The 1,127,475-nt window shown below is 37.6% G+C and overlaps 9 protein-coding genes, 6 non-coding genes and 1 pseudogene across 17 annotated transcripts; 12 read left to right on the forward strand and 4 right to left on the reverse strand.

Moving 5' to 3' along the window:
• The first annotated feature begins 10,895 nt into the window (after positions 1-10,895).
• On the forward strand, positions 10,896-63,209 carry LOC124161268. 2 transcript variants are annotated; one of them, XM_046537557.1, is made up of 6 exons: positions 10,896-11,171; positions 11,286-11,407; positions 46,305-46,545; positions 53,243-53,376; positions 54,328-54,477; positions 61,771-63,209. In XM_046537557.1, the coding sequence occupies exons 2-6, from the start codon at positions 11,329-11,331 to the stop codon at positions 61,926-61,928; spliced, it is 762 nt and encodes a 253-aa protein (XP_046393513.1). In that variant the 5' UTR covers positions 10,896-11,171; positions 11,286-11,328; the 3' UTR covers positions 61,929-63,209. The 2 variants fall into 2 exon arrangements, with proteins under 2 accessions (XP_046393513.1, XP_046393512.1); XM_046537556.1 differs by having other exon boundaries at positions 10,896-11,407.
• A 23,810-nt stretch (positions 63,210-87,019) lies between these two features.
• On the forward strand, positions 87,020-104,365 carry LOC124161270. Its single transcript, XM_046537558.1, has 6 exons — positions 87,020-87,251; positions 95,748-95,840; positions 97,611-97,758; positions 100,079-100,212; positions 102,122-102,274; positions 103,878-104,365. The coding sequence occupies exons 1-6, from the start codon at positions 87,170-87,172 to the stop codon at positions 104,027-104,029; spliced, it is 762 nt and encodes a 253-aa protein (XP_046393514.1). The 5' UTR covers positions 87,020-87,169; the 3' UTR covers positions 104,030-104,365.
• Positions 104,366-145,231: 40,866 nt separating this feature from the next.
• Positions 145,232-167,076, forward strand: LOC124161271 (circadian clock-controlled protein daywake-like). Its single transcript, XM_046537559.1, has 7 exons — positions 145,232-145,442; positions 152,567-152,715; positions 162,724-162,816; positions 163,420-163,558; positions 165,281-165,414; positions 165,558-165,707; positions 166,895-167,076. Exons 2-7 carry the CDS (start codon positions 152,622-152,624, stop codon positions 167,044-167,046), a joined length of 762 nt encoding a protein of 253 aa, XP_046393515.1. The 5' UTR covers positions 145,232-145,442; positions 152,567-152,621; the 3' UTR covers positions 167,047-167,076.
• A 4,031-nt stretch (positions 167,077-171,107) lies between these two features.
• LOC124161272 (protein qui-1) lies at positions 171,108-907,339 on the reverse strand. The gene is made up of 28 exons (XM_046537561.1): positions 906,863-907,339; positions 720,003-720,087; positions 459,488-459,774; positions 457,821-457,900; positions 237,149-237,271; positions 198,881-199,095; positions 197,754-197,917; positions 196,970-197,147; positions 196,403-196,559; positions 194,290-195,023; positions 193,227-193,504; positions 191,925-192,121; positions 190,091-190,244; positions 189,299-189,532; positions 188,236-188,361; positions 186,816-187,161; positions 185,658-185,845; positions 184,338-184,540; positions 183,993-184,170; positions 182,568-182,798; positions 180,706-180,899; positions 179,228-179,481; positions 178,985-179,129; positions 177,131-177,476; positions 176,252-176,476; positions 173,084-173,292; positions 172,237-172,338; positions 171,108-171,832 (listed from the first exon to the last, which is right to left on the reverse strand). The coding sequence occupies exons 3-28, from the start codon at positions 459,591-459,593 to the stop codon at positions 171,665-171,667; spliced, it is 5,535 nt and encodes a 1,844-aa protein (XP_046393517.1). The 5' UTR covers positions 459,594-459,774; positions 720,003-720,087; positions 906,863-907,339; the 3' UTR covers positions 171,108-171,664.
• Positions 283,718-283,789, forward strand: Trnam-cau. The gene has a single exon. It is a non-coding gene; the product is annotated as a tRNA-Met (tRNA).
• Trnam-cau lies at positions 284,292-284,363 on the forward strand. The gene has a single exon. It is a non-coding gene; the product is annotated as a tRNA-Met (tRNA).
• On the reverse strand, positions 715,388-758,708 carry LOC124161430 (annotated as a pseudogene).
• On the reverse strand, positions 758,969-759,892 carry LOC124161431. The gene has a single exon (XM_046537748.1). It carries the CDS (start codon positions 759,890-759,892, stop codon positions 758,969-758,971), a length of 924 nt encoding a protein of 307 aa, XP_046393704.1.
• An 8,194-nt stretch (positions 907,340-915,533) lies between the features above and the next one.
• Positions 915,534-915,605, forward strand: Trnae-uuc. Its single transcript has one exon. It is a non-coding gene; the product is annotated as a tRNA-Glu (tRNA).
• Positions 915,606-942,230: 26,625 nt separating this feature from the next.
• On the reverse strand, positions 942,231-1,067,912 carry LOC124161274 (E3 ubiquitin-protein ligase MARCHF8-like). 2 transcript variants are annotated; one of them, XM_046537563.1, is made up of 7 exons: positions 1,067,891-1,067,912; positions 983,706-983,966; positions 962,793-963,806; positions 962,418-962,512; positions 950,735-950,915; positions 949,169-949,294; positions 942,231-944,424 (listed from the first exon to the last, which is right to left on the reverse strand). In XM_046537563.1, the coding sequence occupies exons 3-7, from the start codon at positions 962,880-962,882 to the stop codon at positions 943,771-943,773; spliced, it is 1,146 nt and encodes a 381-aa protein (XP_046393519.1). In that variant the 5' UTR covers positions 962,883-963,806; positions 983,706-983,966; positions 1,067,891-1,067,912; the 3' UTR covers positions 942,231-943,770. The 2 variants fall into 2 exon arrangements, with proteins under 2 accessions (XP_046393519.1, XP_046393520.1); XM_046537564.1 differs by lacking the exon at positions 1,067,891-1,067,912 and having other exon boundaries at positions 942,231-944,421.
• On the forward strand, positions 963,877-975,977 carry LOC124161273 (phosphatidate cytidylyltransferase, photoreceptor-specific). Its single transcript, XM_046537562.1, has 10 exons — positions 963,877-964,227; positions 964,394-964,524; positions 964,944-965,040; positions 967,123-967,299; positions 967,464-967,666; positions 968,065-968,221; positions 968,596-968,748; positions 970,016-970,147; positions 970,679-970,813; positions 972,270-975,977. The coding sequence occupies exons 1-10, from the start codon at positions 964,156-964,158 to the stop codon at positions 972,360-972,362; spliced, it is 1,350 nt and encodes a 449-aa protein (XP_046393518.1). The 5' UTR covers positions 963,877-964,155; the 3' UTR covers positions 972,363-975,977.
• On the forward strand, positions 1,000,698-1,000,769 carry Trnae-cuc. Its single transcript has one exon. It is a non-coding gene; the product is annotated as a tRNA-Glu (tRNA).
• Trnat-agu lies at positions 1,008,541-1,008,614 on the forward strand. Its single transcript has one exon. It is a non-coding gene; the product is annotated as a tRNA-Thr (tRNA).
• Positions 1,028,964-1,029,037, forward strand: Trnat-agu. Its single transcript has one exon. It is a non-coding gene; the product is annotated as a tRNA-Thr (tRNA).
• Positions 1,035,820-1,078,780, forward strand: LOC124161432. The gene is made up of 6 exons (XM_046537750.1): positions 1,035,820-1,036,076; positions 1,040,361-1,040,439; positions 1,045,400-1,045,549; positions 1,062,313-1,062,585; positions 1,067,829-1,068,029; positions 1,076,304-1,078,780. The coding sequence occupies exons 2-6, from the start codon at positions 1,040,391-1,040,393 to the stop codon at positions 1,076,633-1,076,635; spliced, it is 1,005 nt and encodes a 334-aa protein (XP_046393706.1). The 5' UTR covers positions 1,035,820-1,036,076; positions 1,040,361-1,040,390; the 3' UTR covers positions 1,076,636-1,078,780.
• A 30,668-nt stretch (positions 1,078,781-1,109,448) lies between these two features.
• Positions 1,109,449-1,121,547, forward strand: LOC124161275 (aldehyde dehydrogenase X, mitochondrial-like). Its single transcript, XM_046537565.1, has 11 exons — positions 1,109,449-1,109,611; positions 1,113,307-1,113,411; positions 1,113,578-1,113,679; positions 1,114,386-1,114,551; positions 1,115,115-1,115,305; positions 1,116,435-1,116,651; positions 1,117,049-1,117,233; positions 1,117,888-1,118,052; positions 1,119,264-1,119,421; positions 1,119,604-1,119,678; positions 1,120,961-1,121,547. The coding sequence occupies exons 1-11, from the start codon at positions 1,109,576-1,109,578 to the stop codon at positions 1,121,031-1,121,033; spliced, it is 1,473 nt and encodes a 490-aa protein (XP_046393521.1). The 5' UTR covers positions 1,109,449-1,109,575; the 3' UTR covers positions 1,121,034-1,121,547.
• The last annotated feature ends 5,928 nt before the right edge of the window (positions 1,121,548-1,127,475 follow it).

A 1,127,475-nucleotide genomic window follows, 5' to 3' on the forward strand; every position in this document is an offset into this window, starting at 1 on the left:
TGGTGGACTAGGTTAAATTAAACTTAAAAACTTACCTCAAAAGTTTTACGAGTGAAGAGAAACTTGGAACAAGTATTTCACAGACAATAAACCATGAGTTGACCGTCACCGCTCTTACATGCTTACTTAAGAAGTAGGCCAAGAAGTTGATGCGGTCGCCGCTAGACTACAGTACCTCCCAAGCCCTAAAGGATTATGCTTCCACATTACCATCATGCTTCCACATTTGCACCAGTCCCTCTACCTATCATGTAAACCGATTTTCTGTTTAGCTATGTTCAAAAGATGCATCAGGCCTTGAACCAAAGACACTAGTGTTATCTGTTTCACCAGCGTCATCTGCTGTCAATTAGGCCACCAAACTCCCATTAACCCATTAGAACGAATTAAGCGAGAGAAAGATTTAGAATTCTAAATGGAGTCAGTTATTAAGTCGATAGGTAAATAGATTTCATTTCTCTTTAATCCCAGAGCTATGCCAGAAAAAAGAGTTTCATCTTTTAAGAATAAATCCAAATAATTATAATACAAAAACATTTATTACAATTTCCATAATATTAATGCTGATTGCAATAAAAATGCAGTTACCCTAATGTGGGTACCCGGGAACTCCTGTAATGAATGGGAAATATAGGCTAAAAATAATTTAATTAACAAGAGAGTTGGAAATATTTCATCCATGTTTAAAGTTGAAGTGAAATGTTTAATTTAATCGAGCACCGGAGGGATTGTTTTGTAATTTTCAAAAATCGTAAAAAAATGACACATTGGCATATAAATTTTATGAACAATATCAATGAAACATCGTTTTACTTGCCATCCCTGCTTCTCCCTTTCATTATATCTAAATATCCTATTCTTTTCCTTCCTCTCCCTCGTTTACCTAACATTCTACCCTTTAGCACCATTTTCAACATCACTTCCCCGCTTAGTACCTACTTTCTTCATCCATACCTTCGGTGTCCTTCGTATCAAGAGCCTGCCTCTCCTCACCCACCATGTCCATCACTTCGTCTTCCTTCAGCCTCTCCGTCAGATTCACCTTCTCCATTATTCTCCACGACCACCGATAGAATATATAAAAGAATAGATATAGGCCCAATCATGGTGACTACCTAAAATTTACAGTTGTAACAACGGTTTTGAGCCACAGAGAAATTATTTATGCATCGGTTATATTTATACGCGGAAAGGAAAACATGGACTTAAATATAAGCTTTATAAATTATTATTGACATAAGAGAAGGCCCTCACTCAAAAACCTACAATTCCTTAGTACGAATGCATGATTTCCTTTTAAAAAGTGAATCAGCCAGCCAAAGTAAAACATAAGCTAATAATATTAAAGGAATGATTAATGGGCAATTTCGAACAGCATTTAATTTGAATTTCCATCTCATCAATTGTTAACCAGAGTGGAGTCGGAATTTCACTGTGAAAATGTACCTATGCTCCTTAATATCGGTATGTAAGTGGAAATTTGGATAAGATATCTGTAATTATTGAAGGCATAATATGATACTTTTCGTTCAATATATTTTGACGAGCGTGCTGCACCACCGGGCTTCCCCCGCTCTTTTCAATGCGGGCCCAGAGAGGGATAGGCGCGTTTCTAATTTTAAAATGTAGAAAAAAAAGCAGGGTCTTATGTACAAATTTCATTGGAATGTTCATGTACAAATTGAGATCAGAGGACCTCTTTAAACACAACATTGGAAGTAATTACACTATCCTCTGTTAAACGCACATGATGACTCATACTTATGTATCAACAGGAGACTTGAATGTGGAATCAGCCGCATTTTGATAAAAGTTATTTAAAGAATGCGAGATATTGTTGCAAATGAACAAATGTATCAGTTTGTGCGCCGTTAACGTCGGGAATATTTACCGGTTTTTGTTTTTTTTTATTATTTAAAAACCAATTTTAGGAAACAATAGCAATATTTAGGAAGTAAGATATGCCGTCGCATGCTCTCTGATAAATTCTGTGCATTTTGGTACCTCATTTGTAGAGTTTGGTTGCGCATAAGTTGAGAAAAAAGTATCTATACAGTAGAAATAATATAGGAAATTGATTATGCGTCTCTCGAGAAAAAAGCCCTCTATTTCTGCATACAGCGCCAATTAAAAAGGGATATCGAAAACCGTCCGCTGAATGTTGTTTCAAAACAACCGGACGTCCTTGTCACAAAACCTTATTGGAACTTTTCAGAATGGAAGAGTATCTGGCCCATTTTATATCCCACCTCCTCTCGTTTCTTTCAAATTTTTAATGGCTGGCTGTGTCATGCAATTTGGGGGAGAGAGGGAAATATTTTGTGGATTTGTCATCCCACATTTATAAGGATGTAGTGCACGAAGACGAAAATGCTTATACAGACATGGAGTTTTGCTTGAAAAAAAGCTTCAGTAAATAGAGTGACCGACCTCATGTAGAATGCCGCGTTGTGACCTCTTGGAAACCAAACGCAAGGCTAACCAACTAGAAGTATTCGCGTGATGATGCAAATCTTCCAGCGGCAAAAAACATATTTCTTCAACTCTTATGAGAAATGTGCAAAATTTCACAGATGAAATATCATTCGCCTACACTGGGATTCAAACCCAAATCCCTCGATTTCCGGCCGAGTGCTCTAGCAACTTACCGAAGTATCAATCCACTCCGAGGACATTTGTGGACTATAGCGTTCATGATGGTCTTAACTGCTGAGTATACCATATGACTAGCAGACCAAGTAGAGCGACGCTGATCCAATGCCGGAGAGCGAAGTCCATTCTCTGAACACTAGGGGTGTTCGCTCTGGACTAATTCTAGTATACTGGAAATGGCCACCTTAGTAGTATCAACTTCAGTAGTCAACGTTACAGATCAAAGAGGAAAAATTATAATAAAATATATTTAAAATACTAAGCTATATCGTAAGCTTAATTCCTTCTTATATGTTTGTATTTCGTCTTTTTTCGCAAAAACTAATTTGTACAACAATAGCGTACCTATTTAAGCGTTATTATAGCGGCTAATGTAGTTCATGGAAATTATGCGCTTCCCCCTGCCCTGTCTCTCTTTAGATAAACAAAAAAAATAGACTTGCCTCTTCAATTCACTTTAAGGCCTTCTTCCTTTCATTCGAATGATAAATCTTATTCTTTTCCTTCCCTTCCTTGTTTATCCAATATTCTTTCCTCTAACACTGTTTTCAACATCCCCTCCCCGCTCAGTACTCGCTCTATCCATATCAACTATCATTTTTATATCTCACCCACCATATCCAGCACTTCATCCTTCCTTCTCCTCTACTTCCTCATTAACTTCTCCATTCTCCTTCTTAATCACATTTCGAACACCTCCCATATTATTTCGTACTCTAGTCTATGTGTTCATTCTTCCGCACTGTGAAGCACAAAACATTCAGATCAGACTCTTATCTAGCCATTTTTAAACTTTTGCTTAACGATATTGAAATCTGTTTTTCGTGTTGATGAACGTCTCCGTTGCTCACCCAATTCATTTTCCAGTGTTTTTAATTCTGTATTTCATTTATTCTAATATGCTGCATGTTTCTCTATGGGAGATAGGGCTTGGACGTTGGCATAATATATCAAGATGATAGCGTGAATTTTAAAGGAGTAAGTAAGACATCACCAAATAAGATAAAATACGACCGGTGGAGAGGGAAGGATGTGTTCTAATACATTGTACTTAGCAATATTCCCCTGGCGGTCCTGGATGATTTGGGCCCCTCTGCTGAGGCTCATGATGGGCCCTCCCTATCAGGAGGTGCGGGGATCCACTCCCGGAAATTTTTAGGAAATTGCATGCCCAGAAATGGATTTTGACGCCATGCTAGCTCTTCAAAACTAGTTATAAGTAATTAAAGAATAGCAATTCCGTAAGAAAAATACTACAAAAAGTGTCAATTTCATAGCTTGTAAAATGTAATATTGTATAATGGTTCTATCATCTAAATAGTGAATTTGTTATCTGAAACTACACTGGAATCTAAAAAAAAACCTCCAAGATAATCTTCTTGAATAACCCTTTCAAAAACCATCGGGTTCTCTTTTGTCTTCTAGCAACTTTATTTTATTAATTTTCTAATAATATTTTTACATTGAGTATGTTGTAAATAAATCAACCAATGAAAACGTAGAATTTTGTAATTGCAAAAAAATTGGTTCAAGTAATCAGAGTCTTGTTTTTGATGCACCTTAAATATACGCTTCAGGATGGGCGCGAGCTATGTGTGGGGGAGGGGGGGCGCCTAAGATGGGGGCCCTCGGCGATCGCCGACTGGCCGACCTGGCCAGACCGCCCCTGAATATCCCCATTGCTTTTGAAACCGGCGAAAGCAAATGCCTTGATCAACTGATTAATGGGGGTTAACTCGCGGTCAGTGAGAGCTGCAAATGCCTGCTGACGTCTGCTCGACCCGACCGCAAGAAGATGGAGAGATTGACGCTAGAGAGAGGAGGAAGCGGAAAAAAATCTCAGCTTTCCTTTCCACCCAACTGCTCGATTCCCTGAGCCAACCTGCCCGGATTTTCGGAAAAACAATAACTTCCAGGTGTGGAGAAAATTTCGACGGAGCCACGCATAGCCGCATTATTGTCAAATAAGGAAACGCTGCTATACTCTTGTGGATACATTACGCGTATGAGAGGTGTCAAAACGTGCATGGCATTCTTAATAGGTGGTATCCCTCCCTCTCTCATGTAGGTCTCCTTGATTTTCAATAATAAGGATGCCAGCGGGTCTGTATTTGTTTGCATTTCTTCACACAATTAGTGGTTTTTCTACAAAATTCTACAGAGAAAAGGTCATTCGTTTTCATGATAAAAACACATATTGCACTGGGAACAATGTCAGAAGCAGTATAAAAGGTTTTTAAGCATAAATAGTTTCTGTAATACCTGTAAAATATTTATTACCTCACATGGATTAGATTTGTCACTCTTTTAAGGCCCATGAGATAGCTAACATGTTCAAATAGTTAATTTATTCGTCAGTCTTATGTGAAATATTTATGCGTATTTAATAATGTTTGTTTACGAAAAATGACTATCTCAATATAAATCGTTAGGCATTGAAATAATGAAAGGAATAATTAAAGTCAGTGCTTCAGGCGTGATGGGGAGAAACTTCTAAGTGGAAACAGAGACAATGATACGGAGGTAAGTTTAAAGTAGATAGTAATATACGGCACAAAAACTGAAAATCTTGAATGAATATTGCCTAATTTTAATATTTTATTGAAATTAATGGTAATCGGGATTAAATTTTGCAATAAAATTCAAAGGAAATATAAGTTTTATGGGATAACAGATACACTGCTACTCTCACGTTTCGATGCTAAAATATGATGAGCAATTGAGTTTTGCGCAGGTAATCGAGGTAATAAGAGGATGTACAACAGTGCTCCATTGTAAATGTGGTCACTAAAGATTTAATATGATTATCTATGCCATGGTATCGACCCGCGCAGTCTTTCTTGTATAAAGATTTAAAGGCTCACTTAAGGAAAGAACCGAACCACTATGTAATATTTGGAGACTAGCATTTCACAGCATATGCCCTTTTCTGAGGAACACATCATTTTCATGGCAAGGAAGTTGCATAAGGCTAAGGTGATCCTTATGTAACTGATTATAGACATTGGGGTTTAGCTGAAGAAACCGGAAACCTGAAATAAATGTTTCCGATGCCTACGATTTTCACGTTCGCCAAGGACAACTTAAGAAACGCCGGCCCAAATTGGAATTTAAACACCACATCTAGCTCATATATGTCCAGAAAACACTATCACATATATCTCAAATTTATGACTCACATATATGCAACTTTCTATTTCTAGATTCTGCCAGTGTTGGACGGTGGATTCGCGTACAATTAATTGCGAATATACATGGAATTTCATCATCGTGCGTCTTGTGTGACACAGTAAATTTCGAGCCATTCAACGAGGGTATAAAGCCAATTTTTTCAAATAAGACTGGATTTAAAAGTAACTTTTCAGAGATAAGCATCTTTTCCTTTCAAAGAGAACCCAAAAATCGTACAAGGGCAGGGCACCATTAGGTTGTATTAATAATCGCGAAGCGGGTGGAAAGCGTTTTAAATACGGAATGTTCACTTTCCTCCTCATGACGGCCAATTACTCTTTAAGCTGGCTTCAAAGAAAAAATAACATTTTCTTTGTCATGGGACAAGAGACATATCTTTATTTTTTTTAGTTCAGCTTCGTTGCATCTCATTGTGGCCTTACTTAAGGAAAAAGGTTGTTTTTATCAAAGGACAATAGAGTTACAAATATTCTTTTGAAAAAAAAACAATATTTTCCCAAAAAATACTAGGGTTGTCTTTTAATTGAGGGAATTGGTTTTTTCTTTTAGGCAAGATATTTTCATTTCACATCGCACATCTAATTTATTTCCTAGTTAGCCTGTCTCTAAGATGAATTATCAAATGTAAATAATAGTACTTGCGGTTGTTTTCCTCACTGACATAGCTTTATTAAAAGCTAATTACATGAATCACTTTGAACTGTTCTTTTGCTGCAGGGAATACCACTATCTGACATCATTAAAAAAAATACACGAGAATTCTATTTTTTAAGACCAATTAATTGATTTTGTTTCGATTTATCAACACAATTATGAATATTAAAAAAACATTTTCTATTTAATTTTATTTGCCAGGAAATGCGGAGGGAAACTCATTGATTCCTATCGAATTTTACCTCCACACTAGTGCTAAATTCGAGTGAAACCTACGAATATTTTTGAACGAACACCCTCAAAGTACGAGGCAAGGGAAAGGAAATAGCAACCTGAACGTGCGTATTTTAATGACAGCGCCATAGTCTTCAATGTGCTTTCCCTCACTCTATCCGAAACAAACCTGGAGTTGAATCACTGAAACAGTGAGTTCCATTAAAAAATATTAATCCGCTTTAAACTCCATCATTATAAATACAGCGACACATAAGGTCCTGTAATTTATCGGATTTGAATGCCATGATTATGAGAATATTTTTAAAATTTCTATTTTTCAACTAGGTCAACTTCTTCAATGAAATACATCTTATTTATATTTAAGGAGGATGATTTTGATCCTCCATTGTATTCGCATGGAGCTTAAAGTGCCATTTCACGTTCATTCCAGCGTTACGAAAGTCATCCGGCTGGCCAAAACGTTTTATTTTTTTATACTACCTGCGCCGTCGCTTGACTGAAGTTCACGGCAATCCGAAGGTCTTGACCAACTGACCTAATAGCGTGGAAAGTTTGACTCCCAAAAAAAAAAAAATCGATTTTAATCTTATATAATTTTCGGCAATATTTATTGTGCCGTACGGTTTCGGTTTTTTTCGAATGCATTCCGCGTATAATCATACAATGTTCAGTAACTGGAAATTTATAAACCACCCCGAATATTTCTGCAAGACGGAATTCTAATGGTCAATCGATTAATTCCACTAATTGGCAGAATTATTTCGCATTGAAGTAACGTTAAATGGCTAAAAAGCGTTTTTAGATATTCCCTGATTACCTTTCAGCCAGTGGGCAGAGAACACACTAAGCCAGTAGCAAAGACAATATTAATAGCTTTTAGCTTCTTGCGGGATAAGAAGTATATATTTAACCCTTTCTCGTTTTTCATACTGGCCTTATCCGAGAAAACACTTTTTTTAATAAAGGCACATTAGGACTACAAATACTTTCAAAAGAACTATAGTTGTTTTCCCAAAATTGCAAGTTTCTTGTACCAAATTAAGAAAATGGTTTTGTCTCCAACACATGAAATTTAAATTAATCTCGGTGCTTTTTTGAACTTGCTCGAAGCCTTCATTTTCTACCTTTACTTCGAATTATCATGCTGCATCCTTAATTTACCTAAATCCTAAATTCGACTTTTACATAGTGTGGCAACTAGATAAGCGCCATACCTAAGATAAAATACTGGAAAATATATATATTTTTGCTCATATTGGGTGTTCTACAGATATGTTGGTACACAAGTTTCAAAATTCTTGTCATGAATAAATCAAAAGCTGAAAAACTATATAAATCGTATAGGGAGTTAGTAATTCCGTATTATCGGTACATAATGCTTAGTAAGTGGCTTCATAGGAAAAAATTATACTCTTGGTCGTAATAATTTATGGTATTATTTGTTTTTCGACCAGAATACTTCACCAAGGTACATGCCTACTTACGTGTGTGGACTTAACAAAAAAAACGAATGCAAAATCAGTTTCGGTAATACAAAATCATTAGCTCTATTTAAGTACAAATTTTTCAGCGGAATAAAAATTATATTATAAATTTTGTCAATTATTTTCCATCGTATTTTCGACTTTTTATTGATTTTTGACCCTAAAATTGTACCTACGATTCATTAATTAAGAAGAAAAAGATTGAGTCCTCATTTTATTAACTATGTGCTTGCCAGACACCCTTACTTACGATGCGAAGAGATTTTTTCCGGAACATTAATTCGAAATTGCTACGTTATGAAAGATTCCCCAACACCTGGAAACTTTTCCGGTTCTCTAATCCTCAAGTTGAGTAGATATCTACATAAGAATTAATAATTTCTAAATATCTTTCATCGACTAATTTCGTACAGTTCCGGGAAGAATCCACGTAAATGCATTTTTTCCATTGTTTCGCAAAGGCAATCCAACACGGAACCAAAATATTTTCCGGATTCGTCTCTAGCTTAAGAACACGGCTGCGATGCATTTGGGGCATATACAATTGCGTAACCCACACTCACCAGATCTGAATGGAACACTTCCTGCGGAACGAGGGAGGATTACGGAAATAATCCGCAGAATTACACAACAAGGCGCGCTAATCTGGAAAACTCTATCAGTTATGATCGTTCTTTCAGAAAATACACTCTCAAATCTCGCAGGTAGCCAAAGCCAAAGAATTTGTTCGGATTCAGGAGATTCCAGTGCATTTCACAAGAAAGCCATGGTAGTCACCAATCTTGTACAGGTACGCTAACAATTAATAAGAGATGAGAGTGTAAAAATTGCCATCTCCTTGGTTTACAATAGCAGTCCCAGGTGCAAGGCAAAGGTAAATTTTCATTAAGTTGATAATTTAATTAATTGATAAATAATTAAATAATTTAATTAAGTAATTTAATTAAGTATTTTTATAGCTGGAATGAAAAGGATTCGACTTCTGCTGTGCTTTGAAAAGGTGGTGGAACTTGAGAGGGGACCAAACGCTCCATTTATACCTACTATAATCAGTAGAAGACATAAACAATAATGTAAAAAAATAATGTTGTAATATAACAACCATATAAAATAGACAAAAACAACGTCACTTTATCATCATAGATATGATCAAGCCATTAAATCATAATGTCCACATGCCACCAAAAAAAACGTAGAAATTGCAACTGAATATGAAAAGAAAAGTGGATAATGCTGTCTGTGGATGTGTCCTGTGATAAAGTGAAAGTTAGTAGGCTTAATTGTGTATTGAGGAGGATAGTCCAAGTTGGGAATGGATACGCGCTGGGATGATTGGCGAAATACAGAAAGACGAAGTGGTGGACATGGTGGGTGAGGAGAGGCAGCTTGTTCACGCGATGTGGAGGAGACGGAAGGTATGGATGGAGCAAGTTTTGAGCGGGGATACGACATCAAAACTGAACGACCAAGTGCTGTACATGGTGGGTAAGGAGAGGCATCTTCTAGATGAGATACGAAGGAGACGGAATGTTTGGATGTAGGTAGTTTGGAGAGGGGGTCTTATGTATAAAACATGGTTAGAAAGAAGAATGTACTTAGCAAAGGCGGAGAAGGAAGAGAAAAGAATTTGTAGATGGAATGTAAGTGAGTAAGTCTTGCGCAGCTAGGTTCTGGGTTGTTCTACGTGTCGCTACATCTTTGTGACGACAGTTTTACCAGCGTTGCCGCAGATGTCTTCAAGTTCGTGATTTCAAATACTTTTGTATTTTGAAGTTTCAAATCTGAGGTCTCTTGCTGTAACGCCGGCGAAACTGTCGTCACGAAAATTAATCAACGCGAAGGATAACCCGGAAACCTAGCTGCCCGTTCTGCACCACTCCGCGGAGAACACCATCAACCAATTATTAAGTGTTATTGTGAATGAAAAGGGAAGTCCAAATAGATAGGAGAGACGGAAAGGGGTTATTTTCATGAAGATGCATGTCAACCTACCCTAACCAGTAGGATGCATTTTCGCATTTGAAAACAAATGCGAAAATTAGTAGCTTTGAATCGCGCAGTAGCGAACCCGCCTTCCTAATTAGGGGGCATCTATAAATTACGTGAAGCGTTAAGAGGGTTGAGGGGGACAAGCCGATTCTCACCTAATCTCGCGTTTGGAGGAGGGGGCAATTATTATGTATTTTTTTCCGCAAGCAACAATATATAATTCCGATCTTATTGAGTCAAAAAATATTGATTAATTTAAGTTAAATAAAACAATTAAATAAATTGTTTGCTGTTCATATATCCAGCACAATGAAGCGTAGGTTAAAGTATTTACAATGAAAATACGTATTTTTAACAATCTCACATGAGATTAGAGGGAGGGGCAAAATCAAAAAGGGGTTGAGAAAAATCTCACGATATCTCACTAAGGTGTTCGAACGTCGCCAAAATAACCTCACGTAATTAACAGACGCCCCTTTAAGTGATTTGATTCGTTCAGTTACCAAGTAACCTCCCAGAGGTGTTACAACGAAAGGGAGAGTGATGAGAGGTCCAGGTGAAGGAGGGGAGGAGGGTGGGGAAGAGACTCCCCACTAGCGAATACGGGGGTCTCCCTCCCCTCCATCCCCCCGCTAAACCCTTTGAGCTTCCTCTGGCCCTCTCACTCTCCTTATCTCTCACTTAGCTCCGCTCGTCACTTCTTTGCACGGAGGGAGGACCGGAGTGAAAGTTTATAAATGCTTTGAGCGTCTCGAAGGCCCCTACACTTCAGCAAGCAAGACGGCGTCATCAATTCAAAGCCACCAGAGGCACAGAAAACACTGGGTCTCCGACTAGCCTAACCAGGAGGAAGGAGTAGGGTTTATTCCATCGCGAAATTTAATCTAGTCTGTGCTCTAGGCGCCATTGTTGGAGAAGTACAACCGAACATTTAAAAAAAGAGAATTAATTTCATCTAAAAAAGTGATTTTTTCGCTAAAAATTTTTTGAATTGGTTTTCTACGTTAATTTTACGTCTTTCTACTCGTTTTTCCCGAATTTTCGTGGAAGAATTAGCGCATGCTTGAATTATTATAGGCGTCACTCCATTTGCCTGATCAGAAGAAGGATTTTTTTCACCATGGAGACGAGGCAGAGGATCGCAAGTGTGTTGCTGGTGCTGGCACTATGGAACGCCTTCGCCGTTGGAGACGAAATCCGTGAGTCGTTCGTGATTTCCTTTGCCCCCTAACCTTTGACCCTGAAATGTGTCGCTTGCCGAGTCTTTCGCATTCGGAGGTAAAAAATTCATTGCCATTTTGAATGAATGACTTTTGTGTACATACACTTTGTGTACATAGACTTTTGTGCTACGAGAAGACGCATTATACCTTCCACGAATAACGTATTGCCTTCTAGCTCCGTTCGATGAAAAAATGTCAGTGTTTGAATAAGAATGTAAAAAGGTGATAGTACGCAGCATTTTCAAAGTTTTTGTTTTCATTAGCGTGTGACTTCAGAAACACCTCTCCATACTCCATTCATTTATAATACAAATACACAGTTTTTGAAAATTACTTATTATAATATATCTATTTATCAAATATTTTCTTAATATCAACGGAAAATATAGCGACGATGCAATATGAATATTGACAACTGTCCAACCTTATCCTCTATTAATACAGATCCACTGAGTCAACCTCTGTGTAAAATTGGTAGAATGTTTTGAAGGCATTAATGGTTTAAATAGATGAGTTACGTGACCTCTCCGTATGCCTTGTGCCACTGATAACATAATTCATACGATGATCAAAGGTTAAACCCTTCTACTAAATCCACATTGAAAATTTTAATGGGATGGGATCAATTTTTAAGACGAATAGTTCGTTATTATAATGAATCAGCACTTATTTCTTTAAAAAACTGATGGAAAAAGTGCAAGCCTTGAGGGGGAAATAATTAGTCCATAAGGATATTGCAATATTTATTGAAATATTCGAAGAAGGTTTTAACACACCGAAATTTAAGTGAATTACAATTACATAAGTGCTTCTTTACATTTTATTGCTACACTCAATGTAAAAATCTTTGCAATATTGATAAACAAAGTGAAAATTAAGGGTTATCAAAAAATGGTGCGCTTTCGGTAATTCATACGAAGATAGTAGAGATAGGGTGATAGAGATTTTTCAGAGGCTACCTGATCCGTGGCCGAGGTCCCCTAGGCGCCTTTCTTTTGGACTAGGCTAATGTCGATGACGAGTTTCATTGTTGAGGGACTAAGGGCACATAAATTGAAATTGGTCATGCAAAAAAAACTGTTTGGGACGAAAATTTCGAAAATCAAGAAAACATAAACTATGGGTGACTCTCTTTTTATTTTAACCACGTTCAAAACCGCACTCTCAATTCATGATTACCCTGTATTATTATTGTATTTTGATTTTTAAACAAACTCATAAATTTTCTACTTTAAAAAATGTCAAGTATCCTTATACATCATCATAACCTTATTCTTATTCATCAATATGATCCAATAAACATTGTGCAGGTCACTGATGCATTGAGTGCATGTGGTTCAAGTATAACGAGCAGCAATTGGGTCATTACCATGGCGCGCATGATTTTCGTGCAGGAACAAATTATCCTTTCACAGAAGCAGCCTTCGGACTTGAGCACTCGTGAGGATTTAATATCGGGATGAGGATTTTTCCCAACCAGGAGGCGTAACCTTGAGACTTTATGAGAACATTTTTTTTATAGCGATAAAAGTGGGACTGGCCTGCAAACGGTTGGCGTTGGAGCGTGCAAGCTGTGATAAACAAAGGTTTAAAAATTTTCATGACAAGAATTTCATTCTTTTCAGTAAATATTTAACTTAAATCCCTAGACCGAGGTACTGGCATTAGTTTGTATACATTTTGAAGCCCAAAAGTAATCGTAAATTTTAGACATGAACCTCAAAAATTTAGCGAGAAATAAAAATGTTAAATGTGTTGCTATGCATAAAAAATACAATAGCAATATTTGAAAAAAATAGACCTTGACCCACTCCATCCGCATTGATGACGAAAAATATAATCTTGATAAATGCTGACATCTGCCGCAGCACTCTTGACGATGAACGGAGGCGATATAACTCTATCCTTTCCAACATATCAAGGCCTTGTTTTTCTTTCCACTCCTCTGGCAATTTGAGAAAGGCTTTCTTCGAACGAAACTTGATATTGAACTTAATTTAAAGCATTAATATTCTAGCTAAACATGTCTGTAAAGGTTATGAAAAACGTAATAATTATCACGTAGGGAAAATGTATTTCAGAGAACTGAAATGTTAAGAAGACCAAAGCCATGCCCATCATGGCCAACGAAGATTCAGTTTAAAATTGTTTTTGAATATAATAATTGTTTGGCATGTAAACTTATATTAATTAATTTTTTGAGGCATAAATAAGGTATATATCATTGTACAAAGGATTTTTAGGCTACAAATCTAGAATTTATTTGAACTTTTACCACTTTGGCTGGAAGATAAAGCTAAAATATTTACTGAGAGTTTCGGAAATATTTGTTCCATTTTAAAAGGATCAGTTTTTCAAAAGACTTTTATTTCTGCCAAACCACAGTTTTATCCATTGATGAATTCAAGAAACCACTTGATAGTATTTAATACTTTAAAAGGGGTTACTTAGAGCTGAGATTTAAATAATAAAAATAATTGACCCAAAGAGAAACGCAGAATATTACAATACGATACATTAATTTTTCAAGTTCTTACTCTTCATGTACAAAGAAATAGGTTTCTAGCCATATTCAAGGATACACTTTTAGCCTTGGAACTTTTAGAATATTGGTGGTTTTTATTTTCTTGATCCAAGTTTTTACTCAATTTAGTTTATCTCAATCACTATTCATGGTGAAATATTACTTTAAGCCAGGGATTAAAACTCCATGCTAAAACTTTTAAAGAAAAGGTTACTTTGCGAACTAAACTGCTTTTGGCTGCTACTTCATTCCATGCCACGCAAAATTTTTTTACATTAAAATGAACACTTGGCAGGCGGAAAGCCAAAATAGTCATAAAGTTAAACTCTATTCAATTTATACTCACAGCCTATGGGGCTGTGAAATTGCTTGGAATCTTATTCAACGTTTCACAATAGTACTTGCTCAATACCTGAAAAATATAAACATGAAATTATTGATAGAGTTTTACAGTACAAAGGGAATAATCAATGAAAATACATGTGGGGGAAAAGTTGATATGCACACAGAAAATATTGCTTAAATCACTTCATGCTATTCATCATCATCATCATCACTGGTCAACAATCCTAGGATTGGTTTGACGCAGCTCTCCGCTCAGTTCTCCTATCAGCTAATCTTTTCACACCCACGTATGTCTTCTCTTTCACATCTCTCTTTACTTGTTCCATGATAAAAATAATGAACGGATGTATTTTTATTAAAATTTCTTTCAATGGAGATTATAACTTTTGCTGTGTCTTTGTTTAACATTTATTAAAGAAAATGAAATGTAATTGAGTAATTTATTAAAGAATGTTAAAGTTTTATCATGATTCGCGATACACAACCTTTTATTGACCTGCTATAATTTGTAAAATATGCCACTATTAAACCGATGAAAAAGAAAAATATTGATTTTTCCGGTCGTTATAGAGGTTAAACGACTTCATGCGTTACGCAAAAGCGGTAATGACATCAGTATCGGCGCATTGACCCTGTCGCAAGGCGTTTATCTAGCACTCTTGGTGAAATGAGTCCCATACTTTTCAGCCTCCGTCCTGTGCAAGGGTGTCACACGGCCGTCATTGCCTCATAATGGCGCAAACGTGGCGAGCGAAAAGCTGATTCAAGACTTCGGCAAACGAGACCGGAATGTCAAATGCCGCACCACGCATGTCCCAAAGACCCAATCTCACACTCTCCGAGTCTTTCGGAGTTTTCGCGTGTCACTAGCTCACCCATTCGACGGCCGATGTACCAAATGGGACCCATATGAACGACGTCTCGTTGCCCTGCTGAGGATCAAATCTGGAGCACCAGAATTGCGAAGTCAGTACTCCCTTCACCACAGTTGAAAAAGCCGGCCAAACTGAGAAAGGCAAGCGCGAAAGGGGGAGCCAAGATGCTTGCGGGATTAGCCTGGTTGTAATAACTTAACTCAATCAGTGGTATATTTCAGACCTTCCGTAAGAACAGCAATGAAATTCATATTAACTCTCATGGGAAAATATTCTCTTGGGTCGGGACTCGAATAACGTACCATTGACTTTCCGTACCAATAGCAGGCGTCTATGCTATCCAGATTTCTTAATTCTCGGCCTTAACGGTGATATATAGTTGGCAATGCAAGGGAATATTAGCCTCTAATAAACCTCTCAAAGATGCACCCCATTTTAGCCATAACGACACACTTGACGGTACACTTATGTCGTATATTTACTATGGAAATTAATATGAATTTTCGCAATCAGAGATTCACCTCATACGTTAGTTTGGATTGATAAGTATACAATTCAACCCGCACTAGTCCAAAATCGGGAGAAATTCACACATTCATAGTTCCTGCCGCTCAGCTAACCCGCAACTTAATGTATTTTGGAGTTATAATGTCCGAAGGCCAAATTCATAGTGGGCACAAATTCTCGATGTGCTTTTTAAAGACGAATCCCCATAAATAAGGAAAAAAAACTATAGAAAAGGTTAGCACATGAGGTCAATTTAGGTAAACAACGTTCGACCAAAAACGTTTTGAGGGGTAGAAACGTATTTAAAATAGTAAAATTTATTCACCCAAAATCAAAAATAACTATATATGCACTGAACAATTGTCAGAAATTTAAGGTAGAAATAATACGTTATTTCTGGAATTTATAGTAATTTTTCAAAATTAAAGAATATGAAAAAGTAATTTTCTAATCAATTGAAGACGACATATAGGACAAGAATTAGAGAGAGACAATTATCAGTGTCAGCTAGTGTTTTTACGATGGCCGTATGTGTATAAATTTAATGAAAATGACGTATTATTTTCCGTGCAATATTGTATCTTCGAAGTGTTTTTTCATCATCTTTTAAGAATATTATTCTCGTCAACGTAAATTTATGGACGTGATTAAGCCACGCATAACGAACGATTAGTAATTCGCTCACTTAGGCCTAATTCATAACAACTTCGATCTGATTACTTGGAATTTCATTCAGAAATTTTTTTATGAAGACTTTATTCCTCTATTATTATTTTATGAAGCCTCTATTTCTGCCCTTAAATTTTATTAAGTAGGAATTAAATTTATTCGAAAACATGGTAACTAATTCAAAATTACTTGACGGATCCGCTGTGTAAGATTTTACGTTCAAAAAGCTCCAGCTGTTGACGCTTTTATAGAGACTGCCATTAAAAAATAAAGACTGATCTTGGAAAAAAATGTAAGGACATATATGAATCTTCTCCAGTCCTTAGGTGTCAACCGAGTTGGTTGTTAGGCGGGAGTGATTTTAACTAAAATAAAGCGATTGTCTCCATGAAGCTTTGACCTTATAGACGATCCGTGAAAGCAAAGAAAACCGCTGCCCAATAGCATCATACACAAAGGTAACCCAAAAATTGTGCTGTCTTCCTTCGAGTACATGGTAGCCAATGGCATTGCAAAGTTTCAACTTGCAATAAAAATCTTTGCCTTGCAAACGACAATTTTAGTTGATATCGACACGGAGAAGTCTAATGCACACATATTTAAAATTAAATGCTGAAAAAAAAGTATCGAAAATAAACATTTATTTTCAATCCTTTTTCCAGCATCATTATGTTCGGAGTTTTAATCGACAATTAAATGTTTACCAGAGCATAATTTCACTTATATTTGAGAAATTTTCTAGAGTTACCGAAATCACGATAGGAAAATAAAGAACTCTTATTCGAAATAAAAATGCATAATCATGCACGGCAATTCCTGAAATTTAACTGTATAAACACTGGACATCCACTTTACTCTCAGACCCAGTACGGATCATTGTCTCAGACGACAACCGAGTATTTAAAACCCTCGCATAGATTTTTTCGAAAAATTATAACGCTTTCACTCATCTCTGGAATCCGCTCGACTATCAGAGCGACTTTCCCAGAGGGTAGAAAATCAGCTGGACGTTTTATGCGCTCTTTTTTTTCATTTAGTGTCGATCCGTCGTCGGTCGTTAGTTTCTCGAGTGTGCAGTAGTACACAAGGAAGCTATTACGGTCTCGAGAAGAGAAACCTAGCTGCAATTGGCGCACGTCTCCCCTGCAATAGGAAAGTGAAAAGAGGTGAAATGAAGCAACGGGCGGGCCCCGCTGTCTATCCGTAGGTAGCTGTTGCACCACGATTTAGTGTCGGCACCATTAGACGCCGCCGTAACAGGAAAAGACACACGGTAGGCAGACTCAAAGAACATGCAAAAAAGCCTTGCCGTATATTAACCGTAGGATTTTTTCGCTAATGTTTTCTTAATGACAATTGTGTTAGAATTAGAAAAATAAAGATACCCGTGTATTTATACGTTTTTCGATCCGTCACCTAGTTCTCGAGCCATTCAAAGCGATAAATCGTTGACCTTAACCCTTTCGTAGAGAAGTTGATGACGTCACCAACTCCTGCCGAGAGGGACTCCATGTTTCAGATACTCCAGGTCCTCGCGGATCAGGCTCGTGCGGCTCACTGTTGTTTAAACTCTCGTTTGGGATTCGTTCCTTTAATGAGCGCTTCTCTCTGAAGCCGAAACTAATGAGAAATGAAGTCACTAACTCTTAAAAATTTGGCGGCACAGTTAGATATTTTTTATGTAAGAGAATGCATGAATCAGGTAGACTTTATTTTTGCCGAACCTTAAATTTTCATTCCATCTTCTTTCCGTGAATCGTGACTTCGGTATGAGTGAAAGAGCGCTTCGTTTCACGTCTATTCACGGATCGCAAGTCAAGCACAGAGAGTTTTAATGGGTCAATTATCAAGAGAAAAAGGGAAGCTGCTCGCGCGATACTTACATAACTGCAACGAGCGAGCAAAAAGCATAGAAATGTTTTAACAATGCAAAGAGTCGCTGCAGACCCTTTGGCTACGTGCTGAGGTTAGATTGCTTGACCTGTTAAGGCTATATCGTTTAGAGCGAAACGGAGAACATTATGTTAGAACCGCACCAGATTTCTATGACCAACAGAAACAATAAAATAAGTTAGATATACTGCCGAAAGTATTGGTGTAGGAATTCGTTTTTCCCCAGAGCAACTAAGGACTCAAACAGATGATAGATCGAACTCAGACAGTCAATATATCCTACTGCGTACTTTAATCACTTTTTAATCTCGTAAAGAAAAACGTCTGGTGGCCAAAATGCTCCATTCGCACGCCCGTTAATGCGGCTTGCTGAATAATGTGTAGATATAAATATAGATCAACATCATCACAAGAGTGGCATCTTGATGCAGCTGAAAGTTTCCCAAACTTTTCTTTGTGGATTTAGTTTGGATTTTTAAGCAACACAGGAGATGTCTCGAAGAACTTAAATGCTATTCTTTATATCTACTATAGATTTTTCCGTACTAATTCCGCGTGCCATTAGTTTCTGGCTCTAACTGACATTTTTGAGTGAGGTGCTACAAACCTTATGAGATCTATAATCTACATGATAATCCGACTTTTTGGAGCCAGGGTCCTCCCTGGGGTCATTCCAGTGATGCAAAAAATTGGCTCCATTGGGCACTAATAAGCTGCAAGTTATCTAAATTAATCGTCATAAGAAATGTTGACTTCATACATTAAGGGTAAATCGAAGAGTAAAAAATTGATAGCTAAATCAAAGGCAACTTTTTCTTTAGCATGAAATTGGAACTCAAAAGACAAAGGAAATTATTATTAACTTCGCTGTGTTAACCACATAACCCTTGTTATACCGCTCACTATGGGTGAAGTTTTAGGAAGGCCTCGCTACCCCTGACTTCCCAAACCTGAGTAGTAATTTTTCTGAAAAATGTGCGAAACCTGTACATTCAAGTACAATGAAAAAAAGGAATCAAAAGTTTAAGTAATTTAAAAATATCTCTTTATTGTTTCTTATTGGATGATACTCAAAATTCTGTTTACAAAGGCTATTTAAACTAGTTTTACAGGCGGGAACCCCCCGTTACTCTGGGGGGTATTTATTTCCCCTAAACCCTCGGCAGAATTGCTGGTCCCCCCAACATAAGACTCTAAACTCCGTCCTAGCCTCTCACCATTGCGTATCTATATACCAGCTATTTTAAGAGGTGAGTAACTAATTCGATGAAATATAGAAGATGACCAACGCATTTTAATCCCAAGGAGATTTTTACATTCTTCACGTGGCTCTCAAAGTCAATAAAAAACAACAAAAACTTCACTTCGTACGTTCCGCGGTTTGAGTTCAAAGAAAATGGTTGCGAAAGGTTTTATCATAATCAAGGCGAAAAAATCGAAATAATTCCTTGTTGGGTAGGGGGAGAAGAATGGAGGAGCAAAGAGGGGTGAGGTTTAGAAACTAAAGCGTCGGGCAGGGAAAATTTTTAAGGCGAATGGGCGGAGTGGGAAATTTGAGAATTGAAAAAGCCAAGGTCAGCAGTGACGTCAATACCAAGACACCCATGAAAATCCAAGCATTGAATCCGCAGGGAACGAACCTGAGTTGGGAATGACAGGTAAAAGCAATTTCGGTTAGTGGACCACATCTGTGTCTGCATTTTTAATTTTATTATCCTCAAAAATATGTTGCCCGTTACCGTTTTTTTCATTGCACAAAATCTTTGGAACAAGTAAACTACAATTTTTAAAGCTGTAAAAACTACCTACAACGTTTTATGAAGCCTAGCTTAAACCTTGAACTACCAATGGGAAATATCCTCTCCACGCTAGGGAGCGTTCAGCCATCGGTTTTTATGTAGACAAAGGCTTGTATTAATGAATATCCTTTATATTTTCCCTTTGTCTCCACAGAGTAAGCCTACCTAAGTCCGTGGGAGTTAGCTAAGACTCCTGACAACTTTCGCGAAATGCTACAGACTTTTTCTTAAATAATAATAATTTTATTACTCCACATACAAATTACATGACAATAGCAAAATTGAGTCATTTTAGATATCCTCGAAGGATAACCTGTTTTAGGCTATCATCCAAAATAATGATGTATTATGCTTTACATATAGTGTAGATCATTTTTTGTTACCTTGTTAATCTATGTTCACAAAACGTAAGTGCGTACATGAAAAATAACAACGAAAATAGTATTTATAATTCATTTAAATTAATGTTTTATAACAAATATATTCTAATTATTATTACATTCAAATTGTTGCTTTGAAAGTGGTATTTGTCTGTGGGAGAACAGGATCATTTTATGCACAACGCTCATTCTTGTAACTTTTTAGCATTAGTACGATAATTTTATCAAATTCTGGATGCTTGCACTGATCTATACATTACAATAGTGTTTGTTAGGACAGCTTTAATTCGTAGGAAAAATATGGGAATGTCAAGAGGAATGTTAGTTATAAATTCATGAATGTGAGTGTAGAGAATATGTTTTAATATAAATGAGTGGAAAGGGAGAGGGGAAATTAAAAAGTCTAAGTTGTCAATACCGTCTAGAAAAAAAACCCGCATTTTTATCAATAAGTGCGTTATCTATGAGATGTCTTGGCTAATATGTAGGATTCCACTGAAATGTAGTTAGGAGGTACAAAATAAAAACAATAAAAAGTATTCCTAAAATAAACCTGAACCCGACGGCGGCACATTAAGTCATCTTTGCCAACAGAGAACGAAATAAACATAAGAAAAAAATCTCGATTACTGGCAGACATTTGAAAACAATAGTTTTAAACTTTTTTAAAGAATAATAGAGAATGAAACGAACTAAAGTTCTAACATACCATATTTTAAGGTACGAAATTGGATGTTGACTGGATCGTTAATATAACCTCCCACATTAGCACTTCAGCTAACCATATTTGAAAACATACAATGAAACGGGAAAAGACAAATTATCTGCAAATATTAAAGCTGCATCTTCGTTTCTCGTATTGAAAACGCTTGATTCGTTGTGGCTTACACTCTTTTGAGCTATTCCTTCCATCAATGGCAGAATATCTCTGAGCGAGGGAATGAAACAGAACGACGTCACTTATGAATGAAAAGTGGGAAGAAAAGGGAAATTCCTATTTTAAACTTTGGTCGTCGTCACTTCCTTCTTTTCCATATACTTAATTATCCTAAAGCAACGTGATTTCAGGTGTGAGTGAAAACCCCATAGCTTCATCGCATGAAACTAACAAATGGGCAAATTCTTGGCTTCCCAATAAAAAACTTCACAGCTAATTCCATGAAACCTTCATGAACAGCACTACCGTTTACCGACGTGCACACTTGGGTGGCCCGATATATGAAGCTTTTTTTACTTAGTTACATCTGACAAGTAGGAAAGAGATGCCATTCCTTTCATGGAATGAAATTTGCTTTTTTGAAAAGATAATTTAGGTCTTAAAAAGTCTAATTATTTATCTTCAACTCCCCCAAAATAGCACATTTAAGGCATTATATCAGGGGTTTCTAATGATCACCCACGATGGAGAGTCATAAACACTGTTTTTTTTAATTTTAAGGGTATAGCAGTTTATGTTATCCGATTTCAAATATATTTTAGATTAAATAGATGAAATGTATATGAAAACTGTAAAAATGCATTTCATTCCCACCAGTAGTATTTCACCAAGCAAATCAGAGCCTATATTCTCAAAATTTCACTAGATAGTGCTTCTTAAGAGAGCGGTTCACCGTCTCCGCATTGGCTCGGATTTTCAGGAGGTGGTACCTCATGTATATAGCTTATGTTGTAAAATGAGCAAAAACTCGAGTGCACTCGGCATTTTGATAATGGTAGCCCATATTGTTCTTGCACAGATAATAGAAACCGTTATCTTTGAAGCCATGTTGTCCATAAATCTTTCTCCTTGATGTCTGTCGAAAAATTCGCATCCGCAAAGATGTAAATTATTTTTCTCATACATTTGTGCAAAAAACCATTTTCGCGAAACGAGAAAATGGGGGGGTGGAAGATTCATCATGAGACTCTAACCCGCAGACATCATGCGCACGAATAACCGCGCGGGGAAAGCTAGTTGGCCTCAATTGACTGTAAGGTGACGCTATAACGGCAAAGGGGACGAATTACCATTCATATTTGCAAACTCATGACTTCAAAAGTAATTAAAATGAAAAGTAATGATACGGGTGGGTTGAAATATCTGATATATAACAACGTTTCCTGTTTGACTAATTCAGTCAGTAACTCAACAAGGCTAAAGACACTAAAGATACAGAAATGAACTTTTCAAATTATATTCCTTGTGTAATACTCATCGTAAAACAAAACAAACACAAAGTACCGTTACGCACACTTTTATAATAGGTACTGCTGATTATTTTCAACGGCATTATCGAGACAAACAGAAAAGCAGTCGACGGCATTATAAGAGTTTTCGCATAGAAAGTTGCGTTTGTTTTTGTTTTACAAAGAGTATTACTTCATTCCACCAAGTAACTCCGAAATGAGAAATTTTAATTCTGTGGGTCATATTTCGGTGCACTTAAAATTTTTTTTTCAAGAATAATTGTCGGGGTTTTTGTATTCAGTTCATATAAACTTTTTGAATCCATAAGAATAGCATTGAAATCGGAGCAGACCATTCTGTTAATACTTTTGTTTAATTCCATTTGAAATATTGGGTAAAAATATAGTAGCCATAATTTAGTGCACAACGCCCATTGGGCGTCGCCCATTAACATTATGCTTGATAACAGCGACATCATGGCAAAATTAGAAGTACCAAAACGCACTTCCCTGAACTTTTTTTAGAAGTGAAATATATGTGTGTGTAATATATGTAAATAATATACAATGTGTTCTTTTATTACAACTAATTATTTACATGGCTACATCCTTCCATTCTGAGTATGTGAGGCTCTTTATGAAAAACTATGCTCTATTTTGTTTTTAAATTGCTACAAATGTGCTGCTAAATGCTTTGTTGACCTAATCCATATATTAGTTTATTTTTGAAGCTGTTACAAATAATCGCACTTGCTTGAAAATATGGGTGCAAATAGGAATTTCAAACATAATTTTGGGCGAAAATGGGTTTACAAATAATGTTTAAACATTATTGATGAATACCTAAAAAAAAACCCTCGGCCATGCGCATCAGATCTCAGACTCATTATCACGAAGAGGTGTTGCCGCGGAGAGTAATGAACTTTTAGTGCAATTAGAAAACTAATTTAATGAAAGAATTTTTGTTTTTTTTTTGTATTCCATGAATGTTAAATTTTTGTCTTAAGAAGAAAAGCATCGAAATCGGAAAGAACCCCCCTAAAAACAGCGGCCTTAACACCCCCCTGCTTTTTAACTATATTTAAAAAATCAATTGAATCAATTACGAACGTTTTAAAGGGACATTTTATTCCTTGTGCAATGTAAATTTCATGATCTTTGTATAACTACTCTGGAAACTAGGTGATAAGAAAACAAACTACAAAGCCATGGAGACAAATGCCAATAACATTTCATTTTGTCAGGAGCCCACATTCCTTCCGGTGTGTACGCTTGTCATCGAAGAAATGAGTCATGAATTACGACACTAAAATATTGGTGACACTTTATCATGTGTATTCAATAAAATACAGTTTTATCGTGAAAGCACCATTAGCTATGATTCATGCGCACAAAAAGAAATCGTACCTAAACGGTTCGATAAGCCAATGGACAACGAACACCTTTATAACTTGAAGACTTGCATTCACGAGTTATGACATTTTAATATGGTATCTGAACTGAATTTTAATAAAGTAGTTTGGCAATAATTTTACAGGTTTCAGCTATTATTTATAAGGCAAATAAGTAAGCATTGTTAGAGTAAGTTAAATAACAAACCCCTCTCCGTTAATCAGTACATCAATTGCGTCTTCCTACAATCAAATTGTAATGCCTCATGGATTCACTATTTTATAGCTTAAAAATAATATTATGAGAATTTTTTATGCCTAATTAAATTAGCACTTATTTCAATACGTATTCGTGCCAAATTGACCACGAAAAAATTCATGGTTACGTGAGAGTCTTGAAAAATGGTAATGGCACAGGAAAATAATTCTATAATGATAGCGTACTTGACAAATATGATTTAAGTGTAATTTACAAAGCATTCTGCAACAAAATATCTCAAAATTCCTATATAATTCCGTAACAACTGAGATGTTTGTTGTAAAATAGTCGTAATTCTACAATCATCAGAGAATACCATTAATATCTCATAAAGTTTGAACAACAATTGAAGAATTGTAATATTTTCATTATTTATAGAAATAAATAGTGAAAATATTACAATTATAGGGTGAGAAGCCAAATGATACCAGTGATTATTTTCGAAACAGAGTTAAGTACGGAAATTGATGGAATAAATACACAAAAACTTGTTGCCCAAGGGGTACAAGTCAGTCTCTGTCTGCACTGCCATAGAGTGGAAAATTAAATGCACTAGCAAAAATCTAATTTATCTCGTTTTTTTCCTTTACCTAACTTATATACCTAGCTCTGTTTGGAAAAAATTGTCTTGCATGTCTTGGCCTCTCATCCTCTCAATTGATTTCAACTCGGAAAACGTGAAAATAAAAAGATTGAAAAATTAAAATAAAAAGAAGATAATAATGGAAAATTCATTGTTGAAGAGAAAACCTTCCCGTGCATGCGTTGGGTACGTGGAGAGAAAATATCTGACTGCAAACAAAACGCTCACTTGCAATTACACACGCATGCTTTCCATCACTCATTTCCATAAGAAACGGTATCGCGTGAAATCCTGAAAAGCGTGAGAAATAAAAAAAAACACACTTTTTATCCTTTCTACCAATAAGAATAGGGATAGTTCATTATGTAACTCTGCACTATGATCAGCATTCCTCGCCAATTCAATATTGCATCCGCATAGACCTTTCTCATATCCAGGAAAAAAGACCAACTCAAATATCACTGAAAGGGTGGTTTTCGCTCCACGTACTACCGTGTGCCGCATTGCGTAACAGCATCGAGAAAACTAATCCTAATGCATTCATTATCTAAGTCCTGTGCACCTTTCTCCGACGGCGAAAAAAATGACGTTTCAAAACCGCACTGCAGAAGACTAATGGGGTTAAATAAAAAGGATGCAACTCAACCGCCTGTTTGTGCCTTATCTTTCACAGAGGTGATTAAATCACGCGGACTCCGCTTGAAGAATTACCCCGTCAGCTGAGTAAAAGGACCTCTAAATAAATGGTATTGCACGTGACGTAATAATGTTGAATGGTGGAAGCGGGTAAGCGAGGGATACGGCTTACGGACGAAGAAAAAAAATGACTGACGTTTCTCTATTCCGCGAAGGAGGTGAAATGCGCGACTAGGACACCGCAGGCAGTGCGTGTCTCTCTCTCTCTCTCTCTCGCATTCGTAAACACTTGAATAGCGAGCGGCGCGGTTCAGTTTGTCGCGTGGTCGGGGTACGTGAACCTCGCTTTCAAAACGCGTCGTCGCCTGCCGTGTGGAAAACGAATTCTCATTTCCTTCTCGTCGGGTAAAAAGCCTCTAGGCGGGAGAATGGTAACGCTGTTCATACATTGGTGGGCGGCTGCCACACTGCAAACTTCACGGTGAAGGGTTTAACTGCAAAAAATTCACGAAGACACTATTCTCTCTCGAACGGGACTAATTCAGACGAAAAATACATTTACGGGAATAAAGAACTTGAATTTTTCGTTTTAACGTATGACGTATTTTTGGTTTAAAACTTATAAGTTTTCACCCTCCAATTCCAGGACATATAGTCATGTAACACGTGACCCAATATGCCTGAATACTGGAAGTGCGTAATCGACGTATATGGCCTTTTCCATGTCCACAGACTTCAAATATGAAATTTATACCCCCTAGAAAGTGCTGAGACAGTATTTTCATTTACAAGATACAGGTAACTGTTAAGTTGACAAGGGTTATATCTGCACGCCCTAAAAATGTTATGATGCAGGTTAAGTTTTTAATTAGCAATAAGTCACGAAAGAAGACTAGCAAACCGGAGTGATGCGTCCTCTTAAAGGTAGAGGGAATTGGAGTGTGCTTAAGAAGCAGTATTACTTGACTGAGCAGATCGTATCATGTCTTCATCTCTTAACTTATATCTAGTTTAAAAATTACTCTATCGTCTTAAAATTTTTATTGTTTGCACAGTAGATCATTATGAAATAATACACGTAACGAAGACATGAATAGTTTACTTCGCCGTATTTTCGGAGGCATCATTTCAATACTTTCGATACAAATAAACATACGAAAGGGACCATTCTGTGTGATATAAAAATTTCGAGATGATAATTCAAGTGTTGAATAAGTAAATGTGTCAGGAAATCAACATAAAAACGAACGGTTCGCTCCGAGAGATGTATCCTCTTCAGGGAGTCCACATGGGACTGGAAATATTACCTTGGTAAAAGCGACGCCGTAGACCATCAGGGAGGAAATGAGATATTTATCATTAACTAAATAAATCCCCATGGACAGGGAATTGATAAGCTAACCGTTGGCTTTTCGGTCAACTGCCCAGAAAACTTGGTTACTCACGGAATCTGCAAATTTCTTCACTCATATGCCAGTTTTCTCTAACAATTTCTAGAATACGAGGTATTGATGATATAATATCTTTATTAGTGGGCACTTTCAGTAATCTTTCGTTCATTTTTTGACCCAACGTAGCAAAATATCTCGAGATAACAGCAAAGATAGGTCCATTATCTTCGCATTAAAAATCGCAATATATGATGAACGAATTAATGTTTCCAGTCGTTTCAATCACAGTTTACTTACAATCTTGCAAGGTAATTAAACTAAAACGCCTTAAGAGAGTTAGAAATTAAAAAAATAAAGTAACCTTATCCTTCAAACCAGTTTTTAAATAAAGTAAATAATGAAATAGTATCATAATCAACAATAATAATATTTTTATTTTAATCTATTTTCAAGTAATTTTAAAAATAGATGATGGAGTGAAAATATTTACCTGAAATATATTACTATAATTCTCATTAATATATTTATCTAATCAGTCGGATGGGAAAATATTTTCTAGGACTGTTCAGCGTATCAATCACGCCACAGAAATTATCGTTGGATATTCACGGGAACAATGGTGAGACTGAGGGATATATTCCGCCAGAGAAAAAGAATTTTTAAATATATACTCATTGTAGCTCTCATTTCTTGCATAACTTTAGCGGTGACAGATATACCAGTATATTCCCCTCTTTCATAAATCACGAATCCGTATTTATTAAAAGTATCCCGAGAATTACATAATCACCTCGAGTGCTCTATTTTCCTTTGGAAGTGATAAATAGAGTCATCAACAAATTTGTGGCAACGAGCCATTGGTCTCTCATTTTTACGCCTGGAGATAGTGCAGTACGACAGCTCGGAAAATTATCAAGCTAAATGCAAATTACTCTTTTGAACTTACTGATAATTTAAAATAATGTACGTATCATATAACGAACGCTTACAGAGGGACTTTAGCTTCTACATATCTTAAAAACATTTGATCTATGTTTAGTAATTGTCAGGTTATCGCCAATAATATTCTCCTTGTTGCCATTCCATCTATCCCATGTTTTGTAATTGAAGAAGAATTCAAATGCACTTTGTCGTATTTCCGTCAATTCTCATACAAGATCATTTGAAAAACAGAGTACATATTCAACGCGAAATCCAAGTGAAGTATTATGTGACGATTAAGAAGGCTATTTTTGCTATATAATGCAAGTGTGACGTCATATGATGACTAGCATAAAGGTAAGATAACCAATATCTATTATCATAAAATGCTAAAACTTCACAAAGATGCAGATAAGTTTTCAAGTTTTTCACATCAGAGAAAAACGGGTACAGTTTGCAGTAAATCAATCCTAGAAAAAATTCAAAACCAACATTCATCCAAACAGAATAACTAGCTTTTAATAAAAAAACAAAATGTGTGACTCCTTCCGCCAGTCTATGAGCTGGTTATTAACGCTACCACTATGTTTTTATTCGCCATTTGCCACTAGCTCGGCCACTTTTCCGATTCCCAAGCCCTACAAATGTACCCATTAATAAAGAACAAAACAACCCTTCTCGCGCAAGCAAAATATTTGTGATGCGTATCCAATGACAACAAAAGTAGTAAGGGAAACTAAATTTCCTTGAGAAGCAGAAGTTTTGCCACAAACTTTGTCCTAAAATTTTTGAAAGTGACTGTACGTGCGAACTCAACACTAATGCATTTGAAAATATTTTTTACTATAAATTTATTAGCCTTTTCAGTTAAAGCTGCTTCTCTTTTTAAGGGGAACCCCAAAAGTCAGCTACAATATTGATCGATTTAAAGTTTATTTCCCGATAGAAACCGTCACGTCAAATATTTGGAGCGTGTCAAGGAAAGCCCATAAACGAAGACGATTTACCAAGTCATATAGAATAGGATGGAACATAATAACTCTTTCACTCTGATGTAAATTCAAATCAGTGGTACTTGACTGTCATCAAAATATTAGATGACAGCCAAGTACCACTGATTTGAATTTACTATTTGTCCTCACATGGCCTATTAATTTTGGTTTAGTTATGGGTGAAATCCTATGCCCAATTTAAAATGCTTTTTATTGTTTTCCGATTCACTTTAAATTGGAATGCATGAAATAGTTTTCAATTAGGGTAAGAGCCGACGGCTCATTAGCTGCTAAATTATCTCGGGATAGCAGGATTTTTTCTCGGGGGGCACAAGGGTCTGATAGGCAATCGGTCTCCTTATATTTGAGATTTAAAACAACACACAAAAATTACTGTACGAAATATGCTCTTTTGATACAAAAGTTATTAAAATGAAAATACTAATAATTTACGCATGTATTAACATCAGCTTTCGAGCCCCTTTCCAACTTGAGTGATGTTTTTTTTCAAGCATCTACTAGCGACTGACCGGCAAATCCGTATTCTTGACTTGGGCCCAAGACTTGATAAAATGATTGAGGCTCCGCAATACACAAAAAAAAACGAACGTAATGGTAAAGGGACCGAATTAAAAATATTTTGTATTATGTAATCTTCTATAGGTGGGGGGATAGCTGGAATTCTAATGAGGAGGTTATTACTGGCGATAACCTGGAAATGACCAAACAGAGGTTAAAGATTTTTAAAAAGATATATAGAAGCTAAAGTCCCTCTATATGTGTTCCAAATATGGTACGTTTATTTAAAAAAAGTATCAGTAAGTTCAAAAGAGTAATTCGCATCTAGTTTGATAATTTTCCGAGCTGTCGTACTGCCTCTCTTTCCTTCGTGCCCCCCTCTCTAAATCTATCTATTCTCAGGAGGAAATATAGCTACTCACTGGCCATAAATCCCCAGCAATACTTGATTAAGCTCTTAGTCATTGACGACCAGACAGTTCCTCGACACCTCCCCTCCCCTTCCTTCACCACACAAGACACTCGACGCATAAGTGGTCTCCGCAGCCACTGACCCTTCACTCACTACCCATTTGTGCTTCCCTCCTTTCCGCGTCGACTGTCGTCGCGGCCGCGCGTTGCGTAACTTACGTAAACACAGCCAACAAATGGCCGGAGCCACGCTTGTATTCACGAATTCATAACCACGTTTAGGTATTCATTACGTAGTCGATGCTTTATCCGGAATCGATACTTGGTCTCCATACTGATACTAAGTATCGATACCTGGGACGAGGGGTGGTCTGGAGTGATCGGGGGCCTTCGGCTGGGGCCCGAAATTGATTCACTGACTATTTTATCCGGAAATGGATTTTGAAGCTATTGTGGCTCTTAAAAAAATAGATAAAAGATCATTAAAAAAATAGAAATTTCGTTGGAAAAAAAGGCTATGAAAAATGAGAAATTGACACCTTATAAAATTTAATGATGGACTATGGATGCATTATAGATTGAACGAATGTTATCCTTGAAACTGCTCTGAAAACAAAAAAAAAAAATTAAAATAACCTAATAACCTTTTCCTAATAATCCAGCAACTTTTTAGAATAACCCTTTCAAGAAAGCATAAGGTTCTAGTCAGTGGGGTAGCTAGGAATTTCGTTCGGTAGGGGTCCAAAATTTGGGGGGAAAGTCTTTGAAAAACAGGGTACTAAATAATGGGTTTTAAAACAATTTTAACCCTTTTTATAATCGAAAAACTTCATTTGTTAAAGAAATATTTTTTAAATTCACGATTTCTCAATATTTTGTTTTCTTTTATGAAGGAAAATAATTTTTTTATATTTCGGGGGGGATCTGGACCCCCAGGCTCCCCCTGGCTACGCTACTGATTGTTATTTATCTTCTGGCATCTTTATTTTATTTTTTTGTATCATATTTTTACACTGAGTATGTTGCAAAGTTGCAAATAAATCCACTAATGAAAACTTAGGATTTTATAATTGCAAATAAACTTTGGTACCAGCAATCTGAGCCTTTTTTTATTACATCTTTTGTATACGCTTCACAGCATTGTGGGGGCCCCCAAACCTCGGGGCCCTCGGCAACTTCCGACCAGCCGACCTGGCCAGACCGCGCGCCGTTGCCTGGATCTCTACCTTCTTTTATCATCTCCTTTACCGCTGCGGAAGTCTTCAATTCCATTATTATTTTTAATGCACTCAGATAATTTTAGAGGAAAATTTCAAAATACAAATATGTGTTAGTGGTTGTTCGATCCCTCCTGCTTGGGTGTTGCATCACATAAACACTTGACACTTCTTTCCTTTCGATGAGAGCACAACTATGCATTTTGATAATTGCTTAGTCTATTTCGTTGCATTTCAACGTCCATTTAGACATATTTATGGAATGGTTCGGATAAAAAGTTAGTTATAGCAAACTTTACCGGTCCCAATGTTTAGTAATTAAATGGTATGCATGGTATAAACATAAAATAATCCAAATTTCCCTCATCTAATTCAAGGTAATTTAGTGCAATGGCTTCGAATATCTATTTGCCGCGTCGGGGAACGCTATGCAACACTAATGGTAAGCTACGCAGCTGACAACAGTAAATACGCCATTATCACTCAAAGAGGCACTTTACGATTGATAAGGCACCTTAACGCTTGCAGATGAGTCGTTCGTCTCTTGAAAACAGTTTTTGTCTCTTCATTAAAAAGCATATCTTCATCAAATTGAAATAGTGGTCAAGTGAGATGGAATAGAACCACGAATACTTTAAGCCATCTCCAAACGCTCGTTTCTTCTGACACAATTTCATTCTTCATTTCTGAACACATGTGGCCTCTCTTGATAATATAACTCTCCTATTCTCACATAGATATTTCTCAATAAGCGTTAGCATCGCTCATCCCTTCCCCTGTTACCGATTGCAACAGACATGATGGCTTACACTGTACTGTCTTTATCTTTACTCACAGTTTCCTTCCCGTGCCATTCATTTATCAAGTTTTAAACCCACAGTCCATCTCACCTTTACACATCCCTTAAAACTTTGATCCTTTGTTTAGCAAGTAGAGAATGTAATTTAACTGGATCACATTAAAACTGTAAGTATTGAAGGATGAGTATTAGCTAAGGTTTTTTTCCTGATAACACTGATAAATATTGTCCTTCAAAAACCTCATTTATTTACCAATGGAAAAAAGTGTGTTACGGGTCCGAAAGATGAGAGATAAGGAGATGACGTTCAGTCTTGGAAAAGGCAAATTATTCCCAACTTTCTTCTCTTATAATGGCGTGATGGAAATAGCGATCAAATTTTACTTTAGCCCAATGGTTGAACTCGAAGCTGGTTATTCCTCAAAGTAAAAAAGCTTATTCGTGCGACTTCACTAAAAATCCTGAGAAATGACTCTATTTAGATAATTACCAGAAACAAATGTTTCCAAAGAATATCAGTGAATAGGTTCAGGGGCGCCGACTTACAAAAAATATTGGGGGGGCCCAAACCGGGCACCTTGCCCCGGTAAATTTTATAAGCAGTGAACTTTAAGTTTTTTAAGCATTTTAGAAGAGTCATATGATCAACATTAGAACCCTGATCACCCGAATCTCAATATCTGGACACTCAGGGGAAAATAGACAAGCCGGACACATTTTTTCCTCACACCTGTAACGAATTTTTGGGGGGGCTCAGGCCCCCTCAGGCCCCATGGAGTCGGCGCCAATGAATTTATAGGTTTAGAAGAGCCTGAGAAAAGTCATACAGAAAATTCCTTCCTTTAAATTCACAGCCAAATGTATAAACAGTAAGTGTTCAATCCTATGATCAATCAACCTGATAAGGTTCCATTGACCATATAACTAATCACTCAAATGTTTCCCTCTTCTCAATGAAATGATCTATAAAATTAGTCAAAAGTTAGGCGACCTTCAATGTTAACCTTTTCTCTTATATTTAGAAATGTTACAGAAACAGCAGACTTACAGAACATTTATCATTGTCTCGGGGAGAAATGGAAACTTTTCGGCTAAAGAAGGAGTTCGATAGTAGTGTCTTTAAACTGTTTTGCTCTCTGATGTAAAACAATTTCCTCACACGAAATATTCAGTGAGTTAAAATACTTTTAGAATGAACATTTTTATAGCTGATTGGTCTTTTTTCGCTATAAATCTTTCTTTTAACACTTGTGTAGTCACCTCTTTCCCACAGGGGTTCCAATATTATAATAAATTCTCCACCATTTTCCACTTGGTTTACACAGTGCATCTTACACGGCTTTCCCTCCTGAATTAGACTTCTCTTGTCAGTTCAAAATACGGCCTGCTACCTTTCAATTTATCTATAAATCCTATCCTCTTCCTCCCCCGACTCTGCTTTCCCAACTATCTTCCCTCTAACACAGTTTTAAACATTCCCTCCCCCCTCAGTACTCGCTCCGTTCACACCTTGTCTATTCCTGTATTTCCTCCGTTCATCACCTGAAAGTTATTTATCCTCAACCTTTATCTTAATAATAGGGAAAGTAAAAGGAAAAATTATCATACCTTTGTTATTAAAACTACTCGAAGGCTACCCTCGTCAGCAGCCTTTGAATGTTTCTTTCTTTGAATGTTTTTCAGGGTAACTTTCATAATGTCTGACTCTTCGTCGTTCTTTTCCCTCTTCGTCCACTTCATTTCCTGCACTTCCTTCACTTCGTATAATCTCCTTCACGCCCAAATCTCGAACGCCTCCAACCTAACCTCGCCCTCTTCTCGCAATAACTGTCTAGTAACGCGTCATTAACTAACTTTCCACTTAAGTTAACGATTTGAAAAGAAATGTCTCCTCATTGCTCTTTCATATTCACAAACACCTCCTGGTATCCTCTCCTAATATCGTCAACGCCGCGTCCGTTTCCCTCTAATGTGCTGCCTTTACTTTCGTTCGACAGGTCTTTTTTGTTAGGAATAAAACACTCGCTTAAAAATTCTCGCAATCATCTTGAATTTACCAAGGTACTTGGAAGTCCTTGTCATTATTTGCCCCTATCTGACATTTGAAAATGACTCATGATATGTAAAATTTTTATATTTATGATACGGAAGAATGTTAGTAAATTTACAATATTTACCAAGAAAATTAAAATATGATCTACTTCAGTTATAAAGGATTAATTAGTTACGAAATAAGACAAAAACTCGTATGAACGGTCGAGTCCGAGGAATTTCCTTTTAGCAGTGGATAAATTGGATACCTGACTAGGGTACGTTCAGCCGATAATATTAAGGAAAAGAATCAAGCACTTTGCACACATATAATTGTGCGTTCGAGCCTCGATCGAGCCCGGACGACTCTCGAAGAGAAAGACTTGAAGTGGAGATAAGAGAATAGCTCGGAGCGCAGATGAAAGTGGGCCGGGAGTGAAAGGGGAAGAGTCAATCCGCGCTTTTCATTTGTTTACTCCGCGAGGCAATCATCTCCTCGGTTCGCCACAGACAATGTTTGGCGTCACGGCGTTTTTCTCCGAAATGCCCAAATTGCCCGAAAGAGCTCTCAGAATGTGCTTTTTGCTTTGCCGGGCCCACCACACCGAACTTTGCTCTAGCAATTCATCCCTGCCAATATTTCATATTTACATTCTCATTTGCACACTATGATGGCCATTATCAGAGACGAAAAATGTGTGAATACTTACGTAATAGTATTTCGTCATGTCGTAGTTCGGATTTCAGTTAGATACCAGGGTAAGAGTCGCTAAAACAACGGGTAAAATTCCCGTGGCTCTAATTCCTTTTCTAGGAGTTGAGAAAATAATTATAAAAACTCCCAGTTTGTAATGAAACAATATTTACATTTCCTTAATAATTTGGGCAATTCGCAAGTTTAGCTAACATAATTTAGAGGAAGGGATGAGAAACTGTAGAATATTCATAACGGGTATGAAGCTACATAACATGTGGCTGGATGAAATGATGATGGATGAAATTCGCCTCGATAACCTCGTTTGGCCATGCCGGGATTCGAATCAAGATATACCGCTTGCCGATCAAAGTATTCTAATGGTTCACCGAGAAATTTAATAATCCACACAAGAATGATAACATATTAAGGTGTGTGTGTGCGCGAGTGGTGGTTTGTTGATGATCGGCACATTAAAGATGACGATAATAATCGATTAAAACCCGGATCGGTGCCTGTTTATTTCTCGTGTGGAAAATAAATAAAGAATTTATATTGCACATAGGGTGTTTCGGGTTCGGTGACATTGCGCAATCGTATTGGTGATACTCGCTCAAAGCTCTCGGTTAGTTGAGCTTAAAGATGAATTGTTTCAGACAATTATAAACTCACATTTTCGTCCATCCTCAATAATTTTGTGTCCTGAAAAATTAAAAAAAGTTATTAAAAAAATTAAAAAGTATTGATTAATATGTCGAAAATACTGTATAGTGGTATGCTTTCATGGTAACTGCAAAGCACATCCAAAAAAATGTTCGCGTTGCCATAGCCCAGTAACAAAGGAGATGCGTCCTCATATTTTTTTACTTTAATTCAAATGCTGAGTCTAAAATGTTTCTATGTTAGCATGACCTTTTATAAATGATGGTAGCCATAAAACAGGCTCTCCTTATTGGCTGTCTAAAGTTACTCCTTTGTATGCAAACAATTCTATTCTGTACTTTTTTCTTTTTGGAGTAATAAACAATTTATTTATTATAAAATTATTAATTATTACAAAAAAATCTTGCAATGGTCTCCCCTACCACCTCCTGAAGCATTTCAGATCCCTCCTGATACACCCTGTGTATATTACGCTTGTTACCTTGAATATGATGATGACCCATTGAAACCCGATCCCGAGTCTGCGCTAGTTTAATTCAAGACTAGAATTTGCTAAAGGAGAGATTTTCTTTCGACAAAATGTTAGGAGAAATGGCTGAACGATGCTGTCGGGATGCTTTTCTTCATACATATTAAAGCCGCCAGAACAGGGTTCGCGGTTATTTCCTTGAAAAACGACGGGGGAGGGGAGAGAACGAGTCTTTTTTTTTATGTCTTCCCACTCCTACTGCGTCCCAGTTCGCTCCTCTTCACGCGTCAGCGGGGCGGCGGGCGACCTTGAGCCAACCTCACCAAAACACCCGACTCCCCAGTGGGAGATTTTCGCGCCCGTCATGATTGCCGCCTCGGCGTCTATCCGAGCGATTCGGGGAAATCCGAGAAGACGGGCGGAATCATGCCAGGGACACGTGCTCCGCCTGATCCAACGCACGCGACGGTCGCGAACGCACGAAGAACACTGGATGGGTCTTTTCATACGAGAACAATGTGCGATAACTAAGGCGCATCAGTGGCGCAGCGAGGAGAGGGGTTGAATATTTGAATATTTTATTATGCTCTAGGTAAAACCTATGAGAGCAAAAAATAGAGAATGCAGGAAATGTTCTACTCTTAATAAAAGGCATTTTGACAAAAATAAGGCATTATGGAGATTATTGCTCGGCTAACAAGTACATAGTAGATATTTATACAAAAAATGTTAAATATTCAATACTAAGAACAAAAAAATATAAGTTTTAACTTAAACAGTAATGAACACAATAATACATATACACATTTATGTAGAGAGTTTTGATAGCATCACAGCCTTAAGATGATAACTCTAATAAGTTGAGGAGACTGAGTTAAGCCCCAGACTTCAAATAGGAGTACAGCCTTCTTTTAAACGACTGAAGTGATTGTGACGTCTTTATATTTGGAGGAAGAGAGTTCCAGAATCTTGACGCAGTTGGATGAAAAGACTTGAAATATATATTGGTGCAGGCTTGAGGAATTTGAAGGTCAGAAACACGGCGGGTGGAAATTCCAGTAACTTTTTTGCAGGGGATGAATAATTCGTACAGGTATGCAGGAGTCTGTTTTTGGAATAAGGAGAACAGAAAAGATTGGGGGATAAAACCCCCCTCCCCCAGAACTTAAAGAATATTTTAAGTTTAATCAATTTCACTTAATTTGATTAATATCACTCAGTGGCGTAACTAGGAATATGCTTTGGAGGGGGCTTTGGGGAGGGATGAGGGGGGGGGGGTTAGTGGGGGCAACCTCCCTTGGAAACGGGGATTTAGGAAAAATTTTGAAAAAAGAACATGCCTGAAAATACATTTTAGATCATTTTGGCACTTAAAATTTAACTTATGCAGACGCAGTTGGTATGTATCAAATCCAGACAAGAAATTTAAATTATTTTTTCATTTCTCTGAGGGTTTTGGGGGAGATACATCCCCTCGTTCCTCCCCTCCCATAGTTACGCCACTGATATTACTTATAAAATAGTGTAAGGATCAATAAAATATCCCTCAGAAAACCGTAAAACTCACAATTTTGTGCCATTTATCTGAAGATTTTTCTAGGTGAGGGCCCTCGCACCTTCTGCTTACCCTGGCGGGTATTCCATCAGACCCCCCACTGTTAGTGCGCCCAAACCCCCCCCTAGCCTTGATTCCTGCCTGTGCTCCTGAGGCTCATAGCTTTCTCAAACATTTCTGAGTCGAAGGATCCGGAGAGAATTTTGTCCCAATAATATGAAGAATAGTGCTGGATACGTAGGGGTGATTTTCGGAGAGATTGTGTGCCGCGCTATCAATCGGAGATGCCGATTACTCATGATTGACGTGGAATTTTCGAAGCGTTTTCTTTTCTTAAGATTTATGAAATGAGTCCTATAATCAATTTGAAGCATCATTCACTATTGAGCTCTAAATTCCAGGCTGAAACTTAAGCAATGAAGAAAGGGAATTGTTAGAAGTCGTAAAAAGTTTTAAAAAATCGTAAATTTTCACAGTGATTTTGTTGCGTTATTTATTTTTGTTCGGTATGGTTACGGTTGTTGTCCAATGCGGGTGTAGATTCAGACAGAAACAGTCCAAAAATATTTTTTTAAATTATTACTTAATTTGAGGAAAGTTTGGAAAATAAAACCATGAGAGTCAAATTTTGCTGTGATAATTTGATACGTTAATGGTAATATTTGAAAATATATATTTTTATGAATTTATTCTCGCATGTAAAAATTTATTTTAACTTAATTTTCTGAGCACGATCTGATGACTGCGCAGGCAGTCATAGAATCGATTTTCTCAGCTTAATTTTACTTCCTCATTACAGTATACGGGATAATATCTGCCGAAACGTGCCAAATTCATGATTTAAATGTGGTACCTTGCTTACAGCAAAAGCGCATCAGGTAAATTACATAGAAACAATGTCGCAAAATTAAATTTCCTGAAAAAATTATAGATGCATAGGAATGAAGGGTCGTTAGAAAATTGATAAATAAATTAAGGTTCCTGCTCTTTTGCTGTCTCTTTTAAGGTTTTACAGTTGGGCGGATCGGAAAAATCGTTTTTTTTTTAAACCCATCTGGCCCAACGAAAAAATTTGCAAGACTGACAAGAAATAAGGCGTAAAGAATTTGAGAATTCTAGGTAAACCCCTGACCCTCGCTCAGCTTCATTTTATGTTGGGAGGCTCAAAAATCGAATAATTTAATATTTTATGGTCATTCTCTGTAGCTTTTGTCGAGTTACTGATCATGAGGACAAACATTTCGTGCATTTTGACGTATGCGCCACCGTTAGGCCACAAAATGTCAAATTTGAGTCCGCGAAGAAAATATTCCAACGCCCACGCAGCGTCACGGATACCAGAGCGGCAGGCCACTCGCGTACCCTCCCCGCACGCCTCTCCCCCTTCCACGCCCCGAATATAGCAAAATTCATCCAGCGTGTGCTGCTAGGAGGGCACTTATATTTGATAATATAAATCGGAAGGTGGTAGAAGGTAAAAAAGAATGCGTGGTGAGGCGACTTGTTCCTTTTTTGGCTCCTCGTCGGCGTTAAACAAATCGATGTATTCAACTTTTAGAGAAGCTGAAGAGTGTTATGATTTTTGACCCTCCCCCCATAAATGGCATTTGAGCGAGGGTCAGGGGTTCACCTAGAGGTCTCAAATTTTTAGGCCTAATTTTTGATCGGTCCTATGACTTTTTTTCATTGCGCCGGATGGCTTTGAAAAAAAATCAATTTTTCTGATCCGCCCTATTATACAGGCCTCTCAACTTCTAGATGGGATTAAGAGAAGAAAGTTTAGATCGAGCAAGTACTAAGCGGAGTTATAATACTAAGCGCCGTGTTTGAGGTAAGAATATTAGGCAAAAGGGGAAGAGGGAGGAAGAGAGTAGTATCAATAGATACAATGACAGGGAATAGATCTTACTGGAATTGAAAAGGGAGTTTATATTTTAGAACAGTCAGGGTTATTCAAAAAGGCCCTGTGTAAGCTTTCACGACACAACAAGTCATAAAATATATACTTCTCAATCGCTAAAATTTCACCTCTCTCTTGAGTCTGTGGATCGCAGCAACTTAAGAATTATTTGCGTTTGAAAATTTCTGGGTGATTCTCGTTTTCCCGGCAGAGGAAAAAATATTTCATAAGCGATGCATGTTTATCTTGGAATTTATTAACCGGTTGATCGTCTGCTGGGACAAGGTGATCAGACAACTTATTCTGGACGTCGGAGAAAATTGGTCATACCTATACAGTGGTGGATCTACTGGGGGCTATAGCCCCTCCTTGTGTTTTCAATTTACACTAGATAGAATACTGCTGGGAGATTACTCCCAATTAGCCCCCCCTTGTCCTTTTTCTGGATCATCCACTGGTCGAATGTAAATATAAGGGGCAAGTGACATCTTAAGTATTTATGCCGTTAAGGATCGCAAGATATAACGATGGGGAAAATGCTATATGTAAAAAGTATTACAATGCAGAATCTTGGAAATTTTTGCCCAATCAAATTATAAAAAAACAGATAAAATAGGAAAAAAATTTGGGATTATTCAGAGGTTCATTTCGTGTTATTGACTGTTAATCCACCAAATGTTCCCAGATAGAAACACAAAAATACTATTAACTTGATACAAAGCCACCACTAAAATGTGTAAGGTGGCTCTAAATGCACCTAAAAAAGTGTTTGAATTTGATAATACACGTTTCCTTTAAAATATGATAAACTCATGCTAATTTTTTATTGCATTTTTAATATTGACATTTTACACCTAAGAAACTTATGAGGCAATATTTCGAGAGATATAGAGAAATACTGACAGGGTCTAACACTCTCATCGCCAATAAATGTTATTCTTGATTGGTTGAAGTATAAAAAATTCACTTTTTACCAAGAAATACCGGAAAAGAAGGCTGAAGACGCTGGCAGGATAGCCAGCGAAACTGTTGTCCACAAACAAGCTGACGCGGAAGAAAACCCTGAAGAAATGCAGAGATTAATACAGTTGGTAACAAATCTGCTCTTATCGAGTTTAGCATCTGAATCATATGTATTATTTTATCTTGTGCACAGAATTAACCCACTAATTTCATCTCAAAGGATGGCCCCTGAAAAATCTTAGCGTGATCGTGAAAAGATCATAAGGAATAATTTAGGCAAAGTATAGAATCCCCTCTAACGTTAACTTAGGTACTAAATTGTTTATTGTGATCTAATTGGAGGAGAGGACCCACAGTTCCGGTCATTTTCAATATAAGGGAGGGAAGGGTGGAGAGAGACCCAGCGTTGGTGTTAGCCTGAACTTTACAAAAGGTGTCAAGCGGACAAAAGGATCCTATCACCTCATCAATTAATACTTTGCGTGCCATGGACGTAACATTACGTCCTAATAAAATGTCTGAAGATGACGTAGTTTGTAATATTGCACGTGGAACAACATTTTTTATTATTTCCTGGAATAAAATAGTTCATATTGAACATATTAAAAAAATTATAATGCATTTAATGGCTGTAAATCAATTGTTCCAACTTCATTTATTTTCAAAAGCAGAATGTTTTCATAGTTACATGATGTATTTAAAAATCAGCAAATAATTTTATCCATAACTCATTCATAAATTAAAACCAAAGCTCATATTTATTGAAGTACACTTCGTAATAAATATAAATTTTCTACTGATGTCTGAGAAAATCAAATGTATTTAGCCTAATGACCGGTTTTTTCATAAAGGCTTTTAAATCAGCGGCTGGCACTCAAGTGTTAAGATATCGGCTAAGGATTGCCGTTATTGAATGCAAAGTATGTTGGCACTATAAAATTGGCTCTTTATGCTCTTCGGACGAGGATTTTTTTTCGCAAAATATACCATTGCCAACTAATTGTACATCTATCTTGTCCCTTCAGTCCGAATCATATAAATGTTCGTATTTATATTATTATACCTTTTATAATAATTCTTGGAGTTTAGTTCATTGTAAAACAAGTTATAGCCAACGTTTCGATTTATTTAAAATCATCCTCAGGGCTCTTAACTTTGTACATATTTAACATCAATAAATACGTACAAAGTTAAGAGCCCTGAGGATGATTTTAAATAGATCGAAACGTTGGCCATAACTTGTTTTTTATTGACCTAAACTCCAAGAAATATTATAAAATGTATTAAACAAGGTCAAGAATAGAAGAGGAAAAAAAATAATTATTATTATTATACCCTGTTCGCTGCATTATCCTACCTATCTCCAACGTCTGTCAAGGATACGACAATATTTAGGATCATCACTTAATCTCATCAGGATATCTTATGATAAAACCATGGTTCATTAAAAAATAAACGAAATTAAATTCAATGTTCTTTAAAGGGAACACAGTCATGTGTAGTACTGTGTTCGAAATTATTATAAACCACAATCTATACTAGAATCAAAGCGAATAAAATTACATCGTAATGTACTTGAGAGATATTCTTGACTATCGATTAATGGCAACACAAATAAGAACTTCCATATTTTCCGATGACGATTGCAAAATTAAAAATACACTCTGAAGAATTGGCGTAACTAATTGGGGATTTAGGGGATAGAACCCCCCCCCCCACCCCAAAGCCTCAGAGAAATAAAATAATATTAAAACTTTAAATATTATTAAAATAAAATTAAAAACTGGTTTTGACTTATAATAACTGCATCTGCTTTAAGTGTCAAAGTAATGTAAAATCTATTTCCAGGTATCTTTTTTTTCAAAAAATTTCCCGAAATTTTGCGTGAGGGGTGGCCCCTACGTCAGGCCCCTTCATCCCCCCCAAAGAATATTCTTAGTTACGCCACTGCTCAGGAGTATAAACTTTGCCAAATTTCAGACTTTAGGCACAGCAGAGACATACAAATTAGTTGGCATCTGTTTCCTTAACTAAATTGACTCGTCAGAAGAGAGTAGCTAAAGGCGCCAATTACATGTTTAGACTCACTTTGCTTTCAATGAAGGCGATCCTTAGCCGATGCTTTAATTGAAAAGAGTAGAGGGTTTTATCATGAACGATCAGCCTTAATTATTACCCTCTGATTCACTGGAATTAGAAAAACATTAACCACAGGTAGGTTTCCGGTTGAAATGTTGTGAAAGAGGCGCTATTCACCTCCTTAAGGCAGCACCTTGGGTACGCGGAAAGCATATGGGATGCAGAGCAGAGAGATTTAATCAGCGAATTGAATAAAATTCAAAGGAAAGCTGCGCTATGCGTCAAAAACTGCTGCAAACGCACAAAGAACGTTAGCATTATTTAGGCTGGGAGCTGGGAGACACAGTCAGCGTGCTAGACATAGACTGCTTGATCAATTACGCATTTCTTTGCGATCCATCACAGCAACACCGAGAAAATCAACTTAAAATCTCACTATATATTTTGATCTTATAGATAAAATAAATATTTTTTCGAACAGAGAAGTGTAGGAATACGTTCTCCCCCAGCAACAAAGGCCTTTAAAAAATACTAGAAGGGACTCAGCCATCAACTCACTCCAAAGCCTAATTTTTTTGTAAGCAGCTGGTATCCTTACACCCCCAGCCACACGAATATTTAGGCGGGTAATAGGAAAATATGCAGATGTAAATGAAGATTTTTCGCGAAACACTGTTTTATGATAGAAATATACTTTTTCCGCAATACCATTTCATTTCTTCCATGGGGAGCATCCGATTAGGAATTTTAAAATTTTAAGGAGCCGCGGCGTAGATACAATTCAGCTCCATACCATAAAAAGGTAATGTAATCGCAGTGAGACATACTTTCTAAAACCTTTATGGAGTAATTTTCCGTAGATACTGAGAATTTAATATGCGATATGTGAGCTGAAGTATGCCGAAGTAACTGAATAGACGTCGTCTCTTGTGATAGGTCGTCTAGGTAATCTGCGAGAAGCAAAGACCTTAATAAAGGAATTAAACGTTGTCATATTTTTTAACTGAATAAATTGGGGAATTCTTCGGAACGAATTATTAACATCAGGCCAGAATTACGATAGCTGGGGAGTATGAAGAAAACACGTGGTGCGTGTAAATTTCAACATTTTTAATAAAATATTTTCTCTGAAAATCTCAAATTTATGATGAAAAATTTTGATCACTACGGTGACAAATGTAAAGTGAATGCGAACCACGCTTTTGTATTATAAAATTTGCAGCCGGTTTTATTATGTCTGATCATTGTTATTGATAATATGATAAAGCCTTCAGCTTTACCCGGCGGTGGCTGAATTCTGGTTTGCTTGAAGTCTTCTTATACCGAAGCTAATCCGAACGTTCAACTACCTCAAAGTAGAGTGGAAGGCTGTATCATCATATGGTATCTAACGATTTGATCGTTGGATTATTCTTCCTCGTAGAATAATCCCCCAAGGTCGTTAGAATATTAATTGCATATTGCTTGGTTTCGCTTATAGTAGGACCTGCCCGCCTTGTGACGGTGCAGGACTCCTCGTCCCGTCCTTCCTTCCCCGTCCTTTCCCTGAGGCGTCGTCGGGCTCTAATCGCGGCGATGCCTCTATCCTTTGTTCCTATCTGTCCTCCCCCTCTCGAGAGGCCCGGGCGTATAAGTCTCAGACTTGGTTCCCGGTCCTCGAGAGCGTATCCTTGCGGGGATCCGCCCTGGACCCCCGAACACATTGTATCATCATATGGTCTAGCGATTTGATCGATGGATTTTTCTTCCTCATAGAAAAATGCACAAAAATCGCTGGCATATTCATTGCTTATACTTGGTTTCGCTAATGGTAGGACCCACTCGCCTTTGTGACGGTGCGGGATTCCTCGTCCCTTACCTTCCTTCCTTATCCCTCCCAGGAGGAGTCGTCGGGCTCCTATCGCGGCGGCGCCTCCTTCCTTGTTCCTTCCCGTCCTTCCCCTTCTGGACGCAGAGGAGAAAAGCTAGCGCTTACAGTCCCTGCCCAAGGAGTGTAACCTTGCGAGCCCGCCCTGGAGTCTCATTACCACTGTATCATCATATGGCAATCGTTTACCAGATATTATAAAATTAAAAAAATCAGATATCTTTCGTGATACGTACTCCAAGGTACCTTTGGAATGAAGATTATCCGTTGATTAGTATGCTGGTTTTGGTTTGATTGAAGTGTGGAAATTTGAAAAAAATGTCATCATAATTGAAAATTTCCACCCAACGAAACCTGAGTGAATGTAGTCTTTCACCTGTAAAATTAAACGCGGGACCTAGGGCTAATGCACTATGGTTTATTTTCTTCTTTTTCGATTGAATAATTACGTGTGATTTTTTAATAAAATTTTCAAATTCATATTAATGTTTTTCATCTATTTTTGTCGGATAAAAAGCCTTACAAAAGATAGTGACTACGCAAAATAAAATCACTCAGAAATTCTCTCGACTCCGACCTTGCAATCAAGCTTGAGAAGCCGGTTACTGCACTGCAATTTTCCTGCAAAGACTTTTCAAGGTGCATCGAGTTTCGGATGAGGCCCAAGTTGTGCAATCGAATGCCTGAAGTACAAGTTTCCTTTACCCACGAACGAGATCTAAAATTGGACGTTACTTCAACTGGTTTTCATGACCTTGGGAAAAAATTGGTTGGCACCATCAGTGGGGTATGTGGTGCTAAGGGCGTGAAATATATTAAAAAATCTTGAAAATGAGGCCATCATTGGAATGCCAAATAAATGGATTAAATCAGCAATACTCAGCGTTTTAATTTTAAATTTAAATATAAACTTCGATGAAACATTTTCCCCGCATATGTAATTGTAAGAAATTAAATTAAATTAAATTTCCCCGCATAAGGAATTAAAGTAGCACTTAACCATGATTACAGAAAAATAAATTATTGCAGCATGAAAAATATCAGTTTTAACTGCAGCACTGCTGCGTCGTAATGCATTTATTGAGGCTCGACTCTAATTATAAAGTATTAGTTTGAGAAATTATAAGGTATTGCTCAAAATTAAGTATCTGTTTTCTACCAAGTGACTTTTAATTCCTTCTTTACTCACAAATTAAATTATCTCAACTGATTCTGTTTTTGCTGCGGAGTTAGTTGTGCAAAGTAATACTGTTTTCTGTACCTCCACATATGCAAATTTCGGTCGTAGTAATTTATGCAGGTTACACCTTAAATTTATCGATATGCAACTGTAATACTTAAGAAAAGATTTTTGCCATTGATTCAATATATTCGGTGATTAGTAGAGAAATTTCATAAATTAATGCTACCAAATATAAAAATTTAGAAGTATCAATTTATGCAATTTCACAATTAGGATTATTGCCTATGAATGATATTATCCTACTGAGATTATCTTCCACATTACTTTTACATAGACAACCAGATCTTAATATTCTGTGATTTTTTCTTCATGGATATTTTCTAGACAATCACTGCTCGGGATTGAATGAATTTGGGCTTGTATATTGAATACATTTTTCCTGTTTTCCGTCTAGTTAACAAAAGTTATACCTAGATTGATCATTTAATTTCTTTATTTTTATTAAAGTAATAAGGCCAGTGTAAATCCCGAGAAGATTAAGTACACGCAATTAAATCTGGTCCGTTGATTGGAATATTTTTTTGTGTTATATATTATAATTCTGTATGAATTATCTTCTATATTATTTCTATATTCTCAACTTATACGCAACCAAACTCTACGAATGAGGTACTAAAATGCGACGGCATATCTTACTTCCTAAATATTACTATTGTTTCCTAAAATTGGTTTTTAAATAATTAAAAAAAAAAACAAAAACACAAAACCGGTAAATATTCCCGACGTTAACGGCGCACAAACTGATACATTTGTTCATTTGCAACAATATCTCGCATGCTTTAAATAACTTTTATCAAAATGCGGCTGATTCCACATTCAAGTCTCCTGTTTATACGTAAGTATGAGTCATCATGTGCGTTTAACAGAGAATAGTGTAATTACTTCCAATGTTGTGTTTAAAGAGGTCCTCTGACCTCAATTTGTACATGAACATTCCAATTAAATTTGTACATATAACCCTGCCTTTTTTTCTACATTTTAAAATTAGAAACGCGCCTATCCCTCTGTGGACCCGCATTGAAAAGAGCGGGGGAAGCCCGCTGGGAGCGGGCGCATCGCGCTCGTTAATAATATTGTCATTATTTATGCTCAATTATCTTAAGAATTTCCTTATTTTTTTATTTCCCATCAGCCCCGTACGTGAAGCAGTGTCGCATGAAGGACCCGCACCTGATCGATTGCCTGACGTCGGCACTGCACCACCTGAGGCCTTATCTGGCCAAGGGAATCCCGGAGATCGAAATGCCGTCTGTGGAGCCATTCCGAATGGACGAGCTCTCGCTGTCGCTCACCTCTGGCCCCAACGGATATCGCATCGTCCTCAAGGATCTCGACATCTACGGCGCCAGCAACTTCACCGTCAGCAACCTCAGGTGGGTGAAGTCATGAGACCATCTCAGGCACTCCTCAGTAGTAACTACTATTGGCGCAATAAAGATATAACGCTGAACTTTAAGCATTTGTACGAAATTTTACCGGAGCTCCATAGGATCGTGTCATATATTGTTTTACTCATTGTTTATTCTCCGTACGTATCTTCAATATTCATATACTATATACTAAACCTCGGAAATCGAAATCTACCTTTTGCCCATTTTTAAAATCAAGGAATTGGTAAAATTTAATTTTAAAAAGCTCTTTGTAATGCGAAGATGTTGTTGTTTCCATATAAAATACAATGAAATGCACCAATAAGATACCATTGTAATGCTATAGAAAATATTTTTGTCATTGATTCAATCTATCCGGTGGTAAGTAGGGAAAAGTTCATAAATTAATGCTACCAAATCTAAAAATGTTGGAAGTATTAATTTATGTGGGTTCACACTTAGGATTATTACCTATGAATTATATTATTTTTGGTAATATGTTGACAAGTTTTTTTTAGGTAGTAGGTTGCCAGTGACGAGATGAAGAAGAAGACCGTTTCGCCGTTTTCATAGTTTTTCGCGTGTTCTTCTCCACTCTTTTGGCAGTAGAAGCTAAACGTTTACGTTTAAACAATGTTTGATGATTCATTTTTGTATTCGAATAAACAATGAGTAAAACAATACATGACATGGCCCTATGGAGCTTCGGCAGAATTTCTTACAAATGCTAAAAGTTCAACGTTCTACCTTTTTTTGCGCCGATAGTAGTAGTTATTAGGTTATCGACTGTAGTCATTAAGTGAGGTTTTTTCGGCTACTAAAGACAATTAGCACCACTTCCTGGTCAGAAAAGAAATTACTAATAACAATATTAACAACAATATTAATGGAGCTTATAAAAAAATAAGTCTGGTCCTGAAATCATGCTAAAAAATAAAAACGATTGCAAATATTTTTCAGTAAATAGCGCGAAAATCTTATGACTTGGGTGACAAGTTCGTGATTGTCACGAGCACTTAAGCTAGGTTTTCCTGAGATTATGACTCTCTAGGCACTCCCTCAATGATTCAACCCGAAGGTTGGTTTAGGTAGAAGAGGGTAGTGCTCACCCAAACCAAGTCATAGGTGTATAAATATAACCCATTTAGAGCAGGCGGGCTAGTTCGTATCCCTAGGCCACCTCGCACTTGGAGGTCTTTGTTTGGAGGTGTCCAAGGGCTTCAACCAGTAATCGAACACAGGACCCCTCGATCAGCAGCCAACGGTTCAAGCCAATCCACATTCTACCCACCAAGCAACCACGCTCCCCCTTATCCTGTCCTGAACTTCTTCCTTTTCTGAATTTCCGAGTACTTTCCCGCCCTACGCGCACCCACTTCATAATACTCCACATAGAATAGTTCTCAAAATATCGCTCTTTCAATGCTCACGTTTTTCCGCCACCCTTCTTCCTAATATTTCCTTCCTCAGAACTTTAATCCTTTATCCCAAAACGCATTGGAAAACTTTAATTGACATCAATGATGACAAACTAACATTAATGAAAATATTTTGTGTTATAATTGCTATTGCCTGCTATATCTCATAAATTAGTAGCATCACTTCTCAATTCAGTTTCTTACCTTTTACTACCATTCTTTTTGTAATATTATAAGTGCTCATTCCTTGCAATTGTTTGCTATTGGGCCTCTGTAATTTGGCAATATTGTTTATGTGAATATTTTTATTAAGATAAAGAAAGAACTTAAAATCTCAGAAAAAATAAGCGCAAGCAAGTTAAATACCTACTTATAATTACTGAGTTGAAATGCGTTTAACATTACACGTCCTATAATTATAATATTAAACATTTTACTTCAAGAAATCTAATATACGATCAGCTAAAATATGGCAATAATCGTAAAATAGTTTTATTATGAATTTAACGTTATCGCCATATTTTTTCCCTCGTAACCGATTACCTTTACACTTATTGGAAGGCTTTCAGAGCTTGAAGGATCGAAGGTTTTCCCGGCGAATAGACTGGAGGAAGAGTTCTCGGGTTTCCAGCCGGGTCCAAGGGTTTTTCTGCACCGACGCACAGTGGGCTAGAATCGAAAAAAGCTGGCCAAAACCTCAAAATCGATTTTTTTGAGCTAGGAAGTTGAAACTTCGCATACACATTCTCAAATAAATTGTGCATAACTACCCAGATTATTTTGGTCCTGTGTTTTCACTTTAACAATATATGTGAGGTCAAAGTTGAGCAAATTTAGCGAAAAACGACCACCCTCGATTTTTTCTGAAAATTGCCGACTTTATCCTCGTGCAGTGGTTTTATAAATAGTTTTATCGACAAAACTGTTATACCATCTTAATTGACACTTCTTTTTCTTTCATTTGAAGGGTTTTTAAAGATTTTGTTTCATCAATAACCATAGATACATAGCAAAATGGCGGAGCCTGTTTTCAACCCATTTTTTTACATAAACGTAGAAAAAAAGTAGACATTGTCACCGGCTTACACTAAGTAACTTATATCATGTCGTTCTTTGAAGCTTCTATATTGTGAATCTAAAGTCAAACCTTGCACCAATTTGCAACCCCGAATTTTAAATCGTTTTTTCGAACGCACGGACGACTCCGGTTCTGGTCGGAGGCGGCGGAGAATACGGCGACGCGGCAAGCGGGAGGATGCAATACGGTCTCGTTTACTTTTACGTGTGGATAATAGATATATTAGTCGCAGAAAATTATCTCCAGAAAGTAAAATTAATAAATATTGCTGCGAATGACTCTCATTATGCGATCGCTGGGCACTGCAAGAGGTGCACTGAAAGGTTTCTTTCTTTGAGTGCATTCCGTGGAGAATGGACTTAAATCGCGTGCTTAAAGTGGGGAAACGGACTCTTTTACTAACTAATAAAATTTTTAACAATAACAATTAATATATTCCTTAAACGTGATGGAAAATGGCTCAATACAGTACTTGATTTTGCCGAATTTTCCCAAATCAAGTACTGTCTTGGTGCTTGAAGAGTTCATTATTTTTATCCAGTAAGGTTATTTAGTTTATATTCTTGATTTAAAGCAATTAATAATTATTCCTTATGCAGCACAATTTACATGTTGCTCTAGTTTAGCCAGTGCAGATGGACGTCAATTCATGTTTTCAGGGCTGTATCGAGAGAACGAATAGGATAAAAACGAATGCAAAAGGAAGATTCAGTGACCATCCTCGGAGGCAAGAAGAACTCTTGCCAAGTGGATAAAATGCAACCCCGAGTATTATGTTATGTCAGATTAAGAGGCTCTCTCACTGAGTAATTGTGTCCAGGAAACATAATGAAATACACTTTTGTATGTTCCACAAGAGTTTTTAATCCCGACCTAGGTTTCGGCAGTACACACTGTCATTATCAAGCCATTACCACCTCCTCCCTGCCTTAGCCCCCTCTCCCTAAGCTATATAAGCTCGCAAAATGTTTGTATATTCACCTTGATAATGACAGTGTGTACTGCCGAAACCTAGGTCGGGATTAAAAACTCTTGTGGAACATACAAAAGTGTATTTCATTATGTTTCCTGCGAACAAGTTCCACCAAATATCGCCATCCAACCTTAAGCTGATAATTTTGTCCATGCAGCTCACAAAATTTCGGTGCAAGGGTGTTCGAAAATCTGAAATGCCAGGGATATAATATTAACCCCAGCGATGAGAGAGTGACGCGAGCATATGATTTCATTTACCCGAATGAAATTATTGCAGCAGAGGTTATATAAGAAGTTTCCAAAAATGGTTCTACATCTTACTGCGACTCGAATCTTAACGTGCATTTCCACAGATCCAAGTTTCGCGTCGCATATAAAGTGCACTTTAATTTGCAAACACGGCTTTGACAGCAGTTAGGACATGCGCAATATAATCTCACGTGGGAACGAGGGCCTATGTCTCATGAATTATTGCTCGTGAGCACCTTTGTGCCTTCTTGTTTAGGTAAAAAATGCTGTTCGTTAGGCGAAGCATGAAACAGGCACGAGTATTCAAAAGTCATCACAATTATTCTAGATTTCCTCTCCAAATAATTTAATTTTCTCTCTCTCTCACTGACGCTTTAAATACAATTATGGTATATCACCAACCGTACATAAGGTCTTCATTGACGGAGCTGACTTTGCAAAAGAGTCCATTCTTAATTGCGACAACTGTCAGGGGAAGCAATATAGGCACGGTATAAGGACGTGAGAAAGTTCCGTGAACGGTTGACTAGAAAAATGGCACGAGTGGCCACAAATAGGGATTTATTCCGAAGACAACTCCTGATGTAATAACTGATAATGACAAAAATTACGCCAATTAAACTGGAGGAAACACATACCTTGCCGAAAAATGTAATGGATCTGTTTTTGAAAAAGGAAAACAATGCTTTAGCTCAGACAGTGAAAGTGATAAAAACTCGTCAGATAGTGAATGAAAAACAGTAACCTTTTATTGCTGAGAGTGCTAATTGCAGTATGTTAGTTGGGAAAAGTGTAAATTGTGTTGCTTTTGTTTATGTTATGTCTGTATGGTAAAGTATTTCTGAAAAATAACCATTTTGTCAGCAGCGCAGTTTATTAAGAATAATGACGTTGATATATAGGTAAGAGATTTAAATCAATAATTTAAATTGAGCATAAGGCATAGTTCAAAATGAACTGTATTTCTTAGAACGAATACATTATTCGATGTGAGTAATATGCCTTCCGAAACTTTTAAAGCTAGCAGGAGTTCAAACCAAAAACAAGTTCGAAGGGATCGGTACACTACAACAATACTATAAAACGACTGTTGTCAGAAGGCCTTTAAATATGTATGGCAGGTTAGAAAGAGGAGGACATGGATCATCGAGGGCTCTTGCCTAGAAATTGAGCTTGTTTGTTAATAAAAGAGTCCGTTTCCCCACTTTAAGCACGCGATTTAAGTCCATTCTCCACGGAATGCACTCAAAGAAAGAAACCTTTCAGTGCACCTCTTGCAGTGCCCAGCGATCGCATAATGAGAGTCATTCGCAGCAATATTTATTAATTTTACTTTCTGGAGATAATTTTCTGCGACTAATATATCTATTATCCACACGTAAAAGTAAACGAGACCGTATTGCATCCTCCCGCTTGCCGCGTCGCCGTATTCTCCGCCGCCTCCGACCAGAACCGGAGTCGTCCGTGCGTTCGAAAAAACGATTTAAAATTCGGGGTTGCAAATTGGTGCAAGGTTTGACTTTAGATTCACAATATAGAAGCTTCAAAGAACGACATGATATAAGTTACTTAGTGTAAGCCGGTGACAATGTCTACTTTTTTTCTACGTTTATGTAAAAAAATGGGTTGAAAACAGGCTCCGCCATTTTGCTATGTATCTATGGTTATTGATGAAACAAAATCTTTAAAAACCCTTCAAATGAAAGAAAAAGAAGTGTCAATTAAGATGGTATAACAGTTTTGTCGATAAAACTATTTATAAAACCACTGCACGAGGATAAAGTCGGCAATTTTCAGAAAAAATCGAGGGTGGTCGTTTTTCGCTAAATTTGCTCAACTTTGACCTCACATATATTGTTAAAGTGAAAACACAGGACCAAAATAATCTGGGTAGTTATGCACAATTTATTTGAGAATGTGTATGCGAAGTTTCAACTTCCTAGCTCAAAAAAATCGATTTTGAGGTTTTGGCCAGCTTTTTTCGATTCTAGCCCACTGTGCGTCGGTGCAGAAAAACCCTTGGACCCGGTTGGAAACCCGAGAACTCTTCCTCCAGCTTGCAGAGCTTCATGGTATCCCCCTCGGTAAAAATGGCCAAATCATATACTTAATCCTATACTTTTATGGTAATTTGGTTGTCGATACCTCCTTAGTTAATGAAAATGTTTTCTTATGGTAAATATTATTTTACAAGGGGCATAATTCAAATCCATTGAACGACTAGGCGATAAAAACTCTTTGTAAGGGTCAAAGACTCGAATACTGTGATTCAAAAGTTATTAACGTGAGAACTAATTGGTGCAATGAAAATATTTTGTGCTATAATTGCTATTGCCTGCTATATCTCAAATTATTTGTTGTCGATACTGAATAAAACATCACCCATCGTTTTACGCAACACATTTATTGACATAAACGATCGAGATTTCAGCGCGAAACGTAATTACCGGGTGGCATTATCAGGGACAATGAACCGAGTAAGAAAATAACAGAATGAATTACATTCTTTCATCATAATAATCTTCCACCTATTGTCACCCTGAAATATTATACTGAAACTGCCCGACAGCTATTTTTCATATTCATTACCACAGCCAGAGAGATTTAATCAATTAGCCCTGAGGATGGAACCCGACTCATGTTTCGAAACGTCGGCAGAATGGAGACAGACCACCCGGCTGGAAGCCAGAATAGCCTTTTTCGAATATATACGCCGGGAAATCATCAGATCTTACTTAACCAGAGGGATGTTTAACAATCTTTTTAGAGGGTAGACTTTTTGTGCGTGAGAAATTGAACTGATGGATACAACTTTTGTATCACTTCATGGTGGAAGCTCACTGAATTAGTTTTAAGTTAAAGTTCTCTTAAATCTTTGCATATATTATCATCTTTTGTTATATTTCTAAGACATTTGTTTCTCATTTTACACCCGAATGGCACAAATCGATCGGAACACCACCAATATCTCAACCCAAAGGCTTGGCTCCAAGGAACGACCCTTCCAGGCAACGGTGAGCTTCCCAACGCTTCGCATCCACGCCAAGTACACTAGCTCTGGAGTCCTCATCATCCTCCCTGCCAGTGGAAACGGATCATTCCACGCCGATTTCGGTAAGCGAAATGTGTCACGCAAAAGTGTGAGCATAACCAAGGTAACGGCTTTTTTCTTAATACCAGCCGCCTCACGTCCATTGAGATGGTTTGCAGGGTATTTGCGTAGATATATCTATACTTCGGAGGTAAAGGATACTAAGCCTGTTTTCCTAATTTTTCAGGAGAACAGTTTTAAGGTTTTTTTAATTGACGAGTAATTACTAGAAGGTTAAGTTACTATACAATTAACATTGTAATGTAAAAATGTTTTAAACTTGATACTAACCATCTAGTACTTACTGGTTAATTTTTTTTTAAATCTTAAAACTGCTCCCCTGAAATATTAGGAAAACGAAGTTTCCTTTACTCCGGGGTACATATATAATCTACATGTTACCCCACATACTACGCTACCCTGTTGATGTATCCGGAACAAAGTTGCTATTTATTGCTGCTAATTACCTTATCTTTCATCTCTTATCATATTTTTATTGTCCTCATGATTTAACCGATGTGCTGGAAAACCATGGGTGAGTCGAAGGGAAATATTTTTTTCATTTGCTAGTCATTTTTTTCTTACATTTTAGGAATCTTTTGGCTCGATTGTGACGAAGAAAATGCTCCGAAATTATGTCAAGTATGTTTAATATATTGAATTAATTTTTACTTTAGCATTATTTTCTCATTAATATAAATGGAAAATTTAACTCAAACACAATATCAAACTTGATATACGTTAATTTTTGTAGTCTTCTATCTGTAATGAAAAAGAGGTGAGGTGTGCAACATTTCCTCATCAATCACTCATGCCGCAAACACTCATTCGTGCAATATCCTTTAGGGTTCTTGTCACGTTTTCTTCACAATGAATATATTGAGTAACCTCAGAGTTACCGCACGTGTGATTAATGTCTAGATACCCATCCGGTCATGCACAAGCATTCATGTCGCTGTCTTTGTGTCTCCTAGGTGATGTGGACGCCCTGGTGAGGGGGAAGGTGTTGTCTGAGACACGTGGTGGCAAGGAGTACCTCAGGGTTGATGCACTGGACCTGGACATTAACATAAAGAGGGTGCGCATGCAAGTCAAGAAGATCTTCAACAACAATAGAATCCTCAGTGAGTCATAAAGAATTAGCCTCAATAATCTACGACTAATGGTTTCACTTTTAACAAATTACAATTTATTTCGCCGAGGCCCGCACAATTAAGCTAATTTGTTTGATTTATAGCATATCAACCATCCACTTGGTTATCTCAACATACTGTATATCTCAATGGTTATCTTTATACTAAATCTAGAATAATTCCCCAAAAATTATTGAAGGGGACTATTTGATGAGTATGCCAGACGGTGAGGTGGGCTAAAATCCTCTGCTGCTAATATGACGGTGGCTGGTTGGAGCGCAACAATGATAGGATTTTTATACCCCCTCGGGCATGGTTTAATGTATACGTTCATACATTAAATACTAGGCATTTATCTAAGGAGTTTTAGCATTAAGAAATTACAATTATTTAAATGAATACGTAATCAGTGTGGTCCTACGGTAAACACTACTGTTGAGAAAAATTTATATTCCTTGAGTAATCATAGGGAGAATCTTTTTAAAAAAATCGTGTTATTGAATTACTTTGCTGATAAATTGCAAGAGAATTTTGGAATGATTAATAAGTTTCATTTCTAGTTCCCGAAGGACAATGTTTGGATAAGGAGATCACCGTTCATTCCATAGAAAAGTTACATGAGCACTAGGATCGATCGAAAAAATCAATGCTTGAAACACAGTGATTTAATAGCACGCAAAATTTGGGTCATATTATACTGATCGGCAATAAAATAATGAAAAAGTTATCATTAAATCTTCAGTCCGCCTAAAGAGCCCAAAAAAAAAACAAAAAAGCCTGATATGTTCGGTAATTTCACATTTACGCTCAACGGTTACTGATACGAATTTTTTTTCCTTTTCTCAGCGAATGCCTAGTAACTTTATTCAAAATACCTGGTGAAAGAAAAATTATAAACGAAAACATCATAAGTTAGAGTTAGAGCTACGCTATCGGGTCAATTTTTCGTTACATTTATGGAAACATGCTATTAAAATGTTTCATAAACATAGGAAATTAAGCCTAACGAGTTTTCTTGAATATAAAAGTTAAAATTGCAACGCTTAAACGCTGAAAGGTAATCCTGATCATTTTAACCTACTTAATAGATTGTCAGCTCAGCTCAAATAAAGTTTCCATTCATAATTCTAAGCCCAGCATTTTTATGTGGCATTCTTCCTCCCAAAAAATGACGAAATACATTTTTTTAATGCTAAAATGGTATTTTTTTCTCAAACTTGCCGACTCTTCAACCAGCTTACACAGCAATAATAATTTGGTATATATTCCTTTTTGACCAAGTATCAAAAATAAAGTTATTGGAAGCAGTTAAATCAATAAATTGCCATCAGAGTAATTTGATGCATTAATCTAAGATTAAAGGTTTTGCTAATTATTTTTTTTTAAACTTAATGCACTTTTAAGTAATATTTTAGCCCTTTTTGAGCCGTAAGTTGACCTTGCAAAAACTCTTAACTTTTGTTGGATAATTGTAGCTATTACTTTATTCAGTTAGGTCGCCATAAATATTTAAATTGTAAATGTATGATAATTTTAACAAGGATAAATTGCTTTCGTGTTTAAAGGGATATAAAGGTTTTGGAACAATAATCACATAAAAATTGTATATCTCAGAGGTTATGGAGACTGGATTGCGTTTTCTTAAAGACGTCACTGCAGTTGAGAAAAAAAGGAAATGAGTAGGGAAAGTTAATTTTTCGAGTTTGAAATGCCAAGGAAAACCAGACAAATACTCAATACGCAGATTTAAAAAAAAATTGGTAGCAAAGGACGGCTGCAAATCGATGAATATTTTCATGAATGCAAATGGACCCTTACGTATCAATTTATACCGAATTAAGAATTACAGTCCCCTTGAGTTAACTTATCAAGAAACTTAGAGTATACGTGTAAATACAAGTATACCTCGCCTTTCATAAATAAAACATACAAAATAAAACCTTCCAAAGTCCCCTTTGTTTAAAGAATCGTTAAAATGTCCATAGTTTATATTCTCTAGATCCAAAGCGATAGTAGCATCACATTTTATTTAATTTGCAGCGTAACATCTCCTCTTGATTACAAATGGTACAGCATTATATCTTAATTAACGTAAACTGGTATTATGCTTTCAATCCAAAACGTCCTCTATTTATCACAGTTCCAGAAGTATCATTTGGCAGTTCTGTTGTTCTTTGCATTCTCCTACTGTTACAGTTCCTATGTGAAATTATCGATCAGGGAATCGTCGCTGGATATCGGCATCGTATATTGATGAATTCATTCTTGGAGCAATTTATTTTGAAATAAATTTTGCTTGGCAGGGATGACAAGTGAAACGAAACGAAAATGTTTCGTTTCGTCCCGGAGGGAAACAAATGTACGAGGCCTCGGTTTAGTTTCGTTCCCGCACGAAATTAAAATCACCAAGGAGTTAAGCTTCGTCCCGGAGAGAAACTTTACTACCGGGAACGAAACTAAATTAATCGAAACTCTGCTCCTCATAGTTAAGTTTTGATCCCAGAAGTTGAGTGGAGGGAATAAGAGGGAATAGTTTCGACTCATTACGTTTGATACCTATACGTGTAAAGAGGTTAAAACCATAGAGTTTGTAATACCATGGGAGGCTCCACTAGGGAGAAATTCCCGCGATACTGTGAAATTGGTCTCCGTGCATTAATTCGCACTCAAACTTTAGTCGCTAGTGGCGCAAGGATCGGTTTGACAGCATCGGTACCTGTCAATGTATTTGGCTTTACATTCCCTTGAGAACTCCGTACAATAAAAACACTGTCGTGGCCCAATGGCTAAGGTTTGACTTCTATGTTAACATATTAAGGTCGAACCTCTTCTGCGATACTAATTTAAGTAATAAATTCTACTTTTTCTTTAAAAAAAAGCCTATTTTTCACTATTATTTTCTTAATTTTCGCTAAAATTTTTAATTTTTCTGTGCCAGAATTTTTTGTGCTCATGCGGCATATCTTGTTTTCCCAATTTTTTTCTTTGAATAATTTTATTTCCTTGTCGTAATACGACGCATTTTTAAGATACACTCGAGCTTGCATTCCTTTTATATTGCAATACAGGTTTGTGGACTCTTACAATTCACCCAAGTTTTCGTATCGTTGGAAAAGAACGTTAGAAAACCAGAAAGAGCGAGACAGGCAGGGAATGGGTTCTTCCTCCGGAGTTGTGGATGGTCAACCATCTTCTCACTCAGTGGGCTCTCACTTATCTAACAAGAGGCTTTATTGAAGCGTCTTGTTGGTAATTTTTGCTTTTTCCACCACGGGAATTATCAGTTTCAATCATCAAAATGTACAGCTCTTCCGGTTATATTTTTTCCTACTCCGCAGGGTCTTAAAAGTTCAACTTATAACGAAATCCGATTCTAAAACTAGGCATGAATGGTAAAAATGAGTCCACAATATCATCACATTGAAACATAATTGGGAACCAAATACATGAGTTTCTTAATAATGCGTCGTGTTGCGACACGAAAATGAAATACTTCAAGGAAGATTCCATGTGAAAAATGGGAAAACATCAGACGTCGGAAGTGTAAAAAAAACATGTTCTCACACGGAATGAAAATTTTCAGAGAAAATCGTGAATATAATTTTGAATTGCAGATTTCTGTAAAAGAAAAAGTAGAAGGAAATTATGAAGAAAATTGCCACCGATGGGAATTGAACATGCACATTTAGAATCTTATTCCATCTCCGTAACCCCTAGACCACATTTAAAAAAATATTGGTTGTCTTTTTGAAGGGAGTACATTTCACTTGTAAATGTTTAACTGCGTTTTTTTTACGATCAGATATGAAATTGAGCTTAATATTAATTAATTGAGCTTGAGTTTAAGCAATAAACGATTACATTCAACGCGTAGCGTATCTCTTGCGGGCTAATACGTATGTTGACTTGTATCCTGGCGACTATTTATTGCGACCGGTGGGAATTAATGGAACCATGGGAGCGGAGAATACTGTATAGAGTATTTATGGTTAAAACATTGAGCTTAAAAATCGAATGACCGGGGTGCGTTCACCGTTCTCCTGTGAGTGCTGAAAATATTAGTGCCCCACGCATCTAATGGCGGTGGTCCGAACCTTTACTTCATTCAACCATATTTCGTACTCGGTGTGTGGGTCGAAACTAAACTGCTCGAAGGTGATGCACGTGGTCCCCCGGTGCGAAGTATATTCTCTGTTTTGTTTCGTCCCAGAGTTTTAGTTTTGTTTCGACTCGAAGCAGTTTTGACTCCGATTTCGTTTCGACCCTGAGGTTAGCTCCCTGGGTTTAAATCCATTTCGTTCAGTTTCTACATTTCGCTCTCTGGAACGAAACTATTAAAATTTTACAGGTTTTGACTTTCCTTTAGCTTCGATTGCCGTTCCTTCTGCTAAGTCATTATTAACCAACCGTCCCAGAAGATGGTAAACGAGGATACTTACAACATAATATTTAGAAGATATAGGTAGTGGATATTCAACTCCAACCCACGATTGTCAAGGATATGCAAGGGATCGGGTTGATGTGGTAGCTATAGTGTTGGTTTCCCACTCCGTGGGCTCGGGTTCAAATCCCGGCGGTGGCAGAGGATTTTCAGAGACTGCCCGATCCCTGCTTGAATACTGTGTGGAGGACATTTCAAGGACAACACTCCATCCGTCGGATGGGACGTTAAGCCGTGGTTCCCTAGGCACATTTTGTAAAGAGCAGACTAATGCCGACGCCGGGTTTCTCTCCACCCTTCCTTACCTACCCTTTCTTCATGGCGCAAATGACCCAAGCTGTCGGTCACCTCCTTCAAATATCATACCACCAGGATATGCCCCGCATAGAGACAAAGAGGAAAATGCTAGATCCCCTTTAAATGGCTTGCTCTAAGTAGATGAAAAGCAACAATTTATGCGAAAGGTATTTAACTCCACCGACCGACCGCAAAAGAACCGACTCTTCATAAAATGAGCTAGAAGGTAACAATCACAGCACCCAGCAATGTTTATTATTTTTTTGCTTTTTTCTCACGTGCGGAAGTGGATGTCGAGCCGGGTAAAGCTATGGACGTTTCGCAACTCCTCGCCAATTCATCATCATTGAATGCACGCAAACCCATTCACGCTCTCCTTTACGGCCTAATGCAAGCGCTGCACATCGTGATTTGAGGTGTGTCTCTCTCAATTGTATTCTTTCGTCTCTCGTGCGAAGGATTATTCGTCCGTCCTTGAAGCAGAGACTCCAGCTGCTTGGAAACCAGACGATATTCATTTCACACGCCAAGAGAATTACGTCTACGTAATTGAGGCATTTATCAAATCAAGCGCATCAGCCTTGAAAACCATAGTTATAACGTTATTATTAAACACCTCAATTTTACGCAGGTTTTGTTTCTGCAGCTCTCGGCGGAGTTTATTATTCTAAAATGTAAAAAGATAAGAAATTGATGAATGCATTGTGCAGAGGCGATTTATTCTCGGATTCTCAACCGGCCGAGTTATTCCATATACTCCATGGTAACCAACATTTCTTTGTCCAAACTGTTCGTCATAATCAGGTTTAATATAGTGACCGAGAGCACTAAAACTTCGAAACCGCGGTTACCATGGAGCATCTAGTCTGGTCGAAAACCCGAAGAAAATTAATCCAAGTAGACAGCTCCAGCTTTTTCACCGCAGAAATGATATAGCCTCACTGAGCGCTAAATAAATTAATGTTTTCAGTGATTCAGATAAAAAATAAGTCATAAGCATACTAATAATGAAACCATACTATCCAAAACCACCCCGTAATTTCTTATCGGGGAACTTTGAAAATTTAATTAACTTCATCTCAATATCATCTCTCCCGGTATTGATAAAATCTCTCTCCCGGTGCGACATATCTAAGGGAAAATAGATGGATATCCTACCCTGAAAGAATGAAATCAGACTAAGTCTAGAATGAGCTCTTCCATAAATTTTTCGATCCAGCCCTCGGGTTGAAACAGCGAGTGGTATTAAGCACGCATGGCTATGAAAGAAAGTCCATTATTTCCCAGAATTGCACCGGAAACAAAGTAAACTACCCATTTATGGTGAAAAAATATAGCTATGGACGCTAATCTCTCAACGGAAGCAACCTTCCGGTAATAACTTTGCCATAGCCGTAATAATGCCTTCGTCATTTTTCCCCCTTTCTTTTCGTCCAGTATCATCTACTCCAACTTAATTTCGCAGTGATTCCAGGATATTTTTCTTCCTCAAAACAGGGCTATAATATTCATCATCTGCTAAGCATGATTACATTCAATATGCTTTTCATCAACTTTAAACATTTAAATACCATGTAATCTGTATTAAGTTATGGAAACAAATGAGTTTGTATCAATAAATAGGAATCAAATTCACCATCACTTAGTTCGCCATAAGCAAGTATACAAACATCAATACAGACATAAAGTGAAACGAAGGGATAGAAATAAAAACAAATGATGATTACATAGCGGTGGCGCGGATATGGAACGATGACCGAAAACACATGTAAAAAAATTCACCTGGAATCCAACTAAGGACCTTCTGCTTTCCGAGAAGATGCTCATACCACCAACATGTATATGTAACCGTCGTAAGTACATTTGTACTCGCATAAATTTTAAAAAAAAAGTTCATTCTAACGAGTACACCAGGTTTCATCGTAAACTTATTTAATTTTAGCGAATGGTCATATGTTTTCTCTCATTACCTATTCTGATATTAGAAAACGTAAATTATACCTTATGGTTAAATGAGTTAGGCCAAAGGGCATATGAAACCATCTTAACAGGTTGTATTTTATCTTTATTGGTGAAGCATAAGAGGTGAAAAATGTTATTACGTATAAAATTTCAAGGTGGCTACATTAGAACTTTGTCAACAATAGCCGTTATCCTATATTCAAATAGGTAATCTTAGAAATAATTGAGGAGCAATTTTCAAATTCAGCCACAGTGAAATGCTGACAGGGATCTATTCGATGTACCTGAAAATTTCAAGATGGTGTTATAAGTTTAAAATAGCATTGTGTAACCAAAAAAAAAGTTGAGTTTAAGTGATGAGTCCTCTAAAAATAAGGCAATCAAATCAGTTTAGCTATAATTCCTGGGGTTAGAGCAGCAAAAAAATGTAATTTTAGGTATAAATCCAAGTTTTGATATTCTGGCATAGAATTTATTTTACATAGGTATCCACTGGAGGATGTGTCTTTGCAACTAGCCTCTCGACCCACCTTAAAAAGATCTCATTGCTTTTCTTCTAAATGTTTTTTTTTGTCTGCTTACAGCTGAAGCCACAAACCTGTTCCTGAGGGAGAACGGGCATGAGGTGATCAAGGCCATGACACCACAGCTCAAGAAGAAGTTCACTGTGCTCTTCAAGTCCATCGCGAACCAGCTCCTGACGCACGTTCCCCTGGATGTGTTCTTAATCAAGGAAGAATGAAGAGAGTCTCTTTTGCGTCCAAATCTTACAGTAAATACTTATGTTACAAGAGTGCTTTAAGTGGCTGCGCAGTGAAGAAAAGCTGAGGCCAACAGTTAAATTATTAATCCGATATTTAATGTGGTAAATGGAAAAAAGTTGACAAAAGATAAATTTGTTTACAGATTTTCTTAAATCGTTACTTTTACAAAGTACCGATTTAAGGAAATGATTATAACAAATAACTTTTACAAAGTACTGATTCTTGTCCTTTTTTCGTGGGCATAAATTTTAATAATTTGGATTTAGTTATGGAGTATTGGTAACGTAAAATTCTCAGTTTTTAAATTTAGGTCTTTTTCCTCAGTACGGGATTTTCCACCATATGGGATTTTCGGTTGGTTTTCGATGCTTAATAACCAGTCATACTTACTAACCCGGCATTCATTAACTTCGCGAAGGCGTTCAAGTTTTGGTATGGTGGAAAAGCTGGGACATTTCTTTCTTTTCTATGCTGGATAAAACGCAGTTATTTCAAAGCTCTTCAAAGCAAATAAAGTGAAAAGATGAAAACATTTACACTCCAATTGACCAATTAAATAATATTGAAAAAGAAAACTACGATAATGCGCATATTGATGAGGAAAATATTGACCCAAAGTTAACAAGATTTTTTTGACCAATATTTTATAATTCAATCGAATTATTAAAGGAAGCGGTAAAAGACAGTTTAAAATCATGAAGGTTAACAAGGATAATATTTCCAATCGAAATTAACAAAATGTAGACAAGCGCTATCGTCTTAGTGAACCATTAAAACATATCACTTGACCACGGATTTGGCCATTACAACCTTGGTTCCATGCGCAGTGACTGAAAATCGCTCTAGTAAATTTGTTTACTCTGACATGGATACAACGCGAGGTAAATAAAGTTGTATAGTGGTTAGGCACGGACTTGCGTGAAGAAATCGAGTCTGATAGCCTGTGGACATTTTGTTTTTAGAGTTAAGATTTATTTGTGATCTTTTAAGGTGAGTGTGTGACTAGAATCTTTCCGTTCCTACGTTTTGGTAGTGCTTAAAACTTCAATTACGGTGGATGGAGTACCTTACATTTACATCCAGATGCATGGGCGAGAGGATAATATTCCAGACGTGTTAACAAGCTGTATAAGAACAGCGCAGGTTACATTTATATTCTCATCGAAATGTGGACAAATTCTGTTATTTGGGTAGTGTTTTTTAAAAGGTCAGAAACGAGGAAAATGATTATTATAAAATATCCCAGGTTCCTGACGAAACTAATGTTGTGTTGAAAAGAGTAACTCAATATTAGCAATAGTTTGCGATGGTCAAACATCTGTGTGTTAAATTTATGTTGAATTGTACGAGCAACGTAGATTTACCAACGATCTTCGTTCAAATTATGTTAGTCTACATATGGGGTACCTGCAGCTTAATATGATTCTTGAATATGAAATAATAATATCGCTTTTAGTGAAAACTATGTACCTGGCGGATGTAAATGATATATAAGTTAAAAAGATAGCTGCAACCACATATCTATTACCTGGAGTGTTTGAAATGAGTGAATGATTTTTAACTATGATTATTTGTTGCTCCTTTGGTATGTTAGATTAGTTCCTGTATATGTTGTTCTCATTTTTGTATGAAATCTGAAATAAAGTGAAAAGATAAAAAACTTCAGCATCAGTAAAAATACAAAAATTAATACTAGTGTCATCATATTTCCTTATCGTAATGTATAATATCAAGCAGTTTTATTCTATGGACTCGCTTTGCTCGCTGGGGGGGCTCTGCCCCCCCTAGTAGTAAAGTAAAATAAGAAAAACTAAGTAAAATAAATTTCTACGAGTTTCTCTAACTTATTCAATTCAAATACAAAAAGCGTTGAGACCACGTTCCACTGTAACACCCAATGCATACGTAATATCATGACATAACGACTTTACGTATTGCAATGAAAAACACGTTTATTAATTATTTTCCACAAAACTCAACCAAATTCTTGATATACGAATAAAATGTAACAGCTGTTCCACTTTGTAAGCGAATGACGTAGGGACTGAATATCAATACCTAGAACAAATGCGCCTTAGCATGAACTGGGGCTAGTATGACGAATTTTATCGAAATATAATTTATCCTGATCGCGAATGATTTCACTTCAGAAATACCTCTATTTAAAGTTTTAATGAATATCTCAGCTTTAATATCCAACGCAATGCGCAATAAATCTGGTGAGTAACAGATCACAGCCTTTGGTGTACAAGACATTGTGAATGTCAAGATTTCGATAATTTTCACAGTTGAATAACTTAGTCACTCAAGGAAACATGCTTTTCGCAAGACAAATAATTGAATAAGAAATACCTTTATTTGCACTTATCTTCCATATTATATTATTCACTGCCTATTCACTCCTGCAGCTCACGGATAACATTGTACATTAAAAAGGACATTAACGGAAAAAAGAACGTAAACAAAAATAAAAAGGTATCACCATCACAAAAAATGAAAATATAATCATTTGTACCTATCTATATTATGTAAGGCTTGTTTTAAAGTCTTTCTACTACAATCGTGTATCGCCAAAAAGATACGAACTATAGTCAACAGCACGAATCATATTTCTAAAATGGCATTTAGTGCATTTGTTAGCTTTGAAATTAATAACCACCACACTTTCGATGTAATATACCAAAAACAACAACTAATTTCCTACCTTATATTTCTCCGCTTGTCATTTGAATGCGCTTTGATTTAAACAGATGTTTGTTCTTGCGGAAAGAAGACGCAAAGAAATAGACACTTCAAATATTATTTTCCTTATTTCCTTCCTTATATCTATCAGTTTTTCGTTTTAATTCCTTTATTTTCTTTCCCAATTTAGCTCCTCTTGTTTGCATAAACAGATATGTTGCTATGATTGTTCGTTTGTATGACTGCCGCGCTGCCATTGGAATTTGGTGGCCATTTTTTGAACTAATCCCCAGACTCAATTTTATATGAATAGACAGATAAATAATTGGAAATTTATTGTTTTCATAATTTTTCCTGGGGTTTCAGACAATTTTAGAGGGGGTCTTCATAAGACTTTTTGTCGTATCTCGTCTCGTTCACTCCAAACATTTGTATGAGTGAGTGAATGAATGAGTGGTCGTAACTGGGCTTCATAGTATATAGATAAAGCCATAAATGAGCGTCTTCATTTACTTATAATATAATGCTCAGATAACGATTCAGATGCAATAGCATACATTTCATTAATTACTTTTAAGTGGGAGAAATTTTGGTCTAAATGTTGCTTCCTATCTCCACAATCATAAGGGATATCCCTTTGCTGACTAATTAAAATTGGGGATATTTAGAGATATATTTTTAAAATTTGTATGCATATTTCACGTGGAAATTATTTTTCATTACTACGGTTTCCAAACACGAGCGCTCTCTTAAAACCCATGATCATGAGAGATGAATGATCAAGGAAAATCTCTTTAAACTCGCCTTGGATGTGTTAATAGATAAAAATGGATCAAAATGGGTTTTTTTATGTTTTTTTTCTTACTCAACCAGCAAAGACGATGATATCAAGACGAATAAAAGTTACTACAACTGAAATTTACAGCTGTGCCTAAATGGACAAAGTTACTACGGCCAAATAGAGAAAGGTGATAAAATCGAGAAAAATGTGCTGAGAATGCGCCAGATTAAAAAGAGAATAATTCCATCCGTTCGTGATGAACATGTTCGGCATTCACTAACCTCTGGCTAGGTCTAGGGTGAGCTCCACCCTCAACTAATCCTGCCAACATTTGGGTTGAATAACTGATTGAGTGAGCGAATCCATTAATGATTCATTAATCTCTTTTTTCCAAACCAGGTTCGTTATATGTTTCTGACCATATTGTGTACTATTTTTATCTCCTCGTGATCCCTCTACTATTTCAGCTTGTTATTCCATTCACCAAGATATGGCCCATCATTGAAATCATAATATGAAATATATGCCCATCATTGGTCTGGCCGGGTCGGCTGGTCGGCAATTGCCGTGGGCCCCAATGCTCGCGACTTTCTACATCTACATAACACCCCGCAAGCCGCCTAAAATACGTGTGGCAGGGGGTGTTAGGACACCAGCCATTTGCACATTAAAAGGAAATTCTCTAACGAAATTACGAGTGGCATTTATTAAAGTCATTTATGCTTCGGAGGAAAAAGGAATTCGCATATCTATCCCTTCGGCTAAATATCTCTCTTAATTTATCGCTTCTGTCAAACCTGGAAATATAATGGGGCTCTAATATTATGTTCCCCGTGTCGCCCTTAAAGATATCCATACTCAATTGTTCTAGCAATCTAAGCCTAGCGCGTATCCTCCGAGTCTCCAATGGCTCCCAGCTGAATAGGGTAGTCCTTCATCAAAGAAAACGAAAGGCATTGATTGCGATTCGTTACCCAACATTAGTGTATTCATAATGTACAAATTATTTGGTTTTAGAAATCCCAGTTCAGACGAATGGCAATAGTCAATTTTAACCGCATTGAAAAAGGCCAGATTGGCGCCCATGCGATTCCACTCCACGTGACGTCACAGGGACCTAGTTTCTATACGAGGAGATGGGAGTTTTACATCGTCTGAGATTACCAATGCATGCATGAGGCACAGAGCTCAGGGAAACATGTCTTAATAATCACCTATTAAAACTGGCTAAGGTCGGAAACTTTCCTTCGTTTGATAGGGTATTAATAATCCTTATTTAAGCCAAGCGCTACCTGCTAGCAGGGTACTCTGCTACCTGCTAGTAGCCTGCATCGTATCAGCGCTCAAAGCCTCGCCCCAAGGTCACCTCACACGGCGACAGCGGGAACCAGAATGACGTCACACGGCATTTTCCCAGCATTTATACTTAGCCGTCGCGTTTCCGCGTGCTTGAAAATTTCACTTTTCATTTAATAGCGAAAAATAGATATCGTCAATTAAAAATCTAGCAGCGTGAAATACCTATTCCAGGAGTTATAATCTTTAGATTTGGACAGTAAAAAAATAATATGAAACCACCCTATTCGCTGAACATCTCTGTAACGCTGTCTGTACGCCCGTAGCAGTTTTTGACGAACCGGGCAGCCTTCCTCTGTATTTTATTCAGTTCGCGGATAAAGTCTTTCTGCACCAGATCCCATACGCTCGCTGCATATCTAGGTGCGTGAAGCTATCGTGAAGCTTATATGGAAGCTGAAGTGAAAAAAAGACTCGGATCACTTCAACAAAAGTTTTTTTTTTCAAAAATAAAATTCTACGTTCTCATAAGTTGCTTCATTTACAGCATACTTAGTAAAAATAACGAAAATAAATAAAATAAAGATAAAAGAGAAACTGATGCCCTTTGAAAGAGTTATTGGGAAAGGTTATTTAAGACGTTCTTTTTAGATTTCAGTGCAGTTTATTGGAACGAAATTAAATGAAAGATAATAGAACCGTAGTACGTGACAAAAATTCACAAGCTGTGAAATTCTCTCTTTTCTTTCAAAACTGCCATTTTTCTGCTACTGCGTAACATTACCAAGGTGAGGAGTTACAGGTAAATTGATGAGTATATATAGCAATAAAATATATTTGCTAATTATTTTTTACTTTTTTAATATATTTTTTTTTACTTTTTAAAAAATATATTTGTCTATTTGCTATTTTATTTTTTGCTATATGTACTGGTAAATTTACCTTTAACTCCTCACGTTGATAATGTTACGAAGCAACGAAAACATGGTCGGTCTCGATAAATGACTACGCGGAAATAGCCAAGTTTATATTTCTTCTATTCTTACAATAAAGGATTTCCACAAAGGAACTCCCGCTACATTTAGTTAATTAACTTTTATCTAGTTTTTAAGGGCTTGAAAAGCGCCATAATCCAATTCCGAAAGTGAAATTTGCTAGAATTTTCTGAGGGAGGAAATATTCTGTGATGACCAGCTTAAACCAATATAATACTTAAGCAGTAAATAACAATAGATATTTGGAGATGGCGGATGACAGCTGTCATTTACATCATGATGGAAGGGTGAGATAGGCAAGTCGTAGACATCAGCTGTCGCAAATGGCCTGCTATTAGCAAGCAGCGCCCAGGAATACACTGATTTTCGTCCCATCCGACGGACGGAGTGCTGTTCTTGAAGTGTCCTTCACAATGAACTCAAGCAGGGGAGAGAGTGACCTTTGTAAAATCGCCCTTGTCGACAGGATTTGAACCAGGACCCGCAGAGTGAAATGACTGAGCTTATGAGAGCCTTTGCGGGGCTCAAAGTAGTGTGGCTAGGCTGAAATGAGCAATATTTAAGATACATCATGTAAACGCTTCGTGGGGGAAACATCGTATCACAAGGAAAAGACTCGACCTCACAAATTGGATCGTGAGAGTTTCCCACGCCACCGTGAGTTGATCACTGACCCCAGCGATTAAAGGAAACCTTGGGTCTAATCTCCGGGAAAGTAAGTTCCCACAGTATTAAAGTTCCTCACATTCCAGATTTCAGTTGGGCTATTCCGCTCATAGATCAGTCAGATCTTTACAGCTCAGTTATTAGCACACGCAAAAGCATTTAACTTAACTTACGAATGCATGGATAGTGCGATGATAAAATCCCTGCCATAAACAAAAGTAAGGGTCTAGCAGGTTAAGATGGTGAAAAGTGCCCCCCGATGTTTTGAAAAATAAAAAATATACGCTTTAAGTGCATACAAAACTATGTGTTTCCCCAAAGTTTCAGGCCTTAAAAATGGATAATAACCGCAAAAAAATTGAAACAATTTAAAAATCTGAAAAAAATTAGAATCATACTTTGAGGTAGGGGTAACAACATATATTTTTTTCGGCGTGTCTATTGTTTCCTAATTTTTTAAAATTAATTTTAAAATTTTCAAACTTATGCAAAAGTTTAGTTTTCGGTCAAAAAATTTTGAAAAAAATCAGGATGGTAGAAAATAATTGTATTTACATTTTAAAATCAAGAAAACAATTTTACAAAAATAAATACTTGAGTTATGGTTAAAAAGCTAAAAATCGTGTTTCAATTTTTTCTGGGGTTATTTTCCATTGGTGAGGTCTGAAAATTTGGGTAAACACATAATTTTGGATTCACTTTAAGTGCATATTTTTTATTTCTCAAAATATCGGGGGGCACTTTTCACCATCTTGACCTGCTAGACCCTTTGTACAGACGTAATGGGCCATTAATTCAAACGGAAGATGCAGGATTGATACATACCAGATGATACCAAATACTTTGGATAAAGAAATGAAAAGGTTTTAAGTAAGTAAAGGAGGTGATATTGACAATTTAAATATGAAAATGCGATGGTGGTTGGCGTGACATGGTGAAACTCCTTCATGATGCACAAAGGTTAAGAAAAGACTTAGCTGTTTCACAAAATAAAATATACTTGCGACCGGTTTCGATACAGCGTGTCATCATCAGGCCAGATGATGATACGCTGTATCGAAACCGGTCGCAAGTATATTTTATTTTGTGAAACAGCTGAGTCTTTTCTTAACCTTTGTGCATCAATTTAAATATGTCTTCAGTCTGTATCAATGTATTTATTTACCCTCTGCAAATTCGATAGGATAATATGACAGTAAAAATAGTGTTAAAAACATCTTTTTCATGGTACATGCTATTCCTAATTACCAAATCATATTTTCCCCGTTAATTTAGTATCGTGTAAAAGTGAGACAATTCTCTAATTCCCGAGGGATTGTGAACTGGCAGGATGGGTTAATTAGCATAAGAGAACATAGAGATCGAAAAATATAGATGCGATGAAAACTGTGGCAATTGGCTCTCATTGACCTTACAGGGAAGAGATCGTGTGCATCTATAAATCATATCATATTTATGGGGGCATGAAAAGCACGTGATATCAATATTTCAGCACAAAGTGATAAAATGGATTACGTTTAAACACAATAGCATCAACATGCATGAAAGGTCGATATACGCATTATCATAAGCTTCACGAGGCACCGAACTTGACGCTGAACTTAACGCTGTACAAAAATGATTTCGGTTCCTAGAGAAAATTATATTATTTATATGAATAACTAAGTCTTCAATAGATATCCCAAAACAACGTATACATACAATATCTTCTACCGCAATTAAACACGGGAAACTTAAACTTTTTCATTGATGAGTTTCTTTAGAAATCGATATTCGAGTTTTGATGCAAAGTTATTAAAATGGGCGAAATTAGACTCTTTGAAAAATGATCAAAAGCTTACCTTAGCAAAAAGAATCCTTAGCAAAGCATTCAGTGGGTATTCATTGGGAATACTTTAATTTTTCATATGACCAATATCTTCCTAACGCAAACAAATGATATCTAAGTTATAAAGAGCGTGGTTATTTTAAAATTACTTAATGTGGGTATCAGCTATCACACAGCACCTATCATAAAAATAGCTCTAAACTGAATTCTCGACTAAATCTTACCGAATATTTATTATAAATGTTCTTGTACCGAGAGGAACTCGAGAAAAAACGCCGCTTCCCTCGCATTCCATCCACAACAGAAAATACTGACCGAAATTTCTCGAATGAAATGATAAAGTCTGTATAGTAAAAGACATCCATTTTGCCGTTTTTATTATTTGTTGCCTATTTTTCCGATTCTTATAAATGTATTCTACCGATTAAGGTAGGTTCTAAAATGCCTTTTAAACGGGTAATTCGTCATAAAATAAGGTATATAATATTAGACAGATTGGGAGAGTGATGCGTCCTCTACAAACTCAAATATCGACCTCAGCAGTCAAGGATACTATGAGGAAGACCAAGTACAGATTAGGTAATACATGCGGGGAAAATCCGTAACAGCAACCGACATGCCTTTGAGCATCATTATTTTCCGTAGAGGAGACGAACATTTATTTCATCAGAAGTAGCCTGACACACCATTTCTCAACGTAATCGGAGAACATTTTTAGGTGTCATGGGAAAAGATATAGATGGAAGACCATAGCAACTCCACTCACCTTAACCTGTTGCCCCATTCCACAATGTCACGTTTTATTTACTTTCCTGAAGTGCCTCTCATTTGCCTACGCATTTATGTCTTCAAATCTTAAGCAGGACGTGAATCTTACAATGAGTTCCGCCTTGCCATCGTCGTGATTAACGGCTTCAGGAAAAAAGGGTGCTGAATGGATCCCACATCATCAATTACTTTCGCTAATCCATAAATTGGAAGCATTTAAACATGATTCAAATAAAATATTACGGCATCATAAATGTGCTTGTGCCGATAGGAAGTCGAGCGATAAACATTGCATTATTTACTTGCCAGTAACTCCAGAAAATATCGACCGAAATTCATCGAATGATATCATACAATCTCTACAATAAAAGAAAGATACAGTTTTCCGTTTTTATTTGTTGTCTACCAATATCGAGTTATTATAAAAGTAAATTAAGGCAGGTTTTAACGTGAGTTCTAAACGGGTAATTCGCAATGAATGCTTCCAATTTTGTGCTCGAATCATATCCATTCCTGGGAACGAACGTTTAAGTTTTTGTGTATTTTTCAATAATCATCATAAGTCAACAATTCTAAGAATGGTTTGACGCAGTTCCCTATCTCGCTCTCCTATCTGCTAGCCTTACCATAGTGACGTATTTCTTCTCTTTTATCTAGATAACTTGTCCTATGTGACTAATTCGGGGACGTCCCTAGAACTTCTTCCAGTTCACCTACGTACACCTACATACGTCAGACAAAACAGATATCCGATTGCTCTAAAGATTCCTAGGTAAATAGAGTATGGTAGGAACAAGCTCACGGGTTTCATCGAGATTATCATATCCCATCCGAAATCACCAATGCATTTGAGGTCTATTTATACCTAATTTCCTCGTAGTCGCCCATTTCGTTCGCGATGAAAATACATGCGAGAACGAGTAAGATACAAAAATAGGTTAAGGACTCAACGTCATCGTAAAGTATTAATTACTGCTATGATCAAATCTATTGATTTGATTTTTAACATGCAAGACATTATTCTTTCACGGAGGACATCGTCAGATTTCAACCACCCGTAGATAATATTGCCGAATAAGAAAAATATATACGTTTTCCTACTTTGAGGCAATCGCGTTTTTTTTATTTTATAAATCATCCGAAATTACTGGTTACGAAAATGCATAATCTGATTGTGCTTAAACGAAATGCAGGGAGCCATGATAATCAAGCGTGCATAAATGATAGAGATCAGAATTCAAGATCGAAACATTTTAACTACCACAGCCAATGTTCATAACAGTATATTTCACAACTTTAAGGCAAAATAAGACAGCAGGAAATACCTCAGGGAATGGAGGTGGCTCCTTAAATTTTAATTGGAGAAAATACACCATAAGGACCAAGTATATATTATAAGCCTTGTCTCATCTCTCACATTATCATTCTGTTTTCAAGCAGTAAGTGTGACTCATCGGTAAAAGAATCTTGGCCTTAAAATTAGATTTTTTTTCAAAACTCAATGATTTTAGCAATTGATTTTACAATCCTGTTTTCAAATATTTCAACACGGTGTTGGTAAGTCCAAGATAACACTCTGTAATTATTGAAGTTTTATGATTGTGGAAGTAATTGACGCTCGAAAACAAAGCATTAGCAAAGATTCCAGGAAAACAGCAGTAATCAGGCTTCTCGAGTTAGTTGTCGGATTTTTGAGTCTTCATCAACATACGTAGTCAGCAAACTCAACTTTCCGTTGCCTACAGTGGAACGATAGACATAAGACGAGGTAATTGCTTAAAAAATTAACCAAATTTTACCCAATTTAAGGCATCCACGGTTCTGACATCAAATATTTTAATTACATATAGGTATAATGAAATATGAATTAGCAAAAGCGATATATTTAATTTTTATGATAAAATTGACAATGTTTGTAAAGGCAAATCTAAATTCGTATAATATGACGGAGTAATTTGGTCGGCCTCTGGAGTATTCTTGCCATAGTTAGAATATTAACCTAGGTACCCAAGACAGATAGACAAGAATTTAGCCATCTCACCAAACGGATCTCTGATTACTCCAAGGATTCAAATGCGACAAGATTACATAAAAAGTAACATTTATATCTTGAAGTACTGCTTCATGGAGGGATTGCAATAAGATTGTAAAGGTATGTAGATAAAGTGGAGAAGTTTGGCATATAATTAGGGTTTAGAATTGATAAATTATTTTAAGCAATTATTTTAGGAATATGTAATGGATAAACATTATGAATGAAAATGGCCGATAAAACAATATCAGTAGGAATACGATTACAATAAGTAAATATAATAACTTCTCTTATTCTTCTGGCTCTAAAACTACTACAAAACATACAATACTGGATAAATGCCGGCCAAGCATTAACTGGCCGGGTGGAGACTCCATTAGATTCTCCATGGAGATTTATCTATTAAAAGTTGTAATTGAAAAGTTTTTGCTTTCCATTACACAAGCGAGAAGTTTGTCGTAACGCACTTTCGTTCCTGCCAATTCTTTAATCAATTGCTACTCGGACAAAAAGGAAATTGGAACTTTAGAAAATCTTACGGATTTGGCTGATTTAATATATGTATTAAGTAAATTTAAAATATTTTACTGGATTACTCAAGGGATTTTTAATAACTTCATGAAGGCTGCAGCAGAGTATGCTACCGAAACACGTCAGACTGACTTCTAAGTTGATCAAAAAACTAAGAAGTTCATCCAAACGGCATAGAAAACGGTAGCTGCAAACATTTTATTGCTAATCAACACATTTACCAGCGTTTCCTATTTTTGGAATTCAATCTTTCATGGATTATCATAATCTGTCCTCCAGACTGTGAATCCCATTTTCATTGGTGTCATCTGTTTCAGATAAGCCTTTGCTCGATCAAGTCTCATATTGCTCGCTGCTCAGAATATTAATAGTAAGATTCACAATTTCATAAACAGATTTCACTGCAAGCCAATCCACAGCATCACTTAATCGGCTATAATGAAAGTAAAGGCCACCTTGACCATATTTTAAAGAGAGCCAAAAATGCAGTGAATTGAATATTGTGTCAGCGAAAGGAGTGTGAGACACGCAATGTCATTATGCTCTAAAAACTCATTCAAACCAAAAGGATAGCAGATGAATTTTCTAAAATATTTTTTGAACAAGTTTCAGTCAACAGCAATAATTATCATTTGTCTTTTGCCTTCGTAGTAGAGATATTTGAAATGAGGCGTAGGCGAGCCTAAAACAGGTTTTTCCTCTTAACCTAGGAAAAATCATAAAAAAATGAACTAGAAACATATTGATGAGAAGGATAAAAAAGCGTAGCTAAGTAATTATTATTTTTAAAGTATTCTCCATAAATTTGGTTCTAATTCGAGTCCAAACTTAAATATACCTATAAATGCGGAAAGCAACTAAGTCAAATATTTTTTTACAATTAGCAGATCGCTTTCGTCTTTTTCTTCCATTATTTAGTGATTTGACGCTGAAGGTAAGGAATACGTTCCTCAGTGATCTAACTCAGAGTAATACTTTATCCAAACAAATATTGATATTCTACCTACTATTGTTATCGTAATTATTTTTATAAACTGATTTATTTTTCTGATAAATATGATTTGCCTGAAAATAAGCTGATTGTCACTACGCACAGTCGGCTGATATCGAGAAAAGTTGGCCAAAACCTAGCGATTTATGACGATTAAGTCCAAAAGAATTACGTTCACATAAAATGATAATTCTTCATCTCCTCTCGGATTTGTTGGATAGGTGGTGCGAGTAATCTGGCCTGACCAAAGTTAGGCGGCTTCCTAATGCATCGCAAATGAGGAATATGAGGATCTTCATTGTAGTTTATGGGAACACGCTGGGACATATGGAGCTGTTCAACTATTTTAGCAGCACATTATAGGAAAACAGAAAAAGAAACAGTTAAGATACCCTGGCGAGAACAGTGCCAAAAGAAGATACAAATGAATAAGGAAGATTGAATAATTGTACCAGGAATAGGTGAAGGTAGGGTCTGAATTGGATATAAGGAGTGCTTTTCGGGACAGAAACGTGGACGCAGAGAAAGGAGGACGAGAAAAGACTGAAAGCTTACGAGATGCTGGTGACTTGGAGGAGAAGGGAGATGGTTAAATGGACGTATAGGAAAAGGTAAGAGTAAGTGCTTCAAATGTTGGGTGAGGAGAGAAAAAGTTTAGAGGACGTATGCCGTAAACAGCAGGTTTTGATGGAACAAATGCTAATGGAGCCGTAAATTAAAAAACCGTGCTAGAAGGAAAAATGTTAGGTATGTAGGGAAGAGAAAGGAAGAGAAAAGGTAATAGGCCTTACATAGGATTGAAGAGGGTAATTAAATTTGGGGATGGGAGGGATTTTAACCCTGAATACCTGATGCCAGGATGAATCAAAATTACTAATGATATTTAGGTCAGAAAATCACCATTTTTAAACTTCAGAAACTTTGAGCCAAGTGCTGCGATTGGCCGCGAATTTGCTTTGTTGCCGGATGCTCTTGAAAACTCATAACTTCTAATGCTTTGCCTGCCAGAGGTCGGGATATATGCAAGGCATCTGGCAACAGGGCAAAATCGCGGTAAATGAGAACGCTTGGCTCAAAGTTTCCGTAGTTTAAAAATGGTGCGTTTTCGACCTAAACATCGGCAGTAATATTGATTATTTCTAGCATCAGGTTTTCAGGGTTAAAATTACCTCTCATCCCCAAATTGAACTGCCCTCTTCAATCCCCTGTAAGGCCCATTACCTTTTCTCTTCCTCCTTCCTAGAGTGCTTAAGGGATCTTAATATTTGGTAATTATTCTGATAGGAGGAAGATTGATGTTTTATTTGGTCAACTGATATTTCCCTTACTCCCCCTAATAAATTTACAATTAAAGTTTATTCTGATATTGCTTTGTATAACTTGGCACCCTCTAATGTACAAAGTATAGGTATGATCGGGCATTGATCATTCCAATGCGTTATTATGTCTTAAGGAAACCTAATTTCTTCACTGACCATGCTGGCATCATTGCATTATCTATCTTAGGCAGGTATCTATAGGTAGTTTTAAAATTGTTCGTTTTCGACTTAAGCATCAGTTGCATTTCTGGTTCATACTGGCATCAGCTACCTACCCAGGTTTGAAATGTCGTGACACAATTTTTCCCCACCCTGTATATGACCCGAAACTTGGGTTAAATAGTGTAAAAAACACCCCAATCAAGATACATAAGGTTCTGAAGCACCCAATAGTGAATGGTCGAGCGATTCACGGGAGGAGAAGGGATAAGTGAAAGCGGTTTCACTTGTATAGCACGCCTCGGGGAATGTTAAGAAACCGAGGAACCGTCAAATGTTTCGACCTTGAAAGTGCTTCGGGCTGGCGCGCCGGGATGAGCTCCTTGGAGCGAGTCATGCCGCCGAGGGACAGCTGAGCGGAGGTCAAGGAACTCCGCGGGGGTTCCCAGTCACCGTTGCCACTCGTAGATATTAATAATTTCAGACGGCATCGGTACATATTTCACACCCCTCAAGGTTTCCCAGAGCAGGTACCCATCAGTATCTGTAAAATAATCTCCGAAGACCTTTCCTTAAGTGTCAACTGTGTGAAACCTTGCTCTTTCGACTGAGGCTGGAATTTTGGACACAAATTATTTAATAAGATCTTTCAAGGGCCTCTACTTTACGATCGTCAAAAACATCTTATCACACCACTGATTCACACTTAAATATTTCAAGGTCAATTTTTCAGATGCGTAATAATCGAAGTTTACCGAAACTAACCGTATGTTTGAAGTAATATAATTCATTTATCATTGGTGTTTTTGCAAAGGATGAAGCTCAAATGCTTATTTGATGCATGAAACACCAATTAAAACGTACTTAATTCATATTACTTCCATTTCTCTGTTGGTATCTCTTTTCTTTTTATTTAAAGTTTTATTTTTTAATATTTTATAAATTAACTTTTCATCTTAATGCCTCTTAGGAGTATTAAGAAGATGCAACAATTCCGCCTCAATAGTCATCTTTAAATTTTCTTGTTGCACCCAATATACAATTTTGCACATTTGCTTTAATAATAGTTAATAAAAATTAACTGGCAATTTTCCCAAAATACTTCAATTATGCTCCATAATTGTTTCAATACCTCTTTGTATTATATTCAGGAGCATGGATTAATGGGTAACTGCATTGAAACGGTTCGTGCAATGAATTGAAGGTATTTGCTGAAAAATTCCAGCAACTTATTAATCAGTGATTTGCTTGAATTTCTGGAGTTAAACCTCAAACAACTCTCGGTTTGCTGGCATCTCGTGTTTGAAAACATTTGCATCTGTGTATATTCCAAAAGGGAATTTTTACATTTGATAAAAAGAGATACGTTGATAATGGTGCGCTCTATACACCCTGAAATTTTCAAGTGATTATGGAAGTTTGGAGCAAGTAAATCATACCAAAATGAGAAAAAATACGTTTGTTTGGGAGGGTGATATAAGTCCTGTCCATGAACAACACCCTTGAAGTTTCGAAATAGTTTAATATAATCTTAACATATTGAATAATATGAATAATTAAGAACTTAATTGGGACAAAAAATTTATACAATGTGCATATACAATCAATCTAGCCGATAAATAAAGAATTTTGGGGTATATTATCATGTTCCAAAATAAACAGCGTTCAAAACCTTGAACCCAAATTTAACCTGCCGTCTATTGGGTGCCTATTCAGGTAATGAACATCCTGAATCGCTGTAAGGTCAAATAAAAAGTCATCAAATTCATTGTTTATCTCTAATTGTGTTTATAATGGTTTGAGCAGTTTGCAATGGTTTAAAACCACTTTGCCCGAATATATGGAAAAATAAACTGGCAATAAAATGATAATCGGAATTCATATTTAATTTAATTGAATTATGTAAAGCAGCCGTAAAAAGTTGTGCTTACATGTGTTTCTCTACCATCACTGAAGTATTTTATTATTAAAGAAACATTTCTTTGAGCATCCAGCCATATTAATTATGATATAACTTGTAATCAAGTACTCATTGAGAATATTAACAGATTATCAGAAATAATCTATAATAGGTAGAACTGAATACCGAAAAACCAATAGGCAAATATCTGCCCTGATATGAAAATTAATTGAAGATATATATATATATTTTGGAAGAAATACAATTATCGATGGGAAAACCTATTTTTTTTAAAGTATTACAAGACGAGAAAATTTCTTTAAGAAAATTGGAACTGAATAAACAGAAAAAAACTAATGCGTCATTATTTGCCCTATTGAGGAACATTATTTGAAGATAAAAATATGCTTAGGAAAAATACAATTCAAGGCATGAATTTTTTTACAACAAGTAGAACATATCCTGAATTGTTGTCCTTTTTCTCTGTTGCCCTACGACTCAGACCTACAAAACATACTGAAAGGTTCAAGAAAATTGATTGCAGGAAAGCAGATATTGACAGATATAGTCCAAATAGAATATATATAAAGACGAACACGATGCTTTTTTTAGTGATCTTTTGAAGAATATAAACGAATGGTCGCATTTAAGCTTCATCGCAGCTAAATATAATATTACTGCTAGGGAACAATCCATTTCACCATACAATAATCGCGAATGAACCATGTGGTGTGCATGAGGGAATCCTATTGCATGCTTCATGCTGATGATTGATCACCCCCTACCAAACACCCTAGAGGTGACTCGTAGGGTATTATGCACATGTAGATTTGAAAGAATACCAATTGCCAAACAAAATAACTGTCATCTTCGGAGTTGAAAACAAAAATTTTATTACCTGTAAAAGAAATTAGGGAGTCTAGAAAAAGCATCAAAAATACACGACGAGAATCATAAATCACGATGAATTTCAAGTAAATGAATTATTTGAGAGAGGTGACTTGGTGACCTAATGCTTGATCCAGGGGCGCCGACTTATAAAAAAATATTGGTGGGGCCCATATCGGAGGTCTTGCCCCGGGAAGAGGTTATATTCAAAGTGTGTCGCAGCACCGAAACACCAGCATTATTCACACCACTTGATTCAGTTAACCTACTTTACCTTATAATTATTTGTTTCAACACACATTGTTGAATTTATTTTAAAAGGTAACTATCGTCAAACATGGGAAATAAAAATTACCAATATATTTTTGTGATTTCACAAAGCATAATGTAACTTAATTATTTTCTTGAATTATTGAGGGGGCTCCGCCCCCCCAAACGAATCTTTGAGGGGGCTCGGGCCCCCTCAGGCCCCATGGAGTCGGCGCCACTGGCTTGATCCAACTCTTGAAGAAATGTTAAATTGTACTCTGAATTTTTATCGAGATATTTTAGGGACATACAGGTAGTGGGTCGGAGATTTTTAACTAATTCGTTAATCGTCCGGAGTGTTCAAGTCATAAGTTAATTTTCCATGGAGGGGACAGACATGGCTCCCTCATTTCTTCCACCAATCCCTTTACTCGATCGTAATGACAAATGTGAAATCATTACCGGTTATTCCAATGCATGGCCGACCAAGCAAAGCTGTGCTTCAAAATAATTTTTTACTGGAGATTCTGATTTCTTGAATCGAGGGCCAATATCGGCCAAGGTTCTTCGAGTTCATTTGTTTTCATCCATTTTAGCAGTGAAATTCGGTACATGTATATACCGATTTCTATATTTATCTTGATTTTATGCCTGGTTGTGTGGGGGAGAAAACTTTCTACAAGCGTTTATTTCTAGCTATCGAAAGTGCGAGTCTTCAGGAGAGCCGAAGAAAATATAACCTCTTAGGCATCTCTACCACTTTCTTTATGGTTTATTGTGTTATGTTCATGGAATCAGGATAGAAGGAGGTGAAAGTGATGCAATGTGGAACAATAGTTCTTATTTTTAATACCTGTATATTATTTCATTTTACCTAGAATCGGTTGAGAATTTTTCTGGCTATTTTATCATTTTAATCAGTTTTTTCAGTTTCATTTTCATTCATTACTTATTTAAGGAAAATTGGGTAAGAATAATGCATCAAAAATTGAAATACTATCAGGATAATGTTCCTACTTGCGATTTCATGCATGAACTCAATGCGTGTTGGCAATTGAAAAAATTATCACTTTTCATTATGAACCAAAGTATTTCTGTAGCACATAAAATTTTTATATTCTCTCTAATATGTTCTATCCTCTCATAAAACCGCAATGATTGTTTCTTACACATAATTTTAACACACTTTATAGCCACTTCTATCCCTTTCTACGGATGATTAATAAAAGATTAATACTTATGATTGACAATAGCAGAGGCTTCTGGTTAGAAATAAATAAGAAAGCAGTCACTTCTTAAGGTTACTATTAATCTAAAAATTTTTTTCCTTAGTCTGCAAAGAGATATTTCATCGTGAATCATAAAACCTTACCTATTTCTCAAGCAAATATTATCGACAAAATGATGAATTATAGGAATGCGCAATGTATTGAATAAAACACATTTTTTTCGTGGACATCTATATCCCTTCTTGAATTCACATCTATCAGCGTTTTTCGAAACATGTGTAACGACTAACAGGGGACTTGAACTCTGTTTAACTTTCGATAAACACAGCTTTGCTTATTCGCCCTTCTCCTACAGCGTATTAGAAATAATTCCCGCTTCTCGTCATTTTATTTCTCGTTTAGACGTTTCAAAAGTCACGTACTCACCCTTTTAATGTGCCCAACTCCATTTTTTCCGTAAGTACCGCTATTTTCTGAATCCGTGCATCCAAGAACGTCTGACAATCATTCCGTCTTCCATGAATTGGAGCACGATGTGTGTTTTTTAACGATAAATCAATAGAAGCACATAAAGGTCTTATTATGAGGCAGTTTTCCATCAAGGAATAGATAGGACTCGGGAACTTTGAACCGTTTGTGAATGTGCGGGAATAACTTCCTATATAACCTTGGGCATAACTTTCTGTTGAGAATGCTACAAATGGGTGTTTTGGCGTAGCATAACGCAAAGGGCGTTTGACCACTCCAAACGAAATCTTCACTAACTGGATTCACGTACTGGATTTAATTTAGTGTGCTATATTGTGCATCCCACTGCGAATTACTATAAACAAAAATGGCAAGAAGCTTTATACAGTCCACATTATTCAAACTAAAATTAAAATGAAATTTCTTTTTTATGTCACGCTAATTAGGTAATAGGCATAATAAATACGTAGCTTTGTACTGGTTGACGCTAACATATTCATCAATCTTCTTCGAAAAAACTATGGTGATTCGTAAACTACACAGATCTGTTGCTATACTCTCATACTCTACCGATATTATTGTTGCAAATACAAGACATACCATGGCCAGATATATTAATGCAACGATACTGGATGCAGGTAGCAGAGGGACGGATATTTATTTCATAATAACATACATATACTAATTTAATTTGAGAATCTAAGTAAAATGTATTTCTATTTGATTAAATTGATGGAAATTGATAGTAACTAAGTTAGATAATAACTTAGTTACTATAAATAAACAATCCTGTGAAAATAAGGTATACCAAAATTCTTGTGTCTTCCGCCTTTTTTTGATTATATTATTGTAAAAATATATTGCTTGCAACCTTTTATTTATGTATCAATATTGTACAATCATTTTTTAATTTAAAACCCTGAGGATGGTTTACAAATAAACCGAAACGTAGGCAAAATATTTTCGCATCATTTGGCCTAAACTCCAGGAACATTTGATCATTTCTTATAATAATACTCTTTACACGCTACCGAAGGTAAATATTTAATGTTAAATAAAAACTTTTGGGCTGTGTCGCCGCGTCAATTTTTTTCTAAATTGACGCGGCGACACAGCCCAAAAGTTTTTATTAAACATGATGAGTATTCGCGAAATTTTTAACGTAGAAATAAATATTTGATATTAGAGGAGAGAAATTTCCCCATAATATTCGTAATTATTTTAATAGTCGAGTAAGAGAGGAAGGAGCTGGTTGCCCAGGTATCCACGATTGGTCTTAAAAATATTGCTGCCGACCGTTGCAGGAGAAAGCCAATGAAAAGAGGTGGATTTGAGTCGTTCACTAAGGCTATAAATCGCAATTTATTAAAAGAATTCAGTAAATGGAACGAAAGGAAAAATCACGTGATCAATTTTCACGTACAAGTTCAGGGATGGTGGCAGTAACAGATCAAATGATGACTCTCAGACGTCATCATTCTCAGGGATGGAAGCATTAATTTTGACATAATTTGTTGCCTACGCGCTTCCGTTCATTGAAAGCAAAGGTTAAAAATAGAAGTAGCAAATTAAATCACGAGACCAAATGTAATTATGAGCTTTATGATGAGAAACATAGTAGATGCGACAGTCGAGGAACGCTAAAATCAAGCAAAACTAAGCACACCTTGATAGACCGAAATTGTGGGAAGATTTTCGGATGAGAAAGTAAAATAAAGGTGCTATTTCGCACTCGTCCGACCGCACATTGAATATGCAGCGAGCATATAGGATCCGGTGCAGAAACACTTAATCCGTGAACTGAATAAAATGCAAAGGGAGGCTGCACGGCTCGTAATAAAATGCTACGGGCGTAGATACAGCGTTTCCCAGATTTTGAGCAAATTAGGCTGGGAGCCGTAGGAGACTGCGCGCTAGGCTTGAACAATTGAGAATAGATATCTTTAAGAGCGACACGGAGAACACAATATTAGAGCCCCACTATATTTCCAGGTCCAACAAAAGCGATAAATTAAGAGAAATGTATTGCCCTGCGGATTGATATGGGAATTCGTTCTTCCCCCGAACCATATAGGACTTCAACAAATGCTAATCGTGATTTCGCATTTCATTTTTATGCGTAAACGGTTGGTGTCCTAACACCCCCTACCACACTCACCTTTCAGGTGGCTTGCGGGGTATTATGTAGATGTAATGTAAAAAATGTTGGCCTTAATTTTCCCTCTTGTTGAAAAGCAGAGTTAAAAATTATCAATGGACTGGTGCGTAAAAAATGGACGTGAAGTTTACACTGAAGTTAGGACCAACAACAAATCTTCCCCATTCAGCCATTCCCTTGCTAACTAAAAATAAGAAAACGTTAAAGCGGCCGCTCACTTTTCATGAGTTGGTGACGTCATTAATGATACGGCTCATTTATTCGTTCTGAGGGAATCGCTCGCAAGAATGTAAACAGCAGCGAACCACGCGAAGCCCATGCTGCAGGCCGAGGAGTAGCTGACAAACAGATATTCTTGCTCGACATGGGCTCTTGACGTCATTGCCATATCTGTGAAAGGTTTTAGGCTGGTTATTTTTTGTCACGATTATTTCTGGAAATAGACAACGGACCGAAAAATGAATCTATTTATTTTTCAAGTATAATCACAACATTAATTTGGCGAAATAGCCCATTTTCATTGCTTATATGGGAATTACGTTTATTTCCAGGGCATAAGTGGCTGCTTATGGAGCTAACAACTACATATACCGTTTTGGCAGGTTTCACTAGATAAGCATGATGAAAATAATGAAAAAGAGAATAATAACAACAACTATTATTATCATTGCTCCATAAAAATTTGTACAAAGGCCTAGATACAAGAACTGCTGAGGGATTTATGTGACACCAGAGGATTTTGCCTGTTGGTGGGATGCACTATTGTGTATATTTGAAAAACAAAAAAGTCTCCTAGATGAACTAACTAGTGATGCATAATGAAAAAAGGCGATATATAAGTAATGATACAGTAAATAAAAATTAATGGAATTGTAATTATTAAACAAAATCAAAAGAAGGAATATGGTTTGTTAAAATTTCTATACGACATCCTCCATAATAATATTGTTTGTAAAGAGTCGAAGTTTCACATGCTTTACATGTGAAAATTTAGCTATTTTTCACATGCCTTACATGTGCTTTACTATCTTTGATTGTATTAGGCAGAAAGTGGTAAATAAATATCCGACGGATCTATTGATATATATTTTTGTTTAGCGGATTGAGGTTTCGGTGGGATCTTGATCCAATTCTCACCTCCCCCGAAGTCGTCAACTGTAAAAGCGCACCCTCGTTTCTTCGACCAACCTTGGGAAGTGGACGGCCGTGTCCCGAAATCTGCGAGAGGGAGGATTTCAGGACAAAAGAACGCCGAAATTCCACCTCGCCTATAAAGAATTACTATCTCATCTTCTCTCTGAAACTCATTCAGCAAAATGATAATCTTCCCATTGTTTCACGCGTTGCATAAGACGAGGGAATGACTTAAAAGCTAACAAAATGCAAGGAATTTTCCCGTCACCCTGATAAATTATTTTTTTTCATGCGGAAGGTAGGAAAGAAATGCTTATAATATTATGACACACTTTGAAAAATTTCATGAGTTGACCTTGTAGAGGTCTTAACATTTAAAAGCATTGATGATTTTTTTAATTTTTGGAATGGTTGAATTTCCTTTGCCTATCCCATTTTCCAGTAGTATTCCATCAATCAATATCATATTCGAGCACTTCATCATTTTTGCCAGATACAGGTCCTTACCAGTGTTCAAGTTACCAGAATATTCTTCTCCTGTAGTCGTTTCATTTTATGACATTTATGATGGTATGTGTAGGCAGCTTAATTATGACGATGATGATGAATAATACGTTGTTTAAGAGATATGCGGGAAGATATATCTGTCCTTGTAGTAAAGAAGAAAGTGATCGAAAGGTAGAACAGTGAACTGCAGGAAATACTTGGCAAGTTTTGTTTTCTTAAATTCATGAATGGTAGAAAACTCTATTATCTATAAAGATTCATGAGTTTATACATAACTCCCACTAGGTCTTAATCGTGATTCGTGATCTCGACAAATCCATTCGGCAGTAACTTTTGTACTAATTGGTACCAGCTGAAAAGGTAAACATATTTTAGACACCGATACAGCGTGGAAAGATGTTCCCTTTCATGTGCTAATATACTGCTTCCTCTGATTGCGTGACAGAATTCGTGATTTTAATCGCGATAGAGCCTCTGAAGTTTCGGCGTTTTAGAGAACTTTAGTTTCAGAGCAAAATACTTAAAGTTCCATACAGCAGAAGAGGAATCATTTCTGGAGATGGTTGTAAGTGTTAGCCACATGAATGTTAAAATGGAAGGTTGAATGATTATAAATAACTATATGGTGCGGAAACGTAACTCTACATAAGCAACAATAAGGAACCATCATTGGGACAAAGCATTGAACAAATTATTTTGTAAAAGTAGAACTGAAAATATTTACGGACCAATTGGAACTTTAGGATACATAGGAAGGATAGGTTAACCAATGCACTGTTGAGCCAAGTCATGTGCGTTTCTCATAAAACAATTCTTCTAAATACCATTAATATTCCTATGAATCACCCTATTTTAGGATAGTCAAGCACCGCATAAACAGTTTTTATTGATAAGTCACGTATAATTCTTCACATATGAAGCTGGCATTATTGTATGAGCAGCGATCATATTTAAAATACTCATTAAAACCCACGGTAGAATTAACATTGATTAAACATATTAATTTTCTTGTTATTCTAATAATTTACAAGCGAGTGGTTGTTTCATCTAGTAAACAAGGGAATACATACTCAATTTATTTTATTTTTTACTCATGTATAAATTATATGAGCTAAACTTCCCGTGTTTTCATTTCGATTTTAATGTCACAGTAATTAAGTTTAGGTCAAAAAATAAAAAAAGTACGCAGATGAAACGCAGTTAATCTCGCTGAAATTCATAATGCATGTAGGTAGGTAAGCAATATTGCGAATAAAGCTTTAAAAAAATCCTTCTGAATAGATGCTTTTGCCTTCAACTCTGCTAAACGACTCCTTATCAAACAAACCTTGAAAATTAGCCATAAGCTAACCTCAAAGGCCTGTCATGTATGTCAAGCCGCTTCATGAGTTCGCGAAAAAACCATAATGGGCGAGGGAATTAGCGAAGATTCCCATCTGCCCCACAGGCGAGGAGACTCACGCGGCAGAAGACTCCCCAAGGTCACCCATCAGAGCACTTCCTCATCCGAAGAGGAGGCGAAAAGGAGGGAATCCTCGGAGAGGAAATTCTCAGGCCAGGATTAAAAAGGATAGAAAACAAAGGGGCTGTTTACACCACGAATATTACAAAAGACAATTCTCAAGTCGGCCTCTGGATGTGTTGTCACCCACCCCGCATTTATGCGAATCTACAGAAGCCACCACTTGCGTCGCTTACGGACAAATTGATACGAGTTTCACGGGGAAATAAGGTGTTAATAGGGGTAAACTGTTCTCGGGATTCCCACCGGGTTAATTTTTTCATAAAGGCCAACGTTTCAAGCTCCGTCTCGGCGCTCATAATCGTTCAGCCCTGATGATGAGCGCCGAGACAGAGCTTGAAACGTTGGCCGTTATGAAAGCATTAACCCGGTGGAAATCCCGAGAACAGTTTACCCACATAATTCGCCGGGAAAGCATCAAATCATATTAACGGGGGTGTTAACCAACATTTATGTACATGGTGATGTGATCTATCAAATTCATAACTCTTCAGTGCTATTCCTCGCAATAACACACATTATAATGCAAAATATAGGAAAAAAAGTGGATCGCATTGCACTCATCACTGCGCCGCGGACATTTTTGAAAGCCGATTAAGATGCGACCGAAGTGGCAACAGAAACCAGCCTTCTTTTGGATGAAATTGTGCCTCCTCTTTGCATTACCCTTGGTTCATACGTTGTATCCCATCTTCCATCATCGTCACGTTACGCTTCCATGGAAACTCCCATGTGGAGGGTAGGGGGATCTAAACATGGACGAGTCCAGCCCAACGGGGGAAAAAGGGGGGGAATGAAAATGGGCACTGTGCTGTGGGATGGGGAGGAGTTAAATGTCGTGGGATGGGGAAAATTGAAACGGGATGTTAAAGTGGAATGGGCTGATAGGAAGTAGGGGAGGGAGACTGAGAAGGGGTGGGGGAGGGGGGAGAGGGCTCAACAAAGGTATGTCCACAGGCTGCACTGGCTCGTAGACCGACTTGAAGGCGGACTGCCAGCAGAGGAAGACGCAAAGACGAGAAGCAAAACAGGGAAGAAAAACTCTCACCGCAGTCGATCCAGTAGCTACGTGAGAAGTAGTCCCGTCCCGAGGAAGAGCTTAGAGAAGCCGAGAAGATGAGCGCGTGCAGCCGGTTGACCGTCTTAGCCCTCCTGGTCACAGTCTTTGCGGCGTGTCTGGTGCAGAGTGAGGAGCCACGTAAGTTCACCCTAGCTCTGGCTAGAACTTCTTTTGCATCCCAGTGGGCTGAACTGCGATGAGAGAGTAGGAGACTGTTTTCAGGGAAGAAAATTTGCAGGGTCGCGTGCTCAAACTTCGAATTAAAGGAGTGAATTCTTCACACATAATAATATACTAGGTAGTAGGAGTTGAAGGAATAAAAGGGTAGGTTTATTGTTATGATTTTACTCAAATTATTTACTCAAAATGAATATCTCTTCATTGAAGATAAAACATGTTTACCGTCATCATATGAGGGTACTATGCATTAGAGGGACAACCGATATATTAATCTTAAAATTAAAGAATTGCGAATTCTGAAAAATAATTGAGTTTATCGACCATCGAGCATGGTTTTATTACAGCTCTACATTTCCAACATTTTCACCTTGAAAATGTTACGCTGTAGCGAGACCATGGTCGGAAAAATAAATCACCGTGTTGATTAAGCTAAGTTTTTATTTCTTTCAACTCCTATGATGAAGGATTTCCACCAAGTCTCGCCCGCTCTTGTTAATTATACTGGGTAGGAATTTCATTCAAAACGTCGGCGCAGAGTCTTACTTGGTCGATTACTCGAGAAGAATTGATCAATTTATAATTTTAATCTACTTAAGTGGAGAAAGATTTGAAAATTTCCAACGATGTACACTTTAAACTCGACTCAACCTTCCGTATACCAAATCATCATAAGAATAATTCTTGATGATAGAAAGCAAGCAACGACAATATTTTATTTTAGAATATATCGGTGATAAATTTTATTGCGTTAAAATATCACCATATTAAGCATGAAATAATCCTTTTCGTTAGCTTCTAGGGGACTCTACCCTTAATTGCAATTCAAGAACATAATTTGCGAACACCGTTTCAGTTTGACCAGATTACATTCCGCTTAAAATAATGTAAGCACCAAAATTACTGGATGATAAGTAAATCATCTGATATTACGTGGTAACAATAATGGCTAAAATATATTTTTGCGGGAATGGTAATGACTTTATGAAATCTTGTATAATCAATAAATTATCTGATAAGAGAAGATCCTTAAAAATTAACATTTCAAGGTCACCTAATTTTAGACGTTTTCCTCAAAATAACTCGCCAAGGTTGAAAATTGGCCTCCCCTAAGATGACTGAAACGTTAAAAGGAGCAATTAGTGAGCGCAGCACTAACTATTTCCGTTTGAGAAGTTAGGCACTTAAGTTAGCAATTTTTTACCAAAAGTAGATATTGTAATGGGTGACCGATAGCCTAGTCGAGGATACTAGTGACTGAAAGAAAGTGAGACTTGGGAGAACGTCAGATTGCATAACTGTCTCAAGGGTACACCTAGCACCAATTGGCCTTGAACTCTTGGTTATTTTATGATAATGCATGCGTCTCGCAGCTGAAAATAAATTTGTCTTAAAATATTTAGGAGGAAATTATGGATAGATACGAACATTTTTATCATTGATAGGAGATATGTCGGTTGATTCAGGAGAGAACATTTAGAAAAAAAATAAACGGTATATAATAAAGCTTCCTGAAGCCTTCGAAAAAAGTCAGAAAGCATTATTTTTATTCTGGGGATCACTTTCCCGCTCATGAATATTCCTCAAACCCAGCTTCCAAGCTTGTTTTTCATTTTCATCGGGTAATGAGAGGAAAAATGAATAGATTAGGTTATTTGTTTCAACAGGAAGGATTGAAAATTCTACTGGCCATTTGGAAATGTGGGTACTGGAACGCAGTTTTCTTCCTTATGGGAATTTCTCAGAAAATATTCAGAGGTTAAATATTACATCTCATTCCCTTCTCATTGACCAATCTTCATGGTCACGAGTAGTAAATTGAAGAGTGAGCGAAAAGCCTCAATGTGGGCATAAAAAGCAGTTAATTGTGAAATCTACGCTTCATGAAACGTGCAAGATGTGCCGCATGGACGCGGTGTTTGACGGAAGAGACTTCAACGCCTGTGCTCCCTACCCTCCTCAAAACTGATCATAGCACAAAAGCGCTAGTTAATAAATGATACCATTATTTTCGGATACATATCCTCAGTCTTACATATCCTGCGTTCGTGAACTTTTTGGTTCATTCACGTAGCTTTTATTTTGAATGAGTCAATAATTTTTAGAACATAGTAAATTACTGAAAATCTTTTTTATTTCAACGACAAATTAAAATAATATGGTCGCTCACCGCAGCGAGCTATCAAAATTTTTACTTGATTACCTAAACGGTGTCTAGATGTGATTTACAGCAAAAATGACTAATCAATCAGAAGTAACTATAGAATAATAGCCGATTATTATCGCAAGTAGTGGTTATGTATTGGTACAATGCATAACCTATATAATTTATTACCACTAATACACATTCCGATGACCCAAAAATGTCATTATTTATGATTCTATTGTCTGGTAGCTGATCCCAGTTGCAATGTCAATTTTTCCAGTTTTTCCGAATGATGATTGACAACTTTTTATATTGTATGCAAGAATAATAATCTCGTCGGTTCTCAGCGCATGCTGTTTTTTTAAAAAATCGTTGTTCCAATAATTGGCGTGCGAATGAATGAATTAATCTCATTAGTAGACAACTAAATTCGAATGTACACAAATGAAACTATAAAATCTCAAGGATTTCGTAGAGTTTTCTCATTGCACGTACATATGGCATATTACCCAGGAAACTTTAGCTTCTAGCCGTAAAAAGTTATCCACTAAGGCGTAGCCAATTAATATCTGATATCATGAAACAATGTTAGTATAGAAAATGTTAATCACTGATGCATACCTGATAAACATTTTACTCTAGGTGATTATATGGAACTTAAAATGCTTTGAATGTCGATGCGTAAAAAGCTACACAATGTATTGTAATACCAAACACAAAATTTTCATAAAATTACAAGTGAAATATTTATATTAAATGAATAGCTTGCCGTCAACATGGCAAATTAAATGGATCATATTAGTATTACTGGTAAATTCTAACAAAAATTTGAGCGTAGGTGGATATTAATTATTACATATACATTGTACCTTAGAACCAACGCAACGTGTTATCAATTTGTAAACAAAACCAGTTCAGTTTTGGCAATTCTAACATATAGTTACTCAAAAAAGACAAAGCGATTCCAGTTAGTATTTGAAAAAAAATATCATATGTATTTATGCGTTATATAATCAAGCATAAAGTTAAAAAAATAAATTGGATGAGTACTGAGGTTGACGTCATAAAACACGAAAGAGGTCATCCTTGCTCTAAATTTTTCAATGAGCGTGTCGCCCCATGCAAATCTAGTACTCGATCTTTCGTATTGCACTTCAATACCTCCTTGTTAGCCCTGAAAACTCAAGGTTAAATAATGCCGCCATACGATAATAATCTAAATTTAAGCCTTGAAATAAATCTTGTACACATTTATCCTAAATAACCGTCTTGGAGACCCGTGAATGCAACCAACACGTGTAGATTCAAGTCTTCCTCTCAGACTAATATGAAAAAGTCACTTTCACTTCGAAGGTTAGGCTAGCAGGTATCTTCTTGTTGATTTTCCGGCGACCACTATTGACCTTGAATAAAGGGCGGAGATGCTGAGGTGCTAAGATGCTTGGATACAGTTAAGTACGTCGTTTGCGGCATGCCACTACCCAGACATTTGGAGCGAAGTATCTTTTTTATCGGATGTCACATAAACAGAAGCCATTCCTCTTACCTTAAAAGTAAGAAATAAGGGAGTTGAAAATACTAAATTTACTTCCCCCAGAGATTCAATTAAAAGTAGCGATTTTTCCAAAATTTGGGTTAACATATACTAAGAAACCGTAAGCAAACAAGGTAAGCTTATTTTTTTGAAATAATATGTATTTTGTAAACAACATACTTATTGATAATAATATCAGTGTTCATTAATATTCAGGTAGGTATTCCAAAACATCGAATAAGGTACAAATACTCAGGCGAAAACGAAGGAGGCATAAATTTGACTAATGACTCAGTAACCAATTCCTATATATAATTAGATTGTTCACGAAATTACTTGTGGTATTGTGTAATTTACTAATTCAATGAGGTGAATGTCACAATTTCATTTATTTTCCAGTATTATTTTCGCTATACTTCGCATAATTTTGGACATGTAAAAAAAATTATTGATCAATAAAATATACTGAGGCCAGAAGTGGTATCATTTGTGAAATCCTATATTATTGATCATAGTTCTTGCAGAATAAATATTGCCTTAGCATTAAGCAATTAACAGCGCATTGCGTTTGGTCTAAGCCTTCAGCGATCTTGATCGCGTGAAAACAGGAAAGCATTTCTCCGCAACCAGAGATTAGCCGGTCAAAATATCAGGTAACTAGGTTGACTTTCCTTCGAGTTCTAGGAAAAGTATTGGGAGCAAGTGTCATGCGCGAGCAACGGAGCATTGGGGGACTTCCCCTGCGGCCGCGGCGATGCGGCGAACCTACGGCTATGCTAACTGTACTTCCACACAATGGCTTCGATCCATCGGTAGCCTCTTAAGGTTTTCGACCCCAAGTGGCGATCAGCTGACGCAGGAATGATGCCCCAATGAATGACACATGATCAAATGGGAACGCGCGGGAATTCCACGCGGCTGTCCGGTCCGAAAAATCCATCTCGGGCGTACTGCTTCAACATTCAGTACATAAAATATCAATCATGAGAGATACCGTTGTTGGTAAAAGTAAATATAAGGAGACGCACGAATTTCTTTTAAATATGATAATATCTTACTCAAGTAGGGAATAATGCTACAGAATGTTAATTTGTGATCGGGCGTGGAACAATCTATGCTTAAAAAATAGCATAGCATAACCAATGTGTGTTTTATTGGTGAGACCAACCAAAAAACACTAATTTGGTGAGAATTACAGCAAAAAATGAGACTTATCAAAGCTAAAAATATCAAAACTAGAGATTTCTGAATCTCAACTAAATTATGGTCAGGATGGGATGAGCAAGAAGATGGCCATTATGGTCGTCACTTAAAATGCAGGATATTTGTGCTACGGATGAAATTGGGAATGAACATTTTTGGGATGGGTATGGAAGAACAATGTTTTTAAAAAATAGCAACAAAAAAAAACAGCATTGGTACCTATACTTAGCTTGTGATTGGAAAGGAAAGGTTGTCCAGCCGATTAAAAACATCAACGCGAGTGTTTTTACCTCTCATTTACATTGTGGTCAGAACTTGCGTCAAACCAATCCTCAGAAAGCTGACTGTTAATTTTCTGTGTCGCACAACTTTCATATTGGATGCATGGGTGATTCTATACAATGGATCTGCTCTATAAACTTCGTAGACTTGAAGACAATATGGCAATTTTCTTAGGTAGTAACACCGCTGTTAATCATATCGATCAAGCGGGAGCGATGCGTTCTCTTATCCCTTTAAGAATTTAAGGTTGCAGCCTTAGATCTCATAAAAAATACGTTTTTATGCTGATATTAATGCGTCAAATACACAAAAATTCATATGAAAGCGATATCTCTAATAGTTTCTGAGATATAGTCTGGAACGTGAAATAATACAAATTCTCGCTCCCTTATGGTCTATAGGGACATATGTGTCTCATGACATAAAAACACTAATTTGGTGAGAATTACTGCAAAAATGCGCATTTTTGTACTACCTCCATAGGTATAAAAGAATAACCGAAAGTCCTATTACAATTGGCCCTCTCATTGATTTGTTATAAACTACCAAATTTCCACTTCGTAAACAGCATTTCAAGTGAAAGTTCTTAATAATACGGAAATTACAATATCTAAATATATCACAAAAAGAATTTAAAACAAGAAGCCATTAGCCTATTCTTAAGTAGAACCAATTCTTACAATCATACACCTTTCCATTTAATTTTAAGAGAATTTAAATAAAAATGGGACATATGCGTCCCTCGGACCTTAAAGAGTTAATTATCCTGTAAATGATCATCTGTAGGTTTTCATCGTCCCACACTGTCTCGCTCTCATGCGTACTGTCGACAAATAACGAATTTCAGCTGACAATTGGAACGTGTTTCTTCCACGTTCCAAAAATGTTGACCCAAATGGTTTTTCTAGCCCCATAAGCTGGCCTTCACCGAAATTTCGACTTTCAAACTAATTTGACGTCACATTCACCCATGGTCCTTGGTCGAGTCGCCTCCTTTTTGATTGCCGGCACGGGCTGTAATCAACCCTTCAAATGTCTCGAAGGCATTGACCTACCGCATTTAAAAGACAGTTTGATGACTGTAGTGATACATTTCGCTGGTCCAGCGAGCGACCTCATGTATAGAATACTTTATTTCACGCGAACACTGGCGCCATTTAGCGTCTAAAACGCATTTACTGTTCAGAGATCGAAATCCTTTAATTTCAAGAGCAATTTATCTGTTACCCCTGTCATGAATAGTCCCCTCGAATGATAATGGTAATTATGTTTTATGATTAATACAGCGATGTTCATAAAATTTAATTGAATAAAATATCAGCAAAGTTCTCGCTTAAGTTTTAAGGATATAATTCTTTACATCCTCTGGGATAATATAGGGTGTTTCAGGAGGAATCTTATATACTTAAGGAGGAGGTAGCGGATACAAATTGAAGCATTTTTTGTCCTATAAACATGGGATTGCAACTCCTTAGTTACTGAGCCATGGCAACGCAAACATTTTTTTTGGATGCACTTTTGCAATTACCATGGAAGCGGTTTTTCTTGGGTATCCATCCAGTAACAAACGTCATCATTATTCCTACTTACTATCATTTTAAACATTAAATCACCGGCTTCTGGCGAAAAATACACGTTTTCACAATCACAAATTTCACAATTTACCCACTAATTTGACTTAAAAATTTCGATTTTTCCATGTCACTTTCTCGCTTAAGGTATATCGACGCCACTCACTTTTTTGCTCTAAACTTAAAAAAAAGGTCTAAAAAGTCGTAAACTCAACCAAAGAAGCGTAACAAAAGCGGGAGAAAATATTAATTGAAAATATTAATAATTAATTGAATATCATTCATAGTATTACGATAAATTTCTTCATCGACACCACATGGTGCATGATACAAACCCTTATTCTCGGATTTGACATCAATATTGCTTTACTTTAACAATCAGCTTTACTAAAGAAGAACTAGGCAACCCGTGCGAAAACTTCGTACTTTCACGCTATGAGGTAATAAGCATGTTAAGGAAACGGTTTAATTAGGTTTAAAATAGAGAAGAAGGTGTATCATAAAGTGCATTCCTTGCACTTGTTTTCCTGCATAAATATTCAAAACATATGAATAAAATGCAGGCAAGAGAGTTTGGTACCAATAGGAACATTCATGACGTCTGTTACTGAATAATGGCACGCAATTCACAAAACTTCTTTAAAGACAATATTAGAAGTAAAAATGTTGTTTAACATTCTTCACACTTATTAGATTTTCTTTTTAATACTTTTTCCTGCTTATGTTACATTTCTTTGGTTAAGATATGGATTTTTTTTTTAAGTTTAGAACAAAAAATTTAGTGAAGTCGATATACCTCAATCGAGTAATCGACATGGAAAAATCGCACCTTTAAGCCAAATTAATGGGTAAATAGTGAAATTTGATATTGAGATTGTATTTTTTGTCAGATGCCGGTGATTTAACGTTTAAAATGATACGACATTTATCACTTTAGGTGCAGTATTAATTGATCTCATATGGAATGGCAGAAAAAGACCTTTCTGTAATAATATTCATAATAGGCCTAATCCTGGTCTCATCCAGCGACAAAAAAAGGATCACCGATCGTGTTTGGAATTTCGACGTCGGTAGGCGATAAGCGTGGATTTTTCCTCATAATGAGAACGTATGTAATGTGATTGAGGCCACTCATGCACTCAGCACTTGCGGTTCCGTCCGTTGGTCAAGTTTTTCGAAATAAATAGCCTTGCGGATCACTTGAAACACTGACTGCAAACTTTTACTGTCCAGGAGCATGTAAAAGAAGCGTAATAGAAATGGTGTAATGTTTTAATCTCCATCTATCTCATCATGTATCAGCGCAATACAGAAATAAAGGACCATAAATAATTAGATGCTACTAAAACCTAAGGGGGAAAAAATAAAACAGTTCAAAATGCCAACAAATATCTTCCCATATTCATTGGACTTTTAAGGTTGTAATCCAATATATAGATGTGTAGAAAACAAAAATTTGTCGTAAATATGAATTAAACTAGATAAATCAAATCTGTCAGCACTATTTTCTATTCGTTTTGACGCCCGCTAATGCTCGATACAAATTTGCATTCAGGTATTCATTTCTAATGTGAAGATATATGATGGAAATATCAAAGAATCATTTCTTTGTTGACCAGTATCTGAAAAATAATGCAAGATTTATACTTAAATATCAGCGGCAAATCAGGCGCTGGAAGTGCATTTCTTAATACCACTAATGAGTATGCATTTTTTTCTAGCCTACTACGTCCTCCAATGCAGCAAGAGTGACCCGAAATTCAATGAATGCCTCACAAGATCCGGAAACCACCTGGCAGAACATTTCAGGAGCGGTAAGATTTTAATCATAGGCTACTTATTCAGATTCAACTGTGATAGTTTTTCTTGGTGGGTCACTTTCATATAAACTTTTATTATAAAAGGTTATTGAGTTAAGATGATATGGTTTTAAAATTTTCAACTCTATAACAACAATCCAAATAATCAAACAATAAACCTCAAATTCATTTTTTCCATTATCACACAAGGATTTTTCATTGCATTCGTCACTATAAGTATTTTGATAAATGAAGGGAAGTAATTGTCAATCCAGCTCAAAAATTTTATTGAAAATTAAAAAAATATCATCATGCATAATAATTTTGATTTCATTTAATGTTAAAAGATATAAGCGACAAAAATGCATCAACAATAAACCATATTACAAAAATGTCATTAATCAGGGTCCAAAATTTTAATCATGAAAAATTGTCGTGGCAAGCATAATATAATTTTGCAAAAATTTATCTGTGATCTCAAATATGAAAATGTCACCTCAGCAATTCCCCTGAGGTAATATTTTATTATGCTGGTTAAAATTTTTACAATACAAGTATATTTTTACATAAGTCCACTACATATCCTGAAAATTTCAAAATGATGGCTACAATTTTAAGTGACTTATAAGTCAGAATATCAAGACAAAATACGGCCAGACGTTCTGCACGCTCTTCCATTGGAAGACGCACAATTCCCTCTCGCTCGGTGGTTTTTCGTGATGTATAATAAAAATTTTATCTTATGCGATTACTTTGAAATTTTCAGCTCAACTAGTCGAGATCCTTTCCAACAGTTTTCTCTGTCTAAAATTGATAAAGTTTTCCTCATAAATTTTTGAGATATAAATAGCTACATTTGAGATGTAAGTAATTATTTGCATCGGTCTACTCAATCTAAAATTTGAACTTTTAACACAAGATCATACATTTTCATCAAATTCAAATCCCGCAAAATACCCAGAGCTCAGGTATGTAGCCAAAAATAAATTTCATATAGGAGCGGATAGTAAACCTAATCCAATTTGGTCCGTTCGAATGCCAAAAATGAATGACTTCCAATGGCCTATTCCTGTGGACCACTCCATTTTGAAAACGACAAATGGTATATTCTATAAGCAGAAACAAACAAAAAAGTTATTGTACAAATTAATCATATAAATGGCTAAGTTATAACAACACGCATCTCAAATTCGGCCGGTTTGAGACAGGTATCTTAAACAAAGTGTAATAACATTAAAAAATAAAATACAAGCAAAGAACAACTCTTAATTTGCAAATGAATGCTTCTTTTTCAGTTGTATGAACTTTTCGTGTTTAATTTCAGTGTGCAAGTGAAAGAAATTAATCTTTTTTTTTCTCTGCTGAAAATTTGCTATTTTTGAGATACGTGTTGTTAGAACTTAGCCATCAATATGTTAGATAACTTAGTGCATCGTGTGCTGTATGAAATACTATTTTTGGGGTTGCTATAAAAATTTCAGGATGTTCTTAAGATATAAGACATGGTCTCCGGCATTACTTTGTGGAACTGCTTCATCATAAAATAAAAATACTTTGTTCTATTACACACTTTCCTTTGAATAGTACGATCCGGGTTTCTGCATATCATGCTATCATCAGGTCGATAGTCTGGTATGCAGAAACCCGGGTCGTTCTATTTAAAAGAAAGTGTGAAATAGAACAAAGTATTTTTATTTTGTGATGTTCTTAAGACTCTATACTCCCTGGCTAAGTGCCTTATTGTGAGGACTATCTAAAGTTGAGAATTCACATTTTCTTCCCCAGGGATCCCCGAGCTGGGTATCACCGAAGTGGAGCCGGTCCTTGTCGACGAAGTGTCAATTGCTCTGGGAAGCGGACCCGATGGCTACAAGGCATCCTTCAGGGACATCGAAGCTCGAGGAGTTAGCAACCTGACCCTGGTCAAAATGATGTGAGCAAGTACTCTTGAAAGTCCGAAGGAGGTTACTAGGCAGCTATTGTGCACCGGCGCCGGGTTTGATTCCTTCCCAATGGTTTTCAACACGGTGTATACCTGATTTACTCTTCATACCTTACATGCAAGCAGGAAAAATGTATGTAGAGAAACGTGGGTATAAACTGCATTGATTATTGTTGGAATCAACAGCTGCCAAAAGGATCTTACGTCCTCAATAAACCATATCTTAGGAAAATTTCATTTCACGAGTCCTACAAGTCACAAGAACTATGGAATGGTAGTAATTGTCATGAATGCGAATTATATCAAAGAAACATTGACATTGGGTAGACATGAATACCCACTGTACTTCATATTTGCGACATAAGACATGCATAAAATAAAGTCTAACCTCGTAATAATATGTGTAAAAGAGAAGCACACGCTGAATTTAAATCAGCTGAAAATTTTCATCAGTGCAACATGCTGTATACAGGCTTTATTCGAGAGGAACTCATTTTTTCAAGCATTTGAACTCAATTCTAATGCACCCAAGGAGAATTTAAAACCAAGAGTTGAATCAAATTCAAATTATAAAAACTAAACTATTTTGGACAAACCAGATAAGAGTTGCTTTAGGAAATTAGGATTCATACTATTTCATGAAAGCTTGCGCTCATTAATTCTTCCAGAGAACTAGAAAAATACATTAAAGCCTAAAAGATCCTGTATTCTTTAATCTGAAAGAGGACAAGTCAAAATCATTGAAATTTCTTAAAATATTTATTTTGATATTGCAATGAAACCTGCGGCACATTAAGCGCTTATATCTATACCATCATTGAAGTCTCTAATTTTATTTGAAAAAACTACAATGATTTTTATCATATCTTGCCATATGAATTTTGTACAACAGGTATCTTGTTGAAAATGACCATGCCACTATTCAGGTAAGTGAACTTTGGTGAACGAAATTTATTTATTCTCCATATCACCCATATGCAGTTGTAACTTTCAGTTCAAATAGTTTCTTTTGGATTTCAATACTCAAGCTGAGGTTTGGCAGTCGTAAAAAGTAAGGTGCACAATATTTGTCAAAAACTTCTATTCAAACTCTTTACAAATTGACATGATTTGAATTAATTCCTTTTAAATCCCGCCGATAACAAATAATTCACCAATTGGATACCTTAATCTATACGGTTGAAAGGACTTAAATCAATTCTTTCTTGCTTAATTATATTTCTGCGATGCATGCTACTTAAGTTACAAATTAAAAGCACGAAGAAAAGCTTGTGAGGATCAATGGAGTATATCATACTCTGATTGTTTTTCTTTCCTAAAAAAAATGTTTTATTTCATTAAAGGTATGGAATAGTTGCATGCCCAACGAAATATATAAAACTTAAATTAAATTTGAGGGAAATTGAAAGTGAATTTAAAATTTTTAGCCATTTCAGTTTATTTGGATTTTATTTTAAGAAAGATATTACCAATAGAAATATTTCAAGGCCATAATTCATCACTTTAAACAAAAACTAATTGACAAAAACGAGAGTGAGTTTCTTTCCTTCAGAAATAAGCTTGGAATTTTTTTAATTTAAAGCACTCGAAAGAAAAAACAAAATTATCCATTTTCTTTATTTCTAATCAATTATATTTCATTTTATAGTTTAATGTCTGATGTATAGATTAACTTCGTAAAACCAAAATTTATCACTTAATATTTACTTATCACAATTTTTTACTAAAAGTGACTAATACTACAAATGACTAAAAATTGAAGGCCCTAATTATTTCACCTATTCTATTTGTAATTACGTCAATGCGTTCACCACAACATGTGCGTCTTGGTTTTATTTACAAACGATACTAGAACTTAAAATTGAAATAATGGCATTCTATGTCTTTAGCATAAATGAGAATTTTGGGAAGCCCATGATTATGAATTTATGATACACTCTAAAGTCTAAAATAAAGTATATTTTAGACTGGATAGTTCATGATAAGATACTAAGGTTGATACACAGGAGATTCTTCATCGTGTATTGGCAAATAAAATGCAATTTCCATTCTTTTTTGTAGAAAATAGGGTACTTATTTCCTTCACCATTGGTGATATTTCAGAGACTCATTTTAGCCGCAAGAGGGAGTTGAGTTATATATTAGCCTGGAATAATTCTAAGGTTGATATTAAATGAGAAAACTGGTATTGTGGTACTCGTTTCACGCATCTTGAGATTCCTCATTCAGCTTTTCAAAATAGCAAACCTAGCGTTGGAAAATTTCTGTTGTCTCAATGCACCATCTAATGTGACTTTTCCGTACATTTTAGAGCTGATTTCGATAAGATGGAGATCCAAATGGCATTCAAGATCCCCAGGATTCGAGCCAAGGCCAACTATCGCAGCTCCGGTGTCCTTCTGGTCGTGAAAGCTTCTGGTGGAGGAGACTACTGGGGAGTATACGGTGAGTTAACTATTTTGGTGCATTGCTTCAACGATTCAAGAGAAAATACTGGCTGGGGAAATTTCACAAAGCCTTTCACCTGTACTACGAATTCTCTCCTTCCTGAACGGAGAGGAAAGTTTTGAATTTGAACAGAAGAAAATGGCTTTCATAAGTTATCTATTTGTATAAAACGTTTCACTCCAACACTTTTACGAAATATGAAGGTTACATAAGCGTGAAAAGCGAACATTAAACATATCCTGGACCTGTAAAAAGTAATTTGGTAAACTATGTACAACGCCGTCGTGGTCTCCAAATATCCTCCTATATACTCACATTCTGACGCGGTTCATAGATTTTCGAAGAGAATTATAAATTTTACTTTTGATTTTTTTTTTGCTTTTTTCCAAGCTTAATTAGATACTTACCCATAGAACTTAATTTTATTATGTTGTTAATTTTCTGCAACAAAAATCTAATTCAATGATAAAATTATCATATTTAGACCATATTCTCACAATAACTTTGATGCGAAATATTTATTCCTAAAAGTTGAATCTCTTAATTCATTCGTCGTTACTGTTATTAAATCATTATTAAATCTACGCTTTGCACATACAATATCTGACACTTTATGGATGGGTTTCATTGGATGTTAAAATTTGTCGTGATCGGCTATAAAAACGTAAAATTTAACGTGCATTATGTTGTATCTAATTCATCGTTAACTCATTCCACTTGCATTTATTTTCACCCAAAATTCCACACATTCTGTTATCAATTGGAATCAGCTCTAACTATAGTTACCGCCGTAGCATTGTCACTCACTTCACTTACTTGCCTTATAATAAGATATTCTCGATGGATGATTTATCATGAAAAACTGATTTTGCTTAATTTTGTCAATAAATTCTTGCTTGATTAATTCAATCAATGGTAAAATATATCATTTTATAATTCAAATCACAACACCGAATAATATTACCAAAAGCCATCGCATTAATCGCTAGAGGAGCATTGCAAAGGTACATTCTGGCACTTGTCGTTTAGCATTTAAGGAATCTGTGTATCATGGAAGTTTGGTAACGTGGTAGTCAAATAGTTGTTGACCGCCTAAATTGCTGTCTATGCATCACATTATAGAAGATCAAAAAATTGAAGCTGGGAAAGTAGGATGCAGTTACTTCAATCTGAATTTCCTGTAGCATTTGGGTCACTGGGGAACGAGGAAGAAAAGACTGAGGTTCAAGTGCAGAATGATGATAAATATCTAAGACTTATTTCCCAGAGTTATATCGATGAGAGTAAGGAAATTCAATGTAGGAAGACGAAAACATTTTCACAGTAAAACTGCATTTACCAAAAGATAACCATATAATCTGATTAGAAAGATCAATTTTCGTATATTTCTTCTCTCTCAGTATCACAGTAAGGGAGTGTTTGGGGGATAAAATCCCCCCCACCCCCCGAGAGATCAAAGTAATTTTGAAGTTAAATCCATTTTACTTAATTGGATTAATATTACTTATTGAATAGCGTAAGGATTAATAAAATCTCAGAAATCCGTAAAACTCACCACTTCGAATCATTGATCTTATAATTTATCTGGAGGAAGGCCCCCATACCTCTCGTTTACCCTGGAGGGTATTCCATACCTCTCTGTCTCCAGTATTAATTGCGTCTAAAACCCCCCAGCCTTAATTCCTAGCTGCGTCCGTATTCTCTCTATCTGTATATCTAATATTTATGATATTAGATATATCTCTTGCTAGCCCCATTTTAACCCGAACAGTAGTTACCATTCAAATGTCTGTTTTATGCTAGCATACCTAATTTTCCTAAAGAAAGTGTAATAACCAGTAAGATGAGGTGAGACGCAAAGCGCGCCTGAACGCTAAGGATGAATAAACGTCTTTTTACTCAACAGATGGCGTTCGAGTGGTGGTCGACTTCCTTGGAACCAAATACACGGGTGAGGATGGAAAGACATACGTCAAGGTGAAATCTGTGAAGCTGGACTTCACTGTGGACAAAATTCGAATGGGAATAGAGAAGCTTCACAATGGAAACCAAGTCATAGGTGAGTAACATAGGGACCAGTATTGATTATTCTCCACTTAGCACAACCTACTTACTCACCAATCAGTACATTCATTAAATTCATGCAATAATTATAGAATTCAAATTCTCAATAATGCTCCGCGTTTTTCCTGTGCTTCATGTCGTCTGTAAGGGATAATAAAACAACGTTAAAATTACAAGAATGCACGCCTTAAACAAATAAGGAGCCTTATGCGAGAATGCAATGCTATAATTTAATAATTGGTATGCATCTCTTATCAACGCCTTTTGAATCGGTTCCAAAACCATAAAATGAGCCCGGTGAATTGGATATTTTTTTAAAATTTTATTGGATCTGCAATTAAATCGGCGTTAAAAACCTTTGAGATTAAGAACTCTTTTACTAGGTAATGGTTTTCCGGGTTTACACCGCGTTGATTCATGTTTTGCGGACGACAGTTTCGGGCGCGTTTCAGCTCCCGTCTTCGGGTCCAAAGACGGGAGCTGGAACGCGCCCGAAACTGTCGTCCGCAAAACATGAATCAACGCGGTGTAAACCCGGAAAACCATCACCAATTAACTCACCGCGGAAGCCTCCGTAATAACTCTTTTACTAAATTGAAGCCAAGTAAAACAAAATTGATATATTTATATAATTCACAAACTTTATTGGATGGAAGTGGCATGAACCAGTTTATTCACCTGGGCAGTACACTAGAGGGAAATGGGCTCAATATAGATATTAGAAATATAATCGAGTAAGGAGGCGTCAATGAATAGCCAAGGCGTGATGATAGAAGGAAAGCGTGTAATTAAAAGGCTAATAAGGAGCCTGGATTGGATGCTGAAACTTTGCAGAAACGCAGAGGAAGTAGAACGAGAAAAGAAAAGGTGTTCGAGAAATGGGATTGGATGAAAACGGCATAGATTAAATGGCATAGGGAGAAAAAGAGGCGAAGAAGTGCTCATGATGGTGGGAGAGGAGAGAAAAACTCATCACGCTGAGGGGAGCGAGGTTGCTGAAAACTGTGAGAGAGATAAGAATGTTAGTTAACCAGAGAAGAATGATAAGAAAGAATTTATAGATAGAATTGAATGCAATAAGCCCATTGCCCACATTATCTAATAAAGAGGAGATTTCAACGCCTGATCTATGTCAGGCCGAAATGATTCGTGAAATGTTGTGCAACTCCACCGTCACCGGAAAAATACCTTTACTAATTAAATTACAAAATAAATTCCTGCGAAATGGATAGCAAAATAATTCCTAATCCAATTCGTACTATAAATTTAATTAATTTCATATTTTGAAAGCATGGGTACAAGTCAGACAGACATGAATAACATAATAAACGTTGGAACTGTGGATTTCACTAATCCCGAGACTCAGCTAAATTTATCCTTTACAAAAAGAAGTTACACCAGTTAATTTTTGATGAATATTACCTATATTCATTCAATTCATTCATTTTAAAACTTAATATCAAGTAGTTTTTAAGTTTCACTACCCTTTTGGTTCACAAGTACCTACGTACTTAGAACACAATCGATTTATTTGCTACCTGAATGACGTTAAGGAAAATTAAGTTGATCTCACTTTTCATTGACAATTTCTTTTACAGAGGCCGCCATGAACTTATTCATTAACACGAATGCTCAGGAGTTGATGACTGAAATGAAGCCGACATTGAAGAGGAAATTTGAGGGTGTACTGAGCAACTTCCTGGAGCGTGTCCTTTCCAAAATACCCCTTGAAGCCTTCGTGACGGATTAGTTTCCTGTGGAAGCATCCGAGGATCTCAAAGAGCCAAGCTCCTAACATGCAGCAACTGTCCATTGAATGACAAAGAATACATCAAGGCATAAACGGTTTCAATAGCGGTACAAATATAGAAGAGCTATAATTCATTAAACATATCCATGACAACGGGACAGTAACTTAAAAACAAACTGAACGGGAAAATGAAAGAAAATAAAACCGTCGTGCCCCAGATATTGATGCGCTTTCACGAGCGTAATTTTACATTAAAAAAACTGTTGCGATGATTGACGTAATATTTAAGTACTTGTGATTGAATGTTGAGAAAATGAAATTTGTGCTGTTTAAAAACATGCTGAAAAAAGACATTGAATGAGTGCAAAATATGATGTGCATGCTCCACAAAGCATCGTATCCTGAAGTAGGGTAGCAAGGTGTTTTCGTGATGGATGGATGAATTCAAAATGTTTCAAAAGAAAAAGCGTCTTTGAAAGACACTAATGTTGTGATTATTGTAAAACCAAATATGTGTCAAGCTGAGTGAATGAGTTACATCAATTAACTGATTATTGTCTTGATCCCGAAGTGACTATTGGGCATCGAGGAATGTTTTGTCGAATTTCATTTTACAAAATAAAAATATCAAAAAAATTGAATGAATTATGTGATTTATATTTAAGTTATGTAATGAGAGTGAGTGTGGAGTTAAAAATATATTTTTAATGGATAGATTCATATTAATATTTGCATCACTATCGACTATACAACGCCTAAAAAATAAATCAAGGAATAATTTTTTCATGTTTTCATAAAAATTATAACATTCAGCTCCAGACACGACAAAGGTGATGATACTTTATTGATGATAAAGTGATATATAGGTTAATTGTAGTGTGTATTTGAACGGAATTTGTTTCCTTATAAACAAACCAAGGTCATCAGTACTAGGAGCAACAGAGCCGTTTAGCCAAATGAATACACTTTAAGGACCACTATTTCTTGCAGTGCAAACCTTGTGTGAATAAAGAAAATATACTAATCAGCATATAAAAATAAGAGTTTTTCTGAAGCTTTGGGAAGTTTTTTTACAAAATTACCTCTATGCATACACAAAATTTTGTGTAACATTCACAAAAAAGCATGTATGCTCATGTACACAGAATAAATGTGAAGTAGGAAAAGTTAAGATAGAATAATTAAAAATGTCAACCAACAATGAACTACTGCATCCCCATTAAAATTACTCCGCAAAAACCAAGGCAATAACATGGGCTGTGGCATGAAGGATCAAATGACTTCATATCAGTATATATTTTTTCCTCACCAATTTGAAGGAAAATTCTTTCATAATATCATCGAGCAAATTATGGAACTCGATGAAAAGCAGTATAAAAAATACTCTCGAAATGTCAACAAAGGTATCTAATGAAAATATCTAATACTATTTTGTCCAATTTTTTAAGTGATTTAATATATATATTTTATCATTATACATCTGTATTGCTATTCCCATGACTTGTGGTAAAAATGTATTTTATCCATATTTTTTGAGATGGAAACAACTCATCTTCCTTTCCCACAGTAGCAGACAGCATTAGAAAGACCAACTGAAGACATTTATGCATATTTCAGCATATTCTCAAAACGACAAAATCGTCGCAAAGTAGATATAGATGATAATTGTTATCTGTCAGCATCTGCGATCTCTCAAGACAGAAATGATACGTGAACTCCGCCGCCAAATCCTCTCCCAAAGTCGCAAATGAAGATACGGCGTTCGTAAATCAATCAAAATGTAATTAGCATCGCAAGTACAGAGACTCTGCCAAGGTACATGGTAACGTCCTTGGGAGGAGGAGCCGTGTCGACCACTTGGATGCTCAGCTTGAAAACGATTGCATCACCACCGTCTACAAACTTGATTTGTTTGCGATGTCACCTCGACCAATTCTCATTATAACGTGCCAGACCCGCACTAAGATCCATACATAGAATTTCCGCCCCTTTTATTGTGATAATGCGAATCGAAACCCATTGGTATAATTTATCAAAAGGTCTTTCAAGGGACAGCGCACAAGCTCTCAGATGTATCTATAAATTCCGCTTTTTTCTACGAAGTAACTGAGCTGGTATATGAAATATTTGGTGGTCTGGTAAGCCTAAAATATTCCAAATGTCTCTTTGGGGAATATCGGTTAACTTGTTAAGCTGTATCTTCGTTTTTACTCCTTTGTTTCAGTAATTAAGTGAATTAATGGTACTTGATTCAGTATTGGGAATGTAACTGCTAACCCGATATGATGACTGCGGGACTGGAAGAATTGTAAAAGCTTATTTTAAAAGATTATTTGATTTTTTCTAATTATATATATGACAATAATTATGAACTCATAAATTAATAAACAAAAATATTAATAAAACATCATAATGGCAGACCTACGGTGTGTAATGTCAACTACCACATCTAAAAAAATAGCTGACGGGTGAAGTATTATATTTTAGTGGTGAAGGAGGGATAGGGAGGGAGGATGGGGGATAAGGGAAGGGATAGCGGCAATCTGATCTTTGCCACCCATGAAAAAACTACTTGTTCCTCCCCCGAATATTGGACAAAGCGAGATTATTCAAATAATTCATTCTCATTTAAATACATCAATCTCCATGTTTTTGAACAAAAAATACCATTTTCATGCCACGATGTATAATAAGACCATACCGGGGCTAAGGCAACACGCTTTTATATAGCTCTCTCTTAGTGCAATTATAAATGACATCCAAAAAACTGTTTCTTTCTTCATTCTGTGTTCTAAATCTCCTCTTAAATTGTGTGTGTTATTTTTTATTTGAAAGAACTTGGACCATAGGATATTGTGTTTGAAAGATATCTTGTTTCTAAGTTTATTTTTTAGTCTACAGTTTTAATCAAAAGTATGTGTAATATCTTGGTTAACAAATTCATATTTTTCTAGAATAACTCAGAATAATATTGAAATAATATAATGCATAAAAGTTGTAACATTAATTACATCTCCCTCCATCGCAGCACTGAAGATATTTATATCCCAAAACAGCATGTACTTTTCAAAAAGCCCAATGCTGAACTTTTATCTACATAACTTTGAGTCTTTTGAGGATACGATGAACTTTTTATTTAATTATCAATACTATTTATTTACCTATCTAAGAAATTGATATTGACTGACCATGTTATTAATTCCGTTATAGTGATAAAACATCATATATCCCATAATTTTCTTTTTTCAAACAGTAATGATCTAAATTGATAATTTGATTGATTTTAATGATCAGCAATTGATCTAACCACACATATGCTCATTTTTCATTTTCTTTTTTCTGACAATAATCATTTTTAACAATCAGCTAATTATAATTGTTACGGAGTTTCTGCCCAGCCTAACAGAGGCTTTCTTCATCATAAAAAAGTAAATTACAACCAACCAAATATGAAAACATTTTGCCTCGAGAAACTGAAAATTTGGATGCATCGAAAAAATCCTTTCCGCCTTGTTGCAAGAAAAGTAAATTCTAAATTTTGGAATGGGTTATCAATGGAGTTATGGAAAGCGTACTACACATTGTGAGAATACAATACCAAGGTAATTAATTTTTTAAAAAGTGTCTCCAAAATTTTGCCAAGTAAGCGCAAAGAAGGTACTGTAATGAGAAAAAGAATAGTATTGCTCATGATGCCTGTAATCGTCGCTTTGAGTCAATAAGAATGAATTTCCACATCTTATACTTACCTAAGTAATCCAGATGGACTGGCAATGTTACTAATTCTATGATACTGATGACTACATTGAAACACAAGCTGGATAAGCACAATGACCAATGGCTGATGTCTCGTAAGTATAGAGACATCTTTCTTTCCCATTCTTTCGGTGAATTACTGTATTAGTATGCAAGAAGGGTAGATTTTCAGATTGAGACAATCTCTAGCCGCTATACTAAGGGTAAGGTACAATGAGGGCATTCTTTAAAAAAATTCCGACATTATTCTTCAAGATAAAGAGTAATAAATATTCAGTGAGATCATTGTGTCAGGAGATATTTCTCAATCAGGTTATAATCGAGAGAACTTCACATTCTATCGTTCTGGAGCAATTCATAAAAGATAAAAATAATAAGCGGAAATAGCACTCGAATGCTCCACTGACACTGAGAGCTTGTGAATAAGGAACTCTAGATTAAGAATGTAATTCTTGTACTGAAGGGCTCGGCATTACTTTGATAAAATTTATTCTTGAGTGTATTTCACCCATTCATATGAGGGATTTAGAAGATCTATGAACTGCATTTTGAGCCCACTCTCCAACAAAAGGAAACCAAAATAATTTAGCCAACATAAGCTCTTCACCACCGTCCACCAATAACTGGCAATGGAATATATTTTGAAGCAATTCTTAAGCGTAGAATTACAGAAAACCAAAGCGTTGTGCACAAGTATCACTCCCGCCCAGAATTCTCCTATGAAATTACTCTGAAGTTTAATTTTAGTTGTTTAAAAAGTTCCACGCATTTAATAAAACTACGCCCCACTTTGATCTTCTGGTGATCAAACTTCATGCTATATTCCTAGAACTTTTTACCAAGTTGTTACACAGCACCTGATCATCCTCCAACCGCCTAACTCTAACGTCAATCCTTCCTATTTGGGTAAGAAATTTTTTTCTCCCACGCCTCCCGTACAATATGATTAATGTTGTTCATTGAACTAAATGAAATAAAAAGACTTATTCTTCAGCACTCTATTTTTCTCTCTTTCAGGATAGTTCCTTAATATCCCTGATGATCTTCTTCCTTGTTTTATTCATTCTATCCAAATAATAAAATAATAATTATTATTAATAATATTATTTATTTAATCCTATCTTTTGTTTTTACATCTGGATACAAAAATAATAAGGGAACGAGCTTTAGGTGGTCTCCAAGGTCATAGGACCAGAATTGAGCCAATATCAAATAACAAAATGTATACCAAAAAAAAAGTAATAATGCAGTATATGATACATGAGTGTTTTGGATAAATAACATAAAAATAAATTTTCAATTATTTCTTGCGAGAAAAGCCAGTCTTTAGCAAGTCTTAACATTACATTTGAGGATTTATTTTTTCTTAATTATAGTGGGCAGTAAATGAAATAACTTTGGCCCCATGTAAAGAAAACAGCGTGTATATAATGTTGACTTAGGTCTGTTTGCTACTACAAATGACTCACTCCTTAAATTATTTTTAATTTATCACATCCACTCGGCATATTTCCACTCCTGGCAAAAAACAATTTAAGCACTTTGAATAAATACAAATGCTTTAGTGGCAACAATTTTAGGCCCACAAACAACGGAAATGAGTGCTCATAATAATTTTTAGACAACATTCCCCGAAGTATTTTTTTTTGCAAAACGAGTGCACACTTAAATGTGCTGAACTATGCACTGCCCCAGCAGATTATACAATAAGAAATTATAGAATAACAATAAACAAGAGCATGGTAAATGTTTTTCTTAGCGGAAGTGGAAATTTGTTTCGTAGGTAGTAAAATTTGGACAAGGCACTTCTAAGGCATTTGTTTACAGTAAGTAAATAATAAAATACGAAGGAAAGCAGCACTATTCACCAAAACTGCTACGGGCATACACAAAGCGTTAAACAGATGTTAAAAGAATTAGGCAGGGAGCCGATAGAGACTTAGGAGGCTGCGCGCGAGGCATATATTGCTTCAGCAATTGAGAAATGATATCTTTCAGAGCGACACGGAGAACATGATATTAGAACCCCATTATATTCCCAGGTCCGACAGAAACGATTAAGTAAGAAAGATATTTTTCAAAATATATAGGAATAGGAATTCATTTTTCCCCCGAACAATAGATGAATTAAATGAATGGTAGGCGTGATTAAGTTAGAACATATCCTTTTTAATTGTTTACGGCTGGTATACTATCATCCCCCGCCACAGGCCTATTGAGGCGGCTTGCGGGGTAGTATGAATATTCAAATATCCCTTGGCCTTCCTCGGGAGATATCTCCTTTAACATTTCCCTCTATCATATTCCTCACGCAATCGAAACTTCTTATGGCGCAGCCAAGTACTCCTCAGGTGAATAATGCTCCAAAGTTATCTCGCTTCTCCTATTCTTCGATGAATCTTCCTCTTTCTCACTGATCTGTTCATTTGATCTTAAGCAACCGCGCCAGGTGTCAAAAGTCATTAAGTATTTTCGGGTCCGCTTTTCCAATGGCTTATTTTTCTCATCTTTTGAACGCCACCTACCCATTGATATTATTTTATCCATTTTTTTGTTTCATTTAAATACCGAGCGTTATATTCCGGAAGCGTCTGATCTAGGGTGTAGCGCTTTACGGTGGGGAAACGTGGACACTTCGGAAGGAGGACGAGAGAAGACAGGAGGCGTTCGAGAGGTGGGTATGGCGAAGAACGGAGAAGGTGAGGTAGACGGAGAAGAGAAAGAACGAAGTTTTGGGCATGGTGGGTGAGGAGAGGCAGCTTCCAGATGAGATACGGAGGAGACAGAAAGTATGGATGGAGGGAATACTTACCGGAGGGGGTAGGCATTATTGGACTTATAGGCCTTAAGGGAGTAGGCCTCATTGTAAACTGAAGAGCGAAGTACAGAAAAGGAAGGGAGGCGGCCAGAATGCTTCTTAAGTACTCCTTGGAAACCTGCCTTTAAAAGTAGGAAACTTTAATTAAAATAATAAATACCGATCTCTCCTTCAATATATTTTGCGTTTTCGCCGATTGCAATTTTAAAACGCTCTTGCCTAGTGTACTACAATTAGAAACTCTGTGTCCTGTATAATTGCTAAAAGGAATTAGTTACCCAACCCTGTAAGCGGTACCCATGGCCATCACGTCTTCAAACGAAAGGAAAAGCAAGCGGGACCCAGAAGGCGAGTGCCCAACCCCTCCATCTCGCGGGTGAGTGAGCAAACACGAATGACGTCACACCAGGTGCAAGAACCCGGAAGGCCTACCTACTTGCTGCGTTCCCCATGACATTCCGTCGTGTTGTTCACGTCAGGCAGCTTCTTCCTGAGGCAATGGCGACAAGGTGCCGCCGCTCCAGGTCCCTCAATGATTTGTAATTAAAGCTCGTAAAGAGAGCCTTTTGACTCTTTGTAACAGATGGACTAAAGGAATTGACCAGTATCTTCAACAGAAAGTTTTATGATGGATTTTATCATCCTCAGGGTTAAAATAGTCCGAAGGAAATGGGAAGATAATGTGCCACTCAGCACCTTAACTTGGTTGGAAACCCGAAAATCTTCACAATCATCAAAAGATATAATTTGCTGGCTCAATAAAAATAACCAAAAATTGTTTCTTATGCCGATCATTCGAGCAAAGGAAAGCGATAACAAATAATGAGTAGAACGCGGAAAAATTCTTTTCATTTGTTGTGAAAGAGGGAATTTTTGTATTTTGATGCAAATATTCAATATTTTCGTTAAGAATAAAGTATTTTAGTTGCATAGTTAAATACTTTCTGGGAAATTTTAGGTGGGCGTAGTCGTTTTACAAAAAATAGGCTTTTCTGGTATTGCTTTCCAAAAAGCACACATTCAACATTTCTCAGGTGGATCACTTAAGTGGATTTTACAAACTGAGATTTTACGACATGAAATCCGCGAAACTGCGGTAATTCTGAGCAAGCAAATGCTCGTATTAATTTGAATCTTGTTAATAAGAAAGATAATATAATTAACCCCAGAAAAATCGATGAATAACAAATATATATTCTATTCTAACACAATTCATTATCCTTATGCATCAAGATGAAAAATGATGAGTACTGAGACAGTAAAACAAAGACGCTATGCTGACATGTCCTCTGCCCTACATTGACGGCTTTCACTTCACTTTTCTTGAGAAATTTCCAATCAGAATCAATTTTAACAATCATACCCTTAGCTATTTATAAATTTTTAACGAGAATCACGCTTAATTTCCATTTGTTTAAACTTTTGCGAGCTATTTGTGGCAGTTAAATTCCCAATAGTGAATCAAGTATCATTTATTCCCAAAATAACTGAAACGGATTAAAAAACGAGGGTACTGTTTAGCAATTTAAAAAAATTGAACTTACTTACCAGACCACCAAAAATTTTCATATATCAGCTCCGATGCATTGAAAAATCGGAATTTACCGATACATCTGACATGAGGGTTGTGCGCTGTCCCTTGCAAGACCGATATTTCGATTTTTCGATAAATTATACCAATGGGGTTCGATTTTGCAGTCAACTATGTCTACTCAAACTGGAAAGCCGTGAATAGTTTTCCATTTCATGCTCTTTTATTAGTGCATAAGCGTTAGCCCTTAATGCTGGTTAGGATTACACTCACCAAGAAACCTCACTCATGTCATCCTATTTCTATGAGGATTTTACGGAGACTCCTAAGTGACAATCGTTTCTCCGAATTAGCCCGTCAATTTAAACAATGAAGCTTCTGATTTCTGTCAGTATTTTTCACGTTGCTGTGCTACTTGCATGATTCCAAACACCTCAAAATGTTTGAATAGAACGATAAATAAACTTTGTTCGACAATTAAACGTTACATTACAATTTATCACTTGAGATAATGTGCAGACATCGAGGTAGTCTTTTTCCTTGCAAAATCGATAAAAAATGGAAATAAATTGGTGTTTGAGGAAAATTTACAATGTACTATACTATAGCATGAAAGAGCCGAATTCAACCTTAATTTTCAATTTATAATCGGGCACAACCTATCTTTCATAGTCTGATGTATCCGGTTCAAACTCATACTTAGATGATGGATGTTTACCATGGACGAATTCTTGGCACCAAAAGAATAATTACATTGAACACTAAATGGAAATCATCTCTTCAGCTAGTAGCCATGCCAGAAGTTATAATCTCATAGGAAATCTCTCTTTGGCAGTATTATGTAAATGACACACTACTTCCATTATCAACGCCTTCACATCGAATGTCGTAACCATCTTACCTGACTCGTACATCACTAAGAGTAAATTAATGCCTGAAATGGTCTGTTAACCTCATTTTCTCCTATCTTTGTACTTATATCTCTTTGAAGAGCCTGTGAGTAGGGGTATCACTAATTTTACAGTAAAGATTAACTCTTGCAAGACCCAAAAGGGTGACAAATCATATTGCTGGTAATATCTAAACCAGCGGTTCCCAACCGGTTTAATTATACAATTATTTATAACTGAAACTGTCGCCTAGCTGTTGTGAAATTATGTAATAAAATGTGCACATTACATTTTTCGTGGTACAGTATTACTTATATACATATAGTAGGGTACGGGAGGAAAAAAAATTGGGAACCGCTGATCCAGACAATAGAATATTATCAGCATAGATATTAAAACACCATTCCAAATTTTTTTTACCCCTCTTTCAAGGGTGACTAGGGCTGAAATTGCAATTAGAACAGATATTTATTTCCCTAGCCTATTTATACATTCTAGAAAATTGAATGTACTTCGTTCAAGGCATTACTTGAAGATAAAATAAGGAGTGAGTGCTGAGACCCAACAAAACATGTAATTTGAGAAAGAATCAAAGAAAATAACCACTCTTCCCTGCCAGTGGCCCAGACAATCTCGTAAATAGTATACAATCAGTCTCCCACATATTTGAAAATCCTCAGAAATCTGTTCATTTCTATAAGTAATTTGGCATGTCCCAATCTACAGCTTCCCCTATCAACCTTCCGTCGGGCGCAATGGATCGGACAGGCACAGCAAGAGAGTTTTATTTTAATTTCTCTGTGTAACTAGGCGGCATACACCCTTGACGCTAATAGTAGCTTTTATGTTTTGACATGCTCTATGCTGCCTTTTACTTTTCGCATCTATGAAGACAGATCAGAGGTGTACGTAAGCATAATTAAACAAAATAATTTCATAATAAAGAAAAATAAAAGAATCATTAGAAAAATAAGTTAGACAAATAAAAAGCACTGATCTCATAGAATTCAGAGGCTAAAATACAGTACATGTAATAATATATAATAACCTTAAGAGAACGTTATATCGCACCTTGCTGGATCGGTCGATGACAGTGTGTAAAGGGGTATATACATTGTAAATGAGACATCATTTAAGTGTTAGTTTACACTAATAATGGTGCTTTGAATTTAAAATGTATACCACTGATCCATTTCAATAGTAAATAATGTTTTTCACATCTGTGCCTGTCAGGCACATTGCGCCTGAACTCAACAATTCCACTATTGCGCCTGACGGAAGGTTAACCAATGAGTTGCTCATATTCTCAATCAATAATAAATTAAGATTTTCGTGCATAAATACCTTAGCAAGTTCGAAATAAAAGCAAATTAAGTGAGCGAAGACACTGATGAAACCATTTATCACAGTAATCTAAAAAAAATCCAGTAGAGTAGCAGAAAAATGAATGCTAGGGATGTTTTTCCGGATGTGTCCCGCGTACTTAGTGAGTATCTTGCCCGACGCTTCGTGGCCATCGCTGGATGCTTCTTCAATTATTCTTCTTCATTCAAGGAATAGAGATAAAATTTCTGTGAAGGTCATTCATAAGGTTTCATGAAGGGAAAGAGGTTGAAATGGAAGGGGGTGAAGGAGTTGTAACTTTATTTTTATACAACTTCAGAGCAGGATCCCACATATGGCTGATTTTTAAGTTACATTCCCTATTGACGCTCTTGTTGCATATCCTTATTTCCAACGCCTCGCGATTTAAGTGGGGTTTGAAGCGTTTCATCTTTACAATTACTTTGGCAATTTGGAAGAGGGAAAAGTATCCTTACCCCCTCAGAATAAGCGACCAGCAACTGCCACAAAACGTCGGCTAACAAACCCACTAACTTCGCGGAGCACCCTGAAAAAAAACATCAAGAGGTATCAATGACCCGTAAAATCTTCAAAGAAGAAATGAGACAGAAGGGTGACATTTGTTTACAAGATAAAGTCGAATAAACAGTGTAGGAAACGAAAATATTACAACATGTAGAGTATTTGATAACTTATTTACGAATCAGTAACTATCCTCACTGAGAAACACAAATCTAAACCGGAGCCATTAATAAGCAGAACCTTTTTGAAACCTCTTTGAGTTCATGCTGTCCGGCCTGACAACCTCAGTGGGTCAAGCGTTGTCCTTAGAGATCGTTGGCCGACCATGGCCCTTTTCCTTTGCTGTCTCCACCACAGATATTCTGTCCAATTGCTCATATGCTATATTATATTACAAATGATTTACCCAAGCCGTCTCGTCAAAGAAATCAAATAAGTACAAATTAATTTTCACATGCACATGCATCAACACTATGCAACAAAAGTTTTGTTCTTAGCAGGTAAGTATTATTTCTTGGTCTGTAGGATGTTAAAATTGCGAAAGTGGCCTTCTCATATCTGCTACATTGAAGAATTGGTATATCCCACAAATATTTTTATTCTCTCAAGCAGTTTCAAAATATTCATGGCACATATTATCAAGAAGACAAAGTCTGCCACATTATTTTAAGCATAAATTAACTCAGCTATGTGTCATTTTCTAAAAACATCCGCTTTATAGTGACACGTGTGAGTTGAAACAGGTCACGTAGATGAAAATAATGGTCGAATACTGCCGAGAGTGAATAATAATAATTCCAACAAATGTCGGCCAAAACAGTATATCGGACCCATCCAAACCTTGCTTTTGTGCTCAGACTGCTGAAATTTTAAGTTTTTCATATCCAAATTTATGAAAAATTGAAACAAATTTTCTGAAGACCAGAGAGATCAAATTTTTAATAGCATGCATTTCATTTTTGAGCACTTGGCAGCTGATTGAATACCCCTCGGTGCAAATCCCGGGGACTCAAGGGATTCCATGGAGCTGAGAATGCTTGAAATGCTCGGTGGACTAAGGTAAGGAACTGGCCCTTCAAAGAAATAAAAATGAATCTTCGCAAGGATAACTAAATAGTCACCATGAAACGTAATTTTTGTTCTTACATGGTGAGTTTTATTTTCTTGGCTAATAAGATCTATGAAATCACGTAGTGGCCTTCTTATAACTGTTTGTGTGGAATTCACACAGCTGTGGCTAAACATCGGGTGAGCTCTACCTCAGCCATCCAAACCAACATTCGGGTTGAAGTACTGATGTAAGTATTTTCTAAGAGGTTAAAATTTTGTATTGGATACACGGGAATGTTGAAAATCATTTAAGCAGCGCTTAAAACCTGAAAATGATAGCGTTTTCTCCACAAGGATTAACCCTTTCAGTGGCAACCGATTTTCTAGGTATTAGTAAGCTAAAAGTACCGAGGCGTTTTTGCTGATTTTTCGGTGGGTTGGGACAAAATTAGGTCTCAAAAATAACACAAAGTATATATTCAAAAACTTTGGGATTTTCGGTAATATGAGTTTATTCGTATAAATCAGAGAAATTAGTTAATGTTAAAATAAAATGAATATTGACTATTGAATGATTAGTGAACTATCAGCATCTAAGAGTGACATTGCAGTGACACTTTTCGCTGGAGATATTTTTCCGAATGGAAGTTATAGGAATTCGTTTTTCCCCCGAACAATAGAGAACTTGAACGAAAGGTAGGCGTGATTTCGATAGAGTATATCCTTTTTATCCGGGGTAGTATGAATATGCAAATATCCCTCGGTCTTCCTCGGGAGATATCTCCTTTAGTATTTCCCTCCATCATATTCCTCACGCAATCGAAACTTCTTATGACACAGCCTATCCCCCGAGTTCTCAGGTTCATAATGCTCCAAAGTTACCTCTCTTCTCCTATTTTTAGATGCATGTCCTTGTTACTCAATCATCTGTTCATTCGCTCTTAAGCAGCCGCCTCAGGTGTCAAAGTCATTAAGTCTTCTCGGGTCCGCTTTTCCAATTGCCCATTTTTCTCATCCGTTGGATGCTACCTAACTATTGATGTTATTTTACCTTTCCGTTAATTAAGCCAATAAAAGGACAAAACGCATATTTTAACTTCCATATATAAATAGGTTGAACTAGCGATGAATGGAATAGCTCCGAAGAACTCATTTGATTCCCAAGTCAACTGTCTCTCACACGCGCGACCTCAACGTTTCAAAACCCAGTGGACAGCTAATAGTTAGCGACAGAGAAATTCACTTTCTGGAAGACCCATGTCACAGTTATCACTGAAGGCCACAAACAGTTAAGGTCATTGGTACCGCAGGGTAGAGGAAAGCGTGTCAGTATTTGTTGTGGGATCATCCCAGGGATGGCGGAAGGACAGAGAGTACAACGGCTTGCGCAGCTGACAGTGTCCTTGACGCCAGCTGCATGGAAGTTCGCAGTTTATCGTGTCACTCTGCGATAAGTCGCATTCTGAAATCGAAGCACTCACCGTCACTCAAGTAAGTACCAACCCATCGGTTAAACAATGAAAATATTAACCTCTCAATTGTGCAGCTGGTGCATTAGCTGGATGCCATACTCTGAGGATGCCATCGTAAATTAAGAGGAATCAACACTTCCGATCACCCTGTTTTTCATTGCTTGTTAGTACTAACTCATTCGTATACATCTCATTCAAATGCCATTTGTTGACCGCCATGCTGTGGTAGACGTGATAACTAGAATAAAATAAAGGAAATATACTTACTGCAACATTGATATATAAATGCCATCATTTCCTCGTTCTGTTTAGGATAGCAACGGTATCTCTATTATAATCGAGATACCGTTGCTATCCTAAATCCTTCGAGATACCGTTCCAGTTCTCAGACAGTAAAAATGTCAGCTACGATAATCTTTGCCGTCCATTTTCCTATCATTTATTCTATTTTCAGCTCATTTCTAAAAATGTCTAAAATAATCCAGTCGAAAGCTGAATGTGGTGAATCGTCATTGACGATCAAATCCTCCTTTGCGGATCTGCGTTCTTATTGGTTGGAAGGCTGTTTCAGTGATTTAATGGATATATAATAATAATAATAATAATAATAATAATAATAATAATAATAATAATATCGACACGGTTGTCACAGAACACCAAGCTTCAATTTGTGAAGAGGCACTGTACAAACGTGTGGAAGATGAGTTCAATACGTGCCTTATCAAGTATAGAGGACTAGACCCCACAGGCAAACCAGGAATACCCAAACAACAATCGTCTGTCAAGCTTGCAAAAATTATTAGTATAATAAATGAAAAACTATTACCGGTATATTTAAGTGATGAAAAAACATTTCAAGACCTACACGATTTTATATACTGCGGAGCAGCCACAGCTGTTTTGTGCAATGGTGGCAGGATTGTCCCGAATAGCAGTAATGGCAACAATGGGGAGGAGCCAAGACCGCCGATGGTCAAGGGAGAACGCATTTGGCGCAAACCAAAATGGAAAGTCCGATTAGAACGGAAAGTGGATGCCTTAAGACAAGACCTTGCACGTTTAATCCAGTTTTCGACTGGTAATCCAAGTACATCATTAAAAAAAAAAGTTGAGAAGGCATTCATAAAATACCGTTCCCACACTCAATACGACAAGCCCAATGAAAATATAAAAGAAATTATTGACACCCTCAAGCAAAAACTTGCAGCCACAAAAATGAGACTCAACAGATATAATAAATGCACAAGAAGAAAACAACAAAATTCCCAATTTGAAAATAATCAACGAAATTTTTACAGAACATTGGGCAATAACAAACAGAAGAAATCTATTTCTTGTGAAAATAAAAACCTAAGTAATTCTAACTCTCAGGAAGTGGAGAAATTTTGGTCAAATATTTGGTCGAATGATACATCCCATAATGGAAATGCAACCTGGATGAGAAATGAAAGAACAGCAGCGGAAAACATAGAAACTATGCTTCCCCCCATTATTACAATGGAAATTCTGGAAAAAATTCTTAGCCGAACGCATAACTGGAAAAGTCCAGGAAGTGATAATATACACAACTTTTGGTACAAAAAATTCACCAGCTGCCATAAGCATCTACTGAAATATATAAATGAATTTTTGAAGTTTCCAGAAAATATTCCAGTTTTTTTAATGGAAGGTAAAACATATTTATTGCCAAAAGAAGTCGCATGTAACGATCCATCAAAATATAGACCGATAACTTGTCTACAAACATTTTATAAAATTTTCACCTCTTGCATAACAGAAGTCATCAACAACCATATAGATGAGAACCACATTTTTACGGAAGAGCAAAAGGGGTGTCGCAGAGGAAGCAAAGGTTGCAAGGAACAGTTGATAATTGATTCAATTATTCTTAAACAAATACAAGAAAAGAATAGGAACCTACACAGTTGCTACATAGATTACAAAAAAGCTTTTGACTCTGTTCCCCATTCCTGGCTTATTGAAGTACTAAACATCTATAAAATTCACCCAGAAGTTATTAAATGTCTCCATACTGTGATGAAAAAATGGAGCACCATCTTGCACATAAAAACTGACGAGGGTCTTTTGCAGACGAATAATATCAAAATAAAACGGGGAATATTTCAAGGTGACTCTTTGAGTGCGTTATGGTTCTGCCTTGCGCTAAACCCTCTATCAAACCTCCTGAATAATACTCAATATGGAGTCAAAATAAAAGGAAAAGAACCAAGATGCCACACTCTATCGCATCTCTTCTATATGGACGATCTCAAGCTATATGCAGGATCTAATAATAATCTAAATCAATTAGTCCGTTTAACTGAAATATTTTCTAAGGATATAAACATGGAATTTGGAATAGATAAATGTAGAACTATCACAATATTCCGAGGTAAAGTACAAAGGAATGATATTCCACTACTGGATGGGCAAATATTAGAGGCCATGGATGAGGGAGATACCTATAAATACCTAGGATTCCAACAAGCAAGACGACTAGACCACTCTACGATAAAGCAAAAACTTTCGACTGAATTCCAAAATAGAATCAAGAAACTTGTTCGCACGGAATTGAACAGCAGAAACCTCACTAATTCAATTAATACCTTTGCCATCCCTCTCCTGACATACTCCTTTGGTATAATCAAATGGTCACAAACAGATCTAGACGACCTACAAAGAAAAATTCGATCCCAAATGACAGAGAAAAATATGCTCCATAAAAGCTCAAATATAGAGAGGAGCACGTTGCCCAGAAAATTTGGTGGAAGGGGTATCGTAGACATCAAGAATCAGCACAACTCACAACTTTCTCAGTTACGGAAATATTTTTTCAGCAAGAAATCTACCTCGGATCTCCTGAGAACTATCTGTGACGCAGACAATAAATACACACCGTTAAACCTATCTGACGAAAGTATGCAAGTTAGTGAAACCACTGTTACTATAGACAGTAAAATGTCAATATGGAAAGCTAAATCCCTTCACGGAAGACACCCTCATGCCCTGGAGGCCCCTGAAATCGATAAAGATGCATCGCACGCATGGCTCAGGCATGGGCAACTCTTCCCAGAAACAGAAGGATTTATGATCGCAATACAAGACCAGGTGGTGAAAACAAAAAATTATGAAAAATATATAATTAAAAACCCAAATTTATTGGATGACAGATGCAGAAAATGTGATAATGCCTCTGAGACGATACAGCACATCACAAGTGGATGCACTAACTTATCTCAAAAAGACTACCTACACCGTCACAATCAAATATGCAACATCATACACCAGAAATTAGCTCTGAAGTATAAACTCATAGAAAATGGAGTTCCTTATTATAAGTACACACCTAAAACCATCCTTGAAAACGACCACTGTAAGATTTATTATGACCGTTCAATTATTACCGATAAAACAGTCCATAGCAATAGACCTGATCTAGTAGTACAAGATAAAACTCACAATGAAACGTACTTGATAGACATTACCGTACCTAATTCGCATAATATCACTACGGCCTACACCAGCAAAATGGAAAAGTATGAAGAACTTAAAAATGAAATCAAGAGATTGTGGAAATCAGATAAAGTACACATAATACCCATCATTATCTCCGCCACAGGAGTAGTGCCTCATTCACTCCATCAAGGTCTTCAAACTATTGGACTGCCGAAAAACTTGTTTATTACCATACAAAAAGCAGCAATTTTAAATACTTGCCGGATTGTCAGAAAATTTTTCAAAACAGAGTAAAGAGACGAGAGTACTTGGTGATACCCGTACGTCGCCTACAACCAGCAAAAATGCTGTGAAAACATAAAAAAATATAAAATAATAATAATAATAATAAAGAGAGAGCTATATAAGGAAACGGAGGGGACAATGGTAGCCATTCAGGACAGAGTAATTGGTACGAAGAATTATAGGAAATATATAATCAAAGACGGAAGCGTATTAAATGACTTATGTCGCAAATGTAATGCAAAGAGTGAGACGATAGAACACATAATTAGCGAATGTACGAATCTAGTAGGTAATGAATACACCAAAAGACACAATAATGTATGCAAAATTATTTATTTAGAAATAGCGTATGTTACCGGATTAAAAGTGGATCATGAACCATATTACCTTTTCACCCCTGTTACAGTGCTAGAAAATGAAAATTACAAATTATACTGGGACAACACAATTTACACAGACAAACCTGTCCAGCATAACAGACCGGACATAATCTGGATTAAAAAAAAAAGAAAAGCAGACCTTTATAATTGAAATAGCAGTTCCGGCTGACCACAACCTTAAGAAGAAATACGAGGAAAAGAAACAAAAATATCAAGACCTCGCAAGGCAAATAAAAACTATCTGGAAACAGGACGTGGTCACCATCATCCCCATAGTAATATCATCAACAGGAATAATACATTCATCACTCAATTTTGGAATTGAAAAATTAAAAATTAAAAGAAACACAATATATAACATTCAAAAATCTGTAGTACTGGATACATGTAGAACAGTTAGATTGTTTTTAAATGAATTGTAACTTGAGGCAGCGTCTTGGCAAGGCCCGACGCTGGCAGACCTCCAAGTAAATCTTGTGGAATAAAGAATAATAATAATAGGACGTGGTCACCATCATCCCCATAGTAATATCATCAACAGGAATAATACATTCATCACTCAATTTTGGAATTGAAAAATTAAAAATTAAAAGAAACACAATATATAACATTCAAAAATCTGTAGTACTGGATACATGTAGAACAGTTAGATTGTTTTTAAATGAATTGTAACTTGAGGCAGCGTCTTGGCAAGGCCCGACGCTGGCAGACCTCCAAGTAAATCTTGTGGAATAAAGAATAATAATAATATCGCCTACAACCAGCAAAAATGCTGTGAAAACATAAAAAAATATAAAATAATAATAATAATAACCCGTGTGGGGTTTTCCGTCCCCCATCGGGCGCGTCCCCAGGTGGCGGATCGGGGAATGCTCGGCAGATATGCAGGGTAGGTGGGAAATAAAATACCACCCGCGGACCAAAACGGAAACCGAAATCCAGGCGCGTCTGATCCCATATTGGGCGGCGTCCTGGTCAGCGTTTGTCCCCATGTTAGGGGCGGCTGTCTCTGTACCTGGCCGTAGGTATAAAAGGCAATACCCATTCTTAATGATGGAGACTAAATCGGAAGCCTCGGATGGCCTGCCGCTGCCTGGGGATCGCCAGGGTGCCTCTGGAGCCGTCGCTGGAGGTAACAGTATGCGAACCGACGGTGGTCATGCACTGAGGAGGCGGGTGCTGACCGGGAGACCCGAAGAAAATACAGCCCGCCACATAAGCAGCACCCCAACACCTACACAGGCTGCGACAGCTGAAAGTGCTTCCCAGAATCCACTTTTTCCTGAGACCACTGAAGCTGGCCGTAAACGTATGCGCATGAAATGGAACCATGAAATAAACTGCTCTATCATGCGTATGTATTTTTTCGTAACAAATAATGAAACTGACATGACGGCATATCGAGGAAAGCTGCATGAAAAATTCAAAGAAATGTACCCCAACTGTAATGTAACACCTCAAAGACTATCCGACCAAATTAGAACAATATTCAGAAATAACCTCATCTCAAAGCCCATGCTAAGTAAAATAAAACAAGAAGTCTACGACTCCCTAACTACGGATAATAGTTCACATGACATAAGCACAGGAATGGGAAATCACCTTGAATGCGAGACAACAGGCGCGGCCGTCGGGGAGACCAACATCAGCGGCGAACAACAGGATAATATCGACACGGTTGTCATAGAACACCAAGCTTCAATTTGTGAAGAGGCACTGTACAAACGTGTGGAAGATGAGTTCAATACGTGCCTTATCAAGTATAGAGGACTAGACCCCACAGGCAAACCAGGAATACCCAAACAACAATCGTCTGTCAAGCTTGCAAAAATTATTAGTATAATAAATGAAAAACTATTACCGGTATATTTAAGTGATGAAAAAACATTTCAAGACCTACACGATTTTATATACTGCGGAGCAGCCACAGCTGTTTTGTGCAATGGTGGCAGGATTGTCCCGAATAGCAGTAATGGCAACAATGGGGAGGAGCCAAGACCGCCGATGGTCAAGGGAGAACGCATTTGGCGCAAACCAAAATGGAAACTCCGATTAGAACGGAAAGTGGATGCCTTAAGACAAGACCTTGCACGTTTAATCCAGTTTTCGACTGGTAATCCAAGTACATCATTAAAAAAAAAAGTTGAGAAGGCATTCATAAAATACCGTTCCCACACTCAATACGACAAGCCCAATGAAAATATAAAAGAAATTATTGACACCCTCAAGCAAAAACTTGCAGCCACAAAAATGAGACTCAACAGATATAATAAATGCACAAGAAGAAAACAACAGAATTCCCAATTTGAAAATAATCAACGACATTTTTACAGAACATTGGGCAATAACAAACAGAAGAAATCTATTTCTTGTGAAAATAAAAACCAAAGTAATTCTAACTCTCAGGAAGTGGAGAAATTTTGGTCAAATATTTGGTCGAATGATACATCCCATAATGGAAATGCGCCTTGGATGAGAAATGAAAGAACAGCAGCGGAAAACATAGAAACTATGCTTCCCCCCATTATTACAATGGAAATTCTGGAAAAAATTCTTAGCCGAACCCATAACTGGAAAAGTCCAGGAAGTGATAATATACACAACTTTTGGTACAAAAAATTCACCAGCTGCCATAAGCATCTACTGAAATATATAAACGAATTTTTGAAGTTTCCAGAAAATATTCCAGTTTTTTTAATGGAAGGTAAAACATATTTATTGCCAAAAGAAGTCGCATGTAACGATCCATCAAAATATAGACCGATAACTTGTCTACAAACATTTTATAAAATTTTCACCTCTTGCATAACAGAAGTCATCAACAACCATATAGATGAGAACCACATTTTTACGGAAGAGCAAAAGGGGTGTCGCAGAGGAAGCAAAGGTTGCAAGGAACAGTTGATAATTGATTCAATTATTCTTAAACAAATACAAGAAAAGAATAGGAACCTACACAGTTGCTACATAGATTACAAAAAAGCTTTTGACTCTGTTCCCCATTCCTGGCTTATTGAAGTACTAAACATCTATAAAATTCACCCAGAAGTTATTAAATGTCTCCATACTGTGATGAAAAAATGGAGCACCATCTTGCACATAAAAACTGACGAGGGTCTTTTGCAGACGAATAATATCAAAATCAAACGGGGAATATTTCAAGGTGACTCTTTGAGTGCGTTATGGTTCTGCCTTGCGCTAAACCCTCTATCAAACCTCCTGAATAATACTCAATATGGAGTCAAAATAAAAGGAAAAGAACCAAGATGCCACACTCTATCGCATCTCTTCTATATGGACGATCTCAAGCTATATGCAGGATCTAATAATAATCTAAATCAATTAGTCCGTTTAACTGAAATATTTTCTAAGGATATCAACATGGAATTTGGAATAGATAAATGTAGAACTATCACAATATTCCGAGGTAAAGTACAAAGGAATGATATTCCACTACTGGATGGGCAAATAATAGAGGCCATGGATGAGGGAGATACCTATAAATACCTAGGATTCCAACAAGCAAGACGACTAGACCACTCTACGATAAAGCAAAAACTTTCGACTGAATTCCAAAATAGAATCAAGAAACTTGTTCGCACGGAATTGAACAGCAGAAACCTCACTAATTCAATTAATACCTTTGCCATCCCTCTCCTGACATATTCCTTTGGTATAATCAAATGGTCACAAACAGATCTAGACGACCTACAAAGAAAAATTCGATCCCAAATGACGGAGAAAAATATGCTCCATAAAAGCTCAAATATAGAGAGGAGCACGTTGCCCAGAAAATTTGGTGGAAGGGGTATCGTAGACATCAAGAATCAGCACAACTCACAACTTTCTCAGTTACGGAAATATTTTTTCAGCAAGAAATCTACCTCGGATCTCCTGAGAACTATCTGTGACGCAGACAATAAATACACACCGTTAAACCTATCTGACGAAAGTATGCAAGTTAGTGAAACCACTGTTACTATAGACAGTAAAATGTCAATGTGGAAAGCTAAATCCCTTCACGGAAGACACCCTCATGCCCTGGAGGCCCCTGAAATCGATAAAGATGCATCGCACGCATGGCTCAGGCATGGGCAACTCTTCCCAGAAACAGAAGGATTTATGATCGCAATACAAGACCAGGTGGTGAAAACAAAAAATTATGAAAAATATATAATTAAAAACCCAAATTTATTGGATGACAGATGCAGAAAATGTGATAATGCCTCTGAGACGATACAGCACATCACAAGTGGATGCACTAACTTATCTCAAAAAGACTACCTGCACCGTCACAATCAAATATGCAACATCATACACCAGAAATCAGCTCTGAAGTATAAACTCATAGAAAATGGAGTTCCTTATTATAAGTACACACCTAAAACCATCCTTGAAAACGACCACTGTAAGATTTATTATGACCGTTCAATTATTACCGATAAAACAGTCCATAGCAATAGACCTGATCTAGTAGTACAAGATAAAACTCACAATGAAACGTACTTGATAGACATTACCGTACCTAATTCGCATAATATCACTACAGCCTACACCAGCAAAATGGAAAAGTATGAAGAACTTAAAAATGAAATCAAGAGATTGTGGAAATCAGATAAAGTACACATAATACCCATCATTATCTCCGCCACAGGAGTAGTGCCTCATTCACTCCATCAAGGTCTTCAAACTATTGGACTGCCGAAAAACTTGTTTATTACCATACAAAAAGCAGCAATTTTAAATACTTGCCGGATTGTCAGAAAATTTTTCAAAACAGAGTAAAGAGACGAGAGTACTTGGTGATACCCGTACCTCGCCTACAACCAGCAAAAATGCTGTGAAAACATAAAAAAAATAAAAAAATAATAATAATAATAATTACCGATAAAACAGTCCATAGCAATAGACCTGATCTAGTAGTACAAGATAAAACTCACAATGAAACGTACTTGATAGACATTACCGTACCTAATTCGCATAATATCACTACAGCCTACACCAGCAAAATGGAAAAGTATGAAGAACTTAAAAATGAAATCAAGAGATTGTGGAAATCAGATAAAGTACACATAATACCCATCATTATCTCCGCCACAGGAGTAGTGCCTCATTCACTCCATCAAGGTCTTCAAACTATTGGACTGCCGAAAAACTTGTTTATTACCATACAAAAAGCAGCAATTTTAAATACTTGCCGGATTGTCAGAAAATTTTTCAAAACAGAGTAAAGAGACGAGAGTACTTGGTGATACCCGTACCTCGCCTACAACCAGCAAAAATGCTGTGAAAACATAAAAAAAATAAAAAAAATAATAATAAAAGCATAACAGATGACAAATGTAGAAGGTGTTTTCAAGTACCTGAAACAATCCAGCACATTATATCTGGCTGTAAGATGCTAGCTAATACAGAATATTTAAGTAGATATAATCAAGTTGCAAAAATTATCCACCAAAAACTGGCCTACCAACACAAGTTAATAGATACTAAGACCCCATATTATGTGTACCACCCTGAAACAGTGCTTGAAAACGGCGAATTTAAAATCTATTACGATCTGCCTATTCAAACAGATAAAACTATAGTTAATAATAGACCAGATATAGTGTTGATTGACAAGAAATATAGAACTTGCTACATAGTTGATATTGCCGTGCCACTGTCGCATAACATCGAAAAGACAATTACAGGAAAAATTAACAAGTACCAAGATCTGGCAATAGAAATAAAAAGAATATGGAATATGGAACAGGTTTATATAGCTCCAATTGTCATCTCAGCTACCGGTATCATCCCAAAACACATACAAAATAGTTTCAAAATGCTCAACCTCCATCCAAATACTTACATCAAACTGCAAAAGGCTGTAATAATTTCAACCTGTCATATCACGAGAAAATTTCTCAACGCAATTCAATAGTGAAGAGTTACCTTGGTGAAAACCCGTGCTCTTAACACTAAAGCTACTCAGTGAAAACTGAAGAAAATTTAAGAAAAAACATAATAATAATAATAATAATAAATTGTTTAATACTCCAAAAAATAAAAAGTACAGAATAGAATTAATTACATAAAACGGAGTAACTTTAGGTAGCCATCAAGGACAACCTGTTTTATGTCTACCATCATTTACATAGGGTCATGCTGATATATAAACATTTTAGGCACAGTGTTTGAATTGAAGTAAGTACCTACATGTACTACATGGTATTATATCATAGAAAAGTATCCTCTATACTTTGCGCGTTATGGGCGTAATATTACCCTGTCCGTCTTTTGAAAAATCGTGATTTTCCATGTTTTAACAAAGTGGTGAACCACTAAATAAACAAATGAATAAATAGGCAAAATTCATTGCTTAAAATTATACCAAACACCAATAAACACAACATATTGACGATGGCCAGCACTGAGGTATAGAGCTAACAATAAGTAGGTAAGTTTTCAACTTACGAGAGAATGACTGATTAAGGAAGATTTGTTTTTTTCGTAGTAGCTTACCTTTCCCTTATAATTCATTACTCTTAGGCCCAGCGCACACGGAGCGACTCTTTTGTGACCACAGTTGGGAATCAGTTGCGTCTGCAACCAGTTTGCAACTGAAACAAAACTTCTGTCCGCACACGGGTGTAATGACAAAGGGCTGGTTGTAAATCAGTTTCGTCCATTGTGCAATCAGTGAAGTGTTTATTTAGTGCGGTCCGTGTTGTTTTTTAGCCCTTGCCTTGGCCGTCAGCGCTTACTAACACTGAGTCAGGAGAAGAAGGCGCTGTGAACTATTATCAATACCAAAGACGTTATATAATTTGCATTTGTTCGGGACTTCATGCTTCTCTACTGCTCCAACGAGCTTCATGTTGACTTCTTGATCATTCAATTTGAGATCGACACTATACGGCCGTCAAAATACCACCAAAACACCACGTGGTCTCGTGCAACTGAAGTCTGCAACGCAACTGCAACCGCGGACCCACGGTTGCATGTGACTGGTTTCAGACTGGTTTGAGATCGTCAAAAAAACAGTCGCGTCGTGTGCGCCTCCCCACTCAAATACATTGTCGATGTCACAAAACAGTTGCGCGCGCAACTGGTTTGCAACGGTAGTTGTAAAACAGTCACACCGTGTGCGCTGGGCCTTAGTGAACGACTCCATTTTAATTTTTAACAATCACGTGAGAAAAACATGATGAATCATGCTAGAGTTGTTAAAAGCTATGGATAAACTCGATTTTTTCAGGCTTAACTTTGTGAGAATTCATTGTAAACAATTAAAAAGGTATGGTAATTTTTAACATAATTTAATTAGGACGACCGGTTTCGTCGCAGAGGCGACATCTTCAGGTACAGAAATCGTTATTTTTATCGTTATTTTGTTGTAAAAGTACCATAAATTTTTGATTGTTTAAAAACTATGGATACTACACAACTTCTCCATTCATCATAGATAACTCCCATTTAGTGACGACTCGTCCTCCGCCGCCGAGAATGCTTTGTAGGGTTTCAAATCCACGCCCGAGCACCCAAGGTTCACCACGTCCATGGCCCACCCCGAAAGCGGACGAAAGGTAACTCCTGCGTTTAGAGGAGGTAATTCGTGCGACGATTTTAATGGGCCGCGAGGGACGAACTCTGGGGGCCATTTGTTGAATGAATAAAAAAATAAATAAACGCCATTTCCGTTTCCACGACGCCCAAAGATTCTTCCTTTCATTAGTGTCCGTCCGTAGCTACACGCACCCTTACGAGGAAAAGACGATAGGACGGATAAAGGTCATCCGCTGCAAGGTCGAAGCAAGGACGAAAGAACATTGCTTTTTCGTCCATCTCCTTCTTCGCACGCTTCCACGAAAAAAGTGAGGAAAAATGACGTGGGATTCCGGGAGAAAAAACGCAGAAACAAATTCACGACAGTTCAACGCCTGGCGTGCGGAAAACTACCCGCTGAGCACTCGCGAAAAAACAGCGAAACGCATTATTTGAGGATTATGATTGATGGCACTGGGAGAGGTGACGTACCAAGGTCCTAGCTCAGTCTTGAAATTCTTCGCCGTTCCATTATTTTAAGCTCTCACACCGTGAAGCATAAAATTCTCGTTGAAAAAGATTTGGATTCTCGCTTTCTCTCTCTGTCGTAAGAGCTGATATAAATAGTGTCGGACAAGGAAGGAGGAATTCCTTTATTCCAGGAAAAGTAGCAGAATTAAGTCTGCAATTTTGCATGGAAACAGAGGTGCTAATTTATAAACTAACACTAATAAATTCACAGGTTAATTCTCTACTAGACTTTATGAAGTAATAGATCCAGATTGTGAAAAGAATAGTGATTACCAAATATCAGCATTGAATTTCACACCTCTAGAGCTAGATGATTTCATCGATCAAATAGAGTGTGTTGAAAATATTTCCACAATTTTAGGTAAACGTCGCCCGTAAAGTCGTGAATATTTGGAAAAATAAGTCCTTAGGTAATTTTGTAAATATATTATCAATTCAAATTATGATTGTAAATTAGACCTCAGAAAAATGAGTCGATTTTATTATGGCCTGTCATTGCATGGAATTTTACCAGGAGGAATCTCGATTATTATAACAAACATTAATTTTACAAGCTTGTATTTAGAATAATACTCGGGTTGATAGCTAGAAATTCAGCAGAAATTTCATTTCTGATCTTAACGATATGCCTAATGCGTACCAATTTATTGGTCATGGAATTAAACATTAAATATGATTTTTATTAGAATATGTCACAATCCTAAGATTACTTTCCTTGAGGACTTTATTTAGGGCGACAAAGAGCTTAACGATTTTGTGGAGGTCCCAAAGAGAGCATTTGTCTTTTTTTTTGCTTTTTTGGTCGTTATGTTCTGAAAGGCTGAAAATACAATTGTCCTTGATTGATCCGTGAGAAGAACGTTAGACGTTGGCGTAGAGCTAGACAATATAATGTCCGGATTTGAATACGATGTTTTGTTGCAACGTCAGTCAAACCTTTATTGCTGATCATAATCAGTATATTTGTACAAATAATTATTCATCGACGTTATGTATTCATTGAATTTTCTGTGATTTTTTGTATTACTTTTCCGATTAAACACATCCAGGTGCAACCAGGAGAGACTTACAAATACTCTCAGCCCCTTGGAGTGCATGTTAAAAGCCAATGAACATCACGTTGAGCATAAGTGATTTGACATATGCTGTGTGATCTGGTAGAAATTCCTAGGAAAAGACTGTTTTCACGGAATCATTCTAGATCTCAAAAAGTCTTTGAATTTGGTTTAATTATGAATTTTTTGTAATTTGAAGATGTGTAATTAATCCTCGAGCGGGCACGCCTGTTATTGTTATACGACCTGGCTCGTGGCATACTTTGTCCACGATATGTGCATGTGCATATGCATATATTCATACAAGCATATGCATGCAGCATGTATATGATAACACTCGATTTCTGCTAAAATTTATCTTCATTTGTAGAAATCAGTTCAAGCTTGTACATTTATAGGTATTATATATATAAAGGTACGCAGGTGGTACACGGCCGGTCGCGCGGCGTAATTTATGCGCCACGGGTGTCGGGTTCCTCTTGCCGGTCTAAAAAAAAATTTCTACAATAATTTGTGCTTTAAAAACTCACGCTACAGACAGTCAAAATGACATTGTAAGAATACGCGAGGCCATTCAAGAAAAGAAAGCACGAGGTACACGGCCGGTCGCGCGGCGTACTTTGTACGCCACGGGTGTTGGTTCCTCTTGGTGATCTAAAAATAAATTAGCTACTATACTTCGAGCTCTGAAAACTCGCACTGTAGACATTCAAAGTACATTTTATGTATACACGAGGCCATTTAAGACCAGGATGTGCGTACAATGTTGAAATCCTTGGTTGTCGAAGGTTGGCGTGCTTTATACGCCAGTGTGCCCGCTCGAGGGTTAAAACCCTTTGATCCATCTGACGCAGTCTGGTACGCAAAATATACAAAATGACAAAAGAACTTTTCTCCATCCATTCATAGTACTGTAATGGCAATGAGAATCATTTACATTCAGACATTATTCCATAACTTTGTCATTGCTTTCTAAAGTTTACCATCTCCTAAATGAAGATTAAATCACTAATGGAAAATTTCCCACGGAATTTTTTAGAGTTACATATCAAGTTACACAGTTACATTCGAAGAATTATGCCGCTAATTCTGTAAAAGATCCGTTCATCACACTTCCAGAAAATCTTTCCATCCCCTAAAAATATTGGACTTCTTTGATCCACGAACGTGAGTACTCATTGCGTAAGAATGAAATTTTTTTGTTGATAGTGCATTTTACTAAGTAGACTTCAGTCAAACACGTAACTCAGGCAAAATAGGTTTTTAAAGTGACCTATCTTTCATGAAAAAAAAACAAACTGACGATAAAATGAGTTCATACTCATGACCTATACCAAAATGCTCTGAGGCGTAGTTATTTTCACGATGCGCCAGTTGAAAGTACGTGATCGAAACAGCTGGAAATCCACGACAAAAATGACGCAGGACATTACTTCACGATGGCACTATAAAAGCAAAGTTGGAACGACCGCCACATAAAAAGTGATAGATAACTACCTAACAGCTCTGCGCTCCTTTTCAATTAGAAGGGGCTCTCTCTATTGTTATTCAAATATATTATATTATTATAAATATACTAGGAATGCATTAAAGATAAGATTAAAAATATACTATGAGACAATTGCGGAATTTATGGTGTCTAAATTTATGAGAAAAAATTGACAATGAAACAGTGAACGCATTATTGAAAATCGAATAACTATTTCTCGAGGCAAAATATAAGGGATGTTCAGGAACTAAATTTGTAATTTTCTCGCAAGTTTTGAGAGTTCGATTATCAAAAGTTTTTTATTATATTAGTATATCTGCCTCTGAAGCACAATCAACTTTACGCCTGCGCTCAGTTTCTACTTTGCCAATGGCTGCTTCTAAGCTTACACGTGTTTTTATGACTCAGCGATTGTCGGCTCACGCTTCATTGCTTGTTCGTGAATATTTGGCCAACACAATACGATTACGATGCCCCAGCGTCCATATTCGCCATTCGTCCATATTGCTCCGTGAGAGTTTTCCATGTTGCCAAAAATAAAGAGGACCTTAAAGGGTCTTCATTTTACAAGTATAAATGGCATTAAAATAAATCGCTGACTGAGCTAAAGGCTATCCCAAAAGATCGAGATGAGAAGTGTTTCAAGGATTGGAAGAACGGCTGACGCAAATGGTTAATATCCAACTGGGACTAATTTGAAGGCGACAACATAATATAGACAAATCAACATTTTTCCAAAAAACTAAAATTCCTGTTCTCCTCGTACGCCAGATTCTGTACGTAAAAACTTGATTAAAGCAATTACTTTGAGCCGGATGCATAACCATTGAAGCAATAGGCCCATTCAGACAGAGGAGGGAGAATGATCACATGATCTCATGAAAATTTTCATTTAGGGACAGTTATTCATGGGTACATTTATATTTGTGATTGATTTTATGTGCAGCCGGATCCGCGGGAGTCACAGAAAAATTGAATTACAAAACTCATTTGATCCATTAAATCGAATAGACTACCGTACTTTCCGCTTTAGTGCGGCTACCCACATTCAAATTAATGTATCCTAAGCCAGAGGATTGGCCTCTTCTATGGCATTCGTGGTGGATGGAGAAATTTAAAAAAATCTTTCACTTGTTAATATTAGTTCTACTGATTATTTTTTTATATAACTGGTTATAGGTAGATTAATGGAGCGTAGCAAAAATAGCTCTCTCTCTCTCTCTCTCACTTGGTGGATGATCCCGTAGGTTAGTAAGGAGGGAGGAAGAGCTCACCTGAGACTAATTTACAGGTGATCAAAATTCCCACATTCATGGTAGAGTGACCAGTTTTTTTACCTGGGCAACCCCTGGGCTTTGAGGGCTTTTTTTGGGGGTGTACGAAGGAACATGGGATATAATTCTATTCACTGGATTCCGTAACCCAACCAATTCGTCACCAGGCCCAGATTAGGACTAAATCTTGTTTAATACGAACAAACATTATTTATAATAATTTAAGTTACATAAAAAATATATTTTTAAAAATGGTTTCCAAAATAATCAACGAAAGCTACCGGTTACAGAAATAAAAAAGTGGAAAGTATTTGAAATTCGGCAAAATGTAGAAAAAGTATTCCCTGTATTAAGATTGTATTCCCTGAAAGTTTGAAAACGATAGAGCAAGTTTTACCTAAATAAGTAATACTTCAACGAAAAAAAGAAAATACAGCTGGTCGAGGGTAGATGATGCATCTACCACGCTTCATTCAAGCCCAATTTATTCTTCCTCGTACAGTTCTCCGTGGATCGCACACACTTCTCTCCAGTGCCCATTGGACGCGTGATTGCGCACGCATTCCCCTCGAAACAGTCGCACGGCGTGCACGTCCGCGGGAAGAGCACGTCTTTGGAAGCACAAGGGAAGGAAGACGCGACAAAGGTCACTCTTGCCCATTGTACCATTGTGCATCCGCAGAGAACGCGGGAAGGCCATGAGGGGTGATTGCGAAACATTAGCCAGTGTCGGCGATGTCAGTCACAGCACGTTATACCGCAAAGCTGACCGTGGCCACAAGGCAGGACGTCAACCCGGCCGTTACTATCATGAACTGTCCTTGCGACAATTCCCCGCACTACATTATCACAGAGAAAAAATTTAACTTTCGCAACACGAAAAAAACTCTCTCTGTAACCGGGAATTTTTTTTCACCAACCTTTCGTACCTCGTCTGTTCCCAGGGTGAACGTGTGGGAGTGAACGGCCACACCTTCAAGAACTCATCCCATGGTAAAACGGCGGAATCGTGGGAATCCTTTTTCTCAAGGAAATACTCCGAACATTGAGCGACATCAACCATCAAATATCAAGAAATGTTGTAGGAATACAAATTAGTAGAACATTTTTCAACTATCATTTGTATTCCTTTGGCAACAAATAGATAGTATAACGTGATGGGCGTTTTCTCTGACAAATAATTATCCAGGGCAGTTAATAATCTGACTTCAGTTCTTGTAGTCTGCCCATATCTTGCCCATTTGAAAATATACTGCTCTAATTCTGAGCAATAACTCATGCTAGAGGAAAACTTAAATCCCCGAATGTGCAATAAAAACGGGAGGAAAACTAAATACCAAAATGTGGAATCAAATAAAATTTCGGCAGGTTCTGCCAGAGTAACATTCTCGGAATGGAGCGGCCCTACAAAAGATGAGGCGGGGTCTTGAGGGAGATAATAATAAGAAATGACAAATGAAGGTTGGTGGAATCACATGCGTAGGTAATTGGATTGAAGGGGAAGGTCATAGGGAACTAGGGGATATGGCGTAAGTATTTAATAGTGGGTAATAGTTTTGTTTCTTACATGTCTGGTAAATTTGAAAGGAGGGTTAAAGTAGTAAAGATGAGTCAGCTAGGTGGTTCACTCATAATACCAGACAAACATTGTTCCACAGATAATAATCCACATAATAATATTCCACATTATAGTGATAATCCCAACTAGTAATTAATATAGTTTTTTTTAAATTCTGACTTTTTCCCCACGACGCTAGGCTATGGCGCAAACATTACTGAATTGCTTAACTTAGCGAAAGTTAAAGTAACGTTTGAAAAGTACCGAAAAACAAACTTCCATAATAATGGCGCATCGTAACAGAAAAAAAAACAAAAAAATAATGGAAAGACGTCGCGAAGTCTTTTCATTCCATTTTTGGTACTGTAATCCATTTTATCAATTGATTAATACCGAAGCAGTATTTTTGTGTGGTACCACATGCGCCTATTGGGGTAAAATTCATCATGACCTACAAAAATTGATCTGACCCAACATGAATCTATAAATTATGCAATAATTTTACATGAAATAAAAATAGTGATCTAATTACATCTTCTACCTCCCTAAAGCTTTCAGCCTGCCATGCCATTTTTCGGCTAAACATCCATCACGAAAATAGTTTCAAAAGATAAGGGCCGACTACATGACTTTATGTAATTTATGAAAAAATGTGAATAAATTTTTTCCCACTTGATTTCTAAAATAATTTCGTGGTTTTATTCCAGTCTCTTTCTCATTTCCAATTTCCTAATAATTCTTAAAAGCTGTTGAATTGAAAAAATAATCAGATTGAAATCGTGAAAGATCAAAACTTTGGCATTGATGCGTCAATAGGGTGGTTTCCTATTATTGTTTTTATTGCCTGAATCGAAAGATTATTACTCCTGGAGTACGCATTTCACGCTTTTAGATTTTTAAATGACGATATCTATTTTTTGCGATTAAATGAAAAGTGAAAATTTTCATGCGCGCAAAAATGTGACGGCTAAATATGAATGCTGGGAAAAGCCCGTGTGACGTCATTCTGGTCCGTGTGAGGCAACCTTGGTGCGAGGCTATGAGAGCCACTACGGTCGCTATAATGCTGGCTGATAGTAGGTAGTGTTTGGATTAGATAAGAATTATTAATACCCTATCAAACGAAGGAAACTTTTCGACCTTAGGCAATTTTAAAAGGTGATTATTAAGAGATATTTCCCTGCACTCTGTGCCTCATGCATGCATTGGTAATCTCAGACGATGTAAAACTCCTGACTACTCGTATAGCATCTAGGTCCCTGTGACGTCACGTGGAGTGGCATCGTAAGGGCGCCAATATGATATGGCCTTTTTCAAATGAGGTTAAAATTGACCGCTAACATTCGTCGAAACTTGTATTTCTAAAACCAAATAATTTTTATATTATGAATACACTAATGGTGGGTAAGGAATCGCAATCAATACCTTTCGTTTTTTTCTATGTAGGAAACTACCCTATTGTAACTAAATCGCTTTTAATTTTGTCTCTCCTCGTTTCATCGCAATTTCCAATCTTATATTTCAACCCTTTCGTAACAAAAAATAAATAAAAACCAAGTAGGTGACTTTTCTTCCACAAATATTCCTTCATTAAAATATGTGAATTTGTAGAGGAAGAGCTTGAGACCTAGTCTTTCATTCTACTCCAAGGAATTGGTCCAACTGGAAAATTACATTTTCTCGATTGCGGCCATATTTTCTAAAAAGACTTTTTTCGCACGGAATACAAGGTTTTCATTATAAAATGGAGCAGTTTCAGTAATTCACGAGGAAATAGTAGGGATTGGGTTGCAGTGATTTTTCAGATGCTGCCCGATCCCTGCTTGAGTACCACGAAGGGGGCAGTTCAAGTGCAGCATGCAGCAATCCGTCCGTCGCGTCGGATTGGACGTTCAGCCGTATTCCCTTTGGCGCCGAGAGGATCTTGACGCCGGATTTCTCTCTTGTCGAGCGACTAAGAGCGTATATATTGAAATTTATTAATCATTTAAAACAACTGCTTGGGACCTCAAATTCGAAAAATTAAAAAAAAACATAACTGTGGGTAGTTCTGTTTCCATTTAAACTATTTTCATAACAGCAGAATTCTTATGTGATAAACTTGCACATAAAAATGGAAAAAACAAGAGTAATTTTCCCATATTAGAGTGATAATAAATATAAAAATTATAATCATAATTAATTACCAGCATTGAGGGATAGAGACCTAAATAACAGCTATGGGAGAAATTGCAATACAATTTCAACCAATGTCACCATTTTTTCACTGGTTTATTTCAAAATAAAATATGACCAGGGAGGGCCTAACGATATAGGCATATCGTAGCTTTTTAACTCTTCGATGCATATTCCTTGTCTGAGGCCCTGCATTATACGATTACACTATCTTTGCGCGAGAGATAGCCTTCGGGCTGATTAAGCCAGCATACAAATAGGGTCTGACGAGTATAGACGGTTGTATAACATTGATTACTTGAATGCACTATTTATAAAGACAAGATCATTGCTTTGCAAATTAATTAGAATTTTAAGCAGGCATTAAAAGTCGCCTCTCCACCATTAATTCAGCAGCCTTTAACGTCACCGTTCAAACCGTCACGAACTGAAGAAAAGGAAACAATAGCAGAGAAATCGAGACGTCATTTGCAATCACTAATTCAATTTTGAATATTAAACATCATGGCTTTGTATACAGTTGTAGGTCATTTGCTTCATGAATAAGTAATAAAACCTAATTTTACTGTGACTAAGTATGTGGATAATATTATGACTGAAATGATAAATGAATACTTGTATCTTTTAGCTTGAAAATATTTATCGGTAATACGATGGTTACATCCACTATTAAAAGAACTGACTATGAAAGCAAAAACTGTAATCTGCTAACGTGCTCCTCTCCAATTATTCCATTACGATGAGCGCAGAGTACACCAGGATAAATATTGCGTAGGCTACTCAACTATGCGAGTAATAGATGCCAGATAAGTTCTCTGGGGTCTTATTAGGGTAGTTAGGAACAGTTGGTGAATAAAAAAAAATGAATAATATATGCTCTGGTAATGTTACATTTAAATTTTTACATGCATACGAGGGGAACGCGATTCGCCGATTCTTCATTATGTGCATTACATGAAAGCAATGAATGCGTGAAATTGGGAAATCAATACAGAACATTAAAAAAGAGAAAATTAAGTAAAACAACGCGACGCGTCGCGATTCAGTCTAAATGGCAGCTCATAATATGTAAACACGAAGTAATTTGCTGTTCCCCTGCGTTGGGCCCTTTTTCACTCATCATTTTCCTGTTCCATAACGAAACGCAATACGGAGTATTATAAACAAGAAAAATGGGCCCCAAAAAAGCGTAAAACTATAGTAATTTCCTATTTCTAGTAATACTCGAACGTGATAAAAATCGATGGGCAATTATGGAGGAATTATATATGAATGTTAAATTCTATTGGTCACATAAAATTTAGTACAGATGTAGGTTTTTTTAAGACTTACCAACTGAACATGGTGAGTCGATTTGTCGCAGTATTTCATAGTGAAACAATGTTGAACGAATGTAAAGATAATTTAAATTTGGGATAGAATGTTTTCCTGAAATAATTATTTTGTCTTCATATAGAACTAGCACCAAAATCAGAAATGCCACCTTTAGGTATCCACTAATCGAAAATAATTAAGGAAAAACTCATGTGACGATCAACTCCAAGTGCAAGGACATTAAAAATATTTACATAAACGAGCATTACCATGCGTGACTAACAAAGCGTCGCCGCTAACGTGATTTAAGTTAGGATTAGTCTTCTGGATGACAAAGAGAAGGATTTATACTGCCTAGAAGACAGAAAAATTGCGACAACGCATGGAGCAATGGGTGCGTGCGACTAGGAGAAATTTGTATTCCGAAGAGTAAGTTATCGTGATAAGGCTGCTGTGAGTGAATTTAACACCTGTTCTGATTCAATGATACCCAAGACGGAACATGATTAGAAAAGATAGTTTGAGTAGACAATACAAACGCTGTGGGGGATCACTTTTCAGCAATTTAATTAAGTAAATGAGTCATTCCATTGGTTCAATTGGGATAAAGTCAGCTGAAGGACCAGGTTATATGAGGAATATAATAGCCTCATAGGAGGGCAAAGGTGGAAGATAAATACTTGAAATGTAAGACTAATTTCATTGTAAAAATTACTAGAGTCAAGGAATTATTATTCACAATGGAATTACCAGTTAGAGCATATGAATAATGCTATATTTTATAAATAGTCTGTTAAGATGACTATGGATATTTCCACTTGAGATGGCTACAATTTTATATATCCTGAAAGAAAATCCTTTTAAAAAATATGACTGAAATGACAAGATGTTTCAGTTGTTATTATGTGCGGCAAAATAACGTTTGTGGATTCAGACTGGACTGATTACGTAATTTTCTGTTTTTCAATGACAGTCAACTTCAAAATTTGCATGTGTGTCCCGCGAAAGTTCATGAAATTTTCTCGGGATTTTATCCGCATGTAGGTACTTTAAGGGCTCTGAAGTTTTAGTGGTATAGCCTCCCGCCATCTTCGGGATGAAAAAACTTTGTATTGAATGGGATAATACACTATTGAAACGACTGTGCTCATCAGCATCTCCATACGGTTGAAAATTCCCGAAACGTCATAAAGATACCGATTAACTGATTTGATAAGTGAAAACTAAATAAAAAACCAAAATTAAAAAATAATGTCTGATTTAAAAAATTGCGCTTCAATTACATAGCACGGGATAAGAGCATTAGATAACTTACTTTTATTACCTCACGAGATACAATAGGAATTCTTGGCTTGCTGAAATAGGTAGGATTGATTCACCCTAAACTTTGGAAATTGAAACATGCATAAACAATCAGGTTAGGGTCGACAGTTCTTTTTCGTGATCTTTATCAATTTCATACGAAGTTCAGACGACGATAAAAAACTTGAAAATTTTCAAATGCAGAGATTTACAAATAACTGCTATGCTACACCGGATTTAATGCCAGGTCCCTCTAACAGATATGAAAGCATTTTAACTCGTGCAAGACGATTTCTGGGGCTAAAGGCGATTGATGCATTTTCCGATGGGGATTCTAACTCTAATGTAATTATATTTTAAACATATCAACCACCGCCACCCGGACAATATTTATTGATCGGACTCATTATTATAGAAATTTAATTCGCTTTTCGGCAAGATTTTTTATGAAGGCTTCGTCGATATTCACCATCTGTGCCAACCGTAATCAAATAACTTATACCAACCGGAATGAATTAAACCTTATAATTCACCTTCGTAACTTCGGGTTAATGGAGCCCCAAGAAGTAAAAAAAGCATGTTATAGCGGGAAAATAGGATGGGAAGGCTTGTAAAACAGTTATGGAATCAAATTTTGATTAATCCTTAGGTGCACGCGCCTGCAAGTATAGCGCCAGTGCACGCTAGCGGCTTTTTTGCCGCACTTTGACATTTTTGATTTTTCCAAGTATACATTCAAATTTGAGGATGTTTTGACGTATGTGGGGAACTTCTAATAAATAAAAGCACTTAAAATATTTTTCCCATTCATTTATAAACAAAAATATCACATAATTATATGCAAATTTCTTGATAAATACTTCGAATAATTTTTCTCAAGGAATTGCAGACGACAATCTAGACACTAAAAAGTCAAAAAAACACACGCAAAAAAGGAAATGGATATACCAAATCGTTGATGCAATCATTAAAATTTTAAAAATAAAAAACTATACAAGCAAAATTAATTTTTCAATTTTTTCACCCTTGTTGGTCATCACTGCCATTGCCATTGCCAAATGACATTCTTGACATTTTTTGACGCAGGTGGAATTATTATTGCATATAAATAAAAAACATTCGTATATTTATCGTCTTATATTTTTTACATATTCCACGTGTAAAATAATGACCCGCCCTACATTGAGGTTCATATGCAGAAGCAGATAATTCAGGAATTTTCCCAAGTCTCATTGCTAGAAAAGCCTATGTGTCTGCTGGAAGATTACTTTTTTTCACCCTGGACTTGAAATGTTCATCTACAAGGCTAAACACGAGAGCTTCCATGAACTCCATTCTTGGTCTTCGATAGATTTTTTTCAAAATTCTTAGCTACAAAAATCACGTAGTCGCTAAGAGTAGCCATATAAAAAACCGGAGAAGTTGTGATAGAGGCCACCTTTGCGTTCATCTTGAAGGGGAGTAATTTACACACTTTTGGTTCACAAAATTGACATCTCCCTTGGTTGAGTTGTAATTCAGGATGATTTCAGGTTTTGCAGTTAGTTTCGATGTCCTCTTTGCAGTGCAACGTAGAAAGCACTTCAAAAGAAAGTCACATTTGTTTCGATACGAGAGTGCAGGTATCCTGGAAACAAAGAAATGAAGTTGCAGCCTATCGAATTTTGCAGGGTAGAAACTCTCTGTGGGTTTGAAGATTTTTTTCACGGTAACTAATAAAGTTAGACCATTTTATAGCAAATAAATGGCTAAATTAAGACTAATAAAGGAATGAGTAAATAATAATAAAATGAATAGTGATGCTTTGCTGTTATTTTCCCATTCGAATTCATGAATTCCCGTTGCTATCCCGAACGCTGTTCTACAAATCATCAGGACTGTTACATCTGTTTAAATACAAGCTCGTCTAGCATCTGGCGTCCAACTTTTATCTACAGAGAGAGTGTATTTAATCCCAAATAAAGATATTATTTCTACACGAGAAGTAGTGATGCAACCTCTGATTCTCGAGTAAACATGAGATGACAGTTTTCCTTCAATATTGGTATTCTCGACATTTTTTTCGATCACTTTCAGTAAAATCGTTTTCAATAGCAATTTGAGTTCGGTTGCGGCATTCTTAGGAAATGATGTTGGCCCTGGTGAAACACGAACAATGTATTTAGCTTTTGTTTGGGTGTTTGCAAATTGTATCTAAGAGTTCAGCCAAAACGTTTCACCGTTTTCCGTTGATCTAGATGAACGTTGAAATTATGTGGGTGGCTAACAATATTATTATCATCAGACTGCGAACTATCGCTGGAATGTAATGCGTCTTCAAAAAAATTCTTCCTCCCCTTCACTTTCATGTGAGAAATCAAAAAAAAATTCCATATCGTGGTTTACCTGCCCTTCCATTCCATCTTCATTATCAAGCTTTTGGAGCACTCGTTAGAACTCATCAGGGTGATAAATACGTTCTGACCTTGTAATATCATACACTCTACATTAGTCACCACCGGCTAAATTTGTTCACAATTCGATAAAACCATAATACAATTTCGTCCATAAGGAGGTTACGATTCCTGAATCTTGATATAATGCCTTTGGAGCATTATGCTCTTTTCCCGCAGGTAGATACAACTAGTACCGACTCTTGGCCTTCAAGCTCCAATGCATAATACATTATAATATATATGTGCATAACTTATTTTTCGGTCACTAGTAAAGTGTATGTAACGTATTTTTACTTAAATGTAATGCTTATTTGAGTATGAAGACAAAATTTTTAAATCACGACGTGTGGTTTGAGGTTGAGATAAATTGTACAAATAATAATAGTGAAGAAATGATAATGCAAATGCTTACAAAAAATATAATAAATACTAAACCACATATTAACATAGTATTGCAAAAGGGATTATGCTTCCAAGTTTCCACGGTAGCGATAGATTATCATACGTTCCGTAGTATCGTGTGAACGCCATCTAGCGGCAAATCACACGAAGTTGTCGTCGTTCTCACTTTGTAAGATTCTAACGCAATAGTTGGCCGTTACATTGACGCAAACGTATGTTCTTGGTGGAGGGAAAAGTATAGAAATACAATACCAAGGTGTACAACAAGTGATCCATGCATAATAAACGCGCTATTTCGAATTTTTGAAAAATGCGGCAAAATCCCCGCTTAGCGTGCACCTAAGGGTTAAGCTTAAAAAAAAAAACTCTCCTGAGAAAGAAATTCTTGTGTTGTAAGGTGTCCCAGTAAATATAAAATCTTGTTATCCAAAATTGCGAAATTTACAAGCATTTCTCTTACAAATAGTTCTGAGTGAGCTCTACTATAACTTCAACGGGTTCTGGCACTGAGAGACTAAAAATATTTACATGGTAGTAGTGTATAAAAAAAACTTGCTACGCATTAAAATAAAAAAACTGCAATAACTCGGGCTACTACAATACTAAATATTAAATTACAATATTAAATTAAATTAAACTACAATATTAAATTTTCAGGTCTAAATTGCCTCTGAAACCTCATTCCAAATAATTCTCTTTTTTGCATTGAAGTACGAGTTGAACCTATGGTCAATATTTGCTTCAGTATGCTCAAATATCACGCAACATTACCGGAAACTTTCAAAACACGGAGCATTTTCAATTTGGAGAATCGTCCCAAGTTGGTCCATACAATAGCCGTCAATCTCAACCAAACTTGTGATATTCTGTAATGGATATGGAAATATCTATGTAATACAACACCACTACCATTCAATGAGAAAAAGCATAGAAAAATCGCAAATTCAAATTAGTGTAGTGCACTCTTTATGGCATTTTTCCGGTAACAAGCACTTTTACTAGCAAATTCATCAAATGAGAAGGTGAGATGCCAAAGGGCAGAAGTATTTTTTTAAACGTAGTTTACTACAGAAATTGATATAAGAAATGCACAAAGACTTGGTGGCCAAGGGATGCTAGTGAGTCTCCGTTATGTGCTGACATCAATGTGGAAACTCAAATGCACCGCTAAATATCTAGTTAACCTAGTGTGTTTTCCTTACCTACTTTCTGTACGTAACACTTTTTTGGAAAAAAATCACTTGTACTCCTTGACTTCTCACGCATTTATGACTTAAAAACGTACTTTACAATGCCGCGATAGTCTTAGAGTTCGTGAAAGAGCTAATATTCTTATTTCCACTAAAAAAAACACTCATTATTTTCTTGAAAGCACGTCATTATCAACTCCATGACTTCTGACGTTGTTAAAGACGGCCTCAATTTGAAACATTATATACTTTATAAATTTATATACTGTGAAAATTATTTATGCGACATTTATATTTATTTTATTATTTCTGCGACAAACTCAGAATATTATAACAAAATTTCCGCATCTATGGAACTGAAAATGATAAACGAAATGGTTAATTGCGGCCTGAAAATGCAATACGACTACCTGAGTTTATCGTGATACAATATGCATGTGAGAATAGGGTGGTTTCCTATTATATTTTTACTGCCTAAATCGAAAGATTATTACTCCTGGAGTACGAATTTCACACTTTTAGATTTTTAAATGACGATATCTATTTTTTCCGATTAAATGAAAAGTGAAAAATTTCGAGCGCGCGAAAACGCGACGGCTAAGTATGAATGCTGGGAAAAGCCCGTGTGAGGTCACTCTGATTCCCGCTGTCGCAAAGTGGGGCGAGGATGTTAGTGCCGCTGAGATGCCAGGCTACCTGCTAGCAGGTAACAGAGTACCCTGCTAGCAGTTAGCGCTTGGCTTAAATAAGGATTATTAATACCCTATCAAACGAAGGAAACTTTCCGACCATAGGCAGTTTTAATAGGTGATTATTAAGAGATGTTACGCTGAGCTCTGTGCCTCATGCATGCATTGGTAATCTCAGACGATGCAAACTCCTATCTACTCGTATAGAAACTAGGTCCCTGTGACGTCACGTGGAGTGGCATCGCATGGGCGCCAAACTGGCCTTTTTCAAATGTGGTAAAAATTGACCATTGCCATTCGTCTAAACTGGGATTTCTAAAACCAAATAATTTTAATATTATGAATACACTAATGGTGGGTAACGAATCGCAATCAATGCCTTTCGTTATCTTTGGTGAAGTAAACTACCCTATTTATTCTAAAACGCACACGTTTTATAGCCATTCTTGGTTACATTAAAATTTTCTACAAAAATTGCGATACATCCTGAGATGATCCTTCCTTGGGGGCGCTTAGTAGGGATGGCGGAAAAAGAACAACGGACGGGAGCCTCTGACTTAACATGCGCTAGGCACGGTCCTAAGGAGAGATTGGGAGGGGAATAGGAAGGAAGGAGGTGAAGGGTAAGGTCGACTCGAGTGTGTTGGAGGGGAGGGGGGGACATTGGCGAGCGAGAGGAGACAATGGTATTGGTGGCAGGGGGGGGGGGGGAGTGCGGACCTATAATATCTCTCCTGCGTCAGGGGTTATAGGATGAGTCCGTCTCTAAGGCTTCGCCTCTGATCATCTCCGGCGGGAGCGTCACTTCATCGAAGCCATCCCAACTGGAAGGACGCTCAACTGTGGCCACTCCGTCTCTGGATTGTCTCCCCTACCACATTGTGACACCTCATTTGACGGGGAGGTCTGCGCGGGAAATCACCCTACCTACGTCCGGATAAAACGACCGTCCTCACTATCCCACCGAGGTGAGCTATGGCTAAAAAGTTTCATTGCTCCAAATGCAAACCTTGTCAATCAGTGTACGTAAATAATAAAATCCGTAGATTCAAGCGTTATGGAGTGGAATATTTCCGCATTGAAATAAACACTTGCAATTTTACCCGATTTTTTAATTTAGAACGACTTAGGTTTCAATTTTAGCACATCTACACCTTGAAGGTGATGTAGTAACATTGAATTCTAGGTCGTAATGACTTTTATAATGGTGGAAAACTGCAAGTATTCATTTCAATGTGATCGTAATGAATTATCTAGTTGAATACACCAACGGATGAAGTTCGCCATGAAAAAATATTTCACTCAGCCGGTATTCGAACTCGGATCTCCCGATTTCCATTCAGGTGTGTTAGCCAGTTACCGGCTCCGGGTTACTCCGGGTTCGAATACCGGCTAAGTCAAATATTTTTTTCATGGTGAACTTCATCCATTGGTGTATTTAACTCTGCATCCGTGCAAAGTCACTTGTTCCTGCAGTGCTTTGAATTATCTAGTTAGTTGGAACTAGTAAGCGTGCGAGAATTGGCTGAATTTCACCTAAAGGCGACAAATCACTCTCACTCAACCGGTCACTTTTCTTGGAACCTTACGGATTTTGAACTTACGCTATCATCAAGAAACTTAAAGGGTGTATTTACTTATATCAGACCCTGTAAAAAAATTTCCTGAATGAAAAATATGAAAATTTTGACTCATTATTTTCTCTGGGGCTAAATTTTCATACCTCAGATCCAGGAAAATGTTAAAAAGCGTTTACTGTAGATATCATGGAAATTTCAAAAGAAACGCGTCAAAATTTAAACAAATAATACGACACGGAAAAATACAGAATGTATATACCGTTCAAGTGTAAGTGGTGTGTTCTCTAATCGGAGTAGCCAAATGTTGAATGATCAATCTCAATCGGTAGTTGGTTGAACAAGAACTTTGAATAGAATAGATTAGATAGATCTTACTAAATTCTACACCGCGCATTCGTGAATTTAATTCATTCAGGTTTAATAGCCGGTTTGCTTCCCTAAGGCACCTAGGAGTGAGATGATATAGGGTTACCTTGGAGATGTTTTAAGTCTGCACTCAGATTTTAAAAACGGGACTATTCGATGTGTGGATAGTAGTAATTCGGAATTGGTGCCAAAAAAAGACAGTTGCGCTGAGATATGCGTTATGAATTAGATACTCCGAAAGAGAAGCTTGTCAGGCATAAAAACTCATTATTCCACATAGAGCTCATAATAGAGAAAGCAGTTGAATTTTTTCCTACCCGTAAAAAGGAGAACTTCATGAAAGACATTATTATCTCCCACGAAGAGACCTTATGGTGACGAAAAATGATTCAATAGATAAAACGCAGCTAATAGTCACAGGAAATAATACTGCTAATAGAATGAAAATATTTCGTGGATAAATAGTTACTTAAATATTTGGTGATAGGAAAGAACTTGGAGACACTAGGGCAAGTAGTTCATTCTTTCTCAGTGATTCAGGAATGGTTTCGATAGGTTCAGGTAGAGTTCGCCCCAGAATTAGCCACAGGTTTGTGAATATCGAACAGTAAGGGTAAGAGGGGCCAGTGGTTTCACTGGCCAACCTCGTAGTTCGATGATTTTATTTTATATCATATAATTATCATATTAAATAATTATTATATCTTTATCGCAACGTAAATTCAATATTTGGAAAGTTTAGATTTTTAGACGAAGTTTCACCATTTTAAGAACAACACGAGTAAGTGAAGCATCAAGTTCCTAAATTGAAAGTGTACACAAAAATAAACGGAAGCCTTTCCCTCATTATTCATTCACGCCGAAGCTTAACTTTGCACCTTCACATCACAGTCTTTTGTATAAGACAATTTCACTTTCGCTGTGGGAATTTTTCCCAGCGAACGAAACGTGCTTAAACCTATGAATTTTTTTCCAGACGGAATCTTAGCCGCCACATTCCAAACTCTAAATATCTCAGCCAGTTCTAGAAAATGGGTAGCCTGATGACTCAAAATGACGCAGCGACCTTCACGCAGCGCCGGTTAAACGCTTTTTTTTGTCTCAAAGGCAATATTTTTCCGAATCTCGCGTTTTCCTTCAACCGATTCGGGAAAAATATTGCTTTTGGTCCTTGGTCCATAGATTTTTTCGTCGGTGAGGAAGGAACTATAAAATGAAAGAATAAAATGACTGATCATGGCTGTAATATTGTCTGATAGCCTTATTTCCAGTAATAAGGTCGTCCACTCACACCTGAAATCGAAATTTCATAAGATAATTTGTCAGATGTATGGGAAGGGTACGTAAAAATTTACATACTACCCTGCAAGCCACCTCAATAGGCGTGTGGCGGGGGTTGTTAAGATACCAGACGTAAACGTAAGATACACGTAAAAAATAAATGCTCCAAAGAAATAACGCCTGCCATCTTTAGCACATCTATAATCGTGCGGAGGAAAAGGATAAGGTATAGGTTAAAAAATATCCTCACTTAGCCATTTTATCGTAAAATTAAAGCAAAAAAAATGCTAAAGTTGTCGCCCTATTTTTCATGAGTCGGTGACGTCATTATAGTTCCGGTTCATTAAGTCGTTTCGAGATATCCAACCCGTGATGAAAGAATCGCTCATCACGTTGTTAATGACAACGAACCACGTGATACGGATTGGTGGGGCCAAGAAGTAGTGGAGAAGCGTTGAGCAGGTCGACGGGAGTCGGTGACGTCAATAAGTCATCAGTGAAAGGGTTAAGCCCGCCGATATGTCGTAGCGAATAGCACGATAAGTAATCGACGGAACAGAAAATGGAAAATCACCGGTCTTTTTATTTTTTAAGCTGTATCGTAATCTCCGGTAGTAAAAAAAGTTCTGAACGAGCTCCTTTTAGCAGCAGCGAGTTAGTAGGGAGTGAAAAATCTGGAGTCACTGGAGCCACTTATAGTAGGAGATGGTGGGCCTGTAGAAGAGTTTTTGAGAAAGTGAGGCTCTACTTTTTTTTTTAAAGGGCTCCAGCTGTTCGGCAATAGAGGAGTACTAACGGATAAAAAGCTATGCATAAAATGGAGTTCATTACTAAAAGAAAAAAGTATTTACTCACCGGCAATATTTCTATAGTATTTTGAGATGCATTTCTCATGGCTATGACCAGTGATTTTCCGCGTTATTGTATGTTCGTATTGCCTCGATTTGTCAGACTTCACAAAGCAGCTATTCAGTTTCAACTGCATATTTTTAGCTGCATGTTATATTTCTTATCTTTCCTGACAGAGTGAGTGACATTTTGCCTATTTATATAATAAACGCTTATACATGTCGTTTTCTTTCCCCTCAAAATCTAAGTGAAGGATAATAAAATGTGTCCCATGCAGCTTCAAGGTCATTTAGCATGGAAAACTTGTTGCAAATTTATTTTAAATCGAGGAAATAGACTTCCAAAACTACCTTAAAAGGATTCGGTTACGGGGTATAACTTTTACCCTTGACGAAATTCGTTCACATTCAAAATATATAGCTACATAATTTGTTTTTATCTCACAGCCTTACAGCTCCTCAGGATATCCCCGTCCTCAGCTCTTTTTAACGCGTGAAGTTCAAGAGTAGACGTCGGAGCACATCCTAAGATGTTGACATCATGCTCGAGGCTCATTTGTATCGGAAGAACGTAAAATGAACTGTCTTGGCTGCGTTTCTTACCAACGCAGGCCAAATGGAAGGTCACTCGCCATCAATAGAAAGATTTTATCTCACTGCTAAAAAGTCACGCTCATCTTGATGCATTACGTTCACTTGTGCCGGCTTTTTTGTAAGAGTTTTTCGAGCAAAATTCTTATGTTTGGACAGAAGCATGCGAAAGTATGTGCTAGTATTGGTCTGGATCTTTCTTGGGGAAAGTGCGTGTTTATTTTTAGGTATTCACGATTTTCGACTTGATAGAAATGTTCGGGATTTCGTAATGTATATGTTATATATATATTGGTTATTTATTACATATATAACCAAGTAGGTGAGAGTCATATGTTTTTGGAAATGAAAAAAACGGTACTTGTTCTTCCAGATGCCTCAAAAATGCTATCGAATGGAAAATCCATTATACGCATTAAAATGTGATGTATAAAATTATTATCGTTTAAAAAAATTCTAAATTGGTCAGATAAGAATTTTAGGACCACGGATCAGAATTTTAGTACGAACACGGCTTAGATGTTTCCCTGAAAGGACACATGTATGTAGTTCTCCAACTCTAATGCGTATCTTAGTAATCCAGCCACCTAGTTATAATCCCGAGTCAAGGGACGTGTAAAAGGAAAGGTTTTACGTTTAAAAAGAGATAAGGTAATGCTAAAGTTTTAAAATAACTTGCCAGTTAAATTGCCAGAGAGATGTTTAACAGAAAAGCGACTATTGCAGCTAAAAGAAATTTTCAGAGCTCAAATAGTTTCGACTACTTCCTCATTTACAAGCGACAACTTAAAACGCATGTACACAGCCTTATTTGGTATGGATGGAAGAGGTGAGGGAGTTGAAGGGCACTGTCCGATTAATATGGATGGTTTTAAAGTTACGACGGGAAAACCCGCGGGTACACCATAGGAGGGAATGGAGTGCCGATAAGGGCTTCTGGGAAACCCAAGCGTCTTCGTATTCGGTTCCATGCAAATTTATCGCACTACACCCCAATCTACACCCTCCTCCTCCATCTTAGCAGCATAACGATGGCTAAGTTCTAACAACACGTATCTCAAAAATGACATATTTTTGGTAAAGCAAAAAAACTATTAATATTTTTGATTGTACACTGAAATTAAAAACCAAAAGTTCATAAAACTGATAAACAAGCATTCATTTACAAACAAAGAGTTGTTATTTGCTTGTATTTTATTTATTTTTAATGCTATTACACATTTTTATGATACCTGCCTCAAACTGGCCGAATTTGAGATACGTGATGTTAGAACTTAGCCATCGATAAGAGTGAGAGTAAGAAAATTAATAGAAGACCAAGGATGAATATGTCATATCCTACAGCTACATAGCTCTAAAAATTTTCCGCACTAAATTATCTTCATTCCATATCCATCTCTCTGTTGCAAACCACCTGAAGGTTGGTTTGATTACATTTTGAGAAGGTAGATCTCATCATGGGTCAGGATTGCGGCTAGTGAAGTTCACAGGGTAGGTTGGCCAGTTCTTTTACCTGGGTCACCTCGCGCGTAGAATAAATCTCAATTCTCGCATAAGCAAATGTGTCAGCAGCTTAGACTACAGCTCGAAACGTCTCACTAACATCTCAGAGATGCGATTGCATAAAATGAATTAGGGAAAAGTGTTGCCGAAAAACAGACCAATGAATTTCCTCTTGCCAAAATAAAGCTATGTGTCACAGCAACTAAAATTAAATCCTATTGTATTCTTCATATTTTTACTTCAAATATTATTTAAAACATACATGGTACCCTAAAATTAACATGTTTAATCCCAGCGTAACATTACATTCTTCACCTTTTTGCTTTAAATTATACACCAGATAAAAAACCATGCTTCATTTTAGCTCGTTCCCTCACAGTACATAATAGAAACGTTATAGTCTTTTTCCGCCATGCGGAAACATGGACTGAATGCAAGTTAGCGAGTAAATAATTATCAGTTTGGAATTCTACCAGCAAGCGATTGCTTAACGGCAACATTTGCTGCACCCATTAATTTGATTATCGGAATCCTAACGTGAACTGCGTGCATCCGATCATTGAAGTCACCCCGGAGTCTAGAGACGCCAGACCAAGCACTACGTGATCAGTTTCCGTGATTGGCATCTAAATCGGAAGTCTCCTTTTCTGAATGGGAATCCCCGCACGCTACCGTTGAAAGATTCATTAGGGTGACAGATTGGTGACACAACTGCTTACTAAAACGCTTGTTTTTTTTCAAGACACTAGTTTTAAAGGTTACTGGAGACTTCCTTGGATAGAGCAAATACTTTGCGTTTGATTCCGTGTTATTATGCATAAAAGGCGCTATGGTTTTCAAAACTAGTCATTTTTGCCTACAAACCAAAACAATGGTGACGCACAAGACCAGTTGTAATATGGATGAAGGCGAAATTACAGCGTCGGATATAGCTATTTACTTCATTAGAATAATCAATTTTACGAGAACTAATTATACAAGATAGAATTCATGCATAGCATAATTATGTAGACCAACTATGCACATAAATTGGACCGCGACATGTTGTTATATATTTTTCTGGGCATGGTAGAGGTGTGTTAAAAACTATGATGACTTTTGCTTCGGGTGGGCATATCCATCACGTCGATTTAGAGAGGGTTTCCGGGACACAGCTAATAGAATAGCACTGTGACTGATTTTATTTCAATTTAATTAACAGTTTAATATGGCTCAATAGATATATTATTGCTTTTTCTGAAAACTGTGGATACAAATCTCGATCCCCAGTTTCAGTGACTTTGAAGTGTTCAATTAAAATTTTTCAATTAGAGTGTTAATTTTTTCGTGCGAGAGGCGTTAATTTTTTCGTGAGAATTTTCAAATTTATATGAATCCTTGCTATACGAAAATGTTTCTGTGTGAGTTATATTTACAAGTATTCAATTAATGAGTGCTAAGTTGTAGCAATACATTATCACAATGTATACTCTGAATATCTACAAATATTGATGTGATTTACTTATAGTATTTGCAGGGATTACATGGGAATTTAATATCCTAATGGAATAGAGGGATGTACCTGATTTGACAAAGATTAAAAAAAAGCGATTTTCTCTTAAAATCATTGCTATTGCCATAGATATTTTCCAGCCGGTTCATTTTCATGTAAACGAAAGAAATTTGACATTCGGAAGAAAAATCCATCAATATTAAAACCAACTTTGATGAGATGCAATCAAATTATAAAAGCTAAGATTTTCCGTCCATGACCGAAGCCAATCAAATTTTTAAAAATCAAGCAAACAAACACATATATTCGTACGTCTATCGATGCTGGAGACAAGTTGGTCACTAATGCTTTAAAAGTGAGCACCACTGGAGTGCAATCCCTCAGGGATAGCATTTGCATTTGATTCTAATTCACTTGCCATTACTTTTCAGGTGGCTGTAACGATCTCTTCATCGACACTTCACATTCGTCCAACCCTCCGACGACATGGCGAAGTTGTGGCTCTTTGCGGTGGCGGCGCCACTGCTGCTCGCCCTGCCGCACTCATTTGCACAGCAAGGACAGCGAGGCCGAAGCATACGTGAGTGAAATTACTCATACGAATAGTAAACGAAGCCAATCGGTGCAAACAAAACATATGCTCAGTTAGAGAGCAATGGGAATTCAACACCGGACATGCGGTCATTAATTTTTTTTACAAGAAGCAAATAATTTTTCCATGTTTAAACCAAAATCAACCTCTAATTCTAAAACCACTAAAATAAGCCTTCCTACGTCCTATACCTCATATAAATATTTATCTCAAATATTTTCGCGTCTCATCTTGTAATTTCTGAAATTCCTTGTCGTTATTTATAGTTTTTCATCTTTTCTATCCATTTTTTAAGAAAAGCTATGTAGCTATTACCTCAGCGATCAATTACGTCGAAAAATTATACATATTTTTACAATATGCAATTACAAATTTATCTGGAAGTTTTTGTCTGATTTTCCTCTTCCTATATCTCGTTTTAGCACGTACCTATTGTTAACCTGGGATTATTTATACTTTTTTCTGTTTTTTTTTATCGCAAGGCAAATAATTCCAGATGCATTATTATTTTTTTTGCCTTTGCAGAAATTTTTGTATGTTTTTGTATTTTCTCTTATGGGGAACCCCGTGGCATTAATAAACGTACATTCATTCATTCGAATTTATATTCAAATCGGGGAATTCGGGCTTAATTGGTGAGCGGGTTGCATACGATGGTATTTCATTGTATTTCATCAGCTGCACATTTCGTCTGCACAATGCTGAAAGTTAAAAATGAATATAGGTCATTCGCAGTCATTATAAAATGTAACTATCTAAGAAAATTGAGTGAATTGCCAGAGGATAGATGCCCCTGAGGTAGTGGTCTCCTCAGCACATGTATTGGAGATAGTCATCACAAGGGAAGAAATTTTGGGAGGCCTAGATGATAAGAAATGATTTTTACCGAAAACTAAATGCGCGGACGAGAACCAGAGGCGGATCCGGAAAAATTTTTGGAGGGTGTGAAGTTCACCGAGAACTTACATGGAGCTAGGGCAAGATAGAAAACTTTCCAACTATACTTCGCTATAAAATAAAGTTTTTGGTATGGTAGTTGATAAAAGTTAACCATTTTAATGAATTCAGTATTCTCCTCCTTAAAAAGGGAAAAGCAGAGTCAATTTAGGGCGCTTTCTGTAGGTGACATTACAAGCGCTAACGGAAGAGGTATCCAGTATCATAAAAAAACAATATTTCAATAATACACATTTGGCTATGAAGTAAACAAAATTTAAAAGTATTTCCGTGAAATATTTTCAACGGTGTCACGATGGATTTATCATGAGAAGTATTATCTTGCATTATATGTTGCATGATGAGGTGGAAGCTATAAATATTAGTAAAATAAGACATTGCAATATTTCCTCTGAATTAATGTTCACGGGACGAGTTTTGTTGTTACAACTTGAGAATGTTGTCGTAACAATGAAACGCGTAGTACAAAAATAATTCATAGAAATGTTGCAAGGTTTTTTAAAACTAATAACGAGAAGTGTTAATCATTGCTCTAAAAACATCAAGGAAAGGTTAAATAAAGAAAAAATTGCTATTAATCTCATGGTCAAGGGCATATTATTTCCTATTGTTATTGACGAGTCATATAAGCATTACGATCGCGATCATTATTCTATGAATTATTTACGACATGTACGCACGCAATGGATTTTGTTGAGAAAGTGAACTGTAAATTCACCGCTACCACAATATCTCTCAAAGTCTGTACAAGCCCTGATATTGCGTTTGAATTTTAATATCTAAATTTGGTCTGCTACTCATTAGCACCTGATAAAGATTCGTCTGCGCTTGTAAAAAAATGAGCAATTTTGTACTCAGATATTTTGAGTGGATGTTAAGTTGAGATAAGGTCTTCCTTAAATCCTGAATCATATTATCACATTTCACTCTCAAGTTCCGGGAACGCGTGATAAACGCTTTTTGATGAATCAAAATTTTAACATATCCTATCATTTTTTGTAAAACGCGTTTATTCGCGTTGTTATTGGGTTCGTTGATTCAGGAACGACGATTGTAGTGTTCTCTATATTTTTAACATGCGAAAACAAACTTGATATTTGCTGTCTTGGGGGCCGATTTGAGGTAGGTAATCATTTCAAATACATGTTCTGGAACAGGAAACAGTTAAATATTATGCAAAATAAGGAGAGTGACACCACCAGTAACTGCGTCATCCCTGAAGTTTTACGAAAACAAGATGGTGTCTTTCATTGAATTCATTCATTTATTTTGATTTCAAAATTTTACGATTTTTAGGCTTCATTATAGGAAATTTCCGCATGAAGCCCATTGAAAAATTCATTTAGGGATATATACGTGAAGAAATATTTAATTTACCGCAGATTTGCCTTCCAAAAAGAAAAATATGAACCGATTTCATACGCAGGTAGATTTTTTTGGTTGGTATTCAGTTAGCTTACACTTTAAAATTGACGGTCAATATTACTCACCGCAAAACAATAGTATTCTTTAAATAAATTTTTAATTTCGTGAATATTATGCTGAAAGTTATACTCATCATTGGTTGTCACCAAAATAGGAATACTCACAGTGATATAACTTATCCATAGGCGTTTTTCTCCAAATATTGCATGAATTTTTTCTAAATTTTAAACGTTTCGCCTCGGACGGCAGGCTTGTGTGCTAACGATTCGTTTATCGTATCCTTGCGATGCCGGAATTATGAGTTTTTTCAGGGGGATCTAAGGCTAGTTCCTAGTTCTAGTTTAGTTCTAATCTAGTTCTAGTTCTAGTTTAGGTGTAAGGTGGAATTATCAGTTTTGTCATATAAGTTTGCCCCCCACTCAACCTCTCAAATATTATGTATCCGTTACTTATTTTTTTAGATACGGTTACTGAAATTACACTCCGTATGTTTTATACGGAGTTCTATTAATATTATTTTTTAACTATTTATAATTTATAATAATGATTATTGATAAACAATTTAACAATTATTGATCAATAATTTAATTAGAAAAATTAAATAACCTTTTTCGACAAACTTTTCAAATTTTGCCGCCCCCTAAAATCTGCCGCCACGGGCACGTGCCCCCCCTCTGCCCCACCCTACTTCCGGGCCTGTATCCATGTACTTTTCCTCTCGAAAAATGTTTCCACTAAACATATCTCTCTATCTAGAAAGGGCTGTCATTCAAAGCTTAAGGAGGTATTCCCACGAGTGCGATGCTTGGGAGGTTAAATTGAGGGTCGAAGTCGAGGAGTGGTGGAAGAAGCTGAAAGAATACGTTCTGCATGTGAATATGTGTGTAATCTTTCAGGTAATGCGCGTTGATTTTACTAGCAAAACCAAATGAAATGCTAGCTATTTTGGTTCCTCCATAGGATTCAAAACACTTGGCAGAATAACACATAAATTAAAATGCTCGGCCTCTTTAATGGTAACTACTACATGTAATTCCCATATCTAAAGCACAGTATTGATCTTACTCTTAACTATATATGTATTGATAAGCGCCCAACAGGCGTGAAAATTTTAATTCGGGGAAAATGAAATTAATCACCTTCATCTGCAGTGCTGGTTATTAGGTACTTTCGTTTGATCATCAAGGATTTGGCTTGAGATCCATATCCGCTTTTCAATGAAGAATCCCGCTACACTACTACTTAGTGTTAATTCATGCTCTAACCTAAAAAAAAATTTCAATGAAAATAATAGCTGACATTATTCAGTCGGGAATAATATTGTGTATTCCATGCAAAATAATATCAGATCAAACGAACATGAATAGATACGAATGGATGAGTTCTTGCGAAAGATTCCGCGATGATTAGTGGATGCGAGCATGGTTTCCCAGCTTCCACCGCGTTGTAAACGTCTGATGGCGACAGCTTTGATATAAATGGGCCGGTAACTATACGCCGCTTAGTTTCAGCATCATACTCTAATTATGACCTGTAATTGCTGGCGGGATTGCCTGCGAAAATGTCGTCATCAGACAAGGCGGTGAAACAAAGGCGGATACAGATAATATTCAAAGGGCGGGGGAGGGGGGGGCGCAATTGAGCTACCTTTCCTTTTATCGTGATTAAAAAATGAAGTCATATGCAAAGTTTAAGAAAGTTTTATTTTAACTTATTATACGCATATACAAGACCATACCATCTTATGATATTAAAAAATTGCAATCAAGGTTCTGCAATGTTCGGAAATGCGGGCGCGGGCGGTCCCCCATATGTAGGTATCCGCTACTGCGGTGAAAGTCCGGAAACCGTGCTCGCGCAAATGAATGATGACAACGACAAAACTATCTTCGTACCTAGGTTCAACGTTTTAGTTTCTTTGTATCCATAGCGAGAGAGATCCACAATGATCCTCACCCATCGTTTGGCAAAGTGCAACTAACAAGCGTCGAACGAAAAGGAATATACAACCCTCTTGAGACCGAATTTGGCATCAAAAATCCTGATGATACTCCCACACGTTTATTCTAGGGTTTAAAGAGGCTCAAAAAGTCAAGAAACGCAAGGAAAATGAGTCAAAGAAATGGATTCAAGAAATGCGATCCAAGCTGGTCGGTTATGTTGAAATGCAAATTACAACCGACGTCATTTTTCCCATTTAATAAAAGATGATAGAGTGTAGATAAATTCTATCCTGCTGGCAGAAATCGGTTTTTGTCAGGTTTTTGAGAGGAGCATGGCTTTATAGCCCAATCTAGTACTCTGTATAATGTCCCCGAAAATCAGATATTGATCTGCATTTCTCGGAAAACGTTCGAAATTCACCGCCGGAATTTTAACCTTCACCCTCCTTTGGGACAAGGCCGGATTGACATCCTTGGGGGCCTCTAGCCAACATGTACCACAAGCAACAGGGCCCCGTGGAGGATATAGTTTCTATAATTTTCCTATAAATGGAAATTTCCTATAATTTCCACAAAATTGACAAGATGGTATCAGCTTTCCAATTAAAGTGCTCATTTCACCAGCTTAAAAAACTCATCAGCAGTAATTTCTGTAATTTTTCTTTAAAGATTACGAAAGAGAGAAGGCCGAATTGAGATTTAAAGAGAGGAAGGAAGTCCAGAAAGGGAGGGGATAATGCCAGAATACTCCTTAAAATACTACATGGAAACCTACCTTAAACGGTAGCATACTGAAATAATGCGTTAATGGGAGCATTAATTGAAAAAATAGCGTGAAACCTGGCTAAGTAAGCGGGAGAATTAGCGTTGAGTTTGTCTGACTTTGAATTAGCGAGAAAATTATTGGGGAATTTCGGTTCATTAACGAGATTGGGAGGCAGACATAATGAAAGGTAGATACACTAAAAAAATGGATAACCAGAAGATTATTGCCCTTTGGCATGTGGTCTTCTCAAGGGAAGTATAGAGTAAGACGGACAATAGCGACAATGGAAAGAATTTTGGGGGTGGAGGGGGGCTGAAGCCCCAAAGCCTCCCCTGGCTGCGTGCAGGAATGGCAGTAGAAACTAAACGAAAGTCAAAACCAGTAAAACTCCAATAGTTTCATTCCCGGTAGCGAAATGTACACTCGAAACGAAATGGATTTAAACCCGGGGAGATTTAAACTCAGGGTCGAAACAAAAATCGGAGAAAAAATACTTTGAGTCGAAACTAAGCTAAAACTCTGGGACGAAACGAAACGTAGATAATGTTTCGCACCAGAGGGACTGCGTGCTTCCCCTTTGAACAGTTCAGTTTCGGCCTACTCACCGAGTACGATGAATGATTGAATGAAGTAGAGGTTCGGCCTACCGCCATTACATGCATGGGGCACTCACTTTTTCACCACTATCAGGAGAACGGTGAACGCAAACTGGCTATTCAATTTTTAAGCTTTAACCACTCAACACCATGGGCGCAGCCAAAAAAATTAAGGCTAGGGGGGGTTTTAGGCGCAATTAATACTTTGGGGTGTTGGGGTATTGCATGCCCTCCAGGGTAAGTGGGAGTTGCGGGGGCCCTCCTCCAGAAAATTTGTAAGATTAATGGCTCCAAATGGCGAGTTTTACGGCTTTCTGAGGGATATTTGATTAACCCTAAGACTTTTATGTAAGTAATACTAATCCATTAAGTAAAATGGATTAAATTTTTAAAAAATTTTTCTCTGAGCTTTGGGGGGGGGGGGTTAACCCCCAAAACCCCACCCTCGCTGCGCCAGTGCTCAACACGTATGCTAAACGTAATGGGTCGAAACTATTCCCTCCCATCCCCCTCCACTCTACTTCTGGGATCGAAACTTAACCATCAGCAGCGGAGTTCCGATTAATTTAGTTTCGTTCGAGGGAGTAAAGTTTCGTCCCGGGTCGAAACTAAGTTCCTTGGTGATTTTAATTTCGTGCGGAAACAAATATAAATTTAGGCCTCGCATTATTGTTTCCCTCCGGGTCAAAACGAAACGTTTTCGTTTCGTTTCACTTGCCATCCCTGGCTGCCGTGCCTGCATTTATTCTTGAATTGTAGGCGACATTAACAACGGAGTGGAGAGAAAACTTACGAGCGAAAGTGAATGACAGCAATGAAGCACGGGGGTTTAGGGACAATCGAATGCCCATCAATGAAACGGGAGGGGTTGCTGGGGCCCTCCCCTGGATTTTTTTTCAAGTTAACCTCTGAAAATAGCACTTTAAGGACTATGTTAGGCTAAAATGTTTTGGTATTACGACCGGTTTCGCACTTTTTTTGGAAAAATGTTGGTAAAAGTACTGAGAAAAAGTAATTGGGCTCAACTAAAGTTACTCAATGAAAAAAGAAATCAATTACGAGTACAAATTACTGATTTTGATTTAATTTATAACTTAAAAAATGTAATCAGTGATGCTTAAGTAACAATTACAATTACTTCTTATAAGATTGCCAACTCTATAGGCCGCGGAATCGAGAATTGGGAATAGATTTGAAAGAATCGGAATCGAAAGAAGTGGAATATACTCATCCATAGTAGAAAGTAACCGCTACAAGTACAAATCGATTAAAAAGTAATCGTTACAAGTAATCCGATCATTTTTACTCGATTACTTACAAACACTGCAAATTACAATTTAACTTAAGGGGGGGCCAGTCTCTCCTTGACCCCCCATGACTCCCCCCTATGAGCACGACGGTACCGCGGACGCAAAGACATCGAGAGTAAGCATCCGAATTTCAGGCCGCTAATGTTACCGGTGCGGTGTCGAGCACGTCTGAACGTCGTGAGACCTCGAGGACGCCGCCTCCCGGTATTTATGGACGCGGGACTTCGCGATGCATAGCACGGGCGACATGGAACTCTAAAAAGAGAGACGGAGCACTTTGAGTCCAAGGATAACTGCGCACAGTGATAAGAGCGCTGTCCGACTCTCACGGTCAGACGCCTGCATTCATTGTAAAGCCTTGGAGACTCCTTTGAATGTACCCACAGATCAATTCATCGTATGCATCGCAAGTGTCAAGAGCATCCGTTAAAACCTTTGCGAGTGAAAGGCAATAAGATCAAATCAATAGCTGTTCCAAAGGGATGAGGAATTTACGTCGGAATTTCAATAAAAATGCATAGGTACAACAGATTCAGGCTTCAATTGGTGGAAGTTAGACATAATACTTAAATAAATGAAAGATCGTAGCACTTTTCCACAAATTTTTTTTACTCGGCTCACTGACCAGATGATGGCTCAGTGAGCCGAAACGCGTTGTACGCAGTAAAACAGTTGTGGAAAAGTGCTACGATATTTTATTTATTTAAATATAAAAAACAATGCATAGATTTTAACATGGCCAAATTTTTATTTCTGAGCCACGGTCGTGGCCAGAAATTTTTTTTCGATGGTAATTCTTTAGGAGAGTGGAAAATGATAAAGCAGGAGCAATTTCCACAAATTTAAAGTTATTGGTACTATCGGTTACGCTTTACAGCACCATCAGGTACCAATAAATTTAAATTTGTGGAAATTGCTCCTGCTTTATCATTTTCCATTATGTCACGTTTCCACTCCATCTCGCCTGAAACCTCAGATTATCTTCTTTAGAAGAGGGTGCGCTTAAGACAGTCTCTCCAAAAATTTCGAGGGGTTTTTCCTTGGCTTCGCTTCCCTTTCGGCGGACTTGTGAGAACAAAAAAATCTCGGAAGGCGATAAAAGTAAAATATTGATTCCTGAGATTTGGATTATCATTTTTTGCTCTCCATTATATCATTCATAGTCAGCGCACGTAATATACAACCCACGTAACATTTATACCTTTTATTTCTGCGGTAAATTAAGGGATTTTTTTCCAGGAAATGATACTGAAACAATGTCATAAATGGCAGCGATAGGTCACAGAGGTGAGGTGTCATAATTATGGCGTTGCAGGCATGTCGGTCAACACAGATGGATCGGAATTGCAGAACAATGAATAAATTTCTGTATGGCAATTGTAAAAGAACATCCGTCAAAACTTTCGTAAGAGGAAGGCAATGGGATCAAATCAATGGCAGGAGATGTTTAAAGTACGTGGATTTTTCACACCAATTTTAGTGCAATGCTTAATATATGTGACCAAATTTAGATATCTGAGGCAAAGGAGTGACCAGAAAATATTTTCGGTGGAGAAAGAAAAAGGGTTATTTTGGAGAGGGTACGCTTAAGACCGTATCTCCCGAATATTTTGGGTAGGGTTGGAATAAACCTCTTCGCTTCGACGGTTTTGTGAGGATAAAATTTTTCCAAATGATATGAAAGAAAAACTTTGATTTTTGAGATGATATTTTCATCGTTTTTGCTTTTAATCTCGTTAATGAGAATAGGGTAGTTTCCTTCATCAAAAAAAACGAAAGGCATTGATTGCGATTCGTTACCGAACATTAGTGTATTCATAATATAAAAATAATTTGGTTTAAGAAATACAAGTTTCGACGAATGTTGACGGTCAATTTTAACCTCATTTGAAAAAGGCCATATCATATTGGCGCCCATACGATGCCACTCCACGTGACGTCACAGGGACCTAGATGCTATACGAGTAGTCAGGAGTTTTTCATCGTCTGAGATTACCAATGCATGCATGAGGCACAGAGCTCAGGGAAATATCTCCTAATAATCACCTATTAAAATTGCCTAAGGTCGAAAAGTTTCCTTCGTTTGATAGGGTATTAATAATCCTTATTTAAGCCAGTCGCTACCTGCTAGCAGGGTACTCTACGCTACCGCCGTGCTCGGCAGCAAGCAGCCTGCATCGTAGCGGCGTTCATAGCCTCGCACCCAGGTGGCCTCACACAGCAGCTGCCAGACGTCACACGGGCTTTTCCCAGCATTCATACTTAGCCATCGCGTTTTCTCGCACTTAAAAATTTTCACTTTTCATTTAATCGCGAAAAATTGGTATCGTCATTTAAAAATCTAAAAGCGTGAAATATGTACTCCAGGAGTAAATATCTTTCGATTTAGGAAATAAAAAAATAATAGGAAACCACCCTATTCTTGAATCATTATGCAACCCGCAACACATACTCTACTCTACTTCCTACTATTCATAACATGATGGAGGCATTATTTTCCAGTCAACGATGCAAAAATAATGCCATAAATTATCAAGGTAAATACCATAAATAGTCAATAAGCAATTATAGTTGCCATATCTAAGCCAACTAAGCAGGTTGATTCAATTTTCTAACACTTTTGGGTTTATTCAGAGCACCATCAATGGTTTAATATAGTGACTTCCTATCATTTTGACTTTAGTCGAAAATTTATTGTCCTCCTCCTCCCAAAAGATAAATGCCTCCATCGGGTCATTTCCAAGTGTAGAGAGAAAAAAGTTGAATGTTTGTGGCGGATTGTCAGCCATGTGTGCACTTAAAAGTCCACCTTATAAGTCATTTAAAAAAATGAATATAGGAAAAGACGTGTTGATGTTTTAGCAAAACTATTAACAAAGACAAGATCTCCAAGCCAGTGCAGTTTTATGTTGAAATATCAGCATTTTGTGGCAATAATTCTGTCAAGGCTAGGATCATACAAATGGGATTTTACAACTGTAATTTTTTTTTCTTTGCAGCCAGCTACATAAAAGTGTGTCGCCAAAGTAACCCCAACATTGAAGAGTGTATCAAGAATTCCATTGAGAAATTACGACCTTACTTAGTGAAAGGTAAGATTATATTTAGGAGAGGATTCAATATACCTGTGAAGAATTGATTTAGAATATAATATGCCTGAAGGAAGCGGAATGACTGGTTAGGGTTGTGAAAGGTTAATAATCCAAGGAAGTGCCAATGAAGCAATTGAAAATTGAGACTCTTCTGTACAAAAATATATTGGTGATTCAATGGGAAAAATTATTTCACCACAAAAAGTATTCTTTCCTCTTCCAAGGGCTTTGCTTACTCAAGTAAATTTCTAAGTAAACAAATTCTATTGGCATATAGCAGTGGGAATTTCATTTGGGGGAGGCCCAAAACCAAGGGGGGAATTTTTGAAAAACAGGTGGTTTAAGTAAAGGGTTTTAAACTAAGCTTTTCATGATCAGAAAAACTCCATTTGTCAAAGAAATCTTTAGTAAATTCATGATTTTTCAATATTTTGTTTCTAATATGAAGGAAAGTCATTGTGTTTTCAGATTTTGGTGAGGGGGGGGGGGGTCTGGATCCCTCAGACCTCCCCCCTCACTACGCCACCGGCATGTGGTCAAAGTACATAATTTAATGCAATGGATCCATAAATATTTTTTAACGAACATTGATTCTCTTTGCAGGCATTCCAGAGTTCAATATTCCTTCCATTGAGCCATTGTACATAAAAACTATCAATGCAAACCAGGGACAAAGTCTCAAGATCACACTGAAGGATGTGAAAGCATATGGATGTAGTGACTTTGTGATAAACAGGCTCAAGTATGTACATTATTCCAGTAATGTGGCAGGGCCATCATCCATATAAAAATTCTGATTCTGAGGCCAATATTAAGGGCCAACCTATGTGGGGATATGTGAGGGAGTTACACCATAGACAAATATTTTGAGGAGGAATAAAAGTATATGGGGTGCTTTTAACCGTTTGGCTGTGGGAATACATCATTTTAGCTAACAGCCTCTACGGGAGAGAACCAAGAAAATATTTTTCCCTTTAGCCTGGCTGAGTGTCTTGCAAGGAGTGAACCCATGTAATCCAGGGCAACCCTTGCTTCTTTCTAATGGAGGGATGGGCCTACAATTGGGCTCTTGTTATTGACATATTAACTCTTTAGCTGCGGGAGTGTCAAAATCTTGCTGTCACTGTGTTCGGGACATGAGCAGGGAAGATATTTTTCCGTCGACCCCAGGCATGTGCCTAGCAGGTAGTGGACCCTAGTAATCCGGGACTGCCCACCCTACCCCCTGATGACAGACCATGAATATAATATGCCCTCGGTAAATACACAGGGACGAAAGACCCACCACCAGAAGTATAAGAAAGAGAAACTAATGCGTTCAAATAAGTTTCCCCAGCTAATGGACAACGGGAGGATAAATAAATTCCTGGGAAATGCAAGGATTCGTTGGAATTGTTTTCATAGTGAATGCACCGCGGAGAGCAGTGAGCCCTCTCTTGGAGAAGGGATAATCTGGGTAGCACTCCCCGTGGTGAGGGTGCCCAGTCCTCCAAAGATGCCTTTGTGCTCTCTGCGACTAGGTTGGGCCGAGTTCAAGCAACCGCGGAAGACGGCAATTAAATCTTAAGGAAAGGCTGCCAGTGGTAAGAAAATCTGTTCAAACGTAGAAAAACGTTTTTCCTGCACTCACCATGCAGACCATTTAAAAACGTTTCCGCAGCCTAAGAGTTAATAGTGTGGAGTGGGATGGAAGCAATACAAAATGGGCTGTACGGTAGGAAATGACAGGGAGCACCCCCTGCCATAAGGGCTGGGGCCAAGAAGAGTAAAGTCACTTCAGTGATCCCTACAGTGAGGAAAAGTGAACTTTGGCACTACCTGGGTAACAATAAATATTTCAGGAAACTACTGTAGGTAGTCAAGCTATTGTCAAACGTTTAAAAATGTTTTTCCCATAGTCAGAGTAAAAAATTTTTAAAAACGTTCCTGCAGTCTGAAGGTTAAAATGTTTACTACATATCAGCAGGGGAGAGGGGGGGAATCGGGGTGGATGGGAACTAGGGCGTGACTTATTTTTTTATTTCGCCTCAAATTTAGCCCTTCTTCTTGCTTCCCTACCCCTTCAGGGGGTAGAATTAATATGCTATGAAAATCAGGTAGATTGTTTAACATTTAGAGGTCAGACTAAATGGAGTAAGAATTAATTTTCTTAAAAAGACTATGTATGTAATGCTAATGTTTTTATCGATGCATGTATATGTAAATACAAGTACCTTAACTTGAAGGGTGGCATAGGAAATATGACATTCAATTCAAAAGAAAATATTAAACTTGATAATATTTTATGTTAATGCTACAAACTAAATGATTCAGAAGCTTTCCTGAAAATTGACAACACTAACATTTAGTACGCACATAAATCACACCTTGTGATGGTAATCAGTCAGGTATGCCTGGTATTTAATTTATAATGTCAGCCTGTGTACATCTATATGTATTAACAATGGATAAATTCTTTTGACAGGATGGATTTGAAATCAATGTCAATGGATTTTGGATTGAATCTCCCTCACCTCTATATTGAATCCAATTATGAAGTTGATGGGAAAATTTTGTTGCTGCCAATCAGAGGAAGGGGTCCATTCACAGGAAATTTCAGTGAGTATTTGGACAACTCTGAAAACTCAATCACAAATACCATACCAAAAAAAAATTCACCAAAAGGCGACCTGGCACAACTCACTATACATATTTATATGCTAGTTGTTATAAGGAATTAACTAAGCTCTTCTTTTACCTAGCTAACTGCAAAGGAGATGTGATACTCCGTGGTGGATTAGAAAAGAGAGGAGGAAAAGATTACTTGAAATATAAGAGTATGGACATAAATATACACGTTGGACGGGGCAAAATGCAGCTAGAAAACCTCTTTGGTGGCGATAAAATGCTGGGTAAGTATACTCATAAAATTACTTAGCTTATCATGAAATAGAATTATTATTTTTGCCTTAAAGGATAACCCTGGAGAATCATGTATCTATGAGATGAGAAGATCAAATAGCTAATCTTTCACTGCCTCAGGGTCTGACACAAAAAAAAATTAAAAATTGCACACTCTTGTGATGAAATGAGCCAAGAAAGCCTCAGCATTACTCAAATCCTAACATCTAGATGTCATAAAAAGCCTACAACCCCTTCTCCAAAGAAGGCTGGCTATTTAAAAATGCAAAATGTATATAACGTTACCTTGCTGCACTGTACCCGTAGGGGAAAAAATACCTACCCATTTTGAGAAACAAAAAATTTTCTTTTTAACCTTGTGTTAATAAACACAATTAGTGACTCAAGGGTATACTATACTAGGGTTGATTAAAACCGCTGTTTAGGCTTTGGTTTTTTTCTGTTACTTTCCTTGGTGCCTTGGTAGTATGCAATGCCTCACTGCAATAATACCTTGACAGTCTGTATGCGTAGGCAAGAGGCTCTTTACCATCTTCTGACTCAATATAAAAGTATACCAGTTCATTTTTCAATCCACGGAATTTAAACCAAAACTGGTATAATATCCATATAGAGTTTTACCATAATTATGCAGTAATTACTTAAATAATTAAATCTTAAGCTGATTTTATAATAGGCATTTTAAACTGATATTTGTTGCATGGCTCTACATAAAACAAAATATCGCATTTAAGAGTATAAAATTCTCAAAAGTAACCCATTATTTTTTCATAAAACAACATAAATATACAATGTTTCAATCACTGATTCAACTATAGCTTTTATTCTTAAATAAAATGTTCGAGCACAGAGACAGGGCCCAAGCTTTTACTCAACTGAGTCTCATGGGACAACAGCATATCTGGGTTTATTCCACCACTATCCTTCCTGCTCAAGGAAATATTACAGATTATCAAAAAAATTTACACATCTGGAAGGTTCATTATTTATCTTAAGTAAAATACTTTCTCAAATAAAATGGAATAGCTCTCACTTTTGTTTCCAATTTCGTTTTACAATTAGAAAATCAAATATGCAAGCAACATATTCGATTCAATTGAAAACTAAAAATTATATATTCTAATGGAAATCACACTAGGATTAATATCAATTAATAATGTATCTTTTCATATTCCAGGAAAAATTGTGAATGATGCAATAAATGCCAATTTTGACCAATTCAGAAAAGAACTGAAGCCACAGATTGAGAAGGCGATATCTTCAGTAATGTTAGATTCAGCCAATCAAATTGTACAGCACTTCCCATATTCAGAACTGTTCCCCAAATAATACCTAATAAAATATATTATTTTTTTATAAGCACAATTGTTGTTAATTAAGACCTGAGATTGCTTACCTTTGACTAGGCTGATTAGAGCAAGGCTGGATGAATCACTGACAGCACAGGTATGTGGCCCCATCATCCATCCAGTCAGGGCCGCAGCTAAGAATTAAGGCTAGGGGGGATTTTAGGCGCAACCAATACTTAGGGGTGTGGGGGTATTGCATAGCTGCCAGGGTAAGCAGGAGTTGTGGGGGCCCTTCTCCAGAAAAATTTTAAGAATAATGGTTCAAAATGGCGAGTTTTACGGCTTTCTGTGGGATATTTGATTAATCCTAACACTATTCTATAAGTAATACTTATCCAATTATGTAAAATGGAATAAACATTAAAATTTCTGTGAGCTCTGGGGGGGATTTTATCCCCCAAAACCCCCATGCTGCGCCACTGCACCCAGTAATCCTCAAAAATTACAAGATCATGGACTACTCTTAAGGCTGTAAAACATGGGGCACGTACTAGCACAATCTGTCATTTGTACGAAGGTGCAGTCAAAATTGCATTGTGTATAGTGATGAATTGCTAGAACACAAGCGAAAATGCATGGACGTGAGATTGCAAAATAGCCCCTGTTCTAATTTTGTTCATGCAATTGCACAATCCCATGCCATTTTAGAAATGAATGCATTTCTAAACTGGGCAATTCCGTGTCCAGTGTAAAACAGCCTTTAGGCCCTGGGGGTATTGCCTCCCTTCAAAACCCCTTTCAGTGAGCCTACCCAAAGGAGTTTCTTTGTTACTCAGATTTTTGCTGTTAAAACTCATATTCCAAATACATAAAATAAATGGTTGGGTTTACGTTTGCACTCAGAAGGGCATATAAGGGGGTTCAGCAATGATAGATGAACACAATTAGTGACTGATTGGTGCACTTAACAGGGGGAATTAAAGCTGTTTTTTTTGCTTGATTTTTTTGCGTCACTTTCCTCAGTGCCCTGTGGTATACAATACCACTTGGCAATAACGATTCTGAGGTATGATATGCATGGGCAAGATGCTTGTTAGATATTTTCATCAACTGTTTTTGCTCATTCTTCCTAGAAGATACGGTCTTTTCAATTATGCATCCCAGAAATTACAAGGGGAATGGCCTTATAATTTAAGAGCATAGGTAAGGACTCATTTCCTTTGGAAATCCCTTAAAATTCAACTCAATGATAAGGGGTGCAATTGTGATGAAAGTAATAAAAGGGATATGCAAGACACCATTGCTGATGACCCTTGTCTCTATTAACCTTTTCAAGATGGTGGAGTTCTCTCCTAGGCATGACTGCTGCACTGTGCCCCAAGAGGCTCTTCAGTCCCTCTCTACAGAGCAATTTTGCAGGTCATTTGTTAAGAAGGACCTCTCAGATAATCACACACTATCAGTATTGAATGAAATAAAATAACTTTGTTTTATTCCACACTTTATTTTAAATACCACGACCCGAATTTCAACATCTAGTGTTATGATCAGGTGCAATTCGATGGGTGGCATGCTTTTAAATAGGTAATCATGGGTGGAAGGGGGGGGGAACCGAAAAAGGGGCGGGTGGGAAGGAACATTGATGACGGGTAAAGCTGTTTTTTGAAGAAAGGAGTGGGGGGGGCCTTGGGCTGGCTTGCATGGGATAAACGGAATGGGAATTTTACATTTTACATTGTATTGACAAGGGGAGAAAAATTGACTTTTTAGAACAGTTTGAGATTGTGAATTGCCCCACTAAACTTTGTAATGACCATATGTTCCCCTCCCAGTCACCATTACTTAACATCACACTAACATCCCCATTCGACCCTCAACCTTGATTCCTTCATGTCTTTTAAACCTTTTGAGAACCCCTCCCCCCTTTATCTTTTTCCTTGTCGTTTATCCCATGAAGCCAGTCCAATGCCCCCCCCACTCCTTTCTTCAAAAAACAGCTTTACCCATCATCAATGTTCCTTCCCACCTGCCCCTTTATCAGTCCCCCCCCCTTCCACCCACTAAAGCATGCCGCCCATCGAATTGCACCTGATGATAACACTAGATGTTGAAACCCGGGTCGTACTATTTAAAATAAAGTGTGGAATAAAACAAAGTTATTTTATTTCATTCAATAATGAAGCAATTCCACAAAATAATGCCTGAGACCATGTCTTATACACACTATCAGCACCAAATTTTTTCATCCCTTCCTAGCAGGAACTCCGCATTATCTCAGACTGCGAGGGTTGTTGGGATCCCTCCTTTCCAGGTTTATAACCCTACCAGCGGCATTTGCTTGCAGTCAACTTTGATTTGTATGTTTGAATTAGCTACATGGGTAATTGTTGCTTGCACATAAGTTGCAGACTTTGAATTGAATTTCTGTTTTTTTTTTCCTAAGAATCGTCGAATTTTGAACGAAGCTCTGCCGTCAATATTAACGGATCTAATGCATCAACAATTTCCATGTTGATATTTATAATGAAATCTGGAGACCACAGTCTCTTACCACAAAGAGAATTACATATTATAAGAATTAGTATAAGAAGAGGTGTACGGGCAAACGCTCCTGGATTACGAGGGTAAGGCCTAATTCCCACTGAGCTGGGTCACAAAACTAAGACTTCGTGTGCCTGCAACCGTCATAAAAGGGGGAGAGGAAGGAGGCAAATATTTTCGGCATTTGATCCCCTGTGTAGGAAAATCTCCGACGGATAGTTTCGGCTTTCATCTCCCGGGTCAAGATTGTTCTGCCGAATATTTCTGTTGTTAGTAGCAAAAGGGTAAAGAACCAATGGCAACTATCCAAGCATCCATTCCCGCACCACACATCCATATCTACATCATAAACGAATCTTGTCTTTTTTATTACTACATAGTTTCATAAGTGTATAACGCATGTCAATGCAGAAGCAATTTATTAAGTAACTTAGATGGGTACTTATTGCACTGGATAGACAAATTCACAGTGAATAAAGTCTTAGGAAAACAACACAAACAGTCAGTGGCATTCATTAGTTTTGACAACTCACTAGAAAAGTCACAAACTTATAAAGTCAAAAATGGGATTGATTGTCCTATAACAATGCCATACATTCACACTTGTGCTGCAGACAGAGTGAGCCACAAAATGAGAGAAAGAAGACCACTGCCCAATAAAGGCATATCAAGAGTCTTCCTCAAGGAAGATCAGAGACATCTTTCAGGTAGAAGAAGGTAAGGCCATCAAAAATGCATCTACAATATTTATGGCTAACATTCTGCACATTTCACACAGCATTTTGCTAAACAAACTTCATATAACAGAATACTCAACAAACATATATGTACAATTTGATTTCAGAACTCCTATTAAATTATGCACACTATGAAACATTAGAAATGGAATTCATCTTTGGAATCCAACTTAATGCTGAATTACACCCTATGAAAGCACAATCAACAGAAATATTTTCTGCTATTAGCCATCCAATGGCACTCTTGCATAAAAAAGTTATCGGGGAAATAAAATTTAAAATGCCAATTTTTCCTCACTAAATTCGTGAAATAAATTTGTCCCTCCATGTTTTTGGTATAAAAATATAAACAATGTTCTGACTTCATTTCCTCACAATATTTTAAAAGATTTGATAAATTTTTATGGAATGTAGCAACCTTGATGGTAAAAATCATTAAAAATACATAATTACTTACATTTTAAAAATTAATCCACTAACAAAATATTAAGTGTGGGGAAATACTTGGATAAAAACTTTACGAAATTTCATTTAAAATAAAATGACTTTTGTGCATCTTGGCTTCCAGTAAGACACAGTAGAAAAGTTACAAACAGACTTTTATGGAATGTATAACGCTATTATTGCCCACTTGTGGTTAGACATACTTAAGTTTCACACTGAGAGAATCATGAACACTTTGAAAATCACTATTTTAGTTAGGCAAGAAACATTTGGTTGAAAAGAATCAAGAAGGATACTCAAGAAGGAAAGAAAACAGAAAGACACCTACTTTTCACAGGCTGTCAATAGGTAGATAGAAACATCTGTTTTGAAAAATAGAGATAACAGTTTTCTTAATAGCTAATCATCTTTGGCATCATGACCCATATAAACAGGGAATATTTTCCTTCAGGTAGCATACGATTGGTCAACCATGATAGGAAAATATGAGCTGTTTCTTCCTCAGAAAGGTGTTGGAGGTAGACACAACGTTTAAAGTTTCACAAGCCTATAAAAAATGGGAGGCGCAGCAAGAACCATTGAGAAGTAGTGCAGGTTGCTTGACAGGTCTAGAGGAGGCAAGAATTTATGCCTATCCTACTCATTTTTGAGAAACATGTCTGGCAGGGAAGAGCCGCCAGAAATCCAATACACAGAATATCACTCAAGGTCATTATCAAGAATCCAATCTTTTTTTCTACCCTCATACTCAACACTTCAATCTCAATCTTCTCCCCACTTCCAACCAAACAATTTTATAATTTTTTTTCGATAATTTGCTCTAGGCTACCTTCATAGAGCAACTTCAGATCATCCTGAAGTTGACGCTTTTCCTGTGAATCTCAAAAGTCATCCGAGCACACATGAGTCAACCTAGAGCATGTTTGCCTCATCTGTTCACACGTACACCCTATCACTGGGACCAGTGGGGATTCCCTGTCGCTTGTTGTTCTTTTCCGCCTCTTCAGCCTCAGCCGCCTCTTCGTCCTCTTCTTCCATGCCATCATCTTCCCCAGGATCAGCCGAGTCACGACGACTGCTACACGAGTTTTGTTTTGAGAGAGACTGGGAATATGGGAAGGAAATTTCCACATCATTTTCGTTCATTGAAGAAAATTTCTATGCACTCCTTCAGTTTATTCTTAAGTCCAATTTTTGCGATTGCATGATAGCTCACAAAATAATATAAACTTTAGAATCATTAACGATTTTTGATGCTTTGTAAAGTTAATCTTATGATTGTATGATTTCTAATTACCTATGTATGTATTTATTGAAGCTAAATGATAGTTCAAACGTTCATGAATTTATCACATTGGCAAGTAAAATGAAAGTACAGATGGAGACAAGAGTCCAAATACAATGGTCCAATAGTACATTGGTAGGCAGTGATAATTATGCGGGGGGGACTATATTCAGAGGGGGACTATATTCGGAGAAATACGGTATGTCATGAAAGGCCTACTTACAGGGTTTTGACGTCTCCTCGGTGGTGATCTCTTATTCCACAACGCTTGAAGATGCTCAAAGTGCTGGGACTGTGCCAAGGCTGCCTGCTCAGGACCACATATCTGAAATTATAAAAATGATAAAATAATCCATATGCAATTTTATGGAAATCTTGCAATTGCTCGCTTTCAAACTGTATCTTCACAAAACATCTTTAGCAACAGATTTAAAAAAAATGAAATTCCGGATGATAAAAAGGGTCTCTGCACCCTCAACGTATGGTCCTTTTCGCAAAAGAATTTTCATACCAAGAGTAGGAATGGTTATTCTTGGTGGGCAAAGATAAAAGGGGCAAGCACACAATACCACAATATGCCGCATTTATCCCTTGGGGCCATAGCACAATGCATCACTTGCCGCTGGAGCCGACGGAAGAGTAGGGGTGCGACCCAAGGTTGCCGGTAGCTACAGAGGACTTTTCATCCTGAAGGCATTATGTGAATGCTTTTTCCATCGAGCAATTGATTTTTGAAATAAAAGAACCACTAAGAAGAAAAATGAAAAGTAACATGGGCGAAATATTACGGCTTCATGCATACAAAGCCAATACATTAGAGGGATATAATATCACGTACATAGCAATCTTCAGTAAGATTATCAGGACATAATATGTATTACGTCCAAGGCACGCAAGGTTTTAAAGATAACATGGGATATTAACTGTCATAGTGAAAGGGTTGAGGATTCAGGTTACTAGCCCTGATTTCAAGAATACAGTTGGCCATTTATCTCAATGAGCTCTGTTTCAGCGGATGATTATCTAAGAGTATGATTGCCTTACCTTCCATGGCAAGGTTAGGTACCTACCTGAGAACCAATTGTCGATCCTGGTATTTTAGATATCTCTTCCATCGATGCAGAAACAGAAAATCTTCTCTTAAGCCTTTCCTCTACTGCTGCAACCATAGCTGAAGAAGTTAAGTGACCATATTTCTTCTGCCATGTATAGGTATCCAGTGAGACTTCCTTCTTGAGTAGTCGTCTCATTGGCCTCTTTGGTGCTGATGGGCGCAGATCTATATCAAGTTAAAACAAATGGCAATTAAATGAAATCATGATTAACCTTATAGATACTGCAACACACATATATAAGTATTGAATCATAATTAAACACTCAGTACCATTCCATGAAATTTTCCAGTTACACCACCATATTCCAATTTTTTTAAATACCTTCGATGCCTTACTCTGTCAGATGGGATTCTATGATTCATTAGAATAACCTAGTTCCTGGTTTAGTGATTAGATGGTTTTCTTCATTTGTCAGCTCAAAATGATAATTTACAGAATGATATTTCTACACTTAATCAGTTTAGCTTGACATTCATTTGGCAGCTGATCCATGGTTCAGTTGTGGTTGATTTTTTCAATTGTCTTGGTTTTAAATGTTGCCAGGCTTTTCCAGGCGTTGGTTTCCAGTGTGCAGCTCATTTCCCAAGACACCCGGGGTCTACTACATCCCCTGTGAGTAGGCCTTGCCATAACCGCAAGGGGTATGGTAGACCCCAGTGTCTTGAGTACTACTAGCAGGTATATCACTTCCTGGCGGCAGGAGGCTATGGTTTTTTTTGATGATTGCTTCAATCTTCAGGTTTATGAAAACCCTTCAATGGCTGTCAATAAGCATGTGAAGTAAACACTAGCCAGTACTTAACTATTGTTATCACTGAGAGCTGGACAGAGAAGTTTCATTTAGGAGCAAAGCAATGTGGATCACTACAAATGTAGGTAGTAGATGGTAGTCTTGGTGTGCTGTAACCCCAAAAATAATGGATATGCATCCAAAAATAACTCAGACACATTGGATTGGGACAGGATAAATTCCCCAAAGTATGTATTGTGGTGGTACACTCAATATGGTTAAGGATCAGTACGAATTGGTTTCCACCAAAAATAGATAGCCAAAATTCCAATTCTTCATCCAGAGCATTATGACTTCAAGAAAAATAGCACACTTGTTTTCCTCTTCAATCCAGTTAACTTGTCTACAATATCTTCAATCCATGTAAACCAGAAATTGGTTCAGCTGATTTCCTTCATCGGGATGGAGGATTAAAATTCCATCAACGTCATGGAAAAATACTGTTTTGTGCACAAAGATGGAAAGTTTAAGACTAATAATCCCAAATGCTCTGAGAGGAATATGTGGCTTGAACAGAATTCTGGCAATCAAAGCAAAGCATGATGGTGAAGACAGGCATCAACAAATAAATTATCAAAATCTTTAACTGAGACAAGAAATGAAAGGAAATGTTGGCATAAGCCGTGTATGTATTATAACTAGGGATGGTCGGATCGGATACCTCAGATTCAAATATCAGTGGATATTGCCCTTCATCGGATACTTAGATCCAAATCCGCTGAAGATATCAGATCTGGATCCGAAATTTTGAATTTATGCTTCAGTGAATGCAGCGTCCCATACAATTTGGAGGGATTTCCACTCCCTTAAGGGAATGGTAAGAGTTCCGATCCTACCTTTGCATGTGCTGTTGCACTGCGATGCTTGTCCTTCTCATGAACCATTTTGTTTAAAAGTTCTCGTAGGGGTTATGCAACAGAATTTCAGCCATGGAAATTTTTACGGCAAAATACGACAGGCACGTAGTGTGACTCTTCCAAAGAGGTTGAATTTTCTATGAAACAGGTGTGGCAACAGTACCGTCAAACAAGAAGATACAGCCTGGAAACGCCAACTGTATATATCACATAGGTTGCCTGGCTTTGTTTTGAAGGCAACGACATCAAAAAATAGTATCTTACATGTCCATCTTTGACTCCTTCATTCGTAGCCTCATTGCTTGAATGACGGAAGGAGTGCGCTCCTGCCCCCCACCTATCCTTTACGTGCTTCTGCTGCCCACCCCTACCTCTCGCTTAGCTGTCATCTCGTTCTGTTCCCACAATTTGTAGCACATGATGCAAATGTTGTTCTAAACATTGTTAATTGTGTTGCAGTTTGTGCAGTTGCAATTTAATTTAATGATATACCAATAAAAATGTCTTTCATTGTGTTGGAACATTTTTATTGACATAAAGAGAACCATGTGCATGCACAGTGACATGAAGCTATCGTGAGGAAGTGCATAATCCACCTCGCCACAACTGAAGCATTTGCAGGTGAAACACAAGTCAGTATGCGATGAGAAAGTCACAAAATTTGGGGGAACTTATGTAGGGAATATTAAAATTCACCTCATGGTTTATCTGAAGATTGAAACCTATTTTCATGCCCAAACTGCAAGCATAACAGTTAAGATGCTGAGCGTGTATAGAGTTTATCGTTTTTAAAAGATAATTTGAAAGCTTATAAAAATGATTTTTAATCAGTAAATATATTAAAATGTGTATTTAAATCTAAAAAGTATTCTTTTTATTGTATGTACCCAGATGAAACTTGAATAATTATTTCGTTTTATAGCAGGAATTTGATGAGGCATTTGGATCCAAAAATATCTGAAGATCTGGCTCCAAAAATCAAGGATCCGTCCATCCCTAATTAAAATGGTGAAATATACTGCTCAATTCAAAGAAAAATTTCACCCATACATTCCTTTCTAAAGACATATGTATTCAACAGAGGTTTATGATAGAGAGATGAGAAATAACAGTCTGATCAAAACTTCAATCATAGATGTACAGCACTTATGTATAAGCTTGGCTTAGCAAATTGGCAGCACCGTAATTAATTAATATTTAGTATTTATATAATTATGCATAAGGTACATATATTTGTCTGAATGGTGAATTCCATCAGCTGAATGTTTTCATGGGCACTAAAAGTTTACTGCTACACTCTTCAATTAAATGAAAGTTGAAGTTGAATCAAATTAAATTGAAGTTACCTTTGGCTCAAAAAAAAGAACATAAACAATTAACCACCCTCATTAGGTCTAGAGCATGAAACACTGCTATAAAAATATTGAAATAAGTCAATAAGAATGAAGATATTTATAAATATGAAATCAATTTCACCTTCTATCTCCTTGGCTGGTTGTACGTAGGCCGGAAGCTTGACATAAGTTGCTGGAGTATTATGAAGACAGGCGACAGGAACAGCGGCACAGTCCTGAAGATGGAGCACAATCCTTGCAGCATCAGTTGACATACATAATCCCAAGATTGGTGCATGCATTGAGAGTGATGATAGAGGAAGACCTCGACGAGTATCCCATACCATTACACTCTTATCTTCAGAACCTGAATTGATGTTATCAAAAAAGAAAGACATCAATTTACATAGACTTGACAGGGAAGTAATATTTCTGAGATAAAATTAAGACTTTTAAGAATATTTGGAGCCTACTTTTCTTACATAAGATACACTCCCACACAGTGTCCAGTGGATGTTTGCCTCTTACATATATGATATCTGTTTTTGGAATTTCAGAATGGCAAGAGGAACTCCAGAAGTCATCCATGGTATCAGTTCACTGACTGTCAAATGTTGTACATCAAATGTGTGCCCAATGATTACCCAAATCATTTAAGGCTCTTTTACATTCATGTTATTATTTACATTCATGATTGTTTTCAACCCGTTGCAAAATGAACTTCTAAAAAAGCACAATCATGAACTTTAAAATGGGAAAAGGTGTTTTCTTATGAATTCATCCCCATTACGATGAAAAAGTACATTTAAATTTCAGTTAAATATTAATCTTAAAACTTTAAGTTTCTCAATCAATGACAATCATTCAAGACTGAGTTTCATTTCACCGGACACTCCATGATCATGGAAAGAGTAGGTGCTTGTATCACAATGAAGGCTGTGGAATTCAAACCCTACCTTACACTTCTATGGTCCCATCATCCGCCACAGCAACACATAAAATTAATGCTAGGTGGACTTACCTGACACTGCTATGGTTCCATCAGCTGCCACAGCAACACATGTGATAAATGCCAGGTGTCCAGAGAGTGTGCGGAGGTCGGCTCCGGTGGCCATGTCCCACACAATGAGGCTGGCATCCCTAGCACCCGAAACGACCAAGACGGGAGGAGGAGCCTCAGGTGGAGCCACTTTCTCCCCTATGGCCGCAGGAGCGACGGGTATGTTGGTGGTGAGACCTCGGGGTAGAAGTCCAGGGGGCCTGTTGGGGTCTGGCACGAGGGAAGGAGGCGGCTGGATGGACACGGCAACACACGTCACATGATCCGAGTGACCAACCAACACTTGAGCCAGCTTTCCTCCAGCAACCTATTTGAACAAAGTAAAGGATTTAAAAAAACAATCAAAAAAATAAAACTAAGCACTTGACGAAAAATTAGCTGAATGGCTCAGGAGCAATTTAATCTTTTCCCTACTAAAGATGAAAATACATGTGTGAACGTACCTTGACCCGGGAGACGAAAGCCGTATATTTTCGTCGGAGGTTTTCTTACGCAAATGAATGAATGCCTTTCCTAACTCTCCCCCTTTTCTGACGGTTGGGGGTGTAGGACGTCTTTGTTTCAGGATGCAACACTGCGGGGTTTAGGCTTTACCCTCAAAATCCGGGAGCAGGTACCCGGACCCCTCGTCTTATACTACCCCTCTTAGCGTTAAGGGTTTTTGTTTATCCAGTCAGTTTTTGAAATAAATATTTGTTCTTTTCTCAAGAAATTTAAACTAAGTATTGAATTCTTTGTCTTTTGAGCAGCGTTTACAATTTTTAAATGAAATTGTGCGATAAATACTAACTTATATCTCGAGTTCTGTATAAACATCAACATGGAAATTGTTGCTGCAGTATACACATTAATATTGACCTTCGAACTTTGTTTAAAATTTGACAATGCTAAAAAAAATGAGGAATTCAATTCAAAGTCTGCAATTTACGTGCAAGCAATTATCCATGTGCCAAATACTTATAGGCAATCCATGAGTTGACTGCATACCAATGTCGCAGGTAGGATCGTATACCCTGAAAGGAGGGAGCACAACTACTCTCAGAGTCCGAGACAATGCGGAGTCCCCCCTGGGAGGGGTCAAAAAAGATTTGAGCTGAGAGCTTGTGATTATCCTCGAGACCCTTCTTGACGAATGTCTTAAAATAAATGGTCTATACCAGGGGAAAGAAGAGTACCCTACTAGTACTTACTTATTTACCCTGAAAACCATTCTCTCCATATTCACTTAAAATATTCCCAACTGACATATTAGTTTAAATTAATCAGGATTATTTTTATCACAATCAAGATTTTATCACAATTTTTGCAGATTTTATCACAATCAAGAGTTACATTATTGGCAGATTAATTTCTGGCAATTTCTTGCCATTTTTTAGCTAGACAAGCCTAAACCACAGAAATTCCTGCTATAGTACATACTTAGCCATTAAATACCTTACCAAGGTTTAACTGAATCTCTTATGTATTTCAGAGCATATAATTCCTAGATATTTCATAAATATCGTAGTCTGATTTTATCCAATTTTAATTCAATCAAAAGATGTCAAAGAGAAAAAAAATTAACTAGTGATATAACTTAGATGGTTTGAATATAAACAAACCGCCAATGGAATAATCTCTCATATAAGTTATTTTAAATAATTTTTTTAAAATATTTGGCTATTGGATAAATTACTTCTAAGTGTAATACTTCTGAAAATACAAGAAAAGGTTTTTACTGATTTTTCCAGCAGAATGAACTCAATTCCCACACAGCCTCCAATTAACCATATGTATCTCCACAGGGGGTTAAGGGCAAAATGAGACTCAACCAACCTGCCACACTTTGAGGGAAGCATCCTTGGATCCAGTGATCACATGCCTTGAGTCTGCAGTCAGAACAAAGCATGTGATTTCTTCACTGTGTGACACGGTGACATCTCGTTCCTCTTTTTCCTTGGTAAGCCTTGATATCCGCAGGCTAAAAATAAATGTATGGGTAAACTGATGGTCAAGTTTACTGTAAAGAGTAATTCAGTGAATTTGTTCTTTCAGGACTAGGGCAACATGGGTAGTTACCTATTATCACCGCTTCCAGACACTGCATATCTCATATCACTCGTGACTGCTAGTTGAAGCTTAGGCACATTTGTCACACCTGGAGCAGAAGGAACAGGGTTTGGCGATGTGACTCCTGGTACCATTCCTGTTAGGCTTAGGAGTAGGGCACCACTATCAGCGGCCCAAACCATTAGAACTCCACTTCTATCACTGGTGGCTACTCTCCTACTATCCATCATTACTGCTACAGATGTTATAGTTGAGCCATGGCCCTGGAAATCAAAAGAAGTCCATTGAGATATTGACTTCAAGACTTATGAAATACTGTGCAGATTGACTGATATGACAATAATTGCCTCAGTGCTTGCACAGGGGTGCCATTTATATCAGACTAGCAGGCCACCAAGAGTTGCTTAGTAGAATGAGATGCATCTATGTACTAACATCGGTCACAATCTCTGCAGCTATATTGAAATGCATAGTGGACAGATAAACAGACATCCTCTTTTATGCATACTTATAGGAGCACTGCTAGGAAGTCTAGGGGGGAGTTTTGGGCGAAACTAATACTGCTGAGTCTGGGGGGTATGGAATAAAAAAAAAATAGGATAAATGGTTCATAATGGTAGGTATTGATTGCTATGGCTTTCTGTTGGATATTTTATTAATCCTTACACTATTCTATAAGTACTATTAATCCAATTAGGTAAAATGATTTACACTTAAAAAATTTTCTGAGCTCTGGAGGGGGTTTATCCCGCCAAAACCCTCCCTCACTGCTCCACTGACATATAGATATAACATTTTATACATCACTGGAGCTTTTCAAAGAGAAAAGGCATCCTTCCTCAAAAAGACAAGAAATTGTACAGATGAAATAAAACTAATTCATCATTTTAAATGTTATTTGGCAATATAAAATAAATCTTCTCAAAGTCATCAACAAATAAGGAAAAATTATTTCATGTAAAGCTAATGATCATGAAAATATATGTTGGAAGATTATAAACTATTATTTGTATAAAAACTAGATGTATGTATCTAGTGTAAGTATGAGCTACTAATATAAACAATAAATATGAAATGAAAAATTTTGAATGAATAAAGCAACCATAATTATGTATTTAGACCTTTCTATTAGACCCAGCCAGAGAACTCAAGTTAGAAAGGAAATAAAAGTAGATAATAATTTTCTGTTTTGATGGACTCTTTTAATCTTTAAGGTCAAAGTTTAGAAAAAAATCTCCTGTTTATCGAGGCATCTCTCCATACTCCCTTAGGTTGGGTCTAGAAGCCTGCATACCTACCATAATAAAGCCCTGCCAGGAGTAAATGACTTTTTCTCATTTCAGCTAATGCAAAAGATATTATTTTATTTCACAAAAATAGCCAACTCATCTTCTGGGCTGGTATATCTTCAGAATCGAGAAATTAGAAGCTCACAACAAATGCTTTGAATAGCATACGAATTAGCAACAAAAAATCTTCATACTTACTCTGAAGCAAGATACTAGAAGTCCTAATGTAAGTCCCCAAACTCGAGCTGTCCTATCTTCGGACCCTGACACTGCAAACAGGCCACTGGGAGCAAAAGCAACAACAGAAACTGGAGCTGTATGGCCTTCCAAGGTACAGTGAACTTCAGGTGTTGTACGAACACTCCATACATTGACCAAACAGTCAACAGATCCTGAGAAAAAATGTATAATGATTTTAGTGAGTTTTGCGCCCTTTTTACTAATGAAATCCAGTCATATTTCAAGAGCAAACGCAAGTAAAATAACTGTGGCGGAGCTCTTAATTTCAAGCGCCGTCACCAAGGCCAGCCCCCTGGCTGAGGTCGTTGCCCTGGGACCCTGAGGTCCCTTCTGCCCCCACCAAGGTATGCGGAAACTAGCACCAGGAAGGCACCAAGAGAGAGAGAGAGACGCTGACAAAACGGGAACGGAGAAGGACTTTCGGGTGTGAAAGACATTGAGCAAGCGTATCACTTACCATCGCAATAAACGTGGTCGAAATTACTTTCATTTACTTTATTGAAGTGAGGTTAATTACTGGAGTACCCCAAACCCCCCTTCAAAAATAACAACATGTTAAAAGAGTTCAATGTCCTGAAATTACAGCAAAAAATTAAATCACAACTAACAGCATAAATCCAAGAATAAAAAAGATGGAATAGCTGGAAATGACTGTGGATGCAATTTCCTCATTACAGTATATATAGCAATAATCAGAAGGAAGATTAGCAGAAATAAAGTATTACATATGTTATTATGTGATGCAGTAGGTACAGTTGAATCCAAAAGTATTGCTATGAACTGAGGGGCACCACTTTCTCTGCAGCTTGGAAATGGAGTTTTGATGTTTTATGTAGCATTGGAGGGAGGCAGTGGCATGGCCAGTGGGGTTCCGGGGGGTCTGGACCCCCCCAAAATATAAAGGCATACTAATTTTCCTTCATATAAGAAAAAAAATATTTAAAAATCATGAATTAACAAAATATTTCTTCAACAAATGAAGTTTTTTAGATTATGAAAAGTGTTAAAACCCTCCACTAAGTACCCTGTTTTTCAAAAATTTTCCCCTTGGTTTTGGACCTCCCCACCCCTTGAACAAAATTCCTGGCTACGCCACTGGAGGGAGGGAAATTTGAGCAGAATTCCCATCTCCTACAATATTTTTATAGCTAAATCAGTCAAGGGAAATGTGAATGGGATATGTAAAATGCTTAACCTTTTCCCTACTAAAGACGTATATATGCGTGTGGATGTTTCTTGACCCAGGAGACGAAAGCCGTAAATTTTTGTCGCAGATTTTCTTGCACAAGTGAACTAATGCTGAATATATACATTTCCTAGCTCTCCCCTTTTATGATGGTCGTGGGTGTACGACATCTTTGTTTTAGGACCCAATACTGCGGGGTTTAGGCTTTACCCTCGGAATCTGGGAGCAGGTACCCTGACCCCTCGTCTTTTATTACCCCTCTTAGAGGTAAGGTCATGCATTTGCTTATCCAGTCAGTTTTCAAAATAAATATTTGTTCTTTTCTCAAGAAATTTAAACAAAGAATTGAATTCTTTGTCTTTTGAGCAGCGTTTACAATTTTTAAATGAAATTTTATGATAATTATTAACTTATATCTTGAGTTCTGTATAAACATCAACATAGAAATTGTTGCTGCATTAAATGCGTTCATATTGACCTTAGAACTTTGACTGAACTAAATTAACTGATCCATTTTAAGTTTATTTTCTTACCATTAACATTGTAGCCTTTTTATGAGACATAACAAATGTAAAATATATTCAAAAATCCATTTGATTGCAAAAAAATTAAATTGACATCATAAGTGCCTTACCAGTGACTGCCATAGTCCCATCCCTGGATATGTCCACACACGTAATAGGAGCATCATGAGGACGTTGAGCAGCCATTGCAGCTTTCCCTGTTCGAGCATTCTGATTCTCTGGATCTGCGGCAACGCCCCCCAATCCACCTCTCGCTGCTGCACTGAAAACTCCGAGGGGAGTTCCCATGTTCGGAAGACCATCTCTGGGACGAAAGCTCCACACTGACATTTTATTACCACCTGAAATATAAATTCAAACTCGATATGTTTTTTTATTTCCAATTTCATTACAGGCATATAAGCACTATAAACGGCGTTAATTTTCACCACTCAAGCATGAAATAAATAAAATATCAATACGAAAATGAGAAAACTGCACCTATTAACTCAAATTGTGAATTGATACATTAACAGCATAAAACAACATTCAAAGTATTATTTTCTCATCAGCATTTTAAAAAATATTGCTCAAAAAAAGAAAAATAATGGTATCAACATCAACTTGTTCCTGAATGAATGTTTATTCCAATGTAAATGTTCAATTGCTGTAAAAATTTTGATTCTGATTTGAATAAACGTGTCTCTTAAAACCCTTCAAGTTATAAATTTGGGTAAATTTAGTTGCGGTTCCAACTTGAAGCTATGCCTTTGAATTCTTATTCTGCTAAAACCCCCAATTGATTTCACAAATTTCATCCTTGGAAGTTTACTTACTTCATTCCACTTGTGAAATGTACGGTTGCAGACTGCAAGGAGTCTATCAGATTTCTAAGCTGAATGGGTTGTAGATAGGGCTTTTGGCAACTTTTTAGAATCCTTCTGTACAATCTTCATTATTTTAAGAAAGATTAGCAAAGGGGACAGTACCCCCAGCACTCTGCTACCCTCAATGGAGCTAAAATTTTAATTTCACCCATTTATACCACAGAGGTAGCAGGGGGAGATGAAAATTGAAGCCAAAATACTGTGTGCTTTACATGGGGCCACCATAATACAAATATCAAAGCATTGGTGATTGCTGTTGATCAGTAGTACCAATAATAGTATGTGTTATTCCACCAGTGATGGCTTTACTGTGTTGCACTCAAAGGTTTCGAGTATGGATTTGTGCTGTGTACAGAGTAATTGCGAAGGGAAAAAGATTGTTTTGACCAGGAATCAAACCACTGACTGCTGGAAATTTGGACCACTGTACAGAGCAATATGCAATCCAGGTTCATTGAATTTAATAGCATTTTTTTAGGTCTAGAGTTTCATTCCTGGTGAAGGGGTAATTTTTGCAATTCATGCAAATTTCACTGCTGTTCACTTGGTAGGATCAAAATATTCTACAATTGAAACTGCTGAAGCTCCAGAATCAATTGCTGCTCCATCTCATATTAATGTGAGCCACATTTTACAGTAGAAACTTAGAAGCTAGAAGAAAGAACCAACCAGCACTGAGGAGAAAGTCATCATGGGCAGTCGGGCAAACTCCAGTGACAGGTGCTGCCGGGTGAGATGACAGAGTGCGAGACAGACATCCACCAAGCATGTCAAACACGTAAACTCGACCATCTGAACTACCCACGGCAGCTCTCTGACTATCTTGAGCTATACTCATTGAGCAAACCTGTGAAAATAGTATAGCCAATAATTATTTTGGAATGGCAGAAGGAAAAAAATAAAAGATAATCAGAAAAGATCACACACTTTAAATTCAATAACTAATCCACCCTTTAAATAAGATTAAAGAGCACGATTTCCCTCCATTTGCTAGTAAAAATTTTGTCCACTTACATCTGCTTTGAGGCCTTTCAAATAATGTATTTGGGATCCTGTTGCCAATGACCTTAGGCAGAGTCGATGTTGATCAGTAGCAGCAAGAAGGAACGATGAATTGGGAGAAATGCAGACTCGAGCAATGGGAGCCTGGAGTTGAATTGTATTGAGCAGGGTAAAGTCATCCAATGACCATATACAAATGGTTGAATCCGATGATCCTGAAAATAGAAACAAATGAATCCATTGCAAGCAACAAATATCAGGCTCAAGGAAAAAAGTAGGTGATCAATTAGTAACGAGAGCTGCTGGAGCAGTTCGAATATTTGTGCAGCACTATGGAGGAATGTATAATTAAAAAGAATTAACGAATTTACTCGTGTAAGCCGCGCCTTTATTCCGCTCACCCCCATTTTTGGGCTGGCTCGCGAGGAAAAAGAACCTTCCTAGCACTTTTTGAGTGCGGTCTAATATAGGAACTCGGGATTCGTGGCTAAATTGATAAATTTACGTTACCGTAATTAGTGAGGTTAAATAATGTTATTCTAATGTTATTATTAAATAATGTTATTAAAATGTAATTCCTGCAAAGGTTTCCTAGTTTCAATGCTACACTCTGTAAAAATAAACAAAAAGAATTTGAACGAAAATGTTACATGACTTCCTTTATAAATTGGAGGATTCCTGTAAGCCACGCACCCCTTTTTTTTCACCAGCATTTCTGGAGAAAAGGTTTTACTTCTACGCGTAAATACGGTATGTTGGAAAGGAAACTTGTTTTTAAATAAAAATGCTAAGAAGAAAATCGTTATGTAAGGGTGTTCAGCAAAGGCTAGGAAAGAGCCCGATCTGGAGTGTAATGCTTCATGTTGCGGAAACGTGGATGTTGAGGAAAGAAGATGAGAATGATTGGACATATACAAAATGTGGGAATCAAGGAGGATGGAGAAGGCAAACTGGATGGAGGGGAAGAGAAATGATGAAGTGGTAGTGTAGACATGGTGGGGGAGGAGAGGAAACTTCTAGATGTACTACGCGTGAGACAGAAGGTTTGGATGGAGCAACTATTTAGTGAGGAGGGAATGATAAATGCTTTGCGAGTGGAAAAACATTAGGTAAGTAGGAACACAGAAAGCTGAGAATAGCATTTATAGTTAGAAAGCCAGAGTTGGTATTACTTTAAATTGAAAAAGAATGTCCATTTTGGGAGAGGAGAGCTAAGGGGTAACATATTTTGTGAAGTGTTCCATATTTATCTTCCTAAACTAGTTGAATATTTGAATAACAAAAATATTGCAAGTAAACAGAACTAAATGAAGTAGAGGAAAATCTACTAACCAGAGACAAGAACATCATCTGAAGAATTCACTGCAACAGCTGTGACAGGACCTCGATGGTGGTCTATTTTCATAATAACCTCCCCAGTAACCAGGGAAGTTAGAATGACCCGAGAGTCTTCACCACCTGATGCCACCACCGTGTTCCCCAGAGCACTGGTCACACACAGCACTGGAGCTATATGTTCCCTATGGATTTAAAATCAATAAATTCCATTGAAATCAATCATATTTGCAGGGAAATCAATAGCATGAAAATATTTTGCACACAAAATTAATCCCTTTGAGTGCCATGCAGAACTGCATAAATGTATGTTAAAATTGCCATGCTATTTCACAAAGAAATGTTGAATTTAAGAAAAATGTCAGCGAAACCATTAATGCTCCTAATAATTTGTTGTGAATCACCAGGTGTAGAAAATATTCTCTTCTTTCTTCAGTAGGCTTTTTCAAGAAATTAAGCAATAAACATTACAATGGCCAGATTATTTTATAATTCCAATGATTTTAGACAAAATTGCTCAGGGCGGTGCTGGTACTTTCATGAAAATTTTTCAATGCTGGTGTGAGCAATGTCAGTGCTAAAAGAGTGAATGCTACAGCCTGCTCAGTAAAAAAAAGATAGTTTACAGGCCATGCACTTTTGGGTCAAAGTAAGCTGCATAGTGGGATACAGTGGCGGATCTATATAGCCCCCCCCTCTTGGGTATCCAATTTACACAAGCTAGAATGGTGATTTTTTTTTCTGACCCCCACTACTGCTGTAATTTTAACCCCACTTAGCCCCCCCATGTACCTATCCTGAATCTGACACTGGTGGGATAAGTGAATTGATTGCTTTTGGTAACATAAGGGCTATTACAAGCAGGACCAGCCTAACATTATTGAGGACTTTTGTGAAAATTCCACAGAGAAAAAAACTATTTGAAGGCAAATGATTTTTTCTCTGTGGAATTTTTGCACAATGTGTGCATTGCAGGTGGCTCTGCAAAGTTTTTACTGTTGCTAGTCCCAGTATGCTTATATAATTTAGGACCCTTTTCATTTTACTAGGAGGTTAACAGAAATCATTTGCCAATCATGGAAAAAAATCGTTTGAGGAGATACAATGCATTCTTCATTTTTTGCTTGAAGAGGTCTTATAGTTGAAATTACTCACATGATCCTCAGTTTGAGCCTCAACGTTGATAAGTCCCAGACCATGACAGATGTATCCTCTGAGCCAGTGATGAGATACTGGGCATCAGAGCTGAGAGACGACGTGGGAGGAGAGGGTGGAGCATTTGCTGCACTTGTGGATTCTGAGTCCTGAGTTGACTGGACAACGGGGCAGAGGGAGAGGCAAACGATAGGTCCTGAGTGCACTGGTCGAAATGAGTGAACCAGCGTTCCCGAGGGGGTGCTCCACAGCTGCGGCTCGTTGGGAGATGCCCATGAAACAATGACAATGTGCTGCCCAGAAGGAGTTGCTTCCATCAGACGCACTGGTGAGGGCATCTGGAAACCTGGAAAAAAAATAAAAACGTCAATGTAAACAACAATATTTTTATTTCTCAAAATATATTTTTAAATTATTTTAATACCATATTAGGCATGAATTTCATTTTGATCTTGAAGGAGATGGGAAAGGGTTATCTTTGACCCCATTTCTTTTGAGCTGCAAACCATAAAAAAATATTGCTATTTGTACTTGCAATGAAGCATCAAAAAATGGAAGATTTTTCCAATTAACCCTTTTAGTGCGGTGCGCCGATATATCGGCTTTTTCGTTATTGTTGTTAAATTTGAGGACATTGAAATAAAAAAAACTTATGTATCAGAAAACGTATAAAAATGTTGTGATTATTATCCAATTTAATCTCATTAATTAAAAAAAAAACTGCTTGAAGATATCTAAAAAATTAACTATATAACGTTTATTTTTCCTAGTTGCTACATTTTATTTATATACCCTCCGCATTTTTATGACTGTACACCGGGAAGGAGGATAGCACTAAAAGGGTTAACAATTGGCTAGGTTACCAATGAACAACTTTTAACTTTAACTGGCAGGTGATAACAAGTAGTTACAACAGCAGTACCATATTTCTCAGAATATAGTCCCCCTCTGAATATAGTCCCCCCCCCCCTAATTTTGAGGCTTCAGCTTCGGGAAAATTTAAAAAGATGCGTTTGAATATTGTCCCCCCCTTCACTTTTACCATGGGTATTTTTGGAAAAAAAGGGGGGACTATATTCAGACATATATGGTATATAATTATGATAATCATTAAATTTGCCTATAATCGTATGTTTACAGCAAAAATACCTAATGAAACAGAAAAGGAGCTATGTATTGATAAAAATTTTTGTTTAGTATAAATTACATATACACTAAATATTATTACATATTATGTGTGATTCTAATGGATAATTGATTTAGATTTGAAAAAGGGCACAATGTGTAATGACTGAGTCATTTTTTTCTACCTTCATTGATATCAAGGACTTATAATGAGTAGTGTCCAAAATGTAGGCTCTTCTTATACAATGGCTTAATATGTAGACTGCAAGCATGCATTGGATGCAAATGAACTCACCCTTTATCTGGAGGGGCAATGGAGGCTGCAGCCATGACGTCAGAGGCACCAGAAGGGGCTCACTGTAGCCATCACACCACGCCATAGCAGACATAATCATAGCTCCTACAAGATCTCCACTTCCCTCTGTAAGAGAAAATAAAAAATAAATCCAATCCATTTAGATTTTTTTAAGTGGTTCGACTTATTCGCAGTGGTTTGACTTATTATAAGGTACTATAAATGTACCTTACTTTTACTGTTAGGGTAAATTTTCCATTTTTAAATAAATAATTCTCACGCCTTTTTTTTTAAATCCCTAATGAAAGGATGGAGAGCTCATTCTCCATGAATTAGAGATTTGTGTTCTTTTTACTGTGTTTTAGCAAAGTCTGGGTATTTATTCTCTAAATTTTGCGTCCTCTGCTTAGAATTAGTGAAGCAGAAGTTTAGTAAAAATCGTTGTCTCTAGAGACAATACATACAAAAAGAGTTGTTCATACACATGCAAATACTTAAACAAAAATAAAAATAATTGTTTTATTAACTACAGTGAAACCTTGATTTCACATTCCCCCATTATACATTTTCCCTGATTTTGCACAGTTTTTATCAGGTCCCAAACAATACTGCCTTTAGAAAATGATACTCTATTTTACAATATCCTCAATTTTGCACTTTTTGTAAGTGGTCCATTCAAAAGTGTAAAATTGAGGTTTCACTGCATATTATACAAAACTAGACATTATACAAAAATGCTATGATTTTTCTCTCTAGAAACTGTCCGAAAGTGATGCTTTGCCAAATATGCAGCTTGCTAGAGCCAACTAGCCTAATTTCAGGTATGTATATCTGCAGATGAAAAATATCACAAAAATATATAACCGATCTAAAGAAAAACTTAAATATGCCATATTTGTGATTCAAAGTAGTATAATTGAAGAAATAACAAAAAAATTCCAAAAGATTGGAAGAAACCACGAATATTACTTATGTTTCCATACGTATAAATTAGTTCTAAATAACTATATGTATTTACATTAAAAATTTCCTTCAGTAATCAGTTTGATATGCATGTACTTACCAGCAACAGGCCTTAGCCAGCAAATTATTTGTGATGCGAGTTGAAGTGGATCACGAGATAGAACATCACTCGACTTCCTCACAGCACCATACACTAACTCTAAGTGGCGATCCAAGTGATGGCATCGGGCATGCTCAAGAACACATCTCAAATACGATATTGAAGCTGTCTGAACAGTGGCAAGCAGGAAATCAAAGTTGCACACAGTAAGCTTTTTCAGTCGATCTGCATCATCTGGGAACAAAAAATAATCACATATTAGTGTTCATCATTTTCTATCATGGATAATCAAGTTTACAAATGTTGTTATAATTCAGGGGAATTTGTACAGATAAGGGGCCAAAGGGTCCTAAAAGGAGAAAATTAAATGCATGTGATCTCAACATGCAGTCATCCTCCCTTGTATGATTTATTCTTTGTAAAGATTTAAATATTAAGTATGATTTAGTGATGAAATATGATAAACACTGAGAGGAAAAGTCATATGAGGAAAAAAGCAATGATGTCAATACATATTGCCGATTTCATACCTCACCATACTTAGTGAAATAAAGTCATTGTAGTCATAAAGCATGGACTTAATCATTCACAAATAGAGCAGCAAAAACAACTTGCAAAGGAGTGAAATTAATCAAAATATAATGATAGATCAAAATCACCCCTGCCACAGTCAACTCTACACAAAAAACGCTTCTAATCTTAAAGGTGAATAATTTTTCTCCTTTCAGGGGAATCCCTCATTCCCTACTCCTTTTGTATCCCCCCGACAATAGCAATGGCACATGACTTCACCTGCTTTGAGTAGGTGGATCCAGGATTCTTCGACGTGCCTTGTGCTGTATGTCACATCGGGAGCAGCTGTAGCTTGGAAAGGGGTCTCCTTCCTCTTGCCTTCTTCATCACCTTCCTCCTGGTCTTTCTTCTCCTTCTTCTCCTCCTCCCCATCCTTTTGCAATGAAATTTGATGCATTATTTTTCAGGGGAGCATAAATTAAATAACTATTGCACCCAAAGGAAAAGGAAGTAATTGTTTGAAATATTTGTCAATAAAATTGGCCCAAGAGAGTAAAATAATCAGAATTTGCAATAAACGTATCTCAATTCAGAATTTTTTTTTAAATTCTATCAACACAAAAGCACAAATGGAGTTCCTAACCCGATTGAAAGCCTGAAAAAAATTCGTTATGCTAGTTCACCGGGAAAGAATGAAATCATTTTCAATCAATCAATTGTTCTGAACACAGTGTTTGAGAGCGCAAGTTCAATGATTTTTGCAAATAAAAATTTTTCTGCATAATCCAATTTTGTATAACTTGAAATGAATCCTTTGCTTCCTTCTGTGTTTGAGCAATTTCTATTAAAAATTATTGCATTTATTTTGACGGTCTTCAGGAGTTCTTAGCACCATGTGTTTTCCAACTTTGTCATTATAAACACTGGAAATCCATTTAAAATTCTAAATTGCTTGAATAAAAGTCAGTTATTCTTACATGAGTGTAAATTATTGAGAATCATTAGCAATATTTCTTTAAAAAAACAATACTAGTGCAAAATGTTGGCCATGGACTCCTGCTAAGAAAAGGGTTAGAGGATCTAGTCCAGTGGCCGGGGTAATAGCCAGGTGCCCCATTGAGTTGGGCTCCTAATCGGAGGGATGAGAATAATAGAGTATTTCCAACTCAAAAAAGAGCTGCGTACAGAGAGGTTTAAAATATTACCATGCTACTTGTAGCACGGAAAAGATTTTCCTCTCTTGGGTGCTGGCAGTAAAGCAGGGATGGCAAATGAAACTAAACCAAAGTCAGAACAAGTAAAATTTCAATAGTGTTGTTCCCAAGAGCAAAATTTGGAAACAAAACTAAATGGATTGAAAGCCGGGGAGCTAAACTCAGGGTCTGAATGAAAATGGAGTCAAATCTATTTTGGATCGAAAATTAACTAAACCTCTGGGTGAAACGAAACACAGATAATGTTTCACACTGAAGGGATCACATGCTTCACCTTCGAACAGTTTAGTTTCAACCCACACACTGAGTAGGAAGTATGGTTGAATGAGGCAGTGGTTCGCCGTACCGCCATTAGATGCATGGGGCACTCATATTTTCACCACTCACAGGAGAATGGTGAATGTGCACTGGTCATTTGATTTTTAAGCTCCATGTTTTAACCTCTCAACATGTATGTCAAATGTAATGGGTCAGGAATATTCCCTCTTATCCCCCTCCACTCAACATCTGGGGTCGAAACTTAACTATGAGCAGTGGAGTTTCGTTTAATTAAGTTTTGTTCCTGGGAGTGAAGTTTTGCCCCAGGACTCCTTGGTGATTTTAATTTCATTTGGGAACAAAACTAAACCTAGGCCTTGCATTTTTGTTTCCTTCCGGGTCGAAAGGAAAAATTTTTGTTTCGTTCCTCTTGTCATCCCTGCAGGAAAATGTTAAATACAGTACATACAGGGTTAAATCAAGAGTATTCTGTGTGGTACTCCGGTAGAGCAACAGGCATCTATTCTACAAGGGCTACCTTAATGACATATAAGTACTTCTTAATGGAGAATCTAATATTTTGAGTACTTGAAAGGAGAAAGTGAAGAGGGTGCAAAAGGAAATGGCCATCATGCCTTCACCTCATCATCATCACCATCTTCTTCATCATCCTCATCGTCATCATCCTCTTGAAAGAACAGTGCAGCCAACTCAGCATGGAGAGCTTTCTGACTCTCAGGGGTGGCAAGGTATCTCCTCGAAGACACCTCAGATATAAGCTGGTGTCTCCACCCAATCACTATGCGCCCACTCTGAACTCTCTCCTTGAGCAAAAGGCCTGCAAATTTATATGAGGGATTCACCAAGTTGCAACAAAATGGGATGATATGTAAATAATACACGTTTAATTTAATAATAACTAATGACTAATGAAAAAATTTATAATTTCTGATAGTCTTACAACTGAAAATTTGAAGCATTAGTTATTATCCCAAAACAGCTAAGTGAAAAGAATGCACTTAGCGTGCACGCATGAATACATCACAGAATATCAAAAATAAAATAAGACAAATTTTCTGGAAATGTTCTAACCATGGTCTTTGGCCGTAAAAATTCAAATGTTTCATGGCATCACCCACTTTTTTGATAAGTAGTTCATATTACTTTTTATAAGATACTGAAGTTATTCCATTCACAAGGCGTTTAAACAACAAATACCAAAGCATAATGATGAACTAGTCCCTTTGAACTTATGTCATGATCTTGAAATTTTCAGAGCTTAAAAATTAGGTCATCATCAACATTTGCCTTTATCTTGAATTAGAAAACTTTACCTTTTCATTATTTTTTCAAATACATTTTTTGATTTGAAAAACAGACAAATATTTCTATACTGAATATATATATTATATACTGAAATCTCAAGTTAATATACTGAAAATACAAGTATGTATATAAATATACTGAAATGCAAGTAACCCACCACCAAAACAGACTGGTAAACTGGACTCTGTTCATAACTTACTGTAGTTGGGCCAAACAGAGTTGCACCATGAAAAGTAGATGATTTCATTGAGAGATATGAGGCAAGGCTATTGGGTTAGGAAGGAAAACACCCATGGCTAGAGACATAGGTAAATTTAGGGGTGAGGGGAGGTATAGCAAAGTTCTCCAACCTCAATCTCCTGTCATGGGACAACTGTGGCCAGCTCAACGTTGACAGAAGCAAAGCCATGATTGAATAATACATCAGTTAAAAAACAAATGGTAAACTGCTCATTCTCATAGAAAACAGAATGATACTCTGAACAGTACTCCCTGGAAAATCATTTTCCCTCGAAAGGGATTAGATTAGTATCCCTAATACTAATGTCACTGAATGTTTGATTTCAAGTCATAAACAATGGTGGAATGTCTTTAAGGATCATGAAAGTTGTACTCACTCATAGTTCTACGAACACTACACAGACTAGAAAACGTAAAGTTTGCATTGGCTAATCTCAGCGGATCATCTTCGCCTCGGTTTGTTGGCATTGTGAGCTCCAGTATTTCAGTTTCTGTGAGACCAAACTGTGTTGCTGACAAGAGGGAGGCTAGACGAGCTACGGCAGGACGGCAGACCAGCTGCTCCAGGGCATGAAGACATGCCAACGTCAGCTTCTCCATGGACTCTCCCTCCTCCACTTCATCATTGCATGCTGGCTCACCCAAATTTTTATTCCTGTTTTGGAAGAAATAAATAAAAAGAATATTTTACTAAATGCTTTATTCCTTAGAAGTGGTAGATTCAAAGACGTGCTGGCAGTGAGGTGTCCAATTTTCACTGGATAAAATAGTAATTTTGTTCAGACGCCCATAACTGCTGGGAGTTTACCATCCATGCCCCTCACCCAGCCCCATCTTGTCCTTCTCCTAGATCTGCCACTGTACCTTGTGATATTGTTTATTCAATTTTTGAGTTAACAACTGACATATATATGTACTACTGAAAGTGAAGGAATGGGCCAAGATGATTGGTTTGAAATAACAAGGAAACAAGGAAACACCTTTAAATAAATTACCTCATATTTTAAGCTTGAAAAGAACAGCACACACTTCTAAAACTTATTATAAAACATTTTCATCATATTAAATAGTTGTTGCATTTCAGGGATGCCGACTTACAAAAAATATTGGGGGGGCCCAAACTGGGGATCTTGCCCGGGAAATTTTATAAGTAGTGAGTTTTAAGTTTTTCAAGCATTTTAGAAGAGTCATGTGATCAACATTAGAACCCTGATAACTCTAATCTCGATATCTGGACACTCAAGGGAAAATCGACAAGCCTGACATAGTTTTTCCTCACACCCATAACAAATTTTTGAGGGGGCTCGAGCCCCCTCAGGCCCCATGGAGTCGGCACCACCGTTGCATTTGTAAAATAATGTTATGGTACATTTCATATTGGAGATCATCGTTATCACTTATGCATCAATTTTTCATTGCACGATTGGAGGTCAAACTTACTTGATCAGATCGAGGAATGACAGTAATCTCAATTTCAGGGGTGTGGAGCTACTCAGGGTGAATAGTGAGTCCGGGGCTCCCAGCTTCTCCTTCTGTACTGGCGTGAGCTTGAGCGCATCTGGGTGCAACGCTGACGTGGCGACGAGGAGGACGTTGGGTGGCAGGGAGATAGGGAGCCAGGAGAGGGCAGCCACAATGTCCGACTCCGTTGGCTGAAGGCCGTGCAAGTCGTCGATGAGGACCAGGAGGAGGGGCGGGGGCCACTGAGGTTGCGTCTGTGCAGCCGTCTCGGCCCTGCGTACCAGACTCTGAAACCATGTGTTGAGGTAGAGGGGGTCGAAGCTGGCATCCTTGGGGAGGAATTCTGTGTGCAGGAGGATGGCAAGGTGCTGGCACAGCAACCGCAGGACTTCGAGGGAGTATGCGGACCTGGGGGTGTTGCCACAAAAACGAACAACACGCAGAAGCTGCCGGTGGGGCTGCGGTGTGCTCTCGTCATTAGCAAACCATTCTTCAGCTGCCTGGGCCACTGACGAGAGGAGGGAGCTCTTGCCACTGCCCGGAGGACCATGGATGAGAATAGGGGCATGGCGAACTGTTGGGCCAGCATTGGCCGCACCCACTAGGGCTGCTTTCAGGTGTTCCAATTCTGGTGTGCCTGTCCATCTACCATTGCTGTCCTTGAGGTGTTCCCGACACATGGCCAGGTGACATGCTGCCTCCTCAAACACTTCCTTAAATCAATATATTGAGCAATGACTTAATTTTGAAATTTTGAACAATGGCTTAGAATTAGTAGTCTCAGGCATGACTTCATAAAATCAACTTAACATAATGAAATGTAAAAAACTCTATTATTCTATATAAATTTTATAATTTACAACCTAGGTTTTGATATGGAATGTCACCATCTTGTACACTTGCATCTAAAACAGAGAATAGTGTGAGACTATTTATTCTTTGACTTTGTTGTAAACGTGCCGGATGGTGACCTACCATGTCAAAACCTAGGTTGTACAGTATTGAATTTATGTGGAATAACAAAGTTTTTTACATTTCATTACATTGACAGTAAAGAAGTCAAGATTCATTTTCCTGGGATTCCTAATACACACAGTGGGGTTTAGTTCAAAGAGTCAAAAATACCCAGAAGTATAATTAACATCACGAGGTTGCAAAAGTCAAAAAATGAGATCAAAGTGTGCTGATTCACTTAAGAATTGCTTGTTTCATGCCTTATCCCATAACATCACGCAAGGTCTAAGGAAAAATAATTGGAACTTCGGGAATGAAGAAATGGAACACATCTAAAAGACTGTCGGATGTTCTTGAACTCCATTCAGTGTGCATACAATTCCTAGTAGTGACGAAAAGGCCACAGCCAGGGTGGGAGGAGGGGAGAATCAAGAGGTTTCTAACACCCTGAAATTGTTGAGGCAGTACACTATTAAATGAGGTCTCTATTCAAATGGATTATGTAAGAATAACCTCAGACAAGACTAAAGTACCAGGGGAGGGTAAGGAGCTTAAAATCTTCTTTAACATAGCTGCGGTTACACCTCATTTAAGAGATTACTTTTCGTCAAAAAGTTACATCGTTTTAATGCCGCATTAACTTGGGAGAGTGGCTAATGCTAAATTTCTTCCTCCCCATTTTTAAGCAAAAATGTATGCAAATATAAGTTACTCTTATTACCCTTGGAATTTCTCACAAACAACACAGAGGTCATCACCCATACAACGCATGACTGCTTGTAGAAAGGCATGAGTAGTCATTCAAGGCATGGCTACTGTGGGGTTAATGTTTGGGAAGTAAAGTCATAACTAATCTCCTCCAAATGAAAACCTTAAAATGCCGAGGGAACCACCACCAAACGTTTTTCAGCCTGTAGCCCTGAACTTTAGAAACAACAACGTAGCAATCAGGATGAACTTTTCAGAATTCCTTGGATTGTGGCATGCAATTCAAATGCTTCAAAATGCCTGAAATTTCTCACAGCAGCAATTTCATGGGATATCCCTGCCCAAAATTTTTTATGTGCATTATATATAATCATAAAATTAATTAATACATTTTAATTATGTGCATCATGGGAAATAATAGAATTCTTACCATTATAGTTTTGTTTCTTCCTTTCATGTCAGGATCTTCATCTAATGCCTTTGAAATCATAACCCTAAGATGTTCTTTGATGGAGCAGCGAAAGCGGTACAGATAGAGTTCATGCTCTTCAGACTCTGGATCAATGCCACCACTCTTCCACTTAGCACTGAAAGGGAAAGTAGCACAACTAATTCAGAATGAATCAGAGCACAAGAGCTAAAAGTCACATATTTGGTAATGGCTACAAAGGTAGATAATGTTGCAAAAAATATGCATATCGATGGCTAAGTTCTAACAATATGTAATTCAAAATTTGGCCGGTTTGACACAGGTGTCTTAAACAAAGTGTGATAGCATTAAAAATAAAATTCAAGCAAAACACAACTCTTTGTTGGCAAATGTATGCTTCTTTTTCAGTTTTATGAATTTTTGGTTTTTTATTTTAGTGTACAATTAGAAAAAATTAATCTTCTTTTTTTGCTCTCCTGAAAAGTTGCTATTTTTGAGTTACGTGTTGTTAAAACTATGGCCATCGATATGTATAAATAAATAAGGTAATGTTGCAATGAATCTTACGTAAGGTAGAGGCGGTTTTCTGATGGTAGGGTAGCACCGATTCGGTCACGGAAACTCTTGAGCAAAGCACGGTTAGCCTTCTGAAGAGAGTTTGGCTCATCAGCAGGTGATGGGGGTCCATTTTCAAAATCTCGCACCACAGCCAGAATTGCCGGCTTTGTTGCAGATGGAGATATACCTGAGGGAAATATTCAGGGAAACACATTTAGCTAAATACTAACACGGAGAACAGATAGCCCTGATTCATAAAGCATTTAAAATAGATTAATGACCAGGGAATGAGTATTTATTGCACATGAAATATGTATGAAGAGAGGGGGAAGCAAATAAGAAGATATGAACACCTGCAAAAGCAGCAAAATTTGTCTTACACAAATAAATTTCACTCCTCCCGTATCATCAGAATCTACAATAGAGATTGAAATCTATATGCTTTTACTTACTGGTTTTGCTACCTCGACTAATGATATAGTTTTGTTTCTTGCCATAAGCTCATAGGCCTAACATTTTTATAGCTAGTGAAGTTTTGAATTGGAGGTGGGGATCCCAATGCATTCTCCAAAACATGGTGGTGATGGTAGATCAGACAGACGAATGAATTAAAAAGTTGTCTACTTAATGCAAAACTGAACTCTAAACCTGGGAGGAAGATTATTAATTTTGTAAGAAAAAAATTTCAGTGGAATTCCTTTTCGTGGATGCTGCTAATTCCTATTAAATGTACCATAGATGCTATGTATATGATGAAGAAGATGAAATGTATTCCGTGAGCAGGTATGCTTACTGGTGGCATGAGAGAACTGCTGTTCCACAGCAGAATGCACAAATGTATGCCTGAGTATGTTGGCTGTCTTAGTGTCCTGCTGCTGCTCTGCCTTTTCAATGAGGTGCTTGGCTCCACTCACCAGGATGTTCTCTATGGATTCCTTTATTTCAGTCCATTCAGCACTTAAAACACACAAAAATCATATAGATTATGCCTTATATAAAGTAATTCTGTTAAAAAAATTTCTATGACATAAAAAGAGGACAACCCAAATTAAAAATATTTTTCAATCTATCATGTTTTAGTTTAGGTCTTCATTGTATTTTCTGAAAATTAAAAGACAGATAAGAGATAGCAATAAAATATAAATAACTTAATGGTTAAATAAGCCCAAAATTGCAAATATTTTATCATTATCTAGTGATGCATCATCCCCTCCTACATAAATCAGAGGTTGTGCTTCACCTTTTTAATGGAATTACTCAATTTGAAAAATTGTTTGCTTTTTTATACCTAGCAGCTCCGCTCTGATTTTCAACACTGAGCAAAATGTTTGATGAAGAAGATAAAACTTCCACCCCTCTCCCCTTATAAAGAACACAGGTATGGACAAATTTTCATTTGACAATTTTTACAATCCAGAGACACAAAAATATGGAATATTGTGCATATTTATGCCTCTGGATTGTATAAATAAGCTAATTAATTTTTTTCCATAGCTCTGTTCTCTGTCAGGGGAAGATGGTAGGAGTTTCATCTTCTGCATTTAAAAAATGTGTTAAGTGCTTAAAAGCCATCCCCTTCCCAAGATTCAGGGGGAGGGGGGAAGGAGGAAGTGAGTTGTGCACTGTGAACACCATATTTATTACACCCCTCCAAATGTGGCTTCACCTTATCTACTGAATTTTTTATTGCACTTTCTTAAGTTTCTAACAAAATACACAATTAATTGAATGGGGTAACAAAATTCCTAATGGGTTATTTATCCAACATTAAAATATAAACAGAGGAAAGCATCAGGATTGCTGGAAAATTTAGTGTTCACAAAGGTACTTTAAAATGGACTCTGAAAAAAAAAATATTTCATAGCTTACCCACGTAACCCAACAAATTAAAATTAAAAAGTTGTAAGAGTATATCCTTACGCCATTTCATCTGATACTTCAGGGTCAGGCTTGGGTCTCCGGAGCTGATAATACTCGCCACCGTCCTCGGTTGCCTTGGGGATGTACCATGTTGACAGCAATTCCTCAGCATTGGGTAGGCTGAGTTCCTTGGCTGCGCCTTTCAACGCCACCATGTCAGAGGAGAGAATCTTAGCTGGCAAGGGGCGAGGCAGGTACTCATCTCCGACGAGGCACTAGAAAAATAAGAATACATTCTGATAAAAAATGGGTAGTCATGACAGCTTAAGGTTTAGGAAGCTCATTTTTGATTTGGGATTTTGTTTAAGTTTTTCTAAGGCACTCTAACAGTTAAGGTAGTTTGACAACAAGACTTTTAATCTACCTCTAAATACTGTGCTATTTCTCCCCTTCTCCGCTTAACTAACATTCTTCTCGCTGATACAGCTTTTAACATTCCATCCCTACTTAATTATTGCTCATTCCAAACCCTGTCTCCTGACCAGGGGTGGAATCAGCCTCAAATTTGTGAGGGAGGGTTGTGACCAGTGTTCAGGGAGTATGGAATACCTCCCCGGCGAGAGGGGAGTTCTCCCGTGTAATTTTTAAAAATACCCATTTTTTAAGCATTTTGGAGACTACAATTTAATTTTTATTCTTTAAAACAGATGCAATCGAACAATTTTAAGCATTTAAAGATACAGAAACCATTAAAATAATAAAAATAAATTTTTCTGATAAAGTTTGGGGGATTTATAACCCCTATGACTCCCCCAAATCCACCCCTGCTCCTGACTTATCCAGAAGTTTTCTCTCCTCTACCACTATGTCTAGTAGTTTGTAGCAGGGGCGCATCTAGGAATTACAGCTAGGGGAGATTTGGGGGCCTGGGGAGTATGGAATACCCGCCAGGATATATGGGAAATTTTTAATTAAATTTTTTAACGTAAATGGTTCAAAATTGTGAGTTTTAGGGCTTTCTGAGGAATATTTTATTAATCCTATTCTTTGATAACATGAATCCAATTATGTAAATTGAATTAAACTTTAAAATTTCTCTGAGCTCTGGGGGGGGGGGTTTATCCCCCAAAACCCCCCCTCGCTGCGCCACTGGTTTTTAGTTCCTCTCCCTCTTCGTCCACTTCACCGAGCGAACGCTATCAGTCTTTTATCATCCTCTTTCCTCAGCATCTACGATTCGCACTGTAAAGCGTTTCTCTTCATACGCTCCACACTCTTCACCAGTACTTTCTCAACACTCTTACAAGACGATGTTTTCATCAGCTTTTTCATATTCATGAACGCCCCCTTTGCTTAGGCAATTCTCTTCTAGACAGGGGCGCAGCTAGGAATTAAGGCTGGGGGAGTTTAGGTGCAACTAATACCGGGGTGTGTAGGGGTATGGAATACCCACCAGGATAGGCGGTAGGTGCGAGATTAATAAATTGCGGAATTTTCAGATAAATGGATCAAAATGGTGATTTTTACGGCTTTCTGAGGGATATTTAATTAATCCTTACACTATTACTATATTAATAGTAATATCAATCCAATTAAGTAAAATGGATTAAACTTAAAATAATCTTTTAGCTCTGGGGTTTTATCACCCAAACCCCCCCTCGCTGCGCCACTGCTTCTAGATGTCGCAACTAATGAGTCCGTTTTCTCTAATGCACTGTCCAAATAGTTGAATTGTACCACCTGCTCTAGGTTGTGTCCTTCAACTCGTACGTTGAGGCTCACAATTATTAACAATGCTTTACAAAACCACGCAACTTTTTTGCTCTGATGTTAAATTTTAATGTCCCATTTTCTTCGCACTTTTACACAACCCATCCAATAGAGTCTGTAACCGACTCGGCGAGTGGCTAATCCACGAATATCACAAACGAGAATCCTCAAGTCGGTCGCTAAATGTGCTGTCGCCCACCGCCCATTTTAATGGGTTTACAAAAGTCGCCACTCGCGTCGCTTACGGAAAAATTGACCCGAGTTTCACGGGAAAATAAGGAGTTATTAGGGGTGAAAACCGACAAGGGCGCAGCTAGGAATTAAGTCTGGGGTGGTTTTGGGCACAACTACTACGGCTACGGCCCTCCCACAGAAAAAAATTAGGATAAATGGTTCAAAATGGTGAGTTTCACGGCTTTCTAAAGGATATTTTATTAATCCTCACAGAATTCTTCAAGTATCATTACGATACCTCCACTGCATAAACGCTCAACAATCGCCCACTGAATCAAATCCGCTCATCTAGTACTACAAGGGCTATCTAGATGAGCGGATTTGATTCAGGAGGCGATTGTTGGGCGTTTTTGCAGTGGAGGTATCGATTAATCCAGTTAAGTAAAATGAATTAAACTTAAAAATTTCTCTAAGCTCTGGGTGACCCTTCGCCCCCCCTCCCCCCCTCCCCCCCACTGCGCCACTGACAACCGAAATATGAATTCATAATGATATGATTTATCACACTCATAACTCTTCAATGCTATTCCTTGCAATTCCTCGTACAAACATTATACTACAAAATATTGGAAAAAAGTGGATCGCATTGCGCTCATCACCGCGCCGCGGACATTTTTGAAAGCCGATTAAAATGCGGCAGAAGGGGGCCATGCGATTGAATTGGGCCTCCTCTATGCAGTCCCCTCGAGCTAATCAAAGCCTGATCCTCCATCAACCTCTCTGGTTTGATTTGGGACATTTTAACGAAATATTTATTTTTCTTCCCTGCTCGAAGCGTGGGCAAGGAGGATAATAGAGGTAAGTTAGGAGGGCAAAAGAATTAACACGTGGTGATCTTGGTAGGGAAACTTATGGAGAAGCTACGAAGGTGACAGATTACTAAGCTGGGAGGGGATGTCATCAGCCTTATTAGAGGGCCTGTAAGGTCCTGCGGGAATTTATTTTTTTTATATATTTAACACCAAGAAAGAGCACTGAGTCCTTTACATTGGGTTTATATACAAAATAAATTATGTAAATGGAGGAGGTAGAGTGCAGGGTTTTACAACATAATGCATTAAGGATGAAAATTCAGCGTGGGAAATGATACAGGCAGTGATGAGTAGTTAAATGTTTTATGTGCACCTACTTTTACTAGTAGATTGCTTTCAATGATAACTCTGGCTGAGCTTGAAAAAGATGAAGACATTTTGATCAATCGACAATTTTTTGAGTTATCGGCGGCGATGAGATAAGACCCGATCAGTACTATTCAGCAAAATTAGTTTCCATGAAACTTGACTTGTGAACCAGGCCATTTGATAACATATTTCTTTAATCACATCACATACCGCACATTAAATCGAGAAATCAATTTTAGCGGACTTACGACGGCGAATTTGTCTTCCGGTGCACAAAACTACCATCTGGCTTCCCTTCAATTTCTAGATATATTTGACCTTTGCCAAATAATGACTCTCCTAATTCGAATTATACAATTTCATGTTGCTGTGAACCAACAAGATATTCTTTTAGCGTTATCAGGGCTCCTTTGTAACGTCTCAGTTAGTTGCTGTTTACACGGTTAGCACTAAGGCTTTTGTTGTAATTTACGAGTAAGAAGATGAAGGATTTTCCCGTGAAGATTTTATCAAGATTAAGAAGATTTTGTAAAAAAATAATATTTATTTTTAGCCGAAAATAAAGTGCATTCCGATCAATTGGAACATATCGCTTCCGGTACAGGCCTTCTTCAAAGAAATGCAATAGTTATCCGAAGCATTACTTAAATATCCATTGTACACGGATATTAAAATGTAACTTAGAAGTATAATTGGGTGCTAAGATGCAGAACTGTTATAAAATCTAGCATTCAAACTACAAAACTCGGAAAATCATGACAAAATACTAGAAGCATATATATTTTGCTGAAATTCCGAGAGAAGATTAAAATATAATGCATATTTTTATTAGAATTTAAATAATGGAAAGAGATGTTATAATTTATCCTCCTAGGCTCAATAGATGATTTTCCTCGTTTCTTAACTGAAGTTTTCAGCCTTGAAAAAGGGAAAAACTTAACCAAAACGTCAGAAAAAGAATTGAATCTATAAGATTAATTAACTAGAATTCAAGAAACATAAAATGATGCAAGGAAAAACATGTTTCAATCTCTCCATACTAGAAATCAATCAATTCTTTCAGCCATAAAAATGTACTCCTCTTTGGGTTCTGATTGAAAAAAAAATAGTTTTGGATGAGAAATGAAGACCATGACAGAAAAAATAATCTCCGACAATCCGCGCCAAAAGTGTTTGCGATCCGTTGCATAGCAAACATTCGGGCGCCAACTCGTGGCAAAAAGAAGTCCGCAGGGTCATGGCAGATGAGAACAAAATTCTTCAGTCCTCCTTCCCAGGGTTCAAACGAAGGAACTTTCAAAAGAGCAACGATTCCTTTGATTTCTCAATCTTTTTCCTACGCTCTCCTTTTGTCACCGAGCTCATTTTATCCGTCATTCGGGTGCAAAATCGTCCTTTTCTTTTAAGCAGAGCGTCTTTCGCCAAAATCTCCCTTCCAGCAGTCCTCCTCCGTCACAGTCCAACCCTGACTGCTCATCTTAGCTTCTTTCTTTCTTTTCCCAGCGTCTAGAGGACTTTCGACCGTTCTTATCTCGGAAGCAGAGTCGACTAATCGCTCACGCTTTTCCGACCCGCACTCGCAAAGATCATAATCACTCATCCGACCCCTTCCCCATCGACCTTCCTCCACCTCTTCCGATAATCTCGCCTCTGAATAGCGCTGCAGTTCGCGAAAATGGCACAAATATTAAAAGGGAAGGGGTGGATTTTCAGATCTCATTCATTCATAGAATTTCAATCGCAAGATGAGTGGATTGCAGAACTCAATTTTCTCAGGCTATTTTTTTTAGTTTCCTGATGTTCTTCCAAATCTAACCTCAAAACTAATGTCTCGTTCTTTCTCCAACAATTTATCCCACAGTGTTATTTTTCACGTAAATACTTTGTCATATATCAGTACACTCTGTTTCATAACTCTCTGCCTATCGCCTATACTTCTTCGGGGTATAGTGATCCTCAATTCCCTTTCCTCTCCTATTCCGGTTTCAGTGTGGACTAAATTCGAAGATTAAGTCCCCACGAAAGTTTAAGGCAGTAAGTGCATTATAAATTTTGGGGTTACAAAGATCTCTTCTCTGTTGAAGCAGAAAGTAGTTGGACTTAACCACAATTATTTAATGCTAACCACGCGTTTCGGCTTACGGAGCCATCATCTGTTAAAAAACATCTGATACCAGATGATGGCTCTGTGGGCCGATACGCGTCATACGCATTGAATAATTGTTTTTTTTTTCAATATGTCGAAATACAGCTATATCTTGCCTTAATCGGTTGACTCTATTCTCTGGATGCCGCGACAACAGATCTTACCCTGCAGTCAAAGGTGATGGCTAAAGTGTAGGGTAGGGCGGTCATCAAACAACTTTTTTTCGAAATTCAAAGTTCGACATATGTCAAAATGTAGCCCGAGGTACCAAATGAACAGAGAAAAAATTTAGTTCCTGAAGGTTGACATCCTGTGGCACCAGGGCCATTTATGTTGAGCGTAGGCAACCCGCAACACGTGCCCTCTTTTTACGCTATTTCGGCGATAAATGTCGTGACTTAAGTGGTTTTATCAGCCGATTCTACACCAGTCATGCCTAAAATTGTCGAGTTAAGCAACATAGATCGAATAACTACGTTTTTTATAAAATCATCGGTATTAAAATGCAAAGAAACGTAAAAAACTTTGAAAATTTCTTAATTAATGGCATATATTTTAATTTTGTGTACTCATATTGGCATGATCGCACTAATATGACCCTACCGATTATATAAAACAACACTTTTCCCCTCTCCCATCCTAAAGTAAGGGTACACTGTAGGGGTAGCACCGGTGGGCTTGCGAATCTTGCTGCCAAATATGAAATTTGTCTTTGCCTTCGATGATATTCGAATGCCGCCAGCAAATCGCCGCGGCGCGGTGTGAAGTTGTCGGGATTGTGTCGCAAAATGGTACTTTTCTTTAAAATCATCTGTCACAAAAATTCTTCCACCAGCAGGGATGGAAATAGAAACAAAACGAAAGTCAAATCCAGTAAAATTTCAATAGTTTCGTTCTCGGGCGCGAAATATATACTACACGAAACGAAATGGATTTAAATCCGGGAGCTATACTCAGGGTCGAAACAAATCGGGGTAAAAGATACTTCGGGTCAAAGCTAAAGTAAAACTCTGATACGAAACGAAACGCAGATAATGTTTCGCACCGGAGGGACCACGTGCTTCACCTTCGAACGGTTTAGTTTTGACCCACAAACCGAGTGCGTAGTATGGTTGGATGAAGTACAGGTTAATACTACCGCCATTAGATGCATGGAGCGCTCACATTTTCACCAATAACAGAAGAACGGTGAGCGCAAACTGGCTATTCGATTTTCAAGCTCAATGTTTTAACCTCTCTAACAATAAGTATGTCATATCGTCGTATGTCAAACGTAATGGGTCGAAACTATTCCCTCTTATCCCCCTTCACTCAACTTCTGTGATCGAAACTTAACTCTGAGCGGCGTAGTTTGGATTAATTTAGTTTCGTGCCCGGGAGTAAAATTTCGTCCCGGTTCGAAACTAAACTACTTGGTGGTTTTAATTTCGTGCATGAACGAAACTACACCTAGGCCTCGTATTTTCGTTTCCCTCCGGATCGAAACGAAACATTTTCGTTTCGTTTCACTTGCCATCCCTTCCCACCAGTACTTGCTCTCTCCGTCACAGCATGTCTGTTCACCACAGGTTCTTGCACTTTCCAAAATCTACAAAATTTTCGACCATCTCTCCCTTTCGGCAGCAGAGTCGACTAATCGCTCACGCTTCCAGACCCAGCCTCGCGGAGCGCATAATCACTCATCCGACCGTCTACCCTTCGACCTTTCCCAACCCCTTCCGGTAATCTCGCCTCTGAACAGCGCTGCATTTCGAATGATTGCCACGAAAAGGGAGATAGGGCGGGTTTTCAGGTCTCAGTCGAAACTAAATTGAAAAGTAGAAGACTCGGCTCATCCGGAAAGTGCAAATTTTCCCACCTCTGGAAGATAATAACACCCGTTAGTGAGGCATTGACGATGTCAGAAGCGGAGAAATTAAGGTTGGTGACTTTCGAACAGTGATATTATAGAAGAATGATGACAATCAAATGGATAGATCGTGAGAGTAGGGCGGAAGTTCTAAGAAGATCAGGGGAGAAGAGAAGTATTTTGAAGAATTTGCATAGAGGACGGGACAATTTAATCAAATATATCATGAGACTCGGTGGTTTAATGAAAATTATTGTTGATGAACAGGTGCAAAGAAAGAAGGGCAGAGGTAGTCCACGGAAGAACTACGAGGCGCGTTTTTTAAAAAGTAATTACTGTTTTGATATACTATTATAAAAACAGTAAACCTTTAGTAAAATCTTAATCATTTCGATGACTTTAAAATTCAACACGATGCAAACGAAATGGGAAATTTATTTAATGAAATTCATGGGTTAATATTTCACGATAGCAAATAAATAGTATACGCAATCCAAATATCACCGCCGCCGTATATCATAAGCACCGCCCCTAACTAATTTCTGCCTACGCGCCGGCTTCATGCTCAAATTCTATGCCATACTCGATTCCTTTCGACCCTCCCTTATATTGGCAAGAGAAATTATCTATTCTACCGGAATAAATATGGACGGCGTAGAGAGGAATGCGGAAAATAACAACGAGGAATGAAGAAGCCTCTTCACCATTACCAGGAAGGCGTAAGTTGGACCTCCGAATAGGAGCACCCAATCTGGTTTCCCAGAGTGAACGAGAATTCAGAGTATCCTCCCATTAGGAATAGTTGAAGTATATTATTATTATATTGTACAAGTTACAAGTTGGCTATTTGCCAGGTAGTAACAGTTTATACAAAAAATAAAAATAAAAACAAAAATATTGCAAATGAGAAATACATTACCAAAATGAAACTAGAAAAGTGAATATTTAAAATTCAGTGATATTAATTTTCCAATATTAATCCTCTACACCTCTTCTTGAAAATCCTTACGTTGTTAGGGTAGGGCTTAAACAGTTCTGCAGGGAGTCTATTCCATTCCGTAATCGTCCTGTTGAGGTACGAGAATTTCTTTACGTCAGTCCTTTGCGGCCGGCATTTCATCTTGTATTGGTGATCGTGCCTATCAATATAGCTGGGGTATTCAATCTTCTTCCGTAGTTCCCCCCATGCCTTTTCCCCTTTCAGTGTGAGGAAGAGTGCGCAAAGCCTATTTATTTTTCTTCTCCGTTCTAGTGTGTCCCATCCCAGTACTTTCAGCATTTTACCGACACTTTCGGTCTTTTTGTGTTTCCCCATGACGTACCTTGCTGCCTTTCTTTGCACCTTCTCGATGGATTCTGTTTGTCCCTTTTCATACGGGTCCCATACTAGTGACGCGTACTCTAAAATTGTCCTGATTAATGTCTTATACGCCTTCTCCTTTGTAGTTCTATCACTCTGTTCTATCATTCTGTATCATTAATTGTAACTGATCTCAATAAGAGTACTTATTTAAATTGGTTGAAAACATAACTAGAGGGGAGAATGTTGGGTGAACGAAGGAGAGGATGGAAGAGAATAAGAAAGATTTTTAGATAGTATGCAAGGAATTAAGCACTATAGTGAATTTAAGAGGGAAGTCCATGAAGGGAGGGAAGACTTCCAGAATGCTTCTCAAATAATGCATGGAAATATACCTCAATCGATAGAATATTTTAATATTAATAATTTTAAATGGTAATAAGTTACGAGACCCCATTGCAATTTTTAAAGGAACTACCCACAGCTATGATCAAACTATTTTTTCATAGCATTTTCTAGATTATTCACTGAGAATGATGAACGATGGCGTATTAATGAGGGATTTGGTTACATTTTTAAGTTATAATTTTGAGACTCTGAAGTGAATAATACGTAATAAAGTGCTTATAAATAATCACACGTATTTCCCATCAAACTCTCTATTCATACCTTTTCAATATCACTAGCTTTGCTCACTTTCACGCACTTAGCTCAGATTCATTATCGATAGCTCCGGAGCTATATGCTCTGTATGGAGCAGTCGTCGGAAAACCATAATAAATACCTGTCTAATAAATCAAATCCGTTTTCGTGGGCAAATAATACGTATCATAATATTTTAGTCATCCACACTTTAGGGGTGAGGTCCACAAGTAATGAAATCGGAATGAACAATATGCATTGTTCCCCCCATATTACCGAAAAACGTTGCCGTCACTTCTGCAACCAAAGCCATATAAGCCCATCATACTTATACCCTGAAGACGAGCTTCCGTGGATGAACGATGATATTGATCTGGGATGGTGTTCCTTTTTTTAGTTATAAAATTGAAACTGTGCAGTAAGTGCTTATAAACAATTAGACGCACTCTCCCTCAAACTATTCTTGTTTCTCTTCTAACTATTTTTCCTATATTCATGCATTTTTATCGATAGCTCCGCAGCTATGGACTTTCAATCGAGCAGTTGTCGGAAAACTGTAAAAATACTCGCCTAATATGTCACATCCGTTTTAAAATAAATATGTGTGGAAATATAAGACAAGTACTTTCATTATGTTAAATTTCAAGTTTTTCCACCGAATTACGCTCGAAACTGAACTGTACCTTTTGACCATCATACTTATACCATGAGGACGAACTTGAGTTTCGTGATCATCCTAATAGGTCGGTCAAGGACCAGAAATTATTATCCCCTCCGCTAGGAGGACCCACCTGAATCTGCCTAGCACACATGCCTAGGACTTAATTCTCCGGCTAGATGCCACGCGTTTAAGAGAAGCCCATAATCAGATCTCTTCACGCATGGATGCTTCCAAAATTGCTCCTACCATGCCTGGGAAACTGTGTAATACCTCTAGGCCAAATCAGTTCGCCTATAAGTAATTTCTGAGGAGGTCTAGAGAATCTTGTTAACATAAAATGAAGAAGGAAAACATGGCAAAAAAAATAAATTTATGAAGTTTTCACGTGAACATCAAGAATACCTGTGCGATGGTCAGGGCTTGGTTTGTATGAAAAGAGGCCTTAGGCTATTACACTTAAGAGGCTCTTTCACTTCCCTTTTTTAAGTTCGTAAATTACATGGAAGATAATAAAGTACATCTTTATTATTATATATACCAATATGTTAAGTGAAACGGTGTCGTGATTGCTACTAACCTTTATAAAGAGTAAATAATAGTGTTCACTGTTTATAGAAAAGCGTAATTTTAGTATTTCTAACAATTGAACGAACCTCTTTATCTTGAGGCCCTAGATTGAAGCCTAGGCAGCCTATGGGAAAATCCGACCTTGGCGATGCGTATAGAAAAGAAAGTAAAACTGATGCGTGAAACAGGCACAAACGTAAAAAGAAGAATTTTATGACTATATAAACGAACTTGTCCATTGTTTCTAAGTGGAATAAGATATAGGGAAAATTCGTTTTTATGAAGTAAAGAAGACTTTCGTGAAAATTCAGTTAAGGAATCCAGAGTAATTACATTTCACAATAAGTTGATTGTGAACAATTAATTTTGCATAGCACAATATTCAAACAAATTGAAGAGGTTTTAAAACCTGAAAAATTAATTAAAGATGTACTTAAAATGAAAAATAAAAATCACTGTGAATTGCAGCTCATCATAATAGTTTTAATGCAGTAAGTTGGCAGATTTACATGCATTCAAGATTCACAAGGATTCGATATTCACATGGATTCGAGATTCACTTGGTTCATTATGAACGATTTAAAGAACTGATTCATTGCCACGAGTCAAATCCCGTGAACCGAATCCACAAAATGAACTGAAATTCCCACCTCTGATTACGAAGATGAAATCAATAAAAGTAAGATAAACAAGAATAAAGACAAACTCTCTACATGTATAGTATTAAATGCGTAAAAAAGGAGAAATTATGCCATACATCAATCGAAGAGTAAAGCATGGGTTCTAGTTAGGGTCATATCGAATGAACGTAGAGGAACCTGACAAGCAAGGAAGAAGACGATTTTCAAATTTTGTCCGCTAATAAAAGATTTGCACGCAATAGAAGTATCTAAACCTAATCAGCAACTGCGCTTCATTCTCCCAGAGATAAAAAATTAATTTCTTACTTTTTAGTGAATTTAATACTGTTTTTTTAAAGGCGTGTATTAAAAATTTTCACTGTTTAGTGGTGATTCATGTTATCGATTTAATTAACCAGAGCTGTTCAAGAAATTTCTGCAACCAAATTCATTACTATTGCCATCGTTTGAGAAAACTTGAAACCATTTTTTACTTATGAAAATTTAGTTAATTCATTTGAGCCCACTGGAAAAATAGTTTGAATTGTCTGATTAATAAATATTGTATTGTCATCAGAATCAAGGTAGTGTGCCAAAGCCGATCCGTTAATAGGAAGTCGGTTAAAAATCAATTACAAGATTCCATCTATGAAACTTAAGAAGCAAGTTGAGAAGAAGCGTGCAAAAACCTCATTCAATCATCCTGTATTGGAGGAGTAGATGCCTGAGAAACCTAACCACATATTCGGCTCTGGCATGAATTCACAACCAAAAATGCGGCATTTAATGCTTTTAGTAAATTTATAATTACTTGAATTGCTGTTCATGCTCAGTGGTCGACACCATTTTAAACGTGTGTTGGTAATATTATAATGTGATGAACATTCGCGGTTAAGCTAAAAAAAAAAGCCTTTACATAATAATTTTGTTGAGAGGTGAGAGGATAAGCCGGATCAACCTCAATATCAATCCCCAACGTTCAGATGACGGGGATTTCGAATCACTTGAAGGTCTTAGAAGGAAAAAAAAACTGGAAATGGAAAGTTCGAGGAAAAAGATAGCACTCTTTCACAAATTTATGAATTCATGCAACGCGTTTCAGCCGTTTGGCCATTATCATTGGAGAGCTGCATCCAAACAATCTTAGGGCTAATGAATTTCGCATTTAAGCATGTTTTAGGGTTTATTAAATCTAAAGAAACTTTCCATTCTCCTTACTTGGCATCAGGATGTCTTTCCACTCTGTCACACCGACCACGGTTATTTTAATAAAGAAAAAAGAGAAATTTTACCCAGCTTGAAAAAAGTCCTTCGGGGGCGTCCATTGATTACGAAAGGTGATTTTGACAATTCTTGGACCACCAGAGAGATTTAGCTCGACCCCCCTCCTTACCTCTGATATCACGTGAGATTGTTCAAAATGCGTATTTTCAGTGTAAATAATAATAATAATAATAATATAATAATATAATTTTATTCCACTTATATTCGATACATTACATCGAGAAAAAAAACCCTGTAACAATTGTGGAATATATAGGTACCCCTTTGTGGAAAAGTTTTGGGGCTACCATCATACACTATTTAGAACATGACTGGTGCTAACATGCATTTATTTCGTTTAATTGAGTGATTTGTTTTATTGACAATTGCATTCGATTTTGAATTTACAGTAATTTACACATGGATAACTTTTCTTAACAAACACACTTTCATAACACACTTTCTCTCATAGCGCATAAGAATTACATAAAATATATTCTGATAATTTGAGGCGTAACTTTGTGAAAGCGATTCATTATGAAATATGAAAAGGAAGAAAATTTGTGTTTTTGCATGAAATATTTATTCAAACATTTACACGACCATGGTTTCAGCGCAGTTCACCATGGTTTCAGCTCACGATGACGTCTTACGTTGAAACCATGGTCGTGTAAATATGTGAATAAATATTTCATGCAAAACCACAAATTTTCTTCCCTTTCATATTTCGCAGTGTAAATACGTTAATCTATGCCTCCCTCCATAAATGCCTCATGTAATTAATGAATGCCTCCTTTTCCGCGCAAAAGAGAGGGCACTGGATCCATCACAAAAATTTGCTTTTTTCCGGTACACGAAGAATGCTACATGGTTGACTAAACTTTGTCAGCAAGCACGTTGAAATTCGATGAACATTTAATGGACCAACCGACTAGAATAATCCAGGAAATCCTGAGGAAATTGGGAGAGAAGCCTTGAGGCATGACAGTTTGATGAAGATCGCCGTCGGATGGCGAGTGGATGGGAAGAATGGAAAGGGAATGCGTCGAAAATAATATAAGGAGCAGGTCATGTAGGATGTGAATGAGAAGAAATACTGAGGTGTATAAATTTTGACCTTTTATGACGAGTCCCAAATGGAGAGTTTTATGACGGGAAAGCATTTAGAATGAGTAATATTTCGAATCCTGTCGCGTGAACGGCGGAGAAATATACAAGAATTGCCATGAGAAAAAATGCCCTGAACCGGGAATCGAACCACGGCCTTTGGCTATCCGGGCCACTGCGCAGACCACTACGCTATCCAGGTTCTTTAATTCACCTAGAATGACATTTTAAGGTACACGTTGAATTATTCATGTAAAATGAAGATACGAATTAAGAAAAAAATATATATGTTAAGCTGAAATGATTAGAGGACAGAAGAATATAGTCTAAAAAGATGCCAAGCCAATCTACGGATTGTAGCCTTTGATTCTAGAGAGCTCAACGTTCAGAAAAGATCTGAAAAAAGCTACTTTTTCTGTTTATATTCAAAGATACCAAAGCAATCAATTTGAATTTTCTTCTTACACAGATATGCTGAATATCATAGGGTAAATATCATCTGAAAATAAAAACAAAGAAAACGAAGATAATAGTATGCAGCAGAAGAAAAGAAGTCAACACTAAAATTAAAAAAAGGAAGCAACCACTGGTCGAGAAGGATGATTTCCGTTATCTCTATAGTCACAGGCTCAACTTTGTGGAAGTTCATTTCAATGAGTAAAAACGAACAAACTTTGTATTAATTCACAAATTTATTTAGGTACCTGAGGATGACGCCGCTGCGTCGAAGCTAGTCGTACCGCGTAAATAAATTGGTGGATTAATACAAAGTTTGTTCGTTTTTATTAAATGATTTCTGTTATTTCGGAAGCAGGATCACTAACGACGGGAGAAGCAAGAAAGAAATTACCAGCAGAATAGCCCAGGCGAAGAGAGCATTCCCCCAAATGAGAGACCTCCTAACAGTGGAACTCTTAAATATGGAAGCAAGGAAAAAATTTATAAGAACCTACATTTGGTGTATGATTTAATATGGAAGTGAGGAATGGACAATGACAGCAGCGGAGAGAGCAAAGATAGAGTCCTTCGATTGGTGCACTCCTTGGTGCAATAGAAGAATGATGAGGATAAAATGGATCGACCGAGATAGTTATGAGGAAGTCTTAAGAAAAATAGGAGGGAAGAGAATCCTCATGAAAACACTAATAATAAGACGCAACAACCTTACAGGTTTAGGATTGCTGGCCAGTGATGATGATGATGATAGATATGCTACCTTATTTAATATATTAGTGTAAAAATAATCTACAAAAACTCCGGTATCACAAACATATAAAAAATTGACTATCCAAAATTTCTGCCATGCAGGGGCGCAGCTAGGAATAAAGGCTGGGGGGGGGGGTTTAGCTGAAACTAATTCAAGGGTGTGTGGGGTATGGTATACCCACCAGGATAAGCGGTAGGTGCGAGATTAATAAATCGCGAAATTTAATGTAAATGGTTGAAAATGGTGAGTTTTACGGCTTTCTGAGGGATATTTTATTAATCCTTACACTATTCTATTAGTAATATCAATACAATTAACTAAAATGGATTAAAATTAAAAATTTCTCTGAGCTCTGGGGGGGGGGGTATTCCCCAAAACCCCCCCTCACTGCGCCACTGCTGCCATGTGGACAAGCGTCAGCTAATGAACCCATATGATTACATATTACGAGTCACAAAACTAGCGAAAAATAGGAGACTAGTGGAGAGGAGATTTAGTGGAAATATTCTTGGAGGGAAACGGTAATTCTTTCGAGCGTTATGAGGATAAAGGGAGATAGACAAATGAGAAGAGGGAGGATGACCAAAGTAGGAATCAGAGAGGAGAACACGACAAAGCGGGAATGAAGAAGATTGTAAGCGATTAAAGAGGAGGTGAGGTGAGCGAGGATGTTCGGATCAATGTCAGCTGAATAGGGCGAGGGCCACGTTCTCATCTGAAAGGCGAGGCTTTTGCGTGAAATTCATCATCCTCAGCTCGGGAGAGCAAAGTGAAGGAGATTACTAGGCGTCCAAGATACCCGGAAGTAGTGGATCGAGCAAATTAGATGCATGGAATTCAACGTGATCCTTTTTTATATCTTAAATCAAGAAAGTTTTTAATTGCTCTAGGACTTTTGTCCTCTAAGAACGAAAACAATGTAACATACAAACATCACAATGTTAATGCAAAAATAGAATAAATAGAAATAGATTCATGAAATAAACTCACTTACTCGTTGTGAGCGATAAACCAACAAGACAATACAACAAAAGAGCTCCATTATACAACGTTAAAAAAAGAAAAAAACATATCATACACAATGTTCCAAATATATAATTAGTTCCATCATGGTAAATATTAGTAACATTACAGCCCATAAGTTGGCCAGCGATAAATCATAGAGCACAGAACCAATGAGGAAGAAGTTATAGGAACAGCTTTAAGTTACATGAAGATATGAGGAAAAAATCAAAGAAAAGTAAAAAATCTGCATTTTCTTCATGTAACCAATACCATTTACGCATTTATATTGCCCCCATCTAGTCACGGTGGAAATAGAAACGAAAATTAGGTGATTAAAATAAATGGAGGTATCGTAGTAGCCCAGGCAGAGAGCCTTGGAATACCCCCAAACAGAAAATGCTTGGAGTGCGAGGAGGCCTGGGGAAAGGTAATGGCATCCGAACCCAGTACGTATGATATTTAACCGCATTTGGCTAAGTCTGGAGTTGCCTCTACTCTCACCTATCCAAACCGACCCTCACGTTAAATCACTGAGTCAGAGTGAAAATAAATATAGGGCTAATAGAGATATCTTACACTTCAACGTAATTATTCTCTTAAGCATAACTAATCGATAATGGAATTATCATTGACATCGATAGTTAATGGTTAAAAAAACTACCAATCCATAGTGTCAAAGAACGGATGAAGTGCACGATTAACTATTCTCATTTGGAAAATTTAGGGAGAAAAAAAAGCTAACACACCGTTCATATTATTTCAGTCAATATTTATTCTAAATTTAATAAATGAGGTATAAATCTACGAAGTGATCGCCAATTCTTCAGTATTTTATATTTTGAAACTTTTACATTTAACAAAAAATATATATCAATAGCAAAATTATTAAGAGTTAAAAAAATACCAAAATAATACCAAGCTCTCGTGTCATAATATAGGGTTTTATAAAAAAAATGAGTGTGAAGTATTCACTAATTTTTTTATTTTACCATCTACGAAAAAAAAGAAAAGCTCTCACGCTATAATTATGACTCAGGTCGATGTTTTTATCAAAATTAAGTAATCAGCCATTAAATTCCAGTAAAACTAAGAAATCAATCCATAAATATACCATTAAAGCTCACGGATGTACGGGTTTTCCAACCAAACTTCCCTTCATAAAATTCATAGAAAACCAAATTTCTTCAACGATTGTGAGAAGGGCATGGCATTTAATTCGCTTCCCGCGGGAATTCCTTTAGCCTTAGGTGGGTAGAATTCATAAATTTCTGCCCGGTAGAGTGAGGCAGGGGAAATCATTAGAGGTTCACAGGAATATTTATCGGGTAGGAATAGGCACTAGTGCAATGTGACGGTATACATGCTGGGTACGAAGATAAACGTTCTGAAGGACCAGGCCAGATCACGTTCATTGGAAATGCAAAATTTCAGGTTGATGATTCATGACAAAAAAGGAGAACTCAAGTTCAACCATTCTGCATGGCGATCAAAAGCTGACTGCCTGTCTACAGCACCGGAACACGTGGGAGCAGTTACAAACTTTGACTTATTCAATTGGCTTACTCTGAAAATAATGGAATAACGAATTGAAATGGTGGGATTCAAACTAGATTACAAAGACTTGAAACAGGGGGTAAAGAACAGTACTAATCATATGCTCATCTTGAAATTCTGATTCGAAGGAAAGTAAAAGATGCTACATTATTTTTTCCATTGTTCCTTGAGTATTTCTAAAATCTTTGCAAAAATTAAATTAATCACTAGTACAATTCCCCCAATTCTGTAAGAGATATCAAAAGAGTGCCAAGCTTTTTCTTTAACTGCAACCAATATCATGCTAAAATTTAGAAACTATACATTGATTTGTAGTAATATTAATAAATTAATCCATGCATAACACACGGAAAAACTGATTTTTGAACGAAAGCCGTTATAGGATGGCATGTACTTCGGCTCCCATTGGAACACCTTGAACCTTACGCTGGTAACATTCAGTAATTTCAGCTCGGTAGAGTGAGGCTCAGGAAATCATTAGAGGCCGCCAGATTTGCCGTGTAAGAACCGAAAAAGGCACCAGGGGGAGGCTGGACTCGCAGTATCACTCATCTCATCCGCGAGATCTCTAGATTCAAAGGTAAACTCCTCACTTTTCCATCAATTTTTTCCATTTTATATACAAATATTTTTAGCAGAACTTATCATAAGGAAATAACTATAGACAGCGAAAAGGTGACAAAAAAATCAATAAGCTGCCACATTAGAATGAATGGTCTAAATAAAAATAAGGCATATTATTTGCTAGTTCCATCAAAAAAATCAGTGAGAAAAAATGAAATGCAAGCTGCCATACATTTTATTTCAGTCAACATAAATGCAAGATTCAGCATTCGGACATCTAATTTCAATAATTTTTTAAAGAGTTAATGCATAATCAGCTTAAGGTTGGATGGCGATATTTGGTGGAACTTGTTCGCAGGAAACATAATGTTTCCAGTTAATGCATAAGTTATGAATATAATAATGATGAATAGAAAATGGATTGACAGTGTAAGTAACGAGGAAGTGCTAAGATAAGTGGGAGAAAAGAGAGGCCTTCTAAAAACCATAAGCAGAAGACGGGACAACTTAGTTGGCCACATTCTGAGGCATGATGTCCTGATGAAGGTAATCGTGGAAGGACAGGTGGCAGGGAAGAAGGGCGAGGGACGGCCCCGAATGAGATACATAATACAGATTATAAATGATGTAAAAGAGAAGAAATACGTCGCTATGAAAAGGCTAGCGGATAGGAGAGAGGAATAGAGAGCTGCGTCAAACCAATATTCGAATGGTTGACTAATGATGATGATGAATGCATTAGTAACGCGCATAAATAGGCAGACTTTTCTTCGCGAGAGCCGGTACAGAAGGCATGTACTCAGTTTCCAGTTGGCGATCTTTGAGACTTGCGCTCATAACATTCATCAATTTCAGATAGGGGAATCATTAGTGGCCGCCAGATTTATCGCGTAAGAATTGAAATAGGCACCGGTGTAGTGGGAGGCCGGATAAAGATCAGCTCTGTTCCCATCTGGATCGAGAGGACTCCGAATAAAAATTTATGAGTACGAAGAGCTCAGTTTTATCAATTATTTTCAGCTTGAACAAATATTTTAAAATACAATTTATCAGAGGGAAATAACTATTTTAGCTTTGTACGGAGGCTTCCGCGGAGATTAAATGGATAGGTGTTTTGCAGGTTAAGGTCACCAAATGAATCAATGTGGCCTTAACAACCCGGAGACATTTATCCAACTATTGCAGCTTAATTTAAAAACATTAACTGTTAACATATAGGGACAAAGAACTAGGCATTAAATAATTTTGCTAGTTCCTATTTTCAAATTTAGAGTAAAGTGGAACTCTTAGTCAATTTTTATTTAATTTCAATCAATATCATGCCAAATTTTAGAAATCATGCGCTTAAATTGTAGTAAAAATCTAACTTTTAAGTTTACCCTCGTGTTATTTTGAAATTTAATTTATCAGCAAGAAAAAATATTGAAAGCTTCATTAAAAATACTTGAATATGATCATGAAAGGTCCAAGAACGACGGTGTAAATAATTCACTACCTCTCTTTCACAAATTTAGAGAAAAGTGTAACGTCTAGTCCGTATTCATTTTATTTCAGTAAATACAATGCCAAAATTATTTAAAAATTACACCCTTAAATTCCGGTTTAAGTAAAAGGAGTCAATAATACTCCATGGTGCTGTTTCTCTTTAACAAATTTAGAAAAAAAGAGGAATTTACAGTCAAATTTCATTCCATTTGAGCCAATATCACGCTAACATTTAGAAATCACTCCCTTATTACTTTATAAATAATAAATTTACCTGAAAAAAATGCAAATAAGCGTAATTTTTTCAACTCTGGTTCATAGAGCATGACATTTATTGCGCTTCCCATTGGAACTCCTTCTACCTTGCGCTGGTAACATTCATCAATTTCAGCTCGGGAGGGCGATGCTCGGGAAATCATTAGTGGCTGCCAGATTTCTCGCGCAAGAACTGAAGCAGGCAAGCAAGGTGTGCGGGGGAGGCAGGCTGGGTACAAAGCAGCACTGATCTCATCCGCACCTCGAGCTCCCGTTTCTAAAGCGGTGTGTGTATGTGTGTGCTGCCTGCTCGACCGCCCCTTTTATGCTCAACAGGTGGGAAATGTGTCGGTGTTGCCATGGAGAGAGGGGGATGGAGTTCATTTCCCTCTGCGCTACCGATTTCGGCACCGGAAAAAAAGACAGCCCCGGATTACTCCGGCGAAATTGGGAGGATGAGTGGCAGGGGGTGGAGGAGAGGGCCATAACGCCCTATATATATGTATATACATCAAAACTCTAAAAAGCCCCTTTTCCCCCCCATCTGCGATCGCTCGCAGCGGCTCAAGTCATTATGCGGCGAGGTTATTACGCCGCCCGAGGGGCCATTCACGTAATTTTAATGCGCCATAGAAGCCACGGGCACTGATAGTTCGCAGCCTCATCCGACAGCACATTTCCCCGGACGCAAATTACGCCCATGAAGATATTTATGTACATGCCGCGGGCAGAGCGTGAGCGGGCTTAGTAGCATTTCTTACCTTTTTTAAGATGCAAAATTGCCCCGTTTTCAACCTTTCTCATCAGCCTTGTTAATAATGTCATGTTCTGTCCTCTCTGAAGTTTGCACAGAAATAAGTAGAAACAGTCAAAAAAAGGGGTTGATGTTCTACTTATTAGTTACACTAAAATCATAGTTTACACTTACCTTTGTAAGTTGGCTGAAATTGATGAGCTGGCCAACCTCTAAGAAGCTATGGTGATAAATGCCAGTGGTCGAGAGATAACGCATCAAGTAGCAAGTGCATTCTTTCCCAAAGTAAAATCTGATGCTTTCCCGGCGAATATATTCGACAAAGGGCTTCCAGCATGTTGATTTCCCTCCATTCTGCCGACGTTTCGGAACACGAATCGAGTTCCATCCTCAGGGTTAATGGTGAGTAGATGAAGTTTGTCAGCTTATATAGTCTTCAATTAGTTGTAAGGTCTAACGTGATTGGCCGGGAGGCAGCCAATCTTATTTTCCTAAGTGCCGGTTTCCATACATTACTTAGTGAATTCCTGGCGTCAACGTCTAGGGTGTTACTTGTCAGCCGGATCTCGATGGATTCATTTACCAGTCTTTCCCAGAATTTAGTCTCACGGCATAGAATTTTCACGTGGTCTCACTTCACCCTGTGGCCGGATTCAATGGTGTGTTCAACAACCGCGAATTCTTACGGTTGGCAGGGCCTAAGGTGTCTCTTATGTTCTTTGATCCTGTATTTGTGGTTCTCCCCGCTTCCCAAACGTACACCTGCCCACACTCGCAGGGAAACGTCGCACAGTGGGCTGAAATCGGAAAAAGCTGGACAAAACTTCAAAATTAATTTTTTTGAGTGCAGAAATTGAAACTTTCCACAATTGTTGTCAATACATTAGTGCATTTTTTTACGCAAACCGTTTTTCATAAATAATTTTTTAAAACAAATTACTCGGCATCAAAGTTGAACAAATTTCGCAAAAATTGCCCTCATTGAATTTTTTTTCGAAATTCAGCATGTTAAAACTAATGCTATACCTTCCGTAGTGAATCAATAGAAACAACAATTTACCATATTATTATGCGGTTTTTTATTCATAATTCTTGGCAACTTTCACGACTCAGTTGTTTTAGTTTTGATCAATGCGATACAAAATAGCGGACCCTGTTTTTCGTCTAAATTATGTGTTCATGTACGATTACAAAAAAGGAATCACCGAATTACCTCGAGACATTTACATTTTAAGAGTATGATATCAAAAGGATAATGGCGACCACCTGCGACGGCGAAATTAAGATCGATTTTTCGAACGTGCGGCACAGTTCGGAGCTTGCTGCTGGCCACGGGGATTACCGTACTCGACGTACGTAGGAAAGTGATTCTTTCAGCAAGTGAATTGTGGATAAGATATAATTTATTTAATTCCACATTTATTTTACATTTAATATAACCGAATTTCTTCGCTGTCTTGCGATATTATTCGTCGATACGATAAAAATTGGAGGACTCTGTACTTCGTCGAAATTTTGTGTTTTTGGGATTATAAGAAAAGGATCTCCGAGTTACCTCGAGGTATTTACGTTAAATTACATCAAACGCTTTAGAGTGTCCATCCAAAGAAATCAACTACGACCGTTAGCATCAAGCAAAATAAAAATCGATGTTTTGGCCGCAGGCGCAGTCCGCGGTAGCTCCCCGATGGTATGGAATCACTTTCCAATGTCCGTCGAGTACGGTAATCCCTGTGGCCAGCAGGTTTCCGTTTCAGTGATACTTAAGTTAGTTAGAACGCCTCAGTAAAAGTAACAATATCTATGTAACTTTGGTCATATATTCTTTGAAAGACGCTCTTACAATGATCAAAAGAAAAAGAGATTCCGATGCGCCATTTTTCGCAATAACGCGAGGAAGATGCGAGAGGAAACTTTTTGCATCCCTTCACGACAGAAATATTTACCATTTCCATTCATACCATATCTAAGTAAGACATAATAGTCAAATAACACTTTTATCATTTTTTTGCTTCAAAATTTTTAATTTATACATTCATAGCCAAATAAAAAAATATTAATAAAATGTAAGTAATGACTTGCAATAAAAAAACGAAGTAATATTTAACTACTAAAGAAAGCTCAAGAAAGTGCTTTCCGACACTGCTAATTTTGCCATGACGTCACTGGTGCTGACGGCACAAATCCACACTGCGGAACCTGAGATGGAGATCGTGCTTACGAAGCCACTGTTGAAGAAATTAGTCCTATTTTGTCGCTATTCGGCAACGGACGCATTTAAAAGCACTGCATGAACTTTACTTTCTGTAATTTCTACGCAGTCATGTATTTTTTTCACGGCAATGGCCACGCCGAAGGCGCGATTATCAGAAGCTGTACCGGTGAGTCCCTTAGATTCACCCCAACCACCCAGTTAACAAGGGCAATTTAAATTGGTGCAAATGTTTGCGTTGTCAGGATAAGGGGGCATTCATTATAAGGAGGGTGGTGACGGTCGTGGGGGGATGGAAGGGTCAAGCAGATTCTCACCCAACCTCACGAGGTGGTCCTGGCAAGTGTTACGTAATTTTTTCTCCACATGAAACAGGGATGAAATTGCGATCTCAGTAATTTAAAATACTAGCCTTAAGTTATCTTAAATAAAATATAATTAAACAATATTTAAAAAAAAGTACAACGCAATTTAACATAAAGTATCGTATTTACACTCAGAACACGCATCTTGAACAATCTCGCGTGAGATTAGGGGGAGGGAATCGCGCCAAATCTCACGCTATCTCACAAAGGGGGTAAGGTGGGGGACGCAAAAATCGCTAAAATCACCTCATGTAATCAATAGACGCCCCAATATGTGATGTTTGTGTGGAGAAGAAGAAACTTAAAAATAGTAAATTTTAACACAGCCCAGGAAATAATTGAACAATTTTAAATAATATATGATTTTATTATTAATACCCATTCTTGGTGCATATATAACTTTGCATCCGGGCGCGTAACAGCGTGCAAAGACACCTTTCTAAAGCATTGCTTTATAATTTAGGCCTAACTCCTCACCAACCTCGTATTGAAACTCAGATAACTTCAAGATCCAGTCCTATTATTCCAATCCACACGCTCGCGGGAAGGACAGAACTTCCGCAGTTCGACCCTTCCAGTCATTCAAACCTTTCGCTCCAATCTTCCCTCGCTCCCTCTTGCGATCGCTAAGCCGAAATCTCTAGGCAAGTCACTCGGCGTCGAGTTTCAGGAAGTAGGAACTTGGCACCACCCCCTCGCTGAAACCTCTTCCCTAAGAACGGCGAGATTGGGACAATATGCCCGAGAACAATCGAGGCCGCCTCCGATGGTAATTGCAAAGCGAAAGACTTCGGGATCGGAGGAAGAAGGAACGACGTTTTAGAAGCTTCCCGGAAAACTTAAAAAGAGTCGGAAATGAGGATCGATTGAAAATAATCGAAAAATCATCGGGTGGAAGCGGATCCGCTGTTAATAGTAAGCTTTCATAGACAAAAAAGTTCCCCGATTTTTGGCAGAATTGTATTATCACAATTTTCCATTAAAAACTTTGACCCTCCAACTTTGAACCACGTCGTTGGATGAAAACATAAAGAGGACGCGTCACTTTTATTATTAATTAACGAATTATAAAGTAAAGACAGGTTTAGCGGGTTTTTTAATATAATATTTAAATATTTTGTGCGTGCATGTAGGGTACTTTCTGGTCAGCATTTGGAGGTTCTCAGGAGTAATATTTTTTGCATTGAAAGACACAGTAAACTTTTAAGAGCTTGAGAGCCACTGGATATATGGTGAAGAGGTCAAGGTGGTATATTTGGTTTGAAACTGGCAATATTTCACGAAATTATACAAATACGACCGGTTGGGCGAGTGTGATGCGTCCTCTCAAAAATCATATACAGGCACTCAAAGTTGGATATACATCGTGATTTTTTTAATTTGAGCTATGTAGGAAAATTCCTAGGATCATGAATTTCCCTAGAAATAATTTTGCAACACTAAACCATCTACATAAAATTAAAAGGCATTGGTTGCATGAATACATTTTAATGGAGAAATTACTACGTTCCTGGATTCACTTATCACATCAAAAAATTTTATACGAAGATAGCATTAATAGTTACTAAGTTACTACATTCAGTAAGTTAATGTTTTACAGGGAGATATAATCAATCAACTTAGTCTACGCTAGCATTTCACTGTTAAACTGAATTTCATCTCAAGCATGAGCTACACTAATAGTGTAACTCTTTTACCAATCTCTTAACTGATTCCCTTAAGGATTCAGTAATGAAATTATTATGGGATGCGTGAAAATGATTCAAAGTTAGGTCTTCACGAGACTAAATTAAACATGTATATTCCATTCCATACGATGAAGTAGCACAGCTCTGTCCATTGCAATACTTTTGGATTTGACGTTACAATCCTTGCGGCTATACTGCGAGTAATATATCCGCGCAGATGACTCAATTTTCCAGCAAAAACAAACATGCAGCTTGATTACCCCCTTACAGTGTTGAATCCAATATTTCCCGGATTAGAAAAATAATTTCCAATCTCCAACACTTCGGCCAGCCATCACTTTCATGGCTAAGTTCTAACAACAAGTACCAGAAAATTTGGCCGGTATGCGTTAATAATGCAAATATTGGTAATAAAATAAAATTCAAGCAAAAAACAACTCTTTGCTGTATGCTTCTCAAATGTATGTCAAATGTAACTCAAATGTATGCTTCTTTTTCAATGTTATGTATTTTTGGTTTTTAATTTCAGTTAAACTTATATACAATCAAAAAATAAATTGTTTTTTCGCTCTCCTAAAAAGTTGCTATTTTTGAGATACGTATTGTTAGAACTAAGCCATCGATATAGACTATCTCATTAGAGTTAGTAATCATTTTACAACAAAACTTCATCATTACAGGACATAATATTATTACGGGTTTACACTGAAATAAGCTGTCGGCACTTGAGAATTATAACAGCACTTTATTTAAAACACTTAAACGGACGATATCCTAAGCATAGAAACTCATTAACTTCAATGCAACGAATCAATATAAACAACAGTCTCCCAGATACTCCCACATCACACACAGGTGCCTCTACAGTTTTATACCATTTCTTACACGCAGTTCCAAACAAAAATAAGTTTAAAAATGTAATCCAATAGCTTCTTTAAATGGATGACAGAGAAATCGCAAACCAGGATATTCGCTGAGAAATAGAAGTGACTTATAAATTTCTTACACTGGAAATGAGAAACGCAAAAAATTAATACGTTCCACAGGCGCTAAAGCCAGCCATTGATTAGGACAACTGGCTCGTGTTATTTCGCGAGGGAATTATTATGATTATTACTTTTAATATTTGACTTCATTCAAAAGGTATTACTTCTCTCATTCGCTGAAGAGAAATCCAATCTCAAGAAAAACTGCCGCCACCTGCATTTATGAACAAATTTGACGCCCAATGCCATCACTAATTCACTTGCTGAAAACGGAATACTTTTTATCGTCACGAAAAACGTTTGCAGCACTTCGCGTTGTTATCAGCCAGCAGAACTCATCGACAACGTATGTACATTGCTCATCATCATCAACAATCCTAAGATTGGTTTGATGTAACTCTCCATTACTCTCTCCTATCCGCAAGCCTTTTCATTGCGACATATTTCTTTTCTTTTACATCCTTTATAACCTGTCCTATGTAACTCATTCGAGGCCGTTGCTTGCCTTTCTTTCCTTCCACCTGTCCTTCTACGATTGTTTTCATCAGGCTACCATGTGTCATAATGTGGCCACTACGTTGTCCCGTCTTATGCTTAAGGGTTTTAGAAGAATTCATACTCTTCTCAGCATTTTCTAATTAGTTGCAGGGGCGATCCCTTTTATCTTCATCATTTTTCGGTAGCACCACATTGAGAATGCTTCCACTCTTGACTTCTCTGCTGTTGTAAACGTCCAAGCATCGTTTCCACAGATAAAACATATTCCATATGTAGCATCTGATCAACTGTTTCCTTTCTTCTATGCTTGTAATCTCAGCTGTAAGAAGATTCTTCTTTTTGCAGAAAGCTCTCTCCGCATGCGCTATTCCACTGACTATTTATTCAAGTACATTATTAGGTAACTAAATTATTAAAAGATTTCTCGTTGGAAAATCCGCTTTCGCGATCAAAGAGGGCACAAATTCCTGACTGCAACTTTCACTTCTGGCCCTTCCAGGTCGATGCAGGATGAATTTTTCAGGGACTCATATCCCTGCCTCCGCGTTGGAAATAATTGAAGCGCTCCGCGAAGAAGAGGGATTCGCCAATCCGCTTCATCGACTAAATGGATTCTGGAGAATGGGTAAGATAGTCCGACGCCACACGATGACCTTTCACCCGAAGATGGCGCCACTATTGGGCTCATGCTTCTGGGGACACGGCCCATGAAATCGAGATTACCATACCTTACGCTTGAGGAGGTAAGAGACTATCGCTGAAGGAGCTGAGGACGAAACGGGTCCTTGAACATGGAATATGGACGATCAGAAGGACGTTAAAAGCCACAGTGATTTCGAGAGAAATATGTTTGAGGTATAATTTGAGCGAAATTCGACGTGAATATGGTTAATAATTGCAATACTTTAGAAAAAAATCATGTTATTTTTAATGAATACACATTCTTAAATCTATTTAGAACGGTAATTAAATAATTTGCAATAAACCGAGCTCAGGGCTCCGTAGTACCATGAAACTACTCTTTTCGGCAAGCCTTGAACTGGTGAAGGACTTTTGGGATTTCATGCCTGATTGGACCAATTTTTATTGAAAATGTTATAAAATCCACTATGTTAACTCAAAGAATTCATATTCTGGATTACTATAACAAGATTAGCTTACTCATTCTCCTCCCTCGTCTTAGTTTACTCATTCTTTTGGCCATGGAATCCAATGATCAAAAGAATGAGTAAGCTAAGAGGAGGAAGACAACCTAAAACTGACCAATCCTGGACGACTTGACCGCCCCAAATGGGTATATATAAGCCCGGCAATAACCATGTCCATCATTCACCCTGAAGACGATGGCAGAGAAGGACATTGAAACGTTGGCAGTAATGTCCATCCTGACCCGGCTGATTTCCCGATAAGGCTTCATCAACAAGATTCGCCGGGAAAGCACCAAATCCTACATTAGCTTTAGGTATAAAACCCGGGTCGTAAATGGCTTGGTTTCTCTGTGGTATTTCCCATAAATTAGCCGAAATATTAAATAGGAAATGGAAACACCCAAGAACCCCTTTTAATTCATAATGGAAATGAAAACACGTTTTGCATTCCACGAATATATTTTAGATCTCTTCTCTTCAGGTCGTTTTGAAGAGAAAAATGGCTTTCCAATATTCCAACCATTCATCATTCTAATCTTAAAAAAGTGAAACAAAGCTCTTTCGGCCCTGGCGTTTTCCCGTGATTTAAGTATTTTTTTTCTTTCCCCGTGTGGTTTCGCACCACAGTGTGAAATGGCGAGCGAAGTTTGAAATGGTTCACCGCTCACGGCAGGCCGCTGACAGACGCATGCGCCGAAGAGATTGTATCATTCAGTACTAACTGCGCTTAACTTCCAGAGGAAAAGCGCCTGATGGGTAGTAACGGGATATCCTACTCAGACATAAAACAGCCGCCTTCAATGGTATGTAAGCCATAAATCCATACAGCTATATGTTCGTTTGGAATTAAAATTGTGCTTGTAACCCTAATGTCTTGTGTTTCCAGAGGAAAAATACGTAAGCATAATGGTCTTAAAAATGCACTGAAGAGGCCACAACCGGGTGAATTTTTAAAATATGTTTGTAGAATATGAGGACCTATTTTCCCCGCCATAATATATTTAAGAGTTCACCTTTTAGATTCAGCGGCAGTGAATTTAAGCCTCATCTACCGTTTCCATAGACGGATAAGTTGTGGCTTTCAGGCAAATAATTTTACTCCTGCGGAGTTTTCGCTCTGAGAGACATCCAATTCATCAGAAGTAGGAGGGACCGATTGGCGCCCTCTAATATTTAGGCGCAGCAGCGGATGTGTCCACATCACCAGCCACTATTTGAGCACGCCCTGAAAATTGTAGAGACCTAATGAGGGGCGGGGAAGCAGTCAATCCCACCAACCGTTGTATAGCGTGACGTGTGCACATATTTTGACTGGAAAAGGACGCTCATTAACTCAAGACGTGTAGAGGACAGTAAGACGGATCAACTTCTCGTCGTGACAACCACTTCCACTTCCAACATGATTCATGCGACGCGTCGCAGTTGTAAAACTATTGTAAATTATTTTTTAATCAGGGAGAACCACTTCGAGACAACATATATTTTTATTTAACAATAAGATGATACCTTCATGAACAGCTAATGGATAAAGTGCAAAGCACTTTCACTTTTTCACTTATCAAAATGTATTTTTTTATCGACAAGTAATTTACTTAGTTCGTATTTACAAATGGCAAAATATCTCTGCAAAGAGCCTTAATAAACCTTTTCAACTCAAATTGTTGTTTCATTCCTGAGTTGATTCCATTTAAGTTGCCGTGCTACTTTCAAGTCCGACACTTGAATCGGATGAACCTTTAGATTGACTTTAAAATATTATACTTTGAATAAAGGCTGACGGTGATAATAATTTTTTTTCCTTTGGTTGATTATTTGATTGATAACGGGCAGTGTTTTGTAAGAAATGGGCTGAGAGGTTCTGAATGAAGTGCACATTAAATGTTCACATATTTTAAGTGTTTCTATATCCATAATAATGAGTGAGATGGTCTTCACAAGGTGCCATATTCGCATTTTACTCAAAAAGTGATCGTGAACGAGAAAGCAAAAATGCAATCTAAATTTTGCTACTTCGATGAGAAAGTTGAAAAATGCTTTATATAAAATTTAAGCTTTATTAGAGAAAAGAGTGTGATCAGCTATAATGAGGAGTAGGCACAATGATGTTATTACTGGGATGTTAACCTGGTATAAAAAAAATTTGGTTGCGCTCAGCAGAATGTGAAAAGGATAAAAATGCGTAGCGTAAATTTAGCTATATTGAGATGTGTATCGGAATCCTTACCCGCAAAAGACGAGCACGGAAACCACTTACACTTCCACCACGAAATCCGCAACGCATGGTTACCAGGGAGAAATGCTTGGAGACAAAAAGGGGCCATGAGTCAGCAAGTTTACAACGACAGACAGATGAAAGACGCCAGGAACTGACGACAAATAGGTAGAGTGGAAAGAATATGACAGCATTATTGAATTTCTTCTCAAGAGGCTACATTCGAAAATGAAAACTTTGTGCCCCGTAAGACAGTGCTACCATTTAGGTGCTTTCCCACACTTGAAATAGAAAATACCCATCAGTGCTAGCATATCGATAGTTCAAGTAAGTCCTTAGTTCGGGAGATGTTTGTCTAGTAAAACTACTTTTGTAGCACTATACATAGTGCAATATTGAAGAAAGATAAACTCTGAAATAGATTGTATATAAAACTCTAAAATGTATAGCTGATTTTATCGTGGGTAAACATACACCCTCCCTGCCAACAACCTTCAGGTGGCTCGTTGTGCATCATGACAATGAAGGCATACCTAATTGATACAAGAGAAAATGAGACTAGCTATAGGCAGTACGACTATAAAATAGCTACAAGCAACTAAAAAGCTACTACAAATAGTTTACTTTCTAACCCTTCAAATAAGCATGCGAAAACTTAACGCCCCTCGTGTTGGGAAAATATTAGAATCACAATTTAATAGCGAAACAGATAAGAATAATATTTAAAAAATTCAGACTCTAGTAGTCATAAAAAGTAGAGGTGAGATTCAATTAATTTTGTGTTTTTACGATGTTAAGCACTTTTCTTTCACCCATAACCTGCTGAGTGCATCCGACTCCAGAGAAATTACTTTAAGACCAAGAAGAGAATAGAAGAACCAAGATAAAATCAGCTATACATTTTAGAGGTTCAGAGAGAAACTCAATCTTGAGTCGAAAACTCAAGTATAAAAAGTGTTTTTCAAGATGTGAAACAAGGGATGGCTTAATATTCATGTCGTCAGCGAGATGTCTACATATTCAAGTACATATTTATAACCGATTCCTCATTTCAATTGTCAGAACATCCACCCAAGTGACCTATTACACACATCAAGACATTAATAAAATATTTATTGAAAAATAAAAATACTTCTGGCTTTTACAGAGATAACTACTAAGGCTACGCAGATAACTTGTTGGGTTTGCATCTAAGTTAGTCATTCTATCTCCGGTATATTTCGGTAGCTTGATCCAATGCCACCTTCATGGATTAAGAGCTCTCTTTGATTATAGTATCGGAGTAAGCTGTTGAAACTTGATGGATGGGAAGACCAACCCCTAAACGCAAATACGAGATGCCTCTCTACACATTTTAATTACTTTGCATACGTATCTTAAAAGTCTCAAGGTACGGAGCACCTAGAAAAAATAATTCATTGGCAACATCAAGGGAGCCAGCGTCCATACGGCGTGGCGTAGCGTTCCCACTTAATTAATGAGAGTCTACGGTGACAGCAATCAGCTAGCTCTCCGACGTCTTTTCGGGGGGGGACAGTCGGTCTCCAATTACGGTTGAGAGATTCCGTGAGGGATTTTCCGAGCTTAGGGATACGCATACAACCCTGAGTCGGGTGAGACTGATGGTGCAACGCCGGCGTCGCCTGGAGGACTATGACAGACACGGGGAGGGCGTAGTGCAAGAGCCCTGACAGCAACGTCGGGAAATGGAAGTGAACGGCAGTGGAGATGAGCTGCTCAAGATGAGGCCTAGAAATTCACAACCCTAGACAGCTTGAATGCCATCGACTTTAATATCGCCTAAGCATTTCCTCTTTGCTGACATTGAGTTTAGAAATATATCAATAAATTATACACGAGGGGGTGAAATGCCAAGGGGTACAAGTGATTTTATTTCTAAACAGGGTTAGGTACAGAAATTGATTGAAGAATTACACAAAAATTTGTTGACCATGGGTTACAATAGTGTCTATTTTTTGTGCTGACATCGAGTTTAAAATGAATTGAACAACTAAATATCTAGTTAATCTCGTTTGTTTTCCTTACCTTATTTCCCCTTCACATGATTTTATCGCGATATGTGAGGTAAATTTCATACTTCATGCTGAGAAATACAAAACATTTTCAACCCTGCACAGCTTAAATGCCATCGAACATAATGTCGCCTATTCGTGTATGCCGGCATAGAGTTAAGAAATTATCTATAAATTATATACGATTTTATCACCATATAAGAGGTGAATTTAATATTTTATGCTGAGCAATACAAGAAATTTACAACAATAGATAGCTTAAATACTGTCGAATTTAATATTGCCTAAGTATTTCTCAAAGTTCACAAGGAATTACAAATTTTTCTATAAAGTGTATATTATTATCACGATATATTAGATAAATCTCTTATTTTATGCTTACTGAGCAATAGACGAAAAACTGAAGGTACCCTAAAAAAGAAGGCCCGATTCCTTGTGGGGTACCTAAGAACCTATTCATTAAATCTGAATTGCATAAACCCATTTGAAAGAACTGTAACAGATAATAATTATTTACATTTGAAAGATGGCGTACATCTTGATATACCTAATAACGATTATGAAAAAGAATGTAATTTCAGAATATTTCTCTGATCAAGTAGAACAATGAAGGAATGTAACAAAAAGGAGATAATTATAATTTAAATGAGAAATTTTCACACGTCTACCGCAGCGTATGTCAATATGAAACAAAAGGGGGTACTGTTGCTCTCCAAGACTGGAGGTAAAGGTAACGTTAAAACAGTAAATTTTATATCTCACAACCACCCGAATCAAATGGAAATGAGTCAAAAATAGGAATACTATTTTTTTCCATTAAATTACCGTTTCAAAAATCAACGTCGAAGAAAAACATTAAAAATTGTTATTAATTTACTAATCTTCTTCTTCCTAGCGTTTGTCCCGCGCTATTGCAGGGTCCGCTTTTCTGCAAAGCCTTCTCCACTTGGCTCGATCCAGGGCGTCTACTGACGTGGCGTTGATGGTCTTCATGTCCGCCTTAATTTTGTCGAGCCAGCGCATCTTTGGTCGTCCTCGTGGTCGGCGTCCTTCAGTACTCAGCCGCATTGCTGTTTTGGCCACGGAGTTCTCATCACTACGCACCACATGCCCATACCACCGCAGTCGAGCCTCCCGCATCTTGTCTGTGATCGATGCAACTCCCATTCTTTTCCGAATGTCTTCATTCCTGATGTGATCCAGGCGGGAGATGCCTAGGATCCATCGCAGCATCCTCATTTCCATGACATGCATGGCCTGTTCTTGATTTGCTGTGGCTGGCCAACATTCTGCTCCATATAGGGCCACTGGGCGGACTACGGTCTTGTATACTTTGGCCCTGAATCGTTCAGGCATTCGACGGTCGCACAATACGCCAGTCACTTGGCGCCATTTCAGCCATGTTGCATTGATTCGAGCTCGCGTGTTGGCGGTTGTGCTTCCATCGTTGCTGATGACAGAGCCCAAATATTTAAACTTCTCGACCTTTTCAAGGTCGTCGCCATCGATGCTGATCGTGCCATCGGTTTGAGGCCCACACTCCATGTACTCAGTCTTCTTGATGTTTAATCGCAACCCATAGTTGTCGAGTCGTACCTTCCATAGTAGAGTTCGCTGCTGTAATTCGGGTCTGGTGGTGCTGGCAAGGAAGACATCATCGGCGAACAGTAGTGACCAAGGATGCGATTCTTGGAGACAGGCCGTGATTGTGTCCATGCACAGGATGAAAAGGAGCGGAGAGAGGGCCGATCCTTGGTGGACGCCAACAGTGATTGGGAAAGGCGGTGATATTCCTGATGGGCAACGGACGGAGCTGGTGACGTTGGTGTAGAGAAGCTTCACCCATGACACGTAGACTTCAGGGACGTCGTGAGATCTGATGGCATGCCAGATAAGGTCGTGTGGCACGCGATCGAAGGCCTTCTCCAGATCAAGGAAAGACATATGCACTGGCTTGTTCTTCTCTCGGTGCCTCTCCAAGAGCAGTCTAGCTGCGTGTATTGCATCTGTTGTGCCAGTCCCCTTTTACAAATCCACACTGGTTGGGTGTGATGTGAACAATGTGTCTGAGCCTAGCATCAATCACTCTTTCGAATATTTTCATGGCGTGGCATAAAAGCCGGATCGGGCGGTAGTTGGAGCATTCTGCGACGTCGCCTTTACCCTTCCAGATGGGCACAGTTATGCTGGTCCGCCAGGAGTCGGGAACTTCGTTGTCAATGATGATGTTGTTAAATAACTCGGCGAGGATGACAACGCCGTTGCGGCCAAGTAGCTTCCACACTTCCGCTGGAATGTCGTCAGGGCCCGTTGCCTTTCCATTCTTCATCTCCTTGATAGCGGCGTCTACCTCAGCTTCACTGATGTGTTGCACAGGTCCGGATATAGGGTCCGCGCTAATGATCGGTGGGTGGGGAAATTCTGTGTTACAGATGGCCGAGAAGTGTTCTCTCCAGCGCCGAAGGATGGCAGGTGGGTCTCGTAGTATCTGGTGATCGTCGTTTTTGATGCATTTGACCTGGCTAAAATCCTGAGTTGCTCGATGTCGGGAGTTGGCAAGGCGGTAGATCTTATTTTCACCTCCAGGTGTATCTAAGTCGGCGTACAGCTGGTCGTAGTGTGCTGTCTTTGCTTTAGCAACTGCTCGTTTCGCGGCAGATTTCTTTGTGCGGTATTGTTCATAGTCCACAATATGGTTTGTCTCGCGCCACTTCTTGAAGGCCATCTTCTTTTCTTTGACGATGCGTTGCACGTCTTCATTCCACCACCATACCTGCTTATCGATAAAGCGTGTTCCTGGTTTCGTTCGCCCAAGGACCTCACAGGCGGCCTCTTGGATCTGGTTCGCTACACTGCGCCATAGGTCAGCCACCGGCTGGTCGGGATCGACACTCAGATGATCTAGGGCTATCTTCAGTTGATTTTTGTTATCGTTTAATCGCCACCACTTGATATGGGCTGGTCCGGTCGTGCGCACTCGTCGATGTTGCCCAATGTCCAGCCGCAAGTCTATGACGAGGGGACGATGTTGTGGGGCGACGTTGTCGGATGGTAAAACTTTTACATCGACCACGAGCTTAAGGTCTCGCCTGCGTATCATCCAGTAGTCGATTTGGGACGCACGTGTACCGCTGGCGTACGTGAGCAGATGTGATCGCCTCTTCTTGAAGAACGTATTCGCTACGGCAAGATCGTGTGCTTCCGCGAAGTCAAGAATTCTAATCCCATCATTATTGCGGGCTCCGTGCCCGCATCCGCCATGTTGATGTTCATAACCGTCGCGTGATAATCCAACGTGGCCATTCAGATCACCCCCAATCACCAGGTGTTCATCAGGTCCCACCGATCGGATATGGTCATCCAGCTGATCCCAAAACTCTTCCTTGATGTCATCGGGGCAGCCCGTTTGCGGAGCGTAGCAACTGATGACCCTGAGGGTGGTTTCACTGGCATTGATATTGATGGACATTATACGATCGGAGATGCGGGTGACTTCGACAACATTGTCACACAGATTGCTCTTGACGATGATACCGACGCCGTTTTGGTTAGTCCGTATGCCGTTGTAGTACAGCTTGTATCCTTCCCCGATCTCCTTGGCCTTGGCTCCTTTCCATTTCGTCTCTTGGACGCATCGCATGTTTTTTCGATGGTTTCTTACTAATATATTATATTAATTTTGAGCTGAATCCAAGGTTTAGTTTTAATGTTCAATGGTCAACTGCAATACGCTTTCGTCTAACAAAGTTCACAAGGATGTTAACATACGTGGAGTAATATATGAACTTTTAAGCGGCCGTATATTCAGCGTTTAAAAATATTATGAAGCATCCGTAATATATTTTGTAGTAATAAAACGTCTGCTTAAAAATTACACCCTTTTACAGCGAGTATAATCATGGAAAAGTTTTTTTTCTGAAGCTAGTTGAAAATAGTTTTGATAAATGCATACATTAAAATAATATTCCGACAATTTTCTCATGGTAAAATAACGGATTCAATATTTTATTGATGCACCAGTCGCTTCCGTAAAAAAATCGGCAAGGCAGTTTTTAGAAAAACGAGCACCTATAAGTTTGACCATGGCGTTATGGAAGTGTTTGAAAAGATTTATAGAAGACTTTGAAACAACCATTCAGAGAGAAACACATAAAACTTCCTTAATCTTCTTTCATGGAGTTAAGGAGTTTCCCAAGTGGTAGGCGATCTGACATAAACAACTGCTTAAGTCTAGGGAGAATATATTGTAGCAAAACAAGGGAAAACGTCGAAGCAACAGAAAATTGTGAGGTTGCTTTCCCTCTCCATCCATAAATAGTGGGTTTAAAGAGTTGATTCCCAGGGCAAGGCTTTGCTGCATCCAATAATATAATAGTAGTAGTAGCATTGATCGTTAAGGTGCGTCGACGGCTAGGTCATTCTGCACAATAATATAATATATTAATACAAAGTGCCAAGGATGAAACATATTTTCCAAGTTAAAAATTCAGCTCCTTAAACTTTTATTTCTTATAAATAAATGCTCAAACGTGGAAAAACCACTACATCATTTTTCCAACAAACAGTCAGCAATAAGAGACATCAATATTTTACGATCGATCCTGCCATTCTACTTAAATTCTGATTTATTTTGTGGAAAATGAAGAGAAATCTTCGACATTAATATGAGCCAAATTATAAACATATCATGGCTCGTCAGAGTTCATTGATTTCACGCATATTTCCCTCGTATAGCTATTTCTTATTTTTACACTTTTCATTCCAAAATCTGAGTGGAACTGTGTATTTGCCTCACGTAATGATTTCACTCGATTATTTATACTAAAAATGTATTATCAACAGACGGGTTTCGTACAGAAAATTAAATTATTACTCTGGAATTCCTAGAAATGGCAAATATAATCCATGCGATAATTAAGAGCATGGATCAATTATCACGTAGAGTTTTGGGATCAAGCATAGGTGTATATTTTTCGTACGTGCATGAGGAAAAATTACAAAACGCACAACTAATCAAGTGAAAATGAACTTAAAAATTATTTTCCCATAATCCTATCACTTTTTCCGCAAACAAATTCTAGTCATACAATGGGAAACTTATCGACACGTAAAAAAGAGGACATTTCTCGCAAGCAGGAATACATTTAACTTTTAAAGCTAAATAATTATATTCAGTGCATAAATTGAGGAAGCGACCGAGATGAACAGGACCAATAATTGATATCTAGTACCATAAAGAAAATGGTAAAATTATTTTCACAGAAATCAGTGTTTCTCTTACTCAAAACTGTAATGATATGAGGTTAAGCCATATATTAACAGAAGTCTACACTGTATTTCCGGGCAGTTCCAATATGATGGCGAAATATTTGTGCAAGGAATTCTCGTTAAAAAAAAACCGTAAACGACATATGAAAATGGTGTGAAGCTTAAGTGAGCACGAAAAGCGAGGAGTTGAAGAAGAAACTAAGGATAAACAAATGGGTGGTGTTGCTTGTAGAGTGATGAAGGAGATTAAGGAGAAATTGGAGAGTGATCGCCATTCATCTTGTCTTCCCATGCCCAATATTAAGGGAAGCGACCACTGGCGTACCTTTGGTCTACGGACGGCTTCTCACCTGCCCGCTACCAGGAACTAACTATCCCCTCACTACGTCTTCCAGGCTACCCCGCGTACAAGTGTCTAATAACCCCTTGAACCGTCATCCTTCAACCTCACCCGCGTCCAATCTTTCCCTTCCCCTAGTTGATACATGGAAGGTAGCGTCCTTTACCTGACTCTGCCGACATCGTTCAAATAGCTCATGTTCATCGTCGACTGACTAAGATGCATTAGGGTTGATTTAGGCGTGGTGGCAAGAGTTTTGGCTTCCCACCCATAGGTTTCGGGTTCAAATCCCGGCGGTGGCTTAGATTTTCAGAAGTATCCCGATCGCTGCTAAGTTGCAGAGTACAGGGTGCTTGATATGAAGCACTCCATCCACACAATATGTTAGCCAGGGTCCCCTATTGTAGCCTTTCGCTATGAGCAGGCAGGGTATATTAGCATTGCATATTATGAGCAGGGTTTTTCCTCTACCTTCCCTTCCTTTACGTCAGGGAGAAAATGTCTAAAGGTCTCGGTTGCCTCCTCCTAATGATACTAAAATATGTACCTGATGATAAAATGGATCGACCGAGTCAGTAACGAGGAAGCGCTAAGAAGAATTGGAGAAAAGGGGGGCTTCAAAAAAGCCCGAAAAAGGAGATTTTACCTCAAGACATGATGAACTGATGAAGACAATCGTCTAAAAGTAGGTGGACAGGAAGAAAAGGAAGGGACGGCATAGAATTATTTATAGAGGACACGTCATTACGGATATAAAAGATAATAAATGCGTCTCCATTAAAATCTTCCAGATAGGAGAGCGGAATCGGAAGCTGCATAAACAAAATCAATCGTTTTTTGATTTATGACGATAAGATGTGTTCCCGAGTCATTCCACTCCTTTTGAATCCGTGACTACTGTCATCCTGTGTGGTGAAACCTGTCTCAAGCGCCCATCAAACGGATTGGAGAAAATTGACAGCTTAAGGAGTTGACCGCTGAATGGAGGAGAAGATAGTAAAGTTTTCCAGCAGAGTATGAGCCAGAGTAATTTTCTGCTGGAAACTGGCTAGATGAAATGGCTAGATTTTTTCATTGAAAAATGCGTATTCCATGGGACATATTAAATGAATCAATACTAATTGAAAACCAGGGAGAATCTCTGAAGTCTCTGAACTGAAGTCTCGAATTCATTTTTAGAAAAAAAAATGAATTCGAGAATTCAGTTCCAGAGAAAAGCGGCTGCTGAAAGCGGTGGCCGCGGAGGTTTTATTACCAAGTTTAAGTTGTAGGTGCTTAATTGTTTTTGCAATAATTTAAGATTTAGGAGCAAAATTTCATAGCAATTTATCATTAAGCAATATTATATTTGCCAAATGATTCCGATGTTTTTTAAATTTTTGTATCCAAGGAACGAATGATTAATTATCTGCTGTTAAAAAAATGACCACGAAGCGTTTTGAGAAGTAAATAGGGAAAAAGAGATAATACTTACTATGAAGAAGCAGCCCTTTGAATATCTTCGGCACTCGGATATTTCATGGAGATGATCAGCAAACAGCTGTCCATCCAGAGTGATATCGTAACCAACTCCATAGTGCATATCCACGAACTCCACCTGAGGACAGCAGATGAGAAAAATACATTAGCACCATTGACCTGATACACTTTGATTTATACTTGGGTTAACGACGTATTAAACCTAAAAAATGAGTATTCGAAGTAAAATAATTGATTGGATAACTAAAGTTTAAAATTTATTTATGAAATTCGTAAGATAAACCTCAGAGATCAACAAAGAAAAGTTATATAGGAAAATATATTTTGGAGTCAACCCAAAAAAGAACTGTCTCCATGAATTTAGGGAGAACTGCCTTTAAATTGAAATCTATCTTGAAATCCAGAACCATGTGGGATCTATTAGACCTCCGAAATAACTTTAGTTAAAAATATTAAATCTATTGAAATAATTAATAGGTACTGCAATGAATCGTTGAAAATTAGTTTCTCCGACATTGCAAACGTTTCGATAGTTATTTCAAAACAATCTATATGAAAGTGGATGACGGCAAATCTTAGAAAAAAATGACTATACCATCCAGACGCCGCACAGTGGGGCCAAATGCTTAAAAGTTGGTCATAATTATTAAATATCATGTAATTTGTTTGCAATTTGGAATATAACAGTTTTCGAGGTCGCTAATTCCGAATATGATATTGTAATATGAAGAAAATTTATATTTTGCCAAAAAATTGGAATTTTTGCTAAAATAAGACAGAAATTGTTCCTTATGTCCAGTAAAAAGGGGGGAATATTTTTAATTATATTATATTACGAATAGGAAATTGATTTTGACACTTATATGAAATACATTTCAAAGCTTTAAGGCAATCGATTAATAATTTTATGAATTATTTTAAATAAATATCATCATTTTATGGCTATTTTTAATTTTCAAACATTCTAAACGAATTAATTTCTGATATTGTTTCATGTATTTTAAAGTACATGTTATAAGCATGTATACATACTTATGGCTTAAAAATATATCCTGGAACATAATAAGGTAGCAAAGAAATTATAAACATTATTATATAACAGTCAGTCTGCGTAGAATATGAACAGGCCCGCGACCACTCACTTAAAAAAATGCAAACACAAAATATAATGCGTCTCTAATTCGTCCCATGAATAATTATCTAAGCACAAAACTGCATTATTGAATAAACCCACTTAATATTTTGAATATTAAATGAAAACTAATAACTTAAATGTCTTCATAAGAATATATAAAACGTTAACAAACACATTTACATCACACATTTTTATATAATAGTAGGTTTTCTACGTTGAATATGAAAAGAGCTGCGCACACAGGCTTATAAACGTAAACACCAATTTCAATCAGACTTCTTTCCATCCAAAGAATCGTCTACCGATTCCGATGAAGATCCTGATTCTATCAGATAGGATTCATACAAAATATTCATGGCTCCGGAAAATAAAACTGTCGATGACTTGGACCGCATCACAATCTGACTTACAATAATCGAGTCGGAATGTAACGTCAATCTCACGACCAAGTCCACTACAGTTTTTTCCTCGAGCACTTTCGGGTAAAATCTTCCCTGAATTTCCTCAACAATTCGTTGTACGCTTCCTGCGCTTCCTCTGACATTTTTTCGATTGGTAACAATGAATTTTGTATGGCATTCCTTTCGTGCAACAGTATTTAGGGTAAACATTGTTGGCATGCAAAACCAGTGATATAATTCAACAATAGCCGTGCTGTTTAGATAGAATACACTTTGCAGATATCTATATTTATTCTATAGCCAGAATACAGCTTGTAAAACAGTATTAAATCTCTGAAGAAGCTCCAAATGGAGGCCTGTTATATTGGCGGAAATTTCAGAGTTCTCGAGCTTTGTTGTCGTCATTACTACTACCATACACCTGCTTTGGCCGGTTTAAACTAAGCTCCTTTTCAAGTCCTTCTCCTTCTTAGGCTCCTCCACCAATTTTTTAGCGTTTGTATTGCAGATCTGCCAGGTTTTAACTTACATTCTGAAAGCTACTTTAAAGCAGCATTCGAAATTTCGAATCCATGCATGCAACGTAGTTAAACTACATTAGGGATATCATTCTTTACTGGACGAGATATTATATAGCATCAACTTTGTATATACTTTGTCTTGAGTCTTTGTTGCGTCAATTTATTGCAAAAGAACTCATTTTGTTTCGCTGATTATAAAGTAAGTGCTCCCTCTTGCATGCAGCGTGTCAACGAGCTGCGCGCTTCGGCGTCCATACGGTTGGAGGTTACTTACGTATTTCTTCATTAATTCACGAAGGGGCGGGTTGGGGCGGTTAATTTTTTTTTGTTTTGATAGCTGAGAGTTGTGGCTACAATAATATAACTATATAAGAGCACTGCAGAGCACTGCTATATAACTTAATGATGTTCGTATTTTTATTTTTAAATAAAAATTGTGCAATTTATTGGTTAATATTTATGTTAATAATAATTTTAATTTTTTTTCAATGTTATGGTAAAGCAACATTTTTTTATCTATGCACATTGCTGCGTTGATTCTATTTTTAAAATTTTAAATTTAGCTAATTGGGTAGCTGAGGAGGAGTCTAGAAGATGAGGGTATTTCGAAGCGAGAGGGAGGATATGTATCCCAGCAGCGCACCTGTCACTTTGAAAGTGATTTTTACGAAGAGGTGCACACTTACCTGCTTCTCAAACTTATTTCTCAGCAGCTCAAATAAGTGTCTTCCCAACCATGTAAAAAGAAATCATAACCCGGAACTTTTATTTTTCTAATTATGGCCACCTTTTATAGATTTGGCCCCACTGTGCGCCGCTAATACGCTGCAAAGGTATGGTCTTGCTGGTGGGAGGAGTGGATAAATATGATGGGCGTTGTGACTTCTATTATCTTTGCGGAGCTATACAATGAATTAATCCAAGCTAAATATAGAACTAGAAAAAAATGCATGCTATTACACTCCCAAGAACAAACCCAACAGCTCTAGCAAGCGAACACCATCACGAGATTTAGTGAATTGCTTTAAACAGAACTATACATTAAATTTTAAATCTTCAAGTGCAGGTGTTTTAGTTGGAATGAAAATTTTGCAGACTTTTCGGTTTATTTATAAAACATCATCACGGCTTTTTGCAATGTCCATTGATGGCGATGGCAAGTTGCCATAAATAAACATTGGAAAAAATAACTTATGATGGCTCAAAAATGTACCAAAGCGTCGGCAAAAAATTAACTTCAATTAAAAGATATACACGCCAAAATTCAAATTTAATGTTAAATACATAGGTAAGGAAATGAAAGAAAATGAAATCAGAATTGAAAATTGTATCTCGAATGTAGGCGTAGGCGTGTAGGCGCAAAATTGTATCTCCTATACGTGGCTAATAATTATCATCGATCTCATAAATGCTGACAATCAATGAAAGTTTACGACTTGAACATTATTCAAAATTGCATACTGAATTTAAGTATCATTATATAAGCACATTTAATCGGCAAAAGAAAGGCAAAGTAGACATTTTAATGAGGAAATATTTCGATATAACGCATGTGAGTGAGACACAAAACACATCACCATAGCCCACGAAAGAATTCATTGTTGTGAAAAATCATGGCACGAAAAATGTCAAGAATTTTATCAGCCGGATAAACTTTCGTCATTTTTCGCCGCGGAAAATCTAATAACCGGGGAGCTGGCTGGGAGCGACATATTAGATGCAGCTGTGCAGAGAATCTTTTCGGGAAAAGCTCCACTTGGTTGCTCCATTTGATAATGCATGGGGAGCGTCTCGAGCTCTTATGGCCACGCACAGAGGCAATTGCTTCCACCAGGACGTAGAGAGCCTTTGATTCACGCTCTTACCCCACATTACACCGTTGTCATGCTCCTCAGAACCATTTTCGAGCTCCCACTAACGCAAAATAGGTATCTACAAAGACATAAATAGCTACATACACGCGAAGCCTAATTTGGGAAAATGACATATAAATTTATCGTTCAAAGTTATTAGAACATGTCAAGTGTTGGCACGTGCATTTCAATACTTATCAAGAGCTAAACACAAATAACCTTCTCTAGAATCTCGTGGTTAAAATTACTCCTGTGGTACAAAATTCCTATCATACGACGAAAAATAATTTCCAGAATTAAGTGAAAAAGCTTTATGGTTCCAGCTTCTAATTTCATCTTTTATTAATTATTAATTTCATTATCATCTTATAAATTTAATCTTCACCAATTCCAATCTTATGTTTGAGATAAAAATAATTAAATTTCTCTAATTTTTATCTTCAGGTCCTTCCCTCAATATTCTTGTCTTAAATCTATGTTAAATGCATTAATCTGCATAACAGAGCAACGTTTTTGGCATAACTTGGACCAGTTTTTAATTCTACGATGTAAAGTTCCAGTCTTCTGAGAAAAAACTGATTCTAAGCATTGTCACTATTGAAAAAATTATTCAAATTATTCGCTAAAAATAGAATAATGGTTTAAGTAAAATGTTTATAATGGTTTTACATAAGGACCCAAGCAAAATTAACTGTTCGATATTATTAAGGTTGAATTTGGAGACTAATGCAGTTTTTTAAACAAAGTATGGTACCAATTGGATGAATTAATCAGCCGAATATTAGAAAGACAACAGTTTTACCAGATAAATCATGCTGGGTGCATCAGCAAAAAAAAATAGTCGTCCATGTTTCCATTCAGTGAGATTAATGGAACGAAAAAATATTTCCTTATTCATTACATAATTGATACGCTAGTCATTTTTTACGTCAAACATAAACTCCACGTGCATATTTACTACGGTTTTACTCGAACATTCCCTTAAACTATTCGTCGACAGAGTTTTCTCAATTCCACCAACAAAAAAGTTTTTGAATCTCCTTACCTTCTACGCAGTCGCTATTCACATGCACTTCAGACATACCATGAAAACCATATGTGCACAGAGAGGCTGACAGCAAATGCCACTGAACACTGGAATTGCCTCTTCTAGCAAGGATAACGCAGTATTCTTTGACGTAGAACATTTTTTTATTCGCCGTGGATACGGTACGCAGCCGTCGCGGGAACGAAACAGAAAATTCGGGAGGCATTTGTTTTCAGGTGACTCCACTCTCATAAACCAATGTGACCTTTTCTGGGGTATAAGGAGAATGGAGCGCCAACTCTTCAGGAACAAGAGCGGAGGGAAAGAAAGAGAGGACAAGAAGATATGGCTCGAGAAGACGACGTGTGGAGGAAGGGAGCGTGGAAAGTGGAAGCATAATAAATTCACTCCGACCGCAAATGGCATAGGAGATCCTATTCCTTTCATGAACAGAAGAGATAGGCATGTCCCGCAGTACCTTCCGACAATTTCTGGCGATAGGAGACCGTTGCCAACGACAGGGTGTATATACGAAGGAAGGTAACATGGGCGAAGATGAATCTCCTCTTGCGGGAGAAATACCTTACCTACGTAACACGCAGGTGGACTGAAAGAAATTGTCTTCCATCTCTAAAAAAAACGTAAGAGAAACAACACTCCCACCCAACTGGTCGTATTTTGTCTTCTGTCACGACAAATTACTCGCTAAAAAGTAACGCTATCATTTTAAAATGTTGAGGGTAGACCCAAGACAACATTTTCCTCCAGTTCAAAAAAGAAGTACATTAGAGAAAATAATGAGGCACAATTTTTGAATTTAAGATGGGGGAAAATGTTTACAAGATTCCAATTTCAGTAATTTACAAATTTATAGACGATAGCTTAAATTTTACATGAGTCCTACGCCAGTAGAGAGAGAGAGAGGTCAATCTGAAGTTATGCGTCCAGCTAATCAAGTGGTTATATACTATCTTAATTTTAACGCATATCTGCAAAATTTTAACCAAGAAAGAAGATTCTTCATTTAGCTTACAGAAATTATTTTATTCATTAATATCTCGGTCGTGATGTTTTTGAAGAAGAATATGAAATTTATAGAATACAAATTCCTTAAAATGAGATGTTTCGATTCCTAGTCTACTTTTCGGCATTTCGCTTTAAAAAGTACGAATGCACCTGATAAAAATCAATCATCTGGAGGAACGCGAAAGTGTATCTTAAAACTTTTATCGGCAAAAAATAAAAAAATCCAACAACAGCACGCAAATTCTGGCGCCCTTAACTGAAAAAATGGACCCTTTAATTTTTATGAGGTGATTAAAAACACCAATCACGCTGTTCTTTTGAAATCTGAATTTAGGGTAAATCTTCATCCGCCTCGAGGATATATAATGAAAGATGATTTGCAATTTTCCACAAAAATGTTTGTGGAAAATTGCAAATCATCTTTCATTATGAATCAATTCCACTCCATCTCGCTTGATTCCTCGAATTTTATATCGAGGATATATTTTCCCATCATGGGCAGATAGTGCTCCCTGTTAATTAATTTCGTCTATTCGATCACTTGCTCAATGAATCAACCCGAAGGTTGGTTTGGATTGGCTTGCATGGACGGCTTTATGTCTCGTCTAAAGGACGGAGTGCTTCACTTGAATTGGCACCCAAGTAGGGATAGGGCAGCCTCTGAAAAATGTCTTCCGACGAATTACTGACACCGCACCATTATTTTGTGATAACCCTGTATTGGAATCGCTAACTGCAGAAAGGCATCATCAAAGACGATTTTTCTTTTTTCTTCTTTAAGTTGTTGCTAGGTGCAAGATTAAACGTTTCCTACCAAAATAATACATGTTATGGAAACACATGCTCGGTCTTATTAGCATGACATGCTTCCTTTTAGTGGGAAACGTTTAGTCATGCACCTAGCAACAACTTAATTAAAAAAAGATAAATCGTCCAACTTGGACAAGATGCCTTTATGCAGTTAGCGATTCACAGGAAGGGTGGAGAAAATTGCGTCACGAAATTTAAACCATGACTAGCTGGTGCCAGGAGGAATCAAAATTGCCATGATGTATTGGTCAAAAAAGCGCCACTTTTGAACTGTAGGGACTTTTAGCCAAACGTTCTGATCGGCAGCGAGTTAGCTCTTTAGACGGATGCTCTGGACAAAGGTAAAGGCTTAGCGTTCGAAGTGACGAGTCGCCCAGAGCATCCGGCAACATGGCAAATTGACTCAAATTTTCTGTAGTTTAAAAATTGGGCTTTTTCGACCCATAATCAAAGGTAATTTTGGTTACTACTGGCGTTAGTTATACATATTTTTGTAATTTCAGTTAATTTATTAATTTCATAATTTTTTATATTTTACAATTTACAAATTATTTTTTAAATAAATACCATTAAAATCATTGCATTTTGTTATAAAATATATGCCTTGAATGGCCAGTAAAACAGGTTTCTGTGGGTGAATATATGACCTTTTAGGAATACGACATTCAATTGTTTGTCAAATTTTCAAAATTATATTCAGGGTTAAAATTTCGGGACACAATTTTTATCCACCCTGTGCGGATAAAGAGGTCATTAACAAGAAAACTAATTATTCTACCACGGAAATTTATAGGAGACCAAGACGAAATATCATGGATGGTGTAGGTACGTATTGGAGAGATAGGGAAGAAATATAGGCGGGTACCTGGGGTGGAGGTAAATGCTGTACATGACATCGAGAGCCGTTTACCTTGAAATAAGGGAAGGGAGAGAGATAGTATGGCGATGGGGCGGTCGCACATAGACACTCGAGGAAGCGGCCACCTGCTCCACAGAACAAGAGCCCGGAGACGAAGGCCGAAGAGACTCCAAACTCAATTTTGCTGACCTATCGCGTTGCTTTATACGTCCGACCACCCAGGGGACGAGACCAACTTTTTCGGCTCTTCTGGAGACCGACCGCTATTGTTATCCTTCCATTGCCCACCCCGTAGACATATATAAATCCCTTCCTTCTACAACGAAGTGGTCAGCAATTTCCTTTCTCTATCCTCTCTCTACCCACTTTCCGTAACTGCACGGGGATATGTTTGCTGAGTACTCGTTTTGTCATGGGCCCAGCCTTGAAGAAGTTTACACCCCGTTCATATGCATAAGTATGTCCTTCCTTAGAGATAAAATTGCGTGCAGTGGATAGCAGATTTATTAAGATGAAGTTTCACCAGTATTACTAGTTTATTTTCGCTTCGAAATATTTTATTCAATTCAATTTTCGTTTAATAAATAAGTTAAGGTTCTATTCCTTTGTTGGATGTTATTTCAATTAAGTACTAGCAATTATACGATTGACTTTTGCGACACAAAAATTAGGCTTGTAATTAAATTTTGTTCCCTTGAACGCCACATAAAAGGTATATACCATTGAATGAAAATTATACGTGCATGGTTATTATTAACCATAAACAAGAGTATCATAGTTTCCTACACCCTAATATTGTTCGTGAAAATTTTGGACACGTCAGGATCAATCAAAATTCATAAAAATATGAAAATAAAACAATAAATTGTATCTTATTTCACCTGTACGTTAGTAATGATCTTCGAGGAACTAGGCACTAAAAGAAAATTTGAGGATATCGTAAAACAATTCCTTACGTCGAAATTGATTCTCTCATTAGCGTGATACCGCTAAACCCCGACGTATGTACGAAATCGACCGTAAAACAATCATAATATAGTTTGATGCTCAAAACTTAAGCAGTTATTGAATGGTAGAGGGATGCATTTTTTCACCTCCAAAAATACAATTAAAAATTGGGAAACACATCATTTTTTGATGTATCATAACTTAGTCTATTTGTTGCATTTAAAAAGTATTTAACTACCTACGTTTCGAAATTATGAGAATTTATTTTGTCTGACAAAAATAACGAGTACTTGTTTACAAAACAATCAACGAAAGAATTTGGTGTATTTATTTGAGAATGCGTTATTTTATATCTGCATATCAAAAGTACACATTTAAATTACTGACGTGCTTCTTTGCTAAGTGATTGTTAGCGAATGAAATAGAGAATTGTCGGAGATTTTAGCGTCAAAGAGAGCAATTGAAAAATAGAATTAAAACATGATCTGCTTTGTAAAAAACTGCTCTTCTTCTTCTGAGCGAATAATATCAATTCATTACGCATACCAATTGCTAACTGTGTAACAAAAATCTGACTTCGCACATCGTATTTTCAGGGGCTATCTTCAATACTTTATCTCAGGCGGGCATCACACATTCTAGACATCCGAGTCACCCGTGGCCTTAGCCAAGTCTCCTCTCTCAAGAAATTCCCTTCGTCTCAGGATTCCAATAGCCCCACATTCTCCTGTGCTGATCGCACCAACGCTTCCCATTCCTCCTCCGTCAAAGACCGACGCTGCCAGGGCCCCGTCACATCTAGAGCCACCCTCCATCAAAGGCAGACCGGTTCCCTTTTCTTGCATGGTATTCCTCTCCAGGTTCTCATCTTCCCGGCCTCATACACATTACTTTGTCCGCTTCCTTTTCACCATTGCATACGAAAAGCTCAGCTTCGAAGTCGAAGGCTGCGCGCTAGGCTTTGATTTCTTGAGCAATTGAGAATAGACACTTGAGAAGGCATGGATGGATCGAGTACTTAGCGGGAAGGAGATGTCGACAAAAGTGTTTGAGGGAAGAATGTAGGTAAACGAGGGAGAGGAAGGAAGAGAAAAGGATGTTTTAGATAGAGTGAGAGGGAGTAGGCCTTATGGTGAATTGAAGAGGGATGAAGGAATGGGAGGCTGCCAGAATTACTTTACAGAATTACAGCATTACTTCTCAAGTACTCCACAGCTTCAAGTTGAAGCATCAACTTTAGTGGCCAATTGCTCAACTAAAAATATACCACGGAATTGAAATTTTTAGGATAAACAGAGTGGACCCTTGTAAATATTTTCCTGTATATTCAATTTAAAAATATGAAATCAGTATTTTCTCGTAGGCAAAAGTTTTACATTTGAGGTACACGCTAAAATTGACCAGGGAACACTCTATACACCCTGGAAGTTTTAAGTCCATATCAATAGTTTAAAACGAGTGTTACGACCCGAAATAAATAAAAATAAATACGAACGGTAAAGCGAGAATCCGAAATACTATGAAATGGTTGGAAGCAGTGAAAGACAATAAATCTGTCCCTTTTAGCACCGTCGAACACGGCGGTGACAGTCATAATTCACCGCGCCCATCCACTAAAAACGAGATACGAAGAGTCTCTGCTTCGGCTTCTGTTGAGAATGAGGAAAGAGAGCCGCAAAATGAAAAGGTCCGCGCTTCTCGTTTCCCCAACGAGGGCGGAGTGTGCGGGAGACAAGGGCGCCTCTCGCGGAGAGAAAGGAAAACGACCCACTCGACGAAGACTCCACACTTTCCAGCAAAGAGGAGAGGGAAAAGACAAAAGGGGACACCGCTGCTAACATGTCGCCGACGAACGTAAAAGGCCCATCATCCCGCAGTAAGCGCCTCTCTCTACTGCCGCACGAAACATCTTCATACCCTCCGCTTCGCTTTCCCTTAGTCACATTCTCCGAGCGGATGTTTCTGACATTGTCGCCTTTCACTAAAGCTCATTCACACACACTTACAAGATGGCTTAAAAACAATGCTAACAAATCCACCTCCATTTCTACCCGCCCAATGGTTGACATTCAGGGACAATGTTCATTGGCGCAATAGATGTTTGAAATATACCACTATGCCGGCGCTTATTTAAAAAAAAACTGATACGATTTGGGAAGTCGTGGTCTCAAAATGTGCGAATCGGTGATTAATAAATTATAAAATATTTTCAGATTCATACGACCTCGGATAGCCGTGTCTTAAGTGCTACAGTGCTTAATTGTATGTATTTTGAATGTCGAGTTTTTCGACTCTACGTTTCTAAGGGTAACCATGTGATTTTAGAGACCTTAGCCAAATTCTCAATCGTTTTGTGGTATGCCACCAGCCGCGCCGCGCGTTTCTTGATTCGCGCGTCACTCCTTAGTACCGTAGATCTTCCCTCCCTCCACTTACACGCTGGCAGAGCCGACCTAGAGTGAATAATAATGACAAGCCGGGGAGAATATGATTAATTTGTCAATCTTCTCTATTATTTCTACTGTATAGATACCTTTTTCTCAACTTTTACGCAACCAAACTCTACAAATGAGGTTCCAATATGCACAGAATTTATCAGAGAACATGCGACGGCATATCTTACTTCCTAAATATTGCTATTGTTTCCTAAAATTGGTTTTTAAATAATTAAAAAAAAAACAAAAAACCTGTAAATATTCCTGACGCTAACGGCGCACAAACTGGTACATTTGTTCATTTGCAAAAACATCTCGCATTCTTTAAATAACTTTTATCAAAATGTGGCTGATTCCACATTCAAGTCTCCTGTTGATACGTAAGTATGAGTCATCATGTGTGTTTAACAGAGGATAGTATAATTACTTCCAATGTTGTGTTTAAAGAGGTCCTCTTACCTCAATTTGTACATGAACATTCCAATTAAATTTGTACATAAGATCCTGCCTTTTTTTCTAAATTTTAAAATTAGAAACGCGCCTATCCCTCTGTGGACCTGCATTGAAAAGAGCGGGGGAAGCCCGCTGGGAGCGGGCGCATCACGCTCGTACCATTTTATAAATGGTACATTTTCAGCGAAAAGAAGCAGGAAAACTAGGATATTCACGAGTTAAATAAGTTGAAACAACCGTATGAGATCTCGATTCTTTTCATACCTACCAATAAAGGTTGACTTTTCAACGAATCTAAATTTTTTAAATAATTTCCTTCTCACAAATTCGCACATTTTGAGACCACGAATTCTCAAATCGGATAATTTTTGAAAAAAAAAGCGCCGGCCTAATATATATCACGGCTGTCCACAGGTGCAATGCATGTGCGGAAAAAGTTGCGCTACAAAGAAAATTATGGGAGAAAAGTTCATTTATAGAGGAGAGTGTATGAGGACTCGATATAGATATTCACGAATTATAAAACTTGCAATCCGCATTTAGCGATTAACATACGCATCTCTAGATGAAAATGATAATGAATGTTAAGAGAACGCATCATTTCCGTTTGAATGCTCTTTTTTGTTTCGTATTCCTCTTTAAAATGCATGCCGTCATCGTGAAGAAATCAAAGTACATACACTGGTCGATTGCCAACGCTTGTCATTATCTCGAATTCGAAACATTTTAAATCCGAATCTCTAAGTAATCGCAATGTAAGATGAAAAAAAATTAATTTTTTACACTTTTAACACTGAGCACATAACGAAGATGTCATAAAGCTTGAATACTTTGATCATATTTTTCGTTCCTTCTTAGCGGTGGCTCCAGCGATCGCTCCAATGACAGCGGAATAATGACCGCTTCACGAATCAGGGGATGAATCCAGGGATGAGAATTCCATCCCTTTCTTCATCACTCGGCACGTCCTTTTATCCGTCGCTGAAACCATCGCCAATACCGTTTTTCAACCAATCAGAACGCATGGCAGCGAACAGTGATTGTTACCCCTCTCTTGGCTTATAATTAGATGGCAGTTTTAAACAGGGAAAAGGACGGATTAAACAATGGAAAAAGGGACGGTGGGAATGAACGTGGAATTCAGAAAATGATGGGTCGGGCGATCACCCTTTTGTTCCATTAATACCTATCGCTGGAGTTATCACACTCAGGGATGGAAAAAATGATCATGTAATTTAGGATTAAGTTAAAAACAAGTAATTTGTCGAGGAAACAGGCAATAGAAAAGGGACAGTTGTGTTCTCTAAAAGGCTAAGTGAGCATAGTAAACTAGGACCCCGGTTGGATTAGCTATCACACTTAAGTCTTCAGTAAAAACTGATATTAACGGTGAATGGGCCATTATCAATGGGGATACCAGCAATCCTTGTACGAGGGCATGAGTGAAATCATTTAGGAAATAGTGGGTAGCAATTCCATACCCTTTACTAGGCATTAAACTTTTAAACTGCTTGAAAAATCACTTTCCATCTCAAAAGTAGCTTACAAGGGCTTATTAGGCAGCGATAACATGGCATGAAATTTCTCTTTAAATATAAATGACCGCACAAGTTTAATCATTGGTTTATCGTTTGCGTCGGAATAGGGTAGTTTCCTTCATCAAAGAAAACGAAATGCATTAATTGCTATTCGTTACCCACCATTAGGGATTTCATAATGTACAAATTATTTGGTTTTAGAAATCCCGGTTTAAACGAAAGGCAATGGTCAATTTAACCGCATTTGAAAAAGGCCAGATTGGCGCCCATGTGATTCCACTCCACGTGACGTCACAGGGACCTAGTTTCTACACGAGAGGATAGGAGTTTTACATCGTCTGAGATTACCAATGCAAGCATGAGTCACAGAGCTCAGGGAAACATCTCTTAATAATCACCTATTAAAACTGGCTAAGGTCTGAAAGTTTTCGTCGTTTGATAAGGTATTAATAACCCTTATTTAAGCCAAGTGTTACCTGCTAGCATCCTGCGTCGTATCAGCGCTCAGAGCCTCGCCCCAAGGTCACCTCACAGGGCGGCAGCGGGAACCAGAAATACGTCACCCGGACTTTTCCCATCATTCCTACTTAGCCGTCGCGTTTTCGCGCGCTTGAAATTTTTCACTTTTGTTTAATCGCGAAAAATAGATATCGTCATACGAAAATCTAAGAGCGTGAAATGCGTTCTCCAGTAGTAATAATATTTCGATTAAGGCAATAAAAAAATAATAGGAAAACACCCTATTCTCTTCAACTGAGAATATGGCGGTTTTAGAATAGCAAGAAGAAAACTTAAAATCTTTAATAGGTGGATATTTCTTCGATTAGGCTGTTACCTTAAGAGAAGTAGAAAGAAATGGTTTTAGGCTGGGAGCCTCTGGAGACTCGGAAGCTGACTGCTAGGCTTAGATTGCTTGCGCAATTGAGAATAGATATTTTCCTGAGCGACAGGGAGAACACCATACCAGAGCCTTAATGTATTTCCAGGTCCCAAAGAAACGAAAAATTAAGAGAGAGATATTTTGCTGAACGGGTAGGTATGGGAATTTGTTTTCCCTGAACAACAGTGGACTTTAATAAAGGCTAGGAAGAACTCAATACGCGCCTTTGTGTTCTTCTATTTCTCCTTTCTTCTTTTTTATGCACGGTTGATGTCCTTACACCCCCCGTCACACGCCCAATGAGGCGGCTTGCGAGGTAGTATGCAGGTGTAAATGGATAAAAACGCAGAGAGCAGCTAGAATAAAGTCAACATTTAAGTCACGTGATTTGAGAATGATACCACTCCTCACTTTTTAGCCGTAAAAACTGGTAATTGAAAGGTCGGCGAAGGAGGTGGATCACATTGTTTCGAGGTTTTCCATCGTTGCCGTCAGCTGAGAAGTCAATAATTATCGTTTCTTATCTTCCATCTGCTGAATTATCTACTCTATTCCATTTTACACTTTCAAAGAACAAAGAAACTATCTATCTATTTTGTCTATTTGTCACCTACTTGAACGTTGAATCACACAAATTAGGAAGTTGCACCTATCCTAATTTATTGATATTTACGTAAAACCAAAGTAGTTTCCAATCCCACACGATGGTGGCGACCGTTGTATTACATTTGTTTCACTAGTGAATTGATAATCTACTGCAGTTCCGAATTTATCGGGATAAATTATATATGTTTAATCACAATGATAAAATATCAAACACCAAAAGTAATCCGCACATAAATACACATCTACAGTACCGAACATTATTTTGGCACTTTTAGGTCATTCTCGAGATGATAAAACTAAAATGTTCACATAGGTATATTTATACCAGAGACAACTTAGGGAAAGAGGATGTACGGAAGTGGCGTGAGGGGAATGGGAGGGGGGCCAAGTTGGGAGATAATATAAAGACCTTATACTAACCGTGTTTTTATATTTTATCATGGATATCATATTTCCTGAATCTGGTGTGTAGCGCTTTGCGGTGCGGAAACATGGACACTTAGGACATTGGACAGTTAGGAAGAAGGTCAAGAAAAGACTTCAGGCCTTTGAGATGTGGGTGTGGAGAAGAATGGAGAAGGCGAAGTTGACAGAGAGGTAGACGAACGACGACATGTTGGGTGAAAAGAGGCAGCTTCTAGAGGAGATACGGGGGAGACAGAAGGTGTGTGGATTGAGGGAGTACTCAACGGGGAGGGGATGTTGAAAACAGTGTTAAAGGGTAGAATGATGATAAACGAGGGAGAGGAGCTAGGAGAATAGGATTTTAAGGTAGAATATGTGAAGTAGGCTCAATCGTGAATTGAAGAAGGCAATCAATTAAGGAAGGGGATACTGACAGAAGACTTCATAAATACTCCATGGAGGCCTACCACAAAAGGTAAAATACTTTTATAATAACTTGAATAATAAAAAATAATAAACTGCAAAATCAGTTTGCCTTTTATTTTCAAATATTTTCTGGAGTGGCTGGCAAATAATGCATGCTGTGTTTTTGCTCTAGTTCCTTTCGGTGCATGAACATTTGTTATGGAATTTCCGAAAGACCTAATTGAATATTCATCAAAGAGTAATTTTTACGGTAGCGTATGGTTGCTGATTTCAACAGCAAGTTACTTCACGCCCTTTATATCTTATACATCCGTTGTGTGCCCTTCCCTTTTCAAATCACAGTAAGATAGGTCTTACTGTGATTTGAAAAGGGAAGGGCATGAAGAAGGGGAAACAGTATTTAAGTATACCGGGACTAGCCACGGTGATAACTTTTACGTAGTCACCCGCAATGCACAAATTGTGCGAGAGAATGACGCCTCGGTAGCTTAACTGGCTAAAGCACTCGGCCGGAAATCGAGGGATCCGGGTCCGAATCCCGGTCAAGGCGAATGATTTTTCCTCTGTGGATTTTTCGTACAAGAGGATACAGCTAGAATCCTTCTTCAGTACTCCATGGAAATTTACTTTAATCGGTAGATTACTTTAATGATAATAATATCGTATTTCAGCTACGTCAAGCCTGAAACAATTCAATACGTCTCATTGCAAGTGGATGGTTACCGAAGAAAATCAGCCACAAACCTAATGACGTCTAGTTCCGGTCGTTATAAGGGCCAGGAGGCATTTCATTCCCTTCCATGCCCTGAGGATACAAGAAATCGAGTAACTGTCGTCCCTCAGCGATATGGACCTGATTACACCATCTTCAGCCTTGGAGAGGAAACCGTCCTTTCATGCCGCAAAAAAGAGCCACTACGTACGAAGTTACAGTTTCCTCGGAGGTTATAACCGCAAAAACTACGGGAACGACCTCTGCTGTTTTTGCTTGCTTGGATGTTTGTGTGACACCGATCTCAAGGGCATTAAGATTCATTCCGCTTTCAGAGCTGCACACAAAAGCTCTCGGGGCGGTTTGGTTTTCTTATTTACCTTGTTCTCAATCCTTCCCTCCCCCTCAGATGAACGTATATTCAAACATGACCCTTTGGTTAAAAAAAATAATGCTTAACTCCAGCCACTAAATGAAATGAATCAAATCAAGCCATAGAGCTGAAAAATCGGATTAGGCTTCTGGCACCAACCAACCAACCTGCAAAACAAACCCTTTTCGTAGAAAATACATTTTATGGGGATCTGATTGCATCGCTTGCGATCCGATCGCTGTTAATGTAAAAAAATCCTTGATTTCATTTGAAGAAGCAATTAACGGAATTCATAAGCTCCTTTAACCCAGTAGTTCACCATGAGACGATTTCAGAAAAAAAATTCCAGGCAAAGGTTATTCGCGAACAAAATTATTCCACAATCCGGCAAAACATCGTCAACTTATGGTTGAATCACTACTGACACAAAGAATCGTTAAAGGAATCACGTTTGCACTAACAAAATCTGGAAGGTAAATCCGTAGAAGAAATTCTTTGACTTGTAATGCTATAATGTATGAGAGAAATCGACCGGAACACTCATATTATTACAATAAGTATCACTTCGATATTTTCTATCATAAAATAATTTAACGTGAACATAGTATTCCATACACTGCACCTACTCTGTTTAATATCGCCTGTGATGATTTTTAGAGTATGAATGCAAATTCTTCGTTAAAACTTTCGCTGGTGCTCGTCATTATGAATAAAAACTTCTTGAGCTATGTCACCGCTTCAATTCTTGGGAGGCCCCAGCGTTTCCCGTCCGATGCTGGTCGCGTTTTCAAGGGATTCTGAAGAGTTGAGAATTTAAATTCTTTTATATAGGTATCGGTGTCAGGTGGTGGGGGAAGAGAGCGGGAGGTTGGAGGAGTGGGTTACTGATTGTTTTTTCTCACTACGGGTTGCCAAGTACGGCTAATTTTAATGGCTGTGTCCCTGTTGAAATTTTCCCCTGCTGACACCGGCATTAAAATTAGCCGTACTTGGCAGATATACTAGTCGTACTTGGAAAATATGCGCCCAAGCGCAGCCCTAATGTGATGTGACAACTTACCCACCTGTGATTCTCTTTTGTGCTCACCTCCACTGTACTTAATCAGCATCCGCGATGTATTTTCCGAATGATGCAAAGTTTATTTTTAACTTCACGGAGAATTTTAATACTTGTTTTGGAAAAAGCGTGTATTTTGTTCATCTTTATTACTTTCATTTTAATTCTGAGAATTGTTTGAGAGTTTGCCTTCTCTTTCCTTCTCTCTCCCATTCACCTTCATCGTCCAAAAATAAAAATAATTCAACTCTCGTGGACTTCCTCTCATGACATTAGTAAGTCGATTCCGATTCTGTGCCCGAGAATCGGTGGAATCGAGAACTAATGGAATCGAAAATCGACATTTGGAATCGACTCATCCCTAATAATGAAATAAGGTGATCGAAACCATGCTCGGGTATTAAGTATTAGTGAGGAATGTGCAAAGCGAGTTTTCGTTCCTTACTAATGTTTACTGGAGTGGTGCCTTTTTACATTGCGGAAACGTGGACACTTAGGAAGGAGGACGAGAGAAGATTGGAGGCGTTCGAGGTGTGGGCTTGGAGAAGGTGAAATGGACCGAGAGGAGAAATGACGAAGTGCTGGACATGGTGGGTGAGGAGAGGCTGCTTATAGATGACATTCGGAGCAGTCAGAAGATATGGATGGAGCGAGTACTGAGCGGGGAGGGGTTGTTGAAAACAGTGTTGGAGGCAGAATGATAGGTAAACGAGGGGAAGGAAGGAAAGGAATATGATTTCTAGATAGAATGAAGAGAAGTATGCACCATTGTGGATCAAAGAGAGAAGCTTATGAAGGGAAGTAGGCGGTCAGAATGCATCTTATATACTCCAAGAAAACATAAATAAAAATATCAAAATCGGTAGAATAATTTAACAGCAAGTAATGCTTACACTTATTACGGACGCAAACGTTTAACAGCGTTTAAACCCTGCATTGTAACATCATGATCTGTAATAGCTCGAATCCACCAAAATATATTCGACATAAATCATAAAATTTCGACAAATAACTGTTCACTCTGAGAAATTGACACGAATTATAATGTCACATTCCTCAAACACTTTCACCCTGGAGTCATCGCAGTGGCAAGAACTTTTACCCGAAATCATTTTCCATGACTACGGCTTAATGTAAAACGATTTCCCTTTCATTTTTTAAATTTTAAAAAGAAATAAAAAAACATATATTTCATTCATGCGAGTGCTTTCGCGAAAATATAAATAGGAAGAGAAAAAAAAACGAATGAACGAATTTCACGACGGCCGAGAAAAAAACATGACACAATAGGCAAGAGACGACCACATTTTCACATTCCTGGAATTCCCTCGACGGTCCCGAAAACGAAAAAATGCCGAAGCGGGAATTGGGAAGGGAAGAAGAAGTTGGGGAAGCGCGGAATTTGCGAATTTCCCATCTTTCCGCCTTCCCATAGTGATGAAGGGAGACTTTCCGTCGCTCACCTCACATTGTGTTATTCCCTGGTGGAGGAATGAAGGGGAGTATATACTGTCCCCAGCGCCAACAACGGAGAACTAAAGAGGACGACGCAGAGGGGGTGGTAGTGGGATATAGACGTTCTCCTTCGTCCCTGAGTACATCTGGATAGGGAGGAAGGGACCTCTAGTACGCGAAGGTCGAGTGAAAGACGTCCTAGGCCCAATCCCCATAGGAATCAGGACACCCGCTCACCGCAACGATCCATACTCTGTTGTTTTGTTCGGAGAAACTTCTGAGGGAATACAAAACTAAACAAATATTCCCTACGGCAAGAAATTCATCGAAGCGCACGTTCTGCATGGGCAGTGACTGCTCTGTGGCAGTTATTATTAAGTGAACTCAATTGTTGTGCCCAATTTAAATCAATTTGTAATTCGTGACAAAATATCAATCCTACGTAAAGTATGTTTGATGACGAATAGATGAAATTAAGTTTATGGGTGAGTACAATAAACGAACGCAAAAATAGGAAAAGATGTATCTGAGAGGGTTTTTGAATGCGGATTTCTGAAATGAACACAAAGTTTAAGTAAAAAATGAAATTTAAATTAGTTACTTGTTTTGAACAGAAAAAGTTGCGAATTTTTTAGGTTCACCAAAACAATTTCGGAAAAACATAATAGGGAAGACCATGAGTAAAAGCTAATTGCGTACATCGACTGCGTTTCGATGTGCTAGAGAAAATATTTTGGGAAATTACGGTTAAAAAATATACCATAATAGCCAAGGTACAAACGTTGGAAACATAAAAACTGTTTGTTGTAACACGAGTATCTAAGTTCACTCAGATCGTGCACTAATAAATTTACTCCTTGAAAACCATGATAATTTTAACAAAGAATATGGTGAGGTCATTCATTAGGACTTGCAAGGGACGAAAAAGAAGTAGCACTGCTAAATTTTGTGTATTTTTGCTCGAAAAAATGTCATGTCATTTTTTTATGTCATTGTCACGCCACAATCATTTACGTTTTCTAGTATCACAAAATGTTCGTTAATTAAACCGAATACTGTAAAAAACCTAAATAATTGACATCTGGAATAGCACTCTGCGGCGGTAAATCTCTTTAAAAAACTAACATTAATCTACTGAATATTTACTGATGGAATAGGGATTTCCCTGCCAAAGCTCCGAAATTGGACATGAGTAATACAAGAAAGTTTGTTTGATATAAAACGGAGATATTTAATGGCCATAATACTTCTTTTTTCCAACGTGACGTTTTGAAGAATAAAAAGGACCAACAGCGCCTTTTAGATGCGAACATATATTCAACTGCCCACATGAGAATAAAATGAGAAAAATTAAAACACAAGGAAAATAAGTTCTAAAAGCTATTCCAAGCAAAATTAGAGAAAAAGTAATTCAATTAAAAGAATGTGAATGAGATCTTTGATGAACACGGACGCGAGTTTCAGAAAAACACCACTCTGACGCGACGCAATGGCTAGAGATTTCCATCCCCTCTCAACCATATATGTCGCTTTCAACTTCCCGTTCATCCCTCTGTAAGGATGAAATCACTCGGTATTTCATTAAAAAATGTACCTACAGCGGCTCACGTAACATTTTGCGGAAATAAATTTTTATTTCGAGTCTTTTAAATAGAGTACTCTTCCGAAAAGCAGGTCCATTATTTAATTTAGAAAAGAAAAAAAAGAGCAATCGGCTTTAATTTAATTTTCTCTTGTAACGGCCTATATCGTTTTTGATGAGCCGAAGGAGTCAAGTGGGAAGTTCTTTAGCTAATTAGCGATCGTTAAACGTTCCGACCTTCCAAAAGAAAGGAATATAACGAAATATTGGAGGAACAGCAACGTTTTAAAATTCTTTATGCGCCAAGATTCTACATGTTAAGTTTGTTAAGACTTAATACTTCTTCTATTGCATTAGTACAGAATAGATGATATCACACGGCTGCACCTAAAGCATTGAAATCTAGGTACATATTATCCAGCCACCAACCTCGATACACGTGCGGCGATAGATGTTAAAATACCAGCATTTAATCTGTATAAGAATAATAATAAATTAGATGCGTGTTGCACAAAATTTAATCACTTCAATCCCTCCTAGCATAGATATTTAAGCCATTAATTTTCTCGTGGAAAAATATTTCCCATACCTGTCTCTTCGTCAAGTGCGTTACATAAGATATGCGCTCTTAATAGCTCAAGAAATCTAAGCATAGCACGTGGCTGCCGTGTCCTCAGTGGCTCCCAACCTGATTCGTTCCAAACCCTCAATTGGTCGCACCCCAAAACTTACGTAACTGGTCGTACGTCGGGTAATTGTGACCCGAGTAGACTTTATTGCGATTTACAAAAGTTTTTATCAATATATTGGTGACATTTCACTGCTACTCACTATGTAAGTTGTTCGAATAAGGTCCATATTATAATAATAAATGATGACGACAGTTCAATAATAATAAAAATAAATAAATAAAATAAAAATAATAATAAATAAATATGCAAAATAAAAATTATAAATAAATAAACAAAATAAAAATAATAATAAAAAATAAATAATTAAACAATAAAAATTATAATAATAAAATAATAAAAATATATAAATAAAAAAAATAAAAATAATAATAAGTAATAAAATAATAACAACAATAAAGGTTCAAATAAGGTACATATTTTTTGTTAAATTTGCAGTTAGATACACAATAAGCTACATACTCTATGGGCGATGAATAGAAAACGATATCAATAGTATGCAGAGAACATATCGATGGCTAAGTTCTAACAACACGTATCTCAAAAACTTTTCAGAAGAGCAAAAAAAACGATTAATTTTTTTAAATTGTACGATGAAATTAAAACCCAAAAGTTCATAAAACTGAAAAAGAAGCATTCATTTGCAAACAAAGAGTTGTTTTTGCTTGCATTTAATTTTTTTAATGTTATTGCACTTTGTTTAAAGCACCTGTCTCAAACCGGCCGAACTTGAGATACGTGTTATCAGAACTTAGCCATCGATATACAGAATCATGAATTTTATTAAAAGAGGGAAATGTATTGAGCTTTACAACATTTGAAGAAATCAGCCTGCTACATAAAACAGACTAATATAATATTAAATCAGAATAAAAATTCTGGTCAAAGGTGGAAAAAATCTGATACGCTCACGGTCGCATCGAGTCAAAACATCGGTTGCAGCGAAACAAAGCAATTATTTGAAAATCCAACTTTAATCAGCGGTAGAATAACAATTACCAACTAAGGGTTAAAAATATATAAGTAAGATGTTTAAAGATTTTTGGAGTAAAATTTCAACCAGAAAGACAAATTCAATTAACTGCACAAATTCAATTAACTCAAAGAAGATATTGGAATTTAAATTTCTTCCACTCTGACATTAACTCAAGAAAGTAGTTTTCCGACGTGGAAATGACTCATTGAAGACGAAATGAAGTGAAAGATATAAAGAAGTTTTAAGGAGATCTATGGTCTGCTCATAAATTAACGAGTCGTGTGCTTAAGATTTAAGCAAGCCCGAAGCCAAAACGAGCTTACAAGCTTATACCGCTGCTGCGGTAAGCAGACAGCCACAAAGATAATTCGTATGAGTGTGGGCTGCAACACTTGGAAAAACCCCAAAAAACTAGCACTTCTACTCCTCTGAGCGAAATCCTTGATTCATCAACAAGAATAAATAGGAGGAATAAAAAGGACAAATTACTACTTTTAAATATAAAGGGCACTGACAATGAGGCAAAATTTAAAATAAATTAAAAACGACAGAAAAAATGTGATATTAAATATAATTCCCTCGTTTTCCTTCACATTACTGCTCATGGTGATGAATAATTAATTGTTTGCGTTAATTTAACTCCAACGATGTTATGGATTATCATGTAACTCCAATTAGAGATTTATATAAAATTGAAAAATGAACACAATCCTCGTTTTGGCAGTTACTTAGCAGATTAGATAATAGGTCTCGAACAATGCCATTCATAATTCCAATATCAAAGATCACTCAGATATTTCAGCATAAAAGTCTTCTATCTACCAAGCTGGACGTACAATCTCCCATTTAATACCAACACTGATTTTCAAAATATTTTTATTCAAGACAAGAAAACAATTTTACGGCTACTGTCTTCATCATTGAAATTCCTTTGATGCTCATGATATCAACTTATTATTTTCGGATTAAGTATATAATACATATCTATATGAAAGTTCTCTTGTAAATAAATTTTGAAAATTTACCACGTTGTTAAATATTTATACGTAAGATACTGACAAATACTGATTCTGTAAAATGCTGACATTCTACGAGAATAAACTTAAAGATATGGTCTCCTCAGTCCTTGCGTTGCAGCATGAAGCGCTAGGCGCAATCCACCAGCACCGCCGTGTTCCTTGTTTCCTCCACTACCACACTAGATCGCCGCGAAGAAGCTATCAACCGCTCATTGTTGGCACAGCAGCCGTTCCCATGGAGCTTCTCCTCACGTCTCCGTTCAGTGTGAAATTCGGTCTGTCATAAGATCTTTGACCGGAAAAAAGATGACACCGATCGACATAAATCCTCCATTGGTTGAAGTTAACGGTGAAAAATCTATGGATGTTAAAACCGTCCTTAAATGGTGCCACAAGCTCCTTTCCGGTCGCGCTAATGTCCTCTGCCAGGTGGTTGCCCAAAAAGCTCACTGAAGACCGCCAGAGGCAGCGTTTGGAATGTGCGGAAGAAGTTTTGCGCCATTTTGAAAAGGAAGGAGATGATTTTTAGGATCTGTCACCCAGTGGTCATCCTCTTGTGGATGCGTTAGACGAGCGGTGCGAGGAGTATGGGATTAGGATTAATCACAAGAAGACTTAGGTAATGCGGTTTTGTAAAACATCGCGAGCGAGGAATGTGAGACTCAAGATAAAAGTAGGTTGGGAAAAAATTGAGCAGGTAGAGCAATTCAACTATTTGGGCAGCACATTACAGGAAAACGGACACAGTAGCAAGGATATCAGGAAGCGAATTGAACTAGCAAAGGAGGTGTTCATGAACAGGAAGGAGCTTCTGAGAGGATCGTTATGTAAGAGTTTAAAGAAAAGGTTAGTGAAGAGTTTGATCTGGAGTGTAGCTCTCTACGGTGCGGAAACGTGGACACTGAGGAAAGACAGCGAGAGAAAATTGGAGGCATTCGAGATGTGGGTATGGAGAAGAATGGAGAGGGTGAAATGGACGGAGAGGAAAAGGAACGACGAAGTGCTGGATATGGTTGGCGAGGAGAGGCAGCTCTTAGATGAGATACGGAGGAGACAGAAGGTATGGATGGAGTTAGTGCTTAGTGGTGAGGGGATGTTGAAAATGGTGCTAGAGGCTAGAATGTTAGGGAAACGAGGGAGGGGAAGGAGAAGAATAGGATTTTTAGATAGATTGAAAGAGAGTAGGTGCTTCTGAGAGGATCGTTGTGTTAGAGTTTAAAGAAAAAGATAGTGAAGAGTTTGATCTGGAGTATAGCCCTCTACGGTACGGAAACGTGGACAGAGGACACTGAGGAAAGAATGCGAGAGAAGATTGGAGGCATTCGAGATGTGGGCATGGAGAAGATTGGAGAAGGTGAAATGGACGGAGAGGAAAAGGAACGATGAAGTGCTGGACATCGTGGGTGAGGAGAGGCATCTTTTAGATGAGATACAGAGGAGACAGACGGTATGGATGGAGCGAATACTTAGCGGGGAGGGAATGTTGAAAATGGTGTTAGAGGGTAGAATGTTAGGGAAACGAGGGAGGGGAAGGAAAAGAATAGGATTTTTAAATAGATTGGAATGGAATAGGTCTCACAGTGAATTGACGAAGGCAGTGGTGGAAGGAAGGGGAGGCTACCAGGTCACTTCTTTAGTACTCCATGGAAATCTACCTTAATCGGTAGAATACCATGATAAAATCACCCAGTGATTTCCGCATGCTACTCACCCTAATGGAACACCTTGGAGGGATGAAGCTCGCGAAGGAAGACGAGATGCAAGAGGAGGTCAACGGCTACCTTAGCAACGCGGAAGGAAGGTGGTATGAGGACCGGATCCAAAAGTTTATCGTGTGGATGAGGAAAGTATTCGAGTGCCAGGGTGGCTTCATCGAAAAAATGCTGAAACCAAGACCTTTCCAACAATATATATAGCAATGTAAATAAATTTCACATTCAATGACAAAAAAATAGGAGGCCTTACGTTAAAGTTTACCCTCAAACATGGTCTGAACAATACGAAATGATAACACAAGGTTCATAGGAGTAATACATCGAGAAAAATGGCAAAGGATACCAATGGACGAAAGCTAGTAATTCGTCTTCTTTAGCTCTCTTTCCTCTAATTTAACTTTCCACATAAAAGTTGTGCCAAAATGGCTTAAATATTTCAGATAATAACGGTCTCCGGATTGATGACTTCCCCAGTTGCGTGCGAGACAGACCGTAAAAGAGTAAAATTTGCATCGCAGCGGGGGAAAAAATATGGGACACTTTCCACAAGCGTGGTGAAGTTCTTTAAACTTTAGAGCTTCTCTCACCACCGTGGATTTGCGCGGATATTGGAAAGATGGGAATCTTAGGTGACGCAATTCGCTCCAGAAGAAACTAGCGTGAAATAGGAATTAAGATAAATTGCCTCCAAACCGCGACGCAGAGAGAGAGGGAGAGAGAGGAATGTTGGTTAATGTTCAAAGTTTGGAACAAGCGGGGGAGAGGGGGGAGCGCGGAGCCATCGCAGAAGGTGCCGGGAGTTGGAGGAAGTTACAACACGGGAAATGCGGTAATGCGCTTTGCGATGAGCTAATGCTGAAAGCTTCACGCGCGAGCCGACGAGATAAATCCATAAAATCCAGCGGGTTCCTCTTTTAACTGCCTCGTGAGCGGCGCCGAGTTCTGCGAACTGCTTAGCAAGTCTGACTCCATCTCCAAGCGCCTCCAACACCGCAGCGCCTACCGCCGCTTAGTCTCTCACATTGCGGCACCTAGAAGATAAGGTCAACGCCTCGTGGTAAAAACAGAATATACTGTCTCCGTTTAATCTCCATAACTATTCTGAATGTGCGCATTTTTGTCACGATGTATCCATGGTCGCTGAAATAAACAATTGAGGCCGGCTCACATTTAGAGCAGAAAAATAAATAACGGGGGCTGAACCACTAAGTTGATGCATAAAGGCAATAGAGAAAAACTTCACTTCGAGTTCTCATAACACAATTTATTGATATGTGGGTTAGTTTGCTTGAATACTGAGTCCATGTTAGGGTTGGATAGCGACCCCAAGAGTAAGAAAGCGAACATTTCACATAATGAAAATGGAATTGCAAAAATATGAAAAAAAAATACCAAAAAAGATTATGCAAATTAAATTAAAATTTTCAATTTTAACGAAAAGACGGAAAAGTAGAACATGATGATTTTGGTGAAAATTTATTACACGAAGTATTCTTGAGGGTACTTGAAGGTGTAAAAAAATAAATCCCCTGGTGTAGACAACAAACCATCGGGAATACTGAATAAAAATCAGGCGGCAATATGAAAAAGGTTTTAAACAGCCTAGCATGCAAAATGTGTGCTACCTGGGTCCAACAGAAGAATTTTCGAAATCTATAATAGGGTTATTATCAAAGAAAACAAATACCCATTCATATGGAGATTTAAGAAAATAAAGTTTGGTAAGTCATGAAGCAATGAATAAAAGCGCCCAAAATAATCTTAGGAATTGTCCTAAAAAGAAAGCACAGCAAACAGAAGAAAAAAATAACTAGAGACAAATTAAGATCATACAGACAAGGAGACAAATTAAGATCATACATAACTAGAGACAAGTTTGGTTTAAAGAGAGTCAATACTAATGCAAAGACAAATTATAAACAACTAAGGAAGAATTGGTCAGCATTTACCATGAAAAGAGAACCTGCAAGAATAATTGCTGGAAGACAAATTAAGAGGCTTAATTGCCGAGGGAGACCACCAATGGGCCTCGTAAAATACGGTACGACATGAATTGCTCCGACCATGGTTTCGCTTAGAGTGATATTTTCAAGGTAAAGAGCACAGTAAAATTGAGCAATAAATATAAATTGAGCATAAGTCAAATAAGACGGCCTGAAAGAATAAATAAAGAAGAAATAAGAGTAAAACATTTATCTTAATTGGGAATCAAAGCACATAACTCAAGAGTTGACCAGGTGTTTCACTGCGAAGAGAGATAGACATTTATCATTCGGATTTAATGTCGCTCATTGCCTATGAATGCCTGGCGCAATGGCTGTTTCCACATATTGTTTTATTCTTTCTGACCAACGTTTTGTTGCAGAGTAAAATTTTCAGGGTAAAGGGAACAGAAAAATTGCGTTGTATATATAATGAATTAAAGTGCAGGGAGAGGGAAAGGAAGCAGAAAACTTTTAATTCCATCAACTCCTACGATAGAAGATTTTCACCATGTTACGCCCGTAAACAAGTAAATATAATAGCGATATGCTAAATAAGTCAAGGGAATTCGAAATAATTGCCATGGGAAAACATTTCGCTTAACTGGGTTCGAATCAAGCCACAAAGCTCAAGGAGTTGAATACTGAATGGATGCTACATGGATGAAAAACTGTATGTTATATGGTGATGAGCAGAGGCGCAGCGATGGCGGGAGGGGGGGGGGGTTTGGGGGATAAACCCCCCAGATCTAAAAGAAATTTTTAAATTTAATGCATTTTACTTAATTGGATTGATATTACTAATAGAATAGTGTAAGGATTAATAAAATATCCCTCAGAAAGCCGTCAAACTCACCATTTTCAACCATTTATCTTAAAATTCCGCAATTTATTAATCTCGCACCTACCACTTATCCTGGTGGGTACTCCATACCTCCACACACCCCGGTATTAGTTGCACCTAAACTCCCCCCAGCCTTAATTCCTAGCTACGCTCCTGGTGATGAGAAGCACATGACATACATAATTCGAAAATAATGTCGCTCATGGTCGATGCCTGGAGCGACCGAGACAAACCTAACTTCTTGTGAATTCTGACCACTTGTGTTCCTAGTAGTCGAGAAAGTATTAATGCATTCATATTTTGTATCGATTTATTTTCAATTTTGTAAGAAGCACTCATCTGAAGTTCCTGGAATTTAGAGAGTTTGCTAGGTAAGTGGTAAAATTAATTTAAAAATCATTTCAGCGGCTCTTCTTATCTGACAAAATAGGTTTACTGATATACACAATTATACTTGCTTCATTCTCATTGATGTGTTAACAATTGAAATTAATATTCATCAAATTCTTTTTTATCGTGACATGGGGAGGAAATCGCGCTTCGCTTTTGAGTAATCTGTTCTAACCTAACATGTCTCCGTAGCATCGCCTTTTGTGGTTTATTCTCCTCCGCTTTGAAGAAGATTGCCTAATACCTTATGTACACCAAGGATAAATTTGGATATGATAAAATCATTTGGCCTTCCTTGGATACGAATCCGGATCTCCCGATAGCCGGTCAAGATTACTATCAATCACCTCACAGAGGCATCTACTCTTAAGGCAAATCCTAGACTAGGTTTCGTTTAGTTTGAATAGTAAATTTTCAAGGTAAAGATCACATGAAAATTGAGCAATATTGGGTAAAAGTGGTGCAACAAACCTAACTTCTCTTCTCGTGAATTCGTACCACATATGTATTCCTGAGAGAGTCAATGCCAGGGTGGGAGATATAGGTGTGTCCTAAGGATGCGGGAACAGATCGAAGGCGCGAATTCAATTTCCTTAGGCCGCCGCTTCGTCATCAACGACCCGGAAATTTTCCCCCGGGCGGCGGAATACGCTCCTCCTCACGGCCCTCTCCCTCTCCTTGCAACGCTGTAGGCCTCATTGGTAGTCAAATTCCAGACATTACACGGTGATATACGTTGTGGCAGGCAAAAGTTTCTGTGACGCCCGTGAAGCATGAAATTAAACGGAGCAAGGAATCACATTCGGGATCAACAGTTGGAGACAACATGCCACAGAAGATGCTCGTAACAAATTATTCGTTGAAAAATCAAATTATTACTTCTAATTTAATGTGTTAATGCGGTGCAAATGAGAGTATAAGACATTCGACCTCTAGTTTTCATGCGTTTTTCGCATTAAAATCCATCATGGTTCATTGAAAATTACAACGCAGAAAAATTTTGATGCAAATTTTCCCGATCAATCCATATGACACGGTAGAATCAGGTTTCTTTTAGATCTGATAAAATCTGCAACGAAAAAATATATCACAAAAAAGATTCAGAAAAATAACTTAAGCAAACTACACGATATCAGTATGGGTGCGATGCAAATTAGAGGATAAAAATGTTAACTATAGTTTTCATTCATGCCTCACATCACAATCCTTTATTGTTCACTGAAAATTGCTACCCAGAGAATTTTTCATGCGAATTTTCGTGTTTGATCAATGTCGCTTAGTGTTAAGCACGATAAAATCAGGTCCCTATTTTGAGCTGATAAAATCTGCAAAGCACATATCCGCTGCCAACACGTGGTGGCCAAAAAGACAACACAGCCTTTGAGAAGATGGGAAGCACCTTTGAAAAAATAAAATAGAAAAGAAATCGAGCAGAATAACCAAAGTATTCTTAACGACGCAAGTATCGTTGCGATGAAAATGAGTGGATGAATTTTTTTAACCCATTACAACCCAATGTTGCTTATTAATAACATCAAAACTGTATACATTCACAGCTCTATTCAGGATTCATATTTAAACTGCGTATTCTTTTGCACTGTAAAGTTTAATGGCGAAATGTGCAGCTGCCATAATAATTACGATTGAGAAGAAACTTTCACATTTTTAAAATGAGTCTTGAAATTTTATTTCTCCCAGAAGCAGATCTGGGTTATAAAGTGTTAACTCCAGTTTTAATTCGTTTTTTTATTTTAAAATCCATCATGGTTCACTGGAAATTACGGCGCAGAAATATAATCACGCGAATCGATCGATATCGCTGAGTGAATAGCACGGTAAAATCAGGTCCCTATTTTCAGATGATAAAATCTGCAACGCACCGATCCAACACGTGAAGGTCAAAAGACAACACAGCCCAAAGAGAGAGAGGGAGAGAAACATCCATCAATCTTTCCCGAAAACCTCGCCGCGTTTCATTACTTTATTTATGAGTCATCATTTCCGGCTGCAAAACTTCCGCATCTTAGTGTGCGAGGGAAGCGCGCCTCCGAAATAATTGAAGTCGCTGGCTCTCGGGCGTAATGGACACATAATGGAAAGCTCGTTAATATCATCATACGAGCGCACTTCCGTGACGGGGGGACAGCTCGCCTTTTCTCTCTCTCTCTCTATCTCCCTCTACACCTCCTCTCTGTCTCTAGGTCTCTTTGGGGAAATCTCATTAGAGCCGCTCACGTCAAGATGCAATGTGACGGACTTTTCTAGCTATGATTAGGAAGCGAGGACAAGAGCAGAGATAAAGATAATGGAGCAGAGAGTAAAGAAAAAAGAGACTATTCATCGAAGAAAAAAAATACCTTCAATTGCGGAACCTTCTCGAAGTATGAGATTGTCTGATCATCTTTGACTTTATGATTTTTTTATTTTACCCAAGTTTACGTGGTAAGAATGGAGAAAAACGGTCATGGAGAATATCCGTTGAAGAATACAATGGTAAATTGCTGAAATAAGAGTGAAACTTATTTACGATACTGCGGTTATACGAGCAAATTCGTAAATACAAAAAGCAAATTTTATCTGTGCACGGTAAAATATACCATATTAACACCTATTTTCTGGTTCTGATTAGGAAAAGAAGGAAAAAGAGTAGATGCTGATAATGGAGCATAGGGAGGATAAAAAAGAGAGTACAAGCTGAAAAAATATCTTTACCCGAGGAGAACCTTCTCCAACAATACTACTTTCTGATGATTATCTTTCAATTATTTTTTTAATTTCATCTAAAATCACGTGGCAAGAATGTAGAAAATAGTTATGGAGTTTAACAGTCTTCCAGAATCACAATAAATGCTCTATAATAGGAACGAAGGCCTAGTGAAATTTAGATGCTATTGATTTGAAGATAAAAATAAGATTTTTAAAGATATTAGTAGAATAAATATTTTTAGCTTTCATATTTCTCCTCCAGCTAAAATCAGGAAGCGAAAACCAGAGCAGAGATGACGATCGTGGAGTAAAGAGGAAACAAAAAAGAGACTATTCATTGAAGAAAAAAATACCTTCATTGAGGAGAACCTCCTCGAACAATATGCACTGAAGTATTTTATGTATATTTCTCCTTTAGTTATGATTGGGAGGCAAAGACGACCACGCAGATGACAACTATGAAGCAAAGAGACAATATAACAGAAAAGTTAACTCCATTCGAGGGACACATTCGGGAACAACATGATTGCCTTCATATCTTCTTTATATAAAATTATTATTCTAATTTATCCACGAAACTGATGACAGAATGTGAAAAAGTCAGGAAAATCATTATGAACCGAAGCTTAATGGATGAAATTAAGGTAACCCTGGAAAAATGGTGTTTTGGTTTCGAAGAAAAAATAAAAAATATAACTGGTATAATTACAATGAATCATTTTTACGAATTAAAATAAATAATCAATTTTAAAAATTACAATTGAGAAACGAATATGGCAGCGTAAATGACCATAATGTAACAAAGAGAGTAAAAGCAAAAATGATTTCATTTGAGTGCCAATTTGACAAATACGCGGACATATTATATTTGATTTCGAAATTTTATTTTTAATTTAATTCACGTTTATGTCAACAAAATAAAGTCAAGCAGTCAGGGAGTACCTCTTAAAAAAATTATGGCGTATCGTTAACATGGAAGGAGAATCAGTATTCAGATATTACGGTTCTGAAGATAAAGAAGAAACGGATTTTCTTTAGATATCATTTAAACCGATCGTTTAAAAGAACATACGTAGCAATACTAGTGCCAGTGGTTCTTTAACTTGAACTGTTAATTTTTTTTAATACTACGGGAAAACGTAGGAAAAAAATAAATTGGTAACATGCTTATTAGGGCATGATACCTTATCTTTGAAACTAAGGACATGTTTCAGTGAAGCATCTTTTGAAAAGTTAAAAGGTGATAAAGTTGTAAATGTGAAGCAGAAAAGATGGTAACAAATTTGATGGTTATGGATGAAAGGAGTGACAAAAAGAGTTTCAGCGACGAACTAGTTGCTTTCTCGATTAATACCAAGGGCTCCTTATCCTAAAAGATAAATATTCTCATAATTAAGCCCAATATGATTGTGAAAGAAAGAAAACAGTAAAACAATGAACATATCCGAGGGATAGTAATGGAACTGTGCAATAAAGTGAGACCAAGAACACATTTTCTATAGGTGTTCCGGTTCTAAAAGTAAAATAATATTTTTGGAGTGGTAATTAGAATGTTTTCCTAGATTAAAGGATCTAAACAAGAAATACGACTGCCAGCAGATCGCTAACATGGATTTTTTCAGTTAAAATTTCATATTATGATGAGATGAATTAGAAAGACGGCAATGGGAGGGAATTTTTACAGGGATATCTTGCTATTTCGTAGAAATCATAATTAGTCAAGGCAAAATGAATGTTATGAGTGACATAAGGTTATTAAAAATCCAAGGCCATATTTAATTAAAGTGTTTCGAATCTTATGATACAACATAATTAACGCCATAATAAAAATAAAAATATCAACAAAAGACCTCGCAAACCAGCATCATCTTCAGCTCAGAAATGTTCGATTTTAATTGTATCCAATATCATGACAATAAACGTAGGAAATTGGTAGCTGAAGGAAGTACTTGTTTACGGTTATGATATTATGCCTTAGAACCCAAAGTAAAATATATAAAGGTACAGTTCTTTGAAGGATTAATATGCATGTAGAGATAGTATGAAATAGTATATAATACGATAATTCTGTCCTGAGAAATGCAAATGGCAGCTCGTTAATAGTTTTGAAATATGGTTGGCATTGCTCCACGATCAGGCGATGAGAATATAAATAAAATAGCAGGAAGTTAAAATTTTGACTGGAGAATGACCTCCTGTACCATGATCATTGCATATTACTGGGGAACCTATCTATATTAAAGCTCTTAGCATATTTACGCTTTGCACTGCTTTCCGAAATATTGAAATTTACAAAACAATGGAGTAAGTGTCAATTGATAAATTGATAATTAATAGAATATGAAAATTAGCATATACACACATTGATATTTTGAGTTAGAGAATTTCAATGAATTCAAGATAACGGCAAAAAAAAGTAACGAAGAAATAATTCCCTTCGATAGGGAGCCAAATACAAGATTCATCATTTTATGTAATTTTGGTGTAAACGTTTTGAATATATTCGTCACATTACATGCATGAAATAACATTAGTCGGCCAAAATACGCAATGGGTAGTCCAGTCTGACATTAGGGCCTAAGGTTTTTGAGATTTAAGCTGATGTTTAATTTTAATCTTAAAGAAAGGTACATGCATTTACGATGAGTGGTCAGAGTTTAAATGGTTTCCCACTTACCAACGCCAAAATAATTCTGGCATGCTCATAACGAAAAGCAACAGCAACAGCATACATACCTGGAAAAATAAAATGAATATATGTGAGTGAAATAAATGTTATCGTGCTATTTAGATACAAATAATATTTGAAAAACTCAAAGTGAACACAATTTTTAATTCAAACCCAACGTACCACTTATTTGTCTTAAGTATTTCTATTAAATAGGTGTAACTATATTTTTTAATTCTAGCGTTAAGATGGATTTTGCGCATTTATCTCATCTGTATCATTAATATATTAGCCTAATTTGAGAAGGCTTTACCTGGTAAACCTACTAAAAAGGAAATACGCCCAAGTTTACTTCCTATATAAGATTTAGTTCCTCTTAAAGCCCCAGTTTAATCGTCAATACCAGGCAGGTCAACAGGTGCTGTTCATCACAAATGCGTCAGTACATTTATTTTTCATTTTAAAAATTACGAGAGGAACCATCACTAGGATATTTACTTCCTTGTGTTTCAGTGCTCACGTCGAAATTTTATTTTTGCTCCCTAAATTGAAGCATGTACTCCGAATTTTCGAAACAGGAGATGCAAGAGAAATTCATTCAAATAACATGTTTACACACTGTGCGATATCAGTTAAAAATGACCGCTTACAGAAAAAATATTACATCTACCCGAAAGGGTTTTCAAAATGCCTTTCTTGATTTCTTTTTGAGCCGACACCTAAGTTATGTGATTAATTATGGCGGGAATAATTCAAGAGATGACTTCTTTCATTCGACCCGTAAAATAATTATTAACAAAAGCAGAAAAAGAAAACAAATTAAAAGGCGGCAACCAGGCAACACGCGTATCCAAGAGTTGAACATACAAGGGAAAACAGCCAGCGGCCTTTCATTCATAGATACGTAACTACATTCATCGTTTTTTCCATAGGTACGTCAGCACATTGACTTCTCCTTTAAAAAATTACCAGAGGGACCATCACAAGAATATTTGTAATGATACTTCCTTGTGCCGCAATTCTCACGCCATTATTTTAGTTCCCATAACAAAATTGAAGCATGTAATTCTAAATTTAATATACTTGTACTACGTAAATGTACTGCTAAATTCCAAAAAAGGTTATATGAAAGAGATTCACACAAAGAACATGCTTACACACTGTTTGATATCAGTTAAAGGTGACCGCAAACAGAAAAAATATAACTATAAAAATATATCTACCCGAAAAGGGTTCCAAAATTTTTCCTCAATTTCTTTTTGAGCCGACACCTAAATTAGGTGATTAATTCATTTACAACTACCAGTGCTTTCCAATAAAATACCAACAGAGGTTATGGGCAGTTGCCCCGGAATCCACAAACCAATCATTTTTATTGCTTTGAGCACAACCACCAACACCTAAATCCGAGAATAAAGTGTATTGTTTCTTGTGTAGCTGCTTGTGGGTTGAACTCGATGTCTGTGCCGTTTTCTTGGTCTTGTTTGGACAGTCTGGTTTTTTATGGCCGGGTTGGTTGCATCCATAGCAGACGATACCATCTTGAGAGTTGTCGCGTTTCGGGAACTTCTTTTTCTTCGGAATAGTTCGAGACGCATTGGATGCAAATGCAGTCTCAGTTGCACCATCATTTTTGGACATTTCATTTAAGAGTTTAGTTTTCACCATGTTCACCGTTACTTCAACTCCTGAATTCTCGAGTGCCATTACTAGGGGGTCGTAATGTGAAGGAAGACCTCCAAGCAAAATAGCAACTAAATCCTCATCAGGAATCTCCTTCCCAATATCAGCAAGCTTCTGAGCGGTATCCATTACGGCAGTTAGGTACTCTTCAATGGACGTATAATCTCCGAGGGATAACCGGTACAAAGTCTTTTGAATGTTAAGTCTCCGGGCAAAACCCTTATCTTCATATGCATCGGCAAGATGATTGGAAAGCACTGGTAGTTGTAAATGAATTAAATGCAATAACTCTTCATATTTTAAAAGTTTTAGTAGTACCGTATTTTAACTTCACACACATAAGGATTGTTAACAAATACAGATCAATAAACAATCTTGGTAACCAACCAACAGAGACAAAACACAACTGAAAATTACAAATGTCAACACCCCCCCGTAATTGAAGATGTGCTGAAACAGCTCTTTAGCATTTCCATCAAATGAATTACAAATTTTTTTTAAAATTATTTTTAAACCATGCCTAAACCTCTCATACATTTTTCATGTTTTATACGATTTAAGCCCTTGGTAAGTATGTCAGCTGTCATTTCCTCAGTGGAGAGAAAATCTACGTTTATATTACCGTTTTCTACTTGTTCTCTAACAAAATGGTATTTCACATCTACATGCTTCATTCTATCATGGAAAACAGGTTTTTCTGCTAACTTGAGAGCGCTCTGATTGTCCTCAAAAATAGTAATAATTTCTTGTTCCTGAAATAATTCGGAAATAAGATGTTTTAGATGAATAGCCTCTCTAGTAGCCTCGGAAAGAGCAATATATTCTGCCTCACAAGACGATTGGGCAACACATTTTTGTTTTCTACTACTCCAGGAGACTGGTCCACCTGCACAAGTGAAAACATATCCAGAGTATGAATGCCTATCATTTAGATCATTTGCAAAATCTGCATCAGAAAAACCAAAAATAGGCTTCCCAGTGCATTTGTATGTGAGTCCCATTTCCATAGTACCTTTTAGATAACGAAGTACCCGCTTGGCCATCTTCCAGTGTATATCTGTATGCTTCTTATTAAACTGGGAGAGATAGCTAGTAATGAAGGAAATATCTGGCCGCGTGTTGACGGAGAGATACATGAGAGTTCCAATTAATGACTGGTACGGGACATCTATGATATCCTTACCCTTCTCTTTCATTTGACTAACGTCAACTGGGGTCGAAACAATCTTACAATCTTCCATGCCAAAACTCTTTAAAGCATCTTTAATGTATTGTTTCTGGTCTATCTTGAATACTCCCCTCTTCTCATCTCTTGTAAAATTCATTCCCAGGGCATGTTTGATCTTGCCAAGATCCTTAATGACAAATCTCTTCTTCAATTCTTCCTTCAATTTCTTCTTTTCTTTCTCATCATTGGAGAATATAAAGAAATCATCAACATATAATGTAATAATAACTATTTTAGTTCCAATATGTTTAAAGTAGACACAGGGTTCATGTTTTGATTTAATATACCCTATCTCATACAATAACTTGTGAACTGTTTTGTTCCAAGCACGACTAGCCTGCTTGAGTCCATAAATAGACTTCTGTAATAGACAAACCTTCTTCTCTTCACCTACAGCTATGAAACCTTCTGGTTGTGTCATATAGATGGTTTCATCTAAAGTGGCATTTAAAAAAGCAGTTTCGACATCCAGATGTTCAACATCAAGATTCAGTTCTGCTGCCATAGCCAACAGCAAACGGATAGTTGAACCTCTGACTACCGGAGAAAAAGTTTCTTCAAAGTCTATACCATGAGTTTGAGCAAAACCTTTAGCAACTAAACGAGCTTTGTACTTGATGATCTTACCACCATTGTCTCTTTTCAATTTGTAAACCCATTTACATGGTATTACACTTTTATTTGCAACTCGCACTAGCTTCCAAGTTTCATTTTTTCTAAGACACTCTAATTCCTCCATCATTGCTTTCATCCAATGCTCTTTGTCTTCACTTTGCATAGCCTCTTCAAATGTGGTAGGTTCTTTGTCAAAGAAATTTTTTGCTTGTAAAACAACATGATCAGGAAATTGTTTCTTGTTACGTACCCTTTGAGGATATCTAGGACTCTTAGCAGTTTCTTGAACATTAGTCCCAGCTTTATCTTCTGTTGAGTCTGCATTTTCACAAGGAGAATCCAAAAGAATTTTAACAGCAGCCGCAGCTTCATCTTTTGTTGAATCTGCATTTTCATTGTAAGAATCCAAAGGAATTTGAGCATCAGTACTGCTCTCACCGGAAAAATTATTTTCTAAAAACACAACATCTCTAGCATGGACTACCTTCATATAATTAGAAAGATCCCTAAATTTGTAAGCTTTCTTATTCTCACTATATCCTACAAATATATGTTCCTTGCTTTTGCTATCCCACTTCTTGCGTTCCTCCTTTGGAATATGTACAAAAGCTCGGCAGCCAAATACTCTTAAGTGTGTCAAGTTGGGACGCTCACCTGTCCATTTTTCTTCTGGAGTCATTCCTGTAACGGATCTATGAGGTGATTTATTCTTGAGATACGTAGCAGTTCTCACAGCTTCTTCCCAAAATGACTTAGGTAGTCTGGCACTATGCAACATGGAACGAGCCTTCTCCACAATGCTTCTGTTTCCCCTTTCAGCAACACCATTTTGCTGAGGAGTACGGGGTATGGAAGTCTGGTGAATAATTCCTTCTGACTTAAGATAATCTGAGAATTCCCTATTAACATACTCAGAACCATTATCTGATCGTAAAATTTTAATTTTCTGGCCAGTTTGCTTTTCCATGAGGTTTTTAAACTCTTGAAACTTTACTCTAACTTGATCTTTTGTTTTAATGAAATAGGTAAATATCATTCTAGAGTAATCGTCTATAAATACAAGTAAATACTTATTTCCTTCTAATGATTTTACACTGAATGGTCCACAGAGGTCAGAATGAATTAACTCTAGGCATTTAGTCGCCCTTTTACTTTTGATTTTAAGAAAAGGTTCTCGACTCTGTTTCCCTTCTAGACATGCAGTACATACAGTTCTATTTTCCTCAGGGGCGTAATCAACTCCATCAGCTAATCCATTTCTCAGTAGATTCATACCATAGCGGCAGAGATGTCCCAACCTCCAATGCCAAAGAGTTTGCTGAGAAGGGTTAGTTGTAGCAGCCAGGGACTTTTCTGATACCTGTGACTCTATCTTATATAACCCGTTACTGGGAAGAGCAGTCATTAAAACATTCCCTGAAATACTACAATCATTATCATGAAAAAATTTAGCACCTTCTTTCGTAAATACTACAACAAAACCTTTTGAAACACATTTTGACACAGATATAAGATTTGTAGCAAGATTAGGCACATGAACAACTTCAGAAATACTACTAATACTGTTGTTGTTATTACTTTTGTGAATCATGACATCACCTATACTGTCACTCTGCAACTTACGTTTATCAGCACACACAATCTCCAAACCAGAGTTACTTTTAACATTGAACAGAATATCTTTATGAGGAGTCATATGGGCAGTTGCCCCGGAATCCACAAACCAATCATTTTTATTGCTTTGAGCACAACCACCAACACCTAAATCCGAGAATAAAGTGTATTGTTTCTTGTGTAGCTGCTTGTGGGTTGAACTCGATGTCTGTGCCGTTTTCTTGGTCTTGTTTGGACAGTCTGGTTTTTTATGGCCGGGTTGGTTGCATCCATAGCAGACGATACCATCTTGAGAGTTGTCGCGTTTCGGGAACTTCTTTTTCTTCGGAATAGTTCGAGACGCATTGGATGCAAATGCAGTCTCAGTTGCACCATCATTTTTGGACATTTCATTTAAGAGTTTAGTTTTCACCATGTTCACCGTTACTTCAACTCCTGAATTCTCGAGTGCCATTACTAGGGGGTCGTAATGTGAAGGAAGACCTCCAAGCAAAATAGCAACTAAATCCTCATCAGGAATCTCCTTCCCAATATCAGCAAGCTTCTGAGCGGTATCCATTACGGCAGTTAGGTACTCTTCAATGGACGTATAATCTCCGAGGGATAACCGGTACAAAGTCTTTTGAAGGTTAAGTCTCCGGGCAAAACCCTTATCTTCATATGCATCGGCAAGAACTTTCCATGCTTCAGCAGCTGTTTTGCATCTTCTTACATGTATGATAGCGGAATCGTCCACGCACAAACAAATCTTAGCTAGGGCACGCTCATCCTTCCTGGACTTTGAAGCAGCATCAGTATGATCATCATTTGGGTATCCATCAACAGCATGCCACAAGTTTTGATCTATTAAATACGCCTTCAGCTTAAATTTCCAAGTTGGATATCCTTCACGCCCACACAACGGCTTAATGTGAGACGATATACCGGATGCGTCAGACGACATTATGAAGACTTCACTTACTTCTTATAATTTACCAGTGCTGGGCCCATAACCTCTGTTGGTATTTTATTGGAAAGCACTGGTAGTTGTAAATGAATTAAATGCAATAACTCTTCATATTTTAAAAGTTTTAGTAGTACCGTATTTTAACTTCACACACATAAGGATTGTTAACAAATACAGATCAATAAACAATCTTGGTAACCAACCAACAGAGACAAAACACAACTGAAAATTACAAATGTCAACAAATTTTTCCTCAATTTCTTTTTGAGCCGACACCTAAATTAGGTGATTAATTTAGACGGGAGTAACTCATGAGATGACTTCATTCATTTGACCCGTTAAATAATTATTAAAACAAGCAGAAAAACAAAACAAATTAAAAGGATGCAACCAGGCAACACGTATCCAAGAGATGAACATAAAAGGTAGAAAAAAACAGCAAGCGGCCTTCGAAATTTTCGGCGAGAGAAGTATGAGTCGTTAGCTGTTCCAACAATGGCAGGCCGTCATGAATGAGTGATGCCAACGCTCACGGACTCTATTTAATACCATGGAAACGCCGCTTTGTGTGTTGCGACGTGTTCCCGTGGCAAACAAAAATAGGGGAAAATTTTTTTCAGAAAACTTTTAGCAGGAATTCAGGGAGAGAGAGAGAGAATGTGTGCGTGTGAGGTGTGAGTGAGTTTTGAAGGGGAAAGACAGAGAAAGGTGAGCTGCTGCGAGAGAGGTTGGAAATATGAGACAGCGACGCCTGCAGAGTTAGTTTATGCGTGTGGAGAAACCAGGTGCTGTGAAACCACTCATTATACACTAAAATATTGGCTTTAAAAAAGTGTACATTTCGGGGGAGAAAAGCCCCTTGCGGCTGGCGACATGAAACCAAACTACTGGCGACAAATGACTAAGGGAGGATTCATCAATCCTAGGATTGGTTTGACGCAGCTCTCCACTCAGTTCTCCTATCAGCTAATCTTTTCACCCCTACGTATTTCTTCTCTTTCACATCTCTCTTCACTTGTTCCATTTATTTTGTTCGAGGTCTTCCTTTTCCATTCTTACCTTCCACTTCTCCTTCGACGATTGTCTTCATCAGACCATCATGTCTCAAGATGTGGCCTAAAAGGTTGTTCCGTCTTCTTGTTAAGGTTTTCATGAGGCTTCTCTTCTATCCTGCTCTTCGTAGGACTTCCTCGTTACTTACTCGGTCGATCCATTTGATCTTCATCATTCTTCTGTTGCACCACATTTCGAAAGCCTCTATCCTTGCTCTCTTCGCTGCGGTTATTACCCATGCCTCACTTCTGTATAGGAGCATACTCCAAGTATAGGTTCTTATAAATTGTTATTTTACATATTTAAGTTTCCCGCTGTAAGAAGGTCTTTATTTTGATGGAAAGATCTCTTCGCCGGGGCTATTCTGCTAATAATGTCTTTCTTGCTTCTCCCGTCACTATATCTTGCTTACCAAATACAAATAAATCACATAATATGAGTAAAACTCGGTGACAATTTTATAAACACAGCAAATAAATAAAGGCTTCAGCAGGTGGATATTTCCTTGAATATGACAAAACACTGCGAGGATTATTCAACTAAGTACTAAGATTTAGACGCAACTTCCCGCTGTGAAATAGCCGAATATCGAAAACCGGCATATTTTCGGTGCATCATCACCAGAATCCAGGGTAAAATAAAACTTTAAATTTTTATCGTCATAGATTCAAATTGGATCGCAATTTAAGGAGACGACATTTTGATGGCCAGCACTACCATTGTCTCTAAAAGAATGTCAAAACTCAAGATCCCACGGGCATCATAAACTTAGACCTCTAAGTAGACAAGCAATTTCAATTTAGACTTTACACTGAAGTTTTGGATGGTAGACTGTAAAGTTAAAAAGCATGGAGTATTTTTGGTTAATTTTCTGAAAAATGTTTTGGATACTTTATTCACTGCGGAAATTTGCAGATTAGGTAGCGCTTAATTCTATTCAAATGTTAATACCGGCTAAGAATACAGGGTGAAACAGATAAAAGTTGCTGTAAACCAAGAATTACATAAGGGAGATTGCTGAGAAAAATAAAATATGTATATTCATGAAATAATCTTACCATGAAGAGGTGAGATGGTGAAACGAACGAAATGAAGATAGACATTTTGAACGGATTTAACTACGAGGGTTGTACCAAAAGTAAGATTCCCAATGAGCTACAATATTGAGCGAAGGTGCTAGGCTAAATCCCACAACATTGCCGTGCGCAGTGGTTCCCCTACTCTCGAGTCCGCCAGTCCGGGATTCACTTTGTCGTTCATTATTGGCTTAGCAACCGTCAACAATGAAAGTGATGATCTCCGTTACCGCCAAGTGAGAGGATCGAACAGTAATCCGATTTCTCCTTGCAAGGAAGTTACCGCCATTGGAGATTCATCAGCAACTGACTGAACTTTATGGTGAAGAGTGCATGCCCGTTCAGCACGTCCGTAAATGTTGCAGAGCTTTTGCTGAGTATGAGCTGAACAAGCCTGAGTGGATGGAAAAGTTTATGAGGATGCCCCCAGAGGACAGTTTATGCGGATCGTTAAAAGCGGAACTGCGTTACATGCGAGAACGTTATAGGCGGGTTTTACCTTATACAGCAAAGGCTCAAATCCCACCTTGGTCGGACATACCCACTGGGGATTGCATTTATATGGTTATCAGAGCATGATGTAAGTACGAAATTTCATGCGTAGTATACTTATGACCAAGGGAGGTACCTAGTAGTGGTGTCAACTGCGTTCCGGCACTGGCTTACAAAAGACATATAGTTAAATTAAAATGTTATATATTCTTTTCCTCAAAATTTCTAATTTATATATTCGTAACCAAAACAAAAAATAGCAAGAAAATGTAAATAATAACTTAAAATAAAAAAACAATAGCAATATTTCACCTCTAAAGAAAGTTAAGGATAGTGCATTCCGGCACTGCTAATTCTGTCACTAGTACCTAGTCAGATCAAGAAGGCAAGGCAAGGCCTGAGGGAGGTGAAAAAACTGGCACGGGATAAGGATAAATTAAGGGCTGCACTCTACCAACCTTAGGATTTCAAACATTCCTGAGGGATTGAAAGTTCATTTTTACATTAAGCTCTGATAATCAAAACCATACAATCCTTGGTTAGTATATCCGGCCAAAGCGGTATATGAACCTGCAACCTTCAATTAAGCATCCAAACTCACTACTATGTCACAACCGGGGCCGGTCACAGGATAGTTAAGAGGCGAGTGAGAGAAAATACAGTAAAACACGGTTATAACCAACCTCAGGGAATCATTGTCCTATTTTGTTGTAAACGGGATTTTACGGTATAAATCGCAGGATTTCCAGCTGATACACCGTAAATATTCGTTATTTAAGCAATAGATCCGTATAGAAACTAACCACCCTTTCCATCAAACGGCTATAAAGGGAAGGATTTTAAGATCAACGGTAGAAATATATGATGATGGCCACACGTGAGAACAACTGATGATAAGGTAAGGAACGGTTAAGTAGCGAAGAGTTCCTAAATTTCTTTATGAAAGAGAAAGTATTTCCCTAAGGGACCGAAAAGTAGTTCTAAATAGCAGAGATTTCGTATTATCGGAACTCGTTACATTCGCGATCACATGAGAGTCAATCTCCAAAAAGCGTACATTTTCTTCTAACAAAATTAAAACATTGTATCCGTATAGTTATCAGAGCTTATTGTAAGCATGAAACTTCATGCATAGTATACTTCGCCACTCCATTTCAAGGTTTCTTCGGCAACCAAGCACACTACTTTGTCACCACCAGGGCCGGCCATAGGGTAGTTAAGAGGCAAGTGATAGAAAATATACAAAGAGAAAGCTTGTAGGGGAGCAGCATAGTGTACTACGAGTGGGTCCCAGAGACATAGTTGACTTTTGGAGGTATAAGGTATACTCGTCCAAGGTGGGATTTCAACCTCCAACTTTGACACCTCTAGGGCCGGCCGCAGGATAGTAAAGAGGAGGGTGAAAAAATATACAGAGAGAAAGCATGAAAGGGAGTAGCAAAGTATACTACGAGTCGGTCCCGGTGGTAGGGCTGGCCTTTGGCGGTGGAGAATTGTAGAGTTGGGACACTGTGCGACCGAGTGCTCGACGTTCTCACGGAGGACACGCCTCTGCTAGCCCCGCATGTAGACAGACACACGCGCTCTCGCCAGCACGGGGCGCAGAGGGGGACTTCGCGTGGGGAAGGGAACATCGACCCCGCAGAGTGGCACACGGGGATGCATAATTCATTGGGGAGAGAGGGCAGAAGAGTGGATTCGGAGTGGACAGCGAGAGAATAGCCGCCTCTCCTGACCCAGCTGCCATTCTCCTCCTCCCCACGGCACACTGCTCAGGCAGGGAGGAAAAGGGTGGACGAGAAGAGCTCACGGAAATGAAGGTACGCCACAATGGGAACAAACCATCCTTGATACAGCAACAGGGATGGCAGAAAAAAAACAATCGAAGTATAAACATCTAGCACTAATACTAAATAAAAGCTTTTGTGTTTTGTAATATCAGTTAAATACAAACAACTATTTTCTAAACTACTTTTAAATTAAACAAATTCCTTTTTCCTACACCAAATATAGCTCAAATACGGATAAAATAGCAAGGGGAACGCATTACATTCGTTCATTCCAACCATGCCAAATGAGCCAACTCATTTTGCTTTAAGGAAGTAAGTTATTGACTCATAGGGGAGGGTGTAAGCGTGAGTCATACATAGAAGTTATGTCTGTTTCCGCCTCTACCATGAAGCGATGTGTTCAAGCAGTCGGCGACTCGAAAATGACAAGTAATTTCTACTGAGTAGCGTTCCTAACTTCCCTCACTCATTCAGTGACTCAATGAGGGGACTGATTTCGATTTGTAAGGATAGCGCTCAACCCAGCATAGCCACAGGCGCGTCAACTTCATATATTCAGCGGAAAGAGGGTTCAGTTCCTTTCCTCAGGCCAACTTGCAGGTTTATGCATTGGAAAGCTTTAAATGGGATCTGAACCAATGATTAAAAACACCATCTTTTAAGCCACTATTCTTCCAATTAACTTCCCTTACGACTTACACCAGAACAGATATTTTAGCAATATTTGTATTCCACCTCGTGATGCGTCATCAAAAGCATTAATTTGTCCTCTTGATATTTGATCTTTAATATTTGGCGATATCATTGGCCCGACGCGGGATTATCCTCACCATCCATATATACATCTGAGTGAACTACTTCCTGGAATCAAGCATTATTAATGCATGGAAGGGGAGCTGTTCCGGAGAAAGAGAAATGTCTACAGGACAGGATCGCAGAAGTGAGAGGGACGAGGGAAAGGCAGAGAGAGAACCCCTGGGAAAGTGAACACGGCTCAGGCAAAAGGAGTAAAATGCTGGAAAAGTGCTGGGACGGAATAGGAATATAGGATAAGGAGAGATTGACAGTTTTCTTTTAAAAGGACCATACATTTCCCTAGCTAATTTCTCCGTCACCCTGCTAAACATACCGCGAGGTATTTTTAATAATAATAAAAAAATATTGTCCTAGGATAACATCCTCTGGAACATATGAAGCATACATTTACATAATAGGATTCCGAAATATGACAATATGGGGTAATGTAAATAATAAAATGAAACAAATGCCTCATTGAGTATTCACGACAACTAATGAAAAGGTACGGTATGAAACCAAGGTCTTCCAAAGGAAACAACACTTGCCAATTAAGAATTATCTTAAGGATATGCAAAGTAGATTTAATAGTCTACCACACACAAAGGTAATTCTACTCCATTGAAGAGTGCACATAGCATAAATATCATTAATTGATATATCCAGGCACATGTAAAGAAATGATTCAATAAACACACCGAATAATAAGAGGCTCATAATTACTGAGAGAATATTTACAGATATGTAACATGATGAAATTTATTTACATAAACGCAATAAGGAGGTAGAGCACACAACTCAAGTTATGTTTCTCAAGTTATGTTTAGCAGTCGATTAGACAAAAATGAGGTACTGATAAAATATTATCGAGTTTAAACAGCCTTCCCCAATGCCAAAGCCGAGGCCGTAAACAGCATTTCCAGGTGCAAAACCTGAGAGGATTTAATCTATTGAGTGGGTTGGAATCCACGGGGTACAAGTGATTTTTTTCTCAACAGAGTTAGGTAAAGTTAATTGTTGAAATAAATACGCAAAAACCTGGTTGCCAAGGGACACGAGTGTCTCTGTTCTGTGCTGACATCTAGTGGAAAATCAAATGCTAAGTATCTAATTGATCTCGTTTTTTATCTATACGTAATTTCTGTACCTAACTCTGTATAGAAAAGAGATATCTCTTGTACCCCTAAGCTTCGAACCCACTCAATTGTATTGGTCCGGAAAGCCTACGATTTTTTAGGAATGAGGTAACTTGATGGTTCACTAAATGTGATATTACTTCCAAGACTTGGTCCCCTCTCATACATACGCTCTCGAAAATATCTGGTCCTATCGAAAATCTCCGTCGATTATCTCTAGCGTGCCAGTCTGTTAGTATTTTGCGCAGTCACACGTTAGGGTCTATCACAGTCATACTACCAAGTACTACAGAGGGTAGTAGTAGTGGTAGAATTGGGTGTTCGGGTGCGTCGACGGCTAGGTCATTCTACACCACTGCTCAGTCATTTGACTCAAATGGTCGTTAATTAGTTTATTAACATAAAAATAAGTAGGAACTATTATATTTCGCTAAACAGACCGATTTCCTTGAGAAATAACAAAAACAGAAATCCGACTTCAATGAAATGGAATTAAATCTCCTCTATGGAGTCTCCTCGACTCAAACATTGATTCTACGGAAAGACGCTCAGCCAAGTTCAACAGTTTTTTAACGTCACAGGGGGCATGATCTTTGAGGAAATACAACGTAAAAATCCATTACTTATTTCCACAATCCACGGAAGAGCAGAGTGGCGCAGTGGAAGCGTGCTGGGCCCATAACCCAGAGGTCCGTGGATCGAAACCACGCTCTGCTATACTTCATTTTGGAAAAATTTGGTCCTTTTATGAGCCGCTGAAAGGCATTCTAATAATAAATAAAATGCAATTATTTAAGCGTGATGGAGTGGAATTTTTCCAAATTGAAATAAATACTTGCAATTTTCTAATATTAAAAAAGTTATTACGACATAGATTTCAATGTTACTAGATGGTGCAGTAATATTGAAACTTAGGTGAAAATAAATTTTATGATCGTGGGTAATTGAAAGTATTTATTTCAACATTCCAAATGTGATCCTTTATTTTCGTGGATCTTTTTCCAGTAACCGAAATGAAATTATGCGCAATAATTGCATAATACGCATCATAATACAGCATGAAATCATAAATAATTGCAATCATCGTAAAATATTAGAGCAAACTCCATTTCTAATTTTTATGGAAAATGCGTTACCATGTTAGCAGAATTTTTCACATCTACTGAGGCAGGTAATTTAAGGTATAGCCAATCGCGAACTTTTTCTGTTCAAGAACAAGAGCAGAGTGGCGCAGTGGAAGCGTGCTGGGCCCATAACCCAGAGGTCCGTGGATCGAAACCACGCTCTGCTACATTTTTTTACGAAGATTTGGCCCTGAGATTACTGTGATGCAAAAGCAGTTGCTCTCAAGCATTCTAGCAATGATGCAATATCTCCAGAGACGATTCAACGTTTATTTCCCAAAAACAAGAAATGAATAAATACACACGCGAAACGAAACCACGGTCTGATATCCACCTCTTGGGAGGATTTACTCTTGTGATTACATGGGCGCATGAAATCAATAGCTTATATACATTACTATTTCTCAACTAAGATAATTGTTTTCACAGTTGCGTAGCTTTTTTCTGGACTATAACAGATGTGAATTAAGTCGCGATAATTCTATAAGATTCTCTTCCCTAGCATAGCAATCGTAACATAAATAGATAGCAGCATTCCTACAAACAATAACCATGAATAATTTTACCACAGCTTCATAATAATATTATTTTACAATTATTGGGGCTAAATATTAATTTTAAAAGTAACTGGTAGCATATTACGTTATGAAAGGTTGACTAAGCGCAAAAATTACAAATAAATATTGTTTTTTTATCGCAGCACGCAAAATTTCTAGATATTGCTGCCTGTAACACAAGCCCGTACCAGCGATGGTTCTAGACATTTTTCTAGTTTAAGCGAACTAACTTCTATCACGCTTCTCAATAAAAGCCTGAGAGGTAGCAGGGGTTCTCTCCAGAAATGCTTTTTCAAATTATTACAAACACCCTCGGAATAAGCGTTGAGACTTAAACACCAGCGGAAATATAAATAACGTGCTTGGTCTACCATATTGAACGTGATATTTTTAGAGCTTAAAAACCAATCATATACAAAGCTTCACATGAAGAAAATGTAAATAAATCGATAAACACAACACAAGTCATCATTCAAGCTCACTCATACATTACTGAACATTGGACTGAGCGCCTTACGCGGCCACGACTATGCTCACCGCTTAAACTGGCCGTGCTTCTTACATCCTATTAACGATGGAAAATGGAAATAGTTAAAGTGAATGATATATAGAACCAGCTATAAACACTGAGAAATTCTAAAAAAGGAGTCGGAGTGCTTGTGATTCAACGAGACTTTGTTTGAGAAATAAATATATTCTCCAACGTATAAAACTCAAACCTACGTCTTCATTATAGTCTTACCCTAGTAGTACGTTTAAATTTTTGGGATGACGTTTGACATAGAGGTCCGTGGATTGAACCGGCACTCTCTTTAAATATATTTGCCGCGTGATCAGAGCGCTTGACATTACATTTAATTGAGGCGAGGGAATTTTATGCAGCATAAGAAGAGTTGCTTATTCTCCATACCAAAGTGGTCACCTATTGTAGCAAGTTTTATCGTACCTTTAATTATAATCATACTCAAGTTATTAATATGAAAACAATTATACTGCACATTTTTGAGATACCTTTTGTTATTCATTCTTAGCCCAGAAAATTAAAAGAATTCTACCACACTCTAAATGTGAGAAACTATTGTATGTTGGGGAAAAATGCTTAAATATAAGCACTAGGGGTTACTGGGGCCTGGGCAATTAGTCACAGCTCAGGGTTCCAAGAAACAATGAGCAGACGACCCACCATTGACGTTGACAGAGTCCCCCTGATGGGTGAGTGAACCGCATGGCATGAGTCTCTATATGAGGCAACCAATCAAACGGAGACGGGAGAATTACCAGAGATCTAGAAATGACGAATAAATGAATGGTCAACTGCGGATATCGATTAGTGACGATAAGAAACCTAAGAAAAACGTAAAAATTGTTTTAAATACGTTAATAGCTACAGAATACTACCATTTAAATAATGCTGTTTTGCAAGCTATTGAATAGTTTCAAATTGTCCCCTCTTGAAAGCATTCCCTAATTTAATAATAAACATTATGATAATAATATTAATAAATACATATATTAAACCTGGTATAGGTGCGACATAAATATATATACAAGGAATAATTGTTGATGAAATACAGGTAGGAACCCATACGAACATGCCAGTTTTGGGGCTACCATGTGCTACAAGTTGTTAACAGAGGCTTGGAAAATTGTAATACATGAATTTTATATTTAAAAAAATTAATAATGAACATTTTGTGCTCTTACCATAATACTATTGTAATCAGTTTGGATATAAAAGTGTACCTATACATCAATATAATTTGTAATGGACTTTTTCATAGTTTTTTAAATTTTTTAGTTATAGGTATAAATACAGCATTTTACTTTCACAGGAAGCTCTCTTATTTCTAATAGGTAAAGTGGACAGATCAAGATCAAGATTAATGTCTAAGTAATGTGGTGGGCGAGGAGAAGAAATTTCTTGATGAGATACGGAAGAGACGTAAGGTTGGAATGCTAAAATTTGTGCTAAAATGAAGAATGTTAAGTAAGCCAGGTAGAGATAGAAATAGAGATAAGGATTTTAAATATAATGAAAAAGGGGAGTCCTTATTGTAATGGAAGATAGAGATACAATATATGGAAAACTGAGCTCACTTGCAAAGAGCTACTTTAACTGGCAGAGTACTTAAAGCGTTGCGTGCCGAGGTATTTAAATGTAGAGGAACGACGCGTAACTGGGTAGAGGTGTTGAGATTTAAAATATGTGCCAATTTGGGCAGTACCCATTTGGTATAAACACGGCTAAAAACTAATGTTTAAAATATAACTTTACCTAATCAAACATCATAATAAGTAACGCACAACAACTGAAAACGTACAACTATATACCTAGTGCACGCTTAAAAATTGTTTAAGTTGACGGATGACGAGAATCTTAGTCATCCATCCGGAGAAAAAAATACGAAAATTCTCGCCTACCATACGCAACGCGTTAAAAAATGAAAAATCTTCAGGGAAGTGTCTCGAAGGTAACATTTTGAAATTGTGAAAAGTCGATTTCCGTCTCAGTTTTCTGAAGTACATTCTGCATCAACACCGAACATACGCATATCGATGGCTAAGTTCTGACAAAACGTATCTCAAAATTTAGCCGGTTTTAAACAGGTATCTTAAGCAAAGTGTACATTTATAGAATAAAATTCAAGCCAGAAACATCTCTTTGTTTTCAAGTGTATGCTTCTTTTTCAATTTAATGAATTTTTGTCCTATAATTTCAGTGTACAATTAAAAATATAAATGGTTTCTTTTGCTCTCTTGCAAGGTTGCTATTTTTGAGGTACGTGTTGTTAGAACTTAACCATTGATATTTGTATTTTTTTAATAATCATCTAAAGAAATAAATGAGTTCCAAGTACAACTGCAATCCCCTATTGGATTCTACGCTGTACCACAGAGTTTTCACGGCAGACACTCCTCATTTAGTACTCCTCGAACAAATATCCCGAATGTTGCAGCCATGGGCTAATGGAAGAAACATGTTCTCCCCGGCCTATTATATCCAGCTGGGTTTAAAGGCTGGAGACGCTTTGCTCGTGGAAAACAAGAGGCAAGGGCATTCATTAAGTAATAGTGGGCATCATAAAAAATTCGTTGACCTCAGTGGCCAGAGCAGAGCGGTGCGCGGAATGGGAACACTCATTAGCCATTCAGGAGTTTTCACCAGAACCAACAGCTCGCCAAACAACATCCCAAATACAGCACACACACATTCTACGGCAGAAAAAATTCCAATGACGAACACAATCGAAAGAGCACCTCTAAAAAAATACGTTCAAGTTAACCATGGTACCAGTTGAAACAAAGCAATCGGTCTAATCGAATACATTGATGCGGTCGTCACTTGGTAGAGTATCACGACTACAAATTAAAACCTCGACAATATTCCAGAAATAGTTTTTATTCACGCGACTGTTTGGATCATGTCAGTGCCAGTATTAAACTTAAATTGAAGTGAGTTCAATTTGCAATGCGTCATAGTATTTCGATCGATATGCTGGCACTTATTAATCAGCTAGATGTGAATGAATATGATTTTTTCATTATTTAAGCGCGACCCTACCACTCATTAATGATCATCCTCACCGCAGCAATCCGTTGCGAAGTAGTTGTATTGTCAATATTTTTTCAATAATAGAATATATTTTGTTGCATACTACAATTATTTTATAATATGAAATGAATTCTTCGTTTTGTTCTGTGCGCAATAAATTTTCGAACGAAATTTTAGAATAAAAAATAACGGATTTCCGGACTAATAGCCATTATTTACTAACTTTGTTGTTATTAACGTCATATATTTTTTTAAATCCCCTAATGCTTAAAAAATGTTAGTAATTCTTTTAGAGGAGTAAATTATTAAAAATCAAATGCAATTTTTGGTTGAAAAAAAAAACACTGGTAACACAATAGGTTGACCGTGGATTCATGCTATGATAGGGTTAGATGTTGTAGTACAGTGGCCGAGGTAAGGCCCGTTGAGCTGGGTCCTAAATGTGAGGGACGATAATACCATGGTAACTCCACCCCAAAAAAGGTCTCCGTACAGAAATATTTAAAATATTATCGAGCTACACGTAGCACGGAAAATGTTTTTCAACTGTAGGCTCCGGCAGAAAAGGGTTAAAACTATAAATTAAGACATCTATCCAATGAAAAGTTTTCATGAAAAGTTAAAAATGGAAAATTGCACTTTCATTCACCAGTGGAGTACCGCACACCCTATTTTACCCCCAGTATATGAGACTACTCCTACACTACGCTAAGATAACGGCACGCATGACATGATATCGGTCGCGTGGAAAAAATAATAACGAGAATTCTATTAAGGGTTTACGCTTGCCACCCATGAAAGAACCTGTCCATGTCATGCAAAGTATACGTTTTAAAGGAATGGTATGTAATTTATTCTTGCTGTGAATAAAGTATAATGACACAGTGGAAGCGCGGGAGATTAACCCAGAGGTCCAGAGAGAGGTCCACGGATCGAGACCACTCCATGGTTAAACATTTTCGGATAAATTTGCCTCGTGATCAGAATATGTAATGCTGCCTTTTATTAAATTAAGGTCCTCTAACAGAATGAGAGCTTTTTTATGCAAAAGCGGTACGGTAGTTTACATTCCATGCCAAAGAAGTTACAAATGACGGTCGGTATTCAGCAACTCAGGGTAATTGCAACCTTTCAGGTTAACTGACAGCAATAAAATAAAAATAAAATAATATATATTATCATTTTCGTGAACTTTATGCTTTTTTATCGATTTATACAGAAATGAATAGACCTCTGACAATTTCATAATATTCACCGCCCTGGTAAACCAATAAAAAAATCAATCTTTTAAAAACCTAGCAATATTAAAACACGACTTGATGCTGATTTCAGGATAAATTCAGTACCGATTGTGGAAAAATTTCCCATATCATACGAGGCTAGAATATTACGCGAATATATTGAAAAATAATAACTCACCCACAACTCGATGAGCACTACAAAAGAAGCGTGATGGGACTCATAGATCCCTAAGTCGTACCACAGTTGGATAAATTTTATATTAGAAAATTTGAAGGATCGAAATTTGATCATGGTCACAAACAAAGGTAAAAGAAAACACCTAAAAAAAGGCTGAATAAATTCACAGTGAATGAATAATTTCCCGAACAAGATATCTTAATAATGTCGGTTTACCATTTAAATCTGGTCTGTTGTTTTTTATAAAAACATTGGATTAATACTTTATAAGTATTTTTTATCACCAAAACAAACATTTAAATCCTAGGATTGATAGAATTCACTATTAATTTATCTACATCCTTAGAACTTATAAATTTACGGTCGTAAGTGTGCTTAATTCGAGAAAACCATTATTTTCATCTCCGCCAACGATTAATGCTGTCTCCTTTGTCGTTCCAGTCCGCTATTTCAAATTCTTTGATCTCTCCCTTGGCTCAAATTTCAGCTTCCGGCCAGTAATAATACCGCCTTTAGTAATTCCTTTAGGGCCTTTAAATTTAACGTTGACCTTAAATCATTTAATCAAAAAGAGCGGGTAGAAAAAATCAAGACAGCGGAAATTGCATTTCTCACAAGTTATAAAAATATAAATTTTTTAAAGAATTTAGAACTATAATTGCACGACTTACTCTCAATATATTATTACGTCATCAAATAATAATATTATTAATAAGTAAAATTAAATATTGATTACTAAATAGTGTAAATATCTCATTCATAAAAGGTTCATGAATATATGACACATGTATGGAACCTCGCGAAAATTTAAAGTCTAGCATATCACGTTGAATTTCACCAATTTTTAAAGAATATTTTCACTGCTATATGTCCAACGAATTTCAACATTGTTCCATAATATGTATTTGGCCGAACATAGATCACAAAACGAAGTAAAATGTAATTAAGTGAAGTTTAATATAACACTTAATAAACATAAATAAATTCAATATAATAATGACATAAAAAGTGAAGAAAAATTTCTCGGGATTCCCAACGGGTGTGGTATTGGGTTAATTCTCTTAACGTTTCAATGGCTAAGTCTGCCATTGTCTTCAGGGGTTCACTTTTTTCTTTTTTACTTGTTCAAGGAACCCCTGAAGACGATGGCAGACTTAGCCGTTGAAACGTTGAGAGAATTAACCCAATACCACACCCGGTGGGAATCCCGAGAAATTTTTCTTCAATCTATACGCCGGGAAAACCTAAACTTTTTCACCGACAAAAAGTATTTACCGCTATGAAGCACCAGCTGAAATACATGTTGTTAATGGGATTTTCATATGCCTAAGATATCTCATCTATATTATCTATATTACCTGTAAGTTAGAGGATTAGAAAATTCACCAATTGACATTATCGTCTCAGGCTCAACCTTATGGAAGTTTATTATATCACAGTTGAAAAGAAAAGCTTTGTTATATTCTACCAATTTATTTTCAGGTACAACTCTTTTTGATGCAGTGACATAATATTGAGGTATCTGAATTTTTTTCATTTACGATTGCCATTAGACTTTGATAACATACACGAATGATTAAATTCCAGATTTTTGGTCATCTCCTAGTATTCCATTACCTCACGAACACATCGTAATTCCATACCTATTGAGTTTTTCCCAGAAGAGTGGCAAACCTGAATTTTCTGACCGCAGGCAAAGATTTTTAAGCTTAAAGAATTTAAAATGCTTAAAAACACTTAAAATACATAAATAATTTCCTGAAATTCCATGATCTGCAGTGCACAATGAAATACCATACCTATCAGCTTTTGCCCAGAAAAGTGGGAAACCTGAATATTTTGACCACAGGATATGATTTTTAAGCTTTTAGTCGTTAAAATGCTTAAGAGTAGCGGTTACCACTCTTGACAGCGTTTTGGACACTTAAGCGGAGCAGTTGGCCCCCCTGAAGAACACAACAAAGGAATGAAAGAATGAGGGAGGGAAGGTTTTATGCATGTTCGGGAACGGCATCTCTGGGAGTAGGATGGGGTGCCGAAAGGTCAAAAGGGCATACCTGGTGAGGCGGTTGATGACTAAGGGGGGTTTCGGTGGGGGGAAGGGGGGGGGGGATTCGACGAATTAGAGGATGCCCTCTCGCCGCAGGGCACAGAGGTCAACGTGGAACGCATGTCCGCCACACGAATGCAGGAAAGAGGACGGAATTGATTTTAAATAAGACAAATGAATGAAGCTACGTTCGTCGCAAGAGCGACATCATTATGGCCGTGGAGAAAATAAGGCAGATCACGGGACCTTCAGAAAGCATTTAAATCTAGATCCCAATTGTCACGCAGCTTCCGTCCTCCGCATTAGTGTTGAAAAGCGAAAGGCAATAGAACATATACAAAATGCCTTAGCCAATTTGGAAATTCATGAATATTAGCTATTACATCCTATATAAGTAAGCACATGCTCTGGACACATGAAATTGACAAATATATAATATAACAAAAAACGAGACGGCACCAATCGTTGACGGTGGGGATTTCGTGAATGAAGTATACTTACGACATTAATTTTTATGAGTACATGAGATGTAGAGAAATTAAAAGCGGATCATACCAATCCCAAGATTAAATGTATGTATGTTTGGTTGATAAAACCACTGAGAAGGTATTTAATCACACTAGATAATATTTGAGGACAAATTAATGCACATTTCATTTACAACCTTTCCACCAATTTTGGTTTGTGAGCCTATTAGATGAACCGAGTAGATTGTAATAATAAGAAAAGCACTTAAAGGGATTCATTCGTACGTGATTCAATTACTACTAGCTTCCAGCCAAGTGTAACTCAGATATCAGCGAGAGATGTTCTAAACATATCTTCGTATTTCTCAGCTATTATCCACACAGCAGCTATCCAATGCCTAGTTGCTGACTTAATCGCATCAATGTATAATGGTTTGGAATGGCAAGCAAATGAGTCTTTGATTTTCTACTTGAGTAGAACCTTCAATCAACTGAGTACATGAATTCATGAGAAATTTCTTATTTAAAAATCATTTTAACTATATAAATTAAAGTGATTCACATTATATTTTACCTAATACATACTGTTCTGGTTCTGGTCTAAAAGTTTTATGAATCAACTTTGACACAAAACACAAAAACATTCGGACTTTTACGCATGGTTAACATTTAAAATTATGAATATAATCATTTAGAACTAAAAAGATGGGGTCACCAAGTACACTACTTACATGTAAATTACGGTAACACGAACTGTTGAACTTATTTGTAATACTATTAAGTATTTTGATGCTGTAATGCTTTCTGCTTACCATGCATAAAATTATAATAATTCAAAGCTATAACGTGTACTACTTAGCATAGTGGCTGAAATTGCACTATGGAGAATAAGATTTCTTCATCAAGAGCAATATAGATATTTCCCACCGAGAAAAAGTTTTCATATATGCTACTGCGACAGAGCTGATTCCCATTTAATTTTAAATACGCACTCCTGGCAAGATAGTTCCTGAAAAGACTATATACACGGTATTCTTTAGGAAAATTTTTACAGGTCCCTTTTACTTGCTTCTATAATAATAAAGGAATAATTCTGCGGCAGAAGAAATAACTAAAAATTCAAATAATTGAAAATTGATGTCATCCGCTGCTCGTAATATATATTAATTTACTTTGAAATTTTATTAGGATATTTTCAATTTTAATTCAAACATTCAATCTCAGAAAGTCATTATTTGGTGAACCTGTAGATGCACCGCAAATATCTGCAATAAGTGTTTTACCATTTTGCTTCATTTATCCACATTCACCGCAAGTATTCAATTATTTATATATAACAAAACTCAACTAAAGCTTAGTCTTGGACCCAGTTCATATTTTTAAGCACTTACCAAAAATAATTCAATTATTCATGTACCTTAAGATACAAAGAAAATATTTGCAATATTTATTTTTGTATTTTACGTTTTCCAAATTTTACCACAATTATTCAATCATTTATATTTAACGCATCTCAGTGATAAATCCGTCAAGGTGCGTTGAACTTACCTTAAAATAGATAAGTTCAGGAAGGTACAGGGAATAAAATATGCATCATCGCGGTGGGATGGTAGGGTGAGGAAACTGAGCCAAAATAGATATGATAAAGTTAAGGCGATTAAATTGGACCGATTGTACATATGCGCGGTAGCGGATGGAATAAAGCCGTATCGGGGAAGAGGCTGAGGGTCAAATGGAATCGAAGAATAGGGCATCTCCAGCGAATTCAAGGGAGTGGAAACTGATTCGATATAGCCAGTCGAAAAAAGGTCGAGTTTGCCCTCCAGATGAGAGGCAGGCCGGATTGTTATCGCACGCTGGCGTGATGGAGAAGGAGAGAGAAAAGGAATAGAAAGAGGATGAACTAGAACTAGAGATAGGACTAGGTTAACTTTGGAAACGGGCCAATTTCATTTCTAGCCTTCGCCGTGAACCGAAGTAATTGGCGCCAGGGAGCTCTCTACAGAACGAATAGATAGAGTTTCGGACGACGAGGACGAAATAGTTAAAAAAAGAAGAAGGAAGACAGGCGTTCGCCGCCAGAACGAAGAGCCACTACAGACGACCTCGGAGATAAGTCAACTAAATCAATCACGGTAACTCAAAGCCGTGACGTCGACCTGAATCACGGAGCTACATCGAAGCGGTGGATGATTTCCCATCACTCTTGAGCTTAAGGAGCTTGCTGCAAGAGAGGAAATTGATTTCGTTTTCGAGAGTTATAAAATAATTTTCCCTTCTTCCAATAATGCTTAGATTGTCGTTAAAAATATTTCAATGCCTCCCGCCTTCTCTTTTTCGGAAAGGGTGCTGAAAACTCAATTATTTTCGGAAAAATTAAACAAAGTTTCCCTGAGAGGATTCATCACTTCCACTAGACCGATATTTTTTCCGCGACAATGTAGCCACATTAAGCTTACAAAAGTCACAAGGGTATATTTTCTTAACAGCAGGGGAATACCTTTAAAATATTTGCCTGTACCTGTAATTTGAACATTTTACCAAATTATTTTTGAAGACGATTTTTTTGCTTGAAATAGAAGCAAATTTTTACTATGTTCTACTAGTTTTTTCAAGGAAATAATGATCATTAAAAAGACTAAGTGTGCAGATCAAGAGGAATTCATCCGTTTTTGACAATATTATTTGACTCCCCATAAATACAGAGTGTTTGTTAATAATACTAACATTAAGTAGCACATCATTTTGCGACAAGCATAGTGAGGTAAATTAGGACCCTTTAAGCTATATATATGTTTTTAAACCACATTAAAGATATTTATATACAGTTCCATTCATTTACATAGATAATAAATGTTGAGCGCGGCTAATAAAAAACATTCAAAGAATAACTTAAACAAAACTCGGGCAAAGAAAAGTTAAGGAACGGTGTAGTTGTGACAGTTAAAAATCTCGAAAGCCAGTGATCCTCATACAGGCTATACACAGCATAAGAAATATGTTTCTTTGAAACTAATGATATAATATTCTTGATTATCGCAGATGAATATATATAGAGAGAATTTCCGCACAGAACACCCACGCAGATGAAGAATTCAATGTAACTAAGAGTGGCTATATAGACCCAACGACATCCTGAAGCATACGCGTTCCGCTGCTCATTTAAGTAAATCGTGCTACCGACTGCTAGGGGCTTAAAGCTTGTGATTTTCTCGTTAGCCTCTTCGTCGGTCTTGCTTTCGAAGCCGTAATAACGTGTTACTAATAATTTAAGTAATTATAAATAAATATTGACCCTGAAAAAATGAAAGTAACATAGTTTGTGACTTAGTTATAGGTAAGATTCAACAATCCTTACCAACCTTTGGGGTGAACCACTATAATATGAGCTTTCAATTCTTATAAATGAAATGAAAATTATCATGCCATAAATGGTGTTAAGATTTTTATCTGAAAATGCAAGAATACCTGAGCAAATAATTCAAAACGTCATTTCTCATGAGCTCCATTCTAGGCAGCAATTGAGTAGTACTTAAGTGTTAACTTTGTGAATACATTAATGGTGTCAAATAGAAATAAATCATATGATGAGATTTTTTCCCGGCGTATTAATTGAGTGAAGTCCTCTCGGGATTTCCACCGGTTGATTTGATTTATAGGCACCAACGTTTCAATGAACGCCCTGAGGACGATGAACGAGGCGTTCATTGAAACGTTGGTGCCTATAAATCAAATCAACCGGTGGAAATCCCGAGAGGACTTCACTCAAGAAATAAATCATTTTACAAATCCATTTGATTTGAGACAAATTTCAAGGTTTCTGGTATTAATTTGCAAAATTAGAATTTTAATGATTTCTACGCCGAAAAATTTATAAATCAATGATACCTTAGCTCAGCGGTTCCAAACTTTTCTTCCTTCCGTACCCCTCTATAAGTATATAACTAATAAAGTACCACCAAAAAAGTAACGTGCACATTTTTTTTATATTTCTGCTTAAGAGATATATGGTTCCTGCCCCCAGCCATCAGCGATTATTTTCGAAGTACCCTCAACTGGTTTTTTGCGCATCCCCCAGGGGTTCGCGTACCACCGGCTGGGAAGTGAAAAGTTTGACACACGTATTTCCCTACTTAATATAATACCTAGGTTAATATCGAAAAAAAGCACATATTACAGATAATTAGCTGCTGTGAATAGCGCTCACCGCAATAATCGTAACCCAAATACAATAAACGTATCCGAAATGAATATAGTTAAAAAACTGAGCAAAACTTTAATATTGACTTTTATTTTATAAAAAAAGACTACACTGGAAAACAGGAAATTCCTATTACACTACCATATTTCATGGTCCATACAAAATTAACTCAAATTTTGATATTGTTCATTTTAATTATACGGATTCCCGCATTTTTTCAAACTCAAAAGCAAATTTTGTGCGGTGACGAATGGCAAAAAGCCGAATAAATGTACACCACTATTCCTTTGAAATATTAATGTTGTATCAAAATTTAATATTTCATATTATTTAACCGCTAATAAAATGAGGAGATCAAAATGTTTCTAATGACTGAAAAGACAATTAAAAATAAGTAGTGTGATAGCTATTTTAACGGCTATTTAAACGATTCTTAAATCACATGATTCACGGCTAATAGAAATTTTTATCAAAATTCAAAACTAGAATTGAAAAAATATAGATGGAATCTATTTAAATTAGAATATCTTATAACAGTATATCATCGCTTTTTGAGTGACGTCATTCCCATTCTTTGGAGAGCTTTCGGTTTCAAACAAATCACGAAACCGTGGCGGGGTAATAACAAACGGCTTAAAATGAAAGCTTTTAAATAAGCCTTTGCGGAGAGCATATGAGGAGATGGAACTGAAAAAATCCTTATCCCTTTAATTACTCATTTTTTATTATGAAGAGGGGGATGTGAGTACACTCCTTGTTATTGAAGACGACAAAAAAAGGAATTTGACTTTCTTTCCTTTACAGACGCATAAACAAGGGATCGGAGGGCTTTAATCTGCCTTTGGTTCTCTAGATGAAGTGTCTGCACAATGGATTTAAAGGCAAGAGGTGAAGTAAAAGGACATATTGTAGAGGAGGCAGGCACGTAAAAAGACCGCATCCTTTAGGCCAAAAGAAGTCTCATAAAAAAAATTAAGCGAACGTTATCATCAGAGGAATGGAGATGCAAGAAAATCCTTTGTGAAAGAGTGACTCCCGGCAAACAAATGCTTTTGATCTTGGTCGTAGGCTGCTGCTTCAGGGGTGGATAATTCATTTAAACAATCTACTCGTTTGGATTGGGCCACTTGCTACCTCACGGAAGTTCCTGCTCGAAGGGTTATTTTGGGCGTACTGGTAAAGTTGCCCGTAACCTTAGGATCTTGATGGCTTCATTCTGTTTCTTTCTCTTCATTGAAGAGTCTGTTAATTACCTTATATAACCTGTTGTGCCAAGTGCGTAGACCAGTTCATTAACTAGCTACTTCTTTGCCATAAAAAGTACTCACTGCTACTTGAGATGAGCATCACCCACTCATTATGTCATTCTTATTGAAATTTACACATTTTTTCAGGATGGGATTGATGTCTCCCACTTCCAACCTGAGGCCTTCCTTATAACCTTTGATATATCATACTTGCGTGGTCCTAGCGGTAATAATTGAGAATTTTGCCCGCCAACTCTCTTCCTCGTTATAGGGGCTATTGGTACTCGTAAACCTATCCTAGGTATGGCGAGAAAGTAGCCTAACTTAGTCACCATAATTCCAATCAAAGACAAAAATCAATTAAAATATCGAATACGATTATAATACTTTCAAAATTTCTATAGTAAAAATTAAGGTAATTTTTAAAGACGAGGATGACCTAGCAGTGGGAAGTTAGTTTAAAATTTCAACGGAGACTTCCTACTGAGATACCTGCCTAATACCTCCTCCTATTACTGTTATAATGAGGTACTCGTATTGCACTCTCAGAGTCGATTCAAATGTGAAAACTTCGGTCCCGTATTAGCGGGCTCCCCTGATAATTGCGTATAACGACTTCGACTTCTCAGACTTGAACTCCGTATTCATCCTTTTGTCATGGTTGAGTGAACATCATGGACGGATAGGGAAGGCTAAGGGAGTTAAGGCAAGAGAGGAATTTCCACTCCCTTCACGTAAAATACTCGAAACGCACCAAATTTGCAATTTCAAGCTGATAAAAACTCTCCAGTCGGATCTTCCGCCAAACCTCGCTCTCCCCCAATCATCATCTTCTTCCAGCCTCCCTCTAATCCCTATGGATACGGAGGCCATTGTTGGCTCCACGTCGGTCGAGCGAATCCAATTCCGAAAACTTTCCATCTCGGGAACCAAATCTATTTGGTTCCCCATCCACTTCATATCCCTCCCCTACTCTCCGCGCCACCACTCTCTTAAACATTTGATTATGAGAATCAATAAAGATTGGGGTGGGCCCAGGTCAGAACTGCCGACCGAGGGTGCAGAAATCGCTTTCTGAAAGGGAACTTTCCTCTTTATTTTTCTGTTTCCTCTCGCTCTTTCCCTCTTCCGATAGCAATCTCCTCTCAGAGAAAGTTTCAGGGATCAATAATACTTTCCTAACTGGAATAACGGGATGAAGCACAATGAACAATTACTGCGAAATAAATAAAATGAGAAATTTCTAGTGATTTCCCGGCGAAAAGACTGAAAAGGATTTCCTCGGGCGGGTGAGAAAGTAAATTTTCGCCAACGTTTCGACGTCCAACGGGTTCATCATCATCAGAGAATGATGATGTGCACTGTAGTACCGTGACCCTAGCCATGGTGATGACGACCTTAAAAGGTTGGGGAATGTGGACAATTTTACTTGGCTGAAAAGGTTTAAAAACCTAATACAACGTCAATAAGCGCTATAAAACGAAATATTAAATCAATGAAAACATCCTAGACCACCTAAAACAACTCTTACGAATTTCGACATGCCTTTCAATGTCAACCAGACTCTTATGAGGTGTTGAATAAAGAGAAGGACAAGTATAACAAGAATGGAATTCGTACCACAAGTGAATCAAGTAAAACTGAATGCACTGGAATTAATTAAATAACTTTGGAATAAATCAAATCACCAGGAAAATGAAACCAGCTGATTGGGAAAAATCTAAGCATCGAGAGAAGAAATGGTACATTGACATGATATAAATTTATATAAAAATAATCCAAAGAAAAAATATTCTGGCTAATAGGCTATGGACAAGCTAACTGTTTCATGAGTTTTATTTAAATTATATTTCATATGAACCTTCACAATGTTCTTTCGTAATCTAAATAAACCATATGGCTCCTTTTTTATTGGTAGTAATCTAAGAAGGATCGCCTTTATTATGAGAGAATTGTCACACCGGTGTTCTCCATGATAAAACATGATAGGTAGAATTTAAATCATCATAATGCTATTGCATTGGCCAAATTTCACGAATCTGAAAAATATATAAAAAAACAACCTTCCTAACGCAAGATAATGAAATTTAAACGTGAATCAAAGTTTCCCCAAGTGATACCGTAATTAAAATTAAAAGTTATTGAGAAATGAATCTAAAAGAAAAAAATCTTCCTCCTACAAAAAAAATGCAACGAAAGCAGATGCTTTCAAGGATATCGATAATGGAAGAATCGAGTAATGAAAAAAATTTAATACGAAGTTTCGGCTTTTAAAAAAGATGGTGCGAAGAATTCGAAGCATTTACGAATATTTTGCGTACTCCCGAGACTGATAGTTTCTAGCCGTATGGGATGGTAAAACAAAATTTTCGGATTGAAATTTATAAAATAAGTTTTGAGTATCGACACATCAACTACTGACGCAACCATTATGATTTTGATTTTTTTATATTTTTGCCCACGAAGTATTAAAGTTTTTTTGACAAAAGAGGCGGAAATGGAATTTAACCAAATGAATGTGCAAGAAAATTAAGCGGTAAATTTGCTACTGAAATACCATAACCAAATAGACGAAACTTCAAACATTCACACAATAGTCAGAACTTTACCTTACTTTTACTCAGAACCATAACCAAATAAATAGATCTTTAAAAATTCATACAAATACTCTGCACCAAAACGTTTCATGCCCTAACCATTTGAATAAATTGATATTCTACTGAGAGTGATTTCCTATTTTTTATTACCATTGTTGAAAATTTATTGGGGTAAAAGCTGTATTATTTGATTTTACAGGTACCGCTTGGATTTAACGCATTCATTATTTTCCTCTAAACCTTTACATTAATTTTCAATATTTTGTATGCTACTCTATATTTCCGTCACTTCATTAACTCATTTTGCTTCTTTCATGAGAGTGATGTGGAAGCGAAAAGTTTTTAAACATTAGATAAATATCTGTGTTTTGCACTTTGATGTATGTTCACCCCAAAACAAAACATTCTTTGGGACACCTAATTTCTCATGAACTTCTGAGAAATAGGTTATATTATGTTACTTCGAGAAATAAGGATTATATTATACTTATAGCATAAATAGAGCAGGTATTCCAAACAAGCTCTAACTCAAGTGCTTATAAAAGTGAAAAATGACAGTAATGGATGCAAATTTGCAATGTATTTATATAAAACCGATAAATAAGCGATATCTGTCCTGGTAAAGCTAAATATGTAATATATTCCATCACCTTTCCTAATAATGAAAGAACGAATCACCACGCTGACCCTAGCAATGTCTACAACGCTGCAAAAGGCTTCCTGACATCCAATTCCCAAGGCATCTTGTTAGGATAAGCAAGCGTGAATTTGCTTTCCTTTTTCCGATAACTGGCAAACAGTTCCAAAAATCCATTCCCCTCTTCCCCATTTCCAATGACGCCATCCCGCCTGGAAAATTACTCTCTAGCGTTGGATCTTCCTGTTTTTCACGATCCAACAGCCCATCCTTCTTTCTGCTCTTTCGCCATAACGGGAAATGCTAATATGAAGGCTTGGTTAACAAATTCGTCGAAGGGTAAGTAAACGGCAAAAACGTCATGGCAAAGCCTTATAAGAAACGTTTACATGCGGATTGCGTCTCATACCTACAGAACAAGTGACAGTAAAGACGACAACCTGAAATGTTAAAGACGTATGAGTAGAATAGAAGTAGAGGACAATACTTGGGGAATTATAAGAAGAGAGTGAGGAGAGAGATGGATAAAAGCAATCAAAGATAGTTGAGTTATTATCGTGGTAAAGATTTTAATTGATAATTTATTGCTCTAGCGATGTTAAAAAAAAATTTGGAAAAAAATTAATTCGCCACTTTTCCGCAAATAAGAATAATGCCACGGATTAAGTTGCTTGCAGATATTCGGAATTTTACAGGTAGATTCTCTCCCGCTTTGAATCACTCGGTAATTATTGCTGTAAATCTACAAGATGGAACTTTTTTTGGATTTCGGTTTTTTTATATCTCGCGGCTGAGCTTAGAAAGTCAACGAGCGGGTCTACCAGGTTGCAAATGGTGGGTTAACCTCTAAGTTAAGAGATAGCTTCGATATATGAGATTCAAGTAAGCAGCCGTGGACGAAAAGCGATAGCTTTCCGAGGTGGTACGGGTTTGTTTCCAGAAATGATAACATCATTTAGATGTTCTATCCCTATGATAGAACATCTAATGATACTTAACGTGTGTTAAGATGCCGTGAAGGTCAGTACAGCGGCATTCATTTCACTAAAACTTTTTGTAACACTTATTGTACTCTCGAGGTAACACTTATTGTAACGGCTGCAGTGCTGCGATGTGGATGGCATAGGGAAACCACCATATTATCCCTAGGAGCAGCTACTCCATGTTTTTATACATCAGGCAAGACGGAATTCTCTTGGATAAAACATTCCGGAGGCTAACTATTCCCCATATAGTTCTACGAGCAGAGACCACCCTAGCGGGTAAATCAGTCAACTGTGATAAAAATATTAACATAAGAGAATGGAACGTAAATCCCTTAGAACCAACAGCAGGCTACAAAACCTTAAGAAGGCAATGCAAATATTGAACCTCGACGTGCAAAGAATCAGCGAAATGAAGTGGCCAGAAGAGGGAGACTTTTGGAGTGGAAGCTACAGGATTATAAAAAGTGCGAGAGTAGGGAGCTTGACTTAACATTGATTCAATTTTAATTCTAGCAATCTACATCCTCAGTATAATCATATTCTACTTTCAAGTCCCAGATGATTCCAATACTTTTCTCACCATTCCTCGCAGTTAATTCGTTAATTTTTCTTCCAATAGAGTAAGCATGAGGAATTTTTAACAATCCGCTAGTATCACGTTAATTAATTTAACCTAGTCAAATTGCCAATGTAATCAGACCTTTTAAGCATACGTTAATTCTTACCACTAACATGGGAGCTAAATGAAAATGAAAATCTTAAAATCGTAAGTATTTTCCGGTCTAATGTAATAAAAAACAAATACATTTAATACTAAACTTAAATTTCCAGTCCAATTTTATCCATAGAAATAAACTGTACATCATTAAATAAATAATTTTACCCCTTAGAATGCGATTATGGTACTTTTTTATTAAAAGGAAACGCAGAAAATTGTATATCGATGGTTAAGTTCTAACTACACGTATCTTAAATTCGGCCGCTTTGATTCAGGTATCTTAAAAAAGTGTAATAACATTAAAAAATGAGATACAAGCAAAGAAAAACTATTTATTTGCAAAGGAATGCTTCTTTTTCAGTATTACGAACTTTTGGTTTTTAATTCCAGTGTGCAAGTAAAAGAAATTAATCGTTTTTTTTTACTCTCTTGAAAAGTCGCTATTTTTGAGATACGTGTTGTTAGAACTTTGCCATCGATATGTAACTGCACGTTACTTGATCAATTTAACTTTCAGACTGATTTTACTCTTACTTTCCACTCCATTGTTTGCTACTTGGGTAATTCGCACCAAAAAAAATTATGAAAGGACGAAAATAATTTTTTTACGAGGGCTAATATAATTTTAAGTTTAATTTTACTTTTGAGTGCAACTTTCCGCGTAGGCATACCCTCAATAGCTGTGCCACTATCTGCTGCTCACTATATGAGAATGCGTAAGCCTTTTTCAAAACAACTCCTCAACAGAAATACGGAGTTCACAACTAATAAAGACTGTCTGTGGGTTCACAACAACGCACATACATTGGAGTAACACATTTATTCATTAGTTATGGAAAGCTTAATTTGAACTTTATATCAAGCATTAGCAAGATGATAGAGACATATCGTAATATATCGTAAACTCACTCAAATTTCCCATTTGATGTACGGCCTGTACTATGGTTAAAGGTATACGTCATTAATTGGATTCGTTTTAATGATACAAGTTACGCAAAGTTTAATTTTTGTAAACAGCTTCAGGTCAGGGAAGACAATAGATCAGTGACGGATTAAAAAATACTGTTTAGGGGACACCTTCTGCAAGGGTATGGGGGTTATAGAATACCGGAATATCCCTTCGTTAGGCAGGGGTCTGCAGAAGATTTTCTTGATATTATTCTTTAAAATAGGATTTATGTTTTTTTATAATAAAATTCTTAATTCTTAGCTGCTTTAATACGCCTATACCGCAGAAAGTCATCAATTTAACTTATTTAGTCGTTTAATTTCGTTCTTGCATAAAGGGAATTTTTCATACTGTCATTCAGGGTGTAACAAAAATGTACAAATTATAGGACACATTCCTCACACGTAGACAAATACATAATGTTATGGGAACCGGATCAAAACAACGCTTTATTACCATGTAACACCTCACTGTCTCCAGCGTAGTAATCAGGGGACACACAAGCATAGAACGTAACTGAGTATCACATGATATTCTTCCTCTCAGTAGATGTATGCCCTCTATGAGCATTGATACGAGTATAAAACAGCCGCCGTGTCGTAGTTGAATCTCGCATGGTCTGATGCATCTCTGGAGTATTGAGTATGGTGTCTCAGCTTTCCATAATACGGGGACAGAGGCTCTGAACATGTTATTCTGGGGTTGGGTGCACAAGAGTTTTTAAATTCCCCCGTCAAATTGGAGTCAAGTGGGTTTAGGTCCGTAGAACGTGGAGGCCAGGGACTAGGTCTACCTCTACTCATCCATCTGCCATCGAATCTCTTATTGAGGCGCCGATAGATACAAGGATGAGGAGGTACGCCATAGTGAACGAGGTATGGCATTTGGTGGAGGCGATCGACAGCTTAGATCAATTGTACCAAGAGGGAAGGGGTAGGTAAGGAAGGGTGGAAAGAAACCCGACGTCGGCATTAGCCTACTCTTAACGAAAGGCGTCAAGGGGCCCACGGTTTAACGTCCCATCCGACGGAGGGTGTGTTGCGCTTGAAATATCTTCCACATAGCATTCAAGCAGGGGATGGGAAGCCAACACTCTAGCCACCACACCAACCCGATCTCCATCGCGAACGAGGTACATCTTTTTGTCTTAGAATAAAAAGCACATTTTCGAACAAAAGAAAATTCTCAGCAAAATTGTGGTAAATGCATCCTCTAAGCCAGGGTGAAATAATTGGATTGATGCATTTGGGGCAAAATGCCAAAGCTGTAAATCGTTTGCCTTCACCGAGTTTTATCCTCTTAGGACTTTTCACCCTTTATGAGCCCTTGCGGGTGATTCCGTGAAGGTAAACCTCTGGCTAGACCACTATTATTTCTTTGAATAATTAGCTATATCATAATATTGTACGGTCACGCTAAGGTGTAGCATGGAAACAGCGTTTCTGGACCCATTTTAATATTTCCGTCTATTCGTCTAATTACCAGGAAAGGGTCCTACAATTTGTCCCAAACATTTTTGCTAAACCCTGTAGAATGCGTATTCTATATCCATCGGGGGACTAAATCCTCTGCGCTCATTTCCACTCCACATCTAACAATCGCCACCATAACATATGATAAAGCGAAAAAAAAGTAATCACTATTGGCTCCAAGAGCTTCTAAAGCTTTCCTCCACTCTTTTGTAAAAAAAGAGAGCTTCAGCAACGCTCGCTGAACCGCGAAAGGTTTAAAGTTTTGGGCCCATGAATGCGTGGCGAAGCGGTGGTTTAAAGGGACGACGAGAAAGAAGGATAATGGGGGGTGGGGACCACTTACGCCAACCCTTTCCTCTTACCTTCCTCCTACGCTGACTCCAGCGGTCAGTATCCGCTAATGGCCATTTCGCCAATCGATATCCATTCGGGACTAGGCGGGATGAGGGCAGGATGAATGGCAGATGGTAAGTGGGAGAGCTCCTGTAATGTCACAGGGCGGAAAAAAAGAATTGAGGACCGAGACAGAGAGAAAAGGAAAGACAGGAGAAATTCGGAATGCTTAAAGCTTCAGAAAAGCTATGGAGTATATTATTATTAAAGTATTCCACCAATTAAGGCAGGTTTCCATGGAGCATGGTTATTTCATCTTCTCTTCTCCACAACGTTTCTGAAACATTAAAAAATGTGGCCAGTAGTATAAAAGAAACTCTTAACGGCCACCACTATGTAATGAGACTTGCAGAGTGAGTAAGGGATCATTATCTCTTCATTTTTCTGCGAACTTACTTAATCCCCAAAACTGAGTTTCTCCGAAGTTATTACGTGAAATCATTAAAAATCAATTAAATTTACGGATAGTACTGACCAATTTTCCGGCCTCAGTGGCGGTAGGGTAGTTTCCTTATACTTTACACAACAATAAAAAACGATTAAAATAAGAAAACTAAGAAGTAAATCAATTGTGAAAGAGGGAAATCTATGTTTGCTTACGTTCTGGGGCATTAGAGATAACTTTACTCAATATAATCCTTTACGATCATTACTAATTATCGATTGCATACCGACATAGATTTGGTTAAGTTATTTTTAGATTAATAGCTCTGGCGCTGGCAAAAAAATAGCGCAATTTCTAAATTTTCTGAAAAAATCCAGAATTCGTAGAAGGAATATTAACCAAGCAGGAATCATTATCTCAACAACATCCAGACAACATTGTCGGCGATAACATATGACATCCGTGCAATATTCATGCTCATCCAATTAACGTTGCATTGATATATCTCAAATATCCAAAGGACCCGCCGAACGACGTTGCAGCAATATCAAGCAGTGGACATGGAGATTCATATTTCATTTCATCTTCTCTTAGATGTGATCATGACATCAAATAGGTAGATAAAGGGTGTGCTTATTAATGCCTTTGGTCATCCCGAGGCCCGTGCTGGGCCGCCGGGACATATCCCAGTGCGCCGTCCAGCCTGGAAATCTTTGGCGCCCTCCTGTTCCAGAACTGACAATTTTGCCAGCCAGAATTGGCAGTTAACATTGAGCAGTTAACTTGGTTTCAATGATGTTTAATTTATCGGCATAATTAATACCGTCTTGTGTAAACAAAACAATCATTTAAATTAATACAATTCATTCTGGACGAGCGTGCTACGCCTGCTCCCAGCGGGCTTCCCCCGCTCTATTCAATGCAGGTTCACAGAGGGATAGGCGCGTTTCTAATTTTAAAATGTAGAAAAAAAGGCAGGGTCTTATGTACAAATTTAATTGGAATTTTCATGTACAAATTGAGGTCAGAGGACGTCTTTAAACACAACATTATAAGTAATTACACTACACTCTGTTAAACACACATGATGACTCATACTTACGTATCAATAGGAGACTTGAATGTGAATTCAGCCGCATTTTGATAAAAGTTACTTAAGGAATGCGAGATATTGTTGCAAATGAACAAATGTATCAGTTTGTGCGCCGTTAACGTCAGGAATATTTACCGGTTTTTGTTTTTTTTTTAATTATTTAAAAACCAATTTTAGGAAACAATAGCAATATTTAGGAAGTAAGATATGCCGTCGCATGTTTTCTGATAAATTCTGTGCATTTTGGTACCTCATTTGCAGGGGCGCCGACTTATAAAAAATATTGGGGGGGCCCATATCGGAGGTCTTGCCCCAGGAAGAGGTTAAATTGAAAGTGTGTCGCAGCACCGAAACTATCATGATTCACACCACTTGATTCAGCTTGCCTGCTTAACCTTATAATTATTTGTTTCAACACTCATTGTTGAATTTATTTTAAAAGGTAACTATCGTCAAGCATGGGAAATAAAAATCACCAATATCTTTTTGTGATTTCACAAAGCATAGTAAAACTTAATTATTTTCTTGAATTATTGACGGGGCTCCGCCCCCCCAAACGAATCTTTGAGGGGGCTCGGGCCCCCTCAAGCCCCATGGAGTCGGCGCCACTGCTCATTTGTAGAGTTTGGTTGCGTAAAAGTTGAGAAAAAGATATCTATACAGTAGAAATAATATAGAGGATCATTCCGGTAGTCTTCCCGTTGTGTAATCCTGGCGCCCTCTGGCCATGGTCGTTCACCGCCCTAAGAAAGGGTCCATCACGGGTCTGGTCAATCCCAGAGGTACAGGCCAAACATTTGTGCTCTTCAATTCTTGACAGATCATATGCTACCTATGGGCACAGTTTTGGAACCAAATCTTTTTAAAATATTACCTATATTACAACTTGGATATCTATGAAGCGTTTTTGGCACAATTCATCGTGGATGTTACAAAGAAGACATCCATGTAACTAAGTCAAAATAGCCATCGTGTAATAACAAATGTTTTGGATATATCAAACTTATTTAAACATCCGATGGATAAAATGTGCTGCGTGGATGAAGTGTAGTAGCCCTGATCACTCCATCATTCACACAACGTCTGTGAATGTCTAAGAGTTATTCACCTCTTTCGTGTTTCAACGACTTGACCGGCCATCTTGATAAAGCAGACACCCTGAGAAAATAATTAACGAATCCCGAGTCTTGACTACCACATCCTCCTGCGGCAAGGGATTAAACCCTTCGCTTCAAGAAGGCAAGGTGGTTCCTGTCCACCTTATACATGTTTGAAAGCTCAGCGACTCGGGACGGAACGAACGAACAAGGGACAAAAAGATAAGGGTCAGATGAGAGCAGAGGGCACCACTCTCAGAATTAGGGGCCCTGGTTGGTGGGGGGATCGGGAGGGGGGTGGGAGCCAAAAAGGGATAAGGGACGAAGATAGACGGGGTCAAGGAAAGGGCTGAGGAGCCTGATTGAGGGCGATGGCAGGAAGGACATGAGGAGAAAAAAATAACCTTTTTGGATTGACATGGCAAGATTATGCTTCGATAATTTTGGAAATAGGAACATTTTCGCTTAATTTGAGAAATAGTATTTTTGGTAAAATTTATTTAAAAAAATTTAAGTGTAGGTACCGGGATAACCACGGCGATAACTTTACGGAGACACTTGCATTGCCCAAATTGTGCGAAAAATCCACCAGGAAAAATAATTATTCGCCTCCACCGAGATACGAACTCGGATTTCACATTTTCCTTTGGAGTGATTTAGCCAGTTCAGCTGCCGTGGAGATTTGAGGACTATAACGGACAATGTGGTATGGACTGCTGAGCATGTTATGTGACAAGCAGTTCAAATCGTGCGCGCACAGCCCCAGTCGGAGAGCAAGCCAGAACTTTGAACACATAGAGAGCTCTTAAGTATACCCGGACTAGCCACGGTGATAACTTTACGGAGTCATCCGCAAAGCACAAATTTTGCGAAAAATCCACAGAGAAAAAATAATTCGCCTTTTCCGGTATAGTCCTCAAATTTCCACAGAAGTGAATAACGCCTCTATAGCTTAACTGACTAAAGCACTTGAGCGGAAGTCGGGAGATTTGGGTTCATAGCTCGGTGAAGGCGAAGGATTAATTTTTAAAATAGACGTTTTTTTCAAACCAAATAGGAGAAAACAAACCTGCCCTGACCCTAAGTCCCACGTTACATGCTACAGAGAAACTGAAGACACATTTAAAAGCAAACACGTGAAGCGCATTCGCTTTACACTTGAGTGATCACATGTTTGGGACCAAAGTTTTAGTAATGCAATGAATATTTTTAGAGAAAGAATTCGATATGAGATGCTGAAATTCATGCTAAGAACCCAGGCTATGCTCCGTAGTTAATATGTTGCGAATCCCAACTCTAATTGTTTGCAAGTTTCAAGATGCCCATCGCCGTCGCTTTACTTTTGAAATATCATTACTATTAAATTATTCTACCGGTCAAGGTAGGTTTTCATGGAGTATTTACAACGTATCCTTTCTGTATTCACTCCTATCTGTATTCACTCCTTTCTTCAATTCACAATAAGGTCTACTTCCTTTCATTCAATCCAAAAATCCTATTCTATTTCTTCCTCTCCCTCATTTTCCTAACATTCTGTTTTCTCCGCATTTCACCTAGAAGCTCCTCCTCACTCACCATGTCCAACACTTCGTTGTTCCTCTTCGTTTCCCTCCACTTCAAACTGTCCATTCTTCTCCATATCTATTATAATATTTACACATGTGATATTTCTCTCCATTAATGGAAGTTTTTGATATGCTGGAGACCATGTGTGGCAAGAGTTTAAGTAAAGGTACTATTTTGTAAGCTTTACCGATGCAACTTGAGTCAAGGATCAGAATCTCCGAGGTTGATCCAGGGCTTAAGATTGAGCCAGGATCAGGAAAACGGCTCTCATCGTATGACATGAAGATTGGAGAGTTGCTTGTCGAAACGCTGGAAGGAGATATGGAGGACCTGACCCGGTGCATAATCTGAGGAACCTTCACTACCATTGTTCATCGGGAAAGAGCCAAACATTACAACAAAGGTACGTGGTTCGATTCCCGTTCCAGGGGATTTTTTAAAATGGCAATTCATGAATAGATAAGAGCTGGGTTGAGTAGGAAAGTAAAATCGCCAATATAGGAAATAGATAGCTCGGGGCACACAGTCGAGGAATCTCCGACGGAATAAGTAGTTAGCCAAAGTCAAACGTACCATAAATATTTTCGCACGCTTGCCATTTCAGCATAAATATTCGCCAACGTTCCCCGATACAGAAGGATAAAAAATTTACATGGAAGGGTTAATAGTCTATGGATACCATGCACAACCAGAGAAATAGAGCTCTATAACGTGTATATCTATTGGGAAGATGAAGGAAATTCATGCAAAAGATTAAGGCATTCAACACCTTTAAGACAGGCAGCAATCTTGCCAACTAAGAATAGGGAAGCTTCTGTAAATAAGTACCGCCGCGACAATTCAATCATGCGCATAACTAATTTCAACTTCGATAAATACCCTTTTTAAGATACTAATTTCTAATATTGTATCCTTATTAACACAAGGTCAAAATGAGGCTACGCAGAGCGGAGAAAATTCAATGGATTTCTTTTTCAAAAATTATTTCCAGCAGTTAAAACCACCTGCTGCAACGTTTTGTTTAGCTATTAAAAATTTCTCTGTTTTTCCGATTTTGTGAGAATTATCTCTATATTGGCGGAAGGTTCATGCTTCATGGGTGGTCCAGGCCTCTTGGGTCCACCCCTTTGATCCAGCCGTGAGACTGACTGAAGAACAAATTTTCAGAGTTCTGTAATTAAGCATCGAAAACAATTCGTGCACCTCTATTGGTAAATTGTCAGAATAAATATTGTCATTGATGGCAACTGGTTTCGATCCTACCTTAGTAACCGACCCAACAACACACATTCTCACTCGATATATAATTCCAGAGGTGTCGTTCAGGGCTCAGTTATCAGCCCTCGTCTTTTCTCGTTATTCATGAATGATCTCCCCGAAGCCATAAAACACTGTAAATGCCATCTTTACGCTGATGATTTCCAGATATATTGCCATTTGTCAACTCGGGACTTAAAATCTACAATTGCGATGATCAATGAAGAGGTTGAGCGGATGACATCCCGGACAATGAAAAACCACATCCGATTAAATGAATGTAAAACAAAGTCAATAATAATCGGGCAAAGTTACCTGCATGCTCTAATAGACATTTTCAAATTAGAATCCACACCATACCATATGGAGAAGCAATAAAAAACCTTGGCGTAACACTTGATAAACATCTTACTTGGAAGCAACAAGTACAAAGTACAAAACAGACAACCAGCTGTATAGATCAAAGAATATTATGCCCCCTAAAATACGCACCATCCTTGTATCATACCACCATCATACGTTCTTTTCCTCTGAATAAATTGTGATATTGTTTCCATTGTATTAAAAATTTCTGGAAATGTTTTGTGGCTAAATACTCGGATATCCGCATTAGGGATGGAATTTTATGTATATGCATGCATTGCTTTATTATTTGCTCTGTTTTTTTTCCTCATTGTTTTATTTTTATTTTTTGCATTTACTGAGCTTTGATGTCGTGTTCATGGGCCAAAACGGCCACGGTAATAAATTAATTGTAATTGTTATTGAAATATTTATTGCATACACGTATACATTAAGGCAAACGTAAGATTCATCAGAATATTTTGAAAGTTAAATGTTTTGGATGTCGCCATTTCCGTCATTTTCCAGTCAAGTCAGTCAAGTTCAGACTTTTAAGCAGCAGTTTGCGGAGAAAAAATGAAATGCATATAGCTTAGCATAAAAGCGCTCACTGCTTCCATAAATGGCATCTTTTTGATATCAGGAAATGGATGGCGGTAATGATTCGGTAAGTAAAAGTTCCAAAATGAAAAGAGTTTGGTTGGTGCGGGTTTTCTCCGAAATAATTCCGAAAAAGAAATATCCCACCAAAGGGTCCTTATCTGGTTCATTTCCAACGGCTGGATATGGTTGGAAATGCTTTGGTTTCGCTCATCATTCAGTTGAGCGGTTCCGAGAATTCTCTCCTTCCGAATGACTCCGGGGAATCGACATCAGTTGAGGAAGGAGGACTGTGGGAAGGAAAATGAAGGGAAAGGGTATTGGTGGGGAGGAAAGGGCTTCCGGGAGGACCTCTATCGGAGGAAGCAGTGAAAAGGGGACGAATTTAATGGGGCGACATCCCTAAGAAAGAAATTACGACATAAGAAGAGAGTATAACTCAGGAAGCGGGTGGTAAGAATCCCCAGAATATAACAAATTTAAAACTGTTTTATTTAAATCTTCGTGATGTATTTTGTTCCATTATTTCTATCTATCAACTGACTTCACTATGCCGTGGGATCCAGCGGAGGGAGCATAGACAAAGAGGCAAAAAAGGAGCGGAAAAAGATGATGATGCATTATAGAAACAACTATGCTCTCCTGGCGACCCTTTCACCAACAAATTCAACCCTTAAACGACTTTCCTCACTTCCATCTGCTCAACAATGACCAAATTGCCACTCCTCGATTTTTCTCTTCTCTCCCAACTCGTAGGACCCACACTTCCCCATTTAACTATAAAAGGTCGCGGTCATATGATACAACCACCTGATCATGTTCTAATAGCTGTAATTTTGGTAGTAGTTATTAAAATTATTTTTAAATTTTCTTCAGTTCTGAAGTTTGATTTTTTTAGTGATTGTAGTTAATGACAGCTGTTAGAGGTGTTATAGAGTCTAAAGATGTTAAATAAATATGAGAAATCACCAAGGCCACTACCTCAAATCTTGCTTACTCACCAAAACACCAAGAGAATAAAGAGACACTGTAAATGCGTTAACATGGCATATGGAATAAGCAAAGCTATATGGCATTATTGAATGCCCTCGAGCGTCCGGCGAATAAGAAAGTAGCCGTCAAAGAGGTACAAAAGTTTATCCAAAGGGAAAATTTATCATCACTTCACCTTTGTCTCCAACCGCTTTATCTTGGATTGTAAATTGACTCGCATTATGCGAAATAATTTCAGTTCCTCAAGATGCCGAAAGCCTCCGATTTTAATCCTTAGGAAATCATCATTTATTATTGATTTGGGTTGCAAATGAGGCTTAAATTGCGGGGTACAGAGGAGATATTTATTCCAGGTTGATTCATTGGTTCCAGCAGAATAAACACGAACTCAAGTCACATCTACGTTGTTAATTTATTTTTTTTTTTCATCCAAAGGTTTGTGCTGTCACTGAATCCCTGGATCACGATTAATCTCAATTATTCATTATCAAATTAGAAATGACTTGCACACAAAATTGACAGCATATGACAAACTTTAGGGCTCATTAGAAATGCTCCGACTCAAGGCTGCTGGATGTTGCTTACTTTGTTTGAAACAAATAAAACAACATTCAGCAGCCCTAGGGATGAGCCGCGAGTCGGTTATTGAAACGTTGGCTGTTGTGGATAAAGTCACCCGGTGGGAATCCCGAAAAGAGTTTACCCACATCATTATTTATATTCGGTTTTTTCTATACTATCTAGGCCACAAATATCACAGAGACAGGTAAAAAATTAATTATGACGTTACTTATGAATTTTTTCTTCTACTCGTACTACGTATATACTACTTCATTCACTCACACGAAGCTTTAAGCGCAAACATACAAATAAATTCAGAGGTAAGGAAAGAAAGGGATAGGCGCTTATGATGGAAAAAGGACGAGGGCAACGGTGCTGTGGTATCCAGGACATAAAATCTGGAAAAAAATAGGAAAATCTGTTTCTATGGCAAATGAATGAATCTATCAAGCTTTATAAATTAGGTAGGGAAAGACAGTTAGATTTAAAAAAGGAGGAAAAATTAAGGGAAGTCAACAATTACATTTAGCCGTAGGAAGTCAAAATTTATATTAATATATACAAGCCGGCCGCGGTGGCGGAGGGGTAAAGTCCTCGCCTGCCAACCCAAAGGTGACGGGTTCGAGTCCCGCCTAGCTAAGTTACCCTTATCCAGGGCATGGATATTTGTGCACGTTTTATTATATTATATGCTAGAAGAGAACAGTGTCTCGTAGAACAGTGAAAGCCCTGAATTATCGCCCACATTTTCATACACAAATATTAAAAATGTTTCAACAACATAAAATGTAACGATATTTAAAATTATTAATAGTATAAGTGTAACTTTTTTCAGGTTTTCATTCGAATGAAATTTTCCATTTTGGTCAGAGATGGAGTTCAAGGCGAGTTAGCCCTCATTTGCTGCGCGTACGCTGCACCTGCTGTTAATTTGACCGTTTAATTAAATAAGAAAATGACTTACTCTCGTAAATTACTTTGTTTCTTTATTAAGTACTATATGATCGAAAATTACGTACATGTAATAAAAAAGACAAATTAATATGAAGTTTCCCTACACAGTGAAGTGTAAATGAGAATGGCTGAGGCATAAAAGGAGGCATTATATTTTCAATTTAATTTTTTCAACACTATGTAGGCCAATAGTACCATAGAGACAGATCTAGCAGAAATATATTCTTTGAATTGTCAATTTTGGAGCTATGAAACCCTAAATTGCTATAAGCCTTCTCGTATAGCAATTTAAAAATTCACTAATAGTATAAAAATTTACAGTAATAGTAAATAAAAGTATTAAAATTAATAGACCAAGTAAACTTTTTTAAAGTTTCCATACGAATGAAAGATTGCACTTTAGTTGGAAAAGGAGTTCAGGGGGAGCTGGACCTTATTTGCCGCGTCAGTAATGCGCCGGATGGTACTTAAACCGTTGAATTAAAAATATATATTAAGCAGTCAAATTGGTTTAATTACAAAAATCATAAACACTTAACGCTATCCTGACGAATGATCGCAACAAAACGAAAATACATTTAATTGGTCCAATGTGGCCATGCAGTAGCGCAGCGAGGGGGGGGGGGGGGTTGGGGGATAAATCCCCCCCCCCCCCAGAGCTCGGAGAAATTTTTAAGTTTAATCCATTTGACTTATTTGTATCAGTATGACTTAATGAATAGTGAAAAATGCGATGGTGGTTGGCGTAACATGGTGAAACTCCTTCATGATGCACAAAGGTTAAGAAAACACTTAGCTGTTTCACAAAATAAAATATATATTGCGACCGGTTTCGATACAGCGTATCATCATCTGGCCAGATGATGATACGCTGTATCGAAACCGGTCGCAATATATATTTTATTTTGTGAAACAGCTAAGTGTTTTCTTAACCTTTGTGCTTAATGAATAGTGTTAGGATTAATCAAATATCCCTCAGGAAGCCGTAAAACTCGCCATTTTGAACCATTATTCTTAAAAATTTTTTTGGAGGAGGGCCCCTGCAGCTCCTGCTTACCCTGGTGGGTATGCAATACCTCCATACCCGTAAGTATTAGTTGCGCCTAAACCCCCCCCCCCCCAAGCCTTAATTCCTGCCTGCGCTCCTGTGGCCATGAGTGGAATTCGAAATGCTTTTAAAGTAACTTTAACACTTGCTTTCTCTCTCTATTTACCTTTAAAAATGTATGAGAGCATAATTCATACCCAATATATGCCTATCCACCATCTCTAGCCTCAGAATTTAAATTGAACGAGGGTCGAGCATCAATTAATTTAACTAGGTTCCTTGCTTGCGAGAGAGTTTTCACATCCTCATCGGCCTTTCCCCCACTTGACTGCGCAAGCGGCAGCTATGGACGATCGTAATCACGAATTGGCTGAGGCAGGCAGGAACTCGCAGACCGTAGCGGAACGCACGATCTTCTTGAAAACGAAAAGGAGACTTCGTTGATTTCCACAAATTTATTTTGTCCGTACGACATGTTTCGAACCACAGAGGTCATTATCAAGTGCAAAAGTTGAATGGTAAGCAAGCATACACATACTTTTTGAAGGTGATGGGGGAGAGAGTGGAAGGAGTGGGTGTCAGAAGGGGGAGGGGAAGGTGTTGGGTTAGAAAACCCAAGTGGAGGTTGTATTGAGAATTGAGAAAACAACCGTTGGAGGACGGCGTTGGTGAGACGGAGGGAGGGGGGAGGTTGGTTGACTCGAAAGGGTTTTCCCGCGAGTCGGGGTTAAGGAAGAGGTAGGTAATTAGAGGGTTTCCCCCCCCCACTCCTTACACCCACTCCTTCCACTCTCTCCCCCATCCCCTTCAAAGAGTATATATATGTTTGCTTACCATTCAATTTTTGTAGTTGATAATGACCTCTATGATTCGAAACATGTCGTACGGACAAAATAAATTAGTGGAAATCAACGAAGTCTCATTTTCATTTTCATTTTCGAGTATTAACTTCCACATAGTTGAGCCTAATACAATTGAACGAATTAAGCACGATCTTCTCATTACATTGAGGAAAAACACTTATCCTCTTGAACTGCATGCTATCAGTATATCAAAATTCTCGTATTCATTACCTTCTCTACATTCAAATGGACGAGAGCACCATTTTAGAAAACTCTACCTATTCAAATACTCCTACACCATATAGTCAAAGAGTAAAGAATTATAAGCATGAAAAAAAAGATACATGAGGTCACCTTTTGAGACACATCTTTTGATTTTAGCCACGATATCGATTAAAACTGAATTCAGGGAGAACACAAGGGTATTGTTATAATGGTGGAAGGTAGAGGGTGCAATACAGAGGTGCAAGAGTTGAGCTTATTGAATATCATGCGAATAGTTGGATCTTGATTCTGCGCATACATAGTCATCAGAGATCCCGGCCTCGGTGCGTTGTAACCCTCTACTACGTTGTAACCCGGGCTACTATCGAGGCGGTGTGTTGTAACCCTCAGAGGACCCCGCTTGGGTCCTCTGAGGGTTACAACACGCCGCGGCGGCGGCGGCGCGCCGCCTCGATAGTAGCCCGACGACGCCTCTGGGATAGGAATAGGGTTGGAAGGGAGGGACGGGGTACACCCTCGCCACTATAGAAGCGGAAAGGGCCCACTAAATAGCGAAACCCGGCATCAGACATTGAATGTGCCAACGGTTTTGGAGAATTTTCCTATTAAAAAGAAAAAGCCATCGATCAAATCGTTGGATTCATATATACAACACTACGTTCATAGTCATCAGCTTCGACTCCATTTAAGTAAGGGTAAAAAGCATAAACAATTATCATTTTAATTGAATAGCCGCTGCTGAACGTAGTGAGCCGCGATGAGAACGCAAGGGAAGAAATCCTAGAAAAAGCATGCAAAACCCAGGAAATCACTCCATTTTGAGTTGACTCTGCCAAGGCTTTCATAACAATTTTAAAGCTGCCAGACAATGGGCTGCTAGAAAAAAACATTTCAAAAGCCCCAAAATTTATTCCAAGCCTATCAATATCGCTTCAAATTCTTATTTATAACTTATTAAGTCATAATTGTTAACCATCGATCTTATGAAAGCAAGAAAAATGAATTTAAAATTTACATACCAATAAATCTATTTAAGAAAGGTGTTTGAAGTGTTTTTTTTCCTTTCTAATCCTAGATATCAGGTATCTGCACTTTTCACGAAAACGCATGAGAGAAAAATCTAAGAACAATTTTAAGAATTATCGTGCATAGGATATGATGAGTCCCTAATTGCACATGCTACATATGAGAACGTCATTTTCTCGCAAAAACTTCAGGCGCACAAGAATCAACTTTTCTTACGCCGAACAACCGCTAAGTCCACAAAGCCTCTCCTCTGCGGTTAGATTGGAAAGGCACACACCACACTCAGGTTTAGGAAGTGGCGAGTAAGGTATATGAATAAAATAGTAGCGATTTGTAATTTTTAGTTCGTAAGAAGGTGTATATATATATATATATGTTTCCGCCGTCACACCTAAAATTAGCTTTTGCGGTGGACTTGAATCTTTATACAAATGTTTGACTTCAATAAAGCCGTAACTAACTAAACGGAATTTGCTCATTTTATCAATCGAAGCAACGTTCCTTTAGAGTTCAAAATTCACATTTTTTCGGTTGATCAATAACAAAATAAATTTGAAATTACACCAATGCATTAATCTGCCGGCGTTGCCCGAGTAAAGCGTTTCATAAAATTCATTAATGGTATGAAATGAGATTGGTTTGGGCCAAACCATAATTTAAATAATTTTTTGGAAGAAATATTTACGCAACCGTCTATCGTAAGAAAGTTGATTATCAAATATCAAATGGATTTTGTGAAAACTTTAACCATATGTTTCCAGAGGGCATTTAAATTGTTAAAAAACAGAGTTATCGCAAAGCCTGTTCATATTTTAGCAAATAAAATAGTGTATAATATTACAATATCATGAAACTTTTCTGTTTCCCCATATTACGTTTAAGAATGAAATTCTATAATCGCATCAGCAAAGACAACAAATAAAATCACAAAGAAGCCAGTCAGGGATTCAATTTCGTAGTTTTAATCATCACAGCTAATTAATCCCTAAGTGCTATGAATGTAAGTTTGTGACGCCGATCATGCAAAAAAGTGGTTAAAAATGCACTCGGTTAAATTCCTGTCTAAAAAAAATTTCTTGAGGCAGAAATTAAAATTTTTCATAGAATTTCTCAAATTAGCTGAGTATGATACGTTGTATTAATTTTTTAAACGATGCACATTTACAACAGTAGTGCACATAATTAATATCTTTGAGAGAGCTAGGGTAATTTTAGGATAAGTTTAACACATTTAAATACGCACACTGGGAAAAATGTGAAATTAAATAAAGAAAGTTCCGTAGTACCACAAGATGGATAGAAAGCTTGGCGATAGCTGTTAGCGGTGGGCGGTTGACCACTTAAACGGTAAAGTGTTTTTTTTATTTCAGGGGAAAGGAGCCGGGTTGCTTTTCGACCTCCCAACCGCTTCATATTAGTTCCTGATTAAATATATGCATCCACGGGGTCAAAGTTGAAATTATTCTGCAAAAAACGCCAATTGCCAATTTTATCGGTTAGTTATCACAATCAGCGTATTGCTGTTGCTTGTGGAATAAAAATAGCCATGATTAGAGAGCTCCTTCTCTTTCAGCTGACGTTTTTTCAAAAACCTCACTTCGTAATTACCCATGCATGAGCAAAAACTGTCGCCGACTATTCGTTGACATTTCTAAAATATGCGTAGAGAAGTTTAGACTCGTCGACGCATTTACATGCTATGTTAGCAACTTTAAGGATAGGAAAATAAGAGGAAAGTTTCAAGCAGCCTCAAATCACGACGGTAACTCTTCTGTTTTCCAGCCATCCCTCTTCCGCGGTACTTAGCTGTTATCTTCTTTTTTTATTATCTTATCTCTTCCACTTCAGAGATACAATTTGTACCACCATTACGATCTGCCTCTGGACCTTTTACGGCTACATACACTACCGTAGTCTACGGTGCCGTTGCAAGATTTTGCTTGTGGTTTATACACATTAATACACTCAATGTCAATGACTTGAATTCACGGCATCCTGTGTAAGCCGAGACCGTGGATGCCTTGAATTCAAGGCATCGGTCTCCTTATGTTTCTTAGCCCTCCATCTGCTTCCACGTCTTCTACTAGACCCTGCATTGTGCTTATCACCGTATTGCGTCTTTTGCAGTGATCGTAAATGCGTCATTTGCATATAGAAGAATTTTTTACACCACACTGTACTTGATATTATTTAGAGAAATTGGTTCCGCGCAGCTGTGTGTTTTGATATTTTTTTCAGCATTGAGTGTATAAAACCATGTTTAACCCGGTACGCGTTGAAATTCTTCAGACTGGGGGAAAGAATACTGTTAGGATGAAATACTAACACGGGTATTTATAAAATATCCGAAAAACTCTTTAGGTACCTAATCGCATACAGTAAAGGTTCCTCTGTCTTTATTGTACTTTTAGGATAACAGGAGCTACGACACATTCCGCAGACTGACATGGAAAAACGAAACGAAACGAAAACTACTCTTAAAATACGATTTCAAAAATGTATTCATCTAATTTACTGATAAACCATGAAAAATTAAAATGAAATGGATATCATCTGCAATAATCCACAATGGCCTTCAATATTGCTGAAGTATTAAAATAATATATTGAAGTTGTACGCAAAATGAAAAATTACTCCCACCCGGATTTCAATCATTCTCGATTCAGGATTTTTTCTGTTGAGAAAAAGCGATGGTATTCCGACGTGGTGTGGGTCTATATAAAATATAATGACTTCATTGCAACCAAAAGTACAATAAAAGATCTAACGTTTTCCCAACGGCGGACTCCGCCTTCGAAACGCCGATGCTGAAAAACTCTTGGACCCGGCTGGAACCCGAGAACTCTTCCTCCAAAAATGCAATACATTTAGAAAGAAAGAAGAATTCTAATCTGCGGCAATTTGGCATAGAACCCATGTAGCTTAAACCTAGTTATACAATAATCGTAATAAAAAACTTACCAATTCATCTTACAAATGAATTAGCATCAACGGGAAACCACGGTCAAGTTCCGAGACACATCAGAGTTTGACTTACCTGAAAAATGGTAAAAAAAGTATTAAACATTTATAGATGGAATTCTAACACAGATAGTATGTTAAACAGAATAATTTTACAAGAGTAAAATGGTTGATACAATAATTTTGTGAAGAGTTGTACCAAACCAATCTTAAGATTGCTGAAAGTTAATGAATATGATGATGAAATTAAATTTTCGGCTATATTCTTAGCTTTAGATGACTTCAAAAATTGTGACGTTTGAATTCACTGCGGCAACAATCACGTTGGAAGAATTCTTTCGTAAAAAACTGCTACTGGCGTACAATCAGCGTTACGCAGATGTTAAGCGATTAAGGCTGGGGGCCGCTAGAGACTCGGTGGGCGCACGCTATGTTTAGATCGCTTGAGCAATTGAGAATAGATATCTTTATGAGCGACACGGACAACATCATATTACAGCCTCACTATGTTTCGAGGTCCGATAAAAGCGATAAATTGATAGCGATATTTACCCAAACGGATAGGTATGGGAATTCTTTTTCCCCCGAACCATAAAAGACTTCAATAAATACTAGTCGAAATATTGTTTGAGCATTTTCTCTTTATGTGTAAACGGCTGGTGACCTAAAATCCCCTGCCACACGCCTTTTCATGCGGCTTGTGGGGGTGTATGTACATTAGGGTTATGACTTTTTTGTAACCCCATATTGCTGTGCTATAAATTGATGAGCTTTTGTTCAAAAATAAAGAAAAAGGCATTGTTTCTATTTTATTCTTAAAAAAGGTCACCCCCAACCCAAAATACTACTTTTATTATATCAACGTATTCGGTGAAAAAATCATTTTTTACCAGTTTTTTAAATTTAGATTATAAATTAAATTATAATGATACAATTTTATAACACTTATGCATTAAAACACATCTGTTCAATGGCGTAGCGAGGGGGGATGGTCTGGGAGGTCCGGACCAAACCCCACCACCGAAATATAAAACACAATTACTTATCTTCGTAAAAGATTGAAACTGAGGCAGTTGGCAAACAAAATATTGAAAAATCATGAATTTACAAAATATTTCTTTCACAAATGAAGTTATTTCGATTATAAAAAGTGTTAAAAGTAATTTAAAATAGAACTTAGAACCCCGTTCTAATTCTAATTAGATCTAATAAAAAATCCTAATTAGTAATTTCTAGTTGGGGGTGACCTTTTTAAAAAATAGAACAATACTAAGACTTCGGACGTTATTTTTGGGCGAAAGTTGATCCTTTTGTGGCACTGGAAATCAAATTTTGTACAAAAAGTCAAAAAGTCATAACCCTAATGTACATGTTGATGAAGTGCTGCGAGACTTTCCCACTTTTCATGGTAGTTGGCCACCCTGCTAGTTCAACTGTCTGCTCGGCTTGCTGCACACCTATAAGTAAGTCTCTCGTGTAGCGCTCGATATTAAAGTGGCCCAAAACTAAGAAGGCGGGTAGCTGAGGATGAAGAATGCGACTATCTTCTTTTCCACTCCTCTCTTCAAGACTTTCCCGTCCCTAAGTCCGTCTACAATTTTTTTCTTTCTTATTTCTCTATAGGTGTTCCCGAGTTAGAGGGGAGAACGATAAGGAAGGAGCGGCCTTCGAGAAAAAGACGAGAGTATGTGTTTGGAAGGCTTCGCATCTGACCTTCGAAGCGAGTGACTCCTATGCTTTCCTGCTTCTGTTTGGGTGCCAAAGAATCGGGAGATTTTTAAGGTGGAACCACACCAAAGTGAAAGAATTCTCAATATTCTGGGGTAAATAGGAGCAGCAGGATAGATGTCTTACTTTTGAAGAGAATAAAAACAAATACGCTTTGCTCATTAGCGTACCAATAAGGGCAGGTATAATAAGGTGGAGCTAAAGAAAGCCACATTTTTACCAGTAAACCACTGCGGTGCTTAAGAGTGGAGATTTGTAAACACATCATAAGCAATTCAAAATTATCCAAATCGAATGATATCGTGAATTTTATTGGCTAGAATAGAAAAAAGCCGTTATTGGTTTCTCCTATACTTGTGTCGTAAAGCTACAACATCTTCGGATTACGATTATATGGCACCAAACAACAAACCGAATCATAGAATACTAAGTCATGATCAAAACTTGTTGCTTATTATGCATGTGATTTATAACGGCAGATGACAATTAACTATCGTTTCATAAAAATATATTTCAAAAGTTGTCTCACAAGCTCTGATTGAAACTTGCAGGTGATTATCATACCAGCGCCGTACTGAAGCCGCGGATGAAGGATAAAAAGATACATGAAACGTTAGCTAGATATTTTCAAAGACATCAAATTAAATACCTTATGTCCTAAAGATCCGACAAAAACTATAAAAAAAGATATTTTGAGCACACGAATATCAAGAAATATCTAGATAACCAAGCAAAATTTTGACATCCGTTATTGAAATAATGCACCGGTTGCAGTGTTGAACTACTATTTTTTTGAGAATGAAGGAAAGATTCCACACTAGGAAATCATGATTTACACTTTTTTGAAACGGAAATTTCCATCATACATAGTATCATTCTAGTTATTAGGTGTGGTCAAATAGGTATCAAGTTGACCTACTCACGTCAACCACTAAAAATAAGTTTGGGTCTCCATTACTGATTAAAAATAGAATGGAATGTGTTGCACATTCATAATATAAATACTTTTCATTGCGAATGAAGCCACTAATACTTGCTTGTTCTTTGATCCATGATCCCCTATGTGACATATTTATCAGTTCATAAGGCTTGCTTGAATTGACTACAAAATAAATGAGTTGGCAGCATTGAAATAATATTTCCATCCCCAAAAAAAACGTCCATCAACGTTTTTCAAAGATGAACTTCTTAACTTTTAACGTCATGTGAACACTAGAAAATCTCTGACCTAAATAAGCTTGTTTTGGCGACAAAAAACAAAATGGATGACACTCACTATTCCGGGGAAAATAAGTAAGCGGCGATATTAATTTAACTTTGGCGGGAATATGCAGTAGTTCAGGACGAGATTAACGTCTCGTCGTGCCCCTTAATCAGATCAAGAAATTGGCCCAAGCATGAGACGTCGCCATGCAGTTAATGAGATTCAATAAAAAAAATTCTACCCCATGACCCTTATCGCTGAAGTCGAGCTTAAAAATTCCACTGGTTCCAATGCGAAAAATATTAAATTAGGTCATGAAAAATCAGCAAACCGAGCTGAGCTCGGTAGAGAGACGTGGTGGAATGAATACCCGTCGCTAGTCTTATAGGAATGGTTTTTCTCATTTCGATCCTTCCCAATTCATTCGAATTCGGCGTCGCGTAAAGTAAGCGAGCTCCTCTCTGAACTACCATCGGAGAAGAAAGAGCGCGGAGGAGGACTTTCATCGTGTCACCCTTCATGTAATAAAAAAAGGCGCAAGAGAGAAAAAAACAAGAATCACAGGAACTTCCGGCGTCTGCTATCCCGGGGAAAAAACTGTGACGACTGTTTGTGCGCCTTAATCCGTGCACAGACGTAGGTATGTGTTTTTTTTCTCTCCTTCCTATCCACCTCTGACGCAGAAAACTTTTCCACTCCGTCCGTGGAATATAAAAGGCGGTTCCTTCTCTCGAGGACACCGTGCTGCGATCCGTCGAAGACTTACTTGTTTGCTCCATTGGATGCGGGTAGCGAAGTGGGACGACTAAGCTAGAGAAGGGGAGAACTATTTTCTACGGCGGAAAATCATGAAAAATAGCATCAGAAGATAAAAAATGTTTACGCTACGTTGTTATCGCGACACCTAGAAAATGGTCGTCCAACATTGACTCTGTAGCGTTGCTCAACATTTCTGAACAACTGATTTATTTGGGATGAAACTCTTTGCTCTTTTGCAGAAAATATGTTTAGGAACATGGGAGATATTCGAAGCTATCGTTTCGAATATCTCCCATAGTACGGCTCGGCGCCTCGCCATCTGGAGATAATTTTTGCTTCGGTAAAAATTCAATGTATAGTACAAAGAAGTGACAATGAACTAAGTCACGTATACGGGTGTAAAGGTATTAACACCAAGGGTAAATTTCCTTGGAAAATCTTCCACATAACTTCCAAGTTTCTCCATATACAGGCGCAACTTTGGGCATTGTTTCATTTGGGATAGCAGTAAATTCATGTCGTAAAATACTTTGGGCAACACTCTATAATTAATCATTACCATTTGAATATTATTCCATTTAAAATAAAAATATTTTTAAGACGATTAAATGAAAAATCAAATTAACCCATTAATGCCCAGACGTATCTTTAGATACGTCACACTTTAAAAATTCCTAAATACTCTGTGGTTTGTTGTTAATGCGATTTCTTTACGTAATATGGCAGAATAAAATCTTCAAATGGTATACTAGTGATTTAGAGTATTTAAGCCAATATTTGCTGTTGTTACGCTTACTTACACATGGCTGGTCATGAACTACTCAGAAATCGCTACGCTATGGTCATGTGAAAATTAAATTTTCACATAAACCATTGAGTTATCTGAATCCAGTTTTTACCTGTTTTATTTTAGATGTATAAGGAATATTATCTATTTAAAGATATTCATTTTTCTTTCAAGCTCATCACAAAACTAATCAGTAAAGTTTTGACGTATCTAAAGATACGTCTGGGCACTTGTGGCACTAAAAATTCAAGTTTTGACTTATAGGTATGTTTCATTCTATTTATTGATTAGATGAATAAGTAATAATTTTATAAACCTAATTATGTGATAGATCGAAGACAGTTTTATATTCCTGCCATGTCATGAAGTATAATATTGAACAATTAGGTAAATACAGCAAAACAGGAATTTTCTCAGAATTGTTGTGCATCCTCATTTGAATTGTGATAAAGTACCTTCATTGGAAGCAGAAAATGAGTCAGTATTGGATTTTTGGAAATTCAAATACTCGCAATATCAAGTTGCCTATCCTGGCACAGTAGCGGATACAGAAAAGAATTCAAGGGGGGCACAAAAGATATCTTGAGCTATCTTTACTTGTATCGTAATGAAAAATAATCACGTCACGTGCAAAGTTTAGGAAAGTTTTATTTGCAATGCCATCTTATGATATGAAAGAGTTACGATTGTAGTTCTGCCCTGTTAGGCAATGCGGGCGGCCACGTAAGAGGGGGGCGCGCTCCCCCTTCGCCCCCCATATGTATCTGCCAATGTCATGGCATTACTTGTATTCTGTATCACCGACGGTGGAATGGATTGATTACTTTGTTTCTCGTTCAACTTTCCCCTGGCAATGATATCCAATTTGCAAGCCGGAAATCAGTGTGCGAAATAAGCAACTTTGGTGAACATTGATAAAGAAACTTTGTACTACGCTCCATCACCAAAAACTCTGTACTTTGTATTCAAATTCGAGTCTCCGAAAGATATACCTGACATAAGGAGGAATCTGCGCTTTAAAGACTTTTCAACCGTCTCATCTGTAAATACTTTTTTGTTGCTTTTGTTGCACACCGCTTGCTATATAAGTCAAGAAAACAGCATAGGGGTTCCCATTTACCGCTGAGAAGAGAAGACGTACCTTAGTGATGGAGCATAGGTGAAACAAATCTGAAATAGCTCTAACATCAGCGCTGTCAGTAGAAAAAATTCAAGACAAATTTTATGAACAATTGTTAAAAATGTTAGTACATTCTTCGTACGTACACATCGAAGTGATTTATGAAGTGTTTGGAATATTGCTTCTCTCAGGTCACTGTCTACTGAGTTGATGGCTTTATCGGAGGTCATCTCCAGACTGCACCATCGAAATAGTTTCTCAGTCAATGCGAAGGAGCAGGTTTGAAGAAATGTTAAGGTTTCTGCATCTGGTAGATAATTATAATAATGGGAAGAATGATGGCAAGGATAGGCTACATAAAGTTCAACCTTAGTTTGAGGTTTTGAACTAGAATTTCAAAATTGTAAGCGCTGGAGAATGCTGTTTGGTGGATGAATCAATCAACCTCTACTGTGGTAGATATGGCTGCAAGCAATGTATTACAGGGAAACGAGTAAGATTATGGTTAAAATTATGGTGTGTTTTCGATTCAAGTCAACCTTTATCATGCTGTAGCCAACCTTCAGAGAACAGATCTTGGTCAAGGAGATGTACTTTTAGGACTAGTGGATGAGTGAAAATTACCACCAGGTACAAACATATTTGCTGACAACTTATTCATATCACAATTGATTAATATTAGCATACATAAAAAAATGAAAACTCCTGTTTGTTATTCTGTTTCCGAAATGCCAGTGTCGATCGCGGACTACAATTCTCACATGGGTGGAGTGGACATGTGTGATCAATTCCTGGCAAATTGCCGGACAACAATCAGGAATAAAAATGGTGGTTCAAATATTTCAGATGAGACTTGGATGTATCAGTTGTACAGGGATGGTTACGGTATAAAAAACTCGGATACAGTATCACACTACTGTAAAATTTCAAAATGCAAATGTAAATTGTTCACGTTATAATACTATAATAATACTCAAAATTATATTATTTGATGCATAATAATTCAAATACAAGTATTAAAAACTACTGATGAAGGCATGGGTAATGAATTATATAGCAAAAACGTGCATAAACACAATTGAATGATAATGTGCATTTTTGACCCCTTAAGTGCCCAGATGTATCTTAAGATACGTTTAGGATTAAGTACTATGCAAATGTTAGAGATTTTTTAAAATATTTTTTCCCGCATCAGGTATGATGCCTAATCATAATTTAAGCAAAAAAAGTAAAATTTTTAGAAAAAAATCTTCTGGGCATTAATGGGTTAATAGACAGTTGTCGTCATTAATAAATAGCTAAGCATTAAGCCGCGCATACTTGTTTACTGCGTTAAAAATAAAGAAAAGACTTTGATAAGGCTAGTAAGTATCAAGATATGCAGAGGTCTTAGAGAAAAAAGACAAGCCAAGGGAATGGACGGAAGCACAGGAGTAATAATCGTAAAGCTGTCAGGAAAAGTTACTGGTGAAGTCTAACGACGATGGTGAAGAATAAGATGTAATTGCGACGACTAGTGTCAACTAAAACATGATGGCTAGTAACAAACATAATTTAACAAGGAAGCATTGCATTAATCGAGACTAAACAGTACAGAAACTATTAGTCAGGAACAAAAAATACAGCCATAGGTATACACTATACAACCTTCCGATACAAAAATCATGAGAATCTACTGATAGGTCATGACGACAAATGAATCTAAAATATACATTCAACAAATTCTATCAACACGTACGATGACACGATAAAGTTTTCACGAAGAATCCAAGGATTGCAGCAATTGCAACTCAAATGATTTCTCTTGGTACAATTACATTCAGGGATGGTGGCGATGGTAAAGCTTCTTGTTTCCACCCCATAATACGTAATGAAATAATACTAACCATTCAGTGACAAGCGTATTAAGACAAATGTATGAAGTTGTCGTCTGTCAGTAAAAAAATAAATACCCACGCTTAATCGCAGGTGTTTTCAAGTATGTTTCCACGCTTTATCTTAACACTTTTAAACAGACAGTTGAATTTTGTCTCCATACGAAGATAAAATCCAGTATATGCTGCTAATAAAATACATTTTTCTTCTTACGTCAGACAATGCATTAAATCCTACTGAATCGAGGGAAATACTGTTTGAAATCGGCTTTACCTCAGAATCAGCACCAAAATAAACACTGACTCGTAATAATTGCAAAATTCCGTCCTTTCCCATACACCTTATGAAAATTTTACAAAAAAATTAACAGATAATACTAGCCTTATTTGGTTCCAACGTTTAACTTTGGGGTGTAATGATGTATTTCAACGAAGCTCATCTATCGCGGTAGTAAACCCCCGTAAAGTGACCACAGTGTCGTTATTGGTGAAGAACATTGAAGGCTAGCGTTTTAGATATATTTAATTACCGATCAAGATCATCGCCGTTGAGAAAGATGCCATCGTTTATAGGAGATGCATGGGTTACATATGCTGAGAATAGGGAAAATGTTTTGGGCCTTTCTCATACTCACTTTCCCCGTTCTAATTGTTTTGTATCCATTCACCCTTTAAACTATTCATCTTAGAGAAATGCACCCTTTCTAATAGTATATAACCCACTAAAACAGGAAGGTTTACCGTCCCTTCCAAAAAGCAGTAACCCACTTACTGCCATTGAATCAATTGAAATGAATAACCAAGAGATTGAAAAATTAACCTCTGAGGTCAGAATATCGAACCAGCCCAGTGACTTCCGCAGAGAACAGAGCAGACTCGAGGCTTCGGCTAACGTTGAGCGGAATAATTTAAATGCGTGCCCTGAAGAAAATCAGTCCCTAGACATTCAGGAATGCAGACCTTTTTTGCAAACGTTTGCTAGTTTTCTTCATTAGAAAACTTGTCACTTTTATATCCATTGTCCAAATGTTAAATAAATTTTACTTAAAAAGGAAATGCTTATAGGAGCAGGAACGAAAATATTTCAAGTACCTCACCAAAAATATAGAAAAATATCCGCGTAAATAAAAAGCCGTTAAATGATACCATGACGCACTATTTAAAAGGAATTCGTCGAATTTCATTTGCTTATACCGTCCGCCCTTGAAGGAATTAGCAACATACATAAAATTGATAACGCCCGATAATGATGACCTTTTAACAAGATCATCAGCGTTTTTAAAGTCGCATTCATTATCGTCAGTCCTGCTTTTAAAACTGTTCATTTTGATACTGACTTGGTATTCACAATACTTATGCATTAGGTTGAGATGATTAGAATATTTGAGTCTTAATTCAAATAGGTAGTAAACCATTGTAATGAACAGCTAGTGCTATAAAACATAGGCACTGATTGCAAGCAGGAGTTCACGCACGTATTCAGGAACGAAACACTCCACAGTCACAACTACCATTAATTTATGAATTCAAAAAGTACACTGATCGCTACTAATGGTTATGTCCTCTTGACCTTTATGTAATTAATGGCAGATATATTATACGAGGTTTAAGTCTATACATAAAAATAATTAAGTCCACCAAAGTTTAGAACACACAATATCCTGCCTCATGGTTCCATTCGAATTCCAAAGTTAAGTTCCATTCGAATGAAATTGAAGAAGACGCGGACAGGAATTATGAGATATATTACATAAGGAGGCAAAAATAGGATTACAAGCCTATGGTAAACAGCATCAAAAACATTTTGAACTGCAAATTAAACCACGTATATTAGTTGAAATATTGAATAGCTATATTTTTGCTGTTTTACATTGTTACAATTATTTTGGTGTATCAGATTACTTATAGACCTACAACTAAAGAAATATTTCTCCCACTGAATACTTTCCCATGACGTCATCCCTGAACCCTTTCTAGAAAAAAATAATTGCGTTGTAGAGGCTTAAAAAGAGATGAGTGCGAAAAGTGTGCACAATCGGGATAACAAAACTTTTCTTGACCTCCCTTTTCACGTTCCTTCTTCCTTCCTGCCAAAACTTTCACCTTTTAAAAACCGGTCGTCTGGCAAACGCATCCGTCCTCCTCCACATATTATCCCGTACGAAAACACGAAGATTTACTGGCCCTTCCGGAGGATGTAACACGCCACTCACTCAAACACGAGCAGGAGGTTGACCCAAACCCCTAAAACCTCATAGCTTATACAGCAAACCTCCCTAGGCCCGCCACCACTTAGCCAAACCCTTTTCGGGACACAACGCCTGCGGGTGGGCCGACGTCATCCGAGCGACCACACGTCCCAACACTAAGTCCAATCCGACGTCACAAACCCTTTCCCAACCATAAAACCACCAACACCCCCACCTATGAGGGTGGCCCATTCGTTTTTTATCGTTTGTTTTGATGGTCGCCGTTTGAAGAAGGAAAACCGGATGCAAGCCCCGATATCTCTCGATGTGCACCGCCTCCGATATGTGATGTTCAAAAGCCATCGCACTGCGGAAGTGATCCACACTAATTCGCAAACTCAAGACCTCATAAAGATAACTTACGATAAAATAAGGAAGAATTTTGCAAAACGTTAAGGTAAAGGAGTTCGCTTACCCCAGAACAATAAAGGACTGTAATAAATGATAGGTCGACAGCAGGGAGTTAAAATTCTCACAGCGTACTATTAATTTTTTCAGTTTTTTCGTTCAGGTGCCACAAAACTTACCGTCACACGATTATTGACGTGGCTAGCGGAGTACCTAGTATGTAAATGCAGATTCATTAAAATGCAGAGGTATTAATGACGGAAATTACGTAATATGTGCCGCCTTATACCTTAGCAATAGTTACTAATTGTAAGTCATTTGCACATGAAATTATCGATGAAATTCATGCCGATTTGCGGTCATCGTTAGCTTTATCAGATGAGTGTACTGAAAATTTGAAATTGCCATGCAATTTCTAAGATTTCAATAGTTCTTCAAGGCTTATGCTGTATTTATATGCATATTTACCAAAGTACATTAAGGTGAATTTCTATTAACATTTCTTATACAAACTACGGATACATAAGTAATATGGGGGAGCAAGAATTTCTGGAAAATTTAAATTTCGATACAATACTAAAAGTTGTAAAGACAACGAATTTTGCTAGGAAAGTGACGGATTTAAGAATTCAGAGTAAAACATTTATTTTTTGTAGTTATAGAATCTCCGATAAAGTCGATGACCAACTATAATGACCCGTAGGTTCGTATTGCAACAATAGCAAATTTTCTTCTCAGCTCAGTCTTAAAATATTAATACCTTTTGGATAACCTTTTAAGCTTCCTTTTGTCTGTACATCAGTTTTTTTTTGCAATAATGTTACAGGAATTTTCATGAAAATATCTGATGCAGACCCTCCATTTTATTATTTTTATTTTTTATTACTATTATTTTTTCCGACTTTCCATGTAATTCATGCACTTGAAACCAGCAAAAAACATTTGAGTGGTCTAATAGACCATATCTGTGGAATACCCGAGTAGTAATGCCTCATTCACATTACGATTGTTCCAGCGATTGTCGGAACTAACGTGCATTCACACGACGAATGTTAAAACCTGTGCTGCCCTCTAGTGCTGACATCTAAAGTGAACGGGAAATAGACGGTTAGCATAGCTCTGTTGAGGTATGCAGGGACAAGACATTATTGTGTTCAACGTGTATTTACCGAATAATTTCTCTTCCATCCATATTCTTCCTTCCTAGGACAAATCCATGAAAAAAATAGAGCTTCACGAGCTTTTCGTCTTTCTCTTGTCGCTTCCGTTTCCGGTCTCCCAGCGCCTAACCATCGTAAAGTGGCAACGTTCGGAACTACGTCATCTATTGTCAGGTAATGCATTCACACGGCTAGTTCGGCCAACTATCGTCAGGACGATGGCTCGGACAATCGTAATGTGAACGAGGCATAAAAGTCTGACAGACTAAACATCAAGTCCCCTAGAATTATGGCATCGATATATTCAAACCCTTTCTGGAAGTCGAACATCGGTCGGCCGATAATCCGGGTATGTCAATTATGCGGTCGATGGGAAGTAGATGTTTTGGTGGCTAGGTCGGCTTACCCTTTACCGGATGTCAACAGAGAGTCAGTCCCATCAACCGTGCATATTCAACAAGCGTGGGATATCCCACGTAGGCCCTCATGCATCGTTAAACACAATTCACCGCTTTAATCAGATGGAACACGAGTTTACCGAGGAGACATTCAAACTAACAAGCTCAGTTTATGTAGATGTCCTCGGGTTCGGAATCAAACATTCTGGCGAAAAGCCAAAGTCACCAAGATGATATGTGGACAGTACGCAGTAATAGTAGCCTTAATTAATATATGACACTATAGTTCATTTCGTACCGGCTCTCTCATAATACCACTTAATCACTCGGTGATTCAACCCGAAGGTTGATTTGGATAGGTGAGGGTAAAGCTCACCTCGTAATAAGTCACAGGCGTGTGAATTATAGACATGCAGGGTAGGGGTACCAGTTCGAGGTACATCGAGGTGTTTTTTAGGAGGCATCCGAAGGCTTCACCCGGGGTTCGAACCCTTAACCCCTCGAATCGGCAGTTAAGCGCGCTACCCACAATATACCACGCTCCCCTCATTTCTTTTACCATCAGTTATTCATTACTTGCGTGATATTTCGAGACTATCGCGATAACGACGGCGAAAAATAATTACATGAATTGCCATTGAAAATAAAATCCCCCGGATCGGGAATCGAACCATGGAGCCTTGGTTTCGCATGACTGCGCAGCCACTATCTACGGAAAATCGTAGGAATTCACTTCCTCATAGGGAATTCTTTCCTTTCTGTAGAAGGAGCAAGTGATGGTTTCGCTGGTAGCGGGCCCCGCCGTCACAATTACGGTGTGGAATTCCTCATCCCCTCGATTTCATCCCTATTCTCTCTCAGGAGGCGTCGTCGGGCTCCTATCGCGGCGGCGTCTTTCATCCTTTTCGTTCCTTGTCCTCCCCCTTCCGTGGAAATGGAGTGAAAAGCGAAGAACTTATACACTCTACCCCGGGTGTGTAACCCCGCGAGCCATCTCTAGTGTCTCGTTCTATCTGCGCAGACCACTGCACTAACTAGGTGCCTGGCAATTGGATCGTAACAATGGCATCTATGATTATTGAATGAATATTTTTATTATGATCTAGGTTATACATATAAGAGCAGAAGAATAGAAAATGCATCAAATATTCTACTCTTAATAAATAACATTTTGACAAAAATATGACACTATAGAGATTATTACATTATAATATTTAGACAAAAAAATAAAATATGCAGTATCAATAACACAAGAATATAAGTTTTACCACAGATCATGAGGAGCACAATGAGTCTCGGGAAAATTTTCAAGGAAATTCAGGATCCTTGACAGCGTAGCGGTAACAGCAATGGCTTAGAAAGCCAAAGATCACTGGTTTAATGCACGATCCACGAGATTTTTCCTCTTAGAAACTCATAATTATTCTTCGCATATTCGTACATGGAATAAAATCTTTCTAAAGGGGTATGAAGTAAAACACTTAGAACTTTCCACATAAAAATTTATAAAACTACAGTCGACATGTTTTGTTGCACTGTAGCATAATCAAGACTCAACAACACTAGTAGTCTTGATAATGCTGCAGTGCAGTGAAACATGTCGACTGTAGTTAAATGAATTTTTTATGAGGAAAGTGCTAAGTGTTTTACTTCATATCTCATATCTACATCTATATAATACCCCGCAAGCCGCCTAAAAGGCGTGTGGCAGGGGGTGTTAGGACACCAGCCGTTTACAGCTAAAAAAAAAATGAAGTACTCTAACTCATAATGGATCGCCACAAAATATCTGCCTCATCCATCCAATTCATCTTTCTAAAGCCCGAAATATGGGTTACAGAATTCTCCTCCGCACAACTTACAACATTTAAGTTACTCAAAAAATTATTTCTCGGTCCATTGCCTCCGTGGCATTTCTCAATAATTCCTCATCCTGCGCGTTAATTTTGTGTTTCCTGCACAGAAACCTATACTGCCCGCTCCTAGTTATGTGATATGTTTCACTATCAGTAGCTTATCTCCGTGATCGCAGCAGGAAGGTATTTTCTCCTCCATGAAGACAAGAGAGTGCTATCCTTATCCGCGTTACGGATATCGTTCCCCACACAGAACTTTGGAGCTTGTGAACTACGAGATAATGCCGCGCTTTGTGAGGAGATGAGATAGAGTTAATACCTATATATGGAAGCCTATGTTTCAAGGCAGTGTTTAACACTAGTGGAATGGATTAAGACCATTTTCTACTCCTTTCGATTTCAACTTTTCACAATTTCTTTGCTTATGGATGCAATATCCTAGAATTTGGTGAATTTCCATCCACGTAGCTGGGTGAATTTCTATCCTAGCAAATTCGAAATTGTCACATTTAAATAACTTCAGCAGCAACTTATATTTTAACCTAAACGGACGAAATGACCCCCATATACCTTGTCCCATTTTTAGCTACCTTTTCATTTGAGCTGCATCACATCAAAGAACTAATACTGTTTTTCGTTCATTCTTCCCAGTCAGATTTTAATAACATAACACCTAATTGTCCCATAAAATTAAGGGATGGAATAAATAGAAAATATAAAAATGTTTTCCCGCTGGTAACAAACCGACGTCTTGGGCATGTCTCCGTATATATATATATTCTATACTCGACGTCAGTTTATAGTATGATAGCAAAAAAATAAGTGTCACGAGAGCGTCAATAAAAAAATCGAGATAAGTTTACTGGTGAAATGTATTGCATAAAAAATATCATTCAAGAGGCAAAGCGATATCCATTTTTATGTTTCAGTAGTATATAAAAAAATTATCTTTAGAAATAATCTTTGAAAAAAAAGGCTTCGATAAAAGAGGCATCAAGCATCGTGGCACTAATGAACCTCCCTAAATAAGTCATGCCGGGAAGATAAACCATTTTTAGAGCGAAAAAATCATAAAAATTGTGCTAAAAGTTCCTGGCGGCTCATCATCCTTAAGATAAGTAATAATTGAAGACAAATAAAACCCCGATGGATTTTATCTGCCACCGCGGATGCAGGTTTTCCTCGGGGTCAGAAATCATCAAAATGTGGTTCTTCTCAGAATATAATAGCGGTAAAAAGATACAGCAGAGGTTGTTTACAACTCATCCTTCATGATCTAAATCTTCAGTGCGAAGGTTAAGGAGAAGAAAATTTTAAGTTAAAAACCTATCACACAGTTGGGTACTTTACTGATGAGAACCTATACGGGTCTTTTGCGCTTAAACGTATATGAAACGACGTATAAATTCGAACATTCATAACGGCAAAAAGATTGCAAGAACAAAGCCACATATATTTCAGCATTAAATGCCTCCAAGGTAATATTAAGTAGAGTAGAAAGGCAGAATACATTTTCCGTAACGAACTGTAATTTAATCTTCAGCTAACTACTTCAGATAGCAGATGAACTCCAACGAATCCCACATATCACGAGAAAGGTAGGAAGGAAGTACGCTCAGAGAAAAGGGGAATGCAAGGAGACTTGTATGGAAAAACAAATAGCACTCTCCTACAAAAGGTAAAAAGTGTCCAACACTTTCGGTGCCAAATTGAACAACTGCGAATTATGCTTTTACCATACGATTTGACACGAGAAATCCATCCAAAAAGCAAATTTCTGGGGAAAAATATCCCCCACAATACGGCTTCTATCATCTAATTTCAAAATGGTATGCCTTCAATAAAGCAGATGAACAACTGGGCTCCCCTTTCAGTAGTTTCAATAAAACATGCTTCAATGCACACGAGGGTGCATCCACTTGTAAGGTTTGGAAGTTTATTGAGCGAAAACAACTCATTGGGAATAGTTCAGCAACAATCCCACAGGAAAATTTATCTAGAACGTAAATGAAATTTGAGAATAGGTATAATTAAGTTAAAGATCATGATACACAGAGAGAAGAATCATGAAAGATATTGGAAGGAAATTATTTTATTAGTTTTGAACATAAAATTTCCACTGGCATGTGTTTTGCTTTTTCGGTTAAATGGGTTAGGAAATTAAGGGACATAATAACATAAATGTCTTTTGATATTTAGGATCTGCTATTGTTCAGAAACTGTAAAAAATAAACATCAATATACCGTACACTTACACGAGCCTCTCTAACAACACAACCGTATTCTTTTTACCGAGTTGAGAAGGATTCTTAAAATGTAAAAAGAAGCGGGTACGTAAAGTTTCTAAACCATTTAAAACTTTGCAAAACTATTGTAAATCTCACTAACTCATTTGTAACTGTGTGGTATTCCACCTTAAGGTCCCTTGGATCGATGACTGTTAATTATAGCTATTCCTTTTTTGGAGAGTGTGACCCGGATTTCGATGAACAATCATCATCAGGAGTAAATTACGTACTAGCCATTTATCTTACTTTTTGTAACCTTAGTTACGTAACAGATGAAGAGATAAATTTTAAAACGGACGCTACAATAGGGAAAAGGATAGGTAAATGAATTTCTTTATAAGATTGCTGTCCTAGTTATTAAAATTTTTAAAATTTCTAGCTGCTCTCTAGAATCTAATTTGGCGCGGCCGTTACATAATTTTGATGCATTCATTTTAAAATCTTTTCTATCGAAGGTTCGTATTGTGCGATTTTCATAATTAATGTTATCATTTTTGCTGCTTCTGTAAGTATACAAACACATTCATCCTTTTCGCTTAGTCTGGCGTCCGTTTCAAAATTCCTCTCATCTTCCGTTACATAGCAAACGTTACAATGATAAAATAAACAGATAATAATTAACACTTGATGATGATGATCATTCATGGAAACCCAGGACGCTTTAATTAAAAAAATTGGTATAGGTAATTGCCCTCCATCCGGGAAACATCATTGTATATCTGACCAATGTGTTACCGCCAATGGTTTTCATAAATGTATTTTTTTGTAACCTTAGAGCGTATAAAGACAAGCAATAGGTGTACATATATACTTTACCAAATAAATATGGAACAAAGATGATAAAATACTATGATATTTCTCCCACGAGATCACTCCTGTACTTACATAAATCATTCTTAACCCTTACTTATTACAACGCAAGGGGGAATACAGGAGTCTTTCACCTTTATTTTCCCGGTAGAAAAAGGTTTTTCGCCCATTTACCAACTCTTTCATACTTCACCTTTCACCTCCCTTTCCTTTCTCTTCGTTCTTTCCCGGACTCACGAGAACACGGAATGCACCCCAAGGGAAAAGATTCTCCGACTCTCACCCCTCCCCGCCTGGCTGGGTTCATCCCCCCCCCAATAACATCTCCGATAGCGAGGCCTCCAACACACCTTCTTCCCTTCCAAAACGTGCGGATTCGATACGAGACACCGAAAAACTCCCGCAAATTTCCGTGCGCAGCATTTTTATGGAACGAAGTCTTCCATGGAATGGATCTTACAATGGAATTCTCTCTCTACGTGACGGAAATGGATTCATATCTTAGCAATGTTCTTTTTTTCACTTCATTCAAAAATATTGCTAGTAATGTTTGTAGTCAGTCTATTATCAAGACCAAAAACATATTTTTGGCTAAATAATTACAGTTATTGAGTTCACGTAAACCTAAATCAATAATTAAGACGAAAAGTAACAGAAGTCTGAGCTGATTTTTAATAATGTTTACAGATAAATTGCATCATGAATTTCAATTTAGCATTCACTTTCAAAGAAATAAAAAATACTTGCGGATTGCCAATTTCTCATAAGCTCGTAGAAAATGATGAATATTAGCTCAACAGACTTTCTCAAATCTCTCCAAAAAGGAAATATTAGAATAATTATGCTTTCTTCATAATCCTTATAATTTAGGCTACCAATTTGGAGCCAAAATTAGCATCTGATAGAATACTTGTAAAATTCTGTGTATCCCATCAATGTTTTATGTAATTTCCGAAGACTATTGAGTGTTTGTTTGTCATGGAGGTAATTCAGCCGTTCCCTTTGACACGAAACCGCTATTAATTAAAAAAGAACTCCTCACTCAGCAGTTTCCTCATAATTACCAAATAAAAAAAACGTACCTCTCACATTTCATGAGTTGGTGACGTGATATGAGTTCCAGTTTGTTTAACCTTTCAAGAAGAACTGCTCGGTGAAGGAAGGGATCCCTGACGAGAGTAAAATAGTACAAATCCCGTAAGGTCGGAGCGTGAGAATTTTGAGTGGTTAAAATCTCAGAATTACTGTGTGACGTCATTTAATTGTCTTCTAACAGGTTAAGACAGTCTATATTATCATTGCATATAGCACGAGAACTTGGCGCTGTTACAAAGTACGGAAAATATGGGTCTTTTTAATTTTCAACCTCCAATCCGTATTAAAATAAATTTGGTGAACGAGCCACTTTTAAACAATCGATTAGGCCTTATGTAGAAGAAACATTTCAAGTGATAGTATATAATACATTCATTTTCTAATTTTTACCAACAAATACTCCACTTTGGGTGATTTATCACTCCCCGAGTAGCGTGGTGAATCTCAACACCTTTTAAAAAGTCAATACTTTAGAAAATAATCGGTAAAATGCCTACAATATCTACTCTGCTGCATCAAAGGTGATTTAAATTATTTTACCAGAAGTGACTTTTATAAAGAGTCAGAATGCTAAGACATATTTCTCGGTATCCCATAAGTAAAATGCCTAAAAATGTGTACGAATTCTAATGCCTTTAACATTCCTGAGATATGGCACGCGTCAATAATCCTCGGAAATTTTCATGCAATTCCCTAAAGGAACGTATTTCCCACATGAGCTACCATGAAAATATCTACGAGAGACCTAAATATTACTCTGCCTAAGTGCATTGAAAACGATGGGAAAAGTAATGCCTTTAGGGGGAAACTTACGAAACCCTTTACTCAAAGAAATTATTCCCCGCCTTCCGTTGCGAAAAGGCATTGCTGCATTTGAAAGCATTGCTCAAAGTAATCATTTGGTAATATGAAAATCCATCAAATCATATTAAAATCACCATTTTTCCCGTCTGAGCACAAAAGCAAAGAACAAAAATTATATTCAGCTTAAACGTGTTTTACAAATGAGCGTCAAAATTAGTCTTTTAACGGATGTTATACCATATTTATACCCTGGTATGAAATATTCCCATTACATAACGAATGGTGAGGGTAAGGTGACTTGTGATAAGATTGTGGATCCTAAATATCGCGAATAACTTTCACGATACTTATTAATTTTGGAAATCCACCGGCATACGACGTGAACGTAGCCGCAGCAACTTCGCGGTGGGAGCCCTTAACGTATCGCATCAGCTCTGCGCAAAACAAGGTTATTTGCGAAGTGTATCACATTTCTGAACGAAAACTGCGAATGGGAGTAGGTGATACATCTAAAAAGAAACGGCAAAAATTGAAAGAAACTGCCGAATACTTTTTATTAGGAAAAGACGGGATAAACTTTAGTGAATTATTCATCACATAATTTATAAAGTTCGCCTAATCATACCATAAGTGCGCTTTAAATACTGTTAGTGGATTGGCAACGGCGGAAACATTATCACGACCTGAAATATTGCATTGATTATCCGTACGTCGTGAATTCTATTAACGGTTTCTTTAAAAAATACGATCAAAATTTAGTAATAATAAGTATTATTTTCTGATAACAGACGAGATGGGATAGTATAAGACAGGGGCGGATCCAGGATTCCTTTCTGGGGGGGAGGGGCACCAGCAAACCCGTATCCAGGATTTTATTCTGGGGGAGGCACAAGGATACCTTGTTATACAAAAGGAACGCAATGATAATGGGACCGTATTAAAAATCTTGCATATTGTTAAGGGACTGGGGGGGGGGGCCGGGCCCCCGCCCCCCCCCCCCCCCCAGATCAGCCTATGGTATGAGAAGACGTGCAATAACGATATCAATGAAAATTTTTCTGAATTAGGAATGTGTGGAACGTAGAGGCAAACAATTTATCCGTCTCATTATAATAATAATTCAGCGGGCTAAATGGAGAAAAGTTATATTACCCCGCTGGTAAGGATTGAGTTAAAGATATTCAAGCCATGAAAAATGAGAGTTGGTACTGAAACTTCAATGAAAACGTGATTTCATTACGATGGAAAGCATTAGAGGGAAGGGACGTACGAGGGGGTATATACTTATTTTCATTCAAATTAGCAGGATACGCAGCACATATTTCAAAACGTCATTCCTCGTGTTTCTGATAATTATTTTACGCATTTCAACGACTAAACGTGAAAAATGAACACGAACGATACTAAATATTTGTCAAAAGGAAGGCATGCTGCTGTCAATTCAATTGCGTATCTGTGCATACAGTATGAAATAACGAATTAAAACAACGATATTGTATTAAAAGTACTTTTTCATGCACCGATTTTTTCCAAATAAAACAGACATGAGCCCTCCTCGTCACAGGTTTTACGATGGCATAAATAGAAGTTTGAATGAAGCTGTGTTTATTTAGCTGCCTAGTATTATTATTTCACTGATTGGAAAATCTAACTTTTATAGGAATTGTTACACAGATCTCACACAGCAGTTACCACGTGTAACATATTTACATCACTTGAAGTCTGGCCAAATAATATAACTATTCTCAGCTGGGATAACCACTATCTCCTAAAATTTCTTATTCGCCTGTCCAACTGTCCTAAGCTCCTCCCAACATAATAACATGAGTGAATTCAATTTCGGGTAAAATGTTATTGAAGGAATGATAAGAATCATTGCAAGACCGTCTCTCAAGCAATTTTTCCATAAATTAATGCGCAACACTTACTTTTTAGCACCCTTTTTTTTCAAATAATTCAAATTGCATCAGTGTACTCCCATAGAAAAACCACTTTTATGATAGCTCCACAACCGGTTAATCATTCTCTGAAAGGCTCGATGAATAATTATACATGTATTCATGATGATTTTTTTCAAGGAATCTCCACCAACTGCTTCATTTGTTCGAAGTGCTCATCTCATTTTATGCATTTATGCAAAGCCGAGATATCAAAAATCACATATAGGATACCTACGTTTTCGACATAGGTATCTCAAAGGCAAAAACGAGGGAAAACATTTTTGGAGGCTCTAAGAAAAAATGAAGGATTTCTATTGCCTAATATAAATTCCGTGTCACGTTCGAAGCAGTTGGATAACGTAATTAAAGCGGAATTTCTGCTTTCCAAATGAGCTGCTGGAAAGAAAATGCTGGCTAGGAAACGCTGTGACGTTATTACCCCCTCAGACAAACACGGGAATGGAGTAGATGGGCAGGAAGGGTCAGAGAAATATATTTTTTATTGCAAACTTCGCAAATATTCCGACCACTCCAATATAACGAAGAGTAATAATTGGAATCGTGTTTCCTATGCGGGAAAACGACTAACGCTCGCTGTATTGTTTTATTTCTCTTCCGGCCACTCGCAAGAGTCTCGAAAAATTATTTTTTTCGGGAGAAAAAAAGAGAAACGAATCAGACTTGTGGAACACCGGCTGCATTAATTAAATCTCACGCCTGGGCGAGGGAGTTCGCGACGAAAGCCACCATCCCCCTCCCCTTGACTGCGCCCTGTAATCTCCGCTTACCACTCTCCACCACACATACGTATTTCCGCGAGCCCTTGAAGGCACAGGGTGAGAAGGTATAAAAAAATGTATATATGGGTTCAATTAACCACCATGGAAAGCTAGCACGCAATAATGAAATCACTGGGTCATAAAATAAAGAGTTTAAAAAAATTAACATTTAATAGAAAAAGGAATACGAAATACAAAAAAACCATGGCAAACAATTTTTCTCACAGAATATTTGAGAATGAAATCTAATGGCAATAAAATCTGATATCATGTGAAAAAATAGTGTACCACATTAGAGTTGAAAAATACATGCATAGTTGAATGAAATAAAATAACTTTGTTTTATTCCATACCTTATTTTAAATAGTACGACCCGGGTTTCAACATCTAGTGTTATCACCTGATGATAACACTAGATGTTGAAACCCGGGTCGTACTATTTAAAATAAAGTGTGGAATAAAACAAAGTTATTTTATATCATTCAACAATGAAACAATTCCACAGAATACCGCCTGAGACCGTGTCTTACAATACATACATAAGTGGACAAACAGTACTCCGAAGTTTTATGGAATACATAATGTGGGAGAAGGAACTCTGGTAGCTGGAAAACTCTGTCTGCACCTCAAAAAATAAAAAGTGCAATATCTAAATATATTCAATTTTAAGGAAAAATAAATACGAAAGACAGTAAACCGTATTTTTGAAGAATATTGGTGGAAAAAATCTAAATGCTGGAAAAATCTGGAAATAGCACGAAATTTCGGCGAGCGATTTGCAAATTTTGTTTCTTACGTGTAAGGTGATATCTGCTACTGCATTTCAATTTGAACAAAATATTTGTTATCACTATTTTAATGTCTCTGTGGCCATTTTACCTTTCATTAGAACCGTATCGTCGATACAGTTCTCTAATAAGACCATATGTAATTACTTACAATTTATTTTGAGCTTTAATTTTACCTATTTATGGTACTAAAATATAATGCTCTTTTAAGAACAGGGTATGCAAAATATAATAAAATAAAATTTTTTGTTAGCTAAATGATGACTCTTAAGGCCTTTTTCACCGAAGAAAGGTCAGCTATTTTTCTTCTATTTATCAATCCTCCGAAAATTGTTCACCTAATTGATTTGGTGTCACAGTTTCCATTTCCTCTATCTCAAAAACTAATGTTTATTAAAAAAATAATAACTAATGAGTCACAATTTGTACAAAAATTTTACATTTAAAAAAACGTGGTAGAATGCGAGTTTAGACGGCGCAAAATGATGGCTCTAGAAAAAGCTGATATTCACAAAAGTAACAAATTTACTTATCACTACAAACTATTTGATAGAACAGAATGCAACAGCTGTGGGAATCCAGGAACAGTGATGGAAAAGCGATAGCCACTCCAGCCCTTACGCGGTTAACGAGTAAGAGCGTAGCAGTGGTGTTTTAACCGCAATGACAGGTGTACGGGATGGAGGGACCACAGGGAAAACGCGGGCATAAAAGACACCGATTGGACTGGATGAACTTTCAATGATGCTAATGGAAGCCATCAATCAATGGGGAACTGGCCTGCTGCAGAGAGGATTGGGAGAGTGGGAATGATATGACATGGTCGTCCTCAAATACGCACTGCATCCAAGCTCTGCATTCATTCTTGCCATCGTAGCGTCGAAGTAGTTCACTCAATCACATTATACGTGCATTTACTCCCTCCTATCATGCTAAGCCCTTTATCAAGGTACTGATAATCACAAATGCCTAATTAATGAGATAACAAGTAATAATCGTACTTAGCTTGGGAATTCAGCGTCATCCATAGTTTAACGTGCACTTTATAACTAAACATTTTGAATTCATTTATTTCACATTGTAGAGACATATTTTAACGGAAAGTAAACGGAAATAAAAATAATATCCGAGTCAGTGGAACTGATCTAATTTAAATAGAAGCGCCTTAAATAAAGGCAAACAATATATTAATTCAATCAAGGTTTTAATGAGGAAGAGCGTAGCAGGTTAACATTTTTAAAAGGTTGTTCCTATTTTAGTAAATCTGTTCTAAGAAACCTAACCTCACGCATGGAATAAATAACGCATGACCTAAGTGGGCTTCGTCTTCCTTCAGATTATATGAAATTCATAAATTGCAGTTCAATCTTTAGAGACGCACTACCAACCGTGCATTAGATATTCCCGAAGAAGTAAAATTTGCGTTATTCTAAAAAATTCCCGACGAAGTAAAAATTTTGGATCTCCGTGACTTCCTCGGGTTCAGGGATAAAAAACAAAGTACAAATAACACTAGCAGTAAAAGCCTCAGCCATAGCAAAAAAAGGATTTCTCAACTTAAAACCTGCATTTTCTTTCCTCACTCTCCCTAAATTGCTTTTAAAGCTGTTTTGTGGTAATGACAGAAGCCATATTAAGAACAGGAGACAAAATATTCGGAAAAATATATTAGCGTACTCAAAATGAATCATTTTGCATCCTTTGACCCTGTAGGGTTTGCATATTGAAAGGGAATCATAGAGAACAACAGCCCATTAGCTCTATGACTTTTGAATTTTTTTATTATTCACTGAAATGTATCGTGTGTACCTATACAACGAAGGTTGGACATAAACCACGAACTCTACGGTTATTTTTTGCCACAAAAAGCATAGAAAAGCTGAAAGTTATCTTTTTTAATCCGGAAGAAACGGATGCCAAGCAAAGCAAATCCGTGCCGTCATTGTCATGTACGAGGAACTTTTGACACGTGCACTCCGCTACGCGTAATAGGACCGCTACAGCTGTGGTGAGCCAGCTCTCTGATCTCGGAGAGACATTTCCGACGTATTGACGAGATCGCGTTGGGTGGAAGGCGTAGCATCCATTTCGCCCACGTTCGTCCGTCAAAATACCTACCCCACACATTTGCAGCCACATGAATGTTTCATGCGAATGTGCCATTTCTCATTTCCGACTTTTTTCCACGCGTCCTATCTCGAGAAAAATAACTATATCCGTTGATCAGCCTTGGTTTCCATGTTCCCTCTCTATTGAACATGGATTTGCGGACTATCTTCAAACGAGAGGTCGCTTGGAAACGACCTTACCTTAATATTAGTTACACCTCAACGTTAACGCAGCCAATTACTATTGTTAAATAAATTTATTTCTTTTGCATTGGTAAAAAAAATAACGGAGGCCATTTCTTCCCCGAGAGAATTTTGACATAAACGGATTCCCCTAAATCCGTTTATTGATATATAATAATAAAATTTTTTAAATGGCAATTTTCTTTGAAATCACTTACAGAATAACTACATCAGGGCGTCAAAAGGTAGTCTAACATTATATTGACTTCGACCACTATGATCTCTCAACTCCTGATTTTTACACCTCTATCTCATGCTTCCATCAGCTTCTTTTTCTTGCATTGTCCCGACTGATTTCATCAATCCTTTTACTTGAGCTCTACGCAGGAGTGGCTTGGAAGAGGCTCTTCGTTGACCTCTTTTTTCCCCCACGACGAATAAAATAAAACCTGGCTATCCTCTCTCAAAGTGCCGTAGTGTGTTTGAGAGAATATCCTCGGAAAAGGTAGAGAAAAGAATAAAGGCTGGGAAAAAACTAAGAGAAAAATATAGAGGAAATACCACACGCGCTGGATCTATTAACGCAGTTCAGTAAAAGTTCATTTTATTATGTAATATTGATGACTTTGTAAAAATATCCGGAATCACGAAGTTACCGAATCGAGACTTGACAGTTTTTACAGCTATAGACATTTCACAGTCTTGTATCCTTTAAAGATTAAGATGAAGGCTTGTGCCGAAAAATATTAGTAAAATTGCCGATCATTGATTTTGGTAAATGAATATGAAAAGGTTTTACTGAAAAATAAATTAACGAATCAAAATAAAAGCAATTGTTCATTTTTGAATACTCTGAAAAAACAATACAATAGCCGTAAATACAAGCAGTAGCTGAAATATATACCATTGAATATACATAACATTGGATCATGGGGGAACTGTTTGGGCGTTTGTACCTATTTGAAAGCTAAAGCCTTCCAACAAATTTTAAAATACTCTGCGGTGAAAAGATTGACCACCTAATTTCTTTGTGATATTCGATTGCTTATAGAAACCGTAAATATAATTTGAGTTTTCCTCCGCGCATGGTTTGAAGGAATGATTCTTGGGTTGATCGGAAAGCCGATAATTATTCCTTCAAACCGTGAATAAGTTTAAGCATTTTTAAGCGACTTTTTTAAAACTCAGAGCAGTATACTTTTAAGTTTCTGCGAGGTTTTAACTATTCCGCAAGAAAGGGATAAAACTGCGTATGAACAACTAGTGTTGTTCAGGCAAGGTACTATTAGACATATAAACGGAGAAAACCATTTTATTTTGATTTTAAAAATGATGTAGACCAATTTACTCACCAGAGTGAAAAAGTCGCCCTATGACCTGTTCATAACCATGAGTATCTGAGCTGTCTTATTTTTGTTTCAGGCTCCATTTCATAATCAGGGTCGATGGAAAACATAACATCGCAGTGAAATTTGAAAGAAATGTTTACTAACAAATATTGAACACTATGATGAAGGATCTGGTACTTTCCCGGCGAATCTAGTTGATGAAGTCTTCACGGGAAATCAGCCGGGTCAGGATGAACATTGCTGCCAACGTTTCGATGGCTTTCTCTGCCATCGTCTTCAGGGCAAATGAGTTTAGTTTCGACCCAGGACGAAACTTTAGTCCCAGGAACGAAACTAAATTAATCGAAACTCCGCTGCTCACAGTTAAGTTTCGATCCCAGGAGTTGACTGGAGGGGGATGAGAGTGAATATTTTCGACCCATTACCTTTGACATACGTGTATCGAGGTTAAAACAATGACCTCAAAACAGCGATGACCTGTGTGCGTTCACCGTTCATCTGTGATTGGTGAAAATATGAGTGCCCCGTGCATCTAAAAGCGGTAGGCCGAACCTCTACTTCACTCAACAATACTTTGTAATTTGAGTTTTACTCGGCGCATGGTTTGAAGGAATGATTCTTGGGTTGATCGGAAAGCTAAAGCAGCTAACTAATCTCATTCGCCCTGAAGAAGATGGCAGAAAAGGCCATTGAAACGTTGGCAGTAATGTCAATCTTGACCCGGTTGATTTCCCGTGAAGACTTCATCAACAAGATTCGCCGGGAAAGTACGAGATCCTTCATCATACCGTTCAATATTTGTTATTAAACATTTCTTTCAAATTTCACTGTGATGTTATTTTTTCCATCGACCCTGACTATGAATGGAGCCTGAAACAAAAATAAGACAGCTCAGAGATTCATGGTTCTGATTAGGTCATAGGGCGACTTTTTTACTCTGGTGAGGATATTGGTCTATATCATTTTTAAAGTCGAAATAAAATGGTTTTCTCCGATTATACGTCTAATAGTGCCTTGCCTGAACAACACTAGTTGTTCATACGCAGTTTTATCCCTTTCTTGCGGAATAGTTAAAGCCTCGCAGAAACTTAAAAATTTACTACTCTTAGTTTTAAAAAAGTCGCTTAAAAATGCTTAAACTTATTCACAGTTTGAAGGAATAATTATCGGCTTTCCGATCAACCCAAGAATCATTCCTTCAAACCATGCGCGGAGGAAAACTCAAATTATATTTACGGTTTCTATAAGCAATCGAATATCACAAAGAAATTAGGCGGTCAATCTTTTCGCCGCAGAGTATTTTAAAATTTGAACGGTATTGTACACATATACGTACGGTAAATAACAGTAAGGTACGGGAACACGGGATTTTACGGCATTATTTTTATGCACTTCGATAATACAAAGAAACTACTCTGATCAAAATTACTTTGTTATCATTCATTATTTTCCATCCAATATAATCTTTACAAACATTATTTATTAGTTTTAAACAACAGAGTACATAGCTGTATGAAAACACTTGGCGACGTACGCTCATCTTGCTTGCCGTCGTGTCATCCACCATGTTTTACGAATGCAAATCAAAACGCGTGTGGCATGTAGTGGCAGAATCGTGTACTACAGGGTACAAAGAAGCGCCGCGGCGGGTTTGAACGACAATAATTCACACTTGAACGATTATAGTAATAAAAACGTGGGGGTGAACGTCTGTGTATCTTGGATCTGATGAGGATAAAGACGACGCAGCCTAAACCAGGGATGGCTAGTGAAACGAAACGAAAATGTTTCGTTTCGACCCGGAGGGATACGAAAATACGAGACCTGTGTTTAGTTTCGTTCCCGCACGAAATTAAAATCACCGAGGAGTTTAGTTTCGACCCGGGACGAAACTTTAATCCCAGGAACGAAACTAAATTCTTTGACACTCCGTTGCACATAGCTAAGTTTCGATCCCAGAAGTTGACTGGAGGGGGATGAGAGTGAATAGTTTCGACCCATTACCTTTGACATACGTGTATAGGGGTTAAAAAATGAGCTTAAAACAGCGATGACCAGTGTGCGTTCACCGTTCACCTGTGAGTGGTGAAAATATGAGTGCCCCGTGCATCTAAAGGCGGTAGGCCGAACCTCTACTTCATTCAATCATTCATCGTACTCGGTGTGTGGGTCGAAAATAAACTATTAGAAGATCAAGCACGTGGTCCTTCCGGTGCGAAACATTATCTGTGTTTAGTTTCATCCCAGAGTTTTTGTTTAGTTTCGACCCGCAGTAGTTTTGACACCGATTTCGTTTCGACCCTGAGTTTAGCTCCCCTGTTTTAAATCCATTTCGTTTCGTTTCTACATTTCGATCCTGGAAACGAAACTATATATTTACCGGTTTTGACTTTCATTTCGTTTCACTCGTCATCCCTGGCCAAAACATTTCCAAGATGATTCGTTATACTGATCCAATTGCAAGTGTAACGAAATATTTACTCCCTATTATCTAGGACAAGAGCATGATACTGACAGACATGAGGATGCTGAGCCAATCTAGGGTTTGGCTATGGGCCAATGCAATGGTAGTTTGGGATCTGGGTAAACAAGACTCGAGAGCAAGGCTATTGACTGAAGCGGCATCAATTTCATGGCGGACGGCATGATTACCGAGAGTGGGTTGGTCCCGGACCCTTGGGAGCTTCGGATGATGGAGGTTTAGCCAGAGAGACAGATTAACGGGATACAGGAGGACTATGAAGGGAATAAGACTAAGCATTCGGACGCTATTGGGTCGAAAAAAGGCACTTGCTGGGCCTCACTACCACAGGAGATCCGGCTATCTCCGGCAAAGCAGGGGACATCGCCGCTGGTTGTGATTAGGATCGAACAATATATAGTAAACGGGCAGAATAAGGATGGATTTCCTCGGCCACAACATTATCTACCGTCGATCTCGGCTGCGGTGAAACAATAGTCTTTTTTTATCCGTTTTACAGAGCTCGACCCATTTGCTAAAACTTTCCGCTCTAATAATCATGGTTGACCTGGGGGAAAACTAATCCACAAATCTCCCTGGGCTGGTGAGATCGGGGAGGAGATGGCGAATAACATTCCCTTTGCCATAAGGATTCGGACATCCCACCTATCCTCACTTATTTTATCTACTGAACACGAATTTAAAGCATAATAAGATTATACCTGCCATGAAAAAATAAAATCAGCATATCTTCAACAATTGGCCACAAAGTACAATACGCGTTATCTTTCCGCAACTGCTTATGCTTAAGGAAGGTTTATATAAATAAATCTGGGATAAAGGACCACTCATCAAGAGATCACACTGTCCCAAGGCCAATAAAATGTAAAATAATGTAATATTCATAGAAAAACCAAAAGTGCTTCGAAAATAAACGGAAAAATTAATTTTGTTCGATTTTAAATTAGCGTTAAAATTCTTGAGTTTTCAGTTTCGCAGTCATTTGTTTATGCGCTTTTCTTTCGTGTTCTATTAGCTCTTAACTAAGCGTGCATCACATAAGAAAAACATCTAATGTGGATAAGAAACGTAATGAAAATGGATACATTATAAAGTTAAGCTCTGGGAAAGCCATCAAAACATATAAGGATCAACTCAAATCAAGTTTTGATACTACGTTTGATGTTGGTTCTGAGACGGATAGATGGCATTCCATTTTATCTTGAAATTTGATTACTAACTTTCTGGAACTGATTTATATATTATACATATTTATATTTTATTTTATTTTTATTTATTTTATTCCCAAACCACCGGATACAGCTCTTATTGGCCATTTTACACCGGGGTGTTCAACAAAGGTAACAAGTAAACGTAACACAAACGACCATGCCCTGGATCGGGGAAACCTACCCAGGCGGGACTCGAACCCGCGACCTCTTGTTTGGCAGGCGAGAACGTTACCCCTACGCCACCGAGGCCGGCATCGACAATCATGGCAATTATCGACAGCGGTAAGGATTAAAATTGATTTTCCTGAATTCTCGGAATCACTAATTAGATAAATTAAAGCGAAGGGGTTAGTGAAAAAACTTTATACCATCTCAGAGGTTGCAGACTTGGATCGCTGCAAGTATAAATAACAAATTCGTCGCAGGAAGAAATTAAGAAAATAATTTAGGAAGACACTACGGACACTTGAAACCTCTCACTGATAAAAAAAAATTTGCTCTTCGGCTCTTAGAGTGCAATTATGAATGGACTGGCAAAGGTAAAACTGATATAACGCCTAGCACTAAAACGCGAAACCTTATACCTCAAAATGAAGTAAACTCAAAATCAGGATTTCCTGGAATGACACCGATAAGGTTAGCTTTAAGGCGACGGACATGTTTTTCCACCCTTTTTTCCTCGGGAAATCCCCAGGAGATTTTTTCTGATGGACCATAAAAAAACGATTTCAAAAGAAAAATAAAACCGAGGTCGGAATGATTATCCTCAGAGCAAGTTCAATCGCTTCCGCGTAAAAAGGATTCCATCCCCAGAAAACCAAAGGCATAACGCCGCGTAATCCAGCTACTCTCGGCATCTGGGCTAAGCCTTGCGGTCGATGGGAAGAAGGGAAACATAGAGGAAAGAGAGACATAAAAGAGGTTGAATAGCGAGAATAAAAGGAGAGTAATTGACCACAGCCCACAATTAATTAACAGAACTCACCGTTATCACCAGACCATGCATATTGCATGACTTATCACGTCTGGTTTAAAACCTATGTTATCAACTTGGACTTTTCATGGAGCATAAAAAACTCTTCTTCACATTTCAAATTTTGAAATTTTACCTCGTTTTTCAGATTTAATATTATTTATAAAGGTCGATATGTAAATAACGCTCTTTAATGTTGCCATGGAGTGGTTGATGAAAACGGATTTGGGGATTGTTGGGAAGGATTGGAAGAGGAAAAGCTGCTTAGAGGAGTAAGACAACCTAAAAAAAACTTTATTTTTAAGAAAATTAAGAGTTTTTGGGAAACAAAACAGTCGTCGGACGTTGCATATTATACTTGAGATAGTGGAATATTTATAAAAAGATAAAATCCACAGACCCTAAAAAGCAAGGCAATTGCCAGAGTTTGAAATAATTAAGTCTTAAAAAATAGACAAAATACGACGAATTGAGATATAGTGACGAGTCTAAACATAATGAGTAAGCGATTCCGCGCGTTCACAAACCGGAAATTCATCACAAGAAACAATTACAAGTTTGCAAAACATGCCTGGCTATGATAATTGCTCTAGTTTAAAATTTTTTATGCTTTATATGTAGCCGAAAAGAGAGTCAAGGAGGGTCAAATGTTTCCCGCGAGCGATCAAGAAAGTTTGAGTCTTTGAAACCTTTTCCAATAAAATCTAAACCTAAGCAAGGAAACACCAAAGAAATTCGAAATAAAACTATCCAGATCTTCTCCCATAATTAAATTTCTATATTTCCATAATTTAATACGGTTCATTGATACCTGTGTCTCCGCCTCAAGGGAAACACCGGGGAATCCTGAATATTTTTCGAGAAAATTTATTTTACGTCAGATTCCTTTAACCATTTTATTCTCCCTCGTTCTCAGTTTTTAATCATTCAGAATTAGGGGAGGCGGGATGAGAAAAAACTCTCCGTGAGGGAGCTGTGAGACTGAGAATTAATTGCTGGAAAAAGGGCCCATGAAATTAGCGAGGACCCTGATTTCAATTAAGTGTGCGAAGATGAAAACTTTATGCTGGGAAGACGCGGGTTGCCTGGAAAGAAAAAAAAATCAGTCCCAGAGGGAGGAGTAGGGTCAGCTGAAGTTTAATACGGGCGTTAGAAGTTTAGACAGCCAGGATTTCAGACACTACGGGCTTAAATTGGGAATGGTTGGATCAATGCTGTCCCCCAAGCCACTTCTTCATAACAGATAACGGATGCTAATCAGAAGGAGTGAGGTCTGGGGTGTAGGGTGGATTTTGAAACACATCCTACTTGAATTTCCGCAAAACTGCTCCAATTCATTGAAAAAAATTTGATCAAAACCTCTCCAAAACGGCACACAATTCACTATGGATATCCACTGCCGACAGTTTTTTGGGCCAAAAATAATCTTATCACTCCTAGTACCTCACAGTTCGCGGGATTTTCTCTCTATGAGGAAAATTCGCGAGCGAGAATTGATCGCTGGAAAAAGTGACCCATTAGAATAAGCGAAGACCCTGATTTCAATTAAGAGTGCGAAGATGAAAACTTAATGCCGAGAAGACGCAGGTAGTTTGGAGAGAGAGAGAAAAAAGTCAGTCCCAGAGGGAGGCGAAGGGACAGTTGAAGTTGAAGACGAGCGTTAGAAGGTTAGACAGCCAGGGTTTTAGGCCCTAGGGGTTTAAATGGGGATGGTTGGATCAAGGGCCCAACTCGGATATGGGATCGAAATAGGAGGAGAACCCTAAAACTCTCCCTAGTCTCCGACACCATCACCCACCCGTCCGCTTCCTTAATCCAGTTCTTGCCTCCTATCAGCATCCCAAACGTCCCAAAAACCACATCCAAACTTGCTCGATAGACTTGAGACGAATCTCTCTCTCAGAGGCAGTGGGGATTGGGTGATGCGAGTTTACAACGGTGACCCTCATCAAAAACACCCACGCATATAAACCGGGATATCGCCCGAGGTCAGATTCCCAACGCCAGAAAAAAAAAATCCGCTCACATCAGATATCTCTTTAACATCCACCGCTTCTCCCAGCTTAATGTCGTTGTAAATGATCGAGCGAGATAATTAATTTCAGTTTACGATTTCCGCATTTTTATGGTGTACGAAATGTTTTCATTGTTTTTTTGGTACAATTTCTTTTTCTTTCCGGAAAATTTGTGGTAGGTACATTTTTTCTTTCGCATTGTATATGTTGGTGATGGATGAAATAAAATTCTGATTTAAAATTGGAAAGATGGCCTTTGAAAACAACAGAGGAATGGATGGTAAGAATAGAAAATTGCAAAAAGCCTAATGCACTATTTAATTGCGGAAACTTTTCGAAAACTTGGAAAAGCATGGATGACATTAAAAGAAATCGCTGATATAGCTGAAGGCTATCCTATACGCCCAATTCGAGGTGTTTGGAGGAATTGAAGAAACGCAAGCACAATCGCATTATATTTCATGATACTTCTTTGAAGGCAGCCACGATGATGGTCTCGATGACATAAATATTTGTCTCAAAAAAACTATGATTCCCGTTATTTTCTGAACACACGTCAAACCAGCATTCGAATACGATAAATTCATGGGTATAAAGTGATTAGGATTGCTTCTGAAATTATATCGGAGACATCAACATCTATGTTCAGAAGATTTTCATCACTTATGACTTCGTTTATAAAACTATCCACTTGATATTTTTCGGTGCAACCGTACAGACCCACCTCACCTCAGCATTGAGATGTGTAAATAAAGTTAAAATAAAATAAAGTCACTCGAGATTAGGTCAAAAAATGATAGCAGAATTTAGAATTTCGGACTCGGAAATGAATCAAATGAAAGCTGTTCCCAAGCTTAAGTTGCTAGTTTCAGGTTAGTGGCAATCTCATTTACTACACTACCTCAATTGATTTTACCGCCAAGTGTGCACTGCGAGGAGACAACCAGAGTACTCGCCGAATGGCTTCAGCATTGATATGTCTTGAACTCTGTGACGTTTAAAATCGTTTCAGGCTTGATTTTGTGGAATATTGCTATACCCATGATAAAGACACAAATGGTTATTTCCACACTAATTAATTTAAAAATCAATGACCGACCATGATTTCAACACTTTGTTTCATTTTCAAAGATTTTTTTATCTTGAACGTTATGCAGATGAAAGAGAATTTTCATTTAATGCAATGTGGCTAGAATGTGACACAATGTAAAACATTACGTCGATTCCCATTCAAAACAAAAGAAGAGACATGCTGACTTCTGGAAGTGTTCTGATCCATGACAACGCCCGTCATCTCAGCGCTGATGTAATGCAACTGCTCCTTCAGCAATTTCAATGGGACATTTTCGATCACCCGCCGTGCAATGCTGACCTAGTGCCGTGGGACTTCCATCTTTACGCTGACATGAATTTGTGGCTAGATGGTAAGAGTTTTCAAACGGGCGATGAGCTTCAGGGCAAAGGCAAAATTCGTAGGAAGTCATTGGTGGCGACAACCTATGAAGACGGTATAATAAAGGTTGTCCACAGGCACGACCAATTCCTCAATCGCCGAGGCGATTTTGTCGAAAGGACACCAGAAGTGTGCTCAACATTTAGCAATGAAGTAATTTTTAATGCAGTTACCTATGCTGATGTTTTAAGTTTTGTTCAGATGTTATTAATTCCCTATGAGTATGTTTGTGAAACCATTTTCATGATATCTTTTAGTGTAAATTTACATTGCCGCCTGACCTCAGCAGTGAGTTTTGTTACTACTATCAAAATAAAAAGAAGTGACGCGGCATATTGAAAAATTGAATGCAGAATAAAGAATCTCGGACATTTTTTTTCTTCAAGGAAAACTCAAATGCATCGGTAATGAATAAGATATCACAGAAAATCTGTTCTCAAGCGCTTCTGCTCGGAAGTCCCATTATGGCCTCGAGCGAAAAGCGGGCGCACTGGATTCAAAGGGAAAAGGGAGAAAATCGAGTGGTTTTAAATATTTCATCGGCGAGAGAGGAGGAAAAAAATTGGATTCCTTCGGAAAATCCTCCACGTAAAGACGATATCGGCTCTTCTCGGAAGCGTCCGCGGAGTGGCTGGGGGCGAGAGTGGAACGTTCGCGCAAGGCGACGCGGAGATTCCGGGAGTGAGAGAGACGAAGATTGATTCCGATTTGGAGACACTTGAAGGGGGGGTGTGTAGGGAAGAGGTCCTGAAATTCCCGCCAGAGGTCGTTAATTGCGTCCACTAAGGCGAAAAAATCGCTCACAAACCCAACTCCTCCGCGCCGGATCACTTCAAGTTTTGAGCCAATAGTAATAATAATGCAACATCATCCACCAGAAATTAGCTCTAAAGTATGAACTAATAGAAAATGGAGTTCCTTATTATAAGTACACACCTAAAACCATCCTTGTAAAGGATCACTGTAAGACTTATTATGACCGTTCAATTATTACCGATAAAACAGTCCATAGCAATAGACCTCATCTAGTAGTACAAGATAAAACTCACAACTAAACGTACTTGATAGACATTGCAGTACCTAATTCGCATAATATCACTACAGCCTACACCAACAAAATGGAAAAGTATGAAGAACTTAATAATGAAATTAAGAGATTTTGGAAATCAGATAAAGTACACATAATACCAATCATTATCTCTGCCACAGGAGTAGTGCCCCATTCAATCCGTCAAGGTCTTAAAACTATTGGACAGCCGAAAAACTTGTTTATTACAATACAAAAAGCAGCAATTTTAAATACTTGCCGGACTGTCAGAAAGTTTTTCAACACAGAGTAAAAAGACGAGAGTACGTGGTGATACCCGTACCTCGCCTAAAACCAGCAAAAATGCCGTGAAAATATCTTTTAAAAAACAATAATAATAAATTTATTGTTCTAGGACCTTGTCCCATGGAACATATCTCATTTTACAAATAAGTCTCAGCAGTGAACAACAATGCAAAATTGAAAATACAATTTTACAGCATTAATGATACATTGTATTACATTTTTTTAATTACAAGTATATTTTTCAAGTAAATAAGCAAATATTTTCATTTTGAATTGATTTACAGTTAACAATGTCGTCTGGAATTTCATTCCATATTCTTATGGAAGAGTTTAAGGTTGCCAGTTGGTACACTGTAGTTCGGCAATTTGGTATTTTAAAACGTCTTCTAGCTCTTACTATTCCACAAGTTTCACTTTGGTGACATGTAATCATTTTATAAAGATAATCAGATGATAGGAAGAGTTAGCGGAGGTGTTGCGGACAAGTGCAATAGATTAATTAATTGGCAATGCAGTTATTATTCTGGCCTAGGTGCAGTGCTGTGACGTGATGATATTCATTTTCAAGGTCATTTTACGCCTCTTCGTACGGGAATTGATATTGACACTGCAGATTTTGAGGGGAATAGGTATGCATGGTAGAATAATAATAATAATAATAATAATTTATTCTTCCATGCATACATATTTTTTTACAGATTATTACATCCATTCAAGGAAGTAAGGTAGCCCATAAGGCAATAAGCCTGTGTTTGGGCTAACTTCAAATTTCATAAATTGCGGAAATGATAACACATACAACCAAAATACACAATACCTTGAGAAAAAAATACATGTGCATAATAATATAATAACAGAGCTGACATTAAGATGAGATACAACTTATAATGTACAACACATATGATGCCTAGGGTATTTTCTGCAATATACCGACCCTTTACTATAGCTTTTCGATGTCTTCAAAAGTCATTATCCATTTCTGTATCAACCTTTTGTATTTACCAAAACAATTTGTCTCTTTAATTGTATTTGGTAGCATATTATACAATTTTGGTCCCATATACAAAAAACTCCTTTTATACATCGTTAAATTAGGCTTGTGCATAGGGATCGAGATACCTCTGCGAGAATTAAACAGCACATAGCTCCCAAAAATTTTTGGGCTATATCCACTACGCAAAAAAAATTTTTTTAACACTTTATAGCAATACATATATCTTAGCGGGAGTATGTTAAGTTCAATGAATAAAGGACGGGAATGTTCGTAACGCTTTTTAAGTAATAATAGTCTAACAATTTTTTTCTGCACGAAGTAGGCTGATTTTAAGGTGTTAAAATAAGCTCCACCCCAACAAGTAAGCCCATAATCCAACTTGGAGTGTACCAAAGCATAAGCATCCCTCAATTAAAGCGTTTTTAATTTCAAGCCCTCTGTAAAATAATAAAATACATGGATGGATAATCGTCATTTTTTGCATGAATAAAAGTAAAAACGTGTATACCATTAGAATCATTATAAAATTATGGCAAATCGTGCCCTCAGAAAAATTATACGAAATGTGAAGTCAGCTCCGCTTCCTAAGTTTCCTCATATACCTACCTCTGCTGTTAAATTGTTTTGAGACTTGAGTCCATACGACTAGGATAAACGATGCCATTATTCAATCATTCATTCAAGTTATGAGCTATCGTTCTCTATTGCAATCAAAGAGGCTGGCTCAACACCAGGTGGGATGGAGTTTGAAATTGACAACCAAAAAGCCTTCTACGGATGGATAGCCGGAATACAAAGATATTCATTCAATAATTTGATTGGCGATCCATCAGATTCGTCTTGCGTATATTTTACGGACAATGAGTGGGCATTAATTCGCTTTAATTGCTTTATGTACTGATCTTTTTCTCAGAATCACTACCGTTAAGGAAGTTAACATTAAAATCTCCGTGGATACGTTGTACAATTTTATGGCTTTAAGGAATATGTTATTTTGTCAGAAACGAATGGCTGCCTACCAATTTACCGAATCAACATGCAGCAAATATACCATAAATGATTCCTGAGAAATAATTTTTTCTCCGAATTTACGATTTACTGTGGCAAAACTGGAAAAAATATCGCAAGGATGTACAGATGTGGATTAGTATCAATCACAGAAATACTGTATACCCATTACATCAAATCAGTTATTATTCTCAAATGAAAATAAGCAGAAATAAAAATAGGCAAATTATGATGATGCATCTGCTTAAGTAATGGAACAGGTTCATTTAGCTACGATTCAACATAACGTTCGGTTTCAAATGAAACCGGTCACATAAAAACATGAACACACGAAAAAAGTAATTTTTGAGTTAGGCACTTGATTCAGGAGATGCGATATTGAAAAATAAAATAAATTCGTTGCATTAAAAAAATCCACCAGGCATTAATATTTACTCAATATAATACGGGAACGGTTGCTCGAGAAAAATTGTTCCGTGTAAACCCAAATTTGTGTATACGCATTTGAGAGGTCTGAATATCTAAAAAAAAAAAAGGGATTGAATTATAGTTGGGCAAGTACGTTTCCGAATCCATTCGTTTGTGCATAAGCTTGCTCCACGTACGGCGTCCTAAAAAAACCCATGGCTTATTTACTCAATGAACATTTCCCATGCCTCAGTCTAGATCGAAATTTCGATCAATATACCCCCATTATACGCGATGCGAATCGTGGGGGTACGGGGCAAAGGATGATGCACACAAGTGAGGGAAAATGTCGAGGAATCTGAAAGGTCGACTTTGATGATCGAATTTCCTTTGTAAAAGTCATTTTTTTAAACTGAATACCGAATTAAAATAATGATAAGATGAAAGGAAAGAATGTTTTTAATTAATCATAGAGGGGAAAAAGAAATTCCAAATTATAATTAAAACTGCCTACACACAGCTCACAAAGCTACTAGGACTGGGCCTGCCTTTGGCCTGCCTAAAAACGTTTGGCCAAACTTTTTTCACGATTTTTTTTTCAAGAATTTTCAGGAAAGCCCTAACCAATCAAATATTTAGAAGCGAAGCACATTTCAAAGCTATAATCTTTAAATTAATTTTAGAGGTACATAAACCAAAAAATTAATCCAAAATTTCACGTTATTTTAAAAATTTTACCAAGGGATCACGGAGGCACATGTTAGGCATTGTTTTCTATTGCGGGCACGGAAAGAGCCTGTTCTAAAAATTTTATCTAATAAAATAATGATTATTTATAACTGAAAATAAAAATATAATATTTTGGCAGAGAACACTTTTGATACTTTAATTTAATTTTTTTATAAATTAAGCAAAGAATCCATGCAGCAACCACAAAAGAAATAGTTATCTAAAACCATATATTCATTCACCATATCATCTTCAAACTTCAATAGCGTTAAGAAACTACCGCCGAGTCACGAGAAATATCAGTATTTTACTCATCTGAAAAATGAACCAAATAGAGTCAACAAATTCCAGATTTCATTCCACCACAAATACACTACTATATGGGTTTGAAAACGCCTTGAAAATTTTCAATACAAATACTTATCTCCTTAAGGTAAAATCTGGATTGCACTTCAGCTTCATGAATTTCAGAAGCTTTCAACCTCAAACCAGTAACAGAAAAATCGGCAGAAAAAAGATCTTCTGTGCAAAAATAGGTTACTACCTCCTGAAGACAAAAAACATGCTTCTTAATCTCAGGCCTGATAACATTCGTATCAATGCCAAAAATTTCACAAATGCATGACGACTCACAATTGATTTGGAAGCTTGGCACACTTGCATGTGTTAACTTAATATATGGCTCTTCCATCTATTCTGCAGATCTGCTATTCTCCACGATTCCCTCATTAGCAATTCAAACACTTTTTCTACCCACCTCTCCACCATTACGTTATCAAATCAAGAAAAAAAGGTCAGCTTACATGACATGTGGCATGGTCTCGTGGAAGTTATTTATGTTAATTGCAAAGAAATTGCAATATTTCCATTTATTTATTTTCGTTTGACGCGTTACCGTCTTACAAGAATTGAAAATGATAATATTGTTGTAAAAATGACAAGCGCGTCGTGTAAAAATAGATTTAACCAATACATTGTAATATCGCATTTCGCTATTGTTAAAAAGCTCAAACTTGCGGCATATTCCACCAAATTTATGAACTTGCCTTGCCATATACTTTCAATCCCAAGCCAGTCAAGCGCTTGATGTTTGAGACGGAGTTCACATCGATTTCCATCTCTTCTATCATTTTTATCTCCCGCAACATTTACTTATTCCCCCACCGCATGAAACAAGGATATTTTCTCAACACATACACCTCCGTCGCGCACGACGGAACGGAGTCCCTTTTGGCTCCCTCGGGGCGTAAAAATATTGAGATAGGATGCCTCCGGAAAATGCCTCGCTGATCTCTTGGAAGAGCTAGACCTCGCAGTGCCGACCCCTCACGCCCCCGACGAAAAAGAAATATAAGGACATGTCGTCTCGCTTCATGGCCTGCGGCGGCTCCAACCTCTCGAACACGCGCGCAAACATACTTTTCACCCGGAGCCCCTCTTCACCTCCATTCAGCTGCTCCTCCATCCACTTCCACCCTACCCCACCAACAGCATCCGGCAACAATGGGAGCGCGACGAGGAGGATGAGTGGTGTGAGGAGTGTGACGCTATGGGAACGTCACTTATTTTATAAGTAAAGTATCAGCTATCTTGCCTACCTACGAATACAAATCTACTTGGCTCTCAACTAGTCATTGGATATCGACTTATTTATCTCTACTGTTTAAGCATTGACACATCTGCAGTAAATACATGACTTGCACTGCGAAAAATCCACAGAGAAAAAACCATACGCTTTGGACAGGATCCTGGTCAAGGCGAATGGTTTTTCCTCTGTGGATTTTTCGCACATTTTTGTGCATTGCGGGTGACTCCCGCAAAAGTTATCGCCGTGGCCAGTCCTGATATACTTGAAACCACATGAATTATAGCTGGTTTGACGCATTTGATCTATGCATTGCACTTAATACAAAATTAATTTCCCTTTTTTCTTAATGTTTAATAGAAAAAAACACGCCAAGTCATGCATATGGAAAATTACGCCTCTTAATATCACGTCACCGACAGCTTCAAACAATGTAAGCGCGACGAGGAAGATTAGTGGTTTGAGGAGTGTTATTCTATGGAAACAGGTCCATCGCTTCACTGGCGATGTCACATATTTTATATGGAAATTATCACATAGCTATCATGCCAACCCACAAATACACACCTACATGTCACCCAACCTGTCATTGAATATCGACTCACGACATTTATGTCTTCTGTTCAAGTATTGGAATTAAAACATAACTTACAGCCTGTTTGACACATCGGATCTATTCATTAAACTTCTCAAGAAATTAAATTCACTTTCATTCTTAATTTGCTATAGAAAGGCACACGGAACGTAGTACTCAATGGAATATTACGGCTTCAAGTATCACATCACCAAAAGAATACGGCAACAACGGAAGCGCGTCGAAGAAGATTATTGGTTGAGGAGTGTGATACTAATTGGAACTCTTCACTGCCGATGTCACATATTTTATACATGCATTATCAGATACCTGCCATACATATCTTTGAACACACATCAACGAGGGACTTGGCTAGCTACTGTCTACCACTTTTTTTAATTCCAAGGTTTCAGCTTCGGCACAGATACCGTAGTGATTTCATTTACACCCTGGTACACAACCAACAGCTGGGGTATTCCTTCGTCTATATGACGACTCAATAACAGTTATTTTTGAACGTCTCTCCCATATTATTATCCCCCTACATGATTTTTTTTTATATTTAACAGACTGATATTTATGTAACATACTGGTAAATATGTTAGGGTTGTCAGTAAATGTTTTGGACTTCTGTCAGTCCAAAGTGGGGCTAGGCCTCACTAGACGTCACGTCTAAAGTAGCAATACGGGGTGAGAGAGCATGGGATGCACCTACGTACTAACTTTGGTCGCAATCCGTTCAGACGCATGGAAACGCATATTATTATTATTATTATTAAATAATTGGTTACAAGTCGACCATGCAGTCGGGTGGTAACATAAAGTTATTACACAATAATATACATAAACCAAAATGCAAAACAAAATACTTAGTACCACAAAATTGTTAAAAAGCCCTCAACAAAACCATTTTTACACAATACATGTCCCCGTATACCTAGCACCAAATCAGCAAAAATACTTTACATATCTACATTTACATTGCCCTCAAAATCCATTTCTACACAATAATATACTAAGACCAAAGAAAAAAAACAAGAAACACAAAATTTTAAAAATATACAATTACAAAGCCCTCAAAATTCAATTTTATCTACCCTTTTGGTAAATATAGAGGTGTGAGTTGGAAATGGCTCAGAAAAAATTTCTTCGGGTAAGCCATTCCAATCCTCTATCCCCCGATGTAGGAAGGAAAATTTTAGTCTATCTGTCAGCTGCCTTGGGGCCTTAATCTTATAATTATGATCCCTCCTCCCTAGATAACTTGGTCCTTTTAACCGCTTCGTTAGCTCCCTCCACGCAGGATCACCACTGTAAGTTTTAAATAGCCGACAGGCAAACAGACAACACCTTTTACGTATGTAGATTTTACCGAAAGATTGGTTTGGATCAATAGGCAGCTATTATGTTGCGTGTAACAATCAGAGGAGTTGTGTGCTGCATTTTTGATGTTGCTAACCCCGATTTTCCACTCAATATAGATGCCGGTAGAATCTTACATTTCTCTCCTGTTCCCCTTTCCCTTTTAGCCATCAACTCATTTCATTGCCCACATTTTCCTTTTTTTATATCTCTAACCCTGTGTGTACTTCATATTTTCGCCGAGAGATGCTGCAAAAAGCGAAAACCGGGTCGTAAACAAATCCTATTACCGAGAAAGTAGCTCGTTTATTGATTTGCATTGGAAATGCTATCGGACAGCTTTAGCGCGGAATGCTTATCATGTTATTCCGAGAATTTAGCCCTCTCAAATTCCTTTCGTATTCAGCCGATCAATAATGTCGGGAAAATAACGACGCGATATGGATTCTTATCCGGACGCCATTTGGAAACAAGGTCACGCACGCTTGCACAACAAGTGCGTCTCCGTTGGTTGGCTGTGGCGATGTAGTCAGTCCCGAATCCAACCGAACCGCATCCCTATTCCACACAGACCCTTTTATTCATTCTCACTACCTACCAGCTTTCCACCGCTTCCTCGCCGTCGACGAAAATGGTTGGAGCCGTGCCCTTAGAATGCACATTCAGTCATCCTTTTTACGCCTATGCATAACACTTTGCGTGCTACAGGCGTATCGCTGCGCCGCGTGAAATCCTTCCATTTTTGCTACGGGCGTAATATTGCGCCATCCGTCTAAGAGAGTTGTAAACCTCTAAATCTAATTTCTAAAGAAACAAATGAAACATGAAAAGCAAAATTTATTTTTCAAATGATATCAAAACCTCCTATCAATATCCTCAAAGGTTGGTTGTTAAGGAATAATACAAAATTATTGATAACGGCCAGCAATCGGGTAGAGATCTATAGCACTAAGGTCAGAACGATAAGTGGTAATATTATATATGCATGCTCGACTTTTTCTTCTCATACCGCCCAGAATAGTGAGGTCCAAGTGTGTAGGTTTTCCGTCGGTGATAAAGTATACTATGCATTAAGAAATGAAAAGTCTCCTTGCAAATATTAGGACGCATTGCTCCGTCTCTCTCGACCTTTCATACTTAGCCTTTTTCAGCGGCGAACTGTTCTTATAAAAAATTGGCGATCATCTTGAAACTTTAAGGGTATATGGGAAACTTTAAAATTACTGGACGAATCTACAGAACTACATGATGCGGTAGGGGAGGAAATTTTAACCATTTTTTTGTCCATGAACAAGGGATCGCAACTCCTTTGATACTGAGTTTGGAAACGCAAAATTTTTTTTATGCAATGCACTTTACAGTTATCATGAAAACTGTTTTCCTTGGGCATCCAGAATTTTCGACACCTTCGACAATCTCTCAAGCCCAAAGATCCGTCAAACTAGAAGAAAAAGTAATAGGAAGCCAATCGAAGATATTAGATGGCACATCAGGAGTAGGAAGAGAAATACAAAAGGTTAAATGAGATTCATATAAATGCGGGCTGGGTCTGTGTCAACACCTTGGAATAGCTCCCGATCCCCAGTTCTCCACCTTCCAAGCCACATTCAATTGTTGCCAGGGTCGGCTTTTAGGAAGAAACCCTTGGAATTCCGCACCCTAAGGGCTTTGGGAGAAAAAGAGGCGTGGTTTCCTTTTTTATGATAACGACACAGAAGGAAAGGACCCCGGGAGTTTTAGAAAGGGAATTCTTAGGAGGAGGAGAGACGTGCATGAAATGCCTAACCATTCTCAGTGGTTTTTGTTAACACCCTTACCCTCTTCTGGTTCACAACACAGTAAGTACACCTCTTAGACTTCCAACGGATATGTCCTGTTTAAAACACCATGTCATCATACTTGACCAACGGCTACGACAGCTAGGTTCGAATAAAATAATATTTTCTGGGCAATTTTTATCCTCGGTATACAAATTCCTTAAATGGATGCAGAAAATTGTGCACTACATGCTTGGTTTATTCTTTCCTGTGTTTTCATATTAAAATATGTATGAGATCAAAGTACAGCAGACAATAGTGCCTTTAGCACCAGCCAAAAGGATTGCTATGGCAGGAAAATGGCGAGGAAAGAGAGGCAAAAAGGGAGCGTTTTCGATACGAATATTACAAAAGAGGATTCTCAAGTCGGCCTATTCAAAGTGTTGCCACCCACCGTGCATTTAAATGGGTTTATAAAATTCGCCACTGGTGTCGCTGACGACCAAATTGATCCGAATTTCACGGGGAAATAAGATATTATTAGCGGTTTGAACCGAAATATATACACATGATGATGTGATCTATAAATTTTTTACTTTTCACTGGTATTCCCCGCAATCACAAACATTATTCTGAAAGATCTTGGACAATAGTGGATCGCATTGCTCTCATCACCGCGCCACGAATATTTTTGAAAACCGATAAAATGCAATCGAATAGGCAACAGAAATTAGCCAACGTTGGGATGAAATTGGACCTCCTCTATGATTCCCCTTGGGTTTCGGGGAGGGATAGTTTAGCTCTTTGCCTAAGCCTCACTGATTACTCAGGTCAGTGTGGAAAAATCGATTTCTATTAAAATCGAAACTCGATTCTTAACAGTTAAACATTGAAGAAATCGAGATCGATGCTATGATCTTCGAGTTTCGATCCAAACTCGATTTATTCATGAATTGCCATGAGAATACATTTCCCTGGCTCTGACCTTTGGCGTTCCGGGCCAATGCGCAGACCACTACGCCATCCAGGTTCCTTAATTCCCAAGGCAATTGTACCGAGGCTCATGGTACCAGCTGTTGAGACTGCTTGCTGGTCGGGTTGAGTGAATGGAATATACGTTGCATAAAAAAAATATAATGCCCATGTTTGAGTACGTGCTTCGGACCAATTTGCTGCTTGTTTTTTCTTTGGGGTCGGCGTAGCACATTAGGCTTAACTCAGAATAGGATAGTATAAATGATTTTTTGATTAGCTGAAAATTGAAACTTCGCATAAATATTCTAAAGAAAATTGTGCACTACTTGCTTGATTTATTATTTCCCGTGTTTTCATGCTAAAAATATACATGAGATCAAATTTGAGCAAATTTAGCGAAAAGGTCAACCAACCGCGAATTTTCAGAAAATTGCCTGTTAATTAATTGCCATTAATCCTCTCTCAGTTGTTTCGTGGATTGCTCCATTGACAAAAATATTACTCCATGGTAAGAAAAACTTCCTTTCCTTCCATTTTGAGAATTTTTAAGGATTCTATTTTATTACTAGCCATTGATATAAAAACGGTGGAGATTGTTATCAACCACTTTTTCCACGCCCGGCCACAATCGACTCCGGTTTTGATCGCCGACGGCGGAAAGTACGGCGACGCGGCAAGCGTGCGATATGGCCACTCTCACTTTATTATATTGTAAATCCATAAATTAGAGATAGAAAAAAGTCATCATGAAGAAATAATAAATTCTACGAATGACACGTATTATGAAATCGCGGGGCAATGGTAGGGGTGTTTAGAAGGCTTCTTCCTTGGACTGTATATGTTACCACGGAGAATGGATTTCCGTCGTGAACTTAACTTAGGGAAATGTGCTTCTTTTGTTTACAAACAAATTCTCTTTCCAGCCTTCAACTGGGGTTGCATGGCCTCCACTCCCCGAACCTGGTAACTATTTGTGTGCAAACTATTTTTCAGAAAAGAACCGTCGATTTTTGCGATTAATCGATCATTTTTATCAAATTTCGATTTTGTTTGTAAATATTGAGCATTTCGCATTGATTAGAGATAGATTTTCTAAAAAAATTGATTTGGACCTACATTTTTCTATCACTAATTCAAATGCACAATTTATCGACCACATTCGGGTAGGCTAAAAAGCTAAAATATTTACTTCCACTTGATAATTTGGCGTCCCATTTTTTTATTCTCATTCACTACCCTCCAAACATTCATTTCAAACCGATTTTTAAGTTTTATGGTCGTTAATGGACAGCTAATTGCAAAAAATACATTACTTAAGTTAATGGAAAATTCGATTTGTGACGAAATTACTTTTAGAGAAAACTATGCAATAAGATATTTCAATAAAATTATAAAGTATTAAAAAAATTGCAAAAGGTTTTAGTGTGTGCATGATCAAGAAAAATTTATTAAAGTGATGCTCATATATATAAAAAATTAATTAATGAATCATCATCTAAATATGCCCAAAATTAACTTGTGACGGAATTACTGTCTGGTCAACCTCCTATGAGTAATGATTTAAAATAACTTCAAAACTCTGTGAATCTAAGTAGAATTTTAAAACTTTAATAAGGCCCCGAACGATGTTTGAGTCATTGCTTATGATAACACAGTTGGTCAACTTTACAGAATAATAATATGCGTATCACAATCATAAACAAACACGTAACGGAATTACCAATTGCTCCTTGCTTCGAACTCAAAAAGGATAAGGTAATATAACTTCTAACAACTCTGAATCAACGGTAAATAAATTATGACGAGTAAAAATAAAAATATGTAGCTTCTACATAATCAAATTCTCACCTCCCGCGTACTCTGAGCTTCCTGCAGTTTCTTGTCTGTTTCAGGCTAATTAGTCCTTCTGGCTGCCATAGGTCACAAGACACATTCACAAGTGTAATATGTAGCATATGTAACATGTAGCAATAATAAGAGGTGAAAAATATTGTTATTATTTTGCACTAATTTGTTTTTTACTATCTAGCTATTCACTATTATCATTAGTGTCTTATGTAGTGATGGTTCTACATATTGTAAATTACGATACTGCATAACTCTCTCAAATTTATGCGGCCTTTTTGGATGAAATTTTTATTCTACTTAAATATTTTTCAAGACCTGGCCTACTTTTATATGGAGATCTTAAATTTGGAGACATTAAATTTGGACAGTATTAGTTGAACCTGGGTTTGTAAATATTGTATTTGTACTCATGCACATGTTCCGTATGTGTAGCCCATTTTTAAGCAATGCATTTTTATGGTAGAGATCAGGAGACTAAAGTCTACTGCACTTAAAATATTTTTACGGCTTACCTACAAATAATTTATCTCTTTACCTAGCATAACCTAATTGAAATGTTAACTATATAGCCTAAAATATCAGCTCAGAGGTAGGCGACTATGCAATTTATTGTACACAGATTTCTAAACTGAATTCTTATTAGAAACACAGATCACCTAGTTTTAGGTCATTTCGTCACACTTTTATATGGCTTCGATTAAGCATTTTTGAGAGAATCAAATTTGAAGACCTTAAAGGGTGTCAGAACCTGCCTTTCCAGGAAGAAAATGAAATCTCTACGCTATAAAATGGTGATGAAATAAAACAATTTAGAGTTTTAGTGAATTACCATTTTTGCATATGCCCTTGCATACATATTTTAAAATCTTTACACATTGCATATTTGAGTTGGTATTTATTTCGAGACGTTGCCAAAGCTACACTACACAGGGCAAACAGTGTAATAGAAGACTGCTTAGCTTGTTTGTTGATAAATATTACCCTGTAAACTAGGATTAAATAGCTCATAACAAATCTCTGGCAGCCATCTTGAATTCAACGATCATCAAATAAGTAATTTAGTTATTTATGATTTATGATTATTATTTATCAGGATAAAATATTTCCAGCCTAAATTTTAATGTGAGAGAAAAAGTTGACATTTTCATTGAAATGCCCGGATATAATTAATACTAGACATGCTGCCCTTGAAAAAATCTCTCAAAAACCTTAGAAATTGCTCAAAAACCCTTCTAGTGTGATCTAGGGCGGAGCCTCCTAGCGAACGGTGCGAAATGACGCGAGTATGTACACATATATATGCCTTCCGTGGCGTGATAGGTCCTCAGGGTTGATGGGCGAGATGATCGATTCCGGGAAGGAAGATGAATGCGCCATGGGACGGCCTGAATGGACCCAGCATCCCAACCCCTCCACCACCACTACCAATATCCCTGGAATTCCGTATTCGGGCACATTCCACGCGAAGAGCGGTGAAGGGCTGTGGAGAGTGAAGTGGCCTTGACGGGTGATATCGGCCACGGCGAGTCGGCAGGCATCCTTGGGGCGATGCCTTTAATCAGACTCCCGAGGGAAAGGATGCTTGAATGGTCCTCCTCTCCATTCCACATCTATCCATTGATAGCCACCGTGATCATACGATAGTGTGGTTTCTCAGTGCAATAGTTAGAGGACCCAAACCGACTTGATAAACCCAATGAATATCAACTTCCACCAATAGATTCCCGCATCAGTCACAAAGTATTTTATGCGAATGGACAGATGGACTCGATTTTAATGAACTTGTTGCCTTTACTATCTGCAAAAGGTAAGACGAAAATGAAATTGCCTAACAACCTCGAAGGAAGATAACTCACTAAATATCTCTGTATCATTAAACGAACAATTAGGAGAGAATAGGATATTAAACCAACCATATGAAAATTACAACCCAATGGCTCGTATCCATCATAAATCAACATTCTGAAGATTAATAGAAGAATTGCCGTGCGAAAAAATTCCCCTGAACCGAGAATCGAACCACGGATCTTTAGCTTTCCGGACCACTGCGCAGACCTCCACGCTATCCAGGTTCTTTAATTCCCATGGCCTTTATAGAATGGATTTAAATAACCTGGATAGCGTTAGGTAGTAGTCTGCGCAGTGGCTCGGAAAGCCAAAGGTCCGTGGTTCGATTCCCGGTCCAGGGGAATTTTTTCTCGTGGCAATTCTAATATATTTCACCGCCGTTTACGCGGCAGGATTCGAAATATTACACCATCTCAAGATTGATGCAGCTCTCAACTCCACTAACGGACCAATAAACTCATGAATTCCAAATAATGTGTGGATGTGTAATGCGCATTATACATCCACAGGATTTTATAACTAATGGAGCATATAAACAAATACACCGTTAAGGTATCACGAGACAAACTATCATTCATCAAATATTTACTTCAAGTTTATATTTATTTTTCACGAAATAGAAAAATTTTGTGGCATGTTACCATGTGGGAACATGCTTGAAAAAGCAATTAAAAATTGTTTTTCAGGTTTTCTTTCATAAAACTCTTCATTAGTTTTAAAATAAATAGTATAAACTCTTCCAGGGATACCACTCTACTACGGCTGATTTATCTGGTTTCCGACTTGGTCAACCGGAAAAATCAGCCATAGTCGAGCATAGCCTGGATGAGGACCATAAAATAAGGTGGGATAAGACCAGAGTTTTATGGCGATCAAATCAATTTTGGGATCGTTTAACTAAAGAGGCTATTGAAATAAGACTTGAGAATAAAAATGTCAACAGAGACACCGGATATTCGATCAGTAGCTCTTGGAATAGAACTCTTCAAAGAATTATGCTTGCCAGAGCTAAGTCTACGCTGGTCCACGGTCCTCCACGACAACAATCGGGATTCGACCAATCCGGCCCCTCCTAATGCTGAGCTTCAACGGTCACTTCAAATATATTTTTTCAGGTGGGTAATGGGTAATGGGTAACGAGTCGGTACCCGAAACGTCTGCGCTCTTACAAAATGTTACCCGCGCGGTATCCCGAGAGGAGTTTATACATATTGTTCGCCGGGAAAGTGTAAAACCTTGCATAAATAGGACATGAAAAAATAATTAAAATCAGTTGGTAAGTTATTCCGGTTCTTAAAAGGTTACGGTCATTCATTTTTAGTCACTGCGTTTTCTTTTGACATCAGATAGTTCCCCACGTCCCTCAAAATGGAATGTATACTAAAAAGTAGGCAAAGGCGGACACGTAACCTCCGACTATTAAGATCCCAAATTGATATCGCCCGAATCCGTACTAATAACCTTGAGATATTTATTCGCTGATGCGAATTTGAGATCAATTACCACGCGGAATTTTCACCCATAGGCGATCATAAATTATGAAGAGCAGTGCGTTTAGCATCTAGACGTTTCTAGGTCGAAAATTACCTCTGGGCGTTATAAAGGGCTCACATGCTGCTCTTTTACGTCATTTATTATCTCGTTGAAATGCTTTAAGCCACCAATTTACGGCGCGAAAATTTACGCAGCCCGTTTTGGTCCTGATAAGAAAGGCTTTATATTTCGGCCAAAAATCATTTTCCACCATACGGTTCCGGGCACTCTCCTTCATCATATTAAATTTATGAATAATTAGTTAATTGATTTCTGAGTTTAGTGAGCATTAAAATGCCAGAAGTCCCTCAAGGTTAGCCGAGAAGAAATAAACTTCGAGAATAGTTTACTGCCACGCTAAAATTAACTAACTCACTGGAGAATTAAAGCTTCAATTTTCCTTTCAGCTCTTTACGACATAAATTTTGAAATATGTCAAGAGTCTATCCATGTTGAAGGACTTGCGTGACTTCTATCGGCCCATTTTCTGCAGAAATTAATCTTTTGTATGCCCTTTTGCTACATACCTAGTTAGATGAAAGACAACCAAAATATTCCGATAAGTATGCAAGATAATTAATTTTGTAGATAAAATATTAAATTATGTCGTTACTCTTATTACTAGGTCTATATTTAAAATTCAAGTTCAACTATTTTTATTTCAATTGAGGTAGTTAAAAATGCTGAAAAAACCTTTAGATACTGAGGCAAATAAAATGTACAAAAAAGATCAAACACCGCTATTTGACCATTTTGGTGATTGACTGCAATGAAAAAATGATAAGGTTCTATCATAAAAATTGCTACACTTAGACCAAGACGTTCTACTAAAACCACGCGCAGCCACTGTCAAAGCCATTTCAGTTGTTTATTAACTCACTATTTCATCGCCCAAGCTACTTAGCGATCGCTTAACTCACTAGTTTATGTGCTCTGAAATAAATGCCTTTCGTCCTTCATCAAATCAATTTAGCGCAACAAAGAGAGCATATAAGCATACCGACAGCTTACTTGTAAATTTGAAAAAGACTATATATTTTTCATTTCTTTACATATTTTAGTTAAATGGTTCTGAATATGCCACTAGCATAAGAATATACAGGTCAAATCTAGCACAAAAATAGCGGCAGTTCTCTTTTTTTGTGGAAGAGATGTCAGTCGGCATTCCACAGATAGAAGAAGAAAGATATACAAGAATGGATAGCAGAAACGGCTTCAGAGATGAGTGATTTCCCGACCAAACCTCAAAGCCTTAGTCACGGTCTCTTTCAGACTCGAGCTGACTCAAAGAAGATACAGGCATTCACCCAAATCCTTCATTCAGTGATAGTGTTGAAAGACACTCAACGCGCAGTGGCGGCGCCAACTCTTTCTAAATAATAACAAACGAAGTGGAAGGAAGAGTTACAGAATGTGCGACAAAAGACTGATGAGTCGGAAAGAGTGGAAGACTGACATCGTAAAGACTTGTGTGATCTCGAATTCTTTATCAAGGATAGCGTACTAGAGCTACGGGGACCCACACTTCTGCATCTGGTCCCGTAGTGTAACTATCCCAAAAGACGCTGGCTTATCCCAAGTTTTTTCTTTGATATTGTTTTACCTATGTACATATAAAAGATTATGTTTGTTTGTTTGTCCGCTATGCGTTTCCATCCAGCTGTACGGATTACAATCAAAGTTGGTACGTAGTGCATGGTACGTAGGTGCATCTTGTGTTCCCAAAGCCCGTAATGCTAATTTTGGTCGTGCCCTACGCATCCTATGCGTAGTTTCCTCATTAAAATTTGGTACATCACATCATACAACTTCTGTGGTTGGACATCCTGCTGGTTTGGCACACCTCTGGATACGCTCAAAGGGAAATCATAACTCAAAGGATTCTGTCCTTAGCCGTTAATGCGATCGGTGAAACTCTTTTCACTCGGGTATGAGTTCACAAGAGTTTTTGTTTTACAAACGTACGGACACACATAATGATCAATGTTGTGGAGCTAATCCCATGCGCAGTATATGGAAATCGTTTTTTCCATTGCTTGCTGGTACGTATGTATTCCATCATCATACCAGCTATGTCCCTTTACCTATAAATCCTGCCATGGAACCATGAATTCTAAGTTTCCCACTTTTCTGGATATATCCTTCCCGAGCAACGCCGGATGCCCTACTAGAAACTAATAATAGTCGAGCGAAAATATTGACTAGTGAAAATGAAATAGTTTTTAAATGTAACGATTCGATTACATTAAATCTTTTCCAGCAGTAAATTTGCGTCTGGACTTTCCAATGCTGAGAAATTTCCATCATGAGAAGAGAAATGGAGGATGAGAGCAGCGGAGAAATCCCTGGAGGAAGCATTCGATATAAAGTGCCACAAATTAATGGTAAACATAAAAGAAATCTAGCGAGTGAGAAATGAGAAAATACTTACAAAGAAGTCCCCCAAGTGTCACCACCAGATTTCATTCAAATTTTACTAAGTGATAGGATGTGGATACTCATGATGCTTAGTTTTTGTTTCAGCCGCCAACGCTCGACCCATTTCGAGATAAATATCAACGGAAAGTCACAGAAAACTCCTAATGCTCCTTACACATTACACGTTTTCGCCCGTGCGGGATTGTACTATTAAAACACGGGCACTATTTTAAGTCACATTGTAGCCATAAGCCATAAAAAAGGGTAGTTCTTCAGTATTAAGGGGGCTTATGATTTCTTTCAAATTTTTGACAGACTATCACCTTGTAATATTCAGCCTTGGGCGTATCACGTCCTGTGTCTAAAATAAAATAAAAATACTTCAGTGTTTTCTCAGGTGTGATTGTTCTTACCTGAGATACATGCATATGCCAACGTAGATCTATCCTAAACCCCCCGAAACTTATAAGGGGACGGCAATAGTTTTAAACCAGTAATTTTAGTCATTAATTCGCCTTTTAAGTTTCCCGAAGAGAGCTCACTATTTCTTCAGGTGGTCCTTTTACCTGCTTTCAATTAGATTTAGAGAAGGTGTGCATTTGTTTACGTGGATCACTAAGCAGAAAGACGATGCGGTAGCCGTGTGGCTTCAGTGCCACAAATGCACACCTTCACACCAGACGGTTTCAGTCGTGCGGGAGCTGTCTCAAGTACTGCTGATAATATTCTTTTTGTGCGGTTAAAATCGTGCAGTATGAAAAGCAACTGGCCACGATTTAAACCCATGCGTTTTATTCCGGCACGGACGAAATCGTGTAATGTGCAATGATCGTAAAGGTATGCAAAACGCAGTACAACAATATATGGGCAGGTAGCAACGGCCTATTTTTGTGATGCGGGTTGCTTAATTTAGTTATTTCCCTTGTAATTTCCGTCGCTAATATCTCGTAAAGCCTAACTTGCTTAAGTCTAACTAATATCTAACGGGGAAATTCCAAGAGAGTAGGCGAGAAGAAGGGCCTTACAAATATCTTCATCGGCCACATCTTGGGTCCTGGTGAAAGACAATCACCGAGGGACTAGTGGATGGCAAGAACGAAAAAGGCGGACCTATAGCCCTGTAATACAATTTTATGAGTGGATAATCCCCCCAACTAACCTGCATACCCCGATAAGTTTGGCAAACGCTAGTTTTTTTATTGGAAAAATTGCTTTTTCCATCATTTTAAGCCGATTCGCGACCTCTTGTCGTCCGATCGAGCCGAAATTTTTCGAGCTTTATTTTGGATCGTATTGGAACAAATGACACAGGAAGCCTCGGATAATTTCAAAACAGTGATTTGAAATCACCCTAAACATATTTTTTTCGATGCTAGAACTATATTATTATTTAATTATGCCTTGCGTCTTGTAAACAGGAGCATATCACAACTTTTACGGTGATTTTCATGTTTAACAACAACACATACTTTGAAAAGAAGTAAATACATGCCAATAAGTTAATGAACTCTATCTCTTTCAGCACTTCAAACCAAAGGTTGGTTTGGGTAGTTGATGGTAGAGCTCATCCCGGAGTAAGCCACAGCCGAGCATTGCACAATCAGGACAAGGGGGTCAATTGCTTTCCTAGAAAAAACACTAACATGCCAGGTATCAAAACCGGGCCTTGCGGGCGAAAGCCAGTTATTCTGCTCACTAGACCACATGTAAAGTTAATAGCTGGAGGAGTTATTGCGTTCAAGTGTAATGTTTTTCGCTTTTATCCAGGGAAGTCGTAAATGAACACGGAATTCAATTTTCACAAAAATGCATACGTTATCAATAAAACACTTAAACCATCTGAACTAATGCTCTCATGCAAGACAAGACAATGAATACATTTGATGCGACTAACCTCCTCTCCGAAACATGTTGTAAGCCTTATTGCAGTATTTTTTCCCCGACTTTTGTCAAATTATCTGAAAATCCCTTGTTTCTTTTTCTTATATGAGTTTTCTCGAGTCTTCTCGTAGTTTTCTAAAAAATGCTAATCCCTTTTTCCATTTCAGGATCAAAAGCCAGAAGGACAGGATTGCCTACATTATTCACTCATGTTTTAAAGAATCAAATCTTTCTCAGTGAGAAAAGGCCATGCATATTCATTAAGATTTTTTTAAGCCTAAGATTCAAAAGTCCGACGCGTGGAGGAAAACAGGCCCTTCAAACGGACCGGACTACTTACGTGAACAGATGTCCTCATGGGATTTTGGAGTGCTAAATCAGCGTCATTAAATTCTGATTGAAAGCAGGTAAACGGACTACCTGAAGAAATAGTGAGCTCTCTTCGGGAAACTTAAAAGGCGAATTAATGACTAAAATTACTGGTTTAAAAGTATTGTCGTCCCCTTATAAGTTTCGGGGGGTTTAGGATAGATCTACGTTGGCATTTGCATATATCTCAGGTAAGAACATTCACTCCTGAGAAAACACTGAAGTATTTTTTAAATTTTGGACACAGGACGTGATACGCCCTTGGCTGAATATTTCAAGGTGATAGTCTGTCAAAAATTTGAAAGAAATCATAAGCCCCCCTTAGTACTGAGGAACTACCGTTTTTATGGCTTATCAATACTTTTGAACTAAATATGTTTCGGTGAATTAAAAAGAAAGCGATGGATCTGTTCATACACTGTTTATTTCCATGCTTATGCAGAGGAATTTTTTTATTGAAACTACATAAAATGAATAGCATTAAAATGCTACTATCCTTCAGTAGATATTTAATATTAAGAAATACAATCAGGATGTGGAGGATTTAATTTTGGGTGAGGATCTCAACCAAGAATCAAACCAAAAAATATAAAATGCGTATCTATTCACGGATGGAAAAGAGGAGACGTTTGCTGGAACTAAGTCGACGGGTAGCTCACACGTGAAAAGAGGTGGCTTAAAAATATGGACGCCCTACTGATCGATAACCTTGTCGCTGGCCGAAAATCAATGGGGCCGATTCCTTTCAGGGAAATTACATAATTTTTCTCTCCGCCACTGAATGAACTTCTCGACGCGACACCTTTTGTACGGAATTGGGACGCAGCTAGGGGGAGGGGGAAGGAATTGAAAAGTGGAGAAAATATCGCCATCTGGCACGAGTAGATAGGAAGGGTAAGAGAATTGAGGAAATCGTGGAGTGGGATATGCCGTAGTCGCAGTCACGGTCGCTATTCGACGTTGTTTTTCAATTTTTCTCCTCGTTGTGAATGATAATTTTCCTCAATCCGGCCGTCCTCGATGGAAGCGAAGTTCTTGCTTGCCACACAGCAAGTCGCGGGTTCGAGTCCCGCCTGGGTGAGTTTCCCCAATCCAGGGGATGTTTGTGTAAGTTTAATTGTTAAGTTAAAAACCCTGATGTAAAAGGCCAATGGAGTTATATTTGGTGGTGCAGAAATAATAAACAAATAACACCTAGAAAATGTTTGTGATAATTACGCCAGGATTTTCACAAAAACAATCACATAAAAGTATTTTACCAGTTAAGGTAGGCTTACATGGAGGAATTTGCGTGTTACCTTGGCCTGTTTTCCCGTTCCAATTGGACTTCTCTCTTTCATTCACAATAATGATTTTTCCCATTCACTGTATCTATATCCTATCGTAAATAAATTTCTACAAGTTTGAGCCCGAGACGATAGATAATGTCCATTAATTCTATCATCTTCCCCCCATACTCTTCTTACCAACCAAACTTTCCTCGCAGAGAAAATTTAACTTTAGACTAATATTTTTCAAGTAAAAATACCAGCTATAACCAATTATGGTCTCAACATATTAAGTTAAGTATAAGGTTTAATTATTCATTTTCATTTCCATCAATTATCAATGAGATGATATTCTACTCGCATAGGTCAAATCTCCAAACACACATACAGGAACAGTAATTATGCAGTTTCTGTAGTTAAACTCTAAAAACATATTATGTTAACCCATCTACGACTACTGCTCTAACTGCAGATAATGATCGGTACCATGAATCCCCCAGAGAAATTACGGATTAAGGAAATTCACGCCATTAGCATTCACATCATACCCAACGATCTTATCTTGTTATGAATGTGTGTAAACGAGAGGCTTAACGTGTTGACAAACAGAATACTAATGAATGCACTATTTCTTACCTACGACAGACTGAAAACATTCTAATGATGGTTTAAAATAATTGAATCAAGAAGGCGTTTGGAGAAGAAATGATATGAAGTAGTATGGAAAATATACCTCTTCCTAAATTCTTTTCTTCGGGAATCAATGTGACACATCAATTACCCTAAAAACGCTTATAACTAGAATGCAGAGTTATATAAAAATAAAGTTATCGGGGATTAAATAAATAGACTACCTTTAAAACATCATCAAGTAAGTACTTATCAAGATATCCGATAATCCTTAGTAATTACGGATAGTATATTCAACCAAACGAATACTCCAAGACCAAAAATAGGAGCAATTACTTTTAAATGATCAGAAAGAGAGGGTGAACCTTTTCTTTCACGAGGAAAATACAGGGTTACTAGTACTTTCAAAAGAGAAATTAATCACTGTACTGATAGGGTTGAGTTAATTAATTTTCTGAGAATTCATAAAACTCCACTTATAATCCAGCGGCAAAACATCAGAAAAGAATGAAAGAAGTAAAAGTAAGGACGACGCGTAAGCTACCACAAATCCAGTTAATATTTCCCAAGTTCTTCGAAGAGGGAAAAATTGAGATGCATCAATTATTCACTGGGGTTGGCGCTAACTGATCACCTTGCCACAAATGTTTCTTAAGTTCCACGTCCCCTCCATTTGCCAGTCAAATTCATTTTTAACCCCAAAACTCCTGAAAGTTATGCGTGTAAAACTCTTCGTGAAGAATTTCATCACGTATCTGAGCATAATTAATATCAATTTTTAAGTTGTTAAGACGGCGGCTATCAAGATATAATTTACTGCTGTCACTAATTACAAATTACAACGCCCTCCAGCGTTTAAGGGAGAGGTCAATGAAAAAGTTCCCAGCCCAAATTAAGGACAGCATGTCAGTTAAAGTTTTGTAATTGGACGTATTCACAAAGGAAAGTTTTACTCCGGAAATTGGTAAAGATTCTTCATTATCCTTTAACGTTCACCCTTACATTCACGGGGGTATAACGAATTCATTGCATTCCACTTATCTCTTGGATGGCTTTAATGGGAAAGTTAGACAGTAGGGCCTAGGAGTTAGCGGCATATTTTTGTTTTCTGCTGAAGGCTAAAGTTTACCATTATTTCTTGCCGAAAAAGATAGTTTTACATTGAAAAACATGCAATATAGTGTAGCCCCAGTAAGAGCAATATTTGATAATGTAGATAGACATATAATTTGATTTTATAGATACCAAATACAAGAGAAATGAATATTTTTATTTCCCTTATTGATATTGGTAGTAAAACTCATTCTTAAACCCTAACATTGGGTATTTAGAATAATGAACTCCTTTACGTCACGAAACTTTTACCTGGTCAAAAAGTTATGTCCCCATCAAAAGGCACATTGATCAACATGGAGTTCTATTCATAAAAGTCCACTAAGGTATCCCTTAGGTTGTACACTTGAGCAGAAATAACAGACGTATGCGAGTTTTTTCCATGAAAAATCATGGCTCAGCCTTTTACAATAAAGAGTAGAAAAATTTTAAGGACTTGTCCATTGTTGAATACTAAATAACAAGAGAAGCAAAAATATACCTTCTTATGCTCAAGGGAAGTGAAAGAAAAGTGAATGTCGAATTCCTTAATTCTTTCACTATTTCTAAATTAAGGGCAACTTCTGTGACTGTATTTTAGAAGTATTACAGTGGAAAACAGTAAATTGGGATTTTATTTCTAGCCCGGCTTCTTTCTGTGCTTCTAATATATCTGCAGAGAGCATAGGTAATTTTATTTTTTCAATTCACCACATACAAAATTAATCACAGCATAAACTAATTATTTTCATACTCACAGTTCTTTTGACAAACTCTCCGGCTGAGGAAATTCTCAACCATCAGTGAATTTTCATGGATTTAACTCACCTGAAAGAAGAAAAAAAGGTGTTTCAATAACTTAGTGACATCAAATTATACATATTGGCAAAATTAATAATACACATAAGTGAAGGAGAGGACAGCGAAGAGAAAATATGTCATAATGCCACAAAATAACAAGTTCAAAATATTGAAGCCTGTGCTTTTGAAGCAGCTATGAATAGACATCAAACAACGACAGCAACCATCGATTGCATTTATGACTTTAAGACGGATGATATCAATGGTTTTCGTCTTCTTACTCTCGTAATAAGGGGTTTTATTAGCTTATATGAGTCATTAAATATTAAATTAAAGGAAAAAATCTGGCCTTGGAAGTGATGGCACCAATAAAAATTGCAACTCTTCTACAATCATTTCATTCTACCATTAATGCCAGCGTCGGTATAAATGCATTAATTTATTCTTTCATTTAAAAAAAATAGTATTCTACCGATTAAGGTAGGTTTCCATGGAGTATTAGAGAAGTGATCTGGGAGGCTCCCTTTCCTTCCAGCACTGACTTCTTCAATTCACTGTAAGGCCTACTCCCTTTCAATCTATCTAAAAATCCTATTCTTTTCCTTCCCCTCCCTCGTTTCCCTAACATTCTGCCCTGTAACACCATTTTCAACATCCCCTCCCCGCTAAGTACTCCCTCCATCCATACCTTCTGTCTCCTCCGTATCTCATCTTAAAGCTGCCTCTCCTCGCCAACCGTGCCAAGCCCTTCGTCGTTTCCCTTCCTCTCTGTCCATTTTACCTTCTCCATTCTTCTCCATACCCATATCTCGAATGCCACCAATTTTCTATCGCCGTCTTTCCTCAATGTCCACCTTTCCGCACCATAGACAGCTACACTCCGGATCAAACTCTTCACTAACCTTTTCCTTAATCTCTTACATGACGATCGTTTCAGAAGCTCCTAACTAATAAGCTGGCAGTAATGGTAGAATGAAGTGATTGTGGAAGAGTTGAAATTGTTATTAGTACCATCACTTCCAAGGCCAGATTTTTTCCTTTAATTTAATATTTAATGACTCATATAAGCTAATAAAACCCCTTATTACGAGAGTAAGAAGACGAAAACCATTGATATCATCCGTCTTAAAGTCATAAATGCAATCGATGGTTGCTGTTGTTGTTTGATGTCTATTCATAGCTGCTTCATAAGCACAGGCTTCAATATTTTGAACTTGTTATTTTGTGGCATTATGTCATATTTTCTCTCTTTGAAACTAACTAATTTTACACTTATTTCATTTTACCCTTCTCATCAGTATCGATTTATGTTTGATCTCTATAAGAAAATATATTCTACTACTAGTTTAAGATAATGATAAGGTATGTGGTGAAATAAAATAAAGAAGGATATAGTCATCGAAATGAATTTAATTTTCAGTAGCCATTGATATAACAAAAACTGGAAAATTTTCAACAGGGGGTACAATAAAATCTTCATCGTCAGAAAAAAATGGCTCTACGAAATCTCGGTACGGAGGCCAAGGAAGCCAACTTTTTTTCGATTCTTTCATCCCGACTACCACTGCAAAAGGGATCATACACGTAGAGTGATGACTGCATTTTTGCCACGGGGGGATTTGCCTGCATAGAATTCTCTCCAGGCATACAAAGTTTACGCATTTTATTTCCTCTTTTCCTCTCAGCGAAAAAAAATACGGAAAACACCGCCCTCACGTGCACATTACTATTAATCAGTGACCGTCTAGCGTGAGAGGGAGAGTTAATACGGGGTTTCGTTCCCTGAGGGCGCCACCATCTCCTCGTCCGAGTTCTCTTTAGTCCATGAGCGACCCTCCACGGCAACCCTATCCCATACACTCTCCAAACTAAAGCGGGTCAAGAATGAAGGGAGAAGCTAAACAAAAGGAACTCCCCAGGGCACCGATAGGGGGCGGATACAGACGAATGGGGGTGAATCAGGGGAAATACACTGAGCCAGAGGATTCTCATACTCTGTCCATTCTCATTCTATAGCTTTGCGTCTTTGTACTCATAAAAACGGTGCGAAAACATTTTAATTAATCTTATTTTTTTAAATATTAGGAATACTAATATTACTAGTTATAATATAATTACTGATATATATAATAAAATTGATAATTTATTATTTTGTAGGCCAATAATTGGTATATTATATATTATTTAGAAATTTGAACATAGTATAGCGTATACAAATAATTTTGTACGTATTCCTGAATACGATTGCAAATCTCCACAAACCAAGCAAGAACTGGTCATGATCAGAATCAATATGCAAGTCTTTCGAAAATAAAATGAGGCATTTTTACAGATCAGCAAATATTTTAACATGGCCGTTGTCTAAAAACCAGGTTCGCTACGCCGCATTCTTTTGTAAGATATACTACACCCTTCCTATGCCTTAGTTATGCCACTGAACCAAGCTGTGGGTCAGCTCCACTAAATACGATACAATACAGCAACACATTACCCCCACCACCAGCATCTTGTGGATGTGATGGAACATAGTTGCGATCATGTGGATAGACACTGGACATGTGAGTGAAAAAGTGAATGAACTTTTCAACCACTAGCCACGCGCTTTGACCGCGGAGCCATCACGCTGTAATAGATTTAAATTCCATAGACTAATAAATTCCATTAATTTTAATACACTTTACTCAGCTCAATTAGCCACAAATTTATCTGCATCAATTTAAAAGGACAAATTGCTATACCTTCACAGCATGGGTTGCCTTTCAACATCACGATTACGGAATTGCGACCAGAAGGGGAATGGAATTCATGGGCTGATTTCATCAGTGCGTTTATTGACGAAGAGAAGGGATTGTAGAAAAATTGGTGGAATACTTTCCGACCTAAAGAGTAAAATATAAGGATAAAAAGCCATTTGAAATCTTCACGTACCAAAATGTCATTTTATCTTCTATAGAACCCTACCACATCCTAGGAGATTTATTTGATTGGTCAGATATTAACTAGTGATGGGTCGGTTCGATTCCTCGATTCTTCGATTCCTCGATTCTCGACCAAGAACCGGAATCGAAAACGAGTACTTGCCAAGGTGAAAAATCGATTCCGATTCCAGTAGTACTTCAAACAACAAACTATACGACCGCGTTTCCAACAGTCATTTGAATTTTCGCGCTACGTAATCGTAATGAAAAAACACATATCTTCTAGGGATGTGCGAGTACTCGAAAATTTAAGTCGATCGAGTAGTTGGTACTCGACTCGAGCGTTTCGAGTAGCATTACGACTGTCAAGTCGAGTAGTTAAAGGTTACAGAGCTTTCGAGGCTAGTAGGTCCAGCAATCTGCCGACAGGAAGCACTATCATGAAACTCATGTGATTATACAGTTTTTAAAGCCGATAATTCATTCAAATGCCTTGGCCAGGTAGCTTGCCGAATACACTATAGTTGTCGACGTGGGCGCCGAATACCTTTACGCCAGCCGCGGCGGCCGACCGTCTTCCTACCCCGCACACACTGGTCCGAAATCGGAAAATGCTGGAATAAAGTCCAAAATGACCTTTTTGGGAATAGAGACTTGAAAATTAGTGTGAATAATCATAAATCATTACCAGATATAGAATTATATGCCATTTTACATATATACGAACCTTTAGTGAGATACAGAGGCCAAACATGACCAATTTTTCAATGCCACGCGAGATATCGTTTTTCCTCATAAAATCTTTAAATTTATCCTAGTGGTTTTGCGTTGGTATGAGTTTTATGGAATAAAAAACGCAATATTCCTTTGATCTGGTGCTTTGCCTATACTTTCAATGACTTTTGAAGATTTTGGCTTTCATCTATCTGGTTTTACGACGCAAAATGGCAGACCCGTTTTTCACGTGAAATTTGACATAAAGTTGATATTATCTGCGATATTTCATTTACGAAAAATAAAACTCGGAAAATTTGAAGCAAAATATAAAGTAGAGATTTCTAAAGAGTAATAATTAGAAATCTTGGAAGAAAAAGTCTGCGACGAAGGAATAAGAGCGATTTTTCAATCGCGCGTCAAGGCTCAGCTACACGCCGCGTAACTCGAGTTCTGAGGCTCGGTAATTGAGGCCGATTTTTCAAGTTTTTTAAAACATTAGTCTTGAAAATCGTCATTTAAAGCATGGATAATCGTCTTCATTGACTTAAAACAATAAACTGAGGATGCTAAAAAGGATTATGTATAGATCGACTAGAACATTTAGCGCATTACTCGAGTGAAAATACTAACGATTGGATATTTTTCGGAACCATCCCACGCATAAGAAATATGGCTCGGGTATTGAAGTAAGCTGAAGAGATTAAGTCAGCATGCTTAAGAGAGAGAAAAATGAACTGTTTCATTGAAAGGCAACAACCGATACCCTTTTTCCCTTTCCACCTTCGCCAAGGTGAGTCGCGCGAAAGGGGGAGTTTTCACACCACAAGGCTCTTTTAGCTTTTTTTATTACTGCGTCCGTCCTATGTGATATTCATTTTTAGCGTTTAGTTCCTTTCTTGAACTTAAAAAAAGCAAGAATTTTTAAGGTTGATTAAATGACGTGAGAAGTATAGAATTTTTTTGGCTCTACAAAACTAAAGTTTAGTTCTATAGTTCGTTCGCTTCGTCCACTTGAATTCCATGAAGATTCAAGATCCAAAAAAATCATTGATATAATTTTTAATAAAAATTCCAAAGTCTCGGAAACCTTGCAATTTTGGTAGGAAAGTACTTGCTTAGTCACTCAAGTGTGTAGCAAAAGGCAATTTTCTTCAGGCAGCAATACTGTAACATGTTTTTCTGCTTGAGAATTTGAAAGGGCCAAATATTACACGTTTCATATACGTAGTATGTCATCTTTATTACAGCTATGAAAATTTCTGTACTCAGGGCTCTTCCTTGTAGTTCGGATACATATATATGGTCGACATATTATGAGTGCCAATATTCTAAAGTATTACCTATCATGTAACACCACTTTTCAGGTATTTTCTGTTTTGAAATTTAGCTATTATATTTTAATTACATAGTGATGATATGAAAGACGCTTTGGTCAACTGACTCTTTTACAGAGTAATATTTTTTAAAGTGGTTTTCTTGTTGCTTGGAATTAAGTTATATTTTTCTTGGAGCCTATGGCATCAGAATCGATGGAATCGGTATCGGTAGAATCGGAATCGAAATGTCAGAATCGGAATCGGGACCGGAATCGATAAAATTTTGGAATCGACCCATCACTAATATTAACTAATTCAAATGATGACAGAGAGTACCAACTTTTTCACATGAAATGGCATCCTCAACTGTGGTATTTCATTACAAAGCGTTCAATTTCAACACCACGATTACAGAGTTGCGACCAGGAGGGGAATGGAATTCATACACCATATTGGTAGGGTTTTCATTATTGTTGGTGGTTGTTAAATATGGGTGGAATGTATTTCGGCCTAAAAATTCTAAATATGACGATGAAAAAAAACCATTTGAGCGCATTTAATAGATAAGTGTCAACGTAACTTTATTAATCCTACCACATACAAGGATATTTATTGATTTTTCAGGTATTAACTAATATAAATGACGACAGAGCTATGGCATCTTTGTCACCTGGCATCCTCCACTGACGTATTTCATGGCAAAGTGTTCCACACAGGGGCGCAGCTAGGAATTAAGGCTGGGGGGGTTAGGTGCAACTAATACCGGGGTGTGTGGAGGTATGGAATACCCACCAGGATAAGCGCAAGGAGCGTGATAAATAAATTGCGGAATTTTAAGATAAATGGTTCAAAATGGTGAGTTTTACGGCTTTCTGAGGGATATTTGATTAATCCTAACACTATGTTATAAGTAATACTAATCCAATTAAGTAAAATGGATTAAACTTAAAAATTTCTCTGAGATCTGGGGGGGGGGGGATTTATCCCCAAACCCCCCCCCCCCCTCGCTGCGCCACTGGTTCTGTAAATCATATGGAAGCGCGATGAAGCATCCAGGATGATCAATATGGCGTCGCGGAATATCCGTAACATAAAGGCTTGATATGCATCTGAGTATCACACATGCCTGCAGTCACATCAAGAGTGTAGCGCCGGTGATGCGAACGAAGGTGGTCGGGGGGGGGGGGGGGACCCGCTTGTTTATGGACGAGAGTGCGCCTCTAGCTGTTTGCCGTCCGAGGTGAAATGCTGATGAAGGGAGACGGCTTTCGGTTTGCTCCGCCGAGGGCACTCCACGCAATGGATACTACTGCACCTGAAAAGGATGCGAGGCGAGGGAGGGGAGGAAAAGAGAGGAATGGAAGCCGCTGTCGCCGCATGGAATATTTTGTCATCCGTGCTTGCTGTGATGCGCTCGTTGAATACAGTTCTTGAAGAGGAGCGCGTTGGCACAGAGTTGAAAGGCTCAAATTAAAGAGGCACATATGAAAAATAATTGAAATGTAAAATATTCCTGGTAGACTGTGATGTCGCAATCTTTTTTTCTTCTTAAACAATAATAATCATTTATAATAATTAGAGCTTTATTTTCTCTCCTGCTTCCAAAATGGCTCTCTTACTAACAATCCGTTGTTAAGTCCCCCATAGCCATAGCGCCCTCAACACCAAAACAGCAATATAAACACAAACACGCATACAAATAAAAATACAATTCAAACATCAATCTATAATCAATCACGCCGAACATCATGGACGCGACGTAACAAGACCAAACTTATCCCATGCAGACAAAAAAAATCTAGAAATCAATTTCGGGGAGGCTAATACCCCCTTCTCTTCTTATACCGAAAGTGGATTAATTCCACTAGTGCATAGACAAATTTATTCAAGAACTCATCGACATAAAATTTCGAAAATGGATATATTTACTGAAATAATAGGTTACTGAAAAATTAATTCCTCAGTAAATGTTGTGTTTAGTAGGCCGCATAATATATTTTTGGAATGCTAAAAATGTTAAGAGTACTTTACCCATCGATAGAGGGAAGAATTCCTCCTCCTAGAGTGTCTGGCACGAGAAAATACTTTTGCCTCGAACGATGGAACGGTCATTCTTACGGCGTGCTCGACACTGACTACTTTAATTTGTATATAAAGGTTGTAATTAAAATATAGACATTATTTTATGGATTTATCAATATCAGTGTTCTATAACAGTATACTATGATGCCTCCAAAAGTTTTATCGCTACAAGGTTTTAAATAGGAATCGTTCGTACGAAGAAAATAAATGCCCAATAAATTCTGGGTGCAAAATCAAAGTAACGGGATCATAAAAATACCTCTGACTTCTTATAAAAATATTATTAAGCAGAAATAATCTACCCATTATTTGACTATCTGTTTAAATTAAAATTAAATCAAAAGTGGTATTAGAGATAATGGTACCCATACTTTCGAGGTGGCGTAGGTGACCGGCAATGAAGGTATTTTCAGGATAGTAAAGGGAAGTGTAGCTTAATAAAATACAAAGGAAATCAGCGCGATTCATCAAAAACTGCCACGGGTGTAAAATGCGTTATACAGATTTTTAATTGAAATAGGAAATTTTATTGATTGGGCCCGCCCTGGGATCCCCGAATCCACTGTTGTTTTTCCGCGATGCACAAATCATATAAAATTTACGCAATCGGCCAAAAAAGTTCAATGTTCGGGCATAATTGTCTTCATTGATCTACGTAAAAATGTTTACATAGGTCTTTTCAATGTTTCAATATACATTTTTTTATAGATCAAAGAAGACAATTATGCCCAAGTTTTTTCTCCACACACGCCTATTTAGGAGGAACGCAGGGTAGTTTGTAGATGCAGATGAAGGAAAGGGAGAGTGGAGAGAAACACGGCGCCGGCATCAGCCTGCTCCTACGGAAAGACTTCAAGGGAAGCAAGGCTTCACTTCGACGGACGGAGTACTGTACTTGGAGTGCCCTCCAAAAAGTACACTCAAGTAGGCATCAGGCACTTTCTGAAAAATCTCCGTCAACGCCGCAATTCGAACCCGACCACGTGGGGTGGAAAACCAACACTCTATCCACCAAACCCAATTGTACCCCACAAAGGGTTCGTACGGTAGATGGGAAGATTTATTATGAATGGAGATGGAAGGAAGGTTCGATTGCAACGGCACATGAAATGGAAGTGGAATTGAGGTGCGAGTATGAAGGTTTTTTGGAAAATCAAAGCGGAGAGAGAGAGATATCATTGGCCTGATAAAAGCTGAGTGCACCATCCATTTCGAGGGAGTCGGAACGGAACGAAGTTTTAATGCATCATATCCACGGAGGCTGAGAGACGTAAAGTGCACGCCGCCAGCGACTGGAGAACGAATGGTCTCTGCCTCGGAAGCACAGGGAATATGTACGTCCAGCGGGATGAATCTATCTGATAGACGGGCAGCGGAGGAAAAAAAAGCAGAGTTACGACTGCGTCACACGCAATATTTTCTCATAAGCCAGGAAAGTTTTCAAGAGTGAGTTATTTCATTTCAGCGTTGTAATGAAAGCATCGATTCTAGAAATTATTTTCTTTCGTCTATCCATATCATCCGAAATATTGCACCCTACCGTAGGACACCGTTCGACCGCTCTTTTTCCGCGAAGCAAAACTCATATTTAATTTACGCAATCGGTAAAATCATTTCAATGCACATTGAGAAGACCAATGTAAACATTTTTACGTTGATCAAGGAAGACAATTATGCCCATGTTTTTTCTCCAAGCGAAAAATTCTTGATAATATTCAGAAAAAGTATCGGTTTGGAGTGGTGATTTCTGGGTTGGCCTCGTATCCCGCGGGCTTGGGTTCAAAAACCGTCCCGACGGTGGTTGAGAATTTTCAAGGACTACCCCATCCCAGCTTGAAGTTTGTGTGGAGGGCACTTTGAGGGTAACACCTCATCCGCCGGATGGAACGTTCAGCTGTGGAGCCTATCTTTACGAGAGTAAAGGCTATTTTCGACGCCGGGTTTCTCTCTACCTTTTCTTTCCTTATTATTACCTCATGGCGCAAATGACCAAGGCTGACGGTTGTTTCCTTCAAATACCTAGCTACGAATAAATAAACATTTCACGCACAGGAAAATGCCGACAAAGGTTAACTCTACAAGCTCAGAGGGTTTAAAGATGGCAGCGTTCGTACCACATAAAATACATCAAGAAAATTACTAAGTATTACGTCAGTTCGGGCGATATCGATGCTATCTATTGGGAAGACGGAGGAAGCTTTAGTAGTTGTAGAATTGAGCATTAGGGTACGTCGACGGCTAGGTCATTCTGCACCACTACTCAATCATTTGATTAAAATCGTATAATAAAGGGATCGTTACTGCACAATTTATTTACTTGAAATGGAAGGTTTGGGTCTTCTTTTCCGTAACAGAAAAGCCATTAATTACATCGAATTTCCGAATATTTTATTTGATTTAAATCTATAACTTATTTTTAAAGTTAAAATACTTTTGTAACACATAAATGCAATTAGAAATAACTTCGGGTGATCATCTCCGATTTTTGAAATTGCAGTTAATATATGTATTAGGGTTGAATTTTTTAAAGACTAACGTAGCCATCGAAATTAGGCCTCTACGGTTTGCAAATTACATTTGTAAACATATTTTCCTAGGCGAGAGGATCCCATAAGGGCAGTGGTACAACACCTAGATGGAATGGGAAATGGTCAATGCTCCTCAAAATACCATACCAAATGAGAGATAGGAGATTTTTCTTTGAAATAATTAGTATAAATACCCATCTCACTGAATTCAGGATCATTATTTCATATTATTTTAAAACGTTCATTCCTGAATACCATTCACGAGGACTTCTTTCTGATACATCTGTAGTAGGTACCTAGTATCAATAATACAACGTTGGAAATAAATTTCAGTTGGTTATATGCACGCCAAACGTTTATAACCATCTCATATAAAACAGAACTTTGAAAACATATAATTTCTTCCATTGTTCCATTTTGAGAGCCAATTAAACTTCCTCTAGTTGCGTATTCTCAGTTACAGAGATATTTAGGAACATAGCACCAGAAATAGGACAAATAGCAATCTCTGTTGTGAGGAATAAGGAAATCACTGTGCCGCACAGCTCTTACTTAATAAATCTCGCATCGAAAATGCGATGTCTACTCATGTCTTGCACAACTTTCTCCAAAGTTTTAAGTAAATAGGTTGAACTCTTGCTCTATTCCGAGAGATAATTGTTCCCTCCTGAGAGCCATACACCGTGGTCTTCCTCGCGGCGAGGAAGGACGCAGCTCGGGAAGGAAATATCTCCTTCCATTTTCCTCCTCGTTTACGGAAGGAGGAAACCGTGAGAATAAGGGACGGTGGCTCGGTGGTAGTATGACTGAGACGTTTGCGAAGAGGCAAGTTAAGTGCGCCAGTCGAGTGGGGAATTGGTTGAGGGGGAGAGAGGAGGAAGATGGCCCCCGCGCGCACTCTTACGGAAGGTGAGGAAGAAACTTGGTAAGGAGAGAGAGAGAGAGGCACTCGTGGAAATTCCATTAATGGAGAACGAAGCCTCCGTCTGGGGAGTTGATGGGTAAGGGGATGCATGGGAAATATTTCGTTCGTTCGTGAAGGGTTATACTAGGGGGAGGGTTGGGGAAAACGATAGCCTCGTCAGGGCGAAGGTCAGAGGTTATTTAAGTTGTGGGGAAAAATTTAGACGGAAAAAAAATCACAACATATTGGAAGTAATATTTAGTCATCCAGCATTATGAGTAATAATAATAATAATAATAACAATACTATCTGAAAAATTCTTCTCTTCGTGAAGAAAGTGTTATTACAATTAACTCTAAAATGTTAAATCTCTAATGATAGGTTGACCTATTTGGTGGAAGTTAGTTAAATAAGAATTTACTCTGAATTTAATTCAGTACAATGCGTCTCGTTGTTACAGCAACATTCTGATATATATTCACTTAAGTATATATATTCTGAGATAAAATGGATTGACTGTGTAATTAACGATGACGTGCTAAGAAGAGTGGGAGAAAAGAGAAGTTTCCTAAAAACCTTAAGCAGAAGACGGGACAACTTAGTTGGCCACATTTTGAGACACGATGACCTGATGAAGACTAACGTAGAAGGACAGGTGGAAGGAAAGAAGGGCAAGGGACGGCCCCGATATGAGTTAAATAGGATTGGTTGTAAAGGATATAAAAGAGAATAAATATTTCGTTATGAAACGGTTGGCGGAAAGGAGAGGATTGGAGAGCTGCGTCTAACCAATCTTAGGATTGTTGACTAATAATGATGGTGAACAGCATTCTACTAAGTTCTACGAACTACTTGGCTGTAGGAAGAACTTGCCTGCACATGATACACTTGAGTATGTTGTTGTGACAACTGTACGCGTCGAGCTAAAGTAAAGTCAGTGGAAATATTGCAATGCCTTATTTAACCCTCATGTCAAATGGTTAAAACTTTCGCGGTGCATACGTGAATAATAACAAACATTTTTACTACCCCGCGTCTTGAAGTTGATAGTCAACGTCATAGCGTCATAGAGGGATTTAGGGGGGGGGGGAAGGGGGCACGTGTCCCCCCCCCCCAGACGTTTAAAAATACTCATTTTTTTAATGTTATCATTACGTTTGTTTTGTTTTGTGTATTACGGAGCCTCATTAATTTGCTTTCATATTAATAACTTCCATGTCAAAATAAAGAGAACATTTTGTACAGCTATTGTTGGACCTTGTTTTTAATCTAAAGTATGAGAGGATTGTTTGCTTGTCAGACCCTTGTGCACCCTGCCCCAGAAAAAATCCTGGATCCATCCCTGGTCAACGTATCCTCTCATCTTCCAGAAGCATCTTCGGGACTAATGTGCTGCACTTAAGCCCTGAAGAGGACTTCGGTGTTAGAGAAAACGCTTAATTTCAAGACAAGGGTTAACCCAAGAGTTTTTATTCATTCAATATATTCGATGGAAAATCTCTCACAAATAAGCCCCGGGGGGGCGAACCCGTAATTCTTAATTTAGCCGACGCGGGCTTTACCCAGTCGCCACCTAGGTTGGCAAAAATAATTCGGTGTCGAAAGGGTAGTTGATTGTCAATGCGTCAGGTAAGAAGTGCAAATGATATGGCATGTATAACAATTGGGTACTTTCTGGGGATAAAGACTGGATGATCTCTTGTGATGAATCTCTCGGGACCGTCACAGGGTTAGAGACTTAAATGCTGCTAACGTTAGAGACTTAAATGCTGTTAACGATGTCTAGCTTGGCCATCGTCTTCAGAGCTCACAGGGTTGAGGAAGAATTCAGGTCAAAATCCTTCCTCGGTACAATTAAACCTAGAGACGATGCACGAATTGGACATCGAAACGTAGGCAGTAGTCCAGTTCCCAACACAGAGGTAACTTATCACGCAATATGGCATGAACATTAATAAAATTATTAATTAAAAAAAACCTGCATCAAATAAATGACCATATTCTGAAAACTCATGGGTTGAGAAGCTTGGTTCGAAATCGGCAGGTGAAGAGGCCAAGTCAGTTTCATTTATACTCATTCACAGTTTTCTTCCATCGGCACTGACCCACAATTATGAATACTAGGTAACCCGTGCGAAAAAAATTAGCCTTTCACTTACATTTTATTTTTAATACTTTTGCCTGCTTATGTTACCTTTCTTTGATTTAGTTACGGATTCGGCGGGTATTCAAACCTACTTTTGAAGTTTAGAATAATAAAGTGTTGAGTCGATATACCTCGTGCGAGTAATCGACATGAATAAATCGAACATTTTAAATCAAATTAATGGGTAAATAGTGAAATTTGAAAATGAGATTATATTTTTTGCCAAAATCCGGTGATTTAACGTTTAAATGATTCCCCATTTATCACTTTAGGTGAAGTATTAACGGAGCATATATGGAATGACAGAATAAGATCTTTCTGTAATAATATTATCAATTTAATGACGAACATTTTTATCTCATTAAGACTTAAAACACAAAATCCATCATGCTAATCCACCACATGGGAACCTAAAAACAATGATATATCCGTTTGTAATCGAGGAAGGCCTACATCGGATGGCACAAGCTAGCATGAGCATTGCAATGTACTTAACATGAAACAGATAAGTGATAACAAATAAAAATTCATCGTACAGAAAGTTTGTTTGCAAGCAGTTTTAAAAATTGCATAGCACTTCATGAACCTCACAGGCAAAGTGGATTCGACTAAAAATACGAAAGGGTAAAATGAATTCAAAGGCCAAATTTGAGAGAGGAAACTTCTCCATTTTACTTTGGTGCTCTAAAAGTATTTTATCCGCTTGAGTGCTTTTTGTGCATTTAACCAGAATCTTCGATTTCTCAAGGCTTTCAAAAACTGTTCCCTCTCATCAGCGGTTAGATAGCTTCATTCTCATCAGCCATTTATACAGCCGTATTTGGCAAACTGAGAGGAAAAACTAAAGCCACATCATATATTTCAAAAATCAAAAAAATTGTAAAGAATTTTGGTAAAAATATCTAGCAGGCATGAATTTGCTTCACATATTCCTTTAAAAAGATTTAGCATCAGGGGAACACATATAGGGCTACTGAAGTGAGAAATAATACGAAGGAAACGGTCGGAGACTTAAGGGTAGCGAAAGCGAACATTTGATGGCTCTAAATGAGTGCGATAGAAAATATTCCAAACATGCACAAAGAATATTGAACTATGTATTTTTTTCAATAACGAAAATACAAATATGCAAGCTAATAACAATAAACGATTCAAAAAATTTAATATCAAAATTAAATACAGAATTTAACACATTATTACATAAAACATTAGAGTATCCAGTACAATAAGGAAGAATTCCTAATTCTCGTACACTATGACATCAAAATACACTTAACCGAGCTAAAATTGATTACCACTATGGTATGATTTAGCTTTGAAATTAAAGCATGAAATGTAAATAAGCATGATTCGCAAGATCCGAAGAACAGAATATTGCATGAAATATACTTCATTTGTTTCCGTAATCAGGCAGTACCTACCAAGAAGCTTCAAGTGATAGGTCTCACATTTTAGTCACAAAAAAAGGGCCATATTTTTAGGGATATTTTATTGATTTTTTTAATTTGAAACAAAGTAACATCCGAGACTAGCAAGTGTAAAGCATGGCCAGATGCGAAAATTAAAGAGTTTTTGCAGATTTATTGGAAAAGGTTCCTTTCGATAACCGAGTTTGCTGAGAAATAAAAAAGGACGAGACTTTAAATTTTGAAGTGAAGACAAAAGCAATCTTCAAAAGCTTATGGCTAATATGTATTATATATTCAAAAGTAAAATATTTTACATTACACCCAGTATTTATTAAAAGACTCAACCGGTTCCAACCAATATCAAGAGTTCAACTCTAGATTATGATCTGAAAGGGTTGAAACCGGTTTTTTAATAGATACTCGACTACAATACCTAAGTCCCATTAATACAGAGTCTTTAAATAGCTACAGTGTGGAATTCAACGAAGATTACTTTTCACTCTATCACGTCACGATTCCACAAAATGACATTGCATACCATTGTTTTAATATGCAATAATAAAAAGAAAGTGGCAAAATAGCTGGCTCTAAAGCTGAGAAAAGGTAAATTCAAAAATATTTTAATTTAATAATTGATATACACCTTGACTACTACGAGAGCTGTTTATTTTCAACCTCCGATAGCTCTGCAAAAACACCATACAAGCGACAGGCGGATGGGGTAACTGCGCGTCCTCCGCATCACACATTCAAGTCATTTCTGACCGTAAGTTGTTAGTTTAGCTTTAGTAGCAATCTCATTAACTACGCTACCTCAAGTGATTCTACGCCTACGGCTACGCCAATTGAGCATTGCGGAGCGACAGCCAGAAACCCCGCCGAATGGCTTCAGCATTAACTTTTCTTGACCTTCATGCCGGTGAATGAGAATTTTAACGTTAATATGGCTACTTAGCGTGAAAAATGACGTCCATTCCAATTCAAAATAAAAGAAGAGACATGCTGACTTCTGGAAGTGTTCTGATCCAGGACGTCGTCCGGCATCTCAGCGCTGATGCAGCCCAACTGCTCCTTGAGCAATTTCAACGGGACATTATCGATCGCCCAGGGTACAATGCCGACATATAAAGCCGTGTGATTTCCATCTCTTTGCTCAAATAAAGATGTGGATAAGGGGGAAGCGTTTTCAAACGGGCGATGAGCTTAAGGACAAATTTCAACATTCATTGGAAGTCATTGGCGGCAACATCCTATGAAGAAGGTATAGTAAAGCTTATCCATAAGCACGACCAATTACTCAACCGCAGAGGCGATTATGTCGAAAGGACACCACAAGTGTGCTCAACGTTTAACAATGAAACAATTTATAATCGATCATTTCGTCTTCTGTTCATGGCCCATCGGAGCTTGAATAAAATACGGCCCTCATAATATTTTCGTTTCGGGCATCTAAAGTTATCACCAATAAAATGAGTAATTCATAACCAAGTGACAATTAAGAATACAGTGTTTATGAATTATGCCGTTATGATGAAGCTTCCTTACACGAAATGAGAAATAAAATTTAAGGGTTTAGGGGCGTCGCAATCTGCTAAATTAGATTACGCACGAGATGCAGTTACAGAAGGGATATCTGTGCTGGAAAGTACCGCATGGGACGAGAAAAAAGGTGCCTAAAGGACGGTGATTGTGGGCTTTCAGGTGTAGTTAACGAAGGAAGGGGCGTGCCAAGGGTCAAAAGGGTTCGGATAGGGCGGGCCGGAACGACCACCACCCCTGGGACTGACCGAACAAACGGCCGAGGGCATTCATTTGTTCCTGAGAGGAAGGGGTTAATGGCCGACCGATGGGGCGATGTGGACAAGTGTCTTCGGACGTGCAATGGATCAGGAGAGGGCACTAGGGTGCCGAGGTCCGCTCACAGTCCCAGGACAATAGCTTCCTTACATTTATCGAGTTTGTGGCCCATCTTATCCCCTCCATGATCACGTTTAACGAAACCACGGGCCAGATATAGTCGTAATAGTAAATCGTGCCCCGGTTCTCACTTCAAGGAAAAAAGTAACAGTTTGCGACGGCGCACAACAGGGCCAACTTTCGAAAATGTGACCAAAATATGAAACAATGGTTATAATGAACGAAAAAATATACATGTGTTTGAAACGTCACGGCAATTACGAAAAAAATCAAACTTCATCAATTGAAATATGTCTGAAAATAATAAAGCTCAGGATAAATTACGTATCTAAGTAGCGGGCGTGACTCGGTGGAAATCCTTTATCATAGGAGATGGAGAAATAAAAACTTGGCTTTTTCCGTGTAGCCAATTGCGTATTTTTTCGGTATTTCGTTAGAATTAATTAGCTTTACACAGGAATACGGTTTGAAATAATTTTTTTATATTTTGCTTTTTATATATTTAAATATTTATATTTTAAACACTTTGCTGCAAAAATAAATAATAATTAAGTCAAGTTTATCGGTAATACCTTTTTGAATTTCTCTATTTGAGGGTAACTCAAAGATTTTTCTATGAAGGAACACGTCCATGACTTACGGTTCAGCTGCCTCGCGATTTGAAAAATGGCATTCAGCTTGCACCTGTTGCCCGAATAATTTAAAAAATTATTTACGCTGGCAGTATTCCTTTTAAATGACTAAACTATGCAGGTTTACATAGTTCACATATTAAGTCCTCTCTTCCAAATGATTTAGACCTAAAATAGAAATTTCAAATGTAATGCTTTGTACATCTTTTCAGGCTTATGGCCCACCTGTGCGGTATCTGTTAAAAACTGATAAATTTTAAAGTTGCTTATAATTTAATTTTTTCTGAATAGTTATTAGTTATATTAGAATTTTTACTCAATAGTTAGTTATTTTATTGGAATCGGTTTAGTGCTACTACAAGCGTGCTGAAAACCACGGGATTCATGCGGTGACTTCTTTCACGCCTTCTGCTCCACATGGATAAATACATAATACTTCGGAGAATAAATACAACTCTTCTGTTTTCCTGAGAATCATAAATAGCGTCTATTAAAAAAGTTATGGCACATTGAATTTGGCGGAATTAAAGTTTATAATAACATTGTTTAAAAATTATTGCATATTTTTTCGGTAATTCGTTGGAATTTATTAATTGATAGTAATCATCGCTCTTTCAATAGAAGCCATTCGCAAGATAGTGGAATTGCTTACTTATTAATTTTGTACTCATTATCACCGAATAACATATCCAGCAGTACTATGAGGTCTATGCGTACCTTTCTTGCATGACCTAAGCTAGTGTTGCATTTCAATCTGGGCCAATTTACTGTCGTAGGTTGCGGGATACATGGTGAATACTTGCGCTGGGAGCTGACCCATGCTACGCTACTGCACATTCAATTGTGGTAGCACCGTAATGCAGCACAGGGAAATACTCACCCTCCCACACACACCCTAAAGTTGGTTCGCAGTGTGCAATATTCAAAAAGATGCAAGCCGGGGTATTTTATTGGAGGAGGCGACCGACAGATTAGGTCATTTGAGGGAAGGGTACGGAAAGAAGGATGGAGGGAAACCCGGCGTCGGCATTAAACTGCAATTGACGGAGGGCGGAAAGGAGAGCTTGGCTTAGCGTCCCATCCGACGGATGGGGTATTGTGCTTGAAGCCCTTCAACATAGAACTCAAGCATGGATCGGGAGAAACTTCAGGTACAATTTGTGTTCAGAATAAAGGAGAAATATATTTTTTTTAATTTATCGCAAATTTGGAGAGTCCGTGTGTTGAATATTTTTTGCGTTAGTATACATGTCCCTGAAGTATGATAAAAATTCTAGCTGCATCCATCGTTTACTCGGTCTGAGACAGCCACAAAGGTTAAATGTGTTTTTATGAGCTAGGCGATATTCGGCTCTCACTTCATTACGTGTTCGGACATTTTTGCCAAAGAGGATAGCGTAACGATGCCCCAGCCTCCAAATTCGCCAGACACAGTTCCATACGACTCTTTAATACCTTTAAAAACAAAGAAAACCTCAATGGACAAGAATAGATAGCATTAAAAGAAATAGCTGACAAAGCTATTCTAAGGATCGAGTTTGAGAAGTGTTTCGAGGAATGGAAAAAGCGCAGACACAAGTGCGTAATATCTAATGGGGAGTATTTTGAAAGAGGTAAAATTAATGCAGGCGAATAAGTAAATGTTTTTACACAAAACTACAATCTCCGTTATTTTATGAATACACCACTTGGAAAGTGTCTGCCACCCCCGGGATTTGAAGAAGGGCTCACCTACGAAGATAAGATGTGTATGTGTGAATAAGCTCATGGAGGAAATTTATTGTTTATTAATTCATTTATATATTCAAAACAAAGTAACCATTCATGTATTTGATTCCATGCCAGCCCTACCTATTCGCCACTGCGTTCCGCGAGCATAAAAAAGGTTTTTCGACCCCTGAGCTACTGCTTGCTTCTGCCGAGTCGGTGGCAACCACGCACCTCTTTTCTCCTCCCTCTCCCACGACGGATCTGCCGGTACGCGTACAAAAAAATCTGCATAAATAATAAGCCATATTGGCGTGATTAGCGATATACAGCATACATCAGTACCAATCAATTTTCAATTGATCTATTGGTTTCGAAATTAGCAGAGGAAATCCATCAATTTTCGTGGTATAAACAAAATATTATCTGCAAACTGTTAATATTGGATCTAGCTTTCTTGAATCAAACTTCCAAGTTATTGAAAGAAAAACTGTGGAAATACGAAGCGCTCAAAGTTGGGCAACTTGATTTTACGCGCAAAATACGGGTACTTCTTTGAGAAAAAATTAAGTAGAGGAAATAACATCGGGCCAAAATTTTTTAAGTAAATGATTCTACGTAAAAATAATTATTCTTTCGCATGCTTTTTGTTGCATTGAAATAGATTGCTTCGTTTAGACGATAGAGCTCCTGAAACTCGGTTATCCTACTTTTTTTTTTACAGATAATAGATGCTGTCCACTATCAGTATAGATGCAGCTCGGATACAATTCATGGAGTAAACTTGCAAGGCGTACATTTACATTCAAAAGAATGGAGATTCGCTCAGAGATTGATGGCATTGCTCAGAAAATGGAGGCGAGCGTTTCAACCGACACAATGGAAAACGAGAGAGGAGTGTATGGGACTGAAGAATGACTTTCTCGAAGAAACAAAAGGATGACGAGAAAATTTCTTTCGCGTCCCATCCTCAGATCTCTCTAAATCTTCAAGAAAAAGAGTTTGCCGAGAAGTGGGAGGGGTTAGAGGTGGAAGAAAAATGAGAGTGCGCGAGTTTCAGAAACCGTTTATCTTAAAATAAAACCCAGAGGAATCCCCTTCCACGTGCGTAATAGGTTTAGCGGGCTGAGGGAGGATTCAGGATGTGGTAAGACACTTCACCAGAGAACGAGGAAAGCTGCGGACCCAAAGTCTGAAATTCAACAGTACACCACCATCAAATGGAAAAGCTTTAAGCCAAGGTAAGAAAGATATAACGTTAGTAAAGCATAGTTTACTATACTTTATCTTTAAATAAAATCTTATACTTAAAATTCACTATTCATAAAATTTACCGGGGCAAGGTCCCCGGTTTGGGCTCCCCCAATATTTTTTGTTAGTCGGCACCCCTGACCATACATGTCAAAAGATGTAACTTTCACAGATGATAAATCATTTGCCTTAGCCGGGATTGATTTGTTACTCTAGATTTTGGCAAAGATAAATAATTTTTCCTCCGTGGACCTTTCGCACTTGGCGTGCACTTTGGGTGATCATATTAAGGATCCACGCCGCTGGATAATGCATAGTTAAACCCTTAAGTTATCAAAACAATTGTGCTGTAGATGGAATGTGGCCCTTGGATATTATATGCAAATAAGTATTATATTGAAGGCAAAAAGAAGGCACAGTGGCGCCGACTCCATGGGGCCTAAGGGGGCCCTAGCCCCCTCGAAAATTCGTTATGAGTGTGAGGAAAAAATGTGTCAGGCTTGTCGATTTTCCCCGGAGTGTCCAGATATCGAGATGCGAGTTATCAGGGTTCTAATGTTGATCATATGACTCTTCTAAAATGCTTAAAAGCTTATAACTCACTACTTATAAAACGTCATGGAGCAAGATACCCGGCTTGGGCCCCCCAATATTTTTTGTAAGTTGGCACCCCCGAGAAGGCATAACATGGGATGTTCGAGGCCTTTGAAGCAGGGATGGCAATCGAAACTAAACGAGAGTCAAAACCAGTGGAATTTCAATAGTTTTGTTCCCGGGAGAGAAATGTAGAAACTAAACGAAAAAAATCAAACCCGGGGAGCTAAACTCAGGGTTGAAACGAAATCGGAGTCTAAACTACTTCGGGTAAAACTAAGCTAAAACTCTGGAACGAAACGAAACACAGAATATATTTCGCACCGGAGGGACCACATGCTTCACCTTCGAACAGTTCAGTTTCGACCCACACACCGAGTACAAAAGATGGTTGAATGAAATATAGGCTCGGCCTACCACCACTATATGCATGGAGAACTCATATTTTGACCACAAATAAGAGAACGGTGTACGCAAACTGGCCAATCGATTTTAAGCTCAATGTTTTCACCTCCCCACATTCTGTCATGAAATGGTTCAAAACTTTTACCTCTTATCCCCCTCCACTCAACTCCTGGGATCGAAACTGAACTATGAGCAGCGGAGTTTCGATTAATTTAGTTCCGTTTCCGGGAGTAAAGTTTCGTCCCGGGTCGAAACTAAACTCCTTGGTGATTTGGTGTGGGAACGAAACTAAACCTAGGTTTAGTATTTTCGTTTTCCTCCATGAAATATTTTCGTCTCATTTCAATTCCCATCCCAGCTTTGAAGTAGGTACAATAAAGACATTACTGCTCGAATAGGAAGGTAATTAAAAAATACTAATATTCGGCGTACATCCTCGTAGGCGGAGAAATACCTAATGGCTGAAGAGAGAAGAAGGGTAGATGAGAGATACAGGCGTGGAAATGGCGGTTACTGGAGAGAAATTTGACGGACAGTTGAAAAATTACTGGTGAAAAACATAAGGGTACTACTGGCTATGTGACAGAAATTAAGAACGCTTGGTAAATGGTAAAAAAAAGCATAATTGCTAGCAATGGGTTGACTGAATTTCCATAAACAATATTTATTTTACGACTCGGGATTTGCCACAATATAAACATCATCGGTCATATAATTTTCACATGAAATATGCGTGACATTTTCAGTCAATTCACCTTTTATTTTCACGAGAGAAAATTCCAAAAAAATAACGCTAAAAACTGTTGCTATTATCAACGAGAAAAAAGAAAATGGCGATCTCGACAAACGAGAGAATAGAGGTTCGAGCATCGCCGAGCTTCAAAATAATATCACTTACAATTAGATGACAGAAATTCAGCGGCTGGAATAGTTAGGAAAGAACCTTGAGATCTGCTGAGAGCTATACCCCCACCTATCTAGCGCAACATTCTGGTTTGAGCAATGCGTGAAAAAATTCATGAAGAACTGCGTTACAATGAAGGTAAATACATTATTCGCCTTCTATCACGAGTCCAAACTCTGACCGTTTAAATAAGGATAAGCTCAGGTGATATTTTGTGTAAAACGGCGTATAAAACTTCACCGGATAAATTATTTAGCATAAGTCATTCTGTATATGTTTCAAGGGGCTTAATGTCCCAGAACAAATAAATACACTTCCAACCATTGATAAAATCAACACACTTTCCCGAATGAAATTTGCGAATGAGAATTAAAGCCCGATCACAGCAACTTAACTTGGAGTAACTTATCTTATTATGAAGCAGACCAAACAACCATACGCGATTATCAGTCATTCTCGTATTCCTTCAGTCGCATCACATACCGCACTCTAATATTTGAACAAGATTTTAGAATACTTAGGTATAATTTTTACGACGTACCTCTCATATACAAAACTGTTTTGCTCGCTTTTGTTACGTTAGTTCTAGAGGAAGTAATTTTTTGCTTGATTAATTACTATCCTTAGTTGACGTCATTTTAAGCTGCTGCGAACCAAAAGAAGTTATTTCCCAGTTTTCAACTCCAGATTTACGCTATGGCCATTGAGAGTTCTTAAGTGTACCTGAACATATCCGGGTGATGTTTGTGGGGAAGGATGCCAATCTACATCAAAACCTTGGCTCGGCTTTTCCAAGAACCTGTGATTGTACACCCTTCCCTTCCTTTCTTCCCCTTCCTCCTCCTTCCCGTCTTACCACCCCCATCCTGCCTTTCCTATTTAAGACGTTGCACACTTGGATATATTGTACCTGATGATGCTTTTAAGCGAAACCGGTAGTACCAATAAATTTAAAATACTGGAAATCGCTCCTGCTTCTTCATTATGTCACGTTTCCACTCCATCTCGCCTAAAACCTTATTATTATATTCACTATATTTTATTCATTTATATACTTTATTTACACAGATCAATACAAATTGCCTACGATCAGTTGGCACTCTAAAGTTATATCATACCACGTGAGTCGTCGTATAATGAAATTATAGGAAATGAAAAACATCGTGAAATTATTAGCCTAGGTATTGATATCTCCAATAAAATTGCATAAATGGTGCTCGAACCTTTGACCTTCGGTTCGGTAAGAGAGGACTTTACCCCACCGCCGCCGGCAAAGAAACCATTTTGTACCTTGAAGATGATGTAGTAATATCGAAACCTCGGTCGGAATAACTTTTACAACCTTGGAAAATTGCAAGTGTTTATTTAAAATGAATCGAATATGATATTAGATAGAATGAAAAGGAATAGGCGTTATGGTGAATTTAAAAGGTCCAGGAAGGAAGGGGAGACTACTAGAGAATATACTTATTAAATACTTCATGGAAACCTGCCTTAATCGGCAGAATACATTGACCCTTTTACTGCCAGCCTATTTTTCCCGGTATGCTGAAGAATGTCAGGGCTTTTATTTGGCAGATTTGTAGGTTTCCGCTAAAAAATTTACATAAAGGCTAATATGCATTTTCAGAAACAATTTTTTTTATTTTCTCCCAAAACTTACGGGTATGTTAAAGCATAACATATACTAAAAATAGCTACCAAAACTACATGAAACACAAAATTAAAAGGCGTGAGTGCAAAAAAAAAACGGCCGATAGATCGGCCCATTGGCACTATAAGGATTAATACCTGGCGAAACTGGTAATCATTCTCCTACCTATGGTTCTAAGTCGCCACAACTTCTAGAGTGAAGAAGAAAGAGGGCAAGGCACGATGGGGTATAAGACGAGGGTGGATATATAGAATGAGAAGAGGGAGTGGAAAGTGGACGTCCGAATCCTCGGCGCGTCAATTTAATCTCGGAATATCACTTAACGTCCGCCCGTCTTCCGACAGCCCTTTCCCCTTCATACCCAACCCGTGCTATCCATAACACGGGCGAGAATCTCACCACTCCCCCAAAAAGTAGACGGAGAGAAAGGAAAGCGCCGCTTTTGGGAAGATGAGTGGAACGAAGAGCGATGTGGACCAAAGAGATTTATGGACACACACAAAAATAAATATCGCCCTCAAGCAGTAGGAGAACCCACTCTCGGGAAAGGACGGGCTCTTACGAGGAAGGACGCGGCGCTGAGGAATTTGATTAAATCATATCAATCGATAACCAGCGGAAGCCTAGGTCTCCCCTTGAGTAAACAGAGGTGGCGCGCTATCCGAGTGAGAAACATAACGAAAAGGAAGAGTGATCGGCGTAAAATCTGCACTGATCCCCTCGCCGGAATTCCTGTTGTTTGTGCTGCACTAGTCCCAGCCTTCTGACCGTCTCCAGCGTGTTTCTAGAATTGTCGTTTCATGTAAGTTTTTTCAGTTTTTGATTACAGTTTTGCAGGTGGGAAACTATTTAGGGGGTAGGGATATGGTTTGGGAGGAATGCTGAATTAGGGATTCTGTGTTTTTGCATTGCGTCCGGTGCGTAATTCCAAAGATTGATTATTTTTTCGTTTTCGGTTCGGCTTAGTGAGTTTTGGAAAGATGTTAAATTTTCTTTTACTTCATGGAGGATCGGAGTAATGCGCAGGTCCTTGCGGATGTCTCTGTTCCTGATAAACCATGGAGTAGCAGCAATTTTTCGTATGAGAATATTTTCGGTTTTTTTAATTTTAGATAAATGAGTCTTTAGAAGTCACCAATCAGCCAGACAGGTGATGCGTAAGTCAGTCACGGTTTAAGCATTGTCTTATAAAGGATGAGTTCTGTTTTGAGCGACAGCTTGGATTTCTTTTGTAGCAGTGGACCAAGGGCAGCAGCTGCGGCTTCGGCCTTTGATGTGGAGCTGGTGATACGATGGTTACAGATGAGTTTTTTATCGAGGACGACTCCTAGGAATTTTACGGTTTCTTTTGATTTCGTTATTACAGCATTAGATAGCAGTAAATACCAGCGCCTGCTTTCGGTCTACGATTGAAGGTCATGTGTATGCATTTGTTCGGAATTGCGGTGAATTTCTATGTATCGGCCCATTCTGCGTAAGCGTCAATTTGCCGCTGTAGAATCTGTACTGCTAGGAGGAGGATTCCAACAGCTGTACGATTAGGAGAATAACTGTCCTGTACAGGTAGCACTCGTTACCAATTTTTTTATCTATCATCGCATAAAAAGGCATGTTGCAGAGGGTATAGGACACCAGCCGTCTACATATAAAAATCATATGCTCAAACAAGATTACGACTAGCATTATTAAATTCCTATACCGCTCGGGGGAAAAACGAATTCCCATATCTATCTTTTTGACAAAAAGCCATGCAGCATGGTGCCGTCCAGGTGAAAACAGCAAAAAGATTGGGAAGGGCGAGAATATACAGCGAAATAAATGGAGGCATTCCAGACCACAACTCACAGGGTTGAGGAATCCAATAATAAAGGGGAAAAGATAAGCGAGCGATAGCGTGGACGGAAAAGACTGTTTTACACTGAAACATCCGTTCTATCTGAGATACCTTCATTCAAGTTAGGTTTGGGCGAAATTAACGGTGAAAATGGAAGATATAACTTTTTCCCACCAGATCAACTGTTAATGAAAATAATTCCGAATAAATTTTCACCACGCATCTCTTTGCCGGCCTCGGTGGCGATGGGGTAAAGTCCTCGCTTGCAGTACCGTAGGTCGCGGATTCAAATCCCGTCTCGGTAGGTGTTCCCTATCCAGGGCGTGGGTGTTTGTGTCGTGTTGTGTTAATTCCTCCGTTTTAAAGGCCTCTATGTGCTGGTTACGGGGAAGTTGAAAATAAATGAATAAAAATAAGGAATTTCTTAATTTCTCTCACAAAATCGAATTGGCGTCTTGTTTAGCACTTAGTCACTAGAATATGAAAGTAGTGTTACAAGAAATAATAATCAAGATGTTGACACAAAAATGTATTGAAAGAAAAAATTGTAGTTAGCCTTGGAGGCTATGACAGTAAGAAAATAAATAAGAAACAACGGGGCACTCAGCCACTGTGAACAGGAGAACTCGTGCATGCTATGCAATTAGCAAATTTAGTGAAGAGTTCTCGGGATCTCCACCGGGTCAGGAACTCCATATCTCCGCGGCGTTTCGACGACCGAGTCGGGCATCGAAACGTCGGCAAATATGGAGTTCCTGACCCGGTGGCGAACCCGAGAACTCTTCACTAAGTCCACTCGCCGGGAAAGCACGAAATCTTTCTTCAATTAGCAAATGCTTGATGATATAATGCTCAACAAGCTCAGCTAACGTTCAGTTAATGAGATAAGAAAAAATTGTACATGTTATGTAATTATCCCATAACTGGCGCTATGATACAAAAGTATATTCTTAAGGGATTGGGTAAGGTCAAAAATTTCCCAAATTTAACCCTGGTTATTGAACAATGAAAGTGTTAGATGAACATTTCTGACATGCGGGTGAGAGAAAGTAAAATCTGTGGAGGCATCCCAAAGAGCAGTGAGGAAGTGAGGCCCGGCACGTAAAGGATGACAAAAATTTGCCGATGATTAGCGAAGAAGGAATTTGGATGAGCTACAATGGACGGGAAAATATTGGAAACTCACAGGGGTGGAAGTTAAAAACGATCGGTAAATACCTCAGATATCGTTTAAGAGAAGATTAGAAGGCTTCAACCGGAAGATGAGAGTAACGATTGAAAACAAAACACTTACGGAGAAAAATGTTTCGTCAAAAAGTTTGTAGCATATTTATTGGTTCCATTAATGAGAAAAAATACTGTTTAAAAAATGCGAGTAGGGCCGAGTCTTACAAAGAATAGCACTGTAACTATGGAGTTCAATAACGAAACCTCACACTCATCACTCATCTCCTCTCATAGTATCGCTGGATAGGTAAGCATAATGACTACGGGTGTCTTTTTAATAATTTTAAATCTTAATTTTTGCGGAAATTTTATCAATACAAAATCACCTATTGCATTACATTCTTATTTGCTGTAGTAAGTATACTCCGTCCATAAAGAATCTCAAACAATTGAATTTATCGCGTTTTGGCGACCACTTATCGCCGAAATAGCGATTAATTACAGTTCACTGTCTTTTGTTTGCGTTTCGGTTGATTACACAAGTCTATCAGATACTGAAAGTAGAAACTTGGCTTGATACAACCCTTTCCGAACCACGAGGAATGCGTAGTGTGGGTAGTTACGACACGAAATGTTAGCATAAAATTGTATGCAACTATAGCGCAAAGTCCACTATGCTTTCCTTCAAAGCATTTGAAAATTCTGTGTCCCATTCTTGACTCGCTTTTAGAGGTACTGTAACAATTGAAGCAATTTTCAATTGAGGCCCGACGAAAGGTGCTCGATGCCGCGCCACCGACACCGATATCCGATCTTTCAGATCGACACGGAAGATATCATTCACGTATACGAGTGGAGAAAAATAGTGTCACCAAATTTTCACCCTGGATGGATAGTACCTACGTATCAGCAGGAGCAAAAATTACCGATGGTGTTAGGTTGAAAACGCACGATTTTTTTAACTACAGAAACTTTTAGACAAGCGCTCCATCTGGCCCCGAGTTTGCTCTATTGCCGGATGCCATGGATTCGCGATTTCCGGCAGACAAAGCATTCCGGAAGTTAAGAGGGAGTTGGTAGAAAACATGGATGAAAAAATAGATGAGGTGAAGAGGGAGATCACGGATGTAGTTGAGGAGAGAATAGAGGGTGTGACGAAAACTACAGTGCAGCAGGGGAAGAGATTAGATGACGTTACTAACGAGATTTCAAACCCTCACCTAGGGGGAGCTAATAGTACAGCCAGTTCAACTTTCCCTAACCCTCCGTCAAATTTAAAATTTTGTGGGAGATTTTATGAACACCCAGTCACGTAAGTAATGAGCCGTTCAAAACATCCAGCAACAAGGCAAACGCGCGACCATTCGGAGCGCTTGGCTTGGAGTTTCTGTTATTTAAAAATGGTTCGTTTTGGACCGAATCGCCCTTTTGTAATTTTGGTTTCTACTGTCATCAGCTATCCTGAGTTAACATTTCGTGACGGAATTTTTCACCACTTAGTATACTCGCTGTTTATCTGTTCATTAGTAGTGATGTTTGCTCTAATGGAAAACGACGAAAATATCATATTCGGCTAACAAGTTCTAATTTTGAGCGTATTCTCGCAGCATCCCCACAAAATTATTTATTTACGCACGGTAACACAAAAAACTAATTCTAATATCCATAAAATTTACCTATAAATAATTACTAGTAAACAGAACGGAGAACAAGTAGGATAATAATCACTCGATCACTTTTATATTTCTATACGAAAGTTTATTCAACTACAATGGAGGCAGCAATCCGACTAAATAGGAGGGTAGGGACACCGACCGTTGAAAAAATAAATAAAGTAAGGAAAAAAATAAATGAGATGCCTGGAACGATTCCCAATTAGCATTTATTGATATCCTTCATTTTCCAGGAGTAAAACAAATTCTTGTACCTATCTTTGCGCTAATTATCATGGTTCGGAAGAGTACGGATAGAGCCCGCCCAAAACTAAGTCGCGAGCGTTTGACACCACACATAATTGGTGGGGGTAATATTTCCTTACCCTGAGCCACTGGCTGCTATGCTACGGTGCTGAATGCATGCATGTGGTTCTGCGCCTGCGCGCGAAAGAGACAAGGCGCCACTTGTTCCATATCCCTCCCTCCACTAACAGCTTCATCCTCGCAGATCACCGCACACTTTCTTCGAAACAAGCTGATTGTTTTCTTGCGAGAGGCTTGCAAGGTTTGTTCATCAAGATGGATGCATTTGGAAAACATAGAAAACCCCGCTCCGAGTGGAGAAAGCTCCCCGTTCTATGCCCTAGTCACGAGCTACAGGAACAATTATTTTCTAGAGATAAAAAAATGGCAAATATTTTAATCAATGAAACAACTTTAGTTCAATCTGAACTTTTGCAAGAGATCACAGTGGTATTACTATTGTCCAGAATGAATATTCAGTGGGTTAAATGCTGGGACACGGTGATGAGAGTCGATCCATCTAATATAAATATTAAGGAGATAAACTGAGAGCAAAATTAGGACGAGCCAATGACATGCATCCGGAGTTAGAAAAAATGACCCGTATTCACTTCTAGAGACCATTATGCCCATTTAACGGAAGTGACTCATGGGCTAATTTAGGCATTTTTGCACCTTATATAGACTTTTAATAGTTTTATGCACCTGATATTTAGTCACACATGAAGGAAGAAATAACTATTAAAATGTAAAAAGACCCCTTTCTTAGATTGATTTGTTTTCCCAGAGCCCTACAGTTAAACTATTAGGGTAAAAACATAGAAAATGAAATTTTGGCGTGTATTCATGTTCATATGGTAAACTGGGGTGACTAAACTTTGAAAGTTGATTAATTAAATATAAAATTGCTGAATTTTGACAGCTATTATTCAACGCTATTTAAAATAAGAACACAGTAGTTTAATAAATAATAAGCCAAAAAGCCTCACTCAGAAGTAATGTGTATACTTAATTCCTTAAAAATGAAACCTCATCCTTTAATTCTAAATTTATATTAATTAATTGACTTAAGGATGAAAGAGAGTGGATTTAATTTTTTAGTAGGCAAAATCATTTGTTTTATTAAGTTTCATCAAGTGGATATATATTTGGTGAAGAGAGCGGTTATATCCGTGATTTTCAATGACAATAAAATTTAATGGAGACAACGCACAGCTCTAACTAAAAATGTAAAATAATGTGAGTAATGATGCACATCGCAATCATTTTGGAAATAAGTTTTTCATCCGCTGATTTCGCACCTTACCATTAATTTACTTATACCACTTTTTTGTGGAAAACTTTATGGGCAAATCAAGTGTTTACATGAGAAAGCACTCCACTGTCATTGAAGACCTGATTGTTAAAATTAGATAAAAGAGACGAAGGATGAGATCATTTTGAGGGAACGGTAATTCTATGATAGATTGACAGCTTCGGGAAGATATGGACACCGCTCCTTCTCTTGGGTCTGCAAAAGCTTCCGAGTAATTTCATTTCAGCGAAAAGAGAGATATCCCGTCAAAGCAGGGCAAGGAAGAACCGGGAGAGTTCCAGTGAGGAAAAACATGACAGAGAGGAACATATACGAAAAGAGTCGATCCCGATTTTTTTTATTCGAAGACCATTTCAAAAAATGTCATCTCGCCTTTGGAAGTAGATTCCAATTACTTGGGTCACCGGATAAAAGGTAAAGTCGCCTATTTGAAACAAATCTCCAAGAACTCTCTCCAAATCTAACTGAGAAGTTATATAAGAGTTTTCTCCGGATTATAGGGGCAAAAAGCTATTTAAACCTGGCGGTATTTGCCCTATTATAATTGGAGAGACACATTTTTTAATGCTAGAAACCGGTTTTGTACGTTCGTTCCCTTTTTCAATGAGTTAATTCTGTTCACCTAAACTCTTAATAATTACGTTTCTATCCCCATATCTTGTTAGTCCTTCACTTGGACGTCATTTCAAAGACAGGAATCAACTGAGAAATCAACTCAATTTTTCACCGGTTAGTTGGGACAAAGGCCGATTGAACGGGACTTGTAACGGAGGCATTTTTTCATCACTTATATGCATTAAATTGGACACTTAAAACCAATATTGCACATCATCCCTCTCCACTGGACTAATTTCAAGCATGTATTGTCTTTAATCGTCTATCTTACCGCTGCAAAAGTTATCTTTTGAATTCAGCCTGAGAGAAATATGAATATTTTTAATCCAAGTACTGGTGAAGAAATAATGTTTGCCAGCGACAAAGAACAGCAGCTAAATTTCGCAATGCAAAATGACCAGGTCTAAAGCTTGGTGTCTATTTGGGGACCAAGGACTGACGAGACAAGCTGGCCTAACTGCTTTCGTAATGGTCAGGGGTGGATGGGAATTATAACGTGGATAGATACGAGGGAAAAGAAGGAAAAAAAAGATAACATGCTAGCCGGAGATAGCGTTTTTAAATATGGTCTTGATAGCCTCTACGGCAGAGGGAAGAGCTGGGGGAAGTAGGGTGGCGCGAGAGATAGCGTATAGAAAGGTGACCGCGGCAGGTACTGCGAGGGAGATAAAGGAGGGAAAAGGGGTGGATGGATGGCGGAATGAAATATGCACGCGTTGGAACGGGATTCACGATACGGGGGTGGGCGGTCATCATGCGGGAGAAATAAAACCGAGCTGGCTGGCGCAGAGGATGGGCAACCGCGGGAAAGAAACGGTCGCCTTGGAGATGAGGAAATGGCCATGTCATACTATGCCACTGGAATGAAGAGAGAGGCGTTTTCGCCCAGAAATATTGACAGTTAAAGTTTTATAAGACAGTACTTTTGAGGGAACATAAGTTGATGGTTGATCAATATGGTCATTGAACCTAACACATGAAGAATTATTATCATTAAAGTATTCTATCGATTAATATTGGTCTCCATGGAGTACTTAAGAAGGATTCTAGCTATCTCCCCTTCCTTAATGTTCTTCCCTCTTCAATTCACAGTAAGGTCTAGTCCTTTACATTATATCCAATAATCCTATTCTCTTCCTTTCTCTCCCTCGTTTCCCTACATTCTACCCCCTAACACTTGTTTTCCACATCCCTTCCCCACTCCCTCCATCCATATTTTCTGTCCCCTTCGTATCTATCTAGAACCTGTCTACCCTCAACCGCTACACACACATATCTGGAACGCCTTCAATCTTCATTCGTCCTCCTTCCACGATTAGTATCTGCGATTCCGCACCGCAAAGAGCTACACTACGGATCAAACTCTTCATTAGCCTTTACATACGGGGAAGAACCTAGGGATGTTCTTAACGGTAACTTTCTTGAACCTTTATCAGCTTCATTCATGGTAAAGTACGACTGTAGGTACCTTTTTAGAAAATAGCAAGTAATGAGGAAGTCCGAAAGAGAATAGGAGAGAAGAGAAGACCCCCATTATATTTGTTTAGGTGACGGAAAAGGCATAATTAGCCATAGCCTGAGACATGATGACCTAATGAAAACAATCGTAGTGGGAAAAGTAGATGGCAAGAATGGAAAATGAGGACCACGAATAAAATATGTAGAAAAGGTGATGGTAAGGATACGTAAGATGAAGATGTGAAAGAAAGGGTTCGCAGGATAAGGACGACGCAGCCACGATAGTAACCTGTTCTAATGTTTTTTTGCTTTACCCAAGGTCGAATCTTTGTTTCAAGAATACATCACTTCGCACCACGGGACTTAAATTTTAAGTCTTCTGTCTGTATTAGCAATGGGTAAGTGGAATAGTGTCAATATTGTCAAAAAATATTTTTATGAGTTTCCACTAAATTAATTTATGGAATACACATCATGGACGTACAATTGAGTTGAGATACACATGAAACGTTTTGTGATTTATGGACGTCATTTACAAAAAAAAATAGCAGTAAGCAATCAGTAAAAGCAATTACATTCTCTCAAAGGCCATGGAGTATAGCTTCAGGTGAATACCCTCACAGAAGTTTTGATAGAATTATAAAAAAAAAGTGTAAAGCAAGAATTGAATTGAAGTAATCGATATATTTTTTCAGGGTTTGGTAGGGGCGGATCCAGGATTTTTTCCTGGGGGGTGCACAAGGGGTCTGACAGGCAAACAATATTCTCATACTTTAGATTAAAAACAAGATGCAACAATTTCTCTGATAAATATTCTCTTTACATTGACATGAAAGTTATTAATATTAAATTAAATGATTGAGGCTGCGTAATACACTAAACAAAAAGAATGTTATGACAGCAGTAAAAAAATTTTGTCTATTATTAAAACGTCTGGGGGGTCACGTGACCCCTTCCCCCTTAAATCCGCCACAGGGCTTTGGCATCGTATATCACAGAAGAAACTAATAAAAGAGTGACGCATTGTGATGAAAGATTTCATACAGCCATTATCGCACAGAGCTCTCAATCTTTCAGGAAAAGACGATGTCGAAGTCTACGGACTACGAACATGACAAGAGGAAAAGGTAATGCGATCGAAGAGAAAATCAAAGGAAAGTGAATTAGGTAAAAAAATCATTCATCGTGTTCTAGAAGACATTTTTTAATGAAATAGCTCAATTTTTCGCCCCGTGACAGATAAAATTGCAGTAGGCTAGAATTTTTTAAGGGATAGGTGGTTCGTATGGACGCGAAAGAAGATGTGATGGACATTGTGATGGAAAATGACTGAGTTACGAGAGAAACTCGAAACCAGCCAGTAAGAAGGAGTACAAGACCAAGGGGATGGATCTCCCAAGGGAGGAGGAAAACGGGTCGGGCGGAGACCACTAACGAGAACTGGGCTCTTTGAAAGTTGCAAAGGCTTCGGGGAAACCCGAAAATTATGCGAGTAGAAGACGAGAGAGACTACACTGAGAACGATGGAGAACAATTTGAATGTGAGAGATATATCTTTGAAACGTAAAGACAGACGCAGGGAAGGTGGTGGCGTTTAAAAGGTAGGCAGAAAAATCAATAGAATACAGATATAATTTATAAACACATGTCAAAAGGAATGGTCGCTAATAAATCCCCCCCCCCCCCGAATTGTGACCGGCTCAAGGAAAGGCAGGAGACTAACGATAAAGGGGAAGATAAAGGTGTTTGGTGCGTTGTTGCTTTTGCTGCGGTGGTCCTCAAAATGCGCCGCATGGGTCCGTCTCTAGAGAGAGGCTCTGTTATCGTCGTCAACGCGACGAGAGGCTCACCAAAAATGCTCGCCACTCGTGGGACAGTACCACTTTTTACATCTTTGGTTGATTTACCCACTTATGACTTAACTGATTTCAGTGATTATAGATCCATAGTTTTCTTTCTTATCCCCAGTAAGTCGTTGTGGCCGTCGTCCGATTGCCAGCTACATCGAATGCAATGCGGTCGTCAATTCTTTAGATGTGAGAAATGAGACAGGGGTTTCCTGGATTTACCGCGTGTTTTGAATTCTTACCGCGTAATTTTGATCAGATCAATTTTCCATCCCTATCTGAAAAAATCGAATTTCATCATAGAAACAGATTGACAAACTAAAATAAATATTGTTCAAGTAAAATAATTGTGCAATTCAGGAAAAGGCGTTTATCAGCATTCTAGGTTTCGTCCTGAAAAGTCTGTACTCGCTAACATTCTAATTTTCAAAAAGTGTAATTTTCCATAGAAGTATAGCGACAGCTAAAAAAAATCCTCCAGCATGTCGTAAACACTGTGTGATTCAGGATAATGCGCTTTTCAGCATTCTAGATTTTGTCCGGAAGATTCTGTACTCGCTAGCATTCTTGGATTCGTAAATGGTATTGGAAAGTGAGATCTGTGCTTTAGAAAGAGGAAAGGAGATCTGTGCTTTAGAAAGAGGAAAGGCGGAGGGAAGTGAAAGGTTTTGCCGTGGACGGATGTGGACGGGATGGGCTTCGATGGGCGCGGCCGGCGGAGGGCGGGTTGCACCTCGGGGGGATCGGCTTGCCTTCGGGGGCGAGCAGGGCAGTTCGGGAAGCGGATCCTTCCATTCCGGCCAAAGCTCCGTTTTCAATTACGGCGACGGGAGATGAAAATAGGAAGACGTAGAGGCGGAGCCAAAGAAGGTCTCGGGGTCAGATAAGGCAAGCGAGCGACGGAGATGGAAAGATATCCGGCCCCGGCACATCGCTATCTCCGATTCCTGAGACCAGTCTACCGAGGGACTAATATTTCGTGATGGACAATATGGAACTAGTAGGCTACGCCCTTTGAAAGGGCTCACACCGCAGGGAGCCCTTATCAACCTAATAATTGTAAGGCCGGGAAAAAATCAAGCGAGCACAAGCAGCTGAGAAAATTACTATAAATCACGTTAATGACGGCTTCTTAGGCCACCTTCAGTGTCAAATAAACTTAAAGCGTTTTGGAATCGATTTTACAAAAAACATATATCATTACATGACATGACCACCATTCATCTATTTTGCAGTAAAAATAGAAATCACATACTTCACCACACGTTTCATGCAGCTTTACAAAGTTTCATTAATAATTCATTTTCGATAAATTGATAGATTTAACTCAAAATAACTAAAAATATAAAAATTTCAACTTAAATAGTAAAAATATAAACTGCAATTGAATATATCCGCTTCTACCAGCACTTACGACACATAAAATATCACAATTTGAGATAAGACATTACGAGGCATACAGTTAGACAGAGAAATGTAAGCCATTGGCACAGCAATAAATGTACTTGTTAATTATTATTCATACTATTCAATTATAAGTACATATTTATTTATTAGGGGAAAGACAGACAAAAAAGTTAACCTTTTTACTTCCACGTCCGACTGCAAACTCGAAAAATGCTCTGGAAATAAAAGGAATCTATTTCAATGTTGATTTCTACCTATGTTACTTTATTGCTCCAAATATAAGTGTCTTCTCCCGGATTCAGATGAAATATGTTCAGGATGCATTCTATAATATTTTCAAATGAGTGAGTACCGATAGCTTTTCTTGGAGGAAGAGTTTTTAACTGGATAAATGAATCTAGTGTCATTTTCACGAAAATAACCCCTCCATCGTAGCTCCAATAAACCACTGAGCTTCTACATTCAGAGGAATTACCACTTTTTTACATTTAATTTCATTTACAACACCTGATTAATTTAACCGTTTGAGGATCGTCATTTATGTGCGTTTACATCTCCTCTACCACTAGCACGGGATGGATAATTTTGAGTATCTCGCACCGGCAAACAATATGCATACAATTAATTTTCGGAAAAAATAGAAAACAATGCAAATTTAAGATAAACAACATTTTTGAGGAAAATATCTTAAAAAAGTACACATTATAATGTCAATCGAAAACATATCCTTGTCTAATGTAACTCACTTAATACTTCATGGTATGAAATTTACGTCATTTACAAACTTATGGAACCGCATTTATTTACGATTTTGGCGACGGCAAATTATAACGACCTATACACGGATTGAAACTTTTTCTACTGAAATCGATAGATTCGGCTTTCACTCGGCGAAAATTCATGTTGGATGAGATAAACGGTATAAGATAATGGTGGCTGAGATATAGTGATGGAATGAAGATAAACGATAAAGTATATGATAGTAGATGCATAAATTCATCTGTACTGAGTACTCGAGAATGATGCCTTAGTGTTGAAACGCTCCGTTCCAATAAAACATTCTATGGGAATTTAAATGGTTTTTTCTATCTTCATTCAACTTTTTCTATTTCCAAAGACGAGGCAGCCAAGGCATGAGGGGGAAAGAGAAGAAACAAGGACAGGACTCGTTGGGTGAAAAGGAGACTAAAGACCCAAGGGCTCCTGGCCAAGAGAGGGTTATTCCTTCCTTTCCCAAATCTTGCCTTCTTCGCACCCCCACACAGGGGTCCCCAAGGTGCGACGGAGGAGAAGCTTAGCTTGGAAAAGGGAAGAGGAATTCTTCGGGACGACGTTTCTAGGATAAAGGTGGGATAACACCCGGAGAGGATCTGCGAAAGCCCTGAACCCTCAAGTCCCACCCTCCTCCTCCCGGCTTGATCCCCAAACCAACCCCCCTCCCCTTGCAAAGCACCCTTTGGCACAGTTGCGGCAACCCTCATCCTCAGACCCCTCTTGCACAGTCAAACGCACTTCGCATACGGAGTTGGGCGAGTTTCAGGGAAGGACTTCTCGAGTCCACTATTCTCTTGCTAAATGTTCGTCCCAAGGATACGCTCCATAGGATGGCAAAGCCTCTCTTCTCCCTTACAATTGCAACCATTTTGAGGGTGGAATTTGCAAGTTCAGTCTTGGTGGCCCAATGTCCTAACCCTTTACGGATCCATTCCTGAGTCCAGGAAGTGAGAAAGTTGCAAAGGGTACATTTAAGTGGGAGTTCACCGATGATTCGTGAATGGTAAAGAAAGACATCGCCCCAGCAGAATCAGGGCATTTGTATTTACCAGCTCACAGCACGGGTTTTGATTGCCTTACAATCAACATCAGGTACTGAAGCAATCGTAAGGCAATTATTATATTATTATTAAGTATTGTAAGGCAATCGAAATACGTGTTGTGAGCTGTTAAATCAAATTATTGGGCATTACGACACATTTGTTTATAATTCGATATGCTGTTCTACGATAACTCTCCGGGAATAGCTGACTTAATTGTTCGTGAAGTTTACATAAAGCAAATGCATTTACGCAGTGGCGTAACTGTAGGGGGGATGAGGAGATAGATCTCCCCTCCCCCAAAGCCTCAGAAAACTTTATACTATGCATTCCCTGCTGTGAATTTTTCCCGTAGAATTACTGGTGAAACCCAAATTTTAAGGGCCAAAAATGGTGTAAAATGTATTTCCAGTCATGTCAGTTTTCAAAATTTTCCCGTTGCCTGGGAGTAACTAAAGGGGGGTTACTATATAACCAGGGAGTAACTATATGTCCCCCAGAGCACTCCATCCCCCGCTAAAGCATATTCTTAGTTACGCCACTGCATTTTTGCAAAGCCTATTGACCCTATTCGTATTTTCTGCAAATAATTACATCGGGCCAACTGAAATATCAATTACTCGATATTGCGCGTATCTAAATGGATGATGTTGAATAGGAACAAATAAAGAAAAATAATGATATCCATTTGCCTGTTGTCAAATCATGATTCGCCAATTCTAAGACGAGAAGTTTAAATAATTGAACTACTCAAGGAATGGGAAGCGAAATGAAAGCAGTATCTGATCCAAGCCAATGTGTGGTTATAAATTAAGCAAAGTTATATCTTAAAAAAAGGTGTTAAAATGTAAAAATATATACTAACCACCAGTATGGGCTTTATCGGTCATTTGGTAGGGATATTACACTCAACAATTCATTAACGAAAAGAAATTTCTATTGAAGGCTGAAATTTTACCGGTGTTTCATAGCCCACACGGCAAGAAGTCAGGAGGCCAAAAAGAGCATTAAGATAGCATACAGTAGTATCTATCGATAAATTTATTACCTTGAGTCACTGGAGTACCCGTAAAGAAGATAAAACCATAAAACAAAAGGCAAAGTGAAAAGTTCTAACTTCTTAAAACATACATTTCATTCAAAACTAAGCTTTTACTTCACATTTCTAATAAATTATGCGTAGAAGTCCACCATCTCATAAAAGCACTTGTAGTTTGTTTGCCCAAACGTAAAGAATAGTTGAGAATGTATGTATGCGTCTACGTCTTAATTTTCAAAATTCAAATTTACATTACGAACCTGGGGCATAGATACTTGATTTAAGATTCCATGGATGATCTTGTTGGATTAATAAATTAAGTATGAGCGCCAATTTAAATTAAGAAAAAAACAATACTCGCAAGAGTTGTCATGGAGCTCATTTTGACATACTAGAGACAAAAATTCAAAAAACATTTTTTGACAGTAAAATTTGTTGATAATTCAAACTATATCTAAATTAACCTAAATAAAAGTCTTGCGTAGGATCATTAAGTTAACAAAATCAACAGTATGTGATTTAAAGGGAGAAAAAATCAACGACGTAGCAGAACAAGTAGCATCCACGAAACTTCGAAAGCCGAAGTGGGAGGGAATAGGGAGGAAATATTCTCTCATTTCGATTACCGGAGAGGAAGAAACCCGCACTCTCATTCCGACACAGAAGTGAACGACTAATCAGATACGGATTCCCACCAACTCCACATGTATGAAAGACAGGTAATATGAAGGAACCGAGACTCCATAAAGAAAGAAAAAATAAATTCGTAAATACTTCACGTTGCAGCTCCGCCGGTTAAGTAGCTCTCGAGAAGGCATGTGTGAATGTACCTACTACCGCTGCTTCGGTTACGAGGAAACGAAGTCTTGAGCCAAAGATTGGATGCGGCGAAATAGCTTTCTGATCGTCCATTAGGGAAACACGATGTGACAACTACGTCGAAAAGCATTCGCGCCGCGAGCAACAGTACGCTATGGTAGGTATGGCTCTTATCAAAGAGGAAGGGGGAATGTAGGAAATGGAAACACGGTTTCGTCCGTCAACCACCAGATGCCACCACCGTCGGCACGATATCCTACGTCTCGTTCCTATTCAACGCGCATTGCTAACGATGCGCCCTCTAGGCTATATACGACGTCACATTGTGGGATGGAGTTGGAGTCACATTTGGATCATGCTTCGGACGCCTGAGAAATATGGCTACGGGGAATTCTTGAATCCACACTGAAAAGAAGACTCCATGATACTAAACTTGTCGCAGTTAAAGCGGAAGTGACGTTATTTCATTCATTTGTTTAATTTTTTTAATTCCACCAGAAAAATCTGATGTAAATTTGGTAATTTACTTCTCAGAAAGGTATTAATTATATTTCCCACAGAGCAGGTGGCAGAATCACATCACATCTCAGGAGTAAATAAGAGTTTTTTCACCTGACATACCATCCAATGTAATAACTTAGCTATATCTCGACTGGCATGAAATATTTATCCCTACCACAAATCCAACGAACAAATTTACGTAATTACAGTCCAAAGAAGATTTTCACGAGTTAACACTGACAAATGGGAAAGCCAGAAATTCATTGCTTATTAAGTATTGCATTCGAATGTACATGAATAAAATATAAACCGAACACACTTACTTTAACTGCAAGGACTTATGTAAATAGTTGCCGATTCAAAACGCAGTAGACACTCAATAACATTCCCAGTACTAGATATACCGTAATTTCATCATATTTTCGATAAAAATGAGAAAAATTTTATGAGATGAATATTGATATGTAAGAGCTAATCCATATCTCGGAATGAATGAAATATTTATTTCTACTACAGAGCCAGCGTACATATATCGATGATTTAAGTAAGTAAGATTTAAGTAAGATCAATAAATGCCAATTTAAGATTTTTAAGAAATCTTAAAGTAAATAAATATATACGCAATGAACACTATTAAATTGAGTAACTGATTCTGTATTCAATAAACAATTTCTCCTATGCTTCAATAGTGTTCCATCTTACAATTTTGTTAATAAAAGAGGCTTATTACCTGTTAAAATCCATAATTGCAAGGTAAAATCGACTCCATTCTTCCCTTCTATAAATTTCGAAAGGCATTCCGCGAATTTGAAAACAAGATTCTACCTTTTGGATGAAAAAGATGGAACACGAACTCCACATTTTTTAATTGTAATGCCTCCTACATTTTTATAGCTCGTTTGCCAAAAGAGTAAGATGTCAGTACCCACCTACATAGGAAAAATAAAGCAGAAATACAGGACATAAATTTTAGCATGACAAGAATATTAACTGGTATTCCAAGATTTTCATAAACTACTTGAATTCATTAGACCAGAATGAGACTATGAATTACAGATATAATTATAATAATAAGTGCGCATACAGTTAGATTAGCGAAAATAAGATAAATTCTATCAAAATCGACTCCTATTAAGGCATTTTAGTTGAGTGAAAATGTTTTTTTTTTAAACTTCATCACTAAAACTGTCAATTTTCTCACTTTTCGTATTTTTCACAAATTAAGGTGATTTAATTACAATGCTAATCGTTAAATAAACGGTTCGAAGGCTGCTCGTAGTTTCAAACCACCGATATGAACGATGAAGTAGACTTCGCAGGTGGTATTTGTTGCCTGGAGTGGTAAGAGAAACGCACAATGGAGAGATTTACAAGACCCTACTGCGTTCCAATGAAAACCACTTTGTTCCATGATTATTTTTGTTCTAGCTTTTTTTTCTATTTTTTCCTACCAAAGGAGAAGTAAGTACCTACTCAAGGGTGTGTAGGTGCGTCATCAACTTCGCATGTAACCATCCCAATCGGGATTGGTTCTCCTCTCTATTTCCAAGATCCTCGTCAAGATGCGTCGCTTTCCCCCAAGGCAGCCGCAATCTCCGCTCATAAAAAAAAACCATTCTCCTCCAATCTCGGGAAAGTGAAAATGTAGCAGTGGAATGGAAAAAGAAGGAAGTCCACAACCTTCATCTTCCTCACCTTATCGCCTTATCGATGATCGGGAATCTTGCGAAAGGAATTCGGACGATGCTGAGTGGGCGCGTGGAGAAAGGACGTGAGATTTTAAATACGAACCGCGAGCATTGATGTATGGGCACTATGGCAACCACATACTATTTACAAGGGCCGCAACTGTGGCTTTGAAAAACCAAAAAATCTAGTGTCCTCCTCAGTCCCGGAACATATAAACGATTATTTTTTGCCAGAATTTCATGTTTTCCGTTTCATTGGAAGATAACAAACAAGATTAGTGATTTCTGTGAATCATGCTTCCTTAGTTATGATGCTGCCATCGGTCGGGAAACACAGAGCAAGTTGAAATAACGGCATTTCACTTCGTCTTCGTTCGGAAAAAAATTCAAACGACGATGCATTGCATACAATACACCAGGACCTAGGAGGTTATAAAATTCAAAATTGAATAATCAAGACCCTCTATATGAAATAGGTAAAATCTGTAACTCCTGAGAGCGTGATAGCCTATTGTGTTGAGTAGCAGGCTGCAATCGGTGTCCTTGAATCGAATTCCGGGTGAAGCCTCAGAAGATTCCCAAATTAAACCCTCGAAGTGGTAGCTGGCCCAGGAAATGGCCCCGCTGCCCTATATTTGTGATATCCCGGACGATGGTAATGGTAATTTCCCCGATTTTTCGAGTATTTATGGGAAAAATTGTACTTATCAGTGGCAGAAACGTGTTTTGGTGACAAAATTTATCATTCGGAATCCAAGAATACGTTCTAGTTACGAATGCTACAATGTACACATGGTGTCAATATAATGAATGGCCAAAAATAAGTGATTATTTATCTTACATCACAGTAAACCACAATTAGCTTCAAATTTAAATAAGTGTGGATGCACCTATATCATTCCGATACGAGGTACATTTTTAAAAGTAAGTATCGTTTTGAAACAATAAAGAAACAGTAAACTTTTTGTAACAATTTTATTTTCATGTCGAACAACAAGCTTTTGTAAACCGAAGTCATAGAAAATTACTAGCTGAGTTGACGGCCACTGTAAAAGTATTGTTTTGAGTAAATTTTATTTAAAAATAGGATTATTACAAAAGTTTTACTCTTTTTTTACTGTTCAAAACTGTACTTACAAACGCGCTTCGGATACTCGATAGCGATTGCATAAATAACACATACACTTAGATACGCATTCTCTATTCCAGCAGTCCATATATCTTTCACCATCTGTCACGCACAGAGGAGATGAAAGGGGTTCCATCCGGACAGCAGAAACATCAAGAGGAAATGAAGTTCAAAGGTACGGATGAATCGCATTCTCTAGTGAGCTCTTTCAGCTAAATTTGGCTCCAGAGTCATCATATCTGGAATGAATGAGGCGCGACAAAAACTTCGTGCATAAATATTTTCAAGATGCTGATTGAATATTATTTTTTACGCGCCTGCCACATTTTTTTACACGTCCGAAGAAAATTAAGCTGTGAGACATAACTACCTTGAAGTGAGAGCCAAAAACAAGCACAGCATTTCATCCACTTTGTCACATTTCGGAAGGAAAAAGACAATGGTCTCTGAAAAGGCTGAGAAGCTGGTGAATGAGTGTTTCATCAATGGAGGGACATAATTACAGAAGCTGGAGATGATAAATTTTAAACAAAAGACGTGAAAAAGTTTCTTTCGGCGCATCCAAAAAAGGGCTCCGATAACTAAGACTGGGAGAAGAGAAAGAGGATAATGAATGAGTTCAAAGAAAATTATGGCCGAATTTGACGAAAGAAAAACAAACAGCAAAGTAAATCGGATGATAACGAGTTGGGAAGGGAGAATAATGGATTAAATTATGTGAAGGCAAAGACATCGGCAAAAGCGACCAATGAAAGACAAGGAAACTGATGGTGGGGGGTGATACAACCATGAACACGGGAAGGGTTTAGAGTAAATAAGAGGAAGAAAAAGGGTGGACTCTATACTTTCTCAAAGGGTAAAAGGGACAATATAAACTACCCAAGTGAAAGAACGGAATTCTTACTAAGGAATGCGACATCAAAAGGCAAAAACTTATCTACTATATCTATTTACACCCGCTTTTTCTCAACGTGTTTCGTCTTTTACATCTATGAAATCTAGCAATTATTTTTAAACCTAGATCCTAATGTCAGATCGGCTTGAAATTTCGCACGATTGCTTGCCTAAGATGGCAATACAATATTCAATAATCAGACATTCGAAATTTCTTTCTACTACACTCTTATTAATTGGCTTAAATTCCATTTGTAAAAATAGTGTTAAATTGTCTCAATCATTATATGCCGTAAGTTATCACCTTTTTTGGGCAGAAATTTCTTTAACGGCTCCAATTTAATCGATTCACCATAAAAATAATTTAAAAATAAAATTAATAAAAACATTTTAAAAACACGCTTAAAAAATATAAAATTGACTAAAATTGAAAGAAAAACTTTTTATAGCTCTAAGAATAAAGACTGGGTTGTGATTAGGTTTATGCAATAATATTACGTGCCAATCCTTACTCACCTATTTATCCTTACAAACCTATTAATCCTTACAAACCTATACTCATCTATTCTTCACTTATTTCTAAAACACATAACCTTTATTTTTAGAGTGATGAAAAGATTTTTTTACGTATAAGTTTATTTTACAATTAATTTTTCGGAAAAAGAGTGTATTATGTATTTTATTTAATTTTTTTCTGTCACAATATTCAACATATTTAGGCAAGTTTTTATTTGGTATTTTTTGAATTATACCGCAATATCTGCCCTCCAGAGTTGGACTTCCCTCATTCATTTCTTGTAAGGTCATTTCCATTTCATTCCTTTCATGAATACTATGCCCTTCCTACTCCTTCCCTGCATAACTAACACTATTCCCTCTTGCACGCATTTATCACTCACTCATTGTTCAACTCTCGCTACATCTAAAATCTGTAACTAATCAAACATGAAGGAATTCTTCTCGGGTTTTCCACCGGTTGAGGCTTTCCATGGCCGACGTTTCGAGGCTCGACTCGAGCATCGTCATCAGGGTAGTTGAATGCAAGGGCAATTGAGCACATTCAACTGCCCTGATGACGATGCTCGAGTCGAGCCTCGAAACGTCGGCCATGGAAAGCCTCAACCGGTGGAAAACCTGAGAAGAATTCCTTCAACTTGTTCGCCGGGAAAAACTTCGATCCTATAATCAAACATGGGCTAACAGAATTTTATCTGGTATGATTTTGCATTATGGCATTTTAAATCAAGTTTGACGCAGAGCATGCTTCTGTAGTCGATAGCACTAAAACTTAACATCGAATTACCCGTAAAATTCGGAGCAATAAGCTCAACGAGGTAAAATTTCTAAATTTTCCCTTCAAATGACGCAACCCCTTAAAAAGGAGTACCCTAATTTGAACTCAGAGAATTCCATTCTGCGCGGAAAAGTAAGCGTAGTCTTGAGAAGCTTGCTGCTGAGAGTGATATTAGGTGCGCATAACTCAAGGCCATGCAAATGAGCTCTGCCTGATAATTTTGGAATTCAAAGGAGTTCAAGGACTTTGCACTCGCAAAACGTGAAAACGAACAACCATTTGGAATCTCTAGTTCATATTCCTTCCATTCATTCCAAACCGACAGGATTTCTGCAAATTTGACTCAATTCGCATAAAATCTGCATAATCTGGATTTTTTGCACTTTCTCAAGGGTAGAGTATGCAATAAAATGTATAAAGGTTGGAATAATATTTTTATATTGAATTAAATAAGCAATTCACGGTAAAAAAACTGGGTGTAATGATAACCATAAATTAACAGTTTAAAAAAATACCATCAATTGTTTATTGCAAATAGATTTTAAAAGAGGTGAAACATTGAAGCAAAGAAATTACGCAAGAATGTGAAATAATTCTGCATCGGAAAACAAAAACAATGAGTCTTTCATGAACCGAAATCAAATCAGTTCAAGAGTTCAAAATCCGGAGAAACAAGAACTGGGAATACTACTACTTAAATGTTCATAATAGGCTAAAAAACTTGGATTCGGTAGAAGAAGTAGTTGGCACACTATATCGCTACGTATCTTACATCATATTTAGAATGTTGTATCTCAAAAATATAAAACAAAAAAAACTTATCTTTCCTCGAGTATTTATCCGTGGAAACGCATCATTCATCTTCTTTTATATCAAATATTAAACAATACAGTCCAGCTTTCGGTCATAGTGAGGCTTCTATTATGTTTCAAATCTTTTACCTCAAATATTTTAAATACCACCTCTCTGTATATTTCTCCCATCTGAATTGCAAGCACATTGACGTTCCGGAACAAAAACTGATATTTTAGCAAAAAATGAACTCGTTAGTCGCATGAAAGTCGCACAAAAATTTTATTCCTTTAGGCACAAATGACATTCCTCCTGGTATGTTTGTTAGTATTTGCAAAATCCTAATACATTCCAATACCCGTTTGGCCTACGGTGGCATTCGTTCAAAGAGGAACTCATTAAATTCTCCGTGCCAGTGGCCCGCGGTTCCCATAGTAACGAAATACATAAGAGCTGTTACTAGAGTGAGTTGGAGGTTTAAGAGATGAAGCAGAGTTTTTTAAATCTATATTTCCGCAGGGAGTTTTATTTGTAACGAGAAATGAAATAGATAGAGACAGTACTTCTTTAGGACTCCACCTCGCCTATTCATCTCCATATTTCAGGAAAAGTGCCATGAAATGGAACGAAATATGTATTCCAAAAAGTCTTCCAGAGGAAATGAGGTTTAAGGGTCAAGATCTGGTGCACTCTTCCGCCGAAATTTTGAGTAGAGGAAGAAATATCTGGATCGTGAGTGGACAGATGGCAGTGGTGACTCACGACGCCAAATCGGATTGCATTCCATGGAGCTGCACCGCACAGCAAATACCTCCAGCAATGTGGTCTACTATAGCGAAGAATTTACTCACATTTCGTAAAGAGGACAAATATTTTGGTCCGCGACTCCATTTGGGAGTAGAAAGTAGAGAGTAGAAGAATGTGGAGACGGTACGCATGTTATTTTTTCAAATCTTTCCCTCTGAAATTTGGAGGAAAAAATCTTAACGGTGCGAAAAAGAGTAGTCATTTGTTTTCTTTTTACAGAAGAGATGATGGTTGGAAATATTCACCAACGCATTAATGACTATTAAATATTTGTGGATAGCGGACAATTTTTCAATTTTGAATTATAGCATGTTGGATATTTTAATTACTAGGAAACAAAAATAAATATCAATTATGTAAATCTACAACTCTCGGTAGTGAAAAGTTGGAACCAAAAGTTCACTTGGAATCAAAATAAATGTAAACTCGTAAATCTACAATCCCCGCCGTGTAGTGGCCTGGAATTCCAAAGATCGGTGGTTCGATTTCCGGTATTTCTAATGGCAATTAATGTGAACTTCAACTCCTCAGTCAGATGAATGGCAGAAATAATTATTGATCCTTTAAAATTAGACTTTCTCACCGTTTAAATGATTTATGGAATATTTTTCTTTTTGCCCCGGTCTGTTTACCTTCCCAAATTTAATTCTCCTTCCATTGTTGATAATATATTTAAAAATAACTCTATGCCGAATGTCACTCAAAGACAGCAGAGAATTAATAACCCAATCATGTTCGGTACCTATTCTTAATTTCTGGTTGACTAAATGCGTAAGGTAAAATAGACAGATATAAACACAGATCAAAGCCCTACAAAGCCCGAAAGTCTTTAGCGCACTTTTATAGATTCATGGCCGATTTCTTGATGGCAGTCACGCACGAGGCGGCGAAATTTTGAAAATGAACGTTGAAGCAAATTCTTAAATGAACAATTCGCAACAGACATTAGAAAGGCAATCTTTCCAAGTAAACATTACCAACATGAAAGTCCGTAGGATCAACTGAGAAGCTGAGAGTAAGCCAGGGCGATATAGCAAAATATGGGAAATATCAAGGCATTGAAATATATCGGGAATAGTAAAATAATATGTTTTGACCACTGGTGATCAATAGCTGTCCAGTTAGTTGCGTATGAAGTAGAATAAAAAATCAAAATATCGCATCCTATGAGTACATCAAGATAAAATACTGTGATTTATCAGCAAATAAAATATCTACGTACACTATGCCGCAAAATTTGATAAATCGTGATGTTTCATCGAAAGGTATTTTTTTCAATTGACCTATTGACCAGTTGGCATATTAGCATAAATCGTGATGTTTCACCGAAAAGAGTTTTTTTTCAGTTGACATATCCCAATATTTTATCATGAAATTTTAATCGTACGAAATGATACGGTGATTTTCGTCCCATCGTAATAGTTAATTACATTCTTTCAATCAATTTCGTATACCGAAATGAAATTTTTAGTATCACCCATGCCCTGCGGTAAGAGATGGGGAAGGTAGTTGCAGAAGGGAAAATGCTGAAAAGTGGTAACAGAGGAAGCTGAGAGAGAATCATATGGACAGAAGAGGGCGCTGGTGGAGTGAAAATTAATTACTCGTGTGCCACATGATGAAGCAATGAAATGAATGGCATGGATGAGGATTCACTAAATACGCAATCACGTCGTGCACTGAAAACAGAGTAAACTCTGTTGTGCGGTTCCAGCCAAAGGAATCATTGACCCCCACAATGAAACACCATCATTTATGGGATTAATTTGGCCTATTAGCATATAGAAACCATTCAATAGCCACACCAAAGCGCCAACGGATAGACGCGTTTTCCTTTTTATGGAATCTGATTCATCATTTCGTAATTCGCATCCTTCCTACTTGCTGTGAAGAACACCATTGAAATTAGAACTAGAACAGACCCGGAAGGAATTAGTCATGTCATGATACGGTATTTGAGGAGTAATACTACGGCTTTTAAGGATATAAGGGCTCTTCATTAGGAATGCATTGACGAAATGGACCATAATAAATCACTCACTTCAGGAAATGTTGCATTAATCGATTTTGTTTCACGGATTATACGTATCGGAGGGGATTGGCTAGAATTATAAAGAATTTTGAAGGGGATTTTATTGCCGCTATCGTTGAATTGATGTGAATTATACAGATAATTTGCGATAATTTGCATATTTTCTGGCTTAATGCTTTACTTATGAGCGCTCAATGATTTATCCGAATATTTGGAGTGCTTCCATTTGAGTGCAGAGCTTGCGCCTTGCATAAGAGAATTCAATTATGCCCAGCTAATACATGCCTAACGTGAAGAAAAAATACATTTCCAGTAAATCGCGTTTCCGATGGGGAGGAAAGGTAATCTTTAGTACCTGAATGTCAAGACTATCTGTATCATCAGAATTTAGGATTCAAGGATTGAGTAAATAAAAGGAAATAAAGTGTATAATGATGAATAAATAAATAGATGGAGTCCGTAGACGTGGACGGTCGCATTAGGGGGAATAACTATGCTTAAATGCACACGCCACATATCGATTTACAGATAATTTTATTCACAATCATATATATTTCTAACTTTAATATTTATGGCAATAAATACATTGTCAGTTCCCAAACCCAATAAACACACTTACAACGTCTATTTCCATTGTACACCAATATGTTTGGTCGTCTACCATCTCACAATTCCTCAGGAAAATCGCTCAAGTTAGTTATGAGTGAAAACATAGTCATTTTCAATAGAATTACCGTGAAATATTTGGAAACAATAAGCAAAAAAGTGCAGGAAATACAATTTTTTTTCATTTTCACACATGCTTGCAATTTGTTCTTTTTTCTTTTAATGGACAGGGTGCTCCTATGAACCAGAGAACTATTTTTCATATTACCTTAGGGATGAAATCTCAATACTGGTAAAATATGCGTTAGGGTGGTATGTATTCTACTTTGCAATACTCTGTTGTAAATAATATCATATGAAACTTGGAATGAATAATTTACTCATGTTTTCATTATAATATCCTTCTCTTTTAATTACCCATAATCCAAATGAGAAAATCGGGATGTTTAAAATACAGTCCACTACCTGTGAGCAAAATTTGGCTCTCTGGTCTTATCCGACTAATTGTTTTGTTTATTTCTTTTTTTTGTTTAAATGTAAACTTCACTTGCAATATTTACTAACTCATGATTATTCTATTATAAGTTTTATTGGATATTATACAATTACTTATACCACTTCTTTTTTTACAGGGCGCAACCCGGGTTTCGACGAATCATCATCATCTTCAGGCGCAAATTATGATCTGTTTATCTTATTTTTATTACCTAGTTACTTGATGAATTTTAAAACGGACGCCAGAATAGGGGAAAAGGATGGGTAAAGATATTCATTTATAAGCGTACTGTCCTGATTTAAAAAAATAAAATTAAATATGAAATTAAATTCACTTAGAAATTTTAAAAATTATTGAAAGCCAGGTCGGTACTCTTATAAATGAATATCTTTACCCATTCTTTTCCTCTATTCTGGCGTCCGTTTTAACATTCATGAAGTAACTAGGCAACAATAATAAGATAAACAGATCATAAAATGTGCCTAAAGATGATGATAATTCATCGAAACCCGGGTTGCCACCTGTAAAAAAAGAAGTGGTGTAATAGTGGTGTAAGTATTTGTGTAATATAAAAAAAAAACTTGTAAACTTAACCGTTAAGAAGTATCCTCTCTGACATTTAGCTCATAACTCTATGACATTTAGGGAGAAGAAATTGTGGAATGTGGACAATCATTTCAGACTTCTATTCCAAGCCCACGCCGCAACTTGAATCGTCCCCAAGAGAAGATGTGTGAGCATTGACGCGTAGGGAAATACGACAGCGCTCACTGGATGGTTCACGAAATAAGACGGACGTTTTCGGCCACCACGGCTAGTTATTCGAACGCCGAGGGGCAGTCAGGCCAGTAGAATGGCGAACGGAGCATATCAATGCGTACCTATGTAAGGAGGATCGGGAATTTTGGCACGACTGGCTGGCCGGGGGACAACGTCCGAAATGACACTCCCAATCTGTCCCCAGCGGCGAAAGCTGACTCATTATTTTCCCCGAGAAACCATTCCAATCATTTTTCCCGTACCAGTCAATACTATACCCTCCTTGCGAACAGTTATTATACGTGAGGAGTGGCAAGAGCGGTAGAAAAGTATTTTGACTCCTTTTTGGGCTTTCAACCAGATTAACTCAGTCTTTTAAAACCCGAGAAGAATTCATCAATACAATTCACCAAGAGAAATTAAAATCGTTTATATTTTGACTCCTTTGCGTATCTTCATGAAAATTTTTATCATTTGAAGTTGCTTTTATCGCCAGAATTCTTGCTATTAGCATACTTAGGAGTAATAATAATAAAATACTAATCTATTAAAATAATAATCATAAAAACTAAAGGAAACGAAGTAACGGATGAAGAGATATCATGAAGAATGATGAGCTGATGAATCCTGAGGTGAAATTGTGGCTATTTTTTCAGCCTCATCATGAAAAGTAACGGTCTGACTAAGACGATCTACGAAGAACAAGTCAACGTGAGGAACCACAACAGAAGATCTAGAATTACTATCATAGGTTAATATTAGTTTTCGATCTTTTGAAGTGACTTGATAATTTTGCTCTAACAACAAAATGCGTCGTGTTCGGATAAACCCTGAGGAAATATTGCAAAGTTTCATTTAGCTGATATTAAGGACTTGAACCACGTCGTGCCATACAAGATAACCATAGGGTAAATTATCAAGGACGTAAAATAGTCGACAAACAGGAATACGAAAAGGTAACTGACAGGTATGAATCTTAGCACTTCTGCTGAAATGTGATTATTAGTATGATGATATCATTATCATAATGTTGGGATAGCCTGTTAACATAGTGGACGTTTAGAGAGCAGACAGAATAAAGAGTAGAAAAATGCTTGCAATCGAAAAATTAGGAAAATTAAATTGATGAACTGAGTGAGTGATAAGATAAAGAAAAGTGTAAAAAATTTTACAGAAGACAGACGTCAAAATTTGATGTTCATGTAATGTGAACCTCACGAATTAGAAGTAACAACTAAATAGGATGAGAAAACAGAATTAACAAATAAATAAGACGAAGAAAAGTGTAAAAAAGACTACAGAGGAGAGACGTCAAAATTTGATGATCATGTAATGTAAATCTCCCGAATTAGAAGTAACAACGAAATCGTCCCTGTAAAGAAACATTGATTGAATTCTTGGAGAATAAAGTCGCCGAGGATTACTGCACGGTAAGAGCCTCAGAGGAAGGCCTCGCGTAGCATCATGGAACATGTAGATGCAAAAGAACATGAAACTGTAATAGTGAAAAAATTCTTTTGAAAAACTGCTCAGTGGAGATTAGCGAAATATTGATTGTCAGCTTTCTAAAGAAAAACTCTGCATGGAATAACTATGGAATAGGTGAAGCTATTCTGTATGTTAAAAACACGATAAACAGCGTAACTTCACTTTAAGTAGTAATTACGTGAAAAAAACTCAAAATCATCTCAAAATTAGCCAGTAATTAGACAATGACCGAACGTTAACACTAAAATAGCTACCACCAATAAAAGCATTGCTGAATAGTGAAGACGACGATGATACCGCCATCGTAATGGTGGGATAGGGAATGATCAAAATGGGCGATTAGGTACATCACAGATAAATAAGGAGCGAAAACACAATGAGCCATTAATGAAAGAGAGAGTTACGCCTTTCGAAAAAAAATATACAATTGTAGAATTCCACCATAATATATTTAACGACTGAAGTGTGGTCTAATTGATAGAGAGTTTGAAGTAATGTTCTATATCTTAATATATTAGGGTAGTCTAAAAATAAACGAAAACAAGACTAAGATATTAATATGCGGTAAAAGAAAGAAGGCTAGGGCAAACAATAAACGGGGAGAACAAGCTTGAAGAGGCGAACGAGTTTTGTGGCTTAGGAAGCCTAATTAACAACGATAAAGGAAGCAAGAAAGATGTATTAGAATATCACAGGCTAACAGGGCTTTCCATGCAAGGAAGAATTTACTTACAGCTGAAAATAAAAGTATAGTAGCATGGAAACAATTCATCAGATGCGACATACGGAGCAAGTTTCCCTGTGATAGCGAGGCTTGGACATTGAAAACAGCAGATGAATCAAGGGTGAAAAGATTGGAAACGAAGGCTTCCACTCTTGACTCATCTGCTGAAAATCAAACGAGTAATTACTGAGAAAACGCTAACACGCGTAAGAAAAAAGAATTCTTCTAAAAACTATTTAAATTGGACACATTATGAAGCACAATGGCCCGATGAAAAAGATCGTAGAGGGACAGGTGGATGAGAAGAAGGACAAGGGAAGGCCGCAAATGTGTTCCTTAGGGCAGGTTATAAAGGCTGTAAAAGAGAAGATTTATTTTACTATGAAAATGCTAGCGGAATAGGTGAGTGGAATAGAGAGCTGCTTCGAACTAATCTTAGTTTTTCTGACTAATGATGATGATGGCGCCAAGGTAGGCTTCTGTGATTGAAGCTTGAGTTATTAACCATTAATGGTGGTACAATAAAGTTAACTAGAGTTGAGTGAATCATTGAGTTAATTCTTATTAAGCTTGAGAAATTGCAACGACAATTCTTGAAATGAGAGCTAAAACATTTTGGAGAGCAATGACACTGTGTGCGAAAATTTCAATATCAGTCATAACACTCATTTCATCTCATAACACTCAAATGTATCAACGAGCTTGAATGTCTCCAAATATCTTTACAAAGATGATGTCCACATTGAAATTATGTTTGAGGGAGAGGAGCAGGGTAATATAGTAGCTCCATTACTCGAGTCTTGGCGTCGCCACAAAACCAGAGAGATAGAGAGAGACCACGCCCCTTCCTCGCCCGCCGCCTTCCCCCACCACTCGAGTTCAAAATGCCGCTCATGACAAGCGACCTCATGCGACCACCGCGCCCCACCCTTCTATTTAATTAAACAACTCAACGACTTCTCGCAAAGCATCTCCATTTCTCCCCCATCAAAACCCACCGAGCCGCATCACCGAGGAGGATTCTCACCATCTATCTCCCACCCCATCTAGAAATATGCCTCTTTAAGGGAGCTTCATGGCGAGAACAAATTCTCTCAGTTCCCACTTCTTGAAATTGAAATCCAAAGAAATGCAGATTTCGACATGCAGCCTGCAGTATCCTCACTGAAGGTAATAATGCTAAGGTATAACATTTTTATAAGAGAGAAAACCTAATAATTTTCCACAATATGATAAATAACTTTTGACAATTTGACCAGACCTTGGAAACTCTTAAAAATGACGCAAGGCAGGTACAAACCAGTTGAATTTTAATAAATACAGTATGCAAAATTACTACGTTTTCCCTATCGTTATTATGATGAATTTCAACCAATCCTACTCAGCGATTATTGATCGACCTGTTTCGGTATTATGTTACATGTAATAAATGATAAATGAATGGGATTTTGCGGGTAACACTTTAAAAAATTATTAAATTCACACCACACGACGCGTTTTGATACTTTCACAAAATTTTCTAGGGTGATATTAAATGTGTGAAATGTGTTATGTAGTGCAGAGAATTGAAAATTTAAGTTGGACTTGCAAAATCTCTTTCATTTACAAAGAAATGGTCCAACCATATTTCACCTGAAATAAACAGTTTTGTATTGCATGACATCAAGGCTATAAATAAAATTCAATTCCTCATTAAAGTTTTCATTGTATAAAATGTTTGGAATATACTCTTCGTAAGCTCAAAGTCAGAGATACTGATGTTCACCGACACATGAACTTATATGGAATATGTAACAAAAGTTTCATACTCTGTTATATTCCGTAGTAATTTAAATCAAATAAATATTTCTTAGCAGCTGTTGTCAAGAGAACTATGTATTTGAAGCACCACATACTCTTCACAACGAAGGTCGGTGATTCTGGCGTTTGAGACCTAAAGAACCACATTATTAACTTTCAAATACAATAATTCCATATTTCACTTTAAAAATTACTTGTTGCACCAATAAATTATTTGCCGAGCTGATACTACGTTAAATGTATTACGAGAACGTATGGAATTCTGTCGAGACGGCGAGACGTATGGGTTCCATAACCTAACTTTATGGAACTCATGGTAAATACTTTTCATGGCTCAGAAAATATACATTGTAGAATAAATTATTTTTGCTTGCCTGATTAATACTGAAAGAATGGAATTTATTGCAACATTTACTGAACAATGCTGTAGCACAAACAATTCGCTGAAGATTCTATTTATCCCTGATTTTTTTGTGTGGCAAAACTGGCTTAGGGGACCTATGTGAGTGAAAGAAAATTCCAGGTACACACACGGAAAACCAAAAAAATTGAACTTCATTTATCGTAAAAGTAAATGTAACTAGCTAAAAATGTATGATAGTTAACTACAAAATGGGTCTCGGAAGGTGTTTTAATATAAATTATCGCCATCAATCTGTGATACTCGTATTATAATTTACGGAAAGGCATAAGTATACTATTCTCATATAAAACATTCTATTCGCGTAGAAGAGCGTTTCCATTCAAATCTAAATAAGTTCCGGCATAGAGTAAGTATATTCTTACTCTACGGTTCTGGTCATCAAGATGAAACTTACCACATATATCCCAAGAAGAGCCTGATGCTTTTGATTGACAGATATTAATCTACCATTTCTTGACAATATTAATTTTTTCACAGAAATGACATTCCCTTCGTATTCGGTGTATAAAAAGTGCTGTGCATAAAGACTGACGACAGCAAATATTCATCTCTTACGGAGCTCCATCAAAGAGCTTGGAATTTTACGAGCAAAGAAAAGTTTATGAGGAAAATGACTTCACACTGCCTCGAAACTCATATCTGGAAGCAATATATTGTTGCCATAAAACGATTCATAAGAGAGATGGCAATGAAACACGCTGGCGACTGGAGTCCTTATTTATATGGTCATACTCCAAAATCTTTATGACCATAAGTACTCCATGAATATCAATTTATTGTGTGAGACAGTGATTACCTATTCACTTTCCAAAATTAAAATAAACTGCTAAAAATATCAAAGCAAATATTGAAAAAGATTGAGAAATAATCTGTATGGGGACAATACGATAGTTGGATTATTAAAAAGCGTAGACTGAATCGCATAGGGCAAATGGAACGGGTGAACATCGAAAGATACTCTACATATGGACTTTAAATGATCCCGGAGGAAAGACGACCAAAAGGAAGACCGAAGGAAAGGTGGATAAATAACGTGAAAGAAGACCTGCAACTATTGGAAACCGAAATGATTGGAGGAAAGTAGTCAGAAGAAGAGAAGAGTGAAGAGCCTTGTTCTGACGGCGTTAAGTACTCAAGAACCTGATCGAGTGAAGTAAGTTGGGTAAAATATTCATAATGTTAAATTGTGCAGTCAGCTTCTTGTATGTTGGTCATTCCCCTCTCTTTATGAGTGTTTTATCTGATCATGAATCATTCAATATATAATTGTTAAGCAGCATTCGTGATTCATCACCACATTGCTTTTTTCGGAAATAAGGTTAAAAGAAAATTCCGAGATTTTTCATAACCTAGCCTCTTTTATTTGTATTTACCTGAATATCCAAGGCTTGGAGAAGAGAAATCGGCAAAGAGAAAGAGGAACGATGAAGTGCTATATATGGTGGGCGAGTTTTAAATCATGATAATGCTTTCATATTGAGCCTCGCCCAAATTACACGATCAAGATAAGGGGTAAGCCCCTCCTTTCCCCTGGTTTGCTACACTTATCGATCATATCCCATCAAGTGGCTTTTTCAGGCCTCTGAACTGAAGATGTATCCTTTTTTCCACCAAAGATAATAACAGGATAGCAACTCAGTGACATAAAGAAGTCGAGTGCAATCATGAGACTAACGCTGAGTTTAGGCCTGCATCTTCACCAGCAACTTCCCGCCTACATAAGAATTATACCGAGGAACAACTACTTATTTGACGAAGAGTTATAAGGTTAAAAACGCATTTTTAAAGTTTATTGGTTATTTATAAACAATTTGTATATTTATTATTATATAAACTTTATTGCAATCTATGGCTATGGACAACGACTTAGCGGTAGTTCGCGAAATGCTCCATGTAAACCTGCTCTAACCAGGAAAATAATTTAATAAATGGATTGGCAAGTAAGAGCTGCCAGGGCAAAGCAAAAAACTGCTCATCGAGATGCCTACCACTTTAAGCTGCACTGTTTATATCCCACCTTTACGTGTTAATACCTTTCTTTCACTGTGTTCCCAGCTACTACCCGTTTGTTTGCTGCCGAAATCGTTTTCATGCGGACTGAATTTAGTCGCACCCCACTTTTCGTCTACCATTCGAGCTCTAATTAACTTTTAATTGCGCCACTCATTTGTTTAATGAATCATCAGGGCCTGCAGCTTTCTCCTTCCCTCTGCTCGCGTGGTGCTCCTTTTTACAGCTCGCCGGTGTTTTGTTAGCGACAAGAATTTTTCTTTTTGTTTCCTCACGTCCCCGTCCAGCGCTAATCTTTCCCCAGCGTAACTCTCGCCTTTTTGAAGTTGAATTTCTCAGAGGTTCCCCTTTCTTATTCTACCGAAGGCAGGCAGAGAGTCTTATAGCTTGATTCTTTGATTTGACACCTCGTTCCATTAGCATCTTGCAGCTGGCTATGATGATGAAGACACTCTCTGAAGATATAGTAGTGGAGCAAAACATCCGATACATTTACTCGGAAGAAAGACATACTCTGTGGATACGAGAATCATATCTGCATTATGAAATACTATCCCATTCGAAAAAGGCTATTCGGGCTTCCAGCCGGGTGGTCTCTCTCCATTCTGCCGACGTTTCGGGACTCAAGTCGTGTTCCCTCTTCAGGGCTGATCGCGAGTGGATAAAGTTAATATCTATCCTATTATTCGAAATTCATTGTAACCTAAGAAGATCCTAACAAAGGAAGATTTGATGTAGATTTTAAAACGACATTATCGTTGATTAAGAGGTTATTCTAGGCAGAGTAATGGAGTATAAAAAATATAAGACGATTAACTTCATTAGTTAGACCTAGATTTAAAAACTTTTGCGAGGAAAAATTATAACAGTACGACATGTAATTTTTACGTATGTTTTAAGTTAATGAGCGTCTTATGCATAGAGCTTAGCTATTATGGAACTTATAGTTACCACAGAGGAGGTAAATAAATGCCCCTCGCCCGATTCCGCCTAGCTATAACTGCTAAAGTGACATTAGGTCCAAAATATGAAACTTGCAGTCATACTTCTACGAATATCACGAGAATGTAACCAGCTATTATAAACAAATACGAGTAGAAAGCTGGCATTAAACGGGGTGATGCCCTTTATCAAGAGTAAAAAATGTTATCCACGCCACATTATGCTCTCTTGCTCTCCATCAAAAGCAATGCTTGAATTAGGCTAATTAAACGTAATAAATTATAGCTAAAGAAGAATACGTTTCATGTATTAAGGTAACACAGCAATTCATTTCATTCATTATCGAAAGTCGTCGCATATGAACGTGAATTATGACGACGGCATTTTGATCTGCCACTAGCACTGGTGAAAATTTTACCGTAGTTTAGCTTTGGTTGAGGAAACAGAATTATTAATTGAGAAAGTTTATGCACGGTCTCCATTTGTGTTTGGTGACTACGGCTAAAATAAATCATAATGCAAGAAGAATGCGGATCATGTATGGAGGTAGCACATAAAATCATTTCATTCATTACTGAAATCTGTAGCAAATGAATGTTTGACAGATGAAAGTTTGTAACAGATGAAATTTAACATAGGTTGAAATTTTAACACAATTTAACCTTGATTAATGAGACAGAGCTATTGATTGAGAAATTTATGCAATTATATAGGTATATCTACTTGAATGCGTGAAGCAGGAAATTCAGCTGGCATTGTATCGTTTTCGTAGTCATATAAAAATGTCACGAAAAAAGAGAAAAACCGGCACGAGTAATTTAGAATACCTATTCCTTGTAACAAAGAAAGAAAAAAAGGAAGAAATCCTGTGAAAAGAAGAAGAAGAAGAATGGGCAGGAGGGATGGATGTTCTGTCCTGAGGCAATTAAGCAGGAGAATTGAGATCCATCCGCGCCGAGCGAAGGGAAGATACACTGGACCCGACGGAGCGTTAAAACGATCCCTTCTCCACCAACGTAACCCCATCGTAACGACACCCCTCTATTCGATCTGAAGGGTTCAAACCCATGTCCTACCCAAGCGAACCCCTTGCGCCCTGACACTCACTATCGTCCTCAACCACTCCCTATCATCAACGATTTCGCCTCACAAATTCCTGGGGACTGAATCAAAGCTGGAAGCTGCTGTGTGATAGGAGGAATACGTAATAATAATAATAAATGAATGGGTTTAGCTGAGTTTATGACCCGTTTTGGACTCTTAGGCCATTTTAAGCCCGTTTGCAATATTCCTATGAAAGTTATTAAACTTTTCTATCATTATCCCGCGGATGAATCGTCATCGGAGGAAATTTACTAGTATAATTAGTTCTGGGGAGTGAAGCTATATTGTTTGCATTTCATACAGCTTTTACACGAATTACGCTTGAAGCCGTAGGCTTAGATTCGTAGAGCATGTCTATTCTTCAGTTTATCTTTCCCATTCGTACAGATACGAAGAACATCATCTCAGACTTATATCCATAGGTCCGTTAGACAATATTTATTTTAGACTCGACATGGTTGCTGAATTGAAGGAGGCATTTTTCCAAACGAAAAAGTAAAGGAAGTTTTTTTTCCACCGAGAGGTAAAGGATACTAATGATCAATGCAATGCGGTACTCATTAGGCGTGTATCCTTTTTTCTCAAATTTTGTTCCTTTTGTGTTAACGGCTGGTGTGCTGCCGCCCCTGCCACAAGCCTATTGAAACGGCATGTGAGGTACTATGTCGATGTACCCAGAAGAGCAAGAAATAATTGTAAGAGCAAGTATCCTAAAATTTTCAGTGCATACAACCTTCTCACCCAAGTCACCAATGGAAAGTGTGTAGCTCATTTCTTTGAAAATATGACGCCATTATATACAACATACACCAATGTAATTCACAAAATTAAAAAAAAAAGGATTTACACAGTTGTATACGCGAATGCAAAAAATTATACCTACTGTCGTCCATGGCTATGCTCTATCTCTTGCGAATCCACCGAACACAATATCCTACCAGCAAATCTTTATTAGAGGTAATATTTTGGCTAAAATTAGTTCTGGTGATGCTGAGAGATGCTACATATTTTTCCTTTCATTAATACCTAACAGCGCATGGTCCGAGAACGCAAGTCACTTCATTCGATTTCTAACTCCTTTATTTTCTATGCAATAAGTACAACTGAAAGATTGACAATATCACGCAACCATTTACCGAACGCTTCTCCATATTATGAACATATGTTCATAATTGTAACAACCAGAATACGAAATAAATTCAGAGTGACATGCATTTTCCCCTCCTAGTGCAATGAATACCGCTTTACATCACATGAAAAACCGTATTCCTTGATTAAAACTGACTTTCACGCATAAATAACGACATGAGGAACGTCCAGAAATAATATATTTTTAGTATTTTCCGATTCCATTCCATTATTCCAACGGTAGTTGTCAATCCTTCCACGTTTGTCCCGAAGCTTTCATTTCCTTTCCACGAGAAGACGCAGTTGAAGCATTTTTCACTCCCTCGCACAATTCCAAACGTTTCCGAGAACATTTGTTTCCCCGAGTCCTCCGCAAAGCATTGAGTCCCAGCTTCCAGAGAAGATTCACGTGTTCAATTTTTTTCCATCCAGGCCGTCTCTTCATTCCCGTCCATGGGGCTAGCGTCAAATGAACTACCGCCGTCTATCGAGGCGGGCTTTGCTTGGACCATATTGGCTTACTCTGGAAACATATAGGTCTACCTTTTCAAATTGACATCATAAATTTATTCCATTTAATTTAATCTAACGCGATGCAAAATGAAAATCGGAATAATAAATGATTTAATCGTTGCTGGCTCAATTAATGGAATTTCGACACGATGATGGGAGGAATAAGTACTTGACCCAACCGGTTAATACAGCTCCAGTGTGCAATTGATAAAGACACAGTAAATAAACGTTGCTTGGACTATCACAAAGTTGATTTTTCTCCCATCACTATAATAAGAAATCCATAATTTTACGAATGATTAATTGAAATTAATACGTGAACATTTTACAAAATTTAGACAGAGTAATTACGAGGTAAGTTTTCACTCTTTTGTAGCAAAAAACTGACTTTTGTTCCGGTACCTGATGGAACTAAATAATAAATTCTGAACTCTTCACTAGATCTAAAATGCTGGTATCGAGTTATTAACGTACTCGTGATATGCTCGACTCGAGTAGATTAAAATGCAGTACAATTAGTCAAATTTGTGCAAGTATGGCGTGGTATTTGGAGGATGCGGTATTTGGAGGGCAAAGGTTATTTTGGCCGTGAGAGATGGTGATGGCTGGAGAGAAATCTAACGTCGGTATTAGCCTTACCTTAACCCAGGGGTCTCAGACTATGGCCCGCGGGCCACAACCGGCCCGAAACCTAATTTCATCCTGCCCGCCAAGCAAATCCGGGTTAAAGCCTTGTAAAAATAACTATCGCACGGCTGGCAACGCTGAATTATCCAAGGTTGGAGAATTATTCAGAGCTAAGTGATATCTAAATTACAGAGCAAATTTGTCAGATGATAATTTGAAATCAATTCCTACAATCTAATCTGGAACCTGATTTTGATGAAATTTTGAAGTCAAAGCGACAATATCCTTCGTCACACTAATTCAATGCATAAAACTAAAGCCTGATTTTAAACTAAACTAAACTGAAAACTGATTTTTTCCAACAAGGAATTATTTTAATTTTTCCATAAAGAAAATAAAATAACTGGCACTGGTTTGTTTTTTTTTATTCCTTTGGCCCGCACAAATATGGAAAATATATAATGTGGCCCCTACATTGAAAAGTTTTGAGACTCCTGCTTTAACCGAAGGCGCCATGGGACCGTGTCTGGTCCCCATCAGTAGGACGGAGTTTTGCGCTTGAATGGTCCTTCACATAATGCTCAAACAGGAATCTGGCAGTCCATGGAAATTCTCAGCCAACACCAGGATCACAACCTGGTCCCAGGCACTTTCGAGCCAGCACTAAAACCACCATACCAACCCGAGCCCATTCGTACTCGTTTATCTTGATGGCTTTTCTTACTACCTTTGCAACTGACTACCCATACATTTTAATGTAATATAAATATGGTCATAATCATTTCCAGATGAAAAAAATCATCAGTAATACGAGCCTCATTGATCATAACTCCTATAACCTGTAGGGAAACGTCACTCTATTAACTGCACGGATGAATCTGCTGAGAAGAATACAGATATCATTAAAGTCATCACTTCAGGAGCACGGCACAGTGCAAATCAAGTTTTCCATTTAGATAAGTGAAAAAATAGGTTCATTTCCTGGAATGAATATCTTGCCTACGCTGCTCTCTTTGTTAGCGAGATAACAACGGCAATAATCCTTCCAGAAAACCAATCTTCACCGCATTTAGATGAGCTCCTTGTTAACTGTGGGTTAGAACGGCGTATTAGAGCAGACGCCACAAACGAGAAAGTTCGACGCTGAAATGAGATTCACGTTCTTTGATCATCTGACTCCCTACCTCTTTCATACAGATACGCCCACTGAGACTTAGAAGCTGACTCTTATGCATGACATTCGGACCTAATCCCGTCTTTTAACACGCTTAATTCGTATTTCTGGAACAGAACTTCCCTTTAAAAAAATACAGTCCATTAAATTGGATCTCACCAAAAACATTGATTTCTACAGCAATGGATTAACGAGTGAAAACCTCTGTACATGATGCCCCTTCGAAAAAAATCCTGGGAATTTGCAGCATGAGGCATTACAATACTTCGCATTATCACAAAACTTGAATTTTGTAATTCTGGTTCAACGGCATATGGATTTAAAATAACCTGAACAGCACGCTTATATTCTAAGAGAGAGATATAGCTAAGTAATTACTGAATAATAATAGATATATATTAATGCATGTCCATATTATGGGGGCATATATCCAGATTAATATGCCAAATTGTAACTCAGAAGTTTCTGGGGAAGGTACAGGTTTAGCTCATACTTTATCTCCAGCTTTAAAGCTCCTCAAACAGACTTAAATTTTAACTTTTCGGTATTTATCTGGAAATACTTCATACCTGAAAATTATTTTCTGCGTACCTTCTCATTTATTGATAAATACCACCCAGTAAGAGCATACAATTCTTAAATTTGGATGCAAAGATTCAAAAACTATGCGTTCTACGAAATTATATTTTATCATGTGATGCTGTGATTCTTAATTCTCCAGTTTATGGTCACTACCATCTAGGCTGCTGTATAGTAAAAGGCGAATGCTTCAATATTTCCATGATTTATCTTTAGTTCAATTTTTCAATATTTTCTATGATTGATTTGAGATTAAATAACCATAAATGAAAGATGGATAAGGCAGAAAATTTCCGATGCCTATTATAAGCAAATTATCGTTTTCAAAAAATACCCAAAATTTCTCATTTCTAAAATAAAAAAAAACTGTTAATGAATGTAATTGAATTGATACAAAATTTTGTACCTCAAGGTTTCATAAAAAACGCGCATGCTAGAATATTTTAGTACGCCGGTGACAAAACAAACGCTTTTGCCAACCACATAAATGTGTGATGCGTAAACTATCTTTCATGCCATTCACTGTGACCTACTATCTTGCATATTAAAATTACCAAAACACATATTTGGAAGTCAGCACATACCACAATTTTGTTATCAGTCATTTTATTCTAGAGCGCGTGAATTTGTTTTTTTTTGCATTTTTTTTATCTTTACGCTGATAGATTTTCCAACCCTTTCCCAACCAATACATTACCTATAGATTTAAAAATTTCATTCCGTCGCTTCACAACATTGACGCATACATTTTTATACTTTGCGGAGGAATTTCTGCATGCTTTACAGTTTTGGAACGGAATTTCAACTCATGCCACCAAAAGTAAATACTGCTCGAAAATTTATTGAAATTTAATTTAAATTCTTTTGAAGATAAGTGCAGTTCCATACCTTTTCCATGCATTTTCTCGCTCATCAACACTTTTCTCGAATATTCGAACAAATTTATGAAATATTTGACATAGTAGGCATCGAATTTCATTTTTCAAATTTTTCATACTGGATCGAAAATTACAATGATTTTTAGCTGTCTGAGAACTAGTTAATTTATAAGTGATTTCATTTAAAATTTACATACTTACGAAATATCAATAGTTCGAAAACTTCAGAAAGATTTATAGCAGCGCGCTTAAATACGTACTCGTTGGCTCTTCAATTCATGATTCTTAACACGATTAGTCTAAAAGGAACACTGTACATGAAGTAAATGAAATAAAAATTTTTGTCAACTATAATTTTTGACCTACTTGGCTAATTGATCAGTGGCAAGCTAAAATAAATATAAAAATCTGATTTAGGTACCAATCGATCTTTTCCAAATTACCTCCACCGTTTTAATGACACTAAAAAGTTTCATAGCATCATAAAGGCAGTTTCATTAAATAATTATTGCGTCTTCAAAGATAAAATAGCATTTGAAAAAATTTCATTCCGCTGAAAAGATAAAGGAGAGCTTCATTGAATACCTAGAGGTTCTATTTAATTCATATATAAATAAGAGCAAAATAATATGCCATTTTCCTCACACTACGTGGGAACAAAAATAGAAGAAATTTTCGCTTTTCTGGAGGTCCATTAACCCCTCGGTGCAGGCCTATTTTCTATTTCTTCGCAAATAAAATGGTTTCCTTAGATCTATATCTCACGACGCAGGTAGCGGTTGACTATTTCCAAGGCTTCAAATTTCATTTCCGTCCGACTCGTCTCCCTTGCCATTTTGATCTCCTTCTGCAGTTCTTCCATTCAAAATTCAAGATAGCAAATCCCGAGGAGATCATGCGATGCTTTAATTTCCTCTCTCCCAGAGACGACAGCTTTAGGCCACAAATTTCCATCGCTTAAAACCTCGTCTCAGGATCATTTCCTCCTTCTATTTCTCGCAAGAGGGTTTAAGCTGTACCAACCACCAGCCACAGTCATCGCTGCCATCTGCGAGCAGCAATAAATGCGATAGAAATGGGCGAAAATTTGAAAGCAAGCAGATGACATCAGGGTTTTTTGCATTCACTATCACTCATGGGAAAAATTTTTCGATAAAATTCAATCAGCGGAAATATAAACTTTTTCATGGAAATGTAGCATAGCCTATTCCTCTGTCTGTCACCTTATTACAATCACATATAATTGTTATCTATGAAGACAGCATGAGGCATCGCAGGCCTGAATTAATGAAAAATAATTTGGCGACATACAGTGAAACCTCAAACAGAATAAAACCTGAAACCCACTAGAGCTGGGTAGGCGTTTAATTCGTCGTTTATTTACAATCAATTTCAGTTTAGTACCAGAGATTTGTTAGGCGCATAATCTGTAATTTAACCCTCTTAAAAGCTAAGAAACATTTTGGCTCTTTTTCGTACAACTTTCGCTGCTCACGAATGCTACCAAGATTAGATGGCATGACCACTTTGTGCTTGGGTGCCGGAGAATTCTGAATTAAATTTTTTCGGCTCCTGGAATGGTATGTATTGCACATACCGAGCCTGGTGATGCGCCCATATTCCAGATACATATTTTGTGAATAGGGTGGTTTCCTATTATTTTCTTATTGCCTATATCGGAAGATTATTACTGCAGGAGTACGTATTTCACGCTTTTAGATTTTTAAATGACGATATCTATTTTTCGCGATTAAATGAAAAGTGAAAATTTTCAAGCGCGCGAAAACGCGACGGGTAAGGAAATCTCTCCGTGTGACGTATTTCTGGTTCCCCCTCCCGCCTTGTGAGGTGACCTTGATCGAGGCTCTGAGCGCTGATAGGACGCAGGATGCTAGAGGGTAGCTGAGTACCTTGCTGTCTGGTAGCGCTTGGCTTAAAAAAGGTTTATTAATACCTTATCAAACGAAGAAAACTTTCCGACCTTAGCCAGTTTTAATAAGTGATTATTTAGACACGTTTCCCTGAGCTCTGCGCCTCATGCATGCATTGGTAACCTCAGACAATGTATAACTCCTATCTTCTCGTATAGAAACTAGGTCCCTGTGACGTCACGTGGAGTGGCATCGCATGGGCGCCAATCTGGCCCTTTTCAAATGAGGATAAAAATGGACCATTGCCATTCGTCTAAACCGGTATTTCTAAAACGAAATAATTTGTATATTATGAATACAGTAATTGTGGGTAACAAATCGCAATCAATGCCTTTCGGTTTCTTTGATGAAGGAAACTACCCTATATCATTACCATGTGATGATCGAAGCCACAAATTTCAAATGCAGGCGTTTGTCGGAAATTTTAAAAGTCGTACTTCATTCTACAATATATGTATATGCATAAATGTTACCCTATTTCCAAACTTTTAATCGGGTTCATGAATTATACACCGGTTACGTCAATGATAATTTATTCTCCCTGACGTATGGTACACAGAATACTTCCAGCATTTTCAACCGGGTGGTAATACCGTTGTAAATACGCGAAACGTCGGTATCCAGCGAAATTACCACCTGGTAGGAAACTCAAGAAATCTTCAGAATCATTTTAATTAATTGATAAACATTTGCGTATTTGATATATGTTAATTCTGTAATGAAATACTATTGCTATGAATTAAAAACCGCGGGTATTTCAGCTATTAATACGATTAAAAAGAATTGGAATTAGGAATTTAAACACCACAATTCACTATATATTAGTAATTAGCATCATATAAAAACCGATTTAAACTCAGGGAACGTAACACCACACAACATCTGAGCAAATAAAGCCGAAGTTGAAGCAGTATCCAAACGAAAATTTTTCGGAGTGGAGGCAGCATCATCGTCATCAACGCCGGCCGCTGGGGCGACTGAGCCAAAATAAGACACCACCCTCGACCCACATAACACGAAGTTTCCCCGCCTCCACTCTTCAGCGTTACCGCGAAGATGATGAAGGGATGCCTGTGATCAAAACCGCACTCGTCGAGCGTCCAGCCAAAAGGGCCTCTTCCCTTCCTAATCTCGAATTACAAGCCTCCTTCTCTGTGCCCACCGAGCAAAACACAAACAGCGGTCGCAGTTCCCTTGCGAGCGCTGATTCCGTCGAAAAATCAAACAGCCCTCCTCTTCCCTCTCTCCCAAAAGGAGGGAGGACCTCGCCGGCCCTTTCTCTTTCATTATCAAGAGCCCGCAGCAGTTTCGCCAATCAGGCGTCCCTTTCAAAGACCACCACCAACAAACAGTTTCCTCCCCCGGAAGAACATCACGATGACCACACTGGATGGCAGAGGGGAGGGGCCGAGTCCACTCCGAACCACAAAAAAATATCAATCCCACGAAAGACCTCTCACAACCAATATGTAGAAAACCCCACGAAAGACGAGCTTGGTATGATGAGCGATTTTAAACAAAACATTTTTTCTATATCATTTTTTAACACCATACAATTCTGTCACCATAGTTCGAACACATTTCTCCTTGATATAGCTGATTCGATTTCATCTACATCTACATAATACCCCGCAAGCCACCTGAAAGGCGTGTGACAGGGGGGTGTTAGGACACCAGCCGTTTACAAATAAAAGGAAGTGCTCAAAGGAAATTACGAATAGCATTTATTAAAGTCCTTTATGGTTCGGGGGAAAAACGAATTACTATGTCACAGTGGATTAGATGAAAATGAAGCTTGCCCATTTATGTTTTAATCTATGATAATAGGTTTAGGGTTTATTTTCACCCAAACTTGTTCATTGAAAAAAACCTCTTGCCAGGTTACTGAATTTGAGTGTAATAACACGCTATGGAAAAAAACTCTGCATGACCGTAGTGCTTTCTGAATTAATCAGGTTTCCATTTGAAAGCATCTTCCCTTTATCACAATGATTATTTTCCGCACTAATTGACAGAGGAGAAAGGGGAGGTCCACTTCGAGGAACTAAATACAAAATGAATCCCACGAAAGAACTCTTCTAGCCACTAAACACAAATCTTCGCGAAAGACGAGGATCTAGTAATAATGAGCATTTTTAAACATGCTATAACGTAATGAGAAATTCTTTGGCAGCTTACAGTACAATATAAATTACACAGTCGAATCTGTAGAAAAATTCAGCCACCTGTGTTTCATGACTGGTATCTAGTGTACATTTCAGTCGATGATAAAGTAGAGTATATCAAGCTCATTCAATTTTGCGTAAACTGATTAAATTAACATAATAAGCCAGGAAAAGCACAATATTTTTCTTCGCACGGTGCTATTGTTGCAAAGTCGTCGCTAAGCAACGAGCGCCCTGCGCCCCACCCCCCTCAAACCCCTCGCTCGATTCCTGCCCGCCCCACCAGCGTACACTCTTGCGAGCTCTCCTTTCAACAGGTGGGCCCGCCCCTTACTGGTGGCCCGTGAATCAAACCACTCTAAAACAGCCGGGTGCCCCTCGTGCAATGAATGACTCGACCGTCGACGGCGGATTAGTTCCACGATTGAAACTTCGACATGCCGCACGCATGAACGGTTCAATTTGACCTCGTTACTGCGGACTCGAGCTCTAAATTGGCAAGAACTCTGATCATACCCTCCAATTTTCCCCAGAAATCCACTTGAAGGGAGCTTCTGTGGTTTTTACTCATATCACAGAAGATGAAAAACGTGAAATATAATTCGGAAAGAAGTTTGGCTAGTCACGTTATTCTTTAGGGATTATCTCCAATATTTTTATGTATTCCTACCAACTTTTTTCTCTTTATCGGTGTTTCAAATTAATTATTATCAAATTAAGCTGGCAGTTAAACCAAATACGTCTTTTCTTCTCTCTCTCTTCCAAACTTTTATGCCTGTAATACCCCCATAACGTATTCCCCCACAGGACTAGTGTTTCCGTCATAAAAACCCGGTTAGATACTAATCTTCTCCACATACGCCATATTAGCCAGTACCATAATTCCTTCCTGATTACCGCGTACGGGTTTTAGTATTCATTACTCCCCTTAATAAAACTTTCCTACATCCCCAGAATATTTCAAAAGGAAATTGTAAGACTATTTAAAACCGCAAGACTGTTATTCGGAGTTCAAAGAATCTTTGCGTTTTTTTTTAAATAAATGAAAGATCGTAGCACTTTTCCACAAGAATTTTTAATGCGTACAACGCGTTTCGGCTCACTGAGCCATCATCTGGTACAAGACGCTCGAACACATGTGAAGATCCCTTTTATACCCTTGAGAAAGGAGAGTATTGGAGTAGGAGAGGATTTGACATCTTTGAGGATGGGGGGGGGGGTGGGAACGGGTGTACAGAGTAGAGACAATGGGGAAAGATTACAACTACGGGATGTGGAGAACCCACGTTGGATGGAGGGTTCTGGTCATAACTGTAAAATGACGACACGTGGGGAAGACCATAGCAAAACAGGAGGGGGGGGGGGTGTTGAGAAGAGTGAAAAAAGGGGGGGGGGCGGTTTAGGGTAATTGTTAGGTTAATTGTGAGTCATGTAACATGTGTTACATCGGCCAAACAGGCAGAAGTTTCATTACCAGAATGAAAGAACATAGAAGGTGCTGGAAAAATGGAGATGAAACGTCACTTCTCGCTAAACACCTTCTTCAGACTTTACATTATTGTAATTTTAAACCTGAAATTCTACATTTAGAAAGTAAGGGTACAAGACTGGATGTTTTTGAGCAATTCGAAATTGTACAAAGTGATTTGAATACGCTTATGAATGAGCAAGTGTTTTTCACCCACTCCCCTCTCCTAAAGATACCCTTCACCAAAACAAATGGTGAAATTCTTTCCTCACCCACGCCTTAAGTGACCCCAACATCCACGGGGTGTTTCCCGTCCGCCCATCCTCTCTACGCATTTGACCATTTTCTATTGCTGGCAATTTCCTCCCTTGTACCCCCGCTAACTTTCACTCCTTCTCAGCTAACCCAAAGGGACTCCTCACCCCCACCTTTTTCCTGCGTCGCTACTTACTCCTCTCACTTTCAAAAGACACGCGGCCTCTTTTTACCCTAAACCGCCACCCCCCCCCCTTTTTTCACTCTTCTCAACACCCCCCCCCCCTCCTGTTTTGCTATGGTCTTCCGCACGTGTCGTCATTTTACAGTTATGACCAGAACCCTCCATCCAACGTGGGCTCTCCACATCCCGTAGTTGTATCTTTCCCCATTGTCTCTACTCTGTACACCCGTTCCCACCCCCCCCATCCTCAAAGATGTCAAATCCTCTCCTACTCCAATACTCTCATTTCTCAAGGGTATAAAAGGGATCTTCACATGTGTTCAAGCGTCTTGTACCAGATGATGGCTCAGTGAGCCGAAACGCGTTGTACGCATTAAAAATTCTTGTGGAAAAGTGCTACGATCTTTCATTTACTTAAATATGTCTAACTTCCACCAATTGAAGCCTGAATCTGTTGAACTTAATCTTTGCGTTGATTGATTAGATTTTGTATGGATCTTTGAGTTCAATTAACGTTATGCTTATTTCATTGTTATAGGATTTTTGAGCGTAATTTAAACTGTTCTCGGTTGTTTTGCACTTATGGATTTCCTATATCACTATTAAATCATCATTAAATGCAAATAAAAGTCACCCTTCTATAGGTACATACAATGAAATGCTTTTATGTCCGAGATCATTTTAATTTGAAATTGTTTCGACGATCGGATTTTGAAAATCGGAACTATGTTGCTAATGACAGTTAATTCAAAAGGAAGCTTTCTACAGTGTGATTTTTGCTGTAGTTTGGGGAGGGGGGCGAAGTAAATTGCGTTATTCTCAATCCTGGGGTTTTCAGCTGAGTTAAAACGAATACTTAACACAGTGAAAATTATTTGTCTATTTCAACACTTATTCATATCAACCAACCCAGGTTTCGGCACGTAATACCATTTTCAATAGCCTACCTAAAATGAAACATTAGTTGGTTGAAATACGTTCTTTTCATTTTGTCAAATATCACTTATGTCCACCAAATTACACCAAGGAACCTTATTTAACCTCAGGTAATTAACCTCAGTGAAAACAAAATTTAAAATATTTAGAAACTCGAAACTTATCAAAATAAATTGCTGAGAAAAAACTAAATCTTATATTGCATTATTATCCATTGAATCCTTCCTTAACTGGTGTAATGTTTCAATAAATTTTCTACAACTTGCCCTCAGGGCCCCCGAACGAGCCTACTCATAGTGAATGATAATCATCGGGTTTGGTCACGACCACCGAGAGACAAGGCCTGAGCGCTGATGCCTTCTAATTGTCTGACGTCACGAGCCGTAGGTTATCAACCACGCCTTCCGACAATGCTTGCAGTTGTTTATATTCATAAGCCATTGCGGTGAAAATGGTGATTGGGTTGTTGAATGCTAAGTTATTTGGAGTTTTAAAGCTTTTGCGATGGTTTTGTGGGCAACAGTATTGAATATAAGTGTTCAACAAATAGTGTACTAGTGTTGTCTGCATCTGTGCAGAGGAAAATACACGGAGGTAACGAAAGTGTGCGTTTTCAAATTTCCTAAGGACGAAGAGACGAAGAGGAAATGGATACTTACCATTCCAAGTAAAGACTTCCAGCCGACGAAATATTCCAAGGTGAGTTACTATCTTTTCCTTTCTATTTGGACGGCGTGATTATTCAGGGAAATGTTAGTATAATGTAAATGTTGATCGTCATTAAAAGTGAATTAAAAAGATATTTGATATAATAATTGACCGGTAGACGAATTGTTATGGTTTCTTGAAACAATTCTACTCTCGAGTGTATTTGCAGGTTGATTTCAATATTATTTGCGTTATCGCTTGCATAATTAATGGTTTTAATTATTTCATAGTACTTAAATGTCTTTGAAATTCTCGAATATCAACGCTAAATAGAATACGGCGCTTATCCTCGTGTTCTAAGGTGTTGTTATTAAGAAGAACTTGATTTTTTGAGGGTGTTATGAATAGTTTTGTTATTAGTAAATTGTGGAAACATGTGAAACACTCGGGATGAATAAATGAGATACCTACTTGTGTAATAAATATGACCCATGCCTACGATGGCATTTTACATTATTTGTATGTTTACGCATGCATAGGGTAGTATTACTGTTTTAGAAAAGAAGATTTTTTTGCATTAACTAGTTCTTACATAGATGATATGTACTAACTAATCGTGTTAATCTGAGAACGATTGTTTGGAGAGCGAAATTTAAAGTCTTCGAGGGTATTAAATGAACGATTCTTCAGTAGTTAATACATTATGGAAACATGTGAAACGCTCGGGATGAATAAATGGGCTACCTACAAACGAGATAAATATGGCCCATGTCTAAGTTTGCATTTTAGATCAAATATTGTTAATCTAACTACCAATGTGTGCACAGCGAATTATTTAATTCGACTTAAGATCTTGTTTACTACACCCTTATCAGACGAAGGTATTCTTCACTTGAAATACAGTTGATTTTCCGTCTACCAATAAAATTATCTCTATTTTTAAGGTGTGTATCCGGCATTTTCTGTTTGAAGATGTGCTTCATTAAATCTCCTACTTCGATGAGAAGTCAGGAAAACTGCTGGCTGTACCATTGAACAGCCCAAAACTGAGGGATCTTCCCTGATTGCCCTGGGTACCTTACCACTTCAGAGCAGACCAGGGATGCGCCTTCAATGAGGGAGCAGCGTCTTGAAAGTGCTACTGTGGAAGCTGCTTTAGCTGAGAGTTTGAAAACTCAGGAAGAATATAGGGCTTAGAAAAAGCTGGACTCTTTCGGAAACGTAAATTCTCTGGTGAAGATGAATAAGCATTCAGTATTTTGGGATGTGGTCGTGTAGCCGTGTGCTATAATATTAAAGCATTTGGAAGAGTGTGCATCACCTCTTATTACTTACTCATTAGTAGTATACATTCATAATAATATCAAAGTATACCACTGAAAAAGGGAATTAAAAGCAATAGGCAAATTCACTCCACTTTTTCAAGCCTATTTCATGTATGGAAAGTACCTATGATGTGTTGGATAGAATTTAAAAACTCCACAAATAATATTAATATTTATAGCGATATTGTAGCTCTACTGGAAGAATGAAAAATTAAAGACTATGCAAATCACTCTTTGAATAACTTTATCAAATCACAAATGTCTCTTGTTCCAGAAAAAAAGGTAAGTAGGTTCAAGAAAAGATAGTAAGTAAGGTTCATCTGGGACATATTTGTATTTGCTGCAATGTTTTTTTTAATATCTCCTGAAGTTCATATATTTGCTCGCAATTCTGGTCATTTGGTTTTCCACACATCCAGTTACTATCAAACGGCTCTGCTCTTCTTTTAAAATTGGTCCAATTAATGAGCAAAATGAGCATGGGTTTCTATTTTACGTGAGGCACCGAGTATCTCATTACAGAGTCACGAGCGTTATATCACCCTTATGATGGATCAAGTTCATTTGAAACCCTTTCTTGACTACAAGGGCAGATGTATAGAAGAACCTGCATATAACTCCAGCAGTTTAGCTTCTAGTGCTCATGTGTTCGCGGTAGAGAACTTACTATATTAATTCAAAGATATTGTCCATATTTTGCCAGTGAGTACTCTGTCAGCCTGTGTTCTAAAAGATATTCTGAAGAAAGTCATCGTTGGTCTCGAAAAAGTTGGTCTGGATGAGGTTTGTATTATAAGTGAAAACAAATCCATCAACAGGAAGGCAGTATCTCTCTTCACCAATCCACCAAGGCTGAGTATAGTTTATCCACATCCTTCTCATCATTCTTGACCATTATTCTAAAGGCTTGACTCTGTCCTTATGTTTAAATGTATTCGCAACAACTGGATCAATAAGAAAAACTATTATTTTCCCAACTGAATGCCTTATATGCTACATTTCTGTGTTATCAGGTAAGACATGGTATTTTTCCATTCAAAACAATTTCCCCAGGTACTTTAAAGCATCAAATCCTAGTTCACCGTTTCTTAAAAGGCTACAATTAAGTGATTAAATTGCCATGAAATTATAGTTTGCAGATAGGTCTAATCAAAACAATCCCTATATAATTTAACAGAAGCACAATCTAGTTTTATCCTAATCTTGCGCATGTGTAAGAACATAACTTTTTAATTTCATCATCGTTTAATGCAGCGATGCTGAAAAAATAGAAGCCCCGTGAAGGATGTAAATATCCTATGACTTCTATGTTATAAGAACCACTGATGTGTAAAAAATGTTTTACTGAATATAAGACTTTTAATGATATTCTCGAGGTTTCGAATGCATTTGGAAGCAAGCTGTTTCTCTTCAAAGAAGATTTTTCGGCGAAGGCGTTGGTCCAGTCGAAACAATTATGTTTCTCGAGGTAGGGATTTACTGTTAACATCATTTAAATGTAATTACATATGATATTGTAGCCGGAGAAATGTCTGTTCACATATCGTTTGGTTTTCTTACGCATTCCCCACCAATCGGCGCTATCAATGGCAGTCTTTGCTACTCCCTCCGTCCGCCTACGACTCGTGACGTCACGATTCAGCGCTCAGGCCTTGTCTCTCGGTGGTCGTGGTTTGGTCCAGCAGTTTTATTATTAGATTTTAAAAACTACCTTCACTAAAAATAGAGGTCAGATTAAAAAAATAGATAGTCAAATGAATGACGCATCCAATTCTATAAAAATATTTCATTTTCCTCAAAGTATTCGTTTGAACGTGTTTTTAGAAAAAAAATTCATAATTGTCGAAGAAATAAATGATAAGATATATCTTCAACTACCAGCAATAATAATTATAAAAGAGAGCGATTGCAATGAGAAAATTGAGTGAACATCTAAATACCATTTCCATTGTTACTGAGTTGATAACGCTAATACGAGTGTGGTTTGAAAAGTTCTCCGAATCACCACGAGTTGTTAGCGCTAGTGCAACGAACTTTTCAAGTGATATCCATAGAACTGTTCGCTGTAAACACATGCCACATCAATACTCGTGGAAAAGAACTATGGCGGTGACGTGGCTTTTTTGTTGTTTTATCGCATAGAAATTTCGAAGATGGAAAAAATCGAGGTTCGTGCTGTGATTAACTACTTCGTAAAAATAGGTATGAAAGCAAAGGACATTCAAGCCGATTTCCAGAATACACCAGGGGACTCTGTTCCATCATAGTCAACAGTTGCCAAGAGGATAAATGAATTTAAATTTGGTCGAGAGAACTTAGATGATGGTCCGCGCATAGGTCGGCCAAGAAGTGTCACTACTCAAGAAATCATTACAAAAGTGCACAAAATGGAAATAGAGGATCGCCGATTTATATTGGATGAAATTGCTCTTGCTTGCCAGATATCATATAAAAGGATATATTATATTTTAACTGAAAAATTAGGAATGAAAAAATTATCTGCTAGATGAGTGCCGCGACTCTTGACGCTGGATCAAAAACGCATGAGAATGGACATATCGGAAATATGTTTGACGCGTTTTAGGGAAAACGAACAAGTTTTTTTTGCACCGGTTTGTGGCTAAAGATGAAACTTGGGTCCATTACTATTCCCCAGAGACAAAAACACAGCCAAAGCTGTGGAAACATGATGATTATCCACCACCAAAGAAAGTAATGACAATTCTTTCGACTGGAAACGAAATGACATCAGTGTTCTGGGATGTGAAGGGGATTCTGTTCATAGATTGTCTCCCCACTAAGCAAACAATTACTGGAGAATACTATGCTAACTTCTTAGACTAATTGCAACAAAATATACGCGAAAAAATGCCAGGTTTAGCAAGGAAGAAAGTCATCTTCCATCAATACAATGCGCGCCTGCACACATGTGCTGCCGCAATGGCAAAATAACAGGAATTATGGTATTAATTGTTCCCACTTCCGCTTTATTCACCTGATGTGCCTCCGTCAGACTTCCATCTCTTCCAAAAACAAATTTTTTCATGGTGGACCTGGTGGATAATATGATTTACTTCAAATGAAGAACTGATAGCCGGAGTTGACAACTATTTTGCAGGCCTAGAGAAATCTCATTTTCTAGATGGGATCAAGGCACTAGAATATGGTTGGACCAAATGTAGTAATCCACAAGGAAACTATATTGAAAAATAAAATAAGTTCCAGCGATGTAAGAACAATTTTCTATTCCATTCCGAGAACTTGTCAAACCACCCTCGTATCACTAGCCTCACCTTTAATGATTAGGGCTTGTTTCACTTATAAATATACTAAGGCGCAGGATTTAAATAGGCAGAGCCATGTCTTCCGCGGTTTTGCAGTAAATACGGAAGAAAATCTTATAACCGGACGGTGATTTTCAATTTCACGGTTGGCTATGCTACAGTTGGTGGTGAAGCCATAAATCTGCTTCAACTGCCTGCTGGTAATAAAATGAAGCAAGGTTCATCGATACGCGTCTCAACTCAAAAATGATTTGAAAATATCAATTTTTAATGCCATCATAATTCAACCTCGGATTGTTAAACCCTCATGAATGCACATAAATATGAGAGCGGTCGTAAACAAATGCTGAAAAAAACTTATAGGGAGTTAGTGTGTATCGGGTTAAATATGCTATAAAAATACGCTGGCGTAGGCAACTTCCATGGTCTACCTCTAGCAATTTGATCGTTGATTATTCTTCCTCATAGAATAATCCTCTAAAATCGCTGGAACAGTAATGGATTTCCTGGTTTCGCTAGTGGTAGGACCCGCCCGCCTCTGTGACGGTGCGGGATTCCTTCCTCCCATCCCTTCTTTCCCTATCCCGTCCTAGGAGGCGTCGTCGGGCTCCTATCGCGGCGGCGCCTCCTTCCTTTTTCCTTCCTGTCCTCCCCCTTCTGTGGTGCAGAGGTGATAAGCTTATTGCTTCAGACTTCGGCCAAGGAGAGTAACCCCGCAAGCCCGCCCTAGGGTTTCGAATCCTCGGCCATGGTCTGCCAATTCAGTTTTGTTCCGGTTAGATAAAAACAACTAAATCAGTACCCATTTCCTCCAATCACGTAAGCAATATATTCATGGCAGATGTACTTAATTTAATGCTCTTAAATACTTCATTATATAAAAAAATGGGAAAAATGAATTTTGATAGGACTTAGACTACATTGAACGCTATATTAAATTGGAATTCTGGTCCACAAGTAAATTCATCACTGTATTTAAAATACGAACTAGATCTCTTAAGCATTTTTTCCTCCGAATTTCTCCCGACAAAAAATTCTTTATCTCCTCTCCAGACTTACCTTTCGATGGATCGACAAAAATGACGGGTCGAGTGGAAGAATTAGGAATGAGTCTTATTTATTTCGCATACTTTCGCCTTAATTACGAAGAAAAACTTTCATATATTCGGGATGGCCGGACAAAAAAATATGGGGAAGACCTTGCTTTTTGCGGAACCCATCCAATTAAAAAGAGACAGCGTGGTCTCTGAATGAGAAAGGAAACAGAGTATAAAAAAATGAATAACGAGGTTGATGACGTAGGAAGTGAATGCTTTCCTCATTGGTGGGCAGTTTCCCTCTAGTGCGCCCGCTTACATTATATTTTCGAACTCGCATTACCTCCGTGATTATGAAGGAGAACTAATTAAAAACAACATAGAGGAAAAAAAATTAATGCAAAAGGAGCAAACGAACGTTTTTCGATTTTTCCGCCGGTTCGTCCCGATGAGAAAATGGCGATTAGGACTTTTTCCCCACTACGATGATTGGCACAACGTCAGCTTTTTTCTACAAAACTACCAGTGTATTCTCGCCTCTATTTTCCATTCTTCTAAACTAATTCACTTTCTGCACTTTAAATACGCAGACATTCAAAATAAAACTTTATTCCAACCTTCTGCATAAAATCATAACTCTGTAATTTAGTATGCACAAAAACTGAGCTTTTTACTGCAACTCTGGTGTTTGGTATTAGCTTTTAGTCTCAATTTTTGCCAAAAAGAACCAATGACTATTTTAATTACTGTTTTTTTATTGTTTTATTACTCATTTTAATGTTTTCTTGTAAAGTTTGGTTCATAAATGTGACAAAAAACATTTTCTTTCTTCAGTTATCTAGTTGTTTCTGTACATCTTCAAACGAAAAGAATAATGTCACATTATGTTCATTGTTGCATTGTTCGTTTCAGCTTATTTTATAAGACATATTTTTTATTACATTTTTATACTTCAATCTCAAATTTTCTTTTTTGCCATTGCTCAAATCTGTTGCTTCTTCAATAGAATGTTTATTACCTTCAGCTTACTACTAGTGTAAAATTGGTCCTCTTAGGGACATTGTACCCAGAGATAATAAATATTTTATTACTTTTTTCTTTTCATTCATGTAGTTCCCAGGTTTCTAACATTTAAATTTTCTAATCCTTTTATGGACACCATATTTTGGAAAGCACGGATGGTTAAAAGTCAATATCAGGTATTCATTTCATACGCCAGCGTTTCTGTACGACATTACAATTACATCTCCCCTAGTAATTATAACAAAATATTTCACTGCATTTATACGGACTTTAAATTGCAATATCGAATTAATAAGTATGAAAAAACCATATGTACCGTTATAAAGAACACAGCCTTGTGTTGGCTCCTCGCGTGACACCTCTTATGATAGTCATATCATAAAATCTCTAACTCCAAGTTTTTAATAAATTCAATAATGCAAATAGATTTAAAAACGCAATTTGCAAAATCTTATTTCCATTGCATTAAAATTTGCGACTTTAAATAGCTTTCGTATTCCCATGGTAATTGCCACATTGTATATAAATGGAAAATGTTTGAACATCTGTAACATTAACGTCCTAATGCGTAACTGGAATTAATATCTCGGCTCTTTGATTTAGCATTCAAATTTGTGTTCCTGAGGGACAGAATAATTCTCCAATAGGATTTTGCTGTTTTCTTAGAAATTTATTGCCCGGTAGAAAAAATTCATACATTCCACAACTACGCGTTTTCCTTGGTAAAATGCCTTCCTCTAGAACAGGGAATTACACCGTGCCACCTATCACTGCAGCAATGCCAGAAAAAGTTAACACGAAAAAGCAATTTCTAAGTGAGGTATCTTTTGACCCATCTCTCGAAAGAAACAAAAAGAATTACCGCGTTCCCTCAGCGGAATGACCATCAAGTAAAACTAGAAAGTCTCATATTTTCTATTAAATCCGTTACTGCATATTGGTTTATTGATAAGTATGCCCGACTCTAACACAGGTGACCAGGATTGAAATTTCAGCCAGAAAAATATTTTCCCTCAAAAATATCAGTCACTAATAGTAAACCATTCTTTTTTTGCATCAGTGAATATGAGATTGGAACGGTCTGCAGTGTGAGGTTTATGAACCATTCTCAGAAAATTTAGAGGCCTTCAGAAGAAATTTGAATACTAAGTTTTTCCTGGATATACACAATTACTTATACCACTTATGGTCGCGCTCTGATAAAAAATAAGTGGTATAATTAATTATGTATATCCAGGAAAAACTTTTTATTTATTTATTTAATTAAATTTCACATACAGCCGTGACGCCAATTTACGGTGAAATTTTTAACAATGACATGAATTAGACACAATACAGTAACAATATAAAAACAAACAAATAATTAACCAGTAGGGAAGTATAACATTCGATTAGCAGACATATGGGTTAGAGCTTGTGCGGTGAATTTTTTGCGTGACAGGTAAGAAGGATCTATAGAAGGAGGGAGCGAATTTAGAAGGGAGGAGAGGCGATACAAAGGTGAGCGCTTGGTCAGGGAAATTCTGGGAATAGGCAGATGGAGTAGGGAGAGCGGAACGAGTCGGTATTGTAAAATTCAACTGAGAGAGGAGTTCAGGGCAGTCAAAAGTCGAGTTCAATATGTTGTGTAGAAAGTTGAAGTCCGTTTTAAGTCTGAGATTCTGCAGATTAGACAAGGAAAGAGAAGAAAATACAGCATCAGAGGACATATTGCGTAAATGATAGAATACCACAAAGTAAGTCACGAGTTTGTGAATTTAATTTGAATACTGTCCAATTGTATGAGTCTTCCATTCCTCTTCTTAGTATCTTTTGTTTAGGGACTTTTTAATATCTATAGATGTGTTTTTTCAATTCCATTTCTATGCTAGAACTTGGACAAGACTAATTAGCGTTACTACCCGACCGAATAGTACATTTGTAACTTTATTTAAAAATAAAAATAATAATTAACGGTTAATTAATAAAAAAACGGTACCTTCCTATATTAATAAGCGACAAAATCGATATATTTAAAAGGGAATGTACTTATTTTAGCCCCTAACACAGCTATCGCGCTGTAAACTAATGGAAACGAGTGTTGCGCGAACATTCAGGAACCAATCAGGGAGAGCTTCAAGTCCTGCACCATCGTTTCATGACCTGGAGAGACTGAATGAAACCGAATCTTTTGTGCAACAAATAGAAGACCCCGGAAGACACCATATTTCTCAGGCTGATTGTATAAACAATTATAAAGAGCCAGTACTCACCTCTAGGCCTTTGTGCTCGTATTCCGCCTGAAGCTCTGGTCCAATCACCTCCAGCAGCTGACGGCGCTCCTCTGCCAAGTCTACGAAGTAAATGAAGGTATCCTTGTTGGTTGTTTTGGGATATTGCGTTTATAGCAATTTACACATAGAAATACCTCATCATCATTATTATTGATTGTAATATACTTTTACGAATCATATATCATGTAGTACCTTATCTACAGGTAAATTACTTGGTTTCTTAGTGTTTATTTCTAAATGCTTCAAGAATGAAAATGTGCTTAAAATTTAGTATTACTTTATAGTCAGGAGCAAATAAGAAAACTTTTCCGTGATTTGGAACCCTTTTACCAAAAAAAAAACATTGATATGATTATGAGAGTGAAAAAAAGGCTTACCCCTCACTGAATAGCAAACATCTTCAAATGGAAAACAGTAAGTATCGCGTTTGAAAAATGACTCTTACAATGAGTTCCAGTTCATCCAAGAATCTATAACACAATAGGGCCACAGGCCTGTGCCTAGAAGAGCAGATTCCGTCCCGTAGAAGCTTGATACACAGCGACTTCGCGCGCTTTGAAATCGGTATTCAATGCCTCAGGTACGTGGCAATGTTTGCGACAGAGCATTTGCAATCGCGAGGAATAGCATTGAAAAGTTATGAATGCTACAGATCCTGTGACTATTAATATAAATTTCGGTAAGCAGGCTAGTGAAGAGTCCGATCTGGAGTTCAGCCTTTTGGTGATTTGGAAACGTGAGCACATTAAGGAGGATGAGATAAGACTGGAGGTGTTACAGACGTGGATCTGGAAGGGAATGATGAATGTAAGAGGACACAGAGGAAGAGGAAACACGAAGTGCAGGACATATTATGTGAAGAGAGGAAGCTTATAAATGATATACGGAGGCGGTGAGGGGATGCTAAAAACCCTGTTAGATGGAGAGTCGTGGGAATCTGCTCTTCTGAAAAGGGATTCAATCTGCTCCTCTATTTAGTCCCATAGCGAAAAGGATTCTCGAATTTACTAAAAGTTATCATAAAGGTTCTTTTCAAACACACTGCTAAATGTTTTTCGTTTGAAGATGTTGGTAATTCAGTCCAGGGCAAGACTATATTCGCATGCCAACTGCATCCCGATTACTAGGCGTAATGAAATTGCCGCCTTAGCTTGGAGAGGGAAGAGAATAGGATTTATAGCTTGAAATAAAGGGAGTAGAAAACAATATCTAATTTAAGAGGAAAGTTTTAAATGGGGGATAAACGTCGGGGTGATTCCCTAGCTTGCTAAATTTGGTAAATCACTCCACCCAACGATTAGGAGCGGCGAGTTTAGTTTTTGAAACCCATTTAAATGCGCGGTTAATGACAGCACTTACAGTGGCCAACTGGAAATTCCTTGACTATAGTGAAGATTTCTCTCGTCTAACACCGAGCAAGGTTCTCCAAATTTCCTTCCAACGTTTCGGTGTGCCACTTGCCAATCGGAATTGGATGGAATTGGATCCCTGAATCCCTGAGGAAGATGGGCGAGTTGCATATCGAAACGTCGGAAGTAGAAATAGAGGGCCTATCCGGAGTGAGAGCCGAAAAATCTTCAGTTCCATTGTTCGCCGGGATACAAATTAGACACTGTATAATACAAGTGCTAAAAAGCTTCACTTACCATTCCTCGTGGATGCGACGAAGATCTTGACGACCCGTGCCGCTGGCCATCTCGACGCTTTCAGACTCCCCCTCAAAACTTCCTGTAGCATTTCCTCCACCTCCATGGCTGCGGTCCTTCAGTGGTGATCCGCTTGCACAGCGAGATTAGCAGTTCGGAGTTCCCAATTTGGCCCCCTGCTGGATTGCTGGAGAGGACGCGTGGCTTCCTTCTTCGTTGGGATGGGAGAGGGCAGAGGGGGAGATGGGTCCTCCCCCGCCCCTCACCCCCTCTCCTCGCTCAACGGGCTGCCAACGAAAAGGAAATATAAATAAGCTACAATCAAAATGGTGTGTTACAACTCTTAAGCAATGCGAATACAACAGAATTACTTCATAAAACTTAGGGCTTATTTTACAATGCCTGGTTAGCGTCAAATACAACATGTTACAGTAAGTTACAGCAAGTAAAAGTAGTTCAGTTTAACGCTTCGTTCAACTCATGATCTCAAACGCCAGGAAAATATTATTCCAGTTTTCATACTCCACAAAATTTTAACCAGGCAATATGATTACCGCCAATAGTGTAACTTTATAAGAGTGTATTCTATTTGTACCAAAATTGTATTTAATATACACTTATATGTTTACATATGCACTCATAACAATGATCTTAGATTGTATGTACGAAATATGTGTAAAATGCAATCATGTTTTTGCAAAACTGAGCATTTTCTTCTAGATAATGTACTTTGTCTCATAGGGCAAGCCCTAGACCAATAAATTGTCCATCTATTCAGTTCAAAATAATATAAACTGGCTTAAGTTAACTTAGACTCTTGATTGACACTTAGTAGTCAAGAAAATCTAACTTTCTAATGATTCTAGCCGATTGCATAGTAAATACAACGACAATGGGGAACATGCATGAACTTTGTTTCTCCCGTTCTTGTAGCCTATCTTATAGAGAATTTTCTCACCAATCCGAATATATAAGCCAAAGTTGTCTACGTCAATCACAAATGCTGTAAAATGCTAATGAAATTCTAAAAAAAATCGACGAAAGTCACGTGACCCGAAACGCTTTCTCATTGGCTTGACGTCACCGAACAATATTCAGTCTCAGTGGTCTCAGTTCTCCATAAAATTCGATGTCTAAATACTGCTGTTTTTCAATGAATACAGATCTTTAATGTCGTTAGGGAGTTGTTGATGGAAAAAGAGGGGGATTGTTGGAGGAATTAGGTGAAAAGAAAACTGATTGACAAAATGACTGAAGTGGGATTTAAGAAGGCGCAGTCAGACAATTTACCTATGGTTGACTCCTTTATGGTGGCCGCCTTCCTTAAAAGCAAAGATTCTTTCGTCGCCGCCGAGATGCGTGGAGTGAAAGCAAGCAGGTAAGGAAGCTATTTAATGCATAGGAAAATTTTTAAGTTTTAACATTGTTTTCTGTTTATAAATACTTATTTTTGAAATCAAATAAACTATCCTTCATCAGCGGTTAATTATTAGTTATCCATAAATTTAATACCAAACTTATCATGCGGTTCTCTTATATCAGCTCCATAGTCGTTTGCATATAAGTAATGAAATAATAGACTAATGTACAAATATGTTTCAGGTATGATTAATGCCTAAATAATTCTGAATTATTACAACATCGTCACTCACCAAAAATACGATTCGGCATTTAGGAAACTAAATGTGTCTCATAATATGGCACTATCTCTGAAAAAAAAGAAAAAAGAGCTGCACTTTGTGTTGCTGCTCCTGATTTTGAGAAGACAAAGAATATTTCTTGTCTATGGGTTGAGTGTGACCATGATTTTGTAATGAATGTTGTGGCTGCCGCCACAAGGTTTTGGGAGAAAAATATTTTTCCTATTCTTTTCAACAGCTGTAAACATGATTAGTTTTTTTTTGTTACCCCAGAACTGGCCCCATATCCTTCTTGTTATATTTTCGTAATAAATTTATTTTGCACTCCCTTTCATTGTCGGCATTTTTTCAGGGATGCTACTTTGTTAATGGAGCTTGAAGATTAATTAAGCCACAAGATATAATAATCACATCATCCATCAAGGTAATAAGATTGTGATCTATACAGGCATGAGGAACTAACATTTTAAATTCCCTAATGCGTCTGATAACACGCTCAACATGAATCCTCAAGCTGGCAATATTTTCGTCACCATTACTTCCTTTTTGGTGCTCTTAACTTCAGACTTAACACTGGGGGGTGGAATTAATGTGCAGCCTTTTGTACCAAGAAAGCTATCAATGTGTTTGAAACCCCGAACAGCCATCACAGCACAATGAGAAGGCAAGTATTTAAAGTAATCACATTGTTCTACAAGCAGTGAATCAGATATCCGACCTCCAAAGCCCTTAGATATGTAATTTATTAATCCATCAGGTGTGCTAGACACCAATTACTTCAGAGTATTTGCAGAATTGTATTCCGACCATATTAGAGCTTGTTTTACAGGGTCCGATGGTTTTTCTATCTCTACTTCTAAGCAATCAATAATTGATTGTACATGGCTATACCTTGATCGAAATGGTATGGGCAGTAACTCTAATATCTTTTTCTTGACTGGCCATATAATGAGCTGTTTCATACATTGGGATATTTTTGGAACAGCATCATGGAACACCCTACTAGCTGTGCTGAATGATATGCTAAACTCATCAGAGAGAATAGTAAAGCATTCATTAAGTCTAATCTTTTTTAGAGTTAGCATGATCATGGACGTATGTAAATTTGTGTTTCTCTGAAGAGTGCCCAGAATGAAGCTACAGTTTTCAGGTACACCCATTTATAGCTTATGGTTTCTATTAATTAAATTTATTCCTGCAATTGCTTATTGCTTTCTTTCAACTGAGTCATTTTCATTAATAAATTCAGCTTCTGAGTCAATAGATGAATTATCAGAAAAACTGTACTCATCTTCTTCACTCATATCCTCCTCGGAGCTCGACTCCTCAAAAGTTTTACTGACTTTCCTTCTCTTCAAACATTGAATGGGGGATGTCTGGGTATTTACAGATTTTATTTTTTTTGTGATGTCGCCCTATCAGAAACACGTCTTTATTTGCGTTTGTTTACTCCTGAATTTAGTGCGTACTTGAACCCCAACACTTGATGACACTTGAGAGGAAATACCTGAACTACTCTCCCGGTCATCCTCTGACTCAGCTTCAAGTTCACATAGTTTGTCAGCTTCATTGCCACTGGAACCTGTGCTCAATTATCTATACATATGAATTGAAAAATGCAAGTATCAAAGCTCCATGCACACGTACTTAAACCGGTAGAAAAATGCGCAGCAAGGTCAACCCGAACACCTTGCTGCGCATGCTGCACCACCCCGCAAAAGTCTCCATCAACACGGTAGAAAAATCTTATAACAATACTTTTCTTGAAATATAATAACACTTTTTCCGTTCATAATTAAGTTTTTCCTTTAATGTGATTGTTTGTAACTTTTCGATTTATATTACGTGGCAATAACATCCTTTGGCTCAATTCAATCTTTTTTAACTCACATAAATAAGATTTGCAACCTTACTGGCACGTACGCTGAAATGATCGTCACAACTGTTGATAATTTCGATATAGAATTTACATCTCTTCTGCAGGCTCTCAACCATTTTAATCTCTTCTTCGAATCTTTCGGGACATAAATAAAAACCTCATTTGGCGAGGAATTTTAGGTATTTGAGCAACAGGGCACGACAAAAGATTTGTAAACCTTTCTCTCTTTTTTCTCGTTTACATCCATTATGCTTGTTATGCTTGAATGAAATAATCAATTAAGGTTAGTGAAAATCACTAATTAAGAAACCAAAGCAATAATTTACTCTAAATGCCGTTCCATCATTAGCATCCACTTACTTTCTTGTCAAAATATAAACAATAGTCTCTAGCAATATCGTTCTGTGACGTCACGCGTCCATTGTCCTATGACGCAGTGTTTTCAGGCTGCCGAGAAAGAATTATTTTTAAAGAGTGATATCTCAGTAAAAAACCGCAGGCCACCTGTGAAATTTTTACCACATCCATTTTAGATAGTGGTCTTCCGATTCATCTGGTTATAAAAAATTGTGCATGTTCCCCATTGGTAGTTCTAAAAACTAACCAATCCCCTCTATATTCGACATCCCTATTGCTGCGTAGTATGAGCTGTTATTTTGTCATACCGTGATCGTATGAGCAGCTAAATATTACCAAGTGCTTAATTTTGCAGTAATGATATCCGCAAGGAATTGGTTTAATCAATAAGTGCATTCCGTTTTCAATGGTAATAATTTATCCTATCATCGTCTATAATCATCGCAAAATATAACTATGAAACACCATATCAAAATATTCTATCAAACTGAATAGAAAATATTTAGGTAAATAGCATGGTGGAAAGAGCTCATTGCCGTAAAAAAAATTGTGCACTTGGCGAGAAATTTCCTGATTTTACCGACCCCCTCGTACCGCAAGGCAGATAGTTAAGAATATGTTATAGCCTTGTGACGCAAATGAAATATTGATATGTGTACATGGAGTCTAAACAGAAAAATATATGCGGGAAGAAAATTTTTATCCGCAAAGGAGGTAGGTACATACAAAAATTGCTTCCTAAAGCTTCGCAGATTTTTTGGTACAAGAAAATCCCTGAAGACACAGTAGAACCAGAAAACATGCTAAGGTATAAATTGCTACGAAAACCTCAAATCAAACTGTTCCTAATTACAGGAAGTTATTTATTTATGAGCTTGTCATAATTAGCATAAGGTAAAAATATTATAAATAGCAACACCAAACGGTATTACATTACCATCAAGATGGCTTCAAAATCACACCACTTTACCGATTTACCACTGTACGCGACCGAGAAAACTAATGACTCCAAAAAAAAAGGAAAAGAATTCATTGGTATGCAAAAGATCTTTCGGGAACGCTACATTTGCCAAGTGTTTGAGGGAGCGACGAAACAGCTGCCAGCAAAAATGTCAGAACAAAGGGAGTTACCTAATTACCAAATTTTAATTCCTTCATGGGAAAATTAAAAACGACAGCTAAAAATTCCTATATTTTTTCAAGGAGCTGCTTTTGATTTACGTTACCTGTTTGTACGAAAAATCAAGATTTTTTTATCAGTACACTGACATATTATCTCCTTGTTTCAAATTAAACGACATGATAGATAACCATCACTCACACTTCATAAATGTCTCGATACTAATCTCTTGTCATAATTAGCATAAAAACACGTCGTATCGACGGAAAATGCCTCAGAACGGTTGGAGATGGACATTTTGAGATCCAGTCAAGAAATGTCTCTTGATGCTAATTTGGGGAAATATGCTTGAGCTCTTTGATGGATATGGTAATAAGTCAATGCGAAGAATAATGGAGAGATGTTATCAATACAAGTGATTTCAAATATGCTCATATGCCTTATTGGTAACTTGTCACGCAAGTAGAAAGTAATACCGAAAGAAAATAGAATGTAGCCCCGGTTTCTTCACCATTAAGACCGTATAACATAATTTGAGGTGATGTTTACCTTGAATTGGAGATATAAATAAATTAGGATACGTAAAAATAAGCCCACACATTATATAGCGAAGTAGAGTAGATGTAACTTTAAAAGCAACTATTTATCACTTTGATGGTAATCAATGTAAGGAGAACTTAATGGAGTATAATGAGACAGTTATACTTTTGTTATTTGAAAAAACTTTCTCTCATTTTCGCCATTATAAGGCAAATAAACAGCGGAGATATTAATTCTCGTACGTGAATTAGCCGCCCGGGAGATGTTATTTGAATATTATCAAAGTTTTTATTAATTTTAAACGCATTTATCACGATATTATCTAAATTAGCCGTCTCGATGCCATATTGGGAAGGAATAAAATTTCATGCCACTTCGGTATCAAATTCACTTTTGAAGGGACTAGAGGCTGCTTTTTTAATTTATGGTAGAAGAATACTAAGGAACATATATTACACATTTCATTCGGCCAGGTAATTTTTCCACAAATATTTAACCTTCTTCTCAAGACGCAATAATAAGATAAAAGTTGGTGAAAATCGATCCGTAAGAATTCGTTCTAAGGGGTCACGGCAACAAGCAGTTTATCAAAGATATATTTTTTGTGGATAGGGCCGATAGATCCCTACAATGATAACTACAAACTCTCAAGACCAGCGAAAGTATGGCACTGATATGATCTCAGTCATCATTAAATAGGAGGAAGCAGATTGATCGATCACGATACTGGTTATATAGGTTAGAACAGCAGAAGGTGATTTTCAAGCCATATACGTCCAGTAATCAACTATTTCGGATACATTTTTCAAAAATTCTGCATTTTAATATTTGGAGAATCTTGTAAATTCACATTATCACCTATTGTTACAAAATATGGACGATATGAAATGCTATTGTCATCAACATTCATGCTTTCCTTTTGTTTGCATTAAGAAAGACATTACGTCTCTCAAGAGTTGCATTACTGGAATATTTATAAGTATCATAATATTTACGAAATTTAACGATACAGCTCATATTAATTTAGAAAATGATTAAATTTTCAATGGTATCATGAAAAATAATAGCTATTCCTTAACCTTACACCTTTACTTAAAGTCCGTCGTTTACATGTTATTAAAAGTGCAGCTGAATAAAATTTGAGACGATTCCAAACCATAAATTCCATAATGTAAACAATGGCAATTCTCTACACAGTGTAATATTACTTAAATTACTTAAAATGCCTTAAAAACCGGAAATATTAGAAGAATTACTATGAATACTGAGAATATCAATGGTACAATTCAAGTTGTTTCTACATAGATTAAATACGTTTATTAACAAAAACAGGAAAAGGCTTCGATCAGTAATGACATGGTAATTCACGATCTAAGGCCATAACAATACGGTACAAATTTTTGACGCAGGATGTTTTTTACATACACACTGCAGAGAAATAGATCGACCCTTTTGGTAAAATATAAATTAAAAGAGTGCCGGAAAAACCAATTAATTTCTATTAGTCGCAGATGGGACGATGCGGTAATGTCGACACTGGCAAGCCAATTTATGTTTCTTCCCCTGTCCGTCAACGCCCCTTTTATTTTGAAAGAAAAAATCGGAAAATATGAGCGAGAAAAGCTCCACGGGAGATGGAACGTTGCGTGATGACGGTACACGTCCGGGCGGAAGACGCACGAGAATTAGGATAACGCTCAGCCATTAGCCAGAACACTACTCTTCGAATGCGTCCGCCTCGCGGGCGGCGGTGGACGTGGGAATCCGCAGAGTGCGGCGGTCGCCATCTTCCAGAGGGCGCAGTCACGCCAACCTATTAGCCAAAGCAATCTCGTGCCGCACGAACGGAGAGGGAGGGTGGGGGAACCACTCTACTTCACCACAGAAGGCACGTTCCTCTTCGTATCCCTCCTACCCCCCGGACGTACAGCATACGTCAAGGGATGAGAGAGAAAGACAGTGGTAAATATGTGGATTTTTGTGGACCCAACTGGACTAGGTATTATAGACTGATGAGCATATGATGCCACAAGCAGTCCAAATCGTGCGCATAGTACCACAGCCGGCTACTTCAAATAAATTAAGAAGTGTTTCTATTCAGTTTTAATTTTTCTTTTGGGGGTAAACTGTAGAACTAGATAGTGTTTAAACATTTTCGCTATTTTACAACAAAATATGCGTTATAAAAATACGCAAAAGCCATTTTATTAATAAATTAATGTTTGCAACTTATTGTGGAAGATGAATGGTGTAGACGTAGTAGTTTCCCCCAGGTTGAGTTACAAAGTTCATGAAGTTGACAAAACAGCTACTTTTATGGTGTCCGGAGTCATCTATTGCACTCGCGTGCCTTGATTTTTGAATTTTTCATCAAACAAATTATAAATCAGAATTGAGAATAAAATTTCATTTAAAATGACGTATTATTATTGCATGCATTATTATGCCACGCACAGGAGTCTAGATATAAATTTGCAAAGTCAGAGGCACAACATTTTGACGCCGACAGTAAGGCACGCAGCTAGGAATCAAGGCTAGTGGGAGTTTTAGGAGTAACTAATACTGGAGGGTATGGAATACGGGAGATGCGGGTGCCCTCCCCCAGAATTTTTTTAAGATAAATTGTTCAAAATGGAGAGTTTTACTGCTTTCAGGGGATATTTTATTAATCCTTACAATATTCTACAAGTAATATTTATCCAATTAAGTAAAATGTATTACATTTTAAAATCTCTCAGGGTCCTGCGGAGGGTATATCCCCCAAACCCTCGCTGCACCATTGCGGGGACTTGCCACGGTGATAGCTTTTTAGCTTTTATGGAAGTCACCTGCAATGCACAAATTGCGCGAAAAAACCACAGAGAAAATATCATTCGCCTTGACCAGGATTCGAACCCGGATCCCCCGATTTCCGGTCCAGTGTTTTAGCCAGTAAAGCTACCGAGCCGCCATTTCTCCCAGTGGATATTTATCGGAGGACCCGGGTTCGAATCCTGGTCAAGACGAATGATATTTTCTGTGTGGATTTTTCGCACAAATTGTGCATTGCGGGTGGTTCCCGTAAATTTATCACCTTGGCTAGTCTCGGTACACTTAAAAATTCCGCACAGCAATTTTTAAGCTGACCGATCAGGTTTCGGTCCTTAGTGTCATTATTACCATGATAATATACACGCATAACGAGCAGAAGTTTGGTAAATTTTGGATCTAAAAATATGGAAATCTCACCTCAAATTTATCTGCGATGAAAAATCGATGTATTATTCGTAAATTGATTCAAGTGAAGTTAAGACCTTTTTCATCGAGAAAACATATTTAAATATTCGCTCCAAGCATAAAAGTCAAAAACACCCAAATATGCCAAAAGAAGTGATCTTACTCTAAAACTTGATGTTCGACGCACATCCAGTAATTTTAACACAAAAATATTATAAAAAATTAATTGATAGGCCTTCAAAGTAGCGGAGGCTAACATGGAAAGAATCATCCGGCCGCTAACCCTTCCCAAACTGAATTGTCTCATGCATTTTGGCATAATTTACTCCTCATTCCATTCATGAACCCTGTTTTTTTCCTCTCACCTCCATTAACCCTTCATACTCCCCTCTATTGTCGATTACAACATCCTCTGTTTCATTAATACCCAGCCCATTCAGATCCGATGAAATAAACTAATCTCTCTCAAAAGGAGTTGCATCTCATAACCCAACATGTCTTGCACCTCTTTCTTTCCTTCTCCTCCAGTCATTTTATAACCTTTCCATTCTCCCACACTCAATCATTTTCAACCTCTTCTCGTGTATGGCATTGGAGGAGGCGACCGACAGCTTAGGTCATTTGCGCCATGAGAGAAGGGTATAGAAGGATGGGTGGAGAGAAACTCGACGTCGTCATTAGCCTGATCTTAAAGAAAGACGCCAAGGGGACCACAGCTTAACGTCCCATCCGACGGACGGAGTGTTGCGTTTGAAACGCCCTCCACGCAACATTCAAGCTGGGTTCAGACAAGTCTGAAAATTCTCGGCGACCAACGAGATTGGAGCCTGAGCCCACCGGTTGGGACCTCTTTTCTTTCTCCATAAGATAGCAGCAATTAAAGACTCTTACCTAGCCTTTTTATTACAATGCTTAACATAGCTATCCGCTAACTCGTTCTTACACTCATAAACTTTTCCTCCTCAGCATCAACTATCATTGGGAAGAGCATAACTTTGGAGGGAGCGTTTATGAATAAAACGAGCATAAATGAACCAATGATACGTGCCGCTTCCGTATTATGATATGACAGTTACTCACTATTTCCTCCGGATTTTTAGTATAGGTATTTAATAGCGCGGTACTTCGAGCTTAATATTTTATATCTAAATACATATCCGTGTGCCCATAATGTGATACTTAGTGCATTAAGTATTTCAGTAGCATTCTATCGTAGTTTTGAAACTTAGAGGCAGGTTCGCATCAGTTACATTTAAATTGAATGTATATTGAATGGGGAATATGTATTGACAGTGTATAGGGAAAATAATGCATGGGGAGGTAAAGTTGATACTTAGTACGGCAGAAGTGACATATACGGCGACGAAGCCGGATAACTACGCTCCTGAACAACTTCCTAAGGACAAAATAAGCTCATAACTGCACGTATTTTCCATGTCCCAAAGTCCGTTGTTATGATATTTCATTAATTTTCAATTTTATTAAGATCCTTGCATTAGAGCTTGAGCTTAGTGTTTGGAGTTTGAAGTTTTGTGTGTAAAACTGTTTTAGCCGGTGGTGTAACCAGGGCATTATTTCTGAGGAGAAGTAATATTAGGTAATGAACCATATTACCGCCCGAGCTACAAGCGCAATAGTCCCACCATTCCCTGCTCACTCCGTGGATCTGCCTCTATGGCCATGGCTAGCTTAACTCCCGAAATTTCTGCATTATCCGCTGTGTAAGTACTACCCGGTCTTTCTGCTAACGAACCTGCCGGTGGAACAACGTTTTCACATGGGAAATGGATAGCCCAAACCCCGACGGAAGGTTACTATTTTGGCCCAAATGGAAGCAGGGATGTAGGGTACAGGGAGCAGGTGGCCACATCCACCCTCGTCGGGTGTTTGCATTGTCTTCTACAACGAGACCGCATTCATGATTAGCCAGTATTCGGGGCAGCAGTTATTTAACTTAAAGTGGACGAACAAGATCTCTGTTTGAGGCTGAATATGCTATCCTTCCAGAGAATGATCAAAGCGGTTGGCCCGAGAATTGAAGAATTAGTTATTTTCATAAAAATTCCAAAATATGCTTCATCGACCGATTTCCATGAAAAAAGGACTTTCATGCATATATGTTCTTATAAATTTCAATCGAAAATAAGCATATCTCTGCAGGTTTTTGTAGAAGTTCCTAAACACAGCTAAAAAAAATTATTCACGAATTCATACGTCGTTTTGGCTGAAGCTGATATAATGTTCACGGTAGCAAAATAATGATGATGAATTAAAACCTTGACTGATCACCTGTCAACAAGCCAAGTCAAACCTGTGATTGTTTTTTATAGATATTAAAAACCTTAAAGCACTGCAATACCTCATAATTTAAAAGTACATATTAAAATAAAAATTTAATTCGTAAGTGCTCGGGAGAGGACATGCACAATGCAAAGGAAAATCTAAAAAACGAATCATAAATATTGGAGCGCAATTTCTCCAAGCAAAAAAAATAAATTGTCTGTATCAAAATAAGCACCCTGCTTAGGAACTTAAAGGTGAAGCTTTCTAAAATTTAACGATTCCATTTTTTTAAGAAAACATAACCACTATGGGAATTTTGGCAGGTCTATAGTTGTTCGGCAGCGTCAAATTATAACTCATTTCAATTAAGTATGTGGATCTACTTCCCAAAAACAATGGCGCCTAATGCAGATGGAAAATTGGTACTTCTGTGGGCGGGAGATGAGTTAAATCTCCGATATCCGAACATGAAAATGCATTTTCTCTTCTTCTCGACTTTCTATTAACTTTCTTGAGACAAGAAACCGTCAGCCTTCCATTCCCCATGAGAAAAGAACTTTCGTCTTTTCATCCCCCTGACAAGAAAGCTATTTTAGGAAACATTATCTTCGGAGAGGTGTTTTCCTCGAAGGAAAAAACTGAATGAAGAGTGAGGCATCGGAAATCGAAGACCTGAGGAAGCGGACAGCGGCGTATACTAGTACCTTCCACGGAGATTCCCTTCACCTGACTTTGCATATGTCTTACCTATAGAAAGCAATCAACTCTTCATCGTTAAAATGTAGTCACTTCAGACCACTACAAAACTGCATTATATATTATTGACGCCGGTACTTTCATTTTCGAACATTTCACCAAAAACTTCCATGCAAACACGTAGTTGATTAATGAATTGAGATTTATCTAAAATAAATGATCATAGAAAAATTACGAAGAGAAAGAGAATAATAAGTTACGAAGTCAGTTGCGTATTCCCTATTAGCAACATTGACCTAGTTTATTACCATGTATTTTCCTTTTCATAAAATACATCATGACAGAATAACTAAGAAGAGAAACAGAAAATATTCGTGTGAAACCACAACTTTTCTTCTTTTTCATTTTTCATAATGAATCGCTTTCACTAAGTTACGCCTCAAACCATTAATTTTAAGAAACAATTATTTTCGGAAACATTCTTCATATTGGCCTGCTTGTCATTGAAAACTTTGATGGAGCTTAATTAAAACCTCAAACTTTCCAAGCTTCCTATTTCACTACAATTAAGTAGGCAATGGGTTGACTTAAATGCATAATAGTTAATTGATATTAGAGCTTGAACAATGATCAAGGATAGTGGAAAAAATGGATGCACAACTTAAGCACGAATATTATAAAATAGGTTCCTCATATTATCTCTAAATGCGTTGTTACCCACAGTACATTTCAACGGGTTTACAGAAGATGCTATTCGCATCGCTGAAGGACAATATTGATCTGGATTTCGCGGGTATATAAGATATAATTAGGCAGTGGCGTAGCCAGGAATTTCGTTCGGGGGGGTCCAAAATCAGGGGGGAAAATTTCTGAAAAACAGAGTACTAAAATAGAGAGTTTTAAACTAATTTTAACGCTTTTCTTAATCGAAAAAACTTCATTAGTTAAAAAAATATTTTGTAAATTCATGGTTTTTCAATATTTTGTTATCTTTTACGAAGTTAAATAATTGTGTTGTTATATTTCGGGAGGGGGTCCAGACCTCGGGACCCCTTCTGGCTACGCCACTGTAATTAGGGCTGTTTATCAGAATGTACACACATTATGGCGACGTGATCTAACAATTTCGCAACTTTTTAATTTTATCCCTCGAAATTACAAACATTATGACACAAAATGTAGTGAAACAAGTGGATGGAATTGCACTCATCACAGCGCCGCGGGCATTTTTGAAAACCGATTAAAATGCGACCGAAGTGGCAACAGAAATCAACCTTCTAAAGGATGAAATTGGGCCTCTTCTATGCAGTCCCCTTGATCTACATCAACACGGGGAGCATTTGAAAGGATACCACGCAACATGCAAATTTTCAGCTCACCACGGAATGAAAACAAACGGAAGGAAACTGCATCCGCTGGGGAACATACGAAAGGGTGAAGGAACAGGTGTGTTTGCAGTAGCTGTTGAAATGGAGGCCATAGGATTTCCTTCGGATACGCACCGCAGAGGCAACGACCTTTGCTTACGTCTCGTAGCTATTTCTTAATGAGATCAGCGGAGCGTTTCCTCGGAAGAGCACACGCCTAGCCAGGGATAAGGAGATTATGAAGCTGTCAAAACTTTTCGCCTTCCCTACAGGGGCCGAAGATGCTCAGAATTTCTCAGGCAATTACTTGGAAAGAGTTGACATCCTTTTAAAACCCGGAGGAATGAATATTAATCATGTTGATCGGGTGACAAACCTTTAAGAAGCGTGAACATCTCCATAAATACGTATCATGTCGAGGAAGATGGATGTTCGGAAAGGATATTCTAGGTGGCGTTCCCTCGGAAAAACGAGGGGAGGTACACAAATGAGTATAACAGACAGCATTTAAAACATCAGTCAAAACAAGCTTTAACTTGAAACACCAGCTAAATGTTTCTCTGCAAAAGTCTTCAATTACAATAAAAATGCTCTAGAAGCACACAAAAATAATGGCAACTCGGAAAAAGAATGATAATTAATGAAGATTAATGCTAAAAGCGATGTAAAACTCACTTAAGAATAAAAATTGGTTGCGGTAGGACCTTTTTTGGTATGAAAAACATAACACTATTGAAAGCAGAGTTCCATTTTGAAAATGCCATTTTTTCAAGAAATCAAAAAAAAAACAGCTATCACTATAACTGAAACTATCTATCGAACGTAAGAAAATAGATTCACCTAAAATGCCTGTACTTACACCTAAGATGAAAAAATTGTATTAACAGTTCCAAAACAATTCACACGCCAATCACTTATTAATTTAAAGTAGAAAATGGAAATATATCTACAGTAGCATATGTTTAATTTATAACTCTAGCAGCTGCAACTTTATTAATTCATCTCTCAAAAACACATACACATGTGGGGTAAACACATACGTGTAGTATGCGGGAAAGCTAACCGTAAACTGGGATTTGTAAAAAGAATTCTCGGTAAATGCCCTAAAAAGGTGAAAGAAATAAGCTACCTGACTCCAGTGAGGCCTCACTTAGAATATGCTGCTAGCGTATGGGACCCTTGCGAGGACTATTAGCTGAAATCAATCGAGTACAGCGCAGGGCGGCCATATTTGTGATGAGCTGTTACGACAAAAAGTGCAGCGTTTCCAATATGTTACACGAGTTAGGATAGGAATCTTTACAGGAGCGTAGATCGAAGTATAGGCTTACCTTACTTAGGAAATTCGAAGAAGATATTTTCTCAGACGACTTGAATCACATCCTCCGTTTACCATCGTACTATAGTAGATGTGATCATGAGTATAAAATAAAAGAAATAGACTGCAAAACAGAGAGATTTAAAATTTCATTCTTCCCTCGAACTATTAAGGATAGCAACGTTGTCTCAATTGATAGTAGCGTCGCTCGCTAGGATCACTCATTGCATATTTTTTTCATAGTTCTAACGATGCATGTATTTGATCAAGGAATTGCTAACCATTAGCAAGCATTTTTTTATGAATAAGCATGTATATTTTGCTAGTGTGCACAATATTTCTATGACTGTTCGGTGTGCATGTAGCGGTCCTCTTGCATGCTGCAATTTGGAGATTTGTCACCCCCTGCCAAACACCCTAGAGGTGACTCGCAGGATATTATGTAGATGTAGCTTACATGTGTGGAGGATGAGTCATATTTGCCATGAAAAGGCAAAGAAAAGATTTCCTTAATTTGATGATTTTAATTGAGCAATAATGATTTTTGAAACCATGCTCTTTCAGGCTATATATATTCAAGAGACTATTTAAACAAAGAAATTTTATGAACTCCTTGGACCGTTTTTGTAAAAACAGGTATTTAATACATATCAGAGTACGACATAAAAACATTCTTTTGAATGAGACCCCACCACCATCCATTTAGAGATTTCCAGAACATGCCTTTAATAGAATTTTCCTCGAGTATGCATGAAATTTGAAAAAAGCTAAAAATGAAATAGCGTTAATTCACCTTCGAAATTTTGAGTCACTATTAGAATAACTTTCTCCTGCAATAAAGGTAAGTAAAACATCAACTTTAACAGAGGCTGAGGAATGCTGACCTAATTGAAAAATAACTACGTTGAATACGTACTGATACTGCCTATTGGCTTGAATGTATGGGCGGGCAAAGTTGAAGAACACAGGAGTGACTTACGTATATGCGACGAAGGCAGATAACTACGCTTCTGAACTACTTTCTGGTGACAAAGTAAGCGCATATCTGCACGCCTTTTCCATGTCCCGAAAATCTCTTAGGTTCCACGCAATCTACTTGAACATACCGCAGATGTCTTTAGAAGCCGCGACTCTTGAGTCGCTCGGAATACCGAACACGCCAATACCGCTGAGCATTGATTTCGACGTTCTCTCATTTATAGTGCCCCAAAGCTCCAGCTCCACCACTGCCTCTTACATTACCCTAGCCTTAACATCTCCGTATAGCATTCCCAACCCTTTGTTTCCCAACTCATTATCATTCCGAACCGCGGCGCGCACTCAATTTCTCGTATTTTCGAGAGAATCACACAGCCAAGAGAGAGCTCCATAAATTCAGAGCGGAGCTGAGAACTTTGCGCGGCCCTCGGTGGAGTTAGCTCCATGTGAATTTCTCGATTGCGAGTAAGCAATGATTTCCCAAAGGATATGAGCACTTTGAGCATTACAGATGCTTACCGACGACGATATTGGAGAAGAACGCTGGCAAACGTCCAACAATTACTTACTCCGAGCGATAATACGTGACCTCTCTCAAGACTCCTGAGGATGGACATCTTGCTAAACAATATGCAAGACCACATTAACCAATACAAAATCACAGTAAAGAATATAAGCCGAATAGCCCGTTGATCTCAACTGGAGAAGTTCTGATATCACTGCTGTATGAGTAAAATAATATGTTATGTATTAACTTGTGTAGTCATAGTTAATTTTCAAGCGAAAATTACATATTTATCAGTTATCTATCTTGTCGATTGCGCGACAGCAATTATTTCTCTAAGGATTTGACATGTTTGAACATTACAGACGCTTACCGAGGAAGATATTCGAGAAGAAGGCTGGCAACCGTCGAAATAATACTCCCCGCACTAATATGTGACCTCTATCAAGACTCCAGGGTTTAGACGTCGAAATGTGCTTCAAGGTGAATATAATATTTACTCGCATGCATTGAATCAAGGAGACTACTACGTCGGTGGAAAGCAGAAATCTCGAAAAACAATGGCAGTCTTGGGCTTTGCTTGAAAACAAGATGCAAGACCACATTAACAAATCAAAAAGCACCATATGAAATGTAAGCGGAATAGTTCGTAGGTCTCAACTGGAGAAGATCTGGTACCACTTTTGTATCAGTAAAATAATATTGTATGGACTACGTTGCGTATTCAAAATTTATTTCCCAGTGAAAATTACACGTTCATCAGTTCTCCGTGAAGTCGACCGGGGGACAGCTTATTTTCCATGAGATGTGATCTTGCAGAACATCACAGATGATTATGAGGGCGATATTGCAGAAGAAAGCAGGTCAACTTCCACAAAATAACTTCCATATAAATCAATAAATGGCGTCCAAAAAAATTGCAACGCCTTTTTGCCACAGATATTTCAATTCTAAAATCCATCCCATCTTATTTACGCACCATACCTAACTCGTTATAATACCAACAGAATACAAAGGAACAAGTTGAACAGAGTTTCTTGGCTAACTGCACGTGGAAAAACACATATTAACCAAACATTCAATGGTGACAAAATAACTAATAAATAACGTTTATTTTCACCATATGGACACGTAAAATTAGTCGATAATGAGAGACTTCACCCGGTAGATCAAAGGGTTACTTTTCTGCAATAATTCTCAAAGGGGCTTTCACCCATGTATCGGAATACGCGATTTGAGTAGCGATGGCGTTAATAGTGTTTTCAGACACGCTAAGGATACATCAGAGAGATGAAGAAGTGCGGACGAAATCAAAGAGCAAAAAGGAAAGCGTCTCCTAAAACGGAACAGAAAGAAGGTCACGTTCCGCAAAGAAAAAAGGTAGCTCTTGGTTTCATGAAACCAGAAAAGATGCAAGCGGCAGGAGAAGGCGATCTTCTGAACGCGACGCCTCGGAAGACGGAGAAAAGGGCCCATGCGCGAGCAGCAAGGGCGTCGAGACGAAAACACACGAGGCGAAGAACAGCCGAGACTAGACAGGCGAAAAAGAAAAATAATCCACTCATTCTCGCAGCATTTAGCGGAGATGTAGATGCCATGGAAGCCGAGAGGCGGAAGTCACGTACTGGAGGAATTGCTTGGGAGAGCGAGTCGGAGGAATTTTTATTATTTATACCGAATACGTGCCTTCCCTCCATTTCTAGTCCGGCAACATCCAAGAATTCAGGCGAGGGCGAAACCTATTTTTTTACATCTGATGCGCAATGTTTTAAAATAGTCGACGTAGGGAAATGAAGAAAAGCTAGATTATTCGCATGATACTCGTGCGATATCGTGAGATTTTCGACACTTTGAAATAATCTTGTCGAGGTATTCCAGTGAGAAGCGATTTGAATGTTAGCAAACACCTTTCAGGTCCTTTACAAATCCAGCGGAAACAAAACGCATTTCTTTCCGGAGGTACGTAAGAGCCATCCATAGATAATAACGACGTACGCCTTGTGATTAAAATTGAAAAGCCTACATCAATTACTGTGATGCATCCTATCGAACACTCTGATATCATTCTTACGGAAATTTTCAGATTCGACCACCGTTAGCTAAAAAAATTAAAATATGAGATCCCGTTGCACTTGAACCATATGTCATCAAAATTGTCAAAATTTACACGATCATTATTTCGGAGATCATATTCCAATTATTATTTCTAACAAATGAATGAAGATCGCAACGGAAATATAGAAGTGAATTGGCAAAAAAAGCTTTGACAAAGTAAACCATAATAAGGGAGATTAAATAAAATAATTTACGAATTAACCTATATTTTACGGGTAAAAATTTAATTCTTCATGCACTGAAATTTTGCATTTACAAATCAATGATGATTTTTCTTCAGTATACTCGTATCACCTGGTTATTATTTGCTAAAAATCGCAATGAAAAGAAAACAAATTCAAGAAAAAGGGGCAGAGGATGATGTTTCAATATGGATTTCGAATTATTTTGCGTACACAATCAATGAGAAAAATAATTAAGTTTTAAAAGTAAGAGAGTTTAATCATAAAACATTTTACAGAAAAGAAATGATGTTCCACTTAAATTTACCGCTAAAAAATTTATGTAAGGGAGTAAACATCTGTGTCACTTGACGTCTCGTTTGACATCAGTCTTTCATGGGGAATATAACGAAGGCGCAGCGTTGAAATATCAAGGGAGACATTTTGTTACGACCACACACGTTCCGACTGCATGTGAGTCGAGGTTTTTACGATGAAACCACAGCGGCGGGCGCGGGAGAGAAAAATCAAAACGGATAAAACGTCTCTCTCGGCGTCACATCGCCCTCATAACTTTCCAGTTAGCATCTCAATATGTCACTGGGGGATGGATGGAAAGCGAGGAGCACCAACACGATAGTGATAGTAGCTACGTCGACGGTAATGCATATGTACACTTTGGTGTACGTACATGCGTAGGAATGCTTGTAGTGCGTATACAAGCAACTCTATTTCCACTCCCCAAAAGGACTCCCTGATTCCACGCAGAATGATAAAAATAAAATTTTATTTTACATCACTCGGAGAGGAATGAAAGTCGGAGAACTTAGTGATAAGGACAGGTTGGCTTTTTCGATCGATACGTATAAAAAAGTATGACACGGTATTCATTCGCCTGTAGATTGAAAAGGAAAAAAACATTATGAGATGTGGCTGATATGAAAAACAATGCCAGTGGAACCAGAGTGAAAGAATGTATTTCGAAATTGCGTTGGTGGGGCCAGCGTGGAAAAAATTTAACGCCAAACCAAAAAAAACGCGACAGCGAGGAATGCTGCCAGGATGGAAAAACGTGATGCCGACGCTTGTCAGTTACTCCTCTGCGGCGGGTATAAATGCTTTTTTTATAATAATATTCCATCATATGAGGTAACCTACAATTCCTCGGCTCACTTCTACGCGGAGTCAGCGTTTCACAAAAATGAACTTCTTTAGTGACGAGTGTAACTGTCACATATATTTCATAAATCTACGCAATTGTAATAATGTCATATTTTATCTTGATTGGCTAGCGTTGGCTGATTTTGCAACTTAATGTAATCAATTTTAGTAGAAGCAGGCATACTAAAAAAACGATTGGTAGATATTAGATGATACTATAAAAAGAAAGAAAACAGTAATTCGTTATTTAGGAAAACTACATCGTAAAACACAATCAAACTCACCATGCTTAGGTATCTCCGCATTATAATATAGGAATGAATAGCCAATAATGAACAGATTTTTCAGTAACTACACTATAGCCATTGCCAATGGAAAAATATTCGGTTCTCTTTTTAAAGTGAAAAAGAAAAGAGTGGCTTTATTGTGTACTGCAATACATTTTTGCTCAAAAGTAAAGCACTCGTTTCAATGCATTTTGGCCCCCATTTGTAAATGGAATGGAATTTAAAATGGAAATCAATTTAATTCGCCACTTCAATTTATAGAAAACCTCAATCTAGAAAATGGAAGGGTAGCGAGAAACACTTGCGCATAACCTTTAATAAGACATTAAAGGAATTGTGCATCAACAGCTCTAACTTGCTAAAGTTCTCTCGTAAAAAAATAAAAACCGAGAATTTGATTCATTTATTGCGAAAAAATTATACAGAAAATAAAATACGCAATGCGACAAAAAATGATAAAGAGGGTTTCCTATAGACGCTTGAAAACTGCATTTTAAGTGCAAATGATACAGCGTATCCTGGACTTAAAAATGGTATCGATTAAAGCTTTTGCAGTAGCTATTTACCACGTTATGAAAAAACATATTTTATGGATGAAAAATACAATGAAGTTCAAATTAAAAGTTGTATTACTCTACAACACTAATGCAGTTAGACTTTTAAGCCTGTAACCGAACACAGAGTCCCAAGCCGTCTGAGAAAATACCAGAAAAACGTCTTACCATAACTTAAAACGCCAATTAGAGGAACTCGGTCGCGATCAACTGATATAGTAAGCGAAAAGGAATCGAAAAAAGAGAAAAGAAATAGAATGATTAATATAATAAGGCCATATTTACCTCCATAGGTAAGCATTAACTGATAGTGGGTACAGCTTCAGCAAGCACGCATTCGAAAATGGCATTGAAGAATTAAACAAGATAATATAAAAAAATAGCACAAGCAATGATGTGCAATTTTAAGGTGTTACTTTCAGAGTAGTAAATATAATTTTCAGTATCTCACTACTTAATGTCTCAATCTTCTTTTATTCGATTCTTGAAATTGAAGAAAAGAAGATTGAGTAAAATTTGCTTTTAAAATGAAAATGTGACAGCACATTTCGAACTTTGAAATGATATCGATTACTCATGCAAAATGATGCAGTTTCTACTGCTACTTACTACGTAAAGAAAAATAACTTTTGGAGATTACAAATACAAGGCAGTTGAAATTAAAAAAGTTGAATTACTGCACAACACTAATAAAGGTTAGGACTTTATTAGTGTTAAGACAATGCGAGGACAACGTCTTATAATAAATTAAAACGCCACTTCAAGGAAATCGGTCTCAATCAACACATATAGTAAGGGAAAAGCAGCCGAAAAAAAAACAGGGAAACGGGATAGAATAATTAGCAGATATAAAGGGTGCTTGGGGAAGCGTCGGGGCTTGGAAAGTAAAGGAGGGTCGAGAAAGACCAGAGGGCATGGAAATCAAAGACTATCGAAAGAGATAAGTCGTCAAAAGTTTGATTTGAGAAGGAAAAACGGTGAGCGCGTAAAATGAACTCAACTTCGAATTTCCCACTGGTTCTAAAAAGGAGAGATTTTGTCCCTTGTCACCAGAAACGGAGGCCAGAGCTAAATTTCCGTCTCACTTGAAGGAAGATGAAGTAGGAGATCCAATCAATTACGGCCTATTCCAGCGGCAGTTGTATTTATCATTGCTCACCCAATCAAAGAAAAGTTTTTCCCCCGAACGTGTTCTTTAAGGAATAATTTCCATGCCGCCTTTAGCGTCGTTTATTTACTTCAAAACTCCATGCTTGAGACGCTGATTGACTGATTCGATTACATTTGAAGAGGCAGTGAGGACCTTCTCAAAACTCGAACGGAATACAGCGTTAGAAAATTTAAGTTTTTATATCTTTTTCAGATCCATATTAGTGCGGGCTAAACAGATGGGAATAATTTGATTATGCCACTTGCAATGAAAAACCAGCTCGCTTAAACCTTGATGAGACTTTAGTGAAAAAAAGAAAAACGCATAGTAATTTTGAGTGAAGGGTTAACCCATAAAAACCCAATGTTGCTTCTAAGCAAAATCAAAAATGTATAAATGGTCTGCTCTATTCAGGAACTATCCACACTACGCATTATTTTGTGGTGTTAATTGTAATGAATAATAATTTAGCTACCACGATATTTATGATTGAGTGCAAAATTTTCGAGTTTTCATAATGAAAAATCTTGATATTTGAATTCTCCCAAAAGTATCTCTGGGTTAGAAGGGTTCAAAACAAATTCCAGAATTAGGAATGAGATGGGAATAAAGATTTCACAAATTTCCACGGATAAATAGAAAATACAGAACATGTATGTATCGTATCAAACGCGAAATAACTACCAGTACGAGTTAATGAAATTTTTATATTTAACAGAGCTGAAAATACCAATTTCTTGCTGCTTTTGATCGAATTAACATGTTGAACATTAACGGTTGAGTTTCCGGAGCTAAAATAAATCCTCGTAACTAATATTTAATTTAAAATCTACTTCAAGCGATAGTAAAAATATTCCTCATTGATTTTCGTTGCGCCTACCCTCAGATCCCTCTAGCCTAAGAAGGAGGGAGTCCCATTGTGAAGCGGGACATGAACTGCAAAACTAAACAATGAAATGTTTCTGCGGAAAAGCTTCACCGTGAAGACAAAAAATGTTTCATAATATGAGGTATCAAAGAAAAATTGATATTTCCAAACATTGAAAACACTATTTTTGCAAGTAAGTCTTAGATTCAGGCCACAAAGGTTATTCGCAAAATCCTAATGCCCGCGCCGTACTTTTTAATCGGAACGTTAATGCCAAGACGTGGGCCGGACGTGAGTAAAAAGGAAGAAACAAAGAGCAGAAGTGAAGAAATGTATAAAATTAAAATGCTCTAAATTAAATGACAAAGCTAAGCGAAATCAGTAAACACACTAAAGCAACCATTTGCCAAGCAAAAAATTTCCATGTCTCACAAAATATCAAAATACTCAAATCTATATCAATTCGGACGCTTCTCTCCAGCATAATATAAATATTTGTATAAAGGTTTATATAGATTTATATTCTCTCATTTTTCAGAGAAAAAGCTCAATTTTTAGCAGCCAAAACACAATTGTTGGCATACGTAATATTACTCAGAATTCCTCGTCGAATTTCAGTAGAAACTTTATTCCTCCGTGGCCAAATCACTTAAGCGGTCACCTTGAATCATTTCATGCAGTTCATTTGAAGGGCAAAGATAGAAGTTACCTAAAACTAGAAGTAAACATTCTTTGAACAGAAACAGCTGACACCAAACCCCACAAAACTCATGAGAACTGTACTTTAGGACTAAGATGGTATGTATGACAAAGAGCTCTCTACTTTTCTTCAAGAGCTTAATAATTTAGGCAAGGAAACAATTATTAAAAAAGTCCAGGTGGATAGGGGAACTCTATGAATCAGAAATTCCGGCCATTCGAAAAATTAGGCAGAAAAAATTGAGACTTCGAGATTTGGTCCTGGCTGTGGATGTCGGTATATAAGGCTGTCGTCCTTAGCGATAATATGAATCGATGAATAAACGAGGAATGATAAACCAAAAAAATTCTAATCTGCGAGAGCTATTCGCCTATTTTACGGTGGAAAAAAAAACAAAAATACACGATATTTTCATGGAAAGAAAAGGCAAACCAGAGGCCTAGAAACGCAATGTTAGCGAGTGCACTAAATCTAGCCAATGGGAAAGTCGCAGAGGTCGGAAAAAGAGCAGGGAGCGATGGTGCCTCGTCTTGAAAGCCTTTCTGCGTCCTCGCAATAACAGCCACTACGGCGTAGCCGGAGAAATTCTCTGTCACTGCTCGGAGGGGAGAGAAAAACCACCGCCACCGCCATTCCTTCCACTCTAAGGTTTGTTTTTCCGTCCATTTTATTCCCTCCCTTCCAAGTGCCCTATATTCTCCTTCCCCCACCCTAGCGTGTTCCCTTCCACTATTCTTCCTCAAATGCACTTCCCACTAGATTTCTTTTTTTTATTCATCTTCTCCACTCCTCGCATCCGAAGCCATTTTCTTCGCAAGTGCCACCAAGGGCGTCGTCCTCTGGATTTTTTTATACGTTCTATCAACACCGTGCTCCACGCTTTCTGCATATTACGGTGCTTAGTATTCTCCAACACCGTTCCCTGCCTGTATACCCATATGTGATTGGCTCCAGGGTGCAAGCGACTTCACCAAAATGCTTGTACCAGCCACTGATGGGTATCATTGACACATTACCTCTTCTCTTAAAAAAAAAATTATTCTGTTACTCTCGAAAAAAAATACATTATATGAATGAATAGGTTGTATGGACTCAAGATCAAATCTTGTTTATGCGTTTGAAATTTTTTAAAATCAAAAGGCAAACACGCTCTCACTCAGTATTTCCACCAGATGTTTCATTTGGATAGGTGAGGAATTTCACATATACAGGGTAGGTAGACGAATTACTTTACCTCCGCTGCCGCGAGCTTTGATAATTTTTACTTGCGGTGTGGGAAAGCTTCAACTGGAATTCAAACCCGGGAATCCTCAATCAGTAGCCAAGCATTATACCAACAAGACTATCATACCTACTACCAAGCGCATACGAAGATGAGAAAAATGAACGACCTAAAATATGATTTTTATTATATTCATACACGGTAAACGTAACTTCTAAATACAGAAAAAACCTAATTTACGCCCAAATTGGTACAAGAAAGCATCAGATAAAAACGAGAATCAGTATACTAATACGTTTAAAAATAATCCTCTGCTGCTCCCTCCAAAATTTTGAAGCTGGTTTAAAGGAAATAGCAGATAAATAGGTATATTTAGACAAAGCAAATCTTGAGGTAGAATATTATAGCTCAAACAGCTATAAACGAATGAAAGTCGACATTTATTTTACTGAGAACATGATTGCAAAGAATCTTTCGAGTAGTACTCACAAATATTCTCAAAATTTGACCCGCGTCTACAGCATTTATTACAAAGTGAAAAGGATTCGTGTGAATAAGAATCAAATAGCTCCTTGTTACTTAGTCCGAAAGAATTGGGGTGGCTTGCTAGTGTAACTAAAGTTAACAGCATCCTGTTTACGTTGAAAACACTGGTTTTCACTCAGAGAGTGAAGTGAAACATCGTTAGGCTTTGGTCGTGCACAGAGAGGTAATCCTTCTCCTAGGACAAGTTCAGTAAGTCCAGTTGATGCGAAACAACAACGACGCGATTAAACCTTCATTCGGTAAGCCCAGCCCGAAAGTTGTAGAGAGTATTGTATAAACGACTCAAACCATGGCAATGATCACAACTAAGTTTTGATGCAACAACACCAAGCTTGTCCGATATCTTTAACACGATTTCGTTCTTTAAATTCGTTGTCCACCTTGCAAAACGATGCGATCTTTAACAACAGTGAATGTAAACAAAGTGATGAAGGCTTTCAACTCCAATGATACCCCAAATTAAATAAATTAGATGTGGAAAAGCTTTAAACTCCTGCAGTAGGTAACCACAGATAACTTGTAAGAAAGTGCAATTTTCGGCTTCAACGGATGCACTCAGGATAATCCAAGAACTCGCGATTATTCTTATTCATCCCATCCAAACATATCCGAACAGAGAAGACTACCGCTAAGGAGATTCCGTCATCGAATCGAAGTTGCAATTTCATACGATTGAAACTTAAACTCCCGTTAAATTTTGGTCACACGAATGATTAGAACAAATATTGGAATCTAATTTTTTTAAACAATAATTTGAAACGATATTATTAGGTTCATTAGGTTCATTACACTAGAAAATTTTCTTTGGTTATCGATACAAAAATTAGTAAGCAGCTGGTTCATGTGGCAAGTGAAAATCCAAGTGAGGCAAACAATATAAATAGTTACACATGTGAGAAAACTATACCGCGTTATCGGGATATATACCACGTTGCTGGAAAAGTACTCACTTAAAAGAATAGGTGATTTGTTGAGAAAATAACCAGCTGCCAATATGCTTTTCTGAAAGATGTTTTATTTGGTGAAATTCTGTTGCGGCTAGTGAGTAGTGAAAAACTATCGCATCTGGTTATCTGGAACGAGAAATTATGACATATTTTTTCACTTAGTTCCCTATGGTAAAAGTGCTCGTGGTTAGACAGCACAGAGTCAAGGGACAGAGGGGAATCCAAAAGCATAATACTCGGAGAATCCCCATTCTCGCTCAAGAGTTAAAAAGCACTCATAATTTGCACCACGATTCCGACAAGAATCCAAAAAAAATACTGTAATTTTTGCTGTAAGGCGTACACTGTTCCACTATTTCCATCAAAAATACTAAAACAAAACTATGGTGTATAATTTATTAATGTCACGGCTCAGCTTCTTGAAATGCCTCGACCCAATAATTTTTTTAAGAATGCGCTTGATATTATCAATAACAGACACTTCGTTACCCCCACAAAATATTCATAAAAATTTCTATGACTGGTTTTGGCTATTACACCATTATCAAATACAGAAAATATAAAAAATGTGGTGGGGACTGGTTTATATATAGGTACTATGTTTGATAATGGAGTGGGTTAGGTAAATTCCTGGAAAGGAAGGAAAGGGGAAAAAAACTTCGATTCTCGATTAAATGCGTTAGATTAAATGAAATCCACACCTCTTTCCTCACCAGCCTCCCACCAAAAAGAACAATTTTCCTCAAATCCTCATTTTCTACTTCCTACGAAACTATTCATTAATATATTTTTGGGAAGCGATTTCTATCCACTTTCTTTACAATTTCACCATGAAAGGAAAAAGAAATATGTTTTCACATTTACAGGGTTTTGTTTCGACTTCTCTGCACTTTTAGCGTTCAGTTAGTTTGAATATTGAGCGTAATGAACCGGATGATTTCAATCATAGAGGCATTCTAGAATATCATCAAAAACAATTTTGACAGCGGCAACTAAAAACACAAATTCCATATACCATAGATTCGTAAAACGAATGCCCCTTAGCCTTTGAATTATTTCAATACTAATTGACTAGGCGAACAAAAAATTATATCCCAGAATATCGTAGTAGGGACTTGAAAGCAATTAAAAAACGCATTCATACGAGGATCACTACTGCACCAGTTATCAACAGGTGCCATATTTTGGTGAAAGCATAGGATCGTTATTTTTAAATGACACCACTCGTCTACTTCTTCCGCTCTCTTCTGAAAAATATCCAAACCTTTCCTCAGAAATTCCATTACTAAATTTTATCACATTCATCGTATCAATTTTATTCATTTCCCAACGAAGGTAGCAAAATATATGAGGACGTAGGCACGTTATATCGTCAAGGTGTTCCTCCATGGTGAACTTTCGCTTTAAGGTTGCTTGAATTCCGAGGAGGATGTGGATATTTTAATTTTTCCGTCATAACTACTCATGAACAATACATTTTCCAAGAATTAGACCCCCTGGATACATTCAAAGTTCTTGATAGAACCGAAAAAATATTGTTCAAGAGGATTCTTCTAAGAAAAAATCCTCCGAAAACATGAATTAAAAATAATCACCTTTTCAATCAACTTCTACCTAATAAAAAAATCAGGCGTAGCGGGTAAAAAATTAACGTTTGATGCTAAAGTGAAAACAATGAGTTCATGTTAAAATGGCATATGGAGGAAATATCGTTGATAGCGTAAGAGTTGCTAAGAATAATCCTCTATAGTGAGTGTCACATTTATTTTCCTTTTAATCCAGATTTTATTTTGTTTATTAATCCAGAATGTTACTTTTATAGATAAAAATGTAATGCATTTCACATAAAACAACAATCAAGAATTAATAAAAATTATATAAGGATAAAAAATAATATAATTAACCAAGAATCGTAATCTTTGCGACCTTTCCGTGAATTGGACGTGAATTCCTGAATCTCAAGTAGCCTTCAGAATTATCGTCGCATGGTTGTGAAGGCACTTGGCTGTTGACTTCAATTTTATAGTCCAAAACCTACCATTTACCTTAAGTAGAGTCTCCATAATTAATATTTGAACGTGAATTTCTTGCGAATACGTATCGGAGTGTAGTTCATCTCTCACTCTCGTACCTGTGCTACATCAACATGATAGAAAACAATTTTCTGAGACCAAGAGTTCATGATACATTTGGCGAGTGCTCATTGGAGAAGAGAAAGTTCCGCTAACAGTTAGAAGTCATTAAAAATTTCACAGAATAATATCAAAACTATTCTCCGACGCAAAAGATGCAGGGGAAATAAATGCCTCGCTGATTATATTTATATATTGATTACATTTATTTTATTTATATGATTTATTCATACTGCTAGGTCTGAACGAATTTCGAAAGTGTGCTTGTGGTTTAAAAACATGGAAGAATAACATGGTCTGAATACTTTTTATGAAGGAAAAAAATTAATATTCCATCGCTCTTATGGGAAGGCGTTGGTATTCGGGAAGTTTATCCAATATTTAAGAAGTTTCTTTAGGTAGTTTTTATATTAATTTGATCGAAAAAAAAATCAAAATTTTCAGAAAAATAATCATTTTCTCGAGCATTTTAATTCTCTTAAGCCCATAAAAAATCTGAATTTTAGGAAAGTATTTATTCTCGCGAAATTTTCATTCTCAAAGGCACTCATCCGAAAAGCAATCCCCAGGGTTTCAGACCCCTCTCTCCTTTGCTTTCATCCTTCTCACGCCGACACCAGGGGTCGCTGTTTCTCCTCTCTCTCTCTCGCTCTCACCCGACCCTGGTACGTAGTAGGTGTATACACGCGCGCGCGGGAATTCCAAGCCGGCAAAAATTGGATCGATGAAGAGATCTCCGTGTGCCCTCTCTTGCACGCCTTGGCGCCGCCTGCCCGCCCCTTGCAGAGGGCGCTGGGGGAGGGAGGGGAGGATAGTGGGAGGATGACGATGGCGCTTTCGGAGAGAATGAGAGAAACCGAATGGTGGTCCAGCTGGAGAGAGAGAGAGAGAGAGAGTGGGAGATTGATACAAAGGGATGCTGGGAAGATGAACTAGCCCTTTTACTGCTAGCCCATTTAGAATGGGGAGTGAGACTGGGTGACAAGGGTGATTTTCAGAAAGAATAATACGACGGATATTTCATCAATCGTACTACTTTATTTTACCAAAGAAATGTATCCATATTGCTTCTCAATGTTGAGGACTTGTTTGGGGGGACAGATATTTCATTATTCACACTACTTTATTTCATAAAATAAATGCATCCATATTGCTTCTCAATATTGAGGACTTGTTTGGGGGCTTAAAACCATGGAAAAATTTTAGTTGAAAACTTTTATGCAGAGGTGAATATAACAATTTACCTATTATTACTGCAAAAGGCTGGGCCGATATTTCGGCCGGGGGCAGTTTTCGCATCTGCAAATTTGTCCACGGCCTTTCTATGCCCCTGAAAGGACGAGGATAGAAAGTTCAAGGCATATAACTCACCCTGTGATTCGATCTGGCGATTGGCTTGAAAAGTTGAGATTTCCTGCTGGACTAAGCCACAAGTATGTGAATTACATACATTCATAGTAGTAGGGCCCGTTCAATGCCATATTTCCTTATTAATATTTAATATTTTACTTCTATAATATATCACGGGACGTCCGATGGGTTCACCAGAAATTTGACCTCAGTGTCCTTCGATCATCAACCAGCCAATTCCAATCCGAAACTAAATACTCAATGGGAGTAAGATGTAATAGGTAACATTAAACACCGCTTTATGATCTTTATGCAGGCAAGTACCTACACTGAACCTGAATGCTGGCAGGAGAGGGCATGGAATACGGCATAGGTGCATCGAGGCCTCAGTTTAATGGTGCGGGCACTCTCGTGCTGCGGACCACTAGGCGCGCATTTATGTAGCCCTTTCTCTAATCCATCCCTCGCTACAATGCAAATTAGTAGTTAGGTTTGTAGCTATAGGCTTGCTCTTTAACCTGTACACAATCAAGTACATAGAAAAAGAAAATTCTTACTATTTTTTAACACTTATTCGAGTGGGCGCTGTGAGATTCGGGATGTGTAAGAATACGGGGATTGAGAAAATGGGGTAATAGGCAAAGAATGACGTTAGGGTCATCGGAGAATGAGAGAGAATGAAAAAAGAGAGTGATACAAGGGATGCTGTGAAAACTGGTCCATCTAACATCAGCACATTTTGAGTGTGACGTGAGAAAATCCCCAAGAATACTTTCAGGGAGCTGGTAAGATTTCAGGTTCAGATTTTAAACAATTTCTAGTGCCTAATTTACCTTGAAACTGCAAGATTTTTTCCTAATTTTTAACGCGTGCCCATGGCTAAAAACCATGGGAGAATAATACGGTCAGACTTTTTTTACAAAAGAAAAAAATAACAATTTCATCGCTATTATAGAAAGAAACTGGGCCAGAGGCAGTAATCGCACATTCAATGAGGGCGAATACATCGGCCTGCTGGCACGAAAAACGCAAGGATGGTAAATATAATATTCTCACTCATTACGTTTGGTTTACATACAATTAGCGTAATGCTAGCCCAGAACTATACCACATTATATCAAATTTTTAATAATTACTTGTACTAAATCATTTCATAAAATAAATATATCCACATTCTTGAGATATTTTTGGCACGTGAAATAAGAGAAAAATTTGAGGGTTGGCTATTTTTTCTAAAGGCAAAAAAAAAAGTTTTATGCTAAATATTATTCAAAAGACGGCAAATTGAGTTTTTCCACTCACGTCGCTGATCACGATTTGCATGGCCAAATAATCTTTTTTAGTTATCCACCAAGATAAAACTCTAGTCTACTATAGAAGCCGACTTTTGGTAAAGCTAAAGCAATCTTTGTCCAAACCTCTATTCTCTAGGTTTCCTCTTTGCCTTCTACTGTCCTGGAGCCTTCACCATGATCACTTGCTGATCTTTGATTGATATTTTATTGTCATTCAGACATAGGTTCTAATTTGAATAATGCCAACTACTTAATTTTTGCAGCGATTTTCTAGAAGAAAATTAAACATTAAATACCCGATGTTTTCACACAGTAGCGGTGGGGTAATTTCCCCGCATGCCAAACAAGGCGTCGTGAGTTCGAGTCCCGCCTGGGTAGGTTGTCCATATACAGAGCATGATTGTTCGTACACGTGCAATTGTTAAATTTGTTAAACACCCCGATGTAAATTGGCAACTACCTACGTGCTGTTTTTGGTGTTATGGTAATATATGGAATAAAGTTCATCCTAGATCTAAAAAATAAAAAGTTTCCTCCATAATAATACATTTCGAAAGAGCGTGACTCGTTATTCGGTTAAGTCATCTTGATAGTAGCAGAAAGGTAGGGTCAACGTCCTTTTATGGGGGTCAACGGAATGCATCCGATATCAGCAGATGGACCGAATCCATGCGACCGCATCGGTTATTGGTAATCCCTTTTTCTTCGATGACCGAAAATTTGTCGACGACGGAAAACAATTGGCGGGCGTAGCGCGCTCACTTTTTTTCACCGTGTCCATTCGGTCACAATGCACTAACGCTCGCGTTGAAAACGAGGGGGTCAAAATTTCCACTGGAACGGTTTTAGCCATGTGGCGCACTGGGCCTCAGATCGCGATGGGGAGTGAGGAGACTAAATAAAGAGGGAAGCCGGTTGTCTCCTCAGACCTTTATCTTTAGCGATGATCAAAAGACGATCGTGGGGCGCACAACGGCAGGTAAAGAGGCTGATTCCAGTCATTTCTTACGCCAATTGTCTCCATTCCGGCGGCTTGAGGCAGAAAAAAAGATGTCTCCGTGTATTTTTCTTCCACTTGTTTCCGAGAAAAGAAGGATTTATTCTGAAAATATCTCTCAAAAACCCGAGATAATTGTGTCCCATCTTGAATTATAAAAAAAAGAACGCTTCTCCTTTGAAAGCGATTTTGGGCTCAAAAGGAAATGATCTGGATCTCTTGGTAAGAATTTGCCTTCAATGGAAACTTCTGCGCGCAATACTTTTTATAACCTTTCCTTTTCTGATAAAAATCGTATACCTTTGAGGATAGGAAATATATTAGAAATACTGCGTTAACGTTTCTCAGTCGTCTATTTATGGCTAAATATAAGCAGAACATAAATAGAAACCGTGCCACCTAATTCAAGTGAGGGATGTACGCATCGTAGGAAACTATCGAGCAGCAGAGGTAGAAGAAAAGGTTCTCATAACAAAAGGGGGAGTAATAATTTACGCATACCAAAATTATTATCATTAATTACGACAGTCAAGATGATCATCCAAAATTACTTCCGAGTCACTCTCGTGTAATATGAATAAAGACAAACCTTTTGAGAAAAAAATATGAGCTAAAATAATGCTGGGTATTTCGTAATCATTTCCACACGCTCTTTCCTCGGCTTACCACAATAGCCACTCGGCCAGACTAATCAATGATGCATGTAGTCAATTCCACGGAAACAGACATTCCGCAGCCAGAGAAACATGTGGTGCGTTATAGCAGAAAGATTCTTTAAAAATAAAATAAATACAATTTATTACTATGCGCTCAGAGTTATAAGCTAATTAAAACTGCAGCAATGCGATAAATGAATAAAAATTGCGCGCACAGTCCAACATGTTCATTTGACTGCGTATGGTCACTTCTTTAAGGCTAAAAGTGCGTAATAACATGCAAGATTGTCAAAAGAGAAAACAAGGGTTTTCAAGCGATATGCATGAGAATTTGTATAAAATAAATTGCTGATGCGTTGTCGTGAAATCCCGGTAGTCATTTATGCGATAAAAAATGTGAATTCAATAAATTTAGGTAAAAAGACAGCAAATAAAAAAATAGATATAAAAATCGCATTTCAAACTGAAAATGATTTCGTTCGAAAAGAATGGGGTATAAGGGGTAAAAATATTCCATGTAATTGCCAATCAGGCTAACAGTGAAAACTAGCAAACATTTACTTTGAATCGCGTACAATTACAGCAACATTATTGAGGCATCTTCATGAAATCTATGAAAAAATTAAATTCTTCGAAAATAATTGACTGACAAGCCAAATAATCACGGAAACTATTGAAATGCTAGTCCAAAAAAAATTTACTAATCCGCATTATGAAGTTCCGGAACGCTAAAAATATCAAGGTTTAGCGAAAGGTGACAGTGGTATGTAAAAATAAGCTTTGAAAAATCAAAAAATGCAAGAGCCAAAATGGATAGTAAACGCACAAAAAATCAGATGGATGAATGGCAGAAATGGCAAATTCTTCCACAAATGCATGAGGTCGAAGATAGCGAGCCGAGTTTTTGGGGCCAGAGAGATTTGTTTTTGGCGGAAAATGAAGGGATAATGGAAGGCACCGAGCGGAACCGAAAGAAAAAAGATAACCCAGTTGTGAAAAGACTAAGGGCCGGGAGAGATAGAGCGCTGAGAACAAAGACGACCGTGTTGAAACAAAAAAATGAAGGCGAGCGAAGAATCCGCGGCCCACAAGACTGCAGCGGCCGAAACCACACAGACATTAAAGCCAGCGTCCTTAAAAGTGTTTCCCTTATACGACGCTTACGTGATAAATATAGTGTCCGGAGATAGAATCCCGTAGCGCGGCGATTTTTTCGGAATTCGCTCTATCCCAGTCCGGCAATTGGACAGACTCCATTTTATCTAAAACTTTTCCTTGGTAATTTGAGTCAAAAATAAATATATTACCATTAACACTTTCCTGCATGCATATAAATCATTAAATTTGACACTTCGAAATGTTCCTCGAAGAGGTTAATAACATAAAAAAACCAGGTTGGGCAGAATCAAAGCACACAAAAAAAGATAAAAACACTCACAGTAAGTACTAAATTTTCGGTGGCGTATGACCACCTTCCTCGGAGATAGGTAGGAGACTCACCTAGGTAGGTAGGTTAGGTAGGAGGAAGGTGGTAAGACCCCACCGAAAATTTAGTACTTACTGTGATTCTTTTTTATTTTATTTTTTTGTGTGCTGTGATTCTGCCCATCCTGGTTTTTTTATGTTAATCATTATATTTTTATATAATATAACACATCCTAACGGTCACTATCAATTAGATAGTAAAATTTTAACTTTGAGTACATTTGATACTTCACCCATGCCATAAACAACGTTAAGGAGCAAAGACAAATTTTAATTAAATATAAGTCATTGTCTTCAAGTATAAAAAAGTTTACATCCTGATAGGCAACTCTAGGTATAGGCAAAATTAACGAATGTAAAATAAAATTATAATAAAAAATAATTAGCAACTTCACAAGATTCAACAGGAAGACCAGGAATGGATGCTTAGTCTGGATAGAATTGCGTTACAGAATAGCAAAATACTGCAGTCAGATTCATGGTCATAAATAGGTAAGGCGTAAGCAAACTGACTGAGAAAAATTATAATCTGCTTAAGACTAATAATGGTTATATAGCTATATTTCAAGTGTTTCAGCGCAAAGACTGGAACAAACTGATTTTATAATAAATCCATGATACAACAAAAACACATTAAGCTGACAAAAGAAAGTTTTACGCCACTAAGAAACATATTTACACATTGCTTAAAAAATAATGACTATGCCCGAAAGAATGCACAATAAAATTAACTCTTTATAGCCAGCAACCGATATATCGACATTTTTAATATGAGTGAACACTGCCATTTATCACAGTGACAGCAATTAAAATGGTATTTTTCCTATAAAGAAATGATACTCAACCCCTGTTATTCTTATTTTTAATCCTCAAATAAGTCAGTAGTACTTGGAAAAACATTTATGGAAAATCTAAGATTAAAATGGAAATGGTGAAAAACCGGATATTTTACTCATTCCTGTAAACAGCAATCGCGATCTTCGCCAATTCCACCCAAAATGAACTGGCAGTGAAAAGCATGAAACGGGTTTCATTTGAATAGAATTTATGAACAGTTCATTTACGTAGATACAACAAAGCTCATTGAAAAGTTGCTTTGGCATTAGGATCAATATATTTCGGACCTATTGTCATCAGGCCAAAATTAAACTAAAAGAAATAACTTCAAAGTTTTTTCTTCGCGAAGTGGTAGTTTTCCAGCAATTTCTGGTTTGTCCGAGCATGTTTATAACTTAAGTAGAAATGTTAAATTTTTAGTTCCTAAGCCTAATCTTTCTATTTATTTATTCATTTTTTATATTTTTTTGTGAAAGGAGAAAAAGGAAATTTATTTTGTCCATAAATACTTCGTTCTTTGTGCATTGTAATTTTTCAAACGTATTTAAAAAATATCTTGTATGCTCATGTATGTATCCCTTCAGATTTGTTTTCACATTGGTTGTTTTGTCCCGTATCAGATTCACAATGAGAATGTATCAGAAAATTACATATATTTTCTGGCTTGCCTCGTATTTAATTTTTAAGGATGGTAGCTTCCATGCAGGTTTTTTTTACCATTGATGCTACCTAAAGCTCCTTTTATTTGTGTTGCTAAAAAAATGAGTACATATAAGTTTGGAGCAATAGATTCATTCATTCATTAAATTACTAATGCCTAACGTAACCTCGAAAACAATGGATTTCGTGCATTTTCATTCATCCGTAAAGAATTTGATCACGCCATTTGCAAACATTCAGTGGATTTGCCGCGTTGGAGAAAGAATTAATGAGTTTATGCTTCTGATAGCGCCAGGATAAAAAGGCACTCAATTCCATATGCATGGAATCAACTCCGAGGGCTGATCGAAAAAAATTGCAAATAACTTATGCCAGGCAATTGTGTTATCCCTAATTTTGAAGTAGGCACCAAGTATGAGGATTGGATCGCGCTGTTTGGCTCTGTTAATGGACCATGTTGACGAAAAGGTATTGGATTATAAGTCAATCGGTGTGAATAAAGGATATTTCAAACTCACTCTCTCCTCATGGCTCATATTTTGTCTATTTTTTGCGGCTTATTACCCGTTAACAACCAAAGTTAGTATCTTGAAAATTTCAGGCTGCACTTCCGGTTGAACTCTTGCTCACTTCTCAAACAAATTAGGTAAACTTCTTAATTTTGTGACACAAGCAAATTTGGACGCAGTTATCCTCAACATAATGTAACAATACAAAGGCGATGATGTCATTTCTGCTCTCGTAATTCTTCACGAAAAAAGGCATTATGCAAGGCAAAAGGTAAAGGAAAAATATTTGGTAAGAAGTGATACCTATTTAATTATTAAAATATTTAATCCGTAATACTGATTATATCTTTTTTACGGGCACATTGCTGACGTGCTATGAATAATAATACTGAGAGTTACCAAGTATAATTTTGCCAAGGCCTGTCAAACCTTGCGCAGCGATGGGAGCGCCATGGAACAGCATGCGGGAGAGATATAAACCATTCCACTGCTCAAGAAAAACTCACGCTTACGCTACTTAAAAATGCCTTCTCCTTTCCCATATCTCCCACGCGTCCCTTTCTTCTCTTACCTACATTTCCGGGCCGCCAAACCTTCAAGTTGTCTCCCGGGAATGATTTCGCGTCTATATATTCATCCCACCCGAAATCCCGGGGTTAATCTCTGCTCACCCGCACGGTGCAAAGGTTTTTAGAATAATGAATCCCTATAAAAATAAAAAGGAGGAGGAAACCGAAGGAGGAAAGGATGCCTACACCCGCATACTGAAAAGGAATGTTGTGCTCTAGCGAGTTTCCGTATTTCGGTATAAATGGAAAAGTGCATTCGTCGGTTTCGCGAACGAGAACGAGAAAGCCTAAAACGTACCACACCACCCCGTATTGATGGGAAAGGGAAAGAAAACAGTCACTATAAATTCCGACGCGGAGAAGGAAGGTAAAAAAAGACAGCCCAGTATGTATGTACTACGATACCTTCGCTCGCAATTCAGACTGACTCTGAAGAGTGCAAATCACACTGCCCATTCAATTTCAAACATTGGTGAACGTAGAAAAGGCACTTTTAATTTTTTACTTCGTATTCATCCGGGTCCCAGAACAAGTGTGCGCTGCCTAGCTCGAGATCAGGGTCTATAAATAAGCTGAACGAAGAGCATATTATGCGCCTATTTGGAGTAAGCTTTCCATGCGTTGCATTGATACAGTCACCGTATTCAAACGGAGAAAAACATTTTCTAGCAGTTTTCCTATTTTCGATGACGATTTAAAATGTTGAAGCCTTTAGTAAGGAATAAAAACAACCAATGCTTAAATTGATCAGTGGAAAAACAAAAATGGGGAACCAATTCAATTTATTCCTATATTTTCCAATATTTTGATGTGCTAGAATTCCTTAAATAGGTAACTGCTTTATTAGAGAAGATTATCTCTTTCTGTAAACTTATCTACACTTAAAATACCTTTGTTTATTTACATATTGCCATCATTTATAACTGTATTTCAAATATAAAAGTATACCAAATTTCCTGTTATGGAAACTTTTCTATATTATCTGTCATCGAAAATAGCCAACAATATAATACAATGAAAAGATCCAGCGGCTGCTTCGTTACGATAGCACTCTTAACTTTTATTTATAAAGTCATTAAGAACCATAGCATAGTCAAAGAAAAGCACCATAGAGCCCTAGATGCAGTCACTGTTTAAATAAAATATGTCAAAGCCCTACGTAACTCCCTAGGGTTACATGCATTTTAGGTGCGTGGAATACCTTTCTTCACAATTATTTGCTTTTTTGTCAAAAATTAATGAAAATACAAATTAATGCAATATCAATAGGATTCTTTTAGGATCCGACAGCCATTTTCATTTTATTTATTGCCGTAAAAGCTCATAATGAAAATCATTTCTTTCCATACTCTTCACAGAAATTGCACCAAGTATGGGCAAGATATAAATTACTACCAACGGCTAACTAAAAGAATACAGCCCAAGCGTCGTTATACGGCTTATGACCCCGACTTAGTAATTAAACTGAGTACTTTATTTGCACACTCTAAGTACAAGGTGCGTTATTTGAATCTGTTGGAGATAAACCCCCTAGATCCTTGGAACTGGAGTAAAGTTATTTAATACGCAGGAAAATTATTTAGCAATATATCAAAATCTTGGTTATAGTCACGGAGCAGCCAATTTCTCCGTAACACTCGCCGTATGAGCTAGTAATGAGAATCGATGCTTCTCACACTCTTCGTAGAAATGGGAAGAAAAGATGAGCAAGATATTACCTCAAAGCACGGGAAACAAAGATAAACAGTCATCGCCATATATTACCATAGGCTTCATAATTAACATGAAATGCGCTAACTTCGTACTGCGTGAAATATTCTTAATGCAATATTTGAATTTCCAAGATTTCCACTCCCGACATCCTTCAAACCATAAGTACACCCTACTCAAAAGACGAGATACAAGACATTTACATATCCCTTCTCTCGTAGAGCTTAACTCCACGCGCCCAAGCTGCTAGTTTCCCAGCTCTATATCTCGGTGATTTCACAGAGTATACTCCTGAAACTATATGGAAAACAAGGAGAACTTTGTAAGAAACAAAGACTTTTCCATCTCAAATTCCATCTCAAAATAGGTCATATTTTTCAGACAATAAAACCTTATAGGATACTTAAAGGCACAGAAACAATCCATCTACGCCTATTTAATTCTTTCCAGGCATTTTATAAACACGTCTGCGCAGTTAATAGTCCTGGAGTTCCCGAAAAGAAATACGCCATGTTAAACTTGATTGTCATTTTATAACTCTCACATATCAATCTAGGGCAGTGTATACAGAGATGTGCCAACAAATTTTGGGTCACATCAAATCTAGATACAGCTTTAAGAAAACGAAGCTACACCATAGGAGCTTGCTGGTGATGCAAACCTTGCATATTATGGCCAACTACTATAGATTATATGACAAAATATACGCTGAAGAATGGAAATTGCGTTTATTTATCCCATTAAGATGTAATTCAATTTAATCATTAATACAACAATGTGGAAATACAGCATTAATTAGGATGCATAGATTTATATCCACTACGTGTTGAATCATCATTGAATCCTAATGATAGTTGTAAAATACGATTCGGTATTATTTTGTAACAATCCACAATAGGATTAATGTAATTTAAGTGACTCCACAAAATTTTATAATGATAAATTTTAAATCAAAAATGAACAATATTTACCATTACATACAACTAATAAAATTAATGCAACCATGGAATAAAAAAATCCAAACATGAAGCCAAAATCAAAATAAATGAATAGTTTTTGTCGGTAATGGAAGTGCTTGGCAGTGAATGTCCAAAGTAACTGGGAAGTAATACATTTACATAATTCTTATATGTTTTGAAAGGTAAACATATTTCGTTGCAAGAAAAAATCAGTGCATTAAAAATATACCAAAGGAGAATGAAACGTTATTAATGGCCAAACAATAGATTTATACATTTCAAATAGATTCATGCTGGAGAAACATGTGAATTTTCCTTCACAAATGTAGAAGTAAACGAGTGTACCAGTATTTTTTAGCGCACAGAATCCTAGTTCAATAAACCATATCCAAGTTGTATATAATATACAGCCAGTGCACAAGGATCGACGGTGTTTGCTTAGAAATTTCATAAATCATGGATTAAACCTTGGGGCATTCATGTTCAAATAGTTCTGCAAAAAAATATAAAATATATGAATGAAGAGAATCAAACAAGGCCGGACATTAATTTTTTTAAAGAATCACGTTTACAGAGCGTCTTTTGGCAGAACTCTAAAATACTGAATTGAGCGAAATAGGCAGAGGTTGTAGATCTCATGTAGGCTTTATGTCGTAAGATAAGGGTCTTTTTGACCACAACCCGTAAGTGCTCAATGGAGCATATCCGGCTTTAGGCAGATTCATGAAAGAAATGGACCAAAACTGTGAATCTTAATTTTCATACAGACAGCTGGACGTAGAATCACTAAAGAGAATATGAGAATGGAATACCCTTTTTCACTGTTATTCTCTTTCTCTCCAAAAATAAATGAAAATACAAATTGATGCAATATCATTAGAATGCTTTTAGGATATTGCAGCCAGTTTCTCTGTATTGCTTGCCGTTAACGCTCATAATGAAAATCATTTCTGTTTGATTTAAAAAAAAAACAGTGAAGGTCACCTAAGAAGGTAAATATATTCAGAAGTAATACTATTGTTGAGCGCAAGCAGGTTAGGTAAATGGTTTTACTGCTGTATAAAAATAGACTATAACGTATCATTAGAAGATTGAACACTAATTCCAAAATATATTAGTGAATATGCACAAAAAGAATAAGGTAAGCTATGGTGTTTTCATTCTCGCCATCGAAAATTTATGTCTCATCACAATGTTTCAGGAGGATTAATAGCATATGATCGCCATAAATTCTTTGACAATTATGTTCAAGCGTTCGTGTATCACGCGTTCATGTGAGTGCGGGTTCTTTCTTTCCGCTGATTATCAATAAGCAAGCATTTCAAGCCACAGCTAGTTGATAAAATATCCGTAAGGTTAATTGCACTGGCTGATAATTCGATCATTAAGCATCTTTATGGCGTTTCCCAATATAAATTAAGTTTTTTTTCTTGAGAATTTCTTCAACTTTGTTTCACATAAGTGGTTTACACTGTAATACGTTTGAAATACAATACTATGCATAATTCTCATACTATAATTATATACATTCATTATCATCTTACTGTTGTACTCATTATTACTGTCCATCAGATTTAAGGCTGAGAATATTTGAGTCTGAAGACACGGCACGAAAAAAAGTGAAATGAATGCACACCATTCATTCAACACATACGAGTGGAAAATATAGGTAATGAAATTAGTACATTTAGTGGTTATATGTTCTATTTATTAGTAAATTAGTATACTTTAATTTAAAAGTAAATGAAAAAGACATGAATATTGATATTTTAAATTTGATGTCTTCTACGCAGATAAACAAGATAATCCGCAAGTCCCGCATTAAGTGAGAAATTCTTGAATAAATAGATCTGCATCCTACATTCAAAAAGGCCGCATAAAAAGAGAATGTATAAAAATACAGGTCGCATAGAGAGGGAATAAAGTAAAATAATTGCACACTGTGCATTAAATTAAAACAGAAACAATGTATGAAATTATTATATATTTACTATTTCTATTTATTAACAAATTAGCATATTTTAATTTAAAAAATAAAGAAAAAGGACACCTACATAATTTTATTTTATTTTTCTTCTTCCCAGAGACGAGGTGAACTACAAATCCAGTAGTAAGTGTGCTAGCCTTGAATAGATGGATCTACATCCCAAAAGGCCACATGCTAAGAGAATGAAGCTTTCTCAGTGAGGCACTGAGCAAAAGCATGAATAAAGGAGCGGGAAAGTCTCTCACACAGAGTGTTTCGTTAAATGGCTCCGAAACTTCGCTAATGAGGAAAGAGGGTGAATGCAGATTGGAAGCTTCCGAGGTGCGGGCGAAGCAAAAGTTTCCTCTGAAAGATTATTCTGGGGGATGGGAGGAACGAACAAAGAGTATCTGCATACAACGGTGTATGAATAGTGGGCCGCGGTTGTAAATTAAACGTAAAATAATGAGTCTAGCAGGTGGTTAATGCAAATGGCAAAGGGAAAGTACAGCATATAGAGCATTTTTATGTACAGCACTGATATAAACCTCTCTTTTCTTTATCAAGATTCCCTTTCTGATTTAATTAACTGAAGTTACACAGCTCGTAATTCCTATACACCTCTATATTCAGAATTTGCATCGCAGAGCACGTTGAGATTCCCACGAAAATTGGGCAAGAAAAAATAGTGCGAATTTCGCATGATCAAAACGCTTATTTGTTCAAGCTAATGGATGGGTTTTATGCATGGATTCAATCATAACTCCGGATTACCAAATTTTATTTGGATTCCGTTCACATTGGTCGGGCTACAATCAGAACAAAACGTTTCCATACAAGATCATTTCATGATACAAACCTCGGAATTCAATTCTCATCACCAGCATTGAATAGTTCGTTGAATTTTCCGGCGCTTACAGACTCTTGCAAACATGCACTTCCATGGACAACCGCAAGCCCGTAGGATGGGAATGGCCCTAAAGACCGGCTGACAGAGTCATGAACACAATAGGGAGTACAAGTTATGTTCAGAAAATAACAGGAAATTTTTATCTCACGATTTTGAAGGGTTTTACAGTCAACATTTTAAAATTAAGTTGGTGTAAATTCTCTTGAAGTATGATAAAAATGTCAGCTTTATTATTTGACTGCGGCAGCCGCTAGGGCTAGACGTGTTTTTATGAGCTCGGCGATTTACGTTTGCCAAAAGAAATGGATCAAAGAATTAAAATCAAAGCCAGAAATTATCAGCAAATACAGTGTAACGAAGCATGTAAAATATGAAAAAGGCCTATTGTGAGTCTGCTAAGAGTAAAACCAGAATTTACAAGTTGTATTAGCGTTTGCACGAAAGCCGTAAAAACGTCGAATATGACGAACGTACTCCCCAGCACATTTTTACCCGAGGGAAACATGAAAAAATAAAATAAAAATGGTTGAGAAATTTATTCTAATGAATATCTAATGGGGACTGTTTTGAAGGCCGCTAAATTCATGCAGACGAGTAAGTTAATATTTTTTTCAAAAACTAAAATTCCCATAATTTTTTTAACTCGTACTCTTACTCGTACTTCGTACTTGTACGTACTAAGTCTATGCACATTTTATAGACCTTCTGTGTACTTCGGAGATGTTTTTATAACTTTCAACAGTTTATTACCGAGCATTATAAAAAGTTGTTCTCTCAAAACCGGATTTGTATAAGGCATAGGAATGAAAACATTTTTACATTTCGATAGTAAAATCTTCACGGCGTCGCATTTTGCACACAGTAAAATGAGGTTGATATAATGCTAATCGTCCATAAAATAATATATGGAAGAGAATTGTGATATTTCATGAATTTTATTATTGAATAAACCAGTAGAAAGGTGATTAATGCATTAACAGCCTTCTAATACGAGTGAATTAGTTTGGAAAAAAATATATTTGTTGAGACGTTTCATTGCGATATTGTGCTTGTGTTCTCCACGAATAAGCTTTAAAACTGGATCGCCAGTCGAATTAATATCTATGAATTCTGAAAAAGTAATGCCATGTTAAATCTAAGCTTCCTAATATATTTTCACCTCCTGTTTTTTTTCTTCTACAATGAATGTCCTTGAACTATTAAATAGTGGCATTTAACTTTTTTTTGCATTTCCTTTTATTGCACACGTCCCTTTAAAACACCCTGACAAAGATATTTCTGAGTTTTTTTGGTGGCTTGAAGCCGAATATTTTTCTCCATTAAATCAAGTAAATTGATGAATTATTGCTCTAACTGGGCATTCCTAATTTTTTCGACGAGTTACCAAAACTAAGTAAATTGATTCATCATATCAGTATTCATAACATAAATCCTAACATCAGCCAAAACAGAAAGACCGTTATGACAACTATAGTCTTAGCTCATTTTTCTGTCTTGCTCGCAATTTTTCAGTTGGCAATAATGATTAGTGTGATGACGGCATTCGAATGATATTGCAGATTGACTAAATAGCTTGGATCAAAGCCTCAAATTTGTGACATTACTATTCTCTAAATGGTAAGGAAAGCGATATAGAAAGTGCGTCCCAGAATGCCTTCTCATTACTGAAACAATTAAGTAACACACCGAAACCCTGCAAAAACTCTGCCGCAAGACTTAACTCAAGGGAAAAAAATCCCTAGTATATCTTTCTTTCTTCATGGAAGCCTTGGCGCTTGGAAAATTGTGCCAATTTCTCTCAGCAGTTGAGGCACGTAAAAAGTCCATAGATCACTACTCCGCTCCTTTGCTCCGCTAAACCCTTCCCTTGAACAAACTGCTCACAGAACCGTCCCCGATCGATGGATCACCGTCACTGCAAGCGGTTTACTTTAATCGTGATGAAAAGTAGGAGGAAAAAACAGCTAATTATCAGAAAAAATGATTGGTAGCAAGGGGATTTTTTTAGGGGCTTAAGGCTGACAGCCATTAATCATGACAGACCCGAGATTTCCTTTGTTCTTTTGTTACTCGCTACTTCCTAGCTTGGCTAATTTCGTTCGGTCAGCCAGGGGGAAAGGTGAAATTTTAAAAATAACAGTAACCAGGGGAGCAGGTTATTCCACGTGAAATCAAGGAGGCAATTTGTTATTATTCCCACCGAAGGTAGAAAATGGACGTAGAAGAAATAGTCTTTCAACATCCGGAATACTAAAGAAAGAATAAAAACGATTAATCTGATTTTCTAAAATAAAACAATCACGAGAACGCAACACTCCGGCTAGGCCACCAAATATCGGTTTTTCATTCACATTCTCACTCTTTTGATCGATTATTTGCGAATCATCTTAAAAGACAAGTAAGCGACGATTGCCTGGTGATGATAATTCGAGGTCCCTAATGAGAGGATGCAAAAAACTCATCCTCATTACCGATGGGACTACGTAGAGAGACCCTAGTATCCTCAGCAGAAGGTTGATTTTTAGCTAGATCTCCTACTTTGCGCGCTTTAAAATCGGTTTTCAAATTTACCATCGCGGCGATGAACGCAAAGTGTTTCATATACTCTCAATATTTGATATAGAGTATTTTCACGCAAGAAAGAGCTCTAAAAACTGAGGATGTGAGGAATTAGACTGATTATATCGCCATGAAATTAAATTTCGGTTGATAGCTTTAATTATTCTCCTCGGTCCCTGCGTATTGTATACAATACTTCGGCGTTTCCCCGCTTGGATAAGAGAGATGTCGTTATATCAACTAGTTCAGTGCTTCCTGACAGATGACGACATCATACCGAAGCATGATTCACAGAAATTGCTTATGTGATTTGCTAACATATAATTAACCATAAAACATGAAATTCTGATATAAAATAATGGTAAATATGTCCCGGGACAGAGGAGGTTATAGCTCATTTCCCCGTGGCATTCAGAGCTATCTACCGTTTGCGACGGTGATTAGCGAGTTTTGTAAACCATTTAAATAAACAGTAGGTGACAGTATATCCTCTGATCGAATGGAGAAACCTCCATCGTAATATTAGTACCCAGTACTCTGAAATTAGTATCACCACACAATTCCCATCTTCCACAGCTTTTCTTTTACTTTACCTCCGGAAGTAAATCTTCCTTCCCAAGCTCAGGTATCCACGATCCGGCGTAAATTACCTCAATAGCAATTTCCTTCCCCAGGATAAATCTAGCACAATTACTTTCCTCCCAACCAACCTATTCCCATCTCACCCAACTCTCGGGAAAATTCCAAGAATTTTAAGCACTCAAAGGGGTTGGGAAAAGGTGAGAAAAGAAGAGTAGGAAGGTATTTCTTCCGTTCGAGGCTCGTAATAGTTGAAGGAGGTAAGATGGAGGATCGGGGAGGGGATATAAGAAAGGCAATTTTTAGTGCAAGACGTAAAACTGCCCCGGGGGGGTGGGCGTGTTTGTATACGCAGGGGTTTAGTTCGGAAAACTTAAGAATGCAGGGAGAGCGCTCAGGATTCCCGCAAGGCAATAGAGAGCGGTCGAGGGACTGGGATGGCTGAAGTTATGGGGTAGGGAAGAAATGAGGGATAAGATATTGGCTCAGCTTTCCGAGGGCGTTTCAAGGTTGAGGTGTTAAAATAGAAGAATAGAAGTGGGTAGGTCGAGGAGCAAAGAGCAACAGAAGAACCTGAGGCAGTAGAGGTTGCGAATTTAGGGAGAAGTCACACTGTGAAGTTCCCAAATTCATTGGGTAACACTTTCGCTGCCCTATGGTACATAGACGCGAACCGACCCGATCTGCAGCATGAATATTTATTTCATAAAGAACATCTGAGATGAGGCTCGTAATTGGACATCCTCATGTACGTGCGAAAGTGAATTTCGAAAAGGATAACGTAAGCCGCGTATTACATGATCTCATGTGCCAGTGCACTAACATTAGCAAAACTAGCCATTTCTTCAAATCTGAACGATTGCAGCTCTATTAAGAAAATCGTACAGTTCGAAAATATACGCCTTCGTGTAGCGTGTAAAATGGCAATATGTACAACCATAGAAGATAAGATCGCATCGACTGCAAATTGAGTAGACACAGGTTCTTTCTGCCTCAAAACTTTCGCCGCATAACGTATCAGCGTCCCTCCTAGATACTTATTAACCTACATGACACAAGTATAGTTATTTCCTTTAGTGCTTCCCAAGTTAACTGTCAGCGAAAAGTGGAAACTTAACTTTACACATCCTATCATCATTAGCAGGTGATCAACAGAGAGAAAAACTTGATCAAAAGAACGACTTTACCTATCTTGGGAATAAGATCTCGCGACATCTCGGTAGGTCTAAGAATCAGGATCGCACAGGCAAAGGCGGCATTCAATAAAAAGTGTCAAATGTTAACATTCAGAAATAATAGCCTTGAAATTAGGAAAAGAATTCTAAAAGCCAATGTATTGAGCGTGGTATTGCATGGCTGCAAATCATGCCCTCTGGGTGAAGATGATAGGGAGAGACTGAGTTTATTTGTGCTATAAGCGTATGCTAAAAATTAAGCGGACCGACCGAATAAAAAAAAAAAATATTGAATCAAATGAAAGAGAAAAAAATCATATTTAAATCGGTCGCAAATAGAAGAGTCCAACTTATTGGGCATATAATAAGGCATAAGGGCAGGGGCGGATCCAGGATTTTTTTCTGGGGGGTGGCACAAGAGTCTGACAGGTACTCTCATATTTGAGATTAAAAACAAAATACAACAAGTACTGTAGAAAATATTCTTTATTTTGATGTGAAAGGTATTAATATGAAATTAAATGATTGAGGTTCCGTAATACACAACATAAAACGAACGTAATGATAGCCGTATAAAAGTCTTGTCTATTTTCTAAGCGTCTGGGGATAGCGGGGCACAGGCCGCCGTGCCCCCCCCCCCTAAGTCCGTCTACACATGGGGGGATCCTATTGACAATCCTAGAGGGAAATGTTGGAAAAAGGCCCAAAGGAAGACCACGGCCATAGTTAATAGAGCAAATAATGAAGGGTGTTGGATTGCAAAAGCTACGAGGAAATGAACAGGAAGGCGAAGGGACGAGAGGAAAAAAGAGTAGCAACCATTCAAGCAGCTACCGACCAACCTTAGGGCTGATTATGCCAAAAGAGGAGGATAGAAAGCGGAGGATACTGAAGATAAAGTGGATGGATGAAGTGACAGAAGAGCATGTATTCAGAAGGGTCATATAATAAAGGAAATAAGAGCACCATCCACAAATTAAAAACACAATGTGCTGACAGCATGAAAATGATTTATTAGGTGGAACGTTTAATTGAAGGGAAAATTGAAAGAAAAATTTCTCTGGTAATGCCGAAAGGATAGATATTGGAGATAGCTAAGAAAAGTACGGGACAAAATCATGGTGATGTGAAAGAAATGGCAAAGAATAAAAAGACATGAACGTCTCACCAAAGCAATGATTTAAAATTGACCAAAGTGGAGAATAATAAATCTTAAGGGGAGGAAATTAATAAAAGGCTACTTTACACGTTTCAAGAGGGTTTGATTGGCCTTTGATTTCAGCAAGTGAACGTCATTCTCATGATTTTAATAAACCTTACAAAATGCTAGCTTACTGCGAAAGGCGAAGGAAATTTTAAGAGAACGCATCACTCAAGCTCGACCGGTCGTCTTTCGTCTTTTATTTGGGCAAATAAGTCAATATGCAAACAGTGGACCATTTTCAATACCTGCCCGTATTTAAAAAATGACAATTTTACATCAAAGAAAATAGTGTGCTGAAATTTAGTATTTGAGATATGGAAAAATGTTAATTAAGGTCTCACCTAGGTAATTGTGGTTTAAAAAATAGTGCAAGTTTTTTAAACGTTATGCGTCGCGAAAAATCACTGGTCTCGGGGAATATTCTGAAGATAAATATACTGAACAGAGACTATGAATTGCAGTTCTTTCTGTAATTCGACAAAAAATCCTTCTAGATATATTCTTGTAAATGTGATACAAATATATATAAATATAGTTCGAAAGATCCACAGAGAAAAAATCATTCGCCTTGACTGGGATTCGAATATATTCTGGGGATAAATAAGAAACAGATACAACCCACCGCCTCAAACAGCAGGCACACCGAAAATGAACACGGACAAACCCCGTAAGTAAACCTACGCGCAGGATTTTCACACGGCATCTAAAAAATAGCGTCAGTATATCGATATCGGGTATTTCATCACAGCATCGAAGAGCCTTCTTTGCAGTCTTTGGGCATCTGCCGTTAAGCAAGGAGGAGGGTGGGGTGAAAGGTGTTTTATGGCGCACTTGTGGATGGAAAGTTAGGAGGGAGCAAGGGGTTGGGAGAAGTATCATGAAGGCAAGAGGTGTTCCACGAATAAAGGGTTAGGATAGGCACCTACGTTGCGGCAAAGGGATGAAAGTTTTATGAGGGAGGTGGGGGAGAGGGAGAATATGGAGCTAGGGAAGATTCATTCCTTGGAGCCACATTCCTCCTCTTTCGGGGTAACCGTCAGCTCCATTACAGAAAATTCCCCCGACTATCCTCTTCACCACGCAAGAGATTCATCATTATACTGATGGAAAGCGAGGGTAAAGGACGAGAAGCTTTGAATAAGCCCCTGTAAAACGAACTAAATCATAAAATAGCATAATACGTAGATTATTCGTCCCCACTATCCAATTCAAACAAGAAAGTTCCTAATTTCAGCTTTCCGCGCTGGTATAGAAAAAGAAATAGTTTTCAAAATGGGCATCAGTTACTGTTTAAAATTATATTTAAGTTACATAATATGCAAATAAAATAATGAAGATTTAAACGATTAATAAATACTCCTGATCTCGATAAGAACAATTTTGCTAAAATTGCGGAATCGTGTTCGTTTGCACACACAACTTATAATAACCACCGCATTCCGTAACCTCATCCCTCATCTAGGTACCTTAATTCACAGCTCCCGCATAGCGTATAAAATCCCCACATATGTACTTATAATGCCCCTACAGTTGATGCAATAGGCAATAACAAGTAGATGTACGCATTTTTTCGCCATTGACGAGTAAAAAGCAAATGAATAAATAAAATTAAATATTTTGCAGATATGTATTTACATCGATTTCAAGACTAAATCGCATTCATAATCACATCTATCATACTTATAATCCAAGAATTTATTATATTTATACGTTGCCAAAAGTTACAAAACAGCAATGTAGTCAAAATAACCGAATTCCAATCTAACAACCTTACTAGTGCCACAGAAGCGATAAACATCAAATGGAGTCAGAGTGTGAAGAAAGCCTGCTCGAAAAATTTACGACAATGACGAAAATACATATAATGGGATTAAATAATAATAATACGCGTATATGAGTTTATATACAGATAATCAAGACACATTCACCAATCTCGATATGCAGCCACTTACTCCGTGAGCAATTTACTTTTACGCAAAAATTATTTCTCGAATCTTTAGTTCCCATCTTTTCTTGGAGTTCCATGACTGTTTAGCAATTTTATGCGATATTATAGGGAAAACTATTATATTTATGCCACAAAGCGTCAAAAATAAGGATGTTTCGTCCCCACTCCTTCTTTATAAAGCGTTATTGCTTAGTACTGAAGTAAATTTGCTCACCACGCTTTCCTATGAGTATTAACTTAATATTAATCTTTTCTTAATATGCAGACAAATATTTGAATCGCAGACAAAGGAATCAATATGCCTCGGTTTGCGTATATATTTTGGGTATGGGACTGGAATGAGAGAAAAACCGACAGATAATAATGAATACCTATGGGAAGGAATGTGGTGGGTGTTGGAATAGCAATTACCCTTAATTATCTTGCACCCAACTCCCTTTACCTTACCCGTGCCACGGTAGCATTAACGATTAAGATATTCAGTGTGTGAAATAAACCTGCTGGAAATTATGAAGAGAATGGAGAAAATAAATAGAATGGGATAACAATAACACGCATACATGAGTTTATTAGCGTAGATGAAGGACGAATAAAGTCCCAAGCCATACCTGGTCTCTTCTTATTTCCTTCTCCATCGTAAATGTTTCTTAGATTTCCATTCACATCGCCTTTATCAGAGTATGTATGATGAATGAAATACATAAATGAAAAAAGATGTGGATAGCGTAAAGTCATTGCTATGAATAACTTATTTAGATTCTTCACGTAACACGTTCACAAATATTTGAATCACAGACAGAGGATTCAATACGCCTCCCTTCGCGTGGATGTTTTGGGTATGGATTTAGAATGGGACAGAAACCGACAGATAATGATGCATACGAATAAGAAGGAGTATGCGTGAATGTTAGAATGGCGTCTACCCTTATTTATCTTGCACCCAAACTCCCTTTCCCTCATCACCACCTATTTGCTTTCCGTTCCTCACCGCTGAATGAAAGTAATACCTTAAGGGCAGCATCCCCTCGGGGGTTGGCAGGAGTGCGATGATCGAGAAGGGGTGAGGAGGACGTCATGCTTTCTTCCCTAAATGAAAGGACTACAGGGAGAGAGGAGAGAGAAAGTGGAGGCGCATGACGAACGGAGGAGATGATGCCGGAGCGATGATGATATGGATAGCGGCGTGGGGGACGGACTGAAAAGAACCCATTTCGAGGGACAAAATAGGAAAAGGGAGAAAGATCTCCATCGCGAGAGCATAGGATTGGATGGTAGGGTGAGGAAGGGCGTTGGTGCGTGGAAGAGATGGGGTAAAAAGCGTTCGACCGCATGATGAAGGGCAATGGGGGGAAGATGCAGAATGACTCGCTGAGGGTAGGAGGGTGGAGAGCGTATAATGGGAGACTTAAAATGATGAACAGCAAGCGAAAGAAGGAAGGAATACATACGTGGGTTAGAACATATACAAGGAGGAGTCTTTGAATGGAAAACAGCATTAGGAGATGTTAGTTAAATGAGACATTGCAATATTTCCACTGTACTAATTCGAACGACGCGCCTCGTTGTCACAACAACGCTTCACTTGATAATGCTCGATTATCGTATTCAAACTCGACTAGTTTCATTGTTACAACAACATTATCAAGTGCAGCGTTGTTGTGACAATGAAACGCGTCGTGATGGAATAATTCATGTCGAAATATTTCAATGTCCCATTTAACAAATATTAAATGCTTTCACCACATCGCAGCTCATATAAAAGGTCTAATGTACTAAAGAAAAGGTCTAGGTGGTCTAAATGTACCTACTAAAACGGTATTTGCGCGAGGATATATGTTAATGTTTTATTTAAATGACAATATTTACCCATTAATCTATGGATAAGTTTCAGTTACAATTAAAATTAATAGTATTTCGTATTAAAGTAAAATAAATCGTTTATCTTGCCACAGAATAATATAACACACTATTTATAAATATTACTACAGTTCTATTGATCTTGGTTATCTTTCAGCGGTAGAGAAGACCTTAAGGTAATGACATTGTGATTGGTTCACTGCTTCAAGATATCTAATATAAACGAAATGATGCAGGAGATGTAAGCCTGGTACGGTTAGTCGTCAGTGGTAGATTTAAATTATAAACAGCGAGGGAAAAGGAGAAACCCGAAAAAACATGTGTGGCAAGATTACTTGAGTGGAAATAACACTTTATAATCTACCAAGGGCTCAGAAAGCAAGCATCAACAAGAAAAAATGTATAAAAAGCTACACTAATGCTGCGGCAAATATTATATTCGTGTAATGAAAAAACTGTAGTGATCAATTATAAACTTATTATCAAAATAGATAATTGTGCTAATTTATTGCAATGAGTGAGCTCATCTTGAAGTAAATTCAACAATATTTCATTTAGATAGCACGTGAAATAGTTTATTTTTTCATAAAAAAACATTTATTTATCATTTAATAATGAATACTACTCGTGCAATATTATAATAATTAATCGAGTATATGCTCTTTGCTGACTAACAGCGATGCATTCAAAAAGTGTTTAGGTAAACGAATTGAGTAGTAAAATCAATATTACGCACTTACTCATGAGAGGCAATGGGACTTAGATAAAGAAGGGCTGGATATGTACGAGATGTTGGATGGAGACATAAATGATGAATAAAGAGTGAAAGGGAGGAAAAGAATTCGGACGCATTCAGGAAAGAGTCCTTGAGTGGAAATAGGCAACACAGAGAGATGATTCAAAAGTTTTTGGGAAAGGATGATGAAAGCCCTTTGTAAAAAGGAAGGAACACAAATTTCCATGAGCGATTCCGTTGGCAAGAGAGGAGGAAGCGAACATGCGGGTTAGGACGAAATCAGGAAATAGTCCTTGGGAGGAAATAAGCAAGATAAGAAAATGGTAAAAATGTGCAGCGAAAGAACTGTCCAGTACAGATTACATCAAAAGAAATATGTAAATGAAATGCTATGATATTGCCGCGAGGTATGATGCTTTCCATATAATTAATATTTCAACTCAAGCGATATAATTAATTCAATGGGAACTAATTGTAAACTAGTGTTTACAATAAAGAATTGTATTTAATTATATAAACAAGTAAATGCGCGCGAAATAAACTTGAGAACAGCATTGAAAAATATACTTTAAAGTTAAATTACATAAACTCCACATAAATTGGAAATATGACTCTTTTAATATTAATATTAGATATATATAAGAGCACCTGGCCGGCAACCAGGAGGTTCTGGGTTCGAGTCCCAGTCAGGCCGCATTTTTACCCTCTGATTTCTGGCTTTTTTCCACCTAACACAGCACCGTTGTCCTCGTCCTTTTTCTATTCCATGTTCCTATCCCTTTCTTTCCTTACCTCTGAATTTATATGTATATATATATATATCTATATATATATATATATAAATAGTTCAAGTTAATGTCGTTACACACAGAGACACAAAAAAGAAACACTCACATTGAATAAATAAACTTGTGAAGCTATCGAAGCACTTCAGGCTTCTTCGTCAGCTGAAGAATGAATGGTGAGGAAAGGAGAGGGTTGGAAAAGGGAAAAGAGGGGTAAGGGGAGAGGTGTATGGGGAGGGGGAGTTAGGAATAGGGGTTAGGATGCGACGTTCAGACCCGGAATGCTATTGGCTTGAAAGTGCCAAATGCACGCCAATTCGAGGGTGTGGAGGTTGAGGGCGGAGTCGGTGGGAGGGAGGGAGGCAATAATGGATACTTTGTAGCATTGATTGAAAATGGAATCATGTGAAAGATAGTGTGTAGGAACTGGTAGAGAGGAGTGGGGGGAAGATGGACAACAGGAGGCGCGATGATTGTTAATTCTGAGATTGAGAGGGGTAGTGCATTGGCCAATATAGAAAGCAGGGCAACTGTCTCCTCTCTAGGGCTTCGAGTGAATCTTTCCTACGCTCTCTCCACCCGCCGCCAAACCTCTCCCCCTCGGAGTCCGTCGCCATCAGAAAACTCCAAAAAAACCCTAACATAGTGATTACCTCGGCCGACAAAGGCTCCACTGTCGTTGTACTTGACACCAGCGACTACATATCAGAGTGCAACCGACTACTAGGAGACCCTTCCTCCTACTCCCCTCTCTCATCAGATCCTACCTCTGATTTTCACACAGAATTGAATACCCTACTAAAAACAAAAGCTCCCTCCGAGGGCCTAAGCCAGTCAGACATTTCCCTTCTCTTACCATATCACCCCACTCCGCCATCTTTCTACATCCTTCCAAAAATTCATAAAGCGAATAACCCAGGCCGCCCCATTGTTTCCTCTCGAAACTCTCCTACGGAGCGCATCTCGGCCTTCGTTGATTTCTATCTCCAACCCTTCGTTTAGTCCCTTCCATCATACATCAAAGATTCTCATGACTTCCTTTCTAAACTAAATTCCATTTCCCTCCCCCCAAATCAGCCCATTATCATGGCCACTATTGATGTAACCTCACTTTACACTTCAATCCCTCATTCTGAGGGACTCGCTGCTCTCCGCCACTATCTTTCATTACGACCCACTCCTCAAAACCCTAGCACTGACTTTCTTCTTGATCTTTCCCATTTCATTCTCACCCACAATGCCTTCTCTTTTAACAATAACTACTATCTGCAAATATCCGGCTGCGCCATGGGAAGTAGGTTTAGCCCTTCTTATGCAAATCTTTTCCTTGGCCTGTTTGAAGAAAATTTCCTCACTAATTACCCTCTAAAACCTCTTCTTTGGCTCAGATACATTGATGACATTTTCATTCTCTGGCCTCATGACATCGACTCTCTCAATACCTTTGTTTCTTCACTTAACGCTTCTGCCTCAGTCTCTTTCACCTCTTCCATCTCCAAAACCAATATCAACTTCTTAGATGTGGACATACACCTTTCAGATAATAACAAATTCAAAACATCGGTTCACATCAAAGCTACTAATAAACAACAATACCTTCACTACAGCAGTTGCCATCCACCACACACCAAACGTTCCATCCCTTATTCCCTCTCTGTCCGGGGACACAGAATCTGTAATAACCCCGAAGACCTTCAAAAATTCCTATCCAAACTCCACACCTCTCTTCTTCACCGCGGCTACCCCGAAAAACTCTTGATGAACAAAATAAGAAAAAAACCGGCTATTCACAATAAACCCCGCACAGGCAAACATTACTCTCCTTCTCTGCTCATAACCTACTTCCCTGGTGCTCATTTGCTACAAAACATATTGAAGGACCTGTACCCCATCCTTTCCAAACACAAGTCCACCTCTCAGATTTTCCCGTCCACTCCTCGGATAACATTTAAGAGACCACCGAATTTAAACACCATATTTAAAGCCACCCGCCCTCTCCAAAAGTCGCAGTCAGTCACTATCTCCACACCCTCACCTTGCAATCGTCCCAGGTGTAAAACCTGCAAGATATTCTCTCCACCCCCTGCCTCTTTTCTCCCCAAGCTTAAATGCCTACCGATTTTCCCCTCCACTACTTGCACTTCCACCAACATCATTTACCTTCTTCACTGTAATTTCTGCCCTGCTTTCTATATTGGCCAATGCACTACCCCTCTCAATCTCAGAATTAACAATCATCGCGCCTCCTGTTGTCCATCTTCCCCCCACTCCTCTCTACTAGTTCCTACACACTATCTTTCACATGATTCCATTTTCAATCAATGCTACAAAGTATCCATTATTGCCTCCCTCCCTCCCACCGACTCCGCCCTCAACCTCCACACCCTCGAATTGGCGTGCATTTGGCACTTTCAAGCCAATAGCATTCCGGGTCTGAACGTCGCATCCTAACCCCTATTCCTAACTCCCCCTCCTATATTCCAGCAATGGAATGCACGTTAAAGTAGTCATAATTTTGGTATTATGCTTCAAATTATCTGTTTTAAATGAACTAATAGATGGGTTGTGGTGAAGAAATGCATGAAAGAGATAAATAGAACTCGGACGTATTCCTAAAAGGGTCCTTGAGTGAAAATAAGCAGCAAAAGGAAGCAGTCTGCATGTAATAAGAATGCAAGTTACAAAATATATGTATCTTAAGGAAGAAAAAGATTTTATTCAGCTGCCTACGGATATGATAACATTCTTGCTCATGCATAGATGAATAGCTCAAACCAAGATATAAAATATTTCAAAGAAAAGCGTAAAATCGCTCATCTGATTATCAACACGTATTTCTGATAATTTCTCGAGTGATTTTAACCATGAAGGCTCCTCGGAAGTGAGATAGGCTCTGAAATATTCACGGCATAATTGGTATGCTGCATCAAAATATATTTTAAATAAAATAAATTCTGATTATTTTTCCATGAAATGAGGTGGGCATGTACGCATATTGACTGGGAGGGTGGGTTGGTCGTTGAGCGAACATTTGAACATGATGAACAGTGAGTGAAAATAGGGGTAATGTATTGAACGTTAATAACGATGTGCTATAGAAAGAGTGATTATTTGGAAATAAGCAACATAAGGAGGGGGTCAAAGCGTATTGAGAAATGTGATGGAGAACCTTGATGAAAATAAATAAATTGATATTTCAACATCTTTTCATAAAAATGTTAACCAAGAAATGTTCATTAACAATACTCATTGATGATGGCAAAGATAACTGGTTTAAAATGTCTAAAAAATTTTGTAATTGATGGCAAAGTGAGAAAGATGCAGAATGAGTGGCTGAATGGCCGGGCCTATGGAATAGTAAAAACAAGCAGGATTTGACGCTTGCAGGAAGATGCCTTGAGCGAAAATTAGCAATAATACCATACCCAAATACATGTAATCATAAATCTAGCACTCAAATAAGAGACAGACATTTTTCGAGGAAAATACATGCTTACCTAATAATTTTTATAAAATTAATGCGTCGAGATCTATTCAATTCACCTGAAAGATCTGATCCAAATTGATGCATAGAGCAAATAGAAATGAATGTATGGTGCAAGAATTGGTGCGATACTCTGAAAAATTTATGCAACTAATAACATTGGCAGCAAAGAATTTTTAGGATTTAAATCTCATTAATGGTGCAAAAGGCCTTAGATCTTCTATTTTCTTTTCTCATGAAAACTTTATCCCAATTCTGATACATTACCTTTCACGAAAAAGGATAGAGATATAAAGCTTTTTCATAAATTCGACAAAGACAAAGGAACACTGTTTCATCCGTAACATATAAATGGAAAATAATGCCCAGACTTATCAATGCAGAAGTTGAGGCTGCCCTGAAACCTCTAAAGGATAGAATAGATTCGTGATAAGCGGTGTCATTTGCATTGGAAGAAGTTAGGTATTCTTTGACAAGAGCGTCAAAGAAGACGATAAAATAAACTCGTGATAGAACTGCGAGGTATTCGACGAAGGAGAAGACTTATTTTACCCAGAGAATATATAATGAAAGCTTTTGATTCATCTAAAAGCAAAATAAGAAAGGAGTAAAATACCCGAGCGAAGAGTAAGGAGGATGCGGTTTTAGACGAGAAGAAAGGTTAAAATGTACTTTGACAATCGCAAGGGCAGGGGTAGACGGAAATAAGAAGGGAGCAATAGCACCGAAAAGAAGTAGCCAGAAGTTCAAGAACGTAAAACAATTGAACAGAGTGAAAGGGTTGACAATAAAAGTTCGACGAAACTTTCCACGAAAAATGATTCGCCTCAGTCGTCATTTTCTTAAGAGGGCAAACAAATGAAAAAGGCATGAATTCTGGGCAAAAGCAGCTCACCCACCCTCTGCAGCTATTTACTTCGCACACCGTTACACTGTTACTGTTACCGGAGGATTATAGATAATTATTATATGCACCTAATGTTAATAAAAAACTAAAGTAAATGGGGAAAATTTTTGATTCTCGAATTGATGCCTTAAAAAAACGCCTAATTTGAAGATTTGAGACAAAATATAATTCGAGGGGCCGTCAACTTTTACCTTCTTCACGAAGGACTAAAATTACTGATATTTCATTCTAATTCTCGAGAATTCATGATGACATGGGAGTCAAAATTTTTCCATTCCTTTAATCGAAAGCTAAAAGTTTTAAGTACTGAAAAATTAAAAGGATAGTATTATCAAAAGAAAGATAACTGATTATAAAAGATGAATTTAAAAAAAATTCAATGAAAGGAAAAACACCCTCAATGAGCAAACTTCAATTCATAAAAATATATGAATGAAAGTATTGCTATGAAGAGTTATAAAATATGAGAGAAGAAAAAATAAAATACGTATAAAACACCGTAATTTTCAATTTCATATGACACAGGAAAACGTGAAATAAAAATTAATAGCATAAAAGGTTTACAAATAAGGATAGAACTTTTTCTTTTAATGTAAGACAATGGAATTACCTACGCCAAGCATCTTAAGGGTTTACTTATATCAGGATTTCAATTCTTCATCCGGCAAATGGAAATGAGAAAATAGAATCTTGGCGATAAAAAAGTCATTCATAAAAAATTCTCTAATGCTTCCGCCCCCGTGAAAATGACCTTGAACGCTTCCAAGAGAAATGGCCATAAAAATCAATCAGCTATAGCGGGAGAGGAAAGCCATTAACCAGGAAAAAGGAAACGGAAGATAAAGGCATTGGAAGAAGATGAATTGAGTGAAGATAATGATGAAGAATGAGCGAGAGTCTATAGCGCGGATTAAACTCGTTCGAAGACTAAAAAACTGAAAAACGCAGTTGTGGATGTTCCATCGCAGGATTCACTCAAAATATTTCATAAAATTGTAATATAAACTAAGCACTAAACAAAAACTCCAACAACATAACTGTACTTCATATTTTTTTTGGCTACTAAAATTTGGTTAAATAAAACAGAAAACTATTTCCGAGGATAATACTCGAGAAAAACACATAGTTCATCAGTACTAAAGAAAAATCAATTCCATTTTTTCATCAGAATTATTTGTTTAAATATTACACCAAACCCAATTATAGTATAAAATAAAATGTAAAGTGTAGAGAATTCTACAATCCTCTCAAAAATGCAATTATTGTTAATTTAAATGCAATTTAATCAATAATTCTCTTTATTGACGTAACAACTCAATAGCATTTAGTTATTAATACAATAAAGTTAGCTTCTGGGATAATTCTTTGTAATAAATAACGAATATTTGATTTTGAATATACAGTATAGACAACTTCGCCGGGTTTTCCTAGAATAGTAACGAAAAAACGCTGTAATTTTAATCTTTATTTGCATGTGTTTGGCTAGGGTATAGTGACCCGACAGCTGACGTCATTGGCACCATAAGGGGTATTAAGGAAGGGTGGAGAGAAACCCGACGTCCGCTTTAGCCTCTTCTTAACGATAGATAAGGTAGCCCCAGCTTGTCGTCCCATTCGACGGATAGAATGCTGTACTTTTAAATGCCCTCCACAAATCGTTCGAGTAGGGATTGAGCTATTTATAAAAAATCTCTATCACAGCCGGGATTTGAACCCGAACCCTTAGAGTGAGAAGCGAGCACTTATGCTATGCAAATGATAAAAAAAGATGTCTTAGTGCCAATTTAATTTTATTTCACATCTCTACTACACGTGTTTCGATTGGCTTGCAATCATCATCGGTACTCTATCATCGTCAAATACGATTTCTTTGTTTATCATTTGATGTGCTGTTCCACGATAACTCTCCGGAAAAAGCTGACTTTACACCCATGCAAACAAGGGCGGATCCACGATTTTTGGAAGGGGAGGGCACAAGATTCTGATAGGCAAATGTTCTTCTCAAATTTGAGATTAAAAACAACTTACAACTATTACCGTACGAAATGATCTCTTTATTTGAATATGAAATTATTTATTTTCAAATTAAAAGTTTGAGGCTCCGTAATACACAAAACAAAGCGAACTTAATGATAACCGTATTCAAAACCTTGTCTATTTTTTAAGCGTCTGGGGGGGGGGGCGTGCCCCCGTGCCCCTCTTCATGTAATTCGTCTCTGCATGCAAAGGTGATTAATAAAAATTTGTGAGGAGAAAAGTGTTTTGCAGTAAAGGAATAACACGATAGAAGTTGGATGAGAGAGGTGCAAAGAAATAGACAAGGTAGAACACACGAGAAGTGTGGTGTTGTATGCTCATACGTTGGAGCTAGGACGCCTAGCGCGCGACGACGGAGTTCCGAGACTTCGACAGCCATGATTGATGTGATTCCGCGAGGGGCGTCTTTAGACCTTCCACAACCCCTCTAAAAGCCCATAAAAACACAAGCGCTCTCCGCTCGCTCTAATACCATCCCTGCCTGCCATCCCTCTCGACAGCGTGAGAGACCTTTGGGCGTTTTGAGGAAAAGAGGCGATAACACGGGTATTCTTTCAGTCTCGTATATCCCGGAGAGTGACACAGAAATATGATCAAGAGGGTAGCGCGAGCGTTAAGAGGAGAGAAGGACCTAAAAGTATTTACAAAAGTGACTGGGATTATTTTAAATTGATAGCTTTTTCTAGAAATACAAATGACACTATTTTAAATAGATGTGCAGAAAATGAATGGAATCTGAATTGCTTCGTTAAATATTTCGTGGATACTCGTCATGTTAGTTTATAAAAAAATTTGGGATATGTTACCACGTCAATTTTCGGGTGGCCCCTAACTTTTCTTGACCGGTGCTGGTTAATTTTTCTGGGGAATCTGATGAAGTAGGAATTCTTACTCATACATACACCCACCAATATTCTATGTATTTAATTTATCCAATGACACAGGTAGCTATAAAGATATCCATAGAAAAAGCGACAAGTAGTAGTCGGAAACATTGGGGCCACCCAAAAATTGACGAGGCGATATAGCCCAAAAGTTTTTCATCTAACATGAGTAGAATCTGATATAAAAATGGGTGGCTTACCACAGAGAGCCCTCTTATTAACTTTACCTACTCTTTGCATCTAGCCTATTTATTAATTCCTTCTTTACATTTGCAATCTCTTAACATGCTCAGGTTTGTTTTATATTTCTTTCCAAGCAGTTAAAAACTCTTAAATTTGATTCCTTTTTAATGCTTGGAGCACAACTAATGAATGAGAAAATCATGCATTTAGAATTGCACCTGATTCTTCTCTTTCAAGGCGACAAATTAACTTCACAAATTACTCTCGCAAGTTTAAAACAAAAAAACCTGATTCAAATCAACTACATATCTGACGGCCAAATTTGTATTCACCTTAAAGGCAAATATGATGCCTGGAAAAATCATTCGATTATAATTTTTTCACTACAAATCAATTTTGGCACCCATATATACTTTCAAACTATATATGAATATGTAAATAATCCCAGTTTCATATCTATAATTGCTATTGTATATCTCTGAAGCGCAACTTGGTGTGATACTCAACGGTTCAATGAATCCATCCGCCACAGAACACTCTTATAAACATTGTGGAGTTTCATTGTGGAGTGTGGGTGTACAGAAAGTGTAACCCAGATGTAAAGCGAATAAGGCTGAGAGCCGCCGTAGATTAGGAGGCTGAGTGCTAGGCTTATATTTCTTGAGCTATTCAGAATATATATCTTTAAGAGCGACGCGGATTACATCATATTAGGGCTCCACTATATTTCCAGGTCCGACATATACGATAAATTTGGAGAGATATTTTTCCGAACGGATAGATATAGGATTTGCTTCGCCCCCCGAACCATAAAGGACTTCAATAAATGCTACTCGTGATTGTGTTTGAGCCTATTCTTTTCGCATGTAGACCGCTGGTGTCCTAATACCCCGAACCACAGGCCTTTTTAGGCGGCTTGCGGGGTAGTACGTAGAGGTAGATGTTTACCAGCAAAGCCACTCAATTAGACCAATCATATATAATTTTAGATCATAAAAATAAGTTTAAAATATTAATTACAGACATTATTCATACATCTAAAAATAATAATAACAGCAACTAAATATCAGACAGTAAAAGCCTCAGTAAAATTTATTTTTATTTAATTAATCCAAATTGATGGTAAAATTGATATTTCACTAACTAAATAATGTATTTCAAAATACTTGTCTTTCCTTTTTCATTTATGTACAATATAATTGTTAAATACATCGCTTTGAAAATTTATCGTCTTTTCATGCATTAATTCACTGTAGCTATTATTCACAGCCATGATGAATATAATAATATCGAAACGACGAAAAACATTTTGAATTTCATGTCACTGATACTATATTTTGTACTATACTGACACTGGCACTATATACCTAGAAATAAAGTGCCAATGATAGCGAGATGATGACGAAATTTTCAAACAAGTTACGACGGATGTAGGGTCCAGAGCCGAATTACGTTGTGGGGAATCAAATCCCTTCGGTGGCACCATCTATTGGGTTGGCGAAACGGACCCTGAGATCCTGCCCGACATGTCAAAGGGAAACGCAACACAATGCATGGCGCCGTATATCCACGCAAGGGAGTGAGGTAGGGTAGGATGGTATCCCAACCTAGTAACCAAGCAACACCCCTAGGTAAACAGGCGCCGAGAATTGGGCGTATCACGGTAAGCAGCAGCTCTGCATGAAGATTGCCTATTAAACAAGGGGCAAGCCAGTCGCAGCGGATCAAATTGGGACGTCAGCACAATTAGAACCCAGAAACGCAATGATTGCACTTGCCAGCAAATTCAAATTTTAGCTCGCCAAGCAGTTAGCCAAACTCAAACTGAATGCAAGTATGATATTTGTATGTAAACCTCGCTAAATGATTCGTTATCATATGCATGCATATTATCCAAACTTAATTAAATCGTCCGTTCTGAGAGTAATTTGATATGATGTTGATTTAACCCATAAATGCTATCTCTGGTAGAGCAATTAGATTTTCGTGACCGGAGACATTAGTGATCAGACATTTTAACCTATTTCAAATTCTCTACATAAATTTGAGGAGCTTGCAAATTAACTGATGTATGATAGAATATTATAATTCAATTCGACCGAGTTGAACTTACAAATATTACAAAATGCACTCAGTGAATGTACTCTGCAAACTGTTTTCAATATGAAAATATGATTAAATATGATTTAAAATATGACTAAGGGTAAAATGCTTATTAGTTGAACTCAAATGATACACGTGAAAATCCAACTTGCAGAAAACATAAATAATTCCAATAGGTTGCTCTTTTCCTCCCCGAATAGTTTCATACTTGCCCCTGCATAACTTATGTATAAAATAAACCACTTTGTACTTTCCACAAAATTTTTAATGTTTTGCGACCGGTTTCGACGTGTCCTACGTCATTTTCAAGCTAGACTGCCATCTCCAAACAAACCAGAGTACTGTAAGGTGGGGGAGGGGGGAGTAGGTAATGTGGAAAGAGGTCGGGGAAAGGTTGGTGGTTTGAGTGGCAAAGGTCTCGTATTATTGGGATCCGGGTGGAGAATTGGGAGGTATTGACGGTGGGGGGGGGGGGGGAGGGATTGCAAGTGGGTAGGCACAATGTCATTGAGCAATTTATTAGATCATAGTTTTGAATGTGACACTATTTAGAAATTTTCTAAAAAGTCAAGTTTTATTCCCTTTTCACAGGTGTGTAAGATATGAGAATCAAAATCTACTATTAGATGTTGATTAACGATAGAACTTAGGCATTATACGACATATTTCGTCGATGGACCATTCAATTACAATACAATAACACCTCTCGCATGAGTACTGGAAGCAATAAGTTATAACACGCCCCGTGGAAGTCTGAAAAAAGGTGAGCGGATAGCGGTCCTCCTGCAAGCATTTAATAAGAACGAAGGCTATATTTGAGTTCAATAAGTTGATTGCTTACTTTCACACAGAGCGCTGAGATATTTGCAATAAAAAACACTCCTGGAATCGCGTTGAGAGCAATAAGCAGTTTTAGCTGGATTTATGAAGTCGTACATCTTTTTTAAACTTCAAGAAAATATTTTCACCAAAGAAGTCACTCTGAAATCATTTTTATTCCCTAATTTCATCCATATTTCCTCACTTCCTAAGTGTCTTTTATTCATTTTTCGTGTATTTCTTTTATTACCCTGCTCTAACACCGAACCATTCCATTCCCAGTTTTTCCTCAAAATTAAGAAAAGTTCCATGTGGGCAGTGACAAAACTTGACATTTGGATAAGATCAGGAGAGAAAGATAATGAACTAGTCAGATGGTGCTACAGAAAGATAATGAATATATGATGGGCCAAGAAAGTAAAATAAATCATGAGGTGTGCAGAGAAATAGGAGATGAAATTTAATCACCATGCCACAAAGAAGGGCACAATAGATAGGCCATATCACAAGACAAAGCAACTGCAATTGACGCATTATAAAGCGAAAAATCGAAGAAAAGTCTTCTTTGCAGAACCAAGAGATTAACTTGTGGGTGAATCATGAAGGTCACTTGGATTAAAAGACATCGAAAAAGAAAAATCAAGCCAGATTTAGAGAAAAATTGAGTCCTATAATATAACAAACATAGGATTGCAGAACTAATAATAAATTGAAAATCTTTCGCTCTGTAGTTTACCCAATTGCGTTGGAGGTTTATTTGGCACGACTTCTAAACCCAGTACGCCCAGTTCAGTTTTTTAATCCTATTTATGTCTCTAACGGATGCAGCTGAATAGTTTTTTCGTCTCCTTCGATTACCTCCACATAATTTTTCCCAAGAGCATATGCTTTTATGAATAATATTTAGGAATGAATATTTGCAACTGTTGATGTTGATTGGAGTTCAACGAACGAAATACCCAAAGTCAAGCGAAGCCCAAATAGACAATTGAATGTGACGGAGATCTTTTCATGGCATTCATTTGTCGATTCCTTCACCACATAAAGTGATTGTCAAATTTTGAATCAATCCATTTTTATATTTTAAACAGTCCACATTTCCACCATTGAAATCGTGGAAAAAACCAACTACCTTTCATTTTAATATGCTAAACTTTCACTTTATCACGCGTAAATTGGTTGGACTTATTAATACAGTCTCGTAATAGCGAATATGATGACAGGGTGTGTAAGAAATTTTCCTAAAGAAGTATAGTTGTTTGGCTAAAGGAACACTTACCGCACACAGTACCGTATTTAAATGATTATTACTTCATCTGCGCTTTCCTTGCTGCTTTCATAATGTCACTGCATATGAGAAGATGATTGTGCAGAGGTTTGAGCATTAGGTGATTGTAGACTTTGATTCCAGCAGGGACGTTAAAAAATGGGTTCTAAGAGACCAAATAATAATAAAAATAATATTTAATAATAATAATTCGACTTTATTGGGCGAGATTGGAACTAGATAGTCCCATATTCCAGCTAAACCCTCGTCATGCATTGAATATTTGCAGAGGAATACATTTCCAAGTTACTCCAGTAATAAATGCAGTCAAATTACAAATATAGATACATGTAAGTATGATGTGAAAATAACAATAAAATTCAAAGTGAACGAATTTACATTTACCAAGAGCAAAAATATGTGAAAAAACGCTGGAAAAACCTAAAGATATTGAGTTTCGTCATTATTGAAAAAAAATCCCCTTCGGGAAAACTCCCTCAAAAGAAGGGGGACGAGAAACACCTGCGAAAACTGGTAGTATGAGACGACCCCCGACCTTTGAGAAGATTTCCCTGGATTTAAAATTCATCTTATACGCCGCATTATAGAGTTATTGTTTTTCGATATTTCTTTCTACGTCCTTGAAAAAGATATCACCAACTCACTTGCAAAACTGTAGTGGGGTTTGTATCACCATATGATTCAACCTGTGGCTTCGTAATTGGAGCAAGCACTTCCTCCAGATCCGTCAAACAGAAGCGAGCTTCGAACAGAGGTGAAGGGAGGAAAAGCTGAGGGAGGGCTGGGGACAAAGGGACAAAAATGGAGGGAGAACGTAATGGGAAGGGTGAGTGGAGGAGGGTGCCAGCACGCCCAGGTTGCGTGTATCGATTGCTCTTCTTCGCCGTGTCAGCAGCGTGCCTTATTAAAGGTCGCAGTTTGAAACAAGGGAGGTGAACCTGATACCGAAGTGGGGTACTAAGATGCTTGGCCAAGAGCAGAAAAAATAGATGATTTCAAGATATAAGATATCACCAATCTCGTTCATTCATGGAAATATTTTACGCACTACAAGATAATAATGAAAAATCGTTTCTTCACTCACTTTGCTTCTTCATAAGTAGATTAAGCTAGTCAACGATGCAAGATGATAATAGAAAGTCTTCATAAGTGCCAATGGGTACTAGGGGTGGCGTGCATCCATATAAGTTACTACGCAATTCAATCTAATTGGTGATTTGAGCACGTAGGGTAGTAGAGGGAGGGCTCACCTTGGGCTATGCCACAGGTATTTGTAATTCACGCATTCAGGACATCTCAACCAAAACTTGTTTTGGCAACCGCGTTGCTAGGGCAATTGGTATTAGGGCGTCTATGATATTCAAATTAGTAATCCACACGTTTCGTCTTTATGTGCAGTAATCAAGGCGGCCAGACTTGGTGATAATAAGCAATAAATTATACACATAGGAAGAGGTTGGAGAGATAACGGTATTACAATTCCTGGCAATGTATGAGCCCTGACAACATACCGCAAAATGGGTTGGCGATTTAATTAACACCAATAAACCTCAGATCCTCCACTTGGCGTATGTAAGGGCTTACTATCATAGCAACTCGTCTATTTGATTATGATGTAAAGAGCCAATATACGTGTCGGTTCGCGTTCATTGAATTTGGGATCAACCGAAGCTTTGCTATTATTATGACGGTGACCGTGAGAAACAGAAGTTAAAGAGAAAAGGAACTAGCGGAAAGTGAAAATGCTTTTGAGCGAAATCGACCGCTTCTTCGAGGATGTAATGGCTAAATTATTGATTAGGAATGAGATAGTAGGGTAAGAAATCTTTTTTTCCGGAAAGGTAACGAAGAAAGGTGGGTTTTTATCAATGAAAGAGGCCAGACTTCTTCATAAATAATGGACTGCTTCCTGTCAAAATTATGGGAAGGACGGTTCGTTAAAATATAAAACACTTTCACTAATTCATAGAGTAATTTCTTCCTCAAGAAAGAAGCTTACGGCTTAGCAACAACTACACTGGCTCAAAGCGGAACGGGTCGATGCTAACTAGTAGGAGGGGCATTAATACCTAAGTAGGCTATCCAACGTTCCCTTATAACTAAAAGTAACTGGTATTGCAATTAATGTTATCAATGTTGAAGAGTACAGGAAAATGAAATTACAGCTATCCCTGAAAATAGTATTTTTACGCTAAATTCGGCAATTAAATATCTTCAGAGTGTAATTCACGAATCAAATTTGGACATTTAGAACACTACTGAGTTTTTTTTTTCGCTATTTTTCAGGTTGAGTTCGTTATTATTAGCATCATATTTTAAATCCCAAAAAACGCCATTTTAGACATAAATATCATTGAGACATCATGAAACCAATTCAGCAAAGTAATTAAAATCTTTAATTGATAATTTTCGGCAACACTCAAAATCTTTTTTTTTCAATATTGTAATGGATTCTATTCAACTACGTATAGGTTCAATCTTTCTTGGGCAAAAAAACGATAAGTGGTTACAATTTCCGGCTGTTAATGAAGTTTCCGATATTTAATTTTAGCTATGAGGTCTTTTAGAGTCATTTAATGACAGCTGATCTAGCTGGAAATGTTACAATAAATGATGCGGTGGTGCTAGTTTCTTGAATTGAATTAATAATTCTGAATTTTTTCAATACTTGCCCGAAAATAAATAACACTGAACATTCATGAAGAAAAAATATTACAAGAAACTAATTTATGAGATAACAATGAAACAAGTAGAAACATAGGTAAATGGTAGGACTTTGAGAACGAAATCCCCACGCATACCAAAAAAGATGATTAATGGAGGAAATACAGATATTAGGAAAAACTAGGAGAATTGCTGAATACAGTACGATTTGATCAACGGGGTTTACCCTCTTATATAATGCACTGAATGGTTGAGGCCTTAACTATGTAGAAATCAATTAGAAGGTTAAGAAAAATATGCAACGACTTTGCTTTTCTAAAAGCACACATAAATTGTCAACTAGTTTCGATACATTGTATAATTCTCAAGACTAATTATATGGGAGACTTTCTTACTTCTATACTGTGTAAAACCAAGTGATAAAGTCTCCTGTACCACTAGTCTTAAGAATGATACAGTCTATCGAAAATAGTTGACAATATAGTGTGTTTGTATATTCTACTGTTGATGTATAAAAGCAAAGTTGTTATATCTATTTTCCTAACCTGTGATATATATCACATCACACAACTAGGATACTTGGTTTGTCCATTAAGAATTGATTTCGAGCAGCAAACAACTTCTTATCGGCACTCAGGCATGAAAATTCAACCAAATGAGAACTAATGAACATCCATAGAATACGAATGCAGTTCGGTCGAGTAGAAATGATAACATGTAAGAAACAAAAAGAAAATTTCTCAGTGATCAATGGGCAAGTAAAATATTTAGTCCTTAATAACAATATATTGCGAAATCGTGGAAAACAGCAGAGATGAATTGAAAAGGTTATTCCTTCCTCCTTATTCCTTGCAGGAAATATTTTCAAATCACCGTTTGATATAACCTCTGCAGTTCATTTTTGATTTCCCGGAAGATTACCTTAGAGATCAAACGGAGAATAATATACAAGTATACTACGTATGGATAATGGACAATTCATTATTCCCTTCTCAATATATTTACCTTAAAATAGAAGTCTTTCAGCCAATTCGAAGGTCAATGCGAAGTGGTAGAAATGAATATATATTTGACTTGTTGGAATGAATATAGCAAATAACTTCACTCCTTGTAAAATATGTGTCAGCTCGTTGGCTTGAAAATGACTTTACTGTTACAATTTACCAATACCTACACTTAAGATTTGTATCTTTTAAACAAATGCATAAGTATTCATATGATAAACAAAGATATCGTACTATCCAGTAGTTTTATTTCAACAGTTTACAACACGTGTTTCGGTTCTTACACATTTGTAGTACCTAGTTAGTATCTGATGACGACTGTGTAGCAATCAAAACACGTGCTGTAGTTGCTTAAGTATAACTAGTGGGCAATATGACATCTTTGTTAATCATTCGATATGTTTTTCCTCGATATTTCTCCACATAAAGTTGACTTTATAAGTATTCATGTCAAGGCATTACTATTAAATTTCGAAATACCATTATTTAGTGTCTACCCGCTGAAATCAAAACGCCAGTACTTCAAAAAGAAATGAACAAGCTGAAATCACAAGTTGAACATCATCGAAATGCTTATCATTCCAGTAGAGACTAAACCAGCAAATAGTATAGCTGACCACTTCGTAATTAAAAGGTAAACCGGTCATTTTTGAATGGTTGATATTGAATTTTAACAAGCGTATTCATAAGCAGATAGAAAAATTCTTGAGCAAAATTCTAGGGATCATTTAAATTTAAATTTATAATCACTCTTTTAATGCGCCGTACATTCTCATAGGAACTACTTCTCATTGGCAATAAATAATCTATACATTTAAGTACATTCAATTCCTTAGCACTCGATTATTACTGTAAGTTTTAGACGAATTCGATCCTTTAACATTACGAAAGGACTAGAGAGACAAAAGCCAGACATGATTTGTTGATGAACCACTAGCGGACATCAAGTCTCCCCCTCGTGACCTTTGAATCATTGGCAGCGTGGCATCGCGTGGTCACAATTATCGGATCGATAAAAGGCTCGCGGAAAAGGATCGCCACTCTTTCCCTTCCATAACAAAAATATCCGAATGACGACACACGACATACATGATTGCAATCGCGCATGAAAACTATTCCCAGGTCAACTTCGCCCGCCAACGAGGGACGAATCAATTAGGAGCACTCGTTCGCCGCTCGAGCGAGGACATTAAATGCACCGTGGATGAGGATTCTGCGGACGGCAATCGAAAACTCATCGTTTATACTTCAGCAGGTGAGTCACTACAAGAGAAAACGCTGCGGATTTTATCCAAACCTAACAGTGAGGAATTAAAAGGGTAACACAGAGACAGGGCTTTCAAATATATCTATAATTTAAATGAAACTTTAATAAAATCCTCTATTTTCAAAGTTAGCAATCACGAAAAGCCATGGCGATCGGGACGGTACGGTGGCTAGAGTGTTGGCTTCCCACACCGTAGGCATGGGCTCGGACCCCGGCGATAGCACAGATGTTTCAGAGACTGCCCCATGCATACTCGATTGCTTGGGGAAGTGCAGCCCTCCGCCCGTCGGATGGGACATTTAGCCGTAGTCCTCTTGGCGTATTTTATTAACAGCCGGCTATTGCAGACACCGAGTTTCTCTTCACCCTTCCTTCTGCAAGGCGCAAATGACCTTAGCTGTCGGTCACTTACACTATCTTTCATTCTATACTAATAAGAGCAATATAAAATGTCTTCCTCTTCAATGAAACTTCACTATGTAACAGAAGTGCCAAACTTGTAGCATCAACTAAATAACTACCAAAAATCAACGAATCTCTCTCTCTCTCTTGAACGTTGATTAACATTATAGTTTCATGTTTTTGTATTTCGAGATGTCTATGTACTCTAATCGATCCATCTGCTTTGTATTTTCTGTTTTCCTTGTAATAATTTATGGGACGATAGTTCTACTAAATTAATATGTACAGGAAAGTACCATGGGCAGAAAAACTGGAATCAACTTAGCTTGAGTAACAAAATGAAAATATTACAACACATAAAGGTTATACAAATAGGATAACCCTCAGCTACTTAACAAAGGTAAGTCACAAGTAATTTTGGAAATGATTCCCTATCCATAAGTTAAAAATAGCACTCGACTGGGACTAGATGATATAAAATCAACTTATTGCTCAAGACATTTACTTAAATGAATTCAATCTACTTTTGAAAACTTTGAATTTTAATCACAAACAATCTATTTGATGAAATAATTTAAGTATCATCCGCATTAGTAGCATAAACTAACTCCATAAAGTGCATAAATATTCCTCAATCGTCACGATGAGATTCGTCAGGTTCAGGTGTCACCGTAAGGAAGTAATTTAATTATTTTAGGAAAAACTGCGGGCGCATAACTTTACTAATCAAGCCTAATTCATACTTCTTTTTCATGATAGCACCGAAGACAGGGGAATACACGCTGTATTAAGTCGAAAGAGGAAAATAAGGCCATAGCTTTAGAATTAAATGTGAGATTAAAAAATTCTACCGATCTTATGAGTACAATTTCTTTCTAATGCATGATTATTAAATTGTTAACGAGGTACTAAAAAACTATTGCTGTGGAAAACTACACGAAAGAAAAATAAGGCACTATAAATAAAAAAAAACGATACGCTAACAAAGTATAACCATTAATTTATCCTTGCCTGAAGCGATGAGTTCCAAAAAAAATTGCACAAAATTAACGCGATTATTTTTCAACAGTTACCACATGCACTAGATATCCCAAATTAATTTGAAACAAGTCCATTGAAGGGTCATGGTCTTGCTTTCAATCAGCTATTTGCATTAGGCATGTATTCCACTCAGTGAAAATTATTTCCCATGCAATAATACTCAGTTTTTTAATTTAGTTCCGTTCATTTCCGTGGAGAAGGGGATTTATTTCTTAAGTATAACTTCGACCAAAATAAGGGGTGAATGTACTTCATTTATTTGGTAGCGAATGATTTCAATGACAGAACGTCTGACCACGAAATGGCCATATTTTAGAAATATATTGTGACATCAAAAATAGTGCATTATATTCAGCGGTTTGATACATACTCCACTTCCTAATTATAATACCCCCCACCGTAGATCAACAGGACTTTCTGCTAGTTTGGAATCTCTTTAAGAAAAACGTGGAGAGTAATTTGAAGAAGAATTTGTTTTACTATAGTTCCAGGTCCGACAGGCATGTAGTATATATTAAATACGTATGCATTGACTTTAGGGCCATTGTAGTTTTTTCCGCATCTACACAGTACTTAATTCTATTGGTAATCTAATGCATGAATTTCAATCGAAACCATTAGGAGTCAGTGACCAATTTAAAAGTTTTGAAAACAATAGTGAATTAGTTCATCAATCGGGGTCTTCTCTCTCTCTTTCGTCAGAAAACAGTTGGTACGCGGGTAGCGTCATCCAGGCGTGCGCTCGCTGATCGATTGAGCCACTTAATGGCTGTTCGCAGGGGCGGCAGGGGGGGCACGCGCGGGGTCCGAATGTCCACGGGGGGTGGGATGAAGCGTTGCGTAGGGGGTGACCCCTGGAGGGAAAGGGGGGCCGCTGCGTTCTGTGGTATACGTACTCTATATACTAGAGGTGGCGGCGGACGGAAATCTTATACTTCAGTGAGAGTGACTATTAGGTAGTAGTAGCTGTCCAATTCTAACATCATCATCTAATAAGCAAGGCATTAAAAGCCTCAAAGGTTGCACTTGAAATCGAACTACCATCCTCTTATCTAACACCAAGTACTTGGATGACAAGATATTTTTTCATTCAGAAGTACAAAATTGACGGTTCGCATTCAAAAACCACAGCTGTATCCAGAGTGCATGCGTTTCTCAATTTACTAAATAATAAAACTATGAATATTAAACATGCTATGAGCAATGAATGTAGGAGATGGCAAGTCTAAAATTTTATAAATTCCAAAACTTGAAATGTAAAAAAAGACAAAAAAATGAAATTAACATAAGTGGGCGCAAAAAAATGTTTTCAAATGTTAACATTAAGATTGTTTTATTTGTCACTACGTATGGGTACGTTGCAAATTAAGAAGCTAATATCAGTGAATAAATTAGAACTATGCCAGGGGAAAATATGAAAAACCTTTGTAACGACTTAAACATTGAAACCGGCAAAACCTAGCATCACAAGTTAGGAAAGGTATAAATTGCAAGGGAATCACTTATGGACTGCCTTAATATCAAATTAACAAAGTTGATATCTTAACATTTACACAAATATCCAGAAAATGAATTTAATATGTCGGAAACAAAAAATATCAGGCATTAATTGAAGGCAGCTATCAGTGATGGGATCCTAAAAGTTTTATGCCTCTTATCAATCCGGGATAATCATGCGCAAGTATATAGGAACTTCCAAAATATCCACAATTTATAAAATTCATACATTTTCCATAGAAATCTTTAGCTGTCATTGAACAAAGCATTAGGTATAATGTTGCTGAGTTTCAGTTATTAAGCAGCCTCAACTCAGTAAAGAGATTAGGAAGAAAGAGGCTCGCGAAGGAGATAAGTGAGAGAAAATACTAAGCTTATTAAACGTGTCGGGAAAGGAAAAAGTTGTAGAAAACTAAAAACTATGTTTAAAAACTAAAGTTATCAACCCCTACAAATTGATACCCAAAATATTAGATAAAATACGTTTGTTCCACTGAGTAAGTGAGTCAGTCCTCAATACTGAAGCGTCAGTGAAAACGATGCCGCGGACTTAAAAGTTACAGAAATCCGCATAAATAGATGCACAGTATTACTTAAATAAAATTGACGTTAAAAAATCATCCGGCAATGCTATCAAAAGTATTCCACCGGTAAAGGAGCATTTTTTTAGAATTATTTTCCCAAATTGTCCTCAAAATGAGATTATGTTTAAAATTCACGTGACGATTACAATTCATACACAACCAAACTTACTTCCCTCGCGGTTTTTAGCATCCCACTTCCGTTTAGCACGCGAACCATCAAGACACTTTATTTCTTCTACATCTTCTCTTGGTGTTTCCTCTCCTAACTCACCATGTCCACCACTCCTTTGCTCATTCAAAAAATCTTACTTATAATACTAGGCTTGATAGAATGATGGCAATTTGATATAGTATTTGCATATGTAGAAGGCGACCGACAGCCAAGATTATTTACATAAATAGAGAAAGGGTACGGAAATACGAGTGGAGAGAAACCCGGCGTCGGCATTAGTCTCAAAATATAAGACTTCGAGTTACAGGGTGTCCCAACCAATCAAAGAAGGACAATTCATGTATTATTAAAGGTTATTCAGAGAAATTTTACAAAAACTCTGGGTAATCTTACGTGATTTCTGCGATAGATAAGTATTTCGAAATAACCAAAATTAATTCAATACTTATAAATAATATTATATTTAAGTTATATATATTATTTTACGTTCCTAATTTAAATAATTTACTTATATTTATTCAAGAATCAACTTTGACATCTAAAGTAGATGCTGACGTCGCCTCACATTCTATTCTTCGTGTTTTTGAATCTTACTACAGTCAAGAGCGCTAGGCATTTCGATTCTGCCATCTTGACACGCATTCCACGATGCAGCAGTAAAAAATCTACCAAGCTACTGCACTTAAATTACAGCCAGCATATTTTAGTGCAAAAAATGCATATTTAAGGGGCATAATCATACTTGAAATGAATTTGAAATAAAGTATTCTGAAATTACAGATAGGTGCAAAATGTCGTGGATAATAATTCATTCGTAATTCCGGGGACTTGAAGCTTCGCGTATAATTTCGGTTCTCCCGCTTTTCCCGGTCTCCGGACACCCTGGCTTAGGGTGTCCGGACAAGGCTTAGGTTACGGACCATCCGACAGGGGGCGGATCCAGGATTTTTTTCTAGTGGGGGGTACAAGGGTCTGACAGGCAAACGGTCTGCTCATATTTGAGAATGGAAGCAACATACAAGGATTACTGTACGAAATATTCTCTTTATTTTAATATGAAAGTTACTACTATGAAAATATTAATATGTTACATAAATAATAACAACAAATTTCGATCCCCTTTCCCAACCAAGCAATTTTTTTTAAAGCGCTGACTAGCGAATGACAAGTGTCTGGCAAACATCTAACCTTGACTAGGGTTCAAGGCTCAAATGATTGAGGCTCCGTTTCACACATAATAATACGAACGTAATGATGACCGTATTTAAAATCTCGTCTATTTCTTAAGTGCCTGTGGGGGGCACCTGCTCTCGTGCCCAACTCCCCCCCTATATCCGCCTATCCATCCGACGGACGAAGGTTTTTTTTTGCCTGAATTGCCCTCCACAGGATACTCCGTCAGGGTAGCTCATGGTAGATCTCTGCAACCCCACCAAACCTATCCCCAGACAGAAATTTAAATTGGAGACACCAAGCCAACCTTTTTTCCGTGTAGGACTATCTAATTATGAGAACCCACAGCAAGTAGTGCGAGCGAATGAAAACCCCGTCAGCGATCGAATTCGCAAACAGTTCCCGCGCCGCTTCTCGGGTGAAAGTTGAACCGTTTTGTCGTCGCACGCACTCCCCCAAGAGCTCGTTTCCAAACACGAACGGAGAGACGTGTACAAACAAGGCCTCGAACACCCTTTCCAACGAACTCCTCCGCACTCATCCGTGAGCTCGAATTTGGCGCAAGCTGAATGGTGGGGGTGCGAAAGCTAGGTGAACCCTTGTGATGGACGAGCCATGTCAAGCGAGTAGACGTACCCTAGTAGATCGCACCCTTGACGCACTAATCCGGTTGGGAAGCTTACAAGCGCACAGAAGTGCATTAATCACATGATATGCTCAGAAATTTGATATACATTGGAATAGGTGTCCTGAGATGACTCGAAACCTCCGAGACTTGGTTCTGGTGGTGGGTGTTGACGTTCAAATACGCTAAACATGAGAAACTGAAGGTAATGAGGAGGTTAGAAGCAAAGGTGATAGAGGTAATTTTCTTTCTAAACAGAGTTAGGTGGAGAAATTTTTTAAATAAATATACAAAAACTTGGTTGCCAAGGGATACGAGTGAGTCTCCGTTCTGTGCTGCGATTGGAAAATTTAATGCACTGCTGAATAACTAATTTATCCCGTTTGATTTCTTTGCATAACTTTGTTTGAAAAAGAAATCACTTGCACCCCTTGGCTTCTCTTCCCCTCAATTCATATAAATCCTAATAAGAGAGTAAGTAAGGGACTGTAAAGCACCAGGGACGGACCCTGTGGATAGGTTATTCCATAAGACAAGGTGATCGCGTGATAAGCATAATGGAGGGGAATACAAAAAAAAAGTCCAGCAAGGAGTACCAGGAAATAAGTACTCGGGGAAGGTATGGAAGAACATAAGGTTACTGAAGGAACTAGCTTGGGAAAAAGGATAAATAGAGAAATACAGTTTTCTAAATTTAGGAATGCAGTGCTACATCAAAGGATGAATGCGACGAAAAGATAACCATTAAATACTTTAACAGACAACACACATAGCATTGAATGCATGGCGGAACTAAAAGCTTGGAACGCACTCCTTCCATATTTCGCTTGCTAAAGTTAGTAGTAGTGTTTGGATTTAGGGTGCGTCGACGGCAAGGTCATTTTGCACCACTACTGTGCTATTTAATTACAATTGTTATGTATAAAGTAATCTAATGCATCTGATGTCTTCGTTGAAAGTGTACATAATTAGACTTTATTAAAAATGTTTATTTCTCTGAGAAACCGAAATGTACAGATTAAGTTGGTAGGGTGGTCTCCTAAAAGGGTTTTTAGGTCTCCCCCTAGATTATTTCGCCTTCGCGCTTCGCGGTACTTAACACAATCTAGCATGATGTGTCTAATACTTAATGGACATTTACAATCCCCACATTGGGGAGGTTCCTTCTCTTCAGTAAAGAGATACGCATGGGTCAGGGGGCTGTGCCCTATCCTCAATCGTGTAAGTACTACTTCCTCTCTCCGATTACTACGAGCTGAGGAGGGCCACGCTGCTACCGTGTCCTTGATGCCACGGAGCTTGTTATTATTTAGAATCCTCCATGACTCCCTCCATTTTCCAAATACCACGTTTCTTAGAGATGCTCGTAAGTCCTCGTGGGGAACCAGCGTTGAGACAAGCACTTCGTTATTCAGAGCTTCCTTGGCCATAGCGTCTGCTATCTCATTCCCGGCTATCCCCTCATGTCCAGGTACCCACAGAAAATGGATATTCAAACCCTTTCTCGAAAGGGTCAGCAGGAGAGAGTGTATTTCTTGCACGATCGGGTGCACGGGTGAGAAGCCAGAGATGGCTTGTAGCGAGCTCCTGGAGTCAGTGCATATCACAAAGGAGCCGCCGTGGTCATCTAGGGCTTCTAGAGCTGTCCTTATGGCATAAAGCTCCGCCGTGTACACACTGCACATCGGGTGAAGCTTTGCTCTGATGTTCCCGTGGATAGGGGAGACCACTGCACATGCACAAGCAGAGTTATCTTTCGAACCGTCAGTGTAAACGGGGGTAAGGTTGGGGTGATTCCATCGGAACATGGCAAACAAACGCTGGTACTCCGAGGGAGTTGTGGAAGACTTCGGTCGAGATCGTGAAAGAACATTCACCACCGGAGTGGGAGTGATCCAAGGGGGGTGTTCCGAGAATGAAACAGGATACACTTCAGGTAGCGTGAATTCGCATCCGCGAATAAAATCGTTAAAACGAACGCTTACTGGTCTGGTTGCTTTAGTCCTTCGGTTAAAAACATTAATAAAACGGGGTTTAAAAAGTAAACTATAACATGGGTGACTCGTCATTGCTAAAATTTTGGAAACGTAGCTACAAAGAAGCCAGGTCCTTCGGTAGCATAGAGGAGGCTCGCCTGCGTCGGTATATATACTGGGAATCGGGCTGGTCCTAAACGCCCCAGTGCATAGTCGCAGACCTGCGTTGTGCACTGAGTTAAGTGCTTTCAAATACGTCTCGCGTGCGGACGCATACACGAATGAGCCGTAGTCTAATTTCGACCGCACCAGTGTGCGGTAAAGTAAAATTAAGGTGGTGCGGTCTGCTCCCCAAGATGCGTGGCTTAAAAACTTTAAAATGTTTAAAGACTTCAAACAGTTTACCTTGACAGAATTAATGTGCTCCTTCCAGTTGAGTTTGTGGTCGAGGGTCATCCCCAGAAAACGGACTGATTCCACAAATGGGAGGTTTCTACCACCTAGGTGTAACGTGGGATTTACATGGACGCCCCGAGTGCGAGAAAAGTGAACGCACTTTGTTTTCTCCAAAGAGAAAAGGAAGCCGTTATTTTGGGTCCATTTGTGAAGTTTATTGATGGTGAGTTGCGCCATACGCGATGCATTCACGACCCTAGATGATCTGCAGAAAATCGCGAGATCATCCACAAATAGGGACCCTAACACTGGCTCCTTGATGCAGTGAGCTATGTCGTTGATAGCAATAGCGAACAACGTCACGCTCAGAACCGAGCCTTGGGGAACTCCGTTGTCAAGAGGGTAAAAATTTGACAACAACTGTCCCGTCCTTACTTTAAAAACACGGTTGGTTAAAAAATTTTGTATAAAAATGGGCAAACAGCCTCTAAAACCCCACTCGCGTAATACGCGTAGAATCTTACGTCGCCAGACCCGGTCGTAAGCCTTCTCTAAGTCGAAAAATACACCGACTACGTGTTGGCGGAGGAGGAAGGCTTCTTGGATGAAATTTTCAATTCTGACCAAGTGGTCCATTGTGGAACGGTTCCGTCTGAATCCGCATTGTATCCTAGAGAGGAGTTTTCGACGCTCCAGCCACCAAATGAGACGTCGATTTACCATTCGCTCCATTAACTTGCACAGGCAGCTGGTGAGAGAAATCGGCCGGTAAGAATTCGGGTCAGCTCGGTCTTTTCCATGTTTTGGGATGGGAACAATGACGGACTCCCGCCAGGACGGAGGAAAATCCCCATTGGCCCAGAGCTGATTAAAAGTTTCAAGGATTTCCAGCAACGCCGATTCCGATAGATTTCGGAGGAAGGCATTGTGGATCTCGTCGGGTCCTGGGGACGTGTCGTGGGAGTCATGGATGGCAGATTTCAGCTCCCAAATGGTAAATGGCATATTGTAGTCTGCCGTTGTTTTAGGCTCCATAAAGGATATAGGGACGTTCTCGAGCCTTTTCTTGAGGATCGCAAAAGAAGGGTCATAGCATTCGTCGCTGCTCGCTTTGGCGAGTAATTGGGCGAATACGTTCCCTATCGCAGCTGGAGAAGTGATAACCTTTCCTTCGACTTCTAGGAAGGATATACCTAGATGCTGGCTGCTACCCGATATGCTCCTCACCTTACGCCATACCTGTGCAAGTGGAGTCCTGTGGTTGACACCGGAGACAAAATTCATCCAAGAAATCCTCTTTGCGTCCTTTATTACCTGACGCGCTTTCGCTCTTAGTCGCCGAAAAGCGGAGAGATTATTTGCTGTAGGATACTTGTTGAAAATTCGGAGAGCTTTCTTACGTTTTTTAATGGCTTCTGCGCAGGTTTCATTCCACCACGGCACCGCATTTCTTGGAAGGATGCTTCGAGATCGTGGTATGCTAATTTCGGCGGCTTGAATGATGCTGGATGTCAAAAGATTTACGTTTGTTACACAGTCGTTGTTTTTATCCCACACGTAGTTAAAATTTGAGTTAAAAAGATGCCAATCAGCTTTCCGGACAATCCAACAGCCTGGTCTAATAAAATCGGGGTTTAAATTTTGCTCCCTTTTGATTAAAAGGGGAAAGTGATCGCTCCCACTAAGATCCTTATGCACAGAGAGTTTGAGTTTATTGACCAAACTAGTCGATAAAATACTCAAGTCAATGGAGGAAGAATCGCCGCTATAAGAGTTAAAACGGGTTTTCTCGCCGTTATTGAGTAAAAAAAGGTTAAAATCACTAATAAAACTTGATAAAATACGTCCCCTGCGGTTGCACTGTTCCGGGGTGCTTCCCCATAGACGATCGTGAGCATTAAAATCTCCGAGTAAAATAAAAGGCTGAGGTAGCTGGTGAACAAGGGATTCTAGATTAAAACGGGTGACGGGTGCACCCTCCGGCAGGTAAACGTTGCACACCGTTATCGCCTCGGGAGCGTGCACCGTCACCGCTACCGCTTGGAACGGAGTGTTAAGATTTATTCGGGAGGTGTAAAGAGCCTCCCGGACAAAAACCGAAACTCCACCATGGGCTCGTTGGCCACTAGTATCGTCCAGTCTAAAAGTGTTAAAATGTTTTAAATATCCCTTGTCTGTATCTTTAAAACGCGTTTCCTGCAAACATATACAGAAAGGGTTAAAATCATTTATTAAAACAGCCAGCTCCTCCTTATGCCGATAAAATCCATTACAATTCCATTGTAATATAAAATTCATAAAAAGGGTTTAAAAAGGGTAAAAGATAAATAAAAACAGAAAAAAAAAAGGATGTCAATATTGAAACTTGGAGCAGCATTAGCCCGGAAGTCTGTGGAATCATCGCTTTAAGCGACTTTTCCTTCCCTTATTCCTGACTTTTTCGATCTCTGTGTCCGAAATACAGAGATCTTCGTCTATGTCCTCCTGCATCGGTTCCATACCTTTGCCGGAGGGACCAGGAGAGGGAGTTTTCTCTCGCTGGTCAGGTTTTCTGGTGGTTTTCTTTGTTGTATTTTTGGGAGACACTACGGAGGAGTTAGGGGTGTTTTTTTTAGTATTGCTATTGTTACTCGCATTTGTTTTTTTTAATAAATCTATCTGCTTTTCAGGTTCCGTCTGTGTAGAAATGGTGCACTTCTTAACTGGAGCAGAGGCGATTGCGGCAAAGGAACGCGAGAAAGAGGGGGCACTAAGGGCTTTGAACTTTTTCCTTGCCTCCAGGTAAGATATTTTTTCCATAGTTTTTATTTCCATAATCTTCCGTTCCTCTTTCATTTTCGGGCAATCGCGAGAGTAAGCCGCGTGGGTACCCTCGCAATTCACGCAGCAGGCCGCTTCCGCACATTTGTCCCCATCGTGCTTGTCCTTGCCGCAGCGCGGGCAGGTGGCCTTGCCCTCACATCGCGGTGCGATGTGGCCGAATTTTTGGCATTGGAAGCAGCGCATCGGTTGAGGGAAGAATGGTCGCACAGTTACAGATTCGTATCCTAAGAAGACTTTAACGGGCAGTTTGTCTAGAGCGAACGTGAGAATTACTGACGTGGTATTTATCACTTCACCGTTTCGCTTCGTAGTCAGTCTGCGGCAGTCGATGACGCCCTGGGGGGCCATCTCTCTCTTGATCTCTTCTGGTTCCACGTAAAGAAGGTCGTAGTGACTTATTACTCCCTTAGAGGTATTTAGAGTGCGGTGGATCTCGACTTTAACTGGGATGTCGTGTAATTTTTCAGTTTTAAGCAATTTTTCAGCTTGGATGTTGTTCGCAGTCTCTATTAGTAGGGTACCATCTCTTAGTTTTTTCACCGAATTTGGCTCTCCAGTAATTATCGATTGCATAGCTTTTTTAATGAAAAAGGGAGACACCTTTTTCAGAGTGTCACCTTCTTTGGCGCATTTCATAGACAAAAAACGCTTCGAGCTTTCAAAAGACTTTTCTCCTCCGCCCGTGTCCGGGCGGGATCTTTTTGGTGGAGGAAGAGTAATCGTCTCCATGAAAGTAAGAACATAATTCGTCCCCTGGGCTCCCCACCCACCACGGAGCCACACATTTGGGACGCCACCCGCAAGCCGGAATGGACGTCAGGGCTACCCAAGGGATATAGGAACCTTCGATAGGGGGTCTCTTTTGGGTTAGAACCTCCGGCGCGGGGGCCCTCCGAACCCACACGCCTTCGGCCGCCCTACGGAGACCCCCATATCTCCAGCACTAGCCCGTCCTGGCGTACGCTCGGAAGGAGCCGCCAAGCTCCCCAGCCGCCAGGAGCCGATTGACCGAGCTGGGCTCTTCTCGGCCGCCCGTTTTCGGGGAATCCAGGGCCGAAGTGGGGTATTGAACTCCGGCCCATACCGGGTTTCCGACGCCCGGCTGGGTGCCGGAGAACTCACCCACCAGGATCCCTTTCTCCCCCATGTACGGGTCTCCACGCACGGCAAACACGTGGGTGATTCTGGACGCCAGATGTTACGGCTACTCAGAACAGCAGAGTCACATGCTGTCTGGACACTATCCGAGCGAGCGACGGGGTTTTTTTACGAGCTTGTCTCCTCGGTGGGCTCAGGTCCGTGGGGGCGCGACTCCCCAAAGGAAGAGATAACTCCCCTCCCCCCGTGCGGGGTTGCTAAAGTTTCTCTCCCCTTTGAACGAAATAAGAAAATTACTACCACAGAAACATTTGAAGCAACCCAAACCAGAGAGTTTTCATTTACCTAGATAATACTATTAAATTTACCTCAAAATTATCCCAGAATCTCCATTAATTGTGAATGACTTAGTTGCATAAATTAAATGGAGTTCATACTAATTCCAGAGACATACATTTAATCCTATAACCCAATGCTGCTTCAAAGCAACATAAAAAAATGTTTAAACTTTCAGCTCTTTTTAGGAAATATCTAACCTACTCATTATTTTGTTGATTATATTTTAATGACGAAATATTTAGCGGCCACGATAATTATAATTGAGTTAAAATTGTCAAGTTTTCAGAATGAAAAATCTTGAAAATTGATTTTTCCCTAAATCAGCTCTGGGTTAGAAAGGGTTTAAATGCGTTGACGCCGTAGAGAATGCTGCGTACATTGCTCATTCTAATTCATTTCTTCATATTACCTATTCCGCAAGTCGCATGAATAGGTGCTTGGAGGGAGGCTTTCAAAAACAGCCGTTATCATGAAAAATAATACGGACTTAAGAGACGAATTGTGAGAGGTGCAAATGTCCGAGATCCTGCAGGCATTTACTAAGCCTTTCTTGTTCTGGGGAAAAACGAGCTCCTATAACTACCCGTTCAGCAAAATATCTCTCTTATTTTAGCGTTTTTTTTCGGGCCTGGAAGTTTTGTGATGGCTAAAAATGTTGTTAGTCGTATCACTCTGACTGATATCTATTTTCAATTGCTCTCACAAACTTAAGGCCGTTTTACACAGGACACGGATTTGCGCAGATTAGAACTGAATTAATTTCTAAAATGGCGTAGAATTTCGCGAATGCATGAACGAAATTAGACCGGGCTATTTTGGCATCTCACGTCCACGCATTCTCGCATGTGTTGTAGCAATTCACCGCTTTCTACGACGCAATTTTGACTGCACCTTCGTGCTCACGTCAGATTGTTCAAGTACGTGCCCCGTGTAAAACGACCTTTAGCCTAGCACGTAGCCCCCGAGTCTCTAGCAGCTTTCAACCTCCGTCCATACCTTTTCTTCAAACGTTGATGTTCCTGTAGAGAAAACTACACCTTTGGCGTGAATTGGAAATTTTATTGCTACACGTGTTTGAGCTGAATACTATTTTTATCTTCCAGAACTTGAAATTCTCAAAACTCCTTCTCTAACGGTTCGCAATTCAAAATTATTTAACACAAAACCACTAAGGGCAACGAACCTTTAACACAAAGTATAACTCCCAGATGTAGGGGAAATAACTAGAAAACACAACTAGATCGCAAAAAAGCATGAGCCATATATTGTTTTTTGGAATTATTTATGATGGCGATTATAAAAAAAATGGAACCTTCCTTGGATGAACGGTGGCTGGTATGACGTACACGCTCCTCTCCTTTTTTCCTCAATGGAGTTCCGGGGGGGCAATTAGGACGGCGATTGTTTCAGTGGGTCGTGTCGCGCAGGTGGCGCGCTTGAAGGATGGAAGAAAGGGCTCCTGGGCATAATTCATGGAGACGGGGGAGAGTGGAGTAGGCACGCGTGTTTCGCCCCAATTGTGAGAGCAGAACTCCGTTGGGGAGGAATTGCAAACGACGATGAAATGTGAAAGGAGTTGGTGCTACTCTCTCAACGAAAAACGCGTTCTAGTAACACATACTTCCATTTGCGACGTTGCACGTATCGTTCATACATCGATATGAATGCAATCATATTACACACACACTATTATGCCACAATCTTTTTGTTTTAATTGGAACAAATCCATATTTAATGTTTTTTGAAGAATCATAGGATGAGATAATTTTAATATTTTTTTTGAAAAGAAAATACCTTGCAATGAAAACTAAATTAGTTGTATTCAGCGATTCGTAAAAATATGGGAGCGTACCCTGAGAAAAGTTGCGAAGTCGTTATGATAAGCTATGCAGGGCCTTGATAGACGAAATCGATAAGAAATGCAACGAACATGGTATTCCGAAAACTCTAAAGTAATCCAACGTAAACCATCGCGAGCAAGTGTGCTGATACAATTTAAAATAACAATAGCATTGATATGAACTGTAGCACGCAAAAAAGTTCATTTATTAGGGCGACATATTGAAGGTATCCCCTAATTATAAAAAAATCCTTCTCTGTCCCTGACGTAATTTCTATTTCCGTTGCTACGATCCCTGAGTGCCTGTACCTGCGAAACGCCATTATCCTCTTTTATCAAACCCTATCACAGTTATTTGAATCCTCAATACTTACATAAGAACCTTTAATGGCAATGTAGGCATTTGCATCGCATTCAATCCCACATGATTGTTTCTTCTTTTCCCGTACTCATTGCTGGGCAGTTAAAAGCATTTGTTGAAAGTGAGACAGTGAAGTGAATCCACACAAAAAACATAAAAAGTAATAGAGAAAAGGAGCAAACAATAATGTACTACAAACGTCATACTACCTTTTTTTCCTTTTTGTTTTATTTTTCTATATTGCATTTAGTTCAATTCATTAACTTTATTTCCACCTAATCCCTTCCTGTCGACAATCCTTTAGCTAGCGTACTGAAGAGTACGAACTTTGGGAATAAACTTCAATTACTGCACGGCCATAGAACTTTCATTGTTTAACATAGCTTCTAATATTTATATTAAAAAACCCATCCTCCTGATTATGAAATTACCAATTGTACCGAGTCATATGCATTCCGATGTTAGGATTCTTTTTCAAGGACACTATAAGCGAGTCCCATTATACTCTGCGGATTCTTTCCTCCCTGCAGTGTCGTTGAGAGAAACCTTCTCAAGACCTTGTTTTTTTAGGGTTCATTCATTCGTAAATGTCTCCATTGAGAAGCCCTTCAGCATTTAACATATAACACCCTGTTGTTCCAGCGACCAAGCGCTCAGACCGTCAACTATGTTGTACTCATAATTGTAGTTAAGAGCCGCTAAACTGTAAACTAAGTCGATTGCTGGCAACCCATAATTCAAGAGTCTGCAAACTTCTGCGTGGCTCAGCGAACCTTGCCTTCGAGGAGAAATCTTGCGGCTTTGACCAGAGCGAGATCGTAATACGAGGAAACTTTCAGTCTCACGGGATATCTCATTTTGATGTACGGAACTCCTGATCAAATGAAGTTCTCAGCACAAAGTTAATTTCATATTCATGTCTAAGAACGCGTTTTTTCCTACTGGTAAATTTCATCAAAGCACTTATTTAGATATTTATATTACTACATTTATACTAATAAAATCACCATATTTGGCAAAAGCGCCAACATAACACTGTAGAACAGTGAAATGTCATTTTGAAAGAAAAAAAACAAGTAGGTTATCTTAGGGTGAAAAATTAAATCAATAAGAAACAGTCCATGGTGAATTCATGGTGAAATAAAAACACAGTACTATTCCACAAACTTATATTGTAAAATTTTCCAACATGAGGTATCAAGGCAGAAAATAAATTCATGGTTGCACTTATGAATCCATGATTATTTTAATACAAACATACAGCGCTCAAATACTAAAAATATGAAAATCAATTCATATGAATTAGGTGCGTAAACGTTTTGCAAAATGTTACACAACACAATATGGAGAACAGGTATTTTCAAATCATGCCTTTCCCAGTCGAATAAAAGAATCTTCTAACAGTTGGGAAAACAATCGTGGACTAGAGGAGACACCTCAACAGAATTAAATCTGGAGCATACGTCTTCATGGTGTAGATAGATAGAAGAAGTTCAGATCACCAAAGGATAAAGGGTGGAAGTATTCGGAATAAGCTTCAACCGAATAATGATAACAATCAAATGGAGCGAAGGAATGAGTCACGCAGAGAAGTAAAATAGAGTAGAAGAGAAGTTTTTTGGAAATTAAATAAAGATGTGTTAGCTTAATTGACCTCATATTGAAAAAATATCATGTGAGGATGAAATTCAAAGGACAATTAGACGGAATAACAGCCGAGACAAGCCTCGCATCGATGGACCATGTGATGAAGAATATAGAATGAAAGAAACAGGTCCAACTGTGAATAGCTGGTTGATAGGTAAATGAAGTGAGGTTTTACTTCAAAATATTATTAGAATATGAAAACCTGTGATTCAATTAAAGCTTGAAAGGACAACATTAATACAATTCATTCCAATACTTAAGTCATATGGGTACGTCGTTGAATCAGAATAATAATTTATCGTCCAACACTTCAAGTGGTTCGTTTCATAAACTACGTCCTTCATATTAAAATTTATTAGTATTATTTAATATTAAAACACCATTTCGTCGACGTCGTCCTTGATAAGAGAGAGGGAAATAAAAAAACAAAGTTAAAACAAGGAAAGGTTCAATAATATGATGAACATCGTTCCCGGAGAGAAATTTAGTAAAAATATAATGGAACCCTAGGACCTAAATCCGAAGTCAACATGAAAATGGATTCGCATTATTGGGGTGCGAAACCGAATTAATGATGAGTCCATCAACAAAGGAAAACACGATATATGTTTCGCATCGGACAAGCCTCATGCTTTAAATTCAAATTCATTATGCCCGGTACGCTTAAGGATTGCATTGTTGCTACACCAGTGATGCCAGTTATCAATCTCTTACTTCAGCGTGAAAATTATTGCCTCTTTTTCCCATCCGCTATCTTTTCCATGATTTAAAATTTAGCTGCGGGCGAAGGAGTTTTGAGCTGTTAAGTTTGGAACGCTCCACTTCGTCCCAGATCAAAACTTATCTCCCTAGAGAATATTCTTTCATGACCGAATAGGTACTAGGTGTATCCCTCACATTCCTATTCCGCTTATGGGTCGAAAAGAAATGCATTTTGATTGCCATCTGATTGATTATGTATAGTATAAGAGATGTGTAGCATAAATATCTTATCCTACAGCTTATGAAACTATCAAAGCACTGTGTAAAACAAATTGCATATACTCCAGGAAACAAAAAATATTCCCATCTATGTGTCCTTAAATGAGAGCACAATGAATTGCTTAGCATAGCTTGTTCACCAGAATATTAAACATAACACCAACCAGCATCCTAAATGTCACTTGAATTGATTTCTTTACTCATGATTTGATGATACTAAAAATAAGCAAACTAATTTTGCTACCGACAGAGAATTAGCACCATTTTCACCGTGATACTTAGGCGAAATACCTCTCTCATTTTAACGCTTCTGTTAGACCTAAAGTAATAGTGAGGTACAAATATAATGTCCTGCGAGTTGCTCCGAGTGGAATAATTTGTTGTTAATGCCTAATTCAATCTGTGCCAAGCACATAGCCTCCTATACTCTAGCGGCTTCAAACCCAAGCAGAGTAACGCTCTCATATCGCTTGCAGCAGTTTCTGACGACTCTCACGGCTCTTAATTATATTTTCTTATGTCAACAAAAGCCAGCACACTGAAGGAGAACCACCCACATTCAATCATAGCAATAAGAAAAAATTCAGGAGATGAAATCAATCACATTCATGGGTTCTTTTCAACATCATAAGACACTCTTTATTAATAATAGAGTTGAACTATTTTGGAAATATGATAATCAAACTAGCTAATGTATTAATACCAGTTTAAAAGTTTTGGTTTCAAATAATTTGTACTTAATTTATTAGATTAAATCACGAAAACTTGGCGTTTCAGTGTCATTGTGCGACAACCAAGAAGATTAATTCTGAAAAATATGCTTCAATGGAGTTTGGATATTTCGAAATTAATTGGACAAGATTGTTTCGCCATCCGATTTTTTGATGCTTTACTGAGAAAAAAGTAGTTAACAGTAAATATAATATACCTAAACAGAGTTCATATCACATTATCTAAACTAAGGAACTACAGAGTGAGTAAACGGTTGGATGCAGATAAGACTTTCATTTTGATTAATTCGATTTCTAACCCGAGGTAATTTTTCTTCGGAAACTGTTTATAATTACATAATAACTACGTTTTATAAAAAACATAAAAGCAATTCTGTACATTTTCACGAGAAATTTTAGGAAAATACCACGATTCTTCTCGAGGCTATGACTCAATTGTGTAGTTGAATATTTATGAAATTGTAATGATTACGGAGGCTTCCCATCTGCTATTTATAAATGAGCGTATGAAGTATTGTGTTCCTACGGTCAATCATACATCGGGCAAACATCTAGATCCCTCAAATGCAGAATTGATGAACATCGTAAGGAAACCAAAAAGAAAAATTTTCGCCCCTCTGCGGTTGTGGAAATTGCATGGTCGGAACCAAGGCACGTCATACCATTCCAAGAATCAAAAATCATCGCCAGAGAGAATAAAAATTTCCCCCGGGTGATAAGGGAGGCGAATAAGACAGTGAGAAGCCAAGGTTTACAAGTGTTTTTTATTTCTCAACAGAGTTTGGTAAAGTTCATTGTTAAAAGAAATATACAAAAATTGGTTGCCATGGGATACGAGTGAGTCTCGGGTCTGTGCTGACATCGAGTGGAAAATCAAATGCACTACTAAATATGTAATTGATCTCGTTTCTCCTCTAAGCCTTACTTCTGTACTTGCGAATAGAAAAAAGAAATCACTTGTACCCTTTGGCTTCCAACCCAATAATATAAAGAATTGCAGCTCTGCAGATCATTTGGACCCGAAGACAGGAGCTAAAACGCGCCCGAAACTTTCGTCCGCCAAGATTGTGTCGACGCGGAATTAACCTGGAAACAAATCATCAATTTATTATGACATTATGTTAGAATCTTGTAAATCTTAATTCCTGGGATATCTCATATAAAAATGTGATCTAATTTTTACAATTTCAAAGTATCGTTCTATTTACGTATATATAAAGTTATGATAAAGTGGAGTAATGATTTTCAGAAGATTTTAAAATGGAGAAAATTCCAAATTATGAAAGTTGGAATTGTCGAATTTCCTCTGTTTGTTTTCATCGGTATGGTCATAGCGCTATGTGAGGAAGAGTACGGGGAGGATGGAAGATCAACCCATCGGATAACGCATCACGTCTGACGCGGCATTTGAGAGCGCGCCATTCCGGGTCGAAAAACGTCAGCACTCAACCGGCCGAAATTTCTCTCCTTCCCTCCTCCGGGTGTGTCATACGCGTCAGCACGGTTGATGTGTGTGGAACGCCGCCGCCATGACGCTCTGCCAGCCGTAAGTGGACACGTCTTCCTCGCGTGACGAGGGTCGGCTATTACCTGAAAAGTCGCCCCGGCGTTAGGAGCTGTGAGATGTATGGGGAGGACAGCTTGGAGGCACTAAGGTTAGGCTCCGAAGTAACGCAGGGTCGTGCTAAATAGCGAGGCTGCGAGGGTATAAAACGCCGAGTTCCTTTTAGTCAGTCCGAAGATTACGACTGCGCACAAATTTTTTATGCGTCCTCAACACCAGTATACTCCAGAGGCATTGTGGACCTCAGAGGAGGGGGAAGGCTTAAAAAAAATCTCTAAGAGCACAAGGCTTTGGTGTAAAAAAGGATGAAATCATGGAATAAAGAACACTCAGAAAATTAAAGGCATTTTTCTTTGATTTTTGTAGAGTATTTACATTAAATCCTAATTTATTCTTGGGTACTGCGATTATTTTTCAGCAAAAAAGCTACATTTAAAGAAGCCAGCAGAAAATATGAGTGAAACAGCATTTTTCTTTATGGGAAATAATAGAAAAATCCAAAATGATAGAATTAAGTTTACGAAAAAGACGTTCATTAAAATGTACTTCAGAGAAATCGTAGGTAATATCGCTACCTACTCCATGCATTGAGGATCTGGAAGGAGGTAGTGTAGCAAGAGTCAGATCTCTATCTCCCAGTCAAAGAGTAATGCTAAACTTTCACGATACATATTTCCCATCCCGATGCCTAAAACTCTGTTAGAGGGAAGAATACTAAATAGTGGGGAAAGGGGCGAAAGAAAATATTATTTATAGGTATATTAAAGGGAATGGGTTTCAATGCGGCTTGAACTTGGGAGCGGCAGGAGATTAGGGTAGTCCGCGAAATCCTTCAGATATTATCCTACCTAAATAAATCGAATATCAATAAGGTTACATGAGTTGCCATAACAAAATGTACGTCGAAGTTATGGACGTCACTGTATGCTCCACTATCTCCACAAACTTACATAAAAATTGACGATAAATGGCAAGGGATCATAATTTGCCTGAAATTATTTTGGAGTACTTTTGCTTTTAACTTTGAGCTTTGCCACCAGTACAAACACTAACGCCAAAAATTCAAGCCTTTGCCTTGGTTAAAGATCAGCAAGACAAAAGGTATGAATAGGCGTACCCACGGTGAATATAATCAAGGTAAATGGGGTGGAAAAGAATGAAATAGACAATCCACGGTGAGGGCAAAACTCAAACAATGCAGCCTCATTTTAAGGTATCAAGGGAAAATAATGGATCGTTTGATGCGTGCGGACACTCAATAGTGCCGTAGCTTTAAGAAAACAGGGATAGATTTTTCAGCAATTTTGCCAAAACAGCAACCAAAAGATGGCATTGGGAAACGAAGCTATTCCAATCTCTCGTTATTCCTAATCACATGCAATTATTTTACTGCGTACTACGGAATATAAAAATTATTTCCTTACGTTAACTATTTATTTACAATAATGTTCACTTATACCTATCTTTTCTTTTTCGTTTTAAAAATGGGAATTTATGATCTTAACTATTACTTCTGCGTCAATATTCCGATCTTACCGGTTTTCAGTGTTAACAATTCCCTAACAAAACCCAGGGTACAAAGGGTATTATTAAGATTGAAAACCGCTAAAATCGGAATTTCAATTAATAAAACCCATTTTTTCATTTCTTTTTCAAGATATTCTTCCAAAATTTGACATAAAATGCTCAATGCAAAACGCTATAAACTCCCAAGACGAGCAGAAAATAATTAAATTCGACAAGGCACAGCCTTGATCTCCAACCCTAAAAAAAAAGGATTGAGGGGGAAGCATGGGAGAATCAGTGAAGGAATAAAGTTGCAGCAAGTGGGCAGAAGAAATTGATAAAAAGGTAGGCAATAATGGAAGAGCCAGGAAAGATAGGATTGACTAGGAAGGATACGGGTACGACACAGGAGTAAGGGATATAGCCAGGATTCCGACGCAAGATAGGGGAAGCGAGCAATGAGACGAAATGAGAATCGAGTTAATCCTCTGCCTTGAAAAGTTTCCTCGAGGAAAAAGAAGTCCACAAAGTGACTGGATCGCATAATCCTGATTGGAAGTCTCAGGCAATATTGCTCGCCGCCTGCTCAGCCAGAACGAAAACGTATAAAACATTGATTGAGTTTCCGTTAAATAGTCTGGTGCCACAATAACATACAGTATCGAAAATACGATTGATACTTTCAAATGAAATTAGTATTTAAAATATTGGTCTTTCATTTCATTGGCTCGTAACTCATTCGTAACTAACTCTCTAGGCTCATAACTAACATGAGTCATTCAACCATTTATCGACAATATCCCAGTGCAAAAATTCTATCTTCAATTTCATGTACCTCTTCTCCTAAGCTCTTGTGACAAATTGCTAACATTTCTGTACACTCCTACATGACGACGACTATTTGACAACCCTCAGGGTGATATGAAATGCCGATGGAAATACAGTTTTACATACGTTCGTTAAAAGCTGAGTGCTGTGGGAAGATGAATATCGATAAGCACTTCTTTTTATAAAAAAGCAGAAAATAGTTTACTTTTAGTTATTGTGCAATATAAATTAATTTGTAATAATCTTATGGCGGTATTTTTCAATAGCATTATGATTTTCTTCAGCGGGCATCACGGCACATGCAAAAAAGGGACAATATCTGATTCAAAAATACATCCGCATAGTATAACATAAGTGTAAATCAATGTTTCCAGTCAATCTCTTCGAAGTGGTGGTAATAGTTAAGAAATAATGGATTCCGTATATTGTATTTGAGTTTAAAAAAATGAAGTGTAAAAAATTGCCCTTTAAACATAAATAATTGTTAAATTTAATAGCGTTATTTTACAAGTAAAGTAAATTTGAAAATAAGCTATAAAATATTAATGACGTTCTGTACAATAAAATACCAAGTTCCTTTAGTTTTTTCTGCCATAAAATCAGTCATTAAAGAAGAAATAAATGAAAACACCATAAATATTAATCCAAATATTTTTAATAACGTCAGCTTTACGTTTTACTTTCACAGAATATTTAGGTTCTCATTGTTAGGGTAAGGGTCTTCATATATAGCGATCAAAGGATTCGTATCACATTTCCTGTCTTTCACAAATATCAATAACTTTGATACTACTTAATGGGTCACTTGCTCAACATCTACCTCGAATGTGTATAGTTTGCTAGTTGCATTTACAATACGCTCAATGGAGAAAATGTATAAATCAAGGTGAAAATATCGATAACAAGAATCCAGTGTAAGTAAAGCTTAAATACATACCTTGTCCCGTCTCAAAAGAGGGTTATAAAGGGGCGACAAGGGAGGAGCAGTTCAACTGAATAAATAATGGCTCCGTAACTCACCTGTGAAGAAAGAAGGAACAAAAATTAGCATTGAACATGGCTTGAGAGGAATTAACTGTTGAAAATCAGGTTCAATAGCCATTGAAAAACACAAATAATGAGCAGGATTCCCCACTTACCTAAGCAATGATAATGAACATTATTCCGATAGCCTATACATAACCCATACCATTGTGCATTGCGGGTGACTCCCGTAAAGTTATCACCGTGGCTAGTCCCGGTATACTTAAACCTATACATAGAAAAAAAGTGAATTCACTTGAAAAATGTTTAGGCTAATGATGCTTTACTATTACCACTTTTCCTCTCAGGTGCATGAATAAAGTAAGCACTTTCTGTAAATGTTCCTTTAAAAAACCTTCAAATAATTATACAACCGTGTTAACGGCCAACCAATAACGCATTCCCAAATTTATATTGTTGAAAAACCAATTTTTTCGTGATCTCTATTTATAGTGGTGTATCTTATACAAACAAAATACATCTAACACCATTGCTAAGTATACAACAAAAAGCTGAAAACATATGAAGACCTTAATTCAGAGAAGCATTGAAAAAAATCATGGCTACTCATTCTGTATTCAGCGGAAGGAATTACGTGAAGTATACATTGATGTTATGAGGTGGAGAGAGATAGACATTTTAATGATCAAGAATAGAATATATAATAATAGATATTGGGCTAAGTTGGTTTCTACATAGTTTATTGCTACATTAACATATAGCTACATAGTTTTTCAGGAAATTTTCGATATATTTACCAATAATAATCAAGTTTTCAATGTGGTCTCTGTTTAAACCAATACTGCTTAAAAGTTGGGATTTTTGGACGTTTTGCGAACTGAAACTTATTGAATCATGTATCAACAACCCCCGAACTCAGCGTCTCGGCCTCGATGGCGGAAGCGCTTACCATTCATTTACTAATGTAGTGGTTTAAATAGCGTCTTCACAACCCAGAGAATGCATATTGGCGGGCGTCTAGCCCTATAAACTCCGAACTGAAAGATGAAAAACAATCTAAATGTGATAACTCCGACATTTCGAGTTGAGCATGCTTGATGAAAATTTAGGAAACATATTTAATGCATGAAATGCAAATATAATAATATAAATCAATACATACGGAAGCGTGAGACTTCCACCCGCACAAAAGGTTTTCCCATGATATTAAATTCCACTCCATAAAAGGCATGATTGCATAATTACGTTCTAAACTAGGATGCGCAAAAATAGCAATAACGTACTTGAAGATAGGATACTGGAATGGTGACGAAGCATCGAAATGACTCGTTTTCTTCGTTCCATTAGACCAATTTAACAAGAGCCAAAGAACTCTACGTTACAATTAAGAGACACTAAGTGCTCATTGTGACATAAGAGGTACCTGAGAGCACATCCAGAAATATAATCCATTTCATGAGCAACCAAATATAGATCTTCAATGCTTTTACACTAAAAATATGAGCAGTAATTAAATCTCTGCTGATAACATTCAAAATCGTTTAACACAGTTTTCTTTAAACTTCTTTACCATGCAAGCTGTTTGTTATCCCCAATTATGAACCACTACCACTCCGCTGAGCTCTGTACGTGTACCAATTACAATTATGAACATTACTACCTATGGTCAGGATAGTTATGTGAAACATTGTAAAAATGTCGGTTTGGCATAAGTCGATAACATCCTCAGTGGAATTAATTAGGTAAGCAAATCGATAGCCAAAACGATGGTGCAAAGCGTTTGGGTATAGAGTCGAACCAGAAAATTTATGTGCGGAAGCCATTAGGTATATGAATGGCATGAGAAAGGCTGGAAAGATATCATCCCAAGGAAGAGAAGAGAAGTTTCTGTGGCTGGGATACCTACTCTGGTATTTAAAGGAAACAGGAAGGGATAGCGGGTCAGAAGCGGATGTATTCGGCAATAACCATTTCCACCGCTGAGTAATTGCCCACTTCCGGTACGTGGAACACCTCCATGCCTCACAGCCTAGCCCTGTGGCGCCTGGGCTAATAATAACAACAGCCTTTATAGAACCACCGATGCACATATACAACCTCTAAGGCTCTACGGAGCACTCACTGGCCACGGTTATAAGTAACATGGCTCATTAAGTCTCGAGAGGTAATTTCTCTGCGGTGATTATTTAGGACCAAAAACTGTTCAGTGATTCAATAAATTAGCCAGCGAAGAAAATTAAATGTGAAATACCCAAAGATAATGAGCATCCCCCTCAAATATAATCAGGTAATTACAGGAGGTACTTGAACATCCATAAATCATGAATTAGTTCGTCGAATATATGTCAAATATATATGATGAAATTAGGCCGATAAGAAAAGATCTGTGAAATACAACGGAAATTTATTTCAATATTGTTGAATTCGATCATTTGACCTACTTAAGCAGTGAACACGCGCTGAACCTCCTCACGGTACGATTTCAAAATAAATAAAAACGTTATGACAACAAGTTACGACATCAGCTAAACAATCTCTCCATTCTGAAGCATAGAGTGCAATAGGCAACCGATTTTATTATTAACTCGTAAAAAAACATGGTAAACATCTTATTAATAGAATAAAATAGTAGAAGCCTGCCTTGATTATCTGTAAAAGTAAGACAAAACACAACACAAGTGAGATTAAATGATGTAACTGATTGCTAGTCATTCACCATCACAGCACGATAATGACGTACAATGATTTTAGCAAGAAGTTACTTTTCATTTGGGAGGAAAGATTCGAGGGATCAATGCAGCGGCGAGGATAAGTTCAACAACCTAACAAGAAAGTTGGACTCAGAGTGTAACATCTCCAATAAATAGCCCACTGCTTCAAGCTACGGAGGCGATAAAACGTCTGCCCGAAAGATGATCCTATCCGCTTCTCCGTAAACGCTGATTATTAGATGCGCTACGAGGAAAAATTCGTAGAATAAGTAAACTAATAATAATTCAAAGCATAAGATTCAAATTAATGATTCCGAGCAATCCAACATAAAATAGCAAGGCTTATTTTTAATCGTTTAAAAATGCAGCAGGGAGGTGAAATGATCCTTGAAGAGTTATTATCATTAAATGTAATGAAAATTTATTGACCTTTTTTAGTAGATAGTGTACCTTTTTCGTTATTGAATGTAGGTCAACATTAAAATAATTATATCCTTTCCAACATGTCATACAATTTGTTGAGTATTTTGAGGGGTTGAGAATATTTTAATAGAAAAAAATGTGGCTAAAACGTATTCAAAATTAATATTTTAAGTATTCAATGGGTTAAAGTTTTATGCTGTAATTGTTACAACTTTATCAAGCTTTAAATGTTCGCAGATAAATGCGCTACATGTTGGTAAGGGGACAATTACTTGCACGGTGACATAATTAGCATAATTTCTTCAATTAATAAAAACCCATCATTTCTAAGTAGCCGGTACAGTGAAACTAGCAAGAAAACGAATGTAAGGAATTATTACTTCGTGAGAAAATTACTTACACGGTGATATAAGCAACATAATTTCTTTAATGAGCACAAACCCATTAATTCTAATGCCACCACCATTAATTCTAATGTCACCAATGCAGTGAATATAGCAAAACAACGTATATACGGAATTTTTACTTTGTGAGACAATTACTCACACGGTGACGTAAACAACGTCATTTCTTTAATGAGCACATATTCATCAGTTCTTAGTCGCCAACGCAGTGAAGTCAGTAAGAAAAAGTATATAAGGAATTATTACTTCGTGAGACGTACGTACATTTATGACTTTTTTTAAACACCTCCGTGATGAATTACCGCCCTGCAATAACAAGCTGCAAAATGACATGTAAGGTACGTCGGGAGGCATGAGAGAACATGATTGGCAATTAGAGATACGAAAAGGGACTAAGCCAAGTAATGTTCGATTTTCCAGCTTAAGAGCTCTGGTGAGGGCCAGCGGAAGTGATGGAGAGGGATGCTGAGTGGTCCAAGCAGGGAAAAAGTGATGTGGAGAGGATGAGGAAAGTATTTTATCTCTCGAAGACCCAAGTTAGTTCCTCACTCAACCAATCCCATCCCCTTCGTCACTGGAGTTCCCAATCTCAAGTTCAGCCACCCTGTTACATTCAGTTGGTAATTCTGGCACGGTATAATCAGCGTTACATAGAGAACATATATACGGCATTAAACAGTGTTTAATAAACACCCTGACATGGACACATGGTGCCTAAGAAATACATATGCTACCACGATAACTCATAAATGGATCTCATGAAACGTAAATCAATGGATGAAAGAAGGATAACACATCATAATGTTAAACACTAGTATCACTGTATGCACTGATATCACTGTATACAGTATTTACACCATCAAGTATAATTAAAACAGGGATTTTTTCAATTAATTACGGAAGTAAAGTTGTGAAGAAGTTTATCTTCCACAGAAATACTCTTCAAATGGATAAATTTTAAGAGATGTCAGAGTAACAAAATAATATCAATAAACTTAAGATAAAATTAAAAATTATGCAACAATTCATAACGTGAATACCTTAAAGTCACTATTATAAGACATATGCTTAAAGAGATAACCATTCAGTCATTTAAAGAGGGACTAAAAAATGTTCAAATATTACGAAGCATTGGATTTTCCCCTTCCCATTTGGAATCACCTATCAGGATGAACATTATATGGGCTTAATTATAATTTATTTATTTTTTAAACCATAAAAATATTATTTTATATTATATTAAAATTTAATAACTATAAAAAATAACAAAAAATGAATAAGTACGAAGCGAAAAATGCCTTCCAACCTCTTGAATACATTACATTGACCCGCAAATATAAAAAAATCAGTTATAGCGCTTTACGTGATATTACCATTTGTCAACGATAAATTTAACAGCTTCATTCCTTCTAAAAAATTTATTTTTTATTTTTTGTCGTATGATTCTTCTTGTTTTTTTCACTTAATACATTCAAAAAAGAAATTATCATCAGTTTTAAAATCATTTATAAAATTGTTTGCAGTTGGCAACTGGTCCATAGTGGGGATGAAGCAGATAAATTCTAACTAAACTATGGTTATGTTAACTAATTTCATATTTTTTATGAGTTCCGCCTAAAGGCCACATGAATTACTTTTGAAAGAAAAAAGACGACATTTAATGTGAATATGAATGTGAATAAAAAATGAAAATACGGTCTGTGCAAAGTATTATTAACTTTTCCATTGATAATTGGTTATAAACTTAATTTATTATTGGAAGTATAAGATTGTCAGCATTTAAAGTTTCTTTTTGATATTAGTGATTTTTCTGTTGGGGTGATAATGGAATTGCTGAAAATTTTACTAATACGAGCAAAAAAAAGGTTATGGCATCTTTAATAAAGGTATTAGTAAGAGAAATTAAGCATATTAGAATTTCTCCGGCCAAAGCGGAATTAAACTTTATTTGTCTTATAGTATTACGCTTCCGTAGCCAAGTCTACAAGTGGTGGACTTTTCTTTACCCCAATCCCTATAAAGTTCTGGATTATAGGAAGTATTAAGGAAAAGTCATTCCCTCACTAACAGCCAAGATAAACACCAAAATACTTGCTTAGTTTTACGAAGTCTTTATGGGAGTTTAAGAGGGTGGTAGGTAATTTTTTAGCACCTGAATTTAGAGGTAAATTACAGGTATAGATTGATTAACCTCGACCTTTGGAGCTTTAAGTTGATGTATTCATTATATGTCGTTAAACTTAAGCATTAATTTGACTTCCTTGTAAAAATTATCAAGAATTCAAGATAAAATCCTTCTCCTACGTCCATCTGCAGCATTGCATGTACCTAAATAATAGTTATAAAGCAATCTTATAAAATACCACGCAAGCATGCGAGACTGTTTACCAATACAAAAGAAAACACAATACAACTATATTTTGCAAAAAACTTTTTTCCCAAGAAAACAAGAAGTAGTACGTATAATTGACAATATTTCGTGTAAAAGCAAAAGCAGCTATTCTTGCTCTGCGAGGTATCTCACATTACCACATCGAACCGGCATCAAAAGTTTTGAATGACTAGCTACATGTAACTCGCACATTTTCAACCTCTTGGAGGCAACCGAATACCCACTTACAACACCCCTTACAGAGGTTAGCACGCGTATCTCTTGTTTGCCTGCCCATATCTCTCTATCTCTGCATCGCTGGGGAGAGAAAGTGGGCTGTGTGTAGTGGATTGGCCCTAATACGGAGCGCGAGGCAGCGGCAGAACATTGGAGTCGAGTGGGAGACGACCGAAGCAGAAAACCTTCCCCCGTCTTGCTGCCGAGAGAGAGGAAGGAAGCAACAGATGCCCCTCGCGTGCCGCTAATCGGCAGCTGTTGACCGCACCCACGCCACAAAAGCGATTGAATTGGGTGGGCGAGAGGGTGGAAGCTTCCTGGCGCCACCGCGAGGGGCGCTGCCGTCGCCGCGAGCAGCCAAGAATGTCAGTCGCAGGCAAGATACATGGATGTACGCCAAACTGTAGCATGCTACGAGGTTTTGTCAAAAAAATCAACCATCGTAACTCGAGAAATATAGGCAGTGGTATCGTCAACTGGGATGAATTTGGCCAAACTTTAAACTACTCCTTGGAAACAAAAAAAGTTATCTAATTTTAAAATTAATTAACAATGTATGTTTTTACAATTGTATTCTAGCGATTAAGGTAGGTCTCCATGGAGTACTTGAGAAGCATTCTAGGAGCCCCCTTTCCTTCAAACACTTACCTCTTCAATTCACTATAAGGCCTACTTCCTTTCAATCCATCTAAAAATCCTATTTTCTCCGTTCCTCTACCTCGTTTACCCAACATTCTAGCCCCTAATACTGTCTTCAACATCTCCTCCCCCGCTGAGTATCCCCTTGACCCATGCCTTCTGTCTCCTCCGTGTCTCATCTAAAAGCCGCCTTTCCTCACCCACCATATCCAGCTCTTTGTAACAATGCAAACAAAGGAGCAAAAATTATCGAGAGACCATCTACTTTCAATTGAAGACTTTTTCTGAAACACAAGTTCAACGAGATGCGATGTCTATTGGCGCCGCAGAATAAAACGCGCGCAAAACGTCGACGGATATAACGCTCTTGGGCCTCCTACGGAGTCCCCTTGACTTGTGTTCCAAATTAAAAAAACCATCGATCAAATCGCTATATAAACCAGATGACTATGATATTTAGTCGACGACTTTAATTCAGAATCGAGCTAACCACACGTAGATTTCTCTCGCTTTCGCGCCAATTTTTCTATGAATGCCATTGATTAATGGATATTACAACTGACGCTAAGTGCTCTCTCTACGGATAATTCCTTGCTACCGTCAACTGGCGTTGCTTTGGCCCAACTTAAAAACACATTTTGGAAAGAAACAAATTTGTATAATTTTGAAATTAATGAACAGTGTGCATAAAATCGTTAAAATTATTGAAAGTTCTTGTATATTTCATGAAAGGCTATGAACGAACCTCTACCTTTTTTAACAACTAGGATTTTTTTTTTATTTGGGAAAAAGTTATCTTGAATTGGGGTAATTTTGGCCCAATCTAATAAAAGCATACGAAACTAGTTCTAAGGCATAAGTGAGAACAAAGATACCCCACACAAGATATCTCTAAAAATATGGTTTCCAAGTGCTCATTGATTAAATTGTAAATTTATTATTATCCGACAAAAAAATAAATATAAAAAACAATTTTCCGGCAGAAAAAGTCATATTATATTGCAAAATTTTAATGTAAATACAGCAAATGCTCAAATTTTCTTCTTATCTACGGAACTAAAACCCAAACTAATTCAGGAAAGAAGTTTGTTCTGCTATATGTCGACTGATGATCTCTGCATTTTTCCAGGGTTTTCTTCCGCGTCAGGTTGTTTGGTTGGTTGGTTGTTCGGTTGGTTGGTTGGTTGGTTGGTTGGTTGATGTCAATCAACCAACAACCTGACGCGGAAGAAAACCCTGGAAAAATGCAGAGATCAGACCATCGCCGCGGAAACCTACGCTCTAACATGTCGACTGATGTAAGAACTAATTTGATAACTCAATGTAAATGGCAAAGTACAGAAAAATTGTTGACATTTGTAATTTTCAGTTGTGTTTTGTCTCTGTTGGTTGGTTACCAAGATTGTTTATTGATCTGTATTTGTTAACAATCCTTATGTGTGTGAAGTTAAAATACGGTACTACTAAAACTTTTAAAATATGAAGAGTTATTGCATTTAATTCATTTACAACTACCAGTGCTTTCCAATAAAATACCAACAGAGGTTATGGGCCCAGCACTGGTAAATTATAAGAAGTAAGTGAAGTCTTCATAATGTCGTCTGACGCATCCGGTATATCGTCTCACATTAAGCCGTTGTGTGGGCGTGAAGGATATCCAACTTGGAAATTTAAGCTGAAGGCGTATTTAATAGATCAAAACTTGTGGCATGCTGTTGATGGATACCCAAATGATGATCATACTGATGCTGCTTCAAAGTCCAGGAAGGATGAGCGTGCCCTAGCTAAGATTTGTTTGTGCGTGGACGATTCCGCTATCATACATGTAAGAAGATGCAAAACAGCTGCTGAAGCATGGAAAGTTCTTGCCGATGCATATGAAGATAAGGGTTTTGCCCGGAGACTTAACCTTCAAAAGACTTTGTACCGGTTATCCCTCGGAGATTATACGTCCATTGAAGAGTACCTAACTGCCGTAATGGATACCGCTCAGAAGCTTGCTGATATTGGGAAGGAGATTCCTGATGAGGATTTAGTTGCTATTTTGCTTGGAGGTCTTCCTTCACATTACGACCCCCTAGTAATGGCACTCGAGAATTCAGGAGTTGAAGTAACGGTGAACATGGTGAAAACTAAACTCTTAAATGAAATGTCCAAAAATGATGGTGCAACTGAGACTGCATTTGCATCCAATGCGTCTCGAACTATTCCGAAGAAAAAGAAGTTCCCGAAACGCGACAACTCTCAAGATGGTATCGTCTGCTATGGATGCAACCAACCCGGCCATAAAAAACCAGACTGTCCAAACAAGACCAAGAAAACAGCACAGACATCGAGTTCAACCCACAAGCAGCTACACAAGAAACAATACACTTTATTCTCGGATTTAGGTGTTGGTGGTTGTGCTCAAAGCAATAAAAATGATTGGTTTGTGGATTCCGGGGCAACTGCCCATATGACTCCTCATAAAGATATTCTGTTCAATGTTAAAAGTAACTCTGGTTTGGAGATTGTGTGTGCTGATAAACGTAAGTTGCAGAGTGACAGTATAGGTGATGTCATGATTCACAAAAGTAATAACAACAACAGTATTAGTAGTATTTCTGAAGTTGTTCATGTGCCTAATCTTGCTACAAATCTTATATCTGTGTCAAAATGTGTTTCAAAAGGTTTTGTTGTAGTATTTACGAAAGAAGGTGCTAAATTTTTTCATGATAATGATTGTAGTATTTCAGGGAATGTTTTAATGACTGCTCTTCCCAGTAACGGGTTATATAAGATAGAGTCACAGGTATCAGAAAAGTCCCTGGCTGCTACAACTAACCCTTCTCAGCAAACTCTTTGGCATTGGAGGTTGGGACATCTCTGCCGCTATGGTATGAATCTACTGAGAAATGGATTAGCTGATGGAGTTGATTACGCCCCTGAGGAAAATAGAACTGTATGTACTGCATGTCTAGAAGGGAAACAGAGTCGAGAACCTTTTCTTAAAATCAAAAGTAAAAGGGCGACTAAATGCCTAGAGTTGATTCATTCTGACCTCTGTGGACCATTCAGTGTAAAATCATTAGAAGGAAATAAGTATTTACTTGTATTTATAGACGATTACTCTAGAATGATATTTACCTATTTCATTAAAACAAAAGATCAAGTTAGAGTAAAGTTTCAAGAGTTTAAAAACCTCATGGAAAAGCAAACTGGCCAGAAAATTAAAATTTTACGATCAGATAATGGTTCTGAGTATGTTAATAGGGAATTCTCAGATTATCTTAAGTCAGAAGGAATTATTCACCAGACTTCCATACCCCGTACTCCTCAGCAAAATGGTGTTGCTGAAAGGGGAAACAGAAGCATTGTGGAGAAGGCTCGTTCCATGTTGCATAGTGCCAGACTACCTAAGTCATTTTGGGAAGAAGCTGTGAGAACTGCTACGTATCTCAAGAATAAATCACCTCATAGATCCGTTACAGGAATGACTCCAGAAGAAAAATGGACAGGTGAGCGTCCCAACTTGACACACTTAAGAGTATTTGGCTGCCGAGCTTTTGTACATATTCCAAAGGAGGAACGCAAGAAGTGGGATAGCAAAAGCAAGGAACATATATTTGTAGGATATAGTGAGAATAAGAAAGCTTACAAATTTAGGGATCTTTCTAATTATATGAAGGTAGTCCATGCTAGAGATGTTGTGTTTTTAGAAAATAATTTTTCCGGTGAGAGCAGTACTGATGCTCAAATTCCTTTGGATTCTTACAATGAAAATGCAGATTCAACAAAAGATGAAGCTGCGGCTGCTGTTAAAATTCTTTTGGATTCTCCTTGTGAAAATGCAGACTCAACAGAAGATAAAGCTGGGACTAATGTTCAAGAAACTGCTAAGAGTCCTAGATATCCTCAAAGGGTACGTAACAAGAAACAATTTCCTGATCATGTTGTTTTACAAGCAAAAAAAATTTCTTTGACAAAGAACCTACCACATTTGAAGAGGCTATGCAAAGTGAAGACAAAGAGCATTGGATGAAAGCAATGATGGAGGAATTAGAGTGTCTTAGAAAAAATGAAACTTGGAAGCTAGTGCGAGTTGCAAGTAAAAGTGTAATACCATGTAAATGGGTTTACAAATTGAAAAGAGACAATGGTGGTAAGATCATCAAGTACAAAGCTCGTTTAGTTGCTAAAGGTTTTGCTCAAACTCATGGTATAGACTTTGAAGAAACTTTTTCTCCGGTAGTCAGAGGTTCAACTATCCGTTTGCTGTTGGCTATGGCAGCAGAACTGAATCTTGATGTTGAACATCTGGATGTCGAAACTGCTTTTTTAAATGCCACTTTAGATGAAACCATCTATATGACACAACCAGAAGGTTTCATAGCTGTAGGTGAAGAGAAGAAGGTTTGTCTATTACAGAAGTCTATTTATGGACTCAAGCAGGCTAGTTGTGCTTGGAACAAAACAGTTCACAAGTTATTGTATGAGATAGGGTATATTAAATCAAAACATGAACCCTGTGTCTACTTTAAACATATTGGAACTAAAATAGTTATTATTACATTATATGTTGATGATTTCTTTATATTCTCCAATGATGAGAAAGAAAATAAGAAATTGAAGGAAGAATTGAAGAAGAGATTTGTCATTAAGGATCTTATTAAAGTATACCGGGACTAGCCACGGTGATAACTTTTTACGGAGTCACCCGCACTATTAAGGATCTTGGCAAGATCAAACATGCCCTGGGAATGAATTTTACAAGAGATGAGAAGAGGGGAGTATTCAAGATAGACCAGAAACAATACATTAAAGATGCTTTAAAGAGTTTTGGCATGGAAGATTGTAAGATTGTTTCGACCCCAGTTGACGTTAGTCAAATGAAAGAGAAGGGTAAGGATATCATAGATGTCCCGTACCAGTCATTAATTGGAACTCTCATGTATCTCTCCGTCAACACGCGGCCAGATATTTCCTTCATTACTAGCTATCTCTCCCAGTTTAATAAGAAGCATACAGATATACACTGGAAGATGGCCAAGCGGGTACTTCGTTATCTAAAAGGTACTATGGAAATGGGACTCACATACAAATGCACTGGGAAGCCTATTTTTGGTTTTTCTGATGCAGATTTTGCAAATGATCTAAATGATAGGCATTCATACTCTGGATATGTTTTCACTTGTGCAGGTGGACCAGTCTCCTGGAGTAGTAGAAAACAAAAATGTGTTGCCCAATCGTCTTGTGAGGCAGAATATATTGCTCTTTCCGAGGCTACTAGAGAGGCTATTCATCTAAAACATCTTATTTCCGAATTATTTCAGGAACAAGAAATTATTACTATTTTTGAGGACAATCAGAGCGCTCTCAAGTTAGCAGAAAATCCTGTTTTCCATGATAGAATGAAGCATGTAGATGTGAAATACCATTTTGTTAGAGAACAAGTAGAAAACGGTAATATAAACGTAGATTTTCTCTCCACTGAGGAAATGACAGCTGACATACTTACCAAGGGCTTAAATCGTATAAAACATGAAAAATGTATGAGAGGTTTAGGCATGGTTTAAAAATAATTTTAAAAAAATTTGTAATTCATTTGATGGAAATGCTAAAGAGCTGTTTCAGCACATCTTCAATTACGGGGGGGTGTTGACATTTGTAATTTTCAGTTGTGTTTTGTCTCTGTTGGTTGGTTACCAAGATTGTTTATTGATCTGTATTTGTTAACAATCCTTATGTGTGTGAAGTTAAAATACGGTACTACTAAAACTTTTAAAATATGAAGAGTTATTGCATTTAATTCATTTACAACTACCAGTGCTTTCCAATAAAATACCAACAAAAATGAATCTCTTTACGTTCCTGTGCAAAAGTTGCCTGGAAAGGGCCAAAATTACCCCAGGTGTCAAAATAAATGACTCTCTGTAATTCCAGAAGGCGAATGATTATTTGAATACTCCAATGCTTACTTTGAATACTCAAGAGACTGATATTCCATCCAGAGTGTTGAATTTAACGAGTGGTTTTCATTCGTAAAAAGCTTGTTGGGATGTCATTTCCGTTGTATCCTTGATATATGGCACATGTTGCTTTTTCCATTCGACAATAGCGAGATTTACATCACAGCGTGAATTTTTAGAGAATGTCAGTGGCAGGAAAGACACGTGGATGGACGGGGAACTGCTGCATATTGCGGGGTATTCTAAAAAATAATCACTCATCGTTACTCGAGAAACGTATACAGTAGTATCTGTAAACAAAATTATTCATTGTTATTCCAGTACCCGAATTATTATTTGGATATTCCAATGTTTACTTGGAATTCTTAGATGACTAAAATTTCCTTCAGAGAATTTAAATTTAACGGGTGGTAATACCATGAGGGGATAATTTGTCCATTATGCCATTACACGTGATATGCATATATAATTTTTTTCCTCTTGCCAATAGCGAGAAATATTGAAAAAACATGAATTTTTAGAGAATATGATAATTAAAACTCCTAAATATTTTCAAGTCTTCTAAATAATTAGCTATTTCAATAAGTATACATTAATGACATTAAAGGAATATTTTTTACTTAGTCGGTAGGATAAATTTTAATATTCCTTACTTCTACGGTAACGTTATTAGATATTCACTTTCACAAAATTTCCTGTATTTGACCCCTGACGTAGCCAAAATGTGAAATTAACATTCACACTCTTTGCCGAAATAACTAGGCCAATTCATTGCACATGAAAAGGTGAAGTAAACTTTTGTTACATAGCGATGTACTGGAAATCTCATATTATCGCAAATGACTTGGTATACTTGTATCTCATCGGAAATGCACTGGGAGTGACAGATTAACCATAACAACGCATAGCTAACATAACTATACATAACATATAGAAACACCAATTTCCACACATATTACAAATTTTAGAATTAAGGACTGGTTTTATAGGGGCAAAAAATGGAATATGAATTGAATACGCTTTTGAAGATATGTAGCTATGGAAAAAATACACCTGCGTATTTTTTTAAGTTATGTGTCCCTCACATGAATGTCCCTTAGGCAACTACTATGGATGTGGAGTTGAGGCCATACGTTAACTCATATTGATTTGCTAGTACGAGCATAAATATGACTAGGGCTATTATAGCCAGCTCCATCGCTCACCTGGTTACATGCATTTTGCTAAATGGAGCCCACGATCTCCAGGGGGATGAGGTTTTTTTTTTAACGAGCATACTCCATAACGAATGCCCGGGCCAAGCACTCTTCATCATTTGACCTGAGCCAGAACACCGCTTCGCCCTTCCACCGCTGGCCCGGGGAAATAAAAGATTTAAAAAAAAAGACGTAACTGCTAAGAGAATACCCTGGAGGATCGATATGAAACACGTAACGCCGAATATGGGCAAATCGAAAGGATGAACGTGGGCCAACTAAAATTCTAACGACTTTCATTGCGATAATAATAAAAATGAACCTATTGATCCAGAGACATTCTAACAATTCGCATAGGAAAAGTTAGAAAAACAGTTACAATACAGGGAAAAAATGACACAATAGGTTCACGAAACATCAAATTGAGCCAAATTAATTCAAAATCATAAATAATATTTTTTACCAATTTTTATTTTACTCGCTTTCTTGTTTGTTCTTCCAGGCAAAATCTTGCAGATTGCATTCGCTTTCGCTAGGAGAACAAATTGAATGTATATTGACCAGCAATCATTAATTTTACAATCTCATGTTTGAGTTAATCATTAATTTTACAATTACGTTTTCCGTTTCTGAAATGTTCTTCTAAAACTTATTTTACTTACTCATAAACCATATTTGCAACTGTCAATAATTTAAGCGGACGCAGACAGTTATTTCCTTCTTTTTAACAAAAGTGGTTTATATAAAACTATTATTTTTATACTTAATATCATTAAGTAATTGCACAATAATAACATTTTTCGAACTAACATTTCTGTAATTCTCTCTCGAATCTGGTGAGTGTTCATTTAATACTAGGTTTACTTATTAAGTAATTATTTAATACGAATTTCATTCTCATTTGAAGAACTCTATAAAATGTTCGTTTTTGATGGTGTGATTCAAAGCCAGGGGGGTTATAATACCTTGGTAATTATTCATTTCCGTAGTGTGTGAGCTGCGAAAAATGCATAGGAATGTTCAAAATATCCACCTGGTGATGAGAAATCGAAAAGTAACTTGGATATGGAAGTCGTTCTGAAATCGCATCAGTAACACGAAAGAGCATGGAGAAGTATGTGGTGTCCGTTTCGCCCGAGAAAATAGAAAAATATCGTTAAAAATACGCTTTTCCCCGTTAAACTACCTGTTTGTTCAATGCATAACGAGGGAGACTCTCCGTGCTGCAATCTAATCTCGATGATCGATCGCAACAATATGACGGACAGATATTTCCATGATTATCCAGCCCCTATTATCTAAATCCATGCATAAAACAAATACCTTCTGTTTCCGTCTTTAAAAAATGTTTTCCCTTCATTTTCATTGTCCATTAAAGTCAAACAAATTAAGCAAGTGCACAGTGAATGAACATAATTCATTATGTTTTTGTGATTTCTTGCAACCAAAAAGTCTTTCGGGATTGAACGCTATGTAATAATACCTACTCATTTGGTATCGTAATAATAAATAAATATAGACTATAGGTAAAATGTAAGGTACCCTACCTTTCCGAGATTTTGATGCATAACTAGCACTTCACACGCTTGATGCTTGGTTTGAATTGCGCATGTGACTGCGTAGCTACCGTGCCATGCATCTTGCCATTTTTACTAAATTCAGTAATGAGACCTCAAATAGAACACTCATTCACTAGTAATACATGAAGTACTCCTGTAAATTATCGTGCTTCTTTAAGTATTGTGATCATAATATCACTTTACTGTCGAGAGGAGTTGTATATTTTGGCATTGATCAACATTTGAGTACCTGCCTAGAATGGTAACAAGATTACATAAAAATTATGACTTTTAAACAAAATCTCCATAGAATATGGCCGAGAAACCCTGAGAAGTCGTTTTTATGAACTTCATTTGACGATTCACAAGTGGACGAGCAAATTTTAAAATTATTAAAATTATTTGCATTCCAATTCATTATTTTCATATGAAAAATATGAATTTATAAGAAAGATTAGATAGTGTAGATTTCCAAAAAACTCGTCGCAAGAAATATAATCCAGCGATTTGTAATCAAAGAAGTTTAAAATATTCACGATATAGCAATATTTCTGTAATAAGTATAGCTTACCTAAAAACCAATCTTATTTTTAATTCAAATATGAAAATAAATTTAACTTTATTTATTGACTTAGAGCTAAATGTGAGCAACTTAATGATATGTCTAAGCTGGAATTAATGTATCAAAATAAAAGAAGATCATAACTTCAGACTTAAAAACATAATCATTTCATCAGCTTTAACCTCATTCAATTCTTAAATGGCATTCAATTTAGCCTTGAGTACAAATATTTGAATTCCCGCTAAATAAAATATCTGTATACGTTGAACCCAATAAAGCTTTCTCTACAGATTAAAAGCAGCTTCAAATATAAAATATCAAAAAATGAAGATACGCCTAACACTGATTGTCTGAGCGTTGAAAGAGGCGGAGGAGATATAAATCATTGAGTGAGATAAAACTTTTGACATAATTTAAGAGCAAGGAGGGGACTTTTCCATTAAAATTACGTGATTTTTAGTGACATCAGACGTAGTTGGGCAAAAAATCGCTCAGATTACATTGTACCAAATTTTCAAGCTCATTTTAATCCTATGACAAATTCCTTGTTAAGAACTAATTATTGAGGCCCAATTCCTAAATCATATACCAATTTTGAAAAAATAATTGCTAAAGAAACCAAATATTAGGCTAATATAATAATAAATATTCATCGCTACTGATTTATCTGAAATAAACAAATACATATTAACAAAACGCTTGACAGCCAATTACGTAACATTTCTGCGAAGACTTCGCCTTTTTTTACAGTAATAAGTTTTAAGTATCCCTGTTCTTTGGTTAACAAGTACTCTCTACTCATGTCACACCTCACTAATCTAGATACATTAAAAAAATTATTTCCATCAACTTATTTTTATATATTGGAAACCTTAAAGGAATATTTTTTTCTTACCTTAAAGGAATATTATTAGCATAATGGGCATATTGATTCACAAATGAGGCGGTAAAAACCAAGGAATGATATAGTTATTGTACCCTCAAAACAGAAAAAAATTCAAGCCTGACGCTTTTATTCTCAATATAATCATCGACAAGGCTCTTTAATCGGTTTCACATTCTTCGATTGGAATTGGTATGAATGGTGCTTCGCCACGAATATTGGCCTAGTTCTTTACCAAGGTAACGAAACTCAGACGATAAGGACGAATTCTGAGATTTTTCTGAGGCTGCCCGATCTTTGCTTGAGTTCCTTGAGGGAGACACTTCAAGTACAGCACTCCATCCGTCGGATTGGACGTTAAGCCGTGGTCCTCTTGGAGCCTTTCGCACGGAGTAGGCCCACGTCGACAACGGGTTTCTGTCTTTTCGAGCTACAAAGGTAGCACGCATTGAAATTTATTAATTACATAAAAAGAACTGTTTGAGAGGACAGGCCCGAAAAGCTAAAAAAAAAAACATTAACCGTGAGTAATTCTGTTTCCATTTAAACCATGTTCAAAACCATATTATGTCTTTTATTTTTCAAATTCATCGTCTCAAGCAGTATCTTTTTACATAGCTAATAAATCTCAAGACGTGCGCCCTTAGTCGTTCGGCAAGAGAGAAACTCGGCGCCGACATTGGCCAACTCCTTGAGAAAGGTGCCACGGGAATCACCCTTTTATGATAACCCTGCATATAGGTGAGGCTTTAACGTTAGTTATCTCTACTATATTAATGCATTTTGAACACTGGACATTGAAAGCGGCTATTACCGTTGATGTTTTTCTCCATAACCTGTTTACGTAAGTCGGTTTAACTTTTAAGACACAAAAGGAATGAATATTCACATAAGAACGCACCCTCTGGCCAATTTATAAGCTCCTGAAGACACGAGAAAATTAGAAATTGGAAATAAAGAAATAAAACTTTGTAGGGTTCACTATTATTTAATTACGGGCAAGACCATGGTTTCGTAACTTGATTACATCGTCAGGTTGATCAGTTGGTCAGTTACACTTGACGATATAACCAAGTTAACAAACCCGGGTCGTGCCCATAATTAAATAATAATGAACCCTACAAAGTTTTATATATTTATTTCCAATATGGATAGGTTTCACAAAGTACAGCCTGAAGTTATCAGTTGTATGAGTAAATGAAAAAGAAAAAAAAACAGCATGAATCTTATGCGAAAATATATCCATGCGTACACTTCGCGCGAGTTATATGACGCTTGCAATGAAATGAATTTTCCCAGCCAAAACCCGAGGGGAGCGGTAAATAACACATATTTGAGGGAACCTGTTGATTGGGGCCACATTTCAACATACGGCCGACAAGACAGCCAGATAACGAGGTCGTTTTCACTAATCTTGCTCCCTATATTACGATACGCGTGTAGGGGAAACAAAGATCCAAAAAAAAATCGGATTTCGGAGATGAATCATACACACTTACAGGGAAAAAAAGGCAAAAAATAAATAAATCATAGACGACAATAATCGCTGCCAAGGAGATTATCTGGCATATCCTCGGCCAACAGAGTTCAACCGGAAGCCGAGGCATCGTCGCCTGGGAGCCGTGCGATAACAAGGAGCAGAGCAAGCAAAAAAAAACAGAAAGAGAAAAATAGTTATCGGACGAAGAGCTAGGGATTTTGTATGAAATGACGTGAAGGCTTGCTCCCGCTGATCTTTCCAAAGGTGCAAATTTTTTCACTGTCATCCGGGATTAGATCGAAAATACCGATAATCCATCAGAAACAGCATGTGACAGTTGACGATAGGAAGAGGCATGACACACATAAAAGCTAACGAGATAAAGAAGGGGATTAGTGGATTAGTGTTATATGCCGTATGTGTTCTGTGCTGGCGGAAATGAGAAGATGAGAACAGCTATTCGAGTAAATGTAAAAAAATAAAGGTATCATCATGCAAAAAAGCCAACTTCAGTGGCATAAGGTCGATACATTATCTGGAATTTTTTTGGAATAATCGAATAATTTAAGCGTTTTGTGTACCTTATAATGTATGCACAAAGGTGAATTTTTCCGAGCGCAATTTTGGCTTGAAAAAAAATCCCATATGGAACAAAAGGAATATCAAATAGTTTCATAGTTGCATGGGCCACGATAGGAATGAAGTGAAACAAAGAGTTGACATATTTTGCAATTCATTCAATGGTATGTACGTGAGGTTTAAGCCTTTTAAATAAAGCAGAAATACGATTTTTTTGTGCGCATTTTTCATGGAAAAATATTTGCAATCATGAATTTATGATATTCGATTCTACGTATTTATAAAAGAAGAAGGTAGCAGCACCAATATGCAATGATCCTCAAGCAGATTACTAAGTTTACAGAGGGCAAATTTAAGTCAGAAATATGCTACCTTTGCGATTACACCAGTCGAGGAAACAGGAACATAGTATATTTTTGGCACTTGCATGAGACATTGCGCCACTGAGAATTTAGTCTTTAAAGTAAAACGTAGGTATTTATTATAAAAAACTAAAATTTTTCTTAAATTTTAAGTAAAAACGTGATAAAACTGAAAAAGTAGACGACTGAAGGTAAGAACTACGTTGTAATCTAAGCTAACGCATATTTTTTTCACTACGATTCGTCACTCATATCGTATGAGGAACCTCATTATAGTCACAGAAACTTTAAGTATTTTCGTGGTAAACAAATTAAATAGAAATACATTTCAATACTACGACGCAAAACTAACAAAGAAAATAACTGAACTTCTGAAATAATTCCACCGTTTGGTGCTTAAATATTTCTTACCACACGGAGAAAGAAGTTTAATCGAGCAAAATAAAACTGCACTTATCATTTTTCAATGTCTAATCCAAAGTATTTTCATCATTTCCCTAGATTTGTAACTTTTGAAAAAATCTTCCATGATGCCTCAAATATTTCAAATAGACTATATAATTGATGAACAGTCCATTTAGTAATCTGGCCACTTCATAGATTGCCTAACATGAGACATTGCAACACTTAGACTTTAGTGTGTAAAGTAAAACTTAGGTATTTATTATAAATAAACTAAAAGTTTTGGCTTAAAAAACTGGATTTTTTCTTAAATTTTAAGTAAAAACAATAATAAAACTGTAAAAATAGACGACTGTGGGTAAGAATTCTCCTTACATATTCTTTCCTTAATGCCTGAACTAGAAAGCGGCGAAATATACACCACGAGTTCTCTTAAACAAAAAAAAAACATGGACAAGACGAAGCGGTAGCGATTCGAGCAGGAAACATGGCAGACCGATACAATAGATTGCAACGAGGAAGGAGGGAAGGAGAGCCCTGAGAAAAGGGCAAAAAGAGGGTCTCTGGAGAAGAAAGCACTTCGGGCCATACGGATTGAAGAGATAGGGAAAGAAAAAAGTGGGACCCTTGGAATTTCGGAAGGACGTGGAGGAAGAGGAATGAGATGAATAAAAAAATTGGGGAATAAAAAAAAAGAAAGGGAAGATTTTCTCGGATGATTCACCGGAGGAGGAACAAAAGAGGATGGAGTGCGATGAATAGGACCACTACTGGGAAAACTGTTGATTTCCACGTTCGTGTGAGTGAGAATCACGAATATTACCGCAGATGGTTATAAACTCAGTTTGCAGATGTTTTGACATCAACCGCGCATTTAAATGGGTTAATGTCGGCTTCGGTGACGGCGGGGATAAGGCCTCACCAACCAAAACCGAAGGTCGCGGGTTCAGTAAGTGGAACGAAACGTTGAGTTAAATATTAATCACGCAGACGTACACCCGAAAATGAATTATAATAGTGCATCATTAAAAACGACCGAAGTGGAAGCAAGAATCAAGCTTCAGCGTTACAGAAGGGGGCCTTCTTTGTATAGTCCCAATACAACAAATTTCATAAGCCAAATTCAGCAAAAGACTATGTATTTTCCAATTTTAAATACAATATAGCACCTGAATGTCGATGGAGCTATGCCTTGAAGTGACAGAAGTGACATTCGCCCATATAACGGGGAGGTTAATAGGAACCGGTTATATGGTGAAATAAACCAGTAAATTTATGTCAAGGTAAATGGATTTTCTGCAGTTTTCACCTCAATGAGTATTTTTATTCTGTTAGATAATTGGCATCACGGACATCCTTTCAAGGCACAAAATGTATCACAGTGTATCACCTTGCAGTACCTTTGATATATTCATTTTACCTTGAAGAAGGCAAAAATAAATACGTATATTTTGACGATGGTCGCCTCGTACAAAATTATTTATCTCTCGCTGGCGGGAGCCCCTCAAAAGGCATTAAAAAAATTCAAGAAAAGCATTCATTACGTTTTCGTTCCAGTCTAACCAAATGATATGGTTGCATAGAGGCTCTACGTGAATAACTCTTAGAAAACGGCAGCTTAGTCAAACTTTATTTTTAGACTTTAATAAACTTGTTAAACTTTTAATGGGAATTATCCAATTCGAAGAATAATCCATGCCTTTATCCCCGGAGACTCTGCTCTTGATTTTGAATGCTACTTAAAAGGTAACAACATGGTTCGCGAAATTCGTTCGTTCGAAAAATGTTAACTTTTTTCCTCCCATTCATTATCAGTGGCTACGAATATTGTCCATAGGCATAGATCAGATTAAATAGGGCACCATGCTGTAACAACGCAACGCGAGGCCTTCATGGATATATTAAAAAAACCTATAGATTTCTTCAATTATTTGGATCAACTACTGTTTTGAATAGTTAAGGGAACCAAAATTAATACTAAAACATTTAATTATATTTTAAACAAGTGGGATTGCTGGAATAAGAAAGAAAGATTTTTAATATTTTCAGTTAAAAAAACAAGCGTTTCTTTTGAGCTTAGAAGAGAAAAAAAAAGAAAACAAAACTGAAGAACTGACGTTTGTTAATAATATTTACATAGCTAGTGAAGTTATCAGGCATTTTTCCACCAAAATTCGTCATTTGTGCATCTTAAAGAAGCTCTTCTATATGGGCATACATTTTTAGGTTTACATTAATGATCACTGAAAATATGATCATATTCATGATACATTAAAATAGAACTGCATTTCGATATGAACACGCAAAACCAACACTAATAATAGTAAAGAATGTCTAAACTTCTGAAATATTTCCTACCGTTTGACATCCTCTTGACACTTGACATCCCTCATCACCACTTAGAGCACGGCCAAAAAAGAAATTAAACAGCAGAAAATACTAAATAATTTGTTAAGAAAGTCTATTGATGGGGGTTAGAACTCCTCCTACTTTATATGACCCAGGAACGCAACAAGGAGAGGATTATAGGGGGGCATTGCCCCCCTAGGATTCGGGGTGGAAGGGTTTGCGCCTCTGAAGAGGATAGATGGATGGACTGCGGTCTGGAAAAAATTGTGAAGGTGGAGCTTTAGGGGAGAGATAAGAGACGGGGGGAATGAGAAGAAAAATTGGATGAGGGGAGGAGACGGATCGCCTCCATCTTATGGCCACCATCTTTCCCTCCGCAGCATAATCCACGCACTGGCGCTCAGGCTGGAGTTCCACCTGGGGAACTTGTGGAAAGAGAGGCAGGAAGCAAGAGAAAAGACGGGCGGCGGGGTTGGAGAGGGCTTCTGAATGGAGGAAAGGGGAGGGCGATCAATGAGGGGGAGGGAGGCAGAGCTCCACTGTAGCTGCAGGCGAGAACCGGGACGGACGAGAAGAGAGGAGAACGTGCAAACCGATCGAAAAGGAGAACACGAATTTATGGGGAAATATCCAGCATAAGATATACCTAGCTCCCGGCAGCTGTAAGTCATCATCATAATCATCATTGTTAAACAATCCTAATATTGGTGTAACGCAGCTCTCCATGGCTCCCTCCTTTCCGCTAGACTTTCTATAGCGACACATTTCTCCTCTTTTGTAGAGAGAGTTCCATCATGTCTGATTATTTAAAATTGGAATAGCTGCGACTCCTCGAGATAACAATGTGATGCAAAATTTTAGGTTTCCCCGGCGCGGCGTATAGATTGAAGAAAAATTTCTCGGGATTCCCACCGGGTGTGGTACTGGTTTAATTCTCCCAACGTTTCAATGGCTAAGTCTGCCATCGTCTTCAGGGGTTCACTTGTAATGGTACTTATTACGGTACTTATTTATTTATTGATATCCCTGGTTGCCGTTATTTCTGAGTGTGGATGTAGCGATTAATTATGGCATTCCAGGCACTGCTCATTTGGAAGCCTTTATCTTTATTTAAGCTCTTCTCCTCAAGGCTAATGGCAATGGCCTCCTTTACAATTCTATCCCAATAGTTAGAAGTGCTGCACAAAACCTTCTCATTTTAGAATTAACCCAATACCACACCCAGTGGGAATAGCGAGAAATTTTTCTTCAACAATGTGATGGTTTCCCCTTTCCTTCCATATCGCAGTACAACAGCCATTAAATTAAATGTTACCACACTTGCAGCGAAATGAGTGCCGCTGTACTTACCACTGTGGTCTCCACCTTCACTCATACGAAGAAGAACTGCTGATGATGTGAGGCATAATTGTCGGCGGTCTTCCATCGCCAAGTAACGGCCTTATCACAGGATTAATGTATCATTTAGATGGCCTATCTTACCCAGGGATAGACCAATACAACCTCAGACTGCCACCGCTTTTTGTCCACGACCGCTTATTCGACAAGTAAACTTATTAAACAAGTAAACGCTATATAGTAGCCAGCCTCTATATGTAGAGCTTGACCTACCATCCGCAACCCGGTGGACGTACTCGGAGGCTTGAAGATCAGCCGCGAGGCAGTTGTAAAAACAACGGAAAAAAATTCCTTAAGAGGGGAAATATTCTCAACGCTGACAACATAAAGATTGTTCTAAATTACAGAATATCTTCTCATTGTACTTAAACGAAACTAATGAAATAAGAGGCATATCCTTAATGTTAGGGCCGTTAGGTCGCAGGAAAAAATATACTCACACGAAACACAAAAGGGTTAATTGGACTTTTAGTTAGCTACAAACCTACTTCACTTCTCTACATAATCGCCGTTGACTTCCAAGCATTTTTCATGCCGCTATACCAGCTTCTTTATCTCCTTTGCATAGAAGCTCGCCGCCTAAGAATTGAACCAATTGACAACGCCGTTTTTGAGTTTCTTTTCGGTTTCTAAGCATCAACCGTGCCACTGTTTCAAGTGCATGAAGATAAAGTAGTCGCTAGTTGCTAGGTGCTGTACAGTGGGTGGTTAAATAGTTCCCAACGACAATCCTTTTGCATACAAGAATCGTACGACAGAACGCTCTTCACAGTTGGCGGGATGGACGATTGTAGCGGACATTGATGTTTGCATGCACTGACAAGCACTTCTGAAACAATACTAATGCTGCTATAGCTGCTCAATGAATCAGTAGATGGTGCTGAAGGAGGAAAACTGTGTTCTGAAGCGTCAATATTTAAGTATGAGCAAACGGCACTTACTTAATGAATATGCTTCGTATTTGTATTCACCAAGAGTGACATTCATCGAGAAGAATATTATCATTTTTTTCATGGCGAATTGCATTTGCGGTGTATATAACTGCACACCTGCGCGCGTGTAGGCGCACTAAGTAACTTGTTTCGTGCAGTGCTTTCAATGAAATAGCTGTTCCGCATGAACGTTACTCCTCTTCTGCCGATATGATGGGACTGCTCCATCATCTTCCGGTAAATAAAATGCATTAAAATTGTGGAAAAGTCTATTTAATTTACTAATAGGCAATGAATAATTCTCATTATTAAAATATATCAACGGTTCAATACCTTTTTTTCAGGAACCTTACTCCAGCTAGTAAAGAAGGAAATCAAAGTCTATACCGTTAACTCATAATGCTTCTGGCATACACGAAAAATATATTGAAAACATAATACATACACCAACCTTTCAATAAGAAGCACTGGATATTTTTCTAGGTCACCCATAATATGTGACCCTAAATTACACGTATGAACACATAATTTCATCGTTAAGAGAGTGTTGCTAGTTGATATTGAGCGACAAGATAGCACCGGGTGACTCCCCGAATAGGTAATACTGCTTAAGAATCTGAGCTTTTCTCGGAGAATAGCATGGATGAAAGCTTCTCGGGTTTTCAACCGGGTCAGGGTCTGCATGGTGCAGGCCGACGTTTTGCTGAGAGACTTTCCTCTGTACTCCAATATGTATACCCAAGGTTCTTAATTTGTAAGGTTGCCTCATTCGTAACTGCGCATGCTCCAACAGAAGTGCCCAGAAGTGAAGAAGAAAAAAAATCATGTTAAAAATTACCGATGTTCTGTGCTGTGTCTCCAACTTGGACAAAGCAATTATTAAATGTTATGTCAAGCAGAGAGTCTTCGTGAGAACAAAATATATGAACAAAAACCATGTAAAAAGGAAGAGCAACTATGATAATGACAACAGACTTTTGATCGAACAAATAGCTGATATGCATTAGTGTAAGCTTTTATTTCAGCAAGTGTCACTTAAAATTATCGAATTTGTTTGCTGCTTTTTGGTGCCATGAAACATTTTTCTTTTAGGTTTTTTTACCAAATGCTATAGCGGAAACTTTCTGTGGGATTTAAGATGGTGAAGAGTCCTCTGCTTTGAAAACAGCGAAAGTATGCACTTATCCCAAATTCCTCACAAGCTAGCAAATTAAAAGGAAAGTTTGGTCTTGTTGTCACATCCATGAACAAAATTTAGGCCTCTCGTTCGCTAGCTTTCGAATAGTATGACACGACTTTTCACGAGGCACGATTTCATAGCATATGACCTCGTCTGTGTTACAAGCATTTGCAGTCAAAAAAAAGTAATTGAGCACCGAGAGTCGAAGAAATTTTACGATTTGCAGAATCTGCGCCATTAACATCCCCCGACCGTAAAATACTTACAGCAACTGGAGTGCGCTGCTGCGGGAACCTAAATAGTACCAACGACATCACTCCACTCATAACTTGCCCTTAACCTTTTCCATCCCTGGCCACGAATTTACGGCCGCGTTCATAAATTCGCCGTTTTACGTGCTCTTTACGACGTCTATCGGAATGCCACGTGCATGTTACACGATCGTCTGCCCTTGGATAGGGCCGACGAGGAAACCCCCTGAATACTACGTCCGATAGCCTTTTGGCTACATCAAGAATCACCAGAATCATACATACGAAAGTCGAATAAGCCATGAGGAAGTTGGTGGTTTCCGCGATAATAATAATAATAATAATTTAATAATAATATTTTCCTTTACTCTTACATTTCGATTTTACCGCTGAATAACAAAGATAAGGAGCTTTAGGTGGTCTCCTAGGTCAAGAAACCAAAATTGAGCCACCATCAAATAACAAAAATATATACCAAGAAAATAAAATAATAATGCAGAAAATATTAAATGAGTGTTTTAAAGAAATAACATAAAATTAAATGTTCAATTATTTCTTGTGAGAAAAGTCTTTGGCTGGTATTAAAATTATTTTGAGGATTTAATTTTTTTTACTTTTAGTGGGCTGTAAATGAAATAACTTTCGCCTTACGTGAAGAAAACAACGTTTATGTAATGTTAACCTGTGAAGTGACCTATTAAATAATAAGTTATTTAATAAATATATCTAAGTAAAGCCTGTTTTTTACTACAAATGACTCATTACTATACCGATTCTATGTGGAGAACATTTTGGATGAATAGAATTAAACTATAATTTTCCATAGAATTTCACCTCCACAGAATTCTAAGAAAAAAACAAAAAATTAAGTTTTATTCATCCAAAAAAGAACCGTGAGAAAATTTCTTGTTCATGATGAAGTTTTGAGGAAAAAGCACTGCTCGCTGTCATGAAGCGTGACCGAGTACAAATGCAAATGTACTTATCAGCAGCAAAGGAATTAATTCGGCATTTTTCAGTTTGATTTGAATTTATAATGATCTAAAATGCTTGCCGAAAAATCATGTCTGCAAAAACCTCTTGTAACACTACATTGGCCTTTCCAGAATATAAAGCAATCAGCTTTTACAGCCCCATAAGTTAAAGTTATCCCGTACCTTACTTGATAATTTTTACCATAATTGATATTTTTTTATATGACCTCCATACATTCAATAAATTTCATCGGAATAATTCACTTTTGGATCTAATAAAATTTGAAAAATCACCAAAAATTAATAAAAAATATATATGATCAATTTTGAATTCTTATTCTTATCCTTGCCCTTGATTCAACTGCCTTTCACGATACATAAAATAAGTAGATTACGCCAGTGCGAGGTCCAATCAATTCGAATTACTATGTAAAACAATATAATTAATGATGCGCCACACTTTACCAAAGAAATATGGGAGCAGCATCTCGATATTTACATTTTCTGATAGCAGAAGATTTTCGAGGCTGACACTACGCTGACATAAACTTCAATGCTGAACAATAGAAAGTCCTTGCAGATCACGATTCCCGGAGGACAAACCATAAAACTTATTTGCGCACACAACGGTACGTTCCACTGCGTTCAAGAATCTCTTAGTCAGCGAAAAAAATATACGATTCTGTAGTATCTCTTCGAATTTACTGCAAGGAAGAGCTTAGGAACTGAGAAATATATACGCGGAGGGATAAAAATCAAAATGCGTACACATACATGCATAGGATTGCCTTCCACTTGGCGTGTCTCGATGCCAAGGGATTTCATTCAGAGCGATAGCTTGGAGCCGAGAGGAGATCGGTAAGAGACACTCGTGAGCATCCGGACTTGAGAGATCTTCGGAATCCATGTCGATCCGAGCGGGGAGGAGGGAAGACTGGGTGGCGGAGGGGAGCGGATAAGCGAGGATATTGAGACGGGAAAACGCCAGGGCGAGAAAAAGGAGAAGATGGAAGATTTGGGACTGCCAGGCAAAGGGATGGAGAGAGAGAGAAAAAGAAGCTGATGAAAAATCGGCTTCGAGAGAATGGAGAAAGAAACTTGAATATCTGCCATTGAGGAAAGATCTTCAGTGTAAAATAACAGTTACTTTCTAGTGATAAAGCACTATGCTATATACTATGAAAAACACTGCGAAAAGTATCCGGACTTGAGAGATGTTCGGAATCCATGTCGATCCGAGTGGGGAAGAGGGAGAGAGAGAGAGAAAGAAGCTGATGAAAAATCGGCTTCGAGAGAATGGAGAAAGAAACTTGAATATCTGCCATTGAGGAAAGATCTTCAGTGTAAAATAACAGTTACTTTCTAGTGATAAAGCACTATGCGATATACTATGAAAAACAATGCGAACATTAAAGTAGCTTTCATTGATTGGTCGATGAGAAAAAAAAGGATGAGAAAAGAAATTCAACTTGTTCATGATAAAAGTGTGAAGGAGAATATAAGAGGTTGTTTTATCATTTCTAATGTCATATCAAGTTGCAATTTATTGAATATAACTCAGAGAATCCGTAAACGACTGAAAGTTTTGTGTTTTTGTACCAAATCTGTAATTCACCGAGATTCTTAGACCATGACGCAGGTTATACCAGATATATACAAAATTATGACTAACTTAGTGTCAATACCAAAATGCTGATTTGGAAAGCACAACATGCTCACCTCAAAAAAATCCAGAGCCGTTTCAATTTTACGGATTCAAGGAATAGGGAAGGCAGAACTTTTCCCAAGACCACCTCACACTGTGAGTATTTTAGGTTTTGTGGTGTCTCTAGAATTCACCTGGGATTTAAACTAGAGACCCATCATTCAGCTAAGAACATACCTACCCATTATCTAACTATGCTCCTGAAATTAATGATGACTATTATTTTTGTGGGTTGCATGCATGACCCACGGGCCAATCATAGAGATCTCTTGCACTAGTTGCTTATCACATTGATACAAACGTTGTTATTCGGCGCAGATAGATTTTCCCTTAAAAAGTAAAAAAATAAATCAGTGCGACTCGCTTAACCTGCTACTAATCCGCGGTGGTCAAGAAGGTGAAATGATTGTCAGCTGAAGGGTGTGGTGAGAAAGGAAGCAGTCCAGGAAGTGGATAAATGGAGAGTTGAAAATGGATAGATGGAAACAGGAAACAAAGGATATGGATAGAGATGAGTAGTATATGACTAGAGAAAATGCATATTGTAATTAGAGAATAAACACCGTTACGATAAAAAAAGATTATTACTTATTTCTACATTTCGAAAAAGATTCCGAGAAAATAGACGTTTCTCTGATTTTTCCCTGTTCAATTCGCTGCATTTCATTTTCCTATCTTTTTCTTGCTTTCCTGGTTTGCGGCCATCCCGAAAGTGCATTAAATTCTTGGAGATAAAGAACTCAACGGTTTGAATTTGCTTCAACGGCAGAGGATAACTTCTCCAATGCAGAACTAATAGACGCTGCATGAGCATGCGCGAAAGATAGAACTACTGTAACTGTCTAAAGGTGACGGGTAGCTCTGAAAGCCCTAGACTGGAAAACACTTTTGCTGTATTCTACACCAAATTACAGGCTCATACCTTGCACCAGAATTTCGTTCTAAGAAGGGTAGGTGAGAACAGAAGTTTCATAAAAATCTTGATAAGAAGACAGAACAACCTTGCAGGCCACATTTTGAGACATGGTGGCCTAATGAAGACCATCGTTGAGGGACTAGTAGATAGCAAGAACGGAAAAGGAAGACTTCGAATGTAATATTTGGAACAAGTAAAGATATAGTGAAAGAGATGAAATGCGTAGACGTGAAAAGATTAGCTAGTAGGAGAATTGAATGGAGAGCTGCGTCAAACCAACCTTAGGATTGTTGACCAATGACGATGATGAATGAGTTCTTATCCTGCAAAGCCTTTTGAAGACCATCAAAATTTAACAATCGGATTACGTCTATCATAAAAGTAAGCCAATGACACATCTCCATGAGTCATTAACTACGCTAATTAATGAACTCAAGCTACGATCACTCTGTGTCTGCTAAAATCTAACACTAGGAACCAGTTGTTGACCTCTGATCTACCTGATACGGTCGTGAGAAAGAAGGACCGCGGTGGTTAGAGAAAATGGAAAGGAATGTTGGATGAAGGCTGAGATGAGGAAGGAAAGGCCGCCAGGAAGTGGATAAATGGAGTGTTGAAAGTGGAGAGAAGGATAATGGGAAACTCAGGGGGTGGAAAAGAAGTAGCCGAGGCGAGGGAGGAAGTGAACGGGGTGGGGTTGGGGGTGGGAGTCCCTTCCGGAGATGTGGACGATGAAAGGGGGAGGTATTCAAGAGCGAGTGACGCGGGTGGCAGATTTTTATGAAGACGACGCGGAGGAAGAAAAAAGAAATGAAAAAAAAGTAAGACCTTCCGGCGGAGGAGAAAAAAGGCGCAATCAGCGGAGTATAGAAGACGAAGGAAAGAAGTGCTTTTATTTCGAAGAGAGGGGTCATTTGGGACTCGTGAAGGTGACCATTCAGTGAAATAGGGAGCGAAATTAAAGAAAAAAAGGATCGGAACTCAATAGCCCTACCTAGAGGTGGACGTATTATGAATTCATTACGAGGTAGAGTTATAAGGTGAGGGGCACATGGAGTCTCGAGGTACAAGATCACACCTGAGAGACGTACTGAGACAGTACTAAAGCATTGTGTTTGATGGTGAATGGGCGGTAGTAATTGATACAGTTTACATATGCCGCAAGCTCTCTAACTAATCCACTGAGTTAGTATCGAAGGAATCAATATAAAAAGAAGTGGCTTCATAATAGGGGTAGAAAATAAAACTGATATATTGACAAAAACACTACTGGAACATTCCAGTGGAGCAATAACTACAAATTTAACAAAGTAAATGAAGTAGAATTTGGAGAAAAAATTTAAAAATTGATTTTTTTACTCAATTTTGTACTAATCAAACAACGTAGAATTGTTACCATGGCTTTAGTATCGGGGAGGTTAGTATTTATTACAAAATTTATTCCCTGGAAATTTTCTCTAAGCACTGCGCTAGTCCAGCCTTAGCCATCATCAATAATTGTACTAATAGGCATGATATCAGATTATATACATTTCATACATAAGGCAAACGGAATGCAAAAGCTAGCTTTTGTACCACGATGTCGAAGTTCTTCGATAAATTTTGTAATTTACAATTTCCATACCGGCAATTTCTACTCATAAATTAACCCTTAAACCCCTTACCTCTTCTTTAAATATATTACATCTTTCCATCATCTCCAGCCTTATTTCGACCCTAATCGCTCATCTGATTCAAACTCTCCACTGTTAGTGTTATGTCCTCACTATGAAAACGGAAAAAAGGATAGCAAAACGATAAAGTTACCAAACGAGGCGTTCGTGAATAAAATAGAGCAAACATTAGAGAATTTAAGTGCTATTACAATTTCCCTTCGATAAACATTTTTTTAACAACAGTTCGGCAAAAACATTTTTAACCCATCGCAAAGTACTCAAAACCCCTTCAAAATATCGCTTATCTGTCCATGATCGTCGGAATCTCCTAAATATAATGTTTTTATCCTTATGATTGAACTCATATCCACTTTCCCGCATTGAATTTAAAATCATTCACGATATTAGAGAATTGGTTGTAGTGCGTCTCAAAAAGACCACCGATTCTTTCATCTGCTAACAGGTCTCACATTAGTAGCTACCTATCAAATAAATTAGTATTTATCAATAAATTATCAACATCTTTTGTTTTATCTATTGTCAAGTTATTATTTATAATGTCTTTTCATTCGTTCCCCAAAATGAATACTTCTAACTCCAGAGCTAGTCATCAACTACTTTCGCGATAGCTTTTCCGGTAAATTCTTCGCTGCTGAGGCAATAAAAATTTAAGAATGCAAACTCCCCCAAACTTTTCTTCCACGTAAGGGATATTAAAAAAGAAGAAAGAGAAAGATTCCAAGAAATTCGCAGAGCATTATCCTCACATTAACAACACATTTGAGCAAAGCACTTCCGCATTCCATTTACCCCCGACCTTTTTTACTTGGATCTCTATCTCGTTGTAGATTGTGTGCATTCACACAGCTTTTATTGCTTTTAAGACTGCTACATAATTATCTATTTTTTTATATTTTTCATTCCTTTCAGACACAACTTTCCCCGAAAATACTTACAAAACTTAAAAGCTTTCATTTAGGCACACTCTCTCCAATGACATATTCCATAAGTACTGAAAGGGAGAAAATAAAAGCAGGCAATCAAACGTTGAATGAATGGCGCACCTTGCATCGTGGAGAGCCTTAGATTACGTATACATAGCCTCAGATATTAAACAAATATGTAAGTTCAAAAAGTGCTTAGCAAATAATGAATTGGCAGAAATAACGTTCAAGAGACAACAAGCTTTTTTTTTTAATAAGATTAGTATCACGTTTTCTGCTCCGAGACCAAAAACTAGAAATCGCAAAAAAAAGTTAAACCACTATATCAGATAAAGTAATGCCAGCTAACGCCAGGATATATTGATTCACATTTTGCGATAAGAACCTCCAAATAATTTATTCACACTCATTCCAGTAAGCCTTTCCATTCTAAGATAATGAATTAGAATTAGAGTACCATGAGCCTAGCGCCAAGCAGTCTCATACATTAAGCTTGACCTGGAACCTGAATCACAGGACGGCATCGAGTGTATCAGTTCCGTTTACTTGGATTTTACAATCCTTCTTTTTATTAAATATTCATCCTGCCAATTTTCTCCCTTTCATTGCGCTTCGCTCTACTGCTTTTTCGCATAAATTTATTATTTTCTCCTCGCTCCAACTCAAACGGCCCCGTTAACCATTCAGATTCTCCCACTTGCATTTTCCAAATCATTTCCTCTTTGATCTTCGGCTTTTTAATTATTCCGCTATTCATGAATCCCATCGTTTTCTTTGACAGACTCATTTTTAATGTTATACCATCCAGGCTGAGCTCAAATGTACTCTATTTTTCACTCTTACCGTGCTACAATAGCTCCCTATTCTTTTGTCCCTTTCAAGTTTTTTAAATCAAAAATACTATCCATTTTTTATTCTGTGGGCCAAGATAATTATATTTTTATCTGAAGGTGAAGGTAATCTGATTCCTCATCAAACCCCATTGAGCTTGAGTTTTATGCTTTTCTTCCTTCCCTACGTACTATAGTTTCTATGTTATATAATTATTACATTCATTTAAGCTCGTGGGTAGGAAATAAAAAATAAAATACAAAAAATAAAAAAAATGCTTCTGGCTTCCCTTATATGCGCAGTAGGACTTTTATTTTTGAAATCTAGGCTTTTTATTTATTGAATAGTAATATGACATTATTTTTCGGATACCTAAAAATAGTCGATGGTGAGAAATCATATCCATCTCAATGTTTGCACATGCATAAAGGCAAAATTACCCCTTCGATGAGGAGGCCTTCACAGATCTGAGTCTAGAGTGCGTTTACGCCGCTTTTCAAATTGGAGAAAAACGAGATACACGAGAGGTGTGAAACAAAGAGAAAGATTATTATCAAGGTAAGAAAGAGACATGAGAAAAATTTGACTCATAGGCATATCGAAGTGATATAAAGAACAAATAATATAATTGAAGAATTATTCATAAAATAGTGTTGACAAGGACTCAATTAACTCTCCACTGCACTTATCATAACTTTAACCAAATAAAATACTACAATAAATTCGGGTGTGTATTTCAAACTAGTATGTCCTTGAAGTTCACGTATGAAAACCTCTTTCAAATATTTAGATAGGGATTAAATTAGACAATTTATCTCAGGGCTTTAAATACTTCTAATAATAATAATAAAAAATGAACCTTGACCAGTTAAAGTTAGATAGAAAACTCAAAAAACACCCTCATCCGCGGAAGTTCAAAAAAACTTCAACAAATATGAGATGGTAAACTAACAACTGGTTAGGTATATCGTCACATCAGTATTTATTCATCGCAATCAAAACAGGAAATCGCTTCATGAAAAAGATGGTCCATGTCATAATTCAAGCAGAATTAGAGCTGTGAGTCCACTTGATAATGTTTATGGAACGGAATACAGATGGAAAAGGTCAGACAAACCCATTTAAATTGATATGAGTCTCGGCTTTCTGGCTATGGACAACTCAACGCGAAGGAACGCCCGAAAGCGGAGACTCATGTGGAGAAACGCCGTGGAAACCTTAGAACTAACCATGTAAATTGAATTCATTTCAAAAATAAATAGAGTGATTCGCATTTTCCCATGAAATTCTTGCACTCCAGCATCTATGGATAGTATATATTAAACAAAAATTTGCTAAAAAAAAACGTCAGACTAACACGTTCCAGTTCAAAAAACTTCATTTTGAGTTTAAATATGCATAGAGACAACAGAAAATACTGTTGAGGATGGGAAATAAATGAGATATCATTGCGAAGATGAGTACCCATCTAATGCTAGCATTTAACTAGTAAATACCACATTGATGAATAGATATCGATATAAATCCACAACCACCAAAAACCGTAATTCATAAAGTCGATAAATGATGCATTAAGGAGTTACTTAAAATGAGGGTACCTAACCAGTCTCACTTTATTAGCTGTGTGAAACAAAAATTTATCCAAACGAAAAAGATCAGGTCAACCAAAAAAGGAGGCAAATTGAGGCAGAGAAAACTCAAAACCCTGCTGAGGCAAAGCAAGGGAAGAAAGGAAGGAAATGAGGTTGTCGAAGAATTGACAGAAGAAGGGAGAGAGAAAAGCAGAAGAGATTGGATGAGAGGGCAGGAGTGTCGGGGGGTTGACGAGGGCAGAAGGTGATAAGTGAAAGCCGATTCTTTTCCGGGTCTGAATTGAGACAATTATTTCCCCTCCGATGCCCATAGTTTTAGGATTTCTCTCCAAAGAACAGTGGACGCGTGAAATTGGCGTCGATTTTCCGAGGAGAGCCACAGGGGAAAGTGAATAGTTCTGTGGAAAGGAAAGGGAGAATGTGAATAACAGAAAGCATGAAAATTCACGCACAAAACCCATTCACAAAGAACAATGAAGAATCAGAATTGCCTTAGAGGAATTCGTGCATAAGAGGAAGTGTCAAAGTGACGAAAGTGAATCCTTATGTATATCAACATGAATAGCTAGGCAATTAAGTTACACACGTATTCCCAATTAATAAAATTTTGCAAGTCTTGGGTTTCAAAGAAAAGGTTAAATGAAAATATTTTAAGAAATCGTTTAATATTACGAGTAAAATAAAGTAAAAAAACATGATGGAGATGATGGATACTTGTTTAAGCAATTTATATCGAATGAATTTTGTAATAAAAAAACAATTAAGAAATTAGTGCTCTGAGGTAAATTCTTTAGCTCAGAGCACTAATATCTTCATATAATTTTGATATGATAAAATATTTTGCTGTGTTATGTGTACCAGGGAGCGGATAGTGCACAGACAAATGTTAAACACAAACATCGAAGATCAACATCTATGGATAATATGAATGCTTTAATTTAATCATGACAACTGAAACCCTGTGATGCATTATCTTGTCGTGATTGCTTACCCACGAAACAAAAGAGCTTCGTTTTCGCATCAATGAGCAGTTAGTACGGTTCTAAATACCAGGTTATCGGAGCCATTGTGAATAGCTTGCACTAGCATGGCTTAATCTAATCTTCTTTAAGCCGTAAGCCTAAAGCTACGAGCTCTTATAGTTTGAATGTTAGCAGGCACATAATGGGCGCACTATTGTACCAGCATGGCCTCTCGAACCCCGAAATACCAAATTCTCTCATGCGTTTTCACCAATTTGTCTGTGCGCTACCATCACGATGGCATTCTGACAGCGAAAAAATCTTTCATAGGCATCAAGTAAAGCTTCTCGTCTGTTATTACAACTTAATTTGCTGTTGGCAGAAGACAATTTAGAGCTGTATATTTCAACGTTATGAATACTTTTTCATTTTAATCTTTCTTTGGTTTTTTTCGCATTTAAAATGAGAATAATTGCTTATTGCCACTTTTCTCATTTTAAAGCTCTGGGCTATACAAAATATTCAACACATGCTTGGGACTCGCAAAATCTGATAGAAAACGTTTATTCAGATCTGGTTGAAAAAGATATCTACTTTCTGGCTTGTTTTTTTTTTAGAGAATTCTCGGTTTGTGTCCCTAAAAAAATCGTTTTTACGTAATCAAAAATTTGCCATTGCCCTAAATTATAAACAAGTAATCACGAAAAATCAAATGAAGCTTCCAGAAACTAATATGGAACCTAATTATAAACGTTTTTGGAAAAATTTTAAAATGTAAAAAATCTACGCTCAAAGATAAGCTAGCCAGCTCACTAATGTGGAAGCATTTTCATCCTTGTGATGGATTGGAATGAGATAGTAGCATGTAAAAAAAATAATCACGATTTTGGCTCAAAATGTCCTAAGCAACTACGGGACTTTCTTAAAGGTGAGGGAAGGATATACGCGCGGGAGACAGCAAGGAGCAGGCAAGGTAAGGGAGTTGGGACCGCCGTGGAATTACAAGTGAAACAGGTGGAGCGATGTATTTGATCATTTATTCCCACAACGGCACGTGAGCGGAATGGAGCAGTTAATTAGAGATCCCACAGTATTACCTTTCCCTTCAAAACTCCTAGCTCTTCTCTCATCCTCTTGCTTCGCCTATGCCCGTTGAAAAGGATTTTCCGAGTGCAAAAGGACGCAGATTTAAGATCGAGATAAAGGGAGGGAGGTAGAGAGGCAGAGAGGGTGGGAGGAAGGAAATTTGCCTGCAAGGAGAGAGCGAGTTAATTATTAGGGAAGGTGAGGAAGAGAGGGAGAAGTAAAATTTGAGTTAAAGGAAAGAGAGGGGAGGGAGATCGGTGCAAAGGGCAAGGGTGAAACAGCCTCACAGTTGAAAGCTAACGGCCTGGCCCCTGGTGGCTTACAAAAAAATCCTGCTAAGGCACCATTACCGGAGTTTGGCATACATGTTAATAAATATTAGTGACATAGGTGCGAAGACAGGACTCATATTTAATTTAATCTATTTCCAACTTCCCCGTAAACAGCACATTGCGGCCTTTTTAACGGGTTTTCAAAATTAACAGAGCACAACACAAACATCCATGCGCTGGTTAGGGATCACCTACCCAGGCGGTATTCGATCCCACGACCTACGGATTGGCAGGCGAGGAATTTACCCCACCGCCACCGAGGCCGGCATGATGTTCAAACCGTAAACTTGTCTTTTCGATGACAAGATTCGTAAATTTAGTGCCGAGGCCGCCCCTCGCTGCATCACTGGACGTTGGGCTTTACTGCTTCAATGTGGTTATATGCATTTCCATCAGCAGCTACCAGAGAGGTTGAGAGAGAACCCTGGTAGCTTCTGCGATGTTAAGCAAATATTTTTTGTCAAGAAAAAAAATGAGTTTGGTTATGCTGCACTCCAAACACGCAATCTGGAAAACAGCATCATGAATGCAGAGAGGTTTTTCAGCCAGTGCAATCTAATTATGACTGACAGACGCCACCGGTTGAAGGAAGAAACTTTTGAAACTTGTTTAATATTGATTTTCAACTAGTGTACATGATATTTAGGCTACTAACATCAATTTTAATTGTTAAATTTATGTATTATTCTTTAATTTATTACTGTTATACCCCATTATTATTTAAACTATTCCGTATTTTTTCAAATAACCTTTTCATCACACTTTGTCATAAACTAATAGTGTTACATTATGGAATTAAAGAAAAAATTAATTCTACAAAATGCTATGCACTGTAATTGAAAGTGTTTTAAAATTAAAATGAAAGTTCTATTTTCTCATATCTCTAGTAATGTCAAAAGATTAGAAATAAGACCGCATCGGGAGGTAAATTTTTCTTTCTATCTGTGGCATCAGCCCTTTTTTCGATCCACCCCACAGTACACGGAAAGACGTGCGTGAGTGGTAGGTGGGAGGGGAAAAGATATCTGAAGTAGGGGTGGAACCAATTGGAATCAAAAGAGTCTCGCGAATCGATTGACCCCATGAGGTCACCCGCCTGCCTTCATGACTACAGAGAGGCATATGACGTGGAGAGATGGAGAAAAAGGAGAATCACCAACGATATCACCGTATGCCATGCCATCTCGAATCAAGCTCCCGAAGACTTATTCATTTGACGACCCACTTCTGCCCGATCAAAATGATGCTCATCTGAAAATGCATTGCTAGTCATCCATCACCATCAAGTGCCCTTGATATTCGTGAATGCGAATTTCTGCAATTTATTCATGTAAATAAATTTCAAGCGGCTTTGGTGTAATATATGATTATTTCCTTGACTTACATTGGTCTGATCTCCAGGCCTCAAACAAAGGCAACTGACAACTATAAAATGCCGGGAATTCGTATTGACGAAAGTTCATCACGAATTTAAGCTAAGATTGACAAATTGATACGATGCAACCAAAAATTCATAATAAAATTACTTTTATGAGCAATAGCAATACCTTTACGCATTTTTAAGCGACATAAATTTGTGCTTATCCACGAAGAAGAATTGCTTATTGCCATTTTCTGCATTGCATTGCTCATGCTTGGGATTCGCTAAATCTGATAGAAAACGTTTATTAAAATCTGGCTGAAAATAAAATCTACAATCAGGCTTGTTATTTTTAGAGAATTGTAGATTTGTATTCTTAAAAATTTTTTTTAGATAATAAAAATCTTGCCATTGCGCTAAATTACAAATATATAAATACAAACAATCAAATTAAGCTGCCAGAAACTAAATATGGAGCGTAAGTATAAAAGGTTTTTAAAAAATTTAAAGATGGAAAAAAATCTACGCTCAAAGATAATTTAACCAACTCTCTAATGTGGAAGAATTTACATTTCTGTAATGGCTTGGAAGAAGGTAGTAGCACGTAAAAACAATAATGACGATTTTTTCGCTTTTCATTTTCAATTTTCTAGGCGAGAAAAATTAAGTGGCGGCTGTATGCCGACTTTTTTCAAACGAATAGGGAAAAAATTGCCCATATAAAAGCTATACTCAAACAATTTTCCTTGTAATAAGAACGTTTGGTGGTGCAACTGGTAGCATACTTGACCGACAGCCAAGACATCCAGGATTGATTCCCGACTAATCGAAAGAATTTTTTTCTTGAATTTCGTTCTTAATATATACTGGGTGTTTCAAAATGAGTAGCGGAGTTTCATTGCTTTATAATCTTTCTTGCACTTAACTTAAAGCTATAAAGGATGGATCAAATGAATGAACAGCTTAAACTGTATTTTTTACAGGCAACAATGAGCAGGTGAAGGCAATATTTTTACGTCGCAAAAAATAGCGATTAATGAACGGAAAGCTTTTTGTGTTTTACAGCCTGTAAAGACGGAATCTGATGTTACTGTGCAACTTGTGTTCCGTATTAATTTCGGCTGTGATGCTCCAAGTATTATTAACACCCGTGCCTCTACTACCACCTGACTTTCCGAAATCAAGAAACAGGATCGAAGCAGGTGTTGCAACAATTAATAGAGAGACACTAATAAACGTTTGAGAAGAACTCGCACATCGTCTTTACGTTTGCCGTGTGGCGAATGGTGCTCACATTGACCACTTGTTGGCTACTATGTACAACTGTATAATTGCTCTTTCATTTCATGTATAATTTATAGCTGTGATTTTAGTGAAATAAGTAATAAAAAGCGTTAAAATCCCGCTATTCATTTTGAAACACTCGGTTTAGGAAAAGGTTTGCCTTTAACAAGTTGCACTCAGCTGAAAAAACGAAAGATTTAATACATACCTTATGTAACAGAAATGATTTATATTACAATTTGATGTATCGCACAATGTATTTTCATTTGCTGTTAAAAATAAACGCAATTGTACATGTTACCAACTTTAAATATCTGAGAGTGAATTTGGGTTCTACATGAAAACGGAACGTTAATATCTATGCTTTAGCGTCAACATTCAGGCAATGTCCAATAAATGTACATTATCTTTCTTGAAGACCCCAAGAGTAGATATGGTCCGTTATTCAACTACACATTGAATGTTATTTGAGTACTCTACTATCATTTAAGCACCCAAAATAGGCCACTACTTACTGTAACTGCGAGAAAATCTGTCACTCGTGATACTAAAAACGGAATTAATGACGGAAATTCAAAACGAAAGAGGTAATGTAACATCATTTGACCGGTGTCATTAGAGTTCATTCAACTATAGTGAGCATACCTCTGCTGAACAACAGAACAATAGACAAATTAGAGCAAAGCTCAGCATAGAAATATTATCTACCATCTTCCATGGCAGTGGCGCCTATTTCTCTAAATGCAGAGGCCCTGCTTTTCAGAACAGCTTTTGCGCTCCTTTCTGTGGGAAATTCAAAATAAAAAACACGTTACGCCCAGCTCCAAATCCCATATTGTCGACCATCCCCTCTGCTCTTGACCCAACGACGCCCCGAAAAGTTATCGGGCGAGTTCCAGGACAAAGCTTGCGCTAATGCACTTCGCCTGTAAGGTCCTCAAGGGCCTTTGGGGTGGGAAGGAAAACCCGCATTGGAGGGATGGACACGTAAGCTATACGACCTAAAGATAGCTAACTAATATTTTAGAAATCCAGCTAAGCAAAGCTAAGCTTCAGGTGTTAAACAGAAAATTTCAAAATATAACAAAATAATAAAATAAAACGGAAAATTAAAAAAAATCTATTCTAACCCAGAGTTGCATCAGGGTGAAATAAAATTTCAAGACTTCTCATTTTATTAATGTAAAAATTTTCTGCTCAATCGTTGCTATTGAGGCAGCTATACATTTCGCCAGTAAACATTAAAACACAAAATAACATGTAGTTTAAATCTTTCCTGGAAAGAGCAGAAAATTTGTTTATTCTTTATGCTACTTAGAAGCAGAATTGGGTTATAATGAGTTAAGAAAATGCTTTTTGCTATATAAAAATACATTAACCACAGCCTTGAGAAAAAATGGACTAACTGCAAAAATTTACTTATTCTATCTATTGTTGCATTCTAATATGATATTATCATTCAGTATTAAAGTTTCTGCTAACACAAACAGCACACTACCCATACAAAACATCAGATGCAAGAAATAATTATTATATTTTTTACTGGCTGGTGGTGGTAAACACAGTTTACCGGTATAGCGGTAACGTGTAAATCCAATGCGGCGTAATAAATGAAGTGAGATGTGATGGAAATGTGATAAATGATGTGAAATGGGGAAAATGTACGGTTTTAAGCAGATTTCCTTAATCCCCATATTCTAGGAAAATCTTCGTGCGACGCTCGGGTAAGAAAGTACAATTGGCTACGGTGTTTATATATTCAGGCAGAAAATGACGAGTTTAAGAGGTGAGGAGTATAAAACTAACGCTCTTAGCTGAAGAATGGAGTAATTACATTTTATATAATTTCTAAGTTTCAACTGTGAAAACAGAGAATTGTTTTCATTGGTATTCCATTATTCAAAATGAAGATATGCTTTGTAATGCGGTCAATATTACCTAAAAATATAATAATACCACAGATATTGAATCTTTCCCTAGCTGAATATAAGCCTTATAAGTTAAATAAACTTTCCCAATTTTTCACAAATTTTCTTTCAAAATTTCTAGCATGATAAGTAATTTTTTCACAGAATAACACATGCATTTGTGTATGGATTAGGAATTAACGATTCGAGAATATTTGGGAAAGCTTCATATTATTACAATCCCTGTATAATAGCATGATAAACGGAATAATTTATTTGTTGAAATTTAAAGTTAATTTAAATATTAGTTGTGTAAAAATAAAGTTGAATAGTGCAATCACGTTTTAGTTTAATATGTCGAACTCCCACTACACCACGTCTGGATCGATTCAATTTATTTTGAATTTTACATATATTTAAGCAATAGAATTATAAATCGCATAGTGATTGCATATTTAAATATTAATTATTTTACCTAGCCGGCTGCTATCAAAAGACTTTGTTACTAAGTAATAAAGCCACTATATAGGGCAATTATTTTCAGGCTCAAATCTGAAGACGGCCCCAGAATAGGAATTAAAACCGACGTCAAGGCGCGCCGGAGTACCTGGAAACAGCGTGACTAGAAACCTAAAAGACGAAGGAGCTATTAAAAGTTATGAGAATTTAATTATCTTGCCAAAGAGCTGGAAATCCGGGAAAAAATGTGTGATAACTTTCAAACTAGTCCAATTCTGCTATTAAACTCCAATTCCTGCTATGATGAATTTAATGATACAATGTACTTAATTTTAGCAATTAAAATTATAGTTTAAAATACTATTTATAAAAATAGAAATTTTAAAACTGATATCATCACAATTCAATCAAATTTGATCTTACAGATAGTGTACGGTAAAGGAAAATTCACGAACAAATATTTCGCATTGGTTTCTTTAAAAATAATGTATGAAATAATCTGCCTGCAGGTGGGAGGAAAGTGTCCTTTACAAGCGCGATAATCACAAAAGTTTTACCGAGACATCTTTTGGGAAGATGAAGTCTTGAGTTAACCTAAAATTTACCTAAAATTTTATGCATAAAGCCAGGTAATTAAAACTGCATACTTATATTAATAAAATGGAGATATATGCAACATTATTGTATTTCCGAATTTCACACCTGGAGCCGAAAGTTTTCCTCGGCTTTCCCTAAGTTATGAGAAATTAAATAGCTTCAAGAATTAAGTGAAGCGTCAGTAAAATTTCTGGCAATAATTCCCAAATAAACCCAATAAAGAGGAAAACTATCGAGGTGAACTGGAATTGATAAGGCGGAAGTATCGAATCAAATTTTAATCTCATTCTCATCGGAAGAAGAAAAAAATGAAATACGTTGACCGTAAAAATCATCTGAGAGTGGAAACCACAGGAGTAAATTTATTCCGGAGACATGCTGACGTTTAAGACCCTTTCATGAGCTCTGACTACCAGCATAAATCGACTTAAATAGGCTATTTGCATCAATAAGCATGCCGAGGGAAAAAATCGACATTTTTCTAGTCAATATAGTTACAGAGTTCTGTGTTTCAGGATTTTTTTAGTAACATTTAGATTGTTTCATATTTCACGTAATGTTAAAAATAGCCCTACTGTAACATAGGTTTCTATTTTAATCTTATTTGACAATAAGATCTTTTAAACACCCTATTTGATTTAACCACAATGGAACTGATTGAAAATCAAAAATGCATCCTTAGGTGTAAGTTTTCCAAGATACCTTTACTATCATGAGCATGAGTTGGCAAATAAGAAGTATATACGTACGGTAATAAATTTCTTGGTATCATTTCCTTTCTAACACGGGAAAAATTATTTAAAATTTGAAACGTTTTATATACTTTAAAGTGGTATGTTAATTGTTATCAAAGGGTTAATTGCATCTAAACCCTGCGGGAATATTGTTGTTATTCATATATTTAGACAATATTTCCATTCATTTTTATAAAATGAAATTATTTCCCACTTTAATAATAAAAATATCAAAAGTTTTAGAAGAAATGATAGCTATTTAACGATTTTCGCGCAGAAGAAGAACACCCGCTGAACATCATCTTTCCAGTTCACAACAGAGGAAAAGCCTCGAATCAAATCCGGGGACTTTACAACTCCATTGCCGACGACGCCAGGATGGGATGTTGAAAAGCAGAGACGCAAGTTTATGACAGCACATGGGGCTAATCGTTGAATCTAGGTCAGCGTGACCCCCTGTGAATAATGCCAGGGTGGGAGGGGCGGGAGTTGTAATCTCTCTCAGGCTAAATACGATTCTTTCGGGGACTCATCCCACCCCTACATAAAGTCTAGTAAATGCTAGGATAATTAAGTCCCTCGGATTATCTCCGCTTTCAAGAGAACTTAAAAGAATTTTTATTAAATGCCAGCCGCAACTTTCCGGAACATAGGGAAATTCTACGCAAGTGGACCGCGAAGAAGTAAAATTCAACAATAAAGATTTTTAGGGACACAATAAGAACAGTTAGCTACCTTGCGCGATTTACTCAAAAACTATTTTATTTTTTTCAATGGAAAGGTAATTAAATTCTCATAACTTTTAATAGCTCCGTCTTTTAGGTTTCTAATCACGCTGTTTCCAGTTACTCCGAGCACTAGCTCTAGGAAATTTTGAATTATTTCAACTTAATGAATGGTATAAATTCTTACCTTTGATTGAAAAATGAAATAAAAAGTGTTCTAGGAGAAAATAATCAGATGCTAATAATTTGAAATACAACATTAAAATAAAAATGGCAATAGTAATATTTTTAAAGAATTAAGATAAAAAAGATTAAATGCCAACATAAATGAACTGGAAATGAATAATCTGATGGTACTTAAATGAATTCAGAGACAAAATGAAAAGCTGAATAATTTGAGGAAATTAGTTTCTGTTTATTCCATTTATGAGAAAAAATACGATCTCATGCATTTAAATATCAATTAAGCTCTGTTTTTTTTTCAAAAGTGTAATTCAATGCGTAATCACTTATAAACCATCAATCTGATGAGCGTAATTCAATGTTAAACACCGGTCACCTGAAGAACAAGAATGATATTGAGACATCCAGTCCAATGAAATTATATTTTCTAGTTTGGATCAGAAAAAAAACCTTAAGAAATCCTTTCACCATTCTACCCATTTTAGCTTTCTTGAAGTTTCGTTGCCTAGGAAAACCCATAAATATGATATTCCTTTTTGTTACTTTGGAGACGTGCACGTTGGTGATCCACGTAGGCAACCTCCTCCTCTCGGAACGGAGCCATAAAGAGTAACAACTGCGGCAGGCATGGAGACTAAAAAATAGTGCAGCGAAAAGATAAAAAAAATGCCCAAGATTTATGCCCGTGGCCGTGTCCCGATGAAATGAAATCCGCGGGCCGTAGGCGGAATGGAAACAAACGCGTAACGGCAAGCGCCTGGTGCACACCAGTAATCCACGGACACACACGTCTTTTCCTACTGGGACAGTGGAAACTCGCACGAAATCGGGTTGCCTGATGAATTAATTCATGGAATGATTTTCCAATATGCTTTTCGGACCAGTACCGTCGGTAAGAACCTAGATTCGCAATTCAAAGAAACCAGTTCGAGATACGTATCGTTCAAATATCATGGATTTTCAGGAGTGGTCATAAGCTTTAGTTGGAGCGCAGAAGAATGGATAGACACCAAAGGACGACAAATACTTAATAATAAAAAATACTTAAAATTCATCTACAACAGCAACAAAAGATATTGAATCGTGTGTGCTTGTGCATTAAAATAGGTACAATACAATCAATGAGAGTGCATGGAAAAATAAAGAAAAAAATTATGTATTCGATCAATAAACGCCTTATTTGCATTTTAGGATAACTAGATTTTTTCTTCTTATCTTCACCTCATTTAATTAATGATAAAATAATTCTTGGAGTATAAGTCAAAACCTATACTCCATGAAATGTTTTATTATTATTTTAGGATAAAAACCGAGTTTATACTTTGCTAGTCATTTCAGACTTTTAAAAATATTGCTGCTTACAATTAAAAATAATAATGTTTTTCATAACGTAGAAGTAAAAAATGTCTCACTAAGGATTCAGCGATTTAGGTACAAAAAGATAATAGCTTTAGAATATACATGGGTTAGCTAGTTCGGGTGGGTATTAATATTCGCTTCAAGGAAATGCGGTAAACGCGGTGACCTAGCACACAGTTCGGACTGCGCATGAAAAACATTTGACGGCGCAGCAAGGTGCAGAGAAGAGCCGCCTGATATATGAAAGGGGACGCCAGTCTCACGGGAGACATCACAGGTTTATGCGATACGTGACCTTCAGGACGTGCAGCTGTCTCTCGGTGAGTCACGCCAATTTGCATTCTTCCGCCTCGACGGACGAATTCGCTTCTGAGGATGGCTATCATTACCACTAGACTGCCACGATGAGGAAATGAAAGTCTTAACTCTCAGATATGTCCGATAAAAAATTAATCCACCCAAATAATATCATTTTTGCAGGAAGAATTATGATTCAATTTAATAATTAAGGTGACCATAAAATTTTACTCTGTGACTATAAAATTCCCGTAAAGATGGGTAAAAATAGAATCATGTTGTTTTACAGCACAAAAATTCTCGCGAATTCCTCTGAGTCCTTTGCATGAGATTCGGACTAAACTACACGAGAATCCTTGGGAAATCTACAGGTCATTGCAGCACCAATATAGTAACTTTATCAACAGAATAATGTATCTGATGAAATTGAAAATGAATAAAAATGATTAATTCTGGAAAAAATTAATTAAATTTTATTCTAATGCGTCGAACTTCCTGATCAATCCTGAATCGGTTCAATCCAATACATCCAGATAGTTGAAAATACATTAAAGCAAGAGGAAAATAAATTGCTTGGTAATGGCATATGAAACTTTGATTGTGAAAACTTATGTTTGTGGGAATAAATATATGACTCAAATTAATAAACAAGGAATGCTGTGACTATAAAATCCCCGTAGACGGGCTAAATAGGTTCCCGCGCTTTTCCGGCACAAAAATTGAATGTGGCCTTCTCGCGGTTTTCTCCGAATCTGATTGTCCTTTGCAACTAGCAGATCGATAAGCTTGTGTATATCATCATCAGTGCTGAACGCCACAATGTAGCGATAACTGGACTGCTAACTGTATAACAGGGTGATTGGACTGCAATGGATTTAACAACACCTTTGCAATACGTGTGCCGAACTTCCATGGATAGCTAAACAGACAATATTTAAAAAGTATATGCTTTTATAACAAATAACTGATAATAAACTATAACTAGGAGAAATATGGCATTACAAAAATGGGGTTTTAAACGTAGTTTAGAAATGTTTGAGAAAAATTCGTAATACATTGTAACTTCCCTATTACATAAAAGTCGACGTGAAAAGCTCATCTACGAAGAGAGTATGGAACGATTAAGAAAGATTCACACTGAGCTAGAAGCCAGGAGACGTGCGTCAAATAGGCCAAATCCACAGCACCGTTTGGTGAAGTTGCATAAAATGAGATAAATATTAAATATTTAGAGTAAATCTTATTTTATAATGAAATTTGATTACGTATCAATCATAAGCGTAATCAATAAGATCATAACTGGCATAAAATGAGTTGAAATAAAAAAAATGAAAAGTGATTCACAAATAATGTATTATCATGTAGAATGCCATCGCTACAAGCAAAAAAATCGGAAGATTTTAGCAGGTTTACAGAGCTCTTATATGAATCATGAACTTCTCATAAGTGAGTATGAATTCCTTAGCATATCGAGAAAAAATAGAAAAAAGCGTGGAGCAGCTGCTCTACCTCACAAGGATTTCCTCGAAAAAGACAATGTAGTTGGAAAAAAATCATTGTGCTTTACGTGGCTCTCCGCCTGTATCTCATCATTCCTCGCATTCTTCCTGCCTCTACCGCTGACGACGGCTTGGATTGCATTCCGCGTCGCGGCAATCCGATTTCGGTATCGGGAACGGTCGACGCCTGCAGGCCGGTCGTCGTCTTCCTTATTGGAAAGAGCGCGGCAGATCACAATTCCCATAACTCCACCGTTTAATGACGACCTGCTTCCATTCCCGCGCGAAACATAAAAAGGTGAAATGGCAATTCACAAGAAAGTCGAAAAGCGTATCAAAACAATCGCGCTGGGAGCGAAGACGTCGTCAGGGAAACCTCTCTCTCTATCGGGAGTCACCGAGCCACAGAAGCGGAGACGATGGAAGATAAATGGATTTTCATAAAAAGCCGAGCTGGAAAAAAAAATGTTTCAATCCCAAGATAAAGTGAATTTCTGTACTTCCAAAGAAAGAAAATGTATCCAGTGGGGCAGTGTTACAGAAACATAACGGCGAATAGAAGAATCAGCATTTTATACACGAAAAAAAAAACGCTTCAATCCCAAGATAAAGTGAATTTCTGTACTTCCAAAGAAAGAAAATGCATTCAGCGGGGCAGTGTTACAGAAATATAACGGCGCATAGAAGAATCAGCATTTTATACACTTAAAAACTATTAAATATTTAAAAAAGCAATTTTTTAATACACGGTGGAGATAAGAAAGTCGAACTTTTATAGGTCGGAAATATCTTTCATTAGAAGAAATCCGTGGGTAATTTGTAGTCAAACATTTCTTAGCGATTTAATTTTTCAAATCACATCTATCCAACTAAACCAATATTTCTTTAAATTAAATTTTGCTGCTTTTTTCGCTTGATATGCTTTTTCTGTGATGCCATAAGCAAGTTAAAATTTAAAAAAGTCAAACATGAAAGTGCGGTATTAAGTTTGAGCAAAATAATATAGCAATAAAAATCTTAATTAAAATCCCAATATTTAATCAAGGAAACATTTAATATGTTATAGTCATTTCTGAAAAGAAAATTTTAGAAGAACAAAGTCCATTATAATACTCCGCTGATAAACATCTGATTTTTCCCATTTAAATTTTCATAGCTAATGACAATAGACAACTTAAAGGTAATCATAAATTCAATGTATGCAGCTATTGTAAATATTCAAGATATTTCGCCGGTTAGCATTACCCAGGCTGATATCCTCCCATGTTGGAGCTCTACAAAGACCTTTTCCGTGATATTTTATACAACTATCCAGTTCTTTCCATTCCTTCCTCTGCTGTAAACATTCTTGACTCTAACTCGGTTTCGAAAGCTACTGCATATGTAGTGTATTTGTCGATATAGGAATAAATAGAATTGACAAAGGAATATTCATCTCGCCCCAGACGAGACACAATATCAACCTATGTTTACATGCATTAACAGTAGAAACTTAATTTTGCTCACTGCTCTTCTTATTTATTTAAACAAAATATTTTAGAACCATAATACAGAGAATTATTTCTCATCGCCTACACTGAGTAAACAGAAAAAATAGAAGTTTCATTCACAATAGCCTTAGGTTTTTTTCTGATATTCTATTTAAATATTATTATTTATGATATTCTATCGGTTAAAGCTACATTTAGCTATAGTAGTATTTTCCGAAGCACCCATATTGAGTTTCTATCTTAAATTCACAAAAAAAACTATTTTCCTCTAATAAATCCCCTGAATTCTCTTCTTTTGCCCGCTTACCAGTAGTGTCATGGTGCCGGAACGCGCTGGAATGCTGTTCCGGCGCGTTCCGACTTAACTGGTTTAAAAAAGACATAATAGTCAAATAGCTTCTATCAATTTTGGTGCCTCAAAATTTATAGTATATACATTTGTAACCAAGAAAAATATTTTAAAATATACCGACGTAACTTGAAATTAAAAAAAAACATAGAGATTAATATTTCACTTGAAAAAAAAGTTAAGGAAAGTGCGTTACCGCACTGCTAATTTTGCCATGACACCGCTGCCTCTTACCTAACATTCTTCCCTCAAACACGGTTACTACAATAAAGAAAGTATTCTATAGCAATAGGAAAGGACATATCGATGCATAAATATATAGGCATGACAATGGGCCACTCATTTCGGCCCAATCTCCACGGAGTGGCAATCTATCTCCACACGCGTAGGGCACACTGCGAGGACTTCATTTCGTTCTCAGAATCGTTCTTGCTTGCGTTGAGAGCCCGGCGTGGCGCTCCTAACGAAGATTACCTCCGCCCTCTTTAGCGCTCGACGACGGGAACAGGTGACAAGGGCGCAACAGCAGCGCAAGGGGACTCGTAAAAGGGGAAGACTGCCGGGCGGCCGAGGTCTGCGTGGCGGCGGAGGACGAGGGAAAAGTTTTTACTTGCGCCGTGGGAATATACCTACCGCAGGGCATGTTTTCCACCTAACGGGTGGGAGCGGGAGAAATAACGTTCCAAGAAAGCGAAAAAAAAGATATGCGAGCTCCGCTGAACAAAAGACGGGTGATACTTAAGCATGCGGCTCGGCGCCGTTTATTTCACGGCATGCATACGTTCGTTTAAAAATTGACGCAGCGCTCTGATGGCGGGTAGTAAATCACACAAAATTATATTTAATAGCGCGCTTTAAAAAACGGAGTAATTAAATAGCTATTTCAATAGCTACATCCATCAATAAAATCCCGAGATCCTAGCGTAATAGAATGGAATATTTCCATGCTGAAATTAATACCGGCAATTTTCCACGATTATAAAATTCATTACGACTTAGGTTTCAATGTTAATACATCATCCTCAAGGTACAAATGATGTGCAGTGAATTATATTAATAATTTTTTTTAAACTGGATTCTGGAAAGGAGTCCTATTTGATGACAAATAAACAACTGATTAACATACGACAACATTGAAATATAGTTTTTCATGCATATTTTTTTCATAGCAACGAGAATTTCATTATCATACCTTCGCTTACATAACGGATATGACGCAACCATTTATAAGAGAATTAGGCTAAGTGCAAAAATTTACTTATAAATTCTCAAAAATAATTCATCTGGCTAAATTTTGTTTTGGAGTAATTTTTCAACATTTTCCATCAAACTCAAACTCCAGTACTGAAAACAACAACGTAATACCAAGCACAATTCAAAAAAAGTAAACCAAATTCAGAAATGATATGCATGTAGGAAAGCATATGAAGGCACTGACATATATCAACTAGACAAGAAAAAAAAAAACAATTTATCAAAATTCTCAAGAATTCTAAAGTTCGATATACCATAATTACATCAATCAATGTTTCCTAACCACTATATCTATCCAATGGATGGTCATATAAAGCATATTTCAGCTCAAAGAGACAGAGATATTATTCCCTTTCTGATATATCCATCTTTTATCCATTCAAAAGCCATTCCTTTATCCTTTGATCTAGGCATAAGATGGAGAATCTCCATATCAATTCCTTTCTCAAATTGTTTTATTATTCAAAACAACTCGCATCCCCAAAGATCTCTTCCGAAAGCCGATGCAAAGGAGAGCCATGCAAAAGCAGATTGGACGCACGTGTGGCCTGGCGCATAGGACGCCGCCCGGCGGTGAGCTCCGTCGTAAATCAAATTCGTTCATTCAAGCTCCGAGGCTATATTTCCTTTCACCGTATCCACTAATAGAAAGAATCATCATACAATGGACGTACGCAGCGACCTCCAAGGTATTCTTGAAGAGACAGAAACTTCAGGAGTGAAATCTTATCATGCTTACCACCGGATAGGAATCTAAGAGCCGGTTATATAATGTCTGGTTAGCCATAATAAAATGATACAGTCTTTAAGTTTACGTGGTGATGGCTGAAATTTCTGGTTAACTTAATGTCCGATCCTCTACAGAATCTAAACATATCTCTCAACCACAAGTAGGTAAAGCAAAATAGGGTAGTTTCCTTCATCAAAGAAAACGAAAGACATTGATTGCGATTCGTTACCTACCATTAGTGTATTCATAATATAAAAATTATTTGGTTTTAGAAATACCGGTTTAGGCGAATGGCAAGGATCAATTTTATTCTCATTTGAAAAAAGCCAGATTGGCGCCATTGCGATGCCACTCCACGTGACGTCACAGGGACCTAGTTTCTATACGAGTAGATAGGAGTTTTACATCGTCGGAGGTTACCAATGCATGCATGAGGCACAGAGATCAAGGAAACATGTCTTAATAATCACCTATTAAAACTGGCTAAGGTCTGAAAGTTTTCTTCGTTTGATAAGGTATTAATAACCCTTATTTAAGCCAAGTGTTACCTGCTAGCATCCTGCGTCGTATCAGCGCTCAGAGCCTCGCCCCAAGGTCACCTCAGTTGCGGCAGCGGGAACCAGAACGACGTCACACGGAGTTTTTCCCGGCATTCATACCTTCCGTCGCGTTTTCGCGCGCTTGAAAATTTTCACTTTTCATTTAATCGCGAAAAATAGATATCGTCATTTAAAAATCTAAAAGCGTGAAATACGTACTCTAGGAGTAATAATCTTTCGATTTAGGCAATAAAAAATAATAGGAAACCACCCTATTCTGTATCACCTTATGGTTAGCTTTCACCAGGCATTACAAAACCAGACCTAAATGTCACACGACATTTCGGGATTCAACTCAGCACCCATTCTCAAGAATTCTTCATAATTTAGGTCGTGAGAAGCATAGTAGCACAAGAGATTTTTTTTTCAACATAGGTGAATTTATGTGTTAGAAAAAATACACGAAAATTGGCTGCCAATGGATAAAGGTGAGTCTCAGGTCTGTGCTGACATCGAGTGGAAAATAAAATGCACTGTATCAAATATCTAATTCATCTCTTTTGTTTTCTATACCTAATTGCTATACCTGTGTAGAGAAAAAAGAAATCACTTGTACCCCTTGGCTTCCAAACCACTCAATTGTTAGAATTCAAAATTAACATTGAGAAAAGCGGACCACCCTGATCCTGAGACGTCGGCTAACTTCATATTTCTTACCGGAATTGCGAATCCGAGAAGGATTCATTCATCGCAAAAGATACAATGTTACATACGTTACGATACATATGTTAAGAAATGTTCGGCAAAATTGCAACTTGTTGCTGCACTAAATTCAGCCACAGCTCACCTGAAACACTAGACCTGTCTTTCTAGTACAATAATAAATTAATGAATTTCATACTTATATATTTCCGAAGGAGTTATTGTCTCATTCCCTCCTCAGTGCTTCGACTCTAAGGTATCGTATACGTGAATATAGAGCTCATATAAGAAAGAGTTACGGGCGTTTGAATGAAAGATATTTAAGTTAGAGCTCCTGAAGTAGAACATTTGAGGGTAAAGATCGCCCTATAATAATTGTAAGTAGCAAGCCTGTGAATCCATACATTCATGTAGTGGGGCAGGGCAAGGCGGAAGGGCATTTTCATTCCCTGGGCCTCCTGGCACCACACGGATTTTTGTTTAAATAAGTCTGAAGACAATAACTTACATTTGAACCCAATGCCCCAAAGTCATTAGGTAGCAGCTCCATTCAATGGGCTAGAGAGACCTCTTTTTGGATTTCTAAAGCTAATAAACAATTTAAAATAGTGATAAATGCAGAAAAATACTTGAGCAATAGGAAAATAAGTATTCACACTATACCATAATATACTCCTTGGTTTTGCATAGTGGTCATTTTGGCGTTTGATATACCTCCTTGTTTGGGAACATATCAAAGCGGAAAGAAATGTAAATCATATGTTGAAGGTAGGTCTAGTATCCGTGAGAAAAGATGTTAGTTCAAGGGTATAAATCCACTAGATCCACGAAATATGAAGTTATTCTCAATAGCAATAATACAAGAGGTTAATCAAGCTAATTTTTGACAAGGACCGTATTTGCCATTCTGTATTAATACGTAACTAAAATATTCAAATAAATCTTTCCTTTCATACTACATATTCATAATAAAAATAAAACATTAGGCCTAAAAAACATTAGTTTGGTATATAACGACTTTCCGCTAGCATTCCAAACAAATTTAATTGTAATTAATAATCGCCCCCAACGAAATAAAATTCTGACGATTATTGACGCTATTTTTTGTGTTTACTGCAACGGAGATATGTCTAAGACTTCATCAGTATACCCTAAAACTAAAAAAAATTAATATCAGGCCAAAGAAAATGATAAAGATAAACTAGAATGACAAGCTCAAATCAACAGTTAGCTTGGTATTTAGAAATATAAAATAAAAAACTAGATTCTGCACTTATAATACTGAGGATATTACCTCACCTCTACCTCATAGGATACCGCTATCATTACAAAAGCGATCACAATAAGGAAACAGGTTTTAAACATACTTGAATAAATGAAAACACATAGTAATAGCTATAATTATTTATTTACTTGCAATTGAATGACATAAAATTATCAATCTTCATCGAACTCCTCAGATGTAGGTCCAAAGAAGTACTTTCCGTGCTTATAATGGTTTTTCCTTACTCATACCTCACATTTTATCATTAAGATCAACGTTTGAAAAATATCTCCCACACACAATCGAGAAAATGTGAAACGCTGAAAGCGCTACGTGCGCAGACTATGGAAGTTTAAGGAACAGGCATTTCCTGGGGTTTTAGGAGAGAATAGGGAGCCTAAAGACTCAAGAGGAAGGTTCGAGTTAAGTTGTGGCAAGAAATTTCCGGTTGGAAGGTTTAGAACACAAAGGAAACTCAAAGGCACACGAGGGACACCTGAAATATTCTTATGGGTAACCCAATGGAGAAACTGAGACGTTGACTAAGCGCAGAGAGTCTATTGCGTAAGGTGACATTAAGATTCATGGAGGTTAAGGAGACGAAAGACGCGCGCAGAAGTTAGTTGCGGCCCAATGGTTGAAACTTTCCTTGAACTAAAGGCTTTGAATTTTACTAAGTCATCCGAAAGGAGATGCTTACAAGTTCACTGATTATTCTCAGTCACCTATTCTAATGGCAAGACTATCAAATTTTTAGGAGATGACAATCAAATATGACACTCACGTGGTGTTAACTGAACATGCATATTTATTTTCTTTGCCCTTCATCTTTTCATAGCAATAATAAAATTCCTAGCTCAGTGCAGGAATTCTTTATACTTTTTATAAACTTAATAATATTCAAAATATTAAAAGCGCGTTAGCTTCCTATTGTGAATTCATTACATTAACACATAATGTATTTACTTTCTTCCTCCATGCTTACCATGCCTTACTCCCTCTACCTCGGCTTTAGCAACCTTCACTCTCTTAGCACTCACTCCATCCAAATCCTCTGCTTCCTCCCCAACACCTCTAGCAGTTTTCTTTTCTCGCCCACTCTACGTCAATAACCTCCTTCTTTATCTCCCTCTCCATTTTTTCATTCTTCTAATCTGCATTTCAAATGCTTTCACCTCCCCCATTACTCCAACTTTGCAAAATTTTCGCATAAATTAATGCGTAAAAAAGCCTCCTCCATATCAAAATTAAAGACGATAAGTTTATTTTCCCAACTTTGCATTTCTTGACTGATTCAATATCGGCACCCAGGATGAAAAATCATTTTTATGTCTTAAATGGATTTAACTTATTTCCGCTAAAGAGAGACTAATATGATGATGAACGAACGAAATCATAAGCACGGCTTGTTCAGGGTACTTTTACCATGGTTGATGGGAATCTAATTCAGCTCCGCTGAAGTACTTACTGAACCAGTGATTCATTCAGAAGGTTTCTCGCGATAATTAAGGGTATAGCTACAGGCTTGTGAGTGCCATAAATTCGCGTTTGAAGGACTTATTTTTTTCTGAGTCACCTTGTACTACGAGAGGGTCGTTTGTTGTCGTGTGTAGGCTTCAACTTGGATTTAATCCCGGGTCTCTTTGAACAGCAGCCAAATTATCAACCCAAGGGACTATAACGATTCCTTCCTAAAGTCCTACTCATCATCAGTATATTAGTTAACCTCATTTTATTCCCCTTGCTCACATCAGGAAGAGCATCGATAATAGAGGCTAATATTTAATATAAAAAATTTACATTTTAAGTCCCCGAGGGTCTGGAAAATAATGGAGAAGGAGGACGGAGAGGAAAAGAACGACGAAGTGCTGGACACAGAGGGTGATGAGAGGGAGCTTCTAGATGGGGAGACAAGGTATGGATGGGGCGAGTACTAATCAGCGAGAGAATATTAAAAACAATGTTAGAGAGTAGAATGTTGGGGATACGAAGGAGAGGAAGGAAGAGAATAGGGTTTTTAGATGTAACGAAATGAAGAAGGCTTTATTGTTAATGTAATAATGAAGTCCATGAAGGGAGGGGAGGTAGCCAGACTACATCTTAAAAAAGCCATGGAAACCTACCTTAATCGGTAGAATACGTTAATTATAATTAACAACAGAATGCTGATTTTTGTTACTTTGAAAGTATAGCGTTCCATGAGGGAAAGGAGACTGGCAGAATACATTTTAATTACTCCATACTTCTTGCTCTAAATACTTTTACCTAAATCGGTAGAATACTTTACCCACCTCACATTAACCCACTTTCAAATAATAATCTGTATATATAATTGAGGAATTCTATATGAATGCCCGCTATTCATTTCCATACGGTTGCACTGATCCCGTCCGACGCGTGCTTCGCGTCTTTTTCTCACTGTTGTTTGTTACGTAACGTCCCGCTCCGTCTTAAAACTATTGGACTGTCCAAAAACTGTTCATTACAATACAAAAAGAAGAAATTTGAAATACATGTCGTATTGTCAGAAAAATTTTCAACGCAAAGTAAAAAGACGAGAGTGCTTGGTGATACCCGTACCTCGCCAAAAAAATGCTCTGAAAATGTACAAAATAATAATAATTCCCGGTCCTGAACCGTCCACGTCACGGATCGTCGAAGCAATCTCTCCCCTCTCCGCGGTTTTAAGACTGGAGACCTCACCGCACATTCTTCTCCCCGCGAAAGTCACATCCCCTTCACCGATTAGCAGGTCACAGTGCTCGGCTCTCAACGGTCGGCCTGCTTTTTAAAGTCGCAGAAAATTCACCCGCAATCCCCGCCACCGTTCCCTTCCTCTTCACTTGCTTTTAATCCTATCCGACCGGACCATTGTTTCCTTTCAGTTCCCGCACTCACTCTATTCATTTTTTCCTTTTGGCCTGCAATGGTGGTTATATTATTTTTCCTAATAGTTTTTCACCCGCCATGAGCGATCAATCGAGAGCGACCGATATTTTTTAATGCTGGAAAGATGGAGAATTGTTAATGCAGCTACCGATGGGTTGCGAGGCATTTGCATTAAAAGGATTATCAACGAACAGCATGGCTACAATTATTTTCATGCCACTCTTAATAACAACTGTTTTAAATTCAATAGAGACTGGATAAAACGATTGATCTATGATTTCAGCTGAATTAAGTTTTTCGCTTAACAGTAACACTAAAAGGTAGGTAAAAAATTTTAACCTCGGCGTTTCGCCATTTAATTAATTTCTGATCTAATTGTAACAGAAAACGGATTTTCTTCATCCCTTAATGTAAAGGCGATTGCCCTAAATTTATTTTGTTATTCTTATAGCTTTCAACACGAACTTCTTTCGTATAAAATCGTTTCAGGCTTAATTTTGAGGGATATTGCTGTATCCATGGTTAAAACACAAATGGTAAATTATTTGAAATTGCCAATAGCCCGGGTGGACTTTGTAATGATGTTTTATTTTGTACTGACTCACCTTTGTTAAAGTTAAGCTTCCCATGACGTCAAAACCCTGACTTTCACTCACGCTCCTCTTGCTGTATGTCTTCTGGTTTCGGCCTTCATTCATTTGTTCACCTAAACTGTTTCCCCCTCCCACTCTCCTCACTCCAATTCCATATGCCCCCACCTCCTACCTTGGCCTGGGTATATGTACCGAGAGAGTTTTTGTTGTATTACCTTGAAGATGACACAAAGTGTCGAAACCATGGTCGGTCGTTAAGTGTTTAATTAAATAGTGTGGAAATTACCATTTGTGTTTTAATCATGGATACGAACTTCTTTTTCACAGGTAACGACGGAAAGGGGTCGTTCTCATCTAATTTCTTTTTGATCTGCAAAATAACACAGAACTGATGACGATTATCTGGTTCTGCTTCTGTATCAGTTTTTAATGCAAACCACCTGTAATTCTTTTCCTATGGGGGTAGTAATTAAGTATAAATAAAATTTAGGGGATATAAGAGAGGCATGGAACAAGTACTTGTAATGAATGCGATGCCCACGACCTGCGCATAGAGCAATGTTAAAAACGAAACTTTCACAAGCGTGAAAGTTAGATATGAAATGAGAGAGGTAAAAATGCAATGGGTAAGTATATTCACTTGATAAAATTTTACACGGAAGCGGTAAAACACCCATCATTACTCATTAGAATTGAACCCACGTGAGTCAAAGTTCGTCCAAGCCGATTGTTTATACTCTATAATTTTGTTTGTATATATCTAAATGTAGGTATAGGGTTGTATGAACTATACAAAATCAAAACGTGCCCAAATAAGTATCAGTATATTAACTTCCTCCGTTAGTAGACGATGTATGCATTTAGTTTACATATTATATTTGCGATTCACCAAATAGCAAGTTTTATTGGCATTTCTGCATCATTAATACATATTTATTATGCATGATATTAATAAAAAATATTAAACAAATTATCCGTACGCCAGCTTCCATTTCATCCAATACATAGAGTTTATAGAGTAGGTAGAACTTTAAAAACTCTTTTTCAGTAATATGGGCTAAATAATCAGCATTTCCGTTATTATTGGAACATAAACTAGATATCGTCTCCTTGTAATGAATTTCATCACATGTCTGCTAAACCCAGGTAGAAGAATTCGCGCAAAAACTCTTAATACCCCATTTCCCTACCACTATCCCGAAAATTTCACTAACAAATTCCAATAACTCCACCGCCACCCCCTAGGCAATGCGTTTATGTAGTCTCTAAAGGCCGTTTTACACGGTACACGGAAATGCGCAATCTGCCGTACGTGCGAAGGTGCAATCAAAATTGCGTCCTGTAAAGCGGTGGATTGCTAGAACACATGCGAGAATGCGTGGACGCGAGACGGCAAAATAGCCCCTGTTCTAATTACGTTCATGCATTCGCGCAATTCCACGCCATTTTAGAAATAAATGCAGCTCTGACCTGCGCAATACCGTGTACCGTGTAAAACGCCCTTAAGAAACTTTCATGATAAAATGTACCTTTAACACCCCATCGATAAATAATTCTGGGCCCAGTAATGCTCTATATATCCTAACATTCCCCCAAAATTTATTTTCCCGATTCCGCGATGCGTGTCTTCCTTTCAGCTTTCGGGCCATTTACGATTTCACCTCCGGGGCAAGTTGCTCTTCTTTTTTTTTCGACCCAACCGTCATGTCTAATTTACTCGCCCGCCTCCCTCTCGCTAGACTCCAACCCCTCCTTCCCGACTTCATCTCCCTTCTCTTTGCTCCTTCTTCCTCGGCAAGGGTCCCGACTCCAAAATCCCATCAACAGGAACGAGGACACGGGGCATATACCCTCCTCTTTAAACTCCTTTGCCTCCTCACATCATGTGATACAGTTTCCGAGCAGAATGCGACGACAGAAGCGAATACAAAGAGGTTACCAGGGGATCTGACCTCGGTGTCAGCGTGGTAGAGCCCTCGGCTGCCAAAATAGAAGGTCGCGGGTTCGAGTCCCCTTTGGGTAGATAGTCCAAATCCAGGACATGGGTTTACGATTGTACATTGATAATTGATTAATATCCCCGTCGTAAAAGGGCAAATTTGAGCTGTTTTACGAGGAACTAGATAAAATTCAGATAATAAAACTCCGATTTTTTCAACTCCAATTTTCTTGCGACCGATTCTCTAGCTCGCCAATTTTTCTAGACTGTCGATTACGAGGGGAGCATGGTGACCTAGTGTGTATAAAGCTTGCTTTCGAAGAGTCCCACGTTTAAATTCCAGCTGGATCCTTCGAACACCACAAATTAAAATATTCGAAGCGCGAGTTGATCCAGAGAAAAATGGAATCCCCTTTCCTGAATGTATGGATTCACACGCTTGTCTGCGTTGAGCTCTACCCTTACCTATCCGAATTTCGGGTTGAATCAATGAGTGATTCGATGGCGATTATTTGCGCATTCAACCAAATAAGACAGGTTTACATGGAGTACTTACGAAGTATTCTGTCAGTACACACTCACTTCATGGACTTTCCTCTTCCATTCCCAATAAGGCCTATCCTATTTTATTTCTTCCTCGTTAACCAGCGTTTCTACCTCTACGATTTTATTCAACATCCCCTTCCCGCTCAGTACTCGCCTCATCCAAAACTTCTTATCCACACATACATCTGAAAGGCTTGCAGTCTTTTCTCATCCTCAATCCTAAGTTTCCATGTTTCCGTACCTTAAATCATTACACTCGAGATCAGACTCTTCATTGGTCTCTGCTATGAACTTTTACAAAACGATTTTTTCATGAGCCCTTTCCTATTCATTAATGCCTCCTATTCTAATGCAATTCTCTTCCTGATATCCTTACTGCTGTATCCGTTTTCCTTTAATGTACTTCCCAAATAACCGAATTGCTGTACCTGTTCAAGCTTTTGCCTACCCACGAACACATTAAGTCTCATATTAATAACTTGCGATGCTTTACCAAAACGCTTACCTTTGGCCTTCCTGTAATTAATCCTTATTCCATATTCCTCGTATTGCCATAGGGCTAGAAAAATACACAAACCGTATTTTTCCATTTATGAATTCAACACCTACAATTCCAGACAGTAAAACGATGTCTATAACCCTGCCGTGGGGAATTTCATGTCGCTGCGCTTCCCTGACGAACTTGTCATCTACTTTTTGCTATTCCAAAACTGCTGCTTTCTCCCACGCATCGGTCTGCAGTGGTTCCTTGTCTTTTACACTGCTGAGAGGAGTGTTTTCCCAGGCGGGTGATTCTCTCCGAGGTAGTTAATAGAGTCAGAATTCTAAGGACGTCACTAGCTTATGAAAAGTGAGAGGTAACTTGCGTTCTGTTATTTTAAACTTATGAGAGAATTGCTGAATGAAGAAGACATATTTTATCACTGTGACGTATCTTTCACTTCCGTTTAAATGATTCTTTTATTGAGTCTAGGTTTCGGGTTCGTACGGATTGATAGTGAAATTTGATTTACACGTAGAGGTTGGCTTGTCCTAAAGTCCAATATCGCGCCACTATACCAAGAAAGAATTGTCTCAGTGTCCCTAAACGCATCATGATGGCGAAACGAGAGAAGCATAGAAAATGTCACAGGGATTCTAGTCACCTTTAAGATTAAAAATAAAATTAAATATTTCGGGTAAAATACTTGCGAGAGTAATGGAGAATATAGCCACGTTCCGACCACATAAAATATTCTCCATCCTCACCACCCGCCCTGCTTTAAGAGCGCGGGCATATCCTGAGGGGGGATGGGGCGATCGCCATAAATACGGAAACCACTCAATCATTCACGGCCTGCGTCGCCCTTTGAAGAAGCCAAGGGCCAAGCGGCCAACAGCCGGCCGTTGGCAGGAGGCGCGGAACCACGCCAGCAACTTTTCATCATCGGTAGTGTGGGCGTCTTGGGAGATTTCTCGGGAAGCGTTTCCTTTTTTACGTCCACCTCGGATGATGATGGGGATTCAGAAATATGGGCCCATGCGGCATGCGAGGCGGGTATGGGAGGTGCCTCTCGGACGTTATACTCTCGTGATTGGAAAAAGGCCGAGCTGTCGATAGCTGATTCGGGCTTTGATCGAGGATCCTGAGTGAAAGAACAGGATGCACAACACAGGGGATAACTAAAAATTCAAACATCAACATAAGTCTCAATGTATTTAGCGTTTCCGGGAAAGCAAATAATGCAAACATCTTAACTCTACGTGATGGCGTAAGTAGGGATTCAGAAAATTTTGCACGAGAAAGATATATAGTCAGAGAAATACAAAGAGAGGAATAGGAAGAGAAATCATCTCCTCTTGTTGAAGAGAAAATATACTTGATACTGGTGGGAATTCTCGAGGAATACTATTTAGATTATATCTGGATTTAACTTTTTCAAAAAGAGATCTCTTCCTGTCTTATTTTGGTGAAATTATAACATTTAAATTACTTGAGAGTTAAATGCAATTTTCCAAAACTCTGCACTGTAAATACAATTATAGTATTTAAGTTTACCGGGACTAGCCGCGGTGATAACTTTTACGGAGTCACCCGCAATGCACAAATCGGGCGAAAAATACACAGAGGAAAAATCAGAAACTTCCACAGGGGAGAATGACGCCTCGGTAGCTTAACTGGCTAAAGCACTCAGCCGGAAATCGAGGGATCCGGGTTCGTATCCCGGTCAAGGCGAATGATTTTTCCTCTGTGGATTATTCGAAGAATTATAGTATTAATGGACAATTTTTAATTTTAAAAACTTGTACGTTATCAATATAAGCCAGAATTGCCGAGCTGCCAATAGCTGCTAATTTGGGCTTAGATCAAATATCCTGAGTGGAGGAGGATGCACAGCGCAAGAGATCATCAAAAATTCAAGCCAAAACAAAATTCTCGAAATATTTAACATTTCTGGGAGACATGTGAGCAAATAATTCAAACACGGCGCCGTTGAGGATATCATTTAGATTAGATCCGGATTAAACTTACTTTAAAATAGAGCTCTTCCTGCTTTAATATCGTGAAATTCTAACACATGAATTTGTAAGAGTTTTGGCAATTTTCCAAAACATACAGAATTGTAAATAGAATTACAGTGTTATAGGACAATTTTTAATTGATTGTAATGTGTCAATGTATGCCGAAATTGCCAATCTATCAATAGTTAATTCTGGCTTTGATCAAGGATCCTGACTTGAGGAGACAAGAGATAAATTCAAGCCACAACAAAATTCTCAAAGCTATTAATGTTTCCGGGAACATTTTCAAGCTAATAACAAACGTAATAAAACACGGTGTGCATGAGAATATCATTTACATTGGATCCGGATTAACCTTTCAAAAAGAGAGCTGCTCCTGGCATGATCCCGTGAAATTCCTATGCATAAATTAACAAGAGTTGTTGGCAATTTTCTAGAACAGAACGCGCAGTAAATAAAAGTACAGCATAAGTGGATAATTTGCGATAACTTTTATTTTATCAATACATTTATATAGAATTCCACGAGGTTCCACGCAGAACTTTTTCTCTACATGATTATTTAGCGTCACATTGCACCGTGAAATTTTGAAAATTTCCAGAAAAATTTTAACCAACTAATATTTTTATAGTGTCCAATGTGGATAATACGTATCTCAAAAACTGAATAATAAATATAATCTTCGCGAAATACAAATACATATCTATTTATGGGGAGTGATGTCCAAGAAGCGGATACGAGACACCTAGGGCGGGCTCACGGGGTTACACTTCTGGGCCGAAGTCTGAAGCTATAAGCTTATCCTCTATCACCTCTACCTATCTATCTATCTATCACCTCTGCACCGCAGAAGAAGGAGGATATTGTAGGAAGAAGGAAGGAGGCGCCGCCGCGATAGGAGCCCGACGGGGAAGGATAGGGAAGGATGGAAGGGACGGGAACACCCTCGCCGCCATGGAAGCGACCAGGGCCCACTACTAGCGAAACCATACTTCAATATTTCCACTAAAAGGAAAGACTTTCCCATGAGGAAGGAAAATCCTACGATTTTTCGCAGATAGTCATGACCAGACAGATCACTTCGTAAAAATTTTCACGGCTAATTTGTAAAATTTTGGCATACGTCGCAGCGTGACTTCTTAGCTACCTCCAACGTTTCGTGGCCTAAGTTGGGACTCTTTTCTAAGTGATTCTTCCCGGAAAATAATCACCAAAAGTCAGATCAAATAAAAAAAAGGAGTGTATATTTACCACTTGGTGGAAAACATTTAATATTACATCCTGACACATATGCAGTAAAAATACTTAGAGGTGAATGCTATTTTACAAAAACTTGTATAATACGCGATGGCAGAGCGCTAAACTGTAAGGGGCAAAATTAATCCATATACGAACACAAGAGCTAAAAAAAGAGTAAATATTTCTAATTTTGAACACAACATTGTAAAATATCCGAAAATATTGAATCTCATCTTTGGTCATAACAAGGGCCGAAGTCACCCGTAATGTTGTAGGTAATTGCGCCAGACAAAAAGTTACAGGACTGCACACCACCATTCTGTGTGACGCATTTTGAATGAATTTATCAACACACATCATCACATCTTCTAAAAAAATATACGTCCCGCCCCATAAATTTCTACCCTGTCTGTTTCCGTTAAAGGCTTGTTCAAAAAAAAAAGAAGCAGAACGAAGCAAAGAACTAGAGATAAAACACATGATTGGATGAACTAATTTGTGAGTTGATTAAGAGAAAAAAATATGAAAAAAATTAGTGTTATTCTCCCTCGAAATCCCGGATTCTCGGCTACAACTGAAATGAGTCCCCTACTACAAGAAGATCGACCCCATTGAGAGCGTAATTTTTTTTGGTAGCGGCGGGCCAAGGAATTTTGGCTTCGTTCCCGAAGAACCGGAAGTTCAACCGCGGCGCTTATGCCTGTGGATCTAAATGGATCACAGCGCCGTGAATTACATGCTCATTCCAGCAACTACTCCTCACTGCTAGGTGGGATGAAAAGATAAAAAAAAGACACCACGGAAGTTACTCCTTGGGTGTTCTCAATCGGCCGCTATAATCCAATTTGCAAGACCTAATGGAGAACATCGCAAACTCGATTTTTAATTTTACCAGATAAATTATTTTTCACGCTATTTTATGCCCGATAGAATTCACCAAGTATTCAACGCAAGAAACGTCGTTTTTTGTACAGGAAGAGGGCCGGTAACTTTATATATCGGTATTTTTTATAAAATGAAAAGTAATTTTCTCATAATAGATTATTCGATTCGTACATCATAACACCAGGGTAAAATTCAATCTATAGAGGCGTAGATACTAACAGTCTTTTATCACCTTGAACAGCGGCCACAAATGTTTGAAATTAAAAGATATAGGTAGGTGTTGTGTAATTTTGCTTGAAAATTATAGCGCAAAGATATTATTCAGAGATTCCCATCACGAAGGCAATTCCCAGCCAGGAAAATTTATTACTAAGTGCGTCAAAACTACTGAGATTAGGTTATTTCCCTGTTGAAGACTTCGGCAACAAAATCGTCAAACTTGCAATATCATTAATATAACATTTGTTAACAATACCTTTGGGAACCACTGCAACAGGCAAATTTATCAGAAGCATAACATGGTCCAAAAATTAATAGTTCAGGCAGAATAATTCTGTGTTATCGTCGTTTTTTTCAAAACTCGATATTTTCAATTTTACCCCCCCCCCCCCCCCCCCCCCCCCCGTTTCATAATTTTTTCAAAATATTTCAAAACCCCCGTCAATCCAGGAAAACTCATCTTGAGTGCTCAAAAGTGAACTCGCAATTTTTAATAATGAATCGTAGCGCCCGTGCAGAATTTTCGCCTAAAATCCAGGAAAATATAAAAAATGCGACATCAATTGCTAAGCACAAATTAACAAGGAAAACTGATCCAGACAATGCAGATACGAATTAATAAGGGCCACATAGAGATTTTGACATTTCAAAAATAATATAGATTGCTTTATGGCAAAGTAAACTGAAATCAACACCGGAAATCGAAAATTAAGGCACTAATTCAGGTAATCGCTATCGGCTACCTATTTTTAGACGCGGGAATTTCACTGTATTAATCCTTTGCCGAACTTATTTGAGATTTTGTTCAATGCCGGAATGATAGCATCAAAATTGAAAAAAAAAACACGTTCTACAAGTCTTAAATACCGTGAAATTTCGGACTACAATATTAGTGGAAAATTGAAAATAAACAGCTTGGCCTGTAATTCTGAAGTTTAGAAGGAGGGTTATATTAGTTTCGCTGTTTTGGAAGATGTGTTAATATCCATAAATTTGGATATGTGCGATATAACATATCGTGTCAATGGAGTATTAAAGGAGCCCAAAATAAGAAATGAAAGCGAATTACGTCGTTCAATGAGTACGGGAAAAGAAATCTTGCGCATAAAATACGAGTTCATAGCTCCTTCTCGCGAGTGAAAAATTGTTTCATACAATCCACCGAATGGATATTTGAGACATTAAGTAATCCATTTTACATCAAATTTACTAGAGTTGAGGCATATTTTCCTAAGCTTCCAGGATATTCCCTAATGAAACCTTCACGAGCATACCTGAAAGCTACGAGAAGAAGATAAAATCAATTATGTTTCGACAAATGCCATCCTAAATTTTGGGAATATATTGTTACGCACTTTCAATTGAAGGGAACAAAGCTTCATAAGCTTTGACTGTAAATGTGAGAATAGGTTATGATTTATCGCAAAATTACAATGTATAAGAGTAATTTAAGTTGCTTATTCTATTTAATTCATAAGCGGCCATCATTATTTCAGTTACTAGCCTTTTAAAGATTCCCTCATGACTTCTCTAAATTGCGGTTGAAAGAAAAACGTACGTTAGTCAAGAAGTGAAGAAAGATCTGAGGTTTTCCCGGCGTATGAATATGTTGAAATTGTTTCGGGTTTCCCACCGGATGAGGTTCTCCATCTCTGCCGACGTTTCGATGGCCGTGTTGTCCATCGTCATCAGGGCTTGATGACGAATGACGACACGGCCATCGAAACGTCGGCAGAGATGGAGAACCTTATCCGGTGGGAAATCCGAAACAACCCAACATAGCCAAGAAGTATTGAACGGCTTAAAAGATACAGACAAAATGATTCGTATCGTATTCCTAAAAATGTGTAAAAGAATCCTCGAAGGCGATAATAATTTATTCAGATACTAAAAGGTATAGTTATTTATGAGTACCTACATCAGTTCTCGGGTAATGGGAGAAGGGGCGACTAAGAGAAATATCTCAGGACCACTACTCATTATCTGAAGCCAGATATCCCAAGGAGCTGTTCGTATCTCAACTCCTTTGCGGCCGCAGCTCTTGATCATGTCACTTGCCTTGGAAATGTTAGGGACGCGAGCAATTTGGCCGATATCCTCAGCAAATACCTTCTCTAAACGGCGCTTCCCGAGAGCCACTCAGACGACACTTTTGTCCAACGCTCCTATTCATCCCTTTGTTCTCAAATCACCTGACCATTGCGGCGGAAACAAGTTTAGAGGAGACTGAAGTACACTAATAAAGACGACTGATAACGCCCAGTGAAGGAATATCGCCATTATTAAGGAAGTTTTACACAGGGCACGTCATAGCGTGTGTTAGCACTGAAAACATGTCGAAATCACGATAATGAGAGCTTGGAATTAGAACAGGGTTATTTTGCCGTCTTACATCCACGCTTTCTCGCATGTGGTCTAGCAATTCACCTCTTTTACAAGACGCCTACGTACACACGTCAGATTGCGTAATAACGTGCCCCATGTAAAAACGGCCTTTAGAATCATAAAATTACCATTTACCCAACCATTTGCCGGCGGAGGTGCCGGCGTCATGGGTGGAGTTTTTTGTGGTCAAAGGGGAGCCTAGTCCCCCCAACTTAAATGGTAATTTATCCGAAAAAAGAACGAAACCTGCGCATTCAAATAAAATTAAAACAAAAACATAGACATTTTAAATAAATTTTAGTCTTACAATTAGATAGACCTTAGAATGTTGTTTTCAGAGGTTAAACATTTCTAACCTAGACCAGCGTCTGGGATAAATTTTATTTGAAGACTTGTCATTTTTAAAATATGAATAATTTCAACTCAAATATTGTTATTGTGGCAGCTACACATTTCACCAGTAAACTTTATAGCACATAAGAACATGTAGTTTAAATCTTTCCTGAATGGAGATGAAAATTTATACATGTTTGATGTTGCTTAGAAGCAGCATTGGGTTATTATGGGCTAAATTGAACGAATTTTCTAGGAACACTTAGGGGCTGCCGAATGTCCACCGTTTCACTGGGAAGTGTTCCATTGAGTTTGAATAAATGAAAAAAAAATTAAAGGATATTGCCCACGGAAAGAGGTGTTTAAATGAATGTAGCTACCGATGGGCTGCCTGAGTTTATCACAGGGCTTAACACATCCTCTCGAACACTGCTACATAAAGGGTGGGACGAGAAGTGATTCCCGCCTCGTCCTTTCGCTTTTCACGCAGCCTCCGCATCTAGTTTTATCGATGCCGGCGTTAGCACCCTTTCCTCCCCACAAATATTCCCGGCAAGCAAGCCGCTTTCCACAGCTTCACCCAGGCGAGCACACGTCTTTCGTCGACATGCGATGGGTTGGCAACACAGCCATCGACATAATGCACCAATTCCCAAATCTCGTATCGCCGACCCGACAAACCTCTCTACGGACGGAGAGCCATTCCATTACGCCGTAAACGCTCGAGAAAGAAAGAAAAAATATTTACTGGAAATGACACAACGGTCGGTGACCCTGAAAAGAGCGAGCTTAAAGGCACCTTCCTACTAATAGAAGTCTCTCGACCAAAGAGAGGTGGTCTTTTCCCCAAGACCCTCATCAAAGGAATGAACTTTGGTCCATTTATCCACGTTATTTTAAAATGATAGACTCAACTGTCGGTTAAACAACATTTTTTACAGGAATGGATATGAATTACTGTCAAAAATTTGGGGCTGATATTTATTTGGTTAAAATAATGCTGATGAAAGAATCTGAATTCAATAGCCACTTGTGCGTCTTTTCCATTAAAGAAGATATGTCATCAGAAATAATAGAGGGTTGACAAAAAACAAAATTTAAATAGCTGCAATTCCATTATTCCATTAAATAACAATAATAGTCACCTTGAATTAACTTCAAAATAAAACCAGTAAATTTCATTGCAGAATTTGCAATAAATCTTATACCATCTTCGATCAAATCAAAATTCAGGTTTATAACATTGATAATTACATTAATTATGTGACTATAAAATTTAAAAGCCTGGTTACTTGATTTAACAAGAAGATATACTTACATTTGTGACGTTTCATATATTACAGGAACTGGAATATTACAATGATAATGCAGACTCATATTCCCAGATAAAATATTTGAAAATTAAAGAGTTTCCCATTCAATGACTCTGATTTGGAGTTTGCGTTTCATCAACTCAAAAGTTTCTACCTTCATACGTTATTACAGGATGTATTTTAAAACAAGAAAAACGAACGGAAAGCTCTGTGGCTACTTCCCAATACATATCCTACTCGTATGGTAAATACAAACTTTACATCTTAAATATGGCAAGATTAAGAAAACACCGAGCACAAAAAATAGTGCAAATATATGATGACGTCATACATTTCACTCACCAAAGTATCAGCTGAAATTATTGTCAGCAATCCTGTATTCTAGACGGTTGATTTGACCACAATTGTTGCAAAAGATCCGGAACTTACCTGGAAATAAAAAAATGTTTTTTATGATTTGCTAGGATGAGCACATAAAATAGCGTTATTACCAAAAACAGATCGAACAACAATTCATAACGATTAAATGCTAAAGATAGAGGTATATTCTACGATCTGGAAGGACTTCATCGAAATTATACAATAGGTCGTAAATGAACAAAACTTTTTTTTCGGATTCCGAAAATCTTCCATAAATAGTTTCTACTTTTTAGGTCGTTACCGAAGCTCACAAATATCTTGAAAGCAGTAAAAACAAATGCCTTCACCAATAAATTTTAGAGCCGTCTCACAGAGGATATTTTCTTCTGTGCTTCTAAAATTTTAAAATAGAATAACCCTATGATTATTATTTTTAATTAAAAGGATTGGCAGCCAGACAAGTTGTAGTAAGATTACATTTCATACACACTCATTATATTAAATAAGGTCAAAATGCAGCATTAAAGAAGCAATGATACGAAGATAGTATTATAGTAAGACCCGAAACGGGAGACACCTACTTCGAGCTACTTTGAGAAAAAATTCATGAAAGGATTCCTTATCGGGAAATCCTTCAATACATTTGCTCCAACAGCTAAAATTAATAATATCCTAATACACATGGCGTATTTAATCCCCTTTCTTCCCTGTAGCAACTTCATTCAAGAATATCATAGACTAGAATGATACGTAAGACTCATACAAGCCTTAAGGATGAAGTAATCTTAGCTATGAATCCCTTTCGATGGAAATACGATAAATTTCAACAATGAACTTCCTGGAGAGCTTCCTGCGGCAGGTACTCTAGTGAAGCCAGCAAAAGCCATATTGATCAACCGTGGTTTTTGGTTCTCCATATGCAAGTGTGTTAAATAAAGCGACAATATTGGTGACATTCAAGGCTGCTGAAGTATCCTGAGACATATTTGAGCTGTCTATCATTTTGTATTTCTGAATTTGGTAACTATTTCAAATTATCCTTGTGCAACGCATGGCCAATTTCCAACGTCCAAACACATACTTGCTATCTTTCGACAACAGAATCACCAACTTAAACCTATCTTAATCACATCCTTTAGGTGTTTATTTATTACCATAATGCCATGTGTATGCTTCTTTTCGGTAACAATATCAGCACTTTCAATCCCTCTTATTTGTATCCTTTATTTATTTATTACCATAACACCCAGATTACCTCATTCAATAATCGTGTCAAAATATTTCTCAAATGACAAATTCAAAACATCAGTAGACTGAAACGTCCACATTGCCGACAGAAAATAAATAGAATCAAGGGTTAAACAACACACCTATCATCAAATTCAAACGAATCACGTTGTTGTGGTAATACGTCCATCATCATAAAAATTTCATAAGGAATGGAAAAAAATTGCGAAAACTTTAACAACTAGGGATATATGAATCTGGAATGAAAATCGGGCTCAGAAAGAATATAATCTGAGCAAACCTGTTTGGTCTACCAATAAAAATATAAGCCATCAATTTCGATGATAAAGTATTGGGGATATTTCATTTGCAATTTGGACCTCCATGATTGGCTCGTGACTTTGATGCGCGAGAATTTTTCAAAAGACAGGAAGCAATCGTATTAAAAATTTAATCGGGAAAATGAAGAGCAGACCTCGAAATCCAAAGATAATAATTACCAGCATTCATCATATTTTCACATATGAATGAATGTTAAGGTTTGGTAATGAATAACGAATATAAATCCAAAAATATTTCACTCAAAAACGACATGAAAGTTTCCATAGGCTAGTGAAAACTCGAAGAATAATCACATTTTTATCACTTAGTGAGGATGTATGGTCTCCACTAAATATATTTTATCAATATCTACTACTTTACGAGATACTAATGTGATACGGGAAATTAAATTCTACGGTATGTATTTAGGCAGGAGGTACTTCCGTGTATTTCCTCCAGAGTTCAAAATTTTCTAGTAATTTAAAATCGATGAACTGTTCCAGTGTGATTATGCACACACTAGAATGTGAAAAAGGATGCTAAGAAATTATTTTTCTTGGATAAGAGGCAACATTATTCCAGGATAAACTAAAACATAAACAAATGTTCACATACGTTTTTCTGCATTAAAAATTTGTAATGGGTGGAAGTGGGGAAAACTTACTGTCGGACGTGATTCAAGGTGCTGAACGAGAAAAATATCCAATTGAATCACGGAAATTACCAAGAGGGCATGTGTGCAAGCTTCAGTGAAAACAGAAGCCGTGTATAGATCAGAGGAGAAGCCTGAAGACATTATTTTTCTATCAAAACCGAGTCGGAGGGAGGACGACAGGAAGCCTTTGGCTATCTCATGACGAAGGAAATAATATAGGGTTCTCAAGAGGAAAACTTCGTACGCCGACAACGTAAAAGAATATTCCCTGGAGGAAAAACTTTCAACTCGGAAATGAGGGAAGATATCACTCGTATATCCTCGAATGATAATACTTACTGTAACGACATGTATTTTTTACGATAGCTGAAACTACGTGTTCATTCTCCTGACATTCCTTTGACCCACAAGCACATACGAACTTCCTCCAACTCCAAGTATTTGTTGAGGGACTATTTCTTTCCCAAAAAGTTCTAAAACTAATGCGTCTGAGACCGGTAAAATGGATTCTATGGAAACATTCGTTACCTGGCTGTTAAATCCAGGCCAGTGGGATATTACGGCAACCCTTCCAATACATAGTTGCTAAGCGTCTGTATCAAATTACAGGGAATAGAACTTTCGGGAATGAAAAAGAGCATATTAATACACCCGTAAAAAATTGATGAAAAATATATATTTCGCTAAATAATTGGTAGAATCGAATTATTTTTATTTCTACTTTTAAATCTTCTTAAACCAAGATATTATTTCCATCAGTAATCATACATTTCAAACATGAATGGAAGAAATAACTTTGCTCTATCAATACCATTTTTGATAGTAAGGAATTGTCAAGAGTGAGGTTCAAAGCTCTCATCAATGCATAAACCACTTTGACGATGGAGCTGTATTTAAGTTATGCATTTTAAAAGTGGAATGCAGGCTCATTTGGCTTATAAATTCAACTGTTGGCGATATAACGTTGTGGAAGTTCATTTCAACCGAATTAGAACACAAACTTTGTACGTTTCCATACATTTTAATTGATCTCAACCGGTTTCATTAACTCAGCACCATTCTCAAGAGATAAGGTAATGGATTTTGTACTGCTTGACATAAATTTCAGATTAATGAAGGGAAATGGCTACGATGGCATTTTCACGAACTTCCATGAAAAGAAATCCCGTATTTAGAGGCACCGAGAAACCAGGAGGAATAACTTATCTAACAGGAGATCAAAATCCATTACGCTACCTCTTGAGAAACGTGTTGAAACGCACGAGGTCAATTAAAATGCATGAAAAATCTTGTTCAGTTAGGGGGTGGTAACTGTGCAATGCAGGCTATTTTAAAGAAAAAAAAAATCCATAATTCTCTAGATCTCATGAAGATTGTGAAAACATACAATAGATAATTTATGTCTACCTGGTGACTAATATTCACATTTCCTTCTATTTACCTAAATTAATACTCTTGCATGATTATACTAAAAAAAGATTAGATTTGTACATTATATTTTTGTCTAGCATAAATATTTAGTTCGCTGAATTTAAAAAAAATTATATTATACATCAAAATTTAATCAAATTCATGTTTTATAATGACAAAGGCAATAATAATTTCCATTTTTCTCGGCGGAATTTCATCTAAAAAATTTTCCTAGCTTATTTACATTAAAATAAAGCTTGAACATAATTTCATTCAATTGCTGAAGCTCCGGTACCACATTAACCGCATGAAGAAGCGTACCTAAACCTCGCAATTACACGAGGGAAAGATTGCGGTCGGTAGTAACGAGCGTGGAGTACTCAGTAGTACCTGTGCCAAGGCTTATGCGTCACGCCCACTCCCAGGACAAGTGCATCCGTTGGCAGGAGGCCAAATTGCTCTTGTTCACGCGTCCAGCAGAATTGATCGCCAGAGGATATGGCAACCATTAAGGTCTCGCCACCGTAATGAGGGAATCTGGTATTCCAATTGGCGGACCACTTTAACGACGCGTATTTTCACGTGGGCTCGGTTCGGCGCCCTTGTCGAGGGGCATCGTTCCCACGACGACACGACGCTGTCCCCCATAGCAAGCCTCTTGAAGCCCCTTAGAGGCATAAATGTTTTATTTGGGAAGATGATTTAAGATGTCAGATGACATGTTTCCGGTTTGGCTAGACAAATTTGAGCGAGTAAGCTCCGACCCAAAGGCATCATTGTAAATAACGTGTGTAACTTTCGAGTGATAGGAGATGAAAAAGTCTAAAAATATTTAGTTTTGAGAAAAAAAATTTCAGATGACACCGCTTTCAATCTGGAAGACTAGCCATTAATTAAAAAAAAAACATATTTAAGATTCTTCCATTTATAAGGAATAGTAATGAGTTGGTGGGGGAGAATATCTTATGTCTCCAGCGTAATTCATTGCATTCATCAAATTCAATTTTTCCATTTTTTATAGTAGCAGTAGAAATTTTTTGCAACACCGGGATGTAAAAATGATATATAAATGCATAAAACAATTTTTATAAATGGAGATGAAAAAAAATTCCGAATGAATATATTTGATTGGTATGGAATATATGTTATACACCTAATTGTTGCGTGTAGCAAAGTCTTTTTAATGCAGTAAAATGTTTTCTGCATAAATGAAATTTCGAATATTTTGAAATGGGTCTCAAATAAGGCAATAACAACTCATGCATTTCATAACCAGCCATCATTGTTTGTGAAGGATAAAAATCGTATAATGGCAATCAATTTATCTCATTCACAAGGCAATCATTTATTACGCAAACATAATTGACGTAGACAGTTACACCGGATCCGCCGCCGAGAAGGCTATGTCTGAATTCACGAAATATCTAAATACTCTCTTTTTTCCCAAGAATTAAATTAATTACCAAAATTATCAATGGAAAATCATTTACGATCTTTACACCGCTCTGTGTATATATTTAAACCAATTCAAAAAATAAGCAATAAATTATTTCGAATAAAATCGTCAACGTTTTTATTTAATTTTTTACTGAGTTTTCATCGGTTTAATATCATTGCTACTGTTGTCATTCGTAAATCCCTTTGCAAGTCTAAATTTTTCTAAATGGGGTCATTTTCTTCACCAGGGACACGTCGAAGAATCTATGCAACTCGCATGAACAGCGGGTTTCCCACATTCCCGATTTCTCAATATAATCTCACTGCTCAGAAACAACAATTCCTCACTCAAATACAATGGCACGCATTATTTATGCATTATCATGATGTAAAATTTATAGGTAAATACATTCAAGTTTATCATGATTATAATGACTTATATAATTATCATAATAAAATATATTAATATATTTATTAGAATCAGAGATTGATAGGAAATAAATTAACTATTAAGACCGATACCTACCTTTCATCTAACTTCACAATTTCTTATTTGACCTTACCCCTGAACCTAACGCTGTTAACCTTCGATGTCATTCACCATACCACAATCAAGAAAAATTTACTTCCACCAATTTTACTGCACTTGGGCTGCCTGTGATTCAGGTCAAATTTAGCGGTGACTGATCATATTTAGATAGGTTGTAGAGGAAATAATTATACAAAACCACAGAATTAAGTGTATCTTTCAAATCAGCATACCTATTGTACTTGAAAATATCTGCTAAATTAAATTATTAGATGAGATTCGGAGGATACAGCGGGTTAGCATTGAGCGAGTGCTAAGAGGAGAGGGGATGTTAGAAGACATGTTAAGGGGAAGTGTGATACGAATGCGTGGCAAGAAGAGGACAATAGTAGGTTCCATAGATGGAGAAAAGGTCTTACTGGGAATTGAAGCGGGAAGTTCAATTTGTGAATGGGGACATCCGGGGTGATTCGCTTAATTCCCTATTTTAATTTACCTTGACCAGTCGGACACCTATAAAATTATGATTTTAAAAAAATCATTAAAACCTGACTCAACAGAAATTTCCTTCAAAAATATTCCCCTGTGCTTCCGGTCGTAAAATGCTTCGTCACCCGCAACTTCGTAGCATATACACGCGGGAAGTGCTCACTTGAATTCCTTTCCGTTAGGAGCATTCCCTCAACATTTCTCTAAAAAGTTCAACTCTCGTGGATTCTCCGGCAACGTCAAATCCGTGGGTCTATTCTGTTACGCTCATAAATCCGGATTCATTCTTTTTTTCCAATCTGGGATGAGAATAGGAAGGGGGGAGAAGCAACACGGAGCCTATCATGCGCCACCATTCTGCCTCCGGCCAATTCCAACTCGGATCCATTCATTCCGAACCAATCCCGATCGTATTCCCTCGACAGTCGCGTGTATTTTTTTATTCTCCTTTTCAATCGACACGGCCGCGCAGCAGTTGTAAAAATAGACTAGGAGACACAGAGAGAGACAGCGTACATGGAGAATCGCATTGAGGGTGCAGAGGAAATCATTTGAGGCCTTCTCTCGCGACTGGAATGCTCTCCGACTGCCACTACTGTGCGGCTGTGCATGCTTCAAATATTAAGATACAATAAAAATCAATCCACAGCAATCATCATTCTCATAAAGTCTATTAAGAAAAACTCGACTTTTTCGCGAAGATCGACCTTAAAAAACAAATGAGTAGAGGCGCATAAGTATTGCGAATCGCTATACTGCAACGTTTATTTAACTATATTTCTTTCCGTAAATTAAAATTAAACTACATAGAAAGGGTTCACATGGCAATTAGTTGTATATTTTATCCTATATCAGAATTATATAAATAAACATTGTGGAACAGACCTGAACACATTATCGTAGAACACAGATATTCAGCACCCCCTACCGATAGGCACCAAATGAAAATATTGGGAAATATTTACCACATTCATAACTTCCGCCCTCGCCCAAAAGTTACCCACGTGACCCTATTTTTTGGGATTGATGATGTCTTATGTTTTAGTGAGAAATGAGAATTTTAATGCCCTTACTTCCTTTACTCTTAAAGTAATTTCTGTTTGAAAAAAATCCCCGCTCAAGAAGTGGGGCAAATTAGCATGGCGGGACTTGATTCCTCAGCCTTTTGGCCTGTAGGCGAGATTTAGGTACCCCCTGGCGCCATCGAAAACGATTCCTTTACTTTCAAAAACAATGGTGAAGAAACCATCAATGAGAAAAATTCTAGGAATGCTTTGACACATCTACTCGATTTCGATCGACACGGCCGCGCAGCATTTGTAAAAATAGACTAGGAGACAGAGAGAGACAGCGTACATGGAGAATCGCATTGAGGGTGCAGAGGAAATCATTCGCATCCTTTTTACACTTGCAAAGTATTTTCTTTCGCACGCTTCATTCCCTTTCCCACTTGCGTTTTTAACATTAATTCCCCGCTCTTCCCGAAAACATCACAATAAAAAATTTTAAGAGGATATTTTTTCCCTTTCAGACAACCACTTTCGCTGTAACTTTAATGGAATCTGATTTTTCATTCCCAATTATTTTGAGGGCCAGATCTGCGGCTTACACGAGTGAAAACGACATGGCTTTTCTATCACCAACTATTTCATTTTAATATTCGAATAAAAAAGATTGTTATGAAGGTTGAATTGCTGGTTTAAGTGATTGTAAGCTTCCATGAAAGTCATCAAGGAAGATTAAATAAGTATGCATATCAAGCGCCGGTGTTACCCTTATGACCACGAAGGATACAACGAAAGATGGTTAGAGTGCTGATACTTGAAAGCTATCCTCTCCAAAAATGAACCGGGATGCCATCGGACACCACATCAACCGCCCATATTTGAGTCAGAGCCTTTGGGTGAGACAGCCCTGAGCAATAGCGCTGGTCACGGAGCGGAGCTGCTCAGAGCGAATCTTTCCCGAGCTTGCTACCGATTACTCATGATTGACGCGAGAATTTCGAAGCGTACTTTTTTCTTACCACACCAACTATGAACGATATAATCCGCGAGAAATATAAATGGCTCGTGAACGGAAATAAATAGGCTAAAACTTATGCAATTCTTAATCTAGGGGAGGTGTTAAAAGTAGTAATACGTTATTAATGATAAATGATTAATACTAGTGGTGGCTTTCATGTGGAAGTTGTTTGTTTAGTGTGGTCACGGCTGTTGTGTAGAGTTAAATAGACAAAATGAATTTTAATAGGAATAAATATGTCAATAGTGGAAATTTAAAAAAAGTAAACAATAGGATTTAAATTTTGCTGTAATTTTTTTAATGTATTCATATCGATTTTTAAAGATATACTTGCATTTAAAGATGTATTTTAATTTTTTCTGAACATATTCGAAAATAATTCCTTCATATGCTCATTTTCAGTTCGCTGAAATAACGGTGCATCAATGTCATGGCGCGATCTTGGGATTCGGCGCAGGCAGTCATGTTTGACTCATCGCTCTGCTTACCTCTGTATCCACCGAAAACTTAAGGGTCCTCCGGTTACCTCCGTTGCCATGCCTTAGGTCAGATTGAGGCACGATCTCCCTCGGTAGTACCGGAGGCATCCTGAGAAAGCACTGTGATTTGCATTCAACGATTCAATCAACGGAGAACTGCCTCAGGATGGCAGCACTACTATGCAATACGTACTATACATGTGTACATACCGTTTTGCATGAGTGTACATACCGTGTTGCATGAGTGTACATTGTTGTTAATCATATCATCACCAAATAACAATTGCTTTGAATAGCTAAAATATTAAAATGAAAAACTGGAATCGTCACGTTCCATTGACTATTCTTGCCGAGATCAACAGGAAAAAACAAAATTGTATTTGTAGTTTCACGCGCGCAAATATTGAGAATATATTGCGCCTAAAACAAATGTATTCACTTATTTCTTAGCACGCTTCCCCCGAACCATAAAGGACTTTAATAAACGCTAGTCCCAACTTCGTGAGAGCACTTTATTTTTTTTAGCTGTAAACGGCTGGTGTCCTAACACCCCCTGCCACACGCCTTTTAGGCGGCTTGCGGGGTATTATGTAGGTGTAGGTGTAGATGAACTATGAACGATATAATCCATGAGAAATATAAATCGCTCGTGAACGAAAATAAATAGGTTAAAACTTATGCAATTATTAATGTAGGGGAGATGTTCAAAGTAGTAATACGTTTTTTCGATTACTTAGCACGCTGATTCTTAGCTTCTGAATGCTTAGCACGCTGCTATTTTTCACGCTTCTTTCTCGCTTGTTTATGTATTTCCGAGAAGTATTTGCTACTAATAATTGCAGTAAACAGCCAAAAAAGTTAAAATATTTGATAAAAATACCTACATTTTGCTTGCCATGGCTTCATGCTGATTTCACGACTCAAAAGATTCCAGCATTGGACACGTAAATGACGCAGCTTCGGCAAACGATAAAAAAATAATCAGATGTCGCTTGGATTTTTCTGGAGGTACAATAAACAGTTTTTGTGTGCCATAAAGATTTCCAGAAGATATAGTAAATGGAATAGGGGTTTACCGAGATTGGTAAGGGATTATCAACAAATAAAATGGCTTTTGAGTGACGCCGATAGTGTTATTGCTGAATATTTATAGAATGTATGATCCCTTTATCTTAGCCAACCATCGCTCTGAATCACTAGCAATGAATATAATATTAATCCCTAAGTCTAATTGCTCAAAAGCTTTTTATTTTTACTCTTAACAGTACCTTACAGTGCCAATCGTATTTATGCTCTGTAAAAGCAAAAAAATATTTCTCGTCTCTTATTCTTTTCACAATTTGATAATAATTAACAGTAAGAAACTAACTGAAATAAATATCTACATGATACAAATCTAAATTCTCGTTGTTTGCCCTCTCAAGTTCATTTTATAAGTACTAAAGACTATTTGTAAGTCGCCATTCATTAATGGTAGGAATGGGCCATTCCTCTGAATATAATAGTTTATACTGCTAAAAATATTTTTCACACAACATATCAATACATCTAAAAGGAATTTTTAAAAACATCGCGAAGCAAGTTAGCCGTGATTTTTGACGAATGACTGAGCCAAAAAAAAAAATAAAAAAAGGGACAAAAGTAAATCAATAGGATTAACCATAAATGACTTCGAGAAATGAATTCTTGAGCAATATTTTTATCACAAGCTTCATACTTCGTTTCACTTGGAGACCAGTGATATTTTCTCAAAGCATACAATTCTTTGATGTCATGCATGATATCTTTAGCAACTTACCAAGCAGATCAATTCTTACACCGACAATACTCTCACAAGCATGGTCCATGAGATACAGAAAAATTCAATTCTGTTCACATTCATTATGTTCCTACGATAGTGTGGTGAACTATCGTCTAATTATTTAAATCTTTCTCAAGTGTAAAAAATTAAATAGATCCGATTGATGCTACACGCGTGACCTCAAAATTTACGCCAACACGAATTTCCCAGAAGGGATATGGGCATAATTAGTTCAATTTAGAGAACTCAGATTATTTCCGTATCGATGGATACATGCCTCCTGGCATCATTAACGGAGAAACTTAGCAGGTAGGTAACCTGAGCAAAACGGCAAAAAAAATGAAAATCACTTCGTGGAGAATTCTCGGCATCAGGTCACCGAGTAATTCCTCCGATTGAACGACTTGACCCGCAGGCATTCCCCGCTCATATCGTGACACAGTCCGATTTCCATTGATTAGGCAGTGCGTGTATTTATAGGCACTCGATAAGCATTTAAGGAGATGCTTAACGCTCTCGGATCGATAGTGTGTCCCGGGTGTACCATATCCGTCACGCATTGCCAGCGGGATAATTTACCACATCTGGGGCATCGAGACACCAATGGAGGCAGGAATATTTTGAAGAGACCCTTTCAGATTTCGGTGCGGGTGTGATCGCATTGGAACCATTAACTATCACTTAAAAGCGTTTAAGACAAAATTTTGAGGAGAGAATTTAATCCTGAACTGGAATCAATATCGGATCTGACATTGAGTAGTTTTTCATTTTTTTCTGTTTTGAAAGCTTCATAAGAAAATCATGTAGCATCAGAGGCAGGTACATTTTAGTTTCTTCTCAAGAAAAGGCTGATCGATAGTATGAATCATAGATATCACGAACGGAGCTGGAATTCATGTAATAATAAATGATTTTTTTAAGCAAACTTATCCAGAGGATAATCTTTTTCCGAAAGGTATAGTTAAGTTCATAATATAATTCACTAATTATCATCTTAAGTTACTCTTATAAGGATATATTTTAATATTGCCTTCAAAAAACAACTAAATTATTGCCAACCTCTTGAAACAACAAATTGAAATGTAGGCACGGAATCGGCAAAGGTTTTCTGACCTCTGGGTGAAGCCTCTATGTCTGGAAACTTTATCCTGCGCTCGCATACCCAAACAAATTCTCTCTAAGAAATTTGCTTGTCCGCAGCCGAAATAAAGTTTCGGAATCATTTATCCCTTAACCCTAAATTCCATCAAAGACGCCGTTAAGACCAACCCCGGAAGGCATTTAGTCCCCGTTGACCACAGTAAATTAGCTCTTAAGCCAGGGAATCACAATGCAATCGTGAATATCCAGGGTTACAGGGACAGTAGACTCAAAGGAAACGGGGCTGTTAGATTCAGTAGCCGAACTCACCACAGTCACTTTACATTTTATTGGCTGGCTCACCAAATTCAACGTGATATCTTGCGAAAGAATTAGGAAGAAAAACTTTTGCTAAGCTCGTAAAAACTTTGACACAGTGAAATTCAATTGTAATAGAACCAAACTTAGAAGGAAGAAATATCAAGTAGGATCATTTTCTTTCATTGATTGGTATGAGACGACCAAAACTGAAATACGTCCAAATTAATGGTACTGAGACATGTAGCACATCTAATTTCTTTAAATTCTTCCACAGTTACTTAATAGTAGCAAACACTTATTTCAGCATACTCTCGAAACAGAGGCGCATATTATGCTAGGGCGGTTTCTTTTCAACCTCTGATCGCTCATCAAAATCACCATTTAAGCTACAGGCGGGCACTGCGGAGGTAGAACAATTGCGCGGCCTCAGTACCACACCCTCTACTCATTTCTGTTCATAAGTTGTAAGTTTAAGGTTAGTAGCAATCTAATTAACTATACTATCTCAATCGATTCTCCCACCAGGTCAGAACTGCGGATAGGCAGCCAGAGAACTCGCCGAATGGTTTCAGCATTGACATGTCCTGGCTGTAACATAACCCTGGCCTCGCCATTTTATTTTACTACCCCAAGGTTTATAATACCAATAAGGGACCCATCATATTGTGAATTTTGAGAATGAACAATAGTCCTAAGGAGTGGAAGGCGAGCGCGAGGGGCATTGTAGATCAAACCGTCGGAGTATACGGACGTGCAAAGAGAGTGTACGCAAGTTTTTGATAGAGGGAAGTTCCTGACAGTGGCATCGTGAGAGGCCCACGTAAAAAAGGATAATTGACAAAGGAGCTGGAATTAAGGAGAGGGACGGAATATTTTACAGGACGAGATCCAAAAAGCTGAGGGCATGCCAAGGACGAACATCACGCAGGCCGAGAGGAATTTCCAGATCACAGAGGAACAAACCAACCTGTGTCGTCGAATAATCGGATTGTAACTATAAACTTTTATTTTCATGTAAGGTACAGGAAGCTAAAAGACAAGAGGTTTTAATTGGCCAAGAATAAATTTTGTGACTGGTATCCCTTTGCATTAAGTATTTGGATTTTGTGAAAAGTTTAACTGATGAAGTGTGGCAAATAATTGGGCAATATACTTAAAAGAAGGAATAATTATTCATATACCAAATTTGTGTATAAATTAGAATATACAGTTGGTCATGACCTAAGGGTATAAGGAATTATTTTGATTAATTAAATCGTCTGTAAGTTGAATATTTAATTTTGTCAAATGGATTGCAAATTTATCTCTAAACCTGCAATGTTTCATGTATTTTCTTTTCCAAAGAGCAAGCTGGGGCATAATACAAAGTAAAAAAACAAAAAAAATTCTTGTTACATGACCTATATGCCGATAAAAGAAAATTGCTAAAATGCACTTTCGCTACAGTGTGAAAAATTACGTCCATTCCCTTAAAAAAAAAAAGAAGAAATATGTTCACTTCTGGAAGTGTTCTGATCCATAACAATGCCTGTTATCTCAGCGCAGAAGCAGCCCAGCTACTCCTTGAGCAATTGCAATGGGACATTTTCAATCACCCGCCGTGCATTGTCGACATAGTGCCGCGTGACTTTCATCTTTACGCTGAATTAAAGAAATGGCCAGGACGAAGCGTTTTCAAACAGGCGATGAGCTTCAGGGCAAAGGCGAAATCCGTAGGAAGTCATCCTTAATCACCGAGGCAATTAATTTGAAAGGATACCAGAAGTGTGCTTAACATTTAGCAATGAAATAATTTTTAATCAATCACTTCGCCTTCTGTTCATGACCCATCGGAGATTGAAGAAAAAACGGCCCTCGTATTTTCGACATGTTCGCTGAATAATGCGAAATAAAATATTCTTATAAGAAGAGCTCATTTCACAACATATATAACTCACAAAGAGCAGAAATATATTTTACACATTTAATTGAAAACTATGATGGAGGGTACGCATCCATTCAGCAGTGATTATGGAAGGAAAAAGTTCTTTAGAAAAATGGTACAATGTTGCCGATGCAGCTCAGGCGACGTATGAGTTTAACTAATTTTTTAACGAGTTTTCCAGAAAGCATAGTTCAATATGAAGCTTTTCCCAATACGACGAACTAAAATAAGATAAAAATAAATAGCCTCTAGTTAGGTATCATTGCATCGCAAAACTAACCAACCCATTTAAAGTATACAGCAAGAGTTTTTGATTTGATAGCGACACAGTTTTTTAATCTTTAAGTAAATTCAAGTTCGAGTGATAAATTAACCGATATTCCACGCCAACTCAAGGTTGATGAAGTCCCAGTATAGAGCTGGAAGAGAGGTGGTTACTCATCGAATTTTACAGCGAAAGAGTTTACGTCAGAAGTGATTATATTTTTTTTCGTTAAGTTAAGAATACAAGAGTGTTTTGCGCTTGTATGAAATCTGGCTCGCTGCATAGCTCCATTTCCCGATTTTTACTTAGGTTTCATGCACTTGTTATGTTTTATTAGGTTATGAAATGGAAAAAAGTTGAACAAAGATATTTCAAAAATGAAAGGTTTTTCATGTTTGTAATTTCATATTTTTTAACTAATCTGCCTGCAAACTGTACTAGCATATTATTTTTGTTCTCATGAATTTTTTTATGAACAATGAATATTGCTCTATTTATCTATGTACTAACCCTTACATTAAAAACTATTAAAAACAACTCTTTTCGATTCAAGAAACCTCATCAGAAGGATATACTACACCCTAAGTGTGCTACAACAAAGCATTACCTGGTAATTTTCAAAATGAGGAATCTTCTTCATCTTTCTCCGCGAAGAAGGAAATAAGAAGTAGTGACTGTTCAAGGAATGGATAGTACTAATCAGGCGAGCAGCTTGGAATTAAGGCTGGGGGGGGATGGCTTTAGGAGCAACTAATACTGTGGGGTATGGAATGCGGGAGTGCCCTCCCCAAAAAACTTTTAAGATAAGTGGTTCAAAATAGTGAGTTTTACGGCTTTCTGATGGATATTTTGTTAATCATTACACTATTCTATAAGTAATATTTATCCAACTAAGTAAAATGGATTAAATTTATAAATTTATCTGAGCTCTGGGGGGAGTTTTATACTCCAAACCCCCCCTCGCTGCGCCACTGGTACTAATTTCATGCTGACATAAAAGGTTTCTCTTGGAAGAAAAGCTTTTTTGATATTATTTAGTATCATATACCAAAATCACGCGATATGTCAATTTTTCACACTCTCTTCTAAAATTCTTAGCACTTAATACGTTTATCATCAAATGACTCAAGGATTTCAGACGATTTACCGGAGGACGGAAAATGGGAACTTTTGCTGCAATTTCTTCCAAGAAGACTACCCATTACGTTATCTAAATACCCGATAGCTGAGCTCCTCCAAAAGAGCCATCAGGGATCGACGATTCTCCTTAGCTGAGTGAGCAGACGCCATTACGCATAAAAAAAAGAAACTGGAGGAGAAAAAACAAATGACGCTAGGGAATAAAAAACTCGGCGAGGAAAACGCATGAAGGTATCACGAGAAAGGATCCATTTAAAGAAACGATCCTTTCTTAAAACTCTCTCGCACCTGCTATCACAGTCTCCATTAACTGGAGAACCTCATTCCAAGAAGTTTTTATCCTCGTTTCAGGGTAAAAAAGAAATGGAAAATTATATAGCCTGACACTTTTCTCAGAATAAGCTAACTCTAAATCTCAATATTCATTTATCAAGAACTCAGATCATTACCGTGGAGACCAGAATGAAGTACTTACACAACTACGACATATATCCTCGTGGTACGAGATTTGTTAGGGAAAGAATCGACTACTCCACCAAAAATGTCTGGCATTCCAATTTCTGAGGGTTAGTCTGGGGTGATCTCTACCGTAAACCCACTATACTAGCCTTAGGTTTGAAGTACAAAGGGAATCGTGAGAAGATATATATGTATACTACATTTGTCATATGTTTAAACATGTGTATAAATATATTTTTGAACTACATATATTTCAAATCTCGCATACAATAGTTTGCATATATAAATTATGCTCAGTGAAATCTGTCATGAACGGCCACCGAACGGATCGACGAAAAAAGATTTATTTTGGAGGTTTATAAAGGAGAGAAATGAGACATTTTCATGAGTAGATCATAATATAATGAGCCGTTTTTTATTTTAACACCAAAAACTATAATGACAACCTGGCTATAGTTTGAAATTTCATTTTAACGCTAAAATACTCTTTCAAGGGAACGAATGAAGTAATACTTGGTACAGACTACGAAAGTGCGGCTGCGTATTATATACTTCGGACACATTTGGACGATTTTTAAACCCTCTTTACAGAGTTTCTAGATTGGGCGATAACAATTTTTAAATGGTTCCCCTAAGTATTTCGAGGCAGCAAACTGGAAGACCGAATGCTTGATAACTGGTTGTTGTGGGAAGGCTTACCGCATACGTTTACGTTGATTCCTACCGAGCAGTTTTACTCTCACTAACACCAGTCTCCACACACGTATTGTTTGTCCTTGTTTAATTCGGCATGGTACTTATCACTCTTGACTATTCCCATCGAAACTTATTTATCTCATCCACTTCCAGGCTAACCCAACATCCTACCCTCTAAACATATTTCAGAATTTTTGTCCACTTAACCCTTTAATGACTGAACTAACTTACAAACTGATTTTTAATATTTTTTGCATATCCTTTTTAGTTTACAACTAACTAAGAGATGTTATGAAAGGAAACCCGAACAAAATTTTTCAAGCATGGTAATGGAAACACGTAACATAATTTTAACATGGCTTGAGAAATAAATACATTTTGACCAAAAAACTAAGTCTAACGATGTAATATGTATTGATTTTTGAAAAAATGATCATTTGTTGCTGGAGAGCGAGTGAAGGTAAAAATATCGAATAAACCGCACAATCACTGCAGAGGTGATGAAAATAACCACTTCTTAAAAGGTAGAATTAACAAATAATGTTAATAACAACATGAAATAATAATAACAAGACATGCAATCCACTTCAAAAAATACTACCATACTTTATTTACATAACAAAAGCTGTGAAAGTAAACACAGATACTTAATTAAATTTTCATGATTTTTTTATAAATCTGGTCCCAAATGGAAAAATTGGATTGTAAACGGTTAATACCTACTCCACACACGCCTCCCTTCTTTTCTCCATCTATTTGAGCAATTTCCACTCCATTTCCACCACGTTTATGACTAAATCGGTTCTTTTCTATCAGTTCCCCTAGGTTAAAACAACAATCAATGACATCTAAACCTATTAAATCCCATACTGGGCGGGTGATTCCAATTTCATTTTTTATTATGTTACAAACTTTAAAACTCTTCTATAAAATTTCCCTAATTAATAATGGCTACACGTAATAATAATGTTCACTCGTAATCCACCACATCGAATACTACTTCGTACCTTTACCTTTCCGTGACATCTGGATAAAATAAAAGTCAATGAAAACTGGGCTGTTTAATCTTTTGAAATCCCATACCTGATCGCAATTTTATTTTTCATATAATTATAGACGGCGCGATTAAAAAAAATCGAACATGCTGAACACGATATCTTGACGCGACCAACCGAGTACCGGACGAAATACAATCCATTTTTAAAAAATCGCCGAGAGAAGGCAGGTTACGGAAGCGTGCTCGTCCAATGATTCATTCCGCAGACAGCTCCTCGCTCCTCCCTCCACCCCACCTACAACGCGACAGAGGCGCTCATCAACCCCTCCGCCCTAAAAAAAAAAAAACCCTAACCAACCGATCCGGTGCCACTTCCACTCGGCTTTTAAGCCCCTGCTTGTGAAGTTCACCGCAACGCGAGGCACCCGGGCTGTTCGTGACATGCACCCGACCCGAGGCGGCGGTGGCGCTGTCCTCCTGCGCCACCGTCCGGCAACAATAAAACGAATAGTTCGAGAGAGGTTCCGATACGGTGTGTTACCACGGTGACCCATCCCACCCAGATCACTTGGAAATCCATTGAACGCCTCGCAGGCCCCTTTATAACACAGCTTTATGTGAGGAAGGGTAGGGATAACGTACCAAACAATAATATAGGTACCTACACAGGAATGGTAGGGCTAGGAAGAAAACTTTTGAGGTTATTTGCAGTACTTTTAGTTATTTCACAAGCTCTGAATTGTATTTTGAAGTCATACCTCCTTCACTTTATTTATTTTCTCACATTAGTGACATAAATATATTGCAACCTCAAAATATTTTCAATAATATCTTAACAAAAACAAAGCGGCTACAATGCTTTTAAAACTAAGAACGGAAATTACATAAAATCGTTTATCAAAGAAAGTATAGGGAATGGTAGGAAAGGGTAGATTTGATAAGTGAATCAAATTAAAATGTAGGCGTAAAAGAAATGGAAGGACATGTAGAAAATTTGGCGACTTGAAATGAAGCGGAATTCTAATAATAATTAAATTTAGCTGATGACTGGCTTAACTGAATAATGCCGAAGACAATATCCGAATACAAATTAACGTTGGATAACATTAATATCTCAGAAATAGAATTTTTCAGCAAATAAACTTCCATTAAGCAAGTAACGAAAGTTCTACATTGACCCTAAGTCTCATATTGTGGGCCAACAGTGTGGAAGCCTCGCAGGCCTTATAAACACCACCTTTAAAATATGCATTAGTGTGACTACCTCCATAATGGTCGGTGAAGCGAAGACGAAGTTTATTGATCTAACATACGCAGTTCACATTTCACAAATTCCATTTTTTTCAACACAAGCTCAATTTTTATGCAGTGAAAAGAATCATATTTTCAAAGAAATATGATGATGGTTTTCAGTTAAAGTGCGGCTAATTGGAGCAACATGACTTTACTTACTATGCAAACAAAAATAATTCGAGAAATTCGAATAATTGTAACAAATTGACCAAGATTACGTTCATATAAACGTTTCTTTCTCCACATGAGGCCAAAAACCTTTAATTTACTGCCCGCTGAATTTAAACAAATTAAATTCTCAAATAAAATGATAAGATTTGCTAGAGACTGGCTTTTCTCTCAATGAACGTTTGAGCATTTGTTTCTATGTTATTTCGTTAACAGCACTTATGTAATATTTACTGCATTATTTTTTTGGCATACGTTTTTGCTATTTGATGGTGGCTCAATTCTGGTCTTATGACCTTAAGCTACCTCTCGTTTGTTATTATCAGCTGTAATGGCAAATGTAATAGTATCATAAAAACGTTGTGGGTAAATAAATAATAATAAATATTATTTTTCTTCCGTACGGAGCAATTTAAGAGGCATAAAATGGAGTGAAGTTCACATATTTGAGGAATGCATCTCATCATGGGGACCCCAACCATGAACTCAAATAACAAGAATAGATCAAACATCTGAGGCTTAGAAAGGTTTTTACCGTACCTACACTCCCGACATCGTAAAGCAAACACAGGGATGTGTGGAACAATGGGCAGTAAAGTTTCAAAGTCCCAGCCTAAGTTAAGGTGACAGCGACAGCGCCCCGGCCTCGGAATTACACCGGCCTGCGGACATACTTTTGGAAGCCCAGGTGGCTTTCTGCTCCTGTATTTTAGCGGTTGACGCTTGGTCAATACGTAATTAGGACGTGAACGAGGTCAGGTGCGTTGTAACCAGATGGCTTCTAAACGATCACTGGAACCAAGTGCTTCCAGCTATGGTTACATCATCAGAAGGGTTGGGGATATTACGATATTGTAACTTGTGAAATAGAGAGGAAGGATGTGTAATTTTGATCATTTAAATTTTTTATATCATTTGTATTTTTATTGTTAAAAAATTTTATTCTTACAAGTCTTTCTATTTTTTTCTATTTTCCTTTCCATGCATGACTTACTTCGTATTTGCATTGTTTTAATTTATAATTCTTGAATTTTCTTTTATCTATTCCACTATTGAACAACAAACACTTATACATATTTGAGTATCAAAATTATTTTTGTGCTATTATATTTTTTATGTTCATAAATCTGCATTATCCACTGCTTTAAGATACGATAGTAATCCCAATTCAGGTTAATCTACGGGATACCAATATTTTAATTTTTTATTTATTGAATATATTTACTTTGTAATCTATGAATAAAAGGAATAAATATATTTATTATATCTCTATCGTCTCAGGCCCAACCTTGTGGAGGCTCATTTCATCTTATATGAAAATAAACACTTTATTATATTCCACCAATTTATGCTCGGGTACAACAAGTTTAGACGCTGCGGCGTCGAAACTACTTGTACCTGAAAATAAATAGGTGGAATATATCAAATTTATTCTTTGCACTTCCCATAAAGAAAAATATGCATATGTTTATCAGAGAACGACAACTGCTCTAAATTAGACTGAATACAATTAGTGCATGTAAAAAAATGGTACATTGACATATACAATGGTACAATGGTACATATAAAATGATTAGGTATTCAACTCATTAAATATAAATCATATAGTGTCGAAGATCGATTGGTAAAAAATAAAAATAAGGTAATAAATCTGATACAAAAACTGATTTTAATCTACCGCCATCGGCGTATATTCATAAAAAAAGACGAAGAGGAATATCGTTCCTAATTAGGAATTATAGAAGAAAATAGCGATGCCATTTATTCAAATGTCAATAAATGCAACTTCTTAAAAATGAAATATTTAAAAAAAATCACATAACAAGAAACAAAAACAAGGAGGAAAGGAGAAACATAAAACCGGAGAATCATTTCTCCTCTCCACCAGTTTCAACGTGAGAGTTCAAGAATTCAAGATGCAGCCAGTTTTTACCTTAAAATTACCGCATCACATCATCGAAATCAACATCTACATAAAACCCCGCAAACCACCTAAAAGGCGAGTGGCAGGGGGTGTAAGGACACCAACCATTTACCCATAGTACAAAAAGTTGCATCGGCCGGGAAACTAACCCGGGCCGCCCGCGTGGCAGCCGAGCATTCTGCCACTGAACCACCGATGCTTGGTAAACGCTTAAGTACATAAGGCAGAATACGTATTCCACATTATCATTCTCATGTGATGATGTTCTCATTTCCTGTTCGAAACCCAAATAAAATGTAAATAACGCCAATAATAGGCATAATTTAAACATAGCCGAGCATTCTGCCACTGAACCACCGATGCTTGGTAAACGCTTAAGTAAATAAGGCAGAATACGTATTCCACATTATCATTCTCATGTGATGATGTTCTCATTGTTTCAATTATTACACTAAACAGAGATTAAAACCAGAACTTTTTACAAAAAAATTTTGTAATAATATGACATAGTGCCATTTCACCAAGTGACGCCTCAAAGTATTGATTATAGCAAACGAATTGTTAAATTTTGTAATTTGTTATAACACCTCACTTACGGGCTTGAAAGCACAATGCGGGAAGGCTCACGTTTTAAGGGCAGAGTAAGGGATAAAAATTACCATGTTTAACATAAAACATAACCGAAGGAGAAATAAAAAAAAAGACTTCAGTGTATTTTAGATATAAATAAAGCAGACCAGTAGTTATCATGGGTTATGACTGTCAGTATCTATGTAGAAATCAATAATGATAATAATCATGCTCAAAGACCAAACTTTTCTCTAGTTAATGAAATTCACATTACATAGAGTTATAAAACTCCTTTAACTCACTGTTTAGAAACACGTTAATAGCGGCCGCAGCCCGAAATGATAATGACTATTCACAAAATCTAATCCACAAAATCAAACAATAGGGTACGCGATGGAAAAGCGGATGTCTCGGCAATGAAATATTAATTCAAATGATACAACTTCAAGGAATAACGGCTCATCCCTCAGGGATATTCGTGAACTAACCATACCCAACTTCTATCACGGAAGGACAGCAAGGATTCTATCGATTTCACTCTGTGATTGGCTCTCTTGTTCCACTCTTCCTATATCCCTCGAGATTGTAGCAGAATAGGTTGTCGAAACAAACCGAAATGGAACAACTGGAGCCCGAGAAACATACATGGTAACGTATGTTGAACACAATTATGCCCCACACACAATTAATAAATAACTTTAGAATTCACGAAAAAGTTAATTAATGTCAAGCAACTGACATGAGTGATAAGTCAAACAATACTATTAAAATTTGGAATTATTGAGTACTTTTTCCATAATTTTTCAATGTACAATTCAAAAACGGTGCACGTACCACCAAGTTATGGTAGCTTCAACTTGGGGCCATCAAATCCTCGTCAATTTCAGCGAATGGGTTGATATCACTACAGCTTGCACCAACAACTTTATGAGAATGGGAAATAGCAAGCATATAAATACTGAATTATTGCTACTACTTCTCAATGTTTTGAGTGCTTACAATTCATGTAACAAATTCTTTATGTTTTACTGTGATCGATATGTGAATACACTTTTTCCTCGAGCCACTTGGTTTTAAAACTAACATTATTATTCATTATGACTGTAAAAGAAGCATCAACATATTTGTCATAATCACTGCATGCACCAAATTTTTTCTTACCGGCATTCCCTTACTTAAGTTGATTAATAAAACTCATTTGACTATGAAATTATTTTTCAACATCGAGGGTCAATTGGTTTGAATACGCGCCAGCATGCTTAACAAACCCCTGACGCAAATTTAGTTACCAGAATACCTCACTGCCCGTTGTTAAGCAGAAACAACCGCCCGAGTTAACTTATGAGGTAGAATAAATCTTTCAATTTCTTCGTTTTGTGCGCACGAAACAATAAACGGACGCATAAATCGCCTGCAGGATCCAGACACGGGAATGATGCATGATTCTTCTCGTGAGGAAAAAAATATAAAAGAGGCAGAAATGGAAGCGGCATCAGCAAAATTAATAGGAACTAAATGTCACGCTGTGGAGCTCCGCATTACAGGACTCGATATAAATATTAAATCCTCAGGTAAATTTTTGGAGAGAATAGACCGAAATAATATCGATTAACTCTATAAGTAATTTAACTATGACTAAGGCATCATCATAATTAAAAGTCAAAAATCCTATGGTTGGTTAAACGCAGCTCTCCATTCCTCACTCCTATTCGCTTGCCTTTCCAGAGAGACGTTTTGTTTCCTGTTTACATGCTTATTAACCTCTTCTATGCAACTGATTCAGGGTCTTCCCTTGCCCTTCTTTCCTTCCACCTGTCCTAACACTATTTTTTTATCAGGACATCATGCCTCATAATGTGGCCAACTAAGATGCCCCATATTTTTGATGACTCAAGGTTTTAAGAAAAGACTTAGACATACGACAATATTATCTCACAATCCATCCGTAATAAGGACACCATTCTAAATACTCACGACCAAGTGCTTTAACACATACTTTTCTTCTCATAGGTGACTTATTCAAATGCATATGACTTTCAGGTATCCAGGGTAAAGGGTGCAGTTCCTTTCCTTTGGGACAACTCACATTCATGTTGAGCTGAAGGTCCAAAATCTTCGCTCGGGGTTATAAACCCAGGGCCATTCAGTAGTCTGAGGCTCTAATATTTCGGAACAAACCACACTCCGAACAGCACACGCGCAAGAAAAAAATTAATAAAGAAGTATTTGATAGAGAATTGTTTTTTTTTCCTCTGGCTGAGGTCCACTTAACCCAGATGCCAGATTGTTCATCAATTTTTTCTCTAAGAAATGGATGTAAGATAGAAGGATAATAGCATGGAATTTTGACCTGACTATAGATTCATAGAAAATAATTTTTGTTATTAAACGATGTGAAAAGGGAAAATGAATATTCAAGGAAAACTTTCACTGTAAAATCAAAATAAAAAACGAGCAGTCACACAAAAACAAATCAGGCGTAAAATAACCAGGAGTAACCAAGGGATGATATAAACAGGAGATTTTTTATCATGTAACTCCTTCAAGCAGGCGACCATCCGCTGCGCCACGATCAAGGCAGGGAGCTTAAATATACCAGAGATATCCCTAAATGCAAATATGGAAAGGAAAAAAGGAAAGTCTACTAAATAAACTTTAGCTTTAGCACTACAACCTACGAATAAAATCTATCAATGAGCAATCAAAAATTCTTGATAAGTATTCTGACTTATCATACAACTAACCTGGAAATTTTACTGTGTATTTGTGCATTTATCGGAAGGACCTCAGAACCGATTTCAGATCCAAAAGATGTTTTTCTTATTGATATAAATCTGAATGTACCTTCATCCACGGGAGTGTTTAAAATTATCAATGGTACCCACATGATGAGAGAAAAGGTGCCTACTACTTGGGATCTAGGCATTTGAGATCTGGTGCAAACGTATGTAATCCGTTAACTTAATACAGTACCAAAGAAAGCGGCGCCATTCGTCTAGAACCGCTGCAAAGCGAAAGCTAAACACAGCTTTTACACGAATAAGGTTTGGATCCGGAGGCTTCATGCTAGGCTTTTATTGCTTGAGCAATCAACCCAGTATAACCCAATGCTGCTTCTAAGTAACATCAAATATGCATACAGTTTCAACTATATTGTGGATTTATTTCAGCTTCGTGTTATATTGTGCTGTAGAGTTTAATGGCGACATATGTAGCTGCCACAATAATTATTATTGAGTAGAAAATTTCCACATTTAAAAATGAAAAGTCTTGAAATTTAATTTCTCCTAGAAGCCTCTCAGGTTTAGAAAGGGTTCGGAACCGAAGCCTCTCAGAATGGTATAGAAAATATCATCTTCAAACAGCACCACGTTTAAGGATGATGAGAGAGAAATAATAGAAAAAGTTATTTATTTTTCCAAGCGGAGAGGTATAGTAATTCGGGCCATGAAAGACTTTAATAATACGTAGGCGGCAGTTCTGCGCGGCAGGATGAAGGCAGTTTTACTAGGTATAAAGCAGGCACGATTTCTGTGTGTTCTAGTTAAAGATTCGTTATTCTCGTTACAGATCAACGAATGGCGTCCTAATAAGACGCAGCATACGCTTATTGAGGCAGTTCACTCCGTAGAATAGATGTGCAGTATATCTGAGTAAGCTTGGGAGGAAAGGTAAACAACATGAATACAGGCATATGCATTTAAGGACTAGTAATGAGGGAGATGTTATTCGGACTAGAGTGGATACGTGTTTACGAGTAGCTATTATTATACCACAGAAAGGTGAAATCACTCAACTATGTATAAAAATAAGTTAGCATGATACTATTATTAAGACGGTCGGGTTAAACAAATTGTAAACATATAGCTAAAAATATATATATTTTCAACGGCTTATTTTCTTAAAGAGTAGCTTATAAAAATATGGATGCCAAAAGATGTTAATTTCATGCTACAAAATAGTGGTTAAACACCGCATACGTAGGCTTAACATTTCTGCGCTAGAAGATTTAAAAAAATTCAAATATTAAACCAGAAAAAATGCATTTCCGAAACATGTTCCTGACACATGCTTAGACATTTACTAAGACCCGAAAGACGAATTTAATTCATAACTTCGAAGAGGAAAATGTATAAGAGACATTTGAAAGACTGAAAAAAACTAAATTCAACAATTTACTCTTAGATTAAAAAATCGTGAAGATGATGCAGCTTTTTAATGATGTTAAGGGCCCACATATTTTATTTGAAAATCCCGGTTGCACGGAAACTAACCTTATATGATGCATTTTTTATGATATTTGTTTAAAACAGAGGCGTCTAAGAATAGAATGGTGCTCATGATAGTAGCTTTATACAAGAGTGTTAAGAAAAGGCTTGTGATAAGTCTGATCTGGAGTGTAGAGCTTAACGGTGAGGAAACACACGCTGAGGATGAAAAAAAGACTAGAGGCGTGATGAGGGTGTGAAGTAAAATGGAGGAGATGAAGTGGATGAAGACGAAAAGAAAGACAAGGTGTAGATATAGTGGGCAAGGGAAGGAACACTAAGCCAATCGAGACATTGGCGTATCTGGGGGGTGGGTTCGGACCCCCCTTGAAATACACAAACACAATTATTTTCCTTCATAAAAGAAAACAAATTTTTGAAAAATCATGAATTTAAAAAAATATTTCCTTAACGAATGAAGTTTTCCGATAATGGAAAGCGTTAAAATTATTTTCCTTATATTTCCGTATATACCATCACTCAGTACCCTGTTTTTCAAAAATTTTCCCCCGTGGTTTTGGATCCCCTCCCGAACGAAATTCCTGTCTATGCCACTGAATACGGCCGTACAGGGAATTGAGGCTCAGCAAAGTTGATGCGCTTAATGCAAATTTAAGTGGCATACTGCCGTGCAAAATCTGTCGTCTAAATACAAATTTAAGTGGCGTGCAAAACTGTCTTAACCAGTGGAATACTTTGAATAATGTTTTTTATTATGCTCGCCAAATTAAAACTGGCTTAAACTTTTCCTATTGAAATTTTTTACAAATAGTAATATGTGGTACTCCAAAATAAAAAATAACAATTACTCCATTTTATTGCAATGTTTTCTCTATGAAAATGTATGAAGCAACCTATTATATTCAGGAGATGCACATAAAGTGCTCCAAAAATGGTTTCCGACACGTGCATTTACTATAAAAATAAAAAAGACCATGATAAAATGCATTTAAAGAGCCATAATACTCTGTTCCACTGCATGTTTACATACCGAGGGAGATAGCAAAGGGAAGGGGTAATTTACGGGGTAAGAGGGAGGTTGCTTCGTGCCAAGGACGGGCCGCACACTCACGGGTGTTAGCTGGGGATAATGGTTGCGAGGGGACCGTGAGGGGAGGGTTGGGGTGTGAGGATAGGGGAAGGGACAGCAGCCGGGAAAGAGGAAGAGATGAATGAAGAGGAGAGAGGGGGAGTGGGGGTTGGGGGAGGAGAGAGAGGGGAGGGAGGGATTGCTCGACTTGGTTCGATAATTTCGGGACCCGTGCGCGAGCTAAACCTCACGCAAAGTGAAGGAAAGAGAGAGAGAGAGAGCGCGCAAGTAGCTCCAAGAATAAAACCGGCATCTCTCATCGCAGCTTCTCCGGACGGTGCACGGCATATCCAAACTTCACGATACTACTTAACGTAGGAGCACTAAGTACATAAAACAATACCGTCTTCAAAGAAATGCCAAAATACTTTGATCAGAACCTCAAGTATTAGGTGCGGAACTAAGTTCTCGCTGTTATTTCATTGAAAACATAACTTTATCGCAAAAAAATGCTATAAATTAATCATTCGAAGTTTTGACCATCGCTAGCTATAGCATTTCCCCATCATTGTGACACCTCGAATGCCATAACGGTAAAAGTGTTCATCTTTCGAGGAAATCCACGAATCAAGCCATTTTTTGATGTCTTTGTATGTGCGCAACTGGTGATCAGCCAGACCATGAACTATCGAACGGATTTAGTAATAATCCGATGGCAAAGTGTCTGGGAAATGTGGCTTATAGGTTAAGACTTCTCATTTGAGCGTTTTTCGGTAGATTTTAACGGGTTTTGCAACGTGAGGTCGAGCGTTGCCATGCTATAGAACCACTTTGTCCTCCAAGAAGAACCCAAGTTCCTTGATTTACCATTCCAACGCATGCCATCTCTTGGAAAAGGCTTGGTGCGTAACTCCTAATGCATAAGCAAGCTCCTAATTTATGAAGAGCTGTTACTAATTACTTTAAAAATAAATCAATCCATAAACGATTTTGATATTTCCTAGTGAATAAATTTCAAGCATTCCTTTCGGATTCTGCACCAGGTCAATGCAGTTGTATCGGCCGACTTTTTGGAAAATACTTTTATAATCTTCTCAAGTATATAAAGAGCCGCTTATTATCATTTTATTATTATTATTTTATTATTAATTATTTTTTTTAGCTGTAAACGGCTGGTGTCCTAACACCCCCTGCCACACGCCTTTTAGGTGGCTTGCGGGGTTTTATATAGATGTAGATAGATGTAGAAATGATATACAGTGAAAAAAACTTCCGAAAGAATGCGCCCAAGTTTTAAGAATACTAGATGTTACAAATAAAGCACAGTGATAAACTTGCCTTGAAAAGCTGCAATTGGGGCTCAGTCAATTGGCTCATGGAATGCAAATGTACATATGAGGCAAAATTTAATTTTTGATACGTGGATGTGAAAATCAGCTACCTTTACTTTCTAATTTGCTTGACCGCTTCCTAATGAGCGGTAGGGTGACGTTCTCGCTTGCCAACCCAAATATGGCGGGTTCGAATATTTTCCTGGGAGATTATTGTTTTTATATTTTCACAGGTATGCACACATACAATCCATTTCCGGGTATAAAAATAATAATTTCCATTGCAAACAAAGGATTATATATTTTCATAGCAATCACTCAGAACTATGCGGCAGTTCTGGAATATACCGAGATGTTTAGAGGAAATATTACCTTAGCCCTCTCCATCTCCATGATTTCCCTAATTACTCAATAGTGAGTAATGCAACAGATAGGGAACGTATTATGCAACCTGTAGCTCTCTGATCTTTTACGAACAACATATTAAGGGTACTTTAATGCGAGATAAGTGGGGAACCCAAAGAGGATATTTATAGAATGCCAGGCAAACTTCTGTATTGTTCCTCTCTCCTCATTTCCTCGACAGAATTCCTTCCTCTCCTCAGCACCAAAGACCCCTAGTGCTATAATTATCCCACTCCCCAGAGTTAAAACGCTTCACCCCCTGCAAAGACCGTCTACGTAACAACGTTCCTTCCCTGGCATGTTTATGCCTCTTCCATCGCTCGCCCACGCGCCGCGGTGTGCTGGAAAAATGAACTTTGGTGGGGAAACAAACGACTGATCGCTGGCGAAGAAAAAGAAAACTATTAATCCTCCGAGGGTGGCGTGGGAGCTTCATAAATGGCGAGGCGTTCGATGGATGTGGCGAGGTGGCCGGCCACCGCCCTACAAAACAAACAGAGAGCATGCTCGTGGACTAAATCATTAAGCCCGCGTCATTGTCCAGCGTTGTTCAACGCACGCAGTACCCCGTCGTAATGTTGGTAGTCGCACTTTCAGGGGGTTGTGACGCAAAACTATTGAAAAGCAAAATTCAAAAGGTCACTTCGTACACTTTTGGCCTGAACTACCTAATGAAAGAATGATCGGATAGAGACTTATGTGAGAAAGTAATTCCAGTGTCCTACACCTCATGAACACGCTAAGGTACCAATAATACGGCGGTACTTTTTTGCGGAGTTCGTCCAACCATAACCAAGGCAACAGACGAAGTGAAGTACCTAGGAGTTACGATAACTTCGAACCTCTCATGGGGAACTCATATAAGGAATACTTGTGGCATAGTCCTGAAAAAGTTAGGATTCGTCAAGCGTATTGTGGGAAGTTTTTCACATGAAAAAGTAAAATAAAGGTGCTATTTCTCATTCGTCCGACTACACCTTGATTATGCAGCTAGCATATGGGATACGGTGCAGAAAGACTTAACCCGTGAACTGAATAAAATACACAGGAAAGCTGCGCGGTGAAACAGTAATCAGTTAGAATATAAGGAGTTAATACAAAGTGCAAGTAAGATTCACAGATTGACTCATTTAGCTTCAAATAATACTCTTCTAAAAAACTTATAAGAAGGAATTAATAATTACACTGTAGAAATAAATGCCAAGAAATTAAAGACTATTAACAGAACAGAATTCAATAATAATTCGATTAATGAACAAGTCTAGAAAAGCCTGAAATCAGATTGTGGTCGAGCAATCGTTAAAGATAAATTATGTAGGGGACAACCTCACAGTAAGGCAGGGCAGGATGTCCATCCAATTTAAGTAGAGAAAGGAATGCATTATTTACGGTTTTCCAGGGAAATTATACAAATTCTAGGTTAGTCTTACGTGACTGCAGAGATAGGTAAGAATTTCAAAATAACCAAAATTACTTCATTAGCATTTAATGATCATCTTCATCACAGGTCAACAATCCTAGGATTCGTTTGACGCAGCTCTCCACTCAGTTCTCCTATCAGCTAATCTTTTCACACCTACGTATTTCTTCTCTTTCACATCCTTCTTCACTTGTTCCATATATTTTGTTCGAGGTCTTCCTTTTCCGTTCTTGCCTTCCACTTGTCCTTCGACGATCGTCTTCATCAGGCCATTATGTCTCAAGATGTGGCCTATAAGGTTGTTCCGTCTTCTTGTTAAGGTTTTCATGAGGCTTCTCTTCTCTCCCACTCTTCTTGGGACTTCCTCGTTACCAACTCGGTCGATCCATTTGTTTTTCATCATTCTTCTGTAGCACCACATTTCGAAGGCCTCTATCCTTGCTTTCTCCGCGGCGGTCACTGTCCATGCCTCACTTCCGTATAGGAGCATACTCCAAATGTAGGTTCTTATAAATTGTTTCTTTACTTCCATATTTAATGATTATGTATTTACAAGGACAAGGAATAGGTTTGTTACCACATATTGCATTTAAAATTCAAATCAACTCGAGTCAAGGCGCTACTTTGGCTTCGTAAGTAGACGATGACGTCACCTGGCATTCTATCCTTCGGGCTTTTTGAATCTTATTTGAGTTAAGAGTGATAAAAATTTAGATTCTGTTTTCTCGTTCGACATTCCAATGCGGCTGCAAAAACGCTACGGAGATACTGCACTTAAAATTACGAAAAAAACACTTTAGGCCAAAAAATGGGTGGATAATCAGGCAAAAGATTATGTGAGATAAATTTAGAATAAAAGATTTTGAAGTTCCCGGTAGCAGATAAAATTCATGTATAATTTATGCATAATTTCAGGGACTAAAACTTTACGCACGATTCCCGATTTTCACGGTCGCTGAACACCCTGCGAGGTCTGTTTCAAAGTTCCGATAAATTTCTACTTAACTAAATCACCCGACATGAGATGAAAGAGGAATTCTGACAGGATGTCCCGTGGGATTGGAGCTAGGACGAAAAGCTCACGGCTAAGGTCAGGGTAAGCCGTCAAGGACTACCCTAAGTCTATCATAGCCAATTAGCTTCCAAAACTCGCCCATCTGGACGTCGATGAATTACCAAGCATTTATAGCCGACGTCTTGTAAACAATAACAACATCCATCCAAAGTAACCCAAGGCTACACAAAGAAAATCTAAGTATATAAACCAGTGGCGTAACTAAGAATATACTTTGTGGGGGGTGGAGAAGTCTGGGTGGGGCGATCCCCCCCCGCTCCAGAAAAAAAATACTCATATCAATGACTCAAATGACTTACTTCCTTGATATTAATAAATCATCTTTAACTTTAAGCAGATACAGTTATTATATGTCAAATTTAGACCATAGTTTTAAATATTTTCTTATTCCTCTGAGGCTTTAGGGTGGGGGGAATGTACCCCCTCATCCCCTCCTCATAGTTAAGCTATTGGTGTAGACAGAAAATATGAGATAGAAAAGGAAATTTAAAGTTACATAAATAAGAGTAAGAAAACTATTTTTCAAACAATAACGCTGAATTTCTCAGGAGCAGTTTTCGCATGAGCCTTGAAAATTCAGTAAAAGCATTCTTGAGTTATAAAAATAAAATGTTGAAGTATTGTATTTAAGACTACGAAAACATTCCCTACAGAACGGTCGTATTTTGTCATTTATCGCAAATATTTATACGTTAAAAACTTAACATATAATCGGGATATTATCAGGGGGACCACTGTAGAGTACATCTATTTCAACATTTGATTGTATGTCAAACGAAAATAAAAGAAAGTGCTGAGGCTTAAAATATTCAAACTCAAGAAACAGGCTCATGTTTTCTAAATTTTCCGACATTTTTAGGTTAGTAGCGTGAATTTTAAGTGAGTAATTGGTCGCGAAAAAACGGGTTGACGGGAGTGATTTTTTACCTTATTGTTATGCATAAACCTCTCTTCCATGGAAATCACTATTATTTAGTACTGGAAAATAATGGGCCACAAGAAGGGTTGGTAAGTGAAACGAAACAAAAATGTTTCCTTTCGACCCGGAGGGAAACTAAAATATTAAGTCTAGGTTTATTTTCGTTCCCGCACGAAGTTAAAGTCACCAATGAGTTTAGTTTTTCCCAGGAACGAAATTAAATTAATGGAAACTCCGCTCTTCATAGTTTCGATCCCGGAAGTTGAGGGGAGGGGAATAAGACGGAATACTTTCGACTCATTACGTTTGACATGCGTGTAGAGAGGTTAAAACATTGAGCATAAAAATCGAATGGGCAGTTTGCATTCAACGGTCTCCTCTTTGTGGTCAAAATATGAGAGCCCCATGCATATAATGCCGGTAGGCCGAACCTCTACTTCATTCAATCATAATTCGTACTCGAGGCGTGAATAGAAACTGAACCCTTCGAAGGTGAAGAACGTGGTTCCTCTGGTGCGAAACGTTATCTGCGTTTCGTTTCGTCCCAGAGTTTTATTTTAGTTTCGACCCAAAGTGGTTTTGACTCCGATATCGTTTTGACCCAGAGTTTAGCTCCCCGGGTTTAAATCCATTTCTTTTCGTTTCCACAATCCTCTCCCTGGAACGAAATAATTCAAATTTTACTGGTTTTGACTTACGTTTCGTTTAACTTGCCAACCCTGGCCACAATTAGCAGGCCTTTGTTCTATCCATAAAAAGTAAGGGATCTCTGATTCAATGATAACATGTTAACCGCCTAAAACTATACTCCACCTATATTGCCAACACGTGGAACAGATTCTACCCCAACCACTATTTATTTTACATCTATTAACATTAGTCTAAGGCCAATAACGACAACACCAGGGACCAAGAAACCGGATCAAATTCCATTGAAGCCCTTCCTCTATCCACCTGGACCTAATTATCCTCGAGTAGGTAGCGAACTTTCTCCCATCATGTCCTCGTAACATCCTTGACCCACCCGCCACAGGAGAGCCATCCCAGAACCTTTTACCTCATTTAAGTTCCCAATTCCACCCTGACCCTCGTCGTTTCCCTCTCCCACGAAACCATTGCCAATCCTTCTTCCTTGGCTTCGTCCTTTATCTCCGCCCGCCACGCAGCAAACCTCCAACTTTCAGCCTCTCACACTAAAGATCCTCGGGCACTTTGAATCATAAAACCTTGTAAATTTCACATAAATTATTTTAATAATGACCAGTTTCGTCACTGTGCGACATCGTTAGGAGCAAATAAAGAATACAGGAAGAGTATGACCTTATATTATGTACATTGAGTGAGTAAGGGTGGAAGGCTAGCCAAGCTGGAGAAGCTGGGAAGGATGGTATGATGGCCCTTAAGTCATACAAATTAACCAAATGGGAGGTACACAATGTTACAAAATGGGAGGTGGGGGATAATGTGGACCTGGACCGCCGTGGAGGAATGGGGGGGGATGGGTAGCTATGAAGGAGGGTGAGGTTGTCCTGAGTCAAACAATGTCAGAAAATGGGATGGTAGGTATATTCCTTGGATGGATAGTGACCACAGGTGGTGAGAGGTTCAGTAATTGGGAATGGGAAAGGAAAAGAACATCGCTAAAAAAACTTAAGTAGTTTGAGCAGCTCAACTCTTTAGGCAGTAAGTAAGAGGAAAACGGATACAGAAGTAAGGACATCAGAAAGAGAATTTCAATAGCAAAGGAGGCTTTCATGAACAGGAAGGAGCTTCTGTGAGGTTCGCGTCGTAAGAATTTAAAGAAAAGGTTAGTGAAGAGTCTCATCTGGAGTGTAGCGCTTTACGGTGCAGAAACGTGGACACTTAGGAAGGAGGACGAGAGAAGACTCGAGGCATACGAGATTTGGGGTGAGGCGAAAAATGGAAAAGGTGAAGTCGATGGAGAGGAGGATGAACGACGAAATTCTGGACATGGTGGGTGAGGACAGGCAGCTGTTAGATGAGATACGAAAGAGACAGAAAGTATGGATGGAGCGAGTATATAGCGGGAAGGGGATTTTGAAAACAGTGTTAGAGGGTAGAATGTTTGGTAAACGAGGGAGAGGAAAGAAAATAATAGAAATTTTTAGATAGAATGAAAAGGAGTAGGCCTTATTGTGAATTTATGAGGGAAGTGCTTGAAGGAAGGGGAGGCTCCCAGAATTCCTCTAAGTACTCTATGGAAACCTACCTTAATCGGTATAATACTATAATAATAATAAAGAAAAATACCTTGATCACCATGTAAAATTTCCATGGACTCTAGGGCATCCAGCTCGTGTCCCTTTTTTCCACATGGAGAATTTCCGGTTCAAAAACACTCACATGAATGGCTTCAAACAAATTTTTCCGAACAATGATGAAGCTTTGTTATTCTTAAAACATGCTTCGTGTCCTTTTACTCGCGTTTTGAATTTCCTTCCCATTTGTCCAATGTATATTATTTGGCACGTATAACAAGTCATCCTCGACCACATTCTACTACCCTTTTCTCCCTGCAGCGTAAAGCTTGTCTTGCACTATAAGAGTTTTCAAGCTGCTTCACGGTCACGCGTACTGGAGAGGTAAGAACCGGCAACCACATGAGCAGCTACTAGTGTTGGGCTTTAACAAAATATTGATATCCAGAATCGACATTTTCCAACAGTTTCTCGTTAGTATCGTATCCTGCGAAACCTTTCTTCCCGACAGCTTTCATTCTATGTTCTATCCCTGCCCTTCCCCACTGACCAGTAAAAAAAAGTAGGGAAACGCCTGAAGATCTGTCTAATTTTGATATCCGGAATCGATATTTTCCAACAGTTTCTCGTCATTATCGTATCCTCCATAACCTTTCTTACTGCTCGCTTTCTTTATTATTTTCCTTATCTAACCTTTCCCGCCGAGTTGTTTTAAATAAAAACACCAAAAAATCTAACTTAATTCGATATTCTGAATCGATATTTACCTTTAGTTTCTCGTCGGTATCGTCTCCTACGAAGCCTTTCTTCCCCATCAGTTTCATTCTATGTTGTCTCCCTGTCCTCTCCCGCTGAGAAGTTAAAAAAGGAGGCCAACGCCTGAAGATTTGTCTAATTTTAATATCCGTAATCGATATTGTCCAACAGTTTCTCGTCATTATCGTATCCTACATAACCTTTCTTACTACTCGCTTTCTTTCTATTTTCTTTACCTGATCTTTTCTGATTAGTAGCTTTAAACAGGAGGACAACGTCTAAAACCCTAACTAAATTCGATATTCTGAATCGATATTTTTCCTTCAGTCGCTTTCATTCTATGTTATTAATCTGACCTTTTCTGCTCAGTAATTTTAAACAGGAGGCCCACGTCAAAAACCCTAACTAAATTCGATATTATGAATCGATATTTTCCTACATTTTCTCGTCGGTATCGTATTCTGCGAATCCTTTCTTCCTCATCGCTTTCATTCTATGTTGTCTCCCTGTCCTTTCAGGCTGCGAAGTTAAAGAAGGAGGCCAACGCCTGAAAATTTGTCTAATTTTGATATCTGGAATCGATATTGTCCATCAGTTTCTCATCATTATCGTATCCTACATAACCTTTCTTACTACTCGCTTTCTTTCTATTTTCTTTACCTGATCTTTTCTGATTAGTAGCTTTAAACAGGAGGACAACGTCTAAAACCCTAACTAAATTCAATATTCTGAATCGATATTTTTCCTTCAGTTTCTCGTCGGTATCGTATCCTGCGAATCCTTTCTTCCCCATGGCTTTCATCCCGCGTTTTCTCCTGGTCCTTTCCCACCGAGCGGTTTCAAAAGGAGGCCCACGTCACTCACCCTCTTGCCCTGGACCCGTGCTCTCGTGCGAAGAATCCCGAGGGAGAGAGAGAGGGACAAGGGTGGCTGGATTTAAGGGGAGGTTTGGAGGGTGGGAATCAAGGGTTTAACGGCGGGGGAAGGAATGCGTGACGTCACGGGCCACGGGATCATCGATCTGGAAGTGGGAGTAGGTGGGAAGGAAGAAGAAGAAGAAGGCAAAGGTGAATAGCAAAAGAGACTAGCGAGAAGTTGGGCGGGAATATAAATGCGAAACAATGAATTCAAATCGAAATATGAAGCTTTTTGAAACTTGAAGTGTGTTTTGGAAGGGCTACATAATAGCAATGGAAAGCACTTTGTTACTCCCACAATTTATTTTTTTTAACTACAACCTGGTTCGGCTGTTACGCCATCAAGTACATAAAGACTCATCCTCGATGCTGATGGGGTATTTATATACTATGAATTTCAACAAATAAATTAGCGCGTAAGAATTAGTTAGCCATGAAACATTCCCTGGACATTGTGATAGGCTGTGCGAAGTTTTTAGAGCAGAGAAACGTCCACAGTGAGTGCGCAGCATCAAATCATCCGTCATTGAGACTTGATCCGTGGAACGTCTGATTGGTTGCATAATACTTTACCCATTACACCTCCGAAACGACCGTGCTTTACGCCAGTCTCAATGCCCAATATGTCCGCTGTGTCCACAGATATCCCGACGAGAGTAAACTCCATGCTAGGTGAGACGTGGGCGAAACATACTTCGTATGGGGAAGAATGAGTAGCTGGATCATCTGCACGTTCTCTTAATGCCACGGATATGATTATTTCCCCGGTGTAAGGGACAAATAGCTTTTAAAATTCCCGATTGTATGAGAGCATTACGAGGGCAAAATTTTGGAAGACAAGTAGTTCCTAAACTGGCCGCTTTTAGACGCCAATGAGCTAGCTATGCGTTAAATTTTCCGCCTCAGTACTTGATAATGAAGTAACAGCCGAAAGCAGTAGTTTTTAAAAAATGAATTATGGAACTAACGAAGTGTTTTTCATTTCTAAAATGAAATCATCTCTGGTTCTCCTTCGCATTTCGTTTTCCATGGCCAACATTGCGATGCGCTACTTTATCATTTGAATTTCTGCTGACAAACTGACCGGGAAACTATCTCGCCGGGAAAGCTTACGGCCTTAGGTATATCATGTATGGGAAAGTTTCCCCGGAAGATCTCGCAATTCATATCACGCAAACATCAATCCGGTGGGAAGCAAGAGAATTATTCGCCAGAATAATTCACAGAGAAAGCCTTACATCCTTCGTCGAAATCTATTAAATAATAAAAAGAATTCCATTTTCTCATCACCAATCCTGGACAATTAGGCAGAAGGATGAGAGAAGACTGGAGACTTTCGATATGTGGGTGTGGAAAAGAATGGAGAGGGTGAAGTGGGCGGTAAGGAGGAGGAACGACGATATGCTAGACATGGTGGGCAAGGAGAGGCAGCTTTTAGATGAGATGCGGAGGAGACAAAGGGTATGGATGGAGGGAGTACTTAGCGGGGAGGGGACGTTGAAAATGGTGTTAGAGGGTAGGCTGCTGGGTAAACGAAGGAGAGGAAGGAATAGAATAGGAATAGAATGAAAGGGAGTAGACCCTATGGTGAACTGGAGAAGGAAGAGCTTGAAGGAAAGGGAGGCTCCGTATTATACACTCAATGGAAACCTACCTTACTCGGTAGAATACTGTAATTATAATAATCACCAATTCAATCGTTCGATTCGGTTTAATATAGATCTTCGCTCAAATGTGGGATATTCATCTTTTCTTTTTATTCCATTGTTCAGACGTCCCCTATGAAACTACAGTTCCTATAAAAACAATTAACCATCTTTGAATGGCGAAAGGCGAAACTTCACCGAAAAGAGTGTCTTAGGCAATGTGACAACTCAGCGACCATTGCACAAGCCACGGCAGTAAATGACCCTTTGTCGTTCAACTGAAATGCGACATGCTCTGAGCAAACTGGTAATATAATAGACCGGTTCATCAGAAATTTGATGCCATTCATTGTTTTCTATGACTCTCAAACTACGTTAAGCGGTGGCAAAATAAATTGCTCTTGCTACGCGGTGCACTCCTTATGTTGGATGGCTGAATTTGCCGTACGACATTGACTAGTATATAGTTTAATAAATATAGTTATAGTTTGTTATATATAGTTTAACACAATATTTTAGTTTCGGACTGAATTGATGACAACTGCGGTTGAGCATGAACTCCACGATTGTTGAGGCGTCAATTTATCCGTTTGTAGTCATGGCAACAAAGTGAGATTTGACATGAAGGGTCAAGTTTTTCAGTTCTTTGTTTCTTTTCTTGCTGATATAAATTTTAAAAATTCGAATTGACAACTTGAGTGGCACTAATTTATAAAACTGCCTATGGTCTATTACATATTTCTATGCTCATCATAAAACAAAAAGTAATTTTTTTTCATACACAAAAAGTTATTTTTTTCATAAAAATTGCACTTTATTATCATATGCTTATACTTACTTTCATTTGCATACGTTAAATGCATTTAAAAAATTTATTTGAGGAGTCACCCTCACATCTACATAGAGCACTAAAATTTTCCGAAGAAAATTTCTCATTGGCTCTAAGGAAGTGGCAACATCAAAAGAAAAATAGCGTAGATCCGACTTTCAAATGGATCGTAACTACAGCATACCAAACGACGCTCCATTAGTATATTACGTAAACAATAATCGGATGACTAGCACTATTAAAGAAACGACTTATTAATTTTATTAAAACCAATTTTGAGGTCAAGCCAAAGTAAAGTCAATATTCAACAATAATATGCCTTTGTCCTGAAGTTCATCGCCCGTTTGAAAACGCTTGCCATCTAGCCACATCTTCATTTCAGCGTAAAGATGGAAGTCCGCCGGCACTAGGTCGGTATTGCACGGCGGGTGATCGAAAATGTCCCGTTGAAATTGCCCAAGGAGCAGCTGGGATGCACCAGCACTGTGATGATGGGCGTTGTCATGGATCAGAGCACTTCCAGAAATCAGCATGTCTCTTCTTTTGTTTTGAAGGGGAACGGGTGTAATGTTTCACGCTCTATTCATTGTACATTAAAACAATTCTCATTTATCTTCATTAAGGTAAAGATATGTCAATGTTAAAGACATGGCAAATGAAATGCTTTTCAAACAATGTTAGTTAAAAATCTTTTGCGCTATGCCGCCGCGTCAATTTTCGGGTGGCTCCAACGTTTCCCGACGATGCTAGTCGCTTCTTCAATAACATCTGGGAGGAATTTTTATTTATATATATTTAGGTATCTGTGTCAGGCGGTGGAGGGATGGGAACGGGATGTTGGAGGATTAGGTTGTTGAATGTGTTTCCGAATTACGGGTTGCCAAGTACGACTTGTTTTAAGGTTGGAGTCTCTGTTAAAATTGTTATTCTCCTCTTTTGATATTTCAATGGCTTCTTTGATGAGTATCTGTTTGAAACCTTTCACTTTGACAACAATTTTCGTTTATTTAAGGTCAATTTCGTGGCCCAGCGCTGCGTGTTTGGCTACCGCGGACTTCGTTGACTGCGTATCAAATCATTTTACTTCCTAATAATCCATACAAGAAACGAAGCGAGCCGTAATAAAGAATCGATTGCCAGTCAGGATTATCGGGTAAACATCAAACATTTCCTAGAAATGCGGAGTAAAATACAGCCATGAAATATAGTAAAATATTAAAATGTGCAGGTGACATGTATTGAAAAATAAATATGAGGGCAAGCGTATTTCTGATGTAATAGATACCCCAAAATCAAATATAGTAGCTTAGGGAGTGCCACCACGTCCATCCCATCTTATTTATACATGAAAATTCATTTCAATGATATCTTAAATGTTAGCAATGAAGGAATATACGAAAAGCGATAGCTAATGTTTAATATTCAAATATTGGTAGAGGGAAATAAGAGGTATTCAATATTTCAGCCGGCAGCAAACATCGAAAGAAGCTTTCAATAAAATGTTAGCAAGCAAAGAAAAAACAACTCAAGACAAGGCAAACAAAGAGGGAGAAAAAATTCTGGAAGTAAAAAATTATGTATGGCTAAGCAAGCCGGCAGGTATGTAAATATTTATGCAAGAGCGAACAGAAGGCAACAGGAACAATGAGCTGAGGAACAGAGGGTAGGGAGCGGAGAAGGCAGACACGACTTGGTGAATAGAAATATTAAAGTGATTATTATCGGTTTAGCGGGTAAGTTTATGACTCCGCGATCGAAAACAGATTCATTTCTGGTAGGTACCTATGTCATTACATAAAAGTTTCCCCATCACAAAGGACATCCATGGAGGTTAAAAAGCAAAATTAAGGCACTCAAAATTATGATGATGAATTCTTAAATTTCCCACTTTAATAATTTAAACGGCTATTTTAACCGATTGTGGCGTAATTTTTACCAATCTATCGTGATGTGACTATTATTCCAGCATTCTTTTCTAAATAGCCCAAAATTTAAAACAGTGATCTGTTTGCATTTTATTACTCCCGTGAGTTTTTGAGGTACAGCAAAAAATGTACTCATTTTGCATTTTTCTTTTAATTCTAAAATATCTCGAAGAAGTTTTATAAATAGTTACATTTAACATGTACCCTTACACTAGGTATTTTCTGCATCATTAACCACGATTTTGCGCACCCAAGTATCATGAAAAAAATTTACATTTTTTTCGAGGGTTAGAAGTTCATAAAATTAGCTCCATCGATGGTATTTTAATAGGCATAACAGAACCAAATCCCAATGGAGGATATAGATGAAACTTTGGAAAGCGAAAAATTGCTTTATTTCCAGTGAGCAGAATCATTGACATGAAAGCTTGATCACATTTTTCTCCATGCAAACAGATTTTGCTGGGGTGTGTTGTAGATGGCAAGACAAAATACCATTTGTACCCATCGCACGCTATTTAATCGAATTTCAAGGCCAATTCTATTATCACATGATTTTTGAGCGCTGTCAATATTCGCCACCAGTTGCAAGGTTTAAACAGACACCATATTTACTGTTTTTTTGATGCATGCCAGCAATTACAAGTTTTTTCCTTGCGTTAGAGTGATTGAGCTCCCACGAGCAAAGGCCGAAATCCGATCCATACATTTTTGTTCACGCGCATACTGAATCATTCATGACAGTGTGCACCATGCAATGAAAAAATAACGAGTCAAGGTCTCCTTATATAATTACCAGATTGACAAAGACATCAAAGGTAAATGGTAACGTCATCATTTCTATGGAGAAAAAACTCACCATGCATAAACATGAATGAATAATCACTTTTATATATTCACATGTGGCTGTCATAATAAATTTAAGCACCGGGATAGTTTGAATTTCATAATTTTTGTATTTCATATTATTGTATAAACATTTTGATCTCACATGCATGCGTAAATCAAATCAGTCCCAGATGGTAGATACACCCACTAGTATTATCTCATAATTTAATCAAAAGAAAATGTGTTTTCAAATCTTGGTTCAAGTACGAAAATATCATGTATAATTAATTCTAATAAAATAAAATAAAAGCCTATAATCTACATCAAAAGTTATAGAATTGATACACTTTTAACTGAAATATTTGAGAAGTTTTTCCTACGACCTGTCCATTTAAACCAATGGTAGGAATTTTTTCTAGATATTAATCAAGTCTTAGGCAGTCCGATATGAAGGATAAAATGACACTGCTATAATTTTATAAAATTTGGGAGAAGTAACTCTATAAAAAAAGTTTTCAAAACTAAAATGGTACAGTTTTATGGAATATATGGTATTTGTGCGAGTTGTTAAAGCATTAAGAGCAAGAACTGTGAGGATAAGCATAGGAAATATTGGGCAAAAACGAAAGCAGATGGAACGGTTAAAATGTTTGAGCAGCGCGTACGAGTAGAAGGGAAATAGCATAAGAAAATGAAAACATTATTGCATTTGCATTGTATTGCATAGTGTAAAGAGTAAAAATGAAAAATAAATTTTCTGAACTTGAAACATTCTGAAATTCGTGCTCGACAGCAGTGTGCGCCTGTGGCTTAGTCCAATTGGTTTTACTCCCAGGCGGCGAGCTTCTATGCAAAGGGGTTAAATAATCTGGATCAGGGGTACGAACAATGCTTAAAAATTAACGGCGATTATGTGTAGCAGTAAAGTAGGTTTATATCCAACTAAAAGTGCCAATTACATGAGTTTCATATGGGTAGATTTTTTCCTGTGACCAAACGGCCCTTACTTTATGACTAAGCCTCGTATGTACGGATATATGAAATATGAATTATATATTTTGAATAAAATAACTTCTTATTTGAAAAAAAATAACAATTCATTCCATGAAATTGCGCAGCTTTCGATCTTCGCTCGCTTAATATATTCTTCCCTCCTTGGTGACGGGGGTTGGGCTCAATGAGCCAATCGAATCAGTCCCAACTCATCAGCTCCTCCCTTCACCACTTCCGCTTCGGAATCAACCCTCGGAGCCCGCCATTATTCCCGCAACTTGCCAAACGACGTTTGCTGCCTCATCGGAATTCCAGAAGAAGGATTCCTCACTCTTATTCTCTCTCCCCCGATAGACTTCCGCTATCCGTTTCCCTCAGATCCCCAAATTGAATAACCACCGCCCGAAATTACCACCGCTCCACATTCAAGATAATTCACACGGTGAGTAGCCACAGGCACGTCAATGAGGTTGGTAATTCATAAAGTATCTGAATGCTCTAATTTGGGAATCAAGATAAGTAGCGACTGGTGAAGCATGAAATAACCTATAAGCAGAATAGCCCCGGCGAAGAGAGCATTCTAATCAAAGAAAAAATACCTACGGAAAATTCAAACATATAAGCGAAGGAAGAGTTTATCTGAATTTAATTTGGAGTTTGCATCTCTATATGGCAGTGAGGCTTAGACAATTACAGCAGCAAAGAAAGCAAGGACAGAGGCCCTGGAAATCTGGTGCTACAGAAGAATGATTAGAAACAAATGGATCGACCGAGTTAGTAATGAGGAAGTCCTAATAAGAATGGGAGGGAAGAGAAACCTCATTAAAACCTTAATAGGAAGACGAAACAACTTTATAGGCCACGTCTTGAGACATGATGGCCTGATGAAAACAATCGTCAAGGGACGAGTGGATGGCAAGAAAGGAAAAGGAAGACCTCGAACAAAATATATGGAACAGGCAAAGAAGTAGGCGGATGAGAAGAAATACTTAGGTGTGAAAAGATTAACTAATTGAACTAAGTGGAGAGCTGCGTCAAACCAATCTTAGGATTGTTAACCGGTGATGATGGTGATGAAGCTCTCTGAAAAGGCGGGCTCCGTTTGATGGATCGTTTTTATTACGTCCATGGCAGCAAAAAATCACTGAGTAAACAAAAGCACAAAACACGCAGAGACATATTTTCCCGGCGTTATTTTTAATTTTTTTTCGATGATAGGATAAACACACCCGAAAAAAGGGCAAAAGTAAAAGCACTTTCAAGTCTGCACTGCACGGTAGAAAGGTAAATATCCAATTTCCTTCAATGTTTCTATTAATATGCCTAAAATCAAATTCCTCGGTTGTGATGAACCAATATATTTGCCCTGCGGTGATCATCATCCTGGAAACTTTGTAGAAGTGGCTACATGAATTTCAGAATATTTTCTCCCCAAGCAACCGTATTGTTCTTCCCCTTCATTTTATGGCTAGATGCATGTGAAGAGGTCTTCATAGCTTCATAAATTTAGAGGAAATCAATTGATTGTTCGTACCACCTCCGTGGGATACTCCAGGTTAAGCAATTTCAACATTTCAAAATGTTTGGAAGAGCCGGGATTCATATTATCCATATTTTCTGTGAAAAATAAGTTTATTATCCCTGATAAATGATTTCTAAATTAATCTCTAAAGATACAACCCTTTTATTTTTTCCCGAAACTCAATTTGTCTTTTATTATTTTTTAATCTCGGTATGCGATAAAGCACACCGCGCTAAAATATGTACAACGAATGTGAGAAAATGCCGAAGTTATTTTTTTCATTAACTTATCTCCTTAAGATGTTTTGCATTAACGGATGTTAATATTTTTTTAGCAGTTGTATTCAAACCTAAGGTAATTATTCAAGTTATCTCCTTTTTTCTACAACATAGAATTCATTTAATTTTTAATGCTCAAAGAAAATCTAATTCAAGCTTCATGAATGCCAGGGTTGTGAAAGGGGTTCGTTGAGAGGGATGGAAAAGAGAGGGATCGAGAGATAAAACGTCGGAAGGGGTATAAATGTGAAAAAAAAAGATTGCGTGAGGAGTTGTTTTCTCGCCCCGGAGTGAAATTGAATACGTGACAGCGAAGGAGGGGGATGAGTTTGAAAAGCAATGGAGGGGGGAAAAGGAGGTATAAAGGAGGAGGGGGTATTGGAGTAAGTCATGAAATGGAAATTAACAAAAGTACGGAGTTTTATAGGTTCAGAGCGATAAGAAACAAGGAAAATAAATGCTAATATTCAAATTTTATAGGTAAATATAATCGAAAAAAACTGAAATTTTCACAAAGATAACTTTTATCTCGTTTCGACCAGTTGCGTCGCTGTCAGGTACAAATACAGGAAAACCAAAATACACTGAGTCAGTCATGCCATGGTAAGGTCGTGCGTTTCCTGTATTTGCACTTGACGATGACGTATTGACGATGTCGCACAGCGATGAAAAATGTTAAGATTAGAGTTATCAACGTATAATCTACAAAGTGTTTTTCGATTTAACATAGAGGAAAGGAATAATACCGGAAAAAATAAATTTAGGAACAAGTACAGGGATTCCACGTAAAACCCCTCCTGTAGCCAGATAAAAATAAGTGGAGTGAGATACGTGACAAAATATTTAAACTTACTCTGTAAGATTAAAGCTAGTGGAAATAAAAGCATTTAGATATACGGATATCTTTTGGGGAGGTGACTAGAATTTTTTATCCTAGTCTTTTGTTTACAGTTCCTCATTCTTCAGCATTGATACAACTAAGAAAGTACACAAATGAAAACGAAAAGATATATTCCTTAAACTTAAACGGAATGTAAAAATTAATGCCTTACCCTTTTCGATAAAAAAACGGTTATGCCTAAAACACCTGGTGGATTTCAAGAGTTTATAACATCTTACCTGAAAGGCATAAACATTACTTAAGGTGTGATATGAAATTTTGACTGCTGCGCTCACGTTACGTATTATTCCATATTTCTTCTGATTTGTACATTATTCGACATTTCTCAAAAACTAAACAAATATAAAAATACGAAAAAATGGATGCATTTAATAAATTCAATTATTTTTCTCCGATTGAAAATTGTTGTGGCTAAAAGTCTGGTTTATCTCGGAAATTTTATGGCCTCATTTGTGGGAGGTAAAAAAAAGGGACCGAGTTACCTAAAGAAGTGTATAGTTCTTTTTTTCTAACGAACGGGTTTTAGAAATAAAAGCACCTAGATTAAATACCTTTTAGCAAAGAGGTAATTCCAAGTTTACATTGCTGTTTTTCTTTTATAATTCTATGTATCTCAATAATTGCAACGGCTGAGAAAATAAATAAATACCAAGATCAGGAAAATTTACTAAAACTTGACGATTCTCGGCCATCAGATCAAATTTTTCAGATCTTTCCTGTTCGCAAAAAAGTATCTCTTTTCAGGAAATAAAGGGAATCTATATTTTCTACCAATAATTATAGAGGTGACTCGTGAATCCATATTTTTTAACATCATTTATATAGGAGATTCGTGACTATATTTTTAATACCATTTACAAAGACGAATCGTGACTATATTTTCTAACATGGTTTAGAAAGGTAATTCGTAATAAACGTGATAATTTTTAATACCATTTATACAGGTGATTCGTGGCTCAACATTTTCAGATGAAAAACGCCGCGGAGTATAGATGTGGGACCTATACTCCGAGACGCTATTCATCATTAAATAATTGAGGTCAAGAAAAAGAAATCGACGTACGTATCTATATTTTCTAACACCATTTATGTATAGGTGATTCGTGAGGGTGGAAGAGGCGAATGAGCACGGAAAGCAAAGTAGAGGAGGGAGAGGAGGAGAAGGCGTTGGAGTAAGAAATGGAAATGCAGATGAGTTGGAGGCGTTGGTGGCTGGTTGGAAGGGGAGGCGGAATTTAATGAAATTAGCGCCGCGGCGGAAGGTAGCAGTGGGGGGTCTGCGGGTGACTGCTGTGCGTTGGGGGGAAGGACGGACTTTAAAGGTTAGCTAGGTGGTTGTATTGGTGGGGTGGTTGCAAGTTCTGCCCACTAAGGGGAGTGAGGCGGGAGAAAGATACCTGGCGGCGTGGAAATTCCGGCCAATATTGAAAATTTAGTACTCTTTGGGAGGAGGAGAGGGCGGGGTGCGGAATGTTTGGAAAAGGAGGGGCACGTTAGATTGGCGCGGATAGCTGCCGGTGGTTAATGCCGCGGCAGCCGACTGGGGATGGGGGCGAAACTTTAACGAGGTAAGCGGAGGCTTGCGGATGCCGATGCGAGCTTGCTATACGGTAACGCTTTCCGTATTACGATTTTGTTCTCCAAGTATGCGACCACTACTCTATTTTCAAAGCTATCTTACTCTCATACGATAGCTGGGGAAAGGGAAATAAATATCCCTATAGCCTATCTTTTAAAATTAATTGCCATTTAATGCATTCTAAATACAAAAGTTTGAAAAGTTTTATTGGCTCTCCGTGAAATTATGTAACTAATGCCATTGGATTAATTTTGATCGTTTCCCTTCAAATTCATTAAATGTACCTCTTATTTATTTCGAAAGTGATTTATATTTTTATATTAAATGTACCTATTATTTATTTCGAAAATGATGTATATTTTTCTATTATAAGCTACGATTGCAACTGTTTCGAAGAAAAAGATGAATTGCGCATAAACAATTCAACTCAAAAATATGTTTTCTCTCTGGTCATCATAATTTGAAGGTAAGAGAAGAAAGGCATATACAAGTCAACTATTTTATACACAATTCTAATTTCTGAGCAAGTAAAACATTTTCATGCATTTTTTTCGCCACAGGATTACGCTTCTTTGTGGATTATTATGAGAATATCCTTAACGAAAATGCTTGCTGCTACCATTTATTTCCAAGAACATCTCGGGTAAATGAAATTGAAACCACAAGGATGCAAATAAACTGAGGTTTTATTACTAACAGCCCATTTCCAGTGGATTTTTATCTCGGCAACTATAAAATAGTTAACTTCCCCGCTAATATTGAGTAAGAATATGCTGAGGTATATTTAAAAATGTTGACTTCCTACTGAGGTATATTTTTCGCTTTTCAACAGGTGAAATAAGCTTGCTGCATGTAATTGTAGTGTAAGGCTGTGTAATGTACAAGCAGAGCCCAAAGGCATAGCCACGGTTTTTTTTAGTTACAACCTCCCATTGAGCCTCTATTACTTTATTTTAATAAATACTTGTACAAAATTACTTTTTTTGAGTCATAAAAATCACGTTTTCAATGTCAAAAATACCAAAATTTTCCCGGATCCCCATTTTCCAAGAAGTATTTTTCATATACCCTGGAAGACACCCGAAATCTCGGGTAAACCCCCTCTCTCCATTTCAAATTCCTGGTTACGCTACTGGCAGTGACTTAACCCGGGAAGGAGTACACCTTCATACCTCACTCAGTGATTCATCCCGAATGTTGGTTTGAAATAGGGTAGAGCTCACCTCGAGCTGAGTCACAAGCGTGTGAATTTCACATATTCAGTCCGACGGCTTCACAATGGATTTGAACCCGAGACCCCTCGATCAGCAATCAACCTACCACGCACCCCGGGTACACCTTAGACTCTCTTATCCACATTTCAGGGAGATTTCAAATGAGAAGCAAAATGGCCCCTAGAGCCCTTTAACTGTGACATTCACACACTATGGCTTAGTAAAGCAAGAAGTATGCCCTTACGTATCCAAACAAAACCCCAGGTTGAATCCTAAGAGAAATTAATTTTCAGCAAAACGTACAGTAAGTTTTCGCTAAGCTTAGTTTCATATAAGGTTTCCATCTTCTGCGAAGAATCTCCTCCACCGATGGTGATATCGACGGATTATATGGCTTATTCAATCTAATCTCAAGAGATCCTCTCACCAGTGAAAAACAAACGTCTATGGAAACCTGGAGTAATAGGGAGCTTCTCAAAAAGCAGTTAACTGCCATATTATGAACTATTTAAGTTTTATGGAATGATACCCGCCAAAAAATTCCACATACCGAAGGAAAACTTTGATAGAATGTGAAGCTTTGCATAGAGCCATTCACAATTTTATATTAAACACAAGAAGTGGTTTTAAATTCTTTTCTAGAAAAAATACTTTTGTTTGAAGAAAAAAATCCACTCTTCATGAATTACTATCAGAATATTCTTTGTTAAGCAACAGTAGGTAATTGTAATTTTTAATGGCTTAGCTTCGCTTCAGTGGGCAGGCAAACAAGAGAATGTAAACAAAGTATGAGCTTAAGGTGATATGCCTCTCATTCAGCGGGATCCTTACACATAAATTATCAAAAAGTAATGACCAAAGTGAGTAACATATTGAAAAGGCGATAACGACCTGCAGTAATGTTTTTATGATGAAAGTAATGCTGGAATTACAAAGTTTGATTCTTCGCGGACCAGCAAAGACTATAGCTATATTTTTTCCGATAAATTTCCGCTATGAAATTCCATCGAAATAATGAAGGACCGTGCCATAAAAATACCTTTACCTATGTCGAGGAGAATTTACCGGTTAAAAGGAGGCCAATTTACGTGGAAAGTAGGTAATACCATTCGATTTCATAATAATTGAGGTTAGCACGTCATTTATATAATTCAGTAGCTGCAACAAACATTGGTACCATCTATCTCTGCAAGAAAGTGAACATAAAGCAACGTAAATATAACACAGGAAAAAATGGTAACACCTTAATATTTTTCTATTTCCTAATTTACACTGGCACAACGGATGAAATACGATAACCTTTATGGAGTGCGAGATCATGAAAATATACTAATTTTAGTCATATTCGGTTAACATCACAATAAAATCTAGGGTAAATTTGGTGAAATATTTGACAGCTTTACAATAACTGAAATTGGTCAGTATGCTAAACAGCAAAGTGCAATAAAATGTCTTTTTGCTAAAGTACGAAAAAACGAATTTTTCCCAGCATAACAGTGTTAATAAGATAATGATGTAATTCAGGGCATATTTTACTGGGTAACGAAAAATTGGAAAACAAAGCTAACTCAATGGTATCATTCTGCCAATAGTGTAAGTGCTTGAGAATGAGGGATATCTTTCATTAATAGGTTATGCTTACGTAATAATTTACTCATAAGACATGATTAAATTATTACGCAACGATCTGAGATGAAATGTATAAAACCAGGCAGACACGCCCTAGCTACAAGAGATAAACTGTAGCGAAGAAAAAACTAATACTAGCAGCAGAAAATGGATTCTTTGAAGCAACTCTTCCTGTCATGAGGAATAAATTATTAGAATGAGTTATCTGAGAGAAATTTTTGCAGTTCTGCCGCAAATGCAGAGAATTTTAGAGATGAAATCATCAGGATTTTCAGTAACGCATTTTATAGAGGTGATTCGAAATGCTAAAAGTTGCTCGTTCTTTCGATGCTTTTTTGTGGTTTATTTATTATTTAAATTTCATTCAAATGGAAAAAAATTAATAAAGTCCGAGAAAAGAATACTTTTATTAAAGTTAATATTTTCCAACTAGTAATGGTTGAGACGAATAATAGTTGTGCATTTCAATAAATATCATTTGGTTTTACAAATGTTTATCACCAACCGTATTCGATGCTTTCTAATATTTGAAGAGATGCAAGAGATATACTAACGGGCGTAAAATCGATTCAGGGCGATAAATCTGTGGCTGTTTGAGAATTCGCGTCTTTTGCCGCGCAAAATTATATTCACAATATGAATTCCACAAGGTTCCATTCAGAGTCCCGCTATCTTTTCCAGCTTCTTCCTCGTCCCTCAGGAGCCTTCATTGTCGCTTTTTCCTCCCTCCTGGCTTTAATTCAAAGGGTATCCACACAGCTCATTTCCATTAGAAGGTATAGAGGAGAGGAAAATCTCGTTGAATAATTATTTATCCAGAGGAGAGAAATTAGTCTCTTCACACAACGCGATTCATCTTTTCGAGGATTTCACTGAAGAATTCCTCGCTTCGAATGGCGAAATATACAAAGGCGTGAGGCGGAATACGAGATAGCGCGCCGTATTTTATCCTTTCCTGACAAGCGAAAGAAAATATCGAAATTCCACTGACAACTGGAGAAGCTCGTGCAGAGTAAATAATGTAGATGATTTACGATGTATTTATAAATTTCACACTTTATTTAAAATAGTACGACCAGAGTTTCTGCTTATCATGCTATCATCACCTGATGATAGCATGATCTATATGCAGAAACCCGGGTCGTACTATTTAAAATAAAGTGTGGATTACAACAAAGTATTTTTATTTTATTATGAAGCAGTTGCAAAAAGTAACGCAGGAGACCGTGTCTCATATATTTATCATTTTCATTTATGCATATTTTTAATGTTATCTTCTAACCGCACTTTGACAGATTGCCATAAAATGCTATATTTGCCGGGTATTTCATTTATTAATCCCCTTTTAATTTTAATGTAATTTTATACGTACCCTTATGGTAGCACTAGTCTTAGTCCAAAACTAATTATTGTAAGCGGTATAATATGACGTCATTTTGACAAAAATAAACTGATATCATGTTTATTTTACCATAGCATAAAAAAGTAAGCACTAAACGCATTTTTGCGCAATTAGCTCATCAATTCTCAAAATGAAGCAACATTTGTTTAGCTCCATGGAGATATACTACAATATGCTCAATTACCTGGAAAAAATTCAATTTAAAGAGTAAGGATCAAATTTTCAGCATTATCTACACATTAATTTTCCTTTTTATGCTCATAATTAATGGCGTCTATGATGGAAATACAGTTTTTAATAGCATGCGCGAAAATGTATTAGTTTTGGATTGTGCAGCTGCGAACATACTTCCTACTAGTAAAACCTAATTGCTTACCAGTAATTTTAAAGAAATACTTCTGAAAAAATATAAATCATTACGGCCATTTTTCACCTTATAAGTTTTCACGATGAACTTTTGCATATTGTAAAAATCACCGCAGCTATTCGAAATGAAAAATGATATTAGTCTACAATAGTAAAAAGCCGTTGAGAACAATATCGCAATGAACAGTAAAATTAATTATTTTGCTGCCCATTCATGTTTCTCAAAAATTCTTAAACTGTGCATTAAGGCGCAACTTTAATGCATTGTAAAACGTAAGGCATTATTAAAAGTAGATACACTAGGAATTTAAACCCGTCCAATATTCCTGAATCGTATATTATAAATAAAAAAGAATTTCAACAAGGCTTTAACCAATAGATGGGAAGTTTCCAATAAATATAATTCAATTTTTTTAAATGCAGGAAAAACAGTGGTCAAGTAGGATAAAACTACTTCGAACCTTAATTATACAGTATGGACCATAAATGGTAAAAATCAGATAGACATTCTGGAAATTGAGCATGGGGTAAGGATACCTCATTCCAATTTCACATTAAAATATGAATCATGCATATGAATAGGTGACTAGATAATTGAAAAAGAAATAATTCCTTTGCATATAAACGAGCAAATAGAATAAAAGGATAAAATGGCGAAAGATATCCCAAATTTAGGTATGATACTTCATAAGAGGAAGGGAACGGCTGAGATGCACTCATGACTTTTCTGATATTCGATGACTCAACCTCATAAAATACCAAACAGAATACGGTAAAAACTGGTATTTTAATTATTTCAAATCCTTTCAGATCCGCTGACTAATACAAAGTTGGTTGAGTAACGAGCCCATTATTCTCACGCATATAACTCGCATGGAAAACCTTTTTTAGAATAATTTCAAAATAAATCCAGAGAGATTTCGCGGGTAGGGGAGTGAAAAAATCTCCTTTCAGTAAATTAACGATCTCCTCACCAATCAATTCCTTTCCTCAGGCGAAGACGTTCGGGCAAAACGACGACTCAAATACCTCTCGTTATAAAAAACATGCAATTTTACCTTCACGTTTCTAGATTGGACTTCACTTTGAACGAGCTAAAAAGTGTAGAAACCTAGGATATAGAAGACAGTGTTGGGAGTGGAAGCTAGGGGTGTGGGTAAGGAAAGTATATAATGCTAAGTGGAAGCGACCCTCAAAGAGGCCAGAGAGCAGAAATTGGGAAAGTCCGGAAAGATTTTTCAAGATTTGAAAACCAATGTCGGGGAAGAATCTTATACCAACCCAGAAATCCGTTAAATTGGAGCTTGGAAAACGTACGTTATTAAGAAACTGAGATATATTTGACGTGCTGATTGCAAAGTCACTTCACCGTAGCTAAAATTATTATTTATTGCGTGGTTCACTAAGCTTTCAAATAGCGTTCTTTTCATTTCATTATTGTGATAGGAGATCGAATTTTTTTTTTTAATCAACTAAAAAATAAGACGTGGAAATAGAATAAGTGAGATCTTGCTCGCTAGGTATCGATACATAACGACACGCAAAATTTGAATGAGATGCATTTCTAGCGAGAGGAAATTATTCGTGGTGCAGAAAAATTTGCTATGATATCAAACTGGGCTTGCGGTCTTGCTTCTATAATGGATACAGAGAATAAATACTTCTCCCTAAATGATAATTACCCTAAAACAAGATTGAAACTAACTTATATGATTCTTATTGTCATATTTCATAAACGTAAGGTTTATCTGCTAAGTATATTTATTTGGATGAATATCCGTTTTCTACTCCACGTTTTAAATAATAGTAATTTAAGCAGCTACAGCGATATTAGGTATTTGATAAACTGCAGTTAAAGGGTTTTTAGAAATCTTTATTTACATAAAGCGTTTCATACTTGTTGAACTCAAGAGTTTCTGAATTAATTCATATACTCTCTTAATGAAAGAGTATGAGAAATTTCGTTCGTCAGTGAATAGAGGTTAATAATTGTTATAACTATCTGAAAAATAGATTTTACAAACGGCTAGCAGACAACAATATTGAGATTGGAGGTGTTTGGTGACAGAACTTCAACGCAGCCACTGCACCTAGCTAGTTGCTGGTTTTCCGAAAAAATTTTAATTCCAAGTTAAAACATACATTATGATAAATAATATGAAAGGCAACAATGAAATATATCACTTGCGTCGACGAATGTACGTTAACTTTTCGATAACAACTTTATATTAACATTTACTTAATTCCTCCATTTAATATCTATACTTTTATATAAATATACTTTCAAATTTTGAAAATAACTACGCTCAACAAAACAGCGCACAGCTAAGCGATTTTTATCCAAAATATACCTTTTTGCAGTTCTTTGGAATACTATTTCAACAAAAACGACGCCTCTTTAGGCTCCAAAGGGACAATGGTGGAATATTTTTTAATATCCAAGAAGGGCACTTCAAAATGAGATTGAGAGGACTCCAAGGAGCGTACTTCTTCATCAGATAAAGACCTCCTGCCAAAAGAAAGTGGCCTCCGCTGTTCATTCTTTCCCGAGGTGACTGACGATCAAAGATCAGCTTACACCGCAGCGCCGATTCAAGCGGTGACACTTCAAAACCACACTTCTTTTAATTTTTCACAAGAAATGACGGATGAAGCGAAAAATTCTTACGCTCCAAGTCCCTGACGAGTATCATTGAATCCTCTAACCTCACGTAATGGAGGAAACTACGCACAATCGCTCTGATCTACGGTTTCACCTCTGGTAAGAGAGAAAGGCTTGCCACGGAAATAATCCCGCTATTAGCTCTAAATAAGGATTCTGGCGCTGTAGAGGGATCACGAGGGCCGGAGAAATGAACATGTGGCAAAAATCTTAGACACCAATCAATGCTTCATAAAGCGACTGAAGTTTTCACGCAATTATCGTACAGCTATAAAGTGAGAAGACTGCATGCTCGAAATGTGGTTGTTAAGGAGAATAGAGAAAGTGAAGGAGAGAAAGATGTACGACGAAGTTCTACACATGGTGGGCAAGGAGAAGAAACTTTGAGAGGATTTACAGAGGAGGCAAAGGACTTGGATGGATATTTAACTAAGCATAACAGGGATTTAAAATGCTGTTTATGGGAGAAAAATGTATGGTAATTGGAGAGGAGATAATATGATCTATGGATAAAATAGAAGAAAGTAATCGTCTATAAAAATGATGAAAGGAATTCTAATTTAGGAATAAGAGTGATTCGCCAAACTCTCCATGTAAGCCTATGCTTGCCGGTATAAAACCTTAATAATAATGTTAGAAAGGAATCCTCGAAAACAGGGCATAAGTACGAAAATTAATTCGCCAAAAATCTGGCAATAATTAATTTAAAATGCTTGGGTACATGGCAATCAAAATGATTAATGAACGTAAAATATTGCAAATTCAAAATGACCCAACACACCGTCCTTTAGGTTAGGACCTTCACCTATACATGCTTAATAAGATAAAACTCAAATTCATCATCCTGAACTTCAAATAAAATAGAAATCCTTATGACACATAGCAAGAAAAGCCCACTATAAATAAAAAAGGAAATTTTCAATGCTTTTATTAGCGCTTTGAATTTTGGACACACTGGGCCAGTTTGAATTCGTTTTGCGTTCAAGCTAATCGTACGTAAAAATTAAGATGTTTACACACAGAGTATTGCCAACCAGAAAAAAATTTATACTTAACCAGAATTGGAGCCTGGGACATCCAATCAGGAAAACAATCAGTTGCTTCACTCAGCTATATTTCTCCAATACATCTTGAATCTAAATGATTTTTTCAAAATTAATCAATAATACCGTTTACTTACTGTTTCACTATTTACATTTTCAAGAAAAAAATATCTTGAAGCTTTAGACAGCCTCAAAAGTACAAGAATTTGTGTTGAGACTGCTTTCCGTAAATTATGAAATGCCATTGCTGGTGTTATTGTGCAATGATTGAAATTTTCCGAACCTATATATATATATATGTGTACACAAATAAAAACCATTTCGTTTATGCCATGTTTTAAGAAAAATAATACTTTTTCTTTTTTAGAATACCTCATGCTATGTCACTTAAACACATGATTAGTTACAATTTATGATATAAGATAATTTGAGTAACAAATTAATGCAACGCATTAATTTTATTTCTCAACAGTATCCATTCATTGAACAGATTTAATTATTTCCTTTTATTTTCTGACGATTTTAAATACTCTGGTATATCATTAAGTACTTTAGGTCCTAAGCAAACAAAGGACGTTTTAAATAATGTTAGGTTTGGTTTAGGCGTCGTAACACATCGCTCCCTTCGTAAATGATATTCATCATAGCTAGTATTACTTTTATTCTTGGTATAAATAGCTTGGCTCCAATTCGTCTGACTATATGCATGCATCGGTAAGTGACACATTCAATACTAGGAAAATACTCATTACGTGGACCAACGTTCACCTTATTGCGCTGGTCGCTTGCTCCCCCTCTCTCACCATGCCGCTATTGGCGCGCTCGAGGTAAATATAGAACCCGTGAGCCCGAGAATACAACCCTCTGACAAACATGGTCATCTGCACATCAATCATTGAGTTCTCGAGCCACCTAAGCCGATCACTGCGGAAGTTCAAGAGGAGGAGCCAAGTCATCACGCATGAAGCACTTCGATAAGCTAACCTTGATCCAATCGCTCCCAACCACGGAGTAGGTATGACGGGATCCTGTCCAAGAAGGAAAATCCTCGACAGATGCACGCAAATACTCTAACTGATAACAATAGAAATACAGTAACGATCTATCGTTAAGGTTTTCAATGCGGTAGTTATGGGCAATGGGTTAAATACTATTCAAAGACTGAGTAAAAACTACTTTTTTTCAACATTTGAATCAAACTACTTCATTATCGACCTTTATTTCCAAAATCTATACTAAATTGAAGAAGAGGAAAAAAATTTCTGATAGGGATTTCCGCGAGCTTTGAATTTTTTCTCACTCAACAGTTGAATGATGTCATTTCGTTCCTAACTAAAGCAAAATCCAGATTGCTCTGGAGTAAAAAAAATCCCTCGAGGAAATAGAAATGGAAAAAGGGATGGAAAATAATTTTTCCTTTTTCATTTCTCAAGGGACTTGAGCACACGCGTTGGTCAGAAAGAGGTACTCTTTTAAAAGCACTCGCATGAGAAAACTAAACAAATTTTAGTGGTTGCCTGAATAAAGAAAGTGTTAGCTTTATTGAAATACAAGATCCCTAATGAATGGAAATATTTTCCCCCTAACTTTAGCAACAGAATCCTGTTCTATTCCGATGTAGAGCAATTAGAATGTAAAATTTAACAATGATAACCTATCGTATCATGGAAGTTACGCTACGGATGTGTGATTGAAAAACTGTCTTTTAAATTGGAGGTTAAAAATGCTTATTTCGAACCGCAATAAAAATGTACATCCGTTAAAGTTACAAATGCTGAAATTAAGCAGGAGGTATATTTTGAAATGAACGTACTTTTCAACCTATTCCACTAGACTTAATAGAAACTGTAGCCATTTTCCCTCAGGTAACGTATATTGTTTTCAGTCAATCTTATTGAGTAAATATCTCAAATGCTACACAAAATTCGACGATCAATCAGATTTTCAAATCGGTTTCCAAAATATTATGCTTTAAGTTTTTTTTAAAGACGATCGGTTAAGTATTATGGGAAGTGCAGATATGTTTTGAAATTTTAAGGGACGTGACATTCACTCCCTTTTGAAGTGGAACCTATTTCAACGCAATTTGGCCCTATTAACCAGTTTAGGGTTTCAAATCAAGAGCTCTTCGCATCAACTCTCTCCTACGCTCTCTCCATCTCTCGACCATTCCACCAGAAATTTCCCACCCGCGGCCCGAACACCATCCCAAATATATCCCACCCACGGGAAATCCTCGTCAAACCCATGTCTCTCCTCTTTACCTCGTCCGAAAACCCCAGACACGCCCACTCGACGTAGAAAGAGGCCGATCCAGCTCACACACACACACACATATAAAAGCAAGCTATGGCAATCTAATAACCTGCCCATCACGCTATAAACGCACCACTTTAACTTCATCCCGAATGTATTATGGGAACGAAGGGTATGCGTGCGAGTGATAGGTAGGTGTGTGATCAGGTGGAACGGACATAGTCAGGCGAAAATGAATGGGAAATGCCGAAATGGGATATCCCATAAACGGGCAAGTGGCGCTAATCGGATCCTTTCAATTCCCAATCTCTCGCCTGTACCCCGCAAAGCGTACTAAAAACCATGAATAAAAACTGAACGCAGCATGATGGAGGAAGTTTACCTTTCGAACACAATCTCCGTCCGTTGAAAAAAACATTGGTTAGGCAGGCAAATACGATAAAAGGTGTATAGAGCCGTTAATAATGGATTCATTGTCCTGATGAGGTCGAAAAAGAGAGAGGGAGACAAATGAATTGTTAGCGTGATCTACGATAGTGATGTTTCTCTATATACACACAGTCAGAGGTCGCCGGATTGAGAATATTTGAATATCTAATGGATACTGCAGTTGTAATAGTAGTCAATAGTTAGAACTAAATCATACATACACACCTTATTTGGATGCACGAGAAGCGGCAGTGACATGGAAGGAAATACTTATTCATGTTTTTTATATTGTTCTTATCTTTCTTATGAAAATTTTGGCACAATGACAGTGGCGTCGACTCCATGATTCCATGCAAAATTTCAATAAAAAATAATTCTATGTAAATTTCATTTTATACAGGATAGGTAACTATAACTTATTATAGAAATTACCAAATCCTCAAATGATTTAATCCAACAGCCAAGATATAGAAATTGGTGGGCGAAGACAGGAAACTCCTAGATGGGATGTACTGAAGACAAAGAGTTTTGATGGAGCAAATGAGTCGGGAGGGCAGTGGCACCGACTCCGTGGGGCCTGAGGAGGCCCGAGCCCCCTCAAAAATTCGTTACGGTTGTGAGGAAAAAATGTGTCAGGCTTGTCGATTTTCCCCTGAGTGTCCTGAAATCGAGATTCAAGTTATCAGGGTTCTAATTTCGATCATGCGACTCTTCTAAAATGCTTAAAAAACTTAAAACTCACTACAATAATATTTCCATGGGCAAGATCCCCGGTTTGCCCCCACCCCACAATATTTTTTTGTAAGTCGGCATCCCTGCACAAGGATTGCTGCTGAAAAAATGAGTATTTCGTTTCCCTGGATCAATAATAGACACTGCAGTTCAGGTAGTGGTCAACAGCTTCCATTGAATCTGATGAAGAAGTTATTGGTTTAGTCCATTCTAAAAAATAGTGTCCGGCGTGATACGGTGGAAATCTTTGATATTCAGCTTATTATAAACACTTGTCTGTTTCCACACTCTTTTATTTTCACCGACCATGGTTTCGGCAACTTGTGCCATTATCAAGGTTTTAATAATCCGAATTTAGTCTATTCCGCAAATGTTAATTTTTTAACCAAGGTTTCGATAATTTAGCTTGCTACTCTCAAGGTACACAGGCGGATTATTGGGGGGGGGGGGGGTCACGAGGGCACGTGCACCCTGAGACTCTTGAAAATTAGTCAACATTATTTTATACGATTATCGTTACGGTCGCTTGGTTTTGTGTATTACGGAGCCTCATTCATTTCATTTCATTTGATATCAATAACTTACATATTAAAATAAATAGAATATTTCTTAAATTAATTGCTGTATCTTGTTTTTTAATCTCAAGTATGAGGAGATCGCTTGCCAGTTAGACGGTTGTGGAGAAAAAATCCTGGATCCGCCCCTGTCAAGGTACATCCAAATATGATCAGCAGCCTTTTATAGTTACTAGCCTCGAAGAATTCGTTGTTTCAGGCGTGACCTCATGGAATCCGCTTAACATAATGAAAGGAAAAAGAACTTTGTAATTCCTCATAAATTTATTCCTGTATGACCTAGGTTCCAATGTGGTACGTCAACATCTGGTTATGACTCGCCACGAAATCACCAGATATGACGAACAACGGAGTAACCTAGGTCGTATAGGAATACATTTATGAGGAGCAAAAGTTTTTTACATTTCATTATGGTCTGATAGACGTGAAAATGGTGGGGGTAAGTTGGGAAGGAAAGAAGAAGAAGCAAGAAATACGGACTCCCTCTCAACTTACCCCTACCAATGTCACGTCTACAATACCAGGTACTATAAAGGCTGCTGCTCATATTTTTACCTACCTTGACAGTGAAAAGCAAAAAAAACAGGTCGTAAAACAAGAGTGGAATTGAACAAATTATTATTTCTTCGTGATAATGAAGGCATAAAATCCACAAAGAGACGCTGTCATTCCTTCCTGAACTTGAAATGAGTCTGGCATTCATTTCTAGAAAATTGCGCCCTTGTTGGTTGCTAAGTAGCCAAGAGCCGAGACCCATCGTAGTGAGTAAATGGAAAATTTCTCACTACATCATGAGACATGATGGCCTGATGAAGATAATCGTATAATGAGGTGGAGAAAGACAAAGGATGGCCCAAAATTTGTTACATAAAATAGCTTGTCATAGACGTAAAAGAGACGAAATTATTCAGTATGATAAGGTTAGAAAATAAGAGAGTGGATAGGGGAGCTGCGTCAAACCAATCTTAGGATTGCTCACGCATGATAATGATGAATGACATGCTTATAAATATATGGGCATTAATCCCGTCATAACCCAATGTTGCCTCTAAGCAACATCAAATTTAAAAATTCGCTTTAGAAATATTTGCACATTTTTAGCTTTTTAAAATGTCATATCTAAACTACTTATGATTTTATATTTCAAAATTTAAAGATCAATAAGTTGCTGCCATGTTTATCATTATTGGATTGAAAATTATCATTCTATTTAATAAATAAATATTTTTCCCAGCATTACAATTGGGTTCGAATGTGTTTTGGGCATTTCATTAACTTATTGATAAGATTAACCCTTAAAGGACCAACCTTTTTCCGGTTACACCGTGGCCCAAGGGAGGGTCAAAAAATGTCCACTTATATTTTTTCGTTTTAACTAATCATGAAACAGAATATATCTTCAACAATTGTGTTTTTACATTGTTAAAACATTTTAAAAGATGTTTATCCAGCTGAAAGTCGTAATATCGCAATAGAAATATTGAAATTTTCAAATTTTTTTGAACTGATCATAAACGAAATTATGATAAAACTTCTTCACAGAGGTTCCGGATTTCATGCTCTTATTTGAAAATTAAGTTTCTAAATCACCGATAACTGTGCATCTATAATAACAATAAGGCATGGTATTTCAAATTTAAGTCAATTTTCAGCAACCATACTCCACGACAACCATTTTATAATTATTTAAAATAAACCTAAAATTTTCAACTCCGTTTTCAGTTACCTAATTTAAAAGTACATGATAAATCATAATACGTCTCCCAATTAAAAAAATTATGTTCTATATTGTTCGTAGTATTTATTTATCAATAACCATATCATTCCGAGAAAGTTATAAAATTATTAACATTAGCAATCACTAATGAATGATCAACTCGAATCTTCTGATAAGGCAGCATTATTGCCTGTATTGTGTACGTTAGTTTTTATGCCATGTTTACAGCAAATATAACTGTTACATATAGTACATATAATCATAGTTTTTTATAATTTGTTTGGTTTTTCTCTTTTTGATGTGAGTGCGTTGCTGCACGCGTGGAAACTTCCTGTGCCTATTACTTTGACAGCAACATAAGACGGCTGTATTTTTCTATCCGCCACCCCTTCCATCATCAATAAAATGTTGTTATGTAAACCTATTGTCTTTTCCAACTAATACTGTATTGTGGCCACACAAGTTCAAGGCCCAAAAAATATGCCTAAATGATGTCTCCTTTTAATTTTTTTGATATTTTACTGAGGAAAATGAGTATAAAAAGAGAGAATCCATTTAGGGCAGCAATGTCGATTAGTGCAAAGAAGACAGATTAGCCAACTTCTTGTAGATCTTTTGGTGGAATACTTGCATAGCATTTGATCAATAACATCAACTCCTCCTTTGGTGTTGTAGTAGAGCAAATTTACGTCCAACTTATTTTTGAAACAATTACTGACATTTATATCGGATACGAATATATTCTATATGCTGTATGGATGGAGAAACGATATTTTTCTTAGGCTTCTCTTTGGTGATGAATGATAAGAGTCACCGGTGGACTCCCAGATCTCGGGTCGTAAATTCAAACAAACTTAAAAAAAATCTTCTGACTAGCTGTTCCCTTCGATTGTTCAGGAATACGTTTTCTGTTACTCTGCATAGTTTCAACCATAGTCAATCCATAAAGTTCTTTTGCTGGCTCCACAGAATTATAGTATCTACCCATTGACATATTTCCTCCGGAATTCTTGATTGGGACCACCAGGCGTTCACTATTTCGTTTGAACCTTTGCGTGTTGATGGTTCATTATTTTCTGAGGCAACAATTTCCATGTTGAGCACATACCTCTCATAACAGTTGGTGAACATTCTTATAAGTATCCCATACTACCCTGGTTATTGTTTCATGAATACTATAAATCTACACCTTCCCCTAACATTTCATCAACTAACATATCGGGTTCACAAATGTAATATTTGGGTGATATCGCATTGACCATTTGGAATACCGAAAAATAAGTGCAACTTTGTCTTTTCATCTTTGTCTTTTCATCTTTGTCTTTCCAAGAGTAGACTTTTCATCAAATAAGGCAATAGTTCCTGAAATCAGTTTCAACTCTTCGCAGCAATATAGGAGGTCCTTCCAAATCTATGTAACCAATTATCCAATTCTAACTTTTCTCTCGCCGTTTGCGCTGAACAATATCAAAACTCCTACGAAGGATTTTAGTTCTACCGTATCATTTTTAGACTTCGAGCTCGTTCTGCTTCTTCATTTGTAAGCCGTAAAATCATGTCAAGAATTTCAGGGTTGAAATTTTTTCAAATGACTTGCGCATATCCTTTTCCTTACCAGCAGGTAGTAATCATTGCTTTTCCGCATTATATTTTGAATGGTTCGCCCACTCACGCGAAGAGGATCACTCAGGTTTTTCCTTGCCATTTTTGCAACGTACTCGATATCTTCCTGGCTGCCTTTTTTCCTACAAAATTCACTTCCTTTACCTGCCTTACCTCATTATTTGAACTGATTTCACTAACATGGACTACAGTTTCACTCAATTCTTCATTACTGATTTATTTTGTGACACTTGTAATTTCAAATTCTCATTTCACATAACTCTCAGTCAAGTAGATAAGCAGATAGGAAAACTTTTCAAAGATATAAACCCTTTCACTCAAAAGCCACCGCATAGTAGCTCTAGATGTCAACATGAGGACCAAAATTTCACAAGAACCTTTGCAGACAGCATGCCATGCATCGTAAATGCTCACCGTATGACAGGTAATTTTGGGATTGTATGCTGATTGTATAAATTGTATTATATTGTATACAGATTGCATCTTGAATGGCAAGAGTTCAAATCACGCAGAAGCTGAGGGTGAAGGTATTGAGTAAATTAGCCGGTGTGTCATAAATTTAAAAACACTAATATCACGGTAAGAAAGTGGGCTAGTTCTTGTTGCACTCATATTTTCGCATCAATGGCATTCCAGTTTGAGATGAAGGTAAAATACTTCGAATTCTTGCGAATCTGATTAGATAGGTAACCAAAGTGTTTCCGGGGTATGCAAAAATTCATTTTGTAAAAGATGCTTCATGAATGGCTGGATAGAGCTCTTTGCGCCCTTTCCTGTTCATGAATGAATAAAATAAATACAGTGAAAAGGATTTTGTGAAAGTATTATAGAGGGAATGAGTTCAATATTCAAAATTTCAGAAGGGTATTCATAAGTTTTTTTTCGATATAATTATCAGTTTATAATTCTGTCAAGCAGAGCCTATAAGAGTAAGCAAAGTGAATAGAAACAGAGAGTATTTATTTTAAACATACAGTTCAAAATTTATAAAGAAAATTAATCAATATGTAAGATAAATGCATTGAAAACTATTTTTACGAATTCTGATTTCTTAGAATAAAATAAAATCAAAGTAATTACATCCTATATTTTAAATACATAAATGCAATATGGAGCCTATTTTTGAATTAAAATAAACGTTTATGCTTAATTTAAACCAATTAAGTTATAAATTATAATTCCAAACAAAAATATTTGTCCCATTACACGAATCCATTCGGTCGAAAAATATGTCACAGGTTGGACCAAGGGAGGGTTACTTTGTGTCCACCGCGTATTTACGCTCTCATAACGTTGTACGAACAAAATTTTCCATATAAATCAAGATGTATTTATCTTTTTAAACCTATATTTGACAATGTAACGAAGTTATAAACCTTTATTGGGTAAATGAGTACTTAAAATATTGAAAAAATAAAAAGGTGGACATTTTTTAGCCCTCCCTTGGTCCTCTAAGGGTTAAGGTAGTAGGAATACCAGGACACAGTACATTGGACCAGGGAAAGCTGGGACAAATAACATGGAAAATAAAGGATTAACTCACAATGGACATATTACTTCCCCCACTTTGATCGAAAGACGCAAGATTCACTCTATCGGAACGGAGGGGGTTACATACAGGACTCATAACTCCTCTCCAGCAATTACCACTGCTCCCCTCAACCTTCCCGAACAATCCACTTCGCCCTTAGGAGATTGCGCTAATTACAAGCGGCGGCTGCAGTGTGCGACACTTGAAGGAAGCTTACATCGGGGCTCCCCTTCCTCCTCTCCGCCAACGCTACACAGAGTGCTCTCCGAGTACATGCAAACGAAGGAAGGGATAGCTAAGGGCATTTCCCTCTCGGCACCCCCCCCCCCCCCAAGCGTCCTTATGAGGTGCTAATGATCTCAGTCACTGGCATGCCTCTTAATAATTCAGTCGCAACAGTTTAGCGTCCGCTGGTGAACTTAAATTAACATCTGGCGGACTTAGTTAGACCATTAACGGAATGACTGTCGCTGAAAAGTTTATCCCTTTGTCTTGCTGTCTTCTTTAACCCTCATATGGATTTACAAAATTATTTACGTCGTTGGATTTACGGCGCCGCAGCGGCGCCGCGTCATTTTTTGCTATTATCTTTCAAAGTTAGCCTGAACTCACATATTTTCTGTTTGATAATGGTAAATACATCTATTATCTTTATTTCTTACCGTATTTTGCTGGATTGAAACCCTTATTGTTTAAGTTATAACAAAAAATCTTGAACGCTGCATTCTTTTCCATTTCTTGCCGTAATGCTCTTTATTTCAGTTCCCTTTGTTTGTTATTTTCAAGTGAAAGTTTTAATTTCTTGTGTAATTGTTGTTTGAAATATTTTTCTGATATGCAGAGCTCTACAAACTCCGCTTTTTAATGTTTATATTGTTTATAATTTATGTATCTAAATGCTAAAAATGATGACCGAATAAAATTCGTTAATGCCCATATGACATAATTTTGCTTCACTGCGTCCACCCATATGTTATATCTTTGCAGTGTATATAGAAGGATAAGTTATTAAACGTTAATAATGGAACAGCTGTAGGTTAAGTGAGAAGAGACGAGTGTTACTTTTGTGATTTTTACAAGATTCTGGCGATTAAGACAAATCTTACGAATATTCTAGTAGCTTAAGTCCTGCAATTAAAAAAATCAAGTCTTATGGGTTTGAAATATAAATAATATGGGATAATAAGCGACAAGTCAAAGAACCCAACGCCGCTTTGGAGTTGGAGCTAGAAGAGTCGGTACTCTTTTCCTACCACGGAGCCCTATTCCCCCACTGGGGACGTTTAGCCCAAGGGAAAGGTTTCCTTAGATATGGACGGGTAAATGTTTCGCGTTGGAGTGCATCAGATTAGGTTTTACTCCTGGATTGGTGGGAAATAAAAAAAAAATTCTTAGAAGTATGTGTTATTGGTGGTAGTGGAGAAGGAGCAGCTGTCTTTTTTCTTTCGTCTAGCTCTGCGTGAGAAACTGATGAAAGAATGCTCTGGGTGACAAAAATACCCTCACTTTGGAAGGACTTCCCTTACATTTTCTTTAGGTTTCCTTTCTTAGCGTTTCACTGACCCAAACATTGAAACTATCCATACCTTCCCACTAAGCTCCCTTATTTGTCATTCACCACCTTCTTCCCCCCTACCACAAAACTTGATTGAACTTCTCTCCACTCTAATGACCCACCAAGCTGGACCTTCTTGGAATGAAGGGAGGGCCACCGCGGGGCGTTTTGACAAGGCTTTTGTTCCCTGTCCTTCATGCAGCGTTGGAAGAATGAAGAAAAAGCAGGCTTTTGTATCTAATTGCCTCCTTGCACTCCCAACCTTTTTCGCGATAAGGATTTTCTACTCCTACCTGTCCTAACGATCTGGGTATTCCCCGATCCTTGGCAGTCGACACACTACTACCCCTTCACCTCAAAACAACCTCCTGGCATTCCTTCTCCTTTCTTCTCCTCACTCACCCCTTTACGTTAGTAACTCCACCAATGCATAAAATATCTGTGCATTTCAGTGCACAAAGAAACGAGAAATATGTTCACAAATATTCACCTCACGGTAAATTGTCTTTTCATCAATTCATAATGAAACGATTTTTACCATGTAAAGTAAACTCATCATTGGGAAAGGTGAAACTTCTGAATCTCCTGGCAAGTTACGGTTACTCATTCAGTGAGAAATATTCACAAAACGGTGAGGAAGCATTATTCTACGAATTCGGATAATGCATTGTGTTAAATTTTTCTTAGAATTGCTGCTTGGAGTAATTCTAAACAGAGTCACCCTAGGATTTACCCAAAGGTGACTATCACCACGGCAGATACGTGGACGCGGAGCGGAGAAGGTGGTCAAGCAAAACTAAGTCGGAAGCCACGGAAAAAACAAGGAAAACTTGGCTAGCCATGAGTTTCTATGAATAATTCTTGCGAAATGATGAAGTTTTGTCAATGAACATTATAACGAAGCAAACATAATGATTCTTAGCTAGAAGAGAAAGCACAATTGGTATTGTGATATTTTCCTTTTGCTAAACAATTTCACTTGGTTTATAAGTTAAAAAAATTAAATAATAGGATTATTAATAGATTATAGCATTTCATATGAAACATAATTGCTTTGACATTAGCGTTGAGAGTGCAGACCCTGACGTAGCGATGAGGAAATTCTCGACCCAAGCAAAACTAAGTCGGAGGCCCATGAAAAAACAACTTTGACTAGCCATGAGTTTTTATGAATAATTCTTGTAAAAAGATGAAATTTTGTCAATGAACATCATACCGAGGCACATATTTTGATTCTTAGCTAAAATAGAAGGCAAAATTGGTATGGTATATTTTCCTTTTGCTTAACAATTTCATTTTGTTTATAATGTTTAGAAATATAAATAATATGATTATAAATATATTATAGCATTTCATACGAAACATAAATGCTTTGACATTAACATTGAGAGTGCATTCAACGACGTAGCGACGAGGAAATACTGAGCGCCGCAGCGGCGCCGAAAATCCAACGACGTAACTTTTTCCATTAGAGGCCAATAAAATGTAAACTATCAACACTACGCTAACAAAATGTTATATGTAGACGAAGAAAGCAGAAAAAATAGACTACTGAAAATTTCAAAATGATTCATTGGAATGGAAAATTTTTACACCACTTTTAAAACCACGAGCGCCGCTAAGGCGCAGCAAATCCATATGAGGGTTAAAGGGACGTTTATCTACATTTATGAATCCAAAGCCTTCGTCTCCTTTACACTACGACACTGGGAAAATATATTTTTACGACCTTAATTACTACTCCGTTATTAATTAACTTTTGTGCGAGATTAATTAATTATTGCAGAATTAATTACTTTGGCAGATGGAACACAATTACTATTTGCGTAATCTTAGAGCCATCTCACTAAATTGAAGCATCTATAAAATAGATTTTACATCAATTACAATGAGGAGAAGATAAATATTTTCCAATTCATCAATTAATTTTGCTCAGAGGGCATAATTCTGTCATTTCCTTTCCTTTCCTTCTTATGCAACACTCACCCATGAAGGTGGTGACAGGGCACAGACATAGGTTTACCGTAAAAAAGCGTATAAATTTATTACAATTTTCGTATAAAATCTGTATGTATTATTGGGTTACACGCGAAGCGGCAGTGGTAGCAAAGGAAATACGTATTCATGATTTTTATTTTGTTCTTATCCACATAAATTTTAAAGGGAATGATGCCATGGGTGAGAAAACTTTAGCAAAAGGCAATGCCACTGAAAAGTTGAGTGTTTCGTTTTTTTGTCAACATAGATGGTAATTTAGGAATGTTTACACATATATTATATACACTAATTTTCAGTTCTGCCGCATCCAGGGAATATACATGTATATCGACGAAATTCATGCAACTCTCGCAATAAAAGATAGGGAAATACTACATTTGCTTGAAAAGAAAATAAAGTATCATTGAAATTACTATCTTCTACGATCTTCTTAAGGAAAAGAGATACAACATGTGTCTTCCAATACGAGGACGTTCCCTGATTGGTCGAAAGAAATCCACCGAATTGGCGCCAAAAATTGACTATATAAGAGAGGACTAAAAGCTTCACTTCATCCTTCACCTGAGGACGCTGGCAGGAGAGCTGGCGAAACTGTTGTGGTTCTTCGACAACGGACGCGGATGCAGCCCGAAAGAATGCTGAACTCAAGTAACCACCGCGGAAACCTGCGTACGAACATGTGTCTTCCAATTTACGTAAAAAATTAAAAAAAACAGTACAAGGAAGACATCTAAAAAAGATGACATTAATCATGAAATAGCTTCTTCCCTCCACCTTGCATCTATCACGATACCTCCACATGACAAGCGCTGAACTATCGCCCACCGAATCGAATCCGCTCATCTAGTAGCCCAATAATACGAATGTGCTCAGCTGGCAGTAGCCGGAGCACAAACGCTCACCTCCAATTCTCTAAGCTTCAGAGGTGAGTGTTTGTGTTCCGTATTGTTGGTATACTAGATCAGCGGATTTGATTCGGTGGGCGATAGTTGAGCGTTTGTGCAGTGGAGGTATTGATTACGTATCTCGATACACAATTCAGAAAACATAATGCCAATAATACATGGGTAAGAGAAAAAAATAGCAATAATCAACTTATGAGGGATTGGGTGCCCCGTAATATCCAGCACAGACTCGGGCTAAAATTGATGAAACAATTGAGAGAAAGTGTTCGATGATTGTGACTCAGACTAAGATATCGTTTTGGAACAGCAGCACATTTCAGGTGTTGTAGGAACGATAAAATATAAGGAACTTCTAGGTGCAATTACTCGTTTTCTCCACGGAAAATATAATATTTTCTCTATTCATAACCTTCTAAACATTTTTAATGACTGCAAGTTACTTGCGATTTTCCACAATCACTTTAATTTTACTTCACAACCAGTTACCATAATTATTGCATTATTTTCAGGTGATAAATTTTTATTTTGGAAAGTAACCGTGGAAATGTGTCCGTTGCTTTTAATTATTAACGTGTTAGAATCCCATCAGATTAAGCCTGGAAAACTCCCTAAATTTTTAAAACAAGATAAATATTTCACCTATTTTTTTCAATCACACCTTTTGATATGGCTTAACACAATGAAGCTCATGATGTGAACCATGAGGCAATACGTAGATGAAGATTCATACGCCATCCGAAAACACCTGGGATTGGCGGCAGGCTCTGTGAACGCGAGAGAGAACTCTTTTTGGAATATGATGCAGTATGGAAATGAATAAAACCCAGCACAAGCAGACGAGTACCTTTAAGTGGTTTCGATAAGAAAGATCGATTTACTATCAGAACCACCTGTGTGAGGTAAGAATGGAGAATTGTTGAAAATTTCCCAAGAGGAAATACTACGAGGATATTTGATTCTCGACTCGGTCGATGTAAGCGTTACGTCAAGACATCAGCTGGCGTTCGGCAAGCCCCATCTTCCCCATCACTTTAACACGCCCACCCACCTTCCCATGATTCACTGCATATCCACAGGGAGACGTCCACCCCGCGATTTTTCACTCCCCAGCGATCCTTTCGCCCGTGCTCCCGCTAAAAGTTTACGACATTTGCGAATTATCGACTGCGTCCCCTCGACACTGAGATAAAAACACTGGCATCTTACCTTTTACGATCGATTATTTTAAATTCAAGTAGTCTGGTCGGAATTGAATTTTAGAAAAAATAAATAATTGACAGCGGATTGATTTTTGACCTTTTAAATGTTCTTATTTCATTGTTCAAAGTAAAAATTTACTGGTTGCAATATTATGCATGTCTAATATAAAGAGTTTACTATTTGACATTTTCCAATATGCAATATCTCTTGATACAATGCTCTTGCATAATGTCGCAGCGCCTTTTCATGTAAAGCTCAACCAAATGTAGAACCTGATGCTCACTCACTAGGGCTGTCGAACCAGCCTCGATGTTGGACCAACCGTAGGACCACATGGGGTTAAACAATGGAATGCTGGTCGCTATTCACAGAGCACAGGAACAGTTAAAGCCAGGTGGAGACACGACAATTCACTCCAGATGTGGCTGACTCCCATGTATTTTCCATACGTAAACGCGAAATATTCAATTGAATAATTAATGCATTCTGAGTTGGAAAAACTGCCGAATATGATCAACACATATCTTGCAAGTCACAAAATCATCCGAATCATATTCTTAATTAAGTATTCTACCGATTGAAGTAGCTTTCCGTGGATTAATTAAGACGCATTCTGGGAGCCTCCCCTTCCTTCGTGTACTTCTCTCTTTTTTTGTGAAAAAGTCCTCCCTTCCATTCTATCTAAAAAATTCTATCTAAAAAAATCATATTCTCTTCCTTTTTCTCCCTCCTTTACCCAACATTCTCCCCTCTAACACCGTTTTCAACATCCCCTTCCCATTCAGTACTCACTTCATCCACACCCTATCTCACCTATAAGTTTCCTCTTCTCACCCACCATGTCCAGCACTTCGTCGTATCATCTGTTGGAGTACGTTATTAACAAAATAAGCAGCGCCTGGGTGGAATTCGAAAAGGCGTTGCTAAGGTTATGTTTATGTTGATGTAACTGTTTCTCTTGTTCGCAGTGGATGTGTACGTTATAACCTCTTATAAATAAAAGGTTTTTCCTGCGTGTGCTAACAGGTTTTGGGCCCAGGGCGTATTACGAGCCTATAAAAGAGGTTGCGGAGTTTATAAAACGTGCGTAGGTGCAGTCGGGCGAAATGGCATCATTATACAATCAGGACGAAGCAACTACGAAGGTTCCAGTGCTGAACTCAAATAATCATTTCGCATGGTCATTACGAGTAAAGGCGGAGTTACTTTTACGTGATGCATGGGAGGCTATCGTCGGTTACGAAGACGCATTGGACGCATCACTCACTCAAGGCGAAGTTCGGAGGCGAGCCAAAAGCAATACCATCGCACTATCCATTCTTTATAAAACGGTAGGTGATGAGTTTTTGGGAGATATTGCTGACTGTACGACCGCAAGAGAAGCATGGATGATTTTAGATGATTTGTGCAATAGTTAAGGGCTAGTTAATGGCGCAATGGTACTGAAGGAGCTTACACACTGCACCAAAACACCGGAGATGCCCATTCAGGAATACTTTGCAAAAATGCACAATTTGAAGAAGAGAGCAGCAAAAGGTGGATTTGAATTGTCCGATAAACAAGTCGCGGGAATTATTCTCGGAAATTTACCGGAAGAATACCAAGGCTTTGTTCAGTCCTGGGAGATAGATTCAAGTAAGTTGTCCACAACTTTACTGAAATCAAAGCTCATTACGGCGGAGAAGAAATTGCAGTTGATGGGAGAAATCGAGGAAAATAGTCATCACGCATTCCGAACTGTTCAGAAGAAGAAGGGAAGTAAGGTGAAGAATGGTAAGGGAGATGAAACAAACAGATTCAGAAGTTACTCGAACGATAAAAGGTTTTGGTGCTTTGCCTGTGGGAAGGAGGGACATATTTCAAAGAATTGCCCTAGGAAGAAGGAACATGAAGGGGAAAGAATCGTAGTCGAGCAGAAGAAGGCGTCAACAGCCATCGTGTCCAGGGAATTCGTGTCGCTCGGCGCGAAGAGGAAAGTACCTGACGGCCAGGGAGTGTGGTTATTGGACTGTGGTGCTTCAGATCACATGTGCCCGCGAGGAGAACTTTTTCACCACCTTGAACCAATGGAAGGAGAAGTAGAGGTTGGTGACGGCGCCCCTATAAGAGTTGAAGGCAAGGGAAGTGTGATGCTGAACATATCGGATGAATGCGGAGGTAAAGATGTGGAACTTAAGGAAGTTCTCTATATACCAGCACTACAAGATAGGCATGGGCAAATCGCTAGGGCAAATCGAGGAGAAAGGTTGCAAGATAGAGACCTTCAATGGCGTAGCAAATATCTATCTTAGGGAGAAACTAATTCTCAGGGCAGTAAGAGTCGCTCGACTTTACTATGTGTCGACAGTGGGAGGCATCAGTATACCGGAGATTAGTGAAGAATTTAACAATATGGGGAAGAAGGCTTCCAGAGTTTCTTTTGCACAGAGGCACGCACACCTTGAATCAATGGACCGGGAGAAGAAGTTGGCTGAAGTAGAAAAGCTGGAGACATCGCTTCAGGTGGCAGAGAAAGAGGCCAGCGATTGGAAAAGGAAAGCAGAAGTTAGTAGGGCAATATCAGCGGCTAACCAGGCTGAAATGGATGCCTTCAAAAGTCGTTTGTCCACAGTAATGGCCAAGGGAAAGCATGGTGACCAGCTAATACTATTCCTCAATGAGTGCTTGAAGAACAAAGATAGTACTATTAAGGAGAAAGAATTAGAAATGAAGGCAATGGCAGAAGAACATAGGAAAGAAAAGAAAAATTTAACGATGCAGCTGATGAAAGAGCAGGCAAAAGTCAATCATTTGGAAGATACACTGGAGAAGAAAAATATGATGATAGAAAAGTTACAAGAAGCCCTCCATAGCATGAATGTTTCTCCAGGCTCAAATGATAACTCACTGGTAATTGCCGCAATGAGATCCGGAAATTTCAAGTCCTCGGAGTATGCTTTAAGAGCCATGATGCAGGCTGCTGAGGCTGAAAAGCTCAGATTAATGGAATTGGTGGCTGTATTGAATAAACGACTGAAGGAAGAGCAATCACAGACAGACCACGCCTTGAAACAACTGGAGATGGAAAAACGAAAGCAGGAGAAGACGATGACTTAGGAGGAGCTCGAGGCGAGAGGTGGAGAGCCAGAGGAGGTGACACCCATCCAGGGGCCAGGGGAGGTAATAATCGCCTGTGAAAAATGAGCCTGCCTATGAAGGAGTAGCGGAAGGTGGTCTACCACATAGGTCTGAGACAGAGGAATCCCAAGACCTGTACCTGCTGCAGAAGGTCCAGATAGCAACATCCTGGAGGATGCAGTGGAGGCACTGAGTGGACCAGATGCGGAGAAGTGGTTATCAAGTATCATTATATCAGGGAGATGGTAAAAACAGGGGAGGTTTCATTCCAGTATGTCAGATAAAATGATTATGTCCACTGTCAGGAACTAAGACAAAAGAATTTTGTAAGATGTTAAATCTTGAGGAGTGCTTAGAGATTTATATTTCAAATTCTTATTTTGTCAATCCCGAGGGGAGGTGTTGGAGTACGTTATTAACAAAATAAGCAGCGCCTGGGTGGAATTCGAAAAGGCGTTGCTAAGGTTATGTTTATGTTGATGTAACTGTTTCTCTTGTTCGCAGTGGATGTGTACGTTATAACCTCTTATAAATAAAAGGTTTTTCCTGCGTGTGCTAACATCATCTCCTTCCCAATCGTTCCGTTTCCCACACCGTAAAGCGCCATACCGCAGATAATTCTCAACAGTTGCCTTTTATTACTTACGTAGCGATCCTCTCAGAAGCTGTTCTCTCTCACTCTATATCTCAGACCTTCCTGTTCATGAACGCCTCTTTTGCTAATGCAATTGTGTTCTTGATATCCCTATTGCTATATCTACATTCCTCTAATGTGCGGCTGGAATATTGGCATTGCTCTACCACCTCAAATTTTAACTCATATGAGATGAGCAAAAAAAATGCGAAGTAGCGCGAATTCTCAAGCAATTAAACGCAGCGCAATTCTAGATGTCCATCTCAAGAAAAGCCAGGTGCGCAATTTCTTCTCTTGTGGATGTAGTATCATAATTATATTGTTTAGGGATTAGTGGTTCAAAAATTGAAGGCTGAAGAATTCAACCCTTGCTGCATAAACTTAATGGACGATAACGTATAATAGATGAATGCGTCGGCTTCGTTGGCGGCGGGGTAAAGTCCTAGCCTGCCAAACAGGAGGTCGAGGGTACGAGTCCAGCTTGGGTAAGCTACCCCTATCCAGGACATGGTTGTTAGTGCATATGCAATTGTTGAAATGTGTATCACTCCCCAATGTAAAAGGCCAATGTATGCTGTTTTCGGTGGAATGGAAATAATTAAATGAATTTTCCAGGGTATTTAGACACAAGTTTATTTTCCCATAAGGTTTCGTCACTTATGGTGTCATTATTAAGGATACAGGATGGTAGGATGGTAGAAAGGTAGGCAGTTTTACCCTTGAGGATAACTTGATAAGTTTCGAAACGGTTTGAGCGAATAAGCGTCATGTGGAAAATTTCTGGGCCGAAATTACTCCCATCATAATGTAAAGCTGGTTAAAATACACAGCGTGGGAGATCATTAATAGCCAGGCTCAAGCAATACCTAAAAATGGCCGACTGCGATGCATTGGATTAAATCGATCTATGAGCTCAATTTGAAAGTGAGGATAGCTCATTTTGAGGTACATAAACTGTCGCATGATAGCCTAGGAGTTATCTTCCGTTTTACAATCTGATCCACATTTTGGTTGTAGAAAAAATTATTTCTACGCATCCCACGCATTTATATGGAGTTCATTAGTGGAGAAGCCCAGAAGCGCAAATAAATAGCAACAAACAGGGAAGGAAAGAAACAATGCAAGGGATATTATCATTCCATTGTAACTGCGTTCAGTGTTCGCTAAAAGTGTTCGACATTAGGATATCTCAACTGCGACCCGTCGAGTACGTTATCGTTAAATGAGGAATTGGATATCAGATAGAGAAGAAATTATCGCAATAGCACCGAAAAAAGTTGCGGATGAGGGTTAATGGGAAAGTCGGAGAGCACAACTGACACAATATTATTATTATTATAGTATTCTACCGATTAAGGTAGGTTTCCATGGAGTACTAAAGAAGTGATTTGGGAGCCTCCTTTTCCTTCCAGCACTACCTTCTTCAATTCACTGTAATGCCTACTCCCTTCCAATCTATCTAAAAATCCTATTCTTTTCCTTCCCCTCCCTCGTTTCCCCAGCATTCTACCCTCTAACACCGTTTTCAACATCCCCTCCCCGCTAAGTACTCCCTCCATCCAAACCTTCTGTCTCCTCCGTATCTCATTTAAAGTTACCTCTCCTCACCCACCATGTCTAGCACTTCTTCGTTTCTCCTCCTCTTTGTTCATTTCACCTTCTTCATACTCACATCTCGAATGCCTTTATTCTTCTCTCGTCCTCCTTCCTCAGTGTCCACGTTTCCGCACCGTAGAGAGCTACACTCCAAATCAAACTCTTCACAAACCTTTTCTTTTAACTCTTACATAACGATCCTCTCAGAAGCTCCTTCCTGTTCATGAACGCCTCCTTTGCTAATGCAATTCTCTTCCTATTGTCCTTTTCCTACTGTATCCGTTTTCCCCTATCGTACTGCCTAAATAGTTGAACTGCTCAACCTGCTCAAGTTTTTGACACAATATGAACCACTTAAAAAAAAGGCGTTTACGAATATAAGCATTATAAGCACGTGAAAGCATTGGGTGTGTAGTCATATCTCTGCAGCGTCTCAACGAAAATATGTACCTATAGTGTTGCAAACCCGTTAAATTTATAGTACCATAGGTATCGTGGAGTACTTAGTGGGGAGGCGATGTTGAAAATGGTGTTAGAGGGTAGAATGTTAGGGAATCGAGGGAGGTAAGGAAAAGAATAGGATTTTTAGATAGATTGAAAGGGAGTAGGCCTTACAGTGAATTGAAGAAGGCAGTGCTGGAAGGAAAGGGAGGCTCCCAGATCACTTCTTTAATACTCCTACCTACCTTAGGAAACTTCCTATAGGAAACCTACCTTAATCGGTAGAATACTATTAAAATAGGTATCGTAAAATTCCATCCGATACAACAAGGTTTTGCGATACACAACCATCATCGCCATTAACTGTTCCGATGCGAAGGCATCGAAAATCCTTAGAGTTTTTTTTTAAACCTCATCGCCACTGAACCCTCATCCATCTCGGCGCCCCACTCCCCTTTGCGGTCCCTCCTCCTTTACTGCGATTTCGCAGCCATTCGTCTTGCCCGTCTTCGCGATCCCAGAGGTCGGCAGGCAACAGCAGCGCCTTTGGTGGCGCCCCTCCAATGCAAATAATAAACAGCACGCAGCGCCGCATGGGAGGCGGGTGGGGGAGGTTGGAAGCAGATGGCCTCGTGGGCTCACGCTAGCGAACGCGAAGGGAGGGGGAGCCCATCTCACAGATTGATAGGATGGATGGCTGGATGGGTATCGTAAGGAGAAAGAAGAGAAATAGTTTGACGCCGCGCCTCGAGACTCGCGGGAGCTTGCTGCAGACGCGGGAGAGAGAGAGAAAAAATGGAAATATAAATAAAAAAACATCCACTCGGCTTAATGCCCCTACGATGTTTCCTCATTACTGGAGAAGAGAATAAGCGAGCTAAATTGAAACATTCAAAGCGGTTAAGATCGGTGCAATAAAGGAGGAATTTCCATAAATGTTTAAAAATAGGGACTGATGAATTTAAGTTTTAAGCGGTAACATTTTTTACCCTTCCGTGACTGTACCTAGAAAATTATCACGAACGATTGGGTGGGGTATCTCAGGTACCCCATTCAGTATTCATAAATTATAATTTATATTTTAGTCTTTCCTGTAATTAAACACCAATGCTCTTCTTTTAATAATATGATATCTTGTTTTGTATAATTTATAAATAAATTGTAGGCTACATTTAGGTTTGTACGTTGATTTTGTGCAAATGGGAGGAATATTTCATATTTTGCTATAGTAACTGTACATTGATTAACATGCTATGAAAAAACAGTAACAAAAAGTGCCATCATGTAGAATATTGCCGTTATGGAAGTTATAACATAATAAAATTCATAGCAACTTTTATCCCTGCACTCATATGACAAACAGGTTTCTTTTTTTCTTCCCGCCAAAGGCTGTGCGGTGTAACCCAGTTACCCCGACAATAAAAATTGAAGTTGCCAAAAGCAATTTCAATGTAAAAGACAATCAATCGTCGCCTAAATAACGACCACGAGGTTGAGCTCGAATACAAAAAATATCGAAGGTAAAAAATAAAAAAATTCTAAAAAACTGTGGGGAACATAATTTAAACATACAATACAAAACTTATACATGATGTTGCAAACGTACATGCACATAGGCATATTCGGTGCAAGACACGCAAGGAAGATCCTTATCCTAAATAAGAGTCTTATCATACTTTACTTCCACATTCTCAAGCAGCCCCTGGGTTTTTTCTGCTGACGAGAGAGAAAGAATTAAAAAAAGAAAAAAAAGTTAAAATAAAAATCATCATCGTCATCCGCTCCCTACGAGGTTTCGTTATTAAACCTGAATAACACGATCATTTTTTTTCGCGAAAAGAGATTACTCGAGCGATCGCTTTTCGCGACCGGAAAAGTGATCGCTAGAGTGATCATTTTTGTGAATCACACGGTCCTTCCCGCCGTCGCTTTTCGCATCATTTCCGATATCATAGCTCGTTGCCATAGGACCCACTTCACGAAAATATATTGCATGTTTATGTTTACCTATGTCGTTCCCACGATTGCCAAACGTTGCGCTGCAATCACTTCATACGGGCATGCGTTCTGATTGGCTGATATGGGGTTTTAGTAACGGTGTCAGAGACAGAAAATAGGACCAGACGAGAGATGAAAAAAGTGATGGGAATCCTCATAATTTGAGTAATTGCGAAAAACAATTCCGGGCTACGATCATTTGCGAATGATCACTCGAGTGATAGCTGGAGTGATAACTCGAAAATCACGAAAAAAATTATCGTATGATTCAGGCTTTACGAAGGAGGCCAACGAGCAAGCTTAAACTTCGAACACTCCAAACAAGGAAACTGAAAACATTCAGGCCATTAAAAACTGTCGCAACAGTGGCGAATTTTCAGTTTATCTTTAAAAGGGGAGAGATTGCTCAGGAAGTATATTTTTTGCAAGATTTGGGGTATGCTGAAGCTAAAATCACCTGCAGAATATTTTCCTTTAAAATTTATCCGCACTACGACAGAATGGAAGATATTTTGATATCCTAAGTGAGTAAGCCTAACGCTCAGCATTCCCTAAAGAAGATGCTTAGCAATATTTACGTCCACAGTTTCCAGCAACATTCAAATATTGCATATTACGTTCACATATATAAAAAAATCAATATAACTAATTGGTACCAAATTTTAACATGTACTTGAAATGACTGAGTTTCACGGTATTTATTATGAAATACACTCCTAAAACTCAGAATGGGAGTAACGAACTCGTGTAAAACGTAGCTATAAATGAAGTAATCACTTTAGCAAGTAAAATTTTGTGTTTCCTTCTTTTCAAAATTCATAAGACTTGTGCCAAAAATGAACAGAGAAAAAAATTATTCGCCTTGACCGCGGTTCAAACCCATACCCCCCCCTTCCCCCCCCCCCCCCCCCCCCCCCCCGATTTCCGATCAGGTGCTTTAGCTTTAAAAATTCATTTCACTCTCTCTACCAGAGCATTTCCACGATTTCAGTAAAATAAAAACTGGATACAAAATAAATGTTTGCAATATGTATCCACTCTGGGATATCTTAATTGACTTAAGTTTTAAGAGAGTAATTAGCTTAATGGATAAAAGTAATGCTTTACAGGAGTGATTACAATGGATGAGGATAATGAGTCAAAAAACATGAGAATAACGTAAAATCGGGCATTAAAAACATTATTATATAGTTCATGACTCTTATTTGATATACGGTTTTCCCTTCTCGCGATTTTAAGCTACTATCTTAGACTGGAAAAAACATGAGGCTTAAGTGAATTAAATCTAGTTATTTATAGCTAAATACAAGACAGCGATAATTTCAAAGTATCGAAAACTGCATCATAGTTTTCAGTGCTCTCCGCAGGTAACCTATTATTAAACCTCTCTTCACAGTGGACTTTCCTCAACGTTTTATTGAAATATTGCCTTTCTTCGTGTCTCAGGAAACTTAAATTTATGGTGAACACGCTGGGAATCTACTTTTAAAGAGAAGAAACCATTCCACCAAAATTAACTTCTTCTAGTTTGATGGTAAGAAGACGAAGCTTTGACCTAAGAAACAATTAATGCAAGCAAGAGAAAAGAATGTTCTGATACAGATAAGATATGCGAGGTAAATAAGCTTTTCACTCGATTCTTTCGCCAACTACAACTCTCAAGGGGGGATGAGCGCAAATTCGGCCGCGTAAAAAAGTAAACAGTACCTGTACCCATCCTCTTAAATCTAATGCATGCGACGTCACCATGGCAACGTCCGAGTTACTAAAGGAAGGTAGGAACGTTTGTAGGTGCATTTACTCGGTCGTTCATTCAAAATCCTTATATGCTCCTCGGAGAGAACACCCGCTTGCTTCAATGTTGAGAAATGAACCCACGACATAGCACAAAGTATGTTTCCAGAGGGCTCACGATTGCTAGAATCACAAGTTAAGTACAGTAATCTATCTTAAAGGGGTATAACTCAGTTGTGTGAGTCGAATATTGGGTCAGCATTCATTGCAATCTCCCTCGTTGCATAGCGATCATAGAATTGGGGTGACGAGGCTCTCCAATAACTTCACCATCGGATTATACTTTCAAATGAACGAACTTTCTTTCCTTTGCTAGGTCCATTACTTTCTCTATAAATCTCACACGAGACCTGAATTTGCCATCCTTTCCGGCAGCTTCCCGTAGCCTTCATTTGAACATTGCGTCTAATGATGTAGCCGATTACGTTACCTTATCTTCAACTAAGGATTTTGAAAACATTTATCTTTCCTCCTACTATCCCAAGGGTTGAAACACCAAAAAGTTATTCATAATACAAAGTTTTAACTTGGAAAAATACTTAAAGGCACAGTAATTAAACTTACGAGCAATTTTCCACAAACACTTTCATTCAAACCACCGTTGAGGTGGTTTGCCGGTGGTGCACCGGCTGCAATCATTTTGATATCATCAGGTATTATTGTCATGGAGATTTAATTTACGAAACGTAATAATTCCACCATATTAGGTCTGAAGCAAATATATATATGCTAAAAGTACTGATTCACTATATGTGGGGTATGCGCAATTATAACCATATGAAACATCCGTGTGTTTATGAAAATGGAATGAGCAAATACTAATGCTACTTTTACTGAAAATAAAGTAGAAAATTTTAATCCTGGATGTCCCAGAATTCTCACGGCGTGCCTCAGGGACACAACAGCCATTAACGATCTGAGGCCTTGTAGCCTTCAGAAATCGCGTTTGGGCTTTATACTAAGGGCGGATTCTGCGAACGGAACGATAGACTGCCTCTCCTTCGGCGACGAGTTAATTGAACAAGAGCGTTAAACGACGAATCGCTGCTCCCGTCGGGCGATAGTTGAAAATCAGGACCGCGGTAATGGATTTATAACGCCTCACTCGCAAGCCATATAAAAAGCCATCTAGCTATTTTATTATGCTTTCAATCGGCTGTAAATGAAACAGCCGAACCTCCGAAGCGACAATAAGCGCCTAAAGGGGGAAGAGATGAAAGAATTAATGACGGAAGAACAATGCCTTCGCCCGAAGAAAATTAAATTACCAATTAGGAAGCCAGGCGCGAAGTCAATTGTGAAGACTGTTCGGCAATATTGCAGAATACTACAGAAATAGGGAAGCTGGAGAAAACACGATTAAAAAACAGGCATGGAAGAAGTAAGGCAAAGATTAAACTTGGATTGCATTAATAACACAATAGGTGCTGAGAAGGATGGAGGAGAAAAAACTAAGAGAAATATCAGAAAGGCGAAATATGGATTGCCATCGTTCTTGTATTTTCCCTCCATGTAAAATGAAGAGAAATGATTATTCTTGAGAGAAAATTCTCCCCGAGGTAGATTAAGGCATGCAATACAATAATAGACAATAGGGAAGCAGAAGAAACACAATTGAAAAACAGGCATGGAAGAAGTAAGGCAAAGATTAAACTTGGATTGCATCAGTAACACAAGAGGTGCAGAGAAGAATGGAGGAGAAAAAACAAAGAAAAATATCAGAAAGGCGAAATATGGATTGGCATCGTTCTTGTATTTTCCCTCCGTGTAAAATAAAGAGAAATGATAATGCTTAAGAGAAAATTCTCCCCGTGGTAGATTAAGGCATGCAAAACAATAATAGAACACGAAAAAATATGAAATTGCAAAGCTATGGCAGCAGCAAGGAAATATTTACAACATGATTCTCACACCTGGAAACTCGCTTCAACTATATGTTTGAGATATTGCAAAGTAATCAGTGCAATGATTCTTAAAAACCGTCATATTCAATTAAAATACGTATGAAATAAACTAAGTACAAAATGATAACGCCTATGAGAATATTTCTTAGTCTTCGGCAAGTGCGCGATAGATGACTGTATCGTTAGAAAATAAACGAAATTTAATGTTGATTCGGGTGAAAAGGTCATTTTATTATTTATGCATACTTATCTACTGAGCTAAAGGGGCCGGTTACGCTTCCTTGTGGGGCACCATATGTCACTATAAATTGATCAGAGCCAATTTCATAATTTCATAGAGGTATGAAGGAGTGGAACGACCTACCTGAAGCTATTTTTAAGATCTTCCCGCAAATGCTAAAAATTTTAAGAGTAGATCATCGATTCTCGGTTGATGTCATTGTGATTTAACAGACTTAGAAATTGGGTTATTTGGTTCAAATTTCAGTTTTTTATTTTGTGGTATTCGAATTAATGCATTTTTTATACCATAGGTGTATTTTCGGCCCCTTTACTTTGTTCTTAGATAGGCATATTTTTCATTTATTTATTAAAACTTTCTTGCTGCCACCAGGCAATAGCCTTACTGCAGCAATATTTAATGATAAATAAATCATGGAGACAGAATCTGCAGTAATATTGGCATAAAAATTCTGGCGTAATATGGCTAGAGATTCAGCAGATCGCGCCAGAATTAATCAGGCGATGGGGTGCAAATCCGCGGAACTAATCTACGACTCCCTTCGGGATGAAGACGAACTCGAGCCGAAATCAAGGCACCGCCATAAGGTTGCAGAACATATTTAACATTCCCTTCGAAAATGGTACATACATTGAGAATCACGGAAATCGGGGGAAGCGGGAACGAAACAGAATCACGACGCCCAGGAGAAGTCCAATTCCGACAAAACATGCGCCCTTCTCGAACAAGATTGGGATGGGATTTCGTCACCCTCGACCCTGGCAGATGGGTCATAACAAGTTTCAATTATGAATCTGGATACCTTCTCCCGCGTGCGGCTAACAAGCTTCGCTCTATTCGACCGGAAGAGGCAAAGAAGTCCCTTAACGAACACGCTCCAAATGCGCTAACAGGATATTTGCGACTGGGTGTTGGCACAGGAGGCTCACGAGGCTTGGAGGATTTCCTCGTAGCGTAGCCTCGTCGGGAGAGGTGATAGAGGAAGGATTAGGTGATTTAGGTGCAGGAATAAAATCTATTCCTTACCTTACACTAGTCAGTGTTTTCCACCATAAGAAACAACGTCCGTTTATGCGAGGTTTATAAATATTTAAGCCATATCCCATACCTTATGCTCCCATTTATTTATTTAAATATGTACGTGAGGATTATAATAGAAAAAATACGAAAAAATGCTAACTATGTAGGCAAAAACGTGTGTTTGCTATAACATGAAAGGGTTCTCGCCGTAATGATTGCAGTTCCATAACAATTTATTTCGAATTATGGATTCATCCCACCCTACTCTATTTAGACTTTTCCACTGAGCATTAACCAATTAGGAGGGACCAAAAGCCGCAACACATACTTGAATGTCTCCCCAAAAATGTAAAATATTGCAAGTAGTGAAGTAGTAAATGTAAAAAATATGCTTATTCCCTAGATTTCCCTAACCGTTTTAAATGTAAAGAAAACCTTTACTTAATAATGTTGAAAGGTATTATCACATAGGTCATTTTTTCCAACAGCCGTTTTCCAACACCGTGGTAAGAAGTAAAAGTTCAATAAACTCGATTGTTTCTGGCTTTACTTTGTGAAAATCCATTCTTAATAATAAAACGTTATTGAACTTTTCCACACGATTTAATTAATACGACCGGTTTCGTCGCAGAGGCGACATCATCAGGTACAGAAACCGTTATAGTAACAGTTATTTTGTTCTTGTTAATCCAAACAAAAACAAGAACAAAACAACTGTTAAACAACTGTTAAACAAGAACAAAATAACTGTTATTATAACGGTTTCTGTACCTGATGATGTCGCCTCTGCGACGAAACCGGTCGTATTAATTAAATCGTGTGGAAAATTACAATAACGTTTTATTATTAAGTAATAGTTCAGTTTCAAAAAGGAAGGAGTAGTGCCATATTTATTTATTACAGCAGTTTTTCCAGAAAGCGATCATATTTTAAATATAACTTTCAGTTCCATCTCACTTCTTTGTTTGATTCCCTCTAAAAGTCTAGCAAACCTCCACATAGCTGGCCGATGGACAACCAAACACGTTAGCAGTTGAAACTTTAATTTGCCATTCCAAATCTTTGCAAATTCCAAATCAAAAATATTATAAATTTTTCATGGAACAATAAACTATTACTTCCAAGAAACAATCCTCTATATTATTTCTACTGTATAGATACCTTTTTCTCAACTTATACGCAAGCAAACTCTACAAATTAGGTACCAAAATGCACAGAAAATACCAGAGAACATGCGACGACATATCTTACTTCCTAAATATTGCTATTGTTTCCTAAAATTGGTTTTTAAAAATAAAAAAAAAATAATCGATTCCGGCAAGATTGTCCTCATCCCAAGAATACAGTTAACGCCGTCGGATCCCGCCATGCCTTTTAATTTGACTCGCAGACAATTTCCCATTTAGGTTTCCTAAGCGACGACTATTAACAAGGCTCAGGGTCAGACTTTGCAAAGAGATGGCTTATTCCTGCCTGACCCTGTATTCTCTCACGGCCAACTTTATCTACTTCTCTAGGGTAAGATCTTTTCAAAATATTTTTGTAAATATTAAGGAAAACGCTAAACAAGTATTAACAGAGGATAGTGTAATTACTTCCAATGATGTGTTAAAAGAGGTCCTCTGACCTCAATTTGTACATGAACATTCCAATTAAATTTGTACATAAGACCCTGCCTTTTTTTCTACATTTTAAAATTAGAAACGCGCCCATCCCTCTGTGGACCTGCATTGCAAAGAGCGGGGGAAGCCCGCTGGGAGCGGGCGCATCACGCTCGTAATTCTTTTACTTCATTAGAGTCAATAAATTCTCTTTTTACTAAGGCACGAGGCGATATTACAAAAGGCAGTAATAGAGCAATTTTACGACCGGGATATCAATTCCAAAATTAAAAACGAATTTCGATTGCATAAAAATGCCTAAGGGATTACTAACGCCACTGGCCATGCGCTTACTCGACTTTCTACATTTAAAAAAACCAACCGATGAGTACGAAGCATTATCTTTCCATGGCTTCAACTTCGTGAGAATAATTACAGCGAGATCGAGGGTACTTCGGTAATACCTTCCTGATTTATCAGAATCAAACGTCACTCCAACGCAACAATCTACAGCTTCTATCCCCAAAATCCTTGTATTAATCCAATTATCGATAATTGGCCCTCGTCTGCGAATTATATTCCGTTGAAACGTGTCAGCAAGACATGAACATGTAGCCTTTGAACGCTAAGCTCTTTCAATCACATATTGTCACTGAATCAAAAGTATCAGTCACGGATTAGTAAACCAAAAGCAATCGCTAATGCTACATAATCAACTTTGCAGACAGCATCTTTAAACCATACCATTTTATTTTAAAAAATAGCATGAAGCGTATGAAGAGAGGTTAAAATACATGAAAAGGTAAGTGATTAGGCTAAAAATATCACTTGAAAAGAAAACAGGTTTGTAATAAGAAATAATGCTTTTGAAAAGGTACTAAAGTTTCCAATTTCAAAGTAAAGAATTCATAAAGCTATATTTTACCGTAGTATGTACCATAAAACGTAATAGTAAAACGGTATATTTAAACTGTTATCTGAAAGAATTACCTGTTTGTATGATTATAAATAGGAAAAAATAGGGTTTTCACCATCGTTTAATGCAGAAATTAGGTCACGCTATCTAATATGAGTTCGGAAACGTTCATTTTGTTAGAAACAGATAATTTTTAAGCGTGAAAAAAACGCTTTCTAAGCCAAATGAAGCAATGAAAGAGGAAACATCTTTATATTTGATGCTTGTAAACTAAAATCATCGCCGGGAAGAGCACATAAATGACGGAGCCACAAACTAATTTCTGGGGGACAATCGAGCTTCGGAGGGGCAATGTCCCCCTGCCTCAACTAGCGCCCTTGGTTCATAGCAAGTAAAAAAACTAATACAACTATGGTATTGTGTCCCATGCGGTAGGTTCATGTCATGGATGTTACAATTCACCCCGGTTCGTACCACTTCCCATATTCAAATTTCCCATTTGATTCACAACTAAGCCACACTTTCATTTTATCTATAAATCCACTTCTCTTCCATTCTTTTCTTCAATTACCGTGGATGGGTTTGTCGAAGTGGCTGAAGTATTGGCTTCCCACCTGGGATGACCCACTCTGCGGGTCCGCATCAAATCCCTGCGGTGGCAGGGACCAGGGTTTTCCAGGGATTGTACGATCCCTGTTTGAGTCCCATTTGGAGGGTATTTCAATTTTAACAGAGAGTCTGTTGCATGAGACGTTAAAACTTGGTCCTCTTGACGCCTTTCGTTACGGGTATATCAATGCCGAAGCCGGATTCCTCACCTCCCTTCCCTCATGACGCATATGACCTTAGCTGACGGAGGCTTCCTTAAAATTACCATATCATACCGCACATCGCTTACCTTCTCTCAAACATGGTTTGCAGAATCACCGTAGAAAGGTATTATACTGAATCGGTATTGTTTATATAAAAATTTCACTTCAAATTTCATAGCGTGCACCCCTTCACAAATTGCACTACCGCTATTAAATCGAAATAAGCTCATTTTATCTATAAATCTCATTCATTTCCTCACCCTCCTAACACAAACGTAACAGTCCTCCCTCAAACAAGATTTTCAGCATTCTTTTCTCACTTAGTACTAGCTCAATTCAAGCCTTCTGTCTCCTCCAAGTACCCCCCAAGGATTTCTCTACTCACCCACCATATGCAGCACTTCTTTTTACTTTTAACCTCCTCCTCTCACCTATACTATTGTCCTCATAAGGTGAGTGCGTAATGCAAGGATAGCAATGAAATACAGAGGAGCACATAAGCCAACAGAGAGGAAAGTTACATAAAATCACCAGCTGACTGTCATAAAATTACGTGCAGTCCATCATGTACTTATTCCATAAATCAATGATCGTTTACACTCAGCGCATGCTCACAGACGAAAGGTCAATTGCGTCGATTGTATATTTTTTTTCTTTAGAGGGCGATAGGAGAACGGCTCCAATGGTCGGTGCAGCGCAAACGTATAAACGCCACTCACTTCACGACTGCGTCTACTGCTGCCCGTTTGATGGCCGAGCGAGGAGGTCGATCGACAGCCGAGGTAATTTAGCCCCATTAGGGAGGATAGGTGGAGAGATTGGCGAGGGAAGAGCTGTTTAGAGGTACAGCGGATGGATGTGGAAAAGGCAGGAGACGGCACTGGCCTACTTTTACCGGACTAAAAAGGCCACGAATGACCGGCTGTTAACGTCCATCAGCATGGACGTAATACAATGGGTCAGTACTCGAGAAAACTCCACAGAAGGGAAATCACAAATTCTCGACTCAACTCCGACCGAAATCTCTCTGTTTCGAGCCAGGGTGCTTCAACAGCTTAAGAAAATTCCACCTCAAAACAATGAATACGTTACGCTCCTGAATTTTTCACAAATATTTTAGTATTTATAAGATATTTTTCAGGTAAGGTCAAGTATTAGGCGACTGAATATCAATTCATAGTTACTTTTTATTGACTGATTTTAAATTCAATGGCTTGAGGTGTTACTATATGAAACTCCTACATGGTTATGAGAAAAGAATAAAACTTTGATAGTTACACAATCATTTATTCACGTGCCAGAAAATGATACACTGTATCGAAGTCTATCGCAAGTGAATAAATCATTGTGGAACTAGCAAAGTCTTATTCTTTCCTGAATAGTCTGAGTTCGCATTATTTCGTCTTCAGCATTTAGGACATGTCTTACTCCGTGACATGTATTGAGCACTTTTTTAGCGTAGCATTTAGCATTAATCAATTAATGAGTACAGTTAGACATTTGAAAATTTATTCAGTAATTACGCATGCTGCTGTTAGGATATTAGGTTCAACCCTCCACAGTTTAGCCTACACTATCGGAGGGGCGTGAAATAGCTTATATATGCTATGCTACACTCAAGCAATTTTAATAAAGTTGTTAGTGTACATAAGTTTTTCAGAAGAAAGAGATCCTTCGCACTACCCATCACATAATTTTACTTTCACTGAAGCTCAAAAAACAAGAATGAATCCATAGAACTAAAAACCAATATAAAAAGCAAGAGTAAGGACGCTCTCTGAAAAATTAATAACGGCTACCGCCAATATCCCAATAAAAAGTTGGAAAGTTCCCCATTTTTTCCATAAATATTATAATTTTTAGTGGTTTCATCTTTTTGGGTGCTTTTCAATAAAGGCTGTTCTCGTCACAGATGCCCTGAAGCAGTTATCGCATCTTTTAATCCCCGAATATCGACGTTGGCGTAGGATAGTTTGGAAACCAGGAGGTTGGATTAAAGCAATTTCGAGAAATAATTCGCAAAACTTTAAGGGAACTTCGCGAAGAAACGAAGGAAATGATATCTTTGCGAAGGTTTCAAAATATGCCATACTTTTTATGCAACCAACTTCTTTCCAAAACATTTGGCTTTCCATATCATATTCTTTGTCGAAATTCTTGGGGCAGAAGAATCCCAATACTTTCCCAGGGTGCGAGAGGTGATTGAAATATCTAAACATCATCATAATTTCAATCCAACGGATACAAATACCACCGGGCTGCCTATATAACGGTGGCAGAAACACGGCATCAAGCATAATAATACAGAATGCACGTTTCCAATGGTGGATAGGCATCGCTTTCTTGGCGTCATTCTAGATCCAAGACTTTCCTTCAAACCTCACACCACCGCTGCAATAGCCAAAGCGCAGCAGGCACGATTCGCACTTCTAGCAAAAGACTCGTCACTGACTAAAGACAATAAATTACTGCTGCATTACAGCATTGTTCTTCTCATCCATCTCATTGGAGCAGAGATTTTTGCAAATACCTCTCAAATTCAGTCAAAATTAAATTCTTTTCAAAACAAGTCCCACCGGAAAATGCTGCAAATTCCGCAGATGACTAAAATGCTCCATGTCCTCCGTGCACATAAACTTCCGTCAATCCAGGAATTATTTAAAGCAGGTAAAATGTGTGAGCGCTCGACTAACATTTACACAAAATCCACTACTCATTAATATTTCGTACTACGTTTTACCAACGAAAGTTTACCAGCCACACATCCACTACCTAAGCATATAACTAGTCTATATCGTCACGATATGAGTCTGTCTTAAGTCTTTCCTTCTTCCGTTCTTTTTTTAAGCATTTTAAAGCCTTTTAAAAAGTCAAAAGATGTGTTAAAAAAACAAAAGAAGAAATTCGAATAACTTTAAAATACCTGCAAAAAAAAATTTTAAAAATCGAAATAATTAAAAGGACTAATATAAACTAAAAATTTAAAAAAAGATGTTATGACCATAAAAATTAAAAAAAAATAGTTACTCCACTGTTTAGTTTTTAATGTTCCAGTTATTTTTTTCCTTGGGATTAGTTATTCCAATCAAGAATAGTCATTTAATTTATAAATTTCCTTTTATCACAAACATCACATTACACTAGTCACGCAAACAAATGTCATTTTTATAATTTTTATTTTTCCACAACACTGGTAGCGGTGGCTTAAATGGCTACCGAGACAGTTTTTTCAAGTGCCTTCGGCGCATCATTATCGGCATCAAGCACTCCGATTTAAAGACGTCTGCTGGAATGCAGGAGACACTGTTGTCTCCATCACAACGACGATGCGGCGAAACCCAAAAAATGCAGCCTTCGTTACCACCGACCCGCGGAAGTCTTCGCACCAACTTATTATTTTCTATACATTTAACTTTTTTCTTTTTATTTGAAATGAAAACGAGTTTTTTTAATATTTTAAGCAGATTTTATTGCCAAAGAGCGAACTCCTTCATTATCCCTATTTGCCCTACTTTGACAACGCCAAGACGTTTTCGCAACAATTTTTCTTGGAATCAAATATTTTATTTTCTTTTTTGCTATATTATCATATTAAAAATAGTAAATAATAAGAGCAAAATACATCTGATCTGCCAACTCATCAATGCTTCCGATGTTCCCGCGAGGCAAGGTAATATAAGCAAGTCTTCAAGTGAAATAACATTTTGATGTGCATATTTGATTTAACTTGACGCAAACCTTTTCAACCTCTTCATTTACTCCGATTTTCATCACTCACGACGCTTGCTGCTCATAGTATCAACATGCTGTCTTGATCTCGTACTGTAAACAGGCAAACAAAAAGCATATTCAACCTTGTAAATTTCAAGCACCGCGTTTCCGTTTGATCACTAAGCTCAATCGCGCTTTAGGTACAAATATTTATTCAATGGATACCGTTGCAGCTATATAAACACATAATTCCTGAATAAAATGAACGCTCGGCTAAATTAATTAAATAAGACAGTAAAAATATTTTAAAAATTACTTTATTTAGTATGAACCAATACTATCAAGTAGCATCTAAAACTATTGATTATATAGCGGTCAACTTCATTAACGCAATTCCAAGCTGAAAGCTAATCAACAAGTAAACACATAATTGCTTAACATCAGGTACACAATAACTCTGTGATGACTAAGTGTATATTTTTTGAGAATTTAGGATTAGACGCGTCCATAATCCTGGGGATCATGGATATTGATTCAACATGACTGAGAAACGAAAATTGGTTTACGCTTAAATGATCAAGTTATTGACTCAAAATTAATATCTACGTAATAATATTTAATTGGATATTTAATAAATTAAAAATATCTGGTAGCACCTATTTTACGCGACAAAGATATGGGAGTTGACTCAAAAGGATTTTATCTGGAAACTGAATGAAATATAATGGTAAGAGGCGCGATTCGCTAAAAGCTGCAACAGCTGGAGCCAACAAAGAGCGTCAGCTTTCGATTAAATAAAAGTGCTGGAGTGTAGTGTATGTTACGGTGTGGACGCGTAGAGCCTGAGGAAGGACGAGGAAAGTTCATGCATGCATGCATAATGCATGGTGGAGAATAAAGGTAGGGAGAAGAATCGAGAAGGTGAAGAAGAAGAATAAGGAACTGATAGACACAATGGTCGAGAAGAATTAACTTCTACGTGTGATACGGAGAAGACAAAGCACTGCAAAAGCATTAGAGGTAGGTGTTTCAGAAATCTTCAGTAATTGATTAGTGCAGGGGGTCTCCAAACCATGTCCCACGGGCAGGGATGGCAAGTGAAACGAAACGAAAATGTTTCGTTTCCATCCGGAGAGATACGAAAATACGAGGCCTGGGTTTAGTTTCGTTTCCACACGAAATCAAAATCACCACGCAGTTTAATTTCGACCCGGGACGAAACTTTACTCCCGGAAACGAAACTAAATTAATTGAAACTCCGCATCTCATAGTTAAGTTTCGATCCAAAAAGATGAGTGGAGGGGGATGAGAGGGAATAGTTTCTACCCATTACGTTTGACATACGTGTAGAGAGGTTAAAACATTGAGTTTAAAAATCGAATGGCCATTTTGCGTTCACCGTTCTGTTAGTGGTAAAAATATTAGTGCATGCATCTTTTGCCAGTAGGCCGAATCTCTACTTCTTTCACTTCGCACTCGGTACGTGGTCCCTCCGGTGCGAAAAATTATCTGCGTTTCGTTTTGTACCAGAGTTTTGCTTAAGTTTTGATCCGAAGTAGTTTCGACTCCGATTTCGTTTCGACGCTGAGTTTATCTCCCTGAGTTTAAATCCGTTTCGTTTCTACATTTCGCTCCCGGGAACGACACTATCGAACTTTTACTGGTTATGACTTTCGTTTAGTTTCTTTTTCCATCCCTGTCCACGGGCCACATCCGCCTTGACACATAATTACATCCTGCCCGCCAAACAATTCTTACAATTGGCCCATCTAATAGCTGGAATATGGAACCTGATTTTAATGAAATCTTGAAGTCAAAGTGACAGTATCATTCGTCACCCTAATTTGGTAGCATAAAAATAAAGGCAGGAATCTATTTAGTTTACCCTGATTTTTTCCAACAAAATTTTTTTATTTGGCCATATTTATACTCTATTTTTTTAGGAAATTAAATCACTGGCACTTACTTATTTTTTATTCCTTCTGCAGGCATAAATGTGAGAAATATATAATGTGACCCATAAATTGAAAAGTTTGGAGACCCCTGGATTGATTAGGGCCGAAAGGTAACTTTCCTTCAGCATCCAGAAGTCAGTTGTGAACGCAACAATCTTACCACATTCCGAGGATACTCGCGGCAGGGCTTTCCCATTTGGTTAACAACAAATCCACGATTCCATTCTATCTGTAAATCCACTTTTCTTCTGTTCTTCTCTTCGGGTACCGGGGATCGGGCTGTCGTGGTTTGAATCGAGCGAGTACCAAGGGAAATGGCATGTAAAAACCGCGTTAGTCAAGTTCAACTTTGGGATTTGCGACAGTGGAGGTGATTCGCAAAATGCTTCATGTAAACCTACCTCAACCGGTGCAAAACTGTTAATAGTAATTATCTCTGCCGTCGAGTGATCGAACCGAACATGGGATGAAAGCGATGAGGGAGTGTGTCTACAGCATGCAAACGTAACCTCGTGCCAAGGGCGCTCGGACTGCGGGTAGGTGTGGAGGGAAACGTAGGTCGGCGAAACCACGCAAGTCACGTCAAAGGGATCGGGGGCAAAGGAAGTCAGGACATCAGGTAGAAAGGAGCGGGGAGGGGAAGAAGATTATTCGGAAGGGCAAGTGCGGGGGCTAAAAGCATTCCTTAATCAGTAAGAAACAACGGAGAAGCGACGCGCGCGGCGGCAATACATTTTCCTCAAATCGCCAGAAATAGCCCCTCACGAACGCCGAGACCGGATGGATCCTTCCGTAATCGCCGATGAGGCAGCAATTCATTCACCGCCGTTCATTTGTTTAAGAGCATATTAGGGAGGAGGAAAGTATGCATATCCCTCTTGTCTATCAGTTATTACCTACCTGCTGTGTGTTGAGGAAAATGAGCAGACACATAATAAACTACGTCTCAATCTAGAGGGACAGTGAGGTAAACAACTACTCAATAATACCGCTGGGTTTTTGGGGCGCGCGTAGGGAATGGTTTAAGACAACCTGAGTTTAACACTAGAATATAGCGCTCTCATTCAAATTTCGTCCCTCTAAACATTATTCATACGTTTACCTCAAATTTTTTTATGATTTGAGCACGGTAATACCTCTTTTGGTTTCTTATATTTCCCATTAATAAGAATGAAAGTTGTCCACCAAGGATTAAAATTGCTACCAATCATTTGACCAATATTCAAGCCCGGATGTCCAGTTCGCTTCTCACTAAGGTATACTACTAGTTCATTTATTTCGGATTCTCACTTGTAGTAGATCTGGAAAAGCAATTGGATTATCAGGGTTTGGATCCTGGTCAACTCAGGTGATTTTTTCTCACGGCGAATCAATATCTTGGTGTATTGCAACAAAATTCGCCAACTACTTATGAAGTCATTTTTCCAATGCATTGAGAATTATAAAAATATAAATTACGCAAATAATTCGCTAAGCATTTGGAGGCGATGATCGACAACAGAGATGTGTAGCGTGATTGAGGTAGGAGAAGGTAAGTAACAGTTGAAAACCGTAATAATTATCTCAACTAAAGGCATCACGATAGACTGAATGATGTATTTACTTGAAATTCTCTCTTCAAATCACCCAAGCAGGGATGCGAATACCAATGAAACATCTCCACCATGATACATGACCCAGATTTGAAGGGATACAAAACCAGCACCATAACCTCTTACTTAAATCAGTCGCATGAAACATTTTTTTACGATAAATACGAAAGACAACTCGAAATATAGTGTTAAGTGAAAACAGAACAACAAAAAGGTGTGTAAATTAATTTTTCCCAAGCCTGAGGCCAATTATTTTTATTTTTAAGATTTAAAACTTTTTCAGAATCGCCAAATAAAAGGAATATGTGAGTCATTTAGATCAAGTAAGAAAAGGTACACTGCATATATGACGATGTCATCTCTCCGACGAATCATCGTGAAAAACAATAATCATGCGGAAGTGGACAAAGTTTTCCTTGTTCGTCCAACACGAATTCCAAAGAATTACGCCAGGTATCATCTATTTGCTACTATGAGTTCCTTTGATTTCTTACATCTCGTGGAAAAAGTGGTGGTACACCATGCTTATTTGATGCCATTGTTGCCTTCTCAAAGTTTAAAAAAAGGATATTCGGCAAAGAAAAATAAATATAGTTGCACAATGCTTACAGTTTCTGTCTACATACATCCGAATTAAAATTTTAAAAATCAAGGCGGACAGTTTTCATTATTCAAGGATAATACCGCAGACTTTTAAGGGGCACGCCGCCTAGTGCCGGAGTGCCTAGAAAGAGTTTTCCGTCAAGCGTGAAAATTCCACGAAGAAAAATTTATTTGACTTCACTGGGGTGTACCGATTTTACGCTCCGCAGACTTCGCAAAACAACGCGAAGAATATGTCAGGTAAAATTTAAGCAGAAAATCACCTTGCGTGAAATCTGCAGATCCAGGTTCAAAAACCAGTTAAGGCAAGTCATATGAGGGGGTGAGAAGCAAAATGGTACAAGTTATTTTCTCTCTAAATAGAGTTAGGTGCAGGAATTGATTGAAAAATATACAAAAACATGGTGGTAAAGGGATACGAATGAGTCTCTGTTTTGTGCTGACATCGAGTGGAAACATTATTGCGCTACTAAACATGTAGTAGACCTCGTTCGCTGCCTTAACCTACCTCTGTTCTGTTCCTAACTCAGAAGAATAAATCACACGTATCCCTTGGCTTCTCACCCTCTCTTATCTTCTGTAGAATTTTAGCAATTAAAATAATTATCAGCAAAATATCTCTAATTACCCCCGGTATCCTCCACATATAAAAATCTATATTCTATTGCAGTTTAATTCTCCGCGTACGTAGTCCATATAAGCTGACGCACGATCGTTATCTCCGCTCGTATACATTCTCGAAAGCTACTCTCATGATGTGAACTCGGGTGGGCATGACGTTGATAAGTGATTATCTCATCGGCGTGACGTGTTCCGCTCATCGGCTGCATCGGAAGTATGATTTAAGATAAAAGTCACACAAGGCTCCACCCTCATCCACTTTTCCCCAGCCACCAAAATAGAACCGCTTCTGTCACCATGATTAATGCCCAACGAACGGAACCCTAATATTGAAAGCCACTCCTGCTAATGATTGAGGCGTTCTCCATGCTCAGGGATAATAAATAAGAGATTCCGATAATTTTCATCATTTGCTAGTGGGAAAGTGGCATTTCTAAGGCCAAGAATGAGATCGATAGTTACTGCTGCGCTTCCCATGCAAATATAACTTCCTCGCAGGATCTTTGGTGAAAGGATTCACGTAACTAAGCACTCAATATTTTCCCTGAGTAATCGAATTCACCACACATTTCAAATAACATATAAATTTCAAATAACATGTAAAATAACATATAATTCTCAATGCGAGAGTTATTTGAAAGGAAATGTTAGACAAGTCAAACCTTCGTCAAACATTATGAGCTGCCACTCCACAAGTTAATATAGAGGAATGCAATATTCCTTTACTAACAATAAGTGGGCTTATAGCTTGGCGAAAAATAAAGGGATCAAGTATTGCAGACAGTTTCAGAATTTATGCATATTGTAATCATTTGTAAGTATAATAATTCTGTAAAAGGAGTGAATAACGTTAAGGCATCACTGTACACGGCATACGCATGTGCTATAAAATTCAATGATAATATTAATTAAATAATGACATTTTTAATAAAATAGAACCATATTAATGGAAAATCGCACCGGGAAAGTTTTAGAACTTTACCGTCGAAGAACTTCAATCCCAAATATACTTATTGAGAAGAAACGGGGAAAAGAAAGTGATTTCAGAAGACATCTGGCTGTACTCCGCAAAAACTTTGATTATTATTTCCCATGAATACCGGAAGGGAATACGTGACGCTAAAGTCAAATCATTTACAATCAGAACTCCCTGTTGCTCTTACCGAACACTGATTGAACAACCGTTTTAAATGGTTGCACTATGGTTCACAAATGTTCAAAAGTCATCAGAAAACAGATTGCTTAAGTATATAATTGCAAATAAACATGATCTTGAACTAAAAAAACTATGCTATCATATTAACCTGATGGATGAGATAGACACGCTTTTAAAACTAATGGAAACGAATTTACGCTATATAAAATTGGTGGAAACGAATTTTCCATAAATTTTACCATCAACCAAGATTCCGCCCACCTGAGTGAAATTCAAATAATGAAAATGTTAGTATTTTCAAACAAAATCTTAATAAGATGTCATTCTATGTAAAAAATGGTAACGGTAAAGCTAAAAATATTTACACATAGTGTTGCGAAGTACTTAATGCAAAAGTAATGAAATATTATTTTTCAACCATCGCTTTTAAATCATTTATTTGCGTAACGATGAGATTTTGATGCAAAATCCCTTCCCTCAAGACATGTACATCTGCAAATTATCGCAGCAATCTTTGCCTTTGAACTACGGCAAATATGATTTTTGCCATTTTACATGGCTCATAATCGAATCATCATTAACACAATTATGCCGAAGGTTTGAAAAATGCGAATTTTACCCTGATTTTTACATTTTGTAGATAAAAATACGTATGAAAACAATATCCGATAGAAAAAAACAATGTATCTCTTGCCAATTATTAATTACGAGGTGTTCCAAAAATGGAACACTAGGCAAATCCACTACTACGACGTACTCATTGATAGCATGCAAAAAATTTGATTAAGACTTTTATTAAGTCACTACTAAGAATGATATCGAGGTGAACACTTAACATGCAAGGATACATTGCAATTTTAACATTGAAAAGTGGTATTTTTGTCACGTCGGACACAGTGAGTTTGCTTTCCCTGCTTTACATTATAATGATTCATGCCGTCATGACGTGAGTCAAAGTTATGCTTCATAGATGGTCTCCCTTTCTTACCAGGCTCAGCAGTATGACAATATGTCTCTATATAGTGACAGGTCACACGGCGATGAAATTCAAGAAGATTCATTGGTTTCACATCGTTTATTTTATGCAATTGCCAAGCATTTTGTGAAGTCAGCTCAAAGCAGTATAACCGGAGGGTTCGAGTACCATCTCTTTCCACGGATTGATGCTTGAATCTTGTCAATATTTTCATCAACTTGGTCCACTCCTCTGATATACTGATTATGCACCTTGATTAAAAATTTGGCTGAGTAACTAGTATCTTTTTTTCTGCTTTTGAGAATAACGACTGACTGTTGCAAAGGATTGACAACGGCACCGGGAGATGCAACAGTCACAACACTGCTATCATTCCAACTACAAACAATATTGCCTTCTCCATCAATTCGGTAATCAAATGTGCCCATATCTTTTTTATTTAGGGTATCATCAGATAGTAAAGGAGGTTTGTCTACGCGATCTTTTCTCGCTGTGCCTCTTGCTTGGTTGCCCATTGAGTGAAGTTTATAAAGGAGTGCAATGCTTGTAAAAAAAAAGTTGTCGAACACAAAATGGTATTTACAAGGATGCTGCGTTGGGAGTGCCTCAGTCAATCGCAAAATAACTGAAGCACCTACATCATATTATTGGTATTGAGTGTTCGGGTTTTTTCCTTGATAAAGCTGAAACCAGCAATGATAGCCTAGACGCGTTGGACCATACAAGTATTATACCCAAACTGAATAGGCTTACCCCGATTGAACTGTTTGCATTCGTGACAACCGAAATAGGAAATCATGGCCTCATCAAAGCTGAAGTATATTTCATTTGGTAAAAATTTCATACACCTATCATTCAGACATTCAATTAGAGGTCGCCGCTTGGAAAACTTGTCCATGTGGTTCAAGTTAGAATTGTCAGCAAAATGTAAATTTGAAAATGTTGTTTCAAAAAGGTCACGTTTCATTGCACCAATAACTAGAGAATTATGTGAATCTGGTCTTTGCTCCCAAAACATATGTCGTCTCGGAACAGAGACGTAGCCACTCAGCAAAATTATTCCCATAAAACACCGTCAGTCAGTTGAAGATTCACTTCAATATCCAGATAGAGTTCTAAATATTCTGCTAGGGTTTTCATTTTCGTGATTTGCTCTTTTGAAACTACCTCCTATTGGCTGGGCAGTCAGATCGGCTTTTTCCGTTTGCACACAACTTTGGTCACCTTTTTTCTTTGAGCAAGAAGAGGTTGAGGCGAAGCAGAAGCCGATGCACCGTAATTTTCACTATTTTCACCATCCGATATCAGCAAAAGGTCAGCATCGTCAATGTTCTCGTCGGAAAAACCATGAATGAGATGAGCAGAAGTGTGCAGCAATGAACCGGGAAGATTATTAATTGTTCCACACCGAAATGCTTGCTTGATTTAACACTAGAAATACCGGACTTGACACCCCTCCTAGAACTACCAAATGGAGTCATTTTGACTCCTACCTTATAATTGTTTATTTTTCCAGTTTATCTCTGTTTTTATTCATACATTGCTTTAGTTTATCGATTTTGTTTATTATTGCAATATTTCAGACGTGGTTTTAACAAAAAATTATATATTCTTTTTTAAATTCGAGATTCGACAGTATTGCTTTGAAATTCTTTTTCCTACATGCTATGTTGTTTTAATAGGATTTTCTCAGAGGAATTGGATTAAACAGCAAACATAGACATTTCAACACATTATAATCATGTTTGAATGATTAAAAATATTACCTAGGCTTAATGGAAGTTGGGAAGATAATTAAATACAGTAAAAATTGCATTTGATAAGCCACGCATTTGGCTAAGATGTTTTACAGTTCAAGAACTGTCGTTCATTTTAATTGCTCACACAAAGATTTTTGGCAGGTCATACAATTCACAACAGATCGATTCTTTTTGCTCCTTGGTTTTGCCTGGAAATATTTTTTTTGCAGAATCCCGTTAGAAAAATATGCAGCATTGGACATGCCACGCTTTTGTCGAGATCTAATATGAGTATTAGCCAACTCTGTATCGAGCTTTTTCAAAAGCGTCTTGCGCGAAATGTTTTTGGAACCTAGTCTCCTTGTACACTATCCATGAATACCTACTAAGTCGGAAGTATTTTCCAACGAGTGGATAGGCCATCGTTGAGTATATGCTCTTGTGGTATATTTGTGATTTCATTTCTTTTGGTACTTCTCTTCTATTTATTTACCTCTCCCACAACACTAGTACCCTAGCTTTTTTGCTGTTCAGCGAGTTTGACTAAGGTAATGTAATTATCTACAGTAAAATTTTCCATTTTTTCAGAAACGGTTGCATTATTTTCAGTATTACTAAACGGCAATCTGCATGAAGTGAATTATCTTTTCCATCATAAGGGAAGGCATTTCCAAGAAATTTGCTATCCTTGTCAACAGCTAGCCAATATTCATGGCCGTATATGTCCGGCATAGGAGGAATGTAATGAGTAAAATACACCTGATTTTACTGGGGAAAATTTGTTCAACAACCGTGATGTACGGATCAGGTTTGTAACAATCAATGTAATTATCTGTGAATCTATCCTACACTATTGAAAAGACGGCAAACTTGACAGCTTTGAGCTGCTGGAATCGATTTGATTTCTCATCAAATCTTAGATAGTGCAAAATTTTTACAAACCGGTTCCCAGTCGTTCATTTTAGAAAATGGTATTCCCCAGTCATTTGACCAAATACTTGCAATAGAGAGATATATAAAATATGGCTATTCAATGAATAGTATTCATACATCTAGCTCCCCATCGGAAAGAGTAAAGTCTTCATAATTTTGCTTGCGTACTTCCACAATTTTACATCGCATAAATAATAATAAATAATCGTATATAATATCTTTGTTTTGTAACTCCTTATGAAAGGAAAAGTAAATGTAAATTACTGCATATCCTTCGCACGTGTTTTGTCTGAATCTTCAGACTAGCTAGAAACGTTTTGAGGGATAAAATCTTCGACTTCGTCAGAGACGAAATGTTCTTCCTTTTCGCATTCCGATTCACCTTCCGGTATAGAATGCAGCATAGAAAGGACTTATTCACGCTTTAGCCTACTTCTTCTGGTCATACTGCCAGTCAGAAAAAATGGAAGCCTTACTTCACAACAGTTCTACAGTCCACTCGAGAGTTCACTGGATTCACTAATGCAAAGGACAGCGCACGGATTTCCTGTACGACGCGCGACAGCCAGCGCTGTCAGAGCCGACAATGCTAGGACAGTAACTTTATTTCATTCTACTGATTTATTTCCCTGGTTCATCATTATGTCAATGGAAGGATACAAAGGTACTTCTTCAGGTTTGAAAATCAACTTCCACGTAGTCAAGGCTGAAATAAAAGCACTGCAGCACAATACGGTGTATACAGTATTGTGCTGTGCGAGTCTTACAGGTGGGGAGAAGGGAGGGGTAAGGGAGGATGGGCAGACACGACGGCTTCTTAACCCATGAATTTGAAAATACTCAATATGAATGGCATATTCACCACTTTATCGCAAGATAAAATGATATGAGGACATTCATATGGTTTGTAGTTCCAAAGACGGACCCGTAAAATTAGAAATGCCTTCAAAGTCTCGCAAATATTGGCCTAAAAGCGAAATAATTATATATTTAAGCCATCGATAGATTTGAATTAATTATTTACATAAGAAGAAATAAACTCTTGAACAAATATTACTATTTGGCGAAAAGACAAGCAAAATACATTAGGGAGTCAAAATGACTCCGTTTGGTAGTTAAAGGTAAATTTTGAAAAATGTGTACTATTTTACTTTCTAGAACTATTTTGATCGCAAAGCCTTATTTTGTGTCAAAAATGAATAAAAGTCACGGAATCGCAGGCCGGAATTCGGAAAATTATAGTCAGGGGAGAGAAATAAAAATCGCGAGGAGTCAAAATGACTCCATCGGTAGTTCTAGTGTTAAAATTAAAGTGAATATTTCAGTGCGCCTGAATGCACGCATAATAGTAGTGGATTTGCCTAGTGTTCCAAGAATGGAACACTGTTATATAAAAGCTTATAACTAAAACAAAATACGTTGTTTCAAAATTTTGTTCATTAAGCAATTTAGGTTGACTATTACTGAACATGCCGGGAAAATTTACACATTTGGGCGAAATGGAAAATAGTTAATAATATAACATTAGAGATGGTCTCAGAAAAACTGCCTTGATAAAAAATACCGATATTTCTCAACACATTGGCTGCGATGGGTTGGCAAAACTGACTAAATCTTTGCGCCCCATAATACAATATATCTTTATAAAGAGGCACAGGAAGAAAAACCGTGGCATATTGGTGTATTATGAGTCATAGTCATTAAATTAGAATGTCGCGTTAGGTGCTCCAAAAATGGAACAATAGGCATAAATGGGTTAAGCTTAGTAAATACCTAATGGTTGCTCCGGCGCGTCCGGTATGTCCCGACTGCGGCCAATCTCTTGTATTTCCAAAGTATTCCCAGACGGTTTTTGTACCTGAAAATTGAAATAGAAAACATAGTTTAGTAATCAAGGAAGGAAAGCATGAACCCGATGGGTAAAAAATCCTCTAAATTATTGAAATTTACCCACATTGAATACAATTTACACTCTTGCGGCTTACTGACGGTTGAACTTTACCCTAACCCATCCCAAACAACCATAGGGTAAAGGATTGAGTGAGTCACATTGAAGCACCATGCATGTGACACACATACGGGAAATGTAGGGCAATATATCAATCAATTTTTCTCAATGGAAAACAAGGAACAGAAACAACTAGCAGTTTCATCAAAAGGACCTGATGGCAAAAACCCAGAGTGAGAGTCTAAATACACTTTTCATATCTACGATTGACAAAAATTTTCACTGATTCGGCCTGGGTGCTGGGATTTGTAAGGCAACGGAAAATCACCACATAAACATCCCAATAAGATGCAGCCTGCATTCATAGAATGACATAATGGCGCCTTTCCCGAATAAATACAATTTTTTTATTAAAATAAACTGCTACGGGCGTACAGGCAGCTTTACCCAGATGCTAAGCGAATTAGGCTGGGAGCCGCTGGAGACTAGGAGGCTGCGCAATAGGCTTTGATTGCTTGAACAATTGAGAATAGATATCTTTAAGAGCGACACGGAGAGCATAATATTAGAGACACACTACATTTCCAGGTCCGATAGAAGCGATAAATTCAGAGAGATATTTTGCCAAACGGATAGATATGGGAATTCGTTTTTCCCCCGAGCCATAAAGGACTTCAATAAACGCCAGTCGTAATTTCCTTAGAGCACTTCATTTTCTATTTTAACTGTAAACGGCTGGTGTCCTAACACCCCCTACCACACGCCTTTTGGGCGACTTGCGGGGTATTATGTAGATGCAGATATACAACGCAGGTAAAATTGTCTCATAATTAGATCTCCCGAAAATGATACAAAAACTCCCGAAAATGGAATAACTGCCAAACAGGTATAAATTAAATTGATCCTGATCAATGTTTTCACTGCAAGTTTTTCTGTATCCTATTTCATTTCACTCACATATCAAGTCCAGAGGGCATTCAGAAATGCCAGTTTATTTTTAATCCTTCAAGGTGGGCGTGGAAAAATAATCCACATAAATCGTATGGAAATAGAGCACCGAATTTATCTTCGCCGTCAATCCCAGTCAAACAGTGCCAAACACCTAGCATTAAATTTATCCCTCTTGAAGATGATTAAACGTCGTCGAAATGGCCAAGGCACAGAGAGAAAATGGGCTTTACCTCTTAAAAATGTCCTATTTTGTTTCATCAATCGTATTTTGCGCTTCACCTTTCTCTACGTTTTCTTTTCTTGCGATTTTGCCAAGGCGATAGTTAAAGTAACCTAAAAACTATAAACAACACAATGATAGACCTAATGATTCAAATCAAAGATTAAGCACATTGGGTTTAGCCAATGGAGTGGCTCCAATTACTAATGCTTAATACGTGGTAGGTATTACCTGACGGAGTGTGTTACGTACCGGTCCTCTGCAATGAGTAAAAAAGTACACAGAACCTTAGAAACAACCCTTGGGGAATCTCCAAATACAAGTAAACGCTTTTATAAGATATAAATGCATTTATCACATTATGAACACCCGCATTATACGTTGCGACTGTGACCTATATTTAATTAATGTGAGAAGCGAATAAAAAAAAACAATTTTTTATTTACGTTTCATCGACGGCTTAAGTTTCACTCCGTTTAAATACTAGATACGTGCATAAAGGCCATAGTCGTCGACGCAAATAGAAAACAAATCATACGTGTAATTACAGAAAGGTCTTTTTCTGTCCTACCGTATCTGCTCCGTTAATGCTGCGCCTGTAGCGATTAATAAGGTATCATTTCAATCTTTGACTCACCGGCTTCTGACGAAAAATACAATCTCAATCTCAAATTTCACTCTCTACCCATTAATTTGACTTAAAAGTTGCGATTTTTCATGTCGATTACTTGCTCGAGGAATACCGACCCCATTTTTCTATTTTAAGTCACAAAAAAAGGGTTAAAAACACGTTAAATCCGTTACTTATCCAAAGTCGTGACGTAACCAGGCAAAAATATTAAAAATAATACCTAAAAAGTATGAGACATTAAAACTTTCTGTTTTTTTTACTCTATAGGTTACAATAGTAACTTTCATATTATTGTTTTAAACAAATGAAGGATGTTTAACGTTCTCCAAAAGAGAACATCGGGCGTAAGGACTTTAAAGATTGTGTGTATCATGACGACAACATTATTACTTGTAATACTATCTTTAAAGAAGTTTTGTAAATTGCGTGCCATTATTCATTAACAGACGTCATGATTGTTCCCACTGGGACCAAACTCTCTTGACTGCAATTTATCCATGTGTTTTGTATATTTTTCAAGAAAACAAGTATAAAGAAAGTACTTCATGATACAACTGTTGTTAAAATTTCTTTAAAGATACGTCATGTGTAAGGAACTTAAAAGATAACGTGTATCACGAATAATTATTCATTGACATTAGGACGAGAATTTGATCTTGAATACTTCCAACAGAATATTTTACTTATATAATTAAAATATTCCGTTGAAAGAGTTCAAGAATTATTATCAACGGCAATTGACAACAAAAAATGAAAATAGCACGAAATGCACAGTATAACTGTACAGGGGTGAATGGAATAATTCTTTAAATCCATATTGGGAGAGTTTATCATGAAATTGTCGTAAGAATTATACAGAAAGCATAAAGAAAGTACTTTATGATACAACTCCTTCTCCATTCAAAACCCAATTATATCTGTGCGCGCCGATTCTGTAGTTCTGCAAACGGAACCAGTATCTCGGAATACGCTAGATTAGTTTAAGGATTAGTATTCTGTGGTTGAGGTAATCGAAATGAAATTTCACTTAATTAAAAAAACTAAACTCGTGGTATTACGATACAAGTTCACAAAGCAACACAACCAAAGAGTCTTGAACATGTGACCAGATCGGCGCCTTCTCCTTCGGAGCAGTCGAGGCCACAGGTATGTCTCTCGCTCCGCACAACCTTATACACGGAGCGAACGTAAGCGAGTGAGGTGGTTGTTAGTCTTTCTGCCGCCGAGCAGCATGTGACGTGGCCCGAAGACAGTTGCGCAGCGATATTCGAACATTACCTTTTACTTAACATACTTATTCCCTAATAACGTGAAAGCGCAAAACTTCCGCACGGTTTACCTAGTCACTCTTATTATGACAATTCGTTTAAGAGAAAGTAGGGTAGAGCTCATCCTGAGCATCACGAATTCAGGGCATAGAGCCCATCCCTTTCCCTGATCTACCACGCACCGCGAGGATTTCTATTGGAGGTGTTCCCGAGAAGAATTCGCTCTGAATTTGAACCCTTAGACTCTCCAATAAACAGCCATAAGATTTACCTCCAACGTCTATACTCTACCCAATATTTTAAAAACCGCGGTATATTCGTCAGCATGTTAGAGAAAATTCGCTGCACCTTAACGTCTTTCTCTGGTCGGATAAAGATGCGCATGAACTCGTGCGGAAGTTTCTGTTCACTTCATTTCATTCGCTCGCAAGCTCCACTCGCACGAAAGCTGTTTTCGCTCGGTCGATCCCTTTCCTTACCAAACCTCGGAGCTTTTATAATCAGAGTTCTGAATGAAAACAGCCCAAGTATTTACGTTACGTTTTACTTTCCGCATGCTTGGTCAGGATTTTTTCAAGTCTTTCTCCGTTTCACATCGATGAAGTCAGTACAAAAAAGATTTTTCTTCAAAATCCGGCATTAAGCTATAGAGCTAAACCAAATTCTTGTAAAAATATCCACGCTCTATCCTTTTTGATGAATATTTAGGACAGACATTTGGGAATACATCAAACTAGTTCATCACTGTAATCAGGTAATGCATTGCTGAATGACATTTTTCGATCTACAAGGATTTTGCTTTTTGGGATGTGTACAAAGAAGCAAGTAACTGGCAAGTAAAAAAATTACCTCAATTTTTGAATAAGGCTTTACCAATAAAATAACAAAGAAACCTTACCCCATAGTGCTATGCTAAGGATATAGCTTTGAATTAAAGTCTTACAAATTGCCTACCTACTACCATTAGTATTTTGGCACAACATATTTCTATTACGATTAGATATTTACTTTTTGTCTCATTCATATTTGTGTGCAGATACGGCAGATTAGTATTTCAGTTGTTTATAATAATTCACTCACACTAATGCACTAGAGAAATCATGAGTTACCTGAATTAGAAAAGTAAGTGCAAGAATTTAAATGTGAATTCTTCAAAGTTTTCAAGTGATCCAAAAAATGTCTTTACATAATCATAAATTTAATTCCTAATCCGTCAAAATGGCATAAACATGCTTGGTTAACAAAATACGCTTGGCCAGTCAATTAAAGGTTGAACTTTGTTATTCTAAATAAATATATGATGACGACTTAAAATACGAAAATAGCCAAAAACATATTTATGTAATTTATCTTATTTTATTGCTCTTATTTTTGGTTGAATGCTAAGCGAATTCTACCACATTTTGGCCACAAAATCAACCTGATAAGGTGCGTTATTGCAGCCAACTCATCCCTGAATTTAACTGTTATCAAAAATAAAGAGTTGAGAATCTACCTCACTTGGAAATTGACGCTTCACTTATATCCCTGTAGTAAATCTCAAATATCCGAATAACCTCAGATTTTCCAGGTTTTTTAAAGCACATCATACTTACGAAATGCCAATTTATCAACTAGTCGCCGGCTTCAAAACACAGTAAACCTTCTACCAACTAAGGCCTGAATCTGTAAATTATTTCTCATCCCCTTGGCATATGATTCGTGGAACGAATATAGGTGTTGGGAATATCTAATTTTACACTCACAAAACTCCCTTTCAGCAATCCTCGAAGCGTCTCTCGTCCTAATGTCAACGAAGTCATTTGCGCGCGAACGATCTATCCCCGGAATTAGACGTCACACGGTGCTCTCTCCTGATGCGCCTTTTGTCCTCAGCCCTAGAAATTTACCCCTTTCCCCGCAATAATCCAAAGTGGCGCTGCCACCACTCCAGAGAATCCACGCCGAGCCGCGCATTCATTTTACGGAATTTTGAACGCTAAGTGGAAGGGATTATCCTCGACTGGAGAGAGAGAGAGGGATGGTGAGGGGCTGACAGCGCCGGCTGACTCGATTCTGTCAATTGCAGAATTCGACCGGTATCGAGAGGCTCTCGCACATCAAACCCGATAGGAGGGTGACATCAAGAAGGGAAGCATAGGGCGGATGTCAGAAACGTTTATTCTGAGAGTCGATTTCATTTTCCAGCACAAAGCAAAGCTATTCATCAATACACTGATAGGTATATTCGATATCTTCGCAATTCCATACATGTTTCATTTAAATGCTTGTTAATTTGAAGCATGTTTCATCGAATGTAAATATGCATTGAAAGAAGAAAGCTATATTTATTCAACACGGAATTTTAATTATAATGATATGATTTATTATTTTTGGACTTGCCCACTTAGAGCGCATTGGGGTTATACCATACAGTTCTTAATAGACATATAACAAAAATTTATACGGATAAAAAAAAAGGATGGGTGAATACATTATAGCGAAAATGCTATCAGAATATAAAAGAGAAGAGGTGTAGTAAGAGTAAAATAAGAGTAAAACTCTTTCGAGGATTTTTACGTGATGAAAAAATCATTGCCTAAAACAGAAAAGGAAACAGAATCCTTTCCATAGCCGTGCTACCGCAACAGAAAAATATTTTTCAAAAGTTGTAGTGGGGGTGATGAGAAAATATGGAACCATTCTAGAAAAAAAATTGGACGTATTATTTCTGACAAAAAAATAAACAATTCGACCATGGCTCTTTCAATTTAAGTAAGTTTCTGCTCACTTATCTTCCATTTATCTTTAAAAAATAGCACGGGGTCCCTTAATGAGATCGTGCAAAATAACAACCTGATACACCTATATAGTAGAGGTTGGAGCTAACTACACTGAAAACTAGTTCACGTCGCGTCTTCGACGCCAAATCTGATATAAAGTAGATCGTTACCAGCGTGCACCATAGTAAACTTATTTTTACCATTCTTCATTCTTTTAAATTTATATCTTATCCTTATAAATAATTCTCCCCCTTCTTGTGTTACAAATCCAGCCGATTAGGCTTTTTACTTATTTATACAGTCTTGCGATTGATTACAACTACAGTGGACATAAAAACACCACAACCTTGCCAGGAAACCTTAAGAATCCACCAAATTACCTGGTTTACGAAGATAAAACTGATTATTATAAACACTTATATAAAGTTTATAAACACTTATATCACTACCATATATCTGTACTTTATCGTGAAAAAGGTGGTGCCAAATAGAGCATTTCGTCTTCCAGTTTATTAAACCAGAAAGGTTTATGAAGTACTTTGAAAAATATTAAAGCAGAATAATTAACATCGAAATACACATATATTTCTAAGGCATGCGCCACCGATTGACATGGCTAGGATTCTTTCTCTCATGATGTTCATAATAGAATGTGGTGATATTTTATCATTCGTAAAATCTAAGAAATATAACGGCTACAAATAAAGATGGCTTCGCTTTCATAGATGCAATGTAAAATCTCGGTGACCAAATAATTCTGTTCCGGAGGATCGATCGCAAAGCGAATTCCATGGGATGTTGAGTCAGCATCACTTCCGGAAGATGAATCAGTTCAAAAGGCATCACGTAAATTTTGCAGCAATAAAAATGTGAATAGTTAACAAATAAATCGTATACTTACTTAACTGATGACACATAGGGTGAGTGGAAACAAAATTGGCGAATTTTTAAAATTTTAAAAAGTGCACGAAAAATCAGCTTAGGTCGCATTCCGAATCCATCATACTTTTGTGTACTAAAGCAGGTGACTGCTTCAGCACACAAATATCTATGGAAATCAATGGCAAGGGAATATATTTTCAATGCTCGAGCACACTCTCGCGGAAGATTTCGGATTTCTACAACCGCGAAACCCAGAGAAACGGCTTGGCATACATTCGATCTCCATCCAGAATTCACTTGAGATCTTCACCTGTCCTCCACACCTTGCCCCTCCTAGGACCAAGAGCAGCTCCCCAGCCGAGGCGCTAAGGGTTGAACGGCGAGAGGGAGAAGGAAATGCCGCGACTTCCGATACTCTCTTACTCCGGCGATACGGGAGCGTTAGCAGGTGACAGGCAACCCGACTCAATGGCCTGAGCGGAAATCAACCTTCCTTTCCTTTACTAACTTCCTTTCGTATTCCACTTCGTTCCTTCCCCAAACTCTCCGTGACAGTCGCACCTATAGAACCGTCTTTAAGACTACCGATTCCAATAATGCCGCTCGGTGGCAGCTTAAGAGATGCATGCGTCTGAGAAAATCTCTATTCAGCACCTTACTTTTGTGGTGCCACCGAAGAATAATGAAGATAAAATGTAAGGAATGAGGAAGAGCTAAGAATAGTAGGAGAAAAGAGAAGTCTTCTAAAAACCTTAAGAAGTTGACGGGGCAACTTGTTTGGCCGCAATATGAGGCAAGATTGGAAAAGGTATTTGGAAATTTCCATGAAAACGAAATTTACTGATTATCTCAGCGGATATTCCTTAGTGCGCGTCCATTATTCACGAGGAATAAAGACGGGTGCGGGGAGGTATTAGCGAAAGATATTGTAGCAACAGGATGGCCTATATAAATACATAACAATGACTATTCAGCTAAACAGAAGCTCAAATGGAGGTATATTTTAGCTAAGGGGATGCATAACAGCGACCATTCTCTTCTGTGGGGTGCTAACAGTAAAATTTCATTATTTTATGCTGAAAACATGCTTGATACCCCATATGCATAAATTTTACTTTAATTTAAGCTTTTTTCACTAAACAAAATCTATAATAATAAATAAGTCCTAGTTGAAACGTGTAATAACTAAGAATGTTAAATTTCAATTACACCGCGCAATGAATACTTATAATTACGGCGGCCTCGGTGGCGACGGGGTAACGTTCTCGCCTGCCAAACAAGAGGTCGCGGGTTCGAGTCCCGCCTGGGTAGGTTTCCCCGGTCCAGGGCATGGTCGTTTGTGTACGTTTACTTGTTACATTTTCTTGAACACCCCGGTGTAAAATGGCCACTACGAGCTGTATCCGGGAGTATGTATGAGAATAAAATAAAAATAAATAAATAAAATAATTAACAAGGAATGATAAACAGATACACTGAGATAAATATTTATATAAAATAAGATGATATTAGTTAGACTGAAACAATGTCAGATGTTTTAGTATTGCAATGGAATGACAGATAAATAAATAGATTGTCTCATATAACAACGGTCTGGCCTAAGGTTGATTCATCAACTTTTCTTAATTCCAAGGTGATTCAGAAAGAGCCAAAGGATTCGCTTATTCCCTAAGGCAAGCAAATGGTATGCTTTGAATGCAAACGTAAAATAAATACCGAACAGGAACGCTGAGGATTAGGAGCAGAGGCGAGAAACCGGAGCACGGCGGAGGGAAGTGTAGCGGAATAACACTTGCAAACGCGTATGCAAAACAGGATAGATAGGGCGCATTTAGCCGCGCATGCGCATAGCAATTTCAGCGGGAAGTGCTCCGATGGGTTCTCGTTTGATTCGGGTGAACGGTCTGCTTTAGCTAAGTCGGCGGATACCTCACCGTACACCACACACAACACAGCCAAGAAAGGGGGGAAGGGGCTAAATCCCAACGAACAGGCGGCAGTAAAATTCTTGGATAGGACGTCTATTTTATAATTTTCATGCCAGTAAAATTCATGTATTTCCTGAGTAAAACGTCTTGAAGGAATCGTAATATGTAGAACTCGCACAGCCGTAGCGTATTCTACTTGACCGTTTTACACCGACCGGGTACTGTATTGCTTTATGGGGATGCACCAAAGACCGCAGGACTTCATCTTACAATTTATATTGAAGGCCGTAGAGTCCTAATCCTAGTCTTGTCGGAAGTTCTAGTGGATAATTACCAATCCCCTATAGTCGCATGAGGACCTCTTTTCGTGCTGGAGTTGCTCTTTTTCTCTATTGTCCCTCCAACTTAGTTCTCCTCTCCCGACGAATCAGTAATCAGAGCAAGCATGCTGTGTACGAAACTGAAATAAGGGTGCCAGATAAAGTTAAATATTTTTAAATGTTCACGTCTTCATTTTTCTGAAATGTTGTATAGGTGAGCGAGCGGTGGGCTTCCACCAACAATGTATTTGAATGAGGGTCAGGGGTTCACCTAGAGGTCTCAAATTTTTCAGGCCTTATTTTTGATCGGTCCCACAACTTTTTTCAATGGACCAGATGGATTTGAAACAAATCGATTTTTCCGATCCGCCCTAATGTAGGTGTATTCATTTCCTTTCACCTTGAAATCGTGATGAATTAGATCTAAGGAATACCAGAAAAAAAATTTACCCATCTTGTATGTTGTCTTTGTCATTAATCTGCTTAGGGCGTACACTTATACCGACATTACCATCCGCTAACCCCAGAAAGCATAAGAAAAACGAGGCCTTTAATAGGGCCCATAACTCCCTTTAGATTGATCTTGTTTTGTCTTTTTCATAGAGGTATGAACAGTTTTTCAATAAAACAAAATTTTCTGACAATGAGTGTATAAAATGGCCTACTACTAACCTTCATACACAATATATCATAATATAAAAATAGAATATAAAATCTTAAAATAGGTTCAGAGCACCCGGTCGACACCCGGTAGGTTCTGGGTTCGTGTCCCAGTCAGGTAGCATTTTTACCCTCTGATTTCTGGCTTTTTTCCTTCTACTACAGCACCGTTGTCCTTGTCCTTTTTTTATTATATGTTTTTATCCCTTTCTCTCCTTACCTCAGAGTTTATTTGAATGTTTACGCTTAAGGCGTCGTGTGAATGAATGAAGTAGAATATAAAATCTTGATGTAAAAGGAAGTAGGGAGGTAATATTTTCATATATAAGATAGAAGTTACTATCACATATTCTCTGAAAATTACAACATGCTAGCTTAATCTGTAAAAATAAATAAATGTCAGGAAACCAGGCTGGATGATCGGGAATCATACTTTCTCTTAAATTCAGTGTTATCATTGAAAGGCATTGAAAGGTTTTAGCATGGTGAAACCGACGCGTAGAATATATATTTGGCCGCAAATGACCATTCCGTCCTCCAAATTCAATACGATATATGAAATAAAATATATTAATGCGGTTTTCCACAGATAATTTAAATCTATTTAAATAAACACTTGAAATTTTCCACGATTACCAAATTTATTCTAACCTAGGTTTCAATGCTATTAAAACCATGTCGTAAAAACCATTTTGTATCTTGATGATGTAGTAACATTGACACCTAGTTAGAAATAAATTTTAAAATCGTTTAAATTTCAAGTGTTTACTCTAATGTGGAATAATTCTATTCCATCACTCTTGGATACTTGGACTATGTTATTTAAGTATACCTTTGCTCATCGCCATTGCTGGAAATTGAGATCCAAGGGGCTCTTGATTCCCGGGTAAGATGTCGCACTTCCCTCGAAATTATCGGTACAGGAGAGAACTTCGCATGTCTATTAGTCGCATGATCTCACGCATTTACAATTGGCGTTCGTGAGAAGGGGATGGGTTACACCCGAATGCACGCGTTCGCAGCTAGACAATAGACACCTGAGAAGGCTCAAACGGAAGTGAAAGGTCGGGTTTTGAGAATTCAGCACACCCTGCCGGTAAGGGGGAGAACAAACATGAAGGAGTGGGGCCTGGCGGATGGAAGGAAGACTTGAGAAATTGTTTCAAGGAGAGGGAATTAGGGATTTAGAGGAGTTACTACTACCGCGGGTTTCCAGATTCCCGACATTTCAAAGCCTTCGGCAATCGCCTTACTGGAGAATTCTCAGAAATTCAATTAATCACCCTCCTCAATTTTTCACTAACAAATGAACGTATAAGTTACCAGTATTTTTAAGAGCAGTAGCATTTCAACGGCAAAACATTATATTGAAAAGCACAATCCCTCATCAAATTTCACGATAAAAATCGAAACAGTAACGACTTCTGCCACGTGCAACATCGCTATGACTTAATTTTAGAGGACAGACGTGGAATAATGTGCCGTAGTAGCCAGAAGGTTTTCTTGTATCGACATCTTATAGTTAGTACTCAAAGTTTGCTTCAGCCTCGCAATGAAGGCGTGAGGCGTACCAATATGCTAATTTGTGGTATCGTATTCCAGGCACTGAGGCCTCCAAAAAAGCAGATGATGAGCTACCGAGAGGAAAATTTTATCATTAGGAAAGCTGATTCCCTTTAATGGAGAAACAAGTTACCATCAACTATTAGATGAACTTTCAGTGTAACAACTTTTAACCGTGGAGCTTTAAAAGGGGAGAGAATACTAAAAATTGTGCTATTGGGAAGAATCCTATGTAAGATAAATACGAATTCATTGGTAGAAATGAAAGGGAGTAGTATACTCATTGTGAATTGAAGAGTAAGTTGAGAATAGGTCGAGGTGATTGGCAAAATACGCCATGTAAACGTACTGTAATAGTCTTGTAAAATTACATCTTTTATAGCGCAATTAAGTTCTCATGAAGTAAGATGGAGAGCAGTCTATAGAATGTGGAAGAAATAAAAAATTCTCGCCCACATTTTCGTGGAAGATTGCCGATGGTGTGAAAAAATACGAATAAATATAAAAATGTTGTATCAACATAATTAACTGCTCTGCGTATCATGTAAACATTCGATCATCAGAACTTCAAAGAGTCTTCGGAGGCGTACTTGCAAAATTTGCGAATGGAAAGAAATATTTCTCTGTGTTTGGTAGATCTGCCTGTACAAGAAATATTACACTAGTACGGCTAGCATAGAGCCATACGATAGGAAAAAAGCACTGACTCATTAACTCGACACAGGTTCTACTCTTCCGCGAAAGGAAACTCAATTAGCAGTTGGAAATTATCTGCAGGAAATCAAGAATCTTTCCCCTTTAATTCAAAACCGATTCGTTTTGAAGTTGCAGCAGCAAGACGTAATGAAACGCTTGCCTAACACTTCAATTCTAACCAGGAATAGGCGTCTAATTGAACTCCCTTGCCAAGCAAATGACAAGAGTACAGACGGGAGTGTTTGAGGAAGGTTTCAAAGCAGTTGTTTTCAGGCAGTTAGTCCCCGACGAAATGTTTGTTTAAGGTTTTCCTAAGTATATCAGAAACTCCAGAAAGCAACCCATGAGACGGTTATATAAAATTTACACTTTTATTTTCATTTACAACCATCTAGAATATATATATATATATATGATTTTTATAAGACAATGAAAAGGTCTTTGAAGGGATAAAAGTTTCCATTCTGAATGACTAATTTAAAAACTGGGAAATTTTTTCATTAAGAACTAAAATTCTTGCAAAAAAAGTTATTTGGACTCATGTATTTTCTCAATAAAATATATTCTTGACTCCAATCTCTTGATTAAATGCTAAAATCCGATCAGAAAAAAACCGAATCCCAGCTGAAGATCATAAATAGGATCTGAGAACAAAAGCTATGTATCACACAAGGGAACACTAAAACTTCAATGCAATGCAAGGAACCTCGAAATTATATAAAGTGGTTACACGTCATTGGAAGTAAATGAGAGCATTTACAGGGTAGGGAAAATCTAATTGAGCAAAACTCGCCAGCTTCCAGCTTATTCATGAAAATAGGCAACAAAAGAAGTTCCAATTGCTTCCCGGTTTAAATTAATATTTACTTATTAAATGCCTCAACTGGTTGTTATATTTGGACCAAGGCTGCGAAGTTATTAGAAAGGGAGACCGAAAAAATAGTTGTGAATAAATAAACATCCCTTGGATTTGCGCACGGGTCAGAAGAGTTTAGGTAGCCACAATCAAATCAGACGTATTAGAAATTGAAACACCCAGAGCATAATTCAATCAGAGCAGTTTTAAATATTCAGTTATGAAGAAACCTGGCAACCTGAGAGACTTCTAGCTAATGAAAAAGCATGAAGCACTGCGGTAGGAAGAATCATGCATAGAAAGGATACAAATACAGCAGAAAAAAAACAAATTTAGGAAAAGTAGAAAAAATTGAATATTGAAATCAAAAATATTTCACGCGACAATTCCCAAACATCAACACGAGTCTTGAAAGAAAGAAGCAGACCGAACGAAGAGGAACATGGAGAATAAACTACATTCAGTTTCAACGACGCTATGAACGTGTGCACTCAAGTTTAGCCACGGCTGGGGAAAATCAGAGATTATGTAATTAAAACAATGCTAAATAAGCTCTATACAGTTATGTAAGAATCATTGGCTGTATTCCAATATTTAAAGTTTTAATAATTTATGATATTTCATTATTTTATTCTCAGTTTATTCTCAGAAATAAGGCACTGAAGGTGCTAATTCATCGATAAAATATTTACCTATTGCATGATTTCTTATATGATAAATGTCGAAAGGAAATATTTATTTGGCCGGATAAATAAGAGCATTAGACACCTTCACAAATGGCACGAGCTTTTTCACAATCACACTCCATTACTATGCTAAAAAGGAGCGATACCAATACTTACCATTTATTGATTAATATGATATGAAATGTAGTCTCTTCATCTGATAATAAGGCAATTCATTGTCAAAAGTTTTACCACACATTTGATCTGCGAAATATTATGAGACATATTCTATTCCATCCGGTATCCATGGGACCAACTTCAGATTGCATCAGCTGAAAATATTATTCCTACTCTTTGCCTTTCCACTCAACCTTCATAGAGTTTATTTCCTCTTCTAAATTTCATTTATTTCACTTAAATGGAAAATGTATTTAAAATATTTCCAGCCTTTTTTAATCACGAAATTTCGAAGCAAGGTGATTAAGTCCCAGTCAGTTCCTTCTCCTTCTCTTGATTGGATAGATTATCTATCTCAGGTCTCATAAAAGTTCGGAAGAGGCGATAGTAAGTGGTTGACTTATATTCTTTGAAGCACTTCCATCCACCAAAGGGAAATTTCTCTCCCGCCTCTTAAATAACTCTCCAATCAAACTTCATCGTTTTGAATCAATCACAGCCATAGAGACTTCATCTATTCCCAAAGTTAAATACAAACCAATTCGTTCCTATTAGGGCTTTGTAAAGAAATGAAATCTTTGAATTTTACTATCACAGTTCATTTCTCGAAAATTATTATCGTGATCTTTTTAAATTCTAATTTCTTGCAATTTTCGTTATTTTGCAATTATGCAATGTTTGCTATTTTGTTAATTATACCCTTCAATATAATTATTTGAGTACTAGTTTTTCAACTTCACTCTCGACAGCTCAAATAAAAAGTATAGTTCTTATTGACATTTCTCATTTTATTTTTACAGCTTAAATATTTTTAACTGCGTTATGTTGAACGAGAGCATATGAAAGAACATAATCAATGTATTTTCATAATCAATTTTATAAGAAACTAGTCACACCTCAAATTTTTATCAATAGGTAGTGAAATTTAAACTGCATCAATCGACAATAATGAGGTATTCATGCCGCTGCAAATAGAGATTTCTGAATGTTCTAACAGGCGCGACAGTAAAATATAACATCGTCAACATAATAAAGGGATGCAGGAGAATTGACATATCAGCCCATCTTCTAAATCCAGATTTCAATGCAAATGAACATAATTAAACCCAATCCAACCGATTTCACGTAGTATTCAGACCGCTGGAGGTCAATTCAATAAAGTCCGCGTTGCATACATGCTAGACATTAATACTTGGGCCGATTACAAATTTCCCGAGGTTGATATCTTTGGCAGCGAAAAAATACCGCAAAATGGTGTTAAGTGGACGATGAGATGTAAAGCGTGTTTACTTTCGTATTTCCTCAAACAGTTCCTTGCCTATCCTCTCCTTATACCTATCATATTACTTTGGAATTACATTGAGAAGTCTTTGAGCAGGCATTGTGTTGCGGTGTCAGCACCATCAAGTATAGTAACGTGATCTGTAGGACGTATAAGTTAAAATTCATGTTAATATGAAACACCGTATTTCACGTAATTGAAGAACATGTGAAAAACTTATGTTGAAAAAGAAGTTGTGAAAGAAAAACGATTTAAAAATAATAAGCCGAGTCCTGAACGGATACGACGCTTCCTCACTCGTCACCCATTAATCACTGCAAGATTTCGAGACAATATGAAAAGCAAAGCCCAGGTTGATGTTATAACCATGATTAATTACTTTAAAAATCTCGAAATGCTACTGCTCCCTGACAGATGTTCCGCCTCAAATTACCGTTTACAATGATGAGGCAAATCGTATTTTTAGCGTCACATGCACAAATAATTTTTGAAACAAATATTGGTGGTTCATTTTACCTTATAACCATTAGAAACAGACCCTAGACACCAAATAGAACAGTGGTCCACTTTACCCCAACTTGTGAGGTAAAACATCACTTTTTTTAAACACAAATTGTTGGAAAGCTGGCACACACTCATGCACACTGCATTGGGAAGATCTCAAAGGTATTTTACATTGAACAACAATGGCGATTTTTATATTAACTGGTACGTAGGTATATTTTAAAAAATGGTCCACTATACCACATTCTACAGCATTTATAAAACAGTTGACATCCATATTTTAGAATCTCTCTTAGCAAGTGCTCCAAATGATTTCTTAACAATAAGGTGATTTCAGTGATCTTAAGTTTATCGAATGAATTTGAAATCATATTCTCGTTACATCTAGTTATATTTTCCACCAAATCTTTTAGGCATTAACGCAATCCTCAATCAATGTATTTTATAATAACAGTAGGTCTTAAATAAGTGTTAATGCAATGGACTGTACAATCTTCGCAAGCCTGAAAGCTGCATTGACACTACAGTAATATCACCAAGATATAACATTGAAAACTACATTGAGGATAACCTCTAAGCTGTAAAGAATATGCCCACTAATAGTGGGCCACTATAGCAGGATAACTTTGAGATAGAGAATATGGCTAAACCAGACGTAAATATCGTCAAAGATAAGTTGCAAATGTCTACAGAGAACTATTTCGGCATTTCCTCATTTGTGAAGGATTCTCAGGTTGTGTTAGAATAAAATTCCTTATTTTTTTACTAAAAACAAATAATTCCATTCTATAAAGAAAATGGAACTTTGCTACCTTTATATGTCTTCTCATTATAGAATTCATGTTCATCAAACCCAAAAAATCGCGCCGGAAATAAAGCATGCTGTTCAACAAAGGAACGTTGAAAAACCAGCCATGCATTAAACGCCAGTTAATATTTAGTCGCATTATTTAACAAAAAAGCAAATATTATGAAAATAGTCGACTCGAATATGTTTTATGCATTCTGGACAGGATAAAACGACCGCTTCGGGCGACTCGTGTCGTTTTAAAGAATCATACAGAAAATCATCTACCGAGGGCTAATATCCCTCGTTGTTCTGGATGGTCGAATATGGTTTTAATCAATGATCTAAAGAGCAATTAAATTGCCAATACTCTCCATTAAAGGGATTCAATACAAACCAAGTGAGGCCAATAGCCCTGACACATGAAGCTTCTCTTGTTTTTAGTTACTCAGCCTATTTATTCCATCACCCAATGGAAAACATGGATATTTTTACAAATCCTACGTCCATATTTTTCAATGGGTCTCACATGAATTTAGGTCACATTAACCAGGCTTTTCGAAAGCATTGCAGCAGTGAATAGCAGATAATAGGTCGCTTTCCGAGAAATACTATCGAAGGGAGAAGCATAGCCGAAAACAATCGATAGCTAATTCCAACATAGTTTACACTAGAGTCACTAGAGCTCATTTTCGTAGCTATCAGAGATAAAAACGTCGAAATGGTATTTTTTATTTGATTTTGCGACAGATGCGATCAGCACGGCCCCAAAAAAGGTATCTCCTCATTCAAAATAGCTTTAATATTTCCCGCATTTTTGGGTTGAAGCTGAATGTGTGTTTAGACAGGCCCAAACGCCATATATAATGAACATAAAATTCTAACCCATGAATTTACAACAGAATAAGTTAATTCAAAGTTGATTCCTTGAAAATATTCCATTTAATTGTTTTTGGAATTTTGTATGACGGATTAATAACCAAATTTAACTCCTTGCGTGCTTAATAAATCGATGATCAGATTTTACTTTTTTTAAATGCGATTTTTCGGACTTAGTTATGCAACAAAATGTTTTGAAAAACACTTTTCGTGCAAGCATTCAGCTTCCAAAATTTAACTCTAATATTTATGGATCTTTTGGATGAAGTTTTTTTACTCGTCCACGTCAATTGATAAGTAGCATTTCCTGTTCACCGCTAACCACTGGTTTCAATTTATGGCCAAACCTTAGCCACACACAAAAGAATATAACAGATCAGAACATTGTCTTGCGTGTCGTTGTCGTTCTGAGGAAAGCTGCTTGAAATACATTTCAAAGGAAGACGTGCATCTCATTACAAACATTTCTTCAAGTGCGTTCACTATTAATTATACCGCCGCTATTTCATCGGAATTTAGTTATTTGGATCCGTTCGTTGTATTTGAAGTAGTTGAAGAGATGTTTTATTTTTTTATCATTTTGGTCTTTTAATTGGCAATCACGGTTCTTTACTATAAGGACACTTCTGGACACATGTCGATGCTATATTTAATCAAACAGCCATTACATTGATGTCGACGATAAAGAAAGATCCCGGGGTAGTCAAATTTAGCATTTTTTCCAGTAATTAAATTCCGATATCAATTGTTCCGATTCAATAGGCTAGTTACCATAAGTCAACAGGAGTGCCGATTGAAAATTTTGATCTCTGCACTTCAACGCGTCACGCTGGCGTTGGCTACGCTATTATTCTGCGAAAACTGAATTAAATGAGTGAGCATAAAAAACATGAATGAGATATTAATTAGAGGATGAGTCGAAGAGTACCTTTAAAAATATTTCGTCTGTGGCTCCACAGCTGCGCTCCAAAAGGTTTAACCATCTGAACTGGTAAAAAATGCTTTGAATTGTTAATAAACGAATTCATAGGATGGACAGATAATTGCTGACAAGCGTTTGTAAAGATAAATTTAAGACTGACTCTCATTATAAGATGAGTTAGAACACAATGTTCATTTTCCAGATTCGTCAAAATTTACAAAGATGAAATTGCCGAGAAAAAAGGGCAAAAGAGTAAGTATAGGGCGGAAGGAAAATTAAATGCATCGTCTGAAATGCACACTACATGCCACCGTTCAGAAATGAAGAAAAGAGTCTAAAGTGTGCAGGAGGGAAAATTAAGCAAATTAAGAAGAAAATTTTCTTGGGGTAGCCGAGGAAGAGGGGATATATTTTGTGGAGGTTAATTTCGAGGGACAGGGTAAAAAAAAATTCAGAGAGCGGATTTGAACCCCTTCAACTCGCTACGCCGTTGACGATCATTCTAGATGTGATACAAACATATTTCCGGCCCCGAAGACATATAATCCACCTCAACTGAAGGAAACTATTGACAAATGTTATTTATAATACCTATACAAAGGAAATAATTGGGGAATAATATTCTTCAAAATTTGGTGGAAAATATTGCTATGATATTTCTATTTATATCATTTCATGGTGCCTTTCAACGGCTTTCACTATTCTCCAATAAACGAGTGGGGTGCAAATGTATCGCCAATACCGTTTGCCTAAAATATGTATTTCTTGCAAATTAGTATTTTATAGAAAGATAGTGATACCTTATCAGGAGAAATTAATAGGCAAACAACAGCGAGGATTCTATAGGCTGCAACTTTGGAAGTACAATGGAGTGAAAGGGTAAACCTTTTCTGATGAATTTCCTGATCCCCATGAAACTCTTCCGTTCAACAGGTGGATCATTTTTAGCATCATTTTCACATTATTGTACGTAAATGTTGTATTTTTTTCTAAATTTTCATCTGTCATATAACAAGAGTAACTTCTAGTGGGTCACGCGCACGAGTGTAGTGAAACATTTGGAGTGATGGGAGAGATTCCGAAAAATAATAAAATTGACTGGATTCTAACCCGGTTCACCTTTTAACATTATCCTAACGTACACAGTCACATGCTTAAGCGGGAAATGGGAATTTTTGGCTGCATATTTGGTCAAATCAAAATTTAATACCAAAGGAAATTCCAACCTAAGGTGAAGGTCACGAATATTCCAATACAAAATAATGCTGTCTGCCTACATTGTGTTCATCAACAGCGCGTTTCAACGGGTTTACAAAAGTTGCCACTAGCGTCGGTTAGTTGTAAAGCTATCTGAATTCCACGGAAAAATAACCTATAATTAGAGCTAAGAGAGTAACTCAGCCCTTGTCATCAATGGAATTCATAAGTTCTCAATTTTAGTCCTCACTAATATAAATACTGTATGGCAAATATTGAGAATGAATACATTGCTTTACACTCATTGCCACACTATGAACATTTTTGATAATCGATAAAATTACCCTCAAGTTGCAACATACTTTAAGATCTTTGAGACGGGCTGAGACCTATTTTATGCTAGTCTCCCTGATGCAGGCAAACATTCGTCAATTTAACGCTGATCCACAACGGAGTGGAGAGGAGGTGAAATAAACCGAAATGAAACTTTGAAATAAACCGAATGTTCAAGGCAGCAGCGCAATGGCAAAAAGCTGCGGCCCACATTTAAGCCTCCAACTTTTTTATTATTTACTATTTATTGGGAAATGAAAAAAATCGAAAAATAAAATTATTACGAATATATTTTATAAAACATATTCGTAATGTATTATGTATGTATGTAAAAATATATTGTATATATTTTATGAAACTGATATCCCTTCTTTCACTGGAATGCTAATTTTAATAAAAAGAAAAACTTTCAATCGAAATGAAAAACATGAAAGCAAATGCTACGGTTGGAATCACCCAACCAGCTATCCTCCCAGGCACCAGGTTCAGAAGAGGTGGGGTGGGAGATGATTTGATGTGTGATTTCTCATTCTCAGTCCAAGTCGTGCGCGCAAAAGCCAAAGTTACTCTTATTATACTTAAAAAGGCATGCCCAGAAAAATTTCCTTCCACCTGTACATCCCAAAAATTCTTTTCTCTCCATCTTTCCCTTCTGAATACCATTTCAAACCGCGAAGCGTTTTCCTTCAATCTCAAAGAGGCCTTCATGCGAATCTCAAGGTAAATGAACCGCATCGCACACGAATTCCAGCAGTGGCGAATAATCCGGGAACTCGAGCAAGAGTCGATTGTACGCCCCGTTAATTCCATTCCGATTATCATATTGATTTTATAATTATTTTAAAAAAGTGCCCCCGCACAGATTTACGGTTAAAACATACAAATTTATAAATCGTCCGCGAAAAAAAAGCGCAAACCGCAATCACCGTGCCGTATATAAACACGATTTAGCGATTAAAATAAAAATTTCCCTTTCCAGAAATGTCAAGAAAAAAATTAAAAATGCGCACCTTATGCCTCAATTTCAGCATTCTTGCGAAAAGCACAAATCATCAGCCAGATTAATTGGCAGACGATGAGGTAGTATCACCAGGACATAGTATTTAAAACGATACCAAGGAAAACTCTTCTGCGCTGTGAAAAATGAGGCCACTAACGAAGAATAAAGTCGAGAGATAATATGGCTATACGAAATTTAAATACCACCAAACATAAGCTGCAAATGTCTACAGAGGTGCCTACATTGTCTGGTGCAATATAGAATTTCCTCATTTTTACAGGATTCTCAGGTTGAGTGAGCACGAAATTCCTTATTTTTATTCTTACAACAAAGCATTTCATTCAATATGGATATAGATATCATTTTGCTGCCTTTATATACCTATGCATTATATTTATCAATAACACGAAATCCCGCCTGAAATCAAACTTCTTGTTCAACGGACGAATTTTGAAAAATCAGTCATGTGTTTACCACCTGTTAATTTCTAAATGCCGAAGTATTTCGTAGCATACTACCTTAGTTTATGACGAAACTTTCAACATTAATTAAATATGCTCCTTTTCTTGAATAACACGTCCCGTTTTCCTCCCTTAAATGTTTTCTGCTGAATAAAGCAAAATATGAGTTTTTAACATTTTCCGGTTAAATAGCCAATATTTGTGCGGATGAAATCGTACAAAAACACCGATTATTTGCCATGATACGCAAATAAATCAGGTCAGATAAAATATGGCGTGTGCTGAAGTCTGCAGGCAAATTAGTGGAAATATTGACGTCCATCATCAGCGCCAGAAAGCATGGGATAAACCTTACTACCCCTGCTTTCACAGCGAACTGCAAGTTAATTACGGAAAATTGCTGGAGCATGTCATCGTGTCTAGGGAAACTGTGAGGATTGGAGAATGAATTCCGGATGTATTTCATACCCTCTCCGAGGTTTGGTGATTGTAGTCAATAAATAAAAGGAAAATAGAAAAACCTGGTTCAACATAAATATAAAATAATCGCGAATTCGTTGTTTACAATTCTTGAAAAAGAAGGAATTTTCCGATAAAATTCTTACGAAATATGTATTAGATAATCGGTCTCATTGCCTAATCCAAAAATTTTATAATAATAATGATTTTTATTGCTCCATGCAACAAACTACATTTTAATAGCAAATATAAAGTATTTTTGGTAGCTTTGAAGGGGCTACCAACGCATAATATTACATTACTTTTTACTTAAATCTACATATAGCTTGCGTAGTAATACCATGACAATATCTTAACAGTGTGTGTTCCATAAAGCAACTTACTAAAATTTTATTAATAACTCCTATACATCGATTATTCACAGTAACATTTGGTAAATACCAAAAGAATATTTTTTTTTACATTCTCTAGCGGAGAAGCAAGAATTTTTTTGAATCTACCAAATACTATTAAAATTAAGTTTAGAAAAATTCACAGATAGATTTGAAAACTACTCGATGTTTATCTGTTGATCTAAAAGTATATCTTCGATTAGATAAACATTAAGTTCGTAACTGTGGAAAATAGAAGCTCCAATATAAAAACTATTCTTACAAGTCATGCGCAGCCTGTTCTGAAGCGCTAGCATCACACGCCTAATGAATCACACCGTTCATCTATATCCCTAACTAACTAGGCAAAAACCATGTCGAGAATGATTTCCTCTGGTAATTATGTAACTAGTGTGATATCAATGGCCTAGGTTGATGCTGGGATCAGCAATCTCAATCTTTACGGGTACAAAGGGGCGTGTTTGTTAAGGTATGTGATAGAAGAAGCTTGACCATGAGAGGCTACCTTTTCTTCTATTAAGCAATAATAAGGCCTTTTAAAGAAGGTATAATAAGTATGTACTGCTTGCCAAGTTTCTAGATTTACGTTGAGGGACTCTGTAATGGAAATAAAAACTTCACTTTGAATACACCACTCACTGTTGTTCCCAACAATTGTTATCGACAGACCCAGCGATTATCATGGGGAAAAATCTGAACTTCACAGAAGCAAATTTTTTATCTGCAGTCTTTTTCACTTTGATAAAATTAACGTAACCCGTCAAAGGCATAGTTCTACAGTATGACAAAGCTCAGAACACAAAGAGAATTTTCTTTTCCTCCCAAAAACATGCGCCCGATACAACGAAATGCATGTGTATATATACAGAACTACATCCTCTTTATTTGAGAAAGAAAAAAAGCAACCTAGAAACCAGAGATAGAAATGGATGAAATCTTTCCAACTGCAACGATGGAGAATGCCTGGTGGCCGATCTAAAAAAAGGAAACTTTTAAAAAAATGAAAGAAGAATTAAATAAGGAAGGAGCCGAATCTCGCCGAGCGGTTGGCAAACAAAGCAGGTCCTTATCTCACCCGTTCCATCAACAGGCTCTCTCTCCCCCCCCCACCCTCGCTTGCTTCCCCCCGTAGTTCTAAACGTAAGCCTCGAAACTTAACCCCCTCATCCCATCCCTTCGACCCTGCTACGTCTCCACTCAGACTACCGAAAGAGTCTCAAAATCGGGATTTGACGATGTAAACGAGGGCAGGAAATACTCTAGCGGCGCGGATGATGGAGTGTGAAGCGCCGTTTGCTACAGCTCAACCTAGCATTACTTGATTTATATTGATCCAGACTGACTGGCTGAAATATTCAACCAGTTTCAATTCGCAGATCATGTATATTAAAAAAATGACTTTCGATAACTTAATTGATTCTAAATAGACATAATCGCCTTACTTGCCTTTATCAAATTTCAAGATAAATTTGAACTTTTCTCTACTAATGCCTATGTTAGGCTAATTTATGTCTTTATAAGTGTTCAAATCTATATAATGAATCAAAAAACTTTGTAAATTTCACATGAATGATTCTAATAATTCTGATAGTTTCGTCACTGAGCGATATCATCGGGTGCATATAGGATACAAGGAGAGTATGGCCTTATATTGATTGGTGGAAGGGTGGCCGAGATGGGGAAGCTAGAAAGGAGGGTATGCTGCCCCTTTAGTCATTCAAAGTTACCAAATGGAAGGAACACTATTTTACAAAAATGTACATTAGTCACATCAGCCGGAATAATTTCCATATAATCTGGACATACATTTTTAAATCATTAATCGATTCTATTGGAAAAGCTACTCCAGCTGATTTATCGGTAGTGATTGTGTTGTTTTTTTAAGGATAACAAGTTACCAAAATAAATGGAATACGACCACTCAAAAGGGTAGGATGCCTTCGTTTAACAAGATTTGACCGAATAAATTATTGTCGAAAGAAGATCCAAAAAAATGAGGACTTAGTTATCGAAAATCATTGGCATAATATACCATATGGATCATTAAGCGATGTTAATCAATGCGAGACAGATATATTTGTTAGATCCTATTCTTCTCGTTTAAACTTTGAATCCTACAACACCCGTTTCTGAAACATAAATCGGGAAAAGTAAATGGTTTCAAGAACTACCAATCAATTTATAACCGTATTACGTTAGTCACATGAGCTGAAATAATTTTCAAATAATGTGAACATGGATTTTTAAATGCAATAATTAAGAAACCTATTCAAATAGAAAAGCTAGTTCGGATGATATATCGGTAGTGATTGTGTTTAAATTAAGTGCTAAAAACCTGGTAAGTAATGCTACTGAGAAATTCGCCTTTAACAGAATTGCACATATTTTGTTCTTTTTTTGTAAAGGAATTTTCCGCCAAATATTTTTCGAAGCTTCCCTTTAATTTTAGCGAAAAACCGCAGGCAATTCACTGAGTACATGCCAGGGCAAGCCAAAATTTACCTATACACATTTAAAACCTTATTAGCTTGAGAAACTCTAACCTACTCCCAAAGCTCCACTCCGGTCGTTGCACCGAAGGTACTTCTATACATTAAGAATTCTAAGATCTTAACTTTTTCCAACAACCCAGGTCAATTTGCTATGCGAACGAACCAGGGTAAGACTTTCGCGAAAAAAATGAGCAAAAATAGGCCAACCGTGCAAATTAATTAGTGTGGTCTTGGCCGGAGAACGATAGCCTCCACTTAGGGGCCGCTGTTTTCCCAACCCAGAATAAAAACACTGGTTGCGTCAATGCTTTTCATTTGAAAAAGGGCACCATAAGGTCTAGATTTACGCTCCATTGGCTCCGCAAAATACTGCAAATGGCACCCGAGTAAGCAGCGGGGATTTTCCAGGATTACAACGTTGATTAGAGAAAATCAATAAGGGAGTCGGCGGAAAGGCAAACAAGTAGCCTCCATACTTTTTAGGTCAGGCTGGTTTGGATCGTAAGCGTTTTTTCTTCCCCTTAAGATTATTCCGAGATGGTGAGATTTAACATCGCTTGTTTAGCGTGACGTAAATTAAAAAACAAAATAAATGGCCCGTAAAAATACGTGGAGTAGATAATTAATGGAAACACGTAATACATTAACGTAAAAAATATATATATTTGAGAATTTGATGGGAAATAAAAGAGAGCCTTTAAATAATTTAAATAGCCACCAATCGCTATTAAAGGCATCAAAAAACACATCCCAGAGTAAAATTTAGCTAGCTAATACGGAAGACGGACAGTAGGCTCAATGTGCACAAAAACAAGGAGGGTAAATTATGAGCGACCGACAACGTTTTCTTTTCCAGAAAACCATATAAATAGAACTTCAATAAATAAATGTATTTCCTAAGATACTGTGAAATATACTGACGATTGTATGCACATGGCCTCATTATGACAATAAACATAGAAAGGATATGAGTATGCAAGTAGCATCCGACAAAACAAGGAAAGAGTCTGCTTATTGAGAATAGGATAGAGAAATGAACGTTTTATTTCAAAAGAACCAAATTAGATGAACGAAGTATTTCCATCTATAAACCTTCATAATTATTCTACGTATTTCGAATGCCTTCACCCTTGGTTCACTTCTGCTGCCATCGTATATGCGAGTCATGGAGAAGCGTACTCCAAATGCAAGTTGTGATCAATCGTTTCCTTATTTTTATATTTAAATTTACTACGGTCAGCATATCATTCTCTTTGTGGATTGATCCCTGATAATATCGTCCTTTTGCTATTTCCAAAGCTGGTTATTCTACTTCCCACATTCTGTATTCATTGAACTGTTCCAATTTTGGTCTCGCTGTTTTAACGCTAGTCTTGACAACCTCTCTTCGGCTGTATAATAATGTCTTAGATTTCTTCCAATGACTTTCCAGCTGGCATTTGCCTATTGTCCTCCCCATATTTACCAGAATGTTCTTAAAAATCCTTCTCTGGGTCAACTGTCATTGCTATGTCATAGGAAAATCGTAGAATGCTTTATTCCCTTGAAATGTTTTTGATTCTAGCGAAAACTCTTGATACGGATAGGTACCATTTTTTTACTTTTTAACTATAATTTTCAAGAAAAATTCACCGGCAGCTCAATAAGGTAAAAACATAAGTAATTATAAAGACAGATAATGAGTCGAGATCACGATATTGGCTCGAAAGACATTTGGTTTATATCCCTAATTAACACCCATGAAAATAATTAGTCAATATATACCATTAAGGGAATAATAGAAGGAGATAAACTTTAAGCTACCAAATACCTACGCCCCATTCGCCAATGATCACAGGTGACCACAATAAATAAAATTTTACGAAATAAACCTGGAAATGTGTCACTAACTGTTTAGTTCATCGCACATAGTGAAGCAGCTCACGTTAATATTAATAATATATTTTATCTTATAAAATTTCTTATATATTTATTTACAAAATAATTTAAATTTACGTAGAAGATAAATCAATTTAATTTATTTTTATTTTCTTAGGAACCGTATTTGTTCTCAAAACCACTACATGAAACGGGTATAATTGAAACTAAGAGTTCAACAAATTTTTGTTTTTAACGGTTCCATTTCCTAACTCTTGTTTGTGCAATAAAGATCAGTCAGAGAAATAACATCGCGAGTTTGCAATCTGCAAATGGTCAATGTTAGCAGAAAAATTTTCCTCGTTTATGCGTGTCCAGCGATAGAGTTGATATTTGCTTCCAATACAGACTAAAGCAAACAACTACCAAGTTATAAGGGAATTTTCACGGCACTGGTGTGCAAAAAGAAAATCAACACGGATATTGAAACATATCGTAGAAAGATATATATTGTTAGAAAAGTTTTTATAATTATTATTCACGGTTAGAATATCTAATTTTTCACTGTTTCTAGTTCCCTTACATATAATTACAATTCGGAATGTGATGGATTCGTAATTTGATTCCCCTTTCTATGGATTACCTTTTAACCCCAGAGAATGATTTCGATCCACAAAAATTAATAGAGAAAACACAAATTAAAATAAATAAAAAACTAAAAAATTCTTTCCTTCCCGTTGAATTTGATGGAAAAGCGTTTCCTCAGATTTATAGTGGGTGATGATTTTTAATGAACCCGATATTTTGGCCGATGACCTATTCATTATCTCCTTGGCGTGTTCTCTCTCCTGTGTTGGAATTCGCACCGATTCGGACTGAATCAGTGTGATTTATGACACAGCAGTGAGCACACGTAAAAAATACGATAGTAAAGGCTTCCATCGAAACATCGGTCTCATTTAAAAAACATCTTCCGTTGCGAAGCCCAAAAAACAACTTCGCATGAAGAAAATTCCATTAGCCATTGAAGCATAACATGACAAAAATATTTTCCGATTCATCCCTTATCCGAAACACGAAATATTCTGAATAATAATAAAATTTTCCGTTTACGATTATCTGAATTAAAGATTTTTAACGAGCGTACCGTTCAAATTCCAAGTACATACCGTGTCTCTCCATCGGTAGGAGGATTAATTAAAATTAAGACGTCTAAACCCGGTATCGCGTAGAACTCTTGATATTTTACTCGCCCATATAAAGGCACAGAGGTATGAGAGGTATGCAGATAAAGAAAAGACGGAATGTTAATGGGAATGATAGTTCAAAGGTGTAACGCCAGCACATTTTATGCCCCAAGCGGACGACCGGCTTCCAACGACGTCGCAGTTTTATTTTTTCATGCACCATTCCCAACGCGGAGTTTTACATTTTGAAAAATTGACTTTATCCCTTCAGAATTAATCCAGCCCGAGGACATTTCGTATTTCTTCAGACCTTGTGAATATGGATGTCGGTCGAGGAGAGAGAAAAAAAGGGGACGTTTTATTATCTACATCCCTTTTACGGTACGGGGAGAATAAAAGCGGGTGTTGGTTTATGCGGAACGCTTTATCTCCAGGAGTTCCATTAACCTTACACCCCGTGCAGGTAGGAGTCTTTCTCTCCCGAATGTGTACGAAATATTCCGCCACAAAAGCAAAGATATAAAAGGACGACGATGTAACGCTTTTCCTCCGGCGGCGATGAATAATTCCTGCAGCCGAAGTTAACTTTAGCAAAACTTCAAGAACAACATGCGTGCTGAAATACTGTACCTACCTAATTACATGGTGGCTATATCTCACGATAATTAGACCATTTAGGATATATAATGCACAATGCATTTTTATTTAGATTCAAACTATCGCAAAGGACAGAATACCATGCAGCAATGTGCATGCCAAACACACAATGCTGGTAAAATTATATGTTGGTCTAAGTATTATAGCTAACGTATTGTATTTTGGCAATACCTAACGATAATTAGACCATTTTTATTACATTACGCACTGAGTGTTTATATTTAAATCCAAATTATCATAAAGGGTAGAATACCATCGAGCAATGTTTACGACAAAAACATTAAGTTGGTACTAATTAACAATGAATAATGTATTGATTTCAACATACTTTCTGTTACATTCAGCATCACGAATTGACATTGAGCTGAGAAATCTAAACTGAATTTTTTCAAGATGGACTATTAGATATTAATTTGCAATGCTTAACGATTCCAATATATAATTTAAAGCCCAATGCAACAGTTGAAAGCTGCTGTGACAGAATTTAATATACATAAACACTCCAAATCACATTTAAAATAAAATGCGGCAGCAATTAAATTGTTGCCTCCTAGAAAACAATAATAAATAGTGATTTTTATCTCCAATGGCAGAATTATGCCAATTTTTTTCCAATTTGCGATACGGATAAATTACTTTTTAGAGACTTAAAAGCCCGAGAATATGCTAAAAGTTTTTGTTCTTCCTTTGCAACTAATGGGCAAAAGAATATATACGTGAGGTATAACACGTGATGTTTCGTATCAATTACCTATGGATTGCAGCTGCTACCAGTGTATCGATGGAAAATTACTCCCTCATCTCACAACAGCGAAAATACCGTTTCACATTCCAAATACGAGCAAAATGAAGTCCACCACGCATTACCAATATGCTTCACGCAATACCAGGAATAGATGAGTAAGTATTCTACCAAATGCTTGCTGGACCATTGTATATCTCCTCCATTAAAGAGTCTAATAGTGTCAATGATGTATTGAAGACTTTAGCTGCTTGAATAAATGTAAGCATTCCCATGCAAGAGGCACGTTCATCACAAGAATTCCCATCTCAGTTCACTGAACATTACGACCCCTATTAAACCAATCCATTAAGCCAATCAACCCTCTTCTCTCCAATCCTGTTAATCCAAAAATGTTTCACGAGGGACGAGAGCACACGATAACATCCACATGACTGAATGTAGACCCCATTAAGCGCGATGTGAACCTGAGACTCGTCGTGTCACTGAGCACAGCATCACCCAGGACCATGATGTATAAATTTTCGGAACGCCTAAGTGTCCCGCCAGAATACAGGGCGTCAGGACAGATTCTTCACGCACGTTCTTAACAGTTCGATTAAAATTAAATCGACCTTTCAATTGACAAAAATCCCTTGTTTTTTTAACGAAAGCTATAAATGCATTGACGCGAGCAGTGGATGAATTTATGACACATAAATTCTCAATGAATGAAACTTAAAACCATTAAAAGCTCACATAAAAAATAACGTAAAAAAATTATTATTGAATTACAGTTTCCACCAATTTCATTCTTTGTAAAAAAAACTCCATTTAAGATCTGTCGTAATATGTTAATCATATATAAATTGCGATTGGACTATTTGCCAACATTTTACATGCAACAACCCCATTACCAGCCAGTATTTATTTTTTCGTAGGTATATTTATATCTTTTCGATATATAAATTTATTGCGTCTTTTATGCTTGACTAAAGGTAAATCTGTGTATTTTCCTTTTCTTTCGCATTATTTCCGAAGTAAACTGGAAACATTTAAGTGTACACTGCAGCAAAAACTTAGGTAAAAGCTTAGTCTCTGCGGAATTTATTTCAATGAATAATAGAAAAATATCTTTTAATGACATAAATGATACCAACATACGCAGTAGATACATTGAAGATTACTTCCTTCGATTTATTTCCAGGTATAATACCGGCTGAACATGTTCTGATCAGGGATGGTAGTTAAAACGAAACGAAAATATTTCGTTTCGCCCCAGAAAGAAACGTAAATACGAGGCCTGGGTTTAGTTTCGTTGTCACGCGAAATAAAAATTACCTTGGAGTAAAGTTTCGACCAGGGGCGAAATTTTACCCACGAAAATAAAGCTAAATTAATCGAAACTCCGCTGCTCACAGTTAAGTTTCGATCCCTTAAGTCGAGTAGAGTGCAGTGGTGTCATGGTGCCGTTCCGGCACTGGTTAACAATAGACAACATAGTCAAGTAACAATTTTATCAATTTCGTTTCCTCAAAACTTCTAATACACATTGTATATTAAAAGGTAATGTACACATTCGTTAACAAAAAAATGTAAATCATAACTTGTAATGAAAAAACACACAGAGTAATGTTTCACTTCTAACAAAAGTCATGGAAAGTGCGTTACAGCATTGCTAATTTTGCCATGACGTCACTGGTGGAGGGGGAAAAGAGGGATTAGTGTTGAGCCATGTAACGACAGAATGTAGAGGGGTTAAAACATTGTGCTTAAAAACCGACTCATTAAAAACCGATAAAAAAACTCCGTTTCTGGCTTGTGTTAGTATTACCATGATCCTTGCATGCGATTGGCCAGTTTGCGTCCACCGTTCTCCTGTTTGTGGTCATAATCTACATCTACATCTACATAATACCCCGCGAGCCGCCTAAAAGGCGTGTGGCAGGGGGTGTTAGGACACCAGCCGTTTACAACTAAAAAAAATTAAGTGCTCTAACGAGGTTGGGACTAACGTTTATTAAAGTCCTTTATGGTTCGGGGGAAAAACGAATTCCCATATCTATCCGTTCGGCAAAACATCTCTCTTAATTTATCGCTTTTATTGGACCTGGAAATATAGTATGGCTCTAATATTATGTTCTCTGTGTCGCTCTTAAAGATATCCATTCTCAATTGTTCAAGCAATCTAAGCCTAGCGCTAATATGAATGTCCCAATGGACATTTCCCCATCTATCAAGTGGCGGTAGGCCAAACCTCTACTTGATTCAACAATATTTTTTTCTCGATGAGTGGATCGAAACTAAATCATTAGAAGGTGAAGCAGTTGGTCCCTCCGTTGCAAAACATAATCTGTGTTTCGTTTCGTCCCAGAGGTTTAGTTTAGTTTCGACACGAACTAGTTTTGACTCCGATTCCCTTTCGACCCTGAGTTTAGCCCCCCGGGTTTAATTCTATTTCGTTTCATTTCTACATTTCCCTCCCAGGAACGGAACTATTGAAATTTAACTGGTATTATTGACTTGTTTAGTTTCGATTGTCATCCCTAGTTCTTGAGCGCTAGTATGTTTATTTCAGCGCTTGTATCAACAGGATAAATATCGTAACGACAGTGAAAAATTGACCAATTTTTAATATTTCCCACAACCCTTTTTTAATTTCCGTAAGTAATATTTATAAGGAATTACTGTAAAACAGACTTTTCCATTTCATAGATTTCCATTTGACGCGGCAATAAAAAACTGCACATCTTGATAATATTTACCGGTAGGGATCACCACGAACTTATGCAGAATCGTCGCTTTGGTTACGTTACCAACAATAGCAGCAAAGGTTTTCGAAATACTGATAGTTTGAATCACTTAAAATTCAGGCTCTTCCGCTATCATCTCCTATACCTTTACACAGAGTCCACAGTCGAATTTGAAAGTAATAAAATCCTGACTAAATGTTAATTTGCACCATATAGCCAATCGACATTATACTACGCATCACCTCCGCTCGAAGTCGTGTTATATCTTTTTTCATTTATATGTTCACCGTTTACAAATTAGGACATTTTCAACATTTACAAGTATCCTTTATGCATAAACTCGATGGTTTCAGGCTTAACTTTGTTAAAACACATTGTAAACAATTAAAAAGGCATGGTACTTTTTCACACAATTTATTTAAGACGACCAGTTTCGTCGCAGAGGCGACATCTTCAGGTACATAAATCGTTATTTTTGTTTTTATTTTGTTGTTTATTTAATTTTTACTACGCATTGGCAGGGGAGGGTTGCGTTGGGGTTGGATCAGATAAAAAAATAAAAACACTCAGGTGAAAGTTAACTATTCAAGATTTACACGTTTACAAGGGTCTAGTTATATAAACGCCGAAAAATTCAATTGACAGTTTGAATTTCGTGCAGTCAACAGATCTTTCCCTTTGTGTTGTGATCTCCACGCCTGGGTCATTTTACTCATTAATTTCTTTCTTGCTTCTCCCATTGCTTATTGCCAAGACATATTAAAAGCAATGGATAATAGACAGTTAACTGAGCTTGTTTTGTTTGATTTTTCACAAGCATTCGATTCCGTTAACCACACTCTCCTATTGCAGAAGTTAAAAGCATACAATTTCTCAAATAGTGTTGTTAAATGGTTCCGATCATATCTTTCCGAACGAATGCAGGCTGTAATAGGGAAAGACGGAGTAACATCTACTTGGCAAAATGTGGACACAGGAATGGTTCAAGGTTCTGTTCTTAGCCCATTACTATTCTCCATTTTTATCAACGACCTACCGAAATGCTTAATTCACTCACAATATTTTCTCTATGCCGATGACTTTCAAATATACCTTCATGCAACTCCTGAAAACCTCATACAAGCTATAGATAAGCTGAATACTGATATTGAACATATTAGCACGTGGGCTGAGACTAATGGTCTGAAACTAAATGAAAATAAATCAAAAGCCATTATATTTAGCAGTAGAAACCTTTCCCTCAAGATAAATCTTAACCACATCCCAGAAATCATGGTTAAACATCGACCTCTCCCCTATGAAGAGCAAGTAAAAAATCTGGGGGTAATTATGGACCGCAATTTAAATTGGAATGCGCATTGCATAAATGTTAAGAGTAGAAGCCATAAAACGCTTTATTACTTATACAAGACAAAGCGCCTGTTGCCCACAAACATACGAAAATCCATCGTAAATGCTCTCATTTTTCCCCATTTTGATTACTGTTGTGGTGTGCTAAGTAATATTAATGAAGAAACAAATAATAAATTGCAGGTAACGATGAATGCTTCACTGAGATTCATATATGATCTAAAGCGTTGGGATCATATTACAGATGCTTACAGAAAACTAAAATGGCTTAAAGTCAAGGAAAGACGCCTCTATTTGTCTATGGTTTCTGCCTTTAAAACTTTTAAATCCAGCTGTCCTCAGTACCTATTCAACTCTTTCACTTTAAAAAAAACATAATAAGTCGCTTAACGCGCTCCCAGCATATTGATCTACAGATTCCCCAGCACAAAACCGAAATATATCATAAATCTTACGTAGCTACAGTATCAAGGCATTGGAATGCACTCCCGGAAGATATTAAATCAAGTCAATCTTTAACTAGTTTCAAAATTAAATTATTCAAACACTTAATTCTAAAAACTGAAGAATCTTCCTAAGCACATTGTATCCTAAATTTAGTTTTAATTTAGCTCATTGTTATTAATAATATGTACGATATGTCAATTCCTCCTGTGTATGAGTGTAAATCTATATATTTCCTGTAATTAGTAATCAGACTTAGGATGTCCCAATTGTATGCTACTATGTACCACGGTACAGTCACTTGTTCTTTTATACTTTGTGAACTTACTCTATGTTTTTCAAAAAATTCATTTTGCCCCAGATCAACACTGCTTCATGTTTCATGCCTTGTTATGTATCGAGTGGAAGTTATTGTTGCTATGGGGAAGATACTATTTTTTTTCTATTCTATGTAATATTTCTGCTGTACCTAAGTCTTTGTTATTTTTCTATTTTTATTACTGTCTTCTTATCATATAAAAAAAAGCTAAATTTTTATTTCTGTAAAGTCTTTAGGACCTTGAAGGTCTACGATAATAAACGTTTATTATTATTATTATTATTATTGCTGGTCACTCTGCTACCCTAATTTCAGAATTCATTCACCCCATCCAGTTTGCGTATCGCTATTTTAACGCTAGTCTTGACTACTTTTCTTCTGCTGCATAATACATTAGATTTTGTCGTATCATTTTTCAGTTGAAATTTGTCTACTAGCAAGTTTAAATCACGCAAGGAAACACGATAACAGAACAGTAAAACTTGGGGCTTTCCAAAAATTCATAGCTTTGGACGATCGCTTTCAAGGTTCCATCACTTACGATCATGACCCGACAGAACGCTGTGCTGTCCCTGCGTTAGCACCTGCCCCAACAAGAGTATTAGCGTATTTCGAAAGATCGATGATGGCGACGAGCGCAGGGATTTTCGGGCGGCCTTCAACAAAGGAGACGTGACGGGCCGGGGATTTGTAGGGGGGTTCGACTCACCAAGGTGACGGACAGGGGGTGGAAGGGGAGTGACAGGGGGGGAAAGGGGGAGTGACAGGGGAAGTATATACGCGGATGCATCGGCGGAAGTGACGGACGGCGACCGCTGTGGCCCAATCGGATTTGGAGTGCGTCGACAAATCAGATTTGTCGCCGACGGCGAGGGTGGCTTCTTAAGAGCGAAGCTGAGTAAACACTAGGCTATGGTTATTTAAAGAAAAATTGGTTTCCTAATGAAGTTTCCACCGAAAAACGAAGGAAATACCACTTTATGATTTTAAAAAGTGACTAGCAGTGCCTGCTGCTAATAGTCTTTGGCTTGCCAATATTTTTCTCCCGTTTTGTGGACAGGCTGTTTCTTGTAGGGATGGCAAGTGAAACGAAACGAAAATATTTCACTTCGACCCGGATCGGAACGAAAACACGAGGCCTAGGCTTAATTTCGTTTCCGCACGAAATTAAAATAACCAAGGAGTTTAGTTTCGACTCGGGAACAAAACTTTATTCTCAGGAACGAAACTTTATTCTCAGGAACGAAACTAAATTAATCGAAACTCCGTTGCTCATAGTTATGTTTCGATCCCAGAAGTCGAGTGGAGGTGGATAAGAGGGATCAGTTTCGACCCATTGCGTTTGACATATGTGTATATCGGTTTAAAAATCGATCTTATCAATGGAATGGCCAATCTTATGGTGGTAGGCGGTAGGAAATGATTGGTATGTTTTAAAAATCAAGCAAATCAGTAGAGTAAGTTCAGAGAACAACCCGAATGAGAAATTAAGTGGAAGACCATAGATTAAAACAATGGCAGTAGAGGAGAGATGTTAAAATAGTAAATTGCAATAAAAAATTTAACTAAGAAGATGACCGCAGCAAATAATTTCACGAGATAAGAAGGTGGTTTCATCCTATTGCGTTACCACGTAAAAATAAAATTACGCACGTAAAAAAAATCACTAATTCTTGGTTAACCTTGTGGTATTCCATTATAAGTTTTTCCTGGATGTACACAATTGCTTACACCACTTATTTATATATAAGAGCGCGACCCGGGTTTCAATGAATAATCATCATCATCAGGCGCCTCACCCGGGTTGCGCGCTTATATACAAAAAAGTGGTATAAGTAATTATGTACATCCAGGAAAAACTTACGCTCGTAAAGTCTATTCTAGGTTAAAAAAATCAATACAAAACGCGGCTTTTTCTTTTCTATTCTTCTACTGAACTAAATTTTTTTTAAAATACATTATCATATTATAAAAAGCTGTCCACTTTCGGCATATCAGCAGCATAGGGAGCGCCAAAGAAAATACCAAGAATTTTAGGATAATACGTTTCTCAGAAACTGGTGCAAATCGTTTAACTTCGAAACTAATACCAAGTTATAGAAATTAGACTCCTTTGGGATCGTGTGCGATGTCATTTGAATCTTATCTTCAGCCTGCTGGCTTGTATCAATCCGCTTTCTCCATTCATAACAACATCAAGAATATGAAAGAAAAATTTTCGTCAGAAAAGGGAGGAGTCAGTCAAACTTATAACGCTTTGATTCAAAGTTTCCAAACGGCACGTGTCTCCAAGAAAATGGAAACAGAAATGAAATGGAGTTGATACAGTTGAGCTTATATGTTCAGCTTAACCTAGCGATGAAATTTTCGTTTGAACTAAAATTGATTAAAATACGAGATTTGAAATAGTGGCTTGTAAAAAGCTTATAAGACATTCATTCACCATTCTCGCATTTATATGTCACTACCTCGAAACAATAGTTTTAGCTCATATCCTACTTTAAATCATTTTTCGTTTCCTACATAAGATTTCATGCTACATGCACATATACCACATTTAATACCATTAAACAAAACATTTGATAACTACCTAAACCGAGTTCGAAAGTTTTATAAATATCCTATGCTATTCCAGGGCCAAGTAACGCACCTCGTTCGAAAATTCATCTAAAAGGAACAGGTTCAGTGGCATAGTATTTTAAAATATGTGCTGAGTTAATCGCATAACATACTATTTAGAAAACATTCATGTTTACGAAATCCTTGATATTACATGCATTATTCACAAATTAAATTTTAAGTAATTGATAAATGCATTGTTCCTTAACAAATCTGATAGAAACTGCTCTTATAATATAAATAATATTGTGATAACTCACATGGGCGGTCCCAGCGAGGGGCAGGAGGGGGCAGCTGCCCCCCCTCAGAAGCAAAAATCGCAAATGTCTTTATGGAAAATAATATTTTTTTCAAGCAAATGATTTTAAAAACTAATAAAGAGCTGTTACTGTTTCCTTATATTATATATTCAAATATTGATTTCATTCACCTTTTACAAGCTTAAATCTTAACTACAACTTGAACAACCATGGCCTGCCCCCCCCCCCCCCATAATTTTGATCCTGGGTACGCCCTTGATCACTCATTAGTTAAGTAATCAATTCCTTGGTTAAAACAGGAGGTACCGTCATAATTATAGGCATATGTATGTAAAAATACGGCTGGATATATGCAGGTACAAAATCATCGCATTCTTTTCAAGATATATGACGACAGAACTTATTTCTGGTCACTTTTGTTTCAATTTTTACCGCCATAAATTATTTTTTCTCACCCTTTGTCTTGGTCAATATATTTAATATTAAATTAGGGTTTGGAGTCTTCAAATATTTTAAATGCACTTTTAATAACGTTAAACTTATATAAATTTTAAAACATTAACACCGTAAAATGTTCGAAATATAACGAATCGTTGACCAAAATTGCATAAAAAATTTTTGTGACCTACTCTGCAACACACTAATTTACTATCAATTTTAACTCACATTAAACTAAAAACACAGCACTTATCTTTACACACATTATAATATATAAAATTCTTTTCCAACTGGAATCTACTAGGTCATTTTTTGCCTCGATAAAACGTCAGAATTGATGGATAGGCGAATCGACATCGCCTTTGAAATATTGTTTCTGGTCGGCGGCTGAGAGACAGAATAAGCTGGCGGCAATGATGGATGGCCTCAAAAAAGTTCTGGCTTGCACTATTTTAGGGATAAAAAAAGGAATTCGCAGACAAACTTTCCTGGATTAGCATTTGAAATGTTTTAGCAATTATTTGGGGAAACCACTAGGTTTCATGCTAGGCCGATGATGCTGTAGAAATGACAGACTCTTTCTCAAAGAATTTCCTTGTGCGACTTTTAAAAAAAATTAATATATTTCACATTGATGTGGCAGTAAGCATTACTTCCCCTTGTATAATGTGAAGTGTGTCGGTTTCACTTTCTTAAAAAAACTAATTATTACCAGTAACTAAAATAGCAAATAAGTAAGTATAAATATTGAAACCCAGGACAAAATGGGAGGCATACTCATTTTTAGCAGTTAGAGAAACAAATGCAATTTATTCTCTAGATTGATTACTTAGAAATGGATACCACACGGCAACGATCCGTCATATTGGCTATGATGGAATAGGAAAACTTTTTTTACCCCTCTGGCAGGATTTGAGAGTTTGAGACGGTAGATTAACATCAAAGAAAAGGGAAATATATCCACTGAGCGCACTCATCACATTTACTGCAAAACATAGTGCCATAGATTTCGCCTGCGCACTCTACTTTCTACCTTGGCTACGCGGCAATGCGATAAAAATAAATTCGAGCAACCCTACTTATTGCCACTTAAAAATAGGTCAGCTTAGCATGAAGTGGCTGAAAAATTAGCGCTATTCACAAAGATTCCATAAAGAGTAATTTGAAGCAATTTTATTTGCTGATTGATTTACGTTTCCGAAATATCAACGTGATATTTCACTTTATTTGAGGAAAGAGGATGTGGGAGAAGGTGTAATGGTGATGCCCACGGGCTCTCTGATCGACGAGCTGTTCCGTTCCGGATCATTGCTTCGAACTCAGCTTTTGCGATGGCAAGACGCTCTCGAGCCAAGCGGCGCGGGCTGCATGACACTGGTGGTCCAGCTGTAGTCCTAATGTAATGGACTGTCTTGTGGCGAGTCTCCCGCGGGATACCGGGGGGTCGAGATAATCCTGGAAAATCCGCGATAAGCTTCTGATATGGTGACGAAGATTGCAAAACCTTTACGCTGAGCGGGTCCGAAGATGCAGGAACACCGGATACAGAAAACCCAGTTTTGCCGTCTATCAGGCGTTTGAAGCGGCAGTCAGGTAGCAGCTGGTAGTGGGCAAGGAAATCTGCTCCGATTATAGGCATGGTTACATCAGCAATGATAAAACGCCAGGAGAAATCGCGGCGGAGGCCAAGATTCAATTGCAGTGGTAAGTAACCATAGGTCCGGATGATCGTGTGATTGGCGGCACTGAGGTCTAATCCTGTAGGAGGTAAGCGACCTTTTACGAGTCGCCGCGGGAAACAGCAAAGATCAGAGCCCGTGTCGACGAGGAAACGATGCTTACTGACCTGGTCTGTAACAAGTAGGCGGCTTCCTGTGAGTTGGCAGCCGGTTTCCGCCACTAGCAGCTGCCGTTGGTGTTTTCCGCCTCGTAAGAGCAGGGCGTCGTGCAACGTCGAGCCTTCTTCCCAAATTTTTGGTGGTACCAACAGACTCGGACTGCTGAGGAGCTTGAACTGGAACGAGGTGCAGGGGATCTTGAGTGTTCGGCTGTATAGTAGCGGCCGCGGGACCGAGATCTCCGATGATTGCAGCGGGAGCTTAGTTGAAGAGCAGCAACTTGCTGTGATAAGTTCTGCAACTGTTTGGTTAGCGATGCAATTGGATCGTTGGTCGGCGTGCTAGTAGCGGCGCAGATGCCGGCGGGGGCGCTCGGAGAAGAGACCTCTATGATACGGTCCGCGAGCTTGGCGACTTCGTCCAGCGGTAGGTTCAGTTGGACTTGGAGAATTGCTTGGACGGCTGCTGGAAGACGCTGTAGCCATAGTGTACGAAGTAGATTATCCTGGACTTGGGTAGTACCTGCCAAATTTCGAAGATGACGTAGGAATTGTGAAGGAGTTCGCTCTCCTAGCTCTTCCTCGATGAGAAGTTGCCTAACCCGCTTTTCTTCTGACAGCGAGAGACGCCGGATAAGTTCTTCTTTCAGGCGAAGATACCGACCTTCACTGGGAGGATTAGTAAGAATGTCTTGAACCTCCGCTGCCCATCTGGCGTCAAGATGAGATGCTACATACCCGTATTGAGTAGCGTCTTGAGTGATGCCCGACAGAGCGAATTGAGCTTCCACTTGGGCAAACCAGACGATAGGATTGTCAGGCCAGAAGGGTGGAAGCTTCGGTGTCACGCGGTGAACGCCTAGCGTGCGCGTAGTCTGGTGTTCTTCGAGCTCTCCTGCGTTGGCGTGAGTCGCAAGTTGAGTTTTCTGCCGCAGCTCTTCGTTTTCTTGCTTGAGTAGAGTAAGCTGCCGTTGAAGCTCCTCCATTGCGTGTGCGGTGATTGACGTGAAAAAGTACCTTCAAAAAATTACGATGAGCCGATCACGTCGGGGTCACCAGTGTGGGAGAAGGTACTTCGAATTAAACTCTAGCGCCGGGTAACAAAGTAATTTATTACTGAGGCACTATACAAAGGAAACTACTGAGTCAATGGCTTCGCGGCAACTGCCCGGGCTGCCTGGCATCGGCGTATTTATATGACCCTCGCCCGAACATTCTGGACGGACGATCTCGAAGTTTCCCCGGTCCTCTGGAAGCTTCGGGCGAGGATCGAGAAGACAGCCGAGCGCCGGTTGAATGGTGCCACAAGGATAAGAAAACACTGTGGGTGTTCGCGATATGGGAATGGAAAGAAAATTTACAAGGCTAAAGTGGACGGAGATAAAGAGGAATGGCTAAGTGATAGACATGGTGGGCGAGGAGAGGACTTCTATAGTGGATGCGGAGGACACGGTGGGTTTGGATGGAGCGAGTACTGATCGGGGAGGGGATGATGAAAGCCGTGCTTGAGAGAAGAATGGTAATAGGGGAAGAGAGAAGAAGAGAATAAAATTAAAGGACAGTAGGAAATGAAATAGATTAACTGAGGAGGGAAGTAAAATATTAACAGGGTGCTTAGGAAAATGCTCCATTCATACCAAACTAAAGCAATAGGATACATTTAATTACATGTAATTTTACATGATGCTGGTCATATTATTACGATTCGCAGTGAGATCACCAAATAGATACGTACCATTAAATCTAACTTCAGCGTTGTATTGATCTGCTCATTCTTTTTTTTTCTTGAGGAAAAATCAGATCATCATTTCATGTTATTAATCTTAACACATTGTGTAACGATCATGGAGGAGGCAAGAAATTGGATACAATTTGGCAGGATAACCGATGAGGACATAATTATAAAACAAGGAATGAATTAGTGCGAACAAAACTGAGTTAAGGAGAGGGATAAAAGAACAACGAGTCTGCATTAGCATTAGGGCTGCGTCAGTAATTTTGACACATCTTAGAGTTATAATCACAGGAAAATTCAAATGAAAGAAAGGTGGAATCGACAAATTTTCCATTGAGTAATTACATCCATGCGTTGCAGTCCTTCTACAGATATTAAGAAAGAAAAACTAATAAAAAAAACTTGATAAACAAAATATGTAAAAAAAAAATGCTATCACGACGATCAAGAGCCAGATTCTGAACTTCGTTAGCAATGTTAAAATTAGCACTCGGGAGATGGAGCACAAGAACCACTTAAGTCAGAGTCCTCTGCCAGTATGAGGGTACAGGCTCTGGAAATAGACCGACGTCATCAGAGGATCAGATAGTTTGCTAAAAGTAACATTCGGGATTCTTATCTTTATAAACAATGCGGGCGAATAAGAGATGTTACAAGTACATATCCACCTTTGAAGCAGACCATATACGGCAGACCTCAATATATCTTTTATCTAAATCCAGAGCTGGTTGAGATTAATCAGAGGAAATCATATGAGAACCGAGATTTTTATTATTTGGTTGGAATATATGAATGATTTCTCATGAGGAAACATAGTATACGGTACATTATGCAGTAAATGCTAATTTTATTTGAATTGTATCACTACAGTTATCTACACCAACATTCACAAGATCTCCAGTGTTTTTAGCACCTCGGTTGGCTCATCAAATAACTGGAGGAAAAACAAATTGCAGAAATGTGACTGATATTCCAGCACCCGACATCCCGAGGACAATAAATACTTTATTTTAAAGCATAAAAAATTAAATAGCACCTCAAAATTAGAGCAAGATGAGTCAATGAAAACGAAAACAGACTCGACCTTTGAGTTATGCATAACTAAAAAACAGTTGGTAGAATGCAATTTCTTGAAAAATTATGAACAAGCATGACAGACGTGTAGGACACTGACATCGAGTCACGCAAAAACACCTGCAATGGCAATGCAGTGGAGTGCCGAAAAATGCTCAACGATTCGCAGATGCCAAACCGAAATTTCCATCGGTGACGAACAGGAGTAGAAAACAAAAGAATGGGGCTTTCGAAGCTAATGAGGGCGCCACAGTCGCGATTCATTTTGGAGTGCGATAGAGGGCATTGTTACGCAGAGAGCTCGATCTGCTTTCACCAATCACTGCGCCTAATTACACCCATTTCCGGCCTTGCTCTATCCCTCTACTTCAGGGACAATGGTAGACTTTTCGACTAATTATAATTGACATTTGCATTCGACTGAAATTGTTCGCCTCCCAGTAAGCGCAAAAAGACTTCTGACCTGAAAAAAAATATTTACGCACCGGCCGCTATACTATGGTCCCTAAAACATAATGTATGGTCAACCTCTAAACTAAGTGAATGTCAAAATTATCACTATCAGACTCAATAAATGAAAATGAAAATTGCGGTCTTAAATTATATTAGATAATGAGATTGCACTCTACTGTTGTTCCAGCAGCAACATGTTGTATCAACTTCTAAACGCAGTGAATGTCAAAATTTGCTCTATCAGAATTTTAGAGAATTACTTTATCTTGAATTACATCAGCTACAGAGATTTGAATGGCATTTCATAGCAAATTCGGGGCCAAATATAGACACCCCAATGAAGTAATTCGTTTATTCACTTCCGTATCTCCAATTGCTGCTACTTTTCCTCGCCCACCATTTCCAGCTCTTCCTTGTTCCATTTCAGCATCTCCATTCTCCTCCACACCCACAACTTGTACATCTTCAGTCTTATTCTCACCATATCTCCTATTACTGCCACTTCTCCTCGCCCACAATTTCTATTGCTTCCGCCATCCTCTTCATCCACCTCATCTTCTCCATTATCCTTCACACCCAAAACTTGGACGCTTCCAGTCTTTTCACCATCTCTTCCTTAAGCGTCAAAGCTTCAAGAATGCATCCTAAATGTTACACTCTAGAACAGGCTACACGCTGGCCTTTCTTTGCATTCCTGTTGAGCAATATTTCCATCATCTCTCCCCAACTTATTATTGTTTTGCGAAAAGTTATCACCGTGGCTATTCCCGGTATACTTAAAATAAATCGTTACTGTTACCCAGAAAGCCTAGTAACCAGGTATGGATGAAGCAAGAATCTACTTAAAGCTGAAAAGAGAAAAATAATACAAGCTAAGAAGTAAGGAAACCATTCATCAGGTGCTACACATAGTGATCCCCCTATGAGGCCTCCCTTTTTGTAAGCGCAATTATATTCATGACATATTTACATACTCATGTACCCTTCTTCTTCAATATACTGCCCTTAGTTTCGGAATATTCTAAGGATCGCATCACTGAATTTAGCAGAAAATGATAGCTGGGTAATGTTCAAGTAATAAATAAAATCCATGTCTTTCGAAGAGATCCATAACTAGACGTATGAATTTTTATGAAGAATTTACTACTAATTGATAAAGAAAATTTTGAGACACTAAAACTTTTTTAACCACCAAGGTGGTAGCCCTGCACGTATACAACCCCTGACCCCAAACAATCCCTTGCAGTCAAGACATCCGTCACGATCAATTCGTGCATGTCCTAGAGCCCACCCCGTCTCCCACGTGATCCAACAATGGATGGACGCGCTTCCCGTACGTGCCAAAGGATGTATGTGTGAGAATGCAAGGGATGAATACGGCCATGGGCCACCTGCAGAGTGCATGCACAAGCCACCAGCGCAAACAGGCCATAGGCGTCCATCCACAGCGTACTGGGCGGGGAAATGAGCAGCATAATTGCTGGAATAAATTGTCCGGTGGCTTTAATGCACGGCTCGGTTGAGGATTTACGCGCCACCTAGCGAGTAAAGTAAAATTTTTAAACATATTTGCCACACGCTAGCCACAAAACACTATAAGGACAGAAGAAGCCCCCGCTTTTTCACTTTTCAATTCCTGCGATTCAGAGTTTCTTCATTTCTACACAGAAGAGATGGTGATTTTTCACCAATTACGGTATAGTACACCAAGGATGAAGTTCGCCGTTATAAAAATATTTTGGCTTAGTCGGGATTCGAACCCATATCTCCCAATTACCAGGCAGGCGTGCTAGCCAATATCACACGCCCGCGTGTGACTGAGTACAAAGGCACTTGTTTCATGCATAACTTAGCAACAACTTGCATTTTAGCCTAAAAGAATAAGAGAATTCATATTTAACCAATTTCCTTTCGAGCGCAAAAATTTCTCCGAAAACGTATGTTTAACCTATTATGCTGGGTGAGCACATTAATCTTAAGCATGACGCAAATATAAATTTTCTCGTTTACCAAGCACACAGTCATCTGGCGATACGAGAGATATAAAATACTTACGCAGGCTTCCGATCAACAAAGAAATCGTTATGTAAATGGTACTAACTATTTCAATTTATTTTTGTTCGTTTTGCATAAAAAACAGATAGTTTGAATGAGATGAGAGACTCAATACTATTTAATTAACACTCTTGTGAAAGTCACTTCCAAATTAGAATGATTCGATAAAATTTGCGATATATGAGATGAATTTTGAGCATCTACATGGTCGTAAACGTGTCTGATAAAATTTTCAGAACGGCATACCATTCAAACATTTTTCCAACTAGATTCTCCTCCAATATAATGTACTTACGTTAAAAGATAAACGTCACTCCGGAACACCAATGTCTTGTCTATCAGTCTCCAAGTCTCTTCCACAGCCTCTCTTCATTCGTTTAAGCCACAGCTGCAATATTCCTACCATTTTAGCGTGACATCGCTCTTCCCCTCATCCAATTACGCTATTATTCCCTAATTTGAAAGGGAACTGGCAACTCCGCGCGAGCACATCGGCTCTTCGACCAGCCTCAACCAAAATCAAAATTAATTTTTCATTACTCGGCGTGTTAAACTTGAAAAAACTCGAGTATTTACCAAAAGACGCCAGACATCCTGTCAATTGAAGTGCACAACCTTATACCGACCGCAAATACGAGTCACTTCATACCTATCATCTTCGGGAAAAACGAGAAGAAAATTAATACAAATATAACGAAAAAATAATCCTATCCATAAATCTCCGTATTAATTTGGATTCAATTTAATTGGTCAGAAATTTTAGGAGGCAAATAAAAGGTCTAACCAATGCTACAATTAATCTCGAAAATACTGAGAAATAAAATATAAATTCGAGGGGGGAAATGAATTTCAATAAGTGTTTCCAACATGCGTTTTCATCAGAAAAGAATGCTGTAAGTATAATCATATTTCCTTTTGCACGCAAAAGTCTATTCTCTGAGTACTTAACGAAATAATCATATTGTTTTTAATTAATGTGTGCTAGCATAACATTATTAATTAAATTTTATTATTCAACCTAGCAAATGAAAGACCTTACCACACCCGGTTGAGAAATGAGAACTTTCCAACTCAAAAAGCCTCACTATCTTAACGAAAAGTGTCGCAACAGACCACCACGATTTCCCATTTCGCTCATTAAAGTTGGTGCACTCAAATTTAAAGGATATTTTAGGGGCTAATTCTTGCTTTCTGAATGCTATTTAGTCCATTAATGCGTTTGGGTAAAGGAATTATAATTATTAAAGCATTCGACTTATTAATGTAGGTTTTGCATGGAGTACTTAAAAATCATTCTGGGAGCCTCCTTTTCCGTCAGAACTTCCCTCCTCAATTCACAATAAGGCCTACTGAGTAGGTTAAATCGAAACTTGAAGCTTTTACGTGGTGGAAGGGCTCCATATTAATAATGAAAAACACTTTTTTACTTCCACAAAATTCAAAGAGTTTTTTATTTTATTACCGGTTTCGGTTATTACACCATTTTCAAATACATCTGAATAATGTACGTATTTGAAAATGGTGTAATAGCCGAAACCGGTAATAAAGTAGAACCTCTGTGAATTTTGTGGAAGTAACAAAGTGTTTTTCATTATTACTACTGAGTAGGCCTTGATCATTATTTTTATCATTGATTATTCTTATATTAGGCCCTACTCCCTTTCATTCAACCTAAAAATCTAATAAGATTTCTCTCTTCCTTCCTCTCCCTCGTTTGCCAGACATCCTACCTACTAATACAGGTTTCGACATTCTCTCCCGGCTCAGTACTCGCTCCATCCATACATTCTCTCTCCTCTGTATCTCATCTATAAGCTGCCTCTCCTCAAGTAGGGGAATAACTCTTTTAAAAACATTTTCCCACAGTTTTACAGTATGCACATACTCCTGCAGTTACAATCATGCTTTATCGACACAACTACATTGTTCGCTTATATTTTACAATAAGCGGGGAAATAATCATCAAGGAAAGAAAAAATCAGAATGCGCAGCTCAAAAAGAATGAAGAAAATCAAATGTATGGACTGAGTGGGCAATGAGGAAGTCCTGAGAAGAGAAAGAAGAAAATAATAAAACAATAAAAGAAAGGTGGATGAACGTAATTGGCCATATCTTGAGTCGTGATGAAACGATGAAGGGAATTGTTGAGAGTTCATTTTATGGTAAAACTGAAAATGAAGATCTAGGGTAAAAAATAAGAAACAGAAAATAAAAGATACGAAAGAGAAGAAATACGACGTGTAAAGATACTCAGATGACAGGCAACTGAGTAGATAGTTGCGTGAAATCAAGTTTAGGATTGCTGACAGTTAATGATGATATTGCAAATGTAGAATTGCAAAGACTCTTTTCGCAAAAATAGACAGCCAATCTTGATCTACGCGAAGCTGATGTTAACATTGTTACGAAAAGACCTAAATGTTAGGCGGTGTAGATTTATCAAATAAATCTGTGTTTACGGTACTTTGAGTGCAACCAACGTCTAATTTAATCTTATTACGGAGATATTTTAGTCCAGCGACCAACCGCTTCTGTTCTTCTTGATTTTATACCTTAAGTCTTCATAAGTATCATGAAAAATTTTCTTTTCCATTTCACCTCCCCGACTCCCCTTCAAAGAAATCCGATTTTCGGTGAGGGCTGGAATTTTATTTCAGCGCAAAGGAAAGTGGGAGGAGGGGAAATCAAAATGGAACAAACGCCTTGGAATTATGGAAAAATTCTCTCTCTTCTGGAAAAGGAATTTTCATCTGAGTCAACACAATAAACTATGAACTATCGAAAGAGGGTGTTGCACGGTTTTTTTTTGGAAACCAGAGACGAACATAAGGCACTGAAGGATATACAATAAAGAGGAAACTTCAAATTTTATACTATATTCACAATCAGTTTCCGTTATTGCCACTGAAACCGATTGGAGTAGGTCACTTCTCACTCTGTCAGCTCTGAAGAAAAGATACCTACATTTCCCTTAATTCTGTGGAAATCTTAGATATGTAATATAATGAAAGCATTTTTTTGTTTCCAAACTCCTTTATTTTGATCAAACTAGGTTGCGCCACCTAATGCCATTATCAAGGCATTTAAACTTGAAACAAGGAACTTGGGTGGGTTGAAATAAATAAGAGTGAAGAAAGACAAGTGCTTTCATTATATTAAACTGTATGGGCTCTCCCATTGCTTAAAAAACAAATCAAATCACGCATAATAGGAATTGACCTATGATTGAATGACAATCCCTCGATTCCGAAAGATTCAAGAATGCAAATCTGCAGGACTTGGTTTGAAATCACTTAATAAAAAGAAATTTTACTACTCGCTCCCTGGAACTTGAAAGTTGCTTATTTTTCCACAGAAAAATATACGATTTGTCACAGATTTCTTTTCAGTTTATATTAACAGCATTTTAACTTTGCATTGCAATTATTCATTTGTTCATATTCTAATTTATTTAGGGAATGTAAGTTCAGTTTGACTTGATGCGCATCAAAATATATACTTGTCAGTTTATAAGATCTTTTACATCTTGAGACATAATGGCCTGATGAAGACTATCCTCGAGGGATCAGTGGATGGTAAGAACGGAAAAGGCAGACTTCGCACAAAATATATATGTAACTGGTAAAGAAAGATGTGAAAAAGAAGAAATACGTAGAAGTAAAAAGATAAGAGAATAAGATAATTGAGTGGAGAGCTGCATCAATCCAATCTTAGGATTGCTGGCCAGTGATGCGGATGATCAATAAATGCTAATGAAGTAATTTTGGTTATTTTTAAAATTCTTACCTATCTTTGTAATCACGTAAGACTAGCCTGGAATTTTGTATAATTTCCCTGAAAAACCGTAAATAATGCATTCCTTTTTCTGCTTAAATTGGATGGACACCCTGCCCTGCCTCACTGTAAGGTTGTTACCTACATAATTTATCTTTTACTATTGCTCCACCAGATTCTGATTTCAGGCCTTTCTAGACTTGTTCATTTATCGAATTATTATTGGATTCTGTTTTGTGAATATAGTCTTTAATTTCTTCGCATTTATTTTCTACAGTGTAATTATTTATTCCTTCTTATAATTTTTTTGAGGAGAGTTATTTCAAGCTAAATGAGTCAATCTGTGAATCTTAAACTTACACTTTGTATTAACTCCGTTTTGATCGTTCCGATCTAAAAACTATTAACGGGGATTTCCCACGGTTTAATTTAATATGAAAATCCATTATTTTCACCTAACCATGAATGTAACCAACGGACCATAACGGATTCTGAAATTTCTAGTTCAAGGAATGAACGAAAACTTACGCGGAAGTATGGATGCACTAAATTGGGATTTTAGAGATGTACTCTTAACTAGACTGCGCAGGTAAGGGGGCGGTTATTTTACTGTAAGCTCTCGTATCAACTTCAGGTGGAACATGACGAAGAAAAAATTAAATTATGCCGCGGAATCATGAATGTGAAAAGAGGGATTACCAAAGAGGCCACCCTCATCCTCTAAAAGTATACGGTTTTTTGTGAAGTCATTCTGCGTGCTCTATTTAATCTGTTTAGCGTTAAGGTGGATGAGGAGGTTAACGTGGCTCATATTAATATCTATTTTTAGTACACTTTATCATAATGTCCCAGTTACCGGAAAAATGCAAACATCAACTGTTAATAAGCAAAACCTAGAACAACCTTCATTTGAACAAAAAAGGACTTTTTCTTTATCAAAATACAGAAAAATTACTTGTTCAGCCGAGAAGCACCATATGTTGCAGAGTAACATGAACATTGAGTTTTCCTAAACATCACAAAATTACTTATACCACTTCTTTTTTCCAGAGCGCGACCCTGGTTTCAATGAGTTATCATCATCTTCAGACGCATATTATGATTTGTTTGTCTTATTAATAATATAAACAAATCATAATTTGCACCTGAAGATGATAATAATTCATTTGAACCCGGGTCGCGCTCTGTAACAAAGAAGTGTTATAGGTAATTGTGTGATATTTAGAAAAACTTGTAATGGAATACCACAAAGTTAATCAAGAGTTAGTGAATTTTTAACATGAAAATTGCCGGCTTTGCAATGGACTATTTCAGACTAAGGAACGCAGAAGATTCGATTTGGGCCGCAACCAAAATAGCCCATTCAACGGTACTTCCAATTATCAAAAACAAATAGAAAATCTCAATAAAACCAAAGTATACACACCAGAATACTATTTAAACTTTTGGAATCTAAGTTTGTCATGTCGAACAAAAATATCATCCAAAAATTATGAAAACTGAAATAAACTGAAATTTAGACAGTTTTTTTCTCCATTCAGATTAATTTTTACAAAATAATTTTTTTGTGTATTGATAGTTCTCCATGAAATGTCCTAAAGCATTCTTGTTAGCGGCTGAGATGAAACATGTCCTTAATACAAAAATATCTCTAACCGACTCTCTTAAAATATTTTACTTACTTTATTAGTATTTACAAGTTCCAAATGTCAGGTCATATAAAAAAAATATTTTAAAAACTATACATGTGATGTATATGGTTTCACTAGGTTTTCTTTCTCTCCTGTAAAGCTATCCAAATTGGACACGATGCCTCTCTGCAGTTAGCGGTTCATATGTGACAGCGACCGCGTGGGATAGAGTGGTATGTGAGAGGGAAAATGAAAGGCGACATGGCAGGAGAATGGGGTGGTTGAATATGACGTAAGGGACGTTTAAGGGGCTGAGCGAGTAGCGTCTGGAGTGGCCCCTGAATGGTTGGAATGCAGGGAAAGGGAGATGAAAAAGAGAAAAAATAAAAAAGGGAAAAGTGCCTGACGAGGAAAAGGGACTTAGCGCTAAGAGGGGAGTGTGGTTAATGTATTAATTTATTCGCCGTAATTTCCTAAAGGGAAGGCAACGAAATTAAAATCGATCCACCATCTGTTCTCGACGGAACGCCTTGATAACCGTAACATCCGGATTCCAATGAAGTCTTCGAGGATATAATGAAAGTGCGGCAGAAGCAATGGTGGTAAGTAGCACCCATATGGAAACGTCATTCGAACCTGGGAACATAATGGAACTGTTGAAGCACTAAGGAAGTTCAATAAGTAATCCACGATACAACTCAGGTGAATTGCATGTTAGTTCACGCGTCAGGAACAGCTAGCAGGCAGCTGTGTATCGCAGAAAGGGAATTAGTCCTGGACTACACAACAAGGCGTTGTCATTCTAATAATGCCGAGTGGAAATGCTCACTTTTTGTGGCACACTTTATGAACCTTGCACCTAGCTACCTACAGTTTAAACAAAAGAAACATCGTCCAACTTGGATTTGATGCCTTTCTGTAGTTAGCGATTCATATGTATCTTACTTTCATTTTTATCCCTCATATCACACGTGCTGTTGTGTGCCCTATCTTTTGCTGCACTCCTACGTTATTACCGAAAGATCGATTTCGTACTTCAACTTTTTTCGGAGAGATATCGAGGAACATCATATTACGACAGGCGTTCAATAACTAATTCAACACATTTTTTTCTGAAACAGGGGTTGTTTTATACAGTATTCAAATGCACCATGATATTTCCTGATCTTTTAGCTACGTGACACTATTCAACGTAATCTCCATTTAATAGTAAGGCTTGACGCCACCGTTATGAAAGATCTTGCCTGCCTGCACGGTACCATTCCACTTGTCGATGTCGAGTTCAACGTCGCACTGCGTCAGTAACTTCATTATCCCCGTAGTGGCGGTGATGAAACATGCGTTGCCCAATGACTCATCGTACTTTTGTCCACTACCAGATCACTGTAGATATGCTGCAAGTGCCGATGATTATCTGAGATACCCTGCTAATCGGCCTAAAGAAACTCGATCACAGCCCGTTGTTTGGAACGCACCTCCGTTACAGACGCCATTTTAACAGCTCAAATATCGAGAATCCAGACAAGCAATACGCCAACTATCGGCCCAAATCGGAAGTAGAGCTCCGAGGATACCTAAGGAAACCACGTTGACAAATCATTGGTATTTATGGGAATTTCCTGATTTTTCTAATTATATTTTTGGTATTAAGCCATCATAACGTCGCAAGTAATATATTTTAAGCATTCATATTCATGTAAAATGTCTTTTCAGTCGCCATTTTTTGCTATAATTCATCATTTACAAGGACGGTGGTTTGTTTGTTTAATGCACTTGGGGTAACCGACGTATTGCAATTTTTCTTTTCTAGCCGGATGAGAATAATGTTATTTTTATCGCAGCCAATCATTTATGATCATTAGGGACCCTTTGAGTAATGTCCGTGAGATAGGAGAGGATATTTCAACTGAAATTTATTAATTCCTTAATCTTAACTGTTATTTGTCGTTTCCCGTGGGAAATGAAATACCTCCTCAAAGCAAATAAAATCTTCCTTAATATTTTCTACTTTAATTACCGCAGTGGCTCGACAACTCATCCTATTGCACCTAAGTTATCATCAAAACAATATCCTCGATGCGTCAGCCATAATGGCAAATTACGTCACTGCTTTCAGCGCCGCCATCGGTGATTTGAGTCTCGAATAGCGCGGTCACCTATCGGAAATCAGTGCAACTATGAGAGACGAAGCAAGTATCTTTGAAAATGTACCACAAGAAATGTCAAGCTTTTCCAAACAAAATTGGCGAGAAATAAAATATATTTCATTACTTACTGAACTAACGTCGTATTTTGATTCGCGCCTTGGCCATTCAAATAAAAGACTTATCACGTAGGTGCGCCATTCGAAAAAAGGTGTCATCGTAAACGACACCAGTCGGGGATATAAAGCAGGGAAAAGGGTACACAAAATGCGGATATTTTAATCCTTATCTCTTATGTTCATGCTTTTTCCAGCAATTACAGCCGACCGCACCTGGTTCCTACCAAGGCGAACATTTCTCTCGCCCTTTTTGTGATTTAACAAAAATCATGAAAAAGGCTAATGCTTAAATCAGCTACTTAATTTCAAACGGATAGAAAACACATACTTGGCGAAAAATCTACTGTCAAACAATCAACCACAGAATCATAAATCAGGCACAAAGTTTTGGAAGATTTTCCGAATACTCCGAAAGCTCTTGACTCATCAATGACCAGGTATTAGCAACGAAAAGGAGCAATCAATTACAACTCATACCCCTTCCCGCGCATAAAAATAAACTGCAATGTTAATGCAGCACGGAAAGAAGTAAAAAAATGCGTATTTTTCCAAAGCTATAGATAAGTGGTTGGGGGGGGGGGTAAGAAATGGCTGAGTTCTGGATAAGGAGGAGAGGAAAAATCTATACTTAAATGAAAGGGAAAAGGTCTTATTGCGGATCGGGAAAGGGATAAAAAGGGAAGTCCAAATTGAGTGGGGAAAAGGTGGTCACCTGCAAAATGCTCGGAGTAAACCTACCTAAATACTTTAATAGGAATAAATGCTCTTAATTACTTTATTAGCAATAAAAAGTTAGTGGAGATAAACAAAAATAATATCAGTTCACCGAGCTGATAGGAGTTTCGTGGAAACGTTAACTATTCGATATTAAGTTTATACTGCCGCAAACGAAACACAAAATTTAAAGTTAGTTACCAGTTTGGTAATAAAAATTAATAACATTTTGATCTTTGCATTATCTGCAATCAGTACATTTCTTTCATCTAATTTCTTTAAAATTGTTAAAATTGAGTTTTCTGTTCACAGAAACATCTCATTACACTGTCAACGAATTTTTTTCTTTGTTAACTGGCTGGTTGAGCTGTGTTTAACTCACCGGTATCTGTAAGCGCACCTTCCGCGCAGTCATTGTCGTGCGCACGAATATTGCAAAAGAGGATCCTCAAGTAGGCCTTTAAATGTGTTGTCACCCACCGTGCATTTAAATGGTTACAAAAGTCGCCATTCGTGTCGCTGACGGACAAATTGATCCGAGTTTCACGTAGAAATAAGGTATAATTAGGAAAATTAACCGAAATTTATACACATGATGATTTGATCCATCGCATTCATAACCTTTCAATGTTATTCTTCGTAATCATAAACATTATACTACAAAGCATTGGAAAAAAAATGGATCGCATTGCACTCATCACCGTGCCGCGGACACTTGAAAACCGATGAAAATGCGACCGAAATGGCAACAGAAATAATCCTTCAATGGGATTGAATTGGGTGTCCTCTATCCAGTCCCCATGATCGTGAGATTCGTCCTAAGATCTCTTGCGTATTCAACGGAGAAGCGAAATACAAACCTATTAGAGATATTAGAATAAGTACACAACATAGATACATGTTAGCCAGCCTTGTCGTCGGGATGGAAAAAGAGTTCCGCAGTGGCTGGGGTCACTGCCGTGATACGGACTGAAATGAAATGACCGGCACGAGACGGACGAGTGTTGCGGGAGACCCTTTAGGGACCCATGAGAGAAGGAGGAAGAGAAAGTCGAGAGAGAGAGGGATTGGCCCTTGCCGTGCGGGGGGACGTTGGCCATAATATATTTCGCAAACCCTTCCGCCATCCACCTCTTAAGTATGGGGAGAACATTTGATACACGGGAGAGAGACCAACCCTGCTCCCTACTCTCTCCTTACGTCTGTTCGCCATTTATGAACAGGGTATTTCAGGAGGAATCTGCAATACCAGACACTGGCAATTACAACATATGCACTAGAAAAATTCTCAACTTCATTCGAAGGAACCGATAATATTCTCTTGCAAAACCTCTGTGACTACCAACCTCCACTTAAACCAAAACACCGCCTACCCAAATGTGCATTTAACCCTTCCCATATTCCTATTCCTTAGCCTAAATTTCCTCTTTTAATATGCCATGATTCTTACTTAGCTTGATGTGTCATAAATATGCTCCTGAAACAAAATTTTCAGCGAAAGACCCAGGAGACACCTCGAGCAGCTCGGATCTGTGGCTTCAACATCAAAAGAGTGACATCTTCTTCGAATTTGCAATACTTTAGGAGGTTGTAGAGGAGACAGTTTTAAGAATTTTTGTCCAATAAAATGGGGTCGCAACTTTTTAGTTACCGAGCTATGGCAACGCAAACATTGTTTTGGATGCACTTTGCAATTACCACAACAACGGTTTTTATTGGATAACAAGACTTTTCGACATTTTATTTTATACTCTGGATTTTATGGACTTTAAACAATTAAGGTTGGATGAAAATTTGCTGTTATGATTGCCTGAAACAATCAATCATAAAATGGATGAGATTGCGCATTGTATTTTTGATACTCGCTCAAAGCTGTCGTTTAATCAAGCTCAAAGATAAATTGTTCGAAACAGTTATAACCGCACATTTTCATCCAACCTTAATCATTTAATATTCTTAAAAATACAGATCATTAAATAAAATTTAAAAATGGCAGGATACTATAGAAAAACCGTTTTCATGGTAACTGCAGAATGCATTCAAAAAATAATTTTCATTGCCATTGCTCAGTAACAAAGGAGTTGCGATCTCATGTTTATGAAATAAAAATGCTCAAAAATTGTGCCCCCTAAAACCTCTTGAAGTATTGCAGATTCCACTTGAAACACCCTGTATATTTTTTCAAAGCGCGGACACACCTCCCTCTCTCTCTCTCTCCAGAAAGTTTCCCAGGAACACATGCGACCCCGGGAAGAGGAAATGCGCAGGCAGGGCTCAGGGTCCCAGGAGACAAGGGACGACGCAGAGGAGAGAGAGGAAAGTGGCTTTAGTAGCTATGTGGAAGAGAGGAAACGAGCTTCATGAAAGATATGGAGGAGGATGGGAAAGAAGAAAGGTGTAGGGAGGAGGAGAAGAATTTAAACATTCAGGGTCAGCGAGGTGAGCAAACTCTACCACCAAACCACTGCTAACATTTTAGTGAACTGATACGAAATCCAATTTTGGTATCATTAATATTTACTTGATTGAACACCATTACCCATGTCGACTATCTAAGGTAATTTACAAATTTATACAGGGAAATTCGTTTTTGGTACAAATATTTCGCATTTCGCGGTGTTGCAATATCTTCAGGTTATAAATTGAGTCATATTGTTTAGAAAAAAAGAAGATATATTTGTATGATAAGTATTTTACAGTAAATGTAAAAATAGCTTAGTAAAAAATGTATTGCAAAAAATAATATTTTTTATTTAAACGGCCCACAGAATAAAGATTGAGGAGCTGGTAGGATTTAGCACAACGGGAAGTGGTATCGAAAATGTTTTTATATCTTTTGACGTTGATCGATATGGTAAAAGTGGAAAAAAGAAAAGAAATAATTGCTTTTTAAAGAAGACATTTTGAGTTTCTGGTTATTTCTCTTGGTTCTAGTGCATTGATTTATGGGCTATACGAAAGGTTGCTTTGAATCTCAGAAATTTAGTCACTTACCGGTTTTCTGTTAGGTGTTTAGCAAATCGGGAAACCGTACGTCTAATAAAAAAACTTTAACCTTAATTTTCAGTTCGAATGGAAACGTTAAGTCAGGTCAGTGGTCTAATACGGATCGGAATCGTGGTCCAATGGAAAATTTGATCATAAAACTGAAGATTTTTAGACCTGAAACTTGTTGCTGATTCTGATGATCAAATAAACAGACAAAATGATAAACAAGTTGCTGGACCGAAAATAGATTAAAAAAAAAATTGGTGCCCCATACGCTAGAGAAAGACCCGAAGGATAGGTCTGTCATAAGAGCTGGGTAATAAATGGAGGGCTGTAGTATTCCAATATTAGGATTTAGGACAATGAATCCATTAGACGGACGGTAAACCAACTCAGTCATTTTCAGTCACACTAAAGTCATAATGTAGGCTGCATTTTCCGGGTTTCACCTCGTCGTGATTGTGTTGGAGACAACAGTTTCTCCTGCATTCCAGCTGGCGTCTTCAGGTTGAAGTGCTTATTCAGGCAGGCAGTTTGGCTGTGCTGGTGCACATATGTTTCGATATTCAGCCTCGACTGCTAATCGATTGAGTGTTTGGTGTTAATTTGGCGGTATTGTCTTCAGGGCGTATTATTCATCGGTGTGTTTGTATGTGGTGTATTGTGTGTTGTACTAGGTTAGGTGTTCTTCATTGGTTTGTGAGGGGTTCTAGACGGAGGGGAAATTTTGGTCTTCTGTGCTTGAAGTGAGGGTTAGGCTGATAGTTCCATATATCGTGTAAAAGTGTGTTGTCAATTGAATTTAGTGATTTTTCGAATTTGTCCTTTAAGTTGGTTAGGTGTTGGCCGAGAGGAGGGATCTTCAGGTTATCAGCAATATAGTCATTTCTGACAAACCATGGTGCGTTTGCTATTCGTCTGAGGATTTTGTTCTGGATGATGCAAAATTTGTTGAGGTTAGAGTACGAGGTACCTGCCCAGGCTGGGTAGCCGTAGGTGAGAAGGGGGCGTATCGTGTTTTGGCAACCGTTATATAGGCAGCCCAGTGGTGTATGTTCTCCCTGATTGGTCGCCTTGCGGCCAATAGCATAGGGTATGGGGCGAAGAGTCTCTTCCACGCACTGTGGAGTTGGTAGCTATCCTACAGATTGAAATTACGAGGATGTTTAGATATTCAATTGCCTCTCAGGTGATCCTCGGAAAATGTCGGGATTCTCTGGCGATGACTTTTGTTTCTTCCCAGTTGATGTAGTGTCCTGGTTCACACAGAGTATGCTCAGCCACAGCCGACAGATGGAATTGTTTGTTTTTCACCGCTCTTCTATTTTCTTTTATGCGGCACTTCACAGCTATCCTGGTCTGCCCGTTGTATGACATACCGCAACTGCTCCTTCGTAGGCGTACTCCTACTTACCGTACTTTCGTACTCCTTAGAGAGAATTCACCACTGGGCTGCATATATAACGGGCACTTCGACCTGAAGACGCCTGCTGGAATGCAGGAGAAACTGTTGTCTCCAACACAACCACGACGCGGTGAAACCCGGAAATGCAGCCTACATTACCAGCGCATCGCGGAAGCCTTCGCACCATACTATAGTCATGTTAAAGACCATCTGTCCAGGAATTCTCCGTAAGGTCCGATTGGTCTGTCTTAAGAACTTGGTAAGAAATGGAGGCCTGTAGTATTCCAACCTTAGAATTGCAGTGTAATGAATACATGGGACAGACGGTAAACCAACTTAGTCATTCCCGGTCACACTAGAGTCATATTTAAGACTATCTGTTCAGGAATTCTCCGTAAACTTTTACAGAAATAACATCGAAAATTATAATATTTTGTAGTAGATTTAGCTATTAATATCGCTAATAAATCGCATGAAAAGAAATCGCCGCAATTCGAATAACCTCAACAAAAATTTCCATTGTGAACTTCTGGATACGGTTACAATTTTTAGAGAGCAGGGCCGCCCACAGACTTCTTGCAGCCCGGGGTAGAGTTTGGGTGTGAGGCCCCCTTCCCTTAACAGAAATAGCAATAGAACTTTAACTAATATAAAACATCGGCCTCTAAACTCTGTGGCCTGGGGACATGAGACCTGTCTAAAAATAAAATAAACACACCTAAATAAATTCCATACTTTCCGCCACTTAAACCACGCTCCATATATTGTTATTCTGAATGTCTGTCAGCCCCCTCCCCTGTGGGCGGTCCTGTTAGAGAGATCCACACACGGCACAGTACAGCCGTGTATCATTCTTCAAAGATTTCACATTGAAATCCCATACAGTTGTCGAAATTCTGAGTAGTTTGATTCAACGAAATAAATTATATACGAGCCAATATTTCTCATAGGGTGGCACAATACGCATGGTATATTAAGGTTCAAATGTATCACTAGAGTGGAACTGTGAGACGGTTCCATGCTGCATATTTTCACTCACCCAAATGAAACTGAGGGGCTCCCTTCTCTACCGCGGATATTACAGAGAAACATGGAAGGAAAAGGTGTGCTCTAGTCTTTATCACGACCTTATCGGCGAAATTTATGATCGTTTGGAACCGCCGCCACTGCTCGGAGAGGAAGGCGAAAAGCCGATGACAATGGCTTTTACTGTATTTCGATTTGAGAACAAAAAGGATGAAAGAGGAAAGAATCAAGATGGAAGGAGACAGCATCGTTGCCGCCCCGCGTGATATTATTTTCTTCCGACTTTCCGTTCGCGTTGTCGATGGAGTGAGGTGGATATTGATTTCCGCACAGAAGGAAGAATAACGCAGGTCTCCTTAATAAATAAAGATACGAGTTTGGTGGCGAACCCCAATCCGAGGCGATAAATTGAAAAGAAAAATAGCGGTGTACAAGAAAGAAAAAGCTACGACGGCACAACAATGCCGGTTAAGGTCCAAGAGATATTTACGTCCCCAATATTATTTAATGAAACTGTTAGAACCAAAACCTTAATTCGCACATAAAAATAAGGTAATGAAGACAATTGAATATTTCTACTATAAAACGGGTCTATCGACTTTTTAAAAATCAAATATACCCAAATATTTTCACACTAAGGTCTATGGACATATGGAACTAAACTAAAGCAGCCTAAACCCTCCCATCACAGTCACATAATCAGTACTGAGTAACTAAAACTCTACAACAGGGAGAACACATGCGGTGATTCGTCCAGTAAACTCAGTTTAAATCCTGGGTAAGAAGAACGCAAATTCCCTTCCTAAATAAAACTTAAGAACTGTTTGGAGAATAATAATCCAAGGCGATTTGAATACAAAGGAAAAGAAAAATAGAAAAAGCTATTGTGGGACCACAACCCCGCTTTCGGCCAAAAATATATTTGTTTTTGAAATACTATTTATTTCTTTGACAAAATGAACACCTTAATTTAAACCTAATAACATAGATTAGGTACTATAGAAAAGCAACTATCTCTACAGTACAGTAGGTTAATTGGCATTTAAACATTTAAATAAAGACACCTAAATTAGTTCAATGCTTTCGGCCACTTAAGCCACGCTCCATTTATTTTTATTCAGTGTTGAAAGTAACACATGACGCACAGCAACAGCGAGAAGATTAAAATATTACGACTCTCCTAGCTAATTTTTTTTCTATTCTCGGAAAAAAACAAAGTGCCAATCAAATAGATTTCCATTGTCCCAAAGATGTGTTCAATGTGCTTCAAATCAATCAGCTAAGAAAATATTCCACCAAAACATATCAATTTCAAGCAAGAAATCAATCGAAGACAGAATGTCATGAGCGTTCATTAAATTCACATCGTCCTTCCAACTTTCATGTATTTACGCAAGTTGAGAACTATGAACTATGGCTGTGCTGGATTGGAAGTGTATCATTCTTATATGTACTACCAAATCTAAAATTTTTTTAAATATTTTTCAACGAAAAAAATTCCACACTCAACCTCCATGCCTCAGAGTTAAGTGCGTCAAATTTAACTGTCATGTGCAATACATTGAAAATTAGTTCCCATGAAAGCCTTCTTCGGAATTCCAATAATGATGTGCCTACGGTGGAACTGGCCCAAATGACTATTTTTTCGACTCAGGGCCACCAGACTTTACCTCCACAAAATGATTTGGATTATCGTTCGATAATTGATTTCTTCCAGTCTAGAAACTTTACGTCTTAAAGAGAATCTGAATAGCGTTCTACTAATATCGGCTTTATAAAACACAGCCGTACCTAAGTTCTTAAAGTTGCTTCATTCACACCCTCGGGTATTGCATTTATGCATGAACTTCAAATTCAAGGCATAGTTTTAGACATGAAATTGAGAGTGGTTCAATTTCTGACAACTCATTACTGAAAACATTGCATGTTAAGACTCTTTTATCTTTCTAATTCTCTACACACTTTAGAAGGCCGCTGAAGTCAAGTTTTTACTGCATTGCCGTAACTCCTTATCTAAAATATTTTATCAATTCTATATTAAGTCAGAGGTAACATTAGACTCAAATAGTTCTCTATCGTCTCCATGGAAACGATACATCCCCACTATCGAATTCCTAATAATTATTATTCAAACTTTATACTTCACGACCCCTTATTACATATATATATATTTTTTTTTATATCACGAGATGTGGGTCAAATGTAAATATTATTTATTTTTTCAAACTTTGCCTACGTTTCGGACATTATATTTGTCCATCCTCAGGGCTATAAAAATGATAATGTATGATACAAAATTAATAATTAATATTAATAATTAATAATTTAGGACATAATAATTAATAATTATTATGTCCTAAATTCTAACAAATAAACCGATTAATGTATTCTATGATTCATAAATTTCACAAATCAATAGAACCGGCGTTTTCATAACAAATGATTCCCAATATCATTTTTCCATTCTTTTTAAATTCTTGTAACAAAACGAGGGAAACAGTACAAGTTACTTGGCCTATAGAAGAAGCGAGTCGACACCCATTCTTTTCCAACATTCTCTGCAACTCTTCTCTTTGTCGCTTCTTCGATGTGATTCCTTTTCATGGGCGTCCTTGAAGGGAGATGAGCGCCACCAGAGCCACATGCGATCCATTTCACGCCGTCGCAGAACGAGAAAAGTTCCTCCCGTAGCGCCGGATGTGTTCGTCCTTTGGAAACTGGGAACGGCTGCTCGACGAGGAAACACACATTATAGGTATATATAAATCAAGGATTCAATTGCTGAAGTCGCCGTCTCAACGAATAAGTCAAAAAAGGGTTGATCTTCCCTGCAAAGCTTTATTCTGTGCCTTTCATTACATTTCCCCCCTGTGTTACTCGATCACGAAAACACTGCCTACCGAACAAATCACTTTGTTTTTCAGGGTGAAATCGTGAAAAACAACTAGTGGGTGCTCTATTGAAATGGGATGGAGTCTTTTCAGCATGGCGCAAACAGGTCCATGCGAGGCAATATATCTTTTGACATTTTGACGTCCATATTTGGCTCAGCCTTCCAGTTTCCGCTACGCCGTCATAAACCAGTTCAAGTGAATGCCATGTCATCATGAAATACGATATGGCATATCAAACACATGGATTATTGGCAGCGAAATGATGGTAACCCATAATTAAAAGTATGGAAAATTTCTATTGAATAAGTTCCAAATATAGGTACAACAAAAAGTACACGTCAGCCAAAATATTTTTGATAGCAAACCCATTGCCTCCTACGGTATTTTTTGTCCTTTTTGAACACTCATTTCGAGGCTTAGATTGCTTGAGAAATTTAGAGCGAAACTCTTTCATATCGACACGGTGAACATCAACGTAAAACACCACGATATTTTCAGATGTCCGACAGAAAAATAACAAAAGAGAGATATTTTGCCGAACGTGTAGGTAGATATATAAGTTTGTTTTTCCCCCGAATTATGATTATAGGATATAAATTCATACCATATTTATCTTAGCAATCATATCCCTCAAAATTTGCACCTAGAATATAATTTAATCGGCACTATTTTACAGGTAACGGCTTGCGTCCAATCGCCTACCGCCACACGCCTAGTTGATGGCTAGTGGAATAGTATGTAGTTTTTCGTTTACCTCTATTTGCACCTTTTAATATATCATAAATAATGATGCCAATGTATCTAGCAAGCATAAGTTGAGATTTTACACCATGAAAACTCCTAAATCTGATCCTAATATCGATGGCTAAGTTCTAACAACACGTATCTCAAAAATAGCAGATTTTTAGGAGAGCAAAAAAACGATTAATATTTGTTACTTGCACACTGAAATTAAAAAAAAAGTCCATAAAATTGAAAATGAAGCATTCATTTTCAAACAAAGAGTTGTTTTTTTCTTGTATTTTATTTTTTTGATTTCATTACGCTTTGTTTAAGATACCTCTTTCTCAGTCTCAAACCGGCCGAATTTGAGATACGTATTTTTAGAACTTAGCCAGCGATATATTATATTTCCCTGGTCATCGCACTACTGTTTACAGTAAATCACTTATTGTTAACGCTTGTATTTGCAAAAAAATACCGACTGATGTTAAAACTTAAATATCTTTTAAAATATTTAAACTTAAATAATAAATTGTAAAGGAAAATATTATGTTGTATATTAACTGAGTGTTAATTCCACATATATGGTGATGTTTTCTCTTGTTTGGATTGGTAGTATAGAAAAAACCAATCAAAGGTAAAAAATACCAATGATTTTTAATGATTTTACCTGAATGCCTTAAATGCCTAAATCATTTGAGTGAATTAAAAAAAGAAGCTTAATGAATATCTTAGCACAAGCTTGACATTAATCTTTCTGGACTAAGATTTTATATGCAGTGGATGCTTTTTCTTGTGGGTGAAGGCATTTTTTTGTGATGGAAATTATTACTACTTAAATGAGAGATATTTTTGCTTGTTGCAAATGAAAATATTTTGTTGTATTTTAATTGAGTGTTAATTCCACATACATGGTTTTGTTTCTTTTTGTCTTTTCTTTATCTGTGAACGCACTCAATATGTATTTTTATGGATAATTTTATGTTTACACACTCCAGCCGGTACCTGCTGACAAGCCTTGATTGGCTTAGCAGGACCGTGAGGATATATTGCTGCTAATGTTATAAAAATCTTTTTTTTTTGTTATATTGGTTAAAGCAATTGTTTTGAAACTACTGCTGTTATCATCATTATAACACATTATTTATTAATATGTTAAATCCTTGGCAATAAAGCAGAGTTTGTAAAAAATGTAAATAAATAAATATTACGATTATTTATTGTCTCGGTTACAGCGTAGGTAAGTTGCTCTTATTTTTTTCAAATTTGTGTTCTTGTTATTATCGTTCATTTTTTTTACTTGCTCAGTTAAGAATACGTAACTTTGTGTTCGCATCAAATCCGGCTCGGTGCATAGCTCCATTTGCCGTTTTGTACTGAGATTTCATGCATTTGCCATGTTTGGTTATGTCACGAAATGTAATAACATTATGCATAGAAATTTCAAAAATTTAAGTTTATATTCCTAGTAATCATCTATCTTGTATTTAATGTACCAGCAAACTGTAATATATTATTTTTGTTCTTATGAATTTTTCCTGAACTATAAATATTTTCTTTCTATCTAGATACACCAAAAGCAGTTTACCTGCACCACAGAAATAGAATAAGAAAGTGACTATTGTGCTGCGTCTCCCTTAACCCGTTAACGCCTAGCGGAACCATATGGTACCAGCTGGTGGTGCAATCGAATCCTATAACCTTTTATGAATGACTGGTGGAGTAGTTCCAATAGCCGCGTACCTGCACTAAGTGCTATTGAGTCAGTCATTTTTCATTACACTGAGTTTATGTTAATGGTCCACTGTGCTACATTTTTGAATAAGTCTTTAGGAGAGGAAATGAATTGCCGAATAAAAAATATAGGGTGCCATTTTGAAAAGACATACCGCTGTTCATATCAATGTAAATAACAAAGCTACAAGGAAGGCAATCATGCTTATTTAATGTCCCTCTGACGGCTAATGGACATTTACTTGACACATTTCTGAATTTCCATCTGGACAAAAAGGTTATTTCGGGTGGTCAAGATAAATGGGACACCCTGTATATTTTGTTCTGCATTTCACAACATCGTCCAGATGAAGATTTGGAAGTTCTACGTCACTATGCTGAAGTGAGAGGGCGGATCATTCGTTTCTGCTGGTTCCAGAGAACACCCGACATCTTCTGAGCACATAAGGAGAAATGACAGGGAGAAAAGATCGCGAGCAGGTCGTCTCAAATCTCTGTGAGCGTACTATACCAGCCCAACAGCTTCAGCCACACACCGTGTTTTATGCTATATCTGATTTAAATCGTTATTTTTTTTGTATTTACCGGAAAATAATATAATATTAATAATAAAACGTACACGTTCATACAGATGCTCAGGCTAAAAATGCGGGGAGAATAAGCTCAAAAAGAGCTTATTTTGAATGCTACTTATGGGTGGCTTTTTGGCAAAATTAATCCCATTAACTGCCTTGCCTAAAGGGAATATCACAATATTTTAGTGCCTCCCGTTAAAATATATCGCGGACGATACTCTGAACGAACTCATTGGTTTTCGAGTTCAATTTGTAAAATTCTGGCATGATTTATAAGTACTTCTTTGTATTCCGTAGAGATTAATTTTTTTAAACTGAACAGGTTTCGATCTTTTCAGGTCAATACCTAGAGGTGAACAAAAACACTTCTTCATAGATTTATAATACCGTTTCGCTCACCTCTTGATAGTGACCTGAAAAGGTTGGAACCCGTTCAGTTTTTTTATAAATACTGTAAGGAATACAATAAAGTTAACTTATTAATCTATCGACATTTTGAACGACAAAATGACTTTTGAAATCGTATTACGAAAGCAAATTTGTGGTAAAATTTCACTTAAGAGGATCATTCTCTGTTTCCCAAAACGTTTCCAGCAATAACGTGGGTATAAACACCGCCACCCCAGACCGCCGTTATAACCCGATTTTACGGTAGTTATATGACCTATCGCCATGACCTACCATAGGCGGTTCTAGTGTCAACCCGCAAAACTGATTCACGCACGCGTACGTATCGTATACACGGCCTTGGGCCAACACCTCAATGCACCCATATTTTGCCTCCCCTGCATCATACCGCATCAATTAAGGGACCGTATCTCCTCTTGATCTCCCTCCGCGCGCCGTGCGTGATCTGAATACATTTCACATCTATCGCTTTATATTCTCCTTTGACTGCAGTTTTTTTTACTCCCACCACTGCCTGCTTTACCTGTACACCTCAACTTGTCCTATGTTCGGCGCGGTATCATAAATGAAACCATCCCAGTTAAAGGGATCTCAAAGGTTACGAAGTTATAGCTAGCAACTGAAATCCGGAAGTGATCACTTTGACTATTTCTGAAATTACCATCGCATTCAAAAAGGTGAGCTGAAATGAGAATTTTATTTTTTATAGGGATTTTTAGTGCTATTATTATCATTCAACAAATATTGTGTACAAATTTACTTGTTGCAGAGCCATGAAGAAGCTAGGATTCGTCAAGCGTGTTATGGGAAGATTTTCGAATGAAAAAGTAAAAGCCAACCTTAAAAAAATTTCAGCATAAAAAACCCAAGCTCTTAAAACAAAAAGCGGAGTAATTAACATTTGGTTAACGGAATAGAACTTAGCGATTGATTTTCCGAGCATTTCCCCTTTTCCTGGCATTCTTGTCAGGCACCTCTGGTTTCCGAGCGAGTGATTATTGACATTAATACCGACGTTTCGGGAACCGAGTCGACTCCCATCAGCGGTGCAGTCAAGAATTTCGTTCGGGGGGAGGGGGTGCAAAACCAGGGGGGAATAAAAAAAAACAGGGTTTTCAGCTGATTTTACCACACTTCATTATCGAAAAAAATTTCTTTGTCAAAGAAATCTTTTGTAAATTTATGATTCTTCAATATTTTGTTTACTTTTATGAAGTAAATTAATGGCGTTTTTATACTTCGGGGGGGGGGGGGGGGTCCGGCCCTCCCCCTCGCTACGCCACTGACTGTCATCTTCAGGGCTGATGCCAGGTCCGTACAGCTATCTGGTAATGGTAATAACTATATGGTAATATCTAATAATGGTACGAAGAGGTGAAATTGTACACACATGACAGTGGTAAGATGTGAACCTCTTTCTATTGCTATCACTCTAATGGTAAACCTATATCCAACGCAATCGAGCCATTTTCTTTTCTCAGGAATGTTATCGCGTATCAGAGCCTGGCTAGTTTGCTTCAGGATAGGTAGGACTCCAGCTCCCGACGACTGTTGGATTATGGTTCCCGGAACTTTGGCAGCAATGACAAAAATTACAAGATAAAATATTTCTTGGAGTGTAGGTCAACGTATGTTCTCTTAAATTTATAAATCAGCTTTTCAACATCATGTGCAAAAGGATGATTTGAGTTAAGTAATGCATGTGTACATTTTACATTATGTATAATATGTGATGACGTTGACCTACACTCCAAGAAATATTTTAACAAAAATTACAAGGTGGAAAACCCGAAGATCTTCCAAGAGTGTTATGTTGGGGGGGGCTCGCAGTCCTAACTGGCGTTTAGGGACTATGGACACCCCCCAGAGAAACGGGATACGGTATTGCATAGCCGTTAAGTGTTCCTGTAAAATTTGTTTAAATTAGTCAAGGAAATCAGCGCTTTTAAGTATTATCTAAAGCTAAAATTTATTTAAGCTTTAGATGTTTTTGTTTTCATAGTATCTGAATTCATAGGTTTCGTACTTTTTTAGGACCAGTTACCAAAGGCAATCCCTTCCCCCACTCAAAAACTCCATCCATTATTCCAAGACACTGTACGCTGCGAAAGCACTAGAGAACACGTTTCCATGCATTCCTAGCCCATTGAGCGATAGCGGAAGAGACGAGGGAAATGCAAGCAAAAAGAAACTACGGGCGACAGCACAATTGAGACAAAAGGGAGGTACGCTCCAGATAGTCTCGCCAGCCTGGTGGCTCCCTCTCTCTCGAAAGCGACGATGGGAACAAAAGAAGCACGCGATGCGTACTGCGACCCGGCGGAATAATTACCATCGCCGGGATCCCTTTCGGCGTTCCTGTGGTTGTGGAATGGATTGGACAGCAGAATACCACAGCGGCAGGATGAGAGGGGTGTGCACTATGCAGGGAACGCTGACATTGATGGATCACGGAAGCCACAACGATCTGCATACAGCATTGACCAGCCTCGTCAAACTACTCGTCTAACTCCAGCGACTACCGCCAAAGTCAGTGGCGTAGCCAGGAGGGGGGTCCGAACCCACCCCGAAATGTAAAAAGTCAGTTACTCCACATCATAAAAGTAAACAAAATATTGAATATTCGTGAATTCACAAAAATTTTCTTTGAAAAATGAAGTTTTTTTCGATTATGAAAAGCGTTAAAATTATTTTAAAACCCATTACTTCGTACCCTGTTTATCAAACATTTTCTCCCCTGGTTTTGGACCCCCTAACGAAATTCCTGGCTACGCCACTGGCCAAAGTCAACCAAACATCACTCCAATTCATTTTAAATTCCCACGAAAAAATATCCAACCCCGGGAATCGAACCGGCAATGATTGCCTGGGACCAGATTCAGGTTAAGGGTCAGCTTCGGTAGTGGTTTGTTTGAAGTGCTATTCCAGCTGAACGCCATGACATCTTGAGTTCAAACTCATTAATTTCACGTCAATATTTTCTAGTGATGGGAAAACACTTTTTCCCGTGGAGGCTATAAAACATTGGATAAAAAACGGTTATTTTTTCATTTAAAACGATTTCTTCACACTTTTTGCCTGCTTGCATAAAATTTTAACCTGAAAGCCATGCTTTCTAAGCATTTAGTTTATATTATCCAAAAGCGATATAAATTAATATATTATCTCTTTTAAGGCTAAGTCATTACACGGAAATATAAAATGTGACAACATTACGAAAGATGTTTCCAGTGAGATAGATGGGAGACTGAAAAATAAAAAGCCTGTACTCAGAGGTCTCGATCACACATTTCTATATTGGGGAGTGACTATTAAGAAATTAATGAAGGAACTAAAGACAAGTGGTAATTACAAGCGAAAGGTGTTAAAGTTATGACAATTAGTTTCAGGAATAAATTATAACTATATGCAATGAAAAGCGCCATACATTAGCTTAATTAAAAAAACGATTTTCCAGGCGTTTGAAATATTTTTATTTTATTAATTTTTATTTATTTTCCAACTTCCCCGTAAACAGCATACAGAGGCCTTTACTACGAAGTATTAACAAAGCACGTCACAAATATCCATGCCCTGGATAAGGACCACCTACCCAGGTGAAATGCGAACCCGCGACCTACGCTTTGGCATGTGAGGACTTTACCCCAACGCCACCGAGGCCGACAAAAAACGGCATTTCAAATATTTCTATGATTTCGAGGTACCCATTTCTAATATTTACCGAATGAACCCTGTTCAAGTTGTGAAAAATGTGTCAATCGCCCCGTTATATACCTACTACTTGCCTCCTAAAATAAACATTAGCAATAAATGAGAAATCTAAGTGGAGGTACTAATAGCACAAATGCTAGCTAAAATTAATACCCTTTACTTAATAACCTTCTCCATACAAATAGTTACATAGCAAGCAATTTTGTTCACATTTTCCTGATAATAAATTTTATCTAGTGCATTTTTGCACCCCATAAGCAGTCACAGCCCATAAAGAATGGGAGCCATTAATTATTTATTTAATTTAAATCTTGTCGATGGAAATACTATGTGCTTATAATTAGTACATGGATTATTTAATTATAAAAATATTTAAGAAATTTAAGGAATTACATCACGTGATAACATGTCCAATCCATAAAATGGCTGGGATGTGTAGTAAATACAAAAGGACTGCCGATCCGTCGTGAAGAAAACAGCATTTACCCTAGGTAAAGATCTCCGGTTTTTTCAGTTAGAAAGTAATTCCAATGGCAAAACATCTTAACCCACCCTTTTATCGCATAAATTAAGACAGGCTAAAAACGTTTCATTCTACTCTTGATTTTAGGCCAAATTTCAACAAGCTATTTTATCAAAGTCAACACACTTTACTACTTAGGCGGAGTGGTTAGCTGCTATTTGCTCTGCAAGTAAATCCTCAAACCTTGTAATTATATAAATTTAGTATTTGACCATTTTACGTCACGGATGAGTTTTCAATTTTATTGAATAATTTAGTTCCAACTGTCAGAACTTCCGGGGATTTAATGCCTACAATGAATGAAAACTTTCGATAGACAGAGGCGAAAAACGGATGTAATTCAAAACAAATGAATATGAGATGAAAAAAAAGAGAAAAAAATGAAAAACGTTCAACAGCGCCAGTGATTTCTCATTTCCAGCACACATTGCAGGCAATATCCGATGAAAGCACGTCCTTCACGTCAGTACAATTAATTTCACATGTACCGACTCAGTGATTTTTTTTCCGAACATTCTTTTTGAGTGTCTGCTCGCGGCAATGAACTTGCTTCTCATTTGAAAAGAGCCAATTAAAATCAAGAGAACAATGAAATTCGTGCTCTCTGAATTGATTATAAAACCTCATATTTGATCCTGTTCATAATGAACGATGCACGACTTTGAACATGTGTGGACCATCATGGTTTTATCCGATTTTCTAGCTTCCATAGCAATCATGATGCTACCCGTTAAATTAAAATGCGGCAGTAGAAAATGTAGCGTATTGAACGATGATTCTGCGATCTAATAAAAACCAGATTTGATTCCGATTAAAGCTTTTGAGATTGGTATGCATGATTTTTCAAACTAAAACACCTTAAAAGCTTTTAAATACCCAATCGTTAATTTTTATAAGTCATAATTTTTATCAATATAGTCCACTAAAAATGATAATCAATATATTGAAAAGGTGATCAATGAATAACAAACGATATCTGCGAACCGTGAATTTATAAGGTACGTATTTTCTCAAAATACACGATGAAAACGGTGCCGCAGGAACTTTTGGCATCGAACTTATATTGAGAGAACGATTTTATGTAATTCAGATGATTTTTGATTACGAATATTATGAAGTAAATTACAGTAAAATAACGCAAATTGAAAAACAGCAAACTTAAGGTGAATTTCCAATTAATAATGTAAATACTAATGTATGTCATATTTCTTAGAAAAAAAGCTCGAATTAAACACGTTACTTACTGGACTTATATGTGACGCATTTCATCACACAGGATATGGCAAACAAATGTATACTAAATCCGGTACATGCTCCGCAATCGAGTTCCTGGCCGTCCTTTCAAATCACTTTTTTGAGCAACAAAAAAAGGGGTTGAAAATAGGTTGTAGGCAAAATTTAACACAGAAATCCCCGCTTTCCATTTTCCTATGGCCCAAGACAAGACTTCCAAAAAACTTATCTCCAACGATCGCTCTCGAAGTGCACCCTAACCGCTTATTTTCCGCAACTCCGTGCTGTCCCTCTGAATTCAGAAGATTACGTGCATGATAGTTTGGTGGGCTTCCTTCCCACAGCACCAACTTGAGATACTCAACTTCTGAGTCACCCCACAGTGCTCACGTCCTGCATCACTAGTTTGAAACAGAAGTTTTGAGTCTCCCCACGCTATGCAAGAGTGATAGTCGCCGACAGAGATGGAATACGTAAGAGGCATTAACGGATGCTGGTGGAAAAAGTAGTAGCACAACTTCTGCAAAAAAAACTACTACCAGCAAACAGCACGTGTCATACACAAAAAAAGAGCATTAAACTCGATCTGAAAGATTCTGCGAGCCCTCCTCAAAACTTTTAATCAAAGAGAAACAGTATATAGCTGCAACCGGAAATAAGATGACTAAATTTTGATTTCGAATTTCATGCAGTAAATTGCTTCAAAATATGAGAAGACGAAAGACAACTGGTATTGTAAATATATGAGTATAGAATTCACCTTAAAGCAATGTATCGGTGAATAATTAATCCAAAAATCTTATATGAGTAGGTGAAAAGCAAAGGGGGTACAAGTGATTTCTTCTTTCTACGCAGTGTTGGTTACAGAAATTAGGTAAATAAAACAAACTTGATCAATTGATATTTAGCAGTGCATTTGATTTTCCACCCGATGTCAGTACGGAAAAGAGACTCACTCGTATCCCATGGCATCCAATTTTTTTTATTTTTTCTAACAATTAACTTTACCTAACTCTGTTGAGAAAAAAATCAATTGTATCTCTTGGTTTCTCACTCTCTCATGTATCTTCTAACAACAACATGAAAATTTTACATCCTTTCTGCGCCTTTAATTATTGTAGTCTAATGACAACAGCAATAAGAACAGTATATATATCAAGGTTACAAAACATGCACGGATCTTTATACATCCACAAATTAAAATATGGACAAAAAGACATCGCCTGATATGTAATATATAACTGGGTATCTAAAGCTTTATGAAAATAGACGATCGTTCTGTAAAGCGTTTGAACAAAAAGGTCCAAAACTCGTGAAAACCCCAGCCCCTAGGAAAATTCACCCTACACACTTACGTACTAAAGATACGATCGAAAAAAGAAACTTCCATTTGCGAATCAACTCGCTTCAGGACAGAGATCCCTGCTTATGATACTCCTTTACTGGTATGAGGGTTGGTAGTTGCTTGGAAGGTGGACGAGAAAAGGCTAGAGGCTTTTAATAAAAAGAATGACCGTGAAGAGGACGGAGAAGATAAGATGAACGACGAAGTGCGAGGAATGACATTAGCAAAGGAGGCGTACATGAACAGGAAAGACCTCCTGAGAGGATCGTTACGTAAGACGTTAAAAAAAAAAGGTTAGTGAAGAGTTTTATCTGGAGTGTAGCTCCCTACGGTGCGGAAACGTGGACACTGAGGAAAGAAGACGAAAAAAGATTGGAGGCATTCGAGATGTGGATATGGGGAAGGTGAAATGAACAGAGAGGAGGAGAAACGAAGAAGTGCTGGACACAGTGGGTGAGTAGAGGCAACTTTTAGATGAGATAAGGTGGAGACAGAAGGTATGGAAGGAGCGAGTACTTAGTGGGGAGTGGATTTTGAAAACGGTGTTAGTAGGTAGAATGTTAGGTAAACGGGGGAGGGGAAGGAAGAGAATAGAAGGTTTAGATAGAATGACAAGGAGTAGGCCTCACTGTGAAATTAAGAGGAAACTCAAATTTAGGAGTGCAGAGAGGCTGTACAGTCAATAATAGTGCTCCATGAAGTTCTTCCTTGACCGGTAGAATACTTAAACGATTAATTATACATATTAGGCTACTATGGGCTACCTTAAGGCGAGGTGAGTTTGTTAAGAGTTGCTTCCCTGATAGTCCTACATGCTATAACAGGAAAAGTGTTGAAAATGTTCATACAATCGATACATTTGTTACGATTGCTCTTTCGACCTAATCAGTCAATTTAGAAAAAGTATCATCCGACCCGACCATGTGAGCCACAATTTACAAAAAAGGATTTCATTTATTTTGTTTTTTATTTTAAAGAAAGAGAACCACACACAGCATACAGTTGCCATTTTATAGTGGTCAGGTAACAATGCATAAATCAGAGGACGAAGACGCAATATAAAAATTAGAAAACAATAATTACATTTACAAAAACTAAAGGACAACAAGAATCTGCAGGTACAGCCTACTTCGGCGGCAGAATATGGAAAGGCTTATGAAGGATTTCAATGGAAGTGCAAAGGGGTCGATATGTAGAGGGAGTGAGTTCAGCGCATAAGTAATGCGGTAGAAAAACGAACGTTTAGTACGTGAAAGTCTAGGAATGGGTATATGGATTAGGGGATGAGAACGGGTAGGGCGGGGTGGAAAAAAGGATTTCAATTTAAAGGGGTATGTGGTGCACGGGAAAATTCTTTTAATCGCACTAACATGCAAGAGAGGCGTTATAGGATGCAATCACATGCAATTAGAGCCCGATAACTTGTATGGTATGAGGCACTATGTGGTGGATGTTCTTATAATAGATAAATGAGACATTGCAATATTTTCACAGGGTTTACTTGAACACGACGCGTTTTGTTGCTACAAACAACATTAAAAGCAACATCAAGCACTTGCAACAGCCCTTTGTAATGTGATAGTGGAGATAAATCACAATTTCTCGTTTAACTAATACAACTATAACGCTGATTGCGTATCACGACTTGGGTAATAGCCACCATATTGTAACATAGCGGTCGTAACGCGAGATTGGACCCCGTTCAACAATATGGTCATAATGGGTGTCTTTTCCAGGGTTTCCCGGATCCAATTACTCATCCAAGGTATTATAATGCACTTTAAAGGTGTTTCAAAGGATTTTCCGGTAAACTATTCCAAAATCTTCACTTTGTATTTAAAAATTGGAATGATTAAGGAAAAGCTTTTTGGAAATGTTGTTTGCGAGCTATAGAGCAGGTCTAGGTCTTATTATATGTGCATAGAGCCCCCTATATCGACCCTATCCTCTTGTCTATGACTATTATTCATGACTACACACAAATAAATTCCTACAGAAGCATCCTAGAGTACACGACAATACCCAAAGGCTTTGGACAAAAACGGCGCGGAGCAAATTCTCAGATAAAATCGTGAAATCAATTTCGGAAGAATATGCATAAAATGAATGTAAACGAATAAATTTATCTACGCTATATCGAATGACCCAGAAGACATAAGTGTCGAACAAGCATCGAGATTTATTCATTAGCCTAAATGAATACGGTTTGGGGGAACCGAGAAATGATTATGATTCGGTGGAATGATGTATCTCCGTCGATAAACTCATAACTCCATCGAGGAAAAATCAACAGAAAAATTGAAAGCGCATCCAGATAAACCAACTACGGCCGATTCCACTCCTTGTCATGATTCACATTGAATTATTGGAGATAGCGATCAGTGAACCCTACCAATTACCCCTTATTTTTGTCCCAAATGAATACCCCTAGCCGGCACAGTGCTTCATAAATCTTCAATTGCGGATAAATCACAAAAATAATTTACATCGTCAGGTCTAACGAAGCGAGGAATATCTGTTACGCATGACTCAAATGATGAAACGTTATAAGACATGACGAATGGCAAACGAAAAGGTCGTTTAATTACTTCGGAATACACAGCGTTCGTTGGTTTGCCGTTACTTATAACTGTTCTCTCGTAGTTATTATTCCCGATCTGTAAAATGGCGCAACAAAGTACCTGAAATATAATTTCCGCCAGACAAGTCGAAAATTTAGATAAAAATAGGGACTATGATGAAATTAAAAACATCATTGGTAATTAATAGACTTAAAAGAGGAAATTACTATCGATTTTTTACATTTTACCATGGATATATTGTATTTTCACGTAGTCAAGCCTGAAACGAGAGCATAATATAGGAACCTATGAATGATCGATGAAATAAATATCAAAACAATGAGAAAATATAATACATTAAATTAAAAAAGGGTATATTCTGCAAGGAAACTGTACATTAATAGTTATCAAAAGTAGTGCAGGCGTCAGCTGAAAATATTTTCATCTAGACGCCTCCGCGTATGTAAGTCATGTGCACGTACGGATGTCCCTTGGATGCTTTTAATTTATATTGCACTTCAAACAGGAGATTTTCAACATTAAACGTAATAATCAATGAAAACATTAGTTACATCCTAGTTAAATCGATGCTGCAATTCATTTAATGGCCCACTGTGACCCGTTGCTATTGCTATCTTCAATAGCCAATGGGAAAAATATTGGCATTCAATTTTTTCGTATGAAAATTGTTGGTTGATTTCAATATAATTGTAAAGCCTTCGAATGGAGTACAGGATACCCACTATTGACACTTGAGATTCTCAAGTTGAGACTGTCAATCAATTTTCGCTATCAAATCATAGCCAATATAATAGGTCTCTTGTGCACTTCAGACAAGAGTGGCATTTGTGTATATTATCCCCTTCCATAAAACGGACGTTTGCATGTACCACAGCGTTATTTTTTTCGGGGCGCGTGACGCAGACACCAGTTCAGGAAGTTCTCTCGGGAGAGCCGATTCAACAAACTTGACGCGTCCACATATATCATTTCGCTCGATTGATGTGTTTTTCTCCCCCACCTCTCCCTCCACTTTTGAATCCGCGGGGCCCCAGGACATTAGAGCCGATTTCTCCCGAGAGAGGGAAACACATTCGCGCTCTCCATATTATTACATACTTGTCAACGTGATTTATAATCATAGCCCACACCGAATCGTAGCATAAACAATCGCTGAAGCGTGTGGTGAGCACCTTATTAAAGCTCCTAACGTGAAAATGAAATAAAGCTCCTAACGTCAACAACCTCGATCTTGTATACAGTAGATCCTTCAAACTGGCATCAAAATTTTCGACAGTGGCATACTAAGCTACTGTCAGGGGTAAATCATGGGAAGTGAGCACGACTTTTCTCCGATGTCACAGAGTGGACTTGTTGTAAATATCAGGAGGAGCTGTATTCGAGTGTCAAGCGTGATCAGCATTCGAAGCTCACCATGATGTCTCAGAAGCCCAAGAACTCAGCCCATTTCGTGAATATGATAAAAGGCATTACCATCGAGAGAGAAGACATCATGGTGAGCTTCGACGTAGTGTCGCTGTTTACGAACGTGCCTATTGAAGAATAGGTGGAAATTGTGAAAAAGCTGACAAGCTCAGTAATTCCCAAAGACTTCCCCAAGCTTGTGGAGCACTGCCTGAGGAACAACTTCTTCCTGTGGAATGACAACTATTATGAACAATCAGACGGAGCAGCAATGGGTTCACCCCTTTCCCCTGTGTTGGCCAACCTCTTTATGGAAAAGTTTGAGGAGGCCGTGAATACCTACCACAAGCAACCAAAGCTTTGGCTTCGGTATGTTGATGACACGTTCATCATATGGCCACACGGTGCAGAGGAATTGGACAAATTTTTGATACATCTCAACAACCAACACCGAAGGATCCGCTTCACAACGGAAAAGGAATGCGAAGGCAAGTTGCCCTTCTTGGACGTGATGATTAAGAGGAAAGACGATGGCAGTCTTGGACATGCGGTGTATAGAAAGGAAACGCACACGGACCGATACCTGAACGCAGCATCACACCACCATCCCGCCCAGATGGCCTCGGTGGTAACCTCTCTGCTCCACCGAGCCTTCACCATTTCCGACGCCGAATCATTAGATTCAGAGAAGAAGCACCTGACCAAAGCACTTATCAGGAATGGCTACGACCGGAAAATGGTCCTCAAAAGGGCCGCTAAGGTCAAGAAGATGCACTCATCACCATCTGAAGAACGCCTGGCCACAGAGAAGGACAAACCTGCGGAACGCCTTACAATTCCATTCATAGCAAGAGTGTCAGAATGTATTGCTACGATACTAAGGTAGCATGACGTGGTCACAAGGTTCAACTGCGTGACCAAGATACAAAACATTGTACCTGGACCAAAAGAACGTATCCCGCAGGCAATATGCGAAGGGGTGTACAGAGTGCCATGCTCCTGCGGAAAATCATATGTTGGCGAAGCATGCCGAGGAATGGCGACAATGATGAAGGAGCATGTGAGAGCTACTAATAAAAAACAACTGCACTTGTCAGCCATTGCAGAGCATGTTTGGAGTGAGGCGGGCCATAACATTGAATTCGAAAAAGCGAAGATAGTGGCAAAAGAGAGTCGGTACTACCCAAGGCAAATCAGGGAAGCAATTGAAATTCAAAAAACACAAAATATCAACAGGGACAACGGCTACCCAATCAGCAACGTTTGAAAGAGAGTTCTGACCAATCAGCGCACAGAAGGAGATCGGCCAGTGCTATATAAGACGGCAAAACATGAAAACTTCTCACCTTCGACCTGAAGACGGAAGCAGGATGGCTCCCGAAACTGTTGTCAACCATAAACGACAGACGCGGCTGGAGAACCCGAAAATTAGCAGTCATCGTGAACAACGCCGCGGAAACCTAAGCACGAATTACTTCTTTATTGTCGTAGGAGTTTTCCGATCGTTCGTCATACCACTGTGTATATTAAACTGTCCATATAATCATATCGTGGTGATGATATATCGTCGTGAACATATTTTGGTACTATTATTGCGACCGGTTCGCTATCGTAAGATTTTCATCGGCTGTAATGTTATTAATTACCAGTAGAAGTGCAGGGGAATAGATATTTAACAATTGCAAAATGTTAGTATCGGTTAAGATAGTTTCACAGCGGAACCGTGGTGATTGACAATAATTTTTCCTTGGGAAAATACATATATTCGAGGCATATTTTCACAAAGCCTCCCCATAATGATATAAAAAAGATTTAATGTGTTCGACAACCAACCTTTGTATACTTACTTACAACCTCCTTGTAAACATACATTAAGTTTGTAGCGTGTTAGTCTGTCTGCATTTTGAGCAGTCACACTTTAGGGTCTAACTCAGTCGCACCATGTGCTACAGGGATGGGTTTTGATGTGTTCGACGGAGCATCTCCACACAAAAATTTAAGACTTAGTGTCAGCGCTGTTGATTGACATTGCGTAAAGTTGCGTCCAAAAAACGTGCAAAAACGAACCAAAAAGAAACCAGCCCACAGAAAGGGAGACAAAAATAATATATGCTGCCCTATCATGTATACTGCCACAAATAATTCCTGTCTCCCCACTGTAATGGTTTTCCTTGGCAAAACTCTAGCAACAAAGAGCCAGGCATTGGCATGCCCTGTGACCATGTCTCGCAATTGGGAACATGCATGAAATTTTTTCATCAATCTAGTAAGCCTTATTGAATAGACAATTTTCTCACGAGTCCAAATATATAAGCCAAAACTCTCCTAGCACTACACAAATGTCATTAAATGCTTATTAAAAGTGATATAATATCGCTTGATGTCACGTGACTTGAAACACCCTCTGACATCATCGCACGGTACATCGTTCACTTCGCTAAGAGAGTAGAAGGGCAGACTCTTGATTGCAATATATCGAAGTAAAAATCATCAACGAGTTTTGTGGTAGTTCCTCAAAGGAAAAGTTGACTTAATAGGGATTAAAGAAAGCACAATATGACAGTTTACTTTTGGTCGACTTCCATATGGCGGCTGATTTTCTGAAAAATAGCGATTGCTTCCAAATCTCACCAAAAAATCCCCTTCATTTGTTTCAATAACACCTTGGCAACCCAACATATTCACAATCTGGTGTTTGACGTTAAAACAGCAATTATTTTCGCCATACTTGCATTTGAGCCCCTGCATAGACCGATTTTTTTATCGACTTCCTCAGTCTGTCATCAGTGGATTCCGTGCCGTGACGTCACGCTCCGATGACGTCGTGTTTTCAAGCAGCCGATGAAGATTAATTTTCAAAGACTCATAACTCAGCTAAAAAACATTATTCATCCGCGAAATTTTCGGTGAGTGCATTTGAGATAGAAACCTTGTCATTCTATTATTTTGAAAAAAATTTGCATGTTCCCCATTGGCCCATTGTTCTCGCGATTGGGTCATGGCTCTCATGATTGGGCCCTGACAAGTAACAAGGTAACAACCGGTAACGCAGCAAGGTCAACATGGGTACAGAACACGCAGGTGGGCACTGTAAGTCTTCGGTAAATCCAGTTTGATATTTTCCTTAGCTGGCTTTGATGATTGGATGGCTTATTGAAGTAAATAGAGGCATACCAGACAGGCATTTTGGTTACCGATAGCCGATTTTTTCAAAACGAGTATTACTCTTGGTATTTATATTCATCATGAGTTGAATATCCATGAGATATCCGGCCTCGGTGGCGGGGCAAAGTTCTTGCCTGCTGCAAAAAGGCCGCTGGTTCGAGTCTCGTCTGGGTAGGTTTCCCTCATCCAGGGTATGGATATTCGTGAACGTTTGAGTATTAAGCCAAGAACCCCGACGTAAAAATCTAATGGTGCTGTTTTCGGAGGTACAGGAATGAACAAATAAATGCGGCAATAAAAGAGTAAAATCTTTTCGGGATTCCCACCGGGCTAAAAACTCCATTTTAACTCCGTTTCCAACGTTTCAAGATCCGACTCGGGGCTCATGCTCAGGGCTGCTGACTGCCGTTTTATTGATTATTTTACTACCCACATTATTCGCCAGAAAAGCATTAAATCTCATTTCAATAAATGAGTAATTTGACCTGCATTAGTTGCATCTTGCACGCTCCCATAGTATTGAGTATGCTACACATACTCAATTTTAAACAATAGGCTGCAGCGAAAGCAACCGTGTTACGATAGGTGTAAGGATAGCAGCCGTTAACGTTTACGAGAATAATAAAAGTGCATGTTATGATAGATTAGACTGCCTGAGCGCGACCTATCATTCATTAAAATCCTTTATTGTTCGGGAGAGAAAATTAATTCGTACAACAATCCGATATGCAAAATAACTCTCGGATTCATATTTTTTTCAGATGCGAATCAGTATTATATTTCCTCACTAATACCCTTTATCTCTCCACACACAATTTGTCCATGCGCTAAATAAATATAACCGGTATTATACGATTCGCTCAGGCTGAATTAAAATCTACGTCTCAAATTCATCACCTTGCACACTATTACTAGCTGTTAACACTGCATGAGTTCGCATTTCCCCGCTGAATAGCCTTAAAACGAATATTTTTTTAGCAAATCAACAGTCAAGCTTCTATAAAACGATGTCGAAACTAAAAACTGAGTTATTTTAGGCAACTACTGAAAAACAGCAGCCAATGGTATCCGTTTCTCTGCGATAACAACAAAACTGCCCACTAATCAAGTTGCCTCTCGCGAGCGAAATAAAAGAAATACTAAAAAAAAGAGACTTACAAATTTAATTTTTTATTGATTTTTATGAATCTCATTGAATAAATAAGCCCTCAAAATAAACCCAGTGTTCAAAATCCGCTGAAAAGCTCAGTCATGCTAAAATGGAATCCAATCAGAACAAAAAAAATACCGTTGACTCGAAAAAGCCAAATATAAAATGGGAGTGTTCATTTTTATTCCTCGTTTTCCCTCCAATCAAACCAAGATTGCCGCATTATTTGAAAAAAAAAATGTCAGTCTGCATGACACAAATGTGTGGTTTTCTCTGACTCATGATATTGGGAGAGATCCATTTTGTATATAGGCTATATTGATTACTATCTTGATTACTAACAGAGATGGAAAACCACGGGGTGCATATTCAAAGGAATTTTAAGTCATAAAAAATTATTGTAATAGCTACTCATGGAAGGCAAGAATGGAAAAGGAAGACCTCGGACAAAATATATGGAACAAGTAAAGAGAGATGAGAAAGAGAAGAATTACGTAGGTGTGAAAAGATTAGCTGATAGGAGAACTGAGTGGAGAGCTGCGTCAAACCAATCCTAGGATTGTTGACCAGTGATGATGATGATGATGATGAGCTACTCATCAGGTATAGTTCAGATCTCTGTCACCCAGGTTTTTCTGACGAGACCGAGCTAAATAAACACATTGCTATGATTCTTGTCACTGTGATTGAAATAGTAGCCATTATCCCTTACTCAATAAAACAGTTTACATGTGTAGTATTTGAATCACGCCACGTTTCTTTCAAACATTTCATCTGCAACACGGACCTTCATGCAGCAGAATATAGCACAGAAAAATACCAAGATATTATAATTACGGCAAAGTGATTGTTTACACGGTAAAATAAAGGAGTCGTACACATTTCTAGAATTACCAAGCATCGTCTACGGAATGTTTTATTGCTTTTGACGGTCGACAAAAAGGGAATGCCTCAGTCGGGATGAAAATTTCCCGCTCGCCTAATCTTGCGGTTCATTCATTCCATTTAGTGCCAGGTCGAATCACTTCATACCCAACGGGAAAAGGAATATTATATGAGACCCCATGCCAACGAGCATTAACTCCATTTGGACGGCGCTTGAGCGGTATCACTTTGCAGCTCCTCTTGAATCCAAGGCGACTTCTAGTATTTGAGCTTCACATAAACGTCATGTTGCAGAGAGGCTCAATGTCAGACCTTATAATCAGACGCGCAGACAAGAGTGGTGAGACAACGGTTGTTGTTCTTTACAACGTTGGTTTATGAATAGGTAGATATATATTCATATACTCAGAGTAAGCCAGCGTGATCGCGGGTTAGGGGTGTAAATAATACGGAACTCTCGCGATTTGGTATTGTGTGAATGAGGGAATGGGGTATGTTTTCCGAGTTCCGTATTTTTTTTTGCTTGGTCGCGAGCGGCGCGTTACATGTGCCAATCATTTCGCGTTTGCTTCTTCTCCACCCGAAATATTCATTTTCATCGCATGCTTAGTCTGTTTCCCTGTTAATGAAAATAATTTAATTGCATAATTGTTTGTTAATTATTAAAAATAAATGCTGTTATACATACTTGTGTCCCGACCTTTCATTTGGCAACCTGTCACGGTTCCCCAGATGAGGACCTATTTCAAGACCCGATTTACGTTAGCCTGGTATTAGTTTAGTAGTGGCGTAGACTGAGGGACGGCGCCCGTACGTTTACAATATATATATATATATATAAATTTTCGGTGGCACTACCACCTTCCTCAGAGCCAGGAATAAAAGTAATTTATATCCACTCAAAACAATCTTCCATCTAAAAGATATTTTCGAGAGTAATATAAATACTCATATCGCAGATTGCTATATTAAGGTAAATTTGACTCTGGGTTGACATTGAAGATTTAAAATATAAATACCTAAGATGATTTTTGAAATAACATCATAAACCCCTTTCAGAGCTAAAAAAAACAGCTACCGTCAGGCAACATATAAGCCCAGCGTACATAAAATAGTTGTAAGACAACGGTTGATGTTCTTCATAAAATTGGTAAATCAGTACATGCATTTTAGCATTTTTTGAAATGATATACATACAGAACAAAGCCTCCGTCGCAACAGATATTTTCGAGATTTCAAACTGATATCAAATATTGTATGGTTACATTCGCCAGATGAGCAGAGTTAAAAGTATGAGTGATATGGCTTGACAAACGACTGACCAAACGTGTAACAATTGATACAATGACAAGGACTCCTAGGCGTCATTTCGTGGACAGATTAAACATGATTTTTTTCACAGTATTTTCGGAGAACCAGGATGAAAATTACACTAAACTGGAAAGTAAAATGAAAAGACAGGAAATCTATGAAAACTTTATCATCAGTATGCTCATCTAGACGAGTGATATTATTTATGCTTTTAAATGTCACGGAGTGAAGATGTTTTCCATTGAATAATCCAAAATTCATTTCAACATACAACTTTGATTAGGGCCTTCGCACGTAAGCAGCTTCAAAAATATTATCTTAAAGATGTCCTCATTTAATAACAAAACAGTATTCAACAATCCCTCTTAAGTTTTCTTTTGCCTATTAAAATACGTAATACAAACAATTACCACTACCAATTGAGGAATTACTCTCCGGCTACTCCCGGTAGGAAGTCTTTTCGGCCACGTTCACCCTTTGCATAGCAGCACGTAAATAATTCCTTTTCAGAAGATGAAAATTGTCCATACAGTTGTTATGCTGTTGAGATGCTGTATTGTCCTCTCTTTCCTTGTCTTATTTACAGAACCTCAGACTTAAAATGGACTTAAAATTTCTACACAATGTCTTAAAGTCGACTTATGACTGCCCTGAACTCCTCTCTCTAAGTCGAATTTTAAAATACCGACAAGTTCCACCCGCTCGCTCTCCCTACTCCACCTACCGATTCCCAGAATCTCCCTGACCAAGCGCTCGCCTTTACATCGCCTCTCCTCCCTTCTAAATTCGCTCCCTCCTTCCATCGATCCTCTTTTCATGTCATGCAAGAAATTCAACGCACAACCATTGTCCTATCTGACTGCAAATTAATTTTTTCCTTTCTCTACTGTTTAATTCTTTGTTAGTTTTTATATTGCTATTTTATTGTGTCTAATTTATGTTATTGTTAAAACTTTTCACTGTAATTTGGCGTCACGGCTGTATGAGAAACAATTACTCAAATAAAAAAAAAAAATTCTGTTTTGAGCACCACGAAAACATTACTCTGTATACTTCACCAAAATCGTAACAAGAGCACGATGAGCAAATAGCACATCAAAAAGTAACCTATTCCGTAACAAATGCTTAGATATCAGGAACATTATGCAGTAAAGATATTTCATATTCAAAAGGGCTGTTATTTACTATATTTCATACAAGCGTCAAAATCCATTGCATAGTCCATCTCGCCCAGCTAAGCACGTTTTACGCAATGCTAAAGTAAGATGCGCGATTCCATCAAAACTGCGCCGAACGAGCTATGAGCAACCCAACTATTACGCGGATTATCCTGGAAACCGTTTAAATAATACTATCTATGCTAGCATTGCTTAATAATTGATAATAGTAGATATTTTCAAGTAAGCATTGTAAAATAAATTATTTTGGTACCAAAATATACATCCACTTTCGAACGTAGCAATATATTAGACAGAGATATATTTGTCAATATAATCATTATTTCTATGTGTCTACACTTTCTCTTTAATTATTTGTCAAGCGCTTTGTACGATTTTACCTAGTTTATCCCATTTCGGGCATCATAGTGACGCTTATTCAACTAATAGGCGGTTGTCTTCACCAACATTTTGTAGGGACTTTATCACTTAGTAATTCGCGTAAAGTTTTATGCAAATCAAATAATCTAATGTTATGAAATCGATATTCTTTTGGGTTCGTACGCGTCAAAGTTTAAATGTTCTACCAATAGATTCGTCTTCGCTAATGGAGAGTAACTTCATGTTACGCTGATAAAATTACGCAATTGGACAATTATAAAAGATAACTGTGCAAAAACTTTATACCTAATTATATTTCATAAATTTCACGGACATTGGTGAGACATAAAGCAATAATCCTATAATGAGACCAGTCCTGACATTTAAAAAATGATTAAAAGCCCTTTCTCAGGTTAGAGGCAGGGCCCCAACACGCGCTTGCTCAAGTGGCTTCCAAGAAAGCATTCACATGTAGATCCGATATTGCATTCCTTCATTTTTTCAAAAATTCCGCCATAGAGCCGGAAAAAAATAATTTTTACTTCTTCTCCATAAAAATTTTCTCGCCTCCTTTTTGAAAGTAATGCCCGCGACGGAGTGACAATGCCCCGAAAATCTTTCCCCCCGTTCACGTCCAACCTACCGAAACGATTCTTTGCTTACTAAAAAAAAATAAAAGAGTGGAGGGTTTCTACCCTCTGCTACCTCGATGAAAAGGGTACCCGAGGATAAGGATTCCTTTTGCCTCGAGATGAGAGCGGAGAGTTGAGGTGGAGTATAGGAAATGTCGCCAAACGCCCGCCACCCAATCGTTGGGAGCCTAAGTCTCACACACTCGCCGCAGGAAACATAAGGGCGCTGCGCTCCGCAGTGTGTGTGCGTGTAGCAGCGCTGAATAGGAGGACGCAATGAGCTTTTCTCTTTTCTTTCCCGTAGCTCTCCTAACACTTCATGCACGTGCTGTGTGGGGAAAAGCCGCTGCCTCCACGGAGATATATATAAAACGCACCCTATGCGCTCGGAATCCCGCAGCGGGTCAACGATATACGATAAGGGTTGGCCAACCCCCTAGCATTCCACTTAAGGAGCCTCTCCTGGAATTCGGCGTGGAATTTTTGAAAAACACCCCTCGTATACAGAGTTTTTTTCTTCCACTTATAATCGTTAATAGCACATTCGAGAAATATTAAGCTGAAAAAGAATTTGTTCTCGTATGTCTCTCTCTATAATTTAGATTAAAAAAGCTTTAACAAATTAATAACCCCCTTCGGGGCTTACCGTTGAAACCAAAAATTGCATCAAGCAAAAAAAAAAAAATAGAAACAATTTACTAACGTCATAGAAATAATTACACCGATAAAAAAACCACCAAATAACAGGGAACCATGTTGCGAAACGATAATAAATTCGGAGGAAGTGTTGCAACATCATATTTCACTGATATTTATAAGAATTAGGACTATTGGTTTTTCTAATTCTAGAAAAGACTAAAACCTGAAAACCATGTACTCAAACGTTAGCAAGCGTGCTTTAAACACATAAATAAGAAACGAAGTCGGGAACTCGATAAAAAGTCGCGAGCGAGACCACAATAAAGTCAATGGGTTAGTGGTACGTGCGATGACTTCCATAGTGAGATGAACCGGAAGAGAGTTCCTTCAACTCATCACTACGCGCGGCTGGTTTCCTCATACTCTGCCCCTCTAGGGGGCGAAATAAGACGGTTTGGATGCGAGAAATGGAAATACGTTCGTGAAAAAAAAATGTAACGGCCCAACTGAGAAATCTTTTTTGATAACAACTTGAAGGCAACTAAGTTTTTTTTTAATTCTCTGGGCAGTACTTTCATATCGGCGTCTGGGGAATGGTTAAAATTTTTCCAAGAACAAAACATACATATATTTATCGCAGCGCGGTTAAAGTAAGACCAAAATTAAGATAAATAGCTCTAATTTTACTCCAAATGTAGGGAAAAAGTTACCAGATATTATCATTTTTTTAAATTGGGTTAAGGATGAATATATTGCCACAGTCATTAAGTAAGAAACTTTTATAGATCCAAATTAATAAAATGAGGTTCAAATCAATTTAAATGACTATATATATATATATAATTTCAATAAATTCAGTGAACTATATATGTCGCACGGAGACAGTTAGCACGGATAGATGACATGAATCAAATGAGATATTAAAAATCGAAAATACATTAGCATCATTAGCATTAGCACTATGTGACATCCATTAAAAACCTGACCGATTATGTATTTCATCCCACAAAGGTAGGGATTAAAAGAAATGAAAATGAGGTGAAGGAATAGAAAAAGAAAGTGACAAAATGGTTATCGACCGAGATCGGTGAAAGTATATTGAAATTCTTGGATCAGAAAAGGATTTAAGCGTTTTGGGCAATCGAAAGGAAGATAAAGTGCATCATCGATGGGATATCGATACACACAACACATTTTGAAATAAAGAGTAGCACCGTTTATGATGATCATTCACGCTTCTTACATATACAGCTACAATGCTTGTTAACTCGCTTCATGTCGAAATTAAATCCACATCACTAATCACATAACTCATCTAGAGTTAAACCGACAGCCCGTGAATTTTACTGAATCATTACTTACAATGGTAGTCATTATTAGTCAACAATCCTAATATTGGTTTGACGCAGCTCTCCATTTCTCTCTCCTATCCGCTAATCTCTTCATAGCTACATATTTATTCTCTTTTACATCCTTTATAACCTGTCCTATATAACTCATTCGGGGCCGTCCCTTGCCCTTTTTCCCTTCCACTTGTCAGACAATTTAAAGTTGGAGTAGCTGCGCCTCCTCGGGATAATAATGTGGTGGTTTCCCCTTGCCTTCCACATCGCAGTACTACAGCCGTTAAAGTAAATGTTACCACGCCTGAAGTGCAATGAGTGTCGCTGTACTGACCATCGTGATCTCCACCTTCACTCATATGAAGAAGAGCTGCTGCCCTCTCCTCCGGGTGATGTGAGGCATAATTGTTGGCGGCCTCTCATCGCCAAGTCACGGTATCTTCACAGGTTTAGTGTATCATTTAGATGGCCTATCTCACCCAGGGATAGACCCATGCCACCTCGGATAACCGCCGCTTTTTTTCCACGACTGCTTATTCGACAAGTAAACTTGCTTATATCGCAGCTAACCTCTATATCTAGAGGTTGACCCACCATCCGCAACCCGGTGGACGCACTCGGTGGCTTAAAGCTCAGCCGCGAGACAATGGTAGTAAACTACGAAATTTACGAAAAACTTAATCAAATATGCGGTGGCGTTATTGTTCATATGGTCGTTATTTTGTTCTCAACGCTTTAGTTAAATTCTGAACGCAGAGTATTTTCTATGACTAAATAAAAGGAGTTGACTTGATCAATGTAAATAATGAGATTGAAACATGTTTCGAAGATATTGAATCAATTAAAAGAAATAAATAATCTTCATACTTTGAGGACAGGAAAACCAGTTTTTTTCCATAGTCCACTTATATGGTACAGAATTTTTTTGTAAGGAGTTGTTCAAAGAATTCAACCGGAATTGAACCTTGGACGGCTGCATCGGTAGCGGAACGGTCTACCAACTGCGTAATTAAGCTTAATTCGGAAATAGATGAGAGCAGACCATCATCTGAGCTCAGCGCAAGTAAAATAATCGAATGACTTCACATTATAGCAAATAAAACGCGGCGAATTCAAAGTTTCTGAACGATACCACTTTTTTCCACGCGGCTACTAGATATTACATGGACTTAAATGTGAAATTGCCATCACAAAAAGAACACACTGGTCAATGGAGACACGTTGACACTTTGGCCCCACATAGCACCTACCCCTTTTAACAGCAGTCCTAAAATATGCATAAATGGGTGTTGAAACATATCAACGAAGACTAATTGGTGTTAAAAACGCATAACTTTTCCATTAAATATTAGTCATACTATGATTATGAAATATTAAAAAATTGAAAGGATTTCTTCGAAAATCTGAGAGGAGATTATAAATGATACATATTTCGGTGCAAATGCGTCTTAGAAAGAATTGTTTCTATCGGTAACGGTTGGAGAGGTGATAAAAACGCATACGTGTTCAGAATTATTTCAATACAGAAGGCGAATTTCTGAAATCTATTTCTCGAGCTAGAATGATGCCATACCTATGCATAAGTCTATGGCTTATATCACGGATTCGTGGCCCGTTTAAACACTTTTCTGAGCCAAATAATTGAATAAAACTCGACGTAATTACTTGAATGCATTCTCTTCTTGGAAACTCCTCCCAAAAAGTAGGTATTCCTAATAACCGGTGACTAAATCAACCGGAAACTACTCTTTGCTACTAACAAACTGCAAAAATAGCATGTTGATAGAAAAATCACCCAGATGCAAAACCGAAAAGATACAACTAAACCATCTATTGGAGAAGCGATTCCAGGAAAATATTCTCACGTGAACGGAAATCGAATATAATTTCCTCGAAAATTCAGATATAAAAAGAAAAACAAGGTAGAGCGAACGAAATAAATTTTCGAGCAAAGTAAGAACTTGGGGCGTCGCTTCGCGGGAGGGGGAAGTAAGTGGTGAGGGGGGAGTGAGTTGACTGCCAGTGTTTGTACGATCGATTGAGTACACACGAATGCCAACCAGCCCACCCCACCTCAAGGGAACGGGGGCGGGGGAGACAGAGCAGACCCAAGGACGGCAGGCGACAAGAGGTGGTGGTGGTGGGGAAGGGAAAAAGGATCGTGCGGCCGATTAGCGCTCTGCCTCACTCTGCGGGCGTGAAACTTGGGGAAATAAAATCTCTCAAAATTAATTTAAAAAACTGAAAAAATTATAAAATTCTTTTGAGAAGGATGATGTTGATGATGATGATGAGGAAGACAAGGTCTCAACGTCTGCGGCTTTTAAAAAAATATAATAAGATAAAAGCTGAAAAAAATTATTCGGGTAGAAACCGACGAGGATTGAAACAAGGAATACCTATATATAAAAAGCACGCGCCGTCAAAGACCATGGGAAAAATTATAAAAAAAAGAAGCAAAGAGCTCTCACCGAGTATTACGTAATTCGCGCTGAAATTGTAAAAACCTCCAAGTGCGATAAAAGCGAAGCACTTCCCACACTAGCAGAGAAAGAGAACGACATGAACAACAGCACGAATTTTTTTCCCATACGTACTCCAATTTAATTTTTTCTAGCGCTTACAACAAAAAACTAGCGCAACACTTCATCAGATAATTTTTTCTCGGGCTTAGGGTATACTCTTTCTTCGATTAAAATTTATAAACGCATTATTTAAAGATGAACTATCCTGAAGGCAATGGGGAAGAGAAGTTATATCTTGAACTGAATTAAAGATCCTGCAGAATATTTTAGAATTGGCTCCTTTTAGCCTAATAGCTTACAGAAGAATTTCTCGATGAAAATTAGATAGCTCTCGGTCAGACCGACCGAAGTTAAGCTACCGAGTACAACTTCTGATAACAAAACTATTTGACTGATAATGTGCACGAGTTAGTCCTATTTCAAATTTTATTAAAAGTTAAAATAACCTAGCAGAACAAAAAATCTCTGGGTTGAGCTACAATAAAATATTTGTATTTTCAGAAATAATCTCCTACCAGAAAAGTGGAAGATTCACTTCTTTTTTAAGTTTTCTAAAAAAATAAATTGACTCAGGTAAGATACTTTTTAATGAAATCGCATTAGATGATCTGCATGATAATGGAATAGACTTGTAACGTCGGGTTTGGAATTAATCGTCGGAGGTAATCAGTGTATTACACCTAAATGAGTTTCAAATTAAAATATTGAATTTCTGCGATAGCATTTTTTATTTTAAGGTATTCAAAAATTACTGTGCTTGAGATACGATTATGTGAAATATTCAAACGTTTAGTTTTACAGTGTAAACCCTTCAATCAAGATTGTATCCATTGAAACCCAGAACATAATCAATTACCCGTTATGTATCCGTAAAGGATTAAATTCCATTCCTCCGTTGATATTAAAAGTTTAATAAAAAGCTTGAGAATTTTCAGTTCTGTTGATATATCCTATATCACCAAATTTTAGTATAACTTTTAATATTTGCTTCACAATTCTTACTTATCCATATCAATACTGAATCCAAATTTTCCTAAATTACGCTACATTTTTTTAAATTAATCCATACCGGCTACACTCAGATACTATTAATTCCCTATTTCTCCATCGTTAACGCAGAAATCCGCCCTAATACCTGCGTCAGTATAATGCCCAAAATAGGATAAACTCGAGTGTACCAACCATATCGTTGCAATAGAAAGAGGAGAGAACTTAAGCTTCCAAACGAAAATCTTGAGAATTTGGCACAGCTTTTGTACTTAATATTTCTCGGTTTCCAAAAAACATACCTTCCACCTTTGAACTTAGAAGATATATTTAATTAAGTTGTAAAATTTATAATTTTCTCGAAAGTGTATAATTTCTATAGAGAGGAAATTTTAAGATAATAATTACTTTAAAAGTTATGAGTGTACAATTTTGTAATTATATCCACGTAGTACTGAGGTAGCCTCCAGCAGCGTAGACAAAACTGTTGGTAAATATTTTAAACAGTGACGTGGATGTAACCAAAATGAGATCGCTTGCGCAACACTCGTTCATTTTATTTTACATTTACTCTTACCCGCATTATTCAGTGATGAACTCCCACAGAAAACCTTAGTGCGGACAACCGCCAATTACTTGAATAAGCGTCACTATTATTCCCGAAATGGGATAAACTCGGTCAAAACGTCCTAAAGCGCTTGGTACAAAAAAGGAGAGAGGAAGTACTGCCACGGAAGAGAGACGCTCGACCGCCAATTTACGAAAGGGGGACGAAAGGCTTAGATTTCCCAGCGGAGGGGAGGACTCTGTCGGCGTCGGTCGGCCGGTCGTCTCCGTGGGGTGTACGAAAGAGAGAACAAGAGAGAAAGAGACCCCAATTTGACAACGATGCGGCAGGAAATAAAAAGCGCTGAATATTTATGAAATTAAACGCGGGAGAGTCACCATGGCAACTGCCGGAAAATAAGGTGAAAAATAGAAAAGTAAGACGCGCGCGCGCGCGGCGCACAGGAAGATCCCACAGCCACCGCCGCGACGACCACCGTCGCAGCCGACGGACATGAAATTTAAATTTTCGAACTTTTCAACAGACAAGAGAGGGTGTAAATATTTTAGCGGGCGGACGATGAAAAAGAAGGGCAAAAAAAAGAGTAAACGATACCGATCGAGATACGAGTGTTCTTCTTTTTTTGTTTCTGCCTCTGTGTAGCGCTCGGATCAATATAGGATCAACACGTACCACTTCGTTTTGAGGAAAAAAGAGACTATCTGGAAATAACTCCCATGTATAATTCATGACGAGATAATGTTTACCTAACAGTTCTAACATTGAGGACGCCTGTTTTTTTAAGTGCGTACCGACCTACTACACCCAAAAAGGTTTTTATTGCAGGTTTTCATATTCTTGACAATTAGAAACCCTAAGGTTTGTGTCACGCCCGAGTGCTAAATATGCATTATGTATAACTACAACCACGTTCCCATATCATCTACGATAAAGGGACAACCATTAAACCCTGGGTTTTCCACCATCATTTAAAACCAAAAAAATAATGCGGACCAAACAAAAAATGGCGTCTCTCCGAAACTTAGCAAATTCTAACTTCCGTGTATCACGATCATGCATTGCTTTGAAATAGTAAACCACAAATTCTTTTCGACGCACAAAAACTGTGAATTCATCAGCCGCAAACCAATATTATAAGCAACAAATAAATTAAATAACATCCAGCAGTAACTACTAAAAAATGGAAAATCAACGTTCATAATATATTTAAAATAAAAAAAACATATCAGTTATCCGAGATTCGAACCTGGATCTCCCTTCTACCTATAATGGATGACAAAAGCTAAACACACAGTTCCTCCGACACATTTTATGACAACATCTAATTCAGCTGTTAGTGAATAAGTTTTTTTTAGAGAAGTGGGTTGATACTGAGAACAAGGTTCAAAACTAGGTGAAATAGCTTTATTTTTCACTGCAAATATTCAACCTATAAGAGAAAATAAAAATTTATGCACCTGAGCTTGTGATAAGTATGAAGCTAGCGAATATTCTTGGGGAAAGGAGGAAAACCTCTCATAGAGGGAGACAGACAAGACTAAATATTTATGATATACATTATACAAATAATTTTAGTAGATACGATGATATAATTAAAATTTTTAGGGTATTGCCGGCTTTTTTGAATCAATCGAGTTCTACGATTCGAAAATCACATAAATTTACCGATCTATTCGGTTTGAAACGAGGGAAATTATGCATTACATTAACTTATTAGGAGTTCGATTAAGACTCTATTTCCTCTTATGCTTCCGCGAATGGTTTTAAAAATACCACTGGGACTCAAACGATAAATCGCATATTTCCGCCAGGACGAGTAACAATTCCCTCAGAAGGAATTACATTTGATTTTAAGATCGATTCATGATTGCAATGCCTGATTCATGACAGTATTAAAACTAAGTATGTAATTCTTAATTAATTCCACCTATTCTTGGCAGCGTACTTTACCAAATAATAATCAAGCGGTGTAAATTTATAATGAAGATAAAACTTACCAACAGGAACACAAGCAGTAAGCTTTTAACACTTATCAACCCAGTTACTGCCAAAGTACTGGGGCATTCATGTTTCAATGATTAGGGGTCTTGGAATATAGGCAGACAGCATGCACTTCTTACCTGAAATAAAATTACACTCCATTAAAACCTTTCCAATATACATTGAAAGAAGTGTAACAAGAATGTTCAGTATCAAAATCGTTTTGCTGTGCCTACTAAAAGTATATACCATGACACATTATCATTAAAGTGGAATATCATAACATACATCGAATAAAAGAGCTCCACTAAGCGCTAAAATTGTAATTGTATACGAAAAGATATGCAACAATAGATATAAAACGCAATTTTCTCAAATTCCGAGGGGAGAGTGTTAAACCGAGTAGGTACTGACCGAAGGGTCCCAGGTTTACATTCATTCATTGGAATCCAAACAGAAATCTTCGCAGTGTACATCTACATAATGCCCTGTGAGCCACCTCTAGGGTGTTTGGCAGGGGGTGATCAATCTCCAAACATGAAGCATGCAAGAGGACCGCCACATGCACACCGCACGGTCATAGAAATATTACGTATACTAGCAAAATATACATGCATTGTCATGAAAAAAACTTGTTAATGGTTAGTAATTCCTAGAACAAATACATATAAGGCTAGAACTATGGAAAAAAACATGAAATGAGTCATCCAAGCGAGTGACGTCATTCATCCTATCAATTGAGACAACGTTGCTATCCTTAACAGTGCGAGGGAAGAAAGACATTTTAAATCTCTCTGTTTTGCAGACTATTTCTTTTATTTTCTTCTCGTGATCACGTCTACCATAGTACAATGGTAAACGAAGGATATGATTCACGTCGTCTGAGAAAATATCTTCCTCATATTTCCTAAGTAAGCTAAGCCTATACTTCGATCCACGCTCCTGTAAAGATTCCCATCTTACTTCGTGTAACATACAGGAAACGCTGCACTTGAAGCAAACAGAAAGGAATTGCCCTAGCCCCCTTTACTGAAGGCGTAAAATTCACACAGCCTAGATGGTATTTAACCGAACCTTTCCAAACCTACATCGGATTTAAATACTGTATGATTAGGATGTAAACTAAAACTCGCTTCTACCGATCACGCTAGTAACAAAATCCCGCTTATAACGACGTGACTTCCCACTACATTGGGCTCTCTGAAGATCGCCGATGTGAGTTTTACTCTGACGATCAACAAATTAACATTATCAATAGATTATATTTCATTATGCATGGAACAGCACTAACAAATCAATTCATTCGGCGTGATCACCATTTTAATACATTCTGTGGGGTGATGGTTAATTATTACGGATCTGTTGGTTAAATTAAGAAGATTCACGGAATATTAGCCAGCAATCCTGTTTTTTAATGGGTAAAATCCATAACAATAGATATAACGAAAATATCGTTTATAACAAAATAAAAGTATTGTCCCCTGAAATTCGTTAAAAGCGAATTTTACTGCACTTGAAAAGATTTAAATGTTGACGGGTTGATCATCAAATCGCAATCTTCCAGAAATCACTAATAAAGTGGTTTACTGCAATAAACCAGGCCAATTACTATTTCCTGCTCCTTCTACGTATCTGTACTTGGAAACATTTTCAACGCAAGCCATTGTTTGTGGGATGAAGTTATGGAATCACAAAGAAGGATCCAAAAAAACGAAAAAGGCACTCAAGTTAAAACACTGACGTGGGTTTCTACGTGTCTAACCGCCCACATCTCGTCTCTCCAAACTGCCAATATTAATCTCGTCGCCAGATTCACGCTCAAGGGCTTCCGTTCCACTCTCCTTTTGCAAATCGTGCGCTCGAATAGAGATCGAGAACCAACACGTGGACATTTTTTTCCCTCTCCCTTTAAAAATAAAGTTTTCAGCTGCAGTAGTTGCTTTTACTGAGGCAGCAGTTATGCTTTGCGCCTCGGACTAATCATTCTTACTAAACTCCCTATGAAATAGTTTAAAATTAAAAAATAAATTAATAAAACAAAAATAAAAATACCTTTACTTAAAGAAAAATCCATTCTCTACGTTTTGCACATTCTGTGAACGTAAAATTTGTAAGATTTTTCTAAACACCCAATTGATCTTGAAAAAATTATAGAAAATGCACCGTTTTAGAAAATCTGGAATGTTTATCTAATTTTGGGACAAAGAGGCAGTTTAACGGATCATAATTATTAATCACACTACAAAATTCCTAAATTGATCAATAAATAAAAGATAAATGAGTATTATGACTTAAAATTGACTTAATCTCGTGCGAAAACGATTATCGAGCGATGGTGCTAACGTCCCAGATGTCCGTCACTATACTTCGTAAATCAGTCAGCAAACGGCGCAAATCCATTGCATTCACATTAAATCAAACATTTTTCTTCATTATGAGAATAAGTAATGCCTAAAAAAAACGATTGCGCAAAATATTATTGGTCGCGATGGTGGCTTCTCAGACCATTGTGCGGTGTTCTATAAAGCCTTTGATAGGTTTTCCGTTTAATTCATATAAAGGATTAATGCCATTGATTCCTTCTACCAAATGAATTGCCTATCTCTCCTGACTACTTTAATTCCACACTGCTTCTATAATATCAATATTTTCCTTAAAAATATCGACCTAGCAATTAAAATGCTTCTCCAACCTACCCTTTCCTTTGTATCCTCATTTTTGCTGGAAATATGAGACATTAAAAGAGTTAAAACCTAAGACAAGTTGAAATCGAAGCCAAATTACCCAATTCTGAAATCACAATTATCCAAAAAGCGCGAATATTAAAGTTTACTTTGCTCTAGCAAGGAAAAGATTTATCGCTCAGACAATCTCCAAACCTAGATACCCAGAATTGAGATGCCAGTAAGCATTCTTCATACCAAAAAGATTTTTATATACAACTTACTATAATTGAGATGCCAGTAAGCATTCTTCACACCAAAAAGATTTTTATATACAACTTACTATAATTGCCTGGCAAAACTAATTCTAACATGGAGATCATAAGAAAAGAATTCTATTAAGTTTCAATGAAAATATTTTAGCACTCTCAGTGTAACTTGCCAGATCTTAGTAATTTATGATGGATTGTTTCCACCACAGTTTTGCACTCCATAATCTGAAAATACCAATTACACTCACATGGATACATGGGATAATAATTAAATGGTTTTAAGCTTGGCTGAAAAAATAAAAATTCAATGTATAAAAGGGAATAGGTAAGGCTTTTAGTTAAAAGTTCCATGGGAAGCCTAACGTAACCGGTATAATGCATTATTTAAAATCAAATTTGAACGACCTACTATTTTTCTATGATAATAGCCGACGAATGTACGAAGCCGAAGATACGACAAACCAATAATAATAGCCGGCTAATCTATTCCGCAAGACCACGAAATTATCGACACATAAAATTTCCGAAAGAAAGCGATTCAAAAAGTTTAGATTCTTAGAATTTATCTTACAAGATCTCACAAATTCCACCACGTTAAATATTAACCATGTTCTAATGGCTCCTGCTCTACGCGAACTGAAAAGCGACTCCCCATTCGAAATGAAAATATCATACGCTTGAAACGGGCTGTGAAATTCTCATCAACGGGAAGAGAGAATCATACGCAGAGCATGGCAGATGTAAATAAAAGCGCACCAGGGGAAAAAATTCCCCAAACGAATCCTACCATTCTCCCTATATCCTTCCACCGCCATCTCGTCTCGCCAAACCTGACAATTTCCACCTCGTCAAATTTACGCGTGGGGGCGGCGGCTCCTCGCCTTCATTTATTTTATTTTTATTCCTCTGTGCGTGCGGAAAAATGGGACACCGAAATACGAGCCTTTGAGAAGTGGTAGAGGGTTTTATTTCCCTCGCATATCGAAAAATATGTATTCATGATACAAACGTATACATACATATACATAACTCCCTTCTCAGCTATACAACGGTCTTCCAATTGGAAGATTCCACGCTACATTAAAAAAAAGATAATGCAGAAAGTTAATACCGTAAACGTGACGAATAATAATCATGAAAAAATATCGTAACAGACTTATGAACATTAAAACAACTTGCTGATCCAAGACGATTATGAAAGGGAAATCGTACAGTAATTGGGGAAACAGCATAAAATGGAAAATATAGTCCTCAAAGATAACCCACGCCTTTTCTGGATTAACTCTACCTTTCTTAAAAAAGTCGACATCTTTTGGAAGCGACTCATAGTAATTCTCTATGTAAGTTTAACCTTATTTCTTCGAATTCAAATTAAAAGTTTTTGCTCTATTAGGCTAATTTGTCTCGATTAATATTTCCATTTTTAACACATTCAATGATTATTTATAACTACTTTTGTCGATAAAATGCCTTTAAGTATTTTTAATTTGCACTACTGACTATGCAGTATTCTTTTGTCTTCAGTTACCTATGTTTCATGCCTTGAAATTCGTTTGTAAATGCTGCAAATTTCGTTCGGGTAAGCAGAGGTTTTATTCTCTTGACTTAATAAAATAATTATCCTTATAATTATCTGTCAAAATGCATTTTACAATGGAATGACAACCTAGAAAGATGTAAAGCAATGAAAAGAATAATTTGTGAAACTTTAAATTTGACGATTCCCATATGAGTCTCAGCACGCTGGAATTTGGTAGGTAGATGGAAATTATAACGACATGGAAGATGGAAGTTATAACTCCTGAGGCATTTCCGGGAGTAGCGTGTATGCTACGGGAGCTTTCACAGGATAATGGGCTCTATTCTTCCAGTTTTCACTCCCCCCTTCCTTTTACGTGACAGCAGTGTCGATAGCAGTGGTGACCTATAGCACATATGCCTTCGATCTTAAGACGTGAATCGCAGTGTTCGCGAAAAAATGCCGCAAAGAAGTAACAAGGGGAGGAAAAGTAAAACTTTACATTATTTAATTTTAAGTCGAAGAATTGAGAAGAAGTTATATACCTGACGAACTATTTGGGATATTTCCAACAGATTTCGACTTATTCATGAAACTCCACTAAAGGCGTGGTCTATCTCAGTTTACTATATTTTCAAATTTATGCATTAAATCCATTAATTATAGTCGATTTTCTAACTCTTAATAGCTTTGATGCTGAAGTTGCTTTTGATGTTCATAAATTTTTAACGGTATTTTCACATGTTTTCCCTGTCTGCACATCATGAACTTTCTACATTTCCTGCTTTTTAATTTAACGTAAAATCTTCCAAGTGAAAGGCCGTTGTATAGCTGATGAGCTATTATATATATAAATGTGTATGTTTGCTCCAAGAGTTCATATTTTTCAGTACGAGAAGGAAATAGAACCTATCGCAATGACTTAGCTAGTTGTTTTTCACTATTATATGTTTACTTGTACCATATTGAAATGAAAGGTAATTGCACTTCTTCACAATTACTTAATCGTACAACACGTTTCGGTTCATAGAGCAAGACATTTTTTCCTTAAAGGTGTAAATGTGATTTTCCCATGCACTACAATGCCTTGTAGTTGTTTCGGCTCAAAGATCTTGAGCCGAAACGCGTCGTACGCATTAAATAATCATAGAAAAGTTCAACTACCTTTCATTTCAATATGTCGAACTTCCGCTCTATCACGCTTCAATCGGTTGAACTTGAAGCAAATTTTATGTGTTAATTTCATATGTTCATATCACTTGGAAGCTTGGAGTTTGCGTGGCGTGTATATAAAATATAACGGCGGAAATGAAAGTTTTTATTCTTCCAATTTTTTTTAATTTAGCGTCTGGTTCCTTCACGCGACACCGGGCGAAAGGTTTTTGCACCACGTTCGATAAAACCCTCTCTCTCTCTCACCCTTCCCTCGCACTCCCTTTCCCCATTCGTTCGCATCGCTCCTTTCCCAGTCGATTTCGGCAATTAATATGCGGGCACCGCGGGGGAGGCAAGAAGAGGGGCGGAAGAAGCCTAACCAGCCTCGGCAGCGCCCACATGGCACGCGCCGCCGGGGAACCCGCAGACGTCAAACCGACACCGGGCATAACAAACGAGGGTCTGCTCTCACGCCACTAGCGGCGGAAAAAAAATAATCATCCGCGAAAATTTAGCACGAGACTCAAGCAAAAAAAAAGAATTCTCCTCAAAAAATCATCGCGTATATTTGGCAACGAGACGGTTCGCCTGGTTTTTGCAATTGTCGGATAGCAAACCGCTGATCATATCAATATCGTACCGAGGATAATATATAGATAGCTAAGTTCTAACAACACGCATCTCAAAAATAGCAACTTTTCAGGAGAGGAAAAAAACGATTAATTGTTTTAACTTGTACACTGAAATTAAAAGCCAAAAGACCATAAAACTAAAAAAGAAGCATTCATTTGCAAAATAAGTATTGTTTTTTGCTTGTGCTTTATTTTTTTAATGATATTACACTTGGTTTTAGATACCTGTCTAAAAACGGGCCGAATTTGATATACTTACGTGTTGTTGGAACTTAGCCATCGATATATAGTGTTGACTGAAAGCATTGGTCACGCGCGATCGTTTTCAATAATACGTAGACACCCACGTGTCCCGTTTTAATGACGGGGTCGGGTCGGTTAAACTTGGAATTTTGATACTTTAATTTATATTTTCAGACTTGGAATGGTCAGTCACATAATATGCTGAGCAGTCCAGGGCATCTTGTACGGTATAGCCCACGAATTTCTACAGTCGGGAAAGATACCTCGGTAGCTTTACTGGCTAATGCACTCGACCGGAAATCGGGGGATCCGGTTTCGCAACCCGGTCAAGGTGAATGACTATTTTCCTCTGTGGAATTCTCGCACGAAAACTATTAAGGTTGGCACATGAGATCCTTTGACTTTACGTCACCAACACCCGATGAGGACGGCCGCGAATGCGACTGGGCTAACAAAACGGGAGCCAAACTACATCTAAATAGTACCCCGCAAGCCGCCTAAAAGGCGCGTGGCAGGGGGTGTTAGGACACCAGCCGTTAACAAATAAAAAGGAAGTGCTCTAAGGATATTACGACTAGCATTTATTGAAATCCTTTCTGGTTAGGGGGAAAAACGAATTTCCATATCCATCCGTTCCGCAAAACATCTCTCTTAATTTATCGCTTCTGTCGGACCTGGAGATATAGAGCGGTTTAATATATTCTCTGTGCCGCTTTTAAAGATATCCATTCTCAATTGTTCAAGCGATAGCAAAAATAAAGCAAGCCTAGCGCGCAGCCTCTGAGTCTCCAGCGGCTCCCAGCCTAATTCGTTAAACATCTGGGTAGCGCTGTCTGTACGCCCGTAGCGGTTTTTGACGAACCGCGCAGCGTTCCTTTTTATTTTGTTCTGTTCGCAGGTGCAAAAGCCCTAGTGGATGTAATGCACTAAAGAAACTCACGTCAACGCACACGTTTGGCTGTCGAAGTGTTTTCTTTCAGGATCCGTGGCGAGGTTTCTCCTCTCCTTAGATTCATATTTGGACTCGCCTTGCAAGTTTTCACCGACTGGGCTCATCAGCAAAATGGAACTCGTGTGTATCTACATATTAGGGTCATTATCCCATAATAGTACAAAGTTATGTCCATAGACTGCCATTAAAAAATCCAAAACTGTTAAATCAAAACTAAACTGGCATATTATTTTATGTACCCTTTCACTAATTTTAGTGACAAATTAGTAAAGATAAGAAAATTAAGTTCCCCAATTTAATGTCCACAGACTATGATTCGCCATGTCCGTGGACAGTCCCACATAGAGTTTCGAAGATATGTTCATTGTATTAACAACCTTTATTTAAAAAATTATTATGAAATCTATCAGCTTCAACAAGCAACAACAATGTAAACATTCCAAAATAGTATTTTTGGTTTGATTTTATTTCATAATATTTATTATAAAATAAAATAAACATTTGTCCCACTCAAAAAAGCAATGTCCGTAGACAAACAGGAAAAAGGGGGAAATATTCATGGGAGATGGTGGCAGTCCTGAACAACCAATGTGTAGAGAAGAAAAATTTCAGCAAAAGTTTTTGAAAGAACCAAGATCATCAATCATGTCCGCGGACAAGTAAAAATTAGTGAAAGTAAAATCTTTTACTAATTACAATTCAGACGTCTTTTACAGCTATAAGATGCAAGTTAAATGTAGTACCGACAGTGTCCTAAATTATTGTCAGTCCCAACTACAACTTAATTTAGATAAAATCGTCATGTCCGTGGGCATCATATTCATCAACTCTGCATTCCATGGATATGACATATGGTAGCATGGTAACGCACATGCTGGTACGCTATGACTAGTTAAAGAATGACCAATGACATATAAAACAAACTTTTTCTCGTGTGTAAACACATAATTCCTGAAAATTTTCTCGGGATTCCCCGGGTGTTGTATTGGGTTAATTCGTCCAATTAATAATTAACTGGATATCGGGAGAATTAACCCAGTTAATTATTAATTGGGATAATTAACCCAATACCACATCCGGTGGGAATCCCGAGAAATTTTTCATCAATCTATACGCCGGGAAACCCAAAAATTGACAAACAGTAATTACACAATTTTGGTTCTTATATAAAGAAAATGTAATTTTTAACATTTTTCCTGAAGAAAATTACGTTTTTTGGAGATTGATCCATTATTGAAGACGACAGTAGATCAGTTATTTAGTGTGTTGGTAAGTTTAAAAAATAAAAGACGTGATCACTTCTTGGTCCGTTGCTTCTTGAACTGTATGGTATGGGATTTGGGGGAGGTTACCGACAGCTGAGATCTTATACAGCATGAGGGTAAAGTAGGGAAGGGTAGTGAGAAACCTGGTGTCGGCATTCGCCTGCTCTTAAAGAAAGGCGCCAAAGGGACCATGGTGCACCATTTCATCCAACGGACGGAGTGCTGTGCTTTATTTGTCCTCCACAAAAAATTCAGGCAGGGATCGGCCAGAATCTGTTATATCTCTGTCACCTCGTGGATTTGAACCCTAGGCCACAGGATGTCAATGTAACACTCTGACCACCACATTCACCTAAGTCCCACCTCTTCAACGCTCATTCAATAACGTCCAATTCTATAGCGATACTTCTCAAATGAACAGTGATATATTTAAAATTCAGTTTATATTGAATGAGAGTGCAATGATCAGTACTTAACATCTGAACGTGTTAGAAATTAGCACCTAATGAGTTGATTGATTAATTTTAATATCCAAGAAGTCATCAGTTAATGTTTAAGAATTCAGCAATTGTGCATCAATGTATTATTACCTGACAAGCAATATTTGAAGATTTAATATCTGAGCGTTTTTTATTCTGTTTTAGTTCTCAAAGATCAGTAAAGTCTTCAACTATGTGAATGTGTTGATTTAGATAAGAATATGGTTGTCGACGTTCAGTAAAAATTTTTAGAGTAATTTCACCTATTGCAAATACCAAATTCAATGCTACATGCGACCAACGTTTTTCGTTTTGGTCGTAATGATTGTCATACAGTATGTCACCACTTGAGAAACAATTCCTATCAAGACTCAGATATGGGCAGAGAAATTTATTTTCTTCTTTTTAGATGGCGAGAAAAACGTTGTTTTTAAATTTTTCAATTTATAATATTAAATTCTTCTTTTTAGTTTTAAATGATTCAAATCTATTAATGATACAATGAAATAGTTATAATTGAATCAATATACGCAAATTTATTTTACACTATGAATACATTTTTCAGACATTTCTTAAAATTTTATAATACATTTTCAGAAAAATTCGCTTATATGTTGTACAACATTCAACATGTCACACAAAAAATTTGCTGAAATGTGATAGCAGCGCCACTGGTGGCAAAATGTAGAATTAATTTTCCATACAAAATTAATTCTGAAAATATTTTTTTTAATCCAGCCAGAATCATGGCAGAAAGCGTATAAATATGAATTGTCATCAAGATCTGAGCTAGATATAAAGTTTCAATGATCTAGCTAGTCGTTAAGTGTGTTAAAAGTGAGCTACAAAATTCCACCGTAGAAATAAGACAGACAGACATGAAAGTAAGTTAAGAAACACGTTCTAAAAAGACAAATCTTGGCAATTTCATGGTTTAGATACACAGTTTATTCTATATTTGCCTATGTCACAAACTCAAAACTTTTTTTTCTGTTTTTTTTTCTTAGACGCAATTCCTATTGTTCATATGATTACGAGAAGTGCTTAAAATGGTCTACACCTTCTACCAACCATGAAAATTTCAGGATAATAACGAGAGTGTTACATTTTTTATAGGTACGGAATGAAGACAAAATACGATCGGTGTGTACGGGGTTTTCTTGAAGGTCGAATCGGATTGCCAACGTGCTGACGAAGGTAAAATATTATAATCGACTCCAGCCACTGCATCTGAATAAAACATGGCCATCCGCGCACCTACTTCCACTGAACCGAATAGCGGAGGAGAATGGGTGAAACGGACATGACAAAGCCGGCTGAAATAACATTAACTGGTAATGAATGCTTTCTCTCTCACGCCGGAGAGAGACTTGACCGCACCCTCCGACAGTGACGTTGCTCATCCCACATTCAGTTTACACACGAGAAGCGCAAGGCGCGATACCAAGGCGATCATCCGAGAAAACCAAACTCATCTTTGCGCTCTCCTTCCCAGAATGCATTGCATGAATGCATGCATTCGGGACGCGAGTGTGAGCCTACGCCACGGTATGCGATCGCAACACGCGAGTTCTCACCGCAACCGGTGGTGGCGCCACCAGCGGCGGAAACGAATTTGATTTTGTTTTTCTTCTCCGCTTTTTTCCAGACGATACCGACGGTCGGTTAGGTGCAAACGAAGTTTACTCCTTCATGACTTTACTCCTCTAAGTGACCTCATTCAAGCTGAAATGTATTAGCTCTCTGATATTTGCATTTTACTACCTACCTATTCTTTCTTCAATCCACAATGTTTACCATAATTATATACAATAGGTTGAAAATTTGAAAAGTATCACGGGAAAAATAATTAAGTGTTACTATGATTAGTTGCTAGGAGCCAAATGTTAAGTTTCTAGATGCATGAATTACTAGCGAAACCGTATTTTGAGAGGTTTCTTTGCGGTAATTTTCCATGAGGTACCGAAGGTCCAAGGTATCGTATGAGGATGGTCGGTTAGGAGCAAATGAATTATAACTAAGAATACAGATTTCATCCATACAGGTCATTTTTTAATGTAATAATTCACTGAAATAAATATGAGAAATTTAATCACAAAATAATTTCAAATACAGCATCGCATTCAGATATGTCATCTAGCATTTTATTGACGTACCTTTCAATATTATTCTACTTGTGCATGTGCGCCAGAGATAAAACAATCTTTTGATTAATTATTTCATTATTTAAGGAGACAGATATCACAAAATTACAATTCAATGTCACACTTCCATATTTCTCCCGGACTTAATAATCCAATGTCCACGTGGATAAGCCAAGCTTTGTCCTAAATGTCAGATTAAAATACTTTCGGGGAAATATTTAGGTATACGAATATTTTATGAAATGCTGGCTGCTTCACTCGAACAAATTTTTCTTTTCAATTGCATCAAATTTTATTCGGAAAACTTACAAAGGTTTTCAGAGATAATACATTTGCCTGTGAGGATATTTCTAAATTTATTACATTATTGTTTCCATTATTCAAAAGAATTTTTGCATTCATTATTTCACGTCACATATTCGCAATTGTCTTTGAGACAAAACAATGCAATATGCAAGTGGGTAACCAAGCTTGGCTCTCAGCTCCAGGTACACGTGGTAAAAATATTCCTTTCATTCACGTCTTCGTTTCAGACTTTTAAAATATAAAGGCCATCACCTCATGTTTTAATTGCGTTTTACACCAGGGATTTCAAAAATAATGTTAATTCCTTTTATGAAAATTCTTAAAATAGTACACGGTCTATTTTATTTCAGTTTTTTATATAGCACCTATTTAAAAAAACGATTCGTGTAGATATTCGCGATTCTCTGCGGCACACCAGTAACAATCCAATATCCACGTGGACAACTCAACCGTGGTGCTCAATGTCACGGTGAAATAAATAAATTTAATTTTTTTTTTAAATACCCAGAGTAAGCCTGGTGGTTCAGCGTGCCCGTGGAGCTTTTTAGAGATTTGGATTTTTTTAATACAAAGAGATGCAACGGGAGTGATATTGACAGCAACACAGAGGAGTAACGAAATGAAAGGGTAGGTCTTGGTATACCTACTCCACGTGTGGCTGCATCTCTGCTGCCTTCGCCCCAGAGGTCGAAAACATATTCTCAACGACTCGCATAGGAAAGAGCACGGGTGGAGGCCACTTACACACAGGTTCCCTCAGCACACTATCCCGAAATGCAATCAAAGGCAAAGCACTGTGTGTAACCAAGGGATCGATGGCTCTAATACAACGCCGGAGTGAGGATCCGCTTAAGCGATAAGCCACCTACGCACGTAAAATAATTTAAAGCCAGAATTTCACATTGATTCGGATAGGAAAAGAGAAAAATATAACTTTTAAACAAAAAGACATATTTTAATGCATCAAGCTTGATTTCGCGTATTTAATATGTCGATACCAAAACTAAAAATTATAGTACATACCTTTTCACGCAAAATATTTGTTTGAAATGTTTTAATAAAAATAAAGAAATTAATTTTCATTTAAAAGTATAAAAGACGTATTTTAATACATCAAGCTTGATTTCACGGAATTTATTCTGTATATATGAAAACTAAAAATTATAGTACATACCTTTTCACACAAAATATTTGTTTGAAATGCTTTAATAAAAATAAATAAATTCATTTTTATTTAAAAAGTATATTAGCAATAAAAACACCAAAGTTTGACTCACTCCAAATATCAAAATTACAGAAAACACATCTTTAAACAACATTTTTGCTGATATTATGCCACACAGCACAAAGATAAAAATCCTCTGAGCCTAATTAAACAACAGCTTAGAGCGAGTTTACTTCTTTGATATTAATTCTTTTCTAACAATTGTAATCGCTTATTTTCGTCCAACCTTGATTTTTTAATGTCCATTAAAATCCAGAGTATTGAATTAAATGCATGTTGAAAAATTAAAAGAGGAATACGTTGTTGTATCTTTTGTATTTTCATATTCTCATTCATTCTATGTAATATTATGCACGCATTTATACAGGATCTTTGAGTTTTATTTTTCGATTATGTTTTATTTATTTTTTTATTACTACGTAAATAATGCATATTTTGTTTTCCATCTATCAATGCCTAAAGGACCAATGATTCTAGGTTATTAAATTTTTATTGTTATTATTTTCAACACTTCATTTTTTCCAACACAGCATTTTTCATTTATTCTGGTTTTAGGCGGGTTATGGGTTACGCCTATTTCACTCTCGTCCTTTTAATCTGGATTTAAAAATTTTCAGACAAATGGGCATATATTAAAAATTGCTCCTTTTTGTATGGTAAGGAAGAAGTTTTTCGGGAGTCCGATATTTTTGAGACCTTGATGCATTTAGTGAGGCACTACACTTGCGGCAGAGATAATAATTGCTGTGATGTTTACTTTCTTTGATTTCCATAATCTCTTAATTTCCCCTTTAAGTTCTTCATATTTTTCCATTTTAGTGGTGTATCTTTTCGTTGTTTTGAGTGTATTAAGCTATTATTGTCACCTTTATTGTTATTACGGGCGTAGTCATTAATATGGACTTTCCGAAAAGTAACGATTGGCGTTCCAACATTGCGACCCATCGCATCCCTGGAACTATTCTCTCGATGTTGGGATTGAATGAATCCCTCCCGAGCACCGCACTCTCCACTGAAGTGCTGGTGACCTTTACTCCTCAACTACGTGCTTTCGCCTTTCACCGCACACTCATTCCCGTTCGTTTCTCGTGGGCCCTTATATTCGGAGCCCCATTTCCGCTCTCCACGAGAGAGTGCGGGTCAAGTGTGCACGTCGTAAGAAAGGCCATTCTAGTGACCCTTACGTTTCGTCACCATCGGCCACTGTTTCGTGAATGAACTCCGCTGACAAGTACAGCATATCCATTTGGCGAAAATTACTAATTATACACACATCAAAATGTATATGGAAATTATCAAAATTTATATAGGAAAAGGTTGCCTACATATATTATACCATATACTTTTAATTGCATACCTAAGCAATTGAGAAATTTAAAAAGAATGCCAGAAATTAGAAAAAAGTATCAAGGAGTGGTTAATTAATGATATTTTGGATTTGTAATTCCTTAAAAGTAAGAACTATAGTCATGAATATTTTACATTTCTGTGATCATTTGTGATTTTTTTACTTATATCATTGCAATATTATGTTATTTTATGGCAAATTTATTCATGTTACAGGTTTTTAATTTTTTCCAATAAGATGTGTTTTGAGTTCTGTTGTAATGTGTAAAGTGCGTCCGGGAAGGTTGGAGGTCGTATATATATATTATGTATTGAAATAATGTAAAGAGATTATTAATTGTAACTATGTATATGGATGTTCTTTTTGGGACTTCAATCCACTAACTTTATTTCTTTTGTTCTTTGGTATCGTCTCGCGTGTCCCAAAAGGGGGGAGCATTGAGGCCAGATAGCCACTTACGTTACGTGTGTGATGTGAGTTAATGTGTTTTCTTTGTTTTCTTTTATGTGTTTGCGGAGCATGAATGTGAGAGGAGAGGGAGACGAATTGGAAGTTTACAGGCATGCCGCAGGACTGCAGCGAAGAGATTGGTCCTCTCTGAGGGCAGTCTTGAAGAAGATCGCCACTTTACTTCCGCGGCTGACCACGGCGAAGTAACTTGGTCGACGGGCGGCCAGCGGTCCAACTGCGATGCCAGTTTAGGACCCGCGCGTATGGAGAAGAGCGCGCGCGGGCCGAACAGACAACAAATTGTGTCGTCTGCTACGCGGTGTTGGGAAAAACGGCAACACTGTGGGTGCTAGGTAGTCAGCGTGGCGAAGGAGACCGCTCTCTCGGCCTGCAACCTTCCCGCTGGACGCACCTAACTTGACCTCTCCTGACTTGAGATAATTCTCAGTGATGAAGCATGGACTTCGGAGTATGTGGGTTGTATGATTGTGTGTGTGTGAGCGTAAGGCATGTGGCTGTTGGTTTTATTTTGGTTTAAAGGGGAAAGATCAATTTATTGTTGTAATTTTGGGGGCACCCATATTTGGGACTATTCAGTGGACATTTGTCTCCAATTTATTTATCCATGTGTGTGAGGTTCGTCGAGTGCAGGGGTATTTGTGATGTCATTGGATTGGAGTCGTTAGTGTGGATCAGGGAAAATCTTATTTTGTTTAATGGAATTGTCATTTTGTAGAAAACTCAAAAGGTGCAATTGTCAAATAAATGCCCAAGTTGTGGTACGATTTGTTTTATAGAAATGATTCTCTTTCTCTTTTTTTTGGTTTATTGATCCCTTGCGTGAGGTGTCCCGGATGAATCCTCGTGGTTCTATTAGTTTTAATTATTAATCTATTAGTTTTAATTTATGTAGTATGTTAACATTATTTCCCACTATGCTGGTATGAATACTATGGAACCTTCTGACAAGCCATGTGGCTTAGAGGGTCCTGATGTAAAAATGCAATAGAGGCAAAATTATTATTAATTATTATTACTATCTTAAAATTATTTCGGAGGCTTCCTTGGTGATTAAATCAATGCTTCATTTCCGGGTTAATTCTGCGTCAACTCATTTTTAGCGTTCCACCTCCAGTCTTTGGGTCCAAAAATTTGATTTTGTCCGATGATGCCGTACATCAAAATATGAGTCGATGCGAAATTAACCCGAAAACCAATTATAATACCTATATCCATCTTATTTTACTAAACGCTGTTTTAATCCAAAAAGTTGCATTTCCGAGGGCATTATTTTTTTAACAGTGCTAGCACAAGCACCTTTCATCCAATTCATAACTCCGGTGCTGTACATTTTTGCCAAATTTCAGACATGTTTAGTAATTTTACTACTGCACATGGAAAGTTGAAATTAAAAAATCCGTATTCAAGGCTCTACCATGTAGTGTACTTTCTGCGCACTAATTATAAGTACCTAGTCAAAAAAATGCAATTCTAGCTGGATATCCCACCGTAATATTATGCCAGCAACTTAAAAGACGATCAAAGTCAAACAGACGTAATACTTTGTTGCCTGCAGTTCTGCGAAGTTTCTCGAGAACTTTATACCTATAACGTCATTAGCACTCAAATTGTTTATCTCCTTATAAAAGCATCAAAGGTTTACAGAGCCATATGATAATTCTTGTCCCACTGATTTTGATTCTCATTGCCAGGGGTTCCACCGGAAGCGAAGCTTGGTTTCGATAGGGAAGGGTAGAGCACACTCAGGTGTGTATAATTCACGGATATCACGTGCTCATAGACATAGTAACCACGCAAAATACATGCGTCTTATAGACTAAAAAAGATAGTTGTGACAGCACCATAAAATATTAACAATATGAAAATATTAATTCCAGACTGCTGATCACTATACTACATATTACGGTGAGGTGATTTTACAAAAAACAGTTTTAATCCAGAAAGTTGCATTTCTGAGGGCATAATTTTATTAATACTGTTCACACAAGCCCTTTTCATCCTATACATTACTCCGGTGCTGAACATTTTGGCCAAATTTTAGACATGTTCAGCAATTTTACTGATGAAACATTTTTCTTACATATTTAGTACACTATCTTATCTTATCTATGACCTGCCTCTCCTCGCCCACGATTGATAAGTACTGCACATGGTGGTTACAATAATTCTTATAAAATACTCTGTGGTAACCTACCTTAATCGGTAGAATACTTTGTTAGTGATATTAAATCGGTAATCCATGCAAATATTTCGCACCCTCATACTTTATATATTAATTGATAATATTCTCTAATTCTTTAAACAATTTCACAATAAACTCTTTCTCTCTTACATAAAATTTCTCACTACCATTTACCCATGCACAATCGCTATGCGCATATCGTACTATTTTAGTGAATGCTTAATATTCTTCATATTTTTATATTTTATTCTTCATATATTTTCCCGTTTATATCACGTTTCTTTGGTTAATATATTAATTTAACGATTATTTTTCAACCATTTTTTTAAGTTTTGAACAAAACAGTGTATCCGAACAGTATATTTTGAATAATAACAGCGTATACAGATTCGATGTCCCTTGATCGAGTAATCGAGATGGAAAAATCGAAACTTATAAGTCAAATTAATGGGAAAATGGTTAAATTTGAGATTGAGATTGTATTTATCGTCAGAAACCGATGATCAAACGTTTAAAATGATACCTCATTTATCACTTTACGTGCAGTATTAACGGAGCATATACAGAATGACAGAATAAGATCTTTTTGTAATAATATACGTATATATTATAATAAATACGTACGTTCTGTACCACTCTCCCATTCTCGCTCGTGAGTCTCATTCCGGCGCTGTAGGGCGAAGGTTGCTGTGTAGTGTTCGAGTTGTAATACGAAAGGCCCCTTTCGAGTGCCTTCGCCAAGCGACCCTAATCGCGGCAGCGGAAGCAAAGAGTGTTTCCCGAGCGTCGGCGGTTACGTCGATGAAATCGGAATATGCTGGCGCCGCACTGCGATGACGGCGAAAATATGCGCCTTCTGCAGTAGTTTCGACTCTTTTGGGCCGAAGTAGAGAATTTTTTCCGGGCGAACCTGAACTCGGGAAAAAAAATTGTCGGCTCTGCTACGTCAGTGAAAAACTCGGAAGAAATGACTCTAACCCAGCCTCATTCACGGTTTTTGCTTTCTGGGTTAAAATGTTCGCTATTTTATGACAAATTTCTAGAACAGAGTAAAACTGTGGCATACGATTCATTTATATGCTAAATATTCCCCGCAAGGCGCACCAATTTCATTGAGTTTGCCGGAGTTGTCTTGATACCAGCAGTTGACACAGATGGAAAGGATTACTGAAAGATGAATTCTTGTTAGGATTTAAAATTGCTGAAACTGCAGCAAAATTCTTGCGTTAACTATTTATTGTTGCAATAAAAACCGAATTTTTGCCACTTTTCCTTTCACAGCGTCTTAATTATTTTTTCAAACGCACAAGTTTGGTAAAACCTAGAAAATATATAAATAAAATCTCAACAAAAATAAGCCATAGGACAATGAAGGAGGAAACCGGTAATCAATTTGCTATTAAATACTTGAAGAACACTGACACAATAACAAGGATATCAGGAAGATATTAGTTTTAGGAGATAAAATGCTTACAAATAAGGAAGTGCTTATAAGAGGGACGTAGTATGGAAGGAATATAAAATGCTGACAAAGAATATGATTGAGAGTGAAGCGCTTTACAGTGCTTATTATGGGTGATGAGAAGAAATAGGAGACTTTCGAGACGTGGGTTTGGAGGTGAATGGAGAAATATAGCCGGACGGATTGTAAAAGGAACGAGGAGGCGCTATGCAACTTGCATGAATAAGTAAAATGCCTAGAGAAGTAGGAGAGAGGTCAGGATGGAATGAGCTGTCAGTGGGTAGAGGATACTCAAAAAACCATGGTAGAGTGATTCTATTCACCAAACGGGGAAGGAATGGAAGATAGCATGGTTTATGGAGAGAAAGAACGGGAATAATAATGCAGGATAGTTAGGCATTGAGAATAAAAGCTAAGACGGTTCAATACATACGGGGGACAAGCCGGAGTGAGGTGATACCTTCCTTTATCCGTAGAATACTTTGGTATTAATAATTATCTAAGTGAAAACGAATATTTAATGCAGGTCGTTCTAGAAGGCATTTCTATCATTTCATATACATCGGACCTGGATAGGTATTTACGGCGATAATGAATTGTGAGGCAAGACTTTTCCATTTCCTTGCAAAAACATTAACGTCCAATTCCTTAGCAAAATCCCTCGAATGAATAGTTTAATGCTACATTTTCATCATGAAATTTCACATAATGAATGAAACGCACTTCAATTCTATTAAACATAGCAATACACAATTTAGGGCGCATTACTTCAGTCGGTCCAGTTAAAGCAATTTCCATGAGCAAAGGTCACACGATCGCATAAGCATTATTTTATATTTTTCTATTGCGAAAGTGTCTTTTCTGGGAATATTTACGCAATTTCCACGTCATGGACGAAACAAAAATTTTGATATTCCACACTCCGCTCATTTCAGAAAAAGAGTGATTGAAAGGGAAAGAACTTCATTGTCAGTCCTTACTATAAATACAAAGGATAGCATAAGAAGTATCAATAGCGAAATATATCATTCTATATAAACAATGCCATATAACAATAAAAAACAAAGGAGCTTAAGATTCAAAATAGTTTTTTAAAATATCAAGAGTACCATTTGTACTATTAATGTGAGTACTCGTTGTGCATAAGCATTTTTTAAAGTCAATTTACATGGATTTTTAAGTTAATTTATTTGTTTAATTCAAATTTTCAATGATTCTTGAGTCAATTTATTTTTAAGTTTTTTTAAGTTTGTTTTAAGGAATTTTAAGTCAATTTAAGGATTTTTAAGCCAATTAAAAGCTTATATTGTTACCCTAGAGAGACTAAATGCACTAGAAATGTTGATGACTCGTAGGACTTCAAGGTACGACCATATACGGGAATACTTCAAAAAGTCAGGAACAAACTAACGACGCAAATTCGATGATAATCTGTTTTATTCGGGGAATCAAAATTCCAAGAATAAAAATTGCTCATTTAATACTCAATTACTAGTCAATTATTAATTCATCAGCCGTTAATCCGAAAAATCAAATTAAATTTCAAAATAATTCTTCGAAGCGATCGCGGGATTTTGTAACGGAAGTAATGGTTTGAAATTCTATAGTTCAACAGGTGATTAAAAATTTAACTGCCATTTACTGCCAATAATTACGGGAGTTGATTCACGTGCTCGGCATCGAAAGGATGAATGCGAATCATGGAGCCTTTGCCGTTAGGACTAATTACTAGTAAAAACACATTAATAATACCCGATAAACGCTAAATAATGACGGAATCCATTTATTAAAACGTTTTTTCTCATTATCTCGAACACGCGGCACGCAATCAAGTTATTATCACAGCAAAAAAACTGTGTTTAAACGAATCACCGATATAAATTGCTTCTGCTGAATAGCGATGACTCCTTTTATGTACAATGAACGACCTGTGCTACAAATTGGATTAGTGAAAAAATGGGCTATGCCTGCACCACGTGTATGCTCTTTATACTGCATAGAGCAAGCTACCTGATCTATCATGCACGCGCATAGTAAAAAAAAGAGTGATTACGCATCCGTACAGGTAGTTAAAATTCATGGTGGAACATTTAACGCAAAAATATTTTATAACATAATAGCTTGAATTAAACCTATTCCAAAATTAAGAAAATACTGGGTAAATCTACACATATAATTACAGATAATTACATGTCATATTCATTTAGTCAATTCTGAGACAACAGTACACCTTACCGTATTGTGCAATTAAGAATTTTTAATCATGTTTTTCGCCTTTCTCCTTCCATTCGCTAAGGCATAAATATACAATATTTATATAGTAATCAGGCTTTTAAGCATTAAATTAATCTCATAAACAGAGAGGAAACAAGATAATCAAAGTCTAACAATGAGCGCAGCTACTTGAAGGTTACTGCGATATAACATCAATGCAAACTGAAATGGAGTAGTACTCTTAGGCAAATCAAACGGTCACTTGAGATGCCACGCGGCCAATGTGATACTGACTTCAGTGACAACAATTAAAATGTAAGTAGGAGAAAAGGAATAGGTCCCTATGGAGTGAAGAAAGATTCGACGAAGGCGCAAATGAAGATAATATGAATTGAGAATATCAAACGTAGTTAGGAGTCACTAAGAATTTTCAGGGGATGACCCGCATAAAACCTAACGAAGCGTTAGATAACTGTAGTTAATTTGAACTCCAATGAGCAGAATCACAGGGAGGAAGAGATTAGGACAAAGGAACAATTTAACAATAATAATGAAAACTAACTTATCGTTTATGGCAGGCTACACCTATTTCCCGTTATTTGCTGCAGTTTATAAAATGCGAAAAACTAATTTTATCAGCTGTATACTTCTTGCGTAATAAATGGTAGCTATGGTTTTTACACGAAAAATGCCTACTTTAGTGCTTCATTATATTCAAAGGGCAAAAATGAAGTTTTACCCTAGGCATGACTTTTTTGTAGTGCAAGGGATCACTGACAAAGGATTTTTCGCCCACCTCCGACCCTTGCTAACGATTAATTGTCCACATAGGGTATTTAGGGACTGCTGCTCGATTAAATCCTCCGATGAGGTACGCAGCGCTGAAGTGCAGAAAAGTTTATCCTGCGGAAATGCACGTAACAAAGTATCCCACCTCAAACAAGGCAGCTTTTCCATGAACGCGTGGGCTTTAAAGGAAGTAGGTAAGCAAACTCCATCTCTCTCCCTGAACGCCTTCGGTGTAATAACTTGGCTCTATTAAGACGCATCCAAGGGCTCCCCGGATGGTTAATGAAGATGGGAGTGGAGCTATGTGGGTCTATCCCACAGTTACACCCAATCATCGTCGGAGAGCTCATCAACGTGGCGAAGGATAAGGGATTTGGCGTTCCTCAGGGATCCGCCAGCAGCAGAAATCTACAAGCGTCTTATAAGGTGAGAATGAGCTGGAGGCACACCTTAATGTACCTCACGAAGGGTATACTGGGGCTACTTCGATCATTTCAGCATCAGTCTGTAGTAGACAGCGTTGTAACGATTCGTAGAACTACAGTTTTGATTCATATGTTACTAGAACGTTTTGTTAGGCTTTGAGACTTGAGAAGACAATTTTAATTTACTAAATTTGGCCGATAGAGCTGTATAACAGACGTAATGGGAAATTCTGATGAGTCAAATATGACGAGACTACTTATTCTGATAATTTTAGTTTTAAAAAGCATTGTTAAATTTATGGCCATTTATCTAATTTAGATCAAAAGAGAAAAAATATGACCAAATTTTATCATTAAAGCAAAGATATCATAGTAAAAATTTCTTATGCATAAATACCGGCTTTGGAAAATTGTGTTGGCATCACGTGGATGCACCCTGGGATATTATACAGCACTTCACGATCGTAGTTTACGGTATTTTTCGTCTATTCATTAATGATACCGACCCTTTAATTTATACTTTTCCATAAATTTTCTATGCGATGAGAAAAACCTATAGAGATTAAGGCCGTAGGGCAGGGCTGTCAATTATTTTCGATTGACCAAAATAGCCCTTACAAAGATTGTAATACTTCAAGAGGATGGATATGAATTAATTAAATAGGTATAGGGTGTGGCACCCCACGATTAACTAACACGAACCCTAAAAATTTACTACTGATGTAAGTAACTTTTGAAACGAAAGGGATAAATAATATTCTAAGAATTTATTTTTACTTTTCATTACTCTTTTCACCACGCAGGGTGTCTCTAAAAATAATAAAATAGTGTTTTGTAGTTTTTTTTTAATGCAAAAGATACCTTGGTCTCAACTATCATTACAATGAGCAGCGCCAATGACTTTTTGATGTACCTATAGTAACATTTCCTCAGATTTATTTTCCTACTCATTGGATCTCTTGTTTACTAAAGGCTTCAATAATGAACACCTGCTAAAGCAAACAATATACAAATTCATTTCCACATTAATGAACACCTGCTAAAGCAACCAACATACAAATTAATTTCCAGATTTTGTGTATTTTTTGTTTCCATAAAAACCCAGAGAAATTAGCTGCCCATCATGTACATACAATTACATTGCACTAAAGATTTCCCAAATAAAATATTATTACTTCTGCGTTGCATATAAACAATGAAAACATCTTTCGCCATTGCCGCTATTAAGGGAAAAGAGTGAAAGGGAAGCATTGGATTAGGGGTTTGAGGGTAGGGGAGTAACGATTGATCCAGTTACGCACCCTTAATTGCTGAAAGAGTGACCCCAACGGAGACGACTGTAACGACCGTAATGGCCCTCGTAGCAGTGGTCGATACTGGATACACTCAGACGGCATTACCTCCTCCCACGACAACAAGACGAGGAAGGGACCCTCCCCGTCGCGCCGTTCCTTCAAAGTTCCTTTCTTTCTTTCTTCCTTCCTTTCTTTCCTTTTCTCGACCTTCCCGGACTTTCCAAGGTCTATATAAGACAGACTCTCTCTCTCTCTACCGCGGTATAACCCACTCGGGTCAGTGGAGTTGCGATTGCTGTTGACCTTAATGATCGAATCGAGGAAACCTTAACCCTTACACACCAAACTCTCTACCGTCCAAAAGATCCTGCTGACGACGGTGTCAGACGCCACATGAAAATGTTTGTCCATTCACGGCTCCTGAGGCGAGGTTCGTTTATTTTCATTAGTATATGACTTTTTTTAGTAGTCTTAATTCATTCTTTTCGTGTAATCTTTCTGCCTATGCATTAAAAATTGCATAAGAAAACTTGGTTTTCTACGCATTAGGTTTGAAGACTATATAATAAGCGAAACGTTATTATGTCCCAATAGCAATATAAAATTTAGCAACCATCGAATAAATTACAACTTAAAATTCAAACGTAAATTTACCACCATTTTACATAACATTTCCTATGAAAAATTGGTTGTCGACGCATTACCTCTGAATATATTAAGAAGTCAAAAAAAGAGACGTAACATTGGCTTATGTTGTAGATTAAATATCTTCAAAGAAAACTAGGGTGTCAACGTATTAGGCTTGAAGACTACATAGTAAGCGAGATATAACGATGGCCTAATAGCAATTTATAATTTATCAAGCATCAATTAAGTCTCCATTTATACTTTTAAAGTAATTTTACTGCGATTGTATTAATTTTCTCTGAAAATTTGTATTTCTACCCATCAGGTTTTATGGTCACAACATGCCAATATATAAGGCGTTATATTGGCTTAAGATCAAAATTAAACTTATAACACTTCGATTACCACTAAAACTAATACTTTTACTATTGTATTACTGGATTTTAAATATGAATTTAATTATCTTTTATCTATCTACGGGGAACTTAATTATTAGGTTAAATGTTACGATTATATTTTGGTAAAAATCTTGATGACAAAAAATTAGGTATCAAACCATAAGCAACGAATAAATGAGGGACATCTAAATGACCTTCAATCAAGTTTTCTTAGCTAAAATATTTCAGCGGGACTAACGAAACGGTGCAACACTTCGAAAACGTTTACAATGAAGAATATCTACAACAAGTATTCAAGGGTCAACAACAGGGACGAGTTCGTTCCCTGCTCTCTTTCATTCAAATGTCCTATACTCTCAAGATATGATTTATATAAATACAGGTTACAATTAAAGATATACTCTTGAAGTTTCAAATACTTGATCGCTAAAAGGGAAACTCGTAAGATGTAATGCAAACAGCTAAAATATTAAATTTAATACCTGCATCACACGTGTGTACTAAATTACCACATAACTCAAACATCAAATACCGCTCTAAAATATGTGTAATATAATCCTGATTTTTAGATTACATATGCAAAATTAATAGATACAAAAGCTTCTTATGGCAATTGAACACTTGTTACTCAGTTCCTATGTAATTTGTACACCAATTTCAATCCTTTACAATACATGGGAAATATGTATTTTTGTGCCTGTGCCTTGTGCTTTTTGTGCCTGCATAAAAATTTAGATAAAGGGTTGCACTCGCACTAAGGAGCTGAAAATTCAAATATACAATTTTAGAATACATTCCTCAAAACATCTGAACTTTTCCAAACTACACCAAAATCTTAAGAGTTTTAATGACCAAACTTTGAGGCCAAAAATAAAAAAATTAATGACACAGTTCTAAAAACATTTCTACTTACATCATCAGACAAACTGAGGTATAGAACGCAGGTAGGTGTTTCAAAACGTGTAAATGTTCTTACCTGAAAGAAAAAAGGAACGGTTAGAAAAAAATTAATGACAAATTAAATCATAAAGTACCATAATGATTTGAAATCAGCGAAATGATGTGTGAGTTCAAATAAAAAATTGAAATAAATAAAATATCGTAGCACTTTTCCACAAAAATTTTCACCGCGTACAACGGCTCACTGAGCCATCATCTGGTACAAGACTTGGAATTGAACTCGTCTTGTACCAGATGGCTCTGTGAGTCGAAACGCGTTGTACGCAGTAAACAATTTTGTGGAAAAGTGCTACGATCTTTTATTTATTTAAATATGTCTAACTTCCACCAATTGAAGCCTGAATCTGTTGATCTCATTCAAATGGAAAATTAATAGCCTACATAGCTATTTATCACTAGTCTCTATTCATGCAAGTTATTCGCATTCTCGGCGATTTATTATTTTAAGGCACGATTGGAAGCGATATCTGGGGTGGAAGAGGAGTGTATAGCTGCATAAAAGCGAAATACTTACGGAGCAACCATTTTAACGAATATTACAAATCACGCAGCATGCGGATTATAACTACATTTCAGATTTTTATTATCATTCCATAGCATTGAAATTATTAAAATTTAACTTTCCGAAGTCTCTTTTCATTCTCATATCACACATTCACATCACAATATGGATTTCTAAAAAGGATTTCCAAAATATATGGCAAAGAAACCACTGGTTTATTTTTATCAAAAGTCGATGAAGTAACATGTGAACGCGTGTAAAAGACGCACCTCTCTTTTTAGCCTCGAAGTTTGAGAAAATATTCCACGAGGTAATAGGGATATTATCCTTTTGGCCTACATCAAAGGATTACACTTGAGTTTCACATTTTATGCATAGCAATCTCTTCCACCCTGATGTCTTAAGCTGGGCAAAAGGTAATCAATCTACAAGAAGGACTTGTGAAAAGAATGGGAAGATAAGGAATTTAAGAGAGGTGAGCCGTCGTTTTCAGCCTCCATTAATTCTTTATTAAAGATTTTCTAGAGTTTGCGGAAGGTTTACGTTGTTCATTATGCAAATTGCTCCGGCCTGTCTCCCTTCCATATTGGAATTCTATTGTGATCCAAAATAAGCCCTAATCCCTTACATTTTATTCATATTTCTATTCTCGTCCGCCTCTTTCCTCATTCACCTAACATTCTTTCGCCTTAAAAGGCATTTAAAATCCTAATCTCGCTCATTTTTCGCTCCATCCAAAACCTCTTCCTCCTCTGTAGAACTTTCCTCGCCCACCATGTCCAGCACTTCGTTGGTCCTATTTTCTCTGTCCATTTCACCTTCTCCAGTCTCCTCCATATACAAATATTGAACGCCTCCAGTCTTTCTTTTTGTCAGTCCTCTTTCGCAGCGTCAATGCATCCGTATGTGAAACGCTTCACTCACTTTCTTATCACTCCAGCAAACCTCTAGCGCTGACAAGCTGTTGCTGAAACCGTTTTCCTCTATTTCAGCATCCTTATTGAAACTTAAAAAAGTTATGTGTGTATACACTTACACGAGTTTTAGGATACATAATTTTAGATGATTAAATATTAAAAATGTATCTGAAATGTAGTGTTGTAGAATAACGATTAAACAATAATGGATACACCGAGTGAGCCATGAAGAAGCCATGGAAAGAGAAGGAAAGAAGAGAAGGCTAATAAAACCTTAAAAAGGAGGCGGAGCAGCAATATCTTGAGTCATGGCAGCGTGAATGTAGAGAAAATTGTCGAGAGACAAGAGGATGGCAAGAACGGAAAAGAAAGGCCTCCAATAAAATATATAGAAAAGGCAATTATGTAAAGAAGAAAAAAATACCGTGGTTTTAAAATAGTATCCGATAAAAAAATAAGAAGATAGCCGTGTCAAACTAATCTAATTGACTATTGATTATAATCTTTATTACGTCTTTTACTTCATCTCTTGATGGAAATTTGTTAACCTTCGTAAGGAATTCGATATCATGACTTTTCGATTGTACGTCAAGAAAACAGAAAAAGAGCGTCAAAACTATTTACCCGATTCCGAAGGCGAATGCAGCCAAAGGAAGCCATTATTAACACTTCCCTGAAAACGCCTCTCGGAACCCTTGTAGCGAGCCATGGCCATTATCTCACTCATAAAAGCCCCCTGCTTTCTTTCTCCCTTGACCCTACTACTCTGCCAGTCCTTAACCACCCACAGAAAAAAACACATACCCTTCACGCAATGGATCAATCAATCAGCGAGCAAAAGTTGCATTGTCTGGAATTCACCTCATAATACAAGCACAGGCAGTCCTAGACGACGAATTCTCCGGTGCCTACGAATAAATTGATGAAGTTATTGTTTGTATACAAAGGCATAGCAGACGTTGGTAAACATCAAAATTATTCTATTTACATACTTAAATGAATGATATGCCGTCAATAACATCAACTTACAAGTAACGTATCCCCCTTCCAACGGCCGTGGCTCAGACTCCTACAACGATGTTATTTAGGTATTATAAAACTTTTGGTTTAACTGCTCCAGTTTTATATTTTATGCCCTTACTCAGATATTAATATTACAAATAATACAAAATATAAGGGCTTCCGAGCCTCTATCGTCGGATATTTTGCTTTAAATAGAAAATAATCAACACATATCACAAAGAAGCTCTCAATACTGCTGGCAACTATTACAAACAATCACAACAATTGCTTCATGTGATGTTTAAGCACCTTTGACGTCATCGAGGCTTTGTCGGCAGTGGCTTGGGGGGGGAGGGAGTTTAAAATTCTTTATATTTATCATTGAATATCTCGCGAAGGAAAACTAAGATTTACAAGCGGTTTTCTTTGTTGAATTCAGAAAATTATTTTCTGTCCGCCTCTGAAACAAAAAAAAAATTCATGCAAGTTCCCCATTGCCAGAATCGTTCTGAATGTTACGATTTATTTCTACTCTAGAGAAATGACGGGGATTTTCCAGGTACCATTTATATTTTTAATGAAAGGCCATCATTTTGGAGCGAAAAGGGAAGTTTTGCGACATTGCGCAGCAATCGACTGTGTATAGCGGGACCAGCGGACCCCTTCCTTTAAAAACTGCATATTTACAGCAAATTTAAATCTGGTTTTGAATAAATTCTTTTAGGCCAGTCTTTAGTGAGTTTGGTAACCCTATCGCATCTGGTTATCTTGCTCGTGGAACTGTGACATATTACCTGATTTAGTTTCCTTCGGAGGCAGTGATCCTTGTTATTGTCTTAGCAGCATAACTCTGTACCTATTGTAGGACATTAATTTTTTCTTCAGTTTATCCTTTGACAGCTACGAATCATTTGCCTCCATGCAACGGCGTAAAGTTTTCACATGTGTTAAAAGATATTTTGTAAGCTTCTTTTATGCTCTATTGTACCACGAGAACCAACTACTAACTAAAATCATGATCGATATATCGAACGATAAAATTTCTTATCCTTCGTTTTGTATTTATTACACATCCTCAAAATTATTAGTGGTTTACACAGGTTGTCTCTGGAAGTATTGTACTACGTTTTCCCATCGGGTCGCGGCTTCGTTCAGACATATTCCCCCAAATCATGTAAATTATTAATAGTTTTTTTTATCCACGTGTATCAGCCATATATCACAAAGATACGCTTGAATGAACAGATTAGAACTGTGAAGATAAAACAAAATTTGCACAAGAAACACAACAGAAGCTTTCCACTTGACGATGCCAGAAGTCCCATCCGAGAATATATGCGAGCTCTTCTCCGAAATCCCTGTATCTTCGGAACGCTACCCAGGTGTTGTGCTAATCCAAGCGAACTGAGCGGTTCCCATTGTGATACGGCTATATTTAAAACGGCAACGCATGCGGAAGGCAAGATATTGAAGCCTCAAAAAAGACTATTTGGCTGAAGATCACCCGCGGCATTGAAAAAGATAGGATTATCTCGGGAACAATCCACCCAGAAACACGTTGCCTAGCAACGTTACCAGTCACTGAGATTTTTTCCGAAGCTAGCGTAAAGAAATTTTACACCGTTATATAGACCTTACACCGTACGTGTGTAAATCGATTCTAAAAAAAACTGAATCCAGCATTTTTGGACACAATCAATATAAATGTTTGCGCTTTCAAAAAGTCAGTCCATTCGGTAAATATTTTGTCAAAAACTTGCTGCCATACTGTGACTATAAAACAAAATTATTACTGAAATAAAAATTTGGAAATGTAATAGATACAGCCTAAACGGCTGGGCCTAGTGTAGACAAGGAACCAGATATTCCGGCGCGGCGAGGAGTTGTAAAGTGCTTGACTTCTCCTAACTGCATGCCCTAAATCCTATTCTTTGTATTTTCTCCCTATTAGCAATCCTGTATTCCGTTTTGTCTTTATTCCCATTTCTCCCCAAAATTCTCCAAATTAGTAGTGGAAGAACATCACTTGGGTATTTCCTAGCCATTTTGACAACTTTGAAGCTTGAATAATTACATCAGATAACCGATTTCACGACGTGATAACGTTAAAATACTAATAAAATTGTAGATGGAGCCTGTTAATATTATTATTATAGGTCGGTACTATAGGTTAACAAAGTGAAAATAAGCCCTGAAGATGGTACAAGAAATATATCGAAACGTCGGCAAACATTTTTGCATTTCATTCCCAGACCTACTCTTCAAGACGTAATTAGTTATTATGTAATTTAGGACATGAAAAGGAAATCAATTTAATGTTAATAAATCCGCTGTAAATATAGCAGGCATGGAACACTCATTCAACCTTGAAAAATGAGACCGGAAAAAAACCTTCCATAATGCGCACTTGATTTTCCCGTTGTCTAAATGGAGGAATATTGATAGAGTTAGCGTCAAATATTACCGTATTCAACTCTATGTGGATTCAAATATAAAAATTGTGAAATAATTTTGGGAAATATACAGAACTATACAAAGTTTTTATCCACAGTTGAAGACTAAATATTGAACTTGAAAAGTACGGAGAAATGTCTATTTTCACAGCCTCGTGGTGTTATATGACATATATTTAAAATCACATTGACGGTGATATCAAATTTCAGCATTATCTGATAAAAACTAAATTTTCAAATAATTCGTTTCCATATCAAATATGGTTTCCTTCCATTACATTCGGGATGCATTGTCTTTTACCTGTAAATTGCTCAGTATGCACCTCATCAAATTTCAGCATTCTCTGATAAAAACTAATTTTTCAAATAATTCGTTTCCATATCAAATATGGCTTCATTCCATTACATTCGGGATGCATTGCCTTTTACCAGTAAATTGCTCAGTATTCACCTCAATAGGCTTTTTAAATGACGGGAGCGTACAACAATCTCAGACAATTATTGTCGAACGATCCTCTAAGGTTACAATGGAAACAGAGTCACAGCTTGAAATCAATCATAGGACATTGTTTTTTTACATACAGATATTTATAATACATATTTTTGTATTAAATTGTTTTCCATTTAAATAAAGGAAAAGAATAAAGTATTTAAAACACAACCGTGGCAAAAAATAACGTATGAGCCAAAATTATTGGACAAAACGTCATAATCGACAAATACTGCTGCCATGCCAAACAATTGCTCGTTCGTCAATTTTGATTGATAAGGATAAAGGTACTGAATACGATACTGAAATAATGTAACTCCTTATATCTAAAATTCAATTTCGACACCGCACGCAATACGCATGATATCAAAAGAAAAGGCACACTAAGAGAGTATCCTTTAAGTTCGTGCCACAGATAACTTGACACTTGAAAAAAACGGGAAAATTGAACCTAAAAAGATGCATATAAGAGGATGAAATTGAACCTCAAACCGCTTCGTCCATAAATTTTTCTTATCTTCCACACATTTTACGCGATAGACATCTTGAGTCGAGCCCGCGTTACGGAAAGAAAAGAGCGAAACACAATATCGGCTGGAAAAAGGAAAAAATATACAAATTCCTTCCTCGCTAAAAACGTTTTCAGATTCCTCCCATGTAGCGAGGGAAGAAATTTTTCCCGGGAGTGCTGATTCCACCATACACACCTCAGGATAAGAGTTTTTCCATGACTGCGCGTTTTCCCACAGTAGACCGCACAGGTGTCTACATGGTGGGTATGACTAAAGAGTGCCACGTCAACCGAATGTCTTCATTGGATATTGCGGGCAGGAGCATTGGATTTTTTCCCATAGGTAGCTAGATTATTATTAAAGTATTCTACCCATTAAGGTTTCCACCGAGTCCTTAAGTACTGTCAGCCTCCCCGTCCTTCATGTACTTCCCTCTTCAATACACATAAACGCCTACTCCCTATCATTCTATCTAAAAATCCTATTATCTTCCTTCCTCTCCCTCGCTTACCTCACATTCTACTCTCTAATACTGTTATAAACATCTCCTTCCCGCTGAGTACTCCATTCATCCATACCTTCTATTTCCTCCATATCTCATCTAAAAGCTGCATCTCCTTTCCCACCATGTCCAGCACTTTGTCGTTCCTCTTCCTATCCGTCCACTTCACCTTCCCCATTCCTCTCCTCACCCACATCTTGAACACCTTCAATCATTTCCCATCCTCCCTCCTAAGAGTCCACGTCTCTGCACCGTAAACTCCAGGTCAGTCCCTTCACTAACCTTTAATAACGAAAGTTCACCACCGAAGCCCACATAACGATTGTAAAACTAAAATCATTATATTTTTAAAATTAATGATCTAATATCCACTATAATTAATTCACAATAATTTTCTCAGAACAAACTTCTTTCGTAATCTACAACAATCCAGCTACCACATCACCGCATCAATAAATATGGAAGCCAGAGATAAAACTCAGCCAAGGCTAACATATTTTATTACTAAATTCAAAACACTTTTTATCAAATTAAAATTTTAAACTATTAGTAACAACGTATGCAAAATACCAAGGGTGAAGTTCACGAAAATTAGACAGATATCCTTCACACAGTGATGATAGGGGTCATAGTGCTTAAAAATATGCTGAATACAGCGCTGTCGTTCCAATATTTGTTATTAGATATAAATAACCAACCATTTCAAGTGGACTTTGAAAAAATAATAGTAATATTTTCACCGCCAGTAGCATTTGTCAGCCAATGTAAAAGCCTTTGTGCTATTTTTATGGTAATTCTAGATTATTATATGTAAAATTTAGAAATAAATAGCGAAACACGTAACTTCACTATACCTCACAATGATTCTCTTAACACGACCAACCTTTGTCTACCAAGTAAGTAAAGCCTTTTCTTTTTATTCCCTAACATCAATTATAATTATCCTGTATCCACCATGCGTTTTAAGTTACCTAACAACAAATAATTTTCGCTTTCGAAAAAATGTTAATGGAACTTATAATTCTTTACACTATTTAATGAGCTGAAAGCTACCTCTCCTACTAATTAGAAGTATAATTCAACGACATTCTATCTCTCAGGTACATTCTCTGTAAACAATTCGCACGAATTGGAATCCTCGGTTATCGAAACCTTGAATCTAGAACAGGAATCCAGATGCCTTGAATTAAAATACAATGGAAAAACCTCTTTTTTTCTGCCGCAGTAATTAAAATTTTATAATTACGCTTTCGTTCTAAATAAATACTGCGGCTGGAATGACAATATCTCCTTTCAAAAAAATTCGATGGATTAAACCGGGAGTTTCTTATTTCAATGAAGTACTATAGAGCGAGGTGAATAGGATTGCAGTGCACGGAACTCTCTGGTATGAACGTTATGTGGTTCAGGCAAAGTAGGAATGTAATCTATTGTACAGGGGAAAAAAAGGATGGAAAATGGGTACGCCGGCGTAGAACGGACTGTTGTTGGCCCAAAAAGATCCCTTCCCGTCGACAAAAGAAAATGCATCGACTTGCAGCATTGTGTCGAGAGGCAAGAGCGCGGGAAAACTCTTCCGACAATCTCCGAGCTTTTAATCTTTCGTCCCTTTGTGTAAAAAATACAGAAAACAGGATTATAAAAGTTGAACTTCCATTCGAAAGGGGGAGAGGAAGGGACCTTTGTATTGCATGTATTTTACCGCCATCTATCGCCCTTTGTCCGAACTCTCCACCAAGCAAATCGCCTTTCCCCGTTTTGATAAGGATTACAAACCCGCAGGAATTATTCAACCCCGGGAATCCGGGATATACGGAATGCGAGATCCTCGGTCTCAGGATGGCGGGACGAAGATAATTAAAAATAATGAAGCACTGTATTTTGACACCAAAACGAATACGACAAGAAAGAAGAGATCAACAGGGCAAACTATCTTAGGGGAAAAATGTTGACACTAATAAGCACTAAGGCATAATATAAGTTACTTAATATAAGGATAATGCATTTACTATAATTCATAAGAGAACTAACGTGGCCAGTACACGACTCTGGCAGGGTTTCCGTATAATAAACTATTATAACTTAAAATTACATACATGGCGGGTATGAGAAGAAAGTTTCACTAATAAATCGTAAAGTAATCGAGACCAAAATATTTTGTCAAATTCTAAAAAGCGCATTTGTGCATTTTTTCAAATAGTTTAATAGTGTTTGAAAAATGTTATTCCCGATAGAATAAATATAATTTTAATGGTCATATTTTACCAATAAATTGTAATAAAATTCCCGTGGAATATAGCTCCCATTGTATAAATCTTCCCGATCCCGGAAATTCGGGACAAAATTGATCAAGATCGTGGGATTCGGGAATCTGGTATCCATATTCTTTATTCCCAGTATGTATGTTCCCATCATGCAGTAGGCCCTTTCCATGACGATACCGTGCTTCCATCTCCGCATTGGCCTTATCAGCGTCCATGGAATCATTTGTTTCCATTTTATTGAATCCATTCTTTTTTCCTTTTAATACCTTTTTACATTTTATCGGACCCCCATTGCGAGGCGCGCTTGGAAATAAAAAAAATGACGATCGATTTTTGCTGGTCGGAATTTCATCGATATGCACCGATTGAAACACAGTAACGGTGGGCAACACACATCAAAACAGAACACACAACCTAATTAACTCTTCTCGGGATTCCCATCAAGGAAAAATTATCCCGGAGGGAATCTCGAGAAGATATTACCCACATCATTCGCCGGGAAAGCATCAAATCATATTTCAAATAATCTAATATATATCCATGGCAAGCGTCGCTGGTGTCCATGAAGGAAAATTGGGAATTCCTCTTATAAAATTAAGGATAATTTATTTTCTCTGCTGTCAAACCTGCGGGAAACAAAACCCAAAGGACGTCCAAAACGGTTTATTTTGAATTTATTCTAGTACTGAGTAAAATGGACACACTGATTAAAGCAAAAAAGGGCAAACATACAGTCGAATGAAAGCAGGTTTGGAGAACCACATGGTATACTCTAAGCTACTCAAACAGGAAGTATACGAGAGGTCTTAATGAGATGCCTCTTGCTATGGACCACAGCAAAAGTTCCTCCTATGTGTCTCACAATTTGTAATCAGACATGGAAAGAATAAATAACTTCCTAACTCCGAGACTTGAGTCTCCAGGATGAAAGCGATCAAGGAAAAATAATGTAAGTTGATCATTTTATTTAGTTGATAATTTATCCACTTTATGTCATAACGATTGAAAAAGAAGAAAAAGTTTATTTATAAATTAGCGACTCTGAAATTAGCATAAAAATAATTTCTAAACACAAAAAAATAATTTATTGCACACTACACCATCAACAACAGTTTACGGAACCACATTTAAAAAATATAAAAAACATCCACTTTTTATTCCACTGTGAAAGAAAGTAATAAAACTTATGATGGAAAAAAGAAAAGGTAATTTCATCTGCAATTAACCGCTATAGAAAGGTTTCCCTATACACGTGCTCATGCATAATGAGCCCTTAGGGATACGTGAACAGTCAACGCGCAGTATGATGTCACCAAATAAACCAAAATGAAGTTAATTTCCAAGAGCATCGGTAAAAATTCAACACTCATTCATTAAACAACACGAATGAGGTATGGTAATTCGAATGCAGCGAGAACCTAAAATTCAATTAAAACGAAGATCATTGAAAAAATGCTCATGCAGCAATCAAATTACCAAGGAAAACAAATGATTAGTGATAAATTTGGGAATTAAAACCGAATGCACTTGTTTCAAAACGAACATTTACCATTTTGCGTCCCTTAAAATGAAAGTTAGGCCATAAAAATCAGCTAAAAAATTGCCCACAGGTTCATGTTTTTGTGCTCTGAATTAATACAGACAAAAACTGTATCCCGTCATTCAACCACTGTTTACGTTCATCAAAATTTGCAAGGCAGCTACCTGGTCATCATTCTCCACACTTTTATTTTATAGGTGTCCTCCAGACTCTTGAGCTTTCATTCTGCCGCGATTCGTGGAATACAATTAAATTTCAAAAGAGAATTATTTCGTTTACACTCGCATCAAAATGCTACTGCAGTCACATTTCAGATCCACCATTACAAAAATATTTTAATTAGAATAATGCGATAATTACTTATGGAAAATTTGCTGACAAACAAATTTCACAAGACACTCTTTATAATCAGTACCCATATTAAGCATCAAATCCTTGTCCAAATTTGATACAAGCACTAATTTTCTTCCTAGTAAATCATCTAATAATATATTAAAGCGAAATCTTCTAATACATAACATTCTCTTGTCACAGTTTTTGTAGCCGAACTCCTCCAAGACTGCTCGACCGATTCCTATTAAATTTTTTATGTATATTAAGTAGCCCTGAGAATAGGATGTAAAGTATTTTTCATTATTCCGCAGGGCCCTGGATTAAGCCCTAGATCATTCCCATGAGAAACACATCTGAAGTTCGTCATTAATGCCTACAAGCCTTAGTTGAGACATATACCGTTAGAAATGGTATATGTCTCAACTAAGATAAAAACCAATGCATATTCTTATTCTTGCAATCGATTTTCGTTTTCCACGTGATTCTCGTACAGTTTGCGGTATCAACGAAGCTGTAAATTATCCAGCAGATTTTTTGAACGCATTGGATTTGCCGCAGGCATGCCATTGCACCGTTTACAACTGAAGTTTGGATCTCCAGTTATTTTCTTCGAATTTTCAACCCACCAAGGCTCTGCAATGGCACTCCATTTGTCATTAAAAATTGATGATAAACGTGGTCGAAGACAGCATTTTGAATGGAAAATTCTTAGGAGAACATGTAATACTACCACGGATCCCTTCCGACAGATGTGCCAATTGAATTCAAACGGTTTCTTTTTCCAATTAGAATGGCATTCGCAATGACAGTCAATAAGTTTCAATGCCAAGCGACAACTGTGTGTGGCTCAGATTTGGGTACACCGTGTTTTTCACACGGACGTTTATGCGTGGCATGCCCTAGGTAAAGATGGACTCACTAAAAATATCGTACATTCCATTGCACTAAGAGACTGATAATGTCGCATTTTTGTCATAACTTGCTTACGAGATGTAATTTTAAATTTATTGATGAAGATAGTAAAAGTACAATGAATTGATAAAATGAATGTTTGGTGTTTAGCTATTTTTAAAGGCCATCATCGTTCACAGCGCGACATTCCTTTTGAGTCATATACCACACACTTATAATAAGTTAGTTATTTTTTATTTGACTACTAAAATACTCACAAGATATAATTAATATTGCAAAACAACGTTTGCCGGTTCGGCTAGTTATAAAATAAAATGACTTTACAAGAAGTGCCTAGTATACCCAGCGCCGGAGATCCATTGATTACTATAGTTTTCATCGTGGATAAATTAAGTGGCAATGTATAAATTACTACTAATAGCTGTTTTACGCATCCTAAACATGACGTCATAGGGTATTCTCGAACTTGATTTGTAATATTCATGGCACTAGTCACTTCCGTCGATCGAAACTAGAAGATTGAATATTCGTGTTAAGTACTTAAGAATGATAAAACAGGATCATTCGTTAAGATAAGTTAAGATCATTTGATATAGAAATGGATCAGAATATTGGCCCTATGGCCTCCATAGTAATTTAAATCGGAGCTTTAATCAAAAACATAAAACACTTATCATCAAACGCAAGCGACTTATATTATCATCACCATCACCACTGGTCATCAATCCTAGGATTGGTTTGACGCAGCTTTCCACTCAATTCTCCACTCAGCTAATCTTTTAACACCTACGTATTTCATCTCTTTCACATCCTTCTTTACCTGTTACATATATTTTGTCCGAAGTCTTCCTTTTCCGTTCTTGCCATCCCCTTGTCCCTCGACGATTGTCTTCATCAGGCCATTATGTCTCAATATACGGTCTTTAAGTTTATTCCATCTTATTATTAAGGTTTTCATGAGGCTTTCCTTCTCTCCTACTCTTCTTAGGACTTATTCATTGCTAACTCTGTCGATCCGTGTGATCCTCTTTTTTCTTCTATTACACCATATTTCGAAGGCCTCTATCGTTGCTTTCTCTGCTGCTCTCACTGTCCATGCCTCACTTCCATATAGGAGCATACTCCAAATGTAGGTTCTCATAAACTGTTTCCTTACTTCCATGTTTAATTTTCCCGTAGTAAGCAAGTCTCTTTTTTTGTGGAATGCTCTCTTCGCTTGGGCTATTCTGCTGAAAATTTCTTTCCTTAACACTTAAACCATTCAAAAACATCGCTGTTATCGTAAATGTTTTTCATATGGCGATGATTCCAAACCAAAAATTATTATTTTCTGATTCAGCATTCCCACACCAACTACCAAATTACTATAATGAAAATTCGAGGTATTACTTTACTGCCTACCAAAGATATCGTGAGAGCTTAGAATAGTCGCACAAAGCTGTTGGATCATTTGGCCGTTAGTAAATCAGCCAATCAGTGAAGACCTTATATCCCAGTCGGATAAATTGGGGTGAGGTACTCATCAGAGGTGAGGGGGACACCATACGAAACAAATATGCGGATTTTGTTTACATTATGTGATTGGATCGCAATCGATAAGTTTACTTTGATTTATGGAGGAGGGAGGAAAGAGGGAAGATTTCGTCGACATTTGAATGATACATTCATTTAATTGCAGAATAAAATCAACTTTGCATATTCCTTATACCTTTACAGACTACTTTTAGATTCAGATGTACATCCACTACAGATACCTTCCGTGGAATGGGATTTCTATTCACTGTTACGAATATGTATCGTAACTTTTTCGTTATATATACTGTGGTTGCTCTTTTATTAAAATTCATATTCATAGTTTTAGCGTGAACATCCCTTGCGCACGAATTTCCTTCTTTCATATTGTCATAAGTACTAATGCACATATTTAAGATGGAATGGACCATAATCCTACTTGGAGTCCTTGTGCAACCAGTACGACAAAACACACGAAATTTATTTTCAGAAACAGAAATAAAGCTTCGTAGAGGCGATTTACGTAGATATAAAACATGGACTACATAGCTGATGGATTCGCCATCTCCCAAAAAAAGGCAGTGAATTTTAATTCTAAGTAAATTTCATAAAGGACAAGTAAAAGTAAGTACAAGAGAAAACGACGCAAAGAACGCGACAAACACATTCAGAAGTAGCACATATAGCTTTGGGATCATGAAATGCACCTACGTACTAACTTTGGTTGCGATCCGTAGAGCCACATGGAAACAAAAAGCGGACAGACAAACAGACATCCTGTTTTATGTATACATCTAGATAGGTGAGAAAAAATTTGAGTAACTTGAATCTTCTACTGTTCCATCCAAAAGAAATACTAAATAAACTTTTTAGCCTCCCTAGCCTTTGGAAATTAGTGTCGTCTAAAAATATAGCGAAATTCCTGAGGCTGGCCGACCACATCCTCACCTTTCCCCGTTTTTCATTAACATCCACTCCTTTCTACGAACTGAAGAGACCCTCGTATCACAAAGGTGAAAATAATTAACCTCATCCGAGATACGGTAAACCTCCCAGTTATTCGGCCTCCCAATTACGGGATCATGTTTTCCATTTTTTTTAACAAAATCCTTTCTCTTCCACCTAAAGGGTCTGATGAGACCGTTTTTAGACCAACGCCGTTTTTAATAATGTGTTTTACGATGCCACTTAATGTTTTCGAAAAAGAAAATGTTTTTAGCGAGAGGAGTACTTTTTCACCAGGGTCGATTGGGTGTGCAGTCTTTTGCTGGATTATTTCGTGAAATCATGGGTGAAACAAGAAAGAAAATTTGGACAGATTTTCTTGATCATTTACCAGTTTAAATTCACAACATCCAACTTCAAAAGAAAATAATGAGATTATTTCTTGCAACTCCAAGTTTTGCTGAAAACGCAATACTTTTGCAAATGAAAGTGCCAATGAAATTAGAAACTTGTAAAGATACAAACAATTATCCTTGGATATAAATGTGTCTAAATTTTCTGTGCACCTTGCAGTGCCACCTTACGTATAATCATTACAATATGATCATTAATCACAAAAGAAAATCCTAATATGGACACATAAGCGTTTGATCGTTCTACGGGTATACACGTCGTGTAAGCGTAAAATATGTAGTTAAATAATGACCATTTTGTGCTAGAAAATTAAGAATTGACGAAACTAATCTATAAATACAGGTTGAAGATGCAGTTTTCCATCACAGATTAACATTTTTCATACTTGTGTCATCCACCTTTACTCTCATATATATCCATTGTGCGCTTCCTGGAAATTTGGTGAGGAATTGAACTAAAATCTCAAGTAAAGATAACGTTACGATGAGTTTTTTTAAATTAATCCATTAAAGCTTACCATGTAATTTATAACTCCTCGGCCGAAAAATTTTCCCTCGGATTATATAAGAAGAAACATAATAAATATTTATGGATTAATATCTGAATAGAAGAATATATCACGTAGCATATTCTTTGAAAAAATATTCATCCATGTTTAGGTATATTTAATGGATTAATTGGCTAAATAAAAGGTCGTTTCATTTTATTATATTGATGAACAAAATGAACCAAAAATACTTTTAATCTGGTTTGATTGTACCCTCTAGTGCAGGCGCACTTCCTTACAGTTATGAGGTGCGCGCGTTTTGACAAACTATCACCCGACTTCGGTTTCTGATCTCCCGACCCAACCGCGATGTAAGAAGGAGATTAGAGCTCCTCGTGATTATTACGATCGCTATTTGAATGATGAAATTGATACCAAATAGTAAAATAACTTGTGAAAATGTAATAGCTATATGGCATTTGCATATGCGTTTCATGATAGGTTTTTGTTTCACTGGAAGTGATAGGTATCCAAAGGTAACGTAAGAAAGAGAAAATTTATTATTTTAGATATACTTATACATTTTATTCGATTGCTTAACCCGAAGGTTGGTTGAGATATGCAAGGAATGATCTATCCTCAGACTTGGTCATTGTTGTATGAATTTTACACATTCAAGATAAGTCCTCGGCTACCATACCGAAGGTCGTGGGTTCGAGTCCCGCGTGAATAGGTTGTCTCTTCCAGGACATGGGTGCGTGTGACTGTCTTTTGTTGATTGCGTGAACTCCCGATATAAATGCCTTATTGCGCTGTTTTCGGGGGTATATGAGAAAAATAAATGAATAAATTCCTTTCCTCAAGGCACATTGCATTTCAAGGATATATTTTGAGGGTGGCTAATGATTTCATTAAAGAATTAAAGATGCGAACTCGGGTCCTTACAGTCAGCAGCCTACCTGCCCCCCCTTTATCTACCTACAAGCCTGCCACGCTCGTCTTCTATATAATACGAATGGGGAACTTGATTACACCATTTTTTTTACCAACATTACCCAAAATGCGATTCTAATACGATTATTATCTGAAATAGACCTTTTGCTTTGTTTTCATAAAAATGGAGATTAATCTATCAAATAATTCTTCAATTTTATTTTTCTCAACTTCATATTTCGGTAATACATTGTTTCTCTCAAGATCTATTTAACGAATATGCAAATACCATACAGTTCATTTTGCATTTGCGCAAGGGATTTCACTCTTTGGTGCTAGTTTCATCATTCAGGTGAACTCACTTCTGAAAACGTAGACGGAACTGTATGGCCATTGCATGTGCTTAACAGTTTTCTGTTTGACTTGACGCGATGGGTATCCAGAAGAAGCCAATTAATTAATTTACGTATTTTTATTATCCTGTTATTCAATTCGAATGGTGATTGTGATATGCAAGACAGATCTATTGTTAGCCATGGTTGCGTGGATTTCAGGGAATCACACCCAGTTACTTTTCCCAGGTCACATCGAATTTCAAATATATATTTTGGCTTCTAAATATTACATCCAAAACGTGAACTCGGTGCCTTACAGTAAGCCTACCACGCTTATCTTACATATAATAAGAAAGGGGAAAGTGGTCATATTACTTTTATTATCATTATTATAAAAAGGGCAATTCTGATACTATTATTATCTGAAGTATTTCTTTTTTGTTAAAAAAAATTGAGTGCTTATCTACTACTAATTCTTGAATTTTTTCTTTACTTGTGTTTTTCTTATCTTCTTTACTTCCTTTACTTATGTTTCTCTCATTTATTTTTTCTCTCGTGACCTATTTAAATTATTAAAGTTCATTTGATAATGCCTCAATAGCTCTAGCACGGCATTAAGGCCATTGATCTTAAGTAAATCCTCATACAGACTCACACTACTACCCCTCTTTCTTTCTCCTCGTATCTCCCTTTCCCCCCTCCACAACATTCCCCCCCCCCCTAAACGACACCCTCCCGCAAGCACGTACAACACCATTACCTCCCTCCGCTGCTTTGAAGCGCGACTTCCTTATCTCTTAATCGCTTTGTGCACTTAGTGTGTAGCTGGGACCCCGGGAATCCCTCGCCTCGCCTTTACATTCGGGATGATCCATCCACCTCGTCGCGTCGCCCGGCTGAATGCAAAGAGCATTAAAATTCGCGAGCATACAGGTCCATGGAGTCGACGCTGCTACGGGCAAAGTCGCCGCTGTTATGGGGAGTTCAAAGAGGTCATAACGGCCCCCCTCCCCACATTTTATCGAAATTCTTTAATTTATACTAATATAACATTTTTTGTATCCTTATAAAGGAGTAAAGGGAGTGCGAATGCAAATTCACGGCTACAAGTCCCAAACGTGAGAGAAAATTGAGTTGTACTTATCGTAGAGTGTAGCAATTTCTACAATAAAATTCCCCCTCTCTAAACGGGGAGTATTTCACAATCACTGGACCCCAAGTCATGACCCCTCCTCCCCAACCTCCCTCCCGATATTTGATGCTGAATCCGCTCCTGGTGACGAAATTTCTTTTTTTGTAATTTAAAAAAATAAATAAACGTCCCCATCTCCAACGGATCAAATCCCTTCAACGCAGAGTGGGGAGGGAAGCAAATTTAAAAAAATGCGAAAGAATGACGTAGGTACCCCCTACTGTGAAACCCAGAGAGGAATGAGAAACACTGAACTGGGAACTGAGAGCATAATATCTGCTCTACTAGATGAGGTCCACTCAAAAGACTTTCATTGACGGGATATTTAAAAACAACTTTTGACTGGATAGAAAAAAAGCCATTCGCTCATCCATTAGCGGCATCGTTACATTGCTGCCGGTCAGTCAATCAAGATAACAAAATATACATACAGCCAACAAGTTTCACACCTAAAAAGACTATTTTCATTTATACCAACCTCTACCGCTGGACGCGTCGAGCCTGCTCGACCAGTGCATCGGCTTTCACCACAGCTAAAACACTATTTAATCATAGGAATTAAAACAAAAATGATTAGCTAAGAATCTTTAATTTCTTTGCATTGAAAATCGGATTAAGATAACTACACCAAGAATATTCTACGTGTTAGTATTGAACAAAGACGTGCTTTCTTTGAGATAAATCGAAATTTCTTCTGGTGACATGAGATAATCATGGCTCGGGGTAGGTAGCTCGTATGGTGGCTAAAGAAGCGGGAGAAAAACCGACAAATGACATACTGTTACTTGCTCATTTAGCTTCTCAAATGTAAGAGTGAAGATTTTCTATTAACCTCACCATTAAATTAGGAGACTCCAATCGACAGGAATGACGTGGCAATCCCTAATAAAGCTAGGGCAATTTAGAAAAAGAAGACAAATCAGAATGAAGGAAAAAAATGAGAAAAAACTTTGCAAGTGATCCTACGAGTAATAATAAGGCGCTAAATATGCAATTTATTATTATAACATATGATGCAATATGAAAATAATAATGAAAGTCTTGGAATATGGAGTTCACGGTCGATCGACAGTTCTTGTATGTTTTTCATTGCCCATCATATTCCAACTGATCCGCATTAGTATACTTTTACTATATACATTATTTACCATATATATATTTTTATTAGTATACTTTCGTATACGATTACTTTAGCTTAAAAATAATTTGTCTTAAAAAATTATAGCTTAAATTTGCCACAAGGACTTCCAGCTTTGAAGTTCGCAATAATGTCTAATTTATTACTCAACGAACGGTTTCAATCTATCGTTTGCACAATCAATAACTAAATAAACCAATTACCCGAAAACCAACGACTGCGGATCGATGAAAAATATATCATTAAATGGGTTGATAAATCTCATACATCTTCGGTGTTCTCGCACACCTGTGGCTACTGCTTCGCATGAGAAAATTAATATTCTGGCGAATTCCAAACGTTTGATCAAATGGGGGCCTTTCATAAACATTCAGGCAAAGGGGTTCGCAGTGGGAAGGTTCCATTAATTGATTAATACTTGGGAGAGGGAAAGCCTCCGGAACTAAGGATAAATATATAAAGAGCATGCAAAGGCAACTTTAAACCTTTTAACGTTAAATCACTTATTCTTACCCTTACTTATTATTGAGATCCACTAATGGTATGACTATGGTATGACTTTGGTATTAAATACCCTTTAAAAACATGAATTTCATAAGTTTTAGTGCATTTTAAATAAAAAAAAATAAAAACCAAGCCATGAAATAACTTCAACTTCACTAAACATAGTGATAAAACAAGTACTTTAAAATAATTGATTAAAAGAAAAAAATATGTGGTAATTAATAACTATATCTACTGTAATACAAATATGGCACAAATATGATCTTGTGATTTTTTTAAAGATTAAAGAAGCATGTCGCAAGACCATACTATTCACATAATTTCGGCTCTGTACTACTGAGGCTAAGTTTGAGTTAAAATATTATCTAAAAAAAACTCAACATACCCCATTTGGACTATTCATTTTTACGTATTATTTCATTTCTTTAAATCATATGTTATTGCTAAAAGGTCAAGGTGATTTTCACTTTCCATTTTAATAAAAACAAAAACGATTACTACAGCGGCTGAGTTATCAGTTATCAACATCAGAGAGATTGATGGAAAGAGAAAAATGATAGTTCCTCCGGTGAATGAATTAAGAAACAAATGAAAACAGGACACATTTTGGCAGATAGGTTACTTTCGCAGTCAGCCCTTCCAAGTGGGCAATCGCCTAAATTCCACTTCATAGCTATTATAACTTAGCATACACATGCCTCACAAAGGAGTGCATTGGAAATGCCACCTTGGTAATAGGTTAAACATTCCGTGACTGTGCGGGTAATTCAGTAACCCAAAATCATGTTGATGTTGTATATTTTTTTATTTACTATTTTGTCCCTTTGATATTTTTTGTATTTGAGCTCAACTACTTTATTGCAATTTATAAAAGTAACAGAAGCAGGCGAAATATAGTGGAATGACATCCTGTAAGTACTAAAAGAAAATGGAGATGGCACTTTTCACCAGGTTTATTTAGAGTACTATAAAAAATCTAAAGTGGAAAAGTGCCATCTCCATATTCTTTTGATACTTATTGTAATTTAGGCGACGGATGATTTTACATTTAAATTGTTTTTGAAAACTTCAATTTTTTATTGGTGGGTAAACCTAGTAACCCCTTACAGCTGTTTGCTGGGAAGAAAAAAAACTTATTAGTTATATGAGTGGAGGGATAAAAGTTTAATGCACAAAATTTTATTATATTATAACTTCAATGACGCCAATATTTAACATGGTGGCACCTTTTGTACTTGTTTTTTCATAGCATGTTAGTCAATGTACAGTTAGAATAGCAAAATATGAAAGATTCCTGCCCTTTCGCAAAAAGTCAGTGTAAAAACCTAAATTTAGCCTACAATGCATTTATAAATCATACAAAACAAGATATTATATAATTAAAAAAAAGCCATGGGGTTGAATCACAGGAAAGACTAAAAACATAATTTATGAATTATAAATGAGTCGTTCGCGTAAGTTTTCTAGGCGCAGTCACGGATGAGTTAACCGTTTAGGTATCCGTTCGTTGGTTTCCTTTAAGAGCGAGTAGACATGTGCTATCACCAAATTCCTCAATAGAAATCCTCAAATAAATTGACTTCGCACCTACTCCATCTTAAATATCACAACTGACCACACTCCTCCCTCTTCCTCTCACCATACGACGAACCATCAAAATATCAGTGGCAAACACTCATTTTTAAGGCCTTCCTTCCCCACATGCGTATGTTAGGGGCAAGAGGGGAGGAAAGGGAAGAAGCTAAGGGTTATGAGGCAAATTAGGGATTGGTAGGGGGGATGGGTATGGGCAAATCGATGGCCGGGAGAAGCGACGACAGGTCAAGGGGAAGAAGGAAAGAGGGGATTTTTTTAGGAGGGTCCTGTGTGGAGAAACAGCCAGGCTGAGGGTTGGCCTGGCCGCAATCAACAGTTGCGATCCGATCAGTGGAACTGCAGGCCATGAATAATACATACAAGAGTGGATTCTGCAACTGGTCACTCGATGCGTGGGCAACCACCGCGCCCCTAAATGGGTTTACAATAGTGGCTACACGCGTCGCTGACGAAAGAGCGATCCCAATTTCAGAAGGCTAAAAGCTATAATAATGGGCTGTTTACCGAAATTTATATTTGTGATATAATTTCTAACAAATTCATAACTTTGTAATGTTATTTTTAGCGAGTACAAATAATCTATTGCAAATAATAAGAATAAAATTATAATCCCTAATCAATAAATAGATGGCTATGCACTCAATTCCCCGCTACGGACATTTTCTAAAAACGAATAAAATGCGACATAATAGGCAACATAAATCAAGTTTCTATGGGACGGACTATGGCCGCTGCTCTGTGCCTTTAATGCAGGCATCCAATGGCAAGGATCACAAAACGATTCAACTTCACATATTGCTGTATTGCGTGCGTTCAGCATACATTATGCAGCTCACGGGCGTTTCATTATCTGCTAAACAGTGTTATTTTCACGTATTCACCAGTAAGACAGGAAGGGGCGTAAAAAAACTACAGAGTAATCCGGTTAACTGGACACATCGGGGACGTTACACTTTGCCCTATGTTTCCCAAGCACTCGGTTCATACAGATCACGATCAATCTAAAGGGCTATCTCCTCTGAATTCCTATTCAGCTCTGACCGGGTAATGCAAATTCAATTGCATCTCGCCTGGAATAATTGTACATAATCATCAATTTACAGTGTGTCCGCGGCATGAGTTGGTAAAGAAATTAACTGCCTACTGGATTAATTAATTCATAATGATAAAATTGAGATTACCTACTGGCTGGTTTACCGGCGCAGAAGATGAGGTTTAATAAAAAAAAACATTCCTGTTGAGCCCGAATTTGACGGTGATATGACAACTGTTGACTAGCCCCGCCCCTCTGGAGGGATGCCGAACAAAAGCACCGAGCAAGCAAGCGAAGAACCCAAGACGAGAGACGACTAGATTCTCTTGACTGGCCATAACCTTCATAACTATGCCTAACTACGGGAAAATGAAATAGCAATTTCTCACTGATATTAAGCGTAAAATTATTAACTTATTTACCCATCAATGATGCAAATTTTTCACCATATCGGTCAAGTACCTCACATTTGCTTTGATGGAGATCCCGTGCCGTCTTTATAAAAGAAATCTATGGAATCCGGCGAATCTCTATTATGCTACCACGATAAAAGAGTCATTCAAGCACGTAAATCTTTTCGTTGATAAAACTCCTGATAAACTATTGAAGATAAAATTGAGCCGAATTTATTATTGATAAAATAAAACTTATAAATATAAATCTATTATGTCACTGATTTGGCTGAGGTCGATGGAAACCACTTCAAGTTTTAATACCTTTAAAAGAGTTCGACTCACATCAACACAACCCCCATAAAAATATATATCTGTTGATCCACTAAAATATATTCTCCTTTGCTTGCAAATGTTCATGAGAATATATTCAAAGAGTTTTATCTTCGCGTGATATTGAGAAAACAATAAATAACCGAGAACTTCAAAATGATAACCTTCGTTTCCCGATACTCGATTGATGCAATTTCCTTCAAATCCCTCAAAAATCAGCGTTATTCAAGGCATAGGTACAAGGGCCATAGATTGCCTCACTTTTTTTCCGATAGACTCCGTCCTAGGTTACCAAATCAGACTCGCATTGTAGGAGCTAGGCATCGGTTTTCGATGAGACGCCGAAGCCAACAGTAAACTCCAAATATCTGTGATACCCCACTTGACTTTCTCCTCGTAACTTCCCAGAAGTCATTTAAAATTTCCTTCCAGATCAATGGCTAAAAAAAAAAACTTGAATCTTGATTATATCTAGAAAAAAGGGTCTTTCAGTTAGGCCTAGATTCTCTATTTGATCCATGGACTCAATACGAAAGAGGGGTTGTATATTTTCTGCATTCAAATGTTTATCTTCATTCCCCAACTCACAAAGTCGTAAAGTATGAGCAAATATTCAGATATACAACGTCGAATGTCGCAGATAGGAATATCATCCAGATTCGACGGAAAAAAAGACGAACCAAAAATGACTGAAAAATGTGGTGTAACGACGAAAATTTTCGGATTTCTTCTCAAGTGGAGAACGATTCACTTACAACTGATAATTCGAATAGTTAGCAATAATAGTAAAAAAAATACTTAGATCACAAAAACGAAATCAAAAGGCAGGACAAAATAACTTAACTAATAAGTCTACTTATGCTAGGATTAATCTTCCTTACACATTATTTAGATCGGGGATATAGTACATATGGAACAGCTTAGAACACAAAAATGTTTTCATTTCCAGCATTGTTTTTCGCACAACTATTAATGCAATTTAGTCACGCATTACCAGGATTAATTAGCATTTATTTGCATCAGTCTTTAACTCCAGCTTTTCTCCCTCTAATTCGTTAACGTTTTCGGAAATTTTATTTTACATATTTTTTTAGGCAATACATTTTCCTACTCTTGGGTATAATTGCAGAATTACATTAGAATTTTAATTAAACTTCAAGCCTTGACTTAAGCAATTCGGCATTGTTTGACAAGCTCTAGAAAAAAATGAGGTCCATTCTCAGTGCTAAAACTTATCCTGCAAGTATTTTTTTAAGTATTCAACTCAGAAACAACATTTTATTCGTGGGTCTCGTTTCCTTCATGAAAATTTATGGCGTTAAAAAGCTTGCATTGACAAATTTTTCCCGTGTGTTTGCGAAATGATTTTGACTGACTGTCTTTTATCATAGAAAAATAAAAAATGGCTTCCAAAAGTTCTTCTCATGATGAACAAACTGGTTATTAAATTATTCTGATATCTTTTAAAATAACTTCGAAATTAAACTTTATGCAACCCACGTTTATCATCTAAATTTGCCCAGCCGCCCTAATATAAATGGCTGCCAAAAAAAGTATGGCTTGTAAATATTTTTCAAATGATGTTTTGTGATTGTCTACTTGTAGAGAACCAATGAATTGACCCTATCGTAACAGGAACCGCAGGAAAAATAGCTTAAAAGGGGAGACCACGTACCTTGCTCCGCATTTTTCAATGCGGTATTTTTATGCATTCGGAATGGCGAACATATCTCTGAACTGATAGTGTTCCATTGAATGGGCCTTAGTTTAGCAATGATTAATGAATTTTCGAGCGGTATTTTTAACAAGCGTTATATAATCCCAAAATAACGCGGCGGCTTACAAATGGGTCGGCTGGTGTAGTGGTGAGCGTCTTCGGCTCTAACCCGGGGTGCTAGGGTTCGAGGCTTCGTCACGGCAGTATATTTTGTCGTCTTCACTTTGACCATGTCTGTAAGTGAAAGACCGAATACATATACTTACTGGCAGGCCACCCAGAGTTGCTCGGGAAGGATAGTACTCAGAGAAGTGGTACTTGGATTTCATAATCGTCTCGGATTTGTACTTTTCCTCTTTGAGCACTTCAAGATGTGCGCCTATTCGACAGGATGTTCAATCGCATAAGTTGCATAAAGATTGCAAACGGCAATGGGAAAACGACGCATAGGACGCGTCGATCGCAATTTAAAGTAGTACTATGGGGTTTGAGAGCATGAGATGCACCTGTGCACTAATTTTGGCTGCAATCCTTGCAGTCGTATGGATATGCATAGCGGAAAGACAAGCATACATCCTAAACACATAAAAATAAATTAGATAATGCCTTAGGAATAGAACTCTTGGCAGAGTACAAAAAACTCGCTACGACGGTTGGTAAGATACATTGACAAGAAAATGTGTAAATTCTAATAAAGAACCTATCGACTGCTACGTTCTGACAACACGTATCTCAAATTCGGCTGGTTTGAGACAGGTATCTTAAACAAAGTGTAATAACATTTAAAAAAAATAAAATTCAAGCAAAGAACAACTCTCTATTTGCAAATGAATGCTTCTTTTTCAGTTTTATGAACTTTGGTTTTTAATTTTAGTGCGCTAGTAAAAGAAATTATTCGTTTTTTTTGCTCTCCTGAAAAGTTGCTATTTTTGATATGCGGGTTGTTAGAGCTTAGCAATCGATATGGAAGAATAATAAATATTTTCTACCACTAATAGCAATATAACTAATTAAGAATAAGAAGTAAAAAAGGCTCCGTCCGAAATAATGCGACCTAAGGATGACGAATATCATTAAAAGTGGAACAAGAGGAAAATAAAAAGAAGATTAACCTGTTATAACCCAGTGTTGCTTCTAAGTAACAAAATGTGTATACATTTTAATTCTATTCAGGAAAAATATAAACTAAGTGTCCTTTTGTACCGTTAAGTTTAATGTTGAAATAAGTAGCTCCCACAATAATTATGATTGAGTAGAAAATTTTCACATTTTTTAGAATGAGAAATCTTGAAATTTAATTTTTCCCAGAAAAAAGCTCTGAGTTGCAAAGGGTTAATCCAGGAAGACTCGATGCGTTGATGCAACTAAATACCGCCAAACTTATATGTGGGAGTAATATCATGAAATACATAACACATTACTCGAATCGGAGATGAAAAACGATAACCTTGTCTGGATCAAGAGCTAGATGAAGCGTAGCATGGATTGAAAAGGAGAGAGAAAAAGGGTTTTTGAAAGGAAAACCAGCCTTTGGAGAGATCGCTGCAATAAAAGATGACTTTCCACACCACTGATCTCCCAATGAAGACCTTGCAACACCTATCTCGTGATTTTGATACACACAAGTTACAATACCAGACCGATAACGGGTAGCAGCGATCGGAAAACGATTGAAGGGAAGTTCATGTGCACCAAAAAAAGCAAGCCATGCATGCAGGCTATCATGCCTTTGATTCTGAATAGCGAATAAAAGTGAAAGTGCGTTGAAGATATACGCAATAAAGAATTTATACGAAAGAAAATCCATTTACAAAAATTTAATCCTATACATATATAAAACGCGCTATCGACAAACAGCATTCTGTATAGATACATCATTACAATGTATAATAAATGAATAAATAAAGTGAAAATAAATTCCTGACTCATTAGAAGGCATACACCGTAATAAAAATGAAAATTAAACACGAAAATCCAAACGTGGAATGCCGTGTCGCAGGATGTGGACAGAGTTCATCATTAGTAACAGTTAATGATTACCATTAATATTGATTTTAACTGTCACAGAGAGCTCTTATAATGGAAAGTGAGGGTCAAGATAAAATTACGTAATCACAAACTTGAACAGATGGAGCAGCTAAAGCTATTTGGGCAGCACATTAGCGGAAAATAGACTCAACACAAAGGATATCAGGAAGGGAATTGCATAAGTAAAGGAGGCGTTCACGAAAAGGAAAGAAATTCCTGATGAAGAGTATTATTAATAATGTAGAGCTTAGCGGTGCGGAAACATGGACGAAGAAGAATGAGGTTGGGAAAAGAATGCACGTGCACGGAATTTGGCTGTGTAGGAGAATGGAGAATGTGAAGTGGACGGAGGTGAAGAGCAACGACGAAGTGTTAGACATGTGGAGAAAGGAGAAAAAGCGTCTCAATGAGATAAGAGGAGATCGGATGATCCTATATGAAGTGTTTGGATAGAGCGGTTCTAAACGGGAAGGGGTATGGTATGGTATTTGGAGGAGGCGACCGACAGCTGAGGTCATTTGCGCCATGAGGGAAGGGTATGGAAGGAAGGGTGGAGAGAAACCCGGCGTCGGCATTCGCCTGCTCTTAACGAAAGGAATAGACCAGGCCGTACAGTGGATAACAGAGGAAAGTTAAATATAGAGAGAGAAAATAATGATTATCTTAATGCTCCATGCTAACCTTCTATAATCTACAATATACCCATAGTAATACAACCACTGCCGCACCCTTTTTTATCTCGCCCTCTTTATTATCATACAGGATTAATTACTCTTTCTTCATCAACAAATTTCTTTAGACAAAGTCTGAAGTTAAATCGGTGGAGAGATCAAAATTACAAAATACTCCATATAATCCTAACCTTAACTGGTGGTAAACGTTAACCGTGAATTTAAGTGAGGAAAAAAAGAGCACTGATCATCCGCAGACAGGATGATTTGAGACAGAATAATCGAGAGCTTAAGACATGATTGAAATAAATACCTGATATTTCCACGATAGTCGCATAAAATCGCAAGTATTTATTTTGATCAGGAAAAATTCCACTTCATTGCGCTTGAATCTTCGAATTTTATTTCACGACGTGAGATGACTTTTAAAAAAATATGAACAAAAGCAACACGCAGGAGGTAAATTGGGCATTTAAGTGAAGTACAGGGCCATAGAAACTAGGTTTTGTGCTCGAGAAGCTGTGCTATGGCAACGCTCCATTGGATTGTGCCGAAATTCTCCGCAGGGCGGCGCGCGGGAGAGCGCTCCACCGCAGCCACCTATGGTAAATATTTTGCATTCCTCTCTCGCTTGTAGCGCGTCCCATGGGACAAGGATAGAAGGAAGGAAGAAAAAACGGCTGAACCCTATCCCCTGAACCCTTAGGTACGTACCCTTTTTTCCGTTATTTGGCGATTTATTTTTTTCCAAGAAGCGTTGCGGCTTTTTTTTTACCAGGCATTTTCGGAATTTATTTCCTGCTCCTCCGATAAAAAGCATAAGCTTTTAAATACCGCGAGAGAATCTCTTATAAGAACCGGCAGCGGCATTTTGCTACACGATCGTTGCAAACACGCTTATTTATGATTTTTTTATCGAGATGCCTCTTCCAAATTTTTTCTCTTATTCCTTCAATTTTAACGCATATATTATGCATTTAATGATTTTATTAAATGCCTTCATTTGACTTTTAGGAAAAGCTATGGCTGGTAAATCGCTGTTACTACGGTTCATGGTAAATTATTTCTCGTAACATCTTGTCATATGGGGAATAAGATGCCGACTGAAATTAAAAATTGTGTATCTGTTAAAACATTTTAACTATAATATCGTGACTATTTACTTTTTTTATTTCCATGCCCCGTAAACAGCTCTTCACGTACTTTTATATGGATTTTTAACACATTAACAATTCAACGTACACAAACAACCATGACTCCGACTGAACTTCTTAACAATATAACATTTAAATTGTAAAATATCTTCAAAATATTGAAATTATATTTTAAATATTTAATTCGAAGTAATTGTAACCTTATATCGAGTTGACATTTCACTACCGTGTTTGTAAAGAAAAATCATTGAAAGAAGAAAATTCATTGAAAAAATTCGCATGCACATGCAATGGTCTACTTCTCCGGTGTAGTTTGAATGAAGAAAATATATTTATAACAACCCAATGTTATGGGGGTAAACTTTTCTCGGGATTCCCACCAGGTTAATGTTTTTAAAAGAAATGGTGCAGTAAATAAGGAAATATAACAACACTAGCTGACCCGGCGAACTTCGTAGCGCCTACTAATCTCTGAACAGTTTATTTTTTTCAGCCCTGAAGATGAGTGCCGAGACGGTACTTGAAACGTTGGCCGATATAATAACATTAACCCGGTGGGAATCCCGAGAAAAGTTTACCCACATTATTCGACGGGAAAGCATTAAATCATATAACCCATTGTTATGCTTATTTATGTCTTCTTAATTTTTTTCATTATTTTATTTCCGTAATCTAAATATTATACAAATCTGTTCAGTCCGCTCTCGATTAATAAAGGGTGTAACTAAACTGTTCAGAGATTAATAGGCGCTACGAAGTTCGTCGGGTCAGCTAGTGTTATTATATTTCCTTATTTAACGTACCATTTTTTTCTAAGTTAAAGAGTACATGCGTTTTTTGTACTGTATCAAATTAATCATGGTGTATAACTCCATTGGCTTCTTTACGTGGGCATATAAATTTTTATGTTATAAAATGGGAAGATATTATGTATAGATATTTCAAAAAATGAAAATTTTGTCTTTTTTGTAATTGTGGATGTGCCTGCAAACTGCAGTATTATTAATTTTGTTGTAACGTATTTTTCCTGAACAATAAATATTTTTAATATACCTCTAGCTATCAAATTTTTTTGTAATTTCTTAAAAATTTTCGCATACCTATGCAACACGCTACACTACTTTTAGTAAATTCTTTGGCATCCATAAGATCGCGTAATATCTCCAAAGTCATTCCTTCTTATTTATTTCACTCTTTTTCTCCCCTTTACCCTATCCTTGGTGACACATTTGACAAACACGCTTAGAAAAGACTCATCGCTACCTCGTCAACACATGACGGTAGTCTTTTCACATTTTTCTAACCCACAAATGCAATAACACGGAAGGAAACGACAGGGTGAATTTTGCATTCATGACATTAGGTGCAATCAGACCTTTTCTTCAGCCGAAAATTTCTCCGCAATGAATACCATTCATAGCTATACGAGTCAAATTTAGGGAGTCCCCACTAAATCAATTCGGTCTACGGAAGGAACTCAGTCTCCATCCCATTCATGTGATAGAAAGCATAAACGCAGTTTTGCCTTGAAAATTTGGTTTTCACGCTAAATTAGCCTCACCATGGAGCGAACTAGATTAGAGACTGTGGTCCAAATGCTTGCATCCTCAATTCCGTTATGAGTGCTTAATCTTATTTGATTATCAATCGTTGGCCTATCGTTCCAAATCAGCCCTCATTTCTTCCTTGATTTCATGGAAAATAGAAAACTATAACTAATTTGAAATTCTCAACGGATTCACCGCTATGAAAACAAATTACACGAGATCTAACATGATTATTTCGGCAAATGTGTCTCCGCGACAATAGTAAAGGGTTACTCTACTTCTTTCAGAGCAATTATGACACAAATCGATGGAAAAACATAACAATATCATGATAAATTGTGGGTCTTACTTTTTATTTCTCCACGAAATTGCGACCCGTGAACGAGGGCATAAACTTCCGGGATATTTTTATTTCTCCAGCACTAAATCCCAAATATTTTTAAATACATGATTAGATTTAGAATTTTGAATCTACTGACGCATTTTTGTCGTCACATGCTTTTAACAGACCATAGGTATACACCACATTGAAATGTAACAAAGCATCCTTGTAGTTACGGATTTATTACAAAGACAACAAAGGATACAATTAATGCGTAACATAGGAAGAAAAGCTACAGTTATTTCCAACTCTCACTTAAAATGGTATTTTATAGTTAGACTTGTCTCCAGACGTATTTTTCTAAACTGAAATGTTCCATCTTTAAAATTCCAAATTGGAATGAAATTGCCGATTTTTTAAAATTTCATCGTACATTCTTCAGGAAAAAAAACACATATTAGGTAATATAGTTGCTTTCACCACTGAAGCGCGCATGACGATACATACATCAGAATCGATGCAACAACATCGTGTCATCGATCATAAAATACCACTTCTCTCTATATAATTTTATATCTAGAGAAGTTGTACGCATGAAGAGCCACACATTTGGATGAATTGTGAGGGTAGTTTCGCAAAGAAAACTTAGAGCATTACGAAAATATAAATAAATTATGACTGTAAAAGTTATAGCGCCTTCAATCAATTTGACTTGGGTGTTATTATTGTAAAAACTGTAAATATGAAGGGTCAATAGATGACAAAAGTAAAGACGGATAGAAATCACGAGCTGAGCATAACGCTCTTTAATCCTCTTGGTGCCATTTGCCGAAATTCCGGGTTTGATGATGCAAATTGTTGAAATTAACAAATTATCGGCTAATCTTCTCTTGAATAAAAAATCAAGCATAATTATTTTGTAAAAAATTAAAATAACAAGGGTAAAGTTTTTAAAAACAGCATGCTGATATGCCAAGAAATGACAAAACATAAATTTTTTATCAAAGATGCCAGATGATGATACGCTGTATCGAAACCGGTCGCAAATATATTTTATTTTGTGAAACAGCTAAGTCTTTTCTTAACCTTTGTGCATCATGAAGGAGTTTCACCATGTTACGCCAATCACCATCGCATTCAAAGATGCTACATTTTTTTAAAATACCTTTGGAATTTCTCGCTAGTGCAATTACAAGTAGATGTCAGGGAGAGGGTTAAACACTGCACAGCAGGACACGTTCCTTAAAACTAGGGACGATAAATAAAGCAAAAAAGAATCGTTTTTAGGGTGACCTAAGAAGGTAGGTCAAAATACATTTTTGATGAGAGTTCTAAGAAATCGAGGAAAATAAAGTAATTTATTGGATGAATTCCACACTTCTAACGGTATCGCAGGATTCTCACGAAGAAGCCTATGATACACACCACTCAAAAGACAGCCTTAAGCTCTCCACATGTTTTCCTATCTCCCGAAGATTCTGCGACGGACAACAAAACCCTCTCAACTATATACAAAGTAAGCCTGAGGTCGTGAAATGACATGTGTGCACTTGAAGAGAATCCTACAACAACAGCGGTGTTGTCCAAAGTGTGACTGCAGCTATAACCCTAACGTCACCATCGCCGACAACAGCTTCCCTCAATCCCCATGGAAACCGGCGCTTTCGAGTAGTGCCCAGGGATATCCAACAAGCGAGCACTCAGAGATACGAACGTTGCTCGCCAACAGATGTCACCCCATCCCTCCCTCTATGTAGTTCTGTCTCTCTAAAAAGGATGCTAGTGGGTGGACAGACATTCAAGATGACGGAAAAAATAAAGAATACGAAGACTCTATAGGAATTCCCAGATAGAGAGACGGAAAACCGACAGAACACGTGAGATTTCAGACGATGGAAGTGGTCTGGAGGTGATGCTCTCAAGAATAGGAGGAGAGATGGACTCGAAGCCTGAGAATTCGATCAACACTTGAGCGGAAAAAAAAGAAAACTCGAGCCCCAGCAAAAGAAGTCGGAGAGGTTTCCAATGCACTTTTGATCATCGCTTGATAAGGTTCCAACAACCAATGATGGTCGAGGATTGAATTGTGTGGTCCTTTTCTACCATTTGAGATTTTAATCAATGATTGCTCTGCAGCCGTGGAGTAGTTCAATAAAATTCAATCCTCAAAGCCATTCTCTTCCGTGGGCAAATAGGGGCGAATACGACCACTACCGTCGAGGAGAAGTCCTCGTAAATCTCAGAGCTGGAGTGAATGAGAGCTACCCATAAATTGGCTCCTTGGAGAAAATCTGAGACGTGTGTGGGTGAATGTTGGAATGACATTTTTTCTTTTTTTCATTACTTTTGATTGTACAAGTTTTTTCAGCGCCGTACAAGAAATTCTCTAGGCCGTGCGTGCTTCCGAATACAATAGTTTCAAAAAAAGATAAGTTTAGAACTCTTCAACTACTCGCCGAGAATATCCTTCCTAAATAGAAAAATATAAGAACTAAATATCCTACATTCCTCAGAAGTTCCAGGAGGTATGCTTGGAAACAAGCAAGGACTCTCTTGGAAGAAAGCACTGACTCTCATTCTCCCAGCCTTTCTTTGGGAGGTTGAACTAGATTTCTTTCATACGAATATTAAGTTTGGAACATGTGTGCACAGAAAAGAATTCCTCGTTCCTTCCAAAGAAATACAAAACTTTCCCACTGACTTGCCCCAGTGAGGGTCTCGAGAGAGAAACCTTCGGACAAGCCTTTCTTCACTCACCAGCGCTTTTCTATGCATACATAATAGGATGTTTGTTTGTCTGTCCGGCATGCGTTTCCATACGGCTGCACGGATTGCAACCAAAATTATTACGTAGGTGTATCTTATGCTCCCAAAGCTCATAGTGCTATTTGTGGTTGTGTTCAATGCGTCGTTTGCGTCGATTTCTCATTACCGTTTGTTACGTCACGTCATGCAACTTCTTTGGTTGGTCATCCTGCCGGTTAGGCACACCTCTTGACACAAATCTCAGATTGGAAAACATAACTCAAAGGATTCCACACTTGATCTTCCGTCGGGCGCAATGGATCTGACAGGCACACCGCGATTTTTGATTTATTTCTCCGCACCACTAGGCGGCACAGACCCTTGACGCTTAGAGTAGGTTATTGTTCTGACACGTTCTATGCAGACTTTCACTTTTCGCATTTATGCCGACAGATCAGTGGCGTATAATTCAGCAAAATTAGGCAAAACAATGGCACAATAAAGTAAAATAAAAGCATTATCACGTAAATAAAATAGCAAAAAAAACACTGACCTTATTGAGTTCACATGCTAAAATACATTACATATGATAATACTACCAACTATCTAACTGAAAAGAAAGTTTAATTTTTTTACGTAAGAGCAGTTAATATTCCTTGCTTGGAAGGGCATATAAATGGCTCACTTCCGAGGATTTAGAGCTCCAATAAGACAAGCGTAATTTTCCTTTACTGTATGATCACCAACCGAAAGAACCAAAATATAACAGATCAAACTAGAAATCAAAACAACATACCAAGTGCCTTTACATTTTAAAGTACATCCTATGTTGTTTTCTGCAACATCAAACAAACTTGCATAAGCAAACTTATTGATGATTGGATACGTTCACATCCTAAACTCCTCTAACGACATGATCAGAACCTTACGCTTTTATTATCAGAAAGTATACATCAAAATAGAATTAAAAATAACATTACTGACCTAAATGTTGGAAGCTCAAATGAACGTCCGCACCTTGGATAGCTTGAGCGCGAATTTATCCGAGTGAAAACCTAGTTCTGTCACAAAGACGGTGTCTCGCTTACCTATTTCGACTTTTGAAGACGAGATCTTTGTAGAGAGACAATTATTCTTCTTCAACGCGCCACAGCGTGCGAAGCGAAGGGAATTACAATCCAGCCAATTAGCATACAGATTTCAGAGCGAGGAAACTGAAGCCCAGGCTGAAACGGAAGCCGTTTGATTAACAGCTAAACTAAAACAGAGGGAAGAGAATTAAATGTGTGCGTAAATACATGAGCTATCCAAGCACAATCTAAACACGAATTGAAGAGAAAGCCATGTTCATTACGACCCCATGTTAGATCATTTTACATCCAAATTGGGTGAATGTGAGAACCAGTTTACCTTGATACTTGGAGTCAAGTAACTCTCTAATCATTATCTTGCAAGGACAAGAGCTGTAATTAACTCGAAATTCACTCTGAACAATTACCTACATTATCGAATGCTTTGGATTGTTGGCTAGTTAAGAAGTTATCACTGGATTAAATTTTGTACCGAAATCACCCCTGATGCGCAGAACATTTATCTCCCTTAGTGCTTCAATGCGAAGGTGGTGTTAAACGTTACTACATTTCACAAATACGTTTAAGACACTATCGATTCCTGCCTTTTAGGGCCGCTTTAAGAAGTAAAGCTATACTCTCCTAGCACATTCACACGTCAGCCAATTAGCATGGGATCTCAACGAAATAGCAGGGAAATGGGATCTCAACGAAAGACCGTGAAAATGAGTACGAGGAAAATCATCGAAGAAATAAAGGCAAACAAAACGGAGGCTATTTGATTAACATCCAAAAAAGAATAGACGGAAGATAGCCGTCCGTGTTCAAGTTAAACAAAGATGGGAGAAAAAGCCACTTTCATTACAATGATCCCATTCCATGGGAGATCACTTTACGTCCAAATTGAGCGAATGTGAATACTAAATGAAGAGTCTACCTGGAGTCAAGTGGTTCCCGAATCATTAGCTTGAAAATACTAGATTAAGCAGTGTTGTAGATGCCGAGGTAACGACGAATCAATCATGTAGGTAATTGTTGTAGATGCATGGTAAACTCAGAATTTAGGTAAGTCATTGTTGTAGGCAGGTAACTGTTGCAGACGCCGAATTATCTCGGAATTTACAACAATGACCTCATATGATCGATTTTTTTGGATTGCCAGCTAGTTTTGCTATTATCTTTTGACTAACCCTCATGCCAAATTCGCGATAACACACGTCACTTCATCCAATTTCAGAACATTTCAACTCGAAGGTAGGTATTATGACAGTTAAAACACGTTAATTCATTCCAAAAATATATTTACTTAAGGCCCTCTTCAGGTTTCGGCATCATAGGGTCAATTTTAATAGCACAACCGAACTCTCGGTGGTCATTCACATGCCAGCCAATTAGTAGGTATACGGCGGAAGGAAACGGGAGCTCAACGAAATTACGTGAAAATGAAAACGAGAAAATCAACAAAAAGAGGTAAACAGACTGAAATGAAAGCAGCTTGATTAACACCCAAACTAAATTATACGGAAGAGAACTAAATGAATGCGTAAATACTTGAGTTATCGTTTCACGGTCCAAAACAAGTATGGTAGAGAATGTCACGTTCATTATAATTCAATGGTAGATAACTAAACATCCAAATTCGACTACTGTAATGACGTAATGATGGGTCTAGCAGGAAACTTGAGGTCAAATTGTCCGCTTGAGAAGACAAGAGCGGGAATAAACTTGTAAATTACAATCATTGCCAACATTATCGATTTTTTTCTACTGACAGTAAGCTTTGGAATACTTACTTGAGTATCGCATTTAATCTCATTCAGTAATCATCATTAACACAAAGGACATATCGCTCGATCAGACCTTAAGTCCGAAGGTTAGTTTGGGTAGAGCTGACCCCCGGAGTAATCACAGAAGAGTGAATTTTATGCAACCAGGGTTGGGCCACATCCCTTCTCCAGTTGTAACATAATATCCGAAGGTTTCAAGTTGAATCAAAATCTGAATTGATTTACCCCAATCACATTGGGTTACTATGCCAAGTTGCTATTAATACTTTTACTTAATATTCCCAGATATACGTGGCAATACATGCATAAACTTTTAATTATCATCAATTATAATTGTTATTATTGGCATTATGCGCACTAATTCAAAGCCAGCCTATCACCGTGACAGCTATTTACCCGCGGAATCGCAAAGATTATGCCTGGAACAATTTTTCACCGTGTGCAACTTTAAAATATATTTTTTGCGCTACTTTTGCTTCAATACTAGGAAGGGTAAAGATAAAAAATATTGGTAAGCAATAACTTTGGCATTTTCGACCTGTCTTCGAATCAGTTGCGTATTGCACCTCTCACAAATGTGATATCATTGAAATGTAATAATATGAATTGATTGTGCATCAGAATCATAGCAAACATAAAGCACGAATATAATAAAAAGGGTAAATAAAAACGAAAAAGCGTTCACAATTTTAAAAATATCTTTTGCGCTACTTTTGCTTCAACAATGGGAAGGGGTCAGGTCGAAGCAACAAATTTGGTATATTCGACCCGCGTTAATGCTATTATTTGCATTTTGCATTTATCAATCAGGAATATAATATCAATTTAATGAAATAACATGACCTGAGGGTAGATCAGAATCGTTGCAAATATTAGGTACGAATATGATAAATGAGTTGATAAAAACGGAAAAACTTAGCGTAATAAACAAATTTCTTTACAGTGCACAATTTAAAAAATATCTTTTGCTTCAATAATACGAAAAGGTCCCGTCAAAAAAGAAGGAGTCAGGTCAAATAAACAACTTTAGCGTATTCGACCTGTTAATGCTATCATTTGCATATTGCACATATCAATCAGAAATATAACATCACTTTTATGAAATAATATGACCTGCGGGTGCATTGAAATCGTTGCAAACATTAGGTACGAATATGATAAAAGAGTTGATAAAAACGGAAAAACTTTTGCGGACCCCTTTCCGCTAGATTTCTCCAATTGAGACGACAGGGATTCCAGATGTCGCCCGCCGGATTAACGGCTCTGTCCTCCGTACCCAAACTCCCTTCGGCCGAGCGGACGATCGCAGACAGCAGCCGGAAGGAGTGGAGATGACCAGAATTAATGCACGGTCGTGGACGTCATGGAGATATTGGGGGATGGGAGAAGGATATTAGGGGGGTGAGGAAACGCCTGTAGCTAAGCGCGTCTGTTTCCTCGCACACTCCCCAGCGATATGCTAATCTTAGGATTGGCAGGAAGGGACAGGGTTGATTGAATATTTGATTGTATCCAAAATGCCAGGGAGCAAGCGGGCTGCCTCGGAATTCCATTTTCGCCTCGCGGACTTGAAAATGTAACGACTTAGGCCCGGTTCACTTAATAACTTAAATTGGCGTAACTCAAACTTAACACTTTTTGTGCTTTTGGCTTAATACTGCGCCACAGGAAATCCTTCGATTTTTGCTACGGGCGTAATTTTACGCCATATCTCTCTTAGTTAGTCATTTTTTTACAATGTGGTAAACCTCTATATAAACGAATCAAAAAAATACAAAATCCATTCTTTAAAATGATATCAAACACCTATTCCTCAAACCAAAGGTTGGTTGTTTGGAAATAACACAAAAGCATTGAAAATAGTCAGCAGTGGCCTACAGGTCTTCATTACTAAGGTCAGAATGGTGAGTGTTAATATCATCCTGAACTTTAAGTGAAATTTCGTAAGTTCTTATTCACCAAATCTTAAACTTAACATATAGTACCAAATAAAAAACTTTTCCCAATGCTAAGTTGAACGTGCAGTATACTTTGAAATTTTAATATCATAATAATTTCATCTTATAAGAAATAAAATGACACTAAAGAACCTCATTCGAAAAATAACCTAGGAAAACTTTTATGGGATTAAAAAAGAAAATCAGGTCAATGAAGTATAACAATACGCGCAAAATGTGCGTAAGATGACGATCACCAATTAAAATCACCAAAGAATTTATTTTAGTTTCGACCCGCAACGAAACTTTACTCCCGGGAACGAAACTAAATTAAACGAAACTCCGCCGCTCATAGTTAAGTTTCGTTCCCAGAAGTTGAGTGGAGGGGGATAAGAGGGAATAGTTTCGACCCATTACGTTTTACATACCTACATGTAGACAGGTTATAACATTGACCTTAAAAATCGAATGGCCGGTTTGCGTTCACCGCTCTCCTGTTAGTGGTAAAAATATGAGTGTCCCGAGCATCTAATGGCGATAGGCCGAACCTCTACTTCATTCAACTGTACGTCGTACTCGGTGTGTGGGTCGAAATTAAATTGCTCGAAGGTGAAGCACGTGGTCCCTCCGGTGCGAAACATAATCTGAGTTTCGTTTCGTCCCAGAGTTTTATTTTAGATTCGACTCTAAATAGTTTTGACTCCGATTTTGTTTCAACCAGAGTTTAACTGGCCCCGAGTTTAAATCCATTTCGCTTCGTTTCTACATTGGAACGGAACTATTGAAATTTTACCGGTTTTGACTTTCCTTTAGTTTCATTGTTTAAAAGAAATAAAAAGCATCAATTCTTTTACATCTGATCTAAATAGGTACTTACAAAAAAGCTATTCTATTCCATTGATGAATATCTCATTGAATCTTGATGTTAAAATATTCAACTGTATATAATATATGTATATGTATTTGATGTGTTTATGACGAGCCTTATATCTATGCATGTAGATCAATGTACATGTATCAGATCTCCGGGCAAATAAAGATTTATTATCATCATTATTATTTAATTTCATTTGCCATCCCTGTGTGTTGGTTCTCTACAACTGAAAAGGCGTAACTCGACTTATAATGCATGCTCGGCTGAAGAATCAAATGGCGCGAAACCAAAAGCAGAGAAGAATTCAAGGTACGAAAGTCTCGGGCATTAGCGGATGGAGTTCAATTATGTCACTGGGATAAACTCTGAGTGATTCCGCAGAAACTTCAAAGTAATTGACTCTGCATCGAATAATGGACATACAAACCTAGTTAACAGCAACTTAAACTTGATATATCCTGGCGCCACAATGGAGTTGAAAAATCTAAATAGAGCTTCTGCTGATTTCTTCAGCTTAAACTAGTGAAATTCGACTTAGATATTCAGTGGGTGTAAATAGCTTAAATTTCTAATGAAACTGACGGAAAGAAAGGAAGGTATTTTAACCTATAGGGAGACCTCTGTCGATTTCAGAGGAAAAAGATACTTTTGTAAAAGATACTTTTTTTTATGAAGTCAATGGATGTGCGTATTGTGATGTCATTGTAGGATTTGTCCTTGATTGTTTTGCCTCATTAAACTTAAGCCAACTTAAGTATTTGTTGAACTCTAAACGAGAACCCATCGTTTCACAATAACAAAAAGGCCTTACGCCACGTACGATACTCGGGAGTTTAGATAAATTTAAGCTTATCTTTAAATTCTAAAGTAGCTGTGAAGATATATGTCCAGCAAGAACGATAAAAAAATCACCCTGAAAAAAGTTATTCCGTGATAGATGTGCGGTATGTGTTGTGACTGAAGGAATATACATACGTAGGTTTGAATAGATGAATAGCCTGTTTCATGGCAATTTACGCTATGTTAAGTTGTGAAAGGGGTTTTTCCATGGATGTCCACGTGGTTAGCAAATGAGGCGATTTCTTATACGGAAATTCATGACAGAATACGTCAATAAAACACCTGATTGATTATAAGTCAAGCTACGCTAAGTTAAGTTGATCTGAAGGTGCGTTCAGGATTGGAGAGAGGCGGAGAAATGGAAACGGAGATATCCTGACATACCCGGGACGAGTCTCGCGTTGGTCAAGCCGTTTGACCGGAAGGGGGAAAGAGCGGGTGAGGTGGACGGACAGCCCCTTAGGCGGCCGAGACCACCGCTCCGTTCTCTTCGTCGCATTAATATGCCGAAAGGGAGCCGTTTCACGCCCATCATCATAATCACATAATCCACCGTGGTCGACCACTACGGATCAATTCCGTATTCAAATTCTCGTAGTTCAACTGATTCAGTGCCCTTCGATGGAATTATTCTTTCGCATAGAATGAAAGCGATGAAGTTTAACTATCATAACACTTGCAAACTATAGTGTGTATACCGTAACTTGTCGCTCGGGCCCGCTAAGTCCCTGAGCCGCGAGCAAGGGAGAGGAGGAAAGGTCCGACAAAAAACTGTATGGGACCGACATAGGTAGCTGGCGGGTCCGTACACCCGTCCCTTTCCTCCCCCTGACGAAGGCAACTAGCACAGCTCTAACAGAATTATTAACTTTTTTACTTTCTTATAATATCTCAGTATAAATAGCATATTTGTAAAGTACTAAAGAGGCTAAGAAGAATGATATAAAACACGAAGTGCTCCGATAATAAACTAGCGAAATGGTGGAAAGTTATTTTTTAGCCGTTACACTGTATTTTTTGTTTTAGGAGAGGGACGGGCGAACGGACCCGCCAGCTACCTGTGTCGGTCCCATACAGTTTTTTTGTCGGTCCTTTCCTACCCTCCTTTATTCGCGGCTCAGGTACTTCGCGGGCCCGTGCGCCAACTTACGGTATGCACACTATAATACGTGCCTTTAACAACTTAAATAATCAAACGCAATTTTATGCATGACTTATACGTAATGCAATGATTAATATATTGATGCTGATTCCTGAAACTATTTTATTTTCTAAGATCCTTAAACGTAAAAATTCTGATTTTGAATTTGATTTCTTTGTTACATTGATAGAGTCTTTCTAACATTGACCAAGCCCATATTCTAACATTCATTCGACTCGAGTCCAGATTTTAACGTTGATCAACTCCTTCGGAGCCATGCTTTCGAGTTGGACGAAATGATTGAAGGTGAATCATCAGAAGGTACGCTCATTAATGCATGCTGATGAAATAATCATCAACATAAACAGAATGCATCAGGTGCACTTGCATGACTCTATCATCAGGTGCTGAATTAAAAAAAAGGCTCTGCTTCTTTCAAATTGAAAAACGTAAAAATTTCTAATTTTTTGATCAGATTCTTCATTCAATTAATCGAGTACTATCCCATGGAGTCATTCTTTTTCTCATTAACTGTAACAAATGAAGGCAATAATCAAATTGTTTCTTCATGAATACACATATACCGCTAACTAATTATAACTTGTCAAGTATCATGTCATGAAAGTAATGTGATTTTTAAAAATGAGAGAGTTTTAAATTTTACTGGTTCCCTGATATTTTAAACGTAAAAAATTTGATTTCCAGACAAATTTCTCAATATAAAAACGGGCTGCAGTCAATATATACAATTCCCACACAGACATTAAATTTTGAATAACTTAATTTCGTCTTTCTCAGGATATCGGCTGGTGTTCTAATACTATATCTATTTTTAAGACGGCTTACGAAATCATGCATACAAACATAATAACACGACCTGGAAGATTTTTAAAATCTGGTCATAAAGAAAGAAAGGTAATCGATGACCAACTTCCGTGAGGAGAAGCAGAAGATCACAACAAAAGTAAGAGAAGAGAAATTTCTGCACTCCTTCTCCTAACAAAATGTACATACGATTAAAAGAATAAATTAACATTTTTTTTCGGACACTATGAAATAAATGCTATTGACTGCTGCCTTTCAATAAATATTTCAATATATTGGTAATCGAAATCCCAAGGCAATGAAAAGCCATCCATAATTTTATGCAACCGGTACTTTAGCCTTAAAATCTTATGAATAAGTCCCTAATTCAGTGATCCAACCTTTTACGAAAAAAAGCTTTTAGAGAAGAGCACTTACTAATTTTGACGCATCAATAACTGATGTAACGAAATATCTTAATGGGAAACATTAAATTCAGTTATTAAACGACTTAAGTGTCGAATATCAATAATGCACGTAGCCAAATATCGGATTGGGGAAGATTTTATGCAGTGACCAATCCACGTGAAGGTATCGCATAATGGAACTTATTAAATCGAACATCGGTGACGCTACGGATGGGATTCATCCAGAAGGCTAATAGGTTAGGGTAAACCTCACTCCAGCCTAATGCGTGTGAGATCATAAACTCAGGGTAGAGGAGGAGGTTCTTTTCCCGAGCTCCCGTATCCGAAGACTCCTTCCAGGATATATATAAACCTGGGATACTCTGATCAGTAAATTTGTACCGGTATTTGATCCTGCGACTTAGCATAACACTCACTAAGCCATTATTCTCCCAAAGGTTTTCGAAAATGTTTAGCCACTAGGATTCGACCCACGACCTTTAAAATGGCAGTCAAACACGCTAACCATTACACTGTAACGTCAAACGATTTGTTTTCATTTTCCAAAATCCTCTTTATTTTTTTTCAAATAACAGTTTTCTTTCTTGTCTCACTCCTTCAAACAACTTTACCTTTTCCTGTCTTTCCCAACAATCCCCCCCTCTATCCATCAACAACTCCCTAGCTACATTCAATAGGAGTATACATTAAATATCCCATATTTAAATGCCAAACTTTACCACACAAACACGCTATAAATGAAGAGTAATTACTAATTTTAACGTACTTACCAATAATTCATGCAGCGAAATATCTGATCGGGAAAGATTACCTTCAGCGATCAATCGACTTAGGTACCTATCGCAAAATTGAACGAATTGTATCGAACGTTGAAGGAGCAAAGGGCAGGATCATTAACACTAATTGGGTAACTTAATCCGTGCGACATGATAGTTAATCGATGACATATATCATGCTAACGGCGGAATGAAAATCATTACAGCAGCGCGTGAGCCTTACTTATCTGATATGCAAAAAAACCAAATTTGTAAGATTTATTTTAATAACAACTTTCCGCAAATATTTATCCTTACCTGGATAAAAAAATCCCTATGAAAAATATAAGTTAGCACTAATTATAATTTATAAACGCTCAAAGTCTTTTTCGCCGGATAAACCTCCAACTTAATCCATAACAGCTCACTTAAGGATCAACTTGAACAAAAAATAATTGTAAAATCCCTATTCTAGCCTCGGCCAACTCCAATTGCCATAAAAAATCAGGAAAATACGTTTTGCTTAATCAATATACATTCGTAACCACATCCGTAAATACCGATCATTACCAGAAATATAGCTCTTTGCATATTTTAATATTTTCTGAGGTCTACTTATGCCTGGAGGAACGAAAGACCTTTTGCGAAATATATAATGTTGCAACCTGCAAGCATCACAAGTCTCCGAGGTCAAATTTCTAACGTCATCTCCACATGGTGAACCCTGGTAACCTGAGAAATCCTGAGAGAGTTGGGTATCCAGCTCCAACGGGAAGTAAGATCAGGTCAAACGAGGGAAGGGAAAAATGGTACTTTTGTAAAACAGTTACGAGGTAAAAAAAGCTAATAACACAGCCTGGGAAAATAGCATCGCTGATCCTTCGTAACTTAAAACAAGTGTTTGAAATGTCAATGATCAAAAATTAAGAAATAATCCTACCTATGTAGATAATAAATGTTTCACAAAACGGTCTCACAAAAACAGTTAACATAAAGTACCATACGCAACGATTTTTACTGAAATTGGAAATGGTCGGGTCTGCAGCTCGTTTCTAAAACGTGATTTGAAACACAGTATTCTTATTCGACTAGATTGTCCATTTTTCGGCTGAGGGCAATAGCCTCACAACTCACGCGCTATCAGTATTCCCTTAATTGTACAATATGCATAAGAGCTAAGCCAATCAGGATCCACGCGAGCGAGAGTATCTTTAGGTTCCGAGGACAAGTGAGCCAAACCAGATGGCAGAACGTGATAAATATTTCGCCAGCACGTCAGCCGGGGATCATGACTCACGTTCCGAGAGCCGTGTAGTACATTCCTCGGATTAAGACGCGGGAGATAAATGGTGCCGAGGAAGGATTACGACCAGATCCTCTTGCGCCAAAGACGACAGAATGAGGAACGGGGAAGTCCCCGAACAAAGGTCAAGAACTCAGGATAAAAGGACGCGATGATACAATAAAGCTCACCACCATTTTCCACAAAAGTGATGGGCAAAAACAAACCAACGAAAAAAGTTTTGAAGAACGGGATTAACTTTTTTTTTTAATTCGTAAGGATCATGAATTACCAGAACAGAAGCGAGGAGAAAAACTAGAAATATCCTCCCGAGGCTACATCAACAACAGATGGCTTGGTGATTTGTATTCATTACGTAATCATGGTCACAAGAGCGATCTGTTTTATTCGGCATGTCAAGCATATGTCGGAGAGGGATGGAGCAGTGTAACTGTTTCTCATTATTTGAAAGAAGAGTTTGTCGCCAAGGCATAGCAATGCATTTTTAATCTGCCATTTTCTGTCTAAAATTATAACTTTTTACCCATGGTTCTATGATTTCCAGGACTTCCTCTTCTTAGCAAGGAGAATTTTCCAAGAGGACCATAACCCGAAGCCCCGCGGATGCTCTTATAAAAGGGTAAAACTTATCTAAAAGTGACAAGATAATTTATTTGACCGTCCCTCCATTAACAGACTAGTTATGTAGAGGTCAGAAACAACTTCACTATTAAAAGTTGCTAACGGTAACTGCCTTGTAATAGAAAAATTAGAAAAAATGAATCAATCGACTTCAATCATAGACTTGAAATGACATAGACATAGAAAAACTCATGAAATACTATCTTAGCAAAACAAACTCGCAAAATTCCTCCTTATTGCATTCACTCCCAACAGATTCTCTACCTAATTTTATTCATGAGGTACTACTCCTTATATTTTTACACTGAAAAAGGTTGAGGGGGAGGTATGATCATGGAATATCTTTCAGTGTATTAATTTAAAATGAAGCAATACAAAAGAGCTGTTGGGTGATCATGACGGTATTGGGACCATTTGCGATGTGTAATACTAATTTATTCGCTCTGATCACATATTGATCAGTAGGAGGTTAATGTCATTAATTTAAATCTAAACCATTTCTAGGATCATTGGCGTTCTTTTCTGGTGCCCAAAGTAATACTGCATAGAGATTTTAGGCTAATAGAAAGTAGGATTAGGATAAAAAATTACTTCCTTACCAACGTGAAATATTTTTAAGACGTATAAGTAACTTCGCCTTGCGTGCGTCTCGAACGCTCAAATTGATATGACAACGGAAGATAAAAATAAAATAATCTTTAACCCTTTATAAACCAATGTTGCTCCTAAGTTATAACAAAATTGCAGACGTTTTCAGTTCTATAAGGAAAATATTTAAACTACGTGTTATTTGGTGCGGTAAAGTTCAAAGGCGAAATATTCAGCTGCCACAGTAATTATGAATGACTATAAAATTTCTGATTTTTTAAATGAGAAATTTTGAAATTAAATTTCTCCCAGAAGTAGCTCTGGGTTGGATAGGGTTAATAGATGTTTTTACGCGTATATTATTTTAGCTTACTTGAATATAATTTTTTTACATTATAGTTGTAAAAAAATGAAAATGAAGAAACATCAAAGAAAATCAATCAATAAAAGGGCAATAGTAGTTAACTAACATACGGTTAAAATAACCTGATAAATTTTTCATCCACAAAAACCCATTACGAGCCAAAGTAGCGCCGTGCATACATGCATACATTTCGTGCATGCATAGTATTTACTGGTAGAATATTCATTCGTTTTAGCTGAACTTTATTTAGTAAAAAAAAATATCAATCAAGATATCATGCTTCATGTATATAGGGTTGCACTGAAACCCAGGACTATACTCAGTAAGGATTCTCATATTTAAAAACAAAAAATATTCATTTTTTTCTAAAACAACTTAAAATGCCCTAAGAAGTAAAAAAACTAGCTTTTAATCACGCGGAGAACTCGGCGTGGGTGCTGACTAGGTATATTAGAAACTAGCCGAGTGCCAGGAGTGGCTCGGGAAGGAAAGTATCCAGAGAAATGGGAAATTTGGATTCCATGATCATACAGGATTTTATTATTTTTTCTTTGAGCGTGTCGAGATGTGCGCCTATCCGTCAGGATATCCAAACGCAGAGGTTTTATGATCTATATCTCATCTAAATCTACATACTACTCCGCAAGGCCCCTAAAAGGCGTGTGACATGGGGTGTTAAGACATCGGCCATTTGCACATAAAAAGGAAATGCTCTAACAAAAATTACGACTGGCATTTATTAATGTCTTCTATGGTTCGGAGGAAAAAGGAATGCGCATATTTATGCGTTTGACAAAATATCTCTCTTAATTTATCGCTTCTATTGGACCTGAAAATATAGTGGGGCTCTAATATTATGTTCTCCGTGTCGCTCTTCAAGATATCCATTCTCAATTGCTCAAACATTCTAAGCCTAGCGCGCAGCCTCCGAGTCTCCAGCGCCGGATTCGCTTAACATCTGGGTAACGCTGACTGTACGCCCGTAGCAGTTTTTGACGAACCGCGCGGCCTTCCTTTATATTTTATTCAGTTCGCGGATAAAGTTCTTCTGCACCGGATCCCATACGCTCGCTGAGATGTGATGATGAGACGTAACAAACGGAAATGAGAAAACGACGCAAAAAAACGCGTCGGACGCTACCGAAAGTAGTACTACGGGGTTTGGAAGCATGAGATTCACCTATGAATTGACTTCGGTCGCAATCCGTGGAGCCGTATGGAAACGCATAGCGGACAAACAAACAGACATCCTCTTTGACATTTATAGACTAAATATGTAGATAGTTGAGTGTAGAAGAGTCTGTGTCTGAGCAAGGATTGTCACTCACACTTTATCCTCCGAGCGATTAAAAGCGAATTTTTTTTACTTTGTAGTGCTTAACATGTTTTTTGGAAAAAGCGTATTTTTCTCATTTTTTATTTTATTCTTAATTTCCACTTATTATCGATAAAGCATGTAATCGATTAAATCAGAGCTGTTAAAGAAATTTCTGACGAAATATTTACGAGAAATAAATGCTAAACTTTCTCGACTTCATCTAGTTATGTCTTCATCACCTGGATAAAGAGATATGAGTATTTTGCCGAGCGTAGACACTGTAAGCTTGGATAGGTCCACTTCTTTCCGTGCTAATACTTTTTGAACGAACTGATTCATTCCATTGACAAATTTAAAAAAAATCGAAATTGGTTAATTAATTATAGCACAAATTACAATTTTCTGATTACTGTCAGGAGCAAACAAAAGCACAAAATTTCAAGCCGTTCGGTTATCTTTCATTTCATTTTTATTTTGTACTTTTTAAAGGCAAATTATGTAATCGCTTCAACTGAAATTTTAAATAATTTTTGCCAAAAAAATTAAATTACGTTTTATGCTATCTATTGAAAAAATTTTAAACTATTTTTCCATGTAGATATTCAGTTAATTAATTAAAACGTAATGCGACACGTTTGTATGCTTTACTATTAAATATAATCTTCTCATCAGAAGGAAGCAGATGTACAAAATTTGAAGCCGATACGACAATGGGGAGTGGGTTCAATATCAATTACAAGATTCCTACGACGAAAATTACGAATCAAGTTAAGAAAAAGTATGCAAAAAAATTAATAGATAGCTAATAGCTGTTCGTATTGCATGAGATCATTTCGGGAGCCGCAATTTGCCGATATCTGCTACAAGCAATTTCACAACGATGAATACAAGGGGAAATACCGCCTCATCAGCGATTATTGCTTAGAGTAAACAAGTTTTCCGCAGGCTTCAGATGTTTATGCGAGCACATATATCCACGAATTTTAGATCGCACAATCCGCCTCTCCTAGAGCGAAACAACCGAGTTGGCTAGCTATGCCCCGATAAATTCTCTGCACCGAGCTCTCATAAATGCTGTAGAGACTGCAATCCGGGATAGCTGAGGAGAGAAAAAACGATGATCTCATGGAGTTATGAGGGAAGTTTTTGAGGAGGAAACGAGCAGTTTTCCGCAGCATTTCCCTCGGAAAAAATTGAGCATCCTTAAATTTTCCAAATGCCTTAATAACTTTCTCCGATAACGTATACAACCCCACCACAAATTTCCACTGATTTACGAGAACAAAATTTCTAATTATAAGGCAGAACCATTTTTTGACAACAATGATGAGTGTTTTCATGAAATTGTCCCTCCAATAATTATTGACAAACAATTTTAAGGAATTTAACGGATTCACTTAGAGTATTTCATCATTCCAATATATCATCTACCTCTTATCTGCCTTATTTAGGAATAATCCACAAAGTATTTCCTTCTAATTTTCCATGATAATTCTTTGATGCGCTACCTAACCATTTTTTGTCGCATATGTTTTGGATTTAATCAGTAATTTGGAATATAATTTACTCACATTATCTGTTTTTTATCCGTCCCCTACTTCTCGAGCTGTTGGTGGTGAAACATAGTAGTTCTTTGAGACTGTCACGGAAAAAAGCATGAGAAATAAAAGTCGGAAATTGCCTACAAACTTTATGCATCAAATTTTTAACGTCAAACCCCTCTTTAATCACGACATACATATCTATCGTGATATTTATACATAGCAGTCGGTAACGTCTTGATTTTAATGTAATATTCAAGATCTTAACGTAGAAAGGAAAGATAATTTCGCCGATTACAATATCTCCCTATCGATATATCGTTTAATTGATCTCAGCACGTATTCGGGTCGCGGGGAGCGCCGTATTCTATGGGATAGATTGCAACCTAATAATAACAATATGGTTTACTGCCCATGGACATTGTCCACTAAAGACATATTGGGGTTATGCCATACAAAAGAACTCATGATAGATAAATAAAAAAATGTATAATGGAAAAATAAAGACATAGGTGGATACGTTGCAATGAAAATGACATTAGAATATAAAATAGAAGAAGTATTAAAAGCAATTATAGTACACTTTAAAGGCTTATAATACATCGAAAAAATCTTTTTGAAAAACCATACCCGATGGTAGCAGAAAATTTGAACAATACAAACATTTGTGGCTTGATTCGGGATGAGCTGTTCCCCATCCATCCACACAAACCTTGGAGTTCAATCATTTACTAAGAGATATACATTTCAGTGTTACTCACTTTACTCTTCCATTTTGTTGTTTATGCGATAGTATAAGAAGCCCACTAAAGGCCACCCATTTGCTAAAAGTATTTTCTATGGAACACCCACGAAATTTTCTGTTCACGGCATCTAAATTTTTATAGACCTTAAACTTAACGTCAACTTCGCGACTCGAAAGTTTCGCGGTCTTAAGGAATAGGGTCTCAATTCCTTCAGATTCATCCATCAACAATCACCCATGCTGGCAACGCCGAGCTACTTCCTTCGTACCAGAGGTTAAACGTTCAACAGCGATCATCTCTGCAGTTCTGCGCATCATCTTGAATGCCATGGAAGCACCACAGAAGGGAGGGGATGAAAACAAAAGACACATGCCGGGCGCACCCTTCGCGAGGGACGCCGTGGTTGCTCAGCGTAGTGTGAACACCCGCGACTACAGCGACATTTCCCGTCCCCGGTTCACATGGAGTGGAAGTTTACTTTCAGTTTCTCGTGAAAGGAAAGGAGAAAACAAAACATGCGCTGCAACACAACAACGCCGACCGAGGGAAAAATAATCGATGAACGTCGCAGCAGTGTCATTACATATCACCCCGCAACACCTTACGCACGATTTTAAGGACCACGAAGCAACGAGTAATGAAAACTGCAGACAAAACAAGTAAGGAAACCGAGTTTTGCAAATTCGCTCGATGTATTTTATTGAAAAATGCCATGATAAATTGATTCAATGAAATATACAAAACCATATAATGCTAAAGGTTACTTTGTTATTCTTCGTGGAGTGATAAAAAATATAATGTTCAATGTATCCATAAAAATTCAGAAATTTTCTTGCTGGTACTAACTATTGAGTTCAAATTATTACTAATGTTGAGCGACCACCTAACTATAAATAAAACTCAAATTATTCACACTACATACATCTTGCGCTCATGCAAAAACACATATTTTCTGTAAATTAAGACATAATTTTCCGTTCTCGATGTATCACATAGCGGTATTTACTATCCAACAAGATTAACAGATTTCCGCAATACAAGCAAGTCTATCAACGGAATAGTCTATAGTACTTAATGTTCTGCGTTTGTTTCGTAGGGAATCGTCGACCATTGAGAGTTCACATTGTGATACCATCTAAGCTGGGAATATAACTGGAAACATGCTTTGAATCACGATGGATTCAATCTCCCGATATATATTGCGTGTTATCAACGAAAGCGATACGTTTACAGCAATTTGAAAGAATGGCCAAAGTGAAATTTGAAGTGAAATACATGTCGAACTTCTCTAATTGTAGCGGAAAAAATTGTGCAGTAACTTTACCCTAAACATATGCAGTTTGAAAAAATAAAGAAGTCTTGATCTTACCGCAATCAGAGGGTCAACTCCATCATTTAAATTTCGCAGCCGACCCAGCTATCTCTCAGAACTCAATTTTATTCTTTTAGAAACAAGAAAGATAAGCTAAACAAAAAGCTCACGTAAACATGAAAATAAAATCGTTCCAGGTAATAAATAAAAAAGAAGTTACATCCCTTCGGCTATCTGGTCAAGAGCCTATGTAATGTCCCAGGAGCGCGATGACCATCGAAGTGGAAACGCTAGTGTTTAACGTGCTTTTTGCAACGTCAATTGGCGCGCTCTCTTTTTACGTGGTTTATTTTCAGTCGCGCGGAGCAACACACTCGCGTAGGAACACACACACGTTGCACACCGACTCCGCTGTGGCGTCGCCATGGCGAGGGCCGACCAATTAAAGCGCTCCGATCGAAAGTCCAAACACAAAACTCAACGTTATCAAGCGTCGCGTATCTCCTCTTTTGCACACACACGAGGAAAATCAGTTTGACGAAAATTAGCTACCTTAATTTCGCAAAACAGGCGTTTTGGGAGCTGCGGGCGCGTACATCACACGGGTGTTAGCACGAGCTCTAGAGAGAGAGATAGGAAGCATTGACCAGAATGGATACGACGGAGGTAACAAACAAACAGTAACGGCTAACCGACCAAATCGGATTCTCTCTGCGCGGGGTAAGCTGCTAACCCATCACATGCAAGTTAATGCACTCCAATAAATTAGAAGAACTCATGAAAGGCTTTTAGCAATTTAAAATAGCCCAAAGTGAAACATCCACTTTGTGGCTTCAGGCAATGGTCGCAAATTTCAACGGCAACTAGTTAACTAAAAAAATTAATCCTTTAAACCGAAATGTTGGTAGAAAACGATTCCGTGCAAGTTTGAGCTTCGCTAACTATTCAAAATATTTCATTTTAATTGGGTAATACGCTCTCATTTAACAAAACGAACTGTTTCAGAGTTAATTATGTGAGTTCCCAAATTAAAATTTGTACACAATCTACAAAAGATTTGCTTTGTACAATTGTGTACAAATTGTATAAAAAATTGTACGTTGTGTGCAAACTAGGCTTGGCAAATCACAAACTTACATTATCAAATTTTGTATACAATGTGTGCAAGTTACTCAGATTTATAGATTGTGTACAATGAGCATAGTTTTTACATTATATAAAAAGTTTACACAGTACATAAATTGTGCAAAGCCAAATTTGTGTACAATGTTTACACTTTTTTTTGTACACAGTTGTGCACGGGAAATCATGCGCACATTTTAAACAAATTTTACACAAAAATTTCAATGAGGAATTTCTATGACACTGAATTTGCCTAAAAACTGGTGTAAATTCAAATTTTATCCTCACGACCCATTAAAATTTTTTTTCATTGAATAGATTGATTCAGACGTGGTGCATAATCGGAGGATTTTCCCAGGTTATTACGGAATTCGGATTATTACGGATAGGTTATTACGGAACGGAAAGGAGGAACTCGAATCTTTCAAATGAATGGCCTATGATAACCTATTTGAGGTTCGGGATACTATTTTTATTTTTCAATTACCGGTTCAATGTAGGTAATCTTATCATCATTGGAAGCACGACCCTACTTCCTTCCGTTCGATCATTTGTGTCCCTTAATACCCACGTCCCATGATGACGACATAATAAGATCCAATATCAGCACTCGATCGTTTGAACGCGCAGAGGTTGGCTAACTAAAATCGAACTTGAATATTAAATTTCGATATAAAACGTTCCAAAAAAACTGGCACATAGCAGAGACCACGTACCTACTCCACTTCCAATTTCTCGAACGAGAGAATCATGTGTATAGTAGGAACTACTTCAGGACGTTATAAATTAGGATGACCTTTTCTTTGGGAAGGACTGGGTTTCAAGATCAGAATGGTTCTTTTAAAGTATCTACGCTTTATGATGGATCGATTACATAGATGAGAATCTGCAGCATAAATACAGCAGCCTTTTAAGAGCTGGGGTATTTCGCAAATCTAATTATTCTCTTGTTTGAATTCTTTCATTTCATGCCCATATTATATTCGTTAACCAAATTTATTTTGTTCTAATTGCCATTGAGTTTGAGAAATGAAGAGAGTTGAATATAACCGTTTTTCGATCGTCAGCTAATTCACAAACTATTCGCAACGAAAAATCGACGGCATTTACCGATGATAATTTTCACAGATAAGTTGATGACGTCATGAACTCGTTCCGAGGATGTCTCCCCTTATCCTAGTCCTTATGCATGGACCTCGTGTGGTTCATTGCTGTCTACACTCTTCTTATCGACTCATTCCCCCAATCAAAGGTTCTCCCTGAACGATTAAATGAGCCAGACCTCTAATGACTCAGCAACTCATAAAAAGGGGGCGTCAACTTTCGCGATACATCTTCGCTTCGCACCATCCACACTAACTTTCTCCTTTAAACTCACCAAGCAAACCTGTACATTTGGCAACCAAGTTAATTCACCAACTGTCCCATTTAATCCAGTCTACGATAGCCCTATTGCTTGTTTTCCATCTATTGTAACTTCTAGCATGGTTCTAATCGAATGTTCGTGTCGGAGGACATGGCTAACTCAGTTTTCTTTCTTTTATTAAACATTTTCGGACAAAAGATCGGCCAAGGTTGGATAAAGAAGAAAATTATTGGAAACTAATCCTATGATTGGAACCAGAAAATAAGAACAGACTTCTTCTCGTAATTACAAAGCGTATAACTTTCTGCTTAAATAGCTGTTTCGTAAAGTGGGTTCATAATTGAAATGGACGAAAAAATAACCCAATAGTATCCGTTATAAGTCGCAAAGATAAATTAAGGCATGAATATTTCTCCTATAAGATATATCACAGAGCCGCGGAATGAGGGGTGAGAGTTAGAACCAGAGAAAGATCACAATGGAAAACTACCCCCTCCCCTTTACTCGACTTTTTTCTGGTTGTAAGATCTTCGTAAAATAACCCACCTGAGATTGCAGCCTCCTTAAATGCTTTATGCATATATTTAGCTTGATATGTAACTGTAATTTAATGAATATGAAAGAATTTAAAATACGTGATGCACAGTGAATGCTAGCCAGTGATACTTCCCTTTAACATCCAAGCCTTACCTACTAGAATTTGTAATTAGGAAAGGATCTATTTGGCCTAAGAGAAAATTGATACATGAATATGATAACATTAAAAGCATATTATAATCACTTTTTATAGAAATTTGACTAGCAAAATCGATTATGAATGCCCTGACAAGCGTATTCGGCGGCAAAAAGGCGGAAAGGAAACGAAGAGGTCAACCCAGTTCAGTTTACCTCAATAAGAGGCTTTACGTTTGTCTTTTTCGCAATCACTTTTGTCTTCTAAACACAGTCGATTTCATTGAAAATTTTTCAGAACAGTTAAAATAGATCTAATTTAAAGTTAACCTTTATCTAAAGTAATGAAGGTTACAAAGCGAAAAACCACAAAAAAATTGAAATTCGATACGCTGGAAGAATTTCTAAAAGCTCCAACATTATAAACCCTGCATAGGCCATGATAAAAACACAATTTTAAAACGAGCATTACGAGAAGAAAACATACTGAACGGAAACGATACGTCTCGATGAAATCATGAAGCACAGGTAAAATTTTTCCAGAAAGATATCGTGGAACAGCATATATTATGATACACTAAGATATTGTACTGTCCACTTAATTTTCATTTCATAAACTCCACCACACGTATTTTGATCAGCTGGCAAGTAGTGTAGTACAAATTGGAGTAACAGATGATGAAAGCAAGTCAAACGAAACACGTGTAGTATAATTTGTAAAATTCTAAAATTCGTTACCTTCGGGTATCATTTATTTATGAAGCATGAGATCAAACCGATGACTTCCATATGCAATGTAAGTATAATCAGATGATAATTAGTATGGATAAATTGTTGCTCAAGATAAAAATACATTAGTAATTAAAAAACCCTTTCAGTCATTAAGTAGCCATTAGCTATACTTCTATGATTATGATTATGACGAAATAGAAACAGAGTATCTAGCGTTTATCTAGCATAGCGGTTATCTATCTAGTAGAAACGGAGTGTCTAGCCCTTGAGACCAATGAAAAGGGGTTTCCAGAATACGAGGAACATTGGCACCCTTGATCATCGTCCCATACACGGAATCCTTGAATGCTACGAAGACTCCATTGAGATTGGCAAGCCATCAGAAACACAGAGATACCCCCTTCCGAGGAATGTTGTACCTGAAAGTCTGCTATACGCCTTGACTACGCTCAGGGATTCCAAAAGGTAATTCTGGGGACGGGTTGGGCAAACTTCCAACTTGAAGAGTGGTTCAAAAACAACGTATTAGGGTACAGTTACTCCTTGTATTACAAATATACACCCAATACATTGGTTTCGGTAGCCTTATGACCACTTAAGCTAGTCAAAATAATTATAAGTAACAAATTGTAGAAATAAACTTTATAGATGCAAGAAACGAGGTAATTTCCAACGTAGAAAGCCATTTTGATAATTAAATGCCACTATCTGAAATATTCTATCACTCTTGCGTTATTTTCCTTCTCTTTTTAAAGTTGATCTTTATTCTTTTTTCTTCTTCTCGACAGCTATTCTTGGAAATACTTTCACAAGGACTATATTATGGGCCGATCAAAACTCGGCTCCTCTAAAGCTATGCACACCAAAGATTCTAGTCTTGCGTATGTGGTCTACAAGTACATGGCCTATTTGATTTTTCATAATCATTTGGGGAAGTCCAGGTATCTTTGTGGATTTTTCTTATGAGGATAAATTGTTTTTATTGTACATTATTTTTTAAATCTTCCCATAAAATTACCAAATATAAACGCCAAAAATCAAATCTAATGCCAATAACTTCATTTAAATTTTGCCTTCTCTTTCGAATGATAATTTTCAGACTTGATAAAATATTTTATTGGCGAGACAGCGAAATCGCGAGTGACTTTGAGAAACACCATGCCATAAATGTTCACAATTATATAGGCTACGTTCTTAAGACTACTTCCAACACGCAGATTACTAAAATTGCTCTTAACTATCACATACGATCATTTCCATTAACTCCTCTAGCTTTGGCAACATGAGTTAAATTATGAAATAAGGTTTTTTACCGTAGTCTATTCCAACAAATATGCGTCACTGACTACGCATAAGTTATCGCTAAAGTTGAAAAAAAGGAATAAACGTTATAATATGTAAATTATATAATATTTATATATAATACACAACCTATTTGTAAAAGAATAACGTATATTTATGATTACCGTAACCTATCATTCAACCAACCACCAAGCATCAATTCGCAGACGCAAGGAAAAAGAAAGGCATTATTATAACAAAGAATGCAGGTACTCCCACAAAGTCATCTTTTGCCAACAAATAAGTTGATTTCCAGCCCCTCCCTACATGTTACATACATGGTGTTTGTTTCGATTACGTAAAAACAACCTGTCTCGTTGGGTAATTTAATCCGCGCGTTGGCCTCAGACGCACGTGTGTGAAGGATCGCGTCTTTATAACACACGCTGTAATGAGCGTAAGGTAAGCTAGCGTTCAGCGTAGACTAGCATGGAAACAGACGCTCGAATATGATTTACTATTTAGCACTGTACGTCTCCTTTATTTCATTTATCCACTTTTTCAGCTCAACATCGGCCTATCTCTCTCCACCCTATCTACTTAACCTATACTCTTCCGGATAGTAAAAATAACTGCACTGGTGCGATACGCTGATAGATATTGATAGTATTATACCAAGTAACCGAGGGTAAGGATAGTTTTATATAATAGTCGTTTTAACCATCCCTCCGGGCTTACGTGGAATGAGATTCCGAATTATTTCATGAATAAGAATTTCCCAATCGAAAAGATATTAATAGCATGCCAGACGTCTCATTTTGGGTTTCTTTACTTATTAGTGCATCGAGAAACCAAATGCTGGAGTAAAATCGTCAAATACACATAATTTCCGAGCAAAGTTTTACTTAAATATTCGAATGAATTCAATGAGATATTGCTCATGAACTTTATGGAAAAATACTTTTTTCGCAGCTCCTGAGCTCTGAATCAATCTTCATTGGAAATTATTTCCTCGATAAAATGCGATTCTAATTCGGTCGATGACATCGGTGGAATAAGGTAGAACACAGAGGACCCAAAACCATTCTTATGATAGAATGCATCAAGAATGCAACTTGAATATCAACGGAGAGAAAATCAATACTTAAGAATGCTGAAGAGAAAATCTGAAAGGGGAAATCACCTACACTACGACATGATAGCCAACCGGCGCATTGGGTCAGATAAAAACCGTGCTCTGCCGACTGCCAATTATAAATGCTACCTTAAAATAGATTCCTTCACGCATACACTTCAAAATTGAATTAATACAAAACTGTTTTCACATAGGCTTTTTCGGCTATGCTGATCTTCGCATCGAAAACAAATTACAAGCCTCTTCTAACTGATATGCTCCTAAGAGGGTCCGGGCTCCGAATACTGACGCACATAGTGGACGAGTTGATACCAAACAGTGCTCTGTTATATGAAGGGTTAAATCACTCGGTACGAAATAGCAAGCTTCACGGTTTACGTCCCAGCTATAATAGAAGTGCTGCTCAAGAAATTATCCAGAAAATGCTGAGGAGCTGAGAGGTTAAAGCATTTTCTTTCGTTATTTTCCGAATTCTCATTTATTCTAGGACTATTTTTGAATTCATATTAGCACTAGTTATTTAAAACTTACCGTTTCTAATGTTACAACACTTTGTTCTATTATTATTACTATTATTATTTTATTATTTTTATTATTATTATTAATATTATTACACATTGCTGCAAGTAGAGTATTGCCTGGTGGTAGCATTAGATGTACATGAATAACAAATGCGTACATACAAAGTTTCTATCTATCTAATACAAGTTTAGAAACAGAATAGACACCCATGGTAAAAATAATACACTAGTTCTAATCTCATACTACTAAGAATTTAACATTGTCCCAATAAACCAATTCATCTGAGTATTATTAACGCAACTATATCACCACGTTCTCGTATATAGCTTAATTTTACTTCAATCAATACATTCGTGTGTTAATAACTCAGAGAGCAGCCCAGTGACGAAGCAAAACTTTATTTTTACCATAATTCTTAAGAATGATCATTAAATTATTATTAAAAGGAATAGATATTCAAGCAATGATCGATACTTTTCGTATTCTACACCAAATTTCGCCGAAAGAATGGACGTAACAAGGCGGAATTTCCGATAGAAAGGAGGAGGAGAAGCATATTTTTGTGACCGTTATTAAATTAAATAAGAAGACCGCCGATTAAAATAAATAAAAAGAGCGAGATAGTAAATTTTCATGAAAAAGGCCCGTTCACCCGTCTCTCGGACTAAGCTCCACAACGACAGCTGATAAGTCGTCACACTAATGATATATTCCCGTCTGAACGAGACCCATAGCAATAAATAAAATAGCATCGTCTGGAGCGTCATGAAGATGTACTCGAGTCAGCGTTTTCATTTCCCTTTAATCTGGACCTCGCTTTGAACTTGAGACGATATCTCGTATGACTTCACCCCCACGCGCAGCGGGTCAAACTCGGATGCTGCTTCATCTCTCAGTGTGGAGCCGAATGAAAAACTACTTGTTGATGCTGGAGCCCGATACAGAAAGTGGAATTTCATGACACGGAAAATAGAGTTCCGCACATCTCGGGGATCAGACATACATCTTCTTCCTGTGGATTCTCGTAGCGCGCAAAACCTAATGGAATTTTATGCACTGACTAAAATGAGGCAAGGAACTACTGAATACTTCTGAAAAATGGATGCGACGTTGTGCATGACAAAAAAAGTATTTTGAGCAATATTCTACTAAATAAACATGTTTCAATACAAATGCACAGCCTTCAATCGATGGGTATCTCAACGTACTAGTCACCACCATGAATCATCAAAATCACCTAAATATTATTTATTTCTTATTCACTATGTTGATACAGGCTAAGCAGTTGAAACGCAAGCTAAAGGAAAAACCGCCAATGTAATTGTAATCCAAGCTTTTTACGTCTTCGTCACGCTGAACCCAGGGTTTTTCAAGGAGAATGCAAGACGGCTATTTTGTAGACGAAAGCCAATAATTGTAGGATGAAATCAAATAAGATATAACGCTCCCCTAAAATGTATTTATGAGCGTCTTTGCAAATACACACTGAGGCCTAGTTATTTTTCAATCCAAAATTAAACTCAAATAATTTGATACCAAACATTAAAGAAACATCAGCTCCAAAATTTTATAGGTAAGTTCAGTCTCTCCTTCAAACCCTTCAAGCATAAGCATGTTAGAATCCTAGTCAGGAAATTCCTTTTAAATAGAGAAGGATTCGGCAACCTTATCTCGCCAACACGATTCAAGTGGGGTTGCTACGACTTCGTCGAGCGCAATTATTTTTAGGTATCCCTCCGGTTAATGAGGGGTTTTGATGAACTGTTCTGTGAATTAATCCATCTGCCATCCCTCCTCATTCCTGGAACTTCCCTCTTCAATCCCTAATAAGGTTTATTCCCTTTCTTCTATCTACAAAGCCTATTTCTCTTTCCTCTGCAACGGTTTTAACATCCCCTTCCCGCTCATTACTCGCTCCATCCAAACTCTTGGTCTATCCATAGAAATCACCTCTCCTCGCCAACCATAACCAGCACTTAGTCGCTTTTCTTCCTCTCCGTCCATTTCACCTTCTCCAATCTCCTCCAACACCGCATCTGGAGCGCAAATGTCTGCCAGAAACTTTTTTGTGCGCCCCGAAAAACGATTTTTTCCATTAATATCATCACTTCAGTGGATGAAGATACTGATTGAGGGATTTTAATGCAATTTAAATGTAGGACATACATCATTAACAAGTAGATTAATACCTGATAACCTTTCGTGAATGTATTGAAAGAAACCTGCGCATATTTTCACGTTTTCATAGTTTAATCATTGAAATCGGTTTCATCAATGATATCGCATCAGCCCTTGATTCTTCCTCAATCCAAAATCAGACGAAATTAATTAGTCACTAAAAATTAAAGAAAAAACATCAGCTCTAAAATTTTATAGGTAAGTTCAGCCTCTCATCAATAGCCTTCACGCATAAGTTCTGTTTAGCCTTCTTGCCAGAGAATGATTCAGCAACCTTATCGCCCCAAAGCGAAACAAGTGAAGTTGGCGTGTTATTATTTTTAGGTATCCCACTGATTAATTTAGGTTTACATGGACCGATTACCAGGATGACCGAAATAAATAATGGAAAATAGTTTTGCGGGCAAAATGAAATAGTTTCGTATGCAAAATGTGACGCACGGGTAGATGATCTCTGGAATAGCGTTATTTTTTCTCTCTTAATACACTTTCAGTGAGTTAATAGAAATTCCAACGTGAACCAAATGCGGTCAGAGTCAGCTGCAGAGCGTCCTGTTTCCACGCGCACATCGCTAACCCCCAGGCCATTATTTACCCCTAAGGTGACGATTATTCAGGGTAACGCAAGCTCCACGTTCGTATACGACAGGAGTTCAAATCAGCGGCGCGTGGAACGTAGAATATTATTCTCTGAAAGCCTCGGGCGAGGAGAACCAGAGGAACTCGCAGGAATTGCCAATGGTTTTAATAATTGGAGAATTCATCGGTAGAATTAAAAAATATCAAACAATTATTATGGTTTGCTGTTATTCCTCATTATAAGTTGATCGATCAACCACCTTATACTCTAGCAGCTGATTCTTTAGATTTCCGTGATCAATTCATCGCAGATGATAAACCCGTACGTTTAAAATTAAAATATAAGAAAATTCACGAACGCAAAAATTGGTACACAATAGCGGTCAACATAGCCAGCAGCAACAAACACCATCACCCAAGTTCTCTTCAATGCTAGTAGAAGAATATAAAGCCGGAATCATTCATATTCCTGCAAATCATGATTTCCATTCGCCTTAACATAATGCAAGTCGTTTGCAGTGACCTACGTTAACATTGGAAAGGTGTGCAACACGACCATTTCGCACCATTACCTTTCAGTTGATGTGAATTGTAAAATAAGTGCTCTTAATATACTTTTATGGATAATTTCAATACCGAATGTAAAATTACAACAAAAATTTAGTATAAAATTTATTACCACATTCGATTTGATTACCAGAATAATTTACCAGAGATTCGACTGTTATAGGAAAATTTTCGTTGTCGCATGGAGAACTTCCAGGGAAAGGTTCAGAGAGAAAATTTCGGTATAACGGACGAAAAAGTATGTAAGATTTTCTCATAAAGTCATTACCAACAAATATCCCTCTGTAAACTCATTAATGCTAAACTCGATGTGAATTTCGATTTCCACAAACATCATCGGATGGTGAAAGACGACATCACGTGATTATTACCTCAAAAATGGGGCTTATATAGCCGGAAAGGGGCCAGCTGCCGGTGCGTATATACACCACCTCTTCAGCGGCGAGGACTGTGCGCTAAATGCGCACGCAGGGAAATAATGAGGTCCCTATACACAACCTTTCCAGTGTGAGTGAAGGAGGAGGAGAAAGACAGGCTTCTTGTGAGCGCGTGCCAAGCACACTTAAACTATAAAGACTAAACCTAGCCGACATCGGAAGTCGGGAATGGCCCTGATTAGCCCAAAACGTTTGAAAGTATACAATTCACAATTTTTATTGAATTTTCGCAATTTTATAATTTTTTTGTTTTATTGTCAAGCCTTTTCTTAGTTTTATAATTTTTATTCATGATTTTTCATCATTTTTTCTTTTATTTCGCACTAACAACCATGCCCTGGAAAAAGTAAATTTACCCAGGCGGGACTAGAACCCACGACCTCTTGTTTGGTAGGCGAGGACTTTAACCCGCCGCCACGGAGGCCGGCAATGTCATATATATTCTGTCTATTTATATTCATAATGACATAAAAAAATTCTGCTTTCGTTTTCTAATCTTCCAGATGGGTGATCGGGCCTCATCTTTCAAATAAAACAGAAGCCTGACTTTCACGAAGTAAGCAGTTCCGCAGCTCCACCACCACGGCGTCGCGGGTGTTTAATGAAAACGCGAAACGAGGTCGAAACCTTAAAGAGCCGGAAACCCAGGTCAGATATCGTGGAAGGAAAAGAACGAAGAGGAGAAGAAAGTCAGGAACCCTTATGGGAGAAAGATAAAAAGGTTGAGAGAGGCAAGAGGAAGTGCGATGGAAGAGATCCCCGAAAAATCCCATTAAAAAGAGGAGTGCGAAAAAAAGATACGGATGAATGAGTTGATAGGAGGAGAGGAAGCGAGGGATGATAAGAGAAAAGAAATAGAGAAAGAACAGGCACGCACTCGAACCTTCACTTGTTATCAACAGCAGGCTTAAAGGGCGAGTCAGTGCGGGGCCACGCAAGAGATGGGAAAGTGGAAGATCTCCGTGTCAACAATCAACGCGTTGCCGAGGGGAAAGGCGGAAGGGGAGGGCAAGGGGGGGGGAAGTTCTTCACCCACTCTCCCTCCCACAAAGGAATCCTACCACCGATTCGCCCAGACACTGAGGCCTTTGTCCCAGGGAGTCTCCCAGTTGCGATAAGGGGGGGTCCTACTTCAAAGCCGACACCTAAAGGCCTTCGTCTCCAACAGGATACCTGCCCGACATCGGTCGACTCCTCCATCGCTAAGGAAGGGTTTCCTGACTAGAAGTGCACGTGCGTACCACTTGTGCGGTAAGGGTAGTGTAAACAATTTCTGATAATAACCTCAAGAAACAATGAGAGTCGCGTGATAATTGATAGCCATTCTTTTTGACAGCGCAAGACAAACGAAAGGGGGAGCATTAAAATTAGTGTTGCATCGTCATCCAGTTCTGAGCTATCCTGAAAACTTCAGAGTACTAGTTAATCAGGTAGAGGTAGAAATTTGAGTTGTAATATTTATCCCAGAAGGACAAACAAGAATGCGAGTATAATAAAACGTGGTAAAATAATGGCGTTCGGTTGAACGAGCCTTCGCTCCCGATGTTTCGCCGAAAGCACTTATTAATTGCTTTAACGATTTGTGTGTAAATTGTATTTTTGAAGTTACAGAACGTGTCGTCAAACCCGGTTTTCTTCGTGAGTACCTTTCCCGAACAAGTGTGTTTGCAATTTGTGTCAACTAAATTTGTGAATTAACAGTAGATACCTGTCATCGCACCCAATTTTCTTCATGAGAACTTATTCTGGGCCTTTGTCTTTAATATTTGTGTTCACTTGATATGATGAATTAAAAGGAAACGTTAAAGTAGGCTGGTGGCGTATTGAAGCCACAGCACAAAAAATAAACAGGAAAATACCATTATTTCATTAACTTTCCCGATAAAATTAAAAGACGTTTTGCCAACATTCGATTCAATAAAAAATCGCTATTCCTTATGCTTATCACTTTTAATACATTATCTATGCCAAAGTGCGACCTCCGGGGCCAAGCGGCGAAAGAAAATTCCATGGGCTTGAATAGACATTCCATTTTAAAAATCATACTGCTGGGGAAGAAATTCCCGTCCGGTAGTACGCGAACTACTTGCACGGTAAGGAAAGGCTGGTGGCATATTAAAGTAACAGCACAAAGAACAGTATTAGCCGTTACATGATTGAATCCGTATATCCAGATCCGATGGAACAAATAAGCGCTCTAGCTCTACGAATGGAAATTATTTCATCAATTTTTCATAGCAGCATCAACAGGCGACGAACTTACTTACAATTCAAGTGCATCCTTCCTTTAAAAATGACTTTGAAATTATGCATTAATAAGTTTCGTTCACAACAGCTTTTACTTTTACTGAGGTAACTTAGCGCTACTATGGAGTTAAAACTTGAGATGAACGTCCGCTAATTGACTCGAGTCGAGATAGTCACTATTTGAGAAAATGACAAATCTATCTTAAATTTTGAAAGATATTAACTGCCTATAGACAACCATATAAAGAAAAAAAGCTCCGTTTAAATAGATTCTAAGGCTGATACACGATATGAGCTTTACTTTTTGATATATATCAGTCATCATCCTGAGTGGTAAGTCAAATTACGTTAAGGTATATGCTGTCAACGCAACTGTAGCCTTCCATCCAAGTACTTTAAATTACAGCCAAATATTTGATGCCAAGATATTAAAGAGAACATTTGCGACCCTAGTCAATGTTATGTCACAGGGGTGGCATGTTTTATCTAGAGAGTGGCAAGCTGAAGTCTAAAGTTCCCTCAGCTATCGCCCCCATAAATAGAGTCATTACTGGCGCGTTACACCGCGCGAATTTGCGAAGTCAAAAGCGGCACTTAAAGCTTTCCCGCTATGGTATATAATGGTATGAGCGTTTTGTCTATGCTCGATCACAATCTGCCTGGCTCCAGCACAGCTCGCTATGAGTTCGTTATTGGCGATTTTGATTTTCAATTACGCTATACACAAAGAAAGCAATCACCCATGACCTTATCTAGCCCCTCCATCCTGAACTTCCAACTAGAATGGAAAAGTTGACGAATTCAATGGATAATCATTAATTACAGCCCACGACATTAATTAAGTATATAAAGGGGAAAGGTGTTTCGTAACTATTTCCAACGTACATTCTACGAATGGCAAAAAATTATAATGATGAAGGTGTTCCATCGGAGAAGAATAAATAAAAGTATAAGCATCTACCTACACGACCCTGCATGTAAAAAAGAAACCTTGTAAGAAGCAAAGTTTATGATAAAAGCTGTGAGATTGGCAAATGGTCTACTTTGTCATATGATTAAATGCATGCATATAAAACCCAAAGCAAAATTAAAAATGTAAGAAGCCACTCGAGGGGAAAATCTACGTTCTAGCATATAAAAATTGAGTTTTAACGTTTGCCGTCACTAAGACGACCATTATAGTTCAAATTTTTACCGGGAAAGTGCATTCGTGAACGATAGGAAAAACATAGACTTTAATTGAAAGGATACTAATTTTGAAAATCCAGTTCCATCAGCTCCGACAGCAAATTTCAAATAGTAAATATAATGTATTTGAGTAACTGGCTGATAGTATATTTATTTAGATACTACGTGTTTCATAAACTCCATTTTTTCCCAAACAATTCTGTTGCTTTGAAATTTTTACGAATCCGTAAATCCAACTGAAATTCTAGCTGCACGAAAAATAAGCTGAAGAATTGGCGTATTAGACTATTATCCCTCTTTTGATGTTGCCTTGCAAGCTGGCAGACCGCCATTGCATTCCAAACGCTCTCCTTGGTTAAGAATGGTTTCAAAGAAGCGTTCTCCGCAGGAATCCGATGTACACGGAATGCATACTATACGAATACAAACATCCTCAGTGGAAGGATTTTAAAGATAATTCAACCGCCTCAAAGAAAGGAATGTGCGCGTCATACTTTCAGAGGCGAAAAGTATCGATCCAAAAAAAAGGGCAGAAAATTCAATGCCGCCACCAAAATCGAGCAACTTCGATTTCTGTAAATGTTTTACTCATGATGATATAAAATAGGTTAGCAACCAATGCCTGTTCAGATAGAGTCCTATATCGATGGCAAAGTTCTAACAACACGTTTCTCAAAACTAGCAACTTTTCAGCAGAACAAAAGAAACGATTTATATTTGTAATTGTACATTGAAGTCAAAAACAAAAGTTTCAATAAACTGAAAAAGAAGCATACATTTACAGACAAAGAGTTGTTTTGTTGCTTGAATTTTATTTTTTAATTTAATTACACTTTGTTTAAGATACCAGTCTCAAACCGGCCAAATTTTGAGATCGTGTTGTTAGAACTTAGCCATCGATATGAATTAAATATGTACACAATTTATATTCAAAAACCCATGCAACTAACTTTGTCTAAAGAAATTTGTGGAAGTGGAAAACTTAATTTACACTCGGTGATCAACTTCCTAGGACAAAAGATTCGAACCAATAATATAAGCTACTAGTAGCTGGAGATGCGATCGGCGAAACAAATGCTCTTTATGTGGGAAGGTGAAATCAATCTCATAAAAGATATTTAATTATTTTCGTAAAAAAACGACCATTACCGTTCCCGGTAACTACACTTGTGCACGATAGAAAATAGATTGCAAAAACTTTAAGATGCCTCATCACCACATATAGGTTTATCTTTTAGTATTTTCAAGGAAGGATCATGTAATACCCGGGCATACATAGAACTAATAATTCATCATTTACCGTAACTGCACTGTACACAATACGAAATAAATTGTAAAAAATTGTGATGCAGTAGCACTACATAACGATTTTCTTTTAGTGTGTACCAGTCAGGATCATGTGATATCCGAACATACATAGAACAAATTATTCAACAGTATACGCCTTTGAAATTTTGGCTCCGACACAAAACTTCAATCTGCTGGAAACCTGAGACGGCTACGCTACAGGTATTATCAACATCATTATATAAGAGCTTACACCGCAGCTAAAATGAACCATCATCGATAAAAATGATATGCAGAAAAATCAGAACGCCAGCTGCATCCAAGCATTGTGCTACGGAATAAAATCTAAGAAAGTTCTTCCACGTGGACGAAAGCTACTATTTTATTTTGAAATGAAGACAAAAAGGTGGTACGATATTTTTTCATTTTTATACTCAAGAAAAACGTCATGAAAAGCTGTCTAGAACTCCGCGAGGATGGCGCATTAAAAATAATACCACAGCCCTCGCAGCTGATATATATTGATAATATCGTAAATTTAGTCATGATCTAGATCAAGAGTAGATGAAAGAGCATTTTAAAAATCAATAATAAAACTTGTTTACTAGTAACGTCATGGAAAAGAACGACAGTTACGAATGAGCTAGCAGTCTGAAAAAATCGCCCGTCTTAGAAACGTACTGAAAGTTCGACAAGAATAGGCAACAGGGTTTAAAGGAAGAGGAAAGACTAAAGGTAGAAAGAGGATCAGGAGAGAATACAAGGGTGCACGAGGACGCGTGAGGAAGTTCGAGACATAAAGTGGGTAAATATAGGAAATTAGGAGGAAGTCGGTGTGGAAGGTTGGAAGTTGTTGATGAGGGGCCTGGGATTGCTGAAGGTAGGTCGGCGTGACAGAAGGGGAGTGTTTGCAAAGTTGGGAGGAAGAATAAAGGATAGAAGACTTTGTGGCCTGATTGAGAAGGAGAAAGGATGCACGCCCGGATGAAGATGAAGAATCAAACTGGGCGAAAAGAAGAGGTGAGAAGATTTTCGTGAAGAGAGTGAATTTCGTATCGAGTACAGGTGTAGTAATCGGAAACGTTGAATAATTTGTTCCATGTATGTCCGCATATTACTTGATCTAGCCTTGTAAATACTAAAATATAATCCTATATAAAGTGCTACTGCATTATAATTTTTTTGCATTCTATTTCGTATCGTGTTTAAGTGTACTTATTTCAAACGGCATTGGTCGTTAAAAACGACCAATGCCGTTTCCGTTAAATAATTTAATTTTACCTAAGTACATCTTTAATGAGGTTGGTTTCACCTTCTTTGATATGGAACATTTGTTTCGCCGATTGTTTCCAGCATCAACAACATCTCTAGCAACTAGTTTCTTATATTATTGACTCGTATCTTTTGCCTAAGGAAGTCGATCACCGAGTGTGAATTACGTTTCCTACTTGCTGGGAATTTCACTGAGAAGGAAAACTGTATGATTTATTAACTAATTTATTGGTAATTGATCCGAAAACAGTCGGGAAGACATTTTATATTGTATTTGAAAACAAAGGATTAAATTATAATTAAATACAAGAAATAACAACGACAGCAAAAAAACACGCATTAAATATACTCAGATATCACGTATTATTTCACTTATATAACCGCCTCATTCGCTCTTTTTGCAATTCAGGGAGGCAGAAGAAAAGGAAGATGGATATAAACAGTAAGCCTTATGATAGCGGTTGTACATTATGAACTTGATGATGTTATATCAACTATTTCATCATTTACAACGTAAAAAGCATCAAATAATTTTACGCAGGTAGCGAAAAATACAAACCTTGTTCGAAATGGGACACGGGCATCAAAAAATGTAAACAGATAAATAGCCTTGTTTGAAACGACTTCACGTGACTTAACTTGGAATAGCTAAGAAGTTGAAAACTCGAAGAGAGCGTATGTTGGTTCACAAAAACGTAAGATGACGTAACTCGACTTAGGAAAGTCATTAGTTGAGAAAGGTCCAATTGCTCTTCAAATTAACAAACAACTAGGAAGTTTCACCTATCGAGAGCAACGAAAGCTATGAAAAATCTTATAAAAATATATGAAGCCAAGCCATTATAGCGCGGTTGGTGCTGAGATCTAAGGAATATTTCATTTATTGGTCAGGCTTATAATGAGTGAAAGCATGCCAAGAAAAGTGGTTGTAATTGGTTACAGACCTTGACAATGGGCATAGGAAGTATTGGTGCAAAATATTCAAGGAGATCTTCACTTCATTTTCTAACTAAATAAGGGAAAGACACCTTTTTCAGATACCTTAAAATTGAAAGAAAAATTAAAGAGATCATATTCACTTACTTCTTTAATTTTACTTCACTTTATTGTTGTCAATTATTCTCTAGTTCCTGACATAGTTTTCTGCCAAGTAATATCATTAGCATGGCCTCCAGAGTGACATCTTGTTGTTTCTACCAGAATAGGAACTAGTTATGTGCCATACTCAAGGTACAATTTTCATAATATTATTTTTCCAAAAAGCTAACTTTACTCAATGAAAAAATTAAATATATTACTACTGGAAAAAATTAGTTTATGAATAACCTCACTAATTTTCAAGAAGTAATTCTCCAAATTGACATCTACGATATAAATAAATAAATGAACTGCGTCTGATTGAATACATTGTACGATCAGCACACACAGCACAATGAGCTGAAAAACTCTATGTACAAGAACCTCTAATGAACAACATTAGTGCAAACTAAATGGGAGTCCATCCGCGCGTTGAAGTCGCATTTTTCTCAACTAATCGCTTAATGGCTTGTACTGGCATCCGTAAATGAGGCGGAAATCGCAGATATACGAGTGAGACGCCAAGACAAACGGAGAACTTTTGAGCTTGACAAGTGTGAGTTGCGCGCTAAACGTTAATTAGTGAGTGAAGGCAAGGGATTGATAAAGATAAATATTACCGATTAATTTAATTTCGCAAACATTATCTCATTTCTACTCGAAAAATTTAAAGGCACTACTAGACACATGTACGTATGTATGCTGATTAGAAGTTCTTGATAACAATGCCGTGTGCACTGATAAAGTGTCCTTTTCTTTGCCTACGGGCTCTTACTTTCTATGTGACGAAACTCCTCACAGAAGTTCAAAAACAAATTTACCAGAGCGGAACGACCAGGCCAACGAGATAACAACAACCTAAATGGGCGAGAAGGGGCACTTAGATAGGCAGGTAGCCAGCAGAGACAAGAAACCTATCTAAAAGAACCGAAAAAGCAATATTGTAATCCGGGATCAAAAACCTCCTTTTGAGAATATGCACCGGAGTAAACAAAAATGTAAATCAATGAACTCCATTTTTGTATTAGTCTGTCATAGTAATCATAATAAAACCTTTTTTCTTAGTGATGTGAGCAAACGTGGGAAAAACCTAAGGATACTGACTTTCGTCCTTATTGGTAAAAAAAACCCACTGCTTTTATGGAGCAAACGTGTTAGTTCATTCTATTAATATGATAAAATGAATTTAAAAAATCATGCTACAACTACATTCCTGCTGTGACTCATACGAATAAATAGCGCACAATAATGCCTCAATTACAAAAACAAATAAAAGTATACCATTCGAAGTCGCTCAACCGGTGCTTCAACCCGTAGGTTGGTGCAGATAGGTGAGGGTAGATCATAATCTGAACTAAGCCACAGGTGCGTGAAAAACACAAGGTATATTAGGCCGTTCCTTTCCCAGGGCAACATTCTGCTTCGATGATTTTTGGCATGAAATTTTCATACAACTATTAAAAATATTATATGTACTTCAAGGAGTAACAATATTAAATAAATTAATATCTTTTCAAAAATTCCTATCAGCGCGGGACGACTAATTGTATCAAAATCAAACGTTCAACAGGAGTCTAAGGATACACAATCAATCAACAAGCAACACTATAGTCTCAGGACTAAATTGACTGCAAATTTTAAGCGTAGTACACAGAAAAAGGACAGACCCACAATAACGAAATTCTTAGAAACATTACTCTGGAATTTACAAAAAAAATCGCTTCATAATAAGACTGATAAAATAAAAACAAAAGCAGCGAAGAAGTGCTGATCATTCTTTGAAATTTCCCTGGTTGCATAAACTGGCATTAATCCTACCGAATAATGACCAATCATACAGCGTTTCACATTTTTGCACTATTTTCGGAAATGCGTCACTACCTACCTATGAAATGTGCATAAACGCATGAATCAAAACATCAATCCCTAATCATTGCTATAGGTTAGAAACCATCGACACCAATGAATTCTATTCAAAATGCAGCTCCTTATTGTTCGATAAAAACAGCTCATGCTATTTAATTGCTCTAAAATGCAACAATAGTGATTCAAGGTGCATACAAGCATAGAGTAAGTATATTATATACTTACTCTATGATACAAGCTATAAAAGAAACTCAAATGCACCATAAACGCATGCATAAAAGAATCCCTGATCATTGCTTGCCTGCAAAATCTACAGATATAAATTAATTCCATTTAAATTGCAGCTGATGCTTACTGTTCGATAAAAAAAGGAGCTCACGCAATTTATTTGCTATTCAATGCGATAACAGCGATTTCAAGGATACAACCCATAAAGAACAGGTGCCACGGGCATCGAAAGCCGTGATTAAACGATCAACGACGGTGTCAAAGAGAGCGTTTATTTATGATTCCAATCCCACGCTAGGAATTAAGATTATTAAAAAAGGCCTTTAAAAAATATGCACTCAACTCACCGAAGGAAGAATTAATCCACCGGTTCCGCCGTCGTCCGAGCAACCGAAATTCAGACCGCGACCAAAAACACTCACTTTCCGACGTCAAATGAAGACGATCAAAAGGGGCTTGTAAAAGGAATTTTCAAAAGGAGGATGATGACAGAATTCCTCTTCTTTTCTTCAATCTCGAAGTCAAACAACCTTCTTATTATTCTCGGGATTAAGTAGAATGACAACAAAGGAGAAGGCCGGTCGTGGCAAAAAAGAAACAAAAGGCTAACGCGAGAGAAGTACTTGTTGAAGGGTTCAAATCGACAACACTAGGATCACCCAATGGTATGTAGATGATGAGTTCACTTCTTTCCTTTTTTCGTCAGAGTGAATACGATGGGAGGAAGGTCTCGTAAACCGCAGCAGCGCAGCAGAAACACACACGGAGCCGACGGACAAGCACAGCTCCCCGTAGCGTATCTCGCGCGGCACTGAGGCGGGAGATTGCAGAGACAGCCCGCCGAAACTGTTTTCGCGCTGTATGGGAAAAGAGGGGCGGGGCGCGGGCGCGGTGCATGCCGGGAGAAATAGTGGGGGGAGGGAGAAAGAGAGAGAGAGGGGAGGAGGTAGGTGATTGCATGGAGAGAGAGAGAGAGAGAGAGGGAGGGGGTCTGTCGTAAGGGTACGTGGAGTGAGTATTTTCGGAGAGGGGGTCGGAGAACACTGCTGGAAAAGTAGGGGAAGGACTCCAGCCTTGCAGGGGGGGGAGGGGCGCCAATACGGCGCTAAGGACGAGAATGAAGAGTGCTTAGGAGAGAAAGGGAGATAGAGAGGGTTAAAAGGTCCGACCTAAGGATGTGAGTTCATATCGGATCGGATATCGATCGATACATTTCCGTCGATACGTTTCACTCATTTACTTTTGCTCATTAGGAAAATAGCTAAAAGGTCCGATGGGAGGATGGCAGTTCATATGGGATCGGATATAGATCGATATTTTTTCGTCGATACGTTTAAAGTATTTACTTCCGCTACTTAGGAGAGAGAGAGAAAAAAGGAGATGGATAAAGAAGGTTAAAAGGTCCGTCCGAACGGAGGATCTGAGTTCATAATGGATATCGATCGATATTTTTTCGTCGATACATTTCACTTATTTACTTCCGCTCCTCCCCTTCCCTTGCCCATCATATTTCTTAGATATGTCGACGGGAGAAGTTTATGCTTCCAAAAGACAAACAAAACCCTGCCGTAAACAAAAGAACGTAATAATGGGTTCCACATACGCAGACAGGCAGCAGAGTGTGTGGTAAGGTCCGCAAAGCCCTCAAAGTAAACAAAATTGGCCCTCGATGCGACGTGACATTGCAATAACCGAAAGCTGGGGAAAATAATGAATCCACAAAAAATAATTCCGATATATTTATTGCAGAAAACTTGAAAAGGTAATAAAACAAAAGCCTTAAAAATATTTAAATGCATATCCATCCATCCTTCCACAAATTCCTCGATATGTTTCACAAATTAACTTACACTCCTCTGGTTTGCTTCGTCTCCATAAAGGTGAAGACGGTTGATCCTTCAAAGTTCAAAAGAACTAATCCCTATAGTTAACAAATGAGTGTATCAACAGGCTACTCAGAAGCTTAACGTATAGATTATATAGTAAGGCGCTCAAAGTAAAGTTGTCGCATTTACAGCCCTAAAAAACACTCGATTCCGCCGCGCAGTTAAGAAAAGAAATTCTTCTAGTCTGCTACATAAGGCGTTTGAGGAGTGAAGAAAAAAGAATGACGAGTGCAAGGAAAATTCACGCGGTTTATGATTCCATACTCTGCATATGTGGCAAAGCAATATCCGAAAGTTCTCAGGAATTAGGTAATAAATTAATAAACATTAAAGAAAACAGCAAAATTATAACCATGACCCAAACTGTGTTCCTTAAACTAAGATTTCTTACAAACCTAAATATGTTACTTAATTAAGTTATCAAACAACTATTGAAAATTGATGATTGATTTTTCTCAAAACCTTACTAAGAGAAGTTAAATCAAACGAAAATACTTCTACTACAATTTACTACAGCTGTTTCAGTAACAAAACGAATAGCGCGTGGGTTAGCTGGTTAATAAAAAAGTCACCTATGGATGAAAATTATGAGAAGCAAATGGAAATTTCACAAAAATATTCTGGAGGTTTTAAAAAAATAATTATCGAATAATTACCCACTAGAGGTAACGAAGGTTTAGGTAACGAGGTGGAGATTCACTTACATTCTCTAATTCACACTTGGGCAGCATGCTTCCAGAACGCGTTTTCCCGGGAAAAAGCAAAACTAGCTGTTGAAAAAGTTGAACTTTAAACACTCACGTTCTTAAATTTCTCCAATGTGACTTATTAATTTACTTCCTATATTTTCCCTTATCTTGACTTATTTTTTATCAAATGTGACGGAGTCAAATTATCCCTCAAAAACAGTAGATCCCGCCGTTAATAAAATAAATTCTTCTAGACAGCGATAGCGAGGTATATTCACGTCGTTTTTATTTTCATACTAATTTTCGCCGAACGCGGCATGATCTTTACCCTTTTCCCTGTTTCCATGGAGAAGCTTCCTTGAACGTAAATTACTGCAACATAGTATTATCGCCGGTAATCGTAGCACCCGCATTCAGGGAAGTATCACCGCAAATTTATAAAAAATGGGTTCCATTTATGAAGATGGCTACTGCTAAAGTAAATTCTTTAAGTAAAATTGTATTAATGGAAGTGTGTAAGTAAAAACTAGATTCCACTATTTTTGCATTTATTTCTTCCCCATTCTGACGGGATGAGTTTATCCCTCCGAATGACAAAACCGTACCCTAAACAAAAGAGCGTGTAATTTTAAGGTTTCAATAAGCCACCCTCACATTTCACATTTGGCCATCAGGAGGCACGCATAATGTAGCACCCGAATATGTTAAAGAGAGAAACGTTTTTCGCAATCTAGGAAGTTAAGTTGAAAATTTTCAAGCTTTCAATTTGCAAAATGCCTGCCAGGCTGGAAAAAAATTATTGGATTCATCGCCAAAAAAACACATATGAATCAAATATTGTTAGCTTGTTTAATCAAACATGGAGAAACTATCTATTAGCGGAGACAAGTAAAAATGCCAATTTTTAAAATGCGCTGGAGTATAACCGGTTCTTCGGAGATAAACTGTAAGACTATAATGTGTAGGAAATATTACTTTCTTTCATTTTTACTGAAAAAAGTTGTTAAGTTCCGAATTATAAATATAAAGCGAAAACAATTGACAATTTTTGGCCTTTTTTGTCATTTATGGTAATCTTGCGCCTCAAGAAGTTGTTGTTATTGAAGAACAAACCTCGGATTCGAATTCAGCAGACCAAAATACATACAGGACAGAGAAATCAATAATACCTCAAAACTTTCTCATGAAAATTACATCTTCACTGCACAAATAAGCCAACTAAATAGGTAGTTAGGTTCCAAGAGCAAACATTGAAAGTGAACTCGCCTTGGCATCGCAATAACAGCAAATACAACGACGAAACCACGAGACATCGAAATAAATCAAATATTTTGAAGCAAAAATATTAAGTATATCTAACCATTAAAAAAGTTAACTTCAAATATTCACGTTCCAAAATTCCCCAATAGGATTCACTATTTCACTTTCTATTTTTTTCCTCCTACCTTTGATCATTGTTTTCCTCAGTGCAACAGAGCTAACTTATCGTTCAATAACGCTAGATCCCGCCGGTGATAAATTTAATTCATACACGTTTCTGCATAAGCCATCAATTTCCTTACTTCACTCTGTAGTAATCTGTAGTGAAGTAAGGAAAATGACACCGAGAGCAAGGAAAAATAATCCATTTTTTTGATGATTCGTCTCAGTTTTAATTTTATCTTAAACTTTGGGCGTATTTCACCTGGGTTGTGCTAAATGCAAAGAAATATTTTGTTGATGCTTCAAAATAATCATGTTCATTGATCCCGGAGACTTCACGTAACTGTACCACCAGCTACTCAAAGAATCGGAACTCGAATGAGGTCTTAGCAAATATTCACAGAAGATTTAAAAGAGAATATTTCCTACAAAATTCACAAACTCTTGATTTACTTTGTGGTATTCCATTTGTAAGTTTTCCTGGATATCAAACAATTACTTATACCACTTATTTTTTATAAGAGCGATACCCGGGTTTCAATGAATTATCATCATCTTCAGGCGCTAATTATGATAATAATTTAGAATATTTCCTGCCTAAATCGCTGAAGTTTGAGTGAATATTAAATAAGTAAGGCAGTCTATACATCTAAACCTTTTCAATCCGTTCTATCTCACGACGGAGCCTATGGTCAAGTGATGGAAACATTGCATGTCAACGGTGTTTATGTATCGCACAGCGTAACAGAATAACTTCATTCATTTTTCCTCGACAAAACAGACATTACTACCCCCACAACGTTCTGCCTCGTCTGAGGACTGCATGACGTCAATCAATAGCTCCCGTCGAAGCATTGCAGTTACGTAAGTACCGACTCCAATTGATCTTTTTTCCTACTGGTGCTGCGAACCGAAGGAGGCAGCTCTCTGGCGATTGAATCGTTGAATGTCATCATAGCGCTTTCTCCGACTACCGACGGAGGTCGGACTTCAATCGAAGGCGAGCCATGGGAACGGAGGTAATCGGAGGAAACGTAGATTTTCGAAGGATAGGGAGGTTATCGGAGCGGTGAGGCAAACATTCAAAGGGAGTGAATAGAGGAGGCCATCCTGAAGAAGGCCGATTTCTGTTGCCACTTCTGTCGCATTTTAATCTATTTCTAAAAAATTCCGCGGCGCGGTGATGAATGCAATGCGATCCGCTTTTTCCCAATACTTTTCATTGTTATGTTTGTCAATGCGAGGAATAGCTTTGAAAAGTAATGAATTTGATATATAACATCATCATGTGTATAATGAATTTCATCGAAAATTTATTCATTTGATAGATCTTATCATCAAGTATATAATTTTGGTCATCACCCCTAATTATACATTTCCCCGTGAAACTCGGATCAATTTTTTCATCAGCGACGCTTGTGGCAACTTTTGTAAACTCATTTAAATGCTCGGTGAATGACAACACATTCAGAGGCAACTTGAGGTTCCTCTTTTGAAATATTCGTGCAAACATGACTGCCTGCTTCCAAGATCGTGCTATTATATTGTTGCGTCGTGTTTTCAGCGAACTTGAAATGGACAAAAATGGAATAATTTCCGATTGTGTTCATGAGAAAATTAAAATGAATATTTTTAAGCAAGTTTAAATGTAAAAATCTCAATGAATACATTCAAAAATTACAGCCAAATTTAAACTCATCGTTTACTTTTTCACATTTTCCACTATTATATGTATTTGTCTTTATTTTTGTTGAAATTCTTTTCCAGTCTACCACAGTCTACACTGGCATGAGGTAACAACCGTAAGCACAGCAAACAAAGTACTGCTACATTACAGCCACTGCCAATACTAATGATTTATTTATAAAAAAAGTTATTACTACGTTTAACGTCATCCCTTACGTTAAGAACTGAATACATTTTAGCCTATGTGCTATAATTAATTAATGGTTTTCATGTACTTTATGGTCCATTGTCGATGTGGTAAGAAAAAAGGACGTTTCGAAATTCCTATAACCAGCTTCAGCTGGGGTTTCCTTGGCGGTTATTAGGGCTACGCCGACGCCGGATTTCTATCCAAGCTATTACCAAACCCTATTTCACGTTAATATATTGATGCGCCCTATTATCAGAGAAATCTAAATGAACATGAAGTATTTTGATGCTCATATGGTAGAATATATTCAGGAAAAAGATAAAATAAACATTTAAAAGGGGAAAATTTCTCAAATTTACCTTTTAATACCTTCAAAGTGCACATCGAAGTTGGACTCCATTCCTTAGTTTTCCTGATTTCCTACTAATTCAGTCTTTATATGTATTATCTATAGTTCCTTTTCATTCTCAACTTAATCTTAGTCTAAACTTGATCCATATAAGAAGGTCTACACAGGCGCAGGTCGGCGATCGTAACCATCCCTAACAAATATAACTGCCTCGTGGCAACCACCACTAATATTTATATTTTATAAAAACTTATTACTCCTCCTAAAATCTCCGTTTTACATTCAATGTGCAATAAAAACAAAATCGACAATTACCTCTAACATCAAATTTGTGGAATTACAAATACTTGTGGAATTAACTTTTCAGGTAGCATCAGACAATCACAATTTAAAAGGCATCGTTATTCTTTCATCGTTATTCACTCAATTGTCATCGCACCTTCACCTGTTAAGAGAGTACTGTCTCCTTTCCTGCGTGCGCAGGTCTAAGATTATTTCAACACTTCTCTAAAAGTTGGTAACATCGATTTGTTTAACGCCGACGAGGCGCCAAATAAGGGACAAGTCGTCTCACTACGCATCGCTTTTTACCTTCTACCATCTTCTGATTTATATTATCAAAGATAAACGACCTCCTAGCAGCATGCGCGGGATGAATTTTGCTGTATTACAGGCGTGGGAGGGGGAGAAGCGAGCGTGGAGGGGAAGGGATCGGCCTGCGGCTCTGGTATCCGCGACGCTGCGTGGGCGTTGGAATATTTTCTTCGCGGACGCGGACTCAAATTAGGCATTTTGTGGCTAAACGGTGGAAGATACGTCAAAATGCACGAAATATTTGCCCTAGAAGGGCAGTAACTCGGCAAAATCTATAGGGAATGACCATAAAATATTGTATTTTTCGAATTTTGACCCTCCCCCCCTAAATTGCATTTGAGCGAGGGTCAGGGGTTCACGTACAGGTCTCAAATTTTTCAGGCCTTATTTTTGATCGGTCCCACAACTTTTTTTCATTGGGCCAGATGGATTTGAAAAAAATCGATTTTTGCGATCCGCCCTAGTGTACAGCACGACCGGTCAACGCAATCTCATTTACACGGACGAAACAAATAAATCCAAGGATCCAAGCGTGATGGAGTAGAATTTTTCCATGTTGCAGTATGGGTGGCATTGAAACGTAATGAATTTGATAGATCAGATCATCATGTGTATAAAGAATAACAAGGAAAAGTTATGCATTTCATATATCGTATCATCATGTATATGTATTTCGGTTAACACCCCTAATTATGCAATACCTATTTCCCCGTGAAACTCGGACCACTTTTTTCTGCACGGCAAGGCACTACGTCACAACTAATACCTATCAGCGCCGCAGAAATATATAACCCCTAAATAAAGTAAAATTCGAATAAAAGTGATGCGATGCGAACAAAAAAGTAACAGAAAACGTCAAACAGCTTTCAGACTGAGCGCTGCTGGAAACTCGGAGACTTCATGCGAGGGCTAGATTGCTGAAGCAATTTAAACCAGATAAATATCAGAGAGTCACGAAAAAAAATTATCTTAGAACCGCAGTATATCTTCAGAACTAAATGATAAAATTCAGAAAGGTATTTTACGAACGGATAAGACTAAGAATTCATTTTCTCTGTTGCATTAAATGGATAAAATATTAGTCCGCCTTACCAATGCATGAGGAAATTATTTAGCAACTATTCAGGTAACAAACACGTCCCACCATACAGCTTTGGACGTGGCTATAATAGCCGATTGCAGATTTATAATTCACAGCCGTTGTTGAGAAAATCGTATCACTGAGTATTCAGCGATATGTATTGATAAGTTTTTCAATAAATACGGGTTATGGCTTGAAGGAGTCATGGCAAAAAGATTTCTAATTCAAAAGTAGATTATAAGATTTAAAACATACATTATACGCCAGAGATATATTTTGAGCCCGACGATGAAAATTTTAGCGACTAAGCTAAAGATCACCAGCCTAAAATAACCACTGTAGTCCTTCCTATCGATCTCACTGTGTTACAGCAAATGTAAAATGATACAATTCATTATAGAGAGTACTGACTTAAAATTACTTAACCTAACCTCGGATCGATTTTTTCCACCCCAATGTAACCTATATATGTGAAGAGTCATTCCTGAGACAAAGGGCTTCCTTAAATCTTCGCGAATTCTCAATTTTATATCAATCAATTACTATTGTTATCAATGCGTCATTAGCTGTTCTGAATGGCACTCTGAGAGCATAGATATTATTATTGCGTTTGTAAAAAGAGAAAAAAAGAAAAACCATATAGCCTCGAGTACAGAAATACACCAATGCATCATAATACTTCAAGGTATTTCTTACATCAAAAGTGGAAAGGTGCTCCGACGCTGGATAAATCACTTTAATAATAATTCACAGGTTAAGGACGTGAAGATTATTGCAGGCAGATTATAATCGGCCGGCTACTCTCTCAGCCCTCCATTGAAATCGAGATATGAATCATTTCATTTATTCCCTATTAAAAAATAAGTTCATATTCAATAGACTACATGCTTCCTAACACCTGTATAGTTAACAATCAAATTATTTTCAAAAGTATTTAATTCTGCTGAAGCTCGTTCACATTTTAATGTTATTCTACTATGATTTCTTTTGAAATGCACGACAATAATTTTACACGATCTTACTGGCCAAGTAGCGTAAAATTGAAAACAGCACTCGTATGTTATAAAAAAAAGATAAAGCTATTAAATGTTACTTGCTAAATGAATACCATCGATACCATATCCCATGTGGTCTAGTGGCTAGGATATCTGGCTTTCACCCAGAAGGCCCGGGTTCGATTCCCGGCATGGGAAATTTTTTGCCGGACTCGATACCGGTGGGGTCAAGTCTTCATCTAAACGCAAACCGAAGGTCGCGGGTTCGAGTCCCGCCTGGGTAAGATTCTCCAGCCGCAAAAGCTTTAGATGTACTGTTTTAAGCTAAATAGAGAGAATGTTTTCTAATAAAAGCATCATCCCAAACTACAGCAGTTTAAATTTAATAACCCTTTCATTCAGAAATTATTGATAAAAAGACAACCATTCGTAGGCCTGAACTGTTCAGGCTTGGGTAGAAAAATATTTACAAATATAAGTTCTCTAAGTAGTAGACTTTCAATACCGCACTCAATACACGGCTGGAGTTGAAAAAGCGTGATTGTATTAACGATATCGAATAAATAATTTCGCTTATACTACTTAAAATATCGGTATATAATGTCAACTTAATTGCCATAGAAACCAAAGGAGATTTTTTATTTGCCAGGTTTCTTGCATACAACATAGCCATAAATATTTCCATGGCTTTTCGATTGGTCTTCATTCTAACTTTAACCAATGACGTCTCGAAGTACCCAACTATGATCCTAAATCAGAAATTTCAGGAAACGATACCTGTAATTAAAAAGCAATCAAAAAATTCCATAAGTCAAGCGTGAGAATTGCTAATTTATAATGCGTAATCATTCATTCCTCGCCCAAAAGTAACTTCCTTATTCCTAGTACTGATCGAAACTGAAATAACTTATCTAGATGCATTCGTTCCACGACGAATTTCTTATTAAAAGAAAATAGTGCACTCAAGTATACCACCAATTTAAATTAAAATTGAATGTAAATGAAAAACGATGCATGCCGATGAATAATCTTTTAGCGATTCTTTAATGGAGGAAACTGTTATATATGGCACTATTTCAAATTGATTCCTTTCCAAATAATGAATACCGTACACAAATACATTTCTACGGATATGACTTCACTGTTCTTCGCATCTTAGATTATATTATTCTTAAATAAATATTTCACAGGATACAAATCATTATTCTTCACCAAGATTCGAACTAGAGTTCTATAATTCATTCAAATACTCTAATGAATTTACAGTAAATGAGGCATTACTAATTAGCGGCAAAGGTGATGGCCAATTATTTCTCCCCATGAAATTTTTTCTTAAAATTTGATCACACTTGTGAAGATGAGCATGAGAAGACAATAGGGAGAAGATTGTGGAGACACCACACTTTTCCTTGGGAGGGGATTTTCACAGTTCGTAAAAAGTGAAAAGAACATTAGTGATACAATTGCAATGGTCAGATAGGTATTAATTAAAAAACGAAAATAATTTTGAGGCAAATTGAATATTTAAATCGGGAAAATTACTCGTTAGAATCATATTACTCTAAGATACTAATCACCCTTACACGTAAGAGTAATTTTCTAAGTGTATGAACGCGTGAATGAATACAAAAATACTCCGTGTAGCCACCCAACTTATGCGAACGAATGAACAGAAAATAAAACCTGTTCTAATTTGGTCCATGTATTCGTGCGTGTTACCTTCCGGTCCAGCAAAATCGTTCCCACATTCACATATTAACTCCTTCGTGTTAATGCACCGTGAAACTAAGACATCGTAAGACACAGATGACATTGATAAGGGACATAAAATAGATTGAGGCATTGGATATAAGGACGTGAAGAAAAATGCTGATTATCCATTGGGTGGACAGAGTGAAAAACAATGAATTGTTGGCCAGAGTAAGAAAAGAAAGAAGACTAATGAGGACAGCAAAAAAAGGAAACTGAACTGGCTGGGGCATTTATTATGCGTAGAGTGTATTTCGAGGGTGCTGTAGAAGGAGTGGTGGAAGGAAAGAGTAAATAATGTATAAAATCACCTACGATTTATAGTATGAGACCGGCTACGAAGGGATGAAAACAGAGCTATCTATCTATCTGGTAAACGGTCGATCCAGTTCAGTGTGAAATTGGACTTCCATAAAGTAACACAGCCTTGAGGATGGGAGACAAGTCGTCTCCCGAAACGTCGGCTTGTATAAAAGCATTAACCTGGCTGAAAACCCGAGAAATATTCGTCAGAAGTATTCACCAGGAAAAATTTAAACCGTTTACTATCTGGAGGAGTGTCTACTGAGGACTGCTAAACAGCAGACAACCATATAATGAAAACGGCTTCTCCCAGATTCGAACTCGGTACACTTGCATGTGAAGCCTAACGTTCAACCAACTGGATTATAATGCATAATTAATCACCCGCATCTACTTACGGAATTAAAATCACGGATGTGGACGAAATTACCAGAAGCGCCCTTAATGACCCCTGAAGTTCGAAACGCTGACGTCGCAGATATGAAGAGGCAAATTTAAGCATGCTTCGATTTTCGTTCCACGAACGCGAGGCTTTCTCTCAATTTCAATCGGATTAGAGCTGCAGCGAAAAGTTATATGAGCGATTCACCTCTTGGACCGCTCTGATGAAAATTTTACGGTAGGTTTATCACTAACTTATGAGGGATATTAAACTTCAACATATACAAGATATAGATGTATAGGAGTAATGTAATTTAACCTTATTCACGATATGGATTAATAAAAGGAAAGAATAAAAAATGAAGAGAAAAAATTGCAATAATTTCAGCCACCTCAGGGTTCAAACCAACCCTCTATTTTTGATTTCTCTGACTTTTTCCTGATTTACAGTCCGAATTATTAATAAATATCCATGGCTTTATATCAATCGCAGAGCACGTAAGTAAGGGTGTAGTGGTAATACGCATCAAAATAAATTGTAAAATTGTTTATCTCGGACTGTATCAAAATTCAGTATATGTTGAAAAACAAAACAAAAATTCAAATCTAGGCAGTCATTATTAAATAATCTGTGATTATAAATCCTCTATTTGCCTCCCACAACTACCAGAGGCAATGACGATAAATTCAAAAGGTATTTAAGTTAAAGGTAACATCTTCGAGAAAAAATTTCATTCATGCCAATTTTCGGTACAATAAAATGCTGTTTTTTTACTCTAGTGTTATTTTTTTAATTTTTAACGATGCGATTGATTTTGATTTTTTTTTCATGATTTTGATATTTTGATGCATGATTTAAATTTTGAATCATCAACTACCTAAAAGTCGATATTTTCGCTCGTGGCACTTTTCGGTTGAGAAGCAAAAACCGATTATATCGGCCCGCGGCACTAAGAGGGTCAAAAGTCACAAAAGTCATCACACAATAAATATTTTTCCCGGCTTGCCGTTATCGCAGCAGCCTGTTCATTGTTTGTAGATATTTCCGCGGCCTTCCCTGCTGCTGGCTATTGAATCAGCCAATTTTTTTGCGGATAACCTCGTCTTTGCCTTGATCTATCTCTTTTTCTGAACGCAAACAAAACCACCCACCTCGCTGCCCGAAATGCTCCGTGTTCAACGACTATTGTCACCTTTGCATTGCGACTCATGAGTTTTTCCCTGACCCTTACGTAACGTAACCATATTTCCCTGACCGGTACACACCCTGCGTCTGTAAAAATGTAGACAGTCACTGACGAACGCTGCTGTCTAGATGAAAACTTTACGGCGCTAGAAGAGGATGGAGAGGGAAAGGGAAAGTTGCGAAGTGTGCGTATCATTTTATTGAATTTCCCTCTTATCTCTATGATACAAGAGAATTTTTTCCTAAAAATGACTCATTACTGTAGAACACGGAGATATCTCTTCAAAATACTGAAAAAGAAATTTCATTTGCACCGCGTAATATGGAATACTGAAAAACAATGATAATATATACAATTTCAATCAATCATGGGCTTGACCGGGGAAACAGTAAGTGGGATTCAGAATTTTGATACGGATAATAATTTCAATGAATTCATGATTTCCAGTGAAGTCTATGACAGTAAATTCACAGATTTTCTGAACTAACCAAAAATAATGTACCACAATATTTCAAAATATTCCAGCCTTGTACGAATACCTCCATTTTCGGTCCTAAGGTTTCTTTGAATAAAGGGAATTTCTGAATAAACAAGGGTAAAATAACTGTAGGCATTCGGTACAAAATTAAAATTAGACACAATACGTGTAAGGATAAGCAATTCCCGATATGGTAGTTCTATTATTTAATGTCTAGCCTTCTTTTGAAGCATATTTAGAATTTCCTCTTTCAAATGCTGGAGGCACAAGTAAAGGTGAAAAAACGTACATTATACAAAGATATGTTTTTCAAATATCATATATCCAGTATTTGGTTCCACTGTACTGATATTTTCATTTAAAAGGCGGCATTATTTCAGTTTTATAAGATATAATATGCTACTCAAGCCTAATGATCACGCCTCATTTTTTTCATTATATTAACATGATAACACATCATATTTAAGGCTCCGGTCACAGAAATAAATACATTCAAGTTTAGCTAGACATATCCTCAATCAATTTACAGGAATTTCCATAAGAACTGGCAGAAATGTTACAATGTTTACGCTCAATATTCATAAAATATAGCTAACAAAGGTAAACTTTTTGACCGGCAATTTCTATTAAATAATAAGAGTAGGTTTGTAAATTTTGACGTAAATGCCACGAACGAAAATTCTGTGGAGGAAAAGATATTTGCTTTTCTTTTCTTACAAACTTTCCATATTTCACTGAAACTTACTAGAATACATAAATTCAATTTTCCTCTAGCCAACTTCTAAACATGACTATTAATAGACCGTGGGATCCAGTGTAACTTTCAGCTGAGCCGGAGTTAGAGATCATCCTGGCATTCAATCCCATCTCGAATGCGTGCGACGAACTAGTACTAGAGAGCGTATTATTTTGAAAATATAAATTCCAATGAAGAACATTTGGTAAGTAGCTACTGACGACAATAGTATGCCATGGATATTCGCCGAGTATTATCATGCCATTGAAATGAAATACAACTAGCCTGAAATTCTTAGGGATGAAGCAATACAACAAAAACTTCTAAATATGACGGTGGATCATCAAATACTTAATTTATTCGACTGAAGTCATATAAACTGTTTTCTTTCGTCCATTAAAAAAATCAAGGACCGAGAATTGAACCACGAACCTTTGACTGCGCTGTCTACGCTCTATTTATATATTTTATGAGATCCCCCATTAGCTGTGCTAGAACTACATCACATCTTTTCGATTGAAATTCAATAAAAATGAACCGTAAGACTCACTTAAAATAATATTTTCAGTGTAGGTTTTAAGAATGATGAAAGCCACTACTTCGAAAAAGGCCTTTTTAATAATAAAAAAAAATTTCTACCACCATTTCTACGAATTTCGATGCATTAGGTCGTCAAATAAATATATTTCGTAAACAAGTTTGATTGATACGAATTAAACCAATCACTTGATTGTTTAAAACACTTCTAACTCATTTGTGACCCCTGGTTACAAATTAGCAACTAAATTTTAAAAATACAAGCCAACTATTGTTTACAAAGGATAATAATTTTCATGGAAAAATTAATATTTATAAGAGGACGATACATTAATATTTATAAGAGGATGATACATGAATATGTTTCATCCTTTAACTTTTCACAAGTTTATTCTCGAGATGTTAGCTTTTCCCGACACATCTGGAGTAATTGAATCAACCAGCAATCAACGTAAAGTTTTATGAACCCATTAGCTACTGAGAAAATAGCTATTTTTTGGAGTGCGAAGCCAAACATACATTTTCTGTTATTTTCTGATCGCAAAAATAAAAACTATTAATATACGGCATATAAACACTTTTTTATGGACTATTCCTGAACCAATTACATGGAGGAAACCAATATCAGTAAGTAAAAATTAACTTCTACGATCTTTTCTATAATATATATTATTTAAATTCTCTCAGAGTAGCAGAACCTTAACACTACAGCTTTGTAACAGAAGCGGACAGACAACTACCACGATGACTTATTCAGTAAAGGGGATATAGCGGAAGTATGTCGAAACACAGCACCGCTTTCAAGGCAGATGGCTGAATTCACTCCATAGCCATCCATTAGTCCAATAAAATTACTACCACCACAACCCTTTAGCGAGCGTGGCTCCCTAAAAAATAGCGATCCTGCAAATGGGCAATATGTCACTGTCAAGCATTTCTTCATGCTTATTTTTTTCAGAATTTTTGAATCAACATCATGAGAAGTATTCCTTACAGCTATTCGTAATACATAGAGCTTCCTAAACTTTTTCAACAACAATAATAACAACTGCAATTCCCCAACTGCAATAAAAACAGCGGAGGTAAAATATACTTGCTGTAAAATTAGCACATTGATGCCAGAAGTAAATGGGATGATTTTCTAAAAGATACGGAAAAAATCCACATATTACAATCACCTACGATCTATAGCCAAGAATAAGATATGCGGTCCAGTAGTGAATTGACACTGCATTAAATTACATAAACATACCTTTTCAAAATTTAAATTTCACTTATTTAATGAAGCTAATTATTGATTAAAACTAAAAGAGGACTAAAGCCTCAAAGCTATCAATATATCTTCTCTCCTATCAAAATCAAGCTCGACATTTCCAATATAGAACCGCGGAATCAGGGAATTCGGAGTCAAAGGAATTAGTAAGGTGGTATATATTCGGGTAGGTCTACAATTCTTCCTCCGTGTAGCCAAAAATCAAGCATAGTTAAAGCCCCACTGATTCAGTCTCGGAGATGTGGCTTTATGCACTCAACTACGTGTAGTATTTGATGTCCAAAACCTATCCTATACCACGTAAAACTTAACTCTGACTGAATCCATCAACCATCCACGGAGAACAATAATGTCCAGGTACGTAGCATAATTGAGTTAGACTATCCGTCTGCAAGTCCAAAAGCACTATATACGTATAAACGAAACATCTTTAAATAAAATAATCGCATCAAAAAATGGATTGAACCCTTTATTACTAAAATATATGCCTTTGATAGAAAAATAGTTGAGTACGTATAGAATAGCCAAAAACTGAATATAATATGCGGGGTTTCAGGTAATTTGTAGGTATCTGAGACTACAGTGAAATGTCAATGAAGGAATTTTCCAGTAATTACTCTTAAGAATAACGTATGAGATTACAGAAAATAATTTGGTCAGATATATACACACACAATGCAATATAGTAAATAGCTGGTATTGATTGAAAAATTTTGTTACCTGTTGTTCATTTATTCATTCATATATCACTAAATTTTAAGTTTGAATTATCATATACATACGTGATATATTTCAAAAAGTTCTAACGATCTCGACAAACAACTACAATCGTACGAGCTCTGCAACAACTCAGCAGCTACGAAAGTCCTGGCGATAACGCCAGTGTTACAATTTGCTTCTCGTCTCTAATCTCTCCTCGTTAATATCCCAGTGTAGCTATAAATATGCTCAGTTGAAGAGTCTTATCTTCGGTGAGATATGTTCCAGGATTCCCATGGAGAATAACCCGTGAATAAAGCTACTGATAACACACGAGAGTTAAAACGGGAAGCTTCTTGTCCGAATCATCAAACGAAGCTGGAAATTGTACAGAAAACTTGGTTTTGTGAATTCACAAGATTAATCACTGAATGAGGCTTACGTCCATGCATTTCACTATCACAACGACACCCCCAAAGTGTCACAAAGAGTTAATTTGAACTTCGTGATAATTCGAAGTAGTTTTAAGTGTATAAATGTATGATGCATGCAAGATCAGTCACCTGACGATGTAACCAAGTTACGAAACCCGGGTCGTGCCCATAATTAAATAACAGTGAACCTTACAAAGTTTTATTTCCTTACTTCTAGACATAAAATGATACTATTTATTTAAAATAATTCATTAAATTATTAATCGATTGCCTTAAAGCTTTGCAATGTATTTCAGGAAAGAATAATTTTAAAAATCAGTTTCATATTCGTAAACTAATATCATTAAAAAATTTCCCCCTTTTTACTGGATATAATAAACAATTAATGGCTTATTTTAGCAAAATTTCCAATTTTTTTGGCAAAATATATTTTTTCTTTATATTTCAACATCATATTCGGAATAAGCGACCTCGAAAACTATTATATTCCAAATTTCAAACAGATTACATGATATTTAATAATTATGACCACCTTTTAAGCATTTGGCCCCACTGTGCGCCGGCCAGCGACCGTTTAATCTTGGTGTGGCAGTGTAGCAGAATACCTTGTTTTGGTGACCAGTTGACTTAGTATGTGTAAATTGTTTTAATGTAAGTAGGTCTAGTTGTAGTTGAGATAATCGAGTTACTGATTGTTAGTGTTTTAGTGTTAGTGATTTCTTTGTGTATTAGTTAGTCATAATGGTCTCTATATTGCCTTAAAAACTTACTATAATATACAAAATATTCGAAAATTTTGACCCCACCGGTGGAGAGTGCCCCTCCCAGAATTTGACTCATGAGCCTCCACTGTGGGGGGGGGGGGGGTTAGGTGCAACTAATACCGGGGTGTGTGGGGTATGGAATACCCACCAGGATAAGCGGTAGTTGCGAGATTAATAAATTGCGGAATTTTAAGGTAAACTGTTCAAAATGGTGAGTTTTACGGCTTTCTGAGGGATATTTTATTAATCCTTATCATATTCTATTAGTAATATCAATCCAATTAAGCAAAATGGATTAAACCTAACCATTTCTCTGAGCTCTGGGGGGGTTTTTAACCCCCAAACCCCCCCCCCCCCCCTTCCCCTCCCCGCTGCAACACTGGTCATGACGACCGATATGACGTCATATCCATTCCAGAAAACCTTTTCAGCGTGTCTTTTACGGAATTTCACATGGATTTGACTGTGTGAAACCACTGTAACACAAGATATAATAGAAGTAACAGGGAAAACAGCCACTTCACTTATCTTCAGCGTGAATGGCTTCCAATTGTACCGTATACTGCACATCCTCACGACTCCACCTCCAGGATTGACCAAGAATTCAGAATCCTACAAGGAAGAAGATAAAGCATTGTTTTTCGATTATTCTAACGGTAGAGGTAGATTTAAATTTTAGGTGCATAAGATTTAAATAAAGAAGATTTTGTGAATTATTTCGTTCAGTCACCCCGTAAAAATTGCACTTCACATTTCAATTCAAATTGTGCCTTTTATTCTATAGCATGCTTCGCTTTGCTTCATCACCCCGCTTCATCCAACAGGCGTCTAAGGTCATCACCGATTGGCTGACTTCAAAACGGCTAAATGATCTAATTCCTTGGGAGCACTATACAGTCCGTAGCTTCTCTTTCTCTCCGTTTAATTCACTTTCTTGACAATAAAAATGGATTGACCGAGCAAGTAATGAGGGAGTGCTAAGAAGAGTGGGTGAAAAGAGAAGTCTTCTAAAAACATTGGACACGGGAAACGGGACAACTTAGTTGGCAACATTACGAGGCATGATGGTCTGATGAACACAATCGTAGATGGACAGGTGGATGGGAAGAAGGGCAAGGGACGGCCCCGAATGAATAACATAGGACAGGTTATGGATGCAAAAGAGAAGAAATAAGTCACTATGGAAAGGCTAACAGGTATTAGAACGGAATTGAGAGCCGTGTCCAATCAATATTGGATTCCAAAGCACTGCAGGAACAAGTGACTTAGTATGCAGTCACGCGCACGAGAGCAGAGTTAAATACACCAACGGATGAAGTTCGCCATGAAAAAATGTTGTTGCCAAAAAAAAAGTTGACGTCACAAGTACGACCCTCGCCACATGTGCCACAGAGTGGACTTGTGACGTCAACATATTGTTCGGTAAAACCCATAGAGAAGTTTGGCCTGGTTGTGGAATCGGCTAACACACCTGACCAGCAATCTGGAGATCCGGGTTCGAATCCCGGCTAAGGCAAATATTTTTTCATGGCAAACTTCATCCGCTGGTGCATTCTCAATATTGGATTGTTGGCTTATGATGATAATGACTTCACTTTCTACATTGTCCCTCATATCCACATCTGGAGCGCCTCAAGAAATATTATTCCTGTGCGTCAATTTTTATTTCATAAAAATCCAAAGTTTCAATTCGATCGATAAGTTTGAATTTTTTTAAACTATTAGATGAAACATGAGAGAAAATACAAAAAAATTACACGTAAGCTTTAGTAAATACATTCCTGTGTATGGTAGTTAAGTACTAGGGGAATAGGTATTTTAGTTTGTTAGTGAGGCAGTCTTTTACTTAAAAGTAACACGGCTTTCAGCATTCGATCTTAACTCCACGTAGCTTTGAGAGAAGACGTAGTTTCGAAACGAAATCCATCTTGCCCGGAAACTGAACGGACTGAGGCGCCTGGCGAGAAATGAAATTTTCTCCGGCCTTCCGTCTTCCGGCCAAGCGAGCGAAATGAAGCAATCAATCAGTGACTTCAACAGAAGTAAACAACGAGAGAGATGCAAGACCTTGAAACTCAAATATAAGCAACAAGAGTTCCTCTAAATGGTTGGACGACTCTCTCAACAACTGCACGCATCTCTCCAATAATTCACCGGCCCTTACTCGAAATCCCACCAGGGCTCCTCCAGTCGAGAATAAACACGTCCCCAAGGCACATGAGAGGATATATCTATAAATAAGAAAACGCCAACCAGATGAATATCACCAATATAAAAATGCAAGAAATTCGCAGCGTCGATTTCTAGTGTAAAGAAAAAGAAAAAATGAAAACATCCAAAGAAAGTCACTATTTTGGTAATAAAAAATAAAATTAAAATGACTATAAAATATCTATATATACATTATTTTGCCATTTGTAAAATCATTTCATCTACCCATTTTTGTCAACAATTATTAATTTTTAACAATAGTAGGTAGGTACATGAAAATGTGGGGTGAGTTTTTGACTCACTGGTACAGCATCTTGAAAAGTTCCTCCGGCGAGAACATTTCTCGTGGAAATCAGATAAAAATCAACGGATTGGCAAAAGCATTTTATTGGAAATGTTTTCAGCAATAAAAAGTGCTGAAACGACTTTAATAATATGTACTCGCATCTAGGCGGGTTCCGTTACAATATTTTGTCGATTTCGATTCCTTGTTGAGTCCGTAGCTGCGCAAATAGGAATATCGGCGATTTAAACCGACAACCTCTTTTAAATAGGTGATTATTAAAAGAGAAGCAATCTCCAGGTGATTATGATAGAAATACATTTAGTGTTTCACGAATTACCCCAGCCTATATTTCCTTCCACACTGAACTTCCCTCTTAAATTCCTAAGTAAACCTATCCCCCTTTCATTTTCCTTTAATTCCTAACACCTTTCTCCCCACTACTCCCTGACCCAACAGTCCTTCCACTAATTAATGAAATGGCAAATATCAACCGTGATCACGTCCACCATTTAAATCAGCTCATTTCCTAATCTGCAAATCAGATCACGCTTGATCAAAGAATTGCGAATCCAAGCGTATAATATACTCGAGTCCCGTCAGGAACAAAAAATTAAGCAAGCTTTCTCCCTCCTAAGATTGGCTCCAATTTTTAATTCTTTATTTAAAATTGCAAATAGCTACCTCAAGGCACGGTTTCATTTCCTCCGCAGTCAATGAATTGCCAGGAAATATCGCTGCCGCTTGCATTTTTTCTCACTCAAATTTTACGTTATTACATTTTCGTCGAGAGTAGAGAAAAATATCTGCGCGTTTCTCCGCCGGCACCCCGAACAACTTTAAGGAGCTGAATACGAGACACCACCTTGCGAAATTAAAATCGGGACCACACTACAGATGCGGGCGAAGCCGAAAAAAGTCAGGCGGAGGGTATTAATTTACAAGGAAGGAAATGAAACGCAAAATTGCGCAACGAATTATGATTGGCGAGGAGGCGAGGAATAACGCCAGAAAAAAGAACAATGAAAAAGACCGAAAAATTTGTATAGAATATAATGGTTATGTAAGCTATGTTCAAAGAATTTTTGATGAAAAAAGTCTTGAAAAAAAAAACTCTTGAAAATATAATCGGGTCAATGACAAACAATCGATAATTTTTGGAATGAAGACGATCCATAGAAAAAACACTAACCAATGAAGAATAAGGTCTTTCGCGTAGTTTGGTGACATGAAAGAGTTTCCTTCATGACCAATACCTTGAGGAAATATTTCAAGAGGCTAATTTGGATGTGATTCACTTAATATTGTACCTCCAAAACATTTTATTGTTGAATACACTGACTCCCATCTCTGTTGCACACGGTTTTGATCATCACCACACTTATAGATGAAAACTAAAACACGAACACCTTATATTATATTGTTATGAGACCAGAAAATGGGGAGATCCTTGGCTTTGTAGACAGAATGTTAACCAACGGACCAACAAATCTTGAATTCAAATCGTGCACATGACCCACAATATGTTATTCGGTACTGCGTAAAATTAGACCAAGTACCTACTCACCCCATAGGATGGATGAAATATCCGTTCGAACATCTATGAATTAAATAGACCTAGATTATATAGTTCCTTCTATTTACTTCTATGATGTATGAGGTAGATGCGATACTACGGTAAAATATTGGTCCCAACATGTTAACTTTTTTATGAGGAGTCGAGAGGAGCTTGCCTCGGATCACTAACGCCATATGTCTCATATAATTAACTCTGAACATGGTCAAACGGAAACAAACATTGAATGAATGGGCTTCTCAGGTGACAACTGAAAGGTGTGACATGATTAGTTCACGATTGTATTGGGACCGCCGCGCCAGCATCAACAGTAGCCTGTGAAAATAGCTTGATCCGTTACAAAATATGAACGAAGATTATTTCGTTTCAACATTGCAACAAAAATGTATCATGGTCAAATAAGAAGCGCAGAATGTTTAGGAAACGTATTTGGTGCAAGACATACGTTGAGAGTATTTGAGTACGATGTATCCAGCTGATTGATCTGTTGCTAAGTTCAAGGAAAATAATGTCTAAAAGAAGTCTGGTTTTATCCAAAAGTTCAAAGTGCTATCCTGATAAAAAAATAAAAAATAATCGATTGAATTAATTTTACGGTTAAAGGAAAGGCTAAATTTTTCAACGATTGGTCGCTCACATTCTATATTTGTCGAACAGTCGTGTAATTCTAACTCGCCCAATCTTTTATGTGATCTGGTAGTGAAATTTTCAATTTTTAATTTGATTTTGTTTTGCTGTTTCTAAATTATTTCTTGCTTTGATTGATTTGATTGTTAGCATATTAAATAGATAAGAAGAGTGCAGTCGGTTGATGAAATTTATGATAAAGCAAGATTGCGCGGTTAAATATTGATGAGTGAGCGCACATTCTGACGTCATCTCATGTCGTCTGCGTACATATCGAACACTGAATGGACAAAGAAGTGGGTATCTTCGTTAAACACTCTAAACTTTTGCCGAAGTACAAAAACAAAATTTCCTGAATATTCCTCAGTGATTCCTCAAAGATATCAAGTATGAGACTAAATACATAAATAAATTTATAAAAAACAAGTAACACTCACTCCAACAGTAACTATTGCAGGAAAATCAATTACCACAATTCAATTATCGTCCAGCAAAATATTATTCACCCCCCATCAACAAAAAAATGTCAATTACAACTCCTAAAATAAATAAAATAGGTCTATCAAGAAAGGAAATAAAATACAACTAGTGAATTTAAACCCTGGTTCAGAACGGGCATCCGCCGAACATTCACGACAGATGATTTTTTTTTAATCAGGATGGTTTTAAGAAAAATTAAAAGACTTTGCTTATTCTCCCGTAAATGTTCACGGTTCCCTGCAGAGGACGGTAGACATGACTAGAGAGGTAGTGAATTAAGAGCCAATATTGACATATCGACGCACATTGAAAATTTCTATAACATTATTCCCTGAATATATAGGAAAATGAACGCTTATAACATTATTATCTACCACAAATGAGAAAGGAAATCTTCCTAGAGTTTTACCAACCTTATCCCTTCCGTGCAAATTCAAAATAAATTCTCAGTAAAATGCTGATAACAATTGCTTAAACAAAGATGAGAGCTACCGATGAACACTAATCCAATCGTTATGATTTGTGCAGTTGTAATTTTGTGGCCTTGTGCAATGCATTCTTTACTTTTTTCATTCTTAATTGAACAAAAAAATTCAAAAGAAGAATAGCAATTTGATAATATCGACGAATTATCAAATTTTTCGTCCAAAATTAATACAAATCACTTAGTAACCGTGGAAATTCGGAGCAGCACTTGAGACTGAACGTGGTTTATGAGCACAACGATTGCTTGACCAAATGGAGGTATAACATTTTGCAATCAGCGACGCGCGTGATGTTAAAAAATGAAGATTAACCTATCCGTGATTGGGTAACCATTCGGCCTCGGTGGCGGTGGGGTTAAGTCCTCGCCTGCCAAACCGTAGATTGCGGGTTCGAATCCCGCCTGGGTATGTGGTCCCCATCCAGGCAATGGATGTTTGTGTTGTGCTTTGTTAATCGTCCGACTTAAATGCCTTTAGTGCTGTTTCCGGGGTAGTTGGATATAATTAAATAATCGTTTCAACTCCACATCAAAGACCATTTTTTTCAAGTATTACTCTGGATTGTCTCTGACATCCTAAGACTTTCCCATACACATTCAGACATTGTTGCTCTCCCTTAACGTAATTCACATTGATAATTATTGCCAGCGCCTCGATCCCATGTGGTTGACATTAGCAAAGATAGTTTTTAAACAGATTGAAAGGAGAAGGGTCATTCTAAAGATGGTAAAACTACAAATAAACTGAAATACTAAAAAAAAACATGGAATAATAAAAATTAAGTTTTCCAGGATAAAGAAAATATTGCGTTGATCAGACTATCTACAATTTTTAAAATAATTACAAAATTCGATCAAAAAAATTTATTAGTTCTCAAATGAGTGATACATAAACAAAGTGCAGTATTATCACTTACCAGCTCATCAAAAGTCATAGTATAATACAGTGTATTCATTGTCGCCAATTGAAACGTGTTTCTTAATGAAAGTCAAACATCTGATGTAAACTTTCACCATGACTAATTGACAGTAAAGTGTAGGTATATTTCCACACACTTAGCGATCCATTTCGAAGGTAGGCTTGAATATGCGAGGGTAGAATTTCAGCGGATTACGCCATAGGCGAGTCAACTCTTGGTTGAGAAACCGTCGGCTTCCCTTGAACCATCTCGTTCTGCGAGAATTCTTTCACTAGGAATTGCGACGGAATCGCGTATATTCGAAGCCGGTGCCCCCTGAACCAGGGACACAACACTCAAGCCACTCGGCCACACCAATATCCAAATGAAAAGTTAGCGGCTTAAGAGAGATTTTTCCTGCTCCTGTTAGTGTACCGCTTGGGTGGTCAACCTTACAATACGCTTCGCCACCCTTCCGCGCTCAGACAAGAATACTTGAGGGCAACACACCCGCCGTTGTATGGGACGTAAGGGACGTAGCGTACGTCGCGACGCACAGTGGGCTCAAATCGAAAAAAGCTGGACAAAACCGCAAAAACGATTTCTTTGAGTGCGGAATTTGAAACTTTGCCCAGTTGTTGTCAATACATTAGTGCATTTTTTGCCGCAAACCGTTTCTCATAGGTTAATTATTTAAACAAATTACATGGCCTCAAAGTTGAACAAATTTCATAAAAATTGCCCGCGTCGATTTTTTTTCGAAATTCAGTATGTTAAAATTAATGCCACACCTTCTGTAGTAATTAAATGGAAACCAAAATTTACAATATTGTTGAGCGGTTTATTATCGTTAATTTTTGTCAACTTTAACGACTCAGTTGTAGTATTTGTGGCCAATACGATACAAAAATGACGGACCCTGTTTTTCGTCGAAATATTGTGTTCATGTAGGGTTTTAAAAAAAGGATTACCGAGTTACCTCGAGATATTTACACCGCATATACAACAAAGCACATATAGTGTGATACCAGAAGGACAACTGCGACCACCTGCGACGCCGAAATTAAGATCGATTTTTCGAACTTGCGGCACAGTTCACAGCTCGCTGTTGGCCACGGGGAATATCGTGCTCGACAGATGTTGGACCCTGAATCTTTTAAAGCAGATTAATTGTGTAAAAGCTATAATACTTTAGTGCCACATTTCATTTCCATTTCATACAACCTATTTTTTTCACTTTCTTGCAATATTTATCGTCGATACAATACAAAATGGTGGACCCTGTTTTCTGACGAAATTTTGTGCCCATACGCGATTATAAAAAAAAGGATCACCTAGTTACCTCGAGATATTTACTCCACGTATACAACAAAACCTATAGATTATGATACCAGAAGGACAATTGCGACCACCTGCGACGCCGAAATTAAGATCGCAGGGGGCAAGCACGCCACCTGTAATTTTCTCGGGGATGACCGAGGGTTCATTTAGCACAAATTTTTTATATTCCCGGTTCTTTCCGGCACCTTCTACCTATGGCGTTTAATGCAGGGATGGTTAGTAAAACGAAACGAAAATGTTTCGTTTCGACCCGGAGGGAAACGAAAATACGAGGCCTAGGTTAGGTTTCGTTCCCGCACGAAATTAAAAACACCAAGGAGTTAAGTTTCGACCGGGACGAAAATTTACTCCCAGGAACGAAACTAAATTAATCGAAATTCCGCCGCTCATAGCTAAGTTTTGATCCCAGAAGTTGAGTGGAGGGGGATAAGAGGGAGTAGTTTAGATACATTACGTTTGACATACGTGTAGAGAGGTTAAAACATCGAGCTTAAAAATCGAATGGCCAGTTTGTGTTAACCGTTCTCCCGTTAATGGTAAAAATATGATTGCCCCATGGATCGGTAGGTCGAACCTCTACTCAGTGGCGGCGCGTGCGTATACGCATGTTAGCAAGTGCACACCCAAAGATGAATTAATTATAAAAGAAAACTATTCCTTTGCAACGCGAAGGATAAAAGTACTGTCTGCATATGCAAGAAACATGAGCCTCCGAACGCTACAGCTATCTCCTTTTCGAATTCACCGCTCTACAAGTATGCGATCCCGTGGCATCATGCCGGGCGCATTTTCGGTCTGTGCGATCGCTTGAGGGAGCTCTGGCGGGACGAGGTAAGCGGGGGGGTATGTGCTGTTCAAAGGGGCGATGGGAGCAGACTCAAAACCATGCGAATGCGCACGCGCATGTTTTTGGTGACTGACTAGCAGGTAGTGTAGTGGTGTAGCCGCCACCTACACTACCTGCGCCCAGGATCCTAGTCCGTCTACAGAGCCATCTGTATAGCCGTTTTCTACACTACTTCCTCATAGGGTGTAAGGAAAAGAGAATGAATTTCAACTACCGTCACTTGTAAAGGTGTGTTGGGAATAATTATTTTCATACATGCTAATATTATTTCTGTTCATGCAATTTTAAGGGTAGAGTGTACCAGTGATATGTTTTGCTTGCTATGTATTCTATTACGACGAAATATGACGCTCATGGATTAGGATTAACATAATATAATTAAATCATCCTAAATCCGCTCTAATGCACACCCTAGATAAATTACCACCAGCCGCCACTGCCTCTACTCCATTCAACCATACTTCGTTCTCGGTGTGTGGGTCGAAACTACACCGTTCGAAGGTGCGAAACATCATCGGCGTTTCGTTTCGTCCCCGAGTTTAACTTTAGTTTCAACCCGAAGTGGTTTTGACTCCGATTTCGTTTCGACCTTTAGTTCAGCTCCCCGGTTTTAAATCCATTTCGTTTCGTTTCTAAATTTCGCTCCTGAGAACGGAACTATTTAAATTTTACAGGTTTTGACTTTCTTTTAGTTTCTATTGCTATCCCTGGTCATGAGTTTGAAATCTCCATAAAACGGTTGAGAAATAGTCATCTCTGTACCCCCTCCCAATGAACCCAAAAATGCATTCCCCCTCCAAGTAATCCCCGAAAAAATACGCCTACATCTACGAGATACCGTGCAAGCCACCACCAGGATGTGTGGCATGGGGTTATTCCACATTACTCTACCGAAAAAAATATTCTGTAGGCAGTCTCGTCAAATTCTGATGGGCAAGGGCCTAGTAGACAAATTCCGGGCACCTCCACAAATACAACATGACAAAAAGGCTAAACTCTTCATCTGGCTATATCGACAGTTCGATCATCTCTCCGTGAAAATATGTAATAGATTGCTCAGGAATAATTCGCAGTGACCAAATGCCGGGGCCAACACCCTTTAAGGTCTAAGGGACATAAGTATATGTTCCGAAGTTTTGAAATTATCTCAAAATTAAATGAGAAGGTGTATGAGTCATTGTAAAAATTTATTCTTTTAAATAATAGGCTGTTGGATTCTAGTTTCAAATTCTTTTTGTGGTATCCTATAGATATTGTAGTTTCTACATTGCAAAGTACTTCACTTGTAATGCTGTTTACGAAGTGTAAATTTGTTATGCATGATTAAAGGTTTTCCCGGCGTATCAGTTGCAGGAAATTTTCTCGGGTTTTCCACCGGTTGATGTCGTCCATGTCTCCCGACGTTTCGATCCGCGACTTTCGAATCTAACTATCACATCCTCAACAACACATCCTCATTGATTTTCGGAAGATCCCCTGAGGATGATCAGCAAGTCGCGGATCGAAACGTCGGGAGACATGGACGACATCAACCGGTGGAAACCCGAGAAACTTTTCTGTAAATTTGTTATTTTATAACGAATCGATTAGACGATATTTTTCATAGGACTTACGATTCTACCATTATGTGTACCTAGCCTGAGGAGTAGGCACGAAAAATTCCGAATTTGTGCTCTAATTTTCACAAAATTAGTTTTTTTACGTCAAGTGACACATATGCCCCTCAGAACTATTAGGGAGCGAGAATAGGGTGGTTTCCTATTATTTTTTATTGCCTAAATCGAAAGATTATTACTCCTGAAGTACGTATTTCACGCTTTTAGAATTTTACATGACGATATCTATTTTTCGCGATTAAATGAAAAGTGAAAATTTTCAAGCACGCGAAAAAGCGACGCGTAAGTATGAATGCCGGGAAATCTCTCCGTGTGACGTATTTCTGGTTCCCGCTGCCGCTCTGTAAGGTGACCTTGAGGCGAGTTGAGCGCTGATACGACGCAGGCTGCTAGTGGGTAGCTGAGTACCCTGCTGGCTGGTAGCGCTTGGCTTAAATAAGGATTATTAATACCTTATCAAATGAAGAAAACATTCCGACCTTAGCCAGTTTTAATAAATGATTATTAAGACATGTTTCCCTTAGCTCTGCGCCTCATGCATGCATTGGTAACCTCAGACGATGTATAACTCCTATCTTCTCGTATAGAAACTAGGTCCCTGTGACGTCACGTGGAGTGGCATCGCATGGGCGCCAATATGGCCTTTTTCAAATGAGGATAAAAATGGACCATTGCCATTCGTCTAAAACCGGTATTTCTAAAACGAAATAATTTGTATATTATGAATACAGCAATGGTGGGTAACGAAACGCAATCAATGCCTTTCGTTTTCTTTGATGAAGGAAACTACCCTATTAGTATTATTTCACATCCCAGACCATAACTCAGAAACTATTATAGATATCGCTTTCATTTAAATGTTTTTGGAATCTACGCATCAATATTAGCCTAAAAACGCATTTATTTATGCAGTATAATGGCTGCAATCCTTATGGATCTTAAAGAGATAAAACTGAAAACCAGACCAAACCTGTTACGAAAATTCAATAACAGTTTATTTAACGACGAAGTTAGCCATATCTTACGAACGCCAACATACTACGGTATTTTGGCTCGTAAAAATAAAATAAGAGAAATATACTACAGAACGAATAGATTCATAATGTCGTTTATTCCACGATCGATAAGAGACTATATCGGCAGCGTTGGGACTTACTAATAGGTTAGTTGACTTGTAGTGTTGCCTACTAACATGCATTTCTTAATGCATTTCTATGAATTTTCCTTGTATTTCTAACAGCATGTTTAGCATGTTCTAGCCTCCTAGACAGTTTTCCTTTATGAGTAGTTGATAAGTTTTGCCTCTGTATGAATGTGGAAGTATTTTTTGCTAGTATGCGTAACATTTTTAAGGCTTTTTGGTGTGCATGTGGGAATCCTCTTGCACGCCGGTCATTGATCACCCCCTGCCAAACACCCTAGAGGCGGCTCGCGGGGCATTATGTAGATGTAAAATCCTAATCACAGTATAATTATGGGAATTTTAATAAGTTTTCGAATGTAGCACTTGTATAGAGACTTGATTAAAACCCGGATACTTATTCTTTGTTGATTATTTAATTTAATGGAAATTCAACTCCCAAAAAAATTAACATCACGAAAACAAATGTTTTCGATCAACCAATTACACACATCTCGTATTATCGGATGCATTCATTTAAATCTTGGTCCCATGAAGAGTAATAGGGTAGTTTCCTTCATCAAAGAAAACGAAAGGCATTGATTGCGATTCGTTACCCACCATTATAAAAATTATTTGGTTATAGAAATCCCAGTTTAGACGAATGTTAATGGTCAATTGTAGCCTCATTTAAAAAAGACCAGATTGGCGCCCATGCGATGTCACTCCACGTGACGTCACTGAGACCTAGTTTCTATACGAGTAGATAGGGGTTTTACATCGTCTGAGGTTACCAATGCATGCATGAGGCACAGAGCTCAGGGAAGTATCTGTTAATAATCACCAAGAGGTTTTAGTGAATTTTTTATAAATTCGGAAATAAGTGCAGATAATGGTTGGTGATGTACACAATTTTATGGCAAATGGATAGAAGTGAATCAGTAAATCTTTATATACATTATATAATAAGTAATTGTATATGCATAATATTTTATCAGTAATTCACTTGTATCTCTTTGCCATAGCAATATTGTGTACACCACCGACCATGACCTGCAATTATTTCCAAAATAAAAAAGTCACATGCTCCCTTTGGCTTCTAGGTTCCTCAATAGGGTGGTTTCCTATTATTTTTAATTGCCTAAATCGAAAGATTATTACTCCTGGAGTACGTATTTCACGCTTTTAGATTTTTAAATGACGATGTCTATTTTTCGCGATTAAATGAAAAGTGAAAAGTTTCAAGCGCGCGAAAACGCGACGGTTAAGTATGAATGCCGGGAAAACTCCCGTGTGACGCCGTTCTGGTTCCCGCTGTCGCAAGAAAGGTGACCTTGGGGCGAGGCACTGAGCGCTGATACGACGCAGAATGCTAGCAGGTAGCAGAGTACCATGCTAGATGGTAGCGCTTGGCTTAAATAAGGATTATTAATGCCTTATCAAACGAAGAAAACTTTCCGACCTTAGCCAGTTTTAATAGGTGATTATTAAGAGATGTTTCCCTGAGCTCTGTGCCTCATGCATGCATTGGTAACCTCAGACGATGTAAAACTCCTATCTACTCGTATAGAAACTAGGTCCCTGTGACGTCACGAGTTTTGCATCGTCTGAGATTACCAATGAATGCATGAGGCACAGAGCTCAGGGAAACATCTCTTAATAATCACCTATTAAAACTGCCCATGGTCGGAAAGTTTCCTTCGTTTAATAAGGAATTAGCAATCCTTATTTAATCCAAGCGCTACCTGCTAGCAGGGTACTCTGCTAGCTGCGAGCAGCCTGCATCGCAGCACCTTACACGGCGACAGCAGGAACCAGAATGACGTCACACGGGCTTTTCCCAGCATTCACACTTAGCCGTCGCGTTTTCGCGCGATTGAAAATTTTCACTTTTCATTTAATCTCGAAAAATAGATGTTGTCACTCTAAAATCTAAAAGCGTGAAATGCGTACTCCAGGAGTAATAATCTTTCGATTTAGGTAATAAAAAAATTATAATCGGAAACCACCCTATTCCATAGTCAATGCATTTCTCCTGTGATTTGCGAAGCTCCTCGTTTGCTCTTCCATTATTTCTTTGCTAAAATCGTTATACACAATGTAATTTCACGCGATCCGGTGGCAGTTATTTGGGGCATTTCTCTCTTTCTCTCGCATTGAGTTCCTAAGTGGTAGCGCCATTTGACTCTTTCAAACCGCTTACTTCCCCTTTCACCCTCAACTAAGTCATTGCTGACTTTCCCTTGCGTTCGTAATTATACCCATCGCTCGCCGCCGGAGCTGCACTATCTCCAAGGGCAGCGACTGTTCAGTGTTCACCCCCTACTCCACGGCAACGGTACATCTGAAAACAGCCGATTTCGAACGCCCGTCGGAATGCTTTACGTTGCATTCTCTCGCCAAGCAGAACTAATAAAAAAATAGATTTGTTAAAATAAACGATTATATGTTATAAGTAATTTCTTCCTCCAGCTCCTCGACCTCCTGAACCTGGGAGAGAAAGGTTACGCTCTTATTAGGTGGAAGTAAAATTGAAATACAGCAATTTTCAGCAGCTTGTTGAAAAGTTATACAACAGGGCCGGAACAAGGAGTTACGCTAGGGGGTCAAAGATCAGTTACATATCAAATCCGCTGATCCACCACCAAAATATATTACATCCTTAAGCTATTTTTTCAAGATGCGTTAGTTGAAATTACCACCATATATTTGCCATTTAGAAGTTTTATTAATATTATTAAGTTTTATTATTAATATTAGACAGTCGAAATTTATTCTATTGAAATATTGGACGTATATGGCAGTGGCATAACAGGAGAGGTCCGAGGGGTCCGGAATATAAAAATATAAAATACAATTACTTTCCTTCAAGGAAAGAAACAAAATATGTATTGAGAAATGATGCATTCACAAAAGATATTTTGACAAAAAAGTTTTTTCGAATACTATAATTCTTACAATTAGTTTAAAACCCTCTAAATAGTACCCTGTTTTCCATAAATTTCCCCCCTGATTTTGGACCCCCAACCCTGAACGAAATTCCTGGCAACCCCACTGATTTATGGCGATGTGATGGGAGCAATCAGAACTTTAATCAAAACAGAGGAAAATGTTGAGTTCCGCAGTAATGCTGTCAACCAGCTACTTCGGCACTGCCAACTTTGTCAGTGAGATTGCCCAAATTCGATGATTTCCCACTTTAGTGGATATTTAAATGGCTGGATAGACTTCTTGAAATCCGTTTGATAAAAGCTTTTCATCACAATGTGTGTCTTTATGAGATTGAACAATTTCCGTATCTCACTTCGAGCATATCCTTTCCTCACTCTGAGGAGAAGCCCAAATTGTTAACTATTAAAGGTTTACCTATATCCTCTGTCAACTACAAAATTTGCGTGGAGCTTGTTGCACAAAAGATTTCACAGCATTATACGCTTGGGGAGCAATCATGTTAGCTGTTTCAAATTGATTTGCCAAACATTAATGGCTCGTTCTCACACAAGCTGTATACCTGAACAGTGTACACAGTTTCTCAGAGTAAAATATTTAATGTTTACCACCCTCCTAAGTGGACTACCTCAAGCTAGTCTATGCACTCAAGGAATAGCTGATTTAAATATAGATAGTTTGAATAGACAATCCCTCACACAACCCACCTTGTTTTAATTGTGGACAACATTAGGTCAAACTTACCTCAAATCACTATTTCAAAGGAATTCAGGCAAAGAGTGTGCTCACTAGTATTGGCAGATCCTACTTTTGACGTGCCATATCCATCAGATATTTTCATTGGAGCAGATCCTATCAACCTTGCATTCACAGGCCAGCATCTATCTCTTGGTCCTGATCTACCAGTTGCATTCAGTACTATATTTGGGATTGTCCTCATTGGACCGTGTGGTGTTGTATTAAATCAAGTTAGCCTCAATGAAGATAAGATATTTTCAACACTTTGAGTGCCGGCTGCTAAATTTAAAGCCCTACTGAAAAATCCAGCCATTTCTACTGTATTTATACATTTTTCAAAACATTAGCATCAAAAATATATTTATATCGATGTGCATTTCAATAAAAATGGACCTTGCTCTACTGTATGAATCATTTTAATAACATTTATTGCTAATTTTTAAATATATAATTTAACAATGAAAACCTACTGTTTTTGAAAAATAAAAAAGGTGCAACATATGATGTACCGCCATAAAATGCATAATAATTTTTTTAATACCTCAATTTGAACTATTTAAAGCATGGAAATCATAAAAAAGCATTGTTCCAAGCAAAGCATAATAAATCCTGGATGACAAAAAGGGTCAATGCACCCTCAACGAACGGTCCATTGGCCCAAAGAATTTTCACACTAAGTGGCCTAAGATGAGGATGCCGGTAGCTACAGAGGACTTTTCGTCCTCAATGCATAAAGTGAACTCTTTTTCCATCGAGCAGTTGATTTTCGAAAAAACAGAACCCTCAAGCAGTAAACTGGAAAAGTACCACGGGCGAAATATTACAGCTTCATGCATACAAAGCCAATTAAATGGAAAGACAGAATATTACGTCCATGGCACGCAAAGTGTTAACTATCGTATTGACCTCCATGCGTCCATACAGAAGTATTGGCAAATTAAAGAACCACCAATCCAAACTGTCTCCGGAAGAAATTTATTCATTACATCACTTTGCAACAACCTTCAAAAGGGATCATTCAGTAAAATACAGTCAGACTTCCTAGCAAGAGAACTCACCCCAATCTCGGAGATTCCACTAAAAAACATTTTTTCTTTCTAAAAAGGATATCCTTAACACAACCTGACAGCCGATTCCTGAATGCAGACTTCATACAAGATTATTAAGACTCGGGGCATATGACTTCATGCAATTATAGCAAGCTTCACTTCTCTCATTACAATACCTCCACTACAAAAACGCTCAACAATCGCCCACCAAATCAAATCCGCTCATCTAGCAGCCCAATAATACGAATCCCCTCAGATGGCATTGTCCAGAGCATAAACGACATAACTGTGTGGAACGTCTTTCTTGAAATGATTGTATGGAACATTTGTCCCCAGAAGTATCCAAGATTTCCTTTCTTAGAAGAGGCAATGAAATGAGAACAGATAAGATTGCCATTGAATGGAAAGAAATCCCTGCTACTGGAAAACTATGCTCATCATTCATTAATAACATGAACAATGACGTGAGGGAAATAATTTTACCATTACATATATGGGTATCTCGTTGGAATGACCAACCAATGAAGAAGTCAAATAAGTATCTACTCTCCCACAATGGTAATTAAAACTTACAGACTATGTACCCACATCAATGTTAGATAGATCCCAACATTTCCAAATCAATGCTGGTTGGTTAGTCAAGGTAAGTGGCTGGCAAAAGCTTACATGTAACTCTATCCATCTGCTTCAAGAGATGTATGGAAATTGAGAGTTAATCAACTTATGAAAATGTAAAACCGTATCCAAGGTGAACACTTTTTTGAACTGAAACTCATATGGACATTAAGGAAGGCGATAATATGTAGTTTTGACAAGGGCAAAGGCCTAAAAAATATATTTTAAATGGCAACCCACAATTAAATAAATGGCCTACCATATCTACATTTCCTCCCTCTCCCACAGCAGATGCATTAACATGGTTCCCACTCTAACTAAATTATAAAATTTACGGTTTTTTCCAGGTTTTCACAGTCTAAATAGCATCAAATTCACAGTCAGTTGATAAGCCATTTTAGGAAGAAATATTGATCACATAAAAATCACTGGCCGCACATTAACTAAAAATATAGCCAACGCAATAATCGCTGGGAATGCAAACGCAGCAATGAAAGTGCTCTCATGACGTCACCTATTGTCCCTATATTGGGTAGGGCCCCTTTTGCTTACATGGCACTGGGGTGCTTTATCCCTACTCCCATTTCCTTCCAGCCCTTTCCCCTCCCTGGAGGCGCCGGCGGGCTCCGATCGCGACGGCGTCTCCATCCTTTTTCCTTCCTCTCCGCCCCCTCCCCGGGTGTCCTGGCGTATAAGCCTCGGGCTTGGTCCGGGGCCCCGGTGCGTTGTACCCTTAGAGGGTTCACCTAGAACCCTCATAGTTCTTGTCCCTATATTGGGATTTTTCTTCCTCATAGAAAAATCTCCCCGGGATGGTGGTAGAAAAATTGCGCACGCATGGTTTCGCTAGGTAGGGCCCCTTTTGCTTCCATAGCACTGGGGTGCTTTATCCCTACCCCCATTTCCTTCCAGCCCTTTCCCTTCCCTGGAGGCGTCGGCGGGCTCCGATCGCGACGGCGTCTCCATCCTTTTTCCTTCCCGTCCAGCCCCTCCCCGGGTGATCGGGCGAATAAGCCACGGGCTTGGGTCCCAGCCCCGGTGGTTGTAACCCCAAGAGGGTTCCCCTAGAACCCTCATGATTCCTGCTGGCAAAATTTTAGCCTGGCTAAAGGTTGTGAGTGGGAAAATGGAGGGTGATAGGGAAGTGAAGAGGTGTCTGATTTCTCGCCAGGGTTAATGATCGCTTTGGCTAACGGTCTTCCAATCATAGCCTTAAGGTCTGCGTCGTCATGGCACACGGACCAATATTTGCACTTCCAATATACGTGTGCAGGTAAATGCGTGGACAGTGTCTGCGAGTGACTGACCTTGAAAACGATCGACATATCGATTTTTGTTGGTAAACATAGTGATCACGCAAAAATGGACTCGATGAGTAAGCCCTAAATTTTTACTAAAAATATGGTAAGTTACTGGAGAAAGACACTCATGATATCAAGAAAAAGCCTTTTTACCAATTATTAAATGTTAATTCACTTTATTCAGTACACATGGTCAACTCTCATACTTTTCAGGCTCCATTTCATTGCAATTATAACAGAAGCATTTTACAGGTCAGATCTAGGTAACAAAATATTCACCTGTGAACATATCACATTTTCTCATTGCACCAGGTACAAAAGAGAGTTAAGTACAGTCATAAATTATTTACAGCCAAATTTCATAGTCATAAATGATATAAAAAATAATTTCAGAGATAATAAAATTAATTGAAATATGCTGTGGCAATTGATTTGGTAATATTACAGCCATGGAAAATTCCCTGATCGAAATAAAGTCAAACATGATTCATCCTAATATAGTACATATAGGTAATATGAAAATTGCCAACAGAAATACTACGTTCATATTCCAATCCATTACACTGGTAAAAACCCAATATCACACGCTACTAAAATCAATAAGCTTGATATCACTTCTTTGTGGTGAAATTGACATTCATAAATTAGGCAACAGAGACCTCATTCAACCATTCTTTAAAAATCAGATCTAAAAGATTTTTGTTCAAAAGTAAAGTTGGCACCGTCAGATTTATTAAAGTAAAACATCACATAGGGTATCCCATTATGACATCCCACATTATGGGAATTAATGAGCATTGCACTGTCCCTATTGAAGCACCAGGCCTTGGCCAGAAACAGTGTCCTTATAATAATTAATTAAGACATCCTTTCCACTACACTGCAGGCAATCAACCTCCATAAGACATTCTTATACGTTTCATGAAACCATTAATAAGAAATAGCTGCAACAGTATAGCATAACTACATCTCATGGATTGAGAAAAGGTTTTTTTCCTTGCCTAATGCCAAAGATATGATTAGGACTGTAAGTTTTTTTGTTTCATGACTAAAATCGCAGATGAAATAGTCTGCTTGTAAAAACTAAATGATTCATTCACCTAAATAAATTCTAACTTAATGTAGCAATGTGTGTCAGTAGGATAAAATAACAGCTGAAATGGATGCTCATTTTTTTGTTTAAAAATCTCACTTCACTTTCCAAAGAAATTTTTACATTTCATAGCAAAAATTCATTTATTCGGTTACGCTGAAAAGATTCCCATTAGCACACATTCTCATTAGATTCACAGACTCTTGTTGATTTACTGAACCCATATCAGATCCTTGTCATTACTGGCATGAGAAGTGCTTCCACTTAATGAGCTAAATGTAACGTCTCTTTGAATACGTGTATAATATATATTTATATAGATACATGAAGTCATTTTAATATAAAAAAACCTTTCAAACATCACAAATTCATCGCCGCAAGCCCAAAATACCATTGAGCCCAGCATATATCACTTCGTTTACTTCATATTTCTTTTAAAGTCTAAAACACACTCAGCTCTTTTTCTTCATACATATCACGATTGGAGGATTTAAAGATGTGACAAATGATAAAAAAACAACCTTTCTTTCACAAAAAAGGCCAGGTGGGAACGTGTGAGCTTACTTCACTTGGCAGTGGCTTAGGAGGAAAGTTCAGTGCTCCTGAGGACTGCCCCTGTCCCAAGGAAGGAGAGGCGAGCGGGATCCAAGTGACAGGGACGTTCTGTCTCCAATGTTCTCGCCACTGCCCAGAATTGAAACGACTACTGATGGCTGAGAGCATTGCCCATGCTCGGCAGCGGCCGGTCCGCTAACTTTTGCATCCGACCCTTCAGCCGCAGTTACGGTGCCCGACAAAAGACCACTCAGTTCGTCCACTTCGGCAGCCTCGCCGGCCTCGTAGGGCCTCGAACCACCACCTCCCACCCCTTTCCACCGAGCACTTTCCTCTTCAACCACGACAACCGTGTCCATGCCTATTGGTCCCTCGTCCACAGCTTTCTCCGTCGAGGACCTCTGAGCAGACTGCGAGACGCCCTCTTCTGAAAGGGGAGATCTCGAGTGGTGTACGTCCGGCAGGGCCTCCGACTTGTTCGTTGGGGGCCTTGCACTGGTGGACCTCGACAGGGATGGTCGATCGGGAGCGTTCTGAACACAGATGATTCGATTGAAGGCACGCCATCTTCGGAGGAGGCCGAGGTAGGCCTTGCACTGAACGTGCATGAAGAAGAGACCACCGGTGAATCCAACTGCAACTACCACCAGTTTTGTCCAAAATGGCCACTTGAGGAAGTCCCGCTGCATCTGCTGGCACAAAATTAACATTAGAGCATAAACAACAATCGGGATAAGAGAGTTTTGTAACTCTCTTAATACAGTAAAACCTCTATGTAGTGAACCTCTTTACATCGTAAACCCCCATACTTCATACCACCCCAATGGTCCCGTCAGATTAACATGTAAATTTGTAGGCAAACCTCTTTGTAGTGAACCTCTTTATCCCGTAAAACCTCCACTTATCATATCAAGGAGACACCTCTGAGACTGCCTAACTACCTCCGCAAATTGTACCGAGACTACAAAAGACAATGCAGCCGCAATAACATATGTATACGGAATGACATTTTCAGCGATAAATGTTTCACGCTTTTTTTTTATTATACATCTTTAATATGCTGTAATTTTCACGTTAGCCATTATTTATGGCCATTTTGATCCATATGAGAGCATACCTAACAGTAAATTAAAAAAAAAGGTATCAAATTATCCTAATTATTTTAAGTGACTGTTGAATTAAGAGAGCTCACTCTCAATTGTTTTCTCTCAAATCATGCAGTAGCACTCGCTTTCTGTCATTATTAAATAATAAATATATGTTCACCAATGCATGTATGTTTGTTTAAACACATAAATACTATAGTTTCCGGTTGGTTGCCTAGTCAACCGAAAATCTGGTTTCGGAGACTTTAATTCCTATTTTAATTGGCATTGCGAGATACACTTCTAGTTTTCATTTCAGCCTATTAGCATCACCACCATCGTTTTGCTCAATTTAAGCCAAGATAGGCTGTTAAGAGTAGATTTGCATCATATATATACTTTAATAATTGATTTAACAACTATTTTCTTGGATTCTCACTAATCTTGACTGTTTCATGATCTTCATCAAACAATGCAAATGATGATCCATCTTAAATTCTTCCCATCCAAATTGCTGATTACGTATATGAAATGGTGAACTAGGACTCATACTCATGCTGTTTTTCTGGCATTATATTTTATCAACTCTTTCATTGAACACATAATGAAAACAATGCATTCGTACTCATATAAAACATAAATTAGGAAAGCTATAATAATAGGGCAAAAAAGGAGAACATTTGGAATTTTAAAAATCCAGAATATGAGAGTGAATTAAGTCTTAACAGACAAAATAAACAAGTTAATTCATTTCTCATTTTCAAGGCAAAGCATGGTAACAGTCGAAGTCAATACAGAAAACATAAAAGACGAGTTAGAGAATAAAACCCATTACAAGCACTTGAAATAACAATTTCAATGGTAAGATGGTAAAAATAAAGCAGACAAGTAGATGCAATGTATCACCTGGTAAAACAAAGGTAAAATTGTTAACTTCATGCTTCTATTGAAGTAATATACCACAAAAATTAAATAATGCTTAATCACAGATTATGTAATACACAGTAATGAATTTAATCTGAATATTTGAGGAGTATTTAATATACATAGGTAATTATTACAATGCAATGAATGCATTAGGGTCAAAAATTTTCTTAAAATGTTTCTTACCTTTAAAATGTCCCATAAATAAAAACTTTGCAAATAAATTAAGCATTACTGAATATAATAGTGAGGAAAATTCATCCCCTTTCATAGGCTACCTGCCAATTAGACTTACATCAAAACTTTTAAAATGTAATTTGGCACTAGTAAAAATCATGAATGCACTGCATTTATAACGCCATTCTTGCTTACATTTGAGTCACAATGAAGTTACTTTTCAATGCAGCACTTGCAAATCACAACCATATAAAAACCGAAATATATTCATTAGTGATGGGTCGATTCCAAAATTTTATCGATTCCGATCCCGATTCTGACATTTCGATTCCGATTCTACCGATACCGATTCCATCGATTCTGATGCCATAGGCTCCAAGAAAAATACCACTTAATTCCAGGCAATAAGAAAACCACTTTTAAAAATATTACTCTGTGAAAGAGTCAGTTGACAAAAGCATCTTTCATATCATCACTATGTAATTAAAATATAATAGCTAAATTTCAAAACAGAACATACCTGAAAAGTGGTGTTACATGATAGGTATTACTTTAGAATATTGGCACTCATAATATGTCGACCATATATATGTATCCAAACTACAAGGGAGAGCCCTGAGTACAGAAATTCTCATAGCTGTAATAAAGATTGCATACTACGTATATAAATCATGTAATATTTGGCCCTTTCAAATTCTCAAGCAGAAAAACCAATTATTCTACATGCTCAGCCAGCAGGTTTTGACGTCTCCATGTTACATTATTACTGCCTGCAGAAAATTGCCTTTTGCTACACACTTGTGTGACTGGGCAAGTACTTTCCTACCAAAATTGCAAGATTTCGGAGACTGGAATTTTTATTAAAAATTATATCAACGATTTTTTTGGAACTTGAATCTTCATGGAATTCAAGTGGACGAAGCGAACGAACTAAAGAACTAAACTTTATTTTGTAGAGCCAAAAAAATTCTATACTTCTCACGTCATTAAATCAACCTTAAAATCTCTTCCTTTTTTCCCTTCAAGAAAGAAACTAAACACTACAAATGAATATCACATCGGTCGGACGCAGTAATAAAAAAGGCGAAAAGAGCCTTGTGGTGTGAAAACTACCCTTCTGCGCGACTCACCTCGGCGAATGTGGAAAGGGAAAAAGGGTATCGGTTGTTGCCTTTCACGGAAACAGTTCATTTTTCTCTCTCTTAAGCATGCTGACTTAATCTCTTCACTTTACTTCAATACCCGAGGCATATTTCTTATGCGTGGGATGGATCCGAAAAAAATCCAATCCTTAGTATTTTCACTCGAGTAATGCGATAAATGGTCAAGTCGATCTATACATAATCCTTTTTAACATCCTCAGTTTAGTGTTTGAAGTCAATTAAGACGATTATCCATGCTTTAAATGATGATTTTCAAGACTAATGTTTTAAAAAACTTGAAAAATCGGCCTCAGTTACCGACCCTTAGTGTTCCGCGGCGTGTAGCTCAGCCTTGACGCGCGATTGAAAAATCGCTCTTATTTCCTTCGTCGCAAACTTTTTTTTCCAAGATTTCTAATTAGTAATCTTTATAAATCTCTACTTTATATTGTGGACCAAATTTTCCGAGTTATATTTTACGTAAACAAAAGATAATGTCTACTTTATGTCAAATTTCACGTGAAACACGGGTTGGCCATTTTGCGTTGTAAAACCAGACAGATGAGAGCCAAAATCTTCAAAAGTCATTGAAAGTATAGGCAAAGCACCAGATCAAAGCAATATTGCGTTTTTTATTCCATAAAACTCATACCAACTCAACACCACCTGGATAAATTGAAAAAATTTCGAGGATTAACGAGATCGCACATGGTTTTGAAAAGTTTGTCATGTTTGGGCCACTGTATCATCACTAACGGGTCGTATTTATGTAAAATGGCATATAAATCTATATCTGGTAATGATTTTTGAGTATTTACGCTAAGTTTCAAGTCTCTACTCCCAAAAAGGTCATTTTGGACTTTATACCAGCTTTTTCCAATTTTGGACCGGTGTGCGCCGGGTCAGAAGACGATCGGCTGGCGTAAAGGTATTCGGCGCCCACTTCGACAACTATAGAGTATACAGCAAGCTGAATCTACCAGGCCAAGGCATTAGAATGACTTATCGGCTTTAAAAACTGTATTACTACATGAGTTTCATGATAGCACTTCCTGTCGGCAGATTGCTGGACCTACTAGCCTCGAAAGCTCTGTAACCTTAATTACTCGACTCGACATTTGTAATGCTACTCGAAACGCTCGAGTCGAGTACCAACTACTCGATCGATTTGAATTTTCGAGTACTCACACATCCCTGGAAGATGTGTGTTTTGTTATTACGATTACGTGGCGCGAATATTCAAATGACTGTTGGAAATGCGGTCGTATATTTTGTTGTTTGAAGTACTACTGGAATCGGAATCGATTTTTCACCTTGGCAAGTACTCGTTTTCGATTCCGGTTCTTGGTCGAGAATCGAGGAATCGAACCGACCCATCACTAATATTCATGCATTATTTATGAATTAATCTTGGCATTATTCAACAGTATTGCATAATATACAGCAATAAAGCATAAAATATGCATTACATACACTATACAATAACAAAATTCAATTACTACATGCACTAGTTTGCATAATATGCAATACGTGTATACATTAGTTTGTATGCATGTTCTGAATTCCCAAAAACTGGATGTGACAGGGTTCCCACTCTGACTACATTATAAAATTCACGGTTTTTTTCAGGTTTTCATGGTTTAATGTCATCAAATTCACGGTTTGTAGACAAGGCATTTTAGGCAGAGATATTGATCACGTAACAATCATCGGCCACACATTAACTCAAAATGTACCAAACGCAACAGATGCCTTGAATGCAAAAGCAGCAATGAAAGTGCTCTTATGACGTCACCTATAGTTACCAAAATTCAGGTCCGGCTAAAGGGTGTGAGTGGGAAAATGGAGAGAGCAGGGTGGCAGGGAAGTGGAGAAGTGCCTGATTTTTCACGGTAGACAAAATTCACCGCTTATTCGCGGTTTTAAGGTTTTTGCGGTTGAATAGAAACCCTGTGTGAGTAAACACAATTGGTTTCAATACATATATATTAATATGATAAACTTGACAGCTTAAATACTTTAAGACCACACATACCATCCCTGAATAATAATCTTTTGGTGCAAAATTATTTACAAAAAAGCAAATGATCACATGATAAGAACATTACCTCCTCAGCAATGCGGTCAATAAGCACATAGAGGGACCAACCCACACATGCCAGAGCAATTCCATAGAAAGTCACACTGCAAGCAAGCTTCCTTCTCTCAAGGGATGACATCTCCAATTTCTCCCACTAGTGTGATGATGAGAATGCCCCATGGAATGAAGTCAATTGCAAGCCAATTATTACAGAGCACAAGAAATAACAACTTAACCTACAGCTGTTATGAGTAGATTGAAAAAAAAAAGTCACAGATGGGTTCAAGGCATAACAAGACGTACAATGAATTTGGCAGTGTGAAATTAAACCACATAAAAACTATTTGAGATTACTTTGAAATGTAAAAGTAAAACTGTACCACATTCCTGAGGGTAGCATAAATATCTGGGTATTTTAAGAAAGGATAAAATCCAATGCAGTTGAACCAAGTACATTTGATAGGGTGAGTTTAACACTACCGTCATTCTTTCTTTAAAGTGAAAATATATTAAACTAATCCTAGATTCCAAGAAACTATAGTAAAACATTTTTGAACAATTAGCACAGTTTGAAAATAAATGACGTCTTAATTATGGAATTCAGATGTCTAAAGATTAAATAATTCCAGAGAAGACAAATTATATTCCCTCCTGAACACTTTCTCATATGAATCATGCTATAGCCTATGAGTAAATCATTTACTGTTGCCACTATTCATTATCCTACGAGCCTATGCCAGAGAAAGATTTGCTGTTAAGTAATGAGGCTTCCACAGCTAAGACAATGATGAGAACAAAGGTTACAGTAGTCACTACCAAAATTCACTTCCTTTCAATATGGGCCTTGAGATCAAAAACTGTATGTATAAACGTTTGTTAACTTCAAAAAATTTATCCCAAGAATTAAAAGAGATACAACAGTCAATCAGGGAGAAGATTGTACAATTATTTTGGAATTGAAAGCTGAAATTGAAATGCTAACAGGAGATAGTAAACATTGATAACTTGCAAATGAAAGCAATGTTCCACAAGCATTTTATTTTTTGATCCAGGTTCCGACTACTTCACCAGCATTATCAAGTTATCAATAATTCACCTAGAGCAACATTAGGTGCTATCAAAGTGAGAGTGCTGGGGAGGCAAAGAAAATATGTAATGGGGAAGGGACCAAGGGGCAGGAATAACTAGAGAGTGATGGCTTATGGCTCAGAAAAATGGATGGAAGAATAGAATGGAAAATTAAAAGTGGACAGAGAGAAAGAAGAACAAAGTTGTACAGTAAGTGACAGGGAATGAGAGGAAATTCCTATTGGATATATAGAGGACACAAACTATCTGAATGGAGCAATTAATAATTGGGGAGAGGCTACTGAAAACAGCATTAGAGGGAAGAATGTTGGGTAAGCAGGATAGGGGAGGATGGGATTCATAGATAAAATGGAAAGAGCAGGCCTAAATGGAAAAGGAAATTCTAGTTTGTGAGGGGAGATATGAAAGGGTAATTCACATAATGCTTCGTGTAAACCAACCTCATCCGGCAGAATAGTTTAATAATAATAATAAAAAAATCTAATTCTTAACTCAATCAACGCACCTGGCCAAATGGCTTGCTTTTGCTCTGCATGACAAACTGGAATTTGCATAGCTCACAAGAGCGTATGTCAGATGATTTGATCCACTGCTGCAGGCATGCTTCGTGGACATACCGCAAGGACCCAGAGCAGTAACAGGGCGCAATGAGAGGAGCCTCATTGTCCCCTTCACAGTGGCATATCCTGAAAAACATCAAGCACATTGACTCAACATACACAAGGCAACTAAAGTAATGCGGAGAAATGTGAACTTCAATTCCATAGCCACACATAATGAGCTTGGAAACATACAAATTAAACCATACAGAATTTCACATCCATAGTTAAAGGCAGCATAGGATATCATCTTCATCAACTGTACCTCTCTAATTAAACAATAACAGGGAGGCCAATGAAAATCGTTTTAAAAGCAAATAATTCCCGAAACTGAGTAAAAATTCATTTTCTCCAAGTTTTCAAACTATATGCATTAATTTTTTTAATGATTTTCATTGCCCAAAAGGCAAAAAATTACAGTTAATCCATTTAATAAGGAAGAGAGGAACACATTTTAGTGCCTACTAGCTTCTTCAGCTTAAACTGTAGCTGGGTAATTTAGAGACATATACAGTGCAACCTCGATATAACAACACCTTACGGTGCACTAATGAACACTCGCTATAGCGAATTGTCGCTTTACCGGAGGTGGAGCAAATAATAGCCAATATACCTGTTGCGAACAGATATACAGGAACAGGAGTGGTGCGGCGACAGATAAACATCTATCCGATTAACGTAAGCATAAATCCAGACGACAGGCGATGTTTTTTTGAATCACTAAATTTCCTTACTCAAATAACGACTAACTATTCAAACAATTTATAAGCGCCGCACTGAATGAAAATCATGCAAAGCATTGTTTCGTCAATCATTATATTTATCGAACGACAGTTTACCACATAAATTTGAGACAGAGCACTCCATTAACTTCATTTCTAACAGATCACTAGCAGTTACAGAGGTTAAGGAGTCTTGATGAAAGTCTTCCGGCGGTGAAACCCTCGCTATGGCGAGAGCCGACGATGAAAGGGTCTCGTAAAAACGAATTTTTTAACACGCTTATTATAGGGTCAATTGACGGTGCATCGGCTATCTCTCGTAATAGCGGGGGTGTCACTATAGCCCGTACTCGCTTTAACGAGGTTCCACTGTATATAACAAAGTCCACTCTTTCTTTCCACTCATTGCAGTGAAATATTTTCAGCCTCTCAACAACTCATCAGCCTCGTGAATGCGTCTTGTTATAGTTCTTGGATATTAACTCTTGAGAGTGAGTCAACCCATCTATAACCTGATTCTGATTGAGTAGACAAGACTCTAAATGGCATTAAAAGCTCATGAAAAATAGGTGGCAACTTCGATATTTCATCAATACTTTGGCACAAGCAATAAACAATAATTCATTCATAGTTTAGGACATTATCCAGCAGTATTCATTCTTTATAGGTTTAAATCCCAAATACTTTCGGCCTATGCATGGAGGTAAGGATGAATACCACAGGGAAGGAAAAAGATACGAAAGAAATGAAATTCATTCATAAGTGGCTGCATACTCCAAAGGAGCTTCTTGAGTTAATACTGATGATGGTGTAAACAATTTGAAACCCATTTCGAACTAAAGCAACCATTGAAACTAGTAATTAACCAAGGATTTTTTTGCCATTCAACAGCTATTTCATTAGAGGATGCAAATTGCCTACACTTAACAACAAAAAATTGTTTAAACTAAATTTAGTACAGTCACATATTACACGACCACTTCACAAACATATATTTTTCTATGATTTGTTCATAAGTGCCATTGCACCAGGCACTATACCCACACTTACAATTAAGAAAAATTTTTGGACCACACTAGGCCAATGTGGTTAAAATTTAAAAAAAAAATAATATTTTAAAATCTAATATGTATTCAATATATGTATTTTTAATGTAAAATATTGCCAACTTTTTCTCCCTGGCCCATAACTAGATAAATAAAATCTAATTCAATGATACCTATCAAAACTAAAATGATTAAAATAGTCATTTTTGACATTTCCCCATTTCCCATAATGGCACTTTCACTAAGTACCTCCCAAGCCTAATTGAAAATTAATTGAAAAAGTGAAAATCAAGAAATCGCCCAAAGAAATGTTCAAGCTAAAATATCATAAAAATTAATAACTCTACCAATTATTTCAATGATGCTTAAAACAGACTGATGCCAAAATTAAAATAGCCAACCCTGTGCTGTGAACCACTATATACAAAAATATGAATTCAGCCTCATACAATCATGCCAATGACCACAGAATTGTGCCTTAAGTAGACAACAAAACACAGTACTATTCCACAGCTACAAACCTTATCCTTAAAATTTTAATGAAATTGGAATTTCACATAAAAAATATATAAAATAAATCATTCTAACACATGGCAGACTTTTTATGTCAAATAGATACAAGAGCAATGAATAAGTTCTGAGAAAGAAGATGGGACACCATAATCATCAACATCATGAGTAGAGATGCGTGAAAATTGCAAATGCGATAAATGCGATATAAATACAATGACTGGACTTGGACTAGACTGGACATATGATATTTTTATGCAAATTTGCCTTTTCGACAGCAAAATTCGTACATTTTGTGCCAAGCACAGTTCAAATGCTCCGCTGACACTCACCGCTTAAAGCATGTGAGCGACTGGCCAGCTGCTAGTTAGCTGGGACTCTACCTGGCCACGAACTACAAGTGGGCACAGGCAAGCTACACCTCCACCACTATATGTCTTATTCCTTAATTTATTATTGTCCTACAACATAATTATTTAAAATATTCTGTATTTGGTCATATAACTGTGTTTCACTACATTTTATCATCTACCTCATTATGAAAATAAAAAATAGACGCTAAAAACGCGATAACCTGTAAAATTGAAAGTGCGATAAAATAAAAATGAAAGTGCGATTTTCACGTAGTATCTCTAATCATGAGAAATGATGGTCAACTGAAAACAATCATTGAAGGACAGTTGGAAGGCAAGAGAAGTGGAGAAAGGTCTCTAGTAGAGCAGGTGATGACAAATACATATAAAGTAGAATCATGTTTCTGTTTAGCCGTTTAGATGTTCCCATTTGGGAAGAGGTTTATAAAAATTCATGAAAATTATATTTAGTACCTGTGATTACTTTCATAGCTTTTGTTACGTAAATTAAGCATGGGAGTATTTTTAAAAGTAAATTGCATGACTTGTGTATACATTAGTCGTTAAGTATACCTTTTCAAAATTGTTTATTTTCATCACCTCAGTAGTGAATATGAGGTTTATTCGATATTTTTCCCTACACTCGCTCTCCAGTAACAAATACTCATGTATTCAAAAAGTCAAAATGTTTTAGATTGTTTAACTTAGTTTTTGGTCAAGATTATATTTATTTATCAAGCAATAGCAAAATTTTTTGGCGTGCTCCCATTTGTGAACATGCTTGAAAATGCGTTTAAAAATTTTTGCTCGAGTTTTCTTTCATAATATCTCCTAATCAGTCGTAAAATAAATAGGATATGCAACAAAAAATAAAAATCAGTTGGTAGGTTAGTTCAATCATTAAAATGTTAAAGACTGGTGATAGTTTTCCGGGTTTACACCGCGTTGATTCATGTTTTGCGGACGACAGTTTCGGGCGCGTTCCAGCTCCCGTCTTCGGGTCCAAAGACGGGAGCTGGAGCGCGCCCGAAACTGTCGTCCGCAAAACATGAATCAACGCGGTGTAAACCCGGAAAACTATCACCAATCAACTCACCGCGGAAGCCTCCGTAATAATGTTAAAGACTGACTGATATTAAAATTGAGTGGAGAGCTACATCAAACCAATCTTTAGATTGTTGGCAAATGATGATTATGATGGCATCCATAGACGCTTCTTTGGATGTTTAAAAATTTAGCGAATTAACTATACTCTACAATTGCTTCAGTTGCTGCCACTTGTTGAAACAGCACGCATGCAGAATTTCCCAGCCATTTTTCTCTTTAAGTTCTCATTCTCGACGTTGCTGAAAGAGTTCTGTCAAACAGCAAAGCCATCTCTGTCACACATTGACAATGAGTGCACTTTAATTTTAAAACAATACATACATTTCTATTTGTTTCCAGTCTGGAGGAAAAAAAACAGATGCCTTAGAACTTGAATGCAACTCATATCATTTAGATGGCCTATCATACTCAGAGATAAACCATACCACCTCAGAATGCAGTCGCTTTTCAAACACGACTGCTTATTTGATGAGTAAACTGGCTTATATTGCAGCTAACCTTTAGATCTAGAGGTCAACCCACTATTCACAATCCATAGGACAGACTCAGTGACTCTAAGCTCAGGTCCATGGATTTAGGAACATGAGCCGAATGTTGCAAAAGGAAAAAGAGTTGCTGAGGATTATGAACACACCATCTGAAATAGCCCATAAGAATATAAACATTCTCAATGAAAATGAAATTGCAGTAAATATTTCTTTCTTTCCTTTCATATTTTTTTCCAAAAATCCTATGATGCACCTGAAACCATGCCTAGGAAATGCCATTAGTGTAGCAAGACAATTTCCCCAGAAACATCCTTTACTGTTTCCACTAATTAGTAAATGGACTAATGTCCAAAAAAAATATTGCTTTCCAAATATAGAACACAAAAAATCACACTAACCAAATAGCTATTCCTCAACTTCAAAAAGTGATAATGGCAGTAACTCAAAAGTTAGTGTTCAACAATACTTGTAAAATAATGATAATTCCAGTCAAAATGAAAGAATTTTCAAATAAAACACCATGAAGAATGATAATGAGGTTGATAAAATAACAATTTAACAGCAAATACATATGTAATAAGGTCACACGTTTGGCCCGGGTCCCCCATGTTCCTACATTGAGGCTGGCACAACTCTGTCGTACCTTAAGCTGTACTATGTTTTGTTTCCGTTGTGAAGTTCGCCCAAAGTCGAAAAACATAAAAAAATCTGGAAACTGGGTAAATTTAAATATGCTTAGTACCCCCTAAAGTTGATTGGAATTTAGCCATGGAGTACCTTATGAATCACTCGAACCTACCCTTCCTCATCAAATTGAACTTAATCCTCCACTCCCAGTAAGGGCTATTCCCTTATACCTTATCTATAAATAATATTTTCTACCCATGCCCCTTACCAAACATTCTTCCCTCCAACACTGCTCATAATATTAACTAACAGACAGATATCTGTTTAGTGTAGTGATGAGCGATATATCGCTAACTGTGATTGAATCACCGTTACTGAAAAGTAGCAGTCACTGTTGGTGATTCAATATTCGAAATCACTGCGATCGGTGATTCTAACACTGGATTCGGTGAAGATAGCTCTGGCTGCTACCAAGTGATATGCGATATATCGCCACCTGTGATTGAAGAGAAGTAGCCGATCACTGCCGGTGACTAAATCACCAAATACTCGAAATCACTGCGACTGTGAATACGGTGAAGTTAGCTTCGGCAGCTACCATCCCCTATGAAAAAATTGTATAAACCTGATTCAAATTTTTATACAATCTTATACATTGCCATGGCAATGTATAAAATTTTGAAGCAGGTTTATACAATTTTTTCATAGGGGCATGATGCTACCAATAGTAATATAAGGATGTCTTATTCATCTTTTATGATAAATAAGACATACTGTGCGAAATATACAGCTAAAGCTTTGAATTATGATGGTTTGATTATAAATATGTATAAAAAATGATTGCCCCTTATAAATTCTTTTACCACATCAAATTTACTTAATTATTGTAATATAAACTCGGAATCAGAACTATTCCCTCAAAAAAATATTTTGCCTAATTTTACAATTTTCTATAAGTTTATTCGTTCCTATTGAGGAGAGCTCATTCCTTGGAATTGGACAAAGTAGCAGGAATAGCAGCGCCACAAATCACCGATGACTTTAAAGAGTGATTCACCTCGGTGATCGCAATCACAGTTAAGAATCACCGTTACTGATGAGTAGCAGTCACAGGTAACGAAGTGATCGGAAAATCACAGTTCCGCTCATCACTAGTTTAGTGCTCACTCCACGCAAATCGTCTTTGTCTCATCTCGACCTGTTCTCTCCTCCCCCACCATGTCAAGTCCTTCGTCATTCCTTTCCCTCTCTGTCTACTTCACCCTCTCAATTCTCCTCCACACCCACTTCTCGATTACCTTCTATCTTTTCTTGTCCCCCCTTCTCAGCACCCACATTTCTGCACCACAAAGCTCAATACTCCTAATCTGACTCTTAGGTACACTTCTTCTAAGTCCCACATAACAACCCTATCATCAGCTGATATAATTTTTTGTTTTTTCCTGGCGAACAATTGCAGTAAAGTTTTCTCGGGTTTTTCACCGGGTTAGGTTCTCCATATCTCCTTCCAACGTTTTGATGATTAACTCGCTCATCGTCATCAGGTATTTAGGATCCAATGATGCAATGAACAATGAATTGGATTCCTGAATCCTTGATGACAATGGGCGAGTTGTTCATTGAAACGTTGGAAGGAGATATGGAGAACCTAACCCGGTGAAAAACCCGAGAAAACTTTACTCCTATCATCAGCTCTTTCCTATTCAATAATAATTCCTTGGCTAATGCAATTCTCTTGCTGATATATTTAATGGTGAGTACATTTCCACTTCAACTGCTACCTAAATAGTTGAACTACACCACCTCTTCTACTTCGTGCACACCTACATTTATAATGCACAACTTTAGTTTTCTTGCGATCAATATTCGCTCCTTTTACGTGATCCATCCACTGGAGCCTCCAACCCTCTGCCAACTGGCTAATCAATCACCTGGAAAACACACCAATTAAGTAATCATTTCTCCCGACTTTAGTTCCACCGACAACTCTTACCTACCCTTCCCTTATCATCTCTTACGCGTAAATGTTTCTTAACAAGGGCGATATTAGAAAACTTAGTCTCACACCTCAGCCATTACTTGCCCGATCTGATTGTCCACTGTTTACCATCACTTGAATAATCTGAGCCACATACAGATATGAATACGTTATCTATTTATCTCCACATCAACGCCTACTTTCTTAAGAATGCCCATTAATTTTACCCTGACCATTCTACCAAATGCTTTTCAAAGCTCTTGAAGCAAGAATAAACAACCTGATTGATGTATAGGTTTTTATATATATTAGTTCTGATCATTGCTCAGGTAATCATTTGCATATTTGAATACTAAGTCCCAATGTCATTGCATGGGATTCAGGCTAATGGTCCTTTAGCCTCAACATTTTATTTAAGCTACAAATTCAATTCTTTTTCGGAAGCTGTTTAACACATTCAATGTGGACCCGATTTTCATGAACGCTGTCAGAATCGGCCGATAAAATAAGAAAGAAAAATAAGGAGAGGTTTTCGCACCATAACTTCCGTTCTAATACCGCTATTTTCAAACGGCACACATGCGTCAAAAGAGGGAAGCTTGCTGAAGGCCATGGACACTATCGGAAGACTCGGAAGTGGATATTAGTCACATGCGGAGGCAGAGCAAGGCCCCATCCAACCAGCAGAGCACATCAATTGACGTGCTCCGTATCTCGACTTGGACAGGATCACGTCAGTTGACGTGCTCTGCACTGAATGCGTTAAAAGCTGTCTTGACAAAATTCTTCCACCTGCTACTTTCATCATACATACAAGTATGAAAAGTCTTATTCTCCCAGCCTGCCCCAAAATTTTCAGAACCTCAAAAGAAATATTGCCCACGACTACTTTCCTTTCGTTCACACCAGTGGCATAACTATAGGGGGGAGGATAGGGGATATATCCCCCTCTAAAGCCTCGGAGAAATAATAAAATATTTAAAACTGTCTAGTTTTTACATATTATAACTGAATCTGCTTACAGTTAAATTTTTAGTACCAAATGTAGTAAAATGTATTTTCATGCATATCATTTTTCAAAAAATTTCCTGGATCCTGTTGCATGGGAAGGGGGGGGGGTCGTCACCCCAGACCATCTCATCCCCCCACAGCATATTTCTATTCATAGCCACTGGTTCACACTACAAAAAACTTCCCTAATAACTGCACCTAAAATCTGAGGCTATCCTCATCCACCCCACTTTCCTCATAATATCTTTAATCTCTCCGGCCAATACCCACAATCATGCCTTTTCCAGATTTCATCTTTGTCCCATTAAGTTTCTTGGAAGCCTACAGAAACATACAATTTAATGCATCAAAACAACCCTATTGGCAATGGTACTTGAATAACAGAGAGCTATAAAATGTTGGGTCAAGATGTGTGAAATCATGATTCTAAACCTTATATCACACACAAAGATCATTTCGAAAAACTAATGGGCACATCCTGTTGAATTTTTCCCAAACTGATATTTTTGGGTGAGATACCCTAGGGTTCAAGATGCAGGAATTGTCTGCCTAGCCTTATGTGTGATAAAAGAAGGAATAGAAAATCTTGACCATGTAGAGAAAACTGAAGTGTGATAAGTTCAACAGATTCAGGCTTCAATTGGTGGGAGTTAGACATATTTAAATAAATAAAAGATCGTAGCACTTTCATTTATTTAAATATGAAGTGTGATAGTTTATACCATGGGATGAATAGGGTAGTTTCATTCATCAAAGAAAACGAAAGGCATTGTCATTACCCACCATTAGTGTATTCATAATATACAAATTATTTGGTTTTAGAAATACCGGTTTAGACGAATGGCAATGGTCAATTTTATTCTCATTTGAAAAAGGCCAGATTGGCCCCCATGCGATGCTACTCCACGTGACGTCACAGGGACCTAGTTTCTACACGAGAGGATAGGAGTTTTACATCGTCTGAGGTTACCAATGCATGCATGAGGCACAGAGCTCAGGGAAACATGTCTTAATAATCACCTATTAAAACTGCCTAAGGTCGGAAAGTTTTCTTCATTTGATAAGGTATTAATAATCCTTATTTAAGCCAAGCGCTACCAGCTAGCATGGTACTCAGCTATCTGCTAGCATCCTGCGTCGTATCAGCGCTCAGAGCCTCGCCCCCAAGGTCACCTCATTTGCGGCAGCGGAAAGCAGAACGACGTCACGCAGAGTTTTTCCCGGCATTCATACTTAGCCGTCGCGTTTTCGCGCGCTTGAAATTTTTCACTTTTCATTCAATCGCGAAAAATAGATATCGTCATTTAAAAATCTAAAAGCGTGAAATACGTACTCCAGGAGTAATAATCTTTTGATTTAGGCAATTAAAAAATAATAGGAAACCACCCTATTATATATTTTCTGCAAGGTAATACAGAGAAGCAAGACAAGCTACACAAAAGAGTTAGGTAAGTTTGAGCTCTGTTCCCCATATTTTTCAATGCTTTCATTGAGAAAGGTATCAATGAAATGAAAGACAGAAGTGCCTTGAGCGAATATCCACAGTGAAATACTTAGCATGCTGTGATTTGCGGGTGACATAGCAGTCATTGAAGAGACTGCAAAGGATCCGAAGAAAATTCCAATGAATATGAAAAGGACAATGGCTAGATATGGAATGAAAACCAATGCTAAGAAAACCTATATTGTAGTCTCCATCAGAAGAGAAGAGTAAGTATTTAGAAGAGGAGCGATTAACTATTAGCACTCTTATTCACCAAAAGCATCTCTAACCTTTCGAGGTTCAATTAAATTTCAATACAAACCAAATTCACAACAGAAGTAGAGTAAATAAACGGAAATTAAGTTTCACTAGCAAAAAGTAATACAAAAATATTAAAAACTGAACTCCTATAATTATGTAATATTTCAAACCCTGCCGCGTGAACGGCGGTGAAATATACAAGAATTGCCATGAGAAAAAATTCCCCTGGAACGGGAATCGAACCACGGACCTTTGGCTTTCCATGCCAATGTGCAGACCACTACGCTATCCAGGTTCTTTAATTCCTATGGCAATTATACCAAGGCTCATGGTACTAGGTGTTAGGCCCTCGTGGTCCATCAAGGATGACAACGCGAGAAAGAAAGGACTTCCAAGAAGCCACAGCCGGCTGAGAGCCTCAAACCTGCGCTAAAGCCGCGCAAAGCGGTATTTGTAATATTTCTAACCCTTAGACACATTTGTTTAATACACCCACCATAGTTGATAAAAAAAATTAGCATCTCTGATGGAGAGGGTAGAATATCTACTTAATTGGCTTCAAGTAAATATTTCTAACAAAAGAATAACTTGTAAGCTACCTTAAATATGAAATATAACCCGTAACTGCTTTTTTACATATTATTTCAATTTATTGCCCTAATTTCCCTGTTTTTCAGAGCATTACTTTCTTCAGAAATTAAGCATCTTTCACTCAAATTTTATCAGGTCACTAACCAGAGGACCAACAGACCATGACAAAAATCAAAAGGTATATAAATTGCAGCATACAATACCAATAAGATATGCAACAAGAGCCACAAAATGGGAAAGATTTTCTGGGAAACCCAATACATGTCCACTATGAATGGACGACAGATGTGTCAAGGTTTTCTTGAATGCTTGTCTATTGTGTTACTTCCAAGGACCATTTTCAAAGAGCCTTAAGGAGACACCCAGAAAGTATTTTAGGCATTTTTAACAACCAGACAGAGTAAAGAAATTCCTTAGAAAAGGAGACTTCATAACCTCTAAAATTATTCCTAGCTGCCCGAGAAATTATGGCATTAGGAACTATTTTAACGACAAACTCAATAGAATTTCCTAACTGACAGAAGAAATTGAGGCTGAGTGAATGGTGGGTAAATACCTTGATGACTAGTAAATTACCTAGAGAAAATTTACATTGTATTGGTAGTAATGCTAAATAGCATTTATGTATGTGCTAAAAATGTAAAACAAAGAGCCAGAAATCATAATTTCAAACAAGGTCTGAAAAAAGATAGCCCGTCACGATCATGCTACTAGTGAACTTAAACGGCAAAACACAGTACCAAGTGGTAAAGTTTTACAACACTTTCACAATTCCATCCAAGAATTAATTGTGCCCGCTAAATATCATTTTACAAATATCTTGCATGACATTAGGCACGATGTGGTGGCAGTTCTAAATATGAGTAAAGTTGGACATGGAAATATTGCAATGTCCAATTGTATTTATATTATTTTACAGCCTAATGGCAACAATCATTTCCAACTCATCTCTTTATAGGAATATTCAGCAGACAGCTGTTTATAATTTTATATCCTTTTCTTATCATTGAGAAGAATTTTAAGTCACACTAAGAATTCCACACCTTGATTGATGGAGGAAGCCAATACAGTGCACCTCATCCAGACCAAAATTATACAGCACACGACTGTTTCTAAGATGGTCACCCATGGGCATTATGCTACCTAATATGAAGTGTTTTATGCCTAATAAGGTGTCCATTATGGCAAATTAATAATTCAGAGGGGGTCACATATCGTCTTACCAATCATATATCAACATCAGTTTCTTTCTCAAATCATTCACTCATTCATTTGGTAACAAAAGAGAACAAATGGCGCACCACACATAATAAATCACAGATCACAAGCAGAACAATCGCAAATAAATACCAATGGTTAATAGTCTGAGATACTTTAACGCTGTAATATTTAAAACAATCTAATTCACTGACCTACAAATCTCATGGTTTGTAGACAAGGTTGACGCTTGAGATGCACATCTTTCGTGGCCAGGGTGCTGCTGCTGTGACGGAGTGTAAACAGGCTCCTACAGCAAGAAAGAAGAAAGCGATATGTGAAACTAAAAGCGCTCATTTTAACTAATTTTCAATGTCATCTATCACTCATTATCACCTAGGCATCACACTGAAGTTTAATAAATTAAAATCAACTAATTTCATCACAATTGTAACGGCTATGTTCTCAGCTAGATTAATATAAACATTCCATTCGAGGCGTTTCCGTATAATACATCAGAATGATTGATTACACGATAGTAAAGACTTCAAACTGAATCAAACAAATTGCAGTCGACGGAAAACACTGACCTGCATCTTCCATTCCTGTTCTTGATTAGCATTGTTGATGTTGTCTTTTCCCCAATCCAGAGGCGATACACTGATTTGTTGTAACGGCATAATTACCACGGCTTTCAACTATTACACAACAGGGTGCACATCTTCCCTAACCCATGGCAACATGAACGGCACAACAACCTTCATGAAACGCCGTGAGCTAGTTGGGCCAAATAAATTTTATACATCACAATTCCAGTGCCCTAATTATGCTCTATCATAACAGTAGTGTATTTATTTAGAGAATTTGGCAAAACTTATTGTCCCCTCTTCATGTTCCGTAAAAAACATCGTTGATTCAATTAACATCACAAACTCCTATATTCCACCTAAATCACAACTTATTATTGACCAAGGTAATCACGGCTATAATTGCAAGGTCAACTGTTAGTTTCAAATTCCTTGAGTTATATCTTGCAGCACTTCAAGGTTGAACTAACTTGAAAGGTCCCTAGCATGGCAGAGAAGAATTTCAGAGGTGTTCACACTGCAGCTGTCTACAACGAGCAGACTCTCATCTCAGCCAATTGCTATTTCTGACACATTACTTCATCATTTAAGGTACGAAAACAATGAATACTCACTCAAAAAGAGGAAAATGGCGAAATCACACTCCATAACGAAAAAGGTTGATATTTACACAGCATATATAACCTTCTCATGGAAACAATTCCGAGAGAAAAGAAATTAACAAATAAAGCATTGACTAGCAGCGTTTCCGTAAATCTAAGAGTTCTCACTTCAACCCTTCTAAAAGAAATGATATATCTTGGTCAACAAAAAGGTAATATGAGCACAGACGGCATACTTAAATTCAAAATAAGAACTTTTCCTAAAATCCTACTAATAATTCCTCCATTTTCTAAATGACACGAAGATTGCGCATTTTAACTCGGTGGGCGTGGTTCTACTGGCTGAGACGTGAGCCAATCAGCTGTTCATTATCTGCAGCCGGTGACATCTGGAAATTCGTTGTAGGTTCACCAACTATAAAATAAAGAGGAAAACAAACATTAAGAGTAAGACAGAGCTAAATACGTTATTTTAACAAATAAAAGATGTATATTTTTCTTTAACAAGCAAATATTTGAAAGTTTACTCTATTTGAGAAGCACCAAAACAATTTTTTGTTGGATGCGAGTCTAGACCTCCTCGCAAAGTTTGTTACTCAATATCAGTGTCCTCTCACATTTCAAGAGGGAAACTGCGTATTGTTTACTAATTATGGGAAGACGTGAATTCAAGAAGTGGGGAAAAGTAATACCGCTGGAAGTGATCAAAAATTGCTGAAAGGTTCGTCGTTATTTCCGTGTTTAAAAATAATCGTGTGATCAAAATGTCAGAAATACGAAGGAGACGAGGGGAGGGCGAGGAATCTGACAAGGGTAAAGAAGTCGAAAGCGATCAGGTAGGTTGTAACTTTTTCATGTATATTATTTCTTGGCCAAAATAGGTTTATTCATCACCAAATTTTATCATACACTCGCGATGCTATGTTTATTCTCTTGATGAATGTTAGCAATCATTAAGCAGGTGGTTTTGATAGAATGTTATTTTTTGGTCTGTACCTGTAGAAAGAGTTTGATTCGGAAGATGACAAAACTCCGGATGAAAAATATGTTGAAGATATATCCAAGGTGCTTCCTCAGGGAACGGATAAAACTCCGGAAGTACTTGACTCTGCGTTGAAAGGCCTTGACGCCAGGTAAAAACATACCATTTCAAGTTTCCATAGTTTGATCGTGGAGATGAGGTTTTTGTCGTAGTATCGTCTCCAATCGTCCCTAGTATATCGTCATTGTTGCTTTTGTGAAAAATTGTGTAATAAACGGTGTTACATTGGCTTAGAAATTTACATGCATTGGGTATAGTGACCATTAAATTACGATTTGAGTTTCACGATGCATTGAAAGTGTTCTTCGTTGGCCACTTTCTGTCAATTTTGCTCTTTTAAATTTATTTCACTCACGCTGGCGATGTATTTGTCATAACTCTTGTTTGGAAGTCTCCTAAATGTGCGTACACCAATGAATATGAGTGTATGTTCACATCGAAGTATATTGCCGATTCTCGGCCACGCTTTGAATGGTGCTCTTCTACAATATTTGTTTGTTTGACTTTTAGATGGAGAAATTGGGTTATCAGAGGAATATTTACATGGCTTATGATTGGGGGTTTTTGCCTTATCATTTATGGTGGACCCTTGGCACTTATGGTCACAGTGAGTATTTTGTTTTCGAATAAATACTTAAGTATTTATTCTATTATTTAGTATTACACTTATTGTTATTCTCCATTTTTTGCGCACAGGAATGAGTTAGTAAGTACTCAAATGTCATGACTTGACGTATAACGTCGAAAGCGGTTGACATACTGACAACTTAGGACTGACTTTTTCAAATAATAGGCTTAATGAGATAGATTTTATTGATGCCAGTTCATCTGCGAACCATATTTTTTAAGAAAGGCTTAACAGCTGTGGTTTGCAGGTCCTCGCGGGGGTTATTTTTTCTGAGCAGCCTTAGAAATGCCGTAATGGTGAGCCTTGGTAGGACTTCATATAAGCTTTCAAACTCACTTACGGCCGACTGCCGACTACATTTATCAATACTGTCTTTATCTAGCCTCTCATATCTGTAAATGCATGGTAATCATGACACACCCATACATTTGAAATTGACACTTATAAGTAAATAGTAAATGTGAAAAATTGGTATTTTCTCTGTTCTTTTATCTCCTATTGGAAACCTCAATTACCTTTAAGTCCCTGATATATGATTCATAATACAATTATGTCGTTACTGATTACTCCTCAGAGCATGTAGCAAATCTCAATTTCAATGTATAACATTGAGTTTGTTATAACAAACACCTTTCCAACACCTTTTCCCCAACCTGTTGGAGGTCATTGCAATTAAACAAAAGTCTGCTGTCATAAATATAAAAGTTTTGTTCTCTTGTTATAGTGTTTATCATTCTCAGTCCTGATACAGCATCTCTTAGTGTTATTTAAATATGTATTATTTTGCACCTTTATTGGTTATTATTAACAAAATTTCCACATGCATTTCCACTAGTGTAACTATTGTGCTCGAAAAACCAATTGGGATTCCACCTAGACATTTTCTAACATCAGCTTTTTATTGTCATTAAAACCTAAAACTGAACATCATTTGGAATGACTCTTTGTTAATGATCAGGAAAAAGCATTGAAAGGCAGTGGAAGTATTTTGTCAAGTATTAAAGGTTTTATTCCCATTTTTTTGTTGATGCAGCTTCCGTAGTGTGAGCATGGGAGGAAATAAATGATGAGTAAAATATTTATTTGAATTAGACAAGCAAAGGAAGAAGTGCCTTTAAGGGAACCCCTGGTGGTTGCATGCAATCATTTTAAGATGTCCCTAAGGCCCAGCGCACGCGGTGTGACTGTTTTACAACTACCGTTGCGAACCAGTTGCGCACGCAACTGTTTTGTGACCTCGACAATGTATTTGAATGGGGAGGCGCACACGACGCGACTGGTTTTTGACGATCTCAAAACAGTCTGGAACCAGTCACATGCAACCGTGGGCCCGCGGTTGCAGTTGCGTTGCAGACTTCAGTTGCACGAGACCACGTGGTGTTTTTGAGGTATTTCGACGGCCATATAGTGTAAATCTCAAAATGAATGATCAAGAACTCAACATGAAGCTCGTTGGAGTAGTAGAGAAGCATGAATTTCTGAACAAATACAAACTATCTAACGCCTTTGGTATTGATAATAGTTCACAGCGTCTTCTTCGCCTGACTCAGTGAGAGTAAGCGCTGACGGCCAAGGCAAGGGCTAAAAAACAACACGGACCGCACTAAATAAACACTTCACTGATTAAACAATGGACGAAACTGATTTACAACCAGCCCTCTGTCATTACACCCGTGTGCGGACAGAAGTTTTGTTTCAGTTGCCAACTGGTTGCAGACGCAACTGATTCCCAACTGTGGTCACAAAATAGTCGCTCCGTGTGCGCTGGGCCTAAGGCGTCCATGAGACTCATTTTCATTTCTTACTACTCACCATTCTGCCTGTGCATGATATGGAATATGGAAGCTATTTTAAAACAATGCTTAGGGTCATGAGAAATGAGTACTTATATCATTATACCGATTCCTACTGTATTGATTTTAGTCTAGCTTGCATATATTACGCTTAATCATGGGTCTTACTGTATTTGTTGTATCATTTTTTATTTCGTCTTGTCGGTTAGTGTTCTTGATGAATTAGTGTTAGCATGATATTAACGTAGCATCTTGTTTTTTATTACAGACTCTGATTGTTCAGGTGAAATGCTTTTCAGAAATTATAAACATAGGATATGCAGTCTACCGTATCCATGGTCTTCCATGGTTCCGTTCATTATCGTGGTATTTTCTTATCACTTCGAATTATTTTTTTTATGGAGAAAGTCTAGTGGACTACTTCGGTGTTCTGGTTAATCGAACAGTGAGTATGAGTCATAAAATACATTTATATAGCAGTCATATAGTATTTTGTTGTTAAATAGTGTTTTCCTAGCTGTGCCTGAATTGTTACTAATGTCAGATTTTTTCAAAATAATTTCCCGGGATAACTTTTCATTTGCTTCAAATTCCATGTTTCCGTTTCAGGATTACCTGAGGGTACTGGTCACATACCACAGGTTCATTTCTTTCTGCCTCTACATACTGGGATTTGTGTGGTTTGTTCTTTCTCTGGTGAAGCGTTATTACATGAAACAGTTTTCACTGTTTGCATGGACTCATGTTGCATTGCTGATCGTTGTCACACAGAGCTACCTCATTATACAGAACATCTTTGAAGGTTTGATCTGGTAAGCAGCATGTTATGTTGACTTAGTAGGATTTTGTCTCAAACATGACGAAAAAATCTCTTAGTATATTCCATGCTATAAAAAGTTCATCCCAATCTTGGTTCCAGTTGAAATGAAAATACACAACCCTTGTAACTTTTCGCTGGAAAATTATTTATTGGTTTTAGTTGCTCAGTAATCATATTCATGGTATTAAATGGCAACCATTTTCAAATCCTTGAAAATGATTGCTGTGTAGTCTAACCCTGGGTTGGAAGTAAATTTTTTACAGTGTACTAAATTAATTTTTTCATAATCTGAGCATATTTTATTCTACCATATGTTATTAGCACTTGGCTGACTGAAGAATAAGTAATGCCTGGGTAATCATCAGTAATGAATATTTTATTCCTCATTAGGTTCATTGTTCCTGTGTCAATGATTGTGTGCAATGATGTAATGGCTTATCTCTTTGGATTCTTCTTTGGGCGAACTCCTCTCATTCAGCTATCTCCCAAGAAAACTTGGGAGGGTTTTATCGGAGGTGGAATCTCAACAGTGATTTTTGGGGTTATGGTAAGTCACCTTATCCATTTCATCAATTGAAAGGGGCATAGTTATCATCAGGTCTGAAGTAAAAAAATTTGGATAATAATCATGATTTAATATCACTGTCTGAATTTAGGTATTTTCATAGTGTACATGTATGTGGCATTAATTTTTGGCTTTTAAATTTTTTGGCATTATACTTTGCCATTATTTCAAATATAAAAGAATTATACATGCTTTAAGTTGATCTGAAATTGTCCTAATGATCAAAATTTAGAGTCAAGTTCTAGATTTCGTTCAATTTATTTTACTTAAAAGACTGATCAAAATGTGTAATCCAGATTATAAACTTGATCTGTTGAAAGTTCTATTTAGCCATTTAAAGTACCATTTTTTTGCAGATGTCTTATGTAATGGTGCAGTATCCATACTTTGTGTGCCCAATTGCCTTTAATGAAGCCTTGGGAAAAATGACCATGGATTGTGAGCCATCATATCTTTTCCGCCCCCAGGAATACACCCTACCAGAATCTCTTGCTAGTGTTTCAAGCTTGGTGAGTTCAAGAAATGTGGCATATATATCACTGTGAAATATTAATTTTAATCTGCTTTAAACTCTGTTTTACGTCTTTCACACTTTTACAAAAGTTTAATCTGGTTCCTGTCAGTGGGGTAGCCAGGAATTTTGTTTAGGGGGGTCCAAAACTAAGGGGGAAAGTAAAAAAAAAAATATGGTACTAATTGTAAGTAGAGGGTTTTAAACTAATTTTAACTTTTGATAACCAAAAAAAAACTTCATTTGTCAAAGAAATCCTTTGTAAATTCATGATTTTTCAATATTTTGTTTTCTTCTATGAAGGTAAGTAATTGTGGTTTTATATTTGGGGGGGGGGGTTCGAACCTTCCCTCTCGCAACACCACTGGTCCATGTTATTATGGATAAGAAATCTCTATTTAACTCTTTTGTCTAATTTGTGAGATAGCCTCTTTGAAAGAGTAAAATGAAGGTTTAATTGAAATTTTCCATATCATCATGAACGTGTAATATGATAACTTTTAGCATTGGCAATAATTTCAGAGAAAAATTTTCTTTCCGTTACATAAAAACATTGCCTCGAATTCTCATAGTCATACCAGTGTATCATGCTCACCAATTGGAATTTTCATGTTTTTATAATGCTATTGAATGATGTTCTAGATGGCCAAATAATTCGGTCATTTCCATTAGGAGCACTGATATTTGTAAGGCCAATCTATGATTGGTATCTGCTTCTAAGTAACACCCAGAAAATTTTCTTTTTGTTAAGGTGGAAAATTTTAAGGCCTGTTCTGGTTATGATGGTTTTATGTGAATGCATTCATGATTTTTGCCATTTTACATTTCCCTTAAAGTCTTTCATAGAATTCCATTTGGGTATGAAGTATAGGCTATTCTGTAATGGCAGTGAATACTAAATTGTCTCTGATGCCAGTCCAAATGCATGTTGAAAGTATTTTTATCTCTCCAAATGTCAAACGTAGTTGTTAGCAATATTTTTGTCACAACTTTATAGGTGTAAATTAAGGCGTATGTATAATTTTCTGGCTTATGTTGGGAATCGTAACAGTTGCAATAATTTTACCAGTTTTAGAAATAGAGAGCCATTTTTCTTGACAATATTTATGTTGTATCATTTTTATCAATAGTCACAAAGTTGACTTCATTTATTGTGTCTTAATTATTTTACGTGCCGTTTTATATCTAATTGTGATAGTAGCTAAGTGAATAAAACTGATTTCTCGAGGTTTATTATTCTAACTAAAATTTCTTATTTTCCATAGTTTTCTCTAAAGAAGACGGTGACTTTCCAGCCGTTCCTCCTCCACTCACTATCATTGTCACTGTTCAGCAGTGTCATCGGACCATTTGGAGGATTCTTTGCAAGTGGCTTTAAGAGGGCATTCAAAATCAAGGTGTGTATATTTATATTATTATTTTGAAGTTTTGGTATATCTTTGTGATTAATATGATTGATATTTTAATTCATCCCATCAATGAAGATGGCATTTTTGGTATCAGAATTTTGATTGTCCTGGAGATTATTTTACTGGCCCTTTCTATTTTAAGTTGCCTATAGATATCCTGTCAATTTTAAATCCTGTAATTATTGTGTTCATACTTTTTATTAAAAAACTATTACTTATCTAATTTTATAGATGGATCTATTAGAATAACATAATTTTGGAAAAACGTTAAATTGATTGCACTCTTATAACTCCAAAACTTCATTTTAAGTTTAGTAAATTTTTAGGGGAAACTCATTATTCAAAAACGGTGTTGGTTCTTATGAGAAGTAATTCTTATAAAACTGGAAGCAAAATTATTCTGTATTTATCACGAAAACAGTGCCCCCCTTTTACCATGAAATTAAGTGGTAGTTAACTTTAATTATTTGGCTTAGTAGTTGTATATTTATTCTTAATTCTTTTGTTAATTCTTCTCAGGATTTTGGTGACATAATCCCAGGGCATGGTGGTATTATGGATCGATTTGATTGCCAGTACCTGATGGCCACCTTCGTAAATGTGTACATCTCAAGTTTCATTCACACATTATCTCCTCAAAGAATACTTCAACAGGTAAGGTTATTATTGTGTTGAGGAGCATTTCCCATTGGAATTTTCTCTCTTAATTAAGTGTAGTGTCTTATGTGATTTGAATTGCACAGTTTTCAATTCAGTTAGATTTAATGATTGGATGTATTTCATAATAAAGATGTACATTTCAGTTAATGGGAAACATTAGGGCTGTTTAACTTTTCCCTAATTCAGTGGCTGACTCATTTATCCTTTGCATTTTTTAAATATGAATGCATGCACATTTAAAATGTCTCAAATAAGACTATTTGGGAATTAAAATGTTTTTTTGTTTAGTTATCTATTAATTTAAACTAATTATGGAAAAGTACAGGAGTTATGTCAAGTTTTTCTTAAAATCTGTGAGTAGATTAAATAATTATGCATATTTCTGTCAGTCTCTATGTTTGGCAGCGTCACTTGATAACTTAATCAGTGGTAGGAAGGACAAATGAAGAGGAGATTTGTTTAGGATTAGTTCAGTGGAGTGGAATAATGGCTAAATTGGTTTCTTGTGCTTAATATATTTACTCTGATCAAACGCCTCTCAATGATATGTGGCTCATTGAAACAGCTTTCTCTCCTAATTAAAATGAGAAAGCTCAAGTTAATTCTTCATTTGGATTTCTCACAGATTTGTCGCATACAGGCAGCTGCCTCTAATATTCGGTGGCCAAAATAACCAGAATGTACTTTAGTTAATAGCAGTTAGTTTAGAAAACAGAAAAGATAGATATCATTTCAGTCAATGTTCCACCTGAGTTTATTTTGTCCAGTTCAGTATATTTCCCATTTGGTTTTCCTGCTCCTTTATTTTTTGAAGGGTATTCTGCTGAACCATCGTTTTGTTAGTAGTTACTGGATCTTTCCCAGGTTATGATCTGCTGAAAGTTAAGACTGTGTTATAGTATGGCCATACCTCATACAGAGGGTAACTTAATGTCATAACAGCATACTAACTTGATTACATTTAATTAATGCTTTCACATAAATATGAAAATAGGTGTGACAAATCACTTGAACCAATGCAAAAATTATCAAACGGAATATTTGTGTAGGTGATGAAGGCAGATGACAGAATTGTTGGCAACAAATTGCGTTGGTTATCCATGGTTTCCATTTCGACTGTTAACTGAGAGGAACTTTTGCTGAAGGCCATGCAGAGTTAATTTGTTAGGCGTAAGAGTTTTTAAAAAAATTATCGAGCTCCTATATTACTTCTTTTGAGAATATTGTATGGGTATTTATTATTATTCTCATGCTTTGAAAGACCAAAATATATGTTGATAAATTTTCAGGTGAAGAATTAGGATGAAAATTTAACTATTGGGATACGATAAAATTTCTGATGGGTGGGACATAAGCAAGTGATTTTGTCAAAATATTTTTTATACATTTGAGGGCATGAAATTTTTTTGATGAGAGATGAGGTAAAACATATCTTGTCATTTTTTTTCAGGTTTATAGTTTGAAACCTGAAGAACAACTTCAACTTTATGGCACATTGCGTGATCATCTTGAGAACACTGGTTATTTAACCATTGGACCATAGTGAATGTATAAGTGGAATGGTGTTATTTCAATTATACCTACAAAGATGTTTCTTTGTGTTTACGTTGGATTATGTTTGAGTTCTTGAGGCATGCCTAGAGGAAAACTTGCCATTAAATATATTTATGTTTCATAACTTATCACTGCATGCGTATATATTCATCTTGCAGTGTTATTCCACTGGCAGAAGTCCTTAAATGACTATTTGGTGCTTATTTGCTGTTCAGGAACTGGTGCTTATTATGTAACTGAGAAAGTTTCCACATAAGCTCTGGTATATATGTTAAGTTATTGATTAGGTCACTGTGAATTTTTCTTTGCATTGGATTGCAAAATTGGGTGGACACTGCAAGAGTCATTAAGTCTTTGAGACTAAGAAAAATTGCTGAGGGCTTAAACTATCTCTGATTAGTTTTATCATTTGTGTTATGGTAGCAGTGACTTTGCTCTGCCAATAATTGCTTTAGAGCTCTTGATAAATTTGTTCATTGGTCAAAATGTGTCCTATGTTCACAAAAACGACATAGACTTTCATGGTAGGGGGTCAGGACGTTACATTTTGGCTGTGAATATCTATCGCATGTTCGTGAGTGCTTCTCTGCAGCTCTGGTTGGTAGTTTGTGCCACTCCATGAAATTGGATCTCATAGTCATGTTGGTTAATGTATGATGAATTAGCTGACCTGCCTGCCATCGCATGTTTTAATTGCTGTTATGATCTTTTTATACTTTTTCGTACCTAATGCCTTCTCCGAATATATTTTCTAAATTAGGTAGCAATCTTGTTAGGTTCCATCACTCACCAACTTTGTAGTTACCACACCTCATCATTTGTGCTATTATCCAAAAAATATTTTTAAGTTTGTTGTGTTCAATGTTGTCCATTCAAAAATGTCCTGTAATTGTTGCTGTCGATAATTGATTAGTTAATTGTAATGATGATTTTGCTATTGTGTTTTCGAGGTGGTTTATTCTTCACATCTAAGGCATACCTTCCATTTGATTGATACTATTTACTTATTTTATGTCATTCCTGACTACATATGCCTTGTTATTTTCAACCAAGCAAAGTCTTACTGTGTTTTTGTAATACTTTGTAGCATAGTTGACTTTGCATTTGTTAATGTAATGTTTTATTATGAATAATAATGGTAATAATTGTTGTGCTATTTGGTTAGAAATCTTCTAAGAATTTAATAGAGTTGTTCAATCTTTCCTCTCATTGTGTTGTGGCATTGGCCATATTAATGTTACATTTAAAGCCTTGAGGAAATAAGCAACCAATGGTTTAGTTAGCTGATCATCCTTTTTTATTCGTCAAATTCTGTCCTCCTTAATTTTCACTATATTCCTCTAAATTTTATCAATTAATTCTAAACTAAATTATGTTCCCTCAGGTATATTGAACATTTGTAAATTGCTTGTCCATTTCTTGATTTTACCTAACTAATTTTTTATGGAACTGCATAGAGATAATTTTTACTCACTCAGATTATTTTAGGCTATAATGAAAGTACTCTCCCCTTTGCCGGTCTTTCGTTCTCTTTTATATTAGAGCTATATTTCATTTTTTTTCAAATGGAAGTATCCCTGTGGTTGTGACTATAAGTATGCCTGGCTATTGCAGAAAACTATAGATGATGGTTGTGTCATCTTCCGTTTCCATAATTTTTTCAAGGCAACCCTATCACATTTCAGTGTGTGCATTAAAATTTGCCTTCTGTTTTCCTCACTGCGATTATTCTATTTCTAGTATTCTTTGATTTTTAAAAGAGTCTTTTTCAATGTCTTTGCATACGGCCAGTTATTTGTAACTTTCACGAAACTTCACTAGGCATTGACTATAGGTTATACTTCACTCATTAAAAAGTGTTTTTCAAGAGATTAATATTTGGAGCTTTGCAGTTAATTTGAAACAATGTTCACCGGTAAAGAGCAGGAAAAACTATTTGTGTGTAATTTTATGCATAACCCAAATTTTACTCATTCATCTGTGAATCCATTAATCTGGTTGCCTGGTGTTGGTTCAATTTTTAGTTAGGGTATATGCAAATTTATAATTCAAGATTAATAACCTATTTTGCTATTCCATATTTAGTTTGTATGAAAGACCAATTAAAATGCAATGCAAAACATTCCGTCTCATACAATTTCCCTGTTGTGTCTGCAGTATTTACAGTTTTCAATGCTCAGTATTAGCAGACTCCTTTATTATAATATTGAAATACACCGTTTTAGGTAAAGCAATCTAATATATTCTTCTAGGTTGCCTTGTTTAGCATATTTATGACCTGTAAATTATTTGGTCCCCTTTTTAACAATCACGTTGTGCCAGATGATTATTTTTTCATGGGTTAATTGATGAAGATTGATGAAAGTGAAAATGGTTGTTTATTGACTGAAATGAGAGTCATATATGTAATTTCCGAAAGCCCTGTACCAACAGGACACTTTTGTGATGAAATCTTACAATGCAGTGGACTTTACTTTGTGTACAATTTTTGTTTTTTTTATTTTTATAGTGACAAAAATCTTTCATTTTTGTGCATGCAGAAAATCAGTTTCCATTTCTTTTTTGTGTCCTTCGTCCATTCGTAAATAACTATCTCAATCCAAGGCATTTCACATAGTAATTTGGTCCTTGAGAATAAATGTTGAGATCCTAAATAGCACTCTGCCATTACTTTACAGTCAACTTGTAACTATATACTAGTCAGCATGATTCGTTGCCCAGTTGTGTGATAGAAATTACATGATAATTTACATTTTGTGTAGTCAGTGCATGTGATATCGAAGTAGCATCCCCTAACAGAAATACTATAGTCTTGATGTTATTGCAAATTTGTTTGAATGGTAATAGTTTTCTAATTAAGATGAAGCAGTTGATATATGGCAGTTATTGTTGCTGGTTAACACCTGCTATAGTGTATATGTAGACATGCTTTTATTCAGCAGATGAATAAATTTGCTGAATTTGTGTTTAAAACATGTCTCATCAGGGAAGGACTATGTAATTGAGTGTATTTTACTCATGCTCGAATTTCTTAATCTTATACTAAGAGGTTATTTGTCATTTTCTGTAAAATAGTGAAACTGACAAGTAGCCTAGGACTGGTCAGACCTTTGGTGTCATTGTAAATGCTGTGGTAGAATTTTAATGCAAATTTGGTTGTGAGAGCATGAGTACTACTAGATTTTGTTGTCTATCATCATCTCATAAGATAGCAGTGATCATAAGTGTATTGTAATGTGCTAATTACTGTGAGCAATGCACGATGTTGGTTTCTCAAAAGTTTAAGAAATGTACAGTTATAATATCCCCTGGCTCATTGATTGCTTACAAAAATTTCTACCATACATTCTAAAATTGTTGATACCATTGCTAATGATTATGTCAATAATTTTACATGCAAATTCAAGTGCAATTTAGAAATTCCTCTTTTACAGAATATACATAAATAATTGGATGAAAAATACTTTAATGCACTGATTGTTATATGTGTAGATGAATGAGTTAATGTTAATGCTGGATTATGTTTTGTGTGTTGTGTAAAATATTGTTAACATTTCTATATTTTGTTTTATTTAAGATTCTAAGTAAACAATATAGAAATAAAGCTTTCTGTTGATTATTTCATCCATGTCAATGGCCTTAGTTCCAAGCATTTCGTTTCTATCATGACACTGATAAATATTAAGATTCGGCCAGTCATCTAAATCACTTAAATACCAATGTTGCGTACAAGTTGCTGCATAAATTTTTATCATTGAGTTAACTAAAGCAGACGGTATGAAGAGAACTGCTGTGGTTATAATCCAACACAAGGAAAAAGCGTTGACCTCTGAAATATAATAATGAGGGTCTTCAGAGGATGAAATGAAACCTACTCATTGACCATGATTTTGCAAAGTCAAATTTTACCCTATTGCTATGATTAGCAAGCAGGGAATTCTGCCTTCAGTGAAAAGTTTACCTGAGCTCCTACTGGCTAATTTCCCTCCATCATATTCTCTTTTCCCTTCAGAGAACTATTTCTACGTATAGCATAATTAATGATTGAGGAAGATCTGACATTGAATTTATGACAGATATACGTTTACTCTCAAAAAAATGAATGGGGCACATTCATTTCCTTCATCAGGGTTTCCAAGAAAGAGGGTTATGAGTAAACTTAAGGAATAATTGATGGGTGTAGAAGTTGCATACATACTATATATAATGTTCTATGATAGGGTACCTGATCGACTCTTAGTAGGCATGCAAGTTCCGGACTTCATTTAATGCTAGAACTATGAAAGCCAGGTGAAAAACTTGGACGGGGAACTGGAAATCAACTCAGGAGACAGAATATTTTTCATAGAGAAATGATTAGCGGCAGGTCTGGAACTAGGAGTTTTCTGAGGAGGACAAAGATCAGTTTGCCGCCCCCATCCCCTGACCCCCCTCGTTCAACTGTCCTTCCCCAAAACTGAAATACATATAAAATATGTCCATAAGACATTGTTTTGAGCTGCGGTCGTTGAAATTACAAGCCGAATGTGGGCTATTAAGAAATTTTTATTGATATTATTGTTTAATAATTTATTAATTAATAATTATTACTAAATAAACTCTTAAAAAATTAGTAATTTTTTAAATAAACTTTCCAAATTCTGCCGCCGCCGGGGGCACGTGCCCCCTCTACCCGCCCTAGTTCCGGGCCTGATAAGCGGTAATTGTTGTGATTAGGGGGAGCAATAAGAAGCCCGTCCCCCCTCCACTCTCCGGAAGCACGGTTGGGCCGTTATCATAGCGACCGAAAAATATTTTTCCTAATAATTCTGAGTGAATGAATTTCATGCACAAGTCCGGATTCTAGTCTTACATTCAGTCACTTCACCGTCCATTCTTCTGAAAAGCCTTCGTATGATTTCCCCATCTTTTCTGATTGCTGGGTTTAATTGAATACGGATTGTATTCTTTTGGATCAAGCAGATGACAAAGTCACTCTGCCAAGAAGAAGTATAATCCTTCCATCATAAGCATGATTTTACTACGTAATTTTTCAATTAGTCAATGCAGTACACTGCGCCCAGAACGTTTCGCTTACTCTGAGCTCCTTACTTTTTAATGAGGTTTGAAAATTCGCAATTCATAGCACATACATTTCGCAAACACTGTCTTGCCATCATACAAGACATCCATTTTGTCAAAACGACATATATATCATAACTTAAATATACAATATCCGTATGCTAGACATGTAATGCCGTAAGAATCTTTGAAAATGCGGCATTTCAAATACAATTTCCAAAAAATGTAACATGAAAGTCTGTTTTCAGTGAGCGTTATGTACAGCAAAATGAACAGCATATTTCATAAAATTTTAATTAAAATGGTGTACACTTTTTTTCGGACCGCGGCGAACAGTTCTTCCTCAACACCAATTTGGTAGAGAGGCATCGTATGCCTGCAAGGCGCAAAGAAGAGTGGTGAACCGCCAATCCTCAGAAACGCGCACTTAATCCGCCCCTGAGTCGTGCCACGATTCCAGAAACAATTCCCCGGTGATTATTATACACGTCCGTGGCCTTCCCGAATAGAATGTGATAATGGAAAGAAATTCCTTATCTTTGCTGCCGCGCGCAGGAAACGGGAAGTGTTTAAGAGGGAGTTCTGCCCGGAGCAAAAAGTATTCCTCTTCGTGACGAAGAAAAAGTGGTCTTTATCAAAGAGGTAAAGATTCGGGAGAATATTCTGAACAGTCGCAAATTTGTGTGCAGGTTTAAATTTGGTAATTGACGAGAAATAATTCAGGAATGTGCGGTCAGTTAAATGTGTTCCAAGGAAAGATAATTTTCATATCGTTTCCTCACCCGCCTGCGCTTATATCCAAATAAATGAACTTTAAGAAACTTTATTTACAGCGTTTGAGCGTTACTGCTGAAACGAAGTTCACGTTTGTTGTTTATCATGATTATTTACCATCCATATATTTTCAAAAATTTGTTTCTCTTCTATCCCGAGAGGAGCCTTCGTATATCCCAAACAAAATCCTCGAATTGTGGGGTACACCAAGGGAAAAGAAAAGGACTCCTACCCTGAATTTGTGAAGTTCACACGCCTGTGGCTTCGTCAGTGGTGAGCTCTAACCTCAATTACCAAAACCAACCTTCGGTACTAAGTTTAAAAAAACTTAATGAGAGACCGCGAGCAGAGCCGTCCTTAGGGCGGGGCGACCGCCCCGGGCCCCGCGCTTTGGGGGGCCCCGCGTTCGTGAAAAAAAATTAAAATATACGATAGTTTTGAATCAAGGTATCATAACGGCGTAATTAAGGAGTCTGAATTTGGGAGGGGAACACATACTTAGCCAGAGAGTGGTAGGGATTCAAAATGCTCGAGTTTGTGGATGGGTTATAGAGTTTAATATTTTAAGTGAAGGGCCCCGCACTGAAGGTTCACCCCTAGCCCCGCACCTGATAGGGCCGACCTTGACCGCGAGAGAGTCTACCCGCTATGTCTCACAAACTGCTCTTTGAAGACATCATGTACAGAGTAGAGGCGTGCAATAATCGGTCCAAACATCACAACTTTTTCATTAAGAGCTCACCCTCGACCGCTAACGTTACACGACTTATGATTCTCTCTCCACATGCGAACTCGAATCAACTAGCTGTCGTGCATACGCTCTTCCGGTGAAAATATAAACGGAGTGACGTCAGTGGTTCCGGTTGATGCCGGGACCAGCTGCGCGAATAGTGAAATGTATGAGGAGACATAATTTTTTACGAATATGACCGACGTGTTGAAGAGAGAAAAAAATAGAATGGATAAATTTTGTATTAAAATGGACATTCTCAGTAGCGACTCAGTTCTATTTAGTACGCAGGCGTAGGTATTTTTGCTTCACGTCAAAATTTTGTAGTTATCAACTCTTTTCACACTGGAAGACTTATACGCGCCTTTTCCTGCCGAATGGGGTTTTTGGTTGGGGTTTCAGGGTTTTTGCTAGGGCCAGTAAGAATATGGTAAATATTACTTTGGTTTTCGGGCTTAAAAAATATGTTATATTTAGCTGTCCGTTGCAAGAGATATTTTAAGCATAATAAAATAAAATCTATCTGGAAAACAAGAGCTTTGAGGAAAAACTGGAACATAATGTGCTGCTGTAGCCCTTAGCCTGAGACGATTTTTCGCGATAGCGAAAATCTGATGCAAAACACGAAATATGCATAGTATGAATGAAATAATTCACGGTAAACCGCAAAATTCTACCGTAACATTTTATAACACGGTTAATAACTCGAAAACAGACTAATGTCCTTCAGTAAATATCAGACAGACAACAGCGACTAGTGCCAAGGATTATAACTTTCTGTGTGTCGAGGATGAGAGCAAGTTCCTTCGAAAGGGTCGAGCAACTTAATGGTGATGGTCTTTACCCTTGCTTTCTCATAATTAATCCTCAAAAAATAATTAATGAAGTTATCTGAGGAATTTCAACGTTGAAGCCGTTCGATAGCGCATAAAAATTATTTTTTTAGAGATGCTCGGAGACACATGATTGGTAATGTTGTATTTCATCGGTTATTCAATTTGATTATTAGGATTTGAAGTATTTTGTAATAATGGGGTACATTCAGGGGCGGATCCAGGATTTATTTCTGGGGGGGACAAGCAAGGCCGTATCCAGGATTTTGTTCTGGGGGGGGGCACAAGGATTCCTCGTAATAGAAAAAGAACGTAATGATAATGGGACCGTATTAAAAATCTTGCATATTTTTAAGGGACTGGGGGGGGGGGCACGTGCCCCCGGGCCCCCCCCCCCCCCCCCTAGATCCGCCTATGGGTACATTCAACAACGCTGAATAAATGCCTGAATTTACTGTTTACTTGCAAATTATGCTGTGCGTAGCCGTAAACGAAAATTCGGAAATTTGGGTTTGAAAACAGCAAAATTCTAAAAAAATGAGACCGAATTCGGGCAAGAGAAATGGTCACTCCTGGGTTGTGGAGCTTTCCTGATGGTGCTTTTTCCCTATCACTACGTTAAAGAAAACCCGCACTCAGTGGCGGATATGAATCAATGCCTATTTTTATTCTTATGGAGGGAAGAGCGGGGATCCATATTAATCGGCCAGCTAAAGTAGCTACTGTCTATGATCTGATAATAGGGTAGTTTCCTTCATCAAAGAAAACGAAATGCATTGATTGCGATTCCTTACCCACCATTAGTGTATTCATAATATACAAATTATTTGGTTTTAGAAATCCCAGTTTCAACGAATGGCAACGGTCAATTTTAACCTCATTTGAACAAGGCCAGTTTGGCGCCAATGCGATGCCACTCCACGTGACGTCACAGGGACCTAGTTTCTATTCTATACGAGTAGATAGGAGTATTACATCGTCCGATATTACCAATGCATGCATGAGGCACAGAGCTCAGGGAAACATCTCTTAATAATCACACATTAAAAATACCTAAGTTCGGAAAGTTTCCTTCGTTTGATAGGGGAATAATAATCCCTATTTAAGCCAAGCACTACCTGCTAGCAGCCTGCGTCGTATCAGCGCTCAAGCCTCGCCCCAAGGTCACCTCACAAGGAAGCAGGGGGAACCAGAAATACGTCACACGGACTTTTCCCATCATTCCTACTTAGCCGCCGCGTTTTCGCGCGCTTGAAATTTTTCACTTTTTATTTAATCGCGAAAAATAGATATGGTAATTTAAAAATCTAATAGCGTGAAATACGTACTCTAGGAATAATAATCTTTCTATTTAGGCAATAAAAAAATAACAGGAAACAACCCTATTTAGAAGGAATGTGTCATATTCATTTACTAGCGTGATATCTCAACACATCGATGAGTCTGTAGCCGTGATGTACTCGCGGTGTATGGAGGTCTTGATTTCAGGGAGAGGTCGTGGCATCAGGCCTCGTGGGTCTCCTCCCTTATATTCGCTCCTGAGGGGACCATCATCAGCAACTCTAGCATGGAGCGTAACCTCGGTGACGAGAGGCAATCGCGTCTGTGAGAAAACGTCAAGAATATCCTTCAAATTCAGCTAAGGTGATGAGAGCCATTGAGATTTACCTCTCTCTCATTCTCGCACGTATCCATGCACATAGTTCTTCGTAATACCTTACGATGGTGGGGCCATAATAGTAGGTGGGGCCAATAGCAATGTAAGGGTAAGTAAATCCATTTTTAAGATTGACACCCCATTATATTTTTAATTTAAATAAAACTATATGTTTAACAGAGTATCATTGCATATTGCGGCCGTGCCATCGATCATTATTTATTTAACTAATTAAGGCAATGGGATTTAATTTTTACTCTGTTTTCCCATTTCGGGTGGGGAACCTTGCTCCCCTTTTACTAACCCCCTGCCAGTGGTGTAGCGAGGGGAGGGGTCTGGAGCCCCCCGAAATATAAAAACACAATTGCTTTGCTTCATAAAAGAAAACTAAATGTTAAAAAATGATGAATTTACAATAGATTTTTTGTAAACTGAATTTTTTTCGTTTATGAAAACCGTTATAATTAGTTAAAAACCCACTACTTCGTACCTTGTTTTTTTTTAATTTCCCTCTTGGTTTTGCACCCCCCTCGAACAAAATTTCTGGCTACCGTACTGCCCCCTGCCGGCGCTATTCGACGTTTCCTGTTCTTCTTGGGCTGGATCGCAAAGATGGACGCGAACGTTGATCGGGAAGCCTCGCTCATTGTTTACATCCAGACGCGGAAAGGACATTTTGATGGTCACTCTAAATAACACTCGCTCCATCCTGCCCCAGATAAACTCCTCCGATCAAGGTGACGGCTTCCCGTGAGAACCTCTTTCCTCTCTTACACTCAAGATACGCCTTCCCCTCGAGAAATGCGGAGGGAAGACTATGAGAGTCAGAAATAGATTCCTACGAAAACCTCTTCCTCAGCCCTTCATCGAATTGAAGTGCTCCCCAAAGTTCAGACACGGTAAATTTCAGAGTGGGTGCGAATTGAAGGTCCACATATAAGTGTACCGCAACATTAACACTTGAATCGCGGATGGAACCAAATGATAATCTTTTATGATATGTGGTACGATGTGATGAAAGTTATTAATACCAGTTAAATAAGACATTGGAATATTCTGCGGAAATTCAGAGGAAATATAGCAATGTGTTATTTAACTAACATATGATAATCGATGGACGATGAAAGATGTGTGGCAAATATGAGTCTTAAGCAACGTGTAATGTGGTCTAAAAACTGTCTCACTAAATTACCGTTTAATTTGGCTATTGGAAAGGCGCCGAGGGAGGGATAAAACTGTTATCAAGATGGAGATGGTGCGTATTTAATTTCCACGACTATCACTATAGACGAGTTAGTAACGAGGAAGTCCTAAGAAGAGTGGGAGAGAAGAGAAGCCTCATGAAAACCTTAATAAGAAGACGGAACAACCGTATAGGCCACATCTTGAGACATGATGGCCTAATGAAGACAATCGTCGAAGGACAAGTGGAAGGCAAGAACGGAAAAGGAAGTCCTCGAACAAAATATATGGAACAAGTGAAGAAGGATGTGAAAGAGAAGAAATACGTAGGTGTGAAAAGATTAGCTGATAGGAGAACTGAGTGGAGAGCTGCGTCAAACCAATCCTAGGATTGTTGACCAGTGATGATGATAATCACTATAGAATTCAGTCGAACACTAATAGCCAGTTTAATAATGTCTGGTCAGCGCTAACTATAGAAAGATATGCCTTTCACTTTACCGGTAGTTGGCTGAAAGTTCTGGTTAGCGTGAAGTTTGATCTCATTCAGAGGCTGAGCGGAACTTTCAACCACCCATAGGTAAAGTTGAAGGCTCTATCATCTTATGGTTAGCTTAAAACAGACACTACAAAACCGGCCCTAAATGTGATATCACATACCGCACATTTAAATGTGTTTACGGAAGTCGCCATTCGCAACGCTGACGATCCGAATCCGATGAACGATCCGAATTTCACAGCGAAATACTCTATAAATAGGGCTTTCGTTCAATATGAAGTTATAACTGAAATCTGTCATTGATATTTTAAAATCTGCAGATCTGTAAACTTTTCAACACAACTCCTCGCGGCAGCAAATACTGAGAATAATCAGGGTACATGCGAACTTTGGTTATCGCCCCGCGACGAACATTTTTGAAAACTAATTTTAAAAAACGAGCATGTTGACAGCATAAATCAACCTTTTACGGGAAGGACTGGGGCCTCCTACATTTACTCTCTTCGCTAATTCCATTTCAAGCAGAGGTGTCTGCAGAGACCTAATTACTGCGAAATCCTGGTCTAGATACACGTTAGAATCAGAACTTTTCTTACTTGTATCGACGCCGCGTTGTGGATGCGATCCGATTCTTTTCAGCGCCGTCTCAGGCGGTGAGCAAAACAGGCACCTTGGGAAGGTATATTCCAGTGGGGAGTGCAACAATCTTCGTCGGGGCTGAGGTTCGTAATCCCTTGTGTATATTGCCACCACGCCACTGCATGCAGTGACTCGTAATTCCTCAATTCCGTCTATTCCGCACGTCCTCAGGAAATGAAGGCAGCAAAGGTTGAAGACAGCGCAGCCATTTAACAGTCCTTTAAAGGAAACGATCGCATTCAGATTAGCTACATTGCCTCATGACGCGTTAATAATTCAGCATACGTTTATTCCACCAAGGTCAATTATCCATTATAATGTGCTATTCAAGTTTAATATGTGTTCAATAAAGCTGTATAAGTAGCAGATGGTGTATATGTTGCAGAACTATTAACCTTCAATCGGAAACATTACAAATTTAATCATTTTTTGTTACACCGAAGCATTTAACCATGACAAAAAATAATTTGGATATAACACGCCTGAAGAAACCAGACAGGTAATTCAAACGATTAAAACGTTTGTATAATTAATTCATCTTTATAATGTCCTTTAAAAAACTCATAAATAATACGTAAGAGAAAAATTAGACATTTATTTTCCTAAATATCACTGATTTAATAGTTTCAATTTGATTGATTCATTAAAATATAAATAATGAAAATCGTAAAAATTGTATTTTCAACAAATATGGATGAAAAATGCAATGGTGGGGACTTATGATTTGAATTTTCGAGGGATTAATTTGCTTGGCATGCCTACGTTCTGATCATAATAATAAGGAAGTCCCTCCGATCAAATACAAATACAAATTAATCATGTTCGTCAAAATATTGATGAAATTAAGCAGGTGTTGCAACAGATGCCATCCACGACCGGTATATATGAAATTTTAAACGAGAAAAATTAGCCGTAATCCGGAAAATTTCCCTGAAAAATGCTATGAAAAAGTGAGAAACATTTGCCACCAAGAAAAAACGCATATATGAGGAGAGCGATGGGAGAAACCCAGTGGAGTAAGATGAACCCTTCATCTCTTGATATTTATTTTTCATGCCATTTTTCTGTGTTCTACTTATACTTTGCCATAATTTTTTTCCCTCACTAATTCGTCCATCACAATCCTTGTTGTTAATTCTTTTTAGGACAAATCCTGTCGTCATCACATTGGGCTGCTTATTTTTTTAGGGATTACCAGCCCTTTTCAATTCATTCCTTTGATTTCAAACAGGATATCGAATATCAATTCTCAATTTCTCACCAACTGCTTAATATGTTAGTTAAAAATTTCACAGAAATATGTTTGTTCCATCTTTGAAGTCAGGCAGCACTAATAATTTGCGATTTAAAACCGTACTAAAAATTTGACTCTGTATTTGGTGTTTTCTATGTATCTACATTCAATAAAACTCAGTACAAACCATAAATGGCACGGAGGTATGTTCATTCCTCGCAGCAACAGAAGTTCCCGAAGTTACTTTTCACCCTAAGTTGTATGCTACCGCCAACGCACATGTGAACTCAGTGGTTACATACTACACGGCGTACTCCGTATGCCAAATTCGGGTAGCATGTACGAATGTTTGTGAATGGGTACTACAGAGAATTCCCATGTTACCCCATGAATCTTGAATTTTATGATACCGGAAGTTGACTTCGAGTGAGATAATTGCGATACCATGTTATATATTTTATAATTTAAAAAATATAATCAGTTGATACGCATGCAGTAGTAAAGACTGCACTATTTATTATTGGCACTATTTTCCTCCGACATAATTTTGAACTAAAATGTAATTATAAGAACGTCTAGTTGACATTGAACTCAATGTTTTTCTGGGGAATGTGGGGGTGTTTATTTCCAGATAAGTAACAATTGTATATTCTCCATTCACTTTCAGTAAGATCGTCTAAGGTTTTGGATAACACACTGATTTTCAACATTAATTTTCAGAGCTCTCCTCAAAAATGGCTATATGACTCGAAATCTGGGTCGATCTTGTCAAAAAAATGTGGATACTCTAAATTTATTGTCATTTCTTTGGGCGGAATTATATGCATAAATTATGCGACGAAATCGAACGCTAAAAAATCGAAGCAAAAATGATAAATACCTGCGAAATAGGAAATTCCTAGAGTCTATCTATCTAAAAACTATCCAGAATTTATAGGAATTTCCGCCGCTGCTAAGTAGTTAAAATGAAAAGCTTATTTACTATTTTTTGTAAATATTTATTGGTAAATGTTTTCGTAATTATTTAATAAAATAGCTCTCATATGCTACATGATTTGATCGTAGACAAATTTAAAGCGCTTAGCACACTCATTAGTAAAAGAATGTGTTTCCACTTAGTACTTTTCCAGACGTTAGAATCAACAGTAGCTCTATTTTCAAACCAATTCTTTTTTCCAATAGCAGTATTGATTCGCTAATAGGTAACAACTGATAAAGTATGGAAAAAAGCTTTTTATTTTTACCTTGCCTTTCATTGCATGTCGCAAATAATTAACCTTTTTTGTCAAAATGACATTTACACATTAACTGAAATCTATATACTTTTTTTACACACATGCACGAATTATAGCAAGAACCAATAGAAAGATCAAGTCATTCATGGTCTTTATCCAAGAAATGTACACAGCGTATAAAAGCTAAATTCGTTGAACGGCTGGCGGTGGAGTGAAATAAATAAGACTTATTCCGAAATTTTTAAGAAAATGGACTTTACTTGAGTTGAGATGAAATGAGTAAGTTTTAGTTTTAGCATGATTTCATGATTATGTGAAAATACGTGTAATCAGTTTTTATTGGTATAAACGGCGCTCCAAGTGGGAGTGAAGGTACCTGCGCATATGTACACATCGCTGCATATGATGATTGAAATTTATTGTTATCCACTAGCAATTTCCAAGAGATAAAACATGCGTAGCGTGGGAATACCATTTTAACCAATTTTAACAGTAAAAAGCTGTAAAAATTCTCCTTGACGACGGGAGAAAACAATGAGAGCCAAATAATCGTAAAAAAAACAATTATCGTTGACGACGCGAAAATAAACAAAAAGGGGAGCAACGTCATGGAAATAGTAGTGTTAGGTCATACGCTTCCGATCTTTCGTCCTGAATACTTCTTAATTGTGTTTTCAAATTGTATTAAGTACATTTCTGAAGTACTGGTACGCGTCGTCGCTCCCCATTTCTCTTCGTGAGTAATTACTCAGGACAATTGCGTTTGTGATTTTTGTTAATTTGATTTGTGCAATAAAGAAAACTTTTAACAGTGGAATTAAATAAAACGTTTTATTTAGTGTTTTTTTGTGTTTTTACGAAGTATTTTTCGTCTTTGCATGGTTTCCCGGTTTATCCTCATTGAACAGACTTCTCATTAGTCTATTCCGCCTGTAAACATACCTCTTCACTCTGGTTTCTTATCGATTTCTCGGGTCGCACCAAAGGTCAGCCGGTGGGTGTACCTATAGTATATGTGAGTGCGCTGTAACGTACGCACTTATTTTTCACAGCCATCCGCTCGTCCCGAAGGTTTTTCCGCTCTTCTCCGCGGCCCCCTCCCCCGTGGGGGATCAATAAACTCCCTCCCGCTCTTAGTGACAACTCTTCGTGGACGGCCCACGGCTCAATCCCAATGAAGACGAACCTTCTCCCCCTTTACCTCCTTCGTCCGTCTTCTCCGATCCTCTGCTCCCACGAACCATAGAATCCTTTACTATCCACCCTAGCCCTCTCCCCCTTTCAGTTACGACAGACCAGCGAATGCGTGGCGATAAAATGAATCGATCGGGAAACAGGGTTTTCACTACGCATCGACTCGGCGAAGCTGATGAATCGCCTCGGCAGTGGAGGATTCAGGCATGAATTTTGGCTTAACCAACTTGGAGGCGTAGGTAGTAATTTATTATTATTAGCAATTGAAATTTAGAGTCTCATGTATCGCTTTTGAAGAGGAGGATTCAGTTATAAATTTTGGATTAACCTTATGGAATGAGCAGGGAGTAATTTATTATTATTATTATTATTTATTATTATTATCACTATTATTTCAGTATTCTACCAATTAAGATAGGAACTGATGGCACAAGCATATGAGAAATATGGGGAGTTTGGTGGTCTAGTAGGCAGAATGTTAACCAACGGGCCGAAAAATCTTCAATTCCAATCCTACACATGATCATCAATGTGTTATTTGATACTATTTTAACTAGGTCATTATTTCTCCCGTAGAGCGAAGTAATTACCTTGAATACCTACTCCTTTAGAATATCAACGCATTATTATTAAAGTATTCAACCGATTAAGGTAAGTTTGCACGAAGTATTTAAGAGGTAATCTGGCGATCTTCCTTCCCTTCATGGATTTCCCTTTTAAATTCACAATAAGACCAACTCCCTTTCATTCCATCTTAAAATACCATTCTCTTCTTTCCTCTCATTCGTTTACCCAACATTCTACCCTATAACACTGTTTTCAACATCCTCTCCCAGCTAAGTACTCGCTCCATCCATAACTTCTGTCTCCTCCGCATCTCATCTATAAGTTGCCTCTCCTCACCCAACCACCATGTCTAGCACTTCATCGTCCCTCTTCTTTTCCGTCCATTTCTCCTTCTCCATTCTTATACACGCCCACGTCTCGAAGTAATTTATGATTATTATTTTAGTTAATGTAATTCTGTTTGGAAGGAATCACCCCCAAAGTGAATATCCTTCTTCAGATTTTCATAAGTTGGTCTAGAAGTTCCTACGCAGGAAGTCTTAGCCTCGCTTTTCCCAAGATCGCTGAAGGTGTTAATTAAATGTGTGGAATTATCACTAAATAAATATTCACTAGCAGCAAACGTTTTTACACTGAAGGCGTCTGTTGCTATGCTGGAAATATTTACGTCGTAAATACAAAGAGAAATCTGGAGGCGTCCGGAAACGATACAGAATTAGCTTACGCTGAGAAGCCAAGTAAGTTTTGGATAATCCTGTCACAGTACTACAAAAAATGTTAAGATGACGAACAGAAGTTTCGTCTGACCTGTTTCAACGCTTGTCATCTCATTAGTAAGATTGTTATTATCTGCCCAAAGAAGAAAACACGTCTAAATACGCTCATTAAAATGATGAATTGATGACAAAAGGCACTTTTACAACTCTAAGGAATCTGTCATCGTAAGATTAATTCACATGGTTACGATTAGACACCTTGTGATCCGAACAGTCCAGCTAATGCCTTTGACCCCATGGTATGACTCGAGGTCAACAGGATTACAATCAAATATGAATGACAGTGGGTGTTACCAAAAAATTGGAGTACACATCTACACCTATGATTGATACCTTTATTAATATGATTTTCTTCCTATTACCCCTTTGACCTTGAAGGTGAAAACTACTGTTTCCTTAAGGCCGTTTTACATGGGGCACGTTATTAGGCACTCTGACGTAAGTACGAAGGCGCAATCAAAATTTTGTCATGCAAAGAGGTGAATTGCTTGAACGCATGCGAGAATTTGTGGATGCGAGACGTTAAAATAGCTCATGCTCTAATTCCAAGCTCGCATTTTCGCAATTTCCACATATTTTCATAGCTAACCTGCGCAATGCCGTGCCGGAAATATTTATATGGGAAATAATAAATTACAGGCTAACGAAGAAAATTTGACTGGCGTATCACGGACCGATTAATTGTACTATTCCAAAGTATGCTCTAGAAAGGTTTTAAACGAGTTTAAATAACCATTTGTTAAGAATTCCATGAATATCTCATCGTTATACCAAGTAACGCCTAAATCTGTTGATTTTATATGTCAAGAATTTTTACATCGAAAACCAAGTTGCCAAAAATGTGTTATCGCTACATCGTATACCATTGAAGAGATTATTCCACGTTTTTGAAAATGTCCAATGAGTATTCGTTGTTTTTCTGACGGATGGCGATAATTTAATGAAAAAATTGGCAAAGCACACAAGCTTCGCGAACTTTCAGGTTTGTGGCCTCGCCATCTATGAGAACCTCCTAAGTTGGTTATAAAGTTCGCATCCAAAGTCCGCGCAAACTTCGCCAAAGAGAGGAGTAGATAGGAGGAATATCATTTAAGGTACACGATATCACATGCATAATCAAGTCAGCCAGATTCAAAGTAGCTACTAGCCAAAGATGATGTAGCTAGCAGAGTTTAAAAACTCACTTAAACCCATATACTACAAATTCGAGAATATTTTTCATAGTAAAGGGAAAATAGTTATAAAAGTCACTTGTTTCAAACAACGATCGAACCAAGATTTGAAGTCAGTGATAATTAGAAGTACGCGGACGTTAAAAATCGTTCTCGTACCTATGTTATGTAAGACTAAAAAGTAATGCCACATAACATTGATTCAATTAATTGTAAAAGAAAATATTTAATTATACAACAAGCTCGTTGTAAAGATGACCCGTTAAATTGCAACAACCGGGTAAAATGCTTTCCCTTTATTAAGAAAAACTTCCTCAATTTTCTTTGCTTACACTAGTTATAAAAATTAGTATTTTTTCTATAATAATTTTTTAACAATGCTAATCCAGCGATGGCAAAAAAAGGAAGAATAACATTTTCTGAAGCTCTGTTTATGGATGAAGTATAAAATAGAAGTATTACATGAAGACCGAAACATTTGCTCAGAAAAATGATAATTCATCATTAACCAAATAAATACCGGAAAGATCGCGGAATAGCCAGCGACGCACGTTTTCTGAGTCACCTGCAAGTCCACGTTTACGTCCTCGTCCAAGTACGAAAATTCCTTAGAGGAGAAATAATTAAGCAAATGATTTTTCCTTGGTGAAATATTCGCAGTCCTAAAAGGAGTAGGGGAAAAGAGAGCCCTTATGAAAACCTTGGCAAGAAGGCGGAAGAACTTAATTGGCCATATCTTGAGGTATGTTGGCCTGGTGAAGGATAAGGATCGTCGAGGAAAAATTACATGGCAATAACGGAAAAGGAATACTAGGAGGAATATCATTTAAGGTACACACGATATCACATGCGTAATCAAACCTGAAAGTTCGCGAAGCTTGCGTGATTTGCCAATTATTTTCATAAAATTATAATCCTTGAATAAAATATATAAAACAGGTGAAAACGGTAGTAAAAGAGAATAAATGCGTTGGATTGAAAATATTCACTTTAATATGGAAAAATTCCACTCAATCACACTTGAATCTTCGGTTTATATAACATTGAAAAGAAAACTGAATGGACAGCTGCGTCAAACCTATCTAAGGAACGCTGACCAGTGATGATGATGGAAATGTCGCACTCCAAAAAAAAAACCGACCAACCACATAGAAGTACGACGCTATTATCATACATTTTCAGCGTTTCCCTGCTTTGGCCTTCCCCTCACGAATGATAAGTGCTAGAATATTCATGAAAACTATGTCCATTAGTAGAGGAAAGTCGTATACCTTATATGTGTATTATAAAAATTTTGTATCTACTTCTGTGTTTTAACTATAAAAAAACCGGAGGTTACTTTCCGCACAACCGTCGTATTCAGGTAGATTCCCCAGAAGACACCCTACCCTCACCTTCTGCTCCGCCGGCAGGTTGTCGTTTGAAAAAGAAACTTGTTATACCGAAACGTATTATAATCGAGTCATTCCTTTTCTGAATTTTCCTTGTGGGTCCTATTTGAATATGAATGTCTATAAAATATCTGCTCAAGACATCTAGTAGACATAGGAAAAGCGGACATTCAGATATATAAAATATGTCTAGAAGATGCTTGCAAGTTATTACAAGATATTTTCTAGATATTATCAAAAGACGTAGATATTTTATAGGTATTTTGTAGATACATTTTGCTATGTGAATATATATCCTTCATACCGTCACACAGTTCGGTCGACCCCGTTGGAGAGTTCACGTGCACCCTTCTTGCTTTCGGACGTTCGCCTTTAAAAAGGACGCCCGCCTGCGTACAGCCACCCACCCCAGCAGCCTCGCGGGGGAAGTTTTTCAACAGCCAGCGAGCGGTGGGGGAGCAAAGATCCGCTCGGATGCGCCCTTGGCGGCGACATGACGACAACCACCACTTGGCTACGCTCCTAGATCTTCATTTTTTTTCACTCTCCCCCATCTCTTTTCCGAAACTCGACGCGCAAAACCTCACCGCGTGCTCACCTCCGCGAATCACGCCTTGCCCTTCACCCCAACACGCAAACGGACGCTGTGAGTGTACCGCAGGGTTCGATGCTTTCCCCGGTGAGTTTAAACACTCAGTGGGACGTTAGAAAAAAATGAGCGGAGGAGGAAGATGAAGAAAGGGATCCAACGAAACGTTCCACTCTACGGACGTGTGTAAAACTATCCTCCTATTTCTTCACAACCGTTCTCCACCATTCTGCTTCCTCTTGCCTGCTCCCGTTTACAACAGAGGTAGTTAGCCTTCACGGTAGCGTGGCAATGAAATAGTACCTTAATAGTGTCACTCATGAGTTTCACTACCAAGGTTGTAGGGATAGCGAAAAAACTTTGTATCCTAGGCCGAAAAAAATAAAATTCGTTGGAAATTAACAAGTTTATTTCTTTCACAATAAAATTAGTGAAATATTTCAACAAGTAACCGCATCTTATCATTAAATAATGCCTTAATATTAGGAAATTATAATCGGTACAGGAATTATGGAATGAGGATATAATACAAAAAAATAAATAAACTAAGAACTTTTATTGAGAATAATATTCATCTTCAAAACTCACCTCAAAGGAGACAAAATTTAGAAGAAAAAAGCCACAAATACTGACCTCTAATGAAAATTGAACAAATACTGAAGGGCAAAGATTGAAAAAGTTGGTAAAATTGGAAATATTCCCACCTCATAGAATACCTTAGGTTAAATTAAAAGATAATGAAAGTGAAAATAAATCTACGAGCCGCGCAGTAAGTAACAATAGGGAGGCCTAAACTGGAAATGATAGAACAATGTGATCACGGGGTCAGTAAAAATTATAAAGTTTGCTGCTTCCTCCAGTCAGATTTACCATCTTGGGTACAGCAGAAAAAATAATAGGATAGGAGTATGAAGAGAAACATACACCTCTTTGGCAGCGTTCTGCTACGGTCGAGGGGATAATTTTCATTCTATTTGTTCGCAGCAGCAAGCCAGTCGGTCCCAGTTTAAGAGAGAAGTAGCTAACCTTCACGGCAGGTGCTACAATATCTGAATCCACCTTGATGACAGTGATGATGATTTCACTATGAAGGTAGGAAGGACCCAGATGTCGAGATATTGAAGAAAGGGAAATGCATTGAGACAAAAGAAGAGACTTGGGAAGCTACATCGAAGACTACCACAGAGGGAGAAATAAAAAAGGTTGGTACACCTAAGAAGGTGATGGAGGCAAGGGTTGTGCTGTAGGCAGGAGTAGAAGAAGAAGTATTGATATTAAATTGGTGCGGTTATCCGATGATCAGGCATTGATTTCATGTCGAGGTAGGTTCCGCTAGGTTGATAACCATTTTAACGATCAGTATGGGAGAGTATGGTCCTCTAATGCATTGAGGACCTCAATTTGATTTGCAAGTTGCACTTTTAGAATCATTAATGCTCGGAAAACTTTTAAATGAAAAGTTGCAAGAAGTGAGGCATATATTCAAACTTTTATCCAAGAAATGAGCAATTACGCTAACAGCCAGCATTTTTCATTCCAAGTATTTCCATTACCTATATGGTGCATATTGTAGATAATAGCCGCAGAGAAATTAAGCCTGGAAGCATTAGGAATGTGGTACTGTAGAATAATAATAAAGCCTAACGGATCGACGGAGTGAGCAATAAGTAAGTCCTGGGAAAAATAGGAGAAAAGGAAAAAGCATTGTTAAAAATTTAATTAGAAGTGGAAACTATGCAATCGGACATTATCTTAAGGCACTATGGACTCATGAAGACAATCGTTAAGGGGCAGGTTAATGGCAAGAACTGAAATGGAAGACCTCGGGAGAAATACATGGAAAGGGTATTGAAGGATGTGAAAGACAAGTAATACCTACGTGTGAAAGAAGTAGGTGTTAAAAGAGTTAAGTGGAAAATGTTGGGATTATTGATGACTGATATTGGTTATGAATGCCGAATGACAAAAGAATTTTTTTCATAAAAATATAATGTTAATTAACGTCTCGGAGTTCAGGTCTAAGAATGATGTGCAAAACTATTTGCAAACGTTTCGATATTTTTTATATCTTCTTCAGGTCTATGAAATAATCGGGGCTAATGAAAGATTATATTAAATTGATGCATGAAGACCTGAAAGATTATTGTAACGGTTTTTTTCATTTATGTACAATTATTTCTTTTTTTTATTTTATTATTGTCTTATACTCCGAGTCATTAATCAACACTAATAAATTGAGGTTAAGGAAAAGAAAAAAGAAATTGATTTACAAAACATGATAATCAATTTTCTACGTTATAATCAGGGTAGACTTTCGAGTGTGAACGATGGTTCCTCTTTAATTACTTGGGCTAAGCATACGAAGAAATATAAATTCAAGGAAATTACCTTTTTGGTGCTTCAGCTCGAAGGCTGTTAAGTTTGGAGTCCCTGCGGGATAAAAACTGTAGAATAGGGTGAATTTCAAATATTCAGGAAAGGGGAACAAGTTTCTTTCCCTCAGGCCACCTCGCTCGAGGAAAAAGATAAGGGGAAAATTCCCTCGCCACGAAGGCGTACAAATGGAGGCGAAACTCGATGAAAAAAATCTTGAGTAACATTCAAAGAAAAGGCAGACAAGGAAAAGTTCCACGTTCAAAATTGAAGGCCTGAGGAAATAGGATAGGAAAAGGCCGCAGGAGTTTGATAGACAGCCATTGAAGAGAAAAAAGGGTGCCATGGTTGCATATACGAAGGCAAACAAAGAATTGCATAAAATATTATGTTGGCTGGGACACATTACGCTTATGCGAGGGCGATTTTCGGCCACTGCCCCTGGGGATCAAGATTGAAATAAAGTAAAGCGTTAAAAATGTATCGGCACAAAAAGGTTCAAAAAAAGTTAATACGCGGTAAAGAAAAAAAAATTAAAGCGAGTAAATTATAAGTAAAATTATTTTAAACAGAAATTAACCTTGTCAGACGAGATTTAGGTGAACCGCAAACTACATACTAAGCAGAATCTTGCTAATTTTGCATCCGCAGCAATTTTACCTCACGTATGCAAACCATATCTACGTGTTTCAACGCTAACGTATCATTGTCACGTTTGCCATCTTCACTTCACACCAATGCATCAAATCGCGACAATGGTACTCACCTGAGACATCCCCGAAAATTTTGCTCAGGTTTTCGTGTTCGCTACCGCGTAAACAGTTGCCAAATAGAATTGCAGGTCTACGTCACTAATTCTTTATCATACGCGACCCTAAAAATATTAAATGAAATTAAATAAAGGAATTCTACTGGAAAATGTAGGCTTTTGAGAACCTGTAACCCAATCTTAATTTGAACTTCCCTCTCCTAACCCAAGGAATTCCAATCTATTCCCTTTCATTCCATTGTTATACCTTTTCTCTTCCTTCACCTCCATTGGTTTCCTAACATTCTTCCTTATAACCTGGCTTATAATACCTCGCTCCATTGAAACGCATGGTCTCCTCTTTATCCTATTAAAATTAAACTACAAAATAGATGAGCGTGTTATGCAAAATATCATTAACATAATAATAATTAACATTTATTATCATTATTATTATTACTATCTACTATTATTATCATTTTTATTATTAAATTATTCTACCGATTAAGGTAGGTTTCAATGGAGTACTTAATAAGCATATTGACAGGCTCCCTTCCTTTACTTTCCTCTTCAATTCACAATATGTCCTACACCCTTTTATTCTATCAAAAAATCCTATTCTCTTCCTTCCTCTCCCTCTTTCCTTCAAATTCTATGATTTCAAAAAATTAATATGCAGTACCACATAGTTATCATTGAGACAGTGAATTTGGAGCACACGCACCGAAGGTCTACTTTAGAATTCAGCAACGACAACCGCGAGATCTCAAGCATTTATTTCAATTTTCTCCCAGCAGTATGCGCTAATTTTCCCGGACGCACTCACACACCTAAGCCTCAATTTGGCTCAGAGCCTCCGATTGTTGCTGCTCTGGGTCAAGTCCTCCCCCGACACAATGAGTGAGGGATAGCAACTCTAACCAGAAACACGACGTTGAGTGGAACAAAACACGCTTTTGTCAACAGACGAGAATAAGCCTTTTCAGCGGAAGAATCTATTCATACACATAGTTCACGTAGGAGGAAAGACAGGGAGAGAGTTGGTCCATCGGAGTAGCGGACGAAAAATTAGTAGTCGAGGCGGTGTAACAGTCATTCATAGTAGGATCAATTGAAGATATTTAGATAGGCTAATTTCAAATTTATAATGTTAAAATATTACAAATGAATGGCTGAAAATAATTAAACAAGGGCAAACAGAACAGTTTAAATTTCAAAAAACACTCCCATAGTGACGAAAAGTTCAAGCAGAAACGTATCAGTTGGACGAAGTTGGAAAAACTATTAAATTTTGCAGTCGTAACTTATGGAATTTCTTCAAAGTGCAATTGAATCTAAAATTTAAAAATTATACTTTACCCACAAGAAAAGAAGTAAGACAAAGATAAGTATAAGCGAAGAGAATGTCAGACGGAAGAATTGGGAGTAGCAAGGAATAGAATGCAAAAGAAAATATCATGAGCATTACTTCCTATTTAAAATAACCAAAATTTCTCCACCGCTTGACATTGAAACTTCTATAAAATGGAGCTATTACTTCGGAGTAACTGCGGATTTAAAAATTGTTATCGCGCACGATATAATCTGACAGTTTATTGCTTTGTTCCCACTTTCAAGGAAAATGCATTCGGAGAAAAATAACATGCATTACGCGCTGCGATGTATTTTTGCTCTCCGTTCCAAACACTAGGTGTTACAGTCCTAGATCTTCGTCAGCATACAATAATAATACAGTAGTAACGAACAGAGTCGAATTAAGCTCAACATGATAATAATATACACAATACATAAGTAAATTCAGAAGCATATCTTCGCGGGATTAGACGTCTTTTTACGTCTCAAAATTTTTACAGCCAATTCTCACCATCTGACATATTTCATGAAGGTTTCTGCATCACAAAATAGGACACCCCTTCTTTCATTCTAAGGAAATATTTCTTTCTTCACTCTCTTAAGCCAATGTACGCCACTTTCGACAAGAAAATTCCCCAGCTCTTAAAAGCTCGTCACAGTTCAAAAAAACTACCTTAACCACTGAAAAAAGATTAATAAATTGCCCTTATGACGCGAAAATCTGGATTTTGTAAGGGGTACAAGTAGTTTCCAAGGGCCTCTGCGTTTCCTGTGGCATTCAGATATTTTATGGCATCACGTCTTCCTAATTATGCTAGGGAAACGCGTGAACTAGTATCAAAATACCCTTTCTGAGATGAGAAAATTTACGACGCATAAGGCATGAATGGAGAAAATTATTAGCTCCATCAAACGAGCGGAGGTATTTATGATAACTTGGGAAGGGTAAATACTTACTCTTTTGCCATACTCCTGCAACGTCTATAATTGTTATTTATCGCACTATATTCATCGCAATAGGCGAAATATTCTCCTAATGAATACCATTCTAAATATTATTAAAATCAGTTAATAATGAGTTCATGAAATTAGGAAATTCTATCGGTACACTCATAATGATCCTAAGATTTATTAAGAGGCGAAATAATATGACATATAACGATTAGTCAGCAGGAAATGAAAAGAAAAGGCTAGGTAATTATTAAAGCGGTAGCATTGAAATGAAAATTTTGATTTTAGTCTAACATAAGATTTTTGAGGCACTAAGCTGGCATGTCAATTCCCATCGACTTAATTAGTTTTAAAAAGCACCACTCATACCCATTATCACTTAATAACTAGTTACAAATAGAATGAAGTATTGTTATGGTTCCATGGGGCTGGTAACCAAGAAGCCGCAATGCCTGCATTTCCAAGTTGGGAAACATTGCCGCTAGACACTAGCCGCTAACTTGCGATAATTTAAGAAGGGGCTCTAACCGAGTTCCTCGTCACAAGGCTGTGAGGGTTTGTTTGCAGGGAAAAGAGTGACAAAACACAAAATATTTGCTTGGCAATGAGAACAAGTCATCTGTCAAGCCAAACAAGACTAACAGGCTAACAAGAACACCCTTAGTGATTCGTCATTCCATCCGATCTGCCACGCAAACACTTTGAAGTGACGATAATTACAACGAAGTTTTACGAAAATCGATTGATTTTCGATTTTCCATTCTTTCAGACGATTCAATATCCAGCTTAGTAAATTAGGATATGAGATGACTACATGTCATGTTATAAGTTATACCCGTTTCCGTACCCATTAACGCAGCTTTACAGAGAAATATAATTTTCAAGTAATTTTGTGAAGCTGCCGAATAAACAAGGAAAAAGACTTATTCAATAACTTAAAGTAGAGGACGTTTACTATGCAAAGAGAACATAAAAATGCGCGGAGCTAGTTTGATTTGTTTAACAACTCGAAAAACATAAGTGATGCGATAATCCACTCCATCGCCATCCCATTCATTTCTCTTTGCGAAAATAAAAACCTGCAAACGCAAAATTATTAACCAAGCGGACGGTAAGCAACTAATGAGTTATCGATATTTATATTGGTTCTAAACACGCTATAAAACCATTTAAGCTACACGTTAAGGATAATTAAATCAATTTTTTCTCAATTTATATTTTCAATACTGGCAATGACGTGGATGGTGCTTTAATTAATTTTCCAAGTGTATCTGAAACAATTAATTGATGGAACATCAACGGGAGCTCGGCTCTTTCACAATATAGAATCAATTGCGTCTTCCTTATAAGGATAAGTTTTGAAAATACGTAATATACAGGTGGCCGTTAAAGTTTTCAGTTAAAGGCAACGAAGATACAATGAACATAATTATGGATGCGTATATGGAGGGGCAGAATGGAAAATGCCACTGATACACCATTTCTAAAGAGAACAGGATCTCTAGCATGATTTTCTTGTCGAGAATTTCGAAAATAAAGCGGAGGCTAGGACCAATAATTGGATTCTCTTAACCAGGATTTTTTTTTCTTGAAAAAAAAAAGTTGGAAGAACTCTATTACATCTAAGGTTTTCGTGTTAAAAGGCATAACGCTGTTAGTGAATTCCCCCTTAGTAAGAAAATTTCTTTTAACCAAATAAGATAATAAAGACTTCGTTCCGGCTCGTTCCTCTCAGAAAAACCTTGATTACTGGCTGTGAATCATCAACTTTTGCATCAGCAGTAAAAGGAAGCAGTCATAAATAAAATTAAATACGGAATTATCTTATGAAAAAAATTAAATTCGTGCAATTTCAAAGGTTTTTTGCTATAAAGTTTCATTGAATACGGTTTTAATTGGAATGAGATAAAACTGCGAGAAGAGTAACAATAAATATTTGGAAAACGCGGTTCAAATGTGTTCCTCCTTTAATCTTGAATCAAATGATAGATTTTCACGTACACGATAGGAGAAGCGACTATGAAAGCTCAAAGTTCCTGGGCAATGCTTTTTTCAGTATGAGCAACAACACTGGGGACCAAAAGGCTTTTCTCCAAAACTCGTGATCGTCGCCTCTGCCGTCCCTGACCATGCATTTGAATTCCAAATCAAAGCCCGAAGGAAAATATGTATTTTCATGACGCCTGTCAATAAAGTAATTAAAAAATAGAAACACATTTCTGAAAATAATGAAATTAATTAAGAAATTAAATATCGTGGAATTGAGTTATTTTATACTATGTCAGGGAGCATATTGCGGATAACCCTGACCTGCATTCCTCCCCAAATTGAAACCCTGCGACGATGTTCATGATGAATGAACTTTATGCTTTATATCTTCACCTGCAAGTCTCTTGCTGCTGTTATATTTATTCTATTTACAGGAAAATCTGTTATCAGTCGGTCAGCTCTTATAAAGACTCGCTGATTTTCACCGTAGGCCTTTAAATTCATGTCGGGCGGAGCTCTTAGCAGCGTCGCATGCGTACGTAGTGCGTTGATCTGCCGCCTTTGGCGCTCCATCAGAAACGACTTATGTTAATCTGAGGATGTTTGACGGCATTCCTTACCTATTCTTCCCAAAATTCTTACCCTTGCCTTATATAAGCCCCTTAGCTTACGGTAAGCTGCTTATCATGTTTTTCCGTAAGAAAACCATAAGAAACGGGTAACTATCTTACTTTGTGCTATCTGAATAGTTATCCGGGTACTCCTGTTAAGTTTGTTTGTTGCGTGTGACGACATTTTCGAAAGTCATCCTCCTTTTGTCTTCAGGTCGAAGATGCATTATTTCGCCTCCTTATATAGCGCATTACGTCGTTCCGCAGAACGCTGATTGGCTTGCATTCTCTTCCGCGCGTTACTGATGGGATAGCCTTAGTCTCTGTTAAAGTTTTCTTTTTCATATTTTTTTTAACACGCATGTAGTGAGGTAGGTTGCAGCATTGATTTTGAAAGGGCAAAAATATTGGTAAAGGAAAGCTAGCCGCTTCTATCCAAGGCAGATTCGAGAAGCCTAGTAAATCCACAAGATAGATCCACTGTCGTCACTCGCAACAGACAAATGCGGCTGAAGAACCCACATAAATGCACTCATCATCCCCAAATTGAACTTCCGTCTTCAAATCTCAGAGACGACACTTCAACTCAAGGTTATGATCCAAAATTGGTTGATTCCGGTCGAACCACACGAAAAGCCCATACAGTGTATTCCTTAAATATTATCGACATACGGCTCCGATGCCTTTATCTTTGTTTAAACTGCATGACCGTCCACATCGTCCTATATCTGTAACTTTTAATAGACGTTGCTATCACGCCTACAACTCCGGTATTGTCTAGTGGTTAGGATACCCGGCTCTCACCCGGGAGGCCCGGGTTCAATTCCCGGTGCCGGTATATATTTTTCCTGGCGGAATTACCTTGAGAACCTGCAAGACAAGCAAACTAAATAACACAAAGAAAGAATTTTTTGAATTTACTGATGACGAATGAAAAGTGAAAACGGATGAATAAAATAATGAAAAAATCACTTTTTAATTCATTGTTAGTCAAGACAACTTCAGGTATTGGATATTCCTTTGATCGCTCGCGAACAAAAAAATCTCTTTAATGAGTACGTGATTAATTCGATCTTTTTAGAGACGGTTCACTAATATCGAGACGTCAGGAGGATATGCGATATGTGATATTTCAAGCACCAGTAAAGTTTATAGATACCAAACGTATATAATATCTGATGAAACAAATAATTTCCTCGGAGTTCCATTTTTCTATTACTATTTCTCCGTCTTTCCTAAAATTTCGGCGGGGTCCGTCCTCCAGCCACCCCTTATTTAATCCCTCTCCGAGCCTAAAAGGCACCCACCAAAACCTTTACCCGTCTTCAACTTCATCTCTACAATTTTTTTATCCTATTTTTTTGCAAACCAAAAAAATTATTATTGAGATCAAATAATTTGGATACTCCAAATATATCACCTGTTTATACAATTTAACCTAGCTTTATAATCACACACACAGGCAGTTTTGAGCAATACAGTACAACAGGTCAAAACACTACGTTGGAAGGTTTTTTAATTGAAATATTTATTTAGGATGCTAGGGAATAGTGCTGGGGTACATCGATTTCTTCCCACCCCACTTAATTCCCTGTCATTCCACTATTTATGAATACTTTCCCCCTCTTTCCCTTTCGCTTACCGAACATCCTTTCCTCTGGTACGGATTTTACATCCCCTTGTAACTCAGAACTAGTCGCTCCATCTAAATCCTCGTTCTCCTCCACTTTTCATGAGGATGTCCTATCCTCCCCCACCATGCCTAGCACTTCCTGGTTCCTCTCCCTCGCCGACCACTTCACCTTCTCCATTCTCCTCTACACCCACACCTCGAACGCCTCCAGTCTTCTCTCGCCCACTTTCCTCAGCATCCAAGTTCTTATACCATTAAAGGGCGGAAATCCGGATCAGATTCAAAACCGCATTATTTTGATCTTCTCGTGACCACATGAATGCCATATTCTTCTCTTCAATCATTACTCCCATTCGAGATCAGACTCTTCACATAGTTATTATTAACACTTTAACATAACCTCTTATTAACCTTCCCCTTTCCATAAACGCTTTAGGAACGCAATTATCTTCCTGATATCCTGACTACTGCTTCCATTTATCCGTTTGATGCGAAGGCAAAAAACTCTTATTCGTTTAGTATGTTAAATAGTTGTTCAAATGATTCCTGAACTTGCGGAGGGCTCCCCACTGGGAGGAAAAGTGGTGGAAGTTATCCCATTTCCAAAATTTTTGAGTGAAAATTTTGGGAGGATTTGAAAATAAAATTAAACAATGCGTACAAACTTATAGTTTTTGAAAGGGATAGCACATCATAAAAATGGATGGGTACTCCTACACTTGTGAAAGAGAAAACGATAATATCATTCATTTATTAAAGGAAACAGCCGCAGAACTGCCAGCGGATTTAAAAGTATCAATAAATGAAATTATTAAAATCATTGTTTTCGGGGTGGTGCATAATAGCCTCTGAAGGGGATTGCAAGTTCTGGACTCGTGAGTTGGAGAATAAACGTTTCATTGACATTAAAATCAATGGCGTAACCGCGGCCTAATCAGTGCTGTGCCTTTACGTTCGCCCGTCACCCGCAACTGCATGTTGAAGTGCGAAAATTCACAGAAGAAAAAAAATCATTTACCTTGTTGGAATTTGAAATGGGATCTTCCAAGTCAGGATTTGTACCCCGGTCTCCTGAGACGGGGTTCAAACCGGGGGTCTTCCGAATCGGAAGATTCCGGTTTGAATACCTCACAGGGTAAGTAATTTTTCAACATCAGTGCCACTCGAATTCGTGCCACGTATTTTACCACTTAAACTACTTAAGTCATCTTCATCGGAATTGGTAGCGAAGTCGGAAGACCCCGGTTCGAATCTCTTTCAAGGCATTCTTCCCCCTCAGTGGGATTCTCACAATTTTTCATGCCATTCAGGTTTCAGATCAGGATCGTGCTTGCTCACTCCTAAACACAACCAACCTCAATAACAGGATGGAAGAATGGTTCCTTTGCACAACTCTTTTACCAACTCCAATTCCACCAGGATAATAAGTGATGGGAAAACTGTCGCATGATGGATCTTCGGATTTTATTCTCATTAACTCTTTCCCTTTTCATAAACGCTTCCTTAGGCAACATAATTATCTTCCTGATATTCTTACAGTTGCTTTATACTTGCTGTTTCAGCTTGGCAGTTCAATACGATAACCAGAAACTATTAAGCCTTTAGTACATTAAATAGTAGTGAATGCCGGTAATCCTGCGACTGTTTCTTCGAATAAATGAATGACATGATCGTTTTCTCTTGCACAAGTCCAGGAGTTCCCCATTCTTTACAATGTTGCGCATTCCTTTCCAAAAATTTCAATTTTGTATGCATGAAGTGATGGGAGAACTGTCCATGTCAACATGGAAGGACTTGTCTTTGACCAACTCCATTTCGAGCAGCATAATACGTGGTTGGAGAGACGTCGCACTTGAAATGGATAGAGCAATATGTGTTTGCGCTTGTGAACACCTCGTGGGGGTGCGTATTATTAAAGGAGCAATTCCGCCGATGGATAGGTGTGTGTACCCGGGCATAGCGCGGCAGCATCGACCGGCGCGGAATCCGGGTCAAGGAGTGAAACAGGTCAATGGCCTGAGGGGAAATAATTTAGGGGAGCGAGTCGCTGAGTAGCAGATCACCGCCAGCGACAAAGGAGTGAACACCTCTGCCATTTAGCCATCGCCCAACGCCTCGTCATTTTCCTTCGGTGAGAAAACACATACTTTCAATTACTTATTCCCGGTCCGGGGGAATTTTTTCTCGTGGCCAAGGGTACTGCATAGTGGATGCCCGATTCCACCCCATTGAAGGCTGATTTCTGTTGCCACTTCGATCGCACTTTAATCTGCTTTCAAAAATGTCTGCGACGCGGTGATTAGCGTAATGTGATCACTTTTTTCCAATTTTTGGCAGCAGGTCTTTACAAATGAGAAGAATAGCATTGAAGAGCTATGAATTCGATAAATCACATCATCATGAATGTAAATTTCTGTTGGTACCCCTAATTGGGTGGTTTCCTATTATTTTTTTATTGCCTAAATCGAAATATTATTACTCCTGGAGTACGCATTTCACGCTTTTAGATTTTTAAATGACGACATCTATTTTTCGCGATTAAATGAAAAGTGAAAATTTTCAAGCGCGCGAAAACGTGACGGAAGGTATGAATGCCGGGAAAAACTCCGTGTGACGTCGTTCTGGTTCCCGCTGCCGCAAGTGAGGTGACCTTGGGGCGAGACTCTGAGGGCTGATACGACGCAGGATGCTAGCAAGTAGCAGAGTACCATGCTAGCTGATAGCGCTTCACTTAAATAAGGATTATTAATACCTTATCAAGCGAAGAAAACTTTCCGACCTTAGCCAGTTTTAATAAGTGATTATTAAGACATGTTTACCTGAGCTCTGTGCCTCATGCATGCATTGGTAATCTCAGACGATGTAAAACTCCTACCTACTCGTATAGAAACTAGGTCCCTGTGACGTCACGTGGAGTGGCATCGCATGGGCGCCAATCTGGCCTTTTTCAAATGAGAATAAAATTGACCATTGCCATTCGTCTAAACCGGTATTTCTAAGACCAAATAATTTGTATATCATGAATACACTAATGGTGGGTAAAGAATCGCAATCAATGCCTTTCGTTTTCTTTGATGAAGGAAACTACCCTATTATACCGAGCACCTCGCCGGCCTCGGTGGCGGCGGGGTGCAGTCCTCGCCTGCCAAACTAAAGGTCGCGGGTTCGAGTAAGTTCGGTAAGTTACCCTTATCCAGGGCATGGGTGTTTAATGTCATAATAATAAATGTTAGTAAAAACCGATGCAATGGCCGAAAAGTGCTGTTTTCGGAGGTGAGGAAATAAATAAATAAATTTCCCCGTGAAACTCGGATCAATTTGTCCGTCAGCGACGCGAGTGACGACTTCTGTAAACCCCTTTTAATGCGCGGTGGGCGACAACACATTATGAGGCCAACTTGAGGATCCTCTTCTGTAATATCCGTGCCCTTGGCTATTTATGTATATCACGCGGCAGGTTCGATATAGTACAGGTATCGCCATTCGCGGCTTTAGCGCAGGTTTGAGGCTCTCAACCTTTTTTGTCTTCATTGAAGTCCTTTCTCCTTCACGCTGCCATCCTTGATGGACCGCGACGGCGTAACATCTAGTAGTACCACGACCCTCTATACAATTTCCATGGGAATCCAGGAACCTGGACACCGAAGTGGTCTACGCAGTGGACTGGAAAGCCAAAGGTCCGTGGTTCGATTCCCGGTCCATGGGAATTTTTTCTCGCGGCAGTTCAACGTTGCTTCGCACATAGAGCAGTATGGTATGGCATTTGAAGAAGGTGACCAACAGATGAGGTCATTTGAGATATGAGGGAAGGGTGGTTAGAAACCCGAAGTCGAAATTAGCCTGCTCTTAATGAAAGGCGGAAAGAGAACCGAAGCTTAACCGACGGACCGAGTGCTATTCTCTCAAGCGAGGATTGAGGATTCAGTGAAAATATATCCGCCACCGGCGGTACTTGAACCTGGACCTGCAAGGTGGAAAGGCGACATAATAGCCACCGCACTATTCTGATCGCCTAATAACAGGGGTGGCAGTGTATTCAGGACAGAATAGTTGAAGTGAAATAATTACTAAAGGATGGGTGTTAGAGTTTTCATTCATTCAGCTTACTGTCTCCTGTGGATAAGTCTGGGTTGAACCTTACACTCAAAACAATCAACCTCATCCTTGAATCACTGAATATCTCGCTGGGAGCACGGCGGCCAAGAGGGGAGAGCGTTGGACTACAGATCGGAGGTTCTAGGTTCTAGGTCAAAGCCTGAGTGAAGCCTTCGGAAACAGAAAATTATATCCTTACACCGCGAATTGACCCGGGGAGAAGCCCAGTCTATTAAAATGGATTTTCATCGCTTATTCTGACTATTTGAGTATTATTTGTATGCCATAAGAGAACTTTGATTCCTGTACTGAATTGAACAATGCACGTCTGGAACTAAAAGGCGATATGAAATTATGGATACGCACGTTTGAGCAGAATTTTTTCTTATCGATCTTTTCAAGGACTCACCAATGTGATTACTAAACTACGACTTTACGACTATGGGTAAAATATTGAAATCTAAGAAATCTTTACACAACCTATTTCGTCTCGAGAAGAAGAGTATTTAGTTAGAGATGTAACCGATTTTCATTTAGTTACCTACTTCATAAAGTGAGGGAATAAAGTAAATAAAATTTTTGGGACCAACAAGGAGTAAAGCCTGAATCTTCAATATTTGAAAGGAAAAAGGGATTGAAAATACTCCTTCGATTGATCTGCATCAGAATAAATTTCACCTCGAAAAAATGAGGTAAGTTATATTTTTTTAAATTTGCGGTATCGATTTTCACCGACAAAACCTTTATTGAATAAATTACATGATGGTCTCACATTGGTTTTCGATTATTATATGGCTATTGGGCTTGCATGTCTACACCATCAAAAGAGTTTGATTATCTTTTCTTGCACACTGCTGCGGGAAAGTGAAATTCTTGGGCTCGATTACAAGCCCATGAAATCTTATTTCTTCTATTAATACAAGACTTATTTTATGCCGTTCCCGGGGGTAAAGAAGAAATATTTGTACATTTTTCTAGAGACTTCTATCACTATATTGCAAACGCCAACGCTTATCAGCCATGTTTTCGTATTTACCAGATTCTCGTTAACCATATCGTCATTCACCGGTTCAAATAATGTGTTACTTAGTCCATAATTCTTCTTCGTTACCAGCCACGCCATTACGGTCTCTAAACTTACTTAGCGATTTGACTCCAGGGTTATTTGAGATAGGCGAGGGTAGAGCAAAACCCAGTCTAAGCCACTGACGTGTGGCATTTCACACATTCAGGGTAGGGGGGCCGCGCCGATCTCTTCTCTCAGTCCTCATCCTTAATACGAAAAACTTCCTCACGAGGATAACACCGCTTGAATGGACGACCGCAACTAACCACTTAAAATTTCTAAGTTCCAAACACTGACCTAATGTAATTTCCAGGAATTTTTATTGAATAGTAACGCCAATTACTATCTCAGTATTGGGCGAAGAAGCTAAAAAATATTCTAAAGGCCTGTTTACACGGTTTATTAACCCTTACCAGTTAATGACTAAATATATGAACGCGAGAATGAACACGAAAACGCACTGCATAACCACTCAATTTGTGCGAACGCATGAACGGAAAATAGAACCTGTTCTAATTTGGTTCATGCATTCGTACATGTTCGTCACGGTCCACAAAAATCATTCACGTAAACAGACATTAACTTTTGCGTGTTAATGTATCGTGTAAAAAGGCCTTAAGAAGCTGAAACAGCCCTAACTACCCTGTATGTCTAATAAAAATGTCTCCGTGGTAAATCCACGACGAGATCGGTAGTTTCGAATTTGTAAGCCACGAGAGCTTATGAAAAATGTAAAATTTGGTGTATTTTTTGTGTGGACAGAAATACGCTATTCAAGAAATTTCCCCAGGGATTAGCAGCTTAACTCTCAATGTGGCATGCACGCGATGTGAACGCAAACTTGGAAAACTCTCGGTAGCGCATATACGGTGATTCTCGAAAAATCACCATTTCAGTAGTGTATTTCCATGCATTCAGACTTATCTGACATTTTTTATAAATTCACATTTGGACTACAAAAGCATTAATTACGTTATTAAAATGTAAAATCAAATTACCTTCAATTCATTTTCAAATGACAGCCGGAAGCAAGTTATACGTTCAGAACACTTGAAAGAAAGACACTTCTATTTGAATGTTAGCACGCATACAAGTTTCCAAAGTTATAAAAAGTTTTTTTTCTAAAATATTTTGCATATAACAAGGCTATTTGTGACCTAGTTTCAATAATTGTGAGACAAAATATAACAATATTCTTTCACAAAGAAGGCATTCTTCATTAGATTCAACATAACGATATTAAACTCGATTGTATCTGGCTTTACTTTGTGAAAATCCATTCTGAACAATAAAAAGTTATGGTACTTTTTCACACGACCGGCTCCAACCCCAACGTGCCCTGCCGCAACCCTCCCCTACCAACGCGTAATAGCAACCAGATAAACAACAACAAAATAGCTGTTAATATAACGGTATCTGTACCTGATGATGTCGCCTCTGCGACGAAACCGGTCGTCTTGAATAAATCGTGTGAAAAAGTACCATAACTTTTTATTGTTCATGACGATATTAAAGAAATAATCCATTCTGCTCAAATTTATACCAAGCGGTATCTTACCTTTGCGCATGTCTTTTACCAACTCCAACTCCACCACATAGTATGTGATATAAGCCGTTTATAAGGGTCATAACATGCGTAGGCTTTGGAATTTAAGCGGCTATTCTCTCGGCAGAGTTTCATAAAGGTGAATGCCTACTTCAAACTCTTATTGCTAGCCAAAGCTCTTAGCACTTCTCTCTTTCGAAGAAGAGAAATTTCTTCTCCTTGATCATCTTATTGGATTCTCCCTGTTACAAAAACTCTACACCCCATGTGGCGCCGTGGCTTAGTTGGTTAAAGCGCCTGTCTAGTAAACAGGAGATCGTGAGTTCGAATCTCGCCGGTGCCTAACATTTTTACTGGCCATTTATAATGGAGGGCATTATCCTTACTTGTGTGTGTGTGTGCATGTCATAGGCTTGTATGTGGATGTAATGTGCAGGTCATAGGTTCATCCATCGCTATAATTTTTAACCCAATCCGGGAGATTGGATTTTAGCGCAGCAATAAAATGATACGACTAAAGCGGCAATTTTGTGTAACTAGCCTAGGAATAGAATGAATATTGGATCTGTAGTCTCACCCGAGTACACTTTTTCTGACACGGCCAGTTCATTTTTGTTGATTTTTCTTTTATTTCATATATTAGGTACATGGAATTTTTTATCGCTGTAAGAAGGACGCTTTTTTACGTTGCAGTGTTTAATTGCACGCAGAAAATAGGGTAAACGCTAGAATTCAATAATTAGTAAACAGTATAAATGGTTTAGGCAAATTCATAATTCATTTCTTTCAAAAACATTTGAGCGACAAATTTCATCAAGCTTTAAAATCTTTGGTTCTTCAAAAAGTAACGTCCTAAGAAATCTAAAATTGAGCCTGAATTTATTGCTAAATTAATGGCGATGAAGACATTTACACTTAGCTAGGAAATGAATACGGAACCGGGGATTTTAAAAAATAACATACGCTATTTAATACGTATAACATAAAAAAGTTTGGTTAAGGTGCGTTTGGTGGGGACATGGAGCAGGTAGTCCGAAGATGGGCGTGGTACACCCTCCGTAGGGTCCTTAATCCTCAACCCTCTCCTCGACGCGTTCGCCCTCGCTGGCCCGTTTCTTGGACCCTCCCAGCGGGGGGCCTCCCTCCCGAAAAGTGACCGCTATGACTGCAATTTGGAAATCAATCAATCAATCCAATAATAAAAAATGACTGTTTGCATAGTACTCCTGTCAATCATGCGATCAAGTACGTCTTTGAAGCGTGATTCTGCGATGAAAAATAACGATTTTGTTAACTTTGCTAAACACGTGGCTGTGGACCACCGGAAAATGGCAACAGCGCTTTGGAATGGGCAAAGTAGCGGGCTGTTTGAATGAGTTCCGAGCATGATTTTGCCATCTGGTACCGCTCATTTGCACGCCAAGGCTTCAGTTAATTTACCTTCAGTTCCACATAGTCTCCGATTAGATAACCTGCGTCGAGATAAAGAGTCAATTATTCCCTAAGTCGCATATTGAAGGGTTAGAGCAGTCGAACAACTTCAAAAAGTCGAAAAATACCCGAAAGGTGGATAGGTTGTGTGAATTTTAGACGGTGACTGCGAGTCCCTTTACGTATTATATTATTATGCAGAATACACCTACCAGGGGTAACAACAACCTTGACCTCTTGGCAGCGAGTGCGAAATTAGAACTGAGACTGTTATTATTGACCACAAGGCACATATTTCATACCTCATGGTTCATCTACATCTACATAATACCCCGCAAGCTGCCTAAAAGGCGTGTGGAATGGGGTGTCAGGATACCAGCCGTCTACGTATAAAAAATGAAGTGCTCTACAAAGTTGTGACTAGCATTTATTTAAGTCTTTTATGGTCCGGGGGAAAAACGAATTCCTATATCTATCCGTTCGGCAAAATATCTCTTTTAATTTATCGCTTCTATCGGGCCTGGAAACATAGTTTGTCTTTGATATTTTGTTCTACGTGTCGCCCTTAAAGACATCTATTCTCAATTGTTCAAGCAATCTAAGCTTAGTGCGCAGCGCATGAGTCTCCAGCGGCTCCCAGCCTAATTCGCTTAACATCTGCGAAACGCTGTCTGTACGTCCGTAGCAGTTTTTGACGAAATGCGCAGCCTTCCTTTGTATTTTATTCACTTCGCGGATTAAGTCTCTCGGTACCGGATCCCATACACTCGCTGCATATTCAATATTCGGACGTACCATTGCGAAATAGCGCCTTTCTTTCACTTGCTCATCCGAAAATATTCCCACAATACGCTTGACGAATCCTAATGTCTTCCGGGCCATGCCTCAGATATTCCTTAAACGTGTTCCCCACGAGAGGTTCAAGGTTATGGTAACTCGCAGGTACTTCAATTCGTCTGTTGTCTCTAGGTTAATACCATGCACAGTATAAAAATGGTTATAGTTGGTCAAATTCCGCAAGAAATGTACCGACATGCATTTGTTCAGATTAAGTTAAAATCTAGAAAAAATGCGTCAACTTGTCTTTTCGATTCACCAGATTTTAGAATATCGTTATGAAATAGCGCGAGCTGTGTTTCGCATGATCTACCTTTTCTGAATCCGTGCTGACAGTCATGGAGGAAGTTACGTCTGTCCGAGAAAGTCATGATATTGCTAACGACGATATGCTCAAGTATCTTGCCTATGATCGATGTTATTGAAATTGGACGGTAGTTGCCTGGGTCATGTCTGTTTCCCTTTTTAAATATGGGTGTAACGCTTGCAATGTTCCAGTCTAGCGATAACTTTCCTTCTGATAGTGACTTCTTGATATTATCTCTTAGTAAGGAGTGATTTGTGGATCTAACTCCTTAGTTATTGAGCGTTGTGGAGCGTAATTTTCTTTAGCTTCAAGTTCCTTCAATTTATTACATGACATAATGGACTTTCTGTACATGTTGTATAAATTTCTCTGCTTCCTAAGTTCCCTTCTGAAATCGTTGTTGAATTTATTATTTAATCATCATCATCATCACTGGTCAACAATCCTAGGATTGGTTTGACGCAGCTCTCCACTCAGTTCTCCTATCAACTAATCTTTTCACTCCTACGTATTTCTTCTCTTTCACATCTCTCTTTACTTGTTCCATATATTTTGTTCGAGGTCTTCCTTTTCCATTCTTGCCTTCCACCTGTCCTTCGACGATTGTCTTCATCAGGCCATCATGTCTCAAGATGTGGCCTATAAGGTTGTTCCGTCTTCTTATTAAGGTTTTCATGAGGCTTCTCTTCTCTCCTACCCTTCTTAGGACTTCCTCGTTACTAACTCGGTCGATCCATTTGATTTTCATCATTCTTCTGTAGCACCACATTTCAAAGGCCTCTATCATTGCTTTCTCCGCTGCGGTCATTGTCCATGCCTCACTTCCGTATAGGAGCATACTCCAGATGTAGGTTCTTATAAATTGTTTCTTTACATCCATATTTAAGTTTCCCGCTGTAAGCAGGTCTCTCTTTTGGTGGAATGCTCTCTTCGCCTGGGCTATTCTGCTGATAATTTCTTTCTTGCTTCTCCCGTCACTAGTTATCTTGCTTCCCAAATAACAGAATTCATCCACTTCTATCAGTTTTTGCCTCCCTATTTTAATGTTGGACTTGACTTCTTCTCTTCTGCTGCATACTAAGACCTTGGTTTTCTTCGTGCTTATTTTCAGTTGATATCTACTCATTACCCTACCCATATTAAGCAGAATATTTTTCAAATCCTTCTCTGTTTCTGCTATAACGGCTATGTCATCGGCAAATCTTAGCATGCTTATTTTTTCTCCATGGATATTCACTCCCCATGCCTTTTCTTTGATTTCTTTAATGGCTTTTTCAATGTAAACGTTGAAAATTACGGGTGACAATGTACAGCCTTGTCGCACTCCTTTCTTAATTCTTGCTTCTTCACAGCTGGGCCCTGATTTTATCACGGCTACTTGGTTTTTGTATAAACTGTGGATGATTCTTCTGTCATTATAAAGAACCCCAATTTCCTTTAGGATTCCAAGCATTGTGCTCCAATCCACGTTATCAAATGCTTTCTCTAAGTCCGCAAACGCAACGAATGTTGGCTTGTTCTTTTCCATTCTCTTTTCTATGAGCAGTCTTAGGGCCAATATTGCTTCCCTTGTGCCTTTGTTTTTTCTGAATCCAAATTGGTCCTCGTCCAAGTACTCTTCTGCTTTTCGTTCTATTCTTCTATAGATGATCCTTGTCAGTATCTTTGATGCATGTGTGGTAAGGCTTATGGTCCTAAAATCTTCGCACTTCTCCGCTCGTTTCTTCTTAGGAATAGGGATTATAATGTTCCTCTCGAAATCCTTTGGTATCTCACCTGTCGTATAAATTTCACTAATGATTTTATATAGCTGGTTCAACGTCTTCTCTCCTGAATTTTTGATTAGTTCTGCAGGAATGTCATCAATGCCAGACGCTTTATTTATCCTGAGGTATCTTACAGCCGCATCAAATTCCGATCTTAAAATTGGGGCTCCCATGTCATCGGCATCCACTTCCCTCTCGTTTTCGATAGCATTCGTTCTGAGGCGACTTCCTTTGTACAAATCTTCCAGATATTCCTTCCATCTCTTCCCTTTTTCTTCGTTTTCAATCAATAGTTCTCCGTTTTTATCCCTAAGGGTATTACATCTTACGCCCCTTTCCTTAAAGTGGTTCCTCACTATCCTATAAGCGGCCTCTACTTTTCCATGTTTAAGATTGTTTTGCACGTCTTCGCAAATGCTTTTCATCCACGTTTCTCTAGCCTTCCGCGCTTTACGACACATTACGTTCCTTATCCTCTTGTAACGATTCTGTCCTTCCTCTGTTTTCGCAACCTTGTATTTTCTTCTTTCTTCAATGAGATCTAATACTTCCTGCGTGATCCATGGTTTTTTCATAACGACTCTTCTTTTACCTAGAACTTCCTCAGCTGCCGCCTGCAGACCACTTCTAATGGTTTTCCAACTCTCTTCCATTGGTTTGTTGGTCGGATCCTCCCCTATTTTATTTTCTACAGCCTCTTTAAAAGCCAGTTGATGCTGAACCTCCCTCAATTTTTCAACCTGCCATATGTTTTTCACGGCTTTCTTCAACTTTTTAAATTTAAGGTGGCATTTCATCATAACTAGGTTATGGTCACTATCGATATCTGCCCCTGGATAGCTTTTGCAGTCCTTCACCTGGTTCCTGAATCTTTGTTTCACTAGAATGTAGTCGATTTGGAATCTTCTAAGGTCTCCTGGCATCTTCCACGTGTATCTTCTTCGCAGGGGATTTTTGAATAAAGTGTTGGCAACCACTAGCCTGTGCTCCGTGCAGAATTCAAGTAGCCTTTCTCCTCTTTCATTTCGGTTACCCAACCCATATTTCCCAGTTATTATTCCGTCTTGACCTTCGCCGACGACGGCGTTCCAGTCACCTAAAATAATAAGATTTTCTTCCCCTCTTACCTGCTTGATAACTTCCGCTATATCTTGGTAGACATCTTCTACTTCTTCGTCTTCATAATCTGACATAGGCATGTAAACCTGTACCACTACAGTAGCTACGGGTTTAGTATCTATCTTCACCATTACTATCCTTTCATTAAACTGGAGGTAGCTTTTAACACGCATCCCGGCGCTCTTTCTGAGCATTATGCCTACTCCAGCATTACCATTTTGCGATCCCGTGTGTATCATTCTGTAGCTTCCACTCCAAAAGTCTCCTTCCTGGGGCCACTTCATTTCGCTGATGCCTAATACATCGAGGTTCATTCTTCGCATCTCCACCTTCAAGTTCTCTAGCTTACCGCAGGTACGAAGTGATCTGACGTTCCATGTTCCTATCCGTAACATTCTATCTCGTTTGACCGATGTTTGATTTGATGAGGCCCTTTATATATTCTCCCCAGAGAAAGGAATGGAATGGAAGAGAAAGGAAAGGAATTATTTAATAATAAATGTATTTTTGATATTGAATTTCAGTGTACAATTAAAAATATGAATAGTTTCTTTTGCTCTCCTGAAAGGTTGCAATTTTTGAGATAATTGTTTTTAGAACCTAGCCATCGCTCTACATAAGCAACAATGCAAGTCATCTAATCATTTTGTGAGTTTTAACACTGCCGTTATAGTCTCTATTTGATCGTGGAAAAGAAGATATTCTGAATCAGACTGGTCTACAGCCTATCTCACTTAATTTATTTATATAATCTGATTTCCTGTAGTATATTGGCGCTCTTAATATATGGCTAACTTCGTCGGAAAATACACTGCTCTTTAATTTATCATATATTATTATAGTATTCTACCGATTAAGGTAGGTTTCCATGGAGTACTAAAGAAGTGATTTGGAAGCCTTACTTTCCGTCGAGCGCTACCTTCTTCAATTCACGGTATGGCTTACTCCCGTTTAATCTATCTAAAAATCCTTTTCTTTTCCTTCCCCCCTCGTTTCCCTAGCATTCTACCCTCTAACACCATTTTCAACATCCCCGCTAAGTATTCGCTCCATCCATACATTCTGACTCCTCCGTACCTCATCTAAAAGCTGTCTCTCCTCGCCAACCATATCCAGCACTTCGTTGTTCCTTTTACTCTCCGTCCCTCTTACCTTCTCCATTCTTTTCCATATCCACATCGTATGTGAAGTATGCAACAGTCACCCAAGACTATCGTAATGATTTTTTACGTAACTGGTAGCTCCTCTTTGCACGCGTTCTAACTCTGTTTTTTAAGCCTATTTCACGAGGATCCCAGACTGCGGGTTGTGGCTCATGTCGGCGTCAATGATGCCACCTTCCGTGGATCTGAGGAAATTCTAGATTCCCTCCGGGATCTGAATGCCGAAGTGAAGCGGGTGGGTGGGACCATTGGGGTCGGCATAGAGCTTTCGATTTGTAGTCTTGTCCCGAGGATCGATCGTGGTTCTCTGGTTTGGAGCCGAGTGGAAGGCATAAACCAGAGGCTGCGTCGTTTCTGCACGGACATCGGAGCCTCCTTCGTGGACCTTAGGCCGGCAATCCGATCGTGTCGGATCCCTCTGAACCGTTCGGGAGTCCATTACACGGCCGAGTCGGCTAGTCGTGTAGCGAGTAGCATATTTGAGCACTGTAGGTCTTTTTTAGAGTAGAGAGTAGGGCAGAGTGTAGATATATTAGTGGGTTGAAAAATAAAGGGGTAAGTTCAAAACTTTTCACAGACAAAAATTCTTCCAGAAATGAGAATAGAGAAGTAGAAAGAAAAATCAGCGTTTCAGGTATTACATTTAAGCATGAGAAGCGTCAGTCGAGCAATACGTCCAAAGGCAGTCAAGGCTCAAGTCATTTTGATAGTGAGGCAATAAGACATGCATTTCCGTTTATCAGCGGTATAGAGCCTGTGAATAGTCTATTCGACAAAAGTAAATCAGAATTATTCCCGAATCGCAATAATACTACTTCCGAAGTTTTAATCGTGGCTGTGGTTAATTGCCGTAGTTTAAGAAATAAGATTCCCGAATTCCACCATTTAATTCATAGTACGAAGTGTAACGTCATTTTTGGAACAGAAAGTTGGCTAACAGATGATGATTCAGACAATGAGATCTTCCCAAAATCGTTCACTGTTTATCGGAAAGATAGAATTAATCGAGTTGGGGGCGGAGTTTTTATAGCTGTAAAGAATTCTATCGTCAGCCAAGCGATAACGGTAACTGAGACCAGCGTCGAATCTGTGTGGTGTTCAATTAAATGTCCAAAATTCAAAACTATTTTATTATGTTCGTATTACAGACCACCTAACTCAGATATAGCGTCAACGTTGGATTTTCAAAATCAAATAAACAGCGTAGCATCCAAGTATCCTGAAAGAAACTTGATTGTGGGTGGAGATTTCAACGTACCTTCTATAGATTGGGAGACTTATAGCTTCATTCCTGGTGGGAGGGATAAAGTGATCTGCGAGGCCTTATTACACACTTTTACATCTAATTCATTGTTTCAAATAGCATCCGCACCAAACAGAGGAGAAAATATTCTTGATTTATTAGCGACAAATATACCACATCAGGTAATAAACGTTGGCACTTTCGAAGGAATAAGTGACCATAATGTAGTAACTGCAAAGTTTTCTCTAAATACCGCTGTAAACTTTAAAAAAGAGCGTAAAGTTTTCATATTTAAAAGAGCTGATTTTGATGGGTTTAAGAGTCATCTGAAAAATGCTTTCCCCGAGTTTCAAGAATCAGTATTAAAGTTAAATGTAGAGAATACTTGGAAAGCTTTTCTTTCGCTCGTAACTTCGGGAATAAATAGCTACATCCCTAGTAAAATAGTAAAAGAAGGCAGCGAACCGAGATGGTACGACGCGGAAGTGAGAAAATCATTGAGGCGACAGAGAGCGTGTCATGCTAAAATGAAAAAAGTCAGCACGGATTTATCCGCTAATGAACGCAAGCTAATAATTAAAAAATATAGGATGACTAAAGCCGCCACGAAAGAAGCGTTCAGGAATGTGTTCACGAATTTTAAAAGAAAAACACTAGTAGAGCAGTTACAGGATAACCCAAAAGCATTTTGGTCATATGTAAGGGAAGTTCAAGGTAAACGATCTACCGTATGTTCGCTGAGAAACTACAATGGAGATGTGTTGACAAGCAGTTACGATAAAGCCAATTTATTAAATTCCTACTTTAAGAGCGTGTTCACGGAGCCTTCCGAAAACTCACCCGAGACCGATGGCAATCCCTGTATACATAAGATGCCACCTATTGACATTAGTACGCTCGGAATAGAAAATATATTGAAATCGCTTAGTCCAAATAAATCACCTGGTCCAGACGAAATCCCTTCTCGCGTATATAAAGAACTAGCCTCAGAAATTGCCCATTACTTGCAGTTAATATTCAGTAAATCCATCAAGCAACACGAAGTACCTAATGACTGGAAAATCGCTAATGTAACGCCTATATTTAAGAGTGGAGACAAGGAACAGCCATCTAATTACAGGCCGATATCTTTAACGTCCATCTCTTGCAAAGTCCTTGAACACATCGTAGTCAGCTCGGTAATGAAACACCTAGACGCACAAAACTTATTAATGGGAACTCAACATGGATTCAGGAAAAGCAGATCGTGCGAAACTCAGTTAGCGCTTTTCGCCCACGATATTTTAGTCTCCGGGGAAGACAACATTCCAGTAGACGCGATTTTTCTTGATTTCAAAAAGGCATTTGATAAAGTATCCCACGGAAAGTTAATGATAAAACTGAAATCTTATGGTCTAGACGAAGATGTCATTTCCTGGATTAGAGAATTTTTGAGCGACCGCGTCCAAAGAGTAGTATTAGACGGTGCAGTCTCCAATGAGGTTAGAGTCACTTCTGGCGTTCCTCAGGGTAGTGTCATTGGCCCACTCCTATTCCTTCTTTATATAAACGACATTGGGGAAGTAGTGCAGAGTAAGTTACGATTATTTGCAGACGACGCTGTAGTTTACAGAGAAATCCGTTCCAGCAAAGATATAGATGAACTAACGAATGACCTTGCTGCTATCCAAGCTTGGTGCGATGCTTGGCAGTTAGAATTAAATTTGGAAAAATGCGTCGTAATGAATTTCTGGAAGAAGAATAACTCCCTACAGCGTAACTATATCATTCGGGGCACCCAGTTAAAGGCAATTGAATCCGTGAAATATCTAGGGGTTAGACTCAATAATGATCTATCGTGGAATAAACATATTCGAGAAATAACCGGTCAAGCTAATCGTAAAATGGGTTTTGTTAAAAGAATATTAGGAAAGTGCGACGACAAAGTGAGAGAAATTAGCTACTTTTCCCTCGTTAGACCACATTTGGAATACGCTGCCAGTGTTTGGGACCCTCATGAAAAAGGCATAATAACAGAGTTAGAACGCGTGCAAAGGAGAGCTGCCAGGTATGTGAAAGGTCGTTACGATAGTCTTGTTGGTGTAACTGACCTCTTAGATAAACTCGGATGGGAATCTCTGTCGGACCGTAGATTGAAAAATAGACTAAACCTTTTAGATAAATTCAAGAGCAGTGTCTTTTCTGACGAAGTTAACCATATCTTGCGGACGCCAACGTACTACGGAAGATCAGATCATATAAATAAAATAAGAGAGATAGATTGCAGAACAGACAGATTCCGAATGTCATTTTTTCCTCGATCAATAAGAGATTATAACGGCAGCAATACACCTCGTAAATAGATTGCATGACTTGTAGTGTAGCCTACTAACCTATGTAAAACTTAAAGCATGTTTTTGAATTTCTATTCTATTTCTAACAGCATATAGTAGTATAGTTTGTTATTATACGGGACGTTTTTTGGACGGTGTGGTGTGCATGTGGGAGTCCAAATGCATGCTGCATGCTGGTGATTGATCACCCCCTGCCAAACACCCTAGAGGTGGCTCGCAGGGTATTATGTAGATGTAGATGAACACTGGCAGCGTATTCTAAATGGAGTCTAATGAGGGAGAAGTAGCTAATTTCTCTCGCAAAAATGAAAAAGACACGTGTAGATCTTTCTTGTGTGAAAATAAAATAAATGCGGGACAGTTATTAAAATCGAAAAATGATACAAAGGAAACTCTTCTGGGGGCATCGAATGAATTCAAACGAAAAATAATGGGCAAATATGGCCATTATTTTAGCCCTAAGGCTTTCTGATTATTCGTAAGATTATTCGTAAATAGCGTTGTAATAATAACGCTATAGCAAATAATTGATGAAAACCACCTGCCAAACACCCTAGAGGTGGTTAGGCTGCGTGAGTTTTAGACGGTGATTGCGAGGCCCTTTATATATTCTCCCCAGAGAAAGGAAATAAATTTTTTTAAGAATACGTTAACTATGGCACTGACAAGTATTCTTTGAATTTGTCACACATAAATGCTCACATCTACTACTCAGTCATCTTTCAGCCATTGCAGCAAAGTTCTTTGTAGATATGGACTCTAAAGCGCTAAAAAATGCACCCCATTAATGACCATCCAAAATGTCGTGCAATTTGCATTATACAGGAAGGGTTGCAGGAATGAAGGCGATGTCGGAAATTCCGATCTGGAGTCTCAGCCTAATGAAAGTCGGTCAAGACTAGCTTGGGTTTCGAGCAGGTAGCAAAAAATTAGCTAGTCTAAAGGATAACTCCAAAACAAACATAATTTTTCCATGGGCATATGAGACAGCAATTCATACAATGAACTTAATCCGTCTTTGCCGAAATTCTGAGCATTAATCGGAACAGTACAATAGTATCAATAGTGTACATTGATACTAACCAATGTTGCCCGGATCTTGGTAAGATTTCGATCGAATAAACATCTAGCTGGAGGAATCGAGCTGGAGGTGGAGTATTTATAGCTGTAAAGAATTCAATCGTCAGCCAAGCAGTAACCGTAACAGAGACCAGGGTTGAATCTTGAATCGTTGAGTTAATAAATGAACAATATAGTTGTCCCAAGCCGCCACGAAGGAAGCGCTCAGGAATGCATTCACGAATTTTAAAAGAAAAACACTAGTAGAGCAGTTACGGAATAACCCAAGAGCATCATGGTCTTAGTCCGGGAAGTTGAAGGTAAAACGATCGATTTTTTCCACGATCAATAAGAAATTATAACGGTAGCGATAGACGCATAAGTAGATTAAATGACTTTTAGTGTAACCTACTAACCTATGTAAAACTTAATGCGTGCTGCATGCTGGTGATATATCACCCCTGCCAAACAGCTTAGAGGTGTATGGCAGGTTATTATGTAGATGTAGATGAACACACCGTATTCAGCTTATTAATTAAACACCTAGACGCGCAAAACTTTAATGAGAGGTCAACATGGATTCAGGAAGCGCAGATCATGTGAAACCTCAATAATCATCTATCGTGGAATAAAATATATTCGGGAAATAAATGGTATTAAGTAAATTAGGTTTTGTAAAAAAAATACTAGAAAAGGGCGACGACAAAGTGAGATACGACGGCCATTCAATAAGTTTTTATAAAAGGTAATAAAACCAAATTATACTGGGTCAATTGTTTTACATTGTTCATTATAGTCTTCTTTTATCAATATAAATTTGTCAAGCATTTTTTCAAGCATTTTGAGCCGTATTGCAAATTTAGAAATATGCATTAATGTTTAAGTAAGTTATAAGCTACAATATAACTCATGTAATCTATTTGTGACTTCTAATGCTGTCTGTACCATCTCTTATAAATTGTGGAAAAAATTCTGAATCTGTCTGTTCCACAGTCTATCTCTCATATATTATTTTTATGATTCGATCTACGTAGTATGCTGGCGTTGGTAAGATGTGTCTACCTTCGCCAGAAAATACATGTCTCTTGAATTTATCAATTAGGCTAAGTTTATTTTTCAGTCTGCGGTCTTATAGAGATTTCCATTCGAGTTTATCGATGAGGTATTAACACTAACAAGATTAACAAGAAGTAAAGAATTTTACCGTAAATTGACTCTTTATCTCGACGCAGGTTATCTAATCGGAGACTATGTGGAACTGAAGGTAAATTAACTGAAGCCTTGGCGTGCAAATGAGCGGTACCAGATGGCAAAATCATGCTCGGAACTCATTCAAACAGCCCGCTACTTTGCCCATTCCAAAGCGCTGTTGCCATTTTCCGGTGGTCCACAGCCACGTGTTTAGCAAAGTTAACAAAATCGTTATTTTTCATCGCAGAATCACGCTTCAAAGACGTACTTGATCGCACGATTGACAGGAGTACTATGCAAACAGTCATTTTTTGATTATTGGATTGATTGATTGATTTCCAAATTGCAGTCATAGCGGTCACTTTTCGGGAGGGAGGCCCCCCGCTGGGAGGGTCCAAGAAACGGGCCAGCGAGGGCGAACGCGTCGAGGAGAGGGTTGAGGATTAAGGACCCTACGGAGAGTGTACCACGCCCATCTTCGGACTACCTGCTCCATGTCCCCACCAAACGCACCTTAACCAAAAGTTTTTCACTACTTTTCCTAGGATATTTGAATGTCTCGGGAAAAATCTGGAATTTGAAAGTTAGGAATGCATTGAAATTTTTTCCTCAACTGCATAGGCACAAAAATAAAGTGAACATCGCTCAATACCCAAAAACTACAATGGTCTTACCAGGGTGACCTAAGGGTGACGCAAGAGCATGGAAAAACTTGAATATCTTTTTAATTTTTTTGTTTTATACGTCATTTAAATTTGCGAAATAATTTAGCTCGGCTAAGGATCCACTATGAGCGAATAAATAGCCAATTTCGCGAGACCTCATGTCATCAAAATTTTCTGATTAGCAGTCCGAACCGGAACTTTCTATGAATATTTTTTTCTCTTAATGCCATTATAAAATAAAATAAAAGTGCTTGATACGCAGAAAGCCGGGTCGTACTATTTAAAATAAAGTGTGGAATAGAACAAAGTAATTTAATTTTATTTTATGATGAAGCAGTTCCACAAAGTAACGCCGGAGACCGTGTCTTATCTCAATGCCATTATTTGCATTTCCTGCCGCTGAAATTCGACTTTATAAATACGTTGACATGTTTTCTTGCTAGGAAAACGTTTCTTAAAAAAAAGAACACGCTCATGATCCAGAGCTCACTAATGAAGTTTTCCACAACATAGCTCTTCTGAATGCATCACGCAAATACATGCCTATACTTACAAACGCCTGTAAATGAGCAAGTCCTGTGCCCGCTTTATCATCAGATCGTATATAGCACCCTGCTTTCTTGATCGATTAAATAGAGAGCTCTAATCTCTCCTTCATAAGAATGAAAAAAGATATATTTAGGATGACCGTATTTCTCGGGATGGAAAACCTTGGTGGAAAGTCAGGGACACGCGGATATCTTTCCTAACTGAAGGGCTACAAAAATAAATCATTATTTTTCAACTATTCTTAAGAACAGTCTACCTGTTTTAACGATAGCGTACCTTCTTCAAGGGGATAATATTCCCATGTAGAGACTGTACCCATGAAAATGACAACCTAGCGTTGAAGCCGGTTTGGTGTTATTCGTTAAGAGATTATTACGAAAGGTCTCATTACCCCATTCGTGAATAATACACAAAGTATAGCTTACAAAAGTTGAAATCATATCAATTCAACTGGTTAAACTATCAGTTGCTCACAGGGGCGGATTCAGGATTTTTCTGGGGGAAGGCACAAGGGTCTGACAGGTCTTCTCATATTTGATATTTAAAAAAATACAACAATTACTGTAAAAATTATTCTCTGTGTTTTGATATGAAAGTTGTTGATGTTAAATTAAATTTATGAGGCTCCGGAATACACAAAACAAAAAGACGTAATGATGAACCCTATTAAAAATCTGGTCTATTTTTTAAGCGTCTGGGGGGGGGGGACTTGCCCCCGTGCCCCCGCCCCTAAATCCGCCTGTGGTTGTTTATGAATCAATATGTTCGTAGATTCTTGGGATAGGTGAATCTTTCTACATGGCAGCTAACGAGCAGCTCACATTCGTATTTGGACAAGTAACACAGCCAGACCTAAAATTGAAGTCTGGGTGAAATCTTAACAGTCGCATCCACCCGAATCCAGTCAGCATAATATTCTGGAAACCAGATCTTTCTGGAAAACACTGGCATATCAGATACGGGGCAAGCGAATGCTCCAGATGCTCCAGTGCTGAAAAGAATGTTTACAGCCAATATGACGGGAATAAGTCGACGAGCTCCGCCATTATTTCTAGCGATCCTAAAAAAATATTTCATTTGATAATTTTTTTAGTCACCAAGAGCTATTGCCGTGCCTAGGCTGGTGGAAGGGCTCTAATAGTTAGGTTAGTTCGCCTAGAGAGCTGAAAAATATTTAGGAGATCTGACTGATCCGGTAAATTGAACGATTGCTTTTAGTCTGTTAGAAAAAAAAAGAAGTGTCAAAAATTTATGGAAGAAAAGAGTGTGAAGACTGTATTAGTTGTGTAGGGTTTTCATTAGGACTAGACGCAGATTAAAGAACGAGAGGTTATAGGACGGTATTCCACCAAAATTCCTAGGAAAATAGTAACCGTACATGTTATTCGGAGGAAATTTTTAATAAAACCTATTAATAAGAATTAACTTTGCTGATACCATTTCCTATGATAATATGGAATTCGAGGTTTGACGACGTTCGATTGTTGTAGGGCCAGGACGATGTGTTGGGGGTACGACCTGGGAATCAGGGAGAATGGAACCCCCCATAAGAAAAATGTGAACTTTTTTATCTCTATAAATCAAATTTTTGCTATTTAAACATTTAAATTGCACAATTGATAGGACGTCGGGAAGCTGGTTTGCTAATACATATTAGTGTAGTAGAAAAAATTATCTTTAAAGGTTAATATTTTTCTGCTAAAATTAATTGGTTTTGGGGGGCACGTTCCCCCTGTGCCCCTCCCCACTGGCTTCGCAACTGAGTACAGCTCTTGTGCGCGTCTTTACCTGTATTTCATCCATTTCTTCCGAGATTACCCCACGCACCGCACCCACTGTTTACGCGCCATTGGTTGCCCGTTGTGATATCGGCCTGCCATTGTCGCGTGGGGAATTTTCACCAGCGGCGGCGTCGCCAGGCATATCGAACGCTTGAGTCGGTCACCAGGTCACCGCGGAGGAAAAGCAGGATGCGCACAAGCGGAGGAGACCACGGCATGGGCGAGAGTTGAGGGACATCATGCACGTCAGGAAGGGAGAGTGGTGTGTTTCACAACAAAGGCACACACGCCATTCGGTTTCAACTGGTGCTCGAACGGAATTCAAGAGAGCTTCCTCAGGGGGACGATTTTGATTTGGGGTACAATATATATATTTGGAAGAGGAGTAATTCAGATAGTAGCTGACAGAGGAGGAGACGAGGAGTCGAGAATTTGTTGAATCGAGAGTTATTACGAATAGTGAGAGATGGTTCGGATAGCGAGTTGCCTCAGTGACCTCTAAAGGGTTGGTGTATTACAATTAGTCTTCTCTTGAATACAAGTTTTCTCTTGAATACAAACATCTTAAAGACTTAAGACACGAATTAAAGTATACCGGGACTAGCCACGGTGATAACTTAACTAATTCACCCGCAGTGCACAAATTGTGCGAAAAATCCACAGAGAAAAAAATCATTCGCCTTGACCGGGATTCGATCCCTGATACCTCGATTTCCGGTCGGGTTCGAAGGCGAATGATTTTTTTTCTCTGTGGATTTTTCACACCACTTAAGACACATCATCAAAATCATAATTTACCATTGAAAAACCTTTCTGTTCACCGGAAAACGAACCACGGACCTCTGGATTTTGGACCCTTGCGAAGACCACTGCGATATTCAGGGTCCTTGTTTGCCTTGGCGATGGCGAACCGAGTTTCATAGTGCTAGGTGTACCTCGGAATTTTCCATGGGAATTAAGGAACGCGACAAGTGTAGTGGTCTAACCAGTAGCCTGGAGGGCTAAATATGTATATGTCGTCACATTCCCGGTTCAGAGGAAAGTTTTCCATGATAATTAATTAATATTCCGCCGTTCACACGGCCAATTAAGCATTTATCGCATCATCGAATGTAAGAAATGACAAATTATTATTAAAGTATTCTACTAATTAAGGTGGGTTCACTTCGAGTACTTAAGGAATATTCTGGCAGCCTCCCCTTCTTTCATGGCCTTCCCTCTTCAATTAACAGTTAGGCCTACTCCCTTTCATTCCATTTAAAAATCCTATTCTCTTCCTTCCCCTCCCTCGTTTACCCAACGTTCTACCCTCTAACACTGTTTTCAACATCCCCTCCCCGCTACGCGCTCCATCTATACCTTCTGTCCCCTTCGTATCTCATCTAGAAGCTGCCTCTCCTCACCCACCATCTCCAGCACTTCGTCGTTTCTCCTCCTCTCCGTACATTTCACCCTCTCGATTATTCTACAAACCCGCATCTCGAATACCTCCAATTTCCTTTCGCCCTCCTTCCTTAATTTCCATGTTTCCGCACCGTAAAGTGCAACACTCAAGATCAGACTCTTCTTCATCCTTTTATTCAAACTCCTACAAAACTATCCTCTCATAAGCTCTTTCCTGTTCATGAACGTCTCCTTAGCTAATGCAGTTCTCTTCCGAACAACTGTAATTCAAGAGATGCCTTTTTTTTAGATAGAATGCACGATTGTAGAAAGCCACCGACCAACAACGAATCGGCGTCACTGATCCTCCGCTTATCCTTGGCGATGTGCTGCCCGGTTGCGAGTGGGCTGGAGGGTGACGCCGACAGAGGATACCGGACGCCGATGACTGACGCCTTTCCCGCAAAGAAGGACGATGACGAGGAAAGGTTTTGCAATTCAACAGCCAGCAGATTACCGCCGCCGATAGTGCGGCATTAAATTGAGGAAATGGGAGAGAGGGATTGTAAAAAAAACATCCATTTATAGACCTAATTATTAATGAATTAAGGGACGCCATTTAAAAACTGCCTGAGTCTTAAACCTGATTAGCGTTAACCACTAGATGGCTTATAGCTATTGCAGGAATAGAAGGATCAACAACTTTGCTATTTCCACATGGTAATTTATTGAGACCGACCATGGTTTCGTTACAGAGTAACATTATCAAGGTGTTACTCTGTAACCACTCACCTTGGTAATGTTACTCTGTAACGAAACCATGGTCGGTCTCAATAAATTACCATGTGGAAATAGCAAAGTTGTTGATCCTTCTATTCCTGCGATTATGGATTTCCACCAAGTTACGCCCGCTACTATTAATTATAGCTATTGGCTCCGCAAATAGCAAATCCCAAACATTCAAACCAATATGGATACCATTTCTCAAGAAAATACGGTGGATGGTAGCGGTGCGTAAACCTCTGATCTTCAAATTGGAATGCACAGTGCATACCCCAAAATCACCACCACCACGAAAACTGGCAGAAATGGATACGCACTAGAGGGATTTGAGGCCACGATCTCCTGTTTTCAAGACAGGCGCTATAACAAACTAAACCACGGTGCCTCACATCAATGAAAATCTTTTTCCATGTCTAGACAGAATTAAATCAGAAAGGGGAATTCAAAATAAGAGAACCAATGCAGAAATTTGAATTCAATAATGATATTTATTTAATCGAACATAATTATTGTAACTTCTTAATCTCGATTAAAAATTATTTCGTAATTATTTCAACGAGGATGGGTACCCAAATGGGGTAAAACTAATGCGCCTGCAATTCGCCACTCCTAGCCATGAAGTATAACCATATGTAGTATGGCTAGTCTTGGGCTGCTATTATGGATGGAATAGCATCATGCTATTCTTCATTATTGCAACCGATGTTGCTATAATATAGCGTATTGCAACGCCTATGCTATTTGGTATTACGAACGGTTGCAATTCGTGTTTTTACTACACCGGAAGACGTAATTCTCAGAATAGCATAGGCCCGTTGCTATTTACTATTATGAACGGCGAATTGCAACCGGTAGGCTTGCTATAATATTACGCGGTCTTCGATGCCGAGCAATTCGGTATTGCAACCAGAAAACGTGCGCATTGCGATGTCGAATTGTTTTTCTGAGGTTAAAGTAACCTAATCAAGCATTGAAAAATGGAATAATAGCCAAAAATAAAATGATATCAGCTTTATTTTAATTAAATAATAGTAGCATAAGTGATGAATATTTAACTAGTTAAGTGATTTGGTTAGGAATTAACATTCGAGCTTAATATATGAAGCACAAGCTTGCTTCATCGACAGTACGAAAACAATAACAATTAATGCAAAGAATTACTACCATTAGCCCAAATTTTACGTGTTTTATTCATATTTACAATTCATAATTTTATTTCATCACTTGACTTGCTACTAAAAATATCCTCAATGTAGGCTATCAGGTCGATTCTTGAAAAATTTCAAGCTTGTGTTAACACACTAACTCGCCAAATATATTAATAGTTATAGCTTTCAATGAAAACCATATATTACCATAATAATACCATATACTTTGATCAGCCGTTCATTTCCTCAATTGGACAGTATATACAAATACATGCAACGAGTCGAAATTGTTTTCCCCACTATTCGCTGCCTTCTACAATTAAAACTAAAAATTTACTAAATTATAAACACGGGCAGTCGACTTGAATTACTTGCTTGAAAACAAAGGATTTCTCCGAACACCAATAAAGTTTCCGAACAAATATGATTCACCACAAACGTTTAATGGAATATCCATGCACTACATCATTAATGCAATATATATCATGTGGAATTGAATACAAATTGATTCCTCTATAGACAAGTAAGTTATTCACACAATTAAGTTTCAGTTTATCGGCACAGTTCAGGGTCTATCAAAAATTTCAGTGAGCACATAATAAAATCAGCTGATACGAAAACAATGATAACTGACACAACAGCACTTTCCACACGATTCACTATTGCTAGATTCACTTTTTCACAGCTGTTCCATCCATCCTCAAATTCACCATCACCTCCCTCTGCTTTTTCCAAATATGCAGCTGAAATATCGATACTATTCCATCATAATACATGAAAGCACAGCTGTGACGTTGCCACCTACTTCATTTCCTAAACAGAGAATGAACACTGAAATTAGGGAGTCATATAATATATAGATAACATTAGAAACGAAAGCTTCTAGTTCATACAGTAAAACGATATCGTCACGAGCAATACAATAAAAGTTGATACATATTAATTCTGATATGCAACAAACAGACTTCGAAGCCTAACACATTTACGAAGAAAATCAAACATATTTAGCTTTCAATGATTATTTCGCATAGCATATATCTCACGGTAAAGGACCGATCGGATATAGGTAAATCATTGAATATTTATGTCCGATAAATCATCATTATAACAACGAAATTATGACCTAACCCACCTATCTGAAGCCATTGGGAAATTATCACAACCACAACAAACAGCTGATTTCTTTAATGAGATTTTCAAAGCGTATTATATATTTCCAAGGTTTAATATAATTTTTAAATGTAAATAAAGCAATTATTTATAATTTCAAGTCAATATTCCGTAAAATACAGAAAAATATATAAAATATCTTCTCCCTCATTGGTTACGCAAACTGTTCAGAAAGTTTTTCATACGGGAAGAGGCGGAGCTTCCAAATAGCTCGCGCAAGAAATAGCATGCTGCTATTCCGAACAAAATTATTACTACGCTTCATTCATAATACGGGGTCGTTGCTATAATGACCCGCAGAATAGCGTATGCTATTTTTTGCAACGCTTATCCATAATAGCAGCCTTGGTTTGCTCTGTAATAAAATCTCAAAGGTAATCAGATATTTGAGCATATCTTTGAATACAAAGCACATAGGATTAAAATCCGATTACCAATAAGGGATGCTAGTAAATTGACTGAAAACCCCGATTTTTTTTTCCTTATGGCCTCTTGCGAATCTTCCCCCCCCCCCCCCCTCTGATACTACCTGAATTGCATTCGAATATAGAAGATAAGTAGAAGAATATACAAGAGCAGAAGTTTAGTCATGCCCACATATTGATACCTCGTGGCCAGAACCGGCGAATAGCCATCTCACTAATTCAATCCAACATGGGTACCAATTCTCGAGAAAATTCATTATAATAGATGAGCAACTTCTTTGCAGTTCTCCTTTAGGGCCGCACTCCGTGAATCTGTGTAAAAATACCATCACTTACATGGGCGCCGTGGCTTAGTTGGTTAAAGCGCCTGTCTAGTAAACAGGAGATCGTGAGTTCGAATCTCGCCGGTGCCTACTTGTTTTTTTCTAGCCTCAGGAGGCAGGCGCGCAGGCTAGAGGGGTTTTAGGAGCAATTAATACTGAGTGTTATGGAGTACGGGTGGTGCTCCTCCAGAAAAGTTTTAAGATAAATGATTCAAAATGGTGAGTTCTACGGCTTTTTAAGGGATATTTCATTAATCCTTACACTCTTCTATAATTGATAATTATCCAATTATGTAAAATTGATTAAATTTTAAAATTTCTCTGAGTTCTTGAGGGGTTTTATTACGTTGGCTTTGGAGCGTATGCGGAAGTGTAGCCCAATAATTGCTTATTTTTTCGACTCCTCAAGTTGAATCAACCAAATAAATTTTTCAATAGCTAAATTTTATTGTTATTCTTTGTACGGTACCCTGAGTGCGCTAATCCGGCCTTGGATATGATGCACCCACGAGGAGAATTCAAAAGCTTTTGCGCAGGGCAAGTTTCTTTGAATGTATGACTCAGGGCAACTCTATGGAGTCAGTGTGAGACTGACCTTATGGTACATTTTTCCAATTCACTCAAGGGGAATACGCGAAAAAGAAATTCAAAGCTCATCATTCTTCTTCGCAAAATTTTTCTAACGGTACAAACACACCCTTGCAATAACATGTGGCTTCATGGTATGAGGTGCAAAAGCAGCATATATGGTTTTCAGAAAACGATCCTCGGAATGCTATCTTCGTTCTTTTGAATGTCGTCTTTTAAGAAACTATCAGAAGGAATAGACAGCGAGAAAACTCAAACAAATGTGATTCACGCGAACTATTGAGACATTGCATTTTCAATAAATAAGGTGACATTTCAAAACAACCTTTTCCAGTTATTTTTACTAGTTGGCCAAGAGGAAAGGAAATCCAAGTCGCACAAGAAACACGGTAAATATGTGCAAAAGCGCTCAATTTGGCTACGCGTAAACCAAAAGCGGAGTCCAATAGTGATACCAAAAATTCAGAGATATTGTGGGAAGTAGAAAAAGGTAGCACATTGAATAAATTTAATTATAATACTGATACTTCTCCGTCTTCGTAAATTCAATAAATAAAAATTTTCCAATCGTAATTAACAACATGAAAAGGCTAGCCAATTACACCCATCACAAGATCTCGGATTCCGCCATTTTTATCTTGGTTTCAGAAGCCGAAAATGGTTATAATTTGACTTTAAACTAAGGTAGAAATAATCCGAAAAAAGAACAGTAATTATCACTGCTAAAGAATTAAAAGGCATCCTCACGCTACAACCAAAGAATATTAGGATTTACTATCTATATTTTTATGCATAATATTTAAGCCAAAAATTTGGCATGCATGCAACCACATTATTTTTTTAGATAATGGTATACTCAGTAAAAATATCTTTTTATGGTCGATATTATTTAATTGGCCATACTGAAAGCAGTATAAACCACAAGGTTGCTTAACGAAATCGAAGGATTTTATTTATAAGAGCCGAAATTTTTGACGACATGAATGAAAAGATAAATGCACATGATAAATGATGAATGCACACTGTGTGAATTGCACGGTCACGATGGAAACTTCGTTCACGGGACATATCTATGATATAATTTCCGCGCAAGTTAAATCCGTACCATTACGAGAATCTCATAGAGGTTGGAATGCACTGTGAATAAGGTTAGAGGAACTGGTTTCTTATAAAGTAGAGCAAGGGAAAATGAAAAATTACCTTCCAACAACTTTCAATTTTTTTTTAGACGAGAAATGGTACAAAATGGTACTAGAAATGCAATAATCGCGAAGACTCAGGTAAGATGAATGAGATTTCTAGAACGTCAAGAATTTTAATCAAAGGTAAACAGCGACGTAATTCCCCTCACTTATTTTAAGAAATGAACGACTTCCATATTAATACCTCTTCGGCAGAGAAAAAACAAAAGTGCCGCTGGTTTTCTTATCCGTCTTGGTATCATGAGAATATTTCTCATTCGAAGTTGTCAGGATAGCTGGCGATGACAAAGTAATATCGGAACCGGATATTTAATTATATTGTGTGGAATATTACAAAACTATTTTTATTCAATCATAATTTTATTTCACCACGTTACCTGAGCGAGTATTACGTTTATAAGATAGGAAATTCAGTTCTTAAGCCAAGAATTCAGAACCTGTTCCAGGGATTAAATGGTATAATTCGTTTAAGTTATTCTGAAAATGACCAAGGGAGTAAAAGAGTGTGCAGAAAAATATTTATTTTATTTATGAGCGAGCGAAACAAGTGATCGACTAAATGTGTGACGCCCGTAGAATTATTTTCATCATGGGCTAAGTAACGGTTATATTCGAAAAATTGACTTAAATTATTATTTTCAACAATGTACTAACTTTTTAAACTACTATATTCCATTCTCCAGTTAGTAAAAATCTGTAATGTCTGACTGCAAGCTCTTTCATGTTGATGAGATATTCGCAGAGCTGCGTTTGAAAACATACTACTCACTTGTGTATGCTGTGTTGCCAAGGTTTTGTTTAATTTTGATGAGGGGATTGTTGAAGATAGATGGCAAGGTATTCTTTTGGAATATAATTCCGTTGTACAAATTAAAAGAAATAAATTTGCTGAACGACATGATCGACGTTACACGACCTGGTACTCTTCATAATCTCCCTATGCCCTTTTCTTTAACTCTCACGTGATCACGCAAACCAATCCCTAAATCACTGTTTCGGCATTCCGTTTCCTTCAGTGTGAGTTCACGCTCCAGTCATACCCTCCAGCATAGCCCTCTACCACCTCTAGAATTATTTTGAGCTGTCATCTCCCATTCTCCATTCTCCTCCATACCCCGATTGCGCATAGATGAGGCCAACTATCATCGCCCTACCTCAAAATCCACCATTCCGAACTGAAGACCTCAGTGGAACTCGAGCGAAGCAGATTTAACCCATTCAAAAGAAAGAGAAGGGGACCTGGAAAGTGAATTACTATCGCCGCAAAGAAGGTAGAGCGTTGAATTTTAAGCATTTGTATATGAAAAATTGTATGAAGCCACTATAACGAAAATCTCCCCGCGGTAATTCACGCTACCAAAATGGCGATTTTCGTTTTTTTTGTGTTATTTAATGTAAGAGGAGCATTGAAACATTTCCATGCATGAAAAGTTTGGAAATTTTTTTTCATGGCATATGTAACTTCGATATTCATGTGCTTTTCTACACCTCGGAAATTGAAATCTAGCTTTCGGCCATCTAAAAAAATCAAGGAATGGGTAAAATATAATTTCAAATAGCTCTATGTAATGCGAAAACGTTTTTCTCTCTATTAAAAATACAGTGAAATGTACCAATCAAATATTTTGCTCGTGAAGAGATGAAGAAGACGACCGTTTCTCCGTTCCCGTAGTTTTTCACGTGCTCTCCTTCACTCTTTCGACCGTAGAAGCTAAACATTAACAACGCTTTATGATTTAATGCCGTAGTAAAGTAAACAATGAATAAAACAATACATAACAAGATCCTGTATAGCTTCGGCAGAAATTCATACAAAGTCTTAAAAGTTCAGCATTCCAACTATTTTGCGGCGAAAGTATTGCTCAATTTAATGATGTACTAAAGTATTAAAATATGAAATAATTCGCTTATAAAAGTTGCTATTGCCATATATTTAGTGATGTAGTAAATTTATTAATTGAAATGACTATCTGCACTTTACAATGATTTTGTTGAAGAGATCAAACGAAGAAAAGAATATAACCGTAAATTATTCCAAATGAGAGGCATTATTAGGAGTAATTCCAACAAAAAAATCAATCAATTTTCAGTTCAAGATCGTATTCCTTCGTATCCCTAATGAAGGAACTCATGGATTCTTGTCCTTAAACAGCACTCCAGTCTTTGCATTTTCCTAAACACAAGTATTCAAAGAAGGTCACAGCGCTTCATTCCTTTTCTACTGTTTTCGACATTGCCATGTTCACGAAAATATTCCATAGACTTCGCGTTACCGACGTCTTGCTTGCATTACCCCAGAATTATACGTCTCCAACTCTACCTAACAACGAGCTTTCAAGTGCCTAAATGATTTCTTACCATGCTGGCCGTCAAAATTTCTTAACACCAAAAACTTCCTATTGCACAGTCCGAAGTTTTCCGTCCAGGGTACGTTATCGACAAACATTTTTTTTCGGAGTCTGAAGCGGAATCTAAAGCAAGTCTGGATAAGCTTGAGTGGCCGTTAAGTGTAGCGAATGTGGGTGGCTTGAGAACTGCTTGCCGTAAGAATGGGGCAAAACAGACTTTAAGACAAGTAGGTCACGAGGAACTATGGATTGGAATTCTCACTAATGGACGAGTAAAAAAAAGAAATGGACTTGGCCCTTGCAGTAACTCTTAGTGAAGTAAAGTTTACTATGACGATAGAAAAGCGAGCAATCAGTCGGTGAAAAAAGTGAGGATAAGTTACCTCGAGAATTGATATTTATTAATATTTATAAATTAATATATATTTTAAATAGATTTCAATTAACTTTAGCACGAGAAGTTAACCATAAATTAATAAAATCATAAGCACACATTAAAAATGTAATGCTTCCCTAATAGGGTCATTATAGAGAAAAAAGGCAAAAACCAAGTGTACACTAACTGAAAAGGAACATAACCAATTTTCTACACCTATAAGCGGTGTTGAGCCGTCATGCAGTCACAATCTTTTAACAATGCGGTGAACCAAAAAAATTGGGCAACGGTTCTTTTTCAGAAATTTTACACTAATTTTTGCCATAGAGAACCAATTTTAAGCACAAAGTTGAAACCCCTAAACTTGATTATGAAAATATAAAATGTAAAAATCTAACGAGTGGGAATTGAATGTGCAGTTTAAGCAATTTAAATAATTGGATATCATGCAATTTTTTGACTGGCTGGCGAATACGAAAATGCGAGAGAGTATTGCTAGAGGCGGGTAAAAGTTTTATAGCCCAGGGAATTAAACCCCAGCCTCCCCATTGAGAGCCGGGTACCCTAAACACTAGGTATATTACGTCAACGAATACTTTTCAATAAAGTAATATGTTGACGCATTTAAATCTAGAAAAAAGGAATGAAAATCCATCTAACAAGTCTTTAGAGTAAATCGAAAAATATTTCAGGAACGTACTCCATAGACGTGAGACCCGACCGGATTCAATCAATTACGGATGACTCAAGAACTTCGTAAGCGAATCGGTAGACAGATTGTAATTTTTATAAGGGTAAGCCGACGCGAACTCTACTCTGATTATACTCAGGAGCGCTTTCTAGCACAAAATCATTTAAATGAAATCGCTCTCATTCCTATACTTAAAGAACCGTTTCTAAGTATTAAACTCAGTGCGGATACAACAGCAAATGGATAATAATAGTATGGTAATTTATACGCAAGAATCAGGCTATGACGATGACAAATTTTCTGATTATGATGTTGCATTTTGAATGAAAATCTGTCGTTATTTGCTCTTTTACAAAAAAGCTTTTAAATATACAGCAATTCCTCCACATATTGCCAGGTACTACTTTTTTACTTTCTTAATTGCTCTATCCGATAGTATTTTTTTGTTAGCCTATACATCAAGAGGACTGGCTTCATGATGAAAATAACTGGGGAGAAAAAAGCAACCTGGTAGAGCAAGCAACAAAGGGTAATAATTCTACCATGAACAAGAGCAATTATTATTTGATGAGACTAATGCAAATCGAAGGATTACAATAATTTTTATAAAACCATGTTCCTTCGAAATAATTATATAAAAATCAGGAAATGGCCAGTGGATATCTAAATATTATTAAAAATACAAAAAAATATGTTAAATATAAAAAATATGCTTTATGCATTTCCCAAGAATTAAAAATATTAAATATTACTTTGATCACAATCTAGAGACCATCTTCATGGTATAACGTCACGTTGATTGTCTCTAAAAAGACGACCGATGTGGCGGGACACCTGGAAGATGGACTCTGGCACCAGACGCCGCGACGACCTTTTGTTTGAGTCATGGTGTGGTCACAATGCACTCGTGCACTAATAAAATTACGAAAATATTGTTTTCATAATTTATAAAATTAATTTATTTGGTAATTCTTCAGCTACCAAGACCATACTCTAAAGAGCCAATGTATCCTGAGATTAATTTTTACACATATGCGTTGCAATTAAATTTTCAAATAGAATAAACCAGTGGCGTAGCGATGGGGGGATCCCGGGATTCAGACCCCCTCCCCCCCCGGAATATAAAGGCACACTTACTTTGAATCAAAAAAGAAAAACAAATATTTATAAATGATGAATTTACTAAAGATTTCTTTGAAAAGTGAATTTTTTTCGATTATGAAAAGTGTTAAAATTTGTTTGAAACCCACCACTAAGCACCCTGGTTTTCAAAGACTTTATCCCCTGGTTTTGGTCCCCCCCCCCCCCCCCGAACAAAACTGCTGGCTACACTACTGGATATAACTAACCTGCACTCTATTCTATAAAGGTAAATGCTATCGAAGGTTAAGCACTCGTGATTAGGGGATTGACAATTATGTATCTGTTTTGCCTAAATTATCTTGTAAATTGACAACTTGCACATAAATCTAGTGATGTATAGTGCGAGTACTGAAAACTTTCAATCCAAAATAATTATATTTTCGTTGGATATTATTCAGTTCTAATGCAAATAAATCTAATAGAAATAACTGAAAAAGAGTAGGATATTTATTACATCGACCTTTTGAGCTAAAATAAATCGGTAGCCTAAATAAATTACATTATAGAAAGAATAAGGGCTGTGAGAGAGACAAAACGTCTGGCATTTCCAACTCTTGACATCTGGTTCGGAAGACCATCCCCCCGCTGTCACGGGGTTTCCCGACGAAGAGATTCCCGGAACGAAAGGCAACTTTCTCTAATTGTCCGAGAAGCGATGGAGTCTGCGGAGGCTTTTAGTGGGCGCCCGGACGTCCTGGTCGAAACACACGCAAAGGAACTGCGGTCGCAGGCAACGACCGGCTAACGAGGAACGCATCCCTTAGCAGACGCTGACGTCAAGGTAAGAACAAATATTTAACGCACTTTACGGAGTACATTCATTCACTCATTATCACGCTGTAGTTTCACTCGGGTCGTGAATAAAACATTATACCGAAGGCCGCGGGTTCGAGTCCCGCCTGGATAGGTTGCTCATAGGGATGCTTGTGATCGTCTACTGTTACTTATTGTTGACATCTCCGATTTAAAGGACTCATTGTGCTATTTTTGGAGGTAATTGAGATAAATTAATAAATACATCTACCAACTAACATTGGCGCAGCGAGCAGGGGGAGGTTTTGGGGGATAAATGCAGATACCCCCCCAGAGCGCAGGGAAATGTTTGCGTTTAATCCATTTTACTTGATTGGATTGATATTACTAACAGAGTAGTGTGAGGATTAATAAAATATCCCTCAGAAATCCGTAAAACTCACCATTTTGAACCATGTATCTTGAAATTCCGCAATTTATTGATCTCGCACCTACCGCTTATCCTGGAGGGTATTCCATACCCCGACACACCCCGGTATTAGTTGCACCTAAACCCCCAAGCCTTAATTCCTAGCTGCGCCCCTGCCTACTAACAAGCAAGCAGTCTGAATAGACGCGTGGCGGGGAATGCTTGGACGCCAGTCGTTTTGAAAAAAATAAGGATATACTATAATGAAGTTCCGCCTAATATTTATTTAATCACTTCATTTTTCGCGAGAAAAACGTAGATCCTATGCCTATCCGTCCGTCAAATAATCTCCCTTAATTTATCGTTTCTGTGCGACTTGAAAATATATAGTGAGAATCTATTATTATGATTCTCTTGTTGCAACAGCTAGTCACTTTGAATAGTTTTAATCGATACCCCTCACAAATACCTTTATATATAATAAATCTTAAGGAGTTACTGTAAATGATCCCAGCTACTTTCTTTCGATACTCTTCCCATCACAAAGAGTAGGCATCCAACTTTCTGAAGCCACGACGACCTGCCGCGTGAAGGAGGCAGGAAGAGACTTGTTTTTACCGTGCTCCAAGAATGGTGCCAGCTAAGAGACAAAGGTATAGTTAATTGTAACGGTGTCACCGAGGAAATACTAAGCGGAGAGTTTTTGTAAAACCTTACCGTAATTTTCTTGCGCTACGCCAGCTTTTTCTTCTATTTTTTCAATCGTAGTTAAATTATACCTAACGGGTCACATTAAGGAAGCAATATAGCGAAAGAATAGTAAAGGAATACATCAACTGACCGCAGGAAGGTTAAGCGTGAAAAGATGTTTGCGAGTTCAATAAGTGTAATTAAACTTTCCTGGCTGCGGGTGCCTTATTTAGATAAAAATATTATTCGCAAAACTAGCGGTTCTTCAATAGCCGTTACCCCTAGCACAATACCAACAGTTAATTTGTTAATTGATTATTTGCACATTGGTTAAGTTAGAAGGCCGTGAGAAAACTATTTCGCCGGTTAAATATTACTCTATCTCTCGTGTGCATTAATATGTAATTCTCTAACGTTATTACTAATACTTATAATAACTTTTGATAGTCTAGAAAAATTAGGGATAAGATACAAAAAAAGCATGGCGTAATGTTCAGCTATTGATGTTTTTTTCCGAGGGGGTTCTTTTTGCATTTCACCTCATCGGGTCTCACAGCAAACTAAACGTTATTTCTGCTAAAGCCTTAATTTCCCAACAGTATCATAATTACAATAAAAAATCTTACGAGTTGGGAATGCCAAATGAGCGATGCAAGAGAACTAGAGTGAGGAGGGAAAGCAAGATTTTCTGAATGGAGGTCAAGGCCAACGAAATCCCAGAAACTTTTCGGCTAGGTACTTTCTCGAAGATTAACACCTCCACTTCCGTCGTTGGACTGGGAAATTTCTAGCTCGCACGCTAAGTGGTAGATTATTTTGTCAAAGCCAAGTCAAGACGTATCTCGACCACATCACGGACTGTATTGAAAACGAGAGATCCCCAAAACTTTGCTTAAAGAGCACCACACTGTCAGACCTGTCGTATTTTGTCTTTTTTCGTGGCATATTACTCGTTTGGTACTCTTGCATTATTTTTAACGCATAGTGTAACGCTAGACGCTTGTTTTGTTACAAATCCTCTTTATTTCCTTAAAGATACATTTATTTTTGCCTAACTAATTCGAGCAACTTTCCTTTTATCCTCTCTCCCCAAGAATTCCCCTCTCATCTAATTCATCATAACTCCCTAACAACATCAAAATCATTAACTACATATCAAACGCCATCTTACTAAAGTATAACTTCGTCAATATTGGCCTGTATGTCAAATATCTATCACAAGTTTATGCCTGAGAGAATACTGAGGCAAAATAATCAATTTAGATGCATCAAAATTTTCGTCAAGGGTCTACTTTATATACCCTAAATCAGTGGTGTCATGGTACCGGAACGCCGCTCCGGTATTGGTTAACAAAAGATGTATAGTCAATTAACACTTCATTCGTTACCAAGACTAAACAATTTTAATAAAATGTAAACAATAGCTTGTAATAAGAAACAAACAGAATAATATTTCACTTATAAAAAAATCTAAGGAAAGTGTGTACCGGCCCTGCTAATTTTGCCGTGACGTCACAGCCCTAAACATGACAACATCATTGTCTAAGTTTAAAACATGAAATGTCACGAAAATATACCGGTCGAGTAGGTGTGGCACGACGTCTTAAATCCACCTTGGTTATGACAACTGCGTCTGTATTCGGCCTCAAATCCAATACCTGCGGCTTCGTAAGAAAATCTTCGTAAAAAATGTGAAATCAGTATAGAGAATATTTCAAACATAGCACTACGCCTTGTTTTATTCTGGAACTTCCCAACGAACCTACTATTACGACAACATATTTATTTACATTACGTACAAATATGAAATATTTCAATGTTTTTGGACATTTTTAGACATTTTCATTATTTGTGGTCAAAAAATCAAAATTATACATGAAGATAAATAGCTAATTCTAGCAGTGTAATGTACTTTATACCCGCCAGAACGTTAGGAATGACGATTCGTAAACTGATTCACCTTCGCTCAAGCCTCCAAGCAAACATTTTCCTTATTTCGCTGCAAATTTTTTCAATACAAATTTAAATCCTTGTGATTTTGAAAGGACGATTTCAAACGAGACAACAGCCCAGTCAATACGTTAGTTAAAGTTTTCATTTTCACTCAAGTCTACGCGCAAAACATTTCATTTCGCCGCAAAATTCCGCAATAGTTATTCTAAGCTAAATATTTGAATCCTAACAGGTAAATAAAGGATGTGTAACGAAGTAAGAACTTGGTGCGTAGGCATGGCGATGGGAAGAATAACCTTGGGGTTGTTGCGACTGTAATATTCCTCACGTTCGTCATCCCTCGCCGCTCTGACTAGTTGCACTCAACTGGAGGAAAGGCGCGCATGTCCCCTTGAAAAGACCCAAGCGCGGTCCTTGACGTCGGACAACGAACTCACTTGAACTTGAGACAGTGCCGAGTGCAGCCCAGAACAAACCGATTCTCCGATAGCGTCGTGCGGCACTTTCGCAAGCGACTTCGCGGAGCGATCCGCATTTATAATCGCATCCACGAGAAATAAACAGCAATAAGTAGTAATGAGTCTACATATTTCTCGAGGCGCAGCTAAAATTACAAGAGAGACAGATATGAGAAAGCATAAATAATTCACCAGAAGTCAATGTTTTTGCCGAGTAGGGACTAATAATGTAGAGAAAAAATTTCGTCCCAGGTCTGATTTAAAACTAGTTTTTTTCACCAATTTTATCACTAACTTAAAAATTTTAACAATTCAATTCCGTAATCATAGCAGCTATTACATGATATTGATTTAAAATCTATTGATAAAGAAAAAGTAATTTTACACACTGAACACAATATTTATTGAAAAAATTATATATTGAATGTAGTGGAAGAATCACACATTGCGATAATTTAGCCAAAATCGTTGCTAACTCTCATCAAAGTATTATAAAATAATGTTAGACGTCAATATAGATCGGATAATCATTCTTTATTTCTCCTGAGTGACACCACTAATGTCTTTTAAAGAACATCCCATAATTGGAGGTATGGAACGTTATAATTAGAATATGAAGCATTCCTTTTACGAGATGATTAAAATTATTTCAAATCCTCCCCAGCAACATAGGTTATTGGATTTGGAAGAGACCGATGTACCATTTTCCAAAGTAGCTGGGATTTTAATTTTTTTCCCCCATTTACCAATAAGATATTTTGAATCCCCGAACTCCTTTAAGTTATTCTGTGCTGTTTTCCAGGTGCCGGTGGAGCTTTCCCTCGTCACAAACATGTGGACGCTGTCCGTGACCGCGTTCGCTTTCATTTCTCTCGCCAAAGGTAGGTTACCAAGGCAGTGACACTTTTCCCCGATGTAATTACTAGCATGTAAATAAAGCTATACTAAATTATAAAACTGTAAATTAATTTAGAAGATAATGATCTCGTAAAGACTTTAACACATTCATACCGCATTGAATGGCATTCATTTAAAGAATATTAGAGTGGAAGACTTTCTGACAGTGGAGTGTGGCATAGTTGTAAACTGAATGTTGAATGGCTTTGAAATCTCAACCATATGAACGATTGTAATTTTTTAATAGTTTTATTATAAGCATTTTCTCTATGAATTGACACGGGAATGATAAAACCGGTTGAGATTTACCAAAGTGTGCAGAATAGACAAAGTAATCGACTTATTTGATTGACCGCTCGCGTAAAATCGGAGATAAAAATACAATAGTTTTTAATGTAAGAGATTATAGCATTAATTTTAAGGGCATACAAACTTCACGTGAAACATCACCTACATACCATTCTACCATCCTATCCTTTTGAAACAATACAATCCTCTTAAAAAGAAACATTTCGACATAGAGGGTGGAATGCCAGCTTCTTTGCAGGAGCTGTCTAAATCGAAAGGGACCCATACTGGGCCTTCACATCTATGATTATGAACACGTAATTATGGTAATTTAAATTGAGTATTTCTATTATAATTTTAATAGTTTCTTGTTGTTTATTGACGAATTATTACCGCATTGAGTGGCATTTAATGAAAATAAATTAGTATGAGTTACTTGCTGGAAGTGAAGTCAGACATCATTTTAAGCCGCTGTGATTGATTTTGAAAACCCTCTTAAAATTGCATTTTTTTCAACTGAAAATTATATCAGAATGCATTTGCCCACAATTGATAACACCTTAAGTTGCCGGTCTGATTTTGACCTCAAAGGCAACCAAACCTATCACAACTTAAAACTTGTGTGCTTATCCATATGCAAAATTGATTTGGATATTAGGTTTCCACTTTGTTAACTAATAAGTTGATTTACCTTTAAACAGATAGTTTATTAAAAGCTAATGCCATAATTCTTTTACGTTTGTAACTTACAGGATTCATGAATAATATTTAAATAGTATTCACTAATAAATTTGATCAATAAAATAATTATTTCACCATCAGACCAGTGCGCAAGGAATTATTTTACAAATACAGTTAATAAATCATCGAAATATATTATTTAAAGAAGAGTGAAGGGATCATAATAATGGTATCCAAAAAGGTCGACTGGGTGATGAAGGCAAATAACGTCACTTGCAGGTATTGTAGTGCAAATGAGGCACCAGATAATTCCGGCAAATACGTACGTTCATTAATTGATGGATTTACTTTTTTACCCAATAAAGTGCAATTAATATCTATCTCCAATAATATTTATCCTCATGATAAGAAAATATTTTGCTCGTACACTATGAGCAAAATGCGGTAAATACGATGTAAAAAAAACAATAATCAGTTACAAGTCGATAGCTAAAAATTTGATTAAATCTTGTCCCCAAAAAATATTCTCTTCCATTTTCGTATTTCCTTGTATTCCTTCACATATTCTTAAAAAAATTGGCACCCATACGTATTTATCGGTAATGCTGGCTTGATCAATAAAGGTCGATCACACCAGATATCTGTCAATACCAGCAGAGCATGGAATTCGCATATCATTATAGGGGTCGGTTCAGTTTCCACGTGAGGGGTTCCGGAAAGTTCCTTGTGGCAGAAAATCACACAAAACCATTATTACGAAAGGATTTATGCTTCATAAAATGTGATTAATTCTATTCAAAGAGAGATTTAAAGAGTATGTTTAGTTCGTCGGTCACTCATGTTCCACGGGTTTCTGCGCAACTTATGCATATTTATTGCTTGAACAATCTTGCTGACTACTTTTACATTCAAAACAATGACGACGGCAGAAATTATCCATCGACACTTGGAGGACGACTCCTACAAGAAACTGGAAACCGGGGAAAGAAAATCCTTCACGCAAGTGCGTGAGTCAATACGTACTGAGAGACGATGAACTCGGAAGAACAATTCCATTAAGTGTTTAGCCAAGGCAAATAATTGGAAACTATGACAATTTCTATTTTTTTAATTGAAATGAAACCCAAATGAAATGAAACCCAAAACCGCAACGAGCTTTAACCACGTAAACATGAGAACATAGATTGTAACATTGGAGGGAGACCACCCGGCTGGAAGCCCGAATAGCATTTTTTGAATAGATTGTAACAGTTTATTTTAAAGTATTTACAAAATAAATCGATCAACTTATTTAAAGGCCTTTCTAGAAAAGAATAGTGCCAAATAAACCATAGACAGTACTTATCGTGAGCCGCGGTGCCCTATAACCAATGGTGGCATCCATAGAATAAAACTACGCAAAACCTAGTCAGGGATGAAAAATAATTTTATTTTAGTAAAAATTGGCTCCACACTCGGCATCAAGACAATCTCAATTCAATTTTAATAATGTTGAGCGGCAATCAGAAATTACTTAGTTCTTAAAAGAGCGAAAGATGGCGTCCAGTAAGCGTAGATTTATTTGATAAACGCCCTAGGTACGCAAAGATAATTTTTCGTTAAGTATTCAGTTTAATTTTTCGCTAGTTATTTCTTCAAACGAGCCTTAATAACTACAGTGAGTATTTCTTGAACTTACGCTAGGGTTAAAAAATCCATCGTCGCAAAACCAGAGCAGAAGCCCGAGAAACGTACAGTGCTCTCATGCGCCGCGAAAGTCTCTTCATATATAAGCCATAATACTGATTATTTAAAGATGAGGGTCTAACTACACTGGGCACTTGAGTGCCCAGGCATACTGCGTACCGAGAAAACATCACTGGCGCGATGTTTTTCCGAGCGCTGGACAGAGGATCACTAATACAGTCGCAAATGCCGTCCTGTCAAACCGAGATACGTACTAAACTCACTCACTTCGTGAGTGATCATGTAACCCAAAGGTTGGTTTGATTAGGTGAGCGTAGAGCTCACCCCGGACTAGCCCACAGACGTGTGAACTTTGCACATTCTGAGGAAGGGGACCAGTTCCTTTCCTGATCCACCTCACACTTCGAGGATTTTGATTTGGGGTGTCCGAAGGCTTCACGCTTGATTTGAACCCTGGTCCTCTCGATCAGTATCCAGGTGCTTCATCAATAGGCTAACACGTCCTCCTACTTATGTTATGCATGGGGGATAATGCGTATTTTGCATGGGGATTTTGATTTCTCACATTACTCTCATAAAAATTTGAGTTCGTATTACGTTGACTGCGTATTACGTCTAAAAAAGTTTTGGTAATTTTGATCACGTCTGTATAAAAATATTTTTGATTTTGCTCAAAAATAAATGGATCCTTCGGATACACTTTTAACGCACCGTTTTCCGCGTAAAAAGCGCACTAGCGTGTCGAAGATAAAAACAGAGCCGGGACAAATGAATTACGGGCCGCGGGCTTCGTGTTTGCCTCGCTTTCTCCTGCGCCGGTGAAAAGTGTGGAAAAAATAAGGAGAGGACACGGGAGGGAGGTTCGTTTCGGCGAAAAACAAGTCACGCCTCTCTGATAACGAAGCTCTGCCCATCCCACGGGGGAAAGGAATCTGTGTCAAATGTCTCGCGTCCACAGAGGTAATTCAACGTGTCAAAACAGCCTCGAAGCGGTTACAAGCAACCATGTTCGCCACCTGTAACTGCATTGCATTTGTTCGGAGGCATAAGAGAGGGCATCACTCACGCTCAACGAATTTTATTTTATTTTGTATTATTCCCAAACTACCAAATACAGCTCATTTCGACCATTTTATATCGGGGTTTTCAACAAATTTAACAATTGCACGTACAGGAACAGCCATGCCCTGTAATAATAAAATAAAATGCCATTATTCGGGCGAGGTTGAGACTAAGAAGTCCCCTCTTCCACCTATGGGGGAAACCTCCCAGGCGGGACTCGAACCCACGACCTCTTGCTTGACGGGAGAGGACTTAAACTCGCCGCCACCGAGGACGACAATGAGTTCTCTTAAGGAGTTCCCATCAAAGAATTAACTTCATACATTTTTATCCATATTTTAAAAACATGATTCAGTAATCGTAATTTATGGACCAACGATCGAAAATATCGTTAGGCTTTCCTAGAAAATCGATTTCCTTGTAAACTCGATGATGCATAACTATGAGAGATATAAATGTAGATTTCAATGAGGATATAAACACAACTTTTAATAAAAGTAAAAAACAATCGTTTGCAGCCCACGCTGGCAGCCGTCAATCCTCCGTACCTAGGCTAAAAAATCAATGAGCATGGAAATGGAGCTTTCTTCATCATTTTTCTAAAATCGAAAGTAAACTAAATTTATTCACACTTTCCTCTTTAGTACAGCGTAGTTAATAAACATTTACGATCCCGTGCCATTATTTATGCCAACAGCTCATGATTATAATAAATAAAAATCATGAAAATTGATATCAATATCCCTAAAGTATATGTCATTCAATGAATGCTTAGATACGAGTGAGCTATGGGATACTCAAGCATTATTATATTACAGCTACAATCATATTCTATGTCACACATTAGGTTAATTCTCAAAAGAGGTATGAACTATCAGAAAGTTCTTCTTGTCGGTTTCGTTTTTTTTCAGTTTTAATATGCAGATTCATAAAACCAAGAAAATAAAGAATAGTAAATTAGGCACATATCAAAATTACGTCCAATGAAAATTCCAAGTAAAATAATGCGCGTTAATATAGGGAATAAACAAATAAAATATTCTCGAAATAGGGGATAGATTTTTTTAAAAGTGTGAATACGAAAATAAATGTAAAAGATTTGATTGCCTATAGGCTTCTTATGCATAGATTTGTTCAGGAAGTATAATCCTGAAGCCAAGCAGAAGCTGTAGCTAATAATCTATGTTTTTGTAAATCACTGACATTTTTGTCTTTAATGTCTATTAGCTGGGATTTCGGTGCCGTTTGACAACACCACGGCGACAGTTCCAGAGAACTGGGAGGGTCATCATGAGACTTTGGCTAAACTTATGGTGCAGAGGTTGAACTCGGGCGGCTGGTCACATGGAAACTGGGAGATGGACACCAATGAAGCCGGTGAGTACAGTACGTATTCATTTAATTATCACGTCAATTTAACCACATCACACGAAAGAAAATTCTGCAGCGGGCTCAAATGATATTTTAGCAGACAGATAATTTAGGGTTGGTCAAATTAAACATTCACGCATTCGCACAAAATTCTCTCAACTGAATATAATAAGCGTCAACTCGCTCTGCCAATGCCGAAATTATTCTTTTTATTTCTAAATGACAATGGAATACGAAAGTCACAAATTAATCCTATTCGTATTGTATGGTGTGGCATTTGGAGGAGGCGACTGACAGCTGAGGCCATTTGCGCCATGGGGGAAGGGTATGGAAGGAAGGGCGGAGAGAAAACCGGCGTCGGTATTAGCCTTCTCTTAAAGAAAGGCGCCAATGGGACCACGGCTTAACGTCAAATCCGATGGATGGAGTGTTGCGCTTGAAATGACATCCATATAACACTCAAGCAGAAATCGGGCAGTCTCTAAAAATTCTCTGCCACTGCCGGGATGTGAACCCGAGCCCACCGGGTGGAAAGCCAACACTCTGGCCACCACGCCATCCCGATCCCAAACTATTCGTTAAAATACTTCCCGGAGAAGGTGTGATACCCAGTCACAAATATTGCTAAATTAAGATGAAATAATCACTTTGACAGACACTTTGGAAATAAAAACTCACAAAAATTGTAATCCTGACCCGGTCGTATTTAAGAAAAACGCTATAATGCATTTTTTATAAAACTCTGATCCATTATTCATTTTGATTTTTATTTTATCAGTTATTTTTCCAGTATTTAAATTAAAACCAAGTATACTCTTTCCTTTTTAGAAGAAAGAGTTTTTAAATCGTTTGCGAGATCCTTTGAGATTTTTTTATTGGTTATATGTACTGGATATGCATGTAAATTTAAAATTATTCTAATGATGCCATCTTTAACGGAAGAAAAATCCCAAGTCCATAATTATAAGACGCAGAAGACATCGAAAACTTACGGTGATAAATTCTTGACTACCCCGAATGTGGTCGCTACGGTAAATATTTGATGCAATTCCTCTACTTGGATGGCTCACAGTTTCCATCAGAAAGAGCCCTGCGGCGAAAGTCAACATTGGCGAAAAACATGGCTGCAAGGAAAATTTTGTCACACGCTTTGTTTGCTCGCGGAGCAAGTAGATCTGATATTTTCTGAATCACAGAGTTCTCACATCCTCTTCAAGAGAATGAGTCATCTGACCATGCTTTTACCGTGGTCGAAAACAAAAATTATACATGTTCATATGGAAGCCATTGAATTTCAACATAGATCGTAGGTTGAGATAAATATATATTTTATTTTTCATGCAGAGGACTAACAATTATGATTATGATTCCAACTTGTTTCAAATGGTGAATATGCGAGGATTAGAAGGAAACTATGAAGATTCTTAAAGACTTGAAATTGAAATATTAGTGGTGGCCAAATCATTATTTTATTAATTCAAGAATACCGGAGAACTTTAGCCATTATTTTAACAATGAGCCAAATTTCCATTCAAAAACCGTATTTTGAAAAAAGGAACAGCAATTTGCGGATTATTTAGGCGATAAAGACAGGGAGGTAATGTGTCTAGTTTTATCTTCATCGCGATCATTATGAAATGTCGAACCAAATAATCCGTTTATGACAATATAATATACTCAGAAGCAATCAGCATGTTTTCTACGAACTGGCAACCATAACAACCAAAACATTGCAGAGCAGAGCTCCGACGTAATTTCCGATCTTTTAATGATATTTACAGAAAAAAGTAGCATGGAAAGCACGTAAATATAATCTGTAGATATAGCACAGTAAAATACCCGGCTATTTTTTGAAAATTTTGCGAATAAAACATTTACTATATTTTTCGGCGAAATTTCCTTCAGAGGACATATCACTCCCGCTCAACCAGCCTTTTTTTATGAAACACAGCTTGTTGAAACTTAACCTATCACGTTGAAATTTTCAGAATATTAATGACTAATTAACCTTTGTACCCTTTTCCCGCATGCAATATCTGTAATTTATTTCTCGGTGTTTTCTCATCCGTGAAACAGAAAAATGTTGGCAAGGCCCCACTCCATGCACGCTGAAACTTTAACGTTTATAGCGCAAGTTTAAAACAAGTAAGACGCCGACAAAAAGGTAAAATGCAACCGGGTGAACAGGAGTTTAGCGTCCTCGGAACGTGAAGCGAGCACGGAACGTGTTAAATCAACACGGGGTTCACTCATAGCCAAAATAACTTATAGGTAGCAGCACTGACCTATTGAATTCCAAATCGTCCCTCTTTCTTCATACCACAGGCTTCTCCTCAATCCAGCAGGAACGAGAAACAGTGAACTTCGTCACTTAATCAGCCCGGTCAGGAAAATGACGGACGCACAAACGATCCAAACAAAACTACAACGGTGAAATAGACTCCCAACTCCGCTTCTATGTTTTTCACGGACTAGAGAGAAATTCTCCGAGAACGTTGATGAGGGCACTTGTCACAAGCACAGCTGGAGGGTCACTGAAAACGTATTCCTCGACAGCTCACGATGCGGTCGAAGCCTTGATGAAGAAGGAAACACTGCAGAAGAACTCGCCTCAAGATCGCGGGAAGTTTTCGTAAGAATGAGACGCCAGCGGCGGCGACTTTAAGGACGTTCTAAACGCTAAAGCTCAGCCGCAGTTTCCTGCTCCAGGGGGGAAATAAGAAGGGTTGGGGGGGACAGATATGAGGATTCAGTCTGCCGAATTCCAGAAACAGTGAAACGTAGCTACGTACGAAGAGAACGAAAAGTTAACCTCAAATATATACACAGGAACTAATCTTTTCAGGTGCAATTTCAGGAAATGTTGATAGGCGGTATCCAGCGGTAAACCTCAACACCGGAGTCTCCCGCTTGTGCGCACAAAGTGTGGATATTTCTCAAAGAAAAAAATCCTTTCCCTTGACCTGAATCCATAATAAAATCCCCTAAATACTCGTTGAGTACTCCAACCAAATAAGCCACCCGAAATATTCTGGCGGTTCTGGTTCTACATAACCTAGTGATCATGGGCATTTCCATGATAATGTCAACTTTTTCTCTCAAATTAAAATTGAGGCTGAAAATACTTTACCTTGATAAAGCAAAAGCTAAATGATTGAATTTTATGAAATCAGTATTTGATACATTATTCAAAGCCTTGTTAAAAGTTTTCAAATTATACTTCGATTCACAGAGTTTTGAAGATATTTGAAATCATCACACTTAGGAGGTTGACCTGGCAGTAATTCCGTCACTTGTTAATTATGGGCATATTTAGAAGGTATTTTGATAGTTAATTTTGTTTCTGTGCATGAACATCACATTCATAAATGTTTTTTGACCATGCACAGTAAGAACTTTTGCAATTTTTTTTATTTTACAATTTCATCGAAATATCTGCATAGTTTTGTCTAAAGGTAATTCCGTCACAAATGGAATTTCCCTGATTTAATACGGTGAGGCAGTAGTTTTGGATAGATTAGGGTAGATCTCGCCCCATGCTAAGCCACAGATGAGTGGTATCCCACATTTATGGCGGGGGCCGTTCCTTTCCTTGGGTCACCTCGGCATTCGAAGTTTGTGGGGATTTCCAAAATTTCACCGAGATCAGATGGTAACTCCGCTGTAATTTCAAAATATTTGCGTGAAATGAACACCTAAGCGTACAATGATTTTATTCAGCCGAGGGAATGTGGCGCCAAACCCGCGGACGTGTTACCTTGTTACATTTTATGTCCCGTAGCCAAGGACGTACCCAGGATCAAAACTAAGGGGGAGAGGGGAAGCCATGGTTGTTCAAGTTGTAACATTTAAGGATGGAAAAAGGTGAATGAAGCCAACATGCTAAGAAAACTATGACAGAGCTTTATTAATTTTTTTTATTGTTTGCTTGAAAAAATTATTTTAGTTCCATATCTTATATTAATAATATTTTTCGCTGGTTCACAGAAACTTTTTTGGAAACTTTCTTTTCAATCCAGTCCTGATTTTCCTTAAAGATGTTTGCGATTTTTTTTTCTGGGGGGGCAGATGCCCCCTCCTGTCCCTCTCTTGGTACGCCCATAAAAATGCATAAAAATCCACACCGGAAGATGATACCAAGGAACCTCAAATTACAGGAGCATTGGGCACAAACTTGAGAGTTCCCGGTTCGAAACTATTTTTGAATAAAATTGTTTTCTCCCTCTATGGAATTTTCACACTGAGTACCAACTAGCACATGACTCCGTAAACGATTCCTGCAGGAAAACTAATTTTTACGGCGATATCTTCGGATAAATGTTAATAGCTAAGACACATAAACGAATGAGAGATAATGCTCTCCCTTAGCCGGAATCGATAACGTCCAATCTAATTAGGAAGTGATAAGAAAAGAAGGAGGAAAAAAATTATTCTTAAAGCCTTAAGGGGAAGATGGGACAGTTTAGAAGACCATATGACGAGGAATGACGTCTTGATGAAAGTAATCGTAGAAAGACAGATGGAAGGGAAGAAGGGCAAGGGACGACCCCGAATGAGTTATATAAAACAGGTTATTAAGGATGTGAAAGAGAAGAAATACGTCACTGTAAAAAGGCTCGAGGAAAGGAGAGCGGAATGGAGAACTACGTCAAATTATCTTAGAATTTTTAACTAACGATGATGTGATGCAGAGGCGTAACTATGGGATGAGGGAATGGATCCCCCCCAAAGTCTCATAAAATTTTGTAGTATACTAATTTTTGCCTTAATGCGATAATTTCCCGCATAATTACGAGTGAAACCCAAATTTTATGTGCCAAAGTGGAGTAAAATGTATTTCCAGACATGTCAGTTTTCAAAATTTTTCCCGTCGCGTGGGGGGGTTAGGGATGGGGTCGCCCCTCAAACCCCTCCATCCCCCAAAGCATATTCCAAGTTACGCCACTGATGTGATGTATAAAATACGGGTAGATGCTAATAGCATGAATTAGTGGTATGTTTACCGCATCGAAGAAAGATTTTAAAAAAGGATATAGTGATCGACAGTTTTTCAAATCTCAATAACTTTGTCTCATAATTTACGACAGGCTTATTTTTTTAATGCCAAGGCAAAATTGATGAATCCAAGATATTGGTCGGTTTCATGATTTTCCTATACCTCCTCGACTCGATAGCAAGACTACTGGAATAGAAGAGGAAGTTTCTAAAAAAGAATTGAATTCATCTATCCATAATGGTAGACCCACACATGAAGGCTACCTCACCACTTTCTGTACCCAAGGTTGCGGGTTCGACTAGGTTAGTAACGTCGAGAGAAATAGATTCACTCGACCTCCGAGAAACTTGATAAAAAGTCAAGGGTAATGGGAATACTGAATCCCACGTATAACCGGAAGTGTCGGTTTGCTCATTGACGCATAACGCCACCTGATACGCAGAACGTCAAGAAATGAGACGCTATATCTGCATAATCGTTCTGAGCCTTTCGAGTCACCGAGTCAAGGGTGTTAGGCACGGAGTTAGTAATCAACACAATACGCTATATATCCACTTCATGGTTGTCAAAAAAATAATATCACGTGCACTTGTGTGTGCTATAATGAGCTCCTACAAATGTATCACTTCACTGAAATAAAGAATTTAGTAAAAAAGCACAAATAAAATATGCAAAAATTAGTTTTACGTTACCTATCAACGCCAGTCTAATCATGATTAGAATAAAATCGTTAACTGGCTAGAAATAAAGTTAAAAAATACTTAAAATGATAAGGTGGAAACGTTTAAAAAGTACGCAGTACAAATGAAAAAATATTCAGTGAGGCATGGAAATGGGAAAAGAAAAATCCTGTCGTTCTATCGAGTGTACCAATTGATGTTATGAATTGCGCAACTGTTATACCCACTAACCGTCGAATAACATCTTAATTTTCTCGGTTCATACTCTTTAATAGCATTACTAGGCGCTTTATTTCGTAAAAATTAGAATGAAATACGTAAAATATGAAGTAACGTAATGATTTCCCCATCTAATCAATAATAATTTCATGCATCAGAACTGACTGAAAATTCGAAGTCAACCAGGGAGGTATGAGGTAATTAATCTCCTCGCGTCGAGAGCATTTTTTCCCCATTACAATCAAGAGCTTTGCTCCCATTTGAGCCCGAGACTCATAGACCAGTAGCTTTACTCTCCATCCACTCTTTCCCGAGTACTAAAAATGGACTTGAAACCAATTTCATCTCTTTAAGGGGCAAGAGGCGCAAGAGCATACAAAAGGAATTTGGCAGAAGCATTCATTAGTGGAAAAGACATAGCTAGGTAGCGGAAGCGGAAACTCCTAATTACTGGCTGAAGGCAGAGGGGGATTTTGAATAAATTGACTGACACATAGCGTTATCCTTATCTCCGAGAGTGCCGACTTAATGATTCCAACTTTGGTACAAAACTCTTTGCGCTTTCTCTATATTTCAAAAGTCAAATTACGACGTGATATAAAAAGGCTTCCTTCCTGACGAGCTCACATCCTCTACAAATATGTAAGGACTTTGCGGCCCCTTCCAACCGCCTCCAACTCAGTGATCCAACGCGATGGTGGGGAGAAGTAAGGATATAGCTCACTGCAAACCAAGGCAGAAGCGTGCAATTTTATCGTGCTTGTTGCTTATTTCTTGAGCCACCTCGAAATTCAAGGATTATATTTTTAGTTATTTCGAAGGCTTGACCCGAAATTTGAACCCGGGTAACTCCAGTCAGAAGGCAATCTCTATACCTACCATGCTTCCGATCTAATATTACTGCACATACATTTATCTCATGATAATGCACATTAAAAGCACTTGTTCGCATTCGTCACATGCTTCGTCGTAACGATCACCTCTCAAATTGCATTGTAAAATATTACGACTCCTTGACGGTGAAGAAAAAAGGAAACTGTCCACCTTTGAATAGATATAATTTTATTCCTGTGAACATATTTATTAATTTTCAATATTTAATTCATCATTTTTAGGTCCCTTAATTCTCTTAAGGCCTTCAAATCCTGACGACGATGCGTAAAATAAAGAAAATCGGGCATTAACTGAAGATTTCATTTAAAAATTTAAGAATAGAAATTTTTTCCTTCAAATTCTTTGTGATGAAACTTCAAACAATACCATTAATTTTTGGGATGAAAAAGCAGTACGAATATATGTAGGCATTTAATTAAATGCACTTTCATTCACTAAAATTTTCTGTTCGACCACCCGCACTTTGGCGATACAATTTCACAATTCCTACCATAAATTATACATCCTATCTCAGTTAAATAACTCGGATAATGCATACCTAAATGGTGACCATTTAACTTCCGACAATATTTGAACTTAATCTTGTTTAGTAAAGGAATCATCGATAAAAGACTTTCATTTAAAGGCATTCTTTCGATCGAAGCATTAAAGAACTAAATTTTATTCCATTAAATACGTGCGACTAATTTCATTAACAAGCTGTCAGAGACAGTATATTACTTATTCAATGAAAGATATTGTTTTTGAACCGAAAGATAAGATAAAAAAGTTCCCCAAATTTATGTGTATTTAATCTTCCACTTCGGTTAAATCAAAATTGCAAGCTACGATGTGGTGGAATGGATCCAAAATAGCAATGAAGATACTTTTGCTACAGCAATGATGACTTCCACAGTTTATTTGACACAGAACAGAAATTTATTTAACAAGTGCTGTGATAAATAAACTGTTGGAACATAGTAAGATCTAATAGTGACGTATAGTAGACAGAGAAATTGCCTTCTGACTGGAGTAACCCTGGTTCAAATTTCGTGTCATGCCTGCGAAATAGCTCAAAATATATTCCTGGAATGCGACGAGGCCCATGGAAAGAAAAAATAAATATATCAATGATTTAACATTTAGCAGGCATTTATTTAACAATTTCTGTGTTAAATAAACTAAGGGAGTCCAAAAATCTTTCCATTGCTATTATTTCCACTTTAGCGGTAATTTTTCCTCTTGTGCCGCCCGCATTCGGCAGTGCAATTAAAAAAATACATAAAAGGGCGACTTAAGCCTTAAAGCTTTAAATAAGAACATCCTCTTCTCCTTTAGTGACCCACGTGGAAGAAAAGGAAATGTCCCAATCCCATTCCCAAAATCAATAACTGTCCACAACGAGAGTGTTTCGAAATATCTTTTTCAAGGCGCATGCATAGCCAGGTTCCAACCTTAATTCTTCTTCCGTCTTCTATTGCACGAGGAAGTATTTAATGATCACGCGAAGGGATACATTTTTATCACTCCAGGAATGAAATTAAGTCAAACTTCTAAAATCACGGTCAAGGAGTTTCGAGCAGCAACTGCACGAATTGTGAGAGTCGCCTGTGTTTGTTGGCACGAGTGGTTGGTTCATTAATTGTAAATTCGTTATTTCTAGCACAATTTTCAACACTGAGCGCGAGTTTTTAAAGCGAGAAACACGTGGTGAATTTGCCTCTTCCAACGTAATTTTTGAAAGAAGAAAACGCCTAGAAAGACATGATAGGGGAAGCTCTTCCAAAATGAAGGCTTGCCGAGAAAGAGCAGTTGCTTTGGAGATCCACCCCGTGTCTTTTTACTGTCTCGGATAGCTGTTTCATCTTAGCTGCAGTCGGCTTATTCAAGTCTCTGAAGTTTGACTGACCTGAAGAAGCCAACTATAACGCTGGCGAAGTAGTCGTTCGAGACAATGAAGACACGCAGAGTGAATTCCAAACAGGAATACTACGATGAAGATTCTCGAGTTGGCCTCTAAATGTGTAGGCACCTACTAGCCATTTATATAGGTTTACAAAAGTCACTAAGTCATTACTAACTATGTGGTATTCCATTATCTTATGGTCATTTATCTTTTATATATTTATTTTTTTGGTTTCTTTACCCATCCTTTTCCCCTATTCTGGCATCCGTTTTAAAATTCATCTGGTAACTAGGTAACAAGAATAAGATAAATAGATCATAATTTGCGCCTGAAGATGATGATAATTCATCGAAACCCGGGTCGCACTTTTTAAAAAAGAAGTGCTATAAGTAATAGTGTAATTTCCAAGAAAACTTTTTTTTTAATTTACAAAAGTCGCTGGCGTCACTAACGAATTGAGCGATCCGAATTTCGCGGAGAAATAAGCTATAATACGGAAAATTAACGGTAAGATGGGAAGAAGACCCCACCACCATGTGGCATTTGTGACAGCCCTCTCACTGTGAGACACCTCCTGACGGAGTGTGATGATTTCCTTCTTACGCGAGACAGGTTAGGCGTCAGTGGCAGCCAAGAATGTATTCTGGGCGATGACCCAGACCGTCTTAACCGTGTCAAGGAATTCCTGACATAAAATGGTCTTATAAATGCAATTTGATTAGTAAAAACCAATATAAGAATATTCTTAACTGTGCCGTACTAAATTGGTAGTGTAATATATTATCATGATGCAATTACTAGATTGCGCGTGGTGCTAATTACCTTAGTTGTCGACGCAGCCGTAACCTCAAACCTACTACTAAGTTAACGGTAATTTATTTCCTTGGCGATGTAACATGTAAAATTCATAAATTTTCAATGCTATTCCTCACAGGGGGCGATTTTTTTCATCAAATTTGGAGGTGGGTAATGATCTGAATCTTGGGAGTATGGAATTTCCTCCGTGAGATCAAATCAAGGTTATCTCACGTTTGGGACCTGTAGCCATGCATTTGCATACACACTCCAATTACTCCGTTACAAGGATAAAAAACTAGTAAACTAATAAACATTTTATTTTTTTACTGAATTTGGGAGGGTGGTCATGACCCCTATGACCTCCCCCCTTAATCCTGATTATTCCCTCAAGACTCGGCATGTTATATATAGTAAATATTGAGAATAAAAAGATCGCTGTTGACTGATCGCCGCGCTGCGGACATTTTTGAAAACCGAATAAACTGCGCTCAAAGCGGCTACAAAAAAAATGCTTCAACGGTACGGACTGGTGCCTCATCTATGCAGCATCTTTCCGCTAAAGTCTATACAAGCCAACAGGGTATTGCAAAACCATGCTCTCACCAGCCCTATGCATTCGAGACACTCTCATGGCAGAAATATCTTGTTTTTCCCGTGTCTAGAATAAGAACCTAAGGTTTATTAACTGTCTCAACCTGCGAGGCAATCCATTCGAATCCGATCTTCGTGGTCTCCGACAGTGGCATTGAAAGCATGACTACCGTATCCCGCACAACAATGTGAACTTGAGACGCAAACTTCTTGCTGGTAAAACCCAGTCTGTACTCACCCTGGAGGAAAATGGCAAGTTAGTTTCAGAGGTAGCTTTATGGCAATTGGGAGATCCATGTTCGAATCCTGATTAAGCCAAATAATGTCCTAACGATAAATTTTATCCTTGGTGAAAATAACTTTGCGCCCCTACACGTGACTGTGCATAAAGTCACTCGTAACATATATAGCCTACTTCGAATAAAGTGAGCAGCCCAAAGGTAGCTCCCATCTCACTAAAGAATCTAACCTTAGAGAACTGAGCTCGAATAGGTCCGACCTATTGCTACAATTCAGCCTATCAAATCCAGAGCTTTAAAAAAATTATAGAAAAAAGCTATTGATTCTTACAAATTTAGAGATTTATTGATTCGTCTATTTTAAATAACCAAAGGACATGCCTTACAGGCCAGGAATGTGCTAAAAATAGTCTCCTTTGTCCCCATGCATGGTAAGCAATCGCCTCGGATCAGTAGGCAACATAAAAATTTTCAAGTACATTTACGCTCTCTGGATAAATGGGTCGAACAAACAGCGCGGCGTCGCCGTAAGGGAAGCCCAACAAGTTGACGGGAGGGCGAAAAGGGGAGACACGTATGTAAGCGGCCCCTGCTTCACCCGTTCAACCCCTTCAAAGCCCAAAGTGGAGCACTCGCGAAAAAACGGGAGCTCAAAAGGAACGAAGTGGCACGAAAGGATGGAATCCGTAGGGAGTCGAGGCGCGCATAAAACTAGGCTCGCTGGACGGTTCGATTAATCGATGGTCGAAACAATCGATGGCCTATTGGGTAGAGCGTTTGGGCTAATCATCGAAGGGCCCCGGGTTCGAATGCTGAGTGAAGCCTTCAGATACTCACAATTTTAAAAATCCTCAAAAATGGCCCAGTGGAAGAAAATTCATAAGCTTTGACTTAATCTGGAGTGTGCTGTACGCTCATCTTTCCCTAGGCTGCCCCAATTCTGGTGTCACATTCCCGCCAAAAGGCAACTGCCCCCCCCCCCCACCCGGTTGAATATAGTATACGCTTTAAGAATCCCCCAAATTCTTTTTCTATGAGCAGCTTAGGGCTTATATCCCAATGATCGCCTCTGACCTATTAAAAAAAACGGATTGAAGCACTGGGCTAGTAAAAACAAACGAAGGCGTTATGATGACTTTTGTATCCAATGGGAGTGGTTAACTACTCCAGTAGCTACATACAAAAGTAATCATCTTCCGGTCGCCAAGTAAAAGCTTAATGGTTCAATTAATTTATAGTTTCAGAGATACTTTACATAATCGAGAGTTGTGGTGATCGGCGATGTCAATAGGTGGTTTATCCCGGAGGAAAAAAATTATCCCTTTAGAAACTGTCGCGAAAGGTGTCAACCTCACAGCAAGCGTATACATTATACAAGAAGGATAATCGACTTCTGCGAACGTGACAAAGATCAAAAAGGCAACATCATAATTCACATGATGGGTCACCGACAATGACTGGAAATGACTAAATGAATATAAGATCAAGTAATTGATGTGATGGATCTGATTGGCTGACTACGACAATAATGTTTGTTTCCATAAGGTTTATTTGTGTTATTCTTAATTCTTTCTTTTTATGAATTATTTCAAGCGTTTATTAAGAAAAATGCAAATCGCAATTCTAGTATTGTTTGTAAGAAAGCAAGTAAAGTCAAATAGAGGGTACCGTTCGTTGAGTAACGCATTCAATAAATATAAAATTTAAATCGGCTCTTACAGACCCACGATAGTACCTTAAACGATTTCTCAACGCAACAATTTGCTGACAACGACGATAGCATTCGTTTTCATCTTATTTCCATTAGAAATGTTATTTCCATTACATTTAATATTCACGAATAAGAGACAGAATAAGGATTTTAACTAAATACACTTTTATGGTTAGTAAATTTATGTATGATTAAGTATTTTAATTAAATTTAAATAAATTATAAAAATACATAGATGTAGTGTTCTGAAATTGTACAGATTTACCTATTCATCGTCATAGCATCGAAGATTCCTGATTTATACCTTAGAAAATAAAAAAATAAGAAACAACCTTCAGCTTTCCCGATCTTATTTCGCCGGATATCAATCGCTCAAATTTTGAGAAACACTAATTATGCAATAGAGAATGGTGGTAAAAATTGGTCAAAGCAAAACCCGAATTAGTCTTTACTTTCAACTCTTAATGAAAAGTATTGAAAATTAGCAGGCCCATGGGCATTACTCGGGAAGGATAGTACCCAGAGAAGAGGGAAACTTGGATTTCATGATCACATAGCATGATTATTGTTTTTTCTCTTTGAGCGTGTCAAGAGGTGTATCTACCCGATAGGATGACCAACTGCGGAAGTTATATGATGTGATGTAAAAAGCAGTAATGAGAAACCTACGCAAAGTACGCATTGTAATCAACCAGAAGTAGCACTATGGGCTTTAGAAGCATGAACGAACTTTGGTTGCAATCCGTGCAGCCGTATGGAAACGCATACCGGACAGACAAACAGACATCCTCTTTTATATATGTAGACAAATGAATTGGAATTCATGGGCGATTCCTCTCAAAGAGGATCCAATGGAATTACCTTCAGACTAATCGGACACACAAAAGGCTCGCTAGATAAATTGAACCGGCGGAACTCGAAAAATGCCGCAAGCTATTTTCCTCCCCGGAACTCCTCGGTCTACGGATACATGAAAATCCACATCCGGGAACGTGGGAGCAGAATCCTTTTCGTCCATTCCTCATCGGTTCTCCAATCAATTGGCATAGCAATACTAACGGCAAACTTTTTCACTAAAAATATCACCGTTTACGTTCGAACTCGAGGCAAACTATTAACCTGCTCGTATTAATTAGTCCTTTCAAACGTCGTATCTATAAAATTCACCTCGGATACTCAGCGTAATGCTATTGAAATAGCGATTAGAACGGCGAGTATTTTAATGCTGTAATTTCGATGACTTCCTCCAGTCAGCCCAACTTGGTTCATAGCAGCATATCTATGGAAATTCATATATATCATAGGATTGCGACTGGGACAGCGGCGTGACTATAGAGGGGGATGAGAGGGATAGTTCTATACCCCAAAGCCTCAGAGAAATAAAAATAATATTCAAAACTATTTTCTAGTAAATTTTAACGTAACCTTTCAATGGAACCCTAATTTTAAGTGCTAAAATTATGTAAAATGTATTTGCAGGCATTTCATTTTTTCAAAAGTTTCCTAAAAGGGGGGTGGTAGGTGGGAGGTTGCCCTTCACCCATCCCCTCCCAATCCCCCCTCCCACCAGAGCATATTCCTATTTATGCCACTGGAATGGGATATGAGCAATTAAAGAGAGATTATTTTGATGCCAAAGCCATTTAATGCACCAAAATTTGGACGGCGTTGGATGCCGTTAGCATTATATTTATGAAACATGATTACAATTAAATATATTTATGGTATTTCAATTTTATTTCAATCGTTTGTAAAAATATTAATCCTAAGTGTGGTATTATTCGTAAGAAAGCAAGCGGAATCAGCTACAGCAAATGGTAATGAGATTAACGCATTCAATAAATAATTGAATTTGGCTCTTACACGCCCACTATAGTCCCTTAAACTTTAAAAGCGGCCCTTGAACTCGGAAAGTAGATATATTAAAAATTGGTATTCCGTAAGGGGGCAAGAATTAAATATAATATTTGTCCAATTTTAGTCCATATTGAAAACAATGCCGTCAAAAAAAAAATAATAAGGTAAATAAGGCTCCCTCATTTGTGTCAAAAATAAAGGTAAGTTAAACAAAAATTATTTTAACCGATACGAATTGAACAACAATCACGAGCATATACAAACCTTTCTATAACCCTGTAAGAAATAAAATCCTCCTAAAAACTGCGACCGTAATTTTTGTCTGTGGAACGGAGACGGAGACGAAGGAATTTTTCCCCAAGTTTTAGCAGCAACCTCAAGAGTATCGATTATTTTGTCGATCCGAGGGACAGATTTGCAGAGAATGCAAATACCTCGGCGTCAAGAGCAAACTCGTTGATAGCGCGAGACTTTTTCAAGGTGCGCCTTGAATCACACTTTCCCTCAACCGTGGCCATGAGCTATATTATTCGTAGGGCGACGTTTCGCGGATATGCGACATTCTGGCGGCACCGGAATAACAGGGAAATCTGCGGTTTCAAAAATTTTCTCCAGGGAGAACCATGCTCATCTACTATACACAAAAGTTCTGTGTGGATACAGAGAACTGCCCATAACTGCTTTTTGAGGAATTCCTAACGTCAGCGCTATGAAATCGACGTAATGTTCCTTTAAACTGAAAAAAATTACGTGCATAAATAGGTCATCATAATCCTGACTTCTCTTTTTTTTCAGAAAAATAGTTAGGAATAAAAAAATACTGCACTTAAAAAATAATGGGTTTTAAATGAAGTGATCAAGTGTAAGTGAAATATTGATGAAAAAAGTAAAAAAAAATTTCACCGAACTCATTTCTAATGCAATGAAGAGCCAAATGCCAAGAAAATAAAATTTACGCAACTACATTCATTATATTTTAGTAAGCATACCAGTGTTTTTGATAAATGTATACAGGAAGTTCGTATCATAGTGAATAATAGCTCCGGAAAAATTTCCGCATGACACCAATGATATTTGTGTACGAAATAATTTTGAAGCGTTCGTGAAAGAAAGAGGAAGTGTAATATGCCTAATACGTACCCATGTTGATCAAAAAACGTATAACGCTGAGTGGTTGCACGTCGGTTGATTAGGAAAATTACACTGGTAATTGCAAGAAGAACAAGCTGTGCATGGGCTATAACATACTTTTTTGACTTTAAAGCTTGTGAAAACTTTCAAGCTACTTAAAGAGGTGAAGATGAGAGCAATTCATAATGGAATTCACTCGTGGAAAGTTTCTAGGGCAAACGAATATTCATTGCCGTCACAAAGTTTGCGGGACTAGATCAATTTTCCTGCCGCGAGTAAAGGAGTTTTGCAGGGAATGACAATTTAGTTTTTTTCTTACTATATTTTCCGGAAGATAAATCATAAGAAACATAAAGCAATGCGCTTTTCTAGAGCTTGGAGATCAAGGAATGCGAGGCCTAACATAATCGAAGAGGGACATAAACTTGAGTATACAGTATAACTATGTGGGCGGCACAGGCGTGATGAACGAACACAGTAGCAAGGACATTAAGGAAAAAAAACAAAGATCGCAATGGATGCATACTTAAGAAAGTAAAAAAAATCTGTATCTTTGGATATAGGCGTAAATAAAAGGATAGAGAGGAAGTTGATACGAAGTGCAGTTTAAATACGCGACTGAAACATGGGCGTTAACACAGAAGGATGTCATATAATTAATAGAATAGCATATATTATAGTCTATAGGAAATATTTTCATCGGCCTTTTGGAAAAGAGAGAACGGTGGCATGTAGGTAGGCTTTACGTACTGCATTCCATTAAAAAATGCCTTAACCGATGGATTATCCGCTGAGCGATTGACGTGTAAGTTTTTCACACGACTTAAACTCTTCAGGCCTAAGGTACACACACGTACATATGCAAATTCTCTGCAATCTAATTTTGCTTTTCAAATTCTGTGGATATCTTCTGTGATGGAAATGTTTCTTATTAGAATACGCGAGAAGGATATCTTACATGAATGATCCAGTGGCGGACGTGCCAACATATGCGGGGCATACTACCTCAGCAGATATCGTAGCACACGTAATAATAATAATAATAATAAACGTCATTATTGGGCGAGATTGGGACTAGAAAGTCCCATCTTCCATCTAAGGTTTTAGAAACGATTATTTTCGCATAAAACAATTTGCGACACTGTATTTGTGACATAATTCATATTTACTTGATATCTTCATTTTTATGATCGAAACTGCATTGATACACGTTGAAAAACTAGGGTAAAACGTAAGTTCTAAGTCTTCATTTCAGTGGCTTAACTATGGGAGGCGATGAGGGGATAGATCCCCCCAAAGCCTCAGGGAAATTAAAAAAATATTTAAAAATATTATCTATTTTTGGCGTGTAATAACCGAATTTCCTTAAAGTTAAAGATAATTTATTAATATCATGGCAGTGAGACGAGTCATTGAATACTGACCGCTCACTGACCCCCGGATCTCCCGATTCGTGGGGGAGTCGCCCCCTGTCCCCCCAAAGTGTATCCTTAGTTACGCTACTGCTTCATTTCCTTCACTTCCAATCTGTAATGAACAATATTTCGTAATGGTTGCACAAATTCATCCTTAACTTAAAATCTAATTAGAAAACAATGAGTGAGTAAACAATAACAAAAACTTTAAAAAATGAGTTCACCGTGACCAAATTTTACGCGACGAAATGGGTAGAGAGCCTCTTTAAGGATTATATTTTTTATTCCTGACTACTTCTACCATCGCGGGGAAGTTGCATTTATTAACGACAGCCCGCTTTCTCGACACACAGGTCTCAGGGTGCAGAGGGTGCTGAACCAGGCGACTTGGGGCCCTCAGCGGAAGAAAGGCGAGGCCCCGCCGACGCAGGCCATCGTGTCCGGGGGCGGAGGGAGCGGGGAGATCCAAGTGGGCGGGGGCGGTGGGGGCGGGGTGTCGGAGACGGACCTCTACCTGCTGGGGGCCATCGAGAAGTTGGCCAAGAAAGTGGAGAGGATGGAACAGCGGCTGCAACGAGCGGAGGAAGCGCTCTACTACGTCACGGAAGGACAACAAAAGCCACAAGGTGAGATAAGCGTTCTTTGCCCTTGCACGGTTTGGCTCACTCGCTCGCTAAGCCGGAGAGCAGGGAAATAAAAATAGAGCTACGGGATATCTTCAGAGTTGAAATACGTAAAACAGATTCTCGGAGGACATGTCAGGCGTAACTGTGTAATACATGCTTAAGAGGGCACATTGCTCTCACTCGCCTGATCTTGTTTTGTATTTTATATCCCGACAAATTGCTTGTTTAAAGCCTATAGTACCGTCTCGACATTGCAGCTCATATAGAGAAGAGCCAGGTTAAAATTACATTTATCCCAAGATTTTACCAAAGCACCAAACTTATTTAGACTTTCAGTATCGGTGGATATCCTCTGGAAAAGTTAACAAAAATAACTAGAAATATGAATTTCATAAGTGAGATTTTCAAACACCAAGTACGTATTCATGTGCACTTGTGCGAACTAATTACACGAGGCTATATTACAAGTATGAGACTTTTACCTTAGAGTAATTACTGAGGGAAATATATCATATTTGAGATACAGGTAAATTTAGAAAATGATTGAATACATATACCCAATAATTTCATGATGATAGTGGTAGTTTTAAACTATTAATATTCCCGGAATAAATAACCAGATAACCAGGAAGGATCATGTTCTATTACGGGAGCACACTATCATGGAAAAAAACGTTTTCCTCGAAGAGTAACAGCAACGATATATCCATTTCATATACATGAACAGTAAAACTGCAAATGCAGGTAAAAGCCTTTCCGCCGAGGTACTCATAAAATTTTGAAATGAGAGCACTGGCTTTGAAAAGTTTTGCATGGAAAATTACTGCAGTTCGTAAACAACTAACATGTTGCAAACCTATACAACAAAGCATCACAAAATCGGTGAAAAATCATTTCATTAATAGCAGAATTTAACATAGCGACAACGCTATCGTTGCCTCAAAAATATATAGTTTATATATAATTTAAAACGCAATAAATTCAATGAGTAATCTTCATTCTGCGTCGCCTACTTTCCACTTACAGCATAGATGAAATTCTCTTCGAAAACATGCATAGGTATGGAAATTCAGAACTAATTGGAATATTTATTCTCAGACAGGTTTCTTTACTAGGCGTATCTTACAGCTAATTGCAAGACATTTATCTATGTCACAAAAGAAGGATCCAAAATAATTATTCCAAATAGAAACCTCATGGTTAAATGATTTATTTCCGTAATTTTTTTCTTCGGTTTAGTGAGAGGAATTTAAAATTTGGCTGTAAAATTGCAGTCCAAAACTTATTCCTAGATCGACCAGGCACAAGAGGGCATTGCCCTGGTAAAAAAATCCCTTGAAAATTTCTCGGTTGAAATAAAAAAAATCAATTCCCATGACACATTATTTAATTTACCCGACTAGAAAATCGTTGAGCTTTCAATTCTCCGCCTTGCTAACACGTCAGAATCCCTTCTAACAAGCTGAACACATTTCCTTCGAATTCAGGGCATTTCTTAAGATCTGTTAATCTATAAGCAAACAAATCTGAGCTAACACCGAGAGCTATAAAATAAGACTGCCTCGAGTGCCGAGATAAGATTTACCAGGAATGATAAACAAGCAATGAGGACGATATTAATTCACAGTGATAATTATTCCCAGCATAACATCATCGACACAAGTTATCCATATGTTTTAACTACAGCGATCACCGGATCGATAGCTAACAGTCCAAAGAGAAGCTTAATAAAATAACGATGATCCACATCAACAATGTACGCAACCAATTAACAGAGATTTTTAACGTCCTTCATGTCACTGCAATGTTTCCATTGCGTAGCAAGTATACGAATTAGGTCCAAACTAGTGTCCCAGTCTATGTATAAATAAACCGCATTTACAAATCTTGATTCGAAGCTGAAAAAATGAAAACTTCCAAGTAAGGTTCTCTGACGCTTAAAAAAAAGCACAAAATATCGATATCGTGGCCATCAACCATAATTTCAATGCCTAATACTTAATAATCATTATAATAATATTAATATATGAAATCGATGGTTGATATGACCAGAGAAAGTTTGCCACCGCAGCCCGATTTTTTGCAATACCGCATACAGCCTATATGCAATAAATATAGCGTAACTCACACACTCAGCCCTTCAATTCGACGATTGGTTTGGATGGATGAGAATACATCTCATCCCAGACGCGCCGCGAGGGGCAATACCATTCAGTATGAAGGAATGGCCAAAAAATGAAAATTTGCAGATACAGTAAAATTTTATAACAGAAGAATTGATAATATATAGAAATAAAAGTTCTTGGGTCAGAAGGTTCTAGCATACACATAATAGTCAATTGAAATTCTTGACCTATTCATGGTAGATACATCATGGAGGGAGACCACCCGGCTGGAAGCCCGAATAGCCTTTTTCGAATATATTCGCCGGGAAAGCATCAGATTTTACTTCACATCTACAAAAGTTAGGTAACTAAATAACTGAAATTCTGATAGATTTTTCTGAAAACATGCTAAAATAAACGGCAATACGGCCAGTAACGATTCCAACAGCTTCAATAGTTTTCAGACGCCGTCAGCGAAGGTTTTGTCACCAACTTAACCCCATTCCATCGGGTGAAATTTTTTAGCGTGACCATACGAATCTAAGAAGTTGATATTGAAAAGATGATTAAGGTACTCTATGTCAGGCAAAGATATCATCAAAGCAACAGAATTAAATTATAGAATTCACGGTACAGGTTTCAACTATTTCAACTATCTCTACACATAACTTCAGTAAAATAATAAAGGTGCCTATCCAAATTACAAAACAGCTACGTGCGAGACGAAGAAAATTGCAGATTTTCATTCACAGCGATTCCAGTCCATGCAAAAAGAAAGAAACTACCTGCCTCCTCATTCTGTTTTTCTTCCTCCGCTTCTTTGAAGCACATCTTATTGTCATGGTTGCATAATTATAAATCCACAATAAAAACCCAAGCACTCCTTAAATGTATCAACAACACGATGTCTGCTTTTCCTGATTAAATAGCAAGCAGACCTTTCGAAGATCAAAGGTCTTAGACCAACTGAGGGCTGAAAAAATCCTAAAATTAAACTGCTCAAGTTTTATGAGGCTATTTACCTGGTTTTCCATTTGAACTCCATAAAAAGAACTCCGAATTCCTCCTGAAGGAGTGTTATCTCCTTCGCTAACATCCGTCTAGAACGTGAAATGCACGGAGACATAGAAACAAAGGTGAGATATTATCCACACGTCTGACGCATATTTCATCAAGGACTCATGATGAGCTAAAAAAAATTGAAGATGAGTAATTTTGATTGTGCAGAAAAACTAAAATATCATTTTAGGCAAAATGTAATGCCAAAAACATCATTACACAAAACGCATTTAGAGTACTTTGCTCTGAAAAAGTTACTGATCTATCCATCATGAATGAGTCATGAATGAGTCATGAGACTGCAGCCTAGGTCTAGATAAAGTCTAACCTCACCTATAAAATGAACCTTTGGTTTAGTAGCTGTAGCTACAATCCAGATGGCAGATTTTACCAAGGTACGCGGCGTGGAGGGGGGACATTCCTCCAACCAAATCCAAGTGAATAAGTTTCGGTTAGGGCTAATTATTTCACTCACTCATTAATCCAGCTCGAAAGTTGGATTTGATAGGTGAGGGTAGCGCTCACCCTGGACCAAGTCAAGACTAAGCGCGTGAATTTCACACATCATGGTAGAAGGGCCAATACCTTTCCCGGGCCACCTTACGCTGGGAGGATTTTCGTTTTTTGTGGGGTGTGTTTGAACCCCGGCCCCTCCGATCAGCAGTCCAATACTTCAACCAATTCGCCGCCATCACGCTACCCGTACTAATTATCAAACTTCCCGAGTGGCATCTTTGGGTGGAGATAGAAACCCTCTGTTAGAATATATTTCAATGAGTTTAAGAATACGAAATTTGCCAAACTCAATTCATCACCTAATTTTAGGTATTCCATATAATAAATGCACTCTAAAAGTCTCTCTGTGTACTCCAAATTTTTCCCAGGACCAGCCACTCGCTGGCAATTGAAAAATGAACCGGGAGAAGGCGTTCAACACCATTACCGCTATCGTTACATCCTATCATCGGAAGATGAATCGCTCACTGATACTCTTCCATTACTCGATAAATCCCAGCAATCGTCGACGGTGTTTAAGATCGATTTATATTGACGATACTAAATCAATTATCTGGAAAAGATATCAATAACAATCGGAAATCTACGGCTATGGATGACCGCAGTAGACCATCGGCGATCGATCATCATCGGTCGATGCTCAACACAGAATCGAGTTTTCAAATCAATCGATTCTCGAAGGAAACATGGTAATCGAATATGTCCATCACTACTTAGCAATTACCCTTGTTCATTTACGTAAAGAGTTTTGCCCCTTTACACACTCCACTTTTCTACTTCATACTTCACTGGCAGGTAAGAATGCCATTCATGCATGACATGATTTCCAGGTTGTTGCGGGAGGTTACAAATGCGAAGGAGGAAAATAAGGCGTGGCGCTAGCGGTCCGCGGCAAGCTTCTCATTACTCTTTATGAAAATGAGTTAAGCTGGGAAAAATTTTTATCATAGCAACGCATTTACCATTTCAATGATCATTGGAAATTACCACGAATATTACGACAGAGGATTCTCAAAACGGTTTCCAGATGTCACCCACTGTGCATTTAAATGGGTTTACTAAAGTCGCCACTCGTGTCGGTGACGGTCGAAGCGATCCGAATTTCATGGGGAAATAAGCTATGATTATGGTATTTGACCGAAATTTAAATTCGAGATGATGTGATTTATCAAATTCACAACTTTTCAATGCTATTTATCGCGGATGTAAATATTTTGAAGTAAATATTGAGAACGAATGGCAACATAATGTCCGATTAAAAAGTAAATTTTGTTGTGTTCCACATAGTATTTATTAAAACCAATAAACCGGTATCGACCGATTCAGGTCATTATGAAGAGGTGAAAAAGGATTAATCATTTAATGTATACTGTGTGGAATGCAACAAATTTAAATTATTAATCTATCATATCACGAATGCACAAAATAATCTCGCAAACATTTGATTTAAAACATAATAGCATCGCAAATCAAGTTTCAAAGGGGCGGATTTGGCCTTCAGTAAGTAGTCCCCTTGGGAATGACCGCGGGAAATCGGAGTACAACTTTCTCTTGTTTTCACAGCACCGTACGTGGACGCAGCGCCCTGCCGCGAGGGTTTCATACGAGCTGGCCGCAACTGTTACCTCTTCGGTCGGCGCCCTGTGGACTGGAAGTCTGCAAACACGGAATGTAGGAAAGCCGGTGCACTTCCTGCAGAACTGGAGACCACTGAAGAGGGCTCGGCCGTGGCTTCAACCATCATCAGCAGAACGGACCTTCGAGGTGAGCCACATTATCCCTCGGGGGAAACATTTGGCAAGGAACTACCGAGGTGCACTTCGTATCGGACGCGATAAACTACTGCGAATAGAAACGATCACTGCCCAAGGGGGAGAGAATATTAAAAAGAAAAAGAAACACTATCTATCGTAGCATCACACACAGATAGCGTGCATATGAGCCAAGTGATCGATAAACGAATGTACACGTTCCACTTCGAATCGCAAGGGCACACAGAGAACAGCTGACCGAGATACGAAAAGGATCTCCCGGTAACACCGAGTCTCATAGGCGAAGTTTAGAGTTTTATATTGGGGAGAGGGGCAGCAATCCTTCCGGGGGTTTAGGGGCCCCCAGTGAAACAGGGTTTTCCATAGCTCCTAACTGTTCCTTGGAAATTTGTTTGAATTAGCCTCTGAGAACAAAATTTTAAGTACTGTCTAAGACTAAAATTTATTTAAAATTTTGATTTTTTTAATTTTCGTTGTATTTCAATGTACATGTTTCGTACTTTTTTCGGACAAATTTCCATTTAAGGCTCCCTCAACCCCCCCCCCCCCAAAACTCTCCCCATGCCGAGTCTTGAACTCCGCACTTCTTCGATCACACTTGAGTTATTTCTCCACGAATTTTCCCCATCACACGTCTGATGATATTTTCGTGAAAATAGTCCGAGTATCTCGCCCTATTCCTTCCGCAATCATACCTTTGCTTTCACCCGAAGTTATGGCAATATTACCTATAACTAGATATTTTTGTGTTAAGTTAAAATGTCAACTCTGCAGTCTAAAAGTAATTGCAGACGGAAAAAGAACCACTAAATATACCTTCTCGATAAGAATTTAAAAAAAAGTTATCTGTTCCCTCTTTGTTCCTGATTTGTGTTGAAGTTTAATTTTGCAGTGCCTTCGGCAAATCTTCAGCTCAAATCCCAATTCGTTATTAGTACTTATCCTAATCAATACAAAAGGGCAACCGGGCTTAGTGCTGCATCATGGACTTGGTTCATCTGTGGTTCATGGTGGAATGAATGCTTTACTTTTCCAATAAATGCAATAATAAATAATAAAATAATAAAAAAACATGAATGTATGCAACCTCTTCGCAGCTAACCAGAAGCTATAAGTTGAGCAATCTCCAGTAGTTAAATTTAACGGAAAGAGGGAAGATTCAACAAAATGCTATCAATGGTAGCATCACTCACCTATATTGTTGAGGTGTCCCAAACACAGAGGCAGATAACATAAAGAAGGCTAAATTCCGTCAGCGAGAAAGTACACTCCGAACGGATGATGAGGCCTTCGGCTATTGGTGTGCTTCTTTTACATAACTTCTTTTCCGTTTTTTCCCAGTCTTCAAAAGCACACGAAAGGTAACATTTCCATCAGCAATTGATCCTCAGATATTCTTACGTGAAAATTTTAAAAGACCCTTCTCTTATCTTCAATTCGATTACCATCCCTCGATGCACTAGGCGAAAATTACTTCGATCGAATCCACGGCCGGTATTCATAGGTTCTATCTACGCGCTCCGTCTGGGATGGAGCACAGAAACGCACCGCAGATCGACTGGACCTACAATGCTTTCTTCTCCCGATGCTGAGTTTATCTGCACTCCTCCCTCGTTATCACCGACCAGAAGGAGAATCGCGTCCAAGAGATACGTTAGGTGGGACTCTTAAACACTAGAGCAATGCAACGAGGTGATAATAGCAAGCGGAAAAAAAGGATGCGGTATCAATGACCCGGAGAGGAAGTCTCGAGGTGTTTGTGCAATAGATGGGTATAATGCGGACGTTCCCTCGTTACCCCTTTCTCGAAAAGGGAGCAAGCGATCGGAGCTCTTCACCGATACTCCCGTAAAAGGCATGCAGAGACAATGAATTCGTCGGGATGGGCTAATTAGCCATTGTGTTAGGGCTTTGCACAGTTCGGTACTGCGGAGTCTTGGTAACCGTTAGAAAGTGCGCCTCCCCGAGACGCAGAAATTGCCACAGCAACAACGGTTTCCTTAATAACTGCGGGCTAAAAGCACGCAGATAGGCGCTCTAGGTTATCTAGCGACTATTTAGGTGTCATTGGCACAGGAGAGAAATAGGAAACGCAATTGTCAGGTGGTCAGAAGGCATTATATATAAAACGTTATAAGAGCTAGAACAATACCGTGCGTTTTCATCAAGAAGTATTTGCCAACACAAATCCGTCATAAAAATAAGGAGTTATAACTTATAAATAAATGTTATCACTTTAGGCACAAAACAAGCCTACTTATACATACATGAAATTGGATTAAGATCACTCTCAGATAATCATCATCAAATTAATCTCGTAGAGCTTAATAGGGAGGTAGGGAGGACAAATATTAATTGTATCACTCATCATAATCAATCCAAAATATTTCAGAAGTTATAACTGATAGAGAATATTTTTCACTTAATTAATTCAGGAAGATATATTTCAATCAAGAAGTCACCGATGTATATGATAAAATAGGAAATCAAAATATTATCCCAATTTGTTTTTTTATTTTATCCTCTTCTTAGTTTAACGAACATGACCGGCGTAAAAAGTAGTAAGCATGTCAGTATGCATCAAAACTCCAATATAGCACTCACCAAAGTTCTCTCCACGATAAATGCAGCGACAATGGCGTCTGTAGCAAACTTTGATGTTCCTTACGTAGTGGACGATCAGTAACTGTGAATTATTTACTCCAGAAAATTATCCTGCGCGAGTGAAAATACGAGTAGCATTCCAATTTTCCTCGCCCAGGCAAATACTCTGGCTGCATATAGCAAACACGCAAACCGTACCATAATCGGTTGGCATCCTTGAAAGAACTGAACCTGATTTCACGAATCTAATGGGAGTCTAACAATGCCCATTTCCTCTGTTCGAATCTGTCCCAAGGAATAGAGGCAACGTGACACCTGAGCATAAGAACCGCGGTGCATTGATTGTTTTATCGTCCACTTACTTACCGCTCCGAACCATTTGATGAGCAAGCCAAGAGATAATCATGGGAGCAGTACATACGAGAGACTTATAATCGCTCCCCAAGGGGAATTTCCAAGGGGCAAGAAGGACAGCGCCAACTTCAATTTTCACACGCGCGCAGCGGTGCACCAATCTCACCCTCATGACATGAGTAATCCCCCACTAAGTGACCATTTTACGCCGCGAGACGGCGGCGGGTGATTAGCAGCACTTCCGCAAACTGCCCAAGTCCATTAATGAGATTGAGTTCGTCGTCCCCGAGATGGAAACAGGTTGAAACACGTGCGGCAGTGGGATGGTTTCCTCTCGCGCCGGAAATCGAAATTTTTCCATTGACACGGTACTTACAGATCGGTTATGATAAACCAAAATGATTTCGCGAGCCACTATAATTGAGTCATAACTCCGTGGGCTGCTTATAAATTACATGCCCTTATATGCAATAATATGATAAATAATGTTATACATTATTTATCATATTATCAAATAAATCTTTAATACATTGATTACAACTACATTGGTCATTGGAAAAATAAATTACTACTAAAGTATTCTACCGGTTAAGGTAGGTTTCCATGGAATTCTTCAGAAGCATTCTGGCAGCCTCCCCTTCATCCATGTACTTCCCTCTTCAATTCAAAATAAGGTCCACTTCCTTTCATTCTACCTAAAAAATTCTATTCCTTTCCTTCCTCTCCCTCGTTAACCCAACATTCTACCCTCTAACACTGTTTTCAACATCGCCTCTCCGCTAAGTACTCGCTCCATCAATACCTTCTGTCTCCTCCGTATCTCATCTAGAAGCTACCTCTCCTCATCTACCATGTCCAGCACTTCGTCGTTCTTCCTCTTCTCCATCCACTTCACCTTCTCCATTCTTCGTCACACCCACATATGTTTCACAAAGGAGTGGTGGATCTCGAGGGCCAGAAAAATATTAAAGGCGGGCTGTGGGTTGCGGCTATCCCTGATATACATAGATGCAGAATTTTTATTCATTAAATATACAAAGTAACTCGAAATCCTGCATGATAGGCGTACCCATGGAAGCCATCGGCCTGCTCTACATAATAAATGTTATATTTTACTTCTTCCTCGCATAGGTCGCTCGTAAATATAGTTAAAAAATGTATCTGTCGATAGTTAAGTGTTTCCCAAAGTTTCACATATTCTTCCGTTCACTAATTTTAGAATGAATCCTTGGATTTTTGCGCAATAAACCATTTTATGTGTACTGGGAGGGAACCAAAATGTGATAAGAAACAAAGATTTTCCACTGCTGAACTTGCAAATTTTAGCATTAACTTGTAAAATGAAAAATACAATTCGCAAAATGTAGCACCAACTCGCATAGTCATGAAGTTATTAGCAGGCCCTGCATCATACAGAGATAGCAGAAGAGAAATCACCAACCTTCAATAATGAATAAAAAACCCAGTAATCACAATGTAAGGCCAGCATTTTAGAGGAAGAAATTTATATTCATTTGGATTCAACTCTCTGACGAGGCTAGGTTGCCAAACGGAAACGGAAATACAAAAAAATTAATTCAAATATATTTAAGTCTATTTCAAGTGTAACTATTACGATATCATGAAACCAAAGGAAATAGCGATACCATTTCATATTGTCAAAAATTGCTTTAAAAGAGATTGCCTTTATTCCCCTACGAATAATCTGGGTACATTTCTTGCATTCTTCAATATTCGGCATCTTTGTCCAAAGAAAAAACTTCGTAAGGAGCGGCTAATAATAATAGCCACTAAGCGATGCACGACATGATAATTTAATACGCAAATTGAAGGACATATGCACACTCTCAAACACCTTCATTCCATGTGACATACTACTTGTCACTGCATAAGAGCCTATCATTATGGAAATATCAAGATGAGGAAAAGTTCATACGCCAAGCGCCTGGCTGACCATTCTCGGCCTCGGAAAAACGCGGTACCAATTAGGCCAAGGATGGAAATAGTCACACACGCGGGTCAAAAGTGTATTCTATGAAGTAGTATCTAGGAATATGATTCCAGGTGATAAAATGTGTTCATAAGTCTCGACTGTAAAATTTTTATCGTAAGAAATGTCAGGCCTAGATTAATTTATGAGGGTCGTCCATGAGCTGACCTAGGAGGGGATCCGATTTCATCGGCATAAACGGGTATTGCCTCTAACGATCGTAAATACCTTCGCAGAAGTCGGCATTCATTTTATGTGCGCTCATTTTCATCGGAAATATTGCCACTGAATGAAATTCGGAGGCTGAAAGAGGTGCACTGTGAGTCCTGATTTGAATTAATCACCATAACCATGATGCGAAACCTTGTAACGCAAACTGAATTGTTGAGGCCTTAGCCTTGTAGAATTCCATTTCAAGCTAGGAAAAATAGCAACATTGCTTTCTAAAACTTAACCTTTAATCGTCGATTAGTTTCAATGCACTGCATAATTTTCAAGACTTGAAAATTATTCGATATAACAAGAGGTGCTGAACTTCTGGTAAATGATACAGTGTATTGAAACTAGTCGACGATTAAAGATTAAGTTGTGGAATGAAAGTTGGTATTTTTCCTTACTTCTTACGAAAGATTAAAAAAATGCAGAAATAATCTATACGTGCTATGACAACCCTTGCTAGAAAAACTCACCATAAAATTTCTAATTGATTCTTGGGAAGATTCCAATAGATCTCTAAGTTCTCTGAACAATAATTTTAATAATTTAATAATTTTATTGCTCCTACATTTTGATTTTACAGCTGAATAACAAGGTAACAAAAAGAAGGAGCTTTAGGTGATCTCCAATGTCACAGGACCAGAATTTAGCCACCATCAAATAACAAAAATGTACGCCAATAAAATAAATTAATAATGCAGTGAATAATACATGTGTTTCAAAGAAACTATATAGAAAGAAACATCATAGAAACTATAGTAAACTAGGACTGCATCATCAATATTTTGCGAGTTCATTTTGAGGAACTTGAGCTATGACTAAACAAATATGTAATGATTTTTTTTTAATTCCACACAGCTTTATTCGGCAAAACCTCTACCGGTTTGAATGCTCCCGTGTAATTATCGTGAGAAAGCACAACTCTTTCCTCATGACGGGTTGTTAACAAAGCTATGTTTAGGGGAAAGGGGAGATGGAGAGGAGTGGAAGGAGGGTTGCAGAGGATGCATAGAATGACTATGGTATGGAGGTCGAAGGTGGGCTGTAGGTGAACGTGATCAAATATTTTCTGGAGGGGGGACCGGGATTTTGGTCGGATAGAATATATATTTATTATTCTCCGGGCATCACCCTATGAGCAAAACGTAATTTACAATAATTGGCTCACCAAAAAGCTCATTAAATAGATGAAAAATAAAACAGAAATAACTGTTGATAAAGGAACTAATATTGGAATAAAAGTAAAGAAATATATAGAATAGTATGATACAAAAATAATGACAGGATAACAAGTAAACAAGGACTTAAATTTTAAAGCATTTTTCCCGCCGTGCTTTATTTAGCACAGTAACTTTAATTTTGCACTTCATTGGGTAGAGCCAGGGTTAAAATTTCGTGACATGATATTTCTCCACCCTGTATAATTGACCCACTGGATGAGAGTAACTTACCCACGTGACATAATTAAGTTGAGCAAATAATTGGAAAAAGTGAATAATCCTAAGACAGGACATCCAAATACCAAATACAGTTAGTAGGAATAATGCCTCCGAAGCCGATTTTTCGATTGCCTTCACCAATAATCAACGCGGAGGGGAGCAATTGCAAGGCCGCCAAGAGCCAGGCTGAAAGAGTCTTAAGAAAATCCTTACCCCTCAGCGGGTTAACTGCATGGGCGTAGAGGGATACCGGGGGATGAGGGGAAAGGCTGCCCCCACCATGAAGGCTCGTGGCCCCCCAAAAAAAATTGACAAATTAAAAGTTTATAATATAATATGTCACTTTATTTTATCCATTCACATTATCCAATGCATGCAATTACCATTAGCTATATTAGAGTGAAATTAGGCACCCCAGAGGAGCCCTCTTTTGATGGGCTTGCCATCCGATACTTATGGCAGCACTGATAAACAAAAATCCCTAAGCAATAAGTAACTTTCACACACAAAAAAGTGTTCATTATTACAGAAATATCAAAATCAGTGCAAATTTAACAAAAAAATGCATGAATGGTTATTATGGATGTTCGAATTGCTGATCAATTACAACCTTGTTCACACAGCGCTGGCAACTCCTTTATAGTCAACTCCGTAAGAATTATACAAAAATTTCATCGGATATTTGGCTTCATTTAAGTATCGAGACTGGTAAATTGTTAAAAAATTCAAATGCAGAAGTTGAGTGGTCCCATGCCCCTCCCCCTGCCAAATTCTCTGGCTGCGCCCATAGTTAATACATGTTTCCCTCCCCCCCTCCTCCCCCCCCAGGTGGATGATCACCAAAGAAAATAGAAAAACTAGTTTAGGAGGTGATATTTTTCCAACCAATTGGTGCATGGATTGCCAAAAGCAGTGGCGCAGCGAGGGGGGGGGGGGGGGGGGGTTTGGGGGTTAAAACCTCCCCCAGAGCTCAGAGAAATATTTAAGTTTTACCCATTTTACTTAATTGGATTGATATTACTAATAGAATAGTGTAAGGATAGATAAAAATATCCCTCAGAAAGCCGTAAAACTCACCATTTTGAACCGTTTATATTAAAATTCCGCAATTTATTAATCTCGCACCTACCGCTTATCCTGGTGGGTATTCCATACCTCCACACACCCCGGTATTAGTTGCACCTAAGCCCCCCCAGCCTTCATTCCTGGCTGCGTCCCTGGCCAAAAGAAAAAAATTCCCCTGGACCTGGAAATCGAACCGGGGACCTTTGCGGGACACTGCGCAGTCCACAACGTTTTCCAGGTTCATCAACTCCCATGGTAATTGAATCGAGGTTTATGATACTAGATGCTAATATTGTTCTTCCTCCCTCACTATGCTTGATGGACCGCGAGGACCTAACATCTTCTGGGGAATTTTTTCTCTTGGCATTTCATGCAAAAATTTAATTTAATTCGTGGAATATTTAATTTCACCGCCGTTCACGCAGCAGGATTCGAAATGTTACACAAACTTTAGTTGGCAATAAAATTTTCTGCATGTGTACCGTCTTTTTCTACTCAGGTGGGATCGAACCAGCGGCCTTCGGTTTGGCTTGGGAAGACTTTACCCCACCGCCACCGAGGCCGGCCAATGAATTAATAAAATAATCAATATCGACAGGTGCTGACTACTGGACGGGAGGTTTGAACCCCGGCCTGCTGTGGATCTGGTCGCACAGCGGACGTCCTGTGTCCGCGCCACTATCGCCAGGGGACTCGCAGGCCAACGGAGTGGTGTCCCCCGGCAAGGGCGGCCGCTGCCTCAAGCTGTCATTCAAGCCGACCGGACGCTCGGGGAGATACGCTTACGAGGGGGCCGACTGCGGAGCTCGGCTGCGGTACGTCTGCGAGGACAGCGGGCCAGACGGCGAGGGTCCCGCCGGCAACGCCATCCGGCGGTGGGAGAGGGAACGAAGACTGCTGGCGGAAGCCGGGAATCCCACTAGCGAATAATTTAGGCGGTCATTTTTTAAAAAGGACATCCAATTTTTTTCCAGGAGGAGAAGAAAAATCATTATGATTCCATTATTTTTCACATATCCTTCATCAATATATTTATACCACACCAGGAGATCAAAATAGATTTTTGGGAAGAATATTTTTAAATGATCATATCCTCTTTCACATTGCGCCCAATAATGAGAAACAGTTAAGTATTTTTTTCCATAGTTTAATCATGAAACCTCAAGCAAGAAATTTATGACTGTATATTGGTATGCAACATGACACAAATATGGATATCTGGGAAAAATTTATAAAGCGATTCAATTGAAGACAAGAAAGACTTGTTTATAAATGCGAGGTGAACGTAATGAATATCTCAGAATTATCATATTACAGAAAGAGCGGCGACAAAATGGCAAGCGAAAATAGCAACGTATAGCAAGCTAGACCAATAGCGTATTGTGCTGCAGTATTCTTCGATATCATGTCTCAGTCATCGCGTTGGACGTGTACTTAAATATTTAACAGTATTTATCGAATAAAAGAATCGCGATATAAAATCCCAAGAATTAATCCCAAAATAACTAAGATCTGAATTCACATCGCAAAATACAAAGGTTACGTCAAAATACGTCAGGTTAGCAAAAAAAACCTCTCCCGTAATTTTCTCATCGAAAATGGTGTTAATAATTGAAACATACTAAAAAACAGCGAACAACAATGTTCGTGTTTATATAAATAACAAAACCTGCCGGAAAGGAGACGAAAATTTCCACCTATAACGCCATAAAATTATACTACGCCTTTACCAATATTACGGGAACCTTGAGAATAGCAACAAGTTTCCCAATCAAAAACTACTTTGAAAACAAATACAATTATTCTTACGGTGTTATTACTTTTTGGGCATACATTTCATTGCCATTCACTCTAGTAAATGTGATTTTGAGTTCATAATACGGAAAGAATTTTATTAAACTTTCCTTAACGGTCATCGGTGAACCTCGAAAAGTTTCAACACCTGCTTATAATTACAGAGGGACCGCTTGACATAATACGAAATTGCACCCTTACCAATACCATGCATATGTTTTCACTGGATCATGATTTACGTTAGTGTAAACGATTTTTAAGACAAAAAGGTTTGTTTTTTTTTCATTTTATTTTGTAAGATATATTAATAGCCTCACAATATGCCAAGAATTGAATTTTATTTATGAAAGGCTAATTTACGATAGATTAAATCTTAATAACATTAAAAAGATTACATCAACCCAACGCACCCAAAATAATATTCCGAATAATGCTTACTTTATGTTTTTGCATTTAGTAAGCCGTTTTCCTCAATTAAACCACTGGAAAATTACCTAGGTAGGGGTGCGATGACGAAAATGCCTGCTTATCACTAAGCTGCATTCAAGTAGTTTTTATTTCAGCACTGATACCAGGATTAACCACGAGGTAATGAAGATAAGAGTAATGGCCCAAGTAATTTATCGGAAAAGGTGATATCTTTCGTCCTTTAGAGCTTGAAGTGCGACTAGTCATCAAAGGCTTTGTCGCACGAACAAATTACCACATCATTGGTGAACTATATTCAGGATATTTCTGCGGCGAATTTGCCAAATGAATAATGAATTTCTGATGAGTTTCCTCTGTGAAGGACAAATTACGGCGAATACAGACGGGATTAAAGTAGACCAGCATATTAAGTCTTGGAATCATCCAGGAATAGACCAAAGTATAAAACGAGGTTAATCGGATATAATTGACGGTGAAGCTGGTTTTCAACAGACCACGACTCAGTGGAAGACCTTCAATACGTTGGTGGAGAGTGGTGTGCTGCTCAAACACGGCGGAGCTTCCATCAGCATTAAAAGAAACAAGCAAAGCCATTAATCTTCTATGGCCCGCTATAAAATATGGTTTCATCTCGTTTATGAGGGCGCTGACTATTGATGATTTCAAAATCGGAATAATTAATACCTTTCCAGTAAATCTGCATTAACCCAATGTTATTATTCTTATAAATGTTAATTCATATAGAATTTGACACCAGAACATGTTTATGTATTAAATTATAATGGTAAAATGTCCAAAAATATGTAAATATTACGCAATAATGACGCAATTATTAAATTATTTATGCATTAATAGTCTTTTATTGCTTAAATATTCATTGTTAACCCTAAAGATTCAGCTTTGAATTAAAAAATAAACCATGTATAAAAGCGCCTTTACGATTAATATTTTCTACATTCACTGACAACAAAAAAGAAAGGGTAGAAAAGAGAAAACTTTAGAAAACGAACAAAAATACCTAATAAAACTCACTCGCAAAAACATGAAACATAATGGCCTGATGGGAAGAGTAACGATGGTAAGTAACGAGTATTACAGATGGGAAGAGTAACGATGAAAGGCTTCAAATTAGATATGAAGAATAAGCGAGAAGATAGTAAAATAAAAGATATATTTTCCATCAAAGAAAACGAAAGGCATTGATTGCGATTCGTTTCCCACTATTAGTGTATTCATAATTTACAAATTATTTGGTTTCAGAAATCCCAGTTTAGACGAATATTAATGGTTAATTTTAACCTCATTTGAAAAATGCCAGATTGGCGCCCATACGATGCCACTCCACGTGACGTCAAAGGGACCTAGATTCTATGCGAGTAGATAAGAGTTTTACATCGTCTGAGATTACCAATGCATGCATGAGGCACAGAGCTCAGGGAAACATCTCTTAATAATCACCTATTAAAATTGCCTAAAGTCGGAAAGTTTCCTTCGTTTGATAGGGAAATAATAATCCTTATTTAAGCCAAGCGCTACCTGCTAGCAGACTGCATCGTAGCGGCGCTCAAAGCCTCGCCCCAAGGTCACCTCACACGGCGGCAGCAGGAACCAGAATGGCGTCACACGGGCTTTTCCCAGCATTCATACTTAGCCGTCGCGTTTTCGCGCTCTTGAAATTCTTTACTTTTCATTTAATCGCGAAAAATGGATATCGTCATTTAAAAATCTAAGGACGTGAAATGCGTACTACAGGAGTAATAATCTTTCGATTTAGGCAATAAAAAAATAATAGGAAGCCACCCTATTATAGACCGATGATAATGATGGAAATTGTAACATTAGCGGATTTATGGGGATGGAGAGACAACTGTCCCTCCCAAAATACAGGAAAAAAAAATCTCTTACAAAGCCTCAGGACTATTCCATACACTGTACCGTACCACTGAAAAATAAGGTATCAAAGTCATGACTGCAGTAGCGGGTTAACAGATTGCATATTCCGAAGGGGAGGGGAGCAACATCATTGAAGAAGTTAAGTAATTTAAATAGGTACACCCAATGATATTTTATATACATACATTTTTAATTAAAAAATAAAGGAGTAAAATAGTACTGGTAGATGGATACGAAGTACCATGATTACTCTGAGTGGAACGCAGAAGACAGCTTTAAAGCAAAATATTTTCCTCAATTCCGGGGAAGGCCCGTGCCTCCAGGCTCCCTCCATTACACACGCCCCTGATAACTTCCGATTTGGCCCTAAATTCGTGTCGGTGGCATTGTAAAATGTAGCGGAAAAAAATTATTACCGTTGAGGCACATTCGTGTCGTCGTCAAATAGCGTAGGAATAGGGTTGGTGACATCAGAATCGAGCAGCCAATCAGATCACATTTTTCTTCCTCATTGCTGATACGAAAAAATGTAACTTAACGGCTTATATTATTTTTGCAAGGCAAAAAACAACGTTTTACGACAGTATTGACCTTTTTTCCGATACAATATTTTTCTGGAAAAAAATTCATCGCTAATTTCCGACCCTTGCAAATACTCTATTGCTTGACTGCAAATGTTTCACACAACTAACTTAACTGCAAGATAGTCATTAAAAGCACGTAACGGTTATGGAATCTGCAACGAATCAAACGCGAAGCCATAATGAAACAGTATTAGTGCTAAGTAGCAAATGAAAAATTCAATGGGATACCTCTGCTAAGGCTTGAATTGAAATGAAGAGTCGGTGAGTCAAAACACACGGGTAGATAACGCCAACGAATATCGCATTTGAAATCATTAAAACATACTCGGCCCCGCAGCTTGACAGCGGAAGCTTCGGGAGATAACGCCCATAGCAACTCGTGAGGGCTTTAAAACACGATACGCATTTCGAATACTAAAAAGCGCCCGGCTTCGGATTACAAACCGGAAGGCGTTCACCGTGATAGGGGCCATTTTCTACCGTTGCGTGCATGACTCGCGCACATAATATACGCCGACAATTTTTATGCAACCCCTCCTAGCATTTTAATCCTCTCTGAAGAAGTTACTTCTACCTGGATCGCGACGTAAGCAGGCAGTGAAAAGCACGATAAAGGCTCGAGTAAGTCATCTCTTCTAAGCCCCTTCCCACCACCCCATGCATTATTGATCAAGGTGGCAGTGGGAAAAATATGTGCGCAAAGGGTGTCAGACGCACGGGATTGTGAGTCGCCAAGTGCAGGATAACAGTGCATTGGGTCAGTTCAGCTAAGGCTTCCGCTGTTTCCTTTCTCTGCGAAAGTCCAGCTCTCATGTGAAAAACAAAATAGCGAAATGCTTTTGCATTCAGTGATCCAGTAATGTTTGGAATTCCATTAAAAAAATTAAAATCGATAAGCCTGAAAGGTGGGAACAATGATCTGTTAAATGGCTACGTCGCAAAATATATTTTACAACAAGAATGACTAGTCTCATCTCTGTGACGGATACAGAATTAATTCTCTAAAGTCATTGATGTATACTAGTACATAGGGTCCTAAATAGAATGATTGCTAGAAATTAATTTCTTTGATGGGCTCATGGGACGTAGGGTACGGGCACGGAGCATAAGGCAGCTGACTACACGTCCAGCCGTTCGTTAAAATACTCTGGTACAGTACGAGTTATTGAGTCAGCCAACGAACTGTATAATTATGTCGATTTCTTCTAGTTACTTGAGGCGCTTAAAAAATAAAGCATATAGATATTTCCGACAGAGTTAATCCACGCCATTTTATATTATTTTTATAATAAACAACATGAATACAATGTGTAGGTTAACCTAAATGAAGAAGATCCAAATTAGAGCTATCGAACTTGATTTGATACCTTCCCGTATAGCCTAATTTATCGCACTTCATATGAGCTACTATTCGAATCCATACGAGGCAAAGCGTTACCGTTGAAAATACCTCTTTAGATTTTATTTTATCCCTTGCTGCTTTGAAGCACTTGCGAACAAATCCAATTAATTAATTAAGCAATAATAATAATAATAGCACTGACCTGATGTACGCTACAGGAAAGAAACTGACAGGGTCTAGGTCAATCTTCATTCGATTTCAGCTCACTGGCATAGAAATGGCCGACACAAAAACATCTCAGGTGGTATGCATTAATCGAGCAAATGAAAATATATAATGGAATCAATTATGTTTATAGATCCATATTTTGGGAAAAGGGTGACATTATATTAGCTTCTGAGGGAACTGTCATTAGCAGCTCTGAGCAGTGGCGTAGTGAATGGGGGAGGTCCGCAGTGGCGGATACAGATGGGGGGCGCAGGGGGCGCCCCCCCCCCCTTGCGGGTCCGCCTGCATTGCCGAATATTGCAAAACCACAATTGTAACTTTTTTTATATCATAAGATGGCATTGTCTTTTACATGTTCATAATCACTTTAAATAAATTTTCATATACTTAGCCTGTGACTGCATCATCTTTTATTACGATAAAAGTAAAGACAACTCAAGATATGTTGCGCCCCCCCTTGAGTTTTTTCTGTATCCGCCACTGGAGGTCCGGGGGGTCCGGAACCCCTCTTGCCGAAATATGAACACAATTACTTTCCTTCATAAAAGAAAACAAAATATTGAAAAATAATGAATTTACAAAAGATTTCTTAGACATATGAAGTTTTTTCCGATTATGAAAAGTTAAAATTACTTTAAAACCCTTTATCTACTATCCTATTTTTCAAACATTTTCACCCCTCGTTTTGGACCCCCCCCCCCGAACGAAATTCCTGGCTACCCCAATGGCTCTGAGCACAGATTATGAAAATTTGAGGAATATTCGTCAGTTTCTGTCAGGCGACTTCGGCCTCTCTCAATCCCTCATGCGTGCCCTGCCCAGGAATAAATTAACATTATCGATCGATAATATAAATTTATCGGAGTGGAAAAATATTAAATAGGGAGGACCAAGTACAATATACAGTTCGGTTACATCATTTCAAACAAGGGTACTCCAACAAAGAAGCAGGAGCAATTTCCACAATTTTATATTTATTATACGACCGGTTTCGCTTATAGCATCATTAGGTGATAATCCTATAATTAATGCTACCTGATGATGCTATAAGCGAAACCGGTAGTATAATAAATATAAAATTGTGGAAATTGCTCCTGCTACTTTGTTATATTCCGTTTCCACTCCATCTCGCCTGAAACCACAGATTATATAAGGGTACTCCACGATATTCTATACTTGAATATATACGAATAATTTCTTTAAGGTAATAGCACTGCATGCCTCGGCCATGCTCTCACTAATAACTCACTTAGCTAATTCAAACTGAAGTACTTAATTATTTCTCGTTCTCCTCATTTCACGGGGTCCTAGGCCCCATCCTCCTATAAAAAAACGCCCTTTAAGTCAGATGCGGATTAAGGTAGTTGTTTGGAGGGTTTATTTTCGCGGAGCTTTCGTGGTATGCAATACCTCTCAACGATAATGCGTCTGAGGTTTGGTAATGTAGGCGTAGAAAAGTGGCTTACATCAATTATTTTTTAATATTATTTGTTAAGCCGGTGAAATTAAAACGTTTTCGTGATATTCACATTTAAAATTACCATCCTGTAAATTTTTCCAGAAATTACGGTTATTTGGCCACTGCCGTCAGCTGGTATACTACGTTCCTTTCGTCGAAAAAAATTGACCGAAGTGACTGCTATTGCCCAGGATCGAATCAACGGAGAACGTCTTGCAGGAGGGACGTCGTATCGAGTTTCCAACCTCACGACCACAAGGCGACCAGGCGTTCTGATGAAGGCGGCAGCACCAGTCAAAGAGAAGGCGTCGAAGCGGAAGGAGGGGGCGTATAAGGGTCTAGCGGAGATCGCTTGCACGCACAAGTGGACACGACAAAATCCATTTAGGCGAACGACCTCGACCTTCCCATTAGAGCACGGCCTGATCAAGGTTAAAAGGTTCCGACACGAGCCGTATGCGAAAGCCCAGGGTGGAGGGTGACCGCAAGCCGTTTGCGCTGAAAACATGGATTGATGCCCTCCTGGAACAAGCGGGGATATTTATTTGAAGAGCATACAGGGGCGGATTTAAAGGTGTCATGACCCCCTAAAATTTTTATCAAAATTATTTTATTTTCCATAGTTTTTGCAACCTTAAATGCCTTAAAATTGTTCAATTTAATTTGTTTTCGAGAATAAAAATGAAATTTCAGTATAAAAAATGCGTAAAAATGGGTCTTCAAAACAAATTTACTCGGAAGAACGCCTCTCTTTTCAGGGGGTATTCCATACTCCCCTAACCCAGATCATGACCCCTCCCCAAATTTGATGCTGAATCCGCCCCTGAGTACACATGAACTGGACGGAAACGAAGTGCTGGACATGGTGGGTGAGGATAGGCAGATTTGAGATGAGATGCAGAGGAGACAGAAGGTATAGATGCAGGGAGGGGACGTTGAAAACAGTGTTAGAGGGTAGAATGTTAGGTAGACGAGGGAGGAGAAGGAAAAGAAAAGGTTTTATTTTAGATAGAATGAGGTTAGGGTAGGCATAATAGTGAGTTTAAAAGGGAAGGCCATGAAGGGAGGGGATACTGCCAGAATGCTTCTTAAATACACCGTGCAAACCTACCTTCATCGGTAGAATTCTTTAATAATATTTTTTTTAATCCTTAGAGACGGATTAAGGGGGGGTCTGACTCCCTCTCCTCCCCCCGTAATTTCTTGAAAAAGTAAAAAGATGGTGATTTTTAAGGTTGGTCTCCTGTGAAAGTTTTTACAAAAACAGTTTAACAAACATATTACTTAAAAAAATAATTGGTGAACCTCTGAAAGCCACTTGTCTGCGCACATCAGGGGGGTGTTTCAGAGTCTCCCTTTCCGAGCGGATCGGGAGACTTGACGCGGATTCTGCGTCACTTACTATCGGCCAGGCAATCCGTGCGTTTCAGAGCGGCTTCCTATCGACTCAAGGCCGGCTTTCCTATCGGATAGAAGTCGAGTGGGCTAGAGGTGCCGGAAACTCATTCCGGTGGCGAGTGGAGATATGTTATATTGCTGTTTTTTATTAAGTATTTGGCTATAATAAAATCATACCTCTTTATTTCATGAGTGCTGATATATGTGGATATTCTGATAGAGTAATATAAGTGCTAGTGACTTTAATTCTCGTGTAAATTAGGCGATAAATAGGCAGACTGTATCACTGACGGTACAAGTTCGTTTGCGTTGTTATTTGGACGAGTAATTTGGCAAAAAGAACGTGAAACAAGTTGGAATGCATGGCGTAATGACTTACAAATATGCAGGTAGCATAATGCATTGAATACGTGTCCGTGGGTTAGGAAGTGTAACAATTTGTATAGTTTGTAATGATTGTGTGCGACTTGGCATCGTAGTCACATCGAATTTAGACGTGGATATGCACCTTATTCAGTTGATTCCATGGTACATGGTTTCAGTACATTCCATGTACATTCTAAATATTCATTTTAATATGAAATATTAGTTCAAGCATAACGGGAATAGCCACGATAACAACTATACCGTAGCTCCCTCATACCATCCTTTTATTTATAGCTATTTATAGCTTACAAATTTCTACCTCTAATCAACAATTGACGGTGGCGCAGCGGGTTAAGGCAGCGATCCGCGAGGTTAAGTTTATAGGTTCGATTCCATTGTGCAGCAAATATTTTTTTTCTTTGTGGAATTTTCGCTCACTGAAATATAATTTAGAATATGTATTTCAAGGTGCATCAATAGCAACAATTTGTCATTTTCGTACCAAATAAAATGGTGTTATAGAAATAACCGAGAACGTGCAAAACAGATAACAAAATTATTTTGCGTTATTTTATCGTACATAACTCGAACCATTACTATTAATGGACACTATTCAACCTAATGTAATCGCTGTATTTTCTTCCAGCGTACCTCCACTTTCACGGAAAATTTGTAAGACGTTTACAGCGTATCATGAAGGCCATAACATCATTTATGATGATCAATATTCATATTTAATTGAGATACTGAATGAAAATATGACAATTTGGTTAAACAATTGAGTAAGTAAACCATATGTTGTTGGAAAAAATTATGGATTTCGTGACTACCTGTAGTTTAATTCTTAAGAACAATCAACTATGCTCCCATGAGAATGACAGAACAAACTCGTTCAAAATTTTCCTTCATTCCCGTAATTTGCTCAAAACGACAGGGTATTACGTTAAAAAAAAGTACGTACGAACAATTCTAAAATAATTTTACCCGGCAACAGCGTCAATTATGTGACACTGTATCAATTAGCACTTATTTATGCCCGTACATACCTTTCGCCTCCCTTGTGAAGTATCAAATCTTGCGGGAGGTTATTTTCGCTGCTCACTTGTCTCTTGAAAATTATGACGTTTTCTCGTTTCCCGGAGGAGGATGACTGACGTCATACCAAAAGCGGAACGCTTTCCGATAGTATGTGTGAAACGCACGGAAGACGAGCGTAGGATAGGTTCCCGATCGACTCGGAATGAATCCGTTTCCGACGCCGCCAATCCTACGAGACTCTGAAACACCCCCCAGACCTCAGATGCATTGTCGATGAGAAGTATTGCATAAAAAAAGGCGCAGCGGAAAGTCTCCTCTACCAAAAAAGGGAACCCTCCCCCCTCCAGATTCGCAGAAGATTCCTACCCCAGAAATTTTTTAAGAAAAACGGTTCATGACAGTGAATTTTACGGCTTTCGGAGGGATATTTTATTAATCGTTTCACTTTTCTGTAAGTAATATTAATCCAATTCTGTAAAATGGATTAAACTTAAAAATTTCTCTGAGCTCTGGGGGGGAGGAAGTTTATCTCCCAAAACCCCCCCTTGCTGCGCCACTGCGTTCCTGTGACCCATTTCAAGTGGTTCCGTACGCATTTCCAAAGTTTCAGCAGGTGCATGGTGACGGAGAGGACAACGACGCCCAGGATTCTCAGAATATTTTCAGGCAAAAACAACTTCCAAGGTTACTTGCGCAACAATGATTTGGCAAAAGCTAAGAATATTCGGCATCGGAACTATGCAGCTAAGTGTTGGAGATAGATAACGGATTAAATACCTAAATTAAGTATGGATACATCAGTGACTGGTATTGTGATATGCAAGTGCAATATTTCTGTCTTCTGGCGCGTGGGAAGACTATCCATATTCACTTCATCTTGAATGCTAACGCCTTTTGAAAGCACTGACTCGAGTTGACAATCAGAGTACAGAAAAAAGCGAATTTAAAAAAACTCAAAAATCCTAAGGTGAATGAAATCATATTTTGGAATTCGTCATTTTGATACTGGTTATAATACGTAAGTTACTCCGACAGTCGCGAATGCAAATGAGGAACCCATACCAAGATGTTACGGAGTCATTTCATCGATATAATAAATGTGGGTAGGTAATGTGATACGACTTTTGTAAAGATTGTTAATACAATGTTCTTGGAGTCATAAATACACCGCATAATTACATAATATCTCACACGAGCGCGAAATTTATAAAGTATGCCTATAAAAGTAAAACGATACGTGGTCTCATACATAATGTATTCCGGCCTTAATTCAAAGAATATTTTTTAAAATCTCTCTTCCATGATTATCAGCAGGGGCGGATCCAGGATTTTTCCTGAGAGGGCACTAGGGTCTGACAGGCGAACCATCTTCTCATGCTTGAGATTTTAAAAAATAAAACAATTACTGTACGTAATATTCTCTTTATTTTAATATGAGAGTTATTAATATGAAATTAAATGATTGAGGCTCCGTTAAACACTAAACAAAACGAACTTAATGGTACCGTATAAATTTTTTTATATATTTTTTAAGCATCTGGGGGTGGCACGTGTCCCTTCGTCCCCCAGATGCTTAAATGTGCCCCCCCCCTTAAATATGCCTATGATTACCAGCTTTAAAATCAAATCGAATTAGGCACAATTTCACACTGAACTTGATTTTTCAAGTAAATAACTTTCAGATTTGAACAAAAGCTTCTCCCTAGTCACATCGCATGCACGAAAGATATTACGCAAGAGTGAAAACACAAGCTAAGAAAAGAGACCTGACTCTAATACTGAGCAGTGAGCATTCGAACTCACGTCAGTTCACATATCTGTTTGCGCAAGAAATTTCGTCTGGAAAATAGGCCGAATCGACTGGTGACTGAATCCTACGGCGAGGCTGGTAATCTTGTTACTTACTACATCAACCCTGGAATCTGCTATTTTCCTGCATCGACTCACGAGTTAATCCTGAAAAGGATAAAACTAAGCGAACCAGAATAATCAGGTGAAGAGAAAAGCCAACGCAACCGGATTAGTCAGTCATGCCTATAGTAAAGAATAGCTAAACAAACATGACGACCAAATTTTTTTCTGCATCTATTTCCTGTATTTATCCTGACAGTTTTCTCCATAACATCCTAATAAATTTCTCGTTGCAGGTTTTCAAGACGTACGGAAAGCGTACCTAAATTTATTTGGGTAAATTAAAGCGGAAATAAATACACTTCTCATCGTACAAAAACTACACTTTTGTGAAAAATTCTTACTCTGATAATGATTAAATATTTAAAATGTAAGACAGCATGGACAGAAGATAAATAGTCAATCGATCCACTTCCTTAAAACTTCGTGTGAAAATGTTGATATCCAACATAAAATGACTAGAAATTAATAATTCGGGATACACCCGAAAATATTTTCTTTTCACCTTCTTCATTTTTTTCTCTACTCCTTCCTGTTGTTCTTCCAGGGCTTCATTCTCTGCTTTAAACTATTGTAACTCATTTCCTTACATTTCTCTTCTCTCTGCTATATTCTCGTCTTCGCCATTTCAATTTCAGTTTTCGCTCCTACAGAAGCGCATCTCGGATACTGGTAATAGCTCCACGCACATATCCGATCAGCTCCCACAGACGCTCATTATCATTTTAAAAACTTTGGTGGTGGAAAACTTTGGTCATTGAAGGAGTGATAATATGGTAAACATAGGTTGAAACTGGATTTTTAAGCGAAAGCGGATTTTTTCCTTACGGTCTCGAACGCATCGGGAGACCAACAGACGTTCGGCCGTTAAAAAATGATAATTACTTACAATGTGTACGAAGTAGGCAATATTTCCGAAAAAAGGAAAGTTCATCTATCTAACTCGTTGCTTCCAAGGGAAATTCAATTATTTTCGGTCAGCGACATGAATTAATATAGAGAAGAGTAAAATTAAAAAAAGGAAATTGATTCCTGAATTTTTCATCTTCACAAATAGTTAAAGCAAACATTATGAAAATTTCACGGGATGAAAATAAAACCCTACTACATGACACATATAACAAAACCTATTGCAATGTTCAGGTGTTGTATTAGGCTTCGATTTCGTCATTAGTAGAAAAAAAATACCTGGATAAAATTTGACTGGCAAAGAAATTAGTAAAAAAGCAATATTGTAATCAAAATAGGTAAATCACAAGCAAATTTGGTAATTTTTAATTACAACCATTCTGTAAATAATTGAACAACACATTTAAATTAATACATGAGATTTTGCACCACTTTATTTTTTCACGTAGCCCCAAGCATTATCATAAAATTACTAGAATGTAATACAAAATTTCTCTTGTATTAATATAAGCTCATGTTTTTGCCTAAACTGCAAAGTGTAACTTCCATTAGGTACTAATTGATCTCTTTATCGAGGAGTTATTCCCTCACGGGATCGTGAAATTCATATTTTTTGAGCCTTTGAACTACGAATAAAACTCCTATTGATAAAACTTTATTTTCAATTTTTTCTTCATGAATAATAATTTTGTTTCAATTAGCATTTCTCTGTGAATAATCAATATAATTTCAATTTATTTTTGTCAAAAATGATTCAATAAGTATCTTACTACGAGAAAAACAATCAAAAATATCAAAATACAAATTAGGAAGGTTCATTCCCTGCTTAGAAGATAGATACGACGGATATGTAACGTTGAAACCCACAATTAACTTGTACCAAACACACTACTATAGGCGAGAGCCTCCGTATGAGGGACCCGAGTCACAACAAACCAAACGAAATGATTACACGGACTCGCATCGTGGATTAGGGTACAATGAACCATATTGTGGGCGGTGGGTCTCTTGCGGTCAATGGGCCACTGTTTAGTCCTGATAAATCAAAGCGGATAGGATGGATTGACCGCAGACAGAGAGGTCAAATTCTTAACTCGAAAGGTCAACCTTTAAACGTCAACATCAATTAACATGACGAGTAGAGGGAGGATGGTGGGCTATTTCTGGACCGAGAATACGAAAGCCGCCTCAATAAGACAGATAAAAATGGAATTGATATCTTAATTTAACGTATGATTCGAAGGAAATTATTATTTTATGACCCAATAAAATACCCACTTGCCGCATTCTAGGTCTTGCTGATAAAAATCTCAGGGAAAATAACTCCTATTAAATAAAATTAATAAGTATTGTGTTGATAATTATTTCCTGATATCACTAATACGAATTTAATACTTTATTAAAACATTCCTTCGAAACAGCCACTTCCTCTTCAACAATACGGGTGTTTTAATGGGATAGGATAACATTAAGAAAGAGATAAAATTGGTATAACGACCTTAAAGATGACTTCTACGCTTACAGAGAAAAATATTTGTTTGACATCGCCCACAATTAGTTTTGGCATTAGCGATACAGCCGCGAAATGTTTTAAGTACTTCACATCAAAGTATACACACAAGGGAAAATTTTATACCAATATTTAACCGATATTTTTCAAGTTCAGCCGTTGAAATAAGGTATGAATGAGCGTCTACACTTTAACGTTTTGAATAAAATTATCAAAAACATTTTTTTAGCAATGAACGATTTCTCTTATTGACATCGCTTTGCAAACATTAATACGCGAAGACAACATAAATTCATCGAAACATATAATCACTCTCACCCACAGCGCATCCAGAAACCTCCCCTCCATCCCCCCCGAAATATAAAAACACAATTATTTTCCTTCACAAAAGAAAAAAATCATGCATTCACAAAACATTTCTTTAAAAAAAAAAGAAGTTTTATCGATTATGGAAAGTGTTAAAATTAGTTTAAAACCCCCTACTTAGTACCCTGTTTTTAAAAACATTTCTCCCCTGGTTTTTGACCTCCTCCCCCGAACGAAATTCCTGGCTACACCACTAGTTAAATGTAACCATTAAGAAAAATAAAAGTAGATCCTAGAGAAGCAAGACATCCGAACGCATAAATGTATCGCTATTTCCAAAAGGTTATGTTCAAGAATAACAATATTCTATTAAGGGATTACAGTCAACCCGTACAACCAGGCGCGTAACCGGAAAGAAGGGAGGTCTCTGGGGGCTTCAGTCACCCCGAAATTTTTCCGTTGAGGAGAATATCCCGAGATACATTTGCTGAGAAGGCCAATAGCATAGCGGCGTCTAGCCTACGACACTCCATTTTTCAATTGAGTTGCATTTGCATTATGATTTCAACGATGAATTTAACTTTCAGAATTTTGAAAACGATAAAAATAGCCGATTTAGTGAAATTTATGGTTTTCCAATGCCTGCTCATAAACATTAACATATCGATAAAGGCAACCCGCACGCCACCAAAGCTCCCACGGAAGCAATTTGAATTTTTGCCCCTTAAACTACTCCCTCTGGCAACGGCCTAGGCAAACGACGGCAACTTTTTTACACTGGTGGGCCGTATAGTCAAAATAGCAAGGGTCCGTGGGAAATAAATGTATTGTTGTCGGATGATTTCATAAATTAATAATTATTGTAAAAAAATGTCAACAATCACCAAAATTCTCACTTTGAATTCTCACTGCCTAATTTATTCTTAAAAATCAATAGACTTGGTAAAGTGGATCGCAAATATTGTTTCGAGGAGGTTCTGCGGGCAATGGATTTGCCTATACGGTAGCCTAACACGCAGGATAATCAACATTCCCAAACAGGGTCGCCCAAACATATTTGGAGATCTTTAGGACAATGATGTCTCGCCCCAACATGCGCTGAGAACTTTTTTGGAAGCAAGAGACCGCTTAAAAATGAGACTGATCTCTTCCCAGGACTATAAGAAATATGAGCATATTGAAAAACTAATAAAAACGTCAGTTTCGAAAACCAAATTCCAAACCTTCGTGTCCTCTACAAAAAGAGGAGGAAAAGCCCTAAAATAACACTGAAACATAGTTTTTCTTTGCATGTGAGAATAAATCATCCATCTTCCGGATATTGAGTTAAATAGTTTGATTTTTACAAAAACATAATATCCCTTCTCTGGAAGAATACTTATCATCCAGAGAAAGTAAGAAGATGTAAATAAGAATTTCTTCCTCATTGGTGTTACTCTAGCAAGAGATTATGGCAATCATATAATGAACAAAATGCAAAGATAAGCAGCACTCCGAGAGGAAGTCTTCAAAAAGGACATTTTGCTCAAGAAAAGTTTTGTTAAGTGGCAGTGAGAGCATCCAATATCTGTTCTCAATAGAGTGAAATGGCATGAAGTGGCACATTTATGCTATAGATGAATATGTAAAAAATAAAGAAAATATCCTAATGAATGCTAGCCAAGAAATTCAGCATTATACATTAGAGTTGTCAAAGGTTTAAATAAATCATTAAGCAATTTGGGATTACAATGAAAAAGCCCACAAAATATATACTCAATTAGTTATAGAAGAAGACTGATTTATGCTATTGAAACATTGTTCTGGTTCATTAATAAAAGATTAAATTCATAATCATATTATCATAAGGAAAACACCCAAGAAATGTCAAATTGTTGGAAATATGTAGTTAGCAATTCCTTTGGTTTAAAAGTAAGGGTGCAAAGGAGAAAATAGGTTCTAGTCGTGATTTATCAATGTGAGACTATTCAACAGCAACTATATTCACAGAAAGATTGTAGTGAATCTCCATACTTTTACCTTAATTACATGCTGTAGCATGATGTCAGTGAAAATACTAATAATAATGATAATATAAAGTATGATGAAACTTTCCCGTTAAAATAAACACAATACATGCATAGATTACATCATAAGGTAGATAATTAGATAGACATAGCTGTGGTTGTTAAGAGTAATGAGGATGAGAAATATTAAACCCAAATAAAAAATTTTAATATTAAAAGAGAGCACTGAAAGCTCAAATATGAGTTTTCACGGCCATCATTTTCAAACCACCGAAGTATGGTGGGCCTCAGTGGAAACAGGTTAAAGTCCTGGCCTGGATATCCAGGGGTTGCTGGTTTGAATTCTACCTAGGTGGATTTTTCACTCTCAGAGGTTTGGTTGTTGGATGAGCAGGTCTATCAAGTTAAAGAAGCTCAAGCAAGATGAGGCTGCCTCATCAGTCAGGCATACCATCGAAAAAGAGCCTGTGTGAACTTTTAGATGCTTGCCTACGGCTTTACTATGAAACCCAAAATTTAAGAAAACAATATTTAAATTTGAACTCCAAAAAGTAATTCAGAGTAGCAGCAAAATAAATCCCACCATACATTTCCCACAAGGTGCAATGAGCTCCCTCTCCCCACAATTACTTGAAAAATTGATAAGATGGTAACCTTTAAGGTACCTTAACCACATGAGAACCATTGGAGAACCACGTGGTTCTTCAATGATTTCTTTTATTTGACCACCTTAACAAACACCGCTTAAAAAATAATTGATAAATATCTAATAATCACTTCTTCAAAAACCTATCAGACCTTCGACACATTTTTACTTTGAGGTATTGCAAGCCAAGAAGGGGCTGTTAAATTAATTGCACTACATCCCTCCCCCAAAACAGTAATCTCAATTCACTCCTGATTCAGACCAGAATAAATCCAAACAACGTGAAACTCACCAATATGATGCAAGGTTTTCTAATATCTTCATATGAAGTCAGACATAATCATATGAGCTTCTTGAATAAAAAATAGAAACCTTCAAGAAGTGAGAGCTTCATGAACCTACATGGAAATAAAATTAAATGCTTGTAAAGACAAAATATTCAAAATTCAGACCAATTCATGGATTCATGTAAAACACAATAGCATAAAACCTCCCAGTTTGCTTTGATATGCAAGTTTCTCAGCTGGCACAAAAATTACACAGAGGGTTGGGATCAAATGTATTCAACTTGCACATCTCCCCAATTTTCATATTTGGTATCAGTCATACAGCTAGGAATTATGGCTAGGGGATTTTAGGTGCAACTAATACTTAGGTTGGATAAGTGGGAGGTGTGGGGCACCTCCCCCAGAAAATTTTTAAGATAAATGGTTCAAAATGGTGAGTTTTGCAGCTTCCTGATGGATATTTTAATAATCCTTACTCCATTGTATAAGTAATATTTATTAAGTAATTATGTAAAATGGATTAAATTTAAAAATTTATCTGAGCTCTGGTGGGGATGTTTATCACCAAAACCCCCCTCCCCCCAATGCTGCACCACTATTTGGTATAGCTATTTTTGATGACTTCATGTCATTTTCATGTACTGAAGACCAGTGCCTAATGATGATGATAAACGAAAGGCTTGAAGGTGGGTAAATATTTGAAGGAGATGATCAACAGGCTAGGCCATTTGCACCATGGGGAAGGGCAGAGAAGGAAAAGAGGAAAGAAACCTGGTTTCGGCATTAATCTCCCGGTAACGCCTTGCACTGAAATGACAAGTCTAGCATGTCATAAACTTCTGATGTCATGCGATGGTGGTTGGCGTAACATGGTGAAACTCCTTCATGATGCACAAAGGTTAAGAAAAGACTTCGCTGTTTCACAAAAGCAAATTTATTTTATTTTGTGAAACAGCGAAGTCTTTTCTTAACCTTTGTGCATTCTGATGTCATGTCGCTCACCCGTGAGCGCATGTAGTTCATCATCAGATTCTCATGATTTTATCACCATAAATTGTACAAAACCAGTAAAATGTCAATAGTTTCCATCCAGGTAGCAGAATGTAGAAACGTAACTTAATGGATTTAAACCCGGGGAGCTAAACTCAAGGTCAAAACGAAATCGGAATCAATACTACTTGGGGCAGTGGAATAGTGAGGGGGGTGTCTGGGGGATCCGGACCCCCCCCAAAATATAAATGCACACTTACTTTGCATCACAAAAAAATCAAATATTGAAAAATGTTGAATTTACAAAAGATTTCTTTGAAAAATGAAGTTTTTTTGATTGTGAAAAGTGTTCAAATTTGTTTAAAACCCTCTTCTTAGCATGTACCCTGGTTTTAAAAAATTTTCCCCCTGGTTGTGGACCCCCCCCCCCCCCGAACAAAATTCCTGGCTACGCCCACTGGCTTGGGATTGAAAGGGGAACAACATACATATTTTGAAAGTTTAACGATGTCAAAACATCCATAACGTACATATATAAAGAACACATATTTCATGAAATATAGTATTCACTGGAAGTAATAAAATGATTTTATACGAGAAGCGACAGCTATGTTCTCGATGTCATATTTAACTAAATATGAACTCATGTTTTATTTCACTGTTCTACTTTCATTACAAACTACAAAATATCCTTTCATTACCTATCATTCCATTTAAATAGAACCACAGAAAAAATAAATAGAGGACTGGAGCACGATATTTAACCGGCCAAACAATCACTTTATTGTTGTGTCAATAGATCTGAATTCTTCTGGAAAGTGAGGAAGCACGGCAAGAACTAGAGGAAAACGGCCAATCAGACGGTAACAATCTGGTGAGCGTGCAAGCTCCCATTTGGCCACGTACGCCACTGTATAGCCAGCACCGGTGCCAGTGATCCACAGTGACAATGGCTGGCAGCTAACCGGCATTTTGCCGGTGCCAGCGTATGGTCGGTACATGTGCAAGCCCCCATGCCCTGCCATTGTTCACAATTGGAATGTGGACGGCGGATATTTTACCGGCCGTCCGAAATTGGTGTGTGTGCAAGGGGGCTAAGGTTGCAATTTTTAATTTTGAATAGCTTGAGAATTGCACAACAAATCGAAAAACAAAAAAAATACAAGTCAATTTTTGTCACTCTATTATATTTATTAAAATAATATTAAGAACTTCCACCATATCGTGCTCAACATCATAGAAGATACTCTATTACATTTGCCTGTGAAAAAATAAGGTGAATGAGCACATTCTTGCGTTATCAACAACAGATGAGAAATTTCATCCCTGCATGAACAAAGCAAAAGTTGATAAGCCCAAAATAAAAGTAACTCATTCACCAGTAACGATTACATTTCAGGAATTTTTTCCCTCATAATCATTGCACAAATTTGTAAAAATTACTTGTAATATACTATGCTTTCAGAAAATAATCATTATTTTTCCCTTATGATTGTATCCATTGGCAGATGCCAAGAACTTCAGGTGAACTAACATATTCCTAAATGTGTTACACTGCCAAATTACCAACCAAAAGAGTATGTTATATGTACTAGCATTTTAAGGATAGACACAATTGATCCTCCTGCATGAATCTCATTGGCATTTTTCACAAGTTTTTACAAAATTTATCTGTAACTCTGTTTGTAACTGTATCCGGGTACTTTTGAAATTGCAACTGTTACTTGTGACTGATTAAAAATAAAAATAAAAAATAACTGTAACTGGGCTGTTACTTTATTTGGCACTCTACCCATCTCTGTTCATACGTAAGTAACTTCCATAATTGAAATAAATGCATTCAAAACAGATTTGCACAACAGAAACAATTACATTGATAAATAAACTAAAAATAAAAGCACATAAATTTGGATTGGTGGTGAAGTTAGTTAAACACTCTGAAGAGTACATTTCATTAACATCAGTGAAATTTTTGTCTCCAGCAAGCACCTCCTCCAAAGTGGAAAAAAGTTGTCACATCACCCGTGGAAGAGTGAGATAAGATAGTGAATTTGGCTGTTTCATCACACAAATCACTTCAGATAAGAGCTGTTATGCCATCACGTTATCTTCCTTGCATGGGCATTGTAACAAAATGTGAAAGAGCTTGTCAGGGAACCAAAAATTACAAATGGATTCAATGATTCATCAGAAATAACAACTATCAATTATGGAGCCAAGGCCAAGCAAGTGAAATTCCCGGATATAATTAAATTGATTTGAATTAAAGCATCCCTGTAAACACAAATAGCTTCTGAAGCGCTGCAGCAGCGCTGCACCGTAGCGCTGCAGACGGTGCCCACGCGCTGCTGACGCGCGACAGCAACCTTCAAATTTCCGTTTTTTGAATGCCACACGCGCTGCTAGAGCGCCACTGCAGCGCTGCAGAACAGCTGCGGCAGCGTAACGGAGGAGCATCACGAGCGCTGCTGAACAGCTGCAGCAGCGCCGTTCAGTTGCTGCGGCAGCGCTGCAACAACCGTCTTGCAGCGCTGTAGAAATGCATTAGCAACGCTACACCAGCGGTGCTGCGGCGCCCGAATTTCGCTTTAATTGCGTACTGAATCAAGCTTATCCTTGCCAATTACTACCCGGTGGCCTATCCCCAAAAGCAATTCCATCATTCATGTGCAGGTCTGAATTATCATCGCTGCTATGCTCGTAGATATGTCAACTTGTCCGGGCACTCGTCAGCCTGGCAGGTGAATGAAGAAATAGCTATTGGGCATACGCTATGAAAGAGTACTGAAATAAATTATTAGGTCTTGATTGAATTACGCAGTTCAATCAAGACCTAATAATTTATTTCAGTACTCCTTCATAGCTTATGCCCAATAGCTATTTCTTCATTCACCTGCCAGGCTGACTAGTGCCCGGACAAGTAGACATATCTACGAGCATAGCAGCGATGATAATTCAGACCTGCACATGAATGATGGAAATGCTTTTGGGGATTTACACTGAAAGCATACCATCAATGAAAAGGTCCGGAATAACCTGCATAACTATGGCCACAGGGTAGTAAACCAAAACGAAATTACCTTGACAAGAAGTTTGGCACACAGGGTAGAATTCTATGACGGTCATAACCTAGAAAGTAAAATTTCCATAGACTTTCACTCTAGGCTTACCATCAGTACTTCACTCAGCCAAAACAGCACTAGTTCTCAAATCTCGAATCAAAAAAAGAATGCAAAATTAAGAACTGGTAACCACTCCATACAAAGCGTACAACAATCCTCAGAATAACTAAGCATACCTTAAACACAGATACTTACTCACCATTCGCTATATAGCATTATCATTACAGCAGAATGAGTTTATGGTACAAGAATAAAATCGCAAAAATTCAAAATATGCTTAAAAAAATTTATTTTCAGTGCATCTTTTAGTTTGCATCCCAAAAAATTACAGAACAAAGAGACAGTATGCAAGGCCAGATTTAAATAGCAATTAATGGCAGTGGAAGTTTCTCTGCCCTCTTCTCAGAATATAAATTTGAAAATTAGAGAATAAACAAAATTCATGTTAAGTAATTAATGCATGATATGTCAGCAGAAGCAATGCAACGAAAAATCATCAAAAGCAAAGGCAACAAACATAGTACTCAATATAGAATGAGAATGCACCACAATTCCTAGTTACAGAACAAAATGACAGTACCCAAGGGCAGAATTGCATGGCATATAATAGCAGTGGAAGTTTTTATGCTCTTTATTCGAAATACAAAACTGAAAATTTGAGAATAAACAGTGGTCGTTTAAAGTAATTATGCTAGACACATCAGATGAAGCAAGAGCAATTCAATGAAAAATAAAAGCATATATTCATAATAATGCAACTGTATACACAATCGCTGTCAAAAACAGATCTCCTTATCCTGGTGCAATTGCTGGTACCACTCTCCTATCTTTTTATTTATTTTACCAAAACCAACATTAACCAGCGTAGGCTTCTTATCAGCATCTGAGGAAATACCAAAGAACACACATAAAGCATCTACTGATACAAAAGACGCAATCAATGGGAGATCAATTGTGAAAGGAGGGAAGGAATAAATGACAAGAGTAAAAACTATACCAAGAATAGCTTTGCAATAATTATAATATTTATCATGATGAATCATAAGCACGCAAGAGGATTCCCACATGCACACCACACGGTCACAACAATGTTACATACGCCAGAAAATTACACTCTCTCATTTATATAAAGGCTAAACTTGCCAAACACTCATGAAGGCAATCTACCCTGAAGCTAGAACTTGCAAAAGCATTGTCAATATTTTCTAATTTGTTCTCAGAAGGTTCAGTGAACACACTCTTGAAGTAGGAATTCAATAAATTGACTTTCACGAAACTGTTTGCTAATACTTATCCATCATCGTATTTTAGCGATCAAACGGAAAATATTTTACATTGCTCGTACTTCCCTAACACCAGACCAAAATGCTTTTGAGTAATCCCGTTACTCCTCTACCAGCGTTTTCATTTTAAAATTCGTCAATGCATTCTTGAAGGCTTACTTAAGCTTTAAACAACTTATATTTTTTAATTAGTAACACGAGATAATTACTGGATAAATCAGTATTGACATCTTCCATTTTAGCAGGGCATTCTCTCTGTCGCTTTAATGATTTTTTCACTCCTGCGTCAGCCCATCTCGTTAGACAATCTTTTTAGTATTTTACTAAAAAGGTTGGCTAACTAAAAACTTTTCAGCTGTGAACTTTTCCTGAGATATGCGTTACAAATTTCCTATTTCACTATTAATGGAAACCTATATGATTATTATTTTAAAGCTTATTTCCAATGGTTCCAAGCATAACTACGACCACGTATGTAAACAAAAACACTCACTCTTAAAATGTGTTTATATTCACCATGAAAGAATGCCAATTCTACCTAATTTCAAGGAGCATTGAATTTAAAGTAACTAAAATTATACATTATAAAAGAAGATGATAAATTCTTACCTAATTAGAATCCCCAAGGACGATCAACAGTTCCACGACGTTGGCCGCCATAGCCTCAGCAAACTTCCCAAGCACCCTGGTAAACAATCGCGTATCGCGTAGCGGAGGATTGTTGCACAAACTCGCATTTGCAGCGTTCCAGCAGCGTGCTGCAGGCATGCTTTGGGCATGCGCTGTTGATGCGCTGCAATTGCATGTTTCGCCAGCGTGCTGCGAAAGAGCGCTGCACAAGCGCTCTTACCGCGCTTCTTTGAAACGGAAACGAACTTGCAGCTGTGAAACCCCTGTGCAGCGCTGCTGCAGCTATTTGTGTTTACAGGGATAGGTGTCTCACAATAATGGGATTATAATTTACTCAGTAGATGATGCTGCCATAACCTTGAAATATAGGCACATAATAGGGGCAAAAAACCAAATACATAGTTATTTGTAAACAGATTACTCAGCATGCAGCCAATAATTAAAAGTAAAAATACAGCTTTGGCTAAATTTTTAGGCAGAACTCATGGTAAATAATTTTAAAAATTCCTGAAAACAGTACTCTCATGTACCTTAATGAGAGGTAGGTACTGAGAATGGAAAAGCCTGTAGCCAGATCAGCAACATTAAACTGACCATGAGGGCTCATGGCAGTGGCGTACGCCACTGCCATGAGCCCTCATGGTCACGTGCTACGTAGCAAAGGAGGAGGTGTGGGGGGTCCAAACCCCCCCGAAATATAAATGCACGATTACTTTCCTTCACAAGAGAAAACAAAATATTGAAAAATCAGGAATTTACAAAAGATTTCTTTAACAAATGAAGTTCTTTTGATTATGAAAGGAGTTCAAATTGGTTAAAAACCCTTTCCTTACAATTAGTACTGTTTTTAAAAAATTTTCCCCCTGAACCAAATTCTGGGCTACTCCACTGACTCGTGGCTTGCATTTATTCATTTTTTGCACTAAAGATTACATAATCAATATTGAAGAAAAGGATGAAATCATTCCAGATATGGGCACCCATGACGATGATTGGATGGACAAGAAAGAAGTCAAGTAGGCAAGTATTTGACATGATCAGAAAGGAGAGGAACTTTTGAACTAAATAGATTATGATACAATGCCAAGCTGAAAGAATCTATGTATGTGGAGATTTTAATTGGTTGACCCCGTAAATAACAACCCATAACCTTGATGAGTACTTGCAATAAAATAATAGGTCAATAATAATAATGATATACTGATTACTCTTTAATCAGGTCATATCAGTATTACTAATCCATTTGTATTGAATAAGGTACTGCTCCCATGCTCCCTCTGGACCATTCACTAAGAGTACGTAAGAAGCATTCAAATTATTGGTCTCTCCTCTCTTAAGTAGATGTCATTTGTTAGTGCATGGTACGTGATAGACCAGTGGTGGCACAAGGGGTGGGCCCGAGCCCACTCAAATTTTTCTCAGCCCATCCAAATAAGACGGACAAATTTCAGAATCGGAGTCCAAAGTTAAACTTTATTGTATAAAATTTAAGTAAACCTTTTTCTATTCCACGTTCCTATCCCTTTCTTTCCTTACCTCTGAATTTATATGTAAATTTAAGTAAATTGTATACAATTATAGGCATATGGAAAACAACTCTGTTAATTTGCTGAACAATTATGTATTGTCCATATTAACTCCATAATGTAAAACAATTCTCTAAATGTGTATTTTCGGACATATTTATCCACGTTAACTCTAGGTCAGGCCCACCGATTTTATAATTCGGCCCACCCTTGTCCCACATGCTAGAGCCACTGCTGTGGCAGATAATCATTTACAAATAGAGCATTTGGGAGACTCACTTGCAGCTAGACTCCATAGCTTCCAGGACTACTCAATTCAAAGACATGTGGAAATGTAAGTGAAATGTTATTCTGCCCTCCTTTATCAAAATCATAACATCATTAAGCTATTAATAAATATTTTAATGGAATCATTTTGTCTTTTCTGCCTTTATTGTAACCCTCAAGCTTTGCCCTTGGTCTGAGGATGAATAACTGGCCGGAGAATGTGTTGAGGCATGAGGGAATATTTTATTTAGCTGCAACAGAATGATGAGTAAGCAAGGGGAAAGGAGGAGATTAGGATACAAATATCAAAATCATGTGAGATGATAATAATTAGCATCCATGAACTAACAATACAAATTTGCTACATCCAGTACTTCTACTTGAAGGTTGGTGAGAGTAGGGCACACGTGAGGGTACCCTAGACCAGGGTGGCAGGCTTATGTGCTCTAGGCGTCATGTGGAGCAATCATATCAACAGATGGAGCTGAGAGGACACTATGGAGTACACTTGAAAATATCTCAAGATTATTCCATAGTTAAAACCTCACTTTAGAATTGTTTTGGCAGACTTAAGACTGTTACACAGATGAGCTGAAACTGGTATATTAAGGCAGTTGCCACAAATAAAGAAAAAAAGATAAGCACAGCAAATTACAACACACAAGATTCTTCAAGTATTATGAATCTTCTTGAATTACGTACATTCCTGTAGGAAATTTCATTTCCTATAGGAATTTGCATAATTCCTATCGTATTTCTTAAAACCCTATAGGAAATCAATGGGGTATTTTCAATAGGGTATTACTAAGCCTCGTAGCTATTACCAACATTTCCAACGGAATATGAGTGCAACAAAATCTCAACCTTTCCCTTATTTCCCTGTATATTATAATACTTAAAGGAATTCCACCTTAGCGTTTTCAATGCATTTCCTTTGACGTGAGACGCATTTCCTTAAAGTTGCGTTATTGCAGAGATTTCTAAGTTTAAATAAATAATCATGACACTGCAGTAATGATAATAAATCATGATTATTTATTTAAATGCTAAATTGCTTGCTTGCTTGAAATGATAACATTTGCTGTAAGCCCAATGGTAAAATGCTTATTTATTCAAGAGAGTAACGTGACTCATGCCTAATGATAAGGGTAATAATTACTTAGGCATTGCCAGAGTACGATTAAAACAGAGAATATTAAAAATATTCTAGAGATTTTTTTTCAGATATCCCAGGGCTGCTATTATGGATAAGCGTTGCAAAAAATAGCATACGCTATTCTGCGGGTCATTATAGCAACGACCCCGTATTATGAATGAAGCGTAGTAATAATTTTGTTCGGAATAGCAGCATGCTATTTCTTGCGCGAGCTATTTGGAAGCTCCGCCTCTTCCCGTATGAAAAACTTTCTGAACAGTTTGCGTAACCAATGAGGGAGAAGATATTTTATATATTTTTCTGTATTTTACGGAATATTGACTTGAAATTATAAATAATTGCTTTATTTACATTTAAAAATTATATTAAACCTTGGAAATATATAATACGCTTTGAAAATCTCATTTAAGAAATCAGCTGTTTGTTGTGGTTGTGATAATTTCCCAATGGCTTCAGACAGGTGGGTTAGGTCATAATTTCGTTGTTATAATGATGATTTATCGGACATAAATATTCAATGATTTACCTATATCCGATCGGTCCTTTACCGTGAGATATATGCTATGCGAAATAATCATTGAAAGCTAAATATGTTTGATTTTCTTCGTAAATGTGTTAGGCTTCGAAGTCTGTTGCATATCAGAATTAATATGTATCAACTTTTATTGTATTGCTCGTGACGATATCGTTTTACTGTATGAACTAGAAGCTTTCGTTTCTAATGTTATCTATATATTATATGACTCCCTAATTTCAGTGTTCATTCTCTGTTTAGGAAATGAAGTAGGTGGCAACGTCACAGCTGTGCTTTCATGTATTATGATGGAATAGTATCGATATTTCAGCTGCATATTTGGAAAAAGCAGAGGGAGGTGATGGTGAATTTGAGGATGGATGGAACAGCTGTGAAAAAGTGAATCTAGCAACAGTGAATCGTGTGGAAAGTGCTGTTGTGTCAGTTATCATTGTTTTCGTATCAGCTGATTTTATTATGTGCTCACTGAAATTTTTGATAGACCCTGAACTGTGCCGATAAACTGAAACTTAATTGTGTGAATAACTTACTTGTCTATAGAGGAAACAATTTGTATTCAATTCCACATGATATATATTGCATTAATGATGTAGTGCATGGATATTCCATTAAACGTTTGTGGTGAATCATATTTGTTCGGAAACTTTATTGGTGTTCGGAGAAATCCTTTGTTTTCAAGCAAGTAATTCAAGTCGACTGCCCGTGTTTATAATTTAGTAAATTTTTAGTTTTAATTGTAGAAGGCAGCGAATAGTGGGGAAAACAATTTCGACTCGTTGCATGTATTTGTATATACTGTCCAATTGAGGAAATGAACGGCTGATCAAAGTATATGGTATTATTATGGTAATATATGGTTTTCATTGAAAGCTATAACTATTAATATATTTGGCGAGTTAGTGTGTTAACACAAGCTTGAAAATTTTCAAGAATCGACCTGATAGCCTACATTGAGGATATTTTTAGTAGCAAGTCAAGTGATGAAATAAAATTATGAATTGTAAATATGAATAAAACACATAAAATTTGGGCTAATGGTAGTAATTCTTTGCATTAATTGTTATTGTTTTCGTACTGTCGATGAAGCAAGTTTGTGCTTCATATATTAAGCTCGAATGTTAATTCCTAACCAAATCACTTAACTAGTTAAATATTCATCACTTATGCTACTATTATTTAATTAAAATAAAGCTGATATCATTTTATTTTTGGCTATTATTCCATTTTTCAATGCTTGATTAGGTTACTTTAACCTCAGAAAAACAATTCGACATCGCAATGCGCACGTTTTCTGGTTGCAATACCGAATTGCTCGGCATCGAAGACCGCGTAATATTATAGCAAGCCTACCGGTTGCAATTCGCCGTTCATAATAGTAAATAGCAACGGGCCTATGCTATTCTGAGAATTACGTCTTCCGGTGTAGTAAAAACACGAATTGCAACCGTTCGTAATACCAAATAGCATAGGCGTTGCAATACGCTATATTATAGCAACATCGGTTGCAATAATGAAGAATAGCATGATGCTATTCCATCCATAATAGCAGCCCAGGGCTGCTATTCTGGATAAGCGTTGCAAAAAATAGCATATGCTATTCTGCGGGTCATTATTGCAACGACCCCGTATTATGAATGAAGCGTAGTAATAATTTTGTTCGGAATAGCAGCATGCTATTTCTTGCGCGAGCTATTTGGAAGCTCCGCCCCTTCCCGTATGAAAAACTTTCTGAACAGTTTGCGCAACCAATGAGGGAGAAGATATTTTATATATTTTTCTGTATTTTATGGAATATTGACTTGCAATTACAAATAATTGCTTCATTTGCATTTAAAAATTATATCAAACCGTGGATTTATATAATACACTTTGAAAATCTCGTTTAGGAAATCAGCTGATTGTTGTTGTTTTGATAATATCACAATGGCTTCAGACAGGTGGGTTAGGTCATAATTTTACTGTTATAATGATGATTTATCGGGCATAAATATTGAATCATTTACCTATATCCGATCGGTCCTTTATCGTGAGATATATGTTGTGCGAAATAATCATTGAAACCAAAATATGTTTGATTTTCTTCGTAATTTTCTTAGGCTTCGAAGTCTGTCTGTTCGTTGCATGTCAAAATAAATATGTACCAACTTTTGTTGCTTTGATCGTGACGATATAGCTTTACTGTATGAACTAGAAGCTTTCGTTTCTAATACTAGCTTTACATTATATGACTCCCTAATTTCAGTATTCATTCTCTGTTTAGGAAATGAAGTAGGTGGCAACGTCACCGCTGTGCTTTCATGTAATATGATGGAATAGTATCAATATTTCAGCTGCAGATTTGGAAAAAGCAGAGGGATGTGATGGTGAATTTGAGGATGGATGGAACAACTGTGAAAAAGTGAATCGTGTGGAAAGTGCTGTTGTGTCACTTATTATTGTTTTCGTATCAGCTGATTTTAATATGCTCACTGAAATTTTTGATAGACCCTGAACTGTGCCGATATACTGAAACTTAATTGTGTGAATAACTTACTTGCCTATGGAGGAAACAATTTGTATTGAATTCCACATGATATATATTGCATTAATGATGTATACATGGATATTCCATTAAACGTTTGTGGCGAATCATATTTGTTCGGAAACTTTATTGGTGTTCGGAGAAATCCTTTGTTTTCAAGCAAGTAATTCAAGTCGACTGCCCGTGTTATAAGTTTGTAAATTTTAAGTTTTAATTGTAGAAGGTAGCGTATAGTGGGGAAAATAATTTCGACTCGTTGCATGTTTTTGTATATACTGTCCAATTGAGGAAATGAACGGCTGATCAAAGTATATGGTATTATTATGGTAATATATGGTTTTCATTGAAAGCTATAACTGTTATTATATTTGGCGAGTTAGTGTGTTCACACAAGCTTGAAAATTTTCAAGAATCGACCTGATAGCCTACATTGAGGATATTTTTAGTAGCAAGTCAAGTGATGAAATAAAATTATGAGTTGTAAATATGAATAAAACACGGAAAATTTGGGCTAATCGTAGTAATTCTTTGCATTAATTGTTATTGTTTTCGTACTGTCGATGAAGCAAGCTTGAGCTTCATATATTAAGCTCGAATGTTAATTTCTAACCAATTCACTTAACTAGTTAAATATTCATCACTTATGCTACTATTATTTAATTAAAATAAAGCAGATAACATTTTATTTTTGGCTATTATTCCATTTTTCAATGCTTGATTATGTTACTTTAACCCAGCCCCATGACACTTCCTATCCCACTCCATTGGGAACCCATGGTCTTTTATTGAAGTCGTTTCCTCAACCTGCCGCACGTTTGCCGGGGCGGCGCCACGTATTCTGGAGGGCAAGAATTAGCGGGTAAGTTAATTTCCGTATTGTTGAGCGCATACTACAGGTGAGTGGAAATAGTCATTTTTGTAATTGATTAAGATTTAGTTTTCATTTATTTTCGAATGTTAGTCTTCTGCATTATTTCCTTATTGTTCTACATTAATATTTCGTGGATATATATCGCGGATTTACTGAAAAAAGGAAAATGCCGTGGACGTGTGTGGTACCGCGTTGCACCACTGGTTATGGCCACAAGACTTCGGGGATTTCGCTTTTAAGAGTCCCCAAGGACCCTGAGAAGCGATGAAATAGCTGTACGATTCCTTTTTTTGGTGTGCTAAAGCTCCAAAATTTATACATATTTTAAATTACAGGTTCTGCTGTTCCAGTGGCCAATGTCATTCACAGTGCAGGAATGAAGTAACACTGAGAAAATGCAAGATGTGCGACGGCTTTCATCAATTATTCATCATTCTCTCCTACTAAATTGAATCTCTTAGAATGATTGGTAATTAGAAATAGAAATTAGTAATAGAAAGAATTAATAGAAATGTTAAATTGTGAGTACTTAAAATTAATTTTTCATGACATTACCTTGCATTGATTGTATAAATAATCTCAGTTTCAATAGCATTGTGTAATCATTCTGGAAATGTAGATTTGATGTGTGTGTACATTATATAAGTTGGAAAAATGTGAATCGTTTTCATTCTTAATACCTCTTTCGATGATTTCTTTTAATGCAGCCGTTATCGATGGTGCGTGCAACTCTCATTAAAAGTACATTTACCGCGTATTAGCAGTATTAGCCTGTGGTTTCTGTCGTACAGTGGCGCCAACTCCATGGGGCCTGAGGGGGCCCGAGCCCCCCCAAAAATTCGTAACAGACGTGAGGAAAAAATGTGTCAGGCTAGTCAATTTTCCCCGGAGTATCCAGATATCGAGATTCGAGTGATCAGGGTTCTAATGTTGATCATATGGCTCTTCTAAAATGCTTAAAAAAACTTAAATTTCACAACTTATAAAATTTACCGGGGCAAGGTCCTCGGTTTGGGCCCCCCCCCAATATTTTTTGTAAGTCGGCACCCCTGCTGTCGTACTACTCATCTTATTTTTGGGCGAGGGATAATATTTCAGATTTTCCAGCACCTGAAAGTGATCAGACATCCGCGAATCCCTCGGATTATATCCATTGCACTGTTTTCGTGGAAGTTTATTCGGAAATTATTTGCAAAAGCTCTTTCGTTCTTATCTTTCATATGGTATTTTACTTCCTTAAATCTCAAATTATTCCTTTGGTGAGTATAGGCAAGCATCGTTATAAAATAGCCTTTAACGGTAATAATGGTACTTCCGGAAATTATTCACCCCGTTCAACGATTAAATATGCCTATTCTATACCCGCAAAACGTCCCTAGGATAGAATCATTTTTTAGGTTTGCTGTGCCCTGCCATTATTATTATCACTTGATCGAGACTCAGGAGATTAAAAACATTAACACACGTCACTTCATAAGAAGTATTTCACTTCGGCCTTGGTAAGAAGCCGTTTGCGTTTCTGATATTATATTTGTTAATAGTGTTTGAAAGCAAGGAATAACATCTATATTCTTATAAGGCCGTGGAAACATGCCGATGGGCTCGGAGGCAATGGTGCGTACGTAGCTTCTATGACAACTTATATTAACGTTTACCACAAGATAGCTATAAATAATTATTTCCTTAAATATTCCTTTCCTCACTACATAAGGTTTTAACTGCTGACAATCTTTCGTTATGGCTGTAACTGATTTTACAAAGGTATGGAAGCAGACGAAGCTGAAATCCAACGCCTTCCATTTGATTAATACTCACGTATGAGAACGATTTCTTGGTATTTTTCGCTATAAGATGTTAAGTGCATATGAACTTGTTAACTAGTAACCATTGTCGATGAGTTTATATTCATTTTTGCCATAAATTAGTTCATAATTACTGAAGTATCGTATACAGATACGTAGGAAACTTGCCCTTCAGGATAGGTGGCGCCCCTACCGGCCTCAACGGGAAACGGCTTCATTAAATGACCATGCCTGAACGGAGAGTGTCCAGACCTTCTCATATTCTAAGACCGTGCTCGGCATCGAAGACCGCGTAATATTATAGCAAGCCTACCGGTTGCAATTCGCCGTTCAGAATAGTGAATTGCTACGGGCCTATGCTATTCTGAGAATTACGTCTTCCGGTGTAGTAAAAACACGAATTGCAACCGTTCGTAATACCAAATAGCATAGGCGTTGCAATACGCTATATTATAGCAACATCGGTTGCAATAATGAAGAATAGCATAATGCTATTCCATCCAGAATAGCAGCCCAGGTCAACGCAATAGGCTTATAATAAGGGCCATGGGCTTATATCTAACATTTTAGTTGGCAGCTAAGAGAAACTATTTCTAATTAAATTAAATTACCCACTAATTAAAAAACATAGGACTCATAGCTTATCTGAGCGATACAATAAATATCGGACTACTACAAATGAGAAAATTTGGCAAATATTAAAACTCACAACGGCAATTTCAAATGAGAAGAAAGGGAACCCACCGTAGACAGTACTACACTAAAATTCCGCTGAAATTCATCCGTATAAGATAATTATAAGCGTACCCAGCGCAAACTCAGATTGCAGTGCAAGTGAAAAGTTAACATTTGTTTAGTAGACGCGGGGACGCGGGAAATCGACAAACATCTTTGTTTTGAACTCGGCAGAGTGCGCTGACAGCACACAAAATCCGAGATCCCTATCGCGGGGTTTAGGCAATAAAATCGTCGCTCACGCCTACTGGGTTCTCTTCTCTTCTTCTTTCACGACCGCGCAAGCCGGCTGCCAAGTCAACTTGATTATCAATTGATCCATCACCATGCCCATCCGAAACCCCGAGATCAAGTACACCCAGGTAAATTTTTCTCATCGCTACTTCGTCAACTTCTTGTAATGGTTTTGTTGATGCCGGGGTTGTATTTCCATATCATTGTACTTCACTTATTTATGTGTGGTCTAATTGGCTGTTCCTTTCTGAAGAATCAATGAGGATACCAATGCATTTGCGCATTTTTTACTTATTTAAACAGGGTATTGTAGAAAGTTATCAAAAAGTATCCCCATTTTAGCGAGTTCCGAATGTCACCATGAAATCATCCTTCTTTTAAGTTTCTTACGTATTTGAAAAGCCCTATCTTTTTCTTTCCTTTCCCGTAACGCAGAGGAAGTTAAACTGTATTAATGTCTGCAAACTGCTGTTCGAAGGCAGAAATGCCGTGTTGCTATGCTCACGCTTTAAGAATCCGCAGTTTTCTTGCTAGGTTTTTAGTTTTGGTCGTGATTGCAGAGGATCAGCGTTGCAACACCTTGCGTGAAATTATCCGTTTGTCAGAGAGTTCGCTAGTCAGATATTTGTGATTCTGTTTCAACTTTAACAAGTTAAAAGTTAAACAAGTTTGAAGTAACCGGATGGCAACTAGTGCCACGGTTAAAGTATTCGACTTTCTGCCCCTCTAAGACTTCTACATATTTTATATGACTTCTATCACGTCTAAATTGCATTCTTGGCATAGGTTTCCTGGTTAATATGGTACTTACTTGTTAATGTAAAAGACAATAGGAGTTGGAGGCATTCTAAGGAGTCTATGAAATATTTTCTGGCGCGGCCGTCACAGTAGCAGTGTTCAAGGCCACTAATTAACATCTCCTGCTGCATGTTTATCACGTTATCGTTGTTCAGTAAGAAAACATTTCCTCTTCGAAGATAGTACTTTCTTTTCTTTCACAGTACCTCCTGTTTGAATTATCCTTAAACCGTAGCATTACATTGCTGATTTTGTGGTTTAATTTTTTCAGCCAGTGTTCGTATGCCTTGGTCGGTTGTACAGATTTACTTAGTGCATGAAATTTTGTCCGTTATTTCTTCCTTTCCTCCTCTCTAAGTCTTGGTTTTTCCTGTTAAGTATTTGGAAACCATCTTTACTTGTAGATTATGGCATATAAATTGATACCATTAGAATGAGTAATTCTCCAAAATGTTTTAGTCGATAAAATATGCATTTTCCTTGTTATGCAGAAATTCCTTGTGACTGAAATTGTATATAATGCTGGGACCCAGACAGACTTATACATTACTTATACTCTCATATATTATGTGGCTTTTATGTGAGAAAAATGAAGTTCTTCTACTATCCTTATACTGAACACTTTCCTTCTCGAATGCTTGTATTGTGCGAGCTCTCTCCCAAAAACAGATGGCAGATAAGGAGTGATAGATAAATCAACTGTTGTCCCTAAGTCATACACTGTGCTTATCTGCCTCTCAGTATGATTAAGTTAGTTGAAAGGAAGGTGAAATAAACAAATGGAATTTAGGTGAAGTACTTAACTCTACCTAATTTATTTCATTTTTTTAGGAAAAGTTAGTCCGAATTATCTATAGGTACTCATTCGTAAACAAAGTGCTAGGATTCCTCTTACAGGTCATTGATGCAAGAAGTACAAAAAGACATACACTCAATGGTACTGGTGAATTAGGCCGGGTGTTTCAAGAGCAGAATGAGACTGATGTGAGCCTTGAAGTGAAGCTACAGGACCTTACTGGCAAATTTTCATTTCTTTCTGTTTATGGTTGTATAACAAAATTTTCTTGAGCCTAAGAGTAGATTGAGATAAATTAAAGTTGTAAAATTAATTGATGCTCGCTTAATGAGCACTGCATTCAGAGAACTGATGACAGTCTGAATCCGACAGAATTCATGTTCCTTGTTATCGCAAGAATTTTAAAGAATCTCACGATAGCAAAATAACTTCCCCAAAAATTATTATTAATTCTATTAGGTGGAAGGGAGTGATCAAGGAAGACTTAATTGAATACATGGAGACCAGACATCAATACAGTAGGCAAGGTAGAGTGACATTGAACTTCCTTTCCTTTTGAAATGGGTAGGTATGTACTAAAGAAGAGCTTGGTGGAAGGTATTAGATGCTCTGAAAAGATAGTAGATAAGTTCCCTAATAATATAGGTACGTCGTGGTTCATTACCTTGAATAATTTTTTCAGCTCCCCGCTTAGTGTTAGAACTAGGAATTAGGTAGTTTGATTCATTAGCCTCTCTTGCTATCAGAAATGTTAAACTGGAATAAGATTGGTGTGGTGGCTATAATGTTGGCTTCTCCCAGAGGGTCCGGGTTCATGGTGAGGTGAGAGAGATTTTTCAAAGAATGGCTGGTCTCTGTGTGAGTGCTCTATGGAGGGCAATTCAAGTATGACGAGCGTGCTGCACCCGCTCCCAGCGGGCTTCCCCCGCTCTTTTCAATGCAGGTCCACAGAGGGATAGGCATTTTTCTAATTTTAAAATGTAGAAAAAAAAGGCAGGGTCTTATGCACAAATTTAATTGGAATGTTCATGTACAAATTAAGGTAAGAGGACCTCTTTAAACACAACATTGGAAATAATTACACTATCCTCTGTTAAACGCCCATGATGACTCATACTTATGTATCAACAGGAGACTTGAATGTGGAATCAGCTGCATTTTGATAAAAGTTATTTAAAGAATGCGAGATATTGTTGCAAATGAACAAATATGTATCAGTTTGTGCGCCGTTAACATCAGGAATATTTACCAGTTTTTGTTTTTTTTCTAAATTATTTAAAAACCAATTTTAGGAAACAATAGCAATATTTAGGAAGTAAGATATGCCGTCGCATGTTCTCTGATAAATTCTCTGCATTTTGGTACCTCTTTTGTAGAGTTTGGCTGCGTATAAGTTGAGAAAAAGGTATCTATACAGTAGAAATAATATAGAAGATTCTCAATCCATCGGATGGGATGCAAAACTTGGGTCCCCATAGCACCTATTGTTATAAGTATGTTAATGTCAATTTCTACAACCTCGGGTGTGAGTTGCCTCTACCAAATACCATATTATATTACACACAATATGTCAAACTCACTCATACAGACTGTCATCTGTCATTCCTTGCATAATTCTATTATAAAATTGGGTGGAGAACTGTGATTTGTCCTCAGAATTTTGCTATAGATACCATATTTCACCTCTTAGTTGCCATTATCAGATGTGAAATGTTACAGTCCAGTTCAAATTTTGCGGGGAACACCAGCAAAAGGAGGGAAAGTGGTGGGGGGAACTTTGTAGGGGAGGCAAAGCACTTTGGACTGTGTGAAGTCCCTGGAAAGAATGGCATTTTCACCTAAACCCCATGTTGTGGTTCTACTTCAAAGTAGATTTGCCCGTGCCCAAAACTGACTTTCATGCAGAGACCACCCAAGTTTTATCAGGTCTATGTACTCATCAGGTTGTTAAAAAAACTTTATGGCTGGCTGCTCAGTTATTAGCCTGTGTAGTTGAAGTCAATGGAATTATTGCAAAAAGAAATTCATTGCTAGGAATTTTCCATGGGGTCACACTTATTTTCAAGCCAAAAACGAGGTATAGTTCTGTACTCTCCTCATAGAACTCCATGTAACCTAAAATTGTCACTTTTGTACTGTGAGACATGCATAGAATTAGTGAGTAGTTGGTATGTTTATCATAAGTGTAGTCATTTATGTGTCCACTCATAATGCATCTGCTTTTTCCAGCTTTTCATCAATAATGAATTTGTCAACGCAGTCAGTGGGAAGACTTTCCCAACTTTTAACCCATCTACAGGGAAGAAAATAACCGATGTTTCTGAAGGAGATAAGGTATCTGGTGTTAATAAATTTTCACCTCTTTTTTCTTTATTGTTTTTGATAAATTCATGCATTGTAAATCTTACTATCTGCAAATTTTTTAATACATTCTTTATTACTTAAAATTCTAATCTTTCTGTATTCTTAAGCATTATCCACTGGTCTCTTGAATTTCCAGGCTGACATTGACTTAGCTGTTGCAGCTGCTCGCAATGCTTTTAAACTTGGGTCTCCATGGAGGACAATGGATGCATCTGCTAGAGGTGCTATGATGCTCAAGGTGAGCTGAGTGTGATAGGAGAGTGTGAAATTCATTAAATTATCATAAACTGTGTTAATGCTTTACAAAGTTGTATTTGGCTGCATTATTCCTTCTTAATTACCAGTTGCAATAAAATTAAATCTTTAGAGTTAATTTGATTGTAACTGGTCATTGAGAAGGGAGTGTTCTTTTCATATGTTCATATGTGAAGTGTTCTATTCTGTTGAAAACCATGGTGCTAGATAATCACCTGTAGTGTGATCTCATTTACTTTTATCTAATTTAACTAATACTTAATATTTTTGAGTATGAGGTAGTTAAATGAATAGCTTAACGTGTCTGGTATCCTCAGAGCAGAGGAATAACATGGGGCTCGGAGGCAAAAATGGAATTATTGTTTGTTAAGTATGTGGTTGTTGAAGTGTAGTGAATGTGAAAGCTGTAATTAGGAGGGAATTCAATATATTTTCATACAAATAAGGCAGTGGTAAAGCCATTTGCAAACTTAGCCTTTCATGTAAAAATGAGGCTAAACCACCTCAAGTCATTTCCTGAGGTACTCTTTAGATATTTTGTAATTGCCTTTGTTTTCTGTTCCTTACCAGTGTAAATGTGTGTGAAAAAAATGTGCGAAGCGCAATCGAATTGTAATAGTTTAGACTCCAAAATATTTAGTTCTGTAATGAGTTTTCTCCATTCTGTAACACTGGTCATTTTGCTTTAGCTTGCATCTCTCATGGACCGCGATGCTGATTACCTAGCAAGTTTAGAGACGCTTGACAATGGCAAGCCTTATACTGATGCATTTATGGACCTGAAATATTCAGCCCATGCTATTAGGTATTATGCTGGATGGTGTGACAAAATTCATGGGAAGACCATTCCTGCTGGTATGTGGAGTGTTCTATTCTTTTAAATTAATGTGTTCAGAATGTTGCAGTGTTCAGTGGTATAAGTGTGTATGAGTCAATATTGGCTGACTTAGGATTTTTAAGTTTGGACAGTGAGGAGATCAAAGGTGGTGTCAAAGTAAGCTTCACTTGGTACATAGCTTTTTTGATATGATGTCTTCTCTTGTAAAGAAGAAAGACCTAAGGCAAGACTGCTTGTTTTCCTTCACCACTTCTATAGCACCTTCAAATCAGTTCATATTTTAGAATTTTTAGAACTAGGAGATTTTAATGGATTAATTATTCATGTATGTGAGAAATTTCCCAAATAAAAATTTCAAGATGTCCTTATTCATTATTTGTATTTTCATTAGAGTGCAAAGGTAACATCATGGAGATATGCTTCAAACAAGGAATGAATTTTTGATAAGCAGTCTTTTTTCTATTTTCAGAAATTTAATTAACTTTTGTCACGATATTTCTGAAAATCAAAAGCACGAATAATTTAAGACTAGTAGAGGAAACTAATTTGATGTGATGATTTTTTTGTTGTTGATCTGCAGATGGTAACTTCATGACGATGACTCGTGTGCAGCCTGTGGGTGTTGTTGGTGCCATAATTCCATGGAACTACCCTCTCCTCATGCTTGCATGGAAGTGGGCTCCTGCACTCAGCACTGGTTGCACTGTTGTGCTCAAACCGGCTGAGCAGACACCATTGACTGCCCTATACATGGCCTCACTTGCCAAAGAGGTGAATTTAGCTTATGCATTCTATTTCTTTTTCTTGTGGTCATTTGAATATGTCTCCTGTTAACACATTCAGCGTGGAGTACGTCAATTAGTGGTCCAGTCCAAGCCGAGATAGGTAGCATGTCAATTGACGTGCTCTGCCGGTTGGACAGGGCCTTTCTCTGCCTCTGCACATGACTAATATCCATTTCTGAGTCTTTCGATCGTGTGCATGGCCTTCAGCAAGCTTCACTCTTTTGACCAGTGTTTGCCATTTGTAAATAGCAGTATTTGAACGGGAGTTATGGCGCAAAACCTCTCCTTATTTTTCTTTCTTATTTTATCGGCCGATTCTGAGGGCGTTCATGAAAATCAGGCCCGCATTGAATGCGGTAAGCCATTTGCTGCCAGATTTAAATGGTCAGTGGTTGTTCTTCCTGTCAAGTTTAATTTGAACCCTTTAGTATTTGCGTGCTGGTGTGGGCATGCCAAGCACTTGAGTTTTTTCCCAAGCCAGTATGGTTATTAAAGGGTTGAAATATTTTTTGATTGAAGACTTGATGATAGTACTTCTCCAGTATATTTGTTATGTGTTTAAAAAATCATATTGTCCACTTCTTCAAGCCTTTCTTAAGGATATTGTCCCAAGTCTTTCTACATGTCATGTAGTAGTAGATCTTATTTAGGGTCTGGTGAATATGTATTCAATGAGATTTGTGTAAAGGAAATTTAAAGATATCTATCTAATTAATCCTGGTTGGAGGTCTATATACATTTAATGCCTTTTTTCAATGCAATTAAGTTTTTTGTCAAAAATGCAGTGTTAACATACTTTCCTTTCACCAAGACAAAGCAGTGCTAAGCTTTTCCATAATTTTGAAAAGTGTCTGCTTACAAATTATTTAAATTAAACATTTTCTGACTATGGTATTTCTATTTTGTAATTTATGGAAAAATATATACGTATATACTTTCATCCATGTAAAATATGCTATTGTTTTAGTTTTCAAAAAGCTTAATTTAATAGGTGTTATGACCGCATTCTATGTGTATCCAAGTTTTATTAGTGTGGGATCCTTCTATTTCCTACATATGTATATATTGTGGAGTAACCATTTGATCACCTGAGAAAAATTATTCTTTGTCTGCAGGCTGGCTTCCCAGCTGGTGTTATTAACGTTGTACCTGGATACGGACCAACAGCCGGTGCTGCATTGGCCTCTCACATGGATGTGGACAAAGTTGCCTTCACTGGCTCCACTGAAATTGGTCACCTTATTCAGACTCAGTCAGGGACATCCAATCTGAAGAGGGTTTCCCTTGAGTTGGGAGGAAAGAGCCCACTTGTAGTCTTCAATGATGCTGATGGTAAGCTATAGTCTTTAAACAATCTTATATTTTAAGACTGTAATTTGGTGCTTATTACCATGAAACGTGAGGTGGCATATGAATATGCTACAATGACACCATTAAATAATTTTTTCCTGAATCAAGTGTCAAATCATATGCTATCTAATATTTTAGACCAGACTGATCCTTTACAGTCATGGATATTATTTAGGCATAATATAAGTTACAATTGCAATTCCCATGATTGGTCTGTCAAAATATTTTCATTCCATTTTAAAAGAAACTTAAATGTGAGAAATTCACTCTTTTGATTGCCTAAGTAGTCTTATATTTACACATTATCCCCTCTAAGTCATTTGAATACATCGATGTGCATAACATTTCCTTAAAATACATTTAATTTATTGTATTTCAGTGGATGAAGCTGTAAGTCTCTGTGCCAACGCCGTGTTTGTAAACATGGGTCAGTGCTGTTGTGCTGGAACAAGGACATTTGTCCAGGAAGGAATCTACGATGCCTTTGTGAAGAAGGCAAAAGAAGTAGCTGCTGCTCGCAAGGTTGGAGATCCCTTTGCTGAAGGAACTGTACAGGGACCACAGGTATGGAAATTATTTTTTATGAAAAACATCCATTTATATTGAGATAATTATTTGTTCCTCTCTCATTCCTGAAAGTATGTACATCTTCTGTCAGTAAAGTAAATAGCCATGTTTCTTATCAGCGTTCATTTTCCCTGGAATTGTCAGCATGCATCAACTCGTAATTATTTCTATGTATAAGTACCATGCTTGAATTAAATTATGTACAAGTTGAATTTTTTCCAAATCTAGAATTTTAAATTGAAAATTTGCATGGTTCTTAAAAAAGTTCTCTCAATTGGGTATTTATTCCAATTTTATTTTATCCGTGAAATGGAGATTTTTTTTTCCCTTGAGTCTAGCCTCAAAAATGAGGGGGGGCTATTTTCAGTGAAATGTGATGCATAGTGGAAAATTCTTTTTTATTTCAACTCAGCATACCAGAAGTTCTTGCTGTCTGTTTGCTTTGTGTACCATTGTAGTTGTGTTGATTTCTCATAACTGTTCATACAAAACTTCTAACTTCATAATTTACGTACTAGTGTAACCAATATTGTTCTAGTTTCTTGTCATGGATATGAAGTTAGTAGAAATGATCAATTATTTGTGATTTAAGATTTTTTCTGCCATTCAAGAGTATTGAGGATTTTCAGAATTAAATAATATTCTTTGCAGATCGATGAAATCCAGTATAAGAAGATCCTTGATTTGATTGAAAGTGGCAAGAAAGAGGGGGCTGTCGTGGAATGTGGTGGGGAAGCTTGCTCTGGAGATGGCTACTTTATCAAGCCCACTGTATTCTCAAATGTCAAAGACAATATGAGGATTGCCAAGGAAGAGGTAGGAGAACAACATTAAGATTACCTATTTAGGTTGCCTGAACAATATCAGAAAGAGGATATTCAGATAATCTGAATTTTGGAAAATGAGAGCAGAACTATAGGTAAAACATTTGTAACATTCAACCAACTGCGTCACTCATTGCTTATGTCTGTCGGGCCTAGTTTTTGTCTTTAGTCAATGCCTGCAGTAGTTATGGATGCTATGGTACATGCTTGCTTGGAAAGTAGGTTCAATTGTTCAAGTGCAGCATCCCATTTTTCTTAGAAAATGAGAATATTTTAAAATTTACACTAATGGAGTAGATATCAAACTAGAAATTTAATGCTTGAAATTACTATCCAATTGGTGTAGAATTATGTAGCATTTGTCTTGAAAACTACCAGAATACCTATTTTACAAATTGGTTGATAGCATGTAATTTTATTCCTTGTATTTTAATTAAATGTATCTGTGTGTTGTCTTGTCACGCTAATAAATCATTGAGTGGCAGGGTTGTATGATAGAATAACATTAAACTAAAAAATATATGGGGAACGAACATTAATGTAGTAGAGCTAAGTAAATGGGAGAAAGAAATTAGGGAAAAGGATATGGGAATGAGGAGTTGCCTGAATAATCTCATGTCTCAAATCTCCATGATGAGTTGTTGCTGGGTCATTATGGAAGTAGCTTTTCCCAAAAGGTTCAATCATAGATGAATGCATCCTCATTCCCATTGCTTTGACCCAGCAAAACTTCTTCTAAAATAGGACCTGCCAAATACTGTATTTATCTGAATATAGTCCCCCCTTTTATTTCCAAAATGTCTATGGTAAAAATAAAGGAGGGACTACATTCAAACCCATTTTTTTTCCTGAAACTCAAGCGTCCAAATTGGGGGGGTGACTATATTCGGAGAAATACAGTATAATCGTATAGTGGTATCTTGGTGCATATGTACCCATATAACTATCAGTTATGAGGTATTTGAAGAATTTTATCAGATGTAAAAACAGTTTTAGATGCATTACATCTGTATTGGTCATGTCCTAGTATTTGCCTACATCTGTTTTTCAAGAGTTTAAGCATGTGGTTTGCACGAATGAACTTCTGTTTTTTGAATATTTTAAAGTGCGTTAGTTAATGTTTGCCCACATACATGTAATGTATTCCCTATCATATGATGTTTGTGTGTGTGGAATTTTTCTATAATTTTTTTCTCCTTGCAGATTTTTGGACCGGTGCAGCAAATCTTTAAATTTAAAACCTTAGAGGAAGTGATTGAGAGATCTAATGCTACCAATTATGGCCTTGCCTCTGGTGTTATCACAAAAGACTTGGATACTGCTCTTACCTTTGCTCAATCAGTAAATGCTGGCTCTGTGTGGTAAGTTATTTTCAAAACAGAGTTATGGCTTACACTGTCTTAATATCACTTAAAATATTTTGGCTATGGCCAAATTGTGAAGTATTATCCATATTTTTTATTGTAAAGATTGGTTTTAGAGCACAATAGATATAATATAATTAAATAAGTATTTAGATTAATTTTTCCCTAATTTTATTCAGGGTCAATTGCTATAATGCTGTGGTGGTGCAGGCTCCATTTGGTGGTTTCAAAGAATCTGGGCATGGTCGAGAGATGTAAGTGTACTTTATTTTTCTTGTTAATTTTTTGAACTTTTTCATCTATTCTCACTGTATAAATTTTGCAAAAATAGAATGACTTAATTTACAGCTGATGGAAGAGAAAGTTTCTTACATCAGGAGAATTAACTATTGGAACAGATACATATAATGAAAGGGATTATTTTAGAGTTTAGAATTTAACCTAAGGCTACAATTTTTTGAAATGCCTGTGCTGTAGAAATGGTGCTGTTCAAAGTTTGATGCTTCCAAATAACATGAGAGATAATTAGTTTTCACTTGTGAAATCTGGTGATGACATTAAGCTGATGCATCATATGGTCTTTTAGGAATCCCCCCTATTTTTACAGCTCCTCCTTCCTGAAAGCTGGGCATGGTGTTTCAATATCTCTACGTGATCTTTTAGCTCTAATTGGCACAGTAAAGTTTTCATGTACAGAAAACAGCATGTGCTCCGTGATGTATAAAATATTAGAAGGTCCGTCTCTGAAGGTATCCCTGAAAATGGTTGCATCAAATTATCATTTTTGAAGAGATTTTTCAAATAATTGCTGTGGATATGCTTAGAAAGGGATGGAAAAAGTGATTGTGTGATTTAGGCTATAATCATTTATTGTGTGTCACAGTAGGTAATGTAGTCCCTTGAAAATTATTGTTTTCATGAATTGATTAGGAACTTGAAAAAAATGTCAACAATATTTTGCTAGCCCCTCTGATTGCTTCATCACATTATTTTTGTCAATGTTGTTTCCCATCACCGGCCATCTCATTGAAGAATGGACTTTATTGTTCCTGGTATTTAGAAAAAATACAGAACAAATGGGGTCCATGCTTTCTTAAGACTGTGGGTGAGGGGAACTGAAAGTATGAGGCAACAATAATCCATCTACAATCAGTTCACCTATCACCATTGCTTTTTCTTGAGTCTTGAAGTAAGTTTTAAACTTTGCTGTGAAGGAAAGCATGAAAGTATTTTTTTAAATCTCTGAATGAGGCTGGATTGTAAGTATTTTGAGAAATTCAGTAATCTATTTCATAACTTAGTAATCGGAAGTAGTACCTCTTTTGGCAGGAAAGTTCGTGTGTGAATTTTTTTATTTATGACCTTATTAAGCTGCTTGCCCTTCTCCGCCTATAATTTTTCCTTTAGTAATTATGTTGTGCTTGCTGGGTGATGAACTTGGGGTAAAGCAGGAATATTCTGTACTCATTAAGTCTTATGCTCCTAGTTCATCTTTGGGAATAATTTCTAATTTTTACATTTGTCATTCTTTTTCAGGGGTGAAGATGGTTTGAAAGAATATCTTGAGATCAAGACCATAACCATTAAAGTTCCACAGAAGAATTCATAAGCTTAAGTGATAAGGCTGTTATATACCCCAAAAAACATGAAATGATTATAATTACATCAGTTAATATCTACAAAAGTTATACATTAGCAATATGCGCATGAGTAATACACATGCTATACAAATATAAATTTTTCTATATTTTGAAAGGAAACTGATTATGCACTGAGTGCTATATTCAGCCTAGAATTGTCCTATTCTTTTTTATGGAAATGTTTCTTGCTTCTAAGTTTTATCTTGGGAGTGTTAAATGTATTTCTCCAGCCAAAAAAGTATTTTTATAAATTATATATTGTTGATGCATGGTGACTGTGCACAACTTGAGTCATTGGTGCTGGTTCTATGAAAAACATCTACCTCCTTTTATCAAGAGCACACTCTACATATATCTTTTTAGTACATAATGATACCTCTAGTGCTTGGGAGCAATAGTATGTCATTTTAAGTGATAAATGGGCAGCATTGGGTGCTGTGTATCACATGCATCAATAAACACGATCCAGTGATTGTATTGTAATTGTATCTTTATTTCTAGTGTTTTATATAAAAAAATCCTTGATCAACTTATCTCAGTAACGTATCTTATCACAATATTTTATGCATAGTAATGAATACCTTATATTTGTTCCCTATTGCTGGTTGTGAGCAATGTGGTTTTGAGTATAATTTACCTCTTCTGGTTGGTAACTAATAGCAGCAAAATTCTGTTTTTCCTCTAGATTTTCCTTACTATCCACGTAGCCATTTTAAATATTGGCCTCATGAACGTCAGTAATATTATGCTGCAATAGTGACAATGGAATGGGCTTCTGATATTCCAATAATCTTAATGATTGGGGAGTTGTATATTGTCATAGACTTGATGATCTGACAGTGATAATTCGTGATATAATTGGACATTAATGCACTGTAAATTTTCAATACTCAATATTCTCTTAGTGGTCACATTGATTAATTGAATGAATGCATCACTCCGGCATACTGATCATTAAATTGTGCATTTGTGCTGTAACATCAAATTTTTATGGTGCAGAAACTATGGCACTGAGGCTGGAGAATGAGAGAAGGCATTCTACATGTGGGTTTGGAGGAGAAAGGAGATAATAAGATGAACAGAGGAAAATGAAAGAGAGTGCTAAACTTGGTGGAAGAAGAGAGGGAATTTCAAGCGAGCCCTAACCAACCTTTGAGTTACTTTACTGTTTGAGTGAAGTAATAAGCCTGATTTATAAGACTTGCTGGGCTGTAATTCTTCGACTCAAGATGCTATAAGCTGGATGAAAATTAAGATCTTCCTATTCCTCCCCTTTTTCAGGCGAAGTTTCCTAATCGAAAATCAAATGCGTTTTATCTCCTCTGTCGATCTCACAATACTTCTTTGTGCCGTTGGTACACGCTTGGTGTGAGAATACGAATCCATCTGATATCCGAACAATGAGATTGCTATCGAAATTCTCCGCGAGGGGTGACCAGTAGCCCTTGGATGCCGGCGATGTGTCTAAGTGACTGGAAACCGATAGAATTTCAATGAGAATCTTCGGCAGATCGGTTTTCTATTGTGTTTTCACGATTGCGGCTTGCATTTACTCAGTTTCGTTTGCATTTGACCCACAATATAAATCCGTCCGATCGTAAAGCGAGTTCCGTCCTGCGTTGAATCGGCATCATTTCTACCTGAGGAATCAGTTCAAAGAGCCTAAGCGCATGTTAAGGTAGCTCTGTCAATAAATACGTCTTGTTAATAAATAAGGCATAGAATTACGTAATTGATGACGTATTAGAAAGAGTCAGGACAAAATATGCGAAATTTAAATTTTTTAAAGCGCGCGCAAAATTTGCTCAGATCTTACGTTGAATTCAAGGTTCTTAGAGTTAAGAACCTTGTGTTGAATTCATGGCAAGTCGAACTCATTGTAAAGCTGAGGTGTCTTATTTACTATAAAACCCACTTCCGACCTCTGGCTGATTCACACATACAAATGTTAGGGTTGAACGGGACGAGATACGACATCAAGTCATTGAATCGACCCCCTCTAAAATCGTCTGAAACTATAGGAAAAATTGTTGAAAGACGAAATTTTCTAACTATTTTTAATCAAGCTAAAAGTAGATATCACCCAAAAAACGATCCTTACCGAACAAACGGCTAAAAAAATTCTAAGGGCTGGCAAAGTGATCAGAAAAAGCCGCAGGACTTTTCCGGGTAGGTATGGGAGCAGGCCCCCCCCCCACCCCCTCAGCGGGCGAGAACGTATTCATATCGGCGTTTATTACTCGGTTCAAATGGCAGGGAAGAATCTTTACTTGTGGAGGATCAGGGAGTGAGTCTTAAACGCACATAAGCTCCTGTGCGGTGAAATGAGCACTTCGCCCTGTCTGGAAACATTTTTTAAAGAATTTTTTACACGTGTCCACTCCAGTTGTTATCATGTCCTTGCGGTCCACGAAATTTTTCCGTGGATGTAAAGAATCATGGGTGGTGTAGGGAAAAGTGGTATGCGCGTCGGCCCGGAAAGTCAGAGGTGCATGTTTAGATTCCGGTACAAGATATTTTGTCGCGAGGATTCGTGAGAACTCCTGCATGGATGTAGCTCAAAGCAGTTTAAAAGTAGGTATACGTAAGCAGTTCCTCAGAAATGGCCGTTAAAAATCCCTCAGAAGCAAACTACTGCTCTAATAATATCATCATTGTAAGGACCGGCTTCGTAGTGCCTCATTGGCTCAGAAATATTTATTTTCATGGTATCAAATCAGAGGCGCTACATGAGGCACAAATATTTGCATTTTCATTGGCGCGGAATGGGGGAACCTTTTGAAACTTCCACATTTCGAAGTTTATTTCACCCACCGTGAACAACTGATCCTTGCCGGAATATCTTCATGTGAATTTCCCTCTCCAGTTCCTATCGTAGGCGCTATTGTGTTTTTTGCGATTCATTTTTGTAAGAAGTGAATGGGCCAAATTTAAACTAAATATAAACACACTAAATAAGTTTCTCCATATTTGGAGTGTTTAAATGAATGCGGCAAGTTGTGTAGTCAGTTTAAACTATTTTCGGGTCCCAATGCTGGGCGCTGCGAAAGGTCTGCGTCAGAGGTATATCCATAGAGTTTACATTACTAGAGAGTAGAGTAGTGTAGAGTATTTATGGGTATATCTATGTCTAGGAGAAATAGCTACGGCAAATAATAATCCACTAGCACGCGTAATCTACCCTTTAGGATGTGGGGGGATTGATCATAAAATATATGGAACATAGAGCTGGGAGAGTTAGTTTCTAGTGGTCGTATTGACTGATTTTTTCGTCACTAGTTTTCTCATAAGTTATCATCGAAGTGAAGAGGTGGGATGAAATATTTTGAAGACTACCATTTTTTTGGACCATCCTCGAGTGGCAAATGTCATTACCATGGTCATTACTTCACTGCCATAGGCTATGGAGATAGCCTCTATCGCCTCTATGGAAACATTTTCACCGCTCAAGGTTGAAATTTTGCTGGTGCCCCTCTAAGGGGTCCTGTTTCGTGAGAAGGCGAAGGTGTGTTGTGGATTCATATGATTAGTATTCTCGCAAATCCAGTTAGAGGATCTTAGTAAATTAATTACCGGAGACTGGAGAAAACGTGGCCAGGAAAAGCTCAACGCTACTCGACTGAACGTTTTCGACTGCATTTTCCAGTTTTCAGATTAGCACTCGAGACAATGCGTTGACCTCTTTGCTTTGGGTGTACATGCCGAGTATATTTACCTTTAAATTGCGATATTTATAACATTCGTCTATCTCATGGTGGACATCCATTAATTACGTGAGGCGTTTAGGGAGGACGCGGTCAAGCCGATTCTGATCAAATCTCGCATGGGGGAGAGGGGGGCCTTGGCAAGTATCATGTAATTATTTTCCGCAAGAAACAGTGTAAAATTTGATTCTAAACTAAGATCTTATTGATTAACTAATATTAAATAAAAAGAATCAAACAAATTGATTTTTTTTATTAATCCAACTTAATGGTTCATAGATTAACGTATTTACGCTGAAAATACGCTTTTTGAACAATCTCACGCGAAATTAGCGGGAGGCGGTGGAGCCAAATCTCACGATATTTCATTAATGGGGAGGAGGCTCCAAAAATAGCTTCACGTAATTAATGGATGTCCTTTTGGTACCATAGGCAACGAGTTTTTAGAAAGTCCTAGATTGAAGCAGATTTCAAAATTCTTGATTTGCGTAGTCCATTTTATGATCAAGGAGCTAATTTTGTATGCTTTCAAAATTTCTTTATTAGTTCATTTGATGAATTTTCCTAAGTTATCTGTAGCTTCACTCCTCAGAAGTTTATAACGACAAAATTCTACCCTGGCTCAGAAAAATACCGTTTAGCCTATCGGCATGTCCATTGTCAAATGCATGCATTAAATGCTACCTCCACATTGTGGGTCTTAATTATGAAAATAGTTTTAATGAAGCAATCAATAGTGGATCGCGAGCGTGCTGAAAGGTGAAGAAAGACCTTTTGAAGCGGAGACATTGTAATAAGTAACGGTTGTAAGAGGAGGATTATAAGCTCGTTGCCAGTGTATAACCAGCAAAAATTGCTAGCAATTTTTTAGAAGATAGGTGGATTGAAGCGAAATGATGGTAATTAACATTAACTAGAGTTAATGAAACTTAGGTTGAGCAGAATTTGCTGAACGATTCTACTAGATCGTTTATTTATCGCAACTCCAGACACTTATCATTCATTTAATTAAGCCTTAAAAATATTATGGCTACCAGTGTACGTAGTAGCACTATTGTTTCTCCGAAATGTCCTTGAATAGTCCGTGAAATTCTCTATCTTAATTTCTTATCGTGTCATAATCTCCGGTATTAGTTTTATCAATGATCTGAAAAAGCCAACTCTGCCATAACGATGTGATATTTTCGTTCACGTCTTAGCAGGAGATAAAGCCGCATAGCAGGTGGCAGCAAGGGAGCTTCTTACGTCTTCTGCGGGAGTAAGGATTATCTACGAGTATGCGCTGCCAGTCTAAGACCTCGGTAATCTCTTCAAGGCATGCTTGTGGCCGGGAGAAATTTCAAAAGATACCCTTTATCTATACGTCTACTATCTAAGGAACCACGGCGTTCTCAAATTACTAAAAAAAATCTTCGTCCAAACATGTTTGGCGTTATAATCCTGAGATAAACGGAATAATCACTTTGAAGCTATGGAATGAAGGGAGGATTAGATAAAGGTAAAGATACCCGTGTTGGTATGTAAACGTATCAAGACTGTGCGTGATATTATACTTAATTTCTCTCTTCTGTTTTAAGTGCCAAATTTTACGCAAGCATAAATTAAGTTGGATCATTTTACTCAGGGGAATATAATACATGAAATATTTTTATCGTATACATAGGGTATTTATGGAGATAAAATCAATTTGAACATGCGCTGGTGGTAGTAAGCGGATAGATGGTGAAATCCAGATAGAAAAACAACGACAGCGGAAAGGACGGGTATAAAAATATGAAATAAAATAATGCAATTTCATGCTGTAACTTAATGGAGGTTGAAGAGAAAGAATATGTGGCTCAGTTAGGACGAAAATAATTACTTTTAATATTGAGGTTAATGCATAGGGAAAAGTAATAGGATTAGGTTATTTTGGTGTTTAGGTTTTACGAATGAAAAGACATTGTACTCTATTAATACGCTAGTCTCACGCAATCATGTTAATTGTACACCTGGAGTCTCATTTTTTGACCATTAAGAAAACCTGATACAGCATGTGATAATTCTCAGGACTGTTGGTATTCTTTTTGTACGTGCACCATGGACATTACCGGGGACTTAACCCATAAATCAGAGTGACAAACGGAAATTGGCATAGAATACGCTCATTCCTGGCTAATTTCTTTGATTTTATTCAAACGGAGAGCTTTTCTTTTACCCCTCATTGTACATGCTGTGCGCGCATCACGTTTCTTGTAAGCTTCCAAGGAAAGAGTGCGAGTTTACCATTAACTACTCAAGGTCAGTGGCAAAGAATTGATAAGCAGTTGTGTGCATAAAGCACACACGGGCGATGCTGGAGATACAAATCTAGACGACAGAGAGAAAGTTCTTTGAGGAGCATGGCTTGAGACTGAGACACAAAATCATACCGTTCGATTTCAAATTGACGGTAAACGTGGCAAAAACTCAAGGATTACTGAACTGCGCTTTTCTAATCAAGAATAAAGGAGAGAATATTTGGCATAAATAGGGAGGATAAGGATTGTTGCATAGGGGAAAAAGGAAGAATCAGCCTATCATTCGCCCAAATAATTTATGATGTAGTGAACTTACGTTGATTGACAAGTTTGGTATGGCATGTGCTCTCACACATTAGCTCGTAAACTAAAGAAAAGCTTGTAAACTATGGAAAAACTAGGAGATTAAACTCACAGCATCAATGTCT

Source organism: Ischnura elegans, chromosome 6 (assembly GCF_921293095.1).
Source record: "Ischnura elegans chromosome 6, ioIscEleg1.1, whole genome shotgun sequence".
NCBI classification, from domain to species: Eukaryota; Metazoa; Arthropoda; class Insecta; order Odonata; family Coenagrionidae; genus Ischnura; species Ischnura elegans.

Coding starts and splice junctions, on each gene's coding strand:
- LOC124161274 (XM_046537563.1), bottom strand. CDS start 962,882: ATGCCGTTACAACAAATCAGTGTATCGCCTCTGGATTGGGGAAAAGAC. Junction 950,916..962,417: donor ACAAACCATGAGATTTGTAG/GTCAGTGAATTA, acceptor GATGTTTTTCAG/GATATGCCACTGTGAAGGGG. Junction 949,295..950,734: donor AAAGCAAGCCATTTGGCCAG/GTGCGTTGATTG, acceptor TCATCACACTAG/TGGGAGAAATTGGAGATGTC.
- LOC124161431 (XM_046537748.1), bottom strand. CDS start 759,892: ATGGAGGAGCTTCAACGGCAGCTTACTCTACTCAAGCAAGAAAACGAA.
- LOC124161268 (XM_046537556.1), top strand. CDS start 11,329: ATGGAGACGAGGCAGAGGATCGCAAGTGTGTTGCTGGTGCTGGCACTA. Junction 46,546..53,242: donor TTCACCGTCAGCAACCTCAG/GTGGGTGAAGTC, acceptor CTCAACCCAAAG/GCTTGGCTCCAAGGAACGAC. Junction 54,478..61,770: donor CAACAACAATAGAATCCTCA/GTGAGTCATAAA, acceptor GTCTGCTTACAG/CTGAAGCCACAAACCTGTTC.
- LOC124161270 (XM_046537558.1), top strand. CDS start 87,170: ATGAGCGCGTGCAGCCGGTTGACCGTCTTAGCCCTCCTGGTCACAGTC. Junction 87,252..95,747: donor GGTGCAGAGTGAGGAGCCAC/GTAAGTTCACCC, acceptor ATTTTTTTCTAG/CCTACTACGTCCTCCAATGC. Junction 97,759..100,078: donor CTGACCCTGGTCAAAATGAT/GTGAGCAAGTAC, acceptor CGTACATTTTAG/AGCTGATTTCGATAAGATGG.
- LOC124161271 (XM_046537559.1), top strand. CDS start 152,622: ATGGCGAAGTTGTGGCTCTTTGCGGTGGCGGCGCCACTGCTGCTCGCC. Junction 162,817..163,419: donor ACGACCTTACTTAGTGAAAG/GTAAGATTATAT, acceptor TTCTCTTTGCAG/GCATTCCAGAGTTCAATATT. Junction 163,559..165,280: donor TTTGTGATAAACAGGCTCAA/GTATGTACATTA, acceptor TTCTTTTGACAG/GATGGATTTGAAATCAATGT.
- LOC124161272 (XM_046537561.1), bottom strand. CDS start 459,593: ATGGAGGTGGAGGAAATGCTACAGGAAGTTTTGAGGGGGAGTCTGAAA. Junction 180,900..182,567: donor TGGGACTATGGCAGTCACTG/GTAAGGCACTTA, acceptor ATTTTTTCTCAG/GATCTGTTGACTGTTTGGTC. Junction 172,339..173,083: donor GATCGACAATTGGTTCTCAG/GTAGGTACCTAA, acceptor TTATAATTTCAG/ATATGTGGTCCTGAGCAGGC.
- LOC124161273 (XM_046537562.1), top strand. CDS start 964,156: ATGTCAGAAATACGAAGGAGACGAGGGGAGGGCGAGGAATCTGACAAG. Junction 964,228..964,393: donor AAGAAGTCGAAAGCGATCAG/GTAGGTTGTAAC, acceptor CTGTACCTGTAG/AAAGAGTTTGATTCGGAAGA. Junction 967,667..968,064: donor ATCTTTGAAGGTTTGATCTG/GTAAGCAGCATG, acceptor ATTCCTCATTAG/GTTCATTGTTCCTGTGTCAA.
- LOC124161432 (XM_046537750.1), top strand. CDS start 1,040,391: ATGTGGACGCTGTCCGTGACCGCGTTCGCTTTCATTTCTCTCGCCAAA. Junction 1,045,550..1,062,312: donor GATGGACACCAATGAAGCCG/GTGAGTACAGTA, acceptor CTCGACACACAG/GTCTCAGGGTGCAGAGGGTG. Junction 1,062,586..1,067,828: donor AGGACAACAAAAGCCACAAG/GTGAGATAAGCG, acceptor TTGTTTTCACAG/CACCGTACGTGGACGCAGCG.
- LOC124161275 (XM_046537565.1), top strand. CDS start 1,109,576: ATGCCCATCCGAAACCCCGAGATCAAGTACACCCAG. Junction 1,117,234..1,117,887: donor GAACTGTACAGGGACCACAG/GTATGGAAATTA, acceptor TATTCTTTGCAG/ATCGATGAAATCCAGTATAA. Junction 1,119,679..1,120,960: donor TCTGGGCATGGTCGAGAGAT/GTAAGTGTACTT, acceptor ATTCTTTTTCAG/GGGTGAAGATGGTTTGAAAG.